The sequence below is a fragment of the Chiloscyllium punctatum genome, chromosome 22, assembly GCF_047496795.1.
Source record: "Chiloscyllium punctatum isolate Juve2018m chromosome 22, sChiPun1.3, whole genome shotgun sequence".
NCBI classification, from domain to species: Eukaryota; Metazoa; Chordata; class Chondrichthyes; order Orectolobiformes; family Hemiscylliidae; genus Chiloscyllium; species Chiloscyllium punctatum.
In genome coordinates, this window is record NC_092760.1 from 42,810,089 (window position 1) to 43,963,521 (window position 1,153,433).

The following is a 1,153,433-nucleotide window of genomic DNA, read 5'->3' on the forward strand; positions in this document are numbered from 1 at the left end:
AGCTACAGTCCAGGTTCCCATGCTCCTGCAGAGTTAGTTTAAACCCTCCCAAAGAGCACTAGCAAACCTCCCCCCAAGGATACTGGTGCCCCTCAGGTTCAGGTGGAGACCATCCTGTTTATAGAGGTCCCACCTTCCCCAGAAAGAACCCCAGTTGTCCAGAAACTGGAATCCCTCCCTCCTGCACCATCTCTGTAGCCACGCATTTAACTGTTCTCTCTCCCTATTCTTCGACTCTCTAACACATGGCAGACAAGTGGAGAGTATTCTATCACACTCATTGTGCTTTATAGATGGTGGACAGGCTTTGGGGAGTCAGAGAGTGAGTTATTGCTGTGGGATTCCTTGCCTCTGATCTTCTCTTGTAGCCACAGTATTTACATGGTGAGTACAATTCGGATTCAGGTCAATGATAGGTCTCAGAATGTTGCAAGTGAAGGATTTGGCAATATCCTGTGTTATAGCTTCACCAGGTTGACACCTGCTTTTTAGGTATGCCTGCTGTTGTTTCTGGCCAACCCTCCTGCACTTATTAAGCTAGTATTGATCTCATGGCTTGATGTTAATGGTGGAATGGGGGGATCCCAAGAGGTCGTAGATTGTGTTTCAGTATCATTTTGCTTTTGAGGGCATAGAGCCCCAATAGAGGCCCAGGCTTGAGTTGTTTGTACTGTTTAACATGTATTCCATTTAACTCAGTTGTAATGCCACAAAGCATGATGAAGTGCCTCCTCAGTATGAAGACAGAATGTTAACTCTATGATGATTGTGCAATGATCATTCTTGCTGATACTGTAATGGACTGATGCATCTGAGGGGGAGGTAAATTGGTAAGGATGAGGTCAAGTCTGTTTTCCCTCTGTTGATTTTCTCACCACCTGCCACAGACTCAGTCTAGCAGCTATGTCCTTTTAAACTCAATTAGTTGTGTTGCTGCTGAGTCACACCTGGTGGTTGACATTGACATCCCCCACCCAGAGTACTGTTATGAAGATGTGGGTGTACTTTCAGAGAGTTAAAAGCAGCAGAACTACCGGAGACAGCACCAAGTGTACTCAAAAAGGGAACAATGTAACACTGGGTCGAACAACTTGATTAGTTCGTTGCTTGGAGATAAGAACAAATTTGAATTCGGCCAATCACTTTAAATTATACTCAAACACATCAAATTCCAATCAAGTTTGAATTGAGTATATTGACAATCTTCAAAACCAATGATGGAATCCAATGCTCTGGAGTATAAGACTGGAGAAAATTCAACAGTTGAGAGGAGAATTGCCAAGCCTAGCATGTCAACAACTTGAAAAAACATCTCTCTTAAAAATACCCTTTCGATCAGTAACCTATAACGTAGAAATTCCTAACAAGGAGAAAAGACACAAGCAGATCCGAAGACACGAACCTACAGCTGCCTGGCTTTGAGATAAGAGGTGTTGTTTTGTAAATTTTAAATGGGAGTTTTATCAGACTAGTATTATGGAAGGAAAAATGAAAGATAGGTTAGAGAAAAAAATTGTAAATAGTGATTAGTTAATTATTCTCTGTTATACTTTAAGAAATAAAGTTGTTAATTTTTACTTTACATAGTTCTTGGCCACCCGAATTTTGACAAATTACTCCATGGGATAAATCTTTTCTGTGCTGTTGGTTTTAAATTAAGCAGGAGAGTTTACCCCATGTCATTACAGTTCATTCTGTGCCCTTGTCAGCATTAGTACTTTCTCCAAGTAGTGCTTACTGTGGAGGAGCATTGACTCATCAGCCAAAGAGGAGCAAGTCTATGGTGCATGGTAATATGCAGGGGCTTTCTTTGCCCACGTTTAACCTGATATCATAGAGTTCCAGGACTAATGTTGAAGTGGCGAGGGTAACTCCCTCCCAACTGCAGAACATTATGCTGCCACCTCTGCTGGGTCTGATCAGCCCATGGAATAGAATAAACCCAGGAATGGTGGTGTTGTTGTCGGAGTCATCTGTGAAGGATGCTTCCATGAGGCTGTTGCTTGTCTATGAACCAACTCTCCTAGTTTTGATATTAGCCCTGAGTTGTTAGTACGGAGGAATTTCTGCTTTGTCTGTTGATGCAGCAGAGTCAAGGTTTTCTTTCTGTAGTTGATAAGATATAACTAGTGGATTTCAGGCCTCAACTATTGATGACCTATATTAATAATTTGAATATGGGAATAGAAAGTACAACAGCTGGATTTGCAGTTGACTTAAAATAGGTCATGAAGGAATAAGAAATTTATAAAATGAATATTGGTAAGTTAGATGAATGGGCCAAAATTTGTAAGATGAAATTTAACATGGAATAGTATGAGGTTAATCATTTTGGTCAATGGCTAAGAAAGGCAACTAATTATTTGAATGTGGAGAAATATGAGAGTTTTTCAACACAGGAATCTGAGTATTCTTGTGCGTATCGCAGAGAACTAGCATGCAGGTACAGTGGGTAGTAAGTTACGCAAATAGAATTTTAGCATTTATTGCAGTTCAGAGAGGATTTAATAGATTCTTTCCAGAAATTAGGGGTGTGTCCTATGAAGATAGATTGAGCAGTTTAGCCCTGTCTGGAGTTTAGAACAATGAGAGGAGAGCCTAACTGAGGAACATAAAATGCTGAAGGGAATTGACAAAATAGACAAAACATGGATGTTCCTACATGTGGTGAAATCGAGATTGAGATTTTGGGATAAAAGGATAAGATTTAAAATAGAAATGAGTAGAAATTACTTCTTTCAAAGCGTCATGAAACTGTGGAATTCACTATCCCAGAATGTGGTGGATGCCGGGACATTGAGTAGATTTAGGGAGGAGGTGCACATGTTTTTAATTAATAATAGGTTGAAGGGTCATGGAGAGTCAGCAGGAAAATGGAGTTGAGGCTGAGTTGAAATCAGCCATGGTTGTATTGATGGGGAAATAGGTTTCAGGGGCTGAATTGCCTACTCCTGCTCCTAATTCTTATCTCAGGGTCATATTAGGCTAGGCAAAAGTGAGTACTGCAGAGGTTGGAGACTAGAGTCGAGAGTGTGGTGCTGGAAATGCACAGCAGGTCAAGTGGCATCCGATGAGCAGGAGAATCACATTTCGGACATAAGGCCTTCATCAGGAATGAGCAAGGGATCTGTATATCCTTGTTGATAGGATGTTTACCAGCCTAATTCCTGGGATGGAAGATTTGCCATATGAAGAGAAGTTGGCTTGAGTGGGCCTGTGCTCACTGGAGTTCAGAAAAATGAGCGGGGGTCTCACTGAAACCTATAAAATTTTGATGGGGTGAGAGAGACCAGATGCAGGGATAGTGTTTCTATTGGCTGAGATATCCAGAACAAGAAGTCACAGTCTCAAGATATGCAGTAGGCCGTTTCATACTAAGATGAGAAATTTCTTCACTTGGAGGGTGGTAAACCTGTGGAAGTCTCTATCACAGAAAATAGTACCACTGGTGTCACTGAATATATTTAAAAAAGAAATAGATTTCTAATGGCCAAAGGTGTCGAGGGGTATGAGGAGATTGTGGGGGTAAATTAGGTTGAGTGGCAGAGGCTTTGATAGGCTACTAATTTCTGTTTGTCATGCTTATCGGAAGTGAGGTTGTGCACTGCAGTGGAAAGAAACGTTAAAAAGGATATTTGTAGTAAAAATAAAGAAAAAATGCACTTATGTAGTGTCTTTCGCATTCAACAGAAGTCTCAAAGTGCTTCACAGCCATCAGAAATCCTTTAAATGTATAATCCCTGTTATAATACAGGAAACCTGGTAGCTGATTTCCACACAGCAAACTTGTACAAACAGCAATGTGCTAATAACCAGATAAACTAGCAGAGAAATAGATCAACCATAGTAAGCAATGGACCTCTTGTCCCATAGACAATAAAAGTTAGAATTACCCTTGACATTGCCGTCCCTTGATTTTTTTTTGTACAGGTGTGTCAGCTCACTGTTGTATGAGCTATTGCTCATGATGAATTTTCCCACTAACCCTAACCCAACTTGTTGTCCTGTTTACATAGAACATAGAAAAATACAGCGCAGTACAGGCCCTTTGACCCTAGATGTTGCGCCGATCCAAGCCCACCTTACCTACACTAGCCCACTATCCTCCATATGCCTATCCAATGCCTGTTTAAATGCCCATAAAGAGGGAGAGTCCACCACTGCTACTGGCAGGGCATTCCATGAACTCACGACTTGCTGAGTAAAGAATCTACCCCTAACATCTGTCCTATACCTACCACCCCTTAATTTAAAGCTATGCCCCCTCATAATAGCTGACTCCATACGTGGAAAACTCCATACGGGGAAAAGCAACTGCAGGGTAAGTGTCGGCAACTGCAGGGTACTTAGTCTATTTGAGGAAAACGACTTCCTGGGCTAACTCGAAGAATCTCTTGTAGTTGAACAGTTATGTTTATTGCAAATTAGCAACAAGTAACTGATTGCATTGACATGATGGACATTGTTACAGAGGCTTTGAGGAACATGAGGTATCAGGTCTTACTCCTTCAGGATCCTGAGCTGTTCTATCCATAACTTCACAATTTTATTACAGTGGGTGGTTCTTTTGACACTCTGCAGTTATGAATCCCTTGACACCCATATACAACATCAACCCCAAGATGTTTTTCTGATCATCAATATGATACATGTGTGTATGCAATTAGATTTGCCACCACCCCACCTCCTCCAAGTCTTTTAACTTAACAAATCCAGGTGATCGGGCATTTCAATGTTCTCCTGAAATGAGTTCTCTTTGGGCTTGGAAGACTGTTCTTGATGTAATTGATCAAAAATAAGTCATAATCTTGATCACATTCTTCGAACACCTTAACTACATCATTTGCTGCAGTTGCCCCAGTTTTTGCAATCAAACTCTATCAACCATTCATTAGCATGTGCCAATGCCATTGTAATACTGACCACGCCGCTCCCGTTTACCTACAATATAATACTGTTACTTCTCAAATTTCAAGCCAATTTAATCTCAATTCACGTTGATCCAACATTTGATTCAACTGTTAGATTTTGGGAGTTCAGGATAATGGTTATCTAATATAGGTAGTTGACCATTGATAAGGAATTTTCAGATAGTTTATTAAATTTGTCAACAAGCAACAATTACATGTGATGCATTAGTTAATTAGACAAGAAAAAGTATATGACCTGTGACAATTGAGAAAGGTTCACTGCTACCTGAGAATGATCTGGCATATGGTGGAGTGGGGGTTGACCTCATTAAAGCTGTGAAGGCATCCTGTCCTGTAGCTGAAATGTTAGGAAACTCTTCCCGGGGCCTTCCTTCTCCTCTTCTGATCTATTTCCCAACTGAAGAAAAATGCCACCTCAAGTGCACTACCACCTGATGCAGACTGTCCCTTAACTCTGAATATTTGTGGATAAACAATCTGTTTCTCAATGCAGGTCATTTACTCTATGTCCATCAAACATTTAAATTCTTCTAACCAATGGATGTGGGATAACTACTCATGATGTTAGAATAATGTCCACTCGCAGCTGAAGGTCAGTTTACATTATGTAAAAACAAGCTCTTCTGTTTCTCCTAAATAACATGAGACACTCAAGTTGGTGGTCTAGTAGCCTTCATAACCATATTCTTTAATGTGCCTATTGTCCATGCTTGTTAAAGATTGTTTATTTTGCTAGTATAGATAGACATTGTCTCAGTTAAAGTATAAAAAATTGCAAAACGAGTATAGGAAAATTAGGGTCCCAATTTTTAAGAATGATGTTCTGACAGCAAAACTTATAGGATCCGACCTGTAAATAATTTTTAATTTCCATTGCCCTTCTCTTTCCCAAATTTCAAGTGGTCTAAGAAAGATGTTAAGATTTTCTCATAGAGGCAGAGGCTGTTTTCTCACTGCTGCATTCTAATTCGGGGACTGCCCTCACAGATCATCACCTCATAATGCAGCTCATGCAAAATGCAGTTTCCTAATTCTCATTCCACTCTCTTGTTGCAATGTATCCCTTAGAGGTCAGAAATGTTTTACCATCCTCTGGAGTATTTTTCCTTATTGAGGATGACTATGACAGTGTCTTCTGTAAGATTGTCGTGGTCATGGTTATGTTCGTCAAGCTGGGAAATTGATTTGCAGCCGTTTCGCCCCCTGTCTAGGTGACATCTTCAATGCTTTGGAGCCTCCTGTGAAGCACTGTTGTACTATTTTTTCTGAAATTTATTTGTTTCTGTTCCTGCTTCTTCCGATTGCCGGTTCCGGTTGTTTGTTGTAGTGGCCAGTATATTGGGTCTAGGTCAAAGTAAAATTTGTTGGTAAAATTCTAGAATCCATCATTAAGGATGAGGTTTCTAAATTCTTGGAAGAGCAGAGTCTGATTAGAACAAGTCAACATGGATTTAGTAAAGGGAGGTCATGCCTGACAAACCTGTTGGAATATTTTGAAGAGGTAACAGGTAGGTTAGACCAGGGAAACCCAGTGGATGTGGTCTATCTGGACTTTCAAAAGGCCTTTGATAAGGTGCCACACGGGAGGCTGCTGAGCAAGGTGAGGGCCCATGGTGTTCGAGGTGAGCTGCTGGGATGGATTGAGGATTGGCTATCTAACAGAAGGCAGAGAGTTGGGATAAAAGGTTCTTTTTCAGAATGGCAGCCGGTGACGAGCGGTGTCCCGCAGGGTTCGGTGCTGGGGCCACAGCTGTTCGCATTATATATTAATGATTTGGATGAGGGAACCGGGGGCATTCTAGCGAAGTTTGCCGATGATACGAAGTTAGGTGGACAGGCAGGTAGTACTGAGGAAGTGGGGAGGCTACAGAAGGATCTAGACAGGTTGGGAGAGTGGTCCAGGAAATGGCTGATGGAATTTAACGTGAGCAAGTGCGAGGTCTTGCACTTTGGCAAAAAGAATAAAAGCATGGACTACTTTCTAAATGGTGAGAAAATTAATAAAGCCAAAGCACAAAGGGATCTGGGAGTGCTAGTCGAGGATTCTCTAAAGGTAAACATGCAGGTTGAGTCTGTGATTAAGAAAGCGAATGCAATGTTGTCTCTTATCTCAAGAGGGTTGGAATATAAAAGCAGAGATGTACTACTAAGACTTTATAAAGCTCTGGTTAGGCCCCATTTGGAGTACTGTGTCCAGTTTTGGTCCCCACACCTCAGGAAGGACATACTGGCACTGGAACATGTCCAGCGGAGATTCACACGGATGATCCCTGGAATGACAGGTCTAGCATATGAGGAACGGCTGAGGATACTGGGATTGTATTCGTTGGAGTTTAGAAGATTAAGGGGAGATCTAATAGAGACGTACAAAATAATACATGGCTTTGAAAAGGTGGATGCTAGAAAATTGTTTCTGTTAGGCGAGGAGACTAGGACACGTGGACACAGCCTTAGAATTAGAGGGGGTCATTTCAGAACAGAAATGCGGAGACATTTCTTCAGCCAGAGAGTGGTGGGCCTGTGGAATTCATTGCCACGGAGTGCAGTGGAAGCCGGGACGCTAAATGTCTTCAAGGCCGAGATTGATAGGTTCTTGTTGTCTAGAGGGATTAAGGGCTACGGGGAGAATGCGGGCAAGTGGAGCTGAAATGCGCATCAGCCATGATTGAATGGCGGAGTGGACCCGATGGGCCGAATGGCCTTACTTCCACTCCTATGTCTTATGGTCTTATGGTCTTAAAGTGCTTGTTGATGGAGTCTGTGGCTGAGTGCCACGCTTCTCGAAATTCTCTGGCTGTCCTATGTTTGGCTTGTCTTATGATAGTTGTACTGTTCCAGTCAAATTTGTGGTCCTTGTCTTCTGTGTGTATGGCTACTAGATATAGCTGGTCATGATGTTTAGTAGCTAGTTGGTGTTCATGGATGTGGATTGCTCGTTGTCTGCCTGTTTGTCCAATATAGTCTTTTGTGCAGTATTATTTTATAATATTATTACGATGCATGTTCTTATGATACTCCAGTATTAATCCCTTTCTGCCCTGCTTGGTCTAATGAGGTAGCAGAGTCTCATAGTTAACAAGAATTTGTTTATTGTTTGTTAGCAAATAATTATGGGTTATATTGATACAATAGACATTGTTAGCGACTTTGAGGCCAGCTGGATGTTAGCTCTCCTTTGAGACTCCAGGCTGTTCTGTCCATGAGTCTATGTGACACCATCATACTGGATGGTACTTATGACACACTTTGTCATTAACCTTTGAGACTCCAGTCCAACAGATTTGCAGATGACATGAATTTGAGTCAGATGTTTCTCAGGGGCCTTCACGTTGTCTTGCCTCACTGCGGTTACATACTGCAAATCAAGCCTCACTACTTCCAAGTCATCCAAAAGTTTACACTACTTTCATCAAAGTATGCAAAGGCCCCAATTTACCTATCAGACAGACCCAGACTAACAGAAGCACAGACAAGGTTTCTGTATTGACTATTATTTATTCTAAATATAGAGGAACCTTGATTATCTCGCATTCAGTTATCCGAATTTCGAATTTTCCGAACAAGATCGCGAGGTCCCAATGCCTGGCTAAACTGTGTTAGCCGGCACTCAATACTCCAGCATTCGATTAATCAAACAAAGTACTCCCCACCCGTGGCCTTAGGATAGTCGAGGTTCCTCTGTAAATAGATTGTAATCACAGGTAAACAATTTTGAACTGTCAACATGTAACTCTATTAGTTAAATTCTCATCCCCTTATAGCATCCTCTCTACACATGCACACAGCTATAAGATATTCTTTTAATAAAACAGCAGTGTAATTGGAGAAGTGAAGAAAAAGTGGGAAGAAGTTCAATGGCTCCAGTCCTCATGGGTTCACAAAGATGACCATTTTGTTTGCCAGGACAACTTGTCCTTCAGTCTTCTCCAGCTAGTTCTCATCTCTTGGCAAAAAGCAGTTAATGTGCCAATTGCCTGTGCTAAGTCTCTTAGATACAGGTTAAATTAGGTACAACAAATTACAGAATTAGTGAGGGAAAATAAATTTTCTTCAGGCTTTACAGTTGGCTCAGACATGATGTCCTAAAGGGTTGTCCCTGTGCTGTACTGTTCTATGTTCTTTAGGTATTCTATAATGAAGGCATGTAACAAAGTCAGTCCATTACATGAAGACCCTCCCACCACCATTCAGGATTAATTTGGGATAGTCAGATTGGTAGATGATGCTAAAATAGACAGATTTTTAATCAGTAAGGTGGAAAAGGCAAGAAAATGGAGATGAGGATCTATGATCTAATTGAATGGTAGAGCAGGTCCAGTGGGCTGAATGGCCTAGTTCTGCTCATACATCTTATGGTCTAATTCAATCACTTTTTATTCTCGCGATTTGTCATTTATATAAATGATTTGGATGTGAATATAGGAGGTATGTTTGGTAAGTTTTCAGATGACCCCAAAATTGGTGGTGTAGTGGACAGTGAAGAAGGTTACTTAAGAGTACAACAAGACCTTAATCAATTGGGCCAATGGGCCAAGGACTGGCCGATGGACTTTAATTTAGATAAATGTGAGGTGTTGCATTTTAGTAAGACAAACCAGGGCAGGACTTGTACACTTAATGGGAAGGCCATGGGGAATATGGCCTAACAAAGAGACCTAAAGGTGCAAGTGCATAGTTCCTTGAAAGTGGAGTTGCAAGTAGACAGGATAGTGAAGAAGGTATTTGGCACACTTGCTATCATTGGTCAGTACATTGAGTATAGGAGTTGGGAGGTCATGTTGCAGTTGTACAGGTCATTGGTGAAGCCACTTTTTGGAATATTGCATTCAATTCTGGTCTCCCTAATAGAGGACAGATATAGTTAAACTTGAAAGGGTTCAGAAAAGATTTACAAGGATGTTGCCAGGATTGGAGGGTTTAACCAATAAGGAGAGGTTGAATAGGCTGGAGCTTTTTTTCCCTGGAGCATCAGAGGCTGACGGGTGACGTTATAGAGGTTTATAAAATCACAAAGGACATGGATAGGATGAACAGCTAAGGTCTTTTTCCCAGGGTAGGGGAATCCAAAATTAGAGATCATAGGTTAAGATGAGAGGGGAAAGATTTAAAAAGGACCTGAGGGTCAACTTTTTCACACAGAAGGTGGTTTGTGTATGAAACGATCTGCCTGAGGAAGTGATGGAGGTGGGTACAATTACAACATGTGAAAGGCATATGCATGTGTATATAAATAAGAAGGGTTTAGAGGGATTTGGGGAAAATGCTGGCAAATGGGACTAGACCGGTTCAGGATGAAGGGTCTGTTTCTGTGCTGTATAACCCTTTGACTCTACAGCACCACATACCTATGTATGTACATTAAGTCTCAGCAAAATTAAAGCACGTGGAATAAAGGTAGCAGTAATAGCATTGGGAAAAAAAAGTTGAATGTGTATCAGAAACATCGTAATGGTGAACGTTTGTTCCTGAGACCAGAGGAAGTTATGAGTACAGTTCTCTTGGGGTTAAATGGTTTTCTACATCAGTATTCCTGGCCTGGATCTTGCTGTTCAGGACAGAATTTCAGTATCTTCAGATCACACAAAACATTGAAGTTCAGATTGTCGCTAAGATTGCACATATGCTAATTTAGATTTTGTTGCTCTTCTTTAAGGAAGGTTATACTTACATTGGCAGCAATTCAAAGAAGATTCATGAGGTTGATTCTTGGGGAAACTATGTTTTCATAAGACTAAAGGTTGAGCAGGCTGTACTCATTGAGCAGACGCTACTCTCTGGAGTTTAAATGAATGAGAGGTAATAACATTTTGAGGGGTCTTGCAGAGGAAGTGCTGAGAGGTTCCTTTACAGAAATAGAGAAATAGCATGAGAAACTAAAATTATTAAGTAGTTAAGTGTACTTTAGCACAATCTATATATTGACAATGATTTGAACTTTACCAACTTACTTTTCCTTCAATATTAAACTGACCTTTGACAAATTAAAATAATTTTAAATTGATGTAACTAATAATGAATATGTTGTAATTTTAACCCTGACTTATGTCATTTTGCTTAATAAAGAGCAATTTGAAGATTTCCCAGCATAAAGGATCCTGACACGTTATATTTTATGAATTACATTAATCACAACATTGCATTTATCAATACAAATGCAGATGATACATATAATTAGATGGCAAGGCTTGACCTGGTAATGAGCTTTAAATGATTTGAGAGTGGATCCTCTTCCAAGGGTAAGAACCATTTCATTTTAGAGGGGAAAAACAATTTATTCAGATTAGTCCAAACTAATGCAGCAAACTGGTAACCAGCAACTCAACACTGTCTTTGAATTATAATCTTGTTAACTAGATCATCAGTGGAAAGAGTATTTATTGCCCATCCCTGGTTGCCCTTGAGATGGTTCTACTGAGCTGCTTTCCTGTTGATGTGGTCGAACTGCTGTAGGTAGACCCAAAATACCGTCAGGGTATTCAAGGATTTTGACCCAGTGACACTGAAGGAGCAGTGATGTATTCCTAAGTCCGGATGGTGGGTACTATACTCCCTCAAATGAAGCCTTGATATCAAGTACAATCACTGTCACTTTACCTCTGGAATTCAGCTCTTATGTCCATGTTTGAATCAAGGTGGTAATGAGGTCAGGAACTGAGTGGCCCTGGCAGGACCCAAACTAAGCACCAGTGAGCATGTGCTGCTTGATAGCACTGGTGATGACACCTTCCATCACTTTACTGATGATCGAAAGGACACTGATGGGGCAATAATTGGCTGGGTTGGATTTGTCCTCCTTTTGTATGGGATCTACCTGGGCAATTTTCCACGTTGCATGGATACCAGTGTTGAAGCTATACTGGAACAGCGTGGCTAGGCATACAGCAAGTTCTGAAGCAACAGTCTTTAGTACTACTGCTAAAATATTGTCAGTGACCTTTGCCTTTGCATTATCCTGACCGCCAACTGTTACTTGATATCACGTGAAATGCATTGGATCTGCAGAAGACAAATGTATGACACATGAACTACAGGAGGCCAAGGTGGATCATCCAATCGGCACTTATTGATGTAAAGTATTATTACTTCCTTATCTCTTGTGCTGGGTTCCCCATCATTGAAGATGGGGATATTTAAGGAGCCTTCTCCTTTGGTGAATTGTTTAATTTTTCACTATTAACAACAGGATATGGCAGGATTGCAGAGCATAGATCTGATTTATTAGTCGTGGAATCTCTTAGCCTTGCCTATCAGTTCATCCTTCTGCCGTTTGGCACAGAAGTAGTCCTGATTCGTAGCTTCACAAGATTTACATCTCATACTTTTAGTATGCCTTGAACTCTGACCTGCCCTCCAGCACTCTTCATTGAACCAGGGTTGATCTCTTGGCTCAATGGTAATGGTAGAATAGGGGATATTCCACAGCCATGTGGTTTCAGATCATATTGGAGCAGCTGGTGGCCCAATGCAGTCTTCAGTTACTGGATTTGTTCAAAGTCTTTCAGTTTAACACAGCGACGGTCCATAGTGGTGTTGCCAAGCCACCCTTAGTGATGGTTATTGAAGTTCCCTATTAAATTACATTCTACACTCTTGCTACCCTCAGTACTTCCTCCAATTGTATTCGATGTGAAGGAGTACTCATTCATTACCTCGAGTTTGGGGGTGAGGTGATATGCCTGGAATCAACAGTAAGTTTTTTTATCCATAAACTTGATGCTGAGAGATCTTTTGAGGTCCAGATTCAAATGTTGAGGATTCCCTAGTTCCCTTCCAACTTTATGCCACTGTGTTGCCATCTCTGTTGGATCTAGCCTGCTAGCAGGGATGGTAATGGTGTTGCTTGGGACATCGTGAGGTATGATTCTATAAGTGTGACAATATCAGGCTATTGCTTGATTAGTTTGTGAGACAGCTGTCCCAATTTTGGCAGTAGCTGTCAGATGTTAGTAAGGAGGACTTCAGCATCAACAGGATGGCATTTGCCATTGCTATTTCTGGTGTCTTAGTCATGGCCAGATTCTCTACCCAGTTTCATTTTTTTGTAAATGTTTCCATGGTTGATACAACGGAATGGCATGCTAGGCCTTTTCAGAGGGCAGCTAACAGTTCTGCAGGTCACACATAGGCAAAACCACCAAATTATGGTAATTTTCCTTCCCTACAAGATGAGTTTTTACAAAAATTGACAATGATTTCATAATCAGCATTATATTTTAATTCCAGATTTTGAAAAACATAATGATGAACATGAAACCATTCCTCTGGTGATAAAATATTCAGACTCAGCATGCAACTTGTTCATCCTGAATCTTTCATATTGTACCAATTACCCAAGAATAATATTGACTTTTGTTTGATCATGTTTACTCATTGAAGCAATCATTCTTGTGTGTCACCAAAAGTAAAATTTCAGGTCAGCATTCAAAAGATCAGGCAAGCAGATCTTGTGCACTACCTAATTAAGAAAAGTTTAATTTTCCAAAACAAAGATTTTAACAACCGAAATCTCTGAGGTTTTAGTTTGAAGATCCTCAAAACATTATATTTTTGCAATTGCCTGCAGGGCTTGAAGGATTCCAGTGTTTCTTGGAGTTTAGATTTAGCCAGCATGTCCTTTCCTGGTTTAATCTGTATCTTTGAAAATTATCCCTATCTCCTGTACATCTTCCATGTGCAAACACAGTGTCTATTTTTCTGCTTCAAACATGTGCTCAGTGCAATCAGGTTTTTATCCAAATAGGACGCAGCATTATTTCTCAGATTTCTCAATCGCTAAAAATACCAAGCATACTGACCTTGCATCTCACTTGAAGAATCTTGTGAGAGAGTCGCGTTTACTTGTGTGACAAGATCAGATTGAAAAGCACTGAGGAGGAAAGCTGGATCACTAGAATAAAATATAATGTTAATCTCTGTCATGTCAAGTAAGTGGGCTGATTGTTTAAGCTTTTCTTACTTTGATGAATAAGTGATTGAACATTGTTGTAGGAAGTTGAACGACTTAGGAATATTCTCCAAAACTAATATGAATAATCAACTTATTCACAGGACCATGGTTAAATAGTCAGCACTAATCTAAAAGAATGAACTATTAGGAAGTGTGACCAAAAGCCTTAGTAAAGTTGTAATGACTGCATATGAATGTGAAATGTTAAGTCTGCTTATTTCACCAGAAATGCTATCAGTCTTGTTGAGTGATTAGTACTTTCCTTTTTTATTATTGATCAAATATTTGGATTTAATTTGTATCTTAAAGGAGGAAAAACAGAATTCTGGTGTACGGGTACCTGAAACCTTAGCCTCCAATAGTGGGGCAGTTGCATGATGTTCACAAATTATAGTTATGGATATTTAGTACCAGAAATGTTTATACAGATATCAGGAAGCAATGAGGTCATAGGTAGAATCAAACACAATGGTGAAAAATTTTAATTGGAGCCACTGAGTTACTAGAAACAAATATTGGCTCAATAGCATCAATTAGCAAGTAGGATTTGTAATGAGTTAGGATTCTGACATAAGTATGTTGAACAGGTTAGTCTATGAAAGGCCAGGCTGGGATATGGGTCAGAACTGCATTGTATTTGTCAGCCCAGAAGTGTCAAAGATCCGGTATTTCAGCTGAAATGGTTTGAAGAGGGGCAGAATAAAATGATGTATGAAAGTAAAAACAGTCTTAGTGCTGGATGGAATGTTAGGTCAGAACCTCAACTTTAGATGAAGTGGATCTCTGAAGTTCTGAATAACCCAGTGTGGCATGAAATAGGGTAAGAAAATGCAGTTATTGATAAAGGGATCGTGTTTATGGTGGAGGCCAGAGATAATAGCTAGGGTCTTCCAGTATTTTACTGAAGTTAGTTGCAAAGATTTTTGCATCTAATTGTGGAAGAAGAGGAGCCACGAGTCATTTCAGTTATGCTTAAGGTCTTAACGTGGATATAGAAAGAAAACACATTCTTGAAAATATGTTGGTTATATTCAGTTAAGCAAGAATGAACCCAAGTCAGGGCAGTACCATTGAATTAAACAATAGATGTTAGCAAATAGAGGAGTATAGTTTAATCAGTTGTGTCAATGTTACACAAGAGGTATTAGGAAAAGGAAGGCAAATTCACCACAATCCAATTTTGACAATTACGTTTACTTTTTTCTGGGACTTTCTCAATGATGGACATAGTGACTAAGATAGGACGACTGGAGAAGTGTAAATGTAGCCCTTTGTAGAGGCAGGGCACACCTTGGGTTTGTGAGAAGGCATTTTATGCATAAAAAATGCAGAAACTCATTGTGGCTGCCACACCCGAGAAGGAATTTCCCAAACATGTAGATATTTCTGAGTGCTTGTTCACACACACATTCAAGGATTTATGCTGCATGACTGATTTCTCAATCTATCAGTTCCACAATGAAATATTTACCAAATAATAATTTTGTTAGATAAATCCAATTGTATTTGCTTTGAAATGTTGTCTTACCTGTAGGAAATGAACGCTTGAGATTGATTTAAATAATTTCAATATATTGGATTTTTTTGCAAGAAAAAGACTGATCAATAGTGACATAATCAATGACTGATAACTTAGGAGGCATCCTGACAAAAAATAAATTTATGCCCATGCTGGATAACAGGTGAATTGGCATGGAGAAGAAAGGGTAGTGGTTAAGAATATGAGCTGGCATTTGGGGCTACAAAGGGCCATGAGAATGAGGGAGGTATGGATTAACATGGTGGAAGTGGGTAGATGGGCATAGGACTACATAAGAATCATGAGATACATGGAGTGTGAAGTGAGTGCAAGGGTTTCATACTTAAAGCTATCTTTTCAAATCCTTTTTACTTTTAGCCACAGGATAAACATAGCTCATTGTTGTCTCAGTCTGAGCAGTCTATGCTTTGAGTGGACTGCCCAGCAATTTCTAAAATGTTAACCAAAACAAAAATCCAATTTTTACCAACTAAATGGTGTTATTTTCCAGTTAATCATGTTTCATGATGTACATCAATCAACAAGGTAACTATCTTTTTTAATGTAATTTTCATTAAAGATACAGTTTGCATTATTTCCACTTTTGGATTTTGCAGTAGTTTTGATTTGACAGATGGGCTTCATATAAAGAAACATTCCATAGAGCAAAAAGTGCTTTCCTACTGTTTATTAATCATAACTAGGACTTTTTCCACAAAAAAGAGTAAAATTTCAAAATATATTATCTCAAAGAAATACTCTACCATATACATAATATAGATGAAGTCATCTCATACAAAATAATTTACCTTCATGAAATACATTAGCTACCAAACACAATAAAAATTACAATCTTTATCTATCAGCTTTTTTGAGGTACCATCTGCACGTTTAATCTGAAATGGGTCAGATTATTGGGGGAAAAGATAAAGAACGGTACAAGGAGACTGGATGACAACTGAAGTTCAAAGACATCATCTACAAAGACTGGCTGGAGACAGACACTATTTCCACAGCAACAGGTAGATGTGCTTCTGTATTCAAATATTGCTCGAACTATGAACAAATATTATTTCATTTATATTCTACTGCAGAATTTTTGAAAAAAAACATTGAGTGTTTGGAGCAATCAGAAGTCAACTAACAGAATAAAGCTCTGTTATTATCTAGATAAAGCACATCTGGCTTCAGCCAGTCTGAACTGGTTTTCTATCGATATACCACCACCACTTGGCAGCTAAACCTATGCATCATGAATATCCTATACAAAGTTGGCAAAATGTTACATTGCAATTTTGTGACAAAGAAGCCATAGCAGTCTCTAATTCATCTTACCCAAGAGCGTCAAATCGCCCGGTCCTTTTTTTTAAAGGACCAAAAAATGCAATAAATTCAGGACTGCATTACCTTGCATTAAGATTAAACAGTCTGTACAGAGTTGTAAAAACCTAACCATATATTCATTTATATGAAAACTTCAATTACAGCCAAACTAGCATTCAATGTAAACATAAAATAAATCTGGTTTCTGCTGTCCTGACCCTGATCACAAGGGATAGGATATTTGCCAAGATTTTTCATCCACCAAGACTAAGGCTTATGTTTAAAGCTGTGATTCCATTTTTGTTGGCTTTCATCATCTAATTTCAAAACTACCACAAATTACATTGCACATATATTTCTCCATCCTCCCCATACATACAAATAAACCATGCTCTTCTCTTCAGGGTGTTTTGAGTACCTATTGTGTTGTAGTCAGCAAACATATCTTTTCTGCTTTTTTTTTAAACTTCCCCTCAATTATTTGAAAGATCTTTGCAAGCATTTCCATGAATACAGCAAGAATTTATGTACTACAGATCTTATTTGCTCCCTGGTTTAATGTCATGGTCATGCTCATGATTGAAAACTATAAAGGGATCTCAGGGCAGAATCTTCAATCCTTGCAGCTGGTGAGAAAAGGAAATTATTGGTTGGTCCTAGAGAGATACTCAACCTCTTCTTGCTACCTTTCTAATCAACTTCTGGGTAAGAAGATCTACTGGGGACTTTCTCAACCTGCCACTAATTAAGCCCTTAGGTAATTAATTCATGGCCATGTAAGGATCTCAATTAACCACTTCCCTCATTGCCAGCCTTCCCAGCAATTGACAAAAGTGTGGCTAGTTGCCTACTTGGGAAACCGGAGAGCCATCAGAGGCATGGATAATGTGCGGTGGGGAGGAGCATCTGAATGCTAACCCCAACCCTTGCCTCAGACCTCCCTCTCTCTATAATTTCCACTCTATGACAGTAAGGTAAGGAACACATGTTCTTGCTACTGAATTCCCTCAAAAGTAGGCCTAACCAGTCTCTATGACAGAGAGGCCTCTGCTCTTTGGATTAAATGGAAGGATATGAAGACTCAGGATGCCAGTTTTGAGCATTATTGTAGGCCAAGATATCTGCCTATGAGCTGTCAGAGCATAATGAACTGATTAATGCAGCTTTGGCTCTAATGCTGATGTAACTTGACCCATTCCTAACATACCCTGCCACACTTTGACATTCAAAAATTCTGGCCTCAGTCTTCAAAAGATATTAATTTCAGGAATTTGTAGAGAAATAGTACTCTGTAGCTGGTTGCTATGTTGCCCAAAATATTGTGCTTGTGTGATCTCTACCATCTTGTTTTTGCAATCCTATTTTTAAAAGATGGTTTCCCTCTATGTACGATCATTTAGTGTATTTTAAATTTCTATTTTTGCCAGCTACTCTTCTTCGTAATATGAGCTTTAACTGATTTTCCCAGGTCCTAAATTTCAACCTGACTATTAGAGTCAGAGAGAGTTACAGAACCAGTCACTCAATGAAGTGTGCATATCTGCCTCACACATGTATTTCTTAGAGAAGAATTGTTTTTGGAGACTTACTTTACTTTTCCATTTGCTTTCTAACTATAGGCTAGAAGGTTCCATTGCTTGAAGTTCAGCCAATTTAAATCAAACAGCCATGCCTATTCAGTTGAAGCAATAGCGTGAAATGTATTTTTGAAGGAATTTAATTAAAGTCTGGCATTTAATTTTTTTTAAAAGTTTGAGATTAATTCCCCTATTACGGGCTGGGTCTGTAGTATATGTTGGGAGTTTATCCCAAATTTCATGTGTAACTATGACTCTGAAGCCATTATGCTGAATGTTTGGTTTGACCTTTTTCCGTTTGGGGGAAGGATCAGAGCACACTGGGTTTTCGGCATCATTATTGACATTTCCCCAAAGTTGGAACAAAATGGAGCAGCAATTCAAGTGAGCCAATCTGAGCAGCATCAATTGAGATAGAATGGTTAAACAGTGTTCCAGTGGGTGGCCTGAACAAAACTCTGTACATTTAGCCTAATCTTTGAACATTGTAGACAACCTAAACAAACAGTTCAATTGTTTTGATATCATTCCTGGATAAAACCACAAAAAGGGCCACTAATCTGCAAAATTACAATATCTGGCTTGTACAGTCTATGTTGACTAAACCATGGATCTGTCCTTACACAGCAGAATAAAATGTCACCTATGAAACTAGGGATATAGCACAAGTAGCAATGGCACACCAACAGAATACCCTTGTAAGGTAAAATCACACTGTGCATCTCCTAAACTAGTGGCCAAGGAAATTTCACACACAAGGTAATGCATTTATATAGTAAAAAAATCACATAGCACCATTTCATGGTGTTGAAGCCTTCAATTATATTTCAACCTTTAAATGATTTATTATGCATATATTTTGCACACACTGTGAAGTAATTTGGCAGACAAACATATGGAGTATCACACCTGAGAATTGATAAACTGGCCTTCCACTTCTGTGATATAATTTGGATTACCTCTCCATCTGAGGGGGCCCTGCTTCTCTCCAGGCTACCTCTCTTGTTTGAGAACAGAGTTACATAATCTTTTTAAAAAGTGTCTCTTTTTGACTATAGCATCGTTTTAGACAGATTCCCTAACCAACGTGGCTCCGAGCACTTACCACTTGAAGTAATTCTTTACCTCCCTTTCCAATTTATCATTTTATGGACATTAGAAGGATTGTAGGTAGTTGGAAGGAAGACTAATTTGTTCTAGGCTACAATGTTGATCTCTCAACCAACTGACTTTCAAGTAGCTTACTCAAATAAGTGGCTTCAATGTATAAGCTATCCAATACCCATAAGCAATGCAACTAACTGCTATTATGTGTAACCCTGAGCTAAAATTATTTACTCAGGCATTATAGAAATATTTTCTGCAAAGTGAATTGGTGAACTGTAATGTCCCAGTAAGTGAATACATGGCTCAATATATTACTGAGCTGTAAACTGGGACATTTATGGGTATAATCCATCATTTGTGCCAAGGGGCAGCATGGTGGCTTAGTGGTTAGCACTGCTGCCTCACCGCCCCAGGGACTGCCTTGGGCAACTGCTTGTGTGGAGTTTGCACATTCTCCCTGTGTCTGCGTGGGTTTCTTCCGGATGCTCCGGTTTCCTCCCACAGTCCAAAGATGTGCATGTTAAGTGAATTGGCCATACTAAATTGCTCGGAGTGTTAGGTGCATTAGTTAGGAGAATGGGTCTGGGTGGGTTGCTCTTCAGAGGGTTGATGTGGACTTGTTGGGCCGAAGGGCCTGTTTCCACACTGTAGGTAATCTAATCTAATCATCTAATCAAATCATATCGGCTGTAGCTCAGTGGTAACATTGTCATGGAGGGAGTATTGCACTGTTGAAACCACTGTCATTCAGACAGGCTGTTAAACTGAGGCTCCTCCTGCCCTCTCAAGTGGAGGTAAAAGATCCTACAGCAGTAGTCAAAGAGTCAGGAGACTTCTCCTGATGTCCTGGTCAACATTAATATCAGAAATAAAGGATGTCATCACTTGTTTTGATGTTGATTCTAGGAATATTTTATATACTATTTGGCTGTTGCTTTCTAATTTTACAACAGCAACTGCTTTGCAATGTCCCGACATCATGAAAGGTGCTATATAGATGTATTCCTGGGCTGCAGGGGTGTTACTATTCAGAACTGCACAGAATTAACTGCATTAATACAGGCCATTTGGCGCAAGTGGTCTATGCTGGTGTTTGTATTTCACAATAGCCTCTACCCTACTTTAGCAACTTCTAACAGCATAGCATTCTATTCCTTTTTTGCCTTTCATCTATACTTCACTTTCAATTAATTGTTCTGTGGACTTTCCTTTTGCCCAGGGAGGATGGGAGAAAAGTTAGCACTTGAAAATTATTTTCAAATTTACATAATTTCCCTTTCAATTGCCCACCATTTTTTTTTAACCTTCAGAAATTAACCATTCAATGTCTTGATTAAAAAGACAAAAGTTTCAAATGCCAGCAACTATATCAGGGCACGATCATCCTTACAAGCTGCAAATTGTGCTGATCTTTGCACGAGGACAGTTTAAGTAATGTGGATGTATCAACGGTAATTATTGATAAATTAAATCACACCTATATCCAATTATGTCAAGCCCATTTTTGAAACACTAAGAGGACTGGGAGCAAGTTAAAGTGATGAGGGGAAATATTTAGTTGACATTGGGAAGTAAAAAGCAGCTTAGTAGCAATATTTAACTTTTCCCCATTTAGACGATCATTGTCATTGGTCTTAAAATTATTCTATACCAATCCTGTTACTCACTATGATTAGTACATTAGTCAAGACTGCTGTATGTCACTGAAATGTTTTGGTTAACTCATTCAGAAGATGTTGGGTTCACTGCCTAGACCAGCATTTTTACCAATCCCTAATTGCCCTTAATAAAGGTAATGGCATGCTCTCTTGAACTGTTGCAGTCCATTTGGCAGATATATATATATATATATATATATATAGCATAACATTGAAACTAATGTATCAATTGAAACAGATGGTTTGTTTTTCTATTCCTATAGCTGTATTTTTATATTACATATTTTTACATATATTAAACTTACACTGACTAAATTTAATACCAACATCAAGAAACATTCAAATTTTAATTCTGCTGCCACTTCGTACTTGTTGGAGGAATGATTTGAGGGCCAATTTCTTAAACCACAGATTTACATTCAATTGGGATTTTGTAGAATGGTGGTGTAGCAACAGTACTGTCCCAGCTGACACCAGCAAACTCAGCCTATCTAAAGAATCCTGACACCAACTGATCAAAATGCTCCATTGTCAAGGCACACTGACATTAGTCCACTGAACAACTGAGGAAATCTTTCATTCACAAAGTTGGAAAAGATAAAGTTTAAAAATATAACTGACCATCCTCAAAATATCCTCAAATGAAGTTGTCACGGAGCTTCAGCCAAAAAAAGTCACTTGACTCCTGGTAAGTCATTAGGAAGATTTCAGAGGACAATGCAAATTTATATCATCCTCCCCTTACATTAATCTTGATTCATGAGATGATACAAAAAAAAATGAACAACTAAATGAAAAAATGTTTTAAAATGACAAGGCTTGATTAAGATCGATGTACCTAGAATATGTTGATTTTCCTGAAAAGCCATGGGATTTCCATGGGGTAAAAATTTTGAGAGTGGGGGGAGAGCCAACAATATCCACTATTAAAACGATACTAAAAACAAAGTCTCAAATCAACAGAATAGAAAAATATATATTCCCCAACACAGCAGCAGTTTTCTGGAATGGAGCTAATTACATTCCATGACAGCCTGCATTGATTAGCACCTTTACAATGAGAGTTGGATGAATTTTTGACTAGGAATAGGATTTGATGGTTAAGTAGTCACCATAGATGATCAAATGCAGTATAGAAAGATAGTGGTTCTAGTCACATTGTGATCATGGGAATGTTGCCTTTGTAACAATATTCTGACCCTGATCAATTTTCAGATTTCTCTGTAGACATTTTGTCCACTTTGAGCAAGTTGTTTTTTTTAAATATGTTGGAATGAGCCCATACTGAGAAATTTCTGTTCTAAGAAATGGATCAATTGGTTGGACTTCTGCACTTGTGCATAATTTTATGTTCTTCATCTTAGTACAAGCACTTGAGCTCATCCTTTTCAATCTTACGACAATTTAAAATAGTATTTTTGTCTGGTTTACAAAATAGATCTGTAACTATGATTAAAGACAATTACATTTTGATTATTTTCAAAGTACATTTAACAATAATGTGACAACCTAAAAACTTGCAGCTATATCGATGAATGATTAAGTGACTAAAATCTACCCAAATCATCATTCCTGATTTTTGATATAGCCTGTCAATCTCCAAAATATGAAGTTATCAGGAGATATGAAATGTTCGGTCAAGGTTAACCTTTGATTTGATGCCAAAATAGCCTGAAGAGTAACTATTAACAACTATTGTTACAGTATAACTTCACTACATGGATTATTGTTGACAGGGCATTACAGACCTATAGTCGTTGTTGGCACATTACAAAAGCAGCATTGGAGATGAGGCCAATAAAAACTATTCCAGATTTAGATAAGGAATGAGATAGGAAAGGTTTTAAAAAACTCCAAATCCCTGACAGAAGATAATTGAAGAGGAATCATATTGGCTTAATTGAGGGAAATCTCTTTTAATTCATTCACAGGACAAGACATCACCAGCTAGGCCAGCATTTATTGCTGTGGGTCTGAAGTCATATATAGGCCAGACCAGGTAAGGATGGCAGTTTTGCTCCCTAAAGGACATTAGCAAACCAGATGGCTTTTCTGACAGTCGACAATAGTTTCATGTCATCATTAAACTCTTAATTCTAGATTTTAATTGAATTCAAATTCCACCATCTGCTCTGGCAGGATTCAAACCTGGGTCTCCAGAAGTAGTTTAGTGAAAGGATGGATCATAAATATAAATCTGTGAAAAAAGCATTTGAAACAGATAGGACAGGGATTTCCACACAAAGAATAACAAATGTTTGGATCAATCTAGTGGGTAAATAGTAGGGATACATACTTTGAGATTTTTAAGATCTATTTTGTTTCATAACCTTCTTAATGCTTTGTATACTTCAATAAGGTTTTGCTTTATCTTTGCTAGGATACAGTGGACTAAAATTTTTGTGCGGTTCACCTTTATCCCTGTACGTTGAATTCCTCTGGTTGCTTGTCTCATTCTTTTTGGCAAACTGAATGACTCAAACATTGGACAAGATAGAGAGATCTATAATTATAATACCAAATAGATGAGTTTTTCTAGTTCTGTATGAACTTTCTATATTCTTTCTTACAGCTTCCCAGAATATTGGTTAATATTCATTGATCAACATATACTTTTGTTTCCCTCCCCAGAATGCTGCTGGGTTGCCCTGGATCAAATGTGGCTAGAAGTGAAGACCAGTGATACAATTAGAATCTATCCAGCAGATGTGTTGGCTTCGAGCTACTTGGTCCATTTCCCTCTGTCTGAAACAGAGCATGAGAACACAATAAGCTATATTACACTGAATTACCACTTCCCAACTGAGGCAGTTGGTTAGCTTATGCTGTGAAAATCAGGACACATGGTCAGCTTTCTGCATTTTAGTAAAGTCTATTTAGAAACATAAAATCTAATACATATCTAGAAATGGCATACTAAAAAATGTAAGATTGTTAATTGGAATTTTGATAGTGTTAACCTGTATTGAAGACCCTTATAAAGAATTGGAGATACTTTAATAGATTGAGGTGGCCAACATCATGTTTAAAGCCCCCCCAAAGCAAAGTGAGAACTAATATTGTGAACCTAGCAAGAATGTTTTCTGCATGTCTACTCCTTATCTAGAGAATCACATAGTAGGAGTTGATACCAAAACATCCCATGAATCTTCTGCCTGTTAAATCGAATAGACAGATAGTTTAGTTTATATGCTTGCATTGTCCCCATATTCAATAGATGAGATTCCATCTCAGAAATGTGCAAATAGGAAATCAGCATAAGGAAAATGAGTAATGCAGAGAGTTAAATGTTGGTTCTTCTTCATGGTTCTGGGTTGAAATAGAGATAAATTGGAAGTCTCCCCCTAATCTGCTTGCTTTAAGTGTCCAATGTGAAGTGAGTTTAGGCAATTTCTATCTTATTGGCATGGGATGACAGCACAAACTCTGTATAATACGGGGCATCAAAATGGCAATCTCATAGAAAGTCCACAAAAAGGAGCATGCCAATGTGATTTCACAAATTATGGATAATTATTTTGCCCACAGTTTAGGGTGTTCTTCTAAAGTTGTTGTCCACACACAGTGAGTATTTACTTGCAGTCTAACAATACTGTAGCCAACTAGTACCTTCATGACACAAGACAGTTGATTTCCAAAATGAAAAGATTTCCATTCCTCAGCACTAAAACACTTACGTTAAGGAAAACAAAATTCACACAAAGTGGAAAATGGAGATAATCTTTACCTCAGACTTCAGGCTGATTGAAAAAGGTGGTGTGTAAGCAGGTCTGCAGTAGTACCTAAGGGACTCTAACTTGTCCTCTGCCTGACATCACCCTATAATAGCATGGCTTATATTGAGAATACAATGCCTGAGAAACTGTAGGTGTGACCCCATGTCTTATCACCTTATTTAATTCTCCAGTCTTGATTTTTATTGTGCTGTTCTGTTGTCTAGGGTAAATTGTCTCTCTAGATAAATTGCAATTAACCACGAACTGTCACAATAAAGATGTAATACTAGATTTCAGAATCTCATACAAGTTTCACATTCCCTTAGTTGTAAAATCAGAGCTCAATCTGAATTTATCAATAAAACCTGTGGATCCTGAAAATCTGAAACAAAACAGAGAGCTCTAGAGAAACTCAGAAGATCTGGCAGCACTTGTAGAGAGAGTTAACACTGACGAAAGGTCACTGGACTCAAAACATTCACTGTTTTTATGCTACGTATGCTCCCAGACCTGCTGTCTCTCTCTCTCTCTCGGGCAATTTGTTTTCTTTCTAAACCACCACAATTAATCTGACTGTGAGAAGTTCATTTAGCAACAGATATGAAATGAAACAAGGAAATTCCTTTATCAAGGACTCTGGATGCCTATTCAATGCCATTAAAACCTCCACTCCAATTAAACTGTGTCAAATATGCCAACTTCAGATATATGGTTTACCACACAACAATATTATTTTACATGTACCTGACCATAATGCAAAACTACACAGGACTTGCATGGAATTTATCTACAGTGTTACTGTACAGGACTTCTAGAAATTTGACAGTATTTTACATTTGCTGTCAATTTTCTTTTGAAATTCCAGGCCAATACTGTATGTAACACTATAGGATTTTCTACATGGAAATCCTTTGGGATTTTTGCTTGTTGCGGTATAGTTCTGTAAGCCCTGGATAAAGAAGAGCTAAGTTAAAATACTGACTAAACCAGACACTGTCCACTTAAAAACCACCTCTAAAAATCCAAAATCCATTAACATCTTATTTGTCATAACCAAACTGTGCATTTTAAAAAGTGCAGAGAAAATCACCCACACATTAAGGGCATGGCTGAGTACTTACATTGTGTGCACAAAAACACACTTTCTATAATTACAGACACACAAACACAGACAGATTTTAAGTTCCTGCTTTTTCATTTTTCCCTCCCACTCATCATGTTGACTCAGATAAGTAAAATGGGTATCTTTACAACTGCTAGCATCTACACCTGCGCCAGAATACTACAAATGTTAGCTCATTCCAGAAAAAGATACAAGTTTTTTTTCGATGCAGCAACTTCCTTTACCACTGGAAGAACGGTTCGCTTTTTTTTGTCACATGAAATAAAAACTAAAATCTAAGCCACGTGACAACTGGCCACAGACTCCTCAGACACAGAGAATGAATTGTGCCACTACCAAATTATGTGGGAATTTAAGAGGGGAGGGAAGGAATGTTGAAGCACTGGGTGGATATGACCTCTTGGCTAAAAAAATGTTGCTGGCAGCTCAATGCTATTCAGTCCATGGCATATGGATTGGCTGCTGGGCTCCCAGAGTGTTGACTGAGTGATCCATGATTTCAGTCCTCGTGCTTCATTGTGCATACTTAAAATGTCAAGGTTAATTGGATGTTTTCCCCTCTCTTTTGGTTTGGTGAATAATCATGCCTTGAGCTGGTGCCACTGAGCCACAGCATGTCGTGGCCGCCCAATCATATCTTTCCAATGCTTGACTTCTCCAGGCCCACTCTTCCAAGACAAGTATATCTAAGAAGAGAAAATAATATGCATCAAGTTGACACTGTTAAATGGCAAGTACTTTGTTTATGTTTTTAATTTGATCCCCATTTTCTGACAATGTAGATAAATATCTGCACAAACTACATTCCTTCTAAGTAAGGAAAGGGTTGGGCAAACACAATTGATGTTTTTTGATTAGAGGAAGTGCCAGTGGTATTTAGTGTCTGTTACAGATTCTGTTAAGCTGCCCTCTACTACAGAAATACAAGGCAAATGGTCAATTTCCATGACAAATACTTTCAAAGGCAGCTATTCACACTCAATGTGTTCACTTTGTGGAGGGAAAGCATTACTGAATTCTAAACTTTTACAATATATGTTGTACTCAGGAATTAATAACAAATTTGTTAATGTGAGAAATATGACAAATGTGATCATTGAGAATTTAATCAATAATATGCACTGTTAGTCCACTGGGTAGATTGGTAGTCAGCGTTGGACCAAATTTGGGGTCGGACCTTATGCAGTTATATTTGAAAATATAAAAAGGTTCTAAAGAGGAGTCTTTGAACTTAAAATGTTAATTCTGTTTCTCTTTCCAGGAATGTTACAAGACCTGCCGAGTGGCTCCAGCATTTTCAGTTGTAATTTGAGATTTCCAACATCTGCAGTATTTTGAGTGTTTAATTCACTGTGACTTATCCATTTTAATCTTTTGGCTTGCTCACCTTCACTGCTTCTGTTTCCTTACTAATGCTTGATAGTTTCTGCCAAAACTCAGTTTCACAGCCACATCTCCATCCTCCATGACTATCTCTGGCTCCGTCGTACACAAAGTGGATACCAACTGAAATTCTACCTATTCATGTTTTGAATCCATCCAAGATTACAAATTCCTCTGAGATATATAACACTCCTCCGCTAGCTTTTCCTGCTGCATTCTGAAATCCAAATTCAGTGTGATATGTCACCCTAAACACAGTCTGGATCCATCATTCTATCAGCACCACCACACATTACCTCAAAGCCATCCTCAGTTCCATGCCATTCTTTGTCTCAATAGAAGCTTTAACAAGAAACCTTTTCTCTTCCTTTCAGCTCCAAAATATCTTCACTCTTCTGAATTCTTTATCCTCTCATATTCACTATACCCCTGACCTTCCTCTCTTATGTGCTCAGCCAAGGACTTAATTTTATCCTTTTATGCTCCCACCTCAATAGAGTTTGGCCACAATTCGATGCTGAACTCTTCTTCCATCACTTTTGCCACTATGTCCATTTCTCTGGATACAACTCCAATGCCAATATTTCATTCCTAGGCCAAATGGCAGTGTTTCAGCAAAGTTCAACACAAGCTGGAGGAACAATATTTCATTTTCCACTGAGGCACCTTAAAGCCTTCAGGACTCAAAGTTGAGTTCAACATCTTCAGAGTAGGTACACTGTTCACCAGTTTGATTGCTCATGCAATCCCCTTTCTATCATCCATGTGCCTCAGTGGCTTTTCTCCTTCTCAAAGCTATTTACAGCTATTTTAAATCTCATTCACCCCTTTACCATCATTAACACAGCCACTGTTCTTTGCTCTCGGCACTTTCATCATCTGTTCCAAAGAAGAGTCATGTCAACCTCAAAACATTAAGTCTATTTCTCTCCACAGATGTTCCCACACCTGCCAGGTTTCTCCAGCAGTTTCTGTTCTTATTTTATTACATTAAAATGTGCCTTTGCTAAATCATTACATTAACAATATTTCCATACAGCAAATCCCTCTTACTCAAAATAACATCATTTTCAAATGGTCAACTTTTGGTTTATTAAAAATCAAACAAAAATATTGATAAATATTGTTCTCAACTGCCGTGTGATAAAATGTAACTTTTAATTCTACTACAGGTTTATAATCTCTCCATAATTTCTTGTCAATCCTTGAATTCCATCATCTCCTAGCTGCCTGCTCTCTCTCTCTCAATTAAAGGCTTTTAATATTGTTGTGAATGCTTGCAGCCCAGCTCCATATTTGTTTCAGAGGTGCTACTCTTTGCTCTGAATCATAAGATTGTGGTTTCTTCTCAATTTGGACATGTTAGCACATAGTCAACAAGTACATTACTGAGGCGTGTGGCCTCTCAAATGGCAGCAATCTGGTACTATTAAATGAAAAGTAAAGCATCGCTCCCTGTTTCCTTGGCCATTGATTACCCTCAACCAATATTATTGAAATGGATCTTAGAGATATTATGCTGTGTATGGAATCCAATATAACTTGACATATGGTACTGGTGATATCAAAGAGGCTAGCACATCAGTTTTAGGGATAAGCTGAAATCTATCGATGGTGGTGGTTACGAGGCTGATAGACAACACTGATGAATTTGAAGGTGACAAATACATCAATAAGAGTTTCAATGGCAGGTGAAATAAGGCAGACAAAGGTAGAATGATACATTATTGTATAGGTTCAGAAGCCCAAATAGGATGATAAGTTTGTAGATAGACTGGTTTAGCTAAAGACAGTAGCAGGGGATGGAATCAGATTTCTTGATGTTGAACTGGAGTTAATGGTGGCTCATCGAAGACCTGGCCAGTACTCTAACAGAGGCAGTGGAGAGCAAGAGCTGAATGTCTTAAATGCACATATGGAAGATTATTCATTTCTTCTAATCATGTCATAAAGGGGCAGCAAATTAATAAGTGACAGATCCCTCGAAGACTCAAGAGTTAATAGGGGATAGATACAAAAGCTTACAGTGAACTTCTTTGGCTCTGATTGCACTGCTAAGCAGTACAACTAACCATGGGACAAAGTCAGGGGAACCACTATTTTGAAGGACAGATGGTCAACAAGATTAGAAAGGCCTGGGGAAACTGCATTATCACCAGTGAACTGAGACTTCATCTTTTAGCAAGGAAGAAAATATCACTGGAGAGATTTAAATAGTGTGTCATCAAAAATGTTTTAATATTGACAAGACATGGAATGATGGAAGTGACTTTAACCCTAAAAACTAACCAGTTTCCAAGTTTGTTTGGAGTCTAGAATATTACTGTTTTTCACAGTCTAGAATATTGCTATTTATAACAAAAAAACCCATACAAATTAAATGGATTATTAAACTGGAGTCAAACTAGTTGTGTTGAAATTACCGAGACTGGCTCAGGGACATCAGTGACCATCTCACTGTAAGGCTAAGAAACAGCTCATTGGATAACCTTACCACTTATGTGAAGTTGAGCCTGTGAAATGAATCTGGGAACACTATTACAAAATTACATCAATTAATATCTTGTACAAACCTTTCCAATAACATCATTCCTGCTCAGTTTGTCTTTATCCATCACAGTAATGATAATAGTCGTCTCTCGCAATATCTCAGTCGGTACATCAAACACAAAAGACTCATTGAAGATGGGGTTTAAACACCTCTTCATCACAACTGTCTTTTTCTTCTCTACCTTCTTATCCTTGTACATGAGCCAGACCTTGACATATGGATCTGCAAGGAAAGCAAACCATACAGGACATAAAATAATTAGTCCAAAATATTTATCATGGTAATGGCCAATAATATAGCATCTCTATTCAGTGTTACTGTTGCTATATCAAGATGGCAACATTAATATGAAAATTTCAGCACCATAATTACAAACAAACTCATCTCTAAACTCTGAAATGTAGGTCTCCATTGGATCCTGGACTGCCTCACCCATTGACTTCAATCAGTAAGAATAGGCAACAACTGCTCCACCATAATTCTCAACACGGGTACCCCACTAACTTGCAAACTCAGTCCCCAATATACTCACAGCTGTGTGGCCAAATTCGGCCCCAACTCTATTTACAAGTTTGCTGATAACACCACTATTGTAAGTTAGATCTCAAACACCGATGAGATAGAATACAGGACAGAGTTCATCAACATCAGCAAAACAAAGGAGCTGGTCATCAACTTCAGGAAGTGGAGGACTCACCCCTGTTTGGTGCTGAGGTAGACAGCATCAAGTTCCTGGGTGTGATGATCACCAACAATCTGTCCTGACCATGTCAACACAATGGTCAAGAAAACAAAACAACTTCTCTACTTCCTCAGGAGGCTAAGGAAAGTCAGCATGTTCACAGGGACTCTTACTAGTTTTTAAAAGGTCCACCATAGAAAGCATCCGAATGCATCACAGCATGGTACAGTAACTGCTCTTCCCAAGACTATAAGAAACTACAAAGAGTCATGAACTCTGTCCATCTCACAAACCAGCCTTCCATCCTCAAGAAAGCAACTGATATAATCAAAGACCCCTCCCTTCCCAGTTATACTGACTTCCATCCTCTTCATCAGTCAGAAGATATAAAATATTGAATACAGTTTCAAGAACTGCATCCTCCCCTCTTATCAGACTTTTGAACTGGCCTCTCAAATGTTAATTCTAATCCCTTGTTCTGTAGCTGTAACACTATTCTGCACTCTGTTTAGTTACCCTGCTGCACTTTGTGTGATACAATCTGCCTGTATAACATGCGAAGCAACACCTTTCATTATATCCCAGTATAACAACTTTAAACCAATCAAAACTAACTTGGATAAGTTTTTGTTTGGCAAAGGCATTAAAGGATTGAAAGTGGTGTGTGGACGAAGCTCAGATGTAGGTCTGCCACATTCTATGTGAATTAACAGGGTGAGGGGCTCAATGGCTTAATCCTGTTCCTCTGTTGAAGCAGGAGTATTTTCCCATCTCCACTGTATCTGGACTAGCGTTACCTCCCATTTACTTTCATTTCTTGTGCTTTAACCTTATGGCTGCCCTAATCCTGAAAACAGTACTTTCTATCCTATCGTAACTATTTTTCTAGACAATGAGAAAATATTTTCTTTCCTCAGCTTTATGCATAATGGAGATTTGCTTGAAATGTCTCTTTAGTTTTGATAAACTACTTGTTGCATTATTATGCATTGAACTAGATTCGACAAACATAAATCAGGTGAGCTCGCCCCCGTTTCCCTAGTGCTAATGTAAAATATGCCAATCCACTGTCATTTCACTAGTCTCTGATAATGCAGAAACAAAGTGAATGCTGAAATTGGAAACCTTTCAGAAAAAAGACAATTATTAATTATGCTTGTTTTAAAAATATCAGTTGACCTTGGAATACCATATGAAATTCTGGTCCCCCAGTTGGAGGAAGGATGTTGTGAAACTTGAAAGGGTTCAGAAAAGATTTACAAGGATGTTGCCAGGGTTGAAGTGTTTGAGCTATAGGGAGAGGCTGAATAGGCTGGGGCTGTTTTCCCTGGAATGTCGGAGGCTAAGGGGTGACCTTATACAGTTTTATAAAATCTTGAGGGGCAAGATAAGGTAAATAGTCATGTTTTTTTCCCTGGCTTGTGGGAGTCCAGAAATACAATCACAGCATTTAAAAGACATCTGGATGGGTACATGAACAGGAAGGGTTTAGAGGGATATGGGCCAAGTGCTGGCAAATGGGACTAGATTAGGTTAGAATATCTGGTCAGCATGGACGAGTTGGACCAAAGGGTCTTTTTCTGTGCTGTACGTCTCCATGATTCTATGTCTGCAATGTTTCACTGCCCACTCCACACTTTTGTGATTTCCACAGGAAAAGCATTGGAAGTGACTTTCAAGGAAGGGGGCACAACAGCAGATGAAATAGTGTGTAAATGTGACAATTGCTGCATATAGCAGCAGAAATCATTGTTCAGCTTTTATTGGATTACGTAACAATTAAGGGGAGGGAGAGAGACAAAGGAAGGCTAGAACAGACTCCTGCATGATGGCCTCACCTCTCTCCCAGTGGACATCCAGCTCTGGATGGTTACATGGATCTGGAGATCTTTCCAACACCAGCTGGCTGGAAATCCTGGCAGCTGGGCTTTAATTAACTCGCTGACACTTAATGCTTTGAAGAGCAGCTAACTGCACACTTCCCATTCAGTCTCTCTTGCCACTGGAAACTGTAAAATTCAGTCTATTGAACACAGACCATAAACCTTACTGGCAAGAACATCCTCTGAACCCATTCTGGTGATGAAGGATTGAAATTGAGCTTATGTTATGTCATCATAATACAGCATTCAACACTTGGTCACAAGGGAACAGTACTTTCTACTTTCTATTCAAGTTAATACATAACACACAACATAAATGTTTTTGCACCCACCTGATGTACCTCCTATATCCATGGCTTTCAGATTCCTTGCCTTTATAATGTTCACAGTGATTGTGTTGGCAGTTGGGTTGTAGCATAATGACAAGAGAAGCTCTCCTCGACTCCCCTGAAATAACAAAGAGCCAAGTTACCTCAATTTGAAAACACTTCTGAATTGTTATGGTACAAAGCCTTCTTGAAGATAATTAAGCATTTACCCAGGCATCCGGGAACCATTATAATTCAGTAAAAGCAATGCAATCGTCTTTCAGTCTGTCATCAGCATCCTTAATCATGAATTTTGCTTCCAATTGTATGTAACAAGGGGAAAAACAGTTACATTCTAAATTTCATGGAGATTTTATTTTCAAGCTGCTTATTACTGTGGACACTATGTGTACAAAATTACAAAATAGTGATATCCAAGCTGACAAATTGAAACAACTTTATTGTAACTACAGCAATAAGCTCACTGACTCAATTACTGCAAGAGATCTGCAACATGCACAAGCCAGCAAATAAAAAACTTGAATGACAGCACCTCTAATTATTTTTTTAAAACTCCTTCTAAGCTGAACCATCAGTCTAGAATTTGAGCTGGAGTTCTATTATATTGCTCAAAAACAATTTCTGACCCAGATTACAGTGTTATCAGCAATATCAAACACTGCATAGAAGGGAACTTAATATTTTTGTTACCAGAGAGATAACTAGAAGCATAGTCTGCTATAAATGCCTTGGGTTATTAAGAGTTTCATAGTAACTACTCCGTAGTTAAGAATAAAACTGAAGGAAGAGGCAAAAGAGACTCAATTGCTGAAAAGTAGTGATACTACAAATGTTATCAGGTCATATAGTTTAACTAATATTCATGGAACTGGACATGAAAGCCACTTATTAAAAAAAGTAAATCTGGAATTTAAAGGTAATTTCTGTTTAATTATGTTTACACTCCAAGAACTGTTGTAAATCAGAATGAGAGGTTGTGTCTGCAAATATAAGTAAGTTTTTTTGTTGATATTATTTCTGTCATGAGTAGCTCACCTCTTATCTCCCCAGTACATAATCACTCACAAAGCAAATACAAAGTGATGGAATTTCCTCCATTTAACTGGATGGGTGCAGTTCAAATAACACTCAGGAAGCCAGATACCAGCCAGGACACAGCAGCCCACTTGACTGGAACCCCATTCAGTACTTCAATATTCATTCTATTAAACTCCGATATGCAATGGCAGCACTCCGTAACTTTCACAAGATGCTTTGCAATAACACATCAAGGGTTTTTCAACAACACTTCCCAAATTTGTCACCTCTATCACCAAGAAGTACAAGAGGAGCAGATGCACAGAATCCCTACAGCATGGAAGCAGGCCATTCAGCCCATGAAGGTCTTCCTACCCCATCTCTGTAACCCTGCACTTCCCATGGCTAATCCATCTAGCCTGCACATCCCTGGATACTATGAGCAATGCAGCGTGGCCAATCCACCTAATCTGCATACCTCTGCATTATGGGAGGAAATCCATGCAGATACAGGGAGAATGTGTAAACTCCACACAGACAGTCACCTGAGGCTGGAATCAAATTTGGTCCCCTGGTGGTGAGGCAGCAGTGCTAACCACGGAACCATATGCTGAATGGGAACCACATGCTGAATGAGAACCACATTACTTGTAAGTTCCCCAAAAGGCCACGCACCATTCTAACTTTGAACTATATCACTGCTCCTAGGTCAAAATCTTTGTTCTTCCTTCCTTACAGCACTATGGGCACACCTACCTGACAGACTGCAGCAGTAGAAAAAAACAACTCACCAGCATCTGCTCCAGGGCAATTAGAGATGTAAAATAAATGCTTGTCTAGTCAGTGACACCCATACCTCACAAGCTAACAAAAATGAATAAGTATTGGTTAAGACTCAGACTACTCTAACCTCTTTATGGCCATGTAATTGGGATGGCTTATTTTAAGATTTTATCCAAAGGATGTCACATCCTACTTGAGCTACCAAATTCTGGCCCAATATGATCACTTGGAATCTAAAGCCATAAGAATGTTACTAGTTGAATGCTGAAGTCAAATCTGTAAAATGCAACTGGATTATTTTTAGGCACCAATTAGAATAGCAGTATTCTCTTAGAAATTATATTCATGTTGATTCAATTTTCTGATAACTATCACTAACCTTATTGTTAACCTCACTTCAGGTGATAATATAAACTGAGGGAGAGCATAATATGGAGATTAGTATCAGTTAATAGTTACTGGGATGGATGGGAAAATAATCTTTTGACTTCAAGGGTGACATTATACATGTAACTTCAAGAGCCTTCAGTGCTTCACTCGGTTAAATATTCAAAGACTGATCAACAATAATCAGTATCATATTAGAAATCCTAATTAGGAGCAAAATGAAACATTACAGAGATACTTGTACACATGAAGGCCTGAATTTTTACAGGCTCATGCATCATGAACTTGGGTATGAGACCAGACCAATAAAAACATTATTCTAACAGCGGTTCTCTTCTGAAAACTGAAGTGAATTATTGACTTTGCTTGATTGATTTTCTCAAGAAGTTATAATCTGCTGTTCTTTCTGTGATTTCTTGTATCAATATCTCAATGTTTGTTTGGAAAAGGTTAAAGGATATGAGATATCTATTATTGATAGTTTAATGGCCTGTCTGATTAACACTTAAGGTTGTAATAACGGCCCTTTCTATTTTAAAGATGATTTGTGAATGGGTGTTTTATTCTCTCTCAGCATTTCCACACTTGCCACTATTATTAAATGTCCCATTGGTTCAATACATAGACAAGAATGGGTGAAAAGGCATAGAATGGGCATGAACTGGATGTGACTTACCATGGGCAGTATGAAAGGCATTGAGGAGTAACATAATAGCATGAGCTGGCAGAGAGAGTATAAGGGGACATGGGTAAGGGATTGAAGGGGTATGAAAGATAAAGGACTAGAATCTTCAGAGAATACAGAGATGAGTCCCAGAAAACTGAGGCTGGCATTCAAATTAGATCCTGTTCCTGTAGCTACTAACACTCCACAGCTGGTGGACGTAACTTCATAATGTACCTGCAGCTCAGGATACATTGTGTTTAATGTGATACTTTTTAAACAAGGTCTGCCAACTCAGAACATTTCCTTACTTGAGCTACCAAATTCTGGCCCGATATGATCACTTGGAATCTAAAGCCATAAGAATGTTTCTAGTTGAATGCTGAAGTCAAGTCTGTAAGATGCAACTGGATTATTTTTAGGCACCAATTAGAATAGCAGTTTTTTTCTTAGAAATTCTATTCAGGTCGATTCAATTTTATAATAACCATCACAAACCGTATTGTTAACCTCACTTCACATAATAATAGCAACTGAGGGAGAGCATAATATGGAGATTAGTACCAGTTAATAGTTACTGGGAAGGATGGGAAATAACCTTTTCACTTCAAGAGTGACATTATACACATGGCTTCAAAAGCCTCAATAATACAACCAAGTAAAAGTGTTTCAACAGAAGACTGGAGTGGCATATAAATACATGTGTGTGTCAACCAGACTGACACAGACACCAGCCATCCTTTCGAAAGTCATGAGATATGATGATCTCAAATGAGGAGCAGAAGTGATTGCTGCCTTCTACCATCTATACAGCAACTGTGTCTAAAAATATTCTCACTTTTCTATTCATTTTGCACCTCCAAAGTTTGAACTGTAATTTTCAACATTTGATCTCTGAGTTAAATTCATGGCAGGCAGTGAGTGTCTCATCAGCAAGCAGTGTGGAAGAAAGCTAAAAACAACATTTATCAGTCCACCGAGGATTACTTCATAGTCATTTACCATATACTTTTCCCTTCCAAACTGAAAAGTTTGACAGAAAGTAATGAAACATATGGCAGGGTGAAGACTCTATCATTTACTTTCATCTTAACACTTCTTACCTGTCATAGTCAAGATTGTGTTGGTAATTAAGCTGTGCAAACCTTGAGAATTATGTGTAGAAAAGTCACTGTTCAATGAGTCAGTCAGCACTAAACTCCCCTGGAACAGTTCATAACTCAAGGTGAATGAAATTGTTTTGATATTAAATTTTTTTAAAATTGTGTTCATTCATTAAACTGAATCACTGAATCAACTTTAACATGTTCTTGATTAATTAGGGTATGAAAGGCACTCCTTGGGTATGTGATGGAGGCAGGTTCAAATGAAGCATTCAAAAGACTATTGGATGATGATTTGGATAGAAATATGGTGCAAGGGTACAGAGAAAAAGCAGGAGATTGACACTAGGTAATGATGCTCATTTGAATAGCCAATGCAGACACGATTGGCGAAATGGCCACTTTCTGCACCATAACATGCATATTTCTGTGACATCTTTAACCCTCCATGGGATTTGTCTTGCTGCAAGCCAAGTACTTCAATAAAAAATAACATTAGTATGAATACAATGCATCTATACAAACTTCGCAAACATAAGATGATACACCAAGCTCATTTTGTGTAGAATCTGACCGCACAGGAGGCAGCTATTTGGCCTGAGACAATTGTGTTAGCTCTTTCAGAGAGATCTCCATTTCAGTCCCAAATCCAAACTTTTACCCTGTAACTCTGAAAATTTCTCCCATTCAAGTACCACCCTTAGAGCTAGTGCATTTTAGATCTTAACAACAGTGGTGAAGAAATTCCTTTAATTTCTTTGCCAATTATATTAAATATATAATCCTCTTGATGAATGAATGGCTTCGCCCTAGTTGATCTAACAAAACTCCTTACAACTTTGATTTTTTATAATAAGTTTCTCCTTTAACCTTTCCTGGAAGAAAAGTGATCTTAGCTTCTCCAAGTAATCAAATGCACTGAGTCTTAGGACCAGATTAAAAACCTTCACAGGGCTTTGATATCCATTCTAATTTGTAGTTTCCAGAAGTATGCACAATAGTCTCATTGAGGTTCAGTGATTAACAAAGGTTTATCATGAGCTTCTTTTGTCTATACTCAGAGAAAGTTTCCCTGTGTGTAAGTATTCTTAAACAGCTTATAAACTTGTCAAGACATCATGAAAGATTTGTATATTTGCACTCTGGTCAAAAGAGTAGAATTAAGACCACCTCTGCATGTTTTACAACTAAAGTATTACACTTCAGATTTATTTGCACTACATTGGCATGTGGCTGTTTACTTTAACAGTCACCTTGAAATCTGTTACTAACCTGCATTGTCAAATTTCATATTGCACAATAACTTTGAAATTATGCTTTCCATATTCAAGAGCAGTGGCTAAACCTTCTGGTTGCTAGGTCATTAAGAATTGTCTGAAAATGTAAACTTAAACTGGTAATTCCCTTGCTCCTTGGGATCCTCTGAGAATGTACTTACCCCAATAGTTACCTAGGAAACATTAGACAGATTAAAACTGAGTCTGCCTGAGTAAGTACACAAATAACCCATCAACCACCTTCCTGAATATCCGACTGACTCGCAATCTTCTGACCACGCACACTCACTCCAATCTGCTAACCCAAATGGATTCCCATCCCCACCTACCAGATAACCCTGCCAACATCACTAACTCCATTACCCATACCCACTTCACTAACATTCAAAATCTGGACTTTAGTATTTTGAATCAATCTGTTCAAACATAGTATGACATACTTCCTGAGCAGACAGGACTTGAACCTGGCCTTCTGTCCCAGAGGTGGGGAAAACTCGAACTTTTGAACTTAACATGCAGCAGCTAATGTACAAGAATGGGGTATGACTCCTGCACTGATGGCCTTTCCCAATGAATTCCAGCAATGAGTTCTTTCTTCAGCCAATGCGCTGAATGGCTTCTGAGATTAAGGATACTGTATCATCCATCAGGGACTGTTTTTTTTAATATAACTAGGCTTTCAGACTGATCAGCATTGGGAAAAAGGGATCAACACTGACTGGATGATTTGGGACCAGGTTATTTATATGTGACAAGGAAAGCTTTGTCCCCAATATTGATCCCATGTTACCTCATTCCAGTCACTTCTCTCCAGTAAGAGAATCATCCACTCACCACCACTTTCTGTCTCCTTACCTTTAGCTAATTTAGCATTTATGTTATCCCATTTTTTTTGTTTATATTTTCTGAATAGGCATACTACGCGGTAATTTATGAAATCTTTTTAGAAGCTCATATATATTTCGAATGCATTACTTTCAGCTGGCCCTCTGAATTTGTCTTGCTTGTGGTTTATCCAACAATGATGTTAAACTGAAGGATAAAATATAGTTGTGTTTTATCCCTCTTTGCTTGTCCAAACAAGGTTGTAATATTTGTAATTCTCTAGTCCCATGACACTACTATAATATTCAAGGATGACTTCAAAACTGTTGTGAGAGTTTCTCTCCTCCTCCCTCTTTCTACCATCTTCACCCTACTTTCCATCAGCAACACAGGAAGCATTCCATCTGGACTGGGTGACTTGTTAACTCTGAGGGATGACCACCTATTTAACACCACCTCTATTTCTTTTCCATCTCTCTACTCTGGCACTAACTTCATTCTATTTTTATGAAAACAGATCCAAAACCTCAGTCAAGACCTCTGCATCACAAAAATATTTCCTTTGTGTCGCTTTATCAGCCCAATCTTCCTCTAACTTTTCTTTTCCTTTTAAATGTTTGTAAGAAAATCTTGGGTTCCCTTGTGTTGCTCTCTAATCTTTTCTTACACATAATTTTTGCCCTTTTTGCAATCTCCCTGCACCACCCTCCCGTAGTCACTTATAGTCTGCGTATATTTTGTAGGTGTCTGGTATGTGATATTTATTATACATCTCTTTTTGCTAATTTACTTTAAAAGCTATTTCCAATCTAATTAATTTAGGAAAAACAGATTTGGTCCCTACGTTCTACACACAACATCCTGTTATCAAATTACAATACCAGAAATAATGAATGCTGCCATTAGCACCCTTCCCTTTCTTTATCCCTTCCTATCCCTCCTGAATGCGTTGCAGTCAAAAATGCTTAGTGATCATTTCTTCATTATAGCCACTATATCATAATCCCATGTAGCAACTTATATCTTTAGCTTGATAATCTTACTTGTAACATTTGTATGACACCCAGGTATACTTCAGCGTCACCACTCTGAACTCTTCAATGTTGCTAAATTATCTGATTGCTTATTCAACATCCAATACTGGATTCGCAAACATTTCCCACAAATAAATATTGGGAAGACTTGAGGCCACTATTACTGATCCAGACTCAGTTCTTTAGCTACTGAAGCCACCCCCATCCCCGGCAACGGGTAGAGATTAAACCAGTCTATTCACAGTTTTGATTTCACATTTGATCCTCAGATGAGTTTCTGATCTCATGTCCGTGCTGTCACCAAGACTTCTTATTTCTACCTGCAAAAGATTGTTCAACAGTTTACCTCTCTCAGCTTGTCTGCTGCTGAAAACCTCATTTGTGCATTTGTTATCCTTATGTCCAACTTCCAATATGCTCCTGGCCAGTCTGTACATTCTACCGTCCCTGAATGAAAGGTCATTCAAAACCCTGGAGGCCTAAATCTTAATTCACAGCCAATCCTACTCTCCTCCCAGCCCTGTGCTCAGTGCCCGACATCGGTGCCAGGTCAAGCAATATCTTTATCTTAAAATTCTTATCCTTGTTTTCAAATTGCTCTTTAGACTTAACCCTTACTTCATGGACTTCCGTTGAAGCATGTTGGCATCTGTGTCCTGGTGAATTGCACAATTAGGCTTGTAGATTTGAGGTGTAAGACAGTGAAGAGATGAATGATAAAGTATGACAGAAAGTAGTTGTAAATATATGCAGAAGAGTGCAGGCTAAATTAGAATTAGAGTAAGAAATGGTAAAAAGTCAAAGCTTTATGTACTTTTGGATGTAAGTTTCTCGTTGAGCTGGAAGTTTTGTTTACAGACGCTTCGTCATCATACTCGGTAACATCGTCAGTGAGCACTCCAGTGAAGTGTTAGAGACCCACTTTCTATTTATGCATTTAGGATTCCTTGGGTTGGTGATGTCATTTCTGGTGATGATGTCATTTCACATTATTTTTCTCAGAGGGTGGTAAATGGGGTCCAAGTCGAGAGTGTCGTGCTGGAAAAGCACAGCAGACCAGGCAGCATCTGAGGAGTAGGAGAATCGACGCTTGGGTAAAAGCCCTTCATCAGGAATCAAGTCAATGTGTTTGTTGACAGAATTCCAGTTACAATGCCATGCTTCTAGGAATTCTTACGCATGTCTCTGTTTGGCTTGTCCTAGGATGGATGTGTTGTCCCAGTCAAAGTGGTATCCTTTTTCTTCTGTCTGGAAACAAACCTTCCAGCTCAGCAAGCAAACTTACAACTAGAACCTCAACCTGAGCTACAAATCTTCTCAAAACTCAATTTATGTTCTTTATTTCAATGTATGCAGCAATTGTAAAAAGGAGGGGTTGATGGGTTGTTGGCACAGACATGAACAAATATGGCTTATCTATTATGACCATGTGATTGCAGAATAATTAAGACTGATAACTCAATATTCAAAGGAATTCAATATTCCATGAGAATAGGCAAAAAGGAAAAAAAGAGGTGAGGTAGCTTTGTTAATAAAGAAGGTTATTAGTGTGGTGTTGAGTAGTGACACTGGTGCAATAGATCATGATGTAGAATCGGTTTGGGTAGAAATAAGGAATAGCAAGGAAAATAAATCACGAATCGGGGTTCTTTCAGAGTCCCCAAAAAGTAGGACAATTGGGAAAGAATGGATGTGTGTATGAAAGGCATGCACACAGCTGTCATAAGGATTTCATCGGCATATTGAATGGACAAATCAGATAGGCATGTAAGTTGAATTTGTAGAATGCATCAAGGATTACTTCTTAGAACAGTATGTTGCAGAACCAACCCAGAAACAGGCTAATATAGAACAGTACAGCACAGTACAGGCCCTTCGGTCTTAGATGTTGTGCTGGCTTTTTATCCTACTCTAAGATCTGACTAACCTACGTATCATTCATTGTACTAACTTCCATGTGCCTATCCAAGAGTTGCTTAGATTTCCTTAATGTATCTAACTCTACCACCACTGCTGGCAGTGCAATCCACGTACCCACCACTCTCTGAGTAAAGAATCAACATCTCCCCTAAATCTTCCTCCAATTACCTGAAAGTTATGCCCCCTTGTGATAGACATTTCCGCCATGGGAAAAAGTCTCTGGCTATCCACTCTATCTAAGCCTCTCATCATCTTGTATACCTCTGTCAAGTCACCTCTCATCCTCCTTCGCTCCACTGAGAAAAGCCCTAGCTCCCTCAGCCTTTCTTCATAAGACATGCCCGCCAGTCCAGGCAGCATCCTGGTCAATCTCCTCTGCTGCTCTCTTAAAGCATCTACATCCTTCCTATAATGAGGTCACCTGAACTGAACACAATATTCTAAGTGTGGTCTATCCAGAAGTCTATAGAGCTGCAGCATAACCTTTGAATGAGAGAGACTCAGGTCTAAAACCAATTTAAGTTAGGGCAATCACACACTTATGAAGAAAGAATTGTCTAAAGTAGGGTGGGAAAATAAACTAAGGGGAAAATCAAAGATGAGCAGTAGCAGACATTTAAGCAGATATTTCATAATACTCAGCAAAAATTCATTTCAATCAAAAAGAAGGACTCATTATGAAGGATGACCTACTCTGTGGTTAATAAAGGCTGTCAAGGAGAATATCCAATCAAAAACAAAGGCAGTCTCAATTATTTATCTATATTAATGACTTGAGGTCAGAGTGTAACACATACAAGTTTTCTTACAATAGAAAATAAATGGGACGGCATATTGTAATGAGGACATAAGTAATCTTCAAGACCGTTAGATAGGTTGAGTGAGTATGCACAACTTGATAGATTATTGAACCCCTACAATGCGGAAACAGCCTATTCAGCCCATCAAGTCTACACCATCCCCCCAAAGAGGATCCTACCCAGGACCACCCCTCCCTGTATTTCCCATGGCTAATCCATCCAAAACCATCCTAACCCTTTAACTCTGGATTTCCCATGGCTAATCCATTTAGCCTAAATGTCCCTGGACACTAAGCGCAATTTAGTGTGGCCAATCCAGGTAACCACCCTGCCCACCTGCGACATAAATTTCAAACAATTATTATATCTAAACTCTTATATCTCTCTGATCTACAACACTACTCAAGGCCCAACTATTGTATAAGTCCTGCCCTTTTTTGTTTTATCAAAATGCAATACCTCGTATTTATCCAAATTAAACTGCATCTGCCACTGCTCAAAGAGGAGGATGACTTGTTAGAGGTGTACAAGATGTTAAGAGGCATAGATAGAGTGAATAGCCAGAGACTTTTTCCCATGGCGAAAATGTCTATCACAAGGGGACATAATTTTAAAGTAATTGGAGGCATTATCTGCATTATGCTCTGATCCCAAGTCATTAATACAGATAACAAATAATTCAGATTGCCTTTGTTTTTGACTGGATATTCTTGCTGCACATCTTTGGACTCTGGGATGAAACCGGAGCATCCGGAGGAAACTAACACAGACATGGGGAGAATGTGCAAACTCCACACAGAAAGTCGCCAGAGGCTGGAATCAAACCTTGCATCCCTGGTGCTGTGAGGCAGCAGTACTAACCACTGAGTGGCTGTGCTACCCACAATGATGTCCCAAATCGTACTGCTCAATGGTCTGAGCAATGAAGGCAAGCGTGTTAAATGCATACTTAACCACCCTGCCTACCTGTAACGTAAATTTCAAAGAATTATATATCTAAACCCCTATGTCTCTCTCTGATCTAAAACTCTACTCGGGGTCCTGCCATTGTATAAGTTCTGCCCTTTTTTTGTTTCATCAAATGGCAATATCTCATATGTATCCAAATTAAAATCCACCTACCACTCCTCAGCCCATTGACCCAATTGATCAAGATCTCTTTGTAATCTTAGACAGCCTTCTTCACTGTCCACAATACCAGCAATTTTGGTGTCATCTGCAAACTTACTAACCATGCCACCTATTTTCCTATCCAAATCATTTATATAAAATGATAAACAAAAGTGGACTCAGTACTGATCCCTGTGAAATACCACAGGTCACAGGCCTCCAGTCCAAAAAACAACCCTCTACCACCACCACCCTCTGTCTTCTACTGTAAAGTCAATTTTGTATCCAATTGGGAAGCTCACCCTGAATCCTGCACATTTTCTGTACTCTTCTATTCCCAGCCTATTCATGTATCTATGTAAGTGCTTCTTAAACATTGCTGTTACCACTTTCCCCGGCAGAGAGTTATGGCCACATAACACCCTTTATGTTAAAAGCATTCTGCATACACGTCTTTTAAACTTTTCCCCTCTCATTTTAAACCTATGCCCCCTATCCATGCCCCTCACAATTTTATATACTTCTGTCTGGTCACCCTCAGCCTTCGATGATCTAACAAAAACAATCCAAGTTTGCCCAAACTCTTCTTATGACCATCACACTCCAATTCAGGCAAAATCCTGGTAAACATCTTTTGCACTTTCTCCAAAGCCTCCACATCCTTATAGTGTGGCGAGCAAAACTGAACAAAGTATTCCAAATATGGGTCTAACTAAAGTTCTATATAGCTGCAACATTACTTGACAGCTTTTATACTCAATGTTCTGATCGATGTAGGCAAGCCCATGCTGTGTGTCTTCTCTACCACTTCTACATGTGTTGCCACTTTCTGGAAACTATGGACTTGCACCCCAAGATCCTTGTGTATATCAATGCTCCCAAGGGTCCTGCCATTTACTGTATATTTTTCTATTGCATTTGACGTCCGAAGATGTATCAACTCACTCTTGTCATGTTTAAACTTCATCTGTCTTTTCTCCATCCAAATTTCCTCAATACCCTCAACTCGACCAATTTTCTGAATCACTGGAAGTATGCAAAAAGAAGTAGATAGAGTTTTGAAACATCAGGGAATTGTGGTAGATGAGGAAGTGACACAAAAGAGGACTTGAGTCATGATTTTGTTGAATAACTGGATAGGAGTGAGGAGTTGAATGGCCTACTCCTGCTTCAGTTTCTTACGTGTTGCTATTTCTATAATCTGTTCCATCCTCACAATATTCTTTGACCTGTGCTAGCCTCTGGTGATTTCCCCAAACATAACTGCTCCGCCATTGCTGGGCTTGCCAGAAGTGCCTAGACTCCAAGTGCTTGAATAAACTCCCTTTACCTCTCTTTAAGATACATTTTAAAGCCTACCACTTGACCACACATTTGGTCATCAGTCTAATCTGTTATGGACTATATTTGCTTTCAAGTTAGGTGCAAGTAATGGATTGCTGTGAATTTTCTTACGCAAGTTTGTACAAAATGTAGGCAGTTTACACATGATTGATTTAGTAGTACTTTTGCCTTGGAAACACAAGGTTTTTGGTTTAAGGCCCACTCCAGGCATGTTGTTGTTTTATTGGAACTTGCTGTGTAAACGTTAGCTAGTATATTTCCTACATTGTGCATCATAAAGCATTTCATTGGCTATAAAATATTTTAGGGTATCTGAATGCAAGACTGATCTTTTTGATACCATTTGTTATCTAAAGGCAATAAAATTAATTTGATCATTACCAAAAGTTTAGTTACCCTGTAATTTAGTTTGAGCGATACACAAAAATCATACACTATTTCAGATTCTCTCACCACTAGCAGCTATTTTGCAATCAAATTACAATCTCTTGGTATGAAAATACCACATATTTTGTGTTTCTGTTATTCTCATTACTTGTGTGCAACTAAGAGGAGATTTTCTTGTGAAACACATCAACCTTTTCTCAATCTCTGGTCATATGTCACTAATGACTATTCCACAACAATATACGTGGGCAGACAAAACAAATAAGTTTGTTTCTCTCTCTGCCTGTAGATTCCTCGAGCCCTGCAAACCTTCAGTAACTCTACAATCCTTCGCTTTTGATGCCTTATGCATCTTAAGTTTTAAACATTGTACTATTAGTGACTGTCTACCCATGCTCTATGCTCTGGAATTCCTTCCTAAACCTTTCTGCCTCTCTCCTGAAGATGGTCCTTAAAACCCACCTCTTTGGGTCAGCTTTCCTAATGTAACAGTAAGTAACTTTGTGTCTCAGTACTAACATAAGATATTATTACAATGGATATCAAAGAAACTGAGCCTAAAGGACACAAACTTTAATTATTGAAAATCAATTATTTGGCGGAAAATATTTCATCAATAAACACTAAATATTTTAAAATATTTAAAGATTACTGAGACTGCAGTTACACTGTGCTAAAAGCTGCAAAATAAGGTGAAGGAAAATTGAATATTACTTACACTTCCATCACTGCATGGCTTTAGTTCTTTCCAGAATGTTTGTGTCTGTGTCAGGTCCACCTTGTTTAGAGGTAATGACACCTCTCCAATAGGATCATTTCGACTGAAACGATCATAATCCAGGACTTGAAGATACAGCACTCGCTGAACCACCTTCTCATAAGGGAAACCTGAAGGCAGAAAAAGAAAGCAAACAGTTTCATCTAGTGCCAGTCTAATAAAGTTTCTCTGAACTGCTTCCAATGCATTTGCACCCTTCCTTAAATAAGTTGATTGATGCTGTGTACATATGATGCGGTTTCAACAATGCCCAGGAGGATTGAAGCAGAGACTCTCAACTTTTGTATTCAATTATATTCACAATAAAGAATAACTATCTTTCAACTTTCACAATTATTTGCTGTAACTACAGACTAGCCTTCTGCATTCATGTATTACAATATCCAAATCCCTCTATGTTTAGAGCACTGCAATTTCTCACCATTTAGATAATGTGCCTCTTTTTATTCTTCTTGCCAAAATGGACAATTCATATTTTCCCATATAATAATTCCTGCTTTATCATAGTGTCTTCAGCTCAAACTGGTCTGTTCAATTATTAGCTTTGAAGTGAAACAGTTTTAATGAAATGAATAACCAAATTACTTGAGTATGTTGCTTACATTCAAAGATTGTTCAAAGAAATTGCTCAAGTTGCAAATAGTTCCTACAGATGGATTTTTTATCTGGATTGCACTGGCACCCTGGAGATTCCATAGTTTGCAATTGCAATACCTCTCTGCCCTGCTAACTTTATTGTGTCTTAATTAAATTATTATATAGTTACTTAATTATTAAATAAACCCCCTTCTCAATACCACTTACAGAGCTAACTTAAATAGAATCTAATAAACTTCACCACATAGGAATAAGATAACTATTGAACTTACTCATTTTTAGTTTCCTTTTGCTAGAGTCACCTAAATAATTCAAAGCAATGCAATTATAGTTGTTTAAAACAATGACGTTCTTCTTAATTTTAGCACTTTCTACAGTCCCTGATGGTGGTTATTCACCAACCAATTAATTGACAATTTCCTTGTCGCAGTTTAACTTATTTTACTTGGTTATCTATCCTCCTGTACATTTCCCACAGTTCTGCCTCTCCCCCTGCTCTCCCAGCCAATTAGCTTATGATATTCCTCAGATTTCAATGTTCACTGTTTATTTCAAATTGTTTTTCTCAAGGTCCTCTGGTCTTGGTATTGCTTGATCTGATGATTCACTGGCTTTGTTGGAACTAACTGCAAATAGCTCCAGAGGCTTTAGTTGCTTCCAGAATGTCTGTGTCAGGTCCACCTTGTTTACAGGTAATGACACCTCTCCAACAGAATCATCTTGAATGAAACTATCATAATACAGGATTTGAACGTACAGCACTCACTGAACCACCTTCTCACCCAACTCATCTTTGTGTGTACCCATGTGGCTTTTCCCAAGTTTAACATTTTTTTCCTCCAAATAATATGGAGTATTCATATTGAATACACATTCTGTGTTGCTGGACATCTTTATTTCAAATGATTATTCAATCTGATAATAATATCTCCAAAGTGCAAAAAGAAGTCAGGTGACTTGGGTTGGCATCTTTGCCGAATTTTAAAACGTGAAACTATTTTGAAGCTCAGAAAAGGCTATGCTGGTCCTGGTCATGACACATGTGACAACAAAACTTTTTTAAAAGTTTCAAACAAACTCCCAGCTATTTAATTATATACAATATGTTCAAATGGTTTTCATCCAAGTCCCATGTGAGAGGCTACCATTAATATAACATTAATTTGTTCAATTTTCCAGTCTTTATTCAGAGAAGCACAACAACACAAAAAAACTTGATGTCAGAATGTTGAGCGTAAGCCTATATATGTTTTACTTATTTCTGTGAAAGTCCTTTGAATGAAGATAATACACCACCAAAGTAATTAGGTTATTCATTTCATTAAAGCAGTTTCACTTCGGTGCTAATAGTTGAATAGTTCAACAGTGAGAAGCAGGCAGAAATGAAATAATTTATTTCATTCATATTAGGTATGCTTGATTGAATGACCATGTACTCTAGTTGATAAGATCATTTTATAACTTCCTTCAGTGCTTTGATTCTTCCACCATTAAAATTAAAAGCACAGGAACCACAATCTAAGATTGTCATTACATTGCACCTCACCTGTTCATGACTGAAGAGTTTTATTTGAGTGGGCTGTTTGAACATTTCTAAAATGTGGAAATTTGTTTTCAAAGAAGGCCAAACTTTCACATCTCACATGGAAGCATGATAGAAGTTTTATGTTCATTTCATCATCAAAGGAAATGTCAGAACTCAAAACATGCTGCTATTAAAAATGTAGCAATGAACTGAGTACTTCACTCCACCTTTATGTGATAAAGCTCTTTTATATTGCGCTATGAGTTCAGCTTGAATTGCAATGACAAAGTATTATAACAATTACTGCAGTGAAACATGAAACAATTTCTAGCCAAGTTAAATGGAAGGTATTCTTGTGAAAGACTTGGCAAATATTTGGTTTGGCAAGGATAAATAGAACAAACATTTGAGGTGATGAACCACTAGTGCAATTGATCTTACTGCATTTTAAATTAATAAATGAATAAAAGTACAATTTACCTAATTGGCTGAATTTTCAACATGGTTGTGGAAAACAGCAGGGATGTGTTTGAGTCAGAAATCTGCTTCTGATGCAAAACTGATTAAAATTCTGACTTTTGTAGACCTCAGCCCTTAATTGATATGAAGATGGGTTCTCCGAGCTAGTGGAAGTAGGAATGGAGGTGAGTCAGAAGAAACAAATGATACCTTATTTCTGATACCTTGTGGTAGCCATTACTGAGACTGCTTGTTTTCCTGATGGAGAAATCTACTGATTGTGCCTTTCACAGCACTAGAGCGATGTCACAGGACAGGAGGAGGCCTGGCACCTGGATCAAAGTAGACCTTTGCTTCATAAAGGCCCAACATGAATCTAATGCTAGAGGGTATGAGGGAAAGAGGAAGGCCCTCGGAGGAGAATGGCAACAAAAGGTCATCTTGTCATGTAGCAGGGGCACCTCTCTGTTCAGTTATCATACTCTGCCTCATCTTCGTCCTTCTCCCTCACCTCCGGCTCTTTCCCCCTAATGTGCCATCTCCTTCCAGGGCCTGACCATCTTTAACATTCACAATTTTCTGGAAGGCAACATCACAAAGAATGCAGCAAACCATGATAATGTCCAAGATCTATGCATGAGGGAATTGGAGGACACCTGTCTATTCCAGTACCACACCTTCAGAAGCTCGATGGCATGTTCAGTGATGATCCTATTTAGTAAGAAGTGTTAGTTGCATAATCATTGAACCTCTGTTTGGACTCCCATAGACAGAGCAGATGCCATTTCTTAAAGGCATTTTCTTTGCCCTTTAGATTCACATTGCACATTGAGGTGAACAGACTAACTAGAAGCAATGGTAAGCTATTCAGCTCTTCGAGCCTGCTTTGCTATTCAATAAACTTGTGCCTGATCTGACTGTGGCCTCAACTCCATTTTCCTGCCTACCCTGATATACCTTGACTCCCATAAGTCAAGAAATTAACTCTGCCTTAAATACATTAAATGACTGACCCTCAACTGCTCTCCAAAGTAAAAATGTACAGGCTTTCATTTTTGCACAATATACACCATCTGCCAAATTTTTACCTACTCACTTAACCTATCTAATTCCCTTTGCGGATTTCTGATGTCTTCTTCAAAGCTTACTTTCCTACCTTGTATTAGCACCAAATTGAGCAATCATACACTGGAGAGGGTTTCTCCATGATTCCCATTGACGTGGTGCCACACACGCTCAAATGGTATTTTGATATCAAGGGCAGTCACTCTTATTTCACGCCTGGAATCCATCTCTTTAGTTGATGTTTGAACCAAGCTGTAATGAAGCCTGAAGCTGAATGGTCACGAAACCAAACTAAACATCACTGGCATGTTTCTAATGAGTAACTGCTACTTGTTAGCATATTCTGCAATTCATTTTACTGCAATGCAGATTATGTATCGAAAAGAAGTGCATCCCATTAATTTCTTGCTGGAAAATTCCACACAATGTGCCATGCATATATCAGCCCCTAAATCACTTATCTACACGATCTTTTCACTGTTGTGATGCATGATGTTTAGGACAAAAACAGATTGCAAATCCCATTAAATATACAGAAAAAGAAAAATGTCTCCTTTGTTCTGGAGTTTGTTTCTGCATATAAATGACTGAAGTCACCTTAAAATGGTTCAGTTGTAATCACTTAAGGGGCAAATCATATGGTACAGTAGAAATTGTGTGCAATCCATTAGTTTTAGATAATATTGAACCAAATAGAAATAGGGACATCAAATGCATAGGTGTACAGACGGGAAAGATCTGTTCCTAATCAGTTCCACCCTGAGTTCCCAGTTGGAGAGTACAGAAGACTACAGATGAGATGGCAGGATTAAACTCAGAAGACATTTCTCACTGATGACTGGATAACATTCACCATGTACGTTTACACATGAAGAAATGTCACTTGGATAAGTGATTGGCACACGTATAGTTGCATCTTTACAACAGATATCATTGACAGGAAAGTAGGTAAAACCAATAATGGGGACAGTGTGGGGACAAGGGGGAGGGTATAGGCAACAATCAATTGGATAAGTATTTTGTAATTTATTAGTAGTCAATGTTATCTCTAGTTGAGTGATCAATTTAGCTAAGTAGAAATACTTCACTCTAAAAAGGCTTAATACTTTTGCTTCAAATGACTAAGACAGAGTGTTAGAAGTGCAATGTTGCACTGCATTATACCTGGGCTGAAATCTACCTGATAATTGAGGCCAATCAGTGCAATATTCATGGTTTGCCATTGGGTGTCAGTAACACATTATATTTACAAATCATGCTGAAGTTAACTGGAGATAAAATAAGCTCTGCATCCATTAGCGCCTACTGAAATCCAGTACTAGAATCCTCAAAGTTGGATACTAGAACCAAAATGGAAATTAATTTGACAGCCCATGATGTAACATTGCTGCTGACCATCCAATTTCTTCAATATTCACCACCACAAAAACAAAAATGCTTTCCTGTGAGGCCCAGAGTTCCATGATGTTAAAATAGGCAGCTCCAACAAGGTTCAGTTTCCTGTATATTGCTGAACAGAGAGAGATGCTATCTTTTTTAAAAAACCTGGATAAATGCAAGAATGTCAAAGTTAAGGTGATCAAAAAATAAATTGTGTGACAGGAGCAGAGTGCCAATTGGTTGGAAAATCAATTCTGATTGACCAAGGCATTATCATGGATAAAGCAACAGGATACTGAAGGTTTATTTATAAGGCAGATGGAAATCAGAAGGTTTGGTTTAATCTGTAGTTCAAGTCATTCATTTAGCCAGGAAATTGGGAAGCTTGCGTTTGCCCTGATAAGTGCAAGGTAAAAAAAGTAACATCTTTCTTTTCAGCAATATTTAACTTTTCTAGTGTCAAGCAACAGTATCCTGTTTAGCTAAGTATTATAAACAAATATGGCTTTCCCCTTTTCCAATTATAATTTTTACATCACTAACAAAATTAAGCCCATATTTTAACTTTGAACAATAGGGCAAGGTTGGACAGCCAAATCAAGCTGAACAGAGTGGCATTAGGCCTGAGAGATCTTAACTCCGGGAGGTTATCTGTTATAGCCAGAACAATGTGTTTTGATGATCATTTGAGACTTTCCACCCCATGCGAAACAAAATAGCTATTATAACAACAAACTCTTTCTGATTAACTCAAATTCACAAACCCAACCAATAATCTCACCAAATTGTTTGTTTTTTTTGACAAAGATCATAGAACTACTGGCGCAGTGATAGAGTCCCTATTCCTGGATTAGGAGGCCTGAGTTCAAGTCCCACTAGTGCCAGAAGAGTGTTGATTAGAAAATAAAAGGAAAAATAGGTCTATCTCATCAATAAGCTTTAACTCCTGTTACGATGCTCATCCCCAATACCATATTTCACAACTTAAAAATCATGTGGGTAAACAACTTCTGACCAACCTCTCAGAATTCTTATTTTTTCCCACAGTTGACAGACTTGAAACTTTTCACCACAGTGAACAATTTATCTGGATTGACTTTATATGTTTTCTTCATTATCTTTAATACTGCAGTGTCGGCTACAATTTCTAGGAGTCTACCTTCACTATAACAACCTTTATGCTTTTTTCCAGCAAAAACAAGTCTAGGTCCTCTAATCTCTTTAACCCGGTCAGTTTAATGACTAATAGGCTTCCTGTGCCCACACCCTCATTTTTTTTTCTAAATCCACATTTCTAGCATCTTGCTTTCATTATCATGTAACAATCTGGACAACTAGCAGCGTCATTACTGTAACCACTGCATGAATTAAACTTCACATTGCCTGTTAATTCTGAGTTGTGCAATTTCCCTGAGAGTTTCAAACAACAATTGCATAACATTACTCTCTTGCAATTCTTAAACTCAACAACTCTTTCTGCATATTCATTATGTCCTGCACAAATGATTTGAAACATTTTATATTATAACCTTCCAGATGTCAAATAGATGTTGCATAAATTGTCTGATGCAGTCACTTATAAACAACTTACAGGGAAATGTTAGTGAATGGATTAAAGCAAGGCACGTGATTTAGGATGAATTGATCCCACAGTTTCCCAAGTCACAACATTATTACTCACCCAAGTAAAGAAACAGTGGAACAATTGACAATGAACTGACAAAATTATCAACCTCCAACAAAATTAATCAACCTCACCTTCAAATAGGAATGTCTCATTCCAATGCGGGTTTAAATTCTTTCTTTTCACCTTTGTTTCGAGTTTGTGTTTCTTGTCAGGTAGCAGATAAATTTTAACAAATGGGTCACTGGTGCCACTAAAGTCCTTCGCTGGCAGCTCTACCGCCTTCATTATTTTTACAGTGAAGGTAGACTCCTGGAAATTGTAGCCAACACTGAATTGAATTCGACCCAGGTTTTCACGTGAGCTTCCCTCATGGTCATCCTCAGAGCCTGGTGATAGCTGGAAGAAAGAAAATACAAACTTTTGTGAAAATGGCAAGGTTTTGAAATTCTGTTCCACTTGTAGATGCTCATAAGATTCTGAATATGCTTCTGTAGGTTCCTGAACAAATCATATGACTTAATGATAGGGCTTGCAAAGATTTTGGAATTTCTTTCCAGGCCTCTTGACTTCTAAGATGGTCCTAACCATGTCGTAATCTGTAATGTGGCTCAGTGTCAGAATTTATTTGAGAACACTTCTGTGTAGCTACATGGGAAATTTTGGTATTGTAATGGTATTATATAAATGTAAGTTGCTGTTTGATAAAAGGTATTTTTTGAATATGTACCTTTTGACTTTGATTTCTAGCTTTTTTCATTTCTGGAATTGCAATCTATTGGTTTTCAACAATGTATTCTTTATGAGATAGAAACACAAAGAATTAAGCAATAAAATCAATCAAGTGAGTTAACACAGTTTCAATACAATTCACAATTAGCCAACCATACAAAGCTGATTCGTGTTGATTTATTGTCTTATTTTTAGTGGCATAGATTCCTGATACAGGAAAACATGACACTGCTGCAATATGGATAGTTGAGACAGAATCAAATCGCAGGGGCACACTGGATAAAGCTTTTCATTCTACCATGCTTTAAAGTTGACACTGGAGCCTGAGGTGGGAAGTACTCCTTCCTTAGTATGAGCATCTTCACCTTTGTGAATACAACTGTTCATAAAGAAAAAACACGAGAAATATTTTGTCCTCTCTTTAGAGGTGAATAGAAGGGGCCAGTTAGCTCAGTTGTCTGGACGGCTGGTGAGTGATGCCAATAGTGTGGGCTCAATTCCTGCACTGGCTGAAGTTACCATGAAGAATGCTTCTTCTCAACTTCTCATATCGCCCGAGGCCATGATGATCCTCAGGCTAAACTGTCACCAGTTGACTCTCTCTAATGAGAAAGCAGCTTTAGGATCTGATAAGACTATGGTGACTTTACCTTTATTAGAACAGATCATGTGCAGAAATAATGGGCTAACCTTCATGAGAAGTGGCAATCGCCTGTATTTTGCCACTTCAACTCTTGCTTATGAAAGAAGGCAGCTTCACATTTTTGAGAGAGGATTCCAATCAGGGGAATCTAATTGCTTAATTCTTTGTGTTTCTACCTCCAAAACATCCTTAGAGCCACTTTGACAGCTGCTTTAAGTACATAAAGGTGTTGTTTTAATGTGCCAGCAGCAGGATCCAGATGTGAAGGAGTTCGGGTGCCAGGTTGCCGTTTGGGAGGTGGGTACAGTGCCAGATGAATATGGGGATTATTCATTCTCAGTTTGGTTGCCATGACCCAGAATGAAAGAGATTTGCATTGATGGATGTAATCAAATGGTAAGACTAGCTTTGATTACTTTAATCAATGGAGATGCTTATCAGGCAGCTAATCAGGGACATTTTAATTTCATACAAATGTTATTATTATCCCACAGAGAGATGGCACATTCATACTTGAACTTATCCTGTACCATACTGTCCTATCCCTTCTAGCCATATTTGGAGTTCACTTCACATCAAAGAATTTTAGAAGGAGTGGGGAAAATTAACTCTGACCAAGATACATTAACTCTGACCAAGATACAAAGTACCTGATGGTGAAAGGAGACCAAGATAGGCATGCTTTTACAGAGTAAATTAGATAAGCAGAGACCTTCAGAGGATTAGGAAGTTACAGTGGTATCTGGAATATTTACTCAATAACAGCTAAATCAACGCAACTGCAATACAGGAGAGATGAGGCCGTTAACTTCAGTTTAGATAACAAGTCCATAAAGGTCAAAGGCATTGATTGGATAGTCTGTTAAACATGCATAAAAGGACATTTACTAGCATGAGATAGAATGGAATCAGAGATAAATATATCTGTAATGGTTCTTGGTGTAGTGCAGTGATAGTTTGCATACCTTTGAGCCAAGAGGCCTGGGTTCAAATCCTATCCTGCTCTAGAGGTATGTAATAATACATCTTGAACAGGTTGATGCAAAATACCTGTGTGTAATATTTCTCTCAGTGAATTAATCTATTCCAAATGTGATTTATATATATTTTAATATTATTTGTTTAAGAGTTCGGATTTTGATCTTTGACCAGGAAAGGGATTTAATTATCAATGTCAAGTATTTTTGGCGGAGAGTGATTTCTTTCAAAAGTACAAGGAAGATAGTTCTTGGAGATTAACGGAATGTATTAACATTGGGAGAGTTTTACAAGGCAACAAAATAAACAGTTGTGCATCAGGCTTCAGTTTTCTTGTTTTCTTTGGCTTATTGGAAACATTCATAGCTTGAAGAAACATTTTGGTTTGAGTTTCCAGAAGTCATGGTTGAAGGTGAATGTGTAAAAATAGTTTCTCCTGATGAAAGGAGATAGTTTAGGACCATCAAAAAATAGGTTACTTTCAGTAAAGGAGACATAGAAACTAGGAGCAAGGGTAGGTCATTTTGGCCTTGGAGCCATCTCTGCCATTCAACTAAATCATGGCTGATCCTCTAATTCAACACCATATTTGCACTTTCTTTCCGTACTCCTTGATGTACTTCACATCTAAAATTTACTAATAACTTTCTTGAATATACTCAGTGACCCGATCTCCACAGCCTTCTCACATAGTGAATTCCATAGGTTGATCACCCACTGACTGAAGAAATCTTACCTTATTAGGCCTCTATGGTCTACTCTGTATCCTGAAATTATGATACCCTAGTTCAAAATTTCCCAACCAAGGAAATTATTCTCCTTGTGTCTGGTCAAATCTGCTCTCATTCTTCTGAACTTTAATGAAAACAAGCCAAGTCAAACCAATCTCACATTATATGTTATCCTCTCATCCCAATCTCAGTCTAGTGAACTCCTGCTGCACTCTCTCTATGGAAACTGCATCCGTTGTTAAAAAGGGAAACCAAAACGGCACACAGTACTCCAAATGTGGTCTCACCAAGGCCCTGTTTAACTACAGTAAGACATTTCCTTCTGAACTCAAATCCTCTTCCAGTGAAGACCAATATACCGTTTGCTTTTCTAATTGCTTGCTACACCTGCCTGTTCATTTCACCAACTGGTGTACAAGGACACCCAGATCCCTTTGTGTCCACATTTCCTAATTTATCATATTTAATTATTACTCTGCCTTTTGTTTGACATTCTAAAGTGTATAACTTCACATTTATCCATGTTATACTGCATTTGCCATGTATTTGCTTAGACACTCAACTTGCTTCGACTGCCCTGAAGCTTCCTTGGATCTTCCTCGCAACTTCCTAGGTTTATGTCGTTTAATTAAATTTGAAAGTTCCAGATTATCTAAAGCTAAAAATATCAAACTCAGATGTATGGAGTGTCAAAGAAGAGGCTATCAGTTTCTCAGGACCAGGAATTGAAATGTTCATTAAGTAAGACCTATCTATGTGATATGGAAGGGAATACTCTCTGGTGCAAGTTCTATAAAGTGGTGCTGTTGAATTGAAAGACAATGGCATTAGAACCAAACAAAAACACTGAAATCAGATTGCAGTCAGGATCTGAGTTGTTCAATAAAAGCATCAGCTGGAGTCATAACAACTGCAGGTGCTCTTGATGGGATTTGAAGTCACTGGACTTAAAAGGGAACGTTGTTGTTCTTTTTAAAGTAACGGGTGCATCGTGGTTCTCATAAATGAGCTCCACTGTGGTGAAGTCTATTGCATGTAGTTTTCAGAATTGGAAGATTTAACTTGGATTATTTTAATCGTTTACAGAAGTTTAACTGAGCGATTTAGCAAATTAACTGAAGATGGAAGTAAAAGCAGGATCCTGTAACGATGAGCAGCTTCATGTAATTATCCAACGTTTATAATTGGAAGGAAGGAAACCTGAACTTGGGATGTCACAGATGGAATTAGCCAAAAAACAGGTAGAAATGAAGAAAAAAGAACTGTATATAGAAAAATAAATTTAAAAAAGGCTTGAATTAGAGAAGAATGACTAAGAGAAGGAGCTGGAATTAAAAGAACATGAAACGTAAAGACACGGAGAAATTAGAGAATGAGTTAGCCAGGGCCACTTTGCACAAAGAAAGTTGGAAGAGATAATAGTTCTACAGAACCACCAGAAGGATACAAAAGTGACAAAAGAGAAAGGCTGCATCCAAAAAGTGAAATAAAGAAGTTAAAATCTTCATTTGTAAGAGGAATGGACATATCAAAGACAATTGCTGATAGCTGAATGTAATACCAATTTCAGTTGTAGAAACAGCTGAGGAATTTTCTGAATATGGAGCATCGGGAAAGCAAGTTGAAAATTAGTGAACCAGATTTTTTTTTTCCTGACAATGGATTCATGGTGATCATTAGACTCTCAATTCCAGATTCTATTAAATTCAAATTTTACCATCTTCCATGACAGGATACGTCTCTATGACCCCAGAACATAACTTAAGTTTCAGAATTAGCAGTCCAATGATAATGAGCTTAGCTCAATGTAGATAATTGCATTTTACAGTATTTCATACTCTTTTTACATAAATCGTTCTGTAGTTTATAGCTAAGAGTATGGTGTGTTAGTGAGATTATTCAAGCAACAATATCTATAACATAGAAAGAGGATATGTGTCACTATGGGGGAATTTACCAGTCCCTTGGAAACACATTTAGAGGCAAGGTAGCAAGCAAAATCTAAGAGTAAAAACAGTGTGCAGGATCCCCAACATATTCTTGCCTGCTTTTCCTGGAAGCATTCTAAGGAAGGTTCACTTGACCTGAAATTTTAATTTGATTTCTTTCCACAGATGCTGCCAGATCTGCTGAGCTTTTCCAACAATTTTTGTTTGCATTTCCTGGAAGCAACTTCTGTACAGTAGTGGCAACCTGCCATCTGTTGCACTGGGAAGTTTGTTAGGTAGAGAATCTCAGGAGGTACTTCAAAAATTGAAACAGTGGGCCACCTAGAATCACAGAATTCCTATGGTGTGGAAGCAGCCCATCAAGTGATCTATATGGACTTCAGTAAAGCATTCGACAAGTTCCGCATGGTAGACTGGTTAACATGGAATGCAGGGAGAACTAGCCATTTGGATACAGAAGTAGCTCAAAGGTAGAAGAGAGAGGGTGGTGGTGGAGGGTTGCTTTTCAGACTAGAGGCCTGTGACCATTGTTGTGTCACACGGATTGATGCTGCTTTTCATCACTTATGTAAATGATTTGGTGTGAACATAGGTCCACTTTGTAAGTTTACAGATTACACCAAAATTGGAGGCATAATGGACAGCAAAGAAGGTTACCTCAGAGTGCAATGGGATCTTGATCAGATGGGCCACTGGGCCAAGACGTGGCAGTTGGAGTTTAATTTAGATAAATGTGAGGTGCTGCATTTTGGAAAGGCAAATCAGGGCAGGACTTATACACTTAATGGCAAGGTTCTGGGAATGTTGCTGAACAAAGAGACCTTACAGTGCAGGTTCATTGCTCCTTGAAAGTGGAGTTGAGGTAGATAGGATAGTGAAGGCAGCGTTTGGTGTGCTTGTCTTTGTTAGTCAGCCATGATGTCGAGGAACCAGTGTTGGACTGGGGTGGACAAAGTTAAAACTCACACAACACCAGGTTATAGTCCAACAGGTTTATTTGGAAGCACCAGCTTTCGGAGTGCTGCTCCTTCATCAGGTAGCTGTAGAGTAGGACCATAAGACACAAAATTTATCGTACAACAGTTACATGATACTGTAATCTTTTGCTATAAATTCTGTGTCGCCATTCTGAAAGCTAGTGCTTCCAAATAAAACTGTTGGACTATAACCTGATGTTGTGAGATTTTTAACTTTATTCATCAGAGCATTGAGTAGCAGAGTTGGGAGGTCATGTTACAACTATACAGGACATTGGCTAAGCTGTTTTTGCAATACTATGTGCAATTCTAGTGTCTCTCCTATAGGATGAATGTTGTGAAGGGTTGGAGGATTTGAGCTATAGGGAGAGGTTGAATATGCTGGGCTGTTTTCCCTGAGGGGTGACCTTATAGAGGTTTACAAAATTATGAGGGGTGGATAGGATAAATAGACAAAGTATTTTCCCTGGGTTGGGGGAGTCCAGAACTAGAGGGCACGGGTTTAGGGTTAGAGAGGAAAGATGCAAAAGTACAGGTTTTTCATGCAGAAGGTGGTGTGTGTATGGAATGAGCTGCCAGAGGAAGTGGTGGAGACTGGTACAATAATAACATTTAAAAGATATCTGGATGAGTATATGAATAGGAAGGGTTTAGAGAGATATGGGTTGGGTGCTGGCATTTGGGACTTCTGATTGGCGTGGATGAGTTGAACCAAAGGGTCTGTTTCCATGCTGTATATATCTATGACTCAAGGAGTATACACCAACACTTTCAAACAGAATCCCATCCAAACTCACCCCCTACCCTATATCTGTAACCCTGCATTCTGCATGGTTAATCCACCTAGCCTGCACAGTCCTGGACATGATGGTCAATTTAGTATGGCCAATCCACCTGACCTGCACATCTTTGGATAGTGGGAGGAAATCAGAACACCTGGAGGTGACCCACACAGACACAGGGAGAATGTGCAAACTCCATACATACAATTGCCCGAGGGTGGAGTCAATCCAGGGTCCTGGCGCTGAGAGGCACTCGTGCCACCCACTGAGCCACCATATAGCCCTAATTTGTTTGCTGCTGGGAGGTGACCAGTGGCTGGCTGAGTCACTGATGCCTTGAGGTGGAAATTTCCTGTGAATTTCTTACATTAAGCTTTAACAACTTATAAATCCATTCAACTGTGTATCCATTGCTTGCAATTGAGTACATTGTTTATGTATTAATCCCACTTCAGGGAAAATGGCCTGGGGATGGGATAGTGGTAGCACATTGGCCAAAGAAACAAATTTCTGCACCTGCCATAACAGCAATGTCCTCCATTGGGGCCTAAAACTCCTGCTGCAAGGATGCAACAGCAGACAGACAGTTTTTGTTGGACTTACAAGTAGTAGTAAAATAACGGCGTAAATTAGAAAATACTAGTTTAATTGGCAATGTGATGCAATATTTGTACCCAATAATACTCTTATGTTTACAATCATAAGATCACACACTGACAAGTCTTTTTTAAGGCATACCTTGTCAGAAAACACTAGAAAGGTTCTCTCCTCTCCTCTAGGCATGCAGTGATCACTATGTCTGAAAATACGGATACTACTGAGTAACATAAATATTCAAAAATGTCTTCCTCTGCCATTGTACAAAGATGACAAGATGGAAATGACAAGAACATTGTGATAGATGGTTTTATTTTTTCCATCACTGCAATACTCATTACTACTTTCTCTATGATTATAATATTTAAAGGCAATCTTTACAACAAACAGCAAAAAAAAACCGCATGAGCTGATCCAATTCTCAATTTAGCAATCTCAGTATACAGACTATAAATAGAATAAATCTCTATAACAAAGGAAGAGACTGAGGCATGTGTTGTTAACACTCTAGGAGTTTTGACAGCTGAGTTATGAGAAACTGTTACATTGCCTGTTTTTCAGAAATAATTTATTTTGTAATCAAAAGGATGAAGTTCTGAAATGATAAGGGGAAAAGAAATGTTTGCATTTACATTGCACCTTAGCACTATTCTCAAAGATTTGTTTATTTTAAATACAAATGATTTACTTTGGAAAGCAGTGAGTAAGGCATTCGACAAGGTTCCCCTGGGAGACTGGTTAACAAGGTTAGATCTCATGGAATACAGGGAAAACTAGCCATTTGGATACAGAACTGGCTCCAAGGTAGAAGACAGAGATTGGTGGTGGAGGGTTGTTTTTCAGACTGGAGGCCTGTGACCAGCAGAGTGCCCCAAAGATTGGTGCTGGGTCCAATACTTTTCATTACTTATATAAATGATTTAGATGTGAGCATAAGAGGTATAGTTAGTAAGTTTGCACCAAAATTGGAGATGTAGTGGACAGCAAAGAAGGTTACTTCAGTGTACAATGGGATCTTGATCAGATGGGCCAATGGGCTGAAAAGTGGCAGATGAAGTCTAATTTTGATACATGTAAGGTGCTGCAATTTGGGAAAGCAAATATTAGCAGGACTTATACACTTAATGGAAAAGTCCTAGGGAGTGTTATAGAACAAAGAGACCTTGGAGTGCAGGTTAATATCTCATTGAAAGTGCAGTTGCAGGTAGATAGGATAGCGAAGAAGGCATTTGGTATGGAGTTGGGAATCATGTTGCGGCTGTACAGGACATTGATTAGGCCACTGTTGGAATATTGCATGCAATTCTGGTCTCCTTCCTATCCAAAAAATGTTGCGAAACTTGAAAGGGTTCAGAAAAGATTTACAAGGAATTTGCCAGGATTAGAGGCTTTGAGCTATGGGAGAGGTTGAACAGGCTGGGGCTGTTTTAGATTAGATTAGATTACTTAGAGTGTGGAAACAGGCCCTTCGGCCCAACAAGTCCACACCGACCCGCCGAAGCGCAACCCACCCATTCCCCTACATTTACCCAACACTACGGGCAATTTAGCATGACCAATTCACCTAAACTGCACATCTTTGGACTGTGGGAGGAAACCGGAGCACCCGGAGGAAACCCATGCAGACACGGGGAGAACGTGCAAACTCAGTCGCCTGAGTCGGGAATTGAACCCGGGTCTCTGGTGCTGTGAGGCAGCAGTGCTAACCACTGTGCCACCGTGCCTCCCTGGAGTGTCGGAGGCTGAGGGGTGACAAGGTCTTTTTCCTGGGGTGGGGGAGACCAGAACTAGAGGGCATAGGTTTAGGATGAGAGGGGAAAGATATAAAAGAGACCTAAGAGGCACTTTTTGTCACGCAGAGGGTGGTGTGTGTGTATGGAATGAGCTGCCAGAGGAAGTGGTGGAGGCTAGTACAATTGCAACATTTAAGAGGCATCTGGATAGGTATATGAATAGGAAGGATTTGGAAGGATATAGGCCAGGTGCTGGCAGATGGGACTAGATTGGGTTGGGATATCTGTTCAGCTTGGATGAGTTGGACCGATGGGTCTGTTTTCATGCTGTACACATCTACGACTTTATGACTCCTCACTGAAAGATGCTGTCAAAAACAACAAAAACTGCTACTATGTGAAGACATGTAGATGTTTAAAATGTAACTATAACTAGCCCACTTCAATAACAAACATGTATTAAATAACTGCATGATAATGTGCGGCATGCATATATCAAATTTATAGATTAAAGAGTGACTTGTATGTAATGAAAAAAGAATTGTAATCATGCTATGCAATATTGTTTTAAACTATTTTACACATTCAAACTAAATTCCTTTGTGCATGACAGAAATAATGGGATTAAGTCCACACAGCACAAACAGAGTTTTTGTTTATGCAGTGTCATCCTTGGCTCAGAATGCCGAGAATGATTGGTGGAAGCAATGACATAATTTTACATAAAGCATTACTCTTTTTACCATAAGAATTATCTTATACCAATAATTCCACCTTCACTATGCCTGCTTCTAAAACAAATCGCAAAGTAGAAAATTAACTTTTATTTTAATCTCCAACTTCCATCATCATCTCCAATGAATGAAACTCCTGATTGGTATATATTTCCACACGATAGGTCAGCCATTTCATTATTTCATCCAAATGGTAACTCTTCATTAGTGAGCTTAGCATGTAAATGTCTGTTGCAATATGATGAAGACGACTTTTAAATATTAGTTACATTGAGACACATAGTCATAGAGAGTACAGCACGGAAACAGACCCTTTCTTATTTCTCAGTTCCACCCAAATAATGTCCCTGGATGTATTCCCAGGAATATCCCTCCTAAGTGCTATCCCTTATCAAAAACTCCCCTCCCCTGTTGCCCTCCTTTCTATCCTTTCTGTTGCATTTGTAGCCTGGAACATTAAGCTGCCATTCCTGTCCATCCCTGAGCCATGTTTCTGTAACTGCTATGATATCCCAGTCCCATGTTCCTAACCATGCCCTAACTTCATCTGCCTTCCCTGTTAGGCCTCTGGCATTGAAGTAAATACAGTTTAATTTATCTGTCCTACCTGTTCTCTGCTTTGTCCCTGCCTGCCCTGATTGTTTGACTCGATCCTTTTCCCAACTGTACCACTCTCAGATTGATCTCTTGCCTCACCATCTCCCGGGGTCCCATCCAATCCCCCAACACTGCCCCCCCACCCCTACCTTACTAGTTAAATTCCTTCCAAGCAGCTCTAGAAAATCTCTCTGCCAGTGTATTAGTTTTCTTCCAATTCAGGTTCAATCCCTCCTCGTATAGGTCACTTCCAGCCCAGAAAAGATTCCAATGATCCAAAAATGTGAATCCTTCTCCCCTGCACCAGCTCCTCAGCCACACATTTATCTGCTCTATCCTCCTATTCCTACCCTCACTAGCTTATAGCACCAGGAGTAATCCAGATACTACCATCCTTGAGGACCTCCTTTTTAATTCCTGCCTAACTTCCTATATTGTCCCTTCAGAATCTCATCCTTCCCCTTCCTACATCATTGGTTCCAATGTGTACAATCATCTCTTTCTGGTCCCTCTCCCCTTTGAGAACATTCTGCACCCTCTTTGAGATATCGTTGACCCTGGCACCAGGGAGGCAACACACCATTCTGATTTTTCGCTGCTGGCTGCAGAAACATCTGTCTGTGCCTTGGCCTGGAGAGTCCCCTGTCACAATTGATCACTTGGAACCCAACGTACCCCTCATTATATTACAACCAACTTAGATGTTCATGCTCCATTCCCTTGACAGTCTATCACACCCTACATTTCCAAAACCGCACACTTGTTTCAAATGGGGATAGCCACACTAGACTCCTGCACTACCTGTCTACACCTCCTAGATTTCCTGGAATTAACTCATCTACCTGATTAAATCTGTGGTTTTTCTCCCTTCCTATATCTGCAATCCATCACACCACCTAGGTCTTATAAGTTCCTCATTGTCTCTAACTACCACTCCAACCAATCCATACTATCTGATAGGATTTGCAACCAAAGACACTTCCTGCATACATAATCATCAGTAATGGGGAATTGTTCCCTAAACTCCCACGTCCAACAGGAAGAGCATATCACTTAATTAAAGGCCATCTTTGCTCCTTCACAATCTACAGACCCAGAAAATAGAACTGTCTTTTTGCATTAAAAAAAGTACTGTAGGCTAACTTAGTATTTAGAGTCATAGAGATGTACAACATGGAAACAGACCCTTCAGTCCAATCCGTCCATGCTGACCAGATATCCCAACCCAATCTAGTCCCAGCCCAGCCAGCACCCGGCCCATATCTCTCCAAACCCTTCCTATTCATATACCCAACATAAAATATATAATAAAGAAAGAATCTAGTCTACTCACTACTGTAGACTTACAGCAAGGATACATGTTCAAGACTATGCACCTATCTGTTCCTGTGCTGCGAGTTCTCCCACACAGGCTCCTCCAAGGTCAGCTATGAATTTCACTGTTTGTTAATTTTTCCCAGGCACACTCTGATGTCCAGATATACACAAACTCAAAGGCAGTAACAATGCAGATTCACTGCTGTGTCAGTTAGCAGTGTAGATTTCTTTCTCTCTCTCCCCCTCACTGACCATGTGGTCACTGCCTTTTGTTAGTCTTCCGCCTTTTAAAAGTGCCGATGTTTCTATTTCTTTTTCCTAAAGTTCCAAAACAATGTAACTGCATATAAAACAGTAATTGTTGCTCCTGGAATTTGAGGAAATCACCTCCTACACCTAAAATACCTCAAAAAAATAGGAGCAGCTCTTACAGCCATAATTATTTCCCATCCTCCATCTACATCTCTAAGCTCTTTCTTCCTTTCACCTTGCATCAACCTCTTACCATAATATTTTTGTTTAGATGTTTTTCCTTTGCCTCTCTTATGATATTTTATACATTTTAATGTTCTTTAAGAGGATTGTGTTACTTGATCTATTTACCATTTTTTTCTGTCATTGAGGTTTGCCCCTCCTTCTTGACTTCAATATGACATTTTGGCTCAGATGTAGGGACATTACTACTGCAGGACCCCCAAAACATTATTCTTAATCCACCTATTCACACTGTTAGACCATAAGACCATAAGACATAGGAGTGGAAGTAAGGCCATTCGGCCCATCAAGTCCACTCGCCATTCAATCATGGCTGATGGGCATTTCAACTCCACTTACCCGCATTCTCCCCGTAGCCCTTAATTCCTTGTGACATCAAGAATTTATCAACCTCTGCCCTGAAGACATTTAGCATCCCAGCCTCCACTGCACTCTGTGGCAATGAATTCCACAGGCCCACCACTCTCTGGCTGAAGAAATGTCTCCACATTTCTGTTCTGAATTTACTCCCTCTAATTCTAAGGCTGTGTCCACGGGTCTTAGTCTCCTCGCCTAACGGAAACAATTTCCTAGCGTCCACCCTTTCTAAGCCATGTATTATCTTGTAAGTTTCTATTAGATCTCCCCTTAATCTTCTAAACTCCAATGAATACAATCCCAGGATCCTCAGCCATTCCTCGTATGTTAGACCTACCATTCCAGGGATCATTCGTGTGAATCTCCGCTGGACACACTCTAGTGCCAGTATGTCCTTCCTGAGCTGTGGGGACCAAAACTGGACACAGTACTCCAAATGGGGCCTAACCAGAGCTTTATAAAGTCTCAATAGCACAACGGTGCTTTTATATTCCAACCCTCTTGAGATAAATGACAACATTGCATTCGCTTTCTTAATCACGGACTCAACCTGCATGTTTACCTTTAGAGAATCCTCGACTAGCACTCCCAGATCCCTTTGTACTTTGGCTTTATGAATTTTCTCACCGTTTAGAAAATAGTTCATGCTTGTATTCTTTTTTCCAAAGTGCAAGACCTCGCATTTGCTCACATTGAATTCCATCAGCCATTTCCTGGACCCACTCTCCCGAACTGTCTAGATCCTTCTGCAGCCTCCTCACTTCCTCAGTACTACCTGCCTGTCCACCTAACTTTGTATCATCAGCAATGTTACGACACATCTTCATGGCATTTGGGAGTTATGGTCTTCTACCTTTTGACTAAGGAACAGAAATACTATCACTGCATAAGATCACTTATAATGGGCTCAAGGAAAACCCTAATTAATTCCCTCCACCTGTGACAATTAAATACATTTGACACTGCTATCCCCATCTCTAGACCAGGAGGTCAGATTTCAAGTCCCACCTGGTTCAGACATAGAGTCATAGAGATGTACAGCATGGAAACAGACCCTTCGGTCCAACCCGTCCATGCCAACCAGATATCCCAACCCAATCTAGTCCCACCTGCCAGCACCCACCCCATATCCCTCCAAACCCTTCCTATTCATATACCCATCCAAATGCCTCTTAAATGTTGTAATTGTACCAGCCTCCACCACATCCTCTGGCGGCTCATTTCATACATGTACCACCCTCTGCGTGAAAAAGGTGCCCCTTATTTTATATTTTTCCCCACTCACCCTAAAACTCTGCCCTCTAGTTCTGGACTCCCCAACCCCAGGGAAAAGACTTTGTCTATTTATCCTATCCATGCCCCTCATAATTTTGTAAACCTCTATAAGGTCACCCCTGAGCCTCTGACACTCCAGGGAAAACAGCCCCAGTCTGTTCAGCCTTTCCCTATAGCTCAAATCCTCCAATCCTGGCAACATCCTTATAAATCTTTTCTGAACCCTTTCAAGTTTCACAACATCTTTCCAATCAGAAGGAGACCAGAATTGCACGCAATATTTCCAACATGGCCTAACCAATGTCCTGTACAGCCACAACATGACCTCCCAATTCCTGTACTTAATACTCTGACCAATAAAGGAAAGCATACCAAATGCCTTCTTCACTATCCTATCTACCTGCGACTCCACTTTCAAGGAGCTATGAACCTGCACTCCAAAGTCTCTTTGTTCAGCAACACTCCCTAGGACCTTACCATTAAGTGTATAAGTCCTGCTAAGATTTGCTTTCCCAAAATGTAGCACCTCGCACTTATCTGAATTAAACTCCATCTGCCACTTCTCAGCCCATTGGCCCATCTGGTCCAGATCCCATTATAATCTGAGGTAGTCCACTACACCTCCAATTTTGGTGTCATCTGCAAACTTACTAACTGTACCTCTTATGTTTGCATCCAAATCATTTATGTAAATGACAAAAAGTAGAGGATCGCCTCCAGTCTGAAAGACAACCCTCTACCACACCCTCTGTCTTCTACCTTTGAGCAAGTTCTGTATCCAAATGGCTAGTTCTCCCTGTATTTCATGAGATCTAATCTTGCTAATCAGTCTCCCATGGGGAACCTCATCAAACGCCTTACTGAAGTCCATATAGATCACATTTACTGCTCTGCCCTCATCAATCATCTTTGTTACTTCTTCAAAAAACTCAATCAAGTTTGTGAGACATGATTTCCCACGCACAAGGCCATGTTGACTATCACTAATCAGTCCTTGCCTTTCCAAATACGTGTACATCCTGTCCCTCAGGATTTCCTCCAACAACTTGCCTACCACTGAGGTCAGGCTCACCGGTCTACAGTTCCTTGGCTTGTCTTTATCATCCTTCTTAAACAGTGGCATGTTGATTAGAAAACATCAACAACTAACACTGAAGAATATTTTCTATTTAACCTGTTCAGGAATGCTAATAAATATGTCCGGAGCAGGTGGGACTTCAACCCAGGCCGCCTGGCTCAGAAACAGGGACACTACCACTGCACCACAAGAACCTTGCAATACAGAAACCCATTAGAATAGAATCCCTACATAGAACATAGAACAGTACAGCACTGTTCAGGCCCTTCGGCCCATGATGTTGTGCCAAGCATTTATCTTAATCTAAGATCAACCTAACCTACAATTTACTGCCAGTGTCGGGGTGGTGTCTACAAAGTAAAAAAATCACACAAAAAGCACACTTATAACCTGGTGTTGCATGATTTTTAACAATTTACTGCCTTCCATGTGCTTGTCCTGCGGTGGCTTACATGTCCCTAATGTCTTTGATTCTACTACCACTGCTGACAGTGCATTACACGCACCCACCACTCTCTGCATAAAGAACCTACATTTGACATCTCCTCTGTACCTTCCTCCAATCACCTTAAAATTATGACCCCTCAAGGCAGCCATTTCTGCACTGGGGAAACGTCTCTGACTATCTACTCTATCTATGCCTCTCATTGTCTTGAAAACCTCTATCAAGTCACCTCTCTTCCTTCTTCTCTCCAGTGTGAAAAGCCTGAGCTCAGTCAACCTCTCTTCATATGACAAGCCATCCAATCCAGGCAGCATCCTGGTAAATATCGTCTGCACCCTCTCTAAAGCATCACATCCTTCTTATAATGAGGCGACCAGAACAGGACACAATATTCCAAATGTGGTCTGAGCAGGATTTTATAGAGCTGCAGCAAAACTTTGTAGCTCTTAAACTCAATCCTCCTGTTCAAGAAAGCCAAAACACCACACTCCTTCTTAACAACCCCTTCAACTTGGGTGGCAACTTGAGGGATCAATGGATATGGACCCCAAAAGCTTACTGTTCCTCCACACTGCGAAGAATCCTGTCTTTAACCCTGTATTCCACATTCAAATTCGATCTTCCAAAATGATTCACTTCACATTTATCCAGGTTGAACTCCATCTGCCATTTCTCAGCCTAGCTCTGCATCCTGTCAATGTCTTGTGGTTAGCCAGCAACAGCCCTTGACACTATCTACAACACAAATCTTTGTGTCATCAGCAAACCTACTAACCCAGCCTTCCACTTCTTCATCCAAATCATTTATAAAAACTACAAAGAGCAGAGGCTCAAGATCCAACCCCTGCAGGACATCACTGGTCACCGACCCACAGGCGGAATACTTTCCATCCACTACCACTCACCATCTTCTTTTGGCCAGTCAATTCTGTATCCAGACAGTCAAATTTCCCTGTAACCCATACCTCCTAACTTTCTGAATGAACCTACCATGGGGAACCTTATTTAATGCCTTACTGAAATCCATATATATATATATCACATCCATTGTAAACTCATCTTGTATCTTGTGCCCGAAACGTCGATTTCGCTGCCGTTGGATGCTGCCTGAACTGCTGTGCTCTTCCAGCACCACTAATCCAGTATATCATCTTGTATCTTGTCATGTCCTCAAAGAACTCAATACGGCTTGTGAGGCTTGACCTGCCTCTCACAAAGCCATGCTGACTATCTTTAATCAAACTATGTTTTCCCAAATGGTCATAGATCATAATGAGTCATATCTCTCAGAATGCTTTCCAATACCTTGCTTACCACAGACATAAGATTGACTGGTCTGTAATTCCTAGAGATTTCCTTATTCCCTTTCTTGAACAGAGGAACAACATTTACCTCCCTCCAATAAGCCAGTACTGCTCCTGTGGAGAATGAGGATGCAAAGATCGTCACCAGAAGCAATGGTCCACAGTGTTCTCACTATCAACAAGGTCCCTCTCTTCTTGAATACTGAAGCAAATAACTCATTTAAGGCCTCTACTACCTCTTTAGACTCCAGGCACAAGTTCCCTCCACTATCACTGATCAGCCCTACCCTCTCTCTGATCATTCTTTTATTCCTCATGTACATGTAGAATATCTTTGGGTTTTCCCTAATTCTTCCTTTCAAGGCTTTATCATCCCCCTATTAGCTCTCCTCAGTCCATTTTTGAGTTCTTTCCTAGCTACCCTCTATGGAAGTAAGCCATTCAGCCCATCAAGTCCACACCAATCCTTTGAACAGCAACCCACCCAGACACAAATCTCCCATCCTATTCATGTAACCCTGCATTTCCCATGGCTTATCCATCTAGCCTACTTATCCCTGGACACTATGGGCAATTTAGCTTGGCAAGTCCACCTAACATGCACATCTTTAGACTGTGGGAGGAAACTGGAGCACCTGGAGTAAATCCACACAGACACAGGGAGAATGTTCACACAGACAGTCGTCCAAGGCTGGAATCGAACCTGGGTCCCTGTTGCTGTAAGGCAGCAATGCTAACCACTGAGCCATCAGGCCACTCACTCCATCAATTCAACTAAATCTGAGAATCAAATCTGGACATGTTTTTGCCACCTGTATGCTTTTGTTCCGCAATAAAAAGTGGAATTATGAATTCAGTCATCAAAGAAGTTGATCTGCCATACTTTTAAACAATGAATCAATCCTGAGTTTTTGTTTAATCCTGATTCGTTATTGGTTAACAAAATATGTTGATTTTGGACTAAGGCCAGTTTTTTTTTTAACTAAGATAAGGGAGGAGAGTATTTGATAAGAGGAGTAATTAAACAATAGTTACCCAGCTACTAAATGTATATTCAAAAAAACTCTGAATAAGCCTTAGACAACAGGTTATAAAAACCCTACAATTCTAATAGAAATGGAAAATGTTATCGAATTTCTTTCACTCTAAGAATCTCCTAGCACACAAATACTCTTTATTGACATCTCCAAGATGTGCTTTCATATTTCTACTTAAATATTGGGCAAAAGCTAGAATAATTTTAGTCAAGATTTTATTTAAACCTGTGCAGACAACAAATGAGCTGAGTGGAGAGTAAATCTGAAATCAATTTTTGGTACTAAGTAAGGGGACATTTCGCAACTTTAACCTCCAGAATAAGAACTCACATATCATGAGATCCAGTGGGTAAATATTGCATTACAATGCACGAAGATTATTAGATATAGATGTAGGTAATTCAGTCCCTTGAGACGACACCACCATTTAATACCATCATTCCTGATCTGATTATGATGTTAATTCCACTTTCCCAGCAGTCCTCTCTCTGTTCTCAAAACCCTTAACTCCTTTGACAATCAAAAATCTGTATTATTCAGTTTTGAATGCATTCAATGACCCAGCCTCAAATGCTTTCAGGGGAAGAGTATTTCAAAGTATAATAACACTAAGTTCCTCCTTATCTGTGTCTTAAATTGAAGACTTCTTATTTTCAAAACTGTTCCCATAGATTGAGAGTCCCATATAGGGGGAAATATTCTTCCAGCATCTAGTCAAGTCTCTCAGAATCATATATATTTCAATCAGATCATCTCTCAATCTTCTAAATTCAAATGGGTATAGGACTAAACAGAGCTGAAAATGTGTTGCTGGAAAAGCGCAGCAGGTCAGGCAGCATCCAAGGAACAGGAGAATCGACGTTTCGGGCATCAGCCCTTCTTCAGATTCCCAGTTTCAATCCAGCTTGTTACTTTCTCAAAACACTAACAAAGTAGTCAAACAAGGTTATCGTTTTCACAAAACTATGCTGACTCCGTTGCCCGAAACGTCGATTCTCCTGTTCCTTGGATGCTGCCTGACCTGCTGCGCTTTTCCAGCAACACATTTTCAGCTCTGATCTCCAGCATCTGCAGTCCTCACTTTCTCATAGGACTAATCAGCTCAACCTTTCTTCATAAGGCAACCCCTTCATCCCATGAACAGTTTTCCATGTAATTATATCCCTCCTTATGGAGACTAGAATTGTACACAAATGCAGTCTCACTATGGTTCTGTACAGCTCTGGCAACATATTGAGCCCTTAAAGTATCATTCTCCTTGCAATTAAATCCTAATCACTTGCAATTACTGCATACTAACATATGGGCTAAATATGTGATTCATGCACCAGGATACCCAAATCTTTTCTACCTCAGAGCTTTGCAGTCTCTCTACATTTAAGCTAATGATGTCCCACACTACACTCCATCTGCCAATTTTTTGACATCTGATTAAACTTACCTATAATCCACTTGCAAACTCTTTGTATCCTCTTTTGAACTTATTTTCCTACTCAATTTTGTGTCATTAGCAAATTTAGCAAGTGAATGTCACAAATACGGACAGTTAGTAGTTGAAACATCAGCACTGATACCTGTGGCACTTAAACCTGTAACACTCCATTAGTTACAACTTGTCAACCCCAAAGTAACCCAGTTATCTTGACTCTCTCCTTCCTGTTAGCAGACCAATCCAGTATACATGCTAATATGTCACCCAAGCAGTATTTGTATGTGCTGTTTGGAAATCTAAATACACTACATTTACTGGGTTCCCAGTTTCAATCCAGCTTGTTACTTTCTCAAAACACTAACAAAGTAGTCAAACAAGGTTATCGTTTTCACAAAACTATGCTGACTCCGTTGACTGAACCATAGAATCCAAGTGGCCCAAGCTTTGAGTTCAGACATTTTGGTAGCAAAAATAGAATAGGTCTCATGTCTATGGAGAGGTATAAAAATCAGTAATCTTAACAGAAAATCTTGATTACTAAGTCTAGATGAAGATAGGATTGAGATGTTCACTCCACGGATAATGAATGACCCACATAACCTACAGTCTGGACTCACACAACAATGATAGCCATTTCAGGGAAATAGTGAAGGGCTTCTAGCAACTGCTATGAGAAAGTGGGGAGGAGGTATTAGAATTCACATATCTAAAAATAATCAACAGGAGGAGGAATGGTTTTAGAGGATAGGCAGGCAGCTAATTTAATTCTTATGTTCAATAGGGGAGATAGTTTTAACGCAGATAAGTATAAATCAGTTATTAAAGTCAGTTAGAGAAAAGATATCAGAACCTTGCAAAATCAAATCTGGCAACAAAACAGTTAACAAAAGTAAGCACTTATTTTCAAAAGATCAACTTTATTGAATTATTTGAAAAGAAAATGGAGAGAGTAGAAATGCATTGGATCTTATATGATTTCATTGATAAGGTACAACACATTGGGACTTGTGAAAAATGTCAAATCATATGGTGTTAATATGGAACCAGCAGCAGAATGGCTTGAAAGAAATATAGCTACAGCAATTAGAAGGCATTTCTTTCCTCAGTGAAGGTGAGTAATGATGTCCAAGAAATATCTTGGTTGGGATCCCTGTCACTTAACTATGTTAATAGATGATTTTAACTCAGATATTCAAGGTATCATGCCATAAAATACATATCTTGCAAAATTGTGGCTAGATAATAATGTGTAAAAGAACACCAAAATAGAGTTCTGTACAGGTCTGCAATGTGATCAGATGTGGTAAATTAAATCCATATATCAAAGTATGAGATGGATCATTTTGCCAAGAAAAGTGAGAGGACCTTCATTTGGAAATACAAGAAACTAAATGAGGTAGAAATAACATGGCGTGTAAAACCATACAGACCAGTTGAACTAAACGGCCTATTTCTGTGCTCTACATTTTAGGAATGATATATAAATCACTAAAGTAGCAACAAGTTACATACAAATTAAACACCCAAGTTAATTTGTAGAGGTAATGTAACATTTTTATAAAGAACCTTTGTTAAATCACATCTGGGAATGCTATATGCCACTGTTCTTCATTCTGAATATCAAACAATGGAAAATTTGCAGAAAATGTTAACAATGAGATTGTCAGAACTTAAAGGATGCAACTTTAGAAATATTGAGCAAGTTAATACCTTTTCTCTGAAAATAAGATTAAAAGGTAACAGTAACCTGATGAAGGTCTTTAAAATTGTGAAATGGTCCAGTAGATTGAAGAAATTGTGCAGACATTGTATCCACTTATGGAGTAGTCCAGAACAAGGAAGCATATAAGTCAGATAGTTACTGACAGGTGAAGTGAAGAAGTTTAAGAAACCTTTCATTACATAGAGAGATGATGGGAAATGGAACTCAATGCCACATCAACTGTTGGAAGTAGATAACAATGATAGATTTTTAAAAGCAAGCTTAGTACATACACAATAGAGAAGTGAATAAAGGCACATGGGAGGAATTGGGAAAAATTTAATGAGTCAAAGGAGGCTTATGCAGAATCTAAACACGATTATAGATCCATTGAGCTGAACAGTCTGTTTCCATACAGAAGACACTAGTTCCAATGTCTTGGCTAGATTCTGTGGTTTCTGAATGTTAATCCAGCTGGTGCAATCTTGGTTACCCCAATGCAGAATGAGTATGTGCTCAGTGCAGCATCAAAGACGTACAAATTCCCATTATATCAAATTTAACATGAGCAAGAAAGCTGAAAGAAGACACAAAGTCCGAGATTGTTATTCCTAGGTTACAGTAATCAGCACAGCTTCAATTCTGAGAAATGTCAAAATCCGAACTAATTCCTTTGATATTTTTGATAAGAAATTTCGAACAAAATGAACTCTACCAAATTGAATATCTGACAATATTCATTGTAATCCCAAAGCAGTTTTTACATCTTCTTCTCCTTGATCCTCACAGACATTTAGGGAATTATTTTATTTAATGCAAGATAGCAAATTGCAGATTATTCAAACCACTGCTGCTTTTGACATTGTCAGATCCACTAAATCCATCTTTAGTTTTTTTTTGTTCCATTACTAGCCTCTTATACCTTGCATTATGATCCCTTTGTCAATTCATCCTCATGCTTTTCATCCAATCACAGATCATCCTATTTATTCTTTAAATTCCTTCCCTTACCTCTTTCCCTGACTTTGCTCATCAGAACTGAAACAATTCTGAGATGTAAGTCATGAATCTGACATATTGCATGAAACAGGGGTAAGCACAAGGTTGTCAGTCATTCAGATAACACATAGTTCCTGAAAACACTACACAATACAAAGAATCATTAAAAATATTAATTCAATGGAGCATATTCAGCCCATCACATTTGATCTGTTGGTAGTTCAGTCAGGGTAATCTACAATAATCCCATTTCCTGACACATTTTCTTATTCAAGAACTTAGTTCAATACTTCATAAATGTTGTTGACTGGGTTTTAAAAGCTAATTATGTTGCTACTTTCTAACAAATGTATAAGAAAATATTTCACCTAATCTCTTATGTTGTGCTCCTGAAATGACTGACCAGGAAAACTATTAATTACCTGTGTATCCTTTCCAAGATTATGATTGCTTCTTATGGATCTCTTGTTTTTCAGAAAACAACTACCATTGTTTTACTAAGTTTCTCATCATAGTCTCAGCAGCTGGAAAATCACACTTATTCTGCAATTTATGACTTCCAGTTAACATATGGTGTGACTGCACCTCTAAGGGCTCACAGTCTGTGGTATAATTTGGGCAGGATTTCTTATGTAACTTTGTGGAAAATAGATATATGATGGTTTAATCCCCAGAGCAGTAGTATCATTAGATACGAAGCTTTTAAGTTGGTAATGAAGATGGAAAACAGGGCTGACATTGACTGGTAGCATGAAAAAGCATTAGCATGATCTTGGAAAACACATAATACTTTGTATAAATGAGGTTCAATGCCTAACAACATGTTATCACCCTGCTGCAAACTGCCACACACTATAAGCAATGTCCAGTCTATACAATCTGGAAAGGTCCCAATGGTTGGAAAACTACTCAAGGAAGGAGACAGACCGAAAGTTGAAAACTATTTGAGAAAACGTGAGAATCTGCTATTCAGGAAGTAGTAAGTGATCATTTAGAAAACAGTAATAAAATGGAACAGAATCAGGATGAATTTTTGAAGGAAAATCACGATAGGTAAATTTATTAGAGTTCTTTGAGGATGTAACATGTATGGTGCAGATGTAACATATTTAGATTTCCTGAAGGCATTGAGTAAGGTGTCACATTAAAGGTTACAACACAAAAATAAATCAAAAAAGATAAGAAGAAAGATGGAATTAAGAGGGAGAAAGTAAGTAAAACAATGCTTAAAATCTCCAAAAATTAAAACTAATAGGAATGAGACTCCAGACTGGTAAAAATACTGAGGCTGAATGCTTCTAATCATTCTTGTTTCATTATTAAAAGATGTTGCATGACATAAGGATACCTTCTATGGTGTGGCTAATTCATATGTCCAGCACAAACACAGTGACTTTACACTATTCAATACATGTCATTTATTTCCAACCTAATGGCACAGCAATGCAACTCAAAGAAATATTTAGATATTTGTGTTTAACTGCACATTTCCCCTTCATCTAAAGCTGTTGTAGCATTATTTGTGTCATGATAACAAGTGCTGTTAACCTGTTAATGAGAAAACACGTGCCAGTATTTCTTAAATTAACAGCCCACGGATAGAGAGAAATTTAAGTTCTCTTTATACAGCATTCACTTTGGTCATAATCCCTGTGTTTATATACTTTAGCTTCAAATGTATACCTCTCACTACTACTATCTATACTCATCAATAGAATAGATTCTTAAAACATGAAGAGATTTCATATTGATTCAACATTCCAAAAGCCATCCTGATATGATGGGGAGATTATTTAATTGAGGAATATAATTTGGGAAAAATATGCATTTAAGATTAATATTCTGCTGTCTGCATAATCTCAGAAACAAACTTATTACATCCTTTTTTATTTTAGTTTGATTTATAACCATGGTCTGGAGTCCTGGCTCATTATTTTAAAAGCAGTAGGGCACTGAAGTAGGATTTCAAGCATAAGAGACACTACATGAAAATGATTTACAAATGGAGCTCTATTAAATGTGGAACATACTGCAATATTATTGCAGCTGTGACACAGTTTCTTCCAGATTGTAAAAATGATTTGTGACCTGAATGTTGCCCTAAGCAATTCTTGTTTGATTTAATACACAAGCCTGAAATGACATACAAAATAGACAGAACTCTGCCTACAATGGCTCATAGGTCAGAACAGTTCTCAAAGAAAACTTGAGGGCAAAGATCTTAATCTTTCACATTCTCAGTACTGGAAATAAGTGTTAAAACAATCATGCAAATGTTGCCCATATGCATCACTGATGTGTGAGGTTGTGTGTCAGGATAGCTAAACTGGGAGTTGATTCCCTGGTTGACTGTAACATGGAATCCTAACAAACTGTCTACTCAAACTATTCCAGGTTCAGAATTAATTATGACCTCCTTCTCCGAAGATAGAAGAAAAAGAAAAGGATCCGACATCAGTCCTCTGTGTCAAAGTTTGAACAGCCAGGTTGCACATCAAAATTATGACATTGAATAACAAACTTTTCCCATTTATGTGGCAGCTAGTTACAGCCTCTGATTTGTGCTCATTGTTAACCATCCCAATTGTAACCGTGGCAACATTTCTATCATGTGGGTTCCATTTCATTGCTTCAAACTGTAACAATCTTTAGTTCTGAAGTGGTTGACGCACCAGGTATGCCAATTATTTTTCTTAAGCAATATTTCAAGCTCTTGGCATTTCTCAGAGCTATCAGCAAAATTGAAATCTAATACAAAATCTTACACTCAAATCCCAAGTTATTACAGGTGAGTATCGTACTCTTCTAATTCTTTCATGAGGAAACAAATTCACTAAGTTATTCTTATTCAATCTGTTTAATTATTTGATATTTCGGTCAGTCAGACTGACAGAAAGTGACAATTCATTACTTGGCAATTCCAATGTCATTTTTTACTGGTTGATAATTGCTAGCCCTGGCAACTTAATAAATACAATTCTTGATCATAGTGGCATGAACCTTTTGTCTGTAGCTGTATACAACCAGTAACACAAAACTGTTTTAAAAGCCTGGGTTTGAATAACTTACAATGGCACAGAAAGAAATTTCAAGAATGGGATTTCATTGCAAGAACATTAGAATTCTTGACAAAGGTGGATCCTTTGTATTCTGTTTTTTTTAAAAAAAACTTTTTTTTTTCTAATCAACCCATTCAGATATCTTAGTACACACCTCGAGAGCAGGTGGTGCATGAACCTGTGCCACCTGGTCCAGGGATAGAAATACTGCCACTGCACCACAAGAAGGCCCTGAATTCAGGCCTCTCATGTTGCAGATGAAAATTCAATTACTGAACTACCAATCCAACCACCAGTGATTTTCTTTTTATATAAAGATACGTTATTACCTGCACGTGGTTCAAGTTTAATGAGCTAAAACTAATCTAGAAAGCCTTGTTTTATTTTAAAAAAAGTAGAATTTTACAGATTTTTCATATGTTGATGCAGCTGATAATCAATATCAAACATACATTTGCAAAAACAAAGCTCTGATCTCACGGTACATGCTGGTTAATTAATGTTACATGCTTCAGATCGCTTGGCCACTGTTTGTTTCTATCTGCTCTGTTTAATTTAATCAATGAGAATTCAGAGTTAGTGTAAAAGCAGAACACAGAACAGAGAAAGAAATTCAAAAATCTATGTCACTGCTGTAAAGGAGAGTGGGGAGTAACAGGGATCATCAGCTTGTTTTGTTGTGTTGTTTATATTTCATTGTTGAAATTCATTTGATGGTAGTTTCCATTTTGCCTAATTTTATTGAAATCTTTAGTCCCATCTTTACTTAATTTTTAACTCTTTTAGCACCTATCTTTCGGAGGCCAGTTTCTTAGAACTTTGTAGGACAGGGTTGAGATTTGAGATTCCTAAGGTTTTACAGATCATTACCAGGTGTTCAATGGTCAGAATTTCAATGACTTGGAGGTAAGTGGATATTAGCTACATCAGGGACCCATTATATAGCCATGAATCCAGGAAGTGCTGCCAGTTACTCAAGCTCAGGCTGGAGTCATGCACTTGAGATTGACACTGTATGATATAAGAATTGACCTGGATGTCTTCAACAATGACAGCAGATCCCATGAAATCTTTTGGCTTCAGGTCAAATATGAGCAAGGAGACCTCTTGCTAATTATTATTTAACCACCACACAATCTCAGCTGATGAATCAGTTTTCCTTCATGTTGAACATTATCCAAGACTTGTTAGAGGTTGCACTGAAGATGCAAGGACACAGAATGTACTCTGAGATGGAATTTCAATGTCCATCACCAAGAGTGGCTTGGCAGCACTATTACTGACAAAGCTAGCCATATCCTGAAGGAAATAGCTGCTAACATCCAGACATCCAGCACGTGCCAAGTAAACCAAACATGAGGGAGAAATGCACTCCCTGTTAATCTCCCTATAGTGGATGAACCTGTCCATGAAACCATAAGTAGGAAACCATAAGTTGGTCACTGCACAATATTTGTGGAGATGAAGTCCTGCTTTTATGCTGAGGCTACCTGTAATATTGTATGATGCTACCACCGTCTGAAATGGGATTGATTTGAACGGATCTAGCAACTCAAGGCTGGGAATCCATGAGGCACTATGGGCCATTAATAGCTGCGTAATTGTATTCACCCACAATCTGTAATCACAGTCTGGCATGTCCTTCACTCTAACGTTACCACTTTGCCAGGGGACCAACCGTGATTCAATGGACAATGAAGGTGGACATGCTGGTTTCAGCTTTAGGTATTCTTAAAAATGATGCATCAGTCAGGTGAGGCCAAAACACTGGATGACTTGCATTACAAGCCCCATATCAAGCATGCAAGAGAGCCAAGTGATGCCATAACTAATAGATCATATCAAAGTTCTTCAGTCCTACTGTGTGAAAAACAATTCACTAAAGGGGGCAGCTCTACAAATATCATCAGCAATCATGACAGAGCCCAACACTTCTGTGTAGAAAAGAAGACACATGCATTTGCAAGCTTTTCAGCCAGAAGTGCCGAATGTCCGCTTAATCATGGCCTCCTCAAGGGTGCCAGCATCACTGATAGTGGCCACCAGCCAACTTAATTCATTCACATGATATCAAGAAATATTTGCTGGGACTGGATACTGCAAATGATATAGACCATGATACCATTTGGATAAATAATACTGGAAACCTGTGCTCGAGAAATAGCTGCACATTGAGCTAAGGTGTTCCAGTGCAGTTACAACACTGGCACCCACTCAACAATGTGGAAAATTGCTCAGATCTGTCCTATCCACAAAAAGCAGGCCAAATTCAATCCATCAGTCCATTCTCAATTATCAGTAAAAGTGATAATGCTATCGAGTGGCATTCAATAACAACCTGCTCACTTAGTTTGGGTTCTCCAAAGCCCACTCAAATCCTAATCTTACTACTGCCTTGGTTCAAACATGGAAGAAGTTTTTGAGTTCTAGCAAGGAAGTGAAGCAGGGCATTTGATTGGAGCTGCATTATGGATCCCTAGAAAAATTGGAATCAATGGGATTCAGAGGGAAAACTCCCTGATGCTTGGAGTTACACATTACATAAAGGAAAATGACTGTAATTTTTGATGGCCTGCTTCTCAGACCATTGGTACAAGAGTTCTCAGGGTAATGTCCTAGGCCCAACCTTCTTCAGTTGCTTCTTTAATGACCTTCCCTCCATTATAATGTCAGAGATGGGAATGTTTTTTGTGCAATCATTCCTGCAGTGTGCTGTTCTTAATCCTCAAATTCTGAAGCAATCTATATTCAAGTGAAGCAAGACCTGGGTATCATGCATGCTTGGGCTGCCTAGTGACTTTTACTGGAATAGTCAATGCAATCAACGTAGAATTTCATCACCTGAACATGTTATTTGAGTCACCTGGTTCTTTGCTAGGAGTGGCAAGTATTAATGTAGAGATTTGCATGTATGTTGGATCCACACACTTGAAGACTTCAGACTGAGATTAGATCTCAAAAGGTTGAACCATAAACTGCTTTTGAAATATGTACAGGTGCACATTAGCTACAGAGACCTGAAGTAACATAAATTCATGACATTATGTCACAAACCATTACTTTCAAAGTCTAATTTTCGTTCCTTCACACACACACATACAGGTATCTATTTGCTAAAGATTACACATAACACATGGAAAAAAATGCAGAGGGCAAATGTACAAGTTCCTCTGCACTCCAGATATCTGAAAGATAATCACTGACTTTTTGTCAACAGGGATATAGTGGTTTGAACAATCCTGCATCAACTGTATTTTTAAAGTGATACATAATACATAGATTAAACATTTTTTTAGAACACAAAAGGAGTAAGGGAAGGTTCAGTTAGACAAAAGAGAGTCAATGAACATGATCCACTTGGATTTTCCAGAAGGCCTCTGACAGAATTCCGCACAGGAGACTGCTAAATAAGAAGAGCCCAGGGTATTTGCAACAAGGTAAAACATGGATAGAGGACTGAGCTGATTGGTAGAAGGCAGAAAGTAGGGGATAAAGAGGTCTTTTTCAGGACGGCAGCTAGTGACTGAGTCTAGCAGGGCTCAGTGTTGGGCCCACAACTATTCACATTATATATGAATGATCTGGACAAAGGAAGTCAGAGTCATACAGCATGGAAACAGACCTTTTGGTCCAACTCATGCGTGCCGACCAAGTTTCCCAAACTAAACTAGTTCCACTTGCCTGCATTTGGCCCATATCCCTCTAAGTTCTTCCTATTCTTATACCTATCCAAATATGTTTTAAATACCATCCACCACTTCCTCTGGCAGATTATTCCATATAGAAATCACCCTCTGTGAAAGTTGCCCATCGGCAATGGCATTGTTGCTAAGTTTGCAGCTTACACAACAATAGGTGGAGGGAGAAATAGTGTTGAGGATGCAGGTAGTCTGCAGAAACACTTGAACAGACTAAGAGAGTGTGCAAAGAATTGGCAGATGGAATACAACATGGAGAAAGTGTGAGGTTATGCACTTTAATAGAAAGAACAGAGGTGTGGATTATTCTCTAAATGGGGTAAGGCTTTGGAAATCTGATGCACAAAGGTACTTAGGAGTCCTAGTTCAGGATTCTCTTAAGGTTGATATGAAGTTTAGTTTGCAGCTAGGAAGGCAAGTGCAATGTTAGCACTCATTTCAAGAGGGCTAGAATATAGCAGCAGAGATTTACTGCTGAATCTGCATAAGCCTCTGGTCAGAATGCATTTGGGATATTGTGAGTAATTTAAGAAAGAATTTTAATATGCTGGCATTCAAAGGAGTCCAGAGGAGGTTCACAAGAATGATCCCAGGAATGATGAGTTTGTCATACAAAGAGCAGTTGAGGACTCTTGGTATGTACTTTATGGAATTTAGAAGGATGAGGAAGACCTGACTGACACGGAATACTGACAGAGAATGTGTTGCTGAAAAAGCACAGCAGGTCAAGCAGCATCCGAGGAGGAGGAGAATCGATGTTTCAGGCTGGAACCCTTCATCAGGATTCCTGACAAAGGGCTCTGGCCCGAAATGTCGATTCTCGGATGCTGCCTGACCTGTTGTGCTTTTCCAGCAACATACTCTCAACTCTGATCTCCGGCATCTGCAGACCTCACATTCTCCTAGAATACTGAGAGACCTGTACAGAGTGGATGAGAAGATATTTTCACTAGTAGTAGAGACAGGAGCCCATAGTACAGCTTCAAAGTGAAGGGACAAAGCTTGACAACTGAAGCGAGGAGGAATTTCCTCAGCTAAAAGATGGCAAATCTATGGAACTCAATGCCACAGAAAGCTCTGGAGACAAAGCCACCAGGTTTGTTTAAGACGGAGATAGATAGAGGTTTATGGTTAGTAAAAGGATCAAAGATTATGGGGAGAAGGCAGGAAAATGGGGTTGCGAAGCCTATCAGCCAGATTGAACAGCAGCACACACCTGATGAGCCAAATGGCTTAATTCTGCTCTGATATCAGATAGTCTTATGGTCAGATTGTTCAGACACACTTCTATGCTATTGCACCAGGTTGTACAGGAATAAAGATTCTCACCACCCACTTCTGAAAGTGAAGACATTTCACTCATAAATCCTGGGAACAGTGGCCTGCAGTCTATGACAAGCCAGAAAGTTGATAATTTTATTGGCTGAAATTGGAAAGGGAGGATTTGAAGGTAGGAAGGTCAAACCAAACATCAGATCACGACCTGATACAGACGCTTGTTCATCCGGAATTAGAGTAATAAGTGGAGAACATATGTCTGAGTGAGGGACGGGTAGGGCCAGTGGCAGTGAGTATGACTTAAAATCTGGGTTTGATTATTCTAGCGTTCACATTTATTTTCATCTTTTTTAAGAAAGTGATATCACAGAGAAGCTGTGGTATGATTGGCTGGTAAGGGGCCTACATAAGGGACTAACTTTAAATAGTAGTGGATTCAGGACAAAGTACAATAATCTTGTAATATCCAATAAGAGTATTTTGAACAATAAATTAAGGCTAATTAACTATATTGGAAGTGGTAGTACTTATGATGTGCTGTGCTTGCTGATGTGGGAGCTGGTGGATCTCATTACGCGCCACAGTGACCCTATCTTCAGTAAGTACCTGCAGCTCAAGGAACTTTGACTTCAACTTGATAAGCTGGAATCCAGTTAGCACTTGGAATCCACTGCAGAACATCTAAGAGGGGGAGAGCGACCTTGACATCAGTGTTCTAGACAGTCACACCTTAAGCTTAAATATTTCAAATTTGGCCAGTGGTCAGGGACAGGGGGGTGCGCCAACAAGCAAAGTAGGTAGAGGGATTCTGAATGTAGGTTTGGAGGAGCATGATTGAATGGCAGAGCAGATTTGAAAGGTTTAATTCTGCTCCTATGTCTTGCTTTTTGTCAAGTAACTTTCATATGACTGCCAATCAATGGCCACCTCTAATAAGAGAGGGTTAGTTAAGGGCAGCCAGTGCAGATGTATCAAAGGAAAAATCATGCCTGTTTACATTGCTTGAATTCTTTAATAAGGTAACTGAGAAGGTTGATCAAGATAATGTTGTAGGGATCAGGCATATGGACTTTCAGAACGTATTTGATAAAGTCATACATACTGGGCTTATTAAGATGACAGAATTAAAGTGGTACATGGATATAAAATTCAGTCAAAAGTAGAAAGAAAAGACGATGGCATCGATGAATAAAAAACTGAAAGAAATGCAGATGTTGTAAAACAGCATCCGTAGAGAGAAATCTTAGTTAATGTTCCGGGTCCGGTGAACTTTCCTCAGAACTGATGGTAGCTGGGCAAATGCTGGTTTATATGCAGAAGGTAGGGTGAGGGGATGGGGTAAGGAGTAAATAATAGGTGGAGATAGAGCCCAAAGAGAGAGAAGAGCAGTTGGACAGACAATGGAGTGGATAATGATCTGGCTAGGAGGTGGCAGGCCTGCTGAGCTTTTGCATCAATTTCTATTTTTGTCTGGCATTGATGAACGTTTTCCATATCAGGGAAATGGTTTGAAGTAATATTCCCTGAGGGTTTATTACTCTTGCTGAGGTGTAGCAGCAGAATTATAAAGTTTGCAGTTGACACAAAATAGATAGATAGCAATAATGAGATAGGCTTCAGGGTTATGGACATAATCATGATAACGGTAGAAGCATGCATGATGGAATTTAATGCATGAAAATGTGAAATTATGCATTTCAGGGAATTAATATGGGAAGACTGTAAATGGCAAGATTTTATGGAGTGTCAATTAGCAGTAATACTACTGTATTCATTGGCATGAATTTTTCAAGTTAAGATGGTGAATTAATAAGGTGTTAGAAATAAGATGTTATAAATAGAGAAACAGAATATTTTAAAATTGAAAAGATTGTGTTTGGACTTCAGGTGACTATTTCAGTCTCAGTTTGATCACTGTGGATTATTCTGGGATTCTGGGAAAGAAATAAAGCCCTTTGAAAGAGCGCGCAAGAAGTTAACTAAGGTGTTACCAGAAATAATACATTTTAGTTTTGAGGTGGTGGGTGGAAAAGTTACAACTATTCACTTTAGAATGGACAAGCTTAAGAAGTAACCTATTACAGGTTTTCAGGACAGCACGAGGTTTTTATAAAGCACAAACATGGGTAGTAAAGAATTTTTCTCTAACGCTCATGGTTTATTACCTAGTTGTCATTGATTCCATACCATTGGCAAAAAGCTGAGAGGAAATTGTGAAAAATCTTTTTCGTTATCATCAAGATCTTAAATGTTCCACCTCAAAAGGTAGTGAAACCTGATCCATAAGCAATTTTAAAAAGGACTTGGACAGATACAGGAGGCTGAGGTAGTTACATTGTTACATACAAAATCCAGGAAAGTGAAACTAAGCATTCCCCATTACATTTTATTTTTTCATTCCCAGCAACATCCTGAAGGAATGTATACTGTAGTGTCTCTGTGCCTTCCATATAGCATACAACCCAAAACTGTATACAATAGACCAAGAACAATTTTCTAATAGTGTAGATTTATCAATTACATCTTGCCTTACATATTTTGCACCTAAAGCAATAAACTCAACATCCCAGTCATCTTTTCCATGGTCTTCCCCAGTTGAAATACTGCTTTCTGTATTGCGTGAGCTTGACCTTCAACCGTCTCTGCTTTTCACATCAGTTAACCTTCTCCCCTTCATTCAAAGTGTATACTTTCAGACCAAGGGTGGATCAAATGACCACCTTCTCCACTCTAATATTTCTAGGTTTCCATGTTTCACCTCACAGTTATTGGAACCTTTTTGCAATTCCACAATGGTATCATTGCTGAAAAGCCTCCTCAGACTCTTAAAATTCCTTATCATGCCTTGTATTTAAAATGATCAGCAAATGTCAACACTGCTTCTTCTGGGTGTATATCAAAATCTTTGACACACAGGAAAATAATTTACCCCAGGACTAAACACTCAATACCAACTTGTCTGAGAAAGTGCTCAGTTTCTATCCTTGGTCTCACCCTTTCCAAATAGCTTCTAATGCAATCTGTGTTTTCCCTCTAATTACATACTCATTAACTTTCTTTAATGTTGTAAATTGCCAAAAGTTCCCCATGTACAAGACATTCATTGCATTTTCTATATCTAGCTCACCTTTTCCATAGGTCCATAAGGCATAGAGCAGAAGCATGCCATTTGACCCATTAGTATGCCCTAACATTCAGGGAGATCACAGCTAATCTGATTATCCACAACATCAGTTTATTGCTGTTTCCCCAAAACTCTTGGTACCCTGACTGATTAAAAATCTGTAACTCAGCCTTTAATATAACTTTATGACCCAGGCTCTACTGCCCCTCAACAGCACGCTGCGGTAATGAATTTCACAGGTTCACTATTTTCTAAGAGAAGAAATTCCTACTTACCTGGGTCCTAACTTGGTAACCCTTTTCTCTGAGATAATGCACTTTGGTCTTAGGTTCTCCCACAAGGACAAACAATCTTCAACATCTATCCTGTCAATTCCCTAACAACCTTGTATTTTTTAAAAATGGTTACCTCCCATTCCTCTCAACTCCAGGCAGTACAAGTACAATCTACTCAGTGTCCCCTCATAAGAAATCCCCCTCTACCCGGGATCAATCTCATGAACCTTCTCTCGACTGTCTCAGATATGGGGGCTAAAACTGTTCACTACATAATTGATATATTGTTTGATTATTGCCTTGCACAGTTTTAGCAAGACTTTGCTATTTTAATACTCCATTTTCTTTGAAATAAAAGGCAACATTCCATTACCTGCTGAACTTGCATGTTAGCTTTCTGTGATCTATGCACCAGGACTCCCAAATCCCTTTATATTGCCGCTTTTTGTAGCTTTTCTCCATTTAATTAATATTCAGCTCTTCTATTTTTCCTGAAAAAGTGTACAACCTTACAATTTCCCACATTATATTCCATCTGATAAGTTTTCACCCATTAACTTAACCTGTCTTCATCTTTCACACTTTGTGTCATCTTCATTACTTGCCTTCTCAACTATTTGAGTCAACTGCAAACTTAGCTATTGTACATTCACTTCTCTCATCAAACTTATATATGTATATACCTATCTGTAAAATATATAGTAAATATGTGTGGTCTCAGCACTTATCTTTGCAGCATTCCACTAATTACAGGTTCCCTTATGACAACTCTCCATCTTCTATTAATTAGCAAATCATCTACCCAAAACATACTACTTCAGCACTATGGAAACGTGATTAACTTACATAAAGATGGAAGTTTGTCAAATATCTTATGGAAGTCTAAATGTATTACACATACTGTATGTCCTTATCTATCCTGCATGTTATCTCTTCAAATAAGTTAAGCTGACTCTATTTGATCATATTATGCATTTCTAAATTCCTACATTCATTTTGGTCTCTTTATTACTGTTATACATCTAAAGAAGCTCTTGCCATCCATCTTGACATTACTTGTAATTTGACCCTCAAAGATTATTTTCTCCCTCTGTATTTCCTTTTGGTCATCTTTGGCTGGTTTTTAAACCTTGCCCAGTCCTCTGGCTTACTATTAATCTTTGCCATCTTGAATGCTTTCTCTTTCAGTTTGATGCTAACTTGTTAACTATGTTTGTCTCATCCCTTTTGTAGAATCCTTTATTCTGGATAAGAATGATGTGATCAAGGATAGTCAGCATGGTTTTGTGAAGGGCAGGTCGTGCCTCACAAACCTTATTGAATTCTTTGAGAAGGTGACGAAGGAGGTAGATGAGGGGAAAGCGGTAGATGTAGTATATATGGATTTTAGTAAGGCGTTTGATAAGGTCCCCCATGGTAGGCTACTGCAGAAAATACAGAGATATGGCATTGAGGGTGAGTTGGAGGTTTGGATTAGGAATTGGCTCTCTGGAAGAAGACAGAGGGTAGTAGTTGATGGCAAAGATTCATCTTGGAGTGCCGTCACTAGTGGTGTTCCGCAAGGATCTGTTTTGGGACCATTGCTGTTTGTCATTTTTATAAATGACCTGGAGGAAGGGTTAGAAGGTTGGGTGAGCAAGTTTGCGGATGATACGAAAGTCGGAGGAGTTGTAGACAGTGAGGAAGGATATGGCAGGTTACAGCGGGATATAGAGAAGCTGCAGAGCTGGGCAGAAAGGTGGCAAATGGAGTTCAATGTAGCTAAGTGTGAAGTGATTCACTTTGGTAAGAGTAATAAAAAGATGGATTACTGGGCTAATGGTAGACTACTTGGTAGTGTGGAAGAGCAGAGGGATCTTGGTGTCCATGTACACAGATCTCTGAAAGTTGCCACCCAGGTAAATAGTGCAGTGAAGAAGGCATATGGCGTACTGGCTTTTATTGGTAGAGGAATTGAGTTCCGGAGTCCTGAGGTCATGCTGCAGTTGTATAAGACTCTGGTGCGGCCGCTTCTGGAATATTGTGTGCAGTTTTGGTCGCCATACTATAGGAAGGATGTGGAGGCACTGGAACGGGTGCAGAGGAGGTTTACCAGGATGTTGCCTGGTATGGTAGGAAGATCCTATGAGGAAAGGCTGAGGCACTTGGGGTTGTTTTCTTTGGAGAAAAGAAGGTTTAGGGGTGATTTGATAGAGGTGTACAAGATGATTAGGGGGTTAGATAGGGTTGACAGTGAGAACCTTTTTCCGCGTATGGAGTCAGCTATTACAAGGGGGCATAGCTTTAAATTAAGGGGGGGTAGATATAGGACTGATGTTAGGGGTAGGTTCTTCACTCAGCGAGTCGTAAGATCATGGAATGCCCTGCCAGTAGCAGTAGTGGACTCTCCCTCTTTATGGGTATTTAAGCGGGCATTGGATAGGTATATGGAGGATAGTGGGTTAGTGTAGGTTAGGTGGGCTTTGATCGGCGCAACATCGAGGGCCGAAGGGCCTGTACTGCGCTGTATTGTTCTATGTTCTATGTTCTATGTTCAATGAGATATATCAGCCTAATTATTTTTGCTTTATCTAAATATTCAGTAATCACCTGTTGAATAAAAAATCCATATCATCTATCAGAGATATTACTCAGGTGATTTGTAATGCTGCAAGTTGGTTCTGCATACTTTTAAAAAAAAATGATCTTGGTGCTTGGGCACCACTAGCAAGGCTGGTGTTTATTGTCCCTCCCTGGTTGTTGTTTGAGTTCCTGGAGGCAAACTTTCTTATACAATCATTGCAGTCCAGGTTCAGTGGAGACAGAATGTACCCTCCTCAAGCTAGATTTGAATCAGATATTAACAGACCAAACTGCAAATGAATAATTGCCTGCCTAAAAGATATTCCTATGTGGGTAAAGCACGGTCTCAAAACTGAAAAAAAGAATGATGATGATAGATGTCAGATTGATTTGAAGGGAGAACCACACTCAATGTAGCAACCTAACAGGGCAAGTACCACAAGAAGTAAGAGAAGGAATGAGAAGTATGATGAGAGACTGGAAGCTCACACAAAAAAAACTAATCCAAAAGTCTTCTACAGGCATTATCAATAATAAAAGGATACTAAGAGGAGAAATGGATCTAATTAGATATGAAAAGGAAAATATGCTTGGCAGCAGAGGGCTAAATTACCTTCGTCATCACCAAAGGAAATGATGCTAGTCCATGAACTAAAAGGGACAGGGTAGCATGGATTTAAAGTTAGCTGAGTAACAGGAAACAGAAAATAGTGATTGACTGTTTATTGGCCTGGAGGAAAGTATATAAGGTACCTATCACCACTTCATTACTAGAACCACTGCTTTTTGTGACATACATCAGTAACCTTGGGTATACAGGGCACAATTTCAAAATTTGCAGTTGACACACATCTTTGAAATGTCATGAACCATAAGGAGTACAGAGCTAAACTTTAAGAGAACATAAACAGGCTGGAGGACTAGGAATGGTTGGATATGGACTGATGAAATTTCAAAAGAGATGTGAAGTGAGAAATTTTGCTAGGACAAGCAATATAAACTACAGCATATGAGTATAAAAAGGGTGCAGCAACAGGGAGTAACAGCACATTGTATAAGGTATGGTTCTGAAGGGGTTAATGTTGCAGACTTTGTTAAACTCCATCCAAATAGATGTCATAGAATCATGATTAAGTTAAAGAGGTGTCTAGCTCAAGATCCCAATGGAAACAGATGGATCATCACTGAATTGATATTAGCTAATTAAATAATAACTACTAAGGCTGCATCAACAACATCCACCCCAAAAACACTCAAGATGCTCGACACCATTCAGGACAAAGCAGGCCACTTCACTGGCACCAGATCTACAAACATCCACTCCCTCCAGCACAGATGCTCATTAGTATACACTGCTGCTATCCTACAAAATGCACTGCATAAATTCACCAGGTCTTTTTCATTGGCACCTTCCATACCTATGACCTCTTCCATCCAGAAGATCAAGGGCAACGCATATATGGGAACACTAATCCCCACAAGTTCCCTCCAAGCCATTCATCATCCTGATTTGGAAATATATTGTGTTCTTTGAGTATCATTGGGTCCAAATCCTGGAATTGTCTCCCCAGCACATGGACTGTAGCAGTTCAAGAAGGTAGCTCACCATCATCTTCTCAAGAGCAACTAGTGGTAGGAAATAGAACTGGCCCAGCCAGCCATGCCAATACTTCATGAATGAATAAAAAAAAGGTAACTTGTATCTATTGCTCTTAAGCAATCAATTGCATTTTATTAAAACAAGTGCTTCTTCTCGCCAAAACTCCCCATGGATTCATCCTCTACCACTGTTAACCAAATGGGCCCTCAGAATCCATATAGAAAGGAGGATCAGTGGCATCACTCAATCCTAACCATTAGCTGGTAATGCTGGTTCCAAAGCGCACGCAACATAGTGTTCAGTGGTTAACATTATTGATTAAATAATCACCACATAACAATAGGAGAAAAAATGCTTGGACACAGAGAAAAATCAGAAAACAAGTGATCTTACTTCTTTAAATACTTCACCACTTTAAGAATACTAAGACAGTCAGTCAGCAGCTGCGAGAGTTTGAACAAACAAGCAATCAGCAGAACTCTTGGAAGGAAGAGCACTTCAGGCTAAAATCTTCACTTCAGACCTGGCAAATAGCACAGGGGATGTAGCATGGGTGAGTAAAAGCTTACAAAACCAGTAGCACTCAGCAGTTACAGAGTTCTTAGAGAATAAGCATCCATGTATGGAAGTCCTGATTCGACATTCAGCTGGAAAGTGTTTGAGCTCAGTGAGTAGTGTCAAAAGTCCTTATTAGGCATGGGGTAAACCCTTAAATTAATGGTGCAAAGGACCAGACTAAGAAAGACAGAAGTTAAGGAATGAATACTGTCACTCCACAACAAGCTTTGTCACCATTGTGAGTACACACAATAAGACATGTCTGCAGTAGTGAAGTCAAAGGCCACTGACTTAATTTCTACTGAGGATGCAATATTACAAACATCATTGGAAAGTCTGATGCATTGAAAAAGCAATTTCAATAAAAATGACCAAGGCAGACAGAGGATTTCTAAGATTGAGACAAAATGGAATTAATAGTTATTTCCTGATTTTGGTGGAAATACTTAGAGTCATGACCATTAAGCTTTATTGGAAAATCTGAGATGGGACATACCTTGTGCTTTTCGCTGCAGAAGATGGGTAAGTGACCATTGTGCCTGCAAAATTTCAGGAAATTTCATCTTGGCTGCTGAAGGCAGGAAACTGATCTCTGCTAATTAATAGACAACATCAACTCTGTAACCTTTAAACCAGAGTTCATAAGATACAAAATCATTATTTGAATTAATGTTGAGTTCTTGTCAGATCTATTACAATACATAAAAGATGTGACTTTGGAGAAAGATATTCAAATTGTGCTGGAAGCAGAAATCAGGATGATTCACCAGATTTGTTTGAAAGTAGCAAGATAATCTTGTCACAGAGGAGAAACAGAAACCCTGCATGTTATAAGGTACAAAGACTCCAAAGACACAAATTAGAAAGCCAAAACAAAGTTTGGCCAAGCAAAGGTACTAAAAATAAGTGCCAATGCTGTAGAACAAAATATCCTCACAAACAGTGCCAAGCCATGACAGGAAAAGATGCTCCATCTGTAAAACTAGAGATGATTTTCAAAAGCTGTGGAAAAGTAGGACACACTTTCACAGCAGGAAGAAGTTAAATGTCTCTTCAAACAAAAATGCTAACGTGATAGAGCCATCAGTATTAAAAAGTACACTCAAGGCATTCTTCAGGGAAATTGGCGATTCAATTTACTGGAACTTGACAAAACCTATTTATGTCAATGAATTTTAATTTTAAACTTGATACAGGCACGGTCCTATCAGTTCAAATGCTATGGATGAAAACAACAGAAGTTACAGCTTATAGAAATGAAGCTACCTGTTCCAGGTAGAGTAATTCTCAACATCAAAAGTATGCTACAACTTAAAAGACAACATAAATAATGTCAGATAGTAGAGGCTGCATACATATAAATTGAAAATCAGGAAGCCTCACTGGAGTGGAAAGTTATGTTTCACCTAATTATATTCAAATTGTTGAAGAGCTTGAATACAGGAGGTAGAAATTCCTTTGTGATGGAATGCATTAAATTGTTTGCAGGATTAGGAAACTTGATATTGAATACAGCATCACATTAGGGAAGGACTTTGAACTGTTATGTCTCTAAAAACTCAGAAGATTCCATATCCCGTAATGAATCAAGTTCAGAAGCAACTTGAGGAAATTATTTGAATGGACACCATTTCCCAGGCGACAAAACCAAATGAATAGCATCCAGGCATGGTTACTGTATCCAAACATAAGAACCAGGAGCAGGAGTAGGCCATCTTCTGGCCCTTTGAGCCTGCTCTGCCATTCAATAAAGATCATGGCTGATTTTTTCGGTGACTCAGCTCCACTTACCCACCCTCTCACCACAACCCTTTATTCCTTTACTGTTCAAAAATTATCTATCATAGCTTTAAAAACATTTACTAAGGAGGGCTCAACTACTTCACTGGGCAGGGAATTCCATAGATTCACCTCTGGATGAAGAAGTTCCTCCTCAATTCAGTTCTAAATCTGCTCCCCTGAATTTTGTGACAGTGCCGTCTTGTCCTAGTTTCACCTGCCAGTGAAAACATCTTTTCTACTTCTATCTTTTCTATTCCCTTCATAATTGTACATGTTTCTAAAAGATCCCCCCTCGTTCTTCTAAATTCCAATGAACATAATCCCAGTCTACTCAGTCGCTCCTCATAAGTCAACCCCCTCAACTCCGGAATCAACCTAGTGAACCTCCTCTGCACCCTTCTAGTGCCAGTACATCCTTTCTCAAGTAGGGAGACCAAACCTGCATGCAATAATTCAAGAGTTGCCTGGAACCCAATGGTTCAAATCAGAACATGTGGTGACCTAACAGAATTCAACAAAGTGGAAGCGAGGGAAATCCAACCTATATCTACCATTGGCTAGATTTTAGTAAAATTGTCTAAAACAATAGTTTTCATTCACCATGATGTAAACAGTGGGTTCTGGCAGAAACCATTAGATGAGCATTAGGACTGCTTACAGCCTTTATTAGTCCATCTTGGAGATTTTGCTTTAGTAGGCTTCCATTCAGCGAGGGAATTCTCAAAGGGTTATGTCTGATATTTGATTGGAAGATGTCATTTGCCACTTGGATTCCACTGTACTGTTTAATTGTTTACAGGGTGACAGGTATGTTTTTTAAGGGATCTATTCTCAGCTTGGAAAACATTATCAACTGCAATAAAACCAGATCCAACAGAATGTAGAAACAATTAAGGACCTTTTTAAAAAATTGGTTCTTGGAACAAATGCCAGACCAGCAAAGGTAGCATTGTTGCCCATGCTTAAAACGTCCTTATCATGAATGAAATGGCCATGCAAGTTAGAGTGCAGATACGAATAATACACATTGCTGTGCACTTGGAGTCACAAGTAGGCCAGAACACATTTCTTCCCTGAAAGAATTTTAGTGAATCAACTGGGTTTTTGCAATGATTAATGGCAGTTTCACTGTCACTATCGCTGAGACTAGTTTTCAATTGCAGATTTGCTGGTTGGAATAAAATTCCACCAGCTGTCATGGTGGTATTTGTACCCTTATGTCCAGATCATTAGCCTGGGGCTCAAGATTACCAGTCCTGTGACATTACATTTCTAGAATTAGAATTCGGTTTTAATGACATGTTTACTTAAGTACAGGGATCCTGGAGTACGGTGAATACACCATCATGTGGCCATCTCCATTTTCAAATCAGTTTTTTGACCTGCAAAGTTGTCCATGGATGGTAAACCATTTGGGGAGATATTTGCCTCACTTGGTAACAACCACTGATTGCTTAAGCAATACAACTACTTGAGTTCATTGATGAATCTTTAACTGAAGTTAACTAAACAGCAAAACAGTGTGACGAACAAATTGTTACAGCAGATCTGATTTTGATGTCACTTATGAGTCAACGCAAGTTCAAGAGCAATATTTAACTTTGGAAGATGAATCCCAATGATATATAAACAGCAATCCTCCAGTAATACAACTGAGGAATTAAAAATACCTAGTTCACCATAATGACATGCACAGAGCGTGACAGATGTTCAACCTAATCGACAAGTTGAAGTGTTTTAATACTTCAACACAGGTGTTTCAGTAGACTGAGAATGAAGATTTGCTTTTTTTAAAATGAAGCTGAGTTGCACATGACTATGAGGAGACCAGGTCTCCACCCTCAGATTAGGGCAAGATTTAAAAGAAATTACCTGGCTCCAAAATTCAGGGTACTTCAAAAGAAATTTTTTTTTCCCACGGAGCATCATTTTTCATGATAGTTATTCATGAGATTTAAAGGTCCCACAGATGATGTTATAGGGGAACAATCTGAATTATCAAGAAAAAGTTTCTTTGTGAAAGAGTTGCATGGAATTAAATAAGAAAGAGATAGATAGATTCTTGATTAGTAAGGGAATCAAGAGTTATGTGATGGTGGCAGGAGAATGGGGTTTAAAAGCAACAGCAACCATGATTGAATGGTGGTGCAAATGCAATAGCTGGATAACCAGGTTCTGCTCTATAACTTTTGGTCTTATGATCTAAATGTCCTTTCCTATGGTAATGGACCAACTATCCTCTTTAAAAGGAAGAACATCCTCCTTAAAGAGACAAGGGATAAAAGATCTTCCAGAGGAAACTATTTATGGGCCAATTAAGATCAAGAACCATCAAGTCAAATTCCACCAAACTTCCAAGACCAAACATAATATATTCTGCAAGAATTTGTAAAATCTCAATGGTTTAGCTCGAGTTCATTTAACTAATAGGGCAATATTATTCCACATTGCTAATTGTTTTCGACAGAAATGCTTATAAAATTACAGATGATCACAATACAACAGCCTATTGCCCTTCAGACTTCATCCTCAAGCAGCCGCTTAACTCTTTAAATTTTGCTAGTAGAATCATTCCACATCCTTAGAGGTCAGTGAAAATTAAGTCTCTTCCTCTCCATGGATGCTTTACCAATTATTTAAAATCTATAACCTCTCATTGTAGTTCCATTGGACAGAAATAATAATTCTTTTCCATCCACTCTTTCAAAAATGATCACCTTGGAAATCTTCATGAGGCCATCTCTTTGTATCCCCTATTCCAAGAAATCATCCTAATTTTTCTAACTTTTCCTTATAATTGATAGACTATACATCCTGGTAGATCCTTGGTAGATCCTGGTAAACCTTCTCTGTATCATTTCTACAACCTGCACATATCGTGTGTGATACTCAGACCTCGTGCAATACTTCAGCAGAGATCTAATCAGGTGATTTATAAAGATTTGTCTAACATTATCTCTATTTTTAATATTCTAATCCATTAGTTATTTATTGGTATCCTGATATTTGAACTACCTATCAATTTTCCATTCCAAGTTTAACCATTCATGTAAATAGTCACTGGTGTCTATTTTTCAAAAACTTGCTATTTATAGAATACTGTCTTTTCATATTCCTTCCAAAGTGCATTATTTTTAAAATGCAGTTGTGAGTTTGACCTGCGGTGCTTTACTCATTCCAGCACCTTTCATCAAATTATGCCAATTTAATTGAAATAAACCCATTTATCATTATATTAGTGGCACCTCTCTATTGGAAGTTTTGAATCACAGATTATTGGAACTAATCATTCTCTAGTCAATGTCTCTTTGGATGTTACAACATTCATACTCGGCACACTTTCAGTTATTATTAAATAAGAGACTATTATTGTCTCCCATGGTTTCCCTTGAGAGTTATGAAGCTATGATACATTTATTAACTCTGAATATCACTTACAATACCCATACTCTTTAGAACACATGAATATTACAGCACAGTACAGGCCCTTCGGCCCTTGATGTTGCACTGACCTGCGAAATTAATTGGATACCCATCTAACCTACACCGTTCCATTATTATCCATGTGTATGTCCAATGCCCATTTAAATGCCCTCAATATTGGCAAGTCTACGACTCTTCCAGGCAGGCCGTTCCACATCCCTACTAATCTCTGAGTGAAGAAACTACTCCTGATATCTGTCCTAAATCTATCACCCCTCAATTTAAAGCTATGTCCCCTCATGTTAGCCTTCACCATCCGAGGAAAAAGGCTCTCACTGTCCACCTATTTAACCCTCTGATTATCTTATACGTCTCAATTAAGTCACCTCTCAACCTTCTCTTTTCCAATGAACACAGCTTCAGTTCCCTCAACCTTTCTTCATAAGACTTTCCTTCCATACCAGGCAACATCCTAGTAAGTTTCCTCTGAACCCTTTCCAAAGCTTCCACAACCTTCCTATAATGCACTGCCAAGAAGGTTACCATTAGCCCAGTAGTCTGCATTCCTGTTACTTCCAAAGTGAACTACCTTACACTTTTCCGCATTAAACTCCATTTATCACTTCTCATCCCAGCTCTGCATCTTATCTATGTCCCTCTGTAACACACAACATCCTGCTGGACTATCCACAACTTTGCCTACCTTAGTGTCATCCACAAATTTACTAACCCATCCTTCTACGCTCACATCCAGATCATTTCTCAAAATGACAAACAGCAGTGGCTCCAAAGCAGATCCTTGCTGCAATCACTGGTAACTGAGCTCCAGGATAAACATTTCCCATCAACGACCACCCTCTGTCTTCTTTCAACTAGCTAATTTCTGATCCAAACCACTAAATCACACTCAATCCCATGCCTCTGTATTTTTTCCAATAGCCTACTATGTGGAATCTTATCAAACGCCTTACTGAAGTCCATATACACCACATCAACCGCTTTACCTTCATCCACCTGTTTTGTCACCTTCTCAAAGAACTAAATAAGGTCTTATCACACATGAACTACCCTTCACAAAACCATGTTGACTATCCCTAATCAAATTATTCCTTTCCAGATGATTATAAATCCTATCTCTTCTAACCTTTTCCAACACCTCACCCACAACCAAAGTAAAAGCTCACTGGCCTATAATTACCAGGGTTGTCCCGACTCCCCTCCTTAAACAAGAGAACGACATTTGCTATCCTCCACTCTTCTGGCACTATTCCTATCAACTATAATAACATAAAGGTCAAAGTCAAAGGCTCTTCAATCTCCTCCCTGGCTTTTCAGAGAATCTGAGGATAAATCCCATCCGGCCCAGCGGTCTTATCTATTTTCAGATCTTCCAAAATTGCTAAAACCTCCTATTTGTCAACCGCAAACCCATCTAATCTAGTAGCCTGTATCTCCCATATTCTCACTAACATTGCCCTTTTCCAAAGTGAATACTGATGAAAAGTATTCGTGTGTGTATGTCTGTCTGTGTGTCTGTCTGTGTCGGGGATGGAGTGGGGGTGGGGTATGTGGGAGAGGATGCCGTTGGGGGCAGACAGGGGCAGAGTGGGACCGGACGAGGTTGGGGCGGTGGGGTGGCACGGGGACGGGGTTGGGGGCGGGCAGGGAGATGTTATGGGAGCAGACAGGGTCAGGGGCAGGCGGAGGAGTGGGAGTGGACGGGGTTGGAGGAGCAGGGTGGGAGGAAATGGGTTTGGGGGCAGGTGCGCGGGGTCTTGCACACAGTGTGCTTTTGCCTAGTCTCCTAAATGGGGAGCAGACTTCACAGAAAACTCCAAGCCCCAGAGGAAATCAATTAAGTGAATAATCGATTATCTGAACGTAATAGTGCCCGCCCATCTCGTTCGGATAATCGAGGTTCCTCTGTATGTAATAGTAGCTGTTCCTTGAATAAGCTCCACATTTCAAATGTATCCATCCCCTGCAGTTTCCTTCCCAATTCTATGCATCCTAAATCTTGCCGAATCACATCATAATTGCCTTTCCCCCAATTATACCTCTCTCCTACGGTATATACCTATCCCCGCCCATTGCTATTGTAAACATTACCAAATTGTAGTCACTTAATTGTAGTGCTCACCTACCTTCAAATCTAACACCTGGCTGGTTTCATTCCCCAGTACCAAATCCCATATGGCATCTCCCCTTGTTGGCCTGTCGACATACTGTGTCAGAAAACGCTACTGCATACGTTGAACAAAAACTGATCCATCTAAACTTCTTGAACTGTAGTATTCCCAGTCAATATTGTGGAAGTTACAGTCCCCTATAACAAATACCCTATTACTCTTGCTCCTATTGTGAATCATAGAACATAGAACAATACAGCGCAGAACAGGCCCTTCGGCCCTCGATGTTGTGCTGACCTGTGAACTATTCTCAGCTCATCCCCCTACACTATCCCAAAATCATCCGTGTGCTTATCTAAAGATTGTTTAAATCTCCCTAATGTGGCTAAGTTGACTACATTAGCAGGTAGGGCATTCCATAGCCTCACTACTCTCTGCATAAAGAATCTGCCTCTGACATCTGTCTTAAATCTATCACGCACAATTTGTAGTCATGCCCTCTCGTACAAGCTGATGTCATCCTCTTAGGAAAAAGACTTTCACTGTCCACCCTATCTAATCCTCTGATCATGTATAATCATCTTTGCTATCCTTTTCTCTACATCCCTGGAACAATTCGGAGGCCTATAGAAAACTCCCAACAGGGTGACCTCTCCTTTCCTGTTTCTAACCTCAGCCCAAATTACCTCAGTAGATGAGTCCTCAAATGCTGTCTCAGCTGCTGTAATACTACCTTGATTAACAATGTCACCGTCCCCCACCCCCACAACCTTTACCATCTTCTCTGTCTTACTGAAACATCGAAATCCTGGAATTTGCAACAACCATGCCTGTCCCTCCTCTAGCCATGACTCTGAAATGGCTACAACATTGAAATCCCTTGTACTAACGTATGCTGCAAGTTCACCCACCTTTCTTCTCCTCTATAGGGCTATTTGCCTTATAGTATACTCCAAAATACAAAAAGTAAAAACCAAACTGGGGTGTCAGGATGCTTGATACCTAAATGAAAGATAATTCTACTACATCCATCATTCATATCCTTTTCAATATTAACAGGTTTGATTTAAACTTATTTTATCTATATTCAGAGCAGCAAAAACCACTCTGCTTACTCCTACATTTCCTTCACAAGGTATCATTGTAAAATGTCCCCTGAAGCACTCAATTTTGCAGAACAGATAGGGGAAAAGCTGATTTTGAATGAATCATCAATACTGAGGAAGACTTCAACAAAATTATAGAAAGATGTTAATAATTTTGAAAAATTGACAAATTTCATTCAACATAAATTTGGGGTAACATACCTTGGTGGGACGATGTGGATGGGTGTCACTTAATTTTTGGAAGTCGTGAATCCAGACAAGGTAGAGAAACAGAGCTTAAAAATGTGTTGCTGGAAAAGCGCAGCAGGTCAGGCAGCATCAAAGGAGAAGAAGAATCGACGTTTCGGGCATAAGCCCTTCTTCAAGAATGAGGAGGGTGTGCCAAGCAGACTAAGATAAAAGGTAGGGAGGAGGGACTTGGGGGAGGGGCATTGGGAATGCAATAGGTGGGAGGTGGTTAAGGTGAGGGCGGAGAGGTCGGGAAGAAGATTGCAGGTCAAGAAGGCGGTGCTGAGTCTGAGGGTTGGGACTGAGGAAAGGTGGGGGGAGGGGAAATGAGGAAGCTGGAGAAATCTGAGTTCATCCCTTGTGGCTGGAGGGATCCTAGGCGGAAGATGAGTCGCTCTTCCTCCAGGCGTGGTGTTGCCATGGTCTGGCGATGGAGGAGGCCAAGGACCTGCATGTCCTTGACGGAGTGGGAGGGGGAATTAAAGTGTTCAGCCACGGGGCGGTTGGGTTGGTTGGTGCGGGTGTCCCAGAGGTGTTCTCTGAAATGTTCCGCAAGTAGCCGGCCTGTCTCCCCAATGTAGAGGACGCCACATCGGGTGCAGCAGATGCAGTAAATTTAAATCTACTTGCGGAACGTTTCAGAGAACACCTCTGGGACACCCGCACCAACCAACCCAACCGCCCCGTGGTTGAACACTTTAATTCCCCCTCCCACTCCGTCAAGGACATGCAGGTCCTTGGCCTCCTCCATCGCCAGACCATGGCAACACCACGCCTGGAGGAAGAGCGACTCATCTTTCGCCTAGGAACCCTCCAGCCATAAGGGATGAATGCGGATTTCTCCAGCTTCCTCATTTCCCCTCCCCCCCACCTTTCCTCAGTCCCAACCCTCAGACTCAGCACCGCCTTCTTGACCTGCAATCTTCTTCCCGACCTCTCCGCCCCCACCCCCTCTCCGGCCTATCACCCTCACCTTAACCTCCTTCCACCTATCGCATTCCCAATGCCCCTCCCCCAAGTCCCTGCTCCCTACCTTTTATCTTAGTCTGCTTGGCACATCCTCCTCATTCCTGAAGAAGAGCTTATGCCCGAAACGTCGATTCTCTTTCTCCTTTGATGCTGCCTGACCTGCTGCGCTTTTCCAGCAACACATTTTTAAGCTCTGATCTCCAGCATCTGCAGTCCTTACTTTCTCCAAGGTAGAGAAACACACAATCACCTGATGAAGCAGCAGTGCTCCGAAAGCTTGTGCTTCCAATTAAACTTGTTGGACTATAACCTGGTGTTTTGTGATTTTTAACTTTGTAGAGAAACAAAGGTATCTACAATACTACACCGAATTACCAGAAGTTCCACAACAGGTTAGCAAAAACAAATCAAGTACAAGCTACGAGGAGAAAGTGAGGACTGCAGATGCTGGAGACCTGAGTTGAAAAATGTGATGCTGGAAAAACACAGCAGGCCAGGCAGCATCCGAGGAGCAGGAGAATTGAGTACAAGCCACTGACTACATCACTATCTAAAGTATCCTGAATGGAGTTGAACACTGTGCAGTAATCAGCAAACATCCTGACCTCCATCCTAACAATGAAGTGAAAGTCATTGATGAAGAAACTGGTGATGTCTGAACTTAGGACTACCCTGAACTTCTGCAGAAATGTCAAGGAATTGATAAGTGGGGAAGTTACACTAAAATTGTACCAAACTCTGTTAGATCACACTGAGCACAGCTGAGAAAGGGTGGAAAGTTGTTTCTGTTAGACGGGGAGACTAGGACCTGTGGGCACAGCCTTAGAATTAGAGGGGATCAATTTAGAACGGAAATGTGGAGACATGTCTTCAGCCAGAGAGTGGTGGGCCAGTGGAACACAGAACAATACAGCACAGAACAGGCCACTTGGCCCTCGATGTTGCGCCGACCTGTGAAGTAATCTAAGCCTATCCCCCTGCAATATCCCATCATCATCCAAGTGCTTATCCAAGGATTGTTTAAATATCACTAATGTGGCTGAGTTAACTACATTGGCAAGCAGGGCATTCCATACCCTTACCACTCTCTGAGTAAAGAGCCTCTGACATCTGTTTTAAACTTGTAGTTCTGTCCCCTCGTACAAGCTGATGTCATCATCCTAGGAAAAAGACTTTCACTGTCTACCCTATCTAACCTTCTGTTCATCTTGTATGTCTCTATCAAATCCCCTCTTAGCCTTCTTCTTTCCAATGAGAACAGACTCAAATCTCTCAGCCTTTCCTCATAAGAGCTTCTCTCCACACCAGGCAACATTCTGGTAAATCTCCTCTGCACTTTTTCAAATGCTTCCACATCCTTCCTGTAATGGGGCATCCAGAACTGTACACAATGCTCCAAGTGCAGCCACACTAGCATTTTGTATAGTTGCAGCATGACATTACGGATATGGAACTCAATCCCTCAACCAATAAAACCTAACACACCGTATGCCTTCTTAACAGCACTATCAATCTGGGTGGCAACTTTCAGGGATCTATGTACATGGACTATTAGATCCCTCTGCACATCCACACTACCAAAAATCTTTCCATTGACCCAGTACTCTGCCTTCCTGCTATTCTTCCCAAAGTGAATCACCTCACATTTAGCTGCATTGAATTCCATTTGCCACCTCTCAGCCCAATTCTGCAGTTTATCCAAGTCCCCCTGCAACCTGCAACATTTTTCCCCACTATCCACTACTCCACCAACGTTAGTGTCATCTGCAAACTTACTAACTCATCCACTTTTGCCTGCGTCTAAGTCATTTATAAAAATGACAAACAGCAGTGGTCCCAAAACAGATTCTTGTGGCACACCACTAGTAACCGGATTCCAGGCTGAATATTTTCCAACAACCACCACTCGCTGCCTTCTTTCAGAAAGCCAGTTTCTAATCCAAAGGACTGAACTACCCTCAATCCCATGCCTCTGCATTTTCTCCAACAGCCTACCATGTGGAACCTTATAAAAAGCCTTTACTGAAGTCCATGTACACCATGTCAACTGCCCTACCCTCATCTACATGTTTGGTCACCTTCTCAAAAAACTCAATGAGGTTTGTGAGACATGACCTGCCCTTGACGAAACTACGTTGAATATCTGAAATCAAATTGTCGCTTGTTAGATGATTATAAATCTTATCTCTTATAATCCTTTCCAAAACTTTTCCTACAACAGAAGTAAGGTTCACTGGTCGATAAATTACCTCGGTAATCTCTACTGCCCTTCTTGAACAAGGGCACAACATTTACAATCCTCCAGTCTTCTGGTACTAAACCTGTAGACAATGATGACTCAAAGACCAAAGCCAAAGGCGCCACTATGTCCTCACTAGCTTCCCAGAGAATCCTCAGATAAATCCTATCGGGCCCAGGTACTTCCTCCCTGCCTGACAGGGACATACCTATCAAGGACAGGCAGTATCTTTTCCTTAAACCAGCTCCACATTTCGATTGTCCCCATACCCTACATTTTGCTAACCCATTCCATGCATCCTAAGTCTTGCTTAATCGCATTATAATTGCTCTTGCCCCATTGATAACTCTTGCCCTGTGGCATGTACCTATCTCTTTCCATTGCTAAACTAAACACAACTGAATTATGGTCACTCTCTCCAAATTGCTCACCTACCACTAAATCAAACACTTGGCCTGGTTCATTCCCAAGCACCAGATCCAGTGTGGCCTCCCCTCTTGTCGGCACTTCGACAGTGTCAGGAAACACTCCTGCACACATTGGACAAAAATGGATCCATCTGCCGTACTAGAGTTATAGCATTTCCAGTCAATGTTGGGGAGGTTAAAATCCCCGATAATGACCACGCTGTTCCTTTCACTCCTACCCAGAATCATTTTGCCAATCCTCTCCTCCACTTCCCTCAAACTCTGCGGAGGCTTCTAAAAAAACTCCCAGCTGTGTGACCTCTCCTCTCCTGTTTCTAACCTCAGCCCACACTACCTCAGTAGACTCCTCGTCAAAAGTTCTTTAAACCACCATTATATTATCCTTGACTAACCTCCCCCTCTTTTACCGCCTTGCCTGTTCTTAATGAAAGATCTAAACGCTGGAACCTACAACACCCATTACTGACCCTATTCTATCCATGTCTCCGAAATGGCCACAACATCGAAGCCCTAGGTACCTATCCATGCTGTACACTCACCTACCTTATTTCGGATACTTCTGCCGTTGAAGCAGACACACTTCAAACCAGCTTGCTGTCTGCCAAAATATTCCTGTGACCGTGAAATCCTGTCCATGTCCTCCCTACTCTCATCCTCCTGTGCACTGGAACTACACCTCAGGTTCCCATCCCCCTGTTGAGCTAGTTTAAATCCACCCAAATAGCACCAGCAAATTTCTCATCCAGGATATTAGTACCCCTGTGATTCAAGTGAAGACCATCCTGTTTGTAGAGGTCCCACCTTCCACAGAATGAACCCCAATTATCCAAGTACCTGAACCCTCCCTCCTGCACCATCCCTGCAGCCATGTGTTCCTATTCCTTGCTATCATGTGGCATGGGTAACAAACCAGAGATAACAACTGAACTCCATGGAATTCATTGCCATGGACCATGTGGAGGCTGGGACGTTAAAAGTCTTCAAAGCAGAGATTGATAAATTCTTGATCTCGCAAGGAATTAAGGACTAAGGGGAGAGTGTGGGTAAGTGGAGTTGAAATGCCCATCAGCCATAATTAAATGGTGGACTGGGCTTGATGGGCCGAATGGCCTTACTTCCACTCCTATGTCTTATGGTCTTAAGAGTAGTGCAAGCAGTTCTGGTCTTGATGTTTAAAAAAAAGATACATAAGTACTGGAGAAGGTGTAGAGAAATTTACCAAGGATCATACCAGAAATGTCTAGAATGCGTATCAGGAAAGATGAACAGGCTGGCATCTTTCCTCCTGGGGGGATGAAAAGGTTGAGGCCTGGCCTAATAAAGATCTTTAAAATTATTAAAGATTTTTTGATAGAGTGGTTAAAGGAGGCATTACAAGAGGCATCTGCACTGGAAAGTAACCAAACAATCCAACAGGGAATTCTTTATGCAAAGAATGCTAAAAATGTGGAACTCGCTACCGTAGGAGTGGTTGAAGTGAATAGTACAGATGCATTTAAGGCAAAACTATCTGGCATATGATGAAAAGAGGACAGAAGATGAATTTTAATGAGGAGGTATGAATAGAACCCACTGGCTGGGTGAAATAGCCTGTTTTTGCACTGTACATTGAGGTTTTCTGTTCCAATTTCAAATTTCATTACTTCTTACCTCAAAATTATGCGAATTAATGAGAGAACCTTGAGGCATGGCTTCATTGATCTTATTGAGTTACCAATTTTGCTCTTAAAATAATGGAAATGTACTCAGGGATTAGATATTTAAAAAAAAGAAATTGTTCATGGTGTGTGCATGTATTATTAAAGCCAGCATTTATTTCCCATCCCTAATTGCCCTTGAAGTGATGGTGGTGAGCCATGTTTTCGAATTACTCCAATTTTCATGTTGTAGGTACATTCACAGTGTTTTGAGGAAGTAGTTCCAGCTATTGACACACTGACATTGAAGAAATAGCAAAATATATGCTATGACAGTTTGTGACTTAGTGAGGAACTTACAGTTCGTGGCACTCCCAGCTGATGGAGGATAGGAATTTGGAAGGTGCTGTCAAAGAAGGCTTGGTGAGTTGCTAAGGTGTATCTTGGAGACGTTGCACTCTGCTTCCACTGTGTGTCATTGGTGCAGGGAGTAAATGCTTAGTATGGTTGATGGGGTGCTGATCAAGTAGTCATTGCCTGGCACTTTGTGAGAATTAATGTAACTTGTATCTTATCAGTCCAATCACCAATGTTATCCAGGTCCTGTTGTGAGGGACCAATAATAACTCCAGTAACTAAGCAATCCTGAATGGAGTTGAACAAAGTGCAGTCATCCTGACTTCTAACCTTATGATGAAGTGAAAGTCATTGATGTACAATTGAAGATGTTTGGACCTGGGACACTATCCTGAGGAACTCCTGCAAATATGCTGTGAAGCTGAAATAATCGATCTCCAAAGCACAAATATCTTCCAACCATTGGACAGTCATCCCCCAATTCTGAATGACTTCAATTTTGCATGATTCTTTGAGGTCACACTCTATCTTGATGAAAAGGACAGTCTCTCTCACCTGGAACTCAGCTGTTTTGTTCTACTTTGGATCAAGGTTGCATGAAGGTCGAGAGCTGAGTGCCTTTGGTAGAATCCTTGAAAAACTTAAATAACTAGAATTAATGATGTGCAAAAATGGACTGCACTCAATTAGTAGCAGGGATGGGAGATTTGGATTGAAACATGAAGTTGTCTACTATGTTAACTTAATATTCCTTAGATCAAGTCATGCCTATTGTAGAATCCATGTTATTTGTTCAAATATAATCATATACAATTTCCTGCTTGTTGTTCAGTATTAAAGAAATGCTAACTTGCAATTTCATGTTAAGTTTGTTAGATTAGTTTTATTTGTCCTTTATTAGAATTATAAAAGGCAATGATTTAAGTTAGGATTTTCTTTACAACTAGAACACAGTTGTTATTTTCAAGACCTCCAGTTGATGACAAGAGAATATTGTAGAAATATCACAAACGGAGAAGTTTTGCTGCCTGTTCTCTGCCAGGACATATACTCCAACCCCAGTGTTAGGTAAAATGGTGTTATGGGAAATAATCATGTAAAGAATTTTATTCCTGTTTTGGTTTGGATGGAATATCTGTAAGACATGGAACCTTTTCCACTATAAGGATTTAACAAAGAGCATCCAGATGTCTGATAGAGTACAAAGGATGAAGTCCTTGGTTAAAAAGGTAATATGATTCTCAATTGTTTGTAAACTACTGCTCTAAAATGACGTGTACTGTATTTTGTTTCACTTATGTTTAAATAAAAATCATAATTATTCTAAATATTAGATTCAAACTAATGAACAGGCACCCCAAACAGATGATAATTCAATTATACTCTCCAACTGATCAACAATTGTGCAAGCAAAGCTTAGAAGCAGCAGCATGACTGAAACATGAATAGACATCAGTACTGTTCTCAGATGGCAATACAATGCTTCTCATCTCATCCAATGACCACTCACCAGAAGGCACAAGAGGCTACAAGGCCTCCTGCCACTGAGGTAGGTGAAGCACCAGATTAGCGTTAAATGGACATGACACAACATGAAGTACTGTGGAAGAATAATCAAGCACTTGTACAGACATGATCTGAATTTTGAGTGTCTAAAGTTTTATTTTCCTAATCTGTTTCAACTTCTTCTTGCAGAGTCTGAATGTGTATAATATTTTATGAAGGAAATAGAGGACATTACATTTTACAATTCCGTTCCACAGATAGCAGAGAAGATTAAATCATTTAATACATTTAAGGCTGAGTTGGATTGATTTTTAATCCACAGGAAAGGGTGATGTGAGGTTCAGTAGGCAGGCAGGGTGTCAGAAGGTCTGGAGGAGCTAGGAAAATGGATCTAAGCCAACAATTAAATAAACCATGATTGTACTGAATGGTGGGGCTAGCTCATTAGGCTGAATGGTACACTCCTGCTCCCACTTCTTTCTTCTACCTTAATGCAACATAAGAATATGAGAAAACATGATCATAATGGTGTAGTCAGACATACTGGAAAAAAACAGCCCAATTTAGCTTGACAGTAACAGATAATATCTTTGTACACAGGGCAATATGCGCTGAAGGATTTGTATCTCACTCAGGAGAACTTCAGCATAGTAAGGTTTAAAATTGTTATGGAGATGCAGTGCAAACACATGGCGAAAAGAATGTCATCAATCTTACACCTCAATTTGGTAAACAGCGAGGTTAAGGAATGAAAAAATAAAAACTTTGGAGAAGACCCTTTACCCACTTCACCTGAAATTTCCAGAATCCAACCTCTAATAACCTCCTGCGCAACATGTACTTGTGCTTTCAAATAAGGCTATTGTCCTTAGCAAAACCACATTAGCAGAGGACATGGTATGTAATGCTAATATCACTGGATTAGTAAACCAGAACCTCCGGTTCTCAGGACATAGGTTCCAACCCTAGCAAGGCAGATGATGTGAGTTGAAATCTATAAAATCCGGAATAAAGACCTACCTTAATCGTAACCATTGTCATTTTAAAAAATCTGGTTCACCAATGTCCTTTTGAGAAGGAGATCGGTCGTCCTTATCAGGTTTGGCCTATATGACACCATACCTACAGCAATGACCTGTGGACAATTAGGGATGAGCATATCACACAAACAATGAATAATGTCCTTTCAATTCAAAGACTTTTTTTTAAAAGGCATCTTGTCATTTGTAAGAAAGGAACAGGATCTTTTTGCTTTGGCATATCCAAGTGCTTTGAAAGTTTGAAAGAAATGTAAACATGTATTCCTGAAAATCCCTTTGAGAGTCACAAGCCCTTGCAGAGTCACAGTCCTAGTCTGAAGAACATGCTTATTAAAAACAATCATAAATAAACCAATATTTAAACTTCCAAATGGAACTATTGCTTAGATTAAAAACTAACTCAATGAAGAGTCAGCAAATTTGTAAAAAATTAAGTTGAATGCCAGGTTATCTTCACTGATAAAAGTAACTGGAGTACTCACATTGAGAGTAATAATGAGATAACAATAGACAATAAGTTTGAGGCCAACTGAGATGCAAGAATATTGACCAACAGATGGTTACACAAGTCTTTAATTAATGCATCTATACTTAAATTATCCTCCAGATGATATGCTTCAACAACTCACATTGCTCTGTCCTCTGTGTAAATTAAATTCTAAATTCAGAAGAAAAATAGATATCAGTGTGTATAAATTAAATAGTATAATGAATTTATAAAGCTCATTATATTAGGCATCAGAAACCAACTGCATTGCAGTAATGATATTTTATTCCTGTTCAATAATGAGCATTTTATATCAGATTATGTAACTCATTGAACTAATGTGCTGCATAATTCACACAGCTCTGGGCAAGGGCAAAATGCTTCTGATCAGTCAACCTTGACCAATCCAATATAACTGGAGCTACTGAGAACTCTTTGAGTAGTATCAATTTACATGCACTCACACAAAATATCAATGGTCGCTCCTGATACTGCAGTTTCTCTCCAATAGCTCTTTTCCCAATAGGGCGATTTCAAGCATACTTTTTTTGTTTTATGAGGCATCGACACAACAGTCTCAGTAGCAATGTAATTAGATTGCAATTAGAATTATGTAATTAACTAAACATTTGATGTGAGAATATATGGCGTTTAGTGAACCTGAATTTCAGATCTGTCCTTAGCTTTACCTGCTCCATTTATTTCATTTAGCTGCATAATTCAATGTACATTTACAGCCTGAGAAAGAATCAGCAGTTACTTCAGCAGGCAGAATTTTCAATGCCATTGAAGTCAATCAGATTAGAATTGGACAATGGTGATTAATTTAACAATTCTTCCATTTTCTAGTCATAACAAATTTTAGGACTTGGGAGGGGGGAAATTAATACTTTACTTTTCCACCAGCTACATGCCCATCCTGTTCCAAATATAAAAGAACTGTTGAGAATATACAGGAGAAGCCAATTAGCCCGACCAGATATTTTGTAAATGAACCTGTTCATGTACTTTATTGCACACTACTGGAGCAGATGGGACTTAGAGTTATAGAGATGTACAGCATGGAAACAGACCCTTCAGTCCAACCTGTCCATGCCAACCAGATATCCCAACCTAATCTAGTCCCACCTGCCAGCACCCCACCCACATCCCTCCAAACCCTTCCTATTCATATACCGATTCAAATGCCTCTTAAATGATGCAATTGTACCAGCCTCCACCGCATCCTCTGGCAGCTCATTCCATACACGTACCACCTGCTGCGTGAAAACGTTGCCCCTTAGGTCTCTCTTATATCTTTCCCCTCTCACCCTAAACCTATGTCCTCCAGTTTGGACTTCCTGACACCAGGGAAAAGACTTTGCCTATTTATCCTATCCATGCCCCCTCACAATTTTGTAAACCTCTATAAGGTCACCCCTCAGCCACCGACGCTCCAGGGAAAAATAGCCCCAGCCTGCTCAGCCTCTCCCTCTAGCTCAAATCCTCCAACCCTGGCAACATCCCTGTAAGTCTTTTCTGAACCCTTTCAAGTTTCACAACATCGTTCTGATAGGAAGGAGACCAGAATTACACGCAATATTCCAACAGTGGCCTAGCCAATGTTCTGTACAGCCGCAACATGACCTCCCAACTCCTGTACTCAATATTCTGACCAATAAAGGAGAGCATATCAAACGCCTTCTCACTATCCTATCTACCTGGTACTCCACTTTCAAGGAGCTATGAACCTGCACTCCAAAGTCTCTTTGTTCAGCAACACTCCTTAGGACCTTACCATGAAGTGTATAAGTCCTGCTGAGATTTGCTTTCCCAAAATTCAGCACCTTGCATTTATCTAAATTAAACTCCATCTGCCACTTCTCAACCCATTGGCCCATCTGATCCGGATCCGGTCGTAATCTGAGGTAACCCTCTTTGCTGTTCACTATACCTCTAATTTTGGTGTCATCTGCAAACTTACTAACTGCACCTCTTATGCTCGCATCCAAACCATTTATGTAAATGATAAAAAGTAGAGGACGCAGCACCAATCCTTGTGTCACTCCACTGGTCACAGGCCTCCAGTCTGAAATACAAACCTCCATCACCACCCTCTGTCTTCTACCTTTGAGCCAGTTCAGTATCCAAATGGCTAGTTCTCTCTGTATTCCATGAGATCTAACCTTGCTAATCAGTCTCCCATGAGGAACCTTGTCGAACGCCTTACTGAAGTCCATATAGATCACATCTACTGCTCTGCCCTCATCAATCTTCTTTGTTACTTCTTCAAAAAACTCAATCAAGTTTGTGAGACATGATTTCCCATGCACAAAGCCATGTTGACTATCCCTAATCAGTCCTTGCCTTTCCAAATGCATGTACATCCTGTCCCTCAGGATTCCCTCCAACAACTTGCCCACCACTGAGGTCACCGGTCTATAGTTCCCTGGTTTGTCTTTACTGCCCTTCTTAAAAAGTGGCACCACGTTTGCCAACCTCCAGTCTTCCGGCACCTCACCTGTGACTATTGATGATACAAATATCTCAGCAAGAGGCCCAGCAATCACTCCTCTAGCTTCCCACAGAGTTCTAGGGTACACCTGATCAGGTCCTGGGGATTTATCCACCTTTAACTGTTTCAAGACATCCAGCACTTCTGCCTCTGTAATCTGGAGATTTTGCAAGATGTCAGCATCTATTTCCCTACAGTCTATATCTTCCATATCCTTTTCCACAGTAAATACTGATGCAAAATATTCATTTAGTATCTCCCCCATTTTCTGTGGTTCCACACAAAGGCCGCCTTGCTGATCTTTGAGGGGCCCTATTCTCTCCTTAGTTACCGTTTTGTCCTTAATATATTTGTAAAAACCCTTTGGATTCTCCTTAATTCTATTTGCCAAAGCTATCTCATGTCCCCATTTTGCCCTCCTGATTTCCCTCTTAAGTATACTCCTACTTCCTTTATACTCTAAGGATTCACTCAATCTATCCTGTCTATATCTGACATACTCTTCCTTCTTTTTCTTAACCAAACCCTCAATTTATTTAGTCATCCTGCATTCCCTATACCGACCAGCCTTCCCATTCACCCTGACAGGAATATACTTTCTCTGGATTCTTGTTATCTCATTTCTGAAGGTTTCCCATTTCCCAGCCGTCCCTTTACCTGCGAACATCTGCCTCCAATCAGCTTTTGAAAGTTCCTGTCTAATACCGTCAAAATTGGCCTTTCTCCAATTTAGAACTTCCACTTTTAGATCTGGTCTATCCTTTTCCATCACTATTTTACAACAAATAGAATTATGGTCGCTGGCCCCAAAGTGCTCCCCACTGACACCTCAGTCACCTGCCCTGCCGTATTTCCCAAGAGTAGGTCAAGTTTTGCACCTTCTCAAGTAGGTACTTCCACAAACTGAATCAGAAAATTGTCTTGCACACACTTAACAAATTCCTCTCCATCTAAACCTTTAACACTATGGCAGTCCCAGTCGATGTTCGGAAAGTAAAAATCCCCTACCTTAACTACCCTATTATTCTTACAGATAGCTGAGATCTTCTTACAAGGTTGCTTCTCAATTTCCCTCTGACTATTGGAGGGTGGTCTATAATACAATCCCAATAAGGTGATCATCTCTTTCTTATTTCTCAGTTCCACCCAAATAACTTCCCTGGATGTATTTCTGGGAATATTCTCCCCCAGCACAGCTGTAATGCTATCCCTTATCAAAAATGCCACTCCCCCTCCTCTCTTGCCTCCCTTTCTCTCCTTCCTGTATCATTTGTGTCCTGGAATATTAAGCTGCCAGTCCTGCCCATCCCTGAGCCATGTTTCTGTAATTGCTATGATATACCAGTCCCATGTTCCTAATCATGCCCTGAGTTCATCTGCCTTCCCTGTTAAGCCCCTTGCATTGAAATAAATGCAGTTTAATTTATTAGTCTTACCTAGTTCCTGCCTGCCCTGACTGTTTGACTCACTTCTGTTGCCAGCTGTACCTATTTCAGATCGATCTCTTTCCACACTACCTCCCTGGGTCCCACCCCCCCCCCCCCCCCCCCCATCTTACTAGTTTAAATCCTCCCAAGCAGTTCTAGCAAATTTCCCTGCCATTATATTAGTCCCCTCCAATTTAGGTGCAATCGGTCCTTCCTGTACAGGTCACTTCGACTCCAAAAGAGATTCCAATGATCCAAAAATGTGAACCCTTCTCCCATACATCAGCTTCTCAGCCATGCATTCATCTGCTCTATCCTCCTACTCCTGCCCTCACTAGCTCATGCCATTGGGAGTAATCCAGATATTACTACCCTTGAGGACCTCCTTTTTAAATTTCTGCCTAACTCTCTGTAATCTCCCTTCAGAATCTCAACCTTTTCCCTTCCTATGTCATTGGTTCCAATGTGGATAATGACTTCTTGCTGGCCACTCTCCCCCGTGAGAACATTCTGCACCCTCTCTGAGACATCCTTGATCCTGGCACCAGGGAAACAACACACCATTCTGCTTTTTCTCTGCTGGCCACAGAAATATCTGTCTGTACCTCGGACTAGAGAATCCCCTAATACAGGCAATCGCTTGGAAGCTGATGTACCCCTCATTGCATTAGAGCCAGTCTCAATACCAGAAACTTGACTGTTCATGCACGTTCCCCTGAGAATCCATCACCCCCTTCATTTTCCAAAACAGCATACCTGTTTGAAACGGGTATATCCACAAAAGACTCCTGCATTAGCTGCCTACCTCTCTTACCCTTCTAACCCGGGTCTCTGGCTCAAAGATAGCGTCATTACAATGGTGCCACAAGAGCCCACTCATGTTAACATTTATGCTCCACAGTTGGTATCCTAAACCACAAGACTACCTTAAAACAACCCAAGTTTTCTTTGTCAGTTTCATGCAAATATTCTGGTTTACATAAGAAAGATAGCCACATGAACAGCACCTGCTGTTTTTATATATTCGTATGATAGGTAAAATTCGTATGATAGGCTTCTTCATCCATTGCTCAAATATTTGAAATAACTTACGCTTGAGGTAGAGAGGGTACTTATCAGAACTAAGAATGATCGCCTTTAGGGTCTTGTTAAAAAGAAATCTTTTTTATTTATCAATGTATCCATACAAATAACTTATTTGTAAGAACTTTTAATTGTAGACTGAAATGATTAAAGTAAGTGGGTGCAGGACTGCTGCATAGTTTGCAAGCAACTTGACATGCATATTAAGCAACATTACATAGTTGCTTTGTCAGGCAGTAACTGAAGTTAAGTTTCCTGATGAACTGGAGCCAAATGAAGCTTTGGTTGGCACCAAGTAGTGGATTGGTATGTGGATTAGGGACCAGTTATTAACAACAAGGTCTGTTGCATGCTAACAGTCCCAATTGGTTTTCAGGTGGAACAGCTTGGGATTGTGACCAAGGTACAAAGAAGCCTTAGGACCATGGCCAGCTTAGACATTCTTTCTCTGTTCTTTTCAGCAAGCCATCTTAACCTGAGGAAATTGAGTTTATCTTTCCTTTAGCAGTTGCTGCAAGCTGTGGCTTTTAATTAATAAGTCAATCATAAATTAATAACTTAAGTGCATGAGCCACGCTGTTCCCCTTGCAAACAAGTGGAAGCATCCGTAGAAGGATGACTGAGAAGCAGCATTCTGATCAGCACAACTATAAAAATCATCTCAACAGATCCTGTGAACAACGAACACTGAAGTTCTTTCCCATTGTTGTGTCTGATCATACACCTGTTTATGTTTGCACATGCGTGCAAGTGTGTGTGTGTATGCAAGTAAAGGGGAGTCAACAAGGGGATTAAAATTTTAATTGTTGAGTTAGATGCCAATGGCTGATAATTTTTTATTCGTCACTACAAGTTATTTATATATAGTAAATAATTATTTTTATTAAGTACAGAAACCTTGTTCATGCTTTCTATCAACATGTATCTTGAAGACACATAAACTGAAGAAATTTGCAATTAAAAAAATTTACATAAATTGCAGTGCTTGATTTCCAGTGTGTTACCTCAATGAGTTGTACCACTAAAAATTTTATTCATTGGTTGACCAAATCCTATTTTTCCAAATATAGTTTACAGTGTTCTATTTCAGAAACTTATACTGTAAAGGATGGAACTTGAGTCTAATCTTCCTTAAGCTTTTGTTTGGAGATATACATTTACAAACATGCACTTTCTAATCAAAAGCCAATTTCAGTCCATTCCTAACTATTTCTTTTAACTTACTGGCCCAGAACTAGGGTCAATACTACTCCTGATATTTTTACTCAATCTGTTCAGTCATGCGATGACTCTTCTCTCGGGCATCTATGACTTGAAAACACCTTTGAGGCATGTAGATAGGAACACTATCACTGTACACTGGAGCAAATTTGATGTCCAACACCTGAATAGAATTGAATACTCAATTACTATACAATTAAAGGACAATAGCCTCATAGGAATTTTATATTACACAATAAGCAGCTGAAAGAGATCAGACAATGGGAATTAATCAAGAGAATTATTTTTCGCCAAGTACTAAATTTCTCCTTAATATAATCGATATCACTGAATAGAACATGCCTTTGCACCTGCAGAATTCAATATTGACAAACCATCTTATGATTAATTACCAATCATGCTTATTTCACATCTCCAGAATACAGAGTTAATTATTATTGTTTAATTATATGTCAAAGTGTAAATCAACTGGTAATGATTTAGTTATCATTGATCTTTCACAGAAAAATAATGCCTGTATTTTATGCCAAAGAATGAGAAGTAAATCCTGATCTCAGCTCCTTATAACCTAACATGAAACAAAGGACCATAACCAAACATTGGTATCATAAATCTGTATTCTGTAATGTCTGGATTATTACCCAAACCATATGACGAGGTGGCCTAGTGGCATTTGTGCTGGACAATTAATCCAGAGACCCAGATAATGTCTGGGGACCTGGGTTCAAATCCTGTCACGGCAGATGGTGGAATTTGAATTCAATAAATATCTGGAATTAAGAATCTAATGATGACCATGAATCCATTGCTGATTGCTGGAAAATTCCACCTGGTTCTCCAATGCCCTTATGGAAGGAAACTACCATCCTTAGACAATCTGGCCAACATGTGACTCCAAACCCACAGCCATGTGATTGATTCTTCACTGCCATCTGGGCAATTACGCATGAGTAATAAATGCTGCCTAGCCAGCAACGCCCTCATCCCGTGCATGAATAAAGAAAAAAAGAATTGGCAAAGGGCAAATAACTTTAGAGCAATGAATTTGCAGATCAAAGACTAGTGTAGTAGAAGCAGGTTTCAGTGCATGGAGTCCTGACACCACTACTAAGGAACACGGAAGCTGTATCATTCGGACAATTAAGACCTTAACTATGCTGGAAACATTGTTTTATTGAGACACATGACTAGGGAAGTAGATGCTGTGACAGGAAGGGACGAAGAGTACAAATCTAAGAGCAAGCCAACTGATACGACTAGAGATTATAATAACAAAAAGTCAAAACTAAAGGCTCAGAATCTGAAATCACATGACATTCAAAACACAATATTTCTATTTAAACTATAATTGGATAGCCATTGCAGAAACATGGCTTCAGGATGACATAGATTTGGACATGACTATTGAAACATACAAGACATTTAAGAAGGAGAGGAATCTAGGAGAAGTTAGGGAGGGGGTGGCTATGTTAATTAATTATGTTATTAGCACAATAGAGACACATGACACAAGTACAAGAAACCAGGGGTTTGAGTAGAGATGAGAAAAAATAAAAGAAGGAAGCCACTTCTGGGAGTGGTTATACTGGCTGTTGAATGAAAAGTTTACATAAGCCTAGATAGATTAGATTAGATTACTTTACAGTGTGGAAACAGGCCCTTCGGCCCAACAAGTCCACACTGACCCGCAACCCACCCATACCCCTTACCTAACACTACGGACAACTTAGCATGGCCAATTCACCTGACCTGCACATCTTTGGACTGTGGGAGGAAACCGGAGCTCCCGGAGGAAACCCACGCAGACACGGGGAGAACGTGCAAACTCCACACAGTCGGTCGCCTGAGGTGGGAATTGAACCCGGGTCTCTGGCGCTGTGAGGCAGCAGTGCTAACCACTGTGCCACCGTGCCGCCCAGAATATAAAGGAAAAATGAATGGGATTTTGTAAGAAAGATACAGCAACAATTATTAGGCATTTCAATATACTGATAGACTGGAAACGTCAGATGGACAAAGGTAGGCCTACATGGGAACTTCACAGAAGAGTTATGAGATCACTTCTTAGAATACTTCTTAGTCTGGAGCTAATTAGACAGCAGGCTATACTAAATCTAGTTTCTTGCAATGAGATAGGATTAATAAATAACCTCACAGCAAAGGCATCTGAGACCGTAGCATGATTAAATTCCACATTGAGGGATGGAAGAATTGGTCCAAGACTAGTGTGTTAAACTTAAATAAGTACAATTGAGTGAATGGAAGCAGAGCTGGTTAAAGAGAAATGACAAATTGGATTAAAAGACAGCGACAGTCTTGTAAGTTGATATTTCAGAATACACAGAATTGATACATTTGAACAAGAAAGAAAAAAATCCAAGATGAAGTTACATCATTGCAGTTAACTAAAAAATGTTAAAGATGGTCAGAAAATTATATAGAATATAAATAAAACAAAGAATGACAGAAAATTCAAGGAGTGCGAAAAAAAGTATGAGAGACAACCAGTTAGAAATATAAATAAAAACATGTTAAGAGTTTCTAGAGATACTTAAAAAGATTGTTGGTCCTTTATAAAGGAGTCTTGAGAATTAATGATAGAAAATAGGAAGATTGTAGAGAAACCAAACAGTTATTCTGCAACGGTTTCCATTATAGAAGGTACAAGTAATATTCCAGAAATAACTATAAATCAAGAAATGGAGGGGTGGAGAAGCTTGTATTACCAGGGAAGTGGTACGAAGCAAATTGTTGAAACTGTGCACAAGTCCCTGGGTCATGACATCTTAGAAGAAATTGCTGGGGAGATAGCCAGTGCAGTAGTTCTAATTTTCCATAATTCCCCAGATTCGGGGAAAGTTCTACTGCATTGGAAAATAGCTAGTGTAATTCCTTTATTCAAAAAGGGAATGAAAGAGAAAGTTGGTCAGTTAACTTGAAATCTTATCTTAAAAACTTTTATTAAATACGTTATAGCTGGGCTCTTAGAAATGTACAAGGTAATCAGGAAGAGTCAATATGTACTATGAAAGGAATATCACCAATTCAATTCATTCATTAAAGTAGTTTGAGGAACTAACATGTGCTGTGGGCATAGGGGAACTGGCGGATGTACACATTTTCAGAAGGAATTTGATAAGATGACCCATCAAAGGGTTTTTCAAAAAATAAAGTTCATGGTACATAAGCTAACATATTGATGGGGATAGAAGATTGGCTAGCCAGTAGAAAACTGAGAGCAGGCATAATCCTGACTGGCAAGATTGAATAAATAGTGTGCCATAGGAATCAGTGCTGTGGCCTCAACCTTTTACAATTTGTATAAATGACATGGATGAAGGGACAAAAGATATGGTCAGTAAATCTGCTAATCACAAAATTAAGTAGGAAAGTCAATTTTGGAAAGACATAAGTAGGTTACAGAGGGGCTTAGATAAATTAAGTGAGTGGATAAAGGTCTGGCAAATGGAGAGATCATGGGAGAATTGTGGGATCGTTCTTCCTGTCAAAATAAACAAAGAAGCATGTATCCAAATGGCAATAATAGCAGGCTTCAAGATGCGGATGAAGCAAATCAATTGCATCAGGTTAGTATTTAGGTTCAGAAAATAGCTAAAGAAATTAATAACATATTATTGTTTATTGCAAATTGATCATCGTTATTAACACAGGGAATTGATGAGACCACATCTGGAGTTTTATGTATCGTATTTGTCTTCTTATTAATAAATGATGTAAAAACATTGGAAGCTGTTCACAGAAGAGTTACTAGACTAAAACCTGGATTGGACAACTTGCTTTATAAGGAATAATTTGGCAGATTGGGCATATATCCACTACAGTTTAACAAAAGAAGATGCAACTTGACCGAACCAAATAAGATCTTGAGAGATGTTGACAGGCTGCATGTAGAGAGGATGTTTCGTCTTATGGAAGAATCAAGAACTAGTGATTACTGTTTAAAATAAGGGATCACCCATTAAAACATGTCTAAGGCATTTTTCTCTCCTCTCAGAGGATCATCATCTCTCTTCAAAAGTTGATTGAAGGAAGCCCTTGATTTTGCTTTAAGGCAGTTAAATCTTTGATAAGCAATGCTGAAAGGTTATCAAAGTAAACAGGAATGTGGGTATTCAAACAATCATAACCTTATTCAATTGCAGATAAGATGCTTTTGAAGTGGAATTACTAGGGCCAACTTTAACCTTGTCCAAATGACAGAAAGCAAACAGTTATAACTTCTAAGGAGAAATACACATCCCATTCCTCTCCCAAATTGAGGGCCCAAAAGTAAAAATAGTAAAAATTTAAGTAAATACTACCAATACAATTTTTGATTTTTCATCTGAGTTGAACTAGAATAGAAGTAGAGGCATTACAATTGGTTTTGGTGGCCAGGACTCCCATTTCCGCTGGACATAAATGTGGATATGTATCCATGAATTATCAGTTTGCCGTCAAGCACAATTAATACCACTCAGATAAGGTGCCTCAAGTCACCATGTCTTTGTAGATATTCTGAAAATGGATTGTGCTTTTTTAAATGAAAACGTATTCTTGTGATTTTATTTATAATATTAAATCAATCCTCATTAACCATATTGAGGTTAGGGAGTAGGAGATGGGGAGGGAGTCAAGGATATATCATAAGACCATAACATAGAGAAGCAGAATTAGGCCTTTTGGTCCCAATCTCTTGCCTTCTCCCTGTAACCCTTGAATACCTTACTAATCAAGAATCCATCTCAGTCATAAATATACTCAATGAATTGGCTTTTACAGCCTTCTGCAGCAATGATTCCATCAGATTCACCACCTTCTGGCTAAAGAAATTCCTCCTCATCTCAGTTTTGAAGTGTTGTCCCTTCCCTTGAAGCCTATGCCCTTGGATATTAGAATATCCTATCAGTAGAAACATCCTCTCTACACCAACTCTATCCAGGCCTCTCAGTATTCTGTATGTCTCAATCAGATCCTCCATCCTTTTAAACTCCATTGAGTACAGACCCAGATTGCTCCTCATATGACGAGCCCTTCATTGCTGGAATCATTCACGTGAACCTCCTCTGGACCACATCCAATGCCAGGTAGCCTTCCTTAGACATGGAATATAAAACTGCTTACAATATTCCAAATGTAGTCCAATCAGAGCCTGACAGAGCATCAGCAGTGCATCCCTGCTCTTGTATTCTAGCCCTCTTGCAATGAATGCTAACATTGTATTTGACTTTCTAATGACCAACAGAACCTACATGCTAACCTGAAGAAAATCCTGAAGTAGGACTCCAAAGTCCCTTTCTGCTTCAGATTTCTAAAGCCTGATCACATTTAGAAAATAACCTACACTTCCATTCTTCCTACCAAAGTGCAAAACCTCACACTTGCACATATTGTATTCAATCTTCTATTTCTTAGCCCACTCTTGTAGCCTACAGCAATCTCCCAGTGTCACCTGAAAACATAGCAACAATACCGTCAATTCCTTTGTAGAGAGCGTTAACGTATGAAGTGAATAGTTGTGGTCCCAAAATGGACCCCTGTGGAACTGTACTAGTCACCAGTTGCCATACTGAAAAATACCTCTTTATTCCCATTCTCTGCCTTCTGCCAGTCAGTCAATCCTCTAACCATTCCAGTACCTTGTCCCGAGCACCATTGGTTCTTATCTTCTTAACAGACTCAGAGTCATAGAGATGTACAACACAGAAACAGATCCTTCGGTCCAACTCATCCATGCTGGCCAGATATCCTAAGTTAAGCTAGTCCCATTTGCCAACATTTGGCCTATATCCATCAAAACCCTTCCTGTTCACATACCCATCCAGTTGCCTTTTAAATGTTGTTATTGTACCATTGGTGGCACCTTGCCTTCTGCAAATCCAAATTATTCATGTCCACTGGCTCTCTTTTGTCTAACTTGCTCAATATCTCCTCAAAGAATTCAAACAGATTTGTCAGGCACGACCTCACCTTGGTGAAGCCATGCTGTTTTTTACCATGCACTTTCAAGTACTCCAAATCTCATCCTTAGTACTGATCTCTAAAATCTTCCCAATGCTTGAGGTGAGGCTAATTAGTCTGGAGTTTTCCTTTCTTCTGGCATCCTTCCTTCATAAACAGGATAGTTGGCATTTTCCAGTCTCCTGGGACCCGGCCGGAATTCAGTAATTCCTGAAACATCACCACCTAAGCCTCCATAATCTCCTCAGCTATCTCCTTCAAAAGGCTGAGGTGTAGTCCACCTGGACTATCGGCCTTCACATCTTTCAGCCTCCCTCACACCTTCTTCTTAGTGATGGCCATGATACTCACCTCTGTCTATGGACTTTAAATCAGTCTGCTACTGATAGACTGATTTAAAGTACCTATTCAATTTGATAATAAGTCAGGAAACCCGACTGGAAAGATACATCCTTAGGTGTTGATCTTTGGAATAGTGGCATACATAGGCTAGTCCCACCCCAGGAAAGACAGTTCTGCTTTTTTTTTTAAACCTGGGTCAGCTTTATCTTGTCTTAAACTCAACCTGTTCAGAAATGTTATTACACATCACTGAAGCAGGTGGGTCTTGAAGCAAGCCCTCCTGGCTCAGAGGAGAAACACTACCATGGTGCCATAAGAGTTCATGGGTCTGATTCTCTTTTTTTAAAATTTTACCTACTTTTCAAATCAATCTGTTATTGATGTTATTAAGCACCTCTGGAACAGTTGGGATTTGGACCTAGGCCTCCCAGTCTAGCAGTAGGGATACTACCACTGCCCCATGAGAAGGCACCTGGGTCTGATTCATTTCTTTTTCTGATAGAGAAACTAAAGGCCAAGTAGTACTCTTTGTTTACTCTTTTATTTTCTCCCACATCACCTATTTTCTTTCCTAATATATATTGTGAGACAGAAGAAAAAGACACAATTGTGAATTAATCACAGATATTTTTCCACCACCAGGAAAACATGCATGTGGTCAATTGCGCAATAAGTTACAAGGGAAAATAAAACACTGTCAGTGCCCACCCTTCTCTAAAGGCATCAAAACTACTGGCAGATGCTGCACGCTCCATCTCCAATGATACCTGGGCTTGAGCTGAACTTTGGAAAAGGGGCAGGCTGCCAGCAGAGATGCTGGGTCTGACTCATAAAGGACTCAGGTGATGGGTCCAGCTTGGTAAGTCATTACCTGTAACCAAGGGAACTCATACTCAACAAACCCCACAGGGAAATTAATAAAATTAAAAAGGAGGTCCTCAAGGGTAGTAATATCTGGATTACTCCCAGCGCTACGAGCTAATGAGAGCAGGAGTAGGAGGATAGAGCAGATGAATGCATGACTAAGGAGCTGGTATATGGGAGAAGGATTCACATTTTTGGATCATTGGAATCTCTTTTGGGGTAGAAGTGACCTATAAAGAAAGATGGATTGCACCTAAATTGGAAGGGGACTAATATACTGGCAGGGAAATTTGCTAGAAATGCTTGGGAGGATTTAAACTTGTAAGGTGGGGGCGGGGGGTCCCAGGGAAAGAGTGAGGAAAGAGATCAATCTGAGAGACAGATACAGTTGAGAACAGAGTCAAACAGTCAGGGCAGGCAGGGACAAGGTCGGACTAATAAATTAAACTGCACTTATTTCAATGTAAGAGCCCTAACAGGAAAGGTAGATGAACTCAAGGCATGTTAGGAACATGGGACTGGGATATTATAGCAATTACGGAAACATGGTTCAGGGATGGGCAGGACTGGCAGCTTAATGTTGCAGGATACGAATGCTACAGGAAGGATAGAAAGGGAGGCAAGACAGGAGGGGGAGTGGCATTTTTGATAAGGGATAGCATTACAGCTGTGCTGAGGGGGGGATATTCGCAGAAGTACATCCAGGGAAGTTATTTGGGTGGAACTGAGAAATAAGAAAGGGATGATCACCTTATTGGGATTGTATTATAGACCCCCCCAATAGTCAGAGGGAAATTGAGAAACAAACTTGTAAGGAGATCTCAGCTATCTGTAAGAGTAATAGGGTAGTTATGGTAGGGGATTTTTACTTTCCAAACATCGACTGGGACTGCCATAGTGTTAAAGGTTTAGATGGAGAGGAATTTCTTAAGTGCGGACAAGACAATTTTCTGATTCAGTATGTGGATGTACCTACTAGAGAAGGTGCAAAACTTGACCTACTCTTGGGAAATAAGGCAGGGCAGGTGACTGAGGTGTCAGTGGAGGAGCACTTTGGGGCCAGCGACCATAATTCTATTCGTTTTAAAATACAGGTGGAAAAGTTGAAGAAGTTGAAAAAGTACCAGATCTAAAAGTTGAAGTTCTAAATTGGAGAAAGGCCAATTTTGATGGTATAAGGCAAGAACTTTCGAAAGCTGATTGGAGGCAGACGTTCGCGGGAAAGGGATGGCTGGAAAATGGGAAGCCTTCGGAAATGAGATAGCAAGAATCCAGAGAAAGTACATTCCTGTCAGGGTGAGAGGGAAGGCTGGTAGGTATTGGGAATGCTGGATGACGAAAGAAATTGAGGGTTTGGTTAAGAAAAAGAAGGAAACATATATCAGGATAGATCAGGATAGAGGGAAATCAGGAGGGCAAAACGGGTTTTATTCCTGATGAAAGGCTTTTGCCCAAAACGTCGATTTCAAAGCTACTTGGATGCTGCCTGAACTGCTGTGCTCTTCCAGCACCACTAATCCAGAATCTGGTTTCCAGCATCTGCAGTCATTGTTTTTACCTCGGGGACATGAGGTAGCTTTGGCAAATAGAATAAAGGAGAATCCAAAGGGTTTTTACAAATATATTAATGACAAAAGGGTAACTAGGGAGAGAATAGGGCTCCTCAAAGATCAGCAAGGCGGCCTTTGTGTGGAGCCACAGAAAATGGGGGGGGGGATACTAAATGAATATTTTGCATCAGTATTTACTGTGACAAAGGATATAGAAGATATAGACTGTAGGGAAATAGATGGTGACATCTTGTAAAATATCCAGAGTACAGAGGGGGACGTGCTGGATGTCCTAAAAAGGTTAAAGGTGGATAAATCCCCAGGACCTGATCAGGTGTACCTGAGAACTCTGTGGGAAGCTAGAGAAGTGATTGCTGGGCCTCTTGCTGAGATATTTGTATCATCGATAGTCACAGGTGAGGTGCCGGAAGACTGGAGGTTGGCTGATGTGGTGCCACTGTTTAAGAAGGGCGGTAAAGACAAGCCAGTGAACTACAACCAGTGAGCCTCACCTCGGTGGTGGGCAAATTGTTGGAGGGAATCCTGAGGGACAGGATGTACAGGTATTTGGAAAGGCAAGGACTGATTCGGGATAGTCCACATGGCTTTGTGCGTGGGAAATCATGTCTCACAAACTTGACTGAGTTTTTTGAAGAAGTAACAAAGAAGATTGATGAGGGCAGAGCATTAGATGTGATCTATATGGACTTCAGTAAGGCATTCGACAAGGTTCCCCATAGGAGACTGATTAGCAAGGTTAGATCTCATGGAATACAGGGAGAACTAGTCATTTGGATACTGAACTGGCTCAAAGGTAGAAGACAGAGGGTGGTGGTGGAGGGTTGTTTTTCAGAATGGTGGCCTGTGACCGGTGGAGTGCCACAAGGATCGGTGCTGGGCCCACTACTTTTTGTCATTTACATAAATGATTTGGATGCGAGCATAAGAGGTGCAGTTAGTAAGTTTGCAGATGACACCAAAATTGGAGGTGTAGTGGACAGCGAAACAGGTTACCTCAGATTACAACAGGATCTGGACCAGATGGGCCAATGGGCTGAGAATTGGCAGATGGAGTTTAATTCAGATAAATGCAAGGTGCTGTATTTTGGGAAAGCAAATCTTAGCAGGACTTATACACTTAATGGTAAGGTCCTAGGGAGTGTTGCTGAACAAAGAGACCTTGGAGTGCAGGTTCATAGCTCCTTGAAAGTGGAGTCACAGGTAGATAGGATAGTGAAGAATTTGTTTGGTATGCTTTCCTTTATTGGTCAGAGTACTGAGTACAGGAGTTGGGAGGTCATGTTGTGGCTATACAGGACATTGGTTAGGCCACTGTTGGAATATTGCGTGCAATTCTGGTCTTCTTCCTATCAGAAAGTTGTTGTGAAACTTGAAAGGGTTCAGAAAAGATTGACAAGGGTGTTGCCAGGGATGGAGGATCTGAGCTACAGAGAGAGGCTAAACAGACTGGGGCTGTTTTCCCTGGAGCGTAAAAGGCTGAGGGGTGACCTTATAGAAGTTTACAAAATTATGAGGGGCATGGATAGGATAAATAGACAAAGTCTTTTTCCTGGGGTTGGGGAGTCCAGAACTAGAGGGCATAGGTATAGGGTGAGAGGGGAGAGACCTACGAGGCAACTTTTTCATGCAGGGGGTGGTACGTGTATGGAATGAGTTGCCAGAGGATATGGTGGAGGCTGATACAATTGCAACATTTAAGAGGCATTTGGATGGGTATATGAATAGGAAGGGTTTGGAGGGATATGGGCTGGGTGCTGGCAGGTGGGACTAGTTTGGGTTGGGATATCTTGTCGGCATGGACGGGTTGGACTGAAGGATCTGTTTCCATGCTGTACATCTCTATGACTCGAAGTAATTCCCCGTGGGCCTTAAAGTAGTTATCACAAGTTCCTCTGCTATTACCTTATTCCCCATTATTACTTCTCTAGCCTCACTTTCCAGTGGTCCATGTCCACTCTTGCCTCTCTCCTCTTTTTATATAATCTGAAAAAAAACTCTTGCAATCTTATATTGGTAGCTAGTTTACCCTTATATTTAATTTTCTTCCCTTTATTCTCTTTCTTTGTCCTCTGCTGACTTTTAAAGGCTTCCCAATCCTCTGGCTTCCCACTAAACTTTATCATATAGTATGCTAGAGAAAGACATTTAAAGGTATTTGCAATTTTGGAGAAGATGTATAGCTCAGGTTGTAAACTTGCGCGCTGAGCTGGTAGATTTGTTGTCAGATGTTTCATAACCATGCTCAGTAACATCATCAGTGAGTTTCTGATGAAGCGTTGGTGTTCAGTCCCACTTGCTATTAACCTGTCTTGGTCTGTTGCGGTGGGTGATACCACTTCCAGTTCTGTTTCTGAGAGGTTGTTAAATTTGGTCCAAATCAATATGTTTGTTAATGGAGCTCTGGTTTGAATGCCAGGCCTCCAGGAATTCCTATGTGTGTCTTTGTTTAGCCTGTCCCAGGATGGATGCATTGACGCAGTAGAACTGGTGTCCCCCTTTATCTGTGTGTATGGATAACAGTGATAGTTGGTCATGTCTTTTGGTGGCTAGTTGTTGCTCATATATCTTGGTGGCTAGTTTCCTGCTCATCTATCCAACGTAAAGTTGTTGGGAGTCATAGAGTCAAAAAAACGTACAGCATGGAAACAGACTCTCTTAAACAGTGGCACCACGTTAGCCAACATCTAGCCTACCGGTACCTCACTTGTGACTATCGATGATACAAGTATCTCAGCAAGAGGCCCAGCAATCAGTTCTCTAGCTTCCCACAAGTTTCTCAGGTACATCTGATCAGGTCCTGGGGACATATCCACCTTTAACCATTTCAAGACATCCAGCACTTCCTCCTCTATAATATGGATACTTTGAAAGATGTCACCATCTATTTCCCTACAGTCTATATCATCCATATCCTTTTCCACAGTAAATACTGATGCAACATACTCATTTAGTATCTCCCCCATTTTCTGCAGCTCCATGCAAGGGTCGCCTTGCTGGTCTTTGAGGGGCCCTATTCTCTCCCTAGTTACTCTTTTGTCCTTAATGTATTTGTAAAAATTCTTTGGATTCTCCTTAATTCTATTTTCCAAAGCTACCTCATGTCCCTTTTTTGCCCTCCTGATTTCCCTCTTAAGTATGCTCCTACTTCCTTTATACTCTTCTAAGGATTCACTCGATTTATCCTGTCTACACCTGAAATATGCTTCCTTCTTTTTTTTAAACCAAACCCTCAATTTCTTTAGTCATCCCGCATTCCTTATACATACCAGCCTTTCCTTTCACACTGACAGGAATATACTTTCTCTGGATTCTCAATATCTCATTTCTGAGGGAGAATATTCCCGGAAACACATCCAGGGAAGTTATTTTGGTGGAACTGAGAAATACGAAAGGAATGATCACCTTATTGGGTTTGTATTATAGACCCCCCTAATAGTCAGAGGGAAATTGAGAAACAAACTTGTAAGGAGATCTCCGCTATCTGTAAGAATAACAGAGTGATTATGGCAGGGGATTTTAACTTTCCAAACATAGACTGGCACTGCCATGGTGTTAAAGGTTTAGATGGAGAGGAATTTGTTAAGTGTGTACAAGACAATTTTCTGATTCAGTATGTGGATGTACCTATCAGCATTTATCTGCTCTATCCTCCTATTCCTACCCTCACTAGCTCGCAGAACCAGGAGTAGTCCAGATATTACTGCTATCGAGGATCTCTTTTTTAAACTTCTGCCTAACTCGCTGTAATACTATCCCTTATCAAAAATGGCACTCACCCTCCTCTCTTGCCTCCCTTTCTATCCTTCCTGTAGCATTTGTATCCTGGAACCTTAAACTGAAAAATGTGGTGCTGGAAAAACGCAGCAGGCTAGGCAGCATCCGATAAGCAGGAGAATCGATGTTTCGGGCATAAGCCCTTCTTCAGAAATTCCTGAAGATGGGCTTATGCCCAAAACGTCGATTCTCCTGCTCCTCGAATTCTGCCTGGCCTGCTGTGTTTTTCCAGCACCACATTTTTCAACTCTGGTCTCCAGCATCTGCAGTCCTCACTTTCTCCTACTGGAACCTTAAGCTGCCCATCCCTGAACCATGTTTCTGTAATTGCTTTGATATCCCAGTCCCATGTTCGTAACCATGTCCTGAGTTCATCTGCCTTTCCTGTTAGGCCCCTTGCATTAAAATAAATGCAGTTTAATTTATTAGTCCTACCTTGTCCCTACCTGCCCTGACTGTTTGACTTGCTTCTGTTCTCAACTGTACCAGTCGCAGATTGATCTCTTTCCTCACTATCTCCCTGGGTCCCACCTCCTCACCTTACTAGTTTAAATCCTCCTGAGCAAATTTCCCTGCCAGTACATTAGTCTCCTTCCAGTTTAGGTGCAATCCGTTCTTCCTGTACAGGTCACTTCTACCCCAAAAAAGATTCCAATGATCCAAAAATGTGAATCCTTCTCTCACACACCAGCTCCTCAGCCATGCAGTTATCTGCTCTATCCTCCTATTCCTACCCTCACTAGCTCGCACCACCGGGAGTAATCCAGATATTACTGCTATCGAAGATCTCCTTTTTAAATTTCTGCCTAGCTCGCTATAATCTCCCTTCAGAATCTCAACCTTTTCCCTTCCTATGTCATTAGTTCCAATGTGGACAATGAACTCTTGCTGGCTACTCTCCCCTGTGAGAGCATTCAGCACCCTCTCTGAGACATCTTTGATCCTGGCACCAGGGAAGCAATACATCATTCTGCTTTGTCGCTGCTGGCCACAGAAACATCTGTCCGTACCTCAGACTAGAGAATCGCCTAACACAATTGATCTCTTGAAAGCCGATGTACCCCAGTCTCAATACCAGAAATTTGGCTGTTCGTGCTATGTTTCCCTGAGAATCCATCTCCCCTTACTTTTTCCAAAAACAACATACCTGTTTGAAATGGGTATATCCACAAAAGACTGCTGCACTAAGTGCCTACCTCTCTTACCTTTCCTGGAGTTGACCAGCTATGTGACTGTATCTGAGACTTTCCCCCCTTCCTATAACTGGCATCCATCACATACTGTTGCTGTTGCAAATTCCTCATTGCTTCTAAATGCCTCTCTAACCAATCCATTCAATCTGATAAGATTCGCAGCCAACAGCATTTATGGCAGATATAATCCGTAGTAACCCTTAAACTCTCTTTAAACTCCCACATCTGACAAGAAGTACATATTACTCTATTAATGGCCATTTTTGCTCCTTCACAATCTAGAGACAGAAAATAACACCGTCTTATTCTTCTACAAACACTCTCCCAGGTTAAATTAATAGTTATCGCTTATATTTCAAGTTTAATCAAGAGACATATCTCCAAAAAGATATAATCAAGAAAGAACCCACTCTACTCACTACTGCTGATCCTCTGTAGGCCACACTTAAAAAAAACAATTAACTTATCTGATTCTGTGCTGTGAACTTCGCCGGCCAATTCCTCCAAGATCAGTTGTGAATTTCACTGTTTGTTAATTTTGATATTTTGTATATGATGTTCATTGTGCTGGTTGTTGGTACTGGGTCCTTTAAATTCATCAGGAGCTATTTCAGGGTGGTTTTCAATGCAGAGAGTGGGAAGACAGCTGATTATGGTTGTGGTTTAAGCATCCAATTGTGTGCTCTATTAGCAGTATGACCCTAATTATACCTAGATTTTTCATTGTAATTGGTTACACAGCTGCCTATGTGTCAATAACTCTCACAACCTAGTAGGTACCTTCTTGGTCTCAAATGGTTGTTCAAAGGGTAATGGCAAATAGACTGATGGAGAATGATAGCATTGTGGCTGTTGCCAATATTATGTGGACATCGACCTACATAATGCTAACATTCAGGAGTATAAACCTTTGCAATTGTGATTTATCCCTTAACTTATATACAATGTCTGCAAAGTAATGCAGGTGCTGTCAACGGAGTCATGTACTATCAGAAATGTGCAATTCTGGGAAGGCTTGTTCGACCTATTTCTCCACAGAAAGAAAGAATGCAATGTTTCTCTTTCCATATAAAGTGTCAGTGATCTCTCATGCATAATCCTGCCTGGTCAACAACAACATCTTAAAGATGGTGATAGCTTCAGCTGAGGAAGAGTACAACATGGAGAAATTAATGGCCATGGTTCCATTCACATTTACTGGCAATATCAACCCCAGCAAGCTCCGAGGCTGTATGTCTGCCTGTAACATGTGTCAGATTTCAGTAAATATCTCCTTGGTAATATTGAATCATCGTATGGTGATGTTATAATTGAAGAATTGCTCCCTGAAGATCATGAGTGGCTATTTATTCCTGGGGAGAGGCCCATTTCTCCTTCATTGTCTTCAAGCAGTTTGTTCTCCTGGGTTAGCTCCACTCATTCTCCCTTTCTACAACACCCATTACTGAGATCAAGTGGTGTGAGTGGTACCCTTGAGGCCAGAACGAAGACTCTCCTACATAAAACCATCCCCTCTGGACTTCATTAACTTTAAGTAACAGAACAAACTTTAAAAACTTCAGGAACAGCCAGTAGAAATCAATTAGCAACTAACCTGAAAGTGGTTGATGATCCCTTTAAATAGCATTGGTGTGGAGTCCTTCCTGCTGCTGAATGCATGTTCAGCTGTGCGAGGTTAAGAGAGGACATTAGCTAGAATATGGAGGATGAAATTGGCACTGCTAGAATCAAATCAATTTTACACACTGATTGGCATCATAATCGCCCGAGTCTGCATACTTCTGATACTTCTGATACTTCCCAATGTATATATTGATCTCACCAAACTGGCAACAAACGCAGCTTGCACAAAGTGTGCATATGCAGAAAAGGCACCATTTCAAACCTAGGCCACTGTGCAACAAAGCTTTGTGGCAATAGATTACAAAGAACAGTCATAAATAGGTATGAAAACATTGGTTGGATCACAATTTAAGGACCTTATATAGTTCATAGAATGAGAGAATCCCTAAAGTGTGGGACAGGCCCTTCCTCCAACAAGTCCACACCAACCCTCTGAAGAGCATTCCCCTACCCCATTATCCTATATTTGACCAATGCACCTAACCTACACATCCCTGAACACTATGGGTAATTTAGCATGACCAATTCGCCTAACCTGCACACTTTCGGATTGTGGGAGGAAACCAGAGCACCCAGAGGAAACCCACAGACACAGGGAGAATTTGCAAATTTCACACAGAGGTCGGCCAAGGCTAGAATCAAACTTAGGACCATGGCGCTATGAGGCAGCAGTGCTAATCACTGAGTTGAGTTTTGAGCATCCACTTATAGAATGACCTTTAGAATCAAAGTAAACATGCTGCATAAATTTACCAGGATGCTGTTAAGAATAGAAAACTGCAGTAACAAGTAGAAAACTCTGAAAGGGGGAATTATATATACTACATCTCAGATGGATAAGTAGAAAAACGTATTTGTTTTTATTAGAGAGCCTCTTACCCCAATCCTTGAGCTATGCATTCAAGTCTCGAATGTTTTTTGACTAAGTGCCATTTAGTATATAGCTTTGGTCATAATCCAGAGATTGCTATCTTTGTGGTTCTGCTTTTTAATTAAGCCACTAACTGTTCATACTCTCTCAACAGAATCTCTTTTTTAGTCCTCCCTATTCTGTTGGTTCCTAAATGGACCATTGCAACTGGACCTTTCCCCTCCCTCCAATGATGTGGAAGTGACTTTAGCTCTGGTACTGGACAGATAAAGCCTTCAGGAATCAGTTTTCCAACTGCAGAGGACAATATCTACATCCTTAAATGTGTTACTCACAGGCAGCACATTATTTTAATTTACTCCCCAACTTCAATACCTAATGCAATGCTGTGGTCAGTTTATTCATTCTCTCCAAGTCCCTGTTCTCAAACACACAGATTCTAACACTCTCATGTCTGTTGGACAAGTGCAAGTCTTGAGGATCCTCCAATGGTGTCTTTTGGATTCAACACATCCCTCATTCATATTCACATCTGCTTATCCCTGGCCATCTTTGAACACTTTAATCTAAGGAGCATGAGTGGCTTATGGAATAAATATCTAGGTAAGTTTCTCCCAGCCTAATGCATCATAATGCCTGAAACACAGACTCCAGATCCTCAACTTAGACTTTGGACACTCATGTGGTGCCTGCCAACTCCACGTACTACAGCTGTGACGCATCTGGTCTGCATTTTCTATTGCATTCTATTAATTAATTAGACAGCAATCATATAGAGTCATAGAGATGTACAGCATGGAAACAGACCCTTTGGTCCAACCTGTCCATGCTGACCAGATATCCCAACCCAATCGTGTCCCACTTGCCATCGCCTAGCCCATATCTTACTAAACCCTTCCTATTCATATACCCATCCAAATGTCTCTTAAATGTTGCAATTGTACCAACCTTCACCACTTCCTCTGACAGCTCATTCCATTCCTGTAACACCTTCTGTGTGAAACAGTTGCCCCTTGGATCTCTTTTATATCTTTCCCCTCTCACCCTAAACCTATGCCCTCTAGTTCTGGAATCCCCCACCCCAGGGAAAAGACTTTGCTTATTTACCCTATCCATGCCCCTCATAATTTTGTAAATCTCTATAACATCATGCCTCAGCTTCCGACACTCCAGGGAAAACAGCCCCAGCCTGCTCAGCCTCTTCCAACAGCTCCAACAGCTCAAATCCTCTGACCCTGGCAACATCCTTGTAAATCTTTTCTGAACCCTTTCAGGTTTCACAGCATCTTTCTGATAGGAAGGAAACCAGAATTGCACGCAATATTCCAATAGTGGCCTAATCAATGTACTGTACAGCTGCAACATGACCTCCCAACTCCTGTACTTAATACTCTGACCAATAAAAGAAAGAATACCAAGCGCCTTCTTCACTCTCCTATCTACCTGTGACTCCACTTTCAAGGATCTATGAACCTGCACTCCAAGGTCTCTTTGTTCAGCAACAATCCCGAGGACCTTATCATTAAGTGTATAAGTCCGGCTAAGATTTGCTTTCCCAAAATGCAGCACCTCGCATTTATCTGAATTAACTCCATCTGCCACTTCTCAGCCCATTGGTCCATCTGGTCAAGATCCTGTTGTAATCAGAAGTATCCCTCTTTGCTGTCCACTACACCTCTAATTTTGGTGCCATCTGCAAACTTACTAACTGTACCTCTTATGCTCGCATCCAAATCATTTATGCAAATGACAAAAAGTAGAGGACCCAGCACTGATCCTTGTTGTACTGGTCATAGGCCTCCAGTCTGAAAAACAACCCTTCATCACCACCCTCTGTCTTCGACCTTTGAGCCAGTTCTGTATCCAAATGGCTAGTTCTCCCCATATTCCATTGGATCTAATCTTGCTAATCAGTCTCCCATGGGGAACCTTGTCGAACGCCTTACTGAAGTCCATATAGATCACATCTACCGCTCTGCCCTCTTTGTTACTTCTTCAAAAAATTCAAGCAAGTTTGTGAGACATGATATTCCACGCGCAAAGCCATGATAACTATCCCAAATCAGTCCTTGCCTTTCCAAATACACGTACATCCTGTCCCTCAGGATTCCCTCCAACAACTTGCCCACCACAGACATTAGGCTCACTGGTCTATAGTTCCCTGGCTTGGTCTTACCACCCTTCTTAAGCAGTAGCACCATGTTTGCTAACCTCCAGTCTTCTGGCACCTCACCTGTGACTATCGATGATACAAATATCTCAGCAAGAGGCCCAGCAATCACTTCTCTAGCTTCCCACAGAGCTCTCGGATACACCTGATCAGGTCCTGGGGACCTATCCACCTTTAACCATTTAAAGACATCACCACTTCCTCTGTAATCTGGACATTTTGCAAGATGTCACCATCTATTTCCCTACAGTCCATATCTTCCATATCCTTTTCCACAGTAAATACTGATGCAAAATACTCATGTAGTATCTCCCCCATTTTCTGTGGCTCCGCACAAAGGCCTCCTTGCTGATCTTTGAGGAGCCCTATTCTCTCCTTAGTTAACCTTTTGTACTTAATGTATTTGTAAAAACCCTTTGGATTCACCTTAATTCTATTTGCCAAAGCGATCTCATATTCCCTTTTTGCCCTCCTGATTTCCCTCTTAAGTACACTCCTACTTCCTTTATACTTTTTGAAGGAAAGTATCTATCCTGTCAATACCTGACATATGCTTCCTTCTTTTTTTAATAACCAAACTCTCAATTTATTTCATCATCCAGCATTCCCTAAACCTACCAGCCTTCCTTTTCACCCTGACAGGAATATACTTTCTCTGGATTCTCGTTATCTCATTTCTGAAATTTTCCCATTTTCCAGCTGTCCCTTTACCTGCAAACATTTTCCCCAAATCAGCTTTCGAAAGTTCTTGCCTAATACTGTCAAAATTGGCCTTTCTCCAATTTTGAACTTCAACTTTTAGATCTGGTCTATCCTTTTCCAGCATTATTTTAAATTGAATAGAATTATGGTTGCTGGCCCCAAAGTGCTCCCCCATTGATACCTCAGTCACCTGTCCTGCCTTATTTCCCAAGATTAGGTCATGTTTTGCACCTTCTCTAGTAGGTACATCCACATACTGAAACAGAAAATTGTCTTGTGCACACTTAACAAATGTCTCTCCATCTAAACCCTGAACACAATGGCAGTCCCAGTCTATGTTTGGTAAGTTAAAATACCCTACCATAACCACCCTATTATTCTTACAGATAGCTGAGATCTCCTTACAAGTTTGTTTCTCAATTTCCCTGTGACTATTAGGGGGGTCTATAATACAATCCCAATAAGGCGATCATCCCTTTCTTATTTCTCAGTTCCACCCAAATAACTTCCCTGGATGTATTCCCGGAAATATCCTCCCTCAGCACAGCTGTAATGCTATCCTTTATTAAAAATGCCACTCCCCCCCCCCCCCCCTTCCTCCCGAGCAGCTAAAGCAAATTTCCCTGCCAGTATATTAGTCCCCTTCCAATTTAGGTGCAATCCGTCCTTCTTGTACAGGTCACTTTTACCCCAAAATTGATTCAAATGATCTAAAAATGTGAATCCTTCTCCCATACACCAGCTCCTCAGCCATGCATTCATCTGCTCTATCCTCTTATTCCTGCCCTCACTAGCTCGTAGCACTAGGAGTGATCCAGATATTACTACTCTCGAGGACATCCTTTTTAAATTTCTGCCTAACTCTCTGTAATCTCCTTTCAGAATCTCAACCTTTTCCCTTTCTAAATTGTTGGTTCCAATCTGGATAATGACCTCTTGCTGGCCCCTCTCCCCGGTGAGAACATTCTGCACCTTGATCCTGGCACCAGGAAAGCAACACACCATTTTGCTTTTTTGCCGCTGGCCACAGAAACATCTGTCCATACCTCGGACTACAGAATAAGACCATAAGACCATAAGACATAGGAGTGGAAGTAAGGCCATTCGGCCCATCGAGTCCACTCCGCCATTCAATCATGGCTGATGCGCATTTCAGCTCCACTTACCAGCATTCTCCCCATCGCCCTTATTCCTCTAAACAACAAGAACCTATCAATCTCGGCCTTGAAGACATTTAGCGTCCTGGCTTCCACTGCACTCCGTGGCAATGAATTCCACAGGCCCACCACTCTCTGGCTGAAGAAATGTCTCCGCATTTCTGTTCTGAAATGACCCCCTCTAATTCTAAGGCTGTGTCCACGGGTCCTAGTCTCCTCGCTCAACGGAAACAATTTTCTAGCATCCACCTTTTCAAAGCCATGTATTATTTTGTACGTCTCTATTAGATCTCCCCTTAATCTTCTAAACTCCAACGAATACAATCCCAGTATCCTCAGCCGTTCCTCATATGCTAGACCTGTCATTCCAGGGATCATCCATGTGAATCTCCGCTGCCAGTATGTCCTTCCTGAGGTGTGGGGACCAAAACTGGACACAGTACTCCAAATGGGGCCTAACCAGAGCTTTATAAAGTCTTAGTAGTACATCTCTGCTTTTATATTCCAACCCTCTTGAGATAAGAGACAACATTGCATTCGCTTTCTTAATCACAGACCCAACCTGCATGTTTACCTTTAGAGAATCCTGGACTAGCACTCCCAGATCCCTTTGTGCTTTGGCTTTATTAATTTTCTCACCATTTAGAAAGTAGTCCATGCTTTTATTCTTTTTGCCAAAGTGCAAGACCTCGCACTTGCTCACGTTAAATTCCATCAGCCATTTCCTGGACCACTCTCCCAACCTGTCTAGATCCTTCTGTAGCCTCCCCACTTCCTCAGTACTACCTGCCTGTCCACCTAACTTCGTATTGTCGGCAAACTTCGCTAGAACGCCCCCGGTTCCCTCATCCAAATCATTAATATATAATGCGAACAGCTGTGGCCCCAGCACCGAACCCTGCGGGACACCGCTCGTCACCGGCTGCCATTCTGAAAAAGAACCTTTTATCCCAACTCTCTGCCTTCTGTTAGACAGCCAATCCTCAATCCATCCCAGCAGCTCACCTCGAACACCATGGGCCCTCACCTTGCTCAGCAGCCTCCCGTGTGGCACCTTATCAAAGGCCTTTTGAAAGTCTAGATAGACCACATCCACTGGGTTTCCCTGGTCTAACCTACTTGTTACCTCTTCAAAAAATTCCAACAGGTTTGTCAGGCATGACCTCCCTTTACTAAATCCATGTTGACTTGTTCTAATCAGACTCTGCTCTTCCATGAATTTAGAAACCTCATCCTTAATGATGGATTCTAGAATTTTACCAACAACCGAGGTTAAGCTGATTGGCCTATAATTTTCCATCTTTTGCCTTGATCCTTTCTTGAACAAGGGGGTTACTACAGCCATCTTCCAATCATCCGGGACCTTTCCTGACTCCAGTGACTCTTGAAAGATCTCAACCAATGCCTCTGCTATTCCTTAGCAACCTCTCTCAGAACTCTAGGGTGTATCCCATCGGGGCCAGGAGATTTATCAATTTTAAGACTTTTTAACTTTTCTAGCACTATCTCTTTCGTAATGGCAACCATACTCAACTCAGCCCCGTGACACCCTTTAATTTTTGGGAAATTACTCATGTCTTCCACTGTGAAAACTGACGCAAAGTACTTGTTAAGTTCTCCTGCTATTTCCTTATCTCCCATCACTAGGCTCCCTGCATCAGTTTGAAGTGGCCCAATGTCTACTTTTGCCTGTCGTTTGTTTCTTATGTACTGAAAGAAACTTTTACTATTATTTCTAATATTACTGGCTAGCCTACCTTCATATTTGATCCTCTCATTTCTTATTACACTCTTTGTTATCCTCTGTTTGCTTTTGTATCCTTCCCAATCTTCTGATTTCCCACTGTTCTTAGCCACTTTATAGGATCTCTCTTTTTCTTTAATACATTTCCTGACTTCCTTTGTCAGCCAAGGTTGTCTAATCCCTCCCCGGTTAATCTTTCTTTTCTTGGGAATGAACCTCTGTACAGTGTCCTCAATTATACCTACAAACTCCTGCCATTTTTGCTCTAGTGTCTTCCCGGTTAGCCTCTGCTTCCAGTCTATTTTAGTCAGTTCCTCTCTCATGCCTTCATAATTACCTTTATTCAACTGTAACACCATTACATCAGATTTTGCCTTCTCCCTTTCAAACTCCAGACTGAACTCTACCATATTATGGTCGCTACTTCCTAAGGGTTCCCTTACTTTAAGATCTTTTATAGAGTCTGGTTCATTGCAAAGCACTAGGTCCAGAATAGCCTGCTCTCTTGTGGGCTCCATGACAAGCTGTTCCAAAAAGCCATCCTGTAAGCATTCCATGAATTCCCTTTCTTTAGATCCACTAGCAACATTATTTACCCAGTCCACCTGCATATTGAAGTCACCCATGATCAATGTAACCTTGCCTAACACAAGAATCCCCTAACACAATTGATCTCTTGAAAGCCGATGTACCCCTGGTTGCATTAGAGCCAGTCTCAATACCAGAAACTTGACTGTTCGTGCTATGTTCCCCTGAGAAACCATCACCATCTACATTTCCAAGACAGCATACCTGTTTGAAATGGGCATATCCACAAAAGATTCCTGCACCAGGTGCCTACCTCTCTTACCTTTCCTGGAGTTAACCCATCTATGTGACTGTATATTTTTGTCTATTTTAAAACACACATTTCCTTTTACTTACAGTATCGCATACTGGATGGAGTTAATACAGGTCACCCAGGGCTAAGATTATGCATGGCTACCTATTTCATGTTCCCTCCGCGCAGTTTTGATGACTGTAATCCATTCGGTTTTCTCAATGTACCCCTCAGATCATTTTAAAATCTTTCTCCTCCCACCTTAAGTTTGAAATTATTATTATGGTGAAAATAATAAAGATTCAGATATACTGTCCCTTAGAAGTGCTTTGTGATAAAATGCTGTTTAGATGTTGTTCTGTTCAATTAATTTGGATTAGCACATTGCCTATTGATAGTCAGTTTGAAACCTCCATAGTTCACTGGAAGTGTAACTGTGTTTGGACCATAAAGATGCCAACAAATTAATGGCTGTGAATGGCTATTAAGTTAATTAAATTATGAAAGATTTAGCTGTTGACTGTGTCTGTGTATCTTCAAACAGCACTTAAATACATGTCTACCAGTTAAATCACTTTCATGTTTTCAGATAGTATTAGAAGTCCTATCCAACAGCAAGGCGAAGCCAGATTCAATATACAGCAAGTAAATTTTTAAAATGTTATGCATTAAGATCGTCACTGTTTTGTTCTATATACTGAAACACCGGAATATAACCCTGAATTCAGTCCTGAAGCTGAACAAATATTTGTGATTAATTTTTTCTTATGGAATGATTTTATGATTGCTTCCATTAGTTACATTTAATAAAAAATGCTTCCTGAACTTAAAAAGCCTAGTTCTAATTTAAATGTACAGCTCTCTTCCACCAGAGAATATACTTCACTGCATCTTCCCTCATGAACTGCTGATTAATTTGAAAACCTCAGTTAGATCCCAATGCAACCTTACAAATGCAAGAAATAAGAAGTCAAATTTTCATCATTAAAGTTTTAAACCCTGATGTAATGGTTATGAAATCTGTGTCATGAGTGGGAAATTTGAGTATGACATGAGTTAACTTGTAATTCCACATGAAGTTCCAGCTATGATTAAAGTGGGTTGGGAGTTTTAGCTAACTTCATAAGCAATAATGATATAAATTTTTTAAGATCATTTTTATTTATTCATAAAAGCAGTCAGGTGAAAAGAAAACCTAGTTAAACCACAAACACACTTAGATGCTGATGCACAGCTTATGTGAAAATGAAATGTGACTGAATAAGCATAAACCCTGAGGCCATATTTGGAATGGAAAGTGAGAATGATGCCATACCATATCAAGAAAGACAAAGCAATGAGGTTTAGTCAAGGCCAGTAATGAAGCACAGGCTTCAGAGAGGAGATAGGATGGCACCTTTGGAAGAGAGGGAGTGTTAAGACCAGGGGCAACAGGTGCATTGCCGCCTTAAGAATACAAGAGAAACAAGGTCTTTGTCTAAAACAGACCATTTTGGATTTTGAGTAATGCACTGTCCACAAGATACAATGTATAAGATGGAGAAGCAGAATTAATCCATTTGCCCATCAGATTTTCTCCACCATTCAATCATGGCTAATACGTTTTTCAACCCCATTATCCTGCCTTCTCCCCATCACCCTTGATCCCCATACCATCCAAATCTGTCTTAAATATACTCAATAACTTGACTTCCACAGCTTCTATGGCAATAAGTTCCACAGGTTCACCATTGTCAGGCTGAAGAAGGTCCTCCTTGTCTTAGTTCTAAAGGTTCATCCCTTCACCCTAAAGTTGAGCGCTCTGGTCTTAGTCTCTTCTATTAATGGAAATATCTTCTCCATGTCCACTCTATCCAGGCCTCTCAGTATTTAGTAAGTTTCAATCAGATTCCCTCTCATCCTTCTAAACTCCATTGACTGCAGATTCAGAGTCCTCAACCGCTACTCATATGACAACCCCTTGGATAATTCCTCCTCTGGATCCCTTCCAATGCAAGCACATCCTTCCTTAATATGGGGCCCAAACCTACTCACAATATTCCAAATGCAGTCTGACCAGAAATGTACACAACCTCAGCAGTATATTTCTGCTCTTGTATTCTGGCCCTCTCAAAATTAATGCTCACACACATTTGCCTTCTGAACTGCCATTTCTTTGCTCATTCCCCTAGCCTGTTCAAGTCCTTCTGCAGCCTCCCAGCTTCCTCAACACTCATTTCACCTAACTGTGTGTTATCTGAAAACTTAGCAACAATGCCCTCAGTTCCTACATTCAGAGCAAAAATATTTGTGGTCCCAACACTGACCCCTGCAAACTCCTCAAGCCTCCTGAAGAAGTTGTCTTCATCCCCACTCTCTGTCCTCTGCCAGTCAGCCAATCCTCTATCCATGCCAGTACCTTGTCTCCAAACACCACAAGCTCTTAACTTATTTAGCCATTTCTTGTGTGGCACCTTGACAGTACATTACTTCTGCAAATCCAAATAGGTCATAACCACTAGCTCTCCTTTGTCTAACTTGCTCATATCTCCTTAAAGAATTCTAACAAATGTGTCAGGAAGTCATGCCCTTGATGAAACCAGCCCTAATCTACCATGCACTCCACAACCTCATCCTTAATAATCCCTGTTACCTTGGAAGCTTTTCAGGGGTGCTCAATAAATGACTGTTGACCTGTATCTCGAGCTTCCTGAGATAAATTCATAAAATAATTGACCACAACAGGGCTTTAGTCCAAATTATCTTATTGAGGTTCAATGTCTGTAACTGAATATGGTACTCTAGATTGGGTCTGACCAAAGCTTTGTATAACTAAAGCACCATCTCCTCAATTTTGTGCATTGAGTTCCCTTGAGATAAGGGCAAAATTCCACTCACTACCTTTTTGCTTAATTTCATACCTGTGCACCAGGTTTTTTTTATGCATTCGTGGGATATGGGTGTCACTGGCCTGGCCAGCTTTTGTTCCCCATTTCTAATTGTCCAGAAGGCAGTTCAGAGTCAACCACATTTCTGTGGCTTTGCATTCACATGTAGTGAGGACCAGATAAAAACAGCACATTTCCTCCCCTAAAGGTCATGAGTGAAACAGATGGGGATGACCTTTGACAATGGTTACACGGTCGCCTTAAGCTAGCTTTTATTTTCAAATTTTTATTGAATTAAAATATCACTATCTGTCATGATGGGTTTTGAACACATTTGCCGAAAACATTGACTTGGGTTTCTGGATTGCAAGTCCAATGACATCACTGTCACACCAATGCTTCACAATCTTGGTGAAGTGTGTACATTAAATTTCTTTGCTTCTGCACTGTTACAGAGTCATAGAGTCATACAGATGTACAGCATGGAAACAGACCCTTCGGTTCAACCCGTCCAAGCCAACCAGATATCCCAGCCCAATCTAGGCCCACCTGCCAGCACCCGGCCCATATCCCTCCGAATCCTTCCTATTCATATACCCATCCAAATGCCTCTTAAATGTTGCAATTGTACCAGCTTCCACCACTTCCTCTGGCAGCTCATTCCATACTCGTACCACCCTCTGTGTGAAAAAGTTACCCCAAAGGTTTCTTTTATATTTTACCCCTCTCACCCTAAACCTATGCCCTCTAGTTCTGGACTCCCCGAACCCAGGGAAAAGACTTTGCCTATTTACCCTTTCCATCCCCTCATAATTTTGTAAACCGCTATAAGGTCACCCCTCAGCCTCCCACGGTCCAGGGAAAACAGCCCTAGCCTGTTCAGCCTCTCCCTCTAGCTCAAATCCTCCAACATCCTTGTAAATCTTTTCTGAACCCTTTCAAGTTTCACAACATCTTTCTGATAGGAAGGAGACCAAAATCGCATGCAATACTCCAACAGTGGCCTAACCAATGTCCTGTACAGCTGCAACATGACCTCCCAACTCCTGTATTCAAAACTGTGACCAATAAAAGAGAGCATACCAAACACCTTCTTCACTACCCTGTCTACCTGTGACTCCACTTTCAAGAGCTATGAATCTGCACTCCAAGGTCTTTTGTTCAGCAACACTCCCTAGGAACTTACCATTAAGTGTATAAGTCCTGCTGAGATTTGCTTTCCCAAAATGCAGTACCTCACAGTTATCTGAATTAAACTCCATCTGCCACTTCTCAGGCCATTGGCCTATGTGGTCAAGATCCTGTTGTAATCTGAGGTAACCCTCTTCGCTGTCCACTACACCTCCAATTTTAGTGTTGTCTGCAAAACTTACTAACTGTATCTCTTATGCTCGCATCCAATTCATTTATGTAAATGATAAAAGGTAGAGGGCCAAGCACCGATCCTTGTGGCACTCCACTGGTCACAGGCCTCTAGTGTGAAATACAAACCTCAACCACAACCCTCTGTCTTCTATCTTTGAGCCAGTTCTGTATCCAAATGGCGAGTTCTCCCCGTATTCCATGAGATCCAACCTTGCTAATCAGTCTCCCATGGGGAACCTTGTCAAACACCTTACTGAAGCCCATATAGATCACATCTACTGCTCTGCCCTCATTAATCCTCTTTGTTACTTCTTCAAAAAACTCAAGCCAGTTTGTGAGACATGATTTCCCATGCACAAAGCCATGTTGACTATCCCTAATCAGTCCTTGCCTTTCCAAATACATGTACATCCTGTCCCTCAGGATTCCCACCAACAACCTGCCCACCACCGACGTCAGGCTCACTGGTCAAGAGTTCCCTGGCTTGTCCTTAGCACCCTCATAAACAGTGGCACCACGTTAGCCAACCTCCAGTCTTCTGGCACCTCACCTATGACTATCGATGATACAAATATCTCAGCAAGAGGCCCAGCAATCATTTCTCTACCTTCCCACAGAGTTCTCGAGTACACCTGATCAGGTCCTGGGGATTTATCCACCTTTACCAGTTTCAAGACATCCAGCAATTCCTCCTCTGTAGTATGGGCATTTTGCAAGATGTCATCATCTATTTCCCTACAGTCCATATCTTCCGTATCCTTTTCCACAGTAAATACTGATGCAAAATACTCAATTAGTATCTCCCCATTTTCTGTGGCTCCACACAAAGGCCTCCTTGCTGATCTTTGAGGGACCCTATTGACTCCCCAGTTACCTTTGTCCTTAATGTATTTGTAAAAACTCTTTGGATTCTCCTTAATTCTATTTGCCAAAGCTGTCTCTTGTCCCCTTTTTGCCCTCCTGATTTCCCTCTTAAGTATACTCCTACTGCCTTTATAGTCTTCTAAGGATTTACTCGATCTATCCTGTCTATACCTTACATGTGCTTCCTTCTTTTTTATAACCAAACCCTCAATTTCTTTAGTCATCCAGCATTCCCTATACCTACCAGCCTTCCCTTTCACCCTGACAGGAATATACTTTTTCTGGATTTGCATTATCTGATTTCTGAAAGCTTCCCATTTTCCAGCCATCTCTTTACCTAGAAACATCTACCCCCAATCAGCTTTCGAAAGTTCTTGCCTAATACTGTCAAAATTGTCCTTTCTCCAATTTAGAACATCAGCTTTTAGATCTGGTCTATCCTTTTCCATCATTATTTTAAATCTAATAGAATTATAGTTGCTGGCCCCAAAGCGTTCCCCACTGACACCTCAGTCACCCGTCCTGCCTTATTTCCCAAGAGTAGGTCATGTTTTTCACCTTCTCTAGTAGGTACATCCACATACTGAATCAGAAAATTGTCTTGTACACACTTAACAAATTCCTCTCCACCTAAACCCTTAACACTATGGCAGTCCCAGACTATGTTTGGTAAGTTGAAATACCCTACTGTAACCACCCTGTTATTCTTACAGATAACTGGGATCTTCTTACAAGTTTGTTTCTCAATTTCCCTCTGACTATTGGGGGGTCTATAACACAATCCCAACAAGGTGACCATCCCTTTCTTATTTCTCAGTTCCACCCAAATAACTTCCCTGGATGTATTTCCAGGAATATCCTCCCTCAGCACAGCTGTAATACTATCCCTTATCAAAAATGCCACTCCCCCTCCTCTCTTGCCTCCCTTTCTATCCTTCCTGTAGCATTTCTATCCTGGAACATTAAGCTGCCAGTCCTGCCCATCCCTGAGCCATGTTTCTGTAATTGCTATGATATCCCAGTCCCATGTTCCTAACCATGCCCTGAGTTCATCTGCCTTTCACCATGAAAACAAAAAGCTGTCTTCTATTTCCCACATTAAAAGTGGATGAATCCCCATTATTCACTAATGAATAAAATAAAACTGATTGAATGGAGTATGTAGAGGTTACGCTGAACTTCTCTAGGACACTGGATTATAGCACACATAGTTCTTCTATAATGCCATAGTTGCGTTCTTGTGAACCCCCGCATTATAGAAAAATCACCCTTTAGAAACAGCGCGTAAAGTATTGGCAATATAATTGCATTACAGCCAACACACATTTGTTCAAGTTCTCCCTTTAGAAACAGTGTCCCCAATTCATCAATTATCTGACAGCGAATTCGTGTTAACAAAATACGCATTATAGCAGAACGATTCAGGGAACTGCACATTAAGAAGAATATGAATGCATTAGAGAGAGTACAGAGGAGGAGAATCGTTCCAGTAAACAAACTTCAGTTATGAAGATAGATTGGAGAGGTTGAGACATCTTTGCTTGGAAAGGAGAAAGATGAGGGGAACCTTTATATAAATTTTCAAAGTCATGAGGTGTCTGCAAGGAATGGATGGGAAGAAATTATTCCCACTTGTAAAACGATTGAGAAGCAGAGTGTACAGATTTTAATTATTTTGCAAAGCAGCAAATGCAAGGTGAGGGGAAAAAAAATCTTCACCAAGTGAGTGGTTCAGTTTGGAATGCACTGCCTGGAAGAGACATTCAATTTAAGCATTTTAGGTAACTAGAAACAATGGCCTCTAATGTGCAGTGTTGTGGAGAAAAAGCAGGAAGTTGTTACTAAAACAAAATGCTCTAAAAACATGTACAGACAGTGGGTTGAATGACCTCCTTCTGAATCATGACAAAAGAAGTGAAAGAGGCAGAGAGGTTTAAGAAGCAAACTTGCAGCTTAGTTAACTAAGGGTGGTCAACACACCAAAATTAGAGATGCAAAGATACTTGGAGAATTGTGGCCCTAGAACCTTTACAGATATGAGTCCACAGGTGGACTTGAAATGGATGAGAATTTTTAAAATCAAAATCATTGTTTCACTGAGAACCAACAGGTCAGTGAGCACTGGATTGATGGATAATCTCATCTTGGAGCCAGTAAGGAATGAACAGGAAGATTTAGATGGCCTGCGATTGGCACTGAGTAGATTACAGGCAATGGCCAGGGGTCCATTGGAATTCTTGATGAAGGGCTCTGACCCAAAACGTCAATTCTCCTGCACCTTGCATGCTACCTGATCTGCTGTGTTTTTCCAGCAACACACTCTTGACTCTGATCTCCAGCATCTGCAGACCTCATTTTTTCGTAGTCCATTGGAATAGTCATGGCAAAACAAAAGAACATAGTTGAGGCTTTCAAAAGCATAAGAGTTGAAGTTTGGTATAGTTAGATGAGGTTATGAGAGAGGAAATGAGTGTTGGAGGGGATAGAGTGATGTTGTGGGTAAGTAGATGGAAGCACATCTCGGATCAAACATGATATCAAGGTTCTGACAGTTCAGATCAGCTTCAGAAAGGATGGATGTTGGAAGCTAGGGAATGAAGTTTATTATGTGCAGTAGACATCCGTTTGGTTTCTCTCATATTTAATTTGAGGAAACATTTGCTTATCTAGTGGTAGAAATCAGACAAGTAAACTGATAATTGCATGACAGTGAAAAAGTTGAAAAAGGTGGTAGCAAGATAGAGCTTGGTTTTGTTCCCAGATGTGAAAACTGCTGCTATGTTTTCAGATGATGTCACTGTGAGGTGGCATGCAAATAAGAAATAAGACAAACTAAGGATAGACTTTCGGAAACACTATGGTTAACACTGTGGGATCAAGAGAAGACATTTTAGGTAATTGGCTGTGGAAATTTTCTAATCAACCAGTTCAGAGCTATCACCTCTGGAGCAGGTTGGGCTCAAAACCACGTATCATGGCTCAGAGGTAGGGACACCAACATTGCACTAAAAGAGCTGTGATTGGAAAGATAAGAATGGAATCAGGTGAATGCAATCCCACTCATTTGAACAATGATGGAGAGGCATTTGAGGAAGTAGGTGTAGTGAACCATATCAAAGACTGCAGACAGATTGAGAAGGAGAGCAAGGGATACTACACCTTTCTATGGATAAAATGCCGCATGTAACTTTGCTTGAGCAATGTTACTACAATAGCTGGATAGAAATGTGATTCTAGGGGATCAAACTCAGCAACTCAGAAAATAATGGGTATGCATTTGGGAGGTGACAACACACTCAAGGAATTAGAAGGCTGAAGATGGAGTAGTAGATTAAAAAGGTGGTTTGGGTTAAGGTTTCTTTAAGGAGAGAGGTGACAAATATGAAGGAAATGGGGAATGTATCTTGAGAGAGAGAGAAAATTGTTAACAATTTTAATTAACATGGGAGCTGAGGGAGAAATTCAGAAGGTCACAATGTGATACAGTCAAAGGATCAGGAGGTGAGTTGCATGGACAGAGGAACTCAGAGAAACCATGAGGAGCGATAGGAGAGAAACCAGAAAATAGTACACATTGAGGATTAGGCAAGGGGGAGTATTTTATAGGAATTTAGAAATACATAATATTATCAAGCAGGGTAAGCATGACTTTATGACAGGGAAATCTATTAGAATTTTTTGAGTTTGGGTTGCAGTATCAAGCAGCATAGTTAAGAGGAAGTAATGGATGTAATATATTTGGATTTTAAAAATGTATTTGATAAGGTACCACAAGTGTGGCTAATTAATAAGAGCCCATGGTGTTGAAGGTAATGTAATAGCATTGACAGATGATTAGCTAACAAATAGTTTGGTTTAGTTGGGCTATGGTTGGCATTTTCAGCATGGCAACCTGTAACTACTGGAGTGTCACAGGGGTCAGTGCTGTGGCCATAAATATTTGCAATATATATTAATGACTTGGATGAGAATAGTGAATGGATTACTGCCAAGTTTGCAGTTGTCAAAAAGTTGGCAAGTGGTGAAGATGGCACAAAGAATGTACAGAGGGATAAAGAAAGGGTAAATGAGTGGGCAAAAAACTTAATAGATGGAATATAATGGGCGAGAATGTGAAATTATGCCCTTTGGCAGGAAGAATAGAGGTGCTGAATATTATTGAATTGGAGAAAGACTGCAGAAAGCCACAGAACACAGGGATTTTGGAGTTCTTGTTCATAGATCACAGAAAGCGAGCATCCAAATTTAATGGGTAGTAGGGGAGGCAAATGGAATACTGGCCTTCATTTCAAAGGGAATGGAGTATAAATGTAGGGAGGTTTTACTGAAGACATAGAAGGCACTTGTCAGACTATAAGCTGGAATACTGTGACAGCTTTGGTCTGTTTCATTAAGAAAAGATATACTGGCACTGGAAGCAGTCCAGGTAAGGTTCTCTAGGCTGATATTGGATGTGGAGGGAATGTCGTATGGGGGAGCATTGAATAAATTAGGTCTGTGTTCATTCGAACAGTATCGAAACATATAGGATTCTTAGGGGGCTCGACAGGGTAGATGTGGAAAGGTTGTTTCCCCTTCTGGGAGAGTCTAAGATCATACACTCAGAACAAGCGTTTGCATATTTAAGACAGATGACGAGGAACTTCTCTCAGAGGGTAATGAATCTATAGAATTCTTTACCACAAAGGGCTGTTAAGACTGGATTATTAAGGATATTCAAGGTTGTGACAGATTTTAATCAGTAAGAGAATCAAAGGCTATGGGGAAATGGCAAGAAAGTGGAGTTGAGGATTATCAGATCAACAGTGATCCCATTCAATGGCGGAGCACACATGATGGGTTGAAAAGCTAACTTCAACTCCTACATCTTGTGGTTTTATTTTGCATCGGTAAACTTGTGGAGGGAAATGACTGACACAGCTGAGTTGATCTCAATCTTAGTATTAAAGATATATAAGATTTTTCAAATGTTGAAGGAATGAAAAGATATCAGTATAAATTGCTGGCACACAGTCCCAGCTTAATTATAGAAAAACAATAGACCCATTTTATATTAATGAAGCCATGACATAAAGTTTGAAAAGTTAAACAAGGAGAGCCTGATTAACCATCCTTTGAGGTGATGGTCTGCAGGAGTTAAAGTTTTTCATATAATTCCATAGGTCAGAGAAGATTGAAACTCAATGATAAGCAAAAAGGGAAGGCTTTAAACTGTCCATATAGCTTTCAGATCAAAGAAGAGGTTTAAATTTAAATGATAACAACTTTGCATTTCTATCTTTGGCAAATAGAGTTAAAGAGAATTCAAAGGGATTCTACAAATACACTAAGGACAAAAGGGTAACTATGGAAAGAATAGAGCCCCTGAAAGATCAGCAAGGCCACCTATGTGTGGAACTGCAGGAAATGGTGGACATACAAAACAAGCATTTTGCATCAGAGTTTACTGTGGAGAAGGATATGAATGATGTGGCGCTGGAAAAAAACATAGCAGGTCAGGCAGCACCTGAGGAGCAAGAGAATCGATTTTTTGAGCATAAGCCTTTATCAGGACTCCTGATAGCTGAAACGTTGATTCTCTTGCTCCTTCAATGCTGCCTGACCTGTTGGGCTTTTTCTTGTTCCACACTTTATCGACTCTGACTTCTCCAGCATCTGCAGTCGTCAGTATCTCCAAGGATATAGAAGATAAAGTATGTGGGAAATAAATAGCAACATCTTGAAAAATGTCCATATTTCAGAGGTGGTTGTGCTGGACATCTTAAAAAGTATAAAGGTGTCTAAATCCCTGGGACCTGATCAGGTGTACCTTAGAATTCTGTGGGAAGCTAGGGAAGAGATTGGTGGGTTCCTTGTTTAGGTATTTGTGCCACCAATGGCCACAGGCAAGGTGCTGGAAGAATGAAGGTTGGCTAATGTTGTGCCAATATTTCAGAAAGTGGTAAGGAGAAGCCAGGAACTATACACTGATGTTGGTGGTGGGCAAGTTGTTGCAGGGAATCCTCAGAGACCGGATTTACATGTATTGGGAAGGGCAAGGACTAATTAGGAATAGTCAACATTGTGTGTGGGAAATCATGTCTCAAGAACTTGATTGAGATTTTTGAAGAAGTTGCGAAGAGGATTGATGAGGGCAGAGCAGTGGACGTGATCCAAATAGACTTCAGTAAGGCGTTCGACAAGGTTCCTCATGGTAGAGTGCTTAGGAAAGTCATATGGAATATAAGGAGACTTAGTTATTTGGATACAGAACCTGGCTCAAAGGTAGAAGACAGAGGATGGTGGTGCAAGATTGCTTTTCAGACTGGAGGCCTGTGACCAGCAATGCCACAAGGATCCATTTGCTTTCTTTTAATTTATCTCAATGATTTGGGTGTGAACATAGGAAGTATGGTTAATAAGTTTGCAGATGACACCAAAATTGGAGGTGTAGTGGATAGTGAAGTAGGTTACTTCAGGGTACAATGGGATCTTGATCCACTGGGCCAATGGGCCAAGGAGTGGCAGATGCAACTTAATTAAGATAAATGTGAGGGGCTGCATTTTGGAAAGGCAAATCAGGGCAGGACCTTTACACTTCTTGGTAAGGTCTGGGGTGTGTTGTTGAACAAAGAGACCTTGGAATGCAGATTCTTGAAAGTATAATCACAGGTAGGTAGGATAGTGAGGAAGATGTTTGGTATGCTTGCTTTTATTGGTCAGTGCACTGAAATATAGCAGAAATATAGCACTGAAATATAGCAACTGAAATGTTGCAGCTGTACAGGACATTGGTTAGGCCACTCGTGCAATTCCTGTCTCCCTGTTATAGGAAGAATGTTGTGGAACTTGGAAGTTTTCTGAAATGATTTACAAGGATGTTGCCAGGGTTGGAGGATTTAAGCAATAGGGAGAAGTTGAATAGACTGGGGCTATTTTCCCTGGAGCGTCAGAGGCTGAGGGACAACCTTATAGAGGTTTATAAAATCACAAGGAGCATGGATAGGGTAAATAGACAAGGACAAATGCTGGCTAATGGGACTAGATTAGGTTAGAACATCTGGTCGGCATGGGCAAGTTGGACCAAAGGGTCTGTTTCTGAGCTGTATATCTCTATGACTCTACCTGGAGACAGGCTGTGTGTGTCATTCTGTCATAAGGAACAGCGGGGATTAGGGAGTTTCTTTAGTTGTTGTATATCTTTTCTGTATTGATCAGTCTGTGTCTAGATCATGTAGGAGAAAGCAGAGAGAATATGCTAGCAGCCAAGACAGAAGTAAGGGCTATCAGGAACCAAGGCTGTTTCTGATTTGAAGTACCAATGAAATGGTACAAGTAAAGCCCATATTTAGGCTGAATGAGATTATAAGTTTATGCGATAAACGGAAGATAAATGGACACACTTGGTTAAGAAACTGGTATGCACCACTATGTTTAAATATTTCTTATAATATCAGATGTAGAACTGAGAAACTTAAGAGGATGGATGACCTATTGTTGACCTTTTGGTATAGCTAGAACATCCATGATTATTGTAATAGGATGTTTAAATCATTTACATAGGTGCTACATTAAAATAAACTGGGAGCCTATGGTCAGTTTATGAAATAAGTCTTCCTCAAAAGGAAGCAAAATGTCTGGATATCTCTAGTCGAGATATAAATTATTGTACAGCTTACTCAAATCAATGAGTTGTTTTGAAGATTAGTAGATCACTTCTTACATTTCTGTTTGGTACATCCCAGGTATTCCACTTTGAAATGGAAATGGCTATTAGTGATTCAAAGGTTGTTTTGTCTAATTTATCTGGGTGTTTCTCATAGAAGACAATTGTAGATTTGTTCTTGTGTAGGTTGCAGCATAGGTTGAAATCAGAGAGAGGGAGACAAGCTGTAAGATTACCCAGCTCAGGGCTACAGGAAGAAATTCACTTGTAATTCTGATGGTCAAAACCAGCAGTTAGCTTGAAGAATACGGTGAAGCCTGAGTCTGAGTTGAGAAGTTGATCAATGAATTTGGAAAATTACTTAGCCAGAAATGAATGGCAGGATTCCATGAAATATCTTACCTCAGAAAATAGCTGAAATAATGAGGATAAATCAAACTGAATTTCAGAGGTCTGTGGCATACCTTTGGACTGGGACACAAAAAAGGAAATGGACTTTCAGGTTTGAAGGAGCTCCAGGGCCCAAGCCAGGTTGGGGGCAATAGAAAATTTACAGCGTGGCGTGTTATAAATTATAATGTCAATTTACTCGTACTTGCTTTTGTGTTTGATTAAAAGGTAATCAATTCTTTCAGTTCATATCTCAATGATTTTCTTTGTAAAAGAGAAGACTTCCAACCAGGATCGCAACATTGACAAATGTGTGAGGTTGTTCATAAACCTGATTTCATATTTGTCTCTGAGATGGGCTTTAAACCCATATCAGTGCCTTCAATAAGATGACTGTGTCCTTGCTTTAGTTCAAATGCTGCCAAAACCCTCTTGGCATTGTTTTATCTCTCGGTTTTACGATTCCAATGAACTCCTGGCAGGCCGACAATGTCTTACCCTATGTAAACTTGAGCACATCCAATGTTTTGCTGGTAGGATGTTCTGCACACATAAAAACTGCTCACTGGTCCATTTTGATATTCCATCTGAGCCTTCAAATTCTGCTACAGAATTTCCTCCAGCCTCGTATTCCCCAATAACTCTTGCCTCTTAAGCATCTCTGATTTTAATTGCTAATTCATTGATGACTATGCCTTCAATTGTCAAAGCCCAAAGTTTTGAAAGTCCTTCCATTAACTTTACTTCCCCTGTAAGCTCCTTAAAACTTGCATCGAATACCAAACTTTAGTGCATCTATCCTTATTTACGGATCAGTGTCAAAGTTTGTTCTGTCATGCTCTTGGGACGTGCTTTGGGAGATTTTATTACACTTAAGTGACTTTTCTTTTTGATTTATTCCTTCACAGGATGTGGGCATCACTGGCGAGGCCAGTATTTACTGCCTATCGCTAAGTGCCCTTGAGAAGTTAGATGTGAGCCATCTTCTGCAGTCTATATGGAGTAGGTACACCTATAGAACTGTTAAAAACAGTTCCAGGATTTTGACCCATACATAAACCAAATAAAAACATTGTTGTCATTTTCTAATCTCTCTGTGATTTGCCAAGGTATTGACTGGTAAAGACATATTGCAAATTGCATGAACATACAACTTGCTTTCAGGGGTAGTCAGAAGCTCTGAACCTGAGAAAATAACTGGTCACAATGTCCTAATTATAATAGTGCATGATGTATCTCCATTCCTAAATCAGGCTGTGAAGGCAATACTGAGTTGACAGCAGACATCTTTAAATATTTTCTGTAATAATCCATTGTTTCAATGATTGACTACCAAATAACAATGTCAAGGCAAAGAAGAGCAAATCAAGACAAGTTTCTGATGTCAGACATTCCTTTTATTTAATGTTATTTGCTAATTCAATATCTTAAGCACTATGCTTTGAATTACCATGGTATGCTCACTGTTAAATCAAGATATTGATTGATTCAAATTTCCAAAACAATGTTGCATTTCATGGATTAGACTGTAGTTTGTTCCTAAGTAGTAATGACATTACACAGCGTGTAAGGTTTTGAAGAAACATGAAAAATGATATATCGTTATAAATGCGATTAGTATTGATTTAGCACTGATTTGAACAAATCCGATGTTCTCGGTTTCTCAGCCACTGGCTTTCCTTTATCCATAATCCCACTTACCACTACCATGTATTATAGAACCAGAAGCAAATCTGGCAGCAGATCAAATGCCCAAAGAAAAGTTACATTTTCACTACCTCTAGGACAACATAAACTGGCCCAATTATGTATTTACTCTCAGCCTGCAGTGACCAAACTTTGCATTTGGTATCAGGTGTACTCAAATAATATAAAAATACATTAAATATATAACTAAAAGTATTGCATCAGGAATGTTAGCACTCCCCATTGTTCTGGATTTCAACTAAACTTGCACGGTGCAGTTAGATGTCTTCTTGCTTTGATTCTGGCAACAAACACCAAGAGAAATTTGGCTGTGCTCTTAATCTAGTTCTGCTTTACTGCCAATATTTTTCAACTAATACAATCACTGAGCAACTGCAGCTTAATTCAACATTACTTAGTATACTGAAAGCAAAATATTATGCACTGGTGTTAAAATTTATAGTGATGCCAATTCTTTTAAGAATCAAATAGACAATCTCATTACTTCAAGCATGCCAGGGTTCAACTGAGTATGGAGGTCCTTTTAATCTGCAAGCACTATTTTGAACACTGAGTTATTTGCACTCAACGAGGCAAATTTCATGGCATTTGCTTTTGCACTTCTTTGGACCTACAAGTACAGTCTTTCCTATCTTAGGCCATAAATGACCTGTAGTTATTCCTGACATGGAACACTCTAACAGAGCGTTCATCTGACAAAAGTAGTAGACAGTTCTAGAGAAGTTGGGAGGCTTATTGGCATGCAACTGATTTCTGAACCGTCACCCTTATATCTATTGGCAAAAGCCTAGTAACTCCTATTTTGTAAAATAAAATTGGCAAAATTACATGGGAGTTATCCTATCAATTACTGCACAGACCCTTGAAAACTTCCAAATTCATGGGGATTTCCTCCATCTGGGTATCAGCAATTCCATTAAAAAAAGAGGATAGGAGGTGAGCAGTATCTCTCTATCATATTTCCATGCTACCTTTAGGCATATCCCTATTTCCAGTTATTGCCTGAAAAACTTTGATAAACCTTGAAAACATGAAATAATTAGAAACTCAGTTAAGAGTCTGGTTTTGTTTTTTTTGAATTTGTACTCATGAAATGGGTATTCCTTGAGGGAGACAGGTTTGCCTGATCCATTCAAGGAATACCCAAGTTATATAGTATGGCTACCTACTGTCTCCAAGGGTCTAAATGTGTGCAATGAATCATGTTGAACAAGCAGACACAAATTGAACTATTCCCTATTTAAGTGATATTAACCTTGCTCAAGGTGAATCAGAATACACTAAATTAAGATGTCTGAGGTATGCAAAGTATGACCAATGTGATGTCCAACATTTTAATATACTATTAAATATATATTATTGATAAATTGTGCTAACTCATGCAATCTCATTTTACATAACAAGAACTAAGAGCTGGTGTAGGCAATTCAGACACTCAAGACTGCTCCATTTAAAAGTTCTACGAGCTGACCAAAGTCTTGGTTCGTTTGACCATGTCAATTTTGCATGGTCCTTCATCAATACTGTAAGATGGAATTTAAGGGAATAGTCTTTTCATCAGGTTGTTCCATGGTATCGTTATGTCTGATTACTCACCATCAGCATTTCACTTGTGAGGGAATTCACAAGGTCTGAGACGGAAGAGCGAGGTTCTGTTTTCCTATCAGAGTCATCCTGAGGGACCTGCCCTTGCACAGGGGTTGTATTTACAGGCTTATTTCCAGTGGGTAACCTGCAAATAGAAATAACAGTCAACAATCTGACCACAAGACCAATATTGCCAGGGTGATAACTGTGAGATGTTCCATTAGCAAGAAGACTGGATCCCTTTTCTTTCCCTAGCCTAACTAGGATTTGACAGCTGCAAAAGATCATAATTTCCCCAGTGAACCTGCTTCAAAAGCACTCCACATATTCTCAAAATAGTTCGCAAGTTTCAAAAACAAAAAAAAAATTATATGTTAAGGAATTAATCATGACAATTTAACCAATTTAATAAACCATATCATTAATTATATAGATACTTGGGAAATATTCCAGAAAATGATGGAATATGAAAAATAGGTTGATGAAAGATACTTTTATTTTTACACTTGTGCATATTGATACTTATCATCTATAATGGAACTAATGGTGAACTTGTGATCCAAATCTTGGGCAGCAGTGGCTTATAATAATATTCCTGTAATCAATATTAGGTCACGTAAGCCACAAACTCACCACCTTATGGAAACCTCATCATAAATGTTGGTTATCTTTATCCAAAGTTTCAGAAATTTCCTTTCACTAGTGAACTGTAACTAATATGACCATTGTGTGACCGGATAATAAACTGGACACAAATAACTGTAACATTTATAATTTGAGGAAAACCAAGTAAGATTCAATCACTTGATACAATAATGTAGAGGTCTGAAAGTTGAAAGAAGTTGAAACAGATACAGAAAAAGACTTAGCAAATGGATAATGAAAAGGAGTAGTTATACAAAATAAGCATATTTGTAATATAGTAATGTAGTTGTCACAAGGATTCATAAATCCTCTGTATGTGTTGAGTGATTAATGGAAACGTGATTTAGTTTGTGTTGTAACTTCTTTGTTTTGTTGACTTAAGGAAAATCACAATGTATTTTACAGTGAGCAATTATTTGTTGCTTAGAAGCTCATTGACAGTGGAAACTAGAAGCCTAGTTTACACATGGCTGATAAGTCTTTAGATCTCAAACTTTCCTGCATTTGTGACATTTATGACTGCAATGTATTATGTGACAGTAACACAGCCTGCATTATAGGTAACTATTAAGGATGAGTGCCAACTTTCACAAAGAAATTTGGACTCCTCTTGTTTGCACAATTTTGCATTTTTAAAATTGCTCGCTATATTAATGATCACTGGTAATTTCATAGTGAAATAATCCTGTGTTCTTGACATATCATAATACAAATGCAAAAGCTACTAAACTTCATAAATATCCAAATCGAACATTGTATTTATCAATGGTCCCTGTTGAATTCTAGATGTATATTCAAGCCAACAAATTGAAGCAACTCAGCACCTGAAGGCAAAGCTGCAGAAAATCTGCTACACTGATGTGTCAATAATAATTAACTAAAATATCAACCAAATATTCAGCAAAACTAAAAATGCTTGCCACATTTGTCATCTTACAAGTGGTTGTCTCAGTTGATTAGTTGTAAATAATTGCTGCCTTACAGATGTGCTTCTTATTACAGTAATGCGACATAGATGGACAAGTCCAGCAAGCATGCTTGATATAAGCTTTGTTTTGAACTGAACAAGGAGACTAAGCAGAATTAAGTTATGATAGCCTCAAATGTGCTAGTGCAGCATTAAGCTAGACTTCAGTTATTTTTAATAGTTAATTTTGCATTGCAAAAATGTCCAACCTATGATAATCGGTTCAATACTTAGAATTTAAAAATTATTATATTAAAACTGGTTGCATTAAGCCATTGAGCTGTAAAGTATGGAAACAGACTTTTCGGTCCAACTCGTCCATTCTGACCAGATATTTGAAATTAATCTAGTCCCATTTGACACATATACCTCTAAATCCTTCCTATTCATATACCCATCCAGATGTCTTTTAAAAGTTGTAATTGTACCACTCTCCATCCCTTCCTTTGGCAGCTCATTTCATACATGGGCCACCCTCTGTGTGAAAAGTTGCCCCTTAGGTCCCTTTTAAATCTCTCCCCTCTCCCTTAAACCTATGCCCTCTAGTTTTGGACACCCTACCCTGAGAAAAACACCTCAGCTATTCACCCTATCCATGCTCCTCAGGATTTTATTAACTTTTATAAGACCATCCCTTGGCCTCCAATGCTCCAGGGAAAATAGCCCCAGCCTATATTATTCAAATCCTCCAACCCTGGCAACATCCTTTAACTTATAATAGAAAATTATGACTAATGGAAACTTTATGCCATATTAGTACATCTGCATACCGTGAAATACTGTAGCACTGGCTTTCACCTAATAAATGCATGAAAATATGGCCTTATTGGATTGGATGCATCATTTATATCCGAATGTATTTTGGTTCTATTGAAGTCAATTGAGCATCCAACCTGAACTTGCCTTCATTCTCCAAATATGTTACGTGACATTGGGGATCGCATTTTATTCATTGTGTATTAGAGTATAAGCACGTAAGAGTTATGCTTTATAAAAAGAGCAGCATATTTTGCAACAAGAATTAGAAAGCACACACATACTGTAAGGCTAAGAATAAGATTTCTAACATTGGTTCCATTGACAAATGCAATGTGTTGTATAGTAATGATATATAGACACAAGAAAAACCTACAGAAGTTACCCTCAGTGAATGCAACACCAGTTGTTCTCAGCAGTGCTACAACTAGCCTCTATGTTCTAGGCACTGAAAATAGAAAGGTCCCTTTCAATTTTCATTGTTGATCTCCACTTGGACATGTTCCACTTGAGAACAAAATAAATTCAACTATAGTATCATTTCCTTTTACCAGCCATTGATTGAATTACCTTGGCCTCCATTTTAACTCCCTTGTGGAAATGCAACAAAATGAGTGGCCAACCAGTTTGGGAATAGCAGAAAGCAGGCTTGATGGATTTTAATGATTCAATCTATTTAGCATGCTGTTTGGAATAAGTTTAAAAGGGGATAAAGTTTAAACGAGATATGAGAGACAAGTCTTTCTTTTTACACAGAGGGTGATGCCTGGAATGCACTGCCAGAGAAGGTGGTGGAAGTAGAAAGAAAAGTAATGATTAAAAGTCATATTAACAGATGTGTGAATAAGCAGGAAAGAGAGGAATATGCATTACCTATAGGCAAAAGGGTTTAGTTTAGAAAAACATCATGTGTCAATGCAGTCTTGATGGTCTGAAGGACTTGTTCCTGTACAGTACAGTTCTTCGTTCTTGTCAACTTGACTACCAAACAGCAGGAAGTCACTAGAAGCATCTATGTGTCTATAAAATCAAACAGTAGGCCAGCACGACAAGTGACCCAGGAGAACCCCTGCAATAAGAGGAGCTCCATGAAGGGAAACAAAGAATTTGGCAACTTAGTGTTGTATGTTGAAGACTAAAAAGTCTATTGATCAAACTGATTTTATACGTGTTTTCATCAATACAAATGTAACGCTTTCCTGTTTCAAGCATCCAATGCTTAAATACCTTTCTGGAAAGGGAGAACAGAATAGACTTGGTGCCCAACAAAGTTCCTTGAACCGAAGTCAGAGTTTAACCATTGTTGCATCAGGCAAGTACTTTCTACACCAGCCATCCTGTGGATTCAGAGTGACATGGACAGTAACGTACAAATGGGTGGTTGTAGCCTTTCATCAACATCATTTACGTCATCTGCAAAACATCCCTTGAGCATTCTTTTATACCTAACAACTTAAAGCAGACTTGTTAAAATTACTAGAAGACCATGAGCTGTGTCATTCTCATCGCAATAACGATACAGGCAAGCAGTTCAGTGACTTAATACAAGTGATATCAGAGCTTTGTATACTTCTGTTAATATTGGTTGGTTTAAAAAAAAAGATTCCCAGAAATTGTTATCCTGGTCAAATGGTTTTCTATAGTCTTCAGTAAGAAGGCAACTGATGAGGTTATTTTACACTGTATTGCTAAACATTTCAAAGTTTGTGTAATAGTCCTGTTTATCTATCATAAATAGTTATAAAACAATGGATTCAAGAACACCCCCCCCCACCTTAAAATGCACAACCAACTAAATTGACATGAAAAAATGCAGCAAGGGCTTTTCACTTTGAGATAACCTACTTTTTTTTGTTAACTCATGGTACATGGGCGTCACTGAGTCTTGTTAGCTCCCACATTCCAGCTTATTCCACATATGGTAACTAATTAACAATTCAAATGACAGGATAAAGATATCAATAGAATAAAATTATCCCCTCTTTAAAATTTGATTGTGTAAGATGATGAGTTCCAAGTTCCATAGTCTCATTTACCAGATGTATACCTATGGATGTCTATTTCTTTGCCAGATGGAGATAGTGGCTGCCTGAAATTCTCCTGATCTTAGTCACGTTCCTCTCATTGTCTCCATTCCTCCAGCTTATGTTGTTGTAGTCCTTACTCATGCAAAAACTTATTATCTTAACTCAACTCATTCCATCGGCTGAAATGGTCTTTTTCATTATGAACCAAGTTATTTCACGTTCTGACCATATTAGGCTGTTTGCCTGTTTCTGTTCTATTCACTTTCAAATTACGAAAGTTTTATGTCAGCTTTCTCACCTGTGTAAAACGTATCCCACTTCACTGCTATTCATGCTTCCTCATTTAAGTCAATAGCAGATAGTTTCTTGGTGTCTACCATCACCATAAGTAGAAACCACACACCTAAAATGTTGCATTGTCTTACATAGCCCAGATTTGACTTACTCAATTTTAGATGTAAGCCATGTGAATTGATGAGAATTAAATAGTTTACCGTTTACTTATGCCCAATGTGCATCCCATCAATATTGTAAAAACAGAAGGAGAAAGTGCTTGGAGAGATGACTACAGACATACGATAGTAAGCTGTTTCATTATTGGACAGTATGTGAATATACAGATCAAGTGAGAATACTGCAAGCAGTGGAGATCCAGAGTCACCTGCAGAAGTTAGTTTTTAGTGCAAAGATTAGGAAGGTGGAGAGTCAATGCCCCCATTTTGAAGTCTCTTCTCCCCCTCTCGCCTTCAATTGCAGCATGCTCTTCTTTCAATTTGGATAATCTCTGATTGATAGCCTTCAAGAGCTTGGAATCCCACCTTAATTGGAAAGGGAACCTGTCATTCGGTCACTAATTGGCTGCCCAAGGAAAATGAGTGAAAGTATAAGCTTCTTACCCACATTAGACCCTGGTGATGGCCTTCAGAAAGCTGCACAGAAAATGTATCCCCTTATTGCATACAGCCTACAGTGATAGTATTCCTTGCCATGGATACAATTGTTGGAATGTGCTATGATTTCATGAACTAAGTATAGGATTACACTTTAAGAAGTGTAACAGAATTATAAATTACAAGTGTACAGTCTTGAGAAAGCAATTATAGAGAAAAGAAATTGCAGCTTTTTTTCCACGAAATATTCTGAGTACTTTATTCATATTTGGACAGGAGGATCTGGTATTCACGAGCAACACTGGTATTTATTGGCCAGCCATGAATGCATTTGAACCACCTTGTTGAGATATTGCAGTCCATGTGTTGACAGCATTCACACAGGGCTGTCAGGAGAGTCCCAGGATTTTGACCCACTAACAGCGAAGGACCAATATTATATTCCCTAATCAAGTAAACATGGAATTTTGAGGATAACATTTCAGGTGGTGACGTTTCAATAAGTTTGTAAAAGTTGTGGGTTTCTGAAATGCTGTAGAACGCTTAACAACTTGGTCAAGCACACCTGGCTTTGGAACACACATGGAGAATGTAGATACAAGAAGAATGAATAAGGCAGTAGACAAGGTGTCAAGCAAGCAAATTGCTTTGTCTAAGATGAAATTCTTGAGTGTTGTTGCAGCCACATTCATCTAAGCAAGTGGGCACCATTTCATCAAATTCCTGACTTATACATTATAGTTGGTGGATGAGGGATCAGTTGGCTCAGTTGACTGGACAGTTGCAATGCAAGGTGACACCAAAAACACAGGTTCAACTCATGGTTACCATGAAAGTCCTGCCTTCTCAACCTTGCCCCTCACCCGAGATGTGGAAGACCTCAAGTTAAATTTACCACTCGTCATCCCTCTCTGACAACACAGCAATCCAATGGTCCTCTGAGATGGTAGAAACTTCATCTTTTACTGAGTTACACAGGTTTTCAAGGAGTCACGACACAAGAATATTGAGTGCAGTTAACAGAATTGAGGGAAAATCTGGAGTTTGGTGATTGAGAGGAAGGAGAATTTAGTTTTCTTTTGCTTGTCTACCCTTCTCACTCTACAGGAATAGGTTCTTCCTCTATTGGTGAGCAAGCCGAAAAGGTCTATTCTATTCTTAAGTTTAACATAATTTACATGTTGGTGGTAAAGTGAATAAAACACATAGAAAAGCAGCAGGTTGCTTTGTTCTGGATGGCATTAAGCCTCTGTGTGTTGCTGGAGCTGCACTTATCCAGGCAAGCAGGGATTATTCCATCACGCCCATGACCAGTACCTTGTAGATGGTAAGCAGTCTTTGGGGAGTTAGGAGGTGAATTAGTCGCTGCAGGATTCCTAGCCACTGATCTATCCTTGTAGCCATAGTACCTAAATAGCTGGTCTAAAACAACTTCTGATCAATGTTAACAGAATATTGACAATGCAGTATTCAGTGATGGTAATGTATTTGAATGTCAAGGGGCAGTGTTTAAATTCTCTCTTCTTGGAGATGTCCATTGCCTGGGACTTATTTTGTGTTTATGCTACTTGCCACTTGGCAGCCCAAACCTGAAGATTGTGCTAGTGTTGTTGCATTGGAGTGGACTGCTTTAGTATTTGACTAACAAATGGTACTGAACATTGATGATCGCACAGTGAACGTTCCCACTTCTCATGTTTTGCTGGAAGGAAGGTCATTTAAAAAGTAGCTGAAGATGGTTGTGCCTATCCTGAGTAACTCTTGTAGAGATGTTCTGAAGCTGAGATGACTGACCTTCAACAACCACAACCATCTTCCTTTGTGCCAGATATAACTCCAACCAGTAGAGAAATTGACCCCATCATTCTCACTGTCTCCATATTTGCTAGGGTGTCTTAATGCCCAATTATTGAGGTTAGGGATATTAATGGAGTCTCTTCCTCTAGTAAGTTGCTTAATTATCCACCACCATTTACAACTGGATGTGGAGGGACTGCAGAGCTTATATCTGATCTGTTGGTTGTGGGCTTGTTTAGCTCTGTCTATCACATGCAGCTTTCTCTGTCTGGCATGCAAGTAGTCCTGTTTTGTAGTTTCACCATGTTTGAGACGTCATATTTAGGTAGGCCTGGTGCTGCTTCTGGTTTCCATTCTGCATTCTTGAATGAATCATGAGTTGTTTGATCCTCTGGCTTGTGGGCAATGGTATAATAGAGGATATACTGAAAGTTGCAGATTTTGGTTTGAGCACAGTTCTGCTGATGACCCACAGCAAAGTGGACCATTTGGCCCCTCAAGCCTATTCCACTATTGAGTTAGATCATGGCTTTCTTTATTCATTCCTAGTATGTGGGCATTTATTGTCTGTTTCTAGTTGCTGTTGAGAAGGAACAGGTGAGCTGCTTTCTTGAATTGCTTCAATTTATTTGGTGCAAGTAGATCCACAATATCAATCCTCCAATCCACAAATTGAGGGAGTACCAGGATGTTGATCCAATGCCAATATATTTCCAAATCATGACGGCAGTTATTTTGCATGGGAACGAGTAAGTCGTGGTCTTTCTATGCATCACATATTAGTAAGTTACTTGGCAGAAGCATAAGACATAGGAGCATCATTAGGTCATTTGGCCCATCGAATCTGGATCACCATTCAATCATGGTTGATATATTTCACAACTCCCATTCTCCTGTATTCTCTCTGTAACCCTTAATCCCATTACTAATCAAGAACCTATCTATCTCTGACTCAATGATTTGGCCTCCACAGCCTTCTGTGGCAATGAGTTCCACAGATTCACCACTATCTGACTGAAGAAATTCCTTCTCATCTCAGTTCTAAAGAATCATCCCTTCACTGTGAAGCTGTTCCCTCTGGTCCTAGATTATCCTACTAAAAGAAACATTTCCTCCACATCCACTGTCTCCAGGCATCTCAGTATTCTGTAATATTCAATAAGATCCTGATCTCCCGTATCCTTCTAAACTTCACCTCGTACAGACCCAGGTTTCTCAACTGTTCCTCATGAAAGCTGTTCATTCCCGGGATCATTCTTGTGAACCTTCTGTGGATCCCTTCCAAGGCTAGCACATCTTTCCTTAGATGTAGGACTCAAAACTGTTCTTAATATTCCAACTATGGTTGACCAGAGTCTTACACAGGGTGAGCAATACAACCCTGCTCTTGCATTCTCATCTTGTCAAACTGAATACGACCATTGCATTTGCCTTCTTACTTGCTAACTGAACAGAATATTTAATCTTTAACCTGCTCTTGTAACCAGGATATTTTTGTGACTTTTATAGAATGGTGGTAAGCATTATCATTACCATCATGCTGCTGGTGGAGGATTCATTGATGGCAATGATTTGGAGATGCCGGTGTTGGACTGGGGAGTACAAAGTTAAAAATCACACAACATCAGGTTATAGTCCAATAGTGGAGGCACACTAGCTTTTGGAGCGATGCTCCTTCATCAGGTGGTAGTGGAGGGCTCAATCCTAACACACAGAATTTACAGCAAAAATTTACAGTGTGATGTAACTGAAATTAAAAATTGAAAAATTGATTGTCTGTTAAGCCTTTCATCTGTTAGGATACAGTGATTGTTTCAGTTCTTTCATGTGTAAATCACAAAACCTTTTTTTTAAAATGTTGCATTCTCGGGTTAGCTGTTAACAATGGTGATAGCTAGACAATATGTTGAAGGTGTTGGCCCCCTGTATTTTCTGTCTATGCCATGATGTTTAGATTGATTCTAATCTAAAAAGTGAGATAATGGAGTTTTACATAAATTCATGCAGTTTTTGAGCTCAGAGTTCTACATGAATGTATGCAGTTTTTGAGCAAAGTGCAATGTAACTCTGCAAGTACAAATTCACCCCACAAAATATGTGTGCGCATGTGGGTCTTTGTCTGTGTGTGTATATGTGTGTGTGTGTGTGTGTCTGTCTGTCTGGGTTGGGGGTTGTGAGTGTGAGAAAGTGTATGTGTGTGTGTAGTGAGTGCAGAGTGTCTTAAGTCTGTGAGGGGGTGCATGTGTGTGTGTGTCTATAAGGGTGTGTATGGGTATCTGTGTGCGCGTCTGTGTGTATGTGTGTCCGTGTGTATAGGAGTGCCTGTGTGTGTGTGGGTAGGAGTATCTTTGTGTGTGTATAGTGCAATGGTGGTCACCTGTAATGTGACATGAACCCAAGGTCCCGGTTGAGGCCTCCCTATGGGTACCGAACTTAGCTATCTGCCTCTGCTTGGCCACTTTTCTCTGCTGCCTGTCCCGAAGTCCACCTTGGAGACAAAGACACACATGCACATATATATTATGTGGGGTGAATTCGTACATTCAGGGTTACATTGTACTTTGTTCAAAAACTGCATGAATTTATGTAAAACTCCGTTATCTCACTTTTTAGTAAAGTGCATTTGTATAAATGAGACATATATAAGAAAATGTTATATACAAGTGTGTGCAAATGCCAGATACTGAACATACAGTACACACTATGCCTATAGTATTAGCCATTGCAAGTCCAATGATCTGCTTGATGATTATATATGCATAACACACACTTTATTCAATATTATCCAAGGACAGGTCTTTATTTTTTTGGACAATGAGGTTCAATTGTTCTCAATTTATAAAAAAAAGCACAGACCAATCGGACTGTAACTGTTGTTTTGGTCAGTTTCAAGTTACACCTCAGAAACAGCAATATTAAGATTTTATTCATGTCTAAAGAAGTCTGATATGTTAGCCATCATATGTAGAGTCAGATATTACTTCAAGAATATCTGGGCATTAATTGACACTGAACTATGTTTCAACTTAGAAGCCATAGCATGATTGGCATTCATACTGTGAAAATGTCAACTAAGGCAACAGGGAGTATTCACTTGAAATTTGATTTCAACAACATATTTCAGCATCTTTGACTGCTTTCCATTTGCATTCCAGTCTCCAGGAAAATAATTAGAACAAGATCAGCTAACTGACAGACTTTCAGTTGGACACTGACTTACTGGACTCTAAGTCACATATTAGAATGAATTTAGACCAGGTGTGAAATAGAGATTTTTTAAAAATATATTAAAGGTAAAAAGCAGACTTCAACTAATGAACCATAAACATTATGCATCTTTCGTGTCAGCATGAATCTGTAAACAACCTTGCACTAATATAAGTTAATAAAAAATAATGAAATTTAATAAAAACATTCTGGGGAGGCCTGAAAGTTAGGAAAGATTCAGAGATAGAGAGGTGACAAGTGCTGTTAGGGAATGGGGTAAAAAGAATATCTAAGGTAAGATTAATTGTTCCTTGACAAGGTGAAAGAGAAGTTAACAACATTAACCTGTGATTTATAGTGACAATCTGTTTCTTATGTTTGTGTGGAGGAAGATATTAATTTGGATAATGGGATGCTTATGTGGCAAAAAAACTGTAAAGATACTGCCTTTTCTGTATTCCTCAGTGTTAACTAGCCCTAGAATACACACTCCCTGGATTTGACTTGAGTACAGGTTTATGATTGTTTATTCAAGATTTCTGTGTTCATTTAATAGAATTAACAATAACAATTGTTTGTTATTAAAGATATTGTAGCTATTTTCCTTGTGACCTTGTATTCTTGTTGTGTGAAGTAGCAAAACAGTTACACTGAACTTAATAAACCCTAGCTTTGCTTTCACTTAAAGGAGTTTGATGTGGGTTTATTTCGAAGAATGAAACACAGATTTTTTTAAAAAAAAGAGTTTAGGGAACATGCCTTGACTTACTTAAATAAGGGACAGGATTAAAAAAAGGAAGAAAACATTAAATCACATAATACCTATTTTGGGTCAAGTGAGGAAAAGCAATAACAATTTAAATTCAGTCCCCATTACCCCTTTGTCCATGACAACTAGTATGTGTCAGCTTAGATATTTCAGCCAAAGTAATTGCAAGTATGTTTCAGTCAGGCTGACTATCATATAACTGAGAGGGAAAAATAAGTAGTATTCCCAGCTTTGATCACCATCGTGATTTGTGCTGCGCAATACATATATGTGGTTCTAGTCAATATTAAACAAAATTGCAAACAGGTGATGGTAGTCAATATCAAAGCTAAAATGTAAAAAGCTGGTGTTAATTCATTAATTTACTGTGTACATATAAAGAGGGGCTCTGTGGCAGTGGTAGTGCCCCTAAGCCTGGAATGAGAGACCTGGATTCAAGTCCTACCTGCTCCAGAGGTATGTAATAACATCTCTGAACAAATTGGATAAAATCCTACCTGTTAAACAGGATGTTGTTGTTGTTCAATTCCCTGTTGAGAATTTGCCCTCTTTGTCAATGGCTGCTTTCAATGTTGTTAATTCCTTGTTACAGAGTTACATGCACAGCCAATTGGCCTTCATGATGTCTGTTGGTACTCCACATGGGCACCAGAGATACTGCAGTACCCCAGGAGTTATCAGCCCCAGGAATGACCTTTGCTTTAATTATGAAAGTTTTCTTTTGTAGTTTACGTTTTGTTACAGTGCTCCTTTCAAAGGGCAGTCAATTAGTTCATTTAATTATTTACACAAGAGTAAAAAAAGAGAGAACATTGCCACTGGAGAGTACTGAAAATAAAAACTGTGACAATAATTTCTCTGTCAATAGGAAGACTTCTTGTTCTTGTTCCTAACTCACTTACAAGTTTGGATCCAATTAATAGATCTTCGTTACTAATAGAAGCAAGAAAAGAAATTGCTAGAAAAGCTCAGCAGGTCTGGGGAAGGGTCACTGGACCCAAAACGTTAACTCTGATTTCTCTCCATAAATGTTACCAGACCTGCAGAACCTTTCCAGCAGTTTCTGTCTTTATTTCTGACTTCCAGCAACCACAGTTCTGTTTTTAATTAAGAATAAGTTTGGATTTGACTGTGATAGCCTTCTGTTTATTAAGCTTTGACAGCTTTGTTTCACACATGAAACATCACAACATTGGTGGAGCGAAGAGACCAAATCATAATCAAAGCTTGCAGTCTAAAAAGACACAGAACCTACTGTAGAATATTACTTTTAGAAATGCTATGCATCAAGTGACATGAACACAGTTGATGTCAAAGGATTTCTCCAAAGGGCCAAAGAAAGCTTTTCCAAAAACAAACAAACATGTTTTTGAGTGGAAATAAAACTGAACACTTTAAAAGGTGGAATGTACATTTAAAATCCATTGAGATTTTGAACTTAAATAGCAACATTAAATATGATGACATTGCCAGCTTTCAAAGACATATTGTAAGAACCAGCCTACAGGCCTTTGTCTATACCACACAGCTCTACCACAAGACTATCATTCGCAAAAGAAGTGCAAACCATCAGTGAGAACAGAGTGAGGGTTTTATTGAGTGGTCTGAAAAAAATTTTACTTGTTCTGAAATTATTTTAAAGAAGAAAATGCATTTTTTCAAATTACACCTAATATTTAGACAATATTTCTTGACCTGAGCAAATCAGATTTGTGAACCTTCAATGATGCTATTCTCCTTTCACCTGTTACTTACTATTACCTAATTTTGGGCAGAAGGGTGTCAGCACCACTATCTATTACTTCTGGCCCATTTGTATCAAGAGTCTGAGCCTTTAGTACAGATATTCATGGGCAATCGAGGGTTTGGAAAACCACATCATTCAGCAACACTGGACCTTACTGCACAGATTCTGACACATGTACTAAGACACAAACATACATACACTTTGTTATGTAGTAAAGAAAGACAATCACTAATCAACAAGCAGAGGCACAGAAAGGTTAGTCATTACTAGAATTTCTAGGTGTCTGATGACTCATAACATGAATGCAGTACACAGTGAGAGAGAAAGAGCAAAATAGAGAGACAGGAGGCAAGACAGTCAAGGTCAGGCTAAACAGGAAGTGAAGGGAGATGGTGTTAGGGTAAAACAACCAGCAACTACCAATGCCAATGCTGTAAAGGGGGTTTGATGTTAGTTAGCATAGCTTTTAAGGCAGTGAACAATCTGGGTCTGAAAGTGCAGTCTGTAAGCAAAGCAAAGTGATTCCTTAAACAGGTGGATAAAAGATACAGAGAGAGAAAAAGGATAAGATAGACTGAGGAAAAACAAAGTTGCAGAACTTCAAACATAGATGAGCTACAGACAGTTGCAGCCATACTGCAGCAGCAAGATACTGGAAGCCAATTAACAGACGACTGTTAACCACATATAACATGGACAGCTGGAAGGAGAAGCTACAAATAAACAGAGTTGAGAGAAATGTTTCAATTGGAGGATCTGAACATCAGTAAGACATACAGTTCACAGAAAGCTTGAGGATAAGCAAATACTATGATCCTGGATCCAGGACATCTGCAGGAAACACAGCTTTGAACACAGGATGTAAGACCAATTCATAATTTAAAGACTGAATTAAGCTGATCAAAGGTGTCAACATCTAATAGTTTCAATCACCCTATAAATAAAAAAAACATCCAATAATGAACAAATGCTTGAAACAAACATAAGTAGCTGCTGTTTAAATTAACACCAGACCCTGTAGGAAACAAATAAGCAGGGTTATCAGAATTAACTTCCACGGCATAAAATGCAGGCTTATATCATTCATATCTCTTTAAAATGTCAATGTTAATTAAAATGATGTTTTACAGCAAAATAATATATTTTTTCAGATTAATTTTTTGGATGCACTTAATCTTCACTTACAATCATCACTCTGATATTTTAGCAGACCAGAGTAATTTAGGGTAGAAATACCTTGTTTAACAGAACAACATACATATGTAGAATTAGGCAGCAAAACACTTTCCTGATATTTATAATGGTTTTGTTGTAAGTCTGTAGTTTAGCACAAATACCTGTTTTCACACAGAGTCATAGAAATATACAGCACGGAAACAGACTGTTCGGTCCAACTTGTCCATGCTGACCAGATATCCCAACCTAATCTAGTTCCCTTTGTCAGCACTTGACTCATATCCATCTAAACCCGATTCATATACCCATTCAAATGCCTTTTAAATGCTGTAATTGTACCAGCCTCCACAACTTTCTCTGGCAGCTCATTCCATACACACATAATCCTCTGTGTGAAAACAATTCCCCCTAGGTCCCTTTTAAGTCTTTCTCCCCTCACCCTAAAACTATGCCCTCTAGTTCTGGACTCCCCAACCCCAGGGAAAAGGCCTTGTCTACCTATTCCTATCTATGCCCCTCATGATTTTATAAACCTCTATAAGGTCACCCCTCAGCCTCCGACACTCCAGGGAAAACAGTCCCAGCCTATTCAGCCTCTCCCTATAGCTCAAATCCTCAAACCTTGGCAACATCCTTTGTAAATCTTTTCTGAACCCTTTCAAGTTTCACAACAACATCTTTCCGATAGAAGACGACCAGAATTATATGCAATATTCCAACAGTGGCCTAACCAATATCCTGTACAGAAGCAACACGACCTCCCAGCTCCTGTACTCAATACTCTGACCAATAAAGGAAAGCATACCAAATGTCTTCTTCACTATCCTATCTACCTGTGACTCCACTTTCAAGAAACTATAAACCTTTACTCCAAAGTCTCTTTGTTCAGCAACACTCCCTAGGACCTTACTATTAATTGCAGAAGTCCTGCTAAGATTTGCTTTTCAAAAATGTAGCACCTTGCATTTATCTAAATTATCTAACTGTATCTGCCACTTCTCAGCTCATTGGCCCATCTGATCAAGATCCCATTGTAATCCGAGGTAACCTTCTTTGCTATCCACTACACCTCTAACTTCGGTGTAATCTGCAAACTTACTAACTATACCTCCTATGTTCACAGCCAAATTATTTATATAAATGATGAAAAACAGTGGACCCAGCACCAATCCTTGAGGCACACCACTGGTCACAGGCCTCTAGTCTGAAAAGCAACCCTCCATCACCACCCTCCGTCTTTTACCTTTGAACCAGTTCTGTATCCAAATGGCTAGTTCTCCCTGTATTCCATGTGATCTAACCTTGTTAACCAGTCTCCCATGAGAAAGCTTGTCAAATGCCTTACTGAAGTCCATATAGATCACGTCAACTGCTCCGCCCTCATCAATCCTCTTTGTTACTGCTTCAAAAACCTCAATAAAATTCGTGAGACATGATTTCCCACACACAAAGTCATGCGGTCTATCCCTAATCAATCCTTGCCTTTCCAAATACATGTAAGTCCTGCTCCTCAGGATTCCCACCAACAATTTGCCCACCATCGATGTCAGGCTCACCAGTCTAAAGTTGCCTGGCTTTTCCTTATCATCTTTCTCAAATAGTGGCACTACATTAGCCAACCTCCAATCTTCTGGCACCTCACCTGTGACTATCAAGGATATACATATTTCAGCAAGGGGCCCCAGCAATCACTTCCCTAGGTTGCCACAGAGTTCTAGGGTACATCTGATCAGGTCCTGGGGATTTATCCAACTTTACCCATTTGAAGACATCCAGCAGGTCCTTCTCTATAATATGGACATTTTTCAAGATGTCATCATCTATTTTCCTACATTCTACATCTTTCATGTCCTTTTCCACAGTAAATACTGATGCAAAATACTTGTTTAGTACCTCCACCATTTTCTGCGGCTCCACACAAAGGCTGCCTTGCTGATCTTTGAGGGGCCCTATTCTCTCCCTCGTTACCCTTTTATCCTTAATGTATTTATAAAAACCCTTTGATTTCTCCTTAATTCTATTTGCTAAAGCTATCTCATGTCCCCTTTTTGCCCTCCTGATTTCCCTCTTAAGTATACTCATAGTGCCTTTATACTTTAAGGATTCACTCGATCTCTCCTAGCTATACCTGACATATGCTCCTTCTTTTTCTTAATCAAAATCTCAATTTCTTTAGTCATCCAGCATTCCGTACCCCTAACAGCCTTTCCCTTCACCCTAACAGGAATATACGGTCTCTGGACTCTCATTATTTCATTTCTGAAGTGTTCCCATTTCCCAGCTGTCCCTTTACCTGCGAACATCTGCCCCCAATCAGCTTTCGAAAGTTCTTGCCTAATACCATCAAAATTAGCCTTCCTTCAATTTAGAACCTAACTTTTAAATGTGGTCTATCCTTTTCCATCACTATTTTAAAACAAATAGAATTACGGTTGCTGGCCCCAAAGTGCTCCCCCACTGACACCTCAGTCACCTGCCCTGCCTTATTTCCCAAGAGTAGGTCAAGTCTTGCACCTTCTCTAGTAGGTACATCCACATACTGAATCAGAAAATTTTCTTTACACACTTAACAAATTCCTCTCTATCTAAACCCTTCACACTATGTTTGGAAAGTTACAATCCCCTACCATAACCACCCTATTATTCTTACAGATAACTGAAATCTTTCCCTTCTGGACTCTTGTTCAGAAGCTTACTCCAACAGTGTAAGAGCCCTTTTTTTTTGTAACTTGGCTCAATAATCACATCAACAAACCACCCAATAACAACTATTGCCCACTTGGAGCCATTTGAGAACAGCCAAAAACAGAAAATCAGAAAACCAAAGGGAGTGGGTTGGGTGGTAGATTAAAATGGTACTTGAGTGGGAGAGAATTCATCCCCATCCCCTGCAATGCCCACACATTCTGAAAAGCTTCACGGGAACTGGTGGATACTGTATGTTCCCACTCCAACGACACTACATAGAACTTTTTAAACACCCCACAACCAAATTATCCAATTGACTACTTAATCAAAGAACAAATTACAAGTACTGCCCAATAGGACAGTGCAGCAATAACAAAAATATTGCAGGAAGGTCAGGGAAACAGGGAAGGAAATTGAAATGGACTTGGTGTGGCTAATAGTGCACACCAGCCCCTAGGAGGCCCACCTGTTTTTAAAAGCTTGAAGAGTGCTGGTGGACTCCCTCTCCTAGGGCAACAGGGATTGGACATAGCTACAGAAGAGAGACAGACAGGTGGCAGAGCAACAATGACAAAAAATAATGGAAGGGATTGAGGTGTCTATTTTGGGCACCCTCTGTGGTGCCAACTATCTCTAAAGGCAGTGAGAGAACTGGTGGATAGTGCATGTTCCTTCTCCATTGTCATCCACAAATGAACATAGCCACGGAAGTGGGGCAGTTAGTTGATGATGGAATAGTGTAGGCTAGATGGTCTTCAGATTGTTTTCACAGGTTGGTGCAACATTGAGGGCCAAAGGGTCTATATGGAGCTGTAATATTTGATTTCCTATGTTCTAAAACGGAGTTGGAATCTGAGATAAATCACTCCAGTCTCTGAGGTGGCCACATAGAATCTGATATGTGACTTAGGTAGATCCATTCCCAATTGCACACTATACCAATTAAAGAATGAAGAAAGTTCAAGCATGCCCACTAACAAATAAAAAGGGAGGGCCTAAACAAAGATGGTGTTGTTGGGGGAGATAATATACTCTAGCCCCTGCAAGGCCTGCCTAGATCCCAGCTCTTTTTGGTAAGAGAAAAACACCTCTGAACACTTTGTTTTCAAACAAATCGCCTGTGTTTTTCAATTGATTAACTTACATGCAAAGTTCATTAAGGGAAATACAAATGACCAAAGGCATGAGAGGGGTAGGGAGAGAGGGGGTAGGGGCTAAATCAAAGTGGAATTGGAAAGTGAGATTAAGCACTTGACCCTCTGTGGTGGCCAACTATCTCTAAAGGCAGCAAGAAAACTGGTAGACAGCGCATGCTCCCTCTCCATGGTCACCCACACGTGAACGTAGCCTTGGAAGTGGGGCAGTCAATTGGCAGTGATGATCCCCTTCACGGCCCACTGACTAAACCTGTTAATGGCCAACTTAGCCAGGTTCAGGAGCCGACCCACAAGGAGGCCCTCTGACTTGCCAGATGCCTCTGCACTGGATGCCCAAGTATGGGGCTGAAGCATAAACAAAAGCACAACAAAGATTTTTAAAATATCTAACAACTGAGTGCAATCACCCACAACCAAAATGAACTCAGTTTAAGCATCACCATTCTCAATCTACTCTGGAACTATTCTGGATTTCTAACAATGACATACCTTAATCTACCATCTATGCTCCAAAATCATTTCTGTCATCTCTATCATACTATTAAACTAAAAGTACAAAGAAACATAGTACTTCTTAATTGATAATGGATGTCTGTAGCATCAGTCTTGAAGCACAAATTTACATAATACAAAATGAATACAGATAGATGCTACTGTGTCACATATTGCAAGACTGGGAACTGGTACTGTGATACAAACAAAGTAACAATATAAACGCAGAATGTGCTAATAGACCAAACAAAAAGATGGACTATGTTACGAACAAACCTGGCACAAAGGAGGCAGAAGTATTAAAAGACAATACAAGAACACAATAGAAGATGTAAATGGGTTCATACTCTATTCTGCTTTCTAGAAGTTGTAAATGCAAACATATGTGGCATTTTGTGAAAGTCCTTTTGAAGGAAAGAGACTGTCACCACAAACAGGATTAAACATCTGAAGTGCATTTAAATCCTATTGATCTTCATTAAGGTGAAGTATTACAGGGAAGCAATGTCCATCTATAATTAAGAATCCTTGATAATGTGGTCCACAAAGCTCATGCAATTCAAACCGATCTGTGCTTAACTTTAATTCTTGCTGTTTTGTTTTGAATTCTATCAGCTTTATGTTTGGAAAGGGCTGTTATACTTAGGACAATTTGCCAATGGATGAGTAACATTTTAGGATACATGTAGATTAACAGAAATATTGATTTATATATTACTAAAGATACATATATCCCTGTAAAAAGAGAAGAGTGGAACATGTAGACATATTGGAAAGAGATGGTTTGATTACCCGTTCCTCAGTTGTGGAAATTATCATGTTCAATATGTATTATAGTTTAAGGATATTTTTGGCAGTCATTTTTGCTCAAATCTGTTCATTTGGTTTGCAACTGCATAATAACTAAGATCTTGCATTTATGCAGTGCTTTTACCCACAAACCATTCCAAACATTTCACAATCATGTGCCTTTGAAGTGTAACCTTTGATGTCATATTGACATTATCCACTCTATGTTAACTAGAAGCTAAATTTCAGTGGGGAGTTCTGGAACTATGGCAAATGAGAGAAGAGACCCAATGCTTCCCTGGATGATTCTGTTATACTGAAATTTCTATTAACATCTAGATATGTCTGAATTGAAAAAAACAGAAAGCTGGGAAGCACAGATTAAAAGAATTAGTTGATTCTCCTGGTTGCTCCAGATACACTAACCTATATATTCAGACAACTGACATAACTGACCAATGAATAGTATCATCTGTTTTAAAAGCCTGTAGATTGAACTAGGGAGGCAAATGGAATTAAGAAGTCTTACTATTTTGAGATCCTTAGAAACAGAAACAAATATTTATTTTAAAATAATAAGGAATCAGAAGTGGGAGGGAGGGTATAGAATGACACTTTGTACTTATAGGCAACAAGACAGAGATTTCAACAGATCTTTAATTTTAAGTAGCAACGTTTGAACTGGAAATTTAGTCTATGGGAAAGGAATGACCATTCACCAGTGACAATGAAATTTTTGAAAGCTTTTGAACAGAGATATGCTTGAATCAAGATTCTGATCCAGTGCAGAATGCTCTCTAAAGCAGGGAAAGGTAAGTGCAACTCTTCAGAAAAAAAATCAGAAGAATCATCACTGAGACATGTACAGCTGGAAGTAGGAATTATTAAGTGGGAAGTATAAATTAAATTTCAAACCATGTATAGGAAGAAAACTAATTACAAGATGCTGGTCAAAGGTGATTTGTAATGTGCCATTGGTTTTTGTTAATTGAATTTGGGCATCTGATACATGGTGAAATTATCAGAAATTATATTAAAAAGGTCAATGCTGGCCATTGGTGAATCATTTTCCCTGCAGCTTCCAATAGTATTGTATAAGCCCCACACCATTGGTTCATCACCTGTCATGTGAATGTATTGATGGTCTATACTGAGTGCAGGGAGAAATTGAGTGGTCGATATAATTCTGAGATAAGAAGGGTCTCAGAACACAACAAGCATTCCCTTTGAGGAAATATGGTAGTGACTCATCCAGTGTGGCTCTTTCACCAAGTTGCTGCACATGCTGAAGCTGGATAAATGAGAGAGATATGGTCCTCGTAATTGATCTGCTGCATGTCTCACTGTATGGAGTATTCTCAGTTCTTATTAGCAGGGTATGGAACTGATCACCCTGTTCATATTCAAGAACCTCTTTCACACTTTCTGTTTCTAATGAAGGTCACTTCTACCAACAGCCCTGTGCCCTGCCACTGGTGGGATGTTGCTCATTATAACTGCATTCCTAAGAAGGTGAAGGTGCACACAGAAGGTCAAGAGCCAACAGCAAGGGCCAAAGGATGTTGCCAGGGTTGGAGGATTTAAGCTACAGGGAGAGGCTGAATAGGCTGGGGCTGTTTTTGCTGGAGCGTTGGAGGCTGAGGGGTGATCTTATAGAGGTTTATTAAATCATGAAGGGCATGGATAGGGTAAATAGACAAGGTATTTTCCCTAGGGTGGGGGAGTCCAGAACTGGAGGGCATAGGTTTAGGATGAGAGGAGAAAAGTTTAGAAGGGACCTAAGGGGCAACATTTTCATGCAAAGGGTGGTGCGTGTATGGAATGAGCTACTACAGCAAGTGGTGGAGGCTGGTACAATTGCAACATTTAAAAGGCATCAGGATGGGTACATGAATAGTAAAGGTTTAAAGGGATATTGGCCAAGTGTTGGCAAAAGCAATAGATTAGGTTAGGATACCTGGTTGGCATGGACGGTTGGACCAAAGGGTCTGTCTCCATGCTATATATCACCATGACTCTAAGTCCAGCAGCAGCAACAAACTGCCATTGAGGATGAGAAGTATCTAGGTCTGGATTAGCTTGTAGGTGCAGGCCCCTTCCTGATGCTGGGGTCTGCAGGAGTCCCAGAATGTTTCTTTCTCACTTCACTTTATAGCAAGAGAGACTTAATGCTGGCACAGATTCTGAATGTCTCAGAGCAACATAATGGAATAATGCTGGATGCTAAAGCGGGATTAGAGTTATGTAGGAATACGAGGCCAGCTTCTCCTGGTGTCACTCCGGGCAAAAGTGACATCTGCTTTGAACTTCTATACGGTTGGCATCTTCCAGGGAGTAATGGATAGCCTTCATGGGAATAGGATCTCTCACTTGTGCACCCTCATGAAGACAGTGACTGATACCATCTCAGCAAAGTCTCACCAGTTAATTTCATTCCCCATGATGAGGTCAATGCTGAACCCCCGTTAGCAGGATCCAGGGCCATAGCTGGTTTCCTCCACGTGCAAGGTGACACATAGCACTGAGAAGGCCATGTCACAAAAAGGTTCCATTTGATTAATGTTCAGTAAGCTGTAATCACCATTGCCACTTCCTGGAGGTGCTCCCCCTCCCCTCCCCCCACCCTCTTCCAATTCTGGCTGCTGCCATGTTTCCTAAATCCTGGAGCACTCACATTTACCTGGTTTGTTTGAAGGTCCAGGAACCTTACAATGCAGGATATTAGGGGGACAAGGACAATGTGCTGCATCCATGCTTCATTTTACATTGTAATATTGTATAATCCCTTAAGTGATGTGGAGTGCAGTTATAATGTTATCCATGTTTCGACAAGGGCCAGTGTGAGGAGAGTATAGAGATGCTGAAGGTTTGGTTCTGTTGCCTGGACCAGTCTGGAGAGGCTCCAGTATGGACGATGCCACATCTTCCTCACACACAATGCTCTGCACAACTGGAGAAGACAATGAGGCAATGTGCTGGATGTTGAGGCCTTGAGGGAATGGTAACAGTCTTCCAAAAAGGAAGATGAGGACATTGGGGTTGAAAAAGCTGCCTTGGCCCATGACAGAACTCAGCTGCGTTGGACACTACCAGCCAGACAGAATCACATTTTACAACTGCTTCCAATCGATGAGAGCTGGGTGCATCAAGGACTGTAAACTATTTATTGGTCATCATGTCAGAGTTTAATTTTACTTGTGTGAGCAAGCCTCAGCCTCTATTGGTTTTGCTTGAGTTCCCTTTTGCACTCAGTAAATAAAACCTCACATTTGAATTTGTCTGATTGCTTGCCTCTATGTGACATTCCTCTGTAGAAGAATGACAAGATGTGGGTCTACAGTAGGCATTCGGTGCAGGGTAGCACTGACCTAGACAGTGTTCAGATAGGATGTAGCGGAGTAGTCTACTAAGATTTAAGGATCATGTCCCTATGTGCTTCATTTTATATCAGAGAAAACAGTTTCTTTGAATATTCTTAGTAAGAAAAACAAAAAATATAAAGGAAAACTGATGCCCAACCTCCAGCTTGTAACATGCTGGGCAGAATTTTACGGTTCCGCATCTCATAACAATTAAGCGTGATGAGAAAGTGTGTTGCTGTACAACATTAGCCAACACCTCAGTATCTCCTTTCTTTAGGATTTTCATTCAGTCACTTATATATAAGAGGCAGCAGCCAGTGCTATCAACAAACACTAGTGCAAACAGATGATGAACTGCTACATCTGTTGAAACAAAGAAAACGCAGCATGCAAGTACAGACATTACTAGAATTAATCAGATTCAATCCTAACTTTGAATGTCATTTTCAGGACGTAATTTAATACATTTACTTGTAAGTTTTAGCAGTCTGTTTTATGGCATGTAACATGAAATAAATTAAGGCTATTGCTTTATGGCAATTTCAATAGAAACAAATTGTCATATGTATTATTATGGAATCAATCAAATTATTTTCAAATACAGATCACACAATTTTCATGAAAACTGTAAATCAAAGGCTTTGACGTATGCTTACCCTTTTTAAATTTTTAAAAATATAACTGAAGAGGGATAAAGAGAATGCAAGGAGGCTTTTAAAGTGATTTAGACAAGTTGATTGAGTGGGTAAACACATGGCAAATGCAGTATAATGTGGCTAAATGCAAAGTTATGCCAGGTGGCATGAAAAACAGAAAGAAAGAGTGTTATTTAAATGGTGATATACTGGGAAGTGTAAAGCAGTCAAAGTGATCTAGATGTCCTTGTACACCAGTCAATGAAAAGGCAGGTGCAGCACAGAGTTAGAAAGACAAGTGCAAAATTGCCTTCATTGCAAAAGAATGGCAGTTCAGAGGTAGGAATGACTTATGCAGTTATACAGTGCCTTGGAACCTGGTGTATAATTTTAGTTTCCCTGCCTTAGAAAGCACATACGTGCCATACAGAATGCACTGATGGTTCACTATGGTGCTACTGGGATGGCAAGACTGTTTTATGAGGAGAGATTGGATGACAGGGCACTATTCAGCAGAGTTTAGAAAGATGAGAGTAAATCTAAATGAAACATTTAACATTTCAAGAGGGCTAGCCAGACTATATACAGGGGGATGTTTTCTCTGGTTAGAGGAGTCTAGACCCAGGGGTCACAGTCTCACAATTTGGGGTAGGCCATTTTGGACTGAAATGAGGCAACATCGCTTCATGCAAAGCATTGTGAATTGTCTACCACTGAAGGCTATGGAGGCCAAGTCACTGAATATATTCAAAGAAGATGTTGATAAATTTTTAGATTTTAAAAGCATCAAGGGATATGGGGAGAAAGTAGGAATGTATCATTGAGATAAAGGATCAGCCACAATAATAACTGAATGGTGGAATAGGCTCAATGGGCTGAATGGGCTCCCCTTCTCTGAGATTCTATGATTCTATAGCAATACAGTAGATTTTCCAGATTACAAGTAATGAAAGATTCATAGAATTGAGACAAAAGATTATTTGACTAGGCAGCTTTGAGGAATCTAGGAGAAGGAGTGGGGTGGAAGAATCAATGTTGTATATGGGCTTGGGAGTATTAAGCAAAACATTGATGGGTCTGGGAATAATTAGTGAGGATTTTGGGTATGGGAGTCGTGTCTCGAGAAAATGGAAGCACTGAATGTACTTTATAGAGGATCCATGGGGAGATTTTGGGCCTGTAAGCGTTTAAAGTGATATCTCCGAGGTTTGGGAGCTCGAGAAGGTACAGAGTGGGATTGTGCAAGTGGATTGTAAAGCATGAGGGAATGGGGGACTAAGGTGTGGGTCCATGGAGATACATGCAACATCCTTCATAGAAAAAAAAATCATGGGATATGAATGTGGGAGCTAAATGCACTATTGGGAATTAAAGAGAACAGTGTCTGGGACAACTCAGGCCATTGATTATGAGATGTGGAAGGATTTATGGATTATGATGAAAACCCTTTGAGAGGTTGAGTGGAATGCTAGCTTCATGAATCCAATCATATTTTGGGAAGGAAGTTGAGCGAAACAGAAGGAAATGCAGGCTATCGGACTTCATCAATTGCCTTGCCTTTTCCAAAGGTTTTACAAAAATGCTATCCCATCATTACATTGAGAAACCTATTTCAAGTACTTAAACCACTTTGTGCATTTATGTGTAACTGCTGATTGTATGCCAGCAGTGCAATTCAAAATCATTGTACATTTGAAATTATAAAAAAGGGCTCCCCAGCTCAGTGTTCAGAATGTCCTTTGTGAATGCCTAAGTTAAGAAGGAGTATACTTATTTTTATAAAAGTTTAACTCAATTTTAGACAGCAAACAGGAAGGGCATGGGAACTTAAGGCAAAGCGACATGATAAATATCAGGTAGCAGGAAGGAACATTCATAATGCTTGTCTGCTTGGGAGCCTAGAGATGGGACACACAGACAAACATAAGCATGCATCATGACTTTTATAACTAATACAGATTACATACTAGAGAACTACCCATTTGATCGTTCATTCAGTTTCGCTCACATACACATATACATATGCATACACACGCACACAGATTAATGGCTTGAAGCATAACAGATTGCAGGAAGTCTGTGTTGTACTTAAGTGTCTAATAGAAACACTGAGATCTTCCATTCAGATGTTACTCATTGTAACAGCCAAGATTGGAATTGGGCATTGGGATCACGCAAAGTCCTGATGCAGCTGACTCCACAAGTATTGTGAGGAAGTTGAAACTTCTGACAGGTAATTACCCTTCATCTTCAACCCCTTGTAAAGGTCCCCAGATCTGAGTTAGAATTGGAAACTTAAGCTGGTTCGATTGGATTTGCCTGAACAGTAAGCCAGAAAGAAATGTTTAGAAGAATTAAACCCACTCCAAATCTGAGACAGCTGCAGAACTAAGAACCCCTACCTGCACTTCCTACCTCTCCACCCGCATAATGATAACCTAGATTCGGTGACACCACATTCCAACCCTTGACCTTGCCTGCACCAGACCCCTCCCCTGGAATCAACAAACCCTCAACCAAAATCTCCTGTACCATCCAGACCTGACACCCATGTGCTTGACATCCACTGACATATCCTCTCCACATATCCGATACCAACCCTCCTCATATCTGCCCTCTGATGATCCAATGTGACCTAATAGACCCTAATTCCTCCCAGGAAAGATGTGTTGATCTTCCTCTCAACCTTCATACACTTATCTGTGGCACCTACATTATACTGCTCAAAGTGCAGGACCAGGTAAGTGGGACTGGGTCAGTGAGCCACATTCCTTCCAATTTACATATAGAAAGGCTCTATTAAACGTCATTTTACCATGTTGTTTGTAGTTTGCTTAATTTCATGTCAATTACAGCATTCATAGAATAATAGAAGATTGAAGCTGAATAATCCATTCAGTTCATCAAGCCTGCACACCATTCAATATGATCATGGCTGATCCTCTATTTTAATGACAACCTCCTTCTCTTTCCTCATACCCCTTGACTACTTTAAGCCTTTAAAAATCCACTTATTTCTTTCTTAAATATATTCAGTGACTTGGCCTCCACAGCCTTACGGGGTGCCAAATTTCCCAGGTTTACCAACCTCTGAGCTGAGGGTTAATGTATCCTGAGACTATGGTCCTCCCTGGCCAAGAATAACAATTCTTTGTATCCAGACTATCCAGCCCTGCCAAAATCTGGAGTGATTCAGTGACATCATAGCATCATAGAGTACAGAAGAGGCCCTTGAGCCAATTGAGGCTATACCACCGACTATATATATGGGAGGCAATGGCCTAGTGGTACTATTGCTGGACTGTTAATCCAGACACCCAGCTAATATTCTGGGGATCTGGGGTCAAATCCTGCCATTTTTATTGAATTCAATAAAAAATCTGGAATGAAGAGTCTAAAGATGACCATGAATCCATTGCCGATTGTCAGCAAAACCCAATTGGCTCACTAATGTCCTATCGGGAAGGAGACTGCCATTCTTAACTGGTCTGGCCTACACGTGACTCCAGACTCTCAGCAATGTGGTTGACTCTTAACTGCTCTCTTGGCAAGTAGGGAAGGGCAATTAAAGCCGAACTAGCTAGTGATGTCCTTATCTGTGAATGAATTTTTAAAAACCCAGTAAATCTACACTAGCCCCACCAGTCCATAAGCTTTGAATATTATGACATTTCAAGTACTTATCAAGTACGTTTTAAAGGTTGTGAAGTTACCTAACTCAACTCTAGAGGTAGGTATTCCAGACCCTTGTCACCCACTGGGTGAAAAAAAAATCAAGTCCCCTCTAAAGCAGTGCCTTTCACATTAAAATTGTTATGTTGTCATTAACCCTTCAACTAAGGGGAACAGTTGCTTTCTATTCACCCTGCCATTGCCCCTCATAATTATGCAGCTCTGTCAGGAACCTCATTCCGCGCCCCCACCCACCCACCTCAACCTTCTCTGCACCAAAGAAAACAATCCAAGCTTATTCAGTCTCTCTTCAATCCCAGGCAAAAGCCTAGTGAATCTCCACTTCAGTCCAAACACATCCTTCCTATAGTGCGGCGATCAGAACTGCACATAGTAGTCTAGATTTGGTCTAACCTAAGTCTTGTAAACTTTCCTGCTCTCATAATCTTTGCCTCATCTGATAAAGGCAAGTGTCCTTCTTAACTACCCCATTAAACCACCCTGCTGCCTTCAGGGATCTGTGGACAAGTACCCCAAAGTCCTGGCTGGCCATCTATAAGATCACAAGGAGAAAACAAGCAAGAATTGAGAAAGCCAAAGTGTTGAACTGATGGCCGTGACAGTTTTCAGACGTGGAGTCATTTGGAACATGCAAAACATCAAGCAACCTCAAAACATGCAGGCAATACACTTTTCACAGCATTCATTTGGGTAGATATTGCAACATCTGATACAGATGGGGCTATGAACATAAGAGTGATGCAGACAGAAATCAGAAATAAGTAATTATAAAAAGGGACACGATAAACTGAACAATGCACTGCAAAGAGCTTGACAAAGTGAGCAATGTCTACTGTTCAGCATTGGCTTTCTCTTTTATTCCATGAAAGCCACCAACAATTTAGGATGACAATCTAGATAGCAACACAGTTAAAGAGTAAAAGTGAATGTATACAATTCCTAATTACATTTGAAGAACAAATGTTTTGGATAATATCTGCTTAAAAATAAATGGCTAACGTGTTTAGCTTAATCATCAAGCTAAACACTTTTTGGAGTGAACTAACTCAATTGTTACTGAGTCTAGCATTAAGAGAATTGCTGTTCTTATGGAGTTTTGACTGAGAAGTTACTAAGAGTGAACTGTGAGAATGCCAGATTAATGTGTGGGGGTAATGCTTTTTAAGACCATAAGAAATAGGGATAGGAGTAGGCCATTCATACACCTCGAGCTGTCATCCAATAGAGTCATTGCTGAATAATATTGGGTCTTGACTCAGTGCAACTAATGGGTTCGACAGCACTAAGGAGCTGAATTTTATATAATCCTTCATGGGACAAAGTAAAGAAATGGTCTGAGTTAATGAAGATATCAAACATTCAATATGTGGTGTTAACTAAGCCAAGAATCAATTATAGGAAGGCAAGGATTGACCAGAATTATTGGATGGAGAAAAGGGGAGATACTGAGAATTGTTGAGACAAAAGCATGCCTCACAAACTTGATTGAGTTTTTTGAAGAAGTAACAAAGAGGGCAGAGCAGTAGATATGATCTATATGGACTTCAGTAAGGCGTTCGACAAGGTTCCCCATGGGAGACTGATTAGCAAGGTTAGATCTTATGGAATACAGGGAAAACTTGCCATTTGGATACAGAACAGGTTCAAAGGTAGAAGACAGAGGGTGGTGGTGGAAGGTTGTTTTTCAGACTGGAAGCCTGTGACCAGTGCTGTGTCACAAGGATTGGTGCTGGGTCCTCTACTTTTCATCATTATACAAATGATTTGGATATGAGCATAAGATGTGTAGTAAGTAAGTCTGCAGATGACTCCAAAATTGGAGGTGTAGCGGACAGCGAAGAGGGTTACCTCAGATTACAACAGGATCTTGATCAGATGGGCCAATGGCCTGAGAATTGGCAGACGCAGTTTAATTTAGATAAATGCGAGGTGCTGCATTTTGGGAAAGCAAATCTTAGCAGGATTTATACACTTAATGGTAAGGTCCTAGGGAGTGTTGCTGAACAAAGAGACCTTGGAATGCAGGTTCATAGCTCCTTGAAAGTAGAATTGCAGATAGATAGGATAGTGAAGAAGGCATTTAGTATGCTTTCTTTTATTGGCCAGAGTATTGAGTATAGGAGTTGGGAGGTCACGTTGCGGCTGTACAGGACATTAGTTAGGCCACTTTTGGAATATTGCGTGCAATTCTGGTCTCCTGCCTCTTGGAAAGATGTTGTGAAACTTGAAAGGGTTCAGAAAAGATTTACAGGGATGTTGCCAGAGTTTGGAGGATTTGAGCTATAGGGAGTGGCGGAATAGGCTGGGGCTGTGTTCCTTGTAGTATTGGAGGCTGAGGGGTGTCCTTATAAAGATTTATAAAATTAGGATGAGCATGGTTAGAATAAATAGACAAGGTATTTTCTTTGGGGTGGGAGAGTCCAGAACTAGAGGGCATGGGTTTAGGGTGAAAGGGAAAAGATATAAAAGACACCTAAGGGGCACAGAGGGTGTTATGTGTATAGAATGATCTGGTGGAAGTGAGTACAATTGCAACATTTAAAAAGCACCTGGATGGGTATATGAATAGGAAAGATTTTGAGGGATATGGGCTGGGTGCTGGCAAGTGGGACTAGTTTGGTTTGGGATAGCTGGTCGGCATGGATGAGTTGAACCAAAGGATCTGTTTCCATGCTGTACATCTCTATGACATTATAACTCTTATTGAAGATGACTGGATTGAACAGACGTTAGGAGCTAAAGGGTGTAATAACAAGATCTATTTAGGAGGGTTGTCATGATCCAGTGATAGTGTCCCAACACCTGAGCCAGAAGGGCTGAATTCAAAACCTTCTGCTCCAGAGGTATGTCATTACAAGTCTGAACAGATTAACGGAAAATATCCACGAAAATCTGTTCACAGGATTCTAGCACTAAAGTATGGGAGAGAAAGGGATCAACAGAAAAAAATACAGGAAAACAAAAACTACAGGAGGAATTTGCAACTTTAGTAAAGTAAAAACGAACTTCAAGCAGCTCCTGTGACATTCAATGTATGCGCATTTTACACTTCACAGAGTTGGTGAAAGGGAATTTAAGCACATAAGATTACTAAATTAGAACTTTGGACACATTGTTTGTCCGACAATCCTGGCACATGTTCTCTTTTTACATAATAAATGGAAGGGGATGTACCTTTCATGGCTTAATTTTAAACTCAATCACTGTTATCATCTTCCACCTCATGACTTTTCAGTCCCAACTAATACTAGTTTACTATAACTATGAGCAAAAATAACTCTACTAGTTTTGTATATTGCATTCTTCACAAAGGAAAATGCATCACAGAGGATATACACACAGAACGGATGCTACGTACTAAAGACACTAGAATAATACATATGTATTGCTTACACAAGAGCTTAGTCTTTCACTCAGTATTTAACTATTTCCAAAAAAAATCTCTTATTTCCTGTTGTTCATCATCTCCTCCTTATTTACACAGTGTGTTTGCTTTTCTATTCTTTTTGTCAGATTCATACCTTTTGTCTGACTGCATGCCTTGGTTTTGTTGGCTGTTGCTGGTCTGTAGATCAGGAATATTTGCAAAGTCATCTTGTTCTGTCAAACCCATAACCAGGGAAAGGACCACCATCCGGCCTTCACTGAAGAAACCCATTCAGAGGAAAAGGGCAGGGAGAGAGAGGTAGGTAAGACAGAAAGATTCCAATATACAACAGTAGAGGTAAAACTCTGGTCTGGACTCAACTGCACCAAATGGGACTAGTTTAGAATTAAGGTTACAATGTAGATGGAAATTACAAGGAGTAAAATTTGGAAGTAAGTGTGCATGCCATGGAAGGTGTAAGTTAAAGGACACATCCATTTTAGGTCCCTGGATAAGGAACATTCATGATCATAATTGTGCATGTTCAGACACATGACTTAACAAACAAAATTAGCAATGAATTTTAAAACTTATTCATCGTTATTTCAAATGGATTTGATTTGAAACGAGAATTAATTTGCAAATGAAGAATTGTTCAGATTCTATTCCAGAATATTCTGGTCTCAGCTGGGATGGTGGTAAGGACACTACAATATGCCTCAGTACCTTGACCTAAGGAGGTTCCGCTTCCAAATGTTATCCAACTACTCCTGCTGGAAAGTATGAATGTGTCAATTTCAGGCGAGGACAAGATTGGACTCAGCTGTGATGCTCCATGCAGTTGAGTAGTCTGTGTCAAGTATCTTTTCTTTAAGTTGCAAAAAATAAATTGTACGTTAGACAGATTTTAACTGAAGATAAACGGATAATACTTAAACATGTAAAATGAACAAAATAGGTGTAGAACAGAATTGTCTCCGATTCCAGCTCCCACAAATCTTGTTCTCTGACTTCTGTTTGAAGTAATTTGGTTACATAAAGTACAGCGCACCTATTATGATGGAACTTTCTTCAGTTGGAGACCTTAAGCTCTTTCAAGTTAATCTTTCTTTCCGTGAAGATGCTGACTCGACAACCAGTCCTGCAGGTGCTTGCCACCTCTATCATCCAAGTAGGTATTAGCTATCCAAGATGGCAATTGCTGAAAGTGTGGGATGCACCACAGTCATGTCTAATCCTGTCCTTGCATATACACATTCCAGCGTGATGGGATTCTTAAACGTGAACCAGAGTAGCCAAGAGTGCTGAGGCAAATCGGAGATGAATAGCTGAGATCAGCCTAGAATTTAAATGTGGGGCAGTCCTGGTCTGGATGACTCAGATCCAAATTTGTTGTGTTCCTTATAATTGAGACATCAGGATAGCTTATTTTCAATTAATTTCTTTTGAACCTCCTGGGAATTTCTTTTTGTTTTGGAAAAAATACCAGATGGAAAGCAGGTAACGATTATCACAGAAAAAAATATTCTGGGTGACATCAGGGACCAAATGCAATGTTATAAAAGATTTAATAAATACTTTGCACATTCATTTATAGTTCACCGGTTATGAAGATCTATTAGTGCACTTGAGAAGACAAGAGAAAATTGCTACAGATCACACCAGACCATCTCCAGGTGCAGCTGAAAGAGACACAGAACTAATTCTTACAAAACTCTGAAAATACAAGTTTTTGAAAAATCGTATGAGTCAGAATTACAGTAAATTTTCCATTGAAAAGGAGTTGTTGGTGCAGGCATGGTGGACTGAATGGCTTCCTTCTGTGCCATTAATACTTCTGTGATTCTGAGTTCAAGCCATTAGAATAAACTTCAAATCTGAGATTTTGTCAAGGAAATTGGTTTAAAACGAAAAGTGAAGGACATTGGTTAAATTTGTTAAATTCAAGTTGGCTCAGGATCACAATGGAGACTTCCAAAATTAGACAGTATCAATTCATCAGGACAAAGCACCAGTGGCATCTAACTTAGTGCCTTCAATGTCTACTAAATTAACTGATATTTTAGCTTTCATGCATTCTTATTTTCAGATAGCTCAGTGAAGCCAGCAAATCACATTCCAAGAGACTAATATATTGCACTGTGCTTAGTTAACATGCCATATCTGCTCCGGAACCAATTTTGAAATCACTTCCTTTCTGCTGTAATGTAAACGGGTGGTCCTCTGATGTAAGAAATCCTACTTTACAGTCTAAAATTATAACGCTGAAGGTATCATGTTGCTTAACCTACAACAGTAGTGTAGTCCATATATTGTCTTTACCCAATACACTGTAGGTATTTACATGAAACTCACACTGGCAAAGGAAAAGGTTTGGGATAGTATTGAAAAATGTATTTAAGAACAACTTTCCATCAAATGTCTCAAAGCAATTTACTTCCAATTAATTTTTAATTAATTTAATTGTAATTAATTATAACCAATTTTGAAGTGTGGTCACTTTCGTGATGTAGGAAATTTGAAAACCAGTTTATATTTAGAAACCTCCCCACAAACAACAATGTGACCATGACCAGATAATTTCCTTTGATGTTGATTTAGGGATATCTACTGGCCAGGACACCAGGAGTTAGCTTTCCTGATCCTCTTCAGATTTGAGATTATTAAATAGTAATTGAGTTATTGCCCTGTAAAGGAGAATTTGTTACAAATATTGATTTCCTAAACATATCATAGAACATCAACAAATTAGAAATAGATCAAACACAAATAGCTTCAATAAAGCTGAGTAGTGTGTTCAGGCACCATCGACATAGTGGAACCTTGACTTAGTTGACAGTCTTATTGTCAATTTATTCTTCCTCTTCAGCAAAGCATTACATTTACATTAAGAATTGGAATGAGGAAATGATTATAGATCTATGTTAATATTGTGTCATTATACCCAAATGAGTAGTTCTTAATTAAGTTAGCAAGCATATTGTAATTCATTCATTCCTTGTTCCACGGTGGAACATTTACCTCAAATGAGAACCAAAATTGTTTCTCCCAGATGGTAGATTAGTGTGCCTATGTTGACATGAACTTAGAGGTCATTCTCTAACCAGTAGCCTACTGGGATGTGATCAGTAACTGGTCAGTTCTCACATGACACAAACTGCAGCAAAACAATGAGCAATTTAAATAATTTCAGTTTCTGACTCACTGTTATTTTCTATTTTTGAATGGGTCAGTGAAAATGCTGTACTAAACAGCACTTAAAAACAGATCAAATGAAATAGTAACCAGCAAATTTTTCTTGACATCACTTAGTTAGGATTTGTTTTGAGCATGTGTCTGTATCCTTTAAACATATTTTCTTTCTTCTCTCAAGGCTCCTTGTGCTACACACCACCAGACGTTGGTTTGAAAGAAAGTCTCAAGACTCAATCTCTGCAAGTTAGTCTCAATCTGTTTTAACAAATGATTCCGTTTCTTAGACTATTTTTCAGGCATTATCTTGGCTCTTCTACTGGGGTTATGGAGGGCAATTGGGAAAACCCAAGAGGAAATTAGGTATGCACTATCACTATGTACTGTCTCTGACTTTTGAGAGAAGCTGCTAAAAGTTGGGATATTAGAATACTGTACAGAATTTGAAATGAAGTAAATTGATCTTGTTAATTTTTAATCTAAACAAAGTTCTTCCTCATCCACAATTAATGATAATAGGCTATACAATAATAACCTATTGAGATGAGGATAACTCTGATGTAAAGTTGAATACTGTGAGCATACATTTCAGAATTAGTTGTATTTTTCTGAACTGAGTTCAAGTGAATTTTTCTGATCAGTATATTTCAGACTCAATGAGAAAAGGAACATTGCTGGATCTGGCTCTGGGAAATAAATGAATCAAATAGATAAGTGTCAGTAGGAGAGATTTTGGGAACAGTAATCACAGGAACATATGACTTAGATTATCTGTGGAAAAAGAGAAGGAGTAATCTGGAGTAAAAATACTTAGGGGTCTAAGTTCAATGGGTTGAGAACAGCCTTGTCCCACATATTTGGAATCAAAGATTGTGAGGCAAACAATATAACTTAATGGGCAGAAAATAGCTTGGCTACATTCCCAAAGGAGGGAAAAGGCAAGACACTCAAAGCCAGATCGCTGAGATGATAAAAAGTCAGTGAAGCACATAGAAGACAGATGTCAGATTGATAGTACAAATGAGGAATGAGATAGAATGTTCAAAGTAATACAAGAAATGGGAGAAACAAGGAGGGGGTCTGACTGGCAGCTAATATTGGAAGGAAATTCAAAGCATCCTACTGGCAAAAAGGTTGTAAACAAGGGGAATGTGGCCAATTAAAGACTGAAAGGACAACCTATGTATGGAAATAGAGGGCATGACTGAGTTTCCTAACTTAATTCTTTACCTCTGTTTTACTAATTCAATTAAGAACTGAGATAATTCATGGGCCACAGATTGTTAAAGGGGAGGCATCAGAAAGGCTGGTTGTATTTCAAGTTGACAATATTTAGTAGGACCTGATCAGGTACATTTTACGATACTGAGACAAGTAAGGTCAGTTATCATGGATGTACTGACAACAGTCTTCCAAGCCTTGGAATGATGCCCTGGTTTGAAAATTGCAAGGCAACTCAATTTAACATCTGTGGTGAGAAAACGTTTAGAAACAACCAGCTGGGTCAAGATTTGACACCACTTGGACAAGGCAGGATTAATTAAGAAAAGCCTACACAGATGTGTTAAAACCAACTCATCTTTAACCAACTTGTTTTTTTTAAAAGATGAAACAACGAGGTCTGTGGGTATAATACAATTGATGTGGCATAGATAGACTTCCAAAGGCATTTGACTAAGAGTCTCATAACAGCAAACATTCAGTCTTTAATGTAAAAGGGCCACTGGTGTCAGGGATATGAAACTGGCTGAGTGGCAGGAAATGGAGAATAAAGGTAACCAGTAGATTTGGTCAGGAAGATGCTATACACCAGTAGCCAGTACTGGGGCAACTGTATATTACTGAACTAGACAATGGGTGTATTAGAAACAATTTCAAAATGTGCAGAAGAGAACTTTTAGAAGTATTGTGATCAGTGAAGAAGATAGTGATAGACTTCACAAAGCCATAACAAGGCTGATGGAATAGGTAGACACATACCTAATGCATTTTAATGCTCAGAAATGTGATGACACATTTTCATAAGACTAATGTGAGACATTATAACGAATGATACAAAGTGGGCATAGGAACAGAGACACCTGTAGGCATATATGCCAAAATGCAACTGAAAGTGGCAGGCCATATTTAGGTTCCTTGGCTTTATAAATAGGGTGATAGGTTGCAAAGAAAAGCTATAATGAACCTTATTGCTTAACCTTGCAATGCAGTATTGTATTCAAATCTGGACTTCATGGTTCAGGAAGGCTTTAAAGAGAGAGCCATGATATTCAAGCTAAGAAACAAACTCAGTTCTAGATGAAATTTTAGCCAGATAAGACGGAGACAAGCAACAAGAAAATTATGCTGGAAGATAGGAAATATCCAGAACCAAGGGGACAAGGAAGAAAAATATGGCTAGGTAACAAAGAACTTGATAGGATAACAGATTTAGCAGCAGCAAGCATATGACAAGACAAATAGTTAAAAAGATGTGCACATAACCATTTAAATTCAGACATGGTGACAGTTGAGAAAGTAAAAGGCATAAAGAAAATTTGATAGTAATTTGACATCCCCAAATTGCTAAATAATCAACCAACTGATTTTAAATTCTCACCATTGTTGAGATATCTAATTGCCATGTTGAGCACTTCAAAGTACCAGTAAGCAAAATGAATGGCTGATTAATTAATGCTCAATTCTAATGTTGCGAGAAAAAACATTGAGCAAACTACTCTGTGCTCCTTCAAGAAATAAAATAATTTATATCCATTTGAAAAGGCAGACGTGTCATTTCTCTGGTAACTGAATACAACTGCAGCAAATCCTGATGAGCCATAGGTAGAACTGGATAAAAATTAAGTTGGCTGTTCTTATTTTAAAATCTTGGAAGGTGGCAATATTATTATTAGATTGTGTGTTACAGAGGTAAAGGTTCCTTTGCACATTAATATTACAAATATAAACAGATTTTGGACATATGGCCCCTCAGGTATTCTCTGCCATTCTGTAAGCTCAAAGTTGACCATCAACATCAGCTGCACTTTCCTGTCTGTACCTGACATCTCTCTAATTTCCTCAGTGTTCAAAAATCTATTGAGCTTGGTCTTGAATATAGTCAATAACTAACCATCTCCAAAAGACCTAGCGCATCAACTGAATTTCTTTTCATCACAGTCTTAAATGGCCAGCCCCTTGTCTCCTGAAACTTCAGCGAAACCCAGAGGTTATTCTATCCTTCCCTAACTAAGGGGGACAACTTAGTGTGCAATATTCCAAGCATGAGCTCATCAATTGCAGCAACATTTTCTACATTTTATATTGCTTTACAAGACATTCACTTCAACTTTACATTATGAAATCCCTATTCAAAAAAATCACAAGCTTGCCATAGGAGGGAGAGAGAAAACAGGAACTATAAGTTATTTATCTTGAACTCAATATTGGGGATAACAAAAGTACACTTTTATTCAGAATATGTCAACAACACACTTTTCCAAATCACGTAATGATTTTCTGAAAGGAAATAGTGTTTGAGAAAACTATTGGATTTTTTGTGGGTGTAATGTGCAAGGTAAATAATGGGGATGAGTGGATGTTGTATATTAGGATTTTCAAAAGACAATTAATGCTTCAAAAGGGGCTAACAACTGACTGCCCTCTTCTCTTATTCTCTCCAATTTTTTCTTTCTAACTAAAATATGTTCAGGCTACTGTCCTTAAAAACATTTTCACCATAATCACTATTTGCTGTATTCTGAACGTCCAACACATTGCATCATTCTAACTTATGGATGTTTTATTAAAATACTTATTTTATTTTACTTCCTTCTGGTGTTTTCTTCAGCAAACACAGTGAATATGGTGAAAATGTTTTTAAAGGTAATTGCCAGAACATAGTTTAGTAAAATTAAAGAAAATTGAGAAGAATTAATGACAGGGCAATTTATGGATAGACTTTTTTTTCATTTACTGAAAAATGTGTTGTTGGAAAAGCACAGCAGGTCAGGCAGCATCCAAGGAGCAGGAGAATCGACGTTTCGGGCATAAGCCTTATGTGTTTCTGCAAGGGTTTCTGCCTGGTACTCCAGTTTCGTCCCAGAATCCAAAGATGTGCAGGTTAGATGGATTGTCCATGATATAATTACCCCATAATGTCCAGAATTGTGCAAGCTAGATGGATTAGCCATGGTAAATATGGGGTTATAGGGATAGGTAGGGGTGCTGGGTGTGGGTGAGATGCTTTTTGGAGAGTCAGTGTAGTTACACTGGATCAAATGGCATCTTTCCATCATATTCACTGGAGGGATTCTACGATTAGTTCGAAGAAAGCGTGTGACTGCAGTCACATACCTGGGAGAACCCTTATAGTCTTAATGGATAAAATGTTTATACAATTGAGTTTATGACCAGCATTATAAACAGTTCAAAAAGTCATTAGGCCTTAGCTTTAGTTCTAAAACATTCGACTTGGCTGGGGAACAGACAGTTCAAAGACTTAGGTCAGAAGAACCTGAAACTTAGTTCATAAAGTAGAACTGTTTCTTCTAGCAAGGGGTTCAAATTGTTTCATGGAAGTCAGTCACTTAAGCAGAAGTCATTTCCAGTCTGTGAAGCTTGACTAATTAGGATATTGAGGATTGAAATCTGCAAGCTGTTTGAACACCAAGTTTAGTTCTCTAGAAGTGGGTAAGGTTCATGCCAATAGACTCTGATAAGCATTCAGTGTCAAGATTGGAGTGGTGCTGGAAAAGCACAGCAGGTCAGGCAGCATCTGAGGAGCAGGAAAAATCGATTTTTCGGTCAAAAGCCCTTCATCAAGGCATTTGCCCGAAATGTCAACTTTTCCTGCTCCTCGGATGCTGCCTGACGTGCTGTGCTTTTCCAGCACCACTCTAATCTTGACTCTAATCTCCAGCATCTGCAGTACCCACTTCGGCCACTGCAAGGCATTGTTTTAAGAAGTCTCATCAGTATCAGGAAAATAAATGGGGAAGCAGTTTGGTTAATATTTAAAAAAACAAAAATAACTATGATATTTCTCTGAAATTGGGTACATGTAAAAGAATAAGGAGTTAGGTTGAAACTTTGTTTTGTTGTTTGTGCTAAGATCTTGCAAATTGTCAGCTTTTTTTTGGTGTAATAATCATACATTCTGTTGGTAAAGAACATCCGCAGCCTCATGGGAATATATTTCAGTGTCTAACCAGCATGTAATCAACTGTGAAAATTAAATCTGATCTATCAAGCCAGGCTTCATTCTGGGATCTGCCTATTTAACTTTGTGCCAAGCGTCAACCTTAAGCCTGAACTTGAACCGGTTGAATATCTGTTCGGCAACATTCGCAACTCTGCACTGTCCAGTAGTCAGAATACATTCACATTTCTACTCATACAATGGAGAGAAAGTCACTGACAAAGCTGTTGATAATGGCTAGACCTAGAAACTGTTGTACTAATGTCCTGCAACTATGACGATTGGACCCCAACAACTACAACCATTTTCCTTTTTGTGTTAGGTATGACATTGATCTGTGAAGTACATTCCCTGTTTCCCCAGTTGGGGTTGACTGAAGACTTGCATTTGCCAAGCCTGGGATCTCAGAAGAGGCTGAGTTAGATCATCGATCATTCCCATTTTCTGTCAACCCCATAGATCGTCCATCTAGTTTCATTCATTTACACATTTTTCTAGTGGTTTTACACCAGGCAGAAGAAACTTAAGAATAAGCCACATTGCTGTGAATCTGAAGGCACATGCATGTCAGACAAGATAAGGAATACAGATTTCTTTCTTTACCGAAAGGATATCTCTGAACCAGATCAGATTTTTACAAGAATCAATACTGTTTTCCATGGTCATCACCACTAAGACTAGTTTAATTACAGACTTTATTACTTGAATTATGCTATGGTGAGGTTTGAACACACGCCACCAGAATATTACCTGGACTTCTGGATTGCCACTGCCTCCCCAAGTATGTTTTTTTTTGAACCATTCATCTATTTTCTCACCCTTTATATTTTCTACTGAAAGATTCAAATTTTTCTTGAATGAGTCTGCAGCTATTGCCTCCATATTTTACATTTCATGTTGATAGAATTCTAAGATTATGCTCTGTTTATAAATGGGGTAATTAAGGAAATTCTTATTTAAGTAATATGAAGTAAGGCGATGTACAACTCCTGGCATCATGCCGATTGCTTTTATTTTATATATTTTAATCAAGAAAAAAATACAAAATGTATACAGAGGATTTAACTAAATCAAATTATGAATATTTGGAAATAGTTTCGTTTTAGGGAAGCTCATTGATATTCTAATCAGCTGAATGTCTGTGGGAGTTTGTGAATGCGGTTTTAGTAACACAATAGAATAAACAGGAGAACAGAGCACTTGGATATTTGAGCATAAATGGCCTGGTTACAACTTATGATTGCTCAATCATTATATTTTCAGTATTTTTTTCACAATGGACTCAGAAAACAACCAGTTCTGACTATTGATACCTCCTTCACATGCCTTGCCATCCTTTAAACCTGTCAACTTAGTCAAGGTTTCATAAACAGAATGCAACATATCATCCTGGGTATGTAACTGGATTAAATGAAACAGATTTGTTTGCCAGATTTATTTACAGCACAGGAGAAAAACATATACCGAACAGGCTCATTGAACCATGAAGAAGTTCAAGCAGAGTCTCATTATGGGTTCAAACAGTAGTCAAAACATAACCCCAAATAGTCTCTTCTCTGAAAGGAATTAATCTTAAATCATATATGGTTGATTTAGTCTGACAACCTGTTCCATTGAATACTTATACTTTAAACTGTAGTATCCAGCAGCCAACAAAACAAAAATAATCTGTTCTCTGGCATTATTTCAGTGATAACTGTGATCAAAATCAAAAATGATCTCCTTTTTAAATACTTACCATCTCAAAAATGTATTTACATTATTTATTACAGCAGACCTCCCACCCGCCACAACGTGTTCAAAAATACAGGTTTTGGATTTAGACTCACCATTTGTTTGTCTGCATGAAATATCGGCCTTGGCTACTTTCTTTCTAGGTGACATTTGTGTTTCAGCTTTCTAGCTTAAACACAAATACTAGGTTTCATTCAATTGATTATTTATTCTTCAGTCTTATATAGGAAAATGCTGACACACTTGCTATTGCTTTTCAGTCACCCTCATTAAATTGATGAACTGCTGGTTTAAGGCAATCTGGAGACAGCCATGTTATGTTTCAGGCAAAAGCTTCCAATGCTGTTTTTTGAAGTCCCTTTCTTGACATCATGACTTGAGAATCTGTTAGGACATTCCTGATACCAGGACAGACAATTCCTAGTAAGAAATCCGTTTTAAGCTACATCTAGAGTTCAGCTTGTTCCAAAGTATGTAACATTTTAAAAATGCATAACTGAAATGAGTCATTAAGGACTTGGAGCTGGCCTTTATAAACCTTTAGGATTGGGGTTCCGTAATACATTACACCTATTTTGATGTCAATAAATTCTGAATGGTAGTCTAATGAAATTGCTCCATAGAGGTTTTCTTCTTATGCTTGACTTTTAAATAATTTTGACTTCCTTGGAAACTCAGCAAGAAAGAACATTTCCTATACTGGGTAAGGCTTTGACATGGAAATTTTTAATAAAGAATAAGAAATGTAATTTTTGTTCCAGCGCAGTGGGCTATTGGCTTGAGTTCCCACTACCTCCATAAAGAGAACTGAGACTGAGTGCACAGAACCTGCTGGACACACAGAGGGGGCTGTAGGAAAAGCCAGTTTCAGTGATCTGGGACTTTGTTGCAACAGTTTAAGAAAAAAACCAAATTAAAAAATCCATCCTTTCCCTCTCACCGCAAACACATTCATGCTCAAGCTGTGCCGACCTATACAATGCCCCCGCCTACCCCGATGACCCCATAAAAAGGTTTCATAGTTCAAAGTTTGGTAGAAGATTTGTAGCTCGGGTGCTCGTTGTTGTGGTTCTGTTCGCCGAGCCGGGAATTTGTCTTGCAAACGTTTCGTCCCCTGTCTAGGTGACATCCTCAGTGCTTGGGAGCCTCCTGTGAAGCGCTTCTGTGCTGTTTTCTTGGTATTTATAGCGGCAGAGACAGGCCAATATAGATACCGGAGAAAACAGCACAGAAGCGCTTCACAGGAGGCTCCCAAGCACTGAGGATGTCACCTAGACAGGGGACGAAACGTTTGCAAGACAAATTCCCAGCTCGGCAAACAGAACCACAACAGGTTTCATAGTTGCTGACCTATTCAAATAGTGTTTTTTTTCCAAGGCCCAGGAATTTGCCAAGTAATGGGAAAACTCAAGCAACATAAAAAGTGCATTCATATATTAAATACACAAGTCATCCAGCAACAGAAAAGTGAAAGATTAACCAATCTTTCAAATGGGACAGCACATCAAATAAATTGATCTAAATGGTTGACTGGTCTTCCCTCTTTTGGACACTGTCATCACCGTTATGATGTGGAGGTGCCGGTGTTGGACTGGGGTGGACAAATTACTTCCAAATAAACCTGCTGAACTATAACCTGGTGTTATGTAATCACTGTTATGTACTTCTAGCACTTTCAGTTTAAATCACATTGACTTACGTTCATATTGGAAATACAATGGCCATTTTTAAGGATATGGCTTCCTATGAAATTGCTTCACATTTAGGAGAGGTAGTCAGGAAGATTCTGTATTGTTCCACTCAAGATGCTTTTAAAAGTAAATACATAAATGAGGCTTGAATATCTTAGTGAGTTGATGAACAACTATGGGTGATATACTTACAAAGGGGCTTATCATAACCACAACTTCTGAAAGATATTCCGTAACAGGGTTATCTAAATCGTAGCATGTCATTTGTTTGAATGTGTTCTAGGTATGAAATGGTAAAGAGTTGCACTACTCAAAGAAAGTGAGAAAAAAGCTAAAGTAATCAGGAGTAGGGGTAAATATCAATAAATCTAACTAACAAACTCAATTTAATGTTACGTCAGTGTATATGTCATTGATGTAGAAGGGTTTTTTTTAAAAAAATCATGTCTTCAACTTTCATTATCTTGCTAATAAAAATGGTATAGATTTGGAACATTAAAAATGATGGATGCACAAAGAGAACATTAGCAACAACTGGGTTGCTGCAGAATTTATTCCTATTCTAAGAAGAATGGAGGATGTGAGGTCACCCAGAAGAACATCACAGTAAAACGTCCAACAATGGCATCAATGAGGCTTTAAGCTCAATTCATTTGCAGCAAAAGACAGAACTAATCACCGTACATATCGAACTTGTTAACCTTTGTAATGAAAAGAATATGGAGCCAGAGGTTCAGTTTGTGCTCTAATAGGCTACCCATAGTTTCAAAACTTTGGGTTCAGTGATAGACAGAGGCCAGCAGTAAGTAAAAAAGGATGGCAGGTGGGACCATGGGAAGAAAATATGACATTGGCTGCAGGAGTTTTGTTTGTTTAGATTTAAGAGGAAACAGCATAAAATAATCATTTGTATGAACTTGGATCATGTTGATCCCTTAGGGCTTCTCAAAATGAAGTAATTGCTCAATTATTTTTTGTCCTTCTTTCCCACCCCCTGAAATACACAGTAAAAATGAAGTTTTCTCGGACTGGAAGCTTCTCACCAGGGGTGTTCCACAGGGATTGGTTCTAGATCATCTTTTGTTGCCATTTAGATTAATGATTGGGTGAGAATATAGAAGGCATGATTAGTAGGTTTACAGATGACACCAAAATCGGTAGCATAGTTCACAGCAAAGAAAGTTTTCTAGTGTTACAAAGGGACCTTGATGAATGGGTCAGTGGGCTGAAAAGTGGCAGATAGAGTTCAACCTGGATAAATATGAGGTATTGTATTTTGGTACAACAAACAAGGGTAGGGCTTATACAGTTAATGGTAGGGTGTTGGGTAGTGTTGTAGAACAGAGGGACCTGGGGATTCAAGTACATAATTCTTTGAATTTGCGTCACATAGAGATAGAGTGGTGAAAAAAGGCATTTAGCATGCTTGCTTTCGTTGCTCACTGCTTTGACTATAGGAGTTAGGATGTCCTGTTGAGGTTGTACAGGACATTGATGAAGCCTCTTCTAGAATACTGTGTCCAGTTCTGGTCACCCAGTTATAGGAACAACATCATTAATTGGAGAGAGTTCAGAAGAGATTTATCAGGATGTTGCCAGGTAAAGGCTGGATAGGCTGGGACTTTTTTCATTGGAGTACAGGAGGTTGAGAGGCGATCTTAGAGAAGTTTATAAAATAATGAGGGGTATGGACAGAGTTAATGGTGATTGCCTTTTCCGTAGGATTGGGGATTTCAACACTACGGGGCACATTTTTAAGGTGAGTGGAGAGAGATTTCTAAAAGACATAAGGCACAAATGTTTTACACAGAGGGTGGTTCGTGTGTGGAATGAACTTCCAAAGAAAGTGGTGGATATGGGTACAATTAGAACATTTAAAAGACATTTGGAGAAGTACTTGAATAAGAAAGGTTTCGAGAGATATGGGCTCGAGCAGGCAGGTGGGACTAGTTTAGTTTGGGATTTTGGTCAGCATAAACTGATTGAAGCAAAGGGTATGTTTCCATACTGTGTGACTCTATTATGAACTTGGGAACAGAGAGATTCAGGCTAAGATACATGTACATTGGATACAACACCATTTCACAAGGCAGTGGAGGTCCATAACTTAGGACAGTTTAGTTCAGAGAACGATCATTAAATATGCATGCAACACTTTGCACTCAGGGGTGTGAATGTTAGTAGCTAATAGTATCAGGTTCAGCTGTGATCCCCTTCACATTTGACCAGCCTGCCAAGAGATGGCCTTTTGGACCTACATCCCTGTTGTTGGTGTTGGCTCTTTAAGAGCATTTCAAACATAAACTGACTCAGCAGAAAGCATCATCTTACAACTTGGTTTCCAAATTTTTCAACACAGGAGCAACTTGAGGAAATAATCGGAATAGGCATAATTTTCCTGGTGACTAAATGAGCAGTGTGGTACTCGGGAATCATTACTAAACCCAAACTCAATGTGTCCATCTGAATACGCGGTGACCTAACGCAATGTAGAAAAGATCACAGAAGGGAAGTTTACCCTAAGCCATAGTTGATGTGAGGTTAGCCAAATTGGTGAAAAGTAGAATATTTACCAATATCAATGCTAACAATAGATTCTGACAGGTGCCACTGGATAAGCAATCAAGACTGCTTGTTACATTTATTACATTGTTTGAGAGATTTTCCTTCAATAGACTGGATGTGGGGTTGTTTTAGCCCCAGATCTTCTGATAGACTTTGCCTAACATATTACAAAATTCAGAAGGTGAGTATACAGAATACAGAATTCAGAATACAGTGAGTAGAGTGGATTCTTTTTTGGTTATATGTCTTACTGAGCTCTGTCTCTTGATTAAAATTTAAAAATATAAAACATAGGTATTAAGTTCTTTCCTATCTGAAGGATGTTGTGAAACTTGAAAGGGTTCAAAAAAGATTTAAAAAGGATGCTACCAAGGTTGGAGGATTTTATCTAAAGGGAAATGTGGAATAGGCGAGGGCTATTTTCACTGCAGCATCAGAGGCTGAGGGGTGACCTTATAGAGGTCAATAAAATCATGAAGGGCATGGACAGGATAAATCGACAAAGTCTTTTCCCTGGGGTCAGGGAGTCCAGAACTAGAGGGCATAGGTTTACGGTGAGAGGGGAATGATATAAAAGAGATCTAAGGGGCAACCTTTTCACACAGAGGGTGGTATGTGTATGGAATGAGCTGCCAGAGGAAGTGGTGGAGGCTAGTGAGATTGCAATATTTAAAAGGCATCAGGATGGGTATATGAATGGGAAGGGTTTGGAGGGATATGGGCCGGGTGCTGGCAGGTGGGACTAGATTGGGTTGGGATATCTGGTCGGCATGGACAAGTTGGACCGAAGGATCTGTTTGGGTGCTGAACACCTCTATGACTGTAAGCTAGCCTGAAGCAGTGTTTTTTAGAGCAGTAAGACTGTGCTATTTTCTGTAGATTGTTAGGTGCAAAGATGGCCTTTAGTAGGGAAGTGTGCTCTTCCTGTCAGATGTAGGAGATAGAACATAGAACATAGAACAATACAGCACAGAACAGGCCCTTCGGCCCACGATGTTGTGCCGAACTTCTATCCTAGATTAAGCACCCATCCATGTACCTATCCAAATGCCGCTTAAAGGTCGCCAATGAATCTGACTCTACCACTCCCACGGGCAGCGCATTCCATGCCCCCACCACTCTCTGGGTAAAGAACCCACCCCTGACATCTCCCCTTTTCCTTCCACCCTTCACCTTAAATTTATGTCCCCTTGTAACACTCTGGGAGATGAGGGAGAATTTCCATGTTACTGATGATCATGTCTGCAGTAAGTGTGTATGGTTGTGAATCCTATCAGATTGCATGGATCGGCTGGAGTGGCAATTAGAGGTAATAAGGAATTTACAGGAGCTTGGGGATGTGAATAACTGGCAGTTAGACGAGGAGTGGAAAACCACAGATATAGTCAGGTAGATGGGTAACCGCCAAGAAAGGTAGGCAGGTCATGCAAGAATCTCCTGTGGCTATCTGGTACCAAGGCTGGCTCTAATGTAAAGAGTGGCATGTCAGGTTCTTAGTGATCGATTGTGATAGGGGACTCTCTAGTCAGAGGCACAGACAGATGTTTCTGCCGGAGACAGTGAGAAATCACACCAGGTATGTTTCCTTCCTTGTGCTAGGATCAAGGATAAATCGGACAGAGTGAAGCATATTCTCAAAGGGGAGTGGGATCTGCAGGAGGTCATTGTACACATTGGAACCAACGACAGAGGAAGGAGAAAGGATGAGATTCTGAAGGGAGAATATAGGAAATTTGGCTGGAATTTAAGGAGAAGGCCCTTGAGGGTTGTAATATCTGGATTACTCTTAGTGCTATCAGCTAGTAATGGTAGGAATAGGAGGATAGAGCAGATGAATGTCTGGCTGAGGAGCTGGTGCAGAGGAGAAAGGTTCACATTTTTGAATCATTGGAATCTCTTCTTGGGTAGAAGTGACCTGTATAAGAAGGACGGATTGCACCTGAATTGGAAGGGGACTAATAGACTATCAGAGAGGTTTGCTAGAGCTGCTTGGGAGGATTTAAACTAGTACGGTGGGGTGTGGGATCCAGGGTGATAGTGAGGAAAGAGATCAATCTTAGACTGGTACAATTGGGAAAAGGAGCAAGTTAAACATTCAGGGCAGAGGACAAGGTAGGACTGATAAATTAAACTGCATTTATTTCAATGCAAGAGACCTAACCGGGAAGGCAGAAGAACTCAGGGCATGGTTAGGAACATGGGACTGGGAAATCATAGCAATTACAGAAACGTGGCTCAGGGATGGACAAGACTGGCAGCTTAATGTTCCAGGATACAAATGCTGCAGGAAGGATAGGAGGGGAGGCAAGAGAAGAGAGGATAAGGGATAACATTACAGCTGTACTTATGGAGGATATTCCTGGGAATACATTTGGGTGGAACTGAAAGATAAGAAAGGGATGATCACCTTCTTGGGATTGCACTATAGGCCACCAATAGTCAGCGGAAAATTGAGAAACAAATTTGTAAGGAGATCTCGGCTATCTGTAAGAATAGGAGGGTAGTTATGGTAGGGAATTTTAACTTTCCAAACAGACTGGGACTGCCATAGTGTTAAGGATTTAGATGGAGAGGAATTTGTTAAGTGTGCATAAGAAAGTGTTCTGATGTATCTACTAGAGAAGATGCAAAACTTGACCCACTCTTGGGAAATAAGGCAGGAGAGGTGACTGAGGTGTCAGTGGGGGTGCATTTTGGGGCCAGCAACCATAATTCTATTAGGTTCAAAATAGTGATAGAAAAGGATTGACTCGATCTAAAAGTTAAAGTTCTAAATTGGAGGAAGGCCAAACTTGACAGTATTATGCAAGAACTTTCAAAAGCTGATTGGATGTGGATGTTCGCAGGTAAAGGAACAGCTGGAAAATAGGAAGCCTTCAAAAATAAAATAATGAGAATCCAGAGACAGTATGCTCCTGTTAGGCTGAAGGGCATGGCTGGTAAATGTAGGGAATGCTGGACAACTACAGAAATTAAGGTTTTGGTTCAGAAAAAGAAGGAAGCATATGTCAGGTATAGAATCAGAGATAGAGCGAGTCCTTAGAAGAGTATAAAGGCAGTAGGAGTATACTTAAGAGAGAAATCAGGAGAGCAAAAAGGGGACATGAGATAGCTTTGGTAAATAGGGTTAAGGAGAATCCAAACGGATTTTATAAATACATTAAGGAGGCAAGGATAACTAGGAAGAGAATAGGAGCCAAAGATCAGCAAGGCAGCCTCTTTATGGAACTGCAGGAGATAGGGGAGATATTAAATGAGTATTTTACATCAGTGCTTTCTGTAGAAAATGACATGGAAGATCCAGAACGTGGGGAAATGGATGCTGACATTTTGAAAAATGTTGAGAGGTGATGGTGCTGGATATCTTAAAATGCATAAAGGTTGATAAGTCCCCAAAACCTGATCAGATGTATCCTAGAACTCTGTGGGAAGTGAAGGAAGTGGGTCCCTTGCTGAGATATTTGGATCATTGATAGTCACAGGTGAGGTGCTGGAAGAGTGAAGGTTGGTTAACGTGGTGCCACTATTTAAGGAAGAAGGTAAGCAAAAGCCAGGGAACTATAGCCCAGTGAGCCCAGTGAGGTGGGCAAGTTGTTGGAGGGAATCCTGAGGGACCAGGATTACATGTATTTGGATAAGCAAGGACTGATTAGGGATAGTCAGCGTAGCTTTATGCATGGGAAATCATGTCTCACAAACTTGATTGAGTTTTTGGAAGTAGTAATGAAGAGGATTGATGAATGCAGGGCTGTGGATGTGATCTATTTGGACTTCATCAAGACATCAACAAGGTTCCTCATGGTAGACTGGTTTGTAAGTTTAGATCACGTGGAATAAAGGGACAACTAGCTCTTTGGATACAGAACTGACGCAAAGGTAGAAGACAGAGGGTGGTGGTGGAGGGTTGCTTTTCAGACTGGATGCCTGTGACCAGGTTTGCCACAAGGATCGGTGCTGGGTCCACTACTTTTCGTCATTTATATAAATGATTCGGGTGTGAACATTGGAAGTATATTTATTAAGTTTGCAGATGACACCAAAATTGGAGGTGTAGTGGACAGCGAGGATGGATACCTCAAAGTACAACGGGATCTTGATCAAATGGGCCAATAGGCTGAGGAGTGACAGATGGAGTTTAATTTAGGTAAGTGCAAGGTGCTGCATTTTGAAAAGCAAATCAGGGCAGGACTTATACACTTAATAGTCATGTCCTGGGGAGCACTGCTGAATAAAGAGACCTTGTGGTGCAGGTTTATAGTTTCTTGAAAGTGGAGTCATACGTAGATAGGATAGTGAAGGCAGCATTTAGTATTCTTTCTTTTATTGGTTAGAGCATTGAATATAGGAGTTGGGAGGTCACGTTGTGGCTGTACAAGACATTGTTTAGGCCACTTTTGGAATAGTGTGTGCAGTTTTGGTCTGCCTCCTATCGGAAGGGTGTTGTGAAACTCGAAACATTTCAGAAAAGATTTACAAGGATGTTGCTAGGGTTGGAGGGTTTGAGTTACAGGGAGAGGCTGAATAGGCTGGAGCTGTTTTCCTTGGAGTGTCAGAGGCTGAGGAGTGAGCTTATAGAGGTTTATAAGATCATGTAGAGCATGGATATGGGTCTTTTACCTGGGTTGGGAGAGTCCAAAACTAGACAGCATAGGTTTATGGTGAAAAGGGAAAGGTTTGAAAGGGACCTAAGGGGCAACGTTTTCATGCCAAGGGTGGTGCGTGTATGGAATGAACTGCCAGAGGAAGTGGTGGAGGCTGGTATAAATACAGCATTTAAAAAGCATCTGGATAGGATATGAATAGGATGGGTTTAGAGGGATATAGGCCAAGTGCTGGTAAATGGGACTATATTAATTTAGGATATCTGGTTGGCATGGACGAGTTGGACTGATGGTCTATTTCTGTGCTGTACATCTCTTTGACTCTCTTTCACGTGAATGATATATTGATACATGAGCAGCATGATCAGAGATCTCTAAAGGCTATAGGGCTTACTCTCTTTTCTTTAGGGAATCTATTTTCATCTTGGGATATATTGTTGACAGAGATGAGATAAGCCAGATCAACAGAAAATGAAGGCTGTTAAGTTCACGACTTGCAAAAAAATTCTTGGCATAGCAAAGCAATTGATAAATGTTTTCTCACAGTTAGCAAAGAAGAATGAACCCTGAAGCAACTAATGAAGATGATGTGAGAATGGTGCTGACACTCATGTCCACAGGATGCTTTACAAAGGAACAACAACATGTTGAGATCCATTGATGTCCTGGGCCACTACAATTGATCATTTCTAACTATTATAGTTGTTTCATTTTTGAGTAAAGAAGCAGTGCAGTTTCAGGAATAATAGATGCATGGAGGAAGCTACTATAATAAGCTACTACTGCACTGTCGTACAAGGAGAGTCACAACACAGTTCTGGAGAAAGGGAGATATCTTGGTCACGTGGGCTTGCAAGAGATTTCCAGACTATACCCTTTGTGTCAAATTCTTATAGAAACAGATCACAAAATGTTGGTCTCCATCTTAGACGAGGAATTGTTCACGAGGATGCCATCAAAGATACAAAATTTCCAAATCTGCCTTGAGGTTTGTCTATGAGACCAAATAGGTGCAGGAGAAGCTGCAAAGAACAGCAGATGCACTCTCCAGAATAATGAGGAATTTTTGTTAGTGAAACAAAATCACACTGTGTGGTCAGCAACTTAGAATAAGCTCAATCAACTCTGAAGGAACTAAACAGAGTATGAGAATATGTTATCATTCATCAAGGTTGTATCAAAACGTGACCAGGTCAAATGCCTTGTTGGTGACTACAAAGACAAGTGTTGATCATTAGCAGTATCTCCTGTTGTTTGATAAAAGGGCTAGTAAGTCCAGCTTCACTGTGGAATGATATATAAGATAGATAAGATGCATCAGGCAAACTCAGGAATTACCAAGTACCTTGACTCATGTAATAGTGTGGTGATCATAAATCTCAAAGGCAACTGAGTACCTCATAGCTAAAAGAGAAATTTGTGCTATTTGCAACCAGACACTGGACAGAGAAAGACACTGAACCCCACTGTTTTTCCCACCAGGCCATGCAAATAAATAGAAATCGACTCATTAAGGTTGGATAGATGGTCTTACTTTGATGCTTCTGGCTATACTTCATGGTGTCACGACCAAAAAGGCAGTTGTCAGGGTATTGCATAAAATGCTTGCTGCATATGACCTCCCTGACGTATCAGACAATGGATTGCAGTTTGCAGCCACTTCCAAATTTGAACATGTAAACACTTTCTTACAGTAAACAGGACTGAAGGGGGAAGCTCAGAAACTGAGTCGAAATGGTCAAATACTTTTAGAAAAATAATTCTGCTTTTATGCAGTGTTGTTAAATTACTGGACTATCCTACTCCAGCATGGCTTACTGCCATCAGAATTAGTGGTGTGGAGAAAACTGAAGATTGAACTCCCTTTCCTATCAAAGAGGTTGATTCCAATGTTAAGTCTGCAGGAGTAAAGAATTGCTTGTAAAATTGAACTTTGAATTTAATTTTGAAAGTTATATTTATTTAATAAATGATCATTGCAAATCAACTTTGCCAGAAATAAGCATCAAGTGTCAATCTTAAGACAGAGTTAAGTTGCCACCTAACAAACAATGGATATTCAGTGCAGGGAAACAAAACATAGTAAGCTGCAGTTTCAGTCTCAGTTATATTGCAATGGAACAATGCCAGAGCAAATAATCACTTCTAATTGGATAATCAGATAAAGCAGCAGTCACTTTCCAGAAAGAGAGACTATAGAAGACAATCGTTAACTAAATGAATTTTATTTGTTTGAAAAAGAATCTTGCCTCTTTTGAATTAATAAGTGTAAGAAACTGTGCTGAGATATGTAATTAAAATAGTTCATTTGGAGTGTACAAAGCCAGGATAATTGTTGAATTCATCAAAACTGCCTCATAATGGTAAATAGATGCTAGAGGCAAAATTAGCCTTCACCAGCTCATCAGATGAGACATGACAGTTCAAGGGCATTCCAATGTAGAAACTCATACATACCTGCCTCCATGAATAATTGTCTGTTACAGAGTTAATGCTAATGCTGCATCAAATATGTGCTTTCTTTCAACTTCTGAAAATGTAAAGAGCATTCAAAGTAATTTTCATTCTTTAGATATTTGATAGGCTTACATGCTTGCGCCCATTATCCAATTAGACCATTCCACCATGGTGCACATGATAGCAAATGGAGGAATAGTGCAGAAGAATCATGTGTGATCCACACTTACTTTTTAAGATGCTGTGTACACAATGATAGTTTTCTGTTTTTGTTGCATTCGCATGCATACAAACTTTAATTAAGGTGCATTTGACAAAACACTAGTTGATGCATGCATTTGAATACACTGGACAGCTTTCTTCAGCTAAAGAAAAGATGACCTGGTTTTCTTTAAAAAAGGATGAAGAATAATCTCTGTGCTTCAAATGTCAAATGTGTATGTTTCAGAAGACAACTAACCACCAAGGTTGGGAAATTGCATCAACACATGATCCAGGACTGTGTATATATTTTTAAGGAGCAATACAATGTTAGAAATTAACATAAACAATTTGCAATTGATTTGGTCTGATTTATCATCTTCTCTCCAAACATCAGTTTAATAAGTGCTCTCAGCATTTGAACATTAAGGCCAGCATTGATTTTCCATACCTAACTGTTCTTGAACAGTGATGGTGAGCCAAATTCCTGCTTCTGCTAAAATTATGGCACTGCTCAGTAATGACTTCCTGACAATAGTGTCCTGTGAATTTTGTCTCTCCGAAACTAATTGTTTCAATATTGATAAGTTCTGGACCTGTATGCTGTGTCCTGGATCTGAAGTGAGAAAATTTCCCATCATTGGTAGGGCTAAATTATGACTGCAGCGAGATTCTCGGCCATAGATTTGGTGGTTTGTCCATAAGATCCTGTAATTCAGAACATAAATCCGATTCAATTGACAGTTTATCTTGCGAAATCCCAATGTTCAGACACGCTGCTGTGGGTAAAGTTAGCAAAAACATGGTTGGAGAAATGAAAGAGATTCTCACGCCTTTTCAGTCCAAATAAAAGTACAAGCAGATTTATAATGGGGGAATATGAAAGGCTTTTTCGAAGTGGAAAGGAAAAAGAAAAGACTTACAGGAAAGACTTCATATCTAACCCTCGATTTCGGAGCTGTCCCATCACGTAGTCCCAGCTCCCAGGATTGGAGCGGCTGCGGCCTCCGGCTGTACGATTGCGTGAGCCTGCCGTACCAGTTGGCCTGTGCTGGGCTCTGTAGGGAGACCTGCTGCCGGAGGTTGTCTGCTGTTGGAACTGAAGCTGCCCAAGGCTCTGGCTGGTGGTAGGCTGGCTGTGGGCAGGTCTATGGTGTTGCAGCGGCTGCTGGAGGCTCTGCTGCCTCTGCAGCGTCCGAGGTCGTGGGCATTTCGGCTGTTGATCGCTTGGTGGTGTAGATATGTGTTCTAATGTGGAGGCTGCTGATAAGGTCGGCTCATCCAAGCTAACAGAACAGCATGACAGAAGAAAGGAGCAGAAAGAAAGAGTAAAGGGAGAAAACAAAAAGCAAAGTACAGTTAGCGAAGTCACCTGCAGTGAAGTTCAGTAATGCGTCTCGAGTTTGCAGGATACCTGTCCTTATAGATTCTTAACACATCATTTCAGGTGGACGATTCTCATTTCCTGTAAAATGCCTTAACATATTACAATGTCATCAACTCCAATTTAAATTATTCTTGTTTTTGCCCTCCTCATCATGATCAGTCTGGGTCTTGCACTAGTTGTTGGAAGACAACAGGTGAGTTAGGCTCAACTCAATGCACTTAAGTGGTTTGCTGAAAATAAAACAGCTTGAGCTATGCAAAAAACATCCTTCCCCTCCCCAGCACTGGCAGGTAGTTGTAAGCAAAACCAGCAACAGGACCAAAATTATTGACAGCATTTTGGGGTGTTCAACATAATATAGCCCACGGGTGACAAACATTATTTCCAGAAATGACTTGTTAAGAGATGCTTCAAAGAAATGACAATTGAAAGCATTATTCTGCAAGAACTTACTTTAGTGGCATATTTACACCTTGATTACATTTCCTTATTAATTTATTTACACTAAACACTCCAGAGCACTTATTTATATAGTAATTGTGTTTTTTCAATGCTAGATGTCAAGAAAAAAGCCTATAAAATTGGGGCAAGATTAATCAGTGGTTATCTCCTTAGTGTAGCTACATAAAGAAAACAATATCAAACAGATTATAAATTAGAGAGAGAAAAGGAGAGAAAGTTAAAGTTGCTGTAGTTATTTTGCAGAGGAAATTTGATCTTTGGTCCTCCATTGATTGAACAACATTTGCTTATAAAGAAGTTTACGAGCAAACTTTTATATTTCAATGGACTTCTAATACCTGTGGAAGATACAAAATTTTACAGACACAGTCAACACTTATTCTAGATACCTAACAATATGATCAATTGAAGCATTTGTTACAAAAGCACCTTACATACTCATGAGAGAGATTTCCTGCAGGGAAATCTGTCTTGTGTTAGCTGCTGTCACTGAACCAGCACTGGGTACACTTGCTCCCCAGCCAAGTTGTCAACATAAATTACCCAGAAGACACATCTATACTAACAATCCACTGTTACAAGCAGATTGCAAGCTATCCCAAAATATCAACTTTGTCTTAACACTGCAATTACTTTTGGTGCCCAGGGTGAAAGGGAGAATGATCTATTTTTGAAACTTTCATGTGCGTAAGATAGGCATAAGAATTTTGTTTGTTATTTTTAAATAACAGCTTGAAATTTTATCAGTGCAGGAAATAATTGGGCAGAATTTCATTTTATTTTCACATTGAAGTCATGAATGTTAGTAAGGGAGATAGAACACTTCCCATTCCAAGCAACCTGTGTTAGATCCAAGTACTTCCAGTTTTGGTATAGCTTTCTTCTACATATCGTAAAACTCCCTCAGTAAAGTTCAATCAAAGAAGTGTATCTCTATTGCACTTTCTTCATTTCCCACATGAACAACTCTGTTACCTTTCAGAGTAGGAAAGCCAATTAATACTAAATTGGAGTGGTTTTGTACTGTAGGTTAATATCCACCAGCAATTGAATTTATGAATTCTGAAACTACATATCATAGCAGTCAGAGCAAACTTCATTCTCTACGCTTGAGTAGGACCAGATTAGATATGAAACATCATTGTCGAACATGCTGCACCACCTAGCCTGTTTTTGATCCAGTTTAGTGTTGGTTAGAGGCTTGTCATTGCAGGCTGGGACCAAAAGTGTGCTTCCCATACATGAAGTGTGAATATGTTAAATTTGAAGAATAAAATATCAAAATAAAATGATCAATCTTTATATCACCACTCTAAGTTCATTGAGAAGCAATCTGCAATTGGGTCTGCTAAACTTATGCCCAATGTAGATCACAGATTATGAAATAATATCCATTCAGTATTATGATTGTTCTAAATGTCCTTTTTAACTTGCCAAAGTATCTATTCAAATATAAATTTAGATTTTGAGCTAAGTCAACGGACACCATAGATACATGAATAAGGTGAAGCACATTTTCTTTTCTTCCTTTCCCATCCCCTTTCTCCCCACACATCTCTAAATACAATTAGAAGACATTCAATATCTTGGCATTGCCATACACCGCACATTTAATGTTACTTTTCAAAAAGATCAGCAGTAAGCAGAGTCTATGAAGCTGCAGCGTGCAAGAGTCTATGAAGCTGCAGCGTGCAAGAGTCTACATGCTTAATAAGAGGTGAGAGTTAGGTAGGCATATGACAGCAGAGTCCTCAAGGTGAGGTTCACTTTAGTCCACATACAAAACTTTAGATTAGGAGTACTGTGAAGTCATATTTTAGTTACATCTATTACTTGACACTTATTTTCCAAGGGGACAATTGTCGATTTGCAAATTGAAATAGTACCAGCCTAGAGATCATAGGCCATAAAGTTTAAAGTGAATTAAATTCCTCCCCACAGCACCAAATCTCACTCAAAGCATGTACACATTTCAAAAGTTAGATGTGAAATTGTGAGATTCTCACCAGGCCACTGTACACTTGCTGTCAGTTGCCAGTACTGCTTAAAACAGCACATATATGAGGCAGCTGGTACAAAGAACAAAGCACAAAGCAGCACCAACACTGATGATGGGGATAAACATGGCACTAATTGGCAATTATGCACTTATTTTTGATTGTTAGCGTGTAGCACATTTATATCAAACAGAGAACACACACATATGCTGTATTTCAGGGCTTCTGCAAAGGCACAGCAATAAATGTCTGAAATGGGTATTACAGGAATAGAAGAGTTTAGAATGTTAAGGCTCATTTTCAGGATCACAAATTCACACGCTCATTCATCCATTAGAAATTGGATTGAATTACCAGTATAATTTATCATGCTATAGTGCTGTTCATCATAGTTCAGCACTAATTGCAATTGTATTCCAAATACGCAAAATAATAATTGAAATGTTAATGTTGTTCAGAGATTAATTTTCTTCATTACGTAAAATAAATATAAGAACTATTCAAGAGGATGCACATTTGATTCCATGAATTTGCAGATTTGTGAATGGCCCTAAATTAATATTCTAACTCAGCCCTAAGACCCAGGACATTATAAATCAAAAATTATTAAAATTCTAATGGTTTCATTTGATACACTCTCTTGCACTATTACTTCCTGAGGGGGGTCCTTACCGAAAGAAAGGCATGAGAACAACGTTCAGCACATGTGCTCTGATGTCAAAACAATTAGCAAAGATCATGGTTTTGTTTCAAATGAATCAACCATGATATGAACCTATCCCACATATTAGCACATCTCTCAAATTTTATTTTTGAGTCTACTTGTGCAATTACTGTTTTTTTTTGCTGTGACACACAACTTTAATTCTCACAATGCCAATAATCCACACAACATCACAAGGTACTTCACAGAAGAGAAACAAACACTGAGCAGCAAAAGAAGAATTGGGAGAAATAACTGAATGCACAGTTGAAGAGGAAGACTTTGAAAAGAAGGAAGAGAAATAAGAAATTGAGGGGATCACGGAGGAAATTTAAGAGAATACACCATAAGGTTGAAGTCTGTGGCACCGCAATACAGCAGAATACCACAGTAACTAAAGTTGGGGCCTGCTGAACACTGGTTGGGATGTAGGGCTGGAGGAGGTTGATGAAATAGGCTGTGCAATATTGTCAAGGAATTAGTAGCTAAAAAGAAGGATTTCAAATTCAATGGATTACGAGCTTATAAACACAGGAACATATATGAAGAGCACTTTACGGTACAACATGGTAGCTGAGAAGTTTGAGAGAGGTTAGAAGCTTTATGTAGGATGGAATCTGCCAGAGAAGTTAAGATGATAAAAGTTAACAAACATCCTTTGTAGTCGGGATACACTGATTATAGCACAGGTGGTCATCATACAGCCCATCATATATTTGGTTGCTTTCTGAAGGGGCAAGCAGAAGAGCAAGACATGAGTGTAGGCACATAATCTGATAGCAGAGTAATGACTAAGGAAAGTTTAAATCTAAATGTGATATTGATGTGTGTCCTACACTAATGGGTAATATTGTTGAAGCACATTAGGGAAGTGAGGAATTAAGAACAAGAATGGCATTTTGTGTTATCACTGAGAAGACCACAAGGGTGGGTACTTAGTACATGTGTTTGTGTGTGCACAAGTATATATGTTTGTGAGAGAGTGTGAACACCCGTGTGTGTTTGAGTAGTGCAGTGTGATTGTGGAGGAGGGATGAGAGAAAGAGTGTGTGCCCATGAGGCAGTGTGTTTACTGGGGAAGAGTAATAGATAGAAAGTGTATTTGTGTTGGGTATCCCATGTGAAAGACAGTATAGGGCAGATTTTCACATCCTAAGAGAGTTTGAAATGGGTGTGGGAACTGACAAAGCTCAGATCACAGGTACGTACATTTGAATTTCCCCCTCAATAAGAGCCCCATGCAAACTTCCTTTATTTTTGGGTCAGGTTCAGATTTTACCCCATATGTATGACCCATGATGAGAGGTTGCTGTTGAAAGGCCTGGGGAAATTTGTATTTCAAACACAATACCATTTTCATCATGTCATTGCGTTTTGGAAATATTTAGAAAACAACCAGGTAAGGCAGCTTGAGAACATGAAGAGGCAAGAACATTCTGCCAGGCAAATTGGTTCATATGTGATTACTGGATACTGTACTGCAAGTTGGATGCATTTTCATTACAGTGAAGGATTGTACAATGCTATCTTGAAAACGTGTGTTGACCATCACATTAACCAGCACTGTCAACTTGTTAAGATGCATTGAAATACTTTCCTTTTGGAACAGTACTATTTTGCATTCAAAACTGGAGTTCAAAGTTGCCATGAAATTATCTAAATAGCTGCAGTGCTTTAACTTGGATAAAAATGGCCTCTGCTTAAACTTAAGGAAAACCAGCCATCTGCTCCTGTCCTCTTTTGAATGATAGACCATTTGGTGGAGCTTAGGAAGAACAGCCATCTGTTCCTTCACTCTCAAAAGATTTGATTGTCTAGAGCTGTGAAGGGTTGTTTTGGCAAATGGGCCTATTGTGAATGCTTGGTTTAGTTTCACAAGCTTAAGAGCACTTACTTCAGCAGATTGTTTACACAGATGCTTGGGACTGAGCATTGTTTGATCATCAGTTTTCAGAGGTAATAATAGAGGTAATAACTGTTTTGATATAGTGTTCGAATAAATCTTTTCACAGCATAATATCTAATTAAGGTGATTTAATATTATTTAAATTAAATTGCTTTCGAAACAATGATGAATGACAGTGTGTTTGATTGACAACAATACCAGATTGTTAGAAGGTTTATGTCCATTCAAAGGGCACTTATGGCACAGTGTAGTGTCCTTAGTTCTGGTTCTATCCCATCTACTGTGCTGCTGTACTAACTGATCAGGTGGCTAAGGGAGGTATCATAACAAGTCTGAACAAGTTAGGAGGTAGCTGACCAGGAAGATTGGGGAATGACTGTACAACAGGTCATAGGGGACATAGGGAGGCAACTGAATGACAGAGGGAAGGTCAATCTGTGTCAAAGGCAGCTCAGGCATGATCAAATGTGATTAAGACCAGGTAAAAGTCAATTGAAAATAAAGCAATGTTGAGGTTGGAAGAGTTTAAAGTAATCAAAGACATTTCAAGTGTGATGGGGTGGGGGGGAGGGATTAAAGTTGGCAGATCAAGGATGACAATGAATACTTTGAATATGATGGGAGGTAGCTCTAGGATGGCAAACATTTGATCAAGGGTAATGGATTGTAGTTCAAGGGTGATAGAAGGGTGTAAAGTGAAAGAGGGAAAGTCAAAGATGGTTGAGTGAGGATGCAGCTTGTATTATGATTTGTAGCTCTGTGGGACCCAAGAGTGGCAGGAGGAGCTGGTGGCACCTCAAGTTCAAAATCCTCCTCACAAACAATTAGAATGATACAGGGAGCAGTTGTACATCTGGTTGCCATTTCAATATGGCACTCAGATTTTTGACCACCATAACTTAATGGTGAGATTAGAGCTAAGTGGCTGCCCGCCATATGAGTGTCCATAACTAGCCCTCTCCAGTCTGAATGTAAGTCTTGCTCACGTGATGTAGCACCTTATCACTGTAACAAGATCTTGCCAAATCTTGTCTGCATGTGTCATATAGAGAATGTCTGTGTTTCTGTGTTATGTGTCTGTTTGTGCATGAGAGAGAGAAACCACACAGTGTGTGCATATGAGAGTGTCTTCAACAGTAATGAAGACTGGGTGAATGGTATTTGAGAGCAAGGCAAGGCTTGAATAGTCAAAGGTAACCAACGGCAGACCAATGATGACATTTCACACATTTAGGGTGACAGTGAACAGGCAGCTTGATGGTGGTGGGAGGCAGTTTTAGGTTGATTGTGGGGTCAACAGTTCCAAAAAGACGGGTGTGGAGGCCAGGTCAAAAATGACTAAGTGAAGGTATAGCTTGTATTATGACTTGTAGCTCCAGGGAGCCAAGAGTGGTAGATGAAACACTTCAAAATCCTCCTTTCAAACAGGCAGAATGATACAGGGAGTGGGTGTCTTTCCAAGTGCCACATAAACATAGCACCTAGATCTTTGACTACCGTAATATAATGATGAGGTCAATGTCTCCATGTTCATTTCTCCGCTCAATTGGTCAAGTCTCTCAGTTGGAAACCATGTGGTGCAAGTACCAAGTCCTCCCCCATCTGAATGCAAGTCCCACTCATATTAAGTGCCTTCCTTGGTGCACCGTCCACTGTAATGAGATTTTGCCAGATGTTTACATGTGACAGAAAGAAAGCAAGCACATGATTGAGAAAGAGACAGAGAGAGAACATGTGAGTATGAGAGACAGAGAGAGACATGGAAAATGTGAGATGAGGGGTGATCTCAGTAAAGTCTCCGAATACCAAGAGGCCAGGATATAGTGGACTCTTCTACTAGTAGGAGAGATTAGGACCTGATAGCGCAACCTCAAAGTGAAGACCATTTAAAACTGAAATAAGGAGACATTTCTTCAGCCAGAGAATGGTGAATGTGTGGAACATATTGCTGCAGGAGGCTGTGGAGACCAAGGCATTGAGCGTATTTAAGGCAGAGATAGATAGGCTCATAATTAGTAAGGGGGTTACTGGGAGATGGCAGGACAATGGGTTTGAGAAACATATCAGACATAATTGAATGGCAGAGCAAACCTGATGGATCAAATGGACTAATTCTGTTACCTTATGGTCTAATGTGAGAGAGAGAGAGAGAGAGAGAGAGAGAGAGAGAGAGCACATATGAAGGAAAAGGGAGAGTGTGAACATGAGACAGAGAGAGTGGGTGCATAAGAACAGAGAGATGTGCAAGAGAGAGCTGCACAGGAAAGTCTGTGCAAGAGAGTGCACCAGAAAGACAGCATCTCATAGAATAAGTGAGTAGGAGAATAAATCTAAGAGTGAGTGTTTGTGAGAGAGAAAGTGAGTATATATGTGTGAGAAAGGGTGCATTTGCTTTCCACAAACATTTCAAGACGTCAAATGTAAAAGACAGACAATTGGTGGCTTCACAAAGAAAATCTGCCTGTTTCACATTAGTACAAGCAACATTGCTATTAGTGGAGCAAGTTCTCTGATCAAGGCAAATTATTAGGAGACACTTTACAAATAAAACAAAACCAAATGATAAACAAAATTAGCAAACAAAATAGTGACACCAGACCAAGTGCCAGTTAGAGTTGGCTGACTGGTTTACATGGTAGATGCTCTAGGGGTATATATTTTTCGCATAATACTTTTGAGAAATTCAGTTTTCAAACAAATGGTTGGAGATGTTGCTGGAAATTTTGATTATGTCCTTTGTCTTTACAAATTTCATTGCCAAAGACAGCAGATGCCTACTTATATTTTTTAAAATTTTTCTGTCCTCCCAGAGGGTTGCCTTCTCATGCCACATTTAAGTACTTTACTCCTCCTATGCCACGAATAAGCTTGGATCCTGGATTTGTAATGTATAAGGTGGCTTCTAGGTATCTGCTAACATGCTTTTCCAATTATCTGTAAGCAAGGAGTTATTGGCTGTTTCAGGTGATTTGCCTTCTAATTCTCTTTCTCCTATTTAGATCAGGGTAGCACCCTTATACTGTCCCCAGACTAGGCGCACAACATAGTGGGATCCATAATTGTAAAACTAACTACTCAGTGATATTGTAAATGCAAATAAGATACATATTCATACAGAATCATATGCAACAGGGTTTGCTGCCATAGATTAATCGTATTAATTTGGCTGTGCAGCAATGCGAACAAAACATGCTTGCATTAACTTTATTTGGTCAAAATAATACATTTCACACTTCGTCACTTGCCATGTCACTGACATCTGAGAATTCATCTCTTTATTGACCTGTATTTAAACTTGAGACCTATTCCTACAAATACTTCTTTGTTTGACAGGTATATATTAATATTATATACACTTTTAAAATGTACATGGTTAGGCTTTGATTGTCATTGGAATCACAGTATCTTTTTTCAAATCTGAAGCAAGACTTAATGAATCTTGATTCCAATGGAAATGGGGAGTCTGAACAATGTTGCACAATTTAAAAATAAGCAATGGTAATGTGTTGCATGACATGGAAATTTAGTTGAAAGGCTAAATTCAACACAACTCAAGCAACTCAGTTCATCCTGATGGACTGCTTTGTCTCAATAGAACTTCAGACCATCATTTGTTTTACAAAAGTTTCATGATTATGTGTCCAAAATGTAATGTTTTGAATAAAGAACACTATTTGTTCTGAAGTGTCACTATCTATTTTTGTACAATTTTGCTGGAATGTGATTTTGTTTATCTGCAACTAAATGACTTTGAACCAAAGTCCAATGATTTTGGTAACTATGTCCTCACTCAAATGATTGTCTGTAGGAAAATCAAATTGTGCGAAGTTGTCTGGATAAGTTTCCACCCAATATTCGAACATTGGTAATCAATCACATTGATTTTATAGAAAGAATTAATTTCCCAATTAATTATAGGTGAAAAGTGACGGTGTAAAATTACTAGTATTACTGATACTGTATAAATTGCTGCAAACTCATCCCAAATACGTTTCTCAGAGAATATAATAAATATAAGAATAGGAGACCATTTGACTTCATCAAGCCCATGTTTTACACAGATAGTGTAAAATGCAATCTGGACTCAACATTACTAATGCAATTATTTTTGAAAAGTTCTGCATTTTCAGGGAACATTTACAGCATTCAAAATAAAAAAGTTAATAACAAAACTCTCAGTTATGGATTAATCCCAATATCAGTAGTAGCTAAGGAAAACTGCCTTCCCAAATGCCAACCCGCCTTTCCTAGATTCAGCCAATTATAAACCATAACACCACTGAATTTCAATGGATTGTTATCTTAAAGGGTTTGTCATTTCAAACCAATTAGTTAATTTATTTATCTATATTATTTTGTATACGTTCTTGCTGATTGTTTTAATTGTGATTCTGTCTGGATGCAGATCTGGATCTTAATATGAAATACTTAATTTGTACAAAATGGCGCAAACAACTAATTCATATTTCTCATTGAATGGCTTGGTTTCAGTATCTTTGATGAAAAGGGGATATGTGTGATTATGAAAAAGTTGACATTTGTCTCATTCATTTATGAGAAGTATGGTCAATTAAATAGCAGAATCTCCTGTACAAATACAAAGCCCTTCGTACAACAAATCAAATATGTAGCTTAAGCATTTGTAAACTACACACCAGTACCAAAGAAAACTCGTTTGGGATTTTGACTGAAGTATAACACCAGTGATAAAATTTACAAAATATTCATAATTAAGTGAAGAATGAGTGACAGAAATGTTAACTGAGACACAGACCATGAGAGGCCAAACACTGATCCTTACCTGATCTTACATTCATGTTTATGATGTAATTGAGCATCAAATCACCTTAAACTTATCAAAAAATTAACTTAGATGTAAATTGTGAAAAATTAAATGCTGCTTATACATGATGTCATAAACAATTGGTTATATTCTGAAAAGTAATTATTTGGCAAGTGTCGGGGCAATATGGAGTCTTTCTTACGTTAATCTCCTTGGAATACAACTAAAGAGGGTAGAAAATTTTCTGTAACATTTGTTGTGTTTAATTCTGTGAAGTTTTTCAACTTTGGCCGAACATATCCAAGAACTTTTCATCATGTTATGATATTACAGAATGTATTCCAGCCAATTCACACAGTGGGAAGCACTGTAGGTTCACTTTATGTTTTGCTGGTTCATACACAATAGTGTGCCATGCACTTTTTAATGTGGTAAGAGAGGAGAATTTTGGACAGAAACGTGTGCACTGAAAATAGTAGGTTATGATTTCCAACTCCATTGGTAAGATATGGCTGGCATTACCTTTCCAAATACCTATTATGGGCAGGTAGAGATCACACCAGCACTGGGGAAAGGCCCTGAAACCATGTTTCAATATGTTTTCTATGAATTTCATTTCAAGACTATGCTTTTTAAGTCTTTGCTCACATTAGTAAAGTAACTAACAAAAAGTAAACTAACGCTATGGTTTTAAAAGTAAATAATTAACAGGCAGAGAATAATGCCTATTGAGCTAACCTTGAAGAGGTTTCATCGGCACCAAAATTTGGATAGGCTAAAAGATTTTAAAAATCACAGAAATTTAAGCTTGTACATTATTCTTCCTAGACTTCCCCTGAAGTCCATGAAAGCAATGATGCACAACAACCTTTTTTTGGAAAAGGTTTGTCAGAGATTACATGACAACCATTTCTAATGAAAGATCAGGAAGTATGGACACATATATATTCCTGAACCACCAGAAAAGCCAGAAATATGACAGATAGGACACCCCTTGCAATTTCATCAAATTCTACCCTTACATGAACTCTTTTAAAGACAGACATAAACAGTATTAATCACTAATACAGTCGATTCAACCACTGAAATCAGCTATCATTGAGAAATTATAATAAGCACATTGTTGAGAATATGTTCTCTCACGAAATTCACAAACATCAGGCCGGTGCATAAACAAATGTATTTTCCTCTAGATGTGTAACCTACTACTTCTTCAATGGAGAAAAACATTTGAACCCACAATTGCTTCATATCACATTGTCCAATTTGGTTCCGCACATCATACTGGTATAAGGTTTTCTGCAAATTAAAGGTACAAGTACCATTTAATTTTTATTTATCCCTAATTGAATACTGTTGAGTTTTTGTCTGAAAATGGACTTTGCTGCTTCAAGGCCTTCCATGACCTGACTTGGTATGGTTGAGTTCTCCATTATGTTCCTTATAACGACCATCTTACAAAACCAAAGGTATCCTATGAATAGTTTAAAATAAATATCAAAATAGGCTTTCTAGTTTTAAAAAAATAAATCAACAGCCCTTTTCAAAGCCATTGTTTCACTGATGATAGAAGAAAATACTTGTGTGAATAGATAATGAAAGGTAAATGAAAAATGCCAAGTCCCAGCAGTTAAATGTTATGGTTCATGTATCACAATCCTGTCAGCAGATTGGACAAACTTTTTGGTTTGCATATTGCTTTGGGCAAAGCGCATTTATCTCCCACACTGCAACTGGACTTAGTTACAAGGAGCGAGCAAATCCTGACATCTGGAACGAAGACCCAATATACACAACTACCACAGCAAGCTAAATAAAATGCCTGTAAAACACTTCCATAGTCTTGTGTGAATGATATGGTCAATTAATTGTGATGGTGAGTGAATGCAGAAAGCACACTTATAATAAATGTTGTTAAAATCTTTGTAAAAATGTGATGGACAAATGATATGATCCAGAGTTGCAGAGGAGTCATCAAGTGAAGACAGATTATATATTTCCTATAAAAATCATTTTAAAATCAAAAGACTGATTTGTCCAGCCAGCACAGTATGTAACTACCCATTTAAACTCACTTAGCTTGGTTGAGCTTGCCCGATGCTAGGAGAGTCTGGACTGTGTGCCAGCGCCCACCTTTCCCAACCTTGCCATTGGCAGCTTCACCCCGATTACTGTTGGAAGATCCACTGCTCTTCATGCTGTTGCTGCGGGTTTGCTTCTCGGCCGTGCGTGTTTCTTTCTCAGCTACTGAAGCTTTGTTACCGGACATGAGAGTGCCACTAATACGGACAGGAAGCAGAGTGGACAGAGAATGAGTCAGCCCTAATGGAAGACTGGAGGAAAGTAGTTCTGCTGCTAAAGCGCGTTAGTGTACACCTACAGAACCCTTTCCTCCAAAGCTCAAAAAAAAATGCAACAGCAAAAAGGGATAAAGCAGTCAGAAAAAACTCTGTCAACATCCATAATACAGATCAGCCAACCATTTTCATATGCAGCCTCTTTGTAAAATTAGATCTGCTACACAATATTATGGAGGGAATGCCTGTACAGGCCTCAACAAGCAACTCTCTGCTATTCCACACAAGGGTCAAAAGGAAGGATTTTCAGTTGTGGAAATCAAGCAAGGTACAGAAGGGTTGCTCCTCTCCATGGGATTAAGCCACTTATGGGGTTATAGAGGTATTGGGAGTGGGTGTGAGTGGATGATTGGGTAGGAAGCAGAGGAGGGAAGCATTAAATACTATAGACAACCAAACCAGCAAAAGAAACTCACTTGAGTGAAAGTCGTGGGTCACCATAAGGTGCATAAGGCGAAATGTTTAGAATGAACTCCTTTGGAGGGTAGGAACTCCATTTCTTTTGTACTGTGCTGTCATTGTTATTCCAAAAGTCTTTGTCAAGATCACTAGAGCAGCAGAGAAAGAAGAAAAGAGGGAAAACACAAAAAGAAGCTGAAATATGAAAAAAAAATGACTGTTAAATGTTGGATTCTGCTTTTCTTATCACTGTAGGTGAATAGCAGGTCAGGCGCTGATAAAATTCAATTTCAGAGGAAGCACCATTAAAGAACTGAGTTCAATGGCGATTGACAATCTAACAGTTTTAATGTGCAAATCTTTGGGAAGCTTAAAAGCATAAATTTTCACTAAGACTTGGCTTAAAGAAAAAGCAAGGAACTTAAGAACATTAACAATCTAAGTGAGAGACACAGTGGAAGGAAGGAAAAAAGCTGGAATATGTTAGTGAGGAACAAGTTAAGTTAAATTCAATAATGGCTTTCTTTAACGACTCTTTTACAACACTCAGAGCATTTGAATTGACATTAATACTGACTTAAGACATGATGGGTCTGCAATAAATTTGAATACATTATGGGCACATAACTCTTAATCACACTACATGATGGGCTCTGCTTTCTTCAAACATAGCTAAAGTATGGAGGAAGCATTTGCCCCAGTGTATAATGACACTCAGCTAGTTTAGCATATTTTGAGACCCTGATGCAACTGTGCTTATAAACACCACTTCTGCTGATCTTTCGTTCATCGAACCTGATTCACATTTTAAATGCAACATGTAATTAATAAGTCAAGCAGTAATACGATGCATAGATAATCTTATATCTCACTAAATATCTATATACCTTGAACAGTCTAATTAATTACAACCAATTATCATAAATGATGTAAAGCAAGTCAATATACAAAGTAATCCATGAGCTTGGAGAGAGAGAGAAAGAGAGAGAGAGAGAGATCAAACAAGTGTAGTTAGACAGCAGTAGGGGCTTTACCAACCCTCTAATAAGTACAATAAGCTGTAACAGACGTTATTTTAAGTCAGGAAATGTTAGTTACAGGAATTGTGCCATTTTGAGAAGCACTGATTAAATTGATTTATCCAACATAATAATATTCTAAATAAATAATTCCCAAATATTATATGTGAATTGTATCTCGCAACAAAATAAATGTTTTTCTAAATAAACCAACTGAGCTAAACCTTTCTCAGAACTACCGAAATACTTATTTACGGCGTTCTCAAAATGTCTGGAATTTGTTTCTCCAAAGGATTGTATTATGTGACTGTCCTCCTACTTTGAAGATGTACATTTAGGAACACTGAAGCTGACAGAGCTATTGGAGTTCCAACAGTGGTTAGATAAAGGGGAATTACTTTGGACAAAATAATTTTCACTGTAGTTTACTGACAACCAGCTAACAGTAACAGAATACAATGACAACAGGCTGGATTTTCCTTTTGGATTGAGACTTCAGTCTTGATGTCATATGTAGGTCCAAACCCTGCAACATGTTAGGAATAGTCACCCAAAACTTTCTTGGTCATTGGTAAGCAGATGGCACACTGGCACCCAATGAAGGATACCATGTGAACTTCCATCACTGGAGAGCATTCAGCACTGAAACAGCTGCTGTCTGGCAAAGCAGGTAAGAGATAATAGTTGCCCTGTCAATTTCAAAAATTGTTGAAATTAAAAATAGCCCAGCTGCCAGGCCACCATTGTGGAGAGTGTACGGCACCAAAGGAGTGATTGTGACCACAGGTGTGGCTATACTCATTTGAAAGTTTGTTGCAGGGACAGGTGGGATGTTAAGAAATTTGGACTGCTGGTCCACTAACAACCTGAGGGTCACACACTATCACTGGCTGTATTTCAGCCACTCTGCCAAGCAACTGTAAAATTCCAGTCAGCAAAGATATTACCATTTTGTTAGCTTTTCACTACTTGCAGGCATTGTGCCTGGACCCAGTCAAATGTAAAATGGCCTGGGTTGTTAAGATTGGGAAATCAATACGCTGTTCCTCCACAGCAAGTTTTTTCTTCTGGTCTAACCAAAGTCCCATCCCACTATGAGCTTCAAAAATCCAGCCCAACGACTAACTAGCAACAGAAAATACAGACACCACCCTACCAGAGTAGGTAAAATATTTAGCTTTTCATAATTTTTTTTGCAGTAATGTCAGTGTCAGAATGAGATTTCTTTTGAAATTTTACCCACTTTTGACATTAAGTATTACAAGACCACTTATAAAAGGCATAAAGAAAAGAAAATTTCCAAATGTACTGTCACATCAAGTACTTCCAAATCAAGGGTCAAACATGCTAGTGCAATATACTGTCCATGACACTGTCTACTGAGAACACGACACTGAAGTATGGCAGAGTGAAGCTTAGTCTACCATGTGACTTCAAGTACTACTATACAGGCAAGTACAATTTACATGCAGAGTAAAGGTCAATTAGTCATATCCTATGAAACAACCTGTGGTCAGGCATAACATTGTGCTAAAATCAATGTGAATATCAGTGTATGACTTGACATGGTGTTGAAGGATTTTGAATTCGTGGGTATTAGAAAGAATTCTAAAGATGGAATGATCTCTCCCAAACCAAACCATTTGCAATATCGTTGCAGAGAGAGAAGAGCAAGGAATATTTAACTAGTAAGGCAGAGGATAATGCCTTAAGCATATCGAGGATGGTTTAAGAACAAATACCTTCATAATTAAAGAAATGTATTTAGACAATGTAAATCAAAAGGATGACTGCAAGACATACCTGAGATCAGAGAGAATCACAGAATCCATACAGTTCAGATAGAGACCATTTGAACCATCTGGTATGTATCGAACCTCTGAAGATCATCCCAGCCCCCTCCCTATCCTTATCTGCATAACTCTGCATTAACTCATTGAGCCTGCACCTCCCTGGACACAATGGACAATTTAGCATGATCAATCCACCTAACCTGCACATCCTTAGGAAACTGGAATACCCAGAGGAAACCCACGCAGTCACAGGGAGAACATGCAAACTCCACACACAGACAATCACTCAAGGCTGGAATCAAATTTACGAGTATCTGGAAAGACACTGCTTGATTAGGGACAGCCAGCACGGATTTGTGAAGGGTAGGTCTTGCCTTACAAGTCTTATTGAATTCTTCGAGGAGGTGACCAAGCATGTGGATGAGGGTAGAGCAGTGGATGTAGTGTACATGGATTTTAGTAAGGCATTTGATAAGGTTCCCCATGGTAGGCTTATGCGGAAAGTCAGGAGGCATGGGATAGAGGGAAATTTGGCCAATTGGATAGAAAACTGGCTAACCGGTCGAAGTCAGAGAGTGGTGGTAGATGGTAAATATTCAGTTACAAGTGGAGTTCCGCAGGGATCAGTTCTGGGTCCTCTGCTGTTTGTAATTTTTATTAATGACTTAGATGAGGGAGTCGAAGGGTGGGTCAGTAAATTTGCAGATGATACAAAGATAGGTGGAGTTGTGGACAGTGAGGAGGGCTGTTGTCGGCTGCAGAGGGACTTAGATATGATGCAGAGCTGGGCTGAGGAGTGGCAGATGGAGTTCAACCCTGCCAAGTGTGAGGTTGTCCATTTTGGAAGAACAAATAAGAATGCGGAATACAGGGTTAATGGTAGAGTTCTTGGTCAGGTGGAGGAACAGAGGGATCTTGGGGTCTATGTACATAGATCTTTGAAGGTTGCCACTCAGGTGGATAGAGTTTGTAAGAAGGCCTATGGAGTATTGTCGTTCATTAGCAGAGGGATTGAATTCAAGAGTCGTGAAGTGATGTTGCAGCTGTACAGGACTTTGGTTAGGCCACATTTGGAGTACTGTGTGCAGTTCTGGTCGCCTCACTTTAGGAAAGATGTGGAAGCTTTGGAGAGGGTGCAGAGAAGATTTACCAGGATGTTGCCTGGAATGGAGAGTAGGTCGTACGAGGATAGGTTGAGAGTTCTCGGCCTTTTCTCGTTGGAACGGCGAAGGATGAGGGGTGACTTGATAGAGGTTTATAAGATGATCAGAGGAATAGATAGAGTAGACAGTCAGAAACTTTTTCCCCGGGTACAACAGAGTGTTACAAGGGGACATAAATTTAAGGTGAAGGGTGGAAGGTATAGGGGAGATGTCAGGGGTGGGTTCTTTACCCAGAGAGTGGTGGGGGCATGGAATGCGCTGCCCGTGGGAGTGGTAGAGTCAGATTCATTGGCGACCTTTAAGCGGCATTTGGATAGGTACATGGATGGGTGCTTAATCTAGGATAGAAGTTCGGCACAACATCGTGGGCCGAAGGGCCTGTTCTGTGCTGTATTGTTCTATGTTCTATGTTCTATGTTCTAAATCCAGGTCCCTGGCATTATGTGGCAACAATACTAACCACTGAGTCACCATGGAGAGAGAACAGTGAAGGGAACAAAATAAAAGAACATATCGGTCTCAGTAGACCATTTAGCTTCATGATCCTGAACCACCTTTTAAAGAAATTTTGGCTCCAGATCCTTTAATACCTCTAGATAATTTGGATTTTTAATTTATAGTTTGAGGGCTTTGCTCTGTGTGTATGAGGGAGTTTAATGATTAACCTGACAAGTTTAAAGAGTCATGTCTTTTTTAATAAAAACAGAATATGTATGCAGGGGAGAGAGAAAAAAAAACAGGAGAGTTGCTGGAGTATTTACTGGAATTCATTTTCATTGAGAGTTTTTATGACCAGATAAAGTAAACATCAAAAAACATCAGTTTGCTTTTGGTTACGGAGAATCAGAAGAGTTTGGAAATACATTACCTTAGTGTGAAGGTTTTAGTTGTATACATGTTAGGTTAGAACCTTGAAGGGATTATTTAAAGTCTAAGATCAATTGTGGGAATATTCAAGAACACAGCCAAACTCTTAAGGCAGAGAATTGAAAGAAACAGATAAGCCAAACCTATAGGTGTGATTTGCAAGGGAGCTCTCTCCAGTATGATTTGGAAATGCCAGTGTTGGACTGGGGTGTACAAAGTTAAAAATCACACAACACTAGGTTATAGTCCAACAGGTTAAATTGGAAACACTAGCCTTCAGAGCGCTGCTCCTTCATCAGGTGATGAAGGAGTGGCGCTCTGAAAGCTAGTGCTTCCAATTAAACCTGTTGGACTATAACCTGGTGTTGTGTGATTTTTAACTCTTCAGCATGAGTACTATAAACAAAGGTGTTGTGATAGATTGGGTTGTATTTCACCACTTATTTTGAAATCTTTCAAATTATTTTGCATGTTAATTGGTTTGGTTGAGTCTATTTTATCTTCATTTTTGTGTAATAAATTACTATTGTATTGTTAAAAACCAAGTCTGTAGGATTGTGTGCCTGTGTTTCAATGTACGGCCACATTGTTAAACAAAAAATAATAGATATGATGTATTCAGCCAAATTTCAGTGTTGTGTAAGGACCATGTCTACTTTCTTGCTAATTTTTAAATTATGGACTGAAATAAGAACTGTTTAAAAACTAGGGATTGCTGCATGGCTTGTAAGTAAGTAAGTTGTTACTCATTGTTCATGTTGTTTGCTCAGTTGTGGTGGCAAATGAACTGGAGTCAAATGCCTGCATGCAAATTGAACTTTGGTTAGCAACAAGTAGTGGATTAGTCTGGTGACTAGTGAACAGGTTTTAATAATAAAGACCTTCTCTTACTAACAATAGTGTGATTGGTTCTTAGTTAGTTGAACAGCTTGAGGCTGTTAGAAAGATACAGAGTATCTGCAAGCTGTAAGTGCACCATCCATGCCTGCCAGGGGTTAAGGCTGCTATGGCAGTTGCCCTGTTCTAGGACACCTCCAGGGATCTGAAAGCTGATGCCACATAGCCTCTAAGAGCAGGCCTTAGCATGTGCTTAATTAGATGAGTTTGCAATCTGCTGCTTTAGAACAAGTAGCCCTTGCACTTCCGCATTCCACCACATGGAGCAGAATGGAGCTGGGGAATCAGCAGTCAGGCAGCAGCATAAAATTCTGCACTTGCCTGTCCATGAGGAGGAGAAAGTGAGGACTGCAGGTGCTGGGGCTCAGATCAAGAGTGTGGTGCTGGAAAAGCACAGCATGTCAGGCAGCATCTGAGGAGCAGGAAAATCGACGTTTCAGGCATAAGCCCTTCATGGTTTGCCTCTTAGAAACTGTTATGCAGCACTACCCTCTACTTGAGAAACTTGGCCCTCAGGTCCTTTTTAAGTCTTTCCACTCTCACCTTAATCCTACACCCTCTAGTTTTGGACTCCCCCACAACTGGGGAAAGAGCTTGAAAATTTGCCCTATCTATGCCCCTCATGATTTTATAAACTTCTGTAAGGTCACCCCTCAACCTCTGACCCCATTCTCACAAAAATTCCATTTCACACTTTGTACAAGTGAAGCAATAGTCAATACAGGTAAGTCAGTTAAGAGAGACATCTCGTTATTCTTCCTGAAAACAGCTGACTCAAGTTTTTTTAGAAAAAGGATTAAACTAGCCACTGCCTCACTGACTACAGCTTCTTTGAAAGCTCGCACAGCCCAGAATTAAAGCTACAATATAAATTCTCTTAAGTGTAATGTTTTGTTAATTGCTCAAGCAATGGAGAAACTATATTTCAGATAAAAATTAACACTAAAAACTCTCACACTCACTATCTCCTAATGCAACATCTTCCGTGAAAATTACTTCAGCCATCTCTGTCTCAAATTGAAGACACTTTCTTTTTTCAGTCCCAATTTGTCTCATCACATGTTTTCATACTTGTTTTACTGCTAATATACCTTTACAAGACTTTTTTTATGCCTATATACTTTTTTTATTGTTAGATGCCAGTCTCTTCTTATAATCCTCTTTGGCTGTCTCATTTGCTTATTCACTCCACTGTACCTTCTTTACTCAACATGGAGCAGATGGAATTGTGGATGTAGTGAAATTTAACATACAAATGCAAGCTGATATATACTAAGTGGCATCCAGAAGAGTGCAAATGGTGTGCAGTGAGGTGGTGGGGAGAATGTCCCATGGGCTTGGACACTTGAAGACAGTTGGATCCTTTTAAAAAAATCCCTTATTGACCCTTTGACATCTATCAAAAACATTTCTGCAATCTGTGACAGAGGTGCTGCACATATTTATGGTCCATAATCCAAAATCTTAGGATACAGCACAATGATTTACTCTACCATCATATTCATCTGATAGATTAATAAAATAAGTGGATGAGGATGTATAAAGGCTGCTTTACTGAAAAACATTGTAACATAAATGATTCCACCTGAGAGTATTTGATAAGAGAATATGCAAGGATTTTTACTCTGCATCTAAACTGTACTGACAAGTGTACCTTTTTATTAAAGAAAAGCCTTTGTTGTAATGGTCCTATGAAGGCTGATTGTTGTCATTGGATGCAAACAAAAAATTCCATTCTGGCATTGGCATTCAACTTTCTTTTAAATATTTATAAGAGGTTTCTTGAAATATAAATAAATCACAAAAAGGCACTGACATTCAGTAAAGTAGAGCGTTTTGGATTCAAATTAATTCTAAAAATAATTCTACTTTGTGATCTCTTGAAATAATTCTGTCAACCCAAAGTTTTTTCAGAATTTACATTGTGGGAGCCTATTTGTTGATTTCTGTGGTATAACTTTTAAAAAATTGGATTTAAACTCCTTTGCAATCTTTGGAGGAGGGCATTTGACAAGCTTCTGCGACTCTGTTGATTTCAGACGCAGATGAAAGCATCAGTGCCAGGCAGATTTAAATCAGACAGGAAATTCCAGATGCAGGAACAAACTATTGCAGATGCTGGAAACTGCACTGAAAACAACAAATACTGGAGATCACAGCAGGTCAGGCAGTATTGCAAAAATGTTGTCCCTCCACACTTCACTTCAGCTCTGAAGAAGAATCATCTAGACCTGAAAGCTTGCTCTCTCTCCATGAATGCTGCCTGACCAGCTGTGATCTCCAGCATTTGTTGTTTTCAGGAAATTCCAGATCATGGCTGTGGTATTGTGATCCTTTGTAATTTAACTAACACATTTTTCTGCTGTCTTCAAAGAATTCAGTCACTCCAAAAACTTTGAGTTGCTGCTACATACCATGTATAAATTATTGGCATTGTAGACTTTCAGAGCTTTTGGCAAAAATCTATCAGCCTCAATGCAGTTTCCTAATGTCCATGAACACATAGCACAGAACTGCCCCTAATTGGCACCAAATTGGCCATCTGTGAGAGGCCACAGAATGCCGAGTGGAGGACATGGAAAATGTCACAGTAATAAAGAAATGTGTGTCCTTCTGAGACTGGGCCTGAAGCACATTGTTGTGAAATTATACTCTGCATTCAACCATGCTATGCTTGACTAATGTACCAGAGAAGAAGTATGCTTGCTCAAAAAAAATCCAGATTGATGAGTATAAAAAAATTCACAGAAAGATATAAAATTGAGAAGTGTGACTATTAAGGAAACAAGGAAAAGGTAAACTTAATTGAATAGTGTAATTTACAGATTAGAGCAATTTACCCTTGGACTGAGTTACTATTATGAATTTATGAATTACTATTAATACATTAACCTTTTTAAGAAAACATAGTAGAGTTGATAACAATATCCAGAACAAAAATCAGGCAAGTAACAGTGAAATCAGAGCACCTTGAGTGACCTTGACAAATTTTCACAAACTTTTAGTGACAACATTATAACTTGGAAATGCACAGAACAATGCAAGTACTTGGAGTCAGCATCAAGACTGTAACAAAATTGAGGATTATGAGCATAATTATCAGAACAATTCAAATGATCATCATCTGAACCCTAAGAATGGATTACAAAAACATCAATGTCAATTAATAATAATGGGATTAGGTGACTGGAGACTGAAAATCTCACAGAATCCCTAGTGTGGAAACAGGCCATTCAACCCCACAAGTACACACAGACTCTCCGAAGTGCATCCCACCCACACTGACCACCCTACACTATCCCTGTAACCCTTCATTTCCCACAGCTAATCCACCTAACCTCCATATCCCTGGACACGACAGACAATTTAGCATGGCTAATCCCCACCTAAGCTGCACATTTTTGGACTATGGGAGGAAACAGGAACACTCGGAGGAAACCCATGCAGACACGGGGAGAATGTGTAAACTCCCTACAGACAGTCGCCGAGGTTGGAATTGAACCCAGGTCCCTGGCACTAAGAGGCAAAAATGCTAACCACGGAGCCACCGTGCCACCCTATTTTGATCTATTTTGATATTATTGTGGATTATTATCATTCAAATTGTAAACTAGATGGGAGAATGCTTTCATTATGTGCTTAGTATGATTTTTATTTATTAGTTCAAAAATAGAACAAAAATGAATGCGTTACAAAATTCACATCTTTTCATTTGGGTCATTGTGCTATGTTGTAATCTATGATTCTCTGATGATGTTCTGATCTGCAAATTTGTGTCTTATGATATACAGGTAATGGAATGGAACAGACAATGGGATGGACAAGATTAAAAAAAAAACCTTTACCTGATCTTTCTTCTATTATGATGCTGAAATTGTGAAGGTAGAACTTTTTAGGTCAGCAAGTGTGACTGTCTTTATTTTGCAATGAATATTAATACATTTTAATTAAGCTTAATGGAAGTTCGGAGGGAAATACCATCATATGCAATAATTATTGAGCCCTGAGCAAATGAAGAATATACAAGTACCATGTAATCGTAACTCTGAAATTCGCTAATGTAAGCAACAGCCTTTTATCATTACTGGACCACTTTAACTACTTGTGTTAAAGACCACTGAAAGGAGAGCAAAATATGTGGGTCACAGGCTCCAGTGCAGTTAGAGCTGCAGTGCTCACTCAGTGCGGGGCTCCCTGTATACAGCGTTCAATAGCCTTTCCAAGTTAAATATGAAGCTACATTATGTACAAAGTTTATAACCTTGACCAAAATAGATTATATTGGTTTAATCCATCAGTATATCCTGTACCAGTAGTGATCACTATATAAAACCTATATAGTGTACTGGACTGATAAATCTAAGACAACAAAATATCAATAATAATTGAACCACTGTGGATTGCCTGGAAGAAAAAAGCAAAAGTGAAATTCATGATTAACAAGTTAAACTTACAATTTACAATCCATAAGACTGAATTCAGAGTTAATTTTTTTACATAGACTTAAATATCAACAGCAAGATAGAAAGGAAAAGTATTAGTTTTGGTTTATTTTCTGGGTTCAGTCAAAACATATTTTGAAGTGACATCTGTGACAAGAACACTCTGAAACAGCAGTTTTTCAACAGAGTAATTTTTATCACAGCCTACAGGGAACACCTTTCAGGTTTTAATGCTTAAAAAGAAACAAATTGCAAAACAAGGTCTGTTAATATAATCTAACAGCCACAGAGAACAGCATTGCTGCTAAATCAGCAATATTGAAATTACACCCAGACATCAATCTTGTGAATAGTTCAGAGAATTCCTGTTGGCCCTTCTGTTCATCTACACTGTCTTGAATGCTATAAGGAGAACAATCCATAATGTTTATTGTCATATTTCTCCCTCTCTTCTATTTTGTACAGTTGCCTTTTTTTGTTGCAGAAGCTGCAGAAGAAATAATGGTTAATATTGAAGGGGTAGGGGGGTAGTACATCTCATACTTCTGGATCTTGTTCTCTACCCCCCAAAAAAATCATAGATAATTCATCGAGAACAGATTGAGACTATGAACTTTCTGAAGGGCTGCGAAGATTGTACTCCAGATCTTCCTATATATCTGCAGTCACATACATGCTAAATGAGGAATGAAAAGTGTTGTAAAGATAATTTGGTATTGCAACAAAATTCATACTATAAAAATAGTCCACAAGATCATACATAAAGAAACTTTAAGGATTATTTATACTAGAGTTGTATGTACTGTTTTTCACTTCATCATAATGAAGTCAATGCAACAACTTCTCTTAGAGGAAAGAACAGCAGCTGCTCATCTTAAACATTCAAACCCTCCCCTGATTTTTTTACCCACAGCACCTACTTGATGGCTTTCTTCTCATTTCGGCCACGGTTGGAGTCTGGTGTGTTGACTGCTTCCAATGAGCTCTTGTGTCTTTTACCCTTTAAAAACAGAACGGAGAAAGAAAGGAATAATTTAACAACATAGAAATGTATTACACCTACAGTACAATTATGACAAAATAGATGTTATGCATTTGGGAAAGAATTTTTTTAAATGGGCTGGAGTTTGCAGTCAGCAATGAAGTAACAGTATTTGCCACTGACCTGAAAGAAAACTTCCCACAAATATTTTGCCATGTTTATGGCACATTCTTCCCCTTCCCAATATCAATTTGTTTTCACATCAATCCAGAGGATCTCCAGTGCAGCAACAGTGATGTTATTAAACAGGGAAAACAGTGAGTCACTTCTAAATTTTCTCACAGGCAGAAAACTAGGAAATAAGAACACCGATCCCATTCACTTTTAATTTTACCAAAATCCAAGTGATATCAAATCCAAAGTGATTTTTTTCCACAAGGTGAGGATGTTTAGCATGCAGAAGGTTTCAGAATAGAGATAATGGGGTTAAACATTACAGGTTTTCCATTAATCCTGGCAAAAAAAGGTGCCATTGTGTTGGTAAAAAGTTAGTTACTCATTTCCTTTAATAGTCAAATCTGCCCGTTGATTATGGCTATGAAGGTCCAGGAATCAAAATCAGGAGCCTGTGAACGATACTGTTTTGCTCATATGGTATTTATGATGGTGCATGAGAGTAGATGCTGCTTCTTGCTTACTTTAGTGTTTATGCAGCAACACTAGGAAGATCAGCCCTTCCGTGGCTGTGTGATTGACTATCTACTATGTACTGGCAAATAGCAATTGTATCACATTTTGGAAATACCCTAAACCTGAAATAAGCACTTTAATACCACTTAAAAGTTGGTCTTTGCTTACTGGAATGTAATATTGTGACAAAAGAGATTGAAATTTATTAAAATAAATATCCAAAAACTTTGTTAATTCTTCCACAAAAACCTTGCAATAACAGGATAAAAGGAAATAGAGCCTGAGAAAGAATGGTGGTGGATTGTGAATTTTTAGAAAATAGATCCCTGTAAATTGACCTCAAACTTCGCACGGAAACAATTAGATTTAAACAACAGAAGCATTTGTGCCATACAAAAATTATGTAATGAATTGAATTTTAATCATAATCCATTGCAATCAGCTAAATGAAAATGCTTTAAAAATAACTCTAATTCAAAAGAGAAATAAACGGGAACAGTGAGGAATTCATTTTCACTTCTAGAAAACCATAGCATTGATAGTTACACTCTAGGACACCAATTGCAACTCTTAGTGTTGTGCCCCAAAGGGCTGGTAAGATTCATCATTCTTTTTTGTTAGGAGTACTGGTGACACCTAAGTTCTCATTTATTTTTCCTATCAGATTGTTTCAAATGCTTCTAATTATCTTAATTGCATGAAATTCATTCTTCAAATTTCATTGGTGAAATTGAAGTGTGAATGAATTATCTTTTTACTGCTGTCTCTCTATGTTGTCCCCAGGCTGTAAAATCCCTTCCAACATTATCTACCTGGGGTTGGACAGCTTCTTGATCCTGGGCTTGGGTAGTTTTTGTCCCAATAGAAGCCACAGTCTTCTCAATGACACTACTGTCCAGAAGAGCTGCTAGCTTCACTCTTGCAAGTAACTCTTGGAAGGCCAGATTATAACCTCAGGTTCTTGATTGTAGGAAAGTCCCACTGCTAGCCTGTCTGGCACTCAGTACTGCTGGGCCTTCTCACAAGTGGTAATGTTAATCAACATGGAGGGGTGCGGAGATGACAGAGGCAGATGGATTATATTTTGGAATGGGGTAAACTTCAGACAGTAGGATCATTGCCTGCACCAGAATTGACATTGTGCTTGGATGCTTTGACACTCATCCTCATTTACCTAGAGCCGTGCTATCCTGGGCAGGCTTTACAACTATTAGTAAAAGCTCTAAATACATCTTTGTTAAAAACCAGCAACATAACAGGCAAAACTGCAGAAGTTAACATGCTGACAGCTCCCAAGAGGGTCATCATCATGGCTCCCAAGGAACCATTTCTGAGGTATTGGAAATTCCTGGTTCCAGTGTAAATCCACCTTTCTCCCAAGTCCAACACTATTATCATCCTCAATAGCAGCCAACTGCTATTTGCTGCTACTTGCTGCTACTGAGAGCAAAGATCTAGCCCATTAATCAAATCTATATGCCACCACCACCTTCTCAAGGACGTTAGGATTAGGCCATATATGCTGGCATAGAAACGGAAACCTACATCCCATGAATGAATTAAAAAAACAACTTGACTTCAAACACTATACATTTCCCCTTGTTTGATGGAGACAATGACAATGTAGAAAATAAACAAATGTATTTATGAAGAGACTTATGACAACTCTTGAGATGGCTTCAGAGTACTGAATAACTTTAAAGTGCAGCAGTTTGAGTAAGTAAATAGCATGTTATCAACAGAATGTAGTTCATGGACCTGACCAGGCGTGCAATATTCTGCAATGGAGCTATCTGTCAAATGCCATAAAACATCTCGCAGAGAGATCAGATATGTATTTTTGAAAAGGAGCTGAAATCATGTATTGAGCACTTTCTCGTGGATTCATATTATCGCAAAGTGCATCACAGCCATATTTTTGAAGGAGGCAGCAGACGGCATGGTGAGAGAATAAAAGGGTAGCAGTAATAAAATTGGCCTAGCAATGAGGCTCAGTGCGAGAAGGTGACCGTAAATGGCTCTCTCACTCCTATGCTGTCCCTGGAAACTCCTTGGCGCCTCTCGGTCAGCAGCATAGTGAGCTGCTCCTATCTGATTGAGTAGAGTTCAGCCCCAGGCCAATTCCATCTCTCATTTTCCAGGATATATCATGAAAGCTACCCAATGCCAGGAAGAGCCGCTGGATAAGATCAGGGTATTGGCAGCAGAGAAAGGAGCCTCCAGGAAAAGTTGAAAAATATTTACTGCCTTACTGACCACCTTGAAGAAATTTTTGCAACCTTCAGGCAGGATACACATATGTTTATATCATTGCAATTTAAATTATCTGCTATATCCCTTCTGATGCTCGTAAATGCAACATTTTAAAAAAAGCTGAGAGAGTATTGGTGTTGTGCAAATGCCTCCCCAACTTCTGCCATAAAAATAATCTGCTTCTAAATGAAGCAAGAGAAATGCACCAGCCTCAATGTGACAGTACAACTTATGGCTCTGCCTCTCAGGATGTCAGCACCACCCAGGCACATGCAGAATGCAGCTGCTGTAATGATTGCCATGACTGGAGAGGGAAACATATACCTGAAGCAACTCCATGATTTGAAAGGTACTAATTCTCAATGAAATTTGTATGGCTTTAACTCAATAAAAGTTTGAGTGTTTTGTTTAGACATGTGGAGATATTATTGCAAATTCTGGTGAATCATATGAAGAGCACATACAGAGGGATGCTGCTTAATCACATTTATTAATCCAGGGCACCTACATACACACCTAGGAAATTGCCTGAACACTCAGGTAATTACTGACATTACTGCAACAGTGGCACAGTGGTAGTGTCTACAGCTCTGAGTCCTGAGGCCTGGGTTCATCCCCCATATATGCCAGGGATGTGCAAGAACATGTTTGAACAGGTTGATTAGAAAATATTTAGTCATACCAGTAATAACTACACCAAACACATGAGAAAAACAACCAGTCTGGAGCAGTTATACGTGTATACATCATCAGTATTTTTGGCAGTTCCTACTGTGCTAGTGAATTACTGTTCATAGTAGAAATACTAAAAACACTTACAATATTGCTAGTTTAAATAGCGCTCTGTACCGGTTTACAAAAACTGAACTCAGCCAGGAATAGTATAGCTTTTCTCTTTTGGGATACAGTCACAGTTGTAACAGAGGAACGCAACAGCTAATATTCTACTCATTGTTCCTGAATTGGTTGATCAACATAGTTCATTTTGGAACTAGTTGAAACCTTCCTTTACCAAAGGCTGTTAAGGCCAACACATGCATACTAACATAAAAGGAATGTTAATTGTGGATGTAAGTTTGCTCGCTGAGCTGGAAGTATCATTTCCAGACATTTTGTCACTCTACTAGGTAACATCTTCAGTGGGCCTCCAGACAAAGCACTGCTGATAATTGCTGCTTTCTATTTATATGTTTGAATTTCTTTGGGTTGGTGATGTAATTTCCTGTTCTTTTTCTCAGGGGGTGGTAGATGGGGTCTAACTCGATGTGTTTGTTGATAGAGTTCTGGTTGGAATGCCATGCTTCTAGGAATTCTCGTGCATGTCTCTGTTTGGCTTGTCCTAGGATGGATGTGTTTTGTCTCAGTCTAAGTGATATCCTTCCTTATCTGTATGTAAGGAAACTAGTGAGAGAGGCTAGTTTTGTGGCTAGTTTTCTGCATATCTGTCTAATGTAGTGTTTGTTACAGTTCTTGCACAGTATTTTATAAATGACATTAGTTTTGCTTGTTGTCTGTATAGGGTCTTTCAAGTTCATTAGCTGCTGTTTTAGTGTGTTGGTGGGTTGGCATCACGGGAACCACAAACCCTCCAACACACTAAAACAGCAGCTAATGAACTTGAACGACCCTATACAGAGAACAAGCAAAACTAATTTCATTTACAAAATACTGTGCAAGAACTATAACAAACACTACGTTGGACAAACAGGCAGAAAACTAGCCACCAGGATAGATGAACATCAACTATCCACAAAACGACATGACTCTCTCTCACTAGTATCAACAAACACATCGAGTTAGACCCTATCCACCACCCCTGAGAAAAAGAACAGGAAATGACATCACCACAGGAAATGACATTACCAACCCAAAGAAACCCAAACATATAAATAGAAAGCAGGAATTATCAGCAGTGTTTCGCCCGGAGGTCCACTGAAGATATTTCCTAGTTGGGTGATGAAACGTCTGGAAATGAACCTTCCACTTCAGTGAGCAAACCTACATCCAGACCTCAGCTACAAATTTTCTCAAAACTTGCTAAGTGTTAATTGTGAATAACATGCATTTTTAACTTTCATATGCTGTTTGTATTGCATTATTACTTAATATCATACCATTAACCTTATGAGTTTTTCTACCTTGTCAATATAGCTTCATCTTGGCAATGTTGTTTGAAGAGTAAAGTCCCCCAGAATGCCTCTGTTATGTTTTGCAATGTAGGTATATTCTTCTATGCTGGTGTCTTTTCTAAAGGTAGGAGAGAACCACTTAACTTCTTTGCAAATGTATGCATTTGGATTTGCGGCTTGGAAAATATGTATGTCGGAATATGTCAGCAGACCAAGTATACACATCTCTGGAAATTGACCTCCAGCCCTACATTGCCAGTTCTATGAACTGTTAAAAAAATTTGATAAATGGTTAATTAATAATTGCAATAACAGCTGTTTGTTCAGAATTTTGATTTCAAAGTTCCATAGACAGAGTTTTCCATTAATCTGTAGAGGTCATAGAGTCATAGAGATGTACAGCATAGAAACAGACCCTTCGGTCCAACCCGCTCATGCCGACCAGATATCCCAACTCAATCTAGTCCCATTTGCCAATGCCCGGCCCATATCCCTTCAAACCCTTCCTATTCATATACCCATCCAAATACCTCTTAAATGTTGCAATTGTACCAGCCTCCACCACATCTTCTGGCAGCTCATTCCATACACGTACCACCCTCTGTGTGAAAAAGGTGCCCCTTAGGTCTCTTTTATCCAAATGTTAAGGTTCTTTTATGTACAACAGGGTCCAGATCCTGTTGTAATCTGAGGTAACCCTCTTCACTGTCCACTACACCTCCAATTTTGGTGTCATCTGCAAACTTACTAACTGTACCTCTTATGCTTGCATCCAAATCATTTATGTAAATGACAAAAAGTAGAGGACCCAGCACCGATCCTTGTGACACTCCACTGGTCACAGGCCTCCAGTCTGAAAAACAACCCTCCATCACCACCCTCTGTCTTCTACCTCTGAGCCATTCTACCAAATGGCTAGTTCTCCCTGTATTCCATGAGATCTAAAATTCACTGGTAAGTCAACTTCACTGTTAAATCTTGCCCCATCAAGCGTTTGTTTGTTTTGGGATTCAAGTCACTATCTAAGGCTTTTAAAATTTAGTCAGAACTGTCTGTATGTTCTTTGAAAATTTGTTGATTTTAACATGATTCAATAAAGGATCTACTGAGTACAATAATGTATTAATTTCGTCAGGATTGCTTCTGAGTTGTTTTCTACAAGTTGTTGAATCCAGTATTCTATTTGACCTATTTCTACCATTAGATATTTTTGAAAGTATTATTTCTCCTCCTATGTCTTATTTCATTCATTCTTAATTATTTAAATTATTTTAAATCCGTAGCATCTCAATGTTGCTTGTAACCTATTGCCTTTGAGACAGCATTGATCTATTGTAACAATATATTTAAATTCCGTTGTCTTAAAGATGCTTCAAACTTTCACATTCAGTTTTAATACAGCAATAGTCAGTTCTTCTATAATGCAACAGTTGCATTCTTGTGCAATCTCATATTAGAGAAAAATTGTGCTTTAGAAACAACTTCCCCAATTCATCAATTGCATTACAGTGAATTTGTGTTGACAAAATGCGTATTTTGCAGAATAATCTGTACGCATTATATTTTTGCAACAAAGATTTAAATTCTGCTATTAAGTAATGAGAGTTATTCTTCCGATAATGATTTAAATTTATTTAATGAGCAAATTTGTATTGAGTTATTTCTCTTAACTTTAAATTCAGCTAAGTAGAGATAGTATATATTTGTATTGCTTGCTGAAGGTTTTGCATCCTCTGGAGAGTTCTCCCATCTTCTATAGAGTCAAGGTTTTCCATGTCTTCCCAAGTTACATGGATGCTTTCCTTCCTTGAAGGTTTAAACACATATGCAGATCCCTTTGCACATTGTGTTTTTAAATACGCCTCTATAAATTCAGCCTAAAGAAAACCTTTCACATTGAAATCATACTTTAAATTCTGAGTGTCTCAATTTTAAAACTCTTAACTTTTGTTTCTTCTGTTAGAGTCTAAGTGCCATTTGTGTGTTCATAGCACATACAAATATTATTAACTAGTTAACTACATAACTACCAGGAGCCAATGATATGTCACATCTATCTCCACTGGGACCTTGTGCAGGACAAATCTTTTTGATATTGAAACACAATCTTTCAAGAACTATCACTTTATACAAAACTTTTAGCCATCAGCTCATTACATTATGTTCCAATATTAGACCTTATCTTAACTAAAAGTACAGGAAAGTGTATCTTGCAAAATTAAAAGTTATTTTAAAAAGTAATTTTACATGAATAGTTTCATTTTGCAATGGAGCTATTCAATGTCTGTGCATCTTTCTTTTTGGAAATGCTTGCATACTTCCTGAGGCAGTAAAGTGATTCATAGTTTTTAAAACTCTGCAGAATACAGTATGTAAATGCGCAACACTTAATGAGAAGTAACCGTTCTTCTTAGAACTGGCATGGGATAGAGGTGGACATATCTGTGAAGAAACTGGGGTTGTGTTGGGAAAATGCTGGGGTGGGCAGGGGAGAAGAGTGGCTGGTGGGTGAAGCAGAGCAGTGAGAGGCAGACACATATGATTTGTCAGGTGGGCAGGTGATATGGACAGGGAGGAGGAGCAGGTGAGGGTGGGAAAGCAGAGAAGACAGAGAATGAGGATAGGGGAGGAAGAATTAGATGTAGAGTTGGTGTGGAACAAATACAGGGTCAAACACCATGGGTCAGAGGAACAAGTAGGTGACTTTATTAGAAGTGGGAAGAAACAAAGGAAGAGTTAGAGAGAGCTGAATATTAACACGGAAGATAGGAAGCAGTTTCAGATCGTAAGTAGTTACACATCATGCAATTTTCTTTTCTTTTATTCATTTGTAGGAAGTGGGCATCATTGACTCCACCAGCATTTACTGTCCTTGAGAAAGTATCAGAAGCTGCCTTGAACTGCTGTAGATACACCAACAGTAGTGTTAAGGAAGGAGTTCCTGGATTTTGATTCAGTGGCAATAAAGGGAACAGCGATGTATTTCCACATCAGGATGGTGTGATACTCAGAGGCAGCCCCCTCGTCTTTCTGAGTGGTGGAGGCCATAGGTTTGGAAGGTGTTATTGAAGAGGTTCCTGCAGTGTATCTTATAGATAGCACACATTCTTTTCACTACTGATGCACATTGAAAACAATGATTTCAAGGTGGTAGATGGGATTCAAATCTAGTGAGCTGATTTGTCCTGGATAATGTCTAGTATTTTTGTAGTGACACCCATTCAGACAAATGAGGTATCAGTGAACATCCTAGCCACTGGCCTTACGGTAAATGTTATTAAGAGAGCAGCTGAAGGAAATTGGGCTGAGGACACTACCCTGAAAAACCCCACTGTAATATCCTGGGTCTGAATTGGCTGACCTTTGACAATCGCAACTATCCTCCTTTATGCGAGATATAACATCAAACAGTGGACAGCTTTTCTCTGATTCATGACGGCATTCAGTTGAATGCTGTTTTAACTCCAAGGACAGCGATTCTCATCTCACCTCAGGTTTAGCTCTTTTGTCTGTTGGACTAAGTTTATAATGAGGTCCAGAACCAGTGGCCTTGTTGGAATTCAAACTGATTGTTCGTGAATACGTCATAGATTTGCAAGTGCTTCTTCATAGCACTTTGTCAATGGCTGAGAGTTGATTGATAGGACAATAATTGGCCATTTTGGGTTTGTACTTTTTCTTGTGGACAGGGCATACCTGGTCACTTTTCCACATTATCAGATGGATGCCAGAGTTGTAATTACATGAGAACAGTTTGGCCAGGGTTGCAAAGAGTTCTGCAGCAATAATGTTCAGTACTAATGCTGGAATAATTTCAGTGGTTGCAGCCTTTCCAATATCCAGTGCCTTTAGCTATTTCTCAATATCATGTGAAATGAATCAAATTGGTTAAGGCTGATATCGTGAAGCTGTGTACCTCAGGAAGAGGTTGAGATGGATCACCCATTCAGCACTTCTGACTGAAGATAGAAGTAAATACTTGAGCCTTGTCCTTTGCATTGAAGTGCTGGTCTCCCCAGTTATTGGAGAAACAGATATTTGTTGAGCATCCTTCTCCAGAGACATTTGATTGTCCATCATTTGCAATGAGATGTGGCAGGACTGCAGAGCTTAGATCTGTCCTTTGACCGTGAGATCACTTGGCCACATCAATTGCTTCCTGCATCTACCATTTTGCATGTAGGTAGTCCAGTTTGTAGCTGCATCACGTTAGCGCCTTATTTTTACATATACCTGGAACTGTTACTAGCATGCCCTGCTGCACTCTTCATTGAACCTGGGTTGACCTCTCATGGCTCACTGGTAATAGTAGAGTTTGGTGTATGCCAGGTTATGAGGTTTTAGATCCTGGTTGAAGACAGTACTGTTACTACTGATGCCCGGCTTTGTATTGCTAGGTCTGTTCAAAGCCAGTTTCATTTAGCATGGTAGTGTGACACAACACTATGGAGGGTATCCTCAATGTTATGCCAGGACTTTGTCTCCACGATATGTGTGCAGTGATCAGTGGCAGCATCCGTGGAAAGAAAGCAGAGGAGTGTCTTGGGTTCCATCCATTATGATGGTGTCACAGACTTATGGGTAGATAGCTAAAGAATCTCGGAGGAGTAAGAACTACCATCCAATCCTTCTTCACTATTGTTTATGTAACAATATCTATCATAGCAATGTGAACTGTAATTAACTATGCCTTGTCCAACACAAGAATCTTTTTGTTGAACCCGCACATAGACTTCCTTTGCCATACCAGATCAAATAGGCTCTGGAGATTCCTACACTTAAAGAGGATCATATGCAGCAAAGCTACCCTATAGTGAGGAGCAGACTTAATTTAACTGCACACACAATGACTTACTTGCCTTTTATTCCTGTTATTTTATTATTTCTCAGCTACAATGCTAAAATTCCTTACCCAGCACTATTGTAGGTGCACCATTAATATAAGGACGGCAAAGGGGAGGCAGTCTAAGTGCCAAATCATCTCATGGATGTTAGGGACAGCTCATAAATGTGACCTTGCCAGTGCCACTCAGACTGAGAATTTTTTTTTGTTAAAAAAAATGCCCAAATCACATGATCCAGAGTCTTGCAATTTTTCATTCGTATAACCTATGAATATTTCTCACCCCAAATTTCAGCTGTTAGCTGAAGAGTTTAGAAATAACAGAGCAAGTGGCTGCACTGATTTAGTTTATAATTACTGCCAAGCACATGTGTGCCCTCCAAGTGTTTGAATGGAGGTCACTGTCCAAATTCCAGCTCAGGTTTTAGCCTCCAATCCATGGGACAAGCTCTGGTAACTTCAATCTAAGCCAGGACTCAGATTCTCCTATTATGCACTGTCCATAAATCAGTTTATTTTGCACACAACTACAGTCTCCATCTGTATTCAAACAGAATTACCTATGCAAACTAACTGTCCCAAAACTATTTTATAATGCTTACACAAATACACTCAAAAAGGTCTCAGGTTCATTCTGAACTAACAGTTCAACAAATATATTGCTACTTTTACGCATATCAAGCACAAAACACAATGTTGCTGACAAAGCAATTTTCCATCACTTCCCAGCTAAGTGCTTAATAAAACCATTTTGAAAGAGATTTGGATTCAAATTCCACTCTCCAAGATGGGTATATTTAGCAAGTTCCAGCTAGTCAGCCATGAGTATATAACTATACTGAATTATTAAATTTGCTATCATCCTGTCTTGTTCCTAAATGCTTCCACATTTATTTCTGCTGAGCAGTTTTTGGTGAAAAGAAATAGCTATCAGGTTAACCTCTGCAATAACGAAGCAGATATATCTCATTCGTTGTACTAGATTCATACACAAATATTATAATATCCCATGTGTCAAAATATTATGTTGTAAAAGTCAATCTTGAAGCAAAACCACACTCAACACTCCCTAACTTATGACACTTATAATTTTGGAAATCAACCAATAACACTGCATTATAACTTACAGAATTATGAAAAATACAGGTAAAAAACAACAAAAGTGATAAAGGAGTTTCCATTATTTTTAAGAGAACAATCCAATCCTCCTTGAATAAAGTAACAGACAGAACATACTCTTCACTAATCCTTTTAACCAGGTTACTGTGTTTACTTTTCTGCAGCATCATCAACTTGTGTCTGTATTAATTCAGAACCTTAAATTTTAACTGTCCCAAGATTTTTCATTCAAGCATTACCAAAAACTGGATGGCAAATCAAAGAAGATACTAGTAATGCCACTTGGCCAAGGCATGTGTTTTCAGAAAGCTTAAAAAGGTGAGGACCTTTAGAAATGGAAGAATTGAAAGAGATAATCTCAGAGAATGGCATTTGATTAGGCAGCTGAAGTTTGACATTGTGAATAAAATCAAATGTATATCTGTCAAAATCTGAGAAAACTTGTCATACTGAAAACATTACAACTTTAATGATTTCTAAAGTTTACTGGTGAGAGGTCAGAGACTAGGTGCTTAGATTTACAATGTTAAGGTTCCAATAAGACGCTAGTTCACAAAATTAAATTTCCTACAGTACAGGAGATAATATATTGGTGTGGATTAAAATTGGTTAACAGATAGGAAGTAAAGAGTAGGAATAAATAGATAACTCTCACATTGGCCGACTGTGACTAGCAGGATACTGCAAGAATCAGTATGTGGTCCATGGCCGTTCATAACATATATCACTTGGAAGTGGGGACGAAATGCAATATTTCTAAAGTTGGAGATGTTACAAAGCAAATGTAGAGACTCTCACTATTTTTCTTTTATTTTTCAAATTATTTTTGGTGCAACTGAGAGTTGAGGTGAGGGTGAGTTGGACTTGAAACAGCTGCATGTTTGAAAATGAAAAGAATCAAGTGCAGATGTTTGCTGTTGGTGACTGGCCTGGAAGATAATGCAACTGGCCAATCAAGGGAGTACTGATGCTGACCAGCCAAACATACAGAATATTGACTAAAATAAGAACTTTTATTTATTCATTCACGGAGAGTCACGGGAGTGTCGCTGACTAGGCCAACATTTATTGCCTATCCTTAATTACCCAAAGGGCAGTTAAAGGTCTACCACATTGCCGTGAGTCTGGATTTACATGTAGGCCAAACCAAAAAAGGATGGCAGTTTCCTTCCTCTCAGGATATTATCGAACCATGTGGGGTTTTTCTGACAATCGACATTGATTCATGGTCATCATTAGACTCTTAATTCCAGAAATTTCTTATGGAATTCAATTCTACCACCTCCATGGTGGGACTCAAACCTGGGTCCCCAGAACATTATCTGGATCTCTGGATTAACAGTCCAGCAATGATGTTGCAGCTGTACAGGACCTTGGTTAGGCCACATTTGGAGTACTGTGTGCAGTTCTGGTCGCCTCACTTTAGGAAAGATGTGGAAGCTTTGGAGAGGGTGCAGAAAAGATTTACCAGGATGTTGCCTGGAATGGAGAATAGGTCGTACAAGGATAGGTTGAGAGTGCTAGGCCTTTTCTCGTTGGAACGGCGAAGGATGAGGGGTGACTTGATAGAGGTTTATAAGATGATCAGAGGAATAGATAGAGTAGACAGTCAGAAACTTTTTCCCCGGGTACAACAGAGTGTTACAAGGGGACATAAGTTTAAGGTGAAGGGTGGAAGGTATAGGGGGGATGTCAGGGGTAGGTTCTTTACCCAGAGAGTGGTGGGGGCATGGAATGCGCTGCCTGTGGGAGTGGCAGAGTCAGAATCAGAATCATTGGTGACTTTTAAGTGGCAATTGGATAGGTACATGGATGGGCGCTTAAGCTAGGACAAATGTTTGGCACAAGATCGTGGGCTGAAGGGCCTGTTCTGTGCTGTATTGTTCTATGTTCTATGTCTATAATACCTTAAGGCCTTTGCTTCCCCTCATGAAAAAAGAGGGAGTAAACTGATTCTAACTAATTTCAGCAGGTGTAGAGAGTTTTTTAAAAATCAACTTCAGGAGTGGCTCTTGTTTTGTAATTCTCTCCAGTTTTCTGTCCAGTTAAATGTTTTTAAATATTCTGAAGAATCCCAATTTGTAAGTAAGTAAATAACCCCGCAGTGTACTGAAATTGTTCACATTCATTGGTGACTTTGAAACTAGATATACAATTATATGCCAGTGAATAATCCATTACCCAAAGTTTGCTTGAAGGCTTCGCATCCATTATTTGAGACTGTTTAATTTAAAATTACAATTCTTTAATTTTCTTTTAAATTTATCCCTTAACTGTGTCTGTCATTCTGTATTTAAGTGGGGTTTTGATCGAAGATGATTGGTTTTAAATCATACATATTAATTAGATTACTTTATTTAGCTTTGTCCTGAAGTTACATTGTTAATAATGAACTGCTTTTTTTTGTTTAAGTTATAAACTTGGTGTCCAAGCTTCATAGATCTGGTTAGTAACAATTGAGCAAAGCTTGAGGGTCATTGAATATTTTAATTTCACTGTGTTGTGAATCTAGTGATAGTAAGGCTTCGTGTCCATAATACTAAGCTGCGTATTGTAAGGAACTGTCACCTGGATTTGGACAAGCACATATCAGATGGAAAAATTGCAGAAAAATGTGAGGTTATTCACTTTGGTAAGAAGAATAGAAATGCAGAATATTTTGTTAAACAGTGAAATATAGGAAAGTGTAGATATGCAAAGCATCTTGGGTGTTCTTGTCAATAAGTCACTGAAACATGCAAGTGCAGCAAGCTATCTGGAAGGTGAATACAAGGTTAGTCTTTATCCAAAGAGGATTTGAATATAGGAATAGTGAAGTCTTGCCTCCTTTGTTAAGGAGGTTTTTTTTTTAACTGCACCTGGCATACTCTGTGGTTCCTTTATCTCAGAAAAGGTATTATTGCCATTGAGGAAATGCAATGTAGGTTAACCCGACTTATTCCTGGGACGTGGGACTGCCCTACAAAGAGACATTAGGCAAAATGGTCCTGCATTTTCCAAAGTATCAAAGAATGAGAGGGATTCTCATTGAAGCCTACAAAATATTTAAAGGGATGGACAAGGTAGATCCTGGTAAGATGTTTCCTCTGACTGGGGACTCTGGAACCAGGAGGTATAACTTAACAATAAGGGGGAATCCCATTTGGACCAAGCTGAGGAGAAATCATTTCACAGAGGGTGGTTAAGCTTATGAATTCTCTACTCTACAAGGCTGTGAAAGGTCTGTCTTTGAGGATATTTAAAGTAAAGAATTTTTTTTTGATGATCAATGGCACAAAGGGTTATGCAGTAAACGACTTTGAAGTGTTTGATCAGCAATGATTATATTAAAATGGTGGTGTATTAATGGCCTACTCCTGTTCTCTACATGATTAGCAGAAAGATACAGGAAAATAGTTTTCGCCTGGAGGGTGAAAGAGTTCTGAAATATTGAAGACATTGATCACAATCTTTTATTCCAAAGTGAATGCAACAGACAACTGAAAAGCTGTTAATTCTACATCACTCTTCAAGAAAAGTGAAATAAATAAACGAGCAAACTGTAAACAAGTCAGTCTAACATTGGTGGTAATAAAGTTATTAGAAGCCATCATCTGGAACTAAATAAATTTAGAAATATGGAACAAAAAGAACTGGCATCAAATCGTTGAAGGCAGGTCATATCTGACTTTCTTGATTGAATTCTTTGAGTTGCACAAACAAGGATAATTAAGATGGTTTATTTGATATCATATGGAAGAGTTTTAGAAGGCATTCAGTAATATTCTATATTGGAGTCACATTAAGATGAAAACCACACCATCAAAAAGAATGTGGCAGTATGGATATAAAATTAGCGTAGTAACAGAAAGTGAAGACTGGTCACAGGTGGATGTTTTTAGACTGGGATGTGGTTTGTAGTGATGTATTCCCAATGCTCAGTTTGGACTCATGACTCTTTATAACTTTTATTAACAAGCAATCTCGTCCCTTGTACAAGTAAATTTGGTTCTACAAAATTTGTGGATGATACGAGGCTTAGTAAAATAACAGATGGTGAGGATAGTTATTGGTATCAGGATGACATTAACAGGACGCTGAGATGAATAGAAGCATGATACGTGAATTTCAATGCAGAGAAGTTTGAAATGATGTGCTTTGGGAGGATTAAAATGTAAAAATCACAACTTTGAAAAATCAAAATAAGCAGCGAGTGCAGGGTATTCACATACACAAACCTTAAAACTGACAGGGCAAATTGATGACAAAAGGATTGCCACTCTAAACTTGACACAGCAGAAAATAAACTGCCCATGCCACTTTCATTTCACAAGAGAAGTTATCACGGAGCTGCACCATCTGTTGCAGGCTGACCTGTAGATAATACCTGGAACATATATAGTGATTGTAACAAGGTCAGCCAAGTAGATGTCACAGACCAGATTGGACCAGATTGACAGCCCCAATAAGGGAGTCCTGGCTGACAGATAAAATCTGGAGTGTCAGATGTCCTGACATTCTGGGAAATGACTCTGATGAGGCTGTATCAAAGACTTTCCACGTGTAAATAAAGGGTGACTTGGTGATAGCCTCTGTGGAGTTATTTCAATGGACAAATCTTCCCTTAGAAGTGAAGTTCATCACAGTATGAAGCTTTTACACTGGCAATGTATAACAAGGAAGCATTTGGAAAGGTCAGCCAATTTGCAGCACACACATTTATCAAGCAAACAACAAAAGCACTGTTTGCACAGCTAGCATTTCAAATATGTTGCTTTGGAAAGGAGGCAACAATTCGAAACATTTTCGCCAAATGGCAGCATTGTTGAGAGTCCATAGCACTAGATATCATGTGTGGCCAATATAGCTCTTCCTGTCAACTGGGTTTTCTGACCCAAATGGCCCTTCTTAGTGTTATTCAACCATAGAACGTCACTACACAAGTGACTTATCTTTAAACCAGTCATGTCTTTTATGATTGCTCTGTAATTTATAATCATCATGAAAAGGCTGCACAGTGGCAGCACAATTCCAAACTTCTGTCGTACACTATACCAAACCTGCAGAGATTTGTTAGTGGCAGTTCTGATTCTTGGCAAAAATTCACAACTTCTTTAGCGTAATAAAAGCTAGTTGCTTGACTAAAGAGTAAAGTTGTGATGATTTGCACATTTCTTTTCAGAATTTACTGTCTCACTGTTTTCAATTTTCACCTTATAAACAATATATGAAATATATTTATTCTTTGTTTTTCACTGGGCATATAGAAACTTGAAAAGAAAACTCTGGTTTACAATGCATGACGATAAAATGAAAGGACAAGTAAATTTATGTCATTGGACATAATAAAATAATGGGAATAGTTTAGACAATACGCACCTAGGCTTCGTTATGAGTTTGTGTGGAATTAAAGTACACCAAGTCTTGAAAACAGTGGTGGGGCTTGTTGATGGGTATCTTAACAATAGCTGCCATGCAAGGAGGAGTATAAAGCAGGAAAGGAGACAACACAAAATAAGCATAACAGGAGACCTAGTTTTTATACAGTCTGGGCAAACAAAATTTCAAGCAAGAGCATAGAGAACAAATAATTTTGAGATGAGTATGTTGAGGAAAAAACTAGGAGAAGGCTATTTAAATCTACTCTTGGGTAATGTCAAAATGTTAATTTATAATCTTGCATTAAAAGGGCATGTAGGGAACAGTGACCATAATATTAATAATTTTAAATTGACTCTAAAAATAAAGATAAGTCTGAAACTAGTGTTTCGAATTTAAACAAAGTGAACTACATACATATATATGACCATACGATTTAGGAGAAAGTCAGCCAGTCAGTGCCTCTGGACTGTTCCAGTATTTAATAAAGGCTTGGCTCATCCGGTTGAGGCCTCATCTCCATATTTCTAACTATGACTAATGTTTTTATCAATCTAGCTACACCTTAAAAATATTCAAAGTTGCCACCTCCAAAGGTATCTGGAAAGAGTTTGATAAAATCATGAAACTCCAAGAGAAAATATCCTTGACATCTCCATTTAAATGGGAGATCCCTTATTTATAAACATGTCACAAAGTTCTAGTAACTACTGCAAGGGGGAGCACCCCCTTAACACTGATGATTTCCAAAATTCCCTTGATTCTATTATGGTTCCAACAAATTGCAAGTTAATAACATTCTTTGTTGCTTTTCATCTTAAACTCATCAGGATAACTCATAAGGATACCAATTCAAGTTGAAACCCAGCATTTATACTGCATTAAAGAAATTGCAGAAAATGGGGAAAGACGTGGGACTCAATACCATTCTTCACCCATTCCTTCATGTTCCTCTGGATCAGTAACAATGAAAAAGGAGGTTAGCAGGGTTAAGAGTGAGAAGGGAGTCAGAGATTGTGCAGAATTGGATTCACTTGGAACTGTCACTCTACTGAAGTGTGAGTTTCTCCACTAGCTCTCTTGCTCCCACTTTGGCAACAATGATGGAATGGAGGACAACAAGTGATGTCAATGTGTTTCCCTATTATCCTTCCTGCAAAGAAAATTAATGTTGTGGCAAACAGTCAGGAGAAAAGCTTTAGACTCCAGGATGATATAGGCAGATTGGTCAGATGGGCAGAACAATATCAAATGTAATTTAATCTAGAATAATCGTAAGGTGACGTATTTTAGGAGGGTCAAACAGAAACAGGAATATACAATAAATGCTATGACCCAAGGAAACCAGAAAGTGGAGAGAATGTGGTGTGCATATCCACAGACCAAGTGGATAAGGAGATTGAAAAGATATATGGGATAATTAGATTCATAGAGATGTACAGCATGGAAACAGACCCTTCGGTCCAACTCGTCCATGCCGACCAGATATCCAAAATCTAATCTAGTCCCATTTGCCAGCAGCGGTACATATCTCTCCAAACTCTTCCTGTTCATATACCCATCCAGATGTCTTTTAAATGTTGCAATTGTACCAGCCTCCAGCACTTCCACTGGCAGCTTTTTCCATGCACACACCACCCTCTGCATGAAAATGTGTCCCTTAGATCTCTTTTATATCATTCCCCTCTCACCCTAAACCTATGCCCTCTAGTTCTGGATTCCCCTACCCTAAGAAAAATACTTTGTCTATTTGTCCTATCCATGCCCCTCATGATTTTCTAAACCTCTATAAGGTCACCCCTCTGCCTCCGACACTCCAGGGAAAACAGCCCCAGCCTGTTCAGCCTCTCCCTATCGCTTAAATCCTCCAACCCTGGCACATCCTTGTAAATCTTTTTTGAACCCTTTCAAGTTTCACAACATCCTTCCAATATGAAGGAGACCAGGATTGTACGCATTGATCCAAAAGTAGCCTAACCGACATGACCTCCCAACTCCTGTACTCAATACTCTGATCAATAAAGGAAAGCATACCAAACAACTTCTTCTCTATCCTATCTACATGCGACTCCACTTTCAAGGAGCTATGAACCTGCACTCCAAGGTCTCTTTGTTCAGCAACACTCCCTAGGACCTTACCATTAAGTGTATAAGTCCTGCTAGAATTTGCTTTCCCAAAATGCATCACCTCACATTTATCTAAATTGAACTCCATCTGTCACCCCTTAGCCCATCGGCCCATCTTGTTGTAATCTGAGGTAACCTTCTTCACTGTCCACTACACCTACAATTTTGATGTCATCTGCAAACTTACTAACTATACCTCTTATGCTCACACCCAAATCATTTATATAAATCACGAAAAGTAGTGGACCCAGCACCAATCCTTGTGGCGCACCACTGGTCACATGCCTCCAGTCTGAAAAACAACCCTCCACTACCACCCTCTGTCTTCTACTTTTGAGCCAGTTCTGTATCCAAATGACTAGTTCTCCCTGTATTCTGTGAGAGCCAACCTTGCTAACCAGTCTCCCATGGGGAGACTTGTCAAATTACCTTTATTAGTTGAGGCATTGAATACAAGAGCATGGATGTAATAATGGAGATGCATAAGATATTTGTTAGCCCACAGCTGGAGTACTGTGTGCAGTTCCGGTTGTCACACTACAGGAAGGATGTGACTGCATTAGAGAGAGTGCAAAGAAGAGTCACCAGGATGTTGCCTCAGCTGGAATGTTTTAGCTATGAGAAGTGAGTGAATAGGCTGTGGTTGTTTTGTTTAGAGCAGAGAAGTCTGAGGGAAATCTGATTGAGGAGTACAAAAATACAAGCCATAGAGATAGGAATAAACTTTTTCCATTGGTAATGGTGTCAATAATCAGGAGGAATAGATTTAGACTAAGAGACAGAAGGTTTCAAGGGTACTTAACGAGGAATCTTTTGAGGGAACTCTGGAATTCACTGCCTGAAAGGGTGGCAGAGGCAGGAACCATAAAGTGTACAAAATATATTAGATGAATATTTCAGAAGCCATAGCATACAAGGCTTTGGAAAATGGCACTAGAGTAGATATGCACTGGATGATTGGCATTGACACAATGGGTCAACGGACCTCTTTCTATGCTGTAAAGGTCTGACTCCAGTTGGCAAGTGGATTCTCATTGATTGGGACATTGCCCTGAAAAGTGAACCAACCGGAGTTGAGTTGAAACAGGCATGGTTTAAGAGAACAGGACCCTGTGTATTAATAAATGCAGCTTCCAGTACACACAATCCCAACTGAAAATCCTAAATTGATTGTCAGTGTAATTCAGGTACATAATAGAGTTCAATATTAGATGTGATTCTGCAATTGCAATTGCTGAAAGTATGAAAATAGGTGACAGCCATTCCCTGGTTCATAGCAATGAACTTACTGTCAACTGGCTTACTGGCTCAAAATGTCAAATTCAGCTCTTACTTCTAATGTTCTGAAGTGATTTTAGTTTTGCATTGACAAAACATTTGTACTTTCTATTCTGTTGGCTGATTCACAGAATGGATAAGTTAACACAATCATTTATTATTTAATGGATCTCTGGATGGTATAAATCCTACAGATTGTTTATTCTCATTCACATAATTCAACTTGGACTCATAATACTTTTAGTGCAATAGTGACACTGCCTGGGAAGGATGAATTAACCATCATTGATGAGGGGCTAGCACAAGTTGTACATGCAAATACTGAACAAGATGGTGTTTCATAAACTGCAATCTTGTTGAACTATGACTGCTATTACTTAGAACAAAAGATCCTCCCTCCATTATTTACTGCTGTGCAGTATGGCTTGCCCATTATTGCTTATGATTTTAATCTAACAGGCCAGCAAAATAAAAAAAGCAAAATGTAAAAACAATAGAAAAAAAAGTCAAGCTATGAAGGCCTGAATACAGAATTTCATGGATGAGAAAAGAAAAAAAAAATCAATGAATATAGAACTACATAGAATGCTTTTCGATATTTCATGGTTTTGTTGTTTACTGCAGACATTCTAATTATTCTTGGAATCTTAACTTACACTCTCGGATAAACTTCCATGATCTTTTCTGAATTAGCTAGCTCAGTTGGCTGAAAATAAACCAATAGCGTAGATTGTAACCTCAGCCAGTTCACAGACTCAATGAAGGAGACTCCTTCTTGATCGGTCCTTCACCTGAGGCACCGTGACTCTTCGGTTTAAACACCACCAGTTGCACCTCCAAGAGAGCAGCCCTATGGCCTGGAAAGACTATGACAGCTCTACCTTTTAACCTTTACTTCCCTTCAATATTGGTAAATTCTATATCTGAAAGTTGGCACCTCCATTAGTGTAGCATTCTTGGATTGGGGATGGCATTCATATCCTTATGACAGTATGCATTTAGCAGAATACAGGAAAACAATGTTGGAAAAACATAAAATCAATAATTTTATAAGACTGATTTTTATTTCTCTTCCACAAGAAAGTAATTTTAACCACAAAAAAGAGGAATATATGTTACCTCACGTACGAAATATGATTAAATGACTGATCTTAAGGTGCATGAGGCATTGCTTGCAGTGATGTAGACAGCACAGCATATGGATTCTAAGAACAGCACTCGTGATGAGTTATTGATGTTTGTGTGTGCAACAAAAAGACTGCCGCAAGGTCATAGCTAGGTAGAAATCTGTGAAGTGAACACCTCTACCATAATTGATGCGGCAAAATCGTATTGCATTTACCAAAATGAAGAAAATCTCCACTGGGTTTCTTCTAAAAAAAACTGAAAGTATTAAGTAAGCACAATGCAAATTAATAAGTAAACTGAAAGCATTCAGAATATGTGTATGGCATTTTTTTTCACGTAAACACTATTCAGTATTAGACAATAAAAATCACTTCTTAAAAATTTAAACTAGATTACACATAAGCAATTCTCAACTGAAGGTTGCCTTTGCCTGTCTCATTGATTTAGCTGTCACCATCATTATGACTTGTGTACACTTCTTTGTTAAAAAATTGTGTTATGGGATGTGAGCATCTGCCAAAGATAGTATACATTTCCAATCGATCATTTCTATTATGAAGGTGTTGTTAAACTGCTTTCTTGAACTTCTACAGTCCATTTGGTGTTGGTATACACACACTAGGGAGCAATTCAATATTCTGACTTAATTAACAATGAAGAAATGATTATATATTTACAATTCAGTTCAGTGAGAAACATGGAATGAAGCTTGCAGATGGTGTTCCTTCTACCTTTGCCATTCAAAATAGGATTTGTGTGCTTTGATCATCCTGCATTCCGCAGGGAGTACACACTGTAGTTATGGTATGTCAATGGTGGACAGAATGAATGTTTAAAGTGACTAAGAAGGTTTCAAGTACACTTCTTTGTTTTGCATGGAACAGGCTTTTTGACTGTTGTTGGAATTTCACTCATCCACCAGAGTGGACATATTACTTCACATCTATGACTTGTCCCCTGTAGATGGTAAAAACATTTTGGAGAATCAGATGGTGAATTACACACCACAGAATACCCAGCTTGGTATTACCCAAACTGCTCTTGCAATGACATAATTTATTGTATATGATTCTAAAAGGGCTAGTATGATTAAGTGCACTAAGAACCACCCACTGTGATGCCATGAGGACTTGGGCAGAGTAAAGGAGGAGCTGGTAGGAGACAAACCTGAGTTTATAGCGTACTCTGAACAGTCGATATAGTACAGGTCACATCGACATCATCTGTAATAGCAGCAGAAATGCAACAAGCATTCTATTGCTTACCTTACAGGACTCTATTTAGACCAAAAGGATGGCTATCCCCATCCATACCACACCACTTCATACCTGAAGGAAATCACACACAACAGTTTATGTTGATGATTCAGATACATTGATGTTCAATGGTGAACCATTGGCCAAGATTGGTGGTGGGGGATTCTGTCTTGGTAATATCAAGATTCTCCTTTGTTGGAAATGGTGAGTGCCTGCATTGTGTGCTCCAAATATTATTTGCCACTATCAGCATGAATGTTGTCTAGGTTTTGCTCCATCTGTACATGAACTTTTTCATTATTGGAAGAGTTGTAAATGGAACTGAATTTTGTGCAATCATTAGTGAGCTTGCAGATATTAGGATGCTGACATTAAGGTGGCTGTTCATGAAACAGCTGAAGACGGCGGATCTAGGACACTATCATGAAGAACACTTCCCGTAATGACGTCAATGACCCTGATCAAGTCTAGCTAATTGCAGACATTGTTGGATGCCCAGTATCTGCTAAATCAGAGACATAATCAGAGACATTCACCTCTGGCTTTCATCGCCTACAGCTGGGAGATTAGGCTGGATTTACAAATTTGTATAAAATGTATTAGAGAAATCTGCCAGAAATCTGAACAGAAGGGCAAATTTATGAGCCCTGTGGCCTTGGAAAGAGGCTATACATAAAAGAAACTGTGCACAAGAGACAGAGCTACTATGATTTTGATTCTATAAAAGTACCTTCCCAAAAACGCAGCTTTTGTGGTGAAATGATTAGGTAATTCAATTTATGATAATACACATGGATGAATTAAATAATAAAATGTCTCTTTGCTTTTCTCTTATCTTGCACTTGCTGTTTATTAAAAGACCTGTGGAAGTATTTATTATTCGTTTTGTTCTAATAATTTTCAGTGAGGTATTTATCAGAATATTCATAAGACAAAATGCCGATTTGAGTTTCAGAATCAAGGTGAATATTGTAAATTAATTCAATTTAATTATTTGAAAAAACTTTCAATTAGTGATTAGCCTCCAAATGACAATCATATCTTAGCGGGTTTTGAGAAGATTTGCAGCTCAGGTTGAGGTTCTGGATGTAAGTTTGCTCGCTGAGCCTGGAAGGTTTTTTTTCAGATGTTTCGTCGCCATACAAGGTAACATCATCAATGAGCCTCCGGTGAAGTACTGGTGGTATGGCCCGGTTTTTGTGGTTAGGTTTCCTTGGGGTTGGTGACATCATTTCCTGTGGTGATATCCTTTTCTGTTCTTTTTCTCAGGGGGTGGTAAATGGGATCCAAGTCATTGTGTTTGTTGATAGAGTTCCGGTTGGAATGCCATGTTTCTAGGAATTTTCATGCGTGTCTCTGTTTGACTTGTCCTAGGATGTGTTGTCCCAGTCGAAGTGGTGTCCTTTCTCATCTGTTTGTAAAGATACTAGTGAGAGTGGCTTATGTCTTCTTGTGGCTAGTTGATGTTCATGTATCCTGGTGACTAGTTTTCTGCCTATTTGTCCAATGTAGTGTTTGATACAGTTCTTGCAAGGTATTTTGTAAATAATATTAGTTCTGCTTATTGTCTGTATAGGGTCTTTCAAGTTGATGAGCTGCTGTTTCAATGTGTTGGTGGGTTTGTGGGCTACCATGATGCCAAGAAGTCTGAGTAGTCTGGCAGTCATTTCCGAGATATCGTTGATGTAGGGGAGAGTGGTGAGGGTTTCTGGATCCATTTTGTCTGTTTGCATGGGTTTGTTGCTGAGAAATCAGTCGATTGTGTTCATTGGATACCCATTCTTTTTGAATACACTGTGTAAGTGATTTTCCCATGCTCTTCGTAGTTCCATTTCTCAGTCGATTTCTCAGCAACAAACCCAAACAGACAGACAAAATGCATTCAGAAACCCTACCACTCTGGCCTACATCAAAGACAACTCGGAAATGACTGCCACAAATCAGACCTCTTGGCATCATGGTAGCCCACAAACCCACCAACACACTAAAACAGCAGCTAATGAATTTGAAAGACCCTATGCAGCCAACAAGCAAAACTAATGCCACTTACAAAATACCTTGCAAGAACTATAACAAACACCACATTGGGCAAACAGGCAGAAAACAAGCCATCAGGATACATGAACATCAACTAGCCACAAAAAGACATGACCCATTCTCTCTAGTATCTTTACATACAGATGAAGAAGAACTCTACTTCTTCTGGGACTGGGACAACACATCCATCCTAGGACAAGCCAAACAGAGACACACATGAGAATTCCTAGAAGCATGGTATTCCAACCAGAACTCTATCAATAAACACATTGTCTTGGATCCCATTTATCACCCTCTGAGAAAAAGAACAGGAAATGACATCACCAACCCAAAGAAGCCTAAACACATAAACAAAAAGTGGGCCATACCACCAATGCTTTACCAGAGGCTCACTGATGATGTTACCTAGTATGGTGACAAAATATCTGAAAACAAATCTTCCAGCTCAGCGAGCAAACTTACATCCAGAACAATAATATTTGATGTTGCGTTATATTTGATATCATATTACAGTGCAAATGCTCTACTACTGTCCACTACTGTTTGTCTGCTCAGATTACTATGATTTTGAATACTTTACATTCAATTGAATTGGATTAATTATACTGGGGAAAGGATTTTCTAAATGTTGTCTGTACCAAAATTGTAAACAAGTTCTTTTGTAATTAATTGAGAATATGTAATGTTCCTGCACATATAACCAGTGATTAAAGGTGCATGATGGAAGGATTACAGAAGTTATTCTGGTGTAGTATACAGAAGAATTAGTCTATGATAGCAGATTATATTAATGAGAGAAATTATTACTCAGGGATACAAAGCATTGTGTTTGAACGATTCTTTCTTCTTCTACTACCAATACCTTGCTAATTAGCAATTCACATGCAGCAAAATACATTGTTTCAGCTTTCCGTTTTCTTTACTCTGAAATAATTTCTCTTCTAAAACTCCTTGTTAGGGGCCAGATTTCTGTAGTACCTAGCCAAAAGAAGTTTTCATTCATGTCTGAAAGTGTATAGACAGCATTAGCAGGCTGTTCAATTTCAGAGGGCAGAATGTATCAGGGACAGAAAACATCACAAAGATACACTAACATGAAATATTTCTAGTACAATGATATTTATAATGTAATTTACCCAAAATCCACCAAACCTGTACAAGAGACTGCAAGTTCTATGCACAAATTAGATCCAGCACAAATCAACTGGATGCAATCTTTTATCTTTTGCAGTGGATTAAAAAACACCTGTATGGAAAACTGCACCCCTCTCCCCCCAACCTTCTACTGCCAATTAAGCTGATCATACCCTGAGAATGAATTAATCTCCATGGCAAGACTCCATTCTCTTTGCACCAGAACTGATACCTATCCTTTCAACTACTTAAGCTTCATATTTTGGGACTTGCTCCCATGGTGCTTGCAGCGTCCTCTACTCTTGTACTTCTGGTTGGTAGTGTCTTTATTGGGAGAAATTACTGAATGCCTAGCTCCCATTCTATATTATTCTTTCATTCCTTTCAACTCATCTTCTCTTTCTCTTCTTCTTCTCCTGAACAACTCGTTACTTTCTCTCCTTCCCTTCTTTTCACCCCCAAACAATAGTTGGAGTTTCAATATTACTGATTGAAGACTCAAGGGGGATTCTTTTTCAGTGGCAACATTGGTTCCTTAATGGCCTTTTCCCACTGCAAATAGTAATTCCCCAAAAGTGAAGGGATACTTTGCCAGCTAGGAAGCTGCCCAGTGAAAACTGTTGGGCTTTGGGAGTTTCTCCTCCTTTGCCAGAGACCTGTCATATTGTCCCCATGATTTCAAGAAACCAGTGTTGGACTGGGGTGCACAAAGTTAAAAATCACACAACACCAGGTTACAGTCCAACAGGTTTATTTGGAGGCACTAGCTTTCAAAGTGCTGCTTCTTCATCAATTTTTGAATATTGTCCCCAGTAATCCCTACTCCACTTACCTGTCACTCCAGGACACATCCATTATGCTTAGTTCTTGGACTGCTGAAATCCCAACATCAATCACCATTGCTATTGATTTTGCTAGAATTAAAGAGTTGCTTGCTTTCTCTTGGGCAAATAGCTCTTAGATGTGAAACATCTAAGAAGTTTGGGAGCCTCAACTGCAGGCAATTAATTACCTGAGGACGAATATTTAGTTTGTAATATTTTCAGGGGTGGTGGAGGTATGGTTGCCTTTTGCACTCTCTCTTTCACCCTGCCCTACATATCACCTTGCTCTCCTCACTGCTTTAGCTCCAACTGTTATACCCTGTCCGCCCCCCCCCCCCAATTATCCCCCAAACAATCCCCTCCACCATCTTAGATCATTTATCTTTCTATTCTCTAACACTCTTGACCTGGACTCAATCTTTATTTCCCATATTCAAAGTCAGAGTGTTGAGTGTGACTTGAATTATATCTCCATGCTTTTGACAGACTAATTCAACCTTGCAAGTCTGCTTCAGCTATTACTAACATCTGGTTCCAACAAAATGTATAGGAGATGTCCAGGAGATCAACACTAATAACTGCAATTTATTGCTATGATAAGACCAGCCATGATCTTATTGAACAGTGGAGCAGGCTCAAGGGACAAAATGGCCATATTCCTGTTTCTAATTCATATTTTTGTACATTTGTATAACTAAGATCGCAGTGAAACCTAAGTGATTGTAATACAAAGGAGACAAAAGAGATTATGGCCTCAGCTTCTTTATTAAGATTTAGGCTGCCACATTGTTATTTCTATCATGTGGCATCCTGTTCCCAGGACTGACAGGAGATATGTTTAAGTTAATATTTTCACACTGAACAAATTTGTATGTATTATTTATAGTGACAGCTGACGTAGATTGCTTACTACAAGTCAGTAATATCATTTTTTAAAATAAATTGCTAGTGTTTTCATCTTATGATTTATGCTCTAAGTTCTTACTTGACTGGTTTGGAAGAAAAATGCAGGAAAATTGTATTAAATAGATTAACCTCTACTGAGGCACAAGGTCTAAGTGTCCCAGAACATTTTCTAACATACTTGGATCTCTAAACGAGGAAGGTTCTCACTTGATATGGAACATATTTCTCAACTCCAGCTTTCAAATTGACTCCTTCAGTTTAACCTTTGCTGTCTCTTCTTACTTAAGTAGTTTGTATTCCAGATAAACTTGAACATTACACTTTACTTCCACGTGTACATGCCAATTTGAAGGAACTAAAGTTGACTGATAATTTCAAAAATACTAACAAAGTACCAAAACACCTCTCAATTAAAATATATCTACTGTCAGCTTCAAGGCACATGAAAGCAAGGTGTCAATCTTGTGAGACATGGCTTGTCATAATCTACATTGTGCATGAACCTTGCTTCAGTTGTAGCATTCTCATATCAGTGTCAAAGGTCACAGGTTCAAGCTCCATTCCATGAACCTGACCATGATATCTAAACAGACAGTGCATCCCTTTGGACTTCACACAATCAAAGCTGTTATCTCTCAGATTAAAATTAAACCGTCCTCTGTTTTGCCATGCCATGAGGTGGAAGATAAACTCCTGATGATTTGATAAGTGGAGAGATTTTACTAGATGCCGGCCGATTGCACAAAGCCAATTTTATGTTGATTTATTTCATTGCTGCTTGAGAAATTGCAGAATGTTGGCTACATTGTAATGATTGTACTTCAAAAGCATATCATTAACTTAGTCTGAACCCAAAAGAATTATTTTTGCAAGTTCAGATATGACTAATATTTGGTCACTCTAATTACCCAAAAGCGGTAGAGTTGGCAGAGAAATTGCTGAAGGTGGTACTGCATGTGGCTAGGTTAATGTTAAGAATACAAGACTTTTCGAGATGAGCTTTCTTTATCTTTGAAACTTTATGGACTTAATTCAGCTCTAACAAACAAAGTCATAGAGTCATAGAGAGGTACAGCATGGAAACAGACCCTTCGGTCCAACCTGTCCACGCTGACCAGATATCCCAACTAATCTAGTCCAACCTGCCAGCACCCGGCCCATATCCTTCCAAACCTTTCCTATTCATATACCCATCCAAATGCCTCTTAAATGTAGCAATTGTACCAGCCTCCACCACTTCCTCTGGCAGCTCATTTCATACACGTACCAGTAATACATTTCAGTGCATGTCTTCAATACAAAAATCTGAATACTTTAGGGACTTTATTGGAAATCTAACCCCAGAAATATAAAATGGTTTATGGCATAGTTGAAGGTTAATTAGCCAGTTATGCCTCACTTCTTCTAAGAGTGAGTCATCTAGTCCCGCACCTCTACCTTTTTCCCTGTACCCCTGCAACTTATTTCCTTTTCAGAATCAGGTTAACCAGCTATGAAATATAATTTACATCACTTGCACTACATGCTCAAGCACTGCATTCCAGATCGTTAGTCACTCGATGTGGCAAAAGGTTTCCTTCAGATTGCTTTTAGTTCTTTATTTATTCATCTCAAGTTGGCCTCTGCTGGCTCTCAAAACTTCCACCAATGGGAAACATTTCTTCTTTTCTATTCCATATGCCTCACGATTCAGAACATCATAATAAAATTGTCTCAATCGTTTTTGCTCTACAGCTTTGCAAATCTGTGTAATTGAAGTTCTTCATTCCTGGAATCATTCATATGAGCATACACTTGAATTATGAACAGATGTAGGCCACTCAGCCTACTCTGTCATTTGATAATACCGTGGTTGATCTAATGGTTCCCTTAGCTCCAATTTTCCTGCCCATCCTGATACACTTTGACTCATTTATTGGCCAGGAATAAATCTATCTCCAACTAAAGCGTATTCAATGATCTTGCCTTCACTATTCTCAGGGGAAGATAGTTCCACAGAGCTATGACACTTAGGGAATATATTTTATGATTTCCATTATAAATGGGAGACCTCTTACTTTTAAATTGTTCCCTAGCATTAGTCTCTACAAAATGGGAAACATCCTTTAATCCCCTCAGGATCTGCATGTTCCAAAAGCATCACTTCTCATTCTGCTAAAATCCAGAGATCCAAACTATCCAACTTTTCTTTATGTGATAACTCCCTTATCCCAGGAATCCATCAAGTGAACATTCTCTGCATTGCTTTGAATGCAATTATGTATTTTTATAATTGTGAAGACTAATATTGTACACAGTATCTCAGATATGGCCCTATTAATGCCCTATACAACTGCAACAAAATAACACTACTTTTAGATTCCATTTTCCTTGTGAAAAACAATATTTAAGTTTCCTTCCTCATTATTTATTATACCTGCATACTGGTTGAGGTTCATTTATCAGGACACCCAGATCACTCTATATCTTAGTTGTGCAATTTATCTCTAATTAATAAGATATTTTTATATGATTCTGGCCAAAGAGGACAAACACTCACTTTCCATACTATATTCCATGCGCCAAATATTTTCCCCACTTACAATCTATCTTGAAACCTTTGTAGACTGATGTTCCCTTCACAACCTACTTTCCCACCAATCTCTTGTCATTAACAAACTTAGCAAACTTTGCCTAGGTCATTTAAATAAATTATACATAGTTGAGACCCCTTGACTGATCCTATTTGTTACATCTTGCCAACCTGCAAAATGACTCTTTTATGCTAATTCGACATTACCTGCTAGCTAAACAATTCTGTATGCTAAACGTTGCCACCTATAACATGAGCTCTTGTTTTAGAAAGTGACTTAGAATCCCTACAGAGTGGAAACAGGTCCTTCAGCCCAACAAGTCCACATCGACTCTCCGAAGACTAATCCATCCAGACCCATTCCCCCACCCTATTATTTTATATTTACCCCTGACTAATGACCTAACCTACACATCCCTGAACACTATAGGCAATTTAGCATGGCCAATTCACCTAACCTGCACATCTTTGGATTGTGGGAGGAAACCGGAGCAACCGGAGGAAACCCACGGAGGCATGGTGAGAAGATGCAAACTCCACACAGACAGTCGCCCAAGGTTGGAATCGAACCGGTTTCCCTGGCGCTGTGATGCAGCAGTGCTAACCAACACATAACCTTTGATGTGTTGTCTTCTTTATTTAACAAATGCCTTCTAGAAATCCAAGTTTACAGGTTCTCCTATATTGTTTGCTATTTCCTCAAAAAACTTAAATAAATTCGTCAAACGTTTTCCATTTCCTAAGACTGTATTTACTCTGGCTGATTCCATTTATTTTTAGTATTAAAGTTCCCTGCTATAATCTCTCTACTAATTGATTCCAGTATTTTCCCTAAGACAGATGTTAGGTTAACTCGCCTATAGCATCCTGCTGTCTCTTTCCTTTCTTGAATACAGGAATTAACTTCACTATTTTTCAACGTGATGGAACCTTTCAAAAATCTTAAATATTGTGAAATAAAACCAATGCATGTATGTATTTGGAAAGGCAAGGTCTGATTCAGGATAGTCAACATGGCTTTGTGCGTGGGAAATCATGTCTCACAAACTTGATTGAGTTTTTTGAAGTAACAAAAAAGATTGATGAGAGCAGAGCAGTAGATGTGATCTATATGGATTTCAGTAAGGCGTTCGACAAGATTCCACATGGGAGACTGATTAGCAAGGTTAGATCTCAGGGAATAAAGGGAGAACTAGCCATTTGGATACTGAACTGGCTCAAAGGTAGAAGACAGAGGGTGGTGGTGGAGGATTATTTTTAAGACCGGAGGCCTGTGACCAGTGGAGTGCCACAAGGATCGGTGCTGGGCCCTCTACTTTTTGTCATTTACATAAATGATTTGGATGCGAGCATAAGAGGAACAGTTAGTAAGTTTGCAGATGACACCAAAATTGGGAGGTATAGTGGACAGCGAAGAGGGTTACCTCAGATTACAACAGGATCTGGACCAAATGGGCCAATGGCCTGAGAAGTGGCAGATGGAGTTTAATTCAGATAAATGTGAGGTGCTGCATTTTGGGAAAGCAAATCTTAGCAGGACTTATACACTTGATGGTAAGGTGCTAGGGAGTGTTGCTGAACAAAGAGACCTTGGAGTGCAGGTTCATAGCTCCTTGAAAGTGGAGTCGCAGGTAGATAGGATAGTGGAGAAGGCGTTTGGTATGCTTTCCTTTATTGGTCAGAGTATTGAGTACAGGAGTTGGGAGGTCATGTTGTGGCTATACAGGACATTGGTCAGGCCACTGTTGGAATATTGCGTGCAATTCTGGTCTCCTTCCTATTGGAAAGATGTTGTGAAACTTGAAAGCATTGATAAAAGATTTACAAGGATGTTGCCAGGGTTGGAGGATCTGAGCTACAGGGAGAGGCTGAACAGTCTGGGGCTGTTTTCCCTGGAGCATCGGAGGCTGAGGTGTGACCTTATAGAGGTTTACAAAATTATGAGGGGCATGGATAGGATAAATAGACAAAATCTTTTCCCTGGGATAGGGGAGTCCAGAACTAGAGGACATCGGTTTAGGGTGAGAGGGGAAAGATATAAAAGAGACCTAAGGGGCACCTTTTTCACGCAGAGGGTGGTACGTGTATGGAATGAGCTGCTAGAGGATGTGGTGGAGGCTGGTACAATTGCAACATTTAAGAGACATTTGAATGGGTATATGAATAGGAAGGGTTTGGAGAGATATGGGCCAGGTGCTGGTAGGTGGGACTAGATTGGGTTGGGATATCTGGTCGGCATGGACGGGTTGAACCGAAGGGTCTGTTTCCATGCTGTACATCTCTATGACTCTATCTCAGCAGCCATCTCATTTAATAAACTAGAATGAGAATCTGATGATATATCAGCTTTTAATTGTAATAATTTTCTTAGAGCCCTTTCCCTCCTGATTTAAATTGTCCCAAGTCCCTGCTTCCCTTTCACCGCACTTATATCTGATATATTTTTCATATTCCCTATAATAAAAACAGATACAAAATATATGCACAATTCTTTCATTTCCTTCTGATTTCTTCTGACTCACACTATAAGACCAATGCTCACTTTACTTCCCTTTTTCAAATATCTGAGGAAATTCTTACGACTCATTTTATATTGCTACATTTCTTTCATACTTTCATTTGTCACTTCTCATTAATGTTAGTCATGCTTTTCTGATTTTATATCTTGTCCAGTCTTCTGACTGATTACTACATTTTTCCTTTTATTTTGATATAACCTTTAACTTCTTGAATTAGCCACAGATACTGTGTCCTTCCCATAGAGACTTTCTTTCTCCCTAGAATATACTTCTGTTGAGTGTTAAAACAATCTCCATAAATGTCTGCCACTGCATTTCTGTTGACCTCTTAACATAATCTCCAAATTTGCTTTAGCCTGCTCTGTTGCTTTATCATAATTGCCCTTATTTAAGTTTAAAACACCAGTCTTAGACGCACACTTCTCTATCGCAAACTGAATGTGAAATTCAGTCACAATATGATCACTGCTGCCTAGTCATGTCTTTACTATGAACTAATTAATTAATCTTGCCTTTGTGCACTTTATCACATCTAGAATAGTCTGCTCTCTGTTTGGACCTAGAACATTCTGTTCTAAGAAGTTGTCCTGTAAACAGTCTGAGAATTAACTTCCAGGCTATGTTTGCTGACTTGATTCTGCAAATCTATATGTTAACTAAAATCACCTCTGATTACAACAATTTTTTTCTCAAATTCCATTATTTCTCCTGCATAACCTCTTCTACAGTGTTGTTACTATAGGGTGGTCTATGATGGACTTCCTAACTCTACTTTTTCTTATTTCTACCCAAAACGATTCCATCTCTTGACCTTTAGAACTAACATGACCTTTGTCATGTTAGTGCAATACTTAATTAACAGAACAACTGATCCAATTTTTCTTTGGTTCATGTCTTCTGAAATACCACAGATTCTTGAATATTCAGATCCCAGTCTTTTCTCATCTTGCAGTTATGTCTCCATAGTGGCTCATTCATATTTACTTCTCTTTGAAATGCTAATTAATCTATTCTGTTATGAGTGTAATGCACACCGATATAGAGCCTTTAAGTTCTATCCTTTTCCTAGTTTTGCAACCTCTAGCTTTTTATTTGTGACCCTCTCTTATGTTTGAATATTTTGTCCCTTCCTATCATCCTCTGGTTACATCATTTCTCTTATTATGACTTTGCTATGTCTTATTCCACTTATTGGACAAGTTTGAGGAACTTGCTTGAAAAGTAGGAAGTTGGATGAAAGTAGGGATTGCAGAGTGCATGAATGAATTGAGCATGACACCATGTTAGAGGAAGTCATTCAAGCAGATCTCTTGGCTTGTCACTTCTCTTTATTATATTCCATTACCCCTCACTTGATCTCTAGCCTTCACTAACTAGCTTCAACCCCTTTATACTCTCCTGATCATATGACTCACCAGAATGCTGGTCATGGTGTGCAGGTGCCGGTGTTGGACTGAGGTGGACAAAGTTAAAAATGACATAACACCAAGTTATAGTCCAACAGGCTTATTTGGGAGTACAAGCTTTCGGAACACTGCTCCTTCGTAACTTGTGGGGCAGAATCATAGGATACAGAAAGTCTTCCAAATAAATCTGTTGGAATATAACCTGGTGTTTAACAGAATGCTGGTACCAGCATCATTCAGATAAACGCTGTGCAATGGTACAGGTCTTATTCTCTCCAGGAATGGCATCAGTATTCCACAAATTGAACCATTTTTAATTTAGCATCTAGCTGTTAACATTCACACAGCAGAAACACTTTCATAGCCCTACCAACCTCATTGATACCAATGTGGATCATGATCATTGGATTCTGTCCTCTCCACAGCAAATTTCTCTCTAGCCTTATGCAGATATCCCAAAACCTGGCATAGATTAAGCAATACAGCCTTTTGGTCTCTCATTTTGTCTGCAAAGAATGGTGTCTACTCCCAGCCTTACGATCTCCTATTACCACTATATTCCTATTCACTTCAACACCTTGAATGGATTTCTGTATATGGTTGACTAGCTCATGCACCGTTTGTTTTTGTTCCTACAGGCTGCAAACTTCTGTTGAATAACTTAGGCTCTTCATTTTTTGATTCCTAGCTGACCTTACTCGCAGCCACATTTTCTTGTCCATGACCACAGACTATAGCAGATGACCCTATTCCAGAAGCCATGGCCACATCCTGGAACAAAGTATCTGGATAACTTTCCCCTCCTTGATATGTTGCAATATTTGTAATTTGGCTTCCAGCGCAGTTGACCTATAGAATCATTTGCTGTGCATCATACTTGTATTGACCAACTCTCATCTTTCAGATGCAATATATCCCATGTTTTGCCATCTTTGTCATATGTTAATTAATCTATTTTTCTTAGAATTAATAAATCCTAAGACTTAATGAGATTCACTATTGGTAGTAATAAATAACATGAACTTTGAAAGATAACTGTAAAATACTTACCCACCAATGACTTGTGTTTTCTGTTATCCCATTGTTTTTTCAGAAAGCTGGCCACTCCCACCTTCTCCAGATTATTTTATATGTTTACATCCTGCTCTTTTTTTGTCTTCAAGTCTGCATCTCTCTGTGCTGCTTTAGATGCTGTTACCTTGCTATGTCTCCTGCTTTTTCATGGTCTGCAGGTCCACTTTTCCCTGCATGGATTTAGGTGCCACTGTCCCACACCCTCTCATTCTTTTTTTTAAAAAATGGATATTTCTCTCTCCACATGGTCTAGACACAAATTATCCATCATGCCTTCACATCTTTCCTAAAGTGAGGTATCCAGAATTGGATACAATATTCTTGTTGGGGTTGAAATAGTGCTTAGATTTTGTACATTTTATTTACAAAGCCAAGGATCTTGCAAAATATATTAATCAATTTCTCAATCTGTCCCCATTCCCACAACAAAATGTATACACATATATTTTGACCCCTGCTGTACATTTATTTAAGGGTTTTTTTTAAGATTTTCTCAAGGACTACTTCTTAATTTTGAAAGATTTAGTATACAGGAACTCCTTTTAATATTCTCATTAACTTCATTAGGTGTTCAGTCATATAACAATATTACTTTCTATATTTGTTGACATATAAAATATATGGTCTCACTGAAGAAGAATTTGGTAGGTTCACCAATACCCTCAATCACCATCTATCCATGAAACAGAAAGCCACATTGCAGAAGGAATACATTAATCTCATAGACACTGCAGTATTCAAAATTGGCACAATAGGAATAAATTAGAATAAGTTGCTTTCAAAATAACTGACAAACAAGCCCTCATCCCAAATACATCCTTCACAGATTGTTGAGCTCACAGTCAACGTGTTTCCATCATCTATGTACAAACCTGCAAAACTTAATGAGGCAGCTACTACCTGTTTTTAAACTGACTCACACATCTCAATCTCAGATTTAAATTTAACAATTGATCTGACAGCAATTGTAGCTGTGGAAGTGAACTCTAATTTTTTTCAACCCTCTGTGCTAGCAGTGATTCCTGAAAAATCTGGTTCTAATTTTCAGACTGTGCTCTGCAGTTTAAGGCTCTCCGAAATTAATTTATCATTTACCTCGATTTCCTTCTTTACAACATGATTATACTTCCAATATAGTCACTTTAGATATATAAAGGGCAGAGAGGCAAAAGTGGACATTTGGCCACTGGAAAATGACATTGGAGAGATAATAGTGCCGAACAAAGAGATGGCTGAGGAAGTGAATAATTACTTCTCATCAAAAATTCAAGAGATGTGAAGAATGGTGGTCATCACCAAGGAGAAGGTGCTAGAAAAACTGAATGGCCTGAAAATGGATAAATCGCTTGGACCAGATGGATTACAAGCCAGAGTTCTAAGGGATATAGGTGAAGAGATAGTGGAGGCATTATCGGTAATCTTTCAGTAATCACTAGAATCAGGGTAGGTCCCAGAGGACTGGAAAATCACTAATGTAACACCTCTGTTTAAAATGGGAGTAAGGCAGAAGTCAGAAAATTACCAATTCGCCTAACCTCTGTCATGCGTAAGATCCTGGAATCCATGGTGAAGGATGAGATTTCTGAATACTTGGAAGTGTATGGTAAAGTAGGGCAGAGTCAGCATGGTTTCATCAAGGGGAGGTTATGCCTGACAAATCTGCTAGAATTCTTCGAGGAAGTAACGAGCAAGTTAGACCAAGGAGATCCAATGGATGTTATCTACCTGGACTTCAAGAAGGCCTTTGACAGGTGCCACACAGGAAGCTAATGAGTAAGATAAGGGCCCATTGTGTTAGAGGCAAGGTGCTAGCATTGACAGAAGCTTGGTTGTCTGGCAGAAAGCAGAGCATGGAGAGAAAGGCGCCTCAGGCGACTGACTGTGTGGAGTTTGCACGTTCTCCCCGTGTCTGCGTGGGTTTCCTCCGGGTGCTCCGGTTTCCTCCCACAGTCCAAAGATGTGCAGGTCAGGTGAATTGGCCATGCTAAATTGCCCGTAGTGTTAGGTAAGGGGTAGATGTAGATGTAGGGGTATGGGTGGGTTACGCTTCGGCGGGGCGGTGTGGACTTGTTGGGCCGAAGGGCCTGTTTCCACATTGTAAGTAATCTAATCTAATCTAATCTAAAGGGGACCTTCTCAGGATGGCAGCTGGTGATAAGTGATTTTCTGCAAGGCTCAGTGTTGAGACCACAACTTTTCATTTTATACATTAACGATTGACTTGAAGAAACTGAGGGCATTCTGGCTAAGTTAGGAAATGATACAAATATTGGTAGAGGGACAGGTAGCATTGAGGAGGCAGGGAGGCTGCAGAAGGATTTGGACAGGTTAGGAGAGAGAGCAAAGAAGTGGCAGATGGAGTATTACATGGAAAAGTGTGACATGCACTTTGGTAGAAAGAATAGAGGCATGTGCTCTTTTCTAAATGGGGAGAAAATTCAGAAATCTGAAGTGCAAAGTGACTTGGGAGTTCTAGTTCAGGATTCTTGCAACTTGCAGGTTGAGTCAGTAGTTAGGAAGGTGAATGCAATTATGGCATTTATTTGGAAAGGACTTGAATATAAATGCAGGGATATACACCTGAGGCTCTATAAGGCTCTGTTCAGGCCACATTTGGAGGATTGTGTGCAATTTTGGGGCCCAGGGTCAGTGTATTCAGAAGAGATTCACAAGAATGGTCCCAAGAATGAAAATCATAAGAAATGAGGAACATTTGAGAATTCTGCATTTATACTCAATGGAGTTTAGAAGGATGAGGGGCTATTTACTTGAAACACACAGAATACTGAATGGTCTGGACAGGGTGGATATTGGGAAGATGTTTCCACTGGTAGGAGAGACTAGGACCCGAGGGCACAATGTTAGAGTAAAGGCAAGACCTTTTAGAATGGAGACAAAGAGAAATTTCTTCGGCCAGAGAGTGGTGAATCTATGGAATTCATTGCCACAGAAGGCTGTAGAGGCCAGGTCATTGAGTATATTTGAGAAGGAGATAGATAGATTCTTGATTGTAAAGGGGATCAAGGGTTATGGGGAGAAAACAGGAGATGGGCTAAATAGCCTAATTTCTGCTCATATGTCTTATGGTCTTATAATATATTTTAATGACTGTAAAGTACTCTGGGAAGTTCTGAGGTTATAAAAGACACTACAAAACTGAAAAGTTATTCATTACTTTTTGGGATTTGGAATATGCAAAATAGCTTCATGTGTGTCTTTAACAGTTGTTGCACTTCAAATAATTCATAGTAGGTAAATTCATTACCTCAGTGATTTTAAGATCTCCCAGTTAACTTATAATTACTTTGTTGACAGGGTGTAACCTGTTCTGTCTGCCTCTTACCAAGTATCTCTCCCCTCCCTACTTAGGAGCTTGGTTGGCTTATGATCACTCTCCTCTTCTCCTTAACCTCCCTCACTGCTGCTGCCTCTAATCCACAGGCTGAGTACTACCACTCACCCTTCTGTGACTCTATTCTCTTCCAAGTGTAGGCAGTTTCTCTCTGTGGAAGAGAAACAGTCTGTGATTTAAGGAGCTGCTCTTGAAGATAGTAATACTTCTACAATATACAGTGGTGACTTTCTGGATACACCTTCAATTGAGTTTGCCCAGTCATTTTGAGACGATTTAAGAGCAAATTCATCTTCCACATCTGTATGATCTGATCACTGATATGCCTCTCATCTCTTGCAGCTCATTTTAGAATTGTACCCTTGAACAAGGAGAGTCACTCCTTGTTCCCTTTCCCTAAATGCATCATTTTATACTTCTTGTTAAATTTTATCTGTCACCTACCTGCCCTTTGTTTCCTGCAATTAACATCCTCTTTATCATTGTTCAATGCAGAGTGTGCTACACACCTAAGTTTTGTGGCAATCTGAACATTTTGATGTTGTGCCATTGACGTCCACGTATAGATCAAGAATGCAACTGTTCATAAATATAATCTCTGGGGAACACCCTCTCACTGGCCCAAATAAAAACCTTCACTGAGTTTTTTGATGAAGTAACAAAGTAGATTGATGAGGGCAGAGCAGTAGAAGTGATCTATATGGACTTCAGTAAGGCGTTCGACAAGGTTCTCCATGGGAGACTGATTAGCAAGGTTAGATCTCATGGAATACAGGGAGAACTAGCCATTTGGATACAGAACTGGCTCAAAGGTAGAAGACAGAGGGTGGTGGTGGAGGGTTGTTTTTCAGACTGGAGGTCTGTGACCAGTGGAGTGCCATAAGGATCGGTGCTGGGCCCTTTACTTTTTGTCATTTACATAAATGATTTGGATGTGAGCATAAGAGGTACAGTTAGTAAGTTTGCAGATGACACCGAAATTGGAGATGTAGTGGACAGCGAAACAGGTTATCTCAGATTACAACAGGATCTGGACCAGATGAGCCAATGGGCTGAGAAGTGGCAGATGGAGTTTAATTCAGATAAATGTGAGGTGCTGCATTTTGGGAAAGCAAATCTTAGCAGGACTTATACACTTAATGGTAAGGTCCTAGGGAGTGTTGCTGAACAAAGCGATCTTGGAGTGCAGGTTCATAGCTCCTTGAAAGTGGAGCTGCAGGTAGATAGGATAGTGAAGAAGGCGTTTGGTATGCTTTCCTTTATTGGTCAGAGTATTGAGTACAGGAGTTGGGAGGTCAGGTTGTGGCTGTACAGGACATCGGTTAGGCCACAGTTGGAATATTGCGTGCAATTCTGGTCTCCTTCCTATTGGAAAGAGGTTGTGAAACTTGAAAGGGTTCAGAAAAGATTTACAAGGATGTTGCCAGGGTTGGAGGATCTGAGCTACAGGGAGAGGCTGAACAGGCTGAGGCTGTTTTCCCTGGAGTGTCGGAGGCTGAGGGGTGACGTTATAGAGGTTTACAAAATTAGGAGGGGCATGGATAGGATAAATAGGCAAAGTCTTTTCCCTGGAGTCGGGGAGTCCAGAACTAGAGGGCATAGGTTTAGGATGAGAGAGGAAAGATATAAAAGAGACCTAAGGGGTAACTTTTTCACACAGAGGGTGGTACATGTATGGAATGAGCTGCCAGAGGATGTGGTGGAGGCTGGTACAATTGCAACATTTAAAAGGCATTTGGATGGGTATATGAATAGGAAGGGTTTGGAGGGATATGGGCTGGGTGCTGGCAGGTGGGACTAGATTGGGTTGGGATATCTGGTCGGCATGAATGGGTTGGACCGAAGGGTCTGTTTCCATGCTATACATCTCTATGACTCTATGACTCTACTCTCTGCCCTATCTGTACTGGAGTGCTGCCTTGTTGCATTAGAGTGTGACAGGAGTTTGGTGAAACACAGAGACTGTAAGGGTAAGTTTTAAGAATAATTTAATGGCTAATTTCAACCTAAAGTCTAGTCTCCAGAAGGATTCCAATTAGTGGGACATTGGCATTGGTATTGGGACAGGAGGGAACTATACGATCGGCACAGGCCCCATCTGAAACAATCTGAGATCAGGATCCTAGAAATTGTCGAGGCATTGGTGGTGAGCTTTCAGGAATCATTGGAGTCAGGGAGGGTCACAGCAGACAGGAAAATGGCTAAAACATATCACCCTTGTTTAAGAAAGAAGGGAGGGAGGTAGAAGGTGTGAAATTATAGGGCAATTAGCCTGACATAAGTCATTGGTAAGATTTTAGAGTCCATTATTAAAGATTAAATTGCAAAGTACTTGGAAATGTAGGGTAAAATAGGGTGGAGACGGTCCAGCTTCATCTGTGGGAGGTCACGCCTGATAAATCTTTTAGGATTCTTTGAGGAGGTAATGAGCAAGTTAGACAAAGGAGAACACTAGATATGATCTATCTGGATTTCCATAAGACCTTTGACAAGACGCCTCACAGGAGACTGTTAAATAAGATAAGAACCTATGGTTTTATGGCCTGGATAGAAGTTTGACTGACTGGCAAAGGGTCTTTTCAGAATGGCAGCCAATGACTAGACAATGTTGGGACCACAATTTTCACTTTATAGATTAACAATCTGGAGAAAGCAACTGAGGGCATTGTTGCTAAGTTTGCAGATGACAAAGATAGGTGGAGGAAAAAATAGTATTGAGGATGTAGGAAAGCTGCAGAAAGACTTATATAGGCAAAGAAGTGGCAGATGGAATACAATTTGAGAAAGTATGAGGTTATGTACTTTATTGGGAAGACAAGAAATCTAGACTATTTTCTAAATGGGGAAAGGCTCCAGTAATCTGAAACACAAAGGGAGTCCTAGATCAGGATTCTCTTAAGATTAAGTTGGTGGTGAGGAAGACAAATGCGGTATTAGCATTCATTTCAAGATGGCTGAAGTACAAGAGCAGGGGTGTACTGCTGAGACTGTATGAAGTTCTGATCAGACCACATTTGCAATATTGTGAGCAGTTTTAGGCCCTGTGTCTAAGGGAGGATGTGTTGGCATTGGAGGGGAACCAGAGAAGGTTTACAAGAATGATCCTGGGGATGAAGGGCTTGTTATATGAGGAACAGTTAAGGACACTGGGTCTATACTGGATGGAGTTTAGATGGATAAGGAGGGGATCTAATTGAAACTTTCAGAATACTGAGAGGCCGACATAGAGTGAACATGGAGAAGACGTTTCCACCAGTAGGAGAGACTAAGACCTGAGGGCATATTCTCAGAGTAAAGGGACAATCCTTCAGAACTGAGATGAGGAACTACAAACAGCTTCAGACAAGATGGTGGTGGATATGGGTTTCTGAGCCCAGGATTAGTTCCTTTTTTGTTTTGTTTCTTTTTTTCTCTTTTAATTTTACTTACCTCTTGGTGAAGAGCTCAGTCATGATGATGGAATTGGCAGCGAATGAATCCAGTGCAGACTTGAGTGAGTCTTGCACAGACTTGAATAGGCTCATCTGCACAGATTTATGGCAGCAGATGTAAGTCTGGGTTCCTAGCAGCTTCTATATCTTCAAGATGGTCCAACATTGACTTGAGGCTGCTGCTGTGGAGGCAAATTTTGGTTTACTGTGACTTCTGCTTCAAAAGCAGATTCAAGGAGGCAGCGACGGAGGGGAGTTTGGGCCCAGTATGAGACCTGACAGCATCAGCAACAGCTGCACTGGCGAGGCGGGCCTGATGCAGCCTCATAGCGGTGGTACAGTCAAGTTTGGGCCAATGTGGTATCCAACGTCATCTGCATTGGCAAGGTCCAGTAAGGATGTCGGTGGAGGTGAAATGGAGGTGGAGTGCCAAAGAGTGGTGATTTCTGTTCCAGCAGTGATAGCTAAGGCAAATAGAACTCATGCCTGGCCATCAGGCCCTTGATGAAGCACTTAACAAGATGGACTGTGAAGTTGGACACTTACTTTACTACTACTTTTTTCTGCCTTTATATTCTATGTTTTGGTTTACTTTTCTGTATTTTAAGATGACACCAGAGAGTGGTGACACTATACAACTGTATTTTGCAAGAAGATGCATGTGACAATAAATCAAAACAAATTAATTTCTTCAGCCAGGTGATACTTAATCTTTGGAACTCATTGCTGCAGAAGGCTGTGAAGGCCAAATCATTGATTGTCTTTAAGCCAGAGATAGTAATGGGATCAAGGGTTACAGGGAGAGGCAGGAAAATGGTGTTGAGAAACATATCAGCCATGATTGAATGGCAGAGCAAACTTAATGGGCTGCTGGTCTAATTCTATACCTATATTTTTTTAGATTAGATTACTTACAGTGTGGAAACAGGCCCTTCGGCCCAACAAGTCCACACCGCCCCGCCGAAGCGTAACCCACCCATACCCCTACATCTACATTTACCCCTTACCTAACACTATGGGCAATTTAGCATGGCCAATTCACCTCGCCTGCACATCTTTGGACTGTGGGAGGAAACCGGAGCACCCGGAGGAAACCCACGCAGACACGGGGCGAACGTGCAAACTCCACACAGTCAGTCGCCTGAGGCGGGAATTGAACCCGGGTCTCAGGCGCTGTGAGGCAGCAGTGCTAACCACTGTGCCACCGTGCCGCCCATGGTGTCTTTATGGTGTCTTTCTTGTCACTTGGCAAACCTTGCAAATACCGTTACTGTTCATTTATTCAGAGCACTTTAGTTTTGGTAACAAGTATTTTTTAATATTACCATTTTACCAAATATGATATTAAATTATGTATGTTTCATAACATGCAACAACACTAATTCTGAATAGCAATACATTATATATTTACAAAAGTACTCATGTACAAATGCAAATAGACAGCAGTTGAGAGGACAATTGTGGATAAGCAAATTTCAATTTAAAGCAGCTTCAGAAGAGATCAGGCTGAGTTAATATAATTGTAATAAAATGTAGGAGCAAATTACTGCAGATGCTGGAATCTGTACTGAAAACAACAAATGCTGGAGATCGTAGTGAGTTAGATAGCATCCATGGAGAAAGGGCAAGCTAATGTTTCGAATCTGCAGCTCTGATGAAGAATTATCTAGACTTGAAACGTTAGCTTGATCTCTCTGCGGTCTGACTGGCTGTGATTTCCAGCATTTGTTGTTTTCAATAATTGAAATTAAACCTTAAAACTGAGCATTAATGAAAGGTCACATCAGAACATTAAGCTGCCTTTTACTCATCAATCTACTGTGCACTTCAAACATTTTCCATTTTATTAAGTTTGGGGGTCTTGAGGGTAAAAACAATTGGTGATCACAGTGGTTAACACATTCTGCTACTCTAACAGAACCAGCAGTCCATTTAAAACAAGTAATTCAATGCTTCTGTTAAATTTGTTACTCTCTGTTACAGTTAAATACTGCAAATTCTACAAAACATTCATCCACTATTATCAACATTAATTCCTAGTCAATACTGCTGTTTTAACCCCATGAAAATACTTTTACTGTAGTGGAAACATGAATTATTACGCTTTGGAGGTAATGTACAAAAAGTTTCAGTCACAGTATTGCTCTTCATACAAGTCTTTCACATTGGTTGATATTCACACTTTTGATTATTCATGTTCCTCTCCAGATTTTTCACCGTGAACCTCCATCAGAAGTTGTTAGCTTGCTTCCTGTTTACATTTTTTACATGATATCAACCAACAAAAAGCAGACAAATAAAAGTTTGGAAAATTACTGAACTTGAGCTGGCAAATCATACTAAATCAGACTCCAAAAATTGCCTGCTCTTCCACGAGCTTTCACCTGCCTCCCCCAAATTGATAAATCATTGTTTTTCCAGAATTTTATGTATCATAGAACCCAGACTCATAAGTGAAGTTAAGTTACAAATCAGTCATGGTTGAATTGAACTGGAATTCCAGACGCCACAAATTCCATGGGAATTGTTGTCCAGGAAATTGCAGACTTTAATGGACAACTCCTTTGCATCTGAAACTTTCAAAGAAACCTCAACTTTAAGGAATTTGGAGTGCTTTGCCTCCATTAAGTTGAGTTACCTAGGAAAAGTTAGAGTATTAAAAACCAAGTATATCCCTGGCTAACTAATAAACTACATTCCCCCAGTCCAACTCACTTCAGATGCCTGCATTGACACCCCCTCTATCTCTTACCACCTCCAATCTTTGATAATACCTCTCCCTGATCAGATTTGCTCCTGTCCCACCCTCTCCTCCCACTCCAGCCGCTCCCACACCCCTCACCCCCACCCAATCCAACACAAAATCACCAGTGGCCTACAGCCCCACTAACTCAAATTCTCCTCTCACCGGCTCTCAACCCCCCTCCCTAATACAGGTCATCTGCTTTGCCCAGCAACTCTGACACAACATAAGCAGACCTGATATTCCCTCTGAACCACTGGCACCAACATGAGCACCCCACCCCACTCCACTTCCCCCTCTCCATTCTCACCCCCTCCACTCATGGGTGATGTCATCCCCTGCCTATGTATCCAACTCTGCTGTCAGACATCCCACCAACCCCAGGCAGTCCATCCCTCATCTGACACCCTACCTACCCAACTCCTCACTTAATTGCATTCACAGCAGCTGTCAAAGTATCTGGCTGTGTTCCTGGACATTTAAAACTCAGAGTACAAGCACAATGCTACAAACATACCATGGTTTAATTCCCCTCAGCTATCCTGCACTATGGGGAACTATGGTGGTTTCAGCCATGTTCCCCATTTCTGAATGAGCTGGAACACCAATCTGTTGTGATGTCCTTCAGTTACTGTTCTTCCACACACACCCCAAAAAAAATGAACACCCAAAACCAATAATGTTTGCTGTATTTTCTTCGAGTTGTCAAATCATCATTTACAGGAGTTTTGCAATAGAAATGAAACTAGGTCAATTCAGATTTCTTGCATGCAAACATCATGTTCCCAATTACTGTATGAAATTTTAGCTCATTATAATTCTCCATATTTACTGTCTTCCTCAGAAACCAGCCACCAGTTTCACAGCAGCACTTCAAATAAATCTGCGCTTCACTGAACAAAAAACATATGCTAAAATATTTCTGGAGCTTATTCTGTGAATTAATTTTGCAAATGAGCTTCCTGTTGTTGGATTGTTAGCTATTTTAAAAATAGTTCTGGCAGGGTATAGCATCTGCATGACATAACACTTGTTTCTCAGCTCAGGAATTTCACTCATTTTGATTTGAGATTTTTAGAAAAACTTTCATTTCAAGGTTACTTCTGCTTACTGTCCATGTTGCCACCTGTGCATCAACAAGAGGATTATTCATAGAGGCAGCACAGAATGCCAAGGAACGCAAGGTGTTGATCAGAGTGGCAAAATCATCTGACTAGGAAGACAGTGAGGACTGATCAGAGAGTCAGCATGCTCTGCTCAGAACCAGCAGCTTATATTTTACAAAATGCAGGAGGCATTGATCAGACATTCTACCAAGGCTGCCCAAGGCATGCTGGGTGATTGACCAGAGGGTTAAAATACACTATGCAATACAGCATTGTACAGACATGTGTACAAGATGACTAGAGAAATCTACTTAGAAAAAGAGAGGCTACAGGAATATGATCTGGTTTGAAAAGATGCTAATCTAGGACTCAAGCTAAATTCTAAAAGTAGTTGATAAATTTCCAGAATCTTCCATGCACAAAAGATTTTTGAAATGGTGCTTTCCTTTCCTTAACCCAATATTACTCTCACTAAATGTTAAAAAGATACGTGTTTTGCTGAACATTCTAGCCTATGTTATGCATGTCATGAAAATAGCAGGAAATTTATGCAATTGTTGCAAAGATTAGAAATTAACAATAGCATCTGACTGGAAGTAAATCTTTTATTTTGATTTCTTTGAAAATCCAAATGAACGATGCCATTGACCAAGCAGACAGTCTAGTTGCCCCCACAATTATGCAGGACACAGACAATCCAGACACTAAAATTCATAAATAATGGTCAATTGCCATCTGGTTTAAATGTCATACCGTAATGTCTAGTAGACTCTATAACATTTGGCCTGTTGGACTCTCTACTTTTTTAAATTTAATTATGGGGTCGCTCATTTACAGCACAGATGATGCAAAATTATTTGAGAGTTGAGCATCTTTGGAACTCTTTTCTTGAAAAGGTGGTGAAAGCAGCATCTTTGAATACTTTTTACAATGGAAATAGATTCTTGATAAGCAAGGAGGTGAAAGGTTTTCAGGGTAGGTGGTTATGTGAATTCGACATTACAACCAGATCATTTGGTCTTACTAAATGTGGAACATGCTCGAGGGACTGAATCACCTACACCTGTTTCTTGTTATGTTTGTGTATAGCTAAGTATAAGGTCGGTTCTTGAGTGTATGGGCACATGTCACTGCACTAAATTGCCCATTACCTTATCCTGGCAGATCTACTGTGGGTTTAACGTTCTTGAAGGCATTACATTTCAAAATTCTGTTCTTGTCTTTAAACCCTCTTCATATCTTGGCCATCCCCCTAACTATTAACCTGCTCTTAACCCGCTCTTAACCCTAGCTTGAAATTCCTCAGCAGCTAATCCATTATTCTAACTCTGAATTCTTGTTCAAGCTCCACCTTGTCTTTCCCATCCCCAAACAATATCAGTAACAAACAGTCAATTTATTTTCCAACTGATGTGAGCAAGCAGGGTATCGTAAGTCATATCTCTTTAATATAACCAAATAAGTGTATTAAAGGCAGAAATTGCTGGAAAACTCAGCAGACCTGGCAGCATCTGTGGACAGAAACAGAGTTAATGTTTCAGGTCCAATACTGAAGGGAGACTGGATCCGAAACATTAACTCTGTTTTCTCTCCACAAATGTTACCAGAGCTGCTGAATCTTTACAGCAATTTCTCTTTTTATTTCTGATTTCCAGTTCTTTAGTCTCCTTTTTTCAAAGTAATGTGTAGTTTGCTGACTGATCAACATTAGATGCAGTGATTCCAATGGAAGCTGAGATTTGCACTCAAGTTTTCTACATTCTTAGTAGCACTTTTAACTGTGCAGCATACTCTCAGCTGAACACCAACTAATATTTTGTGTTCGATTATCTGGATTAGGACTTGAAATCATATGTCTTTAAATTCAAAATGAGTAATATAACTGAAACACAGCTGAAAAAAATGCAATATAAATGCAACTTTTTAAATGCTGAATTAGCTGCTCTCCACAAGTGCATCAACTACAATAATATAAAACAAATAAACTGTGGATGCTTGAGATCTGAAACAAAAACAGAAATTGCTGGACAAACTCATCAGGTCTGACCTCCGTGGGGAGAAAGCAGAGCTAACGATTTGAGTCTGGTGACTCTTCATCAGAACGACAATTAGTCTCAGCTTCTCAAGCTGGACCGGGACCAACCTGTGTTTATTCTTCCTATGGTCAGGATACCACATCATAAGCAATGAATACTATATTCTAAGCTGAAAGTCTAAGTAAATTGCTGTCCTCCTGCATGGAGAGTTTTCAACCTGCAAGGCAGTAGGTGAAAGTGCAGGCATTTCATTCTCCTCTGGAGTTAGGATACCAAATCCAAATTGGGGGTGTTCAACACAGTGATCACCCATTCAGTATTCACTTGTGCCTGAGCTTCTAGTCACTGGTAATTTCAATTTTCTTCCCCACTCACATTGGTTTGTTTGTTCTCACCCTTATCATGTTGCAATGAAGCTCAACTGAAGTTCATTTGATTTGACATTTTACATTCTCCAGACTCAACACTGAAGTTGATAAACTGCATATCAGAATGACTGACTGCTCCCATTTTTCAGCAGCAGGTGATGGTTCTGCTGTTGCCATTTACAGCCTTTGCAAATCCATCTTTTGTATCTTTACTTGCCCAATTAGCCCCCAATTATTGGCTGCATCAGGGTCCCTTCTGTTATTTAACCACTCATGCCCTCAACAGATCTCTCCTATTGATACATTACCCACTTCACATTTTATTAACAACCATTTTGTTTTCTCCCAGTATGTCCTTAGTTATAAACATTTCAATCTAACTTGCCGCAATTCTGATGAAACACTTAATAGATCAGGTTGATTTTTCATTTCCCTCTTTCAGACCTGTTCAGTATTTCCAATGTTTACTAATTTTGTTGAGGCTTCACAGCCTTTGCAGTTCACTCTTAGTTTTTCTTCAGTTTCCATATGATTACATCTTACAGAGTCACACAGCACAGAAACAGATCCTTCAGTCCAACCTGTCCATGCTGAACATAATCCCAAACTAAGCTTGTTCCACCTCCCTACTCTCGGCCCACATCCCTCCAAACATTTCCTTTTCATGTATTTATTCTATGAAACTACTTGGACATTTTCCAATACTAAAAGCACAATGTAAATGTGCACCGTTTTATTTTATCTATGGCACAGTGTGTCACATTTTGTTTTCACACTGATTTAAAAGCTTAAACTTAACTGATCACTATCCCTGATTTAAACAAACAAGTTAAATAAAATTTCTTTCATGGCTCAGATTAATGTAATTTTCAGAGTGTTACTCATTTTAAAGGAATGGCTAAACTCAAAGACTTGTACTCTGCCAGTGCCATTGCACATCTCTCAAAATAAGTTTCTGCATTTCAAAGAAGTTAATTTAAGGTGCAGTCATGTTTATACAGTTAAATATGATTTTGTAGCATACAACAATGGCAATCAGACGAGTGAACATTCTTGAAATTTGCTTCTGATAAATCCAGTATCTCACTCAGTGAGCACTTTTGCTATGAGAGTGTCAAAGAGCTACACAACATCGGGGGGAGGGGCACAGACTTTGAACCCCATACATAGAGTCATAGAGATGTATAGCATGGAAACAGACCCTTTGGTCCAACTCGTCCATGCCGACCAGATAGCCTAGATAGATCTAGTCCCATTTTCCAGCATTTGGTCCACATCCTTCTTATTCAAACACCCATCCAAATGCCTTTTAAATGTTGTAATTATACGAGGCTCCACCACTTCCTTTAGCAGCTTATTTCACACATGCACTGCTTTCTGCGTGAAAGAGTTGCTCCTGAGGTGCCTTTTAAATCTCTCACCTCTCACCTTAAATCTATGCCCTCTAGTTTTTGATTCGATCACCCCAGGGAAAAGATACAAACTATCTACCCTATCCATGCCCCTCATGATTTTATGAACCTCTATAAGGTTGTCAGCCTCCGATGCTCCAGGGAAAACAGCCCCAGCCTATTCAGCCTCTCCCTTTGGCTTAAACCCTCCAACCATGGCAACATCCTTCTAAGTCTTTTCTGAACTCTTTCAAGTTTCACAACATCCTTGCTCTAGCAGGGTGACCAGAAGTGCACATAGTATTCCAAAACTGGCCTAACCAATATCCTATACAGCTGTAACATGACCTCCCAACTCTGATACTCCATGCACTATCCAATAAAGACAAGCATACCAAATTCCTTCATCAATATCATATCTACATGTGACTCCACTTTCAAGGAACTATGAACCTGTACTCCAAGGTCTCTTTGTTCAGCAACACTTCTCCAGAACCTTACCAGTAAGTATATAGGTCCTAGCATGTGGTACTGGAAAAGCACAACCAGTCAGACAGCATCTGAGGAGCAGGAGAATCGACGTTTTGAGTATAAGCTCGTCATCAGCAAGGACTTAGCCACAAAACCTGTTGCCCTTCCTGATGAAGGGCTTATGCGTGAAATGTCAATTCTCCTGCTCCTCTGATGTTGCCTGACCAGCTGTGCTTTTCCAGCACCACACTCTTCGACTCTGATTTCCAGCATCTGCAGTCCTCACTTTTTCCAAGTGTATAAGCCCTGCTCTGAATTGCCTTTCCAAAATTCAGCACCATATATTTATCACGGTTGTAAAAATTAAAAAGAACAAGGACTCCAGCTGATTTGTGCCTTTCCTCAAGCTCACAAAGTCATTTTTACCCCCATGGCTATTGTATTTGCTGTGATCAGCTCTGTCAGTTCAGAAGGGGTACCAAACTTGTGATCCATTTGGTCTGAGTAGTTGAATGATATAATAGGCATTAGTCCAAACCACAGAGCTATTGGTGGAGACTAAACTGATTTTATCTCAGTAAATGGTATCTTCCTACTTATTGTTATTCGACACCATGACAGAATTTTATGGGTCCCATAAGCAGGTTTGCACATTCCGGGGTGGAGGAGTTTTAAAATTCCCAGGTGTTTTTCCCATTATCCTCCTATCTGTCTCCACCCAATGCAGGCCTTCAATCTTAAGGCTGGCAGGAGGGGTTCAGGGTGGAAGGAACTTGGGAGGTCACCTGGTTCAGCACATGGGTGGGGAAAGGGGGTGCCTCTTTCTCAATCATTCTATTTCCAAAGCAGGGAATGCCCAAAATAACTGACCCTGCATTATGCCCAACTTCCTTGGAATCTCTCTTTTCCTCAGTCCCTCCCTCAAGGTCCCACCATTTCAGGCCTCCCCACCCTCCCTGCTCTGAGACCCACACTTGGCTCGTCCTGTCTCCAAGAATTAAAGACTGCAGATTGTTTGTGGTCCTTGTCTGGCCACTATTCCACTGGTGATCCTGAGATCGAGTTGCTGGTTAATCAGACTGATAGGCAGCTGAGGTGGTTCTGTTGTTTGATTGTGGAGGAAACATTCTCATTAACATTCCACTGAGCGTTAAGTGGATGTCAGGCTGCTGCGATTGACTGTCCAGAAAAATTATGCTCCATGTTTAGAACTGAATAATGCAACTTCCTTTGGAATTAATAGCACTTTAACAGCAAGAAATTCAAAGGAAGCAGCTTTAAGAAGAAAGTTTCCTTTTAACAATTAAATTGGTGAAATATATATATAGTCACTTGTGGAGTTGCTTTCTTCTGGAAGTGACTGTGCGTATCTGTGGATTGGAGAGACGATGCATAGGGAGCAGGAAGTCAATAAACCCAGTCAGGCTGGTAACTATCATTAGTGCAGTAATTAACTAAAAACACTCCAACTCAATAATACAAATCATTTTTCAATGAGCCCACAAAAATTGATGTTATTGTCTTAATTTTCCTGGACAGCCTTCAGATGTCCTCAACTCTATGGGTTTTGCAGGGGAATTTCAAAAAAGAAACTAATCAGCAAGTGTGTACAGTCCTGATCATTATTCATGGACCCTGAACAACATGCATTTGGATGTTGAATGAAGTCAGAACTGGAACTGGTGAAAATGCAAGACAATAGTCAAATAATAATAGCTTATCGGGCACTTAGGATCCAGGTGTGTACATCTCTTGGATGAGGTATTCCAAGGTGAACAGCATTAATGGAACGATAGCTTTGTACTAACAATGGTACATAAAAATTACAAAATTTGGGCTAAAAATTGAATTTCAACTGGTTGCTAGCACTATTTCAGAATTAACAACTTACTTAGATCTCAAACTAATGTCCTAATTATTTGTACACGCTGACACATAAAGATAAACAAAGCCTTAGTTCTAAAATTTTCATCATTGCAACCTCCTCCAACATCAGATTTCCTATTCTGTCAGTTTCGGCTTCTTCAGCATTTCCAATTTTTGTTTCTCCACCATTGTTGGCCATATCTTCAGCTACTAAGACCGGAGACCATATAAATTATGGAAATACATAAAATGCAACGTGTGTTGACAGCTCCTCACAAATCAACAGCTGACTACGTGGCACTACCGTGAGCCACCCCAGTATCCTGTACCCTCATTTGTAAAGTGCTAACTCCTTTCCTCACTCTCATGATCAGTATGAAACCTCCATGACGCATTTAATGGATCTGCAAATTAATAATGAATTTGAACTTAGGCATGCCTTTTTAAAACAGACCATGATATGAATAATAATTGCATGATTAAACTACATTCAATATGCAACTCATGTAATTTAAAGACTGCACTGTTTGTTGGGGATTTGTGAATTATTTCTTGAGCTTTTTGATTTTTGTTCCCATGGCATGATTTTTAAGTTCATTTCCATATTTAAAAGACGTTCCTGGCATCACAGTCGAGTTCAACTTTATCCCTAACACAATGTGCACATGCAAACTTATTCCAGCAGGGGTCACTGAATAGCAGTCATAATTTTTAAAAAATGCTCAGTTGAGGTTTGCTGGTGACGTATATGAAGGGAGACAAATAAAAAGTTAGATAGTTATGTGCTGCGTTGAGGGTTATAAGATCTGGGCATGAAAGAAAAATCAGTAAGATTAATTGCTGCAACACACAAGCTAGTGTGAATGGAGAAAATCTGAAATAAAATGCTCAGTAGGTCTAGCAGCATTTTTGGAAGAAGAAACAGAGTTAAAATTTCAGGTCAGTGACCTCTTCCAGTGCTTAGAGGTTAACTATCATTGGCCACTCCCTTCTTTAATAAATGTTTTGCCTTGTACAGCAAAGCCACCAATGGAACCCAAACTAGTCTTTAAATAGTCTTTAAAAAAAAGTTTGATAATGAATTCTTTGGAAGAGTTTTACCTAGATTTTTACACCCCTGTTCTCTTCAGAAGAGGTTGACTTTCTGCTGTTATACAGAGGTTTAAATAGCCTAATGAGTGTCTCTATTATTCAAGTAATTCATTTTACAAAACTTACAATTTTCTTTTATTTCGGTCTACTGCAGTCCCAAAATCATAATTACCAGTAATCTATTAACTATTTGGAATCAGACTTGGAGTTCAAGTAACTGAAACAAATATTTATTTCACTCTAAAGTTACAAGATGTGCAGGACCTGAGAATTTTGGCTTACATGGTGTTTTGTTGCCAGCAGCTAATCCCTTGGATGTCAATTTGACTCCTAATTCTGTAACCGTATGGTGCCAAAAATGCAAGTAAATCACCAGTAATTTTTTAAAATCCAGAACACATCCTGCTTTGACAAATGTGAAGCACAGTGTGTTTAATGTTTTATAAAACTAACAAATGATACTGAACGTTCTTGAGAGCACTGTTATTTCCCATTGATTTTTACTTCATAGGTGAAGCATTAAGCATTACAACACTAAGCTAAAATTCTCATTTTCTTTTAAACCAGAAGAACTATCATCTCTCATATATGCATCACAATTGTGATTAAAAGTCTTTTTTTAAAAGAAAACCTCCATCCTCTTTTGTTGATGCCCAGCTGCTGCTTTAGACTGCATGTGTCAGTTCTAAATTGCAATGAATTGTCGTAAAATCTGCCTTTAAAAAGTTGCCAATATCATTCGTTTCCAAAAGGTTTTAAACTCTTTTTGGGTAATGCCAATATGACCAGCATTTGTTGTCTATCGCTGTTAGGGTGAATCACTGCAGTCTTTACAGTTAGTAGTGCTCTCATAACGTGTTGTGGAGGAGGATAAACAACATTGATACCGCTATGAAGAAGGATTGATGAAATGTGTCTAAGCAAGCATGGCGTGCAACTTGAAATGGATTTGGAAGTGGCTCTGTTTCTATGACATCCCTGTTCTTATCCTTCTCAATTCTTTATTGTATTGATTAGCATAGATAATCACGGCATCTGGTGTAGATTCAGACAGCTGTAGTGGGATGCAAGTGTAATTTTTTAAAGCGGCTGTCACAGGAGGCAGATAAAAATATTTTTTGCACTGAAAGGCTTTGGAGACCTACAAAGAAATCCCAGAATTACTAGGTTGTTGAGGGTGATTTTGACTAAAAATTGCCAGAGAAATATGATGGGCAAGGGTGTTCCAAATGCATGTATAACTCAGCTTGGTCTTGAACTCCTCTACCCTAGGGAAAAGTTCTTTGCTGTTCAACTTGTCTCTGCCCCGCATGACTTTGTAACCCTCAAAAAGGTCACCTCAACATCTTTTGCTCCAGTAACCTTAGGAAACTAGTTTTCATAGCTACTGAAAGTAAAATGGCTGTATATGAGATTCCTAAGGAAGGTCTCTCATTGCACTATCTCTTGGAAAAGTCCAGGTAGGTCATTGAGTCATACATCATTGAGTCATACACCTTTCGGTCCAATTATTCCACACCAACCATGTTCCCAAGCTAAACTAGTCCCATTTGTTTGTAGTTGCCCACATCCCTCTAAATCTTTGCTATTCATGTACTTTTCCAAATGTCTCTTAAATCTTGTAACTGTACCTGCACCTATCAGTTCCTCTGGCAGTTCATTCCACGTACAAACCACTCTCTGTGTAGAAACGTTGCCCCTCATGTCCTTTTTACACTTTGTCTTTTCACCTTAAAAATATGAACTCCTCTACCCTTGGGAAAAGTTCTTTGCTGTTCAACTTGTCTCTGCCCCTCATAACTATGTAACCCTCAAAAAGATCACCTCAACATCTTTTGCTCCAGTGAAAAAGTCCTAGCCTATCAGCCTATTTTTATAAATCAAACTCTCCATTCCTGGCAACATTCCGGTAAATCTTTTCTGAACCCTCTCCAATTTAATGACATCCTTCCCATAGCAGGGTGACTCGAACTGAACAAAGTACTCCAGAACAGACCTTAACAACATGTAATCCCAACTTCTATATTCAAAGGTCTGAGCACCAAACACAAGCATGCTAAACACCTTCTTAACCACTGTGTCTACCTGTGACATAACATTCAAAGAACTATGTACCTGAATTTCTAGGTCTCTCTGTTCTACAACATTACCCAGGGACCTACCATTAATTGTATAAGTCCTGCCTTTGTGTTTTCTTAACAAAAATGTAATACCTACCATTTGGAAAAGGATCCCATCACACTTTAGGTTGTAGCTGGCCACTGCTGTTACTCTATATGAGTATTATACTTTCAGGGTAGCTGTATGTGTCTTTGTAGTGACTGGCATTGCTCTGCACCTTCTTGTTTTGATTCCAGACTTGAAAAGACAATTATCTGCTGTCCTGTAAGGGCTTGCCAAATTCATGAATAATACATTGGCAGTTGTGTTGGATTCTGATATGTTAGTTTTCAAATCAACCTGTTTTCATTCCAAAAAAAATTCCTATTTTAATGCATTTATACCCTGTATTTTAAAACTTCTACAAATAAAACACCAGTTTGAGTAACTTTATAATCTCTTCCTCTTTCAGGTCTGCTGCATGATGGGCTGTCACTCTTCAATTAGGTTCCTCAACAAAACATTTACAACACAGAAAAAAAAAGATCTTGAATTAATATCTATACTTTTCATAGGGCATCAGCATTATGAATTAGTCTTATTGTATTCAACAAGAATTGAGATCAAAAATCTGTTTTACTTTCATGCAGAAAGGTAAGAATGGTTAATAACGTTGCTAACTCTTCTACATTGACCAATCATTTTAGTTTTGAAAAGATAGGGTAGATTTTCTTCAACTTGGCTGACTGTAGCATTTAACAGCAAACATCCAAGCACTGAATAAGAAACTTACAGATACCAGTGAACAAACTGCTCCGTCTATAAGCTCACTGCAATTACCTGTGAAGAACACTTAAGGACACTACTCAGCAACTGCTCTATGTCTACAAAGGCTGGACAAAATAAAAAAAAGGAAATTCCTAAAAACATTTGATTTTGAGAACATGTCAGCGCATTTTTCTATGAAAAGAGCTGTGGAATGTCTAACAAGAAGGAAATAAAGTATGTGAATCTCTTCCTTTGTCAAAGCAACATTCAGTCTGTTTTATAATCACAAAATAACAAAGCAATGAAATTACAAAACTGAGAACTAACGAAGAGCTTGAAAAAATTCAAAATTCACATGGTTTATAATCAACAGATTGCCAAAGTTGATGTACCCTTCCCAAAATCTGTTATTTTGTTTTTGATATAAGCATGTGGAGGGATTCTGTGTTCATAGTGCATAATCACTTTGGTAAGCCATCTGATACAATATCATTTTTTAATTACATGACACATTCTCTCTGTAATCTTGTACAGCAAACTCTTGAAGTCACTGATATCAGGGATACCAGTCTTCAACCAATTCAATTCACCAACCTCATGTCAACAAATGATTATGTACATTAATAGTAATAACCACAGAGTCATAGAGATGTACAGCACAGAAACAAACCCTTCGGTCCAACTCTTCCATGCCGACCAGATATCCCAACCCAATCTAATTCCACCTGCCAGCACCCAGCCAACATCCCACTAAACCCTTCCTGTTCATATACCCATCCAGATGCCTTTTAAGTAGTACAATTGTACCAGCCTCCACCACTTTCCCTGGCAGCCCATTCCACACACGTACCACCCTCTGCATAGAAACTTTGCTCCTTAGGTCTCTTTTACATCTTTCCCTTCTCACCCTAAACCTGTTCCCTCTAGTTCTGGACTCCTCCACCCTAGGGAAAAGACCTTGTCTATTTACCCTATCCATTCCCCTCATGATTTTATATACCCTCAATAAGGTCACCCCTCAGCCTCCGACGTTCCAGCGAAAATAGCTCCAGCCTGTTCAACCTCTCCCTATAGCTCAACCCCTCCAACCCTGGCAACATCCTTGTAAATCTTTTCTGAACCCTTTCATGTTTCACAACATCCTTCTGATAGGAAGGAGACCAGAATTGCACGCAATATTCCAACAGTGGCCTAACCAATGTCCTGAAGAGCCACAGCACAGCCTTTCAACTCCTGTACTCAATACTCTGACCAATAAAGGAAAGCATACCAAACGCCTTCTTCACTATCCTATCTACCTGCAGCTCCACTTTCAAGGAGCTATGAACCTGCACTCCAATGTCTCTTTGTTCAGCAACACTCCCAAGGACCTTACCATTAAGTGTATAAGTCCTGCTAAGATTTGCTTTCCCAAAATGCAGCACCTCCCATTTATCTAAATTAAACTCCATCTGCCACTCCTCAGCCCATTGGCCCATCTGATCAAGATCCCATTGTAATCTGAGGCAACCCTCTTCGCTGTTCACTACACCCCCAATTTTGATGTCATCTGCAAACTTACTAACTATACCTCGTATGCTCACATCCAAATCATTTATATAAATGACGAAAAACAATGGATCCAGCACCGATTCTTGTGGCACTCCACTGGTCACAGGCCTCCAGTCTGAAAAACAACCCTCCACCACCACCCTCTGTCTTCTACCTTTGAGCCAGTTCAGTATCCAAATGGCTAGTTCTCCTGTATTCCATGAGATCTAAGCTTGCTAACCAGTCTCCCATGTGAAACCTTGTCGAATGCCTTACTGAAGTCCCATATAGATCACGTCTAATGCTCCGCCCTCATCAATCTTCTTTGTTACTTCTTCAAAAAACTCAATCAAGTTTGTGAGACATGACTTCCCACCCATAAAGCTATGTTGACTTTCCCAAATCAGTCCTTGCCTTTCCAAATACATGTACATCCTGTCCCTCACAATTCCCTACAACAACTTACCCATCACCGACATCAGGCTCACTAGTCTATAGTTTCCTGGCTTGTCCATACCACTTTCTTAAACAGTGGTATCACATTAGCCAACCTCCAGTCTTCCGGCACCTCACCTGTGACTATCAATGATACAAATATCTCAACAAGGGGCCCACAGCTTTCCACAGAGTTCTAGGGTACACCTGATCAGGTTCTGGGGATTTATCGACTTTTATGTGTTTCAAGACATCCAGCATTTCCTCCTCTGTAATATGGACATTTTGCAAGATGTCACCATCTATTTCCCTACATTTTATATCTTCCATGTCTTTTCCCACAGTAATCACTGATGCAAAATACTCATTTAGAATCTCCCCATCTCTTGCTGCTCTACATGAAGGCCACCTTGCTGATCTTTGAGGGGTCCTATTCTCTCCCTAGTTACCCTTTTGTCCTTAATGTATTTGTAAAAACTGTTTGGATTCTCCTTAACTCTATTTGCCAAAACTATCTCATGTCCCCTTTTTGCCCTCCTGATTTCCCTCTTAAGTATACTATCTCCAAGAAAAAAAGAGAATCTAGCCATCATCCTTTGAATTTCAGTAGTGTTACCATGGCTGAATCCCCAACTATGAACATCTTGCAGTTACCATTGATCAGGATGTGAACTGGACCAGTCTTTTTAAATACTGTGACTACAAAAGTAGATCAGAGGCTCATCATTCTATGGTGAGTAACTCGCCACTTGACTTCTCAAAGCCTGTCACCATCTACAAAGCAAAAGTTAGAAGCGTGATGGGATAGTCTCTACTTGCTTGGATGGGTTCAGTTCCAACAACAGTCAAGAAGATTGACATCATTTAGGACAAAACAGCCCACTTGTTTGGCACTCCATCTACCACCTTCAACATTCTCTCCTTCCACCATTGATGCATAGTGGCAGCAGCATGTATCATTTACAAGAAGTACTGCAGCAACTGACCCAAGTGCCTCTAAAAGCACCTTCCAGAAAGGGCAACAAATTCCAGAGAATGTCACCACTGCAAGTTCCTCTCCCAATTACACATCATCTTGACTTGAAATTACGTCACTGTTCCTGGGTTAAAATTCTGGAACTCTAATCCTAACAGCACTGTGAGTGTCCCCACACCAAGAACTGCAGCAGGTCAGGAAGTAACTCATCATATTTCTCAATTAGGGATCTGCAATGAATGCCAGTGGTTGAGCTAGTATAAACCAAACCCCAGGAATGAAGTTTTTAAAAACTAGACAGAAAAGTCTCTGAATCCTGACAACATTCTGTTTGTACTGATTTTATTACCTAGTCATAGTTGCTTATGAAAAGGTAATCTTGTGCTTTAACAATTGTCAAGCCTTTAGCCAAACTATATCAATACCACTGCAAAGTGATGGAATGAGTCATGTTAAGACTGTTCTCAATAACCTGCTCACCAATGATCAATTTGTGTTCCATTGTTCACTCATTGCTTGATGTCTATTAGAAAGATGTGCTATCCAATACATTATTTAATATTATTATTGGTTGGATTTGAATATTTTTGTAAAGTAGACTTTTCGAAATGGACGATGTTGTGTATAAGCAGGTGGCTGGAAGAACATAGCAAACCAGGCAGCATCAGGAGGTGGAGAGTCGATGTTTCGGGTGTAACCCTTCTTTAGGCTGGGGTGGATGTTGCAGATAAAGGGGAGCTGCAGACACAGGGGGGTGATGGGGCAGGGGGGTGAAGTGGGGTTGGTGAAGACAGGTAGAGGGTATGATTTGGTTGGTTGATGGGAGGAATGAATCCGGTAGGTGGCTGGGAGGTGTGGAAGGGAGGGGGAGGGGCTGGGAAGTAAGTCGGGGAAGGGAAGGGAGGTTATTTGAAATCGGAGAATTCAATGTTGATGCTGCATATAAACTACAGAATTGTTGGATTTCTGATGTAAACATAGTCTACAATGCTTTCAGAGAATTTACATGTCCGAATTTAAGAGTGCAAATTGTAATCGTCTTGAACACAGACTGTCAAAAAGACTGGACTCTGTATAATACCACAAAGGGAACAGCCTTTGTCCTCCATCTCTGTTTGAAAACTGGAAGACCTCATCACTGCAAAAGAAGGTAAAGTTTGAAATTACACCATGGTCTCAGAAAAGAGAATTGAACCAGCCAAGACTGATTCGAGAAAAAGCTCTGCCAATAGCTGATGTGTAAAGTGGCTTCAAGTGCAGGCTATTATTTGAACATTCTGTAAACAATCATTTCTTTTCCCCAAATGTAACTGTGATTTGACCAAAGTTCTTTTAAGTTTGCACAAAGCAAAGGTTTTATGTGTTTTTCCTGGCTTGATGAATGAAGAAGAGGAGTGTGGGTTTGTTTTTGAAAGGAAGATATATGTCCATGTTCAACTTTTGTTAATCATTTTTGCCTGAGTCAGTTTTGTTTTAAAATAGACAAGTTCTTTATTTGTTAACTTAAGGAATATAGTTGACTTTTTTTGATACTTAGATTTACAGTAGAACATATCATTTGCAATATCACTTCACTTTTAAATTTAAACTTTGTGGTGATTGATTCCTTTCAGTGTCCCACTCTTCCAATGAACTCTTCCTATTTCAACACCTCAATGACTTCAGCAAACAAATAAAAAAATTGAAACGTGCATCACCACATACGAGTTCACTGAGACTTATAATAGAAAACCACAGTACAGAACAACCTCCATTATCCAAATGAGACTGGTGGGGAGTATTTTGTTCAGATAACTGATTGTTCAGATAAACAAAGGAAGCCATACTGGGATCTTGAGATCTTGTTTGGATAAATGATATCTGGATAAACAAGGTTGTTCTGTATTGCGAATAATATGGTATAAATAGTACCAACTGTTAAGCTATGAATTACAAGGATATATTGCAGTTTGGTACATCTTGTACAATATCATTGAACATTTAGGAGTTTACACTGATTTACAGCTGTTTCTATTTCCCGAAAGCAAACACATGTAGCAGAAATTTGATTAGGGAGGTCCCACATGTACTTGAAGCTTTGGTACGAGGCCAATTGTCAACCTAGGCAGTAAAGTGACAGAAATAGCAAGTTTTTTTTCTCCTGAAAGTATTGCATTACTTTCACTATCTAATCTACAGGTAAAGGGGGTATCAGAGTTATAGAGATGTATAGCATGGAAACAGACCCTTCGGTCCAACTTGTCCATGTCAACCAGATATCCCAACCCAATCTAGTCCCACGTGCCAGCACACAGCCCACATCCCTCCAAACCCTTCCTATTCATATATCCATCCAAATGCCTCTTAAATGTTGCAATTGTACCAGCCTCCACCACTTCTTCTAGCAGCTCATTCCATACACGTACCACCCTCTGTGTGAAAAAGGTGCCCCTTAGGTCTCTTTTATATTTTTCTCGTCTCATCCTAAACCTATTCCCTCTAGTTCTGGACTCCCCGACCCCAGGGAAAAGACTTTGTCCATTTATCCTATCATGCCCCTCATAATTTTGTAAACCTCTATAAGGTCACCCCTCAGCCAGGGAAAACAGCCCAAAAGGAGACCAGAACTGCACGCAACATTCCAACAGTGGCCTAACCAATGTCCTGTACAGCCACAACATGACCTCCCAACTCCTGTACTCAATACTCTGACCAATAAAGGAAAGCATGCCAAACACCTTCTTCACTATCCTATCTACCTGTGACTCCACTTTCAAGGAGCTATGAACCTGCATTCCAAGGATTCTTTGTTCATCAACACTCCCTAGGACCTTACCATTAAGTGTATAAGTCCTGTTAAGATTTGCTTTCCCAAAGTGCAGCACCTCGCATTTATCTGAATTAAACTCCATCTGCCGCTTCTCAGCCCATTGGCCCATCTGGTCAAGATTCTGTTATAATCTGAGGTAACCTTCTTCGCTGTCCACTATACCTCCAATTTGATGTCATCTGCAAACTTACTAACTGTACCTCTTATGCTCGCATCCAAAGCATTTATATAAATAACAGAAAGTAGGGGACCTAGCACCGATCCTTGTGGCACTCCACTGGTCACAGGCCTCCAGTCTGAAAAACAACCCTCCACCACCACCCTCTGTCTTTTACCTTTAAGCCAGTTCTGTATCCAAATGGATAGTTCTCCCTGTATTCCGTGAGCTCAAACCTTGCTAACCAGTCTCCCATGGGGAACCTTGTCGAGCTCTTTACTGAAGTCCATATAAATCACATCTACTGCTCTGCCCTTATCAATCCTCTTTGTTACTTCTTCAAAAAACTCAATCAGGTTTGTGAGACATGATTTCCCATGCACAAAGCCATGTTGTCTATCCCTGCTAAGTCCTTGCATTTCCAAATGCATGTACATCCTGTCCCTCAGGATTCCCTCCAACAACTTGCCCACTACAGACATCAGGCTCACTGGTCTATAGTTTCCTGGCTTGTTCTTACCACCCTTATTAAACAGAGCTACATGGATTTTATTATCTACATGGTTTCCCAGCCATTATGCATATGCCAGTATGACACTAGCCAACCCAAGGTAAAAAGTTCACTTTACAAAGGTTTTTGGAAAAATCTTCATTAAATCATAGCAATGAATGGATAGAGTGCAAGTGAGGAAGGGGAGATAACATCAAAATTTATAGACCTCCTCACAAATTATCAATAATATCACTCTTCCATTTCTCCACTAACTCTTGCCAGCCACATGGTTTTTCTGACATCCAGGACTGGACAAGCAGCTATTTCTTCCAACTAAAAGATTTGTATTTGACCCCTGTCACAAATGTAGTTCCTGTCCCACCAGGTGTTGCTTAACCAGGAGCGAATTGAGGGCAGGGGTAAGGGTGAATATGGATGGTGGTTGGGGGGGAGGTATCCAGGTGGGGATGCTCTTTGGATGGGTGTTACAGACCCGATGGGTCCAAATGGCCTTTATCTGCACTGTAGAGATTCCATGAATCTATGATAAGCACGAATGAAGGGCTTCAGCAGTTAGATAAGGCACTCCAGTGTAATAAAATATTACAAAGCTCTTAATCTCTTAGCACGGAATACTGCATGTGGATGGAAGCTAAATTTGGCTGCAAGATGCTGTTTCTTTTCCATTTAATTAGTTCCAAATTTTTATTTAACCTGCTGCAAAACAGGTTCAACTATTCAGGGATAAATATTATGCAGTTGGCAACAAACAAGATAATTATTTTCACATCACATCATTGATACCTATTCTTTCACACTTGGTAAATAATTCAGAAGTGTAATTGTGTGTCTATAAGAACGGAAAAAAGATTTCATACAGAATTATAACACATGGGTATGAACACTCTAGCAGAAGGATCAGCAAAACACTGAATCCATCCAATATTGTCTGTTCTACTTTTTAATTGATACCTATTTTTAATTTGAAAAGCCATTAGGGATCATTTCCTGAGTCAAAAACAGAGAAAAGAATGAATAATTAGGGGAAAAAAAGCCTTATTTGTCTCAGATGGACAAGTGTTCCGCTTTTATACTTCATTTAATTTGTTCACGTGGGCTTAGCTGGTTAGACCAGCATTAATTGCCAGTTCTTGCCTTGAGGGGAGTTTAAAATCAGCCACAACTGGGAGAAAATAATAGCCTCTCTTTCACTCCCTTTTCCATGCCATTATTTTACTGTTTAAATCCAGTTTAAATGGGTCACTGTCTGTCGCATTCTGGTGGCATGACCTCTGTAAAATGAGGCACCTGATTTGCATTTTAGGAGATACAATCTATGTCTAACAAGTGCTATGATTACATTAATCTAAATCAAGGACAGGTTGTACCTCCCTAAACCAGCAATGTATGGTCCAGAAAGAATTCCGACATGAGTTGGACAGAATTTCCTACAGCAATGTTTGTCCAGAGGCACTGCTAGGCTATCCTTGGGAATGGTCTTGGTCAAGTAGCTCAAGTGACAAAGTGGGAATATTTGCAAGACAGCAACTGTTCTATCATAATGCAAAAAAGTATGGTGGAAAATGGCGCTGGTTAATCAGAGTAAGAATAATCAACTGGTGGAAAGCTGACTTCAATGGGGCAAGGGAGGGAGCTGGGCAAGATAGACTGGTACTGAAAGCTGATGGGAAAAATAATAGTTTAAAAATGAAGAGAGGATGGTTTGGACATATCATGATCTATTCACTCATAGCGTAAAGTGAGACAAGCAAACCAAGAGCTTCCTGAATAACAAAGGAGTTAGAAGTTAAGTTGAAAAAGAACATGTGTGCTTCTGAAGGTGTCAGGTAGTAAACACAATTGAGGATTCAGCAAATACATAAGGTTCAGAAGAGAAGTGAAGAACCAAATTAGGAAAGCAATGAGGAATCATGACAAAAAGACTGGCAGCCAAAATAATGGGAAATCCCACTTTATTTTTAAGCACATTAGTAATGTAAAGGGCAGTAAGAGGAGGAATAGGAATGATTAAGGACCAAAAAGGGATTCACACATAGAAGCAAAAGGCATTGCTGAGGTGTTAGATTAGAGTGGTGCTGGAAAAGCACAGCAGGTCAGGCAGCATCCAAGGAGCAGAAAAATCGATGTTTCGGGCAAAAGCCCTTCATCCGGAATGGAGGCAGGGATCCTCCAGGGTGGAGAGATGAATTTATCTCTCCACCCTGGAGGCTCCCTGCCTCCATTCCTGATGAAGGGCTTTTGCCCGAAACATCGATTTTTCTGCTCCTCGGATGCTGCCTGACCTGCTGTGCTTTTCCAGCACCACTCTGATCTAAACTCTGGTTTCCAGCATCTGCAGTCCTCACTTTTGCCCATTGCTGAGGTGTTAGAAGAATACTTTTCATCCATCATTACCTATGAGGCAGATGCTGCCCAGCCATGATAACAGTGGAGGAACCTCAGTCTAAAAAGGTTTAAAATTGATGATGGGGAGATATTTACTAAGCTATCAGTGCTTACATTTGATCAAGCACTGGCACCAAATGAGATACATCAAAGGATTTCAAAGGAATGTGCAAAAATTACAGAGGCATTGGTAATAATCCTTCAATCTTTCCTGGATTTCTGGGTGCTCTTGGAGGACTGAAGAATTGCAAACATTGTGATCCTTTCAGAGTCTTCTTTGCTCAAGTCTGTATATCCTTCCTTCCCTCTGATCCATTAGTGTCAAAATGCTGTTAGCTCAGCAACGCTGTTTAGAATTCTCTCCAACAACCCTTTAGACATCTTCGAAAGCTTGCTTAATATCTATTTCCATTCAGTAATTTGCCCTCAGTCCTCATAGAATCATAGAATTCCTACAGTGTGGAAACAGACCATTTGGCCCAATAAGACCACACCAATCCTCTGGAGAGTATCCCACCCAGACCCTTTCCCCTACCACTTTACATTACCCCTGATTAACACACCTAACCCACACATCTCTGAACACTATGGGCAATTTAGCACAGCCAATTCACCTAACCTGCACATCTTTGGATTGTGGAAGGAAACCGGAGCACCTGAAGGGAACCCATGCAGACACGGGGAGAACGTGCAAACTCCACACAGACAGTTGCCAGAGGCTGAAATTGAACCTGGGCACTTGGAGCTGTGCCACTGAGTCACCGTGCCGCTCTGTTTCACTTGTTTAGGTTTAGCATTTACAACCCTTGCAAACATTCATCCTCTGGATTATTCGTATGGAATTACTTTTACACAGAATACCCAAATAGCATTAAAAAGAAATCTAAACAACAGCACAATTATATTTGCACATCTTCTCTGTAACTCGATGAGAAAGTGAGGACTGCAGATGCTAGAGATCAGAGTCGAGAGTGTGGTGCTGGAAAAGCACAGCAGGTCAGGCAGCATCCGAGGAGCAGGAGAACAAGCCTCATTCCTGATGAAGGGCTTATGCCCGAAACATTGATTCTCCTGCTGCTCGGATGCTGCCTTACCTGCTGTGCTTCTCTGTAACTCTGCTGAGCATTTTTATTTATCATCTTATCAAGTGTCTGGGCACATATGATATATAAAAAATCAGCAGGCATTTATAACTTATTATATGTTCTTCAGCAAAGTGTAGCCATACACATTTTAGTATTCTTAGGTTTCAACAAGAAACTTGGGGCCAAATTAGCATTGATACATTAGCTTTCATAAGTATTGTGATGACATTTTTCCAGATTTATGTACTGCCTACAGTTACATGTGAATATGTAATTAAGACAGCCTCAAACAATATGTAAGATGTAACTGTGATCTATTGTGCCTGATTTTGCAATTTGGATGCAAACTGTGCTACAAATAGAACTGTGCTTCTAGCAATAATTAACTGTGCAATGAAGATTAATGCCACTCCCTTTTTATAGTTGGCTCTCTTTGGAAGAAGGTGCACAACAGCAATGCTGGAGGTTGGCAGAGAAACATGGCTGAATCAAATCCTACTTATGATAAACGAAGGGAGCAGCACTACTTCAACTAATTTTGCATGAAATGAAACAAATTTAGGGCCACTTTTGAGCTTTTTCAGTGCATCAAAAGAAAATAATCATCTTTTCCTCTGTCGCCTCAAGCTTCCTGCACTGAAGGTACTTATCCTAGATCTCTTATGTCTTCAGCAGTGCTGGTAATTCCCCAGCTGACAATCTGGCAATTCTTGTGGCACAGTGGTAGTGCCCCTACTTGTAAGCCGGGCAGGCCTCGATTCAAGTCCCACCTAGCCCAGAGGCATTTTCTAATCAACCTGTTCAGAAATGTTATTACATACCTCTGGAACAGGTGGGATTGAACCTGGGTTTCCTGGCTCAACTAACATGTCTGTTATAAATAACAGTTTGATTGGAAAATTTATCCAGCTGTTAATTCTTCAATTGTGATCGAGTTTCTATTCCACCAGCAGAGGGCATGATATCCATACACTATTCCATCAAATATGCAATCACAGTGGGAAACTGGAAAGCTTAAGTGGGAATCTTTGCTTAACTAGGAAACTTTGGGCATTTCCGGTCAATTATTGTCCCTTCATCTGTTGCCAACTAATTCAGCATTTACAGATTATCATATTGAATACATCATTGAATGAATCATTGAGAACATTTATCATTGTTTACAAATGATTAATTCTGAAAACATTTATATTTTTACCTTGATCAGGTAATCCATATAATTGTTGTAATCAGATATTTAAACTGTATTTATCATAACCTTTCATAATCATATAGATATATAGGAGACTCTCTCTCAGCATTCTCCTTTCTAGCATAATTTAATTTCCATTTTACAGATAAAGGAACTATTTCATTGTTATCTTGCTCAGGCTGTACAATCAAACCGCCAGCAATTGATACAATAATTTGCTTGCTGAATTTGAAGCAATTAATAAATTCTATTGGCTGAATCTTATGGTTTTTTTGGCTAAGTGTTAGCTGCCTTGAGTGCCTTTTTTTAAAAAACAAAAGAGTGATTCTTACTGCAAGACCTTGTAAGATTTATTGCCTTACCTTACCACTACCTACCCTGTCCTGGATGGTGTTGCATGCTCTCACGTCACTGGACTGGAAGGACCCTTCAGACTGCTCCAACTCAAAGCACACCTTCAGCAACTCTATCATCTGTTTCACCAGTGTCCTGGTCATAGCACGTGAACCAAACTGGTGAAAGTATTGTAACAGCTGAGTAACAACAGATTACATTCAAAAGGGAGAGCCCACTGCAGTCCAAACCCCTTTCTGTACCTAGGCCCACCTCAATCATTCACTTTTCATTGAATCTATTAGAGTCCATCATTGCACTGACATTATGTATGATGCAGCAATGTTCGCTAATTGCATAGAATCCTTGGAAGTTCCACTACTGTTGGGTTATTTGGGTTATCCTTTTAAGTAATTGCTGCTCCCTTCAGTGTCATGGATAAGGCCTGGTGCAATTTGCCTTTGATCAACATTTGCCTCATGGAGACATTCACTCAGCACACACTGCTGATGCATTGAGGAGCGTTTGCAAACGAAATGAGGCTGAGGTTTGGAAACAACATTTCATGTATTGCCTTGCCACTTCAATACCCTAATATCCAGGAATCATGAAGCCCATGCTTATGCTCAAAGTGACACTACCTTGCTCATCCTTGACGTTGGCCCAGCAACTTTTCTATTGCATTATCTATCTACAAAATGGCAAGTGATGGCAGGGAACACATCTCATAGTAGTTACCATTAGCACCGGCCAAACCTAGTCATCAGGAAGCCTCTTAAAGTCTCCATGTGCTACCCAAGGATTATTTCTGCCCATTCTGTCCAATGTGGAAACACCACATTGAACATTGCCACCAACTGTCCTCTCTTCTCCCTGAACCTGACATTATACCTTAATGATGCTCATCCTGGTCTTCTATGCTCTCCACTGTGGAGATCACTACCAATAATCACCCTTACCATATCATACCATACCCTCAAATACTGTTTTGCATACCCTCCATACACCTAGAGTTTCCCTTCTGCAACATCTTTGTTTCCACCTCCACAAATGTGTCTGTTTGGCCCCCAGCCTTAACTCACCCAACCCTTTTTGGCAGTGACACCCTCTTGCCCCCACTGAAACCTTTTGCACCTTACTAAACAATCGACAAATGCACTCCCAGGAGTGTATTCACCACAACCTTCTGACCAGACCCCCCCTGAATGCTATCTGTACAGCTCCCTGACTGAAAACTCATGATTTTCCTGGCTAGCTGTTCAGTCCATTGCCCGCTTGCCACACTGCAGTTGTACATATCCTGAGCACAAAGCATCCCTGCTGGCTTCTTTCAAAAACAGTTGCTGGTGCATCCTACGATACAGTTCTGTGATTCCTCAGCGAATACAGTCTGCAAGTGGATCAGAGAGGTACGATGATGCCAGGTATCAACGTCTGTGGTCAAGGGGCATGTGCAGCTAAATCCAAGAGATTGTGCCTGGATATGCTGTTCAGTGCTGAACAACATGGGATGCTCCTTGCAGCCAGGGGTAGTTGAGGAAGCCATGTCCCTGCTTTGCTTTCCATGTTGAGATTTCTTGATGTGTACCTTGTTTGGCACATTTGGTAAAATAGGAAATAGAACATTAATGAGGTGAACTGAATCATTAACAAGCTTATAATTTTCCTTAATTGGCAACTTGCTACTACCTAATGAAAACTTTGCCTTGTCACTTGGCAAATGCATAAATGGTGATGTAAAATGCTCCTGACAGAGAGATAGACCTTGCCCGACTTCTTGTCCCATTCTGCTATAGACCTTGCCACAACTGTCTTTGCTCAGACCTCTGCAAAATTCTATCCTATGACTGGCTTAATTGGCTATATGCTGGTTCCCAATCAAGGACCAAGTTTTTTCCAACATGAATTCCATCAACATCCAGCAGATAAGAAAAATTACAGCAGTGTATTTCACAGATTTCAAAACAAAATACAAATAAATTGAGAAGTGATAACAAATTTAGCCCATCCTCACCACATTCTACAGAAGGTTTAATGAGAGTACCCTGAGCAGATGCATCACTGCCTGGTTTGGAAATTGCATCGTCTCAGATCGTAAGACCCTACAATGAATAGTGAGGACAGTTGAGAAGATCACTGGGGGCGCTCTTCCATCCATTACAGACATTTACAGCACACACTGCATCTAAAAGGCTAGGTGCATTGTGGAAGACCCCACACATCCCTGACTCAAACTCTTCTCTGTCCTGCCATCTGGCAGAAGATACCGGAACATTGGATGTCTCAAGGCTAGACTGTGCAACAGCTTCTTCCCCCAAACCATCAGGCCCCTTAACACTGTATGATCACACTCTACTCCATCTACAGTTCTTTGTATGACTTTTCAAATTGTTGCTAAAACAATAGTTTATTAATGATCATTCATTATTACACTGTAATTTGTCCACCACTGTGCCTTTTGTCTTGTCTTGTCAGGAATTACTGTGCTGAATTGCATGTTTTGGGCTTTTTCTTATGGAAGTTGTGCTGCCCTGTGTACGACTGTACTCTCGTGTAATTTGTGTTGTCGATGTAGCATCTTGGTCTTGGAGGAACTCTGTCCAGTTTTTAGTATATCAGTTGTATATGGTAGAAATGGCAAGTAAAGCTACTCTTGACTCTTGGAATTCAGATGACTGTGCTCCAGAGGCTATCATCCAAATTACTCCTATGATTACAATATATGTTCAGGATTGCTGCTAAGAAAACATGCCCCATATCAACTATTCTAACAATGTAGGCGTAATGCAATCCTATTGCTGCTCCATTATGAAGCAACTCTATGTAAATAATCTTTACCTGCCAAAATAAATATCATGTCGCTATGTAGTATGTTAACTTTTTGCTGAAGGAACTACTTACAAAATCTTACGAGGCAAACAATAAAGTTACCTTGTGAGTAATCCATATTCTGACAAAGCAGCAAAAACCCTGTAAAATTGCTTAACAATTCATTATTGAACTGCTTACAAAAGAAGGACTTTACACAGTTACAAGAGAAGTAATATGATTCAATATAAAGCATATCAATGTTAATGGTACATTATTTTGGAAACATTAATTTATCAAGAAAACTTGGCAGGCGTATTTAAAAGGAAATATGACAACATGGTCCTGAGGCCTAATGACTGATACAAGACCAGCATCTTCACTTTTACATAAAGGGAAATGTGTAAGTCTGCACATTCTAAATGCTTATTTGAAAACAGCAAAATAGCCCCACTATAAAGAAATGATTGAATTTAACCTTTCACTATTCCATTAAAAAAAAGGATATTGAATTTTTCTGTTGCTGACAAAACGTACAATGTAAAGCTTCCTTGTCAGTTGGATTGGATTTGTAATATGGGCTGAGATGACTATATAGTTCCAAGACTAAAGATGGTCAGTGCTTTTGCCCTTTGGGTGAAGTGTGAAAGCAAAGTTCTATCAATTTATGTGGCTGAGGTGAACATTAAAAAAAAATCCAAACTAATATTCAAAGAGTAGCATGATATCCTGGTACCCTCACTAAAATTGCTCCCTTATTAAATATGTTAGCTGGTTATTCATCTCATCCCAAGTTGTGCAAATTAAAAAAAAACTATTTCATGGAATGTAGGAGTCATTGGTAAGATCTACATTTATTGCCATCCTAATTGCCTTTGAGAAGGTGATGGGATGCCACCTTCAAAAAATTATTAAATTGTCAAAGGACAATTACAAGCCCATCATTTTGCTCTGGATTTGGAGTCACATACAGACCAGATTAGGTAAAGACAGGAAAGTGGTCACCATTAACAATAATTAATTCCAGACTTAATTCAATTAATCATACTTGAATTTCTCAGCTGACGTGATGGGATTTGAATTCATATTTCCAGATCATTATTATAGATCTCAGAATTATACAGTACGTTACCATAATATTACCATAAACCTTGAATTTTGCAGTTACAACACAGTTGCTACCTCTGCTGACAAATCACTGAACAAACAATAATTTACCAGTGACTATTAGCAATATTAGTTTTAATTTGCTGTAAAGGTCTCCCTTGGAGAAGTTTAGAGCTGCACATCACTTTACTTTATGTCATCTTTATTGGAAGAATTGACATTGGCAATTTTAGCTAAACAAAATGAAAATCCTACCTTGTAAAAATCTTATGACTGCATCAATCCTGGGATTACGATCCTGTGCTCTCCTTCTAAAGGGCTCTTCCTCTGCTTTATTAAAAATGCTTTAAAAAGTCACATGCTTTTGAGTGGTCAAAACTCGAGAACCATAGTACAAAATGAGCACAGGCGTGTGTTCAACAAGGATGTTATTTTGAAAGGTGCAAAAGCAAAATTGCTAAAAGAAAAGAGTAAATTAAGAGGGAAGAGTATGATCTGCCTATTCTAGGTAACACATCAGAATAGAACTCACACCTCATTAGTGCAGCTGAGATCATCTTTTCACTTGCTTTGTATATTAATATGTTAATTAAATGAAAGTAGAACAAAAGAAAGGTACAATATCCAATTTTAGAAACAGAAGCTTCCAGTTCCAGAAACCTTCAAGGTCCCAGGTTCAAGGGATATTTACAGTAAGTTAAGAAAGTTTATGTGGGGCCAGAGAATGTCCACAATAATTGTCCTTGGTGGTCCTGGGACAGTGAGGAGGAAACCAGAGAAGATAAACATTTTTCCTTCTGTGCTCCATATGGTTCACATCATACCATAGCTGTCAGGGCAGGCAGCTGACTAGCTTCCTATCCACAGCAAGCAGATCATGGATTTACTTGGAAAGTATGCTTGGGGCTCTGGACAATGAGGACAGAGGAAGTGAAACTGCAAACGTTGCATCTTTTATGCTTGAACAGAAAGATGCCCCAGAGAAAGAAGGGGATGATAGGGGTGACTGAGGAATGTACAACGGTTTGGTAGAAGGAGCAGTCCCCATGAAAAGGAAGGGCTGGAAGTGATGTCTTGGTGATCCCCTAATGTTGGAACTGGTAGAAATGGCAGAGAATATTCTATTATATACAGAGGCTGGTGGGATGGTGCAAATTCAACAAGGGAACTCAATAAGAATTTTGGGAGGGAGGGAAACCAGTGAAACCAGTAGGAAATGAATTGGACACAGTGGAGGGCCTCATCAATTAAAGTCAGAAGCACTAATCTGGAAGGTTGAAAAACAGATATGATGGAAATTGGATATTGAGATGGTGAAATAAAGTCCACACAGGAGTCAGAAAACAAAGTAGTACAGTTGAGGTAACTGTGGGAGTCCAAGATTTGTGATGAATATTAGTAAAGGACCTACCTCCAGAAGTGGGGACAGAAGATAACAAGGAAGGCAAGAGTCAGAGATGGACCAGATGAAGGTCAAGAAAAGGCGGAAATTGGAAACAAAGTCAATAAATTTTCCAGTTCGAGGAAGGAGCCAGAGGTAGCAATGATACAGTCATCAATGAAGTGGAAGACAACATCGAGACAGGTCTAAGTAAGACAGGAATAATGAATGTTCCACATATTCCATAAAGAGGGAATCATGACTGCGATCCATGTGTTTGACAATAGGGGCACCTTTTATTTGGAGGTTTTTGAGTGGAATTGAAGGAGAAGTCCTTCATAGTAAGAACAAGCTCATTCAAGTAGAGATGGGGGGTGGTGGAAGGAGATTGTTTGGATCTTCTCTCCCAGAAGCAGAGACCATTGGAGATGGAACTATAGAGGGATTGGACATCCATAGTGAAGAGTAAGCAGTTAGGGCAAGGAAACTGGTCAAGAATCACAGATATAGATAGGAAGAGATGAAACAAGTTAAGGAAAAAAAAAGAATCAAAGCAGGAAAGAAATCAGTTGAGAAGAATAGGCTTTAATAATTGGTTGACTGGAACAGTCTTGTCCATGAATCTTTGCAAGGAGGTACTTGTTCAGGATTTGGGAAATGTGATTGGAGGCAGTGGGAACATCATCTCCAGAGGACATACTGTTGGTGATGGTCCTGTCAGAAAGACTGAATGCATCAGTGGGCCAAGGGGAATGTAAGAGGAAGTGTCAGAGCTAACTTCTATTTTATTTTCTTCTTATTTCAGATTTTCAGTACTTTGCTTTTGTATTTATCATCAAAAACTGCCTACTCCAAAACCAAATGTAAAATTCAAAACCAGAAAGGTAGCAACCTATGCTGCCAATGGTACTTGCAGCCAGGTCCTGGTAAGTTAAATGCATTGTGATGCATAATTGAAGCAACAGTGAAATAGTTCTGCAATAAATTCAGTGATGAAATACTTTATGTATTTATCTACACAGCAGCTGCAACTGGAAGTTGACTAACCATTTATCATCATTTAATTCTTTTTACAACTCAACTCATTTTGTTTGAATTATATACCACAAAATCAGAAGGTCCAGGTTCAATTCCCACCTGCTCTGAAAGTGTGCCTTAACATGTCTGAACAAATTGATTGTGAAGTATTATACTTGCTGACTTATTGCAGTATATAACACTTCAGACAAGAATACTTTAGCAAGGTACTGCCTTTTGGATCAAATGTAGATAAAATGTATTCATAAAGGTTAGTTACATTTAAAAAGCTCAACAACATAGAATCTGGTTAACATAATCCAAATAAGTTATAAGACCATCAAACTTGTGTTGGTACTTTTTTTAACCTCACTATACTTAATCTGGTCTCGCTCTCAAATTCATTTTACAAGCAAACATTTAATTCTCTTGTTTAAAAAAAAAGTGTTGTAAGAAACCTTTGCTCACAACTATTTAATCAGTTTTGTGACTATCTTAATACTGTATCATTAGCATATCTTCAATCAATGAAAATTATCAATCAATATTTATTGTCGCCTTTCATAATCGTGAAGTCCTCTTGGAGATCACCCCTAAACCTTCTTAGTTATAGCATTATCTATCCTAATATTAATTTGGCAAGATGCTCACTGTTGATAAGTTATCTTGTCCAGATCAATCAGGCAGCCATCACTTGACATACTAGCTTGCCTAATAAGCAAATCACATTTTGACCTAGGTTATGAGGTAGCAATGTCTAAAATCCCCAAGGTAAAAACAATGACTGCAGATGCTGAAAACCAAATACTGGATTAGTGGTGCTGGAAGAGCACAGTTCAGGCAGCATCCAACGAGCAGCGAAATCGATGTTTCGGGCAAAAGCCCTTCATCAGGAATCCTTCCTGATGAAGGGCTTTTGTCCGAAATGTCGATTTCGCTGCTCGTTGGATGCTGCCTGAACTGCTGTGCTCTTCCAGCACCACTAATCCACGTCTAAAATCCCGTCATGGGAATTAGAATGTAGCCCATACAGACCATTGTTTTCAAGGTCGGTTCCATCTCCAAAATAGATGTCCAAGACCCAGAAAGTACATATTTTAAAACAATACAAATAAAAATCAGATGTGTATGAACTACTGTTGGTGGAATTACAAGATGAACACATGAACTGTGGTATAATTTTAAGACATTAATCCCTTAAATTATGTATAGCAATACCTCAAAAGTTGAAATGTTATTAGAAACAGCCAATTTTTAGAACTTGGAATCATTAAAAAAAGCAGACATTAGTTATAAGTGTGACAAAGTGAAGTTAGATACACAAAGAATAAAAGCAGAGAAGTGGAGAGAGAAAAAAATATTCTTCACCTCAATCTGCTATTAATTTTAATATATTTAAGTGAAGCTATAACTAATATCTGTGCAGCATTATGTTAACACTTTTTTTCCAGTGTCACCTTGTGAACTGCAAATTTAATGAAATATCCAGTCAGAAGTCTGACAGTCCTTCAAATGACAATAATTGTGTCAATAAATCATGTAAGAAAAGGATTCTTCTTAAAAAACTCATTATTCTTCAATGTTTAATCCAATTAAACAAATATGTTTTTGATAAGAACAATCTTCCATGTGAATATGACACACTCAATTCCATCAATTTCAAAATAACCTATGCTAAGTCTGCAATAAAAGGAAAAACATGAGAACTGATGAACAACAGGAAGGGCAAAAGGGAGCCTAGCTCAAAAAAAAGAAATAATGAATTTTTACCCAAACTGCTTTAAATATAAGGCACAGAGAACCTATTTTTGAGAAACAAAAACCAAAGTTGCTGGAAAATCTCAGTAGGTCTGGCAGCATCTGAGAAGATAAATCAAAGTTAACATTTTGAAACATTTGATTTCTCTGCACAGATGCTGCCAGACTTGCTGAGCTTTTCCTGCAACTTTCGTTTTTGTTTTTGATTTACAGCATCCACAGTTCTTTTGGTTTCTATTTTTAAGTAAAGTGACTTTTGTGTGCCTCATTTAACTCAACTTTGAGAGTACTGCTGCTATAATAGTGAAGTTTATATGATACTGTTGTATGATTTAGGACAATATTTTGAATTGTCAGAGGATTGTAGTTTGGGACTGTATCTTTAAATTTAGCGTAACTGAGAGGGATCATTGCATTTGGACTGTAAAATGTTGGTGATAACTAGTATGAATTAAAGGCAATTATCAAGTTCAGTCTCCAAACAGGACAGAACTTATATTTATATTTGACGAAAATCACAGTAATTGCTATGAGTGCTATAAAAGACTAAGTGTCATGAAACCCATAAAGATGCTACCAGTATCAAGATTGTAAATTGTTCTGCTGAAACCTGCCTCTTTGTTTCTAAGTTGAAAGGTTATTATAGTCAAAGATAGCCCACTAACAATTCTACTTGCATTGCTGAGCCAAAAGCTAATGCATGGATCGTCATATAATCTTACATTTCCCAAAAAAATAGTGTGATCATAGAAGAGAAATGACAGTGAATTCCATACAGCCATGAAATATTTGATTTGATCCCAGGAGGCAAATGAAATAACCCTTAAATTGCAAAGTAATATGGAATTTTTGGAATTAGGAAGTAAAAACAAGACTAGATTTTGTTTTACTTATTCAACAAATATGTGCATCAATGCTTAGATAAGCATTTACTGAACATCGTCAATTGCATAAGAGGTTGATAGTGAGCTGTTTTCGTAAATTACTGTGTCCTTAGGGGTTTCAGCCACACTGAAGGAACAATGATATAGTTTAAGTCAGGATGGTATGTGGCTTGGATGGGAACTTGTAGGTGTGGTCTGGGATGTATCAATTGCCCTTGTCCGTCTAGATGCAACTGGTTGCAGGTTTGGAAAGTGCTATCTACAAAGCTTTGGTGAGTTACTGCAGTTCATCTTGTAGGTGGTCCATACCGCTGCCATTGTGCAATGGTAGTAAAGTGATTGAATGTAGAATGTAGTGGATGTGGTGCCAATCAAGCAGGCAGCTTTGTCTAGATTATATTGGGTTTCTTGTTGAATCTGTGTGCGTGCATCATTCTTCTGACTTGCACCTTGTAGATTTTAGACAGGCATTAGGGATAGTGAAAATGAGGTACTTAACACAAGATTCCCAAGATCAGCCCTGCTTTTGCAGCCACAGTATTTATATGATTCATCCAGTTCAGAATATATTCATGAAGATCATGATATTGGGGAAATCAGTGATGGTATTGCCATCAAATGGGGAAATGGTTGAATTCTTTGTTGATGAAGATCATTGCCTGGTAGTTGTGTGGTATGAATGCTACTTTCCACTTCTCAGGACAAACCTGAATATTGCCTGTCTTGTTGAATATGGACACATCTAGGAGTTGTAAATAGGACAGAAGATTGTGCAGTAGTCAGCAAACATCCCAACTTTTGATTTTATGATGGAGGGCAGACCATTAATAAAGCAGCAAATAACTTTGATAAACTCCTACTTGGCTGTCCTGTGACTGAGATGATTACTGTCCAACAATTGTAACCATGATAATTGAGGTTAGGTTTGACTCCAACCAGCCGAGCATTTTCGTGCCTGTTTTAAATTAATTTTATTTCTAGAGTTGGGGCTTTAAAATCGTAGCATATAGGGGTTGGTTACTATTCTGAAGGGCTTTGAAAATTAACTAGGCCAGACCTAATTTAACATGTGAGAGAGAGATCAGCATCCACCAAGAGTATTAATAGAAAATTGATCTTACTGCGGTGGTTGGTAACAGGTAGAGTTAACATTGTAGGCCATTAGCTTGTTTTGATTCAGGATAATCAAGGTCTGATTCTAGCTTAAAAACACGGTGGGTCAGTGGTTAGCACTGCTGCCTCACAGCACCAGGGTCCCAGATTAAATTCCAGCCTCAGGTGACTGTCTGTGTGGAATTTGTACATTCTCCCCGTGTCTGTATGGGTTTCCTCCGGGTGCTCCAGTTTCCTCCTATAATCCAATGCTGAATTGCCCATAGTATTAGGTGCATTAGTCAGAGGGAAATGGGTTTGGGTGGGTTACTCTTCAGAGGGTTGGTGTGGACATGTTGGGCCGAAGGGCCTGTTTCCACACTGTAGGGACTCTAATCAAAATCCAGTAATTTAAACTTTTTAGGGCATTTCAGAAGATACTTTACTGGTGTCAAAAGTAAATATAGTTTTTTCTCCTAGAAATGAGAACAGAACAATTCAAGGAAAGCACAGCTACCTCAGTAGAAGAAAGCTTTCACTTTGTCAAACTCATAAACCAAGGCAATTCCACGAGACGTTTGTACGCTATTAGAAGCTGAGGAAGTCTAAGTTGTCAGTTTTGAAGGTATTTGCGTAAGATGACTTCACAATTCACAGGAACAGAACTGGAAATAATCAATTAAGTTAAACTTAAAGATTTGATACAGTGGTGTAATTTCTCCAGTTTCTCTGAAATTAATAGCATTGAGAAACAGGATGAAACTTTGTTTTGCTGGGTGTTTTTCTTTTCTCTGTGTTCTATATCTTGATAGTTTGGTTTGTTTTCCCCTTTTGTTTAGTTGTCAAAGGAAATCTGCAGCCTTGTGTGACTGTTTCAGTGAATCACTATGATGTTAACTAAACGCTTTTTAAAATGAAATCTCTGAAGTCAGACTTGATTCTGCAATGTTACTTGTCTAATTGTATCATCAGCTGGGATTGTAACTGTGTGTTCAAATGCTTGTGTGTGTAGTTGTAAGAAGTGGGACTCCATTTACAAGATTTTCAGCCATGCAGTCTGAACTCAGCAGTGGAAAATAGAGTGAAGAGATGACAAGATCCATCATCCATAAGTCACATTTACTTCTATTTGCAAAACTATTTTAAAAATAATATTTTTAATGACTACAGTGCACTAGCATGCAGTTGAAAATATCAATGTTCTCTAATATATTAGTATACATATTTTGTTACAAATTCTTGTCAAGCTCAAACAGCAAAACAAGGCTTTTAAGTTTTGGAGCCAAATCAGAAATAGATGCCTTGAATTTGACTGCTACTTTTGTTTAGTTCATGAAAGGCAATTATTGTCTTCACTCAGTACCTGGTGGGTATTGACTTGGGCATAAATGCCCACTAAACAAGTTACAAAAGCTGACGGATTGCTTTAGTGTGGATTCCAAAATGTATTAAATGCCTTTGAATCATTTTTGTAGCTTGACTGATTTTTGTGCAATCCTTGCTATGATATGAAAACAGTAGTTACATTGAAGATACAGTGACATGTAAATTGTATTTTAAGCTATGGCTATTACCAGATCCTTTAAAAATGGTGACATCATGAGGACTCAATCCTTCTGAGTTACCTGCACTGCAAAGTCTGAATGCTCAATTTGTCATCTTATTTTCAGACTCAACTGTTTTTTCTGTTGCCTTGTATATGTGACATCAATGAGTGTACATCACAATTACAAATGCACTATGTACATATGTCATTGAACATAGAATTGGACTCAGCTATGACCTACTGCTCGGTTGAATAATCTGTTCATGGCTCATACCTGGACTTATTCATTAAGTATTGTGAATCATCAGCACCTATGTAATCATATACAGGGAGTCAGGGCCTTCAGGAAAATAGGGAACAATATTAGGAAGTAATTCATTTAAAATATTATCATTGCGGAAGCAGGCCATTTGGCCCAGAGTCCACACCGACCCTCTGAAGAACATTCCACCCAAACCCAATCTACCCTATTCCCTTAACCAGGCAATTCCCATGGCTAAGCCACCTAGTCTGCACATTATAGGCAATGTAGCATGGCCAATCCACCTAACCTGCACATCTTTGGACTGTGGGAAGAAACATGGAGGAAACCCACGCAGACACAGGGAGAACATGCAAACTACAAAAAGACAGTTGCCTGAGAGTGGAATTGAAGCTGGGTCCCTCGTGCTGAGAGGCAGAAGTGCTTACCAGTGAGCTAACATGCTGCCTATTTATTAATCAATAAATAGCTGATAAAATGTCACATGAAAGATTTTACAAATTGATTTTCTGTTTCTCTTTGACAATTATTTTAAGCAAACTTATACACTTTATAAACAAAAACTTCTGAAACCATTAATATATTTTCTTGCACAACACCTCTATTATTAAAATTTGCAAGTGTATCATAATAAGGCCTAACTTGGAGATGATATGTTCCAATATGTGTTGAGATATTTCAATAAAAATGTAATGCTGCTTCTCAGGTTTTGCACATCACACATTTTTTTGGCTCATTTCCATTCATTCAATACATAAAACAGAATTTTCTCAGTTTCAATCACTTTCCCATGGGATTGCTCATTCTGAGGCAGTAAACATGTTGTTTAATTATAAGTTATTTAGGATCATAGGAAAACCTAAGGGAAACTGCTTTACAGTTGACCAGATATGTCAAATTCAATTTGTATTGAGCCATACTCAGATTTATAGAGACTCTTTGAAGAATAAATTTCATGATAGTTCAGTATTCTGGAAAAGAAATGTAGGTTAACAAATTAAATAATAATTAAATAATCTTATACAATATAGTCTTCAATTAGATTAATGTATTGGACATTTAGCCACATTGGAGAAGGAAAATAGGTTTACACTTGAATCATAGAATAGTTACACCACAGAGAAGGCCATTTGGCTAATTGAGCTTGCTCAAGCTCCAGGAGCAATTCAGCCCTTTCCATTACCATGCCCATTCCATTACCATGCTATTTCCCAAAACCCTCCATACTAACTCTCATCACATTCCTCATCCAGGGAGATCTGCCTTTGGTTGCTCTACTTTTCTCACTGTGGCACCATTACACCAAATTATACCAACATAACTTCCTAATTAAAGACAGACCATTGTTCGATTTTAGATTTGTCAGTCCATATTTTATTCTAACCTACTAGGTTTTCAACCTATTAAAACTGTCCCTCCTCCAATTAAGTATTTTCATTACGATTTGCTCCCTTGTCCTTCTTTAGATCTAATCTAAACCTATGATATGATAATCGCTGTTCCCTAAGTATTTTCCTACTGGACACACTTGATCAACCTCACCTCCAAAACCAGATCAAGCAACATATCTTTCCTCAATGAGTTGGAAATCTACTGTCAAACAAAATTCTCTGGAACACATTTCAAAATTCTTCTCACTTTCTGATATTTAACACTGTTGCTATTCTTATGATATTAGCACAACAAACACTATTATCACTCCTCTGTAATTCTTGCAGTTACCTTGCCAATTTAGTCCTCTGTATCTTTCTCACTATATGTAGCCTATCAGAGTACATCCTAATGCCTCTATCTTTTCCTAACTCTCACCAATGGATTCTTCCATGACTATTCCAGAATGTCCTCAACCTCTTCAATCTTAATATTCTTCTTAAACAATACTGCCATTCCTCCATCTTCCTTTTTTCCTTCACACCTTGTGTCCAGAAATACTCAGTACACAAACCTACCTCTTTTTGAGCCAAGTTTGATTACTGCTAATGCTATAACATTTACACATGGTATTTTGCAACTACAGGTCATCAACCCTGTTATTGTACACTGTTTATTAATATTTATTATATATTACTTATATTAATGTAAACTTGAATTAGATACTTTTGTATACTTCAGTCTGGTCACACCTTCTACCTTAGCATACCATACTCTAATGCTTTCTGTAACACTGTGCGTACCTCGTTTATCCTTGCAAGCACTAGTTTCAATCTTAACCCCCTGCCAGTTAATTTAAAACCACAGATCATTTGACCAATTGCTGGACCAAGCAACAATGGCCAAGCTAGTTTTTGATGTGTGGTTCAGTATCCTTCACCATCATGCTATTAACTTGCAGTCTAACTGTCTAGACCATAGATTTCTGTCATCTTGAAATACAGACTGGTTGCAGCCACTTTTTTCAAAAGGTAATAAGATAGGTCCTTCAGCAAAGCCTCCAATAATCATATTGTAAGACTCTTACTGCTGGACAAACCTGAGTGTCATTTTTACCAAACCTGAGACTATATCAACATATGCCATAAGAAATTGTTCAATCTAGTAAATAAACTGATCATTTGATCTTGTTGAGTATCACTATGTTGAACATATCCCTCTATTTTATGCTAATTTATAGGTTTATATTATGTAAAGATAGAAGGTGCACATCCTTAGCTTGATTCCTTCATTCATGATTGCATAATTTGCTCTGCTTGAAAGATTTTTGTGACTCCTTATTCCACTGCCTTTTCGTACTAAATATCCACATAGAAGGTCACAAGTTCATGCCACAGCTCCTTTGATTTCAGCTGGGCTATCACATCATTTAAGAAAAGGGAATTTGAACTTCAGAAGTTGAGAATTAGTCAGGAAAGTCAAGTTAACAGCACGGAGGTGAAGGGAGAAGGTAGCGATGTATACAAATTTGTTAAAACACTGCCACATTTTGATGAGAAAGATATTAAAGCCTTCTTTATGTCACTTGAAAAATTGGCTTGGCAGATGGAGTGGGCAGAGAACTTGTGGGTAATGCTAGTTCAGACTAAGCTGGTAGCTAGAGCTAGTGAAATATTTGCAGCTCTGTCAGATGAGGGGTCCAGAGATTAAGCAGATGTCAAACAGGCTATTTTGAGTATTTATGAATTGATTACAGAACCTTATACACAGCAGTTCAGAAGCATAAAGGATGAACCAGGTCAGACTTATGTTGAGTTTGAAAGAATTAAACATAGTAATTTTGATAGATAGGTGTGAGCCTTAAAAATAGATAAGACATATGAGGCTCTAAAAAAGATTATTCTGCTGGAGGAGTTTTAAAAACTCATTTCCAGAGATGATAAGAAATCATATCGATGAACAGAAAGTTCAAAAAGTTAGAAGAGCAGCAGAGATGGCAGATGAATATGTGTTGGTGCAAAAGGACCAAGATTAGCTTCTGGCAAGAATTACATCCGATGAGGGATAGAAATTGGGAGAAGGGGAGATCCTTCACTACAAAACAAAGAGTAGCTCACATTGGGAATAGTTTACCCCAGGTGAAAAAAGAAGCCCAAGAGGGTAAAAGGGAGGTAAAAGGCCTCAGGTGTTTTCACTTTAATGGAATGGGACACAAAATTACAGTGCCGATGGCTTAAAAGGGGCAATGGGAAAAGGTGTTTTCACTGCCAGAAGGTTTCACTGCAATCTGCTTGTTGAAGAAAGGCACTGTGGGAAAAGATGTGGTAAAAATGAGGCTAAGCCAGTGGGATTAGTGAAAGTAGTAAAGGAAACCCCCAAAAAAGTCGAGGAGCTACAGGAGAGTGCACAAGGTAGGCAGAGGCTGAATATTGAGTTAGTGTCTGATCTCTATACCTCTGGGGTACCACCTCTGGGGGTAAAGTTTACTCAGGAAGAATGGGGGTTCATCATCCAAGATTTGGACAGGTTTAGACAGATCCAGTCAAGGACTTGGACAGATTTGAACAGATGTGAGGTACGAAAGGTCTTGGCAGATTTAAACACTTGGAGACCAGTATCAGAGATCTTTAAATAAAACTTAGGTGAGCCAATTTGTTTAATTTCAGTTATTTGTGGTTGGTTAAATTAAAAGTGAGGGAAATGGCTCTTAAGGTTGCTAAAGATGTTCTGGGGTTTGAAGATGCTTCATAAATTTGCCAAGAAAATTTAGAAAGATAGAGGAGGGATATACTTTGAGAATTGGCAAATAGGTTAGAATTGGGTTTAACCAGGGACAAAAAGGAAAGCTGAAATTATTTTGGAGTTGGTCAAACACTTAGATGTATCAGAAAAACAGACAAGTGCAGGAGAGTTAGAACAATTTAAATTTCAGCTGGGGCAAATGGAGTTAGAAAATAAAGAAAGGGAAATAAATGCCATGTTAGAGAAAAACAAGGTTATGCATCATGTGGTGGAAAATGGGATTAGAATAGTTAGGAGCTTGTTTTCATTGGTGCAGACTTGATGTGTCCAAGAGCCTTTTTCTGTACTGTGGACCTCGAGAACTTGAATACCTTGAGGAAGGGTTTTAAGGTATCGCAAACCTTAGATAAAATCTTCAGATTTGGGCGTCACTGGGAAAGAGGTGCATGGAACAATGGAGCAGGAACAATTGACATTGGGATGATCTGTGGATCAAGGAACATTTAGAACGCACCGTTGGCAATAAGAGCAGGAAGAGTGGGAATTGCAGGAGTTTAATGGTTGGAGCAAGGGAGTGGAAGTTTGTCATACAAGGGGGATCTGGAAGCATGTTTCTGTGACCCACCAAAAATGAGCTGCATGATTGACTGCAGCTTGGACAACACAGCTTGGAGAGAGAATAGTCCACTCTATATTGAGGTTTAAACTCTCATATCTTTCATATCAGGAGGTGATGTCCACTGCTATGTTGCTGGTCATTAGATTCTTTCATAATTGGCCTGCAGCTCTTTTTCAAGATAAATTAATGAATTGATTATCCAACCTTTAAAATATAAACTTGTATGAACAAAAATTTACTTAATGTATTCCAAAATTACAGTTTGCAGATTATTGTACACTTAAGAAATCCTTTAGTATAAAAACCTGAGATAGATTCTGTGGGATTTTTTGTTTCAGCAAAAATACTTTGAAATACACTGTGAACTGAATTCTCAAAATAATATTTAAATAATATCTAAAATAAAATACTACTCTATTATGAGCTCCTCTCAGAGTCAGGCAAGCCTGTAACTACATATGACAGTAACAATACCTGTGACAATAATGAAAATCAAGATTTTGTTTTGAAAAATCAAGCATGTTTTCTTCTTATTATGGAGAAAATTGAGTCAACAAATCACTTTGCTGTGATCCATGTTTGACAGTGAAAGATGGTTCAAGTAGAAAAGTACAACCCTTGGTTAGTAATGGTGCATTACAAAGTATTGGATGAAAGCTCATTATTGTGGGAGAAAGCTTTATTATATATTTAACCATCTTATACCAAACCCATATGCATTTGATAATAGTACATGGAATTAACATCCCTTAGAAATCTGAGAAATGTGTTGGGAAGGAATAGAAAATGGCATGAAAGGAGTCAAAGTCCAATCGCAGACTTGAAATTTCACTGTGAAAACTTCTTTTGTCCTGGTTTGGTATCAACAGATACTGAATGAGAGACTCTGCTTGCCAGACGGATCTGTGAACAAACCACTGAGACTACAGAGTGGAACATAAAACCTTTAATGAAATTGTAACCATATGTCCAGCATTTGAAAAGTTTGGTCTTTACAATTGCATTCATTAATTCCATTGTGTTAGAATTTTAAACATTTGCTAGTAATTTCAGTTGGAGCACTGATTTAACTCTGGGTTTGTTCTTGTATACAAGGGTCAAGATTAGAGTGGTGCTGGAAAAGCACAGCAGTTCAGGCAGCATCCGATGCTGCCTGAACAGCTGTGCTTTTCCAGCACCACTCTAATCTTGACGCTGGTTTCCAGCATTTGCAGTCATTGTTTTTACCCGGTCTTGTATACAACAACAGCAAGTAACAATCTGTCATATCTCTCCAAAATATATCTTCTAAGCATGACTTTTGTCAGAATATAATATATATATAATATATATCAGGAATCACTTGACATTAAAAAAGCTGTTTTTTTGTAGACTAACTATTAGATTACGTTGATACTTGTTTCTGTCTGGATAAGATAGAAAACTCAGAGTTAATGGATTCAAAAATTCATAGCAGTCCTTCATTTTGAAACAAAATGATTTTGTGCAAGCAATAACACTTAACAAATCTGGTTTAGTATGATTACAGTAAACATGCTCCATGATCCATTTTTTCTTCATCATTGCCTGATTGGCAGAAATATATCCCTTTGCACTGCAGTTCTTGACTGCTTTTAGCATTGTGTATGGATGTGATATAAATTTCAAGGTTACGATACAACTTTTAAGGTTCTCCCCCATGAAAGAGCTATGAGTGAATTGACTTTATAGTTTAGCATTTGGAATGTATGTAAATGCTCATTAGCAAACTGAGTACTTTTAGTTCAATTTAAGACAAAGGAAAGAAATACTTGGAATGATTGCAGTAAATCCTGTCTCATATATCAATATGTTGAATTAGGCAGCAGAAGACTTGCAAAGATTTACAAAAGATTTTAATTGTAAAGTTTAGTACACCACAAGTATCAGTTTCCACCTTTTGCGTCTGGACCGTTTCCTTGTTCAGATGTCCACCATGACTGGGAAAGAACTCAGCTCTTTTCCTCCTCAATCATCCTGTTCAGAGCAGGTAGGATACGTACCTAAATCTTCTGGTGCAGAAGTAGGGACATATCACTCTGTCACAAGAGGCCCTACAAAGAACTCAACTTCTTTTTACCTCCCACAGAATTGCTACAAACACTGCCCTTGAAACAGTATAACAATAATAGGACAGAAAAAGGAAGAGCTGTTGTAAAAGGGCGAGGACTCACTGAATAGGTTGGAAACCATTATTTTTACATCAACATGTCCAGCAATGATGTTACACAACTTTGGTGTAGGTAGGATTCTCTTGGCTCAGGGACACTAGGGACACTACCACCGTGGCACAAGACCCCCTAGCTTTATTTTAGTTTAATAACTTATCACCAAATCACTGGAATAACTAATTAGCAAAGAACAAGCACTGCCCATTTGGGACAGTTCAACAATAACAAACATTAAAAAGTTGGGGAAAACAAGGGAAATTATGTCATAACTCAGCCCTTTTTCATTTTAATTTAAATAATCAACGAAACAACCAATTAAGAGAACTCATCCCTTCCTTTTTTTAAAAAAAAACTGTCATCTATTCAGATATGCTACTACACACCTTTGTACAGTTTATACCACCACCAAATCACTCATGTTTCTTGTTAAAAGAACAGTGTGCACTGCCCTTGATGGGCTCTGCTTTCAACAGAAGTGGGGGATAGATAGAGAAAGAGAGATGAGATTAAATTAGAGTTGTACGGGTAAAATAAGGCACTCTTCCACATTCCCCTCACCAACACCCTCCCCACCAAACCACCCAGTACCTATTTTCTCTAAAAAGGCATCAAGACAGTTGGTGGACACCACATGCTCCCTCTTTAAAGAATCAGGCATGAACATAGCCCGGAAGAGAAGTAGGCAGACAGGAGAACTCATCTCTTTTTTATCCCCAAACCTGTTTGGAGAGCTGTTATTACACATTCCTGGAGGAACTTAATCTTGGGTCCCCTTGCTCAGAGGTAGGGACATTAACACATCACCACAAGAGCCCACTGAAGGAATGATTAACAAGCAATATTCCAACACGTCAGTTTTCCTTCTCCCAAATAATTTTCTCAAGATGTTATCACACATCTCTGGAGTAGATAGCTCGTGGCTCTGAGGTAGGGCCAAAACCACTGTGCCATAAGACCCCGGAGAATCTCTTTTCTTTTATTTTACTATATGCAGAAGCGTTTTCACACAAAACTGAATGTTCAACCTGTTCAGAGACACTATTTCATACCTCTCGAGCAGGTGAGACTTGATACTGGACCACCTGGTTCACAGGAAGTGACAATACCACTGCAGCACAAGAACCCTCCAGAACCATCTCTTTATTCTGAATCAGTAGAGAGATTTTCACAGTGAAAAATCGAGGTATAACCCTTTGGATACACTGAAGCATTTCAGCTATACTTTCTTTGCTAAATCAGTTACCCCAGTACAACTGCACAAAGTCTTGCACTGCCACCCTATTTGAATGGAGGAACTGCCATACAGTTGTGCCAGAATCCAACTGAAAGGGCTGTGCCAAAATCTTGATCTCTGTGTCATCACAAGATGGGTCCTCCATCAAGCTCACAGACAGTGGCATTCTCACAATGTGCTGTCCTAACCTGCGATCCCGTTCAGAGTGGTCTACATTTAAATTCTATTCCATGGCTTTATAAAGCAATAGCGCAGCATATTTTCCACATGTCACCTTTGTGAGTATTGGGTTGTCCACCAGCAACATTCCATGAACATAAGTGGCAATATAGCAATCAGAGGTCACAGCCATCCAGAAAGCTCCTCTTATAGTCATGCTCTCACAAAGGTAACCAATAGACAGGCCAAGCTGGTGAGAAAGAGGTCAGCTGTCTAAACTGGTTTTTGATTGTGTATTCCTTCAACTGTCAGGGAACTCTTGTTGCAATCGATGCTTTTTACACACTTGGACTGGCAGTGTGCCATAATGACAATGGCTACTTGATGCACCAGCTGCTGGAACTCAGCGTTCCTGGCAATCAAATCAATTTCACAATCCATCTCCACCAGCACAGCTGAGCTTCCACCTTGCAGCAATCCAATGAGGCCCTCCTTTGTTTTTTGACCTTGTAGTTTAAGTGCTTTACTCTACCCTTCCTTATGGGCCTGTTTGCACTGCCAGGCTTCAGTCAGTTGCTAAACTTCCCTTAGGCCTTCTTACGTCTCCCTTCTGTAGGAAGGATGTTGTGAAACTTGAAAAGGTTCAGGAAAGATTTACAAGAATGTTGTCAGTGTTGGAGGGTTTGAGTTACAGGGAGAGGCTGAAGAGGCTGGGGCTGGTTTCCCTGGTGTGTCGGAGGTTGAGGGGTGACCTTAGAGATTTATAAAATCATGAGGGGCATGGATAGGACAAATAGACAAGGTCTTTTCCCTTGCGTGGGGGAGTCCAGAACTAGAAGGCACATGTTTAGGGTGAGGGGGAGAAATGTAAAAGGGACAGAGGGGGCAACCTTTTCATGCAGAGGGTGGTGCGTGTATGGAATGAACTCCCAGAGGAAGTGGCGGAGGCCGGTATAATTGCAGCATTTAAAAGGCATCTGAATGGGTACATGAATGGTAAGGGTTTAGAGGGATATGGGCCAAGTGCTGGCAAATGGGACTAGATTAGGTCAGGATATTTGGTCGGCATGGACAAGTTGGATCGAAGGGTCTGTTTCCATGCTGCACATCTCTATGACTCAATGACTCTATGACAATTTGTGACAAATACCCTGTCTTTTTCCCAGCATTGTAGAAAGAGCCCTTTGTTACCTGCTGTTATTCTAATCGAGGACTGTGCAGAAAAGATTATGGCGATAGTTATATGATTGTTCTGTGGAGCAGAGAAGGCAGTCATGATGCTAAGCATTCTGAGATGGTCAGTGCTATGGACAAACTTTACTGTGCCAGTGAGTGAAAATCGATGTACCTGGCATAAGCCCTTCTTCAGGAATGAGGAGGGTGTGCCAAGCAGGCTAAGAGAAAAGGTGGGGAGGAAGGACTTGGGGGAGGGGCGTCAGGAATGCGATTGGTGGAAGGAGGTTAAGGTGAGGGTGATAGGCTGGAGAGGGGGTGGGGGTGGAGAGGCCGGGAAGATGATTGCAGGTCAAGAAGGCGGTGAGCAACATGAATTGACGACAAGCAACATGAATTTGACTGGGACAACACTACCATTATAGGGCAACCCAAACAGAGAACAGCCAGGGAATTCCTAGAGGCATGGCACTCCTCCACAAACTCTATCAACAAACACATCGACCTGGACCCAATATACCGGCCACTACAGCGGACAGCTCGAACTGACAACCGGAAGCGGCAGAGACAGGCCACTATAAATGCCGGAGGAAACAGCACAGAAGCGCTTCACAGGAGGCTCCCAAGCACTGAGGATGTCACTTAAACAGGGGACGAAACGTTTGCAAGACAAATTCCCAGCTCGGCGAACAGAACCACATCATTTAGTATCATTTTTGATTCCTCAGATATTAAACAACTCCAGCTCACAGATAGCAAAACTTAGACAACCTTCAGGATCAGGCTGATGAATGGTAAGTAACATTCACACCACACAAGAACCAGGCAATGATGTCATCATGCCAGAAGCTGACCATCTCCACTTTATGTTCAATAGTATTGTGTATTACCATCACTGAATCACCAAGTAGCCAAATCCTGTGGTTACTGTTCACCGGGAGCTTAATTGTATCAGTCATATAAAGACTGTGGCTACAACAGCCGGTTGGGGATTTCTGAAATGAGTAACTTATATTCAACCTCCACAAAGCATGCCCATCATCCACAAGAGGAAGGTCAGGAGTGTAATATCTGGATGAGTGCAGCTTCAACAATAAGGAAGAAGCTCAACACCATCTAGAACAAAGGAACCCACTTGATTGGCACCCCATCCATCACCATAAAAGAATGATAGAAATGTGTAAAATTAAAGGGTGCACTGCAGCAATTTGCCAAGTCTCCTTTGATGGCACATTCTAAACCTGTGGCCTCTACTATCTAGAAGGACAAATTAGTGGGAACACCGTCAGCTGTACGTTTCCATCCAAGTTACACACCAACCTGACTGAGAACTATATCATTCCTTCATTGTCACTGGATCAAAAACCTGGAACTCTTTCCTTAACAGCACTGTTGGATCTATACCAAACAGACTTAAGCAGTTCAAGAAAGTTGCTCACATCACTAACTTCTCGGGGCAAATTGCGATGGCTAATGAGTAATGAGTAACTTTACCTTCCAACTACAAATGAATAATAAAAAAACTCACACTATTTTAAATGCTAATTATTAAAAATTCACTCATTTAACATGAAAGTAACTGGCTTGGACAGCATTTATTGCCCACCCTTAGATGCCCTTGAGAAGGGGTGATGAACTGCTTTCTTGAACCACTGCATCTGTGTGTTGTCGGTTGATCTACAATGCCATTAGAGAAAGGATTCCAGAAATATGCCGATGGAAAATGGTGAGACAAGTATGCAGATGTCATAGAGTCATAGAGATGTACAGCATGGAAACAGACCCTTTGGTCCAACCCGTCTATGCCAACCAGATTTCCAAACCCAATCTAGCCCCACCTGCCAGCACTTGACCCATATTTAAAACTCTTCCTATTCATATACCCATCCAAACGCCTCTTAAATGTTGCAATTGTACCAGCCTCCACCACATCCACTGACAGCTCATTCTATACACATACCACACTCTGCGTGAAAAAATTGCCCCTTAGGTCTCTTTTATATCTTCCTGCTCTTACCCTAAACCTATGCCCTCCAGTTCTGGACTCCCCAGCCCCAGGGAAAAGACTTTGCCTATTTATCCTATCCATGCCCCTCATAATTTTGTAAACCTCTATAAGGTCACCCCTCAGCCTAGGACACTCCAGGGAAAACAGCCCCAGCCTGTTCAGCCTCTCCCTGTAGCTCAGATCCTCCAACCCTGGCAACACCCTTGTCAATCTTTTCTGAACCTTTTCAAGTTTCACAACATCTTTCCGATAGGAAGGAGACCAGAATTACAAAAAATATTCCAACAGTGGCCTAAACAATGTCCTGTACAGCCGCAACATGACCTCCCAACTCCTAAACTCAATACTCTGACCAATAAAGGAAAGCATACCAAATGCCTTTTTCACTATCCTGTCTACCTGCGACTCCACTTTCAAGGAGCTATGAACCTGCACTCCAAGCTCTCTTTGTTCAACAACACTCCCTAGAACCTTACCATTACGTGTATAAGTCCTGCTAAGATTTGCTTTCCCAAAATGCAGCACCTCGCATTTATCTGAATTAAACTCCCATCTGCCACTTCTCAGGCCATTGGCCCATCTGGTCCAGATCCTGTTGTAATCTGAGGTAATCCTCTTCGCTGTCCACTATACCTCCAATTTTGGTTTCATCTGCAAACTTACTAACTGTACCTCTTATGCTCGCATCCAAATAATTTATGTAAATGACAAAAAGTAGAGGACGCAGCACTGATCCTTGTGGCACTCCATTGGTCACAGGCCTCCAGTCTGAAAAACAACCCTCCACCACCACCCTCTGTCTTCTACCTTTGAGCCAGTTCTGTATCCAAATGGCTAGTTCTCCCTGTATTCCATGAGATCTAACCTTGCTAATCAGTCTCCCATGGGGAACATTGTCAAACACCTTACTGAAGTCCATATAGATCACATCTACTGCTCTGCCCTCATCAATCTTCTTTGTTAATTCTTCAAAAAACTCAATCAAGTTTGTGAGACATGATTTCCCACGCACAAAGCCATGTTGACTATCCCGAATCTGTCCTTGCCTTTCCAAATGCATGTAGATCCTGTCCCTCAGGATTCCCTCCAACAACTTGCCCACCACCGAGGTCAGGCTCACCGGTCTATAGTTCCCTGGCTTGTCTTTACCGCCCTTCTTAAACAGTGGCACCATGTTTTCAAACCGCCAGTCTTCCGGCACCTCACCTGTGACTGTCGATGATACAAATATCTCAGCAAGGGGCCCAGCAATCACTTCCCTAGCTTACCACAGAGTTCTCGGGTATACCTGATCAGATCCTGGGGATTTATCCACCTTTAACCGTTTCAAGACATCCAGCACTTCCTCCTCTGTAATCTGGACATTTTGCAAGATGTCACCATCTATTTCCCTACAGTCTATATCTTCCATATCCTTTCCCACAGTAAATACTGATGCAAAATATTCATTTAGTATCTCCCCCATTTTCTGTGGCTCCACACAAAGGCCGCCTTGCTGATCTTTGAGGGGCCCTATTCTCTCCCTAGTTACCTTTTTATCCTTAATATTTGTGAAAGCCCTTTGGATTTTTCTTAAGTGTATTTGCCAACGCTATCTCATGTCCCCGTTTTGCCCTCCTGATTTCCCTCCTACTTCCTTTATACTCTTCTAAGGATTCACTCTATCTATCCTGTCTATACCTGACATATGCTTCCTTCTTTTTCTTAACCAAACCCTCAATTTCTTTAGACATCCAGCATTCCCTATTCCTTCCAGCCTTCCCTTTCACTCTGACAGGAATATACTTTCTCTGGATTCTTGTTATCTCATTTCTGAAGGTTTCCCATTTTCCAGCCGTCCCTTTACCTGCGAACATCTGCCTCCAATCAGCTTTTGAAAGTTCTTGCCTAATATCATCAAAATTGGCCTTTCTCCAATTGAGAACTTCAACTTTTAGATCTGCTCTATTCTTTTCCATCGCTATTTTAAATTATGGTCGCTGGCCCCAAAGTGCTCCCCCACTGACACCTCAGTCACCTGCCTTGCCTTATTTCCCAAGAGTAGGTCAAGTTTTGCACCTTCTCTAGCAGGTGCATCCACATACTGAATCACAAAATTATCTTGTATGCACTTAAGAAATTCCTCTCCATCTTAACCTTTAACACTATGGCAGTCCCAGTCGATGTTTGGAAAGTTAAAATCCCCTACCATAACTACCCTATTATTCTTACAGATAGCTGAGATCTTCTTACAAGTTTGTTTCTCAATTTCCCTCTGACTATTGGGGGTCTATAATGCAATCCCAATAAGGTGATCATCCCTTTCTTATTTCTCACTTCCACCCAAAAAACTTCCCTGGATGTATTTCCAGGAACATCCTCCCTCAGCACAGCTGTAATGCTATCCCTTACCAAAAATGCCACTCCCCCTCCTCTCTTGCCTCCCTTTCTATCCTTCCTGTAGCATTTGTATCCTGGAACACTAAGCCGCCAGTCCTGCCCATCCCTGAGCCATGTTTCCGTAATTGCTATGGTATCCCAGTCCCATGTTCCTAACCATGCCCTGAGTTCATCTGTCTTCCCTGTTAGGCCCCTTGCGTTGAAATAAATGCAGTTTAATTTGTTAGTCCTACCTTGTCCCTGCCTGCCATAACTGTTTGACTCACTTCTGTTCTCAGCTGCACCCGTCTCAGATTGATCTCTTTCCTCACTATCTCCCTGTGTCCCACCTCCCCACCTTACTAGTTTAAATCCTCCCAAGCAGTTGTCGCAAATTTCCCTGTCAGTATATTAGTCCTCTTCCAATTCAGGTGCAATCCGTCCTTCGTGTACAGGTCACTTCTACCCCAAAAGTGATTCCAATGATCCAAAAATTGAATCCTTCGCCCATACACCAGCTCCTCAGCCATGCATTCATCTGCTCTATCCTCCTATTCCGGCCCTCACTAGCTCATAGCGCTGGGAGTAATCCAGATATTACTACCCTGGAGGACCTCCGTTTTAAATTTCTACCTAACTTTCTGTAATCTCCCTTCAGAGTCTCAACCTTTTCCCTTCCAATGTCGTTGGTTCCAATGTGGACAATGACCTCCTGCTGGTCCCCTCCCCCGTGAAAACATCCTGCACCCTCTCTGAGACATCCTTGATCCTGGCACCAGGGAAACAACACACTATTCTGCTTTTTCTATGCTGGCCACAGAAATGTCTGTCTGTACCTCTGACTACAGAATCCCCTAACACAATTGATCTCTTGGAAGCCGACGTACCCCTCGTTGCATTAGAGCCAGTCTCAACATTAATTTTTTTTTTGAAGAGTTTAGCAGGAGGTGGAGGGTTGGGGATAATGAAGTTGATTTTATTTTCAATTCTTGATTTGTGCATATAGCTTCATGACTGCAGTTTCTCTTTGGTACTGTACCTGTGATTTACCTTACTATGAGCATCAGCAGCCAAATTGCCTGTTAAAGGATCATGTCTTTACCTAAGTTTCACCCACATTTCTTTCCAAGTAAATGTGGTGGACACCAATCAATGCTAATGGACTTTAAAAAACCATCTGGATATCAATGATTTCAACTCTGGAGGCTCTCCAGAACCAACAAGCTCTTTTCTGAAGTGTGTTGCGTCGGACAAAGATAAAAGAATGCAATATTATCCGGAAAGGGAGAGAAGCCTGATAATTACATCACAGCTTATGTCACAAAAGAATGTCAGTTTAATTAACCTCCAAACATTCTATAGAGATGATCCTTGAAGACAAACTAGAGTCAACTGCAAATTGTACACAAGTTTTCATGTTAATGTTAGGATATTAATTGTTACTACAGCTTCAAAATGTATCTAATTAACTCATCCCAATGAGCTCTAGAGACAAAACAATGCATCATTGGAATGCACTTCTGTGTCACAATCTGATACCATCATATGTGATTCTGAGAAAATAATTACATTCCCTTTTGGTAACTCATATTGAAAGAAAACAGCTGTCACAGTACTGTGATTGTATGTTTAAGAGCTTGATTTCCAAAATTGCTTTGAACATAGCTTTGCTGTAAAAACAAATCAATGGGGCAGAAGGTATCGTTAACTCAAGACATTGTGTGCTTAGATAATAAAAAAAGGAAACAAATTAATATTCAAACAATGTAATGCAATTATAAAGTTGAAACCTCCCTCACTCTTGAAGAACATAATTCTCCTGTTCCTTTCTGTTACAAAGTATAGGCATTCCTCCTCCTCTACAATTGGGTTGAAATCATTATTTATTTATTCATTCCAAGATATGAATTTCCAATCTCATTCTCTCCCTCAGCTTCCTTTCTTCCTATAATATAAAATACTTTTAAAATCCAAGCACAGCAACACTTCAAAAATTCTTGATTCATCTCTTCTCCAACTTATGATGTTCTGTATGATGGACCTAACAGTTCAACCAGTTTTCTAAATGAATAAATTAGGCAAGCAACTCTCAAATTCTCAAAACGCCTGCTGTTCTACGACAACAGGAACATTATAATGTGTAATGCACAACATATAATACTTAGCGAAGTGTTCCAATTGTTAAAGGCTTTGAACAGACTTTTGGTGCTGTGTGCAATAGCTTGTTTTTAAGTCTACATGGTAAACATTTAAAAATGTATGTTATTTTTAATCTCTTGTGATAAACCCAAATTCTTGCCCCTTCCCTGTTTTGCCACATATAGACAGTGAATTTGACAGGATAGGTCAATTCAGAAAAATGTAGTCGGTGCTCCACTCCTCGGAGCAATTCCGTGATTCTTCCCGAAATGACATGTGGAAAAATTATAGAAGAACAAGGTCAAGTTTGGCTGTAGTATAATTAACAATTAAATCAGCTGATGATGGTTCTTGTCTTATGTTAGCACCTGAAGAATGGCCAGTTAGTGGAGGACAGCCAGCTATCCAAGATCAATATTATTGTACCGATAACAACAGTGCACCATGGTTTATCAATAGACTCCTCTGTGAACTTCCATTGCACAGCACCATTGTATACCACAAGTAGTTGCCAAATTGCCATCTGTTTTCTCATTTTACTTCCAATCTCAAAAATTCACTAATCCTCAGCTATTTCAAGTCAATTTTAAATTGCATTGTAATTGGCTGAGTGTTAACACTTCTTCAGTGCATCCAGAGAGAAAAAATCTACAAAAGGAATTGAGCAATGTTGTTGATCATGGACTACCCTGGAAATCATTAGTTGGGAATTATGTTATTATATCTCTATGAAACGTGCTGTCAGTAATAGAGTCATAGAAACGTACAGCATAGAAACAGACCTTTCAGCCCATGCTGACCAGATAACCTTAACTAATCGAGTCCCATTTGCCAGCACTTGGCCCATATCCCTCTAAACCCTTCATATTCAGATATCCATCCAGATGTCTTTTAAATGTTGTAATTGTACCACCCTCCACCACTTCCTCTGGCAGCTCATTCCATACATCACCCTCTGCGTGAAAATGTTGCCCCTTATGTCTCTTTTAAAATTATCCCCCTCACTCTAAATCTATGCCCTCTAGTTCTGGACTCCCCCACCCTGGGGAAAAGACTTTGCCTACTTAGTCTATTCATGCCCATTACGATTTTATAAACCTCAGCTTTCGACACTCCATGTTGTCACTAAAACTGTGGCTTTATCAAAAATTTGGGAAGAAAATATTGTGATTCCATGCAATTATCGTACAGCGTTTTCTTTTATCTTTTTCACTGAAAGATCAAGATTTGGTTATTAATATGAATGGATATCAACTATAAACTCAATATATAATTGTATGAATAGACTTGAAATAAAAGACGTTTTGACCATCGAAATGGAAGAATTCAGCAAATAGTGTCGGTGCTACCATTCCCATGTTCATCTCAATATGCTTGACAATGCGAAGAACACATCAGAAAATGTGTCAAAAACTAAAATTATCTTTGGGAGGGCTAGGCAAAAGGGGCATGCCCAAACCCACCATTGCAACACCACCTTTAGTGTCTTTTAGTTGCCATCACTACCATGTCCCACCCATCTCTCCAGCAACATACTCTGATGATGTAATACTAGATATAGTTGCTGCCCTACCAATTTCAGGTACTACTATCCTCCTATTCCATTGAATTCTTGTCATATGGCTACATCAAGTTAATGAATAGATTGCAAGGTATGACCCCAAACACCAAATGAAACCTGGAATTCATGTAATAAAAAAGAATGTTAGTTATTTACCTTGAAGCAGCGGCCTTGATTGTGGGCCTTTGAGCAGAGTAGCTTTCAGTTTCTTTTGAGTTACCAGATTCTTTGGGATTCTGTCACTTTTTCTGTGTTTTCTAAGTTACAAAAGGGCAACTGAAAGCAGATGTGGGAGTCTCTCCTGACTGGTTACACTTCACATTGTAATCAATTAGATATTTTTGGAACCAATGTTATTCTGTGCACATGGAAACATGATTCAGGTCTACTGACCATCAACTATAATCACTGGATTGTTGCTGCACCCTCCAACTGGATGTTGTGAGTATTTCTTACTGGGTCTTATCAGTTCAGCTTTGACAGAGATGTGTGGTGCAATATCCCTCAGAGAACCTCAGTGAATAATGAAAAATGGGTGAAAAGGAGACATGCTGCCTTTTTTATGACACTAGCTGCTCTACAGCAAGTTTAAAGGCCTGGTTTGAAAGATAAATGAATTATTGAGTGGTGACTGAATTGCTAGAGTGAGTGAGTTTGGTTAGTGGCTGGTCAGTGTGTAGTTGACGAGAAAGATGAGATGCCTATTTGGGTAAGGTGGAAAATGGTGCTGGGTGGTAAGTGAGTGGAGGATAGGCAGGATGGAGTGGATGAGTAGTATGTGGTGTGGGGTGAAGGTAGGGGTTAGCTTAGAGGTGGATAGGGAATAATCAGATTGTTTCTGGGGCAAGAATGACTGTGCTAATAGTATTGCATTCCAACAGTAAGGTTTAGTTTTAATCTGTCTAATATTTCCTGAGTAACTACTCAGTCAAGTTCAATTAAACTGTCAAAAACCCTAACTCAGAGTTAGAGATACTTTATGCAGTTGCAGGGTAAAATTTCCAACTGGAGTTTGAAATTTCTAAGATAATTCTCAGGACTCTTCAACTGTCTACTCATTTCTTGATTTCATTTTTTTGCCTGAATTTTAACAGCATGGAGCCTTCCAAACACTCTTGACCTCTTGACTCCTCAGTGAGTACCTTACACAGGATCTGTGTAGTTCAGCTACCTTTCCAGGAGAACAGATAACTGCAGCATTCCCAAAATAAAGCCTGCCTTTGTGCTTACCTGACTCCCCTACTCATATCCCTAATTACTAGCTGTTATATTTGAATATCTCTTCAGTGACCCCCAAACTGTCCTGATGATTATACTGAAAGTCTTGCAATTTACCCCTCTGCTATTGGTGGGTAGAAATGAATGTTGCAATCTCACTTACCATTGACTACACTCAATCAAAACTACAAACTCCAGACTGCTGGCTTTCCCCATATAATTAGATTCAAAGAGAGGATTTCATTAAGGTCTGTCTGTGATTTTTTTTTAAATTTACCCATCAGGATCTGGGAATCATTGGCTGGGGCCAGCATTTATTGCCCGCCCCTAGTTATCCTTCAGAAGGTGACAGTGAACTGCTTTCTTAAAATATTACAGTCATCTTGCTGTAGGCACACTCACAATGCCGTTGAGAGGGGTGGGACTATGATTTTGAAGCATGTGACACTGAAGGAATGGAGATACATTTCCAAGTCAGGATGATGACTGACTTGGACAGGAACTTGCAGTAGGTAGTGTTCCCATGTATCTGCTGCCCTTGTCCTTTTGTAGAGATTGTGGGTTTGGGAGGGACTATGTAAGGAGCCTTGATGAATTCCTGTACTGCATCGTATAGACTGTATACCCAGCTGCAACTGAGCATCAGTGGTGGGGGGAGGGGTTAAATGAATGTTTGTGGATGTGGTGCCAATCAAATAGGACACTTTGTTCTGTGTTGCTGGAGCTGCACTAATCCAGGCAAGTGGGGGATATTCCATCACACTCCTGACTTCCGACTTGCAGACGGTGGTAGTCAGAAGGTCAGTTACTCCCCACAGTACTCCTAGCCTCTGAGCTACTCTCATAACCACCATATTTGTATGGCTAGTCCAGCTCAGTTTCTTTTCAATCGCAATGCCCGGTGTACTAAGATAGGGAGATTCAGTGATGGTGATATCATTGGATTTCAAGAGGTGACAGATAGATGGTCATTTCAAAGAGATTGTCATTGTGTGGCACAAGTGCTACTTGCCACTTACCTGCCCAAACCTGGATTTTGTCCATGTCCTGCTGCATTTACATATGGACTGCTTCAGCATCTAAGGAGTTGCAAATGATGCTGGCCATTGTACAGTCATTAGTGAACATTCCCAATTTGACCTTATAGTGGAGTGAGGATCATTGGTGAAGCAGCTGAAGTTGGTTGGGCCTCAGACACTACCTTGAGGAATTCCTGCAGAGATGTCCTGGAGCTGAGATGACTGGTTTCCAACAATATAGAAACCACACTTGGTCAAATGCAGTTTTGTCACACTCACCTTTTCTCCAGAATTCAGTGCTTTAGTCCATGATTGAACCAGGGCTATAATGAATGTCACTGAGCAGGTTATTGCTAAACCAGTTGCTTGACAGCACTATTGATGACACTTGCTGATACTTTACTGATGATTGAGAGTAGACTGATGGGTCAATAACTGATGTGTCCTGCTTTATGTACAGACATAACTGGACAATTATCCACATTGTTGGGTAGATACCACTATTGCAGCTGTACTGGAAGAGCTTGGCTAGAGGTACAGCAAGTTCTGGAGCACATGTCATAGAATCCCTACAGTGTGAAAACAGGCCATTCAGCCCAACAAATCCACACCGACCCTGTGAAGAGTATCCCACCCAGAACCATTCCCCTAATGCCTAATGGACCTAGCCTACACATCCCTGAATGCTACGGACAATTTAGCCTGGCCAATTCATCTAACCTTCAATAGTCTTCAGGACCATCACTGTCATGGCCCAAAACCTTTGCAGTATCTGGTGCTTCCAACTTTTCTTGATATCTTGTTTCTTGATTCACAAATAAATGTGGTAAGACTGCAGAGTTTTGATCTAATCCAGTGGTTGTAGAGTTGCTTAGCTCTGTATATCATTTGCTGCTAATGCTATTTGCTGAGCAAATAGTCCTGTTTGGTAGTTTCACCAGACTGACAGGTCCTGCTCCCAGTATGTATTCCTGCACTTTTCATTAAACCAGGATGATCCCCTGGCTTGAAGGGGGTTTACCGGGCCATGAGAATACACATCATATTGGAATATAACATAATTATGTTCCACAAAGCCTAATGGATGCTCAGCTTTGAGGTATCAAATCTGTTCATTTGGTGGTCACTTTTACCAATATTGTATGTTCAGATGAAATTGCAGCAAGTAGTTTTTGAGGATGAGATCAAAAGTATTTTTCCCTCTTGGTGATTACCTGTCCACCTCCCGCAGATCCAGAGAAGTGACTATGCACTTTCGGACTGGACTAGCTGTGTCAATAGTGGTGCTGCTTAGCTACTTTTGGTGATGGATAGTAAAGACCCCCACATAGGGTACATTTTGTACCCTTGTCATCCACAGTGTTTCCTCCAAATGCTACAAAATGGAGGAGTACCGATTCATCAGCTGGAGGATGACTGTACGTGGCAACAGCAGGTGATTTCCTTGCCCATATTTGACCAGATGCCATGAAATCATATGAGCTCTGGAGTCAATCTTGAGAACTTCTAGGCAGCACCCTCCCAACTGTATACCTGCTGGTAGGATTCTGTGAGTACGGCAACGTCTGACTGTTGTTTGAATTGGCAGTTTCCCAAATTTGGCACAAATTCCCAAATTTTTGGAAGGAGGACTTTACAGGGTAGTCTGGGCAATGCTTGCCATTTTTGTTTCTGGTGCCTCGGTTGATGCCAGGTGGACCATACTGTTTCATTCCTTCTTTTCTTTCTAGTGGTTTATACAACTGATTGATTTGCTAGGCCAGTTAACAGTCAACCCATTATGTGGGTCTGGAGTCAAATGTAGGTCAGACCAGGGAAAAGATGGCAGTTACATTCCTGAAAGGCCAATAGTAAATCAGACTGCTTTTTCTCAAAGACAATCAACAATATCATTGGACTTTAACTCAGGATTTTGTTTTCACAGTTCAATTTCCACCATATTTGAACCCAGATCTGTAGTATTTTAGACCTGGGTCTCTAGATCACTAGTCCAGTACAATACCATTAGGTCATTGTCTCCCCTTTATCATAATAGTGAAATCAGGCTCAAAGTGTGGCATCAAAACTGTGCCAGGCCCATTTCACTAAATTTTACACAGGAGCCTGTCTGCAGGTTCAGCGATTGGTTATCTATTCTCCACAGTTCACAGCAGAGCTCGGTGGAAGCTGCCACTGTAGTGTAAGCAAAGCAGAGTGCTTGACATATGGTGAATACTCTACATTTGGCATAGCAATTTGTCAACTTTCAGGAAGGCGAAGTACATCAGTGGTGCAAAGAAGCCTGAGGTAGTGTTGCTATAGTTACATTACGCAATCAGGTCTATTATAAAATAATGCATGCAATTTTCTCATGCATGCCAACTTTCATTACCATGCATGTGTTTTCAGTTAACCATGTGAAAATAGGTGAGAAATACAGGATTAGATGTGAACGTATGCTGCAATTGGCACATAAACTTGTGTTATGAGAAAATGGTTATTTTTATGATCTGGTGGTGATTGAGAGATTGAGCTATCCATAGTCCTGCAGTGGAGTGAGGTGTCTGTGTACAGCAAGTTCATACAGAGTCCACCAAAGGTGGCGCTGTGCTGTTTTTTACATTAAAATGGTGCTTCCTATTGAATAATCGCAATATTGTTGCTGCATGTGAATGTGAATACAAATACTGCTGCACTGAATCCAATTGAACTGTTCTGCTGGACATTTCATGAAGATCTATGGTCAGAGCATTTGCAGAGCTGCAAAAGATCAGACTCCCTGTTGCTTTTTTGTATACCCAGCAGGAGATTTGACTATTTTCAATATTGACTGAGGGTCATGACACTACTACAAGAATGAGGTAGAGTTGTACATTCCAGTAAAGCAGTAATGTATTCTAATTTTTAAAATGAGAAACAAAACTATAATTCAAACTACTTTGTTGAGTTCCTTTTGAGAACATTTTGTTGGACTCCTGGACAGATTAACTACTCAATGACTAAGTCGCAAGTCTTTAATGTCACAAGGAATTAAGGGGCTATGTGGAAACTGTGGGTAAGTGGCATTGAAATGCCCATCAGCCATTGAATGGCGGAGTGGACTCAATGGGCTGCATGGCCTTACTTCCACTCCTACGTCTTATGCTCTTATGGAGTAATTGTCCCAGGAGAGTTCAGTAGCTCTTAGTTCTGATTTCTTGCCTGCACTACTTGATCTCAAGCAGAGCAAAATTCTATACTTATCTTTAACACCCCTGATCTATGGAAGGAAACATCATCTCAATGTTCCTGTTTCTAATTGTGTTTCCACTGCAATAAGCTTGCGAGGGCGTCAAGTGATAACAGAATAAAATTTGGTATTAAGCTTCTTAGATTTGAGAACCCAACTGACGCCTACTGCTTGCAGCTCACAAATTAAAGAACACCACAAATAAGGTCCCAAATAGCCTTTGAGATATTATTTTCAACAAAGCAGATGGAAAATTAACCTAACAATATCCTTTTCTGAATGATACGCACTTGCGTAATGACTTGCATCTCTCTACCATTTTCTGTTCTACAGTTCAACAGTGCAAAGTTTACACTGCATTAAATTATAACTAAAAATAACCTATTTGTGTAATAAGTCATTTATTGTTCCTCACTATTAAAATCTGCTTATTTTCAGGAACATTACCATTCACATTGTTATTTGCACTTTTTTTTTTGCTTACATCATTTGGCAGATGCAATTTAATACAGATAAGTGTGAGGTGCAATTTATTGTCTAAATGGGGAGAAACTTCAAAATCCTTCAGTGCAGAGGGATCTGGTTTAAAGGAATGGAATGTGAAAACAGGGAAGTGTTGTTGTAACTGCATAAGGCATTGGTGAGATCACATTTGGAGTATTGTATATGATTTTGATCCCGTTACTTGAAGAAGGATGTAAGTGAATTGGAGGCAGTTCAAAGAAGGTGCACTAGACTAATTCCATTGATGAAACCTTTGTTTTACATGGAGAGATTGATCAGATTGGGCCTGTACTCACCAGAGATCAAAAGAATGTGTGGAGATTGAATTGAGATATATGAGATGCTAAAGGGGATTGACAAAGTATATGTAGAATCCATATTTCTCCTTAAGGGATAAAGGGATTTGTGACAAAGGCACAAATATGGATTAGGCCACAGATTAACCATAATTTCATTGAATGGTGGAGCATGTCAACGGGCTGAATGGTCTTTTGTTCCTATGCTCCTTATGAGGCAATTTTGAACAAGAGGGCTATAGTTTTAGGCTAAGGGATGGCAGACTTAAAGCATAATTGTGGAGGAATTATTTTTCTGAAAAGGATCATGAACCTAGAGAATTCATTATCCTCGAGTACAGTGGATGCCAGGACACTGAATGAATTTAAATAGGAGAAATACTTTTTGCTCGTAGTGGATTAAAAAGGTTATGAGGAATGGGTAGGAAAGTGGAGTTGATGCCAAAATGAGATTAGATATGATCATTTAAAATGATGGAACAGACACTTCTACTCCTCATTCTTACATTGTTCATTGTTTAACATTTTAAATTTAAAATGTTAAACAATTCTGTTATGCATTATTTTCTACTTTAGTGACATTTTATAAAATGATGACAAAAAAAATGTTGTTTTCTCATGATGTGCAGAGGGTGTAATTAGAATGCTACCAAACTTTTAGCTTTGATCCTGTGTCTAACAGTGATCTGAGACCAATATCAATGAATTCAAAATTTAACACTAAGTGATATATGAAGCACTTTATCTCATTTTTAAAGTATTTCTGACAGAACATTTGTGTTCAATAATTTTCTGTGACATGGCCTTAGAGATGTGGAAGAAACACAGAGGCTAACTTGCGACACAAGATACCACAAATAGCAACAAAATAATTAGCCAGTTGACCTATTTATTTGTGATCCTGTTTGAAGGGGAAAAGTAAGTATGTCTGTCAGGATAACAGAAGAATAACCTGCTCTCCCTTGCATCATGCAATCCTTAATGCCCACTTGAATCATTGTAGTAGGTAGACGTAGCCTTGATTTAACATTTCATTCAAGAACAGCACCTCTGATACAATGTGGCATTGCCTAAGTATTGAATAAGCCACTAAAATTATGGATGTGGATGTAGGTTTGCTCGTTTAGCTGGAAGATCAATTTTCAGACATTTTGTCACCATACTAGATGATATCTTCAGTGAGCCTCCTAGCGAAGCTAAAATTATGTAAGATCGGTTGATTTTGCCAGATAGAGTTCAAATCATTGGGATCCATTTTCATTCTATGAATAGAATATGAGATGTTGTTGTGCAATGTCTCATTATTTAAAATAAAAAACTTTGTTTATATCACACATGTGATAACATATGCAGTTTTGGTCTCCATACTATAAAAATATGTATTGAAACACTGAAAAAAGAGCAGAAGAATTACAGCCATGTAATTGAGAAAGTGCAACTAAATAGACTGGGGCACTTTTCCTTTGGAAAATGGAATCTAAGAGGAAACTTCAAAGATAAAATAACATGATGAGTAAGTTTGATAGAGTAAAGATGAGCAATAACTTCTAAAAGTCTCAAAATTTAGGTCATTAACTCAAAGGATGATGTAACAGGATGTAACATTTTAAAACATTTACTGCAAAAAATTACTAAAAGTAACAACTAAATATTATTTCATTGCAGAGACAAAACCAACAGTCTAGATGCTAAAAGTTTCATACTTGCAATATAGAGTTATTTTGGTTAACTGACAAACTTCTAATTGGATTTCTGTTTTGCTGCAGACAGCCACTGTACTGGATTTTAAATAGCGATATGGATAATTGCAAGCAATGCATCAACTTCCAATGACTTTCTCAGTCTCTTTGACAAATAAATCCATGAAAGTCTTTTACTTGCTGTTGGAAATGAAGACAGAGGAGGGAAGGGACACAATTTTTAAAAGATGGATTGTATTCGGGACAATAAACCATAACTCATCTTTTCATTACAGGATAACAGTCCCTATCTTATAAGGGTTCTATAAATGTTACTTATTGTATGAAGATTTCTCGCTCTCTCATATAATCAACTGGCAAAGATTTTAATCCAAGTGTTCTAATGATTGTGAAGGGTTATTATATCAGTACAACTGACCAGACTGTTTATTCACTATGTATAACTGGGGAAAAAAAACTTTTATTTATTGCCTGTAAAATTGAAAAATCTGACTACTTAATGTTATCACTAATTGATGAAGATTGGCAGTGATCATGTCATTAACAAAGCTTACTACTTGCTCAGAATGCCAGTTACTTCTATTGAGTGTTTCTGAACAATTCTGGGAATAAGAGAAAATATACAGATTGGATATATTATGACAGGACCACATAAAATTGCTTCAATAGTCAGTATGGGCTATGTCTCAACTCAAGTAGAAGAAGCAGAGAGATCAAATCAAATGTAAATTGACATTTACATTCAGTTGAAGCATTTCTGCTTTTATTATTTATGTTCAAGATTTAAGCATCACTGATAATGTTGGATGATCGAATGTTGGACGTGCCTACTATACGTGGAATGGCTATGGACTTGAACTTCCATCGTAACAATGGCTTGGAATTCACTGCAATAGTGATGATGGCAACAATGATGATGGCATAAGTTGTACTCTTGATTATTCAAGCAACAAATTTACACCACAATTTGCTGGAGAACTTATTTGAATATGATGTGATGAGGAAGAAGCAATGCAGCCAATGTTCAACAAATCTGAAGAACTGACTCTTTTATCTTTAATAATTTAAGGAAATAAACACCATGAAAATTTTTTTTTCTTCAAACTACTTCAGATACGAAATGCATATACATTTAAAAAATAATCAATAATATAGGACCCTTACAATTTGCATGATTGATGACGTGGAGGCAATATTTACTGGGTGCTATTTACTAAAATGACAACATGCCAATGCCAATGCCATAAATTCCAATAGGTTAATGGTGCATAAAGATGCTACAATTCCAGATGAGATCACTAAGTTTAAATTACGGTCAAATTAGGGAGTAGTAATTTAATTATTTTAAAGGTGGCAAATATATATGGTGTGTTGCTGAGAAATCTGTCAAGAGTTATTGCTTGTTACTTAACTGCATTAAACCTCTCTCTCTTTCACAAGGGATTCTAATTGCTTGCTTTCAAAGATCTAGCCCTCCAAGCCATCCTAACTCAACTGTTTCAATGACTGCCCATCTCTCTTCTCCCAAGACCACTTTGCCCAGGATTTGAGAGACTGTTCACATGACCTAATTATGAGCACAATTTCCTCTTGACATAACATGGCACTCATCCACTGACTCTATGTGGGCAGCACGGTGGCACAGTGGTTAGCACTGCTGCCTCACAGTGCCAGAGACCCGAGTTCAATTCCCAATTCAGGTGACTGACTGTGTGGAGTTTGCACATTCTCCCAGTATCTGCGTGGGTTTCCTCCCACAGTCCAAAGATGTGCAGGTCAGGTGAATTGGCCATGCTAAATTGCCCGTAGTGTTAGATAAAGGGGTAAATGTAGGGGAATGGGTGGGTTACGCTTCGGAGGGTCGGTGTGGACTTGTTGGGCTGAAGAGCCTGTTTCCACACTGGAAGTAATCTAATCTAATCTAATCAACAAGCACATAGACGTGGACTCAATATACCAGCCACTACAACAAACAATTGGAACTAGCAACAGGAAGAAACAGGAATGGAACCAAATAAATTCCAGAAGAGGCAGTACAGCAGTGCTTCACAGGAGGCTTCAAAGCACTGAAGATGTCACCTCGACTGGGGTTGAAACATCTGCAAATCAACTTCCCAGCTCGGCGAACATACCTACAACTGTGACAATTTCCTCTTCTCACAAAATGGCTGGATCAGCGCCTCTGAATTTCCATGGTTCCAATCATCTCAGCTTCACCAGAGAAACACTACTTGTGGACTTCCTCGGCCCACTTCCAGCTGCGTTGAATGTTCAATGGCACTAAGCATTTTTTCAGGCCTAATAATTTCGACAGCATGACACCATCCTTCTCAAACTTTCTCTAACAGACATAAGACTGACCCTTGAACTGCTGTTCATTGACTGATGAACTAATCTGTGTCTAATCAAAACATTTCATGATGTAGACGTGCCAGTGTTGGACTGGGGTGGACAAGGTCAGAAGTCAGATGACACCAGGTTACAGTTCAATAGATTTATTTGAAATCACAAGCTTTTGGAGCATTGCCCCCTTGGCAACTCCTACTTTGCTAATGTGGTCCCACCTAGTAAGAATATTGGAACATTCTGAACCCTGTATTTAGCTAGTACTTCTCCACAGCATACAGCTTTGACGACTAATGCAGCCACAAACAATAAATGGATTTTATCACAAATTTTAAGCAGAAAATGAGTAACTGACAGGCAGTAAAGGAAGTGCAAACAGTCATCTGCTTATGACTGTTGCCAGTTCAACTAAGGATAAAATCTCCATTTCAGTTAAACTTCATTAAAACTCTGAAGGAATGAAATATGCCAAACTGGACAAATATTAAACATGAATGCTGCTGACTTCAGTTTTTGGTGTAACTGTATTATTTCCCCAAGGGTAAGTTTTCTTCAGTTTCTTCAGATCCATGGTTTAATTTAACTGTTGCCCAAGCTATTACTCATCGACTATAAATACAAGTTGTCAATAATAAACTCCATAATAGATACCTAAATTCGTTAAGTGTTTAATGGAACATCAGAATTGTCTCATACTACTTCGAATTTGATTCATGAGAATGACATGGGGGATTCTCTTCAGATTGATCTTATGTATGTTAATGTGGAGAATATGACATCAGAAGCAACAAACATGCACAAACACAAATGATGCTACTAGCTAGATATTCGGAGGCAGAAACTTTCAGTCAAAGGGCAATAGCCTGAACACTGGCATAAAGCAGGAAATTTACAAATACCATTTACTCTATTGATAAATGGAGCTTTGATTATTTGCTCACTACTTTTATTGGCCAACACCTTTTTTAAGCAGTGCTGAAGTCCCTGAAATGATGGTGTAGCATTATTCATATCACAAGTCACTCATACTTTAATTTCATTAGCGCAATAATGACCTATGTACAGAGGAACCATTTCTTTGAGTTGTTAGCCAGGTGCCAATTTGGTTAGTGTGTAAGACATAATTATGATCCTAATTTAGATTTGTATTTTCACCAAAAACTATTTAGCTCTTCTTCAACATTATTTATGTACGAAGTTTTAATGAAACATGCCCATTATCTTCTAATATGTGAATTCTGTCCAAATATTTTCATTATTTTAGAATATTATGAATTGTTACAGCTGTCAAAACATAAAGAGAGGAGTCTTAAAAGTATATGATTGGATATAGATCAATAAAACCTCCTCAGTGAGATGGAGGCCCTTTATGGAAAATTCAAACAAAAATCTTTTTTAGTTGTGGAACATCAAACAGGCAGGGAATGTCATAAGGGAGAATTGTATAATTGTAATCATACAGTCCCGATAGTGTAGAAACAGACCATTTGGCTCATCGAGTCCGCACCGACCCTCTGAAGAGCATCCGACCTTGATTCACACCCCCTAACCTATTCCCGTAACTTTGCATTTCCCATGGCTACCCCACCTAGCCTGCACATCCCTGATGCCATGGGCAGTTTAGTTGATATCGGAATGGACAAGGTATAAGCAATCTGACAGAGAGGAGTGATCAAGCATGGAGTAAAATTAGATGGGCATATACAGAGTGAGATTCAGCCAGCAGCGGATTGCTAATTGGTGTACAACAGTCTTCAGTTGTGAATACTAGAGGTAGAGGTAATCAGTCTGATAGCAACTTGGATCAGGTCCCAGGTAGTTGAACAATTCATGTGATGTGAACAATATAGAGGAAGAAGGTTCCCAGACTGGAAGAAGTGGGAATTCCCTGTTGTAAAAGTAACCAGAGGTTATTTTTTCCCATCATTTTCTATAAGCCATTGACTCTGACCAGTGACTGGGAGACTAAGCAATTCAGTGCAAAGATCCTGTCTTTTAGGCAAAGAACTGAAAGAACCTGGAAGGGAGGAGATAAAAGAACAAAAGATCTTGGGAAATGCAAACTGAGATTCCCTATATGTACCTTTATTTTTGACACAGCATCCAGCTTTTTAAAGGGGCTTAGAATTTTAACTAGTAGTGTTATAAGTTGATAGCTCATAGTTATTTACTTATGGTTAGGATGTGCTTATTTGTAATAAATAGTAGTCCTTGATCAGTACAGAAACCTGGTCAGTGGTTTTCTTTTAAACTTGAGGCTGTCAGAGAGGTATAATGAGGACTTTAAACACTTTGATTAAATCTTTAACATTTGTGATGACCTCAGGATTAATAGGACTCAAGTATCAGCCCAGTTTCCCAAGTGAACTGCAACAGCTGACTGCTCCTTAAATGAAAGAGCAATGCTTTAAAAATGTTACGCTATTTATGTGAAACTGCGCATTTTGACAAATCCTTTCAGGAATAAGGACATTAAGCTTCATTTTTTATAAATTAGCTTTTTGATATGTCTGTTCTGGGAAAGAGTTTGAAAGTGGCTAATGTGAATCATGGAACAATTTATTCTTGTGAGGACCCTGTAAGCTTGCCAGTAATTTCTTACCTATGGTTAAAATGAATGAGACTGACAGAAAAGATTTACAATTCTAATTATCTCTCTCTGATTCTTCAAATGCTTCAAGAGAAATCAAGCTGTATTTTAAAACAGATCACTATTTACACAAACTTTTGTTAACATGGTCAATGATGGCCCAGTCTCTCAGTGGTTGGATCCTTTTGCACAGTATAACATTATTCAGCCTGTAAACGGGACTCCTCAGTTTGAATTGAGCCATAGTATGCATCCCCAAGTTGACTAATTTATGTTTTTAACTCAAAATAAATACCATATAACATTTCATCAGTGTGACTCATTTTATGTCAAGAAGACTATTTTTGACAAGTTTTGCAGATATTCAGTTAATCAGCACATTATTATAGTGACAGCTAAATTTTCAACCATCCACCTTTAGTTAGGGAAATATGCTATGTAAAAAGTTTCACAACCGTGAATCTTTATCAAACAGATTTCAATTGTATAAATCACTGCAATAGAGTCATAGAGATGTACAGCATGGAAACAGACTCTTCGGTCCAACTCATCCATGCTGACCAGATACCCCAACCCAATCTAGTCCCACCTGCCATCACTGGCCAATATCCCTCCAAACCCTTCCTATTCATATACCCATCCAAATTAATTTTAATTGTTGCAATTGTACTAGCCTCCACCACTTCCTCTGGCAGCTTATTCTATACATGTACCACCCTCTGCTTGAAAGCGTTGCCTCTTTTATATCTTTCCCCTCTTACCCTAAACCTATGCCCTCAAGTTCTGGACTACCCACCCCAGGGAAAACACTTTGTCGATTTATCCTATCCATGCCCCTCATGATTTTATAATCCCCTATAAGGTCACCCCTCAGCCTCCAACACTCCAGGGAAATCCGCCCCAGCCTGTTCAGCCTCTTCCTATAGCTCAAATCCTCCAACCGTGGCAATAACCTTGTAAATCTTTTCTGAACCCTTTCAAGTATCACAACATCTTTCCAATAGGAAGGAGACCAGAATTGCACGCAATATTCCAACAGTGGCCTAACCAATGTCCTGTACAGCTGCAACGTGACCTCCCAACTCCTGTACTCAATACTCTGACCAATAAAGGAAAGCATTCCAAACGCCTTCTTCACTATCCTATCTACCTGCGATTCCACTTTCAAGGAGCTACGAACCTGCACTCCAAGGTCTCTTTGTTCAGCAACACTCCCAAGGACCTTAAGTATATGAGTCCTGCTAAGATTTGCTTTCCCAAAAATGCAGCACCTCATATTTATCTAAATTAAACTCCCATCTGCCACTTCTCAGCCCATTGGCCCATCTGATCAAGATCCTGTTGTAATCTGAGGTAAACCCTCTTCGCTGTCCACTACACCTCCAATTTTGGTGTCATCTGCAAACTTACTAATTATACCTCTTATGCTTGCATCCAAATCATTTATGTAAATGACAAAAAGCAGAGGACCCAGCACCGATCCTTGGGGCATTCCAGTGATCACAGGCCTCTAGTCTGAAAAACAACTTTCCACCACCACCACCCTCTGTCTTCTACCTTTGAGCCAGTTCTGTATCCAAATGGCTAGTTCTCCCTGTATTCCGTGAGATCTAACCTTGCTAATCAATCTCCCATGGGGAACCTTGTTGAATGCCTTACTGAAATCCATATAGATTACATCTACCGCTCTGCCCTCATCAATCCTCTTTGTGACTTCCTCAAAAAACTCAACCAACTTTGTGAGACATGATTTCCCATGTTGAGTAACCCTAATCAGTCATTGCCTTTCCAAATACAAGGACTCCCTCCAACAACTTGTCCTGCACTGACGTCAGGCTCACTGGTCTATAGTTCCCTGGTATGTCCTTACCACCTTTCTTAAACAGTGGCACCCCGTTAGCCAACCTCCAGTCTTCCGACACATCACCTGTGACTATCGATGATACAAATATTTCAGTAAGAGGCCTAGCAATCATTCCCCTAGCCTCCCACAGAGTTCAAGGGTACACCTGATCAGGTCATGGGGATTTATCCACCTTTGTGTGTATCAAGACATCCAGCACTTCCTACTCTATAATATGGACATTTTTCAAGATATCACCACCTATTTTCCTACATTCGAAGTCTTCCATGTCCTTTTACTGTGGAAATACTCATTTTCTACGGCTCCACACAAAGGCCGCCTTGCTGATCTTTGAGGGGCCCTATTCTCTCCCTAGTTACCCTTTTGTCCTTAATGTATTTGTAAAAACCCTTTGGATTCTTCTTAATTTTATTTGCCAAAGCTATCTCATGTCCCCTTTTTGACCTCCTGATTTCTCTCTTAAGTATACTCCTCCTGCCTTTATACTCTAAGGATGCACTTGATCTATCCTATATATACCTTAACATATGCTTCCTTCTTTTTCTTAACCATACTCTCAATTTCTTTAGTCATCCAGCATTCCCTATACCTACCAGTCTTCCCTTTCACCCTAACAGGAATATACTTTCTCTGGACTCCTGTTTTCACATTTCTGAAGGCTCTAATTTTCCAGGTGTTCATTTACCTGCAAACATCTGCGCCCAATCAGCTTTTGAAAGTTCTTGCCTAATACCATTAAAATTGGCCTTTCTCCAATTTAGAACTTCAACTCTTAGATTTGATCTATCCTTTTCCATCACTATTTTAAAAGTAATATAATTATGGTCGCTGGCCCCAAAGTGCTCGCCCACTGACACGTCAGTCACCTGCCCTGCCTTATTTCGCAAGAGTAGGTCAAGTTTTACACCTTCTCGAGTAGGTACATCCACATACTGAATCACAAATTATTTTTTTGTACACACTTAACAAATTCCTCTCCATCTAAACCCTTAACACTATGGCAGTCCCAGTCGATGTTTGGAAAGTTAAGATCCCCTACCATAACCACCCTATTATTCTTACAGATAACTGAGATCTCCTTACAAATTTGTTTCTCAATTTCCCTCTGACTTTTAGGGAGTCTATAATACAATCCCAACAAGGTGATCTTACTTACTTCTCAGTTCCACCAAAATAACTTCCCTGGATGTATTTCCGGGAATATCCTCCCTCAGCACAGTTGTAATGCTATCCCTTAGCAAAATGGCCCCTCCCCCTCCTCGCATGCCTCCCCTTCTATCCTTCCTGTAGCATTTGTATCCTGGAAAATAGAGCTGCCAGTCCTGTCCATCCCTGAGCTGTGTTCCTGTAATTGCTATGGTAAACTAGTCCCATGTTCCTAACCATGCCCTAAGTTCATCTGCCTTCTCTGTTGGGCCCCTTGCATTGAAATAAATGCAGTTTAATTTATTAGTCCTACCTTGTTCTCTGCTTTGTTCCTGGTTGCCCTGACTGTTTGTCTCTCTTCTTTTCTCAACTGTATCAATCTCAGATTGATCTCTTTCTTCACTGTCTCTCTGGCTCCCAAACCTCCCCCCACTGCCCACGCCCCCACCCTCGGCTCCCCCGCACCTTGTTATCATAATTTCTATGATTAATTTTGCTTTAATTGCAAGATACTATTATGTCTTCCCCAACACCCCCCTTTCTTACAGACTCCATTTCCTTGTACCCCCCAAACATCTCAGAGCCTCCCTTTCCTCACCTAACTCTTGCTCAATTCCCCTTTTCTTACCCCACCTTCCTCAAAACCCATCCTCCTATCAGTGCCACCTTCTGTTTATCCACCACACTACCCTCCTCCTCACACTCACTCTCTCGTTACCCAAGCAAAACATCAAACAAAAGACTTGCCATATCTTTTCTGTCATTGGGTCAAGATCTTGGAAACCCTTCCTAATAGCCATTATCTACTTGGTCACTGTTCATGAATACCTGACCACTGAGATCTTGGAGTTGCTAGAGCAACTCAACACAGGATGATTAAGACGACCTGCATTAGCCCTGCCACCTGTAGTTCATCATGTTCAGCAAATGTACAGGTGGGGAGTTCCAATGCACCTGCAGCCCTGTGGCATTCTAGAAGGTAGAAACTGTAGATTTGGAAGGTGGTGCCAAAGGATCCTTGGCTTTCATTATATAATTTCAAGTGCAATTCCACTCTTAAATAGACTTTTACTTCCCCCACTGTTAACTATTTGTTTATCTCCTCCTCCTAACCTGCATTCCTGCCAAAAAAGTGCTGTTTTCTTCCCCCCTACAGTTGACCAGAGTAGACATAAAGATCTGACAAAGTCAGCACAGAAGTATCAAAGAATGATCAGGATGAAAGGTAGCATGGGGGTGGGCAAAAGCCCTTCATCAGGAATAAAAGCAGTGAGCCTGAAGCATGTCAGTTGAAGTGGAAGGAGTGAGGGAAGATTTTGGGAAAAAAATGAAAATGTGCAATAAGATTTACTTGCTGTGGCTCTGCCAGTGCAGCTGCAGAAATCTATTACTCTTGTGCTTTTCAATGAATTGGCTTGTAAGCTCACAAATATTTTGAGACTAAAAAATAAAAGACCTCCAGTTGACTGCAGGGTGTAAACTGCATTCAGAATTACTTTGCTAGGACCAATTGCTATCTGATATCAGGTTGTTAACAATTTTATTGTCTTCTACAATTCTTCTAAACTCTTGCATATATCTGAAAATGGGAAGCATATAATTTGCATTTGTTTTGCCAGTCAATCTTAATGATCTCAAGGTCCATCTGACCCAGCTGGTAGTGCTGATTCTACATTGCTAGTGATTATTAATGATTGCCTCTGAATACTTTTCAGCGCTAATGAACGCTTTCACAAAGCAGTGTTTTTTTTTGGTACATTCGAGTGCTTGATCCTGAATGAGGATGTTAATTCATGTTGTGTGATCAGGAATTGAAAGAAAATTATAATATTTGATGTCCATTCATGCCTACCATAAAAAACACATTTTATTTCCTCAGTTAGTCCACAGTCCCAAACCAAAGAAAAATACCGGTTTTAATCAAGGGAACTGTGTAGAGAGGGGGCTGCAGTTTTAGAAATTACACTTACAAGAACAGTGCAAGCAGAAACAAATGCCATGGAGTGATGAATTCTGAAATAAGGGACAACTGCTTGAAAATAATGTTTTGAGTGTCTCCAGATCGGAAGACCATGGCTTGTGTGGGGCCGATGTAGCAGAGAACCACCCAGCCTAAGAATGGAACACATTGAAAGAGTCTCGCCTCTCTCTCAATCTCTCCTATGTGGAGGTATCAGAATGTCTCCAGTGATAGCCAGCTAGCTTCCACTTATCTTTCTCTGCAAATGCTTTTAGAAAAGGAAAATCATCTTCAAAGACTCGAAAAGGAACAGATTCTCAACCAATGAGTGAGTACATTGATTATCGATGTACAAACAACCTTCTGTTAACATTAAAGAATTGAAAGGAAAAGAAGGAAGACAGCTCATCAGCTCCTATGATTCAGAGTGGTTCTGTCGAACAGTTTCCTTGATATTTTTTTTCTCACCTTTTATATGGATGCCCTGCGTGTCCATCTGAATCTAAGAAGGGGTAGAGTTTAAGTTATGGAAAGTTAATGATTTGTGTTTCATTTATGCCGTTGGTTAAAATAAGCTATTTGTGAAAGTGTAGAAACCTGGTGTGTGCTCTATTTTAATTTGAGTTCATCCATCTGTTAAATTGGAGACTTTAGACAGTTTGAATCTTTTCACATTGTGACAGCCCTGGGAATATTGGGGTTTAGTTTCCAGCTCACTGTACTGAATTGTGACATGACTGCAGTTCTGAGCATTTTAGAACATGATCAAGTGCCCAACTCATTTTTGGTTGGTGAGCTACACGGAAACATGCATGAAGTTCAGAGTAGAAATCCAATCCAAATAAGTACTTCACACTTCCATCCATCAAACTTCTTCACATTCAATCTCATTGCAGAAGCTGACTGATGAACCACAATATATTTAATCCACTAATTCAGAATTCTATAACAGGTTTAGTTATTAAATGTACTCTCTTGGCATTTTTCCCAATGTTTTGATCAGCACAGTGAGTATTGTCAACTCAGCATTAATCTTGTAACCCTGTCAGACAAATTAACATTTTTTTCCCTGAAGGATATGTAAAGGTGGTACTCAAGTAATGAGTGTCTATCACACTGGTTGTGAGCCAGTTACAACCTCATGCTGCCTCTTTTTGGGAATGCATATCATATTAAGTGCCAGTTATGAACTTCACTCAGCAGCAATAGATCTCTCCTGGGATTAAAAATCCTGGGTGTAGAAGATCCACCTGACAAGAGATACTGGAGAGTCAGGCAGCAATTGATGCCAATCTTGTACCAGAGGCCTCGGGTCATCAGGGACCCATGAACACATGAATGAAAACAGGTAAGGAGGGCACAGGCAAAGGCTGGAGCTGATACAAATGATTGGAGTGGGGGTGGGGATGGAGGTGATACAAGGAGTGAGGGTGAGCATATCTCTTATCCAGTCCCTGAACCCTTTTTGATGCAAGGTGCCCAGCTAAGTGCCAGACAATAAGTGACCACTCACTCAACAGATGTCCACACCAAAGTCACGAGGATTTGATTTTCAGGCTCCTCGTAGAGTAAGTCCCCTGTTTATTTGTTGGATAAATGGCAACAGGGATGGAATAAGGTGCTTAAGTTAGCTATAATTGCAAGCTTAAGGACCTCAAGGTGCAGCAGGATGAGAAAGCCAACCATAGGTCTATCTACCAGACTTCTTCTGGGCAGAGGTGGGAAGGTGCCAGGGTTTCCACCTGTCACCTCCTGCCCAAATAAATATCCCACAATCAAATTCTTCTGAAAACAGGGCATTAAATTGCACCTCATGTCACAATAATTGCTTCCAGCTTTTGATTAGATGCAAACGTCATTTTCCTACTCCACAATTTTTGCCTTAGGTCTATACTAATTACTCTCTCACTCCATCCTCTTTCCAACTAAACTTGATGATCAATCCACAAAATTGTATTTTGTGCTCTGAGGTCAAGTCTAGGGCAACTCATTTTCAAACACTTGGCACTGAACCTAATATGCAATACATTTAAATTGAAAAAAAAAACAAAGCTGATTTTCTATTTCAATATCCATTACTGACACAATTCTTCAGAGAATTAAAAGCTGTCTGTGGTTCTAACCTCCACAGGCAAATTATGCTACAGTAGATAATGCATATGGATTTTTCTCTCAGAGCAGTTCCAGATGCAATCAGATGGAAAGTACTTGGCCCATGGAGACGGACAAAGCATTCAGTTTGACCATGAAACTCAATGTACCCATTATGCAAGATGAAGTGACTATTTTTTACTCATTTGCAAGCTCCATGTGCCACTGTTCAGGCCTACTACTTGGTCAGATGAATACAGTAAAGCGTGATTTAGCACATGTCAAAAGGCAAATGATTTAAACCAACTATATTGGTGATCAGATTTTGATTTAGTCTGTCTTTGAACATGTTGCTTTAATACACAAATGGATACAGAAGTCCAAGTAGAAAACATACATTTTTGACGTGTAAGGCACAGTTGCAGATGTATTTAGAAATTTAAAGCTGTAAAAGGTATGGAAAGAGAAATTTTTTGAGTATTCACCATTTTTGTACAGCAAAACATAGTTTCATAGAGATGTCATTGAAATTTAAGTTATCCTTACATCCTAAGAAGAACGCATTGGATAAACTGAATCTGTAATTCGGATTTTAAAATGTCTGATCTTTCTCCCCCAGGTATCAATGGTCCTTGAATCATATGGAAGACTTCACCATTTGTTCAAGTCAGTTTCTGAACACATCAATAGACCCTTTACATTACTTTAACCAAGGAGAAAGTGAGAACTAGCAGTAACTTCTTGCCAAGCAGGCATGAAAACCAAAGCAGTCTTTGCAGGTAAGTGCAAATTCTCCTTTGGGAGGTCAGGAGGAGCTGTGTTCTGCAAGGCCTTGTCTGCATCAGGCATTTCTCTCCAACTACTACATCCTGGAACAATACTTCACAAATTGCTGACTACTTGAGAAAATCCCAACCTTACAGTTACCTTGGCCACAACAACAAACCGGGGAGGCAGTGGCAAAATGGTAATGTCATTGGGCTAGTAATTCAGAACCTCAAAATCATTCTGGGTTTATGGGTTCAAATCCTGTTAGAACAGATGATGAAATTTGAATTCACTATAAAATATAGAGTTTTTAAAAAATTAAAATCTTAATAGCAACTCTTATCAATTGTCATTAAACAAATCTGGTCCACTAATATTGTATTGGGAACCAAATCTTCTATCCTTATTTAGGTTTGGCCTAAATAGGACTCCAGCCCATAGCACATTGGATGACTCTTTAGTGGACAATTAGGGATCAGTAATAAATGCTGGCCATGATTAAATTTTAAAAAAAACTTTCTTTATTTCTTGTCAAGGGCACAAAACCAGCATGATAATACGACCTTGTCATTTAAACTGAATGAATTTCCTAGATCACCTGGGAGTTAAAACTGTATATTTCCATTGTTGAACCATTGTCAGAAGCATACATCTTTCGATATGGCATAACATGGACTGATGTATTAGGGGAGTAATAGGGATCTTAAGTTATTTCATAATGAAGACTGCATAAATTGCTCATCAAACAACCCTGTCCATACTAACAAGTTGGGAAAAGCCATGACATCAACCTGTGTACTTCAGGTTAAATCTGGCTGTTAAAATTAGTATTTTGAAGTTTCAAAACAGGCAAGCTCCTGTCCACTGCATTTCATGTTACAGTGTAAAGACAAACAATGAAATGAAGAACTGATGAAACTAAGAAAGAGTTCACCACCTCTTCTACTACTGGTTTAAGCATGCAAGTTTTTTTAAAAAATGCAATAGCAAGAGATTTTTAGTGACATGGACACCCGTGGGCGGATTTTAGTAGGTGAAGAGATTACTGTCCTGCCACTGGAGGAACCATCAGGGAATGCATCCCCACAACAATTTAATATTCTGTAAAATGTTAGAGGTGAGATTTACGTCCCTCATGCGGGTGGAAGTTGCCCCTCTGAGAGCTGCTAGCTGCATGGCTGAAAGGTCTTTAGTGTCAAGATTAGAGTGGTGCTGGAAAAGCACAGCAGGTCAGGCAGCATCTGAGGAGCAGAAAAATCGATGTTTCGGGCAAAAGCCCTTCATCAGGAATGATGCAGGGAGCCTCTGAGGTGGAGAGATAAATGGGAGGGGATGGGGCTGGGGACAAGGTAGCTCGGAGTGCAATAAGTGGATGCAGGTGGGGATGAAGGTGATAGGGCAGAGAGGAGGGTGGGGCGGATAGGTGGGAAGGAAGATTGGCAGGTAGGACAGAGCTAAGCTGACAGATTTGAACCTTGGGGGTAAGGTGGGGGGGAGAAGGGAAATGAGGAAACTGGTGAAGTCCACATTAGTGCCATGGGGTTGAAGGGTCCTGAGGCAGAAGATGAAGCGTTCTTCCTCCAGGTGTTGGGAGGTGAGGGAGTGGCAGTGGAGGAGGCCCAGGACCTGCATGTCCTCAGCAGAGTGGGAAGGGGAATTGAAATGTTCATCCACGGGGCAGTGGGGTTGATTGGTGCTGGTGTCCCGGAGATGTTCTCTGAAGCGCTCTGCGAGTGTCAGCAACATTATCAGGAGTGATGACGATCCTGCTAATTTGAGGGCATAGCTGTTTTTCAGGCCTTCTAACCAACTTGTTATTCAAAGCTGAAATAAAGTTAACTGTTCTGGAAATCTGATGTGCACACACACCCACACAATACTTTGTGCTGCGCTTACAAATGAATACAAGCTATAAGAGCCAAGTATCTAAGCTTGTTGCAAATACTAAGTGAAGTGGAACAGTAAGTAGTGTAGACAGGAGCAGAAAGTTGTGAAAGAATATTACAAATTACCCGAGTGGTGCAAACTGGCAAATGGTATTCAATTTGGAAAAGTTTGAGGTCACCCACTTTGGGCCCCAGAATGATGGATGGGAGGGTTTTCTAAATAGAAAGAAGTTTGAAGCTGTGAAGGAGCAGAGGGATTTAGAGGTTCAACTGCTAGATGACAGATACAAAAAAACAAATTAAAAAGGCTTGTAGTATGTTGACCTTTACCTCATGAGAACTGGAATAAAAAGGAATCATTTTATAGCTGTAAAGAGCTGCAGTTAGACTAAATACTGTGTCCATTTTTTGATGTTGCATCTCATGGAGTATTTTTATTGGCCTTGGAGGGGAGTTCAGGGCTGATCATTCAGACTTAAACCAGAGTTAAATGGGATAAATTATGAAAAAAAATGAATAAATTAAGATTATAGTCTCTTAAAAATAGTATATTAAGGAGTAATTCAAGTAAAATGCTTAAGGTGATTAAAGATGGAAATTATTATATTATAAATTGGTCATTCCAAGTAATGTTAGAAAGCAGTTTTTCACACAAACAGTCATGAAAATCTGTCCCAAAACAATTTTGAGGCTAGGCCAGTTAAAAATATTGAAATAGGGATTGATTTTTTTTGAGGCAAGGAGGTTAAGCAAATTAAAAACCATAACCTGAAGAAGTAAGACAGGTAATTGAACGCCAGCTAGAACCTGAGAGGATCAATAATGTCAAGATGAATTGAGGGAATTGTGGCAAAATAAACTAGCACAGTTGGAGTCATTGCACAAAAATACCCTCGGTTAGAGGATGAGATTGTCCTCGTAATTCCACAAAATCTGAGGGGCAATTCAATCATGCAGGTGGGCAATGGGAGCAAGAGCGGCCCATATTCGCAATAGTCAGGACCTTTGAGGAGCTGTTCCTCCAATAACAGGCGGTTTTTCTGCCATGCTTGATTTGTCACAGTGAACATCGTGAGCACAGATGCTGGGCCAGAGGAATTGGGGACCTGAGACAGCTGGCATAAAATGGGGCTGGCGACACTGAAGGACATGGAGGGTACTGAGACTGGAAGTACGCGATAGGAAAGAAGTGGTGCAGTAAGCAGAAGGATTAGACAGTTGTGGGGGGAGACAGCAATGTGGAAATGTGGTTGCAAAAGGAGTAAGGGGGCTCCTGGGTTGGGGACAGGGGGAGAGATAGTGGACAAGAGGTTATGGGCGGTGTTATAAAGAGGGGCTACAAACACAGTGAAGGCCTGAAAAGGGGGAAAGAACAATTTTAAATCTCAGCTAACCTGGAACCAAGAACACTTACAGTTACCAAGATAATGATTTCCTTGCAAATGATTGTGAAATCTCCAGTTTAAGGCAGCAGAAGTTCAGGAGCTGCTACATGGGGGGTGAAATGTAATGGATGCTATTGCAACGAATGAGCCATTATTTGGATAAGTTAGTACTGAACAGTTTTACTTCATAGAGATTTGCATTTCTGTGTTATCACACCTCAAACCTTCCACCACACTGTGAATTACCCATGAAAAGGGGACTCTACTAGAGACAGATATGTAATCATTTAACTGTGCTCTCATCAGTCTGCAGAACATGTATTTAAAACAATGGCTTTTGTGTACATAAATCTTTTGTGTACATAAATTTGTGTGCCAGTACTTTTTTCCTGAAAAATTTTTTGTTGCGAACTTATGCTTTTGTCTTTTGCCAATTTAAATACTGTGGTATTTAAGAATATTAATGCTTCTCTTATGTGTTGTGTCATTACATTTAATGAGCAGTGATAATTATTGAGGCTATTGATGAAATCTTCAAATTCCGTGACAGCCCATATATCCCATACATCAACATAAATACAGAACAATATACATAGAATAATCCCAGCGCCTGAACAACTTGAGCAATTGGCTAGAAATATCCAGACAGGACCTTCTTGACGCAGGGAGCAGAAAGCCCCATTTTCTAACCATTAGACAGTAAACATTCAGAAACTAACTTACACAGATTATCACTCATTGCTGACTAATCTCACTTTTCTAATATGCAGGCTCCCATTCTCCCACCCACTAGATAGAAACTAGATGCCAAGAATTTGCAATTGGAAGTCAGAAAGACTGGTGGCCTCAGCTCGCTGCTTGGTCCTTTGGATCTCCATCTTGGACAACTGGCATCAGCATCTCAGGGCACACTCAATGGGCCATAATAGCATGTCCGCAGACATTAATATCTGACATCCACCAGCCTCATCGCATTATCGTGGGACTCCTCCAATCCATTTACAGTTCATGCTGTAATTTAATGTTGTACTATGAAGTACACAGGCATCTTTCACTGCAGTGCTGCTGCCAAGACACATTTTGCGCAAGGATCAGGCACCCAGCTCATGGTATGGATCAGGGTGCATTTCAGGACTGCCTGCCTGCCTGCTCTCATTCACTTTGTGTTTACTTCAATGAGCACAGCATCTCTGTCTTGCCTCATCTTGCCCTTTTGTTCATTTAAAACTCACAATACTTTTATGTTACCTTGCCATTTAGTGCAGCTACAAAGCTAGGCAGCTTGTCATGGTTGCTAGCAGACAGTCAGAGGTGGACACGTGCTATGTCAAACTCATCTACAGTATGTGCCAGTAGCCTATTTGGCAAACACTTGGACTTTCTATTAAAGCATATGCAATGTCTCAAAGTCAAAGGAGATGAGTCCTCAGTCAAGTCAAGGGTTGCTGCCATCAACCTCATGTCCTGGTACAGTGTCTGCAATCAGTGCTGAGGTTTGGGTATGGTCAGTTGTCCATTTACGATTTCATGGTCAGAGTGTTTGTCTCACTACAATACTGGAGTGGTTAATGGTAAAATTCTGTAGGTCCCGTGCAAGTGATCCATTGTGCAAACTGTGATGTGTTGCCTTCCATGTTTTCTCAACTCCAAACTGAATAATGAATGGAAAACAGATGCAACCATACCTACAGTGGGCAAAGGTTTCTGTCTTAAAGTATGGGCTTCATTTCTGATGGACAGGAAGCCTTCAAGGGTCAATAACATCATTCTTGCACTTGCAAAGTATCGGTTGAAATCATTTGCAATCATATCATGCATGTAAAATGCATGCAGTTTACAGCAGTGTGAGGTGCAAATGCTTGTCACTAGCAATCTCAACTTATAGTCATTATTGCAGATCGAAAATAGGTCTTTCGAAAGTAGAGGTTGCTACATGTGACCTTAAAAGTGGCACCTGTGGCCACAAAGCACAAAGCTAATACAAGACCCCATGGGCTGCAAAGAGGCATGGAACTGATTTACTATCACCTTGAACTGTAAACATAAAGCAACATATTCTGGTATACAATGATGCCTTTCTTAGGTGATATGTGGCTGAGAGGACAAGATCTCAGTGCTCATGCAGCACTTACAATTTCCTATCTCTCTGTGACATGATTACTGAAACATTCATTGGAATAAGGTGCAATGTCAAACGACCATGTGTACCGCCAAACTCCAAGGCCATCTCACTCCACCACCCCCCCCCCCACCTTACCAGTGTGTTCCTTGACCCAGTTATGGAGGAAGACCGGTAAATTTTCATCTGATATCACTGACTGCTCAAAGCAATACTGTTGTTGCAATGTAATGAAGTTGCAGAGAAATGAAGGAGTAATAGATATGCCAGCAAGTGTAGGACCAGCAACAAGGTCCAGCTAATGCCAAACTGCCTCCAGATGAAGAAGCCACAGTTAATGAGTCTCTCAGAAGGTTTGAGTGAGGTGGTTTTAGCACAGTCCATAGATGTTATAGAACTATACAAATGCTACAGCAGGTGATGAAGGAGTGGGTGGTCATCAAGGTGATACCTGTATTAAACCTTTCTGCAACCTTTCTACCACGGAGTCATTGAGGACATTGTGCAGAATCTCAGAACCTTTAGCCCACAAATGAATCAAGGCTGTTACTGATGTAGCTTATGCTCAATCACACCACATCAATTCATTTCCCTGTGGATGAGACTGCAGGGTACGCATGTCAATATAGTTGGAGGTACCCTCCAGGTGGAGTGTACACAAATTGCGCTGATGATCACATAATGTTGTAATGCAGCAGAGTTCATCAACAAGAAATGGTCCCATTTCATTAACATGCAAGTCATCTGTGATCATCAGCAACACATCTTTGAAGTCTGCATTAGGTACACTGGGAGCTGCCATAATGCCATGTCATTGAGAATGCATGTGTTCCTGCTGCGCTTAAGGGGCCAGATGCCTTGTTAGGATAATCACTGGTGGACAACCACTACTCTCTGCAACCATGATGTTTTGACCCCATTAGGCAACCCCTGACTGAGGCCAAGCACAGTTAAAATTCTGCATTTTCTTTGATTAGGGCCATCATGGAGCTGACAACAGACTTGACAACAGTTGTACTTAGTTCAGTTGGGAGTGGGGGTTGGAGCCTATAGCACACATCAAGCAGAACGTGCCACATAGTCCCAGCTAGTGACCCCAAATGGAGCAGACCAAAAGGGAACAAGAAAGAAGCTTACTAACTTGAAGAGTAGCAGCCATCTTCCAAGGAAGAAAATAGGTGGCACGGTGGCACAGTGGTTAGCACTGCTGCCTCACAGCACCAGAGACCCGGGTTCAATTTCCACCTCAGGTGACTGACTGTGTGGAGTTTGCACATTCTCCCCGTGTTTGCGTGGGTTTCCTCCGGGTGCTCCGGTTTCCTCCCACAGTCCAAAAACGTGCAGGTTAGGTGAATTGACCACGCTAAATGGCCCGTAGTGTTAGGGACAGGGGTAAATGTAGGAGAATGGGTCTGGGTGGGTTCCGCTTCGGTGGGTTGGTGTGGACTTGTTGGGCCAAAGGGCCTGTTTCCACACTAAGTAATCTAAAAAAAAATGAAGACACTGATCAATGCCAGCATTGCAGCATTGGGTAATACAAGCCAAACAAGACTTAAATGACATCCAGTTTCTGTAGGTGAGAGCTGCGTGCAGTGATTATTTATTTACCATAAAATTGTTGTTGCTCAAAACACAAGCAGTGTACTTCTGTTCTGAGACACCAATGCAGTTTCTGTCCTGTTTGTTTTTACTGCTGTTGAATAGAAGTGACTGGTTTGAAGGCGTTTTGCTGTGATAGCCACACATTGAAGATGCTGGGGATTGGGAATGGGCATTGGGAAAAAGTAACAGTGACTTGAGAGGGGTGTAGTATTGAATGTTGCTAAGAACAGGTGAGCTATGTGGCCTGGTGATACAACAGCAATAGGGAAGGAATGTTCAATTGTACACATGTAGTCATGCCCCCTATAAGTCCTGAAGAGTGCTGGGTTGTAGCCGCTGTCCCTGTAGGTGAATGGTGAAGGGCAATGCTGGACTTTCAATGTGTGACCCCATGCACAGTTAGGCTTTAAAGGTGAGGTTGGCACCAGGGATCCTAGCAGTGAAGAGTGCTTCATTGGGAGAACTGGTTGCATTAGAAAGACGGGCATCATAGAGGCTTGGCACCTAGTTAATGAGATAAGTTTTGGAAGGGGGAGGGGGGGAATCATGTCAGAAAGCTTGCTAGGCTTCATGGAGGGAAACCTTCCATGAATCTCCACTTGACACTTTACCATTTTCAGATAAGACTCGGGCCCAATGCTATTACATGACTATAACAGATAGCCAGAGACTATTTCTCAAGGCAGAAATGGCTAACACGAGGGGTCATAGTTTTAAGCTGGTTGGAGGAAAGTATAAAGGGGATGTCAGAGGCGGGTTCTTTACACCGAGAATTGTGAGAGCTTGGAACGCGTTGCCAGCAGCAGTTGTGGAAGCAACGTCATTGGGGACTTTTAAGAGACTGCTGGAAATGCATATGGTCACAGAAATTTGAGGGTGCATACATGAGGATCAATGGTTGGCACAACATCGTGTGATGAAGGGCCTGTTCTGTGCTGTACTGTTCTATGTTCTATGTTATATATCACTTAATAAAGGAGGCTGAGAGAATGAAAATGGAGGCCCTCTAGAAATCGAATATTTTGACAATTGGTATAAGGAATATAGGCCTGGCTTTCTGGTGGCCAGATAAACTTTATTCCAGCCCACAAAGGAGTTGCACATCGGGACCTTATGAAATCTTCACTATATTAGAATAAGAATTGCCTGGATACTTGAAGATTAGGCTGGGCAATTCCAAAAAGCCCAGAAGCATTTGAAAATCTCTAGTTACATCTGGTAATTTGGAAGATTCCAGTAGAGATAAATAAAAAATACTCAGGAAAGGTTTGACTATTAAGTACATAGTCTAATTTCTGAGTAACTATTCAACTGATGCCTGTAATTACTTCACACACTCCCAATCTCACCTCCACCACAGCACTTACATATCCTCACCTTCACATTCTCCCCAAAAGAATAAAACGAACTTACACGCTGACCCAACATCACCTTGGTACCAGACCCTCTCCTTCACTCCATATCTAGGAGAAAGTGAGGACTGCAGAAGCCTCCTGAAGAAGGGCTTATGCCCGAAATGTCGATCCTCCTGCTCCTTGGATGCTGCCTGACTTGCTGCGCTTTTCCAGCAACACATTTTTCAGCTCTTCACTCCATATCTGACCAGTTCATCCCCAATTCAGACCCAATGAGGCAGAACATGGCACTGATCACCCATTCTGCACCCAAGGACATGCTCCCCCTTTCTCTGTTCTGTATCCAAAAACCCAGACCTCCCCACCACTCCCATCCCCTGCCCAACCCCACTGGCCATCTTCCCCCTCTCACAGTGGGAATGCTCACACTGTTCACTTGACCCCTGTTCACAGCCCCTGCACCCCTGGATATGGCCACCATTCCCCTACTCCTGATGCTGTGGTAGTGACATATTTAAATCCAGTAGAGTGAACCCCTTACCCTGCTTTGGATCGGGATACTAATTCACCCCCTTTACTCAGTCCACACTCAGCCCTCTTTGCCCTCCACTGGATATGTTCCTTCCTTCTTCTCTGCACTCAACCTCCTTTAGCCCATCACTGAATATGATCCCCACTTCACCCAGCTCTACATCCATTTCCCATCTCATGTCAGCGAACCAACACCCATCTCTTCCTGTCTCCCACCAGATCTGATTGCTCCTACTCAATCTGATCTACTCTAAATGCTGCATCATTTACCTAACGCTTGTCAACTTGCAGCCTACTCTTCTGGAGCATTATGTCATTCACACTTAGTATCCCACTCACCTGATACCCTACTGCCTTACCCATGTGGTACCATATCCTCTACCCAGGTGGCATCCCAACCTTACACTTAACAGGCATACTTACCATCTGATAACAGCCATCAACTAGCTGTCTGGACCTTTGAATCTCAGAATAGTCAGAAGGCTGCTCTGAAAAAGGAGCATGCTTAGTCCTCCATCAACAAAAGAACTGTCAGAATCGAAGTATGGTTCTGTATTTCTGAAGGAACTCTGATCAGAATCTCCTCTCAAAATACAGGGGTCCATCTTTCCACAAAAAAAGGGGCAGAGATGCAATCTGTACAAGAGGGCCATTCCTTGGAAAATCCTGCCAATATGTGAAAAGGTGAAGAAGTTCGTCATACACAGCATTGTTTGAAACTGGACCTTAAATGACCCTTATGATTTGAGGATTGTTTGATTATTGAGCGAGTCTGTTGAGTTAATGTTTGAGAAACTGAAGATATGGTTGAAAGTTCAAGGTGTGTCTCTATGTTAAACTAGTATTCAATTAATTTTTAAATACCAATTTTTAACTAAAGCACAATTAATTAATGTTGAAATTCAGTATTTTTGGTGGAGCATAACACTTTACATCTTTAAAAATGCACCATTTAGAGTTCTCACAACAAACAGCACCAAACTAAAATAATTGTTTTGCTTCCAAAGTAACTTTCTCTTCAACATCAGAGGTTTGCTGTCATCCTTGTAACACTTGTAATACTAACTGGCTGTCAAAGATGGGAATTCACTGACAGCCCAAGATTGTCATGATCAGAGAGAGAAAACTTAAAAGCAGTTGATAAGTGTCCTATTCATTTCCATGGTAAGGGTGACCTGTTTCTCAATAGTATGTTCTTGCTGGAAACAGATACTATTGTGGGTCTAGCAGAACTGAAATCCTTAGTTTTATTCTTATCTCTTTTGGACATAATACAAAGCAGTATGACTAAATGCAACAGCTAATAAATGGTTGAAGACTGAGATATTGCAATACTGTCAAGGTGTTATCCTGATTTTTCCTTCCTTGTGATATCACTTTGAATTGCAACTGCATCTTTCTGAAATGCATTGTATCTTTGACATATTGTGTGCACTGAACAATTACCTAAAATGTATTTTTAAAATTTTTACCACTGAAACAGACTTCCATCAACTTCCAGCTTTACTGTCATTTCCATGTTGCAATTTAACTTCTGCCACCATTTTTAAATGGGCATGTTAATTACATCTTCATTTAATTGGCTTCCCAGTCTGGTGCACTTGCCTCCTAGATCTTCACCCTTTGATTTGTATCCATTCATGAATATTTACTATGTCCCAGTAAATACACCTGACCAAGTATAATTGTACTTGTTGCTACCATGCATATAACAAAACAAAAAGGAATCGAAAAGCTGTATCGAATGGCTCAGCTGTGATAAATGGAATGCTAAGAGACATGTAAGAAGTAAAAACACCTACACAAACTAGTTGGGTCAAATGGCTTGTTTCTGTGCTTTTCTAATCCACTTCAAGGTCAAGCCTAAGCCTACCCTTAATCATCACAGGAATCCTGAACGAACCCGCACCCACTTTAGGGAGGTATTACTAACTTTAAGATTTCCTTTGCTGCCCAGCTGACAGTAATTAAGATAGCACAGATAGAAAATTGTACCTGGAATCTTCTGATGTGCATAACTCAAGGATCTTTAAATTGAACTTTCCACGGTTCTAGATTATTTTGTATCACACAAGCTGTCTGCAAGTCTCTATTTAAAATTAAATCTTTGTAACTAAACTCTTTCTCATCTCAGCTTTGGAAATCAGATATTTGCCGTCTAGCTGACCTCCCTCAGGCCCAGCAGTAGAATTTTAAACAAGTCAAAGCAAGGCGAAGTGGTTAGATTCCTGTTTGAACATGTCTCCCCAAGACCTTTGTGGAAATATAGACCTATATGTGCCTTTGAATGTAAACAGAACTGTGCATTGTGCCAGAACTAGCATGACAGCAATCGATTGCACGTAGCAAATCCACTCATTTATTTAAGGAATCTATTTCAAACAGACACAGTACTGTTGGGCAGTGACACTGTTTGCTCTCGGTTTTATTGTCCCATTGGAAAATGTGAACTTGCTAGAGAGCTTGCAAGAGCTGTAAGAACAAATCACCATAAAAGTAAGGTAAATCAATAAGGGAACTGTACTCTGTTTGGTAAAGATCCTCAAAACTCTGCACTGAAACAGAATCACATGCTCTTAACATGTTTGCTCATCTGCTGCAATGACAGATACTGATAAGATGGGTAACCCTTAGATTGCCATCCCTTCCAGGAAATTGCATTTAGATATCAACTTAGAGCAAGACACTGGAAAACTCTTGTAGCTACAAAAACGGTATTACAGCTTTTTAGTATCAAATAAGTAACTAGAAGAAAGTTATTTTCGGAAATGGTTTCCTTGCTCAGTCACCACTGTTGTAATCAGTTGCTTTGGCATGTGACACACATTCTTGAAGTGAAGTTTAGTACTGTTATAAAACAGCAGTATAAAAAGACAGTTAAATGTAAAGAAGGAACAACTATTAAAACTGATGAAACTGCCTGTACAGCTTCCAAATAGAAAGGTGAACTGGAAACAGTGGGGAGATACAGTATTAACAGAACAAGATTGGCAAGCTTGCAGTTTTGAACAACTAGAATGGGTTAGGAAGTGGGTGGGGAAGCCAAACTTCCAGCGGTGACGATGATTGAATCAAGGGACAGAAACAGACTCCACACAAATTAAAAGATAAGGGCTGGATTACACTAACAGTAGCATACCACGGAATAATAGAGAAGGGAAGGGATAAATTTTGATCAAACGTGTGAAAGAAATGAAGAACATAGAATAACAATTGTGGGAGTCTATAACCAGCTCTGAACAAACTGGCATGAACAGGTAGCAAAGGGTGTGCAGGAAACAGAATATTTACATGTGCAGAACTCTTGCTATTAACCTGTCTCTAATAAAACCAACAAGAGAAGATTTGAAGATGCCGGTGTTGGACTGGGGTGTACAAAGTTAAAAATCACACAATACCAGGTTATAGTCCAACAGGTTTAATTGGAAGCACACTAGCTTTCAGAGCAGAGTTGCTCTGAAAGCTAATGTGCTTCCAATTAAACCTGTTGGACTATAACCTGGTGTTGTGTGATTTTTAACAAGAGAAGAACAATTACTGGACTTAGGAAAGGAAAATGAACCAGAACAAATAAGAGAAATGTGCTTGGGTGAACATCAGGAAATGACTATTTTTATAAATTACAAGAACACAGGAAAAACAAAGGTCAGTATGATAAATCGCAGAAGAAAATATTTTAATGGTGATGAGAATAGAACTAAAGAAAATAAACAGAAGTTTTACTGTCAAAGTAGCTAAACAGCAGTAAAAGATAGAACAAACAAATCTTCATACAGAAAATATTAAACTAGCCAATAAGGACACTATGGAATAACAAAAGAAAAAAACAAAATTGAAGCAAACTGAAACTGCATATACTAAGGACAAGAAGAAAACAGACTATGAGGGGATGATGAAAGGGAAGATACAAATGCATAAATTACAAAATAAAAGTCAAAAAAGGGACAAGGCCAATGAGGAGTGGACCTGGGTCCAGATCTTCCAGTCTCCAGATGGTTGAAGATCAGATATACCTCGAGAAATGCAATCAAGACTTGTTCTGGTGCAGTGATTATGCAGGACATTCTGATAGGCCAAAACTAGGAAAGGGTAGAGGATTAAAACTTACTGTCACTCTTGTGTAACTATATTGCTGAAACCTCAATTACTCATAGTCATTATCTACCCCTTCTCCAATACACCTTTGTCTGGACACCTGAACCACACTCTGCTCAACTCACACTCAAACCCCTGCCCCTTACCTAAGTGACATCACACTCTTATCTACTTAGCCCTCTACCCCCTTATACCCACGTGACACTTACTCCCTCACCATTCCACTCACCCAGCACCTTATCCACTAATTTACCTTAACTCCATATATTCTCAAGAGGCTATGCCACCTTTAAACTTTGCTTACCTACTCCAATACAGCAGTTACTTCCCTCAAAAAGTTGGGCTCACCTTTCACTATGATTCACCCCAATGCTGCCTGCATTGTTTGTTGCACAATCTGTTGAGATAGTTTTCCATTGAAAGCTGACCTTAAATATCCTGGTCAAATATATAAGTAACTTTTTATTTGATCTGGATCAGAAATAAGAATAGTGATCCAGTTTGTAAAGTTTGAGCCAGTATAAACTCACAGGGAATGAGCACATTGCAGAAATATTATACAAATGTCTTAACTCCACATTTAACAGGGAGATTACCAAGGTGGGCTTAAAATTGGATGAACATGTCAAAACAGATGCTGTGCATAGCTATTTAAGAAACAAAGGCAGAAGATAACCGATAAATTAATCAATAAGTTAGAACAAACCTGATAATATGTGTCCACTTTCATTAGAAGATTGTAGAGGTAGCTACTAGACAGATGAAAGATAGCTTTCTTTCCACAATGGGCATACCCACCTCAAACTCTGGCCTCTACCCTCTGCTTCAAGGTCACCCAGGTACCTCACCTCTCTGCTCTTTTCTGATCCTGAATTCCAGTACTTAGAATATGGTGAATATTTTGTTATCCTGATCCTGGCCACTGCTGATGTTGGAGGGCTGCTGAAGCAGAGCTTGTGCCTGAGTTTGGGTGGGGATGTAACTTGCCCAGCCAAATAGAGCTCTTTGGTTGTAGGTCTGTTGTGATCCCTATGGACTCTGGATAGCAGGACAGGAAATGCCACGAGCTGAAAACTCTTTTGCACGTTCCATCTCCTCACATTTTACCTTCAGTTTTCTTCGAATTATAAACAGGCTGTGAACATATTGCATTCAGTTCACTTAGAGCTGAGGCCCAAGCACTGACCTTGAGTTAAATACTGCCAACCTGAAAATGACCCATCCAACAATCTGTATTAATATATATCACATTGAGTCATGTGAACCCCAATCTTGGAGAATTCATCTTATGTGGCATTAACCCCCCTCGTGTAAACAGCTGACATTCTGCAAAGGAATATCAGTACTTTGCCGATTATGCTCCACACATATTGACATTACTGATGTTACAGGACTGGTTGTGACCTTTTCTAGGCAAGTTTGCTGTGGATAACTAGAATGTTAGATGGCAGGATATACTACAATCTTTGTTTTGTGATGTGCTCGTTTTGTATGTTATTTTTTATGAAGAGTATGACAGTAACCCATAGGCCACCACTGGTGATGTAGCTCATCTACATAAATCTACTTTTTTTGTTTAATTATTAATGAGTTGTCTCAGATGGAACTTTGCCTTTATGGTAAATAGACCAAAATAGATGCCCATATTTCTTACTTAGCCATTTTTTATTCTAACTTATATAACTATGTTTGACCCTGATGATACTCCCATTACACCAACCTAGCAAATAGAAAAAGCTGACAGAGCACAAATATGACAAATGAAAAGAAATTGTTATACTGAATTGCAATGAGACAAAGGTTTGTCATAACTTAAGCTGCAGATGTATCCAACAATATGTCACTTACATTTCAGGAAGATAAGCTTCTGTGCAAAGAAAGCAGTTTACACTGAGGATGACTTTAATAATTTCTGAAGGAGAGTGAGATTGCTGAAAGTGCAAGATTTATTTGCTCGAAGTATACAAAAGGTGTCTATATTTTCCCAAAACTACATAATTAACTTAACATTTTTGGAACTTGAGTGGGGAAATTTCTCAGCTTTTGAGGTCCACTCTTTGCTTTTGAACCAACAATTCTTTTACTCTGTAATTGTTGGAGATATTTAAATATTAAAGATTAGATTTCACAACAGCTATGCTTGTTGAAACTAGGATAACTCAATGTTGATTTTATTTTGTTGTAGTGATGTCATTCATGTCATATGCATTATAACCAAGTAGTTTAAGAGTCAAACATTTCAGATGAACAGCCTGAACACATTCTGAAGAATAGGTGTCATTTCTCTCCAAAGATGTTGCCAAACCTACTGGCTTTCACCAGCATTTTCTGTTTTCCTTTCAGATTGCTATCATCTACAGAATTTCACTTTTATGAATCTGAACACTTAACTCTTAGGGAAAGACAATGTTATTGTAAGACAGCATAATAATGAGAACTGTGATGAAAGGTGTATAATTTATATACATTATCATTTTGGAATTTGGATTTCATAATGGCATATGGGTGTTGTGTAGTTTTTTTAAACTATTTGCTTTTAAAAATAATATGTCAGAGCAGTCATCTAGTCTGCATGGGAGAACAGGTTACTGCAAACTTCTGTCATCGATGGTGAGGTGTTTAATCTGCTAGGTTTATGACAAGTAGAATAACAGAAGCTTCTCAGATTTGTTTTTGGTTCAGAAGAATCTAGGGTGGGCTTTATATTAAAAACATTCAGCTCAAAGTTTTAGTTCAATTCAGATTACACTTGTGTTGAGTTTAGTATCAAGTTTATTTTCCCTCCAAGGAGAAGGATTCAGAACAGTTTAGGGAATAAGTTATCAGAGTAGGAATGTTCAGTTTGTGGAACTTGCCATGTAGGAGACTTTGGTGAGCAACCTGCAGATTATTAGAACTGAGAATGTTTAGAATCTGAAATTGGTGAAAAAATTCATGTCAGCAGGTTTGGCAAGGACTCACTGAATTGAATCTAAAGCGAAAACAACTGTCATAAGTCAGTTAAGTCGAACCCTAAAGAGTTGAGACAAGGTGCAACTTCTCTGGATCAGAGTCTCTGTAATGGATAGTGTCAGAAAATGTGTTGAAACTTTATTCTTCTGTGCATTTTAGATCTTGCCAATTGTCTTTCATATTTATATACAGAGGAACTTTGATCATTTGAAGGACATGGCGGGGAGTATTTCGCTCGGTTAATCGAATGCCAGATAACCAAATGCCGGGTAACAGTTAGCCAACATTGGGACCTTGCGATCTTGTTCGGACAATCTGAAATTTGGTTAATTGAGTGCCGGATAATCGAAGTTCCTCTGTAGTTTGGTTTAAATTCTTTTTGTGTAACAAATTTCTGCTCTGTTGTTAAAGAAAATCTGTACCCTCATGCAAATGTATCTTGGTGATGAATCAATCACATCAACTAATCAAACAAAAATAAAAACAAAACCCTTCAAGTCAGGTTTTATTTTGGGATCATACTTGTCCAGTAGTACAATTAGTTAGCATCATAACAGATCTCAGATAAATGTGAAATAGTTTTGAAAGCCTTCAAAATCGACCTGACAAGAAACAAGATTCTGGAAAGGGTTAATTTCAATAAAAACACCAGAAACTAGGCAAACTAGCAGATGTTTTTATTACTAACCTTAACAGGTTGGTCCAAGATAATGACTGTAGAGGTACAAAAAGTAGAATTAATACAAGATTACATTGTAGTTGATTTCATCAATTAACTCCTATCAGTCATGCTGCAGTCTAAGGAAGACTTCATCTTAGAAAAAGCAGTACAGCTGGTGAGAGAAACAGAAGTCCATAAACAGAACAGGACAATGCTAAGAGATGACAAAACCCTTAGCTCGGGAAACCATCAGTGACCCTACACAATTCCAAAAGCACAAGTGTGTAAAAGAAGAATAAGAAAAGATGCACTTGGGAGGGAAAGTGCAAGATGCCAATAATCTGACAGCATTGTGGTGTCAAAAAGCCTCTCAGATGCAAACAATGTCTTGAAAAGATCACGTAATGCTTTAACTACAGAAAAAGGATGGTCATTTCAGAAAGATGCGCTGAGGTAAAAAATTATATTTACACAGATTCCAAATAAAGTGTCTTCACACATGACAGTACTAATGATATGGAAGAATTTTCGTAAGATGAACAAAAATCAGATTTTACAGACATCTGACTAACGAACACTCACACTTCAGAATGCTATCTCATATATGGCTATAATTTTAATAACCTGACATACAAACATTTCCTGTGCTTACAAACAGCAATTTTAAATTGTTCTACATTGTGTTCCAACTTGGAAGACTCAGTTTCATGGTCTAACAGGAATTTACATAAAAGTCAAGTGAAGGTTACAGGCAACACTAAAATATAGAGAAAGTAGATATTGGAAACATTAAATGTTACACTAAAAAAAAGAAAATTTCTAAGTAGAAGAATTTGTATAAACCTTAAACTGCTAGATATTAATCAAACATGAGTTCAGGAGTGAATTCAGCAAAGATTGTTCTAATTTATTTATGGGGTCTGGAAGATTCAAGACCACTTATGAAGAGACGCTAAAGCCATGTGTCTGTTCACATCTAGAAAGATATCACACACCCAATAATGAAAGAGGTCCAACCAGCTGGATGAATGTCATTTCTCTTGTCACTGAACCTACAAAGTGCTGCTCTGGAATTGTTAAAATTCCCAAACCGACCAGAATGTTTGACATCTGTACAGACTTAAATCAACTTAAGAAGACCGCAGTAAGCGAAATTGATGTATTGTCCTCAGTGAATGAAAGCTTGGTGGAGCATCATGCTCACAAAATTGAAAGCCAACTCTAGCTTTTGGCAGGTCCCTTTGCCTGAGGTCAAATTACTTGCAATCTTCATCACAGCGTTTGGGAGATTTTATTTTAATTGTTTGCTTTTTGGTATAATGTCAGTGTGCTGCAAATTTTCCAAAGAACCATGTCTAACATTCCATGGGACATTAAAGGGCCATGTGTCCAGTAAAGAGGAGCCTTGTTAGCAAATACTTGTCTTCCAAATCTGACAAGAACATGATCAGGCAGAGTTGAGAAGCCTCATGACCTACTGTCCCTGATATGTCAGAGATTTGGTTGGTAAGGTCAAAAAGAAATGGAGATGGGGTAGCTTGAATGAAAAAAAATAAGTGGAAGAATATTTGGGAGGGGGTGATGTAGTTTTGGATTTGTAAGAGTTAATATCTGTGACTGTGTCACTTATCACAATGACATTATCAGAGAACATTTCTGAGACACTTGAAGGGAGAACATCATGGCTTCAGAACAGTAAAGAACTAGGGATGTAGAGTTATATATAATTCCTTATTATACAATAAAGCATTGGTTGTCTGACTGTGCCAATAAATCTAATCATTTCAAAGCTTTACTACTCAATACACTCAGGGAAAACAACAAAAAACTCCAGAAGCTGAAAATCTGAAACAAAAACAGAAGTTGTTGGAAAAGCTCAGCAGGTCTAGTAGCATCTGTGGAGAGAAAGCAGAGGTAATGTTTCAACTCCACTGATCCTTTGGAACTGAAGAAGAGTCACTGGATTCAAAATGTTAACTCTGCTTTCCCTCCACGGATGCTGTCAGATCTGCTGAGTTTCTCCAGCAATTTTTCTTTTCGAGAAGGGAAGGCAATTGGAATTTGTGCAAAAGTGCAATCATGATCTTCATGGTAAGAAACTACAAGACTCTTTGTGCTCCTATTGCTAATGTTTGAAATGGCAATAGTGCTGTTAACATATTTTGATCAGAATGTTCTGATTTTAAATGCTAAAATGATTTTATTTATAAATATAGTGAATTTTGAAGACAGATTCTATACAGGCACTAGTACCGGAGATGTGAGGGTATGAAAGATACACTGTCCAGGATGAAAGTAAGCATGCTGAAATTAAGATAAGCATTGATCAAAAATACTTTAAATTTAATGCCAAGGATGCCTGCTAATTTATTTGAAAACCTAAAATCATCCGGCATATAGGTCTTATTGTTAATTTGCAATGTATCAACCAGTTACTATCGTCCTTTGCTCATTAAAAGATGTGTTGAGTCAGAGAATACTAGTTTGCAACAGAACTTGATCGTACCACTACCATCTGCCTTCCCCTCAGTGTAGGGATATAGGCACAGTGGGTCTGTCCTGTCAACCTAGGTGCCAGTGGAAAATCCGGCATCAGGAGCTTGAATGGTTCATTTATATTTCATGTTGCAAACCCATTTGTGAAAGGCTATTAAAGAGTGTTGGGCAAGGGCCATGAAGGTAGGAAACTGATTTTGAAAGACACACTGAGTTCAGTCAGCTTCAAAATAATTCAGCATGCCTTGTTCTCTAATCTTAATGTAATTGTCAGATTGTAGCACAGCAATGGCAAAGTAGTAATGGAATTCATTTATCTTGCATTCCTGCTGTTAACCATGTGCAGCCTGGAGCAGCTGGGGAATTGACACGTGTTGGCCTCAGGAATACACAAAAAACATTGGTAGAGGACAAGACATGACAAGAAAGCCAGAAAAGGAGCAAACTGAACTACAAACAGTTTTGCATATAGAGATAATCCACCAAAGATTACTTTCCCGGTTTTGTTAAACTCTCTGAATATTTACAGCTAACAATGCCCCCGGACAAGTATTTACACGTCTTAAATACCAACTTGATAACTTCACTCTCCAGCCTTTCCACAAGGATCACAACTTTACTTTATCTATAAAATTTAATTGTCAAAATTTTCTTAGCAAAATAATTTCTAAAATGTCTAAAATTTCTGAAACTTGATCAATACACCATAAACACTGCTACTGGTAAAGTTAAATATCAACAAATATGATTTTCCCTAATTAATTCTTCACCAATCTAGCACATTCATTAGCCAAAAGCTGCAGTATTGTCCATATCAAGGGACACACTCAAGTCCTACAAGACTGTTTGCACTGTCAGCCTGCTAACTGGATGATCCCATGGAAAAGAGAATATTAATAGAATGATAAATCACATGCTAACCTGTAAGAATAATTTAATGATAATGATAGCATAAACATTATGGACACTTGGCCATGCTACAATGAATACTATGAAAGAGATGTCATCAGATTGCTAATGAGTCTTTCTGTGAATTCCCTTCATGGAACAATGACTGCAAAACAAACTCCAGTATTTGTCTATTGTGTAAGAGATAAGAAGGCTTTTAATTAAAAAAAAACTCTAGCTTTTACTAAAAGGTAGGTGAAGAAAATAACAAGGGAAAATTTCCATTCAGTCTCCAAGCACAAACTGTTTTCCTGTCATTTTAGTTCTCTGCTTACTCGCATTATGATCTCTCCATACCTTGCCTCTTCACTGTTCTAATGAAGTGCAACAGAATATTTTGATTAAGCATCTTACAGTATTACAGACTCATTACTAATTTCATATCATATCCACTTTCATGAGCAATTGTTGGTAATGATTCTGTGATTGCCATTTACACCTTTTCTTTCCCCACAGGATGTGGGCATCGCTGTTCAGGCCAGCACTTGTTTCTCATCCCTAATTGTCCTTGAGGTGGTGATGATTTGCATTCTTGAACCCCTGTATTCTGTGTGATTTAGGCACATCGCCAGTATCGTTATGAAGGAAGTTTCAGAATTTTGACACATTAACAATGAAAGAATGCCAACATTGTTCCAAGTCAGGAAGTTTGGAAAAAAAACTTAGAAGTGGTGGTGTTTGAATGTATGTGGTAGCTTTGTCCTTGATGACCTAACTTTTGTTGACTTGTCTCATTAACATCATGTTTGGCCTTGCACCATCATTTCAAGGATGTGGGCTTCACTGACTGGGCTAACATTTATTGTCCATTCCTATTTACCCTTGAAAAGGTGATGGTATGCTATTTCATGAATCTTTGCAGTTCATTTCGTGTAGGTAGTCTCACAATACAGTTAGAGAGGGAGTTCCAGGATTTTGCCCCACTGAGCATGAAGGTCCATCAATAAAGTTCCAAGTCACGAAGATGTATGACTTTGAGGGGAACTTGCGAGGGGTGATGTACCTACAGCCCTTGCCCATCTAAATAGTGCTGGTTATAGGTTTGGAAAGAGATAAAGAGCCATAGAGACATTCAACATGGACATTGGCTCTTCCGCTCAACCTTTCTATGCCAACTAGACTTCCTAAATAGAACTAGTCCCATTTTTCTGCTTTTGGCCCATCTGTCTCGAAATCTTTCCTATCCATGTACATGCAAATGTATTTTACATGTTATAATTGTACTGCCTCTGCCACTTCATCTGGCAGTTGTACCTCAAAATGGCACTGGACTATGGCATCAAAACACTTTTTATTATATCTTCAACATATATGTGACAATAAATAAATTATTCATTCAAGTTGCCAACTGTTCTTGTCCCAGGTAGCACTATGAATTAACATAATAAGGACTGTGGTTGGGATATTCCCTTAGCGAGTCTCCATATTGAAGCCTATGCTATCAACTGCTAGATCTCACAAATATTGCAAAAGGTGGGAAAAAGACAAGGTCAGGTTTCTCCAATAGATGGAATGAAAAGAGGTAGAAATAAAAGGATCTCTCCAGTGGAGACCTGTTACCAATACTTATTATCCACTCTCAGAACATACTACACTGGAATGTGCCATGCTACTAACGAATAATTATTGGTAATGCTAGTAGAGGTTAGTTTCTGTCGTTTATTCAATTATGGGTCTGGGAAAATACAAATGATCTTTTCAGAATTTTGACTTAAACACGTCTTTACTGTGTAATAACAACTCATGATAATGTATTCTGCAAATGCTAACTTCTGAATTTCCAAGAAAATTGCCAGTGGCCAAGTTTCTTCTCTTCCTTTCAGAAATAATGCTACTTCCTTGTTGGAACTGGTTCCATTATTGATCATTGTTGTCTATTGTTTGTTTCAGGTACCATTATTCATACATTTCCTGGAACACCGAGGAGACATTACAACTAAGCTGATATTTGCCCTCAGTAGATAGCTGCACACACATGCCACACCCATGTAGACCCATATGCACCATTCTAAGCAGCAATCAGCAGATGGAACACTGATTGAATTGAACCTTCCGAACTATTAAGCAACTGTGATCCTTATACCGCTGTCGGGATTGGTTGTTGAACTGGAGACCTCCTGCTGTACAAGGTTAACCAAACTCATTAAGGCCATGGAAGTGCTCATAATTCAACTCTCAAGAAGTGAATGGCTGAGTGAAGAGAAATTAATATTTTCCCAACTACATTGCACATTTCAATAAGGATCTTAAATTGCTCTTCTTAAAGGTTGTCCACGAACAAAAATAAATAATTGCCCACATTAGATAATGTTAATAGGAGATACAAAGCATGTATATCCATCTACCCCAATTCCATAGCTAGATTATATAACTTGCTGTAATTGTATCTTATCATTCTTACAGTATTCACAGCATTCATGCTGTAAATTGATCAGACTCACTTTGTAACGTGACTGATTGAAAGATTTGAAAATGGACTCTGTTTATAAGTGAGGTTAAATTGTCCAGGTCCAGGTCAACTATTCCTTTAATGATATTAGCTCTGGTAGTAAATAAGATGGCAAGTAAGATAGTTATTATAGAAATATGTCACATTTACTGAACTTCTGCTACTCAATAATTAGTTGTCAGCTAGGTTGCCTTCTGTTACACTGTTACTCAATTACTCTTAAGTACAAAATCATCTCAATGTAAATAATATCAATATCCTTGCAGACAGCAGGCATATTTGGAACGTCACTATGGCTAAATGCTGATCTTGGCATTGTTAATAAACTTTGTAAAGCTTGTGGTGTCCTCTTGTGGTGCAGTTTGATACTGCAATGTAAAAATGTTACATTTTTCACTGACCTAATAAAGTTTTAACTCTCAAAGTTGTAACCTTCAAAGCAGTGAACTGTCATTTCCGGCTTCGATTAATTTATGGAGGAAAATCTATCATTTTTCCCACAAAAATATGAATTGGAATTAGAACTAAAGAACACTGAAAAATGACAAGGTCAATCAAACCCTGTTCTGGCAGTCAACAAGAACATGGCTGCCTGCTGCTTAATACCATTTACCTGCCTTTGCTCCATTTCCTTTGGTACACTCAAATAACAATCTGTCTTGAACATTTCAACTGAGCCAGAATCTTCAGGTTATTTTTCAAAACTTTAGAAGTTAATGAATCAGAATAAAATGGTTCTTGATTACACTCCTAAAGATATTTTTAACAACCTTTCATTCCAGATTTTTGAACAAAGAAAATAGTTTTATTGTACCTAGCAGGGCATAGCGCAAATGTAGCATAACTTCTACTTCCTTGGTCTTCAACTTCTCTAGATATAAAAGGCAATGTTCCATAAGACCTTTTGATCTCATGGCATTTTAGACATTCATGCACCTGGACACCAATATAATTCACACTCCTACTTCTCACCATTTAGAAAGAATGCTGGACTATCTTTTTTTTAAGATTTGTAGTGACGACCTCTACTTGTCACAGTTTCTCTCATTCACTTATCACCACCCCTTTGTGATCTTAAACATCCACCTACACAGTATCTTTGTGCCAAGAAAATTTGGATGATGGACTTCTTCATCTCACCTTAATAATATTAATTAATATTAGAACAGTTGAGGCCCCAAGGCAAATCCTTGTGGATCCATACTTGTCACATCCTGCTGACTGGATTACCCACTCACTATCCTTACTCTCAGTCTCCAACCACTGAGCTTATTTATTTAATAGGTCAATAATTTGCTTTCTTTTCAATGGATTCAACTTTAGCTAATCTTCTCTTAAGTAGGGTTTAATCAGCAGCTTTTTGGAAGTCCATATAAATGCCATCCATAGATTGTTAATACTTTGGAAGCTTCTTCAAAAATATAATCAGATCCATGAGTTTTGCAGCCCAAAACTGAATGTTATAATCAAGTTGCAGTTTGACAAGGTCATGTAAAACTACAGTATCACTTCTTCAGTTTTGTCGAACAGTCCCATAGAAATAAAATCCAACATTCCTTTAGTTGATGCAATGATAGTTTCCAATGCAGGTCATCTAACCGGGCAGGAGGTGCGTTCAGCATCGAATTAGTGGAATGAGCATGGCCAACAGGCAGGAACTGACTCCTGTGCCCATTCCTCAAAGGCAGATGGGACCTGACACTTAGCTTGCCACTGTGTTACAAAAACGAGGTAGAAGATCTGCAAGGCAGCTGATTCACAGCACAAACAAGTGGGTAAGCGCCCAGCAAAACATGAGTTGGTAGCTGTCACATTACACCTGAGGGATGTAGACCAGGTTATTCAGGTTGGCTGCTGTACTGTTTCCAAATTGTATTCTGACCCTTCCCAGCCTATTAAGCTTAAGTGACAGTTATTTAGAGGCTAGCCCCTTCCTTCCTTTTGAAGTTATAGCAGCATACATGCACTAATCCTAACATTTTGACAATTGAAAATCAAGTATCTGGTTTCTCAGTGATCACATCTTTGGTCTCTCAGATATCATGTGTCCATTTTACTTACATAAAGAGGCAATGATTCAGACTTAATTCAGCTTTATGAATTAAAATCAACACTATTCCCTTATTTTCCCTTGTTCCTACTTGAAAATATATTCGAAGGAATTAAAAACTGCTACCTGCTGTAGATGAGCATTACCAGCAGCTGTGAGAGTCAAGGGAGAACAGTGAGTGTGTGCTGGAGAGTAATGAACTGAAAAGTAATATCAGTGTGAATCTTGGAACAGTAAAGTACAAGAGGCCATTTGGTTCTTTAGGTCAGTATTGACTTTTGTTGAGCAGCATTCCTGCTAGTTCCACTCTACAACTCCCACCACCGGTCCCAGTACTTATTTTTCTCCAAGTATTATCTAATCGCCTCTTGAAAGCAAGAGATAAATCATTTTCCACCACTTTGACCGTATTCCAACCACTCATGTTGCCTCTAGGTGTTTTGCCAGTTACCACAAGTCTGTCTTCTAGCTATTAACATGTCAAATTTTGGAAATAATTTCTCTTAATTTACTTAACCCTTGGTGATTTACAACACCTCTTTTTATTTTCTGCATTAGTGTACCATGAAACTACCAACCCTAATCCATGAAATTATTCTTTAATTTTTCCAAAGCCTCTATACCTGTCCATAACCTGGTACCCAGAATTGGATATAGCACTCCATCTGCTGCAACACTGTTGTTTCAACTAGATGTAGCATAAGCGTCCTGCTTTTGTGCTCTATGTCTCTACTTATAAAGGACAAGGTCCTTCATTCTAAATGAACTATTTTGTTAACTCGTCCTACTAAATTCAAATACGTGGTTATATACACCTCAAGGCCTCTCTTTTATTGCACACCCTTTAAAACTATTTACCAAGAGATCTCTCTTTCTTCATTCTCTCAACCAAAAAGCATCACTTCAGTTTTCATTGAATTTCGGGCTGTTTTCTTTCAAGCTATACACTATTAATTACACTTCCAATATTCATGTCATCTGCAAATTTTGAAATTGTACCTTGCACTCAAAACCCAAATGATAATATCTTTCAAAATTACATTCGCGTTCTGAACCTCGAGGAACTCCACTGTATGTCTTTATTCCGTATGAAAAATAACCATTCATCACAATTTGATTTTCGATATTTAAACAAATTTTGAATGCATGATTCCACTTTGCCTTTTATCCCAAGGACATCAGTTTTATTAAAAAGGTTGATATTTGGTGCATCATTGAGTTTTAAATGTCAGTACACAATATGAACTACATCACTTTCAATAACCCTCTTAACTCATCAGAAACCTGAATCAAGTAAAACAGGACTTTCCTCAACAAATGTGTACTAGCTCTCCTTGTAATTCAGCTCATGCTCACTTTTAGACAATTACTGACTGGGGACAAGGATAGGCATTTCCTTTGTCTGCCTAACAGCTGTTCTCCCTTATTCCAGGCTCCATCTCCACCAATCTCCCATCCCATCTTCAGTATATCTATCAACCTTTCTCTAGCTACAATCAGTCCTGAAGAGGGGCCCCTGGAACCGAAACATTAACCCTACTTGCTCTAGACATACATTGAATTGATTTCAAATTTTTTCAACCTTAGACAAATGATATTTCAATTACACCACTATTATGAAATACTTTGGGGACAGGAAGCTTGGATTAAGAACAACTAACAATAATTCAACTTATTAAAAGCCATCTTGGCAAACAAAAACCTAATCACCTTGATCTAAGATTGATGCGTTCACACTAAGCACCTGAGCTGTATGTGATCTGAGAGTTGTGATAATCTAACCCATGAAAGGAAGAACAGTCACTTGACCCAAAACATTAATACTGATTTCTCTCCACAGATGCTGCCAGAGCTGCTTTGCTTATCCTGCAATTTCTATTTTTGTATAAGAAAGAAGAAACTTACTTTGCTATTGTTACTTTCATATTTTTGGGACATTCAAAACTGTTTCATCGCCACTGAAGTTTCAAATGGTAACCACTATTGTCATGTGAAAAAAATACAGCAGCCAATTTCTACTTTGTACTCATAAGTTTTATTTCATTTATGGATTCTGTCTAGACCTGAGACTTTGGATTCCTTTCCCAAATGGCAAACTTAATCTGATTGTATTGAAATAGATGCAAATTTATGGGGACTATTCAAGTATAAATTAGATCTGGCTTTTAGAGCGTCATTCCACAGATCCAAATTCCCCACAAAGAAAAAAATGTGGTTACTCTAGCAATCACAGTAAAAGGTCAAAAGATGCTATAATAGCACTGAAATCTAACCTACGGGCAGAATTTGTTTCTGTATTCTCTATTACAGAACAGATTGTTCACTTACGTAAGGATAAATGGATTACTGAAACAAAATTGTGGCAAAGATCCTTCTTGCAACCTCAGTGATGGAGATGGAATGGGTGATGCGGTACTGATAAACATTAGCTTACACAGCTGAGTGACAAAACATTATGATTTATCGCTGCCTAAACAGTATGGGCCTCCCTCACGGGCTTGTTTTTTTTTGTTCATCTCTGATCGAAATCATCATATCCCTAAAAACAAGTTTCTCACATGGCTTTGTCAAAATTGAACTTTAGTTGATGGTTGAACGTGCAAACTGTGCCATGTAGCTCTCTAAGTATAAATTTTAATAAGTGAATAAAGATTGGTTTCCATTATTCAGTCCTTCCCCTAACTTAGTATCCAAGTTTTGAAACTCCATTCTCTAATTTTCACTCTTCTCCTGAAGACAGGGAGATTCATTAGAGTTTCCACATCTATTTGATGGCAATCATTTTTACCTCATGTGATCTGATTGGAACCTTCTTATCCAATTTGGCCTCGAGATGAAATTTTTAATCACATATATAGCAAACTTTGTTTTACCTGGCACCTTATGAACCAGCACTCTCAATAAACTGGAAAAAAAACCCTGAAATATCAGAAATTTACTGTATTATTGTGTTCTCCATGATGTCAGAGTACTGTAGTTAGGTGAGAGTGCAAGTCAGAAGACTCTCTGCTGGTAAGTTTTATTTAAGATAAAGTATTATTATTTAAATGATTTACACTGTAAATAAAGTATAACAGGAATGCATATACCCACTGCATTAGGTTGCTGTTACTTAAGGTGTGTTTTTTCATATAGATTAATGTGAACCTCAATTATCTGGAATATTTGATTAACCTGGTCCCATAGGTGCAGTTAATAAAATGTTTGCTGTATATGCCACTTTCCAAGACCACCAATTCCAAAACAAGCATGGAATACTGCCTAATTCTGTTCTTGTCACAGCTCAACTAGTGCGGAAAGATTATCCAAAACAAAAAGCAAGATACTGCAGATATTGGAAATCGAAAATAAGCAAAAGTGTTGGAGAAACCTATCTGTAGAGAGAGAAAGAGTCAACATTTTGAATTCAGTCTGAACCCCCTCCCTGCTATTGCGAAGAAACATCAACTATTTCTCTCACAAAAGACCCTACTGAATTCTCATCTTTGCTTTTGCTATTTCTGGACTGCACTGCTCTCGTGAACTCCTTGTTGGCCTCTTACATTCTATCTTCCACATGTTTGAGATCATCCAGAAAGTTAACGTTTTCAGTATGACGACTCTTCCTGTTCTGAGGAAAAGCCAACCAACCCGAAACCCTAACTCTGATTTCTTTTCACAGATGCTGCCAGACGGGTGGCATGGTGGCACAGTGGTTAGCACTGCTGCCTCACAGCGCCAGAGACCTGGGTTCAATTCCTGACTCAGGTGACTGACTGTGTGGAGTTTGCACATTCTCCCCGTGTCTGCGTGGCTTTCCTCTGGGTGCTCGTTTCCTCCCACAGCACCAAAGATGTGCAGGTCAAGTGAATTGGCCATGCTAAATCGCCTGTAGTGTTAGGTTAAAGGGGTAAATGTAGGGGAATTGGTGGGTTGCGCTTCGGCAGGTCGGTGTGGACTTGTTGGGCCGAAGGGCCTGTTTCCACACTGTAAGTAATCTAATCTAACCTAATCTAATCAGACCTGCTGGGTTTTTCCAATAACTACTGTCTTTGTATGTTTTAATGTATCCTAACATGCACGAAGTAAAATCGTTCACTCATCAAACTCGTAGTAGTGACCATTATTGGCTCTTGGCAAATAAATAACTTGATTTATAAATTAACATTTGTCTTTTCCCAAATAACTCACCCCTCCCTATCTCTGTAATTGCCTCTGATCCCATAACCATCTGGAATATTTGGTTTATTTTAATTCAGGCCCCTTAAACAACCAGGATTTGAGTCACTTCATTATTTGAGGCCTTCAGCTGCCTGATCATGAAGCTCAGGACTTCCATCCTTAAATCTCTCCACCTCTTAACTTCACTTTCCTAAAGCCCATTTATGTTGCCATCCAGACTAATAGTGTTGCAACTCCTTTAGAGTTAGATAAAGTTTAAAATGATATTTGAATTTCCAATGACTGAGATAATTAATAAGATAGCCAACAAACACCTATTAAACTATATACAAAAAGGTTCCAAATCTTAAGTCTTTCCTGTAACAAACAAATGAAAATAAACATTGCCCACACATTTTTCTAGGCATCTTCAACTCCAGGCCATAAAAAAAGCTTCTGAAGTTTTAACATTTTAAAACTGACTAAAAATTCTCCATCATGATTAGACTTATACTGTCCCTTATGTGGATCTTTCACTTTCCTGGAACCAATCCAGAGCACCTCTATGCTCCCAACAGCTTCCTTACTTATCCTTTTCACAGTCATATAACTTCAATTTTCATGGTGAGGGTTGAACTGCAGAATCCTCCTTCAAACCTAAACAAAAAAGTGTCAATGTGTCTGTCTCGGTGCTTGTGTCATGCTTTTATAATGGTCATGTGAAACACCAATGGGACATTTTATTGTAAGTCTCATCACTAAATGCAATATGGCACTGATATAATTTCATAGGGACTTCCTTGACCAGAGGCTTCTCCTTATGTTTCTTTGGACAGGATCTGTAAAAGGCATTAAATTATTCAATTCAAAATCTTTAAAGCTGCAGTCAATCTCAGAAATCATCAACAGGCAAACTCAAGGAGAAGTAACTTTAATATTGTTGAGAAAAAGAGACATGCTTTTGAAGTTTCTTTTTTACTTGCATTTATCAAGACATGCACAAGAATATCAATTTCAATGGGAGCAACAATTTATACCACATCAGAAAAGGGTATTGATTTTCTGGCAAGTAAACTCTGATTGATCAAAGTTAAAAATCATACAATACCAGGTTATGGTCCAACATATTTATTAGGAAGCACTAGCTTTCAGAGCGCTACTCCTTCATCAGGTAGCTCACCTAACCTGATGAAGGAGCAGTGCTCTGAAAGCTAGTGCTTCCGAATAAACCTGTTGGACTGTAACCTGGTCTTGTGTGACTATTAACTTTGTCCACCCCAGACAAACACTGGCTCCTTCACATCTGATTGATCAAGAAAATGTCATGTTAAATGACCTAAAGGAACAGTTAACCACCAAAAACAAAAGACAGGAATTGACTCTATTTAGTCAAGACTTTGCCATTGGAAATGCACTTGCAAACATTATTCTCGTGCCTCTGTTTAAACTGGAAAACAAAAATGCAATGCCTGAGCATATCCTTTTCACTGCAAATGACAAGATGAATATGTGCAGCTTCTAGCAAACATAAACAATCCAGATTGAGCCCGATTTATAATCATAAATCAATTGTTAGTGCAATTCTTAGTACATTCAATATTGTTCAGTAAGTGTTGACCAATTGTGGAATCTCAACTAATGGTGGATACAATATTCCATGTTTTGTCAGATGCAACTAATCAACAATGGTCAGTGCTCTGTTTTTGCAAACAACCAAAGTAATTGCAACCCCCCCCCCGCCCCCATTCTCAGCAATACCCAATACTACCTAGTAACCTGAAGAAACTTTGGTATGCATCAATAAAGGTATGCAACATCTGCATTACTGCTATAGATAACTCAGTACAGGTCAGGAAGCCTACCCAAAAACTTCCTGCAAAGTGTTGGCTTAGCGTCATATTAACTAGTTATGCTAGCTTCAAAGAGGCAATGTCAAAAAATGTGGTACTGGAAAATCACAACTGGCAGGCAGTATCTTAGGAGGAGGAAATTCAAGGTTCTGAGCATAAACTCGCATTCCTAATGAAGAGCTTATGCTTGAAATGTCGACTGTCCTGCTCCTTGGATGCTGCCTGACCAGCTGTGCTTTTCCAGCACCGCACTTCTTGACTCCAATCTCCAGTATTGGCAGTCCTCCTTCTCCTCAAAGAGGCAATCGTTCATTGTGCTCTTTCTGTACCTAATCATAGATAAACATGACTGTATTGATTCAGATGTAAAACTTATATGACTTTTGGTGCTGATGATACAATAAATTATTGTATATCAAGCACTAGAGAGCACATACTTTAACTGCAATGTTAGTTAAAGTTCTTGTGGAAAATTCAGTGCTAAGTTCAAGCACCATTTATTTTCTGTCTGTTAAACAATTTATGATGCTGATCGATTGTTGGGGGTGGGGGCGCAAGGACAAAAATACTTAACAAAATGTAAAAAAAAATCCTGTCTTCACAAATGATACATCTATCAAATATAATTGAGCTTCATTCTATTTTTCCCATGTCTAGCAAATCTGTCTTTAGTATTCTCAACGTGTTCCTTGTTGTGCTTTCTCATCATTCTGCTGTCCTCATTCATCATTTTCAACCATCTGCTCTTCCTCCACTCCTCACTTCTGTCTTGAGCTGCTATAAACGCACAATGTTCAGTGTTTCAAACAATCTACATGCTGCATTTCTTAGCACATCCAATGCACGCAGTGGCAGCATAACATTTAAACCAAAAAAATGACTACTCAAACAAGAGGATTTTTCAGTACTCATCAATATAAAATGCAATCTACAGAAGATACACTGGTTTAAAAAAAATCAAATATCCTCAATGATAAGAGCAAGAGCATGACAAATAAAAAGTTGCTATCCTTTGATGACAATCTTTGAGATGACAATGACTTGAACTATTTTAGCACCCAACGTTCCAGTACAATACTTAGGGGATGAAAGGAAGGACATTAAGAGAGGGGAGACAAAAACTAAACTGCAGACAGAAGAACCAAATAATTTATTAAAATATTATTTCTGTCTGACATGTTACAAAATAATTCAAATACACCAACTAACAAACATCCAATCTTTCACTTTTTATTGGTCTGATACACTTAACTACAGTTATACAATAAGGGTAGTAACATTTATGGTGTCACACCAACCTGATTATGAAGATTTATATGCACTTGACAAGACTTTCTTTTTAACCTTTCACATTAATATCATTAGCTAATTAATGCACAACAAACCAACAACTGGTAAATGTCCACCAATTATCCTAAGAGGATCTGCCATTAACAATAATAATGCTGTTAATATGGATTAGATTTACAGTTACCAAACAAATGATAGTAATCATACCAAACATTAGCCATTGCTTTGGGTGCAGTTTCCCATAAGACTAGATTCCTGAAACTGTAGGGTTAATTGATTGTCTCTCTGAAGTTTGCAGAAGATATTGTTACAGAAGCAGGCTAGAATGTGGTCATTAATGTTAATTGCCCAGGAAGAAACTGAAGTATTGTAGACTGTTATAGTCTGAAGCAAATGCATAAATAATATTATTCAATAATGACACTGTTAAACAATAGTCCACCTCTTACATCTCTTCCCTTAATATAGACTGCCTAATTTACATTAACACTTCGCATTTCACCCAGGATTATCCCCTTCCATTCTGACTGAGCTTCAGACTTGAATTAACACCCAATCCTTGCTCATGATAAACCAAGTCTGTTTCTCTGTTCCTTATCCACTGACATTAAACCTTGTAAATGGGGAGCCTAATGTCAGGCCTACAACAGAGAATTCTGGTTATCCTGCTTCTGACCCACATTGGGACAAGTCAGGAAAATAATTAATATAATTTTTGGATTGCAATGGTGTCTCATTTAATGAACACTGTCTTTAACAACGCAGACTTCCTTCAGTATTACAATATCAGCATTGCTAATTTGTTAACACTGTAGGGTAGCAAAAAAGTGCTATGAACTGAATGACACTGACAAAGCACATTGATAGAAAGTAGGTTGTGGTCATCTGGCCCACAAGCCTGATCTGCCATTCAATGTGATTATATTGATCCTGTATCTCAACTGCAAACTCCACTGCCTTCCTATTCCACTTGACAACTTTAGTCATGAGATATCTATTGCTATGTTTCTTAAATATATTCAGTGACTTGGCCTCCACAACCTTCTGTGGTGGTGTTCCACAGGTTTACCATCTTTGAGGGAAAAGATTTCTCCTCATCTCAGCCCAAAGCAGCCTTCCATATATCCTGAGTTTGCGAATTAAGTGAAGTAGTGTTCTGTTGCAAAGGAATATCTACATTAGTGAAGGCAAGGTGGATTATACAAACATAATTACTTTGATTGAAGTCATCCTCATTTGGACTTATTGATTAAGTTGGTTCACTTGCATCCTATCCACATAATGCATAACTTAATGAATCCTATGATCAGAATTTTAAACCATTCGTACACAGCTTTAGTCATTGAATCCACTGAAGTTTCAAATGATAATCATGGATGAATTAGGAAGACATAAATGTTAGTAGCAACCAGAAAATGAGGAAAGTAATTTTCATGATCCATACTTGGTTTATTCTTTGTTTGAAATCTGAAAGTATGGAGAAAAGAAATAGGTGTTTCTCTCCAGCTGTACATTTCAAGGTGACAGAGGAGATATTTGTCAGTACATGACATGCTTTTGCAATCAACTAAGCTGTTGTTACAACACAACAAGTTAAACTTACCAATTTCCGCTGACACCATTTGCAGATCCCACACATGGCAACCATTGCAGCAAGACAAATTACCACAGCTGCTGACACTAGGGCCACATCCAGGGTGAACGAATCTGTCAGAAAATGAGGAAGATGAACACATTAGTACAAAAGTCGAGAAACTAACAACAACAAAACAATTAAGCACAAGGAATCAATACATAATGCATCATCATTAAGTTAATGCAAGATTTCCTTTAAGTTAACCTCTTGCCTGGAGGACACAATCAATTAAACAATATATCACACATTGTCATGTTCTGCACATTTTGTGCTTAGGTTTATTATTAATAAACTAGTTTATTACTAATCTAAAAATTTAGATTAAAACTTAAATTATCATTTGCTGTCATCTGAATTTACAATCACATCTGACAATATTTAGCGAGTTTTGAGAATATTTGTAAACATACACAGCATTAGCAATGATAAGGACATTTGCACTTGATCTTTCATATTGAATCATTATAGGGCAAGGCTGTAACTTGTAAAGTACATACTCAGAATATTATCAGTTAGATTGAGACTTATTTTCAGTTTATAAACAAAACTCAGAAAGCTTGTTGGGAATCAGAAATTAACATTAGAAGTGCAGATTAAGATGCATCTGTATCATATTTGATGTCAAGCCGAGCTTCCAAACCCAAAATCAACGCAACTTACTTCAGTAAAAGAAAAATGCCACAGATTCTAGAACTCTGAAACAAACTCAGAATGCCAGAGAAACTCAGAAGGTCTGGCAGCATCTATGGAGAAAGAAAGAGATTAAACATTTTAAATCCAGTACGACACTTCTTCACAACTCTTCTGAAGAAGTGTTACATTGGATTCAAAACATTAACTTTCCTTGTCTCTCTTCAGCATTCTCCGTCTGTTTTGGCTTACTTCAATCACAACATTTTCACTCGTCCTTCAGCTCGTGTAATGTTGAAATTCTTAATATGCCTTTGTCAACTTCAGACTCAACACTTCCAATATTTATTTGACCATCTTTACATTCCCTAAGCTTTGTCAATTTCAATTGATTAAAAATGACGTTAGCTGTATTGCAGCCAATGATAAGACTAGGTCACTAATTTATTGCTGTTCTCATAGACCAGAACTGGCTTTTAACCATCCTGAGCTTAAATTTAAATCTCTCATTTTGGCATCAAAATTTCTTTGATGTTCTGCATTATTACAATCATGTGACTTCCTTTTGCCTCACACCATCAATTGTCTTTCTAGATCTCTGATTTGGACATATATATTGCATGTTCCTAATTGTCACTGGTCAATTTCATTAATTTCTCAATTAACGTGATCAAGAGAGCGCAACATGGCAAGGATTGCAGCTGTTCAAAAGAGACAATCAGTAAATCATTGACCTTGTTCATGATTTTGTCCACATTTTAGAATGAATTCACTTAGAACGTGTTCACTCACTGTGGAGAATTCCCGAAAGAATTTCGGGCAGGGTGGTATGCAACCTGTCAATCCTGAACCATAGGATCAGCCCTCAAAGCCAAATCAACTTCACCTAATTTGTATTTAGGTTTGTCAACTGGTGGTTTTTGCTGTTTGGGTTATCTAGGACTCGATGTTTGACAGGGAAATTCCTAGCAAAATTTCTCATTAAAATTAAACCCAAAATCAGAATGCTAACATCTGTTAGTATTAGCAGCTTGAGATACATGTAATTTCACCAAAAAACAATGTATTATTAGTCCTTATTTCGAGGGGGGTTGAGTATAAGGGTAGAGAAGCATTACGGCAACTCTACAGGGTATTAATGAGACTGCATTTGAAGTACTGTCAGCTCTTTTGGTACTCTTATTTAAGGAAAGATATTTTGTTTTATTGAAGGTGGTTCAGAAAAAGCTCATTAGGGTGAACCTGATATGGAGGGATGGTCTTTTGAGAAAAAGCTAAACAATTTAGGATTCTACTCAATGGAATTGAGAAAAATCAGAGGTAATCTCCTTGAAACATACAGTCTCAGAACAAACGGGTGTCAATTTAAGACTGACGTGAGGAGAAATTTCTTCTCTCAGACAATTATCTTTGGAATATCTTACCACAGAGGTCTATACGGGCAGAGTCATTGCGTATATTTAAGGCTGAGACAGATAGATATTTGATCAGAAGGGGGGGCACAAGGATTACGTGGAGTTAGCAGGAAAGGGGACATGAGGAATGTTGGATCAGCTATGATCCTATTGAATGTAGATAAGCAGGGAGCTAGAAGAACACAGCAAGCCAGGTAGTATCAGGTGGTGGAGAAGTCAATGTGTAAGGTGACAGAACAGTTTCAGGGGTCAAATAGCCGATTGCTCTTCCTATTTCTTATGGTCATATAGTTTGTTGCGAATATCTAGTTCTTATTTCTTATATTTTAGAACATAATACTTGAATTCCTAAAACTGAAAGTTAGCATAAATGTAAACATCTGATGAGAAACTGGCACATGCTCCCTGAAGTAAATGCAAATCAAAAAAGCAGGTTAATTATAGTTACAAGATAATGTATATTTATCTCAACGTCAGAGAAAAAAAAGTGTAAAACTTAGACAATGAGTGACCTTTCTTTGAGATTTTTAATGTGGAACTTGGTGGGCTATACTTAATTCAATAAATTATTTATGCAGTTCGCAGATAAATGACATTAAACATTAGAAATTCCAGGAACAACTTGTGAAACTCCATTACAGATATAAATTATTGCATGAATCAGAGAACCAAATAATTGTGTTTAAAGTGAAAAGATAATTAGTTTACTGCTCTGTCTGGAACATACCAAGTATGTTATATTGCAATGGAGATTAGCAGCAGGGTTAATAACAATTACCTGTTTAAATTATGTGGAAGATTTTCCCACGGTGGCTGCCTCACAGCGCCAGAGACCCGGGTTCAATTCCCACCTCAGGCGACTGACTGTGTGAAGTTTGCACATTCGCCCCGTGTCTGCGTGGGTTTCCTCCGGGTGCTCCGGTTTCCTCCCACAGTCCAAAACTTTGTAGGTTAGGTGAATTGGCCATGCTAAATTGCCCATAGTGTTAGGTGAAGGGGTAAATGTAGGGGAATGGGTCTGGGTAGGTTGCGCTTCGGCATGTTGGTGTGGACTTGTTGGGCTGAAGTAAGTACTGTAAGTAATCTAACCTAACCTAAAACAAGACCGTTGCAGCCTACAGCTCCGAGTACAGTCATAGAGTCAAAGAGATGTACAGCATGGAAACAGACCCTTCCATCCAACTCATCCATGCTACCCAGATATCCTAAATTAATCTAATCCCATTTGCCAGCACTTGGCCCATATCCCTCGAAACTCTTCCTATTCAAATACCCATCCAGATCCCTTTTAAATGCCGTAATTGCACCAACTTACACTACTTCCTCCGGCAGCTCATTCCATACATGCAATACCCTTTCTGTGAAAAAACTGCTTTGGGTGCCTTTTAAATCTTTCCGCTCTCATCCTAAACTTATGCCATCCAGTTCTGGACTCCCCCAACCCAGGGAAAAAAACCTTGTCCATTTACCCTATCCATGCCACTCATGATTTTATAAACCTCTATAAGGTCACCCCTCAGCCTCTGATGGTCCAGGGAAAACAGTCCCAAGCCTATTCAGTCTCCCTCTCTAGCTCAAACCCTCCAATCCAGGAAACATCCTTGTAAATCTTTTCTGAACCTTTCAAATTTCACAACATCCTTCCTATAGAAGGAAGACCGGAATTGCACACAATATTTCAAAAGTGGCCTAACCAATGTCCTGCACAGCGCAACATGACCTCCCAACTCCTATAAGCAATGCTCTGACAAATAAAGGAAAGCATACTAAATGCCTTCTTCACCATCCTATCTGCCTGACACTCCATTTTTAGGAAATATGACTATGTAAACTAATTATCTTTTTACCTGAAACATAACTATTTGGTTCAGTGATTCATGCACTAATTTATATCTTTGATGGAGTTTCACAAATTGTTCCCAGAATTTCTAATGTTTAATGTCATTCAGCTGGGAACTACAGGATTCATTTATTGAAATACAAGGAGAACTAGCCATTTGGATACAGAACTGGCTCGAGGGTAGAAGGAGGTAGGTGGTGGAGGGTTGCTTTTCAGATAGGAGGCCTGTAACCAGTGGTGTGCCATAAGGATCAGTGCTGGGTCCACTGCTTTTCATCATTTATATAAATGATTTGGATGTGAACATAGTAGGTATGCTTACTGAGTTTGCAGATGACACCAAAATTAGAGGTGTAGTGGACAACGAAGAAGGTTACCTGAGAGTACAACAGGAACTTGATCAGATAGGCCAATGGGCTGAGGAGTAGCAGATGGAGTTTAATCTAGATAAATCCGAGGTGCTGCATTTTGGAAAAGCAAATCTTAGCAGGACTTATACACTTAATGGTAAGGTCCTGGGCAACGTTGCTGAACAAAGAGACCTTGGAGTGCTGGTTAATAGTTCCTTGAAAGTGGAGTCATACATAGATAGAATAGTGAAGGTGGCATTGGTATGCTTTCCTTTATTGGTCAGAGCACTGAGTAGAGGAGTTGGGAGGTCATGTTGCGGCTGTACAGGACATTGGTTAGGCCATTTTGGAACATTGCATGCAATTCTGGTCTCCTTCCTATCAGAAGGATGTTGTGAAACTTGAAAGGGCTCAGAAAAGGTTTCGATTAGATTCCATAAAGTGTGAAAACAGGCAATTTGGCCCAACAAGTCCACAACGACTCTCCGAAGAATAACCCACCCAGACTCATTTCCCTCTGACTAATGCACCTATCACAATGGGCAATTTAACGTGGCCAATTCACCTGACCTGCACATCTTTGGATGGTGGGAGGAAACCGGAGCACCTGGAGGAAACCCACGTAGACACGGGGAGGATGTACAAACTCCACACAGACAGTCATCCAAAGCTGGAATCCAACCTGGGTCCCTGGCGCTGAAGCAACAGTGCTAATCACTGAGCCACCATGCCACCCCATCAGCCTCTTATGCCCTATGCTATTGCACCACAGCGATGGGCAAAGGATATTGCCAGGGTTGGAGGATTTGAGTTACAGGGAGAGGCTGAATAGGCTGGGGCTATTTCCCTGTTTTCCCTGGAGCGTCGGAGGCTGAGGGGTGACCTTATAGAGGTTTATAAAATCATTAGGGGCAGGGATAGGATAAATAGACAATGTATTTTCTCTGGGCTGGGGGAGTCCAGAACTCGAGGGCAAAGGTTTAGGGAGAGAGGGGAAAGATATAAAGCAGAGGGTGGTACATGGTTGGAATGAGTTGCCAGAGGAAGTGGTGGAGGCCGATACAATGACAACATTTAAAAGGCATTTGGATGGGTATATAAATAGGAAGGGTTTGGAGGGACATGAGGCCAAGTGCTGGCAAATGGAACTAGATTAGGTTAGGATATCTGGTCGGCATGGATAAGTTGGACCAAAGGGTCTGTTTCTATGCTGTACATCTCTGAGTCTAAGTAAGTATTGCCCACCAAATTCCATATTAAAGATATCAAAGAACAGTCTCTCATTGACTCAGTAGGGGAGAAAAAAAGAAATGATTGTTTGGTAGGACTGCAGATTAGGAGGAGAAAACACTAATGTTATTGTTCACCATGAATACTGTACGTAGGGGTTTAATCTCAGTTTGGAGACTTGAAGTTTGTGGAGAAACTGCAAAAAGAAAATATAGCTCCTAGAGAGGAGAAAGTAGGACAGAAAAAGTTGTTGGAACTTGCAGATAAAACTGCACTTTTTTTTCTAAAGGCATATATCTCCGAGAGTTGGAGGAGAAAACAGAAATACTAACTAGATTGTTTCAAAATTATTTGAATTTGGCAGTTGTAACAGAGAACTAGAAGATTACCAAACAATAACATAATCCTATGCTATACAATTTAATTAATTAGTGTCAGGCAAACCAGACAGAAGTAATGCAACAAGATGCAACACAAAATACTTTCTGTAATTAATATTTAAGCAAAATTATTTAGCGACAAATTGTAGTCATGAAGAATCAAGGTTTTGCAGTCCTTTGGAAGCACAAGGACTCGATGGAGCCATTATGATTTCCAAAGTTTTGTTTTAAAAAATAGAGTGCAATACTATTAATGAAGTAATAGCAGGGTTGGTTAATTAAATTTTAATGCTTTCCTATTGACATGTTGCAACTTGAACAAATGCAATTGGCATTTCTTTCTCCCTCTCTTTACTTCTTTCTGGGCAAAGGCTAGAGCTCGACAAGTAGCTACCAAATTGCTACTAATACTGGTACTCACCTGGTTCTTAGCTGACCATGAAAATCACCATTGTACACCAGCCTTTGGTTGTCATTGCATAACACTATCCCTCAAAGAATTAATTAGATACAGGGCTTGCCAAATAAATAGAACTACGCTCATAAACATAAGTTGTCACTTGTCATGGACCAGGCCAGACCCCCTCAAAATATTTTAAGAAGGTAGCCTAGACCCTAACTTTTTCTTATTTTAAAGGCAGATGTGAAGTGGATATATCAGGAGTGATGCAGCTGGTCAAAACACTCAGCTTTAAGAAAAACAGAATTCATTTAAACACTACAGCTGAAACATAAAAGAAAAGAGAAAGGATTTTAAAATAACGTATCTATTGGAAAACTTAACCGACCCGATATAGCAACCTAACTAAGGAATTATTCCAACAGTAACTTCCTAGAAACAAACCCCTTGGCAAAAGTTAAATTGAAACACAGATTCTTGCAGGCAGGAGGGAACAACATCCAAAAAGATTTCAGAGAGAAAAGTCAGTCAGAATTCATTTGCTGAAGCTTGCAACCTTCCTGGACTCCAGCATCTTGAGATTGTCACAGCTAAACCAAACTAGAAAAAAAACCTGAACTGGGAGAACTGGCCACTCCCCTGCCATTGTTAAACAAGGCCCTTCCTCGACCATTTAGCATCTCTGCCTTTCCAACCTCTCTTAAAACAAAACCTTGTTCAAGTGACAGTATCATCGCACACATTGTGACAATGGATGCTGGACCATCAATACACTAAATTCAGACACATCAATATTTTGAGATTGGTTAGGTTCTCCTATGCTGGACTGTCTTGCAAAAATGGCTTGCTAAATGATTGTTTCAATAAGCATACAAAATGTACAGTCCAGAAGCATGCTATTCAATTGAGTCAATTCTTGCCAGTTTCTTCATATCTTTGCTCTAGTATCCTTAAACTTGTATCCTTGGCCTCTGTTCTCACATAATTCCAGGCTGTCATTTAATGACAGCATCTGAAAGCACAACATTAACTTTTGCACTTATAATGATGACATCTGACATCATATACCTTCATTTTACTCATTTTCAATCTACTCATCTTTCTTCTCACAAGAGTGGTTGCAGTGTCTGTCAAAGTCTTACAGGACCTTCCATCTCACATTATGAATGAAAATGCTACAGTGGTTTATTGTGCAAGCCGTGAGAATCAAGAAATGCTTACATAAGTTGCTGAATGTATCAGTTTCATTGATGAAGAAGATCCAACCAGCATTAAGACATCACGAATCCAAAAGTGTAAGAATATCAACTACAATATCTGAGCCTTATCGCGGCCTAATTGAAGGAGGGAAATTGAAGTGCACTCCATGTTAAATCTGGAATATCTTCACACATCCAACTTAACGTTAAATCAGTGGAATCAATAAAATCAGCTGTGCTAAACTCCAATGCCCAAAACAGTGGAATTAGGCAGTGTCTTCATCAGGACTAGTTCATAAAAAATAATACTGAAATGTGAGACCTCCAAGAGCAAAAACTAGTGAAAAATACAAGGTTGCAAACCAAGAATGCAGCATTCCAACAGCTTTGGGGTGATGCCCAAAAAGACAAATGTGGAATATAAACAAAACACTGACCATCATGGCATGCATTGCTTCTTTGAAACCATGGGGGCCATCTATAGACACAGGTCAATTGGCAAAATCCTCCTTCACTCAATGGATGGTATTTTGCTTCTTCAGGATGACAATGCCAACCATCAGTAATGGAAATGGCATTTTCAACAACACTAATACTGTGGATCTATACTGGCTTCTGATACTCTCCATGTGATCCCTAGTGCCCACTAAAAGATTCAATGTGTGAGTTACTTTCAGTTGGAGAGCTGCAACATGCAATCAAATGGTAACAAAATCTGTAGCACTGATGGTATTCCAATTTGGGTTTTGAAAGTTTGGGTCAATTTGCACAAGTCTGCATGCACTTATCCTATAGATTTAGGAAGAAAAAGAATTTTTGAAAGTATTATGATGCTTCCTTGAAGCCCACAACCAGGAAAATGATGCTGATGCTACACATTCACCCAAACCACCTATATCCTGTGGCTGAGGAAGTCCTCCCAGCAACAAAGTGTGGTTTTAGACATTCAAAAGCATGGTTAACAATACTTCTGCCAGACAAGTGCAAAAAAAAATGCCAAGAGCAGTAGGGCAAACTCTTAAATGCATTCATTGACCTGACCAAAGTACTTGAAACAGCTCTGAAGAAGGGTCACTGGACCATAAACATTAACTCTGTTTTCTCTTCATAGATGCTGGCAGACCTGATGCATTTTTCTGTTCTTGTTTTTGATTTCAGCATTCAAAGTTCTATTGTATTTTTCCCTTTTTTACTTGAATCAGTAAATTGCAGATCTGATGGATTGTGCTTCAAAGATTCGGATGCCCAAGAAACTTCACAACCCTGCAACTGCTTTGAGATAATATACATACCCATGCAAATTCAGAAACAAAATCCAGGCCAAAGTCAAGAAAGCTGTGTTGTACTCCCATATTATTTACAATCTACCTGACAGTAGCTGTTGATAGCATCTGTTCTAAACTGCCTTTTGGGTGTCAGAATTAAATACATACAGGATTTAAATTCATTCATCTTTGCTGCCTCTGTGCCAAAACTAAACTGACCATTATAGATATTTGTGATCCACAGTTTACAGATGACTGTACTGCTGATGCCCATTATGCATCAGATCTCTAAGGAACCCTGATCTCTTCAACTCTGAATATAAGAAACTTGACCTGTTCTTGAACGTTACTCAAACAATATTCATATCAACTGATACCTGGTCAGCCAAATATTCCACCTCACATATGTTAAAGGAATCTGTATTACATTGAGCACTTCCCACACCACTCTTAAAAGACCATTATTAATGAGATTCAACCCAGATTAGCTCCACCAGTGAAACCGATTGCATAATGTCCGCCCAACTGCAACTCTTAAATAGCCAACATTCCAGGGGATATATGAAGTAAACACATTGAAGACAATGAGGATTTCATCTAGGTGTTGTTACAATGACAGTGATGACTCGGATGCATTTGCTACCAAATGTTCAAAATGGCAACAGCTTATCCATTAAGATACATCATGCTTTGAGTCACAAAGTCTTAACGAATGGTATCAGTGAAAGAACGTAAAGGAAGCCAATGCTACACTGACCAGAATTATGAAGTGGGACATCCTGCCCCTGCCCAACGTATCTGTAGGTCTGTAGGTTGAGAATGAGTCTTTCAATCATTTCAAGACTTATAGCAGAAATATAACCCTGAGTAGGCATCACCCTTGAATTCAGAGATAGCCAATAGTAATTTATGTAATTGGAATAGCAGCAATGTATATCAAAATCCTAATGGACTTGCCATCCTCTTCTACCCTTTCCCACCCAATCCCCATGACTAACAACACTGTAGTGGAAATGATGAGGGAATTGAGAAACAATTATACACACAGTACTGGATTAATTCATGTAACTACAGGAAGTAATAATTATAATGTCAGAACAGCTGTGAATTCGAACTAAGTCATGCTGGTTTCATTCAATCTTCATCATACTGAAAGGCATTTCTTTCTTTTGGGTGATGAAAGTATTGTGAGCAACAAGGATTAATTAGTGATATGTCTGTCTCACATTCAACAAAGGACTTTCAAGGACAGTGTTCCAAGAGCACATCCATAACTTTTCAATTAGCAATTTTAAAACTGCCATGAGCTACAACTTGCTTTAACGTCCTGCTGAATCCTGTATGTGTGAAGTTTTATTTTTTTAAAAAGACATATTACTATCAGGATGCTTTGTTGAAGGTAATACTGATCCTTTTAGTCTATGATTGTATTTCCTGGATTTGCTTCATTGTTTTCCTGAGAGTGCGAGTCATGTTAATGAATGACTGCAACAACCTTTTTCTACTTCACCCAACTGGCCTCTTTCCTATATGAACTTGCACAATGAATTAACACATGTTGAATACACATTGTTTCCAACTACAAGGCAAACTGTAGCTACCAATAAGAAGGACAAATGATTTTACACATCATGATATCCTGCAAATGACTTGTCCTTTCTCTTGAGCCCACAGTACAAAATTCATTCCAGGATAGTGATTTGAATGACTAGAATCAAAGTGCTCACCATTGCATAGGTCAGGTTTATGGACTAGAAGTTATTTTTCTTGTTCATCAATTTTGAATTTATGTTCATCTATGTTGTTAACATGAAGTATCAAAATGAAGCATAGAGACAGAGTAAAAATATTGATTCACATTAGGACACCAGTTCATGATATTTGTTTGGGTGGGCACAGGTCTTTTATTGTGATCTGTTAACTGAACAACTTCTTCAATCTTTAATCTTCCTCCTTGTCACTGAACCACTAAAATCCTGGTCTTATTGAGCCCTGCTAGCCATTACATCCTACATATAATCAAGTACATTGTGAACTTAAATCAGTTTATTAGATTAGATTAGATTAGATTACTTACAGTGTGGAAACAGGCCCTTCGGCCCAACAAGTCCACACCGACCCGCCGAAGCGCAACCCACCCATACCCCTACCCCTACCCCTACCCCTACATTTACCCCTTACCTAACACTACGGGCAATTTAGCATGGCCAATTCACCTGACCGGCACATCTTTGGACTGTGGGAGGAAACCGGAGCACCCGGAGGAAACCCACGCAGACACGGGGAGAATGTGCAAACTCCACACAGTCAGTCGCCTGAGGCGGGAATTGAACCCAGGTCTCTGGCGCTGTGAGGCAGCAGTGCTAACCACTGTGCATGAACACTTCACAGTCCATTTTGGATTGGCTAGGGAGCCTCTGCCTAATTCTGAATTAGTTGACATCACTTCCTACAATCATGGTGACATCACTTCCTACAGTAACCTCATGCATTCTTTAATGTACCAATCATTTTATAAGATTGCCTCTTTAGTTACATCTGAGCTCTCCTAACTTACCAATTGCATAGGTGGCACCAGTAAGTCAACTAATGCATCAGCCTAGAGCCTATAGTTTCATCTTCTAGTGATAAACTATCATCCCAAATGTCTCAATTGATACATTTGAATGTTTTCTAAAATGTATTAATATCCTTTAACTTTAAAGGTCATGTGTGACTCCATAAGAATTGTCGATACCTCAAATAAATTGAAGCTCAAAGTAACTATCCAAACGAATACACATGGGCCAATCACATATTTAAGTGCAAAACTGAACCATTTTAAAACCATTTTAATGTAGCTATAGGACTTAACTAAATAAACTGTTTAAAACTAACCACAGTTAAACAAAATATAATTCAGTTCTCACTTGGTTGATCAAGTCAAAATGATTAATTATTGAATAATATTGCAATCATACAAGTGAGTTGGAGTTCTGTTATGCAAAGATTTGAAATAACACTGAGACTAGGAATGTATATGCCTGGATTCTGCTGAACTAACCTGTAACCTCTGCTGCTTATCAGTGTCTCTCAGCAGAGGATAATTACATGTTTGTGAATCAATACTGAAAACTAATTACTACTCTAACCAAAGAGTAATTTGGAGGAATGGCTGAACCAAAATCCAAAGGTGGTGGCATGATTATCCGCACCTATTTTCTGAATGCGAATCTTATGACCAGCGAAGGAAAGGTGTAGGTCTGTGATCATTCTTTGCTGATGAAGAATCAAGGTGTGACCTTGGCTTTTTCATGATCATACAAAATCAGGATGAGAAGCAAAGATTTCACTTTTAAAGTTTGAGACTTTGAAACTAATGATTTCAGCATTGGAGGAGATTTGGACAAATTTACACAGAAATTCTTTTGTGCTGGCATTTAAGTTATTAGATTGATGTCACAGTACTAAATTTAGTTTAATTGTTTTAAAAACTGCATCGGCAATTTGAATATTTGTTTTCTAAAAGGATAGAAGTCTCAGTAAAGGGTCCTGGAGTAAGTGATGAGGAATACAATAAGTTTTTAGAGGGGGAAAGTGATAAGGTAAAAAATTGTAACAAACTACCAAATGACACTGGCAGGGCCTATAGTAAGCTTGCACTATAAGATGATGGATGTAGATTTCAATTTGTGGGTGAACAAAATCATTACATTTTACATTTTGTAGATTTGGCAATGAGATTTAGTCATCCAAAAATATTGAGAATGAGAAAAGATTGGGGGATGAAATTGCAGTTTTAAAACAAATGCTAGAAACAAATCTCCAAGTTGACATGAGAGGGGTGGTGGGGTGGGATAGCAGCAATCAGCTATGAGATTGCGTTATGATGAAAGGAAGGAGTTATAAGAAACTTGTAAAAATATTGACAAAAAGGCTGCTTGGAACTCTAATGTATACTTAAAAAGTGGGAGCACGTATGCTGGCATTTGCACAATAAGGTGTTATTTTATATTTTTCATTTTGCTTATTTTTCTGTTATTGCACATAGTAATTTATTTTGAAAAGAGAAAAGAAACCTGTTTATCAAGTCAGGTCTGGCAGAACTTCCAAAGATCAAGTGGAACCAGGGAACTGATGACAGTTATATCTATTAAGGCATTTTTGGGCAAGAATGGAGTGCATGCATATGGAAAAGAAATTAGTGAGAATTGGAATAAAACTGTTGACCAGAAAGTATATGGCTACGCTCTGTAATACCAAGCAAATGCCATTGGAACAAAAAACATCTGAACGCATGAGAAGCGCATGCACGTTATATCACACTTTAATATTGATACTGTGTGCAGATTCTCTCTACAGTATTCCCCTGGAGAATTTTTGCAGGAGGAATATAATGAGTGCAGCTGATGACTGGATTAATTTAAAAAAAACAGATTTTCCTAAGTGACTGTTAAAGAGTCAGTACCTTAACAACAGTTTAGGTTGTTCCAATGTTTAACTGTTCCAGGGGAGAAAGTAGCTAGCAAAGGAAGCACTTGAGGTTGCACAGTTGGAATAATTGGTCGTGAACTCTTTGAACTTGGTCATATTTGGGATTAATTCACTGCTTATAAAAATTTAATTTCCATTCAAAATTTATATGCAGGTACGTTGCATGATAACATGAGCACCTTTGGTTTGGACATTGTGTGAGCCTTATCAACTGGGAAACATCAGTATAGAGTTTTAATCTGGTGTCTTTCAGATGTGACCTGGAAATATTCCCAGCAATTTTCAACAGATAGGTCTTCTTTCTAAACTTTACTTGTGTTACTTACAAGTTTAATAACATTGTTAGAGATACTTTGTCAAAGAGTAAACATCAATTTGGCTAGAGATTAATTCTCTTTAGTTCATTTTTTCTCTTTTTTTCTACCTTTATGATTTTGACTTGGGTCCAGTTTTACAGGTGATATTTCTAAGCGATTAACTCGCAAGTCTGGACACCAAGTAACAGAATCCTGTTTCATCATAGAGATCACATAGTCGAACACAGTCCCATCACCCGTTATCTCCACAAATATTAGATTCGATTACTTACAGTGTGGAAACAGGCCCTTCGGCCCAACAAGTCCACACCAACCCGCCGAAGCGCAACCCACCCAGACACATTCCCCCACATTTACCCCTGCTCCTAACACTACGGGCAATTTAGCATGGCCAATTCACCTAACCTGCACATTTTTGGACTGTGGGAGGAAACTGGAGCACCCGGAGGAAACCCATTCAGACATGGGGAGAATGTGCAAACTCCACACAGTCAGTCACCTGAGGCGGGAATTGAACCCGTGTCTCTGGCGCTGTGAGGCAGCAGTGCTAACCACTGTGCCACCGTGCCGCCCAAATATGGAATTTCTAGTTGATAGTGAACATGTGTGGTGGCCAGGGTTCACTCTTCTAAGCTATTTAAATATATTAATTGTAGTGGAAATAATTTCCTAGAATTTGAACACAAAACTCAAACAATTATCATGTTTCTGTGACTGATTCTACATTAGTACTAAATTGATAAAAAGATAGAGAACTTTTCTCGAGTACTTTATGTTTGATAAAGTCTTCAATACTGAACATATGATAATCATTGTTATAAATGCAATCCTGCTACAGTGAAATTACATGGACTGACATGAATTAAGTGAACGACTTGTTTTTGAGAGAAGAATCTTCGCAAATATCAGGAAAGTTCTCAATTCTTCAAACAAAATATTTAATCTCCAGCTGATCCAGCAGAAGTCCTGAAAAATGATGACTTCAAGAATACTCCCTCGGTGCAGCTGTAAGTCTTGACTCAATGATAGCAATCATAAATGACATTGGGTTCAAGCTCAATTCAAGAGATTGAGTACAAAATCCAGACTAATTCTCCATAGAAGGAGTGAGGCAGTGCAGGATTCTTGGAGATATCACCTTTTAGATGAGACGTGAAACTTTCTGCCCTTTCCATTGCATGTAAAAGATTCTGCAGCAACTTTTGAAAAAATGTTGGCAAGATTGCCCAGTGACCTGGACAACTTTTATGCCACAGCCAATAACACACTGAATTAATCATCTGACTGTAATCTCCTGCCTGTTTTGTGGGAATTTGATGCAAGCAAACTGGTTGGCTCATTTGCTACAAGGGACTAAACTGTAAAAGTACTTAATCGGCATTGGATCAACTGAGGTCATGAAAGATAAGATATAAATGCAAGTGTCTCTTCTTTTACAGTTACAGTTCAATATTTATATACTAAGGCATTTAAGATATAAGCTTCTAATTCTAAACCAAATGTGCTTTCCGATCAACAATTGAACTAAGAATATATCTCTTTAGATCAAACTTAGAGAATCTTTTTTTACAAAATACTAATATCAGAATGAAAGATTAATATATTACATTAGTTTTACATAATCTGATTGTAGAGAAGCATCGAAAAGATTAATGGGGCAGTGAGAGAAATAAAATATTAGGAAGGTTACAGTTTAATGTATGGTAAGTTGATCTCCTCTTCTGCTAAAATAATCCTTTGGCCAAAGTGGAAGAATGCAAAATGAGTCAGAATGATTCTTAATTAACCTTAACCCTTCTTAAAGAATAACCCTCTCTCTCAGCAACATAGTTATCATTTAGAACTTTTAATATCAGTAAAATTCAAAACATGAATGACTATTTGACAAATGATGCACTCTGATCATATGAGAACTAAAGTGATACTGCAACCATAATAATTTCCAACAGTTACATTTATTCCTATTTTCCACATATTACAACTGCAAACCCACATTCTACAAGTACATAGCCCAATATATTGAATATCCTGTGTACCACTGTTTCACAGATGGGGGAAAAATGGTCAAAGTTTACATTTATGATTGTTATCCAATGATTTTGTTAGCCAGTAGCCTTGGTGGGAGGTGCAGGTGTATTGATATGTGTGAATACCAAGTGGTGATGCTATCGACCAAGGAATGTGGAGACTCTCTCCCTCCGGATCTTTGCTGATGTGCACCATCCCATTTCATACGGACAGAACAGCGAACTGATCATGTCTTGGAAGATTTCATAAATCTAAGAGAGTTCAGAAAGGGGATGAGTCACTGCTTCTAGGAGAGGAGGAACTATATGAAACTTCTCAAATATTTTTCAAAATCAAGTTTGCAACATTGTGAATTCAATGTTTGACAATTATATTAAGAAAAATATAAAAAGAACAAAAAAAAAGCGCGCGCACGCACACACACACATACAGTTAGAATGGAAAAGAATGTTAAATTTGCCAGATTTCTCTCTAGAATGCCAACAGAAGCAAACACCAGAAGCTCCTTACAAGCATGTGAGAAAATGAGAGATGTAAGTGCTTGTTACAAGATCAGGTACTGACAAACTCAATGAGATTGACCAGTGTTTGTTGACAGATTTTTTTTAAATTTCACTGTAGCATAAATGCTGCAATTATTGAACATTTAAACTATTTAGATTGTAGCTTGCAAAGCAAGGTAAGTGTATAATTAAGGATCTGAGAAGGCTCCTGTGAAAATACAATTTATCATAATAATGTATTTCTATCAGTGCATCTACAATTCCACAATTGCTATGATATTTCTATTGGAAGAGTGGGTAAGGCAGTTACAACAGTGACATCAATGTCAACTTCTGACAGGATTTGGAGATGCCGGTGTTGAACTTCTGACAGATATTTCTTCTCACAAGTTTTTGATGTTGTGGGCTTCATGGAGGGAACGGTCTTTGCAGAAGGCGGAAAGGGATGGGAGGGAAATACATCCCTGGTGGTGGGGTCTGTTTGAAGGTGGAAGAAATGTCGGCAGATGATTTGGTTTATGCGAAGGTAGGTAGGGTGGAAGGTGAGCTCCGCCCCCACCAGCGCCACTCACCTGCATTCTGCTGACATGCCCCCCACAGACCCCACTGTCACTATCCCCACCCCCCAAGGGGAACACTACGCCTGCTCATGACTCCATCCCCATTCCCCTCACCATCACACCCACTCCAGTTACAGGTTCCGCCCCCACTCCCAGCTCTACACCCACACCAGATCCCAGCTCCCAGCCCTGCCGAATTTTCACCATCCCCCCAGACCTCCCACTCACTGAGGACAAATGATCAGTCCTCAGCAAAGGACTCACATTCATCCCACTCCGTCCACGCATCAATGAATTTAATACTCGCCGTGACGTCGAACAATTCTTCTGTCGCCTCCGCCTCTGAGCTTACTTTCACAATCAGGGCTCCCGCCCACCTTCCAAGGACCCCTTCGCCCACCTCCAACACACTGCATCCACCTGGACACCCCGCGCTGGCTTATTAGCTGCCCTCGACCTCTTCACTTCCAACTGCCGCCGGGATATTAACCGCCTCAACCTGTCTACATCCCTCCCCCACTCCAACCTCTCACCCTCACAACACGCAGCCCTCCAATCCCTCTGCTCCAATCCCAACCTCACCATTAAGCCAGCGGATAAAGGGGGTGCAGTGGTAGTCTGGCGCACTGACCTCTACACCGCTGAAGGCAAACGCCAACTCGAGGACAGCTCTTCCTACCTGTCCCCTCAACCATGACCCCACCCCCCCATCACCAAACCATCATTTCCCAGACCATACAGAACCTCAACACCTCAGGAGATCTCCCACCCACAGCTTCCAACCTCATAGCCAGAGAACCCCGCACAGCCCGGTTCTACCTCCTTCCCAAGATCCACAAGCCTGACCACCCTGGCCGACCCATTGTCTCAGCATGCTCCTGCCCCACTGAACTCATCTCTACCTACCTCGACACTGTCCTATCCCCCCTAGTCCAGGAACTCCCACATACGTTCGAAACACCACCCACATCCTCCACCTCCTCCAAGACTTGCGTTTCTCTGGCCCCCAACACCTTATCTTCACCATGGATATCTAATCCCTCTACACCTCCATCTGCCATGACCAGGGCCTCCAAGCCCTCCGTTTTTTCCTCTCCAGACGTCCCCAACAGTACCCTTCCACCGACACGCTCATTCATTTGGCCGAACTGGTCCTCACCCTTAACAATTTCTCCTTTGAATCCTCCCACTTCCTCCAGACCAAAGGGGTAGCCATGGGCACACGTATGGGCCCCAGAAATGCCTGTCTCTTTGTTGGCTACGTAGAGCAGTTGATCTTCCGTAATTACACTGGAACCACTCCCCACCTCTTCCTCTGCTACATTGATGACTGCATTGGCGCCACCTCGTGCTCCCGCGAGGAGGTTGAGCAATTCATCAACTTTACCAACACATTCCACCCTAACCTTAAATTTACCTGGACCATCTCGGACACCTCCCTCCCCTTCCTGGACCTCTCCATCTCCATTAATGACGACCTACTTGACACTAACATTTTTTACAAACCCACCAAATCCCACAGCTACCTGGATTACACCTCTTCCCACCCTACCTCTTGCAAAAATGCCATCCCGTATTCCCAATTCCTCAGTCTCCGCCGGATCTGCTCCCAGGAGGACCAGTTCCACCACAGAACACACCAGATGGCCTCCTTCTTTAGAGACCGCAATTTCCCTTCCCACGTGGTTAAAGATGCCCTCCAACGCATTTCGTCTACACCCCGCACCTCCGCCCTCAGACCCCACCCCTCCAACTGTAACAAGGACAGAATGCCCCTGATGCTCACCTTCCACCCTACCAACCTTCGCATAAACCAATCATCTGCCGACATTTCCGCCACCTCCAAACAGACCCCACCACCAGGAATATATTTCCCTCCCCACCCCTTTCCGCCTTCCGCAAAGACCATTCCCTCCGTGACTACCTGGTCAGGTCCACGCCCCCCTACAACCCACCCTCCCATCGTGGCACTTTCCCCTGCCACCGCAGGAACTGTAAAACCTGCGCCCACACCTCCTCCCTCACCTCTATCCAAGGCCCTAAAGGAGCCTTCCACATCCAAAGTTTTACTTGCACATCCACTAATATCATTTATTGTATATGTTGCTCCCGATGCGGTCTCCTCTACATTAGGGAGACTGGGCGCCTCCTAGCAGAGAGCTTTAGGGACACCCACACAAATCAACCACACCGCCCCGTGGCCCAACATTTCAACTCCCCCTCCCACTCTGCCGAGGACATGGAGGTCCTGGGCCTCCTTCACCGCCGCTCCCTCACCACCAGACGCCTGGAGGAAGAACGCCTCATCTTCCGCCTCGGAACTCATCAACCCCAGGGCATCAATGTGGATTCAAGTTTCCTCATTTCCCCTTCCCCCATCTCACCCTAGCTCTAAACTTCCAGCTCAGTAACTGTCTCCATGACTTGTCCGGACTTGTCCTACCTGCCCATCTCCTTTTCCACCTATCCACTCCACCCTCCCCTCCCTGACCTATTACCTTCATCCCCTCCCCCACTCACCCATTGTACTCTATGCTACTTTCTTCCCACCCCCACCCTCCTCTAGCTTATCTCTCCACGCTTCAAACTCACTGCCTTTATTCCTGATGAAGAGCTTTTGCCCGAAATGTCGATTTCGAAGCTCCTTGGATGCTGCCTGAACTGCTGTGCTCTTCCAGCATCACTAATCCAGAACCCTCAAAAAAACAAGGATAACAGGAAATAACTCAAAAAAAAAAATTAGGAGGGCTAAAATGGGCAAACAAGAATCAGGACAATTCCAAAACATTTTATACATATATAAGGGGCAAACAGGTAGCCAGGAAAAGAGTAGGTCTACTCAGGAACAAAGAAGGGCAATTATGCATGGAGCCAGAGGAAGACGGTAAGGTTCGTAACAAATACTTTGTGTCAGCATTCACAAAGGAAAAGGACATGGTGGATGGTGAGACTTGGGAGTGGTACATTGATATTCTGAAGCATGTCAATTTAAAACAAAAGTAGGGGTATTGGTGTTTTAAAAATTATTAAGGTACACAAGTCCTCAGGACCTTGTGAGATCTATCCCAAAATGCTGAGGAAAGCAGGTGAAGAAATTGCCACAGCCTTGTATGAGATCTTTGCATCTTCTTCAGTCACATTAGAGGTCCTAGAGGACTGGAGAATAGCCATCATTGTTCCTTTTTCAAGAATGGCAATAGGAATAAACATGGAAAATTATGGGTTGATGAGCCATAAAAAATTTGGATAACTTGGATACCCATGTCAAGTTCCTACTTCTTGCCTGAAATCTCTGCTTTAAACCCTAATTTCAACCAGACTCATCTCTGCACATGGGGCTTCTCAGCTCCACCTGTATCTGGATCCATGACTTCCTAACCCATAGACCACAATCAATAAGAATAGGTAACAACAACTCCTCCACCATAATCCTCAACATGGGTGCCCCGCGTACTCAGCACCCTACTATACTCTTATACACTCATGACTGTGGGGCCAAATTCAGCCTCAACTCCACTTCTGTTGTAGGCTGGATCTCAAACAATGACAAGACAGAATACAGGAAAGAGGTTGGATGATTAGCAGCTTGATGCAAAGACAACAATTTCTCCATCAATATTAGCAAAACGAAGAAGCAAATCACTGACTTCAGGAAGTGGAGTGGAGGGCATGTCTCTGTTTGTATCAGTGGTGCTAAGGTGGAGACTGTCAAAAGCATCAACATCCTGGGAGTGATGATCACAATATGTCCTGGTCCACCAATGTTGACACGACAGTCAAGAAAGCAACACAATATCTTTACTTCCTCAGGCTGCTAAGGAAATTTGGCATGTCCACAAGGGGTCTTACCAAATTTTTTATAGATGCACCATAGAAAGCATCCTATCCAATGCATCACAGCTTGGCATGGAAACTGCCCTGCCCAAAATTGCAAGAAACTACAGAGTTGTGAACACAGTCCAGTCCATCAGGTAAACCAGCCTCCCAGCCACTGACTCCATCCATACTTCCCACTGGCTCAGGAAAGGGGCGGCATGGTGGCACAGTGGTTAGCACTGCTGCCTCACAGTGCCTGAGACCCGGGTTAAATTCCCGCCTCAGGCGACTGACTGTGTGGAGTTTGCACGTTCTCCCCGTGTCTGCGTGGGTTTCCTCCGGGTGCTCCGGTTTCCTCCCACAGTCCAAAGATGTGCGGGTTAGGTGAATTGGCCATGCTAAATTGCCCATAGTGTTAGGTGAAGGGGTAAATGTAGAGGAATGGGTGGGTTGCGCTTCGGCGGGTCGGTGTGGACTTGTTGGGCCGAAGGGCCTCTTTCCATACTGTAATGTAATGTAATCTAATCTAATCTAAAAAGCAACCTACGTAATCAAAAACCCCTCCTGCCCCATTATACTCTCTTCCACCCTTTTCCATCAGGCAGAGGACACAAAAGGTTGAACAAATGTATGAACTGGTTCAAGAATTACTTCTTCCCAGCTGTTATCAGACTTTTGAATGGGCCTCTTGAATGTTAATTCTGATCTCTTCACCATCTCTGCTGCTATAATACTGTATTCTGTAGACTGTTCTGCTACCCTAATGCACTTTGTATGGTATGATCTGACTGTTATAGTACATAAAACAACACTCTTCACTGAATCATTAGTACACGTGACAACAATAAATCCAACATAAACTCAGTGGTCAGGAAATTATGGGAGAAGGTTCTTAGGGATAGAATTTACTCATGTTAGGACTTATCAGGAGAAAGCATGGCTTTCTGTGAGGAAGGCCATGTCTCACAAACTTGCGTAAGTTTTTTGAGAAAGTGACAAAACTGATTGACGAGGGCAGGGTGGTACCGTTGTTTATATGGACTTTAGCCAGGCCTTTGACAAGGTCCCTCATGGCAGGCTGATATAAAAGGTGAAGTCATGTGGAATCCATGGACAGCTGGTAAGAACTGGCTTAGTCATAGAAGACAGAGTAGTAGCAGTGGAAAGATGCTTTTCTGACCGAGATCGGTGAGCAGTGATTTTTTGCAGGCATGAATACTGGGACCCCTGTTGTTTTTATGTATATATAAAAATGATTTGAAGGAGAACATAGCTGACCTGATTTGTAAGTTTGCAAATGACACAAAGATTAGGGGAGCTGTGGATAGAGGGGAGGATTGCCAGATATAGATAGACTGGAAACATGGGCAGAGAAATGACAGATAGAGTTCAATCCGGACAAGTGCATTTTGGAAGATCTAATGCAGGACCAAAGTATACAACAAATGGCATAATCCTTAGTAGCATCACATACAGAGGGATCAGGGTGTATAGGCCCATAGTTCCCTGAAAGTGACAATAGAAGTGGATAAGGTGGTCAAGAAGGCATTTAACGAGCGTGCTTTTGGCGGTCAACACAGAGTATAAAAATTGACAAGTCATGTTGCAGCTGTTTAGAACTTTAGTTAGGTTACATTTGGAGTATTGTGTACAGTTGAGATCGCCACAGTATAAGGAGGCTTTGGAGAGGGTATAGAGTCATAGAAATGTACACCACAAAAACAGACCCTTCGGACCAAATCATCCATGCCAACCAGATATCCCAACCCAATCTAGTCCCCATTTGCCAGCACCTGGCCCATATCCATCCAAACCCTTCCTGTTCATATACACATCCAGATGCTGTTTAAATGTTGCAATTGTACTAGCTGCCACCACTTCTTCTGGCAGCTCATTCCACACATATCATCCTTTGCGTGAAGAAGTTGCCCCTTAGGTCTCTTTTATATCTTTCCTCTCTCACCCTAAACCTATGCCCTCTAGTTCTGTACTTCCCTCACCCCAGGGAAAAGACTTTGCCTATTTACCCTATCCATGCCCCTCATAATTTTGTAAACCTCTATAAGGGCACCACTCAGCCTCCGAAGCTCCAGGGAAAACAGCCCTAGCCTATTCAACCTCTCCCTATAGCTCAAATTCTCCAACCCTGGCAACGTCCTTGTAAATCTTTTCTGAACCCTTTCAAGATTCATAACATCTTTCCGATAGGAAGGAGACCAGAATTACAAAAAATATTCCTACAGCAGCCTAACCAATGTCCTGTATAACTGCAACATGACCTCCCAACTCCTAATACTCAATACTCTGACCAATAAAAGAAAGCATACCAAACGCCGCCTTCACTATCCTATCGACCTGCAACTCCACTTTCAAGGAGCTATGAACCTGCACTCCAAGGTCTCTTTGTTCAGCAAAGAGGACCTTACCATTAAGTGTATAAGTCCTGCTCAGATTTGCTTTCCCAAAATGCAGCACTTCACATTTATCTAAATTAGACTCCATCTGCCACTTCTCAGCCCATTGGCCCATCTGATCAAGATCCCGTTGTAATCTGAGGTCAACCTTCTTCGCTGTCTGGGATATTGTCTGGTTTGGAGGATATTGGCTATGAGGAGAGATTGGCCAAACTGGATTTGTTTCCAATCGAACATTGAAGAATGGGGGTTGACTTGACTGAAGTTTACAAAAATATGAAAGGCCTGAATAGAATGGAAGAATTTCCAAGGCAGAAATGTCAACTACCAGGGGATGTAGGTTTAAGTTAAAGTGGTGTATTTTTAAAGGAATTATGAGTAGCAAGTTTTTGTTTTACACAGAGGATGGTAAGTGACTGCCATTTGCTAAAGGAGGAGATGGTAGAAAGGGATATAATAGCAACATTTAAGAGACATCTTGACAGATATATGAATAGGCAGGGAATAGAGGGATATGGATTGCAATGAGGCAAAATGTTTTTAGTTTAGAAAGGCATCATGTGTCAGTGCAGTCTTGGTGCGTCATTCTTTGTTCTTTAAAATTTTAGATAAGCGGGTGTCAAAGAACTTTAAGGCAGAAATACACTAAAAACTGATCTTTAATCCCACAGGGGTATCTCAGACTGTGAACAGGATGGTAAAAAGGGTCAACAGTCTGGGCAAAATTCCACTCAAGAATGCACAGGAATAGGTTAAAAAGTGAGTTCCAATTTTGACAAGTGCATGTTAGTCGCCTGATGTCCTAATATGTAGGTTGTTTGCTACTAAAGTCATAGCTTTGAGTAAATCTATTAAGTATCTTTGTACTACAGGTAAAGAAAGGAAAAAGACTCTCACTTTGAGTGTGGCCAGCCAGTTACTGTAAAGCCCAAAACTTGAAATGGACAATTCAACTACGACTGGGAGCTAGGGAAGGTCTCTACTGAAAGCAGGGTGAGCCAACCTTTATTTATCTATTTTGTGTTGTCACCCATCACTGGCATAACATGCTGGAATCAAGTCCCACTACTCCCGGTGTCATCACAAAGTTATACATTTATAAAAGTACACAAACTTCCCCAATTTACTAGTTAACAGAAAGAATGGACTAATTTCCTATACTAATAATTACTATTTACTGCTTTAACCACAACTGAATATTATTGGATTGTGACATTTCACTGCACAGAGTACCTGATTACTCTCATAGTTCATCTAAACTCACATGTAGTGTTAATACTTCAAGTATTTTTGCCTGTTTAGTACTGTCAAGCAATGTTACCTCCAGTTTACCCATCAAATGCAATCAGCCTAGGTTTTCCACAAGACTGTCAAAGACAACTTTGCCACCTGCAGGGAATCAGTTGTCCTTTCTTGTGCCATATTTTAAATGTAGCACAGAACTTGGCATATTTCTTCAACTGTACTGTTCATTAATACCAGTTAGCTCAGTTTCAAAATCAATCCTGGACAATCCCCTAAAGCTTATAATGCCACACTGGGGTAGGGCACTGGAAATCAAGCCCTGCTGTTCCATAGTCGTTACAAATGTTAACAAATTACAAACATTTGCAAACCTTCCAAATGTACTTGTTCTATTTAAAGACCAGGTGAACAGAAAGCACAGACAATACTTTTGTACTTAACAAAAATTAAAATTTATTACGAATAAATAGGTTCTAGCTACAGATACACAATTATGAACTGTCAACATGGTTGCTAGTTAAAATTCTAACTTCCTCATTAAGCCCACACACACAGAGACTCAAAAAATGTGGGTGGTATGAGTGAAGGGAAAACTAAGAAGGTGTTTCCATGGCCTCTGTTCATAGCGTTTGTTGGGATAATCCTTTTGGCTTGTCAGGACATGCTGCTCCTGTGTCTCTTCTACAGGTGCTTTCACTTGTTTGCAGGATGCATAGAGTGACTGGTTCACAAGTTATGATATATTTCATTTATTGGCTAATAGCAACAGCTTTGACCAACTGTTCAGTGAAAATAAACTGTGGCTTTCTTCAGGCTCTGGGTTTTGTTTAAGCTGTAGAGACAAAGACAACACATTGCTTCTCGAGACCCAAAGGTTTTTGGCTATCTTGTTCATAACCACAAGCCATTTAGCTACCTGGCAGGCAGACCAATCAGCTACTTTTTAGCTGATTCATCTGCAATTAAACCTCCCCCTCTTCCAACCCTACCCCTCACCCAAGTCTGAACAAACAACAGTGTAAACAGCATAAAGGAACACAGCAAACAGGAACAGGACTAGGTTACTCAGTCCTTCAAGCATGTTCCATCATTCAAAAATCATTCTTCTCAGTACTCTATTTCTGCTTTTCTCCCATCCCATTTGATCCTTTTAACCTGAGAACTATATCTAACTCCTCCTTAAATGTTTTGGCCTCAACTGCTTTCTGTGGGAAAGAATTCCATAGGTTCACTGGTCTCTGGGTGAAGAAATTTCTCCTCATCTTAGTCCTAAATGGCCTACTCCATATCCTTAGATTGTGACCCTTGGCTCTGAACTAACTGGACATTGGGAGCAATTTTCCTACATTTACTCTATTTAGACCTGTACAAATTTTATAGGTTTCTATGAGATTCCTCACCCCCTTCTTTATTCATTGAATACAATCCTAAGCAATTCAGTGTCTCTTCATATGCTTGCCGTGCCCTGCCAGGATTCAGTTTGGTAACGCTTGCAGCAATGCGCCGGCACCTAACCTCTCTCCAGTCAGCCCTGCCCCAGCTGAGGGCCACACTCTCTCAGAATTGCAAAGGACCCACTCTGCACTACATCCTCAGGAGAATTCATACTCTCAACAAACAGTATTTCAATTCCATCTCAAACATCAAAAACTGTAAGTACAACAAACTTTTATCCACCCACCTCCATAACCAGCGCTCCTCAAACATTCCAGAAGATTCCCCTGGCCTCGGAAACGCCATTAGCCATGCGGCTGACGCAGCTACCACCCCCACGCTGAGTGATGATGTTACTTCCACCCCCATCATGGCCACTCCCACAGCCACTTCCGGCCCTCACATCATCGCTGATGCCACATGCTCAGTGACCTCCACCATCCCTACTGCCATGATCACCACCACTTCCACCCCCACCAGCGCCACTCACCTGCATTCTGCTGACACGGCCCCCACAGACCTCCCTGTCACTATCCCCACACCCCAGAACCCCGAGGGCAACATTACCCCAGCTGATGCCTCCACCCCCATTCCCCCCACCATCACACCCACTCCAGGTACTGGCTCCGTCCCCACTCCCAGCTCCACACCCACACCAGATCCCAGCTCCCGGCCCTGCCGAGTTTTCACCATCCCTCCAGACCTCCCACTCACTGAGGATGAACGGTCAGTCCTCAGCAAAGGACTCACCTTCATCCCCCTCCGTCCACGCATCAATGAATTTAATACACGACGTGACATCGAACAATTCTTCCGTCGCCTCCGCCTCCGAGCTTACTTTCACAATCAGGACTCCCGCCCACCTTCCGAGGACCCCTTCGCCCACCTCCAACACACTGCATCCACCTGGACACCCCGCACTGGCCTATTACCTGCCCTCGACCTCTTCATTTCCAACTGCCGCCGGGACATTAACCGCCTCAACCTGTCGTCCCCCCTCCCCCACTCCAACCTCTCACCCTCACAACGCGCAGCCCTCCAATCCCTCTGCTCCAATCCCAACCTCACCATCAAGCCAGCGGATAAAGGGGGCGCAGTGGTAGTCTGGCGCACTGACCTCTACACCGCTGAAGCCAAACGCCAACACGAGGACACCTCTTCCTACTGCTCCCTCGACCATGACCACACCCCCCATCACCAAACCATCATCTCCCAGACCATACAGAACCTCATCACCTCAGGAGATCTCCCACCCACAGCTTCCAACCTCATAGTCCGGGAACCCCGCACTGCCCGGTTCTACCTCCTTCCCAAGATCCACAAGCCTGACCACCCTGGCCGACCCATTGTCTCAGCATGCTCCTGCCCCACTGAACTCATCTCTACCTACCTTGACACTGTCCTATCCCCCCTAGTCCAGAAACTCCCCACATACGTTCGAGACACCACCCACGCCCTCCACCTCCTCCAAGACTTCCGTTTCCCTGGCCCCCAACGCCTTATCTTCACCATGGATATCCAATCCCTCTACACCTCCATTCGCCATGACCAGGGCCTCCAAGCCCTCCGTTTTTTCCTCTCCAGACGTCCCCAACAGTACCCTTCCACTGACACTCTCATTCGTTTGGCCGAACTGGTCCTCACCCTTAACAATTTCTCCTTTGAATCCTCCCACTTCCTCCAGACCAAAGGTGTAGCCATGGGCACACGTATGGGCCCCAGCTATGCCTGTCTCTTTGTTGGCTATGTAGAACAGTTGATCTTCCGTAATTACACCGGCACCACTCCCCACCTCTTCCTCTGCTACATTGATGACTGCATTGGCACCACCTCGTGCACCCGTGAGGAGGTTGAGCAATTCATCAACTTCACCAACACATTCCACCCTGACCTTAAATTTACCTGGACCATCTCTGACACCTCGCTCCCCTTCCTGGACCTTTCCATCTCCATTAGTGACGACCGACTTGACACTGACATTTTTTACAAACCCACTGACTCCCATAGCTACCTGGATTACACCTCTTCCCACCCTATCTCTTGCAAAAATGCCATCCCGTATTCCCAATTTCTCCGCCACCGCCGTATCTGTTCCCAGGAGGACCAGTTCCACCATAGGACACACCAGATGGCCTCCTTCTTTAGAGACCGCAATTTCCCTTCCCACGTGGTAAAAGATGCCCTCCAACGCATCTCGTCCACATCCCGCACCTCCGCCCTCAGACCCCACCCCTCCAACCGTAACAAGGACAGAACGCCCCTGGTGCTCACCTTCCAGCCTACCAACCTTCGCATCAACCAAATCATCCGTCGGCATTTCCGCCACCTCCAAAAAGACCCCACCACCAGGGATATATTTCCCTCCCCACCCCTTTCCGCCTTCCGCAATGACCGTTCCCTCCGTGACTACCTGGTCAGGTCCACACACCCCTACGACCCACCCTCCCATTCTGGCACTTTCCCCTGCCACCGCAGGAACTGTAAAACCTGTGCCCACACCTCCTCCCTCACCTCTATCCAAGGCCCTAAAGGAGCCTTCCACATCCATCAAAGTTTCACCTGCACATCCACCAATATCATTTATTGTATCCGTTGCTCCCGATGTGGTCTCCTCTACATTGGGGAGACTGGGCGCCTCCTAGCAGAGCGCTTTAGGGAACATCTCCGAGACACCCGCACCAATCAACCAAACCGCCCCGTGGCCCAACATTTCAACTCCCCCTCCCACTCTGCCGAGGACATGGAGGTCCTGGGCCTCCTTCACCGCCGCTCCCTCACCACCAGACGACTGGAGGAAGAACGCCTCATCTTCCGCCTCGGAACACTTCAACCCCAGGGCATCAATGTGGACTTCAACAGCTTCCTCATTTCCCCTTCCCCTACCTCATCCTAGTTTCAAACTTGCAGCTCAGTTACTAACTCCTTGACTTGTCCGACCTGCCTATCTTCTTTTCCACCTATTCACTCCACCCTCTCCTCCTTGACCTATCACCTTCATCTCCTCCCCCACTCACCCATTGTACTCTGTGCTACTCTCTCCCCACCCCCACCCTCCTCTAGCTTATCTCTCCATGCTTCAGGCTCACTGCCTTTATTCCTGATGAAGGGCTTTTGCCCGAAACGTTGATTTCGCTGCTCGTTGGATGCTGCCTGAACTGCTGTGCTCTTCCAGCACCACTAATCCTCAGTTTGGTAAATGTTTATTGCACTCTCTCCACAGCCAGATCATGCTGCCTCACAGAAGGATGCCAAAATAAGCATTGTGGCTTACTTTGAAAAAGTGCAGCACTCCTTGGTTTTACAAGCAGTCCTTTTCAGTCCACAATCAAACATACAGGAAAATAAAATGATACAATCTTTACAGTGCATTTATTTTGATAAAAAATGTTTACGTGAAGAGAACTTGAATATTCACAACAAAAAAAACGTCTGTTTGAACTCAACAAAATAGGTGACAGCTATTTACTAATTAATTTCTCCGGGTAATGCACTGACGAATCAGAGTCATCCCAAATCCAAAATGTAAAAAAAAACCTCTGGTTTTTAGTCATCAATCAACATTATTTGATACACTTCCCATGGCAATTCCTCTACCAATCACAGTCCACTTGTCAGTCAAAACTCTCATGAGGTATAAATATCGGGTTTTCCCTTAAATTGGCATTCTTGAAAATTTACCTTTTGAAGACCTATGACCAAACTTGTTTTTTTTCAGCAACTCTCAAAAAATGATTTAAAAATCTGAAGAAATGTTCCATACACACACTTTCTGCAAGTCCACCTTTGAGATCTGCTGCTGCTTTCCATCATTTATTAAAGATATCAGCTTCACCTCTGCATGTGCAAGCTCCTTCCATCACCTTTAGGTAGTATTTTTACAAGTCTGAGCCTTCAGAAAATTGAAATAGCATAAAATCAGCACCTGGCAATTGAACTGCAAGTACAAAATATTTGTGTGCCACATTCAAACCACATTTGCAATCTGAAAGTTAAAAAAAAATTGAGGACTTCCTTAAGAACTATGTAGTTAGAAAGATTCTCAGCAGGATATTTCTGTAGCTCATTCTTTCTAATTTTATCCCTGATATTAAAGAATAAATATGATTTCAATAGTTAATAATTTGGACTTGACCTTGAGTAGAGAATTAATTTATATTCTGTTGCAAATGTTTTATTTCTTGACGGAGAAGCCATATGGCCAGGCCAAATACAAGGTTTATGATTTTATTGCTTTCTTTTGGCTCAGGCTAATGTAAACTTAGGCTAACTCATGGGATGTTTTGAGGCAAAGGGCTTATACCTAAAGACTACAGCTATGTTTTAAATTGGCAACAATGTGCATAACAGGCTTAAATATAATGTATATTTTGTGCATATATATATATATTGCTTTGAAATAAGATTCTACAGTGAGCTTTGTGATGTTGTAGTTTGATCTTTTCAGATATATCAGTTAGGACATTTGCCATGATAGATATTCACTAGGATATGACATCACATACTCCAGTCAAATGCATAAATGGCCTTACTGGTGCTACCTTATATTGTAAGAAATCACTATGATTGGTAAACTAAGAGGGGCAGGCTGTTCTAGAAGGGATAAACTGAGGAAGTGACTGGCATGGTAAAGAATGAATCAGAAGAGAGTAGGAAGTAAAATCAGTAAGATGACCATTACTTTTAAAGGAACCAAACACAAATTGGACATAGAGCTCCTAGTCACTCCAAGATTGGTTATGAAATTTGCACGTAGTCTGTGCACAGATAAACCAATTATAGTTCAACATGCCTCTGATCATGCACAGGAGCTAACGGCAGGCAAGTGTTAATAAGAACTGTGCTTTAATAGTTTTGTGCACAAGAAAGGAAGACCAAAAACAGAAGCAGAACTTTAGTCAACAGAACAGAACAAGAGACATTTGCCCAGTCAACCAGTGCCAAGATCTGGCATCACAATGTGGATAGGCTGAAATCCAGTGCTTTTATTAAGTATCAATTCTTTTGTACTTGTGATAAATATTTAAAAAGTCTGTAAAACTTGCTGAAATGCATTTGTACCTGGCACAGGATTTCTAATGAGACTTCAGAATGGCCTCTCCGAAGTTCAGTCTACAATTGAAAGACTTCAGTCTTTCATTTCGGGTTAAGATGCATGTCAAAACCTTGCAGATAACTTATTTAATGTTGTTAGCTGTCAACTGAGAATTTCTGATGCATGGATGAAGTTTTCAAAGTTACATTCAGTCAATTGTAGTGGCTAAATCTCCTTCATTTTCAAAAGACAACCTTGGGTACAGCTGCTTTCTATTATGTTTTTTTCACGACTCCTGACACGAATACCCGATGTTCATTCATGGGGACTGTGGGGGGCAGTGGTGACAGCTGAACTCAATTCTGTCCTCACCTAGCATCACTCCCAACACAGACAAACACAAATATATTTTAGTACAAGGGTCACTGAATAAAATCAAAAATTGATCAGGATCACAGATCAATTGTACACCTTTTTCTCACGAGGGACAATGAATGCCCAGTTCTAAGCAGCATAGATTAAATTTGTAAAGACTGAGAAATCAAACCTGTAATACCTTGACCACAAATAATGTTCAACATCTCTCCAGTTTCCATCTCCTCAGTTAGGAGTTCGATGATTTTAATACTCAAACTCACGTTAAAATGTAGCTGTATTCACAAAAGTCTGAACAAGTCAAATTGCTTATGAGGGACAATATTGCTAATGGTTTAACTAATTCTTGACAACTATGCTCAAAAGGTGAAAATTAAATTTTAATCCCCATGTGGATCCTGGTCTATAAATAATGTTGGTATGTAACAGAAGGGCTGGCATACATAATCAATTCCAACTACAGCATCAAACCCGTCCCGAACTTGGTTCTAAATTAAGAAATAGCATTTCATCATTCTCTTCGAGCTAAGAAAAGGTGCCACTTCTGCTCTGTCATTTCCACTGACAACTGTTCCTTCATCAATATTTTACAAAAGCTGATTATGTTCAAAAATCTTCTTGTGTTATTTATGAGCCTGAGTTGCAAATCAAAGAAACTAAAGAAAACATGGCCTCCTGAGGTGGGACAAAGAAATTTAAAAATCTAAAGTAGCTTTATGATAAAGGATAAATTTGGAAATGGTTGCAAAATATTTTAGAATTTGAATCTATTTTTTCATTGTCTATACTATTAGATTAGTCACGACAGTGGATGAATACACCATTCAGTATTATACATCGAACCAAGATTTGATATTTTGTTTGTACTGAGTTTGCTGACCTCAATTTCAATGGCATTTTGGAGCACCTTCAAGTGACGCCAATGGTCTGATTTAGTGAAAGAAAACTGACTAGTGTTGCAACTTGACAGTTATTCAGAAAACACTTGCGAGATAGTGGGCAAAATGGATGCACACAATTTGGGTGAGGACATCAAACTAACACTGCTGTCTGTGCCGACATGTAAGGAATAGCAAATCGCATGAAGTATTAGAGTGTTGTTAGTAGCAATGAAACCAGCCACCAGCAAATGTCAGAATACTTAAGAAAATAATGGGGATGCAAAATTGAGAAGAAAATGCATCTGAAGAAGGTTATGCATGGAATATTATCAACATATTATCTACAGTCATATTCAAAGTAGGAAACAGAAGTCAGTCTTTGCTTTGGACATAAAATTAACAATTAACTATCATTACCAGAAATCCAACTCACTATGGTTTAGTTTAGAAAACTCAACCACAACATATAATTATGATGTTTCAGTCATATTTAAATTGTCAGAAAAAAATCATGCCACAGATTGTCTAAGTTCTTCTGTTGAAATAATTCCTTTGGAAAATTCTAACATTCAGAAGGCATACTTTTTGTCATTTACATAAATGATTTGGATGTGAGCATAAGAGGTACAGTTAGTAAGTTTGTAGATGACACCAAAATTGGAGGTGTAGTGGACAGTGAAGAGGGTTACCTCAGATTACAACAGGATCTTGACCAGATGGGCCAATGGGCTGAGAAGTGGCAGATGGGAGTTTAATTCAGATAAATGTGAGGTGCTGCATTTTGGGAAAGCAAATCTTAGCAGGACTGATACACTTAATGGTAAGGTCCTAGGGAGTGTTGCTGAACAAAGACACCTTGGAGTGCAGTTTCATAGCTCCTTGAAAGTGGAGTTGCAGGTAGATAGTGAAGGCAGAGTTTGGTATGCTTTCTTCTTTTGGTCAGAGTATTGAGTATCAGGAGTTGGGAGGTCATGTTGCAGTTGTACAGGACATTGGTTAGGCTGCTGTAGGAATATTTTTTGTAATTCTGGTCTCCTTCCTATCGGAAAGATGTCATGAAACTTTAAAGGGTTCAGAAAAGATTTATAAGGACATTGCCAGGGTTGGAGAATTTGAGCTATAGGGAGAGGTTAAATAAGCTAGGGCTGTTTTCCATGGAGCATCGGGGGCTGAGTGGTGACCTTATAGAGGTTTACAAAATTATGAGGGGCATGGATAGGATAAATAGACAAAGTCTTTTCTCTGGGGTCAGGGAGTCCAGAACTAGAGGGCACAGATTTAGGGGGAAGAGGAGAAAGATACAAAAGTGACCTAAGGGCCAGCTTTTTCACACAGAGAGTGGTACGTATATGGAATGAGCTACCAGAGGAAGTGGTGGAGGCTGGTACAATTGCAACATTTAAGAGGCATTTGGATGGGTATATGAATAGAAAGGGTTTGGAGGGATATGGGCTGGGTGCTGGTAGGTGGGACTAGATTGGGTTGGGATATCTGGGTCTGTATGGACAGGTTGGAACGAAGGGTCTGTTCCATGCTGTACATCTCTATGACTCTAAGCAATTAGTAATTTTGTGAAGCCAAAGTAAACTTTCAATAACATTTGTTTTTTGGATTACAAGTATTGCTTGTACACTTTAGAAAGTACACAAAAATGACAGTTGCAGAGAAACTCACTGAGGAACCAAATCCAATAATGCAGGTGCCAAGAAGACTTAAAAATTTGGGAAGTAATATGAAAGCAATATTGTTGCCTAAATTAATTCATGCTTTGGTGCTAAGTCTGTAGATTCGAAGATGAAGTGAAGACAAAGTGTGTTGTGTGGATTTGAGGTCCTGAGTTTTAATAAGTAAAATGGATAACAATGTTAGGAGACTCCAATTCAATGTGAATCCCAGCAGTATCTCAGTACCCCTTCACTCAATTCATCACTATTTCTGAATTGACTGACTGCACACCTGACATTCAGTGCCAATTGAGCTGAAAATTGCTCCAATTTAATATCTGAAAGATCAAAAGTAATGGTCTTCAGTCCCTGCTAAATAAAAACTCAATTCCATAACTGCTGACTCTATCAATCTCCTAGGCAACTAAAAAACAATCAGGTCGTACACAAGCTTGATGCCATATTTGACCCAGAGCTGATGTGTGACCACATGTCCACACCATCTCTTAAAACATTTGTTTTCACCTCTTTCACATTGTCCAAATGCACCCCCGCCATAATTTTTCTGCTGCTGAAATATTTTTGTTAGTTTTAGACTGGACTATTCTAACGTATCCAGGTTTCTCAACCATATTCCACCCCTTGTAAGACGTGTGTCACCTGAAATTATTGCTCATGTCCCAACTCTCACCAAATACCATTCATCCTCAACCAAGATTCGCTGCTTACACAGATTCTCAGTTATGCAATACTTTGTATTTACAATTCTTATCCTTATTACAAATCTTTTCATGGCCTTGCGCCTCACTTCTGTAAGGTTCTCGAGCCCATATTACTCTGAGATATCTGGGCTACCTTAATTCAGGTTTCTCCAATCCCCAATTTTAATCACATTATCATTAGCGGCAATGTCTTCAGATACTCAGATCCTCACAGCTCTAGAATTCCCTCTTTAAAACTTGCTACCTTTCTTTTTAAGGCATTCTTAAAAAACACCCTCTTTGACCGAGCTTTTGGGCATCTTCCCCAATACTTATTACATGACTAAGTTCCAGATTTCAATTTCTAATGCCCATGAACATTTTGTTAAATTGAAAGTGCTAGATTAATAAAGTATTGTTGATTCTTGAATTCAATATGAAGCATGCAAGTTTTGAGAAATGCATGTAGAATTTAGTGTGTGGAGTAAGGGGTGATGAAGGGCAATAGCGGTACAAATCAGTCAGAAAGAGACAAGCAATGTTGAATGGGAAAAAAACTAATACAGTAATTAATTACAACAGTGATAAGGTAATATATTTCGACATTCTTGGAATTAATCATCTATGACATTAATATTCAAAAGCAGACAAAAATAATCAGCAGGGTTTGCTATAACACAGGAAGTATAATTTTGAAGCTTCTCAGGGTAAAAATTCACTCTTGACCATATGCCTGACTTCTAGGAAACCCTGAATACCCATTTAAACCATTTCCCCAAATGTTTTCTGCCAAAGATATAGTGAGATATTGTGAGAAGTTGGTATGGAAATAATCGTTTGCTGTTTCAGAATTTCTTTGGAATCTTAGATTCCAGTTCCCCTGGCACTGTATTTTCAGCAGCACACAGTTGAGTCATGCAGATCAAGCATATCACAGGATTTAGCATCAGACTTCTGCAGAAGCAACTGGGACATAATTAAGCTTAGCTTTCTTGCATTGGAGTGGTTGAGAGAGGGTGGGTAAATCATGTTTTTGTTTTGCTCTTGATTGTCAACCAGGTGGCATTGGAACAGCTGAGCCGCAGAGATCATGAGATGAGAACAGAATTGAGCTTAAGCTATGATGCCTCTGGTGATTGAATAGCTTGGCTGCAATCTGTCACAACTTGCACCAAAAATGGTCACTTGGGTGAGCAAAGAAATTAAAAAAGAAAATTGGAGAAGGAACAATCCTCTACGGAATCTAGAAAACCGCAGAGCAAACAAATTCTACATACGGAGTGTAAATATTATCTTTCGCATGTTTGAAAGGGTTTTTGTGTTTCATCAAATTGTGAATCAGTATTAAATAATTTTTGTTTTTCTCAACATATACCCATTTTTTAATTACTATCATACTGTGCTTATTGCCTTAATTCTTTCACATATTACAATGTGTACCATGAGTTTTTTTTTGCAGATAAACAAAATAATAGATCACAGAGGGTGTATAATGCAGCAAATCACAACACTAATTTCAATGCTGAAACTCAAGTTTAACTCCAACATAGTTGTAGGAGAAATCGTGTATATTTTGTTCACCAAGTATCTAATGTGAATGAATGGACTTCAATCTCATCCCAGACCAGGTAGTCATACACTCATAATAAAAATGAAAATACCTACAATTGGTAATTAATTGGAAGCATCATTCAGAGCCCAGGAAATCAAAAAAATACATTATGGATGCTGCTTACATGTTGGAGCACATAAGATTTGTTGGTGATCGCTCGAAGAATATTCTTGCACCCTTTACACAGCCTGGGCAAAAATTGATAAATACGACACAGCTTCTACTTCTGAACAAACAAGTTGATGTCTTTGCTGGCTTCTCATGATCCTTCATTCTACAGGATGGAGAAGGAACATCCAGATCTGTAAAGGAGCTAACTAAAATAGGGGACTTCCTTTTGATAAAAGTTTGTTTTCAGGATTTGAATATCGAATGCAAACCTTGAACAACTTAGAAGTTGCCATGATGGTTCTCCTACAACGTTCCTGACTTGGCTCAGTGCTACCTTCCTCTTTTCAGAACCTGATGGTTGAAGATTCAAATTCTTCTCCAGCAATTTGAATATAATCTAGGTTGACAAATCACTGCATGGAAATGTTACATCTTTGAAGATATCATGTTTTCATTTAAAAATTAAATTGAGGGCATTTTTGTAATATTTAGATAGTTGAAAAATAATCCCTTATAGTCTTTGAATGAAGAGTGGGATCATTGAACGCAACACCTCTTCCATAGCAATTTGGTGGAGCATGCAAGTTGATCCTACCCCTCGACTCTTTCCTGAGTCTTCTGCAATCTCTCCTTCAAGCAAATTTCCATTTTCAAGTTACTGTTAAATTTGTTTGTGTTGCTCTTTCAGGCTATGATTTCATGATCACAACTGTACAAATAAATCTTTTCTTGTGTTGCTTCTTCTTGTTCTGCCATTCACTTTAAAGCTCTGCCTTTTGGTGACTCACCCTTGTGCCAACCAAAGTCATTTCTCCATAACCGACAAAAAAAACTGTGGATTCTGGAAATCTGAATCAAAAACACAACATACTGGAAATACTCAGCAAGTTTGACTATATTTGTGGAGAGAGAACTAATTAACATTTAGGTCTGTGTCCATTCCGATGATAGATCACAGGCTTGATATATTGGGTTGACATTTTATTTTTGGATCCAGGACATTACTGGTTCTTGATTTCACACTGTGTTAGAATATATGCAATTTTTAAGAAGATGGTTCATTGGTTTCCAGAGGGCACATTTGCCGTTGCAGGGTCAATAGGACCTAGCTAGCCCTATTGTCAGGAGGTAGGAGCTGCCAAAGTTGGGGAAAGAATGAGAGGCCATCTTAAGACGGGGGCGCCCCTTCGTTTTCATAAAACTTGAAGAAAATCAGAAGTCACAGAGCTGCTAGAACATTGGGAGTAAACCAGAGATTACTACTTTTAAGGTTCTACTTTTTAATCTTCTTTCGAAGTTCTTACATTCATTTTGTACTGTTTTAATATTTTTCCTAAAGTGTATAATAATTTCTGGCTTCTCAATCTCACCTTTAACAATATGATTGAAACATTTAGAAATGTTCTTAATTCTTGCATCAGGAAAGCAATAAATCATCTTAAATTTACACTCTCTGCCACAGAATCTCCTATCTATGCCCTGACAAGCGAGTGCCATAAAACAATAATTCTATTAAATTTTGTCAAAAGCTATCTAACATAAGAATCAGTCCAAGTATCCAATAACTGACTGCTCCTTCTATTTTCCTCAGAGAGACTATCCCCTTCAACAGTTCCACAAACTGAAAATCAGTTTGATAGAGGAATAGTCACTGGAGACATTTGAACTATCTTCTTACCTTTCCCAACAATCACCCATCCATCTGACTGATCCTGCTGTGTAATAACTTTTCTAAATCTATTAACCATCTCATTCTGTAAATCATATATACCCTTAACAATATTAACCTAAAAAAAAACACCTGATATATTAAACAAACTACCATTAAAGTGGACAAAATTTTAAAAAAATTATCAAACATATAAAACTTAAATAAAGTCAACCACTTTGCTGATTAACTGAATAAAACACTGTGTTGAAGATCAGGAGATGGGAGAGATACTAAATGAATGCTTTGCATCAGTTTTAACTGTGGAGAGAGAAATAGAGTCCAGAAAAATAAATGTGGATGTTTTAAAAACAGTTCACATTACAGAAGAAGAAGTTTGGAAGGTCTTAGAGAATGTAAAGTGGATAAATCTCCATAACCTGATCTAATGTATCCCAGAACAAGGGAGGAAATTGTGAGATCCCTTGCAGAAATATTTGCATCATCTATAACTGCAGGTGAGGTGCCTGACGACGAGAGGGTGGCTAATGCTGTACCCTCTTGTTTAAGAAAATTTGTAAGAAGAAACTGGGTAACTATAGGTCTGTGTCCAACTTTAATTGGGTGAACATTGTTGGAAGGGATTATAAAAGATAGGATTTATGGACACTTACTAAGGCAAAAATTGATTACAGATAGTCAGCATGGTTTTGGGCGAGGAAAATCGTATCTCACAAACAAGATTCATTTCTGCTTGAGAAAGTTATCAAAAAGATTAATGATGGTCCAGCAGTAGGCGTTGTTTATTTGGATTTTGGTAAAGCCTTCAACAAGGTTCTGCATGGTTGACTAATTAGTAAAGTTAGCTCATATGGGATTCTGAATAAGCTTGGCAATTGCATATGTAATTGGCATAATGGCAAGAGGCAGAGATGGTGGTGGAGGGTTGTTTTTCAGATTGGAGGCCTGTCTCCAGCAGTATTTCACAGGGAACAGTTCTGGGTCCTCTTTTGTTTGTCGTTATGTAAATAATTTGGATGAGAATATAGAAGGCATGGTTTGTGGATGACACCAAAACTCATGGCATAGTAGACAGTGAAGGTTTTCTAAGATTACAAAGGGATCTTGATGAAATGGGTCAACGGACTGATAAATGGCAGATGGAGTTCAATCTGGATAAATACAAAGTATTGCATTTTGATATAACAGATAAGGATAGGGTTTATACAATTAATGGTGGGGCATTGGGTAAGAACAGAGGGACTGAGGGTGCATATACGTAATTCTTTAAAGTTTGGTTAAAAAGGTATTTGGTACACCTGCCTTCATTGCTCAGTTCTTTGAGTATAGGAGTTGGGACATTATGTTGAGCTTATATAAGACATTGGTGTGGCCTCTTCTGGAATACTGTGTCCAGTTCTGTTCACCCAGTTAAAAGAAAGATATTATCAAGCTAGAGAGGATTCAGAAGAGATTTACCAGGTTGTTGCCAGATATGGAAGGTTTGAGTTATAAAGAAAGGCTGGATAGGCTGGGATCTTTTTCCACTGGAGTGTAGATAGTGGAGAGGTGACCTGACATAAGTTTAGAAAATGAGAGGTATAGACCCTTTAAGTTGACTCAGTTGTCCACCCTTAACTTGCAAGCCAGACTCCTTCAAACTGACATGGAAGCTAGAAATACAGACTCTTAACTTTGACACCTGATTGCCTGCATGCCCATCTCTGATCTCAACTTCTCAGTCAACACGAATTCAGTCCATTAACTATGTTTCTTTTCTCCACTCCCCCCCGCCAAAAGGTGTTTCTGCACCTTCTGAATATTTCCAGTACTTTCAGTTTTTTCCTAAAATTTCTCCTTATTTATGCCCATCAAAAATAATAATGATTTGAACTACCACAGCCTAACCTTAAATGCTCTGCAGAAAACAGTTCCATCTTCTGCAATCTCTCCATGTCACTGGTACTTCTCAATAAGTCACTTCTGCACCATCTGCCAGCCTTGAAATCCTTGACAAAGGACTGACAATATTCCACTTAAGGTCAAACCATCATAACTTCCTTCATTCAGTATTCACCGTCTCTATTGATACAATCAAGGATCCCATACACTTATTTTCAACCTGTCCTGTCACCGCAAATATTTGTGTAAATAAACTCAAGTTCTTCTGTTCCTAGAACTTTTTAAAGTTGTATAATTTACTTAATAATGCCTTTCCTTGTTTTTCCCAAAGTTTGTTACCTTCACTGTATAAAATGTGATCAGCCATATATACGCTCACATCACTAATTTGTCCATGTTATCCACAACCTTCTTAGTCTTCTGTTCAAAAGATCCTATGACAGGATTCAAAGAAAGATAATTGCTTCATGATTTTATGACACTGATTAGCTTTTCTTGCCCAAAGAACACGCCAGATAACCAAAAAGTTACTTTTACTGTATATTCAGATTTTCTTGATGACTTTCTCTGACTAAACTTAGGAAATGCCTTAATTAGACCACTTTCCTCCTACATCACTGACTTTAAAAGTGTGCAAGACACTCAAATGCATGATAATTGTGCACCAGATCTCAGATTGTCGATGAGCAATGAATGTTACAAACAGATCAAATTCCAATAAAGTAGATGCCCAATTAAGCATGCATTTCTATAACAAGAACATTTCTCACAACTTTCCCACCACTTATTTGTTGTTCCTAGAATATGTTAAATTCAACACATTTTTTTTTCGATTTAACATCAATGTACCTCATTTTAAACCATATGCAACTACCCCAAGGTATCTATGCTACATCTGCTGCATAACTCACCTTTGTCACATCAATATTCAGTGGCCACCCTGGCCATCAAAACAGCATTTGTGGATTAACTTTGCAAAATAAAAACCGTCCAATTTTTCATTTGGAAGTGAAATTTGGATGTTCTTTGTGAAAGGCAACCAATCTACAGTGCCAATTTACTTCTGTCCAAAATGTTCAAAAATTACTCCAATATGGTTATCAGGCTCCTCAGCACTACCCTACAAATTAAAATTATTTAAAAACTCATATGTCAAGTGTGTTGGGCGGTGGCAAGAATGCCACCCCACCAGCAACATAACTCATCGATTACCTGCCAATCAGATCAGTAAGAACTGACAGACCGAGGGAGGGGGAGCATATTGTCCTACAATAGATCTAAATAGTGGCAACCTGGATGGTCAGAAACTGCCAGCCAATTAGATCCTAAAATTGCCACCCTTGAGAGATCAGGTTTCGAGAAGTTTTCTTTTCCTTCTTCTCACTGGTTGTGGGTGGCAGGGAGGAAGGCCTTTGGAGCAAGGACTACTCCTTTATCTTTCATTTGTGCCTATGATTATCCCCAGCCCTTCGTATCACCATGTATTTCCAGTTGTAAAGCTATCCACCTTTGTCATATGAAGAGGCAGGGAATCAGGAAGATGGTATCTGGAGGCCCTTAAGTGGCCACTAATTGACCATTTAAGAGCATTCATTGCTGTTGAATCAAGATGGTTCCCTTGTGGGCCTTCTAATCTAGCATGTAATTCCTCAGATGGTGAGAAGGGGCTAAGTTTCTTTCCAGGCCCAACTCACCTCATTATTACACAATTCGCCACCTCCATAAAGGTGTACATTACTCTCAAATTCCAATTCACATTTAACCTTGCTAATCATTATGTGTCCTCTATTATTCTGGCTCTAAATATAAACCCGTGACCATTTAGAAGGATGAGAGCAGTAGATAAATGGGAAACTGACATCACCAAATTCCACTTCAAGCCACTTACCATTTGACCTGGAAATATTTGCCACTTCTTCAGCGCCTTTGGGTCAAAATTCTTTAACTCCCTCCCTGACCAAATTGAGAGTGTCTACACAAATAGTGATTCAAGAAGGCAGCTCACCATCAGTCTTCACAAGGTCAACAAGGGATTGACAATAATGCTTGCCCAGCCACCGATACACACTTTCCATGGATAAATTCAAATATCTTCCCATTTTAATGGCTCACTGTCCTTGACAGTGAAATATGAGCACACACCATCATTACCCCTTTGAAACTGGCTGCTACTTCCAGATTTAAAAAATGTATTGCTGGAAAAGCGCAGCAGGTCAGGCAGTATCCAAGGAGCAGGAGAATCGACGTTTTGGGCATAAGCCCTTCTTCAGATTTAGCCAAGGAAAGACAGTGTTGATATCCTGAAAATGTGATCTGTCATTTACTTGGGCAATTACAGTTGGACAAAAAATGCTGGCAGCAACACCCACATCCTGTGCATGCATGAAAAAAAACACAGTTTGATCTCATTCATACCGCAGTAAAGTGTGAAATACACACAAGGTTATCTATTTTTAAAATTTTGAGGGAAAAAAAATAATCAGTTGGATAGTCTATTAATATTGTGTTTAATTTGTTAGCAAATGTTTCATTGACTGAAGTTTGGTGCGTTTTATTTTCTCATCTTCTGTGTGGACTCTCTTTTAAGCTTCCCAATATTCACTACTACTGTCTAAAAAAAGTGGGTTGTGATTTATGTCCAGATATTTCCTGGCATCAGTATTGAGAATGTACCTTGGTGTTGAACAAGGGCAGCACATGAAATTTTTATATCCACAGAAACAAATCTCCCTCAGTCATCAACACTCTAACAGAAATTAAAACTTACTGTGCAGAGAACTGCAGACATAAAACAGCATCCAATAGACAGTATGTAAGCACTGAATTCTTAAACATTATATAATCAATACTTATACATTCTGTTATCAATTTAATTGATTTAATACTGATCGATACATTTTCCATACAATCAAAATCTGGACAAGCACTGTGGGGGTAAGTCAAATGGAACTTAATTGTTTGCAGATGGTTTTAAAATTACTTCCCCAGTGCCTGAATTACATGGTTGCAATTACAATTGATAAACTAATCAAGGGGCTCAGATGACATGTTTAGAACAATAGATAACCACGAGTGAATTACAGGCTGGAACCTAATCTTGAGGTTTCGATGGTTTATATTTAGCATACATTCAAAGGATGTAGTTTCTTTCTAGAATTTAAATAAGTCATTCAGCTGGCTTGTCTTATACATAAGAAAAATAGTGAGATGTCTCATAATGCAAAGGTGCTGTTCCTATAGTTTTGTGAAAAAGTTTACATGGTTAATAGAGAACAACAGTACAGCAAGTAACATAACATGGTAGCTGCAATCTTTATCCTCAGTAGTCTACTGGTGCTCCTAAAGCAAAGGTTTTATGATTGTTTCATCAAATGAACTATACTTTAACTTAACTCCAGCTCCAATATTGAATATTCATTAATTTAGAACAATGGAGACTTGCCAAAGTAGATTACATCGCAGTGCACAAAATTTGTGATTTGAACGTTACAAATGAGAATGGATTTTCCATGGAGGAATATTCAGGAATTTTCAATAAAATCTGACAGTAAATGAAGTGTTGATCATTTGAAGCTGAGAAGTTTAGCAATGCATGCACTCATACAGATGATAAACAACTATTACATTGAATACAGTTAATGACTACAGTAAGAAAATTATGTTAAAAGGAATCAGGGCAACATTTACAGCCATATGCTCAGCACTCTGACAATGACCAGAGAGTCTACAACCAAATTGTAATATATCAGTTCAAGATTGCTCCCAATGAGAAGGTACTATGCCACTCCTCCACTCCAACAATATTGGCAATGTATTGGTAGAAATGAAAACACAAGCACTCATCAACTGAAGAACAAATTTTGATAACATTGCAGCCAACCTCTACTAATTCCCTTTCCTGTTGTGCAGTAATTACTAAATAATTAATAGATGCCATACTCACCATATCATGCCAAGATAATGATGCTAAAACAATCAAAAGTAAACATTAACTTATGTGGTTTACAGTTTTCTATATGTTAGTCCATACATCTGAATCTACTACTTGAGTCAAATGTCTTGAAGTTTATTAACACTACTAACATATAAATGGCTACAATATCTCAGACTTAGACACAGTGAGTTATGCTTACTGATGTTGCAATACATTAAGTATAAATCACTAAATTTCCGAACATTGACTTTATGACAGAAGGTGACTGAAGGCGAAGTAGGTATCTTCATATGTGTGTCACATTATGTAGTTGTCTTGAAAGATCTGTCTATTCTGGAACATACTGTATTATACAACATTCTTTTCTCTCTAAAGAATGAAACCCTTTTTCTGATGGAGGTAGACACAGATGCATAAAGATGTATTGTCTCTATACATTCAGGTAAAGCCTTGGTAGACACATGATACAATCAGATCTGCTCCTTATACGGTTATTGTAACTTGATGGCGTGCAGCACTCTATTTATCTGCCTTCATGGATGGATGTGTACCATTTGCTGTGGTTGTGTAGTTTTGTTTTTGTCTGACATGATATCCTCAGTATCTGATCGGCCATCCAGTGTGATCGGTGCTGGAATATATGCAGCTTGGGTGTATCACCTACACCTTCACAGGACTTCACCAATGTTTATTACAATTTCACATGACCCTAGGTTGGACATAATGACTAGTATCTATTTACGAGCCCATTTCTTCATATGAAAATCTCAAACCTGTATGCTTCCTCCTGGTTCAAGTTGAAAAAAACTGTCTGTAAGATTATTAGTCGTGCTTTTGTACCATTTTCTCCTTTCTTTTGAACAAGACTTTATGCACATGTGGTTGAGTGTTGAGAGAGTGTAGGGTGGAACAATTGTCTGGATATATATACAAAACATGGAAACAGTGAGGATAAACAATTGCCTAGAGACTAGCATGTAGATTGAACATAGCTTTCCAAAAATCTTGGCAAGTCACTTTAAGTTAAACAATCATGGATTCTATAATATGAACAGTTCTGTTTTTCTTGAAAGAGAGAGGTTGAGTATTCATGCTTCGAAACATGTTTGTAGCCTCTGGTTTTGGCTATAGCACTTTAAACTTTATTACAGTTGCAACTTCAGCTCTGAATATTGTGATCAAAGTTGTGTAAAATTGGTGTGTAAAACTGAGGCAGATCTAGAGATCAAAGTGTTTGAGTTCAGTCATTTTAAGGCATATAGCTGATTAAAGAGAAAACAAAGCTTCTGCTGAGTATGGTATGTGTCTAAATTGAGCAGTTAAGTGAAATAGCTGCTGTGCTTCTTCGATGCTTTGCCTATAGACTTTTTTTTACTTTTAAGCTGTCTGCTGGACAATCCCATGTTTTTGGGTATCACACAATAAACATTTCAGCGATTGCTGAAAAATAATTTCTTGCCTACAGTGAAAGACAATTAATGTTGTGACAGTTTATTTCCTCAGGTCATATTTGCTAATACTGATTGACAGCTGTAATCGACAGGTTTGTAGAACACCTAGTGAGAACACAGATGGTGATCAATTGTTGCATCCAGTAGCAAATGCTAAAAGCTTTAATGCTGTAACCAGATACTTTGCTCCTGTTTGTGCCTTCTATACCATCAGGGACAACTGATATTTAACAGATTAATGTTAAAGACTGGAGAACATCATTCATTAAAAGTCAGATTCTAACATATCTTTATAATTTCAATCTTATTTCCCAGAATTTCAAGGATTAATGACATAGTGTAATCTCACGGATTAATGAAGGTGGTGAGAACAGAAGGCTGAGACCCACTTTAGAAATTTTCACAGGTAATGTGGGAGTGCTAAGTGATGTGATTTTGCACCTGTTATTCTCCACATGCTGAGTTCTCCATTAAAGTGTTGACTGTATGGAATTGCCAAAAGATTCACCATGCTCATTGCCTCACAGGAGCTAGTTTCAAATGATCATTGGCTACCTAAAATGCAGGCCTGTGCCAAAGTGAAACAGAAAGAGAAAAAGTAGTTTCCAAAAGAATTACTAGTACCTGAAGTTTAAAAATGTGCAAAACTTAAAAACGATCAGTTTTAATTTTAGGAAATGGGCAACCAGATGGCAGATGGAGCATATTGTGGGGACGTGAGAAATTATGAGTTATGGATGCAGAATATTTTTTTTAAAACTTATTGTTACATATGTGCCTATAAGCAGGCTTTGCTCTGTCCTGTTTCTCCTGAAGAAGAGTGTGGTCAATCTGATCTGAGGTATCTGCTCTATGGAAAAAGCATTGTACATGGCTTCTTTTTAAAATTAGGGAATGCTGGATAACTAAAGAAATTGAGGGTTTGGTTAAGAAAAAGAAGGAAGCATACGTCAGGTATAGACAGGGTAGATCAAGTAAATTCTTAGAGTATAAAGGCAGTAGGAGTATACTGAAGACAGAAATCAGGAGGGCAAAAGGGGGGCATGAGATAGCTTTGGCAAATAGAGTTAAGGAGAATCCAAAGGGTTTTTACAAATACATTAAGGATAAAAGGGTAACTAGGGAGAAAATAGGGCCCCTCAAAGATCAGCAAGGCAGCCTTTGTGTGGAGTCGCAGGAGATGGGGGGAGATGCTAAACAAGTATTTTGCATTAGTATTTACTGTGGAAAAGGACATGAAAGATATCGAACGTAAGGAAATAGATAGTTACGTCTTGAAAAATGTCCATATTACAGAGGAGGAAGTGCCAGATGTCTTCAAAGGCATAAAAGTGGATAAATTCACAGGACCCTGATCAGATGTACCCGAGAACTCTGTGGAAAGCTAGGGAAGTGATTGGTGGGCCTCTTACTGAGATTGATAGTCACGGTGAGGTGCCGAAAGACTGGAGGTTGGCTAACGTGGTGCCACTGATTAAGAAAGGTGGTAAGGACAAGCCAGGGAACTATAGACCAGTGAGCCTGAAGTCGGTGGTGGGCAAGTTGTTGGAGGGAATCCTGAGGGACAGGATGTAGGTGTAGTGGACAGCGAAGAAGGTTATCTCAGATTACAACGGGATCTTGATCAGATGGGCCAATGGGCTGAGAAGTGGCAGATGGAGTTTAATTTAGATAAATGTGAGGTGCTGCATTTTGGTAAAGCCAATCTTAGCAGGACCTATACACTTAATGCTAAGGTCCTCAGGAGTGTTGCTGAAAAAAAGAGACCTTGGAGTGCAGATTCATAGCTCCTTGAAAGTGGAGTCACGGGTAGATAGGATAGTGACGAAGGTGTTTGCTTTGCTTTTCCTTATTGGTCAGAGTATTGAGAACAGGAGTTGAGAGGTCATGTTGCGGCTGTACAGGACATTGGTTAGACCACTATTGGAATATTGCATGCAATTCTGGTCTCCTTCCTATCGGAAAGATGTTGTGAAACTTGAAAGGGTTCAGAAAAGATTTACAAGGATGTTGCCAGGGTTGGAGGATTTGAGCTATAGGGAGAGGCTGAACAGGCTGGGCTGTTTTCCCTGGAGCGTCGGAGGCTGAGGGGGGACCTCATAGAGGTTTACAAAATCATGAGGGGCATGGATAGGGCAAATAGACAAAGTCTTTTTCCTGGAGTCTGGGAGTCCCGGACTAGAGGGCATAGGTTTAGGGTGAGAGGGGAAAATATAAAAGAGACCTAAGGGGCTACTTCTTCACGCAAAGGATGGTACGTGTATGGAATGAGCTGCCAGAGGAAGTGGTGGAGGCTTGTACAGTTGCAACATTTAAAAGACATCTAGATGGGTATATAAATAGGAAGGGTTTGAAGATATGGGCCGGATGCTGGCAGGTGGGACTAGACTGGGTTGGGATATCTGGTCGGTATGGATGAGTTGGACCGAAAGGTTTGTTTCCGTGCTGTACATCTCTATGACTCTAGACAAAAGAAGCATGTGTGTATGTGGAGTCATGCCCACATAGACTCAGTGTTTTAGTTTTTGCTTTCACTTGTTGAAGTAGGAGTTTTTTGGAGTTGAATGTGGTGTACAGAGCTCTTTTTGTGCTGCTAGATTCAGTTTCTTGGTTTTTCCTTTTTCCTGGACTGGAGGAGATAGCAAGCGAGGGAATTCTGTCTTGCTGAATTGTGTGCTGATTGGAAAGACATCAGGATCATAGCTGGGAGTGCACATTTTTAAAATTAAATTTAACTTTAGAATTCAGAAGTTCAATCCTAACTGGTAACATTCTCTCCTACTATCCATTTAAGTAGGTATAATTTAAATTTTAAAATTAACTCAAGTTATTTGAATTAAACATGCTAGTAGACCAAACAATGTATACAGTTTGAAAGTACTGCATGTAAGAATAAGGGATAATGCAAGTACTTGAATTATACCAAAGTACTTAATATTGAAGATGAAAGCTATGTGTGAGACTTAATTGCTTCAATGTTAATTGAATGAACGGTGGTGCCGAGTTGGAAGGTTGGATCTGGGAGACGATGGGGGAGGAGAGATGGAGAGATGAGGAAACTGGTGAAATCTATATTGATCCCATGTGGTTGCAGGGTCCCAAGGTGGAAAATGAGGCGCTCTTCCTCCAGGCATCGGGTGGTTAGGTGGAAAAGGCCCAGGACTTGCATGCCCTTGGTGGAGTGGGAGGGAGAGTTGAAGTATTTGGCCACAGGTTGGTGCGGATGTTCTCTGAAACATTCTGCAAGGTGGCGTTCTATCTCCCTAATGTAGAGGAAACCACATTGGGAGGAATGGACACAGTAGATGAGGTGTGTGGAAGTACAGGTAAATCTATACCTGTGGAAGGATTCTTAGGGGCTTTGGACAGAGGTGATGGGGTAGGTGTGGGAGCAGGTTTTACACTTCTTGAGGTGGCAAGGGAAGTTGCCGGCAGTGGTGGGTGGGTTGGCGGGGGCATGGTTCTAACAAGGGCATCGTGGAGGGAATGGTCTCTCCGGAACACAGATAGGGTTGGGAGGGAAATAAATATATCCCTGGAGGGGTCTGTTTGTAGATGGCAGAAATGGTGGAGGATGATGCGGTGTATCTGGAGATTGGTGGGGTGGAAGGTGAGGACGTGTGTGTGTGTGTGTGTGTGTGTGTGTGTGTGTGGTGGTGGTGGTGGTGGTGGGGGGGGGGGGGGGTAGGGAAGGTTCTGTCCTCTTTGCAATTGAAGGATTGGAGTTCAAGGGTGGCGGTGTGGGAAGTAGAGGAGATGTGCTGGAGGGCATTGTCGACCACATGGGAAGGGAAAGGTGTACAGGACTTGGTGTCAAGTCACTTTCTGTGATGCTTTTGTCCATCACCTTCAGGCCATTTTTTGACACGAAAAAACCTATGTACACGTTACTGAGACATTTTGACACTGTAGTCAGAGGGCATTGTCAGGTTTTTCAGGATGACAAGGATCAAATAGCCATCCTTATTTGCATATGTCTTTGACCAACAAATGATTCATTAATTCAATCACCCACCTGTTGCACTTTTGGAGACATGAGTTAGTTCAAATTGCAATTTAATTTTAGGCTGAAAGAATTTCTCCCAACTGCAGTTCTGAGTTTAAGATTATAATATTGATATGTCAGAAAATACTGAAAAGACTCCGCCGACCAGGTTGTATTTGGTAAGAAAAGCAGACAATGCTTCAGGTCAGTGGTACAAACCACTCTTTATATTTCTTACTTGCATTTTCACATATTACTTCCAAAGAATTCAGAAAGGATTTGGCCAATAGTGCTCCACCAAAGCTGTTCTGTCCTACATCAGGGAAATTCCCATCTGAACTTGCTGCAAACAGCAATCTGTAATTCCCCTCTATTTAATGAATGGAGAACATTTGGATTTTTAGGACTTCTACGAGATGTCACACATGAAACAAGATGCAACATGCAGGCTAGAGTCTGGGGCTAATACATGAACAAAAATTGGTTAAGCTCCAATTATTGTAGTAACATCAGGTCTACAACCACATGAGTGAACATTAACAAGGTTTATTAAATAGAACTACATACAAGGGATGGTAAACGAGGACATTTCCAGGAGTCCTACAGACTCAAGCTTTAGATACATGGGGTCTGATATCACAATGACATAGGTCCTTCTACAACTGCTCAGTTATTCTTAAAGTTATAATTAATTCTTTACTCGACATCTCTCTCCGTAGCTCCCATCACTCTCCCAAGTTTCTTTTTCACATTGTTTCACTCAGTAATTAATGTTTAATTCTTTACTCTCATTTCCTCCCTTGAATCGTTTTCACCTCTGGCATTAATCTCCAAATGTATTCTCAACTCTCTTGTGGGATGTGCAGGATGTATGTGCTTCCTTATCATTGTCTTGGAATGAGAATATGTTGAAACAGAATGGCAACTTCTCACTTCAGCTGGTTCTAAGCTGTGCAATAGTGAAGACCAACAAAGGAAAGAGTGATCGAGTTCATGACATTGCTAAAGCTGGACTGGTCAGGTTTCTTTCAGGTAGTTGAACTGCTCCAAGTCTTGTTTAATTTTGAACCATTTGACCTCCTTTTGATGCTTGACTTTAAGCTTCTCCAAGGCTCTCACCTTGAGACGCTCAATAGTTTGGACTTTAAAAAACTGTTAATTGAAAACATTTAGTTTGCTGTTGAAATTTAACTATAAACTTCAGTTGCTATTTATACAGGTTAATAATTTCTATACATTGAATATTGTCATGATCCAATTTGAACTTAAGCATATCTTTTATCCCTTTTTGCATCTTATTAGTTGTTTGCAACTGTTGGAATAATGCATGTTGGGATCTTTCCAAGGTTTGAAGTTTTTCTCTGAAGTTTGTGAAGTTCACGTTAAGGTTTCTTGTATATGATTGTAAAGATTCCCATCATGTGCATTTGGTAATATCCCTTTGCCTAAAGCTTGAAGGAATATTAAGCTGTGACAAAATCCAAAGACCTCTTAGGGTTCAAGATTCCCTTTTCAACTCCATAATCCAAGATTTCTCCAATGTTATGGTCACTTTGTTAGATATAGATGTTTTTAAAACTTTTCTTATGATTTATGATTTGGAGATGCCGGTGTTGGACTGGGGCGTACGAAGTTAAAAATCACACATCATCAGGTTATAGTCCAACAGGTTTAATGGTAGCACGAGCTTTCAGAGCGCTACTCCTTCATCAGGTTGCTGTCAACCATCTGATAAAGGAGCAGCACTCCGAAAGCTAGTTGGACTATAACCTGGTGTTGCGTGATTTTTAACTTATGATTTATGAAAGTCTTTGTCAGCACCTGACCCTTTAAATGTCTGGTTGCAAATATTCTTTAACATGAGGCTGAACACAATGCTTATTACATAAAAGAAAATAAAAGCTACATACAATAGCAAAACAAGGTTCAACCTGTTTCTTAGGAATACCATTTACAGATACGAAATCGACTCCACACCCCCACCCCAAAAAAGTCACTCCCATCTCAACTCTAATGTATTTTTCTGATTCTTGTCAGTTCTCCATCATATAATGCTGACTTCTTTCCAGTTCTGCTAGCCTGAATCTCTTTTCAGTTTTGAAAACTTAAAAACATTCTACAGCTAATGCATACACTTAGACATTGGAATGTGCCAGTCTGCAGCACTTGATTGAGGATTTCTCTTTTTACTGGAAGATCAGCACATTTAGGTAGACCAAAGAGCATTTATTGCAAGGTTGATGAGCCTGCATCAGCAGTTGGGGATTCCCCTTACTGTGTATGCATGAGGATGATGTGTAGAGCACAAAGTCCAGCATCACAGAGCTGCTTGGGATGAACCTCAACAGAAATCATCATATTTCTCTCCCGATCTTCTTAGCAAAGGCACATTCCACTATGAGGTGTACAATAGTCTCCCCAGCATAGTGACATTAAAATTAATGGGTCAAGTTGGCAAGATCCCAGTTGTGTAGGAAGGACCCGAAGGAAATAGCCTTTGTCAATGTCATCCAAACTGTGTCAATATGCTTGCCTGAAAGCACTGACGATAAGGCATTCTGCAAAATGACTGACAGCCATGCTCTGGGAACCAACTGATCGTGTCTTTCCTCTCCATTTCCTGCAGGGCCTCAAGTATGTGACATTCTGACCGACCATTGCTCCCTGGTACATTCTGTAACAATATGGCCAGTCCTACCATTTGCGCCACCAGAAAAGGTAGAATCTCAGCATATAGTGAGACTTGATGCTTGTATTCTGAATGACTAAATGCTTATTAATGCAGCCATTAGGATTAGGTTAAGGTTGGGTACAGTTGCATTTTCACCCTTTATCTAGGGGTTTGACCATTGTGGAAATAATCAATTTTGACTTTTGGAGAAATTGTAAGATAACTTGAATGATCACCATGGTGACGGAATGAGGAGTTGGCCAGACCTGTGTCATATACAATAACATTAAGTGCCTCAGACCTGATGACCAGGTTTGTATCTGCCAATGGAAAAGAAACAGCTTTTATTTTGCCATTGTTAATTTAATACATATCCTGGCCCCACTGAATCATATTTCATGTAACTATTGCTTGTGTTCTCAAGATTATTTCTGTTTTAGTGAAGGTTAACCATGAAGGGTAAACCAGTGAAAAGTTGCCCCTCCTCACCTTCCCCATAGGTAGAAGTGACAAATTTTGTAAGGAACTGTCCCTCATCTCTGCAACAAGTGTAGAAAATAAAGTCTTCTGATTGGAGGACCAGCAAGGAGTGAATAATGTGTGGCAGCAAATCAGACTACATCAATACATTATCTCCAATCCTTTATGCTCTAATTCTTTTCAAACTAACTTCCTGTATGGCACATTATCAAAAGCCTTCTCAAAAATCTAAACCCACTCGTTCCCCCTTACCTACCCTAGCAATATCCTCAAAAAACAGGTTTTCAAACATGATTTCCCTTTCTTCAATCCATGTTGACTCTGGCTAATGAAGTAATTAATGAAGTAATGTGGTTATCACATGCATTCTAATGGATTCTAGATTTCCCCTTCTATTGACAACAGGGTAGTAGGTCTGTAGTTCCTAATCTTTCTTTCCTTGCTTTCTTAAATAGTGTAGTTAGATGTGTAACCTTCCAATCTGCAGATACCAGAATCTATATGGAGTCTTGCAAGATTATCACTAATGCATCCACTATCTCCATATAGTCCCCTCTTGCAACAAATCTGAATGTAGATCATTGGATTGGGGGGGTTTAGTGATCTTTAGCTCCATTAATTTGTACATACACATTTTCTTCTTACTAATACTAATTTCTTTCAGTTCCTCATTCCAATTAATTCTTTGAGTCTCTATACCGGTATTTCTGGAAGATTTTTTGAATCCTTCTCTATGGAAAAAAACATGGTCATTATTTAGCTTACCTGCCATTTCCCAATGTTCTATTATAAATTCAGCTGTCTCTGCCTGTAATGGATCCATATATGTCTTGCAAGTCTTTTCATATCTATTTATTTTTTATGGAAGTAGTGAGAAAAACTCAGCACTATTTGGCAAATTCACTGAAAATAGACTGTGGCCTATTGAAGGAATTTATCAATCTGACATTACAATAGCATTCTCCAGAATTCATCTTGAATAAGTAATGACATGCACTGAGGGGAGGATTTAGGCTGTGTCAATGTAACGACAAAGTTGATAACTCACATAACGTTCATTGCAGAATGAATAAAGAAACAAAACAAAATATTGCTTTACTTCCTGTTCAAGACTTGGCAAATAATCTGCTCTAAGATTTCACCTTACACTTCTTTGCAGGTCACATTTAAATCTGATAAAACAATCAAAATACTAATTTTAGATATATTTAAAAGTCAGTTCATCATGCTTATTGAGAAAACAAATTAAACTATTATGGATCAGACCAGTTGCCAACATTTGGCCCACATCCTTCCAAACCTTTCTACTCATGTACCCATCAAGATGCCTTTTAAATGTTGTAATTGTACCTGTTCCACCAATTCCTCTGGCAGCTCATTGCATACATTCTCCAGCTTCAGCATGAAAAAGTTTTCCCTTAGGTCCCTTTTAAATCTTTCCCCTCTCATCTTAAACATTTGCTCTATAGTTTTCCACTCCCCTATCCTGGGAAAAAGACCTTGGCTATTCACCCTATCCATACCCCTCATGACTTTATAAAACTCTGTAAGGTCACCCCTCAGCCTCCGATGCTCCATGGAAAAAAGTCCCAGCCTACTCAACCTCTCCCTACAACTCAAAACCTCCAATCATAGCCTTGTAAATCTTTTCTCAACACTTCCATGCTGAACTACATCTTTCCTATAGCAGGGAGAGCAAGTTTGAACACAACATGACATCCTAACTCCAGTACGCAATGTACTGACCAATGATGGCAAGCGTGCCAAACACTCTGTCTACCTGTGACTCCACTTTCGAGGAACTGTGTACCTGAACCCCTGGGTCCCTTTGTTCAAAAACACTCCCCAGTGTCCTTAACTTACAAGTCCTGACTTGATTTGCTGGACCAAACTACATTTATCTAAATTAGTCTTCATCTGCCACACCCCTGGTCCCTTGGTTAATCTGAACAAGATCCTGTTGTATTCTGAGATAACCTTTTTCACTGTGGGTGTCATCTGAAAACTCACTAACTATACCTCCTTTATTCACATTCAAATCATTCACGTAAATGACAAAAAGCAGTGGTCCTGGCATCGATCCTTGTGGCACACTGTTGGTCACATGCCTCCAGTCCAAAAAACATCACTCTGTCTCCTACCTTCAAGCCAATTTTGTATCCAATTGGCCAGCTCCCTTTGGATTTCATGGAATTGAACATTAACCAGTCTACCTTGCAGAACCTTGTTGAACGTCTTGCTGAAGTCCATACAGATGTCTATCATTTTGCCTTCATCAATATTCCTTGAAACATCTTCAAAAATATTCAGTCATGTTAGTGAGACACCATTTCCCACAGACAAGGGCATGTTGGCTATCTGTAATCAGTCCTTGCCCTTCCAAATCCTGTAAATCCTGTTCCTCAGAAGCCCCGAGGGAAACACTAACATCAGGCACAACTAGTCTATAGTATCTGGGCTTTTCCTTATCACCTTTCTTAAATAACGGCACCACATTATCCAACCTCCAGTATTTCGGCACCTCGTGGCTATCAACAATACAAATATCTCAGCAAGGGATCCAGCAATCACTTCCCTAGCTTCTGACAAAGTTCTGGGATACACTTGATCAGGTCCAAGTAATTTATCCACCTTTATGTGTTTTAAGACATTTAGCACCTCCTTTCCTGTACTATGGACACTTTTCAAGATGTCACAGGAACCATAATTGCACATATTATTGTAAGCGTGGATTAACCAAACATCATTACCTCTCTTACTTTTCAATATAATCCCTTTACAAATAAACTGTACTGCTTGGCTTGTTTATTTTTTGGTGGATTCATTAACATTGATAGCTCATTTTGGTAATTTGTTTATCGGTATTGCAAGATTCATTTGCGCCTCTACTTCATTTAAATTCCTATTTCTCAAATACTGTGACCTCAATACAAAACGTGACACATCACACTAAACAGGGTTGAAATTAATGTGCCAATTGTATGTCCGTTCTAGAATTTAATTAATATTTCTTGAAACTTCTTGCAGCCCTCCCCATTGTTGATTATCTCTTAGAATTGAGTGTGTCATCTGTAAATTTAGAAATTGTTTTTGATTCTGCAGTCTAAATTATCAAAGTAAATTTTGAGAAAATGTGGTCCCAGTACTGATGTTTGGGCAATCCTAAAGACTAGAAGAAAGGGAGAACTGCAGATGCTGGAGATCAGACTTGAGAGTGTGATGTTGGAAAAACACATCCGAAGAGCAGGAGAATTGGCATTTTGGGCATAAGCCCTTCATTAAGGGATCTTCAATGTTTCAGGCATAATGAAGAGCTTATGCCCGAAACTTCGGTTCTCCTGTTCCTCAGATGCAGCCTGACCTGCTGTGCTTTTCCGGAATCCTAAAGATACTTCCCGCCACTCTGAATCCTTTGCCCCTATTTTATGAACTTACTCTTGCAGACAGCTAGTTGTTCAATCTCCTACTTGTCCTCTGCTTGGTCTGAGACTCTTCATTAGCCTATATGTGGCACTTCAGTGAAAGCCTTTTGACCCTGACTTTTCTATCATATAATAAATGCCATAAATTGATAAATGTTTCAAAATTTTGGGATAACTTATCTCACTTCAAGCAATAAAACTAAATACTCAGTTCTCAATGTTAAAATATGGTAAAAGTAAGTGGGTTTCATTCAAATTAAGCCCACAATATTTCATGCTGATCTATTTCAGCATTCAAAACGCTTTACATGTTCAGTGAAGTAGTGGTTATATTGCTGAACTACTAATGAATAGAATGGCAGTTCAAATCCTGCCACATCTGAAGATGTAAAATAGCAACACACATGCCTATGAAGCTGTCAGATTGTTTTATTCAAACAAACTGGCTTACTAACGTTGTTTTGGAAAGGAAGCATACTGTCATTACCCAGTTTTGACAATATGTGACTCTAGTCCCACATGAACATGATCTTAAATAACCACGTGAAATGATACTATCAGCCACTCTGTTGTATTAACCTCAAGGAACATAGCAATGGGTTGTTAGTATTGGCCTCACTAAAAACATCCGCAAATGCACAAAATTAAAAAAACAATTGTCAGAATATAGGTAAATTAAATTTCAAACATACCTTTGTATGAAAGCATTCATTTCTAGCTAACAATAATACTGGCACAGCCTGCACTCCTCCACTGCTGACAGACAAAACAGTTCCCTAGGAATAGGCCATATGAATATAAATCCAAATTACAGTTGCCTAGCAGCATAGAATAGAACCATTCATTGACAACTGGCAGTAAGCCCAGAATAACTACAAGGAAATAGCAATGACTGCCTTACAACGATTGTACTTATTGAATAAAAAACAGTTGTTTCCTAGGTTATTTGTCCTCTTTGACTGTTTCCAGGTTTCCTTAACATTAGACACCACACTTCGAAGCAGAGAGAAGATACAGACAAACAGATTGGTAAACGAGAGTGTACATACTACCAAGCTGTGTGTTAGATGCTCTATATCCTGCCACTCTTCCATCATTTGGTACTAATTGAGGGGTAAAATGTGCAATATACAAGCTATGTATATTCTTCTGGAACTGTTCCAGACATCTTTAATAGTGCCATGTTTGTCACGAGTGAAGTCCCACGTCTGTGTCCTAGGAGATACACTTGACGAGACATCTTGCAAGGAGAACAGGTGGCAAATTACTGGTGCCCAGATGGACTCTGGAAAACTCTGGCCATTGAATCTGCTCAGACCTCAGTCTGAGTTATATAAGTCAATGTCAGAAGTCACTTTCTTTTGTGGTGACAGAATGAACAAACCTTAATGTCAAAAGTTGAATTTTAATTTTGCTAACTGTTCCATTTCAGCATGTTTCTTCAACCATTTCAGGGACTTCATCTTCACCACCCTCTCCAGAAATTTATTTCAAGTGTTGATCTCTTTTTGCATTTCTGCTTTAAGATTCAATGTTTCCTTTGATTATGAGTATCATTACCCTAAGTTTTACCCTTTTGTGCGATATCTTTTGCTTAATTTAATCTGTTATAGTTTTACTCATATTGCAACTCATGCTGAAAGTTGAATTGTCTCCTTCACCTCCACAGTTTCTCCTAATTCTATTTGTGTATATTGTGTCATTGATGCATGTATATTTTATGCTGAAGTCACTTTTGCTATTTATAAGCAAGAATTCCTATGAATGAAGGGGGTTCAAAAATCTGGCTCACTCAGCCTTTCATTATTTTAAGGTAGATAAAATGAGCATGAGAATCTAGCTGGAAATAAGCAAGTGCAGTGCCTCTGTACACTGTTGCAGTACATAAACGATCAAGCCTATCAGAATAACGCTCAAATTTATGCCCAATGAAGAACAATTTCCCCCAGAGATTAAAACTAACTCACTTCAAAGGATTTAAGTTCTAATGGTTTTGGAAGTAGCACTTGAGGAGAATTTTGTTAATAGGGTGACTGTAAAGATTAAGCAAAAGAATTGAGAAATGCCTCCTCCTTTAAGAGAGCTTGGGTGGAGATAACAGTAAAAACCATGAACTTGCACACACAATTATAATTTTATCTGATTCTTTCATTTTCTGCTAAAGTGTGCACTGACACAAGAACAGTTCAACATATCAATTGGGAAGAGTGATAAACAATGAATCTCTAGTTTGAAAACAAAATTAGAAAGAAGGCAAAAGACAGAAAAGGAAGTAAATACATACAGACAAAAAAGATACTGACGTTTTGAAAATTTTAGAACATAGAACAGTACAGGACAGTTCACGCCCCTCAGCCCACGATGTTGTGCCGAGCATTTATCTTAATTTAAGATCAACCTAACTGACACACCTCTCAATTTACTGCTATCCATGTGCTTGTCCAGCAGTCACTTAAATGTCCCAAATGTCTCTGACTGAATTACCACCGCTGGCAGTGCATTCCATGCATCCACAACTCTGTGTAAAGAACCTACCTTTGACATCTCCCCTATTCCTTCCTCCAATCACCTTAAAATTATGACCCCTCATGACAGCCATTTCTACAATGGGAAAAAGTCTCTGGCTATTTACTCTCCATGCCTCTCATTATCTTGTATTCCTCTATCATGTCACCTCTCTTCTTTCTTCTCTCCAGTGTGAAAAGCCCGAGCTCACTCAACCTCTCTCCAGAAGATAAGCCCTCCAATCCAGGCAGTATCCTGATAAATCTCCTCTGCACCGTCTCTAAAGCATCTACATCCTTCCTACAGTGAGGTGAACAGAACTGAACACAATATTCCAAGTGTGGTCTAACCAGGGTTTTGTAGAGCTGCAGCAAAACCTTGCAGCTCTTAAACTCAGTTCCCCAGTTAATGAAAGCCAAAACACCATACGCCTTCTTCACAACCCTATTAACTTGGGTGGTAACTTTGAGGGATCCCACTGTTCCTCCACACTGCCAAGAATCTTGTCTTTAACCTGTATTCAGCGTTAAAATTTGACCTTTCAAAATGAATCACTTCACCTTTATCTAGGTTGAACTCCATTTACCACTTCTCAGCCCAAGTCTGCATCTTGTCAATGTCTTATTGTTGCCTGCATCAGCCATCAACACTATCTACAAACCCACCAACCTTTGTATCATTGGCAAACTTACTAACCCACCCTTCCACTTCTTCATCCAAGTCATTTATAAATACTACAAACAGCAGAAGCCCAAGAACAGATCCCTGTGGGACATCACTGGTCACCAACCTCCAGGCAGAATACTTTCCATCTACTATCACTCGCTGTCTTCTTTCAGCCAGGCAATTCTTTTCTCTAGACAGCTAAATTTCCCTGTATTCCATACTTCCTAACCTTCTGAATGAGCCTACTGTGAGGAACCTTACCAAATGCCTTACTGAAATCCATATACACCACATTCACTACTCAACCTTCAAACATCCTCAAAGAACTCAGTAAGGCTTGTGAGGCATGACCTGCCCTTCACAAAGCCATACTGACTATTTTTAATCAAACTATGTTTTTCAAGTAGTCATAAATCCTATCTCAAAGAATGCTTTCCAGTACCTTGCTTACCACAGACGTAAGACTGACTGGTCTGTAATTCCCAGGGACTTCCCTATTCGCTTTCTTGAACAGAGGAACAACATTCACCTCCCTCCAATCATCTGGCACTAATCCTATGGAGAGTAGGATGCAAAGATCCTCGCCAGAGGTGCAGCAATCTCATTCCTCGCTTCCTCGTAACCTTGGATATATCTGGTCTGGCCGTGGCGACCTATCTATCTTGAGGCATCCGAGAATATCCAACACATCCACTTTTGTAATACCAATCTGTTCAAGCCTATTAACCCAGTCCAAGGTGTTCTCACTATCAACAAGTTCCCTCTCTCTAGTGAATACTGAAACAAAAAACTCATTTAGTATCTCCCCTACCTCTTCAGACTCCAGGCACAAGTTCCCTCCACTATCCCTGATTGGTTCTACCCTCTCTCTGATCATTTTCTTATTCCTCATGTAAGTGTAGAATGCCTTTGGGTTTTCCTTAATCCTTCCCACCAAGGCTTTTTTGTTCCTCCTTCTAACTCTCCTCAGTCCATCTTTGAGTTCTTTCTTAGCTACGCTGTCAACATTTGAAGCTGTGCTAGATCCTTGCTCCGTCAATCTTAAGTAAGCTTCCTTCTTTCTCTTGACGAGAAGCTTCTCTTCTCTTATCATCCAATGCTCCTTTACCTTACCATTCCTTGCTTGCCTCAGTGGGACAAAGTTATCCAACACTAACAACAAGTGCTCCTTAAACAGCCTCCACATTTCTGTTGTGAATTTCCTGTAGAATAATTGTTTCCAATTTATACTCCATAGCTCCTGTCTAATAGCATTATAATTTCCCTCCCTAAATTAAATACTTTCCTATACTGTCTGTATCTATCCCTCTCTATGGCTATGGTAAAGGTGAGGCAGTTGTGGTTAATGTCACCGAAATGCTGTCCCACCGAGAGATCTGACATCTTGTCTGGCTCATCGCCGAGCACAAAATCCAATATGGCCTCTCCCCTAGTCGGCCCATCTACACATTGAGTCAGGAATTCTTCCTGGACACACCTGACATAATCAGCTCCACCCAGACCATCTGTACTAAGGAGGTTCCAATCAAATTGGGGATGTTGAAGTCACCCATAACAACAATTCTGTTACATCTGCACTTTTCCAAGATCTGCTGTCCAATCTGTTCTTCCATCTCTCTGCTGCTATTGGGGGGGTTAACAGAAAACACCCAATGAAGTGACTTCTCCTTTCCTGTTATTGACTTCCACCCAAACTGACTCAGTAGACAAACCCTCCTCAACAATCTCCTTTTCTGCAGCTGTGATGCACTCTCTAATTAATGATGCTACTCTCCCTCCTGTTTTACCCCCTCCCTGTTCTCTTTAAAAGATCTAAACCCTGGAACATCCAGCAACTATTCCTGACCCCGCAAAATCCATGTCTCCATTATGGCCACAACATTATAGTTCCAAGTGCTGATCCAAGTTCATCGCTTTTATTCCTGACACTCCTTGCATTGAAACAGACACACTTTAACCTATCCCTTTGACCTCTCAACTATGCATTCTTCCTGACAGACACTTTGCATTCTATTTGTGCCCATTCAACAATTACCTTTTTCTCTGATCTGTAGCTCTGTTCCCCATCCTCCGGCCAAACTATTTTAAACCCTCCTGAAGTGCTATAGCAAATCTCCCACCTCCAGTTTAAGAGAAGCCTGTCCTTCATGTACAGATCCCATCTTCCCCAGAAAATACGCCAATGATCTACATATTTGAAGCCCTCCCTCCTGCACCAGCCCTGTGTTTAGCTGCACTCGCTCCCTGTTCCTCACCTCACTAGCACTTGGCATCAATAGTAATCCTGAGATAACTACATGGCTTTCCTACTTTTTATCTTCCAACCTAACTCCCTGAAATCACATCTGAGATCTTCATCCCTTTTCCTAGCTATGTCATTTGAATCGAGTACTTCATTACTGAAATAAATTATCAAGATATTTGTCGTGTTTGGACTATTTATAAAGGTATATCTTCAATGTATTGACATTTGTTAGACTTCTTTTTAAATCCATCAGATTTCATCTTCACTCTGTGAAATCAGAGCTTTGAGTGTTGCATTCACATATAACAATAAGCCAAAATCATACACTTTAGAATCACACATCTTAAGATGCCAAGTGTTTCTAAGCTGCAGTTGAAAATCGACAGTCTCAAATGTTCCCTTACCAAAAATAGGTTAATCTCTGAATAACCTGTATGAACAATTAAAGAGTTTTCTTCATGTAAGACCAGTTTTTTTGAAAAACAAAATTGGGTTTAGAGTAACCGAACATAGTAAACTTTATCACACAAGTAATTTGTTGTAAGACTGTTTAAAGTGGGTGGCACAGTGGTTAGCACTACAGCCTCACAGTGCCAGAGACCCAGCTTCAATTCCCGCCTCGGGCAACTAGTTGTGTGGAGTTTGCACGTTCTCCACGTGTCTGCGTGTGTTTCCTCCCACAGTCCAAAAATGTGCAGGTTACGTGAATTAGCCGTGCTAAATTGCCCATAGTGTTAGGTGAAGGGGTAAATATAGGGGAATGGGTCTGGGTGGGTTGCTCTTCGGAGGGTCGGTGTGAACTTGTTGGGCCAAAGGGCCTGTTTCCACACTGTAAGTAATCTAATCAAAAAAAAGTCTTTACATACTTTTTTACTTTAGGCTTTGGTTTGAAAGGTAGTGTGGAGAAGATAAAGGAAGCTTGATCAGATTAAACCAAAATCAAGCTCACGTTCGTCTGAACTTCATTTCATTTGTCCTTGAAAATCATCCAAAACTTCATTGAATGTAAATCATGTTGAAGTGTTGTCATTGTTGCAATGTATGTTAAGAACATCGGATTTTGAATGGCAGCATTCTATGAGCATTTCAGGGGTTTATGGATACTTACCATTTTGTCATGTAAACTATAGTTTGGTGATTTTGGTACATAATAAAGGGGAAAGGTATAAAGCCATGCATCATTAGTATCAGCTAGGCTTGGCTTTAATTTATTTGAATAATTGGAATAATTAGAAGGGTTGGATTTATCAAGCATAATGGAAGCTTAGTCAGTAAAACTTGCACTAGAACATTTGTTTGAAAAACTTATCATTTAAAGCACCTTTGCACGTTTTTCTACAGGCAATGGTACAACTGCAAATCATTGTTGCTTGCATTTAAGCCAACATCTGAATAATTTGGCTTTTTTGAACTCCAAGCAGGAAAATCATAGTACAAACAAGAAACATTTTAGGTTTTGAAATTGGCATGAATGTTTATAAAGCTGGTTTGCTTTCTTTATAATATTTATTAAGTTTAATGTCAGATGTGCATAAGTAAGCATGTACTATTCTTGATAAATACAACTTATGCTATAACTCAACAGTACCATGTGGTGAGACATGTTTCCAGTTACTTGCATCACCTAACTTTGCACATTGAAACTTTTTTTTAAAAAAAATACCCAAAACCTTAGCTGTATCTGTTTTTTTAATTAAAGTTAATTAGCTGTTAACAATCTTTCTGGAGTACATACTTTTAAAATGTGATTGCTCTATACAACATACCTTAAAATTAAAAAAACAAATTACAAATGGTAATTCAGTCCTACTACGCACTAGAAAGACGACTTATTTCATATAAGCAATGATATTTTGTGGAACCAACTACATAGAGCACAATTTTTTTCTGAAAAACGGTTTGAAAAAGTGTCACTAGAATGGATAAAACTCAATTACTTATCAGGCTCTGCACACACACACACACACACACACACACACACAGAGTAATGCATGTTTTGCTTCACAACAGTAGGAAAATTTCTAAACTGTTGCTTTCAAATGGGGACAAGCTACATTCTTGAACAACAAGGAGCACTATTAAACATGCAGCATTTTTTTTCTCCCTCTACCTAACTAGCTCATCCCAATTCTAATTATCACCATCTGATTCAAACTTAAGTCCTTGCAATTCTTTTTCTGATAAAACATAAGGCAATAATTTAATTGTGATGATTTTGCTAAGATGAATGTTACATTCTTGTGTTTTTCTCTCTAGGTAATTTTCTTCTGTTCAGCGTCTCTCATTATTCTTGCCAACAACCTCTCATTTCCTGCCTACAAAATCATATCTTTTCCTACCCAATATCTAAGCAATTTATCACAAGCCCAAGGTTCAAACAGTAAACCTTAATTATTATATTTTGGTTTACTGTTAGATCATATGTACTAACATTATCTTCATTAATCATTGATCTGTCTACCTCTTTTCAGCTTCATGTACACTGCTCAATTAAAATAAGGCAGGCCATTCGTGGACAAAGAAAAGTTAACTAGGTATATTAAAATGAAAGCTGATCAAATATATATTCATACAAATATCTTGCATTTGAATTGAATATTTCAATCCTTTTTCCATGGTACCCAACACAAAAATAATTCTCTCCTTATATAACTGTGGATTAAAGCAAGCTAAATCATTTCATTTTTGAAAAGGAACCTAATCTTGATACTTGCATACATCATGCCAAAAAGATTACATTTTTCATTTCTCCATACCATGTAACACTGTCGCCAAAACTTACCCATCTTTGGCTTTAAAATTGTACAGGGTATGTTTGTCCTTTTCTAGTACATGGATATTAGTTAATCTCCAGGATGCATTCACCATATTTTGTTATTAGAAGTCAGACTGGGAAATTTCAGCTCAAAAATTTGTTGATCAGTGCTGTGAATATCAGCAAAAGTTAATTCCTATGGAAATATACATATTATCGTATTTGACACCAAGTCATTTCCTGATTACTCTGTACAATAAACTCATCACTCAATAAGTTGCTCTTCAAATATGTAATTAATGATGTGTGCTCATGTTACAGATTTGCAGTGTACTTTGTTCCATGATGCTTTCTGTACTTGAGAAAATGGATAAGTAGAACAACTTCATGCGCTGAACGACAAGCCTGTGGCACATATCATAACATATTGAATGCTTGGGTAAAAACCTTGTAAACTTTGGCTTGTCTTACACATGATTTCTGATGTTAATATATATACATAAATGCTTTGACTACTTTATGCACCAGATAACAGGGTGTCAGAAATGATTTTCAAGGATGTGTGGGAATTTTGATAGCCGTTCGCTTTAGGCATGTTTGTTGTAAGGTAGATAACAAATGTCAAATTTATCAGACATTTGTTAAATTAGCAGAGAAAGGTTTATGAACAGTTTTAAAGAGTTTAATCGATTAGCTACTAGCCATGCTCACGGCCGAGTGTGAATTTTATATTAAAAAAACACAGGTGCATTCTACATGGAAGATGTACCATAAAAGATTTGCTACAACTTTGTATAGGACATTGACATCTAGGTAAGTCAGCATAGCTTCAAATTTTCCAATACTTGTTCTTAACAACATTGGGGGGAGATTTGAGGGGAAACTGGCATTCCTTCCAGTCCCATTGACAAGATTATGAAATTGTAGCTATGAATAAATGTGAAGTTACTTAAACAATTTGTTAGATTAGTGAACATCTACTCAAATGTATAGCTAATGTGTCAATGTTAACCTGTCATCTATTGTAAACTTCTACACTAGCTCATTGCAACAGATTGTCAGTTATACTGGGCATGGAAAAAGAGCATCTCCATTTAAAAATAAGTAATTACAATAATGTTGAGTTACTCTGACATAAATAGTGAAGTCATCTGATAATGTGATGCAAGAGATCAAAGATGCTGATACAGCAAGGACAAATAGTTGCACTTGCATTCAAAGTAACAATGTCGAGAGTGTAGTGCTAGAAAAGCATAGGTCAGGCAGCATCCAAGGCAGTATCCATATGATACGAAAGTCGGAGGAGTTGTAGACAGTGAGGAAGGATATGGCAGGTTACAGCGGGATATAGAGAAGCTGCAGAGCTGGGCAGAAAGGTGGCAAATGGAGTTCAATGTAGCTAAGTGTGAAGTGATTCACTTTGGTAAGAGTAATAAAAAGATGGATTACTGGGCTAATGGTAGACTACTTGGTAGTGTGGAAGAGCAGAGGGATCTTGGTGTCCATGTACACAGATCTCTGAAAGTTGCCACCCAGGTAAATAGTGCAGTAAAGGCGGCATATGGCGTACTGGCTTTTATTGGTAGAGGAATTGAGTTCCGGAGTCCTGAGGTCATGCTGCAGTTGTATAAGACTCTGGTGCGGCCGCATCTGGAATATTGTGTGCAGTTTTGGTCGCCATACTATAGGAAGGATGTGGAGGCACTGGAACGGGTGCAGAGGAAGTTTACCAGGATGTTGCCTGGTATGGTAGGAAGATCGTATGAGGAAAGGCTGAGGCACTTGGGGTTGTTTTCATTGGAGAAAAGAAGGTTTAGGGGTGATTTGATAGAGGTGTACAAGATGATTAGGGGGTTAGATAGGGTTGACAGTGAGAACCTTTTTCCACGTATGGAGTCAGCTATTACAAGGGGGCATAGCTTTAAATTAAGGGGGGGTAGATATAGGACTGATGTTAGGGGTAGGTTCTTCACTCAGCGAGTCGTAAGTTCATGGAATGCCCTGCCAGTAGCAGTAGTGGACTCTCCCTCTTTATGGGTATTTAAGCGGGCATTGGATAGGTATATGGAGGATAGTGGGTTAGTGTAGGTTAGGTGGGCTTTGATCGGCGCAACATCGAGGGCTGAAGGGCCTGTACTGCGCTGTATTCTTCTATGTTCTATGTTCTAGCAGGAGAATTGACGTTTCAGGCATAGCCATTCATCAGAAATGAGGCTTGTGGGCCGGGGGCTGAAAGATAAGTGGGAGGGGGGTGGGGTTGGGGGGGTGGGGGGGGGGGGGGAGGAGGTAGCTGATAGAGCGATAGGTAGATGAATGTGGGGGAGAAAGTGATAGATCAGCGGGGAGTGTGGAGTGTGGATAGATGGGAAAGGTGATGGACGGGTCAAGAGGGTGGTGCGTGTTGGAGGCTTGGGACTAGAATAATGTGGGGGGAGGGGAAGTGAGGAAACTGGTGAAATACATATTGATCCTGTGTGGTTGCAGGGTCCCAAGGTGGAATATGAGGTGTTCTTCCTCCAGACGTCGGGTAGTAAGGGTTTGGCAATGGAGGAGGCCCAAGACCTGCATGTCCTTGGTGGAGGGAGAGGGGGAGTTGAAGTGTTCAGCCACAGAGTGGTGGGGTTGGTTGGTGCAGGTGTCCCAGAGATATAACATTGCCAAGTGATGACAGTGCACAAATGAGAAAGGGCACTACTACCTTTGCTGGTGAGCCATTTCTGTCAGGACCTTTGTATGGTAGGCAGAAAATTATGACAGAGTCGGACCATAAGCCAGTTTAAAATATTTTTCATTACAACGTCTGACTACTCCAAATCATTTGCAAAAGAAGAGTCTTAACTTGGAGAGATAGCATTTAGAAGTGAATTGTAAGCAAAGGAAGCAGACGTATATAACCAAAATGCTGTCAAGAGCTGCACTCTCTTTGAAGGATGATTTTGTTGTTAGGACAGAGTCTAAAATCTGATAGATTAAATAAGCATCAGCACAATGTGTTTATAAAGTCATCAAGCCAGCAGAAGCATTGACTCTGATAAATGTATGACTCACTGAATTTGCCCACTGAAAATCAAGACCCCACTATTCCCAAGTCATCAAAAAAGTGAAAGATTTTATGAAAGTACACAAAAGAAACATGGGTATTATGGGTAGAGAAGACCGAGAAGGCAGTTCAACAGTCTCTGTTCATGGTGTTCATTTCATAGATAATTTTGGCTTGGCAGGACTTGCTGCTCTTCTACCTTTCTCTTCCGGGTATTTTCACTTGCTAGCAGGAGGCACAGAATGATTGGTTCACATTTATAAAATCTCTGACAAATTGATTAAAAAGTACAGCTTATAGCAACCGATAAGTTTGTTCAGGGTTCAGGTGTTTTTGTTCTGCAGAGGAAAGAATGGTACCTTCCCTTCCAGAGGTCTGATGGCTTCTGAACAATCATTCACATCCACCATCTGTTTGGCTACCCGGGAGATAAATCACGGTTGTTGGCAGGCAAAAGGCCTTAGTCACTGCAACTAGTCATCATTCAGCTTTTTGTTGCTGGACGAATCTACCTTTCTACACAACCCCTGGCTGCAGTATTTCATCCCCTTTACTTGAGCAAGCAACAGCACTTCTAATGGATCATCAGGTATTTTGTTTATAATAAAGAAAGTGCAGTAATCTCTTCATTAGTCCTTAGTTTTGCAAACAATCCTGGTCCATTTCAGTCCACAATCAAAAATACAGAACAAATATAAGGATACAGTCTTTACATAAAGATCTTGCTCAGATCAAAGAAAATCTATCTCTTCAACTGCTCAAGATGTTGAAATGAAATGCTGTCATGAAACCATCATTCTGTTGTTGGTATAGGGAGGATTACTCAGAGGTAAAATACTGGCCTGGTGGCTTCTTGTACAAAGTGATTAAGATCATTATACCCCCCCAAAAAAGGGAAAATAGACATTGAAGCTTGTCCACACAAACCATCAAGAAACTGAATTGAGTCTGAGGAAGGTCGAGAAGTGCTCTACAGATCAAATATGACCACCACCTGTAGGTTATGTGGATTGTGTACATTAGAGGATTAGCCATGGCATATGTGAGGTTACAAAGATAGGGTAGGGGGATGGGTCTGAGTGGGATACTCTTCGGAGAGTCAGTGTGGACTCGATAGGCTCAACGGCCTGTTTCTACACTGTAGGGATTCTATGATGGTGCTTGCAATGAACATCAAACTAAACAGGTTAAAATGTCTTGTATAACTCATAATACCCAAGACCATAGAGAAAACTTGGAGTAGACAGCTTCACTGTTTGTGGAATTGATTATCTTGTCACAACTGACTTTGATTGAAACATGTGAGAGTTCAATGATTTGACATGAATGATGACCAAAGGGATTTCAGAATACCTGAATGCACAGTCCAGTCATCATGGCATTTGTGATATTGTAATGAGTAAGACAGACTCTTAATTGACTACTGAAGGATACAGATTACATCTATTGTTTCCACCGAGAAATGGAAAAAGTTCAGTGCAAATTCTCAGAAGGATTATGAATGGATTCACTAGATCCAACATAATATACAAGGCATTCTGACAGTGAAAGACCACACCTACTTGCAGTACGGAGGAGCATTCCAGTCCAGTAAATAATGATTACTCTTCCAAAAAGCTACTGAAATCGTAAGTACCAGGAGTAAGTGATGTGATTAAAAAGTAGAACATCCAAAAACCAAATTTCACCTTGATAAAACTGATGGAATGTTATCTGAGAGTTGGAGAGGAATCCAACATTCAATGCATTCAAGAAAGAAAAGTCAATTTGGCAACTTTGGACTTGCATGGAGAAGTTGTCACCTCAATTATACAGGGTGAAGGTGATTGACTGGATCTATTATTGCAATTATAAAGATTTATGCTCAATTTAAAAGCTGTTCCTTCAGAGCAATCACCTAATGAGGGGTATCTGATCTGCCAACTAAATGAGGCACTGATTAACCATCAAGCATATCCGATTTGACACAGTAACACCATTCTCCAAACAATCAATATCAACATCATTTAAGAAAACAGCAAATACCAAATAAACAACTAATAATAGCCTGCACATGTACATGATGTACAATTTACATGTACATGGATACAAAGAAAAATTTCAAACAAGCTATTTGAATAAACTGCAAATACACATTTGCATGCTTTTTTCCTATGGAAATGAAGCTTTTTGGATAAATGTACTGGTTTCCATATAGTTGTGATCTCTGAAAGCAATGTATTCAAATAAATGCTTTGGCTATTTTATTTCCACTTGAAATACTGAGTATTAGTTGGACTAACTGATTATAGCTGGAATGGAGAGCTGCATTAGCTTACGAGCCCCAAAATATATCCGAGTGGAGAATGGGAAGCCAAATCGGAGAGAAGTGAGGAATTTTTAAAAATCTGTGCTTTGATTTTTTTAATAAACGTTCAATTTCTATAAAGGAAACAATTATTGAAAAGTTACAGCGGGTAAAAACATATAAGTGACTCATTCATCCATCCACTATGTTTCAGTTCGTATTACTCTTGTCTCAGAGTCAGAAGATTGTGGGTTCAAGTCCCACTCCAGGATCTGAGAACAACATTTATGCTGACATTCCGGTATAGTACTAAGGGAGCACGGCATTGTTGGAAGGGGAGTCCTTCAGATGCACACAAAACATCCAATCAGGATATTTTGAAAAGTAGAAGAGATGCCCCACTGTCCTGATCAATATCTATTTCTCAGTCAATATCACATAAAATAGATTACCCAGGCACTATGTTGTTGTTTGTGGATGCTTCCTGTTCATGGGTTAGAGGCTGAGTTTCCGACACTAAGTATTATCATTTCAAAGAGTACTTAACTGTCCATAAAGCACTTTTTGGATATCTGGCAGCCATAGAAATGCTACATAAATGCAAGTCTTTTTTTCCACATGACTACATATTTCTTCCATAATTTAATAATGGTAATAACCTTAGCAAGTTAAAATATCCAGGGACTTTCATACTCATTTCAAATGATGTCACTGCTCAGGCAAATTAGTATATTTTTGATACTGCACTGCTGGAAAAAAAGTTCTAAAGGATTATAAAATCCAAAAGGATTTTTCACTTTCAGGATTTTGCTTCAGATTTTGGTGTTTAGCTTTATTAATTCTTTTATACACTGTTTATAAAATAAAACTTAAACAGGAAAAATTGAGCCAGAAGCTACATGGTTTACTTCTGAATCCTGCTGGTAAAGAGGGATTATAGACAGAAAAGTGCACCAATCTATTCAGTCATTAAGAAACCCCTATCTGCTTATTACAACAATACAAAATATCTTTAATGTAATGAAATATCCACACATTTCACATCATATAACTATGCACAATACTAAGCATGAGGAGCGATAGGGCAGATTATCAAAGGCTTGGTCAAAGAAGTTGGGAGTTCAGAAGTGTCTTAAAGGAGGAATGCAAGGAGCTTGAGCAGCGTAGAGTGGGAAGTCCAGAATTTAGGGCCCGAACTATAAACATTGCCACCAATGGTTGGAATAATTATAAACATCAATGCACAAAAGGCCAGAATTAGAAAAGTGCAAATATCTAGGAGCTGAAAATGATTAGAGAAAGGGAAAGGCAAGATTTGAAAATAAGGATGAACATTTTAAAATGCTATTTGACTGAGATCCTAAATAGATGAGCCAGCATGAGGACAGTAAGGAAATGGAACTTGCGGTGAGTTAAGATGTGAACAGCAGAGATTTTGATGACTTCACATCAGTAGAGGGTAGAAATGGGACTCCAGCCAAGAGTGAATACTGCAGAATCAATACAGTGGAGAAGGAGGCCATTGATCCATCTTGTTTGCACTAGCTCTTTAAACGAGCATGATTACCTAGTTACAATCTCCTGTTTTTTTCACCATGCCCTTGCACACTATTTTTTAAAATCTAAGTTTTCATACAATGCTCTCTTGAATGCTTCAATTGAACTTACCTCCAACCACATTGACAGGCAGTACATTCCATACCCCAACTTCTCACTCGATGAAAGTGCTTGCTCTAACATCACTCTTACTTTTTTTGCACATTACTTTAAATCTATGCCATCTTGTTCTTCTTCCTTTTACAAGTGGTAACAGCTCCTCTATTTCTACTCGATCTAGTCCATTCATCATTTTGAAAAGCTCTCTCAGATGAATGTTGGACCAGTTGAGCCCAGAAGAAAGACATAGGTCAGATGAGATCAAGTGATGTTGGAATTGGAAATATGAGAACTTAGCAATGCCATGAATATGAGGTCAGAAGTTTATCTCAGGATCAATTGTGGTACCAACGTTGTGAACACACAATCAATCTCAGGCTGTGCCAGGGCGATGGATGGAGGCTATCTAGGGAACTGAGATAGGAAAAGGTACTGAAACTAATGACTTCAATACTTCCCAGTATTTCATACTCAATCAAACTTCTACTCATCCAATACAGCTTAAGCAATAAGGTAGCAATAGTGGAGGAGTCAAGGCAGATGGTGATGAGGTAGAGCTGGATGTTGTCAGTATACATGGACAAACTAATGTTATGATGTCACCAAGGATGGTCTATAGATGAGGAATTAGAGTCATAGAGATGTACAGCATGGAAACAGACCCTTTGGTCCAACCCGTCCATGCCGACCAGATCCCAACCCAATCTAGTCCCACCTGCCAGCACACAGCCCATATCCCTCCAAACCCTTCCTATTCATATACCCATCCAAATGCCTCTTAAATGTTGCAATTGTACCAGCCTCTATCACTTCCTCTGGCAGCTCATTCCATACATGTACACCCTCTGCATGAAAAAGTTGCCCCTTAGGTCTCTTTTATATTTTCCCCTCTCACCCTCAACCTATGTCCTCTAGTTCTGGACTCACCGACCCCAGGGAAAAGGCTTTGTCTATTTATCCTATCCATGCACCTCATAATTTTGTAAACCTCTATAAGGTCACCCCTCAGCCTCCGACGCTCCAGGGAAAACAGACCCAGCCTGTTCAGCCTCTCCCTATAGCTCAAATCCTCCAAACTTGGCAACATCCTTGTAAATATTTTTTTGAACCCTTTCAAGTTTCACAACATCTTTCCAATTGGAAGGAGACCAGAATTGCACGCAATATTCCAACAGTGGCCTAACCAATGTCCTGTATAGCCGCAACATGACCTTCCAACTCCTGTACTCAATACTTTGACCAATAAAAGAAAACATATCAAATGCCTTCTTCACTATCCTATCTACCTGCGACTCCACTTTCAAGGAGCTATGAACCTGCACTCCAAGGTCTCTTTGTTCAGCAACATTCCCTAGGGCCTTACCATTAGGTGAATCAGTCCTGCTAAGATTTGCTTTCCCAAAATGCAGCACCTCGCATTTATCTGAATTAAACTCCTAAATGTCACGTCTCGGCCCATTGGCCCATCTGATCAAGATTGTGTTGTAAACGGAGGTAACCCTCTTCACTGTCCACCACACCTCCAATTTTGGTGTCATCTGCAAACTTACTAACTGTACCTCTTATGCTCGCATCCAAATCATTTATGTAAATGACAAAAATTAGAGGACCCAGCACCAATCCTTGTGGCACTCCACTGGTCACAGGCCTCCAGTGTGAAAAACAACCCTCCACCATCACCCTCTGTCTTCTACCTTTGAGCCAGTTCTGTATCCAAATGGCTAGTTCTCCCTGTATTCCGTGAGATCTAACCTTGCTAACCAGTCTCCCATGGGAACCTTGTCGAATGCCTTACTGCAGTCCATATAGATTACATGTACTGCATTGCCCTCGTCAATCGTCTTTGTTACTTCTTTAAAAACTCAATCAAGTTTGTGAGACATGATTTCCCACACAAAAGGCCATGTTGACTATCCCTAATCAGTCCTTGCCTTTCCAAATACATGTACATCATGTCCCTCAGGATTCCCTCCAAAAACATGTCCCCACCGACGTCAGGCTCACTGGTCTATAGTTCCCTAGCTTGTCCTTACTACCCTTCTTAAAGAGTGGCAACATGTTAGCCAACCTCCAGTCTTCTGGCACCTCACCTGTGACTATTGGTGATACAAATATCTCAGCAAGAGTCCCAGCAAACACTTCTCTAGCTTCCCACAGAGTTCTGAAGTAGACCTGATCAGGTCCTGGGGATTTATCCAGCTTTATGCATTTCAAGACATCCAGCACTTCCTCCTATGAAATATGGACATTTTGCAATTGAAGGTCAAGTATTGATCTTGGGAGAAATATGATATTTTCTAACAACATGTAGAATGCACAATTAGGAGTGGAAACCCAAGCTATTAACCGTTGTGCATGAAATGCTACTTTTACTAGGCTACTATACCTAGAATACAAATCTGGTATATTTATATTGTCTGATTCATTGTCTTACATTGAAGCATCGGTGACAAAATGTTCCTTCCAAAGAAACTATCAGAGTTCAGTATGTTGGTTCTTCATACCACATCACATCTATGTATGCTTCAGCACAAGCAGCAGGAGGGATAATTTTAAAGCAGTTCAAATGCTGAGTTAATTGATTTTCTAAGTTTGCTCCATCACTGTTCAGAGTGAAGGCTCACTGTTCTGGCTCAAAGCTGAAATCTGACTATTGGTGTGTGTGAAACTGTATGCTTCTATTTGGTAGAAAATTGGGGTGAGAAAAAATGCAATCACACAGGTCACATGCATTTAAAGTGCATGTTGATTAAAATTACTTGAATTCTACTTGGTGTAATGAATGTGCAAATCAGTACAACTTCAAATTAATCAATTATTCTGCTTAACATGAGCATATTATCAACTCATTGATCATATTCCCTATACCTTTGCTAATCACTATATAATTGGAATTAGATTACTGTTTGCATGTATATTCAATTAGCTGACCTACAATTAGATTTCTTTTTAATGTTGATGTACAGCCAACTGCAGGTAGTATGTGAAAGAATAAAGGAATAAAGTGCCTTCATAATATAATTTTCCACAACTCCCAGAATTGTCTGAAGATGAACAGCTACATTGTGCTCCATAACAGCACAAAATACAAAAAGTAGACATAGCCAGATTTCCAATCCCTAATCTGGCACCGAAGATTTTTCCTTATATCATGTGTGTGAAATCCCACTATTTTGTTAGTTGCAAGTTTTGACTGTTAGTCTTCTGCTAATGGATTTAATATCAGCTTATTAAAGCTTGTTTCTGCTACGCTATTAAGTGTCATGTTGCTTCCTTTGGTGGGGTCTTGCATTAATGTAAAAAGGCTTGCAGAGCTGCTGTGTAGCAGATATGATTTTTTTATTAATTTGATAAAAGGAGAAATGTTGTGGTTATCAATGAAACTAAGTTGATGAACTGGAACTGTATTACAAAAAGGTTATAAATTAGATTTGAGACAGCATGACAGACATCATACTCGTAATGGTGTGTTACTGGAATTATTTTACACCTGCAAAATCAGTGATTTATAAATGGTACATAGCAGAACTTATGCGCTTTTTCACATTAGAGTTATGAAGCTACAAATGTCCTCAAATCTATTTGATATATATTCATTACTTTATGAGAGAGAAAAAAAATCTCAATGTCCAAATACTAGAAATATGTCTCAGGTCTTATAGCCTGAGCCCAGCATCAGTGAACAGCACTGCATGAGCAAGAGCACCAGGGGCATTCTGAATGGTTGGGAGCATATTTTTTCTATAATGCTCCTTCTCAGGTTGTAGGGCAAGACTCTAAATGTCCTTTTATAAGCATCACGTTAGGAATCTAAGAGAATGTATCCAGCTGCCTGTGAGTTAATTGCATTGCACAAGCGAATTTATCACACTTATACCATATCAGGAAAGAAAGCTTATTTATTTGCCAGAGAGGGGTATCCTTTTCTTAATAAAAAACTAAATCATTGTGGATGGGAAGAATGGATTATTGTACAACTTCCTGGTGGTAGCTGCTAAATTAAACATACTCAATCTCAGAGATGCAGCATTATATCCATAGAGGTTACCCAGTTTTGGGAGTTCAGTGATGGTTGTAAGAACGAAGAGTTCTGTCTTATGAAGCAAACTGAAGATGCATAGGAAGAAGTGGAACAAGAGCTGTCACCAACAACAAGACAATGTTAATAGCATTGAACCACAATTTCACACTTATAGCTAATGTATTCCCAGTTCCCTTGTGGGAGTAATATTGTCTGGGATTGGCACTTGGGTTTAATCCAATTAACTACATATTTTTATAATTTATATTTAAATATCTATGCCTAGTTCCATATGTTCCTTCGACTTTTGCACATTCCCATTCCCACAATTTCTTGTTAACAGATTTATTTTTATAAAAAAAAAGGAAATAGTGTGTTTAAATAATGAAAGCAAGTTTGTTCCAAATATGCAGAAAAATCTATTTAAGAATCCATATAACCCCTACAGTGTGGAAGCAGGCTACTTGATGCATTGAGATCAAAGTGGTGCTGGAAAAGTGGTTGCTACCTTCTCCCCATCCCCACTCCCCCATTTATCTCTCCACCCTGGAGGCTTCCTGCCTCTATTCCTGATGAAGGGCTTTTGCCCAAAATGTTGATTTTCCTGTTCCTTGGATGTTGCCTGACCTGCTGTGCTTTTTCCAGCACCACTCTGATCTAAACTATGGTTTTCAGCATCTGTAGTCCTCACTTTTGCCTATTTGATGCATTGAGTCCACATTGACGCTCCAAAGAGCATCCCAACCAGACCCATCTCCCTACCCCATCCTGTAACCCTGCACTTTACTATGGCTAATCCATGTAGATTGCACATTCTTGGACACGATGGACAATTTGGCATGGAATAATCCACCTAATCTGTACATTTTTGGACTGTCAGAGGAAACCAGAGCAATCAGGATCCACGCAGACTCAGGGAGAATGTGCAAACTCCAGACAGCCAGTCACCCTAGGGTGGAATTGAACCTGGGTCGCTGGCATTGAGAGGCAGCAGTGCTAACCAGCCAACCCCACTGAGCCATCATGCCACCAAATGTCATCTTGTGAAACTGGAAAGCTGAGGGGCATCCAAAAATACACTTATTTATAATACAGCAAACACACAATCGGAAATACAGTACTGTGGTTCGTTAAGTTGGAAGTTGAGACCAAATGGATTGAAGAGCAGTCTGCATACATAAATATTTGTTTGGGATTTTCTATGCAGGTATTTCATGAGGCAAGAGTGTGTAAGGTAGTAGATAATGTACAAGATCTTAACAACTCCTTATTTGCATCCCTTATTTTGCTACTAACTTCTTTCTACTCTTACAGAAGATTCAACAGATGGCTTAAGTAGTGTCCACTGGAGCTGTAATCTATTGCATGCGAGAGTGATTGATTTTGCTTCTTGTGATCATTTCTCAGCTCTGCCACTGAGGAGAGACATCAAGCAGAATTCAGGTATTTCTCTAATAGAGGAATTGACAGGTCATAACAAGAGAAAGCTACTCTTGATCAATCACACTTGTCTCTTCGCACTGGATTTCAAAACAAAGTAGGCATTGCTCTGAGTTAACTCTCTGCAGCATCTGGCTTGGAGACTGATGAGAATTCTGGGTAATTGCAAAATTCAAAAAAAGAGATGACCTTTCTGGGGAGAACTAGAACTTAATTGGAAAAAAAAGTGGTATGGCAGATGCTGGAAATTTGGAATAAAAATAATTCTGTAAATATTAGGTTTGATGGTATCACAAGTAGAGTTAACGTTTCAAGGCAAATATGACTTTTATTCAGAACCAGTTTGGATACTATCCTGGATAGTTGGAGACAGGATGTATCTCTTGGAATTTGCAGAGGTCTTGATGCAATAAGTATGCAAGAATTGCCTTGGATGTTTAAACTTCCAAACCTAAGGGGCAAATGCAAACACAGACTGAATTTTCTCTAGCTGTGGGTGGTGAGACTGGAGGCAGGAGATAGGAACTTCACAGAAATAAGAGTCAATTGAGTCTGGATTGCTCCTTGATACTTTTCTGCACCCATGGACGCTTCCCAGTGCTACCTGGAAAGATGACTGCCTACCCACCATATCAAGGCAGACAGGCAATTTAAGTTGTTGAAACACCTATCTGCAGGAATTTTACATGACTACCTGCATTTTATTGGAGGAGTGCCCCCCTCATCCCCAAAATCGCATTAGGAGGTCACCATGACTAATGGGGGTGGTGGAGAAACCAGAGTTAGGAAAGACAACTTGTGGCCACAACAATCCAAGAAGAGGGCTTTCCAGTCTGATTCGAGGGTCATGCTGTATTCATAGAACAGAGAACAGTACAACACAGGAAAGGGCCTGTTGGTGCACAATGTTGTGCCGAACATGGTGCCAAATTAAACTAATCCCTTCTGCCTGTCCTTGGTACATAGCCTTCCAATCTTTGCATATTCAAGTGCTTATCTAAAAGTCCCTTAAATGTCTCAAGCATATCTGTCTCCATCACTACCCCTGGCAGCATGTTCCAGACTCCTACTCACTCTTTGTTGAAAAAATTTGCCCCTCACCCCCTTCCAATCTAAATTGGAGTGATTGTAGCAGAAGCAGCGGGAGCATGATGTTTTTCATAATAGAATGGTGAAAGAAGTGCTGGCCAATAGGGAAGCAGGAAATCAGCTCTGCTAGTTTGATGGTTGTCAAGTACAAGTACAAGACCCCTCCATTTTTTTCTAACATTGACCCCAAAACCTACAGGACCAGCCTGCCAATATAAACCTTCCTGTATCTTTTTAAGGAAATACTTTGGATTTGTGAAGTGTTTTGAACTATATGTATCAGTGTTTAAGAGGGTAAAAACAATGACAGCAGATGCTGCAAACTAGATTCTGGATTAGTGGTGCTGGAAGAGCACAGCAGTTCAGGCAGCATCCGAGGAACAGTAAGATCGACGTTTCGGGCAAAAGCCCTTAATCAGGAATACAGCCTGTATTCCTGACGAAGGACTTTTTGCCCGAAACGTCGATTTTACTGCTCCTCGGATGCTGCCTGAACTGCTGTGCTCTTCCAGCACCACTAATCCAGAATCAGTGTTTAAGAGGCAACTGTTGGAGTCCCAACTTGTGACAAAATAAGCAAAACAACATTTTTGTTCCTGAAAATCTATTCTTGTTGCATCATGTTGTTGTAGGTGTACTTTCAGTTGTGTGTAGATAACGTGTTATTTATTGACTGCTCAGTCTCATGCTGCAGCTTCCCACATACCTGAGCTCTTTATTTAACTTTGTTGTTCTTCTTTTCTGCTGTTTGTTTTTTTTCATTGTATTCTGTTCTTCCCTTCCTTGTACATCTCCAGGTTTTACTAGTTCTGACACACTCCATACCCTGGCAATAATTTTATTGAGTGGGTTATTTCCCAAGTGTGTAGCCTGGTTTCTGCTCCCATACTCACTTCTGAACACTATCTGATAAAAATTTATACTTGTACGTCATCTGTAATTCAATGAAATAATTTAAACAGCTGGTCACATGTCAGGAGTTTTTGACCATCCTATTATGGAGCGTGGAAATTGACGTAATTTGTGTAAAATTCATTTTTTAAGGTTTGCTGTGCGGGCAAGTTTGCAAGACAATTGCATTCTGATGTCAGAGGTCACATAAAACCTTTGTGCTGATGGTTTTAGTCATTGGAGGTCTGTTGAAATAAAGCCGCAGATCTATTTAATTGTTCTGGACATCATATCAGCCAATTTCAAGAGATCCACACCCAGGCAAGCAAGAATTATTTGCAGCTGTATTGGCTAAATCAAAAAGCAGGAGAGAGGCTTTGCTAAATCGCTTGCTTCTCCATTTTAGAAAAGGAATAGAAATTGATTTTTAAATGAGTTGTATAATATCATTGTTTGGAAAGTGGCTCTTTAAAATACTGGTGGAAGCATTTTGGTTTCAGTTCTGAGAAAGTCATTTTTCTTGAATGGTCAGAAACTCACTTGGAACATTAACTTAAATTCTTCAAAAAAATGCAAATGATTCAGTCAAGTGCCTAGGAAGACACCTGTGATGTTACTTCAAGAATGTTTATACTGCTGAGATCAAACAGCAATCAAGGATAGGCAATCAATGCTGACCAACAAGCAACATTCACATCTCATGAATGAATAAGGAATTCTAAGTCTGGGAAACGTATAGATGGTTTGACAATCCTTCCAGATTTTGTGATGGTATAACCTTCGAGATATTTAGACTTCACAATCAGGTGTATCCCCCTATACGTGTATTGGCGTCTTACATGCTTACTACAGATTGCTGTCATGATGACCTTAAACAGTTTCTTTATCCAAGCTTATCTGCATGTGTTTTGTAGGAGAAAGTAAGGACTACAGATGCTGGAGATCAGAGTCGAGAGTGTGGTACTGAAAAAGTACAGCAGGTCAGGCAGCATCCGAGGGGCAGGAAAATTGATGTTTTGGGCATAAGCCCTTCATTAGGAATAAGCTCCTTATTCCTGATGAAGGGCTTATGCCCGAAACATCAACTCTCCTGCTCCTCGGATGCTGCCTGACCTGCTGTGCTTTTCCAGCACCACACTCTCGACTCTGTATGTGTTTGTGCACAACTGGAGTATTGTGCAATTCCCTGAGTTGATTTCTGCACCTTCCTGATGGTGCCCCATTCAACTTTGTGAATTTGTAAGATTCACTTTGCATCTCTCTACTGGTAATCAGATTCTCTGTGCAGGATGTGTAACTCTGATCTTCAGTCCTGTATGCAGATTGTGTAGTTCTGCAGTTGCATGTCCATCATGAACTATCTTCACTCGTTTGTTTTTGAAAAGGTTTGAACTGTATCTGAGAATTTGAATAGGTGATCACTTGGCAGTCTGGTCCTAACTTGTTTTCCAAACTAGTCCTCAGCTTATGAAGGTAAGTCCGTACCAGAAGTGTAGCTATTAGATGTAACATAACTATATAAAAATCTTTCACATTGCCCTGAACTGCAGTTTATGATGAGTGCTTCTACAATGTAAACCATTTGTTCAGCAAGACGATTGGATCTCGGACAATAGGAAGAGTCTGTTACATGTGCCTTATGGGGCATCCATCATATATCTTGATAAGAACTAATTGTAAGCTATAACCTATTATGAGATGTGATCTTTTCAGATGTACTGAGTAGCTTGAATATTGCACTCATTTTTTTTCTGACATGAATGCACTTGATGTGCCTTTATTTGGAAATTTGAAAAAGCAGATGGTGACTAGCAGAAAATCATTTCTATGTATGGTGAATAAATCAGTTTCCGTACATGATGCTTGCAGATTTTTTTTTCTAGTTACAATGTCTTCATATCTTTTGCCATCTTTAACCAGTGTGTCAACATTTTGTCATATTTCTTTGTCTCAGATTTGGAAAGTTTCAGTAAGCTTTGAATTATAATGAGTGTTCAGACCATCACTATTTTTATTTTTCTCAGTTTTAGTTCGAATGGAGAGTCACAGTTGAGAATTGAACTTTGTACAGCAGCTTGTTTTAAAAGAAAGAGGTCACAAAAGACAAATGCTTGCTTTTGGGAATTTGTTTAGGAAAGTAATGTACATTAATTGCTGCTCCACTGACACTATGGATGTTTTGACACCAAAATGTTACTATGCTCAGGGGCTGGCAGCAGATTGGATGTTGAATTATTGATCAAGAGAAGTCTCATGCTAGCCAGGTAATCACAGAGAATGTATTTTTAAAAAAAGAGCAAACTGGCTCTGGCCAGGTTTTAGACAAGAGACCGTTTTTGTTTTGAAACTTCCAGGCTGCTGCTATTTTCAGTTTTTGCGCTCTTTAGTTATTCTCCAATCATCAACTTGTTGAAAGTTCTGAGAAAAGAATCCCAGTCAATAAGAAATAAGTAAAAGTCACCAGAAGTAGAAGTGGTTTGCATAGACAGTGATTGTAGAATTCAAGCAAGATATACAGTCCTACATGCTTGTAATATAACCCATCATCCAAGAGTTTCATGAAGATCTGGTGTTCATCATTGAAACATTCTCTTTTTATTTTTTCCCTTAATTGTGTCTAACTATCAGTGCAAATGTGATCAAAGAAAATTGGGCTTAGATTAGATTGCCTCGCAGTTTATCTGTGTTCTGCTAAAGTTACATATTTAATAATAACTTGTGAACTTTTCTTTACGTTATTAACTTGATATTGAAGATCTGTTATTTGTAAAGTCTGGTTAGGATTAATTAAACAATTTTGAATGTCATTAAATGTTTTATTTTCATTATGTTGCAAATCCAATGGTAGTGAGGCTGATTTGGTTTGGCTGGCTATCTCTTTTTGGAACACTATCTTAGATAGTTCAGCCATTGAAAAATCACAGTCAGTGTCAGGGCACCAACTGAGAATCAAGTCATTTGAGCCTCCTGGCTGTTGCCTGTAAGATTTCAGGTCTAGACGATTAATTCTGTATTTGCTTTCAGACAAAATAAATTAAACAAATTTAAATCAAATATTTATCCCTCAATGAATACCACAAGAATAGATTATTTGTTCAATATTGCATTGCTGTATGTGGGATTTTTGCAAAGCATAAATTGGTGATTCTTACGTTACAATGAACTTGAAAAGTATTTAATTTGCTAGATGTCTCGAGGTCATGATTGGTGCAAGTCAATGTCATATTTCTGTCTTTGGAAAATGATCTACAATCTACCACACGGTGTACATTGATTTATTCTCACTGGCTGCCTCATGTCATTACCAGGGACCTGCAACTCCAGACTAAGAATAGGAAGATTATCAGAAAAATAAAATATTGCAAATGCTGGAAATCTGAAATGAAAACAAAATCAGGTCTAACAGCAAGTGTGAAAAAAGATGAAGGGTTAACTACTTTGCATTGAAGAATGTCATCTCCTCTTGAAGATTAAAGCTATATGCAAAGACAATAGTTTTTTCCAGATTTTGAACAGTTATCACATAGAAGCTGATTGTCATTAATACCTTATTTTGCAAAAAAAAATCATGATGGCTGAAGCAATGACAAGCAGGAAATGTACGTTTGAACTGAAACTTAAAAGTTGGAAATAATCCTGAAAGAGAAGGGTTGATTTACTGATTTTGTTGAAAGAGTGAGATTCTTTGCAGCAATGACGAGAACATGTGGTAAAATAACAGCTGTATCTGAACTACTTTGAAAAGATGCATCCATCTTTAGTTTTGATTTTTCTAATTGACCTACAACTCTGTTTTTAAGGAGACCTTCAATTCTTTTTTGTTGCAAGATCATATGAAGCACATTTTTTGATAAAACAAGTAGAGATTAATTACAAGCTAAAAAGTCCTAATGACAGCATCTGCTTAACAATTAAAATATGTCATCAGTTTGATAGATGATTGGTTAGATTACTCTTTTCAGCAGGGACAAATACGTTGACTCCACTGAGGCTAATAGCACATTGCACAGGCATCATTCAAATCACGAGAAACGTATTACAGAATCCAGGAACAAACCATGTTGCACTGAAAAACGTTTTATTAAGAATACTTAAAATAAATAATGTACTTTAAATCTCAGCACCACAAAAACAGATTTTGAGACAGCTGTTGAAGGTTTCTTACCAGGCATCAAAAAAAAAGAGACTATCTAGGCCGTCACCTCAGTATAATTATTACTGAGAGTTCCATCCTTTGACAAGTTTTTAAATCAAGGCCTCATCTGCTCATTCAGGCAGATACAAAAAATGCCACTGCACTTTTTGAAGAATAGGAAAACTTTTCCTAATATCCGGACCAATATTTATTCTAATCATTATCTGATTGCTATTTGAGAGATCTTGTTGTGTGCATATTGCTATTATTTTTCCAGTATTACAATAGTGATTACATTTGATAGATACTTCATGGAAATTAATGTTCTTGGTATAGAACATAAGTTTTGCTAAACAAGAGACTAAGCTTTTTTGTCTTATATTCATCAGGAAATTTGCAAGGAAAAAATGAGGACTGCAGATGCTAGAGATCAGAGACAAAAAGTGTGGCGCTGGAAAAGCACAGCAGGTCAGGCAGCATCTGAGAAGCAGGAGAGTTGATGTTTTGAGCATAAACTCTTCAAAAGGAATGTGGGGTGGATAAGAGCGCTGAGACATAAATGGGAGGGGGCTGGGCTGGGCGTGGGGGGGGGGGGGGAAGGTAACTGGGAATCCAATAGATAGATGAAGGTAGGGAGTGATGGTGATAGGTTGGAGTGGAGGGTGGAGTGGATAGGTGGGAAGGAAGATGGACAGGTAGGACAGTTCAACAGGGCGGTGCCGAGTTGGATCTGGGAAAAGGTGGGGGGGGGGGGGGGGGGGGGGCAGGGGGGAGAGATGGGAAACTGGTGAAATCGACATTGATTCCATGTGTTTGGAGGGCCCCAAGGTGGAAGATGAGGTGTTCTTCCTTCAGTTGTTGGGTTGCTTGGATTTGGCAGTAGAGGAGGCCCACGACTTGCACGTCCTTGGTGGAGTAGGAGGGGGAATTGAAGTATTCAGGCATAGAAGTTTGCAAGAATAAGAATTTAATGGAAAGGCTAATATTGTACTGCATAAGGAGTGAATGCTAACTCTTTAATAAGTGCACTCTAATTGGTAGAGGCTGTGTCATGGAGAATACATACATTAATGATGACTGACAGTTAACAAATAGATTTTGTTTCAATTTAAATTTAGACCTATTAATACTAACAGTCATTCTTGTAAATTGTCCTGATGAGTGCGAGACAAAAAGGATTCAAATTATGTGTTGTTATCAGGAAATACTCGAGGACAGGACTATTTTATTTCCCCTTTAATTATGTGACGATCTCAGCTATCTGTAAGAAAAATAGGGTGGTTGTGGTAGGGGATTTTAACTTTCCAAACATAGACTGGGACTGCCATAGTGTTAAAGGTTTAGATGGAGAGGAAGTTGTTAAGTGCGTACAAGACAATTTTCTGATTCAGTATGTAGATGTACCTACTAGAGAAGGTGCAAAACTTGACCTACTCTTGGGAAATAAGGCAGGGCAGGTGACTGAGGTGTCATTGGGGGAGCACTCTGGGGTCAGTGACCATAATTCTATTAGATTTAAAATAGTGATGGTAAAGGATAGACCAAATCTAAAAGTTCAAGTTCTAAATTGGAGAAAGACCAATTTTGACGGTATTAGGCAAGAACCTTCGAAAGCTGATTGGGGGCAGATGTTCGCAGGTAAAGGGATGCCTAGAAAATGGGAAGCCTTCAGAAATGAGCTAATGAGAATCCAGAGAAAGTATATTCCTGTCAGAGTGAAAGGGAAGGCTGTTAGGTATAGGGAATTCTGGATGACTAAAGAAATTGAGGGTTTGGTTAAGAAAAAGAAGAAAGCATGTCAGGTATAGTCAGGATAGACCGAGAGAATCCTTAGAACAGTAGAAAGGAAGTCGGAGTATACTTAAGAGGGAAATCAGGAGGACAAAATGGGGACATGAGATAGCTTTGACAAATAGAATTAAGGAGAATCCAAAGAATTTTTACAAATATGTTAAGGACAAAAGGGTAACTGGGGAGAGAATAGGGCCCCTCAAAGATCAGCAAGGTGGCCTTTGTGTGGAGCTGCAGAAAATGGGGGAGATACTAAATGAGTATTTTCCATCAGTATTTACTGTGGAAAAGGATATGGAAGATATAGACTGTAGGGAAATAGATGGTGACATCTTGCAAAATGTCCATATTACAGAGGAGGAAGTGCAGGATGTCTTGAAATGCATAAAAGTGGATAAATCCCCAGGACTTGATCAGGTGTACCCCAGAACTCTGTGGAAAGCTAGGGAAGTGATTGCTAGGCCTCTTGCTGAAATATTTGTATCATCGATAGTCATAGGTGAGGTGCCGGAAGAGTAGAGGTTGGCTAACATGGTGCCACTGTTTAAGAAGGGTGGTAAGGACAAGTCAGGGAATTATAGACCAGTGAGCCTGATGTTGGTGGAGGGCAAGTTGTTGGACGGAATCCTGAGGGACAGGATGTACATGTATTTGGAAAGCAAGGACTGATTAGGGATAGTCAACATGGTTTTGTGCATGGGAAATCATGTCTTACAAACTTGATTGAGTTTTTTGAAGAAGTAACAAAGTGGATTGATGAGGGCAGAGCGGTAGATGTGATCTATATGGACTTCAGTAAGGCGTTCGACAAGGTTCCCCATGGGAGACTGATTAGCAAGGTTAGATCTCACGGAATACAGGGACACCTAGCCATTTGGATACAGAATTGGCTCAAAGGTAGAAGACAGAGAGTGGTGGTGGAGGGTGTTTTTTCAAACTGGAGGCCTGTAACCAGTGGAGTGCCATAAGGATCGGTGCTGGGTCCTCTACTTTTTGTCATTTACATAAATGATTTGGATGCAAGCATAAGAGGTACAGTTAGTAAGTTTGCAGATGACACCAAAATTGGAGGTGTAGTGGACAGCGAAGAGGGTTACCTCAGATTACAACAGGATCTTGACCAGATGGGCAATGGACTGAGAAGTGGCAGATGGGAGTTTAATTCAGATAAATGCGAGGTGCTGCATTTTGGGAAAGTAAATCTTAGCAGGACTTATACACTTAATGGTAAGGTCCTAGGGAGTGTTTCTCAACAAAGAGATCTTGAAGTGCAGGTTCATAGCTCCTTGAAAGTAGAGTCGCAGGTAGATAGGATAGTGAAGGCGGCATTTGGTATGCTTTCCTTTATTGGTCAGAATATTGAGTACAGGAGTTGGGAGGTCATGTTGTGGCTGTACAGGACATTGGTTAGGCCACTGTTGGAATATTGCGTGCAATTCTGGTCTCCTTCCTATCAGAAAGATGTTGTGAAACTTGAAAGGGTTCAGAAAAGATTGACAAGGATGTTGCCAGGGTTGGAGGATTTGAGCTATAGGGAGAGGCTGAACAGGCTGGGGCTGCTTTCCCTGGAGATTTGGAGGCTGAGGGGTGACCTTATTGAGGTTTACAAAATTATGAGGGGCATGGATAGGGTAAATAGGCAAAGTCTTTTCCTTAGAGTCAGGAAGTCCAGAACTATAGGGCATAGGTTTAGGGTGAGATGGGAAAGATATAAAAGAGACCTAAGGGGCAAATTTTTCACACAGAGAGTGGTACATGTATAGAATGAGCTATCAGAGGATGTGGTGGAGGCTGGTACCATTGCAACATTTAAAAGACATTTGGATGGGTATATGAATAGGAAGGGTTTGGAAGGATATGGGCTGGGTGCTGGCAGGTGGGACTAGTTGGGATACCTGGTTGGCATGGACGGGTTGGACTAAAGGGTCTGTTTCCACGCTGTACATCTCTATGACTCTATTATATACAATCTATTTTGTTAGCATTGTTAACCGCAAACAAACTTTCAGATATATTATCCTAACAAATTACATTTTTATCCTATGGTGCCTCAGAGTATAACTATATTACATATTGTAGGATCTGATCCATTTAAATGAGAGAGTTCAGTGAAATTAGTGAATTCACAAGGTCCTGCCGAAGTTATAGAATGAGTCAGGTAAAGTTAAACTGTCGAACCTCGAGTGATTTATTAAATTGATCACTCTCAAATTAGCTTATACTCCAGACTCCAAGCTGATAGCCCCTCTGCCGCTTCCACAAAGATTGCCATTTTCACCTTGTCCTTCACCTGTCTCAGTGTACTTATTGCTCAAATCATCATCCGTGCTTTTGTAATTTGGAAGCTCAATATCTTGATGCCACCCACCATACACTGAAGTCCACTTGCAGTCCATTGAATACTTTGTTTGACCATTTCCTATCCTATACATCAAAAAACACTCATCCATCACTCCTCTGTGCTCACTGTCACAATACCTCAATTTTAACATTTTCATCTTCTAGTTTAAATCCCTTCACCCCTTCCTCATTCAACTTTATAATTCTCTAAGAAGTCAATTCCTTTAATTCTGGTCTGTTGCGCTCCCATGTTTCTACTCAATTATTTGTAACTATGACCTCAGCCATCTAGGTTCTAAAACATCTTCTTTAAATGTCTCTTTTTTTCTATCATTTTTATACTCTCAAATGTTGACCATCCCTTCAAAGATTGCCTTTTTGGTTTTGGTTTGACACCTCACAAATACTTCTCAATCTTTTTTCACGTTAAATACACTACAGAACAAATTGTTGCTGTGACTGTTAACATGGTTATAAATTGAATTCCTGCAACTAAGAAATGAATACATTTCCACATTGGAAGACGCACTGAGGGTGACAACAGAATAGTTTAATAGCAATGCCATTCAGCAAGATGGCAAAGTCCTGAAGCACATACAAACAAGATCAATCCTTCAGCAAGTGGTCAACCCTAGCTCATTGTGAAGGGGAAGAGAGCATCGGATATGGCTAAAAATGAGGCACCAAGCTGGTGAAGCTACAACACGGAATTACATGTTAGCAGGAGACATAGCATGCTATAGACAGAGCAATCCGGCAACCAATGTGCCAAAACTCTGCCATCTATAAGATCCAATCATCAACTCTGGCAGACAATCAGACAATTCAGGATGCTTGTTTTTGCTGCACGTGGTAATAATTCTTAAAGGGTTAATGTTGGAGACCACATTAAGTTCCAACCAAAGTGACAACGGTATAGATTTGGTGGGATAATTCAGAGAATAGACCTGAAACCTGATGGTGACAAATATACCATCTATGTCTCTCAATAGTCTCAGCAATATTGTCTAATAGCTCATGGGACTTGTACATAATTACCATCTTGTGATAAATCACATGTTATTAAGCCAAGAGTTTTATCTTGTTAAGATGCACTAGTGATTGCTCTTCTATGCCTCTAGACCAAACAGGTTCAGGAAAGACAGGTGGCAGCATGCATTTATGCATAAATATCACATAGCGATCAGTCGTGGGATTGCTCCTTAATACTATAAGGTGCATTCATGAAAAACCCATTGGACCCAGGAGAAGAAATTTCCAAAAGAATAAGTGAGTTTACAACTTTATGGACTCCACTGCTTTAAGAACTACTCATGCAGACAGACAGCATCTGCAAGAGGTTTAACAAATGAGCAATCAGCAGGAACTTGTGGAAAGACCAACAAGGGAAGAATAGTACCCTATGTTAACTTCTTATTTCAGAATTAGTAAGTTCAGAAGAAGCAGTGTGAAATTGAAAGAGCATAAACATCAGTCATGCATCCAGTTACAGGCTCCATTAAATTGAGAGTATTTCAGTGAGACTTTGCCTCCCACATGGTATGGCAATTCATATAACATCCAAAACAAAATTACTGAAGAGTCTAATACACATTTATTGCAACTAATTGTTATGCACGTTGGGCGGCACAGTGGTCAGCACTGCTGTCTCACAGCACCAAGGACTGGGTTCTATTCCAGCCTCGGGTGACTATCTGTGCGGAGTTTGCACATTCTCCCCTTCTCTGTGTCGGTTTCCTCCAGATGCTCTGGTTTCCCCTCACAAACCAAAGATGTGCAGGTTAGGTGAATTGGTCATGCTAAATTGCCCATAGTATTCAGGGATGTGTAGGTTAGGTGCATTAGTCAGGGGAAAATATTAGTCAGAGTAATAGGGTAGGAGAATGGGTTTGGGTGGGATACTCTTCAGAGGGTTGGTGTGGACTTGTTGGGCCAAAGGACCTGTTTCCACACTGTAGGAATTCTATGATTTTATTACAAACATTTCATTCCGCCAAAATGCACACGTCTGGGTAACGACTAAGCTATCAGCTTAAAGCAAGTTTCCAATAGAGAGTCATGACTCAAGTGTCATGATTCAAGTGACTCCTGGGTAGGTTAGAGACTACGATTTTTACACCCTCAGGTCACATGCTATCAATACAAAAATGATGAGAGGAGCAGATGTAGAGGCTGTGAGGCATAACACAAGCGAGGATTCATGGGAGTATTTTCAGTTAAACATTTGAGAAGATTAGTGTTTTGCCCTCAACCTTATTCAAAAAGTTGAAGCTGAACAAAACAGGAGTAACATTTTTTTCAACAAGGCACACCCTAAATTGTTCTTGGATTCGGCAAACAAAGTACATTTTCAAGGAGAATTATTATGCTTTTAACAGAGACAGGAAAATTCTGCAATTCTTAATTAATCAAATTCAGAAGTAATTTGAGGAAATGACTGGAATGGGCATCATTTCCCTCATGACAAAACCAACTAAATGATGTTTGGGCATGACTACTGTAAACAGGGGCAGAAAAACCAAAATACATGTTAACCTAACAAAGTTTAGTGAAGGAGATTCAGTCCTTGTCTAAAATCTATGAGAATTTAACCAAGCTGTCAAGGTTTTCACTGAAATTGATGCCAGCAGTGGGTTCCTGCAGTTGGCATTAGATGAGTTATTAAGATTGTTTACTGCCTTAATCACTCCATTTGGATGATTTTGCTTCCTCGGGCTGCCATTTGGGATTGCCTCAGTCTGTTGAAAATCTCTATGGCTATGTCCAACATTTTACGAGATTTAGAAGGTGCCATATGCCACATGGTTAACATTGGAGGACCAGAGAGTCCATACAGTTTCAATAGACCAATAAACTGAAGGGCTTACTCTTGATGAAAAGCATGAATTTTTCAAGGAACCTATTCACTTCTTGGCACACATTATCACAAAGATCGGATGCCAGAACCACTGAAAAAGAAGGCTATTAAGTACTTTCTGAAATTAGTTCACAGCCTGCAAAAATTTCTAGACATTGTAAACCAATGGCAGAATTCTTGCCTCATTTGACAGTTACTAATCAACTCCTCAGGAAAATGAGGACGGTACTGGGATTCACATTAGGAGGCTTAGTGGGAGGTAATGGCCTACTGGTATTTTGTTATGCTGTTCATCCAGAGACACAGGTAATGTTCTGTGGACTCAGGTTCAGATCCCAACATGGCAGATAATGGAATTTGAATTCAATTTTAAAAATCTGGAACTAAGAGTTCTAATGATGACCATGACCATTGTTATTCGGGTTCATCAATGTCCTTTAGGGAACAAAAATACCATCCTTATCTAGTCTACCTGAGAGTCTAGGCCCACAACAATGTGGTTAATTGTGGGAAATTACGCATGTGCAATAAGCAATAATACCCACATCCTGTGAAATAAACAAAAGACTTCCAAAAGGTCAATGACATATTGAAGTTCATTGATATCGTCTTCCACTAATATTCATCTAGACTAACCACCACAGTTGCAAATACTTCAGTCAGAGGAACAATGTTTTTTACACAGCAACCAGACAGGTGCTTGAAACTGGTGGTATTACACCTCCAGAGCATTCTCAGACAGAGCAATACTTAAAATGTGCAAGAAACTCTCTGAATCATCTTATCATGCATAAGATTTTCAGACTAAATTCTTGACATAATGTGCTCAGAAAAGTATCATAAACTACTGGTTTCCTATTGCACAAGTAGTAGTTGGCAAGGATGCTTTCACAGACACAGATTCTTACTTCAACTTACAGGGTTCAGCTATGAGATAAAATATGACAGAAACAGAATGACTGAGAATTTATTGCCATTCTTGAGAAGTTTGACTAAACCAATGGGTTGGTCATGATGACCAATTTTGAGCATCAACAGCATGTCACAACAGTAGATGGAGTTGGTGTTTGATGAAAGGCTGGTGGTTCCTATTTCACTGCAGCAAGATATCTTAGACAGGATATTTGAAGGATACTTTGGGATTATCAAATGCAAAGGCAGGGCTCAGTCATCTCTGAGAGGTCAAGTACCTCAAAGAAATTGAGTTCCTAATAGCTGACCCTAAAAGTTAAAACAATTCACAGACTTGAGCCGTGAGAACCGCTGATTTCCACTACCTGTCCGTGGAAATGAGTACTAACAGGCCAGTTATATTTGACCGATGAGCTTATCTTATTACTGTCAACTACTTTTTTCATTGGGCAGAGGTGAAAATGGTACATTTGCCAGGAAGTACTCACTAGATGTGGGATGCCTGACATGGTTGTGTCAGACAATGGACCACAGTTTGTTAATGAGTCTTTCAGTCAGTTCTGGATTGAATATGCAACAATTTGTCTCAGTTACCCACAATCCAATGGATAAACTCAGTCTGAGATTCAGAAAGTCAAATCTTTTTTGGATAAAAATGCTGATTTTTATATCACTTACATGTTCACCAACTCCAATGAGGCTTATCAGACTCACTGATGCTCTGAAGACAACTCCTCTCCTAAAAAGAGGTTGACTCCACAGTTTAGTGGGCAGGACTATTAGAAGATTTGTACAAAGGAGCAGTCTTATCAGGAGCAGCTGGGTACCTTCTATAATAAACATCATGGTGCATGATTGTTGTCATGCTTGGGCCGAGGGCAATATGCATTGAAAAGGACTTTAACAGGAATGGTATGGTTGTTTAAGAGGCAGTGGTCCAGCAGTAATCATATATATCCGTACAGTGAAGGGAACTGAATGGAGGAACTGTAGGAACTCTGTCACATTGCAGAACAATCACATAGCAATGATTTATTAGGATCAGAATCAAGGTCAACAACACTGAAACTAAAGACCCATCAATCTTCCAAGCAGAAAACATGTTCTAGAAATATAGTGAAAATCTCCTGACTGCCTGAATTTGTAAAGTCAGAGTCATGGGAGAACTGGGGCAAAGGTAAATGAAGTACAAATGGTAAACTTTAGGGGAAAACGTTTGAGCAAGAGGTTGTATCAGGTAATATTTCCAAATGCGCTAATACTGGAGGCTGTATTAAACTACACTCAATATGATGATATGCAGTCTTGGGTGGAGAAATTGGGAGAATTTTTCTGGATCTTGAAGACAGATGTGTCACCTACATATCCCAATTGTTACGATGCAGAGATCGAACATCTCTGCTAATTAAAACTAAAACACCCAGAAAAGCTCGCCTCACCTCAATTTGTTGAATGTGAGTGAGTGAAAGAAAACCCTTCATTTCCACTATTTAAAGAAAAATAACAACTTTTTTTCCCCTAAATCTAACAATGAACACTAAACACAAGTTATTAACAAACCCAAGTCCGCTTTTCTTAACTGATCACTTTCTGACACCAACTCTCTTAAAATGCAGCTCCAATAACACAATTTCTAAACATTAAATAAATGTAATCTCTCAAAGTCCACGCAGTCACTTATGCTGTCTTCCTTCTGATCTTCCGAATCTGCTGATTCTTTCCATCCTTCCAATTCTGCTGTCTTTTCCCTGGGCCATCTTCTATGTATTTTTTATAGTGAGTTGCTTTATATAAAATTCCTTGGTACCTTTAATGGGTGGTGTTTTCTGAGAGATTTCTTTAAGAGCTCTTTCAGACGACGTGCTCTCAGGTTCAATGGGCGGTTAGCTCTGACTAATGTTTGAAAAACTGCTCCGTTTATGTCACAAAGATTCGTGATTTCTCATTGATCTGACATCATCGCTGATGCCACATGGTCAGTGACTCCCGCCACACCTACTGCCGTGGTCACCACCACTTCCGCCCCCACCAGCACCACTCAACTGCATTCTGCTGACATGCCCCCCACAGACCCCACTGTCACTATCCCCACCCCCCAGAACCCCAAGGGGAACACTACCCCTGCTCATGACTCCACCCCCATTCCCCCTACCATCACACCCACTCCAGTTACAGGTTCCACCCCCACTCCCAGCTCTACACCCAACCCAATCCCAGCTCCGCCGAGTTTTCACCATCCCCCCAGACCTCCCCCTCAGTGAGGACGAACGATCAGTCCTCAGCAAAGGACTCACCTTCATCCCCCTCCGTCCACGCATCAATGAATTTAATACACGCCGAGATGTCGAACATTTCTTCCGTCGCCTCCGCCTCCGAGCTTACTTTCACAATCAGGATTCCCGCCCACCTTCCGAGGACCCCTTCGCCCACCTCCAACACACTGCATCCACCTGGACACCCCGCATTGGCCTATTACCTGCCCTCGACCTCTTCATTTCCAACTGCCGCCGGGACATTAACCGCCTCAACCTGTCTACCTCCCTCCCCCACTCCAACCTCTCACCCTCACAACGCGCAGCCCTCCAATCCCTCTGCTCCAATCCCAAACTCACCATCAAGCCAGCGGTTAAAGGGGGCGCAGTGGTAGTCTGGCGCACTGACCTCTACACCGCTGAAGCCAAACGTCAACTCGAGGACACCTCTTCCTACTGCCCCCTCGACCATGACCCCACCCCCCATCTCCAAATCATCATCTCCCAGACCATACAGAACCTCATCACCTCAGGAGATCTCCCACCCACAGCTTCCAACCTCATAGCCCGGGAACCCCGCACTGCCCGGTTCTACCTCCTTCCCAAGATCCACAAGCCTGACCACCCTGGCCGACCCATTCTCTCAGCATGTTCCTGCCCCACTGAACTCATCTCTACCTACCTCGACACTGTCCTATCCGCCCTAGTCCAGGAACTCCCCACGTATGTTCGAGACACCACCCACGCCCTCCACCTCCTCTAAGACTTCCGTTTCCCTGGACCCCAATGCCTCATCTTCACCATGGATATCCAATCCCTCTACACCTCCATCCTCCATGACCAGGGCCTCCAAGCCCTCCGTTTTTTCCTCTCCAGACATCCCCAACAGTACCCTTCCACCAACACGTATGGGCCCAGCTATGCCTCTCTCTTTGTTGGCTACATAGAGCAGTTGATCTTCCGTAGTTACACCGGCACCACTCCCCACCTCTTCCTCCGCTACATTGATGACTGCATTGGCGCCACCTCGTGCTCCCGTGAGGAGGTTGAGCAATTCATCAACTTCACCAACACATTCCACCCTGACCCTAAATTTACCTGGACCATCTCTGACACCTCCCTCCCCTTCCTGGACCTCTCCATCTCCATTAATGACGACCGACTTGACACTGACATTTTTTACGAACCCACCGACTCCCACAGCTACCTGGATTACACCTCTTCCCACCCTATCTCTTGCAAAAATGCCATCCCGTATTCCCAATTCCTCTGCCTCTGCCGGATCTGCTCCCAGGAGGACCAGTTCCACCACAGAACACACCAGATGGCCTCCTTCTTTAGAGACCGCAATTTCCCTTCCCACGAGGTTAAAGATGCCCTCCAACGCATCTCGTCTACATCCCGCACCTCTGCCCTCAGACCCCACCCCTCCAACCATAACAAGGACAGGATGCCCCTGGTGCTCACCTTCCACCCTACCAACCTTCGCATAAACCAAATCATCCGCCAACATTTCCGCCACCTTAAACAGACCCCACTATCAGGGATATATTTCCCTCCCCACCCCTTTCCGCCTTCCGCAAAGACCATTCCCTCCGTGAATACCTGGTCAGGTCCACGTCCCCAAACAACCCACCCTCCAATCCTGGCACTTTCCCCTGCCACCGCAGGAACTGTAAAACCTGTGCCCACACCTCCTCCCTCAACTCTATCCAAGGCCCTAAAGGAGCCTTCCACATCCATCAAAGTTTTACCTGCACATCCACCAATATCATTTATTGTATCTGTTGCTCCCGATGCGGTCTCCTCTACATTGGGGAGACTGGGCGCCTCCTAGCAGAGCGCTTTAGGGAACATCTCTGGGACACCCGCACCAATCAACCACATCGCCCTGTGGCCCAACATTTCAACTCCCCCTCCCACTCTGCCGAGGACATGGAGGTCCTGGGCCTCCTTCACCGCCGCTCCCTCACCACCAGACGCCTGGAGGAAGAACGCCTCATCTTCCGCCTTGGAACACTTCAACCCCAAGGCATCAATGTGGACTTCAACAGTTTCCTCATTTCCCCTTCCCCCACTCACCCTAGTTCTAAACTTCCAGCTCAGTAACTGTCTCCATGACTTGTCCGGACTTGTCCTACCTGCCTATCTTCTTTTCTACCTATCCACTCCAACCTCTCCTCCTTGACCTATCACCTTCATCCCCTCCCCCACTCACCCATTGTACTCTATGCTACTTTCTCCCCACCCCCACCCTCCTCTAGCTTATCTCTCCAAGCTTCAGGCTCACTGCCTTTATTCCTGATGAAGGGCTTTTGCCCGAAACGTCGATTTCGAAGCTACTTGGATGCTGCCTGAACTGCTGTGCTCTTCCAGCACCACTAATCCAGAATATGATCAAATACAAACTCAATGGGATTAACTTAAATTCATTGGTTAAATTCAAATCTGGTTGCCTTAACATCAAAACACAACTCTAAGTCGATTTTTACATACTATCAATTCTCAGCATTCTCTGCATTGTCAGCTAGTCACAGACACATGTGATGTCACAATCTTGCTGCTGAGAAAAGCCCCCTCTCTCAACGTGACCAGACACACTTTTGTCTTCATAACACAATCATCCTACTTGGAATGACTTTTTCACTAATGTATCTTGTTGCTATCACAAAATAAAGTATGTCTTGAGAAGACAAAAACTTCTTCTGGTAAAACGCATGAATGATTGCTCCACTGGCACCATAAACCAAACAGACCCTTAGTCCCAGACAAGGAAAGAGATATTGTGGTAGAATCCTTCAGCCCACAAATAGGATAATTCCAATTCTGAATGATGATGGCCTGCAAAAGACTGATATATTTGTTGTCAGCTTTACCCAGAAATGTAAATAAATGACTGATGTTCGTGTCTTCCTTAGATAGAATTGCTGATGCAGACTGTCTTCAACCAATTTGGCTCACTCAATGTGACATTAAAAAAAAGACACTCAAATATACTTGATGAAGCAAAAGCTAGCCCACTCTGCGAAGGACATGCGAGTCCTTCATCTCTTCCACCACCAAATCCTCGCCACCCGACGCCTGGAGGAAGAATGCCTCATCTTCCCCCAGCGACCATCTGACCACACAGCATCAACTTCAACTTTTCCAATTTCCTCATCTCCCCTCCCAACACCTTCTCCCAGATCAACCCTCCAATTTGGCACCACCCTCTTGAACTTTTCCCACCTGTCCGTCTTCTTTGCCGCCTATCTGCTGCACCCTCCGCTCTGACCTATCACCTTCACCCCCTACATGCATCCATCTATCGCCTTCCTAGCTACCTTTACCCCCCAGCCCCACTCCCCTCCTATTTATCTCTCAGTCCCCTTTGCACCCCCACTCCTACTCCACCAACATTCCTGAGGAAGGGCTTATGTCTGAACGTCTACTTTGCTGCTCCTCGGATGCTGCTGAACTGCTGTGCTTTTCCAGTGCCACACTTTTTGACTCTGATACAGGAAAACAGCGAGCTAGCTGATGATTTGGGAGAGTCTGTCCAGACTGCTCTTGAACCTAAGTATAGGAACAGCATGAATGCAGATGCCTTCTTGTGCACCTCAGTGTCTTTTATTTGCAGATAGAACATATTGCTACATGACCAAAACAGATCCACATTGAACTGATATTCAACGAAGAAAGTCAAAATTGCGAATCACTACCAAATCAATCTTGTTCAGAAAAGTCAAACAGAGCATTGATTTAATGTTTCAATTATAAACTTGACATAGCTGATAAAGCAGCATTCTATTAGCACTTTGTTTAATGCGCAAGTTCTTCAATGGGGGCAGGGGTGGGTAATCCACAATTCTGACTAAGATGGAGATTTGTACCAACAGAGAAACTAACATCTATTAAGCCTAAATTACACTGATATAATTACTCCTGTTTTGAACTGGTTCATTAATGAAGAAGTGTCACTGCATATTAGCTGGAAAAAATGAACAGAACTGTTGGTTTAGGTGTCCAAATATTTCCTGCACATTTTGGCATCCTAAAGATTAAAAGGACTAGAGACTATCACATTTCACAGTATGTAAAAGAGCAAGTTGGGCTCTAGAAATTTCCACATTGCTTCAGACTAGTATAAAATCATTAAAGCATCACTAAAGGATTTAACTCCTTTGCACTTTCTGGAACACAGTTACTGTGAAGTGAAAAATTGAGCAATGAGCATGTTTCTGGGTCATTAGTTTGCAAAATTTTGAACAGAAATATAAGTTACAGGTTAAGTTGCTGCTCTGTGTGCTTTTGAAAATTAGTTTGGTTTGCATGATTGAACAATGCTTTGAACCAAAGAATGGAACATTCAATATGCAGCTTTTGGAATGCATTGTACTATACAGCAATTTAATGGGAATTTCAAAGTTACCATTTTATTAAGTTTATCGATAAAACAACAACACACTTTTCGAGTAGGCAATTTTTAATGTGCTCCTTGAACAGTTGAGAAATAAACTAGAGCTCATATTTATGATGATAATGTTAGCATAATTGCACTGAAAAACAATTTTTTAAAAGACACATTTCAATATATGAACTTGCATCGGCCTAAAGCCTGTCAGGCATGTTCTGTTTTTTAATTGAATTATAACTTACAGTACATTTCTTCACATGAATCAAAAAAATCAGCCACTAAACCTTAAATCAATGCTTCAAAGTACAGCTTTCTGGTGGCATGGAAAATAGGTAAAAAGTAGGACAAAGAGTTCTAGTTTTTTTTGTATTATCATTCATAGAAATACTTCCTGACTGGCCTAGTTCTAATTGTAAGATAATGCCCATATATTCTGGAAAGATATTGGAAGACATAACATGTGAGGAAGTGAGGACTGCAGATGCTGGAGATCAGAGCTGAAAAATATGTTGCTGGAAAAGGGCATCAAGGTCAGGCAGCATCCAAGGAGCAGGGGAATCGATTTTTCGGGCATAAGCCCTACTTCAGGAATGAGGAGGGTGTGCCAAGCAGGCTAAGATAAAAGGTAAGGAGGAGGGACTTGGGGGAGGGGTGTTGGGAATGCGATAGGTGGAAGGAGATTAAGGTGAGGGTGATAGGCCGGAGAGGCGGTGGGGGCAGAGAGGTCAGGAAGAAGATTGCACGTTTAAAAGGTGGGTCTGAGTCCGAAGGCTGGGACTGAGATAAGGTGGGGGGAGGGGAAATGAGGAAGCTGGAGAAATCTGTATTCATCCCTTGTGGTTGGAGGGTTCCTAGGTGGAAGATGAGTTACTCTTCCCCCAGGCGTGGTGTTGCCATGGTCTAGCGATGGAGGAGGCCAAGGACCTGCATGTCCTTGGCGGAGTGGGAGGGGGAATTAAAGTGTTCAGCCATGGAGCGGTTGGATTGGTTGGTGCCGGTCTCCCAGAGGTGTTCTCTGAAATGTTCCACAAGTAGGCGGCCTGTCTCCCCAGTGTAGAGGAGGCCACATCAGGTGCAGCGGATGCAGTAAATGATGAGTGTGGAGGTGCAGGTGAAGCTGTGATGGATATGGAAGGATCCCTTGGCGCCTTGGAGGAGGGAGATGTGGGCGCAAGCTATGTATTTCTTGCGGTTGCAGGGGAAGGTGCTGGGAGTGGAGGTAGGGTTGGTGGGGGGTGTGGACCTGACGAGGGAGTCGGGGAGGGAGTGGTGGTTCCGGAACTCTGATAGGGGAATGGAGGGAAATATATCCTTGGTGGTGGGGTCTGTTTGGAGGTGGAGGAAATGACGAAGGATGATACAATGTATCTGGAGGTTGGTGGGGTGGTAGGTGAGGACCAGTGGGGTTCTGTCCTGGTGGCGATTGGAGGGGTGGGGTTCAAGGGCTGTAGGAGTGGGAAATGGAGGAGATGCAGTGGAGAGCATCGTCATCCATGTCTGAGGGGAAATTGTGGTATTTGAAGAAGGAGGCCATCTGGGTTGTTCGGTATTGGAATTGGTCCTCCTAGGAGCAGATGCGGCGGAGGCGAAGGAATTGGGAATATGCGGTGGCGTTTTTACAGGGGGCAGAGTGGGAAGAGATGTAATCTAGGTAGCTGTGGGAGTCGGTCAGTTTATAGTAAACGTCCGTGTTGAGTCGGTCGCCCGAGATAGAAATGGAGAGGTCTAGGAAGGGGAGGGAGGAGTCTGAGATGGTCCAGGTAAATTTGAGGTCGGGGTGGAAGGTGTTAGTAAAGTGGATGAAATGTTCAACCTCCTCATAGGAGCATGGCTGAACACTTTAATCCCCCCTCCCACTCCGCCAAGGACATGCAGGTCCTTGGCCTCCTCCATCACCAGACCATGGCAACATGACGCCTGGAGGAAGAGAGCCTCATCTTCCGCCTAGGAACGCTCCAACCACAAGGGATGAATACAGATTTCTCCAGATTCCTCATTTCCCCTCCCCCCACCTTATCTCAGTCCCAACCTTCGGACTCAGCACCACCTTTTTGACGTGCAATCTTCTTCCTGACCTCTCCGCCCCCACCCCCACTCCAGCCTATCACCCTCACCTTAACCTCCTTCCACCTATCGCATTCCTAACACCCCTCCCCCAAGTCCCTCCTCCTTACCTTTTATCTTAGCCTGCTTGGCACACCCTCCTCATTCCTGAAGTAGGGCTTATGCCCGAAATGTCGATTCTCCTGCTCCTTGGATGCTGCCTGACCTGCTGCGCTTTTCCAGCAACACATTTTCAGCTCAGACATAGCATGTGATTCTTGCTAATTTGGTAACCAAGGCACTTAAACTATGGAAGTTCAATATTGAACTATAGAGCTGTCAGCTTGACATTGGTGGGGGTAAGTTTAGATTAGATTCCTTACAGTGGAAGTCCAAGTCCACACCGACCCGCCGAAGTGCAAACCACCCAGACCCATTCCCCTACATTTACCCTTTCACCTAACACTACGGGCAATTTAGCATGGCCAATTCACTTAACTTTCACATTTTTGGACTGTGGGAGGAAACCAGAGCACCCTGAGGAAACCCATGCAGACACAGGGAGAATGTGCAAACTGCACACAGAGAGTCACCTGAGGCGGGAATTGAACCCGGGTCTCTGGCGCTGTAAGGCAGCAGTGCTAACCACTGTGCCACCCAAGTTGTTGGAGGTGATTACAAAAGATAGGATTTACATGCATTTGGAGAGGCAAGGACTGATTAGGGGTACTCAGCATGGTTTTGTGCAAGAGAATCTGTGTGTCACAAACTTGATTGAGTTTTTGAGGAAATAACCAAAATGATTGAAGGAGGAAGAATTCTGTACATTGTTTATTTGAAATTTAGTAAAGCCTCTGATAAGGTTCCACATGGCAGACTAATTAGTACAGTTAAATCACATGGGATTCAGGGTGAGCTTACCAATTAGATTCAAAATTGTTTTGATGTAGGAGTCAGAAAGTGAAAATAGAGGGTTGTTTTTCAGACTGGAGGCCAGTGAGCAGCGGTATTCCACAGGGATTGGCATTGGGCCCACTTTTGTTAGACATTTATCCAAATTATTTGGATAAGAATATAGGAGGCATGGTTAGTAAGTTTGTGGATGACACCAAAATTGGTGGTCTACTGGACAGTGAAGAAGGTTATCTAAGATTCTAAAGAAATCTTGATCAATTATGTCAATGGGCTGAGGAGTGGCAGCTGTAGTTTAGTTTGGATAAATGCAAGATATTGCATTTTGGTAAAAGAAACAAAGGGCAGGACATATCCAGTTCATGGTCGGGCCTGGATAGCATTGTAAAACAAAGAGACTTCGAGGTTCAGGTACAGAATCATTTGGAATAAACACAAGGTGTATAGCATGCTTGCATTCATTGCTCAGACCTTTGAGGAAAGGTGTTGGAATGTCATGTTGAGGTTGTTTGTGAGACCTCTTCTAGAATACTGTGTGCAGTCCTGGTCACCCCGCTACAGGAAGATTATTATTAAATTAGAAGGAGTTCAGAAAAAATTTATCAGGATGTTTCCGGGAATTGAGGATTTGAGATATAAAAACAGGCTAGATAGGTTAGATACTTTCCACTGGAGCATAGGAGCATCAGGGGTGACCTTATTGAGGTTTATAAAATCACGTGGGGCACAGATAAGGCGAATAGCAAGAGTCTCTTCCCTAGGGTGGAGGAGTTCAAAACTAGGGGACATATTTTAAAGGTAAGAGGGGAAAGACTAAAAAAGGACAGCAGGGGCAACTTATACGCAGAGAGTGGTTCATGTGTGGAATTAACTGCCAGAGGAAGTGATGGATGCAGGTACAGTTATTAAATTTAAAAGACATCTGGATAAGTACATGAATAGAAAATACCTGGAGGGATATGGGCCATACACAGGCAAGTGGGACTATTTTAGTTTGTGAACATTGTCAGTGCGGACTGGTTGGATAAAGGGTCTGTTTCCACGCCCCATGACTCTTTTTATGTGGAATTTAAGCTCCAGTCAATTACTTCAGAAACCTTTGTTTGCTGACGTGGTTTCTGTGGAAGTGGTATGGTAGAAGTATGAAAGCCTTTGATAGATGCTATATAATTTTAAATCCCCTTTGTACTGAGTGATAATAAATTCTTCCTCTCCCACATTTTCCTTCTCAATCAGCCTTGTGTGTGCAGAATTAGAAGATTGAAACAATGCTTTCTGTGAATGATCTCAAACAGATTTTGTGATAGAATTTGCGTGTTCAAATTTTATATTTTTCGATACAGGCACAAACTGAAAATGATGAAGTCAATATCCCAGGAAATTAAAACTTCTGTGAAGACTGAAACTGGTAGAGACTATATAAAATGACACAGAGCAACCCAAGCTTAGTAATAGCAACTGGTTATTTGGTAGTGCAGAACTTGAGTATTGTAGAAATAAGCTATCTAAACAAACTTTTTGTCTTGGAACCATCAAGATAAATCAAAAGACTATGAATGTAAGGGTCATCAATACTTTCAAACAGTATGAGCAGAATGTACTGATTGACACTGATTGGTGGTAGCATTACCATGGAGAATGCACCAGTTAGACGATGACTGACAGTTAACTATCTACTTTTACTTAAATTTCATTCAGACAGCTCAACTGTTTCATCAAGGTATTGTTGAACAAGGCACTGTCCTAAAAAATAATGAAAGAATGTTGGTGACCTACTTTTATCAGTTATAACAAGTACAGTGTGTTCTACTGCAAAGTACAGCCCCCCTCGTGCACCAATACAGACAGCTTCTACTATGCATAAGTGCACCATACTGTAAGCCAGAGGTATAATCTTAAATTAGTTGACAGTTTAATTCTTAGTACATTCAGGATTATTTAGTAAATATTAATCAGTCATGGAAATTCATCTAATGTTGGACATTCTTTAGAGTTTTGCAAGCTGTTTGGGCATAGTCAATATTGTGCCTGTTGCATGCAATCTAACAGACATGCTACTTGATACAATCCATCAGTCTTTGGATTGTGCAGCTTATGTATTAGCTTCATACTGACTTAATTACTCACTCTTATGACCAGTGGAGCATCATTTTGGCTTGACAGCAGTTCCTGTTAGTGGCAAACACAGCTTGTACTTTTATTTCATAGCAACAACAACTGTCTATAGCTGTGCCTGAAATCTTTAAGATATCTTGCCCATCAAGGGTAATCACAGGTAGACTTCGAACCTTCTAGGTCCAATAGTGGCCCATTTATCAGTTTGCATAATAAGCAGCAAGAATTGATCTGATCAAGATTTCCTTCAAGTCACAGGATAGCTTTGATCTGTCTAATTTTAGCATGGCGACCAGATGACATGTGCCTTGTTTGACCAGTCTTACAGTTTGTAGAATTGTAGAACGGTAAAGCTATATTGCCCAGTGAAGTTAGGTTTGTGGTAGACAGTAGCAGATATTCTCCAGATTTTTCAAATGGCATATCAAGGAAGGGTTGACTGCTCCATTATGAAGGTGAGTTTGAGTGCAGGATAGATCTAATTAAGAGATGTAAATTCTTACATGCAGCTGTAGATTCAAATGTAATGAATGGGGGTGGGAAACTAGTTGCCATCACTGGAACTTTTTTTTAAAAAAGGACGCTAACAAAGTTATGAGAAAACTGGACCTAAAGGAGAATCCCATGGCAAAACCATTTGTTTGAGCACATGAGGAGTCATTAAACATGAACTCAACTGCAAACTGCATAGTTGTTAAATTCATAAGTCCAGTGTATGTACCCAAAGCATAAAATCTGAGAAAGATTAAGCTTGCACTGAAAAAGAGACACTGAGTTAAACTCCACTTTTTAATAACTGTTTCATTTTCATTGGTACTTTAATTGTGAGAGAGATATTGTGGGTTAATCGAGTGAATGAGATGCCATCTTTTTGTTAACCTCCCAAACAAATGTGTAAGAAATGAAACAACCTTTTAAATATGCAAAACTTTGCTGCTGGTTTACTCAAATTAAGTCAATTACTTCAGATATCAGAAAATTGACAAATCTACATGCAAATATACTGGTCAATAAAAGGAAACTTCTGAAATTTGTCCACGGAAGTATAACCACTCAAGAGCAATCCCAAGAAATTAAAGAGAGGAGACATAATGGAGAAGGATTGGATTTCTCTGGTGATACTATTAAACACCATATTAGGAAAGAGATCAAGGATGGGAAGCTCACTTCTTAGTATAAAACAGCACTTAAATCATAGAGCAGGATGGTTTTAATGGTGTGACTAGTGAGTTTTAGAAGCACTGGAGGGCTTTGACGTTCAAGGACAACAAGAAGATATGATGATTAAAAATGGAAAGATAGTTATATCCATTGGGCCGGTCGACGAGATATAATTTGATGATTTGTTGATGCTAATTCGGAACTGATAAAGTAGTATGTAAGCAAAAGGAGATAGCTACAGTATTGGCAAAGTTAAAGTTCAAAAGACTGAGTTGATTTTTCAGGAAATAAGTGGAAATGGGCTCAAAAGAAACAGGTCAGAGTGATGATGAGAAGATGTCTATGTATCTGTATGAGCAGGAGCTTGTGCAGGGTGGTACTTGGGTACTCAAAAATATGAATATTGAAGAAATTAAGCCTGCAAATACCAGAATGCATTATGTTTGTTTGGGATAGTAAGCTCAGAAATTTCTTATTTCTGAGAACCTTCAGCCCAATATTTTTCCCAAGCTTCTTTCCCTTTCTAATATTTACATAATAGAAATCAACAAAATCTCTAACAAAAATGCTAACAGATTCGAAGTAAGTGCCTTTATCATGAGGTGTTGAAAGTTGAAATTGTAAAGAACAAACCCTGCAATACATCACACAGCTAGTAATCTGTCCCCAGAGTGCTATAGAGACTTTGCTATCATCTAGGAATATGACAAAGCAGAAAAATAACAGCTAATAGCCTTTCAAAAGAAACTATAATCATGATTAACTTCATCAAATTCAAAAACCACAACAATAAAACTGCTTACCTGTGCTAATCTGTACACATAAAATTCCAGTTAGTTTGCATTTCAATCCTACCATATATCCATATCTGCAAACAGACTACTATCCTAATCCAGAGTAGAGGAGCATATGGACAAAACACAGACTCACAAAATCTGAATAAAATACATGACAATTTACTGTAAATTGAAGTTGATCGCACCACACTCAGTGTCAAGTTTCTAGGATCAACAAAAATCAAAATTGTGCTGGAAGCAGTTTTATAACTGTACTTGCTCCTGTACTCAAATCCTCTCGCAAACATACTATTTTCCTTCCTAAGTGCTTACTGTACCTGCATGCTTGCTTTCAATGACTGGTATACAAGGACACTGTAGTCCCTTTGTACATCAATATTTTCCATTGTCCCAATTTCAATATACATTGCCATTCTGTTTTCTTACTGAAGTAGATGACTTCACATTTATACAGTTTGTATTTCAAGTGTCATGTATTTGCCCACTCTTTTCACTTGCCTAAATCGCTTGTAGTTTGCTTACATCTTTTTCACCACTTTCAATCTTGTCATCAGAAAACTTGGAAATATTACATTTGATTCTCTCATCAAAATTGTTAGTGGATATTGTACCCAAATACTGATCCATGTTATACCTCATTATTCATCACCTTTATCATTCTTTAAAAGTTTTAAACTTCTATACATTGATTCACTATTGTATATAAAAGGTCTAATTCCTGTTAGTAAAGTTTTGCCATAATAATCCTAAGCATCAAAAGGAAATGCAAATTCATACATAGAAATGAGGGTGTGAAAGATATTTATATGCTACGTGCAAATATGCACATGGAAAACAATTTGGTGAGTATACTTAACTGTACAAATTATCAGCTGGCATGGTGTAGGGATATATAAAGAATAGTCTAGCACCTTCAAAACCAGAAATAAGAAGGGAAATGGAGAAAATACACCAGAAGTAGCACTTATAGACTTTGAAGTTCAGACTGGCTGCCTGCTTTCTTTCTCTCAGCCAGTAATAGTTTTGTTTTAAATTCTGAATATTGAAGTACTCAATCACTCAACAAAGTATTTCAGACCAAACATTATTAAATGAGTAGACACTACATTAAAAGCAACTGCACTTGTTGTACGCCAATGAGCTATAGTGTATAACCTAAAAAAAAGTTGTCAGCTCCTTCCTAAAATATTGCAATATCTAAAAACATTTTTTAAGCACATGATGAATCCAATGTAGAACTGATCTTATGACACCAAAATAAAACAATGGTACTCAAAGTTATCTTCCAAGTATATCCAAATCCTAGTACTACCATAGAACACCAATTTGTTTCAACTGGTAAAATGTGTTTGACACTTACATACATGTATCATATGCATACAGGGAAAAATAAATGGAGAAGAGCATTTACAGTCATGGAGATGTACAGCACGATAACAGACCTTTCGGTCCAACTCATCATGCCGACCAGATATCCTAACCTAATTTAGTCCCATTTGCCAGCATTTAGCCCTTATCCCTCTAAACCCTTCCTATTCATATACCCATCCAGATGCCTTTGAAATGTTGTAATTGTACCAGCCTCCACCACTTCCTCTGGCAGCTCATTCCATATATACACCACTCTCTGTGTGAAAACGTTGCCTCTTAGGTCCCTTTTAAATCTTTCCCCTCTCACCCTAATCCTACGATCTCCAGTTCTGGACTTACCCCACCCCAGGGAAAAACACCTTGTCTATTTACCCTAACCATGCTGCTCATGATTTTATAAACGTCTATAAGGTCACCCCTCAATCTCTGACACTCCAGGGAAAACAGTGCCAGCCTATTCAGCCTCTTCCTATAGACTAAACCCTCCAACCCTGGCAACGTCTTTGTAAATCTTTTCCGACCCCTTTCAAGTTTCACAACATCCTTCATTTGTTTGTGTATATTTGTTTGTATATATAACATTGTATGTAACATTTCTTTGTTTAATTATGTTCCTATAAAATAAGCCTTTAATCAGCAGTGATGGGGTAGAGGAGGCGATAGTCTCAGGGTATTATCACTGGACTGTTCATGCAGAGACCCGGAAACATGCTGAGGACCAGGGTTTGAATCCTGCCATGGTTGATGGTGGAATCTGAATTTAATTTTAAAAATCTGGAATTAAGAGTCTAATGATGACCATGAATCCACTGCTGATTGCTGGAAAAAAACCTTCTGGTTCACTAATGTCCTCTAAGGAAAGAAACTGCCATCTTCACCTGGTCTGGCCTAGGCCCAGACCCACGTCAATGTAGTTACCTCTTAACTGCACTGTGAGCAATTAGGGATGGGCAATAAATGCTGACCTAGCCAGCAACGCCCACATTCTGTGAACAAATAAAAAAGCAGGCTCTGCTACATGTCAACCTGAAAGCTAGCAAAAGTTGAACAAAGGTTTCAAAAAATCTAAGACACCTCTCCATATAAAAAGCAGCTTTGAAATAGATCTTGTCAAAACAATTACATTAAAAATTAAATAGTTTTGTCAAATATATCCACATTACTCTCTGAAGGCAACCAATATAGATATATTTATGGGGAAGCTAAATATACATAATATAAGGATGTGCTGATGTGGTTAATCGCAGAAAGGTGGGTGAAGGCTAATGTAGAGCATTACTACAAGTATTAGTTGGGCTGAATGATCTGACTTTCCATTGCAAATATTATTAGAGCAGGCTTAGGTCAGTAGTAATGGCAGCAACATTGATGCCATGCAGTCAGCATTAGTTATCATTATGATTCTGAAATGGACAGTGATAGCTGTTATTGTTTCACTAAAAGTAACACTAACTTCCAGAGTTCATACATGTACAGTTAAATGCAAAATTCAGAAGTTAATTAGGAGAAACATCAAGGTACTCAACAGCAAAGAACAATTTGAAGTGGGAGTTATTGGCATTTTTGATAAAGGTGTGAGTGTTGGTGAGCCCTTAGCACTTTTTATAACAATTCCCCTTACACAGCAAACGTAATGTGTCCTGGAAGGGTCACAGATATCTTAAAATGTGAGGATAATTTAGCTCTATTTTATAGTGTCTAATTCTTTCAGTTTGGAGTTTTTGCATCAGAGTTACTTTAACTTGCATCTCTTAGTACAGTTCAATATCTTGATGACTGGTCATCAACCTGAAATGTTAACTCTTGTTCCATTCACAGTTGCTGTCTGTCCTATTGGCCCTTATGGTGTCTCGGAACATGGCACTTACTGTTGACATCATTAATCCCGGTTGTGTTTTTATGAATATTATAAAGATAATGACATGCTAGAGAATGGAAATGAAGAGAGAAAAAGCGTGTTTATTTGTGTGGTCATTGCCACAACTATGTAATTATAGGGGATATTTCATACAGGCAACTAATCTGTGTGTAAGAATGGACACAGAATGCTGCAAGGTGCCTGTCAATATCACATGACTGCCCTTGCTGGTTCACTTCAGCTAAAAATACAGACTGATGTTTGATCTCAGAATCAAAGAAAGGAGTTAACTCTTAGACAACATGATGGATCCATGTGATGGTAGGAGAATTCAAAGCTCCTGAGAAAACTACAGATTGAAGTGACACTGCAGAGAATTACAACATAACTGACTGTTTTTTGAAGTAATAATTCAAAGTTAACAAAACAGTTTGCTTTGGCTTTAATAAAGACAGGCTAAGTGGTACCATTTTGATAAAGAACCCCAGAAAGAATGCAGGCATCTTGAGAGGGGGAAGGAGAGAAGGACAGAGTGAGACTGAGCACAAGCTCAGGGGAAAGGGTTCCATAAATCAACTGCTGTTCTGTTTAAAACAATGTGCAAATGTGGTTAACTGTAGAACTAGCTGGCAACAAAAAAACCTTCCCCGCCAACCTTAAGCCTGATCTGCCCTTTGTGTCTGTCAGTACAAGTAAATTCCAATGATTCAACTATAGAAACCATCGCAGATATTGAATTCTGATTTCACCAAGAAACGGGAACAAAGATAAAGACTGTGCTTATTTTTATCTTTATAAGTATATTTTATCCACATTTACTTTGTATCTAAATTATTTCATAACTATTTATGTTTTACACGGCAACTTGAAATAATATCGAAACAAAATAACCTTTGATCTTAAGAATAAAATTTGCTACTCATTATTTCTAAGTTAGGACATAAAAAAAACCTAAAAGGGGATCTAAACAAGCTATACAAATTCACAGTTCACAGACTATTCCACAGAAAGGCCATGACAACACAGATGGAACAGCAAGCAAGACCATGCATGTTCACAAACTCAATGCAGTCAGGAGCAAACTTTGAAATGGACTCCCTTTTACACAGAAAACACTCATCATCGTGACTCAATTTATGCAGTACAAAATTCATGTTTTGAATTTGAACAATTATTTCTGGTATATAACCACTGCTTTTCTAGTGTAGTCATTGCTCATTTCAGGTGTTATGATGCACTGGATTAGAGTGCCTTAAAGTCAAGCCTTATTGCTCCCAGAGTTATACAATATGCTAAAGCTGCTTTTTTTAAAAAAAACTGTGCTGTACCCTAATTTATCTGACTTTTAGACAAAGGTTGACAGAAAGCATCAATCTGATTTCTGTACCAATCAAGAATCATAGTTATTACACGTCCTTGGACTATAGCTACAAATAGAGTCATGAACCATTGCCACAAACTCTAATCCCCTTATATGCACACACGTGCACACGTACACACGCATTGAGAAAATAAATTATTGGTAGAGGTAGCAAGATTGGAAAGTTGGTTCAGTAGTTTTTACTTCTGAATTCTTCCTTCCTTAGCTGTCCAGGCCCCTTGTTGTTCAAATGTCTTTCTCGGATGCTTCTACAAGTTTGTAAGTTGAATAGAGCAACAGATTCATTTGGAAAATGGCTCAGATTTATCAATTCAAAAGTCACAGCTTACAGCAACAGCTGCAAAAAAAGTAATTAGTTTTCTTCAGCTTTAAATTGAGTTTTTGATTTCAGTTTCTAGGTTTTAAGGAGGTGTGTTCACCTCTTTTTCCTCTTTTTCTCTTCATCACTGGAACTGATTTCCAGCTCCAAGCTGGTCAGCCATCTGAGAATGAATCACACAAATGTCAACAAACAAAAGCCCTCTGTTATCGATAACTGTCAGTAGTTCCACCGACCAGTCAACTTATTGGTGCCAACAGGAGTTTTTTTTAAATACGTATTTAATTTACTGTTACATGTATTTAAGAAAATACTGCAAAATGTGTATATGTCACCATAATTAATCTAGCTCAATTTTAATTAGAGAATTTAAAAAAAATAAGAAACAATGTATGTGAAGTTAAGACAAATTTCATTTTTTGTTCCAACTAGGGCTTGTTGATTGCATATGTGGTGATGGGACACCACCTTACTCCACAACTGCTCCTGAGGCCGCAACGCCACCTTTGCCAAATGCATAGTCATGAGCCTGTCCTTGTCCCAACTACTAAGGACCAGAGCCCATTCTCAACTTCTGAGGCCTGATGGACCATCCAAATTAACTCTAAAATAACAAGAGATTATTCACTGCGCCACTTTTGCTGATGCTGCCAAAGCAAGAGAGGAAAAACAGACCCCAATCCATCACAGCTGTGGCAGACACTCAAACAGCAGTTGCCACTGTCACCAGGAATGGACCAGATGCGCCATTCAATATCTCCTCTCTCCACCACCACAGTCGCAGAAGGAACAGAAATCTGAATTTGATTCAAAAGTCAAATGAAGAAAAGAAAAATAAAAAAGGATGTGGTTGGCATGCAGAGGGAGCAAAAGGACTGGGAGCCAGAACACCACCTTATCCTGCCACCTCTGCCATATTTAACGCTACATTTATATATATCCTTGGCTTCAGATCTCCTGCAATGTGAACTTCAATTACTGCTTGTTTGAACTGTTGTTTACAAAGCTGGCCATTCACACCAGGTTACTTGGTTTCAAAACTACAACTACTTTGACAGAAACATTTTTTTGACACCAGTTTTTAAAAACCAATATAGAAACAAAGGTCTTTACACTATATATTGACAATATTGTCACAGGCCAACAGCTGTAGAGTGTAATTGTGACTGAATATGTGGTGGTAACTAACTTGACAACGATAGAAAGTACTTTTATACTTGAAAATATTCTACTATGTGAAAAATCTCTATATTATTGCCAATCACCAAATCAAATTTGAACCAAATCTTTTGTAGCCAAAATCTATTGTTGCCAAAATCTGCTGCGGACAAAATCCAGTTCCAAAAGCTTGTAATTTAAAAAAAAATACAGATGTGCTCAACTTCAAACATTAAACTATTGCAAGGTGATAGTAAAATGTCTGCTTCCAAGGTTTAGATTTGCAAAGAACACCTTTAGACACTACAGGCAATGAAAGAGTGATGGGTTTCTGATAAAATTAAGGCAACTACTGAAGTATCACACTTCATTAAAAAAAACCTTGAAACTTGTGGATGGAGATACTGAATATATCAATTACACAATTTCCTAAAAATATACATAAACAGATGTCATTAAAAAAAGCCTTTTTAAATTTTATAAATAGTTTAGACACCTTCTTGTAAGCAAGCAATGAAAGATTTGACACAACATCTGTTAGAATTGTGTGTCTAGATTCGTGGTAAAGATTTATGGAAAGCATATCAATGCCATAAGTTAACCAGCTTGATGCCAGCACATTAAAAATTTACAGTTGTATTACAAATATTTTAATGGGAGCAACGTCATTCAGGAAAACAATTAATGAAAGATTTTAAAATTAGGCCGTGCCATCACATCATCTTGGGGAGAAAATGATAAGGGGTCGACATTAAAATTAACACCAAGACTTAGACCAGATTGGCAGAGGCAAAAAAGTACTTTTTTCACAGCTTTTAGAGGAAGACTGAATTGGTAAAGCACAGAACAATATGATGAGCCATTGAATTGACTTTAGATTGCTCTTGTAAGGCTCATTAGCTTACATTTTGAAACTGCATTCAGAGACAAGTAAACAACACTATTGCTTTGGTTTGCTGAAAGTTTGGGTGAGATTTTAACTCGCTCAAAACCCATACATTTATGCATATGTAAAATTGGGCTCACTTTGAATATATTCATCCCTGCTAATTACGATTTCAGAGCAGGTAATATAGATTAATAAAACACTTCACATAATCTGGTTAAGGACAGTGAATAGGAGGGCATTTCTTCAAGATGTGTCATTATATAGCAAATAGAAATAAATGTAGGAAATTGATTAAAACATTCTTTTTCTACACATTTGCTTCAATGAGGTTTAGTGGTGAAGGATAAAACAACACAAAAAAAACAAAGACAGTAAAAAGTTGCATTAGTATATTATCGGGAAATGTGGGTCCACAGAAGACAGAGGAGAAAGTGAGGACTGCAGATGCTGGAGATCAGAGCTGAAAATGTGTTGCTGGAAAATCTCGGCAGGTCTGACAGCATTGTGGGTGGCACGGTGGCACAGTGGTTAGCACTGCTGCCTCACAGCGCCTGAGACCTGGGTTCAATTCCCGCCTCAGGAGTGGAGTTTGCACATTCTCCCTGTGTCTGCGTGGGTTTCTTCTGGGTGCTCCGGTTTCCTCCCACAGTCCAAAGATGTGCAGGTCAGGTGAATTGGTCATGCTAAATTGCCCATAGTGTTAGGTAAGGGGTAAGTGTAGGGGTATGGGTGGGTTGCGCTTCGGCGGGTCGGTGTGGACTTGTTGGGCTGAAGGGCCTGTTTCCACACTGTAATGTAATGTAATGTAATGTAATCATCTGAGGAGAGAAATCTGAGTTAATGGTTTGGGTCCAGCGACTTCCCTTTAAAACTGATGGTAGCTAGGAAAAGGATGGAGTTTTTATGCAGAAGAATGAGGGGTGTAAATGATAGAGAATTCCTGACCTGATTTTTTATTCATTTTCATACTGGGGACGAGTACAATGATTTGTTAAAAAAAAGTAAGCTAAAGGGAGCAATGAAGTGGATTTAATACAACAAAAAAAATCGAGAAAACAGTAGACATAGCTTTAAGATATAATGGATTCTACTGCAGAGCTTTTGAAAGGCACATGAGGTAATTGCAGGTTGAATTGTTAAATTACAAATGTCATTGTTGTTCAAGATGAAAAGGAAGTTGAATCCACGAACCACAGACCAGTCAATCTAACATCAGTTACGATAAGGTTAGTAGAATCTATCATCAGAGGCAGAATGATGAACCACTTAGCAATCATGGGCTGATCAAAGAAAGGCAACATGAGTTTGTGAAGGATAAGTCATGACAAATTCACTCAAACCAAGTTGATGAACTGGTACCAGAGAATACCACCTTAGTTAAATAAAACCATATAAAACAATAGTTGGGCATACATCAAAAAATCCTTTTGTCAAAGTAAAACATTCTATTAGAAAACTTTATATTCACTGTCTACAATTAGTCCTCGCTCACATCTAATTTTCTGCCTCTTGTCAATTCTAATTTCACCATCCCACCAATACAATTGGTTCTGATGGGCTTCTGTTACACTTTTTTAAATGATTTTAATTCTTCCGACTTGCTTTCCAAATGATGAGAATGGTTAATGGTGATGTACTGATATGTTCAAATAATAGGAAATGCTGACCATCAACTTAAACAGCTGATGTGCACAAGCCAGGCAGATTACAAATAGAAGTCTAGGAATAAATAGAGCAGCATGTCACAAGAGTGAATACACTCTCCTCCTGGCAATACAATGAGTGCCTTTGTATTATAAAGCAACATGAGTAATCACGATCAAGTAAATATTGAGGCATTGGCCTACTAGATATTGGTTATGTAGCTTCAGTAGTTGATACAACACTATGGTTTGCAAATGCCATGATGTACTCACCTAAAATCTCCATAATTGACCAAGCTGACATTCACTGGGTACAAGTTTGTTGCCATTTAGATCTGCTATAGAAACAACTTTGAAAGGGGCCAAGAATGGGATGGTACCCACCACCCAATGCCGGAAAGAAGCGGTTGCTTGTCCAGGTCCCTGCATCACCATTTATATAGGCCCAATATATACATTTGGTTAGTTGTTAAATACCTTGTCTTAAACTCACCATCTCCTCAAGTGCAATTTGCAGCAATCATCTAGTCCGAGCACAATCACTACCCAATGCTTGGCCCTTTGGTCAGGCGCCAAGTAAATGACTATGAGGTACCCACCTACAAGGTCAGAGGCAAACCCAATAGAATTTGCTGGACATGTGGGAGAGCTGAGAGATTCCCATTTAATCCCAGGTTACTCAAATAATTGATATTACGTGGCTCATTCATGAGCCTAATTGATATTCCACTGCCAGCGGGCACAGTATCCACATTGGACCTGTCCTAGTCCCAAATTAATTGGGACAGTTTTCCCACATCAGAATTCCAGTGCTAACACTTCTGCGCAATTCCCTTGGCTCACGCACCATCATGCCCGTCCTGGTGGGATGAATTAAATTTCATCGTCTGTTTCTCTCTCCACAGAACATGTGTACCACCAGCAAATTCTGGTTTTACCCAATTCATTCACAATATTAAATTAGGTTCTTAATGTAACTGACATTTGCAGAATTATCAGATTTAAAAGCGAAAACACTGCAACATCCCAACGAATAAAACTGCACAGATTATTTAATACTTTGAAAATGTGTTTGTTTTTGATGGTCATTGGAATCATCATGACAGTGAAACAGTGCTTGCTGGTTGCAGATTTAACAGAATTGAAAAGTGACTGAATATGTTTCACTTACAGTTAAACAAATCCCTGTTCTCTCTACCTACCCCTTTGTCCATGTGGGAATCAAATCCTGGTGACAGCTAAAGGGAAGGGTTTCAAATTTGCACACCCATTACACAAAATATTCATATATCCAGAATTTGCTGATGAAAAAAGATGTGAGAATGATTCATCCTGACATTCGCAAGTAAACTGATTACCAGCTTGTGGGGAGGAGGAGGCATGCAGTAAATTCTGAATTGTGACAGGTTACCAGGGATTTGTATGACTTCGCTATAAGAGAACAAAGAACTGCAGATGTTTGACATCTGAAATGAACAAAATTAAACATTGCTGGAGAAACTCAGCTAGTAGCATGTCTGACAGCATCTGTGGAGAGAGAAGCAGAGTTAACATTTCAAGTTCAGTGACCCTTTCTCAGAACTGAAAGCAGCTAGGAAAAGAGATGTCATTATGCAGATGATGTGGGGTGGGGAGTGGAGGCAGATTGGTGCAGACAGTGCCCAGAGAGAGAGAGAGAGAGAGAGAGAGAGAGAGAGACAAGGACAGGCAGATAAAAGGGATGGTTTATAGTAGGCTAGGGATAGAAAGGTTAGATCGATGTTTGTGGGTTGGCTCTCAATTGTGAAAATCTCCACTTCTTCTGGAAGGTGTATCTGGAGCCTTGGATGGGAGGAAGTAAACAGGCAAGTGATAGCACGGGGAGGTGTTGTGGGAGAATGGGGAGGTGTTAGGAGTGGAGGATGACCGGACCAGGCTGTCCCATAAGGAATGGTCCCTGTGAATTCTGATTGAGGGTGCGGTGGGACTAAGTGCAAGTATCTAGTGCGTCCCATTAGAGGTAGCAGGAATGACAACTTACTATATTTTGGATAGGGGTACTGGTGGGGTAGAAAGTGCAGAGCAGTTTCATTGTTATGGAAGGGAAGGTGTGAGGGCAGAAGAGTAGGAAATGAGTCCAACATGACTAAGGGCTCTGTCAACCACAGTGGTGAACGATCCTCAGTTGAAGAGGAAGATGGAAATTTGAGGCCCCCTTGCTGAAGGTGGTATCATTAGAAAAGATACAAAGGAGAAACTTGAAGAATGGAATGGAATCTTAACAGGAAGCGGGTTGTGAGGATGTATAATCAAGGTAACTGTGGAAGTCACTGGATTTGTAGTGGATACTGGTGACCAGCCTATTCCCTGAAAAAGAAACAGCTGTCGAGAAAGGAGAAAGGCTGGGGGTGTGGTCAGAGATGGACTAGATTCGACCAGTGGTGGTACTACACGGTAAGCTTTCAAGAAGCAGCATCTTGACTGTTAACCTTTTCATGAAGCTTTAGTTTTTGCACATTAATTATCTGAGCACATCATGGAAAATTAAGTCTAGCAATTAACAGTGGAAGAACCGTTTAAGTGACACGATTGATTTTAATAACTGCCAATCAGCTTCTCAGAAAATAAACAATGACAAGTACATATTTCAATCTTTCAAGTGGAGCACTCCTGGCAATTTTAATAATATCAAATTTTATACTTTTACTTATTCCTTTCACATTGCAATCCACTTTTGCATCCACTCTTAGCTGAAATTTCTGTGCTTGACTTAACAATGAATTAATTCACTATTGCTAGTTTGACTTCAATCCTATTTATGTTTATTTCTCAATTCTCTAATCTTATTAACTAAGGGGATATAATTACTTGCATTGCTCACCAAGATCACAGATTTTTCTTCTCCTCGCCACTCAAGTTTGCACCCACAACTTTTTAAAAACCTAAATATACACAAATAAGTCTGATCAACAGGACACACTCCAACGAAATTAGAAACAGGATTGCTCAAGAAAGCAACATTTCATTTTATTTTAATATTAGCAGTGCTTGTATTTTAGAAATCTGCATCTTTTCTTTGCAAATTTTCTTCTAAATAATGGAAAATATTGTTTCATCCCCCTATATGGGTTGCTGTTTTAAAAGACAAAGGACTCTTCTCCCAAATGATATAAAGTAAACACACAAGTACAATTCTAACTGTAAATGCTCTTGATGTCATGCAGTTTTCCAAAAACATAGCTTCTACAAATTAGGTCAAAAATAAACTTTTAAAGATAACTTTCCCTTGATATTAGACACCAAATGGTATGAAGCAGTCAGTCAGAAAACCCTCATCTTAGATTGGAAGATTTTTAGAATAGTCCAGATTTTGTAGTCAATAATGAAATGATGATGGACATCAAAAGTGAGTTACCCTGAAGACAATGGAGATCTCTACAGGTTTCTAATATTGCAGTACTATGGGGTCTCTGGTGCCATATCAGGGGAATGGCTAGTATTCAGCAATAATGATGTGAATAAAGCAAAGTGAGCGGGAAATATTCTCATAAACAACGAATTAGAAAGTAAAAATTTGAGTAGCCAAGCACTATTTAAAGTAAACATTAACAACTTTATTTCTTAAAGTATAACAGAGAATAATTAACTAACAACTGTTCACAAGTCTTTACTCTATCCTAGCATTTACCTTCCCTCCTATATTACTGGACCAATAAAATTCCCAATTAAGATTTACAAAACAAAACTTCATATCTCAAAACCAGGCATCTTCCAGTTCTTCTATTTGGATCTTCATGTGTCTTTTTCTTCTTAGGCATTTCTGCTTCACAGGTTGAAAAAGGTACCTTCTAAGAGAGCTCTTTTTCAGGCAGTCTGTTTACGTGCTGGGGCTGAACAGTTCTTCTTTACAATTTCAGCTTTACTTTTGTCCTTTTTACTTTGGTTAAACCCAAATCTAACTTACTTGCTAATTCTAAAAGTATGGCCTTTTTCTTTCCTTCTAAACTTTCTTGGTAAATTTGAGAATCATCTTCAAATCCCAGAACCTCTTCAGCAATTCTAAGAGCTGTTTCTCTCATTTTTAATTTAATCAACCACAAGTCACCAAAATTAAACAGATTGTCTCACCTATGTTTTATTTAAAGATCTAGGACACTAACCTGCAAGAGCTTAAATCTGATGGGACGTTTCGTACCAACAAACCTATCTAAACCAGTTCAGATCATGGATCCGTGCCCCCAAATTAACACAGATTATCCTTCATATTTAGATTAGATTCTCTACAGTATGGAAACAGGCCATTCAGCCCAACAAATCCACACTGACACTCCAAAGAGTAACCCACCCAGAGCTATTCCCCTACCCCATATATACCCCTGACTAATGCACCAAACACTATGGGCAATTTAGCATGGCCAATTCACCTAACCTGTACATCTTTGGCTTGTGGGAGGAAACCCACACAGACACGGGGAGAATGTGCAAACTCCATACAGACTGTCACCCGAAGCAGGAATTGAACCCAGGTCCCTGGTGCTGTGAGGCAGCAGTGCTAACCACTGAGCCACCATGCCATTACATGTTTACAGGAAGCAAAATAAATTATTGAAAGACACGCCTGGGATTAGGATAGAAAATAAAATTTGTTAACTTGTTTTAAAAAATGAAAAAGGAATTGTAATGCAGTTCTGAAAGTCCATTAAGTTAAGAAAAAATTTTCAGGCGCACAAAGATTTTCAGCAATGATTACACATCCTTCATTAGGATCAAACAGTGCCCTAGATGTGGTCTCACCAATGTTCTGTACAATCGTAACAACACTTCCCTGCATTTATATTCCATTCCTTTAGTAATAAATGCCAACATTCCATTTGCCTTCCTTATTACCTGCTGTATCATATACAGATCATTCTGCTATAATGCAACAGTTATGTTCCTCTGCAACCTCGCACTATAGAAAATCACGCTATGGAAAACTGCTGTATAAAATCACTCTGTAGAAGATCACTTTACCCATTCAGTAGAAAGCTCTCATTATCCAAACAACGTCCACAATTTGCACTGACAAAACATGCATTGTAGCAGAATGATCCTCAATAGCTTTCTGTGATTCATACACAAGAATAACCAGATCCGTCTGCACCAAAGCATTTTGCAGTTTCTCTCCATGTTTGACAAAAGTTGCCTTTTCATTCTTCTGACCAATATTAATAACTTCACACTTATCCACATTAAACACCATGTGCTAACCTTTGGACCGATCACCTGACCTATCCACTTATATATTTCTTCATTGCAACATACATTCTCCAACTACTTTTGTCTTGTCTGAAAATTTGGCTGGAGTACATTCTATTCCTGTATCCAATTTATTAGTATAGATTGTAAATAGTCATGGCCCGAAGACTAAATATTAGCTCCAGATTGCCAAACCAGAAAAAGATCAATTTCTCCCAACTTTCTGCTTTCTTTTGATTAACCAATGCTCAATACTACCGCTAATCCTATGTGATCCTGCCTCATGAATGAATCTTTTGTGCGGGACCTTATGAAATAGCTTCTGGAAGTCCAAATATACCACATCTACAGGACTCCCATTATCCACTTGCTACAGCTTTAAAGAATTCTCGCAAATTTGTCAAACATGATTTACCCTTCATGAAACATAACTTTCATGAATTACATTCTGACTTTCCAAGTGTCCCATACTACTTCCTTAATAATGGATTCCAATGATTTCCCAATAACAGACATTAAACTAACTGGTCTACTGTTTCCTACTTTCTGCCTCCATCCCTTTTTGAATAAGTGTGTTAACATTAGCATTTTGTCAATCCACTGGATCTTTTCCAGAATCCAGGGAACTTCGGAATATTATAAATAACTCATCCACTATCTTTATTGCACTTCTTTTACACATTCATGATGTCGGTCACCAGGCCCAAGGGTTTTGTCTGCCTTTAATCCCAATTGTTTATACAGCACTTTTTCCTTTGCGATGGTAAATGTTAAATTCTTCTTTTCCTATAATCTCCACATTAACTGTTACGATGTAAATGGTATTAGTGTTCTCCCTCATGAAAACTGAGGCAAAATAGTGAGTTATTAACTGTGCCATTTCCATGTTCCCCACTATCAACTCCCCTGTCTGATCTTCAAAGGGACTCATGTTCATTTTAGCTACTCTCTTCCTATTTACATAATATAAACTTTCTTTTTTTACAATATTTTAAAATTCTGTGTTATTCATAATTAACTTTTGCGCTTTTGTTATTTATTAGTAATGACTGTTGGTTTTCAGAAGTTTCCCAAATCTCCAGTTTGCCACTAACCTTTGCAATACACTTTTGTTTTTGCCCTGGTGTTATCTTGACTTCCATATGTAGCCATGTATGCTTTTACCCCCTCTTACAATCTTTCATCTTCTCTGGAATATATTTTAGTTGAGAGGAACTGGATATCTCCTTAAATGTCTGCCACTATCCATCAACTGTCTTATCTTTGAGTCTTTCCACCTCCCCCCACCACTTCTGGGACCTTCCCCTGCCACTGCAAGAAGTGCAAAACCTGCACCCATACCTTCCCTCTTATCTCCGTCCAAAGGATCCTTCCACGTCTGACAGAGATTTACCTGTACTTCCACACATGTCATCAACTGTGTCTGTTGCTCCCAATTTGGTCTCCTTTACATTGAGGCGACAGAACGCTAACTGGCAGAATGTTTCAGAGAACATCTCTGGGAGACACGCACTAAACAACCCCACCACCTTGAGGCCAAACACTTTAATTCTCCCTCCCACTCCACCAAGGACATACAAGTCCTGGGCCTCCTCCACTGCCAAACCCTAACCACCCAATGCTGGGGGGGAAAAACGCCTCATCTTCTGCCTTGGGACCCTCCAACCATACGGGATCAACATGAATTTCATCAGCTTCCTCATTTCCCCTCCCCCCACCTTAACCCTGTTCCAACCTTCCAACTCAGCACCGCTCTCTTGAATTTCTTACCTGTCCATCTTCCTTCCCACCTCTCCGCTCCACCCTCCTCTCCAACCTATCACCTTCACCCCCACCTTCATCTACCTATTGCATTCCCAGCTATCTTCCCCCCAGCCCCACCCCACCTCCCATTTATCTCTGAGCCCCCTTGGGCCAAAAACCTTATTTCTGAAGAAGAGCTTATGCTCGAAATGTTGATTCTTCTGTTCCTTGGATGCTGCTTGACTGGCTGTGCTCTTCCAGCAACACACCCTTCGACTCTGATCTCCAGCATCTGCAGTCCTCACTTTCTCTTAGTCTTTCTGCCCAGCCCACTATCGCCAAATCTGTTGAGCCTGATAACTGATGATTTATACACATTCTTGCAGCAGGGAATACTGATAGAATCATAACACAAACCAAGGCTACCTTCTTTTGCTCTTGAGCTGGTGCACTGAGATCAATTATACAGTTGCCATTACAACTGTCCAGGCCAGTAAATTCAAGTGCGTATTTTGAAGCTGGGACGTTCCAGAGTAAGTAACATACCACTGAAGGATTCAATAACTGAACCACAGGGAGAAAAGCAAAACCTATTTTTCAATTGTTTTAACTATAAAGTGAATGTTCATCCATTCAGATATATTTGATACCATAACAATGACCAAGACTCACAGGACAACGTATCATTAACACCATGTGAGAAAGATTAGAGTTGCATCATAACTAACAACTAATTATACAATAGAAATGTACTTTTCAAGCTTAATACACAGGCTGTTTAAGTCAATTTAAAGTTCCTCTGACTCAATGTTAAACTTCAATCGTCTTAATTATCTGCTTCTATAATCATTATAATCACTGCATAAAATCTCATTGAAATTGTGAATGGGTGATGATTCATCCAGAAATCCTCAAAAGAAAGAGGAAGATTTTTTTCTATTGCCACAGCATTCCTGTACGTCTGGAAACTGAGATTCTTACATATCCTACTCGTCATTGCTAACGGTTGAGTAAGTCCTTCTGAAATTGAGAAAAATTACACTACAATCGCAAAATTACTGAATTAATCATAGTGTAATCGCGTTATTCTAGAAGCAGCACATATACTTTAAAGTCTCTGTGTGCCTTGCGTCTGACTCCAATCAGATAGTTCGCCCGACTCATGCTAGACTATGCCTCTTAAATCAGCGCAGCCGGAATAACTTCTATTCTTTTCACCCCATTGGAGCAGCATTTACTCCCTATTTTGTGTTGTTAAGGGTCTGAACATGCATGTACATGGAACTTGTTGAACCTCCCAATAAGTACCAACCTTGAATACTACTGGAGAGAGAGCGCTGCACAATCTTTGGAACCAATAGGTCATCTATTCCTGAATCATGCTCAAGCCAGTGTTTTTTAAACAGTATAACTGTGGAAGTAGAGATGATTTTAAACCAAATTGAAGGGTAAAAGGATCAAATTGTAAAGACATGTATAACAAAGACTAAAACCAAGGTCAGAGAGGAAAATATTAATATGGAAAACAAGGGTTGAGACTGGCAAGAACAGGCAGAGAGGAAAACCTAGGAATACGTTAATCAACATTAGATATTACAACAGTAACAAAAAGACAAAACTAAAGGCTCTGTACATGAATGTTCATCACATTCTAACATTCTAAATTAATTAATAGTGCAAATTGAAGTAAATAACAATGACCTGAAAGCCATTAACCATATATCATTTCAAGAAGACTCCTGGATCCTGGAATATTGAGAGGCACATGAGATTCTGGAGAGATATATAAAATACAAAGAAAATAGGAAGTAAGGTAACGGAGGAGGGGTAACACTGTTAATCAAAGATGACATTTGTGAAATAGTTAGAGATGATCTTGATTCAAGAGATCAGGATGCAGAATCAGTTTGGAAGATAAGGAATAGTACAGGAAAGAGATCGCCAATGAAAACATGGTCTAACAGTCTTTCTAATTAACCACAATATAGGACGACATATGCAAGGATAAATATTAGATGCTTGCAATAAAAGTACAGCAATAATCATAGGTGTATTTAAAAGCATATAAGTTAGAAAAATCAGATTGGGAACAGTAAGCCTGGAAGGGAGGTTCAAAGCACCCCGAGGTAGCAGGAGCATGATTATATTTCACATCCAGTTTGAAGAGAAAAAAAATCAGTTCAACACACTAGGTGTAAAACCAAAATAATGGCAACAAAGTGGACATGAAAGCTGAACTAGCTGAAGTGTTCTAACATAGTAGGTGACACAGTAGCAGATATTGAATGGGATATTTCACAATAATTATATTTCTACTCTAAAGGAAAAGTTTAAAGCATAGATTTATCTTCTGTGTTAACTGAAAGTAGTTAGGAGAAGCATCAAACTTAAGGAAAAGGCACTTGTCTGTGCAAAGATGGATGGCAAGTTAGATGATTGTTCAGAATTGAAGTATGGCAGAGAATAATTAAAAGGTTAATCAAGACGAAGAAATCTTGAGCATGAACGGAAGCCACAAGGATTTAAAGACCAAGAAACCAAGTAAAGCAAGTGTTGGTCCACTCGAGTATGAGAATGCAGAGGAACACCAGTTAATAGTTAAAGTGCAATCAAAGGTTATTGCACAGTCAGTGGGTTGGAGGTAATATATTAGCATGGACAGAAAATTGGCTGGCTGCCAGAAAACAGAGGGCCTGCTTATATAATTCTTTGTCTGATTGGCAGGATGTGATTAATGGAGTGCCGCAATTTGCAATGCTGGGGTCTCAACATTTTACAATTTATAAATGAGTTGGATGATGGCAGTGACGGCAGGTAGCTAAATTCACAGATGACACCAAGATAGGCAGGAAAATATTTTCTGGAAAAATAACCATAAAGAAGGTCCACACAGATATGGTTAGGTTGAATGACTGGGCAAAAATTTGTCAAAGGGAGTATACTGGGAGAAAATATGAGGGTTGTTCGCTTTGTCGGGAATAATAAAACAAAGGGAGATTATTATATAAACAGAAACTAAAGCAGAACTGAGGTGCAAAGGATCAATGTGTCATGGTGCATGAGTCACAAAACATTAGTATGTAGGTGCAGCACATAATCCAGAAAGCAAAGGGATACTATCCCATTCATTATAAGAGAGAGTGAATATAAAAGATTATTACTATTTAGTTAATCAGGGAACTCGTGAGTCCATACCTCAAAAACTGTACACTTTTGGTCTACGTACAAAGGAAGAATGTAGACACTTTAGAGGCAGTTCAAATGTTGAATAGATTGATACCAGGCATGAACAGATATCTTAGATTGGTCAGGCTGGGCTTGTTCCCACTTGCATTTACAAGTGAGACATCATTTGATTGAAGTATATAAAATCCTGATTGGTCTCAACAAAGTGGAAAGGATGTTTGTTCTTGTGGGTGAGTCCAGAGCTCTATACCTTTCAGTATAGAAAATAAGGAAAATTTTCTTGAGGATTGTGCTGCTTTGCAACTCTGTCTCAGAAGGCAGTAATGGTGGGGTCATTGAACATATTTCTGACCGAAGTTGATAGAGTCTTTGTAGACAAGTGAATTGAGGATTATCGGAGTTGATGTGAATGTGGAATTCTAAACCCAAACAGATCAAATCTGAATGGTGGAGCCAAGTGTGGGGCCAAATGGTCTACTTCTGCTCCTATTTTGTATATTTGTATTTTTCATCTTTCACTCTTCAGGACAAACTCAAGGAGGCTAAACGTCAAATGATCACATCAATTTATATTATAAGAGAAGAGGATGTTGATTGGTTGACAAGTTAACTCAGATTGACTGAGCTGTTTCTATAGAGAACGCAAATGGCTACAAATAGTACATTCAGAATCATTGAGTAAATGCTACCTAGCTAAATCTATTACATGCAAAAGCATATATTTTGTTTTCAGATTTCCAGGTGCAAGTTCATTCAGCACTCTGCATAATGTACCAATAGCTACACTAATAATAAATTTAAAATAATCAGTCACATTTTCACAATCATTTACTCTCATTAGAAATTACATACAACATTAGGAACACTGTTCCAAATAAAGCAATATATTCAGGCTACAAGCTTTTTCTTCCTGAATTACCCAGATACTTGGAAAGCCTATAATCCTTCATTGCTTTCTCTATGCAATACAATGGCCATAGTATAGAGAACATAGAACAGTACAGGCCCTTTTATCCTACTCTAAAGTCAAACTAACCTACATACCCTTCATTTTGCTATCATCCACGTGCCTAGCTAAGTGTCACTTAAATGTCCCTAATGTATCGGACTCGACTACCACTGCTGGCAATGCATTCCACGCACCCACCACTCTGTGTAAAGAACCTACATCTGACATTTCCCCAAAACCTTTCGCCAATCACCTTAAAATTATGCCCCCTCATGATAGCCATTTGTGTCCTAGGAAAAAAGGTATCTGGCTATCCAATCTATCTATGCCTCTCATCATTTTATATACTTCTATCAAGTCACTTCTCATCCTTCTTCACTTCAATGAGAAAAGCCCTCGCTCCCTCAACCTTTCCTCAAAAGATCTCCCCTCAAGTCCAGGCAACATCCTGGTAAATCTCTTCTGCACCTCTCTGGAGCTTCCACATCCTTCCTGTAATGAGACGACCAGAACTGAACACAATATTCCAAGTGTGGTCTAACCAGGGCTTCACAGAGCTGCAGCATAACCTCGCGGCTCTTAAACTCAACCTTCCTGATAATGAAAACCAACACAACGTACGCCTTCTTAACTTCGGTGACAACTTTACGGGATCTATGGATGTGGACTCTAAGATCCCTGTGTTCCTCCACACTGCCAAGAATTATATCTTTAACTCTGTAATCTGCATTCAAATTTGACCTTCCAAAATGAATCACTTCACACTTTTCCTGGTTGAACTCCACCTGCCACTTCTTCGCCCTGCTGTACATTCTCACTGCAACCTTCAACAGCCCTCCACACTATCCGCAATTCCACCAAACTTTGTGTCATTGGCAAACTTACTAAGTCACCTTTCCATTTCCTCACCTAAGTCATTTATAAAAATCACAAGGAGCAGAGGTCCCAGAACAGATTCCTGAGGAATACCACTGGTCACCGAGCTCCAGGCTGAATACTTTCCACCTACTACAACCCAGTCTTCTGTGGGCCAACCAATTCTGCATTCAAACAGACAGATTTCACTGTATCTCATGTCTCCTTAGCTTTTAATGTGGACTCTAAGATCCCTGTGTTCCTCCACACTGCCTACCATGGGGAACTTTATCAAACACCTTGCTAAAATCCACGAACAACACATCCACTGCTCTACCTTCATCGATGTGTTTTGTCACATCCTCAAAAAAATTCAATAAGGCTTGTGAGGCATGACTTGCCCTCACATAACCATGCTGACTATCTCTAATCAAGCTATCCTTTTCCAAATAATTGTAAATTTTCTCTCTGAGAATCCTCTTCAATAATTTGTCACCACCAACTGACTGGTCTGTAATCTTCAGGGTTATTGTTACTTGCTTTCTTGAACAAGGGAATAGCATTCACAATCCTGCAATCATCTGGCATTGCTATCATAGACAGTGAGGGTGTAAAGATCATCATCAAAAGTGTAGCAATCTCTTCCCTCATGTCCCATATTAACCTTGAGTATATCCCGTCTGGCCCAGCGGACTTATCTATCCTCATGTTTTTCAAAAGTTCCAGTACATCCTTCCTTCTTAATGTCAACCTGTAAGCGTATTCACCTGTCTCATGCTGTCCTCACAAATGACAAGGTGCCTCTCATTAGTGAATATTGAAGCAAATATTCACTACTTCCTCCGACTTCAGGCACAAGTTCTCTCCATTATCCCTGATCACCCCTACCCTCACTCTGGCCATCCTCTTGTTCCTCACATAAGTGTAGAATGCCTTGGGGTTTTCCTTAATCTTAACTGCCAAGGCTTCTTCATGCCCTCTTCTAGCTCTTTAAGTCCATTCTTCAGTTCCTTCCTGGCTACCTTGTAACCCTCTAGAGCCCTATCTGATCCTTGCTTCCTCAACCTTAAGAAAGTTTCCTTCTTCCTCTTGACTAGATGTTCCACATCTCTTGTCATCCAAGATTCCTTCATCCTACCATCTAATACTTGCCACAGTGGAACAAACCTATTTAGCACTCACAGCAAGTGCTCCCTAAACAAGGTGATGATATAATGGTATTATCACTGGATATGTAATCCAGACACCCAGGTAATGTTCTAGGGTATGCGTTTCAAATCCTTCAATGATAGATGGTGTATTTTTTTTCATTAAAAATGCATTGTCTATCGATGACTGTGTAGCCATTGTTGGTCATTCAAAAAACCCATCTAGTTTACTAATGTCCTTTATGGAAAGAAATCTGCCATCCTTACCTGGTCTGGCCTGCATATGACACCAGACCCACAACAATGAGTGCAACATTCACACCTTTGACTGTGTAGTCATAGAGTTGCACAGGATGAAAACAGACCCTTGGTCTAACTAATCCATGCCGAATATAATCCCAAACTAAATTAGTCTCACCTGCCTGCCCTGGCCCAAGTCCCTCCAAACCTTCCCTTTCCATGTACATGTGACTCTTCTCAACAATTTTCAAGTTGTAATCTGTGGCACTCTCACCACTGAGAGGAATTACTCCTCCCTCACTCAGCAATAAAATCCCTGTCCAGAAACAACCTTTGCTTCTCTTTTTACTTCTTTCACTCCTCTGCCTCATGCAGTGAGACACAACCATCTTTGAGTAAACAGTGATTCCTTCCTGTTGACTGAGGAACTTTTGCAGTTGCTATCCACATTGTCCCCTTATAGTCCTAAGTCAAAAGTGTACTCATTCCCTCTTCTCACAATTGCTAGAAAACCTACTTTACAAACATGCAAATTTTGGACAGAAATATGCCATTCTGACCTTCAAGCCTTATGGTTAATCTTTTTGTGTTTTCATATCCACATTCTCATCCACTCATGATAATCTCGGATTCCCTTGCCCAGCGAGAATCTTTCCATATCTGCATTAAAAGGTTTTCCATGACCCTGTCTCAATTGTCTTCTCAGGCAGAGCTGTAATATTGCAGAACCCACCAAAAATGTTTCTCCTTGGATCCATCCCAAAAGGGTGATTCCCAAAACATTTAAATGTGATCCCTAGCTTTAGACTCATGCAGAAGAGGAGACATTCTTTCCACATTCACCTTGTCAATTCAATTTCAGAACAGACATACTTTCAATCAAACCACACTCCTTGTGCAACCTCTTCATACAACACTTACAAAAAGTATATTATATCATGGAATGTGGTGAAAGGATAGTCCACCCCAGTGTCTACCTCTTCTTTGCCTTTATTTTCTCTTCCATTTTTTCATTCCCAACCCCTCAAGCCTCTATCACACCCCAATGTGAAGTATAGTCTTTGACAGCCCTTAAGCAAATCAACATTGTCACCCAAGCCTTTTTGTCTGCACACACCCCTTTCTTAATACAAAACGTTGCATTAGTCAAAAACCTACTTTTTCAACAATTTCCAAACAAGCTGTTAGTCTTCAGGCCATTAGCATGTTTTAGTCTGTTGTCAACACACAAAATGCCTCAATAATAAAATGTCTTGAGCTATTATTTTTTGATGAAAAATATTTTTTCGCATTTCTTTCAAATTCTGGAGTATTGTGTGCAATTCTGGCCGCCCTGTTATAGGAAGGAAATGATTAAGCTGGAGAGAGTTCAGAAAAGATTTACCTGGATGTTGCCGCAAATGGAGGGTTTGACTTGTAAAAATAGGCTGGATAGGATGGGACAGTTTTCACTGGAGTGTAGGAAGTTGAGGTGTGGTCTTATAGAGGTATGCAAAATCATGAGGGGCATAGGTAAGATAAGTGGCTAAGGTCTTTTCCCTAAGGTGGAAGAGTTCAAAACTAAGGGGTGAGAAAGATTTAAAAAGGACATGAGGGACAACTTTTTTTTAAACCAAACATGGTTTGCATGTGGAATGAATTGCCAGATGAAGTGGTGGATGCAGATACAGTTATAATGTTTAAAAGACATTTAGATAAGTACATGAATAGGAAAGATTTGGAGGGATATGGGCCAAACACAGGCAAATAGGATTAGTTTAGTTTGGGAACATGGCCGGCAAGGACAAGTTGGACTGGTAGGTCTGATTCCGTGCTCTATGACTCTGATTCTATTAGCCAAAACCTGATGTAAATCTGTCAAATGTACAGCAGCTCAGGTCAAAGCTGCAAATAATTCCAGAAGTCCTAGTTTGTTAATGAGGTTGGTTGGTATAGTCAGTGGATAAAGGTATTACAAGTGTAATTCAATAATAAAAGAGGAAATGTTATTACTTTTCACTGCAGGCCAGTGTCATAAACTGTATCATGCTCAGAAAATAACCTGCAGAAATTTACTAAGTTTCTAATGAAAGATAAAATGCATCTCACATGCCAAAGCAGGTGTTCAATAATGTCAAGCAAACACATCAAGTAATAAATGAACAGGTATTGCTGGGGAATAAAGTAAATTGGTTTCTTTATCTATCTGTCTGGCTTTTAATTGAAGAAATCTACTATGTGTTCAGACAAATCAATCCCTCATGTGTAAAGGTTATTGAATTAAATGCTCTTTGTACTTTCCAACTAAAACATATTGAAAGTTTTCTTTCTCTTCATATTGCTCAATCAGCTTAAAGCAACTTATAAAATGTGCTTTAGTTTTTCATTTTTCTTTTTGTACTCTCAGTTTCAGCAGTTTCACACATACCTGAAATTTAGTATGGAGCTAATAGAGTTAAATTAGCACATAACTTTACACATTCAATAAAAAAGTATTGAAAGTTGCAGTCAGTGAATCGAAAGGATGCTCAAGGGAAGATAAATATTCTGCACAAACAAATAGGAACTTTCATCTGTAGGATTTTGGTCAACCCAGTTGTGCGCAATTTTGGTCGTCACACTATAGGAAGGATGTGAAGGCTTTGGAGGGGGTGCACAAGAGGTTTACCAGGATGTTGTGTGGATTGGAATGAACTACCTTTAAGTAGAGGTTGGACTAATTTGGAATGTTTTCACTGGAACTTCAGAGGCTGAGAGTCAACCTGATCAAATAGATAAAATTATGACATGCATGAATACGGTGGATAGTCAGGGTCTTTTCTCCAGGGTGGAAATACTAAGGGGCATAGGTTTAGGTGAGAGAGAAATTTTAAAGGACATGTGCGAAGCAAGTTTTTAAACACAGAGGGTGGTCGGTGCCTGGAACACATTGCAATGGAGGTGGTAGAAGCAGTTATGATGGCAGTGTTTCAGAGCCATTTAGGCAGACACATGAATACGCAGGAAATAGAGGAATATGGACCACATGCAGGCAAATGGGATTAGATTAAAATGGCATCATGGTCAGCACAGACTTGGCAGACTGAAGGACTTAATCCTGTGTTGTATTTTTCTATATTTAAACATTAAAAGGAACTGATTCACATTTATGTACAGTTCTACAGATGCAAACTTCCTTTTGGTATGACAATGAAGTGTCAATATATTACATCTGACTTTAGTCAGTATCATTCTTTGATCTTGGATTCAGGTGATGATAAGGTTCACAATCCACACCTATGACAATAGAACATAATCTAGGTTAACACTCAGGTGGACCATGAAAGGAATGAAGCCATGAGGAACTGCATTCTTTTGGCAAGCATGTCTTTCAGATGAGATGAAGTCGAACCTCTACTTGTTCTCGCAGATGGGCAAAAAATATCCTATGATACTGTTACAAGATACAAAAGGGAGTTTTTGGATATCATGCCAAACATTTATAACTCAACTAATTTAATATAAAAATGATCTAATCAATGTTATGTGGAAGGGCCTTACTGTGAACGAACTGGTTTCCTCAGTGTCCAAAAATTATAAAAGCAACTATGCATGAAAAATACTTTGTTGTCATGGAAGAAATTCTTTGCAAATTTCATGGAAAGAGCCATATTCACGTAAAACTACTATTCCAAAGAGGAAAGCCTTCTAAAACTGTGATGCAGATTTATTAATATAATATAATATAAAACACACATCTACATAATATGCATTGATTTTAGAGTTTGGATTTTGTTCTCGTGGTATGTGGGTTTTGGTATGTGCAAAGTGTGTGTTTACTGATTGTCAATATGGCTTTTTAAAAACCAGTAGAAGATAGGAAATCCATGGCATTATAATGGAGATTTGTTTACTTGCATACAAACTAGGAACAAAACTCAATTCTGTCCCTTTTTTTGTGGTTTAGTATTATACTCTGCATTAAAATATTGCAAACTGAAGCAACAGGGCAATGCTCATTTCCATCTTAAAAAGCAAATATCGTCCTCTGGCTCTGAAACATAGTTTAAGAGATACTAATCATACCTACAAATGTTATTAATGATGTAAATTATAGTAAAGCTGCCACTGACGAATCAATAAACAGAATTCTATGCTGTGCAGCAACAAAAATAAAATTATGAATACATAACTCAATCTGTCCTGACTCTGAAGTAGGCAGACAGAAGAATGATGGTCTCAAACAGCTTGAGTTCAACACCACAGATAGTGCCAGAAGAGATGTCAAATATGGTCAAACAGTCTTTTTGATTACCCGGACACTTTGGAATAAAAAAAAACTTGCGAAACATCAGATTCTGTCAATGCAGCTGGGGTGTTTCAGTAATCTTGGGTTAACGAATGCTAGAGACATTTAAATCAGTCAGATAGCATAGAGTGGGATCATTGAAACTGGAATCAAATTTTTTGAAACTTAAATATACTTATGGAACAACACCATAAAACAGGGCAATAACAGAGGCATCCACATTCACTTGGGCATTAAGGCTTGCTGAAACTAGTTTATCTTTAGAATTACTACACAGAGAAATTTGAAGCTGAAATTTGAAGTGGGAATGAATTTAGGTCAGGGTAATCAGAATCAATTTTTCCCGTGGGACTATTCTTTCATTTTGCCTGCCCCATTGTTGTCTTATACATAGAGTTCTAGTTTTAAAAGTTGGAAGCACTATTTTGAAGTGAAATAGTCATTCTTGTTAAACTGAAATCTGCTAATCTCACAGCTCTTACTAGATTAAAAAAAATTGAAATCACTTGGAGATTACTTTGATTCTACTATACCAAAATTTGATAAATCGTATCTAGTACTGAAATATGAAAGTATTGTGAACATATAAGAATTACGAACTTTAAAGGATGGTGGAATTCCCTTTCCTGCAAGCTATTCTGTTTTCTATTAGTGCATAATAAGAAATCTACAGGAAATACCTTTTGGAAAACATTTGGCAATATGGGTGCACTGCAGTGGAATTTAAAAGATTGACTTTTCATTACTGGGTGTTATATTTGAACAGAACCCGGAGTGTCTCAGGTTCTGGTCCTAGGTGAAATAAATTTGGGCAGACATATTCTCAGCTAGTGACAAAACTGTTCCTAACCTAGAACAGAAGGCCATAGGATAGAGGGATGCAAGCTGTTGTGGGCAGTAATGTTGCACATCTCCAGCTGAGGTGTTTTATGGTAAGACTGAACATTTCACTACAGCAGACCTTTGCTATATCTAACCTGAGGTGTTTGATATTCTTCTCTGGTGCTCAAAATGGCACTGATCCTTTTCAAAGTACTAATATTTTTGAATGTGATCAGAGAATAGTTTATCAAAAGGCAAGTAAAAATAAGTAGCACCCACAAATCATCCTCATTACAACAAAATTTTCATCTACTTTGCACCTCCACATCACACATACTCACTTCAAATACAAAGAGGGAGTGATAAAGTCCGGGCAACAAACCTACACATTGTTATTTCACTGCCAATATTTTGTCAAAGATTATGAACTTTAACTTTCTTCTAAGCTGTGATGAAAAGTACATGATTTATGTATGTTGAGGTTTGGTTTTCACAGTAGTGATGCATGGTGTTGGTCTTCATTTTTGTAAAAGGTTTTCTTTAAAAAAACAAAGTCACAGAACCCTTCCAGAACATGACCTAATGCAGTATTGAGCAGAAAGTAAATGGCTGTACACTCCTGGGGTGTGATGGAATATTGGTTATTCTGTGCCAGTTTAAAATACATAAAATAGAATGTCATTAACTTGTTTTCAGTTAAGAATAATCAAAAATCGACCTTAGTTCAGAAAACCAATAGATTAAAAATATTTAAGTTAGTTCAGAGGACTGGGGTCCTTAGGAGTCAAAAGCAAGAGGAGATTATTTCCTACAAATATGTTTTCAGTGCAATTCAGGGACTATGTTACTGCAGCAGGTATTTAGCTTGTGTAAGTTACAGACCAGAAAGGTATGTTTAGCAATTTGCAATTTATTTGAAACCGAGAAGGTATAAGCACTCAATTTATAGGCATTTATGCAAGCAGACTCCACAGTTCACAGGGAAGAAATTGGGGAGAATCAGTGAAGTAAAACTTAAAAATTTAACATGGGTGCAAATTCTTTTTGGACTTACATTTCTATAGAACTGGTAAACAGGAAAAAAATGCTGTTATGTTTTGAGTTCTTTCAAACAATGTCCTTTACTCATAGCTTCATTTTTATTCATTTCTTATACATTATAAATGTCTGTTGTTGAGGAAACCCCACATAGTTGTGTGACTATGTTTCAGTGACTGACGCCATTGTTAACTGAAATAAAGATTCATGAAGCCTGGTTTCACTCTGGGATGTGAACAGTGATACCATCAGATGGGATTGTGAGAAAATTAAATATCATTGCAGTTATATTGAAAGAGTTATGCTTAATATGGAATGAACATTTCCTTAAACAAAACCTCTTTTGCTTAAACTTGACTGTTTCCTTATGCTATATCTGGAGACCACTTAACTTCAGCTATAACAATTCATGTGGATTATTATAAGTAACAGAACAAATGGCCTACTTAGTTCCCAGCAAATTATGCAACATTACAACCTGACTTAAGTACCTAAAGTGGAACTTTTATCAGGTGGGTCACATCACACGAAAATTACCTTGACATGCTATTTTGCTAATAAATGTAAGGCAATACCAACCACCAGTTGGTATCAACTGCTCACACTGAGTACTAAAACAAGAGACTTTATTTTGTTGGCAGTAGACAAATAGAATTAACAAACACCACTTCTGGCATATTAAATACCTAGCTCAAATTTAGTGTACTTGCCATTAATAGCATTTTAATTTTTCAATTAAATGTGCATTTATTTTAATATTATGACATTGAGAGCAAAAAAAACCCAAAATCTCATTTTCCCAAATGACATCTTCCATCGAGTGGAAGTGGCGAGGAGAATGGAGAAGAACAGTCATTGCAGATTGGTAACGGTGCCCTACGAAGCAAAACTAAATTACAGCAGCGAGGTAAGCAGACCTAATATTTTTAAGTGTCAAATGGCATGGTACCTCCAAAGAGCATGCCATGGGACTAATGGGACTCAAGATTGTCTTTAAGAAATATACCAAATAGAAACAAGATTTCCCATTAACATTTATTTTTTAAAAACAACACTGCTGAACAAAAGATGGTCATGTGCACACTGGGGGTAAAAACAAGGGCTGCAGATGCTGGAAACCAGATTCTGGATTAGAGTGGTGCTGGAAAAGCACAGCAGTTTAACAGCATCCGAGGAGGAGGAAAATCGACATTTCGGGCAAAAGCCCTTCATCAGAAATTAACAAACACCACTTCTGGCACATTAAATATCGAGCATGTGCACACTGTATCCATACATGCTGGCATTACAAAGTCAAGCGTCCCTTCAAGATGTTTTCACAACGCAGAGAGAATATTAGTTAAGAAAACTTGATAAGTGGCTGAAGTTGAAAACAAAAAATGTAAATATTTTAAAATTATTGGACAAAATTGGGTTTTCACAGCTCTGAGTTTCAAATCAAACCACATAGGACACATTATGTAGATTCCTAGCTTCACTTGTGTTATGCCTCACTGGAGTAGTGCACGAGAAATCAAATCTTTCTACTCCCAGAGTTATCACAAAAGTGAAAGATTTTAAAATTGTGCGTAATTCCTAAATTTACCTGACCAGGTTGACGGACTGTATGGAGCAGGATTCTGTACTAAAGAATGACTATTTATTACAAATAAATAGATTCTAGCCAAAGGTGAACAATTGTGATCCATTGTAATGTAGCTCTTTACCAGTTGAAACTTGAACCCACTTATATGGTGTCCTTTATACAGATGTAGACAGACACAGACTGGTAAAAGCACATGGATGTTTTGGGCAGAGGGGAAAAACTTGAAAATGTTATGAAGATGTGGTTGTATTGTACCTTTAGAAGAGTTAAAAGCTAGCAGAACTACCGAACAGCAGCAAGCGTTCTGAACAACATATAATGTAACATGTGGTCCAGCAGCTAAGGTAGCTGGTTGCCTGGAGATGACAAAACAAATTTAAATTAGGCCAATCAGTTTAAATTATACCCCGAAAAATACCAAACTCCAATTAATTTTCAATCAATATATTGACAATCTTAAAAGCCAATGACATAATCCGATGCTTTGGGGTATAAGACTGGGGAAAGTTAAACAGTTTGGAGGAGAACTACCAAGCTACCAGCATCTGCAGACTGCCTGGAGAATATCTCTCTTAAAAATACCTTTATCGATCAGTAACCTGTGAAACAGAAACTCCTACGGAGAAGAAAAGGAGACCGAGGAAGATGTAAGGAGAAGATTCAACATCTGTCTGGTTTTGAAAATTTGAATTTTTGGTAAATCTTAATCGGGGGTTTATCGGAATAGTATTACAGAAGGGAAAGTAAAAGATAGGTTAGAGGAAGGAGTTGTAAATAGCTGTTAGTTAATTATTAACTGTTATACTTTAAGAAATAAGGTTGTCAATTTTTACTTTAAACAGTTCTTGGCCTGTCAAATTTTCACAGATTACTGCACAGGATAATTTTTCCTGTTTTGCTGGTTTAAAGTAAGCAGGAGGGTTTAGCCATGTCGTAACAAAACCAGTTGAGTGGTCCCTATTCACAGGATTTGCTGATATGATTCTTGTGCTGATCTGAACACTGCTTCTTGATCTTCCCTCTCTGGATGCTGTAACTTGAAGAAGGTGACTGATTCACACTTAGAAAAGAGTTTTGACTTAAGTAAAAGTCACAGCTTACAGGAAACATTGAAGGACAAATAAAGGGTTTTGCTTCATGTCTAAAAAGTGTTTTCTTTCAACAGAGAACCTGTCAGGTTCATCCACCAGGCTGTTCACTTGCCTGGAAACCAATTAGATAGTTGTTAGCAGGCAGAAAGCCTTTGTCACTGGTCAACAGACCAATCATCCACTTGTTGCCAGCTGAATCTCCATTTGTACACATCCACTGACTCCAAGTCTTCTGTAAACATTGTGGTCTGTTGTGTGAACCAGCAGCCATGTAAACAGCATTTATATGGAGTATCAGGTTACTTGCTTTTAAGAACAAAAGTTCTGGAATGTTTCAACAACCCTGGTTTTCAAAACAATTCTTTTCCCATTTCATTCTACAAAATTTGACGTCTTTGCTTGTTTTTCTTCATATATCTTTCATGCCACTGTAATGTATTTCCAGCTTCAGAATTTTGCTCCAAACACCAGTCCCAAAATTATTCTGCAACTGGCATTTTTCATTTGCACATTATGCTTGGTTTCACAATGTTCGCCGTTTCATCACACTGTTGTTAAATTTTAGACTAGCAGACACAAAGTGCACCGGGAGCTTAGCCCAACTGGCTACTATTATTGCTAAGTTACATCAATGCTGGCACATATGCCAACAGTATTGATTTCAGTGACAAGTTTTTGTTTCATTCATGTCTCTGATGTGCCCAGTACCACGTGCATTCACCGTTCACTTGACTTGCGTCACATTACATTAAGCTTGAAGACATTAAGCTTACAAGACAACAAGTCTAAAGTTTTAAAGTGAAACAAATCAGACTAATGTCAGCCCTTTCATAATTTTTTAAGCTCCATTCCAAGTTTTCAAACTCTTTTTGACAAATTCTCAATCTTGTCACGAATAATGCTCACAGACTGTGTAATGGAAAATTAACAAAGTTAACATTTACTGTGAATTCTGAAAGAGAGTACTTTGCTAAAATTTTAAGTAGACAGCCTGACTTTACTGGATTTTGATGGATTTTGCAAGCAGACAGCTTGGCCTTGCAAGTCTTGCAAACAGTTAGATTCAGCAAGAGTTAGGGCAATAAGCAATTATATCAACAGCAAAGGAATGAGAAAAACAACTCCATGTGTAGAAAGAAGCTCAAAATTTCCCAGTTCTTATCCTTGAGCATGTGAAAAGGATAAGCGAAATGTAGTATAAAGAGAATATATAAAAGTTGTTCAGGGTCCTTACATGCAGCATTTTACCAAGTGTATTTGGCCCCTGCAGAGGTTACAATAAAGCTTTTCTTTGCTCTTGCTAGCATTTTGAGTCGAGTCAATTTAATTTCCACGACAACTGTCAGCAATATTATTGAACAACAGTTATTAGAACATGCTTTGGAATGATGAAGGGTCCAACGCAGGCAACACTAGATTGCAGAAAAACTATAAAGATGGCTCTCTTGGTTTCGCTATCAGTAGCAAAATAACGAACAGAAGCATAAGTTTGTGATTTCACTACAGATTGTGATGATGCTGCTCCTTTAACAAGGTTATGTTATCCTCGTTTATTTTATTACAGGGGTCACAAGGTCAGAGGTACTGAGATGTCTGGATTTATCTACTTGAGAATATTTTAAAGTATTTCTTTTAAAACACTTGTACAATGAAAGGGGTGTGGCCAGTTCTCCCAGTTCAGGGTTTGGTTTGGTTTGGTTTGAGCAAGCAGTCAGGTTTTTGAGGCTGCTGGTCAAAGAAACAGGTCCATGCTGATCATCTCTCTCTCTCTCTCTCAAACATCTCTCCTGTAAGAACCTGTGTTTGATTTTACCTTTTTTGCCAAGGGATTGTTTATGGGATGTTGCAAGTATTTGGAACAGCATCATTAAGTTGGGATAGAGTCTATTGGTTTTTCAAATAGTTATGTTATTCTAAATTCAGTTTTCTTTTGCTCATGTACAAATAAATTCTGTTAAATTTAAAATGGAGTGGTTGGGCCAGCTGCATCACTCCTGGAATATTCACTTTACACCTGCTTAAAACAACTAGAAAAGTTAGGGTCCGGGCTACCTTCTTGAAATATTTTGAGGGGGTCTAGCCTGGCCCATAACCAGATATCAAAGGAAATTTTCTCCATTGTCATGACAAGACTTGACTAATTGTCACTTTGATTTAGAAACTAGGAAAGAGACTTCTACCATTGAAGTGTTCTGTCACCATCTATTTAAATCTTTTTGAGTCCAAAGCCTGATATAATTTGCGCAGCTCTTATGGTACAGATTTTGCCATCAGGAGGAATTGCTATGGCAACCAAAGTTGCCGAAATAAGAATTTGCAGAATGTTGCAGCAGCAGCAATAGAAAAGTGAGAAATCATCACAGAAGAAAAACAAAGACGATAAACACATGTTGCAGTGAAATGAAACCAAGTTTCTTTAATGCCCTTGGCCAAGTTCAACACTGCTTCATTTTGTTGTGATGATTTTTTTTCCTTTTAAATATGTATCAATTCACAGTTGAGAAACACCTTATTGTTGTTAAAATATAGGTTTTGTATTGGCCTGTCCTCGCAGAATATTATAACCACCTTATTAATAATTCTAGATTGCATAAATACATTTAATAATTATCAAAATCAATAACGTCACAGGTACAAGCAATATTATTTATAGCAAGCAAGGTTGTTTTTAATTGGCAAGTCAGATTGTCAAATTTTACATCTATGGCCTATTGAAAATTGCAGTCAGGTTTTCCTGGCAGATAAATCCAGTTTATTATTCATTCACAGGATAAGGGCATCACCACCTAGGCCAACATTTATTGCCCATCCTAATTCCCCAGAAGACAGTCAAGAGTCAACCACATTGCTGTGGGTCTTGAGCCACATGTAGGCCAAACTAGATTTCCTTTCCTAAAGGGCATTATTGAACCAGATGAGATTTTCTGACAATCGACCATGGTATTGCCGTCATGATTGAAGTAAAGAATACAAATTCATTTAGCACACTGTAAATGTAAATGTTCTGGAGAATTAAAATGAAAAAGAATACTTCAGTGATTTTGTTTGCTGTATTCTAAGAAGTGTTTTATTTTTGCACCAATTTTGTATAAAGCGAAATGAGCCTAATGCACTTTCTTTTCCCTGTGTTATTTCTAGGTTGTGTCAAATGTTCATTTACATGGATCAAATTTCAGTTTCATCACATACAACCCACTCACTGATTATGATCTGTGTCAAGTTCCACCTCTAAAAGATTGTACACTCTCAATTTACTTCACATCTTCAATTTCACCACAAGTTTTGCAAGATTGGCCACTCTCCCAGTCATGGGCGCATCAAACACTGTACTAAAAGTGATTTGACAATTTAACAAGTTTAGTCCCATCTGGAAACAAAATTCCTGGCTAGAAATTTACTATTTAATTATGCCAAAGTATTGGGCTTGGCATCCACCATGGCTGGGAAATATGCAGATTTGTATTCCCTAGTAAGGCAGATAATTAACCATATGAAAAAATGTTTCTGAATATTTCTGATAAAACCTGTACTGGATTTGTACTTAACCTACTGTTAGTGTCACCATGAAATAGGGAAGCAGTTTTGAACTTGGCCAAGTTCAAAGCTATTTGCACTTCAGTTTAAAATGTAGTATGATGTGATACCGGAAGATTAGACTGTTCCCAATGGTACAGACGGTACATTTCAGAGAGTTGCTTTATGAAATATACGGCTGACTAAGGCCCTTGAGTCATTTGAGAACAGTACAACTCCTGGAACAGACTGCTTACCGATGGAATTGTGCTCGGTTGTGTGGGACTTGATTAGCCAGGACCTATTCTGGCTGGCAGCTCCTCAGGGATATGATCACCAAAGTACAAGGCCAGGGTGGTGGTGGTGGGGGAGGGGGGGTTGGTGCGTGGGGCAGGGAGGTGGTCACCTGCCCCACCAGCATGGACTAGAAGGCCTTTCACACCTATATGAGGGTCATGCTTTCCACAATGGACTTTGGGGAGAAAATCTGGAATTGGATCTAACTGCTCTATACCAGCATGAGCATGTGTGTGCGAAGTATAGGTGTACAAAGTTTCCCAATCAGATCTGGAGTCAGTCAGGGCTACTCTCTTCCTGCTGCCTTGTTTCTGTACTGGATAGAGTCTTTTGCTGAGTCCATCAGGAAGGATATAAGCCCGAGAGGGGTGACTATTCCAGGCAGTGGTAGCCTGCAGGTCAAAGCCTCTCTGTGGATGGATGATGTCACTGTTTTCTGCTTGGATCCACTGTCAGTGCACAAACTCACAAGCATCTGTGACGAGTTTGAACTGGCCTTAGGAGCCAAAGCAAGAGTGAAGCAATGTTCTTTGGGCACTGCGCAACCAATCCTTTATCGTCTTCACAGTCAGAACAGATTATCTGAAGGTACTGGGTTTATGGTTTGGAGAGACCAGTGCATGTGCCAAAACCTGCAAGGAGCATTTTGCTCAGGTGAGGCAGAAATTTGGCAGATCAGAGCACCAACCCTTTTCCATTGCAGGTAAAAATCGAGTCGTGTGAAGTATTGTCAGTATTGCTGTATGGAGTGTAGATGTGACCTATTCCCAAAGCCTGTGCCACTTCATTTGAAGGTCAAAGATGGACTGTGTCTGCCAGGACACTATCTGCAAAGTTCTGAATAAGGAGGGGAAGGATGTACCCGAAAGCTGTCCTCATCCTGATGGTCACCTTTATGTCTGGCTGCATCAAGCTGTGCATAGCCCCAAGGTACACAAATACCAAGTGTCACTGAGGTTCTCTCTGTCTCAGTGTTATGAAGGATGGGTCAGGCCTCTATACTGCATAACGTTCCAAGTGGTTGGACTGTTCCATGCTATCTGTCCCTTGCAGAAAAAATTGCAAAGAAAAACACCTTCGACCACAAGTCCAAGAGTCAATGATCAATACATAATTTCTTCAAGATGCTGTAAGAAAAGGAATGTGAACCCTGGTGGATGGTTCCCTGAGCAGACTGTTAAACCCATTTGGCAGAATGACCCTTCACCAGAACTTTCCAACAAGCACCAAGATGCAGACTTCTGTGGTCCTCTGGGTCACACTGAGACAGAGATTGACTGTACCTGGAGGACCATTAAGTCAGTGAGAGACTCTTTGGTCTGTCTGAAACCTATTACTGTTCCAGCGTAAAGAGTTAACCTTGACTGAGTGTTGCAGGCTGGCACATTCCATGGTACAGGGCTATATGCTGAGTGATACACTAGAGCTTGTAGTTGGCACCAGGAGCAAGGTGAGAAAGACCATTTTCTGCCAAAGTACAACAAGGGACAATCAGTTCTCAGACCCTCATGTTACTTAAAACGAATATAAATGGTTTCCAACAAGAGTAGAAAATGCCTGTGTGTTTGCAACTGCACAGAAGCTCAAAAAATTCAAAATTCCAATGTTTTATTCATTTTTATTCCCTGCAAAGACTGTACAGAACTGATTCAGAACCTTTGCATATAGTTATAGATGACATTTCATAAAAAAGTATATTTTTCAAACTAAACAGGTGAAACAACATCCAGCACACATACATGCTCTTTATGTATTGAAAACCTATTAACAATTGCCTCTGGATTTATTTTAAGTTGGGTTTTGACCTCAGCCAATAGCAATACTGGATAAGAAAGAAACTTGGTTTGATAGATCATAATTCTATTTTTAGAGTTTTTTTTACTGTGGTGGCCAGCTACTGAACATATTCACATAAAGATGCCAATGTTCTTTTACAAATGAAGACAAGCTTATTATACAAAAGACAAAAAAAAAATCGATGGACAAAGCCAATAAAGACAATTTAGAAAAAAACTTAACATAAATAGCAGAGAGAAAAATGCAACCCTTTCCCAGCAATATCCTTTATAGGCACTCAACTTCAGTTAATTATGACTCCTTTTCTTAACTGATATTGCAAGCATTTCCTTTCAGTAACTTTCCATACGTTCGCCAGATATGACTTTCTCCCTTATGTTCTGTCTGTGAGATACACAGACACTAGATACTTCACTGACTTTTCTAAATGAGCTTAAAGAAAAACCCTGTCTACTTAAACTGCTAAAACAGCTTTAAGACTTCTTCCTAGCTCTGAAAGCCACAATACTAACTAAACCACCCTCAAAACATTCGAGTCACCTTCACAGAACTAAAATTAAAAACCCTTTTACCTCTATTCCCAAGTGACGATAATAGTTAAAATCAGCATTATAATAGACACAACTTCAAAGTTTAAAAGAGGGACACTTGCATAATAGAAGGATTGAGAGATAACGCACAAAACTACAAATGAATAGGCTGAAGTTTGCCTATATCTGCTGACATGCCCCCCACAGACCCCACTGTCACTATCCCCACCCCCCAGAACCCTAAGGGGGACACTACCCCTGCTCATGACTCCACCCCCATTCCCCCCACCATCACACCCACTCCAGTTACAGGTTCCGCCCCCACTCCCAGCTCTACACCCACACCAGATCCCAGCTCCCAGCCCTGCCGAGTTTTCACCATCCCCCCAGACCTCCCCCTCACTGAGGACGAACGATCAGTCCTCAGCAAAGGACTCACCTTCATCCCCCTCCGTCCACGCATCAATGAATTTAATACACGCCGTGATGTCGAACAATTCTTCCGTCACCTCCGCCTCCGAGCTTACTTTCACAATCAGGACTCCCACCCACCTTCCGAGGACCCCTTCACCAACCTTCAACACACTGCATCCACCTGGACACCCCGCACTGGCCTATTACCTGCCCTCGACCTCTTCATTTCCAACTGCCGCCGGGACATTAACCGCCTCAACCTGTCGACCCCCACCCCCACTCCAACCTCTCACCCTCACAACACGCAGCCCTCCAATCCCTCTGCTCCAATCCCAACCTCACCATCAAGCCAGTGGATAAAGGGACTGCAGTGGTAGTCTGGCGCACTGACCTCTACACCGCTGAAGCCAAACGTCAACTCGAGGACACCTCTTCCTACTGCCCCCTCGACCATGACCCCACCCCCCATCTCCAAATCATCATCTCCCAGACCATACAGAACCTCATCACCTCAGGAGATCTCCCACCCACAGCTTCCAACCTCATAGTCCGGGAACCCCGCACTGCCCGGTTCTACCTCCCTCCCAAGAACCACAAGCCTGACCACCCTGGCCGACCCATTGTCTCAGCATGCTCCTGCCCCACTGAACTCATCTCTACCTACCTCGACACTGTCCTATCCCCCCTAGTCCAGGAGCTCTCCACATACGTTCAAGACACCACCCACGCCCTCCACCTCCACCAAGACTTCCATTTCCCTGGCCCCCAATGCCTCATCTTCACTATGGATATCCAATCCCTCTACACCTCCATCCGCCATGACCAGGGCCTCCAAGCCCTCCGTTATTTCCTCTCCCGACGTCCCCAACAGTACCCTTCCACCGACACTCTCATTCGTTTGGCTGAACTGATCCTCACCCTTAACAATTTCTCCTTTGAATCCTCCCACTTCCTCCAAACCAAAGGGGTAGGCATGGGCACACGTATGGGCCCCAGCTATGCCTGTCTCTTTGTTGGCTACATGGAGCAGTTGATCTTCGGTAATTACACCGGCACCACTCCCCACCTCTTCCTCCGCTACATTGATGACTGTATTGGCGCCACCTCGTGCTCCCGCGAGGAGGTTGAGCAATTCATCAACTTCACTAACACATTCCACCCTGACCTTAAATTTACCTGGACCATCTCTGACACCTCCCTCCCCTTCCTGGACCTCTCCATCTCCATTAATGACAACCGACTTGACACTGACATTTTTTTACAAACCCACCGACTCCCACAGCTACCTGGATTACACCTCTTCCCACCCTACCTCTTGCAAAAATGCCATCCCGTATTCCCAATTCCTCCGCCTCCGCCGGATCTGTTCCCAGGAGGACCAGTTCCACCACAGAACACACCAGATGGCCTCCTTCTTCAGAGACCGCAAATTCCCTTCCCACGTGGTTAAAGATGCCATCCAACGCATGTCGTCCACGTCCCGCACCTACGCACTCAGACCCCACCCCTCCAACCGTAACAAGGACAGAACGCCCCTGGTGCTCACCTTCCACCCTACAAACCTTCGCATAAACCAAATCATCTGCCGACATTTCCGCCACCTCCAAACAGACCCCACTACCAGGGATATTTTTCCCTCCCCACCCCTTTCCGCCTTCCGCAAAGACCGTTCCCTCCGCGACTACCTGGTCAGGTCCATGCCCCCTCTACAACCCAACCCTCCAATCCTGGCACTTTCCCCTGCTACCGCAGGAACTGTAAAACCTGCGCCCACACCTCCTCCCTCACCTCTATCCAAGGCCCTAAAGGAGCCTTCCACATCCATCAAAGTTTTACTTGCACATCCACTAATATCATTTATTGTATCCGTTGCTCCCGATGCGGTCTCCTCTACATTGGGGAGACTGGGCGCCTCCTAGCAGAGCGCTTTAGGGAACATCTCCAGGACACCCGCACCAATCAACCAAACCGCCCCGTGGCCCAACATTTCAACTCCCCCTCCCACTCTGCCGAGGACATGGGCCTCCTTCACCGCCGCTCCCTCACCATCAGACGCCTGGAGGAAGAACGCCTCATCTTCCGCCTCGGAACACTTCAACCCCAGGGCATCAATGTAGACTTCAACAGTTTCGTCATTTCCCCTTCCCCCACCTTACCCTAGTTCTAAACTTCCAGCTCAGTAACTGTCCCCTTGACTTGCCCGGAATTGTCCTACCTGCCTATCTTCTTTTCCACCTATCCACTCCACCCTCTCCTCCTTGACCTATCACCTTCATCCCCTCCCCCACTCACCCATTGTACTCTATGCTACTTTCTCCCCACCCCCACCCTCCTCTAGCTTATCTCTCCACGCTTCAGGCTCACTGCCTTTATTCCTGAAGGGCTTTTGCCCGAAACGTCGATTTCGAAGCTACTTGGATGCTGCCTGAACTGCAGTGCTCTTCCAGCACCACTAATCTAGAATCCTATATCTGAAACCAATCAACCTTCAGATCATGGGTTTTTAAAACTTCATTCATAGAATGAGTGTCACTGACAAGACAGCATGTTTTATTTAATTCCTGTTGTCCTTGAACTGAGTATTTGTTCGTCTATTTCAGAGGGCTGAGATAATAGTCAACCACATTGCTGTGCATCTGGAGTTACATGTAAGCCAGACCAGGTGAAAAGGGCAGATCCCCAAAGAATACTAGCGAAACAGATGTGTTTTACGATGATTGATAATGGCAACCACTACTGAGACTAACTTTCAATTCCGGATATTTTAAAATTGGAATTTAAATCCCACCAGCCATTAGGAAACATGTCCCACAGTGCTAGCATGACCCTTTGGATTGCTAGTCAAGTAACATGACCACTATCTACCTCCTTAGGATAATCAACCATTAAAGCAAGGTTAGTGTGAAAAACGTACATATGAATAAGTAATAAGGTGGCAATTTATATGTAAAATATAAACATCAGAAACACAGTAAAATATTCCAAAAACTCATAGACAATTGACATGCTAGAGAATGGTACTGATAGGAAAATGAAGCCAAATCAGCCTAAAATCAAATTCCAAGATATATTTGCCTTTTTCTCTTATTTTACTCAGGAATAATTTTATTTGCATTTACAATGTATCCGACATAATTGTACTTCCTACACTAGTACATATGATTTTGTCTGTCAGGAAAACTTGGCTACTAGGACTGAATCAATCTTCAATGGCAAACAGAAACAAAGTCCATTTGTCTGTATGAAATGCAATAGAATGAGATCCTGAAAATGATGCTCTTCCTACTCTGCATAATTCAGTGCGACATTTCTTTCATTACAATTTATTAGAGGTATTCAGAGAAGAGGATGAACTGGAACTTGTTTTGATAATTAAAAAATTGAATTGTGGCAACTAAAGAGTTAAAAATGGTGCTTGCAGAACTAAAGAGACTGAAGTTGCTCATCCTTGCCTTTCAGCACACCTATATTTAATCAATGACTTAGTTTTGCAGTTGTGGTTCAAATAAAGCTTGCTTGGAACAGAGGATAAAGTACAGGAGCAGCAAAGAACACAAGACGATCTTTTAATATGCTTTGTTAATGCATCATGTTCCCAAATCTCGGGTTTCATTCCACTATGGCATCCATAAATTAAACTTGCCACACCTGTAGAGAACAGTTGCCCTGATTGCTCTTCAGTCAAGGTGTCAGAAATACTTACTTGTAGTATTGTTACCTATGAATCAAATCATGGATTCAGAACTCCTTCTAGTCCAAAGGAAATATTGCAGATTGATAATTTTGTGCAGTACCAAGACGGCGCTGCACTGCCAGATGGTGACTCTCTTGCAGTTAGGCAGATACATGAGATCCTGTGGCAACATTCAAAAATGAGTATACTTCCCCTGTTCAACCAATATTTATCTCTCAATCAATATCAAGAAAATACTTTGTCAGATTTTTCATCCCATTGCAAACTGCTGCTACATTTTCCTACATTTAAATATTGACCACAGCTCAAATATACTCAAACAAAAGGATAATCTAAAGTCAAAACTAATGATTAGTTGTTGAATGTTACCTTTTTATTACCATAAATCTGCACCAACAGGACATAAGGGCAATGTATTTCCATTATAAATCGAAAAAATGATCATGAATTGATAATTGTTTTTTGAGCTGCAGCATTTTTGTCCAAGAATATTTGAAATGAACATATCAAATTGTTCTCCAATTGTTTGGTATAACATTAAATGTTATAAATCAAAAACTAGCATTTAATATTATATCAACCAATTGGAGAAGATAGGATAATCCTTCTGGGAAACTTTAATGTGAAACTTGGCTTTGACTCCATGATCTGGAATGGAACTCCATTGGGGAAAACAAGTTGCGGCATGGTGGCACAGTGGTTAGCACTGCTGCCTCACAGCGCCAGAGACCTGGGTTCAATTCCTGCCTCAGGCGACTGACTGTGTGGAGTTTGCACATTCTCCCCGTGTCTGCGTGGGTTTCCTCCGGGTGCTCCGGTTTCCTCCCACAGTCCAAAGATGTGCAGGTTAGGTGAATTGGCCATGCTAAATTGCCCGTAGTGTTAGGTAAGGGGTAGATGTAGGGGTATGGGTGGGTTGCGCTTCGGCGGGGCGGTGTGGACTTGTTGGGCCGAAGGGCCTGTTTCCACACTGTAAGTAATCTAATCTAATCTAAAAAAAATAAGTCAATGCAGAGCTATAAGGGGACTGTCAACAATAGTCGGATGGTTGCTAAAACTTCTCTTTGATTTTTTTTTCGCCTGTGCAAATCTTTGAAGAAAACTAGGAGAGAAGAAAATAAGCATATCACTGCATTCAGGGAGCTGGTTTTGCCAAATGCCATAGACACAAGAGCCACCATCAGCCTTTCTTTTCTAATAGGAGTCTATCCCTGCCCTCTCCTTTAGCTTCTCAGGATGTTCGTTTTGCTTCCGATGGATGACATTGCAATCTGTCAAACTGGAAAGAGTATTTTCACCAATTCCTCAATCATGGATCCATAGTGGCAACTTTCACTCTCCAGGCTATCCCCCACCATCCTGTGTTAGAATCTATAGGTGAACTACCATTGATGGGAGAGCTGCAGCAAAACAATCAAAAGGGCGAAAAACAACAAAGCTTGCAGTTAAATGTCTCGTAATCCAGCTGAGCTCTGCAATGGTTATGGATTTGACTCACATTAAAACTCCATGCATATCCCTCTGGATTGGCAGGAAAAGTAGCTCTTTCTCCCACCAAGCCCCCATAACATTGCTTCCAAAATCACAAATGCAACAGTTGTAACTATCATCAAGAAGAAAGGAATCATATGGTTGAAAATTCTGATGCTATTTCCCTCTTGTCCAGAATAGGGAAAGTCTGGACATGCATTCTTCTAAATTATCCTCTTCCTTGGCTGAGGAAATCCTCCCAGAGCTAATGGTTTTGGTCCACCTGCCAGAGAAACCTCTGATGTGCTCTTCACTGCCAAACAAATTTAAGTGTCAAGAACACCACCAGGAATTCATCATTAAACTCACTGTCACAAACAAAAGCATTGCACTCAGTAAATCACAAGAACTCAGTGTTTGTGTGTGACTAAAAACTGCCTACTGTGAGCAACTAGGAGGAGAAAGTGAGGACTGCAGATGCTGGAGATCAGAGCTGAAAATGTGTTGCTGGAAAAGCGCAGCAGGTCAGGCAGCATCCAAAGAGCAGGAGAATCGACGTTTCGGGCATGAGCCCTTCAACTAGTCAATCTTGGGTGTGGCAATAGCTACAAACTGGTAACGACTTATTTACCAATCTGTATGATGCTCTGAGTCACAATGTTTTACTAATGAGGCAGAGTGCAGGAGTAGAAAAGTAAGGAGGCAAACCCTAAATGCCAGAAATTGCCATCTACCAGGATATCCAGCCCAAAGACCTGCAAGGCAAGAATTGACTGGTTCTGTCACATGAAGATCCATTGCAGAAACTCATTTCTCAATGGACATCAATCTCAAATCAGAAGATAGTGGACAGATAGCCCTGCAGTTATGATTACAATTAATTCAGTTTGCAACAGGATGTACATGCATTTGGAAAGGTAAGGACTGATTAGGAATAGTCAACATGGCTTTGTGCGTGGGAAATCATGTCTCACAAACTTGATTGAGTTTTATGAGGAAGTAACAAAGAGGATTGATGAGGGCAAAAATATAAAAGAGACCTAAGAGGCAACTTTTTTACACAAGGGGTGACACGTGTATGGAATGAGCTGCCAGAGGAAGTGGTGGAGGCTGTACAATTGCAACATTTAAGAGGCATTTGGATGGGTATATGAATAGGAAGGATTTGGAGGGATATGGGCCGGGTGCTGGCAGGTGGAACTATATTGGGTTGGGATATCTGGTTGGCATGGACGGTTTGGACCGTAGGGTCTGTTTCCATGTTGTAGATTTCTATGACTCTATGACTCTAACACATTGACAATGGAGCAATGTTCTTCACTGACAGAAAGGCATGTATCCGCTGTTCTCCAACTGTCCATAATGCAACCAGTCATGCGCACTCCCGCTTCATCCCCCATCAACCAACTCTCTTTCCAGAATGCTTTAGGATGAGAATGTCTGTACCTAATGGTTTAAGTAATTTTGTATGTCCAAGTTGTTGTTGTGTAAGGGGTTCAGAACTCTACAACAAACTTGCTATGTCATGAAAAGCACAACAAATGTACAGTTGGACCACACCAATCTAGGCTACACTACATTCTAACTAAGAGAACACCTTGACAGTATATGGACATGAACACAAAAAAGATAGATTTGTACTTACCTAGTGTAACTTTAAGTCAGAGCCCCGTATATCTATGCTTACATTGTATATTAGTGTTTAGTATTAATTAACATTAAACCATGTCACCTTGAAGTCTCTGACCTTTCTCTTCTCCTCAACCAGGCTGCCTTGAACCCATACTCAGTATGTCATCAAGCCATACAATAAAAAATGTCACCAAAGCACAAGAAAATAGTTGTCAGCATTACACTTCCCTTAAATTTATAGACTTATGATTTGAAATCAGTTTTACTCCATCAGCAATGTTAAATCTATTAAATGGCCTCTCCAGAGAGCAGTGCAATCCAATTCCACTCTCCAGGGTATACGTGAGTGAGTCTGGATGGTGAGTGTCAGCAATTTGAACAGACAGGACATCAAAACCAAGCCTTGTGACCACACAAGCATATTTAGCAGTATGGATCAATCTTTAATTTGGAAACTTAACTACTTTTCTTTATCCTGGGACACCAAGACAAACTGTCATTCCTGATGAGATTGGAACAGCAATTGAACCAAAATTCATGGTGCTCTGTTTCATTCAATTCACATGAAGCATCAAAGTAAGCATTATGTGTATCAAAAATGTGCAGAATTCTGCTACAATTTCATTTTCCTCCTCTTATTCAGAATTCAACTGACAGATTATTCAAACATTCCAAGTGTTTGAATAAATAACGCCTGTGACAGACCTCCTCTTTTTAATCTTCAAACAATCTAGTTATTTGTATTAAATCTAGTCACCTAGGATCAAACAATCCCTCACACTACAACCAAAAAAACTTCTTTTCATGGCCTAAATTACTTGAGTTCAGGACGTTTGGACACTGGACGCATGAGCATGGTACATATCAGGACCTTGTGGTGATGCTTGAACCTACAAGGAATATGCTGAACAACCGAAAACCTCTGATGAACAATTCCTCCATTCCTTGGGACCCTGTGTGCATGGCTCCAGTTCTAGTTCAGAATGGAAAACTTGGAATAAATCTGTACTAACAAGGAAAAGTGCCACGAGATGTTGGAAGGATTAAAACCTAATATAGTGCTGGGGTAACTTCATAACAGACTCGCTGATCAGACCTGAGACCATCTGACTAACCTCCTTTACATTTATTAGAATTCCATTCTGTACATAATAAATTTAATCCCTGGTCTTGAGTTTTTATTTTCCTGCCACAATGGCAGTAGGGATGTTATAATTAGCTGAAGTGTTTATCATTGCGGAAAGAATAAAAACCCATCATCATTCACCATTCTGATCAATAGCTAGTGACCGTATTGGAGCAGGATTTCGTTGCATCATACTCTATTGCAAATAACTTCCTTACATAAATGTTCAAAACTCAGATTCAAGTAATAACTACTCAGGTAAAGACAATATAATGTGGTTCTAGAAACCAGTACCATCATGGATTAGCAATGAAAAAATATAGCTTTGCTCAATTGATTAATGAACATCTACATGAAGTGTTAATTCTGTTGTTACCTCCCACAGAAACTTCCTGACTACATCCAGCAGTTTCTATTTTTATTTTAGGTTTCCAACTTCTAGTGTTTGCTTTTGACAAAGCCCGAAATGTTTGCTTCAGGGAGGGCTCAGCTTCAGAAAAGGTGTACATTACAAAAATGTCAAAAGTGCCTTGTCCTGATTTAAAGGTGGTGTAGTGGTTTAGCACACTTGGGATTAAATCTTATTCCCTGCTGCCTGTGAAGATTCTATATAAAAACAATTTGAACAGCTTTATTATAGTTCGTTATTAACATGAACTCATGATTCAAAACCAGCAATTCACTGCTAAAGGATAAATTGAGTACACTCTCACTCTCAGCATGACCCATCATTGAAAGCAGCATGGGTCAAAACAGGGCAAGAACACTGCAGCACAGATATGGTTACCTGGGTCTTCCTTCACATGTGCTTCCCCATGGGAGCACAACATATCCTTTAATTGCCAATTCACTCAGAAATGTGACATTGATAACTGATAATGAAAAAAATTAGCCTTCTACTGGCAGTGAAAAGGGGTAATTCTTTGGCTGCTGTCGTTTGAAGAAATGTATATTAAAATCAACCTGTTCAGACACGTTATAATACACCTCAACAGCAGATGGGACTTGAACCCACACCTTTTGGCCCAAAAATGGGGACATTAGCACAGCACCACAAAACCCTTGTTAGGAAGCTTAAATTAGAAAAATGGCTAGCATTGTATACTATTCGATTGTGGGACAAAGCATTCTCAATGACCAATAGTGTCACCAAATCAACTATCAAATGAACAGCTTTTAGCCTCTTCAGAATACATGTCTAATAAACAAAATTCTAGCAAATTCACCTCATCATCGGAGTTCTGTAAGTGAAGTAGTGGCATCATATATTTCACATTTGGAATTCTGTTTTGTAGGTGCACCATAAATTAGTCTTTTGAAAATTTTTTTATCATAAAAGTAAATTGTCTCAACTGTCGAACTTGTATGGTTGAAGTCCTACCTGCCTATCTCCTTTTCCACCTATCCACTCCACCCTCTCCTCCCTGACCTATCACCTTCATCCCCTCCCCCACTCACCCATTGTACTCACCCCCACCCTCCTCTACCTTATCTCTCCACGCTTCAGGCTCACTGCCTTTATTCCTGATGAAGGGCTTTTGCCCGAAACATCGATTTTGAAGCTACCTGGATGCTGCCTGAACTGCTGTGCTCTTCCAGCACCACTAATCCAGAATCTGGTTTTCAGCATCTGCAGTCATTGTTTTTACCTCGTTGAAGTCAAGAAAAGACTAGTGTAAATGATCCACGCCGGTCAAATACTGGTACTGCATCCACTTGCCGAGAACCTGGTCGTACATTATAATTGGTGGTGTTTCTACCAGATACCGATTATTTGGAGCTCAGTTTGATCAACACTCTGCTGATTTGTTATGCAGAGTGATACCAACATCACGTGTTCAATTCCCACAGTAGTTGAGATCATCATGAAGGTCCTGTCTTCTCAGCCTCCCTTCTTCCTGGAGGTGCGATGATCCTCAGGTCAAACTCACCACCTGTCATCTCTCCCTCTAAATGAGCAAGCATTTTGAAAGAAAACTCTCTGGTTCCTTTGGTTTGTCTGCCCTTAAGAGCTTGCATTTTTAATCTTTGTGAATTTATAACTAAATAGCTAATTTTAGAGACTGTGTGCAACCTACATGCTCATTTGCAAACATCACCATCACACAAAGGACAAGATAAGCAACAAATATATCTGCATTTGTTGCAGCTGAAGTAGGAGTCGTGGTTACAACACTGGAAAAATCTATTGCTCATCACTTTGGAGTGTCTCAAGTGTTAACCTAGATTATGAGCTCAATTCCCTTGAGTTATGTTTCAAATGCAAGCTTCTGATGCAGGCAAGTGACCAGTAATAAGCCTATTAAATCCACAATCAGACAACAGAGAGCAAAGCGTTTCAGCAGCAGTGAAGGAAAGGGGAACCAACATTGATTGCTAACTTGTTTCTGTCACTCATCACAGAGAGTATTACAAAAATTAATATCTCTAATTATTAGATTATGCATAATTTCTTAAACTTATACATAGATTTGTTGCATGTGTAATATGAAGTGCTGCATACATATTGGAGATTTGTGCCCTTCTTTTAGAAACAGATGGCTCACTGTCCAATTGTGAGATGAAATACACTGCCTGAAGATGATTCAATAATTTTCCAAACAAAATTGGATAAATGCACAAGTAGTAAAAACTTGCAAGGCTATTTAGAAAAACAGTTGTGTTCTTTAAACAGCTATCGGTGATAAGGCCACTCCTTCTTTCCTCTATTATTCTGTTCCAAAAAGTCAAAATATATGGCTTTGCCTCCTAGCTCTCCCAGAAATTTTAATGCTGTAGGTAAAGGGCCTAACCAACTCGAAGCAAGTTATTTCTGTGTGTGGGGGAATAGAAATGAAAAGGAGGAGTGATATAGGTAATAGGGATGTCAGTTATATTTTGGCATTTGTACAACTGTGCCATATAATATTCTTCTTCAGTTAATCATTATGGTTGTTAGATGAGCCAAATGTAAAAACATCAAGCTCACACACTATAAACAATTTAAGCCATTAATGATCCACTCAATGGTAATCAACCTTACAGTAATAAATATGATAGCTTAAGAACTGCCGGCAATGCAATGCCTACAACCAGTAAAAAATAACCTTTTTTTTAAACATTTAGTTTGCCACCTTTCACCAATCATCACAAGAGACACCAATTTAGGAATCTCCAAGCTTAATTTGGCTACCATAGAAATGTGAAACACTAGTAAAACTACAGTTCATGATAATTTTCTTAAGATTAATGTTCAGTCTATATTTATTGTTTATATTTATGTTCTTATTGTAATTTACTTTACAGTTACACTCAGGATTTACCTTACCTGATACACATTCACAAGGTCTTCCTTTCGCTGTATTTTGCTGCAGCGTAGAGTAGAACATTTTTATTTTAAAATATAGCCCTGCTTCTCAGATTTGGGAAAGTACAGGAGTTCTTGATTATTGTTTTGGCAAATAATTGCAGATGTGAATAAGACTGAACATCCTGGCTGCCAATTAGGTCCAGGATTCTAGTCTGAACACCTGTATAATTGTTTCTCTCTTGACATCATCTAGTAGTAGAATGTTCTTTAATTATTTATAAAGATGGTTTTTGAATGCAGTACTTAAATGCTACATATTTTCATGCAACTTCTATATTTATACGGGACTTAATCCACAAATATTATTTACACTGTGTTAACCATATGTATATTTGTTCCATGGCAACAGTGTGTTCAGGGATGAAAATGGAACTTTTTCCAACCTGAATCTCCCCAATTCCCATTTGTAGTTAAGTATTTATGAAAATAGATAATAATTGTGAGCTGCTTCTAGGCTTTTGTATCAATAGTTTCCGTTATTAGATTATTCTCATGGGTTAACAACAAATGCTCATACTTTCAAGACCATTTTTCCTCTTTCTAATTTAATCAAAATAGATTTGAAATCTTAGAGGTTAATGCAATAACAGATATTTTACCTAAATATTTTTACATTTTACCTAAATAGGCAAAACACTGGAAAGTCATAATCTAAGAACTAAATCAATTAGAATCCTTTTTTTAAAAATGTCTAAAGGAGCCATCTTTCAAAGACTTTAGAAATGTGAATAGCCAAGTCTAAAAAGTAATAGTATTACAAATGCAAGAAATTAAAGATTTATATTTTAAACAATCTCTATGTATTATTATTAATATGCACCTTAAGCCAATCATACCACATAATTAAGTTTGAGTCATCTATCTCTCTCTCTCACTCAAAGCCAACAATTACCCAACCTAGCATCAATACTGGGACAAGCTTGAGACATCATTCAGGTATGGTTATTTACTAAATTATAGATTCATAGAGTCATGGAGATCTACAGCTTGGAAACAGACCCTTTGGTCCAACCTGTCCATCCCAACCAGATATCCCAACCCAATCTAGTCCTACTTGCCAGCTACCGGCCTATATCCCTCCAAACCCTTCCTATTCATATACCTATCCAAATGCCTCTTAAATGTCGCAATTGTACCTAGCCTCCACCACTTCCTCTGGCAGCTCATTCCATACACGTGTCACCCTTTGTGTGAAAAAGTTGCCCCTTAGGTCTCTTTTATATCTTTCCCCTCTCACACTAAACCTATGCCCTCTAGTTCTGGACTCCCCAACCCCAGGAAAAACTCTTTGCATATTTACCCTATCCATGCCCCTCATAATTTTCTAAACATCTGTAAGGTCACCCCTCAGCCTCTGACCAGGGAAAACAGCCCCAGCCTGTTCAGCCTCTCCCTATAGCTCAAATCCTCCAACCTTGGCAACATTCTTGTCAATCTTTTCTGAACCCTTTCAAGTTTCACAACATCTTTCCAATAGGAAGGAGACCAGAATTGCATGCAATATTCCAACAGTGGCCAAACCAATGTCCTGTACAGCCGCAACATGACCTCCCAACTCCTGTACTCAATACCCTGACCAACAAAGGAAAGCATACCAAATGCCTTCTTCACTATCCTATCTACCTGTGACTCCACTTTCAAGGAGCGATGAACCTGCACTACAAGGTCTCTTTGTTGAGAAACACTCCCTAGGACCTTACCATTAAATGTATAAGTCCTGCTAAGATTTGCTTTCCCAAAATGCAGCAGCTCGCATTTACCTTAATTAAACTCCATCTGCCATTTCTCAGCCCATTGGCCCATCTGGTCAAGATCCTGTTGTAATCTGAGGTAACCCTCTTCACTGTCCACTACACCTCCAATTTTGGTGTCATCTGCAAACTTACTAACTATACCTATTCTGCTTGCTACAAAATCATTTATGTAAATGACAAAACGTAGAGGACCCAGCACCGATTCTTGTGGTACTCCACTGGTCACAGGCCTCCAGTCTGAAAAACAACCCTCCACCACCACCCTCTGTCTTCTACCTTTGAGCCAGTTCTTTATCCAAATGGCTAGTTCTCCCTGTATTCCATGAGATCTAACCTTGCTAATCAGTCTTCCCTGGGGAACCTTGTCGAACGTGTTACTGAAGTCCATATGGATCACATCTACCGCTCTGCCCTCATCAATCCTCTTCACTGCTTCTTCAAAAAACTCAATCAAGTTTGTGAGACATGATTTCCCATGCACAAAGCCATGTTGAGTGACCCTAATCAGTCCTTGCCTTTCCAAATACATGTACATCCTGTCCCTCAGGATTCCCTCCAACAACTTACCCACCAGAGAGATCAGGCTTACTGGTCTATAGTCTCCTTTTTGCCCTCCTGATTTCCCTCTTAAGTATACTCCTTCTTCCTTTTTTTAAAGAATAACAAGCTTTAAGGGACAGCTTTCTAAGCAAAAATACAGCAATGAAATTAGGCCAGAAAGGAAGATCTTGTTTCTACATACACTCTTTGTGGTTCCACATATATTCTATAGTGTTTCACAGTCAATGTGATATGCATTTAGAGGATATCTGTAAAAAGCAATTGGGGGTGGATGGAAGATGAAATACGACAGTAGGTTAGCTAGCAACATAAAAGAAAATTGCAAGAGTCTTTAGCTGTCTGAAAGGTAAGAGAGAAACAAGAATGGACATTGAATTGTGGGAAAATGAGGCTGGAGTAGTAGCAATGGGGAACAAAGAAATGGTGGAGGAACTGAATATGTACTTTACATCAGTTTTCACAGTAGAAGACACCAGCAGCCTACCAGAACTTCAATAGAATCAGGGGGCAGAGATAAATGCAATGGCTATCACTAAGAAGAAAGTGCAGGGGAACTAAGTCTGAAGGCAGATAAACAATCCACTCCAGATGAATTACATCCCAGTCTTCTGAAGGAAATAGTTGAGATTGTGGAGGCATTGGTGGTGATCTTGCAAGACAGGGAATGTCCAAGATGACTGGAAAATGGCTAATGTAACACCACTGCTTAAGAAGCAAAGGAGGTAGAAGACAGGAAACTATAGGTCAGTTAGCCTGACCTCAGTCATGGGTAACATTTTAGCGTCCAATATTAAGGATGAGATTGTGGAGTACTAGGAACTACAAAGTACTGGCATGGATACAAGATTGGCTGACTGGCAGATTAAAGAGACTAGGAATAAAGAGATCTTTATTAGGATGGCAGCCAGTGACTTGTAGAGTTTCGCAGGGATTAGATTACCTACAGTGTGGAAACAGGCCCTTCGACCCAACAAGTCCACATCAACCCTCCGAAGAGAAACCCCCCAGTGCCACTTCCCTCTAACTAATGCAACTAACACTACGGGCAATTTAGCATGGCCAATTCACCTGACCTGCACACCTTTGGACTGTGGGAGGAAACTGGAGCACCCGGAGGAAACCCACGCAGACATGGGGAGAATGTGCAAACTCCACACAGACAGTTGCCCAAGGTTTGAATTGAACCTGGGACCCTGGTGCTGTGAGGCAGCAGTGCTAACCACTGAGCCACCGCGCTGCCCTAGTGTTGGGATCACAACTATTTGCATTATACATTAACAATCTGGGTGAAGGAATTGAATGTATTGTTGCTAAAGTTTTCAGATGGCTCAGGGCAGGTAATGTTGAAGAAGTGGGGGGACTGCAAAAGGATTTGATTATGTTAGATAAGCAGGCAAAAAAATGATGAATGGAATACAATATAGAAAAGTGAAGTTTTTGTCCTTGCTTGGAAGAATAGAGGTGTAGACCTTTCAAACAGGGGAAGGCTTTAAAAATCTGAAGCACAAATGAATTTGGGAGTCGCAGTTCAAGATTCTCTTAAGCCAGAAGGTCACCCATTCAGGTCCAACTCTGGACACTTGAGTGCATTATCCTGGCTGACATTTCACCGTATTTCCAAGAAGGTACTTTACTATTGGAGGAACCATATTTTGGATGAGGTATCAAATTAAAGTCCTGTCTGCTCTAACAGATGGATGTACTGGATTTTATTAGAAAGAATAGGCAATTTCTCCCTGGTGATCTCAACAATATTTAATCACCAACTAACAGTACTAAAAACAGACTATTTGGTCATGATCACACCCATGTTTTTGGAACTTAATACAGTGCAAATCAGCTGCAGTGTAATTCCTACATTGCAAAGATGACAACTTGCAATTACCTTGCTTATAATTTTATCTAAAATATCTGGTGTCTCAACACTTACTTAATACTTTGTAGATCTCCTTTGGTTCATGATTTCCTATTGATGGTTAAAATCAGCCCAAGGAAATTTATGTGTATAAGTAGTGACTGAACCCTCTCCCTTCCCCAAACTGTCAATTTTATCTTCCTACTATCTAGATACACAGTTTTCTAATATAGTTTACATTATCTTCTACTCCATGGTGGCACAGTGGCTCAGTGGTTAGCACTGCTGTCTCACAGTGCCAGGGAGCCAAGTTCAATTCCCACCCTGGGTGATTGTCTGCGTCGGTTTCCTCCAGGTGCTCTGGTTTCCTTTCACAATCCAAAGATATGAGGTCAGGTGAATTGGCCATGCTAAATTGCCCACTGCATTAGTCAGAGGGAAATGGGTCTGGGTAGGTTACTCTTTGGAGGGTCGGTGTGGACTTGTTGGGCTGAAGAGCCTGTTTCCATACTGTAGGCAATCTAATCCACCATTGGTCATGATCCATATTATAGCTATTGGTTTTTAAATTAAAATCCTCCATAAGGAACACAAATAGTTTGACAATAACTCAATTTTGATCTCACAAATTAATGCTTAAGAACATAAACCATCACAGCTAGAACAACCAAGGTAATTTTGCCAAGCAAAGAACAGTGTTCATGATGTTATATGCATAGAAAGATAATCTGTTTTAGTTAATCTACTTTTACCATCAAGGCTATTAAATTGAGGTCCACTGCAAGGCCCGAGTTTATAATTCAGGTTAACATTGCTTTATACCGAGCAATGCAGTGCTTCCATTGGCATACAAACTAATTTGTGCTGAAGGGAACATTAAAACAAGTAATAAAATAATAATATATCTAAAGGACACAAAGTTTGTTTGGCCCTTGCAATCATCCTTTCTTCTAACACTACCTCTAAGAACACATTAATTGAATAGTCATAACAGTGTTTTCTGAAATTTTGCTGTATGAAAGCTGCTGACATCTTTGCCTTGAATAATAATTTATTGAGTGTGAAGCTCTTAAAGGTACTCAAGGCTGATAATAGAATGCTACATTCAAGGACTGTTGTATAATAGAAATTGATGAATGTTACAGAGCAGCAATTCAATCTTTCATTTTCAACTATTTTTCATGGTACTAACCATCACTACTCTTTAACCAATTAATCCTCCATGGAATCCTTCATTCAGTGCACAATCTGAGCTATAAATATAATCACTGGAGCTTAGGCTAATTTTGATTGTATATTTTGAAGCTTGCACAAATTGTGATTTGATGAATTTCATAATTTTGTGAGCAACAGGGATAAACATACAAATGTTTGATTGAGAGAGTCTTGTTCTGCTGTACCAGCTGTAGTGACTGATTTGCTTTTGCAAATTATTTTCTACCTCAGTAAATATGCTATTAAAAGAAAGAGCACAGAAAAAAAAAAAAAATTGAAAACCACATGACTGCACAGTTATCAACCTTTCAAGAATACAGAGTGAGTGTTATCAGATACCATAATGGAACCTAAGGCTTTATTTCTCTCTATTCAAAGTCTAATCAGAACTTTTATTGGGATGTGTACAAACAGGCTGACAGCCTGAAGGTAAAACTAGACTTGCATGTCAGAATCTATTTGGAACAATGTCCATGTTTGATACTCACAGGAATGAACTTTTCCTTAGTTACTGTTGAATTAAAAAGGCTTACATTTGTAGAACCTCAATCACATCTTCCAGAAATCTCTCAGGCACTTAAGTAAATTACTTTGGAATAGAATGACTGTTGTTTTGTCAGTCACAAACTCCATCTTGCAAAGTGTAACTTTGATTATTGACCTCCTGTTGGAACAAATTTGTGGTCTCCATTAAGAAAGTGATACAGACGTAAATTACATTTCAATTGAAATAGGGAATTTTTGCTCATCTCATTTTGATTTGCTACATGTTAAATATCAGGATTTGTTCTGAAACCTCCTTCAAGGTGACATGTCAACTTGTTTTGTAACATCAAAATGATCCTCAAGATAATTTCACTTATTTAATTCTATGGTATTGGGGTAATTCTTTTTCCTGGATGATACATTATTTTTTTCTGTAACCTTCTGGACTGAGTATTGCCAAGCATCACAATAAATGCTTTGACATATTTTACCTATATTGTCAATTATGTGATAGATATCAGAACCAGGTAGATCTGCAGTGTTCTCAGACATTTCAGATGACTTTTTCAGCTGGTTTCTGTACTGCTACATTAGATAGTTTCATCTGGTTACATTTCAAAGGAATTCCATAAAACAAATGGTTTTCAAGCTTTTGCTCCACCAACATGTACAGTATCTTTCAATCTGGCAAGCAGAGTGTAATTGAAGGGAGGATATTTTTAATTGACCTATTCTGACATTTTCTGACACACATCTCTGCTGGGTGGGACTTGAACCTCGATATTCTGGCCCAGAAGTACGAACACTGTCCGTGACGCAAGATGTTCTCACACTAAGGGAAGGTAGTGTGCACTATTTTTTCAACAATAAGAATGCGTACATGAAGGTATAGATTTCTTTGTGTAATTTGAAATCACAAATATTGTGATGGGTTCCCAAACATGTCAAGATCCAACTGACTGAGCAAAAATTAGGAAACTATACACAGCAATGAAACAGTCGGTGCTCTCTGGAATTAAAAACAACTGTTCCTTGGGGAAACATGCGGTCTACAGATTTTTGTTTTGCTTTTTGTACAGATATGTTTCATACTTGCCACTTTAGTTATTTTCATAGATCAGATAGAACAAACAACCAATGAAGATTCATGATTCTGCTAATGTTATTTTATAACAATCCTCAAGGAAATCTAAAGTTAATTTGGCCAAGAGGAGTCTCCAGATGATTTTCCTCTAATTTTTCATGAGACTTTAATGTAGGAATTATAGGCATGTTTTCTCATGATACAGGAACTTTGATAGAACTTGAGACACACAGCAGCAATCTGGACACCGATATTCATTTAATTTTGGAATTTGCAGTTATGAGATAGAACAGAGATTCAATAATACAATAATTACAGTATTGATAAAAGACAATACGTTGAAGCTTTTCGCCTTGCACAAGTGAGGACAGTCCAAATAAATAACATTTTTAAGGGAAAACCAACATTTATTAATGGATAACAGGAGACTGCTGATTGGTCAGCAAGTAGACCCTGATTGATAGAGACATTGCAATAGAGAATGACCAGTTAATAATGACTGACAGTTAACTGTCAGGCTTTAAATTTTAAAGCAAGCAGCATGACTATGATTGATCAAGGCATTGCCCTGAGAAACCAACCAGCAAATGGTAATCACCTATTTTGTGGAGTTCAAATAAGTGCAGTGTGAACATGTTCTTCCTACCTACAAAGCACAGGGTCCTAGTATTTATATAACTTCAAGTATGTGCAAGTGCACAACATAGAATCCAACTGGTAATCAGTGGGATTATTTGCACACTGAAAATTATCCAGCAAATGTTGTCCAATTGCAAAATCACACCTAATGTTGGACACTATACTGAAAATTTTGCAAGGGCTGGATGGGAACCATTTGTATCCTGATTGTTGGAAACAGATGAAGGGGTACATTATATGACACAATCTGGCAGTCTTTGGGACATATGGCCTATATTCCTGACTTCACACACCATGGAGAATGCACCAGTTAATGTAACACTTCTATCAGAGTCCATTTCCAACCCAGAGTCATACAGAATGTCTGTTGTTTTACCCTTTAAGTGGTATTTCTGAGAATTGTTCTCATTACTGCAAAATGTAAAACTACCCCAGAATGTGCTTTCTTCAGCAATAATCAATCCAAACTACCAAACAACTATTTGAACACAAAGAATTAGGAGAAATTGGTGATTTAGTGACAATGCCACTAGACTAGTAATCCAGTAACCTAGACTTTTGTTTCGGGAATATGAGCTCAAATGCCATCACTGCAGCTGGTTGAACTTAAATACAATAAAGGCTGCCTCAGTAATTGTGACCATAAATTTTCAACTGTTAAAGAAATACATCTTGTTCATTAATATCTTTAGAGAAGGAAACTGCCATTCTTATTTGGATCTAGTCTGCATGTAATTCCCAGTCCTCAGCAACAAAGTTGACTCTTAACTGTCCTCCAAAATGGCTTTCTCACTTAATTTACAATAAGGAATAGGCAACAAATAACACATGATAAAAAAGGAGTCGCATTTCAGCCTCTCAGTGATTGTCACCTGAACCCTACTTTCCCAACTGCAAACCATTACACTTTGATGCCCTTCACCATCAAAAACTTCATTCAGTGTTGAATATATTCAACAACCCAGCTCCTCTTTATGAAGTAGAGAATTTCACAGACAAACGACCTTTTGGTTAAAACAAAACTCATCTTAGCCTTAAATTAGTGATCCAGGCTTCTAATTTTAAACTTAGGTGGTGTCTACAACTTGGGGGCTAAGGGAGACACCACCTCTTATTATCCACCCTGTACACTACAATAAAGTCACCTCTCATTCTTAGAACATAAGATATAGCAGCAGAAATAGGCTATTCAGCCCAAGAATGCTCCACCATTCAATTAGATCCTGCTAATCTGATCATCCTCAACTTACTTCTCCTGTCTTTCCTCACCATCTGAGATGCACTAATTGATTTCAAACCTGCCTATTTCAGTCTTCAATATACTTAATGAACCAATTTCTGTAGCCCTCTTCAGTAAAGAATTCTACAGATTCATTACCTTCAGAAAAAATGCATCTTCATCTCTGTCTTAAATGGCCCTTTTATGGAGGTTATGCTACAAGGAAAAATAACATCTCAGCATCTACCCTATCAAACCCACTCAAAATCTTATCAATATCTTTAAACTGTTTCAGACATGTTCTGACACATCTTTTGGGCGAGTGGGACATGAGCTTTTATTGCATCTTGCAAGAGCCTTCATGTTTCAATAAAGTTGCCACTCTTTCTTCTAAACTTCTTGGAGGACAGGCCCAACCTGTTTAACCTTTCCTCTTAACAAAATCCATCCATGCCCAGGTTCAACCTAGCAAGCCTCACTGGACTGCTTTCAATGCTAATAAGGGGAACACAATAGTTGACAGTATTCTAAGTGTGGTCAGACTAGTCTCTTAAATACTTTAAGCAAGGTTGCTCTATTCTTATCTACCATTCTATTTAAATCAAAGGCCCATAGTCAATTTGACTTACCTATAACCCACTGAACTTGGATGCTAGCTTTGAGAGATTTAGGCATAAGAACCCTCAAATCTCTGTGTTGCAATTTTCTGCAATCTCTCTTCGTTTAAACATTTTGTTCCATTATTCTTCTGCCAAAGTGCATTATCTCAAATGTTCCCACATCATATTCTATCGGCCAAGTTTTTGCCCACTCACAACCTGTCTATATCCCTCTATAGATTCTCTGTGGCATCCTTACCAATTGCCTGCCCACCTATTTTTGTGTCATCCACAAACTTAGTTGTGGTGAATTCACTTTCCTTATTCAAGTTATTAATATATACTGTACAAAAATGTGACCCCAGTACTGATCCCTATGCATTCCACGAGTTACAGGTTGCCATCCTGAAAATGAATGCCTTATCTCAACTCTCTGCCATCTATTAGTTAACCAATCCTCTATCTATACTAATACACTACCCAACTCTTATTAAGTACAAAGTTAAAAAATCACACAACACCAGGTTATAGTCCAACAGGTTTAATTGGAAGCACACTAGCTTTCGAAGCGACGCTCCTTCATCAGGTGGTAGTGGAGGACTCGATCGTAACACAGAATTTATAGCAAAAATTTAGTGTGATATAACTGAAATTATACATTGAAAAATTGATTGTCTGTTAAGCCTTTTATCTGTTAGAATACAGTGATAGTTTCACTTCTTTCATGTGTAAATCACAAAACCCTTTTTTTTAAAAGTTGCATTCTCGGGTTAGCTGCTAACAATGGTGATAGCTAGACAATATGTTGAAGGTGTTGGCCCCCTGTGTTCTCTGTCTATGCCATGATGTTTAGATTGATTCTAATCTAAAAAGTGAGATAACAGAGTTTTACATAAATTCATGCAGTTTTTGAGCTCAGAGTTCTACATGAATGCATGCAGTTTTTCAGCAAAGTACAATGTAACTCTGCAAGTACAAATTCACCCCACAATATATATGTGTGCATGTGGGTCTTTGTCTGTCTGTGTGTGTCTGTCTGTCTGTCTGGGGTGGGGATTGTGAGTGTGAGAACGTGTGTGTGTGTGTGTGTGTGTGTGTGTATATGTGTGTAGGTGTAGTGAGTGCAGAGTGTCTTAAGTCTGTGAGGAGGTGCATGTGAGAGTGTGGGAGTGTGTATGTGGGTATCTGTGTGCGTGTCTGTGTGTACCTGTGTCCATGTGTGTGTAGTGCAATGGTGATCACCTGTAATGTGACATGAACCCAAGGTCCCAGTTTTTTGCTATTTTTACTATAAATTCTGTGTTACAATCAAGCCCTCCACTGTCACCTGATGAAGGAGCGTCGCTCCGAAAGCTAGTGTACTTCCAATTAAACCTGTTGGACTATAACCTGGTATTGTGTGATTTTTAACTTTGTACACCCCAGTCCAACACCAGCATCTCCAAATCATGCTTATTAAGTACAGTAGCATGTTATCAAACACCTTTTAGAAATCCAAATACATCTACCTTTGTTCCTTTTTATCAATCTTGTTTGTTAAATAGCAATATAGAAAACAGGAGCAGTGATAGGCCCTTCAAGCCTATTCTGCCTTTCAATACACTCTGCTCCTGCTTTCTCATTAATCCATTTAGCTTTCAGGATTATACCAAACTCCTCCTTGAAAACATTCAACATTTTGGCCTCAACCACATTCTGTGTCAGAGAATTCCACAGGCTCACCACTGTCAGGACGAAGTCATTTCTCCACAGCTTGGTCCTAATTGTCCCAAACCTTTAGACTGTGACTCCTGGTTTTGGACTCCTCGTTTCATCGGGAACACCTTCCTGTGTTTACCTTGTTCGAATGTTACAGACTTCTACGAGATCCCCCCTCATTCTTCTAAACTTTAGAGTATAAAGTCCTAACTGATCCAATCTCCCTTCATATATCAATCCTGCCGTCCCAGTCAGTTAAAACTTTTCTGTACTCCCTAAATAGTCAGAACATCTTTCTTTAGGTCAGAAGGCCAAAACTGCACAGAATACTCATGGTATGGTTTTATCTCAGCCCTGTACAATTGCAGCCAGATATCCCTGCTCCTGTATTTGGACCCTCTTGCTATGAAAGCCAACACACCATATGTATTCTTAACTGCCTGCAGCACTTGTATGCTTACCTCAAAAGAATTCTAATAAACTTGTCAGGTTGATTTCCCCTTCATGAAGCCATGTTTGATCCTGTTTGATCAGATTATCTATTTCTAAATGCTCTGCCATTACATTCTTTAAAATAGACTCGAACATTTTCCCAATTACTCATGTTAAATTAACTGGCCTAAAGTTTATAGTTTATCATCTCCCTCCCTTTTTGAATAAAGGTACTACATTGGCAATTTCCCCAAATTTAAGGGCTCTTGAAAAATTTCTTGTACAGCATTGACCATCTTTGTAGCTAATTCCATTAGTATCCTAGGATGCACCCGTCAGTTTGAGTTAACTCGTGGTCTTTAGCCCCATTAGTTTTCTCAGCCCTTCTTCTCGAGTGATAGTTACTGTATTTATTTCCTCTGCCCTTTTACCCCTTCATGTTTTTGGTATTTTTGGAATGCTAGTGTTTTCTAATGTAAAGATCATTTCAAAATATTTATTCCACTCGGCTGCTATTTCCCAGTTCCTCATTATTTCCCTGCCTCATTCTCTCAGAAGCCTGTATTCATCTTGGCCTCTCTATTCTTTAAGAAGCTCTTCCTGTTCAATTTTAAATAATTAGCCCATTGCTATTTTACCTTCATTGTTTATTCATTCTCTTAATTTTTGGTCATCTTTTGTTGATTTTTAAAACCTTCCCAATTCTCTGGCTTACTACTAATGTTTGTCACATTGTATGTACATTTTTCACTTTCATTTTGATACTATCCTTAACTTCTCCAGCTAATGATGATTGGTTTATCCCAGAAGTGGGGAACCTTTTCATGCTGGAAGGCCGCATTATGTTAGTTGTAATCTAATAAGGCCGCATCCAAGAAACTTCAATTATATATTCTTCAAAATTCACATTATTTTGTAAAAATCTAACTACTATGTACTAACTAACTAAAAAAAAATGTTAATTCTAAAGTTAACTAACCTTTTAATGACTTTGTTGTGACTGTTTTTTGTAGGAAAGTATTTGAATATTTGGTTGCAGCATGGAGGTCTGCAGTTTTAGCTAATCCTCTAGATGGGTATCCGTCACTCGTGACCTTAAGGGCGTCTTGATTTTGGTTAATTAGGAGAATGTAGATTCGCAGCAATAAGTGGTTGAAAAGCAAGAAAGTATTTTTTGTACATGTTGCAAAATTTGGATTCATTCTAAAGGCCACACACAATGGCCTAGAAGGCCTCAGGTTCCCCACCCCTGGTTTATCCCCTTCCTAGAATCCTTCTACCTCACTAAATTTCTCTGTTGTCATATAATGAATCATAGAATTGCTACAGGTCTTTCAGCTCAAAAAGTCCACACCGACCCTCCAAAGAGTAACCCACTCAGACCCATTCCCCTACTATTCTATATTTACCCCGACTAATGCACCTAATCTAAACATCCCTGAACACTGTGGCAATTTAGCATAGCCAATTCACCCAACCTGCACACTTTTGGATTGTGGGAGGAAATCGGAGCACAGAGGAAACCCATGCAGACCCCAGGAGAATGTGCAAACTCCACGCAGAGAGTCACCCGGGCTGGAATTGAACTCGGGTCTCTGGTGCTATGAGGCAGCAGTGCTAACCACTGAGCCACCGTGCCATCCCCTGTTGTAATTTATGCATTATTTTCTTCAAATTTCTGCCACTGTTCCTCAACCAAAATTTTTCACTAAACTCCTTTCCCAGTCTACTCTAGGCAACTTTGACCTCATTCCTTTGTAATTACCTTTATTTAAGTTGAGCAGAGTTGTTTCTGATCCAGCTCCTCATTCTCAAACCAAATGCTAAATTGAATTATGGTATAGTCACTGTTTTCTAAGGGATCTTTTATTCTGGCATCATTTATTACATCTGTCTCATTTCACATTACCTGATTCAAAATAATCCGATCCCTGGATGGATTCATACATTGTATTCTTGGAAACTGTCGTGATAGAATTCTTCCTTGTGGCTATCTCTGCCAATTTGATTTTGCCAACCATTTGAAGTCACCCATGATAATGTACTGCCTTTATTAAATACCTTCATTATCTCTTCTCTGTCTCTATAGTGACTCTTTGGGCCTGGGAACCCCACTCGCACCGCCCTCTGGTTCCCCTTATTATTTCTTATTTCCAGCTATATGTATCCTATATCTTCTGATCAACTATTCCCTCTCATATTTCCCAAGCTACCTCACCACCCTTTTCTTCCTGCTTGTCCTTTTGAAAATGCATCTGAATATTTAGTTCCCAGTTTTGCTCGCTTGCAGACATGCCTCTATAATGGCGACAAGATTAGGTTAGATTAGATTACTTACAGTGTGGAAACAGGCCCTTCGGCCCAACAAGTCCACACCGACCCTCCGAAGAGCAACCCACCCAGACCCATTCCCCTACATTTACTAAGGGCAATTTAGCATGGCCAATTCAGCTAACCTGCACATTTTTGGACTGTGGGAGGAAACCGGAGCACCCGGAGGAAACCCAAGCAGACACGGGTAGAACATGACACTATTCATGCTATTACAATCATTCATTTCATTCCAAATATGTGCACATTTCAGAGGCGTTAATTTTACTTTTCCTAAATAAAATAACTTTTCTCCCTTGACCTATTTACTGCATTTTTTTACTTTGAAAGATTCTTTCCCTTCCTGTTCCACTTTGGGTATCATTACCAAACTTGTTGCCATGCAATACTAACATATTCTTTTGCTTTGCAAAGTTATGTATCTCTTCTCCAGAACACTTCCATTCTCCGATTCAGTTCAAAGCTATCTCTATGGCTCCAGTTATTTAAGTTGCCAGGATATTGGTTCCATCACTGTTCAAGTGGAGCCTGTGCCACCAAAATGGCTCCCTTCCATCCAAGTGTTGTGCCAGTGCCTTGCATGCCAATATCTGACTGATACATTCAACTCCTTGACTTTATTTAGCCTGTGTTAGTTTGCCTTTGACTCCCTTATTAATTCAGAGATTATTATCTTGGAGCTTATGCTTTCTAATTTAGCTCCTAAGTGTTCAATGTTTTCAGCAGCACCACCTTCTAGCTCCATCAATGAACTAAGTACCAACTTAGATAATGATGACTGCCTTCCCATTCCAGGTTCTTCTTCAGTCTTGTTACTGGGCAGGCAACACAGGCTTCATAACTGTCAGACAATTGCAGGGAATGAGACTCCTCAAATGCTAGTCCTAGAGTCCCCTGCCTTACCTGTCATCAAAGCCTCCTGTCCCTAATCACAGACCACATGTTAATTACCTAATTTGAGACATGTAAGAACCTCCTCCAAAGTGACCAGCCACCATTCCTCCTCCCTAATGTGGCACAATGTCGCAGTTCAGATTTCAGCTTAACTCTGATCCAAAGTTCTTCAAACTGCAAATGTACACTACAGGTGAGCTTGCCCTTGTTGTCCAGCAGCCCCCACATGGTGCAACAGCAAAACATCATGATCGTATGTTAATTAATTAATTAATTAACTACCTAATTAATTAATTAATTAATCTCTCTCATATCTCTGCTCTTTATATTTTATTCTAACTTCTTTTTACAACAGTATTCATCTTATACATATGCTAGGTCATAGAGTCATAGAGATGTACAGCATGGAAACAGACCTTCCGGTCCAACCCATCCATGCCAACCAGATATCCCAACCCAATCTAGTCCCACCTGCCAGCACCTGGCCCATATCTCTCCAAATCCTTCCGATTCATATACCCATCCAAATGCCCCTTAAATGTTGCAATTTTACTAGCCTCCACCACTTCCTCTGGCAGTTCATTCCATACATTTACCACCCTCTGTGTGAAAAAGTTGCCCCTTAGGTCTCTTTTTTTATATCTTTCCCCTCTCACCCTAAACCTATGCCCTCTAGTTCTGGACTCCCCGACCCGAGGGAAAAGACTTTGCCTATTTATCCTATCCATGCCCCTCATAATTTTGTAAATCCCGATAAGGTCACCCTTCAGCCTTTGACGCTCATAAACACAATCTAAACTAACTTTCTTTTTTTCTTTAAAGAGCAGAAACACTCACCATTCAGCAGCTTTCCCTGCACATGCATCACATTGTGGCTCATGACTCAGCTTCTGGTCTCACAACAGGTTGGCCTCTTCATCTTCATCATTTAGCCTTGCCTTCTCACCTCTTGCTATAGGAAAGTTACTTCTTGCAGTAGACTTTACTTGAAGCATCTCTTTCCTCTGCTGCTCCGAATTCCCACCTCGAACAAAATTCCCAGATATACTTAGACCCTTTGATCCAACCTGTCCGGGCTGACCAAACATCCCAATCTGACCTTGTCCCATTTACCAGCACTTGGCTCATATCCCTCTAAACCCTTCCCAATTATATATCCATCCAGATGCTTTTCAAATATTGTAATTGTATTAACCTCCACTACTTCCTCTGGCAGCTCGCTCTATACATGCACCATGCTGTGCATTAGAAGGTTACCCCTTTCAACTTAAACCTATGTCCTGTAGTTTTATATTCCCCCACTCTAGGAAAAAGATCTTAGCTATTCATGCCTATACATTCCCCTCATGATTTTATAAACCTGTATACCATGCTAAATTTCAACGGGTTTACAGCCCAACTTGTCCAATCTTTCTTCATAAGATAGCCCATTCATCCCACGAATCAGTCAAGTGAACCTTCTCCCACTACTAAAAACGCAATTATACCTTAAGTAAGGTTACTGTTTACGGTACTCCAAATACTGTCACCTAAGGCAGTGCACAACCGTAACAACACTTTCTCTACCTTTATACTCAATTCCTCTTGCAGAAACATTTCATCTCATCAATGTCCAATGCTAATCAACCTAGGTCTCAGCAGTGAAAGTTCAGCAGCTAATTAACTTAATTGTCTTCCATTCATATTCTATGAGCAATGTTATTGTATCATGCCAAATAATCTGTAAAACATGGATTATCCAGTTTTTAAAAATATGCTTTTAAACAGATTACCATCCCCTGAATAGCAGAGCAACTGCAATATCTGGCCACTCTCACTGCACAGTACAAGTTTGCTACCAACTTCCCAAAGCACATTATTCTATTTACTTATGACACCATGTTCAAAACTGACAGGTTCAGTTGTTACAATTTCAGCAAAAGTGTTTTCCCACCAACATAGTGCCCATATATCTTACAAAGCAGAATCACAACATAAATTCATTCTAGAAACTTAAATATCATAGTAAAAATGGTAATGTCCATGTAATTCCTCTGTGTTCACATTTTCAGATTAAGTGAATTCCTTTGAGATAACTTTTAAAGACCTTTTCTCAGAATTACATTTTCTTTATTTCACTTATAATTTCATTTGCACAAATAATTATTACTACAATGGCACATTGATTACTGGATAATTTATCATAAAGCAAAACTTGTACCTATAAAACATCTTTCATAATCGCAAATCTCACAAAGCATTTTACATTAAGTATTTTTGCATTTTATAACAAATGTAGGAACAAAGCAGTCAATTAATACACAGCAAGCTCTGAAAAACAGCAAAATATTAATGATCACATAACAGGTTTAAAAACATAGGAATAGGAATATGCCATGTCAGTCCATTCACCCTACTCCACTATTTAAAACAATCATGACTGAGCACGACAATGTATTTTATCCACACAATCACCATAATCGTTTACTGCATTGGTATTCAGAAATGTATCAAATTGTACCTAAACCAGAGGTCGTGAGTTGTGGGTGGCACGGTGGCAAGTGCTGCTGCCTCACAGTGCCTGAGACCGGGGTTCAATTCCAGCCTCAGGCGACTGACTGTGTGGAGTTTGCACATTCTCCCCGTGTCTGCGTGGGTTTCCTCCGGCTGCTCCGGTTTCCTCCCACAGTCCAAAAATGTGCAGGTTAGGTGAATTGGCCATGCTAAATTTCCTGTAGTGTTAGGTGTAGGAGAATGGGTCTGGGTGAGTTGCGGGTTGGTGTGGACTTGTTGGGCAGAAGAGCCTGTTTCCACACTACGAGTAATCTAATCTAATCTAAACATACTCAAAGATTGAGCTTTCATAGCCCTTCATGGTACAGAATTCCAAAGATTCATAACACTCCTAAAAAATTTCTCATCTTAGTCCTAAGTGGCATATCCTTTATTTATAAATTGTGCCCTATGGTTCTAGACTCCCAAGCTCATTTTCAAAATTGCGTTTGCATGGTGTTAATTGAAAGGTACAGATTTGCCAGGTAATGAGGGTTAACTCATTGCTCCTCTTTTGTTTAATATAGTTTAATCTTTTACATCCAAATAAAAATTGGATCTTAGTCAGTGTAGCTGCCTCAGTACTACACTGTATGGCAACCTTGATTTCTTTATTCAAGTCAAGAAAGTGGGGCTTCAACATAACCTCCTGACTCAGAAGCAAGAATGATGCTATACTTAGAAAACCTAACATTAAGCCTGCACAACCTCTTAGGTATTAAAGAATGATTTGGATACATACTAAGATTGTAAGATTGGTGACAATAATTGTTAGTTATGCATGGGTCAGCTCAACATGACCCTTTAAATGGTTGGTCAGATTGACATCTCCTTTCCAAATGGCATAAATGTCAAACTCAACTTGATAATTCAACACGACAGATTAATGTTCATTGAAGGTAAGAATTTAATGATAAAATTCAGTGTTTTCTACCTTTCATGTTGTATTAAAATATAGGCCTTTGGATAATTTTACGTTGTTTGAGTTTGTCAAAAGCTGAAGAGTTGGAAATAAGATTTGCACTTAAAAATGTAATATTTGGTCTATTTTTCACTCCCCTCAAACTCCAAGCACCAAACCTCCTGATCACAGAAATGATGGCGATTCTCTCTGACCTTTGCCTGTAGGTTGGCTCATTTTATCATTAGGATATATGTGTTCCCTCTGCATGACATCGTTGCATCCAATTTCTCTTTTATAATTACTTTCAGCATTCATATCCAGAGGGCAGTAACTCATGATTAATCACAGTTCCCTAGACAAAAGCAATACTCTGTCATCTTTTCCATTCTTTATAGTGAATGTTGGCATTTATTTTATTTTATAGCGTCACAGCCAAACTTCATCGCTCCTCATGCAATGTCCAAAATACAGAGAGTGTCCAATAACCATTGTGAAATTGTGATCAAGAATTAGAGTCTTACCTGATTTTCTTTCTACTCCATACCTCAGTGACTGTAGCACCTCCGCTACTATGGCTAAATCAGCTGAAACTACAGTTGTACTTAGGAAAAAAGTGTACAACTGTGTACTAATTCCATATCTTACCACCAAGTGTATTTACCAAACTTTGCAATATTGAAATTTACAAGGACAATGTAAATTACACATTAATTGGAGAGATGACAAGCTCACTGTTGTGAAACCATACATTATATCCAAAATCCTTTGGTGAACTCACTGGGGGGAAACCCCAATTGATTTTTGTTTAAATTGAGGCCATGTCTTGAAATCATAGACAAAGATGGCTAAACATTTGCATTATCCTACTGTCTGTATTCCAAAGCTTCTGAAATAGAGACAACTCGCTTAGAAAGTCTCACCAAAATAATTGCCCTGAACAAATATGAATTGAGGCCATCTTCCATCCCATTAGTGAAATACCTGCCATTACCTGGCGACTCAGTTGGGTGCTAACAAATTTTTACATGTACTCCCTTAAACTAAAGGACTCTGGCTATGAAAGGAATATGCAAGAAAATAATCTCATCATTTTGCTATGACCATATTTATGTCATTGAGCACTTTGAGAAAGAAGGTCATACAAGAAGAAATTAGTGAAAAATAATCATACAATGCAAAATAAGCAACACTTGGTGGAACCATGTAGCATGGTAGTAGAAACCTTTCAAGTAGTTGGTCTCTATCAGATGAAAAACGTACAGCTTTGTTTTTAACTTATCCCTATTTGATCAACTTGGAGATTGGTTTACGACACTAACTGACTTGCCAAGGCAGTGATCTCTAGTTTTGAAGAATGTAACAGTCATCTATAATGCTCCAATGTTTAATTTAAAATTAAATAGACCATGATGTGTTGAGCAATTTGATCTCAATTCAACATAATGTTCAAAGTGGCAAAACTGGCTTCAGCATCATCCAATGAAGTGGGTATGGGGTGGGAAGTGGAAGAGGTGGTGATGGTGGTGGTGGGTGATGATGGTGATTTAAAAAAAACACACAGGTTCAGTACCTGATCTGATTGTCAACATGAATGATTACTCAACATCAGAGAGCAGCAGAAAAAAGAAATCAGGACTATTTGTGAAGAGGATATACTGTTGATGTGCCCTGAAGAACAGACAATATACCAGAAGGTACCTAGTACTCAGGTAACTCTGCACCAGGGATCATTAGCACCTTCAGGAGACAGGAAATAACTGAAGTGGGGCAGGGGTGAGAGAGATATATAGATACAAGATTTAATGATGATACTGGGTTCCACTTTCCGACAACATAAACTTCGCACTGTGAGCACACAAGTACTGAAGAGGAAGATGACACAACTAATGTTAATTCATCCATCCAGAGAAATTCCACAATCTCCTAAGTGGAACATCTAATTGAATAAGAGCCTTTTGGATTTTCATTTCCACTCACATAGAAATCGATTATTTGATTATTTGATGTTAAAAGAACTCTGAATTTCAATCTTGAACCGATACTTACATGTCTACTTAAAATGTTTCACCCCCTTTTTAGATCACTTTGCTGATATTATGTCCAACAAAAGAAGTTAAACATATCAGTTGATCTACTGGCACAGAATAAAGTGGTTACATTTATACAGCATTAAATAATGCTTCAAAGCAATTTGCATACAACTATTTAGATTGGTGTGCATCAGCTGTTGGTATATTTGCAACAAGAGCACAACAAACCTAACAAGTAGCAATATTAATTTTGTACTGCTGTTTGAAAAGTAGAATATTATTTGTCTTCATATAGTGTTTGAGTTTGTCTGATCATAAATCCTCTGTACAGCACATGATTGCTTTAGCGTGTCTCTGGAGACAGTGAGTCAAGTGACCGACCTGATTTTCAGAGAAAATTTAGAAGGCTGCACATGCTGCTGCTAGCAATGATGATTATTTATAAATCTCTGAAAAGTTTGAAGATTTTTCAAATGATGTAAATACACTGTTTGAACTTTTAATACTGGCAGCAATGCATTACTAGGAAATCTCTAGCAAGAACGTACACAAGCTGACTATTTCTATAATGCTAAATCCGCCATGCAAACCACTGGACCCATTTTTTTCCTGACTCAGTGTTCAGGGACAATCAATTTGAACAGTGTAAATGACAAGAAGTTCAATGTCATCAAATTTCCAAAATGTACTTCAACCAATAAGAATGATGTTTTACCCTGTCCAATTAATGAAACGTATTCAGTGATTAAGAGGCACGCTTCAATAACAGCAAAGGAGTTCATGTTCAATGCTGTATAATGGAACCAACTATTGTTTTAAATCCCTTTACTGGATGTGGGGATTGCAGGCTAAGCCAACATTTGTTTCCCATCCCTAGCTCTGTAGATGATGGCAGTAAACTGATGAACTACTGCTGTCTAAATGGCATAAGAATACCCACAGTACTGTTAGGGAGGGTGTTCCAAGATTTTGGCCCAGCAACAATAAAGTTACAGCACTATCACTCCAACTCAAGGTGGTTCGAAGGAGATTTTGCAGGTGGTTGAAATACAACTACTGCCCCTGTCCTTCGAGATGGTGGAGGTCATAGGTTTGGGAGGTGCTGTCGAAGCAGCCTTAGTGTGTTGTTGCAGTGCATCTCTTACATAATGCACAGTGCTGACACTGTGCAGGGTGAATGTTGAACGTGTTAGATGTGATGTCAATCGAGCAGGCTGCTGTGACCTAGATGATGGTGTCTAGCTTCATGGGAGTTTTTGAAGTGCACTCATCCAGAATTGTGAAGAATATTTCATCACAGACTTGACGTGCCTTGTAGCTGATGAACAGTCTTTGAGGAATGGAGTGCCAAATATTTCTGATCTATTCTTACATCCACAGTTTTTATATGGCTGGTCCAGTTCAGTTTCTGCTAAATGGAAACCCCCAAGAGGTTGACATTAAGGAATTCAGCAATGGTAACAAAAAGAGGTGGGTGGTTCCTCTCTTGTTGGTGATAGTCATTGCCTAGCACTTGCATGGCACAAAAGTTACTTTTAATTGTCAGCCCAAACCTTATCCAGATCTTGCTGCATTTTAGCATGGACTGTTTCAGCATCTGAAGAGTCACAAATTGTGCTAAATGTTCTGCAATCACCCATGAAAATCCCTGCTTACCATCTTAAGCTGGAGAACAGGACAAGCTAAAACATGTGAAGATGGTTGGGCTGAGAACACGACCTGAGGAACTCATGCAGTGTTATCCCATGGCTGAGCTGATTGGCTTCCAACAACCACAACCAACTTCTTTCCTGCTACACATAATTCCAATGAGCAGAGAGGTTCTATGGATTCCCTTTGATACCAATTTTGTTGGAGTGTCTTGATGCCATACTGGGAAATGTTGCCTTGATGTCAAGGGCAGTCACCTTTACTTCCTCTCTGCAGTTCACTCTTTTATCCTGGATGGACCAAGGCTGCAATATGATCATGGCTTGAGTGGCCCTGATGGAACCCAAACTGGGCATCAGTCAGCAGTTTTTTTTATAAACATTTAAGTTATACTTGACAGCACTACTGACACATTACTGTCAAACATCAGCAAAGGGATGGAGAATAATGAGGCAGTGATTGGCAGAGTTAGATATGTCATATGCTTTTCATGACGGGACACAACTGGATAATTTTCCACATTATGTAAATGCCAGTGTTGATACTTTACTGGAGCAACTAATGGCATACCGAATTATGGAGGACAAGTCTTTAACACCAACTAAAGAAACCTGTCATTAGCCTTTGCAGTATCCAATGTCTTGAGTAACTGTTGATATTACAGGGCTTGGAGATAGTGAGGACTGCAGATGCTGGGAAGTCGGAGTCGAAAGAGTGTGGAGCTGGAAAAAGCACAGCAGCTCAAGCAGCAGAAGAGCAGGAGAGCCAACATTTCAGTCCTCATTAAAGGTCCCAACCTGAAATGTATGCTGCTTGGCATGCAGTAGTCTGTTTCGTATGTTCACCAGGTTGACCCTTCACCTTTTGGTGTGTCTAATGCCTCCTCTGGTATGTCCTCCTGTATTCTTCATTGAACCAGGGCTGATTCCCTAGTTTGATGATAAATGGGAGAGTAGGTCATATTCCTGGGCATAATTTGCAGATTATGCTTGAATACAATCATGTGGCTGCTGATGGCCCATATATCCTCAAGGATGTCCAGTCTAGAGTTGCTAAGCTGTTATAAGAGTATTAAATGGACTCTCTAACCTCAAATAATGCTGATCTTGCTAACATTGATCTCTCTTGTACACCCTGTGCAATGTTACTTGTATGTCTCCATCTAAATCTTTTGTTCTATACATGATTGTTTGTTATAATCTGCCTATACTGCTTGTAAACAAAGCTTTTCACAGTACTTTGACACACGTGACAAAAAATGAATCGATCAGTTCAAAACCTATCCCATTCAGCATGGTGATAGTGCCATACAACAGGTTGGAAGATATTTTCAATATGAAGGACTAACCTTGCTTTAACAAGGATTGCAGTGGTCATGTTCACTCATACTATCATGGACTTTTGCATCAGCTGGAAATAAGGATGAGGTCAAGCAGTACTTTTTTTCATTTGTTGCTCATACACTTAATTATTTCTAAACAACTCTTCCCACACATATTAAGACAGTCAGTCATTAAATACAAGTTGATATTTTATTTGGTTATTTGTGTCTACAGTCGTCAAGCTTATTCTTGCAGTGTCTGCAAGAATCTTTCAATCTAGCCAGCCTGAAGGTGTGGAGAGGTTAAAGCAAAAGCAATTTCAACTAATTAGTTTATTTTAATTCATCATCTATAATTCTGCACTGTGTAATTATAGCATGATCAGAATAACTAAGGGAATTTTCCATCAGTTTTAGCAGAATTTCATCTCAGTTGCATTAAGCTTGTTATCAATTGAGCTACAGTGCTTAACTTGTTACCAATTTGAACATAGCTAAATGGTTGGATACAGATTGTATTTTATGTATTGGTATGGATTAAAAGATACAAAACACTTTCATAAACTGGATTTATTTGCTATTAGAGGCTTCAATAGGTGCTGTTTCCTGCTCTCACTGAACTGAAAAGTTCCAATTTCCACAATACCCTCACCTTCACATGGTGTATCTCTGACACTTCCGAGAATATGCTATCATGAAAAATATCACCATAGGATCCCTGAACTATATTTCCCAGCATCCCACCTCCTGTAGGAACTACATTCCTTTTTCAATCACCTTCACTTATACTCAAATAATACAAGTCTCCATACTAATATTTCCAATATACCTTCCTTTCTTTCCTCAACCAAGGATTCACACACCCCTCCGCTCAATCATTGACCGGGTCCTCTACCACATTCATTCTAATTCACACATTTCTATTTTTGTCACTTCTGGATTAAGACAGAATTCCCCTCAGGCCTGCCTTTCCATCACAGCAGCCTTGATATTAATGGATCACCTTCTGGCATTTCAGTATAAAGTCACCAACATATCCATTCCCACTTTGGCATTCTGCAGGAACTGTTCTCTCCACAATTACTGGGTTAACTACTCAGTCCCTTCCCTTTTTTTGACAGCATCATTCCTCGCAAGGTCAGGAGATGCAACGCCTCCCTTTTACCCACTTGTTTCTCACCATCCAAGGTCCCAAGATGCACTTCAGGTAAACGAGTAGTATTCTTATACTTCTTCAAGTACTATATACTAATAACAGAAACTCCTGTATACCAGAATATCAGAAGGATATCAGAAACAGATTGGGGGACCACTTCGTGCAACACCTCTGTAAAGGATGCAAGCACGTTGCTGACTTTCCATTTGCCAGTCATTTTATTTTTCCACTTGGTCCCAACTCTGGCCTCTCTGTTCTTGGTCTGCTGCAGTGTTCCACTGAAGCTCAAAAGGAAGCTCAAGGAACAGCATCTCATCTTAAAATTTTGCACTTTTAAGCCTTCTGGATTCGAAGTTGATTTCAACAATTTTCTATCAGAACCTCCAACCCTATTTTGTTTCACTTTCATTGGGTTGTTTTTTCTTTGTCTGGATTTTCTTGGCTAGATTTTTATTGGCAACTATTCATGATTCTGTAAACATTGCTTATTTTACATGGGTGGGCCTTGAACCATAAAACTCTGTCATTTAATCTGCCCAGCCTTGTGCCCTAACCAGACCTTCAATATTGTTCTTCTCTCAACCCTCACCAATTTCACTTGTGCACAACCATTTGTTTTTTTTTATTTTTCAAAAATCTTATTCCAATTTCAATGCAGTGTTTAAGAAAGCAAGAGTTTGTCTTAGATATCTAGACCAGCAAAAACCACACTCTGGACTGGTTTCTAATTGCTTCCCATGTCTGGCAACACAGACAGAGGCAACAGTTGCACTGATTAAAACCAACTGATTCAGCATTGACTGTGGATTACATCTGGCCCTTTTTAATTTGGAGGGCTCAAATATTCACTCAAATATTTGTCTTTTTTAAATGGTGTACTCACAAGGATGTTGGGACAAGATTTACAAGTCAAATTCTTTAGCTAACTGTGTCTTACAAACCAGTATCAAACAATTCACCATGGATCAGTACAATACACCTTTTGTTCATAGAATGTTGTTTTAAACAAAGTGAAAATCCCAAGGGGAGTAGTGTGTTTTTGTTCTGAGCAGAGAACTGAATCAATGCTAAAAGTGTTTTGAAACACACTTCATTATGCTTTGATAGAAAGTTAGGTAAAAACAATGACTGCAGATGCTGGAAACCAGATTCTGGATTAATGGTGCTGGAAGAGCACAGCAGTTCAGGCAGCATCCAAGGAGCAGTAAAATCGACGTTTTGGGCAAAAGCCCTTAATCAGGAATAAAGGCAGAGAGCCTGAAGGGTGGAGAGATAAGCTAGAGGAGGGTGGGGGTGGGGAGAAAGTAGCATAGAGTACAATAGGTGAGTGGCGGAGGGGATGAAGGTGATAGGTCAAGGAGGAGGGAGGAGTGGATAGGTGGAAAAGAAGATCGGCAGGTAGGACATTTCATGGGGACAGTGCGGAGCTGGAAGTTTGGAACTAGGGTGAAGGGGGAGAAGGAGAAAGGAGGAAACTGTTGAAGTCCACATTGATTCCCTGGGGTTGAAGTGTTCCGAGGTGGAAGATGAGGCGTTCTTCCTCCAGGTGTCTGGTGGTGAGGGAGCGGTGGTGAAGGAGGCCCAGGACCTCCATGTCCTCGGCAGAGTGGGAGGGGGAGTTGAAATGTTGGGCCACAGGGCGGTGTGGCTGATTGGTGCGGGCGTCCCGGAGATGTTCCCTAAAGCGCTCTACTAGGAGGCGTCCAGTCTCCCCAATGTATTGGGGACTGCATCGGGAGCAACGGATACAATAAATAATATTGGTGGATGTGCAGGTAAAACTTTGATGGATGTGGAAGGCTCCTTTAGGGCCTTGGATCGAGGTGAGGTAGGAGGTGAGGGAGGAGGTGTGGGCGCAGGTTTTGCAATTCCTGCGGTGGCAGGGGAAAGTGCCAGGATGAGAGGGTGGGCTGTAGGGGGCGTGGACCTGACCAGGTAGTCACGGAGGGAACGGTCTTTGCAGAAGGCAGAAAGGGGTGGGGAGGGAAATATATCCCTGGTGGTGGGGTCTGTTTGGAGGTGGCGGAAATGTCGGCGGATGATTTGGTTTATGCGAAGGTTGGTAGGGTGGAAGGTGAGTACCAAGGGCGTTCTGTTCTTATTACGGTTGGAGGGGTGGGGTCCAAGGGCGGAGTTGTGGACGAGAGGCGTTGGAGGGCATCTTTAAACACGTGTGAAGGGAAATTGTGGTCTCTAAAGAAGGAGGCCATCTGGTGTGTTCTGTGGTGGAACTGGTCCTCCTGGGAGCAGATACGGTGGAGGCAGAGGAGTTGGGAATACGCGATGGCATTTTTGCAGGAGGTAGGGTGGGAAGAGGTGTAATCCAGGCAGCTGTGGGAGTCGGTGGGTTTGTAAAAAATGTCAATGTCAAGTCGGTCGTCATTAATGGAGATGGAGAGGTCCAGGAAGGGGAGGGAGGTGTCAGAGATGGTCCAGGTAAATTTAAGGTCAGGGTGGAATGTGTTAGTGAAGTTGATGAATTGCTCATTCTCCTCGTGGGAGCACGAGGTGGCGCCAATGCAGTCATCAATGTAGCGGAGGAAGAGGTCGGGAGTGGTGCCAGTGTAATTACGGAAGATGGACTGTTCTATGTAGCCAACAAAGAGACAGGCATAGCTGGGGCCCATACATGTGTCCATGGCTACCCCTTTGGTCTAGAGGAAGTGAGAGGATTCAAAGGAGAAATTGTTCAGGGTGAGGACCAGTTCAGCCATACGAATGAGTGTGTCGGTGGAAGGGTACTGTTGGGGACGTCGGGAGAGGAAAAAATGGAGGGCTTGGAGGCCCTGGTCATGGCGGATGGAGGTGTAGAGGGATTGGATATCCATGGTGAAGGTGAGGCATTGGGGGCCGGGGAACCGGAAGTCTTGGAGGAGGTGGAGGGCGTTGGTGGTGTCTCGAACGTATGTGGGGAGTTCCTGGACTAGGGGGGATAGCACAGTGTCATGGTAGGTCGAAATGAGTTCAGTGGGGCAGGAGCATGCTGAGACAATGGGTCAGCCAGGGTGGTCAGGCTTGTGGATCTTGGGAAGGAGGTAGAACCGGGCAGTGCGGGGTTCCCGGACTATGAGGTTGGAAGCTGTGGGTGGGAGATCTCCTGAGTTGATGAGGTTCTGTATGGTCTGGGAGATGATGGTTGGTGATGGGGCATGGGGTCATGGTCAAGGGGGCGGTAGGAAGAGGTGTCCTCAAGTTGGCAGTTGGCTTCAGCGGTGTAGAGGTCAGTGCACCAGACTACCACTGTGCCCCCTTTATCTGCTGGCTTGATGGTGGGTCGGGATTAGAGCAGAGGGATTGGAGGGCTGCGCGTTGTGAGGGTGAGAGGTTGGAGTGGGGGAGGGGGGTAGACGGGTTGAGCCGGTTAATGTCCCGGCGGCAGTTGGAAATGAAGAGGTCGAGGGCAGGTAATAGGCCAGCGCGGGGTGTCCAGGTGGATGCAGTGTGTTGGAGGTGGGTGAAGGGGTCCTCTAAGGTGGGGGGGAGTTCTGATTGTGAAAGTAAGCTTGGAGGTGAAGGCAGCAGAAGAAGTATTCAACATCACGGCGTGTATTAAATTCATTGATGCCTGGATTGAGGGGGATGAAGGTGAGTCCTTTGCTGAGGACTGATTGTTCATCCTCAGTGAGGGGGAGGTCTGGAGGGATGGTGAAAACTCAGCAGGGCTGGGAGCTGGGATCTGGTGTGGGTGTGGAGCTGGGAGTGGGGGCGGAGCCAGTAACTGGAGTGGGTGTGAGAGTGGGGAAATGGGGGTGGAGTCATGAACAGGGATGGTGTTCCCCTCAGGGTTCTGGGGGCTGGGAATGGTGACAGTGGGATCTGTGGTGAGTGTGTCAGCAGAATGCAGGTGAGTGGCATTGGTTGGGGCGGAAGTGGTGGCAGACATGGCAGTAGGGGTGGCGGAAGTCACTGAGTGTGTGACATCAGCGATGATGTGAGGGGCGGAAGTGATGTCACATGTGATGCATGAGGAATTGTGAGGGGCGGAAGTGGCTGTGGGAGTGGCCATGATGGGGGCGGAAATGACATCAATCAGCGTCAGGGTGGCAGCAGCACCAGCCGCATGGCTAATGGCATCCGAGCAGTTCAAGTGGCCGGGGGTATCTTCTGGAATGTTTGAGGAGCGCTAGTTATGGAGGTGGGTAGATAAAAGTTTGTTGTACTTACAGTTTTTGATGTTTGAGATGGAGTTGAAATACTGTTTGTTGAGGGTATGAATTCTCCTGAGGATGTAGTACAGAGTGGGTCCTTTGTAAATCTGAGAGTGTGGCCCTCAGCTGAGGCAGGGCTGACTGTAGACAGGTTAGGTGCAGACGCATTGCTGCAAGCGTGGAGTGGAGGAACTTGAAGGAGAACCGTTGCTGGTGTTTTTGAATCTGTAGTCTGTACTGTTTGCCCTGTTCGGGTCCGAACTCTGCTGGTTTAAAAATGGTCTGGAGTCCATGTGGGATGAGTTGGTTCATAGGCAGGCACTGAGGAAGCAAATGTGGCTGTGGTAGCGAGTTTGCTTCAGGACATGGTTGAAGAGCTTCAGGGCAGACCATCTCTGACGCCTCCCTCCCCTTCCTGGACCTCTCCATCTCCATTAATGACGACCGACTTGACACTGACATTTTTTACAAACCCACCGACTCCCACAGCTACCTGGATTACACCTCTTCCCACCCTACTTCTTGCAAAAACGCCATCCCATATTCCCAACTCCTCCGCCTCTGCCATATCTGCTCCCAGGAGGACCAGTTCCACCACAGAACACACCAGATGGCCTCCTTCTTTAGAGACCACAATTTCCCTTCCCACGTGGTTAAAGATACCCTCCAACCTCCAACGGATCTTGTCCACATCCCGCACCTCCGCCCTCAGACCCCACCCCTCCAACCGTAACAAGGACAGAACGCCCCTGGTGCTCACCTTCCACCCTACCAACCTTCGCATAAACCAAATCATTCGCCGACGTTTCCACCACCTCCAAACAGACCCCACCACCAGGAATATATTTCCCTCCCCATCCCTTTCCGCCTTCCGCAAAGACTGTTCCCTCCGTGACTACCTGGTCAGGTCCATGCCTCCCCCTACAACCCACCCTCTCATCCTGGCACCTTCCCCTGCCACCGCAGGAATTGCAAAACATGCGCCCACACCTCCTCCCTCACCTCCATCCAAGGCCCTAAAGTTTTACCTGCACATCCACCAATATCATTTATTGTATCCGTTGCTCCCGATGCGGTCTCCTCTACATTGGGGAGAATGGGCGCCTCCTAGTAGAGTGCTTTAGGGAACATCTCCGGGACACCCGCACCAATCAACCACACCGCCCTGTGGCCCAACATTTCAACTACCTCTTCCAGTCTGCCGAGGACATGGAGGTCCTGGGCCTCCTTCACCGCCGCTCCCTCACCACCAGACGCCTGGAGGAAGAACGCCTCATCACTGCCTCTAACACTTCAACCCCAGGGCATCAATGTGGACTTCAACAGATTCCTCATTTCCCCTTCCCCACCTCACCCTAGTTCCAAACTTCCAGCTCAGCACTGTCCCCATGACTTGTCCTACCTGCCGATCTTCTTTTCCACCTATCCACTCCACCCTCCTCCTTGACCTATCACCTTCATCCCCTCCCCCACTCACCTATTGTACTCCATGCTACTTTCTTCCCACTCCACCCTCCTCTAGCTTATCTCTCCACCCATCAGGTTCTCTGCCTTTATTCCTGATGAAGGGCTTTTGCCCAAAACGTCGATTTTACTGCTCCTCGGATGCTGCCTGAACTGCTGTGCTCTTCCAGCACCACTAATCCAGAATTTGATAGAAAGTTGTCTTTTCAAGCTTCATTCCCTTGAGGCTATGCGAGTAAATAAGGAGCAGCCACCTGGATTTAAGAGCTGCACCATTAAGACAAATATTTGTGTTAGGTCTCATGTATAATAACTGTATCAAAGCATGCGACCTGAGGTGATAAAGATTTCAGACACCATCTTATCCAGTGATCACTTAATGCATGACATTCTCCTAGACACATGCCTTTCTGTGTATAATGACCATACCCATCATAATTTTAATTTATTTTTGATTGTGCTCTGAAATGGGAAGAGCACCTATTTACAACACTGTACTAAGGAAGTACTTTTAAAAATCAAGTTACTGGCACACATTGTGGGCCACGTTTACACTTGCTTTTCAAGCAATGTGGGAATGGGTTAAGGTATAAAAAGAAATAGCACAGATTTTGGAGTGTGTACACAAAGTGAGATTCAACTGGCAACAAATACTGATTTCTGTAATTGTAGCCAGTTGTGGATGCCAAAAGTTTTCAGCCTGATGACAACTCTAATTGATTGTTGGATATTTGAACAGTATGCAGATGTAAACGGTACAGGTAGAAGTCTTCGAACCTCTGAAAGGGGAGGTTAGGTCTAACCTCCTCTCTCTCCAATGAAAAAACCCAGTTTATTTTTCCTCCCATTACTTGCTGTAAGTTGTTGTTTTTAACAACTAAGTTGAGACTGCATTGTTTGTGAATCAGTTCCTCTGTAACTTGCTCTAAGGCAGTGAAAGAACCTAAAGGAAGAGATCAGACACCTGAAGGACTTGGAAAGCAATAGGAGCACCCCAACCAATCTTGAGAACTGGTACTACTATTTCCCCAGTTATTTTCCCTCCATATATATACGAGAAATATACCTCATTTGAATTTGGAAATTGTGCATAAGAAAACAAAGTATGCGTTACATAGATGGATATTAGCGAATTTTGAGAAGATTTGTAGCTCAGGTTGAGGTTTTGGATGTAGGTTTGCTCACTGAACTGGAAGGTTCATTTCCAGATGTTTCATTACTCTATTAGGTAACATTTTCAGTGGGCCTCAGGCAAAGTAATGCTGAAAATTCCTGCATTGCTGAAAATTCCTGAAAATTCTATTTAAATGTTTGGGTTTCTTTGGGCTGGTGATGTTATTTCCTGTGGTGAAGTTACTTCCTGTTTCTTTTCTCAGGGGGTGGTAAGTGGGGTCTAACTCGATGTGTTTGTTGATAGAGTTCCGGTTGGAATGCCAGACTTCTAGGAGTTCTTGTGCGTGTCTTTGTTTGGCTTGTCCAAACAACACCCATTGAAGTAGAGATGTTTGAAGGTGAACATCACAACTTCGGCTTCCCAAATGTCTATTATGCAACAGTAATGTTGCTGAATATAAACTAGGTTGGTGCTCTAAATTGTTTTAAGTAAAGAAAGTGCTTGACTTAGACTATTAAATTAGGAGTTGATTGTGTAGACTGAAAGAGCAGCGGGAAGTCCAGTTTAGCATCATTGAGTTTTATCAGTGTAAATAATGAATGAGCTGCTCGGGGAGTATTAGCAAAGCCACAATCACCTTAAATCCATTTCGCCCTACACTCTTTCAGATTTGATTGTTGCATTAAATCTCTTTATCAAACACTTCCCATCTTCTCCTGCCATAGCAGCAAGAGAAACATTTCTGTGTTAACAGTGGTCAACATTTGACACATCTAATGCCAAAAATGTATTTTTATGACCAATGCAACTGGTGTAAGTGCAACAAATGAAAGGACGAAGGTATCCCCACCTTACTGTCTATGATCAGTTTTTGCCAAGTCTAACCCCAATATTTTTTTGCCCGTTCAAATCATTTTGACTTCAATTCAGAAAGTTGCCTGTTTGCAGTATGTTTTTTTCTAGAGCCAGGCAATACTGAGGTATCAGCTGTTGTTATCACAGGGTTGTAGTACCTGAAGTGGATTTTGCTTACATCAAGGTATTTTACCTGATGTGGCAGTGCTTATGTTAATACCATAAACTAGGATGAGAATAATGTGGTACTGAATAATCCAATTCATATTTATTACAGCTCACTAATATATATATATTTATATATAAATATTAAATTCAAAGACATGTTAAAGGTTCACATTAAACTGTTAGATTATAGGAGACATCGCATCACACTTGGGTAGCATGCTCCAAATCAAGCCCTGCTATTTCCAGAGTTGTCATAAAAGTTAAAGATTTTATTGAAGTATGCAAAGTCCCCAATTTACCTGTTGGTTAGACTTAGGGGGTTAACAGAAAACCAGGTTGCTGTACTTAACAAGTACTATTTATTATAAGTAAAGGTTCAAACCACAGAAAAACAACAATCAACTGTTGACAATTACAGGCAATGCATGTGTTGCTCTTCTGGAGTCCATTCACAATGCAGGAGAATATAAAAGATCTGTTACATAAATGCAGGAAATATTCATATCTTTGGTTTTTCAAAATAAACCCTGCATGAGATTGCATTTGTAAATACATACATTCATAGGTTGGACATTGGTAAATGACAGATCCCCCCCCACCCCCCACCCCCCACCCCCCACCCCGCTGTAATTCTACTGGTTAACCCCTTTCTGAAATATACCATATAGTCACTGCATGCAGCTTATGTGGAGGTGATGTCTATGATGTTGGCCTTACGAAGCATCTCACGCCATTGATTTATTTCCATGCCTAAGTTACAACAAAAGAGTTTTGCTAAAAGAAAGCTATTCATTTACAAGATATGGGTGTCAGTAACTAGGCCAGCATTTATTGTCCATCTCAAATAGCTAAGAGATTAAGAGTTAAGAGTCAACCACATTTCTGTGGGTCTAGAGTCACAAGAACCAGACAGGCAAGGACAGCAGAGTTCTTTATTTTACAAGGACATTAATGAACCAGATGGGTTTTTGTGAAAAATCAGCATGGTCAACATTAGGCCAGGCCTCTGCTCAAAGTTTTATTGCATTCAAGGTTTTTTACCTGCCCTAGTGGGATTTGAACTCATGTCTCCAAAACATTAACCTAGGGTTCTGGATTGATAATCACATGACATGACCACTACACTGCTACCTAACCATATATATTGCATCTTTTATACCCAAGGAGGTACTGTAAGTTTACAAAATCTATTTAAAGATATCATACAGAAGTTAATACATTGGGTGGAATCTCCCGGGCCCCACTGTAGCTTTTAGAAAGAAAAACAATGCAATGTATTTGAGCAAGATGCAAATACCTCAGCTTCCTTGCAGTAGGGAAAAACGTTTGGTATTAAGTTCTCAAAATTTCAGGTGGGTCAACTTTCCCAATCTACACCATCAAGAAACCTTTGTATTAAAAGATCATGAATACTCATTAAAACCCCAATCTACTGGAATTATCCTCATGGCTACAAGTTCCTTATCTGCAAATAGAACATGTTCAATGTGTACCGGACAGGGTGAAATACATCTTCACACATCTAATAAATACAGTGTACATCACCTTCTCAAACAAGTTGATTCATCGTATTGACAGGAATACTCTTTAGAGTGAGGGGCTACATGCTCAACAACTTCTCTCAAACTGTGGATTCGCTGTAGATCAGGGTTCCAATTCTAAAGTCATTGCAGTGCTAGGGGCAAAAACTGATGGGACCCACTAGTCTGCTGCAACAATGCAGCCACACGGGCTCACCAAGAAGGCTGTCCAGGGCATATATCCCACACATAAGAAAGGTAATCAACTAAATAAATGTGGAGAATGCAACTTAACAGGGGGAAAAACAGCAGAGATAAACAAGCATGTGCAGAATGCAACATAAAGCTTGGGAAAGTACATAGAAAGCAGGATTGTAGGAGGCACTGATAGCATCCAGGGGACTGGAGAGAGCAGAATGGATCACATGATAGTCAAAATTAGAGCAATAACAGGGACGAAATGTGGAAACTTGATTTTTAGGCTGGGGGAAACAGAATGGCAGAACCTGAAGTGCTAAAGAAAGTGAATTGGGAGCGGGGGGACACAAGGGTAGGGCCAATCTTTGGAATTGCCATGGATGGTCGATTCATGGGGAAGTGAGGGTCCATTTTGGATAGGGTGAAACAGCCCAGATTTACAGAGGTGATTGAAGGAAAACAGAGGGGAAGAGGACCTAAGAAGGCCATCTGAAGTAGTGGGGAGAAAAATATACTTGAAAAGGAAGTACTAAAAAAAAAAAGAGAATTAACCCCAAGTTATGTCCATTCCCTACCCTTCCAAATTAGAAACAGGAAACTGAACAGTGGAAGACAGAGGGACCCCAAATCTATTAGCATGTGCTTAAGCAGGACGAATATGCCCAAAGCAGGTAAATAAGTGCTAAACTCAATAAGTCTATTGGACGAGCAATCCTGAGGCTTTGGCAGTGAAGGTGGACAATTTCTGTAAATTCAATGCCACTGATGTCTCAAAAATCTAAAAGTGCTTCACGTCAGACATGTTCTGTCAAACAAGAACATTTCATAAGAAAGGTAGCTCACATTCACCAGGATATTGTGAGTGTTACTACAAAATCAGCTGTAAACTACAATGCACAAGCAATTACATTTTAAAAGTAATGAAATGGCAGCAAATTGCATGCACTATCGGTCACATGGAGATATAACCACATTCATGGAAAACAACATGGACATAAAAATCACAGAGATCTACTATCTATCAAGACCAGGAAAGAGTGGGACCCATCATGTGTTATGAAGGATGGATGCCTTCATGTACAAGTGATACAGGGCAAGTCTTTCACTATGCACAGAACCAACCTGAGAAGGGCCCACAGGGGATAATCACCATGACAATGTTTTGACTGAAAAGCATTGAGGAGGAGGAGAAGAGAACATCATATTATGGTCTGAAAGGAGATGAAATATTTGATTCCTGAAAATAAGGCATAAATGTTATTGTCATGGTGGACAGGAAAGATTTTCTCAATGCTTATGATAGGATAGTAACTAACAGTTCCTGGTGTAAATTGTATGAAGAAACAGCAATGTGACTAGGAAATAGACTAAATGAAAAACACAGTAACAGACTGAGATCGAACGCTATGGGTATGATCTGGTATCCACGCAGTTTAACAGTCAAGAAGATGTGGATTAGATCAGGAATTTGGTAATTTTCTCTTTGCAACGTTTGCGTCTTTGTTAGAGGGTTTGTCTTTTAAGAGAACTGAACTGCAAGTGACATGCTGGCCAACATCCAAGTTACTGGATCAAGAAATGTGATCCGGCATCTCCAAATCATGACTACAAGAAGAAAGTAAAAAATAATAGGGAAAGAGCAGTGTAAACACATACACTTTAGACAAACACAAGGTCAAATAAATGGCAACAACAGCACGACAATGATAACTGAACAATTTATAATAAGTACATGTCAGGGGAGTGAATATACAGTCAATTGAGCCCTTGATCATAAGCATACTTGGTTAACAGCAACTTGCTTGGAGGGGATAACAGCTATTTGGAATGCAAAGTATCACTATAAAGGCATTATTCCTCTGCAAATAGAATTTGACTGTAAATAAGTTGAAATCACAGAATGCTTGATTTGTTTTGAAATTAATCATACCAAGGCAAAGAGCTTGATGACGTGGAAGTGGGCTGGAATCTCATCTGTGGATGGCAGCTAGGTGATCATTGTAGCCTTTGTGCTGAACATGAAAAAGCATAGCAAACGTTTTCACATGTAGCGATCACCTTAAGCAAATGCAATTGAAAGATTCAAAGTAATTATTCTGAGGATAAAATTGCTGGCATCTCCAGCTCAGTTAATACTGCTATTTCACAGCACCAGGGACCCGGGTTCGATTCCAGCCTTGGGCAACTGTGTGGAGTTTGCACATCCTCCCTATGTCTGCATGGGTTTCCTCCAGGTGCTCTGGTTTCCTCTCACAATCCAAGGATGTGCGGGTTTGTTGAACTGACCATGCTAAATTGCCCATGGTGTTCAGAAATGTGTAGGTTAGGTGCATTAGCCAGGGGTAAATATAGGATAATAGGGTAGTGTACTAGGTCTGGTTGGGTTACTCTTCGGAGGGTTAGTGTGGACCTGTTGGGCTGAAGGGCCTGTTTCCATACTGTAGGGATTCTATGATGGCACTTCATTTTAGAATTTGCACTGTCACTACTTTCTCACAAATGTTAGCTCATAAAATGAAATGACTTCTGAGTGTGTGCAATGTAGATGTATGCTTCATCATAGGAACCAAGTCTGAGCCGGCCTGATAAGTAGTACTGCTTATGCAAAGCTTCAAGTTAGAATTGAACGTATAATAGAATTCAGAAATCTGATTTATTCTGAATTAACCAGATCAGTTAAGCTTCTGGGATGTATTTTCACTGGCAGAAAAGTCATAATAAATTGTTAATTGGTATGAATTGCCATTTTCCATGTGAATATTTTGTCTCTTTTCACGTTAAGAGTAATTATCCTTATGAACATGAGGAGAGTATTGCGTAATATGACAGGCTCTTATGACTTTACAAAACCAGCAGGAGAGAATAAACTCTTTAAGAGAGCTTGTGTTTTTTTTAACTTGAATATCATCCATTGCATTACTCGTCATGGTAAGGATTCTTGCAAAAGTGCTACATCACAGTACTACTTGTAAATACTGGCAGGTGACCCTGGTGTGAAGGGTATTACAGGTGGGCTGAATACACCCTTACTTGTTGAACTTCTGTGCATACCTCTCATCAAAGTATGTGGAATAGCTAGAAATCAACAGAGGTGAGAACAGCTGCTTACGCTGACCACCATCAGCCAAAAAAATATATTGATGAATTAACCATAATTGGCATGCTGACTCTGAGTTGTTGAACTGCCGACTGAGAAGTCAGGCATCCACAAGTCAAACTAGGCTGACTTTTCGAAACTAAGAACTCCTGAACAATTAATTGGAGAAAGACGGTACTCCACATGATAGCCAAAAACTATAGATGCCATATGCAGAACTAAGTTATTATGCTTATCCTCCAGAATCAGTCAGAGATAGAATCATACGGCACAGAAACAGGCCCTTCAGTCCAACTTGCCCACGCTGACCAGGTTTCCCAAACTAAACTCTCCCTTTATATGGCCCATAACCCGCTAAACCTCTCCTAGGATAGTGAAAAAGGCATTTGGTATGCTTTCCTTTATTGGTCAGAGTATTGAGTAGAGGAGTTGGGAGGTCATGTTGTGGCTGTACAGGACATTGGTTAGGCCACTGTTGGAATATTGCGTGAAATTCTGGTCTCCTTCCTATTGGAAAGATGTTGTGAAACTTGAAAGGGTTCAGAAAAGATTTACTAGGATGTTGCTAGGGTTGGAGGATCTGAGCTACTGGGAGAGGCTGAACAGGCTGGGGCTGTTTTCCCTGGAGTGTCGGAGGCTGAGGGGTGACCTTATAGAGGTTTACAAAATTATGAGGGGCATGGATAGGATAAATAGGCAAAGTCTTTTCTCTGGGGTCGGGGAGTCCAGAACTAGAGAGCATTGGTTTAGGGTGAGAGGGGAAAGATACAAAAGAGACCTAAGGGGCAACCTTTTCACACAGAGGGTGGTACTTGTATGGAATGAGCTGCCAGAGGATGTGGTGGAGCCTAGTACAATTGCAACATTTAAAAAGCATTTGGATGGGCATATGAATAGGAAGGGTTTGGAGGATATGGGCCGGGTGCTGGCAGGTGGGACTAGATTGGGTTGGGATATCTGGTTGGCATGGACGGCTTGGACCAAAGGGTCTGTTTCCAAGCTGTACATCTCTCTGACGCTATTCATATACCTGCCCAAATGTGTTTTAATTGTTGTAACTATACCTGCATCTATCACTTCCTAGTACTTCCAACTAAACCTGTTGGACTATAACCTGGTGTTTTGCAATTTTTAAACTTTATCCACCCCAGTCCAACACTGGCACCTCCACATCAAGACTTCCTATATCAAACAATGATCATCAGAATACACAAAGGAGATAAAGGTCTTGGTGACATGATGTGATGATAACAACCTTTCTCTCTCAATATCAACAAAACAAAAGAACTACTCACTGACTTCAGAAACAAGGAGAACCAATCCCCCTCTACATCACTGGAGAGAAGTTCAGAGGGTTGAGAGTCCAGTTCCTCAGAGTGATGATAACCACCAACCTGTCTTGGACTTCCCACATAGATGCAATGGTCAAGAAGGCACATCGCTCTTTTTCCTCAGGCAGTTTAGGAAATTCAGCATGTCTATAAGGACCCTCACCAACTTTTACAGATGTACCTGGTACGGCAACTGCCCTGCCCAGTAAGAAACTACGGAAGGTTATGTGCACAGCCCAGACCATCACAGAAGCGAATCTTCCATCCGTAGGTTTCACTTATTTTTCTCATAGCCAGGAAAGGCTGCCAACATCATTAAAGAACCTTCCCACCCTGGCAATGCTCTCTTACAACCTCTTTCATCAAACAGAAGATACAGAAGTTTGAACACTCACCAACAGTTCAAGAACAGCTTCTTCCTTGCCGTTATTAGACTGATGAGTGTGTACCTTCTGTGCTGTGTAACATGTATGCCTCACTCTGTCCAAATTTTTTTCACTCTGTGATCTGTATGTCCTTGCTTAATATGATCTCCCCGTACTGCTCGCAAAGTTTTTCTCTGGTATATGTGACAATAAATCAAAATCAGTTCATTCCACATACGAAATGCGTGTGAAAACTTTGTCCCTCAGGTCCCTTTTAAATCTTTCTTCTCCTCACCTCAAAAAGATACCCTCTAGTTTTGAACTCCCCCACCCTAGGTAGAAAATCTTTTGCTGTTCACCTTATCTATGTCCATCATGCATTCATAAACCTCTACAAGATCACCCCTCAACCTCCTACACTCCAGTGGAAAAAGTCCCAACCTATCTCGCCTCTCTTTATAAACACCCCAGTCCTAGAAACATCCTGGTAAACCTTTCCTGCATGCTCTCCAATTGAATAATATCCTTCCTATAACAGGGCGACCAGAACCACACACAGTACCCCAAACAAGGTCTCACCAAAGTCCTGTACAACCTCAATGTATTATCCTAACTCCTATACTCAATGGTTTGAGCAATGAAGACAAGCGTGCCAAATGCCTTTATAACCACCCTGTCTAGCTGTGACACAGCTTTCAAAGAATATGTACCTGAACCCCAGGTCTCTCGGTTTGACAACACTCATTTGGGTGTGAACATTAACTATATAAATTCTGCCCTTGTTCATCTTACCAAAATGCAACACCTCTTATTTATCCAAATTAAACTCCATTTGCCACTCCTCAGCCCATTGTAAGATCCCTTTGTAATTTTAGATAACCCCCTTCACTGTCCATTATACAACCAATTATGGTGTAATCCGCAAACTTACTAACTATGCTCCCTAAATTTTTATCGAAATTGTTTATATGACAAACAACAGCAGACCCAACACTGACCCTTGTAGAACACCGCTGGTCACAGGCCTCCAGTCCAGCTGAATCTATTTGCAAAGTATCTACTTTCTTACATAAAATTATATTATACTAGTGATGATAGTGATGCTGTGCAATAAGCCTTAACTGAAAAATAGCCATAAAGACTTGATCATTGGCTTTTTCCAACTAACTTTATGATTTGGATGCAAACATAAGAGGTACAGTTAGTAAGTTTGCAGATGACACCAAAATTGGAGGGTGTAGTGGACAGCGAACAGGGTTATCTCAGATTACAACAGGATCTGCACCAGATGGGCCAATGGGCTGAGAAATAGCAGATGGAGATTAATTCAGATAAATGCGAGGTGCTGCATTTCAGGAAAGCAAATCTTAGCAGGACTTACACACTTAATGGTAAGGTCCTAGGGAGAGTTGCTGAACAGAGACCTTGGAGTGCAGGTTTATAGCTCCTTGAAAGTGGAGTCGCAAGTAGATAGGATAGTGAAGGTCGGGGAGTCCAGAACTAGAGGGCATAGGTTTAGGGTGAGAGGGGAAAGATATAAAAGAGATCTAAGGGTCAATTTTTTCACGCAGAGGGTGGTACGTGTATGGAATGAGCTGCCAGAGGATGTGGTGGAGGCTGGTACAATTGCAACATTTAAGAAGCATTTGGATGGATATATGAATAGGAAGGGTTTAGAGGGATATGGGCCGGGTGATGGCAGGTGGGACTAGATTGGGTTGGGATATCTGGTCGTCATGGACGGGTTGGACCGAAGGATCTGTTTCCATGCTGTGCATCTCTATGACTCGAGGACTCTTCCCGTGGAAAGAATCTGGAATTCACTCAGGCGAGGCCAGTTGAAATCAGAAACTCAGCAATGATAGAATTTCAGATGCATGCCTATGATTTTATATAGCACGGTCATGGAACATCATTGTGATTATTCTGCTCAAGAATAGACAAAGACTTAAATTTAGCATGGACACAAACTGCAACTCACATTCCCTGCATACATTGCCTTATGTTCTTAATTCACATAGTACTGCACATAAGAATTTTGCAGTGATGACCCTTGTTTACCCAGCAGGATTTGATAACCAATCACAAGATGATTGATCTGTTAGTATGTGCAATACTCGAGTTGATCATTCAATATTGGCCAGGACACATGGGAATATCCCAAGTTCCTCTTCAAATAGTTCCATGGGATATTTTGTATTCATCTGAATTATTGGAAAAGGCAGGCAGAATATGTAATGGCTCATTTCATCTGAAAGGTGAGTTCATTACTTCATAGACACAGATTAGTCAGGTTAGGTTATATTTTTCAGTCTTGGAGTGAGGTTTGAAATAACTTGCAGAAATAGTGTTGCTGCTAACTATGGTGAAACAATTATTGACTTGAATTGCTGCCACATCAGCAAATCAGACCCCAGAATGGAATTTGGCTCGATAAATTATTTTATTCTAATTTAACATCGGGATTTTTCACTAATACATAAGTACACAAGACAGTAATTTTGTTTTAACAATAAAACGGTTTATTGTATAAGAAATAAAAATCTAAAGTAAACTGAATTAAGCTAAATAGTTTTAAAAGTTTCAAAGATTTCAAAACATGTAGAAAAACAGAATCCCATCCACTCCTCAACACCATCACTTTACAATAGACAATTGGTGCAGGAGGAGGCCACTCTGCCCTTCGGGCCTGCACCACCATTCAATAGGATCATGGCTGATCATCCTTAATCAGTATCCTGTTCCTGCCTTATCTCCATAACCCTTGATTCCACTATCCTTGAGAGCTCTGTCCAACTCTTTCTTAAATGAATCCAGAGACTGGGCCTCCACTGCCCTCTGGGGCAGAGTATTCTACACAGCCACCACTCTCTGGGTGAAGAAGTTTCTCCTCATTTCTGTCCTAAATGGTCTACCCCATATTTTTAAGCTGTGTCCTCTGGTTCGACACTCACCTATCAGTGGAAACAGGTTTCCTGCCTCCACAGTGTCCAATCCTTTAATAATCTTATATGTCTCAATCAGATCCCCTTCTCAGTCTTCTAAACTCAAGGGTATACAAGCTCAGTCGCTCCAGTCTTTCAGCGTAAGGTAGTCCCGCCATTCCAGGAATTGACCTCGTGAATCTACGCTGCACTCCCTCAATAGCCAGAATGTATTTCGTCAAATTTGGAGACCAGAACTGCACACAATACTCCAGGTGTGGTCTCACCAGGGCCCTGTACAGCTGCAGAAGAACCTCTTTGCTTCTATACTCAATCCCTCTTGTTATGAAGGCCAGCATGCTATTAGCCGCCTTCACTACCTGCTGTACCTGCATGCTTACCTTCATTGATTGGTGTACAAGAACACCCAGATCTCTTTGTACTGCCCCTTTACTTAAATTGATTCCATTTAGGTAGTAATCTGCCTTCCTGTTCTTGCCACCAAAGTGGATAACCATACATTTATCCACATTAAACTGCATCTGCCATGCATATGACCACTCACCTAACTTGTCCAGGTCACCCTGTAATCTCCTAACATCCTCCTCAATTTCACCCTGCCACCCAGCTAAGTATCATCAGCAAATTTGCTAATGTTATTACTAATACCATCTTCTATATCATTACAAATAATCAAAATCCAGATACATTTTCTTTCTCTACCAAATGACTAGGTTTGACCTGACTGCCTCTTCTCAGATTCTGAACTGCAAACTGTCAAGCCATTTTCCTTGTTCAGAGTTATAAACAACTTTTCTGAATGGAGGTTTTCACAATCTACAGTCCTTGCACTGAAGTAACTTTTTTTTTCCTCTAGGAGAGATGATACTTGCTTCTGACTCATATTGGATCTCCTTTGAAATTGGATCCAAAAGCTTTTTCTTTTCCTGAAAAGAAACTTACTCATCTAAGACTGTGCTACAGCTAATGCTTCAGCATTTCCTCATAATACCCCATAATATAAATAACTATTGCCATTAAATTTCCATTAATCCTCCAGCTCCTTGCAGTCATCTACTCCCTGACACATACAGATTTAAAACCATGGTCCCAAAAAGACAAACTTATCAATTCCTTTCACAAAAAAAGCAACATCAATTTAGATTAACATTTCAACATTAGAAGTTTATAATATACAATGTACTTTATTTCCACTTCTCATATACGCAGTAAAACTTTCAGTGTTCTCAGATATGATCATCCCTTGGCTAAAATGATTCTATTAAAAAATGCATACATTATGTATTGGTAGCTCTTTGGTAATCATTATTAAATGATGTTTTAAATGTTACATTATTAATTCAGGTTTGTGGAAGTCTAGGCTGAAGGTGGACAGATAAAACAGTTGCTTCTGAGAGAGGGAAATACTTTGGGAATGTTCAGAAACTGATTTCTTTAGAAGCAGAGCTTTGGTTTGAAGTTCCAGACCAGAAACGTGTGATTAAAATCCTGACAGGATTATGTGGAGCTCAGAAAGTCGAATCTCAGTTATATGATGAAACAAGGAAAAGGCTATCAGATTCTCATGACCTAGAATTGAAAGAAAACAGCTAAGGGTTAACCTCTGTGCGTGGCAGAGAAGAGATTTCTCATTGCTGTTGGAGTATTGTATTCAGATGTTGTTGGGAATAATAGTATTGTGCTTTGCTGTGTTTTGAAATCTTTAAATCTGCATTATGTGGAAATAGTTTGGTTTATTTGACTTTTTATTTCATTTCTTTTTCAATATTGTTACAATCAGATGTGAATGTCTTCTGTCTTCTCTAGTTTCTTGCTTGATGGCAAGAGTTTTTTTTGGGAAAAACTTACATAATCCCCAAATTGGCAAATTTAACTGTTTGAGATATAATCATAAAGGGATAGACTTTGATTTATAACAAATAAAAAGGATTATTATTATTGTATTTAACTTGCTCCAAGTAAAATATTTTTTGAAAATGCTCTGACATTCCCATACCCACACAAAAATGGATTACAATGTGAGGGAATAGATTAAGCAACTTAGAATCCAGTGAAGTTTAAGGGCTAGTCAGATCTTGAACGTTTATGACTTTTTGGCCATCTAAATAAACCTGATGATCCTGCTACATTCAGTATCAAGCTGTTCTAAAAACATAGCTTGACAATTTATTCATGTTTTTGGAGCTATCAGGTGCTTGGGTAAGATCTTTTTAAAATCCCTTTATGCAGCACTTGGATAGGTAAAATTACCAGATGGGCTTTCAACTTACAAGGTGTCTGGAGACAAAGTGAGAGAACAAACATATTCAGGGTCTAATGAAACAAAGTACTGTGGAAGCTGTTAATCCAAAGTCAAAAAAAAGTGCTGGAGAAACTTAGTAGGCCTAGTAGCACATGTGGAGAGAGAATGTTTCAGATCAAATATGACTTCTTCAGAATTGAAAGGTTTTTGTTTCTCAGTTCCAATGAGTCATACTCTATTTGAAATGTTAACAGTACCTCTCTCCACAGATGCTGCCAGACATAATGAGTTTCTCCAGCACTTTCTTTTTAGTCGTATTCAGGATCTTGTTCCTTCAGCATATCAGTTACTGGTGTTGTTCTGCAGAGAAAATCATTACTTAAACTCATTAAATGCAAGTGGCTTATCAGATGACCTTACGTCTCTCCACAAACAAAATATGATACTGTCCAGCCTATTCCAGTTGCCTTGTTTACAAGATAATACTATGTATGTGGACATTCCATTCATAACAAAGTCCCATTGTCAAAGTAATAGTGGCTAGTAGGTTGTCTCCACTCATTTGAGTACCCACAACATTATCCTGATCCTCTGCTATGTTTGGCAGAGGATTTCATTCATACTCCTGGAACATAATTGCTCTTGTTGTAGCTCATTTGGCAGATTGTCTTCATTTCAATGGCTTTGCAATGTAGAAGGTTCAGTGAAGCAACGCTGTAGCCACATTTGACTGTAATATCAAATCACTGGAAGGTGGTCTTAGCCTTTTTAAAAATTCAATTTGGATTCCCAGCCAGTAAATTTATAAAGCACAGCTTTCGATGATGTGTTCTGCATCAAGTGTTGAAGAACACAATTAAATGGCTACTGCTCAGAATACACAATATTCAAGCATTACGTTTTTAGTTCCCAGATACTCATCTTGCAGGAAGTACATGAATCCATTAAGACCCCAATTTGGTGCAAAGAAAGTAACCCATTTAGACGTCTTGTCATCATTGACTAACTACAAGTAACATTCTAACAAAATCAATTTAAAACTTTAAATAGGGAAAGAACAAAATTATTCAAAAGGAGGTGGTTTTCTCTTTTTATAGATATAACACAATCTTAAGATATGATTTAGTTCACGTATAATGTCATTAATGCCTCCCGAAGGAAAATCGAGATGGAAATAATCGGTCTACATCTATGATGTCATGTTTGGATGTTTTAAATTCATGAAAAGTAGATCAGTTTTGGCAATAAAGAAGTATTGGAATGAGGTCATTTTTATTGATGAAATGTAATTACATAAATCAACAAAAATCAGGCAATTCTCAAAAAGGGGAAGAGATGGTACTGCTTGATTCAAATAACTGGTTCGAGCAAACACATTTTAACCCAAGCAAATCAATTACTTTACAAATTCTAAGACAATCTACATTTTGTTGTATCTTCTGCAAGGCAGTCAAGCTGGTGTCCCAAGACAAAGGTATATTTTGCCAGAGAACAGTCAAAATTGGATAACCTGGCTTATAAAGGATGCCATCGTTCAGTAGATGGTTCTATCACAATGCAGGAAGGTAGAGGTCTTGTTTCCAAAGCTATGAGTACTCATGATTGGTTTTAATCTGGGATGAAACCAATGAGAGTGGAAGAAAAATAAATCCCAATAAGCATGCAAGGGTTTTTTGCATGATACCACCATTACATGTGGGGACACGTCCCACCATGTATATGGCAGGTACTCATGTGACTCAGCCAACAATATCTATCTTATACGCTGCAGGATGCTCAGAGGCATAGTACATTGGTGAGACCAAGCAGAGGCTACAGCAACGTATGAATGGACACCATACAACAACCAACACACAGGGGTGTTCCCTCCCAGTCGCAAAACACTTCAGACCTTCGGGTGACCATCCTCTAAGGCGGATTTTGAGACAGGCAACAACGTAGAGTGGCCGAGTAGAGGCTGATAGCCAAGTTCGGTACCTATTGGAATGGCCTCAACCAGAACCTTGGGTTCATGTTACACTACAGGTGACCCCACTGCACTACACACACAGACTCTGTGTGTGTGTGTGTCTCTCTCTCTCTCTCTCTCTCTCACACACACACACACTTAGAGACCCATACACTTACTGCAGACCCTCTCTCAAATGCTCACACATACACTCCCACGCACACACGCAGCCTCTCACATACTTATACCTCTTTAGACTCACACGCATACACATACCCACACTGTCTCACAGACACTCAAACCACCCCTCATCCCTCCTCCCCCCCCCCCCCCACCCCACACAAACAAACCTACTTGTACACGCACACATATATGTCTGTGGGGTGAATTTGTACTTACAAAATTGCACTTTATTTTGCTCAAAAACTGCCTGAATCCATGTAAGATTCTGTAAATCCCTTTTTTAGATTAGTATCAGTCTGAACGTTGGGGCACAGACAGCCTCACACAGGGCACCTCACACCTTCAATGCATTATCTGGGCCAACACAGCACCCATTGTTAAAGTTCACTTGAGAATGTAACTGTAAGGAAGTTCTGGGCTTTCCATATGAAAGAACTGAAACCAACATGCCCATTCCAAAAGAGGAGAGACTTAAACAATCCAGGTCTTTTTCAGTATATAATTTCAGTAACATCACGCTGTAAACTTTAGCTATAAATTCTGTGTCCTTTGATTTTATACTCCACAACTACCTGATGAAGAAGCAGTGCTCCGAAAGCTAGTGCTTCCAACTAAACCTGTTGGACTATAACCTGGTGTTGTGTGATCTTTAACTTTGCACGAGCTTGATATGCAAAATCAAGTGTACCTAAATAACAAGGGTTAACTGCATCTATAGTACAAGAAAATAGAAGTTGAGTGAGTCAGTGAAATACTGGTAAACATTTTATGTAGCTTTTAAATTTACTACCTAAAAGCTTTCCTAGAATTCACAACCACATTTCTGCATATGTGCATTCAATTAACTCAAACGTGTTATAAACACTGGCTTAAAATCAGCAGTGTCATGGAAAAAGAAACTATAAAAGGTGGTAAAAGGAATGGTGTGCTCCCTGGGACACACACCAAGACAAATATCGACTGCACCCGGAGGGCCATCAACTCGGTGAAAGACGCTCTTTGGTCTGCTCAAAACTTGTTGGTCATTTAGAAAAAAGAATTGACCTCAACCAAGTATTGCAGGCTGGCACATTCCAAGGTCCAGGACTATGCACTGAGGGAAGCACTAAAGCTTTTTTTGGGGCAGTTGCTGCCAAGATACAATGGGAAAAGACCCTGTCCAAGGTCTTCGTGCAGAAGTTAAATGGGAGTCCATTCAGTTATTGGACCATCCTGGTGCTTGAAATTCATCTAAATGGAGTTGTACAAGAAGGAGTTGTCTTTGGTTGTTTGTTGGACAGAGTCAAACTCCAATGTTTGTTTGCTTGCTTTCTTGACATGCTCCCATCCAGAATCAAACTGCATTTGTGACTGAGTTTTTTTATGAATATAGTATATTTTTGAAATAGTTTATTAGATTTACAATATTGCCATTCTATTTGTTTTAGGGAAAGAAGTCACAATAGTCACAAAAACAAAAATTGAGACACGTGGAATTTATAGGAGGGTTAAGTTCAATTGTTAAGGTGTCTAGATGATGCCTTTTCTGCACTGGTAGAAATTGCATTTAGTACCTGTTAGTCCCAATTTCCAATGATGTTTGTATTAAGCCTTGAAAATTGTACCTGGGATGGAAATACAGGGTTGGTGGAAAAGCTGTTGTATGTTTAGATTAGACTAGGTTAGATTCCCTATAGTGTGGAAACAGGCCCTTCAGCCCAACCAGTCCACACCGATCCTCCGAAGAGTAACCCACCCAGACCCATTTCCCTCTGATTAATGCACCTTACACTATGGGCAATTTAGCCCATGTGCAAATTTAGAATGTGCAAACTCCACACACAGAGTCACCCAAGGCTGGAATCGAACCTGGGACCCTGGTGCTGTGAGGCAGCAGTATAACAACTGAGCCATCGTGCCACCCTCTTTAAGAGCAACCCACCAGACCCATTCATTTACCCCTTCACCTAACACTACGGGCAATTTAGCATGGCCAATTCACCTGACCTGCACATTTTTGGACTGTGGGAGGAAACCGGAGCACCCGGAGGAAACCCACGCAGACACGGGGAGAATGGGCAACCTCCACACAGACAGTTGCCTGAGGCTGGAATTGAACCTGGGTCTCTTGTACTGTGAGACAGCAGTGCTAACCACTGTGCCACCGTGCCATGTTGGAGCAGTGGTTTCTGTGAATTTTGGCGGATTCATTTCTGGGGGCTGATGTTGGGGTTACTTGACTGTTGAAATCAAACAACCCTTAATAATCACATCGATGAATCTTGTTTTAGGAAGAAAATTCAGAGATAAAATGGCAGGATTTACTATGTACTCCCTTTAGCAAGCAAAATTGACAGCCTGTTCAAACAATTTCTCCTTGTAGCTTATGAAACCAATTTATATTTAAATTTGTTGGGAATTGTGTAACATCTATTTATAATTTGGATTCTACAATCAATACATGTAGACAACAGAGTGCAACACATGGCAAGTACTCAGCTTGCAAAATCACAAGCATCAAATCAGCTATTGTTTCCAAATATTGACTCTTCCAGTGGGATTTTGTTGACTGAGCACTTTCCATTTGTAGCAGTGAGGATTTTAAGATTCAATTCAAGAATGACATATATAGATTGATCATAGATATTGAGTGGATCCATCCACAAATAAAATACATCTCAAATAATTCACATCAAAATAAAATCTGGTGGAAAATAGTGCAACATTGTGTAGAAAAGAAAAAGACAATTAATGTAGCATGAAGGACAATGAGCACATTGTGAACACTTTGACCAAGATAAGACCATCTATGATTAGGAACAATTTAGTGAGTATCTAGTCATTTTTGAACTTTTTTTAAAGCAAAGAATGTGTATTTTTATAAAGGGAGATTATATTCAAATTGAGCTTGGTCATAAAATATTCCTTTTGCTATATTTTAATTTGAAAGGCATTCAGAGACATGTTGAAGGTTTTTCCTCATGCTTACATAGACTGTATCAATGCTGTCTTGCTACAAGCTTCTTATTTCTTTTTCAATTGAATAAATTTCAGCCTTTTAATCTAACTTAATGCATTATTTATCCATATGGGTTTTTCTTGGAGGTGGGGCGGGGGGCGGGGGGGGGGGGGGGGGGGGTGGGGAGGAGGATGGAAGATGGGGTAAATTGACCACAACAAGCATTGGACATTTGATCAATTGAAAATAAACTGTGATTTTCAATCGAAATACATTAATATTCCAATCACCTTTCGCTCAGTCAGCTGTTGCATAATAAAATCTCCATTATTGCAACCGCATTGGGCAAGGTGTCATAAATATCCTTATTCAAACATTTCCAGGAGGATTCTGAGCATACAACTAGATTAATGAATAAACAGCTTAATCAGACAATCATAAATAACATTGTGTTGCATTAATGTAGCCTGGCTGAAATTGTTAGGAGAAAGTGAGGACTGCAGTTGCTGGAGAGCAGAGTTGAGAGTGTGGCACTGGAAAAGCACAGCAAGTCAGGCAGCATCCAAGGATAGCTTGAAATGTCGACTTTCCTGCTCTTTGGATGCTCTCTGACCTGCCATGCTTTTCCAGTGCCACACATTTGAATCTGGTTGAAATTATTCAAGAGTATTTTTTGTCTGTCAGTATAATCTCCAAAATTTCTTCAGACAAAACTAATGTAGCAGTTAGTACAACTGCTATGCATTTAAGCTATATTGGACTGACTAGAGTAATAAGTTCAAGTGCATTTCACATTTCTTGTGATTTGTGCTTGATAGTTCAGAAATATGTGAACAGAAGATAACCATTTAATCCCTCTAACCTTTTCCACCCTTCAATAAGATCATAATCAACCTGTAAACTAAAATCACATTCTAACCTCAAATCCCTTAATAGACTTTTGTTAGCCGAAGGTATAAATGGGTTTTAAGCTGAGTTAATCTAGCATCAATTGTCAGTTCTGGAATAAATCTTAAAATCTCTACCACATTTTGTACAAAGTGATTTGCTAATTTCACGGTCACAAGTTCTGTCTCTAAGGTTTGATTATGTCTAAGTTCAAAACACTATGATCAAAAAGTGTTCTTCCCAATCGACAGTCTCTGCTCAGATTAACAGTTACACATGCAATAAAATCACTCCTTAACATTCTAACTCAAAGGAATTTGAGTTAGCCCAGGATTATTTTGCGCTCCCTCAAGTGCCAACATATCCTTCCCAAGGCATGTGGCAAGAAATTCTTACAATACTTTTGGTGTGGATTAACCAGTGCTTTGTGCAGTTATAGAGTCATAGAGATGTACAGCATGGAAATAAGCCCTTCGGTCCAACTCATCCATGCAGACCAGATATCCCAATCCAATCGAGTCCCACCTGCCAGCACCTGGCCCATATCCCTCCAAACCCTTCCTATTCATATACCCATCCAAATACCTTTTAGATGTTGCAATTGTACCAGCCTCCACCACTTCCTCTGGCAGCTCATTCCATACACGTACCACCCTCTGCATGAAAACGTTGCCCCTTAGGTCTCTTTTATATCTTTCCCCTCTCACCCTAAACCTATGCCCTCTCGTTCTGGACTCACTGACCCCAGGGAAAAGACTTTGTCTATTTATCCTATCCATGCCCCTCATAATTTTGTAAACCTCTATAAGGTCACCTCTCAGCCTCCGACGCTCCAAGGAAAACAGCCCCAGCCTGTTCAGCCTCTCCCCATAGCTCATATTCCTCCAACCTTGGCAACATCCTTGTAAATCTTTTCTGAACCCTTTCAAGTTTCACAACATCTTTCCGATAGGAAGGAGACCAGAATTGCATGCAATATTCCATCAGTGGCCTAACCAATGTCCTGTACAAAGCCTGGCTGGTTTATTTCTGACTTTTATGTCTGTCCTGCTTGAATGGTGTGTTTTAGAGTTAGTTGAGGAAAGCCTGATAAGAATAAGCTGATCAGCTCATGTCTCACATTTCTGAAGCACCTTTGTGATTAATACAGCATCAGATTCATTGCTCTTCTGGAAGACAGTGACTGAAAGAATTTTTCTGTGTTACATTTTCTAAACAACTAATGTGTGCCAAGACCCTGGAGATAACATTGTATGACATGTAACTGGACAATTACAACATTGCCAAAGCCAGAACAATCTTCAAAGTTTGGGAGAAGATTTGTAGCTCGGGTGCTCGTTGTTGTGGTTCTGTTCGCCGAGCTGGGAATTTGTCTTGCAAATGTTTCGTCCCCTGTCTAGGTGACATCCTCAGTGCTTGGGAGCCTCCTGTGAAGCGCTTCTGTGATGTTTCCTCCGGCATTTATAGTGGTCTGTCTCTGCCGCTTCCGGTTGTCAGTTCGAGCTGTCCGCTGTAGTGGCCGGTATATTGGGTCCAGGTCGATGTGTTTGTTGACCGAATCTGTGGATGAGTGCCATGCCTCTAGGAATTCCCTGGCTGTTCTCTGTTTGGCTTGCCCTATAATGGTAGTGCTGTCCCAGTCGAATTCATGTTGCATCTTCATCAACAGATGCCTAAGAGAAGGACAACTGAACGAGGACATGCCGCAACCCAAAGGACTAGCCACACTACCATACATCAGGAGCATTTCAGAACTGACAGCCAGACTACTGTGACCACTAGAACTAATCACAGCACACAAACCAACAGCCACTCTCAGACAACAACTCACCAGAACGAAGGACCCAATACCCAACATGAGCAAAACCAATGTAGTGTACAAAATCCCATGCAAGGACTGCATAAAACACTACATAGGACAAACAGGAAGACAGCTAATGATCCGTATCCATGAACACCAACTAGCCACGAAACGACACGACCAGCTATCCTTAGTAGCCACACACGCAGAAGACAAGCAACATGAATTCGACTGGGACAACACTACCATTATAGGGCAAGCCAAACAGAGAACAGCCAGGGAATTCCTAGAGGCATGGCACTCATCCACAAACTCTATCAACAAACACATCGACCTGGATCCAATATACCAGCCACTACAGCGGACAGCTCGAACTGACAACCGGAAGCGGCAGAGACAGGCCACTATAAATGCCAGAGGAAACAGCACAGAAGCGCTTCACAGGAGGCTCCCAAGCACTGAGGATGTCACCTAGACAGGGGACGAAACGTTTGAAAGACAAATTCCCAGCTCGGCGAACAGAACCACAACCAGAACAATCTATACCTATCCTTTCAGCCTTCCAAAAATAATCAAACTTGGTCAGAGAGTATTTCAAGTGAATCTCTGTGGTGGTTTTTTTCCTCCCTTTACTTAGGTGTTTTGAATTATTCCACATTGTAAATTGTTGGAGTTAAACAATTCTGTATCTGCATTGGATGGGTTACAGAAACTTTTGTGATTGGGAAAGAAACCTGTTTTATGGATTTTTTTAATTCTACTATAATAATAAGTGAAGCATAAAGTTGTTCATGTTGGACTTGGGTAAAATATGTTTAAATCTAATGTGATCCATGGAACAGTTTGACTAGAGAATAGCATTGCATTCCTCACAGCTTGGTCATAACAAACACCCAGTGAATGCTCTCCTATAATCAGATATTAAAATCAATTTCCCAAAATTTTGATTATTTACACAATAAAATTACTAAGAAATTAATAGATTATCTACATTGCTTGTAGTACTGCCAACATTGTATCATTGGCAAATAATATTTTTTATTGAATGTTTCAGTCCACTGCACAGACATTATGGAATCAAAGTTCCATCTATAACGTGTGCAACCCATCCCCCTACAAACTCCGAGTGTCAAGAAGACCCCCATTCCTTGAATATAAGAACAGCTCTTGAAATCATGTTTTTTGTGTGTATTTGTTGACTTACTTGCATGCTGCCTTTGCATGTGTATTTTTTCATACAAATAAACATACACATAAAGGATGTAAATAATTCAACAAATACACCAAAAGTATTGAACTCAAAACAGTATGCATGCTATTTTTTTATAAATAAGTGTTGACTCTTCAATGGACCTTTAAGGAATCTTGGAATCCAGTTTGAAATGTTTGCTGTTATAATATACTAATTTGGTTATCTCAATTTGTAAACAATTCTTTGTAAATGCTATTTCTGTTGTAAACAGTCCGCTAATTAAGTCACAAACGGCACCAGTTTGCAAGATAAAATATAACGTTAGCAATGTGAGGTTTTTCAAAACTACAATAAAGATGTAATATCTTCCTACAGAATTTAATTATTAAAATCATTTGATGTGATATTCATAGTGAAAAGTGATGCACAATAATAACCAGTCTTTCATGTTCTCTCACAATCAATCACTTGAAGGCATTCTTTGAATATTTATGAAATTAATGTGAAAACAAGATGCCAGAAATTAAGTATCACAGCATCTTCAGATGAATGAATACTGTGATTCATCAGTTCTGCTTTCAGTCAGAGAATCTGTACACTATACCACAATAGTTAATCACCATCATCCTTTATGAGGATAAAACAGGTGTATTACTAACAAAAGTAACTAGATATTTAATCTGAGTCACACAGTTTCATCCTGAACCCCATGACCACATTATCATCTCTCCATAGTTCAAGCTAAATTCTACAGTGCCCAAAGTTCTGATCAACTGATTGATGTGCAGTCACCAGTGTATATTAGGTCTTCAACTTGTAACAATGATACTGGAACAAAGCAATTCAGCGCCACAATGCCTGAGTCCTGGTACTTAGGTATTTTTACATTTTGTATTTTTTCTGTTCTAACATTTATCCAATTATCCCCTAAAAAGTCACTATGACATCTGCTCCTAACATTCTCTCAGGGAGAACATTTCAGAGCGCAATAACTCTTCAAAAAACATGAGTTGCCTCATGAAGTTTCTGGTTATTTTATCAATCAACTTATTTCGTCTGGGCCCTTCAGATAGTGGTACTCTATCAATGGAAACATTGTATTATATTTACTCCATCAACATTCCTATTTTTGAACACCTCTGTCAGGTCTCCTCCAACTTTCTCTGCTCAAATGCAAAGAAGCCATATCCAAATTTCTTAGAAATCCCTCATCCTTGATAGCTTCTTGTAAATAGTTTATGCACCTTGTCTAAGACCTTATATCCCTTCTAAAGTGCAGTTCCCTATATAGAATGCAATATTCAATTTGAGGCCTAACCAGTGATTTCAAAAGGTTTTATTACTTCCTTACATTCCATTCTATGCTTCTAATAAAACAAAGGTACTCCAAGACTTGCATCCACACAGGGCCTTATTGTGGTAATTATCTTTAATTCACCCATGTGACACGTTGGGCCAGCATTTAGTACTCATTTCCAGATCTCCATTAGAAAATATCAGTAAGCTGTTTTCTTGGACCACTGCAAACCACTTACAGTCCAACCCTGATTATCTGAATGAGACGGGCAGTAAATATTTTGTTTGGATAATGGATTGCTCAGATAATGTATAGTGTTTTTACAGGACCCTGAGATCTTGTTTGGATAACCTGAATTTTGGATTACTGATGTTCAGGTAATTGAGGCTGTACTGTAGTGTATGCATCCATAATTTCCTTTGGGGGGAATTCCAGAATTTTGACCGAATGACACTGAAGAAATAGTGATCTTTTTCCATGTTAAAGATGATGGATGGTTTGGAGAGAAATTTGCAAGCGATGCTGGTCCCAAGTATCTGCTGTGCTTATTCCTCTAGATGGTAAAGATAATGGATTTGAAAGGTGCTAAGGAGCCTTGATGAATTGCTGTATGTATCTTGTAGATGATACGTACTGCTGCAGTGGAGCATTGCTGGTGGAGGGAGTGAATGTTTGTGGATGAGGTGCCAAGCAAATATCCTAAATGGTGTTAAGTTTTTTTTTAAAGAGTGTTCTTGAAACTGCACTCATTCAGGAAACTGTGGAGTATTCCATCACCCTCCTGAATGTGTCTGCTGTAGTGGGCAAGCATTTGGGAGTTAGGAAGTAACTTACTTGCTACACAATTCCTAGCCTCTGATTTGCTCTTGTAGGCCTGTATTAATACAGCTGGTTGTCATATGGTTGATACTGGAGGAAATTTGCTAACAGCAATGTGAATGAATGTTGAGGGTTGATAGTTAGATTCCCTCTTGCTGAAATTATAAAGAAATAAGAGGTAACTTTATAAAAGCATGCAAGTTTCTTTGGGGACTTTGCAGGATAGATGCAGAAAACTTATTGCCCTTGTTGGAGAGGCTAGGACCAGAGGGCATAATCTCACAATAAGGAATTGTACATTTAAGACAGAGGTGAGGAGGATTTTTTCCTGAGGTTAATAAATCTGTGAAATTCTTTACCACAGTGGGTTAAGAATGTTCAAGGTTGAGATATACAGATTTTTAATCAATAAGAGAATCAAGGATTATAGGGAAAAACAGAAAAGTGGATTAAAGAACATCAATTCAGCTATGATCTCAGTGAATGATGGAGTAGACTCAAAGAGCTGACTGACCTACTTCAGCTCCTATGGCTCACTGTCATTGTTTCACACGCTGTTACTTGTCAGTCAAATCTGGATATTGCCCAGGTCTTGCTACATTTGAACATGGACTGCTTCAGCACCTGACAAGTTTTGAATGGTGTTGAATATTATACAATCATTGGTGAACATCTCACTTATTGAGGGAAGATTGTTGAAGCAGCTGAAGATGGTCAGGCCGAGAACACTACCCTGAGGAACACATACAGAGATGAATGACCTCCAGTAATGACAACAATCTATGTGCCAGGTATGACTCCAAACGGTGAAGAGTGTTGCCTTGGATGAGAGATCCCCCACCTCCCAACTCCCTATGATTTCAACTGACTTTAGTTCGGCTTGGGCTCTTTGGTGTCACACTCAGTCAAATAACCTTGATGTCAAGGACGGTCACTCTCGCCTCACTGTTGGAATTTGTCTCTTGTCCACGCTTGAACTAAGGCTGTAATAAGATTAGGAGTTGAGTGGCCTGGCCAGAATCCAAATTGAACAATGAACAAGTTATTGCTGAGCAAGTACTGCTTGACAGCACTGCTGATGACACCTTCCATCTCTTTACTCATGATTGAGAATATACTTGATAGGTTGATAATTGAGGAGGTTCAGGTTTGTTTTGGTGTGTGTACTGGGCATACATGCACAATTTTCCACATCCTTGAGAAGATGCCAGTGACGTAGCTGTAATTGGAACAGCTTGGCTATGGACATTGCATACGCTTTAATCAAAAATGTATGGCTTTTCATTTTTCTACATACTTGGCAGTTATGGCAACTTAACTATTCATAAAATCTTTATGATTTGGAGATGCCGGTGTTGGACTAGGGTGTACAAAATTAAAAATCACACAACTCCAGGCTATAGTCCAACAGGTTTAATTGGAAGCACTAACTTTCAGAGCGCTGGTCCTTCATCAGGTGGTTGTGGAGAATAAGATTGTAAGACAGAGAACTTTTGCTATAAATTCTGTTGGACTAAAACCCAGTGTTGTGTGACTTTTAATTAAAATCTTTAGTCTGTGAGATCTAAAAACATCTATCCTGCAACAGAATTCACCTAATATCCTGCCCTGCTCCTACATGTTATTTGCCATGTGCTTGGAGTTCAATAGGAGATAGAATTTTTCAAAGACTGAATTTATTTATTATTCCAAAAGATATACACACCAAAATTCCATAACACGGTAAAGAGAAAGAGAATCCATTCTTGATGCAGGAAAGCTCGAACAAATCCTAGGATATATTGTGTTAATGCAAATATCACAAAACTTTCCAGCTTAAATGTTGAGGGGTTCAAGAGTCCTTGTGTCAAGAACCCCTAAGTTTGTTTAAACTTCAAAAGCCAAATACAGCTTTGCTGAGTTTTATTTTGGTGGCAGCTGTCTGACAGTTAAGCAGATGGTTTGTGCTGTGGTGGTTAACCCTGCTAAGCCTGGTGTTGTCCTGTAGTGCCTGGTAGTCTCTGCTACAGATGAAGATAGGTGGCTGATGTGGCGATTTGCTGGTTTCCATTTTCTAGGTCCTCCTCCTCAGTCAGCTGGAATTCTCAATTCTTCCAATGCCCTTCTAAGTAGTTAGACTCCAGAGGCCATGACTGCCAGCAACAGTGACTGTCTGTGTTGAGTTTGCACAGTCTCCCTGCATCTGTGTGGGTTTCCTCTGGTTTCCTCCCATAGTCTAAGGATATGCAGGTTAGATGGATTGGCCATGTTAAATTGCCCATAGAGTCTACGGTTGTGTATGTTAGGTGGATTAGCCATTGGAAATGCAGGTTTACAGGAATAGGGAAGGGGGGTGGGTCAGGGTGGGATGCTTTTTGGATCATCTGTGTGGACGTGATTAGCTGAATGGCCTGATTCCACACAAGAGGGATTCTATAACTGCTCCCAGTTGTCATGTCAATCTTTGCTATCCTCATATCTCAATTGTAGGTGTCCTTATAATGGTTATGAAAGGCTTAATGTTAAGAACATCTGAAGATGTCATAATGATATGCATGAGGAAAGGCAGAACATCTCCACTTCTTGAATAAGAAGACTTTCCATCTTGGCTCTGCATTACTTTTAGTAACAATGTCTATTATGCCAAATCAGCTTCCATTGTCTGTTATCATGCACTAAAGTACAAATTTGTTAAAGGAAAGAACATCTTCTCATTAGACTAGTTTGTGTTATTTCTCTACCACACTGAACAAAGTAGAGCCCAGAGATCCTAACCTAAAAGAAGGATGGTGGTAGCAGGTCTGCCTTATGGCACAAGTCCTGCTTGGTCATACAGTATGATAAAAGATTTTTGGGGATATGCAGGAATGTAGACTTAAATTAAAATCAGATCAGCCATATCTTATTGAATGGTGGAGGAGGCTTGAAGGACAACTGTTGTTCTTTGTTCATATGTTTGTATGATACCAGTTCACCTACAGCATTACAACAGTATGCATACAGAAAACTGAACATTGTTATGATCAGTTGAAGAGGTGTCAAAGTGCCCCTCTCTTTACCCCCTTATTTGGTCAGTCACAACAATTTTTAAATAAAATTTTCTTTGCCATACAGATATCACAATTCAATTTAACTTAGTTATCCAGCTAAAATACTTGGTTTAAAAATGGACAACTAATTCAAAGGTTTTCTTTAGTAAAAAGGGAGGAGTTTCATTACACTGAAAATTATAAACAAAACATACACACAGATACAATCAATGAGCTCACAAAGGAAGCTGGGGAGGAGTATTGGATACAAACAGGAAGGTAAAAGTAGTGGCAATGGCAGTTTACAGTTTTGTTTTGTTCAGGGACTTTGAATTGTGAAAATTAAAACATCCAAATTCAATTGTTCTCCTGCTATGATTGCTCTGTAATATAGTGTAGTTGCAGAGATTCTGGAGTTCAGTGAGTTGTCGATATTCCAAATTGTTTTTCATCAGTTAATTTGAAATTGAGACAGACAGGCATTGACTGTCTTCCGGGTCTTGTTCACATATCCACTGTTTCATCTGCTGCCCAGAAGCAGCTGTTGATCAAGATCCACTTGTCTGTTCCAGAGTCTGCTCGTTGTTTCCTTAAATTAAATACTCCAGAAAACCTTTCATCTCACTTATGAAAACATAGACACTCCGAAATACAAATCCGTATTTCAATGTCCTTACAACAATGTTTGGCTCAGACTAACTTTTGTTTATTGATGGTCTAGGAGCTTGAGTGAACTTAGTCTGACGATTATAACAGCCATTTTTGGTCAGCCTCGTCTGACTAAAAAACATTTTTAAGTTTATGAAAGTCTCAGGTTTTAAGTTAAATAATGAAAGTTGAATATTGGTCATCCACTTTCACTATAATCGCAACACTATAATCTAGATTGTTACTAGAACATTTTTATTCACATTTGGGCACTTAAATTACAACATATATTTCCCAAATTTTCAATTTTTAAAGGTACTTCCTTTAGTAGTAGATAGATCTTGAAAGGTGGAAGTTTGATTCTAGATAGAGCTATATAGCTGATTTGAGAAAAGCACATAGGCATTGGACCATAATACAGTACGTGCACTAAGAAATCTCAGTCTTATTCACAGTTAGTCAATATATGCAAATATATAGACATTGAACAGCAGCAGGCAGAATTTAAGTCTGAGTTTTGCTTCACATGAATCTTCAATCATTAAGTATACAGCCTACAGTAGCAACATTTCACCATGTTATGTGCAACTTTGGTGAGATTGTTTAAGCAGGCCACTTATACTGTATTGATTGCTCATACATATGATTGAAGATTGCTGGTAAGCTTTCACTTGTGGGAAGTAACTAAAATAAATAAATATCTTGAAGGGAAAGGGAGACAGATGAATGCAGAATTCAATTAACATCTGAAGAAAATTAGGGCTATATCAAAGCAAAAAAATTCAACGCATATATTTAAAATAACAATTTTGCAAGTTTTCCTAAGTATTTCATTCAATAATTTATGACAGAGAGTCTGTCGACTTGACAACTTAAGTTAAAATTGAAAAGGGTTAAATTCAAAGTGAACAAATCATAGTTCCATGCTGGAAACTAACAAAATCACAATCACAAAATGAGGCTACATTATAAAAAGGCTAAGTAATTAATGGTGCTACAGGCACTGCATAGATTGTAACAATAAATAGAACACAAAGACACTGTTGTAACACAAACATCAAAATCATGCTAAATAGAAACAGTTGGCTACTCTATAGCTCATTTCAGTGGCTCACAAAGGAACATGAGGTTTTGAAATGTGCTCAACAGATCAGTTAAGTTGGCCACATCACTTGGAAAAGAGCATTAGCAGCAGGAAACCTGAATCTAAATTGTAAATTGGAAAGAGTACATGAACACCTATCAAGTGGAATGTATGTCTATTATTTGAATAAAATAACCAATGAACTACACACAGGAAATGCATTGTTTTGCAGGAAAAATTTGCTTCTTTCTTTGACAGCACATCTATTTGGTAACAGTAATTAATTCAGTAATAATTGCAATTTCAATTTCAAGTGACATATATAATTACTTCAAAACAAATGAATGTTCTTGATGAAGAAAACTGGTGACAACTTGAGGCACGAACATTGAAAGGACGTGAATATCTTGATGCAACTTTGCTGATGTAATCGCTCAAAACATAAGAAACTGGATGCAGATATTGTGGTATTGAACAATCTAACATTGATTATTACTAGATATCACGTACAAAGCATTACATTCATAGCACAATGTCAAGGTTAACATTAACTTACTAAATGACATAGATTACATGTTTGTGTCGCATGTCATGCTTCAAGTTTTCAAAGTTGTGACAGACTCAGATCCTTTTAGCTATAAATTATCATCATGCTATGATGTAGTGATGATCACATATCTTCAGATTTTTAAAGGGTTGATGAAAGTTTTGTAAACAATGGGAAATTTACATGATTGGATCTTCCATGGCAGAGATTGAATATCATTAGATTCTACTGCATTTTCCACCCAGAGAGGTCAGTATTCTGCTTCAAGTGTAATCCTGGCATTAAGGAACATGAGATGCTTTTTAAGCACTGAAGCCCGAAAGACAGATGATTCATGTTAATCATTTCACCATGTACAGTTTTGGTCTCCTTATTAAGGGAAAGATTGACAATGCATTTGTGGTGGCTCAGAGAAAGTTTACTAGATTGATATCTGCAGTGAGTGGGATATCTTGTGAAGAATGATTGGACAGGCTGGGCTTGTTTCTATTGGTGTTTAGAAGAGTGAGGGAGGACTTAATTGAAGTGTGCAATATTCTGAATGGTCTTAACAAGTGAACATGGAAAAGATATTCACTATTCTGGGTGAGTCAGCAACTGGATGCACCATTTTAAAGTTCAGGTCACCTTTTCAGGACAGAGATGAAGAGGAATTTATTTTTCTCCAAGGGTTGTGCAACTTGGAGCTCTACCTCAGCAAGTGGTTGAGGAAGAGTCATTAAATATTTTTAAGGCGGAGGTAGATAGATCTTTGTTAGGCAGGATTCAAAGGTTATCAAAGGTAAATGGGAATGCGGAATTCAAAACACAAACATTGAAGCAGACATAAGTGGTGAACTTTCGCTCCTGCTTCATATGATTTCAGGAGCAGTCACTCTCAATTCCCATCTAAGTTCAACTCTTTTGTCCAAGTTTGGGCCAAGGCTGTAATGTGTTCAGGAGAAAGGGCCTGGCAGATCACAAACTGAGCATCAGTAAAAAGATTATGTTGAAGAAGTGTTTCTTGGTTGTGCTGTCCAAGATTCCATTACTTTGTTGATGGCTGAGAGTAGGCTGATTGAGTGCTAATTGTCCAACGAATACAACGTATTCAGGAACAACTGGTACCCAATAAGCGCAGTCTGCTGATTCCTGCACAACAGACCTAAACAAGATGACACAATACACCCAGAGACTTTAGCCACCCTGCCACACATCAAAGATATCTCCGAGATGATGACCAGACTACTCCAGTGCCTAGGCATCATGGTAGCCCACAAACCTGTCACCATAGTGAAACAGCTCCTGATGAATTTAAAGGACAACATAGCAACAATTAGCAGAACAATCATCATACACAAAATACCCTGCAAGAACTGCATTAAACATTATACTGGACAAACGGGCAGGAAGCTAGCCACCAGGATACAGGAGTCCAACTAGCCATCAAAAGACATGACCAATTACCACTGGTTTCAATACACACAGACAAAGAGGGACACCAGTTCACCTGCGACAATGCATCCATCCTGGCACAGGCTAAACAAAGACATGCATGGGAATTCCTAGAAGCCTGGTATTCAAACCAGAACTCTATTAACAATTTGGACACAATTTGCCAACATCTCAGAAACAGAACCAGAAATTATATCCCCTACCACAACAAACCTAGACAGATAAATATCTAGTGCGATAGAACACTAACACTTCACTGGTGGCTCACTGATGATATCACCTAGCATGGTGATGAAATGTCTGAGAGCAAATTTACCAGCTCAGTGAGCAAATTTACAACCTGATACTATTGGCCAGTTGGATTTGTCCAGCTTTGTAAAGGCAGGCTACAGCTTGTCAATTTTCCACATTTCCAATTGGGTGTCAGTGCTGTAATGAATGTTTCACAAGCTTGGATAGGGGCATGGCTAGTCCTGGAGCACAGGTTTTCAGTACTATTGCCAGAACAATGTATGGACCCACAGCCTTCAGCTTTTGCTTGATATCATGTGGTGTTAATCAAATTGACTAAAAAAAAGTTAACATCTGTGATGCTGGGGACCTCAGGTGGTGGTGAAGTTGGATCACCCACCCGACACTTATAACCAAAGATTGTTAGAATTGTTTCAGCCTTATGTTTTTTGCAGTGCTAAGCTCCACCAACAAAGAAATATATTTTCATGGAGTTTCCCCTCCACTAATTGTCCGCCATCATTCATGACTGGAGGATTGCAGAGCTTAGAGTGCAGGATATGTCAGACCATGAAGTTACAGATTGTAGTTGAACATAATTCTGCCGCTCTAATGGCCCACAATGCCTTGTGGATGCCCTTCTGGAGTTGCTAAACTTGTTCAAAAATCTATCCTTTTTATTCCATTTGGTCCTCAAAAAACAATTGTTTCAAAAACATTGGAGATAGTGGTGACTGCTTTTGCTCTTCCTTTCAGTGGAATGTCTGTCAGAATGTTATACCCAATACAATGCCAATGTGGTCCCTTTACAAATGTTGAACAATCTGTTTATTTCAAGCCCCTTCTGTTCTGATTTCAGATTTCCAGTGTACACAATTTTTTCACACTAATTTGTAGATTTTATTTCCAGAAATACCCTGAATATTGCACTTTTTAAAAAACTGTCAAGGTTCATTTGTAACCTCCAATTACTTTGATCTTAATGTAATACATTATTGCAAATTACTTGTCCAATGATTCATGTAATGTCATTTTAAGTGAGAAATTTAAGAGCAACATGTTCAAATCCTTCAGAAAGTGATGACCAAACCTCATACTTTGAAGAAGTCTATACTTAAACACAGTTTGATGATGAGCAAAGTATTTTCATTGGTCCACATGAATAACCAGACAATAAAAGCAGGATCTGGAAGTCGTTCTATGCAAGAAAATGCCAAAACTAAAGCTAGGAAGCATACAAGAAACAACACAACTCAAAAGACTATTCCGCCTTACAATCAAATTTGAGTGTGGAATAATTGTTAATCCCAGCAGTGCATCTTTAAAATGCAAAAATATTGCAATGTTTTTGATCATACAGGAAAGGAAACGGTATTAAGTCATTCAAAGAAAATGCCCAGTGACTCATCAGCACTGTTGGAGTAAGTGGAGCACTCATTGATTCTTCAGCATAGCTGTAATATGGGTATCCACTGATTTACTAGCATTGTTTGAGAGTGGTATCCCCAATGAGTCATCAGCTGTAATTGAGCGCGGATAGCCCATGATAAAATTTGAACAAGCAGGAATCATGACTATTGCAATTTTGTAATATAAAATACAGTACAAGTTCTGTCCAGTGAAACTAATGTTTAGTAGGATGACACATTTTATTGTGTATCATACAATACTAAATGTCTTGATGTAGTTTTCATTGTCACCACACTTTATTACAATGATACCACTTTGGATTGACCAGAATTCACTTCAATACAATTGGCAAACTAATGTCAACTCTCTCCCAGATTACAGACAAGGTTATTGTGTGAAAAGAAACAGATCCTTACTTTTTTCTTAAGAAGAATGCTACCACCTAAACCTTGTTCTTGTTCACTTTGTCATTAGAACATAGAACATAGAACAATACAGCACAGAACAGGCCCTTCGGCCCACGATGTTGTGCCGAACTTCTATCCTAGATTAAGTACCCATCCATGTACCTATCCAAATGCCGCTTAAAGGTCGCCAATGAATCTGACTCTACCACTCCCTCGGGCAGCGCATTCCATGCCCCCACCACTCTCTGGGTAAAGAACCCACCCCTGACATCTCCCCTATACCTTCCACCCTTCACCTTAAATTTATGTCCCCTTGTAACACTCTGTTGTACCCGGGGAAAAAGTTTCTGACTGTCTACTCTATCTATTCCTCTGATCATCTTATAAACCTCTATCAAGTCACCCCTCATCCTTCGCCGTTCCAACGAGAAAAGGCCGAGAACTCTCAACCTATCCTCGTACGACCTACTCTCCATTCCAGGCAACATCCTGGTAAATCTTCTCTGCACCCTCTCCAAAGCTTCCACATCTTTCCTAAAGTGAGGCGACCAGAACTGCACACAGTACTCCAAATGTGGCCTAACCAAAGTCCTGTACAGCTGCAACATCACTTCACGACTCTTGAATTCAATCCCTCTGCTAATGAACGATAATACTCCATAGGCTTTCTTACAAACTCTATCCACCTGAGTGGCAACCTTCAAAGATCTATGTACATAGATCCCAAGATCCCTCTGTTCCTCCACCTGACCACGAACCCTACCATTAACCCTGTATTCCGCATTCTTATTTGTTCTTCCAAAATGGACAACCTCACACTTGGCAGTGTTGAACTCCATCTGCCACTCCTCAGCCCAGCTCTGCATCATATCTAAGTCCCTCTGCAGCCGACGACAGCCCTCCTCACTGTCCACAACTCCACCTATCTTTGTATCATCTGCAAATTTACTGACCCACCCTTCGACTCCCTCCTCTAAGTCATTAATAAAAATTACAAACAGCAGAGGACCCAGAACTGATCCCTGCGGAACTCCACTTGTAACTGGACTCCATGCTGAATATTTACCATCTACCACCACTCTCTGACTTCGACCAGTTAGCCAGTTTTCTATCCAATTGGCCAAATTTCCCTCTATCCCATGCCTCCTGATTTTCCGCATAAGCCTACCATGGGGAACCTTATCAAATGCCTTACTAAAATCCATGTACACTACATCCACTGCTCTACCCTCATCCACATGCTTGGTCACCTCCTCGAAGAATTCAATAAGACTTGTAAGGCAAGACCTACCCTTCACAAATCCGTGCTGGCTGTCCCTAATCAAGCAGTGTCCTTCCAGATACTCGTAAATCCTATCCCTCAGTACCCTTTCCATTACTTTGCCTACCACAGAAGTAAGACTAACTGGCCTGTAATTCCCGGGGTTATCCCTATTCCCTTTTTTGAACAGGGGCACAACATTCGCTACTCTCCAGTCCCCTGGTACCACCCCAGTTGCCAGTGAAGACGAGAAGATCATTGCCAACGGTACTGCAATTTCCTCTCTTGCTTCCCACATAATCCTAGGATATATCCCGTCAGGCCCGGGGGACTTGTCTACCCTCAAGTTGTTCAAAATGTCCAACACATCTTCCTTCCTAACAGGTATCTCTTCTAGCTTATCAGTCCGTTTCACACTCTCCTTTTCAACAATACGGTCCCTCTCGTTCGTAAATACTGAAGAGAAGTACTTGTTCAAGACCTCTCCTATCTCTTCCGACTCAATACACAGTCTCCCACCACTGTCCTTGATCGGACCTACCCTCGTTCTCGTCATTCTCAGGTTTCTCACATACGCATAGAATGCCTTGGGGTTATCCTTGATCCTATCCGCCAGGGATTTTTCATGCCCTCTCTTAGCTCTCCTAATCCCTTTCTTCAGGTCCCTTCTGGCTATCCTTGTCAGGTCAATACATCAAAAGTCAAATTTCCTGTGAAGAAAAATGTCTTCTTTAACTTGTATACCTGCTATGAAAATTTGAAATTATCCTACATGAATGGTAGCATATAGAGTGGTTTGTATGACATTCTCTTCTTCACCATATTAATGGAGGTACAAAACATCTTTTTTGTAGGAACAAACCAATAAATTCAAATCATTATTACATTAACATATATAACACAGTTTCACGTGTAAGGTTTGTTCATTGCCTTCTCTAGCAGATAAACTGAATGCATTCTGTGCTCAACAGCAGTTAATCACATTAATTAGTGGTGACGTGTTCAAAAGCATTCAATCTGCTTTCTAAAGTATTCACCCAGACAAGGCTCAACATCTAGTCATGACCTATTAAAATCAATGGCTATAAAACAAAATTGTACAGCACTGTCAACATGTCAATTTCAAAAAAATTGTTTCCCTTTAAAGCGCTCCACAGTGTTCAATTGAAATCACTGTAAATCAACTGACAAGTAAGCTAGATAAAATAAATGCCTGCTCAGCCCAGAAACAATAATGAGAAGGAAAAGCTCAAGTCAGAAATGGTTTCAAGTTCCATCTGCAACCTGCCATTGTTTAATGTAGGCTACTGACTACAGGAATCAGTGTTGGGAGAATTACTTAAATTGGTTATTATAATTAGTTACAATATGTAATTGTATTTTTCTTGTTATATATTATAGTTCTCCACTCCATTTTCAAGTGCTCCTTTTCCCACCTGCTCTCCCATTTCCTATTGAAGTCTACTCTCCTCCACTTTCCTCCATCTTCCACGCTTGTGCTCCTTTTCTTTTCTAACCTCCTCCTCTCCTCTTTCCTGCTCTCTCCCCGCTCCTTGACACACTCCACCACCCCTCCAAAACTGTTACCATGCCACACATATCCTTTTAACCTACAATGCACAGTTAATTACAACAGGGAAAATTCAGTAGTTTAACCAAACATTCACCAATTTTATTTTTTTTATGACGACTCTAGGAATAATGGGGCTCAATTTTCATTCAGGCAGTTGTGATAATTCTAACCTATTCCTAAAAAGTAGACAAAATTTGAAATTGGTGGTCTCATATGTAAACTCTTCATTTACTCAATATGTTAATATTTAGCCTGATCCTCAGCTTTCTCTTCAGTCAAGTTAAATTTCCAGCCCAGCACATCCTGATGGGATGTCATTTTGTATAGATTAGCCCTACATTAGAGGCATGGGTTCTTATTGATACAGGTATTTAAGTTTTTTTTAAATTACCAGGTACACAGCTCAAACCTGCATATAGTCTGTGTGTCTATGCTTATTTTACAATTGTATCACATATATATGGTTAACTAACTGACTGATTGACTGCTGAACTGACTAAATGTTTGACTGACTGACTTATCTCTACAGGGAGTGAGATAGAGACCGATTACACAAGACAATGACATAGGACGTTGATCTAGTTGTTTTAAACCTATACTGCCTTTCCAAGATCTGCGCAATAATACAACAGACCCCCACTGTGTTAAATATCCAAATAGCTAACATACTATTTTACATCTCAACCCAAGTGTCAGTTATCAAGGCTTAAAGCTACATAGATGTTTTACTCTATACATAAAAGATTTTGGCTGTTCCTTTATTTCCTCACCCTTACTGAACTTGATATTCTTATGCTACACACACGGGACTATAATTTGGCTGTAAGTACATTAGCAACCATGAAATATGAACCTTTCAATGAGATGAAGTTCTTTCAGATTAAAAAGTATCAATATTGTTAACCCAAAATGTTGTGCTGTTTACCATACTGAAAGATTAGGATAAAAGATGGAATTATGTTTATGTCACACACATGAAAATTCCAATTACAAAGACTAATTAATTTGATTTGGTGTCTACTGCTTGTTTAACAGAATGAGGTGGAGGGATTGGTGATCATTTATCCTGGAAAAGGCAACATAGAGGACAAACAAGTAAATATTTTACGGCTCAAGAGATCAGAACATCATATAGTGTTCACAAGATAATATAGTCAAAGTTTTTACAAAGGTATATGTTTATAGACAGATTAGGGAACAGTTCCTGATGCTACAGATTTTTTTAACTAAAAAGAAATAAATTAACAGAATAATTTGGAGATGCTTTGAAAATTGTTCTGCTTTGACATGATTAATTACAAATTACAAAGCCAAATATTATTGATGCATTGTTATGAATGTATTTTAGCTTTGTTCTGGGAAGATGTTACTTTTGCTATCATGGGAATTTATCCGCAATACACAAAAGAATAAAAATAAAATTAACTAGACATTTAGTGATTCCTGTTGTGAACTGTATGTTGAGCAAAACAGACTCACTTCTGATGCTCACAAAATGAACAAGTCTGTTAAAACTAATTCTAGATTGACATATCAATTAGGTGAGAAAACAAAAGATAGCATCCACTGTCCACATAGAAGGTGGGGAAAATTGGAGAGAGTGGGGAAATGTGATCACATCTCATTCTTCCGCACTCCAGAGAATATAAGTCACTGCGTACAAATCTCATGATATTCTGAACTCTTGTTCATGAAAACAATGAGCTGGTGATATAGAATGCATACCATGATGTTACAAAACTACTAGCCAATCATCTCCATGATGACCTTTTATAGGCTTTCACCACCCTGAGACCACTTCCATTGAAAGTGCAAGGAAATGGGTTGCGGGGCCAGCCCAAAGCATTTTATGCTATTTTCTTGTCCTGAAAGATTATTGTCAATGCCTTTGCAATTTCCACTCTCACTTCTTTCAATACCTTTGGAACTATCTTATCCAGTCCTAGTGCATTATCAATGTTGAGTAATGGCAGCTTATCCAACACTCCTTTTTAATTTTAAACCCTTGTAGCTAGTGAGTTTCTTCCTTCTGATTTCCTTTCTTCCCCTCTCTCTAAACTTCATGTAATCAGTGTGGTCCTTAATTGCATTTATTACCAAACATCTATCGTCAGCACACTTCTTCTCTAACTTAATTTCTATCTCCATTTTCATCCAAGGAGCTCTGGACATGTTTATTCTCCCCTTTTTTTTTTAGAGGAAATATACCTTGACTATGCAAAACCCTCATTCTCTCTGAATTGTTCAGCTGTTTCACTCACCAAACCTAATAGGCCGAGCTCAGTTCTTGCCTGATTGAAGACTGCTGTCTGGTAGTTTGCTATTCTTACTCTGGATTGACCAATGTCATTTTCCAATATCATCCTAAACCTTACAACACAAGGATCACTGTTCCGACATATTTCCTTACCATTACTTGATCTATTTGTCCCACTTCCTTCCCCCACCATCTCTGCATACACACACCATGTCTAGCAGAGTCTTCTTCTTGATCTTGAATACTGTTGTAATTCAAGAAATGTTCTTGAACACAATCTAGGAACATTAGTTCATGCTTCTCCTTATATTACTATTATCTCAGTCTATATTCACATAATTAGTCAAAGTCAACCAGTATAACCATTCTATGATATTTACATCTCTAATTTCCTTGCAGAGTTGTTCCTCTAATGTACAGGACATTGGTTAGGCCACTGTTGGAATATTGCATGCAATTCTGGTCTCCTTCCTATCGGAAAGATGTTGGGAAACTTGAAAGGGTTCAGAAAAGACTTACAAGGATGTTGCCAGGGTTGGAGGATTTGAGCTATAGGGAGAGGCTGAACAGGCTGGGGCTGTTTTCCTTGGAGCGTCGGAGGCTGAGAGGTGACCTTATATAGGTTTACAAAGTTATGAGGGGCATGGATAGGGTAAATAGGCAAAGTCTTTTCCCTGGGGTCAGTCAGTCCAGAACTAGAGGGCATAGGTTGAGGGTGAGAGGGGAAAATATAAAAGCAACCTAAGGGGCAACTTTTTCATGCAGAGGGTGGTACGTGTATGGAATGAGCTGCCAGAGGATGTGGTGGAGGCTGGTACAATTGCAACATTTAACAGGCATTTGGATGGGTATATGAATATGAAGGGTTTGGAGGGATATGGGTCGGGTGCTGGCAGGTGGGACTAGATTGGGTTGGGATGTCTGGTCAGCATGGACGGGTTGAACAGAGGGGTCTGTTTCCATGCTGTACATCTCTATGACTCTATATCCTTTCCACCAGTTGGTGGTCTACAGTTTACATCAAGTAATGTAATTGTACCTTTGTATTCCTTAGTTCTAGCCATGACAGCATGAATCCATTGCAACAGCCTTTTTCTCCAATATTGCACTGCTGTTCTTAAACAAAAACCTTGTCTCTTCTGTTTTTTTCCTGTTCTAATCTTTTCTGAACAACTTGCAACCAGGAATATTTACTATCTAGACCTGCCCTTTATTATCACTACAGCATCATAATTTCACAAGGCGTACTATGCCTGCAACTGCACAATCTTTTTAATGTATTCAGTGCAGTCACATACATGGAGTGCGGCCCTCATTTATTACTTTCTACCTTACTCCAATTCTACCTATTAACTTGCTATTTTCTATTTTAGTTCCATCTGCCTCTCCCAGCATTTTGTCTATCCCAGAATTACTTTTTAACAATCTCTCCTGGCATGCACCCTCCTGTTTGAGTTAGCTTAAATCCTACAACAGCATGAGCAAATCACCCTGCAGGAAACGAAGTTCCAGTTCTTTTCAAATGCTACCTGCTCAACTTGTAGAGGGGCCAACTCCCCGAACCAATCCCAGAGGTCCCAGGAATCTAAAGCTCACCCTTCAAGCACCTCTTTCCAGCCTTCACTCATCTGGTTTATACTCATCTTTTTGCACCCATTTGTATATTTCAGTGGGAATAAATTATAGATTACTACTTTAGCGATCCTGTTTGCTAATTTTCTTCCAAACTCCCAACATTTCCCTTCCTTCCTATGTGCTAGCATCAAATGTGAACCATGACTGCTGGCTGTTTGCCCTATCCTCAAAGAATGCCCGACCATCATTTTCAGGGACATGCATGAGCCTAGCATCACAGCAACAACCTGAAGTCATGTTGGTGGTTGCAGAAATGCCAGCTGATATCTCTAGTAAAGAATCCCTTATCGGTACTGCTTTTTCACTGTTCTTCCTTCCCTGCTGTACCGTTGGGACACCTGCACTGTCCTGGGTATGGCTTTTGCCCCACTCCTGCAAGGACCCATTGCCCTAAACAAGGTCCTGAACAGAAAACGAGTTAGTGAGTGGAACTTCGAGGGATTCCTACAATACCCATAGTCACTTATTCTCTAACTGTCTGTTTTCCATTAACTTGAAGTGTGAAGACCTCTCTGAACATAAGGAGGAGAGGAAGGTAGGAAGGTGGCAAGGTGGCTCAGTGGTTAGCACTGCGGTCTCACAGCGTGAGGGACTTGGATTGGATTCCAGCCATGGGTGACTGTCTGTGTGGAGTTTGCACATTCTCCCCATGTCTGTGTGGGTTTCCTCCGGGTGCTCCGGTTTCCTCCCACAGTTCAAAGATGTGCAGGTCAGGTGAATTGGTCATGATAAATTGCCCATTACTCAAGGGTAAATATAGGGTAGGGGAATGAGTCTGGGTGGGTTACTCTTCGGAGGGTCAATGTGGACTTGTTGGGCCAAAGGACCTGTTTCCATACTGTAGGGATTCTATGTAATACCTAGTCTATGTACCATTGCTGTGAAGGAACTATAGACAATATAGGTGTACAGAGCCAGAGGAAGACAGAGTCCTTCTGGTTAGGGAAGTTAGAGATATTGAGGAAAGCTTGTCCCAGTATCTGGTACTTGGTTAAAACACAAGCTAATGACCAAAGACTTGCAGTGTTCAGTGATACTTTACAAACCTAGTTGTACAGTTAATCAGTACCCATCAAGAGATGCAGTCTTCCACACTTAACAATAATGAATATTTTGCTGCTCATTTTGTCTGGCAAAAATTTTCCACTTTAACAGAAGCATCATTTCAAGCCAAAATTAATATTTAACCAATATACCAGCACTTATTCCTCTAAATCAAAAGATGCTAATTTGAAGTCTCTTTCTTGAGATGTACATTTATAATCCATTCGGGCTCATTCAGTGCAGTAATAAGAGTTCCCCAATTGTGGAGCTTCTTTTCTTCAAAAGTTCAAATCAATCTACTTTCTAAAGTGGGTGCCAATGATTCTACAACTTGTGCATTAATTGAATGTCAGTTTTTTTTCCATCATAAAAGTGGTCGCCTTTCAAAGCTGTTTGATCTTTTTTGTGGAACAGTTTGGAAGAGTTGCAGTGGCACTCTGCAAGAGAGTTCTCTCTTCCTCAGAGTTCAAATCAATACTTAGTCCAACATTTCCTATTTAGATTCATTGTTTCCAGAACCATAACACTATTAAAATTCAAGAAACTTCACCAGTTTGTTCTTCCTACCATCAACAGGCCTTTGAAATGTCCTTTGTGAGGATATATAGCCACTAACTATATTCCTTTATTCCTTTCAGCCTTTAAAATGCTTGCACTGCCCACCTAAGGCCTTTCAAGTTTTGGAGAGTGTTGAAATATAATCCCCCAGGATCAGTAGGAAGCAAGACAGACAGATAGAATAGGTGTGGGTCAGTGCTAAAATCCAGAACTTCATTCTGGGAAGAATCTTTACAATAAACACAGGATTTGGCTGAGAGATGACGACACATTTCAGCAATGAGGAAAAAAAGCCAACCAAAGCCCAAATCTGAATTAATTTATTTAGTTCAGATTTACAATCTCCAATATCCCCAAGAAGTATTTCAGCGAGGGGGATTGGAATAAACAAAGAGAAATGACACAAAACCAAAGGAGCCTAAATTACAACTTTTCTCAAGATGCATGCACTTCCATGGTTTCTTGATCTTCAGAGTTATTAGTTCACTTGTGAAAATGCAAAATGAAGTATATTCTTGGAATTTTGCTTCATGCTTTACAGTATGTTTTCTAAAATGAGATTAGACGATATTTATAGATTACTACTGATATGGAGTTGCCTGGCTTCCTTTCAAAAAATTTGAAGGTTGATAATCATGCAACTATCTTTTGACTTGGAGCCCTGTCCTTGAACCAAACTTATGATCGAGGTTGATATATCAATGCAGTTGAGCATTTTTTGCATAGTTTAAAATATGGCACCTTTAACAAAGACCTTGCCCGGTGTTCCAAATGTATGTCAGATATTATATGGCAGTATTCCAAAAAACAAGGAGACTCTGGACAACTTTTACTTTCCTCCTCAAAAAACATGAAAACTGATGAACTGGTCATTCATTCATTCCATTGCAATTTTGCAGAGTACAGCTGTAATGGAATGATTGAAAGACTTTTGGTATGAATATTTTATAAGCTTGCTCTTGAAGAGAATGAAGTAAGTAATATGTAGCGTAAAATCAGACTGATGTTCACACGTGACCTGAAAGATGGAGAAATGAGTGAACTTGAAGTCTTGAAAGAGCAGGTTAAATACTTGGTGAAAAGACAGCAATAATAAAGAGCAAATTTATTGTAATTTATGAACAGTCAACCAGAATGCATGCAAATTAAAAGCTCTGAGTCAATGATGTTTGACTTCACACTGTGATGCCATATTCTAAATAAACGGACCTTTTGATGTAGTTAATTGCATTGCATCTCCTGGACAAAACAAGGTGCCAGTATGTGCTTAATTATGAACTTCAAATCTCCTTATTAACTCAGTAAATTCATTAGATCGCTGAGTCTCACCTTGCACAGATGTGTATGTATGTAAATGGGATAATGGGTGGCTACTATTGATAACATTTTCACTTCCTAATGGATGGTGAACTTGCATATAGATTCAATATGAATGACAATATACTTATTTTGGTAAAAAACTCATAAGGTAATAGCCCTCAGCCACATGATGTGCAGCCTCACATGATAAATAGACACAGGTCAAGCACTGTGATGCCATGACATCAGCGAAACAAAGATGATCAAGCATATCAATATATTCAGAAGACAGTGGAAAATAACAAAATAAATAACTTGTAAAGAAGTAATTTTCAAACTACTAACAGTGAATAGTAGTGATCACCCTACAATTACAGAGTCAAATTTCGGAATATTTTTAAGGCAGAGGTAGATAGATTTTTGATTACCAAGGGTATGAAAGGTTAATTGGGGATATGCAGAATGTAGAATTGAGGTTAAAATCAGATCAACCATGATATTATTGAATGCTTGAGCAGGCTAGAAGGACTGAGTTATCTATTCTTGTGCCTTATCCACGTTTTATTGTTCACTCAATTTCTTAGTAGCAATGTTTTGGGTGGGCTTTGAATTTTCTTGTTGGATGTACAAATAATTTATGTTTTAGGGAATTCTATCTAATACACTAGAGTATTTGTTCGATATCAAACGCCTCAGCCAAAATTTCCATCAAGTGCATTGTATCAACACCAATGATACAAATGCAGTGGCATTTTAAATGATGTATTTACACTGGCTTCAGCAAAATTCACTGCAAACTCAAGCCACTGCAAATATGCCAGCACTTTGGTAATTTTTTTTTCAAATTCTCCTTCAAATGGTTTGATTTTCACATGGCTTTGTAGCTGAAAAGATCAAGTGCTTGATTAGCAACAAAATTATCATCAGTCCCAATCCTAGAGCTGTCCATCATTCCACTTCACCAGTCACGATCAAGTGATTTTCTTTTTGTTCAGTTCTTAGCCAGTCAGTCAGATGGGTCACATTGTTAACAAGGCATTAAATCACAGGAGAATGAGACCATTGGCAGGACACAAATTGCCCTGCTTGTTTCCAGTCACACTCAGCACAATAGACTTCAGAGAGCTGATGCCTTATAGTATAAAAAAAATTACATTGCCATAAACACTCAAAGATAGATTTGTATTAAAGCCCTGGTATTTTCAAATCTCCAGCAGAGATGGTTTTCTTTTGCCCAACTGCAGCCACCATCCTCTCATTTTTTTTTCTATGCCAGTCAAAAAAATAAGTAAATGCATCTTTAGGAAACAAGAAAAAGGCATACAGTTTTCAAACAATATAATCTACCTACATTCTTTGGTCTGTTTATCCCATGACAACAAGACAGCAGAAAGTTGTTTTAAAATCTTTAAAGAAGGAAAATTTATAGCGCTTTGGGGAAACTGCACTGGAGTGGAACAAATGGATGGATTTCTAGTATGATGAGCAAAATCTCTAAATTGAACTATATTATCTATGGGACCTATTAGTCTTTATTGTTTGGTGTTTGTATCTCAGGGAAGAATTCGCAATCACCAATATGGAGGGAGATTTAAATTAACTGGTAGACCACAATAGGCCTAAAATTTCCACAACTCTGCCTCAATTTATCCTACAATGTGAGTGCATTTTATTCTTCATGCTCTGCATGTACCTTGACACAGTCATATTCAAAATTGGAGTTGCATATGAAGTATTAACCTAACTGTGTGATAATATGTTGAAAAAGTACTATTTTACTGCGTCCTGTTCTGTGGTTTCTAGAATGCTCAACAGTCAGAGCAAGTTTGACAAATTCATGGTTTAGAAATTATACCTGCTTCAAATTGAGTGGTAAGATATATAAAGGGTCAAAATGCAACCTGCTCTAATAGTCAATAAAACTGCCATTAAAATTCATCATTAGGTTAAAAGAAAGCTGCATGAAACTATTTGGTTTGCAATTCTAAAATTAGTGCATTAAAAGTGAGTGTCTTAATCACTGCTATTGAAGCTCTCATTTAAGAATACATATTAGAATACAGGGGATGGAATGATTAAAAGCAAACTGCTGCACTGATGAATTCAGTGTCAAACTACAAACCATTCAATTCAAATAGTTTATTACCCAAATGTTGGGTTGAGATTGATTTGTTTTTATATACATGTGTTTATATTGCATTTATAAAAGATCCCTTAATATCATAAAACAATTTCAGGACTTTTCTTGCAAGTACGAAATTGGACAGGAAGCCACAATGATATTAGAACAGAGGATCAAAAGCTTAGTCAAAGAAGTAAGTTTTAAGGAACTCGCAAAAGAGAAGACAAACGGACAGTGGGACAATGGAACAATCAAAATGCGAAATTGCTGGAGAAACTCAGCAGATCTGGCAGCATCTTTGGAGAGAAAACAGAGTTAATGGTTTTAGTCCAGTGATCCTTCTTCAGGAATCAAATTAGGGAAAAATGGTTTTTTTTCCAGTTTGGAAAATGCAACTAGCAGAATGCTATGAAGATCTGTCCAAGGGCATCAATTATTTAGTACCTATAATATTGACTTGGATGAGGGGCACAGTGGTAATGTAGCCAAATTTTCTGTTAATACAAAAACAGGTGACACAGCAGGTGGTGAGGACATAGAGAATCTGCAAGGAAATATAGATTGGTTGGATGAATGGGAAAAAATACCTTGGAGATGGAGTTTAATGTGAGGAAGGGAGAGATCATGCTCTTTGATATGAAGAATCAAAAGGCAGACTATTATTTAAAAGGGAGATGGACTAAAATAAATGAGCACAGAAGGATCTGGGTGTTTTTTTCAAATGATGGAATTTTATAGAGGTCTAACTACCACATCCTTCTCCGACTTGCATACTAATTAGCATAAGTAACAAGCAATAGATGGAGCTAAGCAATTCCATAATCAAAGGATTAGATCTAATCCATAAGGGTTATATCATGCCATAATGACTGGACAATTCAACTACTCATTGGAGGTGGAGGATCCCAAATATTGCCAGTCTCAATAATGGAGAAGACCATCAGTGCAAAGGATAAACTTGAAGCAGTTGTAACAACGTTCGGCCTCCTCCAGAGGTCCCCACTGACATAGGTACCAGTCTTCAGTCAATGTAATTAATTCCATGTGATGTCAAGAACTAGCTAAGGCTATGTGCCCTGATAACATTCAGCAAAAGCACTGAAAATACGTCTTCCAAAATCTGCCATGCCACTAAACAAAGTGTTATAAGTACAGCTAAAACACTGGCATCTACTCAACAATGTGGAAAATTTCCTAGTTACATCCTGCACATAATAAGTAGGACAAATCTAACCCAGGCAGTCGACTTTTAATCATCAGTAAAGTGATGGAAGTTGTCATGAGCAATGCTACCAAGCCATGCTTGCTTATTAATAACCTGCTCAGTAACATTCAGGTTAGACGCTACCACAGCCACTCAGCTCCTGACCTCATTACAGCCTTAGTTCATTCAGGGACAGGACAGCTGAATTCCGGAGGTGTGGTGAAATGAGATGAGCTACTGCTCTTGATGTCAAGGTAGCACTCCCTGCACGCAGATTCAAGATGTCCTGGCATAACTAGTATCAATAGGAATCAGGGGAGAATGTCTGTGCTGGTTGAAGTCATATCTGGTACAAAAGGAATTTAATTGTGGTTGTTTGAGGGAAATCCATCTCAACTCCAGGTCACCTTTGCAGAAGTTCCTTTGGATCGTATCACTGTTTCTTCAGTGCCGCTGGGTAAAATCCTGGCATTCCAACAGCATTGCAGGTACACCTACACCAAAGGGATTGCAATATTTCCGGAAAGCAGCTCAACAGTACTTTCTTAAGGACAATCATGAATGAGTAATAGATTCAGGATCAGTCTCTGTGGATTGGAGGGTGGCTAATGTTGTACCACTTTTTAAGATAGGTGGGAGAGAGAAAGCAGTAAATTATAGACCAGTTAGCCTGACCTCAGTGGTGGGAAAGATGTTGGAGTCTATTATAAAGGATGAAATTATGACACATCTGGATAGTAGTAACAGGATAGGTCAGAGACATCATGGATTTATGAAGGGGAAATCATGCTTGACTAATCTTCTGGAATATTTTGAGGATGTAACTCTGAAGATGGGCGAGGGAGATCCAGTAGATGTAGTGTACCTGGACTTTCAGAAAGCTTTTGATAAAGTCCCACATAGGAGATTAGTGAGCAAAATTAGGGTGCATGGTATTGGGGGCAAAGTATTAACTTGGATTGAAAGTTGGTTGGCTGACAGGAAACAAACAGTAGTGATAAACAGCTCTATTTCGGAATGGCAGGCAGTGACCAGTGGGGTACGGCAGGGATCGGTGCTAGGACCACAGCTTTTTACAATATATGTTAATAATATGGAAGATGCTATTAGTAATAATATTAGCAAATTTGCTGATGATACTAAGCTGGGTGGCAGGGTGAAATATGAGGAGGATGTTAGGAGATTACAGGGGAACCTGGACAAGTTAGGTGAGTGGTCAGATGCATAGCAGATGAAGTTTAATGTGGATAAATGTATGGTTATTCACTTTGGTGGCAAGAACAGGAAGGCAGATTACTACCTCAATGGAATCAATTTAAGTAAAGGGGCAGTACAAAGAGATCTGGGTGTTCTTGTACACCAGTCAATGAAGGTAAGCATGCAGGTACAGCAGGTAGTGAAGGCGGCTAATAGCATGCTGGCCTTCATAACAAGAGGGATTGAGTATAGAAGCAAAGAGGTTCTTCTGCAGCTGTACAGGGCCCTGGTGAGACCACACCTGGAGTACTGTGTGCAGTTCTGGTCTCCAAATTTGAGGAAAGACGTTCTGGCTATTGAGGGAGTGCAGCATACGTTCACGAGGTCAATTCCTGGAATGGTGGGACTACCTTACATTGAAAGACTGGAGCGACTGGGCTTGTATACCCTTGAGTTTAGAAGACTGAGAGGGGATTTGATTGAGACATATAAGATTATTAAAGGATTGGACACTGTGGAGGCAGGAAACATGTTTCCACTGATGGGTAAGTGCCACACCAGAGAACACAGCTTAAAAATATGGGGTAGACCATTTAGGACAGAGATGAGGAGAAACTTCTTCACCCAGAGAGTGGTAGCTGTGTGGAATGCTCTTCCCCAGAGGGCAGTGGAGGCCCAGTCTCTGGATTCATTTGAGAAAGAGTTGGATAGAGCTCTCAAGGATAGTGGAATCAAGGGTTATGGAGATAAGGCAGGAACAGGATACTGATTAAGGATGATCAGCCACGATCACATTGAATGGTGGTGCAGGCTCAAAGGGCAGAATGGCCTACGCCTGCACCTATTGTCTATTGTCTAAATGATGTGGTTGGGCTTGCCATCACCAATCCTCCTGTCTATGATGAATCTAAGGCTTGTTAAAGTTTCAATGATGGACGATCAACCAACATAGAGCCTTAGTAAGACACTTGCCTTACATAACAAGAAACAAATAGTTTGCATGGTAGCAGTAAGTATAATTAACATTAACTATTTAGGTATAATTACACTGATCAAAAACCAGGTATGCCGCGTCTGTCTCCAGCTGGACTTGGTGCAAAACTCTTTCTCCAGTCAATAACTAAGTGGCATTATTGGACTGAATAGAACCAATAGAATCATAGAATCCCTACAGTGTGGAAACAGGACCTTTGGTCCAACAAGTCAACACTGACTCTCTGAAGAGTAACCCACCCAGACCCATTGCCCTACCCTATATTTACCCCTGACTAATGCACCTAACACTATGGGCAATTTAGCATGGCCAATTCACCTAATCTGCACATCTTTGGATTGTGAGAGGAAACCAGAGCACCCAGAGGTACCCATGTAATCACAGGGAGAATGTGTAAACTCCACACAGTCGCCTGAAGTTGGAATCGAATCCAGGTCCCTGGCACTGTGAGGCAGCAGTGCTAACCACTGAGCATGCATGCCGTGCCAAATGTAACTTCATCTTTAATTCTTTCAAAACTATTACCTTAAACAATAATCTTGATACATTATATTCTCAGTTTGCTGCTTTTTCATATACAAAGATATGAAAACATACATCCATTTCAACGGTGTCCCGTTATCTTAAGATTGACTGGAAAGATGTTTTACATGAAGAATGATAATTGTTGTAATTTTGGATTGAGAAACAAGTTATAATATATAAAATTACAGTAATTTTCAATGCAGATGTTACATATAAATTAGATGTCAATTTCAAATTCTCAAAAGTAAGGCTAAGTGGCAGGTCACACATTCAAAGCCATTTAAAAATACATTATGTATTTGTACCCATTTCCATTTGTGTAACATTGTGTGACTCTGCCCTTGTTGCAACTCCTATTTTTGAGTCCTTTGTTCATTCCTTTGCTGTCTCTAGATTTTTCCAATTTACTTCTCATCAGCTGCTCACATGCCACCCCTTGTCAATCTGAGGTGATCTAAGTTTTCCTACATGTCCTCTAACTCAAGCAAAATCCTTTTGACCCTGTATTCCCTGACTTATAATTATTTCTGTTTGAGCAACAGCATAATTTGAATATATTCATCGTCTTTTGTAAGTAATTCATAGTTTAGCTCTCCCTATCTCTAATCTTCAACAATGCCACAAACCTCAAAGATATGTGAGCTCCTTTAATTCTTGTCTCTTTAGCATCTTAATTTGAATTGATTCACTAGTGTTACGACACAGAGGCAAACCTTTCTGTTAATTAAACCAAACACTCAGAAAGGCTTGCCTCATAATATGTTAAAATATGAATGACAGAGAACTCCTAAATTCCACTATTTAAAGAAAATAACATCAATATATTTTCTTACTCTAAACTGAACATGAAACAACAACTATTCACATATCTAAGCCCCACTTTCTCTTAACTGCTAACTCTAACTCCAACACGATAACAATATGCTGTTCCAATAAGGCAATTAAAATTACAATAGCTTAATCTCAAAATTTGTCTTCTTCTGTGCCTTCACTCTTACAGCTGCTGATCTCGCTGGGTCATCTTAGATTAGATTCCCTACAGTGCAGAAACAGACCCTTCGGCCCAACAAGTGCGCACCGACCCTCCAAAGAGTAACCCACCCAGGCCCATTTCCCTCTGACCAATGCACTGAACCCTCTGGGGCTATTTCCCATGGCTAATTCACTTGGCCTGCACATCTTTGGACTGGAGTAGAAAACCAGAATATCCAGAGGATACTCCCGCAGACACAGGGAGAACATGCAAACTCCACCCAGACAGTCGCCAGAGGCTAGAATCAAACCGGGTCCCTGGCGCTGTAAGGCAGCAGTGCTAACCAGTCAGTCACTGTGCCGTCTTCTTTCTTTTTACTGCAAGTATGTTTCACGGTGAAAAGGTACCTTTAATGGAGAGTGTTTTCTAATTTCTTTGATAGGAGGATGTTAGATGAACAATTAGCCCTCCAGCAGTTACTCTCTCTACAGCAGTTGCTCTCTGACCAATTTTCAAAATGTCCGCATTCTTATACTCACAATGTCGGGGTTCTAAACTGTTCCTCACCCTTAACAATTTCTCCTTCGAATCCTCCCACTTCATCCAGACCAAAGGGGTAGCCATGGGTACACGTATGGGCCCCAGCTATGTCTGTCTCTTTGTTGGCTACATAGAACAGTTGATCTTCCGTAATTACACCGGCACCACTCCCCACCTCTTCCTCCGCTACATTGATGACTGCATTGGCACAATATCGTGCTCCCGCGAGGAGGTTGAGCAATTCATCAACTTCACCAATACATTCCACCCTGAACTTAAATTTACCTGGACCATCTCTGACACCTCCCTTCCTTTCCTGGACCTCTCCATCTCCATCAATGACGACCGACTTGACACCGACTTTTTTTTTTTACAAACCCACCGACTCCCACAGCTCCTGGATTACACCTCTTCCCACCCTCCCTCCTGCAAAAATGCCATCCTGTATTCCCAATTCCTCTGCCTCCACCATATCTGCTCCCAGGAGGATCAGTTCCACCACAGAACACACCAGATGGCCTCCTCCTTTAGAGACCGCAATTTCCCTTCCCACGTGGTTAAAGATGTCCTCCAACGCATCTCGTCCACATCCCGCACCTCCGCCCTCAGACCGTAACAAGGACAGAACACCCCTGGTGCTCACCTTCCACTCTACCAACTTTCGCATAAACCAAATCATCCGCCGACAGTTCCGCCACCTCTAAACTGACCCGAACACCAGGGATATATTTCCCTCCCCACCCCTTTCCGCCTTCTGCAAAGACCGTTCCCTCCGTGACTACCTGGTCAGGTCCACACCCCCGACAACCCACCCTCCCATCCTGGCACCTTCCCCTGCCACCACACCTCCTCCCTCACCACCATCCAAGGCCCTAAAGGAGCTTTCCACATCCATCAAAGTTTTACCTGCACATCCACCAATATCATTTATTGTATCCATTGCTCCTGATGCAGTCTCCTCCACATTGGGGAGACTGGACGCCTCCTAGCACACCGCCCTGTGGCCCAACATTTCAACTCCCCACCCTACTCTGCCAAGGTGGTGGTCCTGGGCCTCCTTCACTGCCACTCCCTCACCACCAGACACCTGGAGGAAGAATGCCTCATTTTTCGTCTTAGAACACTTCAACCCCAGGGCATCAATAGGCCTTCAACAGTTTCTTCATTTCCCCTTCCCCCACCTCACTCGAGTTCCAAACTTCCAGCTCAGCATCGTCCCCATGATTTGTCCTACCTGCCTATCTTTTTTTCCACCTATCCACTCCACCTTCCCCCCTAACCTATCACCTTCATTCCCTCCCCCCTCACCTATTGTACTCTATGCTACTTTCTCCCCACCCCCACCCTCCTCTCACTTATCTCTCCACCCTTCAGGCTCTCTGTCTGTATTCCTGATGAAGGGCTTTTGCCCGAAACGTCTATTTTACTGCTCCTCGGATGCTGCCTGAACTGCTGTGCTTTTCCAGCACCACTCTAATCTAGACTCTGGTTTCCAGCATCTGCAGTCATTGTTTTTACCCACAATGTTGGGTCATCTCATTTGTTCAATGTTGGCAAAACAATAAATTCAAACTCAATTGGGTTTAACATCCTGGAACATAATTTTAACTGATTGTTAAATTCGCATTTTTGTCAAAACAGCAACCAAAACTGAGGTATCCATTTCACAGCCAGATATTACACTTTTTCAATTTTCCATTACACTCTGGGACTGCCATCCCGTCATTTACACAGTTACTTGTAATCTCTCAGTTCAGAACAGTACTCACTCTCTCAAAAGATACAGTACACACTGTGGGGCGGCACGGTGGAACAGTTGTTAGCACTGCTGCCTCACAGCACCAGGGACCCAGGTTCATTTCCCACCTTGGGCAATTGTCTGTGTGGAGTTTGCACATTCTCCCCGTGTCTGTGTGGGTTTGCTCCGGTTTCCTCCCAAAGTCCAAAGATGTGCAGGTTAGGTGAATTGGCCATGCTAAAATGCCAATAGTGTTAGATGTAGGGGAATGGGTCTGGGTGGGTTGCTCTTTGGAGGGTTGGTGTGAACTTGTTGGGCTGAAGGGCCTGTTTCCACACTGTAAGTAATCGAATAAAGAACACACCTTCAACTTCATAACAGTAGTGATTGTCATGCCTTCGGCTATGAAGATTTTATGTTCTGGAATTTTGCAACTATTCCTCCTTTTTTTGAGATTCTACAACAAATGGAAATGTTTTTTGCAATTTCTACCTTGTCAAGCTCCATCAGAACCTTGTATGTTTCAAGAAATTGCATCTCATTCTTTTAAACTATAATGAATAAGAGCCTAACTTGTTTAGCCATTGTTGACAATCAACCCGTTCACCCTAAGGATCATCTTGGCGATTCTCCTTTGAATTGCCACCAATGTCAGTCCATCCTTTCTTAAATACAAGCACCAAGACTGTTCACAGTTTATAACTGGTGCAGCCTCATCAACTTCCTGTGATGTTGTAACAAGACGTCATTACTTTAAAATTACAACCCATCAGTAATAAAGGACAAAATTATATTTACCTTCTTACGTGCTACGAGCTAGTGAGAGTAGGAATAGGAGGATAGAACAGATGAATGCATGGCTGAAAAGCTGGTGTATGGGAGAAGGATTCACATTTTTGGATCATTAGAATCACTTTTGGGGTAGAAGTGACCTGTACTAGAAGGATGGATTGCACCTAAATTGGAAGGGGTAGGGGTATGGGTGGGTTGCGCTTCGGTGGGGCGGTGTGGACTTGTTGGGCCGAAGGGCCTGTTTCCACACTGTAAGTAATCTAATCTAATCTAATCTAATATACTAGCAGGGAAATTTGCTAGAACTGCTTGGGAGGATTTAAACTCGTAAGGTGGAGGGGTGGGACCCAGGGAGACAGTGAGGAAAGAGATTGATCTGAGATGGGTACAGCTGAGAACAGAAGTGAGTCAAATGGTCAAGGCAGGCAGGGACAAGGTAGGAATAATAAATTAAACGGCATTTATTTCAATGCAAAGGGCCTAACAGGGAAGGCAGATGAACTCAGGGCATGGTTAGGAACATGGGACTGGGATATCATAGCAATTACAGAAACATGGCTCAGGGATGGGCAGGACTAGCAGCTTAAATGTTCCAGGATACGAATGCTACAGGAAGGATAGAAAGGGAGGCAAGAGAGGAGGGGGAAGTGGCATTTTTGATAAGGGATAGCATTACAGCTGTGCTGAGGGAGGATATTCCCGGAAATACATCCAGGGAAGTTATTTGGGTGGAACTGAGAAATTAGAAAGGGATGATCACCTTATTGGGATTGTATTATAGACCCCCAATAGTCAGAGGGAAATTGAGAAACAAACTTGTAAGGAGATCTCAGCTATCTGTAAGAGTAATAGGGTGGTTATGGTCGGGGATTTTTACTTTCCAAACATAGACTGGGACTGCCATAGTGTTAAAGATTTAGATGGAGAGGAATTTCTTAAGTGCATACAAGATAATTTTCTGATTCAGTATGTAGAAGTACCTATTAGAGAAGGTGCAAAACATGACCTACTCTTGGGAAATAAGGAAGGGCAAGTGACTGAGATGTCAGTGGGGGAGCACTTTGGGGCCAGCGACCACAATTCTATTAGTTTTAAAATAGTGATGGAAAAGGATAGACCAGATCTAAAAGTTGAAGTTCTAAATTGGAGAAAGGCCAATTTTGACGGTATTAGGCAAAAACTTTTGAATGCTGATTGGAGGCAGATGTTCACAGGTAAAGGGATGGCTGGAAAATGCGAAGCCATCAGAAATGAGATAACAAGATTCCAGAGAAAGTATATTCCTGTCAGCGCAAAAAGGAAGGCTGGTAGGTACAGGGAATGCTGGATGACTAAAGAAATTGAGGGTTTGATTAAGAAAAAGAAGGAAACATATGTCAGGTATAGACAGGATAGATCGAGTGAATCCTTAGAAGAGTATAAAGGAAGTAGGAGTATACTTAAGAGGGAAATCAGGAGGGCAAAAAGGGCACATGAGGTAGCTTGGGCAAATAGAATTAAGGAGAATCCAAAAGGTTTTTACAAATATATTAAGGACAAAAGGGTAACTAGGGAGAGAATAGGGCCCCTCAAAGATCAGCAAGGCGGCCTTTGTGTGGAGCCACAGAAAATGGGGGAGATACTAAATGAATATTTTGCATAGGTATTAACTGAGGAAAAGGATATGGAAGATATAGACTGTAGGGAAATAGATGGTGACATCTTGCAAAATGTCCAGATTACAGAAGAGGAAGTGCTGGATGTCTTGAAATGGTTATAAGTGTATAAATCCCCAGGACCTGATCAGGTGTACCCGAGAACTCTATGGGAAGCTAAAGAAGCGATTGCTGGGCCCCTTGCTGAGATATTTGTATCATCAATAGTCACAGGTGAGGTGCCGGAAAACTGGAGGTTGGTAAACATGGTGCCACTGTTTAAGAAGGGCAGTAAAGACATGCCAGGGAAATATAGCCAGGGAGCCTGACCTCAGTGGTGGGCAAATTGTTGGAGGGAATCCTGGGAGACAGGATGTACGTGTATTTGGAAAGGCAAGGATGGATTAGGGATAGTCAAGTTGGCTTTGTGCATGGGAAATCATGTCTCACAAACTTGATTGAGTTTTTTGAAGAAGTAACAAAGAAGATTGATGAGGGCAGAGCAGTAGATGTGATCTGTATGGACTTCAGTAAGGCATTCGACAAGGTTCCCCATGGGAGACTGATTAGCAAGGTTAGATCTCATGGAATACAGGGAGAACGAGCATTTGGATACAGAACTGGCTCAAAGGTATAAGACAGAGGGTGTGGTTCAGGGTTGTTTTTCAGACTGGAGGCCTGTGACCAGTGGAGTGCCACAAGGATCAGTGCTGGGTCCTCTACTTTTTGTCATTTACATAAATGATTTGGATGCGAGCATAAGAGGTACAATTAGCAAGTTTGCAGATGACACCAAAATTAGAGGTATAGTGAACAGCGAAGAGGGTTACCTCAGATTTCAACAGGACTTGGACCAGATGGGCCAATGGGCTGAGAAGTGGCAGATGGAGTTTAATTCAGATAAATGCGAGGTGCTGCATTTTGGGAAAGCAAATCTTAGCAGGACTTATACACTTAATGGTAAGGTTCAAGGGACTGTTGCTGCACAAAGAGACCTTGCGTGCAGGTTCATAGCTCCTTGAAAGTGGAGTTGCAGGTAGATAGGATAGTGAAGAAGGTGTTTGGTATACTCTCCTTTATTGGTCAGCGTATTGAGTACAGGAGCTGGGAGGTCATGTTGTGGCTGTACAGGACATTGGTTAGGCCACTGTTGGAATATTGCGTGCAATTCTGGTCTCCTTCCTATTGGAAAGATGTTGTGAAACTTGAAAATGTTCAGAAAAGATTTACAAGGATGTTGCCAGGTTGGAGGATTTGAGCTATAGGGAGAGGCTGAACAGGCTGGGGCTGTTTTCCCTGGAATGTCAGAGGCTGAGGGGTGACCTTATAGAGGTTTACAAAATTATGAGGGGCATGGATAGGATAAATAGGCAAAGTCTTTTCCCTGGGGTTGGGGAGTCCAGAACGAGAGGGCACAGTGAGAGGGTAAAGATATAAAATAGACCTAAGGAGCAACTTTTTCACACAGAGGGTGGTACGTGTATGGAATGAGCTACCAGAGGAAGTGGTGGAGGTTGGTACAATTGCAACATTTAAGAGGCATTTGGATGGGTATATGAATAGGAAGGGTTTGGAGGGATATTGGCCGGGTGCTAGCAGGTGGGACTAGATTGGGTTGGGATATCTGGTCGGCATGGACAGGTTGGACCAAAGGGCCTGTTTCTGTGCTGTACATCTCTATGATACTATGACTCTAAATACTTGCTGTCACCTGCGTGCTAACTTTGTGTTTCACATGCAAAAACACAGATTTTGTTTTATTCATTCATGGGGATGTGGATGTCCATTTGGTAATTGGAAAATATGCCAAAGATCTCTTTCAATTAGAAGAAACACTATTTATCAAATTCTAACACAAAAATGCCCATTCACAATTTGCAACCATATTTTAAATGAAGTTCAACATTTCAAGGTGTAATTTCTGCATCTATGTGTATTTAGTTTGCAGCTTTAGCCTGGTTTTCCCTTGTATATGTTTTCAGAGGCAGTTGTTGAGCAGTCTGCCATTCAGTAGTCCTCTTTTACCTCTTTACTTATCTTATCCATTACTACTCTCCTTGGCCTTACATCAACAACTATTTTGTCATTTAATCTCCCACTTTAACACAGATTTTTCTTCTGTTCTTTTTCCACCTTCTCTCTCTGACTTGCTGAAAGCCTTCTAAATTTCATACTTGTGATGAAAGGTTATTAACCTGTAAAGTTGACTGTTACTCTTTCAATAAATGTTTATTTTCATTTATTTTTGTTTTTATTTCCAGCATCTGCAGAATTTTGTTTTTGCTTCTATTTTAATATCAGTCCCATTTTTGACCACTAGATGACTCAAATGATTTGACAACTGACAGATCCACGAAGGATATTGAGGCCTTAGCTTTGTGCCATGTTTATTAACAACTTAGTTGAAACAATAGTGTGGAATATTCAAATTTGTAGATCATACGAAGTTTTGGGTGAGGGAGGATGTTGGTTTGAATTAGGTAATAAAGACTCAAGCAGGAATTTGTAAAGATGCTGACAGATTTAATGAATGGACAAAACTCTCTCAGTTTAGTTCAATGTAGACTTGTGTAAATTTGCTACTTTTGATTTGTGTATTTTATGGCATTGAAGTGTAGAACTAGAGGAGAAAAGAGACTGAGGAAATGAAGGAGAAAAAAAAATTGAATGTTTGTAGGCTGGTACCAAAAATAATCAAAGGACGGACAGAACATTGACTTATGTGTCAACCAGGTTAGAGTACCTAATCAATTTCTTGTTTCAAATGTACAACCCTAATCAGACCCATCTAGAGTTCTGGATGCCAGGAATTATTTATTTTTACTGGTACTGGGTGTGGTGCAGTGCTGATTCACCAGAGTGACATCGGAATTCAAAATAATAAATTATGCAGATAGATTGCACAATTTTGGTTTGTATTCTTGAGAAGAGGAGATTATGATGTAATTCAATTGATTTGGAGCAATTGTGGGTTAACTGAATCAATCATTCTACAAAGTGATAGCACTCTTCAATTAACATTACTTGCTATACTGGCAGTATTAAAGCTTGTTGGGCTGTCTTCTGCTGCTCTGCAACTCACTATTCTTTGTAAATTTGGGCACTTGTAACTGCACTTCTCTGATTGATCCCTTGTTAGTCCAAATCCATACTGACTTCAAATGAAGTTTTGAATACTTTACAACCTCTTATATACAGGTAAAAGCTTTCTCTGAACTTAACATTTTATACATTGCCTTCCTCACAAATATTCTTTAGAGCTGTGAAACAATCATGATGCTTATTCATCAATATTTTTGGTTTACATTATTTTTCTACACCATATAGAGATAAATAGAAACAATAAACAGACAGTCCTGTCACAAAGTGCAGTGGCTTCCGAAATAGCTTGGCTTCTAGACATCTTATTGCATTCAGTTCTAGGTTGAATGCATTCTGTCCAATTTCATTCTGATTTAGGAGCTTTAAATCTTCCCTCCCCAGCACAGGCATGGCTGATTTCTGATTCTTTGGTCAGGAACACAGATCCTCTTCTTCAATCAGACTATTTGAGATCAACTAACTCAGTACGGGTTTGGGATATATGGAACATCTTAGACCCTGCAGCTAAACTGGAGTAGTCTTGTGGTACAATTTCTAAGTAAGAAGCTCTGATTGCAAATCCCAATCACGGACTCAATGGCAAGGAAGGTGTGCTTATTACACAACTGCATAGATTGAACATTCACATACAAATCCTTCCACTACATGTTAATAGCAGGCAATATATGTGACCAAGATCCCTGGTGAGCTATGCAATATAAAAACATTGGAGTCTCTACCATCATTATCCATAGCTCCAGAAATGAGGTAACAGGGAAAGCCCTTTACATCAAGGCTGCAATTGACAGAGTGGGGTGTCAAAGGGGAAAGCTCTCTATTGGTTAGAATCATGGCTGGCACTTGGGAGATAGAGGAGTTTGTCAGTAATCTCAGTTCCAGAACATCTCTGCAGCAGTTCTTCATGGAGGTGTTAAAGGCCCAACCAACTTCAGCTGCTTCATTAATGACCATCCGTCATAAGGTCAGAAGTGGGGATGTTCGCTAATGATTGCACAATGTTCAAGAGCAGTTGCGACTCCAAAAATACTGAGGCAGTCCATGTTCAAATGCAACAAGATATGGACAATATGCAGGCTTGGGGTGACAAGTGGAAAGTAATATTTGAGCCAAACAAAAGCTAGACAATGACAGTCTCCAATAAGATTAAATTGAATGAATCATCGCCCAATCTTGACTTGTATGCTTGACATCCATTTGATTTATAATACAGCAGTACAGTGGCTCAGTGGTTAGCACTGCTGCCTCACAGCGCCAGGGAGCTGATTCAATTCCCGCCTTGGGCGAGTGTCTGTGTGGAGTTTGCACATTCCCCCCCGTATCTGTGTGGGTTTCCTCCAGGTGCTCTGGTTTTCTCCCACAGTTCAAAGATGTGCAGGTCAGGTGAATTGGCCATGCTAAATTTCAAAGTTTGGGAGAAGATTTGTAGCTCGGGTGCTCATTGTGGTTCTGTTCGCCAAGCTGGGAATTTGTCTTGCAAATGTTTCGTCCCCTGTCTAGTTGACATCCTCAGTGCTTGGGAGCCTCCTGTGAAGCGCTTCTGTGCTGTTTCCTCTGGCATTTATAGTGGCCTGTCTCTGCCGCTTCCGGTTGTCACTTCGAGCTGTCCGCTGTAGTGGCCGGTATATTGGGTCCAGGTCGATGTGTTTGTTGACTGAATCTGTGGATGAGTACCATGCATCTAGGAATTCCCTGGCTGTTCTCTGTTTGGCTTGCTCTATAATGGTAGTGTTGTCCCAGTCGAATTCATGTTGCTTGTCGTCTGTGTGTGTGGTTACTAAGGATAGCTGGTCATGTCGTTCCGTGGCTAGTTGGTGTTCGTGTATACGGATCGTTAACTGTCTTCCTGTTTGTCCGATGTAGTGTTTTGTGCAGTCCTTGCATGGGATTTTGTACACTACATTAATTTTGCAAAACTAATGTAGTGTACAAAATCCCATGTAAAGGACTGCACAAAACACTACATAGGACAAACAGGAAGACCGTTAACGATCCGTATACACGAACACCAACTAGCCACGAAACGACATGACCAGCTATCCTTAGTAACCACACACACAGACGACAAGCAACATGAATTCGACTGGGACAACACTACCATTATAGGGCAAGCCAAACAGAGAACAGCCAGGGAATTCCTAGAGGCATGGCACTCATCCACAAACTCAGTCAACAAACACATCGACCTGGACCCAATATACCGGCCACTACAGCGGACAGCTGGAACTGACAACTGAAAGCAACAGAGACAGGCCACTATAAATGCCAGAGGAAACAGCACAGAAGCGCTTCACAGAAGGCTCCCAAGCACTGAGGATGTCACCTAGACAGGGGACGAAACATTTGCAAGACAAATTCCCAGCTCGGCGAACAGAACCACAACAGCCATGCTAAATTGCCCACAGTGTTAGGTGCATTAGCCATGGATAAATATAGGGTAGGGGAATGGGTCTGGGTGACTAACTATTTGGAGGGTCAGTGAGGACTTGTTGGGCTGAAAGGCCTGTTTCCATACTGTAGGGAGTCTAATCTACAGAGCAAGTGTCTCTTGTGATGCAGTGACAATGTCCTATCCCTGGGAAGAATACTTCATCTCAAGTCCCATCTGCCACACAGGAGCATAACCACATCTCTGCATAGGTTGATTAAAAACAATGAAAACATGACAAGGTTTCCAGTGGGTGAATGCCTTTAAACAAGGATAAGGAGGTGGTTGTGTCGTGGTAATGTCTCTGAGCTTGAAATCTAAAGTCCCAAGCCTGGTTCACTAGATCCAGTAGAAGGTAAAATTAGAATTTAATTAACAAACCTACTCTAATGGTGACCATGAAATCATTGTTGCTTGTTGTAAAAGCCCATTAGGTTCACTAATGCCCTTTAAGTACAGATAATCTGCTGTCCTTTCTTGGTCCAACCTATGTTTAACAGCAGAGACACGGCAACATGGTTGACTCTTAATGCCCTCCAAAATGACAGCAATTCACATTGCTGCATCAAAACAGACACAAAGTCAAAAATAATGAAACCAAACAGACTGCTGGACATCAAGAATGGCAAACCCAGCCTGCCAATCTTGCAAAATCCATGGTTTATGTGAAGATTTGTAGCTCAGGTGCCAGTTGCTATAGCTGTGGGTACGTTCACCGAGCTGGGAAGTTGATTTACAGATGTTTCGCCCCCTGCCTATGTGACATTTGCAGTGCTTTGGAGCCTCCTGTGAAGCGCTGCTGTACTGTGTCTTGTGAAATTTATCTGGTTCCATTCCTTCTGTTTCTGGTTCTGGATGTTCATTGTCATAGCCGGTATATTGGGTCTAGATCTGTGTTTGCCAATGGAGTCTGCGTATGAGTGCCACGCTTCTAGAAATTCTCTGATTGTCCTCTGTTTAGCTTGTCCTATGGTCATTGTGTTGTCCCAGTCATATTTGTGGTCCTTGTCATCTGTTTGTATGCCTACTAGGGACAACTGGCAGTGGCGTTTAGTGGCTAGTTGGTGTTAGTGGATGCAGATTGCTCATTGTCTGCCTATTTGCTCTATATTACTAATGTAATTTACAAGATTCCACACAAAGACTGTGCAAAACACTACATAGGACAAACAGGCAGACAATCTGTATCCATGGACACCAACCACCCACTAAACACCACGACCAGCTCTCCCTAGTAGCCATACAAACAGACGACAAGGACCACAAATTTAACTGGGACAACACAATGATCAGAGGACAAGCTAAACAGAGGCTGGTCGGAGAATTTCTACAAGTGTGGCACTCATACACAGACTCCATTGACAAACACAGACTGAGACCCAATATACTGGTCACGACAATGAATGACCAGAACCGGAAGCAGCAGGAATGGAACCGAATAAATTCCACAAGACACAGTATCGCAGCACTTCACAGGAGGCTCCAAAGTACTGCAGATGTCACCTAGACTGGGGATGACATGTCTGCAAATCAACTTCCCAGCTTGGTAAACAAACTCAACTATTGTAAAATCCACTTTAATAATATCTGTGGGTTTCTGTCAAAACTTGGATAGTTATCCCACAGACAATGAGCAACAATCCAACATAATTACTTATTTCAGAATCTTATCTTATAATGTCCCAGACATCACCACCATCTGCTAAGGGGGCATGATGGCAAACGGTTAGAAGAGTGTTTCTCTAGGAGCCCTCATCAACTGCCCTTGATCCATGATGTCTCGTGGCATCAGCTTAACCATGGCAAGTAAACAGCTTGCTGATTGATCAGGCAAAAGCAGAACACCAGGAGGCAATCGGTACCCCTCCACATTCAGAACCACTCAGAGATTAGATTGGGGGTGGCAAGGGCACAGAATACACTCGAGTGGGAGTCTTTAATGTCTATCACCAAGAGTGCTTGAATTGTACCACTTCTCTAAGCTGACTAAGTCCTAAAGGACAGCACTGCTAGAGTGGGTTGGCAGCAGGTGGTGCAGGAGACAAGGGAGACAAGAGAGAAAAAACCTACTTGGACCCTGTTTTCACCAATCTGCTTGTCTTTATTTATTGTTTTGTAGCCATCACACAAACCTTGTGGAAAGAAAGTTACGTTTTCATACTGAGGATACATTCCATGTTGTTTGGCATAAAGCTATGATAAATGGGCCTGATGACATTACCATCACATTGGAAGAAGCAAACCTGGTTTAATGAAGAGTTCAGGCAGTTCAGGAGGGAATGCCAAGAGCAGAACAAAGCATAAATCAACAGCACTACTTGAATGCCAAACGGCAGAAGCATTACACAATGGACTGAGCTATGCAATCCACAATCAATAGATCGTTTAAGGTCTGCAAATTATAGTCATGAATGGTGAACAATCAAAACAATCAAACAACTGAAAGGAGGTGTGGCTCCACAAATAGACCCAACTTGAATGATGGAGGACCCAACTATCAGTGCAAAAACAGTGCAAATTTACATCAATCTTCAGCCAGAAGTGCCAAAAGAATAATCAATTTCTGCTTCCTCCCAATGAACCCCAGCATTTCAGATGCAAGTCTTCAACTAATTACATTGACTCTACATGATATCAAGAAATGGTTGAAGGCACATGATATGAGCATTGACAACAATCTAGTAATAGTAATGAAAGCTTATGCTTAAAAAATAGTCATGCCCTTACAAAAGTTATTCCAGTACTGTTCAAAACTGGCATCAATCCAGTAATAAGGAAAATTGCTCAGATATGGCCTGTCCGCAAAACCAGAGACAAATCTAACAGCCAATTACTTCCCTTTTAGTTTATTCTCAATCAAGTAATAGAAGTGGTCATCAACCGTAATGTCAAGCAATACTTGCTTTATAATAACCTGCTTAATGTTTTCAGTTGCATTTCACTAGTGTCGTTGAGCTCATGATATCATTACAACTGTGGTCCAAACATGGACAAGACAGTAGAACTCCAGAGGTGAGGTGAGAGTGGCTGCCTTAACATCAAGGATCCCAGCAAAATTGGAGTCAATGGAAATCAGGGAGAAAAATCTTTGCTAGTGGAAATCATACACTGCACAAAGGAAGGCCTTTGGGTAGTTGGAGGTCAATCATATCAGTTCCAGGACAACACTGCAGGAGCTCCTCAAAGCAATGTCTTAGGTCAAACCATATTCAGCTGATTCAATGACTTTCTCACCATAAGGTCAGAAATGGGGATGTTCGCTATTGACTACACAAAGTTCAGCAGCATCTACAACTCCTCAATTCTTAAGGCAGCCAGTGTCCATACACAGCAAAACCTGGGCAACATCCAGCCTTGGGCTAATAAGCAGGAAGTGCTAGGCAATTGCCATCTCCAACCAGACAGAATCTAACCATTGTCCCTTGACATGCAAGGTATTTACATGACTGAATCTGGTTATCAATACCGTGGTCAACACATTGACCTGAAACTGAACTGGACCAAGTACAGAAATAGAACTGGACCATCTACAGAAATATTGAGGCTGCAAGAACAGGTCTTAGACTAAAACCTCCTGACAGTCCTGTCCACCATTAAGGAGGCACAAATGAGCAGTGTGGTGGAACACTGACTCTGTACTGTTTCACAGTGAGTGACCCATTACCCTGCTGAAGAAATAGTGACTCTTAAAAAAAAGGGGTGATGTAATATTCGCCGTTTACCTCAAAGATTGAAACTTCAACACCACAAAACACCATCCAAGGCAAAGCAGCCCACTTGATTGACATCTGTCTGACACTTTCAATATTCATGCCATTCACCCCCAACACAGTGGCAGTAGTGTTTGCCTTCTACAAGATGCACTACAATGAATTATCAAACTCATGACAGTAGCTTCAATGCTATGGATCTCCATCACCTGGAAGAATAAGGACAGCAAATGCACAGGAATATCACTACTTATCAATTTCCCTCCAAGATACGCAATATCTGGACAATATCACTGTTCCTTTCTTGTTACTGGGTCAAATTCCTGAAACACTCTTCCTATTAGTACTTTGGATGTACTATGGTTCAGGAAGGCAGCTCATCGCCAACTTCTGAAGGTTAAGTGGGGATCAGTGATGAATAACAAAATTAGCAGTGAAAGCCACATGCCATGAATGACAAAAAAGGATTTTCAAACACTTGGTTTAAGTTTTCATTAATACTACAGGTAACCCAGTAGGTTAACGATTGTCCACAATTGCGAAAATCTTGTTAAATAAGGAAACTGCGATGTGGTGAATAACATTTGAATCTTTTTAAAAATAAACCATCACAAATGTAAGGTTTTATCATTATATATTAGGACTTTGGTATTAACATGTACAGATGATTGAATAAAGATCAGGAATTAGAGTAGAAATAAATAGATAATTGTCAGGTTGGCAAAAAATGATCAAGAGGAATTACCAGAGAACAAGGGAAGAAAGTCAACGGAATGCTTGCTTGCTTTGTACAATCTTTTATCCTTGACCATAAAATCTCCTCAGCCTTGCTCTCTTCTATGCCCTTTTACTTTCATTGTATTGATCACAGTTTGGGCTTTTCCCACTCAATATATCTCTCACCACTCATACCTGCTCAGTCTCTTTGAGCCTCTATTCTATTAGCATCTAGAGTTGATTAAAAGCTTTCTTGAAAATCACTTGAAATACACTTTCAAGCCACAAAATGTCTAACCATGAGCCCCTCAGTCACCACCATGTTTCTCCATTTACTCAGGCATCCACTTTCTTTAATCCTGCCCCAAATCGCAACTCCCTAATTCTGAGATTATACCACAATGAGAGACCAGTCTTTCCTCCTGAAGTTGGATGGACAAGGATATGATAAATTCTTACCCATAACTGGTTTAACCAACTCAGGATCTTGCTGAATAATAGTAAATGGCACCAGAGTGCAATCTCTTTGGTTAGAAGGCATAAGGCAAGTATATCCAAACCTCCTTGCTTAAGGAGATCAGAACTGTATACAAAGTTCGAGGTGAAGTCTCTCCAATGCACTATAAAGCAGTAGCAAAACTGCTCTACCTTTACACTCCAGCCTTCCTGAAATAAGGGTTAACATTCTTGTTAACATTATAATTACTAGCTGTAATTGTACATCAATCTTTTGCAATTCATGTCTTCCTGCTCCCCAGTTATGCCCTGCACGACATTTTTTCTTTGGAAAAATGCATCAGGTCTAGCAACGTCTTTCCAGAGAAAGCAGAATTCATATTTCTGGTCTAGTGAGTCATCTTCTGAGAGCCTTCTTCGATTTGAATAATGTTCTGCTTTCTCTTCCTGCCAAAATTGACAACCTATAAATTTCCATGATGTAGTTCATGTGCCAAATTTTGCAGAGTACTTGTTTGCAGAGTACTTGTTTGCAGGCTCTTCAAAACATTCTTTCCACCTTTCTGTATTTTTTAGCAAAGAATTTGGTTACAATATTGTTGGCCCCTTCATCAAAGCCATTGATTTTTATCATAAATTATTGAGGCCTTAGCACTGATTCCTGAGGCACTCCACTTAGAATCATAGAATCAGGCAGCATGGAAATAGACCCTTCAGGTAGGTGGAGATACAATTAGAAGATAAGAATATGCTAGATGTGTGGAAGAGAAACCAAAGCTGTCTTTTCATTCAGGGCTTGAACCATTTTAGCAAAAAACAAAGAAAATTACAGCACAGGAACAGCCTCTTCGGCCATCCAAGCCTATGAACCAGATCCTATATCTAAATCTGCTGTCTATTTTCTAAGGATCTATGTCCCTCTGCTCCATGCCCATTCATGTATCTGTCTAGATACATCTTAAATGACACTATCATGCCTGGCTCTAACATCTCTGCTGGCAATGTATTCTAGGCACCCACCATCCTCTGCATAAAGAACTTTCCATCTCCCTTAAACTTTTCCCCTCTCACTTTGAACTCGTGACCCCTCGTAACTGAATCCCCCACTTTGGGGGAAAAAGCTTCTTGGTGTCCACCCTGTATACATCTCTCTTGATTTTGTAGACCTCAATCAGGTCCCTCCCCTCAACCTCAGTCTTTCTAATTAAAGTAATCCTAATTTACCCAACCTCTCTTAATAGCTAGTGCCCGCCTTGCCAGGCCAGGCAACATCCCGGTGAACCTCCTCTGCACCCTCTCCAAAGCATCCACATCTTTTTGGTAATGTGGTGACCAGCACTGTATGCAGTATTCCGAATATGGCTAAAACAAAGTCCTGTAGAACTGTAACATGACCTGCTAACTCTTGTACTTAATACCCCATAGGTTGTATTTATAGGTTGTTAATTTTGGCAGGAAGAGAAAGCAGAACATTATTCAAATAGAAGAAGGCTCTCAGAAGATGACTCACTAGACCAGAAATATGAATTCTGCTTTCTCTTGAAAGATATTGCCAGGCCTGATGCATTTTTTCCAAAGTAAAAAGGGCGTGCAAGGCATAACTGGGAAGCAGGAAGTATTAGGTGCCCTTATACATGAATTGCAAAAGATTGGTGTACAATTACAGCTAGTAATTATGAAGTTAACAAGAATGTTGTCCTTTATTACAGGAAGGCTAGATTGTAAAAGTAGCAGTTTTGCTACTGCTTTATAGTGCATTAAAGAGCCTTCACTTTGAACATTGTATACAGTTCTGATCTCCTTAAGCAAGGAGGTTTGGATACACTTGCTTTGGAAACAGTTCAGAGATGGTTCACTTGGCTGATTCCCAGAGGAAAGTGTTGTCTCCTGAGAAAATGTTGAGCAATCTCAGCCTATACTCAGAGTTCAGGCAAATGACAAGTGATCTTATTGAAACATTTTCTAGGGAGCTTGACAGGATGTCTTGAGAAGATGTCTTGCCTATGCACAAGAAACAAAAAAGATTGGTGAAGGAATGACTGAAAAGGAGTGATGATCGTTGAAATAACTGGAATGGTTGTAAACTGAAACGGCATTAAAAATTATAAAATAAATGATTCAAGATGGGGAATGTGTAAGTCAGTGAGTATTTGTTCATTAATTCGTGGTTTGTATATGCTGTTAGCTAGGCCACCATTGCTCTTGAGAAATTCTTGAACCACTGCAGCTCATGTAGTGTAGTAACACTCACTGTGTATTCCGGGAGGGGAGTTCCAGGATTTTGACCCAGCAGCAGCGAAGGAATGACTATATAGGTCCAAGTCAAGTTGGTGTGTGGGTTGGAAGGGCAGCTGGTGATGCTCCCATGCATCTGCTGCCCTTGTGACCTCTGCTATGTCGAAGGATAAGTGCAGAAGATGCGGGTGAATCAGCCTTAGTGAATTACAGCAGTACATTGCATAAATGGTATACATTGTTGTCAGATGTGAAGGAAAGATGGAAAGGAAAAATTAAATTGTTAATTCTCAGGAGGGATGATTTTACTAAGTGCAGCTTAAGAGTGCTGAGTAATGCTTCAGTGTTTAATGCTTTTAGGCTCAACAAGAATCTCGGTGAAGAGGTCACTGGGATGTTTGGGAATGGATGGATTAGTTAAATTAGCCTTGTAATTCATTCAGAGAAACTGTGCTCTTGTTATATCTGCATGATTGATTTTATGCAGGCATTTCCTGAAGAGTAACCCTCAAAATGCTTAGTTTTTTTCATTTTATTTTTGAACACTTTCAAGAGGTAGCATTGAGGGAGGTCAGTCATTCAGTGACTATTGATGAATATGACTCTCTTTTTGTTCTTTCCAAGACGGCATTGAAATATAAATGTCTTATCGATATGCTTTGACACTAGATACATTTGATCAATTTTATTATATTAATTGGGTCTGGACATCAAAACAATATGATAATTAAAAGATAAAAAGTGTTTTAAGTACCAGGGTGTGATTATACCAGTGCAAGTGGTTCAGATGATTGGATTCCATTGCACTTTCTATACTAAAAGGCTGAGTGAGTGATTTGCTTTTCAGCTGGTTCATAAGATAATGTGGGTCAGAAGGCTGAGAGTTACAGTCCAGTTTTCTTTCTACACATTGTCCCTCACTGGGGAAGCTCGAGCTAAGGAGTACAGTGGGTTAGTAACCTTCGGAAATTTTTTCCTCAAAAAGCAGTGGAGGCTGGGTCAATGGTTAGATTTAAGGCCACGCCAGATAGATTTGTGACTTATAAGGGAGTAAAACATAATGGGAGACAGGCAGGAAACTGGAATTAAGGCCACAAAAGATCAGCCAAGATCTTACTCAATGGCAAAGCAGATTCAATGGGAGGGATGGCCCACTGCTGCTCCTATTTTTCTTGATGTTTATCATGTCATCATGATGGGAGGTATGGCACAGAACAGAAAGGAACAGAAGAGAGAAGTGCCATTAGAATCAGGACTCTTGGGTATGTTGGTACTTTGAAAAATCAAAGTTTCAGGCAAAAGCCCTTCATCAGAAACGTCGATTTTCCTGCTCCTTGGATGCTGCCTGACCTGCTGTGCTTTTGCAGCACCACTCTGATCTAAACTCTGGTTTCCAGCATCTGAAGTCCTCACTTTTGCCTAGTTCAGGAAAGCAGTCCACCATGACTTTCTCAATGGCAATTAGGGATGTACAATAAATGCGGGCTTGACAGCAACATCCACAATACATGAATTAAATACTTGCTGATTACTGTCAGTCACCATCTCAAAAAAAATCAGCTTTTTTTAGTCCCTGCAATTTCAGTTTACAACTGGTCTAGTTATTTAACAAACACTGTTCCACTTTTAAGTAGTGCCCTCAACAATCTATTTGGTCTCTTGGTGCAGTTAAGTATTTCCTTCTCCCCTTATTAGCTCCCTGAACTACATGCTTTCCCATCCCTTAACTAACACATCATTCTTGTGCTAAACATTATTCTATGAGCAGAGTTGATACTTGATGGTATTTCCAGGAATAAATGATGCAGTGGATTAACTCACTGATATTTCACCTTGTACTACAGTGAAGACAAATGAAATTAAAACTTCCTCTGCCAGCTGGAGGGGTTCAACGTGCAATGCATTTGCATTTGGGACAGTGTCCAATTCAGTATGGAAATTCATCTTTTTTATTGTATCTTTTCAGAAATGCACTTTTTTCCCCCAAGTAACTTAGTTCGAGGATACAAGAATAAAAAGAGATCAATCTGTTATTTTTGAACCAAATATTACAAGCCGCCATCTTTTATGAAGCAAAACAGAAACAAACAAACTTAGAGATTAAAGAACTAACACCTTTACACAGTTGGACACCGCACCATTCTTAGGAATAATAATTCTGGACCAGTAATTCCAAAAGGAAAGGGTTTTGTTATACGATTGACAGTGGGATTGTCAAGGTTCAGGTACATAGGCATGCATTTTTTTTTTACCTATTGTGGAATCTCTTTTGGGGTAGAAGTGACCTGTACAGGAAGGACAGATTGCACCTAGATTGGAAGGAGACTAATATTCTGGCAGGGAAATTTGTTAGAACTGCTTGGGAGGATTTAAACTAATAAGGTGGGGGGGGGGGGGGTGGGACCCGGGGAGATAGTGAGGAAAGAGATCGATCTGAGATGGGTACAGCTGAGAACAGAAGTGAGTCAAACAGTCAGGGCCGGCAGGGACAAGGTAGGACTAATAAATTAAACGGCATTTATTTCAATGCAAAGGGCCTAACAGGGAAGGCAGATTAACTCAGGGCATGGTTAGGAACATGGGACTGGGATATCATAGCAATTACAGAAACATGGCTCAGGGATGGGCAGGACTGGCAGCTTAATGTTCCAGGATACGAATGCTACAGGAAGGATACAAAGGGAGGCAAGAGAGGAGGGGGAGTGGCATTTTTGATAAGGGATAGCATTACAGCTGTGCTGAGGGAGGATATTCCCGGAAATACATCCAGGGAAGTTATTTGGGTGGAACTGAGAAATAAGAGAGGGATGATCACCTTATTGGGATTGTATTATAGACCCCCCAATAGTCAGAGGGAAATTGAGAAACAAACTTGTAAGGAGATCTCAGCTATCTGTAAGAATAATAGGGTAGTTATGGTAGGGGATTTTTACTTTCCAAACATAGACTGGGACTGCCATAGTGTTAAAGGTTTAGATGGAGAGGAATTTAATAAGTGGATACAAGACAATTTTCTGATTCAGTATGTAGATGTACCTACTAGAGAAGGTGCAAAACATGACCTACTCTTGGGAAATAACTGAGGTGTCAGTGGGGGAGCACTTTGGGGCCAGCAACCATGATTCTTTTCGTTTTAAAATAGTGATGGAAAAGGATAGACCAGATCTAAAAGTTGAAGTTCTAAATTGGAGAAAGGCCAATTTTGACAGTATTAGGCGAGAACTTTTGAAAGCTGATTGGAGGCAGATGTTCGCAGGTAAAGGGACGGCTGAAAAATGCGAAGCCATCAGAAATGAGATAACAAGATTCCAGAGAAAGTATATTCCTGTCAGGGTGAAAGGGAAGGCTAGTAGGTGTACGGAATGCTGGATGACTAAAGAAATTGAGGGTTTGATTAAGAAAAAGAAGGAAGCATATGTCATGTATAGACAGGATAGATCGAGTGAATGCTTAGAAGAGTATAAAGGAAGTAGGAGTATACTTAAGAGGGAAATCAGGAGGGCAAAATGGGGACATGAGTTAGCTTGGGCAAATAGAATTAAGGACAATTCAAAAGGTTTTTACAAATATATTAAGGACAAAAGGGTAACTAGGGAGAGAATAGGGCCCCTCAAAGATCAGCAAGGTGGCCTTTGTGTGGAGCCAGAGAAAATGGGGGAGATACTAAATGAATATTTTGCATAAGTATTTACTGTGGAAAAGGATATGGAAGATATAGACTGTAGGGAAATAGATGGTGACATCTTGCAAAATGTCCAGATTACAGAGGAGGAAGTGCTGGATGTCTTGAAACGGTTATAAGTGGATAAATCCCCAGAACCTGATCAGGTGTACCTGAGAACTCTGTGGGAAGCTAAAGATGTGATTGCTGAGCCTCTTGCTGAGATATTTGTATCATCAATAGTCACAGGTGAGGTGCTGGAAAACTGAAGGTTGGCAAACGTGGTGCCACTGTTTGAGAAGGGCAGTAAAGACAAGCCAGGGAACTATAGACCGGTGAGCCTGACCTCGGTGGTGGGAAAGTTGTTGGAGGCAATCCTGAGGGACAGGATGTACATGTATTTGGAAAGGTAAGGACTGATTCGGGATAGTCAACATGACTTTGTGCATGGGAAATCATGTCTCACAAACTTGATTGAGTTTTTCGAAGAAGTAACAAAGAAGATTGATGAGGGCAGAGCAGGAGATGTGATCTATATGGACTTCAGTAAGGCGTTCGACAAGGTTGCCCATGGGAGACTGATAAGCAAGGTTAGATCTCATGGAATACAGGGAGAATGAGCCATTTGGATACAGAACTGGCTCAAAGGTAGAAGACAGATGGTGATGGTGGAGGGTTGTTTATCAGACTGGAGGCCTGTGACCAGTGGAGTGCCATAAGGATCGGTGCTGGGACCTCTACTTTTTGTCATTTACTTAAATGATTTAGATGCAAGCATAAGACATACAATTAGCAAGTTTGCAGATGACACCAAAATTGGAGATGTAGTGGACAGTGAAGAGGGTTACCTCAGATTACAACAGGATCTGGACCAGCTGGGCCAATGGGCTGAGAAGTGGCAGATGGAGTTTAATTCAGATAAATGCGAGATACTGCATTTTGGGAAAGCAAATCTTAGCAGGACTTATACACTTTATGGTAAGGTCCTAGGGAGTGTTGCTGGACAAAGAGACCTTGCAGTACAGGTTCATAGCTCCTTGAAAGTGGAGTCACAGCTAGATAGGATAGTGAAGACGGTGTTTAGTATGTTTACCTTTTTTAGTCAGGGTATTGAGTACAGGGTTTGGGAGGTCATGTTGCGGCTGTACAGGACATTGGTTAGGCCACTGTGTGTGCAATTCTGGTCTCCTTCTTATCGGAAAGATGTTGTGAAACTTGGAAGGGTTCAAAAAAGATTTACAAGGGTTGGAGGATTTGAGCTATAGAGAGAAATTGAACAGGCTGGGGCTTTTTTCCCTGGAGCGTCGGAGTCTGAGGAGTGACCCTATAGAGGTTTACAAAATTATGAGGGGCATGGATAGGATAAATAGACAAAGTCTTTTCCCTGGGGTTTGGGAGTCCAGAACTAGAGGGCATACGTTTAGGGTGAGAGGGGAAAGACATAAAAGAGACCTAAGGGACAACGGTTTCATGCAGAGGGTGGTACGAGTATGGAATGAGCTGCCAGAGGATGTGGTGGAGGCTGGTACAATTGCAACTTTTAAGAGGCATTTGGATGGGTATATGAATAGGAAGGGTTTGGTGGTATATGGGCCGGGTGCTGGCAGGTGGGACGAGATTGGGTTGGGATATCTGTTTGGCATGGACGGGTTGGACCGAAGGGTCTGTTTCCATGCTGTACATCTGTATGACTCTATGACTAAATGCTGTTGAATTACTGGTGAGCTGTCTGTTTGAATGTGTCATGCTACTATGGCTTTAAGAGATGTATTTTGTCCCTTTTCAAACAAAAAAAAATGAAGAGAGATTGAGACAGAGGAGATGAGTGGTCTGTTCCGAACAAATGAAAAATAAGCTTGAGACGCCTTGGAGATTTATTTTGTCAAACGTTGGAAATCAGAATCAGCATTAATGGGTGTGTCAAGCTCCCACAGAACCAGGATTTTTGTTTAGCTTTCTTTAGCTGTTGGGGTTTGGAAGCTGCTATGCATTCCTTCCTACTACAGCATAACACTTGACTTCTCTCTCTCTCTCTCTCTCTCTCTCCCTCCCTCTGCCAGAATTTTCTCTTAATGTTCTTTCCTTCTTGACTAGAGAAACATTGCCTGTGAGACAATCAATTTTTCAGAATTGGCTTTGCTAAGGCTGTGTTTATGGGATGTTAGTATTTTGGAATTGCTAATCAGTAGTAGTTAACATATATATTATTTTGTTAAGTATTTCAATAAAGTCAAAGTTCAGCTAATTCTTCTATTTTTTTATTTTGTCTGTATTTTAACTGTAATAAAAGAATAAGGTGTGTTTTGCTTCAAGCCTGGTAGTTTGACAAATCAAACTGCATCCAGAACGCCTTACACTTGCCTGTAAAAATAAGAAAACGTTAGGGTCTAGGCCATCTTCTTAATATATTTTGAGGGGATACAAACTGCTGCAAGTCTATTGGGGATAGTTACATTAACAATACTCTGAGGATAGGAGATTCAGATTTTTGACCTAGTGGCAAAAAAGGAATGGTGACACATTTCCAAGTCGGGACTATGTGTGGCCTGGAGGAGGAAGGCAAGGAAGAGACCTTGAAAGGCGGTGCTGTTCCCATGTGCCTCCTTGAAGGGGTAGAAGTCCACAGGTTTGGACAGCACTGTACAAAGAGCCTGAGAGATGTTGCATCCGTACATTTTGCAGATGGGGTGATGATACTATAACTTTGAGAGATGTGGTCTGTCCCAGTTCCTTTGCAGAGGGTGTTGTCACAGTGATGTCAAAATGTTTCCTTCAGACAGGCAGTTGATAAACAGCTTTGACTTCTTTTTGAGTGTGTTTTTTTAAAAATACACAAAATCATGAATGGGCATGGTCAGGCTCACAGTCAAATAAGACTTTAGCTTTGATTTCCATTAGTTTGTGGTTTTTGCTGGCCACCACAGCTGAATGCTTGAATTCTTTGCAGATAGAGTGAAGTCTTAAATAGAGAGAGACTTTCTCTTAAAAATCAAGAGGGGCAGATTGTTCTCACCAAAAGAAATAATAACTGAGTTATTGAATTGCCTTTGCTAAGAGTGTGTTTATGGGATGCTGCCTATATTGGAACAGTTGATGATTTGTGGTTAAGTATTACACTATCTTGTTAAGTATCTCAACAGGGTAAGGTTAGGTCAATTCTTCTTCTTTGTCATATTTTATGTTGTAAGACTAAAGTGTGTTTTGATTAAGGCTTAGATGTGGACCAAGCAAACCATATTTGGAACACACTGCCTTACACTTGCCTTTAAAAAAAATATCAGTTCGGATCTAGGCTATTTCCATAATATACTTTCAGGGGGTCTGGTCTTGTCTGGTCCATAACAATGTTACACACAGCTGCGCCTGTGCCTCAATGAGTTGTATGAGGTGGATGAGATGTCAGTCAAGTGGGTTGTTTTGTCCTGGATGCTTTGAGCTTCTTGAGGCATTGTGAGAGTTGCACTCATCCAAACAAGTGGGGGTATTCCATCACATACCTGACTTGTGCAGATGGTGCACAGCCTTTGAGGAGTTATATGAGGAGGTTTTTTTTTCTCTCCAGAATTCCTAATCTTTATCTTGCTGTTGTGGCCACAGTATTTATACAGGTAATCCAAGTTCAGATTCACGATGATGGTAAATTCCACAATATTGATATTAGTCAATTCAGAAATGGTAATGTCATTGTGCCATAGTGAGATAACTGGATATTCTTGTTAGAAATGGTCATTGTCTGTCACTTACGTTATGTGAATGTTATTTTCCACTTCTTAGCTCAAGCCTTGCGTATTTGGATACGGACTGTTATAGAAACTGGGTTGCGGTGAAGAGAGCTCAGTAGATTGCAATCATAAATGAACATCCCCACTTCTGGCCTTATGATGGAGGGAAGGTCACTGAAGACACATCTGAAGGTGTTTGGGACCTAGGACATTACTGTGAAGAACTCCTAAATCAATGTCCTGGGACAGAGATTATTGACCTTCAACAAACACAACCATCTTCCTCTGTGTAGACTCCACTGATTCAAAAATGCAGCTTACCATCACATTCTCAAGGTCAACTACAAATGGGGAATAAATGCTGGCTAGCCAGCGATGCCCAGGTACCACAAGTGAATATTTTAACAAGTGTTAGGTTTGATGCCCCGATCCCAGTTTACTCCAATTTTTGCTAGGATTTCTCAAGTCCATACTCAATCAAATGACGTATTGATATCAGAAGAAAACTAATATAAACTCCTTACATCCACAGATATACAGTTAAAAACCAAAATCTGGAAGCTTTTATTAGTGATATGCTACTCTCTTACAAACCATTCTGTTCCAATCTTTACAAATGACATATACATAGAAATCACAACAGTGGTGTGAACCTAGGTTATTACCCACTATGTTCATGGCAAACAATAATGAAAAAATGTTCGGGTTTTGAGTAACTCCATTTTTAACAATAAAATTACAGCTTTTCTAAAATAGTAATTTCTAAATGTGCATCTCATTACCCAAGGAAAAAAATATTGTTACAGATCTTTTAAAAGAATAATCAGGAAGCGTATCCTTTCTTGTCTTCATACTGTGCTATGGAATCTTTCACATCTTGAACAGTGGCATGGTTGCAAAAGATCAAAGAGAACTGTGTTTAAGAACCTTATTCAGGAAACCATCTCCAATAGTGTCAAAGGGGCTCAACATTAAACCGGAGAAGTGTCAAATTAGGTAGTGTGCTCAAGTTTCTGTAGTTGTCTGAACCCATCACCTGCTGACTTAGGAGGTCAGAGTGCAACCACAAGTCAGATACATTTTTACCTCTCACTGTGAATAACTGTTGATTCAGGTCACCTACCAAAGGTGTTTTCCAATCAATGCTGCAACAGCTAAATTAGTAACATTCTTGTCTTGGGTTTGAAAGTTGAAGGTTAAAGGCTCATACATGAACCTGAGCACATGTTCAGGACATAGCAAGAATTCAAGCTGGATTTCTAGAATTAATAGAGAGCAGCAGTTCCTTCTGACAGTATTTTAAACTGACAGTCAGTCGCCATGTTTTCTCGATAATGTGAATGGTTGGTGTCTTTACCGGCATTATAAAATTAACTTAAAAAAAGATACTAAATACCAGCTTCATTTGGTAAAAATGACTACATAGGATTTTTGCAAGGTTTGTGAAGGTTTGTAGCTCAGGTTGAGGTTTAGGGTGTAGGTTTGCTCGCTGAGCTGTTGGTTTGATATCCAGACATTTCATTACCTGGCTAGGTAACATCATCAGTGGCGACCTGCAAGTGAAGCGAAGCTGTTGTCTCCTGCTTTCTATTTATATCTTTCTCCTAGATGGGATTCCTGGGGTTTGTGGTGATGTAATTTCCTGTTCGTTTTCTGAGGGGTTGATAAATGGCATCTAGATCTATGTGTTTATTTATGGTGTTGTGGTTGGAGTGCCAGGCCTCGAGGAATTCTCTGGCATGTCTTTGCTTAGCCTGTCCCAGGATAGATGTGTTGTCCCAGTCGAAATGGTGGGTTTTTTTCATCCGTGTGTAGGGCTACGAGGGAGAGAGGGTCGTGTCTTTTTGTGGCTAGCTGGTGTTCGTCTATCCTGGTGGCTACCTTTCTTCCTGTTTGTCCTACGTAGTGTTTGTGGCAGTCCTTGCATGGAATTTTGTAGCTGACATTGGTTTCGTCCATGGGTTGTACTGGGTCTTTTAAGTTTGCTAGTTTTTGTTTGAGAGTGTTGGTGGGTTTGTGTGCTACGAGGATTCCGAGGGGTCTTAGTAGTCTGGCTATCATTTCTGAAACTTCTTTAATGTAGGGTAAGGTGGTTAGGGTTTCTGGCTGTGTTTGGTCTGCTTGTCGTGGTTTGTTCTTGAGGAATCTGCGCACTGTATTTTTTTGAGTATCCATTCTTCTTGAATACATTGTATAGGTGGTTCTCCTCTGCTTTCCAAAGTTCGTCTGTGCTGCAATGTGTGGTGGCTCTTTGGATTAATGTTCTGATACAGTTTCGTTTGTGTTTTGGGATGGTTGCTGGTGTAGTTAAGTATTTGGTCAGTGTTTGTCGGTTTTCTGTATACGCAGGTTTGTAGTTCTCCGTTGTCCTTTCTTTCGACCGTGACGTCCAGGAATGCGAGTTTGTTGTCGGTTTCTTCCTCCTTGGTGAAGTTTATGTCTGTGAGGGTGTTGTTGATGATGTTAAATGTCTCTTCTATCTTGTTTTGTTTTGTGATGACAAAGGTGTCATCTATGTAGCGGACCCAGATTTTTGGTTTGATGGTTGGTAGGGCTGTTTGTTCTAGTCTCTGCATTACTGCTTCTGCTATGAATCCTGATAGCGGAGATCCCATGGGTGTGCCGTCAGTTTGTTTGTAGAACAACTATGTTGTTGAAGGTGAAGTGGGTGGTGAGGCACAGGTCCACTAGCTTCATGATGTTTTCATTGGTAATGTGATTGATGGTGGTTGGTGTGTGTGTGATGGTCTCTTCTAAAAGTGTGGTAAGTGTTTCCTTTGCTAGGTCGATGTTGATGGAGGTGAATAGTGCTGTTACGTCGAATGAGATCATTGCTTCGTCTTCCTCTATTTTGGTGTTTTTGGCGATTTTTAGGAATTCCTGGGTGGAGTGGATGGAGTGTTGTGACTCTTCTACTATCTATTTCAGTCTTGCGTGTAGTTCTTTGGCATTCCTGGACGTCACAGTCGAACTTCGGAAAACAGAGGAGAACCATCTATAAAATGTATTCAAGAAGAACGGATACTCATAATATACAGTGCGCAGATTCCTCAAGAACAAACCACGACAAGCAGACCAAACACAGCCAGAAACCCTAACCACCTTACCATACATCAAAGAAGTTTCAGAAATGACAGCCAGACTACTAAGACCCCTCGGAATCCTAGTGGCACACAAACCCACCAACACTTTCAAACAAAAACTAACAAACTTAAAAGACCCAGTACAACCCATGGACAAAACCAACGTCATCTACAAAATTCCATGCAAGGACTGCCACAAACACTACGTAGGACAAACAGGAAGAAAGTTAGCCACCAGGATAGACGAACACCAGCTAGCCACAAAAAGACACGACCCTCTCTCCCTTGTAGCCCTACACACAAATGAAATAAAAACACCATTTCGACTGGGACAACACATCTATCCTGGGACAGGCTAAGCAAAGACATGCCAGAGAATTCCTAGAGGCCTGGCACTCCAACCACAACACCATAGACAAACACAAAGATTTCGATGCCATTTATCAACCCCTCAGAAAACAAACAGGAAATTACATCACCACAAACCCCAGGAACCCCATCCAGGAGAAAGATATAAATAGAAAGCAGGAGACAACAGCTTCACTTCACTTGGAGGTCGCCACTGATGATGTTACCTAGCCAGGTAATGAAATGTCTGGATATCAAACCTACAGCTCAGCGAGCAAACCTACACCCTATACTACATAGGATGCGGGAATTCTGTAACTTACTCCAAAATTGCTCTCAGTTTTGACACCCAGACTCTCCCATCTGTCTTGTGAAAGAAAAATATTTTGTCAAATACACAAAATATCTATTTAATCTTTCAGAAATTAAAAACAAATGTTCATGGCTTCCATGGGTTTCATTCAATTCAAACTGAAAGTTTCGAACAATACATGCAATGATCATGGTTGTGTATATATTCAAAAATAACTTCCCATACAAACGTCACAGTTCAGAATTAAAGTATCCGACTTTCCATGCTTTATACCTTCCAAAACCATATATCAAAATCTGGAACATGCTACTCGTGACAATGTTCAGATCAGTTACAGCATGGCAAAGAAAATCAATTTGCCTCCATTTTCAATACATATTGTCCATGGGCAAGGATCCCTAGTGGTAACATTATAGCTTTTGTTCTACCAAACATTATGTGGGTGTTAAAAACTGAAAGAACTGTGGATGCTGTAAATCAGAAACAAAAAACAGAAATTGCTGGAAAAGCTCAGATGGTCCGGCAGTATCCGTGGAGAGAAATTGGAGTTAACATTTCGGGTCCAGAGACGCTTGCCTCCGAACTTTCTAAAGAAGGGTCACTGGACCTAAATGTTATCTCTGATTTCTCTTCACAGAAACTACCAGACATGCTGAGCTTTTGCAGCAATTTCTGTTTTTGTTCACTATTTGGCTATTCCTTTATATCCAGAGACCATGCAATCAATGAATGTGGCAGTAAATTCAATAGTTGGTGCAGTAGGTTAATCACCATTCAAGAAACAGGAATTATTATTTTAACTACTATCTTACATCAAAATCAGTTCTAGAGAGGAGCCACACCACTAAAATACTAAATTCTATTAATATGCAGATCTACATGCTCTATTGGGTTCGATAATATAATCAGTTACAATCAGCACTGCTAGAAGACATACTAAAAATGTAACAAAAGCATTGAGCATTCTAGTTAACAGCACCTTAAATGTTTTTAAATAATGGCACTAACTCCAAATTCTAAAACCTTAAAAGTACACTACCTATCTGTAAACATCAAGGTACTGTGATATTTTTATGGTCTAGCAATACGGAAACAGATCTGCACCTCAGGACTTGCAAAGATGTTGCAAATTACAATTCCAGCCAAACAGTCAGATGCTGTTTTGAATATGTAGGAAGTAAAATAATCACATAACTTGAGAGAAATGGAATTAAGTAGAGGAAATAGGTGTTGGAAAAGGTACAACTATTTGCAAGGGCACCACAGTCAAGGCTTCTTCATAATGAAACAAATTGGATTTCAAATTACAGCTGGCAGAACAAGAGGCACAATTTAATTTGAAAGTAATGCAACAAATAGCTAGCGTTTTGAAGTTAATTAAAAGAATAATGCAGATGTTTTAACCTGCAAAGCTCCTTTAAACTCAGAGTGTAAGTTATCACAAAGGCACAATTTTGGTGAATTCATACTGATCTACAATTTATCACTTTGGATGAAATATTAACTCATTTATTTGTCGCAGTGCATTTGTTACTAAAGAACGATAACTATTGTAATCGTTCATCAGCACACAAATTCCAAGTCTGCATCTGTATTTACCTGCCTTAGCAAAATCCAATCCCACATTTCTGGTTACTCTTCATATCCCTTAATTTTCTTTTCAAACAACTATCAATGCTTCACTGATTTTATTTCAACAGTTTGCAGAAGAAAATTCCCCATTCAAATCACTGATGATGGGTTTTGAAAACCTTTACTAAAAGATATAAATTTCATTCAATAAGTAAATACTGAAAAGGAGCTTTTCCAATAAGAATCATTAAGGTCAGATATATAGGATTAAAAAGTTCAACCATGGATTTACTTTCATGGATTTTAGTAAATAAAAACAAAGTGACTGCTTGTAAGCTAAATATTGAAATGTCAAGTTATAGAAATTTAACTCGACAATGCCATGACCCAGATCTTCTGCTGGGAAGATGCTCCTTTCAACAACTTAAACAAGAGTTGGAAGTTGAGGACATGTGGAGAACTTGGTGCAGATGATTCTGTAGTAGTTGCCCAGAAAGTTGTATTTGAAACCTTCAGTAAAGTCCCCAATTCTGACGCAGAGGTAGGGACTTTCGAGGGTTCTGACCAAGTTAAACAGTTAGCCATGAAAAAAAATGTTAGAGGAATAAACTGTGCTAAAAACCTGGCCAACTATAAAAGTTATCCTTCAACTCACAAATGACACCAACCACCAGCCTCCATGTGTAACATGACACTACCCTCTTCTTCTCACCCAACTACTACCCCTCTAACCCCTACAGAATACTCTCCACTGCACACCTAACCATCACAAATCCTGGGCCCAACTGAATGCACCCTGACAAACATCAATACCTGATCTATCCTAAATCACACAGCTGCCAACATATCTAAACTGTACCTACCAGCTGCCCTGGAAGTATCCACCTGGCACATGTATCCTTCATCAACCTGCCGCCCTACTGCTCACCCAACTTACGCTCTTGCCCTCTCTCAGAAAGTGGCATTAGGATCCAAACCATTGAATTTAGTAGCACTTGCTTTAAAAAGGGGCGGTGGTTTCAGTGTCACTTCATTGCTGCCTATGAGATTTAATGGACTAAATTGTGATGTTTTGGTTCTTTTTGGAAGGTCAGCTGGAACTTTCCCCTATAGGTTTAGGAGTACCTTTAGTCTGACAGGAGTCAGAAGTATGGATTCCAAACCAGATCATAAGATTCAGGCCCATGATTAATGATCTGTACATATAATAGCTCAGAGGGTAGTGAATCTGAAGATGATTACACAGATTGGGAAGGGCATGAAAACCAAGACAAGAATTTTCTTATCAAGGCACTGCTTAACTGGAAGCCAGTGTTAGTCAGCAAACAAATGAATGGTAAGGAAAGGACTTATTGCAAGAAGTGGGTGGCTCAGGTTTGTATTATAAGTTTATCACGAGTAAAATTTATGAAACTTACTCGCAGTACATTAGAATAATCAAATCTACAGGTAACGAATGCATGCCACGAAGATTTCAGCAATGTATAAGATTGGCAAAATCAAATGATGTTATGTAAGTGGAAATAGGGAATCTTAGTTGTAGTTAATGGTGAACTGACTTGGTCATGTATGGCTTGGTCATAGAAGACAGAATAACAGTGGAAGTTGCTTTTTGGAATGGAGATCAGTAACCAGTGGTGTTCTGAAGAGATCAGTGCTGGGACTTTTGTTGTTTGTAACATATATAAATGATCTGAAGGAACATGTAGGTGATCTGATTAGTATATTTGCAGATGACAATAAGATTGGCACAGTTGGTGATAGTGAGGTGGATTGTCAAAGGATACAGTGAGATATCGATAGATTGCAGATTTGGGCAGGGACATGGCAGATGGAGTTTAATCCACACAAATGCAAGATGATGCATTTTGAAAGATCAAATTCAGGCGCAAATTACACAATAAATGGCACTGATAGAGCAAACATTATGAGGCTTTTTTCCCAGGGTGGAGGGGCCACTTACCTGGGGACACTGGTTCAAGGTGCTGGGGTGGTGGGTGAGTTTAAGAGAGATGTGCGAGTCAAGTTTTTCACACAAAGGGTTGAGAGTGAGTGCCTACAATGCATTGACAGAGGTGGTGGAGGAGGCAGACACAATTGCAGCATTCAAGAAACACCTGGACGAATACATGAATAGGAAGGGAATAGAGGAATACAGATTGCGTAAGTAAAGACAGTTTTAACATGAAAGACAAAATGCGACAACGGACGTGTGGAGGGGCAAAGGTGCTGAATTATTTTTTGTTCTTTTGTTAAATGGCAGACCTGTTAATTGCACTGACATGGAGGGGGATCTAGGCATACAGGTTCGCTGATCCCTGAAAATGGCAACACAGGTGGACAAGGTAGTCAAGAGGCACTTGCCTTCACTGGCTGGAGCATCGATTATAAATTTGGCATGTTATGTTACAGCTGTTCCAAATTTTAGTTAGACCATATTTGGAATATTGCATGCAGTTCTGGTTGCCACACTACCGAAGATGTTTTGGAGAAGGTTTTCCAGGACCTTGTCTGGTTTAAAGGGTGTTAGCTATTAGGAGAGATTGGATAAACTCACATTATTTTCACTGGAAAGATGGGGGCTGAGTGACAACCTGACAGAGGTCTAAAAATTATGAGGGGCAAACATAGTGGATAGTCAGAAACTTTTTCCCAGTGTGGAAAGGTCAACTACAAGAGGGCACAGGTTCAAGGCAAGAGGAGGAAGATATATCTTGATAGACACGTGCAAGTGAGGTAAACAGAGAGATACTGCTTGTTTGTATAAATATGAGATCAGAAGCTCATTCAAGATCAAGTGTGACACTAAGGTTGCAAAGGAATTGTCTTAATTTCAGATTTCCACCAGGAAGAAAAAGGGAGTCAGTAGTTCAGAAACAGAGTTTGGGGTAAGGACTGAAAATAATAACTTCCATCTTCTTAAAGTTAAAAGTAATTCTGAATATCAAGTACTGGATTGAATTGGATAAACATTATGATTTTGAAAGTGAACAAATCAAGAAAAATAGAGATGCATATTGTCAATGCACATATGAAAACAAATACCTTTAATTTGGATGGTGTCTAATGAAGTTTAATCACATTCCTGTAATTAAAATCAGATACTCGGTTAAAAAGAACAAATGGACCTTCCATTCGTACCAGTTTTAATATTTTGACCAATCACAAACAAATGTCAAATTAGAATGACAATAGCTATTCAGAGGTCCCATTAATTTTATTATTGAAAACCAATTCAGTGTAAACTCACATCTGATTCAGAGGCTGCTGGGTCCAAAGCGTATTCCAGTTCTTACACACATGACTGGGATGATATTTAACTGCAGTATTGAAGAGCGATATCCTGTCACAAGTGCTATTCTTTGAATGAAATATTTGAGTGATATCTGCCCTTCTGCGTGCATATAAAGAAAGTCCATGATGTAACTGAAAAGGATTGTAGGATCTGTATTTTGGACAATATTTACCCCTCAGCTATGATAATTAATTTAGATTATTTGGGCCATTTTCTTTGTGAGACCTTGCTGTACACTAAATTATTGCTGGCCTTCCTTAGATTGGGATTATAAATACATTTCAAAAATTGTACTGAGGAAGGGTCACTGGAACATTAACTCAGATTTCTCTCTGCCAGACCTGCTGAGGTTTTCCAGCAATTTCTGTTTTTGTTACGTTTCAAAAATATTTCATTAATTGCAAAACATTTTGAGATATTCTTGGATCATAAAAGGACTTATTCAAAAATACCGCCAAATGTAACTTGTTAGTTCAAGCAATATATTCCCTCCAATTAGTAATGAGCGTTAATCTATTACATTATATTGATGACAAAAATAATAATAACTGCAAGTGTTGCATAATATTTGAATAAAGTTAAATCAATTGTCAGTGATGTGCATATTTTGTTTCATTAAAAAAGGTACTTGATCCAGCAATTGCTGCTCAATCTCTCCATTACCTTCATCAACATTTAAGCATACAAACACACAATTCTGAACACCATATATTAAATTAATTAGCATTTAACTGTTACTCAGTGCGAATACAGACAGAAGTGGGGTGGAAAGCATCCATATTCTAAAAGATGTCTGTCACGATATATAGGGAAAGAAAATTCAGGATTTTATCAGAACATGCTATTTCTGAGAGATTCAGAGACAATAACACCACTGAAATGCTCATACATGCTTAGCTCTGGTACAACATGTCTCATGGAAAGAAAAGGTAAATGAGAAGACTCAGCCACCAAAGATTTAGTGACAGAATAATGTTTACTGTTATGTGTGTGGAAATGCAAGAAAAAAATAGAAAATCAACTTGAAAGTGTGGGGAAAAAAAGAACCAGAGTTGAAAGGCAGCAGGAATGCTTAACAAAAATGCACTGTGATGGCACAGGTTACATACAAAACTATGGCTGATTTACAGCAATGAAGAACTTCACTGCACCAAAGGGGACAGTATTTTTTAAATGTGAAAGAGGAGTGGTGACAACAATTTGAGTCAACATACAATGCAAAATAAAAGTTCTTCTATTTACTTGCAATGGTTACACATTGCAAAGTTGGAAAGGAGAACAAATAAAACCATAACTCTTAGAGAGAGAGAGGATTAAACAAGGAGACTGAGAAAAACAGATATGGTAAAAGTGTTTACTGTTAACTCGAGAGCTGTAAATTTTTAAAATTTTACCACAGAGTGAGAATCAATGTAGACAAGTAAACTTGGACCCTTCTTGTCTATATTAATGAGGTAACTAACTATGTTATATCAACATCCTTCACGTTTTGCGCGAAGACCTTTTATCACTCTCTGCAATATAATGCAGGTGGTGGTGTTGATCGTGGTTCAGAGTTGGTAAACCATACCTTTATGGTCATTTGTTGTGGTTTACGTCATTATCAGTCAGTCAATCAGTATATCTTTAACAGATATGCTCATGATATCATCGGTGTCTCAGAACATACAGTTGGAGGGTATAAAAGACTCTGACTCCATTTTAATTTAGACCAGTTGAAGCATGATGCACTGTTGAAAGTAGACTGTTGGGATATAATTGAATAGCTTAACAGGTGTGCAATTTTGTGTGTACATGTGCTTGTGCACACAAACTATACTAAATGTCTGTTGGACTCTTCATTATCACATATCCATGTCTAGTTTCTTACGTTACCACAGATAACAAACATTACCACATCAAGTAACATATCCTGCTGGACGCAAACCTCACATCAAAACATAATCTCATTTTAATCCATTATTTTGCACTCAGTCATCGAAGATCACAAAACCACTTAAACGTGTTCTCTTTGCATTAATTATGATTGGCTTCCTCTAATACAGAGGTGAAAGTACATAATTTTAATGCATTTTTAAAAAGTAATTAGATGTTGAAGGAAATAAAATCACATCTGACCACATTTCATTTATATTCCAAAGTTGATGAAAAACGTAAAACTAAGTAGCATTAAAAAAAGGGAAATATTGGGGACAAGATTTGTAACCAAAAAAGAATAAGGTCAGTATTAAATTACATTTGATTATTTGAACTGCTTCTATTTTTAAAGTGTGAAAAATGTAAATTCAATTACACTTTTATGTCAAAATGAGTTGACATTGGGGGAATGTTTCTATCACATAAATGCACATGTAAATGACAGGAAAAGATCGGCCTCTCCCATTCAATGGTATTGGCAGCTGGGCATCAAAGTCATTCTCTCCTTTAACAATTGCCATGTAATATCCCGTAAGGTGCAGAAAAAGAAAGCCACCATTCGACAGATGACTTAAATACTGATTTGTAGCAAATCTTGGGATTATGAGTGCTTTTCCCTTCATCTCAAAAAAGTTACTTCTGATCCAAATAACCACACTTCAGCCACGTTTTATTAAATTCATTGAACAGAGCAATTCCATGACAGATACCAACCAACTGCAGAGGAGATTTCAATTAATTTGAAATAACCCTATACAACAGCCAAAGCAGTGTCACAGGAGATTTGTCACAAATCAGTGCAGTTCAGATGATTTCTGATGATAGCATTGTGTTCCATGGTATTGCTGCAGTGCATTTCATTGGGAGAGTTTCCTGTCAATTGGAAAATTGACTGTCTATCAATTGCAGGAATAATAAGGGAAGCGAGCAGATAAGGTTTGATTAGTTAAAATTACAAGCTAATCTTTTGGACCAGACAATATTACTTGTAAGAATGTGTGTTATCCTTAAGATACAAGATAGGCTTCTTTAAAGTTGCACCACATACTTCAACAAAACAGAGAATGAGGGGAAAATACCAAATTTATTTGAATTGTAAACGATAAGATTGTAATTTACAGTGAATCCAAATTACACTCATCAGACAGATAGCTTCTTCTCCAGCAGTAAAGTAAGAATGAATTTCCAGAGAGAAATTACAAAATCGAAAGAAGCACTTCCTTTACCTCTCCACCTAACTCCGATCACTCTGTTCAATGCCACACACAATGCTCATACGACCAGCACCCCCCCACCTATGTCTGAGAAGTTTAAAGCATCACATTCCCTCCCCATCACTATCACTTACTCTCTCTTTCCACACTAATATTTTCAAACCTAAAGTCCCCAATAGTTTCCACATTCTCTTTCATTAATACCAAATTCTTTTGCTTCTTTCTGCTCATTTCCCTGTTTTCTTTTGTCCTCTTCATTGTCATCTGACTTTCATTCTTTACCCAACCTCCCTTATTGACTTTCATTCCCTTCCTAATCACAGAACTATACGCCTTTGGTTGCCAATTAACCAACCTTGTGTCTCCTTCTCAATACTGATGCTAACCTAGAACAGTAGGGATTGTGACTGCTTACAGAACCACCAGATCTTGTGAACAATTTTGGCTACAGCACACAGCAAGTAGATCCAGCTGATCCATTCTGTAAGGACTTATCTTGTTATTTTTCTAGAATTTTGACTGTATACTGAAATTGGAAAAAGGACTGTTTGAAACCAAGGATTGCAAAAGGCATTGTTTCTTTCTTTTGAAAAGCATGTTATTAAAACTCATCGTAAGTGATGTTTACCCTACTGTTTTGTTTAAACAATGGAGGAGATAAGCTAGCAGGCTGGAACCAGAGGAGATGTAAAAAGTGAGTTTCAGCCAGCAACAAGTAGCTTATTCTTTGTTGGAGTTGTGACCAGCTGTAAATGTCGAAGGCCATCTGTCAGTATCTAGGTGGCTGGCTTCTGGACAGTCTGTGGGTGTGAATAATGTTGCCGAAAGCCTACGACCTCCAGGAAGGGTTATTGTCTCCCTTTCTCTCTCTCTCTCTCTGCAGGAGAGAGTACTTGAAGTTTAAAAAAGTCAGTCCCCTGGCAGCACAGTGGTTCAGTGGTTAACACTGCTGCCTGATAGGGACCTAGGTTTGGTTCCAACCTCGAGTGACTGTCTGTGTGGAGTTTGCACATTCTCCCTGTGTCTGCGTTGGTTTCCTTCAGGTGCTCTGGTTTCCTCCCACAGTACAAAGGTGTTCCAGTTAGGTGAGCCGGCTGTGCTAAATTGCCCATTGTGTTCTGGGATCTGTAGGTGAGGTGCACTAATCAGGGGTAAATATAGGGTAGGGGGAATGGGTCTGGATAAGTTACTCTTCAGAGGGTTGGTGTGGATTTATTGGGCCTGTTTCCACACTGTAGGGATTTTATGGATTCACCTTGTCCCACCAGTTACTGATTGAAAGCAACAGTTTACAGCATGTATAATTAAGTGGCTTGAGATTACAACACCCATGAAATAGATGTTGGGAGTGCACTCAAAGATCTCAAAAGAAACCAACAGCACAGTGTCGTAGCAGGAAGAAAAACTGACTGGATCCTGGGATGCATATCAAGGGAGATAGACAAATTCCAAATGGAAAGATTTCAGAAAGGCACAGCCATTATGTCTATACTATAGCAAAAATAAGCAGCAATTGCAGACCATCAGTCCAGTTGCAATATCTAGTCATCTTAACATTACCACCTTGGAAATTTTATTTCTAAAGAGACTTCAGGAGCAGAAGAAGCTGGGGATATATGTTCACAAATTATTGGTGATGCCAGGACACTATGAAAGCAGCTATCCACAAGAATAGTTCCAGTGATGAGAAACTTTAATTAAATAGATAGGAGGACACAGTCTCAGCGTCTCCAATTTACAGAGGTCGTAAGAAAATTTGATAGAGGTATTCAAAATCATGAGGTGACATAAAAGAGGAGAGGGGGAGACAGCAAGAGAGGGGGACACAGAGAGAGAGAGAGACACATAGAGAGAGAAAGAAAATGCTTCCATTGGGAAGATCCAAAAAAACAATGGAAATAAATTAAAGTCAAGCTATAGTACTTTATCTTTCAACTCAACATTATAGCTTTGTGGAGCTGAAAAAGTTCAACAATTTTAGATCATAACCTCTGCCTTCATCATGTTTCGTGGTTTTTATTTGTTGGGTTTGTTTAATCCAACTCCTTTATCTCTTCATGTTGCATTCTGGTGGTATTATGTAGCCATCCATGACCAATGTTGTCAAATCCTCTGTTTCTTTGTTATATTTATTACCACTCTCTTTGGCGTTTGCATCATGAAATATTTTGACATTTAATCTTTCCTGCCCTTCACACCATCATCGTCTTTCCCTTTATTTCATTCTGCTCCCTCATACCTACCAATGTCTCAAAAGTCATTATATTTCTAGCTTTCTTCAGTTCTCATGAAAGGTATTCCTGGCCTGAAACTTTAACTCTGTTTCTCCCAGCAGATTCTGTCTAAGTACTTCCAGCGTATTTTGTTGGTTCTTGGCATAATATTCTCGTATGATGTCACCCACAGGAGAACACTTAGGCCTGTAACCTCTGCTGCAAGGTTTTTTTTAATTTAATAAATTCTTCATGAATTGTTTACATTAGCAGAACACAATTGGATGCCCTTTTTCTGGTATATCACTGCTACTAAGAAATTGATGAAATAAGCATTAAGTTTATTCATTATTCATTTTACACCTTGATTATTCCTGGTTGGGAATTTATGATTTCTTGCTGTGCAAATGCTGAATGTTTTAGGTGTGGAAGTACTGACCATGTTACTGCTCATTAAACATAACTGTATGACGAGTTCACAGAGGTTTATGAGACAATATTTTTGCAAACAACCCATTTATACATTTGTAATTTTGAGTTCAGTTCAGGATAAAGGTCCGCAATGAAATAACCCATTTGTGTGGAATATTTACTGTACACAGCAAAACATCTGAAAGTTCTGAATATACTATTTCTTTTGTAACCTAAGGATACTGAAGTCAACTGTACTATGTCAAAAAGCTAACCTAGTGAGCAACAGTTAATTTACAGTCTTGATATCCAACCTCAGATCTTCTGCTCAACAAGGCTCAGTACCATAGTCATCGAGATGTACAGCACTGAAACAGACGCTTCAGTCCAACTTGTCCATGCCAACCAGATAACCCAACCCAATCTAGTCCCACCTGCCAGCACCTGGCCCATATCCCTCCAAACCCTTCCTGTTCATATACCCATCCAGATGCCTTTTAAATGTTGCAAATGTACTAGCCTCCACCACTTCGTCAGGCAGCTCATTCCGTACACATGCCACCCTCTGTATGAAAACGTTGTCCCTTAGGTCTCTTTTATATCTTTAACCTCTCACCCTAAAAATGTGCCTTGTAGTTCTGGACTCACCCACCCCAGGGAAAAGACACTGTCTATTTATCCTATCCATGCCCTTCTTGATTTTATAAACCTCTATAGGGTCACCCCCCAGCCTCCAACGCTCCAGGGAAAACAGCGCTGGCCTGTTCAGCCTCTCCCTATGGCACAAATTCTCCAATCCTGGCAACACCTTTGTCAATCTTTCCTAACCATTTCAAGTTTCACAACATCCTTCTGATAAGAAGGAAACCAGAACTGCATGCAATTGTCCAAAAGTGGCCTAACCAATGTCCTGTACTCAATGCTCTAACCAATAATGGAAAGCATACCAAACGCCTTCTTCACTATCCTAGCTACCTGCCATTCTACTTTCAAGAAGCTATGAACCTGCACTCCGAGATCTCTTTGTTCAGCAACACTACCCAGGACCTTACCATTAAGTGTATCCTGCCCTGATTTGCTTCCCAAAATGCAGCACCTCACATTTATCTAATTTAATTATCTTAGTTAATATCAACAAGTAGTGAGATTATGAAAACTGTTTCGATAGTGCATGATCCAAAGATATACATTTCTGTTTTAACCCATGCATCCAAGATCATTACATCTGCATTTTTCTTCAAACTGGTTTCTCTCATGTTAATTGAATGAGCCTTCCAGTTTCAGCACATAAGATCAATGGCCATTGTCAAGAATAACTTATCACTTATTTTTAAGTAGTAACTGTAGCAGACATTATTCAATCCAAAAGAAACAATAGCAATTATGCAAGATAAATTATTTTTGCCTGAGACACTAGTCAACAGAGCAATCTGTCAACATATGCTTCATTTAATTTCTTGATGTCTTTGCTATTAGGTAGTGAAAACACAAAGCTTCAGTAATCAGTCAGCCATAATTGTTAAATATTGGTAAGGTGATGAATACACAAGTGCATCTTGCAAAAAAAACCCAGGTATTTCATGACCTTGGGCAAGATGAGTTGCAGCTTATGTTTGAATACTAGGCATATTAGTCCATTTACTTCTGGTATTATTCGGTATTCCATAGAAACTGAAGCTGCTCTATCATTCAAAGTGATCACAGCATTATTTTATTCATGGGATAAGGGTTTCACTGGCTAGGCCAGCATTTATTACACATCCCTAGCTACTCAGAGGGCAGTTAAAAGGCAATCACATTGCTGTGGATCTGAGGATGGCAGTTTCCTTTCCTAAAGAATATTTGTGAAACATGATTTTTTTTCCCTGACAATCGGCAATGGATTAATTAAATGATTAGACTCTTCCAACCAGATTTTTAAAATTGAATTCAAATTCCACCATCTGCCATGGTGGGATTTGAACTCAGGTCACTAGAACATTACTTGGTTCTCTGGATTAATAGTCCAGCAGTAAGGCCATTGCCTACCCAATCATCAAAATCAATCCCATACTCCCACTTTCTTCTCATGCCTTTTGATCCCTTTATTCCCAAGAACTATATCTAACTCATTCTTGAAAGCATTCAGTGTCTTGGCCTCAACCGTGTTGTGGCAGAGAATTTCACAGGCTAACTGCTCACTGTGTGAAGAAATTTCTCACCTCAGTGAAGCAGTCAAAGACATATCCCATATTCTCGTACTGTGACCCATGATTCTGGGTTCCCCAGTCATTTGGAACCATTCCTTCTCTTTTTATCCTGACAGGTGTGATCTTACCAAGGTCCTGTACAATTACAGTAAGACATCCTTGTTTCTGGACTTTAAATCCTCTCACTATGAAGCCCAACATACCATTTTCCTTCTTCACTGCCTGCTGTACCTGCATATTTTCTACAAACTATTGAGTGATGTTAGACATGAGGTAAATCCCTCTGCTAATTTAAACCAGCAATGCAGAAAAGATTCACCCCTTGCTGTAATCTGTTAAAATTCGAGGGGCAGACAGCTATCCCAGAGGTCACTATTTAAAGTAAAAATTAACAACTTTGTTTTTTAAGTCCAACAGAGAATATTAAAACCAACATCTATTTAGAAGTCCTTTCTCTTAAACCTATCTTTTACCTCCCACTCTACAATACTAGTCTGATAAAACATCCCAATTAAGACTTATGAAAATATAATCATGTTTAAAAACTAGTCAGCTTTGTCGAATCTCCTTTGTAGATTCTCTCCAGGTCGGGTGCAATGTTCTGCTGTGCAGACTTCTTCCACAGACAGGTACCTCTCAAAGAGCTCATAAACCAGCAGCATGGTCTTTGGGTAGTTCTCCCTCTAAGTGTTAAAAATGTCCAGTTTTAAACCCCAATACATCAGATAATTTCATTGGTTTGAAAATTATCAACATACTAAATTAGAAATTTGATTGGATTTTGATATCTTGGGGAATAATTTAAACTGATTGGCCAAATTTGAATTTGTTTTTGTCTCATGGCAACCCATCTACTGTATTTGTGTCCACCATGTATTACATCATTACCTTGTTCAGAACACTGTGTGTTGTGTCAGGCAGTTTTGCAAGCTTTTCTACTCTCTGAAAGTTACAGTATCATTACACCTTCATAACAGTGAGTACTTCAATCATGTGTTTTGTTTCTTTGAAAATCACTGGTTATTTATGGTTTCCTCTGCTTGCATTCTGAAGGTAGCTTTCTTGACATCTGGACATTGATTTTGTGACTTTATATATCCCGTTACTACTCACTTCAGAAATGCACCATGAAACTTTTCACAATGTCATCTCTTCTACCTTTCACCTCATCACAGTTTTTCCATTTTCTTCTTGCCACTTCCTTCTGAAACCAAACTTCTAACTTTTCCAAGGTTTGATGAAAGGACTTCTAATGAAATGTAAACTACATTTTTAACCACAGAGGCTGCCAGACTTGCTCAGTATTACAGGCATTTTTGAGTGCCAGCAGCAATTACCTTGTGTTCAGGCTGTGGAAATTCAGGTTACACCCAAGGCACACAATAGTTCAGCAGTAATGACAATGGGAATTACATTAATTAAAATTCCTGTACAATACCTTATAGAGGTTTACAAAATCATGACTAGCTTAGAGAGGGTAAATAGACAAGGTCTTTTCCCTGGGGTGGGGGAGTCCAGAATTAGAGGGCATATGTTTAGGGTGGGGGGGGGTTGAGGTTTAAATGGACCTAAAGGGTACCCTTTTCACTCAGAGGGTGGTGCGTGTATGGGAGGGCTGCCAGAGGAAGTGGTGGAAGCTGGCACAATTACAATATTTAAAAGGCATCTGGATGGTATATGAATAGGGAGGGTTTAGAGGACATGGGCCAAGGGCTGGCAAATGAGATTTGATCAATTTAGGGTATCTGGCCAACATGGACAAGTTGAATCAAAGGGTCTGTTTCCATGCTGTACATCTCTATGACTAAGTGAGATTTCAGGGTTATTTTCTGATACAGACAAATTTAGCTGCCAAGTTCCACACATTTTCTGCTAAATAAAGCATAGAGATGTAGGTTTGCTTCTAGTAATTTCTGGGCATTGCATCTTTTAAAAAAAATGGAAAATAAATTAAGATGATAAAGACATTGTTAATTATAATATTTTCAGCAGATATTATGCTGGAATTTCTATTCTTGGATGGGTGTATCTGTATCACATGATAATATCTATATCATCTTGGACAGAACAGTTTTCTAAGTAGATCTCAAAATATCTTCTCAAATTCTTACCTAATTTCACCACAATCCTGTCATACAAATACTTCCAAAACACAAAATGAATTTCTTAACCTTCAATTGCTGACTCGCCTATGAGTTTTATACAAAATAGGCACAGACCAAGAAGTATGGCTTTTTTTGTTTAATTCCAGCATTAAATTATTTATCTCTACATTCAATGTGACTGTTACATCAGATAAATCTCTTCAAAGCTAAATGATAGTGTATTATCCTTCTAAATTTTGAGATGCTTTATTTGCAAGTTGATTATGTTCTTGGACATAGAGAAATTAAATGGAAAAATGAAACAATGACAAAAGTTTAATTTGTCACATATTTTGTCAGCAGTACTTGCTAAATAGCCTTTTCCTTGATCATACATGCCAACATTCATTTATTAATCTCAAAATTACAGAGATTCTTTTGTTTCCATTAATAGTGCTCAGTGAAGTTTATAATTGAAAGCTTTCAGATTTCTTAAAAGCTTGGGGTTCATCTTAATGGCAGATTCTATAGCCAAAACTGTGAAACATACATTATTTCATGAGATTTAACTTTATTCAGTTCAACAGAAATGTGCATCCCATTTGAAATGCAATGAAACAAAATACGCACACACCCTTAATGTTAATTAAATAAATAGATAAACCTAATAACTCTGTTTTAAAATTAAGCAGTATTTCCTGGTTGCAAAATAGTTGAGGTTTAGGAATTGCCCAAAGAATTTGCAGCATTCAAGTTTGCAGTAAACAGAGCTCCAAAGTGTTTAGACTGATACGCAAGATCGAATGATACAAAGAACAAAATACTTGGCATGATTGGACATGTTTATACTTCAGTTGCTGATCCTGTTGGGTAACGAATTAACTCTTCAAACACTTTTGCATTTGTAAAATTCCCCTTTCCTTGAAACTAGCTTACACTGTGGGCCAGTTGACCACACAACCAAAAATCGTGATACTGCCACTTCCTCCATCTTCTGACACTACTATTCAAAACATTTAACTAACAGCTTTCTTTGATTTAGAATTGCAAAAGCTGGTTTAAACAATATTTGCTCATGCTGCCTGGTAAAGCAAAAATCCACACATCCTTCTGTATTAGAAATTCTCCTCTTCCTTGCCCCACCTTTCATAGCCCCCAAGATCAGTCATGCCAATATTTATCACTGCGTTTGATTTTTACCATTAAATTTTCCATCTCAAAATTTTCTTTTCCCACCTTAAAATTTATCGGGTTATTCAACTGGAGGAAAAAAAGTATTTATTTAGTCATATGCCCTAATTTTCCTGCATCCAGGTGCTTCTCTGGCCTATATGCAATACCAGTTTTTTCTAATTTAGAAGCAGTTGGGACCTCTCACAGAGTTAACAACAGTATTACAGCTGTTTTCATTTCTAAATAATTTATTTTTCTTAGCTTGTGAATGATATTATTTTGATAACATGACAGCAAAACATTACAGATACTTTCTAATCAACCTGTTCAAGGATGTTATTATACACCTCCTGAGCAGATGGGAACTGAACCCAGGACTCCTGATTCGGAGAGAGGGAGGCAACCACTGCATCACAACAGTCATATAAAAACTTGTTCATTGGGTTTTCAACATGATTTTAATCTCATTTCTGAAGGCTCATCACCCAAATAATTAGCAATCATTATCGATACTAATTATTCAGCAACAAATTGTATTTTCCAAATACAAATTTTCCATCTAATAGACCTTGGTAGAGAAAAAAACATCTTGTCTCAGTGGATGCTTGTTAATTTTCAGCTCATGCTCTTCAATGCAAAACAGAGAAGAAAAGGGAAAACAGCAGGGGAATTGGATTAATTGTTAGTTCCTTCAAAGACCGGGCACAAACACAATGAATTGAATGGTCTCCTTGTGTGTATTAAGATTCTGTGAACCAAAAGTCCCAAGCCACTGTATTTAAGTAGTAAATTTCCACTGTAATATTGAAGTTTTCAAGCACACATAAAGTATGCATATTTAAACAAAAACTCTGTGCAACTGCACTGCTGCAATGAAGCCAAATAGGATAGCATATCAAGTGGATTATTTAGCAAAGCATTAAAGTAGTGCGAGTTCAGTTGAAAAATCCATTGGAAGTGTTTTGAAGGACTACTGGGGTGCTGGTAAATTAAAGCCATTACATAGAACATACATTATGCTTAGCAAGCCCATGTTAGCACTTCAGTCTCCTTCCATCTACCAGCATAACCAAAAATTCCCTTCTCTCTCACATGCTTTGCATAAATGCATCCAGGTTATTCACTTCCACCAGGTGCTGTGGTAGCAAGAACCATACTCATCTATTCTCTGGCAAAAGGCTTCTTCTATAACCTATTTAATTTTCTTCCTACACTAGAAGGATGGCTTCAATTTTGTTTGTTCCTTCAAATAAGACTCACCAGGCTCGACTTTACCAGCCCTTTATGAAAAACTGGAAAGAGAAGGAAGGCTAGTACTGAGTGCCCATTGCTTTCCTGCACTGACACTCTACCAGGGGTAGGGAAATTGCATAATGGTCTTCTCAGAGATGCCAACTGAGACAGGAAGAGAACCTTAATTGGCTAAGGCCTGCAGCAGTTGGACATACCACTGTGTAGGAAGATCACTTTGTAAGCACTGATGGTGCCTTATTGCTCTGTGGGTAGGTTGGGGTGAACTCCTATTAGAGCAATGTGCAGCCTGTGGATGGGCCCTGGCAGCAACTGAAACAACCCCAAATTGACCCGTCAAAACCTCACTGGGACTTACCAGGCCCATCATCCCCACATTGAACTAATGAGGAAGGCAGTTGTTTTAATTAATTCTTCACCTTCCAGACAGTTCCAGCAGCAGCCAGCACTAGTGGAGATGTTGCAGAGACTGGACAGTGACCAGCTCTCCAATTGCTCAGTACCTCCTGGGAGAGAGTGTGGCCCACTTTCAAAAGGACTCCAACCAGAAAGGCACACCAAACACAGCAATTAAATACTTGCCTGCCAGAAGTTTAAAAAAAATCATTAGATTACTTTGTTATTTAGATTTATCCTGCTGAAGTTACTGTATTCATAGTAAATTGTTAATTTTTGTTTGTTATGAACCTGGTGTGCAAAATTTGTTGAAAATGTGTTGCTGGAAAAGCGCAGCAGGTCAGGCAGCATCCAAGGAGCAGGAGAAGCGACGTTTGGGCATGAGCCCTTCAGGAATGAGGGCTCATGCCCGAAACGTCGATTCTCCTGTTCCTTGGATGCTGCCTGACCTGCTGCGCTTTTCCAGCAACACATTTTCAGCTCTGATCTCCAGCATTTGCAGTTCTCACTTTCTTTCCGTGCAAAATTTGTTGTTTGTTAGGAACAATAGGCAATTTTAAAGGCTACTGAATAATTTACTTTCACTGTGTTGTGAATCCAGTGATAAATAAGGCTGATTGGTTTGGCTTTCTATCTCTGGGTCAGAACAGTGAAGGAGCATCACTACAGTTCCAAATGAGTACAGTGTGTGACTTGAAGGGGAATGCTAGCTGGTAGAGTTCCCACGCATTTGCTACTATTATTATTTCAGGCACAGGTCACTTGAAGGAGGCTTGGTGAGCTGCTGCTGTGAATCTTGAATAAGGTATATGCTGCTGTCACTGTGCATCAGTAATGAAAAGTGTGACTGTTTTAAGATGGTGGACAAAGTAACAATCATAAAGAGGCCTGTTTTGTCCCCAGTAGAGTGAGGCTACAAGTCTCATTAGAACTGTACTCAATCAAGTGGGGAGGCATTCCTTCTTGTTGGTTCCATCACAAGCTGCTGCACACCCAGTCTGGCAGGTACATTCTTTGCATGAGGCACACTTGGTATTGGACAGTGAAGTCCCTTGGCCAGAGTACATTGTGTCTTTGCTATCCTCACAGCTTCTTTTAAACAATGTTCAACACAAAGAAGCACTGATTCATCAGCTGAGCTTCTTCAATCACTTTAAACATGTCAGCACGAGACAGAGTTCCAGAGACAATACTGAGAGGACCAGGGCAACTTTGCCCTGACTGTGTATACACTGTGCCGCCACTTCTGGTGAGTCTGTTCTGTCAGCGGGACTGGGCCTGCTCAGAGCTGGTGATAGAGGAGTCTGGAACTTTGGCTACATGGTTTACCAAAGATATCTATGTAATGAAACAAAAACTGAAAATGCTGGAGAAACTCAGCAGATCTAGCAGCATCTGTGGGAGGGCATGGTAAATAAGCATAGTTAACGCTTCAAGTACGGTGACTCATCAACAAAATGTTATGAATTGCTTCACTGGTTTATGGGAGGGCTCTGCCAATTTTGTTACAAGTCACCAGATATTAGGTAAGGACTACTCTGCAGAATTGACAGGACTCCTCAAATGATAATAAGTTTGATTTTTGAAACAGACTTCACTTAAAATAGAAATTTTTATCCATATTAAACAGCTGACATTAAAAACAAGATTCAAAGCCACCATTCAAATTGAATGTCACATTACATGCGAATAGTAAATTTCACACAGTCAGCAAGAAAACACACTTCCCTCAATGAAAGAAATGGAGTAAGATAAATTGGAAAATAAATGAAAACGTAGTGCACAATCATTAATCAAGTGATCTAACTAGTAGTGGCTTCATTTTCAGTTGTCACCTTTAAATTTATCAGATGAATAGCATTAATCCACAAGTTTCATTTTCTCTGTGTACATTTTTCAGCAGTTTCTGTTTCTATTTCAGATTTCCCATGTCAGAAAATCGTTTATTAAGATTGAAGGAAATTCTGTGTTTCTGATGATAAAATACATTAATGTGTTTTATACACACATTCCTGCAACAAGTACAGCATTTGCCATTACATTACACAATTGCAGTAATTACAGCAGAAACAATTTTGACAATCAAAACACATTTACTGCACTTAAGACAATTAGAAATTTTGTAATCATACATTGGCTGTATTAAAACAAAAATCACACTGCAACTGCATGCTGTGGGTAGACTAAATTAGTACAGAGAGGGCTACTCACCAATCTGATTAGTCATGGCACCAGCAGTGCCAATAGTTGGATAGCGTGCACTACTGGAGCTGCAGAAAGGAGAACAAAGGCAGCTAGTGGATCCCAGGAGTGAAGTAAGCTGTGACTACTATCCGAGCGATATGTCAGAATATGTCTGAAAAGTTTGCATGAAAATAAATTATGACGGGAAACAAATTCAGTGTCTATCCACCAAGGGGGTCAGCTCAAGAACATGTGGGAAGGAGTTGGGCTGGGGCTTATTTTGCACGCCTTCCTGAAAATATATTCAACAAAGGCACAAGGAAAAGTTGCCTCCGGATTTAATTTCCAAAGCTTGCTCCTTGAGCTTCCACCTCCTTACTTTTGTTTTACTGTGTTTGATTCGGCTTTAGTGGAGAATAAAACTAATGACTTTTAAAATGGTGAAGTAACCTGTTTGAGACACTTCCAGCAATCTGTATTTAGAGTACAATCACAGCCGTTTTTAGCCTGGATTCTTGGAACGCCTTCAGCCATTTTAAGGACTGAGATAGATAGGACTTGTGTGGAGAAAGAAAAACCCAAATTAATAAAGTATCTTCACAAAGACGAAACCTGGAGTGATAGCAAAGATAAAGGTTGAAGGTAAAAGACAAACTTCTCCTTGTTATTAAAGTAGAGAAAGCAATCACTTGTTTTTATCTTGTTATATCTTTGTATGTAGGCAATCCATACAGTTAAATTGGATCCCTTGCACATGGTTCCAAGCAAAAACGACGAGAGAAAATCATTTGGCGTGGTTTTCATTCATTCTGAATAATTTTGGTAAATATAAAAATTTTGGAGAAGGGAAAACTAAACTTTGGCAGATTTTTGCGAATTGAACAACGATGAATTGGTTTATTTTCCAAATGGCTGGGATACATTGTAGTGAGGATCATTGTGTTTGGCAACCAATGTGTGGCAGCTGTCAGTAGGTGGTCATGGGACAAGGCCTTCAGAGTTGTACTCATATTTGTTGGTTATAAAGCATATTATGACCAGCTTCACATCCTTATACCTATTAACACCAATTGCATTATTTTTGCAACACAATTAGGTAGTCACTGTTACAAAACAATTTTTTAAACAAGAAAATGTTTTTCCTAGAAAGGTTACTACAATATTGATTAGCTCTTGAGAAATATCTATGTATGGATCTGGTTCGAAACTTTAAAACTCGGAGTATGAACAGGCCAGTCGGCTCTTTAAGCTTGTTCCATCATTCAATATGATCAGAGCTTATAATCTATTAGCAATGGATTTCCATCAAATATGCAGTACATTAGAACAAACTATAAACGTGTGATACTAAGAATAATTGCAATAAGTAAAGAGAGAACTAATTGTGTCTCACTAAAGTCACATCCTTGGGAATTGTTGAAAATATTTTATTCCATCAAATGGTCTGTTTCACCTTAGTGGGTGTTGCTTGAAGCTCATGAATTAAGACTGAAATCTGCATGTACTAATAACGCTCTACCACTGGGGCATTGGTATCTACCTGATGGAACTTTTCAAAAAGTTAAGATGAGTGTACATATTGGCAATGCTGTGTGATGTTATCAATGCACAGAACTGGCGATTCATTATATGCTGAGAGATGGTTTCTTGAAGGCTGTATCGTGGAGTACCATTGACTGAGATAATCATCATCCAGGATACAGTGGTAATATGATGACATTATCTCTTGTTGATTTTAGTTGTGTGTGGTATCCTTTTTTTTTCAGGACCCATGATATGAATAAGTTTAAAAGCTTTTGATTGCTTTAGTGCTGGCATGGGGTAGGAGGTTAATAATATGAAAAACTGAGTCATCTTTTGAAATTTGCCTCTCACTTCATTGATATGCTTGTATATGTGCTGCCAATGTTGGAACTTTGATATACTTTGCTGATTGTAGCAGTTTTAGTCTCAACTAAACCATGTCACTGTTGTTTCAGACTTAAATCAATTCTGAAATGTTGCAAATAATTGCCCAAAAGATTTTAAGTGACTTCTTTAATTTTTCGAGCTCTTTTTTCAGAAACACATCAAGGTGGATAAATCCTCAGGTGTACGCTAGAACTCTGTGGGAAGCTAGGGAAGTGATTGCTGGGCCTCTTACTCAGATATTTGTATATTGATAATCACAGGTGAGATGCCAGAAGACTGGAGGTTGGCAAACATGGTACCACTATTTAAGAAAGGTGGTAAGGATAAGCCAGGGAACTATAGACAAGTGAGCCTCACATTGGTGGTGGGCAAGTTGTTGGAGGGAATCCTGAGGGACAGGATTTACATGTATTTGGAAAGGCAAGGACTGATAAGGGATAGTCAACATGGCTTTGTGCGTGGGAAATCATGTCTCACAAACATGATTGAGTTTTTTGAAGAAATAACAAAGAGGATTGATGAGGACAGAGCGGTAGATGTGATCTATATGGACTGCAGTAAGGTGTTCAACAAGGTTCCCCATGGGAGACTGGTTAGCAAGAGTAGATCTCATGGAATACAGGAAGAACTAGCTATTTGGATACAGAACTGGCTCAAATGTACAAGACAGAGGGTGGTGGTGGAGGGTTGTTTTTCAGACTGGAGGCCTGTGACCAATGGCGTACCACAAGGATCAGTGCTGGGTCCTCTACTTTTCGTCATTTATATAAATGATTTGGATGTGAGCATAAGAGATATAGTTAGTAAGTTTGCAGGTGACACCAAAATAGGAGGTGTAGTGGACAGTGAAGAAAGCTATCTTGGATTACAATGGGATCTTGATCAAATAGTCAGTGGGCTAAGGAGTGGCAGATGGAGTTTAATTCAGATAAATGTGAGGTGCTGCATTTTGGGAAAGCAAATCTTAACAGGACTTATACACTTAATGAACAAAGAGACCTTGGAATGCAGGTTCATAGCTCCTTGAAAGTAGAGTCGCTTGTAGATAGGAGAGTGAAGGCGGCATTTAGTATGCTTTCCTTTATTGGTCAGAGTATTGAATACAGGGAGTTAGGAGGTCATGTTGCAGCTGTACAGGACATTGGAATATTGCATGCAATTCTGGTCTTCTGTCTATCGGAAGAATATTATGAAACTTGAAAGGGTTCAGAAAAGATTTACAAGACTGCTGCCAGGGTTGGAGTATTTGAGCTAATGGGAGAGGTTGAATAGGCTAGGGCTGTTGTCCCTGGAACGTCGGAGGCGGAGGTGACCTTATAGAGGGTATATAAAATCATGAGGTACATAGATAGGGAAAATAGACAAGGTCTTTTCCCTGGGGTAGGGAAATCCAGGACTACAGGTTTCGGGTGAGAGGGGAAAGATAAGAGACATAAGGGGCCGAGGGAGGTACATGAAAGGAATGAGCTGCCAGAGGAAGTGGTGGAGGCTTGCACAATTGCAACATATAAAAGGCATCTGGATGGGTATATGAAAAGGAAGGGTTTAGAGGGATATGGGCCTGATACTGGCAGGTGGAACTAGATTGGGTTGGGACATCTGGTTGGCATGGACGAGTTGCACCGAAGGTGTGTTTCCGTGCTGTACATCTCTATGACCTATTACTCTCAGTAATTTTGTCAATCAAACCAAAAGTAAAACTCTCCAACATTAGTTGGAAATTCTTTATAAAAATAACAGTGGGAGTTAGGAATTTGACATAAGTTCATAGTTTCTGGCTATTTTCCTTTAAATGTGTCACTTGTAAACTGAAGCATTCAGTACACATTCAAAATCTGAACTAGCAGTGTATTCTGCATTCTCAAAATGAAACTGATTGATATTTGCACCTGTCTCCATCTGTACTGCAAAGAATCAAAGGAATCCTTGAAGTGAGAGTACACCAATTTTCTTTTAGCTATCCAAATAACATTCTAATCAATGATCACAATTAAATAATAACTCGTCTCTCAGTGTATTAGCTGGACAACCTGTAGAATCACTGAAATTAAATCTGTATTTAAAAGTACGTTGAAAATTCATGGGTGTGGTTCACAGTTGTGATTAAGTTCTCTTGTGAAGTTGCTCAACCTGTACAATCACCAGGAAGTGTAAATCAATTTGAAATGAAACCTCACTCCTATTAACAAAATGCAGAGATGAACACGAGAACAAATTAAACATGCGTCCAATATTTTCCACAATGGTAATTTCAAACTTGCCCTGCTCTTATTGTGCTTCAAAGGTTTTTGGCTCTTCAAAATCAAATCAAAATCAATACAAACTATAGTAACTTAAAAATACAGTTTGAAAGAATACACAGCATGAGTGATTTTGGGGCTCTGGATTAAGCTCAGTGCCTTTGATTTGGCTATATAAAATTGGTTCAGTAACATAAGCTCATCTTTCCCATGGATGTTGACCACGTGCAGAATAAATGAATCCATCACAAGTTCTCTGACCTTCCAATCACTTCTAGTACATTGGCTTGAGCGTCTCGCAAATGACTTGAACTCAAATCCCAAAACTGAGAAGCAAAAATTCCCCCATTGAGTGGACAAATTTAAAAATCACACAACACCAGGTTATGGTAGCAGCAAGCAATTTAAAAGTTGCAGGATGTTAATTGAATATTGCAATTCTTCAAACATAACTAAAATTAAATAAACACATCACCCCAAATACAATCCATTTTCATTGCATTTCAGGTCACCGAAATTTCACAAATGCAGTGACAAATAAAGAGAAAGGAAGCTAATCTATTCAAATGAAGGAATGCTTGATCACAAAATATAGTTGCTACTATAAAACAAAATAAATTTACAGATTAGTCTTAAGCAAAATGTTCCACTGAGGAAAATTAAGCCTATTATGCATATTAGGAAACTTAATGTAGAACATTTTTTAACACAAAGCATACAATTTGATTTATGAAAGTTTGGCTCATTGGTTCTCACAAGGTGCTATAAAACTAGTGCAGCTGAATAAGACCGACCCAAACACACAGTAGTACCTAATGTTGATGAGGTGAACCCCTCAATGTAATGTTCTATTAAAATGTGTTTATGATTCATTTTCAAGGATAAAGGGGTGACTGCAACATAGGGCCAAAGAAGTTTGAAGTTAAAGATAGGTCCCATGTTCTTTTCTCCATGTGAGATAAACAGTACAAACTTACATAGAATAGGCACAGACCACTACGCACTTTAAGCCTGTTCCACGATTCAATAAGATCATGACTAATTAGATTTTAACCTCAATTTCACATTCTTGCACACCCCTGATAATCTTTCATCCCTTTGGTAATCAAGGTTCTGCCTACCTTTGGTTTAAAAATAAACATTTGCACTGTCAACATGCACTCACAACTATTGAATAGTTTATTGATCTGCTGTATTGAATACAGTAGTGATTTGATTTGTTTAACATGAATAAAAATCAGGAAAGTAGCAAACTCCAGTCGTCATGTCAATCTCTCACTTCTTTCCTGAAGCCATCAAATCTTGCTGACATACCATTTGACAAAGCACTCATCATTAACCCATCTAACTATCCATTGCTCAGAGGTGAGCACAGCAAATACCAGGAAGTGACTCACCTTGGGTATCGGATCAGTGGCTGATCCCATCCTTAAATGAGCATATTTTCCAGTTTGTGAGCTGGATAACAAGAAAGAGTGGAAGTCCTAGCTTATTATTTTCCTCAGTCTAACATCTGAGTACTCACCCAACCTGTCAGAATGATGTTGGTCTAACAATACAGTTTTGAATTTAAATTCAAGTTCATTATGAAAAAGATACTGCAATGAAAAATAACATTTATTTCATTGATGATTAAAATATCATAGTTATTTCATGAAACAATAGCCATCTCTTTATTGCTGTTATGCTGGCGATTCATGGCATGTCAATTACAGTTTTCATCATAAATCATTCATTTATAGATGTCTGACACTGTCTTCAGCATTACCTTCTGCATGGATTGAATTAAGAATTAAATAATAGTAGGAGGCTATTCAGCCCCTCAAGCCTTCTCCATCATTCAATAAGATTGTAGTTGATTTGATCATGGTCTAAACTTCACTTTCCTGACTGCATCCATAATCCTCCTTGTTGCACAAAAATCTGTTCAGTTCAGGACCAAATGTATTTAATAATCAGGCTTCCACTGCTCACTGGGAAAGTGCATTCCAAACATTAATCTCCCAGAACTGCAGTCCCTTCTCATTTCCATCTAAATGAGAGACTTCTTATTTCTAACTGTGCCTCTAGTTCCAAATTTCCCCTGGGGGAAACATCACCTCAGTATCTCAAAAGGTCTTCAGAATTTTACATGTTTCATTAACATTCTTCTGAACTCCAATGAATGTATGCACAACTGCTCAACTTTTACTCACATTGCTTTCTACACAAGTATGTACTCTTCCTAATGATGATCTAAACTGAACCACTAACTTCAGTTTCACCAACATTCTGTGCAGTTATAGAAAGATGTCTCTACTTTTATACCCCATTCCCCAAACAGTGCAATAATTCAATCTGTCTTCCAATTATTGCTATAACTGCATGCCTATAATTCATGTACAAGGATATCCAAGTTCCTCTGTACTATAGCATTCTACAATCTCTTTCCACTTAAATGATATTCTTCTTTTTAATTCTTCCTGACAAAGAGGACAACTTCACATTTTCCCATACTATACTCATCTGTAAATTTCCTGCCTATTCACTTGACCTATCCATATCCCTCTTGTATCTTTAAAACTTGCTTTCATATCTAACCTTTCCATTATCCCCAAATTTAGCTGTTTTTTATCTTATTCATTCACAGGATGAGGGAATCACTAGCTAGGCCAGCATTTATTGCCCATCCCAAAATATAATCAGTTCCTTCATCCAAGTCATTGATATGGATTTTAAATAGTTGAGGTCCTAACATTCGTCAATGTGGTGCTCCACTAATTATAGCTTGCCATCCTGAAAATGATTAATTTATTCTAACACTATTTTGATCCCTGTCCATGCAAAACATCACTATTTCTCTCTAGTACGTTAACTTTTTGAGGCATTTTATCTTTTATGTAGCAGGTTATTAAATGCCTTTTGGAAGTCTAAATATAATACATGCACCCTGTTCACTGAATCCTCATGGCATCATAATAAATTTGATTTCCTTTTCACAAAACCATATTGACTCTACTTGATTGCATGATAACTTTTGGAATGTTGTGCTCCTACCTTTTTAATAATGGTTGGATAGATATTCAACTTATAAGCCTGTAAGTGCCTACTTTCTATTTCCTGCCTTTCGTTAATGGTGTTGCCACACTTGTGGCTTTCTAGTCACAAAGAATTTTGGAAAATTTCAACCAAACCATTCACTATCTCTGTAGATATTTCTTTTTGAATCCGAGAATGCAGACCATCAGGTCGAAGGGACTGACCAAGCCTCATGACCCTTTAGTATTTGCATTACCTTATTTCTAGTTATAAATGTTCTTACCTCCCATTGCCTCTTAATTTTCCATTATTCTTGGGATACTTTTTGTTTCTTACACTGAAAAGATGGGTATAAAACACTTAACCATGTCTATCATCATCTTATTTCTGATTACTAATCCCACAGTCCCTCTCCCTGAGGGACTAAAGCTCTCTTTAGCTACTCTCTTCCTTTCTATACAATTGTGCAAAGTTTAATTATCAGTTTTAAAATATTTTGTTAATTTTACATCATACTCCCTTTTTAAAAATATAATTCTTTACTGATTTCTACAACTTTCCCAATTGTCTGATTCAATAATCTTCACAGCATTACCTACTTTGCTTTTCAATTTTATAGCAACCTTGACTTTTATTTTAAAACTTAGTCATGGATGATGCACCCTACAGGAAAAATCTTTGTTCCTCCATAGAATATCTTTGTCAATTTTAAATATCGATTTAAATGCCATCCACTGTTTATCTGCAAAATACCTACTTACCTCATCCAATTTAAACAACAGTTTTCTTATTGTCTTTAAATTGAAGAACCTAGTTATGGTCCATATTTGAAACTCTCAAACTGAATGAACATTTCCATGTTATTATCAGCTTTTGCTTGGGTTAATCCTTTCTGTGCAGTCTTTAATTATCTTTGTCACATTGCTAGATCCTAAATGGCCTTTCAGTCCTGGAAGGTTCCTTGACAAATTGTCCAAGAACTGTGGAAATGCTCTCCTTAATTGGCCAGCAGTAGACCACTGGCAAACTTCAGACATAAAAATAAAGAGCTGAATGCTTCTAGCCTAAAATAAGCAGCATTAGAAGAAAAAGGAAAATGCATTTATAGAATCACTCACATGGTGACAAAATATCCTGAAGAACTTCAAAAATAATTAGGTACTTTTCAAGAGTAGTCACTGCTGTAATGGAGAAAACAAAGCAACCAGTTCGTGTACAAGTTCCCACAATCAAAATTATGATAATGATCACACAATTTGTTTTTTTTCATGTTTATTGACAGAAAATGATTGGTCAGGACATAGGGTACAATAATTTTTCCACTATCTTTTGGAATAGTGCTGTTACATCCACCCAAGGGCAGACATAGACCTGGTTTATGTCTCATCTGCAAAATGGATGTGAACAAAATTCATTCGACCCATCAAACGGTAAACTTTATATTTATACATAAAATATGTACATCTACTCATTACATGAAACACATTAACATATAAGTTGCAAACCAGGTCAAAATCTTACACTTTACAACACGACTGATTCGCAAATGACTCCTTGATTATTCGTTTGCTTAATTCATGTACCTGGAGCCTATAACTTCTTCAAACTAGACTCATGGATTTTTTTGGTCTAGAAGAGTCCAATATTCATATAAATTGAACAAAAATCTCAGTGAACAATTTACATGTTAAGTTTTAATTGCTCAGCAAGGACAATACTTTTCTTAGGACTAAGAGCATGATATCTTGAATTTTCTTATTCAAGATAGGAGCAATTCATAACTTATTTTGAGGCATCGACTCTGAATTTCCTATTATGACAGAATCAAATGCAGTGCAGGCAACCTGTTCTTAAGATGGTGTACAGGTGTCCCCTATTTATGATTGCAATCCCATACAGGTGTGTAATTTTGAAGACCCGCCATACAAACAGTCCCTATACTAATGAACGGCTGTTTCTATTGTCATGCATTGTGTTCCAACTTGAATACAAATTGACTTACAAAAGGAACCCACTCACAACACGGGATCTGCATTCTTGCTTCTTCCCCCAGGAGATGACATGTAGTCCTTTCTCAATGAGCTTGACTGTGGTCAGGTAACATTGCAACCTAAACCCTATGGCGCAGCTTTTCAAATTGGAATCCATTGATAGCCTATGAACATTTGAAAATTCATCAAAATCTAATGTAAAAATCACCAAAATGTAAAAACCTGCAACTTCTGCATTCCATATCTGCCAAAGTTTTTCTTTGCTTTTAAAAAACAGGAGATATATGAGGAATACTAGCGAAAGCATATTACTCACCCTAAGGAGGTGATAGTGACCAATGTCTGTGAATCGTTGCAAATTTTGTGGTTATGGAGCTTGCACTTTAATATTAAATTGGTCAGAATTCTGAAACAACAGTTAAGAGTAATATTAAAGCAACATGTTGTCCAATTTGGAAGCGATGACATTTCCACATATTGCTATATTGGCCTGCTTAGTGTTAGAGATCAGAGGCAAGGGCGATGCCTTTGAAAATCAATTTGGAAAGTTACTACAGGGCAATACCTCCTGTAGGTTGTACAAATTACATATTGTAGGTTGTACATATTGTAAATGGATATTGAATTCAGTGACCTGGGGCACCAATTAAGTTCATTGTTCTGTCCTGAATAGTACTGTATTAGGGTTGAGCGTTATTGCTAACACACCCACCCAGTCATGATTTAAGGGGCGTCGCTCCAAAAGCTAGTGTGCTTCCAATTAAACCTGTTGGACTATAACCTGGTGTTGTGTGATTTTTAACTTTGTACACCCACCCAGGTGTGTGTGGTAGGTAATGCATCACATTTTTAAGTTGAGCCTTGCACATGATGTATTCAGCTTTGAGGAGATCACTGACAAATCAGAGCAAGTAATCTGTCTACTCTCTTGCATCCACAGCATTCAAATGACTCATTCAGTTATATTTCTGATCAATAGTGAGTCTCCTATTCCTCAGGCATGATGGTGCTGACAGTGAATTCTAATTCATGATGGCTTTGTTTATTTTAGATATTTAGTAACACATAAGTAACCTAAATATTACTTGAAATTTTATGAGCTTAAGGGAGGCTTTTTTTTCTGGTTCTACCTTAATTTGACATGTGCTGCTTCATTTGAAGTTGTAAATGGAGGTATAAAATGTGGTTTATCAGCAATACAATGAATTCTGATAGAAAACACTGAACCATGTTTTTTCATATAGTTGTACAAAGTTGAATTATTGCACAGTTCATCTGTGACACAACTCCAATTGTTTTTAAACAGAAAGCAAACAGCAAGATGTTATTCATGTACACTCAACTGAAAAATACACACTATTCACAATGGGGTTCTCCTTGCATCCTGGCCTCATTTACTCCTCCCTTACCATTCAAAAGAATAACGATCTAATTACTACTGTAAGCTGAAGCTTGAAAAATTTGTGCATATTTACTGCCTTCACATGCATGTATACACACTATATAAATGAGCATGTGTTTTGAGAAATGAAATTTATTCAGAATGAGACAAAACGATTAAATGATAACCCATTAAAAATAAAGTCAGGCAGACATCCATCATTCCTATATCCTTATTCATATTCCTAAAGCACAGTAGCTTCCAATATATACCTTGGACTGTTAGTCTACTGTAATTGGGTTCAAGACCATCCTCTGGATGCATCCTCTGTTTTCCAACATGCCTTCTTTAGCTAAGTATGATTATAATTTCAATCATTTAATCATTAGCTGCCTTCCACCCACTCTCAGATCTCTCTTTTACCACCTTCTTTTTCCTGGTTTTCTAATTGTTCAATTATAGCAACTTTCAGCTTTGATTAAAAGAGCACTGACCAGAACTGCCATCTAACTTGATGACTATTTTAAATTCTGATTTTAATATCAAAATTTATAATTCTGCAATATTTTACCTTTCAGACGATAATGATCATTTTTGATCCTGCACCTTAAAAAAAATCTAAAAACCACTAACAATCCAACACGTGATCAGGGATTTATATACATTTAAATGCATGAATGTGATCATGTTTCAAATAAAAATCAAACAATTCCAGCAGGTTAACTCAAGGTAACAGCATTGTTCTCATTGTTTGGGACAGCAGATGCCAATAGTGGTTCTGGTCTAACATTTCCTCTATCCTCTTCTTTTTGTTTCTTCACTTTTCTCATTACCATTCCCTTCTTCCTTGCACGATAAATCCTTCTCATCATTTAATCTCTTCTAACTTCCATGTTTCATAAAGCTTCTGATTTGGCCTTTCCTCCTCTTCCCTTTCTTACTCATGTTGGCACTATATTTGTTTATGAAATATTAAGTCTCAAACACTACATCTCTGATGAAAGACACTACAGATGCTGCCTGACCTTCCAAATATTTCCAGCATTTTCTATTTACGTTTTTCACATTTCCAGTTCCACAGTTTTTTTTTACAGCAAAATGTTTACCTGCTTGATGGTTTGGTTACATTAGTGAGAGTCGCCTCTTAGATAAAAAGGTTTAAAAAGGTTGCAAAAGAAGCAGAAAGCAAGATTGCAAGGTGTAGTCATTTTAATAACTCATTTTAAAAGTTGTTTTTGCTTTAAAGTGGTTTCTTTTTCATCGATCGCCTCCTCATTGGAAGTGCCAGTCCCTCTTTCAATATCCCTTACTTTCTGGTTGTATCTCACCTTGTCCCTGCAGATATCTAACAGAGTATTTCAATTTTTGATTTGGGTTTTTGGTCCTTGGAGACCTAATTCCCTCACATTTACCATTGCTTTACTTAAGGTTGTTTCAATTCAAGTCATTCTTTTCAGATGTGCGAATGAGGTCTCCCTGGAGAGATCTGTGTGCACATGCATTACCAGGGGAAGACTGGTATGGGCAATAGGTTTGAGAACAATAGACCATGGAGCAGTGGAATTAGAGCACCATGGCATTGTACAATAAATGATAACTGGAGGTACATATCTGTGAAATCTAAACATGCACAAATTGTCGATTCCAGTTTTGCTCTTGGGAGGCACCAACAAGTGACTACACATTTTCCAGAGGAAAGAGGGGGGAAAAAGAAAGGAAATAAACTGAGGTCACCCTTGGACGATTCCTCCTGACAAGTTCCAAAATAATAATAACAGACAACGCTTCTGTATTTCATCCTCTGTCGCTGTATGAAAAATAAACTCACTTAGAACATAGAACAGTGCAGCACAGCAACAGGCTCTTCAGCAGACCATGTCTGCACTGACCATGATGTCATTCAAAATGAATCCCATTTGCCAGCACATGTTCCTCTATTCCCTACATAAATGAGCCTAAGTCTCATACATTGATATCATGCCTGCTTCTACCATTCCCCAGCAGTGCATTTCAGACACATATCACCTCATTCTTAACCCCCATCCCCTTAACCTTATGCCACGAGTATTTGACATCGCCACCCTGGGAAAATGGCTCTGACTATTCCCCCGATGCTTCTCACAATTTTATATACTTCCACCAGGTCATGAAAAGAGTGAAAAAGTTAAATGGAATGAACAATTAAAACAAACTTTAGAAACAGAACATAAGAAAACAGGAGACAGACTGATTCTGATGAGTTGAAATGAAACCAAGAAGTGGAAAAGCAAAGATGCACTGCAAACGTGGTGTGAAAAAATTAAAGATTTAACTCCAAGGTCAAACTAACTCTCATGTTAAGCCATTAGTTAGATTGGCATCACATTATTCTCACCTAAGCTACATTTTAAAAATATGCTTGTGTATTTAATTTTGGAATATAATTGCTAGCTGAGACATTTTAACATTTCGTTTAGTATTTTATAAAGAACTAGATGCACACATGAATCCAGACAGTTCCGCATCTGTCTTGTAAATAGCAATTCCAATCAGAAATCCTTCTGCAAATTTCTCTCTGGATATTGAATAATCAATTCTTGGAAGCACGTATGTGGAGGGGCAATATGCCCTTGCTTTATTCCATTCTCTCCCATTCATTACCTGAAGAGACTGATGTGTTAAAACTCTGTGTAAAAGCAAATATTACTGTTAAAATGTATTACTGTTAGAATGCAAACTGAACATGTCAAATTCTCAATCTCTGAGTCGCATGTAGATAGGATAGTGAAGGTGGTGTTTGGTATGCTTTCCTTTATTGGTCAGAGTACTGAGTATAGGAGTTGGGAGGTCATATTGCAGCTGTACAGGACATTGGTTAGGCCATTTTTGGAATTTGCTTGCAAATCTGGTCTCCTTCCAGATGTTGCAAAACTTGAAAGGGTTCAGAAAAGATTTACAAGAGTGTTGCCTGTGTTGGAGAATTGAGCTATCGGGAGAGACTGAACAGGCTGGGGCTATTTTCCCTGCAACGTTGGAGGCTGAGGGGTGACCTTATAGAGGTTTATAAAATCATGAAAGGTATGGATAGGGTAAATAGACAAGGTCTTTTCCCTGGGGTGGGAAAGTCCAGAACTAGAGGGCATATGTTTGGGGTGAGAGGGCAAAGATATAAAAGAGACCAAAGGGGCAACATTTTCATACAGAGGGTGCTACGTGTATGGAATGAGCTGCCAGAGGAAGTGGTAGAGGCTTGTACACTTGCAACATTTAAAAGGCATCTAAGATGGGTATATGAATAGGAAGGGTTTGGAGGGATATGGGCCAGGTGCTGGCAAGTGGGGCAAGATTAGGTTTGGATATCTGGTTGGCATGGATGAGTTGGACCGAAGGGTCTGTTTCCATGGTGTACATCTCTATGACTCTATTGTTCCAAGGTCTTCATATGTTTAAGGTTTGCCTTTATCTGGAGAAGACAGACAATATGGGGTTTCTGACTACAATTTGTGCTGGAAGGAAATTTTATAAAGGCTAATTATTTGCCTAATACTTACAAAGAGACAAAGAGATAACTTCAACGAGAGCATGAACTTTCCCAAATACACAACAGAAAAGAATTAAGATTGCTGCAATGATAATTTTACAGGTGAATAGCACTGTACCAACTCACACATGAAACAATGGAAGAAGAGGGCTATTCACATTTAGGTGGTCTCTCAAACACTTCCCAACAAATCACTGTCTTCATTATGAATAGTGTAATCGGTGAAAGGATGTTAGTAATCATGCTTCATTGTATATTTTGCCTCAATATACTCAGAGGAAGATTTCTGAAAACAGATAGTGAACAGCTCTCGAATGAAAAGTTACTTTTGAAAGCACCAAAGCCATATTTGAGTAGTATAATGCAGTTCTGGATTACTGTGTACTGAACTTAAAATTTTAAGTGTAGTACAAAGTAAAGAACAAAGTCACATAGTGGTTAGCACTGCTGCCTCACAGCGCCAGAGACCCGGGTTCAATTCCCACCTCAGGCGACTCTCTGTGTGAAGTTTGCACATTCTCCCAGTGTCTGTGTGGGTTTCTTCTGGGTGCTCCGGTTTCCTCCCACAATCCAAAAATGTGCAGGTTAGGTGAATTGGCCATGCTAAATTTCCCATAGTGTTAGATGCAGGGGTAAATGTAGGGGAATGGGTCTGGGTGGGATGCGCTTCGGCAGGTCGGTGTGGACTTGTTGGGCCAAAGGGTCTGTTTCCAAACTATAAGCAATCCAAAAAAAAAGGCTTTGTTCTATAGGATATTATGGGAAATGTTATCTCACAAAACTGATTGAATTTTTTGAAGTAATAACAAAGTGGATTGATGAGAGCAGAATGGTGGATGTGATCTATATGTACTTCAGTAAGGAATTCGACAAGGTTCCCCATGGTAAACTGGTTAGCAAGATTAGATGACATGGGACAGAGGGGGAACTAGCTATTTGGATGCAGAACTGGCTTGAAGGTGGAAGACAAAGGGTTGTTTTTCATACTGGAGGCCTGTGACCACAAGGATCACTGCTGTGTCCACTGCTTTTCATCATTTATTTAAATGATTTGGATGTGAACTAGGAGATATGGTTAATAAGTTTGCTGATGACACCAAAATTGGAGGTGTAGTGGACAGCAAAGGTTACCTCAAATTACAACGGGATCTTGATCAGATGGGCCAATGGGCTGAGGAGTGGCAGATGGAGTTTAATTTAGTTAAATGAAAGATGCTACATGATGGAAAGACATATCAGGACAGGACTTATACACTTAATGATAAGGTCCTGGGGAGTGCTATTGAACAAAAAGACCTTGGAATGCAGGTTCATAGTGAATAGAGGTTTGCTCACTGAGCTGGAAGGTTTGTTTTCAGACGTTTTGTCACCATACTAGGTAACATCAGTGAGCCTCCAGTGAAGCACTGGTTGCATGGCCCACTTTTTATTTAAATGTTTAGGTTTCCTTGGGTTGGTGACGTCCTTTCCTGTTGTGATGTCACGTCCTGTTCTTTTTGTCAGGGGGTGGTAAATGGGATCCAAGTCAACGTGTTTGTTTATGAGTTCCGGTTGGAATGCCATGCTTCTAGGAATTCTCGTCCATGTCTGTTTGGCTTGACCCAATCTCACTAATATCTTTACATATAAATGAGGAAGGACACCACTTCGACTGGGACACCACATCCCTCCTAGGAAAATTTGCTAGCAGGTTCATAGCTGCTTGAAAGTGGAATCGCAAGTCAGTAGGATAGGGAATAAGGCATTTGGTATGCTTGCCTTTATTGGTCAGAGGAGAAAGTGAAGACTGCAGATGCTGGAGATCAGTGTCAGAGATGCGGTGCTGAAAAAGCACAGCCAGTCAGGCAGCACTGAGGAGCAGAAGAATCAACATTTCAAGCATAAGCTCATCATCAGGAATGAGGCTTAGGGTCTAAGGGGGCACAAAAAGAGGGAGGATTAGTGGTGGGCCTGGGGGGAAGGTAGGAATTCCATAGGTAGATGAAGGTGGGGGTGAAGGTGATTGGTTGGAGAGGAGGGTGGAGCAGATAGGTGGGAAGGAAGATGAACAGGTAGGATAGTTCAAGAAGGCAGTGCTGAATTGGAAGGTTGGATCTGGGATAAGGTGGGAGGAGGGGAAATGAGGAGACTGATGTAATCCACATTGATCCCATGTGGTTGGAGCGTCCCAAGGTGGAAGATGAGGTGTTCCTCCTCCAGGCACCGGTGGTTCGGGTTTGACAGTGGAGGAGGCCCAGGACCTGCATATCCTTGGTAGAGCGGGAGGCGGAGTTGAAGTGTTCAGCCACAGGACAGTGGCGTTGTTTCGTTTAGGTGTCCCAGAGATGCTCTCTGAAATGATCTGCAAGTTGGCGCCCTGTCTCTCTAATGTAGAGGAGACCATATCAGGAGCAACGGTCACAGTTGATGGTTTTTGTGGAAGTACAGGTGAATCTCAGTTGGATGTGGAAGAAACCTTTGGGGCCTTGGATGGAGATGAGGGGGGAGGTGTGGGTGCGGTAGGAACCTTTGGAGCCTTGGACCAAGGTGTGGGTCCTTCCACATCCGACAGATTCACCTACACTTTCACACACGTAATCTACTGTGTCCTATGCTCCAACGTGGTCACCTCTACATTGGGGAGACAGGACGCCAACTTGCAGATAATTTCGGAGAACATGTCTGGGACACCCAAACCAACACCCCAACACCTTGTGGCTGAACACTAACTCCCCCTCCCACATGTAGGTCCTGGGCCTCCTCCAATGTCAAATCCTAACCACCCGATGCCTAGGGGAGGAATGCCTCATCTTCCACCATGGGAACTTCCAACCACATGGGATCAATGTACATTTCAACAGTTTCCTCATTTCAGATCCAAACTTTCAACTCGGCACCACCCTCTATCCTACTTGTTCAACCTCCTTCCCACCTATCCACTCCACCCTCCTATCACCTTCACCCCCACCTTCATCTATCTATCGCATTCCCAGCTACCACACACCCACCCCCCCCCCCCCCCCCCTCCACCGACCCTCTGCCCCTATTATCTCTCATTCCTGGTGAAGAACGTATGTGCAAAACGTCCTGCTCTTCAGATGCTGCCTGACTGGCTGTGCTTTTCCAGTACCACACTCTTTGATTTATTGGTCAGAGCATTGAGCATAGGAGTTGGGAGGGCATGTTGCAGCTAGACAGAACATTGGTTAGGCCACTTTTGGAATGTTGTGTGCAATTCTGGTCTCCCTGCTATAAGAAGGTTGAAACTTCAAAGGCTTCAGAAAAGATTTACAAGCATGTTGCCAAACTTGAGCTGTAGGGAGAGGCTGAATAGACTGGGGCTATATTGACTGGAATATAGGAGGCTGAGAGACTGGGTAGGGTGAATAGACTATCTTTTTCTCTGACTGGGTGAGTCCAAAACTAGGAGGGCACAGGTTTAAGCTGAGAGGAGAAAAATTTTAAAGTGTCCCTAAAGGGCAACCTTTTTACACAATGGGTGGAATCAGCTGCCAGAGAAAGTGGTGGAGGCTGATATAATTAAACACTTAATAGGCATCTGGATGGGTATATGAATAGGAAAGTCTTAGAGGGATATTGACCAAATACTGGCAAATGGGACTGATTTATTAACGATACCTGATCAGAATGGACGAGTTGGATGGAAGAGTCTATTTCTATGCTGTATACCTTTGACTCTAAATCCATGAATTGATATGCAGAATTTCTTATGCTACAATAAAGTGCTGCTGGAATTAACTTATTTTACTATACGCATTGATACCTAAATGAGAGTCAATTAAATTGTCTGTCAAACTTGCTGTATTAAAATAGAGATGACAGTTCAAACCTACCTTTTTTGGCTGTAAACAGCTTTGGAAAGCCAGTAGTCATGGACGTTACTATATAAATGCACTGGTCTGTTTTGAAAATAGGTTAACCATACAGATAAATTTATTTGAGAACTCAATTTTTCAAAATTATCTGGCATCTGCTCAATGTGCACAATAGCGTCAGTACTACTTTTATGACAACATCTTTAAAAAGAGACACAAAAAATAAGATGCTGAAGATTATATCTTAGAAGCATTGGCTAATCATGTAGATATCATATACTTGGAGTTTTGTCTATGAATAATTTATCAAGATAGAGACAGCAGCATTCAGTGATATTAACAGAACAAAGGCAAGGTGCAAATCTTTTGAACTCAATAAAAATACATTCATTTTAAAATAGGCAATGGAATTGATTTTACTAAAGGTCAATGAATTTCTCTTCAATAAAGAGCAGCAGCATCTTTTTTACACCCGTTATAGATGGGTTCGAATGCAATACTATTTTAGCTTGTATTGGAAAGTATTGATATAATAATACATGCAAACATGACTTTTTGATGTGTAAAATAATCTACACCCAAATTAATTCTGCTAATACAATTTACTATTTATTGTTATTTGCGCTATGCCTGTCAAAACTCAAGCTGCGTTGTAACAAGCTATGCTTTGATCATATTTGTGCGTCAATGAACAAATACCAGATTGGAGGAGAATGAGCAACTGTATCTACTCTTTCAGAACTAATTGAGAGAGTTCTAAACAAGAAATCAATTAAAACAGTGTATTCAATTGCAAACTAGGCATTGAAAGTGCAAGAGGAAAAAAAGAAAAATTGGAACATAACTCATTGAAGGGCATGTTAAATGAGGAGAGAAGAAAAAGTTTATTTTTCTTTAAAATTGATAAACAATTGAAACGTGAAGGAACAAAGCTTACTTCTAATAATTAAACATCATTACAAGTGTGTTGGACTGGAAATAATTTAACACTTATTGCACAGTTATGAAAAGTGCTTAGACTGAGATGGATAAGCTAAACTTTCCAGTTAAGTTTCATAGAATCTGTACAGTTTGGAAGCAGGCTATTCAGCCCATCAAGTCCATATCGACCTTCAAAAGAGCATCCCACCCAAACCCAAATCCTACCCCTGAATTTCCCCATTGTTAATCCATCTAACATACACACAGAATTACTAAAATGCAAATACAGAAACCTTACACCATTTCATTCATTTAAGTGGGGTGCCAGACAATTAGGTGCTGTTTTTGTGAAATTAATAGCACAGCGGTACATCTATGAATACAAGATCTTTAATATCTGTGTTTAACTATGCACCTGCCCACAACAGAATTTGATGTGCTATTTGCACTGCAATAAATAGTAGCTTTACTGTCATTTGGATTGCAGTTTTCAGACTCTCACATTTTCAGAATACTGATTGTACCTCCTTACATGTGGTAATTTCTGGTTCCACAAACTTTGCAGTTCGATATGTCCTGTCAGCGCAAGCCTTGCAGTACTTCTGGTTTTCCAGACATGTGTTAGCAGGTAAGGAGATCATATTTATTCTCCAAAATATCTGATTTTCACCTGATGTTGGGCAGCATCTAAACAAGTATAAATACTCCCATGTTGACCCTGTCAGATGACATTCCACCATCCAACAAATTCTACAGTCCAGCAAAGGCATGGTTCCAAGACTACCAGATTGTGGAGATACCACCAGTACATTCTTTTCAAATAATTGCCTTTGAATACATTTGTGGACATCAATTTGCTACTTCTCAATTATAAATAAAATGTTTTGCAATGGTACATTTTTAACAAACTCTAATCAAAATAACCTCACCTATACTTTTACCTTACTAGCTTCATTTTGGCATACTTCTCCAACAGCCATCAAATTAGACATGTTATGAAGGAAATTCAAGTGAAAGGTATTTATAGAAAGAAATTAACAGCCGGTTACGTAGAAGAGGTGACAAATAGATATCAAAAGAAATCAAGAAACAGCCAATTCAAAACTGAGACCAAAACAGTAACGCCAAATTTAAAATCACAAAACGATATGACTATCAAAATCTGTGTAAAACAACAAAAGGATTGCTGGTAATAGAGGAAATCACCTTAAAATTACAAAGGGGATCTAGTCACTCATGTAAGGCAGAAACTTATATAACTTTGCAAAATAAGTAATCATTGCAAACGCAGAGTGCAAAACTATTTTAAAAAGACACAATTATGCAAAACATATTCACCGCCAACCTATTCAGATTTATCACTGCACACTTTTGAAGCAGGTGGGACTTGAACCTAGGCCTCTTGGGTCAGAGGTATGGACACACCAACAGCACCAATACAGCAGTTATGATCATTATGAAGGGGATTATTTTCTAATCAACCTGTTCAGAGATACTATCACATGCTTCTGGAGCAGGTGGGACTTGAAATTAAGCTCCCTGCTTGAGAGTTAGGGAAACTACCACTGTGTCATAAGATGACCATTGTGTAATGTGTAATGAACAACCATGTTCAGCTGTTTAAGACCATCAGACCATGCAAAATACAAACAGGAGCAGAATGTTCAGCCCTTCAATAGAATAATGGCTGACCTGACATTCCTCACATCTACTTTCCTTCCTTTTTCCTGGATTATGTGATTTGCTTATTTATCAAGAACCTGTCTCAACCTTAATATATACATACACACACAGGCTCTGTCCCCACAGCTTTCTGTGGAAGGAGATGCAAAGACACCCAACCTTCAGAAGAAATTACTTCTCAATTGAACCTTAAATTACTACCCCTTTATTCTGAGACTATGTCCTCTGGTTTGAGACTTGCCCATGAGGGGAAACATCCTCCCAGCATTTACCCTGTCAAGCACCTTCAGAATCCTGTATGTTTCAATTAAATCATCTCTCATTCCTCTAAATCCCAATGAATTGAGTCCCAACCTGTTTAACTGTTAGTCAGAAGACAATCCCTCCTTACTGGGCATCATATAATTGGACTTTCTCCAAACTGTCTCTAAATAAACATCATCTTTCCTTAAATAAGAGGACTAAAGCTGCTCATAGTCCTCTGGATGTGGTCTCACCAGCACCTTATATGGTTGCAGTAAGACTTCTGTACACATATACTTCAACATTGTTGAAATAAGGACAAGTGTTTCATTAGCCTTCCTGATTAGCTGCTGCACCGGGTTTCTCACCCTCACAAAGCGCAGCCCTCCAATCCCAACCTCACCATCAAGCCAGCAGATAAAGGGGGTGCAGTGGTAGTCTGGCGCACTGACCTCTACACCGCTGAAGCCAAATGCCAACTCGAGGACACCTCTTCCTACCGCCCCCTCAACCATGACCCCACCCCCCATCACCAAATCATTATCTCCCAAACCATACAGAACCTCATCACCTCAGGAGATCTCCCACCTCATAATCCGGGAACCCCGCACTGCCCGGTTCTACCTCCTTCCCAAGATCCACAAGCTTGACCACCCTGGCTGACCCATTGTCTCAGCATGCTCCTGCCCCAATGAACTCATTTCTACCTACCTCAACACTGTCCTATCCCCCCTAGTCCAGGAACTCCCCACATACGTTCGAGACACCACCCACCTCCTCCACCTCCTCTAAGACTTCAGTTTCCCTTGCCCCCAATGCCTCATCTTCACCATGGATATCCAATCCCTCTACACCTCCATCCACAATGACCAGGGCCTCCAAGACCTCCATTTCTTCCTCTCCCGACATCCCCAACAGTATCCTTCCATTGACACTCTCATTCGTCTGGCCGAACTGGTCCTCACCCTTAACAATTTCTCCTTCGAATCCTCCCACTTCCTCCAGACCAAAGGGGTCGCCATGGGCACCCATATGGGCCCCAGCTATGCCTGTCTCTTTGTTGGCTACGTAGAACAGTCCATCTTCTGTAATTACACTGACACCACTCCCCACCTCTTCCTCCACTGCACTGATGACTGCATTGACGCCATCTCGTGCTCCCGCGAGTAGGTTGAGCAATTCATCAACTTTAGCAACAGATTCCACCCTGACCTTAAATTTACCTGGACCATCTCTGACACCTCCCTCCCCTTCCTGGACCTCTCCATCTCCATTAATGATGACCGACTTGACACTGACATTATTTACAAATCCACCTACTCCCACAGCTACCTGGATTACACCTCTTCCCACCCTACCTCCTGCACAAATGCAATCCTGTATTCCCAATTCCTCCACCTCTGCCGTATCTGCTCCCAGGAGGATCAGTTCCAACATAGATCACACCAGATGGCCTCCTTCTTTAGAGACTGCAATTTCCCTTCCCACATGGTTAAAGATGCCCTCCAACTCAACTCATCCACATCCCGCACCTCTGCCCTCAGATACCACCCCTCCAATCGTAACAAGGACAGAACGCCCCTGGTGCTCACCTTCCACTCTACCAACCTTCGCATAAACCAAATCATCCGCCGACATTTGTGCCACCTCCAAACCGACCCCACCACCAGGGATATATTTCCCTCCCCACCCCTTTCCGCCTTCCACAAAGACCGTTTTCTCCATGACTACCTGGTCAGGTCCACGCCCCCCTACAACCCACCCTCCCATCCTGGCACCTTCCCCTGCCACCGCAGGAATTGCGAAACCTGTGCCCACACCTCCTCCTTTACCTCCATCCAAGGCCCTAAAGGAGCCTTCCACATCCATCAAAGTTTTACCTGTACAATATCATTTATTGTATCCGTTGCTCCCGATGCAGTCTCTTCTACAATGGGGAGACTGGATGCCTCCTAGCAGAGTGCTTTAGGGAACATCTCTCAGACATCCACATCAATCAACCAAACCGCCCTGTGGCCCAACATTTTAACTTCCCCTCCCACTTTGCCGAGGATATGGAGGTCCTGGGCCTCCTTCACCGCCGCTCCCTCACCACCAGATGCCTGGAGGAAGAACGCCTCATCTTCCGCCTCGGAACACTTCAACCCCAGGGTATCAATGTGGACTTCAACAGTTTCCTCATTTCCCCTTCCCCCACCTCACCCTAGTTCCAAACTTTCAGCTCAGCACTGTCCCCATGATTTGTCCTACCTGCCTATCTTCTTTTCCACCTATCCACTCCATCCTCCTGAAGGGCTTTTGCCCAAAACGTCGATTTACTGCTTCTCGGATGCTGCCTGAACTGCTGTGCTTTTCCAGCACCACTCTAATCTAGACACTGGTTTCCAGCATCTGCAGTCATTGTTTTCACCTGCTAGCTTTCTATGTTTCATACACAAGTACCAAGTTCGCTTGTGTTGTAGCTTTCTGCAGTATTTCTCCAATTAAATAATACTGTTCTTTTGTTCACCAGAATTAATAACTTATTTTCCCACATTATTCTCCTTTTGCCAACTTTTTATCCACCTACTTAACCTATCAACATCTCTCTGTAAAATGCTAGTATCTATCTCACAACTTACCTTTCCACCTAATTCTGTTGTCTGTAAACATGGCCACAGTACATTTACATCCTTCTTTCAAGTCATTACTGTGTATTGTATTGTAAACAATTGCAGTCCCAGCATTGTAATCAGTGGGATTTCATTGAGATCGGTTAACAATTTGAAAAAAGAATCTGTTATCTCACTCACTGTTTGCTACCATTAGTCAATACTCTAACATTACCCATATACGACCTCTAACATCATGGATTCTTATCTTATGTCTTAATCATTTGTGAGGTGCTTTGTTGAACACTTTCTGGAAGTCCAAATAAAACACATCTACTGGATGCCCTCTATCCGCTCTGGTCAAGATTTCCTTGAAAAGCTCTAATAAATTAGTCAGATAAATTTTCCCTTTCATTAATCCATGCTGACTCTGCTTGACTAGATCATGATTTTTTAAAATATTCCACTATTTCCTTAATAATTGTTTACAATACTTTTCCAAAAATAAGTGCTCAATTAATCTGCCTATAGCTATCCACATTTACCTCCTTCCCTTATTGAATAGGGGTGTTGCTTTGGCAGTTTTCAAATCGTCTGCTACGCCCTCAGAATCCAAGGACTTTTGCAAAATTAGAAATAATGTATCCACTATCTGTGTAGTGACTTCTTTTATGATTCTAGGATGCAAGCTGCGATTTTGAACAATCCATTGGTAGTAAACTACCAAGAGAACTTAGATTCTGGAAAAGTTCCAGTAGATTAGGAAAATGCTAATGTTACACCTTTAATAAGAAGGAAATTTTAAAAAGATAACTCGAGTCATAAGTTCATAAAAATTTACAGCATGGAAACAGACCCTTCAGTCCAACTCATCCATGCCTACCAGATATTCTAAATTAATCTAGTCCCATTTGCCAGCACTTGGCTCATATCCCTCTAATACCTTCCTTTTCATATACACATCCAGATTTTTGTTTCAATGTTGTAATTGTACCAGCCTCCACCACTTTCTCTGGCAGCTCAATCCATACATGCACCAACTTCTGAATGAAAAAATTGCATTTTAGGTCCCTTTTAAAATTTTTGCCTTTCACTCTAAGCCTATACCCTCCAGTTCTGAACTCCCCCACCCCAGGAAAAAGACCTTGTCTATTTATCTTATCCATGCCCCTCATGATTTTATAAACCTCTACAAGGTCACCCCTCAAGCCTTCAATGCTTCAGGGGAATCAGCCCCAGCTTATTCAGTCTCTCCTTATAGCTCAAACCCTCCAATCCTGGCAAACTCCTTGTACATCTTTTCTGAATCCTGTCAAGTTTTACAACATCTTTCCTATAGGAGGGAGACCAGAATTGCACATAATATTCCAAAAGTGTCCAAACTAATGTCCTGTACAGCCTCAGTTAGCTTATCAAATGTTGTTGGGAAAATATTTCAGTCTATTACAAAAGGATGCACGAGCAGAGGATTTAGAAATGTATCATATGATTAAGAAAAATAAGCGCAACTTCACAAAGGGAAATTAATGTCTAATTATTGCCAGATTTAATATACCTGTATATTTGGCATTTGATAAGGTACCGCACATTAGCTACTTGCTAGGCTACGTTTTTGGAAGGTAGTATATTAACTTTGATAGAAAATTGGTTATCTAATTGAATGGAGAGAGTTGGACATGGAAAGCAGTTTCTGGATGGCAACAATAATTAGTGGAGTACTATTGGGATCAATCATGGGGCCACAATCATCTACAATATACCCAAATCACTTGAATGAGCAAACTGCTACACGATAGTCAAGTTTAAAAATGGCAAAATGGGAAGTCAAGTGCCTGCAAAAGGATATACAAGCCGTTCTGTTATAATGCACTTTTTGTTAACACGAATTCACTGTAACACAAGTTACAAATTGGGGACACTGCTTCTAAAGCATTAACTTTTAAAACATGTGTTAGCTGTAACACGATTACATCACCAACACTAAACACGGTTTCTAAAGTGTGATGTGATGTGGGGCTGCACAAGAACGCAACCATTGCATTATTGAAGAACTGCTTGTAGACAGATTTAGTGAGTGGGCAAAAAGTCAGTAGGTAGCATATAATGTGGGAAAACGTGAAGTTATGCACTGTGGCAGGAAGACTAGAAGGGCTGACTATTATTTAAATGGCAAAAAAAACTGCAAAAAAGCTACAGCACAAACGAATTGGGAGTCCTCATACATAAATCTCAAAAAGCTAGCATCCAAGTTCAGCAACTATTCGGGAAGGCAAATAGAACATTAGCCTTTATCTTAAAAGGGAATAGAATGTCAAAATAGGGATGTCTTGCTAAAATGATACAATGATCAGATCACAGCAAAAACTGCTAAGCGTTTTGGTTCCCCTTATCTGTGGAAAGATATACAGGCATTGAAGCAGTCCAGAGAATGTTTACTAGTCTGATCCCAGATTGGAGGTCTCTCTTATCAGAAGAGATTGAGTAGGTTGGGCCTATCCTCAGAGTATTTCATAGAATGAGGTCACTGTATTGAAACATACAAGGTTCTTAGGGTTTGACAGGCTAGACATAGAAGGTTGTGGAAGTCAAATCACTTATTCACCCCTACCTTCCTAAAAATGTCTATTTTCTACTTGTCACAATACTTCAGACCTTCTTAATCGGTTAGATTCCACCTAAGGCAAAAATCTGTCCAAATCACAAAAAAAAGGTTCTGCAAGATCCAACTTTCACAAATATTTCTCTCACACAAACTACTTAACCCAAAAGATTATCTGTTATGTATGGAGATAACTACAATGATCCATCCAACCATTTCTACAAACAGGATGGTCAATACCCCAGACCTTTCAACAATCTAGGGCATCAGATATCTTCTCCATTCTTCCTCTTTGTATCACTTCACAATTTCCACCTGGCCAACTGATTTCCCATACATACATGCATAAATATACAAAGTGAAAGTGCTACCATGTTTGGATCCAAAATCTTACAATTGCTAGGAGCCAGTTATTTTGAACCAGACCAAACCACCTCAAAACATGTCAAAGAGGTAGCCTAGACCCCACATGCAATAAAATAGATTGTCTCACATCAATACCAGCAGCAGGAAGAGAGCCCAAGTTTTTAGCTATAGCAAAGAGAGATATGTATCAGCTTTCACAACCCCAATGACTGAAAGCTAAATTAAAAATCCTGGTTCTATGGCAGCTTGGCCCCACCTATCCAGGTTGCTTCTATTGTTCCTCTCTTCATAATAAAGGACAAAATACACCTCTTAAAGCTACACTATCATCACACACCATAGTTATGTCTTCAAAGCATGCACAAAGAAATAGACTTGTTCTCAGGATATACTATGATTCCACCAATAGCGATTCATGTATAAAGAACAAACTTCTTTGGTCTTTATTTCAGCAGACCTAAGATCAGTGAAGTGGGATAGCAGTGAGATACCGGGGATCAAGATCTTCACAAGCTGATTTCTGTACATTTTAATGCTAAAATTAAATTATTGTTTCTCCTCAGTTTCTGCAATGAGTAATAAAATTGATATCAATCTTCAGCTCAACACTCACCACTCTCTATCCTTTGATCTAACTGCCTCATGCTTTCTAAGCATTACACCCATATAAACCACACTACCTAAATTTAGTTGAAAGTCACATGACACCAGGTTATAGTTCAACAGGTTTATTTGAACTCGCAAGCTTTCACAGCACTGCTCCTTGTTTAGAAGGCATATGGCATGTTGGCTTTCATTAGCAGGAGGATTGAGTTTTAAAGCCCAAAGTTATATTGTAGCTCTATAAGAGTCCTGGTTAGACTACACTTGAAATATTGTGTTCAGTATTGGGTGCATTGGAAGCTTTAGAGAGGATGCAGAGGAGATTTACAAGGATGCTGTCTGGACTGGAGGTCATGTCTTATGAAGAAAGGTTGAGGGAGCGAGGGTTTTTCTCATTGGAGCAAAGAAGGATGAGAAGTGATTTGATAGAGGTGTACAAGGTAATGAGAAGCATAAATAGAGTAGGTAGCTAGAGACTTTAGCCTAGGAGAGAAATGGCTGCCATGAGGGGTCATAATTTTTAAAGTGATTTGGAGAAAGTATAGGGGAGATGTAAGAGGTAGGTTCTTTATGCAGAGACTGATGGGTGCGTGGAATGCACTGCCGGCAATAGTAGTAGAGTCAGATACATTAGGGACATTTAAGCGACTCTTCCATAGGCAAATGGAAGATAATACAATGAAGGGTATGTAGGTTAGTCTGGACTTAGAGTGGGATAAAAGGCTGGCACAACATCGAGGGCTGAAGGGCCTGTACTGTGCTGTACTGTTCTATATTCTATGTAACCCTGGTAATTCTTGTAGGAAGCATGCATTAAGGTATTTCACAGATCAAGCTTAATGATCCTTGTAAATCTTTTCTGAACCCTTGCAAGTTTCCTCTTAGCCTGCAATTCAACCGACACTTCTGAATATCAATTTTCTCACTTTCTCCTTAGATTAGATTAGATTAGATTAGATTACTTACAGATTAGATTAGATTAGATTAGATTAGATTAGATTACTTACAGTGTGGAAACAGGCCCTTCGGCCCAACAAGTCCACACCGCCCCGCCGAAGCGTAACCCACCCATACCCCTACATCTACATCTACCCCTTACCTAACACTACTGGCAATTTAGCATGGCCAATTCACCTGACCTGCACATCTTTGGACTGTGGGAGGAAACCGGAGCACCCGGAGGAAACCCACGCAGACACGGGGAGAACGTGCAAACTCCACACAGTCAGTCGCCTGAGGCGGGAATTGAACCCGGGTCTCTGGCGCTGTGAGGCAGCAGTGCTAACCACTGTGCCACCGTGCCACCCATTGTGCCACCGTGCCTCCATCTTTGATGTCCCATCTTCAGGAAAACCTTTTCTCACCCAATCCTATTACAGTGCTCCACTCCCACCATCCCATTTTGCTCACCTAAGTGAGTAATTTGAGTATACTCCCTGGACTATATTAAACATCACTGAACTACACCTGGGCCACAAGATTACTGGAACAGGCAACCAAGCTTCCCACTCCCTCCACCCAATTACCACTCATGTCCTTAAACTTTTCCTTTCTCTCCCTCAACTAACAAACGCGAGAAGCTCAACAACTTCTTTAGCACTGAGGCCAAGACTCTGCTCAAATATGTCTGCTGTTCTATTTTAACACAAAGCAAAACATTATCGTTAGCTCCTTTCATCACATCTTTATTTTCACCTGCGACTTAATTGCCTTTTCCAAGCCCATACTGGTTAACATTATAACTGGCTCCCCTCTACTCAGAATTCACACTATTTAACATCTTGCTTCACCTACCCAGTTCTTGTAATTTTTTTACATTTCTACCTCAAACATATTGAAGCCATCAAATCTGCATCCAAATATTAAGGGTGTGAAACACATCTCCTCTGTGGCATGTAATCTGAACCATACCTTCAAATGTGTACTCTTATATACTTTGATCCAACATTGATATTTGTGTCTTCAATGAACTGGACTTTACACTTTGGAATATCGTGCACAAACTTCAGATCCTCTCCAGCATCTTACCTACTTTTAAAGGTCCAGTTCTTCAACCAAGTTTATGGCCACAGCTTCAACATTTCCAAGTTTGATCTGGCATCCATTTTCATCAAGCTTGATCCGTGAAATACCTTAAAGCATGCTTCCTACATTAAAGATGTTTTATAAATTCATGTTATCACAGTTGTTAAAGAAATGTCATAAGTACGCTTAATTTTCAGATAAAAGAGTAATCACAGTCACACTGTGCAACAAAGATAATCAACCCTTTCTCTAGAGACAAAGGATGTCAAATGATATATTTTATAATGGTATTAAGCCGTCAATCACCTGTAGGGCTGCCTGGGGCAACATATTCATCTCTATGTGTCAGTAACTCTAAACAATTACCTTTGTCTGCTTGCTGTGTTCATGTTTGTAAATCTTTACAAAATCAAGACAAATTTAATTGGCAGTAAATGATAAACACAACCAACTCTATTAAATCAGATTTAACTTTTACCCTCCCATTCACAAAAATAACACAAAAATGACATTTCACTAGTTCCTAACTAGTAAAATGGATAAGTGGCTGTAGCAGTAAGTTTATAATGAAGACTAAATAGCTGACAGATCCCTGACATAACTACTTCTACTTGGATTTGTAGAAGAATAGATTAGGAATAATTGTTCGACTTACAAAAAAATGACAAATATTCCTCTGAGCAAATAACTGCTGATTAACTCTGTTCCTTGGAGAAAACCAGAATGTACATTTCATAATTGAACAAAGCTATCAACTGTAGGAATTACAAAAGCAACTGTCTACTGCAAAAGGCTCATGAGACCTGAAAGCCCAATGAGTAACTCAGCTTCTGTTCAATGATCAATTTGAGCTGCCTAATACTTGGATGGATTGAATATTGGGGTTAATATTTCTGCTTATCATTTCTTTATTTCTTTACATCCATTTGAAAATGATCTCAGGTGAAAAGGAATTAAAACTCATTAAATTGACATGGTTGTGAACTTCAGATTATGGGATGAGACAATCTGTAAATTGGACTGCTGGAAAATGAGGCTGAAGTAATAATAAGGAGCAAAGAAATGGTGGAGAAACTGAATAGATAATTTGCATCAGTTTTCACAATGGAAGCTAGCACCAGCACACTAGAACTTCAAGAGAGTTGGGGCAGAGGGAAGTGTAATTCCCATCACTAAGGAGGTATGGCAGAAGTTGAAAAGTCTGAAGGTGGATAAATCACCTGGAACGGTGGATTACACCTCAGAGCTCTGAAGGAGATAGCAGAGGATATTGTGGAGGCATTGGTGACAGTGATCCTTCAGAAATCACTGGAGTCAGGGAAAGTCCACACTAGAAAATGGGTAATATACCACTCTGTTTAAGAAGGAAGGAGATATAAGTCAGGAAACTACATGCCAGTTAGCCTGACCTCAGTCTTTGGTAAGATCTTGGAAGTGAATGGTAAAATACAGCTGAGTCGGCATGGTTTCATCAAGACAAGGTCATGTCTGACAAATCTGTTAGAATTTGAGGGTGACACGCAGATTAGATGCAGGACAACCCCAGTGGATGTGATCTATTTGGATTTGACAAGGAGTCGCATATGAGATTGCTAAATTAAATAGGAGCCCATAGTGTTAGGGTCAAGGTACTGGCATGGAGAGAGGATTGATTGACTAGCAGAAAGCAGAGAGTCAGGATAAATGGGTCTTTTCCAGCGTGGCAGGCAATGTCTAGTGGAGTTCCACAGTAGTCAGTGTTGGGACAACTATTCATGTGATACATTAATGATCTGGACAAGAGAAGTGAGGGCTTTGTTGCTGAGTTTGCAGATGACACAAAGACAGGAGGAGGAACAAGTAGTGCTGAGGAAGCACAGGGGTTGCAGAAGGACTTGTTCATGCTAGGTGAGTGGGCAAAGAAGTGGCAGATGGAATATAATCTGGGAAAGTATGAGGTTATGCACCTTAGTAGGAGGAATAGAGGCATAATCAGTTTTCTAAACAGGGAAATGCTTTGAAAATCTGAAACATGAAGGGTTTTGGAAGTCCTGGTTCAGGATTCTCTTAAGGCTAACATGCAGATTCAATTGACAATTAGGAAGGAAAATGCAATATTGGCATTCATTTCAAGAGGGCTAGATTACGAGGGCAGAGTTGTACTACTGAAGCTGTTTAAGACGACATTTGGAATATTGTGAGCAGTTTTGGGCCTTGTATATAAGGAAGGTATGCTACCATTGGAGTACTTCCAGAGAAGCATTACAAAAATAATCCTGGGCACAAAGGCACGGTGGCTCAGTGGTTGGCACTGCTGCCTCACAGCACTAGGGACCCGGGTTCAATTTCTACCTCGGGCATCTGTCTGTGTGGAGTTTTCACATTCTCCCCATGTCTGCGTGGGTTTCCTCTGGCTGGTCTGGTTTCCTCCCACAGTCCAAAAAATGTGCATGTTAGTTGAATTGGCCATGCTAAATTGCCCGTAGTGTTAGGTGCATTAGTCGGGGTAAATGTAGCGGAATGGGTCTGGGTTGGTTTCTCTTCAGAGGGTAGGTGTGGACTTGTTAGGCCGAAGGGCCTGTTTCCAGGGAATCTAATTTAGTGAAGGGCTTGTCAGGAGGGGCAATTGAGGATTCTAGGTCTGTACCTGATGAAGTTTAGAAGGATGGGGGTGGAGGGGAAACTTAAACTACACAGAAGCCTGGATAGAGTGGATGTGAACAAATTGTTTCCACTAGTAGCAGAGGTAGGACCCAAAGGTTCACCCTTACAGTGAAGGGTCAATGCTTTAGAACCAACTTGAGGTGGAATTTCTTCAGCCACAGGGTGGTGAATCTGTGGAATTCATGGCTGCTGACAGCTATTGGAAGCCATTTCATTCAATGTCTTTAAACAGAAGTAGATAGGTTCTTGATTAGTAAAGCGATCAAGGGTGTCAGGAAGAAGTAAGGACAATGAGAATTGCATCAGCCATGATCAAATGGCGGTGAAGATTCGATGGATCAAATTCTGCTCTCATATCTTACTGTCACACCATAGAAGTATCGGGTAACTACTATCTCCAGTGAGTGAGTATAACCATCCTTCCCCTCAATTATTATGGTTAATTTTCTCATGATCAATGTCCTGGGAGTCACCATTGAGCAGAAACTGAACTGGACTTGCCTTATAAATACTGTGCCTACAAGTGCAGGTCAGATGCTGGGAGTTCTGTGACTTCCCAAAACCTACACGCTAAATACAAGGCACAAACCAGGTGTGAGGTGGATACTCTCCATTGACCTGGGTGAATGCAGTTCCAACAACACAAGACACCATCTATAGAAAGCAGCCTACTTGATTGGCAACTCAATCACATCCTCAGAAACTCACTGTTCTACCATTTCCAATAGCAGATGTGTACACTGCACACACACAAATCATTAAAACTCCTTCATGAACACTTTTGAGAACTCTACCACTTAAAACACAGTGATAGCAGATACAAGAGAGCACCAATGCCTGGCAGTCTCCTTCCTCAGTTGCACATCATCCTGACTAGGAAACAAATGATCTTTACTATCACTGGGTCAAAATCCTGAAACTTCCTTTCTACTAGCATGGTGCACATACCTACACCACTTAAGACTGCAGCAATTTAAGACAGCAATTGTCAAATACTTTCTTAACAGCAATTAAGATCCACAAAAAATGTTGGCCTAGCCAGGAATATCTGTATCCCATGAATGAATCATTTTTTTTTTTAAAAGTCATGGTTTGAAATATGATCAATCACTCCATCCATTGTATAGCTTTTCACATATTTCAAAGCTTTTCTGCTTTACTCCGTTTTATGCCACATGTACAGAACAATTAACACATCCTCAGCTAATGCTTCCTTAATTCAAGCATTTTGTTGATGTGTAGTTTCCATGTGATTGTGTCAAAATTAACCAGTTAATAGTTTAATTTTAATTCTGATAAATTTGTCTCAAAAATGTAGAAACTTCACAAATCAAGTTGCAGTGTTTCTCTAAGATTACAAACAATTTATGACTTGCAGCCTTCTATGAAGTTTCCCCTACACTGTTTTTACTTCATTGTCTTCACTTCTCTGTCGATACTGCAGTTTTCTAAATCAAAATAACTACATTGTGCTTCCAGAAAGGAGCTCAATCTGGAAGAGTGAGAGAGGAACAAACTTCTGTTTCGATATGGAATCTTTTACATCCCAAGAATGTTCCAAAGCACTTCACATATCACCCTAAAGCCAACATTTCTAATGTTGTAGAACTCATAGCATTGCACTTTAGTCTTGGCCTAAATAAAACCTTTGATTTCAGAGTGGAATTAATAACAACTACCTTCAGAATCAAAAGATACTCATGTAGAAAGGAAGAGCACAATACACATACATGCTCATAAGTTCTTAAAAGAACAAGTGCTTCACTTTTGCACATACCCATTTTGATATTTAATGAGAATTATATCTACAACAAATTGAATAACAACTATTCCGCAAATTAACTTGCATCATTTCTTCTGTTGTTAAAAAAAAAGACTGTGATATTAAATTAGCTGGACTGGCATAACGCCAAAAAAAAAATCTGCTCCACTTCCTTAGATGGTGCTAACTAGAATAGAGGTTTCCTGTTGAGAAAGTAGAAACTTGTTTTTGAGATAATTTTTTGCATCTTAAAGATTCACAAGTAAAAGGCTATTTCCTCAACCAATTTTAGTCAGTGATCATATCTATTACTGAAAACTAATTGTGATATGTTAGAAAAAGGAATATAACCGGGCAGTCCGAAACAAACAGAAAATGCTAGAGTAACACAACAGGTCCAATATGACTTTTCTTCAGAACATCCAGGGTGGCTGGAGGTGCAAGGTGGAGGGATCTGCCTTAAAAGGGCAGCATTTATGTACCAGAAGGATCCTAGTTGGAGGGCTGGAGAAGCTTGATGTACAGGGAGATTTGCAAATAAAAATGACAGTAATAAAAATGGGATATTGCCTCCAGACCCAGCAAAGTCAGTCAGTGAACATCTGGAACTAGGGATGGGAGGCAGAAAAGAGATGGGGAGAGATGAACAAGACCTTAAGTTATGCCACAGGCAGAGTTTGAATGATCAAGGTTTTGGGCTGTGGATGATGGAAAGTCAGCAGCTCAGCATTGGAACAGTCTTCATAGAAAACATGAATGATGATTTCAGTCGATGACTTGAACCAATCATGGAAGTGAATAATTTTAGTTTCAAGTAGTTGGCCTTGATAATAAAGCAGATATGTGGTCAGGAATTCATCCCAGCATCAAATTTGCAAGTAGTATAGTTCAGCATCAGACAGTTGCTCAGAGCAGAATGGTGACAATGGCAACCCAGCACTGTACTCATGGCAAATACACATTGTTCAAAGGAGCAGTACAAGATCCCAGCTGTGTTAGGGTTAACTGTTACAAAAAGAAAGAAAGTAGCTCTTAAGTATTTTGTAAAACTATAACTCTAATCATCCAAAACACCAGATTGACGATCTCTCAAAGGTGATAATTGGTTTGTAAACCTGACTAAATTAATCAAATGAAAATTGTGATTTATAAAATAGTACAGGGTACAGGAAAAGAGAAAAGTTGTGTGGCAAAATAGGAGAGACTTCAAAATATTATGCTTCAAGCATGACAGGTGATGAATATGAAGCAACGCTGGACACAAGAGAAATGTCTACTTGCTGTTTCCTTTTACAAAAGGATCCTCAACCTGCCTTCCAAGTTTTTCTTTTCACTTACCTTCTTGGCCAATTGCAGAGAAACCACTTTGTGCCATTAATTTCCAACTGCCACAACCAATTCCTTTGATATCCCAATGGAATATCATGTGGGTGGGGTGATGTGCCCCTATTTGAATTGACCTGATGTTTTCCCTTCTCCCAAAATTGTGGGACTTTGCAGCTGCTCTATTTGCTTGTTTCTCTTCTACTCCAGAGCTGATCAGATTCGAAGATGACCGGAGAAAGAACTAGAGATGATAGAAAGAAATGTTTTAACCTAGAATGATGTGCCTGAAAGGGTGGTGGAGGCAGATTTATCACCTTCTAATTTTATTTTTTCATGTTAAAAAGAAGGAAAGAAATTACATGGTTACTGAGAAAATTTAGAGAACAGATTAATAGATAACTTTAAAGAATCAGTACAGGTATAATAAGATTGATACCACCCTAATATACTATATCGCATGCTTCAATTGAAGTATCAATTTGAAATATCCCCAAAGGATAGCTTTTTACAATTTCTTTGCCATCATAAGGACAGGCACATAAAGATTCAGGAAGTTAATGCAATGTTCTGTCATTATGATTGAAATACAGACAGAGTCCAAGTGGCCTTATGAAAGGAACATTGGATTTTACAAAACTTTCACTTTAGAGGATGCATAAGCAGGAGGAAAGTAGGATGCAAAATATTTGTATTTTCAAAAAGTATACCTAAGACCCCGTAAAAGTGGTTCTTGCACAAAATTTGAGTTTATGCCATTAGGGTGATATATATTAGAGAGAAAATTAGTTAATGGAGAGACAACTGATGAATAAAAGAAGTCCTTTTCAGATTGACACACTCTAGTTAGTGGACTAAAATAATGTTCTGTAATTGGGCCCAAACCCAATAATTTGCAATCGATATTCATGACACACACAAAGGAACAAATATAGAGTAATTAAGCTAACTGACAAAACTAGATTAGATAAGTGGGCTCTTGTGGTTGGTATTGTCCCTACCTCTGGGTTGGATAGGCCAGGTTCAAGTCCCACCTGCTCCAGAGATGTGTATTAATATAGAGTCATACAACTGTACAGCATGAAAACAGACCCTTCAGTCCAACTCGTTCATGCCAACTAGATATCCTAAATTAATCTAGTCCCATTTGTCAGCATTTGGCCCATATCCCTCTAAACCCTTCCTATTCATGTACCCATCTAGATGCCTTTGAAACACTGTAATTGCACCAGCCTCCACCACTTCTTCTGGCAGCTTATTCCATACACATACCAACCTCTGTGTGAAAAAGTTGCCCCTTTGGTCCCTTTTAAATCTTTCCCCTTTCACCTTAAACCTGTACCCTCTAGTTTGGGACCCTAGGAGAATACCTTGGCTCTTTACTCTATCCATGCTCCTCATGATTTCATAAACCTCTATAAGGTCACCCCTCAGTTTCTGACACTCCAGGGAAAACAGCCCCAGCCTATTCAGCCTCTTCCTGTAGGTCAAACCCTGGCAACACATCCTTGTACCTCTGAACAACTTGATTAAAAATATCTCAAAGTTGGGTGAGAAACTGAACGGAGAACTTGAAGACTACAAAACAATTCAGACAAGCCAAATGGATCAGCAAGAATGTGGCATATAGAATGTAATGTGAAGAAATTTGAATTTGACCACTTGGGTCTGAAGAATAAGAAAAGCAGAATATTTGTCGAATCGAGAGAGCTTGGAATTGTGGGACCACAGGTAACCTGAGATATGAATCAGATAATTGCAGCTAGCAATTAGGAGACAAATGGCATCTTATAGCCTTATTACAAAGGAATAGAGGTAAGAATAAATAAGGGTAATTAAATTATACAAGTTCCTGGTGAGACCACACCTACAGAATGTGCAATTTTGGTATAGCAATAAAATGCATTATAAGATGAGTTCAAGTTATACAAGTTATTTTCAAAGAATTAATATAACAAGGAGGAATTAAATTGTGTTATTTCATTTGTTTTAAGAATGCAATGATCAATGAGATTGAGTTCTAGGATGAGAAGACTGCCCTAGCAGGATAGATTGAGTGATTAGGCTCATATTCCCTCGAATTTTGGGGATAAGTAAATCAAAACACTAAAACTTTTTAGCAGTTGATAGGGTAGATTCTGAGATGATGTTTCTCTTGACTGAACAGTCCAGAATTAGGGAACCATAATTTCAGAAGAAAGGATTGGATACCTAGAATTGAGATAGGGAAGAATATCTTCCAAGGTTGAGTGTCTTTACCAAGGGCTGTAAGAAAGTCTGTTCTTGAGTTTATTCAACTCTGAGACCAACAGTTTTGTTTGGGTACTAATAGAATCTAGTAATTCAAACAAAGATAATTTGAAAAGGGTTGATAAGGTAAACCAACCATGATTTACTAAATGATGAAGTATGCAAAAGAGGCAGAATGGCCAAATCCCACTCATTTTCTTAATGTTAATCTCTATTTTGCAGCAAATTGTGATTATAGGCACCTATATAAAAGATTTGAGGATTCAGTATAAAAACGTTTTCTACACTTGTTCAATTCAGAAGAATTACTGCACTTAAAAATAATCAACTAATGTCACAATAGCTAGATGTCAATCTGTGCCCTGGAATCATCACATTTGATTATACATAAAGCCCTGGTTTTGATCTTTATCACATGAAACCTTTTTCTACAACAGAACACATGCAGAATATGCTAAGTTTAGAATTCTACTCTTAGGAGAGTAGAATTATGTCAACAACTTGGCTTATAAAAAAAAATTCTCCAGTTATGAAAACACTGCAAAATTCTAAAATGAAATATCTGTTAATACACATGCTACAATTTAGTGGGCTTTGGAAGATTATTTGGAAAAAAAAATGGAAACTTACAGTGAAAATGATTTGGAAAGGACTGGGTAACCCAGAAGTGTGCTTTAAATTTTACATCTAAATATATGGAATGTCCTCCCATCGCCTGTTATTGTGTGGGTGTATGCATATGATGCATGGAAACTCAATTGGTTCCACTCAACACCTGCTGTTTTTAGCTGTAATTTGAAACTTGCTTCTACACTCCAGAAGAAACAATCTGACATCAATCCAGCTTTAGTACATACTAACATATTTTGTCTCTCAAAAGGTCAAAGTCAAAGTAAACATCCTTCTCTGAATGTTAGTTTAATAGGAGCTATTTTATCTGAGATACTATCTTTACATTGTCACATGATCAATATTTATTTTATGCTGTACACAAAAAACTTTTTACTACTCTCAGTAACCAATTCCACACCCAAACATGTGGAGAACAGGATATATGGTGAAGAATTACTGTATCTGGTTTCTGTCCAGAACATATACTAACAGCATTATTTCTACAACTGCCTTATAAATGCACACTTCAGTCACAAACATAATTCGCACCAATGACACAGGTTAATCTTTTAACTTCAAAATATAGCCAATTAAATTTAAAACTGTGAAAGGGTTTAAGAAGCATGTTGTAGAAAAGGTACAAAAAAATTTTGTTTTAGTGGGGGAGGGAAGAAGGGTTATAGGGGAAATAAATATAAAACTAGTCACTGATAAACTCAACAGTGAATTCAGGGGAGACCTCTTTAGCTGGAAAACAGTTACAGCAATGGACTTCACTATATATGAACAGGGGTGGGAGGAAGCTCATGTGGAGCATCAATCCTGCTAATGGACTTGCTGAGCCAAATGGTCTGTCCCTGTGCTGCACAATCTACATAATTCTGCAGAGATGGAAGCTGAGCCTCCTGAATCCTCACCAGTTTCCCTTAAGAGCAATCCAGCTAAATGGTAACTGCATGTGAACTTAAACTCTTGCAGCAATGATATAGGGGCCAGAAGGTAAACAAGTTCAAGTTCTATCTGCCCTGCAACTGACATAGCCGATCTGAACAAGCTAATTTAAGAGTTGTACAGATGGAGAGCAGAGATTGGATGCTTACCTGGGAGCACAAATAAAAGCAAAACAAAGGATTCTTGTGATGCAGAAAGGAGCACCTCTAAACATCTTCAAACCATACCTGCCCTGGAAATGTGTCGTAATATGGTCTGAAAAGGTTGATTATAAGTTTCTATAAAGCAACATTAAAAAAAATGTTGAGCACAGTTTGGAAATATTTTACTCTCAATAAATCTATCCCAGATGAAGTCTGGCCTTGCATTCTTCCTCCAACTGGCTATCGGGAGTTTCACGAGTTTCACTCTTACATTTCTCTGCTGTCTGCAAGATTCTCTCTTCAAGTACTTATTTTTGAAAGCAAAGACAGAATCTGCTTCCTCTACCATTTCAGACTGTGCTTTCCAGATTCTCATCAATCACTGTGCAGAAAGGTTCCTCTGGTTTCCTTTGGCTCTTTTGTCATGACTCCTTTTCCAATGGGAATAATTAATCTGTCAAGATAACTCTATTTTAAACACCTCTACCAAATCTCCTCCAAAGGAGGCAGGTAGGAATCACTCTGGTAAATATTTTCTACAAAGCTCCAAAACCTTCCCTTCATTTTGGAAGTCTGGCACAAAACATTCCAATGATAGCTAAATCTGTTTTATCATAATTCCCTTTTTTAAACTATGTCTACATACACAAAGCCAAAGATTTTGTGCTTTCTCAACCTTCCCTATTGCTTTCAATGATTTGTTTCCATATATCTTGTAATCTGTATTGCTCTTCCCCTGCTTCTATCCACAGTACCAACATCTACCCCATTGAATTACAAGGAGGATGATAGAAATCTTGCAATAATTATAAGTTTTGCCTCATCTGCAAAATTTGAAACTGTTCCAAGACCAAATAATTAATGTCATGAAAAGCACTGGTCTTAGCACTGATCCTTGAGAAATCCCACCATATACCTTTCTTCTTTCCAAAATTCAACTACTGTATTCATCACTACTCCATTTTCTGTCCAATGTTCTTTACTGCAGCTCAACACTACCTCTCTTATTCCATAGATATTAACGTTGTTAGCAAGTTTATTCTATAGATATTTATCAAACATCTTTTGGGAGTCCATGTATATTACATCAATCATTTTGCCTTAGTAACCCTTTCTAGCCTCCATGAAATTTTCAGTGCCATATAGAATAAGGGGAATGTGGAATTAGGAGAGTTGTTTTCAGATGGGGCTAACACAATGAGCTGAACTTCTGTGATCTCGCCATTCTTTGATCAAAAATTAGTTAAACATGATTTGCCTTTTAAAAAATGTATTTCTGTTTTCTGTAATCAATCCACAATTACCTTTTGATTCTGAACCAGAAAATCATTCTTGCGTGCTAGAGAGGTTAAACGGATAGGATCAACTCAAAACCTACAGACCTTAGAGATATTTTTAATCAAACTGTTAGAACTATGTCTACATACACCTCTGAACCAGATGGGACTTGAACCCAGAGCTCTTGGGTAGAGATATTACCACAGCATCACAAAAATCAATATTTTGTTGAATATCATGGTTACCACATTCTCACTACTTAGATATTTATTTAATTAATACGTTCAGAGATGTAACTACACACCTCTAAATCAGTTGAGATGCCTCCTGGTCCAGTGGTAGGGACACTGCTATTGTACCACAAAAAAACTCCTTTTGTTTGAACAAGGGTGTAATATTCACAACTTTCCAGTGTTCTAGAATCACCCACATTTCGGCAAGCTTATGACCAGCACCTTCATAATTTATAACCTACTTCTCTCAACATCTATCTGAACCTGCTTTTTTGATTATTTTCTAGTCCCACCTCTATCAAACTTTAGCCTAAATACTATCTTAAGCAGTTGCTTCAATTTGATTTTTTCAGTCATCTTCGGTAAATGGATATCTGTATAAAATACTCATGTATGCCCTCTGCCTCTTTATATCAGTCTCCATTTTGGACTCCAACTGCCGCACTTTCCTTACTAACTTACTATTTATATACCTATGGAAAACTTTCATGTTAGTTGTCAATTCCTTCTAATTCTCTTCCTTGACCATTTTTATTTCCCATTTAAACTTCTACTCTGAACCTAGCTATATTCAAAAACCAAAACAGAAATTGCTGGAAAAAGACTCAGCAGGTCTGGCAGCATCTGTTGAGAGAATCACAGTTAATGTTTCAGGACCAGTGACCCTTCTTCAGAAAAGTGTAGTATATTTAGCATGGTTCAAAAAATTATGAATCTAACATCTCTCCTGCACCTTTCTTCGCCTTAATCTTGCTCTATTTCCTTTGCCATTCACAGTGCTCTGGTTTTGGCTGCCTTACCTTTTTACTTTATGGGAATGTACATGAATCCTCTACTGAAAAGCTCACTCAACCGCAACCAGTTTAACTACTTTTTTTGCCCATCTATTTCTGACTTCAGCGATGCCTGTCTCTGAAAGCCAACAGTTATTGGATACAGAACAATGAAGTCGCTCAGAGTTCTTTTACAAGTACAACTTTATCAATGGTTACTGGTGTACAAACTACCGTAACATAGCACTGAGATATTGCATCGGCTTCCTTCTGGATTGTTTGAATCCACAACAAACTCGCATGTTACCACCCAGGACCGTCTTTAGCTGGCCAAGCCTGTAATCATCTCTGTGTCTTCGCCACACCTCCTGACGTGAGGTTCCCTCACTTCATTGAAATGTTTGGCCTCTGGAATTGTCACTGATCTTGGCATCTTTCTGGGCTACTTAGTTATCGTCTCTGTCCAGTGTACAATTTCATCCACCCTGCATGTTTGAAATTGTTTGTTTTAGCTTGACTTGGCCCAAGTAGTTTTACTATATATGGTCCAATCACCCTGCTCCAACGACATCATTATTTGGTCATCACTTTCTGCAGGGTCACTCTACCCGAGTGTTTAAATGTAGTTCAGCCCACTGTAAAGTTTTGTATGAGTTTTTATACTTCCAACCTTACTTAACATCAGTATGCTATGACCTCTTTTCAACTCTCAACCCTTTGAAATTAGTGTTATGTCAGCTAAATTGTGCTTTTTAGATTATTCCTTGCCCTTTCTATTGTTGATGTAAATCGTATGAAATGCTACGATCAATTTTCCTCTGTAGGCAACTACTCAATTTGATTGATTTCAGTATCCAAAACCAGCAAACCTCCCTTCCCGGTTAAGTCAGAAATATCTCAATGAAGAAAGTGTTCCTGAAAATGTGCAGAAGTTCTTTTCTTCTCTGCCCTGTACACTATATTACAGAATAACTGAATAACTGAAGCTTTCATGCATGAAGCAATCACTGTTTGCCAAAGGTCAAAATACGATTGCTGCACCAGGACTGATGCTTTTCTTGTGATAATCAAAATTCTAACAGTTAAAATAACCAAAGCTTTGACAAGTCAAGGTAAGAGAGTTGTCTAACATGGGAGATTCTGGTAACACATATCATTTAACTACACTACGACGATTGCCTAACACTAAACTTCGCTTTTTTTTTGGAAACCATCCCTGCTATTTGAACGTTTGCATCTGCTACAAACCATTTGCTCACTTAGCCTGCCTCACTTCCATTAAGCTTCATAAACACCAGCTGACCAAAAACTATCCTTCATATTCTATCCCGCTGTTGTTCATTCTGGACTCCAGGTGCTGCAGCACGTGCAGTTCAAAGTTCACATCCTCATGTGTAAGATCATTAATTGTATTACCCCTCCCCATCTCCAAACTTTTCCAGTTCTACCTTCTTCACAGAATTCTGCATCCCTCCAACTTTATCTGTTCCTCTTCCCTTCATCTTAGTCATCCAGGTCTTAATCTCTGGTAATCCCCTCCATAAACCTTTCTGCCTCCCCGTTTTCCTTTAAGAAATTGCTCAGAATTTACAACGTTGACTTGGTGCAGAAAGTTTTCCCATGGCTTGGCATTCATTTGTCCTTAAGACTTCTTTTCCATGTTACTGCTGCTGTGGCAAAGCAAATTATTTCACTGGACATTGTTTGGATGAGGAGGAGTACATAAATTCCTTTCCAATGAAATAACTCAAGAAAAAGCATTATAACTGACACATAATAACAATTTTCATTTGAATATAATGATTTCTGAAGGTAACTAACTCTCTTCCACTCTTTACACAACGTAGTGATCCACCAAATCCATCCAGAAATCACCAGAAATGGGAAGACATCCGAGACAAAAAGAATAGGTTATATTTTGGATAAAGGCATTGATCTTTTTAAAAGCTGTAAACTCTGGGGAATCAATCACCTGTAAAAGGAGCTAGATGCTTCGTAACTTTGCCTTCCAACCAGCGAGTCATTTTTAATCAACCTGTTTGGAGATGTGATGACACACCTCTGGAGCAGGTGGGTCTTGAACCCTTGCCTCCTGGCTCAAAAATAAGGACACTACCACTGTAGCTCCAGACTCTTCTTTCAGAACTGGTGTGGTAGGCTGAAAAGGGAGTATAGTAAGAATGTATCCAATGCTGAAGGTATGGCTTTGCATGAAGAAAATAATAAGCAGAGGGCTATTTTATCAAAAGTTGCAGTTTACCAGCAGCAGTACAGTGTGACACCTTATGACGAAGGTGCTACCAAAATCACAGTGAAAGAGCTGTTATTCAGACTCTGGATGAGTCGAAAATTTATTTTTTAAAAAGATGGTACTAGAAAGGTTGGTTGTTCTTTTAGTTGATATATCACCAGACCAGATCAGATGCATTTGAGCTGAGGGAAATCGGTCAAAGGTTGTAGCAGCATCTTCTCTCCTGTAATCATTTTATGATTCTCTGATCTAATGTGTCCCTTGCTGGACAGATAGAACAATAAATGATGCAAGGTAGAAACTAGACATACCAGCCCAGGAATGGTATGATAGAAGATATTTGCATTTATAATTAAATTTAGTATAGCCGTAGCCACCCTAGTTGGGACAAGTAACTTTATCATAGCAAAATTCATTTTTACAACCTATTTTGGCAATTGCATAAGGCTCCACTTCTATGGTAAGTTATTTTAGAATGCTTTGAAAGAAATGAAAATGGATGCTTACATTTCTAGTTCGCGCAGTACGTTCTACTCCTGTCCTTTCAACGTCGCAGTGTGATTCTAACTGTACAGAGCCTAACCAGTGAGTTGAACTACATCCATTTAAATATACTTGATCCCATGAGACTTGCTACTTACCCCAATACCACATACACGATTTTTATCCTCCCTTTCACCAATAACAACTTCATCACAAATAGCATACTAAATACATTATTGAAACAACAGCACACATCACTTTGAAACATATTGAAACTAAAATGTTATTGTTTATATAGCTGGTGATCACAAACCAATTTGCAATCTTTAAACATATTTGGAACCAAGTGGTGGGGAGCTCTCTCCAGGACACATAAAATTGCATGCTGCTGACCAAAATTCAAACTGTTGTGGTCAGTCTTAAAGCTCTGTGAAACAATACAAGCCAAAGTCATATGGCATCATTGTTATGATGTTGATGTCAATGTTATTTTATAACAATAAAATTAACTTCTGACAAATCTCCTGACAAATACAATGAATGTCAATGATGTGCAAAATGTATACTTTCCTATTACCATCTGAAGATATCCCAATTCGGAGACTACATAAAAATCCTCACGAGAAAAAAAAGAAAGCTTGAAGTTGTTGAAAATCTAAAATCAGAAAATACTAGAAATAAACTGTCGATGTACTTTAAAAGGTTTTTTTTTCCAACTGGGTTCTTCTATTTGAAATTTTAACTAAGCATTTATTTTGAGATGTCAATACACCTGCAATTTCTGATTTTTATTACACAAGCATCCACTTTTGTGTCTAACTTCATCACTCTCACCTTACCTTCTTACCTTATCCTGAATCATTTAAAAAAAGTTTCATGAGCTCTTAGCTTCCATAATTAACATGTACAATTACTGAGTTCTGATTACATTTGACAACCATTTCAAAGATATAAACAAGTAATTCTACACTCAGCATGTCAGTAATTAGAGAAAGAGAAAAGGCAGATTTTGAAAATTTCGTTGGTGCCCTTACGACCAAAATTGGCTGTAGTCAAATCTGGAAGAAATGTTCACATTAAAAATCAATCTTATCTTACAACTGCTGAATGCCTGAGGATTTTCAGCAATTTTGATCATTGGCAGCCTTTACTTTTGTCACACCCCAATACAGTTCTGAAGGTATTCCAAAAATTTCAAAGCACTTACATTTAACAGCCACATTTGTTTTAAGATGTCTGCAGCACATCATGTCATTTTAGGCAATACCAGCCCTAGACAATCCTGAAACTCAAGCAAATATAGATAGACAATGTCAAACACTTGTGAAATTCACATTGATTTATTATGGATGGACAAACAAAAAGGATTACAGTACACCGGCCAACTAATCTTTGATTCACCATGGACAAAGAGAGGCATTGTAACTCAATGAATGTTAAACAAATATTAAGTTCCTGATGAAGGGGTTATGCCTGAAACAGTGACTCTCCTGTTCCTTGGATGCTGCCTGACCAGCTGTGCTTTTCCAGCACCATACTTTTTGACTCTGATCTCCAGCATCTACAGTCCTCACTTTCTCCTAAGTATTGAATGGATCTCATTGAGGATTCATTGTATTTTGTAAGCTGAGTTGAGACAACTCTGTATTGAGGCCTCGACTGACATTCACTTCTCGAACTTCAATCTCAATACTGACATCCAACCACTGTTCACAGCTACCATCTTCAAACAATCCTCAATATTACTCTCATAACTTATTCAAAAGAAGCGCAGCTGTTAAATCTAAGTGCTTCTCACACACCTGGTACCTTCACCCTAATCCACAACTATGTAACATATTGATCTATAACAGAAATACATCAAGCCTCATTATTTAATATGCAGAATTTACATCTGATACTTTTTATTGCTTTAAGTCACTGGCATAATTAGTTATGTTCAGCAAAATGGTTATTGACAACATTGTGGAAAATGTTCTGATGAAACTGAACATGTATTGTAGACAGTCATTTAAAGGTAGATAAGTTAGCTTTGTGTTGGCTTCTTTTCCTAAAGGTGATGCAGTTTAAAGTTCAGTGTTCAGAACAATGATATTTTGGCATGTATGTTTAACTATTTCACTCTAAACCTTTCGCTGTATTGTGAGAAGATTGTCTGCCTATGAAGACCTAAAAAAAATGAGGAATGAACCAAAAGTGAAAAATGGCACAAAAGACAATTGTGTGAACTGAAAGCAAATCAAATGGCATCCAACAGTTGCAAAATTGTTTGTTCAGGTAGCTGCTGTGTACAATTATTGCCACTAGATGGCTCTAGTTCATCTCCAAAAATAGGTGTACTCATGACATCTAGTGGCAGATAAAAAATGTTGCAGCTTGAACCCATGTAATAAAACTTGCATTTAAAAGAGGAAATAAATACAAATCTGAGAAATTTAAACAGCCTCATGACAACTGTAAAGTCCACAAACTCACGATGGATTTACACAAAAACAACACATTCTGTAGTAAATTCAATGTACATTTGCACATTCAAATATTAACTTTTTTATGCAAACTAATTTTCACAAGGAATAGAAAATGGAAGTGAATATTTCAATGTTTAAAATGATGTTATTAAGGCATAGTACTTTGATACTTGCAAGAAACTTTAACACCTCTATTTATTTGTATAGCAAAATAAAAGATACAAGTTTTGGACTCCACACATATTAATATAATGGAATGGCTCAGTTTTGCAGTGGTAATGACAATGAAACTATTAGCCTCTCCTATTGTTATTGAACTGGAACCTACAGCAACTTCAGGATTACACACAGATCAAAACACTGTCAGTGATTCTATGCTTCTCTAACATTTCCCCAGCCCATACAAGTCTCCAATGACTGGGAAATCTATTCATTGGGAGAATTTTCATTTTTACAACATTAGTCTCACTATAAAAGTTACGAGTTAAGTAGCTTTTTATTTGACATTTCTACCATATACAACAGATACAGTAAAAACGAGACAGCGTTCCTCCAGGACTGAGGGTGCTACATGGACAGCACAGACTATTTGTTGAATGAGAGCTAATTGGATTTTCCAACAGTGTAATAAGTTTATAATTACTAATAAATATCTTTAATTGTGCTGAATAAACTAAATTTGTGCACTATCAAATTTCTCCCTATGATTAAAAATGTGATTTAACTATTTAAGTCAAATTCATTTTAGTGTGTATGTTAATCCTATCATTTATTTAAGTTAAACATGATGCATTATCAGCACTTTAATTTCCTCATTTGCTGCATATCAATTTCAGAAGGGAATGCCCCCTTACCAATTTCCTAACATTGCTGCTGCACACCAAGACATCTCTTTGACTTGGTACCTGATTTGCTGTCAGGCAAGGAGAAAACCACAGAACATAGATTGCTGGATCATTGCAGGCAAGCTTTGCTGATGAACAAAGAAATGTCAGTTCATAACTTTTGCTATGTTTTGGAAGCAGAAACAAAGAACAAATGCTTTACAGCTAAATTAGTGGAAGCTATATACAGTGTAGTTACACTACAAGGTCCATAACACTGATATTATTTGGAATAAAATTTGATGAAAATTCCAAAAATACATTAAGTACAACGAGTCTTCCTACTGCCTCAAACCTGAACTCCAAATTCAATTCACACTTAACAACCAAAAATTTCATGCAAAACTGGGACCCTTTAAAATTGCTGTCACTTGCCTTCTCGAAAATGTCGATAAAGCATCGCTGACTTACAACATCTGTGACTTGCTGCAGTTTGCAGTTGGGAGTGGTTGCAAAGTCATCAATCTCCAGGCTCAAGTGATATAATGGAATGGTTGTAGGCTTCACAATCATGGGGCAATCAAACAACTATCCTCCTTCTACACTCACTTATCTGCAGAAATGCACTTGCATCAAGGATTATTGGATAGCGAGCAGAAGCAGTCGGAAAAAGGTGGTCGATTATTCTTTTCAGAATCAAAGTGTGGTGCTAGAAAGCACAGCCGGTCAGACAGCATCCAAGGAGCAGGAGAGTTGACGTTCTAGCATGAGCTCTTCATTAGGAAACTGGGCAGCAGGGTGGCTCAGTAGTTAGCATTGTTGCCTCATAGCACCAGAGACCTGGGTTCAATTCCAGCCTCAGGCAACTGGCTGTACAGAGTCTGCACGTTCTCCCTGTGTCTGCGTGGGTTTCCTTCGGGTGCTCTAGTTTCCTCCCACAATCTATAGATGTGCAGGTTAGGTGAATTGGCCATACTAAATTGCCTATAGTGTTCAGGGGTGTGTGCATTAGTAAGGGGTAAATGTAGAGTAGTGGGATATGGGAATGGACCCAGGTGGGATACTCCTGAGGTTGGTATGGTCTTGTTGGACTGAAGGGCCTGTTTTCACACTGTAGGGATTCTATGTGTTTATATATCATTATATTAACAGATAACCTGGAGGTTATTGCTGGAATGTTGTTTTTTTTAAAGAAACTCAGCACAGATTACCATATTCGATTGAAAGACTTTCAGCATCTAATTACAAAACACTGAAGGAAGCTATTCAGCCCATTGCATCCCTGCTAAGCTGTTTGCAAAACCAATTCAATTTGTACAGTTCTTTTCCCCATAGCTCTACAAATGATTTCTAGTTGTATTATCACTAGAGAGATCCAGGTAATTTTCTGGGCACTCCAGTTGCAGAGGATGGAATTTGAATTCAAAAAAGAATGTCTGGAATTGAGTCTTATGATGACCATGAAATATTAGCAATTGCCAGAGAAACCCATCTGGTTCAGTAATGTTCTTTTAGGAAGGTACCTACCACCAATACTTGGTTGGACCGAATGAGACAATGAACCCACAGAAATGCAGCCGACTCTGAACTGCTCTCTGGGCAATTAGGGATGGTCAAGCAAATGCTATTCTAGACAGCAACACCACACTTGTGAATGAAAAAAAAGTACAACTGTCCAACTCCCTTTCAAAATTACTTCCACAACACACACACTCCAGGTCTTAACCATTCACAATGAAAATTAAAACTCTCATAATGCGTCTGGTTCTTGACTCTTCCATTGAAAAGTAAACAGTGTATCCAGGATTACTCTTCCAGAGGGACCATAGTGCTACTTAAGGCTTGAGGCATGTTATGATGGTTTTCTTTCCTCCAATAGGAACAGTTTCAACTTCGCAAATCTATGTATGACTGAAGGAACTATACTTGTAGACCTTTTCCACATCCTCTCCATTGTCTATTGTGAACATACGGTGGTGAAACAGGAAGTTTTGCTATAGTTCCCGTAGCAGGTGCCATTTTTCCTTTCGGATTCTCTGTGCAAGTCTTACCAAACAGGTTTTTCCAAAGGTGTGCTTAAAATAAACTACCAAAACTCCTGCTAAAACTTTAAACTTTTATTTCTAATGTTGTCAAGGAAATGAAGCAAAATTAATTCAATGTCATTAATCCCGACTCTGTCGGCCCTGTAGTTTTTTTAAAAAAAACAAACTAAGATGGGAAATAATTAAGAATCAATTGTCGTGTGTGTGGTTAAATGACTTGGGTGTAAACATTGCAGAGTGTTTGTTGTATTGAAATCCGGATCAATATGCTAATACCTTTCCCCGTCAATCTGGTGGTAGATTTATCCACACTGTTTAAGATAATGGGTTAATACTCAAGTCAGTCTCTGTTCCCCGTGGCAGGTAAAAGGCCTTTGAGAATACATGATCCAGTGGTAGACCTGTGTTGCTGTTTGAAATAGGCAACTCGCAAACAGATGAACTGGCAACAGGACGGAAAAGTAAATTGATCAAGGCCGCTTTTTGATGCGTTTTTCAACCCCCAACATTTCGCATTGGCGATGTGACTCAGCAGGTGGCGAAAACACAACCATGTTTGTAAATCAGTTTGTATTAACGGGGGGGGGGGAGCAGAAATAAGTCCCGTCAGCATTACGCCGTCCTGATTTGTACACACTCCAATCTGAATAGACCAAACATCCTGAGCAAAAACAATGGAAGTTACTTATGGAGTGTAAAACAAGGGAGAGTAGCCTACGTTTATTCATTCCCCCCCCCCCCCCCCCAAAAAGAAACGTCCGGACGCAGACACCAAAAAATAGCCATTTGATCCTACAACAGTTCTGGTGTCATCAAGCAAGGCCAAAACCAGTGAGTGTAATAAAGGTTTCTGGCCAACACTAGAAAGTGATCCATTTCTCGTTTCAATAGAACAGTCAGAGGCAATGACTTGCAATGCGTTGACTGCCACCGCTGAGCGGGTATTATTTCAGGTCAGTGCACCCTCGGCAGACCATGGTTTCCTTACGTGCCCCCGTGCATATTATCTGTTTAACGGCGGGGATTTAAGTTATTCCTGCAGGGCTAGTCCTTGCTTTTGAAGGTCAAGGCATGCAACACCAAACCAGCTCCCACTCCCGGCGCTCGCCACGACTCATTGTGCGAAGGGGACTGTCAACCTGTTTGACAGCCAAACGGTTAACCCTTCTCACTGCCAAACGAGACTGAATGCAAATCCACGGCAGTGAAGTGCAGAGACCCTCTGGCTACCTGTCCCCTGTCCTTGAAGGACGTGTGCCGAATGGAAATCGCTCCAAGCCAGAGATCTCTCTCTCTGATCCCTTATCTGATATTTCAATCATAGTAGATGCAAACTTAAATGTCTACTGCTCGTAATATAAAGTGATAGCGTTCACTGGGTCGGGCTCATTGTCTCTAATTCCGTCCACTGTCAATCTTGTGTTCGCAAATGGAGACAGTGCTTCCTCTTCCCCACCCAGGCAACAACAGAAAATGGAGCACGGATTCCCTGCCGAACACATTGCACGCAAACACATGCACCTGCAGCACAAGCAGTTCATGGCACACGGCGGGACCCATGACTGAACAGGTAATCACTCACACTCTCTCTCTCTCTCGCGCACACACACACACATACAAAGGGAGCAGGTAGGCCAGTTCTCCCAAGACCTTTATTCCAAATTGCGCCGCTGAAAGGTGTTTTAATCAACACGCGTTTGATTCATAGACAGGGAACAGGAGGGCGCCAGGTGTGGAAGATGCGGTTTGAAATCGAGCTATTGACGCTATTCTCCATTTGAAATCCTGGGACCGATTGGAATGATGCAAACTGGCCGTAGGAAGCAGGTCAGAAGGAAAGGCGCGGTTTGTACAGCATACCTTTCACAGCACGAGTGTGTGGGGTTGCGTAGGGTACTACTCCACCTCGACTTTTTCAATCTCTATAAAACTATTTAGTATAACGTTACTTACACTGTGCAAGATGTCTTACATTGGAAAATATACCTTAGCCACTAAAAGCGCACGCTGTTTAAATACGCTGGGGTGGTGGGGAGTGGTAACTGTTGTATAATATGTTCGTCTCATATCCGTGCAGAATCACGTTCAATATTTAAAATCCATTCGCTACTCATTGTAATGATAAGACCCATCGATAAATGCAATGAGTGTAATAGGCACAGAACCAGCGGCTGATGCATCTATGAAATGAATATTTGCTGAAGCCAATATCTAACCCGTATCTAAGTTCTTCGTATAGGTTTCTCCGTGTCAGGGAATATTTCCTCCTTCCAATAAAGGTGTTCGGTGAAGAAGGTTCAAAATGCCAACATACGGAATTTACCTGTTAAGTGACATGTAACTCACGTAGAATTAACTGGAAGTACAAGATTTACTGCACAACATGGAAACAATAGAGGTTTTGCAAGTCCTTACACACTAACTTTTCTCCTCAATTAAAGGCGCGGTTTGTACAGCATATCTTTCATAGCACGAACACCCACTTTCAAAATACCAACTTCGTTGTACCTCCTGTCTCGTTAAAATCGTAAAAAAAAAGGTCAAATAATGTCCATCCTAAATCTACACCACTTTTTAGGTTTGTGCCATGACCTAGATGCGAAAAGAGAAAGGAAAAGAAAAAAAAAAGTCTTGTTCCAGAAGCTGCCTCGTATCTACTGACCTTGAAAATGAAGATGTGGAGGACAATTCTAATGTAAAATAATGTTTAAAAGATGGACGGGGCGAAGAGAGATATTTTGCACTTGCACAGACTGAAGCACCAAAAGAACCGAAACCAAAGAAGGAATCTGGCAAGAATCTAAACGGAAAAATGAATTGGTGTGTGCAGGCGATCCAAAAACTGGTTAAACTGCAGGCGTCAAATCCAATGGGCTCGATTTAAAAGAAGTGTAACCGCGAAATCTCAACAATATAACAGACCTGCTAAACAAGACCAGCCAGAGCCACACAGCAATAAGGTAACTGACAAAGATTAATGGTCAAAGTCCATACACACAAAAGGACATAACAGACAAAAGCATCACATTAACTACTGTCATTGTTTCCTTCCTGTAGAACACCAACTAATTATTGACGGTCGTGATATCTCTCTGCCTCGACGTAAAAGCCGAGTGCATTGTGCTAGCGGCAACTCAACCACTCCTGGGTATGGGTTTATTTTTTTTTGTCTGTTTTCAACTTCAAGCTCCCTCTCCCTCTCACACAACCCCAGCGAAGAGATTCCTTCCAGCGGACAAAACCAAAAAAAAAAGAACAGAACAGCATCTTTAAAACATCTTGGCAGAACACAGCAGCCGGCACGAAGCTGACTTTAAAACGCGACAGGTTGACTGAGGAAGATAACTGCAGCCACAAAACAAGCAGCAAAACAAAACGAAAAAAAGCCTGTTCCATTGTCAACCAAACACCAAACCGATGCAACCTTTAAAGAGAAACACTTAATTTCCACCTCCCTACCTTTCGGAGTGTCCTTGAGCATTTTTATTTCTCTCCGGGAGTAAGTGTCCGCGGTTTTTTTTTGTTTTGTTAATTTTCCTCCGTGCACAATAAAAGCGAGGAATCAGAGAGCGGCGTGTTGCATTTTTTTGTATGTATACATATATAAAAGAGAGAAAGAACACAGAGGGAGACGCGGGGCTGCTGAAGCAGCCTCCTGCAAACACAGACTTTCTCTGACTGACTGCTTCCCTCCCTCCCGCCTGCTGCTCCCACGCGCTGACAACACTGCCACACTCCGGCTGCTCGCGCCACACTCTCCGCGGGCACGCAGCCAGGGGCGACGCGCGCTCACAGCACCCGCGCGCCGCCAGCCAGCGCGCGCGCGCGCGCACCGCCAAGTGAAAGTGGCTGAGACGTTCGCAAGACATTAGTTCCCTCCCCAGGTAGGAGGTAGAGAGCGAGAGTGGGGCTCTTCCTTGTGTGTGCACAAGCCGATGTGCTGTGGCTGATCCTGGGTGATGTATCACTGCATATGCAGCACACTTTCCTTCGGTAAACCATCTCTCCCCCCCATCATCATCTTTTTTTAAATCCTCTTTTGAGTTATTTTCTCTTCGGGTCATCAAGTGGGTTTGTCGCCGCCGCTGCAGCTGTCGCTCCCCATTCCTCCCTCCCGAGGGTCCCCGGAGTCCAACACAGAGCGGGGTTGGCCACCCAAAATCATTCATGGGATGTGGATGATCTCCGGCGCAACAAAATAGCCCGGTGCTGGCTCCTGAAGCTCCCGCTGAGGGAGTGCTGCACTGGAGAAGATGTGGTGTGATGGGTTGGACACCAGGTTATAGACCAGGTAGCTACCTGATGTTGGAGCAGTGCTCCGAAAGTTCGTGCTTCCAGATAAACCTGTTGGACTATAACCTGGTGTTGTGTGATTTTTAACCTGGAGAAGGTGATCATTGTCCCAGGGGCATTCTCTAGCCAAAGTTTATGCCTCATTGGATACCAGGACCTGTATGCAATGCTATACTTTCGAGCTGCACATTTCTAAAACACTTTATTACTTTTTAAAAAATGATCTAGCACGTGCTGCGCACACGTAAAGTGCCATGCAATTGCAAGACTGCCATTTCTTTCTTTTGCACTTTGTTTTTTCTAACAACATATCACATCTCCCAGAATGTTTTCAAAGTACTTAAGATGAAATTAGTACTTTCAAATGGCTTACCTGTTGTTTCTGAACAACCTGTTCAGAGATATTGTTAAACATCTCTGGAGCAAGTGAGACTTGAACCCCTAGCCTTACAATCCAGAGGTGGGGGCACTACTGCTGTGTCCCAAAAGGGTCCCCTCAAATGGTTTATCATACAGCAGATTTATCTGTGATCGTGCACTCAGCATGATCCCACAAGCAGCCACAAAATGTGGCCTTTTAATCTGTTTTTGGAAGAGAATTGGGAGAACAGAAACAAGGAACATATTCCATGATGTGCACTGACAAGGCCATGATATCCACAACTGAGGGAACCGAAGAAATGTTTACAAAAGTGTCAGCATCAAACAGCGCCAATTTGAACTGAGCACAAGTTCAGAGCAAAGTAGACTCCCATTGGTCTTGTCCTTTGATCTTTGTGGGCTGTCATGAATCTATGGCAGTGATGTGTAATGCTGCCAGATTACTGGGAGCTGTCTGTACCCAATGATCATTGCACGTTATTGTTCATAGTGCTAGGTAATACCACTGTTTAAATTAAACAGTTCAATTTCCTTTGGCCTTTTATATGGAATGTAAGGCTAATGCAGTTTTCAGGTGGAAGTGAGAGAGTGGGGAGATAATTGTACTGGGGCACAAAATTAACTCATCTTAATTTCTATCCTATTTTAAGAATACCATTACAAATTCTTATGACCATGTTTACAATAGAAATTTATTATCATATATAGTAATTATCTGCTCCAATAATTGGTGCCAGTGGAAAAAGTTGACAGGAGGTGTATGCAAACTGCATTGTCTTCACTTTATTACTTGTAGATTTCCTGTGGTGTTGCTTGCACTCACTCAAAATATTTGCTGTTTTATAATAAAAGGAGTGTTATTTCATATTAACAAGCTTATGATATCTTCTTGAATCACCAATGCAGCATTGAGGTAAAAATAGCAAAAAAGGGTGGAAATAGTGAAACAAAACAAACTCTAAATATGTATCTGTATGGTAAAACAATAATATGACAAGTTCCATTGTTCTGAAGTTAGTGTGATTTTTATTTGGGAGTTTGGAAGTCAGATTTCACTGAGATACGTGGCAGAATTTAATGGTTACATCTGCAGACTCATCTGCTGGGTTTGCGGCAACATTACTGTATCCATTTTCAGTAGCTCTGAAGGAGTTAAATGCAAGTCGACCAGCCTCCCGCTACTCTCTGAGTTCCTTGATCCTGTAGGTAGAATTCTGTGCTTTCAAGAATTGCCAATGAGTTAGATGCAGGCAGATGTCCATTATGGTTGAGCCACAGGAAACTATAAGCAGTTCAGTTGGTCACAGGAAGCAGATCATTGGTCGAGTACTGGAATGCAGGAAAATCGGATTGGCTGGCTTGGGCCAGCCAGAGAGGCTATTCCTCTACCACCTGCAGGTTACAACATTTGGCATGGGGGGACACTCACCAGCTGACAGGCATTCCTGCCAATGGGACATGGGAAAAGCTGCTCAAGCTCTAAAATTACTGAAATGTGCTTTCTCATGGATGTGATTTCCACCCACTGCTAATTTTGTGATAGAATGAGACTTCTAAATAACCACTTAAAAACCTCAATTGACCTCCATGTGGGAAGATGTCTTTGACCCTTCCTGATCAGATCTAATTGAAGGAAACAAAACCCCAAAGAACTGCGGGTGCTGGACATCAGGAACAAAACCAGAAGTTGCTGGGAAAACCTAGCAGTTTTGGCAGCGTCTGTGGAGAGAAAGTAGAGTTAATGTTTCAAATCCAGTGGGCCTTCTTCAGAACTGATTTTAGCTAGGAAACAGTTGGTATATATGCTGCAAATGGAGAAGAAGGATAAGTGAAGGTGGAGCCCAGAGAGAGAGAACAACAGTTGGGCAGACAAAGGAATGAGTAAAGGTCAGCCTGGGAGAACCAAAAGTTGCTAAAGGGACCATTAATAGCTGACAATGGATTGGTTGTGGTAGCAACTCACGTGACGACAAGACCTGGTGTGTGGAAGTTGGGGTAAGGACATGGGAAAAGGTGCTCCAGCTCCAAAATTACTGAAGTCATTATTGAGTCTTGAAAGCCAAAGGAAAGGCCAGTGGAAAATGAAACGTGTTCTTCCAGCTTGTGCTGAGCTTCACTGGAACACTGTAGCAAGCCTGAGAGAGAGATGTTGGCCAGGGAACATGGTAGTGTGTGGAAGTGGCAGACATCGGGAAGCTCAGCGTCATTTTTGCAGACATAAAATAGGTGTTTCCCCAATGCAGATTAGGCATGTTGTGAGCAGCAAATATAGCAGACTAGATGGAATGAAATGCAGGTAAATCAGTAGTTCACCTGGAAGGTGTAGGATGGTGAAGAGGGATGAAGTAAATGGGTTGGTGTTCCACCTTCTGCAAATGTATGGGGGGTCTGGAGGTGTTGGGAGTGAAGGTGGAGTAGACCAAAGTATCCTGGAGGGAATAGTCTCTGTAGAAGGTTGACAAGGGGAGATGAGGGGAATATGTCTGGTGGCGGCACCCTTCTGGAGGTGGCAGCAATAGTGACTAATGATTGTTTGGATATGAATGCTGGAGGGATAGTAAATTAACAGCCTATCGCTGTTGTGGGACAGGAGAGAATCGGTGAAGGCTGAAGCGCAGGAGATGGGCCGGAGACAATTGAGTGCCCTGTCAATCATGGTGGTTGGAATCCTCGATGGTGAAAGAAGTTGGACTTTTCAGGGGCACATTATAGAAGCTTGCATCATCAAAACAGATGTGAAGAAAAGGGAGAAACTGGGAGAATGGAATGGAGTCTTTACAGGAAAAAGAGCATATCGTCAAGGAAACTTAATTGAACGGACTCAGGAAGATGATGGATTCTACACTAAAGGCTGTCTGCCCAACGTACTGTCCTTCCTAAGTCTGCTGATCAGCCAGCTCCTGAGAAGTCTTAAATTCCACTCTTTTTTTTCTCTGTTTTAGTTTAGAATCATTGCCTCTTTTGGAAGATACTTTTGAGGAAGTCGTGTACTTCATAGAATCTGGAAGAATAACTCCTCACTTGTTTTCTTCCCTTTAGTTGTAACCATGAGTTCGATTTGCTCTATATCCTGCTATTGTTCTGTATCCAATAGAAGGATGTACATCAGAACACCCATGGAGAACCGCCTGGTCAAGATACTGTAACGACAATTATGTAAGGCAAAATATCCCCTTGCCTGAAATTGTTGAACAGCTGCTTTAAGAATTTTTAATCAGTTGTATCAATGAGAAAGGAATTTTCAAATTGACTCAGGTCAAATCTGAGGTTCCAAGCAAAGTTTGTGGTTATCCAGAAGTCATGAACTCAATCATTTACTTCTTATGGGTAATCAATCCCTTTTTTCAACATATGCAATTCAAATATAATGTGTATATAGATCGCACATTTTTGGGACAGTGCTCTACCTCCAATTATCCTGGACCTTTGGTAACTGTTTACAGAATTTATTTTAAAATGAGTGTTCATAGCTTAAAGCATTCCCTTCTCTTTGCTAAAGGCAGAAATTAGAATACTCAAAACAGTCAACATAACGCAGGCGGCAATCAGGCTCTTTAATTGTTAAGTCAGATCAGATAGTCAAGAGGGATAATTAGTGGCATTTTTCTTTAAAATGCAACCTTATTATTAAATTAACTGTAAATACAATGAGGAAAAAGGCAGTTTCTCCAAAGTTTACAGAATGAAAACTTGTGTATCACCAGGAGTCTCTTTTTCTTCCCCTGTAATGTATATTCCACCTACTCACTTAGCAAGCAAACCTAACTGTTCAAGTTATATATACATTTTATGTAAACAAAGATTTTGAAATTTGTTTTCTAACTTCACATAATTCTGAAAAGCTTTTTAGCACAAACCACCAGAAGCCATTGAAATTCTTTCTATTAGTTCAGCTACCCAAATATCATTGATGGATCCTTAGATATGAGACAACTGAACATGTTCAGAGAGCACAGTCCAAATTTGATTCATAGAGACACAGCTGTGGGCAGCAATATAGAGTTAAGTCTATGTGGTTTTTAAAGCTTGAAAGCTTTCAAGTATATACTTTAATGAAGGCATAAAAAGTTCATTTGATAACTGTAATCATGTTATTGTGAAATATTATTTAAAATGCATTATGATTAAGCCCTTATTTTGGACTTAAAGTATTCAGTTACAGAAAAAAAATTACAAATGTGTAAAATAAAGCATTTTGAGCAATTTTTAAGTGCCTACTTGCTAGATTGCTTATTTAGAGTATTTTTATCGTGAATATGGATATTGAAAAATTGTAATGGTAAAGTATGATAAAGATGTGACAGATGCAGCAGGAAATCAAAATATACAGGCAGAAGGTGCATGTCGATTTATGATTTTAATGAGATAAAGGTGGAATATTAGTGTCGGTTCTGTAATTTCAAGATTGATCAGACTCTTACACCTCTCATCCAAACTAAAATTGCTATCCCATTAGTTCATTTAATAGACAATAGACAATAGGTGCAGGAGTAGGCCATTTGGCCCTTTGAGCCAGCACCAGCATTCATTATGATCATGACTGATCATCCACAAATCAGTATCCTGTTCCTGTCTTATCCTCATAATCCTTCATTCCACTATCTTTAAGAGCTCTATCCATCTCTTTGTTGAGAATATCCAGCGACTTGACCTCCATTCTGGGTCAAAGCGTTTCATATATCCACCACTCTCTGGGTGAAGAAGTTTCTCCTCAACTCTGTTCTAAATGGCCTACCACTTATTTTTAAACTGCGTCCTCTGGTTCTGGACACCCATCAGTGGAAATATGCTTCCTGCCTCCAGAGTGTCCAATCCTTTAATAATGTTATATGTCTCAATCATATCCCCTCTCATCTGTCTAAACTCAAGTATATACAAGCCCATTCACTCCAATCTTTCAACATATGATAGTCCCACCATTCCGGGAATGGCAGAGAATTAAAGAAAAAACTGCCACAAAGGAATTGATTAAATAAAGAATACACTTTTCAGTGCTTGGGAAGCAAGCTGTACGATAAGGATAAATATAGATCATTTACTGCTGCATCAGCCAAGAGTTTCTTTTTTTACACCAAACTTTGTGGCCTTTCCAGGTGAGATTTTCTATTAAATCCTTGATTACCCTTCTGCATGGAAACAGTCACCAATAACTGGCTTGACACTGGCTACATGAGGAACAGCTGTTACGGTAAGGTGCTGGAGTCTTGCCAGCAACCGTGAAGCAAGAGAATTAAGGAAAAATAACTTTTTTATGTGATTTATTTCCATACTGTCTGTGTGCACTTCTGTTTATTTCTATAAGTGGTGACTGATTAGGAAGAAATGACTCGTATTTTATTACACCTTTCAGAGCCCCAGGGCATCTGAGAGCAATCTTACAGCTTATCAAGTGCCATTGAAATGTCACTGTTGCAGGAAATATGAGGGCCAAATTGTACAAATCCAAGTCCCAGAAATAGTAATGAAATGAATGATTAAATCACCTGTTCTTGCGTGGTGATTGAGGGATAAATACTGTCTTGGATAGTGGGTGAGCTCCTCTACTCTTTTTCAAACGTGCTGAAGAACCTTCTCACCTGAGAGGACTTATGCGCCTCAGTCATCTGACAAGCAACATTAGTGATAGTGAATCATTCTCTCAGTGCTGCAGGTGTGCTAGTTTTGATTATGTGTTTCAGTGTCTCGAGTGAGAGTTTAACCCACAATCTTCTAACTCAGAGGCAACAGTTCTTTGAGTCAAAATTAACTCTATAAAGATTTCAATAAGTATGCATATTTATTTGTTATAATCAGCTGTTAATATCCTAATGATGGACTAGAACATGAAAACACAACATGAAATTTATTTTTATAAAGTTGTCCGGAAATGCCTACCAGGTCTCTTAAGTAACTATTTTAATTTACTCATATTGTAATGCTTTTCTACTATGGTACATATGATTTGACACTGATATTGCAGTGCAAATAATTCTGGAACAATGCACACATCATCTGTCTCTATATTGATAAACAAACAATGCTCGTTTAACTTCCAAAACGTGTCTGTTTATATTTGATTTCAAATGCATCAGAGCAATGACTTATTATTTACATAATATCTTTAACAAAGTTAAACTTTCAAAGGCTTTTGACAGCTACAAAATCAAACAAAACTTGACACTGAACCACATAGACAATATTACAGCAGATGACCAGGAGCTTACATTTTAAGGAGAATTTTATAGGAGAAAAGAAAGGTAGAGAGACAGAAAGATTTAAAGGGGGTATTTGCAGAACTTTAGGGCCAGACAACTGAAGTCACAGCCAGCAGTGATGGAACAATTAAAATTTTGGGTTCATTAAGCTAGAATTGGAGGAATGCAGGTATCTTAGAGAGTTTTATGACTGGAGGTTACAAAGATGGAGTGGTGTGAGGCTGTGGCAGGGATTTAATAACTATGATGAGCATTAAAAATCAAAATGTTTCTTGATCAGGAGCCAATGTAGGTCAGGTGCATGGGACTTACTGCAAGTTGTGACATGGCCACAAGAGTTTTGAGTGACTTCAGATTTATGGAAGACAGAATATAGGAAACTAACCAGGAATACACTGGAATAGTTCAAGCCTAGACGTAACAAAGAAATAGATGAGGTTTTCAGCAGCAGATGAGCTGGACAGAATGATGTTACGGAAGTGGAAATAATAGTTTTACTTATGTTGAGATATAGCATCCCAACTTAATCCTTGATTTAAATTTGACATCAAATAATCTGGTTCAGCATTATTTAACTTCCAGAGAAAGTGATGGAGTCATTGACTAGAAAACAGAATTTTGTGGCACAGATTGGAATCAGTATCTTCAGTCTGGTTAATATTTACCTGTAAGAGCTTTCTGTTAATCAGAACTGGATGTCAAAATTTAGAGATCGTGGAAGGGTCAAGGGAAGATGTGAACTGGTTCACACCAACATAAATATGAAAGCTAGTGTAGTTTTTGAAATGATGTCACTGTGCGGAATCAGGTAGGGGCTAAGTATAAATCCTTTTGGGACTGTCTGGCTGTGAGTGACAGAATAAAACCACCTGAGAAAAATCCAACCCAACATGATGACAGGAGAGAGGTACTTAAGGAGGATCCTGTGTTCAGACTTACCAAAACCTCTGAGCAGGTCAAGAAAGATGAGTTGGGCTAGTTCACTTTTATCACAGTCACATGGGATATAATTCCTAATAAAAGCAATTTAGTGTTCTAACAGAGTTGTAAAACCTCATTGAAGAGGTTCAGATATGGAGTTACAGAGAAAATGGACATTGGTTTGTGAGATGGCAATAGTTTCAAAGAAAACTTGAAAGGGTTCAGAAAAGATTTACAAGGATGTTGCTAGGGTTGGAGGATTTGAACTATAAGGGGAGGTTGGATTAAGCTTGGGCTGTTTTCCCTGGAGCTTCAGAGGCTGAGGGGTGACCTTATAGAGGTTTATAAAATCATGAGGGGCATGGATAGGATAAATAGACAAGGTCTTTACCCTGGGGTGGGAGAGTCCAGAACTAGAGGACGTAGGTTTAGGGTGAGAGGGGAAAGATATAAAAGAGACCTAAGGGACAACTTTTTCACACAGAGGGTGGTGTGTGTGTATGTGTGTGGTGGGGGGGGGGGGGTGGAATGGGCTGCCAAAGGAAGTGTGGAGGCTAGTATAATTGTAATGTTTAAAAGGCATCTGGATGGGTATATGAATTGGAAGGGTTTGAAGGATATAGGTCGAATGCTGGCAAGTGGGACTAGATTGGGTTGGGATATCTGGTCGGCATGGACGAGTTGGACTGAAGGGTCCGTTTCCATGCTGTACATCTCTATGACTATGACTTTAGAGAGGAAAGGAAGGTTGAAAGTGGAGCAGTAATTTTCAAAGGTGACAGAGTCAAGCATTGGTTTTTGAGGAGAGGAGAATAATGATTTGTGATTTGCATGAGAAACCTTTTACCAATTACCAAGCCTTTGCTGGAAGAAATTACCTAGCTCAGCAGGTTGATGGAGCCAAATCAACATTTACTGTTAAAATAATATGACTAAAGTAAATCTTAAGATTAGTGATTGTGTTCACTGTCATTAATTCAGCTCTTTTACATTATCAGGTGCAATGATTATCAAACTTGTTGAGTACTCATGCTAAACATAAGGAATTTCAAAATGGACAGAAATAAACTAAAGTTATGAATAGTTTGAAACTGATCCTTCAAAAGGAGATTTTTTTAAAAGTCAGTATACCTACTGAAGTTGAGTGATACATTGATTTCCATTTCAACTGTTGCAAAAAGAGAAACCTCCAAAGAAAAGCCTGACAACAATGTGATGCATTCAATTTGCAATCCTTTTCCTTTCTTCCACTTTAAAATTAAAATTTAATCAGCCTGGCATGATGTGTTTTTAAATTTATTTGCGGGATGCAGGCATCATTGTATCAGTCATCCCAATTACCCAGAGGGCAGTTAAGTTTCATGCACATTGCTGCAGGTCTGAAGTCACGTGTAAGCTTGACTAGATAAGGATGGCAGATTTCCTTCCCTAAATGGCATTAGGAACAATTGACAGAGTTGGCACAGTCACCATTAGATTAGTTTTATTTTAAATTCCAAATTTCTACTGAATTCAAATTTCACCATCTGGTATGTAGTGAGAATTAACCCATGTCCCCAGAACATTAGCCTGGTTTCAGTCTGGCCAGTGACTAACTTACAAGTCCAGTGACATTGCCACTATGTCACTGCTTCCTCAATGCTGGGATTTGAAGTGGTTCTAGTGTTCAGGTCAACCTCTGGGCAAACTAAGTGGCTGAAATGGAACAGCTGGTTAAAGATTAATATTATTTCTATTAGATGTTCCAGGTCAAGTACAATTGAGGTTAATTTTTGTCTTTCTGTCACCCCATTTAATTTAAAAACTGGTGACAGTGTGATTGAAATTACTTAGTGTTGTGTTGGTTCTGTTCACCAAGCTGGGAATTTGTGTTGCAGACGTTTCGTCCCCTGTCTAGGTGACATCCTCAGTGCTTGGGAGCCTCCTGTGAAGCGCTTCTGTGATCTTTCCTCCGGCATTTGTAGTGGTTTGAATCTGCCGTTTCCGGTTGTCAGTTCCAGCTGTCCGCTGCAGTGGCCGGTATATTGGGTCCAGGTCGATGTGCTTATTGACTGAATCTGTGGATGAGTGCCATGCCTCTCGGAATTCCCTGGCTGTTCTCTGTTTGGCTTGTCCTATAATAGTAGTGTTGTCCCAGTCGAATTTATGTTGCTTGTCATCTGCGTGTGTGGCTACTAAGGGTAGCTGGTCGTGTCGTTTCGTGGCTAGTTGGTGTTCATGGATGCGGATCGTTAGCTGTCTTCCTGTTTGTCCTGTGTAGTGTTTTGTGCAGTCCTTGCATGGGATTTTGTATCCTTCGTTCTGGTGAGTTGTTGTCTGAGAGTGACTCATAACAGCACACAAACCAACAGCCACTCTCAGACAACAACTCACCAGAACGAAGGACCCAATACCCAGCATGAGCAAAACCAATGTAGTGTACAAAATCCCATGCAAGGACTGCACAAAACACTACATAGGACAAACAGGAAGACAGCTAACGATCCGCATCCATGAACACCAACTAGCCACGAAACGACACGACCAGCTATCCTTAGTAGCCACACACGCAGATGACAAGCAACATGAGTTCGACTGGGACAACACTACCATTATAGGGCAAGCCAAACAGAGAACAGCCAGGGAATTCCTAGAGGCATGGCACTCATCCACAGATTCAATCAATAAGCACATTGACCTGGACCCAATATACCGGCCACTGCAGCGGACAGCTGGAACTGACAACCAGAAGCGGCAGATTCAAACCACTATAAATGCCGGAGGAAACATCACAGAAGCGCTTCACAGGAGGCTCCCAAGCACTGAGGATGTCACCTAGACAGGGGACGAAACGTCTGCAACACAAATTCCCAGCTCAGCAAACAGAACCACAACAACGAGCACCCGAGCTACAAATCTTCTCACAAACTTTGAAATTACTTAGTTTTTTGATATGCCAACTTATTGTAAAGATTTTGTAGTTTTAACATTTGGGTAGATCTTAATTGAGGAACTAGTGCTACTGTCAAAAAGCAGATAGAGGTCTCAAACTTAAATTTAAAAATCATACCACAACTGTGTTCGCATTTCAAGCCAAAGTGGCCCAGTTAATTCCTCAGCCATCTTAAGAGTATGGTTGGTACAAGTTGTCACTCCTTTAATTTTGAAATAATTGTCATTTTTTTGTTTGTGTGCACTGAATGAAAATTTAAACCACAAACTGGACATAGAGTCAAGGTTTTAAAATAAAATCACTAGTATGGCAGTACTGAACAAAGTCAGAAGTCAAGACATAATCTAACCATTATCCTTTTCATTTTGGATGTAGCAGAAGATGGCAAACTTGGATTTAACAGAAAAAAGGTTGAGTTGGATTATATCTCTGATAAATATCTTTTCTCAATTATCTATTTACGTATAGTTCCAAAATGTAAATCCACTAATGGCAGATAGATACGCATGCATTAACGTTCTCAGAGAAAATTAAGTACAGTGGTTGATTTTTTTTTAAAAATCCCAGGTGGGCCACTCTATACTGTAATAGTCTTGGCAGAATTATTTATGGACTGCCTATAAAGTGAATAATACGTCTGATAACAATTTTTTCCATCTACTAGTGTAATATCCTCAATCGAGACAGTTGGTTATTTTTACCCTTGCAGAACAGCATTCTTCCTCACAGATGAGCTGTCAGTCTGAGCAATATAGCCTGTGGATAATGGAACTTGGTTTGAAAAAAAACACAATGACAGTTCTTGACTTTCATGCTCCAACAATTCCAGTCAACAGGGGCTTTGGCTGTCAAATGTCCATACTATATCAGTTAACACCTGCAGAGTTCCAAAAACTAATAGGGATTGTAGACCTCATGTAAGGAATTGATTTGGGCAATTATTATTTGTGATCATTGCATGCTGGCCAAATCTGTAGCATTTTGGCACCATTAAGCTAAGCAAATGAGGATTTGAACACTGTTGACCTTCAAGCTTCTACCTTTCCTTTTATTTTTCTGCTGTACTATTGTTGCTTGAGAGCTTCAGGACCTTTCTCGAAAAGCATTATATGCATAGAAGTGTTGACACTGAGTGAAAACTTTCTTTTTTTTTAAAACATTCAAAATTCAGTTAAACAGCGACTAATAGGGCAGTGTTAGAAAAATACAAATTAGTGGTTGATGGAAACTTGTATAACAAAGCAGAGACTTACTACAGAGAAGCCTTGATTATCCAAGAGACAATGGAGGAGTGTATTTTGTTCAGTTAATCGAATTCCAGATAATCAAATGCCGGATAACATAGTTTAGCCAAGCATCGGGTCTTTGCGATCATGCCAGATGATCCGACATTCGGATAATTGAATGCTGGATAATTGAGGTTCCTCTATAAATCAAAAGCTGTCGGGGTGATGATGCACCCAAGTGATAGTTTCTACTCTTCTACATAGTAGCCGAATCTGATGTTGTCCTTGTTCCATTACATGCACTAATAGCAAAGATTATAGGTGGTGATCAGAATTTCCCTTTCCTACACTTCATTGGACCACTGATCCAAGTCACTCTCAGGGCCAATTATCAGGATTAGAAGTGAAATTTCAATTCAGTCTAAGAACTCTGAGTTCAATAATTGGTATGGTGATATTGTATACAAAATCATTCAACCATTGGTCAGATTTGCAGGTTAAATCTTGTCCCATCTATTCATAATCTTCACTTCATTCATCCTTCCCATTTCCCAATCTCCATTCTAATTTCTCCTCTGTCCTCTCCTTCCTTACTCTCTCTCCTTTTCCTTGCTCCTCCTGTAACGTCTTTCCACACTCTAGTCCATCTCCTGCCACTATTTTCCCTTTTTCCTCTCCCCACGTCCGGTTATTCTGAACCACTTCCTACTTTGGAATATAAATTGGCTTATTTTGTGCCCTGGATCAATAATTCTCCTGCCTTTAACTAGAAGACTATACTTGCTCTTGATTAGCCAGCTATTTCATCATGAAATGTCAATGGGTTAAATAATTACAGTAATAATCTCTGAATGCTTAACATTTTTTACTAAAAATTGTCCCATTTATTCATTTTGTAGGTTTAAAATGTAGGTCAGTATCATCTACCTGAAATTTGGCTTGTTTATGAATCAGCACTTAATTGGATTTTCAAAGTGGGTCATGGAGTCTGAAACATCCTATATATTGTATAATGGCAAGTTGATTCACATCTTGCTAAATGGTACTCTAACTAATCGACCAGTTTGCAGCCAATTTTGTACCCACTTGGCTTAGTATATTGGGACAGACTGTTAGAAAGTGTTAACCAATGATTCTTTAATGCGGAATTGAATGAAAATATATCTATAGACCACTCTAGAAACTTTCAGTGGTGAGGTAACGATGGTGTGATGGCAATGTCTGAAAGCCATTAACACAAATAATGTAGAATAATATAAATGAATAATGAATGAATTTCATTACTTAGCACATGTTTTTAGTTGAACATATCTTTCTATCATCAAGAAATAATTTCATTTGATAAGGGGCAAAATCATGATAATTAACCATAATATTTAAACCTTATTTTGAATAGTCATATGTTATGAAGAGCAAGTGTACATTTACAAAGCATTTACATAACATATAAAAGTATTGCATTTCAATGAAATGTTTAGGAAAGAGGACTGCAGAATTGTAAATGTTCTACATTTCATCAACAAAAGGCTACCAGGATAAGCCTAGCAACTAGGAGAAAGTGAGGACTGCAGATGCTGGAGACCAGAGTTGAAAAATGTGGTGCTGGAAAAACACAGCAGGCCAAGCAGCATCCAAGGAGCAGGAGAATCGACGTTTCGGGCATAAGCCCTTCTTCAGGAATGAGGCTGGTGTGCCAAGCGGGCTGAGATAAAAGGTAAGGGGGAGGGAATTTGGTGGAGGGGCGCTGGGAATATGATAGGTGGAAGGAAGTGAGGGTGAGGTTGATAGGCTGGAGAGGGGGTCGGGACGGAGAGGTCGGGAAGATGATTGCAGGTCAAGAGGGCGGTGCTGAAGCCGGGGATTGGGACTGAGACAAGGTGAGGGGAGGGGAAATGAGGAAGCTGGAGAAATCTACATTCATCCCTTGTGGTTGGAGGGTTCCTAGGCGGAAGATGAGGCGCTCTTCCTCCAGGCATCGTGTTGTCAGGGTCTGGCGCTAGAGGAGGCCAAGGACCTGCATGTCCTTGGAGGAGTGGGAGGGGGAATTAAAGTATTCAGCCACGGGGTGGTTGGGTTGGTTGGTGCGGGTGTCCCAGAGGTGTTCCCTGAAACACTCCGCAAGTAGGTGGCCTGTCTCCCCAATGTAGAGGAGACCACATTGGGTGCAGCGGATACAGTAAATGATGTTTGTGGAGGTGCAGGTGAATTTGCGATGGATATGGAAGGATCCATTGGGGCCTTGGAGGGAGGTGAGGGGGGAGGTGTGGGCGCAAGTTTTGCACTTCTTGCGGTTGCAGCGGGAGGTGCCAGGAGTGGAGGTTGGTTGGTGGAGGGAGTGGTCTCTCCAGAACGCTGATAGGGGTGGGGAGGGAAATACATCCTTGGTGGGGGGGTCTGTTTGGAGGTGGCGGAAATGACGGAGGATGATACGATGTATCCGGAGGTTGGTGGGGTGGAAGGTGAGGACCAGTGGGGTTCTGTCCTGGTGGTGATTGGAGGGACGGGGTTCAAGGGTGGAGGTGCGGGAAGTGGAGGAGATGCGGTGGAGAACATCGTCGACCACGTCTGAGGGGAAATTGCGATCTTTGAAGAAGGAGGCCTAGCAACTACAGATCAGTCAGTTTAACTTCAGCAGTGAAAAAATGTTTAGAAACTATAATGCAGGAAAAATATTACCAATACTTAGTAGACAAATGCAGATTAATTATGGAGAGGTAACATTGATTCATGAAGTGAAAATCGTGTGTAATATTTTACTGGATTTTTAAAAGAAGAACAGAAACAATTGATCAGTGCAATGCCATTGGTGTGAGTGTACATAGACTTTCAGAAGATATTGGTAGGATTGCCAAAATTAGAGAAGTTAGAGCTCATGGTGCAAAAGGGACAGGTGCAACATCTCGTAGATCCAAAATTGATTCATGATCAATTACAAAATACAGAGACTAAAAGTTACTGGATGTTCTTTTTGGGCTGGTACAACATTGTAGTGGAGCTCCCAAGAATCAGTTTTGAGTCCCTTGTTTTACCTGATACTTATTATTGATCCAGACCTTGGTGTAGAAGTCCTGTTCTTAAACTTATGTATAAATAAAGGCGACAAAGACTTGGCTTCATAGATGTATTATTAAAAATATTAAAATAGCTGTATGATTGTGTTTCTAACTTAAGGAAGAATCTTCCCAGCTGCTGAATTACATAGGCAATGGTCAGAAAACGTTGGAAGAATTACATGAGATGGGCAGTGAGAACCTTATCTGTGTCTGGAGTAGAAAGTCCCATTTTCTAAGTAAGTGTTCAAATGTGAGACGCAACGTTCACAAGTGTGCAGTAGATTAGCATGAATTAATGTCCTTATTATTACATCAACTATTGTCATTGATGTACAGTTTCCAATTCTCCCACCAGCTGCGTAGAAGCCAATAAGCAACAATTAATGGTGTAGTGAACAGTGAAGAAGATTACTTCAGAATACAGTGGGATCTTGGTCAAATGGGCCAATGGGTTGAGGAGTGAGAGATGATGTCTAATCTAGATAAGTGTGAGGTGCTACATTTTTATAGGACAAATCAGAGCAGCGTTTATATACTTAATTATAAAGTCCTGGGGAGCATTGCCGAGCAAAGAGACCTTGGAGTGCAGATTCATAGTTCCTTGAAAGTGGAGTCACAGGTGGACAGGGTAGATTAGATTATATTCCCTACAGTGTGGAAACAGGCCCTTCGGTCCAACAAGTCCACACTGACCCTTCGAAGAGTAAAACCCACTCAGATCCATTCCCTCATTTAGCCCTGACTAATGCACCTAACACTGTGCGCAATTTAGCATGGCCAATTCAACTGATCTGCACATCTTTGGATTGTGGGAGGAAACCGGAGTACCCAGAGGAAACCCAAGTAGACACAGGGAGAATGTGCAAACACCACACAGACAGTCACCTGAGGCAGGAATCGAACCCTGGCCCCTGGTGAGGCATCAGTGCTAACCACTGAACTACTGTGCAGCCTCAGTGAAGAAGTTAATTGGTATGCTTGCCTCCATTGATCACTACATTGAGTTTAGGATTTGGGAGGTCATTTTGTGGTATACAGGACATTGGTTAGGCCACTTTTGGAATACTGCATTCAATTCTGGTCTCCCTGCTATCGGAAGGGCATTGTGAAATGTGAAAGGATTCAAAAAAGATTTACAAGATGTTGCCAGGGTTGGAGAATTTGAGCTACAGGGAGAGGGTGAATAGGCTGGGGCTATTTTCCTGGAGCATAAGAGGCTGAGTGGTGAGCTTATAGAGGTTTATAAAATGATGAGGGGCAAGGATATGGTGAATAGTCAAAATCATTTCCCTTGGATAGGGGAGTCCAAAACTAGAGGGCATAGTTAAGGTGAGAGGGGAAAGATTTAAAAGGGATGTAAGGGCAATTTTTTCACGCAGATGGTGGTGATTCTATGACAGAGTAAGTGGTAGAGGCTGATACAATTTCAACATTTCATAGAATCCCTACATTTAAAAGACACATGGGTGGATATATGAATAGGAAGGGTTTGAAGGAGTATGGGCCAAGTGCTGGAAAATGGAACTAGATTAATTTAAAATATCTGGTCAGCATGGACGAGTTGGACTGAAGGGTCTGTTTTTGTGCTGTACATCACTATTACTATAACCTGCTGACTATTGGTGACTGCTTATTTTGTTTGCCCTCCATCTTTAACTGCAATCATGAACATCTTAGGGCAAGTTCCATGGGCATTGACCACATGTAGCATGTGTCCATCATGTGCCAAATTCCCCCTCTCCAACATGACTGGGGCAAATGACAGGAACTATGCAGTCCAGTTGCAGACCACTAACTGCTTCCCCAGTACTGGTGCCAATATCCAATGAATTCAAACTTGTTTCTCCCACACCAATCTTTGAGCCACTTGTTTACTTCTTTAATCTTGTTGACTCTGTGCCAGCTCGCTCATGGGTCAGGTAATAATCTCTTTTCATTTTTAACCTTTTTGGTTCTGCTTTTAACTTAGCCTTTCATTGCTCATCTTTCCTCAGCATAACCTCTTTCTACCCATATTGTTGGTACCTAAGGTGGACCACGACAACTTAATTTTTTTCCCTCCCACTCCAAATTTGTCTGCAGCCTAGATGAGATATCTTGAATCCAAGCACCGGGCAGGCAACATAATCTTTGGGACTCTCGATCCTTGCCACAGAGAAAAGTGTCTATTCTCTTGACTATATGATTCCTGATTATAATTATATTTCTCTTTTCTTCCCCCTTTTGAATGGCTCCCTGTACCACAGGGCTATAGTCAGTTTACTCATTCTCCCTACAGCCCCTACTGTCATCCACACAGGGAGCAAAAAACTCAAACCTGTTAGATGGGATCAAGGGCTGAGATCCCTTCAGCACTACCTCCTCAATTCCTCTACCTGCCTCACTTATAGTCACACTCTCCTGTACCTGACCACTGACCAAATTTGAGGTAGTTAATATCAAGGGTGCGACTGCTTCCTATATGTACATAACTCTCTCCCTCCCTGACAGCAGACTGTCTGAATTTACTAGTTGCATGCATTACTTTGATTGAACAGGAATGGAGTAAATGTGCAAATGAACCTTATGTCCATTATTGGACAATCTTTATTGGATTTTCTTTGCTGAAACCTTCAATGTACTTTATTTTTTCCCAATCAACCTGCTCAGAGATGTTACTACATGCCTCTGGGGCAGGTGTGACTTAAACCTGAACCTCCTGACTCAGAGATAGGATCACTAACACTGAACCACAACAGCCCTTATTCCAATATATTTTACCATTCAGGCCTAGAACAATCGACCCTGGAGGTAATTGGCCAGCGGTATCAATGGAATCGATGACAATCATGGAGGGGCCAATATCCTGCTATGGGAGCAGGAAGAGTGGGCAAAGGCTCAACCTTTAGAGAGGTTTCTCACATTCAGGCAGGTGACTCTGAAAACTTTGCAAGGCAGTAGACCAACCTACTGGAGCAACCATTAAGAAGATGGCATAATGAAAGCAGTAGCCTGGAACTTGGGAAAACAAGAAATAATTTGGTGCCCAAAACCTAGTGTTTAAAACCATATCATAAATTGAAGAAGTTCTAAATGTTAAAATCCTAGTCTGGCTGTGAAAAATATGTAGCATTATGATTGGACATTTGTGCTTTATCCCATTATTTTAGTTCAGAAGTTCCAATAAATTTTGTTATGAATGACTTGCATCAATATACAGTCCACTCCATAATTGTCTTACTCACTGCTCTGTTATCCATCACTAAATAAACAGTATATGACAAAATTGCTACAGCTGCATCCTCAAAACTTGATAGGAACCATGAATTTTCTGCATTTAAGCCAATGTTCAAACTGTCATTGTGTAGAGTAGAAATAATGGCGGTGGAACCATGGCTCACAAGGTCAATCTGAAGATAAACACAATCTCATCATCATAAATGGAATCACAAATACCACTTCTGTCTGGAGAAGCACAGAGTTCAAATTATCAGCTATCAAATTGCTCTGATTGAGATACATAATTTGACACCATAATCATTACAATTGTACTAAACATTAGTGTAATGGAATATTTCCTAGCTCTTGATTGCTTTTGAGTTCAGCTTCAATATAAGCAATATAAAGAAATCACATCATTAAATTATTTCCTACAGATGTGCTAAATTCTGAATATTCATGATGTCTTGATGATAATTCATGGCATACCTTGATTCAAATAGGACTACAATGACTTTTGCAGTACATCTCTGGCCAAGCAAACATAAATCATAATCTAGTTTAAATTGCGTAGAATAGCATGTTTCCCTCACAAAACTAATTTTAGCCTCAATGAAGTATAACAGAATAATGAGTAACAGCAGAATAATGAAAGGTAAGTACTTATATGTCACCTCGCTTCACCCTTTGCTCAATATTAGCATAGTTCTTCCTGAGTTGGAAGGCTCCGTTCACTTCTGTGCATTACTGAGGTGCAGTCTTTCAGATGAGATGTTAAACTGAGAGCACATTTACCCATTTAGCTTAAAGTGAAAGATCCAATGCCACCATTTTGAAAAGGTACTAGTAAGTAATGAATTAAACAAATCTCAAAGATGTTTGTCAGGTCTGTTGTGATAACTTCTAATAATTGAGCACCAGAGACAAAATACAGACTTATGATTGCTTTATTCAAGTACGTATCACTCTAGTTAAAGCTCTGAATATTTAGTACCTTTATACAATTTTCTCGTTATCAAAATTTCAAAACCCAGATACTCTACTCTTTGTCTCCAGTGTCAACACCTTACATTTTGCTCCTACTGAAACAACATGGCACTCCAATTACTTTCAACAATGAGGCCACCCAAGATTTTTGTCAAGCAGGATCTAAAGCAGATCATCTCTCACCCTCCAAAACACCCCAATCCAACAATTTAAACATTACCCTAAAGAGTTTGTTTTTGAACTATCTTGTAACATATTTATAATATCAGTCCAAGTTATTAACAAACTAAAATTGTGGTATCAGTAGATTGGTCCATGAGTACAACTTCTGAATCACTGCCATGTTTAGTGCAGTATATTCTAATTAAGTCCTCCAGCAAAGCTTTGATTATAGAACATAGAACATAGAAAAGTACAGCACAGAATAGGCCCTTTGTCCCACGCTGTTGTGCCGAGGTTTAATCCTAATGTAAAATATAGTAACTTAACCTACGCACCCCTCAACTCACTGCTATCCATGTGCATGTCCAGCAGTCACTTAAATGACCACAAATGAGGTCTGCCCTGTATTAAAGTCTGTTTATGAAATTCATTAAAATTAATTGGAGATTATAGTCGAGATGCCAAAGAGAAAGTGCAGTAAATTTTTCTTTACCTCAACATAGAGCAAAAAGGAATAGGAGTGTTGAAGGTTGCCACTGTTACTTACTATCCACTTCCAACTATCTACTCCCCACTTGCATCTACACCCTAGCCTACTGCAGCCAATTCATTCCCCAGACAACTCCCCAACTTCTGTTCAAAACAGCCTGCCCACATTCCATTCCTTCTTGCCCCATTAACTGTCATCACCTTAACCAACACTCTGCTCCCCAGCCCCACTGTATCCTGCATCTCTCCACTCACATGCTCCACTCTCCTTGCTCCACTCCCTGCTGGTCCACTTACGTCCCTCTCTACTCCCTCCCACTACCTACTCTCCCTTTCCCAATCTCCCCTTCCCCAGTTTCCCATTCCTCTTTCTCCTAGTCCTCAGTCACCCTTAACTCCTGTGGCAGCTGCTATCCTTTCCATCTACCTGCATGACATCTTGGATTATAAAGGTGTTCATAACAATTGCTCCTGGAGGACACTTCCCCACTAGGCCACTGACTGACTCCCACAGCATTTAGCTTCTAGGAACAATGAAGCAGGTGAAAAATTGGGCAGCCCTAAGGTTTCCCTGGGTGTCTTCTCCCAGGCTGGGAGTGAATAACAGGAGGTCATCACATTGTAGGATGGAAAGGGGTGACTGTCCCTACCAGACCAGGCAAGGTGAGGAGAGGAGCTTGATAGCATTGGAACTTTTCAGTGGGTTCAACTAAAATCCAGCTAAAAGTTGAGAGACAAATCGAATTATTATATGGACACATGCCATCCAGAGAGTTTGTGAATAATGCACATGGGAAAGAAGCAAATGCATGAGTGAATGGAGTATGACCAGAATGCATACTCAAGGAATTTCAGTATCCTATCTGACTTATTAGAGTTGAAGGTGGGAAAGATAGTGTGGCATGAGAGCAATGCAACACCTGGAAGAATGATGCACAGTAAGCTATGTTCCGTAACCGGAAGATTTGATCCAGAAATGGAATTGGTAATTATAGAGTCACAGATGTACATTACAGAAACAAACCCTTCAGTCCAACTTGTCCAAGCCGACCAGATATCCTAAACTAATCTATTCCCATTTTCCAGCACTTGGCCCATGTCCCTCTAAACCCTTCCTATTCATATACTCATCTACATGCCTTAAAATCATATATTTGGACCAGCCTCCACCACTTCCTCTGGCAACTCATTCCATACATGCATCACCCTCCGCCCCTTAAGTCTCTTTTAAATTTTTCCCCTTTGACTCTAAAATTATGCCCAGGTTCGATTCCAGACTCGGGCGACTGTCTGTGTGGAGTTTGCACATTTCCTCCGGGTTCTCCAGTTTCCCCCCACAGTTCAAAGATGTGCGGGTTAGGTGAATTGGCCATGCTAAATTGCCCATAGTGTGAGGTGCATTAGTCAGAGGGAAATGGGTCTGGGTGGGTCACTCTTTGGAGGGTCGGAGCGGAAGGGTTGGACCGAAGGGCCTGTTTCCACACTGTAGGGAATCTAATCTAATCTAATCTAGTGCTAGCTTCCCCCACTGCAAGAAATATACCTTGTATATTTATCCTATCTATGCCCCTCGTGATTTTATAAACCTCTATAAGGTCAGCCCTCCGCTTCCGACACTCCTGGGAAAACAGCTCCAGCATATTCAGCCTCTCCCTGTAGCTCAATTCCTCCAACCCTGGCAATATCTTTGTAAGTCTTTTCTGAATCCTTTCAATTTTCCCAACATCCTTCCAATAGGAAGATCAGTATTGCATGCAATATTACAAAAATGGCCTAACCAATGTCCTGTACAGCCACAACATGACCTCCTAACTCCTATATTCAATGCTCTGACCAATAAAGGAAAGCATACCAAACACCTTCTTCACTATCCTAACCACCTGCGACTCCACTTTCAAGGAACTATGAACTTGCACTCCAAGGTCTCTTTGTTCAGCTGCACGATTAAGTGTATAAGTCCTGCTCTGGTTTGCCTTTGCAAAATGCAGCAACTCTCATTTATCTAAATTAAACTCTGTCTGCCATTCCTTAGCCCACTGGCCCATCTGATCAAGAGTTGAGAGTGTGGTGCTGGAAAAGTACAGCAGCTCATGGAGAATCCAAGGAACAGGAAAATTGATGTTTTGGGCAAAAGCCCTTCAACAGGAATGAGGCTGGGAGCCTGGGGGGTGGAGATATAAATGGGAGGTGGGTGGGGCTGGGGGGAAGATAGCTGAGAGTGTGATAGGTGGATGGAGGTGGGAGTAAAGGTGATAGGACGGAGAGGAGGGTGGAGTGGATAGGTGGGACAGAAGATGGACAGATGGGACTAGTCATGAGGATGGTGCTGAGCTGGAAGGTTGGACCTGGGGTAAGGTGGAGGGAGGGGAAATGAGCAAGTTGATGAAGTCCACATTGATGCTATGGGTCAGAGGGTCCTGAGGCGGATGATGAGGCATTCTTCCTCCAGGCATCCGGTGGTATGAGAGTGGTGATAGAGGAGGCCCAGGACCTGTGTGGGAGGGGGAGTTAAAGTGTTTGGCCCCGAGGTGGTGGGGTTGATTGGTGTGGGTGTTCCAGAGATGTTCTCTGAAGTGCTTTGCGAGTAGGTGTCCTGTCTCCATCCCACTGAACTCCGAGGTAACCCTCTAGGCTGTCCATTACATCTTCAACTTTGTTGTTCTTCCGTTATCACTGGAGAAGAATGTCCAGAATGCTTAGGAGAGGGTGAGGACCATTTGGAGAATATCTAACCTGACAGTATGACTCAGATGGAGAAGGAAAGTTAGTCAGTTACCAGGGACACAAATCTATATAATGCCAATTTGCCATCCAAGCAAACCTACCTACCTGTTTGTGCCATAATATATTTCCCAAAATATTTAACGTGTCACATTAAATCTCAATCCATTGGCAATTTAATTGTCTTAACAGCCTCACAATTGCCCCTTTTCAGAAGGTGGGCAGGCCTCTATTTCAAGGCCCAATCACCTTTTGTGTCATTGTAGACATGCATTGTGATGTCAACCTCCTGATCTGCCAATTGACTTTATGAAGGAACAGAAGGACAGCAGTCTGATTTTCTTTATACTCACTCATAGGAACGTGGCATTGCTGGCTGCCAGCATTTATTGTCTGTCCCTAGTTGCCGTTATGCAGATGGTTGAGAGCTGCCTCTTCAACTGCTGTGGTCCACATACTACAGATTCACCCACAATGTTTCCATGTATCTGCTGCCTTGTCCTTCCAGATGGAAGTGGCTATGGATTTGAAAGGTGTTGTCTAAGGGTTTTTGGTGAATCCTTGCAGTGCAATCTGTAGATAATACATACTGCTGCTACTGAACATCGGTGATGGAAGGAGTAGATGTGGTGCCAGTCAAGTGGGCTACTTTGTACTGCATGGTGTCAAGTTTCTTGGGTGTTATTGGAGCTGCACTCTTCCAGACAAGTGGGAAGAATTGCTTCATACTCCTGACTAGTGCCTTGTAGATGGTAGACAGCTTTTGGGGAGTCAAGAGGTGCGTTAGTCTCTCTATTACTCCTAGCCTTTGACTGGCTCATGTAGCCATTGTGTTTATATGATGAGTCCAGTTGAGTTTCTGGTCAATAGTAACCACAAGGATGTTGATAGTGGGAGAACCACAAGGATGGATTGTCAAGAGGCAATAGTTAAATTGTCTGTTATTGGAGATGGTCATTGCCTGACTTTTGTCAGCCCAAGCCTAGATATTGTCTAGATTTTGTTGTATTTGAACGTGGACTGCTTCAGAACCTGAGGAGTCACAAATGATGCTGAACAACACACAATCATTGGTAAGCAACCCCAGTTCTGACCTTATGATGGAGAGAAGAGTGTTTGCTTTCTCATTCTAATTGCTTTCAGTTTTGCTTGGGCTCCTTGATGCCACACTTGATCGAATCAGTCCTGATGTCAAGGGCTGTCATTCTCACCTCACCTCTGGAATTTAGCTCTTTTGTCCATGTTTGAACCAAGGTTGTAATGAGGTTAGAAGCTGAGTGACTCTGACTGAACTCAAACTAGGCATCACTGAACAGATTATTGTGGAGCAGGTGCTGCTTGATAGCACTGATGACACTTTCCATCACTTTACTGATGATCAAGTGTAGTCTAATAGGGCAGAAATTTGACCAAGTTAGATTTGTCATGCTTCTTACGTACAGGATGTACCTGGGTAATTTTCTACATTGTCTCGTAGCTGCTAGTTATAGCTGTGCTGGAACAGTTTGGCTAGGGGAGCAGCAAATTCTGGAGCACAAGTCATCTGTTATATTGCTAGAACGTTGTCAGGGCCCATTGTCTTTGCAGGATCCAGGATCCAGCAATACAAATTTCAGGTGTGTCAGAACTGTTAAAAGTCAGGTATATTTAAGGTTCAAAGCAATTACAGATGAAAAGAAAAGAACAAAGAAAAGACATTTGGAAGGATAGGATGTAACAGAGACTTAGTGATAAAAAGGATGATGATGCAAGGCTAAAAGAGATAATAATGAGATACATAAAGAAATAAAAGGATCACCTTTACAGAAGATTGAAATGGAAATCACAGTCGTTAATTGCCACTGTTTAAAAATATAGGATCAGTTTTATGATATTGGGGTGAATGGTGAGCTCAGATAGGTGTTAAGTGCCTAATCAAAAGATCAGGTGCTATTTCTTGCACATATTTTGTGCTTCATTAGAAAAATAAAGGAGGTCAAGTGGGAATAGAGCTAAGAATTAAAAAATACACAAACAGAAGTTTAAAGATATACTTGCAGAGCTACCATATAAAACAGTTGCTCAATCTGTATTTTTTACACCAATGTAGAGGAGATGACATTGTGAGCAGTGAATGCAGCATACTGAGTTAAGAGAAGTACAGTGAACATTTGATTATGGGCTCTTATGGGAGTGTGCCAGTCGATAAATTTTCCAGTTGATCAAGAGTTCTACATAATCAATGTAAAACACACACGTTAATGGAAATGTAATACGGGGGTATACACATGACTGTTATACTTTATTTGCAGCAAAATCACTGAAATAATACTGCAAGTTTTACCTTTAAATTAAACTTAACAGCTGAGAGCCTTCTCACTCACGTGACTACTCGGACATCACAAAGATCGTAATAATACAGTAAACTTCAGTATTTGAGGTATGTATGTTTTGCTGGTTTATTGAGAGTGCTGGTTCATAAGGTGCCAGTTAAAATAAACTTTCCTGGACAAGTAAAATAATGTTTCACCTGGAAAGGAATGCTTGGGGCCTGGATTGGGAAGTAAGGAGGGAAAAAGCAGGTGTTGCATCTCCTTCCATTCCACCAGCTCACCTGGAAAAACACTGTTAAATGAGAATTTTCAAGGGGATGATTATTTTGTCCTGTCTAAAGGAGGGTGAGAGGGGCAGGGATATGGCTATGTGGGGGAAGAAAGAGGATCTCAACAGCAGATTGTGATGTATAAAATTATGAGGAACATGGTTAGAAAATTTTCTTTGATGGAAGGATCAGGAACAGGAACAGGGGCATAGGTTTAAGGTTAGGGGTGGAAGTTTTAAACGAGCTGTGAGGAAAAACACATTTTCAACCTGAGACTGTTGTGGATTTTTTTTAGTAGGTAGATCATATGTTAAAGAAAGTAACTAGCATTCTTCAGGAGGAATCAGAACCATGGTTACTGTTTGGTTATAAATTATTTCTGATTTGTTTACGGATTTGTAACTAAAAGTAACTGGAGCATCTCACTTGAATCAACAAACTTTACCTGAATATATTGTGTCTATAGAGGCAGAAATTATTTTGTGGACTGTGTACTGTAATATGTTAATGCACTGGGATGAAATTTATGACTGTATTCCCACAAGAACAGCTTGTAATGATTTCTACTGAGATCAGTACGCCCAGTAAATAATTTGCATAGTTTTTGCATTTTGTTTAACTGTATAGAAGAATAATTATGTTAGATACAAATCAGCCAAACTGACCCCCACTTTGAGTTCGAGACTTGTTCTCCTGTCAAACGAATGCTTGTGATAGTGGCTTTTGTGAAAATGCTAGTATTGCTCCAAGGCCAGCATTTAGAGTCACCGAGATCTACTGCACAAAAAAAAGCCCTGGTTGACCATTTGTTACTCATTACTTGTTGCCCTTCAAAATGTGTTGATCAGTCACATTTTAAAACTATGGCAGTTTTTGTGTTGTTGGTACACCCATAATGCCTTCACAACAAAGTTATGCATTTTTGGCCCATTGACCATGCAGGAACAACAGTACAGTTCCATATCAGGACAGTGTATGGCTTGTCACTGAATTTATACGTACTGGCATTCCCAAACACACCCTTGTCCTTCTAGATAATGGAAGTCACTCATTTGGAAGTGCTCATAAAGGAGACTTGCTAATGGCATATACTGTTGCCATTGTGTATGGATGATGAAATAAGTGAATGTTTAAACTGGTAGATGGAGTGCTGACAATCAGGGTGTTTGTGCTGGTTGATATTGAGCTTCTGGAATATTCCAGAACCTTCACATAGCTAAACAAGTAGAGTATATTCTAATACATGTTTGACATTTGCTTTGAAGACAGTCAACAAGCTTTGAGGAATCAGTAGTTATCTTAATCACTGTTGAATTCTCAAGCTACAGGCGTCTTGCAACCACAATAGTTAAATGGTTGGTCCAGTTATGTTTCTGGTCAGTGGTAATCTCAGAATTTTAATTGTGGGTTATTCAGTGACAGTAATGCTGCAAGGGGAAAAAGTTAGATTCTCTCCTATAGTAGATGGTCATTGCCTGGTACTTGAGTGACATGAACGTGACTTACTGCTTATAAATACAAACCTAAATATTTTCAAGAGTTTTGTGGATGAAGATTTAATTGCTTCAGTTTGTGAAGTTATGAATGCTGCTGTACACTGCAGCAATCAGTAAGTATTCCCAGATTCTGACCTTATTATGATGAATGGGGGTTTATTGATGAAGCAGTAGAAGCTGGATGAATCTAGAACATAGCCCCGAAGATCTCCTGCAGTGATGGCACAGAGCTATGATGATTGGCCTCTCTGTTAGATATGACTCCAACTAGTAGAGAATTTTCCCTTAATTTCAATTGACTTGAATTTTGTGAGGGTTCCTTGATGCCACATAGTGACATGTCACTCTGATGTCAAGAGAAGTTACTCTAGCTTCATTTCTTGAGTTTGACTGCAAGGCCTAGAGCTGAATGGCCCTCAGTGAATGCAAAGTGAGCATCAGTGAGCAAGCTATTGCTGAGTAAATGCCACTTGATGTTATAGTGGTGAAGCCTGCCATCACTGTGAAGATGATTGAGAGTTAACTGGCGAGAAGTAATTGGCTGGATTAGATTTGTTCTGCTTTGCACATTCTTTGATAGAAATCAATATTATAATTATATTGTAACTGCTTGGGTAGAGGTGTGGCTTGTTCAGAATGAAAATCTACAACATTACAGTTGGGATTTTGTCAGGTCCCATGTTGTTTGCTGCGTCCATGATATCATATGGAGTGAACTGAGTCAGCTCCAGACTGGCACCTGTGATGGATCATCCACTTGGCGCTTGTGGTTGACGGTGGTTGCCAATGTTTTAGCCATCTAATTTGCATTGACATGCTGGGCTTCAGCAACATTAATAGAATGTGGACTTTCCTCTTTCTTTCCTTAATTTCCTATGCTCTCTAGTTCTGGACTCCCCGACTCCAGGGAAAAGACTTTGCCTATTTATCCTATCCATGCCCCTCATAATTTTGTAAACCTCTATAGGGTCACCCCTCAGCCTCCGACGCTCCAGGGAAAACAGCCCCAGCCTGTTCATCCTCTCCCTAAAACTCAGATCCTCCAACCCTGGCAACATCCTTGCAAATCCTTTCTGAACCCTTTCAAGTTTCACAACATCTTCCTGATAGGAAGGAGACCAGAATTGCACGCAATATTCCAACAATGGCCTAACCAATGTCCTGTGCAGTTGCAACATGACCTCCCAGCTCCTGTACTCCATACTCTGACCAATAAAGGAAAGCATACCAAACCCCTTCTTCACTATTCTATCTACCTGCGACTCCACTTTCAAGGAGCTATGAACCTGCACTCCAAGGTCTCTTTGTTCAGCAACACTCCCTAGGACCTTACTATTAAGTGTATAAGTCCTGCTAAGATTTGCTTTCCCAAAATGCAGCACCTCACATTTATCTGAATTAAACTCCATCTGCCACTTCTCAGCCCATTGGCCCATCTGGTCTAGATCCTGTTGTAATCTGAGGTAACCCTCTTTGCTGTCCACTATACCTCCAATTTTGGTGTCATCTGCAAACTTACTAACTGTGTACCTCTAAAGCTCACATCCAAATCATTTATGTAAATGACAAAAAGTAGCCCAGCGCCGATCCTTGTGGCACTCCACTGGTCACAGGCTTCCAGTCTGAAAAATAACCCTCCACCACCACCCTCTGTCTTCTACCTTTGAGCCAGTTCTATATCCAAATGGCTAGTTCTCCCTGTATTCCATGAGAATAACCTTGCTAATCAGTCTCCCATGGGGAACCTTGTTGAATGCCTTACTGAAGTCCATATAGATCACATCTCCTGCTCTGCCCTCATCAATCTTCTTTGTTACTTCTTCAAAAAACTCAATCAAGTTTGTGAGACATGATTTCCCATGCACAAAGCCATGTTGAGTATCCCGAATCAGTCCTTGCCTTTCCAAATACATGTACATCCCGCCCCTCAGGATTCCCTCCAACAACTTGCCCACCACCGAGGTCAGGCTCACTGGTCTATAGTTCCCTGGCTTGTCTTTACCGCTCTTCTTAAACAGTGGCACCACGTTTGCCAACCTCCAGTCTTCCGGCACCTCACCTGTGACTATCGATGATACAAATATCTCAGCAAGAGGCCCATACAACCCATTGTTTGTAGGGTCATTTAGCTTGGTCTATAGCAATGAATTATGCAATTTGTCTGAGTCCAAGACTATGTGGAATTAAAGACCAAAGTAAAGCACAATCCTAAATGTGCAATAACAGTGTTAAAATAGTTGAAACTGCTTGTTTCTTTGAATGAATAATTTGTTCCTCTTTTGTTTAGTTTTAACTTTCTCTGTCTCTTTGACATTAGCATGCAAGAGAAAATATCCAATTTTTACATTTGCTGTAGGTGCCAATATGCAAAAGTGGCTACGCTGTTATAGTTGTGGCCAGAAATCCCCACACCATCAGTTCCTGTGTTTCAATGCATGACACACTATATTCAGCCTGCACTAGCCCTATGCAAATAAATGGATGGTGACCCAGCCCATAGATCATCACAACCTAAATACTAAATAATAATATTTATACAAAATGTGCTGCGACTGCCAAAGTAAACAGGGTGGAACTTATCTCCTCCCCATTTCTAGCAGAAATGATTGATAGTACAAAATTGGCCACACAGTGTAGCTGCAATCAGAGACAATTTAAAAGCCAGATAGTGTTGGGAATGCTCAAAGTAACACTTAACAAAGTTGGATACTGGAACGTAGCAGGTGCATGAACTGTCTCTTCTTCCGAGTTCCTTTCCAGATCACACACCATCCTGCTTGAAAATGTATCACCTACGATTTGCACTGAATCTGCTGACTGATGCTTAAAAATGTATAGAAATGGATTCAGAGTCACACCCTAACAACTGTGCTGGTTCCAGAGTATAAAAAAGAATATTGGAAAATCATTGTAAAGCATTGGATATATCATTTCAATTTTAATTGTAAATTTATGCTGGTTCCAGAGTGTAAAAAGAACATTGGAAAGTCACTGAAAAGCATTGGACATATCATTTCAATTTTAATTGTAAATGTGTTCATAACTGGTGGAAATGCAAGAAATTAGCAATATCTGAATTTTTGCTTGAGGGCCAGGGCAAAGTTAACAATTGGCAAAAGGTTGTAATCGAGGGTTCAATAAATTGGTGAAAAATAGAGGGAACTCAGGCTTAACATAAAGGCATGATTAATTCATTCACACAAATTTTCCTTGATTTTTTGCACTGAGATCGTTTTGCCATACTCAAGCTATTGTCTGACAAACACTTCAAAGGAATCCTATGCCATATCTCATGAGAGCTTGATTAACAATAATCACTGTGACGCAACCAACCTGCTATTCTTAAAAGCCATTCACTTTACTTAGAGGGGAGTTGCAGTTAGTGGATGAGACCTACTGCTGTGTTAACTATAGGTGAAAGTAGGAGCTACACAAGTAAAGCACCAGGAAGGAAAGAGGGTTTCCACACTCATGATTGCAGTTTCGCAGGTCTGAGTGGTGGAGATTGATAGGAGGAGCTATGTCATGTTTCTGAAGGAGGTCCTCAAAACCAATCTCAAAGAAGAATGGGAGCAGATAACCTCGGAGGTCAATGCCCAGAGACTATGTCCTAGGACTGTGTCAGGAAGAGCCCTGATCTCGCAGGTGACACCGTCAGTGAATGCATCTTCACATAACATTTCAAACTTGCTCACCCACAAATCTATCACACTATTCAATGCACCACATCCCTAAATATTGCTCACCCATCAGCAATCCCTGTGACTCAGGACTCAAACTAACATCCAAATACACACAAGCATTCCAATGATACCTGTCTGTTACCATTCACATGTCTTCACCTATGACGTACAAAGTTGAAAATCGCACATCAGGTTGTAGTCCAACAGGTTTATTTGGAGGCACTAGCTGTGGATGACAAAGATGTTGCATTTTCTAAGTCACCATTGAAGAGCTTGTTTCTACATCTTGGGGCTAGCTTTGACAGTGACATATCTTTTGGCACAAGAGAAAAAATGTTGTTCCTGCATTCTGCCTTTATTCAACTCTCAGCGCACCTTCATTCCTGCTACTTGGCATAATGTGTAAACTGTAGGTGGTTGACCAATTGATCTCTTGCTTTCCAATCAATTGTACCCCTTTATTGCCCCCAAATCTCCTTTTCTTGATTTTCTGACTTTAGCCATCTAAAAGTATCGCTTTCTCTACCACAGTCTCAATAGGAAGAGAGAAATCAATAGTACAGCACTAATGAAATGGTCCCATCATATGACTGGATGCTCGCAGCTACTGGCACCATCTGTGCCTTTAAAGCCAATATAGATTTAGTATCTGCTTCAGGTGAATTAGTGGATATGATGGGGTTACAGCTGGACAAGGAAAAGAATAGTTCAGGCTGCAGCTCATTTGATGATGTGGTCACAGGTGGTTTCTGCTACATTGGACTCCAATGAGGATGCACAAAATGTTTGTGTGTTTTTTTAATTCATTCTGGGATGTAGGCTTCCCTGGCTTGGTCAACATTTATTGTTTATCCATTGTTACCCTTGAAAAGATGGTAGTGAGTTGACTTCTTGAGCTGCTAGGGTCTTTTGGTGTCCTGTCAGACAATCTTCTGTCACTGTCAAAGAGCATGGAAGAGTCCATTCAGAACTGGTCAAGAATATCGTATGGACTTTACTCATTCCTTAGGGGATTCTTAGATCAAGAGGCACTGCAATTACAACCTCAGTGCATGTTGTAGACTGTGTGTAGATAGGCAACATCCTATGGGTGTGCAGCATCTCTCTCTCTCTCTATAAATCTGAGCAATACCTCCAAAAGCATTCCACAGTATTTTCAGAAACTTTGAAATAACAGAAATTATTCTAAATCATCTTACCTGTGAGTTGAGTGACTGGCCCTGTAAATAGTAACCTCCTCCTAGAAAATGGTTTAGCTTTTGTCCCTGATGATCGGTGATCAGAACTTTTCAGAAATTATGGTAAGCTGGGATCATGCAGTTGGCATAATTGTCAGTCCAACAAAAAGTCAATTTCAGAAAAAAAAACAAAAGAATGTAAGATTTTAAAAACAATTCTGCTTCTGCCTTTGTGATATATCACTTGTTATTACTACCTTTCTTTTTAACACATTGACACCCCAGGTGATTCTGCTTTTAAATTATTCTAAAAGGTTGTGATGTGTAATTTTTTAAAATGAATTTGGTGTTATTATTTTAATTTTAAAACTGCCCTTATTAGTCTACATAGCATGTTAATTTAATCAGAAACATTAATGATTAGATGGATGAAAAATGTATTCATCGTGATTGTAGTACATGTTGCTATAGATATTTCATAAATAAAATTACATCTACACTCATGAATAGGTATGTTAAATTTATATATCAATTTCATTTGCAAAGCAGTTGATCCTAGACGATATACCAAACTCTTTTTATGTATGATGTGCACAAAAATAACACTGAATTCAGGAATTCACAAATGCAGTTACAATGATTCAAAACTATAGGAGCATTGTTCCTGCAGGGTAGGTCTTCCACCTATCCTTTTTAATCTACTACAATCCATTTTCATGGTGTGAATGTCAGAAATGAACTCCCACTGAAGACCAGAGCCTGGGAAATTCAACAGGTAGGTAATTGGATGTGGGCTGAAGGTAGTGTACACTGCAGTTTAATTTTACTTCGCATCGCTAGCTAGTTAACATGTTTTCTCAGATGTACTTTTTGCCCTGTTTACTACAAATGCAAACTGATTGAATATAAAATGTTAAGTGTGTAAAAATAACATCTAAAGATATACCTTGTTATAGCAAAATATACAGAAACTGGAAATCTGAAATGCCAGCACTCAGCAGTACAAATCGGATATATGGAAAGAGAGAAATAGAGTTAGCATATTTCTAACATTTTCTATTTTTATGTAAACATGATGCTCAAGAGCTTCATGCAAACAGATTAATCAGTACATTACTTTAGGAACTTATCTCTTAATTGCCTACTTACTTTACTATACTATTGTCTGCTGGTAGCCAGATTTTGGCACAGAACTATAATGTAAATGAGGTTTTGACTGCTGCTTACAGAAGTTGCATTATCTTGGCAGCACCTGTAAACACTGCCTAGTAATTTGCTGGCTGATTTTTCTTCTTGCCTGACAGTGTGCTAAATCATCACTCCATGTACTCTTGTTTTTGTGCTAGTATAAATTTACCTCAAGAATAATTTAAAAACTGGTAATCAGAAAGCAGAATGGGATTTGTGGCTTTTGCAGATTTACCAACTTTATGACTGATTTACTTGTGGTTGGAGCTTGGAAAATAAATGGAGTAGAATAAAAAAAATGCCTACCACCCACCCTGTTTACCCACCTCTCAGGTTTTGGGTTGTTGCACAACTGTTTCGTATAAATACAACTCTGTAACAAAATTGCACTACAAAAAAAGAAGAAAGTTTCATGGTGTAATGGTACTATTCCTCCCTGCAGGCAGGAAATTCTGGGTTTAAATCCCACCTGTGTCATATCATGTTTGAACAGATTAATATGGGGGGTGGGGGAAGCTGTAAGCACAAAACAAACTGAATTAAATTGCATTAACTGGACATGTTAGCCTGAACCCAAAACATTTACTGTATTAAAACCTTGGGGTTAAGATCACAGAATAACTTTATTCTCTGAAACTCCTCATCCAGAAATTCACTGGAGCACTAAATATATATAAAAAATTTGGAGTTTGGATTTTTTAAAGTCCAGCTTTGGAATGCATTAGTGGAAATATTGACCCCAAGTGCTCATTGGATTTAAAAATAATCTTTATGGTATATACAGTAGGCATACAATACATCTTCACATCTATTTAATAAATGCGCATTTGCATGTTGCAAGACACCTATCTCAGAAGTCATAGGTTTCTTATTTGGATGGGGATTGGAGCTTATTGATATAATCATGAATATTTTTCAATAAATTTTAACTTGGTTCTAAATTTTATTTCAGTGCAAGTGATTTTCAGGGTTTGGGAAATGGAAGCAAGTCTCAGTTGTAGTTCAGGAGGGTATTTCGACTTCTTGTGATTCCATTTGAATGAAAGATTATCTCTTGCCATTGCCCTCTTGTCAAATGTTTGATGGAAGGTCTTTTTACCTTTTTTTAAAACTTTGTAGACTTCAAGCTGACAAAATCAAACAGGAAAGTTCCTTAAGTGTGTAAGTGGGCTCACAGTAGATTTATGTTGACCTGACCATTTTTAGGACACTTTTATTACCCGTACTTTCTGATTGTCAAATTGTTGTTTTTGGAGCAAAGGTGAAAGTTGAGTAATGGGACCTTATAAATATCTCTTTGTACAGAGTTTAAAGGAATTGCCTAGGACATTTAAGATTCTGATGGGCAAATTCCCTTTCCTTTGAATCCTCCAGAAATATGCATTGAAATTGGAGGATTCGGTATGTTCTGCTGTAGTTAAATATGTAGACAAACTTCTGGTTAACTATTAAACTGATGTCCCAACTTACCGCCATTCAATTATATGTTCCCTTGATACCACACACCCCCAGACTCTTACACGACAAATCCCTCTTCCCCCTGCAACCCAAAAACCCACCACTATACACGACTCTCTGGACTCCTGTGAAAAGTGGGGTCATGATTTGCCTTTCCCGAACTATCCTGCTCTATTTGGGACCTTTCAGATTTAAGATACAACTTCATATTTCTGAAGGAGCCCTGATCATAATGTGCAAGCATGTGGATCTATAGATACAGCACTAACTACTAACTACTAACCACGGTGGCACAGTGGTTAGCACTGCTGCCTCACAGCGCCTGAGACCCGGGTTCAATTCCCGCCTCAGGCGACTGACTGTGTGGAGTTTGCACGTTCTCCCCGTGTCTGCGTGGGTTTCCTCCGGGTGCTCCGGTTTCCTCCCACAGTCCAAAAATGTGCAGGCCAGGTGAATTGGCCATGCTAAATTGCCTATAGTGTTAGGTAAGGGGTAAATGTAGATGTAGGGGTATGGGTGGGTTACGCTTCGGCGGGGCGGTGTGGACTTGTTGGGCCGAAGGGCCTGTTTCCACACTGTAAGTAATCTAATCTAAAACAATACTGAATTATTTTTGATCAGAAGAAAATATTTCAAGACAAAAGAAATTTCTAAGATTTCCTTAATTAAAAGAAAGAAAAAGAAACAAAATGGATGAAGTGCAGTTTTGAGCTGGAACATAAAATCAATGTATTGCCATCCAAAAGCTATGGCTAGAATACTTTGTTCCTGTCTGTCAGCGTGTAAGTAAAATTTCTCAGAACAGCAGTTGCAAAATTTGTGTTCTAATAGAAGAAGCCGCTGTTAATCTTTACTGACCCAATTAAGACACTTCTTTTATGACAGTTTTCAAAATTTTTAAGGCAGACTCATGGCAATTGGAAATTTGATAATAGACTGAGCATTCATGACACACTTAATGAATTACAACTGTTCAAACATTATATGCTGTCTATTTTACTGATCTACCTGAGGAAACAAAAACCTCTAAAAATCTTGCTTGCCACCGGCAAGAGGATCTTCCCAGACTTAACACATCCAATCTTTGCATGGATGATCAGAAAATTCAGAAAAGTCTGAAAGATTGTAGAAGCCCCACTCAAGGTAAAAAAAAAACTTCAGCATTAACAGACTCCAACTGATGTCATACAGACAGCAACTCCAAGAGCCCATAGACCAGTTTGTCAGAAATGTCACAGCGAATGGCATAAGTCTCACTTTTCTGAATTGTCAAGACTTTGAGTTATTCATGACTGCCTTCCTAAATTATTTAGGAAGGATCTTTTTGTAAAGAAAAAGTGTTTTGTTATTTGTTCATTGCTTGAGGGTGGGGGCTAATATGAAACCATAGCAGTAGGCTAACAACATTACATGTTTTAGTTGCAGCTTACACTGTGTTGCTGTGGCCAACCAAACCAAAAAAAATTGTATAAGCTATGGATTACCATATTTAGCCAAATATTGTCCACCTTTTCTTTATATCTGTAAAACATTGGGCATTAAGTGACAATGGGTGACCATATGCAGAAAATCTGCTCCAAAGGCTAAACCAGACCTCAAAACAAAACACAGGTAACCAACACGATGGTGCAACATTGACAACAGGGAAAGCTGATGACAAAGTGACACTACTTGCTGTCACTCCTCCCAGGCAAGCACATGCCCACTTTGTTCTTTTATGGACTAAAAATCTGAGTGCACTATAGTTCAGAATATAGTCATTGCTGCTTGTGGAAGAGAATTCCAGAGATTATGTACCATGTACAGAATGCACAGCAGTAACAAGGATAGTAAATGCATGAGAATGCCATCAACTGCATGTTTCTCTTCAACCCATACACTATCCTGGATTGGAACGATATCACTGCACTTTTGTTATTGCCAGGTCAAAATCTTGAAACTCTCCCCACAACAGTACTGTGGGTATCTCTACACTCCAAGGACTGTAGCAGCTTAAGAAGGCAGCTCACTACCACCTTTTCAAGGGCAATTAGGGATGGATAATGAATGCTGGCTTAGCCAGCAATGCTCATTTGAATGATTAAAAAACCTAAGAAGCCTATCACAGAAGAAAATCCATCTTGCCTTTGCATTAACTGATTGAACTCGTTTTTTAAAAACTCCTTTTCTGTATTCCCCCACTAGGGGAAAGATCCTCAGCCTGTCAAGCCACCTCAGAATTTTATATCAATTTGCAATAAAAACGTACAATGCTATAAAGATTAGTGGTAACCCAGAAGACTGGGAACATTTTGGAAACCAACAAAGGGAAAAAGTAATAAATATGGACAAACTGGAATATGAAAGTAAACTTACTGTCAATGAACATAAAACAATAATAAAGATAATAATTAAGACTTTCACAACATATTGTCATGGTCTAGTATGCTATGAGCTTTCACAGTCTACTAAAATGGCCACTGCAAACTGTGTGATATTTGGCATTCTAATTTCCAAATAGTCGCAAGTCCTAAGCAAACAACTAAATAATATTCATAGCAGTATGGGAATTCCATCTCGCTTTGTTCAAGAATGAATCATCAACAAGAGACCAATAGCATTCCAGTTGGTTTAACTTTCTGTTTCATTGAAAGAAGATGCATCAAAACTACATGTGTTAGATGAAGTTGAAAGAATCCCATTGATATTTCATTGTTTTATGGCAGTTTCCCTTATCCAAACTAGAATGGGTGTAAAAACAATGACTGCAGATGCTGAAAACCAAATACTGGATTAGTGGTGCTGGAAGAGCACAGCAGTTCAGGCAGCATCCAACGAGCAGCGAAATCGACGTTTTGGGCAAAAGCCCTTCATCAGCCCGAAACGTCGATTTCGCTGCTCGTTGGATGCTGCCTGAACTGCTGTGCTCTTCCAGCACCACTAATCCAGTAGAATGGGTGTATCCCAGGGCATCAAGGGATAGTGCAGAATGCATAATCAATCCCACCACCTTACCTAAGGAACTTTGGACTTTGACAGGTCACACAATGATGATAACATCTTGTTGCCTATTTTAAATAAACTACAGAAGAAGCTGTTATGTAGAGACAGACTTCTATCATGGCCCCATCAAACGAGCTACAATCAATTAAACAGTCAAAATAATTAATGACAATACCCTGAAACTGGAAGAGGAGTTCTCCTCATTCAATTGTAACATTGTGTTTACCTGGGAACCAACATCTTAGAAATTCAGTGCTAAGGATGCTCAGCTTAATAAAGATCTTCTGCTATACAAGATCTTCACATCAAAAGCATCAAATCATCTACAAGACTGCACGTCTTCCACAAAAGAGAGACTGAGACAAGAATATAATGTAATTGTATTGTTTTATCTTTATCTTTATGTAATATTTGTTTGTGATACTGTGTGAGAAATGTTATTTTTGAAACATCTGTGAGAGTTGTAAAATAAAGGTTATTTGGTCATAAACAACTTGTTGCTGCAACATTTATGTTTTGGCGATGGGTAAGGAAACATGCACTTTTTGCACATACACATATAACCAGCAATTAAAAGGAATACATTTCCGTGACAAATGAAAAGGATAAATGGAGTTAAACAATGGTCTTTCAGAGGATGCTAAGAAATTAATAATAGGAAACAAGACAGCAGAGACTTTGAACAATTAAATTGTATTTTGTAATACACAAGGGTAGACACAGAAACCATCCCAACAATAGTTGAAAATCAAGAGTCAAACATGATGAAAGAACTTTACGCAATCACGACCACAGAGAAGATGGGCTCGGAAAACTAATGGGACTAAAGTGTAACAGGTTCCCTGAATGTGACTGCCAACATTCTAGGATCCTAACCGAAGTGTGCAGAGCTAGCATTGATTGCAATCTTTCAAAACACCATAGATTCTGGGAAGGTCCCAGCAAACTGTAAACATAAATTTCACAGCAATATTCAAGAAAGGGCAGAGACAGTGAATAAAAACTATAGGCTAATTAGTCTAATTGTTGTCATTTTGAAAATGCTAGAAACTATTATCAACATCGTCATAGCAGGACATATAGAAAATCAGAATACAATCAACTAGAATCAACATGGATTTGATAAAGGGAAATCAAGTTTAACTTTAAACTTTTTTCGGAAGGGTGGGAAAAAAGGAAGCAGTAGATGTGCATTTGGTTTTCCAAAAGGCTTTCAATAACATGTCATGCAAAAGGTTATATTCCAAGATAGAAGCTCAGTTCTCAAGAAGACTTGAAACACTAAATTTTCTTTATTATTCCATAGAAATGGCCATACTTGCTAACTATTTCCAGCACTTCCTGTTTTTATTGTGCTCTGTCAAATTGTAGTCTTTACCCATACAATTCCACCATGCCAATTCACCTTCTGCCAATCAAACCCACGTGGAAACTCCCTTTACATTAATATCAAGACAAGTATCACTTTTTTTCTCGTTATTCTATTAAGCTTCTGTTGTGTTATTATGTTTCTAGCTGTAAAGCTGTTTGGCACATGAAGTTCTTTTTTTTTAGGTGATCAAATTGTAAATGTGATGACCTTTTCTATGTGCTTTATATTCCACTATTTGACCTCACTTTGTTACTTAATTAAGTAAGAGACTTGTGCTGTGCAGCATGTATATTGCATTCCAGCTATCCTAAATCCTTCCTTGGTTGATCTTGCCATTCAGCCATAAATTCGGATGCCCTCTCCTTTAAGAGATATAGTCTGCCTCATCCAAATTGAGAAGGTGGCAAGCGAACCTCTTTCACCAACTTGAACTTCAGCTATTTCCCCTAATCCTGCCGCACCTCATCTTGGTTGAACCACATATATAATGCTGTTACCTCTTTCAGCAACCATTGAATGAGATGGGAGTGACAGCCCTTGACACCAAAACCACATTCAATAATGTGTGTCATTAAGGAACCCTAACAAAACTGGAATCAGTGGGCAAATGGGGGAAAATTCTCCACTGGAAGATGGCTGTGGTTGTTGGAGGTCAGTCATCTGAACTCCAGGACATTTCTACAGGAATCTTTCATGGTAATTTCGTAGGCCAACCATCCTCAGCTGCTGCATCAATGACCTTTTCTCCATCGGAAAGTCAAAAGTGGCCATGTTTGCCGATGATTGCACAATGTTCGGCATCATTCACAACTCCTCAGATACTGAAGCAGTCTGTGCTCACATTCTACAAGATCTGGACAATGTCCAGGTTTGGGCTGACAAGTGACATGTAATATTCACACCACACAATTGGCAGGTAATGAATATCTGCAATAAGCAACAATCTAATCACCACCCCTTGACATTCAATGGTGTTACTATTAATGAGTCCCCTATTATTGACATCTTTGGGGTTACCATTGCCCAAAGCTTAACTGGACTCACAAGAAAAACACATTGGTCTCAAGAACATGTAAGAGGCTATGATTACTGTGGCAAGCAATTCACTTCCTGACTCCTTAAAGTCTGTCCACCATACAAGGCACAAGTTAGGAGTGTGACAGAATACTCCCTTCTTGCTTGGATGGGTGCAGCTCCAACACCACTACCGAAACTTGACACCATTCAGGCAAAGCAGCCCTCTTGACTCGCACAACATCCATAAACATCCATTCTTTCCACCACTGATTTGCAGTGTATACTATCTATGAGATGTGCTGCAGAAATTCACCAAAGATCATTAGACAGCCTCTTCAAAACCCACAACCAATTCCATATAGAAGGACATCAGAAGCAGATACATGGGAACACTACCACTTTCAAGTTCCATTCCAAGTCACTCACCATCCTGACTTGGAAATACACTGTCATTCCTTCACTGTTGCTGGGTCAAAATTCTGAAATTCCTTTCCAAAGAACATTGTGGGTTAACCTCATGGACAGAGGAAGTTCCAGAAGGCAGCTTACCACCACCTTCTCAAGGGCAACTAGCCTTGGGCAATAAATGATGGCCAGCCAGTAATACCCACGTCCCATGAGTGAATTTTATGAAGCCCCATCTTTCGTGACTTTTTCCTCAAATCTCTTCACCATACATCTTCTTTCCTACCTTTAAAAGCTTTCAAATAAACTCACCCAGTGACTAAATCCATTCCCTTTGTTCTTTCCTTCCTGATTTGTTGTTTGTGCTTTTCACTCTCTGTAAAATATTTTGAATTTTTTTTTCAGTGTGGGACCACTACATAATTGCTGGTTGTTGGTGTTGTTACTTAATTTCCCAAGGAGACTGAACAACTGAACTAACAATTCCAAATAAAACTAAAAATGCAATGAAAATAAACATTGCAGATATGTTGATGGAACATTATTTGAGAATTGCACGGTTAAATGTGCCTCTGATTAAAACAAGATTAGAGCTATGTGCTTATATTTTCCCCTTAGTGAGTTTATTGATGAAATAGCACTACGCTATACTTGTGCTGGTCAGTATAACTCCTTCCAGAACTGGCTCAGTTTTTCTCATTTCATATTTATTACATATTTATGGTGAACACATGGTAAATGAAATGCTGTTAGCATTTTCTATGAGCATTCTGCCTTGATGCAAGCATTTCATGAAGGAAAGTCCAGTTTTGATAAAGCTGACCAACCTGTGGCAGTCATTTTGGGCAGAATTTTTAGTTTGACATGGGATTGGGAATGGTTGGAAATAGTGTTCTATTTAAAAAAAAACAGTTGGTGAAGGGAGTGGGTCTGACCTCCATCTTACATTTGCTTACAGAGGGGAATATTTCAAGCATATACTTTTTCTACCAGAACCACAATGCAGATTCAGTGAGTTCCTGTGTTTGTACGCTCAAGTAAGAACTCAATAATGTTGTCTATATGTATATAATGAAGCTCAATTGATTTACAGTTAACAGACCAACACATTATTTTATGCTACTGGCTTGCATGCCCATTTACTGACACCATGCCTCCATAAGTTATTTTAGGGGAAAGCCAGGTCATAGGCAATCTACCATTCCTGATGATGGTTTTTGACCGAAACGTCAATTTTTCTGCTGCCTGACCTGCTGTGCTTTTCCAGCACCATTCTAATCTCTTGACTCTAATCTCCAGTATCTGCAGTACCCACTTCTGACTAATCTACCGACTGATATAATTAAAAGATCAATGGATCAGAGGGTGACGAGAATTTCCCAGTTAGTCTGTAGACACCTCATAGTGTTAACAGTGTGGCAGCTCTCAGGACTGTCTCTGCACCAGACTACTTGGCCACAGCTTTAGTCACAGGCTGCCCAGTGGAAGCGATTTTCCTCCATAGCAGTGGGTTCAGATTTTTTAAAGTTGCTGAGAGGGCGTTTACACTTTAAACCGTCTTTAACTGAAAACATGCATCTTAAATATTTTCAGTTGTACAAGAGTAATCTGCGTGAGTTAAAAAATGACATCTTTTAAACTAAAAATTTCCGCTGCCTTCCAACTTTTAAATTCAAATAAGATGAATTATATTGCTATTTTGAAAATTCTTAAGGAACGACCTTGTTTCAGAAAAAACCTCTTCAGCTGATAACAATGGTTTTTAGTGATGCAAATGTCACTTGTTTATTAAATATAATTATTTAAACTCACTTTCAGCTTCCCTTCTTCTATGGGACTAAATTAATTTCTGGAGCCGGGTACTAGCTGTATTTTCCTTGGAACATGACTCAGATTGTTCTTGTGATTCTCTGGTCCTTACAAGGTTTTTAATGCATTTCCTTCAACCTGGTTTGAGCTTATTAATGCTTCTAAAGACTTTTCAGCTCTGAGCTACTGTTGCTTAAAGAATTGACTGGATCAGTGTTCCTTTTTAAAAACGGCTGAAGAATTTTCCACTTCCTTCTATACAGACTTCTTCACATTTTAAGGAATCTACACCACTGTGCACTATGTCTTACAAGTCTTTCCAGACCAATTGTCTTATTATGACCTTGATCCCTATGAACTTCAGCTGAAATTCACCAAGTCACCTCCAAATCTCATGGCATTGTAGGAGAAATAGAGCATTATGATTGCAAACGTACATGAGAGACATAATGGCTTTAAATCAATAAGAAGGTTGTCACCTTTATTATCAATGAAATGCTGCTGTCATTAATGGTCTCCATATGGAATACATTGAGGCAAGAAGGGAACAACGCACACTCAATAGTAATTGTGAATAAGAGTTACATAACCACAAGTGACTGAAATGGGACCAATATGGTAGGGGTTTTGTATCTTATTCAGTTGATGATTTCCCTGATTAACCTCATCCATGACTGCCTGGCTGCTATATAGCTCAGTTATTGCTTTGTGACGGAAAATCACCATCCTGAAGTAGGTTAGATTAGATTACTTACAGTGTGGAAACAGGCCCTTCGGCCCAACAAGTCCACACCGAACCGCAGCCCACCCAGACCCATTCCCCTACATTTACCCCTTCACCTAACACTACGGGCAATTTAGCATGACCAATTCACCTAACCAGCACATTTTTGGACTGTGGGAGGAAACCCATGCAGACACAGGGAGAATGTGCAAACTCCACACAGAGAGTCGCCTGAGGCAGGAATTGAACCTGGGTCTCTGGCGCTATGAGGCAACAGTGCTAACCACTGTGCCACCTTGCCACGTTGGAGAGAAGTGGTCAGCCTGTATGAAGGCAGAATTGAGAGTGGCCACCTCCTGACCTGTTAAACCTGGCACCTCTCTGGTGGTTCTCCTGATTTTCTTCTTTCTAATGAAATAAAAGAGAAGGCAGAAATCTAAGGGACAACTCACTAGTTCCTGAAATCACATTGAAGAAAATTTATAAATGTGGCTAAACAGCCTTAAAATAAATATCAACTAGAAAAAAGAGGAGTTTCTTAAAATAATAGATAAATGTAATAAACTTTGAAAAACATCATTCAGAAATATAGGAAGACAAGTTGTCCATTCAGCATCTAAAACCGGTTCAACCATTCAGTGAGATAATTTAGGTAATCTGTACCTCAACCTCAGTTACTTTCCTTTATTCCATTACATTTGCCATCTTTACCTAACAAACATCTGCTCTCCATGCGCTTGAAAGTTTTAATTCAATCAGCATTACCAGCCTTTTGGAGCCCTGATCAGAATCTCCTCTGAAAAACGCAGATCTCCTTTCTTTTGTAAAAAAAAAGGAAGACCTGAGTGAGAATCTATGTGAAATTGTCACTTCTTGAAAATCCAGCCCCTATATTTTTGTCTGAAGTGCTGGCAATGAAAAATGAACTCAGTATTCCAGATAGGGTGTGACCAAGGATCTGTATAATTCAAACTTTTGAATAATTTCCTCACTTTTGAATTCCAATCCCTTTGAGAAAAGGATAATATTTCATTAGGTATTTCATTATATTTTATATTGAAATTAGTGTTTAGTATTTTTTTTATCCTTCACAACCTTTCAACACTTCCATTTAGATTTTTCATACTCTAAAGTGATTGACCTAGCACTTGTCCCACTGGGATCCATACAGTACAGGTTGCACACTCACTTGGTATATCATATTCATTTATAATATAATACAATAATAGACTGCAACACAACGTAGCACAGAAATAGACACTTGGCCCACCAAGCCTGCACCAATTGCTAATCCTTATTTAGACACAGTACTTATCACCACATATGACTTATGTTCCTCTGTTTGCCTCCTGTTCATGTATCAATCAAGATACATCTTAAATGCTGCTAACATGTCTGCTACCACCACCTCCACTGGCAGTGTGTTTCAGGCACCCACAACCTTCTGCATTTCTCCCCTAAACATTCTCCTCTCAACTTGAACCTGCGCCTCTTATGGTTGATCTTTCCACCCTGACTATCCGCCCTATCTGTGCCTCTCATAATTTTGTAGACCTCTATCAGATTGCCCCTCAGCCTCTGTCGTTCCAATGAATACAATCCAAGTTTATCCAATTTTCGCTCATAAGTAAATTCTTCCAGACCAGGTAAATTCATGATAAACCTTCTCTACACCCTCTCCAAAGCATCCCCATTCTTCTGGTAGTGTGGCAAGCAGAACTGCACACAATATTCCGAATGTAGCCTAAATAAAGTTTTATACAATTGTAACGTAGCTTGCCAACGTTTATATTCAATGCCCTAGCTGATGAAGGCAAGCATGCCTTATGCCTTCTTGACAACCTTATCCACCTGTGTTACCACTTTCAGGGATCTGTAGACTGTACGCCCTGTGTATGTCAATGCTTATAAGGGTTCTGCCATTTACTGTATAATTTGCTGCAGAATTTGATCCTCCAAGATGCATCACCGTACATTTGTCTGGATTAAACTCTCTCTGCCATTTCTCTGCTCAAATCTGCAATCCATCTATATTCTGCTGTATTTTTTGACAATCCTTCTCACTATCGGCAACTCTGTCAATTTTAGTCTCATCACAAACTTACTAATCAAATCATCCAAATTTTCCTCCAGATCATTTATATACATTACAAACAACAAGGGTCCCAACACTGATCTCCATTCTGAAAAGCACCCAACCACCACTACTCTACGTCTTCTATGACAAAGCCAATGTGCATCTCGCCAGCACACCACTGATCCCATGAGACTCTACCTTTTGTACCAGCTTGCCATGAGGTACCTTATCAAATGTCTGACTAAAGTTCATACAGGCAACATCTGCTGTTCTTCCTTCATCAATCATTCTTGTCACCTCCTCAAAAAACTTGATTACGTTAGTGAGACATGACCTTCCCCTGTTTATCACGAACAAGTCCATTTACTTTCAAATGTGAATAACTCCTGTCTCTCAGTATCTTCTCCAACAGCTTCCCCACCACTGATGTCAGGTTCACCAGCCCATAATTACCTGGATTATCTCTATTTCCCTTCTGAAACAAAGGAACAAAATTAGCCATTATCCAGTCCTCTGGAACCTTATGAGAGGTCAAAAAGAATGCAAAGGTATCTGTTAAGGCCCCAACTATTTCCTCCCTTGCCTCCCACATTATCCTGGGATAGATCCCATCTGGGCCTGCAGACTTGTCTACCTTAACGCATTTCTAATGCGTTTTACCTTAATAACTCTATTTAGTGTGCTTCCCAACTTAGTGCAACTGCAAACTTGGACATGTATTTCTCTATTCTTTATATACAAGTCATTACAATATATAGTGAAAAGCTGAGGTTCTGTTTTGCACCTAGGAGGAAGTGAGGACTGAGATGCTGGAGAGTCAGAATCAAAAAGTGTGGCACTGGAAAAGCACAGCAGGTCAAACAGCATCCGAGGAGCAGGAGAGCAGGTGTTTCAGGCATATGCCCTTCATCAGGAGTGTGGAGGCTGACCCTGAAGTGGGAGTGGTCATGCAATTGTTGATGACATTGTATATGACATCACTGGAAGAAGTGACATGAACGGTTGCAGTCATGCGGGCAGAAGTGGTGTGTTTGGTGACGTCGCAGGTAATGTTCATGAAGGTTTCAGTGGCATTCGCATAGCAATCGTGGAGTCCGATGGTGATCATGGAAACGGTTGCCCTGGCGGTGATCGTGGAAGCAGTATGGCAGGATTGTCTACTTGTATATATTTTAATATGATTTATTTTAAATGTGTTTTGATATTGGGTTAGTGACATATGTATGTTTGAAGTTGATAATTGACTTGGATTTCTACAGCCATGGAAATTACTTCTCCAACTATATTTGAAAGCTTCTTTGACAGTATTGGGTTTTTGGTTACCTTCAGATGTTTTACAACTACTAGATAATACCACTAGACCATTACCTCCCCCTTCCCCATTGCGTGTGAAAATGGGAAACTACATATCAATGAAGTGCGGTCAGATAATTATGACAAGTAAGTGCATGTAAATAGGCCTTTTTCTGCTTACTGGTGAGATTCTCACCATACTGTTCAACACTTGTTCAACACTGGATTTTTTTCCTCAACTTGGAGAATTTATTTTCTTCTGATATTTTCATATTTCCCCAACTGTCTCACCATTGCCCACATCATTTAGAGGTTGAGAAAATTCAACCCATTGTTACTAGGAAGGAGACAGGTCTGTCCCCTTCAATATCCTAATTTGTTCTGCCTGGTGGAGATTAATGGAGTCTTCAACACTACCATATAAAGCTGTGGTGGTTGCATCATTGAGAGAGAGATGGATTTTTAAAAAGATTTTAAGTGCATCAAGGTGTGAAGAGAAGATGGGGAATATGATGTTGAAATACAGGATCAGCCATGATCATATTGAATGGTGGAACAGGCTAGAAGGGCTGAATGATCCACTCCTGTTCTTAGTTTCTATTTTTGTTATCCTCTGCAACAATAATGTTTGCAATTATAGGTTGAAATTCAGATCTTATGCTTTGTGGTCTGCATGAATGCTCTCCATATTGATTTTAACCAACAGAGCATCAGGAAATGTTAACCTGATAAAGGTTAGAGTGCCGTTTGATATCACTTTTGTGGACATGGTGCCAATTCTCTTGTAAATGACACCTTATACCACGCAATTTTGGTAAATAAAATCAAAAATTGCTGGAAAACCCCAGCCGGTCTGGCAGCATCTGTGGAGAGAAAGCAGAGTTAACATTTCGGGTCCAAGGACTCTTAACAGAACTCCTGTGAAGTAAAAAAAAATCTTGAATTTCTTTTTGAACATTTTGAGCATGCTATGAGCTTAAGTAAAGTTGATGTAGATATTTTGAGACGTTGGATGTTCCTGTCTGTCCAATCATTACATCTTTAAATCAACTGATGGACTGGAGCTCTCTGCAGATGTGTAACTATGTAACCATGGTTACAATAGTCAAATTTGTAGCCAGGCAGTATAAATAATGTCTTATAAACTGTGGGTTGTTACTGGAACTCTGAGCCACAGAAGTCTAGAATTACTGTGAAGAATTGTTATCTGGAGCTCAATTAACAGCTACCATACAATGAGTCCAGTTTAGTTGAATGAGCACCTTGGGGTTAATTTCACAAATCTATGCTCCTATTGAGCAACTTCACCTGTTGGGTATTGACAATGGGACTGATGGAAGGATCCTCCAAGTGTTTTATACCCATTTACTTTATGAGTTTGTAAAATCTGTCCTTATCTGGTACAGCTAATGAAAGTTACATTTTAATTTCATCAATTGCACTTGTATAGTAATCAAGTCTAATGATTACTATAACTTCCTTGAACAGCATGTTTGATATCTGTATATTATTCTGCCAGCAAATTACTGCTGATAAGACATTTTCTCAAGGTTATTATCCGATCAGACCGACCGAGCAAGGAGAAATTACAAGCCACTTTACTTATACTATTAGTTCAAATCAAATACAGCTTTGCAAATACAAATATCAATTGAAGTTAATTAACACCATAATTCAGTTACTTCCAACACTCCGTGCAGAATTGATCATAATTCAACACTGTTTAATACCTAATTGGCAATCTTACTCAGGCCATAAACATGGCTGAAATGGAATCTAAAACATCACGTGCAAGGTGACTTAATTAGGTGGGATGCAAAATTTTTATTTCCCAAAGGATTGAGATGCAGGGGTAAAGTCAATAGTGAGTTTGTGATGTGCGAAGCATTACACTGTCCTGTGAAGGATTTTTATTTGTGATATATTTGAATTCTATGAATACTCATTAGTAAAACAGATTGTAATAAAGTTCTGACTTCAAAATAGGGTTAATCATGCCTGAAAATCTTGTGTTGCTCAACTCACATTTGCTTAAAATGGTGTGCACCAATCTGCTTTTTTTAGTTATACATATAGTGATTGATTTTCCTTGTTTACGTCTAAAGCATAACAAAGAAGAGCAGGACAATGACAACTTTCATGAGTGTGTATGTATGTGTGTGCGTGCGTGTGTGTATGTACAGTACAGATCATCCATTACAATGTAAGCAAAAGGAAATGTCCCAAACATCTGTGTAACCATCAATCTGTGCCAACCATGAGTTGTGTTGGTACAATTAGCTCTCTAACTAAAGTAGCCTCCACAACTAATGGACATATACATATGACAAAAATGAAATCAATGTGATGTGAAATATTTACAAGTGAAATTTAAGTGTGACAAAGACCCACGCCACCTTTGTGCTCTAAAATCTTGTGTTAACGGCAGTGAGTTTGGGCAAGAAAGTTATGACCATGATTTGACCTGGAAGCTCTTTTAGAGTCCACCTGTATTTGCATTGTCAGCTGATGACAGGTTTCACCAGTGAAAAGCTCCATCAAGTGCTTAATTACATAAGTTATCCATGAACATCACAGCAATTTAATTTTAATCGTAATAGTTTGGGGAACAGGAGGAAGAGAGTACAAGTGGCAGATAGTTCCAGTTATGACATCAGGAAAGGCACGCTGTCAACAAAATCTTAGCCACAGCGAACACTTCAGCTCTGTGATCTTTCATCAGAACGAAGAACGAATGAAGATGTAATACATTTTGAGTGAGAGGTGAGTGGGGCAGGGACAAAAGGAATGTTTTGTGCTTCTTCAATTAAAGGTACCTCCCTGATGACCAGTTCTATAGGAAATCAGAACCGGATTAGTCTGCCAACAATACTCTTGATGTTTAGTCTGGTTTCCAGCGCATCTTATTAATATGACTGTCCTGCTTCCTGCTGTATTAGCAGTAAGAGTAGAGTCAGATTGCCTGTCTGATCACTGTGCTGCTCCTCCTCACACCTCAGGTATATCATTAATTAGAGCTCCTTTGAGTCCTGTGAAGGTCATCTTGAAATTAGCAGAGTAATTTCAAATATGGCTCAGTGGCTGATACGTAATTCCATTCAAAAACTGATTCTATGAAAAATCATTCCACAGCTGAACCTCTTAACATTTCACATCCAATATTTTTGAACTTTGTAAGTAAAAAGGCTCCATAAATTTATACACGCTTCTTGTAGCATTTACAAAATCTTTATACTTCAATTTGTTACAGCTCTTCAGGTCTATCTCCTTTTCCCTTGATTTGGATTTGGTGTTCCAACATTTCTTCCTGAATCATTACTGTCAAAAAGAGAATAGCTAGTTAGTCATCTCTTTGCTGCTTGTGGGATGTTACTGTGAACAAAAGAGCTCCTGTATTTGTCTGTATCACAATAGCCTCCATGCTTCAAAGTAACTCATGGTGAAGTACTTTGAGTTGCTTCTAAGAGACATGATAATTTGCTATATAATTTGCAAGTCTTTCTCTCTCTCTTTATTTTAAGACATACTGATTATAGTGTATTGTCTTGTTCCAGATAAATCATAGCTACACTTTGATGCAATGTAATTTTCACTGATCTCCCATTGTAACAATCTATTAAAAATACACCCTACTGTATAATGTAATCATTAAGAGTAATTTGTACACAGATTAAATTCAAATGTGCATTTACTGTTAATGACAATACATCCCTATACACATAAGGCCAGAGGATCCACATTTGAAGAAAAATGGAAAATTTTAGAGAACATTCTCAACTCTAGAACTCTGTGGAAGGCCAGAGAAGTGATTGCTGGGCCCTTTGCTAAGATATTTGTATCATCGATAATCACAGGTGAGGTTCCAGAAGACTTGCTTGGCTAATGTGGTGTCACTATTTGAGAAAGGTAGTAAGGAAAAGCCAGGGAACTATAGAGCAGTGAGCCTGACATCAGTGGTGAGCAAGTTGTTGGAAGGAATCCTGAGGGACAGGACTTACATGTATTTGAAAAGGCAAGGACTGATTAGTCAACAGGGCCTTATTGATTTGTTTTTCAAGAAATAACGAAGAAGGTTGATGAGGGCAGAGTGGTGGATGTGATCTATATGGACTTCAGTAAGGTGTTCGACAAGGTTCCTCATGGCAGACTGGTTAGTAAGGTTAGATCACATGGAATACAGGGAGAACTAGCCATTTGGATACAGAACTGGCTCAAAGGTAGAAGAGAGAGGGTGATGGTGGAGGGTTGCTTTTCAGATTGGAGGCCTGTGACCAGTGGTGATTTGGATGTGAACATAGGAGTAAGTTTGCAGATAACACCAAAATTGGAGATATGTAATGGACAGCAAAAGAGATTACCTCAGAGTACAAATGGATCTTGTTCCAATAGGCCAAGGAATGGCAGATGGAGTTTAATTTAGATAAATGCGAGGTGCTGCATTTTTGAAAAACAAAACAGGGTTGGACTTGTACACTTAATGCTAAGGTCCTGAGGAGTGTTGCTGAACAAAGAGATCTTGGAGTGAGGTTCATAGTTCCTTGAAAGTGAAGCTGCAGACAGATTGGATAGTGAAGAAGGCATTTGGTATGCTTTCTGTTATTGGTCAGCACATTGAGTATAGGAGTTGGGAGGTCATGTTGCGCTGTACAGGACATTAGATTAGATTAGATTACTTACAGTGTGGAATCAGGCCCTTCAGCCCAACAAGTCCACACCGACCCGCCGAAGCGTATACCACCCAAACCCATACTCCTACATTTATCCCTTCACCTAACACTACGGACAATTTAGCATGGTCAATTCACCTAACCTGCACATTTTTGGATTGTGGGAGGAAACCGGAGCACCCGGAGGAAACCCACGCAGACACGGGGAGAATGTGCAAACTCCACACAGAGAGTCGCCTGAGGCCAGCACTTGGTTAGGTCACTTTTGGAATACGGTATGCAATTGTCATCTCCATCCTATAGGACGGATATTGTGAAACCTGAAAGGGTTCAGAAATGATTTACAATGATGTTTCCAGGGTTGGAGGATTTGAGCTATAGGGAGAGGTTGAAATGGCTAGGACTGTTTTCCCAGGAGCTTTGGAGGCTGAAGGGTGACCTTACAGAGGTTTATAAAACCATGAGGGGCATGGATAGGGTAAATATACAAGGTCTTTTCCCTGGGGCGGGGGAGTCCAGAACTGGAGGGCATAGGTTTGGGGTGAGAGAGAAAAGATTTAAAAGGGGACCTAACGGGCAACGTTTTCACACAGAGGGTGGTGCGTGTATGGAATGAGCTGCCATAGGAAATGTTATGACAATTTAAAGGTATCTGGATGGGTATATGAATAGGAAGGGTTTATAGGGATATGGGCCATGTGCTAGAAAATAGGAATAGATTAATGTAGGATATCTGGTTGGCATGGATGAGTTGGACTGAAGGACCTGTTTCCATGCTGTATATCTTATGACTCTATAACTCTGTAACATGTTGGAAGGTATCGACACATGAACTGGCATCAAACTTAGAAAACCTTGTAACCTTATATACTTACCAGTAAATTAAGCGTTGTTACAAATTTATAAACTGACATATGGTATGTACAAATTACTCGTAGTATGAAAGAACAATGCTGAAATGCATCCACTGCAAAAGAAAACCAAAGCAGAATGTTGATTACAGCATCATTATTGATGAGGAAAACCATTTGACCCACCTTAATGTATCTATCTAGAGAAATCTTAATATCACCATATTGTTGCACTGAATTAATATGAATGTGAATATGAATATGATTCCAAGATTCATGCATTCTCTATTGTGCTGAAAGGTTTGATGTAAATGATCATTTTTCCATATGAAGAAAAATCTCTTAAAACGGTCCTAAAAGTGCCCTTCTCTGGCTTTGATCTGTGTCCTACATTTCAACTGCCAAAAATTGATTTAGTCATAGCCTGGGACAACATTTATTTTACTCTTCACAATTTAGATGATATATAAGATCACTTATTCACATTTCTATGTTGAAAAGTCCAAATATCTCCAGTTTTTCCTTAATGCTCACATTCCTAACACTGAACTGACAAGGGGTCACTGGCCTCAAAATGTTAGCTCTGTTTTTCTATCCACAGATATGACCAGACCTGCTGAGTTTCACTTTCTTTTTTTTTGTTTTAGATCCACAGTTCTTGGTTTTATTTTACATAAGCTTTGTGATTTTCCTCTTTAGTTCTTCCGGTCTTGTGCCAGCAACCAGAACTGACTGCAGTGGTCAAGATACTATTTGGCTGGGGCATCATAAATTGTGATAACTGTGAGCTCTGAGTAGCGCTACTTTTTTGCTCTTGCATCTCAAAGTTCTATAGCCTTTCTTGATTTTTCTGCATAGCATGTCTGGTATTGAATCTGCAATATGAAGAAACATTTGTAGCTCCAAAAATCAGTGGGTGAAGCAAAAAGACTTTTTAAATAAAGCCCCAAATCACCTTTGAGAGTATTTATCAGTCTGCATAACAGTAATCAGAGTGTCGGACAGTGTATAACTCAGAAGGTTAGAGGAACAGTAATGAAATAAGCCTGAGGGACTTTAATCTTAATATGGAGAGGGCAGACTAAATTGACAAAGTGTTTGGAGGATGAGTTGATGGAATGCAACTGAGACAATTTTCTGGCACATTATATTGAGGAACCAAAATTCAGATAAAGATGTTCTTGAGTTAATAACTGTCTCATTTGATGTTCTTAGTAACTGCATGATACTATGACTCCTATTGACTTCTCCTTTTAACAATATATAGCAATGAAAAAATACATCACCTCCTAAAGCAGAACATTATTTTGAGCATTTTTCTCCACCCTGGTTTCTCCGCTTCTCTTCAGAAGTTGGGATATAAGGCTTAAATAAAACCTCCAGTTACATTTCCAATGTGCACTAACTCTAGTTGAATGGTAACACAGTATCATTTAATTTTTTGGCTTTGGATCATTCGCTTATTTTAACTCGTTATTCTGCAAATTTCCCATATACAGAAAGTGTTGTGTGAATTCTGCAAACATGGAATTTACATATTCACTAGATCTTCAATGACTGCTAAACCTTTACAGGGAGCCACCAATTTTAATTTGGAGTTTGACTAACTGGACAAAGGAGCTGGCAGAATTCCCAGAACAGCCATTTCATCAATCAACTTGTGTCAGTTTCAAATACCAAATATGCGAAGAATATATTTTTCTGTAATGAGGGAAAGTCATAGGAGCTAAATTTAGAAATTTCCTTACTGAATAGGTTGAAGTTAGGATTACTTCCAAGAAAATAACTAAAAACATTAAATCAAAATACCTTGCTCACTAATTGCAATATTCCCCACTTGTCTGAGTAAGCACAGTTCCAAAACCACTCAAGAAGCTAGACACCAGAAAAGCAGCCTGCATATCTGTCACCATACTCAAAAACATTCATTCCCTTCACGATGATGCTCAATAGCATTAGTGTGTACCATCTACAAGATGCACCACAGAAACTCTCCATGGGTCCTTACACCTCACCTTCCAAATACACAACAACAACCATCTAGAACGCCAGAGGCAGCAGATACACGACAACACCACCACTTTCAAGTCACACACCATCCTGATTTGGAAATAATATCAGTGTCTTCAGTGTTGCTGGGTCAAAATCCTAGAAATTCCAAATTAATGGCTTTATGAATTTATCTGTACCAATTGGATTGCAACAATTTAAGGTAGCAGCTCAACACCACTTTCTCAAGGGCAACTGAGGATGGGAAATAAATGCAAGTCTAGCCTATGATGTCCACAACCCAAGAATGTATAAAAAGCCTTGAGATTTTATTAGAGGAAATGATTGAGTACAGGAGTTGGGAGTCATGTTGCGACTGTACAGGACATTGGTTAGGCCACTGTTGAAATGTTGCGTGCAATTCTGGTCTCCTTCCTATCGGAAAAATGTTGTGAAACTTGAAAAGGTTCAGGTAAGATTTACAAGGGTGTTGCCAGGGTTGGAGGATCTGAGCTACAGAGAGAGGCTGAACAGGCTGGGGCTGTTTTCCCTGGAGCGTCGGAGGCTGGGGGGTGACCTTATAGAGGTTTACAAAATTATGAGGGCATGGATAGGGTAAATAGACCAAGTCTTTTCCCTGGGGTCGGGGAGTCCAGAACTAGAGGGCATAGGTTTAGGGTGAGAGGGGAAAGATATAAAAGAGACCTACGTGGCAACTTTTTCACGCAGAGGGTGGTACGTGTACGGAATGAGCTGCCAGAGGATGTGGTGGAGACTGGTACAATTGGAACATTTAAGAGGCATTTGGATGGGTATATGAATAAGAAGGGTTTGAAGGGATATGGCCCGGGTGCTGGCAGGTGGGACTAGATTGGGTTGGGATATTTGGTCAGCATGGACGGGTTGAACTGAAGGGTCTGTTTCCGTGCTGTACATCTCTATGACTCTATGACTCTGGAGTAATATCAATTTTGGGTCATAGCAAAATGTTGCAAATATGATTGGTCTGCAGCCAATATCAGAAGAAGTGATCGATCATGTGAATATCATCCATGGGATAAATAAGAAGAAAGTTATCAAAAAAGGGAAAGTGCTAAGCCAGAGATTCCTGCCAAGTTGTCCAAAACAGCACAACCCCAGCTGCAGTTGGACACCAAATGTCACATTCCATTGAAATAAAATTTCTCTAGGGCTCCCTTTATTTCCCATCCTAATTTCAGAGTTAAATCAAGGCAATACCTTAAATTAAATAAATGGCCATTTCTGCTGTATCATCTAAGTTTTTGACGTATGTCCCTTAATGTTATCGCAGAAGATTAAAGAATCCAACTGGAAGTCCAGATTGCAAAGTTTCTGCTATTTAAGCTAAATTTTCCCAGTAACCCTAACCTTCAATCTCAATTTTTACAACTGTATTTGAAGTTTATTATCACAAATTTGTTTGATTTTTCTGGAAATTTTTGACATGAACCCATCTTGTATGATATTTTTCCCAATCTAGTCTGTCATCAATGGGAACTGGAATTGACATTGAGCCCAGATAAAAGTCTCCTCTCTGCTGCCAATAAAAGTCCTATAATAATTCAATTATCTTCTCTTAGTTCTCAGGGGACAAAGTTCACATCACAATGGTCTAGATTTTGCAGAGTGAAACTTGTAGCATCCTCTGGCATCTGCGTATGGATAAATATATAAACCCAGTACAGGGGACAGTGAGGTCTGCAGATTGTGGAGATCAGAGTTGAGAGTGTGTTGCTGGAAAAGCACAGCAGGTCAGGCAGCATCTGAGGAGCAGGAAAATCGATGTTTTGGGCCGGAGCCCTTCATCAGGGATATACTTTTTTAATATGGGAAATTTGCAGAATAACTAGTTAAAATAAGCAAATGATCCAAAGCCAAAATATTGGGTTGCTATTCAAATAGAGTTAGTGCACTTTAAGAGTGTAATTGGAGATTTTACTTAAGCCTTATATCTCAACTTATGATTCCTGATGAAGGGCTCCAGCCCGAAGCATCGATTTTCCTGTTCCACGGAAGCTGCCTGACCTGCTGTGCTTTTCCAGCAACACACTCTCAACTCTGATCTCCACCATCTGCAGACCTCACTACCTTCTAGTTCATTTCATCCTTACTGCGAAGCCTGTTCCAAGGATGGCTACCTTAAAGAGGTTCTCCTCCTCTATCGAGAAAAATCTCAGTGATTCCCTCTCTCACTGTACTCCCCAAGTCCTCTTCTCTGCCCCAATGCTCTTCAGCCACATCCTCAAGCAGACTCACTACCACAGCCACATCTTCTTCTTCAGTCTCATTCCTGACGAAGGGCTCCGCCCCGAAACATCGATTTTCCTGCTCTTCGGGTGCTGCCTGACCTGCTGTGCTTTTCCAGCAATACACTCTCAACATATAAACCCAGTACATCCTTGAGAAGAGGGACTGGGCCAGTGATATTGCCGTTGGACCATTAATTCAGAGACCTGAATAATAGTATGGGGATCTAAGTTAAAGTCCTGCCATGACAGATGGGAGAATATGTATTCAATAAATATCTGGAATTCGATTCTATTGTTATCCATGAAGCCATTGTCAATTGTCAGGAAAAAACCTTCCTGCTCACTAATGTCCTTTAGGGAAGGAAACTGCCATCTTTACCCGGTCTGGTCTACATGTGACTTCAGACCAACAGCAATGTGGTTGACTCTGAACTGTCTCCTGGCAGGGATGGACAATAAATGCTGGCCTAGCCAGTGGCACCTTCATCACATGAAAGAATAAAAAAACTTGCCGTCAATGATATCTGCTCTTCCATAGTTTCTGATTACAGTCTTCACAGATAGAATCTGCATGGCGATTGTGGTAATGATGTGAACTTCAGCTTTTTTTAAAAGTTAGGGCTTGTATAGTCAGGAGTTACTGAGTTTTTAATAGCAACAGAAGTGATAATTTACTTTGTACAACTTTTCTATCTCTGAAATATTAGTTTTACAATATTAGCTTTCCCTTAAAAGAAAACGTATTTAAATTTCAGTAATTTTGAAAGATTTCCTCTGTTTCTCTCCTTTATAGTTTTCCCTAAAATGCACATTTATGTCTCAATCTTTATTTAATTTAATTTACAGTAATTTAAATGGAATTTATATTTCTGTGTTTTCTGTTACTTTCTATACACATCATGGTCTGAACCATCCTTTAGCTAAATAATCCTGTTGCAGTACTTTCAGAAACCCCACGTAATGCTATGATCATCAGGCAATTAAAGGTCTGGCATTGAGGCTTCCATCCCTTAAAGGTCAGTATACTCCCCTCCAAGAGTGCCTCTCCAATTGGAGGGCTGCGTTGACAGGTCTGTGAAATATTCCTGGATAACCATATGCAAGTTGGACAGTGAAAGCTATTCCTATGCCACTCACAGCAAAATCCATGCTAGAAACCATGCCTAATTTAGGGTAGATCTTGACATTGTATCACACATATGCTAGTGAGTCAGCAGCTATTGGGATTTTATTGATTTTATATGAAATCGACAACCTTCTTGAAAATCATCTGTCCGAATCAGCTAATCTGTCAATGTCTATAATGAATGTTATGCTCCGGTCTAGAATCTTTGTGTCACTGAAAAAAGAGAAATAATGTGAAAGCTTTTTGCCTTGCAGTCATCAAAGGAAGCAATGTATTTATATTGCTTGGGAAAAGGGTGCTGATTGGTTGGCAAGTGGACTCTGTTTCATCAAGGCAATGTTCATGGAACACTGTGCCATTAGCAAAGTTGAATATATGGCTTCTTTGTGCCGTTAAACAAGCCGTTAATAAATATAATGAATGGTAGAAGTACTAATACAGTTTCTTGTGGAACACTCTGAGACATTCCCTTCTTATTTGATTACACAAGCATTATCCCTGCATCCAATCTGTCTGGCCCTGTCAGATTTTCTACTTTTCTATAAGATCTCCTCTCAATCTTCTACACTCTAGCTATTTCATTCCTGTGGATGGAATCTCCTCATTGAATGGACCTGCCATCCCAGGAATCAGTCTGGTGAACATTTGCTGCACTTCCTCTATGGCATGTATATCTTTTCTTAGGTAAGGAGACCAAAACTGCATGTAAAACCCTAGATTTGGTCTTATCAAGGCCCTATTCAGCTACATTAAGACTTTCTTGCTCCTACATATAAACCTTTTGTAATGAAGGCCAATATACCATTTGCCTTTCTAATCGCTGACTAAGCCTCCCTTGTTTTCAGTTTTTGGTGTTCAAGCACACCAGAATCTCTTTGTACATCAACATTTGCTGATCCATCAAGAATAAAGAACAGTGCAGCACTGGAACAGGCAATTCGGCCCTCCAGATCTGCACTGACACATTTTGCTCTTCCGTACAAAAACTATCTTCACTTACAGGACCTGTATTCCTCTATTCCCTTCCTATCCACATATTCATCCAGGTACTTCTTGAATGCTGAAATCATGTCTGCTTCCACCATCTCCTCTGGAAATGCATTCCAGGCACTCACCATGTTTTTGTGGAAAATATGCCTTACACATCTTTTTTAAATTTCCTTCCCTGCACCTTGAACCTGTGACCCCTAGTAATTGATCCCTCCATCCTGGGAAAAAAGCCTCATACTTGCTACTCTATCTCTGCCATTCGCAATCTTATAAATTGTATTAAATCACCTCCCAACCTCCTGCATTCCAATGAAAACAAATTCAGTCCATCCAACATTTCTTCATAGCAATAATACCCCATACCAGGCAACATCCTGATAAACCTTTTCTGTACCCTCTCCAAAACATCCACAACCTTCTGGTAGTGTAGTGACCAGAATTGTAAGCTGTATTTCAAGTGTGGTCTAAATAAAGTTCTATAAAGCTGCAACATAACTTATTCATTCTTATGCTCAATGCCTCTTCCAATGAAGGAAAGCATGCCATAAACATTTCTTACTATCTTATCTACCTGCGCAGCCACCTTCAATGATCTGTGGACCTGCATACTCAGATTCCTCTGCATATCAATACTCCTAAGGATTCTGCCGTTCACTCTATAATTTCCATCTGTACTTGATCTTGCAGAACGCATCACCTCACATTTGTCTGGATTAAACTCCATCTGCCATTTTTGTGCCCATGCTGCCAACTGATCTATATCCTGCTGGATTCTCTGATAATCCTCCTCACTGTCCACAACTCCATCAACCTTTGTATCGTCTGCAAACTTTCTAATGAGACAAGTACTTTTTCCTCCAAATCATTTATGGAGACCACGAAGAGGATAGATTCCACCTGAGGAGCAGGAAAGTTGACATTTCAGGTTGGAGCCCTTCATCGGGAATGAGGGTGGGAGCCTCAGGGGTGGAGAGATAAATGGGAGGGGGGTGGAGCTAGGGAGAAGTTATCTGAGAGTGCAGTAGGTGGATGGAGGTGGGGGTAAAGGTGATAGATCGGAGAGGAGGATAGAGCGGATAGGTGGGAAGGAAGGTTGGCAGTTGGGACAGGTCATGAGGGCGGTGCTGAGCTGGAAGGTTGAACTGGGGTAAGGTGGGGGTTGGGGAAATGAAGAAACTGGTGAAGTCCACATTGATGCCCTGGGGTTGAAGGGTTCCGAGGCAGAAGATAACGTGTTCTTCCTCCAGGCATCAGGTGGTAACAATGGAGGAGGCCCAGGACCTGCATGTCCTTGGCAGAGAGGGAGGGGAGTTGAAATGTTCAGCCACTGGGAGGTGCGGTTGGTTGGTGTGGGTGTCCCAGAGATGTAGTCTAAAGTGCTCTGCTCAAAGGCGTCCAGTCTCCCCAATGTAGAGGAGACCGCATCAGGAGCAACGGATACAATCAATGACATGTGTGGAAGTGCAGGTGAAACTTTGATAGATGTGGAAGGCTCCTTTGCGGCCTTGAACAAAGGTAAGGGGGGAGGTATGGGCGCAAGTTTTGCAATTCCTGCGGTGGCAGGGGAAGGTGCCAGGAGGGTATGGTGCATTGTTAGGGGGCGTGGACCTGACCAGGTGGTCGTGGAGGGAACAGTCTTTGCGGAAAGCGGAAAGGGGTGGGGAGGGAAGTATATCTCTGGTGGTGGGGTCCATTTGTAAGTGGTGGAAAGTCGGCGGATGATGTGATGTATACAGAGATTAGTGGGGTGGAAGGTGAGGGTTTGGAGGGTTCTGTCCTTGTTGCGGTTGGCTCCACACACAGATTCCCTCATTTATCCTTGAGTGGGCCATCCCTTTTCCTGGCTACCCTCTTGCTTTTTATATATGTATAAAAAGCCTTGAGATTCTCCTTAGTCATGGTTGCTAACAACTTTTCATGACCATCTTAACCCATTTAATTCCTTCTTTAAGTTCTTACCTACTTTCCTTATATCCTTCAAGGGCTTCATCAGTTTGTATTCTCCTAGCCCTTTCATATGCTTCCCTTTTCTTCCTGACCAAGGTCATAACATCCCTGGTCATCCAAGATTCATGTAATTTGCCATACCTATCCTTCATTCTCGCAGGAACGCACTGCTTCTGAGCTCTTATGAACTCTGCCATTTGTAATAGTCCCACACGTCCGATATAGATTTACCCTCAAAAAGCTGCCTCCAATCAAAACTCTCCAATTTCTGCCTAATGTTGTTGGAGTTCACCTTCCCCCAATTTAACACCTTCACCCAAAGACTTTTATTATCCCTATCCATGAATATCTTAAAACTCACAGTATTATGGTCACTACTCCTGAATTGCTCCCCCACTGATCACAATTTAAATAAGGCAGTGTTTGCTCACAATGAAATTTTGGGGTGACTGCGTATACATTTCCAAACCCTGTACATCATTGTGTTGCGTGTGAAAGTCTGTACTGCACTTATACACAGGAAAGGTGTGAGACTAAAACATAAATCGAATGGGGCTAGAGGAGAGAGAATGGATGGGGTATGCTTGGGAGTGGGCAGTTGGGGAGAGAATTGACCAGAGTCGGGGAGGAAGAGATTGGGCAGGCCAATTCTCCATCCACTCACGACCCAAGTACACCCCCCAGCTCTCTCCATTCTCTGAACCCACCTGCCCCAAATCCCCCAAAACCAGCACCCTGTCCCATTCTCATTTCAAGCTTACGAGAGAAAGAATGGATTGGGCTGTGGGGAATGAGGTGAGGAGTGGGGAATGAGTCTCCAAGGCGAGGAGGAGAATGGACCCCCTCCCACATCTCCTCCTTGCCCAAAATCTTGCTGCCCCCAACCCTCTCCAATCTCTTCCCTCCTGACAAATATTTAAAGATGAATATAGTTAAAACTAAATATAAAAAAAAGATATAACTGAAGTCTGAAAGTGTGTTCAAACTGAAAAGTTGTAGACAATGCAAAACAAGTCACAGAAAGCACTTGAGGATCCAACTTTTTTCAAATTGACAGCCAGCCGTAACAAAAATGCATATACATTAGTGTCTCCCCAGAAAATGCTGCACATGCTCCTTAATGTCAGCAAATGCATCCTTTAAATAATACTCTTCCATAAATAATTTCACATTTATCAATGTCATACAGCATCTGCCATGTATTTGTCTGCTAACTGAATTGATCTAAATCACACTGAAGTCCCATTCCATCCTCCTCACCATTCTCAATCCAACCTGGTGTTGTTTTGTAGGCAAATTTGGAAATGGTACTTTCAATTCCCTCATCCAAATTGGTGATATATACTGAATTGTGAATGACTGGTCCCCATGCATTGATCCCTGTGGTATGCCTTTTGCTATTGTTTTCCATTCCAAAAATGAACCATTTATTCCTACTCTCTGTTTCCCGTCTGCTAACCAATTCTCAAGACATGCTATTATTTTATGACTAAACCCTAGAGCTTTCATTCTGCAAGGTAATGTCTAATGCGAAAATCCAAATACATCACATCCACTGGTTTTCCCTTATGGATTCTGCTCGTTATATCCTCAAAAAAGTCATAAATTTGTCAAATACAACTTACTTTTTATAAAATAAAATGTTGACTTCATGTAATATCATTGATATTTTTAAAGTATCCTGTTGTCACATTCTTTACAAATGTGATTTTTAACTAATACTGATATAACGGGTCTGGAGATTTATTAACTTTTAAGTTGGTTACCTTCTCAAAAATAAAGAACGATTAGATTTATTAGATGTAACTTGCACCGTGCAAATTTGATACGTTATTATTATTTGAGAGTTCGGATTTAAAAACAGATTGTTTTAACAGGTCAGAAAATCTCTTGGAGCAATGAACAGAATACATCATGTTGAAGAAAACACATGATTTAAGTTATGTGCCGAGCAAGACATCTGATGTCATGTTTATCATTTTGAGTTTTTTTGCATGCAGAAATGCCGATGGCCAGGGGCCACTAATAGTGTGAGGTCAGTTTAGGGGAAGGTGAGGACTGCAGATGCTAGACAGTCAGAGTCGAAAAGTGTGGCGTTGGAAAAGCGCAGCAGGTCAGGCAGCATCCGAGGAGCAGGAAAGTAGTGTTTTGGGCATAAGCCCATCATCAGGAATGTGGATGGGGAAGGGGGCTGAGAGATAAATGGAAGGTAGGTGGGAAGGTGATAGGCAGATGTAGATGGGACATAATTGTGATAGGTTGATGGGGAGGTTGCAGCGGATAGGTTGGCAGGTATGATAAGTCAGGAGGGTGATGCTGAGTTGGAGGGTTGAATCTGGGAGGAGGTGGGAGGAAGGGAGATTTGGAAACTGATGAAGTCAATGTTGATGCCATGTATTGGGGCATCCTGAGGTGTAAGATGAGGCACTCCAGATGATGGGTGGCTTAGATTTAGCAGTGGAAGAGGCCCAGTATTTGCATATCCTTGGGGGAGTGCTAGGGGGAGTTGAAGTGGTTGGCCACAGAGTGGTGGGGTTGTTTGGTGCATGCAGTGCAGAAATGTTCCCTGAAGCACTCCACAAGTTGGTGTCTTGTCTCTCCGATGTACCGGAGACCACATCGAGAGCAATGGACGCAGTGGTTGAGGTGGGTGGATGTGCAGGAAAATCTCTGCCAGATTTGAAATAATCCTTTAGAATCTTGGATGGAGATGAGGGGAGAGGTGTGGGCACAGGTTTTATATCTCGTGTGGCAGCAAGGGAAGGTGCCGGGTGTGGAGAGTGTGTTGGTGAGGAGTGTGGACCTAGCGAGAAGTCGCGGAGGGAATAGTCTCTGTGGAAGGCAAATATGAGTGGAGAGGGAGATATATCTTTGGTGGAGGGGTCTGTTGGTGGTGGAAATGGCAGAGGATGATGCGCTGTATCCAGAGATTCATGTGGTGGAAGATGAGGACCAGAGGGGTTCTATCCTTGTTGCAGTTGGAGGACTGGGGTTTGAGGGCGGAGTGGGGGTTGTGGATGAGGTGCGCTGGAAAGCATTGTTGATCACGTGGGAGGGGAAACCGTGATCCTTGAACTAGGAGGACAGCTGGGATGTCCTGAAGTGGAATTGCTCCTCCTGGGAGCAGATGGGGTGAAGGCAGAGGAATTAGGAGTAAGGATAGTGTTTTTGCAAGGCAGGGGGTTGGGAGAAGGTGCAGTCAAGGTAGCTGTGGAAGTTGGAGGGTTTGAAATAGATGTCCGTGTTGAGTCAGTCGCCAGAGACAGAGATAGAGAGGTCCAGGAAGGGAAAGGAGGTGTCGAAGATGGTCCATGTGAACTTGAGGTCAGAGTGGAACGTATTGGCGAAGCTGATGAACTGTTCATGGTAGCACAATGTGGTGCCGATGCAGTCATCAATGTAACGGAGGAAAAGGTGGGGGCTGGTGCTGGTATAACGGCGGAAGAGGGACTGTTCCATGTGTCTTACGAAGATGCAGGCATAGATGGAGCTCATGCAGGAGAAGAATCAGGTTTCATTTCAGATTTGTTTCATTCTCGCAAAAAGGTAGTTTATTAAAAGCTGAATATTACAGATGCTGGCAATCTGAAACAAGCCCAGGAAGTGCTATAGAAATACAGCACGTCTGGCAGCGTCTGGAGAGAGAATAGAGTTAAGGTTTTGGATCCAGTAATACTCTTTGAGCTGAGCAAAGTTGATATGAAACATTGATATAATTATACCTTTCTCTTTATGTTTGTATTTTGCTCCAATGTTTGAATATTTTGTAGATCTTTGTTTCCAGAATATAAATGCCCTTCCACATTGAACATAGAATAATTTAACTAGAGCCAACGCAAGAAAAAGCCAAAAATACCTTTTGAACATCATCCCTCTAGTTTCTTAACTGATCTATTTTAAAATACGACTGCCTTTTGAATGTAACTACAGTTATGGACAAGGTAAAAGAAGTCAGTTCCAGTGTTAGAGTAACCTTCCTGACTGATCTGGAAGTTCAAATCTAGTTAAGGACTTTTGTGAAACAGCAGATGGTCAACTAAATGGCGAATGAATGTGCGTGCCAGGATCTGCCTTTTTCTAGGCTGTATCTTGATCAGGCCATCCATATTGTGTCAGCCCAGACTAGATTAGAGTGGTGCTGGGTGGATCTTTCCACCCTGGAGGCTCCCTGCCTCCATTCCTGACGAAGGACTTTTGCCCAAAACGTCGATTTTCCTGATCCTCGGATGCTGCCTGACCTGCTGTGCTTTTCCAGCACCACTCTAATCTAAACTCTGTTTCCAGCATCTGCAGTCCTCACTTTTGCCTGGCTCCACAGGCTGCTTCTTTCTTTCACTTGCAGCCAGCTAGCCTCAATTTAATGCGATGGGAGTTCTCTTTTGTTCATATTTCATAAAAAGCATAGTCGTGGCAGCACTGATCAGAATGAACAGACTTCATACTATTGCCTTTCGGAGGTGAACAAAAGAAGTTTTCATTTGGTTGTGTAAAGACATTATTCCTTGTTGACAACATTCTGAAACATGTACAAGCATCGACCATAAAGTTTAACAGGTGCAAGGGAAACTTCGCTATCTGAGAGACTAGTGTCAGCATCTGTATTCCAAAATTTTGATATATATTGTATAAGTTTGTAATAACTTACTCATATCAACTTTGCTCAGCTCAAAGAGTATTACTTGTATTGTGTTTAAGAGTCACTTGGCCTCTGGGAGAAAGGCAAGAGGTCCTTTGAATTTACCCCTGTCCATCAATTAAATATTAAATAGCTGATTTCTCGAAAGAGTTTTGGTAGGATGTAATTTTGAAGTGAGAGCTTCAGCTGTTAAACCTTTCTGGAGCATTATTGAATAGTTATGAAATAAAGCACATTATAGTACAATCATTGAAAGGGAAATGGGTGGGTGGGGGTGGACAGATGAAGAATTGCATACATCACCCAGGATGGATATAGAACAAAAAGCCAGACAATAAGATTAATTTCTTTTGTGCACAGTTTTTTTGCGGTGCAGGCTAGATGGCCTAACTGGAAAGTGAAACAGTTTCCATTCCAAGAAAACATCACTATAAAGTACAAAATCTACTCTGCTTTTCAGTAATTTACAGACCCTATTTTTCTTTTCCTTGTCTTCATCTTGTCCGACCATATTCCTTTTCATTTTTCTCTTCATTATTACCTGTCTATTCTGATCCATCCTTCCACTCAACAATATTCCTTAATTTTCCTATCAGTAATTCCTGTATTAGGTGAGTACAGAGTGCCTGTCCTTGACATCAATGCCTTATTTGACTGAATATGGTACCAATAGGAATTGTGGGAAAACTCTCTACTGATTGAAGTCATACCTGAAACAAAGAAAGATGATTTTGGTTATTGAGGTCATCTCAGCTCCAGGACATCTCTGTTGGAGTTCTTCAGGATAGTGTCCTAGGCCCAACTATCTTTAGCTCCTGCATCAATGACCTTCCCTCCATCATAAAGTGAGAAGTGGAGATGTTCACCAATGATTGCACAATGTTCAGCACAATTCATGACTCCTCAGAAACTGAAGCCGTCTGTGTTCAAATGCAGCAAACCCTGGACAATATCTAGGCTTGTTTTGAAAACTGGAAAGTAACATTCTTGCCACACAAAAGTCAGGCCATGACAATCACCAATTCGGGACAATCTAACTTTTGGCCCTTGACATTCAATTACATTACCATCATTGAATCCCACACTATCAACATCCTAGGAGGGTTATCATTGACCAGAAACTGAACAGGAACTAGCCAAATACAGTGACTACAAGAACAGGTAAGAGGCAAGAAATCTTGGACTGAGTAACTCATCTCCTGGCTCCCCAAAGCCTGTCCTTCGGCTACAAGGCACAAGTCAAGAATGTGATGGAATACACCCACTTGCCTCGATGAGTGCAGCTCCAACAACACTAAAAGGAAGCTTGGCACCATCCAAGCAGGCTAAAGTCCACTTGACTGGCATAACATCCACATGCAGAAATTTACCAAAGATCATTAGACAGTAGCTTCCAAGGCCATGACCAATTCCATTTAGAAAGTCAAGAACAGGAGATACATGGAAATACCACCATCTGCAAGTAGCACTCCAGGTCAATCGCCATCTTAACTTGGAAATATATCACTACTCCTTCAGTGCTTTTGGTTAACTCCCTCTCTAACAGTGGGTCTACCTACAACACATGGATTTTAGTGATTCATGGTTTCCAAAGAGGTGCAATTGAAGAAGATATTATTTTAGATTTAGGTAAGCCTTGTTGAGGCCATATTTGAAAGGCAGTGTACTCAGTTAGGCTCTATTGCTTAATGGTACAGGCAAAAGATTTATTGTCTGAAGAATAGGGCCAAAGGTAAGTATTGATGACAGTAATTAAATATATGATCATAGATTCATGACTACTTTCATACTAAAATATTGTCAGTGTGCATCAACTACTGTGTAACATCAGTGAAGGAACAGAGGAAGCACTGACAGCAGCTCTCAGATATTCCACAACTGCACATCCATACCCATAATTGAACTTTTCGGCTGACACTTAGAAAGGTTATAATATCACACATAAGTTTTGGAAACTATGGCAACAAATCAAAATGAGACCTAAAACTATTTGCGTCCAAGTTAATAGTATACGCGGTGAAAGCTAAGTCTCCACAATATATCCCTGGGAAACACCACTTGTCTCATCACACCAGTTGGTGAACAAAACCTTCATCTCTACTCTCTGTCTCTTAATGGCCAACCAGATATTGATGCTTGACTCATGGACCTGGGATTTTGCTCCTGAGGCGGGTAAGTGGGAGTTGGGAATATTCAGGCACACCACACCACTTGGGCAAATGCGTTTCAAATGCGAGGGTCTCTGTTGCCTGTCCAGGGTACAGGTGGGGGTGTGTGTGTGCTGGGATTATTGGACATTAATTTAGTTGGATTTTGATTTTGTTAAAAATACAGTTTAAAAAAAGTGATAAGCTTTCATTTGTCACCACAAAACAGTGCCCCCATTTTGAATAATTTAAGATTAAAGAAAAAATGAAAGAGGTATAGTTTGAAGACAGTCTATCAGTCCTGAGCCGGCTCATCACTATTAGAGATGCTTATACCCCGTCAACAACTCCTTTTCTTCCTGGTATGTTGATGACATCATCAGTACTGCTTCCCTCTCTCTTCCAGAATTGAAAAGGTATTTTGCTTCTAATTTCCATTCTGCTCTGAGCTTCACCTGGTCCATCTCTGATTCCTCCCTTCCCTACCTCAACATCTCTGTTTCCATTTCTGGTGATAGGCTGGCCACCAAATCCTATTGCACATTCGCCAACTCGCAGTTACCTTGACTTTATATCCTGGCATCCTGCTCCTGAAAAACTCTATTCCATTTTCTCAGTATCTCCAATGCCGCCCCATTTGCTTCCTTTTGCCTCACCATCCAAGTTGTTCTGAGCCAGCTTCCAGAATCAGGCCTCCAAAATGTCCACCTTTTTCTTCAACTGGGGATTCCCACTACAATGGTTGACAGACCTCTCAGCTGTGTCTGACCCATCTCCTGTACTTCAATTTTCACCTTTTTTTCTCCCTCCGATAACAGTGATAGGGTCTCCCTGGTCCTCACTTACAACCCCACCAGCATCCACATCCAAAAGAGCATTATCAGCCATTGCTGCAACTTCCAGCGAGATGCCACCACTAGGCACATATTCCTCTTCCTTTCCTTGTCAACCTTCTTCAGGAATAATTCCTCTGGGACACCTTAGTCCACTCCCCCTCTACTCCCAACATCTCCCAACTCCATGCTCTTTCAATTCCAATCACAGAAAGTGTAGTATGTACCCATTTATTTCCTTTTGCCTCACCATCCAAGGTCCCAGACACCTTCCAGGTCATAGAGTCATAAACAAACAATGTGGTGCTGGAAAAGCACAGCAGGTCAGGCAGTATCTGAGGAGAAGGAGAATCGACTTTTCAAGCATAAACCCTTCATCAGGAATGTGAGGATTGCAGATGCTGGATATCAGAATCGAAAAGTGTGGCGCTGGAAAAGCACAGCAGTCAGCAACATCCGAGGAGCAGGAGAGTCGATGTTTCAGGCATAGGCTCTTCAGCAGGATGCTAGCAACTACTGAAAACTAAAATTAAAGTTCTCATTCTGTGGGAGCTTTACCCCATCCGTTCAGGCTGCTTCTATTGTTCCAACTTAAAAAAAGACGGTCTCACAAATTGTGTACTTTTGTGGCTTTGAGCAGACTGCTCATTACCTCTGTCTCATCCTTTCTTCATAAAATCAAGGACAAAATACATCTCTTAAAGCCATAGTATCATCACAATTCACTGCTCACAATGTAGCTTGAACTGACAGTAGTCTTGGGAAAATGAAAAGCAGACGGGCCACCACTTGGCAGAACACCTATGTTCTGCCCACAAAAACACCTTGAGCATCCAATTGCCTGCCATTTCAACACACCACCATGTTCCCAGGCCAACATCTCTGTCTCTGGCTTGCTGCAGTGCTCCAGCAAAGCTCTGCGCAGGCTGGAAAAACAGCATCTCATTTTCCTTTTGGATATTCTGCAACCTTCTGGACTCAATATTGAGTTTAATAACTTTAGGGCACCTTCTTCTGTGTACTTACCCCAATGCCCACACACTAGGCCTTGTCATTACATGGGCTGCTACCACAACCACCCCATTGTCAGCTGCTGATGTTCCTAATTAGCAGTTATTGATTTCCTTAGGCTGACCATTACACATTCCTTTTTCTGTCCAACTGTTGCTCTGTCTCCCTGGGTTTCACTTTTACCTATCATTTGCTCCTTCTTCCCTCCCCTCACCTCATTTTCAGCATACATACCAACCTTTCCCGAGCTATAATAAGTTCTAAAGAAGGATCACATGACCTGAATTGTCAACTCTGCTTTGTCTCCACAGATGTTGCCAGACCTGCAATTTCTGTTTTTGTTTCTGATTTCCAGCATTGCAGTTCTTTGGTTTTATTTGCACTGAGAACAGACCTTTTTCAGAGCTGGTTCCACAAAGTGGAGATTGCCAAAGTGGGAATTAAATGGAGAAAGTGAGAACTGCAGATGCTGGAGCTCAGACTTGAGGCACAACAGGTCAGGCTGCAGGAGAATTGGCATTTCGGGCATAAGCCCTTCATCAGGAATTAAATGGAGTCAACTGACCCTTTACAGAGGATCCTTGATTATCCGAACATCAATTATCCAAAAGTTGGAATTTCTGAACAAGATCTGAAGGTCCCGTAAAACCGTTACAGCAAAGAAGTGTTACCGACAATGGTGTCGACGATGGCTTCTTTAGTTTAAGTGAAGATTGTCTGCCTTAAAGAAGATGTGCAAATGTTGCATCAAAGAGATGTTAATGACACTGGTGCAATAATCTCAGTCGGTCAATTGTAGCAGTGATAAAATAATTGTAACACATAAAAATGACTGACATGATGAAGGACTTAAATGCATGACAAATCAGTGGTGTCTTCATTCCCTCGATGACTTTATTCCAAGTACGTATCTGCTATAAGTGATCCAGTTTGTTGTATGTACTTACCATGTCTGTGAAGAGAAATCAGACAGCAGTGACATTTGGACAGAAAAGCAAGATTTTATAGCATCTAGATCGTGGTGAAAAGGCATCAAAAATTTTACAAGAGTACAACATTGGAATAGCAACAGTGTCCGACATCAGGAAAGGAACACCGGCAGTTGATAAACTTATCAACCAAAGTGACACTTCAAATGCATTCAAAAGAAAATCCACGAAGGCAGCGAAAGGTGAGCAACTCGACCAAGCTGTATTTTTGTGATTTTTCACAGCAGCGTGAAAAGGGGATTCCTGTATCTGGCCCAATGAAACTAGAAAAAGCTGCCAGTTTCTATGAATGACTCCACACCGGTGAGTCTGATCACAGCATGTCATTGGGTTGGTTACAGCACTTCAAACATTGTCACGGCACTAAGCAACTCAGCATTCTCGGAGAGCAGAAGTCCGTGGATGACAGCACTGTGGAAGGATACAGACAGAAACTACAATCCATCATCCGTGAAGGGAATTATGAACCTGAGCAATTGCACAATGCTGATGAAAGTGGATTGTTTGGAGGGTGCTGCTGGACAACACGCTGTCATTCCCCTGCAGAAAAGCAGGTGTCGGGACATAAAGTGCAAAAGGATTGCATTACGATTTTCCTTTGTGTCAATGCCATGGGCACACATAAATTACCGCTCGTCTGCATCGGGCGATATGCTAATCCACGTCGCCTCAAGAACTGTGACAAGACCTCGTTTCCCGTGAAGTACAAATCACAAAATTCGGCGTGGATGACATATTGAACTTTTTCAGCCTGGTCTCAGAATTGATTTGTACCTGCCAACAGATTACATTTAGCAAGCACTGGACTCCAGCAACGTGCCCTTCTTGTTGACAATGCGGGGGTACACACTATGAAAGGCAGCCAATTACAGTCACCAGACGGAGCTGTCAAGTGCTTGTTTTTACCACCAAACACCACTTCAAAGTTACAGCCACTCGATCAGGGAATCATCGCAATAATGAAGAAATATTATCGCCGTAGCATGTTGTGGGCCGTCCTCGGTGAAGGCAAAGGAGTGCAGGAAATTATGAAGGCATTCATAGTCAAGGAAGCTTTGTTCATGATTGCTGAACTTTAGGACTGCACCAAGCCATCGACAATCGCGGAGTGTTGGTACAATGGCTTGCATGTTGGTAGCCATCACAGTGAAGAGGTACAAAGGCTAACCGCAGACACCTGGGATTAGGAGACTTTGTAGAGGCTGAGATCGAAGCATGGGTAAACTGTGACAATGATATTGGAATGGAGACACTCAGAGATAATCAGATTATCAATGTAGTCACGGAAGAACAGCGGGAAAGTCCAGGCGCCTTGGATAGTAAGGAAAATCAGATACTGACACTTCCTCAAGTCCCCGATAGCAAAGCTATCAACAATTTGCGACTTTTTTGGAGTGGTATGAACCTCAAGATGAAGTCGATGCCGTTAGGTTGATGCATCTTTGTCAAATGTTATTGTTCACAATAAAAAGAGACAGCAGCACCTCAAGCAACAGCAGCTGGATATTTTCTTTGAAAAATAATAACTGACCTTCACCTCAATGAATTTTCTTTACACAAAAAATGTTTTGATTTGAAAAATATCATGAATCTTTCAGTAATATGCAGTGTTTGTACAAGTTTTAGCGATTAAATGAAATAAAAACTCTGTAAACATGCTTTTTAACGCTATTATGCTCAATATGGCGTCCTTTGTTTAAGATCAAAACAATTATCCAAAAGAAAAACTGCCCGCCCATCACCTTCGTATAATCGAGGTTTCTCTGTATATAGTAAGCTGCCCTCTGAGAAAAGTATATGCATGAAGCTTGAACTAACATTATTCTTGTCCCCATTAGAAATCGGAAGTGAGAACATCTATCTCTGTCTCTTAGCTTATCATCAGTGATCTCTTTGTTTATCTATCCATTTTTTGTATCTCTGTCTGGGTACTTACTCTGTATATTCTATTCACTCCCCTCACCCTGTCATCAGAATAAATACCACCTCATCCCAACTATTTTTCATTCTGACAAAGGATCATTGGACCCAAAACGTTAACTCTGTTTTTCTCGACACATGCTGTGAGACCTGCTGAGTTTCTCCAGCGCTTTTTGTTTTTGTTTCAAATTTCCAGCATCTGCAATTTTTTTTAAGAACAATTTCATTGTTGTTTTCAACTCCTCCCATGGACTTAACCATCTCTATCTCTGATCTCCAACTTCACAACCTTCCATTAACTGTGCTCCTTTAACACCTTCCTTTTCAGCTTTACTGATTTTAATCACTGCAACGCTGTGAGCCAGCATCTGAAGCTGTTGAATTCACTCCTTAAATCTCCCCTTTTCTTTCCTCTAAGTATTTAAAAACTTATCTCTTTCACCAAGTTTTTATGACGTCTGCTCACGTGTTTTTTATGCACCTGTTGTCAAATCTATTTGATATGCATTAAGTTATGGCTTCTGAGCTGGAGCTCATCCACTCCAACTGCTTTTCTTTTCCTTTATTTTTCTCTTTCCTTGCTTTTTTTCTGTCTTCTATTTTCCTTATGTTTTGAGCACAGATGGCATCGGCGGCGGACCCTTGCGGACCTCCAGTGAACCCAGCGTGGACCTCGAGTGAGCCCTTGCTTATTCCAGGACTTGGCATCAGAATTGGCGTCTGCTACATTGGCGGAGGTGACAATGGTGAGGTAGGCCTAGTGACAAAAGATGGCGCCTGAGGATTGGTGATATTATCTTTGGTTGGGTCTGGCGTTGGCAGCGGCAAGTCGGTGGTGGAAGGGCATAATGTTGACATCGAGGTGGGACCAGCAGCGAGAGACACGACTCTGTTGTTGGTGGGTCCAGTGCGGGCAAGGCAGTGGAGGAGGAATGGTGGTGTGGGTGTCATTGATGGTGATGAGCTGACTCAAAATTGATGGACCCTTTTTAAGCTAAATCTTTCGATTTTATTCCCTTATTCTTAAGTTATTCAAAATGGTGCCAGATTATGACAACATTGGAAAAGCTTCTCACTGTATTTTACCATTTTCCCCTCCGTAAAATGTCTGATAAAAAATCATTCAATTCCATTATTCAAAAAAGTGCTACATTTAGGGATGGGACTTATGATTTTCGGCGACTGAAGAGGATGTTGAAGCAAGACTCAAATCTGGGGAAGTGGCAGGAAAATGGTAAGAAGGCAGATGAATAGTAATGAATTGTGTTTAGAATCAAAGCAGGGGCTATCCAAGAGGGAAAAAGAAGGTGGCAAAATCAAGGACAGGAACTGGAAAAAGAAGGAAAGAAGTCTCTTGAGAATGAACAAGTACAAAAAAAGAGGGAAGTGTGTAATGGTTTTAATTCCCAAGTGACTTCCAAAATGTGCACCTTGATGGGCACAGGATGAATTCAGGTTACATGGACATGGTAGAGGTTAGAGATATCCTGGCTTTAAGGGTTGGACCTTTCTCCTTAATCCAATTGCTTTGTTCAAATAGTTTGTTACAATAAGTACCTTAATGCCATAATAAATTCTATGCTTTCAAATTAATTAATCATCAGTTCAGATTTACCGAACTTTGCTGAATGGCTTATCTGCAAAATCTACGAAGTGAGCTTTAAAAATTCGACTGAAGTCATTTCTTTATTCACTGAATATCCCTGTCAGCCATGGCTCAGTTGGTAGCACTGAAACTTCGAAGTTGGTAAGTTGTGAGTTCCAATTATATTTCAGGACTTGAGCACAAATATAGGTGAACACTCCAGTGCAGTAGAAATAGAATATCCTTTATTGTCACATGTACTCAGCTACCGAGGTGCAGGAGTACAGTGAAAGGTTTACGATGTCACTCTATATGGCACCATCTTCAGTCTGAAGTACATAGGTACTGACCTTAGATACAAAATGCAGAAATAATAGGGAAAAGAAATGAAGAAAGTTACATTACTTACATATGTTCATAGTATAAGTTAGAAAAATGAGAATAACACTAAAAAGATAAGTATTACAGTCCTTCGGGAGATCAGTGCAAGGGTATTCCACATGTGGTCTGCTGGAGCTCGCAAGCTGCTGACCACTTTCACTGGTCCCCAGTCCAAAAACTATCACATTCTTCTTGATTCTCCACCCACTGTCCATCCCCGCTCCACACCAGTCTCCATCCCATTGTCCTTCGCCATTCCACACCAGTCTCCACCCCACTGTCCATCCTCCCTCCACACCTGCCTCCACTCCACTGTCCGTCCTCGCTCCACACCAGCCTCCTTCCCATTGTCCGTCCCTACTCCACACCAGCCTCCATCGCCCTGTCCGTCCCCGCTGCACACCAGCCTCCATCCCACTGTCCTTCCCCAATTCACACCAGCCTCCATCCCATTGTCCGTCCCGCACCACACAAGCCTCCATCCCATTGTCCGCCCCCATTCCACACCAGTCTCCATCCCACTGTCCATCCCCACTCCATTCCAGCCTCCACCCCTCTGTCTATCCCTGCTCCACACCAGCCTACATCCCTTTGTCCTTCCCCATTCCACACCAGCCTCCATCCCACTGTCTGTCACCGCACCACACCAGCCTCCATCCATCAGTCCGTCCCCACTCAACACCAGCCTCCATCCCACTGTCCATCCCCATTCCACACCAGCCTCCATCCTCCTGGCCATCCTCGCTCAACACCAGCCTCCATCCCACAGTCCCTCCCTGATCCACAGCAGCCTCCATCCCCATTCCACGCCAGTCTCCACCCCACTGGCCGTCCCCGCTCCACACCAGCCTCCATCCCACAGTCCCTCCCCTCTCCACAGCAGCCTCCATCCCACTGCTCCTTCCCCGTCCACACCAGTCTCCACGCCACTGTCCGCCCCCATTCCACACCAACCTCCACCCCACTGTCTGTCCCCGCTCCACACCAGCCTCCACCTCATTGTCTGTCCCCGCTCCACACCAGCCTCCACCTCATTGTCTGTCCCCACTCCAGACCAGCCCCAACCCTACTGTCCGTCCCCACTCGACACACCCTCCATCCCATTGTCCGTCCCCACTCCATAGCAGCCTCCATCCCATAGTCCATCCCCACTCCCCACCAGTCTGCATCCCACTGTCCTTCCCCATTCCACACCAGCCTCCAACCCACTGTCTGTACCGCTCCACACCAGCCTCCATCCATCAGTCCGTTCCCACTCAACACCAGCCTCCATCCCACTGTCCATCCCCATTCCACACCAGCCTCCATCCCACTGTCCATCCCCATTCCACACCAGCCTCCATCCTCCCGGCCGTCCTCGCTCAACACCAACCTCCATCCCACACTCCCTCCCTGATCCACACCAGCCTCCTTCCCACTGTCCGTTCACGCTCCAGACCAGCCTCCATCCCACTGTCTGCCCCCATTCCACAGCAGCCTCCACGCCACTGTCCGTGCCCGCTCCACACCAGCTTCCAACCCACTGTCCGTCACCACTTCATACCTACCCCCACCTATCTGTCTGCCCCCATTCCACACCAACCCCCATCCCACTGTCCTTATCCGCTCCACACCAGTCTCCGTCCCACTGTTTGTCCCCATTTCACACCAGCCTCCACCCCACTGTCCGTCCCCGCTCCACACCAGCCTCCATCCCACAGTCCCTCCCCTCTCCACAGCAGCCTCCATCCCACTGTCCACCACCATTCCACACCAATCTCCACCCCATTTCCGTCCCCGCTCCACACCAGTCTCCAGCCCACTGTCCCTCCCCACTCCAAACCAGCCTCTACCTCATTGTCCGTCCCTACTCCACACCAGCCTCCACACCAGCCTCCACCCCACTGTGCGTTGCCATTCCCCACCAGCTTCCATCTCACTGTCCGTCCCCACTCCACACCTGCCTCCATCCCACTGTCTGTCCCCGCTCCACGCCAGCCTCCACCCCACTGTCCGTCCCCACTCCACACCAGCCTCCATCCCTCTGTCTGTCCCCACTCCACACCAGCCTTCACCCCCCACTGTCCTTCCCACTCCACACCAGTGTCTATCCCACTGTCCACCCCATTCCACACCAGCCTCCACCCCACTGTCTGTCCCCATTCCACGCCAGCCTCTAACCCCCTCGTCATCTCCACTCCACACCTGCCTCCACCCCACTGTTTGTCCCCGCTCCACTCCACTGTGCATTCCCATTCCACACAGTCTCCATCCCACCGTCTGTCCCCACTCCACACCAACCTCCACCCCACTGTCCGTCCCCACTCCACACCAACCTCCATCCCACTGTCCGTCCCAGCTCCACACCTGCCTCTACCCCACTGTCTCACCCTGCTCCACACCAGCCTCCACCCCACTGTCCATCCTTGCTCCACACCAGCCTCTACCTCACTGTCCATTCCCATACCACGCCAGCCTCTATCCCCCTCATCATCCCCACTCCACACCAGTTTTCACCCCACTGGTCGTGCCTGCTCCACATCAATTCCACCCCCCAGGCTGTGCCCATTGCACACCAGCCTCCACCCCCAAGGCCGTGCCTACTCTACCCCCCGCCCGTGCCCACTCCACACCAACCCCCCCCCCGGCCGTGCCCGCTCCACACCAGTCTCCACCCCACTGTCCATCCCCGCTCCACACCAGCCTCCACCCCACTGTCCGTCCCTGCTCCACACCAGTCTCCACCCCACTGCCCATCCCTGCTCCACACCAGCCTCCACCCCACTGTCCGTCCCTGCTCCACACCAGCCTCCATCCCACTGTCCGTCCCTGCTCCACTCCAATCTCCATCCCACTGTCCATCCCTGCTCCACACCAGTCTCCACCCCACTGTCCGTCCCCACTCCACACCAGTCTCCACCCCACTGTCCGTCCCCACTCCACACCAGTCTCCACCCCACTCTCCATCCCTGCTCCACACCAGTCTCCATCCCACTGTCCGTCCCCACTCCACACCAGCCTCCACCCCACTGTCCGTCCCCACTTCACTCCAGTCTCCACTCCCTGTCCGTCCCCGCTCCACACCAGTCTCCACCCCACTGTCCGTCCCCACTTCACACCAGTCTCCACTCCCTGCCCGTCCCCGCTCCACACCAGTCTCCATCCCACTGTCCATCCATGCTCCACACCAGTCTCCACCCCACTGTCCGTCCCCGCTCCACACCAGTCTCCACCCCACTGTCCGTCCCCACTCCACACCAGTCTCCACCCCACTGCCCATCCCCACTCCACACCAGTCTCCACCCCACTGTTCGACCCCGCTCCACACCAACCTCCACCCCCCCAGGCCGTGCCTTCTCTACACCAGCCTCCTCCCCACTGTCCGTCCCCACTCTGCACGAGCCTCCAGATTCCACATCTCCTTTTCCTGAAGAGGAGCAGTTGACCGTGTTGAGGGCGGAGACCAAGGAGCTTTCTGCTTCTGGGATGAGAATGGTCATGCATGTGATCATTAAGTAAATAAGATGGCTGGACAGGTGATGTGCTATAGCTGTATGATGTGGGAACTAGTGGTCCCATTGTGAACGGTATTGACGACATCTGCTGCAAGTATTGGTTGCTGGAAAAACTCCGGATCAGAATTTACGACCTGGAAGCTGAGCTTCAAACACTGTGTCACATTCGGGAGAGATAGAGTTACCTGGACGCTTTGTTTCAGGAGGCAGTCATACCTGGTAGATTAATTAATTCAAATTCAGTTAGTGATCAGGAACAACAGGGTGTGACTGTAAGTGAGGCAGGTAGGGGGATTCTGAGTTCAGGAGTGGAGGAGCCTCAGCCCTTGACCTTGTCCAACAGGTATGAGATTTTTCCTCCCTGTATGAATGAGGAAAAGGGCTGTGGACAGGATGAGCCAGCTGACCAGGGCACCATGGTGCAGAAGGCCATTCAAGAGGGGGGAGCAAAAAGACAAATAGTTGTTATAGGAGATTCTATAATTAGGGGGACAGATAGTATCCTTTGTGAGCCGGTTTGGGAGTCCCTCATGGTGTGTTGCCTGCCCGGTGCCAGGGTGCAGGACAGCTCTGAACAGTTTGAAAGAGTATTGGAGCAGGAGGGAGAAGATCCAGTTGTTGTGCTCCATGTTGGGACAAACAACATAAGCAATGCTAGGAAGGAAATTGAAGAACAGGTCCTCAAGGGTCATAACCTCTGGATTACTGCTCGAGGCATGTGCTAATTGGCATAGGGATAAGAAAATTAGTGAAGTAAACATGTGGCTAAGAGATTGGTATGGGAAAGAGGGTTTCCATTTCATGGGACATTAGCAACAGTTTTAGAACCAGGGCGATCTGTACTGATGGGACAGTCTCCACCTGAACCGATCTGGAACCAGCGTTCTGGCGTAAAGGATAAATAGGGTGGTCAGTAGGACTTTAAAGTTGTGTGTCGGGGGGAAGGGAAAGGGGTATGGGGTCAAGTAGAAAGATAAGCAGCAGGTTAGCATGTGTGCAAGGTTTAAATTCAAGGCAGGCTAGGAATGAAGCAAAAAGGAAAGATAACTTAGGACATATTACTAGAGATGATGGAAATCATGAGGATAAGAAAATTAGAATTAAGGTGCTTTACCTGAATGCTTGTAGTATTCGTAACAGAGTAGATGAATTAATAGCACAAATCATCGTGAATGATTATGGTGTGGTAGGCATCACAGAGACATGGTTGCGGGGGTCTGGCAGTTAAACATCCAAGGATTTACAACTTATCGAAAAGATAGGGAGGTGGGCAGAGGGGGGTGGGGTTGCCTTATTAGTTAAGAATGAAATTAAATCTATGGTACTGAATGACAAAGGGTCAGATGAGAGTCAGGAAGGTGTGTGGGTGGAGGTGAGGAACCACAAAGGCAAAGAAAAACCATAATGGGAGTTATGTACACTCCTCCCAGCAGTGGCCAGGACCAGGGGCACAAGATAGGGCATGTCAGAAATGCAAGGTCACGGTGCTCATGGGGGACTTCAATATGCAAATGGACGGGCGAATAATGTTGCCGGTGGATCCAAAGAAAGGGAATTCATGGAATGCTTACAGGATGGCTTTTTGGAATAGCTTGTGATGGAGCCCACAAGGGAGCAGGCTATTCTGGACTTAGTGCTATATAATGAGCCAGACTGTATAAAAGATCTTAAAGTAAGGGAGTACTTAGGAAGCAGTGATCATAATAGAGTTCAGTCTGCAGTTTGAAAGAGAGAAGACAAAATCAGACATAATGGCGTTACAGTTAAATAAAAGTAATTACGGGGGCATGAGAAAGGAACTGACAAAAATCGACTGGAAGGAGAGCCTAGTGGGGAAGGCAGTAGAGCAAAAATGGCAGGAGTTTCTGGGTGCAATTGAGGACACAATACAGAGGTTCATCCCAAAGAAAAGAAAGATTAGCTGGGGTGGAGTGGGGGAGTGGGGGGGAGAATTAGGCAGCAATGGCTGACAAAGGAAGTCAGGAAATGTATCAAAGAAAAGGAAAGATTCTATAAAGTGGCCAAGAGCACTGGGAAATCAGAAGACTGGGAAGACTACAAAAAAAGGCAGAGGATAACAAAGAGAGACAGAAGGAAGGAGAGGATCAAATATGAAGGTAAACTAGCCAGTAATATTAGAAATGACAGTAAAAGTTTCTTTCAATACATAAGAAACAAACAAGAGGCAAATGTAGAAATTGGGTGACTCCAAATTGATGCAAGAAGGTTTGTGATGGGAGATAAGGAAATAGCTGAAGGACTTAAATACTTTGTGTCAGTCTTCACAGTGGAAGACATGAGTTATATCCCAACAATTAAGGAGAGTCAAGGGGCACTGTTGAGTATGGTAGCCATTACAAAAGAGGAAGTGCTAGAAAAGCTAAAAGGTCTAAAAATTGATAAATCTTCTGGCCCAGATGGGCTACATCCTTAAGTTCTGAGGGAGGTGGCTGAGGAAATAGCGGAGGCGCTGACTGTGATTTTTCACTGGAGTCAGGGAAAGTCTGAGCTGATTGGAAAATCGCTGTTGTAACCCCCTTATTCAAGAAAAGATCAAGACAAAAGATGGGAAATTATACGCTGATTAGCCTAACCTCAGTTGTAGGTAAAATTCTAGAATCCGTTGTTAAGGATAAGATTTCTAAATTCTTGGAAGTGCAGGGTCAGATTAGAACAAGTCAGCATGGATTTAGTAAGGGGGGGTCATGCATGACCAACCTGCTAGAATTCTTTGAAGAGATAACAAGTAGGTTAGACCAGGGAAACCCAGTGGATGTTATCTACCTAGACTTCCAAAAAGCCTTTGTTAAGGTGCTTCACGGGAGGCTGCTGAGTAAGATGAGGGCTCATGGTGTTCGAGGTGAGCCACTGGCATGGATTGAGGATTGGCTGTCTGACAGAAGGCAGAGAGTTGGGATAAAAGGTTATTTTTCGGAATGGCAGCTAGTGCTAAGTGGTGTCCTGCGGGGTTCAGTGTTGGGGCCGCAGCTGTTCACCAGATATATTGATGATCTGGATGAAGGGACTGGGGACATTCTGGCGAAGCTCGCTGATGAACGAAGTTAGGTGGACAGGCAGGTAGTTCTGAGGAGGTGGGGAGGCTGCAGAAAGATTTAGACAGTTTAGGAGAATGGTCCAGGAAAAGGCTGATGAAATTCAACGTGAGTAAATGCGAGGTCTTGCACTCTGGAAAAAAAGAGTACAGGCATGGATTATTTTCTAAATGGTGAGAAAATTTGTAAAGCCAAAGTACAAAGGGATCTGAGAGTGCTAGCCCAGAATTCTCTAAAGGTTGACTTGTAGGTTGAGTCCATGGTTAAGAAAGCAAATGTAATATTGTCATTTATCTCAAGAGGGTTGGAATATAAAAGCAGCAATGTGCTGCTGAGACTTTATAAAACTCTAGTTAGGCCCCATTTAGAATACTGTGTTCAAAATTGGGCCCCACACCTCAGTAAGGACATAGTGGTACTGGAGCGTGTCCAGCGGAGATTCACACGGATCATGATAGGCCTAACATATGATGAACAGCTGAGGATCCTGGGATTGTATTCTTTAGAGTTTAGAAGGTTGAGGGGAGATCTAATAGAAACTTGCAAGATAATGCATGGCTTAGAAAGGGTGGACGCTGGGAATTTGTTTCCTCAGGCTGGGAGATTAGGACCTTTGGGCACAGCCGTAGAATTAGAGAGGGTCAATTTAGAATGGAAATGAGGAGACCTTTCTTCGGCCAGAGAGTGGTGGGCCTGGGAATTCCTTGTCACTGAATTCCTTGCCACTGGGATGTTAAATGTCTTCAAGGCAGAGATTGATAAATTCTTGATCTCGCAAGGAATTAAGGGATACGGGGAGAGTGCAGGTAAGTGGAGTTGAATTGACCATCAGCCATGATTGAATGGTGGAATGGACTCAATGAGCCGAATGGCCTTACATCCACTCCTATGTCTTATGGTCTCTATTCAGCTGACAACTGTCAGCCGCCTGGGTTTCTCTACAATTTTATCATGGTCGAAAACAACAGCATCTCTCGAAATAATGAGCTGTCAATGGTCTGTCTCACAATGTCCCTCCACAGCTCACTTCTCTGGTTTATCTCCATCAATAATACTGAACAAGTACTGCAGTGCCATCCTTTGAATAAGACATTAAACCAAGGCCCAATCTGCCTTTTTAGGTGGATATAAAATATCTTATTGCAATTTTTCAAAGAAGGGGACTGTACCAATCCTTGTGCAGTGACCAGTCTTTACTTCCATTGAACATAACAAAAATAGATTGTCTGGCCAGTACCATAATTGTGTTTGGGGGAATTTGCTCTACCAAATTACTACACAACACACAAATGTATTTCATGAACTGCAAAGTATTTTGGGACATCTGAGGTGGTGAAAAGTCTTTCTGATCTTTCAGTTAGTCCCTTGGTTTGCTTTTCATCAAGAAAGTTCTGAAAAGTTAAATAGAATTGAATTGTGCACATATTATAATTAAGAAACATTCTCATTACGAGGACTTTTAGCAATACTTTCAAACTTTGTGTCATCCCTTCAAATGTTGAAACATCAACTGTCCACAAAAGTGGTAAACTGTGGAAAATAATGGGGTAACCTCAGTCAGTTCTGCATTCATAAAGAATTTAAAAGGAGAAATTGATTGACATTATAAAGGGCAGATAGGTGACAATAATGTGAATCAGGCCATTTAATCAGTGGGTAGGAATACTTCACGCTGCATCCAGATAAGGGGATGAGTGTGGGAAGACTTTCAGGTGAAGCCTGATGTGCACAATTGGCTAATGTCACAATCATTCAAAATATTTAAATTACTTTGTGAAAGTTACTCTTAAGTGCCAGAAATACTTAGAACAATGCTGTACATGTCATTGGCAGGATTTATTCTTACTGGGAACATTCAGATATGAGTTCTCCAATTACTTAGATAGGCCAACTTTTAAAGAAAAATTTTACAATATGGTTCAGACAGAAGGATTATCATGGCTGTGATTATAGCAATGTCGTACAGTTAGGTTGGGTGTTGCAGTCCATGACTGTGAAAGCTGAGAGGAATACACCTGACTCAAATGACCATGTCTGTTGGACTGAAGTTTGTTCTAAGCAGGAACCAATTAACCAGAACACATGATTTCTTATATTAAGTTTTAAACTAGAGTTGTAGAGCCGTACAGTAAGAAAGATGACCTTTCGGACCAACTCGTCCATGCTGATCAGATATGCTAAATTAATTTAATCTGCAATTGGCCCATATCACTCTAAACCCATCATAAATTCAGATACCCATGAAGATGCCTTTTAAATGTTGTAATTGTACCAGCCTCCACCACTCCTTCTAGCAGCCCATTCCATATATGCACCACCCTCTGCGTGAAAAAGTTGTCCCGTGGATCACTTTTAAAATTTTCCCCTCTCAATTTAAATCTCTGCTGTCCAGTTTTGCACTCTGCTACCTTGGGGAAAAGATCTTAGCTATTTACCCTATCTATGCCCCTCATGATATTATAAACTTCTATAAGGTCATCTCTCAGTCTCTGAAGCTCCAGGGAATATAGGCCCAGTTTATTCAGCCATTCCCTTTAGCTCAAACCCTCCAATCTAGCAACATCATTATAAATCTTTTCTGAACCCTTTTAAGTTTCACAACATCCTTCCTATAGCAGAGAGACCAGAATTGCATATTGTATTCCAAAAGTGGCCTAACCAATGTCGTATAAAGCGGCAATATGATCTCCTCACTCTAATATTCCATGCACTGAGCAATAAAGGCGAGCATATTAAATGCTTTCTTCAATATCCTGTCTACCAGCGACTCTACTTTCAAGGAACTGTGAACCTCCATTCCAAGGCCTCTTTTTTATTTGTAAGTTCTGGGAAAACTCAGCAAAAATTATAATGTGTCTATACATTTCTTTGCAATTGGGAATTTACAGTGTCTGTTAAATAGCCTAGTTCCTATAGAAGTGCAATGTGACCTTGTCTGACAATAAGTCAGCCTTCTTTTTGTTGAAGTCAGGGACACTCCTAACAAAGAAATTTACAAACTGTTTATACTTGTTTCCATGTTTTCCTGGATCTTACAACTAGTTTAAGATTTAATGTTCTGGTTATGTAACATCAAGGGTGCAGCTTTGCATGCATATAGATGGATCATGATGATGATTTTTGTGTAGGGGACATACACTCTATGTTACTGTTATCTGTTAATATAACAAGTTGAACCAAAGAAAAAGAAAATCTTATCATTCTGTAAGAAACAAAGCTCACTGTTCAATAATTTCAGTCTGAGTCAAATTCTGAAGCAGTCTTTATTCATACGTTCTTGCAAGCCCAGGTGACCACAAAGTAGGCACACCAATCAGATGGTTACATTACAATTTATACAGTTCAGTTGAGTCTCTCGGTACTCCCCTTTTACCCTGTTGGTTGCTTTTGCTGTTGTGCGTAGCCTATCACAAGCTCTAGCTTCACACCACCTCTGTTTATATCTCCCATGTCTAGCTTAACATACACCTCCCCTCATGATTCATGTGATTGTTGCAGAAACAACAACATTTGCAAGTGCCTCTCACAATACAAAAGCCTGAAAGGTCCAATCATGATGGTAATATTTCAGTAAATATTTTATTATTCCCTGCAATGTCCCAGTGAATGCTTAAAAGCACAAACAAAACTAATTGATTTGCATTGTTTGAATTGTGGATTCCTGTAGTTTATAAAGTGATTCAAAGCACATACTTTCAAAATCACAAACAAGAAATTCTGAAGAACCCCTGCCCTTGCTACTGTTACATATTATCAATAAAAGTTATCAACCTAGCTGTCAACATTGGCTAACCAGAAAAACTATTAGACTTTATGTAGCACTGCTTCTTTATGTAGTGGCATTAACACTGCCAACTAAATCCTTCCATTTCTCTTTCAAAGTCCCTGCCGTGCTGCAGTGTTGTTACGGGCCCAGCGTATGAAATTGACTATTTTCTGTCCTTTCAAATACCTTACGGGTAGTTTATTTACACAATATTTCTTCCCTTCAAAAGCTGCAAATCAACATCCTGCACTTACAGATTATTGCAGATCTTTAAATCTTACATTAGCATCAGATTTACATTTACTTTAGAGGACAAGCTGCCTTTCAGTGCTGCAAGCTTGCTTACAATACAAGGATAAGGCTGAACACAAATTGCACATAGAATCATAGAATGGTTACAGAACAGAAGGGAGCCATTTTGCTTTTTGTTCGTTGTAAATTCTGGGAGACTCAGCAACAATATAATCCCAATCTTTTGAAATTGGGAACTTGCAATGTCTGTTAAAAAGCCTGGTTCCTGTACAAGTGCAATATGACCTTATCTGACAATAAATCAGCCTTCTTTTCACTGAAGCCAGGGACACTCCAAATGAAGAAATTTACGAACTGATTCAAGCCAGAGCTGTGTAAGGGCAATTTAAATACTTGTATTCCCTGATTCTTTGCCAAAAGCCTGGCAAATTGTTTCTTAAAGGTCAGCACTTTAACAATTGAGGGCTCCAAAACCCACTTTGTCTTAGTGACTGCAGTGGAGAAGACACCAATGATCTCTGCGTTCAACCCCATTGAGGGATATGGGATCAGGGGATGGTTACCTCATTTTCATTGTATTGCAAAGCATATGTGCTACAAAGAGTGAATCTTACAAAGATACTGGAATATGTAGAATTATTAACAATCTTAGCAACGTATTTGCTAGCTTGCTACATTTCTCTCCCACTCTCCCATTTGCACAGATTTCCTTCATTCCTTGTGAGTCTGAGAATCCTATAGTTCAACAGCCTCAATAAAATTCTGATTTATAAGCCAGCTCACTGCTGACTGCCTTTTGCATATATACTGCTGCCAAACAACATCAATACTTTGCATTCACTCTGAGTGCAGTGATCTCAAACCTTGTAATATACTTCCAATAAATGAAGAACAGCTCCAAAAATCACAAAGGCACCAGGAATAAACATTATGGAATTAATTTACAGGCTGTTTTTCATATATTGGGGTTACAAGAAAGGCTAGAGGAAATTTTTTTTAACTTACATCTATACATTTCATCCTGTAAGTTTCTGCATTTTTTTCCTTCCTCTCTCTGAACTATGCATCCCAACTGATCTTACTAACATAGATTGCAGCAAAGGTTTCACACCGAAAATACACTCTGGACCTTACAACGTGAAACTGCTGTTGAGAATAGCCGATGTATGCTGTAGTGAAGTGTTTCTGAGACTGCTGAGTTTCATTAGTGATTTCTGTTGCCCTGCAATACAGTTTGCAGAGTGTTTCTTTATTGCAATTTTGTTTACTGACATGTGGGTTTTCTCCTGACAAGCTTGGCCTTTCTCACCTCTGCTCATGGTGAAGGCTTCCAATAAGCAGAGATGACATATCTGATGGGCAGAGTCTTGTATGTCATTCTCATGACGGGAGTACAGAATCTTTAGCATCACAGCAAGAGAGCGGGGTGAAGTGGGGGGAGGTAGGATGGGGAAGCAACTGATGCACAATTCCTTCTTTGAGATTTGACTTCAGCTCTTTGGATAAAATACTGTAACATGCATCTATGTAGCTTGCCTAAGGGAATAATTCCACTGTGCAGAATTTTAACAACTATTTCAAACAACTGCAGCCCAGCTCCTGCACAATCCCCAGCACATTAAATTGTAATCACAGTGAATTGTAAACAGAACTTAATAGACAACCTATCTGGTATTCTGTCAGATAATGTTAGGGAGTGATGGGACGATATGATTACTCCAGGTATTTTAAAAATATTTCTCAAAAGGAATCATGATAGAACAAGGTAATGAAAATTAAGACTTTTTTTCGTTTTTGACTTTGAAAGCGAAGTTGATGATTTCTAAGGCAACTGCAAACATGGCTTCGTCATTTTGTGATATCCCTTGAGGAAAAACATTTTTAATATTCTATGTTTCTAGTTATTTCTGTAAAATAATGCATTATATAATATGACACTAAGGATTGCATCTACTGAAGGGTCTGTTGTGGATTTTAAATATAATTATTCATACATATTCTTAATCTTTTCATCAGTATAGCCTGGATCCAGTTGGTGTACAATTGGTCATATGCATTCTATTTTTGGTAATGCAACCATAGCTACAAAGATTTTTTTTCAGTTGAACTGTGAAAATACTTTTGTCAGATGATGGGTGCACATTTAACAAATCACACAATGGGTGGAATTTACATGCCTAGCTCCAGGCCAAAGAAAGTTGAGTCTGGATCCATATGGTGAAGAAGTGGCCTTTGTGAGGCTCTTTAACTGAACCACGGTATGAGCATTCAGTCTCTGAGGATCCCTGTCTAATCACAGAGGGCACACTGGATACGTCAATGGAAGAATTTCTAATTAAAGGTATCATTGACACAGGTTACAATGGCTCACTGACACTTCGATTTTTGAAGCTGAAGCTTTCACAGGAATGGAGAAGAGTCCTGGGAATGATGCCCTAAATCCCCTAATCTCACTTTTACCTAAAGGTCTTGTTGTGGGATCTACGCTGCATTGAGCTGAGTTCTCCTAAGGATTACAAGAAGAGGGCAGCATGTCCAAACAAACAAGCATGCATGGAAGTAGACAAGGAAGTCTTCAGTAGAAGTGTGGTGCCTCCAATTAGGTGATGCAGCAGCAAGAGGATCCAAAACCTCAGCAGAGCAGGAAAGGTGAATGGTATATAAACATTTTCAGGTGCCAAGCTTCACATCAACACTGAAAATATATTAGGGTTGCAGGTGACTTTGTCCTGAAAAGAGTTCCCACTCGTCCACCCTTGCTGCACTTTAAGACATAGAACCTGTAACTGGAGGAGGAGATCAGGTGAGGGCTGGGAACTTGTGATACGACAAGCTGAAGGAGTTAGATGAACACCCATTGAGACCAGGCCTGAATGTACGGTGGAGAAGGATGTTAAGCAGAGCTTAAGTGTTCACTGGGCCAGTGGAGTAGAGCTCAAATGTTGTCTGGGCTCAGGAAACAAAACACCAAGCATGAAATTGATGGATCCAGTAATGATTGTGTAGATAGCACAGCCTTTATGAATTATGCAACTTTACACACCATTGAACAAGCTTATTCAAGTTTATTATCATTCATACTATTCAACATGCTGAGAGGACAGGCAGACAGGGGAACTTTCAGTAGAGATGATCAGGATAGCTGAGGCCTCACATGTACTTTATGTGTAGAAGCAAAGAATACAAAGTGAAAGATAATCTGCTAATTGTTTATCTAGATGACAGTCAGTATTCTGTGTTCAATTTTTGCAAAGGTCTACAGGAAGCCAATTACAGATAATATTTTTCCTATTTTCGTGTGCATCAGAAGTTTGTGATATTCATCTCACTGGTGCCATCTTTAAAGCCCAGCTGGGCATTATTTCAGATGCAAGGCAAAAGTGAGGACTGCAGATGCTGGAAACCAGAGTTTAGATCAGGGTGGTGCTGGAAAAGCACAGCAGGTCAGGCAGCACCCGAGGAGCAGGAAAATTGACGTTTCGGGCAAAAGCCCTTCACTATTCCTGACGAAGGGCTTTTGCCCGAAACGTCGATATTCCTGCTCCTCGGATGCTGCCTGACCTGCTGTGCTTTTCCAGCACCACCCTGATCTAAACTCTGGTTTCCAGCATCTGCAGTCCTCACTTTTGCCTAGTTGATTTTAACCTTACTGCGAATCCTCTTGCAAGGATGCCTGCCTTGAAGAAGTTCTCCTCCTCTCTCCACAAGGATCTCAGTGAGTCGCTCTCTCACTGCAACCCCCAGGTCATCTCCGCATTATTTCAGACGCTACAAACCAAGAATATCCTTCACTACAAGGTCCTGCGCCATTAATACAAATGAAATGGCCCAGAAAGGCAAGTTAGTTCATGATAGTTATGAAACAATATCTGGAAATTATGGTGGATGGAGAGCAATGCTCTGTCCTTTCGACTGGCAAAGGACACCACATCGCCAGACTCAGTCAGCCTGGACTGAAATGGTATCTTGAATCAGTGCAGTGTCCTGGGTAAAACTCAATGCACAAAGACTTCCAGTGACCTTCTGTGATCAACCAGGTGTAAGTGCCATTATAATTTCTGTGCAACTTCACACTCATAGGGCCACTACTCACTCTACTTCACATGCGTTTCAGCAAAATTTATGAACTATAGCAATCATTTATTCCATGCATCATGTCGATTTAATGACCTTCACATATCTCATCCTCTCAAACTACTGACTGTTCCAGCCCTCAATGCTTTCAACTTGCTCACTGCAGACAACGTAACACCTCTCCAGCTCCTGCATCATCACTAATTGCCCTTGCATCCATTTCCATCGTACTCAACCAAAACAGAAAAACTCGGTAGTTGGGCTGCATCTATGGAGGGAACGCAGAGTTAACGTTTTGGTTACAGTGACCCTTCTTCACTGCTGGAGTTGGATGAATCTTCTTGATTAACTGTGGTGGTACCCACAGACTGTATTCTCTCTTGACACCTCTAAAAACCAGTTACCTTTGAATTGTGGGCATGGGCATTTAGTTGAAGCACATGCAGTATGTTTGCTGTGTAAGTTGCTGGCATCTTGATATAGATGTGACATTGATGTAGCATAGTACTATACAGACATACATATCCGCCTCTTTGACTGTTCAGTGTTTTGAAGTATAATAATTTCTCTCAGACATAAAAGCACTGCACACCAGAGAGTCTGGCAGCCTCCAAATAAGCACAAAGTCAGTACAAGATGCATGAGATCAGAAAAACACAGAATTGTTACAGTGACAAGAAGGCCATTCAGTCAAATGTGTGCGCACAGGATCCTTGCAAATTCTAATTCTGTGCTAATCTCCTACTTTTTCCTCATAAACCTGCACATTGTTGATATTTAAATAATCATCCAATGCCTTTTTGAATGTTTCAGTTGAACCTACCTCTGCTACACCTTGTGGGAAATAAGAAATGTAGTTTTCTGCAGGCGATATAGAAATGTAATTGTTGTAAGTGCTAATGGAGTGTAATTTCTGTAGATGGGGGGAGGGGATGAGACATTATACAAACGGTCATGGAATTCTTGTAGCATGTAGTATACTTAAGGCTAAGATTTTAATGAATATAGGGGGTCTTTTAAAGAAGTAGTTTTAAAGAAAATAGTTTTAAGCTAGGAACTAACTATGGAGTGTTGTAGCTGACCACAAAAGAAGAAGTAAGGGCATTTTCACAATAAAGCTTATAGTAACAGAACATGGAATGCAGACATCCAAGGACAGCCTGGTACATAGATAAGGAAAGAGATAAACAAGTGAAGTAATTATCTTAAGGTTAGTCACAAGTAAAGGCCAAATAAGAGAATGAGATGAAATAAATGATTATGATAGGGTAAGAATAGGGAAAGGGGATGTGAGCCTGCAACACACAATCTGTCTAAAAATGATTGCATAACTGATATCTTTGCACTTTTTGCCAGGCTAGCGGGGTGCCTGGACTTGCAAGTTCGCAATAAATTGTTCTTGTTTCCATGGCTTTGTCTCCGGCTGATTTATAAGTGAGTTTTGTTTCTAACAATTTGGGGCCCTCGTCCGGGATCTAAAACTCCGACCGCTCGACACTCTTGGGACGATGGGGGAGGTGCACCTCGCCAATTTTGGCGATCTCCTACTCCCTTGTTTGCTGCTTGCGATTTGGGCGAGTACGATCTGGACTGGGAGACCCTGGAAACAAGGAGGGGTTTGCAGTGACTATAAGAGCTGCATTGGTTTTGCAGTGACCATAAGAACTGCAGGAGTTTTGCAGTGACCATACGAGCTGCAGCAGCTTTGCAGTGACTATAAGAGGTGCAGGGGTTTTACAGTGACCATAAGAGCTGCAGGGGTTTTGCAGTGACCATAAGAGTTGCAGGTATTGCCCTGCAGGTTAGGAGCCGGCTGCGACCAGGTAACTCTGTGCACAGACCAAGGTAAGAAAAGTGATCTTTAAGTATTGTCTTGGTGGTCGGGACAACCTTAAGTGGTCGGGAAAAGTACGAGAAGTACGGGGAATTGACGAGATCTAAATTAAAGCATATGTCAATGGAAAATAGCCCATGTCAGAAGGGCTAGTAGCTGAAGGTGCACTTCGTAACGAACTTATGGCCAGATGTCTAGAAAAGTAGTCAAAAAAAAGGTAGAAGACTTGTTGTGAGAAGCTCAAAGTGTCTGTGAGACACTGTGTGTGTGTATGTGTGTGTGTGTGAGAGAGAGAAGAGCTGTACAGCTCGTAGAAAGTTTAACCCTTTGTGATCCGGTTTGAATGCATATTTGTTTGTTGGTGATTGAATGTTAACAGTTGAAGTCTCAAAAAGCGTATAATTGATCAGATTAATCAGACGAGTAGGGTGTCTAGTCAGGACCCTGAAGGGGGTGTGGAAGAAGGTGACACTGGATCTCGTTAAGATTAATTAAAATTTGCAATAATGGGAGGCACGAGGAATTGCCTGGGTAACAAGGCAATTGTTTCCATGGCTTTGTCTCCGGTAAATAATGTTAAAGGGGAATATATTCCACTCGACAGTCTTTGGGGAGAATGTTGAGTAATTGGGAACACCACTCCCGGACGTGGGAGAAAGATAAGGCTACAATGATAAAATATTGTTGTTTCGTTTGGACTAGAGAAAGTATTAAGGTGCCTGTTTTTTTTTTGGCCCAAGTATGGGTCCGATGAGGATTGGCTGTGTCAAGATTTTAATATATATGTCAACCGAAAATAACCTACAGTCAGAAAGAGTCCGATTATGTGGCTTGTTGGATAGGGAGTGTAGGAGTAAAATTATGTCCCATGAATACGGAGGAATCAGGGAAAGAACAAAAGAAAAGAATGAACAAGGGAAGCCACAATGGGATTCCTTAACGTGTTTGCCGCCCCCATATACTACTCCCTGGAACGAGCCGACAGCTCCCGAAGTAGAACCGAGTCCAGACATAGAAAGGGGAATGGACTCTGAACTAAAAGATGCAGAACCACCGAGTGGGCTCAGAAACACTCGAACCACCACACGTAAAGGAGGGGCAGAGATAATGGAAAATATAAAATTATGTCCCTTACGAGAGGTTCCGATTGGGGAAGGTACAATCGGATATATAAATGCTCCCTTAACTAGCAGTGAAATTAGGGTCTTTAAAAAGGAAATGAAAAGTTTAACATAAATTCTCAAATGTTGACCCTCATTGGGATAATAATGACAGAGAAGATAGGGAGTCAATGCGAGATCTCAGAGAAATGGTAATATTAGGAATTAAAGAGGTGGCACCAAGATCACAAAACTTTGTTAAAGCCTTTGAAGTACGACAAGAGAAGGATGAAACCCCTTCTGCATTTCTTCAAAGGCTCAAGGAGGCCACAAGGAAGTATTCGGGAATGGATCCCGATAATCCGGTAGCACAGGGACTCTTAAAGGTCCTGTTTGTATCTAAATCATGGCCGGACATACAAAAGAAATTACAGAAATTAGATGTATGGAGTGAAAGACAGATGGAAGAATTGTTACGTGAGGCACAGAAAGTGTATGTGAAAAGGGAAGACGAGAAGCAGAAACAGAAAACTAAAATGATGGTGGCTGCAGTAGAAGAAATAACAAAAAGAAGAATGGGATCAAGGGATAACAGGAAAGATAGGGGAGGATATGAAAGACAAGGGTCAGATACCCGAGAAAGGAGGCAACAGGCAGGGTGTTATGATTGAGGGAAAGTAAGGCATTTTAAACGGGAATGCCTGGAATTAGCACGAGAAAGGGAAGCCGTTTCCCTCATGACCTTAGATGAAGATTAGAGGAGTCAGAGGTTCCTTCCTCCTGAGACCCACCAGGAACCCTTGATAAATCTAAAGGTGGGACCAAAAGGGGAGGAGACAGTATTTTTGGTAGATATGGGAGCGGCCCGGTCAATCCTAAGTTTTAGACTTACTGGCGTTAAATTAACTAACCAAAGAATCAGGGTTTTTGGGGTAAAAAAATGAATTTTTAGTACCCATTTTTGAGCCAACTTTAATTAAGGGAAGTAGTGAAGAAATAAAAGGACAGTCCTTATATATCCCTGACCTCGGGAGCAATTTACTGGGTAGAGATTTGATTATTAAATTAGGCCTAAAAATAGAGGTAGAAAATTGTAATGTGACTGTAAAAATGGCCATGTTAACACCGAGTGATGAAAAACAAATCCATCCTGATGTATGGGAAAAAAAAAGTAATCCAGGTTGGTTAAATATTGATCCAATAAGGATTACGCTAAAACAAGAAAATAAGATAATTTGTGTGAAACAATACCTGATATCCCTAAACGGCCGCAGAGGTCTACAACCAGTTATAGATTCGTTGATAAAAACTGGCTTATTGGAACCATGCATGTCACCCTTTAATACTCCGATATTGCCTGTCCACAAACCAGACTGGTGCAGGATCTTAGAGCAGTAAATCAATTGGTTCGAACACGGCACCTGGTGGTACCCAACCCATATACTTTGCTAGGTAAAATACCATGTGACTATCGCTGGTCTAGTGTGATAGATTTAAAAGATGCATTCTGGGCTTGTCCTCTAGCCACAGAAAGCCAGAAAGCCATGACATGTTTGCTTTCGAATGGAAGGATCCATACACGGGTAGAAAACAGCAGTTCCGCCGGACGGTACTTCCCCAGGGATTCACGGAATCACCTAATTTGTTTGGACAAGTACTGGAGCAAGTCCTTGAACAATATACAATGTCCAAGGGGACGATACTGTTACAATATGTGGATGATCTACTTGTATCTGGACTAAAGAGAAATGAGGTGCGCGAGGCTATCAATAGACTGTTAGATTTCCCAGGGAAACAGGGTCTAAAGGTATCCAAGAATAAGTTACAATATGTAGAAAAAGAGGTAAGATACTTAGGACACCTCATCAGTGAAGGCACTAGGCGTATTAACCCCGAAAGGATTAAAGGAATAACAGAACTACCCCTACCGACCACCAAAAGAGAGTTACGGAAGTTCTTGGGGCTAGTGGGCTATTGTAGTTTATGGATAGAAGCGTACACCCAGAAAATGAAGGGGTTATATTATAAATTGACAGAATCTGAACATGAAAAACTACAATGGACAGAAGCAGAAAAGGAGGGATTACAGGAATTAAAACAAAGCTTGATACGAGCTCTCATGTTAGCCCTTCCTTCCCTTGAGAAACCCTTCCACCTTTTTATGACAGTAAATAATGGAGCAGCAGTAGGAGTGTTAACCCAGAAACAGGAGGAAAGAAACAACCCATAGCCTTCCTGTCCAAAATTTTAGACCCTGTCTTGAGAGGTTGGCCTGAGTGCATACAGGCGGTGGCAGCCACTACCATTCTAATAGAGGAGAGCCGCAAATTAGCCTTCGGAGGAACACTGATTGTTAGCGCTCCCCATCAAGTCAGAACAGTGTTAAATTAAAAGGCAGGAAGATGGTTGACGGACTCAAGAATTCTAAAATATTAAGCTATCCTTATGGAGAGAGACGACCTGGTGTTAACAACAGGCGCTTGTTTGAACTCGGCCATCTTCATGTGGAAGGGAGAACCCTTAGACACGTGAGAAATAGAACATGACTGTTTAGATATTATTGAGTATCAGATCAGAACAAGAGCAGACTTAAAGGATATTTCCCTACATGAAGGAGATAGGCTGTTTATAGACGGGTCGTCAAGAGTAGTATAAGGAAGAAGACATAATGGATGTGCAGTAGTAGACGGTAATCAAAACTGCACAGTTGAGGCTGACCGGTTACCTAACACGGGGTCAGCCCAAACTTGTGAATTATATGCCTGAAACAAGGCCTTAAAGCGATTAGAAAATCGGGATGGGACAATTTACACTGACTCTAAGTATGCCTTTGGGGTGGTCCATACCTTCGGTAAAATATGGCAAAAATGTTGAAAAGTTTGGAATTACTCTGGGAAATAGCTATTGTCCATGTACCTGGGCATCAGAAGGGGAACACTCTAGAAGCAAGAGGGGAATTACCAACTGTAGACTTCAATGATAAGTTTTCAAAGAATTATATTGTGGCACTCGGGGTTTTTTTTTGTCTGTCCTTAGGAAGAAGGGTCTGTTGATCCAGACACCTCCACTTGTCGAATACAGCCGGGTGAACGGGTCCTGATCAAAACCTGGAAAGATACCAAACTGCACCCAAGCTGAGAGGGACCGTTCCTAACCCTCCTGACTACTGAAACAGCCGTCCGAACTGCTGAAAAAGGGTGGAGTCATCAGACTCGTGTTAAGGGCTCAGTGGACGCTCCTTCCCCTCCGGCAGAGTGGCAAGCACATCCTACAGACAACCCTGTGAAAATCAAGCTGAGTAAAAAGAATGGACTGAGATCAGAGACTATTAAGTATTGGTTAAAAAAAATTGTATCTCAAAACAATTGTAAGTGTTGCGTGGACTCACTCCTCCCTGGCATACAAAGGGTTAGGGAATAGACAGATAGGGTTGTGAGCTGAAATGAGTGGTCAGCTTTATATTGCTATGATAATATTGGTGCTAGCTGCCAAGGGGGGTGGGAGAAATCATTTTACTGCGTTATGTCAGAATTATGCTAAACTAAAAGGGCATACCGTTTGTTGGGTACGTGCGGAGATCCCACACCATGGGGTATCTGGAATTCCTCTCACAGTAATACCACTTACCAAAGAAGAAGTGTACGACATACAACAATTTGACTTGGGCTCAAATGATACAAAATGGGAATTTGAGAGGGGTAATTATAACTTTGCGGGATGGTCCCCTCGAACCAGCCCTGAAAACCCTGAGTGCTATCGATGGCCTTAAAGTTTCCCCACTGAAAGGAGCAGTAAATACCACTTGTTTCTGTAATCAGAATGATACCGCACCCTTCCGATTAGAAAAATCATCTTGTGTCTACACCAGTCAAGCCACTGCCATGACCATTCCCCAAATATTAAACAGAACATATTGGGTATGTGGCCTGAAGGCCTATCCATTTATTCTCGGAGAAAAATACATTTGTGTGACCGAATGTGTAACAATACATGCATGTTATGATGTTGATCAAACACTGCCTTAAAGCCAGAAAGGCTGGAGTGGCTGCTGCTACCTTGTCTACATAATTCCCCATTTGGGGCTGATAGAGAGAGCCCAAAAATACATTGGAATAAACAGGGAGGAAGGCGGGTAACCCGGGAAGTAACCACAGGGGATCACCTCCTCTGGACTTTGATACTTTGTATGGGACCGCTCGAGCAGGAGTAGAAATACAAAAGTTGGCGGTTTCCCTGGAAGAGTTGGCCAATAATACTGCCGATGCATTGGCCAAAACCCAATCCTAAGTGGCAGCCATAACAACCAAAATGATTGCCACTAGACTAATGACCTTTCAGAATAGGATGGCTCTGGATTATATTCTAGCAGAGAAGGTACCTGTGCACTAATTGGAGAGGAATGTTGTACATACATACCTGACATATGTTACATACCCCTAACATTACTGATATCTCCAAACATGTGCGAGACAAAATCGCCAAGATAAGGGAGACCGGTAATTGGTACCAGAACGAAAAAGGATGGGAATGGGGTAGTTGGGGATTGACTGGTTGGAGAAGGTGGTTAGTCAATCTAGCTATCTATGGATTATTGATATTAGTGGGTTTGGTGGTAGGGTTCAATGTCCTAAAATGGGTAATGAGCCGACTGATGACATCCCTTAGGGAAGGAACCCAAATAAATCATCAGATGCTTTTACAATCAGCAGGTGATATGCAACAAAGAGAAAGTCAAAGAAAGCTTCTAGAGTTTGAGGGATGAAAAACACAAATGTGAAATGTAAGATTGTGAACCTCATCACCAAAAGGTGTAAGAGGGCAGAAAATAAGAAAATGAATTAAAGGAGACTCAGTTAGTGCGGAAACTACAGATTTAAAAAAAAAGAAAAGGGGGAGTTGTGGGAAATAAGAAATGTAGTTTTCTGCAGGCGATATAGAAACGTAATTGTTGTACGTGCTAGTGGAGTGTAATTTCTGTAGATGGGGAGGAGGGGTGAGACATTATTCAAACGGTCATGGAATTCTTGTAGCATGTAGTATATTTAAGGCTAAGACTTTAATGAATATAGGGGGTCTTTTAAAGAAGTAGTTTTAAAGAAAATAGTTTTAAGCTAGGAACTAACTATGGAGTGTTGTAGCTGACCACAAAAGAAGAAGTAAGGGCATTTTCACACTAAAGCTTATAGTAACAGAACAAGGAATACAGTCATCCAAGGACAGCCTGGTACATAGATAAGGAAAGAGATAAACAAGTGAAGTAATTATCTTAAGGTTAGTCACAAGTAAAGGCCAAATAAGGGAATGAGATGAAATAAATGATTATGATAGGGTAAGAATAGGGAAAGGGGATATGAGCCTGCAACACACAAACTGTATAAAAATGATTGCATAACTGATATCTTTGCGCTTTTTGCCAGGCTAGCAGGGTGCCTGGACTTGCAAGCTCATAATAAATTGTCCTTGTTTCCATAGCTTTGTCTCCGGCTGATTTATAAGTGAGTTTTGTTTCTAACGACCTCCAGGTAGTTCATTCCAGACCCAAACTACTCGCTGTGAAGAAATTGTTTTTCCACCTCACATTTTCTTTTTTTTCACTTTAAATCTAGGCTGTCTGGTTCTCAACCCATTTATGAGTGGGAATAGTTTCTCTCTATCCAACTCTGTCCTGACCCCTCAAGATTTTGTGACGCTCTATCAAATCATCTCTCAATCTTCAGCTTTCCAAGGAAAACAGTTCCAACTTCTTCAATCTTACCTCATTATTTAAGTGTCTTTCTCATAAACCTTTTTTCACTCTCTTCAATGCATTCATATCCCTCTTATAGTGTAGCACCCAGAACAGTACACAGTACTCCAGCTAAGATCCAATCAATGTCTTAAATAAGTTCAGCGTAACCTGCCTGCTCTTGTACTCATTGACCCCATTTTTGAACCCTTGAGGTCTCTCTGCTGCAGAAAACCCTTTATTTTATGCTGTCTCTCCATGTTATTTGTACCAAAATGCATTGAACTTCACCCACCCACTTCAGCAACACTGTCCAAGCAGTTGACAAAGGTTTTAGGTTGTCTGCAAACTTTGAAGTTGACCCTGCACATCGAAACCTAAATCATCTTCGTATATGTCAGCAAATTCAAGAATCCTAATGCCAAGCCCTGGGAAATGCTAATACAAATTATCTTACATTCCAATGTATATCTATTTATCAGTAACTCTGCTTCCTATCCATCAGCAAATTTTGTAACAATGCTGATACAACCTCTTTTATTCCATGATATATCCCATTTTGTTAAAACTTATTTTGTATCAAGAATAGACATTGCTGGTAAAGCTTAGCAGGTCTGGCAGCATCTGTGGAGAAAAATCAGAGTTAACGCTTCGGGTCTTCTTCAGAACTGATAGTAACTAGTCTAGGATCACTGGACCTGAAACATTAACGCCTTGGGTATACATCATCTGGTCCTAATGCCTCATCAATCTTTAATACTGACATCTTATCCGATATCTTCCTCTTATCAATTTTAAACTCTTCTAAGTTCCTGCTGTGTTACCATTGTCTGGCAGACAGGTATCTTGTCTTTACCTCACCTTCCAGATGCTATGTTCCTCCCAGAGGGCAGCAGAAAAAAGATAGATTCAGTGCTTTTATACAGCTCACAGGATATGCATAGGAGCATGTATGGTGATCAATGCCTCTCAAGGTATTCTATTTAAAAAGCCATGAATAATAAGGAATCATAATGGATTGAAAGAGACCATAGGGCAATTAAAGTGCTATATTTGTGTCAAGTGTCACGGTGTGCAGAAGTTTGACATCAGTGCACCCAAAATTATTTCAATATACTTTGATATTTAGTTTCCTACTATTATCACCTTGGCAGCCAAGCTGAGGATGTCTGCTGACTGCTTTGCTTGTCTACATTAGATGACTATGTCAGACATCCCATGGTGATGTGGCTGCTAGTGATCCCCTAGACATGTGCAGATGTGAACTTCCTTGCCCTAACCTGATAGAGGCATTTAGGTCTTTGCAGAGAGAATGTGGTGCAGAGGGTAACTCTGAAAAGTCCTGAGATGACAATATCTCTGTGCACATCTATTACTTCTCCTCCCTGTCAGTTTGCGGTTGCTCCTCTTTCACCTCGTAAGGGATTGGGGCACCAGAAAGTAGGCCAAGATCCCTTACACCCTCTCCCTTCCCTCAACCTAGTTAATGAATGAATACAGTCATGGTTCAAGTGATTAAGTGAAAGTTCTTGCATGTATCTGACAGAAACTGATTGTTCAAATGCATCTACCTCTCGAAGGTGACTGCTACCCATTCCCAGAGGCATTCATACACTCCAATGTTAATGTCACTTAGAAACATATACGATAGATGCAGGAGTAGGCCATTTGGCCCTTTCAGCCTGCTCTGCTATTCAACATGATCATGTCTGATCATCCAACTCAGAACTCTGTTCCCCCTTTCGCCGCATACCCTTAAATCTCTTTAGACCGAAGAATTATATTTGTCTCCTTCTTAAAAGCAGTCAATGATTTGGCCTTGACTGCTTTCTTTGGCCAAGAAATCAGACAGAACTTGAGCAGATGCCTCTGTCATTGGCTTTAATCTCTATGGCACTTCTGCCACGTGTGTCCCTGCTAGTTTCTGCAGCTTTGTCAGCTCATTAAAGGCTGGTCCAGGGTTATAATATGAACTGGGATCAGTAGGGACCTGTTTGCATCAGTCATCTGAGAGTAAGAGAACTGCCATTTCTTCCTACCTAATTATGAGCCGATAACAAAATATGATCCGAGCCTAATCTAGATAGAATACCACTGAGGTGAATGTCTTTGGTCCAGTTGAGGATGGGAAGGAAGGCCTTTGGTATTGCATCCTCTGAGGTTTACAATTATTATAGAGTCATACAGCATGGAAACATATCCTTCGGTCCAATCATTCTATGCTGACCATAATTCTAAACTAAACTAGTCCTACCTGCCTGTGTTTGGCCAATATCCCTCCAAATATTTCCTATTCATATACTTATCTTAATGTCTTTAAAACATTGCTACTGAAGCCACATCCACCACTTCCTCTGGAAGTTCACTCCACACACATGCCACTCTCCGTGTAAAAAAATTGCCTGTCATATCTTTTTTAAAATCTTTCTCCTCTCACTTAAAAATATGTCCCCGAGTCTTGAAATCCCCAACCCTGGGGAAAAGACACCTGCCATTCACCTTATCCATACCCCTCATTTTATTATAAACCTCTATAAAGTCATCTCTCAACCTCCAACGCTCCAGGGAAAAAAGTCCCAGCCTCTCCTTATAATTAAACCCTCCATTCCCGGCAACAACCAGTTGAGGGACTGGTGGATATAGCACTCGGGCTGAGGCTCATTTATAGTCTTGAGATTGGGATGGGAAGCTGGAAGGGAAATGCAAATATTGGTTAGTGCCATGAGCTGCCAGAGTCTAGATTAGAGAGGTGCTGGAAAAGCACAGCAGGCCGGGCAACATCTGAGGAGCAGGAAAATTGATGTTTCGGGCTAAGGTCCTTCATCAGGAATCATAAGCTACCACCCTGACCTAAGGTTTCCTTCGATGTTAATGTTGATATGGGGGTAGCAGATTAGAAACCGTCTTACTGAGCACATATTCAAATTCCCCTTTGGGACCGGTCCCCTTGCTCTCCTGCTAGCTCAGCAGCCTTCAAGAGGGTCAGGGGCTTTATGTCGGGCATTCGATATTCCATTGAAAGACCTACAGCTTAGGGAAAATGATGCCTGGTGCACATTTACATAACATTACAATGTCTTATTAAAAGTTTCCTCCTGTTTGAAACATCATTTCTTTTTGCCTATTTAAATACATCTACTAATATGGCAGTGACTGGAAAGCTAAGGTAAATGAGATACAAAGTGACCATAAACGATGATGTTAAATCTCTAATGCATAAACTACGATCAGATTGTTACTGATCTTAATGTCAGGGAAGCTCAGCTCACATCATCCCTAATGTATGTAATGGTAACTTTAAAGCTGTAAAATAAGAAATAACAGGTTATGGGAATTGCTAATTATAAATTATAAATGAAATGTTTGCAATATTGTAGACTACACAGGTATATTTGTTCTGGATTAGTGGTGCTGGAAGAGCACAGCAGTTCAGGCAGCATCCAAGTAGCTTCGAAATCGACGTTTCGGGCAAAAGCCCTTCATCAGGAATAAAGGCAGTGAGCCTGAAGCGTGGTGAGATAAGCTAGAGGAGGGTGCGGGTGGGGAGAGAGTAGCATAGAGTACAATGGGTGAGTGGGGGAGGGGATGAAGGTGATAGGTCAAGGAGGAGAGGGTGGAGTGGATAGGTGGAAAAGAAGATAGGCAGGTAGGACAAGTCCAGACAAGTCATGGGGACAGTTACTGAGCTGGAAGTTTAGAACTAGGGTGAGGTGGGGGAAGGGGAAATGAGGAAACTGTTGAAGTCCACATTGATGCCCTGGGGTTGAAGTGTTCCGAGAACACCTCATCTTCCGCCTCGGAACACTTCAACCCCAAGGCATCAATGTGGACTTCAACAGTTTCCTCATTTCCCCTTCCCCCACCTCACCCTAGTTCTAAACTTCCAGCTCAGTAACTGTCCCCATGACTTGTCTGGACTTGTCCTACCTGCCTATCTTCTTTTCCACCTATCCACTCCACCCTCTCCTCCTTGACCTATCACCTTCATCCCCTCCCCCACTCACCCATTGTACTCTATGCTACTCTCTCCCCACCCGCACCCTCCTCTAGCTTATCTCACCACGCTTCAGGCTCACTGCCTTTATTCCTGATGAAGGGCTTTTGCCCGAACCGTGGATTTCAAAACTACTTGGATGCTGCCTGAACTGCTGTGCTCTTCCAGCACCACTAATCCAGAATCTGGTTTCCAGTCATTGTTTTAACCAGGTATATTTGTTCACTACCAGATATGTGAAGCAGAAATAGGGATTGATTTCTGGTGTTTATAGATTTTCTCTTACCTGGACCCACCCTGCCACTTTTTGTTTAAAGCCGTATATGAAAAATATAAACACGACAGTCATGACAAACATTGATTTAGTTTTAAAAATAATATGATTATTTTACCAGCCAGAGACAAAAGTCTCTGATGCAAAAGTTATATCTTTGATTAGTGTTTGTGATGAATAACGTCCTATGATCTAGTTCAATGGTAATGATTTTTGACAAATTTCTACTCTCCTCGTTACTTAGCAATGCCTAATGCAATCTACTATATTGAGCAGAGAAAAAATGTTTTGCGATACAAGGAAATTTAACAATATGTATCTCAAGTTCTGTTATAAGGGAATGAGAGTTTTTTTGGTAAGTGTATTTATTTCCAAAGTACTTCCTGGCAATGAGAGCAATTGGACTAGCTTTGTAAATCTAGCAGTTAAAAAGAATGGTCATATATCGTTTTGGACCTCTCCTTTGAATGTCAAGTTGAAATAAAACAAACTGTAAATTTTATAATTAAGATAGAATATCATTGATGCAGGATGCAAAACCATAATACAATCCATTCAGAAGGTAATTTATGAACTATCAGGATAATGACTGATTTCTTGCTGCAGGATATCATTTTTAAAATTGAATAGCCATTCTTTCCTTTGATAATGTACTACATGTTAAAAAAAGTCTTACATATAAAAAAAGCCATGGCAACTTTTGAAAAATGCATCCTTGAACTGAAACATCTTCATGAACAGAACATGAACTAGCGAGTCCTTCAATTTTAAATTTAATGGTTTGGACAAATCTGATCAAATGCAATGTATGAAAACCGCTCTTAGTGGTTGAATGGGAAATTTTAGTTAAATTTTAATGGAACTTGCATAATTATAAGGCGAAAGAGAAAGGGAATTCAAATTCAATATCGTAGGAGATGAATATAATAGACAAGCTTAGGGGCAGCATGGTAGTTCAGTGGTTAGCACTGCTGCCTAACAGCATCGGTGACCTGGGTTTGATTCATTCTCCTTCTATCTACTTAGGTTTCATCTGGGTGCTCCGGTTTCCTCTCACAGTGCAGGTTAAGTGGATTGGCCATGGTAAGTTGCCCATAGTATTCAGGGGTGTGCAGACTAGGTGGATTAGCCATGGGAAATGCAGGCATACAGGAATGAGGTGAGTCTGCAATGGGAGTCTCTTTGGAAGGTTGATGTGGGCTCAATGGGCCAAATGGCCTGCTTCCACTCTGTAGGAATTCTGTGAAATCCAGGATTTATGTCAAGACATTCTCCATATTTAGAATCATCAACATATTGCACAGACTTCCAGACAGGACAGTGGAGACAAACATGTGCAGTAACAGGAGGAAAAATATACTTTCCTTCTGAATGATGGAGCCAAGATGGATGGAAATGCTTGTATCAGTTAAGGTTTATCAAATATACTTTCTTGAGTCCATTGATAAACTCAGTTTCATAAGTAGCATAATGGACTTGTACAAAGTGCAAAGAACAGGAACAGACCCTTCAGCCCTCCAAGCCTGAGCAAATCCAAATCCATTGTCTAAACCTATCGCCCAATTCCTAAAGATCTGTATCGCACTGCTCCCCACCTGCTCATGCATCTGTAAATAAATTTACCATGCCTGCCTCTACTACCTCTGCTAGCAACACATTCTAGGCACCTACCACCCTCTGTGTAAAATACTTTCTGTGTATATCCCCTTAAACCCTCTCCAAAGCATCCACATCCTTTTGGTAATGTGGTGACCAGAACTGTACACAGTATTCTAAATGCGGCCGAACCAAAGTCTTGTACAATTTTAATGTGACCTGCCAGCTCTTATACTCAATACTCTGTCCAATGAAGGCAAGCATACCATATGCCTTCTTGACCATTCTGTCCACCTGTGCAGCTACAATGGACCTGAACTCCCAGATCTCTCTGCTCATCAACTTTTCCCAAGGCTCTTCCATTTATCGTATAGTTTGCTCTAGAATTAGACTTCCCAAAATGCATCACCTCACATTTGCCTGGATTGAACTCCATCTGCCACTTCTCCTACCAACTCTCCAGTCTATCTATATTCTCCTGTATTCTTTGACAGTCCCCTATGCTTTCTGCTACTCCACCAATCTTTGTATCATCTGCAAACTTACTGATCAGACCAACAGTGCCCTCTTCTAGATCATTTATGCACATCACAAACAACAGTGGCCCCAACACTGACCCCTGTGAAACACCACTGGTCACCTTTCTCCATTTTGAGGAGCCCCCTTCAACCACTACTCTTTATCTCCTGGTGCTCAACCAGTTCTTTATCCACCTAGCTAGAACACCCTGCACACCATGTGACTTCACTTTCTCCATTAGTTTACCATGGGGAAACTTATCAAATGCCTGATTAATGTCCACCTATATGATATCTACAGCCCTTCATTCATATATCAAGTTGGTCACTTCCTCAAAGAACTCTATTAAGTTGGTAAGGCATGATCTCCCCTGCACAAAACCATGTTGCCTATTACTCATATGCCCATTCTTTTCCAAATATAAATAGATTTTATCCCTCACTACCTTCTCTAGCAACTTTCCCACCACTGACGTCAGGCTCACTGGTCTGTAGTTACCTGGAATATCCCTACTACCCTTCTTGTGCAGGGGGTCAACATTAGCAACCCTCCAGTCCTCCAGCATGTCAAATATGAAGTAATCCAGATATGAGTTCAAATCTCACCATTGTGACTGGAGATTATAAATTCGTTAAACACAAGAGGATTTGTTTAAAAAAACTGTCTCAAAAAGGTACTATGTAGCTTCCAGGTTAACTTAAAACCTGTCTCTTTCACTAATGTCGTTAGGCCATCCTTACCCTATGTAGAACTCTAGGTGCTTAACAATATTATTGACTCTAAGTTGTCCTGTGTAATGGTATATAAGTCACTTGGTTGTGAAGGAGTTAAGTCAGCATTATCTCCTCAAGAACAATTAGGATGGCCAATAACTACTGGCCTTGTCAGAAATGTCCACACCTCTGAATTCGTGAGAAAAAAAGCATAGCAATTTGTTGGACAAAATTTACACACAAACATCAAATACATTTATCCTACTTTCCTGTATGTAGTTACATATGAATTAGTCAACCAAAGGTGATGATACCTTAGAATTGGAGATTATAGATATGTAGTCTAAACATGTAAAATATCTATAGGTAGAATTTTCTGCACCTGTATGTAGTGAGCTTAGCGGAAGGGAGAACATTTCATTAGGTGGGGTGATAGCATGCCCAAACTCTGTTGCTTTGTCCCCTTCACTAGAATTAATTGTGAGATTATAAAGGTCCATAGTCAACCTACCATTCCACCAACAATTGAGGCCCAAAAGACCCTCAGACAACTGCTGCTGGAAATAAGCCAGCTGCAAGTGAGCCTGTCACCATGTACCCCCCTTTTCCTGAAAATGTGCAGGAAAGTTCCTTGGATCCTTAATACTTCTGGGACATTTTTTCTATCCTATTCCATGAAGACAGACACAAAGTAATTGTTTAGTTTCTTCATCATTTCCCAATTCTCCATTGTAAAGTGTCCTATAATTGTATTATATTTAGTCAGGGAAGTTAGCACGCTCAGCAGTGCATTACTCCTCCTATGGGATGTTTGAGGTGAAGGACCCAGCTGAATACATCTGCAGAAAGTGCACCCACCTCCAGCTCCTTGAAGACCATGTTAGGGAACTGGAGCTGGAACTGGATGAACTCAGGGTCCAGATGTAAGTTTGCTCACTGAGTTGAAAGGCTCACCGATGATGTTACCTGGTATGGTGACAAAATGTCTGAAAATGAAACTTCTAGCTCAGCAAACAAACTTCCATCAAAAACCTCAACCTGAGCTACAAATCTTCTCAAAACTTGTGAACTCAGGATCATTCAGGAGGCAGATACAGTTATAGATAAGACCTACAGGGCAGTAGTTACTCCTAGAAATGAAGATACTTGGGTGACTGTTAGAAGGGGTGAGAAGCAGTCAGATCCTCTGTGGCCATTCCCTGTATAACAAGTATACAGTTTTGGATAATGTAGCGGGGGGATGACATATCAGGGGTAAGTCATGGGGTATAGATCTCTGGCATAGGGTCTGTCCCTGTTGCTCAGAAGGGAAGAGGGCAGAGGAGTAAAGCATTGCTCACTGGGGACTCCACAGTTGGGGTTGTCAGTTAGGAGATTCTGTGGGAATGGGAGAGACTCGTGGTTGATGCCAGGGACCATGACATCTTGGATCATGTTTTTGGCATCCTTAAGGGGGAGGGGGAACAGCCCCAAGTCATGGTCTATATAGGCACCAATGAGATAAGTAGGAAAAGGGATGGGGATGTAAGGCAGAAATTCAGGGAGCTAGGGTAGAAGTTTAGAGCTAGAACAAACAGAGTTGTTATCTCTGGTTTGTTACGCATTCCACGTGCTAGTGAAGTGAGGAATAAGGAGAGAGAGCAGTTGAACATGTGGCCAGAGGGATGGTGCAGGAGGGAGGGATTCAGATACCTGGATAATTGAGGTTCATTCTGGGGAAGAAGGGACCTCGATAAACGGGATGGTCTACACCTGAACCAGATGGGTACCAATATTCTGGGGGGAGATTTGCTATTCGGGAGGGTTTAAACTAATTCAGTAGGGTGATGGGAACCTAAATTGTAGTTCCAGTGTCCAGGAGGTTGAGAGTAGTGAGGTCAGTAATATGGTTTCAAGGTCGCAAGAGTGCACTGGCAAGCAGGAAGGTGTTTCAAGTGTGTCTAGTTCAAGGCTAGGAGCATCTGGAATAAGCTGGATGAATTTGCAGCATGGGTCATTACTTGGGACTTCAATGTTTTGGCCATTTTGGAGACATGGATAGAGCAGGGACAGGAATGGTTGTTGCAGGTTCCAGGGTTTAGATGTTTCAGTAAGATCAGGTAAGGAGGTAAAAGAGGGGGAGGTGTGGTATTGTTGGTCAAGGTTGTATTATGGTGGCAGAAAGAACACTTGATGAGGACTCGTCTACTGAGGTAGTATGGACTGAGGGTGGAAACAGGAAAAGCATGGTCACCCTGTTGGGAATTTTCTACAGGCCTCAAAAAGATCCAGAGATATGGAGGAAAGGATTGCAAAGGTGATTCTGGATAGAAGCGAAAGTAACAGGATAGTCATTTTGAGGGACTTTAACTTTCCAAATATTGACCTGAAACGCTATAGTTTGAGTACTTCAGATAGGTCAGTTTTTGTCCAATGTCGACAGGAGGGTTTCCTGACACAGTATGTAGGTAGGTCAACAAGAGGCAAGGCCAAATTGGATTTGGTACTAGGTAATGAACCAGGCCAGGTAATAGATTTGGAGGTAGGTGAGCACTTTGGTTATACTGACCATAGGTCAGTTATGTTTACTTCAGCAATGAAAAGGGATAGGCATATACCACAGGGCAAGAGTTATAGCTGGGGGAAAGGTAATTATGATGCAATTAGGCACGATTTAGGATGCATAGGATGGGAAAGGAAAGTGCAGGGATGGACAGAATTGAAATGTGGAGCTTGTTCAAGAAACTGCTACTTCGTGTCCTTAATAAGTATGTACCTGTCAGGCAGGAGGAAATGGTTGAGCAAGGGAACCGTGGTTTACTAAAGACATTGAATCTCTTCTCAAGCGGAAGAAGGAGGCTTAGGCAAAGATAAGACATAAAGGGTCAGTTAGGGTGCTTGTGAGTTACAAGTTTGCTTTGGGAAAAAAAATCTTAGCACGACTTATATATTTAATGGTAAGTCCTAGGGAATGTTACTGAACAAAGAGACCTTGGAGTGCAGGGTCATGGCTCCTTGAAAGTGGAGTCGCAGGTAGATGGGATAGTGAAGAAGGCGCTTGGTATGCTTTCCTTTATTGGTCAGAGTACTGAGTACAGGAGTTGGGAGGTCATGTTGCGGCTGTACAGGACATTGGTTAGGCCACTGTTGGAATATTACGTGCAATTCTAGTCTCCTTCCTAATAGAAAAATGTTGTGAAATTTGAAAGGGTTCAGAAAAGGTTTACAAGGATGTTGCCAGGGTTGGAAGTTTTGAGCTATAGGGAGAGGTTGAATAGGCTGAGACTGTTTTCCCTGGAGCTTTGGAGGCTGAGGGGTGACCTTATGGAGGTTTATAAAATTATGAGAGGCATGGATAGGGTAAATAGACAAAGTATGTTCCCTGGGGTGGTTGAGTCCAGAACTGGAGGACATAGGTTTAAGTTAAGAGGGGAAAGATATAAAAGGGACCTAAGAGACAATGTTTTCATGCAGAGGGTGGTGTATGTGTGGAATGAGCTGCCAGAGGAAGTGGTGGAGGCTGGTACAATTGCAACATTTAAAAGGATGGGTATATCAATAGGAAACGTTTGGAGGGATATGAGGAGGTGGCACTAGATTGGGTTGGGATATCTAGTCGCTTTGGACAAGTTGGACTGAAGGGTCTGTTTCCGAGCTATACATCTCTATGACTCTATGACTTGAGGCTGATTTCATTCGAGAGAAGAAGCTAAAGATGTGACTTAAAAGAGCTATACAAGATGATCAGAGGATTCAGTAGGGTGGACAGTGAGAGCCTTTTTCCTTGGATAGTGATGGCTGGCACAAGGGGACATAGCTTTAAATTGTGTGGTGATAGATATAGGATAGACGTCAGAGATAGATTCTTTACTCAGAGAGTGGTAAGAGTGTGGAACTTACTGCCTGCAACAGTAGTGGATCACCAGCATAAGGGCATTTAAATAGTCATTGGATAAACATATGGACAATAATAGAATAGTGTAGATTAAATTGGCTTTAGATTGGTTTCACAGGTCGATGCAATATCAAGGGCTGAAGGGCCTGTACTGCACTGTTATGTTCTATGTTCTATGTTTTGTTTTTCTTTACTAATCCTTTCTTTTTGAATACGAAAAGAAAAAAATTACAGTGTATTTTTACTAAAACTTTCCCAGAATACTGATGCTCAAGTGATGTCCTCTGAATTGAAAATAGAATTTATTTTCATTTAGAATGCAATGTAGTTCAGGTCTAATCATTTATCTTGACTTATAATCATTTAAAAGAAATACAAAGTGAGCAAATGTAGGCCACTGATCCTTTGAGTCTGTATCTGGTCATCAACCTCAACTCCATCTTGTTGCACAACCCCCTTCTTCCCTTTTTCTGCCAGTATCACAAAACCAATTAACTGTACACTACTGTGGTAAGAATCCTGATGCTGTGAGGTTCTGGTTTTTAATTTTGATTCTGAATCTTCGTTTCTCCCAGGCAAATGTCATGCTTTGTTTTACGTATGTTATTATTTCTGTGAAATCCTTTTCCTCTCTCTCCCAGTCCTTGAACAACTAAGGGGAGATATTGGGAAAGCTGATACTTGACAGCTGCACAGTGAAGGGAATTGCACCTTCACTCTAATGATTCAACACGTGCAAAACGAGCTATGTCAAAGTGATATCAGATCATATGAAACTGGAACCTGGGTCTTTAGGGCCTCAGATAAAATGTTGCCTCTTCCCATCATTTATTCAATAAAGACTATTGCTGTTCATTCACAAGAACGTAGGTCCAGAATTACTTTGTTATGACAATGGGAACCAGATCCATAATACAAGAGGCCAGTAATAAGAGCTCCAAGGCTAGCCCAGCAATGTCAACCCAAAGATGGGAAAAATACCTTAAGTGAAGGGTGTGGTGGGGGTGAGCAAGTGAGGCAAACTTAGAAATGGGAAAACAAGTACATACACTGATAAAAGAGCAGAAGACGAACCACAGCAGAGTATCTGGTGAGCAATAGAAAGAAATCGATCAGATATGAAAGTACTCTCAAAGACAGGAAAGAAATGAATATTCATAAAATATATAGGTCAAACAGAGTATGTAATGGAACAGGATGCAACTCATGCCTTGAAAGAATGTAGTGAAGAATAATGGAAAGCTAGGGGATTGGGAAGCCTTTAAAAATAGCAAGGGATAAGTAAAAAATAATAAGTTGGGAGAAGGTAAAATGTGAGTATACACTAGCTGTAATATAAAAGTAGATTGCAAGAGTTTTTAAAAATATTTGAAAGTTAAAAGAAAGGCAAGAGTGGACATTGAACTGCTGGAAAATGAGGCTGGAGAAATAATAATGGGGAACAAAGAAATGGTGGAGGAAGTGAATAAGTACCTTACATCCGTTTTCATAGTGGAAGACACCAGCAGTATACCAGAACTTCAAGAGAGTCAGGGGCAGAAGTGAGTGTGTTGGTCCTATTAAAGACGTAGTGCCAGGGTAGCTGAGTTGTCTGAAGGTGGATAAATCACCAAGACCAGATGGATTCCACCTCAGAGTTCTGAAGGAGATGGCAGAGGAGGTTGTCAAGATATTGATTTTGATCTTTCAGGAATCACCATCAAGGAGGTTCCCAGAAGACTGAAAATTGCTAATGTAACACCCTGTTAGAGGCGGGGCGGCACGCTGGCTCAGTGGTTAGCATTACTGCCTCACAGCACCAGGGTCCCAGGTTCAATTCCAGCCTCGGGCGACTGTCTGTGTGGAGTTTGCACATTCTCCTTGTGTCTAGGTGGGTTTCCTCCGGGTGCTCTGGTTTCCTCCCACAGTCCAAAGATGTGCAGGTCAGGTGAATTGGCCATGCTAAATTGCCCATAGTATTAAGTGCATTAGTCAGAGGGAGATGGGTCTGGGTGGGTTGCTCTTCGGAGAGTTGGTGTGGACTAGTTGGGCCAAAAGGCCTGTTCCTACACTGTAGGGAATCGAATCAAAGAGAGGGAGACAGTGGACAGGAAACTATAGGCTGGTTAGCCTGACCTCAGTCATTGGTAAGATTTTAGAGTCCATTATTAAGGATGAGATTGTGGAGTACTGGGAAATGTAGGGTAAAAGAGGGTGGAGCCAGCAGGCCACATCATGTGGAAGTCATGCCTAACAAATTCATTGAGAAGGCAAAGTGAAGTTAAACAAAGGAGAGCCAGTGGACGTAATCTATTTCGATTTATGAAAGGTCTTTGACAAGGTTCCGCGCAGGAAGCTGCTAAATGAGATAAGAGCTCCATGGTGTTAGGGGCAAGGTACTGGTATGGATAGAGGATTAACTGACTGGCAGAAGGGATAATGGGCAGATGGCAACTGGTGTCCAATGGAGTTCAGCAGGGATGAGTTTTGGGACTGTAACTATTCATATTGAATGTTAATGATCTGGATGAAGGAACTGATGGTATTGTTGCTAAGTTTATTGATAAAACAAAGATAGGCTGAGGGACAGGTAGTGTTGAGGAAGTGGGAAGCTGCAAAAGGGCTTGGATATGCTTCGTGAGTGGGGAAAAAAGTGACAGATGGAATATATTATGGGAAACTGAGGTTATATACTTTGATAGGAAGAATGGGGTGTAAACTATTTTCTAAATAGCAAAAGGCTTCAGAAATCTGAAGCACAAAGGGACTTGGGAGCCCTAGTTCAGGATTCTCAAGGTTACATGTAGGTTCAATTGGCAGTTAGGAAATAAAATCAATGTTAGCATTCATTTCAAGAGGGCTAGAATGCAAGAGCCAGATGTACTGCTGAGGCTGCATTAGGTTCTGGTCAGTACACATTTGGAATATTGTGAGCAGCTTTTGGCCCTGTATCTAATGAAGATGTTCTATTTTTGGAAGGGTTCCAGATAAGGTTTATAAGATTGATCCTAGGATGAAGGTCTTGTCATATGAGGAGAGGTTGAGGACTCTAGGTCTGTACTGGAGGGAGCCCAGAAGGTTGAATGTGGATCTGATTGAACCTTACAGAATAGTGATAGGCTTGGATAGCGTGGAAATGGAGGAGATGTTTCCAGTAGTAGTAGAGACTAGGACCTGAGGGAACAGCCTCAGAGTGAAGGGACTACCCTTTCAAACTGAAATGAGGAGGAATTTCTTCAGCCACATAGTTAATCCGTGTAACTTATTGCCTTGGAGAGCTGTAAAGCTCCAAGTCATTGAATGTGTTTAAGAGAGTGCTAGATAAGTTTTTGATTGGTAAGGGAATCAAGAGTTATGGATAGAAGGCAGGAGAATGGGATTGAAGAACATATCAGCCATAATAAAATGGCAGAGCAGATGCAATGGGCCAGAAGGCATCCCTTCTGCAGACTTTCAATGCTGGTTGCCTCTGCACTCTGCAATGTAGGTCTATGCTTCAGAGTGCCCTGTCATTCTATTGGAGAGGTAGCATGATAGTCATCAGGGATTAGCAAATGCCAGATGTCAATGTCTGTGACTGACAGGGCCAGTCCATTGTGCGCTGAGCTGCACTTTGTTCAAATGCAGCATGGAGATTATTTAGAGCAAGCAGCAAGCTGAATCTGCTTGGTACCTACTCTCATTTCCATGTCAAGTTTTGCTCATGTCTAGCTTTGATGAATTTGGCAAAACAGAACAATTATTATTAATGAGATGAGCTGGACAATCATCAAGACGTTTAACAAACAATAATTCCCATTAATTGATAACTCACCTGCTGCATGGTATGATTGACACAGAAAGACAAAGATCTGATTGACAGCAAGATCAACTTTAATCTCAATAAATGAAAGGTAAAGAATCAGATGAACAAGTCAGGATGGGGAAAAAAATTCTGATCCCTTTGAAGGTAATTTCAACCAATCAAAACTGGTGGATTTGGATTTTGTGGGATGTTAAAAGATTAAAAATTCCACGCAAGAAACCAACCTCTTTGGGAAGATGTACTGATGGTCGGAATGGGCAGGCAAGCAACTATTTATTGTAGTGGCTTCACCCCTAAAATTTAATTTATGTTCTTGCTTTAACCTTGGGTAGTCAGCTTCCCGGGTCTCAATAAACCTGTTGGTGAGAAAACAAAAACAGTCGATAGATGGATATGTTTATTAGGTTTATAAGATTGATCCCAGGATGAAGGTCTTGTCATATGAGGAGAGGTTGAGGACTCTAGATCTTTACTTGAGGGAGTCCAGAAGGTTGAATGTGGATCTGATTGAAACTTATAGAATACTGATAGGCTTGGATAGCATGGAAATGAAGATGTTTCCAGTAGTAGGAGAGACTAGGACCTGATGGAACACACTGTGCTGTAAATGGGCAGGTGATTGAGGGGTGTTGTCCCAATTCCCAAACTATATTTTCCGTCACTTGGATGCCTGTTGCTGGTGATTGAACCACACTTTGAAATTTACTGCTGTCCTGAGTCCTTCATATTCAACAAACCTGGCCCTCCTTTCTATCTGCATACAATTTGCTATATGCCTCCCCCGAAACCTACAGCCATCTGAGTGGATACCCCGATGATCCTCTCCACCCAAGGTGAATCGTGATCTTCTTCCTGAAGCTAATCCTATTATCATCACTCCATCCCAACCCACACCATCTTCTCTATAGTTCCCATCACTCATGAGATCTCTTCTGCTGTTTCCTACTGCAATCTTTTCACTCTCCCAAAAGTCACTCCAAAGCTCCCTTTCCAATCCTGTTGCCTGTCAATCCCTAATTTGCCCCTGCCTAGATTTCAGTGGTCTAGCTGTGGCCCTACACCATGTGCCTACCTGCATCAGGTCCTGCCATTCAAATCAGCAGAGTGTAAACAAAACCTTTACTTCGAGTTTTGCTGACTGATCATCTTCTCTTCCACTCACTCCCCATCTTCCCATAAAGTAGGGGGCTTTATGTTTGTAAACATATTAGGAAGGTGCCTTTGAATTGCAAAAGTATATTGAAATACAATAGTTAAAACTTCCTTGTAAATGATAATCAGAGGATATCTTTCTGCCATATTTATAAATTTCTAACATAATTTGAGAAAACCCTCCTTGCAAATGAGGTACTTAGTTTGAAAATATGTATCTTTGAAATCAGTGGAAAGAAATCTATTGTAAGATTAGACTCCCTACAGTGTGGAAACAGGACATTTGGTCCAATAAATCCACACCAACCCTTTGAAGAGTAACCCACCCAGACCCATTGCCCTACATTTACCCCTGATTAATGGGCCAGACACTATGGGCAATTTAGCATGGCCAATTCACCTGATCTGCACATCCTTGGATTGTGGAAGGAAACTGGGGCAACCAGAGGAAACTCACAGACACAATGTGCAAACTCCACACAGGCAGTCACCCAAGGTGGGAATCAAACCCAGGTTCCTGGTGCTGTGAGGTAGCTGTGCTAACCACTGAGCCACCATGCCACCCAAGATGAGCGATCAAAATGAAAAGTACCTATATTAAAAGTATGTGTGAGAATAAGAAAATAAGTCATTAGAACTCTCATACTTAGCATTGGAATGCAGGGCTGTAGCACAATTTAGTGTATTCAAATTCTAACCAATACATTCATGAGTTACTCGAATCACAATTCTTGAAATACTAAGCCCTGAATGTTCTAAACATGACTGTAATACTAACATTGATTTTGAAGGATTTATAAAGCGACACAGTTATTGATTAGAGATTGGGATGCAGAAATGAAGTGAGAGGATTCAAAATTATCTTTACTAACCAGACAGTCAAACAGACAATCCTCAATTTGATACAAACTGATATTTAAGAAATAAGCTAAAAACTCATCAAACTATTCTTTGCCTCTATATTTAAGGTGAAATTCTCAACTGAGGAAGACCTAATTTCAGATATACCTGAAAAGGACAGTAACAGGTAGATTTGAAAATGGGATTGAAGGGTTAAGCAATAACAAAGAAACGGAAGGTATTCAGGAAAGTGACAGTGCATGTACAGACCAGGTACATTCCTTTGAAGGCAAAGAATCAAGCATCTACAGAAATGTGTTTTGAATGATAAAGGAAAATAAATGAAAAAACAAAAGTAGAAAAAGAGATTTCTGTTTGTACAGTGACATTACTATATGAGATTTGAATTTTCTTTCATTATTGAGCAGATTTATCTTTTCCTCTCTTGTGTCAACAGAGCACAGGCTATTATCTGTCTCTCCAGATCAGCCATCAGCTCCTGCAGCCTCACATTCTCCAGAGACTCCTGCACTTGAGCTCACAATACACCAGATGTGTTCTCACTAAGCCCTGTATAACTGTGGTAAGGAATCCCTACTTCTGAACTCAAATCTTCTTGCAAAAAACGCCATTTATCTTTTTGATGCTTGCTGTACCTGCCTTTCTATTTTCATTGTGCAAGGACTCTGGGTAAGTCCACAGTTCTCAACATATTACTATTTAAATGATAATCTTCTGTTTCTCACACCGAAGTGCATAACTTCACATTTAGCCAACTGGTATTGCATCTGCCATCTGTTTGGCCACTCACTCAACTCATCTAAATCATATTGAAACCTCCTTGCATGCCTCTCACCATTCTCACCATTCACAATCCCACCCAGGAGATTGTGACATCAACAAACTTGGTAATGTTGTATTTGTTTCCCTCACCTGCGGTACCCTGATAGTCATTTCTTGCCACTCAGAAAAAGCTCTGTTTATTCCCATTCCTTGTTTCCTGTCTGTCAATCAATTCTTGACCTATGTCAGTATAATACCTCCCCATTCCTATGTGCTTTAACCTTGCTGTGAGGGACCTTATCAAAAGCCTTCTGAAAATCCACATACATCACAACCTATTTTACTCTGTTGCATCCTCAAAAAACTCTACTAAGCATGATTCAACTTTCATAAACCTATGCTTACCTCGTCTAATATATTTAATGCTTTCCAAGCTTATCATGTCTTTTTATAATAGACTGTAGCATTTTCCCCATAACTGATGTTAGGCCTACTTGTCTGTAATTCTCTGTTTTATATCTTTCTCCCATTGTAAATAGTAATCAATTCTAACCACAGACAAAAAAAAGGTGTGAATTATCAATATATAGTTCTATAAGTTGATCAACTTCTTAAATCTCTACACATACATAATAACAAAGACAAACAGCCATGGGTATTTTGGATGGGGAAAAAAAGTACTTGGATAACCCAGCTCAACAGACTGAATTCAATGAAGGATCTCTTTTACTTCCTAGATCCATCTGATCGCTGAGCTTCTCATTCTTCCTCAGTTCTTCCAGTTAGTCTCTGCAGAGAGAGAGAGAGAGAGAGAGAGAGAGAGAGACAGAAAGTAATTCTTTTGCTGTTCACCATTTACCAATTCATCTGTGATGTTCTGTCACAGCCAAACTCTGGGATGAAGGGCTCCTGCCCAAAACATCAATTTTCCTGCTCCTCGGATGCTGCCTGACCTGCTGTGCTTTTCCAGCACCACTGTAATCTTGACAACTACTATCAGCTGAACTCTTGTCATACCATCTTAATCAAATAAAACATGCAAGATGCAAGCAAAAATGAATGACGCATCCTTGTGCTTTCCCATAATACCTGTTTTATCTGTCTAGTCGCTGCTACTCAAATCTTTTACAGTGGTTGCAGCATGAGTAGCGGAAGGGCAGATGACAGACATCTTCAAATGGTCAAACTGTGGGACTGGTTTCAAACTGCACACCCCTAGCCTGGGCGGCAGCAGGCTGAGCTGGCTGGCTGGATGACAGGACGCAGATCACTGGTAGACTTGGAGTCAAGAGAGTACAAACATTATCATCTAAGAGATCTGTCATCAATTCCCCAGGAAAGACATCTTAGAAATCCTTGTAATCTGTTGATGTACATGCTTTGAGCATTGGGATCTCAGCCTGATGACTGGAAGTTGTGACTGCATAGTGGCAAACACGAATCTCATGAGTTCTATCTGTACTTCCAGTGCAGCATGGAGTGTCTTCCACTTGTGCTATTGTCAAATTTCAAATGTTGACAGCCAGTATGCATCATGGTCTGGTCTTCAAGAGCTGTTATGGCATTGGTTACCTTTTCAATCAAAAAATACGTAAGCTCCACATTCAATGCAATGCTCTTACCATGTTATTACAATGAGGATACCTCCATGTTCCTTGTCAGCAAGTACATGCCACTCCCCAACATGCTGAGCAGTGTTCTCTGCATGCTGTCTCATTAAGGTCCTCGTTTAAGTCCATTGCACAAGAACAGCCAAAGATGAACTGGAAAATGAAACTTTTTTTTGTGGCTTGGCTGCAGCTCAGTTGTGTGTTGTGACTCATCCCAGACTGCTCCTGATTCTTACATTACCACTGCTCAAAATAATGGCAGGGGTAGCAGGCAAACTCATGCTCAAATGAGATGCGCAGGAAAGTGCCAGTGAAAAATCAATCATGAGAAGGGTGAACAATCAGATAACAATCAACCCCTTCCAAAGCAGAAACAGTGGAGTTGTTCCTTCAGATCTGTTTCTCTTATGTTCTATCACAAATGCCCTCGCTTACACTCCTGCTGCTCCTCAACAGACAGAATTTATGATTAGAGAAGAGGCAAGGGTGGGAAAGATTGAATGTGTGATTACAAAAGCTACACTGGCAAGATCTATACCATGAATGAGAGTTTATTGAGGTTAGAGCAAGCTCAATGAGAGAACAGAATGCTGGAGTGAAATGGGCCTGACTTCCTGGACTATATTGCAAGGTCCCACTAAAATGGTCCAGGAATACAAGTTTCACCTGTTCCAGTGTGAGCTTAATTCTTTCAGTCTAAGCGTTTCATAAAGATGTCATCAACCATGTGTCAAGGATTACGCCTTGACTCCCAACAGCCATCCCTCGTGTCTGGCGTATGTAAGAATCATGACCATTCCCAAGACATTTGATACAGAGCTCCAGAATTTGATGTTAATGGTCAATGATCAATGATGGATTGGAAATCTTCTCTGTTGAAAAACCCTACGTTAAAAGGCAAACTCAAAGCAACATGGATGCAGTCAATCAAGCCCTGCATCTGGGCAGTCCAGGAATGGTGGAGAATCCCTCTACCTAGACTGCTTACTTTTACTCATGATGGGGAAAGGATGTGAAGAGTTGTGCTCTTACATACCAGATGCATTTATATGGTGAAGCTTTGGAGATGTCACACTGGATTCCAATTCCCCCTTGAAAGGAGCTGCTGTTATAAAAGTTAAAAGCAGCTTGATGACATTGGGATATATACTTTGGAACTTCTTCTGAGTGAAAATCCAGCAGGGATCACACTGGAACTTTATATATTACAATTATTTCCTCAGCTGGAATGTTGTGGACAGTACTTGGTGTCATAGTTCAGGAACTGACATAAAAGATAATGATGTCGTGCTTCAGTTGCACAGGCCATTGGTGAGACTACTTGTTGAATGTTGTGTGTAGTTTAGAGCTCATTATATAAATGTGTAACTGTAATAATTGTTGTCAATTTGCTGGAGGTGGTTCAGACTGGGTTTAGTAAATTGATGCCTGGTATTAATGGTTTCCTTATGAGGATAGCTTGGATAGGCTGGGCTGATTTCCACTTTAGAATACTTTAGAATAGTGACTAGTAACCCCATTGAAAGTTGAAGTGTGTAAGATCCCGAATGGTCTTGATGGAGGTGGCTGTGGAAATGATGTTTCCTCTGAGTCCAGAATGAGCAGTCACTATTTTAAAATTAAGGGGATCCCAATGAGACAAAAAATGAATTTTGTTCATTGAGAGGGTTGTATGACTTTGGAACTCCATGCCTCAGAAGGTGATGGAGACAGATGGAATCATTAAATATTTTTAAGGCAGAGCTGGATAGATACTTGTTCGGCAGGTTATCGAGGTTAGATGGGAATGTGGAATTCAAAATACAATCAGCCATTGTATTCAGTAAGATCAGCCATGATCTTACTGAATGGTAAAGCAGGCTCAAGAGGCTGAATGATATGCTTCTGTTCTTTGTCCATATGTTGGAGAAGAAAAGTAATAGCCATGCAGGATACCGGTCAGAGGTTTACCAGGACATACTCATGACGAGGGACTTCAGATATGAACAGAGTGAAAGAGCAGGATTGTTCTCCTTGCAGCAGATAAATTAAAGAAATTATCACATGAGATTTTGAAAGAATCAATAGAGAAAATAGGGCCAGTTGATTCCCAGACTCTTTTACTTGCCCTATTGTGACATCAAGGAAAGACTAATAGAGATGTGTGGGGAGTGATGATTAGCAACCTTTAGATAATGAGGACACTTCATAGAAAGACAGACAGAGAAAATAAAATCCTTCTTGCCATTGGATTAATAACTAAAGGTCATATATTTAAAAGCTTAGTAAAATGAATGGAGTGTTTTATTCACTCTTGTCAGGATCTGGAATGTTCTGCCTGAAAAGATGATGGAAGCCGACTCCAACATTTCAAAAGGAAGTTGAAGATATACTTGAAGATTAGGGATCACAAGGTTAAAAACAATAAACAGGGATGTGATCCAAAGTGTGATTCCTCTTTCAAAAATTTTAACCTTTAAGAATGGGTGAGTTTGAGAGGAATGTGAATGAATAGATTGTAGCTGCAACTTGGGTGCAGTGCATCTGCTTCCAGGTTTAATAGAGGTACATTTAGATTTGTGTGAGTAATTTACTTTTTTCAAATTTGCAACTAGTCAGATAGCTATCAAAACAATTAATGTCCTTGTGAGATGTTAATTAGATCATCTTAAATTGAATTTCAGTGACTTCAAAGTTAACATTTTTGCACAGGTTCCCCATGATTCATTAATATCACCAATGAAATAGAAGCAGTATTGAGTCACAGTGAGTGTGGGTAGTTAAAGATATGATTGACTTAATTGAATAAAAGCTCAGTTATTACAGTTGGTATCTTCATTTCCTCTAGCATACATTTGACAGAGTGATTTGATGGTTCCACCTTTTTGAAAGTTTTGAAACTTTGCAAACTGACAATATTCAGATGGAATGAATTTAGTTAAGTTTGAAATCACATTGGAAGAAGAAGACCATCATCAAGATCATGTGCTGTGGTGGAATCAGTAATTGCTGAGAAGGTAGATGCCAGACCACATTGGCTTAGCTAATCAAGGATTACGGTGTTAAATATGAAAGTGAGGTTGCAGACTATTGGATCAGCCATGATCACATTGAATTGTGGGTCAGTCTTGATTGACAAAATGGCCTAATCCGCTCCTACTTTTTATGGTGAAGGTCAATGTGGCCATTTTTTAAAAATTGTGTATGTAACTGTGTAAACCATCATTGACAAAGCTGTAAGTCTGGAGATGTCCTTTTACACATGGCCACAGGATGTCTAGAATAATAATATTGTGTATGAAACTGTACAACATTGTGCAGCAGAGAAGATTGCTGGTGAAGGACCTTAAAGGCACTTGACCTCTTCTAATATAGAAAAAATATGAAGCAAGAACTGAAGAAAGAAACGAAAATCTCTGCACTTATCACAATACAAGCTGGGTATGTTGCTGCCTGGACTGGCCTATTAAATTGATGGGTCAGCTATACAGGATTGGGAACTGAATATTCAAGGATATTGTTTTTAATTCATTCATAGGATGAGGACATTCCTGGCTAGGTCAGCATTTATTGCCCATCCCTAATTGCCCAGAGAGCAGTGGAGAGTCAACCACATTGTTGTGGGTCTGGAGTCACATGTAGGCCAGATCAGGAAAGGATGGTAGTTTCCTTCCCTAAAAACATGAGTGAACCAGATGTGTTTTTACAACAATCGACAATGGCTTCATGGTCATCATTAGCCTATTAATTCCAGATTTTTCTTTTTTAATTGAATTAAAATTCCACCATCTGCCATGGCAGGATTCAAACCCAAGTCCCCAGAACATTATCGTGGCTTCTAGATTAACAGTGCAGCGATAATATCACTAGGCCATTGCCCCCCCCAATAGGTAACTAATTGAAAAGATAGGCAGGTGGGCAGAGGGGGTGGGTTGCCTTATTTGTAAGAGATAAAACAAATCAATAGTAAGTGGGTAGAATTGAGGTACTGCAAAGGTGAAAAATACCATTATCGGAGTTATGTCCAGGCTTCTAAACAGTAGTCAGGAGGTGGGACACAAGGTACACCAGGAGATAGAAAAGATGTGTAGGAAAGACAAAGTTACAGTGATTGTGGGTTGGGGCCAGCGACCATAATTCTATTTGTTTTAAAATAGTGATGGAAAAGGATCAGATCTAAAAGTTGAAGTTCTAAATTGGAGAAAGGCCAATTTTGACAGTATTATGCAAGAATGTTTGAAAGCTGATTGGAGGCAGATGTTCGCAGGTAAAGGGACGGCGGGAAATGGGAAGCCTTCAGAAATGAGATAACAAGAATCCAGAGAAAGTGTATTCCTGTCAGGGTGAAAGGGAATGCTGGTAGGTATAGGGAATGCTGGATGACTAAAGAAATTGAGGGTTTGGTGAAGACAAAGAAGGAAGCATATGTCAGGTATAGACAGGATAGATCGAGAGAATCCTAAGAAGAGTATAAAGGAAGTAGGAGTATACTTAAGAGGGAAATCAGGAGGGCAAAAAGGGGACATGAGATAGCTTTGGCAAATAGAATTAAGGAGAATCCAAAGGGTTTTTACAAATATATTAAGGACAAAAGGGTAACTAGGGAGAGAATAGGGCCCCTCAAAGATCAGCAAGGCGGCCTTTGTGTGGAGCCACAGAAAATGGGGGAGATACTAAATGAATATTTTGCATCAGTATTTACTGTGGAAAAGGATATGAAAGATATAGACTGTAGGGAAATAGATGGTGACATCTTGCAAAATGTCCAGATTACAAAGGACGAACTGCTGAATGTCTGGAAATGGTTAAAGGTGGATAAATCCCCATGACCTGATCAGGTGTACCCGAGAACTCTGTGGGAAGCTAGGGGAATGATTGCTGGGCCTCTTGCTGAGATATTTGAATCATCAATAGTCACAGGTGAGGTGCCTGAAGTTTGGAGGTTGGCAAACGTGGTGCCACTGTTTAAGAAGGATGGTAAAGACAAGCCAGGGAACTATAGACTGGAGAGCCTGACCTCAGTGGTGAGCAAGTTGTTGGAGGGAATCCTGAGGGACAGGATGTACATGTATTTGGAAAGGCAAGGACTGATTTGGGATAGTCAACATGACTTTGTGCATGGGAAATCATGTCTCACAAACTTGATTGAGTTTTTTGAAGAAGTAACAAAGAGGATTGATGAGAGCCGAGCAGTAGATGTGATCTATATGATTTCAGTAAGGTGTTTGACAAGGTTCCCCATGGGACACTGGTGAGCAAGGTTAGATCTCATGGAATACAGGGAGAACTAGCCATTTGGATACAGAACTGGCTCAAAGATGGAAGACAGAGGGCGGTGGTGGAGGGTTGGTTTACAGACTGAGACCTGTGACCAGTGGAATGCCACAAGGATCAGTGCTGGGTCCTCTACTTTTTGTCATTTAAATAAATGACTTGGATGCCAGCAGACGCATTCATGAAGGACACATCCCATGAACCATCATTGAGGGCCTTTGGAGTCATTTTGAAGTCTGTTCAGGAGCATAGCTTTAAATTAAGGGGTGGTAGGTATAGGACAGATGATAGGGGTAGATTCTTTACTCAGTGAGTCGTGAGTTCATGGAATGCCCTGCCAGTAGCAGTGGTGGACTCTCCCTCTTTATGGGCATTTAAACGGACATTGGATAGGCATATGGAGGATAGTGGGCTACTGTAGGTTAGGTGGGCTTGGATCGGCGCAACATCAAGGGCCAACGGGCCTGTACTGCGCTGTATTTTTCTATGTTCTATGTTCTATGTTCTATAAGAGGTATAGTTAGTAAGTTTGCAGAAATCACAAAAATTGGAGGTGTAGTGGACAGTGAAGAGGGTTACCTCAGATTACAATGGGATCTGGACGAGATGGGCCAATGGGCTGAGAAGCGGCAGATGGAGTTTAATTCAGATAAATGCGAGGTGCTGCATTTTGGGAAAGCAAATCTTATCAGGACTTATACACTCAATGGTAAGGTCCTAGGAAGTGTTGTTGAACAAAGAGACCTTGGAGTGCAGGTTCATAGCTCCTTGAAAGTGGATTCGCGGGTAGATAGGATAGTGGAGAAGGCGTTTGGTATGCTTTCCTTTATTGGTCAGAGTACTGAGTACAGGAGTTGGGAGGTCATGTTGTGGCTGTACAGGACATTGGTTAGGCCACTGTTGGAATATTGCATGCAATTCTGGTCTCCTTCCTATCGGAAAGATGTTGTGAAACTTGAAAGGGTTCAGAAAAGATTTACAAAGATGTTGCCAGGGTTGGAGGATTGAGCTACAGGGAGAGGTTGAACAGACTGGGGCTGTTTTCCCTGGAGTGTCGGAGGCTGAGGGGTGACTTTAGAGAGGTTTACAAAATTATGAGGGGCATGGATAGGATAAATAGGCAAAGTCTTTTCCCTGGTGTCAGGGAGTCCAGAACTAGAGGAGATAGGTGTAGGGTGAAGGGGGAAAGATATAAAAGAGACCTAACAGGCAACTTTTTCACGCAGAGGGTGGTACATTATGGAATGAGCTGCCAGAGGATGTGATGAAGGCTGATACAACTGCAACACTTAAGAGGCATCTGGATGGGTATATGAATAAGAAGGGTTTGGAGGGATATGGGCCGGGTGCTGGCAGGTGGGACTAGATTGGGTTGGGATACCTGGTCGGCATGGACAGGTTGGACCGAAGGGTCTGTTTCCATGCTGTACATGTCTATGACTCTATGGGGGATTTCAATATGCAGATAGATTGGGAAAATCAGGTTGGTAGTGGATTGCAAGAAAAGGAATGAGTGGAATGTCTATAAGATGGCTTTTTGAAGTAACTTGTGGTGGAGCCCACTAGGGAACAGGCAATATTGGGTTTAGTGTTGTGCAATGAGGCAGATTTGATAAGGGAGCTTAAGGTGAAGAAATCTTTAGGAGGCAGTGATCATAATAAGATTGAATTTACTCTGCAATTTGAGAGTGAGAAGATAGAATTAGAGGTAACAGTATTACAGCTGAATAAAGGCAACTACAGAGGGAGGAACTGGGCAGAATTGACTGGGAAAGGAGCTGAGCAGGAAAGACAGTGGAACAGCAAAGGCAGGAGTTTCTGGGAGTAATTTAGGAGACACAGCAGAGATTCATCCTGAGGAAAAAGAAGCATGGTATAGGGAGGATGAGGCAACCATGGCTGACCAGGGAAGTCAGGAAAAGCATAAAGGCAAATGAGAAAGCATATAATGTGGCAAAAGGCAGTGGGAAGCCAAAGAATTAGGAAGCTTACAAAAACCAAAAGTGGGCAACAAAAAGCGAAGTAAGGAGGGAGAAGATTAAATATAAAGGTAAGCTAGCCAGTAATATAAAGGAAGACTGTCAAAGTTTCTTTCGATATATAAAGAGAAAAAGAGAGGCAAAAGTGGACATTGGGCCACTGGTAAATGACACTGGAGAGATAGTAGTGTGGAACAAGGAAATGGCTGAGGAACTGAATAATTTCTTTGTGTCAGCCTTCATGGTGGAAGACATGAGTAATATCCCATACATTCAAGAGAGTGAGGAATAAGAGCTGGGTATGGTGGTCATCACCAAGGAGAAGGTGCTAGAAAAACTGAGTGGCCTGATGGTGAATAAATCACCTGGACTGGATGGACTACACCCCAGAGTTCGAAGGGAAATAGCTGAAGAGATAGTGGCAGCGTTAGTGGTAATCTTTCAGGAATCGTCACAGTGGACTGGAAAAGTGCTAACGTGACACTCCTGTTTAAAAAGACAGTAAGGCAAAAGATGGAAAATTCCAAATCAATTATCCGAACCTCAGTTGTGGGTAAGATCCTGGAATCCATTGTGAAGGATGAGATTTTTGAATACTTTGAAGTGTATTGTAAATAGGGCAAATTCAACATGGTTTCATCAAGGAGAGGTCATACCTGACAAATCTGCTAGAATTCTTTGAGCAAGTAACGAGTAGGTAAGATCCAGGAGAGCCAATGGATGTTATCTACCTGGACTTCAAGAAGGCCTTTGACAAGGTGCTGCACAAGAGGCTACTAAGTAAGATAAGGGCCCATGGTGTTAGAGGCAAGTTGCTAGCACGGATAGAAGCTTGGCTGTCTGGCTGAAAGCAGAGAGAGAAGAACAAAAGGATCATTCTCAGAATGGCAGCCGGTGACAAGTGATTTTCTGTAAGGCTCAGTGTTGGGACCACAACTTTTCACTTTATGCATTAATGATCTAGGTGAAGGAACTAAGTGAAATCTGGCTAAGTTTACAGATGATACAAAGATAGGTAGAGGGACAGGTAGCATTGAGGAGTCAGGGAGGCTGCAGAAGGTTTTGGACAGGTTAGGAGAGTGGGCAAAGAAGTGGCAGCTGGAGTACAATGTGGCAAAGTGTGAGGTCATGTAGTTTGGTAGGAAGAATAGAGGCATGAACTATTTTCTTGACGGGGAGAAAATTCAGAAGTCTGAAGTGCAAAGAGACTTGGGAGTTCTAGTCCAGGTTTCTCTCAAGGTAAACCTATCAGTTGAGTCAGTAGTTAGGAAGGCAAATACAATGATTGCAGTTATTTTGAGAGGACTTGAATATTCAAGCAGGAGTGTACTTCTGAGGATCTATAAGGCTCTGGTCAGACCACATTTGGAGTACTGTGTGCAGTTTTGGGCTCCTTATCTCAGGAAAGATGTACTGGCCCTGGATATGGTCCTGGATACTGACCCTAGATATGAGAATGGTCTCAGGAATGAAAAGCTTAACATATGAGGAACGATTGAGGACTCTGGAGTTTTGAAGGATGAGGAGGGATCTAATTGAAACATATAGAATACTGAATGGCCTGGAGTATATGTTGGGAAAATGTTTCCATTGGAGACACTAGGACCTGAGTGCATTACCTTAGAATAAAGGAGACAAGGAAAAACTTCTACAGCCAGAGAGTGGTGAATCTACGGAATTCATTACCACAGAAGACTATGGAGGCCGGGTCATTGAATATATTTCAGACTGAGATAGACAGGTTCTTGAGTGTCAAGGGGGTCAAGTATTGTGGGGAGAAAGCAGGGTTGAGAAACATGATTGAACGGCAGAGCAGACTCGATGGGCTGAATGGCCTAATTTCTGCTCCTATGTCTTATGGTCTTGTCATAAATAAAATCCTCCAGTTTGCAAACAGCACTAAGGCAATGAACTATTATGAACTATACATACATGTATATTCTGGACTGTGCATCTTTCCAATGGATCAAATCATTCCTAATGAAACAAGGGGAGGGTGAGTTGATATTTGGAATGCATAAACTGGCCTTATTCTTTTGCCTGATTCTATATGATAATCAAGGTAGCTTTCGCAGGAGTAGAGACAGGCTGATCAGATCGCTGTCTTTATTGACAAAGATGAATTTTGACCTTTGTGCTCTAGGTCTTTGAGTTTCTGAAGACCCTGCTCTATCTGCATCTGCAGGGGCAGAGCTGGTATTAGATGATAACGTTATCAGTTCAATGGTGAGGCATAAGAAAGCTTGTAACAGAGTTTGCAAATGTAGTGTTCTTCTTGCTGTTATTGTCTCTAATGAGCCAGTGTTATATCATTTGGTTAAGGTCACTGGACTGTTGATATACTCATATGATATAGGAGCAGAATTTGGCCATTTGGCCCATCGGGTATGCTCTGCCATTCAGTCATGTCCAATATGCTTCTCACTCCATTTTCCTGCCTTCTCTCTGTATCCCTTCAACCCATTACCAATCAAAAATCTGTCTAACTCCAGTTTAAATTTACTCAATGACTCAGCATCCAACACACTTTGGAGTAATGAATTTTACAGATTCGCAACCCTTTGGGAGAAATAGTTTCTCCTCAACTCTGTTTTAAATTTGCTAACCCTTATCCTAAGTCTATGACCTCTTGGCCTAGAATGCCCCACAAAAGGAAGCATCTGTTTATTTTATCCATACCTTTTATCATCTCGAATACCTCCATTTGATCTCCCTTCATTCTTCTAAATTTCAGAGGGTATAAGCCTAAACTGTTCAATCTCTCTTCATATGACAAGCCCCTCATCTCCGGAATCAATCCAGTGAACCTCCTCTGAACTGCCTCCAATGCAACTACATCTTTCCTCAAATAAGAGGATCAAAACCATGCACAATACTCCAGGTGCAGTCTCACCAATACCTTGTATAGTCGCAACAACACTTCCTTACCTTTATATTCTATTCTCTGGTAATCTGTAGACCCAGGTAATGCTTTAGGTAATCACATTTGAATCCCATTACGTAGCAGATGGTGGAACTTGAACAAAAAAAAATTCTGAAATTAAGTCTAATAATGACCCTAAAATTGTTGTTAATTATTGTAAAAACCCACTTGGTTTACTAATATCCTTCAGGGAATGAAATATGCTGGTCCCAACTACATGTGACTGCAAATCCGCAGACTCCAGTTCCACAGTGTTGTAGCTGACACTTAGCGAGACTCTCAATTGTATCAAACCACTAAGCATAAAAAAAGGAATGAAACCAAAAGAAACATCTAATACTGATATAGGCAACAGAAATGATAAAAGCAAATTTTGTCCTATCAACCCCTATCAACTTTTTTACCATGATGTGGTGGCTAGGACCGATGTTTCACAGACCTGTTAGCCAACAGCCTGACATAGTAATACTCAGGGAATCCTATGTTACAGACAATGTCCCAAATACCGCCATCACTGGTAGGATAGACCCAACAGAGGTGGCAGCACAGTGGCATGCAGTCAGGTGGGTCATAGAGTCATACAGTCATAGAGATGTACAGCACAGAAAAAGACCAATCAGTCCAATTTGTCCATGCCAACCAGATATCCCAACCCAATCTAGTCCCATCTGCCAGCACCTGGCCCATATCCCTCTAAATCCTTCCTATTCATATATCCAACCAGATGCCTTTTAAATATTGCAATTGTACTGACCTCCACCACTTCCTCTGGCAGCACATTCCACACATATACCACCCTTTGGGGGAAAAAGTTGCCAGTTAGATCTCTTTTATAATTTTCCCTTCTCATCCTAAACCTGTGCCCTCCAGTTCTGGACTCCCCAAACCCAGGGAACATACTTTGTCTATTTATCCTATCCATGCCACTCATGATTTTATAAACCTCTATAAGGTCACCCCTCAAACTCTGATGCTCCAGGGAAAAGTCCTAGCCTATTCAACCTCTCCCTAGAGCTCAAGTCCTCCAACCCTGACAACATCCTTGTATATCTTTTCTGAACCCTTTCAAGTTTAACAACATCCTTCGGATAGAAAGGAGACCAGAATTGCACACAGTATTCCAATAGTGGCCTAACCAATGTCCTGTACAGCCGCAACATAACCTCCCAACTCCTGTACTCAATACTCTGACCAATAAAGCAAAGCATACCAAATGCCTTCTTCATTATCCTATCTACCTGCGACTCCACTTTCAAGGAGCTATGAACCTGCACTCCAAGGTCCTTTTGTTCAGCAATATTCCCTCAGACTTTACTGTACAAGTCCTGAATAGTGGGAAGAATCTTATAGGGGCCTCAACAACATGGAATATGGCGAAATTTGTAATAGAGTTAGGCAAGAAGTCCTATCTTGATGCTGGGACCAACTCACTGGATCTTTTTTGTGTTTGCCAAGTAGTGAGGTGAGTTTTTCATGAGGCAGTGATGAGTTGCTAATTAAGAAGGATTATCGCTTGTTATAACCTTATTCACTCTGTAACTCATCTCATTAAAATCTAGCTTCCTATCTGACCTGGCATTCCAAACAAGCTAGCTGTCGTGCATTCTAGACATGTAAGTCAGACCTAATGACATCATCTCACTGCTTGCTGGGAGGAGTGCCCATGTTGCTCATCACCAAACCGGATCTCAGAATTTGATACATAGGCACAGTTCACATGCATCCATTGTCTACAGTCATTGGCACCCGATATTTGCCAACCTGCTTGACTATTTGATTCATGTGCAGGTCATTTTGGAAGCACAGACTTGAACTGCAGGCAGCATCAATAACTAGACTAAAAGACTGCTCTTGGGGCTTTAGTGCAGGAACAGGCACCCAGCTCACAATCCGATTGACCAGGGAAATAAAAGCTTATAAGTCCCCACTTTCCTGGATGAATACAGCTCCAACAATACTCAAGAAGCCTGACACGATCCAGGACAAAGTATCCCATGTGTTTGGTACCACATACAGGACACGTGGCTTTATTAGATTACTTACAGTGTGTAAACAGGTCCTTTAGCCCTAAAAGTCCACACTGCCCCACCACCCACACATTTACCCCTTCACCTAACACTATGGGCAATTTAACATGGCCATTCACCTAACCTGCACATCTTTGGACTGTGGGAGGAAACCAGAGCACCCAGAGGAAACCCACACAGAGAATGTGCAAACTCCACACAGTCAGTCGCCTGAGGCAGGAATTGAACCCAGGTCTCTGATGCTGTGAGGCAGCAGTGCTAACCAGTGTGCCACCCTAATATTGTGGAGAATGCGGGCATTGATCCCGCTACCTCTCGCATGCTAAGCAAGTGCTCTACCATTTGAGCTAATTCCCCATGACACATTAGTGTGGCATAAATTATAAGAACAGGGAGGTTATGTTTGGTGAGGCCACATTTGGAGTACTGTGTTCAGTTCTGGTCACCACACTATATGAAGAATGTGATTGCACTGGAGGGGATGCAGAGGAGATTCACCAGAATGTTGCCTGGGGTACAGCAATTTAGTTCTGAAGAGAAGCTGTATACGTTCAAGTTGTTTTCTTTAAAGCAGAGAAGGTTAAGGGAACCTGCTTGAGGTCTGTAAGATGATGAGGAGCATGGATGGGGTAGATAGGAACTAGCTGTTCCCCTTCTTTGAAGAGTCAATAACAAGGGAGCATAATTTTAAAGTGAAGAGCAGGAGATGTAGAGGGGATTTGAGGAATCTTTTCACGCATAGGATGGTGTGAATCTGGAATGCACTGCATGGAAGGGTTGTGTGGCAGAAATCTTTTAAAAATTACATATGTGAGCGCTTGAAATGTCATAACATTCAAGAACGTTGGCTGGAAATTGGGATTAGTGTTGATATGTTGGTGCATACCAAATGGGCTGAATGGTCTTTTGCTGTGTGACTCTTATGAAAACATCCACAAGCATAAACTCCATCCAGCACAGCAGCTTCAGTGTGTACCATGTATAAGATGCACCACAGAAATTCATTCACAGTCCTTAAAACAAATTCTAAGATATAGTAGCAGAAGTAGGCCATCAAGTTTGCTCCATCATTCAATGAGATCATGGCTAACCTGATCATCCTCAATTCCACTTTCCTTCCCTTCCCTTGTAACACTTAATTCCCTCACTAATTTAAAAAAAAAACTGTCTCAGGTTTAAGTAGTTTACCAACCTATGACCCAACTTTTATGGCCCTCTGCTGTAAAGAATGCCACGGATTTGATAACCTTTGAGAGAATAAGTTCCTCCTTATCTCAGTTTTAACTTTGTGACTGGTCTATTCTGAGATTCTACCGTCTGGTCTTAGACTCTCCCACAAGGAGCAACAACCTCCACCCTGCAGAATTCCCTGAGAGTGTTCTTTTTTTTTAATAGGTTGCTACCTCCCATTCTTCTAAGCTCCAATGAGTGCAAGCCCAACCAACTAAACCTCTCTCTATAAATAAATCCTTCCATGCATTAGATCAACCTAGAGAATCTTCACTGAACTGCCTCCAATGCTGGTATGTTTTTATTTGGATAAGATGACTAAAATTGTTTGCAATATTCTAGGAGTTGTCTGGGTAGTCTCTTGTATTGTTTTGGCAAGACCTCCCAAAATCGGTAACCTATTATTGTTGAAATAAAGGCCAAAATTCACTTTGACTCCCTTATTACCTGCTGACTTGTGGGCATACTATTTGTGTTTAATGCCTGAGAACACCCAAATCCCTTTGTGCTGCAGCCTGCTGCAATCTTTCTTCATTTAATTAGTGTTCAGCTCTTTGTCCTTCTTGCCAAACCTCACATTTTCTCATGTGATATTCCATTTGCCAAGTTTTTGTTCATTCATTTAATTTGTGTATAAACCAAACTTTGTAAGTCATCCTTACCGGCTGCCTTCCCACCTATTTTAATGTAATTCACAATTTTGGCAATAATCTATTCCGAACCCACAAACCACTACTATCTAGAAGTCCAGGGGCAGCAGATACATAGAAATAGCATCATGTGCAATTTTTTCGCCAAGTTACTCACTCTTCTGTCAATATATTGGAAATATCTTGCCATCCATTCAGATCACTAGTTAAAGGCCTGGAACTTCCTCCTTAACAGTATTGTGCATGTACCTACATCACATGAACCTTGGCAGTTCAGGAAAGCAACTCGTGATCACCTTCTTATTAGCAATTAGAGATCGACAATAAATGGTGGCTTTGCCAGTGAAACCCATATCCCAAGAAAGAACAAGATTAAAGACATAATGAATTGTAGAGAACATGAAGGCTGGTTGTTTCTGAATATGAGTGCATGTGTGAAGAAATGTGATGGAGGATTTAAAAAAAAATGTACTGGAAGTCCTCAGCAGCATGTGTGGAGAAAGAAACAGAATTATGACTTTTCATCAGGATTGACAAGTTAACTGCACTATGTGGAGTCCTTGAGTGAAACTGACAGCTGGAAAAGCTTTGGCCAGTGAAGCTGAAGAGCTGCAATGTGGCTAGGTGAGAGGCTGATGCTCACTCGCTCCTTTTCAGAGAGTGCTTTCAGTGCTTGATTGGTCATTGCAAACTTCTTGAAAGTCACTTTCACCTTTTTAGCTTTCTAACCTATCATCAGCTGAACTTTCCTGGTTGCCAGCATTGACCACAATATAGAAACAACTAACACAGCTCTTAACTCTCCTTCTGAAGAAGAGCAAGAGAAGCTTAGACACCAGCACTGACACCAACATAGCAACAGGACCAATATGAACTGCAGTATCAGCTGCCTTCTCCTCAAAGTTAAAATTTACACAGCACCAGGTTATAGTCCAACAGGTTTATTTGGAAGCACTAGCTTTTGGAGCGCTGCTTCTTCATCAGGTGATTGTGGAGAATAAGATTGTAAGACACAGAATTTATAGCAAAAGTTTACAGTGTGATGTAACTGAAATTATATATTGAAAAATACTTGGGTTGCTTGTTAAGTCTCTCATCTTTTAGGATGACCATGTTGGTTTCAGTTCTTTCATATGTAAATCGCAAAGCTTTTTTTTTAAAAGTTACATTCTCAAGTGAACTTTAACAAATGGTGTCATGTCAGCCCAGATAATGTATTGAAGGTGTTAGCTCCCTGTGAGGCTGTCTGTGCCACAATGGTCAGACTGATTCTAATCTAAGAAACAGATTTACAGAATCTTACATGGATTCATGCAGTTTTTGAGCAAAGTAAAATGTAGTTCTACACATACAAATTCACCCCACAAACTTATATGTGTATGTCTGCATGTGGGTGTGTGGGGGGAGTGGTGGGAGGAAGGGGGTGGGGGTGTTATGAATGTTTGTGAGAGGGTGTGTGTATGTGTGTGAGTGTGAGTGTAAAGGGGTGTAAGTTTGTGAGAGGGTGTGTGTGGGGGTGTAGATGTGAATGTATGAGAGGGGGTCTGAATGTGTGTCTATGTGTGTATAGTGCAAAGGGGTCACCTGTAGGGTGACATGAACCCAAGGTCCCGGTTGAGGCTAACCCCATGGGTACCGAACTTGGCTATCAGCTTCTGCTTGGCCACTTTTCGTTGTTGCCTGTCCTGAAGTCCATCTTGGAGGACGGTCACTCGAAGGTCTGAGGTTGAATGTCCCAGACTGCTGAAGTGTTCTCCGACTGGGAGGGAACAGTCCTGTCTATTGATTGTTGTGCGGTGTCCATTCATCCATTGCCGTAGCCTCTGTTTGGTCTCGTCAATGTGTCACGCCTCAGGGCATCCTTGTCTGCAGCATATGAGATAGACAACATTAGCTGAGTCACATGAGTACCTGCCACTACATGGTGGGAAGTGTCTCCATGTGTAATGGTCATATCCGTGTCGACATTCTGACACGTCTTGCAGTGTATACCGTGACAAGGTTGTATGGTATTGTCCTGAAAGCCAGGCAGTTTGCTACGAACAATGATCTGTTTGGGGCTTGGTGGTTGTTTAATGGAAAATGGAGGTGTGGGGAAGGTCTTGGTGAGGTGCTCATCCGCATTGATAATGTGTTGCAGGCTGCGAAGGACATGGAGTAGCTTTTCAGCTCCTGGGAAGTACTGGACCATGAAGGGTACCCTGTTAGTTGCAGCTCATGTCTGTCTCCTGAGGAGGTCATTATGGTTCCTCGCTGTTGGAACTGGCAGTCGATGAGTTGAGCATCGTACCCCGTTCTTATGAGGGCATTCCTGAATATTCCCAAGTCCCCGTCACATTCCTCCTCATCTGAACAGATCTTGTGTATGCATAGGGCTTGTCCATAGGGGATGGCTGTTTTAATATGTTTTGGCTGGAAGCTGGAAAAGTGTAGCATCATGAGGTTATCTGTGAGTTTGTAGGAGAGTGAGATGCTGAGGTGTCCATCCTTGATGGAGATGCATGTGTCCAAGAATGAGACAGATAGTAGAGAGTAGTCCATGGTGAGTTTGATGGTGGGATGAAACTTGTTGATATCATATCACTGTGTAGTTTTATCAGTGACTCCTCGCCATGGGCCCAGAGGAAGAAAATGTCGTCAATGTACCTGGTGTATAATGTTGGCTGGAGATCCTGCATAGAGAAGAACTCTTGTTTGAACCTGTGCATGAAAATGTTGGCATATTGGGGTGCAAATTTGGTCTCCATGGCTGTTCCATGTGTTTGGATGAAGAACTGGTTGTCAAAGGTGAAGACATTGTGATCAAGGATAAAGTGGATGAGTTGTAGGATGATGCTCGGAGATTGGCAATTGCTGGTGTTGAGTACTGAGGCTGTTGCCGCGCTGTTGTCATTGTGGGGGATGCTGGTGTAGAGTTCTGAAACATGCATTGTGACGAGGAATGATCCTGTTTTGACTGGTCCATGGATGCTGAGTTTCTGTAAGAAATCTGTAGTGTCGTGACAGAAAGTGGGGGTCCCCTGTACAATGGGTTTCAAGATGCCTTCAACATAGCCAGAGAGGTTCTCACACAGAGACCCATTGCCTGATACAATGGGACATCCTAGTGTATTGGCTTTGTGTATCTTCAGAAGGCAGTAGAAGTCATCTATGTGAGAAGTACATAGGATGAGTGAGCGTAGGGAACTCTGAAGAACTGGGTACAAAGTCCTGATCCATGTGTTTAGTTCACGGGTGTGCTGTTTGGTCAGATCAGGCAGTAGTTGCCTGTAGTGTTCCTGGTTGTTCAGTTGTTGGTATACTTCCTTGCAGTAATCTGTTCTATTCTGAATGATGATGGCTCCTTCTGGTTTGATGACAATGTTGTGAATGGTTTTGAGGGCATGGATGACGTTGCATTGTGACCAGGTGATGTTCTGCTCTATCTTGTGGGTACGTCTGATGAATCTGGCATTCATACATTTTCTGATGGTTTGATCATACGTGTCAAGCTCCTCTAAGTGTACATTCAGCATGGCAGAAGATATGGCCTAAGGGATTCAGTTCCAAGTACATGAGACCCCAAACACAAAGTCTACAAAGACCGGGTCAGCTCTTTTAACAAGTGTTGGAGGCAATGCCTCAGAAAGCTTAGCTTCTCATGGTAGCTTGCTGCAGACACCTGCCAATGCCAGGAACCAAACCTTCCTCGTGAAACAGGGAAGACCACACCCTAAATCTCCCAATCAGGTCTCTGCCTCTCAACAAGTGCACACTGTCCTTCTACAAGAAGAGCAAGTAAGACAAACGTGAGTGTTTTTAATTGCTTGTGTAGAAGGCAGTGTAGTTAGCAGTGGCAGGGACGGGGGGGTGGAGGGGGTGGGGGGGAAGTGTTGTGTAGTGGGCAGCAGGCAAGTTCGGGGAAGAACAGTATTTGAGGAGACTCAACACAGTTGCAAGAAGGACTATAGGCTAAGGTTCAGTGTGACCATTACCTACTCAGTTAAAAATGTGAAATGATGGGGAGAGGGGAAAGGATGGAATGGCAGATGTGTTGTTCTATTTAGCAATTGGAAGGAGAATGCTGAAAAAGTCAGAATATGGGATTTGTCACCTGAAAGTGTTTACACCTTGACCTATCCTGCTGTCCTGGTGTGCTGGATTCTCTTGGTGTGCTATCTTCAGGTTGGAGGAATTGCACTTCTACTGCAGACTTCTCTGCCACTTCCATGATGATGTTCTCTTCTTCCCATACAGAGATTTCTTCATCTCTGTCTGCTTGTTTCAATAGTGCAGGTGAAAGATAAAGATTCCATGACTTTAAAAAAAACTTACATTTAAATAGCATCTGATCAAATCCTGGAATTATCACAAAACACTTTGTAGCCAATTGATTTGATCTGACGTATCATCACTATTGATATTTAGACAAATGTATGAACAATTTATTAACACCATGATCTCACAAATAGAAAATGGAAGTACTCATAATTGTGTTTGTTGATGGTGGTGGAATAAAGAATATTGACTAGGATATTGGCAAATCTCTGCACTGTAAGAACACTCTAAAAACAATATGACCTTTATCTCCATGTGAAACCACAAACTTCTGATTCAATGATGAAAAATGTTAACATAATCCAAGGATAGAAAACTCTCTCTGTGCCGAGCTAATTTGTTCCAACAAAAATAATTAACTGGCAATTTTTGCAGAATTTTGCTTTGGGAAAACTATCTGCTTCCTATCTACGCAATAAACAGCATGGTTGCTACTTACATGTGAAACACTCTTATCTGTTTCTGACAGATAGTTTGACATCCATTTTTTTACTATGTGGCACCTTGGAATGTTTTCTTATATTTAAAAATATGATGCAAATGCAAGGTTTTTTCTTTCTCCTAGTACAGCAACACATATTTCCCGGGTTGAGGGAGAATTGGTGCTCACAGTGATTTTTGATTCAGATTTAAATCCCTCCAGAATAAGAAAATTCAAAGTAAATAATATGAAAAATGCTGAATAAGGTAACAAACAGAGATCGTGCGAAAAGTTTTGTTTGTATTTTCCATTGAAAATGGGGGCTTATATTTTTAAATTGAGTCTCACTGGAAATAGTGCAACATGATTACTCACACGTTTAAGCAGATGTCAATTTTTGGACAAACACTTTTGTTCTTAGAAGCCTCCAAATCTGAAGATAGCATTGTGAGCAATTCATAAGAGATGACCGTAAAAGGTCTGTCAACCTTTAATGATGATACAAAGACCTTGTTATGGGTTAACACCAGCCAAGTGCCCACAACCGATGCTCAAATAGATCCATCTTGAGATGGTGTTGTATTTCTGGATATTAGACTCTTCAACATTGCCTGCAGCATATGGTATGGGAGGAAGCAAATTACTTTTTGGAATACTGTTTCCAAAACATTCATTTGAACAGTTTACTGAGATTTAACTCCTCACATAACATTTGAAATCAGCCCTTTCAAATCTTGACTTAATCATTCCCTCTTCAATCTTCACAATTACTGCTGTTTGTCATTGCATTGTGACTCTCCTTTAGCTTCGTCATCTCATCAATATCAACACTTACCATAACATTTGTGTAGCACTGGTGGCAGTTGCAAGTCTGAATGGTGACATGGATATGGAGTTGATAGTATTCTTAGATTGTTATTGGTGGTTCACTGCCTGTCCTTGTTCTGTACATCTAGAAGATTGTATGTTATCACGGCATAAGTAAAATCGACGACTCTCTACATGTTAATGACCAAAGCGTGCATTTTTTTAAACAATTTGTAGAATTTAGGATAAAAGACTGGCAAATTTTCTCACCACTGTCTCTGAGTCTATTGTTTTATCAATAAGTTTGTGTGATCTGGTAGAATTCTGAACGGATTTAGGTCATGGAGTTAAGTCCATTTCAGGAATTAATTATATAATTTAGGCTGAAATTTCAAAGTAGTGCTAATGAAGTGCAGTACCACTGCAGATACTGATGTTAAACTAGTTTCTTGACTTGATTTAGAAAAAAAAAGATGTGTGTGGGACTGAATTTATGACACTTTATTTAAAAAAACTGTATCTCAATGCTCTAGATAACATTGACCTTTAAAGCATTACCAAAAGCAAAACAGAATAACTATCCATTAGGCTCTTACAAGGTGCCAGGTTTATTGTATTGTGTATCAATGGTTACTTTGTTTGCCCAGCACTGTAACACTACAAGTGATCCATTAATTAGCTAAAATAGTCCACTTGTTCACATTTCCTATTCATTATGGCACACTTACTGTCATACTTTGACAAATTTGTTTATTTTGTTGATGATTTGTTGATATTGGCATTTCATCCAGCTAATAATCTCACTTACATATTTCAGCATTATTTTTGTTTCTGCAGTAGCAGCAAAGCAAGTATGGGGATAGCTCAGTTGGCTGGACACAATGTTCATGGTGTGCAATGATACCAACAATATGGGCTTAATTCCCATCACAGCTGCAGTTACTATAAACCTCACCCCACACCTGAGGCAATTAACCTTCAGGTTAAACCACCATCAAATATTGCTCGCTAATGAGACAACAGCCCTATGGTCTGGCAAGACTATGGCAACTTTACCTTTACTGTGGAGGTCTTATGGTGCAGTGATGGTGTTTCTGCCTTTGGGCCAGAAACAATGGGTTTAAGTCCCACGTCAGGACTTGATGGCTTTGGAATTTGCGTTCATAGTGTGACCATAGCGTTCATAGTTCATCTTCTGCCTGCAAATCATTCTAATATACATGATGGCAGGCTATAAGAGTGATTGAGTAGGCAAAAGTGAGGACTGCAGATGCTGGAAATCAGAGTCTACATTAAAGTGGAGCTGGAAAAGCACAGCTGGTCAGGCAGCATCTGAGGAGTAGGAAAATTGATGTTACGGGCTAAAGCCTGATGAAGGGCTTTTGCCCGAAATGTCAATTTGTCTGCACCTCGGATGCTGTCTCACCGGCTGTGCTTTTCCAGCAACACTCTAATGTAGACACCACAATTCCTTGCCAAGCATATTTGTGAACTCATCCAATTGTAGTCTATGGTTGCCAATGCCACTTTTAGGCATGCTATCTGAAGGAGGAGATTGACTTCTAAATATATGCATGCTAAACATGAGTTCTGACATTATTGCAATTTTTATAATACTAAACTTCGGTTTTGACTTAATTTTGTATATTTGTGAGTGTTCATGAGTATTTTTCTTGGAGTCCTGAGTTTCTACAAAATATTTGGATTTGAGTTTGTCGGCTTGACAATGACTTTGATTGAGAGCTGAAGACACAACTACATCTTTTGCTGTAGCCCAGCTGCCCAGAATGAACAGCCAGCCAAACTCTGAGCCCGTGCCTGATGGAGAACTCCCAGAATACATTGATTTGATTGTCTTAGCAGAATGCAACTGTCATTCCTCAGGTTTTAACAGTGATTATAACACTGTCTCTCTGAATGATATCAAACCATAATAAAACAAGATAGTTGAAACTTTTTTCAGTTTTTATATTTTCATATTGAACTACTTTCAAGCAGATAACTTTAGAAAATAAAATTAATGAGAAAAAAAGAGATTTGTGGAATAGAAAAGGGGGTTAGATAATCTGAGAGATGGAATTTACGTAGACACTTTGGCACAAATGTACCAGAAATATGGAAAGATGCAACCTTCACCATTTGGCAGAATGAAATGGGCCCTTGTTTAACTTTCAGATTGATAAAACAGTGCATGTTTCAGAGTTAAATCCAACTTTTCATTCACACACACCCACTCCTTCTCCCGGTCTGCATAACTCTAAAACATGTTTCTAATGATTACCGCAGTTGCTAAGTTCTGAACTCAGTGGTACTGTTAAAGTGGGAGCATTACTTGAAATGTTTATCAGTGAATCGCATGCTGACAAAAGTTCTGATGATTGAGAAAAGAACTACTTTAAACCTTTGCTTTCAACAGATTGACAGAAGTAGAACTCCAGGACTTTGAGATATATTGTTGATTAAAATTAACATTTCTGGGACAAAATAATGTATTTATCTGTATTTGTTGTGATAAATGTGACAGGAGATCTGCTCCTATTTACTTAGATTGCAAGTACTTAATGTCTGTTTTTATCTGCAGATATTAAACATTGGTATGACACATATGTATGCAGATTCTTGTATTTAATTGGTCTAGATTGGTGTGTGGGCTGAATTTTATGTAGAAAGCAGAGCTTCTGTTGCCAGGGTCAAAAATGGATGGGCTGTTTAGTGCAGGTGGTGCTGTTGCCATTTGGACTATGGAGAGCCCAAAATAAAGGTCCTATTTGAGAGTTTGCCTAGCCCTATGCACCCTCCCCACAGAAGTGACTCTCCCAGTGATAGAGGTCTACAACATAGAAAAAAGCCCTTCAGCCCACTGAGTTTGTACCAATCAAAAACAAGACCCTAGTTGTTCTCAGTCCCATTGTCCTGCCCTTGGCTATAGCTTTGTCATCTCAAAATGACAAAATGACCCTCTCTAACTCCAGTGATTCTGGAAAGATCACCACCAATGTGTCTACAGTTTCCTCAGCCATCTTCTTCAGAACCTTGGGGTGTAGCCCATCTGGTCTGGGTAATTCATTTGCCTTCAGACCTTTCAGCTTCCCATAGCACTTTCTACTTAGTGATGGCCACTACAATCACCTCTTCCTCCTGACTCTTTTCAAGATCTGGTATGTGCCTTCTGTGTTTCATTGTGAAAACTGATGTAAAGTACCTATTCAGTTCCTCTGCTAATTATTTGTTCCCTATTACTATTTCTGCAGCCTTGTTTTCCAGCAGTCCAATATCCACTCCTGCCTTTCTCTTTCCTTTTTGATATTGCAGTTAATTTTCTTTAATATTACTAGCTAGCTTACTTTCATACTTAATCCTCTCCTCTCTTATTGCTTTTTTTAGTTATCCTCTGCTGGTTTTTAAAGGCTTGCCAATACTCTTCCTGCTAATCTTCACCACATTGTATGTAGTCCCCAGTTTCCCTTGTCAGCCATGGTTGCTTCATCGTCCCACAAGGAGTTTGATCCAGTGACACTGAAGGAACACCAATATATTTCCAAGTCAGGATGGTGAGTGAGTTGGAGGGGAGCTTGCAGTTTGTAGTGGTCCCATGTATCTGCTGCTCTTATCTTTCTAAATGGCAGTCATCATTAGTTTGGATGGTGATACCTGAGGAGCCTTGGTGAATTTCATCATGAGACCAGCATGAGCACCTCAGTGATGCTTAGAGAAGGTTTACCACTAAACTATTTTGTTGGAGCAATAACTGCAGCTTTGTCATCATTGCTTATATTTGGGAAAATAATTTTAAAAACACAACAGGACCCAACCATTTTAAGTTCCTTTCAGTACTGAATGGCATGAAAGTTTTGAGTCAATCCATTAACTGTATTAAAACAACTTGCTTTAACATGTAAAACTATATCTTCGAGCACCTTGCATGAGTCAGAAAAGAACAAGAAGTGTCATGAATAAAAACAAAACATTCTGCGACATCTTTCTGACTTCTGAGCATTTCAAGCTTTCTCTGTTTTCTGATTTGCATCATTAAAGAAATTCCGGAATATCAGAGAGTAGGTTAACAATGTCATTGTGGTGATTGTAGGAAAGTTATTTCGTGGAATTTTCTCACTTCTAGAACAAGTCAATGAGGCAGAGTTTCTGACAGAATTACAAACTTGATGCTGGAAGTTGCAGCTGGAGAATCAGAGGATAATAACTCTAGGACTCAACAGTGCCATGGTGAGGGCATTGGCTGTCACTGGGACAACACCCCGGGGCCCTTAGAGAAAGTTTGCCACTCAGAGAAATGTGTCATGCTTGAGGTTGTTGGGAATGCTGGTGGTGGGGTTTCTGATTGGGTTGGAGAAGGCAGGGCTTCTAGATGGGGGTGCAGTTTGTAGATGACCAGTCTGGAGTCGAGATTCATCGTGAGAGTTAGTAGGGTGTCAGAACCAAGAGGGCTGTTGAGAGGAGCCCCTTATCCCATGTTCTGACCCATAGAAATGAGTGTAGATTGAGAATGCAGATCTCTCCCTTCCTCTCAAACAAACTGTCCATGTTCGTCTGCTCATGGGGTAAGCTGATACTGCCTGAAATAATTGTAGCCCGAGTTGAATGAGGTCCTTAAGTGGTCATTAATTGATCATGTAAAGTCCTTAATTAGCAGGAGATCAGTCATGGGCCTTCTCACCTAGAACTTTATTTCTGACACAGCAGGAAAGGGGTGCATAATTCCCCAATGTCAATTTGGCCATTTATCTCCCCATGCCCCCACCTTCCCTACCATTTTTTTGGAAGGTGAAAATTCTGCCCATTGTGGATATCAAAATCTTAGACAAAGTACAGTGAATATATGAACATTTCACACAAACATAGGAATTAGGAGTAGAAGTAGGTCTTTTGGCCCCTTAAGCTAGCTCTGCCATTATACATAGTCATGGCCAATTTGGTTATGACCCTAATTCTTTTCTCTGTCTACCCCATTTCCCTTTAGACTCCCTTGTAAATCAAATCTCTATTCATAACCTTTAATTTGGATGAAAATGCTTCTGATACTTCAAATTATATTCTGCATATCCTGCACTTTTAGTGAAAATCAAAATTCTGTAAAGCAAGACTGATTCTGCAGAAAGATGCAATCTGAAGATTGCTCTACTTTAGGAAAATAAAAGAAAGGGCAAGTCTATTAAAATTTGTTCTTGAATGTTAACAGTTTTAGGCACTTTGCTTAATAACAGCATGACTACATTTCAGCAAAACTGCACTTTCCAAAATAACACATTAAAAATGCAGAAGGACATTTAGAAAAACTTGCTTTTTCCAATAAGTTCTTCTAATGATTAATTCAAAATTGCCCCATTGGCTGGTTCCCAAGAATTGTGGAAGAACAGACTTTTAGATGATTCTGTGTCTGTGCCTGCAGGAGTGAGATGTGTTATGCTTCTATCAAGTTTCTTTCTCATGCTTGTAATATTGGTACCCACACAATGTTGTTAGGATTTTGGATTTTGCTACAACAAGTCATGGTGATGGGAACTTGGAGGAGAACTTAGAAGTGATAGTGTTGCCATACATTTGTTACCCCTGGCCTTATTGGAGGTCACATAGTGGGAAAGTTAAAGTAGACTTAATAATTTTCTGCAACAAATTCTGTGGAACAGGGCTATCAAACATTTTTACATGGGAGGGTCACATTTCAATTATTGTTTCTTGGGGCTGGGGGTTGTGCAATATCCAAATTTCACAATGATAAGATTTGGTGCAACAATAAACATGGATTTAGTGAGGAAACAATTCCACAGCAATAAATTGATAACTTAAATAATAAAAATTAACTTTAAAAAGTGTAGAGCAAATGAATAGAACATTTGAGGGCAGAGGAGGCCCAGTCTTTGGATTCATTTAAGAAAGAATTGGATAGAGCTCTTAAAGATAGTGGAGTCAAGGGTTATGGAGATAAGGCTGGAACTGGATACTGATTGGGAATGATCAGCCATGATCATATTGAATGGCGGTGCAGGCTCGAAGGGCTGAATGGCCTACTCCTGCATCTATTGTCTATTGTCTATTGTCTATTGTCTATTTCTTGGCCTTTTTGGTTATGAATCAGGTCTACAGAGAGAAAAAGATCAGGCTCCAAGGCCTGATCACCAGGGAGTGGGTAGCAATTGAGTTTGAACTAAGGAGTTAAGTTTAACGAAAACTGGCTTTGGTTCAACTCTGGTTGTGCACACTCTGAGGTGGCCTTGGCAGAATTCATATAAATGTGGTGACCCAATGTGGATTGCCTTTCACCTCCCAATATATTTTGTGGATAGGTGTCATGAGGGAGGATGAGGCGGAGGAGGAGAGAAAGGGTGATTGGTTATCCAGTTCACTCCTTCTCTCTGCCACTCCGATTCATACTCACTCCTTCACCCATATGCGTGGCTCACATTCTCAATCTACCTCCTTTGTTCAGTCACACATGTTCTCTCTCTATCACCAACTCACTATCTCTCTCTCTCTACCATGCATAGGTATACCTCTCCATTATCTTGACTACCTCTTTAGGGCAGAAGACACCTATGCAAAAAGGAAGTAGACTCACTTTACCCAAGATATGCTCCCGTTGCTGTTCTAAACGTGCATGCTTCAAGCTTTAATGAAACAGCTCTAATTTGCATGGTTTGGCACTCTTCCATTCTCAGGGGACATTTCTTCTTTTGTTACTGATAGGGTCGCTAGTGAGTCTCACTAGACTTGGTAGCTTATCAACACCAAATGCAGGAAAGAACACTCTTTGATTGAAGGAGTATTCCCTTGCAGAACCTCTTTTACTTCCTTTATTTTGACACTGGTAGTGAATCAAATAGGACACCTTCATGAAGTTTGGACTTCTGGCTGTGATAGGCCTGGAACAAATACCTCGCATAAGTCCTAGAGTTACATTTGGGACACTGGCCGATGAAAATGAACTCTATTTAAGTTCTTTCTTTTTATTCTTTTTACCTCAAAATGGCACCGGATTGTGGCAACAGAATAATTTTCACTGTATCTCCCCAGATATATGTGACAATAAATTATTCATTCATTAGTTCATCATTCATTCATAAATCAATCATTCATTCATTCATTCATCCTTTGGTAGGTCACATTGTGGCCTACAGGCTGCCTGTTGGACAAATCTGCTATAAACAGTGCACACACTGCAGCTCTGGAATGGTGACAGTGAAGAGTGTGTATTTTTAAACTGATGGATAGGTTCCAAACCATAGATTCAACCTGCACAGGTTCCAAATGCAGATTGTATTTAACGGTGGTGCTGTTTAGCTTTGAGAATTTTTTTTTTAAGGGCTTACTTCTTGTCAGGTGGGAGAATTTCATTAAATTTCTGACTTATGTCCTATATATGGTGGGAGCTTTTGAGATTCAAGAGATAAGCCAGTCAGAATAGAATACCAATCTTCTGATTTATTTTTCCATGGTTTTATATATCATTTACAGATATTTTTAATCAACCTGCTCAGTGATGTTATTACACATGTCTAGAGCAGTTGTGACTTCAAACCAGGACTCCAGGCCCAGCAGGTTGACATCACTTATATGCTGAGTGAGTTACTGGAAATGACAACCTTTCTGGATGTTGCTAATGTGGAAAGTTGTTCATGTTTCACAAGTGAATAAACCTGTTATTTAACCTTAGTAGGTTGCTGCTTGCATTCAGTTATGTCTTATTCTGTTTCCACCATACCAATCTGTGCTATCACACTGAAGCATATTCATTCACTGTTGTATTTGAAAAGCAATGAAGGGGTTCAACCTGACGAATTAACATGTGGACTTATGGGTGGAACAGTTTAAGATCTCAAAAATGAGACCAAACATCTGATCCTCCTCAAAGTCTCTGAAACACTGTCTGTCATATCAGTGTAGATATTTTCTAATCCTCTAGGGCAGGTGGGACTTGAATCAGGGTCTTCTGGCCCACAGCTAGGGACATTACCACCATACCACAATGGCCCTTACCATATCAGTGTAATGTAATTGCTAACATATAATAAATTGCATTTTATTAACTTCTGGTTAGACAAGGAAGTGATTTTTCTTCACATATTATACCAAGCAGGCCCTATAGTTTCCTATACTTAAAGAGGAGGGTAACAGGAACCTTCATCATAAACAACAACTCATACAGTGTAGAGAGATGACATACCCATGTAAGTTAGCAGGAAGCTGCACAAATTTGATTTGACTTTTCTAACAAGACAGAGTGGGCTATGGTGCATGATCTTCAGACTCAGCTTTGAGCTACTTCTCATACAGTACAGCCATCAGCAGGGAAGGGCTGAGGATTTCAGAACTTGCCAAACAAATCCTAATGACAATCCCCAACAAGAGAGAATGCTCCAGTGAATAGTGAAAGCATTTCAGACCTGTTAAGAGACATGCTGCAACAGGAAAGTTCGAACTCCATGGAGAAGGAGAATTAGTAAATCATATTTACAGGTTCCATCTTGAGTAGTCTGTCAGAGAATTCCCAACATACTTTTCAGCAATGAGTATAACAGACATTGGAAACTCTGTGAATAAAACTTAAAATCCCTGGTGGGCTGGGGGAGCTTCAAAAAAAAACCACTGTAATACAGACTGGAAAAGCACAAAGATGAAAGATTACATACAATTCAGATGGAGTGTTGTGCTATGGTGATGGGGCAGTACAAGGCACAGCTACAAAAAGAGAAGTAAAGGGATAATAAAAGAAATATTAATAAGATTGCAAACTCAGAGATATCATGAAGTCAGTAAATAAAGCAAAATTGCTGGGAACACTAAAAGCAGACCTCATCTAACAGAGAAAGAAAGTGAGGAAACTTAGAGTCATAGAGATGCACAGCACTGAAACAGACCCTTCGGTCCAACCCGCCCATGCCGACCAGATATCCCAACTCAACCTAGTCCCACCTGCCAGCGCCCAGCCCATATCCCAAAAACCCTTCCTATTCATTTACCTATCCAGATGCCTTGTAAATGCTGCACGTGTACTAGCCTCCTCTGGCAGCTCACTCCATATACATACCACCATCTGTGTGAAAAAGTTACCCCTTAGTTCTCTTTTAATTCCTTCCCCTCTCATCCTAAACTATGTCCTCTAGTTCTGGACTCCCCCACCCCAAGGAACAGACCTTGGCTATTTACTCTATCCATGCCCCTCATGATTTTATAAACCTCTATAAGGTCACCTCTCAACCTCCGAAGCTCCAGGGAAAACAGCCCCTGCCTATTCAGCCTCTCCCTATAACTCAAATCCTCCAACCCCGGTAACATCCTTGTAAATCTTTTCTGAACCCTTTTAAGTTTTACAATATCCTTCCAATAGAATGGAGACCAGAATTGCACGCAATATTCCAAAAGCAGCCTAACTAATGTCCTGTACAGCCGCAACATGACCTCCCATCTCCTGTACTCAATACTGTGACCAATAAAGGAATGCATACAAAATGCCTTCTTTACTATCCTAACTACCTGCGACTCCACTTTCAAGGAGCTATGGGCCTGCACTCCAAGGTCTTTTTGTTCAGCAACACTCCCTCGGACCTTACTGTTAAGTACATAAGTCCTGCTTAGATTTGCTTTCCCAAAATGCAGTACCTCACATTAATCTAAATTAAACTCCATCTGCCCTTCTCAGCCCATTGGCCTATCTGATCAAGATCTCATTGTAATCTGAAGTAACCTTCTTCGCTGTCCACTGCACCTCCAATTTTGGCGTCATCTGCAAACTTGCTAACTATACCTCTTATGCTCACATCCAAATCATTTATATAAATGATGAAAAGTAGTGGACCCAGCACCAATCCTTGTGGCACTTCACTGGTCACAGGCCTCCAGTCTGAAAAACAATCCTCCATCACCAACCACTGTCAGGATCCTTAGCCTTTTGAGCCAGTTCTTTCTTATCTTCCATGAGATCTAACCAGTCTCCCATGGGGAACCTTGTCAAACACCTTACTGAAGTCCATATAGATCATATCTACTGCTCTGCCCTCATCAATCTTCTTTGTTACTTCTTCAAAAAACTCAATTAAGTTTGTGAGACATGATTTCCCATGCACACAGCCATGCTGACTATCCTTAATCAGACTTTGCATTTCCTAAAAGCTTACATCATGTGCCTCAGGATTCCCGTCAACAACCTACCCACCACCGACGTCAGGCTCAGTGGTCTATACTTCCCTGGCTTGTCCTTACCATCCTTCTTAAACAGTGGCACCATGATCTCCCAGTCCCATGTTCCTAACCATGCCCTGAATTCATCTGCCTTTCCTGTTAGGCCCCTTGCATTGAAATAAATGCAGTTTAATTTATCAGTTCTACCTTGTTCTCTGTTTTGTCCCTGCCTAGACTGACTGACTTGCTTCTTTTCTGAACTGTACCTGTCTCAGATTGATCTCTTTACTCATTCTCCCTGGGTCCCAGAAGAGATTCCATTGATCCAAAAATGTGAATCCTTCTCCCATACACCGGCTCCTTAGCCATGCATTTTATCTACTCCATCCTCCTATTCCTACCTGCATGAGCTTGCAGCACCAGGAGTACTCCAGATATTACTATTCTCAAGGACCTCCTTTTTAAATTCCTGCCTAACTCTATGTAATCTCTCTTCAGAATCTCAACTTTTTCCCTTCCTATGTCTTTGGTTCCAATGCGTACTATGACATCCTGCTGGTCCCTCTTCCCCTTGAAAACATTCTGCACCCTTTCTGAGACATCTTTGATCCTGGCATCAGGGAGGCAACACACCATTCTGATTTTTCGCTGCTGGTCACAGAAATGTCTGTCTGTCTCTACCTTGGACTATAGAGTCCCCTAACAAAATTGATCTCTTGGAACCCAATGTACCCCTCATTGTGTTAGAGCCAGTCTCGATACCAGAAACTTGGCTGTTTGTGCTACATTCCCCTAAGAATCCATCACCCCCTACATTTTCCAAAATAGCATACTTGTTTGAAATGTGGATAGCCACAGAAGACTCCTGCGCTACCTATCTATCTCTCTTACCTTTCCTGGAGTTAACCCATCTATGTGACTGTATCTGAGACTTTCCTCTCTTCCCATAACTGCTATCTATTACATCCCCTTGCTCTTGTAAATTCCTCATTGCCTCTAACTGTCTCTCCAACCGATTCATTCGATCTGATAGGATTCACAACCAATGGCATTTGTTGCAGATGTAATCCTCAGTAACACGTAAACTCTCCCGAAGAGGTGGCAAATGGAGTTTAATGCGGACAAGTGTGAGGTGATTCACTTTGGTCGGAGTAACCAGAATGCTAAGTACTGGGCTAATGGTAAGATTCTTGGTAGTGTAGATGAGCAGAGAGATCTTGGTGTCCAGGTACACAGATCCTTGAAAGTTGCTACCCAGGTTGACAGGGTTGTTAAGAAGGCATACAATGTTTTAGTTTTTATTAATAGAGGGATCGAGTTCCAGAACCATGAGTTTATGCTACAGCTGTACAAAACCCTGGTGCGGCCGCATTTGGAGTATTGTGTACAGTTCTGGTCACCACATAATATGAGGGATGTGGAAGCTTTGGAAAGGGTGCAGAGGAAATTTACTAGGATGCTGCCTGGTATGGAAGGAGGCTCTTACAGGGAAAGGCTGAGGAGTTGAGGCTGTTTTTGTTGGAGAGAAGAAGGTTGAGAGGTGACTTAATAGAGACATATAAGATAATCAGAGGGTTAGATAGGGTGGACAGGGAGAGCCGTTTTCCAAGTATGGTGATGGTGAGCATGAGGGGGCATAGCTTTAAATTGAGGGGTGATAGATATAGGACAGATGTCAGGTAGTTTCTTTACTCAGAGAGTAGTAAGGGTATGGAATGCTTTGCCTGCAACGTTAATAGATTTGCCAACTTTAAGTGCATTTAAGTCGTCATTGGACAAGCATATGGACGTACATGGAATAGGACTTCAAATTGGTATGACAGGTCGACGCAACATTGAGGGCCAAGGGGCCTGTATTGCGCTGTAATGTTCTATGTTCTATGTTCTATGTTTATTGTTCTAAGCTCCCACATCTGACAAGAAGAGCATATCACTCTACTAAAAGCCATTTTTGCTTCTTGCAGTCTGCAGATCCAGAAACTAGCACTGTCTTATTCCTCGACAAAGCACTACTCCAGGTTGACTTAATACATATAGCTTATATTTTTAAGTTTAATCAAGAGACATTCCTCAATAAAATATATAATCAAGTAAATTCAGGCCACAAAAAAAGCAGAAAGCTCTTTATCAGAGTCAAGGTAAATGCAGGATAATTTACTCAACATGAAATTAGATTAGATTACATCACAGTATGGAAATAGGCCCTTCGGCCCAACAAGTCCACACCAACCCGCCGAAGCGCAACCCACCCATACCCCTACATTTACCCCTTACCTAACACTATGGGCAATTTAGCATGGCCAATTCACCTTATCTGCACATCTTTGGACTGTGGGAGGAAACCGGAGCACCCGGAGGAAACCCACGCAGACACGGGGAGAACGTGCAAACTCCACACAGTCAGTCGCCTGAGGCTGGAATTGAACCTGGGTCTCTGGCGCTGTGAGGCAGCAGTGCTAACCACTGTGCCACCGTGCCGCCCTTAAATGTAGGAAATATTTATTTAAACTGTAAACAGTGGGAACTATGAAAGCCATGAATGAAGTGGGAATCATTTATTAAACCACAAAGATGGGAGTTATGCAGTGAAGCCATGGGAAAGGTCAGAATCTCCAACTAGCCACAAAATCCAAGAAAACTTTCCAGTACAGCAGCAGAACACCCAGCCCTGTTAAATATAAGACTTCTCAGTAAGCAAAACATATGATCATGGTAGGAAGACATGCCATTAGAAATTGTGAGGAAGACATTACTGCAGACATGGGCCAATTAGAACATCAAATTACACATAGAGTCATAGTTGTAGAGATGTACAACATGGAAACAAACCCTTCAGTCCAACTCCTCCATGCCGACCAGATATCCTAAATCAATCTAGTCACCTGCCAGCACCTAGCCCAGATCTCTCTAAACCCTTCCTATTCATTTATCCATTCAGATGCCTTTTAAATGCTGCAATTGTACTAGTCTCCACCACTTCCATTGCCAGCTCATTCCATACACATGCCACCTCCTGCATGAAAAAGTTGCCCCTTAGGTCCCTTTATATCTTTCCCTTCTCACCCAAAACCTATGCCCCCTAGTTCTGGACTCCCCCACTCCAGAGAAAAAAACCTTGAGTATTTATCCTATCCATGCCCACATTTTGGAGAAAACAACTTCTGAGGTAAAGAAGAGTTTTCACACTAGATACTAAAACAAAAGCTGAACAAGTCTATATGCTTCCATGCACAACTTAGAGTATAGCTGATGATATTACAGCTTGAAAAGGCAAATAAGGAGAAACAGATAATTTCAGATATATAATGCGAACCTTTGACAATTACTTAAACTTGAGAAAGAATCAAATTCTTGAAAAAGCAAGATTTGATAAAAAGAGTTCAGAGTGATTGTCTAAAGAACTCTGCTTAGGAGCAAAGAATCATTGAATCCCTGCAGTGTGGAAGCAGGCTATTTGGTTCATCGAGTGTGCACCACCCTCTGAACAACATCCTATCCCTAATCACTTCTTGCCTATCCAAATAAATGCAAATCCTGTCCCTCAGTATTCCCTCCAACAACTTGCCCACCACTGATGTCAGGCTCACTGGTCTATAGTTCCTTGGCTTTTCCTTACTGCCGTCCTCAAATAGTGGCACAACGTTAACCAACCTCCAGTCTTCCAGCACTTCACCTTGTGACTATCAATATTGCAAATATCTCAGCATGGGGCTCAGCAATCACTTCCCTAGCTTCCCACAGAGTTGTAGGGTACACCTAGTCAGGTCCTGGGAATTTATCCACCTTCATACGTTTTAAGATATCCAGCACCTCCTTCTATGTAATATGGACAATTTTCAAGATGTCACCATGCATTTCCCCACATTCTATATCTTGCATGTCCTTCTCCACAGTAAATACTGATGCAAAATACTCATTTAGAATTTCCCCCATCTCCTGCTGTTCCACACATAGGATGCCTTGCTGATCTTTGAGGGCCCCCATTGTCTCCCTAGTTACCTTTTTGCCCTTAAGGTATTTATAAAAACCCTTTGGATTCTCCTTAACCTTATTTGCCAAAGCTATCTCGTGTCCCCTTTTTGCCCTCCTGATTTCCCTCTTAAGTATGCTCCTACTGCCTTTATACTTTTCTAAGGATTCACTCAATTTCTGCCATCTATATCTGACATATGCTTCCTTCTTTTTTTTTTAACCAAAGCCACAATTTCTCTCATCATCCAGTATTCCCTACACCTACCAGCCTTGCTTTTCACCTTAACAGGAACATAACTGTCTCTGGACTCTCGTTATCTCATTTTTAAAGGTTTCCCATTTTCCAGCTAATAGTTTACCTGCAAATATCTGCACCCAATCAACGTTTGAAAGTTCTTGCCTAATACTATCAAAATTGGCATTCCTCTAATTTAGAACTGTAATTTTTAGATCCGGTCTAACCTTTTCCATCACTATTTTAAAACTAATAGAATTATGGTCATTGGCCCCATAGTACTCCCCCACTGACACCTCAGTCACTTCCCCTGTCTTATTTCCCAAGAGTAAATGAAGTTGTGCATCTTCTCTAGTAGGTAAATACTGAATCAGAAACTTTTCTTGTACACACTTAACAAATTCCTCTCCATCTAAGTGCTTCATATTATGGCAGTCACAGTCTATGTCTGGAAAGTTAAAATCCCCAACCATTACCACCCTATTATTCTTACAGATAACTGAGATCGCCTTACAAATTTGATTCTCAATTTCCCGCTGACTACTGGGGCATCTGTAGTACAATACTGGATTAGTGGTGCTGGAAGAGCACAGCAGTTCAGGCAGCATCCAACGAGCAGCGAAATCGACGTTTCGGGCAAAAGCCCTTCATCAGGAATCGATCTTGAAGGAGAACTGTTGCTGGTGTTTTTGAATCTGTAGTCAGTACTGTTTGTCCTGTTCGGGTCCGAACTCTGCTGGTTTAAAGGTGGTCCGGAGTCCATGTGGGATGAGTTGGTTACGGAGGCAGGCACTGAGGAAGCAAATGTGGCTGTGGTAGCGAGTTTGTTTCACGACATGGTTGAAGAGCTTCAGAGCAGAGGAAATGACCTGGGGGTTGCAGTGGGAGAGGGACTCCCGGAGATTCTTGTAGAGAGAGGAGGAAAACTTCTTCAAGGCAGGCATCCTTGCAAGAGGATTCGCGGTCGGGTTAAAATCAATGAGGTAAAAACAATTACTGCAGATGCTGGAAAGCAAATACTGGATTAGTGGTGCTGGAAGAGCACAGCAGTTCAGGCAGCATCCAACGAGCAGCGAAATCGACGTTTCGGGCAAAAGCCCTTCATCAGGAAACTCATCTGTAGTACAATCCCAATGAGGTGATCATCCCTTTCTGATTTCTCAGCTCTACCCAAATAATTTCTCTGGATGTATTCCTAGGAATATCCTGCCTAAATATAGCTACAATGTTATCCCTTATCAAAAATGCACATCCCCTCCTTTCTTGTCCCCCTTTCTATTCTTCCTATAGCATTTGTACCTGGGAACAAGCTGCTAGTCCTGTCCATGCCTGAGCCATATCTCTGTAATTGCTATGATATTCTAGTCCCATGTTCCTAACCATGCCCTCAGTTCATCTGCCTTCCCTGTTTGGCCTCTTCCATTGAAATAAATGCGTAGGGAGAAAAACACAGATGACATTATAAAACATAGGACTGTGACTTGCCCTGGGCAGGAAGACAGCTCTTGTAATTGGACTGCTCAAATAATCGAAGGTAATGATTGGGTTTAATCAATCCACATGGACTTTGGCATAAAGCAACAGTATATGAAAGAATGCTTTGAACACAAATGTTGGAGAGATGTATTGTGTTGCATTGACTGATGCAAAGGTACCTGAGGCATGACGAAACAGTAGTCACACAGAATTTGTGTTTCTACGCACTGGTAGTAATATTGTGCTTTAATATCACTGCTAGGACATTAAAAAGTGGAAAATATTGTCATCAAAAAGGAAATCACTTTGAAGCAATGTGGAGTGTGTGGGAGAAGGATTAAAGAAGTCATCTACAAAAACATTGTCTAATTCAATGGTATTTATTTTGTACAATTTGCCACCTTTTAATCCATTCTGCAGTGTTCACTTATACTGATGCCTTTTGGGGAGTGTGCCCTGACGTTGAACAAGGTAATTCTTGCTGTACTCACCCTCTGCACCATTTTGCCAACCATCAAAAAGATTGGCTGTTTCACTCTACATCTTGTCTAGGTTCTGTTTATTACCCTCACATTGAGCTTGCCTTCCTTCCTTTTTACTTCTCACTCCTGGTCAGTGCAGGTTTTATAAAAGCTGCCAAATATTTCAGAATTAAACACAACCTTTATGAAGGTTGGAAGAATTTTTGCGTCCATTAGTGACCTTGTACCTTTAAGCCTGGGGTCAATGTGAGTAGAAAGCATTTTCTAAATACGGAAATGAACTGACCTTGTAAAATGATGTCAGTCAGTTCTCTACACTATGTACATGTGACACGTAGCTTTTCTACTGAGACTGCAATTGGATATGGTATATAATGCAAGATTTTCTTATCAGTAGTAACAACTACAGTCAAGCTCCAGATCTATTTTGAAGTGAGGTAACAAAAGAGAGCTTACGAGAGATGTTGCTCAGAATAGCTCTATAAGTTATCTTATTGATCAAAATAATTTTGTTTTCTTCACTCAGACACATGTTCAGTGTGGGCTGGGGACAAGCGAGTGAAGCTGTGGAAGGGAATCCTAGCTTCCGAAAATCTCATGTAGTTCTTAACTGTTACAGCTGCCATGATAACCTTACTCATGTTCACAGTGAGAAAAGTCTGACCGGAATGATGGGGGCAACAATTGTTTATTTTATAGCTTTTGAGCTGGGGGATGTGCTCCTGCTTCTCTGCTCCCACAAGCAGGAGCTTAACTTCATGAACCTCATGAATTATGCCCACCTCACCCCCTTTCATCTTTTGTGTTTGCCTTAAGCTTTGAAAATCCGCCTGAACATGGTTAAAAATAGAATCATGGTTAAATTAAAGGCCTTATGCATCTTCATGCAATTATTCAGATGGTCAACCTGCACCTGAGAGTGTATTGGTCTTTTGTACATTTACTTGACTCTGTTAAAACTGTAGTTAGGCAGGTGGGTTTCTGTTACAGATTTATAAGTTTTTAATCTTCCACCTGAACAAATATCAAGCAAATTGGGTGCATGGGGGTTTGAGCAGTTAAAGTTTCTTGCAATGACACATTCCAATACAAAATTTGTGTCCGATTCCTGTTTTACTAACATACTACATTTTTAAACAAAAGCTGGAAAAAAATTGTCTAACAGGAGCAATGAGTGATGCTACAATTTACACACCTACAGATTTTCCAAAATTGTATAGTTTACTTGGTTCTTACAACTTGTCAGTTATTCTAAGTGTGACCACATCAAGTGAGCAGATTCCTTGAATGTCACATTTGAATGACGCACAATGCATTTGGATTTCAGCAGAAAAGTTGTCAAATAATTTTAGTATAATAACATAGTTTGAATATATAATCAGCTGGAAGTCAAAGATTATGCTGAAGATGTATACAATTGCTTTGCAGTATGCTGGGAGAAGAAGCTTAGCAGGCTGGCATGGGAAATGGAGAAAAATAAGGAGGATGCAGTTGATAAAGGCATATGTGTAAGTCTCAGCAGCAGTCGAGGTGAGGATGGACAGAGACAGGCATTTTTTGCAGCAATGGAAATAGGCAGACTCGACAAAGCACTCACAATGGGATGTGATGTTCAGCACAAATCAATAGGGCACAAGATTATCCATTTGATTGCTGTTGAAACAGACAGAAGGATGGAATCAGCAACAAGATAATAGAGGTTCGGCTGAGCTCTGAACAGGATGGGGCTGCAATGTTAATACTTAATGTGGAGATTTTCTGACTTAGGACTTGATATCAGGCATGCAACTGGAAAGTTAAGCAACAGGTGAGTGTGAAGAATAACAGAGCTGGTTGTCGTTCACAGCATATGAAAGTTGATATCTTATTAACATTGTTCACATGGAGTATGTGAAGTAAGAATTAATTATGGGTCACACAGCAGGTGACAAGGTCAGTATAAGAAGACAGGCCTGTTACAAGTTTTCATGATACTTTTAGTAATGTTCACATCTAGACTGCAATTTCGCTGAGTAAGCTAAGTCTGTACTGGACAGATTCTGGATTCTTTATTCCCTTTATTGTCTTTCAGTAATAAATATTTGCATTTTTATAGTATTGTAATGATATTGACTTGCAACACTAACAATAATTTTTATACACATAACACCTTTAACAGAATAAACTTCCCAAATAAGCTTCACATGAGCACTGTCAACCGATGTAGACTACTGAGCCACAAAAACAAAATTAGGGAACATTGCCAAAATATGGCCAAAGAGTTTGGTTTTAAAGAGTGCCTTCAAGGGAGAAAGAGAGGTAAAGATTCTGAGAGATTTGTGGGCATAATTCTGGGACTTTTTGCCCAGACAAATGAGAAATGATATACCAGTTAAATTGGGGATGCTCAAGAGGACAGAATGAGAAGATTTCCAATTTCTTAAAGGGCTATGATGTTTTAGATTAGATTACTTTACAGTGTGGAAACAGGCCCTTCGGCCCAACAAGTCCACACCGCACCCGCCGAAGCGCAACCCACCCATACCCCTACATCTACCCCTTACCTAACACTACGGGCAATTTAGCATGGCCAATTCACCTGACCTGCACATCTTTGGAGTGTGGGAGGAAACCGGAGCACCCGGAGGAAACCCACGCAGACACAGGGAGAACGTGCAAACTCCACACAGAGAGTCGCCTGAGGCGGGAATTGAACCCGGATCTCTGGCGCTGTGAGGCAGCAGTGCTAACCACTGTGCCACCGTGCCGCCCATGTTGAAGGAGATTATAGAGACAGAGAGTGAAATGCCATGGAGAGGTTTGAAACAAAATTAAAATTAAGTCATTTTTAATGCAGAGACAATATAGACTACAGGACGTTTAAGTGCAAGGGACTTTGTGCAAATTAATACTGAGCTAGCCAGAAGTTTCTGGGTGATTTAGAGTTTACAGGAAATAGAATGTAAGTGACTAGTCAAGAATATATTGAAATATTGAGTACTAGAGTTAACAAAGACACGACTGGAGTTTTCTGCACATTATGGGTTTAAGAGTTGTTGGAAAATGAAATTGGATGATGCAATGGAGATGGAAATAAACAATTTTAGTGATGGTTTGGCTCTAGGCACATGGCTGAGCACTTAACAAGAATGGCAGCAAAGTTGAACTTTATTTCTTTATTTTTCTGCTTTTATTTACTATATTTTGATTTATTTCTCTAAGTTTTAAGATGGTGCCAGACAGCGGTGACATTATACAACACATTTCATTGTATTATGTAACAAAGTACACGTGACAATAAATAAATCAAATCAAATCAATATATGGCTAGACATTCACTTCGGGGTCAAATATAACATCAACATTGTGAACAGTTTGGACTAGAGTCAGAAGGTTGTCAGGGATAGGGATGGAATGAGTATTTAGGAAATGGAATTTGAATTGGAAAAGAAAGTAATGTCTTCCGACCTCTCAATATTTAACTTGGAAAATTTCTACTCACTGAATCATTACAGATGGATGTCATTCAATAAATTGTTTACATGCCAGCTCTCTGGATGAGCAATTATGCTTGTTCTGATCCCATATCATTGATTATAAATTTGTTGATGGCCGAAGGGCAAGCAGGCCTTATTTGTTCTCAGAAGCAAATACAGTTTTTCTTTGTTTTTGATTCAACATTGCTGGTGTTGAATAAAAGTGAACATTTTGAAGTTTGTGATGCTTCCTCATCGAACAATGAGAAGATGTAATGCTACTCTAGGTGTCAGGTCAAGAGTAACATTGCGTTAGATAGGGTTTTAACATGGGATGGCACTAAGGACTGCACTTCTTGTAGCTGCAGTTTCAATGACAGACTATTACACAATTGATAATGCAAAATAACAAAACAATGCATCATCTGGGCCATCTATGTGTCCCCAGAGCTGTTGTTTTTCATTTTCCTCCCAAAATATTCAGTGTGAAGTGCTATTTGTGGCTGGCAATGCTTGCTTTAATGCGCAGCTATGCTTCAAACATGGCAATTGAGGCAGTAATCGTTGGAGGTCTCGGCAGTGATGACCACTTCTGCCATTGATTCATAAAGGTGGAACAAAGGATTAGTTGAGCTAGATTGCTAGTGTCCTGCCTCAGTGAGGCATAAAAGCTACTAAGGCAAAAGTGAGGACTGCTGATGCTGGTGATTAGAGTCGACAGTGTGGTAATGGAAAAACATAGCAGGTCAGGCAGCATCCGAGGAACAGCTTTTGCCTGAAATGACAATTCTCCTGGTCCTTTTATGCTGCCTGACCTGCTGTGCTTTTGCAGCACCACACTCTCAACCATAAAAGCTCTTTAGACTTTCTAAGGTTTGAATCAATGTAATCTGGTGGAGTGTGTTTTATTCTCTAGAGTTCAAACTCTACTCTCACAGTACTACTTCGACTCAGTACAATTTTAATGCCAATAACTGCTTACAAGGAGCTACTGGGAATCTGTGTAGGACCTCTGTCAACCAACAAATGTATCATGGTTTTACCCCATGATACACTACTTTATCTCATTTCCCCATGCTGAGGTCACTGCTGCAGCTCGGGCAGCTAATGTAGTTGACTTCCCTAGGGTGCAGGGCATAGTAAAAGAAAAAAAAGTCATCAATCGCTGTGGGGATGGTGGCCATCTTGGCCTTGTGGCTAATGGCGGCCGAGCAGTTCCAGAGGCTGAGGGAAGCTTCTGGAATGTTCGGGGAGCACTGGCTATGGAGTTATGGAGCCCATCCCATTTATCTCTCCACCCTGGAGGTTCCCAGCCTCATTCCTGATGAAGGGCTTGTGCCCAAAACATCAATTTTCCTGCTCCTCAGATGCTGCCAGACCTGCTGTGCTTTTCCAGAACCATTCTAATCTTGACTCAGATCTCCAGCATCTGGAGTCCTCACTTTCGCTCTGCAGGGCATAGTAGTTTGTACAGACATTGAGTTGAGAGTGCAATATCACAATTCGTTTGAACTTCATTCAAAGAAAAGGCTTCTGTTTGGTCAACGTGCAAGTCATCTGTAGTCATTGGTACCATAGCACTGATGTCTGTGCCAGATACCCTGGAAAATACGAGGATGCCTATATCTTTGAGTACCATCAGGGTGTTGCTTCATTTCAATAAGTAGATACTTTATGAGGGTGATTAATGGTTACAAGGGCTAACTTCCACAACCACAGCTGCTGATTCCTTGACACAATCTCATGACTGAGGCTAATTGTAGACACATTACAGCTAATTCTTTCAAAAGGACCATGGTAGAGCAGAATCTGGGCCTCCTGAAATTAAGGGTCTAATGCTTAGACCATTCTGGAGGAAGTCTTGCAATGCACTCCAGATACAGTCTCTGCTGCATTGTCCAAGCATGCTGTGTCTACAGCTAGCAAAGAGGGCATGTGATGGATGTCGGCGAGCAACAGCATTTTGAGGAGGAAGCTGCAGACGTTAAGCAGGAGTAGATAGATAAAGCAGTGCAGCATCAGACACAACAAACCCGACAGAACCTAATCGATACCTCATTCCAAGGAATCTGAGTTGTGTGAAGTCATCATTCATTGGCAATAAATTTATTGCCATCAAAGGCAAGCAACTTCTGCTTAGCCCCAGAAGTAAGTGCAACCTTTTTTTAATTTGCTTTTTTGGCATTTCCTCTTTTTCAATAATAAGTGATGTCAACAAGAGTTTGAAGATTTCATAATATGTAAAACTTCCATATTCTACAATTAAAAAACATTATGCTATGCATTTGGGAAAGATTAGCACTCCTTCAGACAGGGTTCTAACATGAGATCATATGAGGGATGGTTAGCCCAGGTAGTGTGGTTCTTGTAGCTGCAGTTACAATAATCGATCAGACAGATAATGTAATAAAGTAGAAATACATTTGCTGTTTCCAATAAAATGTCACCCATGTCTCTTATGACTCATCAGAAATGTTTCTCTTAATTTTCCTTCCACTGTGTCCAATGTGAAATATGATACCTGGCTAGCAGCATTTGACCTAGTACATAGCTGAACCTTAAACACACTTGGTGGCCTGAATCCAGGAAGGTCTTACAACATCTCCAAGCTGATTTCTCGTGAAATTCATCCTGTGATGCATTTATGTTCTCTATAAATAAATCTTTTGGTAATTGTTCTGAATTTGCATTATGAGAGGTAGCATGATAGCAAAACCCAAAGAACACATCACAATGGCAGTTTACATACAGCATTACAGCATTTATCTTAGAAGGCTGCTCAGTGCTTAATGTGTAAAAATAATATCTCTATCGTTAACTCTGGAACTCTGTTAAAATCATAGCAGCTACATTGCTGAGTTCAAGAAGAAAGTTCAAAGGAGAACAAAATCAAAGTGTTTCAACTCATTCTGCAGCATACACCTCATCAGGAGAAGGGAGATCTGGTATTTTATTCAGTTGCAGTCCAATTAATTAGAATCTCAGTTAATGTACATTGGTGGAACATACTTACTCATTAAAAACAACTAACAGCTATAATGTTGAGGGCTTGGATGGAGAGGAACTTGTTAAATGTGTACAAGAAAATTTTCTTATTTAGTATGTGGATGCACCTACTAGAGAAGGAGCAAACCTTGACCTTCTTTTGGGAAATAAGGCAGGGCAAGTGACTGAGTCGAAAAGTGTGGTGCTGGAAAAGCACAGCAAGTCAGGCAACATCCGAGGAGCTGGCGAGTTGACGTTTTGGGCATAAGCCCTTCATCAGGAACGTGGAGGGGGAAGGGGGATAAGAGATAGATAGGGGTTTGAAGTGGGGCTGGTGGTGTAGGGATGAGGCTCGGGGGTGTAGTGGGAGAGAGACTCACTGAGATCCTTGTGAAGGGAGGAGGAGAACTCCTTCAAGGTGGGCATCCTTGGAAGAGGCTTCGCAGTAAGGTTTACAGTGACAAGGAGAAAGTAGGGACTGCAGATGCTGGAGAGTCAGGGTCGAAAAGGAACAAGCTATCCTTGGGGGAGGACTTTGGGGCCAGTGATCACAATTCTATTAGTTTTAAAGTAGTTATGGAAAAGGGTAGACCTGATCTAAAAGTTAATGTTCTAAATTAGAGTAAGGCTAATTTTGACAGTATCAGGCAAGAATTTTTAAACGTTGACGGGGAGAGGCTATTCTCAGGTACAGGGATGGGTGGAAAGTGGGAGACCTTTAAAAATGAGATAACGAGAGTTCAGAGAAAGTATGCTCTTGGTAGTGTGAAGAGCAAGGCTGGTAGGTGTGGGGGATGTTGAATTACTATAGAAACAGGCTCTGGTCAAGAAAAAGAAGGATGCATATGTCAGGTATATACAGCTGGGATCAAGTGAGTTTCTAGAAGAGTATAAGGGCAGTAGGAGTATACTTAAGAGGGAAATCAGGAGGGCAAAAAAAAGGGGACAACAGATATCTTTAGCAAATAGGGTTAAGGAGAATCCCAAGAGATTCTACAAATACATTAAGGGGAAAAGAGAATAGGGGCCCTTAAAGATCAACATGGTCACCTCTATGTGGAACACAGGAGATGAGTGAGTTACTTAATGAGTATTTCACGTCAGTATTTACTGTGGAGAAGGATATGGAAACTTGAGGAAATAAAAGTATTTTTATTACAGAAGAGGTGGTGTTGGATGCATGAAAATGCATAAAAGTGAATAAATCCCCCAGGCCCTGATCAGGTCTATCCCAGAACTCTGTGGGAAGCTAGGGAAGAGATTGCTAGGCCCCATGCTGAGATACTTGTAATATCAATAGCTAAAGGCGAGGTGCCAGAAGACTGGAGGTTGGCAATGTAGTGCTGCTATTTAATACAGGTGGTAAGGAAAAACTAGGGAAATATAAACGGATGAGCCTGACATCAGCGGTGGGTGAGTCGTTGGAGGGGATTCTGAGGGAGAGGATGTTGGTGTGTTGCAAGGATCAGTGCTGAATTCACTGCTTTTCATCATTTATATAAATGATTGTAATGTGAATGTAGGGGTATAGTTAATAAATATTATTATCTGCATTCCAATAATCTGTATAGAGCCTACTATATACATAGTTAAGACAATGATCTTGAAGTGTAAAGCAAATTTCAAGATTTCAGGACTGTCATGTTAATTGTACGAGCTACATCTCAAGGCAGATAGCTATCTTCATCTGCAACTTTTACATTCAGAAGACAGATCTGTATTTTTCTATTATCTCATATGCTTCTTAACCAATGCCCATTGTTCTGTGTTGAAAAGTCGAGAGAATATGGTGCACGAACACAATAAAGTAGCAAGTGATAGAATAGTCTCAACATCAATCAGGTCAAAATGTAACAGCATGATGGATGATACCAACATTTTAATTCATGAGAGGACACTGAGAAAATATGCTCAACTCAGATCACATATTAGTGCCATTATTAGACAGAACAGAAAAAAAATCCAAATTGTGTCCAATAATCCACAGGTATTCAAGATGATGATTGAAAATATTATGTTAAAACCAGATGACATCACATTCATATTAAAGAGTTCACATCTAATATATTGGCAAACAACACACAATGAGCATGGAATTGTGCCACAATATTCTATAAATTGTATGAGAAATTGATGCCAGTATTCCAATTTTGCCGAAGTACTATCTCAATGTGTAAAGATAATGTGTGTAATTGCATTATTGTTATTTTTGATCTGTATTCTTGTACAGCCTTCCCATGGGAGAAGTTCTATTCCTTGAAGGAAAAGGGACAACATTGTGATATTGTTGTATCTATGATTAGGTAAGCATGTACTTTGAAGAGACCTAAGAGAAGAATCAATGCTACATAATGCCATGTGATACTCTTGTATAAAGGGATTGATTGCTGAGCCTGACATCGGTGGTGGGCACGTTGTTGGAGAGAATCCTGAGGGACAGGATTTACATGTATTTGGAAAGGCAAGGACTGATTAGGGATAGTCAACATGGCTTTGTGCATGGGAAATTGTGTCTCACTAACTTAATTGAATTTTTTGAAGGTTAGCAAGGTTAGATCACACGGAATAGAGGGAGAACTAGTTACATGAATACTGAACTGGCTCAAAGATAAAAGACAGGGGGTGGTAGTGGAGGGTTACTTTTCAGACTGGAGGCCGGTAACCAGTGATGTGCCACAAGGATTGGTGCTGGGTCTACTGCTTTTCGTCATGTATATATTTGGAAATGAATATTGGAGTATGGTTAGTAAGTTTGCAGATGATACCAAAACAGGAGGTGTAGTGGACAGTGAAGAAGGTTACCTCAGCTTACAATTGGATTTTGATCAGATGGGCTGGTGGGCCAAAGGGTTGCAGGTGGAGTTTAATTTAGATAAATGTGAGGTGCTGCATTTTGGAAAGGCAAACCAGGGCAGGACTTGTACACTTAATGGTAAGGTCATGGGGAGTGTTACTCAAAAAGAGACCTTGCAGTGCAGGTTCAAATTTCCTTGAAAGTGGAGTCGCAGGTAGATAGAAAGTGAAGAAGGCATTTGGTATGCTTGCCTTTATTGGTCAGTGTTGGGAGTTGGGAGGTCATGTTGCGGCTTTACAGGACATTGTGTGGGCCACTTTTGGAAGACTGTGTACTCTTTTGGTCCTCCTGGTGTAGAAAGGATGTTGTGAAACTTGAAAGGATTCAGAAAAGATTTACAAGCAAGTTACCAGGGTGGTGATTTTGAGGTAAAGGGAGTGGCTGAAAAGGCGGGGGTTATTTTTCCTGGAGTGTCAAAGGTTGAAGGATGACCTTATAGAGGTTTATAAAATCATGAGGGACATGGATAATGTAAATAGGCAAAGTCTTTTCCCTGGGTCATGATTTGGAGATGCCAGTGTTAGACTGGGGTGTACAAAGTTAAAAATCACACAACACCAGGTTATAGTCCAACAGGTTTAATTGGAAGCACACTAGCTTTTGGAGCGACGCACAATCACCTGATGAAGGAGCATCGCTCCGAAAGCTAGTGTGCTTCCAATTAAACCTGTTGGACTATAACCTGGTGTTGTGTGATTTTTAATTTTTTTCCCTGGGTGGGGGAGTCCAGAACTCGAAGGCAAAGGTTTAGGGTGAGAAGGGCAAGATTTAATAGAGACCTAAGAAGCAACTTTTTCACACAGAAGGTGGTGTGTGTATGGAATGAGTTGCCAGAGAAAATTGTGGAGGCTGGTACAACTACAGCATTTAAAAGGCATACAGATGGGTACACGAATAGAAAGTGTTTAGTGGGATACGGGCCAATGCTGGCAAACGAGACTAGATTTAAGATTTCTGGTCGCATGGATGAGTTGGACTGAAGAGTATATTTCTTTGCTGTACTACAACTCTATGAACTCCACCTTGAATAGCCACTGCTTTACTTTGTAATCATTTAGGAATGTTACCTATTTCTGCCCACGTGATCAACAATGCCCTCCAGCCTATCTCCTCCACTTCCTGCACCTACACCCTCAGACCCACCCCTCCAAATGCAACAAAGATTGAACTCCCTTGGTCCTCACCTTCCACCCCACTAATCTCCAGATACAGCGCATTATCCTCCACCTACAGATAAATCCCAACACCAAGGATACATTTCCTTCCCCACCCCTGTCTGCATTCCGTAGAGACTGTTCCCTCCGTGACTCCCTTGTTAGGTCCACGTCCCCCAACAATGCACTCTCCACATCTGGCACCTTGCCTCACTGCCTCAGGATTTGTAAAATTTGCAACTACACCTCCCCCCTCACGTCCTTCCAAAGTCCCAAGAGATCTTTTCACATCCAGCAGAGATTTGTTTGCACATTCACCCACTTCAACTAATGTGTCTGGTTGCTCTTGATGTGGCCTCCTCTACACTGGGGAGACAGGATGCCAAATTGCATCAGGGAACATCCCTGGTCTGCACGCATCAAACAATCCCATCGTCCTGTGGCTGACCATTTTAGCTCCCCCTCGCACTCCCCTTAGGACATGCAAGTCCTGGGCCTCCTCCACCACCAAATCAAATCCACTGCCAACTGGAGGAAGAATACCTCATTATCCACCTTGGGATCCTTCAATCACATGGCATCAACATCAACTTCACTCATTTCCAAATGTCCCCTCCCCTACTTTATCTCAGATCCAACCCTCCAACTCAGCCCTGCCATCTTGACCTGTTCTACCTGTCCATCTTCCTTCCCACCTATCTGCTACACCCTCTCCACTGACCTATCGCAATTACCCCTCACCTGCATTCAATTTTGCCTTTCCACCTACCTTCCCCTCCAGCCCCACTCCCACCCCTCTATATATCTCTCATCTCCCATCCCCCTCCACATTCCTGATGAAAGGCTTATGACCGAAATGTCAACTCCGCTCCTCCTGACCTGCTGTGCTTTTCCAGTGCTATCCTTTTCGACACTAGGCTATACAAATATCTATTGCAGAGTTGTAATGCAGTTAATTGCTCTAAGAATAAATCTTCTGACACTTGTTCTCATAAGAACTGAGTCTCGGTGTTCATATAATGAGAAATAACATAAACAAAACAGACCAGAGTGCACAGAAATAGAGAGTGATGGTTGGGAGGGATGCCCATAAGACTGTTGAGCCTACAGGAAATATTTCTGTGTCTGGTCCAGTACAGTGCTGTGAATGCTATTACAAGTCCTACCTTATTGACCTCTCTTTACATGTTGATTTTTCCAAGAACTGGGAACCTTGACAAAACATTAATAAACCTACACAAATGTTTATTGACTAACATGGCTCTTCAGAGAAGATTGGACACCCACCTGTATTAAAACTGGAAATGTGGAGTTAAAACCAGGTTTGAAATTTTATATTTTTTTTTCTCAATTGCAGCTAACCCACTCTTTCTTGGAGGCTTACATTATCCTGATATTGTTGATTACAAAAGCTGCCCACTACTGTTTGCACAGGAGTACTTGTAGCGTCTTCACATGATAACATAAGATGCTTGATTAGCTGATCTGATGATTAGTAACCACCTAATAAAAATTAGTGATATTCCTCTTATGAACTTAACAGTTCTAGAATTATAGAATCCCTACAATGCGGAAACAGGCCATTGTCCCATCAAGTCCACACCAACCTCCTGAGGAGCAACCCATCCCCCTACCCTATATTTCCCCTGACTAATGTACCTCACCTACACATCTCTGAACACTATGGGAACTTCCCATGGCCAAGTTGCCCAAGCTGCACATCTGTGGACTGTGAGAGGAAACCTATACAGACACAGGGAGAACATGCAAACTCTACACAGACAGTTACCTGAGGCTGGAATTGAACTAGCAATTATGAGGCAGCAATGCTAACCACTGAGCTACATGCTGTCCTTGAGATGGTTATCTATTCTAATATGTGGCTTGATGTCAGACTTTTCTTCATGCCTTCTTGTCCATCAACATCAACTTCACTAGTTTCCAAATGTCCCCTCCCCTACCTTATCCCAGATCCAACCCTCCAACTCAGTCCCGCCATCTTGACCTGTCCTCCCTGTCCATCTTCCTTTCCACCTATCTGCTCCACCCTCCCCACTGACCTATCACAATTACCCCTCAGCTGCATCCACCTATTGCCTTCCCATCTACCTTCCCCTCCAGCCACTCCCATCCCATAGCAGAAAACTTGCACCTTCAAACCAAGCATATTAATTAAGATGACCAATCAGTGCAGACAAATTTACAACTGGCCCAAACATTATTCTGATGAAACTAAACAAGAATATTTCTAAATGTTGTCCGAAATATAAAAATTTGAATGTCAATGAACTGTTGGATAGTGTCAGCCATTTCTTGCTTAGAACAACCTTAATTTCTCACATGTATTAAATAATTCACCATACTGATCATCAAAATACCTTTCTGTCTCATTCATAGAGCATCATTCATTTTCACCTGTATCCTTCTCGATAATGAATGCTGGGAAATAAACCTCAGAGTCCCAGAGTTTTGTTAGATTAGAGCCATGCAGTGTGCATAGGGGAGGTGATGCTCTGCTATTGCTATGCTGTTAATCCAGAGAACGCAGGTAATGTTCTGGGGACCTGGGTTTGGATCCTGCCATGGAAGATGGTGGAATTTGAATTCAATAGAAAAAAATCTGGAATTAAAAATCTACTGATGACTATGAAATCATTGTCAATTGTCACAAAAAACCCAATTAGTTCAGGTTTAGGAAAGGAAACTGCAATCCTTACCTGGTCTGGCCTACATGTGACTCCAGACCCATAACAATGTGATTGATTCTTAATTGGTTAGTGGTTAGTTGTGAATAGGCAATAAATGCTGGTCTATCCACCAACGCCAATACCCCATGAATAAATCAAAAAAGAAAAGTCTCCAGCTGGATTTGTCCACTTTTCGACTTTACCTCATATGGATAAAACAAAATCTTCCTACAAATTGACATAACCAAATTATCTTAAAACAGATGTTTGGCTGCCTCAGAATACAAATACACTTTAGGCAAAATATTCCAGACATAGTTCTAACAAATTGGTTAATGTGTTTGAGTGAAATTCCCCTGCTCATAATTTTAACATATTTGTCACTCAATTGCCGTAAATGAATTAGCAATTCCGTGTTATAATTAAATGAAGTGATTACGTTTATCTGAACATTTTCTATGCATTTCTTAACAAAGAAAGCCTGATATTAGAAAATTACAACTAGTAGTGCACACATTATTACCAAATTCCAATTTTACACCTTTAATGATCAACATGAAGTAATAGGTCTCTTTGCATTCCATTTATAAGAATAATTTTTTCTTCAATCTGCTCTATTAAACATAACACAATTCCACTTATTTTTGCTTTCAGTACTGGCTTAGTCATATACCTATATCTTTCTATATTTTAACTGAATACAGTCATAATTTAAAACAATGTCATGAGCTGTTCTTCCCTATTATCCATCATATTTTATGTGCTATTAACATTAACTTCCTGACTATAAAGTAATCTAAGGGACTTGGGAGGCAATGGTTTAATTGTACTATCACTGGACTGTTAACCTAGACACCAAGGTAATGTTCTGGGAACCCAGGTTTGAATCCTGCCATGGCAGATGGTGTAAGTTGAATTCAATTTGAAAAAAATGGGATTTACAAGTCTAATGATTGTTGAAAAAACCAATCTGGTTCTCTAGTGTTCTCTAGGGAAGGAAACTGCCATCCTTACCTGGTTTGGCCTACATGTGACTGCAGACCCACAGCAATGTGGTTGGCTCTTAACTACCCTCTGGGCAATTATGGATGAGCAATAAATGCTGACCTGGTTAGTGACACCCTCATTTTGTAAATAAAAAAAAACTTATTCCTAGTCTCTGTCGACATTTACTTGAGTTGGAATTGGCTTCTCACCTTGTTGAATTCCGATGGACTAATGTTTAGATATAGTTGAAAAAAGCACAATTCAGTTTATTGCCCATTTACCACAATTTAATCCACATATATGAAGATAATTTGAGGTTGCTTTTTGATTTTTACTGTCTGGGAAATAACATCATGCAGGATGGAGGAGATCAACAATTTGCCAATGGAGAGGCTAGGGTGAGGGAGGAAATCTATTATTTTTTTACTTTTTAAACAGAAATAATCTACACTTAATTTCTGCTCACTATCACTTCTTGTGCTACATTAAAAGTACTGTTTTGACAGCCTGTTTCATCTTCATTAGCTGGTGAAATAGGTTGTGGTAAATATGCAGTCAAGCAAATGCTATTCCTGACAGTCTGGTTTACAGCTCTCTGTGTGAGCCCCATGTAGCGAGGGGATATTACTCTTTCAGACTGGAGGGTTGGATGGTGTGGGCCATTGCATCTTCAGTTTAGGTGATCAATGTATCCCTTCTGCAGTTAAGTGGTGAAAGCCTGGCAGTCTTCCTGAATATTGGAACTGTAGGCATGCCCAGCAAGGAAAGAATAGAATAGAATAGGAAGTTATTGTTACTTGTATTTATAATAGTAGTGAGATGTATATAACACGCCACAATTCAGCACCACCTTAATTACAGAAACGATAAAAAGAAATAATTGAGACAAAGTGAGGACAAAATTAATTAATGAGTTTTGAGAAAATTTGAAACTCAGGTTGAGGTTCTGGATGTAGGTTTGCTCGCTGAGCTGGAAGGTTCATTTCCAGACATTTCATCACCCCATCCCCACAGGAAATGACATCACCACAGGCAATTACACCACCAACCCAAAGAAACCCAAACATACAAATAGAAAGCAGGAATGATGTACAGTGTTTCGCCTGAGGCCCACTGAAGATGTTACCTAGTAGGGTGACAAAACATCTGGAAATGAACCTTCCAGTTCAGCGAGCAAACCCACATCCACAAAGTTAATTTTTTGTTCCCTCCATGGCTGCTGGATTTCTAGAGTGCCTGCGGGACACTGCTGCCAAAGCCCACCTAAACAAGGATTTCTGGACCAAACCCACCATGCTGCCACTGCCAAAGCTAACACCAAATCCATCAAGTCACTGCCATAGAAAGGAAGAACAGACTGGACCCACCAAGTCACCAATTCTAAAGTCGTTGCCATTTCAGTCATTGCCCGAAGCTGTTACATTTCTGCCATAGCAGTGAGAAATGATCTGAACAATGATGCCATCCTGCTGAAAACACTGTCAGGAAGAACAGACCAGACCCCACCGACAATGAAGCCTTCGATAAAGCCGAGGCCACTATGGCCATGAGGAATGGACATCCAGATCCACCACACTGCTGCTGCTATATCAGGTCATCGCTACCACCTTCCTCCACCACAGCTGCAGAAAAGAAGAAAAGGTGAACTTTGATACAAAAGAGGAATGAAGAAACAAAACAAAGAACAAAGATGCCAGCCAAGTGAACACAAAGCCTGAACGCTTCCTACTCTGTCACTGCTACCATCTTGAAACTGCTAAATTGGGCCCCTTAGATATTTTCTAATCAAACTGCTCAGCAATGTTATTACACACCTCCAGAGCAGGTGAGATTTGAACCTGGGTCTTCTGTCTCAGACAGTACAACTGTGCCACAGGAATCCCTAATGCAGACCTCCCATTATTGATTAAGGTATTAATCACAGCAGGAAGCATTTGATGATATACTCACGAAGCATCAAATTGGGCTATATTTGTTGAGCTCAGAAACAAAATATGGATGGCTTCTCTGCTTGTTGCATAATCTAGAACCCCAAATAGTGGGAGAGATTTAGAAGAGTAAATATATAAGCAAATTTCTGAGTGCAAAAGTATAATAATTGGAACTTCAAATATCAATGAGGAAATAATGTGAAAGGCTCAGAATGCACAAACTTCTTAAAGTTAATTCAAGAGAAGTTGTCAAGGCAGCATGTAACATGTGATACACGAGAGAGCACAATTCTGTATTTTGACTTAGGAAATGAAGCTGGGCAAGTGGATGAAGTAGCAGTGAGTGAACATTTTGGAGATAGTGATCATAATGCAGTCAGATTTAACATCATTATGGAAAGGAACAATGAGAGAACAGGAGTAAAAGTTGGGGAAAGGAAAACAGTATAAAGCTTAAGGTTTGACTTGGCAAAAGTAAACTGATTACAGTTACTTGAAGGAAAATCAGTGGCAATAAAGCTTTATTGAGGTGATTATCTTTTAGTCTATAAAAGTCCTAGGATAGAAAGTAACAGATGTCAAACGTATTGACTGCACAACAGACAAATCAGATTCTCTGAAATGTTTATATTTATAGAAAACAGACAACAAGACAAGCACTGGATCCTGTGAGATAAGAAGGAATAGACAAATGACATGTTCAAGCCTCATGTACTGCAGTCAGTGACACTGTATCTTATTTGTATTTACTAATTCATCTGCTCAGGATCTTACTTCCCTGACACTGATGATGTTTTATATTTGTAACAAAAAAAAATGCTTAAATAGGAATTGAAAATATTAAAAATGCAAAGCACATTCTTTCCAATCTTTTCCTCATTTCCAAAGCTTTCACATGAGCCTTGTTGCGTAATGCATATGTGCATTATGAATATTAATCCTGCATGACTGGCTGCAGAGACACCACTTGAGTCTCTCTATGTGAGCTCTTGATACATTTAACCTCTAATTCTACTTCTTTGTGTGTAGGTCAATGTATTGCATAACATTAAGAGCAGCATTAAATTCAATTGATGAATATGTTTGGGCTAGTACCTTGCAAATCATTGTATTAGAGGACATAGAAGTGCAAAGTCAGAGACTTTCCCCAAATCAGAGTGAATTCTCATGCCTTCATCTTACTCTGCTCCTGCATACACACAGTCACTTACCATTTCACAACAGAATAATGGATAAGGTGCAGTCTATTCTTAAATAATCAATATTTGAAAGGTTGCCATGTAACTGGAAATCTAATATAGGCTCCTATTCATTTTCTACAGATATGTCAAGGAAGTTTTGCCAGATCCTGGTGACTCACAATGCACTTCTGAATACTTTTCATCAGTCATTCCCTAAGCACAGATGCATCTACTCGGGAGTTTTGTGATAGCAGGCCATCCAAGCAAATACAACATTATTTTGTATTTATCTTGTAATGTAGTTCCTGAGAATACGATTACTTGGGAGTGCAGGATCACAGCCTTTGCAGCCTTATTCGTATTATATAAGACTATTGTTAATTTCTTCAAGTTGATTATTTTTAACAATTGAATATTCAGTTCTGTACATACTTAATACCACAGAGTTTAGGTTAATAATTTGTATACATTTGACACACTTGAAAATACTAGACCAGTCAGCCGATATTCAATGTGGTTTGATTTGTTTTCTTTTTTTAAACTTAGTCTGTTTCTTTCTTTGCTATTACCATCATACTTAGTGAAAGATATTAAGCTATGCAAAACCAACCAGATTTGCTACAACAATGCACTATTATCAACTTTTCATTTCTCACTGACCAGTTGATATTTACAAGTTGTCTTTCCTGAAAGTTAAAGGAAGCAAAATACAGGCTTTATCAGTATTGTAGAAATACTAAGGCCCTTAACTAGAATTAATCTCAGTTAAATGACATGAAGTAGATAACTCAGATGTGTTTTCACAAAAAAATTGTGAGCTGAGGTATGATGGCTATTGTTGTTATTGTTGCTGCAGCTGATATGCAATTTCCACAGAACACTGTTGCAAGCACCCCAGGCCTTAAAGCTCCCATCCCCATTAACAGTTGCAGTTTTGGCTTTAAGAAACAATGTGCTTGAGTTTCCTGTCCTCCCACATGGTGAGCTGCAAAATCCAGTGTGATTAACACAGGCAGCTTGCCTGTGAGAACCAATCACAAAAATTGATCAAGCCTCTCGAAAACATCAGGTAGGAGTGGATAACCTGCCTGATGTATATACACAGAAAAAATTGGCTTCTGCAACTGAAAAGCTTTTCATCTAGAGCGGTTTAAGATACCTTCTATTAAAGGTCAAACAATTTCCTTTCTCTTTCAATGCTGAAACCAATTATTTTCTCTGAAACTTAACTTGTCCCTCCAGTATTTTTAAATACTCTTATAACATGTATAAAGTAAGAGTTATTACCGTTCCTTTTCTGGTTTCTCTGTGAATGCTGCCAATCACTTTCAGAAATAAACTATTCTCTTAAAATAACTTACATGATTGACAATGCTCAGCATAAATATCATATTTCAAACTCTATTCTATTTTTAATTTAATGCTGTTGAGGCCAGCCTGACTCTCATTGGGATAGAGTTACTTTGATACCACTAACTTTTTATTTGCACTTGTTCATGGGATATAGTTACCACTGACAAAGTCAGCATTGATTACCTATCCCTAATAGTCCTTGAGAGGAAGTGGTAAGCTGTTTTTTGAATTGCTGCAATCCATGTTTTATGGTAGATCCATAGAGTTGTTCAGGAGGAAGATCCATAAATTTATGAAATTATGTTGGTTCAGATATTAATTTTAAATCTAAGATAAACAATTTTTCTTAGGCAAGGTATTAAGGGATACAAGCTAAGGACAGGTGTTTGGAGTCAGCCCACAGATCAGCCATGATCTCATTAAATGTTGGAACAAGCTTGAGGAACTGAAAGGCCTACTCCTGCTCTGTGTTCCTACATGTTCCCACGATGCTGATATATTTCCAAATCAAGATGAGTCGTAACTTAGAGGTGAACCCACAAGTGGTTCCCATGTCTTCCTAATGCTCTAGTTCAGCAGTAGTGGCTGCAAGTTTGGAATGTGCTGTTGAACAACTGCTCATACCCCATCAAGGATTAGCAGCCAAATAACAATGGAGAACCTCAGCTTCTTTGCATGATTTTCATAGAGGGAAGCTTTGTTAGTAATCACTTTTGCAATCCTATCAGGACAGGGGGTTTGCTAATTTAATTTTCACTCAGAGCAATAGTTACACACATTTGTAAGTTTAATATGAACTATGTGGGTTTTCCTAGCTTTCTGAAGGTGAAAATGAGGGGCTAAAACAATCTGTAAGAAAATAGGACAATCAATACTCAGTAGTTACCAATCCTTTCTTATCTGTTTGTATGTTTGCATTGCTTATGCTGAGAGGTTACTTTCTACACTTCGCAAGTGTATTAACTAATATCAGGGTGGTGGTGAAAAGGCTGCTTTTGAGTAGTTAATGCAGGAGGTCCAACAGGACCAGCATCAACTGGAGACCATCAGCTGAATAGCAGAAGACTACTGTTTAATGAATCCTTACCATCGCTTAGGATGCTTCTGAGTAAAGTGGTCATGATATGGCAGATTCACCACCACAGCTTTCTTTTAGGTTGGCATCTACTGAGCCTGCTTTGTCTGGTGTAGTAGAAGAAAACCGCTAGGAGTCTAACAAGAAGAGTCTTGAATATAATATGATAGGAATCAGGTGCAAGTTACATATACTAGACATAGGGCAGAATCTTCCCAGCCCATGAACAATTTGGATATTTGTGAGAAAGTTAGGAAAATTGGGGAGATCAGCAATAATGAAACTCTTGACATTGAGATTGTTATGAAATCAGCGGATGTTATTACTTGTCAAGTCCGATCCCATACTGAAATCTGGCTTGATGAATCATATTTTGAGGAGGTGTATCACTGAAAAACAAGCAAAAATGCTGTAGATTCAGGTTTAATGATTAAACAGAAATTTGTAACACAAAAGAAATGAAAATGAAATAGAAGAAAAAAGATTACTCACATATAACACAAATATAAAAGTTTGAAACATGCAGCAAAATACAATCCCATAGAATCAAATAGCATCCCATTATTGTACATCAACACACCTTGCTATCTTACATAGAATTTGGTTTAGCTGTGGCCTCAATTGCCAAACACGAGAATCTGATTACATCTGTTTTGTTTTGTCATATAACTGAGCTTAAAATTTCACAGCTTCAAGTAACATCTTCAGGGTTTTACCAAACACTTATAGTCTGGAGCTTTTATTAAACTTCTTAAACTGAGGCAACCTAAATTTTTAATAAGTCTAAATAATTTTCTCTAATTCTCAAGAGCAACTGATTTACAATTTAGCTTCAGCTAATGACCCTGGCAAACTCTTTAAACTGAAACTAAAACTGAAAGGTTTCTCAGGCAGAAAGTAAAAAGTTTGTAAACACATACCCACAGATTCAAGAACAGTTTCTTCTCATCTGTTACAACACTTATGAATGGATGTTTCATAAATTAGAGATGATCTTTCTCTGTACCTTCTCTGCAGCTGTAACACTATACTCTGCATTCTATTTTAATACTGTGATATACATATGTAAGGCACTATTTGTCCAGTTAGCACACAAGACAATATTTTTTTAGTGTATCTCATTCCATGTGACAATAATAAAACAAAATCAAATCAACAAAAAAAATTTTGCTGATATCTATTTTAGTCTTTTATTTTTAAAATAAGTTGCCCATTATTTGTACATCCATAGACACATGTGGGCATATGACATGAGCAAGATGCAATGATTTTATGTTTCTGTTTCTGTTCCTGCTTGCACCAACGTGCTGAACACCTTCGCCTTTCAACTCCTTCTGAGATTATTTTTTGGTATTTGCCAGCCATATAGCTTCTTTCTGTAAGGTATTATTTCCATGTCAAAAGTAGCCAAATCATATGAACTAGTGCCCCAGATTGTGATGTATAAGCAGACCCCATTTTTCAGCAACAAAAATTAGATTTTCCGCTACGCTAGCGTATAAATTGACCCACTTTTCAGGCATAAGATCCCATATTTGCAATAGTAACTGACCTCTGTTTTTCATCCCAGAAATGTTTGTTTTACTTATACTTTAAGTCGGTGAATAGGAAGAAACAGGCATGCTGGGTTATGTTGCAAAGAAGATGCACAGAAATTTAACACACACCCACACAGAGCCACAGAACATATGGCTTGCCAAGGGATGAAAAGAAATTTGTCCTCCAGCAAAATGAATGAAGTACAAATCTGCTTTTGTCTGTTAGAGCCAATTTAGTGTTAGGCTTACATCACCATGGCTGTCAAGTTCACCTCACTGATGCTTCAAGTCTGGGGATTGCTATCCACTTTATGAGGTGGTGAAGAGGAGCATCAGGTGATGATGGTTGAATAACAACAGAGTTAATAGCCACACAGTTATAGTGGGAAAGTATGAGAATAGTGAAGTGTACATACTGGTTCCAGTTACGTCAGTAGGTAACTCAGTTTAGCTGCTCATTGGGATGTATTTATGAAGTGCTGTCTTCTTAGCACAATCTGGTGAGATAGGCTTTAGCTTCTTTGACTTCAGGATCATCAGTAATGTTAACTTATCAACTTTTTAAAGGTGGTTACAACTTTTCAAAGCATTCATTAGCTTTTATTGCTTTTAAAGATTGGGAAACAGGACTTAGATGTTCAACATCAATAAAATTAAGTGATGCTTACAATACACCTGATCACATGTTTTTCTCTTATACATGTTTTAACAGGATAACATTCTGTGGTGGTGAATATTTGAACAAAATCATGTCTTTGCCCTTTATTTTCCATGGAATATCCAGAACCATAGCATTCAGATCCATTATTTCCAAACTTCTTCATTACCATCTCAGGAAATTGAATAGATATTTTATTCAAGGAGGAATAACCAGATTTACACTGTATTTGCATGACACTTCAAATAAAACTTTATTATAATATGACTGCCAAAGCATTCTATCTTAACAGCCATCTTTGTTACACAGAAAGCTTTGGTTATATTAGGCTTCATACGGTCTGACTGATGGCTACATTCTAATTGGTCATTTGTACAAACACATGGATATGACACAGCCATTTGTAGTCAGTCTTTATTTGCTTTTTGCTTGTTTCTTTTCAAAGAGCAGCAATCAGAAATACCTGCTGCTTTTTCAAGATTGCAAGAAACCAGGCCAGAAACTGAAGCTGCAAGGGAGTGTTATTACCAATATATTCTGCTCGCTTCATGAAATTGCAACCGAGTAACACAACAGCACCCCCTTCCCCTCCCCAATCCCCTCACAACCAAGTCTATCAATCGATGATAAAAGAACAGTGATTTATGCACAAAACTATTGCTTTGTAAGACTTACTTTCTTTCTTTGTTTTACAGTATTTATAGTCGCATTTCTTCGGAACGGTTAAATTTGCCTCTTGATTTTAATTTTACCTGATTGTATCTTCCAATATTATTAAAATAATGTACAGTATTGTTACAATTGTGATGGTTATAAGATTATTGCATTCTGGGATCTGTGTCTTTAATTTAAAGTAAAATGAGGAGAGTCATGTGACCTGTTCTGAAATCTGCCGGACAGCAAGTCTGGATATTTGATTGTCTGCGATTAAAATGGACCAGATTATTTCACTGTCAGAGGTTTTTATGCTTGAAGACAATGGCAGTAACCTATGTGTTTTCAATGGATAAACTGGAGTCCTTCAAATATTGAAAATATCACATGGTAAATAATTAGGCTTTAAATTGTCCATTTGTTTCCAAGATAAAAGTGACTAAGGGTCTCGAAAATGGTTAATTAGCATCTCTGCATGGAAACAAGACTCAATGGAATTCATATTGCCATGGAGATGAGTTTTGAGGAGAGAAGGATCAACAATTTCCCTGAAAAGTCAGCTATGGCTAGTCTGTCAAGATCCATAAGTCAGACAGAGATCAGTGATAATAGCCAGATAGTATGATTCACCTTGCAGGAGTGAAGGTGGGAGTTCATGTTTATGTGGAATGCACCATAACAAGGATTAGGCAAAAGTGAGGACTGCAGATGCTGGAGATCAGAGTCAAGATTAGAGTGATGCTGGAAAAGCACAGCATGTCAAGTAGCATCCAAGGAGCAGGAAAATTGACGTTTCAGGCAAAAGCCCTTCATCAGAAATGAGGCCTGATCATCATTCTTGATAAAGGGCTCTTGCCCGAAACATCGGTTTTCCTGCTCCTTGGATGCTGCCTGACCTGCTGTGCTTTTCCAGCACCACTCTAACCATAACAAGGTTTAATTGAGGCAAAACAAAAAAAAACACCTGAGAGAGAAAGGAATAGAAAGATTTGTTGACAGCATTAGATAAAGAAATGTGGGCGCAGGTTCATGTGGAGCATAAATGCTGGCATTAACCAGTTGAGCTGAATGGCCTGTGCAATATACTTTATGTAGTTTCCATATTCTACCTCCTTCTCTCAAACTCATCCAGACTGGCTTTGTGCTCTGATATTAAGATTCTCATATTGTCATTTTCCACTTCAGTAACTTATGCAAAGGTCGTGTCCCCTAGAGGCACGCACTTGGCTGTTGCTGGAAAATGTCTTAATGTTTCAATATTTATGTTTACATTAAATCAAATTCAGTTATACAAATGAACATTGTAGTCCATGAATTTCATAGGTTAATGAAATGACTCTGCAAAGGCCAGTATCCCATCACCAAGTCACCCTTTATTTACACATACAGAGTACAAGACACAGACCTGGATAGTTCAGAGCTGGCTCCTAGCATGAGCAGAAAACCCTGGACACGCCTCTTAAATGTCAGCCAGGGCTCACTGATTGGACCCGGTTAATAATCCCAATCAGGAAACTCATGTTCTATGAAATCCACCTGGTTGGCATAGTTCCACTCACTATAGTAAAGTGGTGACTTGATCGATAGTTTTCAAGAGATTAAGGAAAACAGATAAGGTAAATTGGAAGAAAATACTGCTGGTAGCTGGTGGAGGAAGTAGGGTGGGATTGTGGTGGTGGTAACATTTTACAAATTGGAGCCAGATCTTTCGGCTGTGAAATTAGGCATCATTTTCTACATAAGTAAGGTGGTAGATGTCTATTCTACAAATGGCATTTGTTGCACAATAAATTGTTCATTCTTAATTTGAGATTGGTGAATCTGGAGTTAGATTGCAGATCTCATTATCTCATTGACTGGTGAAATAGGGTCAAGAGGCAAAAAGGCCTACTCCTATTCCTGTTTCTTATATTCTCTACCATGTCATTCTGTATTCCAGAATTTAAATTAAAAGGAAAAAAAATAATAATTTTGCACATGAGTGTGTAATAATAACCTTGGCTACCGATTCAAACATAAACAGCGATCATAAAATTTCGGGTTGAAAATATCACCAATATCCATTAGTTCAATCAATGGGCCTGATAAAACAATATGCATTCCATAACATAAAACAACGCCTTCTCAGTTAATGTGACTATTACCATAAGGTAATAAACGCATTTATTTTCGGTATGCATCTAAAATCACATTGCAGCCCCCGCTCCCAGAAGTCGCACTATATTACTGATGCAAGGCATTTTAAAACACTGACTGTTTCTCTTGGGCACCCCCAAACAAATAATCTTATTTCAATTTGCAAATCTTCCTAACCAGGCAACAATTCGACTCAGTATAAAAATGGTGAGCTGAAAGTATCTAGGGCTGCTCTCTGCCAGCATAAATAGAGCTGAATGTATTGCCCACAGCAATTGGGAGAGATTTAACTTAGTGGGGAGTAAAGGAGCAATTTTGAGGATTCAACTGCTTCCTTGTTACATATTTATCAGGATACCAAAAATCCAGTATTCCACCTTCTCCAGCATTGTGTGCTATTTCACTCTGCTGCATGTTATCTGGCAACTTCACTTTCCAGATCCTTCATTCGCAGTCAGTCAGGAATTGGATTGATGCAATAAATGCCTTGAGGATAGTAACAAGGAGCAAGGGCCTCCCTATTAGAGTTTGGAATATTCACGCAAATTACAGAATGTGAGACATGAGGCATCAGTGGTGGGAAGTTACTTTAATTCTTACTCCATTAACATGGTGCTGGGTGATGCCCCAAAGAGCATCATTTGACTATCATTCTATCAAATACCATGATAGCTATCCTCCAGACATCTAGCACTGCACTGGTGGCCAGTGAGGCATTAAATATATCCTGAAGGGCCCCTGCAATCTCTGTCCTTGCCTCCTTAGCAGCCTGGGATACATCTCATCAGGCCCTGGGGATTTATCCATCTCTATGCCCAAAGCCTCCTCCTTATTGATCTCAATGTGTTCTAGAACCTCACTATCTCAATAATGTCTATCTCCTTTGTGAGTACCAATGAAGCATATTCATTCAAGATCTCACCATGGATTCCTAGAGCAGATTGTCCCTCTGGTCTCTAATAGTTCCCACTCTTTCCCTGTTAATCCTCTTACTCTTAACATACTTATATATATTTAACATACATTTTAAATAAAGTGTTGGAGTTTTTCTTGATCCGATCAGCCAAAAATATTTTGTGGCCCCTCTTTGCCCTCCTAATTTCCTTTTTAAGCAACCTCCTAAACTCTCTATACTTTTGTTTTTCATGTTTTGTGTCTGACATGGGTTTCCTTTTATTTATTTGCAAAACTCTTGATATCCCTTGACATCCAGGATTCCCTAGACTAACTGCCCTTGCCCTTCTCTGTTAGAGGAACATATTGGCTCTGAATTCTCATGAGACCTCATTTAATGGGCCCCCCACTTGCCAAATATTGACTTACTTGCAATTAGTTGGCATAAGTTACCCAGTCTTTATGTACCAAATCCTGTCTAATGATTTTGAAATCAGCCTTCATTCAATCTGGACACTGAATTTTTACACTATCCTTATCCCTTCTCATAATAACTTTGAAGCTTACAGAGTTATAGTCACTATCCCCAAAATGCTGATCCATTGAAACTTCAACCACATGTCTGGCTTCATTCCTGAGGATAAGGCCTGACACTGCCCCATCTCAAGTAGAACTATCTTCGTACTGGCACCAAACGCTCTCCTGGATGCACTTTAAAAATTCCACTGCATCTACTGCTTTCACACTGAGGTGATCCCAGTGAATGTTAGCAAAGTTGAAGTCCCCTACAACCATAACCCTGTTTCTCTCACTCCTTTCTGTGATTTGCCTCCATATCTGCTCGTATTTCTCCCTCTGACTGTTGGGAGAACTGTGGGCATAATCCGAGCAAGGCAATTGCCTGATTTGGATATCTGAATTCTACTCAGATAGACGCATCTGAAGACCTTTGCAAAATATTGTCCCTCATTACTGCGATGATGGCAGTAATGCAATGCACCACTTCTCTTTCTTGGTATGATACCGCTGGAGAGCCAAGGCTTGGACATCAATGTTTGGAGATTAAGTCATAATTCAAAGAGGTGTTGGGAGCATGTGAAGCTTGGCACCTATGGGTTTGACAGGCCATGTAAAGAAGAATGAACATGACGATTTGGAGGTGAGCATGTCCCTTAATGACCAGGCTGAGTCTGTGACTCACTGCGCAAAACATGACTTGCTTTGCCTTCTATACTCGTGTGAATCATAAATGCTGAATGGAAATAGAAAATGGTTGCAATGACACTCAGAGTGGGCAGAATATAACCTTCTGGTCTGAGCATGCAGTTCTACTTACGAATGGTATGAGGCCCTTAGCGATTAATTGCATTAATTAGGTACTCACAGAGTAGAAGTTGAATTAATCTGTAATCATAGTACACTGCGTGTGAAATGCATGGAGTGTCCAACTGTGTAGCGTACAAATCATGGCCACAAGAAATCTTAACTACATGGAAGTACATGCTTTTGGAGCACTGCTCCTTCATCAGGTAGCTAATGGGGGAGGATCATAAGACCTAGAATTTAGAGTAAATTCTGTGTCATATGATCCTCCCCCACTAGCTACTGAACAAAGGTGCAGCGCTCGAAAAGCATGTGCTTCCAAATAAAGCTGTTGGACTATAACCTGGTGTTGTGTACTTTTTAAATCAAGGATATAGGCATCATCGCTGCTTCCAAGATGCTTGGCGTAGATTCTAGAATGAAGAGTCGATGATCACAGAAGACTTGTGCATTGATAGAATGGAATATCTTTCTATTAAGAAAGTCAGTCTCTTGTGAAGCCAATCTCAATCTGTCATATAGTGCTCTACAGCTGGGAGAAGCCAGACATCTTGGTAAAGTCTTCTGCACCTATTTCAATACTGGCCTTGTCACAGGAAACAAGATGAAGCAGTGTGATCTGGCACAATTTGCATTGGTAACAGCCTTGATACATTGTGGATTAAGGTTTGTGAGATACCACACATGTCTCCAGTAGATCTTTCGAAACAGCCAGTTGCAAAGAAAATTAACAGAGCTTTCATCTTGACAGTCCCCAAGCTAGGACAGCCACACATCCCTTCAGGTTACAGGTCTTGTTTCTGCTGTTAGTATAGTTCTGTGATAGTGTTCTGGGTCACCCTTAGTCTGCACTGATATTGTGTTTCACTCAGCTGGAGAAAATTGCATCCAGAACGATAGACCCTAATTCCTCCTGAGGGGATTATGCAACATTTGGAACCTGTTTGGCAGCTGCTGGAGGTTGCTGCTGGTCCTGGGTGGTAGCGCATTTGTTCCACTTTCATTATTCTCTTTCATTACTATAAATTCTGGGTCTTATGATCCTCCCCCACTAGCTACCTGATGAAGGAGCAGTGGTCTGAAAGATTGTACTTCCAAATAAACCAGTTGGACTATAACCTGGTGTTGTGTGATTTTGAACTGTGTCCACCTCTGTGTCACCTCTGTCCAACACTGACCCTTCCCCATCATATATCCTTGAGAACTCACATGTCCTTGCTTCAGTTCAAGGGCTGAATGCTTTGCAAACTGGGTTCATGGGTGACAAGGGCTGCCTTCTGCAGTTGTGACTGATAAATCCATTATACAATATTCTGACTGAAGCCAAGCATAGCTATGTAGCTGTCCATTCTTCAGTCAAGTCCATCATGGAGCAGATTATTGTCCTGCTGAAGATGAGGATCCGATGCTTAGATCAGTCTGATGGAACCTGCAATATAATCTAGGTGGTGTGTGCTGCACAATCCTAGCTGGTTCTGCATAATTTGAGCAGGCTAAAAGGGGATATGATAAATACTGACGAGCTGGAGAGCAACAGCAGGCTTCCAAGGAAGAAGATGAGAACATTGAGCAGGGAAAGCATTACCTTCCGAATGATAGAGTGGTACAGCATCAGGCACAACAAGTCAGCACAAACTTGATTGATCTACAAGCAGAGTGAAGGGAAGGTCCTGGCTGGCAGTGCTTGACCTGTTGCATGACCAGGATTTAAATATGGTGCCAATGCCAACAATCCCAGGAGGTCCTGGCAGTGGTGAGGACTTCTGCCATTTCTGTATGCATTATAGCACGAACAGGCTGTCATATAGACATGGCGCATAGCTAACAAGGAGAACTTCATAAAAGTCCCTGATATTAGCACTTTGTTGATTTCTGGTACAATTAAGGCCCTGTGGCCATGAGTGATGCGATTGACTCAATTTAATTTCTTCTCTGAAAAGCAGAATCGACTATTGTGATGACAAACCCTTTGAAAAATAGCTAAGTTCTTTAATTTTGATGTTTGATTCATGCTTACCCTAACTTATGCATGAATGATGATTTCTGAGCTGATTTCTTAACTTCTTTGATCTCAGACACTTGTGCAGCTAGGTAATGTAATTATAACTGCCTGTAACAGTCGAGTGTGGACATTTAATCAGGTTTACAATCCATACTTATTTATTATCATTCTTATTAAAATATTATTCTGCATCTATTAAGGAAATATTATTTCTTTGATTATCATTACAAGCAAGCTGCATGAAAAAAAGACTTAAAATTTATACTGGACCTTTATAATCAATGGATGTCTGAAAGCACTTTACAGCAAAGGAAATACTTTTGAGGTGTAGTCACTGTTGTAATACTCGAAACACAGTAATTTGCATATACAAAGGATTGCAATAACGACTGGATAATTATATGCCATCATATTGATTGAGACATAAATATTGGCCAGAACAATAGGGATAGCACAGATGTTGACATATAAACTAGCCTTTGCAGCCTCAAAAAATTCCTGCAAAAATGGAGGTTGTTGTTGATGAAAATGCCACTCTTGAGTCAGCATGGTTCAAGCAAGCAAAGATTTTATCTCAGCATGTGCAAAAGAGAAGATTGTCTCAGTTAACCAAATAACTTCTCAAAAATACAGTTTTCAGCAATAATTCTCAATCTCATGCAGGTCTTTCTTACCTTAATTTTCAGCCTTGGGCCCGTTGGGTTTCCATAGTAACTCAGACATCCTTGTCTCCTCGTCCCATGTAACAATTAATAATATGCTTAGACAGGCTGTTACTGTTAGAACATGGAAGAAATCAAGCATAATTACAGCCCTTATTTCAACACTGTCAAGCACTTTGGTCTGAATCTCATATTTCTTTCTTGGCCAAGTGTGAATTGGAGATATGGAGTGAATTAGCACTTTTAAACAAAGCCTACCCTTCGTCTCCTTCTGCTTCTCCACCCCATTCTGGATAGCTGGAGTGCAAAGGGGATATATAAGTCTGATAATCTGGACCATGCAATTTACTTTTGTTTTACCCAATTGACAGATGCATAATCTTTACAGTCAGCTGATAATATAAGTCATCTCTGCCTTGCCTTTTTGCACGTTGCGGCTTCAGTGAAAACCTACAGGCTCACAGTAGTTCTGACTTGCCTTGCCTTTTAGTGCTGAGAAAAAGTCAGACAGTTTGTCACAGTTGCCAGAACTGAACACTAAAGGGAGCTGAGATGAGATTGCTCAATTCTAGGTCACCTCTAAGGTAAACTTCATAACATCATGTCATAGCTCTTTTGGGTTTCCCAATTCTAATTATCCTATCAGAGGGGATGACATAGTGTCTGGGCAGTCAGTGGTTTCTGATACCCACATGTTGACACCAAATTAAAGCATTACGTTTCACTATAAACAAAACAATTAAAAACATCTATACATTGCTCTTGACAATATTATCACCCTAATCCTGGCTTCCTGACACATGATATCGCCATACTCAGCTGATTTCATAAGTCCCCTTTATGCCCACTTTTCCAATTGTGTCGTTATCCCTCTTACCGATAAGTTCCAGAGACAGCCATCTCTTAAAATATTCACTGCTCCTGGTCTCTGGGCTGCCATTGTTCTGAGGGTTGATCGAAAACAGTTAGTAACCAAATACTGGGTGCCTTCCTGATGACAGAAACAAACTATGAGTTTCAAGGTATCATTGTGACCAATGCTTCTATCTAAAATCTCCTAACTCTAAAGGCAGAGTTTTCCCAGCGTATGAACAATGTGTACGATGGCAGAAATTTTGGGAACATACGGCAAGAATGGAAAATTGAGATTCTTGACATCGAAAAAGTAAGTCTTATTTTCTCCTTAGAGTTTCAATGGCTAGATGAGAATCTTTGTATTAATTAGCCCTGACAGAAACTAGTTGGCATCAATTGCTGATTAAAAGATGAGATGGTTACCTGGCAGCTGCAGGTCACTGGTGTCCTCTCTGGATCTCCATGTTGTCCAACATTTTGCCAACATCTTAAAACATGCTCCATGGGCAATGACTGCCTGCAGCCTCTGTCCACAGAGGTCGGCATCGACAAATCACCAGCCCCATTACATCAACAGTGCACAATTCAGACTCATTTCAAATATAGTTCAGCTCTTTATAACTGCACTTTGGAGCTCGCTGATCTCTTACTATGAAATGTTGCTGTCGGGCTACTTTGCACGCAGAGGCAGGTAGTCATCTCATGCATCAGAATAGACTGTATCTCAGGGACTTTAACCTGCTTTACTTGGACTTATTCTTGTACTTTGCACTTTCTTGGATGCTCACACATCTCTGCCTTGCCTTTTTGAACATTGTGACTTCAGTGAAAACTTACAGGTAGTTGTGATTGCTTTGCACTTTAGTGCTGAGAAAAGGTCAGACAGATTGTCATAGTTGCCAGTACAGAACACTGAAGGGAGCTGATGTATTGGTTTATGGCACAATGCTCTATCAATGTCACACTTCCAGCATGTGCAAAAGGTTATGCAGCAAACTTAAGATTTTAGTCCAATCAAGTAGGAGTTTTGTCAGTCAGGGCATTCCAATGCACCCAATCGGGGGTACCATCTGATTTCAAGATTTGGAGACGCTGGTGTTGGACTGGGGTGTACAAAGTTAAAAATCACACAACACCAGGTTATAGTCCAACAGGTTATTGGAAGCTTTCGGAGCATTGCTCCTTTATCAGGTGGTAGTGGAGGACTCAATGATTTCAATGCAGGGATTGGCCATGGTCAATTGGGTCCTTGGCGCAATTAGGTTCCAGATATCTATGTTCTCACAGTCTGGGAAGTGGTCATGGCCAGTCCTAGTGATCAAGTCTGAGAATTACTGGTAAGTTAGTTTGGAGCTGCCCAAAAACAGCCAGGGGACTGGGTTGTCCTCAGTCCAAGCTGTGCTCCCATCTATGCCTTGGGTAGCAGAGTCTGGATTGGAGCCAGTCACTGAGACACAGAGGGGATATCACTCGGAATGGTCAGAGCCCATATGGCATAGAAGGGCAAGCAGTCCTGCAGGATGGGTTGAAAGTTATTACCATTATTATTTTGATGGGGCAGTGGATCATGATGTTGGGCATGGACATGTGGTAGGTCTGAGGCTCAGGTGGAATATTGGGGATATTAATAGTTAAATAAAAGGATTGGATGTGCATATAGGGAGGTGCAGAGTGTTAGTGGTTGATAGGGACTGAACTGAATATGGAACATGAAGATTTAGGGAAGGTAGGGATGGTATGTGTGCGGTCACTGAGAATACTAGATAGAACTATAACTCCCTGTCTCTCAAATACGATCTGGAATGCCATTCATCTTCAAACGAAAGTTTTACAGCACACTAGGTGTGTAAAATGGCTGCTAGCACACCCAAAGTGAGTGGAGTAAGTTTGTTTGTCTGTGGAAGTGATTTTGTGAGACTATTCAAGGGATAATTGCACTAATGCTCATAATTTTAAAATTAAATAGGTCTTCCATTACAATAACCTTCACATGCATCTCATGCATTATGGATTATAAATTGTGACCACAGGCAAATCTGATCATGTCATCAATTGTTAAAAAAAACCTAGTAATTTCTTTGAAGCAGAAGTGATCACAAGCAATGCCAATTTGGAGTTGACTGTTCCCAAATATAATCCAATGCTGCATAAGCTGCATAAAGGCACAGAGCTGCTTTCCTCATATGTTGCAACTGTTTGAGAACATGTGTTCATATATAAAATACTTATTTTATTGGATGATGTGGGGAGTCTGGCAGGATGGGGTGGGATAGGATGGGACAAAGTATCAGTGATCCCAGTGCACTTATAAACTCCAAAAATATCGCACAACATGGTTTGTGCTGCATTAAACTTAATAATGTGTAATATGACAAAGGTCCATGTTGTGGCATCCCTTCGCCCTCTTGATAAGAGTTCCCTATGTCCTACTTCATTGTGGCTTATAGTAAAGTCTCATTTATGTCTGCTGTGACTGCTGATGAGTCATATCACCGAGAAGCTGTTTTGGTTTTGAGAGTACCCTCATTGGTTCATTGGATCTGACCAGAAAAGATCCAGCAAAAGCAGCATTATAGTTGCCGTTGTAACAATGCAAAGAAGGCTTAGAGGAGACTAAAAGATGTTAGCAAGTCCAGGGCCAAAAGTAACCTCCAGGGCGGCACAGTGGTTAGCACTGCTGCCTCACAGCGCCAGAGACCTGGGTTCAATTCCCACCTCAGGAGACTGACTGTGTGGAGTTTGCACATTCTCCCCGTGTCTGCATGGGTTTCCTCCAGGTGCTCTGGTTTTCTCCCACAGTCTAAAAATGTGCAGGTCAGGTGAACTGGCCATGCTAAATTGCTTGTAGTGTTAGGTGAAGGGGTATGGGTGGGTTGCGCTTCGGTGGGTCGCTGTGGACTTGTTGGGCCGAAGAGCCTGTTTCCACACTGTAAGTAATTTAAATCTAAATTGCTGAGCAGCCTCCACAGGGGCAAGTTGCAGCAGAAGATCCTTTCTGAATGTGAATGAGGTTCAGGAGGTTAAGAGTATACCAGCCTTGGTGTAATTTCCTCCAGATAAACAAAGCCTAGTGCTGCTGCTGATTGAGAATGTCCTAGGGCATTGTAGGAGAGGTGTGTTTCACTTACTGGAATGGAATTCACAATCTGAAAGGCTGGGTGGCCATCAACATGGCAGCAGTACTTAATGTTTTTATGACTGGTTGCCTACAAGAATTGACTGGGCATCAGTGTGATCTCCCATTTCTCACCTCACAGAGGTATCAAGACTTCATACAATGTATGCAAGATCACACCAGTTTATCTCTTTTCCCTGTGATGAGGCCAGTACTGCAGCCTTGACTTCCCCAGGTATAGGGTGCTATAGACTGCACACACATTAAGATTGAAAGGTAAATATTTACATTCTTCTCAAGATGTAGTTCTAATGCTTGAATTGATCTATGGAGCCATAGATTACAGTCCAGGCAGAGTGTGCTGCATAATTCAATCATGATGTGCTCTGCACAACTACAGCTGATAAAGAGGGGATGTGACTACACTGAAATGCCTAGTAGCAGTCTTCCAAGGAGACGATGAGAACCTTGAGTAAGCTAGACATTCCATTCACCATAATGGAGCACGGAAGCTTCAGATGGATCAAACTTGATAGGACTTAATTGATAGATGTGAACTGGGTACACAATCACTCACTGACTGTAAATTTATTGTTATTTCTTAAGCAATAGTCCCTGTCATATGTATAGGAGACCAGCATAAAATGAAGCTTTCTAGCTTGATGGATCACAGCATCTTCACATGATCAATCACAGTTGTCTCCTGCTGGCTCTTGGATTTTCTCCTCATATGGGTAGAGGGAATAAATATTATGATTTCGAGGACCTGATTTGCAGGATCACCTTATGAAGGAAAAGCGCTCTAAAGGCTAGTCCTTCCAATTAAATCTGTTGGACTATAATCTGGAGTTGTGGAATAAATGTTGGTCACCCTGTCACCTACTTTGGCTCTTTCAGCCCTATTGTGGACTGTTTTCTCCTCTTTTGGGACAAAGAGAGGGACTAAATGAGATGAGGGAGAGATACAATGGGATTAAAGTGGCTGGAAAGGCTATTAGTAATGGTACAGGGGCAGGAAAGTTGGGAGATATGCCAACTGAGTGAGTAGGAAGTCAAGAGAGCAGACAAGATAAGTAGTTTGGGGAATGGTGTGAGTGAGAGCCACTGAGTGAAGGCGCTACATGTAGTAGAGTGTTTGATCAAACGGTTGGTGGGAAGTGAATGCAGTGGCAGAGTTAGACTAAGCGTGTGGTAGCAGAGAGAAGATGGTTACACTTACCCTTGCAGAGCACGCAAGGTCATTAATCTTCTTTTGGTATTGCTGGATGTTCCTCTGGACACTACATTCACCCAAATGGCTCCTTCAGACATGGCTGGCAGTGTTTGGTGCTGTCAATTCTAAGGAAAGAAGGCAGCCCTCGTTACTACCATTCTGATTATGTTTGTGTTGGGGAAGTGGGGTGTCAGCTTACTCCTTGAAGCCATGTTGTTTGTAATTCTGCCATAACACACACTAAGGTCAGTTCCTGGCTTGCAGCATTTGACGTGGTGTGCAGCCAACATTTAAATATGGCACCTATGGTGTGAATATCAGGAAGACATGCACCAGTGAACACATCTGCCTCTGTTGACCTCAATTTTGTGTGAGGTTACTGCTCTGAAGGCTGGATGTATAATTAATGAGACTAGCAGCGGAGAATTAGGCAAGCAAAGTTGCCAGGGCTCACAGAGGAATGCCCTCCATCAATCTCACCAAAATTGACATTTTGCCAAAACATGGGAAAATCCAACCTTATTACTCAATGATCCTACATCTTCATTTCCTATCATTAGCTCAGACAGTTATCAGGTTTGAGGTTTGCCCTCATTTACATCAGTATTGTAAGGAGGACAACAGCCCTTCCTCTCCATGTCTGTTGTGTAGCTTTAGTAATAGAGGTTTTTAATGTTCATTTCATTCATTCGACCTATCCAATGGTGTGGAATATGAAACTTCTGCTTTATCCGTAGTAATTTACATACTTTAGCCATTTATTTCCCTGTGAAATGGGCTGTTTGATCTGAATCTATTTAGAATGGCATTCTCCACCTTGATATTATTTCTTCTTTTAGAATGCCTGCAGACTCAGGCCTGGGCCGTCCCATGTTTGGGACACCCCCATGCAGCATATAAAATGGTCCATGATCTCTGAAAAATGAGTTTCACTCTGTTGTTAGATAAGGGTCCTGTGAAGTTGACCATCTAAGTCCATCCTAGTCACCTTGAGGATCTGTTCTCGTGGCCTGGAACTGAATGGGAGTTACATTCTTCCTGTCCTTCCTCCGACAATTCCTCTCTTCATGATCATGTTACCACAATTACTGCACATAATCCCTCCTTGTTTATTCTGTCTGCAATCCCTCACACAATTGCCAAAAAAGAAAATTTGGCTAAACCTGATGGTTTCATTTAGTAATGCCACTATTTGCACCACTGCTGCAGTGGGCTTTGGTTGTGTACATCTTTCTCACTTGCTTTATACAATAGTTCCAGATCATTACACATTGAGATTCCCAGACTTAGGAGTTTTTGATGGTTCGGACTGAGACCATTTAGCATTTTATGGTGTATCGAATTATTCTGGATGCAGCTTTTTGCCCTAGAAAATTCCTCACATGTCTTTTAATAGTAGTTGCAACATTACTTTAGAAAATAATATTAATTTCTCTTGAGCTGCATGTCATATGTATGATTGTAATCGCAGTTTTCATTCCAGGTTGTGAGAATTGGGTGTCTGTGCCTTGTATCTATGACAGTGTCTAGACTCTCCCTAGTCAGCGGGGCATCACTAGGATTGTCTCTTCTTTATTCATTTTACCCAAAATCTTTCTATTCTTAACCACTGAAAAGTTATTGAGTGAGCCCTTGGATTCCCACTGAAAATCCTGATATGACATGACTCGAGTTCAATGGGAAATGGACCTCTCCTATTTCATGCCACAATTGGTCTCACTCCCTGTTGGAAACAGAGCTCTTTTACTGATAGCAATTCAGTAATTTTGCCTAGTTTAATCTGAGGACACTGTTACCTCCTTGTTTGCTCACAGAACCTCAATCCTGGCACCATGTCATCTTAATTGCTTCACATGAAGACTTGTTCTTTGTTTCAGAGTTACAAATTGGCCAGGCAGTTCCCCATCACAAACATTGACCTGCTTACATAATGGTTGGAAGATATTCCAATGCATCACCTGATTTCAACATTCAAACTGGGAGTGGTGAATACGCCTCAAGGATCCTGCTGACTGCATCAATTTTTGTGATAAAAATTTACCAATCTGAAGTCTATATGGTTCAAGCAAGGAAAGATTTTATTAAAGCATGTGCAAGGGAGATGATTATCTTGGTGATCTGAAGAATGTCTCAGTACACATTTACAATCTCAACCTCATGCAGCCCCTTGTTATCTGGGCATTTACTCTTAGGTCTACTGGTTTCCATGATGACTCAACTACCTTGTATGGTATCTCACTTTCTCTTATCTTCTTGTTCTGTCTGACAATGAGTAATACAATTACACAGAATGTTATTGTTACAACATTGAAAAAATCAAACATAACTACAGCACTTGGTTCAGGACTATCATGCACTTTAAATTTAACGCTACTCGTAATAACCTCTTTACCCTTAATTCTGCAGCTGACATACATTAAGTATAAAAGTGAACTTCCAACGTAGTTGTAGATGGCATCCATGTTGAAGTGGCATCAGCGTCTTAACGTAAAAAAAAGGCATGCTTTAAACTCACATGCATCTTTGCAACACAGATCATATCTGCCGATGATCTTTTACATCTAGTTATAAGGCACTGGTAAGTAAAACATGCATTTGTGGGGTGAAAAATTGAAGCTAACTGTTAATGCAAGTTGGGCATGTTCTGGTTGAAAACTTTGGATGGGAGGAGATAAAGTTGACTTTTGTGTGACTATATGCAAAAGCATGGTTTTAAAGAGCCAAAAACACAATGTTGTATTTTACACTATGTTGAATTATATGCTATGTATTTACAGTAACCACTCTGTTCATCTTTGAAATAGCATAATTAGACTTTTTATATCTGTTTAATGTTTAAAAGATGGCATCACTGTCAATGCAAAATTTCCTGAATAATGTACGAGAGTGTCAGCCTTAATTTGTGTGCTCCAATACATTGTGTAGGTATTAGTGAGTTTCAAGAAGATTTGTAGCTCAGGTTGACGTTCTGGATGTAGGTTTGCACACATAGCTGGAAATTTCATTTTCAGACGTTTCGTCAGTGAGCCTTCTTCAGTGAGCCTTCGAATGAAGCACTGGTAGTGTAGCCCGCTTTCTATTAATGTGTTTGAATTTCCTAGGTTCGGTGATGTCATTTCCTGTTCTTTTTCTCAAGGGTGGTAAATGGGATCCAAGTCAATTATTTGTTGATAGAATTCCAGTTGGAATGCCATGCTTCTACGAATTCTCATGCATGTCTCTGTTTAGCTTGTTCTAGGATGGATGTGTTGTCCCAGTCGAAGTGGTGTCCTTCCTCATCTGTATGTAAGGATACTCGTGAGAGTGGGTCATATCGTTCTGTGGTTAGTTGATGTTTTGATGATGGTAGCTAGTTTTCTGCCTGTTTGTCAAAGGTAGTGTTTGTTACAGATCTTGTAAGGTATTTTGTAAATGACTTTAATTTTGCTTGTTGTCTGTATAGAGTCTTTCAAGCTCATTAGCTGCTCTTTTAGTATGTTGCTGGTTTTGTGAGCTACCATGATGCCAAGGGGTCTGTGTGGTCTGACAGTCATTTCTGAGATGTCTTTAGTGTAGGGGAGAGTGGCTAGGGTTTCTGTATGTGTTTTGTCTACTTGTTTGCGTTTGTTGTGCAGAAATCAGCAGACTGTGTTCATTGGGTACCCAAACAGGAAATGACATCACCACAGGTAATGACATCACCATCAGAAATGACATCACCAACCCTAGAAACTCAAACATATAAATAGAAAGTGGGCTACACTACCAGTGCTTCATTCGGAGGCTCACTGAAGATGTAACCTAATATGGTGATGAAACATCGGAAAACGAACCTTCCAGTTCAACGAACAAACCTACATCCATATTGTGTAGGTCTTGAACTTGCAATCTTCTGATTCAAAGAAAATTATCAAAAAAGCCACAGTTGTCATATTTCATGAATTTGAAATGTTATTTTGTATAGAGTCAACATTTAGAACAAGCAATGGATTGTGGCGGACAATCAATAGCCTTAAAACATCTGATATCTGTCAATCACAAAATATGCAACGGTCTTCTCAGTCACCATTCTGAGACATTATTACACTGATCAAATTGAAGAGCTCTATCAAATAGGATTACTGACTTGTTGACACCAATTTGTTAGCTGATTTAATTAAGCTGTTCAGGAAGAAACAAATTATAGTCTCCAGAGGCCGTTTGATATGAGTTTTGGCATAAAATCTGAGAGCTGTGGTTCCTTTCTGTGACGTATTGTGGGGCTTTTGTGCTGTTGAACGTGGATGCAGTAGCAGGCGCCTTCACACCTTCAGAGTTCAAGTATGGCCTTCTGCAACTGAGGTCCTGACATGTTTCAGTAAGTGTACCTGCGTAGATGGAATGTGTTGGAGTGGTATTGCTCTCCTCTGGTGCCCCCTGATTAAATCTGATTTTGCTAAAAACTGCACACCAGTCCTCACATTGCTGGGAAATGCCAAGATGAAAAATACTAAAGACTATTGTAACTTGAAATGACACAGCCACCAACTGCATCCCCATGAAGCTGCTGCTGATCTTTTGCTACTGATGCTTCAAGCAGAGTAAAGTGGCTGGGATACTTTGCATCATGAACACTGAGATTCTTGAAGAATTTGGAACATAAAACAGATGTTCATCCAAAAGATGAAATCCATCCATATGAATTGTGATCCTATTGGGACCCCAGTTAAATGCTTTAATGATGCTTTTGCCCCACCCATTTTCACCAAATTAAAGAGTCTTTCAGTTTGCCTTAATAAAAGCCCTGAGCAAAACACTGGTCGAAGCAAAACAAGATGCTAAGAACGGAAGCAAGATCTTTGGATTTCTATGACCCCACCTTTGGTAGGCCTACAACAGTAAAATAGGGTCAGTGTGTCATCTGACATACTATCAATATACGTGAATAGCAAGTGAGTTGGAAAATTGTTAACTGCTCATATGTGGAAGGGGGTAAAATAGGGTGAAATAAAAACATCAAGGGAAGGAAAGAAAGCAGCTAGTTCAGTGGAAAATGCAAAGCAGTGAAGCAGGATGAAGAAGAAAAGAAGAGACCAAAAGTGTAACTGAATGAAAAAGTGAAGGTGGGAGGGAGCAAATTAATTTTGACATTCAAATGATAGCAATTAATAATATTGATTGGCTCAAAGGCACTAATTTATTGAAGAATAATTTTTAGATTGGCCATGAAAGAGATTAATGTATTAGTAGTCATATCCTGGCTGTCATTAAAGGAATTCTTTCTGAGAATTATAATTTGCGGAGAAGTCGGGGAAGAATTGGAAATGGTACAACCTTCGATTCATTTATGTGACTTGAATTGATTGCTAACCTGGAGCACGTTCATAGCTTGTGCCTGGTGATTTATATTCAAGGATTAATTGATTGACCAACCTCAAAGTGATCAAGTTGATTATTTCAGGACAATTTATTTTATGGAACGGAAGACAAGCTATAAGTGAGGTGATTAAGATATTAGGAGGCAAATATACTAGATGTGATAAGATTTAATTATACATTTTTTGGCTTGAATTTGCACCTCAAGGTGAAATAATATGAGTGCTGGGGAATGCAATATGTTTATTTTGGAACAAAGAGGATAACATTTGGAGAGGCTTCTCTCACTTTTCATTGCAGCTGGTGGAAGAGTGTCACAAACCCCACTGATGTCATTTCCTCTGGGGTTTTTGTAGTATTTCTGCCAAAGAAATTCTAGATAAATAGGAGAATCACCTCAGATGTTCACCCATCAGTGTCAGCATTAAACAGTGTGCCAGGTCAGATACTGTATGATGAAATGTAAATTTCTATCCATTCTTCCCTTATTAGCTACTGCCTGAGAGTGAAATTCTCAATTTACCGGTAATTAGTGCTTAATTTGAAAGTTTTGATGTGTGAGTTCATGTTCACTAGAAACACAAAGTAGACAGACCAAATTTACACATATAAAACCAGAAGACATAGGAGCAGAAATTAGTCCTTTGAGTCTGCTTCATCATTCAATCATGGCTGATAAGTTTCTCAATCCTATTCTCCCGCTTTCTCCTCATAACCCTTGATTCCCTTTACAATCAAGAATCTATCTATCTCCATCTTAAATATACTCAACGACTTGGTCTCCACAGCTTTCTGTGGCAGTGAATTTAATAGATTCTCACTCTCTGGCTGAAAAATTTTCTTCTTATCTCCATTCTAAAGGGTCTTCCCTTTACTCTAAGGCTGTGCTCTCGGGTCCTAGTCTCTCCTACCAATGGAAACATCTTCTCAGCATCCACTCTGTCCAGGCCATTCAGTATTCTATACATTTCAATTAGATCCCTCCTCATCTTTCAAAACTCCATCGAGTATAGATCCTGGGTCCTCAAATGTTCCTCATATGTTAAGCTGTTCATTCCTGGGACCATACTCATGAATCTCCTCTGGACACACTTCAGGGCCAGTACATCCTTCCAGAGATATGGGGCCTAAAACCGTGCGCAATAATTCAAATATGGCCTGATCAGAGCCTTGTAGAGCCTCGGAAGTATATCTCTGCTTTTATATTCAAGTCATCTCGAAATAAAAGTCATCATTGCATTTGCCTTCGCAATTACTGACTCAACCTGCAAGTTTACTTTGAGATAATCCTGGACTAGAACTCCCAAGTATCTTTGGACTTCAGACTTTTGAATTTTCTCCCAATTAAGAAAATAGTCCATACCTCTATTCTTTCTACCAAGGTGCATGACTTCACACTTCGCCACATTGTATTCCATAAAGAAATAGGAACAGATTACTGCAGTTGCTGGAATATGTACTGAAAACAACTGCTGGAGATCACAATGGGTCATACAGCATCTGTGGAGAGAGATCAAGCTAACATTTTGAATGGAGAAGACTCTTCATCAGAGCTGAAGTATGGAAGGGATAACATTTATCCAATACTTGAGGGAGTGGGAGAGTTTGGGGTAGTGGGTGTAAGATGCTGGTTCAGATTAAGTGATCACAATGAGAGGTGGTAGAGCAATGGTGTGCCTCCTCCCAGACTTGAAAGTCTGTAAATGAGATGGGGGAAGGGGAGGACATGATCACAAGCTAAAAGAAAAGGAAGAAGTACTCACAATCTAAAGGAGATTAACTCAATATTAAGTTTGTAAAGTGCCTAGGCACTTCTTATAGCTTGATATCATGTCCTCCCACCTCCTCATCCCATTTCCTGTCTTTTCAAATCTGGCAGGAGAGACACTATTGTTCTGCCATTCTCACAGTCTGATCTTTTAATCCGAATTACACCCACCACCCACTACCCCAAACTCCCACACTCCCTCAACAATTGCATAATGCTGTACCCTCTACATTTTTTTTCAGCTCTGATGAAGAGTCATCTAGACTTGAAATGTTAGCTTGCTGTCTCTCCATGGATGCTGACTGACCCACTGTGATGTCCAGTATTTGTTGTTTATTCAAGACTTATTATGATGATTATTATTTGATAGTTCTGGACTGATGTCAGGAATTCATGTTTTCACCGTATGTAGAAAGTTTTCCATAAAAATGTTCTGAGCCTTGGTCAATTGAAAATCACAAAACTCAGATTGATAGACTTTTTGGTGTAAGATTGCTGAGCGATGTGAATTAAGGCGGGTGAATTAAGTGTACACACATGACAGCCATAGTCTAACTGAATGGTGGAGCAGATTTAAAGTGCTGAATGATTCACCCCTGTTCTTATATGTCCCTATCAGACCAGTGTGGCTAGGTACCATTCAATTCCCAGTAAATGTGTATATTGAACATGATGACCATCTATGCAATTCAAGTTTCACAAACTAATTTATTGCATGTCTGCAAGCTAAGCCAGTTAGAAAATGAGACAGAAAGTGTTGAAAATAGTCAGCAGGGCTGCCAGCATCTGTGGAGAGAGAGAGAGAGAGAGAGAGAGATGAGAGAGAAAGTGAGAGAAAGAGAGAATTAATGATTTGAATCTCTGGGCCTGTAGAATGTGAAGAAATAAATGGAAGCCTGGAAAGTTATGCGAGTCGTTAGGACAGGTGCTCAATGCCTTCTACCCCAGCCTAAGGAAGTTCCCCTGCCACCGCAGGAATTGCAAAACCTGCGCCCATACCTCCACCCGCACCTCCATCCAAAGGAGCCTTCCACATCCATCAAAGTTTCACCTGCACATCCACCAATGTCATTTATTGTATCCGTGCTCCCAATGCAGTCTCCTTTACATTGGGAAGACTGGTTGCCTTCTTGCAGAGCATTTTAGGGAACATCTCCAGGACACCTGCACCAATCAACACCACCGCCCCGTGGCCCAACATTTCAACTCCCCCCTCCCATTCTGCTGAGGGCATGCAGGTCCTGGGCCTCCTCCACGCCATTCTCTCATCACCCGATGCCTCATCTTCCGCCTCAGAACACTTCAACCCCAGGGCATCAATGTGTACTTCACCGGTTTTCTCATTTCCCCTCCTCCCACCTTATACCAGTTCCAATCTGCCAGCTCAGCACCATCCTCATGACCTGTCCCATCTGTCAATCTTCCTTCCCACCTATCCACTCCATCATCCTTTCTGATCTATCACCTTTACTCCCACCTCCATCCAACCTATTGCACTGTCAGCTACCTTCTCCCCATCTGCACCCCCCTCCCAGTTATCTCTCCACCCCGAAGGCTCCCTGCCTTCATTCCTGATGAAGGGCTTTTGCCTGAAATGTCGATTTTCCTGCTCCTCGGATGCTGCCTGACCTGCCGTGCTTTTCCAGCACCACTCTAATCGAGACTCTAATCTCCAGCATCTACAGTCCTCAATTTTGCCTAAGTAAGTTCCATGCTGAAAGGCCTGTGGGTTCACTTCCCCTTGTCAACTTCACACCAATTAGCAACTACTTAAGGACCATTTAAGGGTCTCTTCCTGCCTGGGTTGCAATTATCTCAGCTCTAAGTAAGCAAAATAATTGGCTGCTCACTGATGAGTAAACCTGTTTGATTTTCTTGTCAGCTGGAGGAGAGCCCCTTTTTCTTCATTAATTTCTGTAAGATTGAGGACATGCTGATGGAGCAGGAGGGTAGCTGTTAAAGATCAAAGCCCTGGACTTGCTTGTGACCCCCATGAAACCCCAGCTTCCAACAGCCAGCACAACATACTTCATAGAATCATAGAAGCCCTACAATGTAGAAGCAGGCCATACAGTACACTGAGTGCACAACAACCCTCCAAAGAGCTTCTCACCTAGACCCAACCCTCTACCCTATAACACTGCATTTCCGTTAGCTAATCCATCTAGCTTGCACATCCCTACACACTATAGGCAATTTATCATGGCCAATCCACCTAATCTGCACATCTTTCGACTGTAGGATGAAACCGGAGCAACTGATGGAAACCCACCCAGATGCAGAGAGATTGTGCAAATTCCACGCAGACCGGTACCCAAGGGTGGAATTAAATCTGGGTCCCTGGTGCTGTGACGCAGCACTGAGCCATTGTGCTGCCCAAACTCCAAGGTTAAGAGTTGGATAAAAGATCTGCTGGTATCCACTTAAGCACATGATGGGGTACAAAATCAGGTGGGCCTCCCTTGCGAGAGTCAATGCAGGAGTCTCAGTAGTTTGCAGGCAGTGCATGAGATACCTACCTAACACAAAATATTCTGCTCAACATGTCAGAGCTGCAACCTTTTTTCAGAACAATTCTGGCTAAATGTATTTGATCTGAGTTATTACATTTGCTCTTCTCTGCACAGATACTACCAAATATGCTGAGAGTTTCCACATTTAGTGCCTTTATTCTAAATTTCCAGCATATGCAACATCTTGCTCTGATTAGGAACTAGATTGGACCATGGAAATGTAGAGTGTTGCTTAGATAGCAGAAAAGTGGTCAGCTGAATCAACAAGAAAGGCTTTGGTACAGAGGAGTAGAGGCTATGTGTTAGCTTACCTCTAAGAATAATGCAGTCAAATATCAAAGTTAAGTATCGGATCACAGCACTACTAGCAAAAGGAGTCAGGCAATTTCAAAGTTGCACATCAATACAATGCTAAATATGTAGTTAGCTTGACAAAAATGAAGCCTCAGACTAAAAATAATGTCAAATGTCAACAAGAAAGTATAGTAGCGTCCCAAAGTGAAGTAAGAGGCATGAGTACCTTGAATACTTTGGTTGAAGTGGAGCAGCAATTGGAGTGAAGCAGGATGGAAACCAAATTAGATGATACCTTTCACCAATAATGAAGGTTAAGAAAGATTGATGGTGGAAGCTGAGTGAACAAATGCTAAGGCAGATTGCAGGAAAACAGTGGAATCTGGAGCTAAGCAAAGAAAAAAAAAGGCTTTATCTCTACAAATTGGTTGGAGAGACTCTTCAATATTAAAGCAATGGACCAAATTGGTTTTGTTGAATATACTAATCAACACTCTTTTTCTCTTACTTTTCTATTGCAGGATGGTATAATGTAAGTTCAATTCTGAAGTTAATGAGGAATCAACTTTATTTCCAAATGAAACATTTACGAGCTCCCTGATATATTCCTTAAAGGTTTTAACATTGCATTTAGATTACATGAGGTGGCTTATTATACTGCTATCTTTTCTAATTCATGCAGCCTCTTATATAATAAGGAGAGATTCCTATTCACTGAACTGTAACTGTTGAAGGTATCCGGCAAGATTTTTAAAAAAAATGTCTGTTGCTAAGACGTGAACAAAGAGGTCACTGTCATTGCACAAACTTGAAAGCTGGAAGGAAGGACAAGTTTTAAATAGAGTCAATGAGCTGGCTAATGTGAGCTGGGTCAATGTTACAATTTGGCCCTACGGCAGTATGATTATCATTCCTTCCTTCTATATAGTCCTACTTTCAAATGTCATTAGCTGGAAGTCGAATTGATGCCAAGGATGGTTTAGTACACATTTTTTCAACATTAAGATACACTTATTGATCTCAAATCTATGCTAGTTAATAGCTACTTGAAAAACGTCCAGACACCATGGTTGGATACAGTGGAAAAATGTACTCTGACTTGACCAAGGTTCCCATGCAGTGTGTGATCTAATGATGCATGCTGGAAATGCATGCACACGTATGTTCATGGGCTCAGCGCTATTGTGCCTTCATTCAAATAGCCTGCTAAATTCATAGATGAATAATGCCTTCTTGAGCAAGTACATCAGTCAAAAAATTAATCCCTTCAGATATCAACAAGGATTAAACAAAGGTAAAACTACATTGCCTACAAAGGGCTATGGGTATTCCAAATTTGGAAGCAGCTTATACATTTTTAATTCAACCTGTAATTAACTCAAGTTATTTCTTTTTACATTCGTGTGCTGAGAGATGAGATGTCATTGACCTATGATATTTTTAACCTGGACAGAAGGCTTTGCAACTGAACCATCTGAAATAAACTGCATCAGTCATGTTAGGTCTGAAAATGATTGTGTAGCTATGTTGATTGGTTTAAAAATGATACACAAGAGGAAGCTACACATGCATTTAGAGTCATAGTGTCATAGAGATGTACAGCACGGAAACAGACCCTTCGGTCCAAATTGTCCGTGCCGACCAGATATTCCACCCCAATCTAGTCCCACCTGGCAGCATCCGGCCCGTATCCCTCCAAACCCTTCATATTCATATACCCATCCAAATGCCTTTTAAATGTTGCAAATGTACCATCCTCCACCACTTCCTCTGGCAGCCCATTCCACACACGTACCACCCTCTGTGTGAAAAAGTTGCCCCTTAGGTCTCTTTTATATCTTTCCCCTCTCACCTGAAACCTGTGCCGTCTAAGGCAACAATACTAGCTTTAGATGAGAAAAAAGTGAGCAGGTTCAAGTCGAATAAAACAAATACTGGTATGAATTGGTTTGGCTAATGACCTGTTTCTGTCCAATGTTTTTGAAGTGATCTGATTTTCTTTTAATTACTTAGCATTATCTGCTTTATATTGTAATCTCCAAGACTCAATGGAAGAAAGCAAAATTTCTGATCTTTAGGTTTGCATGAGTCTTGAAAATTTTATATTTATGATCTCTTGTTCTTTGATCACAGTTCAAGTGAAATAACCTGCTTTACATCTGTATTAACCATGGCCCTCAAAGCTTTAACATATTCATGTGCAGTATCAGTATTCAGTTTAGGCCAGTTATATAGAATATAGTTATATAGCTTTAGCTTTTAAAGAAATCATGCAAAAGATCTTTTTAAAACTTAGCCTTTTATCGCTAAAACATCTTCAGCATTCCTTGCTGATATTTAGTTTCCTATATTATTCAAATGGATTTAATATTGTATTTTTTATTTGCTCTCTCTCTCTTTCTCTCTATATCCTGCTTCCTACTTCTCATAAAAGTGTTGACATAATGGAACATCACAATTCCTCTGATGCCTTAAACAAATAATTATTCATCATCCTAGGTACAAAGTGGAGAATCTTGACATAGTGACGTGTGAGCTTGAGAGCAGGCAAAAAATAAATGTGAGAAAGGTGGAGATTTGCTTCCTATACTGACTCTTTGAAATTGGAACACATTCAATGTCCCATAAACACTGGCTTAACATGAACACTAGCACATTCTTTGATGATAAAATGGTTTGGATAATAAAGATGAAGACATAATGCTACAGTAAGGAAGGATGTAGAAAACAGAAAACATAATTTATCATATTCCTCTAAATGCATGTGTAACTTCCCCTTATTATTTTTAAGCCAATCAACATAGCTTTACAAAACATTTTCAGAACCAACATGACTGATGCAGTTTACTTCATTGGTTCAGTTGCAAAGCCTTCTGTCCAGATTAAAAACACCATAGGACAATGACCACATCTCCAATCAACCAAGTGTAAAAGCTTGAAATAACTTGAGTTAACTACAATGTGGAAGCAGGACATTCAGCCCATCATGTCCACCCTGATACTCTGAAGAGCATTCCATCCCGACCCACACCCTGTAACATAACATTTCCCATAGCAAAACCACCTAGCCTGGACATCCCTGGACACTGTGGGCAATTTAGCATGGCTAACCCACCTAACTTGCACAGCTTTGGACTGTGGAATGAAACTGGAGTGCTCAGAGGAGGCCCACACAGACACTAGGAAAATATGCAAACTCCACACAGAATGCTCCCCCAGAGTGGAATTGAACCTAGGTCCCAGGTGCAGTGAGGCAGTAGTGCTAATCACTGAGCCACCGTACCATCTCACAGGAACAGTATTATTGTTGGACTATTAATCCAGAGACCCAGGTAATGTTCTGGGTTCCGGGATTGAAATGCACCACAGCAGAGAGTGGAATTTGAATTCAATAAGTATCTGGAATTAAGAGTCTAATGATGACCATGAATCCATTGTGGAGTGTCAGAAAAACCCATCTGGTTCATTAATGTCCTTTAAGGAAACTGCCATCTTAAAGTGATCTGAAGTACATGTGATTCCAGACCCACAGCAATATAGTTGACTCTTAACTATCTTCTGGATAATTAGGGATGGACGATAAATGCTGACCCAGACAGCGACACCCTCATCCTGTGAACTAATTTTTTTAAAAAGCAGAGAACAACTTATTAGGTGCATTCAGGTGACTGGAAGAGATAATAGCAAATAAATGACATTGAAGGAAAATTGCTTGGCTGAACCGAACTGGGAGAGGGCAATAATGCTAAAGTAAACTGGAGAGTGTTTGAAAACATTGAGAATTGGTTAGGGTGCAGATATTGTGATAAGCCTAGAAGAGGGTCAAGTGCCTTCATGAACTCGGTTAGAAGAGCTATCGAACTCACTTTTGCGTGAATGATGGCTCAGTGGTCTACTGTGGGTGCAATTGTTGTTTTGGCCTTGAATTTCCTCGATGTGACTTTTGAAAATGTTAAACTTGGAAGTATGCTTCACCAGCAGAAGGAGTTCTACAGAAGTTTCCTGGGGTAATCTAATGTCAGAGTTTTTGATGCAGTCTGGGTGCAAGTTGATGTTAGTAACTATGCAAATTAATGACACAACTATCTTTCCATCGCCTCCCCACCTAGGTCTCACCAAGAAACCTTGGTGCAATAACTGTATAACTCCATAAAATCCACTTTATAGATTCTATGATCATAATATGATCAATGATTCTATGATCATTCTCAGCAGCACCTCTGACAGCAAGGTAAACATGAACAAGTCAATTTCCTGGCAATTTTCACCAAAGTACCCAATAGCATCTCTTACCCATTGTAGCAATCCAGATTGAATTCATGTTTATGTAGGTGTCAACTGAACCCCAGGCACCATATCGGAGCATCAGGTGTAGGAAGACTTTCAAACCTTCACCTATAAGTACAGCACATGAGCCATACACTTCTGGGTCTTTACATTCATTATTCTAGATGCAACATCTTGCATGCTGCCTGCAAGGAATTGGTACTGACACCAAATCTGAGTGAATTTGCACCCAGCAGTGAATAGCAAGACAGAAAGAAACAAAAGCACCTCACAAGGTCCCCACTTCTTCCAACATCCACCCATCCTGGGCATCACCACACTCTTCATTCTGTTACTGCAGCACCATTGTGCTAAATCTTCACACTGCACTCTGAGCAAAGGTATCTACAACTTGCTTAAAATATACTAACTGTCTTACATGACTATAAAATACCTTCATTCACTTTAGAGTCCCACAAGCTAATCTCTCCCATCAAAGCTTTCATGCATTCTTTAACTGACAATCATAACCTTACAGTTCACTGCCTCCCACTCTCTTGACACAGTTAGAGCCACTTTGGTGGCAACTGGTAGGATGAGTAGAAGGAGTAGAAGGAGGCTGAGGTGTTACTGCAGTCCTGTAAAATCTGTCCCTTGCAGTGAAGAATGGTTTTGTTTACATCACAGATAAGCTAGCCACTCTGAGAATGGGACACCTGCAAGTTTCCTGGATAATATTGCACAGATGCCTAATGGTGGCCTAGAAGATATGGTGCGGTAAATGTTGAGGACCACTGTCCCTTTAAGTATCATGAAGAGCACAATTGTAATGAAGTCAATGTAATGCTTTGTATTTCACAGAAATCTGAAGTATTCACAAATTATACTCAAGCTTTATTGAATACATTTCTCAAATAACACCATGTGCTGCATTCAATGCACAGACTGTTAAAAATTTTGAAATATGTGCAAAACCCCCTAATTTACCTGTGTTATAGATCCAGAATGATAGAAAGGATGGACTAGGTTTTTGTACTTAACAAGAATTATTATTTATTAAAAGTAATTAGACTCCAGCTACAGGTAAACAGTTAGTTGTAAACTGTCATATATGGCACTACAAATCTCAATCTCACTCTCTTATACACACGCACACACACGCATAAAAACATGAACAGAGTGAATTGTGGGAAAGGAGTCTTTGTTCACAACATTTGTTGGCTCTTGCTGATCGGAATGTCTCTGCTCAGCCTTCCTTTACTGAATGCTTCCACTGGTTTGCAAGAGGCATAGGGTGGCTGGTCTCCCATTATCAATTAAAAGTCACAAATTACAGCAACTGTTGGAGGAAAGATAAACTAGTATCCTTCACATTTAAAGTAGATTTTGAACACAGAATGGTAGGATAGCTTCTGAGCTTGTGGAGATGTGATCTATATCTTGTTACAAACCACAAGCTGTTCACTTAAATGAATACCAATCATATTGTTATTGGTAGGCAAAATGTCATTGATAACTGGTCACTATTCCATAGATCATTCCACATTTTGTTGCCAAACGGACCTCCATCTAAGTACAGAACCCTGTGACTCAGGTTCATCTGTAACCTAATCTTTAATTATTGCTTGCTCAAGCAACTGTTTACAAAGTACATGCATGAATGTCAGGTTACTTGCTTTTCAAAATATGCAGCAGTCCTTTCGAACAGCTCCTTCTCATTTCAGTCCACAATTTTAAAAAGCACAAAATAAAAAGACAGAATATTTATAGTATTTATGATTAAACATGCAGCTCCTATATCATATTGGAATGGCATATCAACATAACAGTTGGAATCCTTAGAGAGACCAGTTCGCAGCACAGCTGTAAGAGAGATCCTAATAGGATCTAAAAGTAACCCATCTGAAGAAGGGTTACTGGGCCCAAAATGTTAACTCTGTTTTCTCTCCAGAGATGTTGCTAGACCTGATGAGTTTCTCCAACAATTTCTATTTTTGTTACAGATTTCCAGCATCTGCAGTTCTTTGTTTTATTTTGGCCTATGTACATATTGGGAATAGTTGTAATTCAGTTCTCAGCCATACTACCTGATTCTGGATTAGTGGTGCTGGAAGAGCACAGCCAGTTCAGGCAGCATCCAAGGAGCTTCGAAATCGACGTTTCGGGCAAAAGCCCTTCATCAGGAATAAAGGCAGTGAGCCTGAGGCGTGGAGAGATAAGCTAGAGGAGGGTGGGGGTGGGGAGAAAGTAACATAGAGTACAATGGGTGAGTGGGGGAGGGGATGAAGGTGATAGGTCAGGGAGGAGAGGGTGGAGTGGATAGGTGGAAAAGGAGATAGGCAGGTAGGACAAGTCCGGACAAGTCATGGGGACAGTGCTGAGCTGGAAGTTTAGAACTAGGGTGAGGTGGGGGAAAAGGAAATGAGGAAACTGTTGAAGTCCACATTGATGCCCTGGGGTTGAAGTGTTCCGAGGCGGAAGATGAGGCGTTCTTCCTCCAGGCGTCTGGTGGTGAGGGAGGGGTGGTGAAGGAGGCCCAGGACCTCCATGTCCTCGGCAGAGTGGGAGGGGGAGTTGAAATGTTGGGCCACGGGGCGGTGTGCTTGATTGGTGCGGGTGTCCCGGAGATGTACCTCATACTACCTGATTCCCTTATCTCGGATATATTGCTGCTGCTGCTGCTGCAATTCTGGCTCCATTAATGGATCGCACAACCATGTGTCCATGTCAAAAGTCATTTCTTGACCAGTGTGTGCTGGGGAAGGAAGAGGTTGAGGGCATCAAAGAAAAAGTGACAAAAGGAAATCACATTCGTATGAAATTCAGATGTATCCTCTAATTGTTTAGAGCAGAGATTCTGAGGGTATCCAGCTCTGAGGAAGAAGCCCCAGATCCATCACAGAGAGAGTTGGCAATGTTGTCTCCTACCAGCAGTTCAGATCCTGACCATTTGGTGCTACTTTTGTCAGTCTACAGCCAGCAGCACATCCCCGTGAGCACACTGTTGCCACATCTCTGCAATTAGCTGAGGAAGAAACACTCAAGTTTGCTGGCACTCAGAGGATTACTGGAGATGAGGCACATGGTCAGCCCAAGGCAGGAGAGGAACCCATTCATTATTTCATCCAAATACCTAAGCAGATACAAGAGCAGCAGGCAGATTTGTCAGAGATGATAGGCATCCAGACTCAAAGATTGGAGGAGTCCTCCAAATACTATCTCTACCTTGTTGCCTCTTGCATGTGAGGATCCATGATTAGCAGCTGCCCTGGGACACTCAGGTCCTGTGCACTTAGTGTCTGCTAGATATATGCATAGACCTGCACTCCATTGCTCTAGCCGTCGATGCTCAGCAGCAATGGCAATATAATAGGGGAACGAGGAACCTTGAACTCACACCAAGTATCCCAATCCCACATGGGTAAAGAGCAGGTGCCAGCCGACACTCACCCAGAAGAGGAAGTCCCTCGGATGTCTACTCTCAGGGCCCTCTAGAGGTATCCAGGCACTTCATTTCAACCCTGTGTGAGGTCAAGGCAAGAGGGTTTGCTGCTGGGCAATACTCACTAAGGCTGTCTGGGCCCTCTTGCCACAAATGCCCCTGTACTTGCCTGACCAAACAGTCCAGGTCAACAGGCTCCAATATAGGACAGCCAGTGTCTACACTGGCTGTGGACACAGAGCTGCACAAATATAGGAAGTGAAAGGACAATTAAGACCTTTTGAGGGCACATGAGTGACACAATTGCAAAAACATTATCTCATTTTTAAATATATGCAAATATGACCTGATTAGCTCTGTGAGCAAATGTTATTTTAGCAGCAGTTTTTGGAGCTAACGTAAAAGCTATGGAGTGTCACATGATCTGAGATAGTTTTTTGTTAAGCCAAGATATAAGGGCTGTGTTTCAAATGTATATGGAGTTAGACCAAAGATCATCCATGATCCCATTGAACGGTCTAACAGATTCTTGAGGCCAAATGACCTACTCATGTTCCTATGTTCCTATGCTGTTCTTGCCCTGTCTGATCCATTACTATCCTTTCCATAGTGACAATTCTCACATAAACCTTGTGAAGAATGAGGGAAAATCTGATGTTGTCAAAGCATCCAACTGTTTGTAAATTTAACCTTCATTAAACAGCATGAATTGCATAGAAAGATTAAACCATTAAGCTTGGGATTATAAAGGGGATGCTGGTCTCAGGAGTATTAGTATATTTACAGTCAGTGAACAATGACTTCACACAATTCAGTTCCATCTAATGAGATTCACAGAGATGTACTGCCTGCACTCCTTTGGCCAACACTGCTGCTCTATGGGATGCTTAAGGTGTTGTTCTGCCCGGAAGAATGTTCTCGTGTTCCTAATTGCACACTTTGGATTCTGTCAGCCATCCCCTAAGCTCAGTGCATCCTTCACTCATCCAGTGCAGAGGATCAGCTGACATCCTCTGTTTGGTCCACACTAGAGCTAACCTTCAGACATGATCTGTATGGAAACCTGATTGGGGAGATTCTCAGTAGACTCAGTGGAAGATGGCATTGCTTTGCAGATACTGAGGACAGCATGGTATGTCTGATCTTGGTCTGATCGCCACCTTTGGACAGAGTGTAGCATCACTGCCCATTCTCATTTTCATGACATTTCATGGATGATGAGCAACAGTAGCTCCCCTGCATCGGCACCGCATAATGGGGATACCTTTGTCATGAAGCTCCCCAGTTGGAATCAGCTCCACATCAGGTGGAGATTGATGCTGGTCCTGGGCTTCCAGATGCATCTGTTCCTCATCCATTAACATAGCAGCCCTTTGAGTAGCACCCAATGGAACAATCCCAGCTTCTGTGCCTGGATCCACTGGGGACAGTTGAAATCTCAGAAGCAAAGCAGTGCTCAGTAAAGTGATCATTCAGCAATTGCTGCACTCACAAGTAACATTTAGACAGCATCCTCCGGACCCTGGGACATGGAAACCTCCAGCAAGGAGTCCTCTGTATGGATATTGTACACAATGACTATTACGCAAGCTTTTTGGCACACATACAGCAGCAAATTGTACATATGGCAGCAATAATGAGGGCCTCTCACTCAATATTCTTTTCAATTTCTTACCAGCTGAGTAAATCCTCTGAGGCCTGTGTACTCAGTGACTTCCCGAACCAAAAGTCAATGCTGTAATCAATGTGCTGATCTCTATTCTCCTGTGCGGAACATTGAACTGACTTAGATCGAATGTTGCTTTCACTCTACAACCAGCCCCCACAGAAATCAGGGACTGCGATAGATATAGGATAATGGAGCAGATATTTTATGATCCAAGTATGAAATGGATGGCTCTTGCACCTTATGCAGGCTATGAAAACTTGGTCTGTTATTGATCCTTTGGAAATCTGGGTGAATCCTTTCAGCCCAGAAGACATTACGTGTAGATATTTTCCGAATAATCCTGTTTGAAGATATTATAACACATCTTTGGAACAGATAGGAATTGTACACATACCTAACTGGCTTTGAGGTAAAGACACCATCATGGCACCGCAAGGCTGCAAACATCACAGCCATTAATGGGATTAATTTGTAATATTGAATGATGTGATCAAGAGGTTTAGTGGCTCAGTCATTTAGATGTCACAGTAGGTAAATGTTGATGTCCACTACAGATCACAGATGTTCTTCACCCAAACTTTGTATGTGTCACTTTGGTGCTGTGGCTCTTTAAAGGGTCTCCCAATGTACAAATGTGGATCCTCCTCCCTCAGAGTTAAAAAAAAACTTTCTCTGCCCATGCTCAGTGTGATAATCACCATCATCATTTCCATTGTCCTACTTTGATTTGGTTGAGTAAGGAAGGCAACACAACTCTCTGATTCTGGATTAGTGGTGCTGGAAAAAGACAGCAGTTCAGGCAGCATCCGAGGAGCAGTAAAATCGACGTTTCGGGCAAAAGCCCTTCATCAGGAATACAGGCAGAATGCCTGAAGGGTGGAGAGATAAATGAGAGGAGGGTGGGGGTGGGGACAAAGTAAAGAGTACAATAGGTGAGTGGGGGTGGGGATGAAGGTGATAGGTCAGGGAGGAGGGTGGGGGAAGGTAGTAAAGAGTACAATGGATGGATGGGGGTGGGATGAAGGTGATAGGTCAGAGAGGAGGGTGGAGTGGATATGTGGAAAAGGAGATAGGCCGGTAGGACAGTTCATGAGGGCGGTGCTGAGCTGGAAGGCTGGACCTGAGGTGAGGTGGGGGAAGGGGAAATGCGAAAACTGTTGAAGTCCACATTGATGCCCTGGGGTTGAAGTGTTCCAAGGTGGAAGATGAGGCATTCTTCCTCCAGGCGTCGGGTGGTGAGGGAGCGGCGGTGAAGGAGGCCCAGGACCTCCATGTCCTCAGCAGAGTGAGAGGGGAAGTTGAAATGTTGGGCACAGGGCAGTGTGGTTGATTGGTGTGGGTGTCCCAGAGATGTTCCCTAAAGTGCTCTGCTAGGAGGTGTCCAGTCTCTCCAATGTAGAGGAGACCGCATCAGGAGCAACTGATACAATAAATGATATTGGTGGATGTGCAGGTAAAACTTTGATGGATGTGGAAGGTTCCTTTATAGCCTTGGATGGAGGTGAGGGAGGAGGTGTGGGCACAGGTTTTGCAATTCCTGCGGTGGCAGGGGAAGGTGCCAGGATGGGAGGATGGGTTGTAGGGGGCATGGACCTGACCAGGTAACCACAGACGGAATATATATATCCCTGGTGGTGGGGTCTGTTCGGAGGTGGCGGAAATGTCGGCAGATGATTTGGTTTATGCGAAGGTTGGTAGGGTGGAAGGTGTGCACCAGGGGGGGTTCTGTCCTTGTTATGGTTGGAGGGGTGGGGTCTGAGGGTGGAAGTGCGGGATGTGGACGAGATGCGTTGGAGGGCATCTTTAACCACGTGGGAAGGGAAATTACGGTCTCTAAAGAAGGAGGCCATCTGGTGTGTTCTGTGCTGGAACTGGTCCTCCTGGGAGCAGATACGGTGGAGGCGGAGGAATTGGGAATGCGGGATGGCATTTTTGCAGGAGGTAGGGTGGGAAGAGGTGTAATCCAGGTAGCTGTGGGAGTCAGGGGGGTTTGTAAAAAATGTCAGTGTCAAGTCGCTTGTCATTAATGGAGATGGAGAGGTCCAGGAAGGGGAAGGAGATGTCAGAGATGGTCAAGGTAAATTTAAGGTCAGGTTGGAATGTGTTGGTGAAGTTGATTTTTAAATGCAAGCAGCAGCGGAGGTAGGACGAACTCGGAAGACTGAGGATAAGGTAAGGCAGTTTTAATTAAAATTACATACCGGTAGCGGGCAGCGGTGTTTTTCTCTTTCACAGAAGGAGCGGGAGCATCGGAGGAAGTGATGGGGACCAGAGGGGCAGCTGGGAAGGTAAGCAGTGAGTATAAATACTCACCCTTCGACGCCAACAGATAGGAGAAAAGGAAATAGCTGGAGAACTTAATAAGTACTTTGCGTCAGTCTTCACAGTGGAAGACATGAGTAATATCCCAACAATTAAAGGGAGTCAGGGGGCTGAGTTGAGTATGGTTGCCATTACAAAAGAGATAGTGCTAGAAAAGCTAAAAGGTCTTAAAATTGACAAATCTCCTGGCCCCAATGGGCTACATTCTAGAGTTCTGAGGGAGGTGGCTGAGGAAATAGCGGAGGCATTGGTTGAGATCTTTCAAAAGTCACTGGAGTCAGGGAAAGTCCCGGATGATTGGAAGATCGCTGTTGTAACCCCATTGTTCAAGAAAGGATCAAAACAAAAGATGGAAAATTATAGGCCAATTAGCCTAACCTCGGTTGTTGGTAAAATTCTAGAATCCATCGTTAAGGATAAGGTTTCTAAATTCTTGGAAGAGCATGGTCAGATTAGAACAAGTCAACATGGATTTAGTAAGGATAGGTCATGCCTGACAAACCTGTTAGAATTCTTTGAAGAGGTGACAAGTAGGTTAGACCAGGGAAACCCAGTGGATGTGGTCTATCTAGACTTCCAAAAGGCCTTTGATAAGGTGCCACACGGTAGGCTGCTGAGTAAGGTGAGGGCCCATGGTGTTCGAGGTGGCATGGATTGAGGACTGGCTGTCTGACAGAAGGCAGAGAGTTGGGATAAGAGGTTCTTTTTTGGAATGGCAGCCGGTGACAAGCGGTGTCCCACAGGGTTCAGTGTTGGGGCCGCAGCTGTTCATGTTATATATTAATGATCTGGATGAAGGGACTGGGGGCATTCTAGCAAAGTTTGCCGATGATACAAAGATAGGTGGACAGGCAGGTGGTACTGAGGAGGTGGGGAGGCTGCAGAAGGATCTAGACAGTTTGGGAGAGTGGTCCAGGAAATGGCTGATGAAATTCAATGTGAGCAAATGCGAGGTCTTGCACTTTGGAAAAAAGAATACAAGCATGGACTACTTTCTAAATGGTGAGAAAATTCATAAAGCCAAAGTACAAAGGGATCTGGGAGTGCTAGTCGAGGATTCTCCCAAGGTAAACATGCAGGTTGAATCCATGATTAAGAAAGCGAATGCAATGTTGTCATTTATCTCAAGAGGGTTGGAATATAAAAGCAGCGATGTACTACTGAGACTTTATAAAGCTCTGGTTAGGCCCCATTTGGAGTACTGTGTCCAGTTTTGGGCCCCACACCTCAGGAAAGACATACTGGCACTGGAGCGTGTCCAGCAGAGATTCACACGGATGATCCCTGGAATGGTAGGTCTAACATACGAGGAATGGCTGAGGATCCTGGGATTGTATTCATTGGAGTTTAGAAGGTTAAGGGGAGATCTAATAGAAACTTACAAGATAATATGTGGCTTGGAAAGGGTGGACGCTAAGAACTTGTTTCCGTTTGGCGAGGAGACTAGGACCTGTGGGAACAGCCTTAGAATTAGAGGGGGTAAATTCAGAACAGAAATGCGGAGACATTTCTTCAGCCAGAGAGTGGTGGGCCTGTGGAATTCATTGCCGTGGAGTGCAGTGGAGGCCGGGACGTTAAATGTCTTCAAGGCAGAGATTGATAAATTCTTGATGTCACAAGGAATTAAGGGCTACGGGGAGAATACGGGGAGTTGAAATGCCCATCAGCCATGATTAAATGGTGGAGTGGACTTGATGGGCTGAATGGCCTTACTTCCACTCCTATGTCTTATGGTCTTATGATCTTATGAATTGCTCAACCTCCTCCGGGACAGAACCCCCCGGTGCTCACCTTCCACCCTACCAACCTTCGCATAAACCAAATCATCCACCAACATTTCTGTCACCTCCAAACGGACCCCACCACCAGGGATATATTTCCCTCCCCACCCCTTTCCGCCTTCTGCAAAGACCGTTCCCTCCGTGATTACCTGGTCAGGTCCACGCCCCCCTACAACCCACCCTCCCATCCTAGTACCATCCCCTGCCACCGCAGGAATTGCAAAACCTGCGCCCATACCTCCTCCCTCACCTCCATCCAAGGCCCTAAAGGAGCCTTCCACATCCATCAAAGTTTTACCTGCACATCCACCAATATCATTGTTTTTACCTAACACAACTCTCTGAGTCAGTTTCAATCTCAGCCTCTCATTCGAGGTGACCCATCCCTCCATCCTATGAACCTTCATATTCCTTTCTACCTTGCCCTGCCTAGCAATCTCATCAACATTGATATTCCCCCAATACCTTTTATTTAACTGCTTAGTCCCAGTGATACAGTTTAATCATGCCAAACATAGTCACGTACCATTCCCCCGTTGAAGCCAAATGACCATTGAAGTCCTCCCCCCTCACACTACCCCTCACCTTCTCATGATTAGTCTCTTCCCATCCTTATACAATAAGTTGCCCCCTTTCACAATTGTTATCACCTCTGTCACAGCATGCCACCTCTAATCCCAAACATTGACTTTGCCTGTGCCCCCAACACAAATCTCCTCGATGTTGAGAATCTCATTTTTCCAATGTCAGTGTATTTTTCCAATGAACACGGCCATATCATTCAGGTCTGGGATATTCAGCTCTATGTTTCGGTGACTGAGCATCTAATGAACAAACCAAACCAGATTTCATTCTGGGATGTGACTTACTCAGTAAGACCATCAGCTGGGATAGTCACATGTCCTTCGAACTTTATAGGGTTTCTTCTTTTATTCCAGTCTAGCAGCCTTGGAAAACAAAACAAGTGAAAGAAGATAAGTAGGACTTCTTCAATCAACTCGGTATCTTCACAACACAGTATTACAGATTACTCTATTAACTATCTCATCTTCCTGACTAACAGGTCATGTGTAATGATAAATATGTCTTGGTGGAACTACCTAAGTGGTTATGCAGTAACAAAGTTCTCAAGAAAACAGAGGGCTTTTGAAATTGGCTGAAAACAATAGACGTTGTTATTCAGAAATGCCTAGTTTTGGAGAAGATAGTCGATATATATGGAAATAATTGTAAGTAAAGTAATTTTTTGTTCTATGGTAAGACACGATCAGCAGGTTTGGCAGGATCTATGAAAAGGGGAGGCAACATGACACTACATCAAAACTTACAGATGTTACAAATGAGCAAATTGTAAACAGGAATGGAACAAAGGAAACAGGAGTAGGGAGAAAGGTGTGAAATATTTTTGGACTAATCAAGACAGCAGCTGAGTAGTTCACAAGCCAAAGTAATAACTTTTTATTGAAGAGCTATTTAAAATAATAGAAGTTTTAGATTTTGTCCATATGAAGAGGCTTTGTGAGTTATATAAGGTGAAGCAGACAAAGTGACATGTATTTAAGTTACAGAAGCACAAAACTAGTTTAGATGTCAACCCTAACTTTTTACAGGGAAACATCAATCATTAGAATACTTGTGATGGGATGAGAGTTCGGTCCTCATGCAAGGAATGCAACTTCACTGAAACCATTCCAAATACAACTGATTGAATTTTATTCATTTCATTTTGTTACATTTCAATAGAAAGATTTGTGACTTAAGATGAGAAAGACATAATCAGGGGCGTACTAAAATATTATAATATTCAAATATAGGAAAGTTTGCATTTGACGGAATGGCATGAGGGGAAAAAAGCAATTAATGCAAACGTTAATGTAAAGATGTAAGCCTCCTTTAAGCATTCCTGGTCACGTATTACAGCAGTGCTTGGGTCTACCAAAGTCCACAAATCCCAGTTCTATTTAAACTTAAAGGAAAAACCCATAACTGAATACAGGTGTGGACAGAAAGCTGTCAGAGTGCATTACTACAGAACAGGTGTTGGATGGGTTGCATGTAAGGTGCAAACAGGAACAATTATCAACAGAAAGTGTGAAAAAGCATTTCGGGAAAATTACCCTCCCAATGTATGAAAAGATTTTCTTTCACACAGATTTCTGTTAGCAGCTCATGAATACACTTCTGGGGTAGTTGATAGAAGGGACATCTGGTGTACAGAGAAACGTTATGTTTATCCTAGTTTTGCAATTCTTCTGTATTTTCTTCTTTCTCTTCTAATTAGACATGCTATTCAAAACTGGATGATAGTAAAATATCTATTTGCGATCAATTCACGGGTGATGTCAAAAAGTGCCTCCTCAGACAGAAAGTGTCTCTTCAGACAAAGGGCATATAAAAAAGAGGAAAGCTGAATTGAGGATCAGTCAATTAAAATTACACAAATGAAGTTGTTGGACCTTTGTTAGAATCACGACAGTGTGGTAGTGATTGGCCCATCAAGCTCACACCAACCTTCTAAAGAACATCCACCCAGACCCACCTTGTATTTCCCATGGCTAATCCAGCTAGCCTGCACATTTCTAACATTGCAATTCACCCAATTTTCACATCTTTGAATTGGGGGAGGAAACCAGAGCGCCCAGCGGGTATCCATGCAGATGTAGTCACCCAAGGCTGGAGTTGAATCTGGGTCCCCGGGGCTGTGAAGCAGAAGTGCTAACCACTGAACCATCATGCCATGCCAAAGGTAAAGACATTAATGGTTATCAATCCAAGGTGATGAAATTAAGATGCAGTTCAGTTATGATCTAATTGAATGGTGGCATAGACTTGATGGGCAGAATGGCCGACTTCTGTTCCTCTTCTTAGTCCTTTTCTCAAGACAGCAGGTTACTCCCTTCACCTCCGGAATTGTTGATGTTCAGCCCTTTGCTCTGTCTCAATCATAAATAAATATACAAAATACCAACTGTTAGCAGTTTGGGAGGAATTCATTTCAGAATTGGGTGAGATACTGATTTCCTGCTGAACAACATTTTTCAGAATCTCGTTAGTGCAGCATTCCTGACAAATCACTTTTCAAATCACCTCAGTCAAGGCTGTTCAGACAAAGTCTGTAGACAGTCAATGCTTGTGAACTTGGGGCAGCATGGTGGCTCAGTGGGTAAGACTACTGCCTCACAGCGCCAGGGATGTGGGTTTGATTCCTGCCTCTGGGTGACTGTCTGTGTGGAGTTTGCACGTTCTCCCTGTGTCTGCTTGGGTTTCCTTCGGGTGCTCCGGTTTCTTCCCACAATCCAAAGATATTCAGGTCAAGTGAATTTGCCATAGTGTTAGGTGCATTAATCAGGGGTAACTAAAGGGGAGGGAAATGGGTCTGGGTTACTCTTCAGAGGGTCGGTGTGGACTTGTTGGGCTGAAGGGCCTGTTTCCATGCTCTAAGGAATCTAATCTAAACTAAAATATTTCCTGGTTTTGAGTTGTGCATAGAATTTATCCTTCTTTTCTGCAAACTTAATTAAGTTAAATATAATTCTGCATAACTGGTAGAATTTCAGGACTGCTGCTCTGAAACTCAGTCTGTCATTTGCACACCTGCAGTTCATTAAATCATAGAATTCCTACAGTGTGGAAACAGCCCATTCGGCCCAATAAGTCCACACCGAACCCCCCGAAAAGTAACCCACCCAGACCCATTCCCCTCCCCTATTATCCTACATTTACCCATGACTAATGCACTTACCCTACATATCTTTGTTCACTATGGGCAATTTAGCATGGTTAGATCACCTAGCCTTCACATCTTTGGACTGTGGAAGGAAACCCATGCAGACACAGGGAGACTGTGTAAAATCCCCAGACAATCACCCAAGGCTGGAATCGAACCCAGGGTCCCTGGTGCTGTGAGGCAGCAGTGCTAACTACTGAGCCACCATGCCACCTCATGGATGTATATTCTATTAGTAGAAAAGGCTCTTCTGGTGCAGTGGTAGTTTCCCTCCTTCTCAGCCAGCAGGCCAAGGCTCAAGTCTTACTAGCTCCAGCAGAGTGTTGTAACATGTCTGAGAGAGTTGATTACAAGTAGCTATTCTGCCAGTAGCCACATCACCTTGAATACCGCCTTATAATCGTGGAGCAAGTCTAACTCTGGCTTGGGCCCAAATTTCAGTCCCTCCAGAATTTAACATACGTAGAATCCCTACAGTGTGGAATCAGGCCATTTGGCCCAACAAGCCCGCACCAACCCTCCGAGGAGTAACCTCCCTAGACCCATTCCCCTACCCTATTTCTCTACATTTACCACTGATTAATACTCCTAATCTCCACATCCCTGAACACTATCAACAATTTATCATGGCCAATTCATCTAACATTCACATCTTTTGATTGTGGGAGGAAACCAGAGCACTGAGAGGAAACCCACGCAGACACAGAGAGAATGTGCAAACTCCATGCAGATAGTCGCCCGAGGCTGGAATTGAACCTGGGTCCCTGGCGCTGTAAGGCAGCAGTGCTAATCATTGAGCCACTGTGTGGCTCATCTTAAAGGGAAGAAAGTTTACATCACAAATAATAAGAGCCTATATTAGAATAGGTTCTGACAGCCCTGCCGGATGTTCTGAGGGTCCAGGTAGGACTTGCTCCTGCCCTGTTTGTGAGTTGCAGCTTCAATGTGGTCCACGTGCTTGTTCAGGATCGCCTCTCCTTTGTGAACTTTGTAAGCCATGGGTATCTGATCTCCCATCAACCCTGCCTTTTTCACTGTCGGGGCCCTTCCCATGGTTTCAACACCAAACTTCATGCCCTGAAGTAAAATGCCTCTCTTGCTGAATGGAGTCTTGTATCTGGCATTGGCATTCCTTATGCCATTTCGCCCTCCCCCAGGTCTGGGAGGATCAGATTTAACTTGGTGTGGAGTTTTCTCCCCATCAGCAACTTTGCTGGAGATACCCCTGTGGTTGCAAGAGCAGTGTCCTATAAATAAACAGTGGCTGGGACAGTTCATTATCAACTGAAACTGTACACTGTTTCTTTAAGCCTGCCTTTAAAATTTGGACTGCTCTTTCTGCCACGCCATTGGATGATGGATGGTATGGAGCTGTCCTTACATGCCAAATGCCATTTAATTGATGGCCCGTTGTCTGTGACAAACACCTCAGAATGTCAGTATATTGTAAAAGATGCTCACAAGTTTTCAAACATCATCACCCCGTGTTTGATGCATAACTCTATGAATGTCCAACCACTTTGAATGGGTGTCCACGATGACTGAAACCATAGATCCCATGAAAGGACTGGCATAGTCGATGTGTAACCAAGTCTACGGTTTACCCAGCCATTTCCACAAAGTCGTAATTGTCCTTGTTGACACTCTGAGCCCTGCCCCACCTACACAGCTGAGTCTGCATCCAATCCTGGCCACCAGACTTAACTTCTTGCCAAATCTTCATTTTGAAATCCCTGGATGACCCTGGTAGAGTTCAGTCAGTATCTGGCAGTGACCTTTGCTCAAGACAATCACCTCTATGTTATCCTCCATGGTGACTTGGTCTCGCCTGGTCCAGAAAGTTTCAATTCTGATTGTAATGGCCCTTTTGGTTCCCCCATCATGTTTTGCCAGGACGGAACTTTTTCGAGTCCACAGTCTGATCATGTCAATGGTGACCAGAAGGCTGTCCAAAAAGTTTTAAACCAGAATGGACTCTTCTAGTACTGGCACCCCAGTGATGTATTTCCAGTGGAAAGTGACTCAAGGTATGCACATTTGCTACTTGGACTCCTGGACATTATTCCAACTTGTAATTGTACACACTAAGAGTAAGAGCCCGCCACTGAATTTGACCTGAAGCTATGGGCGGCATGGTCCTATCCTCTTCAAGTCATCCTTGAGGGGTTTATAGTTCATTACTGGTACAAATTTACGATGTAAAGAACTTTCTCTCACCAAAGATGACCGCCAAACCTTCCTTTTCTATCTGGGCATATTTTCATTCGGAAAGCACAAGCTATCAGCCATCCCTCTTTGCTGGGCCACTGGCCAGCCAACACTACCTCGCTACCATAAGGGACGCATCACATGTCAGCAGTATGTCTCACTTGGGACTGTAGTGTGCCAACACCTCAGACAACGATCGTTGCTTCTTCACTTCCCCAAAAGAGCAATTTTGGCTATGAGACCATTGCCAAGGCTGACCCTTTTTTAATAGCATATATAAGGGTGCCAGGATGGAGGCCAGATTATATATGAAGTTTTTGTAATAATTCACTAACCCAAAGGAAGAGCTAAGCTCTGTTACAGACGTGGGAACCGAGGTTCCTTTTATTGCTCTCACTTACTCTCCCAATGGGTGCAACCCAGTCTTGTCAACTCTGTAGCTCAAGTAGGTCACTTGGGGTGCCCGGAACACACATTTTCCCTCTTAAGGCCCACCCCTGCCTTGGAAAAATATTTTAAGTACTATGTCTAAGTTCTCTAACTGCTCTTTACTCATCTTCCTTACTCATCTTCCTGCCTATTAGCACATCATCCAGATAAATGGTGACCTGGGCAAGACATTGTAAAATGTTTTCTATCATCTGCTGGAAAATGGCACAAGTGGATGATACCCCAAAAGGCTGTCTCATATACTTGTTCACTGGGTGTTTGAAATCTCCACAAAAGCAAACTGAGCTTTTAGACTGCACAATTGATAAAAGCAGCACTGCTCATTCTGCAACTGGACTAGTTTGATGATTCCTTCCCTTTCCAGCCTTCTGATTTCTGCCTCTATGTTTGCATGTAAGTTGAATGGCACTGGATGGGCCTTACAGAACTGTGGAATTGCTTCTTGGTCAACATGTAAGTTGACTTTGGCCCCTTTGATAGTTCCTAGACTTCCCTGAAAAGCTTCTGGGTATTTAGTTAGAACTTCATTCAGGCAGCCATTTTCTAATTAAAAAATATTAAGCCATCAAGTTGAATCTTTCTCAACTGATTTCACCCCACCAAGCTTGGGTCTGAATGTTTTACTACAATTAGTGGTAACTGGACCAGCTGCTCTTCATAAAAAAACCATAACTGACGTTGTACCCACAATCTGTAGAGGTTCCCTGGGAGGGCTCCTGAGCCTGCCTGAGATCCTATGCAAACTTAAGGGATGGAGTCAACAGCGATTATTTGTAAAGATTGATTTTGCAATCACTCATAAAGCTGCACCATTATTGACCTCCATTAGAACTGGGTGACCATTTAACCAGCTGTTTATTTTGATTGGTTCTGATTTGCATGTTACTAAGCAATCTAACTGTTCCAAACCAGATGCAGATAGACAGGCCAGGCTATGCACTCACGTGGATACTGGCCTGTGAGTTGTCTTACTCAATTCAAGTCTAGTGGGACTCTTTTGCTGTCTCGAGTCTCATACTGGCAGCAACTATAAATAAGACTAAAATTTTAATTGTTTGACCGAAGCTTGGCTTTGTTTTGGGGTTTTGCTGTGGGTTGACCCAGAGTTCCTCTGGTTAGATATGTCCTGAGTAAGGCTATGTAACTGCCTTCACTCTGGTTGTGTGTCCCCAGTTTAGTTAGCCTGGTAAGGGTGTACACTTCCATTATCATACCCTGTAACTCATAAGCTCCACTTGCTGCATTTTCCAATGATGAAGCCAGGTGCAGAGCCTGTTTGAAGAGTAGGTGGGCTTCAGCTAGTAGGCACTTTTGCATGGTTACATCATTAATCCCATATACCAAATGGTCTCTCATTCAGCATCTCATTCAGGGTTAAACCAAAATTATATGCTTCTGCCCGTCATCTTAACCTTGTCAAAAATCCTGATGCGGATTCCCCCGGTTCTTAACCTCTTAAGTAAAACTGATAGCATCTCAGAATTAGAGGAAGTTTGGTGTTGTAATATTCCTGAGCTTAATTTGTCAACTCTTGAAACATTTTAGTATTTGGTGCCTCTGGGAATGTTAGGCTCCAGTAACTGAAAAGGCTGTGGGTCTACACGATTTCAGGACAATCACTCATTACTTTTCATCTGTCCCAATATTATTTGCCCAGAATAAATAAAGAATTTATTACACAAACTGGGCCCAATCTTAGAAGGCAGGTACAAACAAGTCAAGCTTCCCAAACAGTCATGATTTGGAGGTGCCAATGTTGGACTAGATTGTATACGTTAAAAATCACACAACACCAAGTTATAGAACATAGAACATAGAACATAGAACAATACAGCACAGAACAGGCCCTTCGGCCCACGATGTTGTGCCGAACTTCTAACCTAGATTAAGCACCCATCCATGTACCCATCCAAATGCCGCTTAAAGGTCGCCAATGATTCTGACTCTACCACTCCCACGGGCAGCGCATTCCATGCCCCCACCACTCTCTGGGTAAAGAACCCACCCCTGACATCTCCCCTATACCTTCCACCCTTCACCTTAAATTTATGTCCCCTTGTAACACTCTGTTGTACCCGGGGAAAAAGTTTCTGACTGTCTACTCTGTCTATTCCTCTGATCATCTTATAAACCTCTATCAAGTCACCCCTCATCCTTCGCCGTTCCAACGAGAAAAGGCCGAGAACTCTCAACCTATTCTCATACGACCTATTCTCCATTCCAGGCAACATCCTGGTAAATCTCCTCTGCACCCTCTCCAAAGCTTCCACATCTTTCCTAAAGTGAGGCGACCAGAACTGCACACAGTACTCCAAATGTGGCCTAACCAAAGTCCTGTACAGCTGCAACATCACTTCACGACTCTTGAATTCAATCCCTCTGCTAATGAATGATAATACTCCATAGGCCTTCTTACAAACTCTATCCACCTGAGTGGCAACAGGTTTATTTGGAAACTAGTTCTGTTGGACTATAACCTGGTGTTGCGTGTTTTTTAACTTTCCCAAACAGTGGTGTGCTTACCCAAATTCAAATACGACTGTTGCTAGTGAATCTCTTCAGGGGTGTGTTTTTCTCTTGTCACCACTGAAATATTTCCACGAAGACCGGAATCACGTCACCAAGTCACTCATTATTTGCACATGCATGGTACATGACACTGACACTTGCTCAGAGCCAGCTGCCGGAGTGAACAGAGCCCCAATATTCCTCTCTATATTTGTAAGCCAGGGCTCCCTGATTAATAACCTGAGTCAGGGAACTCATATTCTGTAACATCCACCTGGCTGACCTTGTTCCAACCACGACAGATGGAGCTTTCTAAAGACCAGGAATGAACAAAAACGATCTTTGTAGTCCATGTGCCACAGTTACAATGCTGTCTTAAGACTTTTCTGTGTTTATTAAAAACTATTTAAGAGCCTTGGCTTCTACCAGTGGTTCTGGCTTTATTCAATCTCTGACTGCTTAGATTGTATCCAGGATTTTAACTGTAGTTCACTCAGATCTCACATGAGATTAAGTTTTTGTCTTTAGTTCTTTCTACAAAAACATTGTTCTCCTCCTGGCCAAAGTCTTGCTGAGCAGGGAGGACCAAGTATACTTGGAGCTTTAACTGTACCCCAGATGGATGTTTCATCTAATTTTAACTTGGTGTAAGCAACATGTTTATTGTATTGTACTTTGCGATATTTTCTGGTTTGCCTTGGACTCCTCCACCTGTACTTTTGATGTGTTCTGAGGCACCTGAAATATCTTCTATATTGTAGTATAGAGTGTCCCAATTTTATTTCGTAAAGGAAGGTAACCTGACTTTAAAGTGGACACAAGGGCAGAATCTTATTTTATTTTTCACCAAGTGTGAGTTGTGTGTGGAGGGATTTCAATTGTGAGGCCTGGTGAGGTTTCCTCCATATATTAATAAAAGGTCTTATTAACTATCTGTACTACCCTGCTGCAGTCCCTTATATTTGATTCAAGACCCCTCTTACCATGTTCTGGATTAGTGGTGCTGGAAGAGCCCAGCAGTTCAGGCAGTTGCCATTTCCAAAACAACTAGCCATTCACTGGATATCTGTTGAAAGGTGGCTCGCATTATTTTGAGAGGCCATTGCACACCCAAACAAGCATTGGCAACGCAACATTGGCTCTCACTGGCAACATAACGATCAGAAGACACAAAGTCACACTGCTCACTTGTGACTGATGCTCCCTCTTCACAGTCTCTTACACTAATTGCTGTTTAACCAAAGTTTATTTAGCCTTACATGCATTTCATCTAAAAACCCTCTCTGATTCCCCACTACTCATTCCCCAATATCCAATGGTCACAAGCAACTTGTCATTGTCCAGTAGGTTATTACTACATATACCCAATCATTTGGACAAATGCAAGCGTGAGATTTTATTAAGAGCCAGCAAAGGGGAACAAAATAGAAACAATACTTATACACTTAATGGTAAGGTCTTGGAGAGTTTTGCTGAACAAAGAGACCTTGGAGTGCACGTTCATAGCTCCTTGAAAATGGAGTCACAGGTAGGTAGGATAGTGAAGAAGACGTTTGGTATGCGCTCCTTCATTGGACAGAGGACTGAGTATAGGAGTTGGGAGGTTATGTTGTGATTGTACAGGACATTGGTCAAGCCACTTTTGGAATATTGTGTGCACTTCTGGTTTCCCTCCTATCAGAAGGGTGTTGTGAAACTTGAAAGGGTTCAGAAAAGATTTACAAGGATGTTGCCAGGATTGGAGGTTTTGAGCTACAGGGAATAGGCTAGGTCTGTTTTCCCTGGAGTGTTGGAGGCTGAGGAGTGACCTCATAGAGGTTTATAAAATCATGAGGGACATGGAGAGGGTAAATTGACAAGTTTTTTCCATGGAGTGGGGGTGTCCAGAACTAGTGGGCATAGGTTTAGTGTGAGAGGGGAAAGATTTAAAATGGACCTAAAGGGCAACATTTTCATGCAGAGGGTGGTGCATGTATGGAATGAGCTGCCAGATGAAGTGGTGGAGGCTGTTATAATTACAACATTTAAAAGGCATCTGGATGGGTATATGAATAGGAAGGGTTTGGAGGGTTATGGGCCAAGTGCTGGCAAATGGGACTAGATTAGGTTAGGATATCTGGTCGGCATGGATGAGTTGGACTGAAGGGTCTGTTTCTGTGTCGTATATTTCTATGACTCTAAATACAGGGTGCAGTTTGCACATACAGTGCCAATGCTAGCAACTTGACATTGTCTGTGTTAGTCAACTGCACCCAGCCAGCATCTATTTGAACTGCATATCAATTAGTTCCTGTCTACCTCATAGTTCTCAATGCAGTTAAGTGCTATCATGCACAAGGAGAGCTTCCTTCAAGTGAATGTCTTCATTCCTTCTCCTCAGATGATTGCTGCTGTGCCCCAGCATCTATCACCTTGTTAACCTGCTCCAATTGTGCAGAACACTGCATCAGGATGTTGTGGCACATTCTGTCCACACTATACTGCAGGCACTCTCTCCTCTCCCATCCTCCGTCCCCTGTCCCCTGTCCCCATCCCCCAACTTCAGTTGTGGAACTGACCTTCAGCAGCCTTCTGTCTGCTCCACTATGATCCTGGCCTCAGCATAGGCACCCGCTTGGGAAAGATGCTGCATTGGGTGACAGATGGCACTTAACATCCAACAGGGAGTGCCTGCTGAATTCTGACCATCTTCCCATCCGAGAACCATTTCAACCATTTCACTTTCCATTGCAGCAGTAGTCAATCATCAATAGTTACATGACATTTGACACAGTTATGTTTTCTTCGTCCGACAGCACTTTTGGCCCGCAATCACCTCTCTTTAGGTTTTGCTGCTAACCTCTGCATCACTGACCTGGCAACATTAACCCAGCATGCACCAATAGCATGGTGCAATCTGTCTTTGATCAACATAAAGGTGTGAAAGAATATTTGCAAATGAAATGTAGTTGGGGCTTGCAAGCACATGCTTCATGTATTTGCCTCTTTGGTGTCCTGTCATCCAGCACACCTGGATCCAGTGCTTTCATGCATCAAAGTGTCACTGGCTCTGCCATTCCTGGGTATAATCCAAGTCAATTTTCAGTTGTGTTACTAATTAGTGGACAGCAAATGATGGTGGGGAACACAACTCACAGTGGACACTGTCAGCACTGGGTCACCAGGTACCCTCCCAGAGCGTTCACATCCTCTTTAACCTTGTTCTATCCCAACAGCCCCCATTTTTACCCATCATCCTGATATGGAGACCCACCATTTTGCCTCCAACTGTCCTTCCTGTACATGAGCCCTAACATTACACTTTAATGATTCCCATTCTCCTCCTCCATACTCCCCCTTTGGAGGCCATGATATTGATCACTACCTTCCATAGCCTAGCATATCCTCTGTTGCTGTTCTGTGTACCTCCCACACCATGAGTTTCTATCCATCAGCATCTTTGCTTTCCTCAATAGCCTTGAACCTTCTCAGTTTCTCATTTGGCTGTTTGGTTGAATGTGTGTGCAGTTCGTTTGCTTTTCAGCCAGCTGGACCATGCTAATTTGACATCTTCAGTACCTAGGAGAAAGTGAGGACTGCAGATGCTGGCAAGTCAGTCAAAAAGTGTAGATGCAGGAATAGGACAGCAGGTCAGGCAGCATCCGAGAAGCAGGAGAGTCGATGCTTTGGGCATAAGCCCAATTTGACATCTTGGCGTGCTGTATTGAGTGAGCACCAGTAAAGCAAGCAAACAACCCTGTGATACAGCCTTGCCCCTGTCTATCCCCATGCGCAAAGTGTTCCTGCTGTAGCCTTTCAATCATTACCAGTGAGCCTTGAAATGAAGATCTGTGCTTTCTGGATGGACAAGAAGTGGATTGGAGAGTTGCTATGATGGTTGTGAGGATTTGGCAAGAGGTGTGCGTGAGTTATGTTCATGAGGTGAATTGTGATTAGCTGTTAATTAACCACTCGCCATTGCCTAATTCAATAAAAGTGTAAAAGATGAAGTGAGATGCTCCTGACTTTGAGATATTCCTCAATGAACTTCTCATTTGATTTTATCACAGATCTCCTTTTAGCCCATGTCACTTAGACCCCAAATGATTTAACCCAAACACGGGTGGCACAGTGGCACAGTGGTTAGCACTGCTGCCTCACAGTACCAGGTTCAACTCCAGCCTTGGGTGACTGTCTGTGTGGAGTTTGCACATTCTCCCTGGGTGTGCTCTGATTTCCTCCCACAGTCCAAAGATGTGCAGGTCAAGTGAATTGGCCATGCTAAATTGCCCATAGTGTTAGGTACATTAGTCAGAGGGGGGTGGGCTACTCTTTGGAGGGTCGGTGTGGACTGGTTGGGCTGAAGGGACTGTTTCCACACTGTAGGGAGTTTAAAAAAACAACCACCTTACAAAATGACTTTCAAAAGCTGTTTTATTACATTCAGCTGGTATTGGAATCAGACTGTGACTATCTGACAAAACAAAATCACAAGTGACATTTTGAATCCAATGAACATTCTCAAGGGTGAATTGAAACTCCTTGATAATGTTTCCTTGGAGAGGCATATATCTCCTTCTATTTTAACAAAGCTTGGCAGAATCAGAGCCATCCAAGCTAATGGATGAAACAATTAAAAGTTTCCTACTTTGAATAAAAGACATCCAGGCTAAACCAGCGTCAAAATGGAAGTAGCATTTAATATTTTTGGGAGAGCAGCAATTTTAAATTTTGACCTGTATAAAAGTTAGCTGTGTGCATTGCCAATGCCACCATTAGGTGGTTTAGTGACTAGTATGCTCAGCCAAAGTTTGAGGTAGCGACATATGCAGTGAGAAATGAGACTGGCAGGGAGGAGTACGGTTGGTGACTGAAACTGCTGGAATGGTGGTTGGTGGGCATCCAGCAAAGTAGTGAAGTGCAGGGAGGCTAGTAGCTAGTGATCAGCAGTGAGTTGGGCATATAGTAGCCAACAGGGAGGAAGGAAACGGTGACCAGCTGGATATCTGGAGGTGGCAAGATGGCTCAGTCACAGCAGTGAGATATCATTGCCACAATCGACACATCCGTATGCACTTGTTGGTCATTATGGCATTGGCGACACACACACATTTTGTGCAGGAGACGATAAAAGAAACATCTTGAAGCAGACACTGCTTCTCAATAGGAAGAGTAAGGAAAGTATTTCGGATGCTTTACTGTGCAAGGCTGCCAGGAGTCACAATCTGCAATGTCACAAAAGCAAAATGAAGGAACTTTCATTCACACCCAGGACCTGTTCTGTTTAGTCCACCTCTCAGAGCAACTTCCAAGTGATTCATTGCAGAACCCAATACAGCTGCTCTAATTTGGCTTCAAGTTTGCAACGCCTTCACTTCAAAAAGAGAAATTTAAACAAGCCAGGCCTGGAATGAGAGTAAAGACTTTATGCCTTTATCCTTACTTACTCTAAATTTTTGTAGCTATATATTAATGAAAAACATAATCAATTTTGGCATCAATAATTTTAAGTAATAGTTGCAAAACAAACTAACCATTTATCGTGTTTAATGCATAAAGTTGTGCTGCTAATTATTTAATTCAAAACACTTTAAAATGGAAGGGGCTGTGAAAGAGTTTTTGCAGATTTGCTGATTTGTGGACCACTCTGAGGACATGCTTGGCCTGTGGTCATTACAGCTATTTTGATCTTCTTATTGAAGAAAAGAAACATTTGATGTAGAACAAGTCCAACTAAGAGCTCACCAAACTCATCCCTGAAGTGGCAGAATTTCCATTTGAGAAGAGATGGAGGAGACACAGCCTTTTTTCACAAGTTTAAACAAATGAGTAGTGATCTCATTGAAGCATGCAAGGTTCTTTCATGACTCAATAAAGCAAATGCAAGAATTGGGTTTTGCCCAGGTGAGGATTGGGGATTAAGAACCAAGGCTCACAGTCTCAGAATAAGAAGTAGGCCTCAGATGAGGATGAATTTCTTTACTCAGAGGGTAGTGAGTCTTCGGAATTCTCTATCCCAAAGAGCTGTGGAGGCTTAAACAAAGATCAATAGATTTTGCGACGTTAAAGTATGAAGGGAAATGTGGATAGCATGAGAAATTTGTATTGATGTTGAAGATCAGCCATGATCTTGTTGAATGGCAGAATAAGGTTGAGAGACCAAAGAGCCTATTCCTACTCCCTTTTCTTTGGGCACTTTGGTTTCTGACAATATTAGTTCCTGAACACTTCACAGCACTCTGACTGCACCTCACATACCTAACTGTAACTTGGAACTTGTATCTTTTCTCATTTTGCTCTGCAGGGATCTTGGCAGTTCTATTATTTTCTTGATTCATTGAATGTCATTTAAATACCTTGGCTAGAATAACCAAGGAGTGCTATAATTTAAGCCTCATTCTGTAGTTTCGAATTATAAGAATAGTTTTACCAACAGCTGAATCATTTGATTGTGTATTCTCCTTCTTATAAATAGCATTGAATTGGCTTGTCGTTACCAATTTAAGAATTGATTTTCAACCTATTTTACTTGTCAGTGCTGTGGAATACAGAAAAGTCACAGGCACAGGCAGTGCCCAGCTATTAAAAGTAAATGCTTCATCTGACACACAGTAGGTTATATTCAGGAAATGTGCAGAAGGGGTACGCGGTCTCAGAAAAGCAAGGAATTAAATAGTTACCCACACAAAACTTTTAATGAGGCAGAACAGCTTACAGTAGATGAATACCTGAATTGTTCTCCGGAAAATACGTCACCCAACCATATATTTTGGCAAGTTGATATTTATGTCAATATTTATCTCACAGATTTCATGTTAGACACCAGATTGACTGTCTTAATATTGTGGAGAGTAAACCATGGATAAGAAAACACTATCCACAAACAACAATGTTTGCAATTACATGGTTCAGGAGGTATAGCACTTAACATTAATGGTTTGCTACAATAGACAATAGGTGCAGGAGTAGGCCATTCTGCCCTTCGAGCCTGCACCACCATTCAATATGATCATGGCTGATCATCCTTAATCAGTATCCTGTTCCTGCCTTATCTCCATAACCCTTGATTCCACTATCCTTGAGAGCTCTATCCAACTCTTTCTTAAATGAATCCAGAGACTGGGCCTCCACTGCCCTCTGGGGCAGAGCATTCCACACAGCCACCACTCTCTGAGTGAAGAAGTTTCTCCTCATCTCTGAACTAAATGGTCTACCCCGTATTTTTAAGCTGTGTCCTCTGGTTTGGCACTCATCCATCAGCGGAAACATGTTTCCTGCCTCCAGAGTGTCCAATCCTTTAATAATCTTATATGTCTCAATCAGATCCCCTCTCAGTCTTCTAAACTCAAGGGTATACAAGCCCAGTCACTCCAGTCTTTCAGCGTAAGGTAGTCCCTCCATTCTAGGAATTGACCTCGTGAACCTACACTGCATTCCCTCAATAGTCAGAATGTTTTTCCTCAAATTTGGAGACCAGAACTGCACACAATACTCCAGGTGTGGTCTCACCAGGGCCCTGCACAGCTGCAGAAGAACCTCTTTGCTTCAATACTCAATCCCTTTTGTTATGAAGGCCAGCATGCTATTAGGAGAAAATGAGGACTGCAGATGCTGGAGATCAGAGCTGAAAATGTGTTGCTGGAAAAGCGCAGCAGGTCAGGCAGCATCCAAGGAGCAAAAGAATCGATGTTTCGGGCATGAGCCCGAAGAAGGGCTCATGCCCGAAACGCTGATTCTCCTGCTCTTTGGATGCTGCCTGACCTGCTGCGCTTTTCCAGCAACACACTTTCAGCATGCTATTAGCCTTCTTCACTACCTGCTGTACCTGCATGCTTACCTTCATTGACTGGTGTACAAGAACACCCAGATCTCTTTGTACTGCCCCTTTACCTAAATTGATTCCATTTAGGTAGTAATCTTGCCACCAAAGTGGATAACCATACATTTATCCACATTAAACTGCATCTGCCATGCATCTGACCACTCACCTAACCTGTCCAGGTCACCCTGTAATCTCATAACATCCTCCTCATATTTCACCCTGCCACCTAGCTTAGTATCATCAGCAAATTTGCTAATGTTATTACTAATAACATCTTCTATATCATTAATATATATTGTAAAAAGCTGCGGTCCCAACACTGATCCCTGCGGTACCCCACTGGTCACTGCCTGCCATTCCGAAATGGAGCTGTTTATCACTACTCTTTGTTTCCTGTCAGCCAAACAACTTTCAATCCAAGTTAGTACTTTGCCCCGAATACCATGCACCCTAATTTTGCTCACTAACCTCCTATGTGGGACTTTATCAAAAGCTTTCTGAAAGTCCAGGTACACTACATCTACATCTGGGGACTTATCAACCTTCAGACCTAACAGTCTCTCCAACACCAATTCCTGGCAAATATAAATTCCCTTCAGTTCAGGTCCTTCAGCCACTGTTACCTCAGGGAGATTGCTTGTGTCTTCCCCAGTGAACACAGATCTGAAGTACAAATCAATTCTTCTGCCATTTCTTTGTTCCCCATAATATGTTCCCCTGTTTCTGTCTTCAAGGGCCCAATTTTAGTCTTAAACTACATAGGACAACTCTCTAATACAAAGGATGGCAACTAGTTCAACATTGTATGTGGCTCACAATCAAGAACTTTCATGATTTGGAGGTGCTGGTATTGGACAGGGAGTACAAAGTTTAAAATCCCACAACACCAGGTTATAACCACCTGATGAAGAAGCAGCTAATGCTTCCAAATAAACCGGTTGGACTATAACCTGATGTTGTGTGATTTTGAACTAAGAACTCCCACTTTTGAGTAAAAAGGAAGTCTTGACCTCAATCTTATTCAAAGGGTAAATGAGGTCAAACAGCAGAACCTTTAAAAAGAACTGCTGTAAATGATTTAAAGCTCTAGGATTGCTGACTCCTGAACACACTATATTAGACTGAATTACACTGACAGCACTACACTGAAGAAAGATGCTAAACCCTTATAGCTTTATATGCCCAGGATGTTTCCACATTCTTTAATGAAGCAAATTGATAAGGAACTTGCAATTTCAATTTATGTTAAAGTTACACAGCTCAACAATGCAAGAGAAATCTACCTTATGGGCAACAGTTGATGAGAGTTTTGCTAAACAGTGCAAAAGTAGAGATTTCATAAAGCCTGGATGCAAATAATGGATTCTGGGAAGTTTTGTTGGATGAACAACCGAGATTGCTTGCTACATCCATAACTCTATTTGGAAGATTTAACAGATTACCATTTGAGATTGCATGGGCCCCAGAGATCTTTTAATGGGCTCTGTCTAAGATATTGCAAAGTCTTCATGGATTGACATGTGATTTGAATGACATACTGATGCAGTGTGACACAGTTGAAGGGTATGAAAAACTATGGTCATTCAAGGTGCTTGTATATTGTTCATGTAATCTAAGGGGTTGTGTGAAGGTACTACAGGACCCTTATCCTATCATAGATCAATTATTCAAAACTGATTAATTGGGGTGAACCCAATGGGGAATTTGATATTGCAAAGGACATTACAGATTTCAGACTGTCAGGAAGGGAACCAAAATCAATGATCTTCAACCCAACAAACTGGTTCTGCGGAGGACAAGTTCTGGATTAGTCGTGACACCTCCAGAGCTTGTGAAGTCAGAGACTTGGGGAAGATGGGATAGTGGTGAATGTAATTATTTAAATAAATTTTATCTAGCTTATGCTAATCATTGCAACAAAGCTTGAGCCTGCAGTAATGTTATTTTTGGGTCTGAAAGGGGTACTGCCAGGAATTAAATTTGATTGATTTATTGTTGTCACCCATACCTTAGTACAGTGAAAAGATGTGCTTTATGTGAAGTACAGGCAGATCATAATGTACAAGGACATATAGATCATAGGGTGATCGAACAGATAAAGTTCGTTGGGTTTGTTGGGTTGAAGATCATTGATTTTGGTTCCCTTCCTGACAGTCTGAAATCTGTAATGTCCTTTGCAATATCAAATTCCCCATTGGGTTCACCCCAATTAATCAGTTTTGAATAATTGATCTATGATAGGATAAGGGTCCTGTAGTACCTTCACACAACCCCTTAGATTACATATAAAGTTATGACTGCACAGGAGGTGCACAAAAGCAAGATTAACATTAGATTTGAATTTTTGATAGGCCCATTCAGCACTTTAATAACAGTGGGGAAGGAGCTGTTCTTGAAGCTGTTGGTTTGTGGGTTTAAGCTTCTGTATCTCCTGCCTGACAGAAGTGGTTGGAGGAGATTGTAACGAGGATGAGAGGTCTCTTTGATGATATTGGCTACTTTCCTCGGCCATGAGAAGAATAGATGAAGTCAATGGATAGGAAGTTGGCTTGTGTGATGGTCTCGGCTGTATTCACAACTTTCTGTAGTTTCTTATGGTTCTGAGCAGAGCAGTTGCTGTACCAAGCTGTGATGCACCCGGATAGAGTGCTTTCTATGGTGCATCTGTAAAAGCTGGTGAGGGTCTTTATGGACATGCTGAATTTGCTTACCCTCTGAAGGAAGGAGAGATGCTATTGTGCCTTCCCGACTGTCGCATCAACTTGGGATCCAGAACAGGTTGTTGGTTATCGTCAATCTTAAGAACTTGAAGACCTTGACCATCTCCACCCAGCTTCATTGATGTAGATAGGGTGTGTGTCATCCTCCTTTAGTCTTGTTGACATTGAGGGAGAGATTGTTATTTTTGCAACACCAAGCATTCTAAATCCTTTCTGTATTCTGTCTCATCATTGCTTGATATCCGGCCGACAACAGTGGTGTCGTCAGCGAACTTGTAGATGCCATTTGGACAAACTTTGGCCACATGGTCCTGAGTATGCTGGGAGGACAGTAGGGGCTGACTACACATCCTTGCAGGGTGCCGGTGTTGAGGATTATCATGGAGGAAGTGCAATTGTCTATCTTCACTGAATGCAGTCGGTGTGTTGGGAAGCTGAGGCTGTAGTTGCAGAGGGCAGAGCCGAGACTTAGGTCTCAGAGATTGAAGATTAGTTTGTTTCAGATTGTGGTGTTGAAGGTGGAGATGTAATCAATAAGTAGAAGCCTGATAATACTATTCTTATTGTCCAGATGTTCCAGGGCTGAGTGCAGGTCTCGGGAATTGCACCTATTGCGCTGGTAGGCAAATTACAGGGAATTGAGTCAGACTGGGAGACTAGCGTTGATGTGACCCATGACTAGCCTCTCGAAGCACTTAATAATTATAGAGATCAGAGCCACTGCGCAGTAGTCATTGAGGCATGTTGCATGTGTTTCCTTTGGTACCAGGATGATGGTGGTCTTTTTGAAGTGGGTGAGATTGTATCAAGAAGAGGTTCAGGATATCAGCGAACACTTCCAGCTGGACCTGAGTACACGGGACCAGTCGCTTTCCTTGGGTTCATTCTTAAGAAGGTTGATCTGGCGTCTGCAGCGGTGACGGAGGGAACAGGTACATCCAGGGCTGTTGATGCAGGTGACACCATTTCACTGGCATTCTGCTTGGACCGAACGTAAAAAATATTGAGCATATCAGGGAGGAATGTGTTTTTGTCCACTATTCTGTTCTACTTCTTTTTGTATACTGTATTATCATGAAGTCCTTGCCATAGGTGGCGAGTGTCCATGTGGTTAATGTGGGCCTCTAACTTAGGAATGGCATAAGCACCACCCACAATGATCGTGCCATATGGACCTACGAGGAGAATAGTTTAGGATGTTGAAGGAGTGAGACCTAACAAAGGGTCATCCACAAATTCCGTGTAACAATGTTAATCATGTCAATGTAGTTGTTGTGAATAAGCAATAAACTGCATTCTGTTAACTACAAGAAACTCTTCTTGTTAGACTAGGAGGTGGTTTCCCTCTACCACACTAGGCCTTGTCGCTTCTTATACTTAAAGAGGGTTGTGGCAGTAACCTTCAGCATGAGCATCAGCTCAATGTAGTGGGATGGCAAGCCCAGAGAATCAGTATGAGAGTGTTGAATGAAAAGTGCAAAGTCGGCATCAAATCATGCAGGTTGATACATTGAGGCCTAAATCTGCCTGTTCTGCATGCTTCCAGCACACACTCTCTGCCCATGTGCACTACTTAAGATACCACCTGGCATGATCCACACCAGAAAAGTGGAACCGAAATAGGATCCATTGCATCAAACAACAGGCCTCTGGGCAGAGCCATGTCTCTGGCTTAAGTATTTGTAGTAGATACTGATCCATGTGTCCTTTTATTCCATTTCAGTGAATCTTGAACTATCACCTGTCATCATCACTAACTTGCCTGTACCATCTTTCCACAGCGAGCAATGTATATACTGTAGTGAAAAGAGAACATGCTGAATACCCAGCAGACTGCATCTGTGGTGAGTGAACCAGTTACCACTTCAGATCCATAATTTTCATTGTTAATTGTGGTATTTTATCTTGACTTCAGTTTTGCAACATCTGCAGTATTCAGCCTTTGTAGTAACATGTACACTACCTGCTTTCTGATTGTTGTTCAAGTTAATTTTCTCCCCTACCCAGTCTCTCATAGGAACATGAGATGGCTCACCCACTGCCTAAACAGTTATTGCAATCCAAAGCCATCTGTTTACCAGTTTTGCTTTTCCCGTTGTTTCAGCTAATCTTAGATACTAGCACTTCCTTATCTGCTAATGATCCCCTGATGTGATTAACGTTTGATCAGTGTTCCAACTGATTTTTTTCCCTCTGTCTGATGCTTCAGCAGTTGTATTTAGGTTGACAACAAATGCCTGATGAGCACTTGCCAAAAAAACCTCATCCAGAGTGAGTTAATTGAAGAGATTTGTTCATGTGGATGCCTCAGAAAAAACTTCAAGGACACCCTGAAGGTCGCACTGAGAAGTTTCCAAACTATCACTGAGACAGGAGAGAACCAAGCACAGAATTGGTCTACAATTTTATTTTGCACTAACATGTACATCAAAGATGATCTTGGACTTGCACTTAGTATTGAAGAATTGAAGCCTCCATCAGACACATGAAGAATGGAAAAACTGCAGGAGTCGACAGGATTCCTGCACACAGTTTCAGACTTGGATTTGAGTTGGCTTATCCATTAACTCAATCAACTGTTCTTGAAAATCTGGGGCTAAGGAGTCCCTGCAAACCTCAAGGATCCTGCCATCACTATCTTCAAAAAAGGTGACAAAGTGGACTGAGGGAACTATTGAGGAATCTCTCTATTCTCCAGGAAGATCATTGCACGAATTCTGACAAGGTTCATATTTCCAGTCGCGGACAGAACTCTTTCTAAAAACTAGTGTGTCTTCTGACCAAACCATGGAACTGTGGACATGATTTTCACTGCTCAGCAAAAACTGAGAAATTCCAAGATAAATACCAGGAAAACCTCCAATCACTCTACATGGCCTTCGTCGACCATGCCAAGGCTTTTCACTCAGTCAATTGGGAAATGATATTGAGATCTTGTCAAAGGTTGGCTGACCAGTGAAACTCATCAATGTCCTCCATCTCCTCCATGACAAGATGTTGGTGATGGTCTTCACTAATGGTAGTATATGACAGATTCGTTTGAGGGGGTCAAGCAGAGATGTGTCATTATTAAACTCTTTTCTCAATCTTCATCTGAACCGCTCTTCATCTAGTCAAGAACAACCTTCCAAGTGGTGTGGACATTGACTTCAAGGTGGATGGAAAACTATTCAACTTTAACCATTGAAATCCAAGAAGAAAATGACACCATCTTCCCTTGTGTAAGAGAATCTTTGAGCCTTACTTAATGCTTTCACAGATGTGTACCAAAGAATTGGTCTTTGCTTCAAACTCCTGATGATTCAAATCCTTCACCAACCCATCCCAGGTCAGGTTCTAGTCCATCTGTCCATGAACATTTCCCTAACCTGGGAAGCTAAGACTGACATCGGATCGAGAGATTCAACATTGTATCTGATTAGTGTATGCCTCCAATGGATGCCTATGGATGTGAGCCTTCACTGACTATGACATCCATGCTGGTACTAAGGTCTTTGATTCTGAGGCAGCCATCCTTCCAACTCTTGTAAAAATAAACCAAAGAACTGCAGATGCTGGAAGTCAGAAAAGAAAGCATAAATTGCTGGAAAATCTCAGCAGATCTTGCAGGGAGAAAGCATGATTAACATTTTGGATTCAGTTACCCTTCTTCAGAATAGATTTTACCAATGAAAAGGTTGGTATATGTGCTGAAGGTGGGGTGGGGGAAAGGGGGGGGAGGGGTGAAGATTAAACGATAGGTAGAGATAGAGCCCAGAGAAAGACAAAGTGAATGACCGTTGAGCAGACAAAAGAACGGGTAACGGTCAGCCTGGAAAATCAATAAGTACAGCCAGTCCGTTGTCAGCCACTAATGGTCCTATTTTTAGTAGTTGTTGATTCTCCCAGGCTGACCTTTACCCATTCCTTTGTCTGTCTAACTGTTCTCTCTTTCTCTGGGTTCCATGTCCACCTATTGGTTACTGCTTCCCCCTCCCCCATCTTTAACATATATACCAAAAATTTCCTTACTGCAGTCAGTTCTGAAGCAGGGTCTCTGGACCCAAAATGTTAATTCTGCTTTCTCTCCTCAGAGGCTGCCAGGCCTGTTGAGTTTTTCCAGCAATTTCTATTTTTGTTTCCAACTCTTTTATATGGTTCTGAACTCTGGACTATGTATAAATGCCATCTCAAGACTTTTGAGAAGAGCTATTAACATTGATTGATACCAATTCTCTGCAGCAGCTAGGATGATATGCATGTTAGCATCAGTGTTCTTGAAGCAGTTGATACACTAGCATCAAAGACATGACTCTGCTGGGCTGGCCATGTGATGAGGATGCCTGTGTTCTGATTGCCCAGCTCAAGGAAGACATTCAAGTGAGTGGAGGGCAAAGGAATTGCTTCATGGACTCCCTGAAGATCTCCCTCAAGAAATGCAACATTGCTGTCCTCCATAGAAGACACTTGCCTAGAAGAAACCAACTTAGAAAAATCTCCCGTATGAGGGGATACACTTCCTGACAATACCTGATGGCAAAAAGAAGTGTGAAAAAGAAACTGGAGAAAGGAATGCCAATGATCTCAAGACCAAGGACCAACTCCACCTCCCAGAAACACATGCTCAATATGTAATTGGAGATGTAGCTCGAGAATTAGGTCATCAGCCACATATGATCCACAAAATCCATGACCAGCGACATGTCCTTGGTGGACAATCATATGGCAATGTCATGTGTATCCAACAGAGGGTGAAGAGTTGTCCTGCTTTACACCAGATTGCCCAGTTTTCAAGTGGCCCAGTACCTGAGTTTAACTGGTCCAGTGCCTGACGTTAAGCAGATGCTGTATTGTCTAATGCTTTTAATGTGAAGCAAGAATCTCTATTCTTCCTTCCTTCATGACTCCTTCTGCCTCCCTTCCTTCTTGGCTTCTCTTCTACTTGTCAGTTTGCACAAAGGAAAGGAATGAGACGTAGGAGCTAGGTAGGGAAGAAGGGATGGGGAGAAGTCACTACACAGTGTGCTAAGAACATATCTTGATTCTTGGTTTAACCAATTCCATCGGCACATACTGCAATTGATCCAACTGTATCTTTTCTCCTCAGTTGCAGTTGTGAGTGTATTGGCCAGTTCAGTGTTTGCCACTGTTGCGCGGCTTCCCAATTAATGTTGACTGCTTCTGGGACTGAAACTGGTCAATAGCCACTCTAGTTCAAAGTATGACAGATCTTTGACAAATCTAGATTTCAATTACATCATGTTCACCTTTGATTATGAAGGGTAAACATGACTATAGTTTATGCCAGATCAATTCAGTTTTGGAATGTATTAAAGTGTAAATAATTGTAAAATCCTTATACTTCTAAGCTCCAAATGTTGACTTTTTCTTTCTCCTAATTGTCAAGGATTGTCCATAAGGGTCCCCACAGCAACTCCTATCATTGGTCAAGGTATCAGTTTGGTTGGTTACTGGGTGGGAAAGAGAAGAACAGACTGATAATGAGGACTTGACATTAAATTTGATAAAGTCTGACTTTGTCCACCCCAGTCCAACACCGGCACCTCCACACCATAAATTTGATAAGACATCCAGGTCCTTGACATGTTGGCTTTTCTGGCCATTTCTTGACTCTTGCATACCCTCCCTGCACAAATTTTAATGGACTCACAGCATTTTCTGTCTTTATTCCAGATATCCAGTGTATGGTTTGTTTTTGAGTAAAAGGCTGTCAGTGTTGCAAGGCAGCTGCAGCCAGGCATAGTATGCTTTTTAAGAATAATGTCACTGATTCTTTAAAATGCTGTAGATTATCTTTGAATGTTCATTTATTTTCATCATACTCTGCAATTATAATGTCATGACCATGGATCATAACTCTGGGCCACTTAATGGCATTTTGAACTTTTAATTGCAACATGTACAGATGCAGTTACAAATATCCTGACATGTCTTAATGGGTTCCATCCTGCACACACATTCCTCTTCAAAATAGAATGGGCAAATGAGCTCCCTTACCTTATTTCCTAATTGAAGAATTGTTCTGGGGTGCTCTCTTACTGTCTACCACAAACCTACCTTCATTGGTCTGCACACACAATTGGCCATCTCATAAATGGAGCCTGAACAATTTGTTCAGTATGCAAGCTTGATGTTGAAATATGGTGTATCAAAGCCATCCTAGAGGATAATGGCTACTCTGAATGGAATATTTCTTGTTGTGTATTGCATAAACTAATGAAAGGCCCTTTGGCAGATACTTCTCGTTGTGTAAAATTTCCAGTCAACTTCAGAGTACTTGGATGGCTAAAGTATCTCATACATTTGCACAACAGGCGAAGCTAGATTTTCTACCCTGTTACTATACACAGAGAGTATTCACTAACAACAGAATGTTGCTATGAAGGAAAAAAGGTATTCTGACCATCACACAAGTGAGCAATGTAGTATGAGTCTCAGTGCCAGTATGATGCCAGGTATGTAGGTCAAAGATCCTAAAAACTGGCAAATTAAATCAAATGGCATTTTTTTTGGCCATTTGCAACAATCAAGGTACTGACTGTGCCCATAAGCTGCACTTGCAAAACCCATATCACAGTGTCCAATTGTAATTGTTATTCCATAATTGGATAGAATTTTCTTGGTAACCCAAGTCGCGATGCCGGGGGATGCTGGTGTAGAGTGCGGAAATGTCCACTGTGACGAGGAATGTCCCCGGTTTGACTGATCCATCGAACCGTCGAATCCATGGCAACAGCCTCAGTACTCAACACCAACAACTGCCAATCTCCAAACACCATCCTACAACTCATCCACTTTATCCTTGATCACAATGTCTTCACCTTTGACAACTAGTTCTTCATCCAGACACATGGAACAGCCATAGGGACCAAATTTGCACCCCAATATGCCAAAATTTTTATGCACAGGTTCGAACAAGACTTCTTCTCTATGCAGGATCTCCAGCCAACATTATACACCAGGTACCTTGACGACATTTTCTTCCTCTGGACCCATGGCGAGGAGTCACTGATAAAATTACACAGTGACATCAACAAGTTTCATCCCAGCATCAAACTTACCATGGACTACTCTCAACTCTCTGTCTCTTTCTTGGACACATGCATCTCCATCAAGAATGGACACCTCAACACCACACTCTACCGCAAACCCACAGACAACCTCACAATGCTACACTTCTCCAGCTTCCACCCAAAACACATTAAAACAGCCATCCCCTCTGGACAAGCCCTACATGTACACAGATCTGCTCAGATGAGGAGGAATGTGACGGACACCTGGAAGTATTCAGGGATGCCCTCACAGGAAAGGGTACGATGCCCAACTCATCGACCACCAGTTCCGACGTGCCACAGCAAGGAACCGTAATGACCTCCTCAGGAGACAGACACGTGCTGCAACCGACAGGGTACCCTTCGTTGTTCAGTATTTCCCAGGAGCTGAAAAACTACGCCATCTTCTTCTTGACCTGCAACACATTATCAATTAAGATGAGCACCTCACCAAGACCTTCCCCACACCTCCCCGACTTGCCTTTAAACAACCGCCAAACCTCAAACATATCATTGTTCGTAGCAAGCTGCCTGGCTGTCAGGAAAACTCCATACAACCCTGTCACGGCAGGCGCTGCAAGACGTATCAGAGTGTGGACATAGATACCACCATTATGCGTGGGGACATCTCCCACCTTGTACATGGCAGGTACTCATGTTGGTAAAAACAATGACTGCAGATGCTGAAAACCTGAAACGTCGATTTTGAAGCTCTTTGGATGCTGCCTGAACTGCTGTGCTCTTCCAGCACCACTAATCCAGGTACTCATTTTGTCTATCTTATACGTTGCGGGCGAGGATGTCCGGAGGCATGGTACATTGGGGAAACTGAGCAAAGGCTACGACAACGGATGAATGGGCACCGCACAACAATCAACAGACAGGAGGGTTCCCTCCCAGTTGGGGAACACTTCAGTGGTCCAGAACATTTGACCTTGGACCTTCGGAAGACCATCCTCCAAGGCGAACCTTGGGATAGGCAACAGCGAAAAGTGGCTGAGCAGAGGCTGTAGTTAAGTTCAGTACTCATAGGGAGGGCCTCAACCAGGACCTTGGGTGAGGTGCTCATCTTAATTGATAATGTGCTGCAGGTCACGAAGAAGATGGCATGGTTTTTCAGCTCCTGGGAAAAACTGAACAACGAAGGGTACCCTGTCGGTTGCAGCACGTGTCTGTCTCCTGAGGAGGTCATTACGGTTCCTTGCTGTGGCACGTCGGAAATGGCGGCTGATGAGTTGGGCATCGTACCCCGTTCCTGTGAGGGCATCCCTGAGTACTTCCAGGTGTCCGTCATGTTCCTCCTCATCTGAGCAGATCCGTGTACGCGTGGGGCTTGTCCATAGGGGATGGCTGTTTTATTGTGTTTTGGGTGGAAGCTGGAGAAGTGTAGCATTGTGAGGTTGTCTGTGGGTCTCTGGTAGAGTGTGGTGCTGAGGTGTCCATCCTTGATGGAGATGCATGTGTCCAAGAATGAGACAGAGAGTTGAGACTAGTCCATGGTGAGTTTCATGGTGGGATGAAACTTGTTGATGTCACATTACAGGTGACCACCATTGCACTATACACACACACAGAGACACTCCTACACACACATACACTCTCACACACACACACACAGGCACTCCTATACAAACATACACATGGACACACATATACACAGATATGCACACAGACACCCACACACATCCTTACAGACACACACGCTCCCACACTCACACATGCACCCCCTCACAGACTTAAGACACTCTACACTCACTACACACACACACATACACTTTCTCACACTGACGACCCCCAACCCAGACAGACAGAAGCACACAGACAAAGACCCACATGCATACATATATTTTGTGGGATGAATTTGTATTATACTTTGCTCAAAAACTGCATGCATTCATGTAGAACTCTGAGCTCAAAAACTGCATGAATTAATGTAAAACTCCATTATCTCACTTTTTAGATTAGAATCAATCTAAACATCATGGCATAGACAGAGAACACAGGGGGCTAACACCTTCAACATATTACTGGATTAGTGGTGCTGGAAGAGCACAGCAGTTCAGGCAGCATGCAATGAGCAGCGAAATCAACGTTTCGGGCAAAAGCCCTTCATCAGGAATAAAGGCAGTGAGCCTGAAGCATGGAGAGATAAGCTAGAGGAGGGTGGGGGTGGGGAGAGAGTAGCATAGAGTACAATGGGTGAGTGGGGGAGGAGATGAAGGTGATAGGTCAAGGAGGAGAGGGTGGAGTGGATAGGTGGAAAAGAAGATAGGCAGGTCGGACAAGTTAAGGAGACAGTAACTGAGCTGGAAGTTTGAAACTAGGATGAGGTGGGGGAAGGGGAAATGAGGAAGCTGTTGAAGTCCACATTGATGCCCTGGGGTTGAAGTGTTCCGAGGCGGAAGATGAGGCGTTCTTCCTCCAGGCGTCTGGTGGTGAGGGAGCGATGGTGAAGGAGGCCCAGGACCTCCATGTCCTCGGCAGAGTGGGAGGGGGAGTTGAAATGTTGGGCCACGGGGCGGTTTGGTTGATTGGTGCGGGTGTCTCGGAGATGTTCCCTAAAGCGCTCTGCTAGGAGGCGCCCAGTCTCCCCAATGTAGAGGAGACCACATCGGGAGCAACGGATACAATAAATGATATTGGTGGATGTGCAGGTGAAACTTTGATGGATGTGGAAGGCTCCTTTAGGGCCTTGGATAGAGGTGAGGGAGGAGGTGTGGGCACAGGTTTTACAGTTCCTGCGATGGCAGGGGCAAGTGCCAGAATGGGAGGGTGGGTCGTAGGGGGGTGTGGACCTGACCAGGTAGTCACGGTGGGAAAGGTCTTTGTGGAAGGCAGAAAGGGGTGGGGAGGGAAATATATCCCTGGTGGTGGGGTCTTTTTGGAGGTGGCGGAAATGTCGGTGGATGATTTGGTTGATGCGAAGGTTTGTAGGGTGGAAAGTGAGCACCAGGGGCGTTCTGTCCTTGTTACGGTTGGAGGGGTGGGGTCTGAGGGCGGAGGTGCGGGATGTGGACGAGATGCGTTGGAGGGCATCTTTAACCACGTGGGAAGGGAAATTGCGGTCTCTAAAGAAGGAGGCCATCTGGTGTGTCCTATGGTGGAACTGGTCCTCCTGGGAGCAGATACGGCGGAGGCAGGGAAATTGGGAATACGGGATGGCATTTTTGCAAGAGATAGGGTGGGAAGAGGTGTAATCCAGGTAGCTGTGGGAGTCGGTGGGTTTGTAAAAAATGTCAGTGTCAAGTCGGTCGTCACTAATGGAGATGGAGAGGTCCAGGAAGGGGAGCGAGGTGTCAGAGATAGTCCAGGTAAATTTAAGGTCAGGGTGGAATGTGTTGGTGAAGTTGATGAATTGCTCAACCTCCTCACGGGAGCACGAGGTGGCACCAATGCAGTCATCAATGTAGCGGAGGAAGAGGTGGGGAGTGGTGCCGGTGTAATTACAGAAGATCAACTGTTCTACATAGCCAACAAAGAGACAGGCATAGCTGGGGCCCATACGTGTGCCCATGGCTACGCCTTTGGTCTGGAGGAAGTGGGAGGATTCAAAGGAGAAATTGTTAAGGGTGAGGACCAGTTCGGCCAAACGAATGAGAGTGTCAGTGGAAGGGTACTGTTGGGGACATCTGGAGAGGAAAAAACGGAGGGCTTGGAGGCCCTGGTCATGGCGAATGGAGGTGTAGAGGGATTGGATATCCATGGTGAAGATAAGGCGTTGGGGCCAGGGAAACGGAAGTCTTGGAGGAGGTGGAGGGCGTGGGTGGTGTCTCGAACGTATGTGGGGCGTTCCTGGACTAGGGGGGATAGGACAGTGTTTACCTTTTTACCTTCAACATATTGTCTAGCTATCACCATTGTTAACAGCTAACCTGAGAATGCAACTTTTTAAAAAAGGTTTTGTGAATTACACATGAAAGAAGTGAAACTATCACTGTATTCTAACAGATGAAAGACTTAACAGACAATCAATTTTTCAATGTATAATTTCAGTTACATCACACTGTAAACTTTTGCTATAAATTCTGTGTTCGGATTGAGCCCTCCACAATCACCTGATGAAGAAGCAGCGCTCCGAAAGCTAGTGTCCTTCCAATTAAACCTGCTGGACTATAACCTGGTGTTGTCTGACTGACTAATCAGAGTCAACCTGACTGGTATAAAGTTAAACAATGCCTTACAGTTAACCATCACTTATCATTAATTATTATCCTTTCTATGGCCATGTCTCCACTAATCAAGTGACTATTCTTGTTGTAAATGGGGAGACCTGGAGAAGTTCAACAGTTCAAGCATCTGTGGAGGGAGGAAAAAAGTAAACATTTTGAGTATTTTATGACTCTTCTTTGGATCGGAAAGATGTCTCCAAAATTTTTTTTTACACTTTTGACAGAGGCAGAGGCTCAGTGCAGAAGATAAAGGTTTATGGTGGACATAGCTCCTTGAAAGCGAAGTTGCATGTAGATAGGATAGTGAAGAAGGCATTTGGTATTCTTTCCTTTATTGGCCAGGGGCCTCCTTCACCGCCGCTCCCTCACCACCAGACGCCTGGAGGAAGAACGCCTCATCTTCTGCCTCGGAACACTTCAACCCCAGGGCATCAATGTGGACTTCAACAGCTTCCTCATTTCCCCTTCCCCCACCTCATCCTAGTTTCAAACTTCCAGCTCAGCACTGTCTCCTTGACTTGTCCGGACTTGTCCGACCTGCCTATCTTCTTTTCCACTTATCCACTCCACCCTCTCCTCCTTGACCTATCACCTTCATCTCCTCCCCCACTCACCCATTCTACTCTATGCTACTCTCTCCCCACCCCCACCCTCCTCTAGCTTATCTCTCCACGCTTCAGGCTCACTGCCTTTATTCCTGATGAAGGGCTTTTGCCCGAAACGTCGTTGGATGCTGCCTGAACTGCTGTGCTCTTCCAGCACCACTAATCCAGGATTGAATACAGGAGTTGGGAGGTCATGTTGCAGATGTGTAGGACATTGGCAGGCCAATTTTGGAATATGGCTTGCAATTCTAGTCTCCTTCCTGTTGGAAAGATGTTGTGAAACTTGAAAGGATTCAGAAAAGATTTACAAGGATGTTACCAGGGTTGGAGGATTTGAGCTATAGGGAGAAGTTGAATAGGCTGGAGCTGTTTTCCCTGGAGTGTCGGAGGCTGAGGAGTGACCTTATAGAGGTTTATAAAATCATGAGGGGCATGGATAGGATGAATAGACAAAGTCTGTTCCCTGTGTGGGGGAGTCCAGAACTAGAGGGCACAGGTTTAGGGTGAGAGGGGAAAGATATAAAAGAGACGTAAGGAGCAATGTTTTCATGCAGAAGGTGGTACATGTATGGAATGAGGTGCCAGAGGAAGTGGTAGTGGTTGGTACAATTGCAACATTTAAAAGGCATTTGGATGGGTATATGAATAGGAAGGGTTTGGAGGGATATGGGCCGGGTGCTGGCAGGTGGGACTAGATTGGGTTGGGCTATCTGGTCAGCATGGACGGATTGGACCGAAGGGTCTGTTTCCGTATTGCACATCTCTATGACTCTATGACTATAAAGAAAAAAAAATGTGAAATAGATGTAAATGTATATGTGAAAAAAGGACAATGAGTCTTCTCTGCTTAGAGCTAAGTAAACTAGACAGAAACATGCAAGGCTATGGGCTGGGGTAAGGAAGGGGTTGTGGAGTACTTATAAGAGAAAATATAAGAAAAATGGGGAACAAATATGATGTGGTCAGCTGCTGAAAGTTATTCAATTCAATATTGAGACGTTGAGACTGTAAATGATGTTGTTAGTGGGGGATTCAGCAATGGTAATATCATTGAACATCAAGAGGCAGTAGTTAGATTTTGTTTTGTTGGAGATAGTTATTGCCTGATGATTCTGTGGCAGGAATATTAGTCACTTTCTGTTCAAGCCTGATCTTACTGCATTTAGACAAAGACTGTTTTAGTATCACAGTAGTCATAAATGCTGCTGAATATTGTAAAACCATCAGCGAGCATTCCCATGGTTCTAATGTTATGATGATGAGAAGGTCAATGATAAAGTCACTGAAGACTGGTACATGGCAGTGTAAGAGCTGTACTAGAACAGTTTGGCTAGCGGTGTGGACAGTTCTGAAGCACAAGATTTTATTCCTTTTATCAGAATGTTATCAGGACCTTTGTAGTCTTTTCAATATCCAGTATGTTCAGCCATTTCAAAATATCATGTGGAGTGAATCAAATTGGTGGAAGACTGGCATCTGTGATGCAAGGGACATTAGGAAGAGACTGAAGTGGACTAGCTGCTGGAGAGGTATATTCCAGAATTTAGACCCAGATGGTTAAAGGCACAGTCAGCAGTGGTGGAATGATTCAAATCATGGATACTAAGGATTCTGGAATTAGAGGAATATTGAACCATATTATACTGGAAAAGGTTATGGAGTTAGCGAAGGCTCAAGTGTGGAAGAATTTGAAAACAAGAATGTAAAATTTAAAATCAAGGCATTGCTTAATCAGAATCCAGTGTAGGTTGTGAGCACAGATTTGTTGAGTGAATGGGTTTTCATACCATTTGGAACATGTTAGAAGTTGTGAGTTTAAATCCCATTTCAATGATTTGTAGCGTCTAGGCTATCACTACAGTGAAGTATGAGAAAGTGTTGTACTGCTAGGGATATTGTCCTTGATTTAATCTTCTATTAAATCAAGGGCTCTGCCTGCCTATTCAGAGATCCTTTAAGTGCTACTTGATAACGAGTAGAGTAGATTTATCCCTCAACCAACATCATCAAAACAGATTACCTAGTCATTATCACAATGTTGTTTGAGAGACCTTGCTGTGCACAAATTGGCTTTCATGATTCCCTACATGACAATAGTGAGTACACATCAAAATATTTAGTTGACTCAACGTATTTTGCCATATTCTGAGATTGTGAAAATTATTACATAGATGCAAAAGTAACTGACGACCCTGTTTCTTTTTTGTGCGCAGGATAGCGCAGGCATTAGTGTTTATTTTCACTTTTCAATATTACTTTAGCACGGATCTTTCACCAGTTGGCTTACTTCCAAAGCTGTCCTAGTTAAGACTTTCATGGATGTAAGTATTTCTTCATTGTATCATGACTCAGTCACTTTTATGAATTTGAAGAAAATCAACTGCTTGGAGCAGTTGGATCTGTGCTAATAGTACACCAATATCAGATTTTTAAAAGGTTAAGCCATCTCTTAGGAACATTACACACTTATCATTTTCTTCTATCATACACTTGAGTCACTATTGCATTCTTAGCTGTTCAAAGATTTACTATGATTCCCTCTGAACTGCTATCTTTTTGTAACCAATTGCATGTCTCCCAAGTTTGGAAATGTACTTACTCTCTTCATTGCTTTACTCATTTTTGTGTCCTTTAAGCTTATACAATTGATATGCACCAGTGAGATATGCACTGGAGCAGGACAGACAAGGCAAGGAGTACATGATGAATGGTAGGATCCTGGAAAACACCAAGGATCAGAGAGACCTTGATGTGCATGTGTACCTATCTCTTAAGATATCAGGACAGGTAGATAAAGTGGTTAAGAATCCATATGGGTTATGTGCCTTTAATAAGTTGTACCTGGACCTTAAGAGCAGGGAGGTTATGCTAGAACTGTATAAAATATTGGTTAGGCCACAGCTAGAATATCGTGTGCAGTTTTAGAATACACATTAGAGGAGGCATCCAATCGTATTGGAGAGGGCACAGAGGAGATTTACCAGGATGTTTTCTGGGTTAAAGAGTTTCAGAAATTGAGAGATTGGGCAGTGGCATTTTCTTTAGAGCAGAGAGGATTGAGAAAGGATATGATAGAGATGTATAAAATTATGAGGGGCACAGATAGAATAGACAGAAATAAACTTTTCCCCTCGATTGAGGGACTAATGAGCAAGAGGGATAGATTTAAAAGAAGGGGCAGAAGATTTATTAGAGATTTGATGAACAACATTTTCACCCAGAGGTTGGTGTGAATCTGGAACTCACTGCATGTAAGTGTGATAGAAGCAGACACCCTCATAGCATTTAAGAAGTATGTAGATATGCACTTGCAATGTAAAGAATAAAAGGCTATGAGGCAAATGCTAGAAAGTGTGATGAAAGTGTGGTTATTTTTGACCAGTGCAGCTACGTTGGGCCTAAAGGCTTTTTTTATGATGTTTTGTATGACTCTGTGACTTTATGACCAGTGCTTGCTATTTAATCTCCCTTTTGCTCCATTTAATGATAGATTCCCCTTTGTTTCTTTACTCATTCCTTTCTCATTACCCAAAGGGTTATTGATCCATAAATTCCATCCTAACTTCCTCTGTCTCCAGATGTACAACTTGTTAGGTTCTTTTTCTTGAGATTGTTACACCCTTGATTCAACTGCAATATGCCAACTTCTGTGAACAACCAAAATTCTATTAAGCAAGTAAGAGCTTTCTGAAGGAACCCTTTCCACACTTTGCAGAGCTTGAGGTGCCATGTTGAGAGGTGTCTGTGAACAATATAAACAGTCCTTCCTTTGCACAGCACAAGAGTATCACATTACAGTCAGTAACACCCACAAGACAACCCTCAGCCACTCCACCACAGTCACATGCCATTCAAGACACAATGTAATGATCACATCATTTCCAGAGATAATGTAATGCAAATCATCCATTAATGGCAAGACCTGTTGCAAATTGTATTTTTAACTACAGGGTGTAGTCAGAATTTTAGCTGTAATGTTCTTATTGATTCTGACTGCAGGAGATGACATTGTAAATTCATTCTGAATAACTAGGAAATGGCCATGCAAATGACTCTGAATGGCAAGAGATAAGAATGTAAATTCCTTGCATTCCATCTGTAAGACAGAGTCATACCACCCTAAGACAGAGACATACCACCCTACCCTCACGACATCCAATTTCCTGCAGGTCAGCAGAGCAAATTAACCCTTTAATATCTCAAACCCTTTAAAATTTACAGCATTTCCTGTGCTTTTTTTAGATTAACTAGGAGAAAGTGAGGACTGCAGATGCTGGAGACCAGTGTTGAAAAGTGTGGTGCTGGAGCCTGGCCTGCTGCGCTTTTCCAGCACCACACTTTTCAACTCTGGTCTCCAGCATCTGCAGTCCTCACTTTCTCCTAGTTGATCTTAACCTACTGCGAATCCTCTTGCAAAGATGCCTACCTTGAAGAAGCTCTCTTCCTCCCTCTGCAAGGATCGGCTGCCTGGCCTGCTGCGCTTTTCCAGCACTACACTTTTCAACTTTCTTTTAGATTGTCAACAACTTCACTAAATTGTGGTAGACAATCTATCATTGATAACATCTCCCTTTAGAAATGCTCAGTGGGCAATTGAAAATATGTGATGACTTTGACCTGCCAAATATCACCTAGTTCCAGTGAACACAGTTGTCAACAAGGTTCGCTTTGCTGTATAGCATGGACAAAATAAGGGCAAGTCCATAAATTTAAATTACTTTCTCACCACGCTTCATATCTCCCATTTTGATAGCTTCCCTGTGAATATTATTAATGTAATTTCATGATTGACCTGGGGATAAGTAGTTCCGGCAGGATCAGTTAATGGCCTTCTTCCATGCGTACTGCAGCTTGTGGGTTAATTTGGGATCTGGCAAAAGCATAAAACATGAAGTCATAAGTGCAGTGGCAGTCAATAGGCTGCAATGAAGAATAAAGTTAAATGATTCAAAAAATTAATTTTTGTATCTAATCTCATCAGCTTCCCAATGTGTGGGTTAAGTTAACATTGCTAATGTTGTTTTGAAAAATTTCAAAAATTCCTTAGACCACCCCCGCACCACCCCCCACCCCCGCCACTTTTTCTTCAGGCTCATGTTCACATAATCATTGTGTTCTTATTTACTATTCATTCTTTCCACCTATTCTGTTGCATAAATCGGCCTCAACATTTATCATTAAGATCCTCAGATTAATTCCTAATCAACTATTGACTCAGCAATTTTCCTCCTTTCTAAACTTGTGTTTTGTTAATTTCTGTTTCATAACTACTAGGATTGCCTTGATACATAGCTACTTTATCCAACTTTTCTAAAATCTGAATCACAGTTTAATTCAATTTCATTACTTCCACTACCACCACACTTTAGAGTACTATCTCCCACCTTATAGTCCATAATTCATGAAATAATTTTTCTATTGTTCTCTGAAGCCCTGACCTAAACCGTGGGAAGGAGGGAAGAGAAAAGTGCTAGGAATGCGATAGAACTCGTCAAAGTTCTCTCTCTGGGTTGTTTTGAAAGGTTCTTGAATGGAAATTAGGCTAGCTTGAGTACTGATTTTTGCTTCCATATATTCAGACTCGCAAATGCTAAATCTTTCAGCAACATGACTGTGAACAAGAGTTTGTGCATCTTTGATGGTGCAATGTGTAATGAGCTACATAGAACGTGACATGTCAGCGGCTTCAGATTTGATTCTTAAGATTTTAAGAACTGGTACGTTTTAACCTAGGGGGCATTGAGAGTGTGGCAATGGGCAAAAGTACCTCTGGATAAGGGAGTGTAATAATTATTCTCAGTCCCTAATTTTAATTGACATTCAGTATCTCTTGCTATGTCAATGTTTGTGTATCATGGAGGAATACAAAATTGAGTACAGTGTTGATGCTATTCACAGTTACATTGCTTACAGCGGTCACTATATAGGCACATATTATTAACAATAGCCACTTGGGCAACCTGCTGAAAACCACTTCAGAGTTTGATGAAGCATTGAAATGAGTCCACATTTTAGTAAACTGCTTTGCTAACATGCTGTGAAACCAGGTTATTGTACTGGCCTCATGCTGCTATCAGAATGGACTGGTTGCGGGTGTTATAGGAAATACATGTGACCCAGTCTTGAGTACGTTCTGGTTACCCACTGGGTCTCCAGGAGGAAACTGATATAATTAGTGCTGCTTACAAGTCTGTGTTTTAGCAGTTCTATCACAGTTAAAGACCCCTACCACTTAATATACTGAGTGTAAATTTTCTGATAATTGCTTTATATGTTTCCTCTTTGGATTCTGTCTGATTTAAAATATTAAGGTGCAATTTATGACTTACTTTTAAATTGCTTTCATTTTCATGAAATGTTAGTATGGCAATTGCAAAAATACACTATTTGAAACAATGTTATGTGTATTATCTAATAACATTAGGCAGTGTTACATGTGATGTAATACTGATGCTATCTACAATTTGTACACATCCCAGCAGCACAACTGAAATATCTTAAGTTAGGTCAGAAAAACACAAGAAATTGCTACAGTCCATGAGAAAAGATTTACTAACTGAGCCCTTGGAAAATACTGGCAGGATCAGATAAAATTAGCATGGGTTTACAATGGAGATACTGGAACTTTTGGGAATGTAACTCATAGAGTTGATAAGGGACAGGCTTATATGGTTTATTTGAATTTTCAGTAGGCTTTCAGTAAGAGATTAGCATATAGGTGGGACTGTGGGTATGCACAAACACTGGTAGAGGTTAACAGACAGAATAGGAACAAAGAATAGGAATAAACCTATTTTTTGCTGAGTGACAAGCAGTAAGTAAATTGCAGGGATCAGTGCTGGGAGTACAAATATTCACAGTATACATATTTATGAGTTAGCTGAGAGAATTAAATGGTATATCTCCAAATTTGCAAACAAGACAAAGCTGGGTGGGAGTGTGAGCTATGAGGATGATACAGAGATGCTTCAGTGTGATTTGGATAAGTTGAGTAAGTGGGCAAATATATGGCAGATGACATAATGTTGATAAATGTGTGGTTATCCACATTGGCAGCAATAACAGGAAGGCAGAGTATTATCTGAATGTCGATACATTGAGGAAGGAGGAGGTGCATCAAGACCTTGATGTCCTTGTATACCAGTTATTGAAAGTGAACACGTGGGTTCATCAGGCAATGTAGATGACAAGTGGTATGTGGGCCTTCATAGCAAGGGGATTTGAGTACAGGAATAGGGATGCCTTGCTACAACTGTATGATGCCTTGGTGAGATCATAACTTGAGTATTGTGTGCAGCTTTGGTCTCCTTTGCTGAGGTAGGATATTCAGATTATGGAAGGATAGCAATGAAGATTTACCAGACTGAATAGCAATTGTTCCAATATAGTTACATTCCATAAACACACTCTTGGCAGAGACAAATTTAGTAAAATAGATGGTCTCACATGCAATTCTAGCAGCAAAAAGAAACCTCAGCTTTTAGCTGTGACAGAGAGAGAATAACAGCTTCCACATGCAGCTTCAAGGCTGCAGCAACTAAGTAAACTAAAACTAAAATCCTGGTTCTATGGGAGCTTAACCCCACCCCTTTTTGCTGCTTCTATTGTTCCAATATTTATAAAAAAAACAAAGCTATCTGGGCTCAGAGCAATCAGCTTGGCTCCAAAGTTACAACACGTGCTTTCAAAAGAAACATGACAAATCCTTCTTAAAGGCACATCTCATAACAGGATAAAGGTTGGCCATTTAGGACTGAGATGAGGAGGAATTTCTTCACCTAGTGAGTGGTGAATCTGTTGAACTCTCCACCACAGAAAATGGTTGAGACCAAAACATTGAAAGTTTTCAAGAAGCAACTAGAAATAGTTCTTAGGACTAAAGGGATCAAAAGATATGGGAGAAAACAGAAAGAGGGTATTGAGTAAGATGATCAGCAATGATCGTATTGAACAGAGGAGCAGAAAGGGCTGAATGGCCTACTCCTGCTCCTATTTTCCCGATTCTGAATACAAGTTACTTGTAGTTACTTTTAATTACTGACAATTAGCTCACAGATAGGAGTAAATAATGGAAGTCATGTTTATTTGTGTAAGATCCAGGAATATTTTCACAGCTGATATTTAAAGTAAAAAAAATCAAGGTGGTGTAACTGGTGTAAGAGTTTAAGATTTGATGTGTATGTAATTGAGTTTAGTAATATATGAAACAGGAGCCAGAGTAGGCCATCTGCCCCTTTGAGATTGCTCTCTCATTTGACAAAATCATGGATTATCTTAAATCTCAATTCAATATTTCTGCACAATCTTTATGTCCCTCAATTCCTTTAATATCGAAAATCTATTGATTCCTGTCTTAAATACACCCAATGACTTAGCTTCGACACCACTTAGGATAAAGAATTCCAAAGATTTCACTACGTATTGAACAAAGATATTTCTCCTCATGTCAGTCCTAAATAGCCAGTGACAGGATGTACAGTATTGTGGTAGCTTGTGATCTGCCACTATCACATTGTAATTTTTGTCAGATTCTATAGCACGAGGATGAGTTGTAGTTAATGCAGCACTGAAGAATTCAATGAACCTTTATTATAGTCCTCGTATTTACATATGTACCCTACAATCCCATCCACTTACATGGTCTATGTTCAAGCTAAGCTATCTGGATGTACTGTACCACATTTCTCTCAGCATGTCTTGCTACAACAGGACAAAGCACAGTTAAACGGAAACTAAAGCTTCGAGCCATTAGGTCACAACCAATGATATGGTGAAGGCATAATGACAATGTCCCTTAAAGGTATATTGCACCTATTCATATGGCTTGTCACTCATTGATGTCACTCAACATAATCGCACAATCATTGTTGTCAGATATTTCTTCCTTACTGTCCTAGTGCATTTTTGGCTTGTTGTACATTGGTCTGACCCAGTTTCTGTTTCTTTGCAATGTAGAACCATGTTGGGAGTGAAGCTGTATTATTTGGACTGATTGCATATATTGTAAGCCTTTGCGTGTATCTCGTTATTTATGTATTGATTTCTGACTTGCACATCCCCTGTCCGATATGTAATTATGGTAATTCTCTACCTGCTAACTGGCTATGCTTTTGTTTCATTCTCCTCTGTCTTTGAAGAGTAAAGTCCTGTGACTCCTTCATTTTCACCAGTGTAGGTGTGATTGAACTTGCTTGAATGAACATAAATGTGTATGCTGCACAGCTGTGTTGTAGGTACATGCTGCAGCTGTTAGATTGACATCTTGGTGTGCAGTTCATCAAGATGTGCCTCCCACCCCTGGACAGATCCATACTGACAAGAATGACATATAGCTTGTGTGTCTGAGTAAAAGAGTATCTCAATAGTGTAGTAATAACAAATTTTGGTTCCGGCTGAAGTGCCAATGTAATAACAACTGTTACACAGCAAAGCATGAATACTGGATTAGTGGTGCTGGAAGAGCACAGCAGTTCAGGCAGCATCCAACGAGCAGCAAAATCGATGTTTCGGGCAAAAGCCTTTCATCAGGATGAATGCTGCAAGCATGCATGTAGGCAATAAGTGAGCAAGTACATAAGAATGCAAGCGAGTAGCTCTACGATGCAGCCTGGTTAAAGCCTAGAATCCTGTTTGTGCATGCAACGTTTTCCAGCTGCAGCCTTTCAATGCTTAATACTGGTGGGCCCTGCAATGTTAGTCTTGCTTCCTAAGTGGCCTATAAATCCATTGAAGAGAAGCCATGACAGCTATGATGACATATGCTAGATGCAATGTCAGTCAACAAGGTGTGCGTACCCATGGATCATGCCCTGAACTGCAGTATGGTCGGACATAACATAGAGTTAGTTCTGTCAGGTACCAGCTCTGGTTTCCATGTCAGAAAATTTACAAGTTTGGTGAGATAAGAATCCGAATAATAATGAGTTGGGCCTGTTTATCTTCTCAGTTTACAGGAGATCACATCATGAGCAGTAGTTGCAGTATATTAAATTGAAAACAGTACAAATAAATCAGGGGCTCTCTTGTGGCTCAATTGTAGTGACCCTAGCCCTGGACTGAAAGGCTGGGGTTCAAGTCCCACCTGCTCCACTACCATCTTTGCTCAGGTTGATAAGAAAAACAGGTTAATTTAAAAAAAAACAATATTAAAGTAAATCTGGAAGGAACATTTGGGGCATTGAGAAAGGAGGAGATAAAAGGGTAGATGTGACATCTTTCCTGAAAGCATGCTGTTGGAAAGGCAGGCTTTGATGAAGGTGAGACAAGTGTAGAAATTGGAAGTAAAGTTAATGAAGTGTTTTAGTTCATGGTGGGAGAGTGGGAAACAGCACTAATGCTTACTGATGACAATCTGACTAATTAATTAGTTTTTATCTGGAGTCACTGGTATAAGTTAGATCGCATGGAAAAATAATTGATTTTCTTCTTTCAGCTCCAGTAATCATTGAATTAGAAACTCTATCTTATTAATGCACAATTGGCCAAGAATGAAAATAAAGCCATGGTTCACAGTTTGTGGATGCTCCTATGCAATCCCTCCCCTAAACCTAACTCAAATTGACCCAACAGAAAGAGTTTTTATATTTTTTTTAAAAATCAACTGACAGAGATAATTTCTCAGCAGAATACTGGCTCTATTTAACACTAAGCACCAACCTACTGTGATATAAAGCAGATCATAGTAGATGAATCTGGCAAGTGTGCAAGGGACATTAAAGTATAGCTATGATTAATGTTAACGGATGGTTGCACACTGCTAAAAACTATGTGTACGTAGTAAAAACACAGCAGTGGCATTATTGTAATCTGGATATTTTGCTGGCAGTAGGATGAGCATGCTACTTCTGAAAAAAAAATTAAAGAGGATGTGTAGGCTGTTTTCCTGGCAGACAGCAGTCTGCTTTCCCATCGAAGTTACAGGGTTAATTAGAGTAGATACTCTTCGGCATTTCAGGGGGACATTGTGTGGGTGTACTAGGGACCACGAATGCAACATGTACAGTGGATTGTTTGTGTGAGCAAACTGTTTTGTTATTGGCAGCTCTCCAGTTGACAACTGCCACCATAAAGAACCTGAGGCAATATTCCTTTTATGTTTGGTTTGTGAAATAAGGTTATCCTAGGGTCACAATATCATCTTCAAGTCCAGATCATTAGAGAACTCGCAGTGACTGCGTACTAGCACTGCATAAAATGGTAGAAATGTGATTTGAAATGAAAAGCCTGCACTTTATTAGTTACTGTGACAGATGCAGCTTACATTTTAAAGCATTGAAAACGTCATTGTAATATTTGACAATGATCATTGATTTTGTTTGGATTTGGGATTGCTTAGTTCCGATTATTATCAACTATATTAGTTGTGTACAGTTTGGACTGTGTAAGGCAACAATTTGAGAAAATTATAACATCAGGGAGCACAGAGTTCCAAGTTCCAAATTGCTACATTTCACTGTTCCAAAATACAGTAGCGCCTCGACTTTCGAACTTAATCCGTTCCGGGACCCGGTTCGCGAACCGAAAAGTTCGCGAACTGAATCAATTTTTCCCATTGTTCGGATAGCGTAAGAATGCTTGGATGACTGTTCACAGCGCTCGTGCCAAAGACGACTGAATGAGATCACGCGGGGCCAGAGAGCTTTTGCGTTCAACAAGCGCGTCGCAAAGCAGAACAATGAAACTACGTGGTCGCACACAGGCTTTTTGCATTCGTACTTTCATTCGTATCTTGAATTTCGCACGTACGTTGAAGCAAAATTTTACGTACAATCCTGTTCGTAAACCGATTTGTACGTGAATGGGGGTTGTTCGTATGTCGAGGCGCTGCTGTACTACCAAGGAGCAAAGTTGGATCTTTTATGAGGTTTTCATTCTGTTGATCTAAACAGTTCAATTGTTACTGAACAGTCAGTTCAGTCAGTTGGATGGAAACAGTCAGAGGAGAAAGTTGTTATTTTTGGGCTGCTAGTCAGTTAGGTACTTTGGGTCAAGGAGAAGAGACTTGTGGTCAAGTGACCATGAGCCAAAGTTTAGACATTCTAACTTGACACACAGCTGGAGATATTAGGCCTGACCGAAAATTGGCCAAACTACATTAAACAGCAGCCAGCAAGTATCGGCCACAAAGAACAGTGAAAACAAAGTTCAAAGAAGTTATAAAAGTTCAAGGGGAACCAGTTATAACCACTCCAAGGCTTGTGTATTGGAGAAGTGTTGATCAAACGCTCTGGCATCTTGACTGCCTTAAGTGTGTGCATGTTACACCTTGCAGAATGGCAACAGTGAAAGTTGGTAAAAACAATGACTGCAGATGCTGGAAACCAAATACTGGATTAGTGGTGCTGGAAGAGCACAGCAGTTCAGGCAGCATCCAACGAGCAGCGAAATCGACGTTTCGGGCAAAAGCCCTTCATCAGGAAAGTTGTTGGTGTGACTCCATTGGGTGATTTGAACCCAGCTCATGACTCCATTAGCCAAAGGCCACAGAAAATCCTGATGGTCAGGGGCAAGGGTGGGGGATGGGGTTAAGAATAGGCATCTGAGTGCCACCCCCTCAGTGAAAGTACATTGAAGATGCGGTGAAGACTCAGCAGCGACTCACAGGAAAGATGCACAGCTAGATTTACAGAAAACCCAGGAAAAGATTCACACTGACCTGAGAGACCCACCTTTGTGGAAGAGAGCCAGCCCCGGGTCAGAAAAGAAGGAGATTCCAAAGCCAGCTTATAGATGTGAATCATTGTGGGTAATATCCTTTCTCAGACAGAGCTAGATAGAGAGTAATTCTTGTGAGAATTTGGGAAATGCTCACATAATGGTTTAAGAATGAATATTTTGTTAATAAAATTGACTTGAACTCCAAACCTAATTCTGTGTTCCTAAGTGTGCCTCACTGACAAGAGCACTTGGGTAAAGTGTTTTTATTGCATAAACTGGTCGACGTGTCCAAAGCACTGAGGACAGACTTCATTTAAAAAGATAATTCTGTATTGCGATCCAAGCCATTGGACTTGGAAGAAGTCCAAGGAGACAGGAGGTGCAGCTAAATTTTGGGACTTACGGTACAGCAAAAGTCCTGGAAGTCATGGAAGCTTAGGAGAAACCATGTAACTTTTTTTCTAGCTGAGAATGAAGGTGAAATAAACCTACAAACGATACTTGCTTTGTGTAGCTGAGTAAGGTTACAGCTTGGAAAATTGGAGCAGTATTACCAACTTGGTGAAGCTAGCTGGTGAAAATCTGTAAATGTGAGCAAATAATGGAGTGCACTTTATTGAATCCAGGGGAGAACGGTTTGGAAGAGTGAACTGTCAGAACATCAGCAAATATTGAGGCAATCAATGATGGAATGGCTTTAGAAGGAATTCCGAAGCTAGGTCTGCAACAGTGAAGAATTGAAATCACTTGTAAACTTTTCAATGAAATTTTATGACTCACTGTGTCATGGGCATTTGGGGATTGCTGAGAAATCTGTGAGATATATCTTGAATGTATTTGGCATTTGATGTGCTCTGTGGAGTGTTTGATTCTGTGGGCTCTGTTACCTATGTTTACTTCAGGTTAATTCAAATTGAATGTTAGAATTAAAGTTGTATTAGATTCAATGACTGCTCTAACTTTGTATCATGAAGTTTACGTTTGTTTGTTCAAAACTGGAATTTTTTGGCTTCATTTTCTTAACAACTGCCTGGGATCTCACACTTGTCTACTTCAACAGAAAAAGAGGTCTTGTTGCCTCAGTGAATTATGACGTAAAGTTGGAAGTCTAGTCTGGTATCATAGCACCTGTGTACCTGTAAATATTGCTGTGCTGTAGCTTCAATAGGTTGGTGCTTCCTTCTGAGGTATGGCACATGCTGCTCTAAAACATTTTATTGAAGCCAGGTTGATTATGATGAAAGACTGAAGGATACATTATATCATTATTACAGACCGGAATTATAATGAATTGGGGAATTTGGTCTGGTGTCCGGTTATATCAGAGGACATCAGAGATGAGTTCAAAAGAAAGTTCAGTTTCTTTCCTTAGAGAAGTTCATAAAAGTTCAGGTAATAAGTCACCTCAACAGAAAGGTTTTGTAATGTGGAATTTCCATTACAGGGACTGTTTAATTATAAATCTGCAGGTCAGTGACTAATTAACATGTTAACTAAATTCAAGAAAATTAAACATAAACAAATGAATATATTAGAATTAGATTTTACGGTCACGTGCAGTCAAACATAGCAACATGTGAGCAAAGTGTAAGGTGTTCAAAGTTGCTATTCTCCAGAACCACCTTGATTATAAAACCAGAATTTTAAAAAAACACAAAAATAGAGCCAAAAGGTAAGAAAACATCCAGATATTAAAGTCTAATGTTTTATCTCCATGAAGGCATTTGGAAAGCTCAGCCATTAACTCAGGCAGCTAGGCCTAGCCATGGCCTGGAATCTAAGTTAGCCAATCGCTGGGAGGAATTGTGTTGGAACATAGAACATTCCAGTGCAGTACAGGCCTTTTGGCCCTCGATGTTGCACCATCCTGTGAAAGCAATCTGAAGCCCATCTAACCTACACTATTCCATTCTTGTCCATATGTCTACCCAATGGCCATTTAAATGTCCTTTATCTATCATCCCTCAATTTAAAGCTATGTCCCCTATGCAAGCCATCGCCATTCGAGGAAAAAGGATCTCCCTGTTCACCCTACCTAGCCCTCTGATTATCTTATATGTATCAATTAAGACACCTCACAATCATTTTCTCTGCAACAAAAACAGCCTCAAGTCCCTCAACCTTTCCTCATAAGACTTTACCTCCAAACAAGGCAACATTCTAATAAATCTCCTCTGAACCCTTTCAAAAACTTCCACATCCTTCGGAACTACATACAATACTACAGCCGCACCAGAGTTTTGTACAGGTGCAGCATGACCTCATGATTCCGAAACTCGATCCCTCTACCAATAAAAGCTAACACACCGCATGCCTTCTTAACAGCCCTATCAACCAGGATGGCAACTTTGAGGAATCTATGTATTTGGACACATAGATCTCTCTGCTCATCTACACTAGCAAGAACATTACCATTCACCCAGTACTTGGCATTGCTATTACTCCTTCCAAAGTGAATCACCTCACACTTTTCTGCATTAAACTCCATCTCAGCCCAGCTCTGCAGCTTATCTATGTTCCTCTGTAACCTACAACATCCTTTGGCACTATCCATAACTGCACCGACCGAAGTGTCATCTGCAAATTTGCTAACCCATCCTTCTGTGCCCTGATCCAAATCGTTTATAAAAATGACTAACACCAGTGGACCCAAACCACAACACCAGTAACTGAACTCCAGGATGAACATTTCCCATCAAACACCACCCTTTGTCTTCTTTTAGCTAGCCAATTTCTAATCTAAACTACTAAATCGCCCTCAGTCCCATGCCTCTGTATTTTATGCAGTAGCCTACCATGGGGAACCTTATCAAATGCCTTACTAAAATCCATATACACCACATCAACGGCTTTACCCTCATCCACCTATTTGGTCACCTTCTCAAAGAACTCAATAAAGTTTGTGAGGCACAATCTACCCTTCATGAAGCTGTGTAAACTATCCCTAAACAACTTATTCCTATCGAGATGATTATAAATCCTATCTCTTATAACCTTTTCTAACACCTTACTCACAAGGGTTCACTGATCTATAAATACCAGTGTTGTCTCTACTCCCCTTCTTGAACAAGGGGACAGCATTTGCTATTCTCCAGCCTAATGGTACTATTCCTGTAGACAATGGCAATATAAAGATCAAAACCAAAGGCTCGGCGATCCCCTCCTTGGCATCCCAGAGAATCTGAGGATAAATCCCATCTGGCCCAGGGGATTTACCTATTTTCACATTTTCCAGAATCTCTAACATCTCCTCCTTATGAACGTTAATCCAATCTTGTCTAGTAGCCATTTCTCAGTATTCTTCTCAACAATATTGTCTTTTTTTAGTGTGAATACTGACAAAAATATTCATTTAGAGCTTCCCCACTACTGTCCTTGATTGGCTGTAATCTTACTTGAGTCATTCTTTGATCCCTCATCTCCCTCCTCGCTCATCTTTGCTCTCTCTTTAGGTATTTCCTGGCTACCTTGTAACTCTCAATCACCCTAATTGTGCACTCACATCTCATCCTAACATAAGCCTTCTTCTTCCTCTTGACAAGAGATTTAACTTCCTTAGTAAACCATGGCTCCTGCACTTGACAATGTCCTCCCTGTCTGAAAGGTACATACTTAGCAAGGACACACAGTAGCTGTTCCTTGAATAAACTCCACCTTTCTATTGTGCCCATTCCTGGCAGTTTCCTACCCCATCCTATGCATCCTAAAACTTATCTAATCACATCGTAATTGATTTTTCCCCAGCTGTAGCTCTTGCCCTCCATAAAGTAAACATAACTGAATTGTGGTCACTACCAACAAAATGCTCACCTACCTCCATATCTAACACCTGCCTAGGTTCATTACCCAGTACCAAACCTAATGTGGCCTCGCCCCTTGTCAGAAAACCCTCCTGCACACAATGGACAAAAACTGACCCAGCTAAACTACTTGAACTATAGTATTTCCAGTCAATATTTGGGAAGTTGAAGTCCCCCATAACAACTACCCTGTCACTCTCACTCCTATCGAGAATCATCTTTGCTGTCCTTTCCTCTTGTTGCCGGCACCGCTTCCAGTTGCTTGGAGCAGCCTTGCTGTTGTGGCCATTACCACCCTGAACTTTGGAAGGAACCGTGTCGTTGCTGCCATTGACACTGTCGTATCGAATTGCCAGGACGGCCAGGCGATCTGCCGCCATTACACAAAAGGCCTGACCTCACTGCTGATGTAGGCTGCCATTGCCTTCCATCGCCAAGAGGAGCCTGGGAGGAACCGTGATCGCTGCTGCTGCAATGTCCTACTCTTGTTGCTGATGCTGTGCTGCTGCCTCCTCCAATCACCAAGAGGAGCCTTTAAGAGGGCCTCCTCCTCACAAACTTAACTGAGTTTTTTGAAGAAGGAACAAAGAGGATTGATAACGGCAGAACAGTAGACGTGATCTATATGGACTTCAGTAAGGCGTTCGACAAGATTCCCCATGGCAGACTTGTTAGCAAGGTTAGAAAGGTAAAAACAATGACTGCAGATGCTGGAAACCAGATTCTGGATTAGTGGTGCTGGAAGAGCACAGCAGTTCAGGCAGCATCCAAGGAGCTTCGAAGCTCCTTGGATGCTGCCTGAACTGCTGTGCTCTTCCAGCACCACTAATCCAGCAAGGGTAGAATACAGGGAGAACTAGCCATTTGGATACAGAACTGGCTCAAAAGTAGAAGACAGAGTGTGGTGGTAGAGGGTTGTTTTTCAGACTGGAGGTCAATGACTAGTGGAGTGCCACCAGGATTGATGCTGGGTCCACTACTTTTCATCATTGATATAAATGATTTGGATGTGAACATAAGAGGTATAGTTAGTAAGTTTTCAGATGACACCAAAACTGGAGGTGTAGTGAACAGCGAAGAAGGTTACCTCAGATTGCAACAAGATCTTGATCAGATGGGCCAGTAGGCTGAGGAGTGGCAGATGGAGTTTAGACAAATGCGAGATGCTGCATTTCCGAAAGCTTGTACTTCCACATAAACCTGTTAGACTATAACCTGGTGTTGTGTGATTTTTAATGCTGTAAAAGCAGACAGCACATCCATGAATACAAAACTGTAAGCAACTATCAAGGTGGTTTGGAGTCTCTGACCATGGAAGGTTTTGAACATGGGGACAAGCATCTTGGACATTTCTTTTTGATCAGGCAGATTTGAGATATTCCACAGTGTTATGAATAAGTTACAGATTGTGAGGTTATGGGCAAGTTGAGGGCCATTAGAGAGGCTCAGCATTAAAGGTGATAAAAATTATAAATTAGAATTCAATAGTTGTAGAATGAATGTTTACAATGCTTGAATTTGATAAAAGTGATTCTGGTAACAAATTGCATGTGGAGATGTAAACAGATTGAATTGAAAATCAATAGGAAAACACCATAAATTTGGAAGCCAAATAAAAAAGTTATTGTGTCTGGAATAGTACTGTAAGAGACTGTATTATATCAAATGTCAGCTGCATCATCAGCAAAAAAAAAGCAGATGGCTCATTGGAAACATTATTCATGTGTTTTTTAAAATATGAACAAGATCAATAATTCTGATATAAGGAAGTTAATAACCTTAAGAAAGGCTTCCCGTTACAGAAAAGGTCATTCAATTTTGTACTGCTATGGCAACAATAGTGGAGGGGTGGTCAATGTCAATCCAATAGGTTTGTTCATCGTCTGAGATGCAAACTTCCTTTTAAAATCTGTGTTAATCCAATATTCTTCTTTCTGCCTGAACCCACTGCAAAATGAAAACCACACTTTTGATTTTGGTTTTAACTATGTTCTATCTAGATTACTGTGACCCGGTTTTGGCTTTCTGTTATGGTCGGTGATATATTCACTTTGGTACAGTTTTTGAAGTGAGTTACAAGATCCCAACCTTATTGAATCTAATTTATTCAGAGAAGTTAAAGAGTTGGTCTGCTCTCCTTAAAGCAGGATTCATAATCTTTTAGTTTCTGGGCCAAGCCCTCCCATGGTATAAACATTTAATTTCCATGCTCCTCCATAACATGTAACAAGAATTTGTCTTGCATAAAGATAATAATGTAATTAAACATATATATTTAATACTATTTTTAATAATTAATAGAATACTTCTCATGAAAATAGAAAATGCTGGAAATACTCAGTAGATCTGCCAGCATCTGTAGAGATAGAAATAGACTTAACAAGCAGGGTATTGTTTCCTTGAGACTAACTGTGGCATTTGGTTTAAAGGTAGGAGGTATTTTCTCTTGGTGTTGAGTTTAGTTGTCTATTTTCCATTGTACATTTTCGTCATCTCATTACATATGCATGCTCAAGTTAACCACCGACAATCAATTACTGGATTAGTGGTGCTGGAAGAGCACAGCAGTTCAGGCAGCATCCAACGAGCAGCGAAATCGATGTTTCGGGCGAAAGCCCTTCATCAGGAATAAAGGCAGTGAGCCTGAAGCATGGAGAGATAAGCTAGAGGAGGGTGGGGGTGGGGAGAAAGTAGCATAGAGTGCAATGGGTCAGTGGGGGAGGGGATGAAGGTGATAGGTCAAGGAGGAGAGGGTGGAGTGGATAGGTGGAAAAGAAGATAGGCAGGTCGGACAAGTCAAGGAGACAGTAACTGAGCTGGAAGTTTGAAATTAGGATGAGGTGGGGGAAGGGGAAATGAGGAAGCTGTTGAAGTCCACATTGATGCCCTGGGGTTGAAGTGTTCCGAGGCGGAAGATGAGGCGTTCTTCCTCCAGGCGTCTGGTGGTGAGGGAGCGGCGGTGAAGGAGGCCCAGGACCCATGTCCTTGGCAGAGTGGGAGGGGGAGTTGAAATGTTGGGCCACGGGGCGGTTTCGCTGCTCGTTGGATGCTGCCTGAACTGCTGTGCTCTTCCAGCACCACTAATCCAGTATTTGGTTTTCAGCATCTGCAGTCATTGTTTTTACCGACAATCAACGGCAGGAAATGCTGAAGCCTGCAGACAGTCCCCAAGCTCTAACTTTCGGATGCCATAGCACTTTACTCTCTGCAAACCAGGAGCAACACCCAACTTCTGTACAAACCACCTCTCCAACCCCCACTCATCCTTGTAGACTTCCCTTCCCTTCTGCCATGCTTCAATCTTCACATGCAACTTGTCCGTTCATGTCTCATTTCTCGGCATTCCTGGGCATCCTGCGGATTCCTCACTTATTGAACTCCCCATCCCCAACCTCAGCTTCACATGCCTCTTGTTCACTCTCACCAACACACCTCATTACCCAGGTATCATAACCCCTGCTCTCATTTGGGAGCTGTCACTCGTCCCTTGTAACTTTCATTATCCTCTTTCTCTTAGTTGTCTGCTCCTATCCCAAAGGATCATTCTGACACTTCTACCAATATGGTCTTTCACTCCCTACCCTACCTTCTTTGTTGAGCTCCTTTCATTCTGAGTCCTTTGTTCCTAGCCTGGTAAGTTTTTCTGGTATCGGTTGCGGGTTTCCAACTTGGGATGGCTGGGTGCATCACATGGTCTCCCTCCCTAATACACCTTGACAGAATGGGTGATGATGATATCTCTCATGCCTTATGTTAACGAGGCAGCTTGCAATCTTTACACTGTTAAGTTTAAACAAAGTACTGTCTTGATTATGCATGGCCCATGAAAAAGTAGATGTTCCCACCAGAGGCTACCCCATCAGGTTCATGCCTCACATTGTTATGATGCCAACTGATGTTATTCCTGGACAAGTCAAATCCCAGACCAAAATCTGGCTTGGTAGATCATTTTCCTTTGGTTTTAATGTTGTGGTCCTTCACCGAAACAAAACACGCAAACTTTATTGAAAACTTAGTTTGAACAATGAAACAGAGATTTATTATGGGAAAAGAAATGAAAATAAAATAGAACAAACTAACACAACATAGCATAAATTTAAAGGCTTTGATACACATGATAAAATACAAGCAAATCTATCCCTTACAACACTGACACCAGAGATATTTCCCCTCATTTCCAACCTGTATGGTTTAATTTAATTGTGGCTTCAATGTCCCATCTTGAGAATCTGATAGTCTAAGCTCGGGTATATGAAAAGAAGAGGTTATCTCATCTTCAAATATCCCCTTTAAGGTTTTAAACAAACACCTGGTCTAGATCTTTTAACTAAATCCCTTACATTGAGAGAGCCTCTTTTTTAGCAATCGTAAACTACCTCCCTTTTCTAGAAGCAACTGTTTTACACATTCAAACTCAGCCATGACTACTGTGAAGTTGCTGAACAGAAATAAAAGTCTTTTTTTTTCCTTTTTAAGGTGTTCCCCCCTAAAATTGTATAGAATCCTCTACCTTAAAGCCTTATGCATTACACTGTTTACTTTGTTTGCTTGTAAACTCTCCCAATGCAGACAAAGCCCCATTACTCTCCAGGAAGTCAGACTCTAATACTGTGTTTAGATTAGATTAGATTAGATTACTTACAGTGTGGAAACAGGCCCTTCGGCCCAACAAGTCCACACCGCCCCACCGAAGCATAACCCACCCATACCCCTACATCTATATCTACCCCTTACCTAACACCACGGGCAATTTAGCATGGCCAATTCACCTGACCTGCACATCTTTGGACTGTGGGAGGAAACCGGAGCACCCGGAGGAAACCCACGCAGACACGGGGAGAACGTGCAAACTCCACACAGTCAGTCACCTGAGGCGGGAATTGAACCTGGGTCACTGGCGCTGTGAGGCAGCAGTGCTAACCACTGTGCCACCGTGCTGCCCAGTAATACTGTGTTTTAAAGTAAATCACAAGAGCTACAGAAATACTTAACAAATCAATTATTAATCCTCTTCACTTGCAGAGACCAAATCTCACATGTGACTTCAAATCCAAAATCTAATGTAAATAATTTAAAAATACATATCTATAGCATGAGGAGACATTTTTCTTTCTTTTGCCTAATGAGATTGTGCTTGTGGATGTAATTCCAGTGGGCTGAGTGTTAATGAGTAATCATGGCATGCTAATAAATGCAATAAATATTCTTGACCATTGTGGTCTGGAAGACTGACCCGACTAAAGAGATTCTTTGAAATTTTATATCAAAACTTTAAGCTATGTGTCAGGAATCTGAATTTTGCCCTTCTATTTAATTAAAGTCTCAGTCCTGCCCTTCTAAATGCTCCAGGTGGGCTCAATCAATTCTGCCCAATGTTTCAGCTTGATTTTATCGGAACAGGAAATGTTAGTGAGGTATCAGGTGTTGAACAAATATGAAGGCTGACAAAGTACAAAATAGGGTTAAGAACAAATGGGCAGTCTGTGGAAGCATGCAAGGCAGGAATGAAGATAAAAAAAAGGACCATAAACAGAAATTACTGGGAAAACTCAACAGGTCTGGCAGCATTTGTAGAGAGAAAGAAGAGTTAGCATTTTAAGTCCAATGACCCTCCCTCAGACCTGATTATAGCTAGGAAAAGCTTGGTATATATATGCTGAAGATGGGGAGGGGTTCAGCAGTAAATGATAGATGAAGATGAAGTCCAGAGAAAGAGAAAAACATTTGAGCAGACAAAGTAATGGGGAAAGGTCAATTTAAGAGGATGAATAGCTGCTAATGGGGACCATTAAAGGTTGACAATGGGATGATTGTGGTAGTAGCACGTGTCATGATGATGGGGAGGCGAAGTGGTATTATTGCGACACTATTAATCCAGCAACCCAGATAACGTTCTGGAGGCCTGGGTTCAAATCCTGCCATGGTAGATGGTAGAATTTGAATTCAACAAAAGATCATTCTGAAATTAGGAGTCTAATGATGACCATAACTCAATTGTCGGGAAAAACTCACCTGGTTCACTAATGTCCTTCAGGGAAGGAAACTGCCATCCTTACCTGATCTGGCCAACGTGTGACTCCAGACCCACAGCAATGTGGTTGACTCTTAACTGCCTTCTTGGCAAATTAAGGGTGGGCAATAAATGCTGCCTAGTCCAGTGATGTCCACAGACTATGACTGAATAAAGGAAAAGAAAAGGTTGGTGTGTGAGGTTGGAGTAAAGGCATGGGAGTAATTTCCGAGTAATTTCTGCTTTTGTTTCTGATTTCTATCCACAGTTTTTTTTTGTATAAGATGTAGGAGCTGGAGTAAGTCATTTGGTCCTTTCTGCTTTCTCTACCAGTTAGACAGGCAGGAGGCTGGAAGAACACAGCGAGTCAAGCAGCATCAAGAGATGCAGAAGTCAATGTTTCAGGTGTTTCAAGACTGCTGAAGAAGGGTTACACTTGAAATGTTGACTTCTGCAACTTCCGATGCTGCCTGGCTTGCTGTGCTCTTCCAGCCTCTTGCCTGTCTGCTTTGGATTCCAGCATTTGCAGTTTTTTTTGTCTCTAACCAAGTTTGTTCTCTACCATTTAAACAGGTTATGGCTGATCTGCAACCTCAACCCCACCTCCACCCGTTATTGCCATATTCCTTGCTTTTCTTGATAACTTAATAATCTTAATGTTGATCTTTGTCTTAAATATACTGAGAAGTAATGTGGATGGTCAGTGTCCACAATAGTCCATGGTGGAGAATTCCAAAAATTCACAACTCTTTCTGTGGAAAAGTAATCTCTCCTTATCTCAGTCCTTAAAAGGCTGACTCCTTATTCTGAGACTGTAGTCCTATATTCTAGGTTCCAAGTTAGTAAAAAAAACTCAGCATCTATCCTGTCAAGCCCAATAAACATTTCAGAGGTTTCAGCTAAATTTCCCATTAATTGCCTGAACCTCAAGGAATATAAACCTTTTCCACTCAATCTCTCCTCAAATGACAATTGTTCAATTCCAGTCTACATTTTTAGCTCTCCCTCCAGGCAAAATACACTCTGTTCAGGTAAAAAGAGTAATGCTGCATACAGTACTCAAAGTGCACTTCAGTAATGCCCTGTATGATTGTAATAAAGCTTTTTCAAGTTTCAAACAAAATGAAAACTGACACCCCTTCTAAATGGATCCCCACTTCTACATGTGTGTCCTTGAAACATATCTGGAGGAGTACCTTACTTCTCCAAGGGATACTGTGGCTATCCAATGAAATGCACTGAGAACAGATGTGCTCTTACTTGGTCTAATCTTGACACTCCGGGCTCCAGTTACCAGGAACTACAGAATCAAATCTTGTGGAAGCAGCTGCTCCTTTGATACGCTTGTGTCCCTCTAGGCATTGTGAACAAGTGAACTTTGGTCAGCCCCCAAACCTATTTCCACGATAAAAAGACATGCAGGTTCAGGGGGGAGACTTTTTACCACAATGAAAATACTGTCTGTCATGGCAGAAAGTGGGGCCATACCTAGTAATTGAAACAAATTTGTCTGTTCATGCCATCCTGGGGGTGGGAGTGATGGGGGTGTGAGGAAAGTCATTTCTTGATATCACTTCTTTGTTTTGGTACTACTAATTAATTTCATTAATACTTAAGACTAGTTATTGCAACATGGAATCTCACGCCTATAGTTTTAGACATGAAAATTATAAACTGCAATATTCAGAATTTTTTTTCTCTTACTTGTCTCTTTTACTCTTTCTCCTTTCATACATATTTTCTTCTTCACATCTTTATTTTTCTTTCCATAAGTGTTTTAACTTCACCTTCCTCAATGTAGTCTTTAATGTTGGCATCAGAAATCTCGCCCAGTGCCCGAAAAACTGGTAGGAACTCCCAGCACTTGGAGTAGGTTTGGAAGAAGGAATTGTCTATCATGCTGTTCTCCATTGATTATCAGTGCCACCTGGCATGTTGACAGCTTTTGGAAATGTTTTCAACACAGGCATGGGTTGGAATAAATGTCACAGACAGGAGGTCGATGACGAGGGTACAAGGGGGTCAGAAGAAAAGGCAGAGGATGGGTCACTTGAAGATTTCAATAAAATCCAGGCAGGAAGGTGATAGCTTCAAAACCCTGCACCCACAAGCTGCTGAAATGCCACCACCACTACCAGAAAACTTGCCACTGGGATGGCACTGGTGGAGAAGGAATATATTTTGCTCTCTTTCTTTCCCAATCCTTATTGTTTCTCCCACTGTTCAACAAAGTGTCAGATACTCATGTAATATTGTAAAGTCACACTTCTAGCTCTTTGATTCTCAACAATATTTTTATAAAGTAAGAGCGCAGGAAAAAATGCCCAATTAACACATATCACAAAATATTTTCAGCAATATTTGGCTTCATGGGGTTGAATTTCCATGGGGTTCTGCATGTGTTCTGTCCATGACTTCAACTTAAGAGTCAAATTAAGGCTGTAAAAAAAGCTTGTAAAATAGTTTTTCTGTTTTCCCATTTTTTGGTTATTCTGTCTTCAAAGTTACAGGGGATGAGAGGGAAACGCCCTTTAATATTCAGCAGCAACATCATGAATATATAATGTCCAACATATAATGAGCATATCATTTTGCTGAACAGTGTAGAAAATAAATGTGTTACAATGTTCCTATGGAATTCTGATACCTATTGTCTGAACAGAGACATTATTATATTAAAACAAAACATCTTTCATTGACACATTATTGTTGCACACTGTTGTTTCCACTGGCAAATCTTTTCTTGACTGTGTGCTATATAAATGTTAGTTGTTGGTTAAATTGTATAACACTGAAGTTGTTAATTTTATGTATTTTTACATAACAAGTCACTTTTAGCAACTGAAGATACCAAGCCAATTATGTGCTTCCAAGCTTAGGAACCAATCTTGGTAGAACAACTTCACTGAATTCTGAGGTTCCATCCAGTGCAAATGCTCTCGGTCAAGAAAGAAAAAGAGAATATTTTCTGAAGGTTTTGTTCAAGGAGGGATACTTTTATGTAATTATTAAGAATTTCATGATAGTTGGTGTCTCACGCAGATTCTGGATGAGGTCCCCAAAATTATTATGGTTCCAACTGAGAAACTTAAAGTGTTCAAGCCCCCAGATGAGGGGGTATAAATTAGCATCCCTATTTTATTCATTCACCCACTCAGTTAATCACAACAGGATAATTTAAAAATAGGTAGTTCTCCCAGGCCCAAAAGAAAGTCTGTTTTAAAATGAGTCAGTTTAATCATGCGTGAGTTAATAAAGGAGAGTTTATTAATTCATAAACATGAGAAGAATTAGTAGTGCAACGCATATACAAATAGATTTGAAAGAAGAGCTGAGTCCAAGATTATAATTGTTTAAAGAAGCAGATTTATGGATCAGTCTCTAAATTGTTCATGAAGTGCTTAGTTAAATGTTATAGCTGTTGCAGTGCAGCTTACTGGTAGCGTGAGCATGGATAGTTAAATAGCCAATTTCATAATATTTAGATTTGCAGATTTGCTGAGATTTGGCAGTTCTCTTTCTTTTTGATCTTGATTGAATTCCAGCATTCAGGGCGAGAGAGAAAGTAATTCTGTTGTCCTGCTTCCATTTCATCTAGCTGCTACGAGCTAACATCTAGCACCCAGAGTGAGAGAGTCTTTTTCCTAAAATGTAGGAGTGACTGCAGGATAATTTTTTTCAACTGTGACCTTCACAGCATACTAATGCAAAAACTCAGGTGGGCATACGTAAGCATTCCATCCAATTAGCTTACTCCAGTAGAATTGAAACTGGTGTTTAACCCCTGTGCTTGGACATTTTACACTACTTCAGGATTCTGACCCATGGTCATGACACTAGGGTGGGAATGACCAATAGAACAGTGGAAATTTGAAAGCAAAGAAATAGTGACCTGGATTTTGTGATTGGTGTCAAAATGACACTGTTCTTAATGACTTTGAAGAAAACTGCATTTTACCAATATGGATGTAAACATATTGTCAAGTCAGAGAAATCTCCAAACATCCAGCAATACCAATTTCATCAAGAGGGTTCAGCAGCCAATCATATTTAAGAATTTTCACAGTCAGTAAACCATGAAATACAGTGGATTGTTTAATTAATGCTTTGTATAAATTTTACAGGGAGAAATAAAATTTGAGACATATAAATTAGAAGCAGAATTATCAAAATATATTCAAATATGGTATTTAAACATAATAGTATAAAATGACATTACACAAATATAAAAATTGTTTTCCAAGGCCGGTGAAGTTGCTCACCAGTACATAATTTTTAAAAAAGTCTAGTTACACTCAATAGCAAAGCAAAACATACCCATAGCTTTTAAGCTGTGATATCACAGAGTAATAATGTAAATTCTCATCTGTACAGCAATTTGTGATTGATTTAAATCTGCTGGGATTTCAGCAACACACGTCATGGAGAAACAGGGAATTACTGACATCATCTTTTGAATTTATGCATATGATTGCAGGTGTGGGCCTTGGACATTACCTTATGAAGTGACAGCAATTCAATAGTAACCTTAATTGCTTCACTATGGTTGCAACTGTAGCATCACACAAAAAAGTGAGATAACGACTCAGAAACCATTTTCTTCAGAGCTAGAGTTATATTGCAGACTTCGTCTTGGTTATGTCCTTCAAATTCAGTGAGTGTAATTTATAGTCCTGTGACATTTCCCATGAATTTTTTGATGCAACACTGACTTTTATAATGTTGGTATCTCTTTGGTACAGAAGCATAAGAGCTATTGTTTTGTGAAGAGGCTGAGGGTAACTCTGGCATTTGAGACTTCATAACAAGTTCAAATTATTCTCTGGTGTGCAAAGGAGAAACCTTGATATTTCCTGCATTATATCCTGCAGCCAGTTTCAGTCAGAAAGCATTTGTAAATGGTGAAATTATTTTCATAAAGCAGTTGCTACTGAAGGCAAATCATGCTGAATGATTCATCATAATGATCTTTTAATCACACAGGCTGGCCACAGGGTGCATGCAGCATGTGACCTATCTATTCCATTCCACACACTTGCCTACTTTCACCTTTCAGTGGTGAGGAATGTTGTCTGCAGGTAATCAATCGCATATGTCCTTTGTACTTCTTTCATTTCAGATTGAAAACAAGCATATGCATTTCAACAACTGCTTCAGTGGAATAAAAATGATTCATTTCTATAAAAGGATCTTACAAAATAAGCAATTTCTCACTTAATATTTTGGTGGTTTCATGTAGTACTGCATCTGGGACATAAAAAAGCAATATCCCAGTGTTTAACTCAGGTTTAATTTCCTTTGGTAGCTCACTGCTTAATATGTTTGTGGAAAATTCCTTTGTGTGCTTGCTTAACATGGTTATTACCTGGCTTGAAGTAAATGGTAATGAAATAACAAAAATGAAGTTTACACAAGTACATAAACCAGTGTGCTTCCAGGTTGAATAAGCACCAACAAGGCTAGAATAATTCTGTACAATATAATAAATGTGTGAAATTATATGTTTAGTATCTAACATAAATTTTTACCTATTTAACTGGGTAAGTTTTTGTTAGGGTTCTGGCAAGGGAATGTTATATACCATATGTGTTTGTTGATAATATTATCAATTAACAAGACTGTTAACAATCACATTTGCCAGCCTTTTCTCACATTCTCCCCACTGGATCACACATCTATGATTTCACTGCCTCCAAACTTCATTTCAGAATCACTTCTGACACACTCCTCAACCACCTCCCGAGTGATATGTTCTCAGGTTTGACCATCACTTAGATGGTCCATGTCTTAAACCACACTCCATCCCAGTCAATCATCGTCCTTGTCTTCACCAACCTGCATCTGGTTCTAATCTCTCAATGCTTAGGGGATCAGTTTTCAGTCACAGATTCTGCCATGGTGTGAGTTGCTTCCACTTTTTTGACTCAAAGGCAAGATTGCTTGTCCCCTTCATGGACAAACCTGAGTTTGGAATGGGGGTGTGGGTGTAGGTTTGGGGGAGGGGTTTGTATAAAATCCTATAAATCCTATCGGCTGGCATTGGCATTGACTGCTGACATTATCAATTGGTTCATATATGACCTGTTATAGATTACAAATGAAGTGTGAATGATGTATGGTTCTGGAAAATTAGCTGTTGAGAACCAGTTATGGTGATTAACTGAGATATAAAACCGTAGAAAATAGGAGCAGTCATTCAAGGCTTATTCCACCATTCATTATGATAATGGTTGACAATCCAACTCAGAAGCATTTTCTTGCTTTATCTCCATTTCCTTTGATCCCTTTAGCTCCAAGTGGTATATCCAATGCCTTCTTGCAATTATACAATGTTTTGGCTTGACTAATAGCTGTGGTAGGAGAAAGTGAAGACTGCAGATGCTGGAGATCAGAGCTGAAAAATGTGTTGCTAGAAAAGCGCAACAGGTCAGGCAGCATCAAAGGAGCAGGAGAATCGACGTTTTGGGCATAAGCACTTCTTCAGGAATGAGTGGACAGGACCGTGTCGAGGTATGCAGAGATGAGTTCGGTGGGGCAGGAGCAGGCTGAGATAATGGGTCGGCCAGGGCAGTCGGGTTTGTGCATTTTGGGTAGGAGATAGAAACGGGCGGTGTGGGGTTGTGGGACTATGAGGTTGGAGGCAGTGGATGGGAGATCCCCTGAGGTGATGAGGTTATGGATGGTCTGGAAGATGATGGTTTGGTGGTGGGAGGTGGGGTCATGGTCAAGGGGGCAGTAGGAGGAGGTATCCGCAAGCTAGCGTTTAGCCTCAGCAACGTAAAGATCGGTGCGCCAAACTACCACCACGCCTCCCTTGTCTGCCGGTTTGATAAGGTTAGGGTTGGAGTGGAGGGAGTGGAGGGCTGCGCTTTGTGAGGGTGAGAGGTTGGAGTGGGTAAGAGGGGTGGACAGGTTGAGGCGGGTAATGTCGCGGCAGCAGTTGGCTATGAAGAGATCGAGGGCGGGTAAGAGGCCAGCACGGGGTGTCCAGGTGGATGGGGTGTGTTGGAGGCAGGAGAAGGGGTCATCAGAGGGTGGGCGAGAATCCTGGTTGAAGAAGTAGGCGCGGAGGCGAAGGCGGCAGAAGAATTGTTCAATGTCTCGCTGCGTGTTAAACTCGTTAATCCGGGAGTGTAGGGGGATGAAGGTGAGGCCTCTGCTGAGGACTGATCTTTCATCCTCAGAGAGGGGGAGGTCTGGAGGGATGGTGAAAATACGACAGGGCTGGGAGCTAGGACCTGGTGTGGGGCTGGAGCTGGGAGTGGGGGTGGGGTTAGGCGTGGGGGCGGAGTTAGGCATGTGGGTGGAGTTAGGCATATGGGTGGAGTTGGGCATTCCTGAAGAAGGGCTTATGCCCGAAACGTCGATTCTCCTGCTCCTTGGATGCTGCTTAATATCTGTGGTAGCAAATTCCACAGACTGATTACTCTGTGGTTGAATAAACTTTGCCTAATCTTTCTCCTAAATGGTTTATCCATATCCTGAGACTGTGACCTCTGGTTCTGGATTAACCTGCCATCAGGAACATACTTCTCCTGGAATTTTATAGATTTCTACGAGATTGCCCCGCAGTATTTTGAAGACCAGTGAATATAATCCTAACCAATTCAACCTCACCTCATACATTAGTCCTGCCATCCAGGAATTTAATTTGGTAAACCTTCGCTGCACTTGGTCATTTGCAAGAACATATTTCCTTAGATAAGGAGATCAAAACAGCACCCAATATTCCAGGTATAGTCTTGTAATGACTCTGCATAATTACAGCAAGACATTCTGCTCCTGCTCTTGAATCCTCTCACTATAAAAGGATAACATACCATTTGCCTTCTTCACTGCTTGCTGCACCTTCAGTGACTGGTACACAGGGACCCCAGGTCTCATTGCACATTTCACTCTCTCAATTTGTAGTCATGCAGCTGAAATTTGCCTTCCTGTTTTTGCTACCAAAGTGGATAACTTCGCATTTATTCATATTATACTGCATCTGTCATACAATTCCCACGCATTTAGCTTGTGTAAATCACACTGAAGCATCTTTGCATCCTCGTCACAGCTTACTTTCCATCGAACTTTGTGTCATTTGCCTCTTTGGAGATGATGTATTTAACGCTCTTATACAAATCATTAGCAAATATTGTGAATAGCTGGGGTCCTAGCACTGATCCCTGCAATGCTTCACCAGTCGCTGCCTGCCATTCAGAAATAGACCGATTTATTCCTACTCTTTATTCCCAGTCTGCCAACCAGTTTTCTTTTCATCTCAATAGACTACCTGAATCCCAAGCACTTTACTTTTATACATTAATCTCATCTGGGATTTTATTGAAAACCTTCTGAAAGTCCTAATAACACATTCATTGACTCCCCTCATCAACTCAGCTACATCCTGTAGAGTTCTAGTACATTTGTCAAGCATGATTTTTATTTCATAAATCCATTCTAACTCTGTCCAACCCTGCCATTGTTTTCCAAATGCTCAGCTATTAATTGTTTTACAATGGAATCCAGCATTTTCCTCACGAGTGACATCAGACTGACTGGTGTACAATTCTTGCTTTTTTTTCCCCCATGCTTCCCTTCCAAAATAGAGGGGTACATTAACTACCCTCCAATCTATGGTAACTTTTCCAGAGTCAATAGAATCTTGGAAGATGACCACCAATGCATCTCCTATTTCTGGGGCCACTTCTATAAGTACTCTAGGAATGTGTGGCATCTTCCATCAGCTGAACATCACTGTACCTTGAAACTGAGTGATGCCCTCTTCAGGAGTGCTAACCAATATATACAACACCACATTGACCTGTATAGTCAGTTTGAGAGAGCCAGAGGATTTGGCAGTATTGTAGGACTCCTCCGGATGCAAGATGTGTTGATCTGACACACGAGGCCCTCATAGGTTAGTCAGCAAGATAAAGTTCCATTTCTTCAACATTCAATAGGTCCCCTCCTACGGTTTTCATTTTCCTTGCTCAATTTCAAGACTGAATTTTTGGCAAAAAGAGTTACACATTAAAGAAGATGAAACCAGTGAATAACTGTAGGACAGAGGCAAAACAGAAATAAAACCGATCTACGCGGTGACTCAAGTCACTGTCAAACAACAATAAGTCTTGAAAAGATTAAGTTTAGGTGGCTGGGTCATTCAGACAGGACATTTCAATATTCCCCAGTAAGGGTCCCCACATTGTGGTGGTTTGTTGTGTTTGTGCAACTTAGCATTGCTCAAGGAGAAGAACATGACCAATGATATTATTGTAAAGTATGAGGCTCCTAAGATAAGGAGGATATGAGGAATCAACGACCAGCTGCAACATCATGTCAACGATAGAAGATAATGTGAAGAAAATTAATAACACATTTATTACAAAGATAAGCACTAAAACCTTATCTGTCTATTTAGCTGTGGTGACAGAGTGGTTAGCACTGCTACCTCACAGTGCCAGAGACCTGGATTCACTTCCTGTCTCAGGCAACTGTCTGTGTGGAATTTGCAGATTCTCCCCGTGTCTGTGTGCGTTTGCTCCGGTTTCCTCCCACAGTCCGAAAATGTGCAGGTTAAATGAATTGGCCATGCTAAATTGACCGTAGTGGTAGGTGTAGGGGAATGGGCTTGGGTGGGTTGCTCTTCGGAGGGTCGGTGTGGACTTGTTGGGCCAAGGGGCCTGTTTCCACACTGTAAGTAATCTAGTCTGTATCTAGTGTGTTGTTGTAAGTCCGTCTTGTGTACTCCCTCCACAGCAGTTTGCAGAGAGGGAGTACACAAAACAGACTTACTTTCCCAAATTTGGTCCTCAAATCTTTTAAATTTTAGCAGATTTTGAAAGTCCTATCTCTTTGGCTGCACTTAGAAATTAGAAAATTACAGCACAGAATAGGCCATTCAGCCCATGATGTTGTGCCGAGGATTAATCCTAATCTAAAATAAATTAACCTAACCTAGGCAGTAAATAGATTCATAGAGTCATAGATATGTACAGCATGGAAACAGACCCTTCGGTCTAACTCATCCATGCTGACCAGACAACCCAACCCAATCTAGTCCCACCTGCCAGCACCTGGTCCATATCCCTCCAAACCCTTCCTATTCATATACCCAACCAAATGCCTCTTAAATGTTGCAATTGTACCAGCCTCAACCACATCCTCTGGCAGCTCATTCCATACACGTACCACCCTCTGTGTGAAAAGTTGCCCCTTAAGTCTCTTTTTTATATCTTTCCCCTCTCATCCAAAACCTATGCCCTCTACTTCTGGACTCCCCGACCCCAGGGAAAAGGCTTTGCCTATTTACTCTATCCATGCCCCTCATAATTTTGTAAACCTCTATAGGGTTACCCCTCAGCCTCTGATGCTCCAGGGAAAACAGCCCTAGCCTGTTTAGCCTCTCCCCATAGCTCAAATCCTCCAACTCTGGCAACATCCTTGTAGATCTTTCCTGAACCCTTTCAAGTTTCACAACATCTTTCCGATAGGAAGGAGACCAGACTTGCATGCAATATTCCAACAATGGCCTAACCAATGTCCTGTACAGCCGCAACATGACCTCCCAACTCCTGTACTCAATACTCTGACCAACAAAAGAAAGCATACCAAGTGCCTTCTTCACTATCCTATCTACCTGCGACTCCACTTTCAGGGAGCTATGAACTTGCACTCCAACGTCTCTTTGTTCAGCAACACTCTCAAGGACCTTACCATTAAGTGTATAAGTCCTGCGAAGCTTGGCTTTCCCAAAATGCAGCACCTCACATTTATCTGAATTAAACTCCATCTGCCACTTCTCAGCCCATTGGCCCATCTGATCAAGATCCTGTTGTAATCTGAGGTAATCTTCTTTGCTGTCCACTCCACCTCAAATTTTGATGTCATTTGCAAACTTACTAACTATACCTCTTATGTTCGCATCCAGATCATTTATGTAAATGACAAAAAGTAGTGGAGCCAGCACCGATCCTTGTGGCACTCCACTGGTGACAGGCCTCCAGTCTGAAAAACAACCCTCCATCACCACCCTCTTTCTTCTACCTTTGAGCCAGTTCTGTATCCAAATGGCTAGTTCTCCCTGTATTCTGAGAGATCTAACCTTGCTAACCAGTCTCCCATTGGGAACCTTGTCGAACGCTTTACTGAAGTCCATATAGATCACATCTTCTGCTCTGCCCTCATCAATCCTCTTTGTTACTTCTTCAAAAAACTCAATCAAGTTTGTGAGATATGATTTCCCACACACAAAGCCATGTTGACTATCCCGAATCAGTCCTTGCCTTTCCAAATACATGTATATCCTGTCCCTCAGGATTCCCTCCAACAATTTGCCCATCACTGAGGTCAGGCTCACCGGTCTATAGTTCCCTGGCTTGTCCTTACTACCCTTCTTAAAAGAGTGGCACCACGTCAGCCATTCTCCAGTCTTCCAGCACCTCACCTGTGACTATCAATGATACAAATATCTCAGCAAGAGGCCCAGCAATCACTTCTCTAACTTCCCACAGAGTTCTCGGGTACACCTGATCAGGTCCTGGGGATTTATCCACCTTCATGCATTTCAAGACATCCTGCACTTCCTCCTCTGTAATATGGAGATTTTGCAAGGTGTCACCATCTATTTCCCTACAGTTTATATCTTCCATATCCTTTTCCACAGTAAATACTGATGCAATATATTCACTTAGTATCTCCCCCATTTTCTGTGGCTCCATATAAAGGCTGCCTTGCTGATCTTTGAGGGGCCCTATTCTCTCCCTAGTTACCCTTTTGTCCTTAATGTATTTGTAAAAACCCTTCGGATTTTCCTTAATTCTATTTGCCAAAGCTATTTCATGTGCCCTTTTTGCTCTCATGATTTCCCTCTTAAGTATACTCCTACTGCCTTTATACTCTTCTAAGGGTTCACTTGATCTATCCTGTCTATACCTGACATATGCTTCCTTCTTTTTCTTAATGAAACCAATTCCTTAATCAATTTCTTAACCAATTTCTTTAGTCATCCAGCATTCCCTATTCCTACCAGCCTTCTCTTTCACCCTGACAGGAATATACTTTCTCTGGATTTTTGTTATCTCATTTCTGAAGGCTTCCCATTTTCCAGCCATCCCTTTACCTGCTAACATATGCCTCCAATCAGCTTTCGAAAGTTCTTCTGGATTAGTGGTACTGGAAGAGCACAGCAGTTCAGGCAGCATCCAACGCGCAGCGAAATCGACGTTTCGGCAGATTCCTGAAGAAGGGCTTTTGCCCGAAACGTCGATTTCGCTGCTCATTGGATGCTGCCTGAACTGCTGTGCTCTTCCAGCACCATTAATCCAGAATTTGGTTTCCAGCATCTGCAGTTATTGTTTTTACCTTTTCGAAAGTTCTTGCCTAATATCGTCAAAATTGGCCTTTCTCCGATTTAGAACTTTAACTTTTAGATCTGCTCTACCTTTTTCCATCATTATTTTAAATATGCTAGAATTATGGTTGCTGGCCCCAAAGCTCCCCCACTGACACCTCAGTCACCTGCCCTGCCTTATTTTCCAAGAGTAGGTCAAGTTTTGCACCTTCTCTAGTAGGTACATCCACAAACTGAATCAGAAAATTTTCTTGTACACACTTAAGAAATTCCTCTCCATCTAAACCTTTAACACTATGGCAGTCCCAGTCTATGTCTGGAAAGTTAAAATCCCCTACCCTATTTTTATTCTTTCAGATAGCTGAGATCTCCTCACAAGTTTGTTTCTCAATTTCCTTCTGACTATTAGGGAGTCTATAATTCAGTCCCAAAAAGGTGATCATCCCTTTCTTATTTCTCAGTTCCACCCAAATAACTTCCCTTGATGTATGTCCAGGAATATCCTCCCTCAGCACAGCTGTAATGTTATCCCTTATCAAAAACGCCACTCTCCCTCCTCTCTTGCCTCCTTTTCTATCCTTACCGTAGCATTTGTGTCCTGGTACATTAAGATGCCAGTCCTGCCGATCTCTGAGCCATGTCTCTGTAATTGCTATGATATCCCAGTCCCATGTTCCTAACCATGCCCTGAGTTCATCTGCCTTCCCTGTTAGGCCCCTTGTATTGAAATAAATGCAGTTTAATTTATTAGTCCTACCTTGTCCCTGCCTGCCCTGACTGTTTGACTTGCTTCTGTTCTCAACTGTACAAGTCTCAGATTGATCTCTTTCCTCACAATCTCCCTGGGTCCCAGCCCCACCTTACTGGTTTAAATCCTCTCAATTCACTGCTGTCCATGTGCATGTCCAGCAGTCGCTTAAACATTCCTAATTATTCTGCTTCCACTGCCACCGCTGGTAACGCATTCCATGCATTCACAACTCTCTGCACAAAGAACCTACCTCTGACATTTATTCTATATATTTCTCTTAATATCTTAAAACTATGACCCTTCATGCCAGTCAATCCTGCCCTGCGGAAATGTCTCTGACTATTGATTCTATCCATGCCTCTCATTACCTTGTACACCTCGATCAGGTCACCTCTCTTCCTCCTTCTCTTCAGAGAGAAAAGTCCGAGCTTAGTCAACCTTTCTTCCTAAGACAAGCTTTCCAGTCCAGGCAGCATCCTGGTAAACCTTCTTTGCGCCGTCTCCAAAACCTCTGTATCTTCCTATGGTAGGGCGACCAGAACTAGACACAATTTTCCAAGTGTGGTCTCACCAGGGACCTTTAGAGCTGTAGCAAAACCTCACGGCTCTTAAACTTTGATCCTCCTGTTAATGAAAGCAAAAACACCATATGCTTTCTTAATAACCATATACACTTGGCTGGCAAATTTGAGGGATCTAGGTACTTGAGCACCCAGATCCCTCTGTTCCTCCACACTGCCAAGAATCCGGTCTTTAATCCTATATTTAACATTCAAATTCGACTTTCCAAAATGCATCACTTCGTATTTATCAAGGTTGAACTCCATCTGCCATTTCTCAGCCTAGCTCTGCATCCTGAGTATGTCGCGCTGCAGCCTGCAATTGCCCTTGCTACTATCAATGGCACCTCCAACCATTGTGCCATCTGCAAATTTACTAACCCACCCCTTAACCTCCTCATTCAAGTCATTCATAAAAACTACAAATCGCAGAGGCACAAGAACACAGTCCAGTGGGACCTCACTCAATACTGACCTCCAGGCAGAATACTTTCAATGTACAACTACTCTCTGCCTTCTGTCAGTCAACCAATTCTGAATCCAGATAGCCAAATCTCCCTGTATCCGATACATCCTAACTTTATGAATGAACCTACCACGGGGAACCTTATCAAATGCCTTGCTGAAATCTAAATATACCACATCCACTCCTCAATCTGTCTTGTCACATCCTCAAGGAACTCAACACTGTCCTCCAGGCAGAATACTTTCCATCTACAACTACTCTCTGCCTTCTGTCAGCCAGCCAATTCTGAATCTAGATAGCCAAATCTCCCTGTATCCCATACATCCTGACTTTATGAATGAGCCTACCATGGGGAACCTTATCAAATGCTTTGCTGAAGTCCATATACACCACATCCACTGCTTGGCCTTCGTCGACCTGTCTTGTCACCTCATCAAAGAACTCAATAAGATTTGTTAGGCATGACCTGCCCCTCACAAAGCTATGCTGACTGCCTTTAATCATGCCATGCTTTTCCAAATAGTCATAAATCCTATCCCTCAGAATTCTTTCCAAAACCTTGTTGACCATAGACGTAAGACTGACTGGTCTGTAATTGCCAGGGATTTCCCGATTACCCTTCTTAAAAGGAGAAACAACATTCGCCTCCTTCCAAACCTCCGGTATGACTCCCGTGGAAGTGAGGAAACAAAGATCTTTGCCGACGGCTTAGCAACCTCTTTCTCACTTCCCAGAGCAGCCTGGGATAAATCTTAATGTTTGCCAAAATTTCCAGTACATCAACTTCATCAATCTTGATCTGTTCAAGTCTGTTTCCTAGCACTTCAAAGTTCTCATTCACAACAAGGTCCCTTTCTTTAATGAAAACCAAAGCAAAAAAAAACTCATTTCGGACTTCCCCCATCTGCTCAGATTCTATTCACATGTTCTCTACGCTATCCCTAATCAGCCCTACCTTCTCCCTGATCATTCTCTTACTCCTCATGTAAGAGTAAAATGATTTTGGTTTCTCCCTAATCTTTCCTGCTAAGCCTTTCTTGTGACCCCTCCTGACTCTCCTCAGTCCATTTCTGAGCTCCTTTCTTGCAAGCCTGTAGTCCTCTAAAGCTGTGCTAGATCCTTTTTTTCTCCACCTTACGTAAGCTGCCTTCTTCCTTTGTTCTCTGTTCTCGTCATCCATCGCTCCTTAATCTTATGCCTTCTTACCTGTCTCAGGAGGAACAAATTCGTGCATCACTTGCAACAACTGCTCCTTAAACAGTCTCCACATATCTGCTGTGCCCTTTCTGTGGAACAATTGCTCCCAGTCTATACTTCCCAACTCCCGTCAGATAGTGTTATAGTTTCCTTTTTCCCAATTAAATATCTTCCCTTAGTAATTGCTCCTTTCGCTCTCTAAGACTATGATAAATGTGAGGCAGTTGTGGTCACTGTCACCAAAGTGTTCTCCCACCGCGAGATCTGACACCAGTCCTGGCTCATTGCTGAGCACCAAATCCAAAATGACCTCTCCCCTCATCGGCCTGTCTACATACAGTGTAAGGAAACCCTCCTGAACACACCTGACAAAAACAGCCCCATCCAAACCATCTGCACTAAGGATGTTCCAGTCAATATTGAGAAAGTTGAAGTCACCTACGTTTTTCCAAAAGCTGCCGGCCTATCAGTTCTTCAATCTCCCTATTTCTATTTGGGGGTCTGTAGAAAATTCCCATTGAGGTGGCTGCTCCCTTGCTGTTCCTAACTCCCACCCATACTGACTCAGTAGGGAAACCTTCCTCAACAACCTTTGTATCTGTAGCTGTGGTGCACTCTCTGATTAACAATGCTATACCCCCTCCTCTTTTTCCACCCTCTCTGTTCTTTTTAAATGTTTTAAAGCCTGGAACATCTAGCAACCATTCCTAACCCTGTGAAACCCACGTCTCTTTTATGGCCACAACATCATAGCCCCAAGTACTGATCCATGTTCTAGGTTCATCACTCTTATTTCTGACACTCCTTGCATTAAAGCAGATACACTTTGTTCCATCACGTGAGAAACCTTCCCGATAGATTCACTACATCCTGTCACTCTGTGACTACCTGGTCAGGTCCACGCTCCCCCCCCACCCCCAACAACCCACCCACCCATCCTGGCACCTTCACCCACCCATCCTGGCACCTTCCCCTGCCACCGCAGGAATTGCAAAACCTGCACCCACACTTCCTCCTTCACCTCCATCCAAGGCCCCAAAGGAGCCTTCCACATCCATCAAAGTTTTACTTGCACATTCACCAATGTCATTTATTGTATCCGTTGCTCCCGATGCGGTTTCTTCTACATTGGGGAGACCAGATGCCAGCTCGCAGAGCACTTCAGGGAACATCTCCAGGATACCCGCACCAATCAACCCTACCAAGCCAATGGCCCAACATTTCAACACCCCCTCCCACTCTGCCAAGGACATGCAGGTCCTGGGCCTCCTCCACCGCCGCTCCCTCATCATCCAATGCCTGGATGAAGAATGCCTCGTTTTCCACCTCGGTACATTTCAACCCCAGGGCACCAATGTGGACTTCACCAGTTTCCTCATTTCCCCTCCCCCCAACTTATCCCAGTTCCTAGCTTCCAGCTCAGCACCGACCTCATGACCTGTCCTACCTGCCAATCTCCCTTCCCACTTATCCACTCCACCCTCCCCTCTGACCTATCACCCTTACCCCACCTTCATCCACCCATTGTACTCTTTGCTACCTTCCCCCACCCTCCTTTCTGACTGATCACCTCCATCCCCACGCCCATTCACCTATTGTTCTCTTTGTTTCCTTCTGCCCAGCCCCACCCCCCATTTATCTCTCCACCCTGGAGGCTCCCTGCCTCCATTCCTGATGAAGGGCTTTTGCCCGAAACATCGATTTTCCTGCTCCTCGGATGCTGCCTGACCTGCTGTGCTTTTCCAGCCTCACTCTAATGTAGACTCTGTTTTCCAGCATCTGCAGTCCTCATTTTTGCCTCTGTCCTGTCACTGCCCCATCTACAACTATCCCCCTCTCAGATGTGTAGCTCTGATCCCACCCACTTGCCAAACTAGTTTAAACCCTCCCGAACCACACAAGCAAATCTCCCACCCTTTCTGTTGGTTCCCTTTCCTCCCCTAACTGTAATCCAGCTGTCCGTATCCTGTGTCTGAGGAGTGACCACCTCCCTGTACTTCCTCAATTTCTCCCTCAGCCTCCTGGATGATTCGCACTTCATCCAGCCCCAGCTCCAGTTCCCTAACTCGGTTTTTGAGGGGCTTGAGTTGGGTGCATGTCCCACAGATGTAGTCAGCAGAGACATACGTCGTGTCTTTCACCTGCCACATTCTGCAGGAGGAACATGCAACTGCCCTACAGTCATACCCTGCTAGTCTGAAAGCCCGCACAGGACTAAACAAAGGAAGAGAAGAAAAGAAAAAAAAAGAGAAAACTTGAAAACTTACTGAGTTTACAGACTCTTAGTAAGGTTAGAGGAGGTGGGTGGGAGGGAGGCCCTATGGTGTAGGGTCTTGGATTTAGACCTCACCCACTTCAAAACTTCCCAGCAGCCCTCATTTCTCTCTGCCCTCTCTCCTTGCTGCTCTGTTCAAAAATTTTGCTTTCTTACTCACCTTCCCAGCAGTCCTCCGTTCCTCCCTCACACCTCTCAACAAATTGACTTCTGGTCAATTCCACTAAACTTCAGCATTAGATATCACTTTCTCTTCTGTGATACACTATATTTACTGTATTAGAATAACTATATTCATGCAAGGTCATGTTTTTTAATACCATCCATAGAGTCATGGAGATGCACAGCATGAAAACAGACCCTTTGGTCCAACCCGTCCATGCCGACCAGATATCCAAACCCAATCTAGTCCCACCTGCCAGCATCTGGCCCATATCCCTCCAAACCCTTCCTATTCATATACCCATCCAAATGCCTCTTAAATGTTGCAATTGTACCAGCCTCCACCACATCCTCTGGCAGCTCATTCCATACACGTAACACCCTCTGTGTGAAAAAGTTGCCCCTTAGGTCTCTTTTATATCTTTCCCCTCTCACCCTAAACCTATGCCCTCTAGTTCTGGACTCCCCGGCCCCAGGGAAAAGATTTTGCCTATTTATTCTATCCATGTCCCTCATAATTTTGTAAACCTCGATAAGGTCACCCCTCAGCCTCCGACGCACCAGGGAAAACAGCCCCAGCCTGTTCAGCCTCTCCCTGTAGCTCAGACCCTCCAACCCTGACAACATCCCCGTAAATCTTTTCTGAACCCTTTCAAGTTTCACAACATCTTTCCGATAGGAAGGAGACCAGAATTGCACACAATATTCCAACCATGGCATAACCAATGTCCTGTACAGCCACAACATGACCTCCCAACACCTGTACTCAATACTCTGACAAATAAAGGAAAGCATACCAAACACTTTCTTCACTATCCTATCTACCTGCGACTCCACTTTCAAGGAGCTATGAACACAGGTTCCAAGGTCTCTTTGTTCAGCAACACTCCCTAGGACCTTACCATGAAGTGTATAAGTCCTGCTAAGATTTGTTTTCCCAAACTCACCTCGCACCAAGGTGACTTAAACCCCAATGAGTTCTGTTTAAAAGTTATACTATGAGATGGCTTTCTAGACTTTTAAAGATTCTATTTCCACACTATTTATAAAATGTATATACAATCTTTAATCTCATGAATTAATTGATCAAATATTTAAGATCTAAACATTAAAATATCTCCCTTTTCTTCAATTTTCTTAAGTATTTAAGAACTAGCTATATCAATTTTCTTCTGTCTGAAAATACTGACTAGCTCTTCAACATAATGTCAGAGGTGGGAAAACTCATTAATGATTGCTTAATGTACAGCACCATTCACCACTCCTCAGATACTGAAGCTCCATTTCTGCATGTTGTAAAATCTGAATAACTTCAAATCTTGGGCTGATACATGTCAAGCAATGTACACAAATGTTAGCCAATGACCATCTGCAGCAAAAGGGAATTTGACTATTGCCCCTTGAAATTCAATGGAATTCCATTGCTAAGTCACCCACCATTTCCACCTTGGGTATTACCATTGATCATATATATTACTAGGCCATCTACCTAAATGCAGAATCCAAAAGAACAGATCACAAGTTGACAATTACCTCCACTACTGACTTCTCAAAGTCTGCTCATCAGCTACAAGGCACAAGTGGGCATTATGATTACATACTTTTCCACTTGCCTGAATGACTGCAGGTCCAACAACAAAGAAGCTTGGCACAATACAGGACAAACCAGTCTGCTGAATTATTATCTTCTTCACTGCCTTAAAACATTCAGTCTCTCCACCACCAGTGCACAATTGCTACAGTCTGCCTCTGTAAAGTGCACAGCAAAAACTCATCAAGGCACCTTCGAAACAAGCAACAACTACCATCTAGAAGGATAAAGGGCAGCAGATGGATAGGAACACCATTGCCTACTGCAAATCACACAACATCCTGATTGGAACTATATTGCCATTCCTTCACAGTTGCTAGAACAAAATCCTGCAATTCATTACCAGAACCATAGGTGGACCTCTAACAAATAGGTGGCAAAAGCTAAAGAAGGCAGCTCGATATCACTTTTTATAGGGCAATTAAGATTAACCTTGCCAACATTGCTCATATTCCAAGCACAAATAAACAAAACTGTGGTCCTAAAGGGGGAGGATTACTTTATGAGAAAAATCCTAAGTGAACAGAGTGTATTTGCAAGAGTGGGATGTTGGATGTGGGTAAATGATGTTCTGGCTGGTCAGCTGAAAATTCTAATGTAACTTAGATTTTTCCTTTTAATCTATTAACTGTGAAACAAAAGCACTTAAAATTAACCAGGATTGTTACCATGAAATACAATTAAATACAAGTGGCTGCATGCAGCTCACAATGGGGAAGGTGACAGGTGCATGCAGTGAGCAATTACATTCTTCATGTTTTCCCCCCTCTGGGCTGATTGCATGTCTAATGAGTGAAAGAATATTTTAAGGTAAAGTTTGGATGTAAAGAGTATTGTACTACTCTTTGAATGCTGATAGCAAGCAATTTAACCTCCAACCAAATATGAAAGCAGATCTTCTGTTTAGTACTGTGCATTTTGTTGCTATCTCTGAAAATCCAATTCATTGAACTTATTCTGGTATTGAGTTGCCCTACATGAATGTCCCGTTAGAAATAAATATCTTTATCAATTGTTACAAATGCTGCTCCACAGCTTTCCTAGGGGTTTGTTTCATTGAGGTGATACAGTTATCCAACTGCTCCTTTATCTCTGCTCACAATAAAATTTTATCCATTTCTTTGTAACCTGTGGAATGACTATTCCGTTGCTCTCCTGTTATCCCACCATCTATCATTCATTCAGTCTCTACTAAATTCAAGTGAATCTCTGTTGTCTCATACCAAGTATTGCTTTCCCATCACATCCACTGACCTGCACAGTCCTTCAAGATCATGGCCTTGTACTCATACAGTCCTAGAGATATACAGCACAGAAACAGACCCTTCAGTCCAACGCATCCATCCTAAATAAATCTAGTTCCATTTGCCAGTATTTGGCTCATATCCCTCTAAATCCCTATCTCTTGCCTTTAATTAAAAGGGCAGTCTCGACATTTTACCACCATTTTGTTTGAACTCTTTGTAAGAAAATCCAAGATTTTCTCCCTGAAGTACTTCATGTCTTGAACTTACTTTCATCCTTAATGGAACCTTTTTCAAATGCAATACCTAAATGAAACAATTACTCAGCCCTCCTAAACTTTTTCTCCATGACTTGGCCACATTTTTCTCAGGCCTTCCTGTGGCATCTTGAAATGTTTTTATCAACATTTAAGATGCATTATAGATCTAAGCTGAAATTGAATTTTGCCTGAGTGGAAACTCAAGCCTAGTCTGACTCCCTGTGCAGTACCTCTCTAATACTTCATACCCAATAGAGTAACTTTTAACACATACTATCCAGGCATTACAAATCAATCATCATTTAGGGAACCAACTGTCATTTTCTTTTTAGAAATGGAAATTAAATGAACTGGCAACAAAACTCCTTTATCTATCTTTATTTTTACTCTTTCACAACATCTTTGCAATTGTTGAAACCACTGACCAGACCCTTAAATTTCAGCAGTACATGGTTAGAGATCATGACAAGGAATATCACACTCCCAGCTTGTAATTCTTGGCAATGTTTGGTGCTCTGAGTGCTAAAGTGGCCAGTGTGGCTCCGTTCTCCTACATTACATTTCATTGCAGCTTCATTATTAGTATTTACAAAAAAAATCATGATTTTATATTTATAATTGGCCTCCAGTTGAGCTATTAAGTCTTGATTGGCCCCATTTGGTGTTTGTTTTAATACAGTTAATGCTGGTAAGCTCTGTGAATTGAATGTGTTGCCTTTTTTTGTTGCTGGCATGTGGTGATCAGTCAATGTATCTGAGCTGTGATTCCCGGCTGGTTAGCTTTTCCTTCCCATGATGCCAAGCATATTCCTCCTTGTTTCTTTGAGCAGTAAACTTTGAGGCAACTTAATGTACTGACCTGCAAATTAGATCTGGGTCATTCCCACCAGCTCACCAAATGCACCTGAGTTTCTAATTCAATTTTGGCCCTACGTTATTTCCCTGCTGTTTCATCCCATAGCTTACTATCATTTACTTAAATGAGGACAGATAGTATTACGATCTGAATTTCCATCAATGTGGCAAGGCTGAGTTACAAATTTTTTAAGATGTGCCTCTCACCTAGTTCAGTTGTGACTGTTGGAAATCAAAATCCATTGAACTCAAGAGCACAGAATTCCTAATACTGGAATGTTTTGCTATTTTTCATGTAGCATTGAAATTTTATCAGACAATGCAGTATCGAAACATGTGGCGCTGGAAAAGCACAGTCAGTCAGGCAGCATTCGAGGAGCAGGAGTGTCGATGTTTCGAGTATATGTTCTTCATCAGGAATGGAGGGGGTCGTGGGACATGTGGGCTGAAAGATAAATGGGAGGAGGTTGGAGCAGTATGTCTGACATTAGGTAACTTAGCCTCTTTTGGTGTAAGGAGGACGAGATTTTCATCTTGGGTTGCAATTAATGATTTTCGTGTAAACTATTCTCAAATTTGTACCCATCTTAAAGTGGTTTCTTCACTTCCCTTTTTTAAGTTAAGCTCATTTGAATTTTTAACATTGCTTGGGTAAACTGAAAACCAAAATAACCGTAATTACTGCATGAACACCCATGAAGAAATTACTTATTGGTTTCTTATAGCTTTTACAACACTATAAATAAAAGTCAATAAATGTTACAGAGGAATTAACATGCAAATAAACTCAAATACATTTCGGATATTTCAAATAAACAGTTGATACAACAACCTTACACAATCACCTGCAAAATTTCCTAGCCAAACGTGGCACTATGTCCAACCTTACTATTATTCCAACTCAACCTCTGGTATGTAGTATTCCCCAGTAGCTATATTCATCTGAGGTCCCTGGGTGCTAACAAGGCACCAACATTTATAAATCCCCTCTTGCTCAAGTCACAACAACATGGCTTTCTAGAGTTCCTTTACAAATAATCAGCCAACCAACAAGATCTAGTTCTGGTCATCTCATACAAACTCTTCGTTCATTTACATGCCTGAACAATTCACACCACTTTCATGATTCATTCCCTTTTACCTCAGTTGCGCATCGCTTTCTCAAGATCTCTGGAAATTAAATTTTCCTTCTTACTACCAAATAGAAAACCAACCTCTTGTAAGCCTGGTATGCTCCTAAACAGACAAAGAATTTGATAACTTTGTTATGCTGCAGCAATGTGTCTGCATCTGTGTGCTGATTTAATTTTTCTTTCTGCTGTCCTTTCTATCTGCCAGCCACATGTATTCTGGTCTTAACCTCCTTCCTGTTACTACAGCTTTCATGTCAAGGGTTGCCAGGTTTCATAAACCAGAATTCCCTATTATCCAAGAAATTTACAATTGATTCCTTGACAATTGATGCAAACCCTTAAGTTCTTTTTGAGCATTCTTAAAATCAATTACAGGTTCCACAGAGATTTTAAAGAAATTACAGGGCTTTCCTTTCTGTAATGATTCTCGGTAAAAGATCATCAGAATACTGCCAAATGTAGAATCTATCATGAAGCGGTGCACTTTTATTTCCTTAAGGTCACTATAAAACTATTCTTTGATATCATTTTAAGAGTCATAGCTTGCTAATGTTCAATAAATATAGCTGAAAATAGCTTTATCATGATAAATAAGCATTTTGAATCAGTGCTGGTCAACCACTTGAGATTAACCCCATTTCAAATTACTTTAAGCTGCATCATAAATTTTCAAAGAATTCTTGTTACCTTAGGTTGCATCATCAAAATAAAACAAAACAAGAAGTCAAAACCTTTGAAAAACATGCCTGTTAGTGTCTTTACACCTAAAAGATTCAATTGAGCTGTTCCAACCTTCACAAATGTCTCCAATTAGCAGAAGTAACAGAGTTCATTATCTTAGGTGTACGGTTAGACATTAGTGTGGGTGTGCTTCTAATGCACTGTTTTTAAAGTAGTGGAAAATCCAATTGCATAGAACGTAGCTTGGCTGTAAAATTCTCTGATCTTTCCTGTTGGTTACTCCAATTTTAAGTGTAATTTTAAAAAAATCCAAAATTTGAAGCGGGGTTCCTGTTAAGTGTACTTTTGTGTGCCAATATGTTAGTGGAAAGCAGCAGACAGCAGGAAATAAGTGAGATAATGTATGAGGAAAACTTATCTTTAATAATATTATTACACCTAAAAGCATCCCCAGTAGGTTCCTTGCAAATTCTAGTATGTTAGAAGAATGCACTTGAAAGATAAGTAGGAGAGCTGTGCCAATTATTACATGCAGCAAGCTACAGACTTCTGCCAAAACAACTGTGAAATCATTGATTTGTCCAACTTTTATTTCATTGAGTTTTTACGTGGAGCCCTGTGCAAATTTGAGAGTTGCTGGAGCATACATTCATGATGAAACAGATAGAATTTTCCAGATTCCAGGGTGTTCATTTGTTCTAGCAAGGTGGTGAGATATCACTGAGAGAGTGTAATCGGTATTATATTGCTGCTGGCCTTCCCAGATGATGATAGTTGTGATCCATAGTGTTTTGTGAGTTCTACCTTGAGTTAACCTTCTTACTGAAAGAATGGGCTACCTCAGTCGCTGACTTGGTACAGTTGAAAGAGAAAGCAAACAACATGAGGTAAGTTTGAAATATTTAGACAGAGAAACCTAGGGCTGGATCAAGCTGCAGAATAGTTGAGCATGTGCTAGTTATTCTCTTCTTTATTGTCATTGTTACCATAACAAACAGGAAGTAACGTCCTCTTCTTCATCAATCACTGTCAATCATTTCCTTCACCACTCAGGTCCACTTTTTCTTTAAAGATTCTTTAGGACATTAAAGTAAATATTGGGTGAGCATTAATTCGTTTGAGAGCCAGAGTTGAAATATTGTTGCACAACATGGAATATTACAACATCTGACTAGGTGTGCTGTCATTAATCTGAAGCTTCCAATCTTGCATTATTTTCTCCATCTTATACCGCAACAGTCACCACTGAAATAGGAGCAGGAATGGATGGTACAGACCATCAAATATGGTCCATAATTTAATACAATCGTGATGATCCTGGGCTTCAACTCCATCCATGTCTAAGCTTAAAAATCAAACATTACAGCCATATAACCCATTTGTAAAAACAGTTAGGTTATTTTCCTTGAAGCAAATTAAAGAAAACAAATTCACCAATAATCTGGAATCACATGGTTTCCAAAAAAATGCCTTGTTAAAAAATACCTTTTCCAATGTGACCCAAAGTGTTTTGTTCATTTACATTTTAACAAAAACACTCCCAGCATCTCCAAATAACTTGAAATAAATCTGCTTTCACAATCTTTCAAACTTAAATCCTCCAAATAATACAAATGTGAAGCCTTCATAACAATGATTCTTTAAATTTGTCTCCACAACAGGTTGAAGAGAATGTTAAGAGTGAGTTCAAATGGTAAAAATATGATAAATAACTCCAATCCAGCACAAATATCATTGCTTGTTATTGCTGTTTTCTCTTGTAGACAAATCCAGAACTAGGAATCATATTTAAAAATAAAGGGTTGTTCATTTGAGATAGAGATAAGGAGAAATTCTTTCCATAGATAGCTGTGATTCTTTGGAACTCTCTTTCTCAACAGGAACTAAAAGCAGAGTCTTTGAACATATTTCAGGTGGAGATAGGTGTATTGGTAGACAAAAAAGATGACAAGGTTTAAAGGGGGCACACAGTTGTTAATATTTAATTGAAGTTCCACTGCACTATTGCTGAATTGCTGCATTGAGTCGTGACCCTATGGAATAAATAAATATAAAATCTTTCCAGTGACTAAAATGTTCATAACCCAAAGATTTGCAATGATTGGCAAAAACCCAGAGGTAACAGGAAGGAATAACACTTTTTAAAAAAAGAAAATGGAATGAGCATTTGGGATTTCGAATGTGCTGCCAGAGTGGGTGATGGAGATGGATTCAATGGTAGCCTTCAAAAAGGAGTTGGATAGGCCCCTATGGAGAAAAGAGTTGCAGGGATACAGAGAAAGAACAGAGGAATGGAACTGACTTCACTTTGAAAAAATTCAGCACCGTCTAAAGACTGAATGGCCTCCTTTCAGTGATATTCAGTGTCAATATTGCCTTTCTCCACCACATACTCAAATACAGTTTTGTGGTTCTTTGCAAGTGAATAATGAACACGGATAATCATAATGTAATACATGCATCTTTGTTTTACGTTCCTATGACTGCAATATTTGTGGAATGATTAACTTCTCTATCACACTCTTTTGCTATCATTTCCCTATTTTGCAAATAACACGGCGGGTTTATGTCTGTTTCTATGCAGCAGCCTTTTAAAAGAATATTGCCTGAGATACTGAGCTCATACATTCATAATTCAAACCTTTTCCATTTAAATAATGATTCATAATCAAGGAGAAGAGAAACACAAGTATAAAAGAAGTGGAGAACGCAAAAAGAGTGGACACCAACACTTTCAATCTGTTTCCTCATACACAGTGCAAACAATGCTCCCATAAGATTGAAGCCAGCTGCTCAAATATTCAAACTGTTTCCTGGCAACGCTGCATTCCATGTAGCCATTAGCCACCAGGTCTGTTTAATGTGAATTCTATATATCTTGACATTCCATAGCCCCACTTTTGTAGCAAATAGGAACCTCAAATTTCACACAGGCCTGGTGAGGTATTTGTCCTTGACATAATTTCTTGGTGCTATTTTTCTTAATTTCTGCTTAGATGCCTGGTGTGCTGCCTAAATATTGAGTGTTTTGCATAAAATTGTGCCAGAGGAAGTGGATCTCCCAGTAGGTCTGAAAGGATGATGAATTATTTGTAATAACTTTGCTGTTCTTCTCATACTGAGTGTGGCTCTATTGGAGAATGTGTGACTGAACCTGACCAAGCTCTTTTATGACAGCTAGGCTTGGGAGCACATCAGTTGCCTCCCCTTTCACTCAGGGCAAAGGTGTAGGAGAAGGGGAATTAAAACAAGCAAAATAACAACCACTTTCAGCTGGGGAAAGAATGTCAGTGTGAAAAAAAGGAATCTGTCAAGTGGCATCAACAGTGAAGCATGCAGTAATTGCTCCAATGATGTGACTCGTAGAACAATTACATGGGCATTTAACAACTTATTCTCAGATTTTCCAGGTTAGGTATTGCAGTGCAGCATGCTCATTTTGCTTGAATGTTCCCCTTAAATTGTCACACATTGAGTAAGAGACATTTGCAAATAGCAGAACATTGTCGTTGCATATTTTTAGTGGACTCGATAATGCTGATTTTAATATATATTTCAATCACAAGGAATAAGGGATTCTTTCAGAGAATGTAATTAAGTTTCCATGAATTTCAATGGTTCATTGTGAGGATTTTGAGGGAGCATTGGTAGTACAAGAGAGAATGCATCTAGAGTTATAATAATTAGATTGTTTAGGATACATTAAATAAATGACTGTTTACCTTCTTCAATGGTTATGGATTGGGTATTAGGTTTAACAGTGGAGATGTGCAGCTAACAGTTTCCTGTGAAAGTGAAAATGAGGCAATTAGTAACATTGTGTATTAGATTATAAGGATTATTTCATTAAACTAAATAAAGGCAATTCTTGTCAGTATTACATTTTTTTTTGTTCACTGCTGAATTATGATCCAGTGGCTCAGCTCTTCCTCTATTATGATGTCCTTGCAACTTCTATTACATATTGATGTGCTCTTTCATACTGACAGAAAGAGGTCGCTTGCCATGCTGGCTAATTTGAATTTGTCTGAGGTAGGGATGGGGACATCTTGCAGTATTGCACATTTGAGATGTCAATTTAACACCTACAGCATGTACCAGATGCCTGCATGGTAAACACATTGAACATTTATTCAATCAAATGGTCATGCTGAAAAGAGTGTGAGGGCTAATCTTCAGTCCCTCAAGGGGAAAGGGGCTGCTGTTGGTGAGGGGCACAGTCTATATTCAGTCCAGGAGCTTAGCCACAGTCAGTTGTCTGCTAGAGCCATCACTGTCAGGGGATACTTCTGACTAAAGTCCACAGTGGGCAACTCTCAGTCCTGTAAAGATATCATAAGCTGTCAGGGGGATGAGGAAGGATCAGGGTGGACATCATTAAGGTGTACTTCTGGGACAGGAAAATTGTAAGCAAAATTCAATATTGTGGGTCTGGACTTGGACACTTAGAGTAACACGAGGCAGAAGTGGAGACGAAGATTCTGGAGAGGTATCTGGCAACTTGGTGCTAATGGGTTCTACTGAGATTTGTTCCCTGCCATCACTTGCTGTTCACTATATGCTAACTGCAACTGGAAGAGACAGTGACCAGAATAGGTGGAGTTGGTTTCAGTTTGATGGGAAAAGCGCAGGATCCATATCTGCTGTATTCTAGGACACTAAGGATTGTTAGCTATAGTGACTGTGTGCCGTGGGCAGCGTGGCTTTGTGTTTGCTATGCCATTACTTTGTTGATGAGAGGCAATATCAGCTTGGCAATGCTTGTTCAGGTGCACAGCAGCCTTTACAGATGGCACGGGTGCCAGGGATTATGGTCTTTAAGCAGATATTTGATGAATGGAGAGTACATCTGGGAGTGGTGTGAGGTAAGATGGGGCTAGAATTAAATGACAGAGACGGCACAGTGGCAGGCTAGTAGTTAATGAGATGATTTTGGTAAAATGTGATAGAAAAAGAATTAGGCGTCATGACAAGAACTCAATGAACCTGACAATTTGCAAAATTAAAGCATAAATTCAGCCCAGAAATGGCTTTACACTATACAATGATGACTTGAAATGGGCTTATTACAAATATCAGAAATAAAGATTCAAACTTTTAACACTCAGCAACCTTATGAATACTAAACAAGCACCGAAAATGCTGGAGCAACTCAGTAGGCCTGGCAGCATCTGTGAAGAGAGAAACAGAATTAATATTTCGAGTGTAATATGACTCTCTACAGAATGAAAAAGAATGAATCATGCAGAATAAATCACCACAATCTCAAATTTCTGACAAAGGACAAAGATCATATATAAAGTTGTCAATAGATTCTCCTAAAAGTTGTATTCTTCAATTCAATTTTGCTCTTCCATCATATAAATGGTTCTTCATATAATGCCATCTCATAATATTATCAATGGTATCCATCTCTTCTGTTACATTCTGCTGTTAAAACATAATTTGCTCTTCAACATTGTTCTTCTCAGGACTTCTAATGGAACAATTCTCTATTTCATGATTTACTTTTTCCTACAGTTCAGTTTAATACCTTGTCTGACGAATCTGTTAAATGTGTTTGAAGGTGTAATGTCTTTCTCCATTGTCACTGCATTTAACTGTTAATACTTCCTTATTTAAATACTTTATTTGAAAGCTGCTGAAAGTTTTTAATTTAATGTTGTTTGTTGATGCATTTGATGTTGCTATTCAGTGTTTTGAATTGAATACTCATTTTCATTACTAAATTTTGAGACTTCTTCAGTAAATTTTTAAAACATTATTTTAATAGTTTTGTTTTTGCATTATAGGATAGTGAAGATTAATTGCAAATAAAGTTTGTTTTTCATTTATAGTTTATTTTATAAAAGAACAAAGATTAACTTCTATCTTCTTATGCTTCTTTATACAATGTTTTAAAAATTTCTGTTTACTGATGTAAAAGAATTTCTAAATGTTTCAGAATTATTCATCTATTTCTATTGAACGAAAATATGCTTAGAAATCAGTAAGAAGAAAAGTACAGGAGCCAATTTAATTGTGACAAATGAACAAGGAACTTTGAACTGGAGACAAGATTTAAAGATTAAAATGCTGAAAAATGTAAAAATTCTGTACATTTTTTTTCAAGTTGGAGGAAAATACTGTAACTTTGCATCAATTTTCCTTTCTTCTTCTTGGTACCATGTATAATTCATATCTTTTCTGCTTATCTCTGAGCTTTGCATCCTCTTAAACTTAAAAAAATTGTGTTGTGCTGCTTTGATCTTTAAGATTATTTTTGGGTATGCAGCAAAAGTTCAGTTTTACTCAAAACAATGATTTCTGGTAAACTCTTGTTCTTCTAGCTTTCACTTTTCAGTCTAATTAGAGCGGCCCCTCACTTAAAGTTGGGTTTGCATTCCTGAAACCCATGACTTTTGAAGCAAATACTTTAAGTGAAGCATTGTGTCCTATGACAATCGATGTTGAAATTGGAGTTGGGTTCCAGAAGGTTTTCCGTTAGTAATGGAAATAAAATTAAAACATTATATATCTGTTTCCCCTAAGTTGACAGTACCACCACTACTTCAGCAGAATTCCTACATTAGTAAATGAATGATAGAGAGTCAATTTGGGCTGGGTTGACCGACATGTCCTTGCACTCTCTCCTCTATATCCTTTCTATAATGTTGGCCAGGGTTCCCGTGATGGATCATACTGGTAGTGAAGTACAGATGAGCTGCTGCATGCTTGGGGTTTGGCCAGAGTTGGAGTGGGGTGGGTAGGTGGGGGAGGAGGAGGGGAGGGAGCTAGTTGGGGGAGGGGGGAAGGTGGAGGATTGTAGACACTGATGGCTGCTTTGGTCTAGCTATACTGCACTGTTCCAATTTCTGTGAGTTACAGTCTACCATGGGTCTCTGCCATTCCAAATGCCACCTCAGGGAAGGGAAGGGTGGGGAGAGAGGCACATGAAAGTAGTCAATAGTCCAAGGGCCTGGGGGAGAGGATGCACATGAGACTGCTGTGTTTGGTTCTGTCAGTTGCCCCGTGGGTTGTGAGGAAGTGCACTACAGAGCTTGGACATTGCTGGAGCACTGCAGTTTGTAAGGGACGGCTCCATTGTGTCAGGGTGGGTCCTAAGCGTGGTGGTGTCTGCACAATCTCTCGGGGTAGGAGAGGGAGTACTATTTGGCAGCAGCTGTTATCTGGCCAGGGTGAGTACAGACTTTGCCTGGTGAGTATGACCTCTTGTGATGACTTCAGACGGTGATGCGCTATGGGGAGAGGCTGCGCGTCAGTGGTCTGGGTCTGGGGCTGGGAAGGGAAGAGGTCATTTCAAAATGGCATCAGGTCAGGGGTGGTATTGCACATTTTGCAATGCTCAGTGAGATTTGTGGTCCTAAAATCTTAGTGATGTTAATGCAAAACAGTGCTAATGGGGGCAACACTAAATGTGGTTCAATGAGGTTCTGAACAAGTTTACAAAAACTATTTTATAAAAACTCCTTCCTTGAATTTTCATGACAATTTTAAGCAATCAAAATGATGGTCGTTTGCTCACTATAGTGATTGAAGTTTTCTTTTCATCTTTCAGCACAGAATATTTTATTTTTAATGTAAGGCTTTTCATACTTCCCCGAAGGGGCTTTACTTAGTTTGGGTATCTGTTATCAACAACTTTATCAACTTTATTGATCTAAGATTCTCTTGTAACTTTGAGAAACTTTCTTTGGTCTTTTTGTCAGTTTTTGTTAACTATATTTGAACTTCTACAGGGCGGGCTTAGTATTGCTATTGCTTCTGCAACCTTTCTAACCTGTCTGCTGCTTTTACAGAAGCTGACTGGCCATTGTGCTTTTAAGCTGCTGAATATTTAAAGATCCACTCATAGATTTTTGACTTGAGTCTTTTTTTCTTCCTCTTGGATGCTATAGTTTTTGTATATCTGAAGCTCTCTTCTGGCTAGTACTGTCTTGATGAAATGTGCAGTTTTGTTCATTATTGGATATGTTGTGGCTGTGTCCAATTTGCATGTGGAAAAACTGCTGTACTTAAAAACTGGTTAACCTCTCCCAAAAACAATATTTTATACCTGAACATGTCAGTTAATTTTAACTACCTTTTATACAACACCCTTCATCCCAAGTAATAATTTTGCAGTCTTAATGTTAAGCTTATCCTGTCATAATTGCTGAGACCAAAATTGCACACAATACTCCAGATGTGGTCTCACCAAAACCCCTGTGGAATTTTAGCAATAATTCTTCATTCCTATACTCCAATCTCCTCACAAAAATTGCCATTTTGACATTATTCTTTGCTGCTTCTTATGCCTTCTTTCTTTCTTTCTTGCATAAGTACATCTAAGTATCATTGTATGTCAACATTTACAAATTTAATATCTTTTTAAATAATACAGTTCCTTTTTATGCTTATGACCAAAATGAATAACGTCACGCTTTTGTCTTCTTGCTGAAGGATGCTTTCTATGTTTGCAGAACTGTGTTTGAACTGAGAATGAATTCTGATCACTTTCGCTTTCCAAGTAGCTTAATTCAGTGAAAATGTTTCCTATAGTTATTATATAATGTCTGCCTTGTTTCTGATTGCAGTATTATGCTGTTTGGGCCACAGTATAAATACTGCCCTGATGCTGAAGCCAGCTGTTCAAATATTCAATCTGTATCCCAGCAACAGTGCCCACCACATGCTTTTTAGTAATGCAAATTTAATGCACTTTCTACCAATGTTCAATATTTGAATGGGTTAGAAGAGCCACTCGAGGAATTGTAGAAACTTTGCAATACTAGAATTCCCCAGGTACTTTGATATTGCTCAGTAATAATTGTTCATTTCTGAAAATTGAACTTCTATTTTATGTTGGTGAGTTGAATTGCCTTAGTTACTCCCAAAGTGTTTCTGTGGTAATGACAAGACTCGTTGCTCTTTTAGAAACAAACGGTCGAGGTATTGAACATAAAACTGTGGGGAGTTTAATTTCCTTTAGTACTGCATGAATAACTGCATTTGATGAAATTCATCTCTATTTTACTTTGGCAGAAATCTGCACACAGGAAAGATGTAATACATTTGATGTATTATGTATCACTGTTAGTGCATCAGTATGCCATTAGGAGAGATGTTCATGATATCATCACTGCATCATAGCATGTCATCTGAAGGTATAAAAGTCTTGTACTCCATCTTATCTCAGATCACTTGTAGTATGACACTCTATAAGAAGAAAGCTGCCTTGTCATAATCTGATATTAGTCCAGACATATATGTGCCTGAGAATTGCAATATTTATTCATAATAGTTAGTTGTAATAATAGTCTATTAGGGTTTTTAACACCACACTATTCACTCTTAGTTTCTTATGTGACTGGAGACAACATAAGCTTTGCCTATTGGAGGCAAACTCTCACCATATCATTGTAGCACAAAGTACTCTGATATATGACAGATATTTCAGGTTGAATGTTCCCATTTTCGAGTGAGATTCATAGCGGGATTTTCTCAGGCAATGTTCTGCTATTCACCTCGTTAATTATGCAGCCAGACTTAACAGAGACCATAAGACCTGAAGGCAAAGGAATGGAAATTAGACCATTCAGCCCACTGAGTCTGCTCCGCCATTCAAACATGGCTGATAGGTTTTTCAACCCCATCTTCCTGCTTTTTCCCCATGACCTACGCATTTGAATGGCAAGAAACACTGAGGTACCAGCACAGTTTGGTCTTCCTACAGTTGGTGCAATATTTAAAACATAGCTCCACACCATTTTAGATGCTGCAGACTCAAAGTGCTCTTCAGGCTTTGGTGCCAGCGCATCTGGGTTCAGGAAATGGCCCGGAAAAGGAATTTAGCTCTTCAGTACACTAACTGAGATCTAGACACACTGGTGAGTGGGGTGGTGGAGAGCAGGGCAGTGCTGTATCCTGTTGATGAGCACATCACATGACCAGACTGAGCCAATCTGGAATGAGACAGTGGCTTGGATCAGTTCAGATTCCCAGGTTGCACATAATGCACAGCAATGCAGGAAGAAACTAATGATCTTCCACACTCCATAAGAGTATGATCATATTCTTTCCACTATCTCGCATTCACAAGATGACCATACACTCTAACCTAGCCACTGCAAACATCTCAAACCAAGGCTTATGACTATAAATCTCAGTATTGCATGCTTCATGGCCATTATCCACATCAACTTCCTATGCAGCAAACTCTGCCCTCTATGCTTCCTACTCACTCTCTGAGGACATCTTACTATTTCCATTGCTTCTCTGCCCACTTCTAACATACTGAATCCCTCTTTTTGTTTCATTGCAGGAGACAGTGTTGCACAATCAGGCCAAGAGGAGCAACACTGGCACCTGGGTAATGGCGAATGAGGAGAAAGGTCTGCCTGGAGAATAGGGTATCACCAACAATCCCTTGCTCCCTGCAAAAACACTTCTAAGCTGACAGGCCAACTTCAGAGTTGGCTTCCTCTACCCCAACTGCTCTTCAGAGAAACATCACTCAGCTAGTGGGAACAGGCCCACACTGAACTTGAAACAAAAGTGACCTCACAGAAAAATCCTTAAGTTCATTGGCTAGCAAAATATTTCTATTAGGGACTGTGGCATTCTATAAACTAGAAAAGAGTATCATTATTTGTGAAAGGAGGGATTAATTCAGAAATATCAAAAGTAAGTGAAAGTCAAGTATGATACAATAAAATAAGTAAACAAAAGTAGGAAAGAGAAAGAGAGTAAGGCTGACATAAGGGAAATAGGTTAAAACTATGACTAGGAATTGCAGGGGAGTTCAGCACAATATTGCACAAGCTACAGAATCTGAAGAACCATCGATGCTTCTGTTTTCTGGATGATCAAATCCACAGGAATTATCCCTGATTGTATTGGCTCAAGCTGCAGATTTCTGCCATTAGAATTTTCTGGAACCTGGGTCAATGCCAGGCAGTCCATCCATTTTCATTTTTTTGTTGAAGACTTCATAGCAATTGATGCAACTGAGTAGCTTGCTAGGCCATTTTAGAGAGCAGCTGAGGGTCAATCATCACATTTCTATGTGTCTGAAGTCACATGTAGGCCAGACTAGGTGAGGATGGCAGATTGAAATCGGAGCAGAAATAGATGATTCAATTCCTTGAGCCTGCTCCCTATTCAGTAAGATCCTGGTTGATCTCTGTGTTTCAACTTCCATTTTTACACCTCCCCTCAATAATCTTTGATTCGTTTGCCTACCAAGAATCTATCCATCTCTGCCTTCAAAATATTTCATAACTCCACCTCCACTGCCTTCTATGGTAGAGTACCAATGTCATACAACCCGCTGACAGAAAATGTTCTCCTCTTGTCCTAAACAGCCAACCCAAACTGTAAAACAGTTTCAATTGGCTCATAATAGCAAGTTTAAAAATGTGTTCCTGGAAAAGCACAGCAGGTCAGGCAGCATCAAAGGAGAAGGAGAATCGACGTTTCGGGCATAAGCCCTTCTTCAGAAATGAGGAGGGTGTGCCAAGCAGACTAAGATAAAAGGTAAGGAGGAGGGACCTGGGGGAGGGGCGTTGGGAATGCGATAGGTGGAAGGAGGTTAAGGTGAGGGTGATAGGCCGGAGAGGGGGTGGGGGCGGAGAGGTCGGGAAGAAGATTGCAGGTCAAGAAGGCGGTGCTGAGTCTGAGGGTTGGGACTGAGAAAAGGTGGGGGGGAGGGGAAATGAGGAAGCTAGAGAAATCTGTATTCATAATAGCAAGTGTCCTTTCCAAATTATAATAGGTTGTTTTGCTTTGGTCAAGAGCAGAAATTAAATCTGGTTAAGATGTGTTCACTCTTAAGAGTGAGCAACAACAAAGTAAATTACATTTTACAGGAATATGATCAACTCTAAACCTGTAACGTTCATATTCAACAATTTTTCTCAGGTACAGAGTACCAATAAAGATTGAGTTTTCATGTTTACATAGCTATATACTTCCAATGTTTTACAAAGTCATAGGTTACTGTTGCTAACATTTGCCCTTAAAATAAATTGAACAAATGGAAGCACAATTTAAAATTTGGGTGTGCTCTATATTAACCTGTGATTCTAGCCTCATGGTCAGATTTCAAATCTATGGATGGCACAGTTGCAGAAATCTTGGTGACACAAGCTATTCTATGTCAAATGAGTTATTGTAAATTTATTTCTTATTAGGTTTACAAAACTGATATACTTTCGCAGCTTGCAACATAATGCACCCACGATGTGTTTTATGTCTTTGAGATATGCAGAGATGAAACAACTGATTATGTATTTGCAGAAACTTTATTTACATTGCTTCTAGTATATCTGCTCAATGCTCACAGCTTCCTACATTCATTTCTACTTGATTTCTCTTTCTCAATCACCACACCTAGGCTTAACTAATGTCACCAAGAACAGTCAACAACCACAATCAAACGCAGAATAATTAAACAATTGAATATCATATCTTCTCAACACTGTAAAAGCAAAGAGCTTATTTTGCGCTAAGCAACAAACATATATGCATCAAGGCATTTTCTTGAGATCAGCATATCTTTTTTTCCTAAGTACAGGTAAAGCTTTTGAGAAGTGAAGAATGTCGAGGACAGTGCTTAGATCTATGAACTTAACATTGCAGTTCTGTGTAATCAGCTGGATGAGACAGATGATCGACTTTGCAGATACTCTTCAGAAAAGAAAATACATCTTCATAATCAGCAGCCTCAATCTCCGAGTCTATTTGCTGTCAAGCTTCTCACATTCTACCTGGTGTTGTCATTCAACAGAAAATAATTCGTACTGAGTAATTTTGTTGTGCATTGGTCTTGATCGAGATGATGCGCGTTTGTACTTGCAGTTAGGTCTTTTGATGTAAGCTTAATCATGGTTTCTTTGCACCTGTCCGCTTGTTGAATTATGCTTTTGTTTACCTTATTGTTTTGTAATTTTCTTTTTCTTTTTGTCTTCACTTTAACATTGCCATTAGAAAGCATAAAATGGTCAGCAGCGTGCCAAAGCTACAATAGTCATAAATTTGGAGAGAGACTTTCCAGTCAGCAAGTGGGGGATCAATGGGTATAAATGAAGTAGGACATGACTGGATTGTTCAAATTGCTTTCTCTTCCATACAATAGCTCTCATATTGTCCTTTATCACCTTGTTAAATTGCTTGGTGTCACCATTTGATTGTGGGTTGTAGCGTGATGTTAGTTTATGGGAAATTCTATAGCTTTCTAGGAACTCTTTGAACTAGCTGGAAAAAAACTGCAACCCATTGTCCTTAGTCATAGCTTCCAGCAAAACCCATTTTGTAAATAACGTATCTTGAATGTCAATTACCAAATTGATAGTAATACAATTTGTTGTAGTGATTTCTGGCCATTTCCTATATAGATCATGAATGACAAGCAAAATACATTGATTATCAGGGGCCACTGTCTTTCCATAAAATATTGACTTTGAGTAGTTGCCATGGTTTTGTTGATGATGGACTCAGTTGTAGAAGTTAATGGAGTTTTCATTGTGCATATGTGTTATATAGTTTCTAATGGACTCTTCCATGTGGCAATCTATTGCTGACCACTAGACCACTCTCCTAGATTACTTTCCATCTGAACATTTCAAGTATCTTTTCTGGAAAAGGTTAATTTATGATAACTGTGCTTTTGGTATAACTGGTCGGGTTCCCTGTGCAGTATCATTGGCATACAGCAATGTAAGTTCATGACATACAATGTAGTACGAGATCAGTTTGTCTACCAGTTTGTGAGGCCACTTTGATTTTTAAGTAATGGTCTGCTTTCTATCATACACTACTGCTGATTCTGCCCTCAATTTCTCTCACGTAACAAAATTCAGTCATGTGTGAAATGACTGTGATCATAAAGTCTCAATGATGCATGTTCTGTGCTAGTACTGATTCTGTCTGATAGTAATATGGTGAAGCATATCAGTTTCTTTGTGTTAACCTGTAAGATGCTTAAATTTGAGTTGATAAAGGAGATTTGATCATCTGTATATGTTTAGAAGTTGATGATCTAGCAAACAACATATAAAACACTTAGTGATTGGTGCAGAAAGTGATTTTTCTACCCTAGTGCATATGTTAATGTTCACAAGCATATTTGCATGTTAATGATTCCTGTTCTCCAATTGAGATTTTGTGTTGAGTTTCTAATGCATAAGTACTGTGTAAGCCCAACTCCAAAGTATTTCCTGATGCATCCATTATAGAATACATTTCTGGGTGTCAGTTAAAATGTGAGAGGACAGCTGCAGATTGTATTTTTGACTTTAATGTGCCATGTTTGCTGTGCGATTGTCTATTCCCATTCAGTATCATTGTGCAGTAGCTTTTGGAGAGGCTCAGCAATCAATATGTACCTTAAAACAAATTGTGATAAAAACAAAGTTTGAGAAATGACATCAACTCTTTCATGTTTGATGGAGTAGGAGTCATGTGAATGGCCTTATTGTTCTCAAATGTAAGCTTTAGAACATAGAGCAGTGCAGCACAGGAAGAGAAACATTGGTCCTCCATTTTGGTGCCAACCATAATGTATGTCATTCTAAACTAATCCAATCTGTCTGATCATGGTCCATATCTTTCTATTCTCAACTTGTACATGTGCCTGTCCAAATGCCTCTTAAACCTTGCCATCGTATCTACTTCTGCTTCCAGGTACCTCCCACCCTCTGCATTAAAAAAAGCTTGACTTGCACATCTCATTTAAGCTTTCCACCTCTCTCATCTTAAACCAATGCCCTCTAATATTTTATACTTCAAAGACTCTAACTATCCACCCTACCTATGCCTTTCATAATTTTACTTTATCATAGATGTTGTCACCCCAAGCTGCTGGTCAATCTCAAATGCTGTTCATGTGCATTGGTCCTTTATTGAGCATCAAATTGTGTTGTCAAAGTTGAGTGAGCACTGCTGATAAAGGAAGCAGCTATCAACATTTTGACCCAGTAATAAATGAAGTGATGATCATTGGTTCCATGTCAGGACGTTTTGCAACTTGCGCAAACACATTGTCCTTTTTCTTCGTTGAAAGGGACTGCAAATGAAAAGATGCTCTTATGGAAGCTTTGGTCGATTGTTATTGTGCAGAAGAGTTGTGTTGAGATGTGTCTGCAGATGGAAATCCTGATGTCACCTGGGGTGTCAGTTTCCTGATACTGTTCTCAGCATCAGAGAGTTTTGCCAAGGTAGGGTAAGGATGGCCCTGAGATTGTACTGTCCATTAAGAAATTCTTTATAAATTGATAAGATGGTTCAAAATGCCATCCTATCTATAAATATTCGAGTAAGAGCTATCAGAGAGCTTTCAGCATGAAGTAAACTAAAGATGACATTAAGCTCAATAATGGATGGGGCAAAAGTGATATCTTGGGTACTTGTCTCGTAGTCATTGGACAGAATCATTCAAACAAATTGTTGAGTTAAAGTAACCAACCAGCCTCTGAAGTATATTGATGGGTGCTCAGAGGCAGATGTCAGGCAGGTTGGCCATTATTAAAAGGGGTTGGAGAACTTGTTCAAGGAGCAACTATTGAGTGTCCTTGATAAGTACGTACCTATCAGGCAGGGAGGAAAGGGTCGTGTGAGGGAGCCGTGGTTTAATAAGGAGTTGGAATCCCTTGTTAAATGGAAGAGGGCGGCCTTTGTAAAGATGAGGCGTGAAGGTTCAATAGGGGCGATTGAGAGTTATAAGGTAGCCCGGAAGGACCTGAAGAGAGAGCTAAGAGCAGCAAGGAGGGGACATGAAAGGTCCTTAGTTGGTAGGATTAGGGAAAACCCTAAGGCTTTCTATAGGTATGTTAGGAATAAAAGAATGACTAGGGAAGGAATAGGTCCAATCAAGGATAGTAATGGGAAGTTGCGTGTGGAGGCTGAAGAGATTGGGGAGGTGCTGAATGAATACTTTTCGTCAGTATTCACTCAGGAACAGGGCATTGTTGTCGATATGAATACTGAGGCACGAATAAGTAGAATGGATGGCTTTGAGATATGTAGAGAAGAGGTGTTGGAAATTCTGGCAAGGGTGAAAATAGATAAGTCCCCTGGGCCTGATGGCATTTATCCTAGGATTCTCTGGGAAGCAAGGGAGGAGATTGCAGAGCCATTGGCCTTGATTTTTGTGTCCTCTCTGTCGACAGGAGTAGTGCCAGAGGACTGGAGGCTAGCAAACGTGGTTCCCTTGTTCAAGAAGGGGAGTAGGGATAATCCTAGTAACTATAGGCCAGTGAGTCTCACTTCTGTTGTGGGCAAAGTCTTAGAGAGAATTGTAAGGGATAGGATTTATGCACATCTGGATAAGAATGATGTGATCAAGGATAGTCAGCATGGTTTTGTGAAGGGCAGGTCGTGCCTCACAAACCTTATTGAATTCTTTGAGAAGGTGACTAAGGAAGTAGATGAGGGGAAAGCGGTAGGTGTGGTATATATGGATTTTAGTAAGGCGTTTGATAAGGTCCCCCATGGTAGGCTACTGCAGAAAATACAGAGATATGGCATTGAGGGTGAGTTGGAGGTTTGGATTAGGAATTGGCTCTCTGGAAGAAGACAGAGGGTAGTAGTTGATGGCAAAGGTTCATCTTGGAGTGCCGTCACTAGCGGTGTTCCGCAAGGATCTGTTTTGGGACCATTGCTGTTTGTCATTTTTATAAATGACCTGGAGGAAGCGTTAGAAGGTTGGGTGAGCAAGTTTGCGGATGATACGAAAGTCGGAGGAGTTGTAGACGGTGAGGAAGGATATGGCAGGTTACAGCGGGATATAGAGAAGCTGCAGAGCTGGGCAGAAAGGTGGCAAATGGAGTTCAATGTAGCTAAGTGTGAAGTGATTCACTTTGGTAAGAGTAATAAAAAGATGGATTACTGGGCTAATGGTAGACTACTTGGTAGTGTGGAAGAGCAGAGGGATCTTGGTGTCCATGTACACAGATCTCTGAAAGTTGCCACCCAGGTAAATAGTGCAGTGAAGAAGGCATATGGCGTACTGGCTTTTATTGGTGGAGGAATTGAGTTCCGGAGTCCTGAGGTCATGCTGCAGTTGTATAAGACTCTGGTGCGACCGCATCTGGAATATTGTGTGCAGTTTTGGTCGCCATACTATAGGAAGGATGTGGAGGCACTGGAACGGGTGCAGAGGAGGTTTACCAGGATGTTGCCTGGTATGGTAGGAAGATCCTATGAGGAAAGGCTGAGGCACTTGGGGTTGTTTTCATTGGAGAAAAGAAGGTTTAGGGGTGATTTGATAGAGGTGTACAAGATGATTAGGGGGTTAGATAGGGTTGACAGTGAGAACCTTTTTCCATGTATGGAGTCAGCTATTACAAGGGGGCATAGCTTTAAATTAAGGGGGGGTAGATATAGGACTGATGTTAGGGGTAGGTTCTTCACTCAACGAGTCGTAAGTTCATGGAATGCCCTGCCAGTAGCAGTAGTGGACTCTCCCTCTTTATGGGTATTTAAGCGGGCATTGGATAGGTATATGGAGGATAGTGGGTTAGTGTAGGTTAGGTGGGCTTTGATCGGCGCAACATCGAGGGCCGAAGGGCCTGTACTGCGCTGTATTCTTCTATGTTCTATGTTCTAATAAGAGTAGGGAAATCTAACTGCAACTGTCCAAGGTGCTGGTGAGGCCACATCTGGAGTACTGACAGCCCCAAAATCATGAGGGGTTTAGAGATATTGGATAGAGAGAAGCAGTTCCCACTTTTTCCAGGATAGGAGAGTCCAAAACTAGAGGGCACAGGTTTAAGGTGAGAGGGGAAAGATTAAAAAGGCCTGAATCATAAAAGTTTAGAATCATACAGCATGGAAACAGACCCTTCAATCCAACCAGTCAATGCTGAACGTAATCCCAAACTAAGCTAGTCCTAACTACCTATTCCTGACCCATATTCTTTTAACATTTCTTATTCATGTACTTATCCAAATGGTCTTTTAAATGTTGTTATTGTACCCACTTCCTTCGGAGATAGTGCATGTATGGAATGGACTGCCAGAGCAAGTGGCAGAGGTGGCTAAAATTACAGCATTTCACCGACATTTGGACAGGTACATAGATAGCAAAGGTTTATAGGGATGGGGCCAAACAGACGCAAATGAGATTAGTTTAGTTTAGGATACCTGGCTGGCATGGACAATTCAGATCAAAGGGTCGTTATATGACTCTATGACTTGTAAATGGATTAAGTACCAGCAGATGCAGTATTGAAGTATTTTGCAAATGAAGCAAATGCAAGGTGAGAAAAACTTTCCTCACAGAGTAAGTAGTTAGGGTCTGGAATGCACTGTCGGGAAGTAGAATAGAGACAAGTCAAAAGTTTTCGATGATTGTTTCTATTTAAATAATGTTCAGGGTTACAGGGAAAAGGCAGGAGATTGGCATTAATTTCAAATGTTCAGTGAGCCAGTGCAGATCCAATAGGCCAAATGGTCTCCCTTGCATTGAAAAAGTTCTGTGATTCCTTTATAATCTGTCAGGCATCATCGTTGATAAACCAGTTCACCACCAAAGAGCAAAGGACTGGATAGCACAGGAACAGGCCCTTTGGCCCACCAAGACTATGCCAACACATAATGCCTTTCTAAATTAAAAACCTTTTGCCTCTCTGCAATACCACTTGTGTTGTTTTCACAAAACCACACATATTGATAACCTAATAAATAAGAAACATCATTGCTGCAAGGAGTGAAATTCATGCCTCAGTTCACAAAATTAAAACATCCAATGAAATATTCTTTTATATGAAAAAATTAAAATGTAGGAAAATAACATTTGATCAGTAAGCAGTGTTAGGCTTTAAAGAGTAAGTCCAAATTTAAACACTGTGGTATGACCTGGCGATTTGGAAATTTCATTGATTTTTGCTGGTGATTCAGATATTTATATTCAGAAAGAAAAACAATCTGGGCATGCCGTGAATGTTGACTTTGAGCACTGCAGATTAGATAAAGGGAATGCATGTTTGATTAAATTACCCTATGATACTAACTGCTGGGGATATCTGTCGCAGTGCTGCTTCTGTCAGTTGCTTCTATTTGTGGAGGGTGAGAACAAACATTTTGTATAGGATTCTTTATGTGCAACATCATGAGATTCTATTCTGATTCTATCAAGAACAGCATTGAGCACTGTTCTTGAGAGTATAAAATATTTTGGAACGTAAGGAAAGCATGAGAACTGGTTCCATACTGCAAGTGTCGTTAATTATTGTAAATAGTCTTGTTTTGCAAAGATGATAAAGCAGAATTCCATAAGCAATAGTTAATACCAAACTTTCCACAATTGCACTCAGACCTTGACTGAAAATGCTTCTGATTATTTTTGAATTCTTTTATGGGATGTAGAAGTTGATCGTAAAGCATTTCTTGCTCAGTTCTGTTTGCCTTTGAAGTAAGTGGCATGCTAGGCCATTTCAAAGAGCAGTTAACCATATTACTGAGAGTGTGCAGTCATGGGTAGGCAAAACACAGTATAACATCAGATTTCTTCCTTAAACAACATGAGTGGACCAGATAGGGCTTTATGAAAATCTATGTTGATTATCATGGTCACTATAACTGAAGTTAGCTTCCTAACATTAATTGAATTTAAATTCCTCCAGCTGCCATGCTGCGACTTGAACTCATGTCCCCAGAACAATAGTATATTTTCAGATTACTAATCCATTGACACTACCACAATGCCATTATGTGTCCAGAAACACATATGCCTCATGGAAGTATTTGATAATCTCAAATTTTAGCTATCCCTATTACCTCCAATCCCAATTTCATCTGGATACTAATCCAGCTGGTTTCTAAATAAATGTCATTATAAACTCTAAGGTTTAGTCTTATACAGTTGTATCAAGGACTGAGAACAACTTCAGTATCTAGGAACATTTCCTAGTCTGGAATCATGCCCTTTATTTTTAAATGGCATCACCTAGTTTATATAGCTGTCTCAAGTAAACAAAATAAGGTTTCTGGATTCTGATCATTACCTTTTCAAGGTCACACACATTCAATACATCTGCTTCAATCATCCAAAGCCACTGTCCTTATTTTTGACTTAAGTTAAGATTGCTGAAATAATATGGATTATACCAAATGTTTGTAATCATCAACACCTTGATCTGAATCTTAAATCTCAATTACTGCAGTGAAAAGTGCAATGAATAGACCCAGGTTATATTTCTACTGCACAATGCTGTTTCCTGTCAATGTTCTATGTGTCATGCTCATGCAACTTACTTTCACGTATAAGCTGCCTTTTAACTGCAACAGTGATATTGTTGGAGTGCTAGGCTTTCGTTTCTATAAGAATAGTAGGTGGCGATGTGTAATTTGGAAATGCCAAGTGAGAATGCACAAAACCAATTTTCTCCATTTAGTTCATTCAATCTGGCAGTTTTAAATTGATAGCAAACTTATGATCCATTTTGTTGTGGGTCTCGGACACAATTTTGAGTCCAAGGATGTTTACACGTTCAGGCTTAGAGCTACACTAATGGAGAAAGAATGACTACCTCACTATCACTGCACCTCCATATTGCGAAAGCATCAAAGAGCTTCTGACACAGAGTGCTATTTCATGCTGGATATCAGCCATCATTCTGCTTGTGTGTATCACAATGCTGCAACCTGAATTTTTGCAGTCTGTCTTTGCATGGCATGAAAATGCATTGCATTACTCAATTTGAGTGATGGTTCTGCTTGCCAAACAAACAATACTATCTTCAGTTTTGTTCCAGTCAAGTAGCTAAAACTTTGTGTAATTTGAGTCATCACCTATGGGGCTACTTGTCTCGTTAAGAAGATAACTTTGTCCAAATGTTGATTCTGGTTGTCAAGAAGAGATATGTTCCTGTCATTTCAGCCATAATTCTTTTTGCCTACTTCCATTCAGGGCTATGATTATCTATCTGACACATTCTATAGGTCTACCAATCTGTTACAAGGTGGTGCATCCAAGTTGGCTCCAGTCATAGGACAGCTTGTCTGAGTATCATCTAAAATTACTTGGTTTTAACTGCCCAGAATAGACTTTCACTGAATTAAAACGTTGATGCTGTGTGTGTACTTTCACAAAATGTGTCACTACCGTGGATTTATTCACTAGGTTTACAATTATATTTTGTTCTTGTTTTGCTCAACCAGGTGCAACATGTTATTAATCGGCTAAACGACTGAGTCTGAAAGTGTTCCATAATAAAATAAATCAATATAAGCTCTTACCCCAAACTATTTGTGCTTTGGATTCTGTTTACAGGATACTTAGGACTGATAAATGAGATGTTCCATAATTTATTCAAACCATTTTCTTCTGTGTTTTGAAAGGGTTCTATGCGATGAGGAAGAGCAGGACCCTGCAAGAGATCACATATTTCCTCTTCTTGTCATGAGCATCATTGGCTCCACAACACCTCCGTACCTTACATCGGGAACTGATCCTTTGGGGTAACACTGGTATCAGGTGCCAAATCCTGCTCATTCCTATTACCATTAGGCAGGAGACAGATGTAAAACTGTTTTTGCAAAGATCCAGTTGGCTTGCTTTCATTTCTTTCCCAACTTCCTGGTCTACTGCTTGCTTAGGGCCCTCCCATGGCCCAATCCCAGATTGAGTTAAAATCAACCCCAGAATTTTCTTTTGAACTGTAATAAACTGGTATGTTAGACACAAAGGTTTAAAACATTATTAAAACAGCATCACTGACACCAAGTTTATTTTCATGAAATTTACCCCAATTGCCTGTAAGTAGTAGTGACAGGAGGCTGACAATTTCCTCCAATAATAAGTGCTCAGATGAAGATTGATAGTTGAACGAAAATGGAAGCCAAATAATTGGAAGCTATTGATAGTGCTAGAGTTTTAACAATAGATCAAATGGTGCTCTTGCTACTAGCACTATTAGAAGGCTCACATACTATTGAAGCCACAGCTGATTTTCTTTTGTAACATTATTCTCTTGCTGAAGAGTTGGCTGTATTATTTGGCAGTGCATATCACAAACTATATCATTGCGCTTTTGCATTGCAAATTTTACTACAATTGTGAGGCAAATTTTAACTCAGCATTTAGTTTGAAAATGTATTTGGAAAATATGTTTTTATATTGATGTTATGCTTATAAGTAACTTCCTGTACCTGTACTGGATGACGATTCCCTTTGCAAAAAACATTTCAAGTTGAACAATGATGCTAAGAAAAAATCATTTATTCGCTTGGTTATTATAGATAAAATGAGTTATAAAGCTAAAGGAAGGGAAAGTAATTAATTCAGACTTTTACAAGCATTTGACAAAGTACCACATAAAAGATAAGGAATTAGATTAAACCGAAAGGATTGCAAGTCTGACACTGTGACATAAAGAAATCAATTAAAAATAGAAACTAAAGGATCTAATATTAACCTGTTCTACATTATTAATTAGCATGCTAATATCTTAGCATGATATTCCTCCATCGTGTTAACAATATGTAATATTTGAGAAATGACAATTAGAGAAATGGAAAAATAGATTTCTGTTTACAAAATAAATAATTTCAAAACATTTGTTTAGCTTAATTTTCATTATTTTCCCTGTATTTCCTCAGACAATGTGAAGCTGAGTCCCCATATTATTGCTTGCAGTGATGTTGCTAATCTTTTGGCCAGTACAGTGAAACAATCTTCTGTCTTGGGCAATTGTATTGAGCATTCAAAGGCTGCAGATTTCCTTGGAGTTAGGGGTCTCTCATGTGATCATCCAGCTCTGATGAAAGGTCACAGACTGAGACATGAACTCTGTTTCTCTCTCCACATCTTCATTGAATGGAGTTCCAAACAGTTTAGATATCCACCCTGCTCCACCTGGCTGAACTTCTATTCTCCATGAACAGCTTCTCCTTTAACTCAAAACACTTTCTCCAAGTGAAAGATGCTGTTATCAGATTGGTCCTTATTATCCCTTTCCTTTTATAGCACATATGGACAATTCCTTGTTCTAGTCTGACACAGGGGACCCCCTCTATCAACTCTATTTTTATGGTTTGTTTATGATTGTGATGGTGCCATTTCCTGCCCTACTCTTGAAATTGTGAAAACTTCATCAATTTTGCTTCCACTTTCCATTCTTTTGCCTTCACATGGTCTGACTCTGACTCTTCCCTTTCATTCCTCAACTTCTCTGTCTCCATTTCAGGGAACTGGCAATCGATGAATACACATTATAAGGCCATTGACTCCTACAGCTACCTTGACTATACTTTCTCTCACTCTGCCCCCCCATTCCATTCTCAGTTTGTGGCAGCTCTATCATAATGCAACCATCCATGCTAGCCGTTCTGATGTATTCTTCTTGCTCAGGAGGATTCTGCCCATTATGTTTGACAGGATTATGAACTGTCATCACACCATTTCCCACAGACTGCTCCCACTTTTTTTTTTCCTAGGACTATGGCTGGGTTCTCTTGGCCTTTACTTAGCCAACAGCCCTCTCCATCTCATGGCAAACTTTCATGTAAGTACAAGAAATGCAACAGCTTCCAATTTAGGTTCTCCCTGCTTGCCATCCAATATTTCTTGAAACAACAATTTACATGTCTTAAGTTTTAGTAGACTGCATTTACTGCTGATCAATACAGTCCCCACTACATTGGAAGAATGAATGCAGTATAGATGATCACTTTGACCACACTGCCATCTCTATTCTCCATCACCTTCTCTGTATTAATAAGGCTCATCACAAGATCAGGAATTGCAAGGAATTGCCCTGGATGTTAGTTTCCTGACTTTCACACAAGGATACTCAAATTCATCTGAACGCCAACATTTAACTATTTTTCATAACCTTCAAAGTACTCTATTGGCTCCAAACAAAATCAATTTGTTTCAAATAAAATCAATAAATTCCCAATTCTTTAATCTTCCTAGTTCTTTATCCCAATGCTGATTCCTGTTTTGTCCTCAGAGTTTACTTTCTATTGAATCAGTTATCATCAACGAATTTTAATAAATTATATTTGACCCTTTCACCTAAATCATTAATAGATTTGGGAAATGTTAAAGCTTAAGCACCCACAAATAACAATCGACCACCTGGAAAAGACCTGTTTATCTCCTCTGTTTTCTGGCTTTAGTAATTCTCGTATGGGTAGCCATCAACTCCATAAGTCCCTGTTTTTGTACTAAACTTGTGTGGCATATCATCAGACATATTTTGGAAATCAAAATTTTGGTGCACCCTGCTCCATACATTCTCAAAAGTCTCTAATAAAATATTGTGTCGCCATCGTCTTACCAGACCATAGGAGCTGCTCTCATTGGAGAGAAGCAACTGGTCATGATTTAACCTGAGGGGCCCCAAACCTTTGGTCAAAGATAAAGGTTGAGAAGTAGAGTCCTTCATGGTAACCTCAAGCCAGTGATGGAAATTGAACCCACACTGGCATCATACTGCTGCGCAAACTGACATTCCAGCCAACTGAGCTAATCCTATTTTGTCTCATAAAATATTGTGCCGTAATTAAGACCAGAAAGTAGGACTCTAGGATTCAAATTAAAATTAAAGAAAAGCAAACTTAAAGAGAAATAAATGTTCAGAGTAATTTGTCAAGCATAATAATAAAAGAATGTCAGACAATTCCCAGAGTAGGAGAAAATGTGTACCACAGAGGAGAGTTACAATGGATTTAATGTATTTTCCCCATTCTTGTCCAGTTTTATGTTCTCAGCTTCCTATTTCCACACAGTGAGTGCATTTTGTTTTGGAAACAATTACAATCTGATTTTCCAACAAACCTGTGTTAATAGTTTTCTCTTATCCTTGTTTAGTTAACAGTCAATTAAGCTATATAGACTGTCAGAAGTATGTTACCTACAGCTTCTCCTGATGACAGAAATCTCTCCTTGACAATGTGTTTGTCAGTACTTTTGGCATGTAAAAGTTGAAATCTACAGTTTGTTGTTTCTTATTGAAGTAACTCTGATAAAGGATACTTAAGGCTGTGAAAAATGTGAATTGTCATTTGGTACCGCAGTATAATTTGTCTCAGTCTCTATCTAACCCAAACACTACCAAGGTCAAATGATTTCTTTCCCTGCTACAGTTGTCTTTAGCTGTACTACATTGCTTATAGTTCACTTTTGAAAAAAGTAAATGTTTTGTCAAACAAGTTAGATGAGCACAAATTACAGGTGAAACATGTTGAGTAACCAACTTTCTGAAAATAATTAAGACTTCTTGTTTTACCTTCTATTTCAAATTAAAGTGGAAAGTAAAGTTGAAGAACTGAGGGTTCTTGCTTATCAGTTGCCCTGCATTATGCTTATGAGAAGTAAAATATATATAGTCTGTTACTTATTGATAGGTGTTAATATTGTTACAAAGATGCTTTGTTTAAGATTGCATAGAGGAGTAAAGTTTTGAAGGATTGTGGAAAATGGATTTATTTGAAGTTATGTGGAAACTCCTGGCATGAGGATTTCTTAGAGAATTTATTGAAAGCTCACTGGCTATATTGATGATTTTGTTCCAATAAGGTTTCCTGTAAATCATATTACTTGTGATATCTACTTGCTTTGACGTAGACCTTTACTGAGGCTGATTTGAACAGTGACTGACTTGGAGTGGTTCTTGTTTTATCTGATTCAGTTGGGGAAAATCCTGCTAAGAACAAGCTGAGTTAGAGAAAAACTTGCTATGAATAAGTTAGCCAGTTGATCTCACGCATTTCAGAAAAGAAAGCCCTTCTATTGAATTTAGGATAAAAAGCTATTTATTCTTTGAAAGAATGTTTGAAGAAACATCACAAGATTGTATTTCCTGAGAAAACTGTACCTGAAAGATTCTAGACACAGTTATACATGGCTAGTGACTTGATCACCCTAACCTGACAATGAGAGCCCTATGAAAAGAAAAATACACTTCCGAAAGTGTTTTTTTTTCTCTCAGGAATCCAAACCCTGCAGAGAAGTCCATCTCTTTATCTTTTCCTGAAGTGTATGTAAACATGTGTGTATTTTAGGAATATTTAGACAGAGAAACGTATGGTTCTGTACTCTCGATCATGTGTGTTAATAAATAATTGCATCTTTATTGAATAATCTTTTGATGGTAAACCAATAATTGTTTTTATTAAGAAAATTGGATGATATATCTTGGTTTAAAATTTAATAGTGAGAAGGTACTTAATTGGTCATTTTACTAACTGGAGAATGAATTTTTGTTTTATGCTGTGACCCATGAAGTAGTTGGACTTCAGTCTTAGTCATGACAATATTCAAATGGTGTGTTTCAGTATTCCGCTGCATTGAAAGCTGTAACAAAATCTATCACCCATTTGCAGATTTGTAACCTTCAATTTTCTGGCAATTTGCACCTTGAAGTGGCATAACCATGGTGCAATTCACAATTTGATGAGATGGACAAATTTCAGGCATAAATCACTTATGCCTATTCTTATATTACAAGGAATACTCTTCAACTTTTCATGACAGTCCAGTGAGAACTTTATCTATCACTGTTTATTGACATTGTTCTGCCATTATTCCCATTCTTGACCTGCACACCATCCTATCCTGCCCCCACAAATTCCTGCCCCCACAAATTCCTGATATATGCTGGCTCTGAACAGATGTAATTTACACACATGTTCTTTGGTACACAGATTTCCTTTCGACTTATGTTTGAGATTGTCAGGAGCAATCTGCACAGTTCGACCTCACTTTTGTTGTATATGGTGATGGTTCTGAAGGAAATAATGTTCATGTTACATTGGCTCCAATTATTCTACTGATTAGCACTCAAGTCTGTGTCTGGAGACAAGGAGTTTTAATCTAATTTTCAGAGGGAGCTGATATATCTGTACCAGTTCCAAAATCTTGGTAATTAACCCTGAACAAATGTAATTTTTCTTATTACTTTCATGCAATAAATCTTGTTATCTAAGAACAGTGCAGATGCTCCATAGCAGTTCATCCTTTATCACGAATCATTAGAGAGGCCCAAGATAAAGCAAAGACAGTGGAGGATTGGTGACAGTAACCTTTACTCAGTACCAGATACCAGTCAAATTGCAAATGCCACCAGGTACCAGCAGTGATTATCTGGGAAAATACCAAAATTGACACACAATGCCAGAACTTCAGATTTAATGAAAGATGTGCTTAAAAATTGATGATGTATTGGACAGTGATATCAAAGGCTGAAATGTGTACACTGAGTTAGTAGTGAGATTGTTGCCAAATAATGACTGCACTGATAGCATCATGGTTTCTCACTGAGCTAAACATCAACTAGAATTCACCTTCAGAAGCCCTGAGAACAGATTATGTGGTGATACTTGGTCACATGGTAAGAAGGAGCTCATTCAAAGTTAAACAAAAATACATCTGTGATCTTATAGGTTTGTCTTCAACAATTTAACCTTGTTCATTACATAAAGAACATAATGATATTATATAGTATTACTGACTTATGTATTGCTCCATTAAATGTGTTTAAGTGCATTAACTGTCACTATTTTGTAAAGGAAACAAAATTTAATACAAATTATCACAACTCCAATAAATACAGACCTGTACGGGATAGCTATTTTTGAAAATCTTAAATGATAACTTCAATTCTAGATATAGTTCTTCAAAGATGCTGGGTACCAAAATCAAAATTCTTTTTGAAAGACATCACTAATGGGCATTGAAGATGCTAACCCCTCGCCACCTAACCTCTAAAGCCTGTACCTCCAGTGCCAGTCTCCCAATCCCTTCCTAAACTAATCCTGGACTTAGTGTCTAGTGACCATGCCCTCTTCAACCCAAGCTTCCTGCAATCCAACGACATCCACTACTGAGCTCTGGCATTGTGGGGCACATTGTGAGCCCCACAATGTGCTCTGGTTAACTAAGAGCAGTTAGTTAACCAGATTGGCCAGCAACTCCCAAAAGCAGACTTCCACTCAGGGGAGAGATCTGCCTCTGTTTATTTAGACTGCTAGCAGCATCTTATCACTGCAGTTTAGCCTTTTTAAAGTTGATTAGTTTGTGATTGACTTTTATAAGAGAGGAATACAGGAATAAAAGTAGACTATTATGCCCCTTATGCCTGCTTTGTCATTCTAGGGGATCATGCCTGATGAAGCATTCCTCAATGCCATATTTTGTATTTTCCCCATATTATTGGATGTCACCAATAACTAGAAATCTGTCGGTCTCTTTTTCTAGCACTTACTTTAAACACTGCACTTCAATGAGAAATGTGCGCCTCTCCTATTGCATAAAAATCTACCCATAAGTTCAGTTGTTCAGCATTTAGTCCCACAAGTCTATTCCAACATTTAGTGAGATCATGAAAGATCTGCAGCATAACCCTGTATACTAAATTGCCCCATACGTTTTAATGGCTTTAGTTAATAAATGCTAATAAGCTCAGTTCTAAAATTAACATTTAGCAGCATCAATGGCCATTTGTGGAAGAACATTCAAAGCATGCATTGCTGCTGTGGTGCAATGGGAGCGTCCTTACCTCTGGCCCTAGTTCAAATCCTAACTGCCCCAGAAGTGTGCCATAACGACAGGATAATCTAAACAGAAACGTTTTCACCACTCTTTTCCTATAAAGGTGTTTCCAAATTTCACACCTGAAAGATTTAATTTTTAAGTTCTAGCCCGAGAAACATCAATCTGCAGGAAATGTTCCTCTGTCTCTATCTGCTCAAACTGTTGCCTTTAATACTTTGTAAACTTTTGTTAAATCACCCCTTGTATTTTTAAATTCCAGAGAATACAGCCCTGGGCAAAAGCAAAGCAAATGCATGTGGTGAGATATGATTTGAAATTAAAGAGAATACCAGAAATTGAAATAATTTACAAGAAGAAGTTTGAGAAAGTGTCCAAAATCAAGATAGACAATGTGCTGCTCAAAAATTATTATTTAGTCTTTTAATTATAACTTGAGAGCTACTTGGTTCCATATGTCACAAGCAACTTGATTCTAAGTGGGACATTTAGCATTCTTAACATTCCAGAATTGCAGTATAAATATTCATCATCCGTAGTAGGACTTTTGAGCAGGTGTAAATTGAAATGACTTAATTTTTGTGAAGAATCTTCTGGTTCACTAGTAGCCTTGAAGGTAGAAATCTGCCATGGCATTAGCCTGGCATCTTTACTACTCCAATCCACATCAATACAGTTGATTCTTATGGCTCAGCAAGCCACACAGTCACAGAAAATCAGGATGAAAGCAACTTCAATAACACACAAAAAGCTTTGCACCTTTCAGGGGCAATGCAGGCTGTTTGATTGACACCTTATTCAGCACTTTCCTTTCACGAATGACAGTGTCTAACATCTAAACAATCCACTATAGCAACTCATCAAGGTTTCTTTGAAAGTAGTTTTCAAATCTGTGGACCTCTACCACCAAAATGGACAACAGCAACAGATGCAAGGGAGAAATATCGCATGTCAGTTCCCCTCCAGATGACATTCCCAACAGTTGGAAATGTATTGTTGTTCCTTCACTGTTTTGGGGCCAAAATGCCGGAACTCCTCTTGTGTGGGTAAACCTGCACAGTATTACTGCAACAGTTCAGGAATGTACCTATAAAGGGAATGTGCAATAAATGCTGGATTTGTCACCAATTCTCATATAAAGTGCAAGAAGAAAAAACAATGTTTGCAAAGTAAAGCTTTCAGACTGGACAGGAGAGAACCAACACAAGAAATATCTAATTCAGCCCATCCACAACAATCTACTTGTCAAGGCTACGTCTGTCCGTGATAGTATTGAGAGGGGTGACTAATATAAAGCCTTGTAAATGGAATAGTTTCTGAACAGATCTACCAGCTCAAATCTGGTCATCCACCGTGAATGTTACTTTCTCAAAGAATGCCAATAAATTTGTTTAACAATTCGAAGGCATTGTTTATAAATTTGTACAGGCATGTAATAGGCTCTAGAAATAACAAAATAATACACCTCAAGTTACAGAAACCTCAGCTGGCCTGGTTATGTGAAGGATAGATGTTAAGTGAAGTGAGCCTGTGTTCAGCTTATATTTAATAAGATTATCTTCCTTTAAAGAATTTCCACATTTTCCCTTTTATACTGTTGTGATTAGTGGACACAGGGTTGCTGACACTTAGATCAGATTCCTCTACAGTGTGGAAACAGGCCCTTCAGCCCAACAAGTCCACACTAGCCCTCCGAAGAGTAGCCTAATCTTAGGGTGGCATGGTGGCACAGTGGTTAGCACTGTGGCCTCGCAGCGCCAGGGTCCAAGGTTTGATCCCAGCCTTGGGTGACAGTGAGGAGTTTGCACATTCTCCTCGTGTCTGCGTGGGTTTCCTCTGGGTGCTCCAGTTTCGTCCCACAGTCCAAAGATGTGCAGGTCAGGTGAATTGGCCATGTTAAATTGTCCATAGTGTTAGCTGCATCATTCAGAGGGAAATGGGTCTGGACGGGTTACTCTTTAAAGGACCTGTTTTCATACTGTAGGAAATCTAATCTAATCTACCCAGACCCATTTCCCTCTGACTAATGCACCCAGAAGAAACCCTCGCAGATGTGCGGCAAATGTGCAAATTCCACACAGCAGTTGCCCAAGGATGGAATCAAACCTGGGTTCCTGGTGCTGTGAGGTAGCAGTGTTAACCACTAAGCCACCATGCCATCCCCTTCCAAGCCTTTGTTGTAAAAGTGCATATTTAATTGGAAAAGGAGAAGGAAGAAACAACAGCATGCAGTTATATAGAATGTTTACCAGAAAATGACTCAAAATATTTCATCAATCCATAAGGAAAGTAGACCCTGAACCAATGAAAGAGAGATTAGGATTGGTGGTCAGAACTGCAAATTGATCCATTTTATCAAGTGTCTTATAAAAAGACAAGAATAGAGAAGTAAAGTACATCTTGCAGAGCATGCTAGTGGAAGAGTGAACACTTTGGATTGATGGGTGATGAATATACAATAGACTGGAAAGGACTGAAAAGGTTTTCGCTCATTATCTTCTTTTCAAATATTATGCATTGTCACTTAATGTTTGCGTGGATTTCCTCCGGGTGCTCCAGTTTCCTCCCACAATCCAAAAATGTGCAGGTTAGGTGAATTGGCCATGCTAAATTGCCTGTAGTGTTAGGTAAGGGGTATGGGTGGGTTGCGCTTCGGCGGGTCGGTGTGAACTTGTTGGGCCGAAGGGCCTGTTTCCACACTGTAATGTAATCTAATGTAATCTAATCTAATCTAAATTGCCCGTAGTGTTAGGTGAAGGGGTAAATGTAGGGGAATGGGTCTGGGTGGGTTACACTTCGGCGGGTTGGTGTGGACTTGTTGGGCTGAAGGGCCTGTTTCCACACTGTAAGTAATCTAATCTAATCTAATGTGATGAATTAATTTAAAAGAGAGTTGTTGTTATATGAACAAATGTAACAGCAATGACTTCCATTTGAACTGTTAATGGCAGCTTTTGCTGAAGGAAGAATGTTGACAAAGACATAAGGATATCTCCTCACTTGCCTGCAAATAAAGTCCAGTTGAGTACGCAATTATCGCTTTGGATTAAAATGTAATTCAAAGTCTGTTTTCTCTGAAAATGCAACATTCCTCAGAAGCAAGTGTTAGACCATGCTCAAATCTGGAAACCCACAATTTTCTTACTCAGAAGTGATGATTGTGCCAATTAAGTCCAGTTAACATTATAGTTGTAGTTTGGTGGTTTTTTTTAAAAAGGGCTTTTGCTTATTTATGCTACAGTAGACAGGGCTCTAATGTGGAAGTCCCAATATCTTCAACCAGAAAAGATTAATCTACCACAGATGAGCATTAGTGGACTTTGTACTTCATTTAATAATCAAACCTTTACATCAGCTCTTCATTGCTTACAATCATTCAGTTGTGACACTGAATCTCCCTGTCTCTCAGTGTGAGTAACTAAGCTCCCTAACAGGTTTCCTGAGTCAACCTGTGGTTTGGTCAAAGTAACTCCAAAACAAACATTCTGAAAGCCTGCCAAGACTTACTCTCGACAATGTAAGTTTTTGTTTCAGATGTCTGAGCCTGCCTATTCTGTCATTGCCTGGCTGGAGGTTAGAGACATGCATTCTTTGGGCAATGGAAGCTATAGGCAATGAAGCTGACTCACAAAAGAGAACATATAGCTGGAAATCCCTAAACTTCTTGCTTTGTTTCTGTTTGTTGCTGTGTTTTCTTATGGCAGCTCTGCTTGTCAAATTCTTTATTATACAGAACTGCTCAACAAGGTCATTGCAACAACTAGGTGGTGACAACAATTTAGAAGAGAAACATTTGCAGCAGGGGTTCAGAACATTAGCAACAAGCACCTCTTCCTGAAAGGGCCTGAAAAATGAAGTAATTCCAACATAATGGTACTTGGAACACTTAAAACGCTCAAGTAAGTTGTTTTTAATTACTTGATGACCTGAACAGCACCATTCAGGATTTATAAATTAAATAGAGATTTAACTAGCCTCTAATGAATAGATGTAGACAACTATTGTTCTGAAACTCCAGAGAATAGATCATTATGCCTTCTCTGTTTGACCTTCTGCTACTCAGAGTGAAATTCTCTATAGTGCATAGTCATCTTCATGTGTTTCTTTGTGCACAAGATGACTCACTTTTTGTTTTATGTCAAGTAGGTTATCTAAACACGTTTTAATAGCGTTACTGTATTGTTCAGCCAAGGCTGTTGAGAAATCAAAAGATTCTATTAGGAATTAAGGGAAGTTGTCTGTAACTTTTTCAAGAGAAATTCTTCACAATTGTGGCACTATCCTACTGTTCTCTGAATTTGCATGTGTTTTTTGTTTTAAAATCACATTGTTGAATGTTCAGATCAGCTTCCTTCTCGATCTTCCTTAATGCCCATGGCTACCTTTCCCACGTGACTTTATACTAGCTCTGTTCTCCCATTCTCCCTCGACTTTATTGGTTTTTCTTTCTTCCCTACAGTACACATTAGCACTGAGCTGTCTTTCTTCTCATTTCCAGTTCATGATGGCACCATGGCACCAGATCATAGTCCAACAGATTATTTAAAATCACAAGATTTCAGAGTGCTGCTCCTTCGTCAGATGACGAAGTGTCTACCTGGTGTCGTATGACTTCTGACTTTGTCCACCCGAGTCCAACATTGGACTCTCCACATCATGCCAACTTTAAGTCGTTGCTGACACAGCAAATTGAACAACACGGCACACAGGATAGGAACTTTTGATCTCAAAATCAATATCTATGGAGTTCACTCCAGTCCTGTTAAGTATCCTGGAGGATCATCGAGTAGGAATTAGGAATGAGAATGAAGAATGAATTTGGGAGCAAAGTTGGAAATTTTTTTACAGATTTTGCTACAGAAACGCCATTGTGGTTTCCTGGCCTTTGATGAGAGAAATAGTGTTTTAACTGTCTGGTATTTCTTTGTGAAATTTACAGTCAACAAAATAATGAATTATTCAGCTCCATCTATCAAAGTCTTCCATAATATTATGCTGGAGTTTAAGTTTTATGTTTTCTAGACATTCTTATTATTTGTTGTGATTTCTGATTCATTACAAGTACTATCATTTTACCACAGATACATAAAATGGCAAATGATTTGGATTAAATATTGTCATTAATGAATATATATTCACTTTCACCCCTTTACGGTTATTTGATCAAGTCTTCCCTTTACATTCATTAGAAAACATATTCTGCTATTCTCCACTTTAACCTCTTTATATAATCATGTTATAATTATGCTGAGTAGTGAGCATTGTGCAAGATAATTGCTCTGAAAGTATTAATGCTGAAGACTGCATTAAGCTCCAGCCAATCTGATGATATCTGAAGGATGTAGGTGATAAAGGCAGACATATTAGGATTGAAAAATGTGTTGCTGGAAAAGCGCAGCAGGTCAGGCAGCATCCAAGGAGCAGGAAAATCGATGTTTTGGGCATAAGCCCTTCTTCAGGAAGGGTTTCCCTTCAGGAAGCCCTTCCTTCCTGAAGAAGGGCTTATGCCCAAAACATCGATTTTCCTGCTCCTTGGATGCTGCCTGACCTGCTGCGCTTTTCCAGCAACACATTTTTCAGCTCTGATCTCCAGCATCTGCAGTCCTCACTTTCTCCTAGACATATTAGGATCCCTACGGTGTGGAAACAGGCCATTTGGCCCAACAGGCTATTTGGACTCTCCAAAAAGCATCCCACTCTATCCCTGTAACTCTGCAATTCCCATGGCTAATCCACCCAATTTATACATTCCTGGACACTATGGGCAATCCACCTTGTCTGTGGGAGGAAACTGATAAGTCAGATGAAAATCATGCAGACATGGCGAGAATGTGCAAACTCCACACAGACAGTCACGTGAGGCTGGGATTGAACCTGGGTCTCTGGAGCTGTGAGACAGCAGTGCTAACCACTGAACCACCATGCTATCTAACCTCTTCAATAGGGCAGGCTGTTCTCCTAGGTTTCCCCATTGTCTTTGTAACAATGAGTCACGTTTTCCCACTTTCAGTTAAAGTGTTTTGTTAAGTGAGATTCAGGTACTCCATTATCTTTTTTTTTGCAACTTCTGCACCTCAGCTCATTAATGATGCAGCCAGACTCTTCAGTGCTGTTCCTGAGAAATTGTGCAGCCAGGGAAGTGGAAGGGATGGCCTGTGCCAAAACCTTATGGCATACACACCTCTGCCAACTGCACGTTACTTCAGACCCTGCAATCAAGAAAGACCCCTTTACACTGTGGTGTTCGAACCTTAACATTCAAGACGCAACCTAGAGGAAAGGACAGCTCATTCCCTGCATTGTGGTTAGTGACTTGAGTCATTAATGGGTCATTACTCCCCCTCCCACTCCACCAAGGACATGCAGGTCCTTGGACTCCTCCATCGCCAGACCATGGCAAAACAACGGTTGGAGGACGAGCGCCTCATCTTCCGCCTGGGAGCCCTCCAATCACAAGGGATGAACTCAGATTTCTCCAGTTTCCTCATTTCCCCTCTCCCCACCTTGTCTCAGTCAAATCCCTTGAACTCAGCACCACCTTCTTAACCTGTAATCTTCTTCCTGACCTCTCCGCCCCACCCCCACTCTGGCCTATCACCCTCACCTTGACCTCCCTCCACCTATCGCATTCCCAACGCCCCTCCTCCAAGTCCCTCCTCCCTACCTTTTATCTTAGCCTGCTGGACACACTTTCCTCATTTAGCCTCATTCCTGAAGAAGGGCTTATGCCCGAAATGTCGATTCTCCTGTTCCTTGGATGCTGCCTGACCTGCTGCGCTTTTCCAGCAACACATTTTCAGCTCTGGAGTTATTAATGGACAGAGTGGTGGAAAGGAGGATAGTTCTTTTTCCATTTGATCACCATGGAAGACCACGGCTCTGTACCAAGCTATGGGGTCGTGCTGTGGTCTGGTGAAGTGGGATGTCAAAAATGCAAGAAAAAGATCAATAATAATCTGTGCTTTACAAGGATAAGTACCAACGACTTGTCTCACTGTCACCATAACTCACTCTAAATCTGCCACTGCATACTCCTCTCACCAATGTTCATGAACTACAACTCTTGCTATTACATGCATCATACCCACTCAACAATACTAACCCATTTCATTGTTCAAAAGTACTGACCTTTATCAGTCCTCTGCACTTCAACCTTACTCATCAGGGACACCTCACCACCTCTCCTGTTCATGCATCATCACTATCTGCTCTTCCACCCACTTCCATCACACTCAATCTCTCTTTTTGTCCCTAAGGATTGCATTTCACATATTCAATCTCTCTCAAAATGAAAAATGGTCAGTTGATTAAAAGCTTGCACAAAATCCTATCTCTTGCTGGTTCAATGCTTGACCCTTTTAGAACAATGTCACAGTCCACACTGTGTCTGAAATATTGAAATATTATTGACAATGGAAGGGTCAAAAGGAAATTCCTCAGGAACTCCTCTCAACCTGCTGGGTATCATGAGAGATTTCCTGCATAATTTTCTGATACGATATTCTGATGGAAGCCTTAAGAGCTCCCTTACCTTCGCACCATAGGATGTTAGTGCACTGTACCACTGACTACTGCTTTTTAGCTAACAGTTAGTAGGACATTTAATGTATAGATATTTGAAAATAGGATCACTGAAGGATATCAAGCATATAATCACATAGATAATGAAGCATTTATTCAGCAATAAAAAAAGGCTCAAGGACTGCAAATATAACAAGCTCCATATGTCCTTTGCACTGAGTGAGGCCTTTTTGCCAGATTGTCAAAAGAATATTAAAGAATTATACAAACTTGAAACCAGCTCATTGGTCCTGGAAGTGTGTTTTGTTTTGGTTATGTCTGGTATTTGGCTTCGATGATGCATTCCTCTGTCAGGTTCTCTTGGATAGTCCCTGTGGTCAATATCCTGATCGTCAGCCTCATCTTCATCTTCAAAAGATTGTTGCTGTTGTTCCCCCAAATTCATCTGCATCCAGGACTTTACCCTTTTTCCATTCCAGTTGTGAAAAGGGCAGAATGCCACAACAATGCTGCACACCCTTTCTGGGCTGTACCGCAAGGTTTGACCAGAGTGGTCCAGACATTGAAAGCTCAGCTTAAAAAGCTCTCTGTTTTCTTCTGGTGGAAACATGGGAAACATTGTCTCTTTGTTCTACATCAGTCTGCAGGTTTTGTAAGGTGGCATGATTTCTGAATTGCCTGTATCAGGGACTCCAATTCCAAGAGCTTTATTCTGCCCTCAAAGAAAAAAGAAGTTATCTGGCCTACTTTACATACAGTGTTAGACATTTTGTGTTTTTACTGCATGGTTGACTTTTAATTCAACACGGCAAGATTCCAACTTTGTTTCTGTGCGAGTGACTGGCAGTCTCCTTCATGTTTCCTTTTGTGTCGTATGTCCCTGAGGCTTCTATGACTTTTCACCCCCATGATGTCCATTGATAAAGCTATTAATGTGCCTGTTTTACCTCCAAAGTTCGTGACTTTCGAAATTCCCAAGTCCTTGTTGGCCCCATACCTTTGCTGTGTAAACATAGGAGCTACTGTGACCTGTTGATTCTTCATCTTTTGAAGCTCTGGAAGTGTTGAAGAGCAAAAATGTGATGTATGAATTGGCCTGAGAGTAGGTACAATTGTTGTGGTGAAACTACTAGTTTCTGATGTCAATTTGCATCACTAATTAATCAAAGAGAATACTGGCCATTGAGCATATAGGGACATTATTGTGAAGAAGTATTTGCGTGGTGTTTAAAGCAAACACTTTGGTCATTTGCAGCTGCCAGGTAGCTGCTCAGATTTACATCAATGTGTTTCCTGATGAAAGATAGGAGATTTGGAAATAGCATTTAAATAAGGTGAGTTGGGTTTTACTGAGATGCGAGTGAAAATTGTTAAGGGAGTCATTGCTCAGTATTGAGCTCTTATGACACTGTGATAGTGCCCCTATCTCTGAGCCAAGAGGCTCAGGATCAAGATCTGGATTAGTGGTGCTGGAAGAGCACAGCAGTTCAGGCAGCATCCAATGAGCAGCGAAATCAACGTTTCGGGCAAAAGCCCTTCATCAGTCGATTTCGCTGCTCGTTGGATGCTGCCTGAACTGCTGTGCTCTTCCAGCACCACTAATCCAGTATTTGGTTTTCAGCATCTGCAGTCATTGTTTTTACCTCAGGATCAAGATCCCCCTGTGCCAGAGGTTTTTAGTAATGTCTCTGAACAGGTTGATGAGAGAATATCCTCAATGGTAAGGTCCAGAAGCCACCATGGTGGCATAATTGGAAAAATCTTTCTCAAGTTAGGAATTTGATCTTCTCATTCTCTCTGTCTCAGGGTGGGGAAATGTTTGCCCAATGTCTATCTTGTAACAGACTGCTGTCATTGCAATAAACTTCATCTTGTTTATGATAAGAGTCTTTTCTCATTAAACCATCTAGTTAATTTCCTCAAAATAAAAAACAAACAAACCTGTGGATGCTGTTCACGGTGTGCTGTGATGAAGAGGTAGACAACTGGATCATTTTTGAGGACAGAATGTAGGCAGTCTGAAAAATGGTCACCCAGACTGCATTTTGTCTCCCCAGTGTAGGGGAGACTACACTGTGAACAGTGAATACAGTAAACTGCATTGAATGAAGTGTCGGAAAATTACTGTTTCACCTGGAAGGCATGTCTGAGATCTTGGAGAGTGAGAAGGGAGGAAGTAAACAGGCAGGCATTAAATCTTATGCAATTAGACGATAAGCTGCTGTCAGGGTGTGGGGAGGTATTGGGAGTGGAAGAGGAATGGATCAAGGTGTCCAGGAGGGTACAGTCCCTATAGAAGTCTGACAAGAAGTGCGTGGGGGATATGTGTCTGGTGAAGGCATTCCGCTGGAGATGGCAGAAATGGCTTGGGAATCCTGCAACCTTCAGGATTTAATATTGAATTTGATAATTTTTGCATCTGAACACCTCCCCCCCGTCCTTACCCCAACCCTTGCATACCAGGCCTTGCCATTGCATGGGCTGCTACCACAATCAACCCATTGTGTCTACTAATGGTCCCATTAGCAGTTATTGATTCTCCCAAGCTGATTGTTACCCATTCCTTTGTTTGTCCAACTGATTCAACTCCATCTCAATCTATCAATTATCCATCCTCCCCACCATCTAACCCATCTTCAGCTTATATACCAACCTGGAACGGGTTGGTATCATGTGCACATATGATAGATTGCAATTTAATAAGAAATTTGAAGATCTAGATAGGAAAACGAACATCGAAAAAATAAGACTAGTGTGTGATGGTTGCTTCTTGCAAGACAATGAGGGGAGAAACCTGATGAAAAATTAATTCCCTTTTATTTATCAGTCTTTTAATATCGTTTACTCACTTACATTGCATTGCGACATTATCATTGTCCATCTTCCATTATTTGAATTTTTTTTTCTACATACACTTAATTTTTCCCAGATATCTACTTTTGTTGTATGAATTTTATTAAGTAGAGTCCAAGTGAATATTTTGAATCCAATTCTAATAATGTATTGGGGCCACATGTAAACATTCAGAACCAAATTGAGAGGTGAGACAGTCACCTGAAGACTGACACTAATTTGTGATTAAGGTGGTGGTGCAGTGGTGGGGCAGCATGGTGGCACAGTGGTTAGCACTGCTGCCTCACAGCGCCAGAGACCTGGGTTCAGTTCCTGCCTCAGGCAACTGTCTGTGTGGAGTTTGCACATTCTCCCCATGGTTTCCTCTGGGTGCTCCGGTTTCCTCCCACAGTCCAAAGAATTGCAGGTTAGGTGAATTGGTCATGCTAAATTGCCCATAGTGTTAGGTGAAGGGTTAAATATGGGGGAATGGTTCTGGGTGGGTTGCCCTTCGGAGGGTCAGTGTGGACTTGTTGGGCCGAAGGACTTGTTTCCACACTAAGTAATCTAAATCATTGCTATAATCAGCCAAGCAACTTATCTGGTTGACCAAATTTTCAGCTCGAAACCAATTCATTTGACCGTTGCACTTTTTATTTATGTTCCATTTCTATTTGTTTTTGTTATTCTTGTTTTTTAAATGGTAAATCATTTCAGCTAACAGGATAGTCCAACAACTTGCAACCAGGCATCCAGTGTTTTCAGTAAAGAGTTGGGGGAATGTTAGAGCAGCTTGGATTATACTATGTGAAGAACAGTTGAGTGTGTACTCATTATAATGTCTCCCAAACACCATATCTTGTGTCAAATTTTTGGAGGAGTCTCTTCTATTGATGGTTTTGGTGGAATTCTCTCAGATTGCTGATAAACACAGGAACATTATTGGATTTTCAATCCCTCAATCTGTTTCAATATTCGATTAGACTACGGTGGAACTTTGGTTCAACTCTTGCCTTTGCTCTATATTCCTTGTTATCCCTATGAATAAGACTAAAAGATTCATAACTTCTACTTGATATCAAGTCCTGACAGAAATTGTGACATTGGTTATTCTAAGTCTTTGCAGAAAGTGGCAAAGATAATGTGTTTGTTTGCACAGTCTATCTGATATTTCTATTGGGACCAAGCTTGATCTGTTCTCGTGTTGTAAACTCCTATGTTTCAGAAAAGAAAATACATAGATGTATTAAAAAAAAGCAAAGGAAACAAAATAAGAAACAGTAACTATTTGTTCTGTAGTTAACAATAAAATATATTATAAGAACAGTGGGAAACTGTCCAAATAAATGGATTATATGACTCAATGAACATTAGATATAGAACATAGAACAATACAGTGCAGAACAGGCCTTTCAGCCTTTGATGTTGTGCCGACCTGTGAACTAATCTAAGCCAATCCCCCTGCACTATCCCATCATCATCCATATGCCTATCCAAGGACTGTTTAAATGCCCCTAATGTGGCTGAGTTAACTACATTTGCAGGCAGGGCATTCCACACCCTTACCACTCTGAGTAAAGAACCTGCCTCTGACATCTGTCTTAAATCTATCACCCCTCAATTTGCAGCTATGCCCTCTCGTACAAGCTGACATCATCATCCGAGAAAAAAGACTCACTCTCAACCCTATCTAATCCTCTGATCACCTTTTATGTCTCTATTAAATCCCCTTTTAGCCTTCTTCTCTCCAATGAGAATTGACCCAAGTCCCTCAGCCTTTCCTCATAAGACCATCGCTTCAGACCAGGCAACACCCTGGTAAATCTCCTCTGCAACGTTTCCGGTGCTTCCACATCCTTCCTGTAATAGGGTGACCAGAACAGTATGCAATATTCCAAGTGAGGCCGCACTAGCGTATGCACAGTTGCAGCATGACATCACGGCTCTGGAATTGAATCCAATAAAACCTAACTTACTGTATGCCTTCTTAACAGCACGATGAACTTGGATGGCAACTTTTAGGGATCTATGTATATGGATACCAAGAACCCTCTACACATCCACACTACCCAAGAATCTTTCCATTGACCCAGTACTCTGCCTTCCTGTTATCCTTCCCAAAGTGAATCACCTCACATTTATCTGCATTCAACTCCATTTGCCACCTCTCAGCCCAATTCTGCAGTTTATCCAAGTTCCCCTGCAACATTCTTCCAAACTGTCCACTACTCCACCGACTTCAGTATCATCTGCAAACTTATGAACCCATCCACCTATGCCTGCATCCAAGTAATTCATAAAAATGACAAACAGCAGTGGTCCCAAAACAGATCCTATTGGCACATCGCAAGTAACTGGACTCCAGACTGAATATTTTCTATCAACCACCACTCGCTGCCTTCTTACAGGAAGCCAGTTTCTAATCCAAGCTGCTAAATCACCCTCAATCCCATGCCTCCGCATTCTCTCCAAAAGCCTACCAAGTGGAACCTTATTAAAGGCTCTACTGAAGTCCATGTACACCATGTCAACTTCCTTACTCTCATCCACATGCTTGGTCACCTTCTCTAAAAACACAATGAGGTTTGTAAGACTCGATCTGCCCTTGACGAAACCATGTTGACCGTCTCCAATCAAACTGTTGCTTGCTGGATGATTATAAATCCTACCTCTTATAATCCTTTACAAACCTTTTCCTACAACAGACATAAGGCTCACTGGTCTATAATTACCTGGGTCATCTCTACTGCCCTTCTTGAACAAGGGCACAACATTTGCAATCCTCAGGTATTAAACCTGTAGACAATGATGACGTAAAGATCAAAGCCAAAGGCCAGAATTGATAACACCTCCTCCTCAATCCTTTCTGGTCTAATAGCCTGTGTCTCAGTCTTCTCCTCTACAATATTCTCTTTTTTTCTGAGTGAAAACTGATGAGAAATATTTGTTTAGCACCTCTCTGATCTCTACAGGGTCCACACACAACTTCCCACTTCTGTCTTTGACTGGCCCTATTCTTACCCTAGTCATCCTTTGATTCCTCACATACCAATAGAAAGCCTAAGGGCTCTCCTTTATTTCATCTGCTAAAGACTGCTCATGTCCTCTCTTTGCTCTTCTTAAGTCTCTCTTTAAATCCTTCCTAGCTGATCTGTAACTCTCCATCACCATCTGAACCATCTTGTCTCAATGTCACATAAGCCTCCCTCTTCCGCTTAACAAGAGATACAATTTCTTGGTTCCCTTACTTTATCACTCCCTCCTTGCCTGACAGGGGCATACCTATTGAGGACACGCAATATCTGTTCCTTAAGCCAGCTCCACATTTGAATTGTCCCCATCCCCTGCATTTTCTACCCCATTCTATGCCTCCTAAGTCTTGCTTAATCACAATATAATTGCTATTTCCCCATCTATAATTCCTGCCCTGTGGCATGTACTTATCCCTTTCCATCGCTAAACTAAATGTAACTGAATTATGGTCATTCTCTCCAAAGTGCTCACCTACCTTCAAATCAAATACCTGGCCTGGTTCATTACCAAGCACCAGATCCAGTGTGACCTCCCATCTTGTCAGTCCTTCGACATACTGTGTCAGGAAACTCTCCTGCACACATTGGGCAAAAAGTGATCCATCTGACGTAGTAGAGTTATAGCATTTCCAGTAAATGTTGGGGAAGTTAAGTCCCCCATAATGACCATCCTGTTCCTTTCACTCCTATCCACAATCATTTTGCCAATCTTCTCCTCCACATCCCTGGCACTCTGCGGAGGCCTATATAAAAAAAACTCCCAGGTGTGTGATTTCTCCCCTCCTGTTTCTAACCTCAGCCCATACCACCTAAGTAGACGAATCCTCATCAGAAGTTCTTTCAGCCACTGTTATACCGTCCTTGACTAACGAAGCCACACCTCCCCCTCTTTTACCACCTTCCCTCATCTTAATGAAAGATCCAAACCCTGGAAGCTGCAACATCCATTCCTGACCCTGCTCTATCCGTGTCTCAGAAATGGTCATAACGTCGAAGTTCCAAGTACATATCCATGCTATTCTGGATACTCCTGGCGTTGAAGTAGACGCACTTCAAACCAGCTTGGTGTTTGCCAGCACACTTCTGTGAATGTAAAATCCTGTCCATGTCCTCCCTACTCTTATCCTCCTATGCACTGGAACTACACCATAGGTTCCCATCCCGCTATGACTATTTACTTTGGAAACTGGAATTGAACTGAGTGACGAGGTGAGGAGGGGTGAATCAGCTTCCCTCTATTTAACAAAACTTGATTTACTGCTGCAAAGATTTGTTTTATATCTTTTTTTTGCTGTCAGTTATATCACATTTTAATTGAAGGACAGTACTAGTCAAAATTACTAACTCATGGAAAAAGTAACAAAATGCAACATTAACCTCAAATATACAGTTTAAAAAGGGAAGGTGTCTGGTACAAAACAAGGACTCCGCAGTTTAATAGCTTTTTAGATTCTTTGGTGTTTCAAGTTAAAATTGAAACTATGACTGTTTATAGGATATCTTGGATCTTCAGCAGTAGCAGTATTTGTAGATCTCCTTGAGCACTTGGAGGATGAATGTTTCTCCTGCTTTGATCCCAGTTTATAGAAATACTAGATAAGTCAGGTGCCAGAAGGAAACCTATCCTAACGAATTGTATACTTTGATTTTTGAAGTTAGCATGAAGTTAGAATAATTACTGAACATATACACAATGTGGCAAATGTTCTTCAACAAAAGAGCCCAAATGTATTATACAAAAGAGGAAACTCACAAAGTTATATATTTATGACAGTTTACATAGATTTAATATAAGCAGCAAAGCAAAGTTTCAATCTGTTTTCTCATATTATCTTGCATCTCATCTTATTACTATAGATCCTCAATCTCAGTGAACTATCACCCCTATCTCAGCTCTGTAATTTCTGATTTAACTGCTATTCTCAGTTCTTTCTTGAATTGCTGAACTTTATGAATTCTTTCTGAGTCTGCTGACATGAAACCCTTATCAATTCTAATCATTTTCAGTTGTAACAGATTGAAAGACTGTCTTATGCAATCTCACAGACTAAAAACTTTCTTTTAAGGTGACTAGTTCTCATGATTCTACTGTTTAAACCTACTGTTCTGAAGCCAATTGTCTCTGCCTGACATAAACTAGCAGTTTGATCATTGCATTCATTGACGCTACACCATAAAAGTTAAAGCATGCATTCTTTCAGAAATCCTTTTAAACTCAAGGGCAACCTGTAATTATTGAAACACATCAGCAAATGGGATAAGTCTCTGGAAATATTTTTTAAAAACCTTTTGGCTGAACATGGATAGAAAAGAACACATTCAACGACTACAGACAGAGCTATTATTGGAGGGCTGCTTCCCACAGACACATTCAAAGGATTCTATCCGACTGACTTGAAGTCACTTGCCTCTTAGAAATGGTGTATTGTCCAAATAACTTACTAACTTTTTCTTAAAATAACCAAAGTTCATCTGCCTCTGTTTTAGATTCCAGATCCAAAGTGATACTAACATGTTTGGCTTCTAATCCACTTCATATTACTTTATTATCAGTGCTAGTATTTGGAACATTGAGAAGGTAACAGTGAGAGAGAACCTTCCAATCCTTGCTATTACCAATCAATTTTCTTTCTCTCCTTTTCTGCTGCTCCCCCGAGGAAGTGATAAGATATGGTTCATTTTGTATATCCTTTAATTTGGCTCCATTGAATTTTCAAGATGGATTATTTCTAGCAGGCCTTTCATGTACAGCGTAAACAACTTCTCATACAAATGTAAATTAAAATAGAACATGCAAATCTCTTGATATCTGACTCAAATGACTTGTTTTCATGCCTTTTGATAAAATGTTAATTTCAGTACAGATGATGTGGAGATGCCGGTGTTGGACTGGGGTGGACAAAATCAGAAGTCACATGACACCAGATTATAATCCAACAGATTTATTTGAAAACACAAGCTTTTTGAGAGCTGCTTCTTCATCTGATGAAGGGGTAGCACTCCAAAAACTTGTGATTTCAAATAACCCTGTTGTTATGTATGACTTCTGACCTCAGTTCAGATACTTTAAGTGACTTCACACTGGTTTCCCAGAATTGCCTCAATCTGTGGTCAGGTGATTGCAGACATTTTAGGTCCATGTTTATTCCTTTTTAAAAGTCCTTTTAGCCCACGAAGGCTTCAGATATTAAAATCAGATCCTCTTGTGGCCCAGAAGTAATCTCCCTACTCCTGGATTGGGAAGTCCAGGGTCAATTTCCACCTTCCCTAGAGGTGTGTAATAACATTTCTGAACAGATTGATTAGAAAAATAGGTTAAATTCAGATGAAAGTTGAAAATTAATAGCCCTATTGTATCACTATTGTACAAAGAATATTTTGTTTATTGTTGTGAAGGTGTACTCAAATAAAACTCTGAATCGGTCTCAATCTGGATACTGACATGACAGCACTGCAAGAATCTGACCATAATTGCCCATATGACCCATATGATGACATAAAATATGGTTTAATAATATTATTGAGATACATTTAAGAGAATTTTAGTCTTTGCCAGATTGAAGCATTCAATGCAGTTTTTAACCACATTGATTGATGCATTCATATAAATTTCTATTTGAACTAACCCAATTACCCAATTTATGTACAAGTTATTGATGAATTAAGATACTACAGGAAACAATTTATGCTACTGCATTACAAATAGCGTGAAGAAGAAAGTAGTTATCGATACCTGAAAAGGAAATGAGTTCTACTTCCCAATGCTAATATTACTCATTACAATGTAAAATTAGCAATATCAATGAGACCTTTCAAAGTAAGCACTTTGTGTTGAAGTAAATTGTTTTTCAGACGCACAATAATATTAGCTTTTTTTTAAATTTCTGCCACAAAATATTTATGTAGATCTGGAAAAGTTAATCTGTCTATATTGTTAGAAGAGAAAACACAAAACAATTTTCCATCTGTGCCGTTGCATTTTTTAAATCAGATACAGCAATTAGATGAATAGCATTTCCCTTGTTACCCATCACCCAGTGATTACTATTCAAAGCTTTTACATTTTTAATCACAACACAATTAAATTTTGGTTTCTTGTTATGACACTGTAAAAATAAATTAAGTGTTGATCACCAATCAGTTTAGCAATTCAATTGGTTACATTTATTGAATTATAAGTATTTTGTTTTTAAGCGGAATATTCTCTTTGCATGTTTTGTCTATTTAATAAATGCAAATGTATGTTCGAAAGAAGTCTTGTCTGACTTGAAACATTAATTCTGCTTCCTTGTCCACAAATGTGGCCAGACTTACTGAGTTTCTCCAGAACTTTCCATCTTATTTCAGAACTACAACATTCACAGTATTTTGCTATGATCCAAATGTAGGAATTGGATCACGTTCCATTTTGGGCTTACCGTGGAATTAGCTACAGCTCCATCTATGCAGCCCCAAATAGTTTGCTTCAGTTCTAACAATGTCTAGGTTTGGGCTGATAAGTAGCAAGTAACATTCATGCCATACAAGTGCCAGGCAATGACCACCTTCATCAAAAGAGAATCTAATCATCACCACTTGATGCGTCAATAGTATTATCATTGCTGAGACCTCCCCACTACCATTGACCAGAAAGTGAACTGGACCAGTGTAATAAAAGCTATGGCTACAAAAGCAGATTGGCAGTTATGAACTCTGAGGCAAGTAATTCAGCAGTCTGATGGAATACTTTCCACTTATCTGAATGGATGTAATTCCAACAACATTCAAGAATGTTGACACCATCTAGGACAAAATATCCTGTTTAATTGGTACTCTACCTTGAACATTCACTCCCTGCATGCAGAGACATAATGACAGCAGTCTGTACCAGTATGCACCACCTTCAACAGCACCTTTCAAACCTGTGACCTCTGCAACCTAGAAGGACAAACACAGAAGATGCCTAGGAGCAATACAAGTTAAAAGTTCCCCTCCAAGTGAAACAGTTGTGATTTGGAACTATGTTGCTGTTTGTTCAGTGTTACTGGGTCAAAATCCTGGAACTCCTTTCCTAAGAATACTCTGGGTATTCCTGCACCCCAAAGACTCCGGTAGTTCATGAAAGCAGCTCAACACTACCTTCTCCCGGGTAACTAGGGATGATCAATAAATGCTGGCCAAGCCAAAGATATCCACATACCTTGAATGCATAAAAAATATTCTAATCTTAGATGAGTACCCTTTTCTGCATCTTCAATGACTTAGTTAAACTAAAGGCTTTTTATCATGTTTCCTATCGTTTAAAAAAACTCAAAACTCTCAAAAATCTTTACAAGTGGGATTCTACCAACACTGGTTGCAGCAATTCAGGAAGAATACCCACCACCACCTTCTCAAGGACAGCACAGGGTAGTAATAGAATGCTTCGCCTTGTGTTTTTAACAAAAAAATTGCACCTGGAAAATTTAGACCTTCACTATTTTGGCATGATATTTCTAATGGCAACTTTGTAAAAACTGTAGTGTACGTGGAATGTGCTAAAAAAAAACTACGACACAAGAAAATGACCAAATTTACATTACCAACATACCAATAAAGTATACATAACAAAATAACTACTACTGTTAATAATTTAGAAATTGTTGTAAAATATTATTTGGGCAGAGATAAACCAAACATTATAAGAGAAAGTGCAAATGAGGAAGAAGGCATTCTGGCTGTGGGATGAATGCTGTATTCCATACCTGGACATCATTTAACCTCTGACCCCACAAATATGATGAACCTATTCAATTGCAATCTCTTTGTAGAAGTGTCCCAATTACTTTGCTCAATTCTGTGTGAATTCAAAGAAGCACAAATTAAGTGGCATTACAGCACCTTATTAAAATGAAAAGGATAAGAATTGTTCTTGCTCATGCCAAAGTTAAAATTATACAGTAATGTAACAGATTAAAATAGCTGCTGACCCTGCTATTGCTGAAATTATAAATACAATAAATAACTTTATAATTACAGCTAGGCGATTCAGGAGGGAATTCGGAAAACACTTTTTCCCACAAAAAATGAAATAAATTAAGGAAATAATTAAGGTGTTCAATATGTTTAAAGGAATTACTTTAAATGAAATGCACTTAAATAAATGCCAAAAAGCACCATACAGGAAAGCAAACAATTTTTGGAGATCTTGGAGGGTGACCAGATATTTGTGATGAAGCCAGAAATGAGGACTATTTGAACCACAAGAATTAATGAAAGCAAGGTGATAAACTTGTTTTTGTGAAAAACTTTCTCTTTCATTCACAGTGATGGACATATATCTCACACACTGCCAGACCAATAGTCATTTCAGAACACAAGAAAAGATTGAGCTCTCATAGAATCTCCTCCTTGAGATGAGGCAATCTAAAGAAATTATACTGGATTGTGAGTATATTTTCTTTATATCTCTTTGATTGAAGATCAACTTTTTGAAAGATGCAATTCATCCTTGCGTTTAAATTGGAAATAGTACACATATATCATAACTGCCATTGACATTGAATGATACAATGTGAATTTCTACAATGGAATTTAGAATTTATTCTTACAATAATTGTTCATAAGAAAGTAGAAGTGTTTAATCTCATACTTAAAAACTCATGAATCCACAACAATATCCGAGAATTCCTAAATTATGCTTCCAAGAGCTGATGTTGGTAAACTTAAAATATAAGTTGTTTGTGATGTGATATCTTTGTAGATATTTTCTATTCTGAGAACATATTGTTTGCTTGGCAACACCTGGGAAAAAGTTGTTTCATTCCAAGATACAGCCTATAGCCTGTAAAGCTAAGTACCTTTAATAATCTGAAATTTATTGTAATTAAGGCTTTTTTGAGTCGATAGTTTCACCTTCCTGGGGTGATGATGGCAGTGGGAGTGTAAAGATAGAAATGCCACTAACAAAGTTAGTTGAAGTTTAGAAGTCTCCACGAAAAAATGTGGCTGAAACAATTGGATCTTTCAAAACTAAGATTGTTAGGTTTCTGTAATTCAAGGCTCAGAAGTGATAAGCAGAAAAGGCAGGTAAGTATATTTGTGATTATGAGGTAAGTTCAACTGGCCAAGTGGCCACCGTGTGCTGTCGAATTATATCCAATGAGGGGGATCTGATTGAGATATACAAAATCATGAGAGGCATAGACAGAGTAGATCAAGAGAATCATTTCTCCATGGCAGACCAGACGGGATATGTTTAAGGTGAGGAGCAAGTGGTTTAGAGGAGATCTGAGAGAGAAAATAAATCACCTGCCAAATGGTAGAAATATTGGATGGGCTGCCTGAGATGGTAGGGAGGTAGGTTCACTTGCAACAATTAAGAAGCACCTGAAGGGGTACTTCAAATGCCAGGCCATAGTAAGTTATAGACCAAGTGCACTTAAATAAGATTAGTATATTTTGATATTTGTTGGTTGGCATAGATATAGTAGGCCAAAGGACTATAAAGCTCAATGACTCTCTATGACTTTGTATGAAACATTTGTTTTCAGCCCCCATTCACAGAAAGGACAGACAGACAGTTAAGAGATATGTTTCTAAAAATTAACAAACCTGGCCAGATTACTTAAATGGTTTTCATGAAGCGTTGTTTCACAGGCATTAGTGTGGACTTCTTGGCTCTTTTTCTCTTAAATACTGATCAATGTCACTTTCTCAATTTATGCAGACAAAGACAGCAATAGTTCTAAATTAGCTTTCTACTTTTCAGATTCCAAAAGGTCATGTGTCAGATTAGGCAGCGTGCTTTCAAATCTTCATGGTGTCTCAGCAGCAGCCCAGAACTATCTCTCAAAAAACATTATTCAGAAAAACAACTTTAATTTTGCTTCTGCCATCATAGATTGATCAACTCTTTCCAAGGTATTCAACAACTACCATCTACTTGAACATGGGGTCTCTTCCAGACTTGGCTGAACCAATTCCCAAGTACTGACCTCATTAATAGCCAACCTCTGCTCTCTGTTTAAAATAATGTTCTTCGTAATGTCGCTATGTCTATTGGAACCTTTTTAATCAAGGCTTAGCTTACAATTAGCCTTGAGGCGGCCTGGCCTCACCAAGAAATGCAAGCTTGTTTGGTCTCTTCTTTTCCTTTTTCTACAAACTATCCCAAAGTCTACCAGTCATTTCCAGCTCATAATTCAAAATTGATTAAAGAATAAAAATAAAATTGATGAAAACTCAGTGAGGTTTCTAACACTGTCTACTATTTGCATATTTGGTAGAGTTTTGAAATACCTCCAATATTGACTGTCATTCTATTCTCATAATATTTCTTTGCCACTTGTATCTTCTTCTTCACTCCCCGTCTCATTGGTTTCATCCTGTTTCACTGACCCTGATGTGGAGATCAAATGACACCCTTCTGTGTTGTAACTACATGTTTTATTAGTATAGACACTCAGGATTTTGCAGCTCTCTCCGAGACAATGTTATTACATAGGCTAAACTTTACAAAGGGATGTTGTGCTTTTTTGTCTCTGGTCTGATAATCTAGATACCCCAATCAATACCTTCAGGATATCAGCACAAATCCCACCACAATACCTGGTTTAATTTGAATTATCTAAAGCTAATCTTAGTGATGGTAACAATGAAACATTTGGCATTGTTTATGTCATCTCCAGAAGAAGAGTTGTGCCATCTTTGCCTGCTGGCTTACATGTGAGCCCAGACCCCAAAACCATATGGTTGATTCTGTCAATCCAATCAGTTGCACCAACTAACTACAAAGTTTAAAAGGAATGAATCCATATAAAATGAATCTTGGCATCAATTAAGAGACAAAAAAATCATAGAATCCCCACAGTGTGGAAGCAGGCCATTCAGCCCATCAAGTCCACATCTACCCTCCAAAGAGCATCCCACCCAGACCCAATCTCCTACCTATCCCTGTAACCCTGCATTTTGCATGGCTAATCCACCTAGCCTGTTATGAGAATGAAAATGGCCAACACAGCTTTGTTGTCTCTGTAAAATCCTCCTGGCCCATACTTCTAAAAAACAATTAATGGGATATAGCATTACTGGCTAGGCCAGAATTTATTGCCCATCTGTTTGTGGCCCTGAGAAGGTAGTTACTTCTTGAACCACAACAGTTGTAGATGCTAGGTTTATCTACAGTGCTGTGAGAAAGGAAGTTCCTGGATTTTGACACAGTGATAGTAAAAGAGTGACAATACATGGATGGATAATATGGCAATTTGAGGGGAACCTGAAGGTAATTGTGCTCCATGCATTGGCTGCCCTTGTCATTCTAGGTGGTAAAAGTTGCAGGTTTAGAAAATGTTGAAGCTGTTGTGCTAAGTTGTCAGTTGCTGTCACTCTCTGCCAATGGTGAAGAGAGTGAATGTTGAAGGTTCTGGGTGGGTTGCCATTCAAGCGGAATGTCCTGGATGGCATCAGACTTCTTGAGTATTGTTAGAGTTACATTCATCCAGGCAAGTGGAGAGTATTCCCTCACACTCCTGGCTTGTGCCTTGTTGATGGTGGGCTGCATTAAAGAGTCAAAAGATCAGTTATTTATGATGGAATTCCTTGCCTCTGACCTGCTGTCCTAATCATTGTGTTGTATGGTGAGCCCAGTTCCGTATTTGGTCAACTGTTATCCACAGGATGTTTATAATGAGGGACTCAGTAATGGTAATGCCATTGAATGGCAAAGGGAGATGATTAGATTCTCTGCTGGAGATGGTCATTGCCTGGTGATTTTATGACATGAATGTTACTTGTTATTTGTCAGCCCAAGCCTAAATGTTATCCAGGTCTTGTTGCATATGTACACAAACTAATTTGTTATCTGAGGAGGTGTGAATAGTGCTGAACATTGTACAATCATTAGCAAACATCTCTAGATCTGAACTTGTGATTGAAAAAAGGCCATTGATAAAGCAAGTGAAGTTGAATTCCTACCCTGAATAATTTCTGCAGTGATGTCCCTGTACCGAGATAATCAACCTTCAACATTCACATGTCCCTCGGTACGTTGTGTCCCACCACAAAGATGGCAGCACCTAGAATATAGTCACGATGCAATTGTATTGGGAGTCCTCAATGTTGACTCCAGCTCACATGAAGTCTCATGGCACCAAGTCAAACATTGCCAAGGAACTCTCCTCCTGATTATTATCTACTGTGCTGAACCCCCTTTGCCACTCCTCCACCCCCAGCTGATTGATCAGTACTATTGCTGTTTTAACAATTGTAAGAAGCACTGAGAGTGGTAAAGGCAAAAAATGTAGTCTGGGTTGGAAAGTGCAATGTTCGTCACCAACAGTAGCTCAGTAGCAACACTCGTGACTGAGATGGCTAAGCCTTAAAGGACATTGCTGGTAGGCTGGGCCTGTGGCTGATGGAAAGGAGCTAAGAAGAGAGAACACTTACTTGATCTTAACCTCACCAATCTACCTGTTGCAGACATGTCTTTCAAAGAGAGTATTGCTAGGAGTGACCACCCCAATGTCCTTGTAGAGTTGGCATCTTGACTTCACTATGCAGATACCTTCCATTATGTGTGGCACTACTACTATGCTGAATGGAGTAGATTTCAAACAGTTCTGGCAATTAGAAATTGGGAATCCATCAGGTCCTGCGGGTTATCAGCAGCAAGAGAATTCCATTCAAACACAATGTTTAACCTCACTGCTCAGTACGACCTGGACTCTGTCATTTATGTCGAATTAGGGGAGGAACCCAGGTTCAATGAAAAGCAGCACTAAAGAATAGCTCAAAATGAGGTGCCAATTTGGCAAACCCACAAGATAGAACAAGATGCATGCCAAATGGTGGGTGCAACAGAGCTCAGCAATTCCTCAGCCAATGGCTCAAACTATAGCACTACAGTCCTGCCGCATCCAGCCTTGTATGATGGTGAGCAATTAAACAACTAACAGGAAGAGGATGATCCTCAAGTATCTCCATACTCAGTGATGGAGGAATGCAGTGCATCATTTGCAAGCATTTTCAGTCAGAAGTGACAAGTGGATAATCCATCAAGGCCTCCTCTGAGTTTCCCTGTATCACAGATGTCAGTCTTAATCAAATGTACTCCATATGACAGAAAGTGAAGTCAGAAAGTAAATTGCGAAGAGGACACAAGTAGCTATTATGATATAGATTGGTTGATTGGGTGTTCAAAGACCTTGAAAATTGCATATCATGTGGGAGAGTGTGAAATTGTCAATTTTGATTGGAAAAATTTTTAAAAATCTAAATCATGAGAAAATGCGGAACTACAAAATTTGGTGGGGTGGTGGTGGTGGGTGGGGGTGGGGGGCTGCGTGGGTGGGGGGTGATGGGGGGGAGATCTGGGTGTCCCAATTCCTGAATGTCAGAAGCTTAGTAGATGCCACTATTAGAATGTTATAGTTTGTTTCAAAGGAAATTGAATACAAAAGTTGGGTAATTATGCCTTAAATAGGACATTGGTTCATCATATTTACAGTACAGTAGGAGTTTCATTATTTAAGGAAGAATGCAAATACATTGGAAGTAGTTCAGAGAAGGATAGTAAAAGTAATTCTTGGAATGGGTAGATTGTCTTATGAGGAAAGAATGGAGAGTCTGGTGATTAGAAGAGTAAGAGGTTACTTGCTTGAAATGTACAAAATCCTGAGGGATCTTGACATGTGTGAACATGGGGTCCCTGTTGAAAACTAAAGGATAGTATATTTAAGACAGAGTTAAGAAGTTTTTTCTGTCAGAAAGCTGTAAGCCTTTGGAAATCTCTTCCTTGAAAGATAGTGAAAGGAGAGTTCGGGGCTAATGGTCAGACAATTGGTAGTGTGGATGAGCAGAGGGATCTGGGTGTCCATGTACACAGATCTCTGAAAATTGCCACCCAGGTAAATAGTGCAGTGAAGAAGGCATATGGCATACTGGCTTTTATTGGTAGAGGAATTGAGTTCCGGAGTCCTGAGGTCATGTTGCAGTTGTATAAGACTCTGGTGCGGCGTCATCTGGAGTATTGTGTGCAGTTTTGGTCGCCATACTATAGGAAGGATGTGGAGGCACTGGAACGGGTGCAGAAGAGGTTTACCAGGATGTTGCCTGGTATGGTAGGAAGATCGTATGAGGAAAGGCTGAGGCACTTGGAGCTGTTTTCATTGGAGAAAAGAAGGTTTAGGGGTGACTTGATAGAGGTGTACAAGATGATTAGGGGTTTAGATAGGGTTGACCATGAGAACCTTTTTCCGCGTATGGAGTCAGCTATTACGAGGGGCATAGCTTTAAATTAAGGGTTGGTAGGTATAGGACAGATGTTAGGGGTAGATTCTTTACTCAGCGAGTCGTGAGTTCATGGAATGTCCTGCCAGTAGCAGTGGTGGACTCTCCCTCTTTATGGGCATTTAAATGGGCATTGGATAGGCATATGGAGGATAGTGGGCTAGTGTAGGTTAGGTGGGCTTGGATCGGTGCAACATCGAGGGCCAAAGGACCTGTACTGCACTGTATTTTTCTATGTTCTATGAGAGTCTTTGAAACTTCTTGAGGAACAAGTAGACAGATTCTCGATAAGCAAGAGGTGAAAGATTATGAAGGGTAATCAGGAATTGGAGTAATCAGATCATTCAATATCTTATTAAATGGTGGAACAGGCTTGAGGGACTGTCTGCTCCTGCTCCTAAATTATATGTTCATTTGAAATATCAATAAATAGTTTAATGCATTGCATTCTGAAAAGGCTATGGGGCATGACAACTTTGCTGCTATAATTCAATAGACTTATACTCCAGAACTAGCTGCAATCTGCTCAAGCACAAGTTATGGCGTCTACCCCATAACTTGGAAAATTGCTCTGGTAATTCCATAAGGCAATAAGACATAGGAGCAGAATTTGGCCAGTTGAGTCTGCTCTACCATTTGATCATGTTTCTAAATCCCATTTTCCTGCCTTCTCCTCATAACTCTTGATTCCCTTACTAACCAAGAACCTATTGATCTCTATCTTAAATACACTCAATGAATTGGTCTCCATAGCCTTCTGCAGTAATGAGTTCCAAAGACTTAACATCCTCTGGCTGAAGAAATTCCTTCTTATCATAGTTCTGAAGGGTTGTTCCTTCACTATGAGGCTGTGTCCTTGGGTCCTAGTCTCTACTGCTAGTGGAAACATCTTCTGCGTTGCCACTCTACCCAGGCCTCTCTGTAAGTTTCAGTGAGATTTCCCCCTTCATCCTTCTGAACTCCATCGTATACAGATCCAAAGTTCTCAACTACTCCTCAAATGACAAGCCCTTCATTCCCAGGCCCATTCTTGTTAACCTTGCTGCTCTGAGGCCAATACATCTTCCTTAGATACAGGGGCTCAAAACTGCTCACAATATTCCAAATATGGTCTGAACAGAGCCTCATATATCAGTGCAAGCAGTACATCTCTGCTCTTATATTCTAGTCCTCTCAAAAGAAATGCTAACATTACATTTACCTTCCTAACTTTCTGGCAGTAGTACAATATTACAATAGAGCCAACTGAACCTGCATGTTAAACATAAGAGAATCCTGAACTAGAACTGCTAAGTCCCTTTGAGCTTCAGATTTTTTAAAGCCTTTCCCCATTTAGAAAACAGCCTATGTTTCTTCTTCTTATCAAAGTGCATAACCTCACATGTCCCCACAATATATTATATCTGACACTTCTTTGCCCACTCTCTTAGTCTGCCCAAGTCATTCTGCTGACTCCCCATTTCCTAAACACTACCTGTCCCTCCTCCTATCCTTGTGTCATCTGCATAATTCAGAACAATGCCCTTAGTTACTTCATCCAGATGATTAATGAATCACGTGAATAGTTGTGTTCCCAACACTGACCTCTGCAGAACTCCACTAGTCACCAACTGTCATCCTGAGAAAGACCCTTTTGTCACCATTCTCTGTCTGCTGCCAGTCAGCTGATCCTCTATCCATGCCAGGACCTTGGTCCTAACACCATTTGCTTTCATATTACTTGACAGCCTATCATGCGGCAGCTTGTCAAAGGCTATCTGTAAATCCAAAGAGATCATGTCCACTGGCTCTCCTTTCTCTAACTTGCTCATTACCTCCTCAAACAATTCTAACAGGTTTGACAAGCATGAGCTCCCCGCGTTGAAACTGTGCTGACTCAACCCTATTTTACCATGTCCTTCCAAGTACTCTCCGAACTCATCTTTAATAATGATTTCTAAAACCTTTCCATTGACCAAAGTCAGGCTAACTGCTCTATAGTCTCCTGCCTTCTGCCTCCCTCCCTTCCTAAACAGGGGTGTTACAAAGTGGTTTTTTTAGTCCTCGGCAACTACCCTGACTTCAGTGATTCATGAAAAATCACCATCAATGCCTTCATAATCTCTTCAACTATCTCCTTCTGAACTCTTGGCATAGTCCATTAAGTCCAGGTGATTTATCCACCTGCAGACCTTTCAGATTCCCCAACACTTTGTCCTTAATGATGACCACAACACTCACCTATGTCCTCTGATTCCTATCCAGAAAAACAGGACAAATACAAACTGAATCATGTAATGCTAAATCGGTCTATTCTTAATCATCAATAAGGTGATCAAATGTATTATCCACAGTGCTATCAAATATTACATAATTTGGAATTACTTGCTCACTGTCACTCGGTTTCATTCTCCTCGGGTCACTCAGCTTCTGATCACATTAAAACTTTGATCCAAAAATGGGCAAAAGAGCTGAACTCAAGCAGGAGGAGGGGATTATAACTGTGACTGCCCATGACATCAAGACAGCATTTGACTGAGTATAGTATCAAGAAGCCCTTACCCCAAAAAAGCTTCTCTTCATCATAAGATTAGAAGTGGGTATGTCCACATCCAACACGCAACAAGCTCAACACCATCCAGGTCAAAGCAACAAATTTGATTGGAAGACTATCCACCATCTTTAACATTCATGGTGTCCATCATTATACCTACCACCTGCAAGATCTACTGCAGTAACTCACTAAGGCTCCTTTAATAGCACCTTCCAATCCCTCAGATCGAGAATGACAAAGTCACCAGATGCCCAGGAACACCATATCTGTGAGTTCCTCTTTAAGCCTCATACATTCCTTACTTGAATGGTACCACCATTCCAGCACTGCCATGGGGTCAAAATCATGGAATGCCTTTTCGAGCAGCACTTTAAATGTACCTAGCTCTCATAGGCTCCAACAATTAAATTCAATGGCTCACCAGACCTTTTCAGCGATACCCACCATAAATGAACAAAGAAAAAGCAACTGTTTGGGTTACAAAAAGTTGAATTTTTAATCTTGATTTCAGTCAAACAAATGGACAGAAATGACACATTTTCTATCAAGATCCATATCTCATGCTAATGTAGACATGTAGCTGAGTAGCCTGTATTCTGTACCTTTGTGAAATCCCTTTCATATAAGTTGATAACATTTAGTTTAGGTTTGGTTTTTGCCAGGAAGGGAAAATACATAAACCGTTGTGTCAATGCAAAATCTCAGTTCTCAAATGCAGACAATGGTTCATGACTCCTCTGAGGACACAACTCAGGGAGCTACTGGCCCAACTTCATAAAGACCGCAGGGGGCTAGGAATTGTAATGAACTGGCCGAGTCAGGAGTGCAGCTAATGGCTTCTTTTTCCACTTCAGGGAAAATTACAGGCACTGGAATCAGGTCTCACTCACCATTTTGTAATGGCTCCATAGACTTTCTGACTCTGTGTAAACCTGGTCCAACCTCTCAAACTTCCAAGCAGGGTTAGTGCCTGGATTTACCTATTACAGCTTAATTCCTTCAAAATACACTGCCATTCTGCTTTACCCTTTTTGTAACATTCTATTTGTATAGAAGCCTACAGTTGTAATGATGGGTCTTTAGTGGTGAATGATTTAAATTACAGGGATAAAGGAGAAGACATTTTGGCACTGTTAAAGCTTTTAACATTGAGAAAATGTTAGGAATGAGATTGATGATCAGAACAGTGAAGATAAATCACAAAACCAATTTTAGTTGATTTCAGTAAATAACTTGGCATTCATATAAAGTGGATTTCCCTGCCTTATATACTTGCCAGCAGTTTCACTGGCATTAGTGAATAAAAGTTGCATTTTAAATCAAAACAAGTGAGCCCTTACGCCAAATGAGTGAAATGTATTAGGCCTGGATGTAATAGCGTTGGTGTTAGAGTTCTTGCTGATAGTGCAGAATCCAATGCTTTGAATTTTAGTGTCTTTGCTTGGCTAGGAATTGCAATACAACCTCAACTCAAAAGCATTTTGTATTCATAAACTAATGGGTTATGGTTGGGAGCTATCTGCAAGCGAATTATTGAATACCAACAGGCTCTTCCTGAGAAAATCAATATTTAAACCTTGTTGTGCTGTGTAAAATGAAACTGAGTAAATTGATGGCCAGTCCATGACCTTAATTCAGTGAGATAATGATGTAAATAAGACAATCCAATCAAAGAAAAGTCAGAATGGGTGGGAAACTGGATGCTGTCCAGAAGGAGTGAGAGAGTCAAGTTTTGATCTTCTGTTTGCAGAGTTTAATAAATCCAGTCAGAAAATTTAAGTGAAAATCATAAAACTCTTTGGACTCAATGTAAAACATAACCACGAAAAAAGAACCTTGAACATATTTCAGGCATCTCTTAAAAATAAATTCAGCCCAGTGCACCCTGAAAAGTCATTGTTACAAATCATCGTTAGACTCTTCCACTACCTTAAGATAATGTTTCCTATTTCTTGGTGTCTCTGTTCTCATTAGGCAGAACATATACTGCTATAGGAAATTCTCCTGAAAACAATCTAGAAATAATTATCCCTCATCTACCTTTACAAAGCCATTATTTCAGTCTATACATGGGTAATTGAAGTCATCCAATGTGGGGTGGCACGGTGGCACAGTGGTTAGCACTGCTGCCTCACAGCTCCGGAGACCCGGCGACTGACTATGTGGAGTTTGCATGTTCTCCCCGTGTCTGCGTGGGTTTCCTCCGGGTGCTCCGGTTTCCTCCCACAGTCCAAAGATGTGCAGGTCAGGTGAATTGGCCATGCTAAATTGCCCTTAGTGTTAGGTAAGGGGTAAATGTAGGGGTATGGGTGGGTTGCGCTTCGGCGGGTCGGTGTGGACTTGTTGGGCCGAAGGGCCTGTTTCCACACTGTAAGTAATCTAATCTAACCATTCAATGTAATTTCCTTGCAGATTTGTTCCTCTGTATCCTTCTCACTTGGTAATCAATAGATTACACCAATCAATGTAATGCTCTCTTCTTATTCCTTAACTCTGAATTCTGTTTTTGAACCTTCTGAAATATCCTCTTTCTCTAGTATTGCAATTCTATCTTAACCAAAAATACCAGATATCCTCCTTTCGTTCCCTTTTCTTTATTTTCTGAACCATGGTGTAACCATGAATATTCTGACCCAGAGCTGCCCTTCCTTAAACTAGGTCTCCACTACCACCACAACATCACAATCCCACAAGGCAATCTGTTCCTGTAACTCTCCAATTTTATTAACCATACTCTGTACATTTCACATACATGCAATACAACCCTGAATTAAGACTTTATTATTTTCCCTCTTACTCCAACACTGCTGTTAAATTATTATTCTCTCTTCTAGTTATTTGTCTCTCCCAACATTTCATGCACATTGGAATTGCTTACTAATATCCTCTCATGTTTCCCACTTCTGTGCGAAGTTAGTTTAAACATTCCCAACAGCAAAATACCCTGCAAGGAACCTAATTCCAGCTCTGGTCCAATGTACTATGTCCAGTTTGTACTGGTGTCAGCTCCTCCTGAGTCAATCTCAGTGTCCCAGGAATCTAGGCTGTCTCTCGTGCATCATCTTTCCAGCTATGCATTCATCTGTCTGATCTTTGTAATACTGTACTCACTTAAACATGGCACTGGGAGTAATCTGGCAATTGCTGCTTTAGAGCTTGTTAATTATCTGCCGAGTCCCCTGAATTCCAGTTGCATGACCACATGCCTCTTCCTACCTATGTAACTGGTGTCAAAGTAGAGCATGATCTGTTCGCTCTCCCATAGAAGAATGTTCTGTAAACCTAGCACCATGGAGAAAGCAAACCACCCTCCAATTCCTTTGATGGCCTCAGAAATCTGTTCTCCTAACTAAAGAGTCTTGTATCAGTACTGCCTTTCCACTCTTCTTCCTTCCTTCTTGCAAATCAGAGTGACGGATGGTGCCGGAGGCTTGGCTCTTGCTATCACTCATGCAAGGATCCATTGGCTTCACCATTACTAAGAAAGAAAAACTGGTTAGTCAATGGAACCCTGGGAGGAACTCCTGCACTACTTGCTTATTTCTCTTAGGTGATTATTCATTCCCTTTCTGCCTGCTTGCCCTGTGGTGGGACTATCTGTCTGAATGTACAATTCAATTAGTTTATTGCATCATGTTGCATTTCATTGACTTCAGACACAGCTCAAGCTTTGAAAGCAATGTCACTTCCTGCATGTGGGCACTTCTGGGTCATAGGAGGTATTCACAACTTCCCACATTCCACAGGACAGGCATTTTACTTGCAGAGCTGAGATACCTTAGTCTATAATTAAATTTTTAAACTACTTTACGACTTTAAGTTTTGATACTCTTTCTCGCTTTAACCTTTATTAGAGCTTAGTAGAAAGTAAAAATCCTTCATCCTTAATTATAAGTCGGGTCCCTTTCTGGTGCCCATAAATTTGTACTTGCTCTGTGCTACTTTAATAAAAAATGTTTTTCTTTCAAAATTACTGGAGTTGATCACAGTCCCCAACAGTAACTGCTTAATAACCAAACAGCTCATGACTTTTTTTTTAGATTAGATACATTTTGGAAACAGGCCCTTCGGCCCTACAAGTCCACACCGACCCACCAAAGTGCATCCACCCAGACCCATTCCCCTACATTTACCACTTCACCTAACACTATGGGCAATTTAGCATGGCCAATTCACGTAACCTGCATACTTTTGGACTGTGGGAGGAAACCGGAGCACCCGGAGGAAACCCACGCAGACACAGGCAGAATGTGCAAACACCACACAGTCAGTTGCCTGAAGTGGGAATTGAACCCAGGTCTCTGGCGCTGTGAGCCACTGTGCCACATCTGAGATGTCACCTATGAATCTTTTGTCAAACTCAGCTGAACAGTGCCAGAATGTGCTCCCTCACACAATCATGCAGTACAGAAGAGGCCCTTTGGTCCATCAAGTCTGTACTGTCAAAACTCGGCTAAATCTGATCTACTTTCATTCCAACATTCAGGTCTGGTTGTTCTTATCCCTATTAGGTAGGTGAAAGAATCATGGTCCCTCACAAGTCCAACACCTCTCATCCTCATTTGTGAGATTGTACAATATATAGCATATAACGATCTGATTACGTAGCCATCAGTCTGTAGGTTAAGTTTGATGCATCCTTTCTCAGTGTCAAGCTTGTATGGTGAGCAAGTGGTTAATCAATGTTTACCACACTATCAGTAAGCCCAATCAAATAGCATTTAGGGCTATCGGGAACCCAATACACATGTAGACCAATAGACATGTGGTAACCAGCAGTACATAATCCATTAGTGGAATTTCAGAATTAGCTCAATGCAATACCTGCATAGATTGTATATGCCAAAGACTTCATCATATCTAAGCGCTCTTTCCTGTGGCTTTTCGCAATAAGCAGAGAGCTGACCAGCCAGTGCTTACAAAAGTTAAAACATGATGTCTAACATTAGATGTGATTCTGTAATTGGACAACACTTGCTGAACAATCCTGAATGAGGTATGGATTATACTAACTCCAGTTAAGATTACAGTAAAGTCAGGCTTGTAAAGGCTCACATGCACTTCCTTAAAGCTAAATACTGTCCTCTGAATAGAAAAAGTTCAGGATCAATATCTTTTTGGAAGTGATGGTCGAGGGAACAAGCCTGCCTGATAAACTTGCCACAGACATGTTTTGACCAATCTGATCCTTTCTCTCATTCCCTTTGAAATTTGGCATTCTTTCTTCTGTCTTGATGAGTATAAGATGAAAAGTTTCTGTAGCGTGCCTCTTTTTAAGCAAACTATGGCAATTGCTGAGCAATTCAACAAGAAAAACAAATACAATATATTTTGTGAAAAACTTGGCATGGAATTTGTCAAAAGAAGGTGATACTTAAACTCCAGAGAAAACCAAAATTTAGGAACAAGGAAAAGGGGATTGACGCATCACTTAACACAAGGCAATAAATTCATGAAGCTAGCAGAACCTGTTACTTAGTGCATGTATCTGGAGATTAAAGAACTCTTCAAAACTCAGCAGTCTCATGCTGGCAGGCTGGTTGAGTATTTCAGCAATGTCTGCTTCTTGTCTTATTTATTGGGTTGCTAATGCTTAGTAGCTTGGTTCAGTTATTAGTGTTTCCAGGATTAGAGTCAGAATCTTGGGACTTTAAGGTAGGATTCACTGTTTGAACTATATTGTGGATTGACCCTCCAGTGGAGGACAAAGGGAGAGTTGACTTGTTAAAAAAAGTCCTTTGGATGAAGTATGTAATTGAGCCTTTTGAGTAATTCAAGTGCACTTTCCACAAAAAATATTATTAATAGATGTTACAAGGCCACTATTTATTGCCCATTTATGGTTTTCTTTGATAAGGTGATAGCGAGCAACATTGCAATTATTCTAGAGCTGATGCTATGCAAAGGATCCAGAAATCCTTTGGACTTTGGAAATTCCTGGAATTTGGAGGCTTGAGAAGAACTGGAGTCAGTCTCAGATACTAGAAAATATTTAATCACAATTTCATCATTGCCTAGGTTAATCCCAACAGATGGTAAAACATAACCAATGAATACAGTTAAATATTCAAAAATGTATTGTTCGGTCTGTCTAGATGACTGCATGCTAACAAATGAACATTGCACCTCTACTAGACAACCATTCCAAATTTCCCTCAAGAATTCAGTTCTCTTATCCATGTTTGGAACAAGGGTGTAATGAGGTCAGGAGCTGAGAGGCCCTCATGGAATCCAAACTGAGCATCAGTGAAGAAGGTTTTTGCTAAGCAACTGCTGCTTGTTGGCACTATTGATGATACCTTTCATCACTTTATTGATGATCAAGAGTAACTGATAGAACGGTAATTGGCCAGGTTGGATTTGTCTTCTTTTTTTGTGTACAGGACATACCAGGGCAATATTTCACTTTGTTAGGTGGGTTCCAGTGATGTAGCTGTGCTGGAGGAGCTTGGCTAGGAAAGTGGCAAGTTCGGGAGCACAAGTCTTCAGTACTATTACCACAATGTTGTCAAGGTATATTGCCTCTGCAGTGTCCAATGCCTCCAATTGTTTCTTTAAATTATGTGGAATGAATCAAATTGGCTGATGACATGGCAACTGTGATGCTGTGGACCTCAGCAGGATGCCAAAATCGATCAACCACTTGGCACTTATGGCTGAAGATTGCTGTCAATATTTTAGCTTTAATTTTTGTAATGAATTGCTGCCACACATCACCACCCCTCTGCACCCCCACCAACTTTGCCCCCATCATTGAGGATGAAGATATTAATAGGGCCTCCTGCATTGTTTAATTGCCCACCAACACTCATGACTAGCTCTGGCAGAATTGGAGAGCATAGATCTGATCCATTTGTTATGGAGTTGTTTATCTTTGTCTATCACTTGCTGCTTATGATGTTTGGCATGCAAATAGTCCTGTTTGGTAGCTTGCCTGAAAAGATGTCAGAGGATAGTGAGACCATGTTAGGGGTGACTGAGAAGTGGTCAAAGTTGTTGTGAGGGAATGTCCCAACTGAATGTTGAAATGAGAGAGCAGGGGAAGATGGGTTTGGTTGTTATATCATGCTGGAGCTCGGAGAAATGTTTACCGATTAAAAAGGTTGGTAAGATGTAAGATAAGGTAAAGGGAACATGATCATGGTCCTGGGAGGAAAGGGTGAAGAGCAGAGGTTTGTGAAATGGATTAGGCATGGTGGAGGCCACCATCAACACTGAATCTTCGGTGGAACAAATATGTCAGAGGTGATTATGTGAAGGGTTGCATCATTGGCACAGGTATGACCAAGATGGGGAAACTGGTCGAGTGGAATGAAGTCCTTATAGGAATCAGGATCTGAGTTATTGAGTGATACAGCATGGAAACAGACCCTTTGGTCCAACTTGTCCATGCTGACCAAGTTTCCCGAGCTAAACTAATTCCACTTACCTGTGTTTGGCCCATATCCCTCGAAAACAATTCCTATTCGTATACCTGAATAAATATTTTCGAAATATTGCGACTGTACCTGCATCTATCACTTTCTCCGGCAGTTCATTCTACATTTGAAGCACCCCCTGTGTGAAAATGTTGCCCCTCTGGTCCATTTTAAATTTTTCTCCTCTCACCTTAAAAATATATCCCCTAGTTTTGAACTTCCCCACCCTAAGGAAAAATAATTTTCTATTCACCGAAGCTATATACCTCATGGTTTTATAAACCTCTATAATGTCACCCCTCAACCTCCTATGATCTAGTGAAAAAAAATCCCAGTGCATCTAGCTTCTCCATTTAACTCAAAGCCTCCAGCCCAAAATCCTGGTAAATCTTTTCTGAATCCTCTCCAATTTCCTAATATCTTTCCTATAGCAGGGCGACCAGAGCTGCACACATATTCCAAAAGATGTCACAACTCCTATTCACAGAAACATAGGCAGAAGTTAAGGAAAGGAAGAGTTAGAGACAGACTAAGTGGAGTTGAAAGAAGGATGGGATTTGGAAACAAAGTCAACTACAGTTTGCAGTTCATGGTGGGACTTAGAGACAGTGTGGTGAGGGCAGGTAGGCAGCAACTGACTGGGACTGAAATGTTTCACATATCCCTTAGAAAGGAGGTTGTACCTGGGATCCATGCACTGACCCAAAGCGATACCATTTGTTGGAAGATGTGAGTGGAGTCGATAGAAACTGTTCAGAATCTAAAGACATTCAGTCAGATAGAAAAGGTTAGTGGTAGATTGTGACTGATTGGGTCTTCATTTGATAATAAAGCAGACAGATCTGAGACAATCCAGGAAACTAGAAACATATAAGGTATTAGAAGAGAGTGGGCATAGTTGGGAAGAGACTGTATACTGTAAAAGGAACACAAACAAGTTCAGTGGAGTAGGAACAAGTGGAATAGGCCAGGACAGTCATGTTCTTTAGGTAAGGAGGTAGAAGCAGGATAATGAGCGAATGGTCACTGCAAACTCATGGATTCCTGCAGCTACCTAAGCTAGAATTCCTGCTCTTTGTAGGGACATCATTCTCCTAGTTACCATGTCTCCATTGCATCTGTTCTGAAGAAACAAACTTCCATGGTTCTACTATAAATGTCTTTTTTTAATATATTGACAATTCTCAGCCAGTACAATTGACAGGGCCCTCCAGCGTTTCCAACTCATTTCCGATGCCTCTGTTCTCAGCTCTATTTCTCTTTCCCAGAACCAAAATAACACTTCCTTGGTCATCACTTTTCACCTTATCAGCCTCCACATTCAATATTTCATTCTCTTCCATTTCCTCTAACTCAAATGTGATACATTCTAACACATCTTGCTATGTGCTCCCCGTCCAGGATTCCTGGGACACCACTCCCTCGGAGACACTCTGGTCCACTCCTCAATCACATCAAACACCCTTCCCTTCCCTCAGGCTCCTTCCTATGATGGTACAGGAGATGCAAAGCCTTTTGTCTCACTTTCCTAGGCTCCAAATAGCTTCCATGTTAAATGCTAAACTTGTACTTCTTCAATGTTATGACCGAGTGAAAAAAGATGGAAAGGGGCCCTCTTTTCTCATTCTGTGTTTGAAGATAACAGGGGTTTGAATTTTAAAAAGGAGGCATTTCCAATTCAATGCGTACTTATCTGTATACGTATGGATGGTAAAGATCTGGCTGGATAGGTTTCCTTGCATTAAACACGTACTGTGTTTTACTGTGTTGAAAATCTCCCAGATAGAAAAAAAATCAAAATCCTAAAAATGCAAATCTTTTTTTTTGTCTTCCACAATTTATGCTTCCAAATGATCAAAATAACAGTGTAGAGGAGGTTAATTTGAGCCAATTTCAAGTTCGACAGAATAAAAAGATAGGAAAGAATTGTAGCAGGTCTGCCTGCAGCTACCTACATGCTTTGATCTATAGCTGACAGTTTCAGCTAGTAACTGATGTCTTCTTCTGGAAATACTGTTGCGGAAATTGAAGTTTTCTTTTGAAAGCTCTGACTAGTTGACAGAATGTAGAAACAATCAAACCTAACAAACAGGGTACTTTCATGGACAGAGATGTAAAGAGAGGGCAGGAGCAGCGTCCACAGATATGATAGTCAGCTCTGCTGATCCATGTTTTTGGCAAATGTACACAAAGCTTGACTTCACTTTAACTGCCATCCCAGTTCAAATATCCCATTGTATTTTCAAAGGATAGCTTTGATTAGTTTAATAGTGTACCATTATCTCAAAAAAAAAATCGAGGTCTTTTTCCAAGCAATTAACTTCTGAATGCTTCATTCCTCCATAATTGAATACTGTGAATACCTGCATTTTGATAAGGCAGAAGAAAAGGTATTTTTGGGATATATTGCATCTGGTGGGGTATTCACAGTGAGAACCTTGCACTTGCATTCCAATAATAATTCAAATTGTGGCAGTCAGTGTGCTTGTTTCAATTTAAAAAAACAGTGGACAGCATCTTCTGATATATTGGCACACTGTCATTTTTGAGTTTCATGGCGGCTTTTCCCTTCGGGGCTTAATGAATGTTCATGCAGAATCATCCCGACTGTGCCACATTAGCTACCTACACCCTCCCATGGTTCTCACCTTGTTTGATACTAGCCTAATTCTCCTACTCACTATAGCCAGATGTACATGTCATTGCCAGGCGTTTGCCTGGCATCAGTGCCATGCTTGGAAGCCCAACTAATCACCCAGTCAAACACTGGCAGTCTAACTTTGTCTTTCACCGTGTACCTAATGGCACAGTAACCACAAACCAACACCTCTCACTGGACCCGGCTAACAAGGATCACACGTTTTCGCACGTGCAACTGCACACTCCTCGCTCAATTACTACTAAATAGCAGGCCACACATCCCATCTTACAGCCCTCTCTTACTCAGAGAGTACCCTTTTTCTAATCCTCACTGTGGCCCTGCATCTTAATATGGGGATATCACTTTGCAGGAAAATCTTTAGTCACCTCAATATATTCACTTCCATTTGCAAGCAAGTGCACAGAAATCAAGCAAAAACAAAAGCTGCATTTGCCTCTTGGAACTGAAGCTAACTGCTTATTTGTCAAGCACTAACAATTTTACAGTCAGTCAGTGAATGATCACTGCTCTCAGCTCTCACCTACTGGAAGTGAGTGTTAATTAAGTCCTGTCTGGCTTGTAGTGTCTGTTCCTGCTGCTGTGTTTTATCATGCGTTAGGTGATGCTATTCCTGTTCATTCTTCTTCCTCTTCCTCAGAAGACTGTTCCCATTTTCACACTTCATCGGAATCTATCACATCGCCTCATTGCCTACTTCAGTTGTGTAGAGCACAGCATGGTAGAATTATACAGCACACTCTGTTTGGACTTTACTGTAAGGCCCCACTAGACTGGTACAAGGAGCAGAATCTAATCTTCAACAGGCCTCTGTCTACTTTACCATGGCCAAATCAAAGAATGGCTTGTACTGTACTCATTCTTCACCTCATTCAGGACATTGCATCATACAGTCATCAGTCATGTTCACAGTGGATAGCTCTTGTCTCCCAGTAATTATCCTTGTAAGGTATCTGGACCTTCAAACACAGCAAGAACTAAAAAGATCTCAAGGATGTAGACATCGTGGCTGCCTACAGTTACTGGGCACAAGATCCTACAAAGTGGTACTGATGATTACATGAAGATTAATGGAATGTAATCCCTTACTATTGATGAACTGAGCTGCAATGTGATATGACCTCCTCAAGTTGGGCTTCCAAGCATGACCTCCTCAATATGTGTATTGTCCATCATGACTGCACTCAGATGAAGCCAGCTAAATTGCTGAAGATAACTGCTGAGGCTGCAGCACTGACCTTGGCACAGGGAAATCAGGTGAAGTGTTGTGATCTGGACAAATGGCATCAATCAAATTCTCAATACATTTGTGGGTGGCTGATAGAGAAACCCTATAGAGGTTCTTAGTGACTCGCTGAATGAGCCAGTTGCATGAAGGTTCAATACAGCTGTCACAGGATAGGATGGCACTCACTCCTTCTGGTCACAGATCCTGCTCCAGCAGATAGCAAAGTTCAGTGATACTGTCCGGAGATATCCTCAGCCTGTGGAAATGCTATCAATAGCTCATTCGGAGCATTAGCAATAAGGATGAAAGACTCTGTCTCATTATTCGTCTTCCGAGCAACCTGAAATGCCCTTCAGCTGTGACCTCTTCATGTGGAGGCTCTTCAGGGTGAGCTGCAGGTTGTTGCTGATCCAGGGCTCACTGGCACGTCTGTTCCTCTTCCATTTTGTTGTACCTTCATGACATCACAGCAGCAGTGATGACCACCCCTGTTGTGGCTGGATTTACTAGTCACACTTGCAATGAACCTGTGTGGGAAACATGAGAAACAGAGCAATGAGAGCAGTCAGCATTTGCATTACTTACAAATGATGGCTTAACGTACTCTTCCATCTATTGGAACATGGACAGTCTGACAAAGAGAGCCATACAAAGACTCTTCTTGGACCTTTGGCATTGAACCTTATTCGATGAAAGCAGTACAAGTTATGCTGTTCATATATAGTAGGAGATTGCAAGTACTACATCAGTGCTAGACTTTTGTCCTCCCAGCCTCACATCACCTACAAAAGGCACCATTGCATGTAAGAGAGTTTTGCATGGTACTTACAGTTCAGGTGGAGAGGGAATCAGTCCTGTGCCCGACATGCACCCTAGAGATCTTGCTTTAGTTGTGTACTTTGTGGCCTGTAGGTGCCTCTTTTAAGGTTGTGATTACTTCTGCTTCATAGAGATGCCTACCTGTAATCTACAAGGACCAATTAAATGGTCAATCCTATTTATGACCAGTATTTGCACCTCACACAATTGAACACTCCATGCATTTCACATGCTGAATGGTCCAATCACATATGATTTTAACCTGCACTCTGCTTGCGCATGATTGATGTAATTGTTCTTTGAAGGGCCTCAAATCGCTTAAAAGTGGAATATGCACTTTTGATCCGAAAACAAACACTGACAGTGCCCGCTCTGAGCATGCTTACAGCTATTATACATTTGTAGGTTGCATTTAGCAATTATTAGATTATAGAAGCCAATGAAAATTCCATTTGAATACCAGCTTGGTTTAGTTGTCAGGATCCCACACTGAACATTAATGTTCCTTTTTTACCCAGCAATCGTGCTACAGCCCATCTTTACTGAATCCTTACATGTTCCTATCCAAACGTTTGAATTTAAGTTCCAATTTTCTTCCTTACCCTGAGCCGCATTATAACAATTGGTCCTCCCACCATATTGCTGCATACTCGTGATGTCGAGGCATGGTGATGGTGACCACCTCCCACCCCACTCCTCACAACATCCTGTGCTTTACTGTGCACAGTTGGTTCCTCCCTTAGACATTGAAATTCTTTGTTTCCCTGTCCTTATTCCTCAGAACACCAGACTGCTGCCTCAAATCCCTAGCATTGAGTTCCCTTACCTCCCTACTGCAATAATGTCCTGCGATACCACCCTCATGACATTCCTTCTGCTGACCATGTCCACACCCTAACCAACCTAGAGAGGCAGTTCTGACTGATGACAAGACCAGATGCCTGGCAAGATATCTTTTGACTTGTTACTGTACAATCTTCTACATTCAATATTGTGTCTAACTTAACCCTTGTCTTCATCTTAATCCATGGGTATTTTCTATGTTTTTTGTTTTGCTGGATCAGCCTTATTTATTTCTTTATCTCTTCAACTTGCATTTAGATGGTGCTTATGTAGCAATCAGACCTCATTTGAACGCAGTTTATGTATCTTTACTGTATGAATTACAATCCTCTCAGTTTGACTGTTGCACAATGAAATCTTAATCTTCCCTAGCCTTTGCCCTACTCTAACCTTCCCCTTTGTTCTCCATGTCCCCCCATCCTTTACAGAGGCTTAATAACTATTGCTAGCTTTCGTTCTCATGACAGGCCATTCACCTTTCCTCTGTTCCTTTCCACAAATGCTGAATGACCAATTGAGTTTTCTAGCCCTTTCACGTTTACAGTGATTGCATAATTTTGCTTCTGTGTTAGTGAAGTTTGAAGGCTATTGATCTGAAGCTGAGCCATTGATCACAATTAATGAGAATGACTAACTTTAATACAACTGACATGGATTGAAAAGTAATTAGCGACTGAATACAAACTATTAATGGGGAAGATTTCTCAGACACTATTTCTTTAAAAAAAGACATCATGAGTTTTACTTGATATTATGGTATCATTTTCATTATGGTGGCCCCATTAACTTTTTTGCACCTGAAATCAGATTGATTAGTCCAAAGACATTAGTTTCACAGATTTATTTAATGAACATATCATCTCTAAAATGTTCAGGTTTCAAACGTTCTTTGATTAAAATTGGGCTAATGAAAATTTAAATTTCGAGCTTTCACAATAGAATTCAACAAATATGTTTGGATTGAAATGCAATCATGTTCAAATGTTTATTTTTGAGAACTCCAATATGAAGCACACAGTTTGAGGACAGATGTCTTAAGATTCACTTCTATAAAGTCCTCATGTTGAACACACTGCTATGTTGACACATGAAATATGGTGTTAGAAAAGGCGAGTGTCCTGAGCAATTGGTCTGCGCAGATGGGCCAAGGTTCTGAATCAAGAGATAAAGAAGGATCATGGATAATGATCCGACCAGATCTTGTATAATGCTGATAGATCTTCCAGTCCAAATAGCATATTATATGAAGGAAATAGATAAGTTATTCTAAAGAAGTTGAGAGGAGAGACACTAAAGGCTTGTCACCTAATGGCAGCATAGGAGCTGCTGTCATTAGAGAAAAGTAACTGGTTGTTATTTAACCTGAGGGCCACCAGACCTCAGGCAAGGGAAGAGGTTGGGTAGGTGGGTCCTTCATGATAACCTCAAACCAGTAATGGAAATTGAACCCACAGTGTAGGAAACACACTGCTCTGTAAACCAACAATCCAGCCTACTGAGCTAAACTGATCAGTGCATCCATGCAAGGCATCAAGGCATTGCATCAATGTCTGAGGAACACGGCCATGCTGTATTGCCAACCATGAGCAATAAAGTCAAGAGCCACATCAATTGATTCAGTGTTTGAAATGAGTACCAAACTAAGCAATCCAGAGAGACAGTGATGACATATGGCAACTCAGCCCACAAACTAAGATGGGAGCAGACCAGTTTACATGCATAGGAACAGATAATCTTGTCACAGTGTAGACTACTGATCTGACTACTGGGATAAGTATATAGAAGTCTGAAGTAGTAACAGCCACGAATGAAAAAAAATCAATGTGTAACAGCAGAAAACCAAATTTAATTTTGACAAGACTGCTAATCCATTGCCAGAGTTGAATTTTGGAGAACCACTCATGGTTCAAGCATTTGATGATCTCAACAAAAGCCAACCCAAGTGAACAGTTGGGACTTGCACGGAACAGTTGTCATTTTGAGTGCAGACAATGGAATTGAATAACCAAATATAGCATCACAGTCAATGTATGCTCTTAGCTGTGCAGCAATGCTATCACTCCAATGGATTGGTGTGCTGAAGCATTGACTTCTCAGTTTGGAGGTCCTTCTCACCTTGGAAACCCAGGCAGTGAAAAAGAAATTGGAAGGAGCATTGTTCATGACCATAGGTTATTACATCTTACTGCAGAAGCTGTTTCTCAACTCCAGTGTTGAACGTACCGTCTACATAGAATGTAGACTCAGAACTCCAGAGTAGCTCAACAACATAAATAGAACAACAATAGCTACCACAGCAACAACAAATGATCCAGGAATGACATTTCCAAATGAAACACCATCACCCCAGATGATGAACCGATAACAGCAACACACATACATTCTATTAAGAGACTCGAGCATGATATATGGAATATAGGTGCGTAATACCTCTGCAGAGACTGATGGAAACAATGCATTCTTTATTGTATATAATTAGTAACTTGGGAAACTAAAAATATATGTGATAGTGCAGGTCTTTTGTTTTGTATAGATTGAAATGGAATCATTTGCCACACACGTCATTCCTAGTCATCAATGAAACTACAGTTCTGATGTTATGATGAAGGGAATGTCATTGATATAACAGCCGGAAACTTATTGGGCCAAGGACGCTAATCTGAGGAATGCCTACAGTGATGGCCTTAGATGGAGATGCTTGACTTTCAACACCACAATTGAACTCCTATGTTCTAAGTGTGACTCCAACCAGCAGGGAACACGCACACCACATGCACAAGCACACACATATAAACACACACACACACACAGTCACCCTCATCTCATTTGAGCATCAGTGAGCAGATTGTTGTTGAGTAAATGCTGCTTTATAGTACTATGGCAATACTTTCCACTGATGATCGAGAGTAGCCTGAGACAGCAGTTACTGCCCTGAATTGGATTTATCCTGCATTTTGTGGACAGAATATACCTCATTCTACATTGCCAGTCAGATGCCAGTTTTGTAATTGTATTGTATCAACTACACAAGTGTACAGTGTTAATGCTGGAATATTATCAGGGCCACAGACTTTGCAGTATCCAGTGCCTTCAGTCATTTCTTGATATCATGTGGGATGAATCAAATTGGCTGATGGCTGGCATCTGTGCTGCTCGGCACTCAGAGGCCAAGGTGGCTCATGCACTTAGCATTTTTGGCTGAAGATATTTACAAATGTTTCAGCCATATCTATTAAATAAGAATGGGGATATTTATGGAGCTTCATCCTCCAGTTAATTGTTTTGTTGTTCACCACTATTCATGACTGAATGTGACAGGGCTTCAGAGGCTAAATCTGACGTTTCGGTTGTGGAATCCCTTCACCCTGTCTATTGTGTGCTGCTTATGCTGTTTGTCCTGCAAGTAGAGCCCATTTCACTGAGCTGACATCTCACTTTTAGATATGCCTGCTGTTGCTCCTGGCATACCCTCTGCATTCTCCATTGAGCCAGGATTAATCTCCTCTTGATTGCAATGATAGAGTGGAGGACATGCTGTAACCACAAGGCTGCAGATTGTCATTCAGTAACATTCTGCTGTTGCTGATGGCAGTTTTGAGTTTCTAGATTTGATCAAATTCTATTCCATTTAGCACAGTGATAGTACCATACAGCATGATGGAGGGTAAACTCTATGTGAAAATGTTTCAGTAAAAAGATAGCCATTGCACCACCACGTTACTGCTCAAGTGAAGATGAAAATCTCCCCATTTGGGCCACTAATTTGGAGGTCACTTCTGCAAAGAATTTATTTTGTACACTGTAACCTAAAGCATCTATTTTGAATATCTAAGGTAACCTAGTGTCAGTCCCCAGTGAAGAGCTCAGTTGTCTTTCATTATTAACTCCAATTTATATTTTAAAACGAAGTATGGATTGAAATAAAATATTTTGGTGTGAAATGCAGCAACAGATTTTTCTGGTCAACTCTGAGCTGACTGAATATGATTGTAATTGTTAGTAACACAGTGGAGTTACTCAAATGTGAGTGTCTTTTGATTATCCCTGATTGTTCTCCTCATGAATTTAATGTTCATTCTCATCATTAATATCCTACATGACCTTCCTTCGATGTGAGCCATTTTCAGTCACCCACATTCCAACAAAATTATTAATAGATTCACTTGTCACACTGTGCCTGAATAAACTAAAAAATATTGATCCCTCTATGTCTTGCAAACGTATAGCAATGTTAAACGGAAAGAATGATTACTGGTCTGAGGTGTGAAAGTGACCCAGTGTGCATTCAGACTCAGAGAAGCAAGCAATGCCGAGTTGCTTTCTATGTCAGGTATGGAATAAATCACTTCGGCAGCATATACACTAAAAATGGAATAAATTACACCACTATCTTCCCTATGAGGGACATAACCTTTCCTTTTACAGCTTTACAGGTCTTCAAAAGATCTGGTTATGAAAAAGGAAATGGTAAAGGATAGTACATCTTGATATTTAAAAAAATGCATAATAAACTTTTGAAGCTTTCATTATTAATATAACTCCAGATCCAGTGTAATTATTTCTTATCAGCTGTTCTGACTGTTCAATAGATAAATAAGTAACACCCACATACTCAGAGTAGCTCGAAAGTTTGCTTTTAAATGTGATTTATGAATAAATAATCTAAGCATACAATGATAGCAGTTTAAGTGTAAAGTCCAGGGAAGGTTGCTGAACAAGGAGACCTTGGACAGCAGGTTCATAGTTCCTTGAAAGTGGAGTCACACATAGCTAGGATAGTGAAGAAGAGTTTGGTATGCTGGCCTTTATTAGTCAGTGCATTGAGGATAGGAGTTGAGAGGTCATAGGAGTTGCAACTGTATAGATCATTGGTTAGGCCACTATTAGAATACTGCCTGCAGTTCTGGTCTCCCTGTTAAAGGAAGGATGTTGCGAAACTTGAAAGGATTCAGAAAAGACTTACAAGGATGTTGCCAGGATTGGAGGGTTTGAGCTATAGAGAGAGGCTGAACAGGCTGGGGCCGTTTTGCTGGAGCTTCAGACGCTGAGGGGTGACCTTATAGAGGTTTATAAAATCATGAGAGGCATGGATAGGATAAATAGACAAGGTCTTTACCCTGGGTTTGGGGAGTCCACAACTGGAGGGGGAAAGATTTAAAGGCACCTAAAGGGCAACTTGTTTCATGCAGAGGGTGCTGTGTGTATGGAATGAGCTGCCAGTGGAAGTGGTGAAGGTGGGTATAATTACAACATTTAAAAGGCATCTTGGATGGGTACATGAATGAGAAGGGTTTAGAGGGATATGGGCCAAATTGTGGCAGATGAGACTAGATTAATTTAGGATAGCTGGTCGGCACGGATGAGTTCAATAAAAGGGTCTGTTTCTGTGCTGTATATCTCTATGACTCCATGACACTACGTTAGCAGCTCTCTGCAACCAGCAAAATAATTGCCGATCTAGCCACTCATAAAATCCAACTATGGTCACAATAGAGACTTCAAACACCAGAGCTATCTGTGAAAGGACTGCACTGAACTCTTAATCTGACCTCTTCTCACAGTTTTGCAATACAGCCATCATTCAGGCTGTTGACTTTCTTTAAACTTGTGCCAGATGACTCAAACTATTTGAACTGTGAATATGCCAAAATATACAATGTTATTACCTTTAGTAACATTGATTGATTGCCATTTCCAGTGTTCAAACAGTGTTAATGATTATATGACAAATATGAAACTCCTTTGGGCCAGTGAGTTGGAAGTAAAATGCTTTTGAATTTAAATAATTAATTTATTAAATTCTCTCTCGTTTGACAGGATTCAAAACATAAAATGCTGATAAATGATCTTGATCCCAAAATTAAAATGTGCTTATCTGTGCCTTTCAATGGCAACTGACAAAATCAGCATTCTTGCTCTGTTAACTGAAGTCACCATTATAGAACCTAATTAATAACCTAAGAAATGCATAGCTGCTCAATTTGTGTAACAATGCACAAGACTTGCTGAGCATTCTCGGATCTCAGACTCTAGGCCAGATGACTAGCTGAACTGCTGCAGCTTTTGGGCAATGAGAGCCATTGTGTCCCATATGCTTGTCTGCTGTCCCTGATCCTCCTTGTGACTGTGGATGAGGTCCCTATTTGCTGGTGTCAGAAGGTTATCTCCTGCCTGGGGCTGAGCAGGTGCCTCATCTCCAGCAGTCCTGCAAATACCAGTGGTCTGGACTATTTCTTCCTCAGTGCAATGAGGTGCTCACCAGATTGGGCTACCAAACTTTCTCAGGTTAATGCTTTGTCAGTATTCTGGCTGATGTGGGAAGTGCAAGCAGAAGTCTTGTTGATGCTTCCTCTGAGGACCAGAGTACCGAGGCCTCAGATACAGTTTCTGGGGATGCCGGCTGTTTCACTGCATGTTGACTGTGCCTGCAAGACCAAAGAGAGAGAGAGAGAGAGAGAGAGAGTAGGTGTGCAGTTGAGACTGACAGTGAGGTTACTGTAAGAATTGCAATGCACTGAAGAGTGGTACTTACTCAGTTGGCAAGATATGGCTTTGTTGACATCCACAAGAGTGGTCCTGGTCTTCTCCTGTGAGGGCCAGGATTCCCTCTTCATCAGAGCTCAGGGTCCAAATGTCAACCACCTCTTCACTCATTCATGTCCTTTTAGCCCTACTGAGCTGCCTTCTCCTGAAATGAGAAAAAGGGAGAGATTGAGTGAAATGAAAGTGGGTGGCATGGCCTTTAGTGCTGGTGCAAGTCAGTGAGGATTGTTGTCAGTGCAGAAGTCATGTAGGTTTAATGGTTTAATAGAGCAAGATCAAGCAGGGCCAGTATTTATTGCTCATCCTCAATTGCCCAAACCACATTACTGTGAGTCTGGAGTCACATATAGGCCAGATCAGATAAGGATAACAGTTCTTCCCTAAAGGACTATAGTGATCTAGAAGTGTTTTTACAGCAATCGAGAATGGCCATTGATCATCATTACATTCTCTAAATTTGAGATTTTTATTGAATTCAAATTCCACTATCTCCTGTGGTGGGATTTGAATCCAAGTTCTTGAGACATCACCTGGGTCCCTCTGGATTTATGGTCCAGCATCAATACCATTACACCATAGTCTCCCCACGTGATATTGCAGGCAATATTGAAAATGCAGAACTTGAGCCTTGATGGGAGTAGCAAGGACTGTGTGACTGTCACATAGCAGGGTTGAGAATGTCATGCTTATTTTGTCAGAGCCGAAAAAGTCATTGTCCTTCTTATGGCACTTTTGCTTACTCCTTCTCAGCATCAAAATGGCTCTATATACAATTTAAAAATACTACATTATTAAGAGCAAAAGGAAGAAAACAAATAAATAGAAATGACTATCACTAGAAAAAAATACTAGGAAAACTGATGGTGCGAAAGACTGATTTGCTCCCTGGATCTGATGGGATCCATACTTAGGTATTAAAAGAAGTAGTTACAGAGATGCACTGGTGGTAATCTAAGAATTTTTAATTCTGGAAAAGTCCCAAAGGATTGTAAAACTGCCAATGTTACACATTTACTTAAAAAGGGAAGGAGACAAATATAAACACAAAACATTTGACCATTTAGCTTAACCAGTTATTTGGAAAATGTAAGATTCTATTTTGTAGGGTGTAATAGCAGAGCAGTTAAAAATACAAAATATAACCAAGAAATATCAGCATAGCTTCAAGAAATGGAAATCATGCCTGACTTATTTCTTACAATTCTTTGAGGAGGTAACAAGCAGGATAGATAAAGGACTTACCATGAGTGTAATAAATTTAAATTTCCAGAATGTATTTGATATGGGACCACACATTCTGGGTGGCACAATGGTTAGCCCTTCTGCCTCAGTGCCAGGCATCCAGGATGCTGGGTTCGATTCCAAGCCTTGGGTGATTGTCTATATGATTACATTACTTACTTGCAGGGTGGAAACAGGCCCTTCGGCCCAACAAGTCCACACCGACCCGCCAAAGCACAACCCACCCAGACCCATTCTCCTGCATTTACCCCTTCACCAAACACTATGGACAATTTACCATGGTCAATTGACCTAACCTGCACATTTTTGGATTGTGGGAGGAAACCGGAGCACCAGAGGAAACCCACGCAGACACGGGGAGAATGTGCAAACTCCACACAGTCAGTCGCCTGAGGTGGGAATTGAACCCAGGTCTCTGGGGCTGTGAGGCAGCAGTGCTAACCACTGCGCCACCGTGCCACCCATGTTGTTTGTATTTTCTCCCTGTGCCCAGGTTTCCTCCCACAGTCCAAATATGGGGCAGGTTAGGTGGATTGGCCATGCTAAAAATTGTCATAGTCTCCGGGGATGTGCAGGTTGGATGGGTTAGCCATGGTGAAAACCCTGTGTGGAGTTTATGAGGATGGAGTGGGAGTTGGTGCTGGGTGGGATGCTCTTTAGAAGATTGGCGCAGATATGACGGGCCAAATGATCTCCTTCTGCACTGTAGGGATTTTATAATTCTAAATTAGGCTATTTAATAAGATAAGAGTCCACAGAATTGGAGATATTATCATGGTTAGAAGATGGGCTTATTAATAGCAGTCAAAGAATGGGAATAAAGGGGAGTATTTTCAAGGTAACCTGTAAGTAGTGGAGAGCCATAGGAACAGTGTGGGGCCAGAATAATTCACAATATATGTTAATGGCTTGAATGAAGAAAATAAATGTACTATAGCTAAGTTTGTGCACGACACAAGAATAGATTGGAAAGTAAGGTGGGCAATGACTTAAAGAGTCTACAAAGGGATATATTCAGGGTAAGTGAGTGGACAAAATCTTGACAGATGGAATATGATATAGCAAAATGTGAGGTCGTGCACTTGGCAGGAAGAATAGAGGTGCTAAACATATTTTTTTAAGTGGAGGAAGACTGCAAAAAATGACAGCACAGAAAGATTTGAGAGTATTTGTGCTTAAATCACAAAAAGCTGACATCAAAAAAAATTGTAGTTCCGTATTTCCTTTCCCAGATGGGCTCAGACTCTGTCCTTGAGTGAACAGGGCAGCTTTGGGATAACTGTGTCAGTGTTGGTCCAATTGTAAAGTGGCCTTTAAATCCTGCATGGGTATCTGGAATCCTGGTATTTTGGAAGATGTCAAACAATAAAATAGGGCTAGATTCAGATATGAAGGATGCCATAAAGGTGGTGTAGGTAATTAATGAGACATCTTTGGTAAGATATGGTGAACCATCATGCTGCGCTATAATTCCTCCAAAATGCCCAATGCAATACATAGCCAAAAGAATGTAAGGTTTGTGCCACAATGTTACATGATAATCCAGCTGTACTGGGATTGCAATAATACCACTGCTGTGCTGAGATGCAAAATTGACAGCACGAGTAAGCAATCAAATCCTGATCTGACTCCAGACCAGGGAAATACTAACCCTCTCCATTGTGAATTTCCATGCTCTCTCACAGATTAGATTGATAGAAAATGGATAATATTTCTAATTGGCTATCAAACTTCAATCAAGAATCTGTACTTTCTACATACTTCATAAGCTAAAACAAATCCCTTTATTTTCCTGAAAAAATAAACTGCCTTTCCTTCAATGTCAAAAAAAATTCCTCTTTGTGGAATGAAGACTTATGCACACATGGAAGCTCGGAAGAAGTTCCACAACAGAGTCGAAGTGTTAACTCTGCTTCTCTCCACAGCTGCTGCTGCGCCTGCTGCATTTTTTAGCATTCTCTGTGTTTGTTTGAGACTTCCAGCATCTGCTGTATTTTGCTTTTATGTAAACAAGGCATCAGGTGATTGGTTTTAGCACTCTGATCCCAGTTCCATCTTGTGCTGACATCATAATAACTTAGCTCCTTACTCGTACATTCGATGAACATCACGCGACTTTGCGTAAGTGAGGACTGCAGATGCTGGAGATTAGAGTCAAGAGTGTGGTGCTGGAAAAGCACAGCAGGTCATGCAGGATTCGAGGAGTAGGAAAATTGACGTTTCAGGTGTGGCATCTATTGCAGAGCTAAGATTTTCTGCAATACAGTGGGTTGGTAAGGTCAATGGCTTTATAGAATTTAATTATAATCTCCTATAGGAATTAGGGAAGGCTGGAACGATTACAACATTTAAAAGTCATTTGAATGGGTATATGATTAGCAAGGGTTTTGAGGGATATGGGCCAATTGCTAATGGTAAATGGGACTAGATTTATATAGGACATTGGGTCAGCATGTTGTTAACCGAAGGGTCTGCTTCTGTGCTGTATATCTTTATGACTCTATGAATCTATAATTAATGCAGTGCTGCTTCCCGGCACAATCATAGAGGCAGTTGTAAGATGTCTTAGGGCAAACAAAATCAAGCTCATAAATACAATTGAAACAAAGAGCGTCTTTTTTTGGGATCGGGGAAATCCTCCCACATTAGGATGGAAACCGCAAACTCAGGCAATACCCTGGCTGATGACTGAAACTCTAGTCATGGACTCCTGGATCCATTTCAGCTTGTGGATGGGGCCTCCATCTCCATTTAAAATCTATCCCTTGGTGTCTAGTTATCATTCTAGAAGTTCTATGCTGTGTAACAAGATGCTGCTAAAGTATAGTGCCCAGATCTGCTTCATTGTATTCCTAATGTAGCTGAAATATGATTTCCACATCCATTTTAGTTCTGTAGGTATAAAGGCCAGCATTCCATTAGTTTTCTTGATTATTTTCAAATCCAAATAATATTATTCTAATGATCTATGTACCTGAACCTAAATGTCTTCTAACTATCACAGTTTCTAGTGATTCTCCATTTAGAAAGTACCCTGTTCCATCCATTTAAGTCCAAAATAGATCACCTCACATTTGCCTTCATTGAGATTCCTTTGCCAACATTTTGCCCATTTTCTGAATTTCTCAATATCTCTGTAATTAAACCTTTGTTTCTACACTGTTTACAGTAGCAACTTCTTTACATCATTGGCAAAATTGGATCTGTGTCTTTTTCTCCTGTCATCTAAATCATTAGCCAATACACTGAATAGGTGAGGCCCTAAACAGAACGGTGTGAGACACTTCAAATCATATCCTGCCGACTATCCATTACACCAAATCTCTGTCTTTTAGAATCATAGAGTCCTACAGCATGAAGACAGGCCCTTTAGTCCAAACTGGCCCATGCCGACCAAAAGAGAGACAAAGTAGTGACCATATCGGAAGTGCTCAGCCATTTCCTTAACCCGGTCAACAATTTGTCTTCAATTCCATAAGCTTCAACTTCAAATCACAATCTCTTTTCATTGGTTTTATTCAATGCCTCTGACAGTTTGGATGAATAACAGTCATAGACATTTTTGCCAAGATCCTACATTCCAACCCAATGACTTCTACCACCTAGAATCACCAGGCCAGCTGGTGCAGGGTAGCACCACCACCTTGAACATTCACTTCTCAGTCATTCACTGTCCTGACTTGTAACTAAAACAGAAATGTATCAAAAACAGAAATTGCTGGAAAAGCTTAGCAGGTCTGGTGGCATCTGTGCAAAGAAATCAGAGTTAACATTTTAGGTTGAGTGACCCTTCCTCTGAACAGAGGAATTGCAATTTCTGTTTTTGTTTCTAATTTACAGCATCCGCAATTCTTTCAGTTTCTTTTAATAAGTATATGATCTGATCAACTGAAAAATGTCAAAGTTTGCAGTCACTAGTACTTTGTGTATTCCCCAGATTCTCCTCTATTACCTTAGACTGAATAAGGAAAGAATGACTCCAATCCCTATTTACCACAATGCTGTAACACAGCAATAGAGGAAATAATGGGGTAGAACTTTCACAGTGGTTCTTTGATCACTGCCTATAATTTCAGGAGAAGATCTGCAGACAGCTTGGAGAAACAATGCAAAAAGCCCACATCTTCGGAGGTCTCTACTGTTTTCCACAAAAGTTGTTACAGGAGATTATAAGGATACCAAAATTCCAATGGGACAAGATTTTGTCATTTCACAGAATAAGAAGAGCAATTCTTCCTGCATGGTAATCACTGTAACAAGGTTCATCACTGCCTTCTGCATGAATGACTGTTTAAAATTGTACCACAGAAGCACTGGTTACAAAAAACGAATGAAGCTACAGTCTTAGAATACAAAGGAACACCCACAAAATGAAACACAGGAAAGGAGTGAGAGAAACATAAATCACATTCATGGCGTTTTGTGAAAAATTGAATAAGCTGCCACAATTGGAACATAATGTCTGACAAACCTGTTCAGACAGAATCACCAAATTAAATTGTATCCAGCAGTCAAAAGTTACATCGAGAGTATGCTTAGCAAATTTGACTGAAATCCTTGGAGATTTTTGAAAATACGGTAGATCCTGTGGTCATTCATCAAAATAAATCTGAGCCTTGTTATTATTGGCTGTGAGCAGACTGTAATGGTGCTGGCTGAATTTGTAAATTAAGGTATCCAATCTGTGTTTCTTCTCTGTTCAACACATAGTAAGCTGTGCACTGACAAGAACACCCATGCTTCCCTGAACACTAGTTCCTCCATTAGCCTATTTCATGTTAGACTGATAATGAACCCTGTGACAATGTGAATGGGCTAGTATTGGTATATGAGACTACAGTGGAGGAACTGAAATACTCCTGAGATTCTGAATACTGAGACACTGAATATTTTATCTTTTGAAACTTGATGACAACAAGAAATAAGAAAGATGTGTTAGCAGATTTAAATTGATCGGGTGTTCAATTTTTTTGTGATGTTTTTACCCTTGCCATTAATCAATTACCCTTGCCTGTTATCCCAAAAGCTTAGAAAAAAATATAATTTGAATTAATTCAGAAACACACTGAGTGGATCATGGTTTGAGAATTATCAGTTCAGGGCATTAGCTAATAAAAAAATGTGTCCACTTATTTATCACCTTATAAATCAAGTGTTTTATATCCACTGAGAAGAAGACCAAATATTTTATTTGTCATCAGTTGTAGCTTTGGAACTAATTATATGGAAGTGTCAGTTTACAACAGTAATGCTATTTTTTTCAGATAGAAACCAGAATCTAATAGAGAAACCTCTTTTGATCCTTTTTTTGCAATTTTCTGATTTTATGTCAGAACTTGATTGTATTCAGAAGTTAATTGTATTCATTTCACAATATTATTATCAGTAAAACTTGTGATAGATGACCTTGAATGAGGATGGAACATTGAAAGCCTGAGTGCAACGTATTGTGTGAATGATAGCTTACTCAGACTGTTTCCTGGAGGTTAGTGTTCTGTAAAAAACATAGCATGTTAAACCATTGAAAGTGAGTCTCAAGAATTTAGGGCGCTGGCGTCTGAAATAATGAAGCTGTCAATATCATGTATTATCAGCTCTACTGACTTCATCAAATATTTTCTCTTTCCTCTGGCTTCTTATGCTTTCTTCCAGATTACTGACAACTGAGTATTATTTCACATAAAATAAAATTCATCAAGTGACCCATTTTGCAAGGCTCTTGCTGAGCAGCAAGATCCAAAGCAAGAATTAGATGAATTGTACTTTGCTCAAAAACTGCATGAATTCATGTAAAACTCTGTTCCCTCACTTTTTAGATTAGAATCAATCTAAACATCATGCACAGACAGGCAACACAGGGACCAACACCTTCAACATATTGGCTGTGCTCTTCCAGCACCACTAATCCAGAACCTTCAACATATTGTCTAGCTAACACCAATTGTTACAGTTAACCTGAGAATGCAACTTTAAAAAAAAAGTTTTGTGATTTACACATGAAAGAAGTGAAACTATCGTGGTATTTGAACAGATGAAAGACTCAACAAACAATCAAGATATTTTTCAATGTATAATTTCAGTTAAATCGCACTGTAAACTTTTGCTGTAAATTCTGTGCCTTACAATTGTGTTCCCCACAACCACCTGATGAAGGAGCTGCGCTCTGAAAGCTAGTGTTTCCAATTAAACCTGTTGGACAATAACCTGGTGTTGTGTGATTTTTAAATTATCTAGTCCCATTTGCCAGCATTTGGCTAATATCCCTCCAACCCTTCCTATTCATATCTCATCCAGATGCCTTTTAAATACTGTAATCATATCACTTCCTCTGGCAGCTCATTCCATACATTCTCTCTGTGAACTTCTTTGTGTATTTGTTGTAATGTTGGATGACAAATATGTCAGAGTTGCTGGTCTTACCTATATTCTGTGATGACAATAAATATATGAGCTGCATCTTATCTCTTATTACTGAAAGCAACTTCAAGGAATATAACAATCTAGAAATTACTTTTGGGATACACTGCTCCACTGATGAGGCACTCTCAGGTTAAAATCTATTGACTTTCTGCTGTTAGTCTCACTGTAGAGACCAATGAAAAATTATTCCTTGTTGGCTGGGATATAATTGGATCTTGAAGAACCTATTATTTTCACAACTACTACAGAACAACCACACTTGGCCTGAAACACTAATCTATATTTGGAGGGTGTCAAATTTCTCAATCATGCTAAAAGCTTTTAATTCTTTATAATTTTTAAAATGTTTATTTATATAACTTAAATAGTTTCAATTAAATCTAGTGATAATAAATGTTTTCACAATCCAAAAATTTTAATGACAAATAAGGTAAACCTTTTTTTAATCTTTCTAATTTTCTGTTGTCAGGAACATCTTTTTATAATTAAAGAATATGAAGAAATTGAAAATGAAACTGTTTGAGCATTCTGGATTAAAAAAAAGGTTCACCAAGATTTTGATGGGTCATTTGAGCTGTGAACCACTTGTCAATTACTTAAAATTGAATTAACTTCAGACAAGTGACAACAATTACTTGTAAGAGGATGACATTTATGGCTTTAATTGCTGGGCAAAGTTGATTTTGAAAAGATGAGGATTATGTGCTAAACATTGCCTAGAAACACTCTTCTGGAATTGGTTCCTGCTTTTTTATGACTTGGGAATGTCAGTCAATTTTAATAAGCCTTCAAAGTATACAATTATACAAGTTTCTATCTCCTGAAAAGATAAGATGAAATCTTAAAACATGACTGCACAAAGCAGTATCATAGTGAAATATTTCTGGGAACTTGAGAATATTATACATATCGGTATTTCTGAATACTCCATGAACTCTGAAAGCTGCATTCTTACTTTTGTTTAAATGCCTAAGTCTAACGGACTTCCTGTCTGAACTGAACATTTTCAATTTGAACTGGTCTGAAGATTTTGCTTCACACATTTATTCAGTGTTTTGCTCTCATTGACAGAAAACTTAGGGAGTCATGAGAACCATCCTATTTTATCCTTTGTGGTGGAACCATAGGCCCACATCATTTCTTCTAAAATAAAATATATAATCTCTATAGAGCTGTAGTGCCTTGTTTGCTGTGTGAAGGTGCTTGGCTGGGATTAGGGCCAAATAATTGAATTCCAATTGATAGCTCAGTTATTAACCAAATTTTACAACTTGTTTAAAAAATGTTTTGTTAGTAACACATGATTTTTGAATTTCCAGTGAAAACCCAGAGAAATTCTCTTTTATTCTGGATAACAATAATAAAGGGAAACAATTTGATCTTTTTGGCGATTAACTTAACACATTGACACTAATGGTACAGTCTGTGGAGTAATGGGGCTTTGATTACAATTGCATTTACACTGCATTTAGAAGAGGAGATGGTATTATCACTGGACTGTTAATCCAAAGACCCAGGTAAAGTTCTGGGAACCTGAGTTCCAATCCCACCATGATGAATGGTGGATTTTTAATTCAATAAAAATCTAAAGTCAAATCATGACCAAACGTCCATTGCTGATGGTTAGGAAAAACCTACCTTGTTCATTAATGTCCTTTAGTGAAGCAAACTGCTGTCCATACCTGCTCTGACCTACATGTGACTCCAGACCCACAGTAATGTAGTTGATTCTAACTGCCTTCCGGGCAATTAGGGATGGCCAATGAATGCTGGCCTTGCCAAGCATGACCATATCCTGTGAAGGACTAAAGCAAAAAATTCCTCCTCTTGGTATTGTGAACTATGAAAAAAAAACTTCAATGTAACTGACTGCTAACCCAACTTGCTGACATTATTGATGTCGTATGCCTGGAAATCCCTGTGACTTAACCAGAAGTTTGAAGACCATACCACAACAATTGTTACATCTGGGCAGGGGGCTTTCTTCAATGTCACCATAAAGCACCCTACTTTCTCACAGACAATAAAATCCATGTTAGTTGCAAATACAGAGGAAAGAACCTCAGATGAAGTTACATTCGTTCAGCATTGTGCTAGACTAATGGTCTAAATTTTATATTTGTGTCCTTAGTACACAAGATTCTGAATGAGAAGGGAGATACATTTTGTATAAAATAAAGTCCCGAAATTATATTTCATGGAAATCAGTTACAAGATCCCTTTCAAATATGATAATAACCAAAGTGCTGAATGGACATTATAGAAAAAAGCTGTTTTTCAGAGAGTGGTGAGAATATGGAACTCATGGTCGTAGGAATGATAAGGGAGTTGGGGTGGGGGAACCTAGTTGATCAGATGATACACATATTTTAAAAGAAAGTTAAGTAACCATATGAGGAAGAAGAGGCCAGATGGTTATGCTAATAGTTAGATAAGGAAAGCAAGAGTAGGCTTGAGTGAAGAATAAATATCAACATTGTCTAATAAGAACAAGCTTGTTTCTGTGTTGTATATATTCTATTCACTGTATGTATCTAGAAGGATAAAAACTTTCATGGCTAAATATTGAGGAAAGTGAAATCCTTAGAAATGATCATTGATGAAAAAAATCTATAAAAGATCAGAATGTTTGTTAGCCCTTCTAATGTTCTTGTTGAGTTGAATAGAAATGCCAAAAATTAAAAACAAATCACACATACAATCATGGAACACTAACCCACTTATCATATTCCTAGATATTGATTCTAATGTCAGTAAAATAATTTGACAATATCATTTAAACATTCTGTACGGGGAAAGAGGAGCACTCCATTATAACAGCTGCAATTACAATTCTATAAAGAGGATCCAGACCTAATGGCACTATTTTGCATACTTAGTGAAATTTCGAATAAAACAGCTCAATTGAGATGAGATGAAGTCTCATTGAAAGAAGCTGGAATATGATTAGCCTATTCATAAACCACAAAAATAATTCTAAGATCTATAATCAGATCAGAAGATAGTGAAATTAAATAATTCAAATTGAAAAAGGAAATATTGCTATCACATAAAATGGTTCAAAAATTTGACAAAGTCTGATTTTTGAAACTGGAAGGATATCATGAGAAGAGCTAAGTTTATCCTCTTGCAGAACAACCAAATACTAGAATATTCTTCCTGGATAAAGTCAAACATAGTATTTTTAAAAAAATTCATTCATGGGATGAGGATGTAACTGGCTAGGCCAGCATTTATTGCCCATACCCGAGGGCAGCTAATAATCAACCACATGGCTGTGGGTCTGGAGATACATGCAGTCTAGATCAGTTAAGGATGGCAGTTTTTTTTACCTAATGACATTCGTAATTAATAGTGTTATAGACATTAGGAGTGCTGTTATTGAGTTGATGACAAGTGTGTTATACAAACCATAAGATGTAGGAGCAGAAGTAGGACATTTGGCATTTAGTCATAGAGTCATAGAGATGTACAACACGGAAACAGACCCTTTGGTCCAACTTGCCCATGCCGACCAGATATCCTAACCTAATCTAGTCCCATTTACTAGCACTTGGCCCATACCCTTCTAAACTCTTCCTAATCATATACCCGTCCAGATACCTTTTAATTGCTGTAATTGTACCAGCCTCCACCACTTCCTCATTAGCTTATTCCATACATGCACCACCCTCACTTCATATCTACTCACTATTCAACGAGATCATGGCTGATCACGTCATCTTCAACTGCAGTTTCTTGCCTTATGCCCTGGAGGTGTTCAACAACACAGTCATCTAGTTTGCATTTGGTGTCACATTTATAGAGGAACCTGCATTGTCAGCAGTGAACACAGCAGATTAGGTTGTGGCATCTAGCTGGAGGTGGCAGAACTGGCAGAGGATGATCCTTTGAATGCAGAGCCAGGTATGGTGGAAAGTGAGGGCAAAAACACAGATAGTGTTCCTTTTGTGATCTGTTGTGACATTTCTCACACAATCTTCTGCTGCTCCCCTCATCAATTGTGCATCTGGGCTCCACTGCACCCTTTTCATTGAGGCAGCCACTGAGGCAGAAGAGCTTGCTGCAGCCAAGACCTTCTGGTGTAGATGCTGCAGACGTCATATTTAAACCCTAGCAATGTAGCATTTCAGCCATTGCCAGCTAGGAATGACCATTCCAAGTGTGTTTCTGTACCACATTTCGAAAGGACATTGCAGAGAAAGGGAAATCTGGAACACTGTTCCATAGACAGCAACCTTGAAGTCCTGGGAGACAGGGTATTATAATGAAGGGTTATCCTCTTTCCCCAGGATTCCCAGTGGACACTGTTTCTGAACCCTGCCAGCCTGCTTGGTGATAGCCAACTGGGGGAGGGGAGTTTTCATGGTCAGAAGGAATGTACAGCAGTGATGCAAGGAGGATAATGACCTTCTGTGCTTTGCAAGAAAAATGCCCCCACATTTCCTCTGTTACCGAACACTCGTGTTAACTCTGTCACTACACACACAATTCCCACCAGGATTAATGGTCCACAACTCTCACTAATGCAGCATCTTTAGTTAATGGCTCTCATCCATCTCATCCTCCTAACTTACAATCTTCCTGCTCACTCACTCAGACACCTTACTACTTGTCATGCTCGTGCACTGCAACTAACAGCTCTGCCAGTTCCCTTTAGCTCACTTCATCTCATTGCAAGGGAAACTAATTCATAATAGGACAGAAAGGGCAAAGACAATGGTAGGGTGTGTGACAATGTCTCCTCAGCCTTTATCACAGGAAGATCCTTGACTTAGTCAAGACTTCTATGCGGAGGCAACCAAGTAAACTTCATTGTGCTATGCTGCTCTCCCAACACCACCACCATCAACATATTCATAACATACTGAAAACTTCTACCTCAATTACACAACCAATTCCCTCTCTTCTGTAGACACCAGCAGCACCCACACAGCCTCATGAGGAGTCACAAAATGTCTTAACATGGATCTGTGAGACACACACCTCATGCAAATCTATGCAACACAAGCCTTATCACACAAATGCATTGAGATACTGTAACAGTGGAAGAAGAATTACTACCCTGCCTTCCATCCCCAAAAATCACCCATGAAGTCAACATCGAGTATAAAGGCTCATATTATCACAGTCTAGAATGTGGTGCTGGAAAAGCACAGCAGGTCAGGCAGCATCCGAGGAGCAGGAGAATCAACATTTTGGGCATAAGCCATTCATTCCTGATGAAAGGCTTATGCCCGAAACGTCGATTCGCCTGTTCCTCGGATGCTGCCTGAACTGCTGTGCTTTTCCAGCACCACACTCTCGAATCTGATCTCCAGCATTTGCAGTCCTCACTTTTTCCTCATATTATCAGCTGCTTGCAATTGACTGTAAGTGGTCCCACCACTTGTGCAGCAATGAGAGCTCGGAATGTGTTTGAGTATTGACGATTGAAGGTGGTACTTTTAAGGTCACTTGTGATCACATTTGTTTCAGAAAGCTTGTTTGGAATAATCTATCATGGTCCATAACATGGATATGGTTGCATTAGGCCAAGAATTGCAGTATATTATGTTGGTCAATGCATGAGCTGCACTTGCAGAGTTATTTAAATCTAGATTATCACAATTGCCTCTTGAATGGCCTCATATTACCAACAAGTCTATCCTGACCACAGGTAAAACAAAGCAATCGTATTCCACCCACCGTGAGTGTACTAGCAGTCATTTTTCATCTGACGAAGGGTCATCAGACCCGAAACGTTAACTCTGATTTCATTGTACAGATGCTGCCTGACCTGCTGAGCTTTTTCAACAAACTTCTGTTTTTATTTCTGATTTACAGCATCTGCCGTACTTTCTGTTTTTATTTTTCATCCTTGTTGCACAGTTGAGATTTAGTGAAAGATGGACCAATATCGACATCATGCTGCTGAGTATGATTTCTAGACTCTGCCTAAAAGCTGAAATTCTCCCCTACTTTTAATGTATCCTTTTGTGCAGCTGTCTCTGCCAACCCCATTAACTTTGAGGCTCGTCACGTACTAATCTAAACCTTTTACATAACTATCAATATCACCTACTTTCCCTCTCAACCCTGGCCTACATGGCCATTGTCAAAATCCAATGTCCACCCCTAGTGTGGTGACTAATGAAAAGTCTCACCACCCCATTCATAGTATCCATACTCTCTAAGGCCATATAAGATCTCGCCCTTCTATTTGGAGTAGCCCTTTAGTCATTATTACCTCTGAGTTACAGCATAGTGTCTCCAGTCCCCACACTTGAGTTTTCAATTTGCTCCAACACAGCATGGATTGGCCCCAAACGAGCCACCTTGATATCTGTTGTGCAAACACCCAGTCCTGACTGTAGCCCATCCCTTGAATTGACTTGTGAGTACAGCTCTGACTGACGATAACACAGATATCTGAATGATGTCTCTACAGCTCCCCTGCTGACTTATCTGTAATCCCAGAGTGGTTGAACGTGACCAATGGGACTGACCGTGGTTCAATCCCTGGACCGGAAGAATACTGGTCCTTGCACCCTGAATACACTAAGCCGATAAGCACTTGGACTGAGATTGGAAGATGCCCTTGACTGAGCATGGTAGCATCTTCTGACCAACCCATAATCCTTCTTCAATCAACTGAGCAATACACCCCTCAGATTTTCAGATGTGGCCATCAGGTTGAAGTTTGCTATAGGTGTGACATTGATACAACATGCTACTGGACAGCATCATGTCTATCCCTTGTCTATTTAGTATTTGCATGCATTACAAGCTGCCTAGCTACTGACTGTGTTACCCATGCTCTGAAATATTGAGGAATAGTGGTCAACATGGGAGCCTGCACCCTCTAGGAAACCTCTCAGACTTCCAAGTTAGGATTTGGCATCATCCAGTTTCTTATTGGTACCTGGGAGAATTAAAACTGCATATAAATGAGGCAATATTAACATACAATCAGATGCTCATGCACAGAAGTTGTCCTGACTGCACACTGATAAAATACTCGGCAAAAGTGAGGACTGCAGATGCTGGAAACCAGACTTTAGATTAGAGTGGTGCTGGAATAGTACAACAGGCAGCATCTGAGGAGCAGGAAAATCGATGTTTCAGGCAAAAGCCCTTCATCAGGAATGGAGGCAGGGAGCCTCCATAAAATACTCACCTAGACATTGAAATTTTAAGGGAAACTGGATTTCTTTTCTTGAAGTTGAGAACCTCATTTTTCCATTCTCAGTGCATTCTTTCAATTTTCACTTGTGCCCTAGTCAAGGGCTGGGAAAATGCTGTTAAAAGTCTTGAAAATCTGCCCAGCACTGACATTAGGCTGGCTGTCTTGGAGTTGTTGAGTTTATTCTTATCCCCTTTATTTAACAGGGGAGCATAGTTTGCAATCAGCACGACTATTCTATTCTGAGTGCTGTCAACGTTTCAAGAAGCTCATCATGAACTATTTTCAACCTAACGATTTTCTCTAAAACTCCTTCATTTACTGTGACTTTTTTTTCATTCTTATTCTCTTCTTTAGTAAAGAAAAGACGCAAGATTGTCATTTAGTATGTCTGCTTTCAAGAGATGGGACTTTTTTTGGATCCTTTATCAGCTTCACTCATCATTTGGCCTTGTTTTTGCGATCAGGATCTCTTGTCCATCCTGCATCATGTCGAATTGTTCCTAGCTACCCCCTGTAATGATTTTACATTGTTCCTATTGATTGTACCTGTCATCTCATGGTCTAGTTACCAAAATGATTTGAATCTGATTTCACTTCTCATTGTTATGCCTGTTTTCGAATCATCTGTGCCAGTGGAGATTTTCATGTAGTAGCCTTGGCTAAGCTGCAAATGACTGAAAAATTTTATTTGAAGCCAGCAAAAAACAACTAATTCTAATGGTGCTTTGCTGGTTTGAAGATTATTAATAGAGGAAGAACAAAATAAAATGAACAGAAAAGTGTCTGTTCAACAGTTGTAAAAATATAAAGGCCCATAATTGGCAAATGTCATTCCTGTTTAACATGACTGAAATGATTGCCAAAGCAACCATCCATATGCATATTCAATGGTGGAAGTGCCAGCTGCCATGTTGACAGCATCAAAAGAAAGATAATCCAGCGCTAGACATGATTAAAAACAATTGGCAATATGCAAATTGGACTAAAGGCTATAACATTTATTTGAGGCCTCTTTTGCAAAATTGGGTTGTCATGAAAGCAGATGATCTGGGAATTAACGATTGTTACAGTGCAAAAGGAGGCCATTCGGCCCAGTATAGCTGCACTGGCTCTTCAAATAAGCATGATTGCCAAGTGTCAATCCCCTGTTTTTTCCCCATACCCTTACATACTATTCTTATTCAAATAATCAGCCAATACCCTCTTGACTGATTCAATTGAATCTGCCTCCACCACATTTGCAGGCAAAATGTACTATAACTTAACTGTTCGTTGTCTGAAAAAGTTTTGTCTTACATCACCTTCACTTCTTTTCCATCTCACTTTAAATCTATGCTCTTACATTCTTGTTTCCTTTATGAGTGGGAACAGCTGAAAAATAGAAACAAAGAAAATAGCAGCAGGGGTAGGCCATTTGGCCCTTTGAAACTGCTCCAGCATTCAATGTGAACATGGTTCATTATCCAACTTAGGACCAGCATTCTGTCTAATTTTCTCTTTCTCTTCTGCATGGACCTCTGATGTATTTGTGGCAGTGACTTCAGGAACTGGAAGTCAATGCTGCGATCTGTGTTGGTACGCTAATTGGTACGCTAATACACTTTCAGAGGCAAAAGCTCCATAGGCTATCTAGCTGAAGAAATTTCTTCAGTCAACATATGGCCTAACCATTTTGTTATTGGAACAACTGCAGGTTGTGATTAACACATTAAATCCTTTGAAAGGTTTTTATTTGCATGTTGAGTCAGCTGATTGATCAATGTTCTATCCAGATCCATTGCAACACCAAAGATTATTATTAGCTTTGCTCTCCTCTGTCTTTTGTAAATGCTACAAGGTGATGGAGAGTTACAGATCAGCTAGGAAGGATTTAAAGAGAGAGTTAAGAAGAGCAAAGAGAGGACACGAGCAGTCCTTAGCAAATAGAATAAAGGAGAACCCTAAAGCTTTCTATAGGTATGTGAGGAATAAAAGAATGATTAGGGTAGGAATAGGGCCAGTCAAAGACAGAAGTGGGAAGTTGAGTGTGGACCCTGTAGAGATTGGAGAGGTGCTAAATGAATATTTCTCATCAGTGTTTACTCAGGAAAAGGAGAATATTATAGAGGAGAAAAATGAGGTACGAGATATTAGACTAGAAAGGATCGAGGTTACGCACAGGTGTTATCAATTCTAGAAGGGGTGAAAGTAGGCAAGTACCCTGGGCCAGATGGGATTTATCCGAGGATTCTCTGGGAAGCTAGGGAGGAGATAGCAGAGCCTTTGGCTTTGTTATTTGAGTCATCATTGTCTACGGGTTTAGTACCTAAGGACTGGAGGATTGCAAATGTGTCCTTGTTCAAGAAGGGCAGCAGAGATGACCCAGGTAATTATAGACCAGTGAGCCTTACTTCTGTTGTAGGAAAGGTTTTGGAAAGGATTATAAGAGATAAGATTTATAATCATCAAGCAAGCAACAATTTGATTTCAGATAGTCAACATGGTTTCGTCAAGGGCAGGTCATGTCTCACAAACCTCATTGAGTTTTTTGAGAAGGTGACCAAGCATGTAGATGAGGGTAGGGCAGTTGATGTGGTATACTTGGACTTCAGTAAAGCCTTTGATAGGGTTCCACATGGTAGGCTAATGGAGAAAATGCAGAGGCATGGAATTGAGGGTGATTTAGCAGTTTGGATTAGAAACTGGCTTTCTGAAAGAAGGCAGCGAGTGATGGTTGATGGAAATTATTCAGCCTGGAGTCCCGTTACTAGTGGTGTGCCACAAGGATCTGTTTTGGGACCACTGCTGTTTGTCATTTTTATAAATGACTTAGACGCAGGTATAGGTGGATGGATTAGTAAATTTGCAAACAACACTAAAGTCGGTGGAGTAGTGGACAGTTTGGAAGAATGTTACAGGTTGTGGGGGGATTTGGATAAACTGCAGGATTGAGCTGAGAGGTGGCAAATGGAGTTCAATGCAGCTAAATGTAAGGTGATGCACTTTGGGACGAATAACAGGAAGGCAGAGTACTTGGTCAATGGAGAGATTCTTGGCAGTGTGGATATGCAGAGGGATCTTGGAGTCCATGTGCATAGATCCCTGAAGTTGCCACCCAGGTGGATAGTGCTGTTAAGAAGGCATACAGTGTCTTAGGGTTCATTGGTAGAGGGATTGAGTTCTGGAACTGCAATATCATGCTGCAACTATACAAAACGCTGGTGCGGCCACACTTGGAATATTGTGCACAGTTCTGGTCGCCCCATTACAAAAAGGATGTGGAAGCATTGGAAAAGGTGCAGAGGAGATTTACCAGAATGTTGCCTGGTCTGGAGAAAAGGTCTTATGGGGTAAGGCTGAGAGACTTGGGCCATTTCTCATTGGAAAGAAGAAGACTAAGGGGGGATTGGATAGAGACATATAAGATGATCAGAGGATTAGATAGGGTAGACAGAGAAAGACCTTTTCCTAGGATGATGACGTCAGCTTGTACGAGAGGGCATAACTACAAATTGAGGGGTGATAGATTTAAGACAGATGTCAGAGGAAAGAGTTCTTTACACAGAGAGTGGTAAGGGCATGGAATGCCCTACCTGCGAAGGTAGTCAACTCAGTCACATTAGGGGGATTTAAATAATCCTTAGATAAGCTCATGGATGATTTTGGGGTAGTGTAGGGGGAACGAGCTGAGAAAGGTCCGCAGGGCGATGCAACATCGAGGGCCGAAGGTCCTGTTCTATGTTCTACTCCTTCTTTCGCAATTGAACTTCTGTTCCCCACCTCATGGTCATTTATACTGGGAGTTGCCTTATGTTACTTTCATTAGTCTAAAGGTCTGTAATCCATCATTAATTTGCCAATGAATTACCTGGGGGCAACTAGCTGCCATCTGCAGTTTGGCAGCCTAACTTAAATGAGCCCTGAGCTCCAATATTCATGGGCCCAGGGCCTATCCATACCAATGTAATGATAATTAGAATCATAGCTTCATAGAATTGTGCTTGTAAAAATTTGTGAAAGAGTGTGAGCCAGTGGAAAACAACACTAAACTAGAAATCCTCAGTGTGGGATATTTATGGGAAACCTCAGGCTATGATCATTGGAAGGAAGAGTTATGTAATTTTATTTATCCCCTCAAAGTGCAGAAGTCAGTGAAAGATACGAAATAAAGTATTGCTCCAAAGTACGAATTAACAAAGCAGGCATAAAATACACTTGCCTTAAATATTTCATAACTGCTAAATAATAAACAGCAAAGAGGGATGATGTAGCAAAGAGAGATGTTATGATGTGCATTATGACTTATGCTGAAAGAATCAACGAATGTTTTCTACTCTGGTTAGTCAATATTTTATGTGACTGGAGAGAGTTTTTTTTGTTCTAATTGTTTGTACTCAAACCTTTGAACAAAAATAGAATGGAGGCATTTCCAATTTTTTAGATGTGGTATACTTATTTCCTTCTATTGACTTATTATAGTATTTTTAACTGTGACAAGACAGCAGTTTAGAGTTATATAATGTCAATGACAATAGAAGATTCCTCAAGGGATCATGGTCATTCCCTCTGTGCTGAACAATAATGCCCCTTTTTTCTAACCATTGTGTTATTCATAACATTCTTAATGGACTGATTCTGAATTTCTTTGACTAAGTTGGAGTTGCTTTGAGTTTTTGTTATAACAAGGACTGGTGGGTACTTTTGCCTTATCTCATAAAACTCACCATGTTAACTACCCACCCACGTTTACGGTATCCCCCTTGTCTGATTCCAGACCCATCTTATTATCTGCTATTTACACAACAACTCATCCCTGCCAGGTATTCCAAATTTATCAGCATCCCAGGCACCAATGCCATTTTTAAAAAGCACTGTCAGTCCAGAACTACGGTACACTGTTCCTGATATTTGGCCTGAACATAGCACACAAGGGAAATTTGTGGAAAAGAATTTGGAGGTTATGCTGGATGGGGTGGTTCAAAAGAGGGATGTCCTCCACCTCCCCCCCAGGACCAGCACAGAAGTCCATGACACGAGATAATGCCAGGCTGGTCTGCAGATACAACCCAAATCAGTGTAGTCTCAGCCACTTGCAGGAATGAACAGCAATTTAGGAAGAAAGGCAATGTCCTTCACTCCCCTGCAAGCTCTCTTCCAAGTTACAATTAATCCTGACTTGGGAATCTATCACCGTTCCTTCACTATCACTGGGTCAAAATTCCCTCCCTAATGGCATTGCAGGTGAACCCACAGAACCTTCTCAAGGTCAACTATGGATGGCAGGAAGAGTCAAGATAGGTGGTAGACTGCCCGACATTTTGCTTCTCACTCCTTAGTTGGAGATCATCCTAACTCTGATCGCAACAAGGGGCTGACTGACTGTGTCTATACTCCTGGACTGATGTTGGAGCCTTATATCTCTGGCTGACAGGGCAAAGTGCAAAGATACAAAGGAAGCCAATGCAAGGTAGGAATGGTGTGAGCATCCATATAAATTAAGAGTGGATAATTGCTATGGTAGCAAGCAAACAGGTCAGAGATGCAAACTTCTCCAATCTATGGGCCAAATGCATGTTCCTGAGCACACAGTGACCTTGCTGCAGCATTACAATGATAGTTACTAGTGTAGCCCATGAGGCAGCATTGAAGTGTATTGAAGTGGTCAGTAATGCACCGTGAGGTTTAATAGAGGCTAGCACATATGAGTATCAGTGGCCTGTGCCTACGGACCATCCCCTGATACTCTGGTGCCCAGTACCAAATGTATCCAATGTAGAGGTCTTCTGGAGCAAGTGCAAAGCTGAAGTCACCAGGTACCTGTTCTGACTTACATGTCAAGAATTCTCGATATCTAGGTTGTTCAGTGTGCCTAGTAGGATAGAAGGCTGAATATTAATGAGTTATGGCTTTAATAAGGCCTTTAACAAGCTAGAATGAACCTAAAGTTAGCAACTCGCTGATGCTTCGCAAGTAACATGCCTCACCTACTAGCAGATCCATCAAAAATGCAGCAGGTTGCTCCCAAGGTCAAGAAAAGCCTCACCAGATGTCATATGTGGGCTCTGTCACAAATCTTACTATAGCCTATGTTGTCCCTTTAAGATTCCACCTTCTAATTTTAAATCACCTTCTCACATCAGAGCATTTTTCTTTATAAATACCTCAAAACCATCAGTAAGATTCATCAACATTATCCCTTTGTTCTGGTGACCTTGCTTGAGCAAAGAAGACTGCCTTCAGTATTTGCATGGAAATTTTAATATCTACCTGAACAACTGTAAAATACAGGCTACTGATTTTTGAATTCCATCGGCCAGTTTAAATACTGGGACTTTAATGGATGGGAATCTGTTTAAAAAGAGATCAAAATACAGGGATCACATGATTCGCACCAAGTTTCACACAGCGGATACAGATTAGATCAAAGGCAGTTTGACTTGATATTAACATCTCCTATTTGATTTATATCTTTGTAAGAATCTTCACATATCGGAAGTGAAACTTCAGTTGCAATTATTAAGTACAATGATCTCAGCAGAAGTGGAATACATAATGAGTTTAGTTTTCAAAGAGTCCTTTGTCAAATGAGGAGGAGCTAGAGTTAAGAATGTGGAACTTAACATAAATGGTGTTCTCTCTTTCTTAAAAAGCAAATAAGCAATTATGGTCTCAGGTTAAAACCTTCCACCTCAAGAGCTTTGAAAAGACTCTGAACTGTACATTATTTTATTTTCCTTGTACTGGATACTAATCCCTTTTAACTTTGCACCTGTGACTGCATAAACATCATGTGCAATTGGCTCCTTATTTTTACAGTAAAAAATAGTTAACTACATTTTAACAGGAGAAGGATATAGTCTCATGCAAAAAGAATTTAAAAGTTTTGTTGATGCCAATCTAGGAAGTATAAAACAAAGCGGACTTGTTCAATCCTCTCACCTTGTTAGTACAGTAAAGAGCAGGTGGAATCAAATTCAGTTTAATGTCTTATCTAAAAAAAAAGTGCATCAGTTAAAAAGTGACCCACACTTAAAAATGAGCATGAAGGAAAGATGTTTGCAGACACATTTTATTAAGAGGAGTGACATTTCAGAACAACTAGTGTTTTGTTCATTTTATTGGCACATATACAATCAAAATTATTAAAGTGGTAAAATTGATCCATGCCTGTAGTGTGAAATGAGCCCAAATTAAATCAGCAACTTGTTGTACACTGTACCAGTTTATATTATCTGTTGAAATGTTGCGGAGGTTTTTAATTTTAAACCAAGTAAATGCGACAATGATACCAGAGAACTAGTCTCAAAATGAGTTTGCAGCATTGCTTGTGAGCAAGCAGAAAGAAAATTGTGGATGATGAAAAATCAGCTGTCAGTTTGTTACAAGCCCTTCTCATGCTACTGGCATTAACCAGTTCCATCTCCCAAACATAATACTCAGACTAATGCCTAAATTAATCACACATTAGGATGGTGTTGCACATCATGTGAAGTTGCCATTATTCCTCACAAAACCCTTTGAGCAAATTAACTATTTTAGAGGCTTTGCTTCAAATGTCACTCACTTCACATAAATGCCATAATTACCAATTTTTATTTAATGTAAACGAAGATCAAGTCTCTTTGTCAGAATCACTCCATCTCCAAATTATCCTAATTATACTGAAATCAGGAAGGCATGCATTGAAGTGTGCAATTTACACAGTCATCTTCCTTATCAACAAAGACAGCAAAATACTTTCACAGTGCTTGAAAATGGTAACATCACATTATAGCAAGGTCACTTGTCAACTTTCAGAAATCATCATACCAGATCATCAGTGTTGGGTTTTTTTGGCACAATAAGATGACAAGTGAGATCTGTCAGCTCAATGACAGCACTTTGACTTGGTGCCAAAACCATGTGGCATGGAGGAAATGATGATGAAGTGAAAAGCCCTTAAAAACTGGGAATTTGAAATGAAATGAAGTGCTGGCAATATGTAGTAGGAATGTAGCCTTGTGAGAATGTGGGACTGGCTACTGCAGAAAGTGTTTGAAGTGATTATCATCGATATGGTGGCACCATGGCTCAGTGGTTAGCACTGCTGTCTCACATTGCCAGGGATCTGGGTTCGATTCTGCCTTAAGTGACTGTCTGTGTGGAGTTTGCATGTTCTCACTGTGTCTGCGTGGGTTTCCTCTGAGTGCAAAGATGTGCAGGTCAGGTGAATTGGCCATGGTAAATTGCCCATAGTGTTAGGTCCGTTAGTCAGGAGTAAATGTAGGGGAATGTGTCTGGGTAGGTTACACTTCGGAGGGTCAGTGTGGACTTGTTGAGCCAAATGGCCTATTTCCACATTGTAGGAATTCTCCAGGAAGCTTGATAAGTACATATGGCTGAAAGGAATATAGAAAGAGACCATTTACCCCATAGAGCTAGTTCCACCATTCAGTAACACCACAGATTATTTACAAACTAACTTCATATAACCATCTTGATCCAATTGCTTTAATACCTTTGATCAATAATAATAGAAATAGAAGGAGGTTGATAGGTGGGATGAAGGAAAGCATGAGTAGCAGTTAAAGATCTGCACATATCAGTTGGATTCAATGGTATGCTGTTTATATGTATTGCTTTTAACAGAGTAAAATGAAGGTTTTTTTGTTATATAAATGAATGGATCGGATGCTGAGCCAATGTGGAAGAGTTAGGGGAGATGACCAATACCTTTGCCGTAAAGGTAAGCTTTAAGAAATCTTTCAGAACCAAGCAGGCACACAAGGAGACAGATGGGACTGTAAGCTGGGGTGGGACTGTAAGTTGGGGCGGAAATTCCAGACAGTACAGTTGAAGAAATAAAGTCAGGAAGTGCTAGAGAAGGGTCTGGCAGCATCATTGGAAAGAGCAAACAGAGTTAACACTTTGAATCCCGAGACTCTTCTTTGGAGTTGTTCTGGACTCGAAATGTTAGCCCTGTTTCTCTCTGCACACTTGATGCCAGGTCTGCTGAGTTTCTCCAACATTTTCATGTTTTATTTTCAGATTTTCATCAGCTACAGTATTTTGCTTTTATTTGGTGGAGTTACATAGAACATAGAAGAATACAGCGCAGTACAGGCCCTTTGGCCCTCAATGTTGCACCGATCCAAGCCCACCTAACCTACACTAGCCCACTATCCTCCATATGCCTATCCAATGCCTGTTTAAATACCCATAAAGAGGGAGAGTCCACCACTGCTACTGGCAGGGCATTCCACGAACTCACGACTCGCTGAGTAAAGAATCTAACCCTAACATCTGTCCTATACCTACCACCCCTTCATTTAAAGCTATGCCCCCCTGTAATAGCTGACTCCATACGTGGAAAAAGGTTCTCATGGTCAACCCTATCTAAACCCCTTATCATCTTGTACACCTCTAACAAGTCACCCCTAAACCTTCTCTTCTCCAATGAAAACAGCCCCAAGTGCCTCAGCCTTTCCTCATACGATCTTCCTACCATACCAGGCAACATCCTGGTAAACCTCCTCTGCACCCGTTCCAGTGCCTCCACATCCTTCCTATAGTATGGTGACCAAAACTGCACACAATACTCCAGATGCGGCCGCACCAGAGTCTTATACAACTGTAACATGACCTCAGGACTACGGAACTCAATTCCTCAACCAGGCTGAAGAGGCTGAAGGCACTGCTTCCAGTAGTGATGCAAAAGAAAGGGGAGATGCAAAGAAACCAATGATTGGTGGTTGAATAGAAATAATTGTAGACCTTCTACCTCGACAGAGCTGAGCCATCCATTGCTTACATTTTCTCACTTCTAGCTCGGAACTTATTAAATAACAACAGGTTTCACCAGATCGATTCATAAGTTTCTCAACCAAGTGTTCCCATTTATCTATATTCAAAATAAATTCCAATGCTAACATTTAATTTCCAAAATATAAATTATGAAATCAAATATTTACAACCACAAAGTTGATCATTGTGTTATCTGGGTTTCTTTAATACTAGCTGCTGTTTAACAGAATGCAAATTGTGTTCTCCAGAGTTTGGTTTCAACATCCACATTTAGAATGTTTTCTGATGCTTGCTAATACAGACTGAATGATTTTGGCATTAATTTGTGTACTCTCATAACATTCCTTTGTGTATTGTCTTAGTATAGTTCCAACTTAATGTCTAATCTTTACTACATTAATTAATCTGTAGCAATTGACTTCTGCTGTTCTGGTCACGAGAGAAAAAAAAAGTTATGATTTTCACATGGAATGCTATTGTATTCAGACATCAGCTAATTGCAATACTCCTTCATGGAATCTTATTCAAAAGTATTAGATCAAACGAACCCATATTTTTCCTCATTTTATATTGGTGGAATTTCAGATTTATTCACAATGATTAATTCTATCTTTTTTTCAGAACATTGAAATAAATGTTCTTCTTTAAAAATATATTTTAATTTTATTTGAGATCCTACCTTAATGCAGCCACAGAATAATTTCGCTATCTAAAAAAATTTATTAAAATGAAGCATTTGAAATGTTTTTAACTTCCTTTTTGTTAAGTATAAATACTTCAAGTTGATTGCTGGTTTGTAGGGACTTGCTGAAATCTCTGAGCCATGAGATCCCTCAGACGTAGCATTAGATTTGAAATACTGTTAGAAAATGGGAAACCATGCAACAGAGATTAAGAGATACTTGCAGGCATCTTTATTCAAGATAGTAGCAGTGCCCTTGCTTGGCTGACTGCAAAATCCAAATGATCATATGAGTTTACAGAAGTGTGTATGTACATAAATAGGCACGTGCATCAAGCAACTGGGAAAGCAGATAATATATTAGTCTTCATTACAAGAGGATTTGAGTTCAGAAGTAGGATATGTTACTGAAGTTAAGACTACATTTGAAGCATTGTGTACGGTTTTGGTCTCCCCACCTAAAAGAGGACAGACCTGCCAGAGAGGGGAACTAAGCAAAGGTTCACTAGACTGATACCAGGGATGGCAGGACTGTTGTAAGAAATTAGACTGGGCATCCATGAGGCACTGTGGGCCATCAATAGCAGCAGCATTGTAGCCCATCACAATATATAAACTCATGGCCTGACATGTCCCCCACTCAACTATTATTGTCAAGCCAAGGGAATAACTCTGGTTCAATGGAGAGTGCAGGAAGGCATGCTAGGTACAGCACCAAGCATACCTGAAGATGAGGTGTCATCTTGGTGAAGCCACCAAATAGGGCTACTTGCATATCCAACATGATAGACAGAGCTCATGATCCCACAACCAATGGATCAGATCTAAGCTCTGCAGTCTTGCCACATCCAGTCATGAACAGTGGTGGATGATTAAACAACTCACCGGAGGAGGAAGCTCCACAAATATCCCCATTTTCAATGATGGAAAAGGCCAGCACATCAGAGCAAAAGATAAGACTGAAGCTTTCACAGCAATCTTCAGCCAGAATTCCTCTATGTGCATGATTCCTCTCTGCCTCTTCCAGTGGTTCCCAACATTACAGATGCCAGTCTTCAGCCAATTCGATTCACTCCAAGTGATGTCAAGAAACGGCTGGAGGCACAGGATGCTGAATAGACTATGGGCCCTGACAACTTTTCAGCATTAGTACAGAAGACCTGTGCTCCAGAACTTACTGCTCCCCTTGCCAAGTTCCAGTGCAGTTTCAACATTGGCACCTACCTGACAATGTAGAAAATTGCCCAAGTGTGTCCTAGACATAAAAAGGGGACAAATCTAATCCAGCCAATTAACACCATGTTAGTCTACTCTCAATCATCAGTAAAGTGATGGAAGACATCATCAACAGTGCTTTCAGTGATGCCCAGTTTGAGCTGCACTGGGGCTACTCAGCTCCTGACCTCATTCCAGCCTTGGTTCAAAAATGGACAAAAAAGTTGAATTCCAGAGATGAGGTGAGAGTGACAGCCCTTGAATCTAAGGTTGCATTCGACCAAGTGTGGCATGACGGAGCCCGAGTAAAACTGGAATCAATGGTTATAAGGGGGAAAATGCTCTGGTGGTTAGAGTCATACCTGACATATAGGAAGATGGCCGTGATTGTTGGAGGTCAGTCATCTCAGCTCCAGGACATCACTGCAGGAGTTCCTCAGGGTAGTGACCTCGACCCAACTATCTTCAGCTGCTTCATCAATGACCTTCCCTCCATCATAAGGTCAGAAGTGGGGATGTTTGCTAATGGTTGCACAATATTCAGGACCATTTACAACTCTTCACACAGTGAAGCAGTCCATGCCCAAATGCAACAAGATCTGGACAATATCCAGGCTTGGGCTCACGAGTGGCCGCACAAATGCCAGGCTATGATCATCACCAACAAGAGACAATCTAACCACTGCCCCTTAACATTGAATGGTGCTACCATCACTGAATCGCTCACTGTCAATATCATAGATCAGAAACTCAACTCGACCCACCACGTAAACACAGTGGCTACAAGAGCAGGTCAGAGGCTAGGAATACTGTGGCAAGTAACCCACCTCCTGACTCCCCAAACCCTGTCCACCATTTACAAATCTGAAGTCAGGAGAGTGATGGAATACTCCCCACTTGCCCGAATGAGTGCAGCCCAACAACACTCCAGGGCAATGCAGCCCGTTTGATTGGCACTGCATCCACGAGCATCCACTCCCTTCATTCACCTCAGACAGTACCTTCCAAACCCATGACCACTTCCATATAGGAAAAGAAGGGCAGCAGATATATGGGAACACCACCACCTTCAACTTCCCCTCCAAGCCACTCACCATTCTCACTTGGAAATATATCGCTGTTCCTTCACTGTCACTAGGTCAAAGTCCTGGTATTCCCTCCCTAATGGCATTGTGGGTCAATCCAAAGCAGGTGGACTGCAGTGGTTCAAGAAGGCAACTGACCACCACCTTCTCAAGGGCAACTAGGGACAGGCAATAAATGTTGACCAGCCAGTAATGCCCACATCCCACAAAATGAATAAATAAAAACAAAGAAAATGATGCCGGGGTTCATCAGAGGTCCACCCCTCATCCACCATCCATTCCTATCACCTCTAAAGATGATCACAACACCAAGAAATATCCTTTTTCATGACCTTGACTGACCCTTGAGGATTGGTCACTTGACTTCATTAAAGGAGATGCTATCCTTCCTCAAATGTATTGCAGCATTTGTCAGAGAACTGGGTGAAAATAAACTTCAGGAAATGATCAGGTTTCAAGATTGGAAAGTAAAGAACTCAGCCATTTTACATAAATTAGGAAGGATTGCACAAATTGCTACAGGTCTTTTTCTTCACAGTGACTCATAACAGATCTCAAATATTACATACAGCAATTCCTTCAATTTTGGAAAAGCATTAAACTTAAATTTCAATCAGATATTACTAAAGTTGATATATATTTCCATGGCAATTTCATTCTCCAACCCTCTGTGGATCAGTATGCACTATTAAATTGTTATTTATTTCACCACTGAATTACGGCTTTTCATAATTTCTCTCAAAGTAGAGGCTTCAACTTTTCAACAAATCAATAGAACGTTCTGGAACTCCTAGAGGCAAATGGATGACCAAGATTAAGTTATGAAGAAGCTCAGTTAGGATGGGACCTTGGAGAATTAGAACTGTTAGATAGGCTGAAATATTATTTGACTTAAGGGTAATTGGTTACTTGGATTCAATAACTTTATCCCATCACACATGCAACATTATAAATCCAGTTGTCCTATGTTTTAACTGGACATTTTCCGTAGATGCTTTCCTTTGAAAACCGTTGGTTAGTTTCCTATATTTTTACTCCTTATGTTTTCCTTTTACTAAACCCACTTCTGTTGATCCTGTGAGGTGACCATGTGAGGCCTAGAAATGGGATGTGGCCTAGAACTCTCGATGAATAAGAAAAGATACTTCCTACCAAATGGGCAGTTTTTCTTTACTGGAACCGTAACAATGCGAAAGTGGTCAAACCTCCACTGTCTCTGGTGAAGTCAGCTATATAAAATATCCCCCTCACAATGCGGATAACTGCCACGGCCATATAGATTAATTGTCCTCCCCTTTGGCATCATTATGTACTCACCCTCTTATGGACAGTCTTATTGTGCATCAATACTTATCACTGACTGGAATGATCACAGTGTTAATGAGGTTGCTGTGGTTGGTATTCCCACTATGTGGTGGTATTTCACAAGACAAGGAGACCATCCAATTCACCTTAAGCAGCTCAGATCTGTGGGTACCCCATCTCAAGCATGGGCCTCACAGCATTCTTAATTAATTATTCCAATCTGAAAATGCCCTTGGTTTCTGATAAACCTTTGTGCCTGTCTAATTTTATGATTTGCATGTTTTAAAGTCATCAGTTTTCATTTTGTGAATTGAATTATTAAACGTAACACCAGTGGCAAAAACTCTCGGTTTAAGAAAATCATAAACACCCTTAAAATAATTATAATTAAATATATCTTGACTGAAAGGGATTAGAGTTAGAAGTTTGAAAGCAGGACTCAAAAAAAGATTTACAAGGATGTTGCCGGGTTTGGAAGGTTTGAGTTATATGGAGAGGCTGAATATGTTGGGGCTATTTTCCCTGGACCGTCGGAGGCTGAGGGGTGACCTTATAGAGATTTATAAAATCATGTGGGGCATGGATAGGGCAAATAGCCAAGGCCTTTTTCCCAGGATAGGGAAGTCCAAGACTAGAGGGCATAGGTTTAAGGTGAGAGGGGAAAGATATAAAATAGACCTGTGGGGTAACTATTTCATGCAGATGGTGGTGCATGTATGGAATGAGCTACCAGATAAAGTGGTGGAGGCTGGTACATTTACAACATTTAAAAGGTAACTGAATGGGTATATAAATGGGGAGGGTTTAGAGGGATATGGGCCAACTGCTGGCAAATGAGACTAGATTAATTTAGGATATCTGGTCAGCATGGATGAGTTGGACTGAAGGGTCTGTTCCATGCTATATGATGGATTAGTGGTGCTGGAAGAACACAGCAGTTCAGGAAGCATCCAACGAGCAGCGAAATCGACGTTTCGGGCAAAAGCCCTTCAACAGGAATAATGGCAGTGAGCCTGAAGCATGGAGAGATAAGCTAGAGGAGGGTGGAGGTGGGGAGAGAGTAGCATATGGGTGAGTGGGGGAGGAGATGAAGGTGATAGGTCAAGGAGGAGAGGGTGGAGTGGATAGGTGGAAAAGGAGATAAACAGGTCGGACAAGTCCGGACAAGTCAAGGAGACAGTGCTGAGCTGGAAGTTTGAAACTAGGATGAGGTGTGGGAAGGGGAAATGAGGAAGCTGTTGAAGTCCACATTGATGCCCTGGGGTTGAAGTGTTCCGAGGCGGAAGATGAGGCGTTCTTCCTCCAGGCGTCTGGTGGTGAGGGAGCGGCGGTGAAGGAGGCCCAGGACCTCCATGTCCTCAGCAGAATGGGAGGGGGAGTTGAAATGTTGGGCCACGGGGGGGCTTGGTTGATTGGTACGGGTGTCTCGGAGATGTTCCCTAAAGCGCTCTGCTAGGAGGCGCCCAGTCTCCCCAATGTAGAGGAGACCACATCGGGAGCAACGGATACAATAAATGATATTAGTGGATGTGCAGGTAAAACTTTGATGGATGTGGAAGGCTCCTTTAGGGCCTTGGATAGAGGTGAAGAAGGAGGTGTGGGCACAGGTTTTACAGTTCCTGCGGTGGCAGGGGAAAGTGCCAGAATGGGAGGGTGGGTCGTAGGGGGGTGTGGACCTGACCAGGTAGTCGCGGAGGGAACGGTCTTTGCAGAAGGCGGAAAGGGGTGGGGAGGGAAATATATCCCTGGTGGTGGTGGGGTCTTTTTGGAGGTGGCGGAAATGTCGGCGGATGATTTGGTTTATGCGAAGGTTTGTAGGGTGGAAGGTGAGCACCAGGGGCGTTCTGTCCTTGTTACGGTTGGAGGGGTGGGGTTTGAGGGCAGAGGTGCGGGATGTGGACGAGATGCGTTGGAGGGCATCTTTAACCACGTGGGAAGGGAAATTGCGGTCTCTAAAGAAGGAGGCCATCTGGTGTGTTCTATGGTGGAACTGGTCCTCCTGGGAGCAGATACGGCGGAGGCGGAGAAATTGGGAATACGGGATGGCATTTTTGCAAGAGATAGGGTGGGAAGAGGTGTAATCCAGGTAGCTGTGGGAGTCGGTGGGTTTGTAAAAAATGTCAGTGTCAAGTCGGTCGTCACTAATGGAGATGGAGAGGTCCAGGAAGGGGAGCGAGGTGTCAGAGATGGTCCAGGTAAATTTAAGGTCAGGATGGAATGTGTTGGTGAAGTTGATGAATTGCTCAACCTCCTCGCGGGAGCACGAGGTGGCGCCGATGCAGTCATCAATGTAGCGGAGGAAGAGGTGGGGAGTGGTGCCGGTGTAATTACGGAAGATCAACTGTTCTACATAGCCAACAAAGAGACAGGCATAGCTGGGGCCCATACGTGTGCCCATGGCTACGCCTTTGGTCTGGAGGAAGTGGGAGGATTCAAAGGAGAAATTGTTAAGGGTGAGGACCAGTTCGGCCAAACGAATGAGAGTGTCAGTGTTCTCGAGTTGGCGTTTGGCTTCAGCAGTGTGAAGGACACCTCTTCCTACTGCCCCCTCGACCATGACCCCACCCCCCATCGCCAAACCATCATCTCCCAGACCATAAAGAACCTCATCACCTCAGGAGATCTACCACCCACAGCTTCCAACCTCATAGTCCGGGAACCCCACACTGTCGGTTCTACCTCTTTCCCAAGATCCACAAGCCTGACCACCCTGGCCGACCCATTGTCTCAGCATGCTCCTGCCCCACTGAACCCATCTCTACCTACCTCGACACTTTCCTATCCCCCCTAGTCCAGAAACTCCCCACATACGTTCGAGACACCACCCATGCCCTCCACCTCCTCCAAGACTTCCGTTTCCCCGGCCCCCAACGCCTCATCTTCACCATGGATATCCAATCCCTCTACACCTCCATCCGCCATGACTAGGGCCTCCAAGCCCTCCGTTTTTTCCTCTCCTGACGTCCCCAACAGTACCCTTCCACCGACACTCTCATTCATTTGGCCAAACTGGTCCTCACCCTTAACAATTTCTCCTTTGAATCCTCCCACTTCCTCAAACCCATTCTGCCGAGGACATGGAGGTCCTGGGCCTCCTTCACCGCCGCTCCCTCACCACCAGACGCCTGGATGAAGAACGCCTCATCTTCCGCCTCATCCCCTCCCCCACTCACCCATTGTACTCTATGCTACTTTCTCCCCACCCCCACCCTCCTCTAGCTTATCTCTCCACGCTTCAGGCTCACTGCCTTTATTCCTGATGAAGGGCTTTTGCCCGAAACATCGATTTCGCTGCTTGTTGGATGCTGCCTGAACTGCTGTGCTCTTCCAGCACCACTAATCCAGTATTTGCTTTCCAGCATCTGCAGTCATTGTTTTTACCTCCATGCTGTATGACTCTATCATTCTAATACAAGTGGTTCTCTCTGAGATTTGTACTAGGACTAGTGAGTCTGGTACAATTGTAGTTGTCCCTAGTAAAGATGTAACTGAGTCACAAGTCCCAGAATATAAGGGATGTTTTGAAGGTGAGATTAATTAGCTTAAATTTCTCTCTGTTATATCCCAGGGACACTATACTTAAAAAAGGCAGGAAGATACTCTTTTACTTTTGTTTTATCTTTATGGTTTCACAATGAAGCAGTTCTTTGAAATCAGTGAGGAAGCAGCTTTGAAACAGGCAATTAAAGACTGAGTTGGGAACTGAAACAGACCTGTGGAACAGCAATAAAGGATTTTGGAGTACCAAGGGTGTTTTCTGATTGGAATCTGTAAATAAGAATGCAGTGAGGCCCATGCTCAAGCTGGCTATCCACAGTTCTGAGAAGCTTAAGGAGAGTTGGATGGTCACCTAGACTCTTCTGAGACACAAACCTGAGTGTGAAACTACCTTCTTTATTCCTTGTGGACGGCACGGTGGCACAGTGGTTAGCACTGCTGCCTCACAGCGCCAGAGACCCGGGTTCAATTCCCGCCTCAGGCGACTGACTGTGTGGAGTTTGCACATTCTCCCCGTGTTTGCATGGGTGTGCTCCGGTTTCCTCCCACAGTCTAAAGATGTGCAGGTCAGGTGAATTGGCCATGCTAAATTGCCGTAGTGAGTTGCGCTTCAGCGGGGCGGTGTGGACTTGTTGGGATGAAGGGCCTGTTTCCGCACTGTAAGTAATCTAAAAAAAAGTATAGCAGTCTGTTACGACACGGTGGTGAACCCTTCTGCTAATTAACCCAAACACCCAGAAAAGCTACCTTGCCCCAAACCTGTTAAAGTATGAGTGACAGAGAACTCCCAAATTCCACTATTTTAAAGAAAAGCAATTTATTCTTTAACTCTAAAAGTGAACGTTAAACAACAAATACTTACAACTCTAAACCTCCTTTCTCTTCACTATTTATTGTCTGCCTTCAACTCTATAACAATATACTGTTGTGGTTCTGTTCGCCGAGCTGGGAATTTGTCTTGCAAACGTTTCGTCCCCTGTCTAGGTGACATCCTCAGTGCTTGGGAGCCTCCTGTGAAGTGCTTCTGTGCTGTTTCCTCCGGCATTTATAGTGGCCTATCTCTGCCGCTTCCAGTTGTCAGTTCGAGCTGTCCGCTGTAGTGGCCGGTATATTGGGTCCAGGTCAATGTGTTTGTTGATAGAGTCTGTGGATGAGTGCCATGCATCTAGGAATTCCCTGGCTGTTCTCTGTTTGGCTTGCCCTATAATGGTAGTGTTGTCCCAGTCGAATTCATGTTGCTTGTCGTCTGTGTGTGTGGCTACTAAGGATAGCTGGTCGTGTCGTTTTGTGGCTAGTTGGTGTTCGTGTATATGGATCGTTAGCTGTCTTCCTGTTTGTCCGATGTAGTGTTTTGTGCAGTCCTTGCATGGGATTTTGTACACTACATTAGTTTTGCTCATGTTGGGTATCGGGTCCTTCGTTCTGGTGAGTTGTTGTCACAGACCAAGTCTGTGAAAGCAACCACCCCAACACACAAACGAAGTTGCATCAGGACACTATTCAAAAGGGCTACAACACACTGCAGCACACCAGAACTACAAAAAGAGGAAGAGGAACACCTATACAAAGTACTCGCCAAAAACGGATACCCTCGCAATTTCATCAACAGATGCCTAAGGGAGAGACAACGGAACGAGGACATGCCGCAACCCAAAGGACTAGCCACACTACCATACATCAGGAGCATTTCTGAACTGACAGCCAGACTACTGCGACCACTAGACTCATAACAGCACACAAACCAACAGCCACTCTCAGACAACAACTCACCAGAACGAAGGACCCGATACCCAACATGAGCAAAACTAATGTCGTGTACAAAATCCCATGCAAGGACTGCACAAAACACTACATCGGACAAACAGGAAGACAGTTAACGATCCATATACACGAACACCAACTAGCCACGAAACGACACGACCAGCTATCCTTAGTAGCCACACACACAGACGAAAAGCAACATGAATTCGACTGGGACAACACTACCATTATAGGGCAAGCCAAACAGAGAACAGCCAGGGAATTTCTAGAGGCATGGCACTCATCCACAGACTCTATCAACAAACACATCGATCTGGACCCAATATACTGGCCACTACAGCGGACAGCTCGAACTGACAACCGGAAGTGGCAGAGACAGGCCACTATAAATGCCGGAGGAAACAGCACAGAAGCACTTCACAGGAGGCTCCCAAGCACTGAGGATGTCACCTAGACAGGGGACGAAACGTTTGCAAGATAAATTCCCAGCTCGGCGAACAGAACCACAACAACGAGCACCCGAGTTACAAATCTTCTCCCAAACTTTGAATAACAATATACTGGTCCCATAAAAAACCCTTATTAAAATTACATCAACTTAATTTCAAAACCACATGGCGGCTGTTGTTGTCGATGTCTGTCTTCCTCTGGCTGAAGATCTCCCTGGGTCATCTTTGTCAATGCTCTAATCTATTGCAAAGATGTTTCATATGACAAAAGTACCTTTGATATAGAATGTTTTGAATGGCAGCCTCTCTATAGATGGCAGTTACTATCTGTCAATGGCAGTTGGTCTCTGTCTAACTTTCCAAAATGCCCACTTCTTTACACCCCAAACATCAGATCTCTTTGGTTCAAGGTTGGCAAAAATAATAAATTCAAACTTGATTGGGTTTTAGTATCCTGGAGAATAATGTAAACTGATTGGCTAAATTCAAATGGTTGTCAAAACAGCAATTAACACTCAGGTATTTGATTCACAATCCAAGGTTACATAGTTTCAAATTGCCAGTTCACTCGGAGACTGCTCGTCAGTCACAAGACAGGTGCCTACAAGCTCTCAGTGCAAAGCAGCTTTCAATCTCTCTTAAAGGTACAGTACATGCTTTCAATTTTATAACAAGACTATCTGAAAATGTTTGTTATTGGTCATCATGGTCATCCTGCCAGCATCTGGTTTGCCTTATTGGGGTGGATTGCAGCCTATATTTGTCATGTGTTGTGTTTTGCTAGCTGTAAAAAGAAGCTCAACTTTGAAATTGTCCAATTTCTTGTCCGTAAGTGTTGTGCTCTGACTGGACGATGAGAAGCCCTGGGTCGATAATGGATAATGGTGATAGTGTAGCTGTGACTCAGAGACAGTAGTTACATGGGAGGTAACTAGTGGGTAAGAGAATGGAGTTATATGTGTCCAATAGTGTTAGCCATGTTGGCTTTGTGCCATGAGTTGCGTGGTTTGGAGATGCTGTGCCATTATGTTGGGCGGCATGGTGGCACAGTGGTTAGCACTGCTGCCTCACAATGCCAGAGACCCAGGTTCAATTCCCGCCTCAGGCAACTGTCTGTGTGGAGTTTGCACATTCTCCCCGTGTCTGCGTGGGTTTCGTCTGGGTGCTCCGGTTTCCTCCCACAGTCCAAAAATGTGCAGGTTAGGTGAATTGGCCATGGGAAATTACCCGTCGTGTTAGGTGAAGAATGGGTCTGGGTGGGTTGCTCTTTGGAGGGTCGGTGAGGACTTGTTGGGCTGAAGGACCTGTTTCCACACTGTAAGTAATCTAAATGTTGCTGCTGAGGGACAACACCAGATTGTCTGATGCACCTTGGTCTTTTAAAGATGGCATAGACCCCAGGGATATGGGACTTTCAGTGGATATCCAGGGAGTGACAAATAGCTCTGAAAGCTGTGTGGTAAGACAGGGCTAGAATCAAGTGAGATGGGCAGAATAGGAGCAGTATAGGAAGAGAGACTTTTCATGAAATGACAAAACTGACACTTAGCTAAAAAAAATGAGTCAGGCAGGCGAAAATGAGGACTGCAGATGCTGGAGATTAGAGTCCAGATTAGAGTGGTGTTGGAAATGCACAGCAGGTCAGGCAGCATCTGAAGAGCAGGAAAATTGATGTTTCAGGCAGGAGCCTTTCATCAGGGATCTATGATGAAGGACTCCTTCCTGAAACGTCGATTTTCCTGCTCCTCCGATGCTGCCTGACCTGTTGTGCATTTCCAACACCACTCTAATCTTGAAAAAAAATGAGTCAGCCCATTGTTTTCAGTGGTTATTCCAAAATGAATTCACCGCCAACTGAATCCAGCCTTCTTCCTGACAACCACCTGAAACTAAATCAGACAGTTCATAACTTACTATCATATTGGACATGAGATGAGCTTTCAATGCATATCCACACCATCACTAAGATAGACACTTCCACCTCCACAATATCACCTTACTCTGATTTTATTTCAGTTTCTAAGCTGCTCAAAACTTTATTCATGCCTTTGTTACCCTGAGACCTAACTATTCCAAAATGATATTGACTGGTATACAACATTCTAGGCTGTATAAGCTTGACAGCATCCAATAATCTGCTTGTCAGATCCAACATTGCACCTTGTCCTGTTTAACTATTTCCACTGTGCTCACTAACGTGAACTGTTTAATTTTTAAATTCTCTTCATTGTTTTCAAAATGGTCTCTAACGATGTTCATTGCAACCTCTGTTATTTCTCTAACGCTTCATAGTGCGTTGAGACATCTATGCCCATCTAATTCTAATCTGATGAGTATCCACAATTTTAATGACTCTACAATTGATGGGTGTTCCTTCAGATACTGAGGTCCTAAACTTTAGAATTCCCTACGCTTCTACACTTCTCTGCTTCTTGGCTTCACTTTTCTCTTTCAATGCATCTCGTAAAACCTCTCTCTTTGACCAACCTTCTCGTCATTTCATTTTAATATCTCCTTGTGTGGGTCAGTGTCATAGTTTGTTTCCTATGAAGTACCTTGGACTGTTTTATTATGTTAAATGTTATTTGTTGTTATTATTGGTACTGTTGATATCGCCTGTTGATTGCCCAAAAAATACTCTCTTGGGGTAAATGGAGCTTGGAAGTTGTATTGCAGATTCTAAAAAGGGGACCAGCAACACCCCCAGAGCTGTAACTGGGACATAAAAATGGACCAACAAGATGGGACAAATAGGGCATGATCTACTTTTCTTTTGTTTGATGCCTAGGACACCAGGGGCATTCTCTGTCCTTCAGATAGTGGAGCTTGATCTCATGTTGACTTGAGCCAATAAACAAGGAACCAGGTGTTTGTTCTAGCAACTAATCTGAAGGATAGCACCATTAACATAGAACTAGTCACTTCAGTACTGTACTCAAGATTTAACTTCAATGATGTGCTGAACTTCTGCACCACAAGTGAACACACAGCATTATTAATCGCTTGTAACAACTTTACTTCCCGAGCCAAAGTAAACATGAATGCAAAATGAAAGTTCAAGGAAGCAAATTTAAAAAAAAACAAAGGTTGTTATTTTATATCAGATTCCAATTCCACACACAGCCTGCTGTTAGTTGTGCTTTATAATTTTTTGCCAAACTAATTTGACAATTTTCTCCAAGGTTGAACTTTTAATTACTCTCTTTAGTTTTGTGGAACATCACAGACAACAAAATATTCATGGCTTTCAACTAAATTGTCTCTAATTATTGTCTAGGGAAATGTTCCATATCATCCAGGTGACAGGAACAGCACCCACACCCTAACAAAAGAAGCATTGGCAGCAACAGAAAATCGTTTGTGATCTCATATTGAGATTTTTTTATTTCCCGAAAGTAGTGGCGATGTTGGATATGAACTAACCTTTTACTTATTGATCCAATCGTGTCCGACTGCAATAATGTGCAGGATACCAACAGTAACAAGTAAATACATGTGCCACAGTATTCAACAATCCATGGAAAAGGACTCGGGATTTTGTAAACCATACACTCTGCACCTGTCCCTTCTGATTCAGGGAATGCACAAATTTTATGCTCCTTGGTAACTTTCAGGTTTGTGGCCTGCAGCTGGTGTGGATCCTGTTATTGAACAGTTCCGAGCCTGAGCACAAGACATACCTCTTGAGCAGTGGGACTTGAACCTAGGCCTCCCGACCCAGGGGTAGGGGACACTACCTCTGCACCACAAGAAGCCCCACTGAAACAGCAAATGGTCCATCCTTAGTTTCAGTTAACAGCTGAATGTGCTGACTAACTACATCTGGCATAGCTGTTAAAGGTTAGCATCAATTAAACTTAGTCTGTATTACTGAGAGCAGTGATGCATTGTAATTCAAAACAGTCTCTGACTTAGATGTGACACAAGAACATATAGCTCCAAAAATCTCTGACATTGTTCTCGAAGCCTTGCTTGATGAGGTACAGAGGAATAGAAAAGTGCTAGATCAGTTGGAGAAAGGCAGACCCTCCAAATAACCTCTGGGGTAGCAGTGAAAGCAGATAGTCATTGCTATTTTTGTTTGTGCAGAAGATAGGGTTGAGGAAGTGGTAATTGACATTTTCCGAGATACCATTTGTTCTGAGGAAGGGTCACCGGACTTCAAACGTTAACTCTGATTTCTCTTCAAAGATCCTGCCAGACCTGTGGAGCTTTTCCAGCGATTTCTTTTTTTGCTTCTGCTTTACACCATCTGCAGTTCTTTTGGTTTTTAACAATATCTAACAATCTGGACTAATTCTTCACTTTCACAGTTTTACCTTTCCTTCAAACATTGCATTGGTTAGAGTTTCACAGTTGCAACCCACAGCCTGCTCACAAACTGTCAGGTACTCAAGCATGTCTACCATGTCCATGAAACAGATTGCATATTCCAAATGGTCAAGAGAAAATTATATTCACAAGCATTAGAATAATGATTGCTGAAAGAATAAAATGTGAGAGTAACCGCAAAACTAATCCCCCTTTTCAAAACCTACTTTACTCCATCCCCCAGTCTCTTCTAATTTAGATGCTACAGATTGTTAGAGCATGCCACCTTACTATGCACCTCCCTGCAACCTCACCCTGTGTCTGTCTCCTTTTCAGATACCCAGGAATCACCACATAGCCAGACTGTGCTGGAATAGCTACAGATTGAAAAGCAAATGATAGCGGGGCTGGAGACAAACTGTTACTCATTCCTACACTTGCAGCTATTAGCTCAGATACTGACACTGCCCATATGGTAAACTGGGGATGGATCAGCAGATGGTGTGACCCTGGGCAGGAGTGGCCTCCAGGCCAGGCAGAAGGAAAGGGCTATGTTTGTGTCAGCTCCCAGGGCAATGGGATTTCCTCACAACTTCTGTGGCAGAGAACTCAGGCGAAGACTCTGATCGGACAGGTGACAGAAGAAGCCTGACAATTATGCACAAAAAATATTTGCTGTGTTGGCAATTTAGCAGAATGGTTGTTTCACGGATTACAGAGTAATCTGACAGCAAACTTGCACAGGAACTTGTGCAGGGCTTAATGTTCATCGTTTCCATCTGGTGTGCACGGCCAATGTCATTAGTCAACTTGTGGACTCAAGCGAGATGCAGCATGTGATGGTCAATAGCACAGCTTCAACTGGAGCATGCGATAAATGCATTTTGTGTTCCAATAGAAACATGTCTTGCTGCTATACTCCTTCTGATTACTATCATTTTGATGAATACCAGTTCAGGGTGGACATCAGTCTAACAAACTCTCCTTCAACTGATTCCAAGAACTGCTGCAGTATCTTCCCTTTTCCAGAGAGATTACTTTGTTGTTCTTACTCAGGAGAACAGCGTTCATCATCCAATCAGTGTCACTCCACCAAGGCCTTTACAGTTGTCAGTTGATGAATGGGGAATCAGGTTCCTCATTTCACACCCACCAAAGGTCTTCAAGGACAGCAGAATCGTAGTCTGCCATCTCCTGCTCTTTCTGCTTCCCCCAGGCATTGCACTGCTCCCTCTTTTTTCAGCTGCTTGCTGTACAACTGGTAGCAAGTGCAGTGGTATCACAATGATGATGATGTGCTATCGAGCACAACAAACCATGATAATTCATACAGGATTTTTTACAGAACAGTCCAGGTAGTGGAAGCGTTTGTTCAGTGCATCAATGTTTCATTCTATATCTCTCGGAATGGTAACATGATTTTAATTGTTCACGTGCTACACATACGTACATGGTTTAAACACCAGTGTTGTCACCATTGCATAACCCTTGTCACTCAGTCATCACCTTTGGGTTTGCCATGGCAGCTCAAATGTGGATGACACAGTTGACTGCTGCAGAATTATGGCGTCCTGAACCGAGTGGGAAATAACAAGTCAACTGTGAAAATATGGAAAAATCAGCACACATTCGCTTCTCAATAAAAAAAATGAAACAGCTGCAGATTCTGTAAATCAGAAACAAAAACAGAAATAGCTGGAAAAAGCTCAGCAGATCTGGCAACATCTGTGAAGAGAAATCAGAGTTAACCTGGTTCTGAGGAAGGGTCACTTGACCCGAAATGTTAACTCTGATTTCTAAACACAGATGCTGTCAGATCTGTTGAGCTTTTCTAGAAACTTCTGTTTTTGTTTCACATTGCTTTTCAATGTTGAAAAGAAAATTGATTTGGCAACCTAATCTCCCTAATGCTTGATGAAAGCCTTATTAATCTCACCTCATTGATATGCACTTTCCTATCCTTCCATACACCGGAGGGAAACTGGACAGTGATAGTTCCTGACATGAAAGTCAGAGCAAGTATCTGGGGATTGCAGCTCACCAGTTGTTCCTCTGGGCCTCTATCTTGGAGAAGTCATCAACACCTTTGATTGTGCTCCATGAGCAGTGAACATCCACATCTCCATCTACGGAGGTTGCACTGGATGCGAACCAGCCTCTCCACATCAATGTGTTGTATCTCCAACCCACTCACAATTAAATTCCACACTTCTATACTGTGTTTTGGAGTGCACTGGCATCTATCTTTCTAATGGTTGCTGCCAGGGCAGTTTGCTTGCAGGGACAAGCACCCATCTGACTAAAGTGCACCCCTGAGTTCCTCGCTTACCTTTCAAATGCTCATTCCCTTTGTGCCAACTTGGATGCTCAGAGCACCTCTGCCTTGCTTTTTTGTACTTTGCACCCCACCCAGAGCTTGGAGGTTTATAGTACTTCTGTTCTGCTTTGCCTTTTTGCACAGACACAGAGCCAGGCAAGTTTACATGATTGACAGCAGTGAATAGTCAAGGGGGTTGCTGGATGTCCCTGTGCTACTTCAACATTACACCTTGGTAGTTGGCAAACAAACTGCACAAATTTCAATAAAATTCCCACTGTCGAAGGGGGCAATTCAACATTTATAAGGAGAGGGAATTATAGTGCATGAGTTTAGATTAGAGTGGTGCTGGAAAATGCACTCATGCACTATAATTCCCTCTCGGGAGGACAAGGGGTACTTCAGGATGGGTGCCATCAATGTTCAGCATCACCCAGGCTTCAATGGGTGGTGTGGGGCAGGGGGAGTAACAGTGCACTACTACATCTGGCATAACTACACATTGTGTCTCTGGGATTCAGGAGGTAAAGTGGGGAGATGACAAGTTACACAAACAGTTACACAAACAATGTGGAGAAGGGTAAAACTAGGGGTCTTGATGGGGATGGTAAAGAAGAAGGGAATATGAAGATTTGGGAGATTGGGCTTATGATGCACTGTGAATCGAGACTGCTGCTTCCTTTCAAATGCCAAATGGTATTGTCACCCAAATTACAGAGCAGCATAGTGCACTGAAAATGGCTGCCACCACCACATATTACTGTGGACAAATAATCATTTCATCCTGTGAGGGAGAGGAATCCATTTTTATGTGATGTGATATCCTTCAAATGCTGATTGGATTAAACAGATATTCAAACAGTATAAGTGAAAGTGTTCTGTAATACAAAATGTGGATGTGAACCTTACACACTGACCTATTGTGTCAACATAAAGACCTGGTCCCAAGCACTCTTGACCACAAAGTGCACTATTATGAATCATTCCCACTAATGGCTCTGCAACACGAAGAATGTTTTGCGACCTGAAAAATTCACCCTTGTTGCCAAAGTAGCAATCACCTTTCACATCTGACACATATACTCTTTGAAGTGAAAAAAGGTGTTCTCATTGGCCTCTTGGATTTTGTCCACAGTCACTCAACTTTCATGAAATCCTCCCCAAATGAGAGAGGGTCTGTGACTCCATGCTGTCCAAAGGTGGATATCAGAATGCTATGTCATGCTGTCTAGTATATCTGTAATGTAACACCTCCTTTCGTTCAAGTCATCCAAGGACTGTAGGATGGCCCTTCAAAATCAGGTTTCCATGCACATCATATGTAGGTATTTGTGCTGATGTCATCCAGACAGAGGATGCTGACTTGACAATTGCTAATAAAATTCAGTCCAGAGCGTCTGGACATCTAAAATACAGCACCTAAATGTTGGCAGTACTCATTTTGATTTTTCGCCTAGGTTCCTTTGTTGGATTTAAGACAACTTTTTTACCGCCTTGTCAAAATTTCGTTTGCAAATGTCTGCATAGAATCCTATCATCAATGGAAACTGTTCTCTTCCTTTCATTGGTAAAGCCAATCCTTGTAATCTTTGTAACAATCAAAATGACATGAAAAGCCAATGTTGTCTTTCATCAGTTAAAACTAATCCATTGAGATTGTTTCTCATATAAACAAATTTAGAATAAATTTGACCTATTTTTATATCCTGACATCAAAGCCTATTAAATTTGAATTGATGTTTTCAGATCAATTCTCCTGATTTGTGAATTGCTAATATCCTGGATCTCAGTCCAGTTTGCATCATCTGTGTAATGGAACAATTGTGTTTGAAGTGCCAATCCTAAACAGCTCGGAGCCTCTTTTAAATATTAATCTGCAGGCATAACCTTTCTGTAGCTCAGCTCCTGGTATTCAGTAGTACAGAATATCACTTTTTGAAATGGATGTCTAGAGTTGCTAGGGAAAGACGAAGGGCAGAATCTTACATGAGCCTGATCATCATGGATTATAGTAATAATTGCAGCAAGGCAGTGCAACAAGTTCAGCAAGGCCCAAGTTGACAATGTAACAAAAAGCTGCTTCTTATAACTTAGTTCTGGACATTAAGATGAGATTTCTCTCTCTAGGCAACTTCCAGCTACCTAGTAAGGGGAATTATTAGTTGTTAACAATATTATCAACTACAGATCTGACCTCATCACTGTGCACCTGTAAATCATATCATTCCTTGTGAACACATTCAATACTAGGAATTCTTGACATGGATATCAGCAGGTACCTGGCGACTTAGCTCATTGCTGGCTCTGAGGAGTCTCCATATTGGTCAACATGTAGCAGAACCTCACAGTGTGATCAATGGACTCAAGCCACACATCCTTCATCCATGGACATTGGCATCCAGTCCCTTAGTATCCTCCTGCCACATCTCTGAATCGCTTGAAGGTTCAGACCTGCATTGAAGGGTGCACTGGCAACTAGTAATGAATGGCTGCTGCAAGGACATTTTGCATGCAGGGACAGGCACCCTGCTCATTGATTGGACACAGCAGGGCAGCTTTCTTGCTCTCTTTATACAGGCTCACTTGCCATCTACCTGCATGTACACAACATCCATGCCTTGCTGTGCTAGGCTCAATAATATCAGGATCTTCGCAAACTTCTTTTGACTTTAAGTGGGAGTGCGACCCAGCACCCAGGCACCTACTTTTGGTTTTAACATATGCATGTAAACAGTTCTTGCTGAATGGGACTATTTCCTAATTGGATACAAATGAGTACTTTTTGGCATAATTAATATTGTTAAGAAATGTTAATGAAGCATTTAAAGTTATTTTTAATTTGGCTGCAAATTCTACTTGGTCACCACACAATTCCTGAAAATCTGGAAGCTGACCTGGGAAATGATGACAGATATAAAAACAGGTCTGCTGTGTATTTAAGCTTTGTTATCCTATCTGTACAGAATCACTTATTGTTCAGTTGACTCTTATAATGCATGATAGAGAGTACCTGCAACAATACAAATATTATCAACTCAGAAGACTTCAAATTGACAGGTTCAGGATAGGAGCTACTTTGGCTCTGTCTATCAGCCCATCAGAAGAGAACAACATCATCATCTACAGCAGTGGGGATGTGCTTGATAAGAGCAGCACATACACAGCACTAAGGTTTCCAGGTGACGGAGAATGAAGGGGCTCATCTCTTATCTTTAAGTGAGCAGGACAAAATAAATGAAGAGCTAAGCAGAAGAAGAGGATAAAGATAGAACACCCATCACCAGGCAAGTTGTTTACATTGCTGCCCTGGCTGTCAGGGATACTCTGACAGTGTATTAATGGGAAACAGTACAAATGAAAGTTTATTCCCACTGCCACCAGCATATTCCCTGCTCCCTTACCATCTTAAGTACCATTGCTTCAATGCTGTATAGTCCTTTTGCCACTCACCTATCGTGCAAAGAATTCCAGCATACATTAACATTCACAGTGAACCCAATAAAAGGACAAGATGACCTATAGGCAGCTTATAGGCAAAATATGAACGTGGTGAAAATTATTAATTTTTTAAATGGGATTATGCAAATGCTAGAAACCAGTAACATAACATTTTGTCTAATATTTATGTACATATCCGTAGTGATTTATAATTTCTTCACTAATGCTTTATAGCACATTGTCCAATTGTGTGGTTTTAGCAACCGTTGAAGTAGTCTTGGATCTCTGCTGCCTGAGATGTCCTTGGCTTGTATTCTCTTATGTTTTGGAGGCCCTAGTTTCTCTGGTGAGATTCCACTTGAGGTACTGCTGGATAGTGGACAAGGAGGAGTGGACAAATAACGGCTGAGAAATGCAAGCATTTCTCTTCTATGTTTACTGTCAGCATTATCTTTATCCAAGTCCAATGCTATGTCACTCCTACTATACTGCTGCAGACCACATAGTTGGAAGCTAGTTTGTAACGCTGTGATTATCTGGTTAAAGGTGGCAAAGAAGCTGGTATCTAACTATTGCAGAATAATGCAGCCTTGCAGGCAGACTGTCCCTCCAGGGTCTACATTCTCCCAATTCTCTGCAACATACTAATGATCCTCTTCACTATTGTGGACAACATGAGCAGCATGTCTATCTGTAGCTGCTTGATGTCAATCTTTAGCATTCTGCCTCTGAATGCATCTGTGTCCCGCTGAGCAGAGGTTAAAGGGGGAATTACAAATCTTCCCATTCCTGACATGGATTCTCCACAGCACTCGCTGCCCCCATTGTCTGCTTATGCTCATTTCTGAACTGTGAATCGCAAGATGAAAATCCAACTGCCTGACTGGATCACTAAAGTGTTAGTATCTGTGCTAGTGCATGGTTATACAGTTTATAACAGTGTAATCTTTGCAGGAATCGAATCCTCTGAGGAACTGTATTCATGGACGTTCTGTGGCACTTGTTCTACATGTGAAGGCCTGGAAGCCAAATGGAATGGACACAATTTAGTCTTCATCAATGACTGAATTACAATTCAGTCATTGATGAATACATCATGAGTGAATCAAAGATGTTTTCAATTCTCGTGCTAGATATTTGTGAGGTTTCAATCTCTCCAATCTGGATGTAATTACATTATTTAACTTCTCCAGTGCATTTGTGGGTTAGATCTATGTGATAACCCATTATCAGTTTGGCACCCCACCTTTATGTTTTAGACTCTTGTCCACGATAAGTGAACAACATATTTATAACTGCTCAGAAGTGAAGTATTCTCTCAATAAATGGATGCATCACATTGCAGAAAGATTAAGATGAGCACCAAAGAAGTGATGATTGAATGGAAAATGAAGATTGTTTGCTGGGGAAGTGGAATGGGTCTGAGAAGTAATATGATTGAGAACTTAGCAATACAGTGTGGAGGGTGAGTAGGGCTTAAAACAAAAATATAATGGTGTTAGCAAAAGCACTCACTTTTTCTAACCTGATGTTGACCTTTGAACTGCTTTCTACATGTATCCAAAATATTGAGGGCACAATGCTGCTGCTTTTCATCACCTCAACTACTTCAATTCATGCCTCCTCATTGATAGAACCAAATTCCTTCCTCCTACTGCTGGGAAGAAAAGTATATCCCATTTCCTCTGATCAGCACCTCACAGCAATTATAGTGAGGAGTCATTGAATCTGGTTGCTTTCCCTTAATGTATTATCACTATACAAATTAAAAACTTCCAATTTCTATTTGTAACTTTTCCTTTAACTACAACAAATATCAAATATTGCTTCATGAGAGTATACATGAGAAATTCAGAAGTCAGGTTAAACTGGTGCAATTGAGCTGAGATCTCACTTTACAATGTGTTCAATTGGCTTCCTCTGCAAGTTGACTACCCCCCTACTTAATCCCATTCCTTCCCACCACAACTGAAGGAACCACTTTAACCTCAAAACCAAGACCATTATAACTGTGCTTTTCTTCTATCGTTACCCACATTTAATTTGGAAAATTCAGTCACATTCTGTTTATGTGCTACATTTAACTCTGGCTCAGGAATGTGTCTCAGCGCTCAACAAAAGTGGTTCCTTCTTTTTATCATCAGGACAGAGTAGACATTGTCTCAGCTCTCTAACATAAAAGGAATAGCCATTGCTGCCAATCATACTGAGAGCCAGCAGAGTTTGACAAAGGGACTGTTCCCTATCCATGGACACCTGCTGACACTGAATTCTGAAGGTGCAGGACAACAGCTTGATATTACTATTGATCCAACCAACTGCTTACAATGAAAACAGAAGGGGGGCCTATCTTTATTTTATTTTCAAACTTTCAATACCTCCAGGTTGCATTTGGAATAAAGAAAATCAAAGGCACTCTGTTAGAAGGATATCCTTAGAAGTCCAAACATCTGTTGCATAATTTAGATTCCTTTTGTTAAAAAAAAGGCAGTATTGATATATTATTCCAAAAGATGATTCTTTTAAAAATTGCTTTAGAAACCATTTAAGAAGTGTATGGTTGATCATGTTCATGATGAAATAAAACTCAGTGCTAAACAGGGCATATTCTACTTTAACCAAAGTGGCTTTAGCAGAGTGACTCACAGTGCCAATGTGGTCCAAAGATGAGCATTTGTTCAAACCTAATTTGCCTGTGGCGTGCGATAATATTATCCTGTTCAAAATTATTTTACATCTGATTGTTTCCATTTAGAAACTTGTTGTGTCACCAAAGTCTTACCAGACCACAGGGGCTTCTCTTTCATTAAAGAGAAAAGCAGCTGGTGGTGGTCTAACCTGAAGCCCACCAGACCTTAGGTAAGGGGTTGAGAAGGACAGCTCTTCATGGTGACCTAAAGCCAGTAATGGGAATTGAACCCACATTACTAGCAGCATACTGCTCTGTAAACCAACAATCCAGCCAACTGAGCTAAGCCAATTATTCAGAATCTGAGCCCTTGATAAATAGAGCTTGTACCTCCAGGTTATTTAATTTTCTCATTTTGATCACAACAAAGACTCAACTAATTTTCAGGCCTGATCCATATAAAACTAAATGAAAAGAATGCAGAGTAATGAGTAAATTCCTCTATCCTGTATTCCCAGTGAAAAATTTGCATTTGAATGAGTGAGATATGGAGGTATGAGCACAATGGTGTATCATTCAATTCTTCAATCTGTTTCTTAAATTGACAGCTCAGGATTATATAAATCAACCAACGAGTGCAAACGACTGAAACTCAAGATCCTGGTATTACAGTAAATGTTTACTTGCATTTTGTGATATAGCGTAATAACCGTGTAGATTCACATCAACTGTAAACTGATGAAATTGTATGACACTTAAGATCAATAGTATTAGCTTGGCTTGATTGATGAATGCCTGCTTCTGAATGTTTGTTGAGTCAACCATTGCAGAATGCAAGTGCATCAGCTGGATTCCTCCTTTTTTGTGATTCTAAGATAGTGCTTTGTTGGGAGAGATGTTGACCTTAGGCTGTGATAGTTCAGCTAAGTGTCTAAACACAGAAGATCTCTCAGCTAACATTCTTTCACTGAATAATATCAGTATACACAGTCCTGAAGAAAATTATTGTTGTTTCATCTATGCAGCAAAAATTACTCAGCCTCAAAATGGTTAGGGTGTGAAGAATACTTTGAGACTTTTCTGAGCAAGATTTTGGTGAACCACAAACATTTCCTTCCAGCTCCTACATCTGTAACTGGAAGAGCTAATGAGTTTTTTCTTTAGACACTAAGTCGATTTCGCTCCCTGGGACTTGGCCAGAAAATCTCAACTGACCAAGTGTCATGCAAAACAAGGCTGGAAATTGGACCAAAACTTTAGTTTTGTTTGGGAGGGGTCAGCATCAGTGATCCAAAGACCTTACATATCTGTTACATAATGTAAGTGTTTGAGTAAATTGTCCTGAAACAGTTCTGGTCAGGAAAACGAGGTCCATAATATCCTTGTGCACACCTGCAAGACTGCCCCCTGCTCTCCTGGGTCCCTCAAGGCAATCTTTTTTTAAAAATAATACTTCGTGGGTCTTTCCTGGATGTGATCCTACCTCTTGCCAAGATTCACAAAAGGCCAGAACACTCGGTCCCACTGTCCTGATTCCAAATTCAGATCACATCAGCCTCTCCACGACATTATTGGGCCATGATATTAAACTTTGACAAGGCAGTTGCGACCCTGCAGTTGTCTTTAATAAGAGACAGCTAGCTCCTATTTTACTGCACACTGCACATTGTTTTCACTGACTGAGTAAAATTAAAAATCAATTCTGATGAAAGATCATTGATCTGAAGCATTAACTCTATCTCTCCACAGATGCTGCCAGACTGGTTGAGTATTTCTGGCACATTCTATTCAAAATTAAGCTCTTTGTTTCAACAACTAACATTGAGCTTTGCGCTGATATTGCATGCTGACCCATCTTTCCATCTGACACATATACTCTTTGAAGTGAAGAAAGGTGTTCTCATGGATTTTGTCCATGTTTTATTTCTTGTTTGAGCTACAGAAGTGGGAATGGTGGCAAGTCTAACCCAATCAAGAATCAAGATAAGGTTGGGTAAAAGCTGGAGCTTTGTTTAAAAATGAAGTCTGTGGAAACCATTAAAGAATGACTGAAATAATGGTACAACAGACTTCTGTCTCAAAACAAAAATGAGATTGTGGTGTTTGACTTAAATGTTAGAAAGTTCTTCAGCAAACTCAAAAATCAAGTACAAACCTAGCCAGGTATAGAGTTGGGTGAAGGTTTGTGGAGACGGGGTCATAATTTGGAATCTAAATGCAATCTGAAGTCTATGTTTATCCAGGCATCAAACCTCTCAGCAGATAGTAATTGCCTATGTCAGTCCATTTGGAAATATATGGAAAGGTGCATCTTCCATCTTATTGATTCACAGCAAAAAGTCGCAACACATTAAGCAAGTATTATCTCAGCCAAGTATAATAAATTGCAGGTGTTGTATTTTATACACCTGAGCTAATAAAAAGATGTCAACATGACAACCATATCGACTTCTCTGCTAGACTATGTCAGTTGAGTTCTGGCTCAATCCATCTGAAAGATAAGACTTTTTTTAAATTGTCATGCGCACACGTAAACAAAATTGCTACCTTCATTGGCAAATATAAGACAGAAAGATTGACAGCTCTATTGCAACCCATGTCATCCATCCCACTAGAACTATAGCCAGAAAATTTTGTTTTTGGAAACAAGGATACTGTTAATTTGGAAATGATGCCTTCAAATTTATCTGATGAGTGACACTTGATAAAATAAATATCAAAACCATCAAGGTGCATGAAAATGATCATAAAGCATGAGAGAAATATTAGTTAGCCTATGTAATTTGTTATGGTAGATAAGACAGTAATCCAATGAAAAAGAATGTTAATTATCTATAGCATTGATTAAAAAAAAGATAGGTGTGGTGACATTAGTTTATTTTAATATCAACTATGAAACTCCAAATTTTGCTATTTTACAAAAGGCCAGTTCCTAAATTGCATCAGGTTTGTCATCTGTCCATTTATTCCTTGCACAGTTTATCCTTAATGCACTGACATCAAAAATATCTCTGCACTAATTTCTATGCGCAGAGATCATTCAATTCAGGATGACCTGATGTCAAATTTTGAGGAGAAATGTTAATGATTCTGACACACTCGAGAGTGAAATATTTGCTGATTATTTCAAATACGCTCTGGGACAGATCGCATTTGGAATATTGTGAGCAGGTTTGAGCTGCATAGCTAAGGAAGGATGTATGAGCCATGGAAAGGGTCCAGAGGAAGTTTACAAGAATGATGCAGTGAAGAATGGCTTTTCATGAGAGAATGGGATTTAAAACTCTGGGCCTGTACTCAATGGAGTTTATACGGATTTAGGATAATCTCATTGAAATTTACAGAATCCTGAGAGGCATCGATAGATTGGACGTTGAGAATATGTTTCCATTAGTAGGAGAGACCAGGAACCAAGGGCACAGCCTCCAAATGAAGGAATGATTCTTTTAGAACTGAACTGAAGAAGAATTCCTATAGCAAGATAGTGTTTAATCTGTGGAACTCATTGCCATAGAAGAATGTGGAGGCCCCATCATTGAATGTATTTAAGACAGAGATGGATAGGTTCTTGATTAATTAGGGGATTAAAGGTTAAGGGGGGAAAAGAGGAGAATGAGATTGAGGAATATATCAGCTATGATTGAAGAATGGAGAAGACTCAATGGGCCAAATGGCCTTATTCTACTCCTATATCTTGTGATCTAATCTCAATACTGCATTTACATTTCTTTCCATTTATTCTCTCTGATATTCTCCTCCTGATTTTGTTTTGTTTACTCGACCTTCTCCAGAAGCATTGATTGCATCAGCATGGGGCAACATTTTTAGTTGTTCTCCAGCACTTCACTCAGTTTTGCTCCCATCTGAGCTTTGGCACAGAGATCAATGGCAAATCCTCGACCTTATCCATTTGAATACAAGTGCTGTACTAGTGGAGGCAGGAACAATCAAGAAAAAGGGAGCCTGAGTAAACTTTGGTCATTTTGGTTAACGAGAGTATAAGCCAGGAGAAGAGACTGGACAAATTTAAGTTTCCTTTCTTTTTTTAGATTACTTACAGTGTGGAAACAGGCCCTTTGGCCCAACAAGTCCACACTGACCCTCCGAAGAGCAACCCACCCAGACGCATTCCCCTACATTTACCCCTTCACCTAACACTATGGGCAATTTAGCATGACCATTTTTTATTTGGACTGTGGGAGGAAACCGGAACACCCGGAGGAAACCCAAACAGACATGGGGAGAATGTGCAAACTCCACACAGACAGTTGCCTGAGGCAGGAATTGAACCCAGGTTTCTGATGCTGTGAGGCAGCAGTGCTAACCACCGTGCCGCCCACTTTTCACTTGAACATTGCAGGTGACCTGACAGAAGTTTCCAAAATTATGAGAGGTATGGATGGAATGGATAGTATGAGTCCTTTTTCCCAAGGTAGAAATGTCAATTGCGAGGGGCAATAGTTTTAAGAGGAAGAGGGGATAAGTTTTTTAAAAATGTGAGAGGCATGTTTTCTTTACGCAGAGGGTGATATGTACCTGGGATGCGCTGCCAGCGGAGGTGGTAGAAGCAGATACAATAGCAATGTTTAAGAGGCACCTTGACAGATAAACAAATAGGCAGGGAATATAGGGGTATGGACCATTAGGAGGCAAAAGATTTTTTAGTTGAGGAAAGGATCATGTGCCTGTGTTGTATTGATGAGCTAAAGGACCTGTTCCTGTGCTGTATTGTTCCTTGTGCTTCATTGTTCCTTGTTTTCTTGTTACTCCGGCTGACATTAGATACCATAAAATAGATAGGTGATAAAACTTGAGATATTCCTAGTTTACAGATTTTCCAGGTCTAGAGTTGGAGCTGTCAAATATTTTCACATGACACCAGGTTATAGTCTAACAAGCCTTCGTTGCACTTTGAGAGCTTGTGATGTTAAATAAATCTGTTGGACTATACCTGGTGTCATGTGACTTCTGATTTTGTCCAACACAAATATTTTCAGGGCTAATGCTACACTCCTGCCATTATTCTGGTGAGAGTCAGATAGAGCCCACGAGAATAAAACAGGTATTGGATTTTACTGCCCACCAATGGAAAGTTTACAGGAGGCTGGAGTCATAAAACCCCATGAGTGCTGTGCTCTCAGCCTAGCTACCCACTCCTGCCCCACTAGACTTTGAGCGGAAAGGTAGTGCAGTGTGTTGTTGGGTAGCGGTCTGCCTATAGGGCAATGAAGGTTCTGAAGTGGTCAGGTAGTGGTCAGTTGAGGGATTCAACCTACCCGTAGGATTTAAGCAGAGGTGTGAAGAGTCAAGGTCAGTTATCCAGCCCAACCGTTTTCATCATGCAAGCTGGTAGCAGGAAAGATGGGGGTGATGTGTCCCCTTAACCAGGCCCCCAAACTCATAGAACATAGAACATAGAAAAATACAGCACAGAACAGGCCCTTTGTCCCACGCTGTTGTGCCGAGGTTTAATCCTAATGTAAAATATAGTAACTTAACCTACGCACCCCTCAACTCACTGCTATCCATGTGCATGTCCAGCAATCGCTTAAATGTCCCCAATGACTCTGCTTCCACCACCACAGCAGGCAACGCATTCCATGCATTCACAACTCTCTGCATAAAGAACATACTTCTGATGTCTCCTTTTTCCCTTCCAACTAATATCTTCAAACTATGACTTTTTGTACCAGTCAATGGGGAAAAGCCTCTGGGGGAAAGTCTCTGGCTGTTGACTCTGTCTATTCCTCTCATTATTTTGTACACCTCGATCAGGTCTTCTCTCTTCCTCCTCCTCTCCAGAGAGAAAAGTCTGAGCTTATTCAACCTTTCTTCATAAGGCAAGCCCTCCAGTCCAGACAGCATCCTGGTAAACCTATGCACCCTCTCCATGTAGTAGGGTGACCAGAACTGGACACAATATTCCAAGTGTGGTCTCACCAGGGACTTGTAGAGCTGCAGCAAAACCTCATGGCTCTTAAACTCGATCTCCCTGTTAAAGAAAGCCAAAACACCATATGCTTTCTGAACAACTCTATCCACTTGGGTGGCAACTTTGAGTGATCTATGAACTTGCACACCCAGATCCCTCTGTTCCTCCACACTGCCAAGAATCCTGTCTTTAATCCAATATTCAGTATTCGAGTTCGACCTTCCAAAATACATCACTTTGCATTTATCCAGGTTGAACTCCATCTGCTATTCCTCAGCCCAGCTCTGTATCCTGTCTATATCGCGCTGCAGCCTGCAGCAGTCCTCTATACTATTGACGACACCTCCAACCTTTGTGTCATCTGCAAATTTACTAACCCACTCCTCAACCTCCTCATCCAAGTCATCTATAGTACTTACAAAGAGCAGAGGCCCAAGAACAGAGCCGTGCAGGACCTCACTCAACATTGACCTCCAGGCAGAATGCTTTCCAACTACAATCACTCTCTGCCTTCTATCAGCCAGCCAATTCTGAATTCGGATAGCCAAATCTCCCTGTATCCCTTACTTCCTGACTTTATGAATGAGCCTACCATGAGGAACCCTATCAAATGCCTTGCTGAAGTCCACATGCACCACATCTACTGCTCGACCATCGTCGACCTGTCTTGACACCTCCTCAAAGAACTAATAAGATTTGTGAGGCATGACCTGCCCCTTACAAAGCCATGCTGACTGCCTTTAATGACACTATGCTTTTCCAAATAGTCATAAATCCTATCCCTCAGAATTCTTTCCAAAACGTTGCTGACCACAGATGTAAGACTGACTGGTCTGTAATTGCCAGGGATTTCCCTATTACCCTTCTTAAAAAGAGGAACAACATTCGCCTCCTTCCAATCCTCCGGTACGACTTCTGTGGGGAATGAGGAGGTAAATATTCTCGCCAGCGGCTTAGCAACCTCCTTTCTCACTTTCCGGAGCAGCCTAGGATAAATCTGGTCTGGCCCTGGAGACTTATCAATCTTAATGTTTTCACATCAGAGAGCATTTCCCACCCCTCCCCCTCCTCATAACGATCCTCTTCATCAGGTTCCATTTCATTGGGATAGTTCTCATTGTTTCATCATTATCTTTATAGACACTTGGGCACATGTTGTTCAGGCACATAACTTTGACGTAGTTATAATGCTGATTTTGCAGCATTAAATTTCAATGATGAATCAATGTGAAACCAATGCTTTAACTTGGTTTTCAAGATAGTGATCTAAAACATGAATGCACATTATTTCTCCTTTGGCTTTCATTGTCTCTTGCTGTCACAGTCTAGCCATATTTGGGCCAGTAGTATGTACATAAGTTAACAGTGTGAAGTAAAACCTGATCAGCTTCAGGTTTTGCGAGGCCTTCTTCTCAAAATCTTGAAATTGTTTCAGAGCACTGTGAATCAATGGTCACACTGGGGTGCACTGCATAAAAAGAGGCTGAGGGGTGACCTTATAGGGTTTTATAAAATCATGAGTGGCATGAATAGGGTAAATAGACAAGGTTTTTTTCCCTGGGGTGGGCAAGTCCAGAACTAGAGGGCATAGGTTTAGGGTGAGAGTGGAAAGATATAAAGGGACCTAAGGGGCAACTTTTTCATGCAGAGTGTGGTGCATGTATGCAATGAGATGTCAGAGGAAGTGGTGGAGGCTGGTACAATTGCAACATTTAAAAGGCATCTGGATGGGTATATGAATAGGAAGGGTTTAGAAGGATATGAGCCATGTGCTGGCAAATGGGACTAGATTAATTTAGGATATCTGGTCAGAATGGATGAGTTGGACCAAAGAGTCTGTTTCCAAACTGTACATCTCTATAACTCTATGACTATGAGATCATTAATTTAACTGATAGAAATAGCAAAAGGAAGAATTTTCTTTTCTCAGAAATTAAGCTTGTAGAGTCAGCTAATTAAATGGCTTCAAGGAGGTAATGTCATTTACTTAAAATAAAACTGACTGCTTTATGAGCATAAATACATGCAGTGGTGATCGAGTGGAATACAGAAAAAGAAAGCAATTTGATTCTTAAGCTGTGCTGATCTGGCTGATCTCTCCCAGAGCAGCAGTGTTGGCTCTGTAATTAATCTTGCTATCTCCAAAATCAGGTAGCATCCCTGATCCTGATTATTCCTGTAGAGTGGTGCTTATATGTGGGTGTTGTGACCTCCAGACCAGACAGTCCAGGTTCAAGTCTTCCCTGTCCTGGAGGTATGATGTAAGAGATTGGAATAGGTTGATTCAAAGTAATTTGGAACAGCTTTGTGGCCCAGGGCTAGTGTCCCTAACTCTGGGTTGAAATGTCCGACTTCAAGTCCCAGTCGCACAGGTGTGTCATAATATATCTGAACTAGGTATTCCAACATGGATGTTGCCAGGGTTGGAGGATATGAGCTATAGGGAGAGGATGAATAGGCTGGAGCTGTTTACCTTGGAGTGTCGGTGGCTGAGAGGTGACCTTATAGAGGTTTATAAAATCATGAGGGGCATCGGTTTAGGGGCAGAGGGGGAAGATATAAAAGGGGCCTAAGGGTCAACTTTTTCACGCAGATGATTGTGTGTGTGTGTGTGTGTGTGTGTGTGTGTGTGTGTGTGTGTGTGTGTGTGTGTGTGTGTGTGTGTGTGTGTGTGTGTGTGTGTGTGTAAAATGAGCTGCTAGAGGAAGTGGGCGAGGCTGGTACAATTACAACATTTAAAAGACATCTGGATGGGTGTATGAATAGGAGAGGTTTAGAGGGATATGGGCTAAATGCTGGCAAATGGGACTAGATTAGGTTAGGATATCTGGTCAGAATGGAGAAGTTGTACCAAAGGGTCCATTTCTGTGATTCTAAGTTGTCCTCAAAAATATTTCTATGGCCGTACTAATCTGAAAATGCATGATATTAGTAGCATTTAGGCCTGGCTAGTACCTGAATGGGAAATCACTTGGAAATACCAGGTACAGTAGCCATTACAGCTTTTGTTACACACTGGTAGTATTCCTGTGTCTAGATTTAAGTCCCACCTGTCCTGGAGTTATGCCACAACTTGTCTGAATGTATAGATTAAGAATAACTTTACACCAGCTCTTCATTGGGTCTGGTGCAGCCAACGAGACCATTGGCATCTCTTCTCAATTCTGTCCCACCTCCCCCAACAAAAAAGGTAGCTATATGGATGCATATGCCCCGTTTGTGACTACAATCAATCCAGTGGAGCATTTCCTCTCTATATTGTTGGACTTAAAAGTGCTTGATCTTCTTTATTTTGAACTTTCTGGAGGCTTTTGAGAAAACCTCATTTTGATGGACACTCATACTCTCCTCTTGATCTCAATAGCACCCACTTCCCATAGTGTGGATGCTGGCTACGTAGTGTTGCTAGCCTTACTACTGCATCTCCAAACCTACTCAGGTGTGAACGTAGCTCCAATGAAGAGTTCACCTCTAATTTTACTGCCACCTATAAGAATGTGTCAGAGGGACAATGCAGCCGAGAGTGGGGATGGGGCATACAATTGGTCCCACTTGAAAAATCTGCAAGTTACAACCTCTACTCACTGCCTTGGAATGTTTGTGAAGAATTTAAATTTCACTCAAATATTAGGAGGACTATCATTATGCCTGGATCCAATCTGGGTCAACACCTTCTTGAAAAAGAAGGGAAGAATTGGAAAAAAAGGATATATCACTTTTCATCTCATGCCAATCAAGATATTGTATTGCTGCCTGAATTTCCTAGATTTATTTGGGGATAATGTTATACAGGTCTGGAATGGTGGACATAGATTTGGGCTTCAATCACACATGCCAGACTTGCATCTTATTGCGTGGAACTGACTGCTGACAGACGTTGTACTAGATTAGTGGTGCTGGAAGAGCACAGCAGTTCAGGCAGCATCCAACGAGCAGCGAAATCAACGTTTCGGGCAAAAGCCCTTCATCAGGAGTAAAGGCAGTGAGCCTGAAGCATGGAGAGATAAGCTAGAGGAGGGTGGGGGTGGGGAGAGAGTAGCATAGAGTACAATGGGTGAGTGGGGGAGGAGATGAAGGTGATAGGTCAAGGAGGAGAGGGTGGAGTGGATAGGTGGAAAAGAAGATAGGCAGGTCGGACAAGTCAAGGAGACAGTAACTGAGCTGGAAGTTTGAAACTAGGATGAGGTGGGGGAAGGGGAAATGAGGAAGCTGTTGAAGTCCACATTGATGCCCTGGGGTTGAAGTGTTCCGAGGCGGAAGATGAGGCGTTCTTCCTCCAGGCGTCTGGTGGTGAGGGAGCGGCGGTGAAGGAGGCCCAGGACCTCCATGTCCTCGGCAGAGTGGGAGGGGGAGTTGAAATGTTGGGCCACGGGGCGGTTTGGTTGATTGGTGCGGGTGTCTCGGAGATGTTCCCTAAAGCACTCTGCTAGGAGGCGCCCAGTCTCCCCAATGTAGAGGAACACCAGGGGCGTTCTGTCCTTGTTACGGTTGGAGGGGTGGGGTCTGAGGGCGGAGGTGCGGGATGTGGATGAGATGCGTTGGAGGGCATAGGACACACCAGATGGCCTCCTTCTTTAGAGACCGCAATTTCCCTTCCCACGTGGTTAAAGATGCCCTCCAAAGCATCTCGTCCACATCCCGCACCTCCGCCCTCAGACCCCACCCCTCCAACCGTAACAAGGACAGAACGCCCCTGGTGCTCACCTTCCACCCTACAAACCTTCGCATCAACCAAATTATCCACCGACATTTCCGCCACCTCCAAAAAGACCCCACCACCAGGGATATATTTCCCTCCCCACCCCTTTCCGCCTTCCGCAAAGACCGTTCCCTCCGTGACTACCTGGTCAGGTCCACACCCCCCTACGACCCACCCTCCCATTCTGGCACTTTCCCCTGCCACCGCAGGAACTGTAAAACCTGTGCCCACACCTCCTCCCTCACCTCTATCCAAGGCCCTAAAGGAGCCTTTCACATCCATCAAAGTTTCACCTGCACATCCACCAATATCATTTATTGCATCCGTTGGTCCCGATGTGGTCTCCTCTACATTGGGGAGACTGGGCGCCTCCTAGCAGAGCACTTTAGGGAACATCTCCGAGACACCCGCACCAATCAACCAAACCGCCCCGTGGCCCAACATTTCAACTCCCCCTCCCACTCTGCCGAGGACATGGAGGTCCTGGGCCTCCTTCACCGCCGCTCCCTCACCACCAGACGCCTGGAGGAAGAACGCCTCATCTTCCGCCTCGGAACACTTCAACCCCAGGGCATCAATGTGGACTTCAACAGCTTTCTCATTTCCCCTTCCCCCACCTCATCCTAGTTTCAAACTTCCAGCTCAGTTACTGTCTCCTTGACTTGTCCGACCTGCCTATCTTCTTTTCCACCTATCCACTCCACCCTCTCCTCCTTGACCTATCACCTTCATCTCCTCCCCCACTCACCCATTGTACTCTATGCTACTCTCTCCCCACCCCCACCCTCCTCTAGCTTATCTCTCCATGCTTCAGGCTCACTGCCTTTATTCCTGATGAAGGGCTTTTGCCTGAAACGTTGATTTCGCTGCTCGTTGGATGCTGCCTGAACTGCTGTGCTCTTCCAGCACCACTAATCCAGTATTTGATTTTCAGCATCTGCAGTCATTGTTTTTACCCAGAAGTTGTACTAATCCCACTCTGAAATTATGCACCAATGACCAAGTAATGCAGGACAAAGCTGCAATCCCCAGAATCCAATTATTAATGACAACTGGCTTACATTAATGTGACAGGAAAGAGAAGGTATCACCTATCTGACAAAAGTACCCGAGTTGACATATTTGGCTGTCTGCAAATCTCACTTGAAACAACAATGTTGAGGTAAAGTGGCTACAAATATCTTTTCCCAGTTTGCTCAGAATGCTTCCTATAAATGGTTAACATTTTCACACTGGGAGATTCTCCTTTATCCTGAACTTCTGCTGTGGCGCACTCACTGTAGTCATCCCATAGATAACTTTATGATTGAGACTGAGTCAGAACTGGAAGAAAACTAAATGACAGAGACACTTAGAATAGTGCTACAATTAGCAGGATTAAACAGGAAAAGGTTCCACTGAAGTTTGGACATCATGGCACCACTAATGTTGTTTTGAATGAGGTATGCTGAAGGAGATAAAAGTTTATAAAAGAGATCTAGAAATGCGAATGGTTCTATTTATAAAGTAATGTCTACGTATCCTGTCAAACATATTCTTTCATTATTTGGTGTTTTGTTACTGAAATGGGTCCACAGAGACTGATATCCAGTCACCAAGTCACTCTACTTACACATGGTTAATCCTTGACATTGGTCCAACTCCCTCAGAGCCAGCTCTCAGAGGTAACAAGAGATCAGACACTCCTGTTCTTATCTGTCAGTGAGGATTCCCTGATTAAACAATATTAACAGCTCAAATCAAGAAGTTCATACTGTATGAGGTCCACCTGGCTGACCTTTTTACAATTGTTACATCCCTCCCCCTCTCAGTCTGAGGACACAGGCCATTTTTATTGCAGCTCTTCCTGGGGCGTTTTAGTATCGGGTCAAGTTCTCCAACTCTACCTCTGATACAGATAGCAAATAATACACAGCAGCTCCCCTCTTGTGCCCAGAGAAGACATTATTCTCTTCTTCAGGTGGGAAAGGTGTCAAGGCAGTGACATCCACTGTGTCCATCTAGTTTCAAAGGTACCTTCAATATTTGATGGAGAGAGGGAGAACCCATGGGTACCAAAACAGTCAAAGAGCTGGTCATGCTTTGCTCCTGCACCTTTTGTGAGTTTGCAGCTTTCATATGCTCCACGTTCTTGTTCAGGACCATCGCACCTACTCAAACTTTATATTTCACTGGACCTGACTTTGCATCTACCATGCCTCTTATCCATGCAGGGACATCCCCGTAATTCCTATACCAAACTTTGTCCCGTGGAGTAAAGTGTCTCTCTTGCTTAGTTGAGTCTTGTGTCTGGCACTGGCATTCCTGATGCCGTCGCAACCCCCCCCCCCCCACCCCCAATCAGGGCTGAAAAAATCAGATTTAACTTGGTGCAGAGTCTTCTTCCCATTAGCATCTCTGCTGGACCTATCAACAAATAGAAACTGGGACATTTTGGTATCTAGTGAAGCTGTAGGCTGTTTCTTTAAGCATGCCTTCAAAGTTTGAACTGCTTGTTCTGCCACATCATTGGACAATGGATGGTATGGAACTGTCCTAATATGTTAAATACCACTTGACCTCAGGAAATACGCAAATTCTTTGCTGTTAAACAATGGCCCCTTATGTATGACCGACACTTCCAGGAGCCTGTACTTTGCAAAAAATGTGAGCAGTTCTTCTATCATTGTCCTTGTGTTTGACAAATGAACTCAATGCATCATTCCCGATGAAGTGCTCTTGCCCGAAACGTCAATTCTCCTGCTCCTCAGATGTTGCTGACCTGCTGTGCTTTTCCAGCACCACACTCTCTACTCACTGCATGTCCAGCCACTTTGATTAGATTAGATTACTTACAGTGTGGAAACAGGCCCTTCGGCCCAACAAGTCCACACCACCCCGCCGAAGCGCAACCCACCCATCTACCCCTTACCTAACTCCACGGGCAATTTAGCATGGCCAATTCACCTAACCTGCACATCTTTGGACTGTGGGAGAAAACCGGAGCACCCGGAGGAAACCCACGCAGACACAAGGAGAATGTGCAAACTCTACACAGTCAGTCGCCTAAGGCGGGAATTGAACCCGGGTCTCTGGCGCTGTGAGGCAGCAGTGCTAACCACTGTGCCACCGTGCCACCCTAGTGGGCATCTACAATGATTAAGAACATTAAACCCATAAAGGACCAGCATAGTAAATGTATAATGGTGTCTAGGGTTTACCCGGCCATTCCCACAAATGTAGGGCAGCTGCTGGTGATACTTTTCATCCTTGTTGGCATGCTGGGCACTGCCCCACCAACACAGTTATGTCTGCACCCAATCCTGGCCACCGGAGATAAATTCTTGCCAACATCTTCACTGTGGAAGCCCCTGGATGACCCTAGTGGAGTTCAGCCAGTATCTGGTAGTGACCTTTGCTCAGGACAATCACTTTTGCTCCCTATAATAATATGCCGTCCTCTACTGTGATCTGGTCTCTCTGGGTTCAAAAATGTTATAAGTCTGGTTGTGAGGGCCTTTTCCTTTCCCTGTTCACCACCAGCTGTTACAATTTTGCCACGACTAGATCTTTCTGCGTTCAAAATTTGATATTGTCAGCTGTGACTGGAAGTACATCAAGAAACTTTAAAACCATTACAGACTCTTCCAATGGTGGAACCATCGGAGGTCTATCTGCCAGCAGCAGATGGCTCAATGCTTCTGCATTTGCCATTGGGCCTCCTGGATGATGTTCGAACTTGTAATTATATGCACTTAATGTTAGAGTCCAGTGCTGAATCTGGCCTGAAGCTACAGGCAGCACTGTTTTATCCTCTTTAAGTAGACCTAGGAGGGGTTTGAGGTTCATTGTTATTACAAGTTACATCTATAAAGGTTGGTGGAAATTCCTGATACCAAATACCAAATTCCTGATACGCTAAACCTTTCTTCTTTATTTGCCAAAGTCCTGGATGCATATTCTATTGGGTATTCCTCTCCATTGGGCCACCTCTGAGCTAACATTATCCCGATGCCATACAGGGAGGTATGGCATGTTAAAACCAGATTTCACTGAGGATAAAAGTGTGCCAACACCTTAGAAGATGATAGCCGTTTCTTCACTTCCTAAAAGCTCTGGTTTGGTTGTGTGACTATTTCTCAGGCCTATTTCTTTTGCATCAACACCTTTTTTAGGAGTTGATGCAAAAGAGCCAGGATGGAGGTGAGGCTATGAATGATCATTCCATAATAATTCAGTAATCCAAGGAAAGACCTAAGCTCCAGTACAGCCAGGAAACCTTTGATTTCCCTCACTTTATCTTCCAACGGGTATAACCCCGTTCTGGAGACTCTGTAGCCCAAGTTGGTCAATTGGGGTGCCTGGAACACACATTTTTTTCCTCCTAAGGTATATGCTGCCTGGGACAAATGTCTAAGGACTATGTCCAAGCTCTGTTATTGATCTTCCCTGTTTTTCGTATCACATCTAGACAAATGCCGATCTGAGATAAACCTTGTAAAACTTTATCAGGTGGAATATTGCACAAGTTGACAATACCCCAGATGGCAGTCTCATATATTGGTACAAACACTTATGGCTATTAATTGTAGTATATTTCTGGGAATCCTCATCTAACTACAATTACAAGTATGCGTGGCTCATGTCCAGGTTTGTAAAGCTCCTCCCACCCCCCCAACTTTGTGTACAAGTCCTCTATGTGAGGGATTGGGTGTTTATCCAGCTGCAAAAAGTGATTTACTATTTGTTTAAAATCCCGTCTGGCTTCAGAATTGGTGATGCCCATTCCGCAAGCTGGACTGGTTTGGTGATTCCTTTGCTTTCCAGTCTCCTGATTTCTCTTTCTGGTTTTGTCTGTATAGCACTGGGTGTGCCTTACAGAATTGTGGAATTGCTTCCTGGTTGACAGGAAAGGTGGCTTTGGCTCCTTTGATAGTCCCAGAAAATCCTCTGGGTACTTAATTAGGTCTTCATTCAGGTATTAAAAAGTGTTGAGCCAATCCAGGTGAATCTTTCTCAACCAATTTTGCCCCGTCAGGCTTGGGCCTAAGCCTTTTACTACAATCAGTAGTAACTGAACCAGCTGTTTCTAACAAGAGACTGGAACCAAAGTTGTACCCTTAATCTGTAAAGATTCCCTGGTATGTAGCCGAGGTCTTAAACAAACATGAAAGTTGGAATCCAGAATGAATGTTCGTAAAGATTCATTCTGTGATCACTGAAATGGCCACTTGACCTCCATTAGAATCAGGTGGCCATTTATCCAGATGTTTATTTTGATTGGTTACGAGTTAGAAGTCGCTCAACAATTTAATTGTTCCAAACCAGACATAGGTGGATTTTCCAGGGTGTGCACTCTCCTGGATTAGCCTATGAGTTCTCTTATACCATTTAGGCCTAGTGGGATTCTTTTATTGTCTTGAGTCCACATACCAGCAGCAAACATAATGGCTTGCCAGCCCAAACCCTGAAGAAAATTTTAACCATGTGGCTGAGGCTTGGCTTTGCTTTGGGTTTTGCTGTGGGCTGACCTAGAGTTTCTCTGTTCAGGATATGTCCTGAGTGAGGCTATGTAACTGCCTTCCCTCAAGTGCTGTTACCCAGGCTCCGTCAGACTGGAAAGGATTTCCACTTCCATCAGAATATCTTGCAACTCATAACCTCCACTTGCCACATTTTCCAATGATAAAGCCAGTTGTAGTGCCTGTTTGAAGTTCAATTGAGCTTTAGTTAGTAGGTGCTTTTGCAAGGTTTCATTATTTATCCCAGATATCTCAGCTTGTCATTAAAGGTTAAATCAAAGTCATATGCCTCTGCCATTCATCTTGGGGCGGCATGGTGGCTCAGTGGTTAGTACTGCTGCCTCACAACGCCAGGGACCTGGGGTTGATGCCTGCCTTGGGTGACTCTCTGTGTGGAGTTTGCACTTTTTCCTCGTGTCTGCATGTCTAAAGTCTAAAGATGTGCAGGTCAGGGGAATTGGTCATGCTAGATTGCCCATAGTGTTAGGTGCATTAGTCAGGGGTAAATACAGGATGGGAGAGTGGGTCTGGGTCTGGGTTACTCTTTGGAGAGTTGGTGTGGACTTGTTGAGCCAAATGGCCTGTTGCCATATTGTGGGGAATCTAATCTAATCTTAACCTAGGCAAAAATCCTGACACAGATTCCCCTGGTTCTCAAGTTGCCAAATAAAACCGATAGCATCTCAGAATTAGAGGAGGTGTGGGGCTCATAATATTCCTTAACTAAATCCATCAACTCTTGAAAGGTTTTAGAATCTAGCGCGTCAGGGAACATTAGGCTCCTAATAATCAAGAAAGCAGTGGGTCCACAGTCTGTCAGGAGAATTAGTCATTGCTTTTTTTCCACATACTGGGCCCAGTCTTTTACACCAGTATCGAATGCTTCAAGCTTCCCAAACAATGACCTGTTGCCAGAAATGCTTACCCCAACTCAAGGATGACTGTTGCGAGCGAATTTCTTCAGCAGTGTGCTTTTCTCTCTTCACCACTGAAATAACTTCACAGAGGCCAGTATCCCCTCACCAAATCACCCTTTATTTACAAGTGGAGAGACCTTGTCACTGATCCAACTCCCTCAGAGCCAGCTCTCAGAGTGAATAGGATGTCTGACAAAATGTTCCTTTTTTTCTCAGAATGCACAGAACCTCTGACACTCTAGTTTTTTTGTGCGTGTGCAGGAGTCAGACACAATGGAGGACAAATAAATGCGTAAATTTTTATTTATATTCCACCACCAGGAAGAAAGGAAATACCCGAGTGGCCATTGACAATTAGATTAGATTACTTACAATGTGGAAACAGGCCCTTCGGCCCAACAAGTCCACACTGACCCGCCGAAGTGCAACCCACCCATACCCCTACATTTACCCCTTACCTAACACTACGGACAATTTAGCATGGCCAATTCACCTGACCTGCACATCTTTGGACTGTGGGAGGAAACCAGAGCACCCGGAGGAAACCCACGCAGACACGGGGAGAACGTGCAAACTCCACACAGTCAGTCGCCTGAGGCGGGAATTGAACCCAGGTCTCTGGCGCTGTGAGGCAGCAGTGCTAACCGCTGTGCCACCGTGCCGCCCCTAAATGCTCTTCTCATCAAAAGGCAATGCTGTGTGGTCAAAAACTGAAGGGGAGAGGTCAATTTTGTTCTTACCTGTCAGCCAAGTCTCCCTGATTGGACCAGATCAATAGCCCAATTAGGGAACTCATATTCTGGCTGACCTCATTATAATCATTACAGTTGCAAAGTACAGAGCAGGAACATGTCTGCCAGCATTGGCTGGAAAGGCTGTTCAAGCTGTCAGCAGTGGAGAGGATGACCTCATGGAAGTGAAATCTATACTTGTCATATGTGCTGACACACGTGATTCCCTCTGAGTCTGAAGAGCACTGATCAATGGGAGGGTGGAGCTAATGGTATCTGACAGAATCTTTCTACAATCCAGTTCAAATACTTATACCTTAAAGGCCAGCAATCAAACCACTCAAGGTATAAGCATTTGCTCTGAAGTTTGTGTCTGGAAGTAATACTGATTTTACAGTTTGCTCCAAGCTAACTTGAATATTGACATTGAGGATTACATTGAGCCTGGCTGCCATCCATCACAGGTCTTCCAAGATGGTGCTCATTGCCTCCAATTGAATGTGTTGGAACATTATCAGATAGATCTGAGACTGCATGCTGAGAAGCCAAAAACTAATGACTGCAGAGTCTTCTTCTCCTCTGTCAGATTTCACTTTCATCTCTGATTCGTCTGGCATAGTGAGGACAATATTTGAACAAATGCTGCACATGGAAAAAGAGAGCAAGCTCAAGTGAAATTGTGAATCTTTTCACCAAGATTAAGGAGTTGGAAATCATTATAACAGTCATTTCTTCCAAAAGGAACATATCATAATATCCGCTGGTATCCAGCCCCTGATTTGAAATAGACTCACTTCCTGTCCCATATCTGTGTCATGATGACATCTATTTATGGCTCCCTGAAATCTGGCACTTGTATCCTCAATCTGACTGTCAATCTCCTCCTTTGGTTGCTTGCTTCCTCCTGTGTTGCCATATCCCTTTTAAAACAACAATAGGCTCTATGCTCTGCTACTGATGTTTCTCCTCTAGTTGACTTTATTGAAGTCAGTTAGCTCACTTGGTTGGCTGACTGCTTTCTGAAGTGAAGTGATGCCAACAGCATGCATTCAATTCCCATACTGGCTGAGGTTACCATAAATACCCCTCCTTCTAAACCTCTCCCCTTGGCATGGTGTTAATCTGGGCTGGATAATAGGTTAATCTACCAGTTGTCTCTCTTTAATGAGAGAACAACCCTATGTTTTCTCTGACAATGGTGACTTTACTAGTTAACTGGTGGCAGAGACAATGTCACAACTAAAGCTTAATGGGGGTGAAGGCAGGTAGCTGTCAATGGTGTTGTGGAGGAGGGGAGTTTCTACCCATTCCAATGGCACCTTTGAACTTTGGGCCCCTTCTTTTTGTTAAGCTCCTTTTTTCCTATTGTAACTCTGTTACCTACTAAGTTTTCTTAATTCACCCTTACTTGTTATTCTTTTCCTAAATGCTTAGATCTTAGCAATGTTTTCTTTGGCTGCAGATGGCAAACGTTAGCATGCAGTATGGATTACTGTGCTGCTTAAGGTGCCCTCAGTAGACTAGAAAATAGACAGAGTGAGCTTGGCTCATAGTCTGTACCATCTGTTTTTCTTTCTTTATAGATAAAATTGTGTGAGGGTTTTGTTTATTTGGTCAATAGGGATTGTTTCACATTCCTCTATTTGTAGTGGTTCTTTTCACTTGCAATTAGGTAGTAACATTTGGCTTCAGGTTCTTCCTGTACTTAGTTGCAGTAACAGTGAAAAATGTGTTCATTTATTTCACTCCCTTAAGTTTACCTAATTGGTTTCAGGGGCTAGATTTGTTGTCTCAGTCAATGAGACAATTCCAGTGCTTTGTTGTATGCTGAGATGATCTCTTCAATCAGCTTCAGAGGCTCTAGCATTTCTATCAGTTCAAGCTGAAGACCAAAGCAATTGTTCTGAGTACTTGTCAAAAGACTGCAAAGTATCTGTTGATGCTTTGAGTGCTATTTCTGGTCCTCACCCATGAAGAAACCATGATTTTTAATGTTCAAGTTCACCCCATCATCATTAATCTTTCATTGGATTGCTTGATTATGAGAGAACATTTGGATTTAGATTTAGGTTTTATGGTTGCATGTACTCAAGTACAGGGGCACAAGAATACAGTGAAAGTGTGCAATGTTGCCACTCCCGCCATTTCAATACTTGAGCACCAATTAAATTGAACAGGGGTTCTTGAAATGTTTGTGGTTCACTCTGCCAGTTTACTGTGCTAAGGACTGTCCTGTGGAGGTGGTGGCTGCAGTTGGTATTCCATCAACCTGTGGTCTCAGAATGAAATAGGACTGAAAATTGGGTGAGTGATGGTGACCAGAGGATCATGGTGTATGAGTGGGAAAGGAGGGGCCAGTTGCAAACTCAGGATACTGGGCCTCAGTACCCATTATGCTTTAGGGTATACGGTATGACTGTGATGTTTTTGTATAGAAAAGCTTATTGTGAAACTACCCTGTTATCCCTCTCAATGTCTTTCAATCAGCCATTGAGTGCTTTTGTTTGAGGTACTGTACCTCCCAAGTCAGCCCAGTTAAGAGTCATCCACATTGCTGGGTGGTTTGGAGTCACATGTAGGCCACAGCAGATAAAAAGAGCAGATTTCTTTCCCTAAAGGACATGCGTGAACCAAATCTCTCTGTCTGACAATTACCGTGGTTATGTGCGTTAAGCTAACTTTTTAATTCTAGATTCTTATTTAATTCAAATTTCATCACCTGACATGGTGGGATTCACACTCGTGTCCCTAGAATATTAACCTGGGTGTCTGGATTATGAGGTAAAAACAATGACTGCAGATGCTGGAAACCAGATTCTGGATTAGTGGGTCCAGTGACATTACCAAGATACCAGCACCACCCATTGTGTGTGTGTTTTTTTTGTAAGCTTTTTGTGTTTAAAACTCTGTTTTTACTCTGCCCATTGACCACTCAAATCCTCAACTGAAAGAAGGGCAGGAATGATGTAGCTCCCACCTGTCTACCTCCGTCCGCCCCATCTGCATACATGCTCCCTCGACTTGATGCAGGGAAGGTCCAAAGTTTTACCCATCGTGTTTTACGGTATACAGTATAGCTTGCAAGTCACTAGTGAAAACCCAATCTCGGTGATATTTTTACTTAGGAAAGCTTATTGTGAAACTACCCTGTCAGCATTTTCCCAAAGCCTGAATGAGTTGTGATACCCAAATATGGGGTTGAGTCTTACAGAAAACAGGTGAAAGTGAGGACTGCAGATGCTGGAGATCAGAGTCAAGATTAGAGTGGTGCTGGAAAGGCACAGCAGGCCAGGCAGCATCTGAGGTAATTTCTTTTCTTGGTTTGGTGAAGGGGGGGTGAGGTCATGGTCAAGGAGGCGGGAGGAGGAGGTGTCTTTGAGTTGGTGTCTGGCTTCAGGTGTAGAGGTCAGCGTGTCAAACTACCACTGCATCCCCTTTATCCATTGGCTTGATGGTGAGGTTGGGATTGGAGCAGAGGGAGTGGAGGGCTGCACGTTGTGGGGGTGAGAGGTTTGTGTGGGGGGGGGTAGACAGGTTGAGGCGGTTAATGGCTCGGTGGTAGTTGGAAATGAAGAGGTTGAGGGCGGGTAAAAGGCTAGCACAGGGTGTTCAGGTGGATGGAGTATGTTGGAGGCAGATGAAGGGGTCCTTGGAAGGTGGGCAGGAGTCCTGATTGAAAAAGTAAGCTCAGAAGCGGAGGTGGCGGAAAAAGTGTTCGACGTCACAACACAAATTCATTGATGCATGAACGAAGTGGGATGAAGGTAAGGCCTTTGCTGAGGACTGATTGTTCGTCCTCAGTGAGGTGGAGATCTGGGGGATTAATGAAAACTTGGCAGGGCTGGGAGCTAGGACCTGGTGTAGGTGTGTAGCTGGGATTGAGGGAGGAGCCTGTAACTGGAGTGGGTGTGGTGGTAGGGGGAATGGGGGTGGTGACATTGGCAGAGGTGATGTTCCGCTCAGGGTTCTGAGAGGGTGGGGATAGTGACAGTGGGATCCATGAGGGGTGTGTCGGCAGTATGCAGGTGAGTGGTATTGGTGGGGGCGGAAGTGGTGGCGGAGGTCGCGGAATGCATGGCGTCAGCGATGACATGCGGGGCAGAGGTGACGTCACGCATGGTGTATGTGAGATCATTGGGGGCGGAAGTGGCTATGGAAGCGGCCGCGATGGGGGCAGAAGTCACGGAACATGTGGCATCACTGGTGATGTTGGGGGCGGAAGTGATGTCAGAGGGGGCAGAAGTGGCTGCGGGGATGGCAACACTGGGGTGGGGGGGGCGGAAGTGTATCCTCAGTTGGGCCTTGTGTTGGTCCCGGTAGTGGCGGATCTCGTGGCGATTATGGCAGCGGTAAGTAATCCGGTGATTTCAGTGGTTGTGTTCTGGTTGGCGGTCACGAAGGTGGCATGAGCGGCCATGGCTGCAAGCTGCCAGTCGATGGGGGCGGAAGTGACATCATCGATCGCCGTGGGGAAGGTGGCTGTCCCGGCCTCGTGGCTAATGGCAGCCGAGCAGTTCCAGAGGCTGGGGAAGCTTCCGAAATGTTCGAGGAGCGCTGGTTATGGAAGCTGGTATATAAATGTTTGTTGCACTTACAGTTTTTGATGTTTGAGATAGTGTAGAAATACTGTTTGTTGAGAGTATGAATTCTTCTTAGAATATAGTACAGAAAGGGTCCTTAGAAGTTCTGAGAGAGTGGGGCCCTCAGTTGAGACATAGCTGACTGTAGAGAGGTTAGATGGTGGCACATGGCTGCGAGTGTGGAGCAGATGATCCTGAAGGAGAACCATTGCTGGTTGTTATGAATTTGTATTCTGTACTGGGTGTCCTGTTCGGTTCCAAACTGTGCTGGTCTGAATATAGTCTGGAGTCCATGTGGTATCAGTTGGTTGTGGAAGCAGGCACTGAGGAAGCAGATGTGGCTGTGGTTGCGAGTTTGTTTCAGGACCTGGTTGAAGAGCTACAGGGCAGAGGAGATGACTTGGGAGTTGCAGTGAGAGAGATACTCACTGAGATCTTTGTAGAGAGAGTGGAGGAGAATTTCTTCAAGGTAGGCAGCCTTGCAAGAGGATTTGCAGTAAGGTTAAAATCAATTACGTGAAAGTGAGGACTGCAGATGCTGGAGATCAGAGTCAAGATCTCCTTCCTGATGAAGGGCTCCTGCCTGAAACCTTGATTCTCCTGCTCCTTGGATGCTGCCTGACCTGCTGTGCCTTTCCAGCACCACTCTAATCTTGACACTTACAGAAAATAGCTGAGTGTCATTTTGGCTAAGTTTCATGCAAGGTTCCCCTCTGTGAGACTGGACAAGTTTCCTTGCACTACCATCCCAAACATGCCTCATTAACTAGGTATCGTGCCTCTGTGTTGCTCTCCCATTTGACGCTAGCCGATTCTCCCTCTCGTGGTAAGCAGAGGCATTTGCCATTGCTGGGACGTTCCAGATACCTGATGTCGGTGGCTTCTTTAAAAGGTTGTGGTGCTGGCATTCTGGAACTGCCCTGAATGGTTCATGACTTTTGCCCTTGACATGGCAGGTAAGGGGAAATGGGCACACGGCTTTGTGGACAGGGACTCTGAGTTTCGGGTGGATGGGCTGGTGCAAACGAGGGTAGCCCTCTTTCTTCAGTACCAGCAGACAACATCTGCCAGACTGGATCAAGGTTGCTGTGAGTGGTTAGTGCGGTCTCTGGAGGAATATTTTACAATGCTGCAGGAAGGTCAATGACGTTCTGCACTATGCAGGGATAAGTGCTGTCTCACCCTCATTCCATCTCTGCAAATGGACTCAACTACCGTCACGGCCCATGGTCTATAACCCTCATTGCATGCAACATCTTCCCTCACTCACTCTCACCCACCCAATCCCCCCAGATTAATAATCCTGCCTGACCTCTGCACCTCCGACTCCCTCACTCGGGTGACCTCACCAACTTTCCTTCACCTACAGCAGCACTTACAGCTGTGCCAACCACTTTCATCCCACTCAATCCCTCTCTTTGTCTCATTCCAGGAGAAATCTGCCGAGAGTACACCAGGAAGAGCCAAGCTAGGTGCTGGTGTACCTGACAGTCAGCTTCTCCTAGTCGGAGAGGTTCCTGACCATGACCCATGACTCTGAGCTAATATCAGAAGCTACATTGACTGACAGTTTGGGAACCTCCTGATTGATGGCAACCCCTCCTCCCAATGTGAGTTAATACTACTCTCCTCTTGCTTTGTAACGTGGCTGCTTGCTTTACGTACATGCAGTGTGAATGCTAAGTGGGCTGTTGGTGCATGTTATCAGTATGATGTTAAGATTGGATGGTGCCATAATGCAAGCTGACCACTCCATTGATTGATGACTGCTAACAACTATGATAAGCTGCTAGGCTTTCTGTCTGTGCATAGAGAGTGGGCACTAACACTAACACGAATGTACAGTCCTGTTAATGCCACTCACTATGTCTACCAGAAGGCTTCCAGCATCAATGCCTAGCCTTGCCTTGCCTTTTTGAGCTTTACCCCTTCAGCCAGAACTTAAAGGAGCGCAGTATTTCTAACTTGTTTTGCTGTCAGCACAGACAGAAAGCCGAGCAGCTCATCACAGTCCTGAGATGTTCCCTGACCCAGTCCATGAGCTGGGTTCCTGGCCTTGCACACCAATTGTCCTTGCAACAGTATTGTCATGAATGGTACAGGTCAATGTTCCCTCTATGCTGTGCAGTTAACTGTGAGTCACCCCTCCCCTGCTCACAGCAATTGGTGTTGTCATGCCAATCATGGAATTGATGTTAAGAAGACACTGCTCAAAGTCTTGCACAACCATAAAGGAAATTCCAGCAAGTCTAGGTGCCACTGGGCTTTAAAGTGAAGAAGGTTACTAAAGTGTATTGGACATGTGCCATGATGCTGTTACGCATTGGATGGCATGTGGGGAGCATGTGGCTGCTACCCATGAAGTGATGAAGTGTGCCCTGAGATTTGGTCCAAGATGAATGTTTAGAGAAGCAAGTGACAAACTGGAGTTACCAGGTACCTGCTTTCATTTTGATGCTAGGAATTCTCAACATCTTGTTTATTTCCGGCATGAGGGAAAATAAAAACCCATATTATGGATAAAGTTCCCTCATCAATATAGTAGTAATGAGGGTGATAATGAACAATAATCACTATTCACCAGCAAGAATCTGTCCTTGGCACTGGTATGTATTCAGTATTACGTTGGTTCCTGTCAGGCCTTGGCACCTCTGCATATTACTGATGAGCATTAGATATGGGCACTGGAAATCTTTGTCAGACTGATGTTGGAAATTTGCACGTGCACCTAACACCCCATTTTCAAACATTAAGTATTTGCTTGGACTGAATAAATGACTGCTCCACAGATCAATTTAGCTCCCTTCATGTCTGCAGTATCTTTTGGTAATCCTATTAAATAATCAAAGCAGTTCTAGATGAACAAATTCTATCAAATTATTTAAAACAGCTACTGAAATTCTGCTGCTATCTCTGACTAGTTGTTTCAATTTGCATCCATTACATTACCCCAAATTATTATACAGCAACATAGAGCATTGCACTTGTGACACACGTACAGAATATTGGACAGCTGAGAGTAATTTGAAAGTAATTACATGGACTTGTTCAGGTAATACCATGAGCAAAACAAAAGCGCAATCTTAGCAGCTCATAATTGCCAGCCATTCTCCAAATGAGATCTTAGCTTTAACATCATAGATGGATGCTTATTGCATAAACTGTAATGTTCTTGGGGAAATTTAATTTTTGATTGCTGTGTCTTTCTGAGGTAGGTGTGGATGAATGGTGGGAGGTGGTCTGTCATAGTGGACTTGCATGTTATCCATCCAGTTGTGATGAAAGCTCATGATGTGAATTCTGTTTGTCAGTCTTCACCCACTGAGTGCTTCCCAGTGGATTTTATTTCAGATTTTCAGTTTCCATAATATATTGCTTTTGGCTTCATGTGGACCAGGTTGTTTGTGAGCCATGTTACACTCAGTATTAACTTGAGTGGGAGAGAGCAGGGTGCTGTTTTGTGATCAGGAAATCCAGAAGAACAGGTTTATTGGAAACCTGGCAAATTTAAACACAGGACCTGATGAAGATTTTATGCCTCTATTTTCCAGCCACAGTCGGCCAGGTCTAGGGACTGGTGGACTAGCTAGCAGGAAGTCCTTCAGCATCGATCACAGCCAGGGAGTGAAGAAGATAAAATAGGATTTTTTCCAGTGTGACTGTGGATTGATCAGACGATTGTAGACACCAGAAGAGCCTGCAATGCAAATCAGAGGCCTGGAGAAAACATCAGGGGATGGAGATATTAGAGAATCAGAAAGACTGGGGGTTGAGGGGGTGCATTAACAGTCTGGAGACATTGAGAGTGTGAGTTGAAGATATCGAAAGCTTTGGATCGATTAGAATGTTTGAGACATCATTGTGAGATGAAAGGGGTGTGAAGGCTATTCACTGGTAGGCAAGTGAAATGTTGGAGATTGGAAACACATTGTGGGGGAGAGTTGGATTCCTCATTTAGTGGTCAGATAAATTAAATACTCAGACATATTTGAGAGTCAAAGACCTTTGGGAAGGCTGGACATGGCAAAAGGCTAAAAGACCAGTGCATGAGATGTATTGGGGATTGGAAGGTGGGGGAGAAATTGGAGGCAGGGGTTAGAGGTTGGGATTGTAAAGGTGAAGAGGGTCAATCAGAATCTGTCAGTCAGGTTAGGTGCATATAAAGAGTTTGATATAAAGAAGACTGGAATTATTGGGAGTTGCTGGAGGTGGGGGAAAGAGGGGAGGATGTAGCTTCACTGGATCCAGTGAATAAATGGACAAAATATTGACAGACATTTTATTATTGGATCCAGATACCTTTGCCTTCCTTTAGCTGCTGTGTTTCCCAGCTCCCAGAAAACCTGGCCAGCCAAAGTGACATTTCAAACAGAGCTGAAATCTTAGACATGTAGCCCCATTATAATATTTACGTAAGCAACACACCTGCCTGGGCATGAACCCTCCCACTCTATCTCCCCTCCAATGAAACTGGGGCGGATGGTTTGCCTTTAGGTTTGAGATTTTTAACATCTGTATATCCATTCTGGCCAAACCAAGTCCATCTGTTTTGGAGCAGGATTATATTTCCCATGAGCTTATTCAGTGAACAATTAAAAAATGTGACAAAAGCATAAATGATATAAAAATAAAAGAGACCTGTCAGCATGTGTGTAGAAAAAAACTGGTGCTAAGCAAACAAATTTAGAACTGCAAGGCCCAGTTCTGGAGGGGGTAGAGGTGATGGCAACCTACTCCTTTTATTGCAGGCCTTTAAATGGGCAACTAGATTTAGTTTTGGGTAGAATTGTATAGTGTTGATCAGTGGGCTGTGGAGGTTTGTGAAATGTGGGAGTGAAGGTGAGATTCAAGCTTTCAATCTGCTATGTGACTCAAGAAGCTGTTGATTTCCTCTTGAACAATGCAAAGAGGAGTTGTGATCTCATTCACTAAGCCAGGCTAATTGTTTTAATTAGGAAAGCAAATGGAATGCAGCACTTGGATAGTAAAATAGTTCTGAAGCTGTGAGATTGAGGTCATTACAGTTAAGTGATTAACTGTTTGCATTGCTGTGCTGTTGAGATAAATAATAGTTGTTCGCTCGCCTCTTGATAATATAATTTGGTGATTACAACAATCCAGAGAGAAAAAAAAAGTACCAGATGTTTCAGTTTCAATGCAGGAGTCTGTAATATGTGCACAATGTTTTCTCTGCTCAGGAGTGGCAAGGATTATAAAATGTTGGTTAAAGTAGTTACAGATACCCTTACAGTAGTTGTAGATATTTTTAATCAACATGTTCAGATATAGAGTCATAGAGGTTTAGGGTGTAGGTTTGCTCGCTGAGCTATAGGTTTGATATCCAGACGTTTCATTATCTGGCTAGGTAACATCATCAGTGGCGACCTCCAAGTGAAGCAAAGCTGTTGTCATCAATGACATCACCACAAATCCCAGGAACCCCATCCAGGAGAAAGATATAAATAGAAAGCAGGAGACAACAGCTTCGCTTCACTTGGAGGTAGCCACTGATGATGTTACCTAGCCAGGTAATGAAATGTCTGGATATCAAACCTACAGCTCAGCGAGCAAACCTACACCCTATAGAGTCATAGAGTCTTAGAGATGTACAGCATGGAAACAGACCCTTCGGTCCAACCCAATCATGCCGATCAGATATCCCAACCCAATCTAGTCCCACCTGTCAGCACCCGGCCCATATCCCTCCAAACTCTTCCCAATCATATACCCATGCAAATGCCTTTTAAATGTTGCAATTGTACCAGCCTCCACCACTTCCTCTGGCAGCTCATTACATATACGTATCACCCTCTGCATGAAAAGGTTGCCCCTTAGGTCTCTTTTCTATCTCTCCCCTCTCAACCTAAACCTATGCCCTCTAGTTCTGGACTCCCCGACCCCAGGGAAAAGACTTTGCCTATTTACCCTATCCATGCCCCTCATAATTTTGTAAACCTCTATAAGGTCACCTCTCAGCCTCTGAAGCTCCAGGGAAAACAGCCTCACCTGTTCAGCCCCTCCCTAT

The 1,153,433-nt window shown here is 40.3% G+C and overlaps 1 protein-coding gene, 1 long non-coding RNA gene and 1 pseudogene across 8 annotated transcripts; 1 reads left to right on the plus strand and 2 right to left on the minus strand.

Moving 5' to 3' along the window:
• Positions 1-15,937: 15,937 nt before the first annotated feature.
• On the minus strand, positions 15,938-714,455 carry LOC140493583 (synaptotagmin-7-like). Of its 7 annotated transcripts, none has more exons than XM_072592179.1 (13): positions 714,247-714,455; positions 380,894-380,997; positions 230,509-230,588; positions 219,425-219,556; positions 218,727-218,930; positions 206,337-206,699; positions 183,948-184,070; positions 153,639-153,774; positions 52,943-53,207; positions 46,099-46,268; positions 32,733-32,847; positions 29,858-30,057; positions 15,938-26,587 (listed from the first exon to the last, which is right to left on the minus strand). In XM_072592179.1, exons 1-13 carry the CDS (start codon positions 714,266-714,268, stop codon positions 26,483-26,485), a joined length of 2,019 nt encoding a protein of 672 aa, XP_072448280.1. In that variant the 5' UTR covers positions 714,269-714,455; the 3' UTR covers positions 15,938-26,482. The 7 variants fall into 7 exon arrangements, with proteins under 7 accessions (XP_072448280.1, XP_072448281.1, XP_072448283.1 ...); XM_072592180.1 differs by lacking the exon at positions 714,247-714,455 and adding an exon at positions 661,869-661,899; XM_072592182.1 differs by lacking the exon at positions 218,727-218,930.
• LOC140493859 (elongation factor Ts, mitochondrial-like) lies at positions 317,375-329,033 on the minus strand (annotated as a pseudogene).
• On the plus strand, positions 712,484-714,257 carry LOC140493584 (uncharacterized). Its single transcript, XR_011963718.1, has 3 exons — positions 712,484-712,614; positions 713,366-713,747; positions 713,845-714,257. It is a non-coding gene; the product is annotated as an uncharacterized lncRNA (long non-coding RNA).
• Positions 714,456-1,153,433: the final 438,978 nt, after the last annotated feature.

Coding starts and splice junctions, on each gene's coding strand:
- LOC140493583 (XM_072592179.1), bottom strand. CDS start 714,268: ATGCTCAAGGACACTCCGAAAG. Junction 219,557..230,508: donor AATGAGAAGAAAGCCATCAA/GTAGGTGCTGTG, acceptor CTGCTGCTCTAG/TGATCTTGACAAAGACTTTT. Junction 46,269..52,942: donor TGAGACATTCCTATTTGAAG/GTGAGGTTGATT, acceptor TTCTGCCTTCAG/GTTTCCCTTATGAGAAGGTG.